The following is a 908,415-nucleotide window of genomic DNA, read 5'->3' as shown; positions in this document are numbered from 1 at the left end:
TCTAAAAGGTTGAATTTACAAACATGACTGTCCGTCCTTTATCCGCCGCAAGACAGACACGTGGTATTAAAAGCATCTTTTTAAACAAAGGAGTTTATTGATTGTAACAAGAAACAAAGGGAACCTTTCCAAAATGAATGATTGTTTAAGTTGTGTGAAGTTTCTGTTTTGTTTCTTTTTGTCACTTGTGGAGTGGTTGTGACAGCAGAGTCCCTTACAAAAACTCACAAACCAAAATTAACTATTTTAATGTTATGACAGTAGAAAGAACGGTCCAGCAACACCTCCAAGCCCTCAAAGCTAATCAGCACTGAGCCAGTGCCCAGCATGATGCTAGAAGACACTGAACTGTGGCAGCAGTGTAATGCTTCTGTATCCACTCGGGACTTCATTGTCATTAGGTATGCTTCACACCACTACTGTGGAGACTGTCAATGGGGACAGCAAACATAAACAGGCCACATGAATGAAAGGAGAAGATATAGTAGCTACAGTGGTACAATTTATTTTCTTTATGTATTAAAGCTATTAGAGTTCAACATTCCATCCAGTAGCTAGCAGGAATAAATATACAGTAATTGCACTGGTTTGTATTTATACTAGATTCACCACTTCTGAGGTACAGAAAAAACAGCTGGTCTGTGGCAACATTGGCTGGTGCTTGCCCCTGGCAGAGAGGGACCCAGGTGCCCGCTGGGCAGGGGCAGCACATTCCCAAGTGGGATGTGCACGGACAGTAGTTAAGATAGCTGCAGATGCTGCCACATTACACATAGCAAAAAAAATCTGCCATACTACTTTTTCTGACCAGCAACTGGCAAGGCAGTAGAAAAAAAAACAACCCAGACTGGTCAAATGAGCCAGAGGGTATAGGTCCCATTATGTGGCCACACAGGGCCCACATGGTTTTTGTAAAGGAAAATCATGCCTCACCAATCTACTAGAATTATTTGAGGGCATCAACAAGCATGTGGACAAGAGGGATCCAGTGGATATTGTGTACTTAGATTTTCAGAAAGCCTTTGACAAGGTCCCTCACTAAAAGCTCTTAAGCAAAGTAAACTGTCATGGAATGAGAGGGAAGGCCCTTTCATGGATTAGTAACTAGCTAAAGGATAGGAAACAAAGGGTAGGAATAAATGGTCCGTTTTCACAATAGAAAGCAGTAAATAGTGGCGTCCCCCAGGGGTCTGGGGGACATACAGTATTCATAAATGATCTGGATAAAGGAGTAAACAGTGAGGTGGCAAAACTTGTAGATGACACAAAACTACTCAAGATAGTTAAGTCCCAGGCAGACTGAGAAGCGCTACAAAAGGATCTCACAAAACTGGATGACTGGGCAACAAAATGGCAGATGAAATTCAATGTTGATAAATACAAAGTGATGCACATTGGAAAACATAATCCCAGCTATACATATAAAATGATGGGGTCTAAATTAGCTGTTACCACTCAAGAAAGAGATCTTGGAGTCATTGTGGAGAGTTCTCTGAAAACATCCACTCAATGTGCAGCAGCAGTCAAAAAAGCTAACACAATCTTGGGAATCATTAAGAAAGGGATAAATAATAAGATAGAAAATATCATATTGCCTCTATATAAATCCATGGTGCACCCACATCTTGAATACTGTGTGCAGATGCAGTTGCCCTATCTCAAAGATATATTGGAATTGGAAAAGGTTCAGAAAAGGGCAACAAAAATTATTAGGGGTATGGAAAAGCTGCCATATGAGGAGTGATTAATAAGACTGGGACTTTTCAGCTTGGAAAAGAGATGACTAAGGGGGGATATGATACGGGAATATGATACAGGTCTATAAAATCATGACTTATGTGGAGAAAGTAAATAAGGAAGTGTTATTTACTCCTCATAATAGAAGAACCAGGGGTCACCAAATGAAATTAATAGGCAGCAGGTTTAAAACAAACATAAGGAAGTATTTTTTCACACAACGCACAGTCAACCTATGGAACTCCTTGCCAGAGGATGTTGTAAAGGCCAAGATTATAACAGTGTTCAAAAAAGAACTAGATAAGTTCATGGAGGATAGGTCCGTCAGTGGCTATTAGCTGGGATAGGCAGGGATAGTGTCCCTAGCCTCTGCCAGAAGCTGGGAATGGGTAACAGGGGATGGATCACTTGCTGATTACCTGTTCTGGTCATTCCCTCTGGGGCATTTGGCATTGGTCACTGTTGGTAGACAGGATACTGAGCTATATGGACCTTTGATCTGACCCACTATGGCCATTCTTATGTTCTTATGCCATAGCATTTGTGCAGGGACCAGTGTATTCCCCATTCCTCCCCAAAAAGGGGGCAAAGAGACAGTGGGATCATGGCCCTGTCCCTCCTCTTGCACTAGCCTGTGGAGCTGGGCCTTTGCATCAGGGGAGCAATCTGCTCCATCCTAATGGATGCAGCAGATAGACTGCACTTTTCAATCTGCATATTCTTAGCACTGCTTCTTGTGCACTATCTCTAGTGCTCTTCCCAGGGCAGGGCAGTCCTGTACTCTAGACTATATCTTAAAAGCAAAACTCTAGCATGTCATGTATGCAAGCAGCTAATATAGAAAGAGTTGAGGAGGTTAATGGATGACTAGATCAAGGTCTGAGAGAAGATGGTGAATACTAGGAAGCTCTTTACTAGGAAGTAGACAAAGGCTTAACAAGTTCCAGTAGTTGGAAGTTGAAGCGAGACAAATAAGGCAAAAAAATTTCAATAGTGAGGCTAATCCACCATTGGACAGTTTTACCAAGGGTTCTCTATCACTTGGTGTTTTAAATCAAAACTGGATATGTTTGTAAAAAAGATTTTTCTTTCTCAGCCACAAGTTTTGGGGCTTGATGCAGAAATCATTGAGTAAAATTCCCTGCAGTAAGAGGACAGACTAGATGATCCAGCTTTAAACCTATGGATGGTTTGCAAAGCATTTTGTGTTCCAGCTTGATGAAAGTTTCTATGTAAACATCATATCATTATTACTTAACTACAAATTGTTTTCACACTAAACGGTTTTCTATGGATATAAACACTGGTTTTGTGAATTCTTTATGAGAGGAAAAATGGCTGTGGGTTTAATGCACGTTTGTCAAACAAAGTTATCTATTGTATTTGTACTAGTGAGATTACTTATGTATCTTGCAACAAGCATTCTTTAGTTGGGTAGGATAAAGTGAACTACAGCATAAGACTGTTTATCCTTGAGGGAACCGATTCTGCATTTCTTATGTGTCCTGAACTTTGATTTAATGGATCCTCTAACTTCAAGATATGAAAATTTTCAGATGCACAAGGAATGCAAGATTGTGTCCCAGTCAGAGACTATTTTCGCCAAATTTTCCTATTTAATGCAAGAGGAAAAGATTAAAACAATTGAAAGCATCCTTAAAGCCAACCTGCCCTCTTTTACTTGAAACTTCTCCTGTGCTATTTAATAATAATTTAATAATAAAATCTCTTCTGCTACAGTAATTAAGTTCCTCTCTTCAGTTTTTAGCAGGGAAGGTAACCCCAAAGAACTGGTTTCAGATAATGGTAGTCAATTTACTTCCCTGGAGTCTGAAACTTTTCTAGCAGAGAGGAACATTTTACAGAGACGGTCATCCCTATGGGGAAATCAAACAGTTTAACAGAAGTTTGAAAGAGAGTTTGCAAACAGATAAACTGGAAGGGTGATTGTGGATAACCTTCACTACTGATTTTCTTGCAAGCATACTGGGCTACACGACATGCCACAATGCAAAGATCGCCCCCAGAGTTACTGCATGGGAAACAGATGAATACTAAACTGAACGTTGCTGGATTGTTACAGGCATGACCTGATGCCCCAACCAATGATGATGTCTGTGAAAGCCTTATACTTTGCTTGGTTCTGTTCAACTGTTTTTCTCACAAGTGGCGGGGTGCTAAGGAACCAAAGTTTGAGTGTGGTTCTTTCGTTAGAATACGAAAACCTGGAATCTTAGGCAAAGGGAACCATAAATTCACAGCTCCTCTTAAAATCCTAGAGAAGAAAGGACCTTACACCTATCAACTTTCTGATGGGCGGGTATGGAATGCTTCTTATCTTGCACCTGCCTATTCACCAAGAGGAGATTATGCCAACACTCAGTCTGCACTGGATGACTTCACCATAGTATCAACACAACAAGACGTTGCACTGGAATCGGGGCTTGAGAGATGGCCTATCAGACCGAGACAACCACCTATCTGGACTAGAGACTGTTATGTAGCATCTACAGTGTTTTCAGTGTAATATTTCTGCCAACAGTATAGTGTCTTGTTTCATATTTGTTCCTGTGGTTAGAACAACAATGTTTATTTTAATTGGGAGAGTTTCTTAAGAGAGGTGGGAATGTGGTGTTTAGATGCTGCTTGTAATGATTAGAACTGGGAGCACTGGTTGTTGGGAGTCTGAAAGGACAGGAAACAGGAAGGATGGGTGGGGGAGTTGAGGAGGCTGAGTGAGAGCTACCGAGGGTGCAGCAGCAGCTTGGTAAAGAGGTTTCCACTTTAAGAATAACGTCCTGTTGAAGTTTGTTAGTACCTTGGCCGGTTGTTACAACAGGCTTGTTTACACTAGAAGGTTGTACTGCTTGAGCTCTACTAGTAGAGCTCAAGCAGTACAATTCCCCGACTATGGACACAGTCATATCAGTATAAAGGTGCTTTATACCAGTATAGCTATTCCAGTACAGGGAGGGGAATAAGTCGTATTGGTGTAGGGCAATTTTATAAAGATATAATTGTGTCCACACTAGAAGTTGTGTTGGGACAACTATTTAGGTAAAAATAAATAAACAAATGCATCTCTACCCAAAGTAGTTATTTAAAGGCCACAGTTCTTTGTATTTATATGTTAGAAAACAACAGAAAGAAGGTTTCTTGTACAACCTAAGTGCAGTTCCACGATGCATATATATTATGATACAGACTCACAAGTGTGGCCTTGGCATCAATTCCCTTTCCCTCACTGCATCAGTTTCCTCCAGACTACCAAGGGAAGTGGTGATTTCTCCACCTCTTGATGTTTCTAATGAAGACTAGATGCCTTTCTGGAGTGTGCTTTGGTCAAAAACTAGCTACTGTGCTAGTGATTGTGGGGTACTCTGAAACAATCTTTGAGTTAGGGTTTGATAAAATATTGCTCATGTGCATCATTCAAATCGTTGCAGTACCACAAGGTTTAAAGTACCTAGCCTGCAGGGCAGTGGTGGTGTTTGGTTATTTTTGAAATCTACTTGTCTGTAGTCTAGCCTCTGGAATCACAGTTAAAGTTGTTTTCCCCTCCCCCCCCCCCCCCCCCGCCCACCAAAATCTGAAATGGTGCCCCTGTTTTGCAATTCCCAGGTAGGAGCATATGTGAAGACAGATTAAGAGCTGCAGAAACCGTGCACAGGCAGAGCAATACTACAGCCTGCTGGCCTGTTGCTCTTCAGTAGCTGCAGAAGGACTGAGCACCATTAGCTAATGTACAACAGGAAAATAAAACAGAGGGAGGGAGAAGGGAGTCACTTGCTCACTAACCTATGAAACGATTGTTGCATACGTAACCAATGCCTGAATGCAGTTAGGAAGAAGTGATAGGGAGGGGTGGGAAACTGCCTATCGGGCTGGCACTTTCCTTATTTTCTGCTTATGCATTTTGGCCCTTTACAAAACTACCAAATTGGAGCAGGATTTGCTTCACATGATAACAAGAATCATCTCATTACAAACTACCTGTAATTCTCTATTTAACATAAAATCAAACACAACAACCCCACCTTCCTGATAAAAGGGTGAGAATGATTATTGCCGAGGTGGCCAACCTGTGGCACTGGACTCACATGCGGCTCTTCAAAAGTTAATATGCGGCTCCTTGTATAGGCACCGACTCCTCCGGGGCTGGAGCTACAGGCGCCAACGTTCCAATGTGCCGGGGGGGCGCTCACTGCTGGACCCCTAGCTCTGCCCCAGGCCCTGCTCCCACTCCACCCCTTCCCTCCCTCCCCTGAGCCTGCCATGCTCTCGCTCCTCCCCCTTCCCCCTCCTGCATGCCAGGAAACAGCTGACTGGGAGATGCGGGGGAGGCGCTAATCGGCTGGGAGCAGGGGCAAGGGAGCTGATGGGGAGCTGCTGACATATTACTGTGGCTCTTTGGCAATGTACATTGGTAAATTATGGCTCCATCTCAGGCTGAGGTTGGCCACCCCTGGATTAGTGTATGTCTAATCCTCAGACAGTGGAGAGAGAGGGGAATTGGGGCAGCACAACTGGAAATTGTTTAATGGAAAGCAACATATTACGAAGACCTACAAATGGCTTATGATCTACTTGCTCACCTCTCCCACCCATTAGAACAACATGTTACATTTAAGTTCAAAACAGAAATGTAAGTTAGCTAAACCACTTTAGAAGCATGAAAGAGTCCAGGTCAGATTTAGGGTTAATGTATAAATTTACTGAAACCAATGGAGTTACCCCCACTCATGTCACCTCTGATCCTGAGCCCTTCATTTCCTTATCTTTACAGAAGAGTTAGCAAATAAAGCACATGCTAAAAAGTAGTAAACAGTGCTGGGAATAGTTCATTAAGTATTCTACCATGATTCTGGTGATGGACTGTAGCAAGGGAGTAGGAGAGCAATGAAAGTCTTTAGGCTCCTAGGAACATAAATATCTGTGTGGATCAGGGAGTAGGTCCTTAACATAACTAACACTGCAAATTTTCAGACTTAACACTTTAGTATCCAGCTCAGGATCCATCATATTTGGAAGACTCAGGAGATATTCATTTATTTACAACTTCTCCAGTCATTTGGACTCCCAAAAGAGAGAATTTCCCATGCTAAGATTTGGCAGGGTGCTGGATTGTTACTTCTGCTGTCTTCTCCACAGGATCAGCTGGGCTGGGCCCTTAAGGGGACCTAGGGCTCAGGCTCAAACTGAGCCTCAACCTGTACCTGGTTTCCCTTCTGGATCATGAAAACTGTAATTTCCAGAGGGTCATGTAACTACAGGCTGGAAGCAAGGCCTGCAAGGAGACGTGCGGGAGGCTAACATGGAGCTTGATAAATTTCAGAACAAGATTATATGATGAGGTTGCGTGTGATTGCAGGGGACTAGATTTGATGACTCAGGAAGTCCCTGTGAATGAACAGTCTGTGGTAGGGAACAAAAATCTATGGAAGAGGCCTGTGGCAGGAGCCTAGGGAACGCAGTGTGTCAGCTGAGCTCTTCAGAGACCAGGAGTCTGACATGAGACTGCCAATGAGTTCGTGAACAGAGGGAAGCAGCAACAGAACCTGGGAAGGTCTTGATGGAGGACTGTTACGAACAAGGCCTTAAAGAGAGACAAGCATTGTAAGCAGCATCCCCATGACTAGGGCTTCACACTGGTTTCTGGGGCCCTGAAACTGAGCCCTCTGTCCTTCCAAACAATTGACAGGGAAATAAGAAGCCCTGTGGGGAGGATGGAGAGCAAGCCTGAACTGCACTCACCCCCACAGTAGTGGCTCCTGTCCCATTGGGCTGGGCTCAGCTCCCCGCTCCAGCTGTTGTGACCGGGCACGCTGGGTCACAGAGCCACTCAGGTAACTGAAGGATTGGCCAGGCCAAATCTGTGTGGCACATGTGTAGCCCTGTGGATCAGGTTGCAACACCATGCACTCAAATTCCATGGGTTTAGGGGCCCCTCAAATGAGGGCTTTGTGGCAAACTACCCCTTTTGTCCTCACCTCTTCCCCAGTTCTGCCTGTGAAGCAAGACAGATAGTTTGAGAGAGACCGCTATAGGGTTGCCAGTGTCTGGTTTTCGACACCCAAAAGGGACTCTGGTGGCTCCAATCAGCACTGCTGACTGGGCAGTTAAAAGTCCAAGTTGGATTGGGGCTGGCAGGCTCCCTACCCTGCTCCCACAAGTGGAGGCATGTTCCTCCGGCTCCTAGGTGGAAGCGCAGCCGGGGGGCTCTGTGCACTGCCCCCACCCCAAGTGTCGGCTCTGCAACTTCCTTTAGCCCGGAACCGCGGCCAATGGGAGTGGCAGGGGCAGGGCCTGCGGCATGGGTGGCGGGTGAACCCCCGCTTTGGGGAGGATAGCCTGATGGCCTCGCCCCTTCTGCCCAACACCCCACACATACACGCCAGACCCCCCAAATCCCCACCCCCACCCTGTAAAAGGAGAAGTCCTGACTCTGAGGGGCCCCTGTGACTGGAGGAGCCCTGGCCCACCCGCCACAGCAGGCCAAGCTGCCGCTGCCTTCCCCTTTGACCCCCACCCCCATCCCCTCCAGCGCCAGGCCAAGCCGCCAGGCCAAGCCACCAGCCCCCATGCCTCTGATAGACATCCTTGCCCCTGATGCCCCCCCCAGAGTTGGGCAGTCCCAGCACTGTGCCAAACCACCAGCCTTCCCAAGCGCCAGGCCAAGGCACCAGCCTCCCCAAGCACTGGCCCAACCCCAGTGCTGGGCTGGGCCGAGCCGCCAGGGCCCCTGGCCCCCGAGTGCCTGCTGGCCATGGTCTGTGGGCAGAGGAAGCACACAAAGCTGTCTGGCGCCTCTGCCTAGGAGTTGAGGGACGTATCACTGCTTGCAGGGAGTCGCCCAAGGTAAGCGCAGCCTGGAGCCCACACCCCTTACCCCCTCCTGCACCCCAACCCCCTTCCCCAGCCTTGAACCCGCTCCTGCACCCAAACCCCTCATCCCTGGCCCACCCCAGAGCCTGCACCCCAACCCCCTGCCCCAGCCCAGAGCCCCCTCCCACACCCTGAATCCCTCATTTCTGGCCCCACCCCAGAGCCCGCACCCCCAGCCAGAGCCCTCACCCCCTCCTGCACCCCAACCTCCTGCCCCAGCCCAGTGAAAATGAGTGAGGGTGGGGGAGAGTGAGCAACAGAGGGAGGAGGGATTGAATGAGCACGGCATGGGCATCTCGGAGAAGGGGCAGGGCAGGGGGTGGGCAAGGGTGTTCGGTTTTGTGCGATTAGAAAGTTGGCAACCCTAGACAGCTACTGTTCAGGAGGGTCCCAGGGCCAGAACCTAGAGCAGAGGGAGGGCCTGGGCTCCTTTATGGTGTCACCTAGACTGGTGTGGAAAAAGTGACGCTGTGGCCTGGAGAATGTGAAGGTTTGATCCGTGTTCCAAGGGGAAAAGAAGAACCTCTCTCCTGAGGTGGGAGAGACTACTGAGGCCCTTGAAATGAGGAATGAAGGGCATGTTTGTGGAAGGCCTGTTTTTGATTGGCCTTTGTGCCAGAGGAGGAGGACTTCTGCTTTGGGTGAAGGGCCAATGCACAAACTACCCTACTAGCTTACAGCAGCCACAGCGAGAGAACTGAGGCAGCCATTACATTCTCAATAAGCTACACTGGAAATGTTCAGGGTGATGAATAGCTTGATGGAACCTTGCTGCTTGCATTCTTTAGCAGAGTCAACTTTATCTTGCCACAGTTTATTATGGGGATAAGATCACTTAGCCTAAGACCAGGCTTTCAGTGTGTCTGGGTCTTGGAGGAGACAAATACTAGATTTTCTCTGTTTGAGTTTTGGCCTCCTTTTGTGCAGTGGAGTTTTGGAGAGGCTTGTGCAGCTTAGGATACTACCTGCAAACTAGACCCATGTCCCACCTGGCTGATAAAATCTAGTGGAGAGAATTCCCAGGTGTCATATAACTCTAACCCCACACTTCCTTCCCCCTGCTAGGCTCTTGGGTGAAAGAGGGTGTGACTGGGGTAGCCCCATGCCCTCCCAATGCTATCAGCTGCAAGAATGGTCTCTTGAGGCAGCTAGCACTCTGGACCAGACCAAGCCCCACAATTAGGGAGTAGATATGAAGGTGGTTTACCTAGCCTCTGATCCTAATTGTCTCTGGCCCTGCAGTGAACACAGCTCAGCTGACTGGTAGATCTAGCTCCAGGGGTCAGAAGAAGTTGTTGATTCTGCCCTTTGGGAAACAATGGTTATGCCTTGAACCGCTAAAGGTGTTTTGATGTTGTAAATATCAACCTGCAAAAAATGTCACCTGCATAAAAAAGACAAACTCTGAAACAGTCCCAGCTTTCAGCAGGATATAAATTGCCCTTTGCAACTGTCCCAGAAGAAGAGACCCAACCTTCCCCACTGTTGTGTACAATAGCTCTTCTTTACTGTCCCCATAGGACTTACTTGATTCCACATCCTTTTCCCAATCTTAGCTGCAGAAAAATTGTCACCTCTGGCCCCTCCTCCAAACCAGGAGGAAACTTGGGAGAGTTCCTGATCACAGGCTTCACACCTCACTGTGGTACAGAAAAGCCTGGCCTTTTTAGCCTATGCACTCACCAACGTCTGGCTTGCCCCTAGATAAATGATGAGAATACAGGGGTGCTGGAAAAGAGTGGGAGGGTCTCACTGTTGCCACACTTGTGACCTTTGTTCACCGAGAATCCCAGTATCTATCTGTCTGGCCTCATATTTTGAATTTGGCTGCAACCCTTGCTCCAAGTGCAGGAAATAACACTTCCTTCCCTTGCAGAGCCCCACCTTCTTTAACTGGAAACTTCTGCTTCTCCAAGTGCTTTTTTGAGTCCAGGCCAATCTAAACGCTGAGTAGCATTCAAAGACTCTCCTTCTGAGCTCAATATGGCTGACCTCCAGCTGTGATGTTTAGAACGCACTCAGGAGTCAGATCGCACAGCACTTTTTCTTAACACCACAAGTTCACAGGATCCACTTGAAGCTTCAGGAGGCACTTGATTTAAAGCCCATTGACTCAATGATGAGGGCGTTTCCATTGACCTCAGTGGACTTTGGACTGAGTCCTTACTTTATAATGGGCATAAGCACAGTCACTCCCATGTTGACATTATACTGGCTGGTCTGTATAATCGCTCCCATGATAGCAACGTGATACCTATTCTTACATCCCTGTGTTAGATATTTTAACTCCTCCAAGGCAGCACATCCAACTTTGAAATAACATGGATTTTGAAAAGCTTTAAAAACTGTTAATCAATTGCTTTTTCTCTCAATCCTGTGCTCACCTGGCTTATTTTCCTCAAAACGCTGCCACTGACGTGATTGACTCTGGGGCCAGGCTGTTTTGGTGGTGGCTCCAGCCGAGTGCGGCTTGTGATTGGCAGCTCTGATGATGATGCTGGTGTTTGTGACAGTTCTGAAGTTGATTTTAGTGCTGATGGTGTTTGTAGCAGTCTTGTGGGTAACAGCACAGGTTCTTTCAGTCCCTTATCATAGAATATCAGGGTTGGAAGGGACCTCAGGAGGTCCTCTAGTCCAACCCCTGCTCAAAGCAGGACCAATCCCCAATTTTTGCCCCAGATCCCTAAATGGCCCCCTCAAGGATTGAACTCACAAGCCTGGGTTTAGCAGGCCAATGCTCAAACCACTGAGCTATTCCTCTCCCCCCATCTGTGGAGCCACACAAACGTCTTTGGGGGCCCAGGGCAAAATCTGAAACAGAGGCATCTCAGCCCTCAAAGGAGCCCCCCCCCACCTCATTCCTTACTTTACTCCTCCCTGCTGGCAAGCCTCACCTGGGAGATGAGTCCACATTGCTTCCTGGCTGGTCCCCAGTGCTAAGAGTTGCTGCTGTGGTTTTGGCAACTGGCAAGTGAGGGCCTGGCATACAGCATGTTGCAGGCAGGGGTCTCTTTAGCTATAGTGGCACCATGACCCCATGCACCAAGTTGCAATGCCACTCACTCAAATTTAGCCTGCCTCCCCCTCCATCGTATTGTTTCATGAGTTTGGGGGCCCTCTCAAACAGGGGTCCTGGAACAAATTGCCCCACTCCCTGGGCAGTCCCAACCACAGGATCGGGGCTATTTCTTGAGGTAACCAGTTTTCACCTTTTTCATACACATCTACTGGCATCTGGGATGTGTCAGGTTTTTCCAGTAAATCTCCAATTATCTCAGATTGTCAACTTCCACCACATAGGATCAGGGCTGGTCTTTGAGGGTAACAAGTTTCAAGCTGCTGTTGCTCATTCTCAGCTTGACCATTTGCCCAGCTGTCAATCTAAATAGGGTTTTGTGTAATAAAATTTTTTTAGTTAATTTACCTTGCTTCCAGACTGTATTTATAAATCAGGTATTCACTTAGTGCTTGTCTACAAAAGGGTTTTAAACTTGATCAAATCAAGTTAATCCAGTTTGAAAATGCTCTATGCAATCCATCACTGTGCTCTAATTCCACATTTATCATGAACTCTGGAGCCCTCTTGCAAAGTGGACTAGGTTTGATTCTAATTATATTAGTTTGGCATATTGTTCATGTGGATGCAATTTCTGCACACCACTTTTTTGCATGCTTCTAATGACTATTCCACACAGTGCTTTACAGGTCGGCTATTACTGACCTGTGCATTTACCTGTGTGTCCTCCCATGCCTTTGTGACAAGTTCCCAGGATGACCCCTTCCTCCTTTAAAAGGTAGCACAGAACCAGATTTTGCTCCTAGATCCCAGTGTATCATTATTCTGGCATCATAACCATGGTAGCTCCCCAGAAGCCCCATAGCATGCCTCTCCTAGCTGCTTAGAGCTGTACTGAGACCCTGGATCTCATTGCCATCTGGGGAGTGAGAAGTGTCCTTGCAGGAAGCTGTTGGGGCCAGCCACTGGAATAAAGACCTTTTTGTGGACACCTCAAAGCAGATGTCTGGGAGGAGTCATGACCAAGATGCTGAGCAGTGCTAGACAAAGAGCAAGCAGCTCACAAGAAGGGGACTCGATGAGGGACACAAGGAGACAATCTGGCAGCAGACATATGACCTGTCCATTTTTTGATGAGGTGGTCAGGATTTTACACAATTGTAAACAGAGTCAGAATGAGCTCCACCCTGACATCTGGTGGTGAGCTGTGTGACTTCAGGGGCAGATCTCGTTTGCATGGGCACAGCCACCCTGCCTAACATGATGGACTGCTTGCCCAAATGGTCACTTTGGCTGCTGTGGGATCCACAGTCTTTGTTATTGGGGCAGGAGTAATAAAGGGTTGTTATCGTGGTTATGTGAATCAAGGTCAGCAGAACGGTACTTGGCATTTTATGATGGCGGGACTTGCCCTCAACTAAGCAGTACTCACTAGGCAAGGGACATGGGTTCCAAAAACCCAGTGAATTGAGAGAGACTGGGAACAGGTATCTGTACCTGGTAGTATAGCCCCCTTCCTCCTGTAAAACTGATCAATAAAATTGTTTTTAACTGTTCACTTTATTAATATAACTTCATAAGCAAAGTTTTGTGAATGAAACAACTTTCATTCATAAAACTGGTTACCTCAATAACTGGCTAATTGAGTTTCACTTTCAATCCAATTGCTGCTTAAATTGCTGAAACTTACACTGTTTCAACATTGTAACTTCTGTTCACTGTTTGCTATTCCTTACACTTGTCCATATTGTAACTCAAACTCCATTTTTAACTTGTCCCAAACTTCATTTTAAAATACTCACTTCATTTTGTAAAAGCTTGCTGCAACCTTCATTTTTGCAAAACCCTGCTGTAACCTTATTAGGTTAGATGTGTGAATAAGGTATGTATGGATGATGAAATCAACCTCCAGCCCATCCTGATGAAATAAAGTGTAAACACCGAACGGCCGAAGATGCAGACAACAGCCCTGACAAAGTAAGAGGAGTCCATCCGCAAACGAAAAGAACAAAAGTACAATTGAAGAAACATCAAAGCCAGGTCCTAGGCTGAAAGTCATGTCTGCAATTGAGGGGTGATCAATGACACCAAACTCAGAGGCAGCGTGACAGCAAGACCTATAGACTCTGGATTCAAACTAAAGCCTACAACAAGGATGGGTGAGATGGAAGACTTTGGAGGGTAACATTCTGCTGCCAACATGGAAGGGCATCAGTGCATGCCCAATAGAGACCCAGCTCTTCCTCGTGCCCAGCTTTCCTGGCCAGTGAACCGCCACAAGCTACGAACCCAAGAACTCAAGCTACATTCAGGACTGGTAACTATACAGCAGCTGCAGAAGCTGTGTGTGTATGAACAAACGTGTGAATGAATGTGAAACTGAATGAAATGTTATAGGTAGAACTGACTGCTTACTAGATTATTTTTGTATTCACAATAAATGTGGCATTTTGTCTTATCCCCTTTAGTAAGATACTGCTGGTTTTTATTTTATTGGTATAACACCCCAAGGGCCCTAAACACAAATTTGACCCATCCTCTCTCCACTGTGTAATAACAGAGCTAATTTTGGCTCCATTAGGAGTCTTGTTACATGCTGCAGAGCTGAAATCACTGATACCTAGGTCTAAGCATTAGACCCACTCGGGATAGTGGTGCACCAGCACTGAGGCTTCCATACTACCAGCTAAAATCACTGAGAGCTGAAGTCACTAAGAGCTGAGATCACTGAGAGTTGTGGTAAGGGGGGTGGGCCTGAAGACAAGCTGGTGAGTGGACAGCAGGATGGCTAGCACGAAGAGTGGAGCGGATAGCAGGGCGGCGGGCAGAGAGGAGCGGACAGCTAGCGGAGCGGATAGCAGGGCGGCTGGTGGTGAAGACTGCAGCAGAACCCCATGGAGAGGCATCGCACTCGGCCATCGTTCCGAGCAGCAGAGCATGTAAGATGCCCCCATACCTCCCTCCACTTCCACCCAGGCTGGGCGGTAAACTCTGCAGATAAACTTCTGAATTCTCGGGGGGCTACACTGACTGAGGACAGACAACGTGGAGGGGTGAATTTTGGGTTGCTGGACTCAAGAACCACTCTGGGGCTGTACTGACCAAGGTCAGAAACTATGGGTGGGGTGACTGTTGGGTTGCTGGACTTAAGACCCTGAGGGGAAAAGGACACTGCCAAACTTACTTGGGGGTGGGTCTTTTGCTCATGGTTGGTGTTATGAATCCTCTTTTGTGGTGTTTCCCCAACATAATGCAGCATTGTTTCCCTCCCTTATTAAAAGGCTTTTGCTACACTCAGACTCTGTGCTTGCGAGAGGGGAAGTATTGCCACTTAGAGGCACCTAGGGGGGTGGTATGTAATTGTCCTAGGTCACTGGGTGGGGGCTCGAGCCGGTTTTGCATTGTGTTATTGAAACAGAACCCCTAGATACTGAACCCGGCCCTTGTTGCTGCCAACACTGATTGGCAGAAGGGTTACACAATAATAGGACAACCCATCAAAGACATCACTCAAAGCCTGTTGCCTGTGCTCTCCCTGCCATTGAGGATGACTAGCAGACACATGGGAGGATCAGCAGAAGGATGCTGGAGAGAAGCTGTCCTTGAGAGCCAGGATCTTTTTGAGACATGGGACCCTGACACCCGCCAGCTGGAAAGCCAGCCCCAGTCCTGCCCTGCTGCAGCAGATCATAATTCCTGCCCTGCATCGGCTGAGCCTGGATCCCAGCCAGAAACCCAGACTGGGACCAAAAAGGCAGATCCTATGGATGGAACTTTGGCATGTAAGTACCTATCTTTTCTATTTATTATTATTGTGCTATGCTTTGGTTCTCGGTGCCTGATGGCTGAAGCCATTGTAGATAGATGTGAGCTAGGAGCCCTTCTGCGTATCCAGCCCCTACCTTCCTCCTTCCCATGCTGTCCACTTGCCCCACACACATGTTTCCAAAATGGTGGTTGCCCACCAAGGAAATCAGCCTGTCTTTACCCGATCCTCCTACAGCAGATTTGAATAACTAAAGCATTCATTTATGCAAAATTTAAGAGTTTTTATTGAGACAGTGCTTACAGGAAAAGAAATCTGGTTATTGTTCATAGTTTCCATGAAGAATAAATGGACATTGCAAGCCCAGAAAAGGTACAAACAATACTGCTCCCCCCCCCCCGAGGTACAAATGCCCTGAAATACGCATTCTACCTGACGTCGCTGCAGGACCCTATCTATTTTTCTCTGCACTTTCTACATGTCTGCTTGGGAAATATAGGAGAACTTAAGAGTGAGAAATTACTCAGTTTTGCATTATTAGGGAACAGCTGCATGCCTGTGTCCAGTGCTTCTATATCGTGATGCCAACTTTTCTCAACCTAGTGCTAAAAATTTTCCAAATCTTCCCAAATCTGGTGAAAAATTCCCAGCTGTGCTTCTGTATCCTGGGAAATTTCCCAAAATCTGGGAATTTTTGAGTAAAATGTTTCAACTTGGGAAATTGGGAATTTTCATTCAAAACATTTTAGTCAAATTCCCAGATTTTGGGAAATTTCTCAGGATATAGAAGCACTGCCCATGTCCCCCAGTATAGCTTGCAAGCCCCTTCCACTCCTGCAGAACTTTTAGGGGGACCATCCTGGTGAATAACTTCACAGCATAGCTTGTGGGTTTGCCCTATGCCTTTTTGAATAAGCTCACTCTCTGGTCACCTGCCTCAGTGTAACATCGAGTCAAAATAGTCCGCTTAACTTCAGTATCTGGAAAGATAATGGAGCAAATAATTACGCAGAAGCAGTGTTAGGTTTATGTGGACAACCCCTGTAACACACTGCAAGTGCAATCTGTTCTTCAGTCAATTTGCAAATATCTAGAAGATAATAAGGTGATATGTAACTGTCAGCATGGATTTTTCAAGAACAAATCATGTCAGACCAACCTGATAGCTTTCTTTGACAAGGTAACAAGCCTTGTGGATGCGGAAAACCCATAGACATGGTATATCTTGACTTTAGTAAGACTTTTGATACTGTCTCGCACAAACTAGAGAAATACAACCTAAATCAGTGGTTTTCAAACTGCGGGTCACAACCCACTACTGGGTTGTGGAATGTAAGGCACTGGATCACAGTGGCTCTGGTCAGCACCACCGACCGGGCTGTTAAAAGTCCCATCGGCGGTGCTGCCCGGCTAAGGCAGACTAGTCCCTACCTGTTCTGACACCATGCTGCACCGCAGAAGCGGCCAGCTGCAGGTCCGGCTTCTAGGTGGGGGGGCCACAGGGCTCCATGCACTGTCCCCGCCCCAAGCACCGGCTCCGCACACCCATTGGCCAGGAACCGACCAATGGGAGCTGGGAGAGGGGGATGGTACCTGCGGGTGAGAGCTGCACAGAACTGCTTGTGTGCCTCCGCCTAGGAGCTGGACCTGCTGCTGGCTGCTTCCGGGGCTCAGCGCAGTCCGTGATGCCAGGACAGGCAGGAAGCCTGCCTTAGCACTTCTGGTGTACCACTGACTGGGAGCCACCCAGGTAAGCCCACGCCCCAACCCTGCACCCTAATCCCCTACCCCAGCCCTGAGCCCCTTCCTGCACCCCAAACCCCTCATTTCCAGCCCCACCCCAGAGCCTGCACCCCCAACCCAGACCCCCCCACACACACCCTGAACTCCTCATTCCCAGCCCCACGCTGCAGCCCTCACCCCCACACCTCAATCCTCTGCCCCAGCCCTGAGCCCCTCCCACTCCCCAAACCCCTCATTCCCAGCTCCATTGGGTCATGGGCATCAACAATTTTCTTCAACTGGGTCACCAGAAGAAAAGTTTGAAAACCACTGGACTAGATGACCTCTCAAGGTCCCTTCCTGTCCTATGTTTCTATGAAAACAGCATCAAAGGGATGTAGAGGGGATTACTATTCTGGTTCTGCACACACACCCTCACATCCCCGCACTCCCATAACCCATCTTCACCATAGAAGTGCCTCCAGCACACCAAAAAAAAAAACCCAAAAAAACTTCAAAACCAAAATGGGAACATAATTCCACCCTACCCCAAACCTTCCTAACAGCATATGCAGCAGATTAGAAATCACAACACTTTCAGCACTCTCCTCACACACAGGCCACTTACCATCTCTGAGTTTCCCCAAGATTAAGGAAGAGGCTCAGGAGGAAAAGTAACATTTATATATTAAAAAAATACTATCATGAGCTGTCTGGAACATGAACAATAAGTGACTTCCCTCCACCCCATTCTCCCACAGCCACAGCACCTGCAGCAGCCAGACTGTTGTGGACAGGGCCTCTTTGTACTGCTGAATGGCTGGCCAAACTGAGGGGGCAAGAAAGGAAGACTTGGGATGAGATGTTTGTAGAGCTCATAGCAGGTTTTCAGAGACAAACCAGCCTGGTTAAGAAGTGAAGGCTGTACATGAAAACCCAGAGAGAAAGAAATGCAGCTCTCTCAGGTGAGCATTGGCAGACAGAAATGCAGAGGCAATTCATGGATGTCAGGGTACCCTCCTGCAAAACATGCTCTCGAGTCCTGCTAGGTCAACAGGTCTTGCAATCCCATAATCTGGGACCCACGCATGTCCTTCAGTCCCTGGGCAAAACTGGCTAGTGGGACCAGCAACAATTCCTCTCTGCCATCCCCATGCAGCCATCCTACCGATAGCCATTCCTCTCTCAGAACCAGCCTCTAGGCTGTGAGAATGCTGGCTCTTGGGAGCCCAGCACTTTTGAGCCGAGCAGTACCCCGACAATTTTGAGGCCAGGGAACTCAACCCCAGGCCCATTATGGACAAGAAGAGGCAGAGGGAAGGTGTATATTTACCTGTGACTTTAAGGCCACCGCCCCCTCTACACACACATACTTTGTTCTGTTTGCACTGTTAGTATTGTTACATTTCCAGTTTTGTTTGCACTGTTGCTTTTATTGAAAGCTTGTTTGTAGTTGGTTAGTTAGTAGGTTGTTTAATTGAATGTATTTTCAAAAACAAAAACCTAGTTATTTTTCCACTGATTCAATTTAAACTTTATTTTTGGTTTTTATTGTTCTTAATAAAAACCATTTACAATCCATCCACTATGAGTCATTATTGCGTTTAACTCAGAAAATCCTCTAAATCTGAAATAATTCATAGCGTTTTACAAAAGTACATAGAGAAGCTTCCACTTCTACCACCTATGCCTAATACCCCGGGCTAGCAGCTGCACGTGTTCAGGCATGAGATTCAAACTATGAACAATAGGTATCCATGCCAATACTCGCCTGGGTGTTAAAGTTTTCTGTGGGATGCCTTACTAGCTGCTCAAACTGCAAGTCTCTGAACCTCAGCTTCCCACCCATCATTGAGGCTTTCCCCCTGGCTCTCACAAATATTGTGCAGAACATAACATGCTGTAATGTTTGTAATGTAATGGTTTGAATATTTTTTTCTGCTGCTTACAACATATTCCACAAACAGCACCATCTGCCTATCAAATAGCCAAATGCACACTCGACTGCCAATCTGTAACTACTCAGATGATAGTTAATATGTTCCTGACTTCTGTCCAACTGGTCTGTGTATGGCTTCCTCAGCCAGGGCATCAGAGGATAAGCCAGGTCTCCCAGAATAATCGGGCCAACATCCACATCATTAATATCCAGAGTCCTCCTAGGGGCGAGGAGTCCTTTCTCCATTAATTGAAAAAGAACTGACTTCCAAAAAATCCTGCATTTGTTTGTAAACCAGTGGCCCACCAGTCCTTAGAGCACCCTGGAGAAATACCCATTCCTGTTTATAAATTCTGCACCCTGGCTGTGGGGGAGGGGAATGATAGGCACATGGGTTCCATCAGATGCCCAAATACAATCTGGGAGCCCAATGCCTGCAAATCCACCAATAATCTTCAGAGCATTACCTAGCTTTAGGGCCCCATCAGACAGCACCTTATTAATGGCACAGGAGACCTGCACAAGAATGGCCCCAGTGGTTGATCTCTCCATGCCACATTGGTTAGATACAGACTAGTAACATTCCAGCCTGGCCAGCTTCCAGACAGCAATGGCAACCTGCTTTTCTGCAGGTATGGACACCACATGTGAATACTCTGTTGCTGAAGCTCCAGGATCAGTTCTGTGCAGATCTCAAAAAAGGTAGCTCTCCCAACCCTGAAATTCTCTCGCTAGTGCTTGTCATCCCAGGTTTGCAGAACAATCCTCTCCCACCAATCCATGCTGGTTTCCTGGGCCCAGCACGGGTGTGCGTATGGGGTGTGCCCAGGCACATCCTAATGTCTCAAAAAAAAAAAGTGGCTTTGCGTTTTAATTTAATCGCATGATACGCTCTTTTAGTTTTAAAGTATGGATTGTTGTATTCTGCAATAAGCGCCAAATTGCGTACGATAAATGTTGTAGAAATGTATAGAAAGCCCACGTTCGCTCGCAGCATGCGTCCCCACTACTGCGGCGCTGCATTACCATTGGTCCTCCCTTCCTCCTCCAGCTACTATTCTAGAAAATTCTTTGACCTATATAAGTGGCCGCGTCAGGCGTGCCCAGCTCAGTGTCTACAGTGTTTGTAATCTTTGTCGCGTGTACTCTACTGAAATAGCATAACAAGCCCATGGCTTTACGTTTTAATTCAATCATATGATACCTCTTTTAATTTTAAAATATGGATCAGTTCGTTGTTAAGATAAGAAAAGGAGCAGACAAACTGAATTATAATGAATGTGCTGACAGTAGTGCAAATACCTCGGACTCCTCGGTTAAGAACTGACATGAAGACAGTACCGCCACCAGTTCCAGTGCGTGGAATAAACTGAGGAATGACCAACAGAAACAGACTTTGTCTCTTAGTTCAGGTCAGTGTAGTTCCTATTCAAAGCCATCTGATGACCCGGTCTGTGATATTCCAAGATATAGATTAGAACACCAGTCTCGATTACCTAGAGGTCCTTCTCAGCCTAGATTGAGCATGTTTCCTAGAAGTAAAATAGGGAATAAACAAAGAAGTTTTCAGTCTGATTAGTATGAAAGCATAGGTGGTTAGAATATAGCCCATCAAAGGATGCAGCATTTTGCTTTTACTGCCGTTTCGTCTCCTCTAATGATGCAGCAAACAAAGGTCACACTGATCCAGCATTTATTGATAAGGGATTCAGAAACTGGCATAGGGCTAATGAATGTTTTAAAAACCACCTACTGTCAAAATCTCATGTGTTGAGCTGTTCTTCATGGTCAAGTTTTAATGAAGGGAAACCTATTGATGTATTGTTGGATGAGGGCAAGCAGGCTTACCTGTCTAAACAAGAAGAAGAACGGTGCCATAACCGAAGTGTAATGGAGCGACTGATTGACATTGTTCTGTGTTTGGCGAAAGGTGGGAGACCATTGAGGGGTCACAATGAAAAAGCTGACAGTTTTGAGAGAGGTTTATTTCTAAATCTTGTCAATATGCTCCAAAAATATGATCCCATAATGGCAAAGCATGTGCAACAATCTCCTCGAAACTCTACCTATCTGAGTAATCGCATCCAAAATGATTTAATTGTAGCCTTGCACAACATTGTGCAACAAAAGATTGTGTCTTCACTAAATGGAAAAATAGCCTCAATAATTGCCGACGACACTACTGACTGTGGACACCATGAACAGAGGTCCATTGTGGTTCGGTATTTTGACAGTGAAAAACATAGACTGAGCATCAACTGTTAATAGTCTCTGAACAGACGCAAAATGTTCAACTGGACTATGTTTGACCAGATAAATGACGTCCTTGGCATTCTTAAAATTGACTGGTCATCCGTGATGTCTGTCTGTTTTGATGGTGCATCTACTATGTCTGGATGTACCACGGGAGTTCAAATGAAATGTAAAGAAAGAAACAGTGAAATACTGTCATAAATATAAAGGGAAGGGTAAACCCCTTTGAAATCCCTCCTGGCCAGGGGAAAGCTCCTCTCACCTATAAAGGGTTAAGAAGCTAAAGGTAACCTCGCTGGCACCTGACCAAAATGACCAATGAGGAGACAAGATACTTTCAAAAGCTGGGAGGAGGGAGAGGAACAAGGGGTCTGTGTGCTGCTCTTGCCAGAGACAGAACAGGAATGGAGTCTTAGAACTTTTAGTAAGTAATCTAGCTAGGTATGTGTTAGATTATGATTTCTTTAAATGGCTGAGAAAAGCATTGTGCTGAATAGAATAACTATTTCTGTCTGTGTATCTTTTTTGTAACTTAAGGTTTTGCCTAGAGGGGTTCTCTATGTTTTTGAATCTAATTACCCTGTAAGATATCTACCATCCTGATTTTACAGGGGGGATTTCTTTATTTCTATTTACTTCTATTTTTTATTAAAAGTCTTCTTGTAAAAACTGAATGCTTTTTCATTGTTCTCAGATCCAAGGGTTTGGGTCTGTGGTCACCTATGCAAATTGGTGAGGCTTTTTATCCAACATTTCCCAGGAAAGGGGGGGTGCAAGTGTTGGGAGGATTGTTCATTGTTCTTAAGATCCAAGGGTCTGGGTCTGTAGTCACCTAGGCAAATTGGTGAGGCTTTTTACCAAACCTTGTCCAGGAAGTGGGGTGCAAGGTTTTGGGAAGTATTTTGGGGGGAAAGACGCGTCCAAACAGCTCTTCCCCAGTAACCAGTATTAGTTTGGTGGTGGTAGCGGCCATTCCAAGGATAACGGGTGTAATATTTTGTACCTTGGGGAAGTTTTGACCTAAGCTGGTAAAGATAAGCTTAGGGGGTTTTTTCATGCAGGTCCCCACATCTGTACCCTAGAGTTCAGAGTGGGGGAGGAACCTTGACAAATACTCTATGTACACTGCTATGCACATTGTTTGAATCTCCTCCTAGTAGATGCATGCACTTCAAGTAAACAAAACAGAACTGTCTTTGATTTTTTTTTTGTGTGTGTGTTATTCAGACTCTTTATGCCTTCATGGAGGGGAGTCCTGTGCAACATGCAGTAGTGGAGAAGATTTCACAAGAAGTAGGATCCCAGTTGAAGACTTTGAAGTCACTGTCAAACACAAGATGGGCATGCAGAGCAGAAGCAGGGGCTACTGTAAAACAAAACTACTCCATCATTTTACAAGCTTTATAAGAGATTATCAAAACAACTCGCCTTCCTGATGCTAAAATAAAAGCCAGGGGCCTTATGCAGTAACTAAATTCATTCAAGTTCATCTTTGCCCTTCACATGATGCACCCTATTCTCCAGATGGTGGTAAAAGTGAGTAAGGCTCTTCAAGTTTCAGATCTCAACTTACTTACTGCAATGACAGGGGTGAAAAGCTTGTGTAACTCTTTGGCTGTGATGAGAAGTGGCCCAGAATATTTTTTATCTATTTTCAATGACAGTGTGAAAATGTGTGTAGAGAATGATACATCAATTCCCCCAGTTAAGAAGAGAAAAATGTCCACTGGTATTGATGACGCGTTTGAGTCCCAGCATCACTTTGATACAAAAGAGGAGCAGGAGAGAATAACTTCGTCTTACCCACTCCTAGACTCAATGATTACCGGCATTGACCAGCAATTTGAACAGGAGACTTGTAAAATTGTGACTGCATTGGGAAAACTGCTGAGCTTAGACATTGGCAGGAACAATATGAGAATCATTGCCAACAAATTTAAAGTGTCCTTGGATGAGTTGGAAGCTGAAGTCAGATTGCTTCGGGGTTATGACGTATCTGTTCCTAAAGGTAGCACTACAAACACCACCGGAGAGTGACTTGATTGGCTAAAGGAATCAGATCGGCCTTCCATGTTCCAGGCCTTTTACAAATCTATTCAATGCTTTGCAGTCTTATCTGTTACAAGCTGTTCATGTGAAAGAGCCTTTTCAAAACTAGCACATGTAAAAAACAAACTAAGTACAATGTCCCAACAGCGCCTCCACTCACTCATGATTTTGTACATTGAACAAGTATTGGCTTAGTCAGTTAATTACAATGATGTGACTGAGGAATTTAAGTCCATAACACCTGGTGAGCGATGTCTCTTTCTCTAGGACAGAAAGATGAAGAAACCTTAAACTGTTTTGGTCAATTTGGGTTAGCTCATTATCTGGTTAAAGATAAAGATCATGAAAATTGACTGTATTCTTGTATACGCCTGGTTATCACTGCAGCAAAAATTTGGTATTTTGTGTCTTATTTTTTAAGTTTGTATTTTTTAAATAAACTTTAGTTGTTAATTTAAAAATAAGTTTTAGTTAAGTTTTAGTTTCTTTTGTTTGTTTGAATAAAGAATAATGTCCCTTATGATTGAGTATTCAATAAATGTTGGCATTAAAAAAAAAAAAATTCCTGGGTGCACACCCTAATGGTATGTGAAGCACACGCCTATGGGGCCCAGAAATGGCGCTGAACGCTGTGCAGCTGCTCCTCTAATTCAAATAGCTCAACACTGTCCTCTTCCTCCTCATCCTGCTGCCAGAGGAGTTGCTGCTGCTGCCATAGAATATTCTGCTCCTGCATCATCTGCTTGGTGGTGTGCGATGAGGTCCAATGCCAGATTCATCCGACTTTGTCTGCTGTAATACAACCCAAGCAACCTCTATATATTCACACTTGGCACCATGGAGCATTGTTGCTGTCCTGCTGGCAGACTGTAATTTGAATATGGCACGAGCCCACCCAGAATGGAAGTATGTGGTGGAGACAGCAGAAACGTGGGGTTAAAAAAACTGTGTTTGAACACACCTGGCGGCCCACAATTCAGTGAACACAATCTCAGGCTGCACACAGCTCGAAAGCAAAGCAGAGGATCGTGGGATACCCCGAGAATGCTATGCCCGCCATTCACAGCAAACTGCTTCATGTGTTCATGAAAATGGAACGGGCAGTCTGTGTGCGCACTATAAGGGCGTGGCTACACTTGCAAATGTAGAGCACTTTGAGTTAAACCCGCCTTCGGAGAGCGCAGTAGGGAAAGCGCTGCAGTCTGTCCACACTGACAGCTGCAAGCGCACTGGCGTGGCCACATTTGCGGCACTTGCAGCAGCATTGAGAGCTGTGCATTGTGGGCAGCTATCCCACAGAGCACCTCTTCCCATTCTGGCGCTGTCCCTTGTGGGAAGGGAGGGGGGGTGCGTGGGGCATTCTGGGTCCTGTCCCAATGCCCCGTTATGCGTCGGTTCGCATCCCAGCAATCCCTCTGCTTCCGGCCACAATTGGCACAATCTTTCAACGTTTTTTGTACTGCATGCTCTGTCTTCCCTTTCGGTCTGCGGGAATGGAGCCCGAATTGCTGAGGAACATGCTGACGAGTCTTGCCAGCACATCACATTTGGCAGTCGAGTTACTCCTTAAGATCCAAAGTGACAGTGAGGACTCTGACGATGATATTGATGCGAGTAACGAATACGACACGAGATTGCTTGTGGCATTCACAGACATGCTCACCACAGTGGAACAGCGCTTTTGGGCTCGGGAAACAAGCACTGAGTGGTGGGATCACATCAACATGCAAGTCTGGGATGACGAGCAGTGGCTGCAGAACTTTCGGATGAGAAAAGTCACTTTCATGGGACTGTGTAAGGAGCTCACCCCCACCCTGTGGCACAAGGACATGAGATTGAGAGCTGCCCTGACAGTGGAGAAGCAGGTGGCTATTGCAATCTGGAAGCTGGCAACTCCAGACAGCTACCAATTGGTCACTAACCAGTTTGGAGTGGGGAAGTCGACTGTTGGAATCGTGTTGATGCAAGTTTGCAGGGCCATTAATCACATCCTGCTCAGAAGAACCGTGACTCCGGGTAACGTGCATGACATTGTGGCTGGCTTTGCACAAATGGATTTCCCTAACTGCAGAAAGAAAATGAGTACTTGTGGCACCTTAGCGACTAACCAATTTATTTGAGCATAAGCTTTCGGGAGCTACAGCTCACTTCATCGGATGCTGTAGCTCACGAAAGCTTATGCTCAAATAAATTGGTTAGTCTCTAAGGTGCCACAAGTACTCCTTTTCTTTTTGCGAATACAGACTAACACGGCTGTTACTCTGAAACCTAACTGCAGAGGGGTGATAGATGGCACACACATTCCAATTCTGGCACCAGCCCACCTAGCCTCTGAGTATGTTTAATCGGAAGGGCTATTTCTCTATGGTTCTCCAGGCCCTTGTGGATCACCATGGGCGTTTCATTGACATTAACGGAGGCTGGCCCGAAAAGGTGCATGACACATGCATCTTTTGGAACACTAGCCTGATCAGGAAGCTGCAAGCCAGGACTTTTTTCCCAGACCAGAAGATCACCATGGGGAAGTCGAAATGCCCATTTTGATCCTTGGAGGCTCCGCTTACCCTTTAATGCTGTGGCTCATGAAACCCTACATAGGGAGCCTTGACAGCAGCAAAGAGCAGTTCAACAACAGGCTGAGCTGGTGCAGAATGACTGTGGAGTGTGCTTTTGGCTGTTTAAAAGGCCGCTGGTGCTCTCTATATGGGAAGCTGGACCTGGCCCACAACAGCATCCCCATTGTTATAGCCGTGTGTTACCCTTCCCTTCACAAATATTATGGAGGGTTCAGAAGATTCACTCAGGCATGGAACTTGGAGGTTCAACACCTGGAGGCTGAATTTGAACAGCCAGAGAGCAGGGCTATTAGAGGGGCCCAGCACGGGCCTGCAAGGATTAGGGATGCCTTGAGGGAGCAATCTGAGGCTGAAAGCCACCAGTAATGTCTGGTGCCCTGCACGGGAGTGAAGTGCAGTGGTTCCAATGTTAGTAAGAATCTGTGTTTGCTACATATGATACACTGACTTGCAGTGCCTGTTGCTTTCCTGGGCTAAGGTATCTTTTACGTTATGCAATAATAAAGAATGTTTTCAAAGCCAAAAAATCCATTTAATGAAAAGAAAATGCATTTATTGAAAAGAAACACAACTGCATGGGAAACAAAAAGGGCAAGGGGCTGGGGTGGGGAACGGTACAATCACAGGTGTGCGTATGTCCTGTTACCACACTCAGCCTTCCTGTCTGGAGTGCTGTGCAGTGAGTGCTGCTCTTCAGGATGGCTATACTGCACGGTGATGGGGGTTGAGTGCAGTGGGTAAGGGTTGTAGTTTTCAGGGCTGGGTGGTGAAGCTACAGGTGTTGGAGGCAACTGGTGGCGATAAGAACCCAGATGTTGGGGAAAGTGGGTTGGAGGTGACATGGGGGCACAAGGGAAAGAGTTTTGGGACAAGGGCTGCGGGGGGGGGGGGGCGGTCGGGTGCGGTAGTGCTCCGCCTGCATGGCTACAAGTGCCTGGATCAAGTCCACTTGGCGCTCCATGATGCTTATCAGACACTCTGTGCTTTGATACCAGGGATCTGTATTCTGCTGGCGGACCCTCCTTTCACTCTCCTACAACTCCTGCACTTTTTGATTTTCATTAAGGGAGTGTTGCATGACTTCATGCAGCATGTCCTCTTCGCTTCTACGTGGCCTCTTCCTGATTCTTTGCAGACTCTCAGCCGGTGATAACATGGATGGCTGAGATCTCAAGGTTGCATCTGTAAAGGCAAAATGTAACACTTAACAGGGGTAGCATTGTTCACACCAGACAGAGCAATGATTCCCCCGTACTTAAGGAAGGCAAGCACAGTCTACACAATAGCATAATTTGCCTGTCCCAAACCGAGCACACACAACCCCTGGGAGCCCCAAAATGGTGAGTAAGCACAGGGGCAAGGGGGACTGATTGTTTCATGGCTGTACTATCTTCTGGGTTTCTGTACCTTGGGGAGAACCAACAGCTGCAGGGGGCCCCTATACTGAACACTGTCCCCACATTTTCTGGAGGAGTTCGTCCTGGAAGATATCTCGCTGCTGAGAGTGACCTGGGAAGCAAGGGAGGGTTTTCAATTACAATGCGGCTTCTGCCCTGGCCCATATGCAGCTTGCTTGTGTGCAGCAATGGTCCTTCCGCCCCTCATGGCACAGTGGTGTGGACATGTTAGCCTGACTAGGACAAGGACCACAGGGGCTCTCCCACAAAACCTGCACAACTGCATTGCCCAAGTTCTGGATGAGACCTTTGACGAGATCACTGATGCCGATTACCATGATGTGAGAGAGCACATCAACATCCTATTCCGCATCTAGGCATGCATGCAGCCCTAACCCTCCTCACCCCAAGAGCCCGCACCGAATAACTTCCTTCCCAAAATAAAAGCCACTTACCGGGAGCCTCCTCTGGTGTTTGTCCTTCCCCAAGCACCGGCCGCCGTGACTGGCTACCTTCCTCCTGGCTTGAGAACAGCTCCTGGCTGCTTGCATCTGGGGATGCTGGGGTGTCTTCCTCCTCCTCAGCACCCTCGCTCCCGCTTTGCTGCTCCTCCTCCTCCTGCCTTGTTGAACTGGGCTCTGAAGTGTCCATGGTGGTACTCAGAGTGGAGGTGGGGTCACCCCCAAGTATTGCATCCAGCTTTTTGTAAAAACGGCAGGTCACGGGGGCAGCACCGGAGCGGCTGTTTGCCTTGCGGGTTTTGCGGTAGGCATTCTGCTGCTCCTTCACTTTAACCCTGCACTGCACTGCATCCCGGTCATGGCCCCTTTCCATCATGTCCCTTGATAGCTGCCCAAAGGTATCGTAATTCCTACGGCTGGAGTGCAGCTGGGACTGGATAGCTTCCTCCCCGCAGACACTGATGAGGTCCAGCACCTCGCCATTGCGCCATACTGGGGATCTCCTGGCCCGTGGAGGCATGGTCACCTGGAAAGATTCGCTGAGAGCACTCCACGCCTGGCTGAGCAAACAGAGAATTTAAAGGGTGGGTCTGACTGCAGGTCGCCTGAGGGCAGGGCAGTAGAGTTCAAAGTGATGAGCAGAGTGGCTAGAACAGGCATTGTGGGACACTTCTGGAGGCCGATCAGTGTGCATTGACAGACCAGGGCGTCCACACTGGGGCCACGGCGCTCCGGCAGGGTGCATCACACGTTATGCCACTCGCCGAGGTGGAGTACCAGCAGCGCGCTAGCCGTGGAGTCAGAGCGCTCTACATGCCTGGCCAGTGTGGCTGCGTCGTGAGCTAGCGTGCACCGGGCTGCTTTAATGCGCTGTAACTCGCAAGAGTAGCCATGCCCTAAGTGTGATGTGTACTACTGGGAGTTACCTGCGGCATGTCAAAGAGTTTCTGGTTAAATTCCCTGTGTAGACACACCCATAGATTTGATTATATCCCCTCTGTCAACACACCCATTTCACTGAGCTCTTGTAGAAAGTAAATTTCTTGTTCCTCTGCTCATTAGCATTTTATCTGAGTGTATTTCTACGGGCTTGTCTACACTGGCACTTTACAGCACTGCACCTCTCTCGCTCGGGGTGTGAAAAAACACCCCCCTGAGCGCAGCAAGTTTCAGCTCTGTAAAGCACCAGTGTAGACAGTGCACCGGCGCTGGGAGCCGTGCTCCTGGCGCTGGGCGCTGCGCCCCTCGTGGAGGTGGGTTTTTTAGAGCACTGGGAGAGCTCGCTCCCAGCGCTCTGCTGTGACTACCCAAGCTACGTTAAAGCACTTTAATGGTGCCAGCGTAGATTAGCCCTAAGTGCTAAAATAGTGTAGGCAGGGTCAAATGTGTCAGAGCCTAGCCAGGAGTAAGGGTCAGTGTTATGACTGGGGTGATGTATTTTGACCAGTCCACTTTGGACCCACTTTGTCTGGCCCTGATAATAGCTCTGAACTTCCAAAGCAGTGGACAATGTTGGAGCAATGGCCAAAACATGGCACACTCCCTCTTCTATGGTCACAGTGTTTCAGTCCCTCTTTGTAGGGGGTTTTAACCTCATATTTTAGCCAGTTTCCAACTTGGGCAATAACATTCTAATTACCTCAGATCAACTCTGGTCATTGCAATTGAATAAAGGGCTGGATTATTACCTAGCTTAACTGTGTGTTGCTAAACAGTTCCCATATTTCTTTCAGAGGTGGTTGCATTTTAATGGTGGTTCAATGATTTTTTAAGATTAAAAAACTAGAATCACTCTGCCTGGCCTAAGTCAGTGCAAATTGATCCTCTCTGCTCTGATGAGGACCTCGGTACTGGAAGGGGAATTCCTTCCTGAGGGAAGGCAGATGGAACAGTTGGTGTTTTTTCTGCGAAGGACCACTTCAGTTTCTGTCATTGTGCTCCAGAGAAACCTCCAACAGCAGAGGCTGCTACTGGAGTAGATACGCTACATCAGCTTGCAATTTGGCCCCCCGGCCCCCACTCCACTCAGCGAGCCCTACCCATTCTTGCCACTCTGCCACAGTACTGCGGGCCCCTTGATTGACCCACTGCAGCCTTCTCTTGGCAGACTTTCCCCCAGGAGGGCCTACCTGCACCTCGGTTTATGCTGGGAGAAACTGCTATGAATCTGGTCTACAGGCTTATAAAGCTTGATTAAGCACTTTAGTGCCTTGCATTTAATCCAAGACTATGTAAATATCATCATCACTGCTATTCTTGCAGAGTACAAAGAAACCATAACCACAATATGAGATCCTTTGTGGCATGTTATTTTATAGGAACTAAATAATGACATAATTACTCAGTATGGCATCATAATAGGTTTTGATAATTACTGTCACCCACTGTGTTGCCATAAGTACTGATAGACTGGACTTAAGTATAAATACCAAATAGACCATTACAGAAGTACTTATAAGTACAAGTGTACATAGTCTTTGGAAATAGTACTGAAATTAAGTAAAAATACAACTATAAGCGCAAGTGCTTTTAACTCCTGTATTCCCTGCAAGTGTCTGGTCAATATATGGATAACTGCTGAAATAATAAGCACACAGTGGAAGAGAAAGAAAGAGATGCAGCTACTGTGTTTGTTTGCTCAATCCAGGGCACTAAGAGGTATGTGTCTGCCTGCTCTGCTCTGGCACAACTCATCCCTTCGCTGGGCAGAGCAGCGAGTCTCCCTGCTGCTGACCTGGGCCAGGGAGCGACTCGTGAGTCTCCGCACTACAGGTTGCAGTGACCAATCAGGAATGAAGGGGGCAGGACTGCCACCCTCATTGGCTGGTGCAACTGCGGGGCCAAGAGAAGAGAGCGCTGGCAGCCAGAACTCAGGACGTGGAGCTCCCAAGACAGGACAGTGGTTCTGTGAGACAACCAGAATCCAGGACACTTGGGAGGGGTGTGATGTGTTTTTGAAACAATTTTGGAAAAGTACTTACAGATTTAAAAAATTACTTATGCTCTAAGTACCTTTAAAATGTAAATGCAAATATCAAATACAGGATATATGAAGTACTTAAGTACAGGTGTGTAGAGTACTTCAGAATACTTAAGTACAAATGGGAACCTTGCTTTCACCAAAACTCTAGATTTCCTCACCAAACCTGCCATAGAGAATATCTGCAAGTTCATAAACCAGTCAGTATCTTGGTATAAGGCTTTGATAATCTCAGGCTTGAATCTCTTGGCATTGCTTTTATCCACACTGCTGAATCACCAGAAATACGCATTCAAATAGGAATTTACGTGACTGTCCTAGAGCAAACATACAAATGCCAAATGAATTCTCAGCAGAAATGATATTTTTATCAACTTCACACCTTTGAGATGAGCAGTGATTTGATTTAAAACAGAGTATTAGCTGGAGCCAGAACTAGTGTTTTACCTTTGGCAGCAGCGCAGACTGATGAATTAGCTGCTAGCATTTATCACAATGCTGAAGTGTCACTTACATTGCTATAGTAACTACAGGTGCAGAACAATCACAAAACCAAGCAAATCTCAGTGTGGAATGGGTTAAGCAGAGTTACATCTAAAGCTGTTTCTGCCTGAAGGCTGGTAAAGCATTAAACTACAAATCGTGTGGTACAGAAGTTCTGAGGCTGTGGAAGAACTAGAGTTGGAAAGTGGCAATTGTTGAAACCTACTATCTGAGGCCTGGTCTACCCTACAAAGTTAGGTTGACATATGTTGCCTTGCACCGACCTATTTGTGCATATGTCTAGACTCTCATTTGTCTCTGGCTAATGTAAGTGCCCAATTACAACGATGCAATAAAACCACCTCCCCCAGTGGCTTGGAGACATGGTAGACCTACTGAGGTCAATGCAGTGCAAGTGAAGACGCTGCATGATCTATGCTGACCCTAACATGCCCCTGTGACCGGGACTGCTCTGGTGAGAGTTGTGAGTGCCACTGCCCAGGGGTTATGGAGACTGGAAGCCACTAACCCCTACCTCCCCCCAACACTCCCACCCAGCATATTTTTGAAATGCCTTCTTGATTGCCCACCTTGGTGAGCATACCTAGCAACTCCCCCTTGTGTGTGACTGCCCAACCAACCGCTCCGGCTCCATCCAGTAGATGCCTGGAGCAGGCTCAGAAGATCCAATACCTGTCTACAGAGAGAAGAGGAAGCCATAGAAACATGGACATCTACAAGCAGATTGTGCAGGGGATCCAGGCAAAGGGGTATGACAGAGATCAGCAGTGGTGCTGCATGAAAGTGAAGAGACTGTGGCAGGCATACATACTGCAAGGCCAGGGAGGCCAACAATAGATCTTGTGCTGCTGCACAGCCTGCTGCTTTTACAATGAACAGCATGCCATACTTGGCGAAGACACCACCAGCACCCTGCAGACCATTGTGGGTACCTCAGAGGACCCGAAGACAGAGACCTCTGCTGTGAACAGTGGGGGTGTGTGGGGAGAGGAGGGGTGAGACATGGCACAGGCCCATGAGCCAGGACCTGTTTGAGACTCCCCCACAGTCTAGCCAGTCCCACCAGGCAAGCCTGATGAGGGGGAAGGAAACACAGGTAAGCATGTGCATGCATTTTTCCTTATAATGTTTAAATTTAAATATGGCACCTGGCCCATCTCCAAGTTAATAAGACAAAGGTATTGTCTTTTCATTGTTTTACTCATACAAGAAGAGGTAGAGGTACATGTGACAGAATATACCCCTGTGTTAACACCCGACACATTATTGTAATAATTACAAGGCATGACTTGTGAGGTCTCATTTAAAAACATAATTTTCTGATCAGTAATATCGTGGCAAAATGTATGTAGCAGCATCATATGTGAAGTCATCAACTAACTGAAATCATGACTAAAAGTATATTTTCCAGTCTGGGAAGTGGCTAAACCAGTTCCTTTGAGACAAAGGGAAAGCTGACACATCAGTCAGGTGTAAACACTGTAGGGAATGCTTCTCAAAGGGAGGACAGGGCTATAGAAAGCAGGGGAAGACAACCCCTCTCTCTCTTCCTGCTCAACGCATTCACTGCAACTGAAGAGACAAAGGAAGCTGCCATTAGACTACTGGGGAGGGATCCTGACCTAAAGAGTTTGCTCAGTAAGACTGCTGAAAGCATGGGGTGAGAAAACTTTGCTTTGAATCTAATATAGTTTGTTAGGCACCAGTAAGCATTTTATCTTCATTTTTCTTGTAACTATTTCTGACTTTTATGCCTCATTACTGGTACTCACTTAAAATGTCTTTCTTTGTCGTTAATAAACTTGTTTTATTGTTTTATCTAATACAATGAGTTCAAGCTGAAGTGTCTGGGTAACCCCATTAGGGTTAACAAGGTATGTGCATATTACTCCCTTAATAATAAGGAGTCAATAATAATATATTGAGTCCATTATTCCTTTTAAGGAATAATGGACTCAATATATTTGTACTGTCCAGGAGAGGGCTTGGCAGTACAGGACACACATTTCTGAGGGGAAATCTGGGACTGGGACTGTGTGTGATAATCTTTAAGGCTGGTAAGAGCCAAGGTGTGGTTGGTTGGCTGCAGCACACACAGACATAGTTGGGAGTGACTACATGCTGGAGGCTGTGACAGTCCAGGTTGGAGGCTACAACAGCAAGGCCAGAGACAGAGTAAGGCTTTGTCAGACCCTGGGCCAGAGCAAGTGGGGGCCCCTCCCCAACCCTTCCACCTGCAGTCCCCCACGCCTCCCCTGGCACTACTGCTGGGGAAATTGGGGTTGGGAGGGGGGCTTCCCCTGCTCTCCCAGTGCTCCTGCTGGGGAGCAGAAGAGGGGAGAAAGCCCCCCACGCCCTGACCCTGCTCCCCGGCAAGAGGGCTGGGCAGGTGGAACAAGTCAGGGTGCAAGGGCGCCCATTTTTCTGGAGGACCCCCAATTGGCTGGTTCATGGTTCACGCAGTGGCTGGTCAGAGAGCCTGCATGTAACTGCAGCTGGGTGTGTCCCTGCCCATGTGAATGCTGGTGGCACTGTAGGACCAGGAGTGGGTCTGCAGCTTGTCACAGCAGCACAGTGTGAGAAGGAGCCCAGGCTGGTGAGTCAGAGGGCTCAGTGGTACCCCACTTCCAGGTGGCACCCCGGGGCAACCCATCATATGGGGACCAACATTTTATAGATTCATTCAAGAGAACAGCCTCCCGCATCATCAGCCCCCACCCGCCCCTGGAGGACCACACTCACCATGGCTGGGAAATGCACCAGGACATAACAGATCTTCTTGGGTGGGAGAACCAAATGGTGCAGACCCGGTTGATTACACGTCCAAAAATTTTGGACACTCCACCCTTTGTAGTCCTTGGAGAACTTCATGGTTGCTGCTCCCTACCCTCCCCCTGCCGCAGGGCATCATGGACCACATCCTTACCCTTACCGTTCCATGCCAAGAGACAGCAAAGAAAACCACAGCTTCACATAGACTGAACTGTGAGAACCATTGCTGGTGTATGTGTAGCCACAACAGACTACCTCTGTGCACTCAAATGTACAGAAATGTTTACCCCTTTTCCAGTGTTAAAGTTCCACTCTGTTAATTTATGTTAAAAATTTGTATTATATTGAATTGACTGTGATTTTTTGCACATTGTTTTTCTGTCCTGTATTTCTGACTCAATAAAGTTATATTTTTGGATAATCAAATTACCTTTATTAGTTCACAATAAATGTTGCAAAACACATAGGTGTTGTCAAAGCAAACTGTACTTGTAAACGTACCGTAAGCCCCCCATAAATGTACTGCAAGCACTACACAATTTTTATCAGCCCTCAAAGCCCCAGAGAACACTACGGTGGCTGACCCTTAAGGTACTCTATCAAAGCCTCCCTCAACCAATAGTTCCATGTTGGTCTCTTCTAAGCGCCCTTGTGTCTGGCTGTTCAAAGTCAGCAGACAGCAGCTCCGTCTCTGCCCTCTACACTAGCAGCAGCTTTTCTGCCTTTGCCTCACAGATTCTCAGGGACCATAAGTCTTGAACACTGCTCCACAGGGCACTACAGAGCTAGTAAGTTCTAACCTGCCACCCAGTGACCTGCTAACCAGTGTCAGAATAGGAGCTGACCAAGGACTCCAGTCCTAGAATCCAACTGGCAGTCCCGATTGGTTCACGGCTTCTATATAAACCCACCACAGGAACAGGAAGTTGTCCATGCAACTGGATTTTCCCTGCTTTGGACTGCTTCCCCTGTGATATCTGCTCCTACTGCCTGCTGCTGATCTTGTAACCTGACCCAGCTTGCCTACTGACACCTGATTCTTAGTTTGCCCTCTGGCCTGGCTGACTCTGACCTCCTGGCCTGGCCTGACTCCTGCTCTGACCACTAGGGTCACACCACCCACATTGTCCCAGTTGTGACAAAGATATTATGCAGGACAGGCAGCTTTAACCACTGGGATATTTTTTGCACTGAGATCCAGTCTAGTGCGTAAACACCAGTACCCTCCCTCCAATCTAACAAAAGCACATTCAACTGTCAGTCAGACCTGCTGACCTGATAGTTGAATCTTTTCTTGGTGCTGTCCAGGTGGCCGGTGTACAGCTTCCTGAGCCAGAGGAACAAAGCGTAAGCAGGGTACCCCAGAATCACTATTGACATTTCAGTATCACCAGTGGTAATCCACTAGTTGGGAGAAAGTGTCCAACTCCAGAATGACTTCCCAGAATGTAATCCTACTCACGCCTCCGTCGCCAGTGCAGCTCTCACCTAGGTGTCCCTGCACTGGAGGGATGGGGCAAGCCTGGCACACAGATCCAGGAATGGGGCCTTTTGCATCTGAAAGTCCTGCAGCCACTGCTCATTTCTTGGACACAGAAGCTTTGCTCCACTATCCACAGCTGTTCTGTGAATGCCACCGAACTTTTGAATTGTTTTTCTCTATGTCCCTTAGAAATCGTCATGCCCCTCCCTTTGTTGCGGCACTTCCAGCCTGGTGGAGTCCCCAGTGGCCGGTGAGCTTCCCCCCTGCAGCCACCTGCACACAGGAAGGGAGTGGTCAGAACACATGGTTCTCTGGCTAGCTCCAGTTGCAGATAGTCCCTGAAGGATGGCTGTCAGCTGGTGCAAGTTATAACAACCCCAGGCTAGAGCAGGGAGCCAAAACTGGCTGTTGGTTCTCAGCTTCTCTCTTGTCCCATCTTCTGGGCTGCTCTAGGTAGCTCTGTGGGTGAGGCAAGACATCATGTGCTTGGTGCACTCCAGGACATGGGTAGAGCTGATGGAATCCCTGCCCTGCTTGCTGGGCTTCCTCAGCCCAGTGGGGAAGCAGGCAATGGAGTAGCCAAGGCCATTCTCCCCCTTTTCCTGTAATGCACCAGGTAGCCTGTGGGGGAGCCACTGAACAGCTGCAGCTGCGAAGCAACAGCAGTGGCTTGGCTAAGTGGAGTGATTCTCAACTCAGACCTGGAGCTGGCTGGGAGGCAATGCATCCTGCAACCTCCCTGCAGCAACAGGGCTGGTTCAAATGCATTAGTTTAAAATTTTCAGGGAAAGGCTTGGGAAGTATTTTCAATTAACAAACAAATACAAATTTTCTTAACAAGGAAATAGACTCTGCATACAAAGCATAGCAACACTGTGTGTCAGTCTTATCTGCACAAGGGAGCATTCAGAACATTGCTTGTACAAAACCAACAAAGTGCATGAAGACTGTTTATGAAATGGAGAGGGCTTCATTTGAAGTAATAATGGGACACTTTGTAAACAGTTACGCAAATGCTCTGTGTCATGGGACTCTGGTCTGACAGAAGCAGGCTGACCTTCAAGGCATCCTACAAGTCTCGTCTGTTTGGTCAGGCTTTTTGCTGAAGTGGATAATTAGGCAGGGTCTGCAGATTCCTTTTTGTGGGAGGGCATTTACCTTTCAATTGGGCAGTTTGTAAAGCTGTCATTTATAGTATGTGGGGGTTTATTGCACATGTCCTTGGAGAGCTACTGATCAGAAGAGTTTATGAACAAAATAAATGAAGGGTAATCCAAATAGCATTGTCAATTAGCAGAGAAAATAATCTTGTTCACTAATAAAATGATACGTCATTCTGGGCAAGATGCTGGAGTAAGGAGGGTCTGGAGGGTCTATGCTTGGCTGGAGCCACTAGGAGGAATTCTGGCATGACTCCATACTCCCTGCTCTGCAACCAGCCAGTAGCTGTTGTTGGGTCCTGCTTTTAGCCAGTGCCATCCCTATCCCATTTCAGATAGCTATCACCCTAGGGAGTGCTAGTGGAGGGGGGCAGGTACTACACTCCCTAATGGGGTTCTTACCAGCCCCTTGGCATGGAAGCAGAAGGGAGAGGGAGCTCTTTGCACCCTCACGTCTTGCTCCTGCATGTAAGAGATGGACAGAAACTGGCCCTGTACAATATACTAATGTTGCCACTTTGCTGACTGGTAGCAGAGTTTGGGTCCTTGCTGGTCAGTTTCCCAGTTGAAGCAGGCAGTGTCACATAATTTCTTCATGTAGCTAAGTTACAAAATGTGGACGTATCCATTAAGGTTGCCAGGTGTCTGTTTTTTTAACCAGAAAGTCCAGCTGAAAAGGCGACCGGGCAATGTCCGGTCAGATGTACTGACCAGATGCTCAAAGTCCGGTTACTGCAGGCTGGGGTTGGGGAGAGAGTGTCAGCCTGTTGCCTGGCCCTGAAGCGGTGGCTCCCATGGCAGCACATATTGTACCGGCTCAGGTAGCCCCTTTGAGGAGCACAGTTTGCAGCAGAGGACAGAGTGCAGGGGCCCACAGCAAGTGGCTAAGGGGTTCCCAGTGGGCATGGAACATTCCCCTGGAGGGCAGCTTTGGAGCATAGAGGGCTCAAGTGGGTGGGGAAGGGGGCTGCTGGGCAGGCAGCAGAGAGGGAGGCGGGAGCTGCCATGCAGGAGGGCTGCACCCTACTTCTCCAGCAGGGCTGCCTGGCTGCTCCGAGGCAGCTGTAACACTCTTCTGACTTGCACTCCCTGGCTGCCTACTGATGCTGGGGTTTGCAAGTCCCTTGGGGCTGCTCAGACTGGAGTTGAGAGGGGAGAGCAGCAAGCGATGGGGGGAGGAGGGGAGAGGGAGGGACGGGACCTGCGGAAAGAGGTGCGGCGGGGGAGGGTCCAGTTTTCAGAAATTAGAAAGTTGGTAACCTTAATCCTGTTTTCTCGAACAGAGTTGGAGACAACTGGCACACAGGCAACAACTCCCTTTTGCAGAAACCACGGGTAAAACACTGCTGCCCTGTCCCAAGAAGCAGCTGGCTTGAGCTGATTCTCTCTAGGATTTAACACAAAACTAAGTTTGCTTAACAATTTTCTCTTTCTACCCCAGTCCCTGGGCCTGACACCTAGGAAAGTCTTCTAAGGACCACATGGACTTTCAGGGTGGGTCTAGGCATCAGCTCTCCTTTTGAGCAACTGCTTTGCAATACAAAAGAACCTCACAGCTTTGACTTCCAGACAGAGTGCTTTAACTTACAAAATTTTCTTAACTAGGGTTTGGGTGTTTATCCCGCAACAAACCTACCTCTTCTAAGCCCTAGGCTAGTGTCCTGACCATCTTCCTCTCTAGCTGAGCAAGTGTAACTATGGTCTGCAGAATTGTTTACATACACAGGAAACTTTGGTCTGCTACCTCAAGACTAAAATTTTAGCTAACATGCAAAAAGATGTCCTGAATGCCATGCTTTTCAAGAAAAGAAAAGGAGTACTTGTGGCACCTTAGAGACTAACCAATTTATTTGAGCATTACATACACAGGAAACTTTGGTCTGCTACCTCAAGACTAAAATTTTAGCTAACATGCAAAAAGATGTCCTGAATGCCATGCTTTTCAAGAAAAGAAAAGGAGTACTTGTGGCACCTTAGAGACTAACCAATTTATTTGAGCATGAGCTTTCGTGAACCACTTCATCTGATGAAGTGAGCTGTGGCTCACGAAAGCTCATGCTCAAATAAATTGGTTAGTCTCTAAGGTGCCACAAGTACTCCTTTTCTTTTTGCGAATACAGACTAACACGGCTGTTCCTCTGAAACATGCTTTTCAAGGTCTCCCTGTCGGTTCTGTCATGGCTATTTATATTACTTTATGCTGTGTAATTCTAGTCATGTTGGTGCTAGGATATTAGAGAGACAAGGTGGGTGAGGCAATATCTTTTATGGGATCAACTTCTGTTGGTGAGAGAGAGAAGCTTTTGAGCCACACAGAGCTCTTCTTCAGGTCTGGGAATGGAACTCCCAGCATCACAGCAAAATGCAAGGTGGAACAGATTGTCTAGTATTAGTAGTTAACACATATTGTAAGGGACCATGCAAGGTAGAGTGGCTCTTTAACACCTCTACAGACTAAGGACAAAAAGAGGGGGCAAGTGGGTTACAAATTATTGTAATAAGCTACAAATCCAGTTTGTCTGTTCAGTCCATGATTTTTAGTGTCCAGCAGAGTAATGAATTTAACCCCCCAGGCTCATCTTTTGAAAGCGTTGTGCAGGTTTCCTTTGAGGCTGAGGACTGATAGGTCAGATATAGAGTGATCGCTTTGTGAAAAGTGTTCACCCACAGTATATGTAATTCACCCGAGAGGGTGGTATTTCTCTGGAATTGTTTACCAGAGTCCCAGGATCTGCCGTAATCCACTGGTTTCCGCTCTTGGGGAAAACTGGGTAACCCTCCTCCATAGGACTAGAATACAATCCCTAGCTCACAAAGATACACATAATAACATAACTTTTTATGGCTAATCTCTTGGCACATCTCTCTATAGCAGTCTTTTGAAGTTCCCATGCCTCCAAAGTCTCACATCTGTCATACCCCCCATTAGTTAAAACTTGGTTTATGTTCTGGTGCCCCCTCTTGGTGGTTGGGTCTGCTCCCAAACCCTTCTACAGAAACTATTTTACTTATAGATATTTCTGATTATAGCAGATGCCTCCAATGCAGTTTATGAGAGAGCATTGGTGCACTGTATATCTTCATATTTTTCATAGTTATCCACAAACTCATAATGAATGTTGAGCCAAGTAATCAAAAAGTCACTTCACTGTGAGCACTAATTATAGACACTAGTGGCTAAGTTTGACTAAATGGACAAAAGGTACCCTAAGCTTCCATGTTAAGACCAGTGATGTTTAATAGTTTAATCAGTGAGCTGGAAAAGTGGAGTAAACAATGAGGTGGCAAAATGTGCATATTAGACAGAATTATTTAGGATAGTCAGGACTAGAGCACTCTGAAGAAATTCAGAGTAATCTAACAAAGCTAGAAGAATGGGTTGAATGAAGGCAGAGTAAGCCATTATTGACAAATGTAGGGTAAGGTACATTGGAAGGAATCATTTGAACTCCTCAGCCACCTTATCTTGTCCTAAATTAATTGTAATTCCTCAGGAAAAAAGACCTCGGTGTCACTGTGGACAGCTCAGTGAAAACTTCTGCTCAATGTGCTGTAGTGGTCAAAAAAGCAAACAGTGTTTGAATGAATAAGGAATGAAATGGAGAATAATATGGAAAAATATTATAATGCCATTATATAAACTAATGGTATTCCCTCACCTGGAGTGTTAGGATTATTTTATCTCAGAGGATAGCGTAGAAACAGAGAGGTTCAAACATGCATTGAGTTATCAGAAGCCCCTATTGGCTAGTCTACGCTGGCACCACTAAAGCTCTGCCGTGTTGTGTGGCTTGTGTGGTCGCGCCAGAGCTCTGGGCGAGAGCTCTCCCAGTGCTCTAAAAAGCCACCTCCACGAGGGGCGCAGCTCCCAGCGCTGGGGCACTGTCTACACTGGTGCTTTACAGCACTGAAACTTGCTGCGCTCAGGGTGGTGTTTTTTCTCATCCCTGAGTGAGAAAGTTGCAGCCCTGTAAATTGCCAGTGTAGAAGGATTTTCATGTGAAGAAATTGTAAAGATTGGGGCTAGTTATGTTACAGGAGACACAAATAAGAGGGCACATGGCACAAGTATACAAAATAATTAATTATACAGAGAAATACATACAGAAACTATACAGAGAAAGTAAACTGGGTGCTCCCTCTCATTCAATCTTACAGTGGAAGACTGAGGGGGCACTCAATGAAATTGAAAGGCAACACATTTCAGATTGATAAGTTTGATGTAAGGGGGAAAACACCCTTAATTAACCCATGGAACTCACTGCCATAAAGTATCATTGAGACCAAGAGCTAAGCAGGATTCAAAATAGGACATCTGTAAGGATAATAAGAAAATTCTTGATTACATTAGATAGGATAATTTTTTTTAGAAGAGATATAAACCCTCATGCTTCAGGGTATAATCCATTGATGGATCACAGGAAGGAAATTCTCCTAATAACAGTTTATTCCATAATTGTCCTCTGAGCAGTTTCTTCCACTTTCCTTTGAAACATGTGGTACTGGCTACTGTTGAAGATAGGATACTGCACTAGATGGACCACTGGTCTGATCCAGTCTGGCAACTCTTATGCTTTTGGGTCTTAGCTGTCACATAAACTAAATTCCATTTCAAAGATTAGTAGGAACTCCTATCAAAAGAATAAGCAAATTTCCTGGCCAAATATTTGAGGTAAACTATATTCTGGATCAAAATACAGACAGCTCAGTCTATATTTTCTGATAAACAGTGGTGGATTAAGGCATGATGAGACAGATCATCTGATGTCAGCCTCATCATCCCCACCAGGTAATGATCTGGTGAGGGGGCTTGTGTTCTTTATCTGTCTATAACACATGTAGCTTTAATCCATCCTTGAATGAAGTGGCCCATGATGGCCAACATTTTCATAGCTGCAGAGGGGACAAACAGGATTGATTTAATTAAGCATCATGCTTGCAAATGGGTATTTTTCTATATTTGGAATATCAGAGCCAAGCAGGTCATTCAGCAGCTGGCAATGTCTTCTCTGGAAGATAGACTTCAGCCTGAGAGCAAGGGAAGCAAAACTGGTCTCCATGGCAATAGGTGAATCAGACAAAGATTGGCAGTGTGTGAGCTGAACAAGGAGGAGGGAGAGGTAGAAATCCTAAGACTGCAGCACCTGTTCTCATCTTCCCAGCATGCCTCCCTACACCAGGGCTTGCAGTGGCCAGTGTAGAGCCCCCAAGAGCAGCCAAAAAGTGTCTGCACCAGAGAAAGTCTCCCCAAACCTTGCAGGCTGTTTGAGTGGGTGGACAGAATACCATCCCTGGTCGTCATGGAGGTGTAACACAATTCTCTACTTGCTGCTATGTTACTATGTGCTAGGTTTTTCACAAAAGAGTATGGGTAGGTGATTGGTACCAGACCTGTAACAAATAAAATCTAAATGATGGAACTCATCACCGTGGATCAGTGGAACTGACAGCCAATGCCATATACCAGGGAAAGGGAGTGGAGGAAAAAGAACAATCCTTATAAAAACGTATGCTCCTGGATATACAGGCAAGTCCAAATCATGTCCTGATATAGGCTGGGCACTATTGTTATCAGATATCCAAAGGGACTGCTTCAGGAGCTTGTGTAGATGGATCCTTATTTGCTCAAGGTCACAAAACAAGTCAGAGGAAAGATCAGGAGCAAATGCTGACAATAAGATGTGTCTGACTTGTCATGGGCAATTTCAGCTGAGTCATTTGTGTAGTAGAGGAAGCAATTCCCTGTCATTGTGAAAAACAATCCCAAAATAGACACTTTAGAACTGTTTAAGTCTGCCCAGCACTGGAAAGAGATGCTATCTTCCCATTTTGTTACAGCAGCCTTCCAATTGTGAAGTCAGTCTTGTCTTCCAGTGGTGTAAACTTGGAATTAAGCCTTAAGGTTTAGTTCATCCTTAAATTTTCCTCTTTCGGGGATTCTCATGCAAGGTTTTGTGATTGATTGTAATATAGCATTGCAGGGAAACAATCCCTAAATTAGAGCATATCCAAGTCTCTGCATACAACTGTATTCTTACTATGGTTTCTGAATTTATTTCTTTTGACTCCTCTTAATTCTACTGTTTTTCCAGTGCCCAGAAGAGACAATCTGAGAGCTAAGTCCTCAACTGGTGTAAATCAGCATTCTTATACTGTAGTCTAATTTTACACTAGCTGAGGATCTAGCCCAGGGGTCGACAACCTTTCAGAAGTGGTGTGCCGAATTCTTCATTTATTTACTCTAATTTAAGTTTTCGTGTGCTAGTTGTACATTTTAACGTTTTTAGAAAGTCTCTTTCTATAAGTCCATAATATATAACTAAACTATTGTTGTATATAAAGTAAATATGGTTTTTAAAATGTTTAAGAAGCTTCATTTAAAATTAAACTAAAAGGCAGAGCCCTCCGGACTGGTGGCCAGGACCCGGGCAGTGTGAGTGCCACTGAAAATCAGCTCACGTGCCGCCTTTGGCACATATGCCATAGGTTGCCTACCCTGATCTAGCCCTACCTATCTGTTATTGACTATAAATCTTTCCGTAGTTTAGCTCTCCATTATCACGCTGATCTTATTAAACAATGTTTCTTGTTTACATTCTACTGGAGCACAGTTCTAATGGGAGGTCTTTCTAACTCAATTGTCTGTCAGAGGAGATTCATTTAGTAGTATTGCTCCTAATCTTGGAAACAGGCTCCCTCCATAAATTAGATCTACCTGTGAAATTATAACAAATGGTGGCTTGAGTGGTTTCTCGGATTTTCTTTTTAACGTTAAATGCCATAGAACAGTCACAGTCAGGAAACTGCTTTTCCTCACAGTTAACTTCTCCTTAGCGTAAAAGAGAAAAAATTAACTTAGTAATGACGATTTGTCATGACTCATTGGATTGATTTTTTTGGTTTAGTTTGAAAGTAATTCTCCTGTAATCCACTATAAAGATATCTGAAGTGAATTCTAAACCCTTCCTAAGTCAAATATTGCAAGACAGAAGTGAGATTTGAGAAGATAATATGGTTTGTGATATCTGTATATAACCTTGTTAGGTTTTGTTTCCTTAAGAGCCTAATTAACAAATGCAATGTTCTTAGAATGTTATTCCTGAGGCAGCGAAGACTAAGCTTCTACAAAGAAGGAAATAGAATTTAAATTCATTTTTGGCCATGCATAAATGTGTAGTTAATTATATATTAATGAAGTATAAAGTGTTCTTTGTGGCCAGTTACTCTAAATGTCATCTTTCCTCTCCTGAAGTTTTAGATTTAAATTACGCTAAAAGGAATTTTTTTAGTGTAACTAACAAAATGAATTTGTTTCATGTGGTTTTCTACTCACTTTCTATTCTGGAAATCTTTCTAATAAATATTGTCTTGCATCCAAATGATCCCAAAACATTAAAAAAAAAATCATGGGCTGAATTTTCAAAGCTAGGCATATGCAGTTGTACATTTACATCTGTGTGTACCTAACTAATGTATGATGATACAAATACACATGTAAATCAAGTATTTGTGTATGGTCTGTTAGATGCCTAACCAGCAATGTTCACTTGCAGTTACCTAACTAGTAAACCCACATTGGGTATTTATGTAGTAAAACGGTCATCTAGGGCTTAACTGGGTTACTGAGAATATTATGGGTTGGAGCCATGCTCCACTCCTCTCCTACTGTTCAGTTTTTGCATGTTTTCGCCCATTCTGTTATGCACTTAAATAAAGCTGCATGTTCCCAGCCTGCAATACTGTAAGTAAAGTGTGTTTCTTGTGCACCCTTTAAAAAACTGGTGATGAGGAAAAACATAAGAATGGCACCTTTGCATAAAATTGAGGAATGCCGAAAATGAGGATTGTCAGCAATATGTTGACAGAGTGGACCACTGTTTTCTTGCAAATGAGATAAGGACAAACAGAAATCAATTTTCCTCAGTGGCAGAGAGGTCTGCCTCTGGGTCAGCAGGGACTCCCACAGAAACACGCTGACCTCACACGGGTGGGAGGTACCACTTGCGATCCCTCCCTGGGTCACTTCCTGCTGCGTTTCCAGGCATTGTAGTTCACGGAGCATCAGGACTCCCAGGCTCCTCAGCGCAGGTGACTCCCTGTAGATGCAGCCCTCCAGTCTGGCTCTCAGAGTTTCCGTTTCCTGTAGGCAAAGGCTGTGATGGCTCTTCAGCTGGAGCCTCCACCCAAGGTCCTTCCCCTCCAGCAGTCAGCCTAGAATGAGCTGGGCTGCTCCCTTTTATACTGAGGCAGTAGTTGGCGCATGCCCAGCACGGTCTGAGGGATGGGACTTCCTCCACCCATAGTGTGGGGTTAATCCTCTCTTGTCCAGTGCAGGGTATGCACACCCCATCACAAGGAGTTAGGGGAGAAGGGGAAAGAGGAGGGGAATGCTGGGGTTGGGTTGAAGGGGGCGCAGGAGGAGTTAGGGGAGAAGGGCGCACAGGAGGAGTTAGGGGAGAAGGAGGCGCAGGAGGGGAGTGCAAGGGTTGGGGGAGAAGGGGGCACAGGAGGCATTAGAGAAGGGGAAAGAGGCGGGGAGTGCAAGGGTCTAGGGGAGAAGGGGGTGCAGGAAGGGTTAGGGGAGAAGGCTGGCCCGACCAGGGTTCGTCCTAGGGAAAATGATGCCTTAGATGAACCTGTATTTTGCACCCCACCTCCCCATTCTCCCTGGCCCCTGCTCTTTAAGAAACAGTTCTTTAATGTTTTGAAGGAGCCATTGCAAGCCTCTGTCCATTTAACCTTTCTGGGGCTAGTGTCCTTCACCTGTTCAGTAAGGGGGGCTGCTTTCATAGCAATGCTCGGTACATAAGGCCTGTAATAGTCACCCAAGCCTAGGAAGTGGTGTACCTGCCTTTTGGTCAATGGTATTGGGTAGTCAACTAGTGCCTGGACTTGTCAGTCAGTGAGTGCAGCCAGCCCTTCCCCATCCTGTACCTGAGATACTGCACCTCCCTCTTCCCAGCTTACAGCAAACCCGGCCATTTGCTGCATTTTCTCTCAGCCTCTCTAGTCTTTCTGCTATTTCCCTCAGCTTCTCTAGTCTTTCTGCTATTTGCCTCACAAACCCAGCTCCACCAATTAACGCTCTAGGCCCTGTCTTTGCTAGATCAGTCACTAGGGAAAGCCCTAGAGCTGCACGATTCAGTTTAAAAAAATAGAGACTGTTTGGTTAGCTTGTTTTAGAATCAACAGAAAACAGTCTAGTTAATAAGGACTTTACTCACTTTGACTTATACCTTGCTCCCTGAGTAGTTAAGAAGACTACTTGCAGAGCAAGGTACTAACCTAACTAATGGTGGCAGAATCAGATCCTAAATAAATAGCAGCTATTATTTGTTATTAAAAAGAAAAGGAGTACTAGTGGCACCTTAGAGACTAACCAATTTATTTGAGCATAAGCTTTCGTGAGCTACAGCTCACTTCATCGGATGCTGTAGCTCACAAAAGCTTATGCTCAAATAAATTGGTTTAGTCTCTAAGGTGCCACTAGTACTCCTTTTCTTTTTGCGAATACAGACTAACACGGCTGCTACTCTGAAACCTGTCGTATTTGTTATCAGTTTCTCAGTGCAGGATTATTTTAAAAAAGATTTAAATCCTAAAGGCAAGACTATACCAGATTGTAAAACTAATTTAAGGCAGCTTGGATGTTGAACCTAAATTGTTCCTTTTGTTGACAATAATATTCAGTCCTTGCAATATTGCTCTGACAATACAGTTTCTGTTTGTGTTTTCTGCCTGGTCATTTCCTCCTACATTTTGATTGACTCATAGTCAGTGGGCCTGTTTCTCCTCAGACTGTTAAATTAATAAATCTGGACTAACTCCACAAAAAAATCAGTGGAGTTACACTGGTGTAAAACTAATACGAGGAGAGTTAGGTCAATCTATTTCTCTGATCCATCACTTGAAGTATTTTTAGGTCAAGACTGGATTTTTTAAATTAGGCTCTTAATGGACAAATTACTGGGGAATGTTCCATGGCTTGTATTATGCAGGAGTTCAGACTAGATGATCATAATGGTGCCTTCTGGCCTTAAAATCTATGATAATAGAACTAGGTGTCTTGTCAGAACAAATATTTTTGTTTTGATTCTTTATATTTAGGTTTTTTGTTATCTAGAAAAGTGTCAGAGGAAAAATGTAGTTGAGCAATACAGTGCCACAAGAGCTCCTTTCAAAGCAGAAGAGAATGCAAGTCCTCACAAAAGCAAAACCCAAAGGAATTGCATTAATATGCAGGGGAGATATTCAGTCTAACTGGTTTGCTATTGGTAGTAAGAGTCTAATCTGGAAATTCAGTAAATGATTAAATTTAAAAAGATAATTGTTGAATTCCTGATACCTTTATATAAAAGGCAAAAAGCGATATGCGCTCCTGAAACCACTTTCCTGATGAGATGCAGCTTTCCAAAGACTAATTTTCTTAGTTCTAATGGGACAATATCAAAAATATAATCAGTTGCATAGTGAGTTGTGCAGCTGTCTGTTCCTGATAGTTCATATAATCAGTTAACATCTTTCATGCTTCCTGTACCAACCAATCAAGTCAGATAAGGGATCTTTTGCCCCCAAAAGACAGTGACTTACATTCAGAGCTGCTCCTGCTGTACTCACACAAAACAAACATTAGTGTCAGATATTACAAAGAATAACTCCAATGAATATTACTCCTTGGGAAATTCTGCACCAAAAATTTAAAATTCTGTGCACAATATTTTAAAATTCTGCATATTTTATTTATCAAAATAACAAAATATATTGACACTCCCCCTGTCAGCCCAGCCACCCATGCCAGGTGGGGGCAGGACTGCTTGGGGAAATCACAAATTCTGCTGGGAACATTAATTTTGTGCAAATTCTGCATTGTGCAGTAGCACAGAATTAGAGCAGGAGTAGAAGGTAATGTCAATTAATTCAAGTGCTATACTAGTTCAACTAATGGAATTTGATCCAGTGTGTAAAAATGTCCCCTTAATTTTTGTAACTCTTTGGTTTCCTTAATTCCCAGATCATGTATTTTGTTTTAGCTGGATTGACATGAAATGATAGTACAATTAAGCTAAACCACAACGTAAATTCCTTATGACATTATACATACACTTTTTTTACTTTAAGGAAATAACTTTTTATTTCTAATAAATAATTAAGCTCTTCTAAACTGAATGTGGTTTTGGCTGGCAAGGTGTTTTATTAGCAAACGCTGAAATAATTTACCTCCAGTAATTCAAAGTGGTTTAAAAGTGAAAAATCAGTTTCTTATTCATAGTGTGGGGCTTCCTTAGCATGCTTTCATTTTGACAACAGATATTCTGTGAAGCTAATTCCTACTGCTTTTCATGAGCAGTTGGTGGCAGATCTACCACGATGTTAAGAATAGATAATTTCCTTTGCAAAACATGTTCCAAGGACTTTTTTACAATATAAGACCTCACATAATTACAATCTCCCATCTAAATTACTGGTTCATATAAAAACTTACCTTGAAATATGAAGTATTATACAACAATTAAAACTTGGCAATAGAACTTAAACTGGGCCCCTTTGATATGACCAGAAAGTATTAATATAGATTTAAACACATTTTATAAAGGCATCCCCAACTTTAACATTTAATACTTAAGCCGTGTACCCACATCCTCTACCTCAATATGGCGCTTTGCATTGCTGCAGAGGTGCCCAATGGCCATAAGGGTGGCATAACCATTTTCCTAGGGATTCTCCCACCTGGAGGGGAACTTATGGCTGGTGTAGGGTCAGCTACCACCCGCTTCCTTGGCCGCTAGCATAGAGTGTAGCCACGATTAGAGAATGGGAACACAGCTGCAATATTCCACTGATTCTCAGCTTCTGGAACAGGCCCTCACGCTGCTCTGAGTTGCACTGTGGGCCAGACCAGTTCTTAAGTGAACCCAGGATTGGAGGGGCATAAAGGGGATTCATTACCACATTTACAACCTCTTCTCTCAGATGCACTAAGTACAGTTCAGATTCAACTGAACTTCCCTGTGTCTCTAATCTATATTGCAAACTTCTTGAAATAGACAGCAGATCTTCCCTTATGTTTGTACAGCACCGAGGATGCTGTCAGCCCTCAATAAATAACTATTACAATAAAGGCCAGGTTTGCAGTTATTCATGGACTCAGGGTTTTTAGAGACACAGTATTCTCCCATGGACATGGCACTAGCCTAGGATGAAGCAGACAGGGTTCTAGTGCTGGGTCTGCCACTTTCCTGCCCAAATCAGCAGGGCCTGGTGCTATCCACGCCAGGGTATTGAAGGAATTAGCTGAAAAAATTTCAGAGCCACTGGCAATATTTGTAAACTCATGGATGATAAGAGAGGGCCTGGAAGACTGGAGAAGGGCTAACAGTGCCCATTTTTAAAAGGGGGAAAAGGAAGAGCCAGGGAACTATAGACCAGTCAGACTGACTTTGATACTTGGGAAGCTACTAAAGCAATGTATAAAACATTCAGTTTGCAAATGCCTGGAGAATGAAGGGGTAATTACTAGCAACCAGCATGGATTTACTAAGAACAAATCATGACAAACAAAGTTGATTTCCTTCTTTGACAGGGCAATTGGTTTGGTGGATAGGGGGAATGTGGTGGATATAACGTACCTGGACTTCAGCAAGGCTTTTGACACAGTCCCACATGACATTCTGATAAGTAAGCTAGAGAAATACAGGCTTGGCAGAACTACCATTAAATGGATACATAATTGGTTAAACAACTGCAAATAAAGAGTAACTATTAATATAATGATGTCAGATTGGTGGGGGGTCTCAAGTGTGGTTCCACAAGGATCTGTTCTGGGTTCGATGTTGTTTAACATCTTTATTAATGACCTGGATGTAGGAATAGAGAGCACAGTGATCAAATCGGCAGATGACAAAAAGCTAGGGGGATTGCCAAAACTTTGGAGGATAGAGCTAAAATTCAGAAAGATCTTGATAAACTGGAGAACTGGGCTACAGACAACAAAATGAAATTCAACGAAGACAAATGTAAGGTGCTACATTTAGGGAAGAAAAGTCAAATGCACAAATACAGAATGGGGGATAAATGGCTCGGCAGTAGCACTGCTGAAAAGAATTTGGGAGTTGTAATGGATCACAACCTCAACATGAGTCAGCAATGGGATGCTTTTGGAAAAAAAGCAAATGCAATTTTAGGTTGCATTAACAGAGGCATAGCATGCAAATCATGAGAGGTGATAGTACCACTTTACTCAGCACTGGTTGGGCCTCAGCTGGACAGTGTGTCCAGTTTTGGTTACCAATGTATAGAAAGGATGTAGAGCAGTGGTTCTCAACCCGTGGGCCGCATGTGGCCCAATTAGCACACACCTGTGGCCCAGCTGTGTGCTAAAGGGCAACGGGGTCGGGGGCTGAGGCTGCCACGTGGTAGGGTCCAGGGTCAGGGCTGCCACCCGGCAGGGTCCAGGGTGTCTGCTACCCAGCCCCTGACAATGGGGTCTGGGGTCAGAGTTGCCACCCGTCCCCACACAGCAGGGTTGGGGTTAGGGTCAGGGCACCCGCCTGGCCCCGAACAGCAGAGTCCAGAGTCAGGGTTGCTGCCTGGCCCCACACAGTGGGGTCCAGGGTCTGGGGTTGGGGCTGCTGCCCTGCCCAGCAAGATCCAGAGTCTGGGGTCGGGGCTGCTTCCCAGCCCTGCGCAATGGGGTCCAGCTTTGGGGCTGCCACCTGGCAACATACAACAGGATCCGGGGTCAGGGCTGCCGCCTGGCATATGTGACCCACAATGATTAATAGGTTGAGAACTACTCATGTAGAGAAACTGGAAAGGATCCAGAGGCAAGTGACAAAGATGATCAAAGTGATGAAATGCAAGTCTTTTGAGCACTGTCAACTCTTAGATATACCCATTTCAATCAAAAGATTTAAACACACACATTAATGTGGTAAGTACACTTGTTTGTTATTTTCCTCTAAAGCTTCTAAGATTCTGGAAACTAATTGCATTCTTCATTGAACTAATTCAGATGCAGCTGATAACCTAAGGAAGGTGATTTGCTTTCAAGCTGCTGGGCTTTTTCTGCTCTTACTTTTCTTGTTTTGGCTGTAGCTAAATTCATGAATGATTTTTCACAAGCAGCCAGCACAGGACTTGGCAATGTCAGGGCTTCCAGCTGTGACGTTAAGACCTACAACCATAAGGAGCCTTCTGTGGATAGTTGAAAGTAGGTTGATTTCAAGAAGGAACAAGAGACCACACACTTAGCTCAAATTATTAGTGATAACATCCTACACTTGGAAATGACAGATTTTGCTTAGAGGAATTATATCTCTTTCTCCAATACTTACCTTTGCTGGTTCGACTGTGCAAACAGCATAAGTCACTTCAGGACATTTATTATATACATTGTGACAACCCAAGGCATGATGGGATAAATCATGCTCCCATATTTACCACCTCATTGAACCTCAGTTACAGTCTCTTCATGGGGGAAGAAAGTGGTCCTAGAAAGGGAATCTGCTGCTTTTCCCTCCTCCCAAGAGTTCCCCATGCACTGGCTTATGCATTACACAGCATTAGATGTGATCACAAAGAAGTCTCTTGCACTGAACAAAGAAGCTAAGAATCTCACAATATAAACAGTCCCATGAGCAGAGTGATAATATAACTTCAAAAGGTTGGACTGATCTGCTGGGAATCACCCTTTCCTCTGAACTTGCTGCTGTTTCAAGGTGGGAGGCCTAGGAACTGGTACAACTAAGGCCTAGGAAAATAGTACCTATAGACTAAGGGAGCCAGTAATTGCCACTGGGCCAATTCAAGTCTGTCCTCAGACATGTGTATATAACTCTCACTGACTTGAATGAGAATTGTGCAAAAATAGCTAAAGCCAGAATTTGACCCTTAGGACTAAATGGTGCTGCAATGCTCAGTGGAATTCACATCCCTGAGTTAGGTGCCTGGCTCCCTGTACAATGCACAAAGGCCAGCATGCTGAGCAGGGAGCCACCTAAGCTAGCCAGTAGAAAGGATGCTGAGAAGGATCTGTCCTAAACCGCATCCCCCTCAGGGAGACAGGTGTCTATGACAAGGCTGGAGGGAAGCGCCTGGCTCCACTCAGGCTTCACAGCCATAAACCCTCTCATGCAGTTAGGCACCTAAGCCTGGTCAGCTCTTTTTGAAGAAAAGTCAAGGAGCAGGATGATGTGGTGGTGCCTCCCACCCATAACTTTTAGCCCAATGATTAGGGCACTTATCCAGGATGTGGAAGACTGTTTCAGTTTCCTCCTCTGCCTGATGTGAAAAAGGGATTTCAGCTTGGGTCTCGCAGGTGAGTGCTGTATCCACCAGGTTATGGAATATTCCAGGGCTGGTTTCTCTTAACTTATCCTGTTGAAGCTGTTCCACTGTATATAAATAATTAAAAATGGAGCTGGGGGAGTAGAACATGGTTCTCCCATTTCCTCCTGCCCCTTCTCTAGCCACCTTGTATGGGTTTAGGTGTGCTCTGAGCATGCCTACTGGCTCGGATCCCAAATGTAAGAGAAACAGGGGAATGCCCAGTTTGAGAAGCCTGCTAGAGCTTAGATATGAGTTAGGTGCCAAGCTACTGCATCATGTCAGGACTTTCACGGCTGTGCACATGGTCAGTTATTGAAATGTAGGTGCCATGGTGTATGGGAAGACTTTGGCAAACCAGTAAAGTGCCTGAAACCACTATTGCTTATTGCTAAAAGCAGCCAAGTCAGCAGGCCGTAAATTGGTCATGTAGCGGCTTTAGCTTAACCAAGGCAGGAGGGGAGGAGGTTTTGGGTACCACAGAAAGGGCAGCTTGACCCCGCGTCCTTCCTGCTAAGAATGTTGAAAATGCTGTTATAGGTACTTTAGAAAAACAGGAAGCATGTCTATAATGTGCTCTTAGGAATGTGTCTCTCAGAGTCCCAAGGCATGTACACTCTGAAAAAAACATATCTGGTTAATTGATGATCATAAGAAAACCTTTTGCTTGACCTTTAAAAACTGCTTGATTAGCAAGTTTTCTTTCAGTGATATGTCATTGTATTACTGATGTATAAATAAGGAAAAAAGTTTGAGGTAGGTAGACTCTTTAGGAGGGTTTCTTCAGGGATGCTCCCTCTGGACGCATCTTGGGGTCCCCACTGGCAGACGGAAGTTTGTCCAATGGAAGCCTGTTGCTGTGCCACTCGAAAGCCACACTCAGCTCTGGTAATTATCAAGGGTTGGGGGTGTTTTACTAACCTGTTGCAGACGTGTGTAAATGTTTGATACTAAGTAAAGTTAAGGTTTAAGTAAAAGCACTGTTGTGTTGTCCTGTTTGTGCCAGCCATCTATCGGTCGGATGGCCGTGTCTCCCTTGATTTATTTCCTGACACCACCTCACACAGAGTAAAAGTCACTAAGAGATTTGGGTTAAAAAAAACCAAATGTGTAACAATGGGTACTTTAAGAGGGGAAACTTTAACAGGGAAACGTAGGTACCTAGAGAACTTTAGGCACCTACAGGGTTAGGTGGCAGCTGAGCAGGGACTTTGTGAATAGCTGTGGTGCCTACATGTTGGACTTCGGCATCTAAAGTACAGCCAGGTGCCTAAGTCCTTTTGTGAATCCTATCCTCAGCGTGGACCCTCTTATATGTTCCTGTGCTTAATGACTACTGCTATTAGAATTGTAATAAATGTTCTTATCATACCCTGCACTTCTGTAGCACTTTCCAACTGAAAGCATTTCACGTTAGTTAATCTTTACAAAACCGCATGAAATGGTTATGTATAACCATTTTTACAAAGGGGAAACTGAGGCACAAAGCAGTCACATAGTCTTTGGCAGAACCAGGACTTCCAATGCTGTGTTTTAGACCAGATTCCCTATCCTAACACCACACTGAACAATTTTAGCACTTGCATTTTTATTGTAAATGTATCAAGGATAATCTATTTAAACAGCTGCTAGGCTTTTGCTTTACCATGTAATCTTTGCCCTCAATGAGTCATTGACTGTGACATCATCTTAAAAGATATTGTATCAAATCAACTTAAACCATGACAGAGTCCATGTGATACAGAAAACAAGAGAGGCACTTGCATGAAGAAATATACAAGACTCATGATGAGATCCTGTAAGCCACTGTTTACTTGCAATTGCTACTATTTGAAATGAAGCAAGACACAAGAGACATTAATTCTCAGGAGCTCTTCAATCTGAAAGAGTTACAGTCACAAAACTAGCTGCAGAGTGGCTGCCATTTGCCAGTCACCACGTGGCCATAAATAGCACCACATAATGTCAGGATGCCTGACACTGCGCTGGGTCTGATCAACCCCTGTATGGGAGTAAGAGGCCCTGTCTAAGCTAACAGGCACATTTAAATCCCCGAAGGAAGTCCAAGATGACAAAATAATGCCAGCAGGAGCAACAGCATACATTTTATATGTTCAAATTGTCTCTGCACCTTAGAGAGGCATCCAGGGATTTGGGCACCATATCATGCCCATCACCGTGACAGTGAAAAGTTATTGGTTAGTCTCTAAGGTGCCACAAGTACTCCTTTTCTTTTTGTCATAAAGAAACAGCTTCAAGAGCTATGAGTGTGTGGTGATACAGCACTTTAAAGATCAATTGCAGTAAGCAATAAGCCACCAAAAGGTCCAGCTTTCAGAGACCCAGTAGTCTGGTTATTTCATTTTAACTGAAAAGAGTTTGCCTTGTGTGTTTGTCTTCTGCTCTATTGTTAACTCTGTAAATAAACTTATCTCAGTTCCTCAGGAGTTCTGCACCTTTACGTAGTAAGAATGTACCTGTAAAAATGATGCATTTTGGGCCTTCAACTACGAATCTAGAATAACAGACAGACTGACTGTAACCTATAACAAATGTTTTAAATTTAGTTTACACTTATTTATCAGACTGAATGCCTCTCCCTATATGTTAAGTTGGAGCATTCAGCACATATATCTGATAGTGGAATCTTTGTGTATGTCTCAAGGGTTAATGTGAAGTCTAAAATTTTTGTTATATTCTTAACATTAAATTGATGTGGTTAATCCTTTGATTTCAGTGCACCACTAAAATCGGATATTAAACAATGACTGCTACTGTTGAGTAGACTTACAATCTTATTTTCTCTATTTTTGAGGCAAGACATTTCTGTGTGTCCAAGAGAATCAAACTGCCTTTGGATGGTGTGTATATTTGGAATAGCTTACATTTTATGCATGGGGAAAAATAATGCCTACATATGTCAAAAAATTAAACAAGAATTATGTGCACAACAGTGAGATAAAAGTGAAAGCATATGTCATCATTCTACATGCAAACTAAAAATGGCTCTGAAACTGACAGCCATATTGTAATATGTACAGTATGCAGTCCTCTGTGGAAAGACTCAAAAAGAAAAGGAGTACTTGTGGCACCTTAGAGACCAACCAATTTATTTGAGCATGAGCTTTCGTGAGCTACAGCTCACTTCATCAGATGTTTACCGTGGAAACTGCAGCAGACTTTATATACACACAGAGAATATGAAACAATACCTCCTCCCACCCCACTGTCCTGCTGGTAATAGCTTATCTAAAGTGATCAACAGGTGGGCCATTTCCAGCACAAATCCAGGTTTTCTCACCCTCCACCCCCCCACACAAATTCACTCTCTGAATTCACTGAATTTGTGTGGGGGGGTGGAGGGTGAGAAAACCTGGATTTGTGCTGGAAATGGCCCACCTGTTGATCACTTTAGATAAGCTATTACCAGCAGGACAGTGGGGTGGGAGGAGGTATTGTTTCATATTCTCTGTGTGTATATAAAGTCTGCTGCAGTTTCCACGGTAAACATCTGATGAAGTGAGCTGTAGCTCACGAAAGCTCATGCTCAAATAAATTGGTTAGTCTCTAAGGTGCCACAAGTACTCCTTTTCTTTTTGCGAATACAGACTAACACGGCTGTTCCTCTGAAACCTGTGGAAAGACTGTGTTTCAAATGTTCAAAGGAAAAAGTCCACTAGGGGGCGCCTGATGTCTCAAAGATCAAAACATTGTCTGGTGTAATGCACTGCATTTTCTGCAGTACTATGTCATATTTCTAGTGCCAGCTAAGGGTCAAAAAAGGATTACTGACAGGAGGGGGATACAGTTGTGGATAATTCCTGAGCCTCAGCTGCCTTAGCCTCCATCTCACCACTGTATCATATTTGAGAGTAATTTCCATTAATTATTGGAAATTTTGATTCTCTGAGGCCTTGTCTTTTTTTTTTTTTTTAAATTGAAAAGGTAGATTACTTGCAGCTCAAAAGCCTGACATTTGTAGGTAGTTTTAAAATGGTGGTGAGATGCAGCAATACCTTAAAGATCTGTTAAGAAGAGAGTTAAAAAGGAAACAAACTTTTAGTATGATTTAGCCTGGCAACTGTCCAAACTCTGGGCTTTGGCAGATTGCTGGGTGGTTATAACAGAAACCACTTCCTTAGTAGCAACAGGCATATCAACACTATTGTGCATTTCCTGGGGATGGGCTTTTGGGTATTTCAGTCTTGTGGGTAAGAGTCTGAAGCTGCACAATGTTGCCTGTACAGATCTGTGTGATTTAAAAACAAAACACCATTGGCACACTAGGGAAATCTCCCATGTGTATCTAACTCAGAAGAAATGAATCATGGTATTTTTCTTCTGCCCCTGTCTCTGGGATCTCTGACAGCTCTATTTAGTTTCAAGGGAGAAGGCAAGCTTTAGTGGAAGTTTGCCTCTGAGGGTTCCTCTACAGCTGCAGATGACTCACTCTAGGAGAGCCCTTTCAATGAGCTTTAAAGAGACATGGTCACCTGCGTTTTTTTTTCTTTTAATAATTATTTGCAAACCACTTTAAACTTTTGATACAATATCCTTTAAATAGCACAACTTGTCTTTCTTTCTTTTTTCTACCCCATTTTTACAATATGGTAGGAGGAGCAGGCCTGTGAGTAACACCAACAAATGTGCCAGGTCCTCTCTCCTACCGTCCTATCAAGATGATACTCCTGCCTCTTTGGTAGCAGCAGCACTCTTAAGGCAAAGCTCCTCAGATTCCAAACTCCTTCCTGAGACCTGTAGAGGAATCATGGGGGTGAAGAACCCCTCCTTCTCTGCTGCCTTACTTCCCTGCTCCCATTGTTTCCCCACTCCATGGAGAGAGATGAGGAGGGACGAAGGGATGCTTTCTAGGTATCCTCCACAAGCTTCCATTGCTGCCTGGTTCTGTACAGTTCTCTGAGAGAAGCTGGGGGATCCCTGCCCCAGGCTTCCATTGCTTCCTAGCTCTGTGCAGGGGTCTGAGGCTCCACGATCCTGCCTCAGTTTCCAGATCCATATAGGGACTGTGGAATAACAAACAGGTTCCAGTTGCTCCTTGGCCTTGTGTAGGGGATCCAAGGAGTGAGGGGGAGCCATTGCTCCCCAGGCTTACACAGGTTTATGAAGCTTAAAGGGGATTTCCCTCACCTGGCCCCTTACTCTTGCTGCTTCCTAGCTCTGTGCCTCCGATGAAGTGAGCTGTAGCTCACGAAAGCTTATGCTCAAATAAATTGGTTAGTCTCTAAGGTGCCACAAGTACTCCTTTTCTTTTTGCCTAGAAAAGAGACTCTTTATGGACCCAAGACTCATACAGCAGGAAGCCTGCTGCTGGGACGGAGGTAAAGGCCCTCTTGCCGTGGTTTGGGATGAGCATAGCTCCCCCCGAGCAGTGCATGAGACAGGATTTGCGACCATACATCCACAAAACAAACTATGAGTACTTGTGGCACCTCAGAGACTAACAAATTTATTTGGGCATAAGCTTTCGTGGGCTAAAACCCACTTCATCGGATGCATGCAGTGGAAAATACAGTAGGAAGATAGATATACACAGAGAACAGAAAAAATGGGTGTTGTCATATCAACTGTAACAAGACTAATCAATTAAAGTGGGCTATTATCAGCAGGAGAAAAAAGACGTTTGTAGCGATAATCATGATGGCCCATTTCAAACAGTTGACAAGGTGTGAGTAACGGTAGGGGAAAAATTAGCATGGGGAAATAGTTTTTACTTTGTGTAATGACCCATCCATTCCCAGTCTTAATTCAAGCCTAATTTAACAGTGTCCAGTTTGCAAATTAATTCCAATTCTGCAGTTTCTCGTTGGAGTCTGTTTTTGAAGTTTTTTTGTTGGAGAATTATGACTTTTAGGTCTGAAATTGAGTGACTGTTTGAAATGGGCTATCCTGATTATCACTACAAAAGTTTTTTTCTCCTGCTGATAATAGCCCACCTTAATTGATTAGTCTTGTTACAGTTGATATGGCAACACCCATTTTTTCATGTTCTCTGTGCGTATATATCTTCCTACTGTATTTTCCACTGCATGCATCCGATGAAGTGGGTTTTAGCCCACGAAAGCTTATGCCCAAATAAATTTTAGTCTCTAAGATGCCATAAGTACTTCTCGGTTTTTTTGCTGATTCAGACTAACACGGCTACCACTCTGAAACCATCCACAAAACAGTGAAACTTACTACTCAAAGTGCTATCAGACATACAAAATAACTGAACACAAAAGAGAACAAAATAACTTGCTTCACTTATGTCTTCCAGTTTAAGTAATCTCTGGTAAGACTCTTTTTAGAACTATGGTAGCAGGCTGTCTACAGTTTCAGACAGCCATCAATGCTTTGACTACACTTGGTTCATGTTTTAAGGGTTTTCTTTGTAACCATTTTGTTGTAATCTCTCTTTTTTTAAATTAAAACTGATATTCTCACATCACTCCAGGAGCTGTGACCCTAGATATTTGGCTATGGCTTGATCTGGCACTGAATATAAAAATGTATATGTTGAATGTCTAAACAAATTACACATGATTTTCTGAAAGAAAAGTTTCTTTACTGTAGGATTTTTTTTTTTATAATGCATCATCTGTAAATCAAATACAAACAAATAAAAATTAGGTAATAACATGCATTCAACCGTTGCTGTTATTAACTGCAACAGACTCTCAATCTATTAATTTAATATCATGTCCTACCTAATGATTGGAAAATGCAGTAATTACATTTATCTTGTAAAAATGCAAGTCATTATTTCCCCTTCAACTTCAGCATAACAATCAGACATTTAAATCCCAAAGGATGCTGAACATTAAAAAACAAAACAAAATTAAACTACATTAAAGTAGGAAACCCACTGAATGCATCCGATGAAGTGAGCTGTAGCTCACGAAAGCTTATGCTCAAATAAATTTGTTAGTCTCTAAGGTGCCACAAGTCCGCCTTTTCTTTTTGCTGATACGGCAAGTATCTAAATTTTTTAAGCTCTGATATGGGTGGCGTATGGTGAACAAATATTTTAGGAAGCAAATATAATTAATTATGAATTCAGGGTGAAGTTTTAAATAGCTTTTCATATGACATTAATTTTGGAATCAATACCCTTCAAAACAAGCTTCAGCATTAAATGGCATGAAATAATCATAGAAGATAATTTTATTGAATGTTCTGAAATCTCAGAAGGTCTCATTCTCCTTTCACTTCCTGCTGATTTATACAAAACATAAGTGGGAGGAGATGAGACTCACTGAATGCGAAAGGTGCTTAAAAATAGGACAATGATTCCTGATATATTAGCAATTACTGCTGGCCTGTGCTATCTGCCAAGAATTGAGTTTGTGTAAGTTTCCTCCAAATTCTAAATTAAAACACACACACACACACAAATCTCCCAATCTACTGACCAAATGAAAATAACTTACCTTAGAATGTAAACAGTGCTGTGCTTCAGCTGCTGCAGAAGGTGCATATTTAACTAATCAAGTCCAAACTCCCTTTGAGTTCAATGGGAGCTGGACTGGGCACCCTGTTCCTAGAGCTGTTCTTGTATGCTCACTGACACCGGTCCAGAAACAAAACCCATGATCTTGGCTTGTACTCCTAGGTAAACTTAATAATTAATACTTGGCACTTAGTGATATATATCTTCAAAGCATGGTAAAAACAATGACTAATTAAAATTTGTTATAACACTTGTTGTTCTGATGCACCTGTAAAGAGAAATAAATAAAATAATATATAAGGCTGTATTGTGCCTTACTGGCACTAGTCTGCATCCTATTCAATGTAGTTTCTTATATCATGCTCATGACCTGAGTAGTACCTGAACTCCAGCACACTAGTGGCCATCCACAAAGGGGATTCATTCTCTTCCTAAGAAGAGATGAGTGTGCAAAGGAATGTTTTGGTTTTGAATTTTTAATAATATATATTATATACATACATATGTTGCTATATGTTTTAGTAGTTAAAGTAAAAGAAATACACCTTACACTTAGAGTGGAAGGTAGTGGGTTTCCAACGGTCCCTAGTTCCTGGGAGAGTTCATTTCAGTCTTGCCCAGCTGCATACTGCATTGCTTTAGTCCAGCTGAGCGGTGACAAAGGCTTGAGTAACTGAGGCCAGGTCATTGGTTACCAAGATGGGAGGTTACCTTGTACCCCCTTCCTCACTACCTGTGAAGAAGTCAGGTACATTGTAGCTTTTGGGTGTGTGTGTGTGTATTCATTTTCAAAACACTGACATAGGAAAGAACTTCTTACCGAAAAATTTGTGAAGGGTTATTATAAACATTAATGCTCTATATTCAGAGATGCTTAAAAGAAACAGCAACTTGGGCCAGCTGATGTGTGGAAACTCATTTTGTTTAATACATTTTAAGGGCAGAAAGGACCATTATGGTCACATAATCTGGCCACCTGCATAACACAGGGCATCCACACACGAACTTCTGTATCAAACCCGTAACTTCTGTTTGAGCTTCAGCAACTCTTATAGACAGTCAATCTTCATTTAAACCCTAAGTAATGGAGAATCCACCAAGTCCTTATATAAGTTGTTCCAATCATTAATTACCTTCACTGTTAAAAAATAAAATGCCTTATTTGGTTTCAATCTGTCTAGCTTTAAGCTTTGAACCATTGGATCTTGTACCTTTCCCTGCTACATTAAAGAGCCTGAGCCTCACTGTCTTAACTTAGCTATCTAAGTACTTGTATATCATGCTCAGATCACCTCTTAACCTTCCCTTAGATAAACTAAATAGATTGAACTTACTGAACCTTTCCCTGTGAGGCAGGTTTTCCAGCTCTTGAATCATTTTTGTAGCTCTTTGCTGAATCCTTTCAATTTTTTCAACATCCTTTTTGAAGTGTAGACACCAGACTTGGACCCAGGAAGTTTAGTTACAAAACTAAAAATGTAGTCCACATTAATAGAAAGGCTTGCTAAGGCTCACTCACATACCTGCCAAGCAAACCTGGGTCAGTTTCCAGTAAACCTAGGCCAATGTATAATTTTCCATTGAAATTGCAGGGAGCTTGCAAATTGCAACTTTTTTTAAAAATAAAACCAGCTAAAATTCAGTTTAGATTTTTGTTGGTTTGTTTGAGTGGGTTTGTTTAATTGCAAAACTGAAAGCAGAAGTTTGGGGAACAGCATTTTGTGCAAACTGATGGACTCGAACCAAAAACTACAAAACTATTCGCAGGAACCTCTGAAGTCCCTGGTTTTCACAAAGATCTGTCTAAAACATTGTTTTAAGATAATTTTGTATGCGAAGAGGTGAAGGGGAAAAAGGAAAGGGATGTGAGTGAAGCATTCACTCGGAAACATACAGGAGTTCTAAATGATTTAAAATGTAGATCTTATCTTGTTCATTCAAAGGCCTGCAATCATGCGTTCCCTGTAAGATGAGCAGTTGGGCGGCCACCCAGGAGAGAGTCAAGTGCCCTGCAGTTGATTAGCAGAGCCACGCATACCAAGCCAGCAGAGCATGTTCAGGTGCCCCTCCACCCCACTGCTTTGCAGCTTTGTTGCTCCTGCAGCTGCTCCCAGGACCCTCCTGGTAGCCGTGCAGAGCAGGGGAGGAAAGAAAGTGCTGATATCAGGGTGACCCCTCCCCTGTACTCCATCTCCACAGAGCAGGGGACAGGGCTCTGGACTCGTGACTTGCTGCAGCTCTGAGGTCTGAACAAGCCTTCTGGTGAGTGAGTGCCTTAAAGAGACAGACTTCCCCAGCAGCCAGCACACACAATCTCTGTCTGTTCTGTCACACACACAGTCTCACCCCCTCCCCATGTACCGCATACTGGGGGGGGACGGGGGGGGGGGGGACATTGTTCAGTAGGAGGGGAGCTTACAGTGAGTGCCTTAAAGAGACAGCGGATGGGCGTCTCTCAGAAACTTCCCCAGCAACCAGCACACATACAGTGCGTCACACACCTCCCAACAGTTACTTCTTGGTACTTCCTGCAACGCACATATTCTCTGTAATTTTATTCTTTCAAAGTGTGTAATTTTAGTTTCTTGACTGGTCTATGCATTTCATAATTTTTATTTTTCTCTTACACTTAAATTTAATTCTTTGAGTAGTGAGTTCTAAAATGCCTAACTTGTCTTGGCTAGAGTTAATTATCCCTATTGGTAACTTTAAAAAAAAAAATTCTATCTAGGTTTTTTGCCTCCAGTGATGGTGCACATCCTCACCTTACCTTGGTGCACATAATTTATTCCACACATGGGTGGAAAAAATTAGAGAGAACATCGCTGCTATTTAATCCTATGTTATGTGCCATAAATTCTGGGACTGCTGAACATTCAGCAGATTGGCAATAAAGGGTGAGTCCTTTCAGATGATTGCTGGAAGAGAACATAGCTTAAACGTTCTTTTGGTAATCTTGAGCTCTCAATATGTTAAAACTGCCTAAACCACAGTTTGACCAACAAAGACACAGACAAATAAGCCAAGCAGGTAACAAACTGCACTATACAAGTAGTGACTTTTTTTTTTTCCTTGTAAAACGATGCTATTGATACTTCTTTCCCACACTAACAGTGCTGATTTTTCTTTTTTGGTTTTAATGGACAAAATTAAAAGCAACACCTCACTCCTAAAATGTATTGTCCAAAAAGACAAAATGGGGGGGGGGGGAAGGGGGGCGAGAAAAGGAAAAATTAACAAAAACAGCAAAAAAAAATAATCGAATAATCTCACAGATATTACTGCTTGTATTGGGCTGAAGAACAACTTATTCTGTGAGTAGGCACATTAATTTCAGTGGGACTGCTTACTGAGTAAGGTACCACTTGGCATAAGTAAGAGTGGCAGATTCAGATCCATTGAGCTCCAGTTTAGTTTTTACAGTGCCTGATATTCTCTAGATCCCTGACCTGCTTTACACTATAATAACTGAGCAGCAACAGTGCAGTAATTGGGAAAACAACAGAAAGTGTGTGTCTAGGAGCAGTCTGAATTATTTTATTTTGAAATTTTGTGAATAAAAAAAAAAAACTCAGTTTTTCCTATTGACACAGGTGCATACATATAATTGTCACGCTGCAAGTGTATATACAGTTAACACCACTGCTGAATTACCAATAGCATCAAACATTATAAGATACTTTTACTGGAAGCACAGTTATGCTGTATTCTTTTCAAAAGATCCACTTCTGTGTTGCGCTGAGTTTCCTTCAACTTCCATGAAACTCCATAGGTTCAGCACCTTGCAGGACTGAGCATTATTTGAGCTGCTAAAGTTCTTTTGCATTAATATTTTTCATATTCCACACTTTCCCATACTTAAGATCAGAGTGCATGCAGAAACCAAAAAGAACAATGGACAGTCCTGTGAATTGCTTCTCTGTACAGGATGTAGGGTGGAGTCCTACTGAGCTTGTGTAAGCCGGCTGGAAGTCCAAAACCACACTCTAAAAACAAGCCTTTTTTTAAAATGAATAGTTTCACAATAAGGAGGCCATTATATTTGTTTCATGAAATGCAGCCTTATAAAACTATCAGGAACCATGCATGCTTTAAAATACTTTTATTTATTAAGATCTTAAATCATTAGACTATACATGTTCCCTAAATTACAAGAAATGAACTTTAATAGTAAGTGAAAGGCTTTTTTTTTTAAAATAAAAACCCTCTAAGACCTGTGTTCAGTGTCTTTTTAATACATCCACTCCTCACACACCTAAAGCAGATAAAGAAGCTGCTATTCCTGATGATATTTAGGTGTTGAGAGTTATTCCTTTTTTAGTAAAAACACTAAAGCCTGAGTATATGTCCTTGCTGGTACAGTAAAGAGGACATGGTTTTCAAATACCCTGTTTTAAGATGTACTTGTATGTAATTTTAAAAGCAACCCAAATATTTTGCTAGGGGCAAATCCTGCCCCCTCCTCTGAGAGTGTGCAGGGCTCTCTTGCACCAGAACTAGTTTGGTTGGCAACTAGGGTTGCCAACCCTCCAGGATTGGCCTGGAGGCTCCTGCAATTGGCATTGGTCTTCCAGTGACTATTGAAAGCAATCTGAGAGGTTTTTATAGGATATTTTAAGAAAATGACATATATGGGGGGGAAAATCTGGAACAGCTTCAGTCAGAGTTGGCAACCCTTTTTGCAACAGGTGGAAGCAAGACTTAGGGAGGCTATGAAGGGGTGTAGAGTCCTGTGCAATGTGAATGCAGCACTATGAATATGACCACTGCTCCCACTGAAGCAGAAGAGCAGACAGTGCAGCACCATCATAGAAGGCAGCATACAGCCCATTGCTCTATTTCACAGCATTCCACCCTGAGAAGTTGAAAAAGGTTTGTGTTGTTTTATTTCAAACATTTCATTCATCTTTAAAATGTTATCTTTGTTGATTTAGGGGAAGGAGGAAGTTTTACTGAGCTATGGAAGAAACAACCACCAAAAAGGCATGTGTTATATTTAGGGCCCTACCAAATTCACCGTCATGAAAAATAGGTCACTGGTCTCCCCTGGTAAAAATTTGTGTTTTTGGGTACTTTTACCCTATACAGATTTCACAGTGGAGACCAGCATTTCTTAAACTGGGGGTCCTGACCCAAAAGGGAGGTGCGGGGGAGGGGGGTTGCAAGGTTGAAACACTTTCTTCTGTACGCCTTCAGTGGAAGCAGGATAGCGGTGGCTGGTGGCCAGGCATCCAGCTTTGAACGCAGCGCCCTGCCAGCGGCAGCACAGAAGTAAGAGTGGCAGTACCAAAACCTACCTCCCTACAATAATCTTGTGTGCATTAGGGGGAAGGGGGGGGGGGGAGAGAAGTAAGACTACTCCAAGCAACCACTCAAGGGACTAAATATCAGTTGTATGTTTTTTCTTCTTTTAAAATGTTTAGTCTATTGCTAGCATCATTTACATGAAAACATGACCTTTAAAGAATTCACCTACTTCTCCTGAATATTTGTACTGATGTTTTAATTGCCTGTTTGTGTGATCACAATTAGTTGCTGTAGAGAGGCTTCTGGTATTTAAGGACTTCTGTTACAATCTGTCCCGAGCGGTTTGTGGTACAAGTAAAAAATACAGAATAATATACAGCTAAAATATAGTACTGTTACAGAAAATTAAAAAAAATACAGCAAACAGTTCACAGTGTACTCAAGCACATCGTTAATTTTTTAAATAGCTGCATTGATGGAATATCTAGTATCAAATCACCAAAATGATTGCTTTTGTAATGATAAAGATTTATAGTGCATTACCTTCACTATAATTTTCACTGGTAGGTGAGTTTAATATTGACGCTTTCCTTATAATGGTATTTTCCCATGCTCACAACTTTCTGAACAATTCTGCTTTGGAGCTGAAAACTTTGTTCTGTTCCAAGAAGTTTTTTTTCCTCCCCGCTCCAGCCATTTATTACTGATTGGGCAGGGGAGGGAGGAAGGAGAAAATAACTTTTCTAGCATTTTAAAGGTCTATTTTTTTTCTAATAAAAACTTCTAAAATGGCTGAGGAACGTCTCAAAGTTTTTTGTGATCCTTTCCAATTTTGTTTCATTGAGTTTGATTAGCATATGCTCTACTCCATTATCCAAGCTATGAATTTAAAAGTACTCTAATATTAGAGGCAGAACAGAGCCCTGCTATATACTTCATTCAGCATCACCTCACAATCTAACAGTTAGAAATTATTACATTCTACATTGTTTAGCTGGTTTTGTATGTTTCAACTTAGCTATGATCTTGTCAGAAATCCTATGCTGTGCAGGGTTGGGTCTTATGTGTATGGGGAAGTGGCAAGGAAAACCCAAAGGCTGAAGGAAGTAAAGTTTATGATTTGATAGGTGGTATTCTTCCCTTAGAGATGGTATGCTCATGCATTGGTTCAATACTATTCGCTACTTAAGATGCTGTCTTTCTGATGAGATGCAAGATTTGAGGCCCCATACTCAGGCACAGGGAGGCAGAGGACAGACCACTGGAGTGGGACTCAAGAGACCTGGGCTCTATTTCCAGCTCAGCCACTGACCTGCTGGGTGATACTAGGCAAGTCACCTCATCTCTCTGTGCATCAGTTTCTCTATCTGTAAAATGGGGAGAATGATCCTTCCCTCCTTCATAAAGGGCTTTGAAATCTACAGATGAAAAGCACTATGTAAGAACGAGGCATTATTCCATAAGCTAGTTAATTAAATAAATAAAATAAGTTAGACTGTAAATTGGAATTTGGCCAGGACATCTACTAAAAAGTCTCCCTGCACTTTCATTTGGACAGGATTCTTTTCTAAAACTATGCGCTCTTAAACTGTTGCAACATTTCACCCCAGAGGTGGCTGTACTGCAGTGACTGGTGAAATGATTCTTCTCTATGGATTGAGTCAGTTTGTGATCTTTATGCATGAAAGGAGTATTGTTAACACAAGCCACTTTCAGTCACATTTGCAGGAGTAAAGCAGTTAACAATAAAGCAGAACTTTTCAGTGTGCATGTGACTCCACCCAAGATTTATGGGAGATACCTTGGCACAGAGAAAGACTGTACATAACAATGACTGAACTGACGAGAGCAAGATACAAACTAACTCCGAGTTGAAAAGAACAATGAAAAACAGAGTTTTGTGGACATCATAAACCACAAAGAATTAATTCCATGCAGCTTACTTCTGTTTTTATGGTGTTCAAACTTCTTTAAAACGTCAGAATTTTTTAATTCTAAACAATCCTATGGCTAGTATTATTGGTAACTAAAAAAATACTGGAATAAATATAAAAATTAGCTATAAAAGTAAAACTAACTCCATCACTTACGTTCACTGTTTCCAGAATGATCTTATTTAATCCTTTAAAAGCATTCACGGTGTCTTGGGTTTAAAAAGTGTGTTTGCCAAGTCAAATTTTACTCATCTCTACACATATTACACTCAGAAAACTATGTTAAGATTGCAAGGTCAAGCACAGAAATGTTAGGAAATGCCAGAACTAATGTTGCCTGTATAACCTTAACATGGCCCCCTTGTACATACATGATCACATACTATTTTTCCTCACAGGACCCATGCCTTATTCAGTGCACAAGATGGATGGTATTCACTTAATGAGCAGCTATTCAATATTTTGTTTTATCCTCATTGAACAATGTATGGCCCTAGATCTTATTTACTGCACATTACTCTAATCCTCCTAGGAGACTGAATTATTAATTTATTCAGTGCCTTTCCTATGCAGCTCATCATTACAGTATCCAAGTACATCATAAACATATCTTCACAAAACCTGTGAGGTAAGGCAGTATTATCCCTGTCTGACAGGATGGGGAGTTGAGGGTCAGAAAGATTAAGGTCAAAAGTATCCACTAATTTTGGGTGCCTAATTTGAGACACCCAGAACCTGATCAGCAGCCTTAGCACTTTATATATTCAAGCACAGCTCCCACTGACTTCAGTTGGAGCTGAGATTTTACAGTACTTCTGCAAATCCTGTCCCGGGGTCTCAAGTTGGGCACCAAGAAAATGAAGAACCGTTAGCGACCATGTGTGAAATTTTTGGTGTTTGTGACTTGCTTAACATTACACAGGAAATCTGTTGGAAAGTCAGGGATAGAATCCAGTTCTCCAAACCAGCATTCAACTGCCTTAACCACGAGACCCTCTTTTCCTATTCCTATAATCCTCTCTCATTATATACATACCTTCCAGGTTCTGCAACAAATGAGGCAGGGGTCCTACAGATAGCCTCCTTTACTGCACAACTCAGATTCATCCCCAATGTAAGTCCACCCTTTGCACTGAATGAGGCAGTGGCCTCAAGGAAAAACAGTATGTCCTCATGCAATTAAAAATTGTAGGGGAGAAGGACATGGACACAAATTAAGGTTTCACAGGTAACCTTCATTCTGGCATTTCTTAACTTTTGAGTGCTTGACTTTTCAACCTTCAGGGTTCTTTTATTTCACATAGTTTGGTGTGTGTGTGTAATATCCTAGGTTTTTTTAAAAGCAGACTAAAAAATAGAAATTCCATCATGTGGCATTATATTGACACCTACATGGTTCTTCAACAGGATTGGAACCTAAGATCCATTACACAGACCCCTGACTCTTGAGATGAGTAACCAATAGCAGAAAGAGGTGGTCATCCTCCATGTGGACCAGCATTAGAGGGAGATGAGACATAGTTGCTGACAGCAGGAGAATGGAGAGACAAGAATAATATCCAGCTCTTATAGAACACTTTTCATGAGTAGATCTTAAAAGTTCTTTATAAAGAAGGTAATCTTGAGTTCCATTTCAGACTATCGAGGGGAGTATATTCTTGTGATCACAGCCTTTTTTCCTAGTTCCCCCAGGCTTGATCCCTTCTGCCTCATCCTGTCCAACCTGTCCCTGACCCAGTCCTGTCTCCTTTTTTTCAGTTGGGGTCTATAGTTAGGGCCCTCCCAATTTCGCGACCATGAAAAAAAAAATGTATCACGGACCATGAAATAAGCCCTTCCCCATGAAATCTCATATCCCCCTAGCTGCTGGGAGTGCTCCAGGAGGGGGGCACCTAGCTACAAGCCCCCACCAGGCTGGAGGGACAGGACTTGTCCTTCCTTTGCATGGCATCTCTTGGGGGAGATCAGACCCACCTCAGAGTGCCTCCCCCTGCTGTAGGAAGCTCCGGTGCTGGCAGCAGCCCTGAAGGTTCCTGCAGCTGGAGGAGGCTTGTGGAAGTGGATCCAATCTCCCCCTTCTGCTAGGAGTGCCCCAGCCGAAGTCCCCGCTGTCAGAAGGTGGACTCCAATGGTCATGATGTGTAAACATCTGAAAAAATGTGAAACTGACCAATTTTAAAATCCTTTGGCTATGAAATTGATCAAAATGGACTGTGACTTTGGTAAGGCCCTAAAATCCTTAGGCTTCTCATCCTAGTCTCAGTATCCTTGCCTGGACATTCCTGGTACTCTCCTCTCTCCTTGTAGTGCCTCTCAGTCTCTCTGTCTGGGCTCCTAATGTATGGAGTTTTGTCATAACCACGTTGGTCCCAGGATATTAAAGAGACAAGTTAGGTGAGGTAATCTTTTACTTGACCAACTTCTGTTGGTGAGACAAACTTTCAAATTACACAGAGCTCTTAAGAGCTCAAAAGCGTGTTTCTCTCACCAACAGAAGCCGGTCCAATAAAACATTACCTCGCCTACCTTGTCTCTGGATTCCTAATACAATTTCTGTCTGTGCTCCCCATCTCCCTCAGCTCTTTGTCCAACCAGTCCCAATTATCCTCCTGCACGCCATCTCCCTATGGAGGTATGTCTCTGCTACCCCATGACCATTTTCTCCACCTACTGCCTCCTACTCTCACTCCCTTTTGTCCAGCTAGTTCTAGTTTCCCTCAGCTCCTTGTCCAATCTGTGTTCTTCCCCATCCTAGCAAACTGGCCCACTGTCTCCCTGTCCATCATGAGGATACCAAAGGCGTACACCTGACACAAAGGCTGACAAATTTCTCATTGCTGCTCCAAAGCACAGGGACACTAGAGCATTTCAAAGAAAAGGTCTCAAGAATGTTTTAACATGTACAAAACATTTTTCCTAGCCTCATTCTTGGAAATGGCTGTACCATTTTGGCTGAAATAAAACAACCCCCCCCCCCCCCAAGTAGACACCCAGCATGGAAAATTTCAGCCCAAATGTTTAAAAAGTTTTGCGAAGTTATAGGCAACTGAACACAGTTTCATGATGGGAAGAATCAGGCAACTTAAGTAGGGTGGGCCTACCAGACAACTATCATCAAATCCTTTATAGTGGTCATATGTTTGAGGTTTTACTGTACACTCACCTGTCTATAAAAACACAACCTAGGAAGTACTTATAGATGTGACTGATTTGAAAACAGATCTCCCATATCAGCAGATATTCTGGGACACTGCCCAGGTCCCGTAGGTGAAGTTGAGAGGGCGTTCCTAGTTTGAGAATCCTGTCAGGGCTTAGGTGTGAGATAAAGAGTGCTTCAGAAGAGACTGTTACTAACCTTCTGTAACTGTTCTTCAAGATGTGCTGCTCATGTCCATTCCATGTCAGGTGTACATGTGACGCGTGCACCATTGCTGGAGATTTTTTCTCCCAGTGGTATCTGCAGGGCCAGCTCTATTGCCCCCTGGAGGCCCACACTCATGCACCAGTATAGGGGGCACTGCCGGCTCTGCTCCCTCAGTTCCTTCTTGCCATCAACTCCGACAGCAGGGAAGGATGGCAGGTCATGGAATGAACATGAGCAACACATCATCTTGAAGAACAATAGTTACGGTAGGTTAGTAACTATCTTTTCTTCTTCGAAGTGCTTTCTCATGTCTATTCCATGTCAGGTAACTCACAAGCAGTGCCCTTGGCAGTGAGCTAGGAGCTCACAGGCATGTTGATTGAAATACAGCTTTCCCAAAGCTGGTGTCATCCCTGGGTTGCCAGGTGATGTGGCTCTCGAGTCTTTTAAGACTACACAGCTGTGTCTCCGTCCGGTCAGAAAATAGCGACGACCCTTCAAACAGAAGGTCCTGCACCTCCCGTGACAGCCCTGACAACTGCAGCCACGAGCCTCTCCTCATTGTGATCGCTGATGCCATCGACCTGGCAGCTGCGTCTGCCATGTCCAAGGCAGCTTGGAGGGAGGTTCTCGCCACCGTCTTTCCTTCCTCCACAATGGACAAGAATTCCTGCTGCACACCTTTGGACAGTGAATCCTTAAATCAAGCCGTGGTGTTCCAGACACCAAAATTGTATCGCCCCAGCAGCACATGCTGGTTTGCAGTATGTAACTGGAGGCTCACAGTAGAATAAACCTTTCTACCATTAAAGAGTCCAAGCATTTTGCCTCGTTTTTTTGGGTTGCGCTGGCCTGGTCCTGCCTATCGCACTCGTTGGCTGTGGTGACCACTAGTGAACCCGGGGGTGGGTAGGAGTACATGTATTCATACCCCTTTGTGGGCATGTAATACTTCTTTTCTGCCCTTTTAAAAGTTGGGGGCAGAGATGCGTGGGTCTGCCATAGCGCCTTCACCATTTTGAACACCCCTTGGTGCATGCGCAGAGCCACACCAAAATGTCAAAGATGGGGTCCGTAAGCTCTTTGAGATCCTCCACCTCGAGGCCCAGATTGAAGCGATGCTCTTGAGGTGCTCCTGGTGGGCTTGAAGATTGTCGTGGGCCACAGGGTTAACAGGCCACATGAGCACCTCATTTGCGGAAGATGAGGAAGAAGCAACTGGTGGGGGAGGAGCTGGATCCACAGTCTCTTCCAGGGCCCCTTCAATTGGGAGTACCACGGGGTTCTCAATGCCTCAGTCAGAGTCCAATGCAGGTTCCAGTACTGGCTGAGATAGGGCTGCAGACATTCACTCAGAGGTCAACATCAACAGGGGTTGCCAAAAAACTGTCCAGGTGCCAGCAGGAACCCCCACTGATTCCAGTACTGACAATGCACTGGCCATTGTCCTGGGGCCCATGGATGGACGAGCACCGATGTCTATCTGGTAAGCTGGGAAATGATGCCTCTTCTGTGGCGGTGCTGACTCTGAGGATTCCATGAGGAAGGCCATGGCAGTACTGTTGCGCCTTCTAGCCAGCTACAATGGGACTCTGGGGAGTGAGGATTTGGTATCGGGGAATGACTGTGGAGACTCGAGTGGTGCTGGGCTTGCATGAGTAGTGTCACACAGCCAGAGAACAGAGACAGATCTCTGGAGATCAATGCCTGGGATCCAGTGAATGGCGTTGAGAGGATGGAGACCAGAGCTAGCCTGCTATGCCTAAGCAAGAGAGAAGACTGTTCCAGCAACCGTCATGGGTGGTAAGAAGGAACTGAGAGGTTGAAGGGCTGGCGACACTCCTTATATTGGCACATGAGAATGGGCCTCCCAGGGGCAATAGAGCTGGTCCTACAGATACACTGGGAAGAAAAAAAACTCCAGCAACGGTGCACACAGTGTGTGAACACGTAACATGGAATAGACGTGAACAAGAACTTGGGTGATTCTGTGCATGTCAAGCAGCAGAAACTTAGGTGTCTATAAAGTTAGGGAGTATAAGTGGAGGTTTTGAGGATCTCAATGGTGCCTAGATATTGAACTTAACTGCCTAAAATGATAGTGAGGCACCTAAGTCCCTGAATCTAGCTCAGAGTCCCCTTTTAAGCACTAAAATTAGTAGCCTAGTTTTCAAAAAACACACAACTCCAGTGTTGGATGCTCAACACTTTTGAAAATGTAGCCCTTCATTCAGGTGCCAAAATATAGGTTGGGGAGCCTAATTTAAAAACTCACTTGTTAAACCTTATAAAAAAATTATACTAAATTTATAGGCTAAGTGTACAGAAGTTCACTTACATACAGACAATACACAAGGACTAATATAAAAAGCTATAAAGATAATGGAGTACAAATAAGACAACATCTCATGAGAATGAAGATGGCATTAGCACAATTTCTGTGTAGTTGTGGAGACAGCTTTCTAGAAGGAACAGGCTAGGACAAGACCAATACTTGGCATCTTCAGCTCCACCCTTAGAGGCACTTCTGCATGCTAAAGCAAGTGTCTGTCTGCCTTTTACTGTAGTAATTTCAAGGCCAACTCTGCACACACCTGCACCGCCAAGGCCTGTTCTGCACACACCTTGCAATTCAGATTATCACAGAGATCGTTAAATCAATACAAGAGGTTATGTACTCCTGTGATACCTGAACAATGACTAAAGTGCAGTGTGAAAGAAATAGCTCACATAGCAGCCTTCTTTTAGAGATTTTTCTTATGGCTTTGGCATGCATATGAACTAACTTGTATTAGTTAGTACACTATACGAGGAGCATGTGATGTTAAATGACATGTTTTGTAGCAGAAATAATTAGAACCACTCATATCCCCCATCACTTTATAAAGTGAAACATTCTGTATGCCCCCCACAGATCAAAATCATCAAATTACTACTTTTAAGTCTAAATTTCAATCTGTTAAATTCTGCTTTCGAACTCTGATGTTCACACATGGACTAGACCTAATTTTATTAATTTTCTACTTCTAGTAACTGTTTTCCAATTATAAATTAATTGTAGTTCCTTCAGAAGGTGCATTGGGATACACTACTCTAGCTTTATAAAATGGGCACGCAACTAAAGTCTGCAAATGTGAAGGGCATGTGACTACTGTCAGTAAGAAGAAAGGAGCAGTTGATGTGAAGATAGCAAATGGTTATTACACATGCAGTTGTTATAAACAAGCTTATATTCAGGTGAAGCTGGAGTATACAGTTTCATTATAATTTGTACTATGAGCAATACCTGTGACTAGAATCAGAACCAATCCCTGAAAACTGTCAATTAAAAAAAAAAAAAAGTGAGAGACTTGGTCAACTTTTAATGGGGATTTGTTTTAGAGGTTTCCATGTGTGCATGACTGAAATCAGAAGTAAAACATTGTAATTTTAGTGGCCCTGGTACATTCTTAGCTTCTCTGTATTATTTGAAACAAAAATTAAAATCGTATTGTGACTGCACTTGCTATATGACTTATCCACAGAAAATGTCAGCATGATAGATATAAAGACAAACCTGACAAATAGTTCCTGCCTCAGAAAACAAGTCAAACCCCCCTCCCCATATAAATCAAACTATGCCCCAGCTCTCTATGGGCAAAGATGGTGTTAGGGTTACAGATAACCTGAAAAACTTGAAATAATTACTGGAACATGTAGCAAATATTATGTAAAATGTATTGTAATTAATATGTTTCTTCTACCCATACAAGTTTTTATATAGATAAAAAACAGGCACTTTTAAAAAAAAAGTATGCAGTATTTTCCCCTGAAATGCTATATAGGAATGGTTATGCAATTTTCACTATTAACATTGTGACTACAAGAAAAAATATAAAAGGAAATTTAGCATAAAGATGTCACTTAAAGAATCACTTTTCAAATGTAAAAGCGTATGATTTAAATATAGTTTGAGTAATGAAGACTGACAAAATGTGATACAGATGTTTCTTCTCAGATTTGAAGTCAAACTGAATAGGCAGCCTCTGTTACTCACTACAGAATTAGGGAACTGCTTTGACTGACAAATAGGAGGCCTGGTTCTCCTCTCACATATACATACTCGTCTCACACCAGTGTAAATAGGTTTACTTCAGTGAAATTATTCCTTATTTACACCAGAGCAGGTGAGAAGAGAATGCAGTCCAGGACATTTTAGAATGAAAAATATCCAAATAAAACTAAATTTAAATCACCTTTTAACCTTGGATGTTACTAACAGGATTAAATGTTAAAAAAAAAAAAAAAAAAAAGACTTCTGGGAAAAAAGTAAATCAATCCAATTTTTTATTTCTATTTTGCAATTAGTTTTCCCTCATACATATTGAATGGTTGCATCTGTACAGCCAGCTGTTACTTCACACGTCTTGTGTGCTAATATGCGATTGTGCTCATGTGAATAGAAAAGAATGTACATTTATCTATACCACTATGGCAGCTAGGCTCCTAGTATAGTTATATCCATAAAGATGATAAAGGGCCAGATTGTGCTCAAGATATAAACTTGCATTGATGATGATGGTGCAGACCAGCCATACCCCATGGGAACTCCAGAAGGGACTGTGTCAGAGGCACAATCCCCTGGAGCTCAATAGAGCACATGGAGTGTGCAAGCTGCACTATTCCCTTTCTCTGCACCTCTGTATGTGGTAGGGGAAGGGGGCATGCCCTCCCCATTCTCCATGGCTTTAGGGGCACTAAGAGAGCAGTTTCTTCACTCCTCTGAACACAGGACTGAAATACAGTGGGTGTACACAGATGGAGGGGTGTACGTGCACAAGGACTAGACACAATCCAGTCACAAAGGAGGAAGGATGGTCATGTGCTTAAGGCACACACATTGGAGTCAGGAAGCCGTTAGCAGCCTTACCACAGTTTCTTACGTTTATTCCCCAATTTCCTCATCTGTAAATTGGGGATAATACCACCTACATCACAGCAAGTTGTGTAGATAAATTCATTGTGAATGTCTATGAAATGGTTTGATATTCTTGAATAGGAGGTGCTATAGAAATTCAAAAGTACCAGTAGGATATCTGAGAAGGGGTGAAGAGCTGTTTTGTATTTAGACATAATGATGCATTATTATGTCACTATCATAACAGCGAGCCTGATTGTCAGATTGGGTAGGGGGTGGAGGAAGGAGAGGAAGAGAAACTAAAATGGCTGTCTTCCTATTTGTTTTCTCAATGAGGAGGGAGTGGAGTTTCCCACCCCACTGCACTGAACAAACTACAAGTGCACCATCACCGAACAATAGGGCTCCCAAGGGATCACCAGAAGACCAAAACCTTCCACATGGTTCTGCAGCCTGCTGTGGCTCCAGCCCTGTTCCTTGACAGCATGGTTCAAATGGAGCCACCTTGTCAGGAACTACTGTGGTTATGACTTCCCTCAGGACCCCTCTTAAGCAGGAATGTAGCAAAATAATACAAGCCCTCGCTGTTATTTTTCAGCCCTGAACTCCAGAGAAATAGGAGGGGAGGCAATAATTTGTATGCCCCAGACCCTCTATTTCCTCCCCACACAGATCATTTTGACTGGCCTTCACATCATCTAAGTAAATGAAATGACACATCAGAGGGGAGGAAAACATCTGTACATAAGATTCCCTCCACATATGGCTCTCAATGACATAACCAGTACAATGCTACTCCATTTTCATGCTTCCTAAATTTCTGCCTACATTTACATCTGCTTTGCTTTCCACTTCAACCAGCTGTTGCTTCCCTCCCAAACACCAGGACTTCAATTAAATGTCTAATTTCCCCCCACTCCCCAAAAGAGTTGTTCTGATTTGCAGCCCATCTTCCAACAGCGATCCAGATTCTTGCAGAGTTCTACTCACACAAGTAACTTCACAATGTCCTATTAACCTTACCTCGTGTCTTGACCAGTTTGCCTATTCAATCCCTAGCAAACTAATCCTAACTCACTTCTCCACCTTCTTCCCCTTCCTTTATACTTGGGCTTCTCTATATTGTAAAACTTAATTGTTACATGTTAACATGGTAAAGATTTAACAAACAAGGGTTAGCCATGACACAATTTTAAACACAACAGTCCTTGTTTACAGAGAGAGGCTGTTATATTACATTACACTGATATTTCCCAGTACAGACAAACCACTGTTGCCACACACACCACTACACCATTTTGCCTCTTGGAGGGAGGGGCAGGGCGAGTTGCACTTAATCAGTGAACTTCCTGAGAACAGGAAACACTAGGGCTCAGTAAAGGCTCGTTTACACTGGGGGAGGGAAATTGATCTAAGTTATGCAACTTCAGCTACATGAATAATATGTCAGCTTCAGCTATGTTTAGATCTATGTGGTGGTGTCTTCACTGTGGTAAGTCAATGGCTGACGCTCTCCAGTTGACTCTGCCTGCGCCTCTTGCCCTGGTGAAGTACCGGAGTCGACAGGAGAGCTCTTGGGGGTCGATTTATTGCATCCAGACTAGATGCGAGAAATCCACCCCCACTGGATCAATTGCTGCCCGTTGATCCAGCAAGTAATGTAGACAAGCCCTAAGAGTGATCTTTGCAGCAGGGCCTCTTCCCTGCATGCATGGACTTGGAACATGAAATTTTGAAGTGCTTGATGACTTTGCAAAGAGTCGTATTAAATGTTACCAACTCCAACACGGTCTTGGCATGCTTGTGTAGGGAAAAGACTCTGCCAAGACAATTTATTTAGCCTCTCAGAAGGAGCAGAGCAGTACATTCTTTTTTATCCTCAGTAGTATTCGATATGTGAACAGCAATGCAGCCATGAACTTTGCCATTTGCAAGTTCATTTTTCCAATGCAGTAAAATATTTTAAGTGACTAGCAAATGGTTTTTAAAATCAGTCAGCTTTGTAAGTTGCAAATTATTAGCTATTTGCATAAATCAGACAATTTTTGTTTCAGTATTAGACAGAATGCATGAATTATGGTGCTATATAATTAACATAGGAGAGTTTCTCAGATTACAAAACTAAAAAGCAAATCCACAGGTAAGTTTATCCAAGTTTTTTTTTTTCTTTGGACAAACTGATGTCATGCCACACAGCTCCACTACAACTTGAATATATTATACAGGAATGTCACAGCTGCCAGGCAGACTTGCTTGACTGCTGAGCAAATCCATGGCTAGCACTTAATTACTATACTGATTGGGCCCTATACCTTAGATAGATAGAAGTTTCACTACAAAGCTAGCCAGCACTACCTTGAAGAAATTAAATTCTTCACAATCAGTGAAAATAATTTTTGGTGAGAGCTAGATTTTTCTAAAGAGCTCAGCTCACTTTGGATACCTATATAAAGGCCAAATTTTCAAAACTGCTCAGCATCTGCAAGCTCCTATTGACATTTACACACAGGTTTTCAAGAACTTACTATGTTGGGCATAAGTTATACTGAAAAATCTATTTTGATTATGAGAACTGAGGCCTTTTGGAAAAAAAAAAATCTACTCTTTAATGCGGTCTCATACTTGATATTTGTGACATTCAGCACTTAACTGAGTGAAGTTATTTTAGGGAGAGAACTGTAAAAACTGTAAAACTAAGTTCACCGGGGGAAGAAGACCAAAGTCCTGAGGTAAGTGGGATACCAGGAGGAAGCACGAGAAGGAGCGCGCGGGAAGGGACGATCAGCGAGTTCTCAAGTGCCTATACACAAATGCAAGAAGCCTTGGAAACAAGCAGGGAGAACTGGAAGTCCTGGCACAGTCAAGGAATTATGAGGTGATTGGAATAACAGAGACTTGGTGGGATAACTCACATGACTGGAGTACTGTCATGGATGGATATAAACTGTTCAGGAAGGACAGACAGGGCAGAAAAGGTGGGGGAGTTGAATTGTATGTAAGGGAGCAGTATGACTGCTCAGAGTTCAAGTATGAAACTGCAGAAAAACCTGAGAGCCTCTGGATTAAGTTTAGAAGTGTAAGCAACAAGGGTGATGTCGTGGTGGGAGTCTGCTATAGACCATTAGGACCAGGGGGATGAGGTGGACAAGGCTTTCTTCTGGCAACTCATGGAAGTTACTAGATTGCAGGCCCTGGTTCTCATGGGACACTTCAATCACCCTGATATCTGCTGGGAGAGCAATACAGCAGTGCACAGACAATCCAGGAAGTTTTTGGAAAGCATAGGGGACAATTTCCTGGTACAAGTGCTGGAGGAACCAACTAGGGGCAGAGCTCTTCTTGACCTGCTGCTCACAAACCGGGAAGAATTAGTAGGGGAAGCAACAAAGTGGATGGGAACCTGGGAGGCAGTGACCATGAGATGGTAGAGTTCAGGACCCTGACACAGGGAAGAAAGGAGAGCAGCAGAATACGGACCCTAGACTTCAGAAAAGCAGACTTTGACTCCCTCAGGGAACTGATGGGCAGGATCTCCTGGGAGAACAACATGAGGGGGAAAGGAGTCCAGGAGAGCTGGCTGTATTTTAAAGAATCCTTATTGAGGTTACAGGGACAAACCATCCCAATGTGTAGAAAGAACAGTAAATATGGCAGGCGACCAGCTTGGCTTAACAGTGAAATCCTTGCTGATCTTAAACACAAAAAAGAAGCTTACAAGAAGTGGAAGATTGGACAGATGACCAGGGAAGAGTATAAAAATATTGCTCGGGCATGCAGGAGTGAAATCAGGAAGGCCAAATCACACCTGGAGTTGCAGCTAGCAAGAGATGTTAAGAGTAACAAGAAGGGTTTCTTCAGGTATGTTGGCAACAAGAAGAAAAAGTCAAGGAAAGTGTGGGCCCCTTACTGAATGAGGGAGGCAACCCAGTGACGGAGGATGTGGAAAAACTAAATGTACTCAATGCTTTTTTTGCCTCGGTCTTCACGAACAAGGTCAGTTCCCAGACTACTGCACTGGGCAGCACAGCATGGGGAGGAGGTGACCAGCCCTCTGTGGAGAAACAAGTGGTTCGGGACCATTTAGAAAAGCTGGACGAGCACGAGTCCACGGGGCCGGATGCGCTGCATCCAAGAGTGCTAAGAGAGTTTGTGGATGTGATTGCAGAGCCATTGGCCATTATCTTTGAAAACTCATGGTGATCAGGGGAAGTCCCAGACGACTGGAAAAAGGCTAATGTGGTGCCCATCTTTAAAAAAAGGGAAGGAGGATCCTGGGAACTACAGTCCAGTCAGCCTCACGTCAGTCTTTGGAAAAATCATGGAGCATGTCCTCAAGGAATCAATTCTGAAGCATTTGAGGAGAGGAAAGTGATCAGGAACAGTCAGCATGGATTCACCAAGGGCAAGTCATGCCTGACTAATCTAATTGCCTTCTATGACTAGATAACTGGCTCTGTGGATGAGGGGAAAGCGTGGGCATGTTGTTCCCTTGACTTTAGCAAAGCTTTTGACACAGTCTCCCACAGTATTCTTGCCAGCAAGTTAAAGAAGTATGGGCTGGATGAATGGACTATAAGGTGGATAGAAAGTTGGCTCGATTGTCGGGTTCAACAGGTAGTGATCAATGGCTCCATGTCTAGTTGGCAGCTGGTATCAAGTGGAGTGCCCCAAGGGTCGGTCCTGGGGCCGGTTTTGTTCAATATCTTCATAAACAATCTGGAGGATGGTGTGGATTGCACCCTCAGCAAGTTTGCAGATGACACTAAACTGGGATGAGAGGTAGATATGCTGGAGGGTAGGGATAGGATACAGAGGGACCTAGACAAATTAGAGGATTGGGCCAAAAGAAATCTGATGAGGTTCAACAAGGACGAGTCCTGCACTCAGGATGGAAAAATCCCATTCACTACTACAGACTAGGGACCGAATGGCTCGGCAGCAGTTCTGCAGAAAAGGACCTAGGGGTTACATTGGACAAGAAGCTGGATATGAGTCAACAGTGTGCCCTTGTTGCCAAGAAGGCCAATGGCATTTTGGGATGCATAAGTAGGGGCATTGCCAGCAGATCGAGGGACATGACTGTTCCCCTCTATTCAACATTGGTGAGGCGTCATCTGGAGTAATGTGTCCAGTTTTGGGCCCCACACTACAAGAAGGATGTGGAAAAATTTGAAAGAGTCCAGCGGAGGGCAACAAAAATGATTAGGGGACTGGAACACATGACTTATGAGGAGAGGCTGAGGGAACTGGGATTGTTTAGTCTGCGGAAGAGAAGAATGAGGGGGGATTTGATAGCTGCGTTCAACTACCTGAAAGGGGGTTCCAAAGAGGATGGATCTAGACTGTTCTCAGTGGTAGCTGACAAAAGAACGAGGAGTAATGGTCTCAAGTTGCAGTGGGGGAGGTTTAGGTTGGATATTAGGAAAGACTTTTTCACTAGGAGGGTGGTGAAACACTGGAATGCGTTACCTAGGGAGGTGGTGGAATCTCCTTCCCTAGAAGTTTTTAAGGTCAGGCTTTACAAAGCCCTGGCTGGGATGATTTAATTGGGGATCGGTCCTGCTTTGAGCAGGGCGTTGGACTAGATGACCTCCTGACGTCCCTTCCAACCCTGATATTCTATGAAAATATACACTTTAATGGAAGTACTTCCCTTAATACCAAAAATTAATCCCCATCCCCACAAATCTGGGGGCCTAAAAGAAGTTGAAAGTGTTCCAACACCTCTTGTGTTTTTCCCCTTAATATTAAGGTGCCGAAAGTTGTCAAGTGTCTCAAAAAAAAAACAAAAAACCACACACACACCATACAATCTGAAAACTAAACTGGTTCATAGTATCAGGAGTTCCTTTTATACAGGGAGCACTATGTCACACTGTGTATCGGTGAGCAAAATCTACACCTGATCAGTTCAAGAATCACAGAGGCGTAAGTTACCAGGCTTGAGGCCCTGTGACTTCACACCAGCTCCCACAACTAGCAATAAGGCTCTTGAAGAAGCTACTGACCAGAGCTGCCAACCAGCTGCTACACCCAGCATCCTTCCTCAGCACAAAGACTGGATGAGTAAGAGTTGATTGGAAAAACATTAAACTATGGAAGTTGTGAGGGAGGGAAGGAAAATGATACTTTTTGCATCACTCCCCTTCATCTACACTTTATTTTAGCCTGGATCACAAAGGAGTTTCCATGGAGTAAGGTGGAAAAACCCTACTAAAATGACTCAGGCCAAGTTGTACTAGTAAAGTGCTCCTAGTGTAAAGTATTCTGTATGAGCAAAGCAGTCCTAGTGCATACACAGCTTGTAACAGGAGAACTGCACTTTATCCCAGTCTCACTCCAGCAAAATAAGGTATACTGTCAAAATGCAGTTTTGCTGGTATAATAGTATCTGAACTAGAGAGGTTTGCTGGTACAGCTATGCAGGTCACCCCTGACCAAGGCAGCTAAAGTTTGTAGTGTAGATGGGGCCACACACCCCATCCATCCATACCTTAAGGTCAGGATTCTCTGGCTCACTGTATCATGCACCCAAACAGTGGATGGTACAATGTGGCCCAAAGTAATTTTGTTAAGGACTGACAGCATACTTAGCCCTGCCCTGAGGGGACTGCAGTCAAATACTTAATAAAAATTAAAATGATCTGCACAGCGAAAGAACTTCAGAGAGTTTTTGTTTAGATAAGATTTTTCTATGAATGGTATGAGTGTATATAGAGCCTAATGGTTTCTTTGGAGCCTTTCTGGTCTACAGGCATTATTTAAAATGTAGATGACTGACCCCCACTGTAATAGCTACACTGCAAGCATTAGTCTGCTATTGAAGTCCTTTTTAGTGTGTAACTCATTGATACAGAGGACAAAGTGGGCAAGAGGCCAAAAGTTAGCAGGACTAATAGTGTTGGAAAAATTTAATACACAAAAGTAGTAGACATCTTTTAATTAAGAGATCAAACATTGAGTTGTTTTGCTTTGGCCCTTCAGACAGAGTCTTGACTCGGATAAAATTTCCACTGAGGCCAAGATGAATTTTGCTGGAGCAAGGACTACTAGACTTACAGGATTTGAGAAGAGCACTCAAGAGGGACTGAACTAAAAGGAGAACCAGATGTCTACTTTGATATAGGGACATTTTCTGCTGCTATTACCAATCCACTAGATTTGCAGTTTTTGAATAATCTGTTTTTTGGTTTTATTCTATTGTAGGCTAGTGTTGAATGCAGTATAACAAATGCCATATCTAGAATTTCCTTCAGCGAACAATGTTTGAAGGGCACTCACATATTACTTGAAAGCATATTACCAAAGCACATAATTTCCAAGTAGGTCCTATTTCCCTCATGCCCACATACAAATTGGAGGCTTTCAGTTGCAACCCCCACCAAATTTTTACTGCTGTTGTGTAGTATTGCCATCCTTTAAAGGTTTCAGATATTACAGTAAGGGCAAATACTGAACAGATTGATATTAAAATATCTGAAAAGTTGTTAGAAATAGCTTGTTGCAAACATGTGACAAATGTTCACTGAACAGATTTAGATATACTTGCTATTGTAAACAGGATGCAAGTTTCCTTGCAGTAGCTACCATGTCTGTATAATTGGCGCTTAACCTTTCACTATAGAAAAAAATTCTTACAAGAAGCCACATGCTTCCTGTTATTTAAGGAGCTAGTAACCTACTAAAAATCCTTAACTTTATACACTGGAATATGTGAAAGCAGATCTGAAAAAGGGGACTTGTTAGCATCGTAACTTCCTTTCCCTACTTTTTACATAAGAGCTAAATATTTTAAGAAATATGGATTGCAATTTGAAAAAAAGTTATTTTGTAACCACTAACAGAAGTAATCCATTCAAAATTACGAAGTCATGAACAGTTTGGCTTTGATGGTCTCCATTAGAGAAGCTAGAAAGAAGACAAAAGAAAAAAACTCATTCATAAAAGGTTTGATATTTTAAATATATTGTTCACATAACCAACCACATTGGAGTTCAATGTATTGGTCTATACTTTTAGAGTTGAAATTTATGAATTGTTTAAAAAGTCTTTATATATAGTCTATACAAATACTTTGGTTTTCCCCCAAATCCCCTGTCCTCACTTTAGTTTGCCCACAACAGCTACAGCAGGCCCAATAGCAAGTTTCCCTGTGTAAACACTAACATTTGGCTTACATGAGTTAGGTAGCAGCTGCTTGTCTGTACCAATAGCTAACATTAAAATAAATGAAGAGTTGTGCAATTGAAATGGAAGTAGAAGCAGGGTCTATCTATATTTGTACAGCACCTAGCATAAACCTAGGGCATCTTCAGGACTACGGTAACATACCCTACACTGGAATAGAGCATATGGAGGCTGAATATTCTCCAGGCTAGACCTTTAATTTTAGAATTTATTTTCCTTATCACTATGGCAAAGCCTAAGTTAATGTCTTGGGGGTAGTTAAAAAATGAAGCTTTTCTTTTCATTTAAGTTTTTAAACCTGAATAAGGGGGTGGATGAATTAAGAGTGGCGGGGGACTGGATAGGTTCACTTGAGAATTGTCAGCATGTTAATTTTATTTTATATACTGTATTCATATTCAGCAGTTTCAGAATGTCCTTATAAGAAGAACTTAAGCAGACCTGAACCTCTTCACATTTAAGTGGCATGGTATCAGTCAGTTTTTTCTGCTCACTTTATAGAAGCCTAACAGAAACCTCTTACCACAAACTCCAGAACACATTATCTAGAGATCAGTCACCAGCTCCCCTTGTGATGAGGTTCAGTCAGATCTCAGCAGCTAGGCCTAGGGCAAGGTTGAACAGCACATTAGAAGAAGTCTTTCTACTCTGAATTAATGGTGACAGAGGTTATAGTGTACTCTAGGGTCCATATTGAGATTAGATACTAAACCAACGTCTTAACCACCCATATCAATCCTATGCATTTTTATTTTTTTTAACCATAAAAAAGTTTTATCTGGACAGGAATCAGTATGTATGTTTGCCTTCTGTCCATCTAGACTCCCACTGAAGTTTCTATTAGGTACCCTTCATTAACAGTCTTCAGTTACTTTTACAGTGGTGTAATCATGCTGTGCATTAATAGCTACTGCATTTTAATAAAATGGAGTGCTTTAAGGTTCATTAGGATGAAAGGTATTTATAAAGCTCAGATCCATGACATTAGAAGCAGTGGATGAGAGACAAAATGAGCATGCACGCTAAACAAAGGAATTTCCCTTGCTTTTATAACAGAAATAGTTATACCTAAATGTGAGATTTGGCACTTTGCACACAGCAGTTAGATGGCTTTTCTTTTTTTTTTTTAATTAAAAAAAGGAGTAACCCTCTTCCTTTTTAGGATAAAGTTTTAGTCACATGACTGGTAAAAGATAACACTATTTGTTAGTCTCTAAGGTGCCACAAGTACTCCTTTTCTTCTCGTGGATACAGACAAACTGGCCACTACTCTGAAAACTATCTATCCAGTAATTTTCTCCCCTTCTGTACCAGAAATCAACATAGCTCTTCTAGTTGTTGTCTTTGAGGACAAGGATCAGTAGTCCCAGCACTAGAGATAAGAAAATAGAGTGGCTAGTTAGCTGAATCCAGACAGTCTGGCTCCTACATGAAGTGTGGTTTTTTTCCTTCAACCAACAGGACTGTGGAATACAACTTGTTAAACATTGCTCAACCTATTAGAACAAGTTTAAAAATAGAGCCTAAAAACAACTGTAGGCTATGCCTTTATATGCATGTGAATTTGTTCCAGCATGTCACCCTGGAATGGTAACCACTGAAAAGTAGTTTTAAAGTTGAACTACAAATGCAAATAGTACATTAGTGAAATAAACAAAATTATCTTTTGGAAGTGAAAAAACTTTCACCAAAATAATTGCTGATTTGAGATTTAATGAGAAGATTAAGTGGCAAATAAACCTAGTTAAAATAGTGGTAAGTTACCACTCTAAGGCAGTCTCTACACTAGAGACCTTATAGAGGCACATCGGTACTGCCTCAGCTGTGCTGCTGTAAGGTCTCCCATGTAGCTGTGCTATGCTACTGGTGAGAGCTCTCCTGCTGGCATAATAATTAAATCCACCCCCAACACGCGGTGGTAGCTATGTCTCCTGCCAATATAGCACTGTTCACACTGGCACTTTTGTCAGTGAAACTTATGTTGATCAGGGGTGTTTTTTCCACACCCCTACTGGCAAAAGGGCTAGTACAGACTAAGCCTAAGGCCCTGTCTACAATAAGTCAAGTTAATGCACATATATTAAAAGGTTTTAAAACCCTTGAGTGGATCTCTCAGGAATAAAAGTAGTTTTAGTTCAGGACACTACTGAGACCATACACAGCTTTAACATCCTTTAATTTATGTGCTGACTTCACACCTTCAGGAAAGTGAAGGCAAATCAATTGCATGGCCCCATACAAATAAACCTTAAGAGCCTGAGCAGTTTAGTATGGTAAAGTCCTAGTTACAGTGTGCCAGGAATTGTTTAGAACAGTGCTTATGTAGACACTGGTGAAGTAGGTCTGGCTCAGAACACAAGTCAGCATGGCTCCTATAGTTCAGTATGTAACAGTTTAAAACACAATAGTTCTCTAGTTTGAGAGAGGGCCTAGAAGCTTGGTTCCTTGCCTTTAGATGATCTGAGAGAGTAAAAGTGTCTTGCCTAGACACTACTAGCTAAATAAAACGAAAGCTGTACAGCGGTCCTTAATTTGGGCCACAGCTCCTTTTTGGAGGAATAGGAAAAAGGCTCTGACTTGAGAGCCCAGAATTAGACTGCAGCCCTATAGTAAGGTGGAAGGAAAAACAAAATTGTCTCAAAAAGTGAGACAGTTTTAAGGGGGTGGGGGGTGAGGGAGGAGAAGAGGGGTATCTACCAGTCAAATGAATGAAATGCCATGTTTAGGATCAAAAATCCTTGACATACTAGCATGCATCAGGATTTTGCTCTACTGATGGCTGCTCTGCTATTCATCCTAGTTCAGAGATTGCTTTCAGCACCCAGGGCTTGAGAATGCAAAAAAGTTTTCCATTTAATACCTGAACAGCCATTTACATTTCCTCCTTAACACAAAATATGAGTCCAGGCCCCTTTCAACAGGGGATGCATTAGAACCACACAAATTGACAAATTTTATCCACTGTTAAGTTAGATTAACATAAGTTACTCTTTTACTGAAGTTTCTAAAATAAAATATTGAAATATTCTTCACACACCATAAATCAGGGGTGGGTAAATGATGGCCTGCGGGCTGGATCCAGCCTGTAGGACTTGCTCCCTGTGGTGCTGCAGGCCCTGCGCTAATCTCAGAAGCAGCCAGCACCACATTCCTGTGGGAGGACAGGGGAGAGAAGGGGAGACGCAGCGCAGAAGGCCCTGTGTGTTGCCCTTGCCTCCAGGCACTGCCCCCCCACAGCTCCCATTGGCTGGGAACGGGGATCTGCGGCTAATGGGAGCTTTAGGGGAGGTACCTGGAGGCATGGCAAGGGCAGCACATGGAGCCCTGTGGCCCGTCACAGGGACATGGTGCTGGCTGCCTCCTGGAGCAGTGCAGCGTGGGGCCAGGGCAGGCATGCAGAGAGCCTGCCCTGGCCCCGGTGCACGCTGCTGCCACCCCAGAGCCACTTTAGGTAAGCGGCACTGGGCCAGACCCTGAACCCCTCCTGCACCTCGCACCCCAACCCTGTGCTCCCTCCTGCAGTCCACACCCCTCCTCTACCTCAATCCCTTGCCCTGAGCCTGTTCCTACACACTACACCTTGCACTCCCTCCCACACCCCAACCCTGCATACAATTTCTCCACCCAGATGTGGCCCTCAGCCCAAAAGGTTTTCCCACCCCTGCCATAAATTATGGTATGTTCACATTATAACTTAAGCATTGACACCTGGCAAAAAACTTCTAAAGTGGGCAAATATTTGGATTTTCTACCAATATTGGTTTTAGTTATGCACACACGATAAAGGAGAGAAAGGTGCAAACAGCTTTAGTAGGGCAGAGAAGCTGTCATTACCTTATGCAAGCCTCCCCAACTCCAAAAATATACTGAACCCCCTGCACACCAGTGGCCGACTATCTTCTGCAGAACGCTAGAGCTAGTTGAGATCTGGGAGCAGTTTACAACCTTTTGCTCAAGTCTCTCCTCACTTAGCCCATACCTAGAATTCTGAGATGCTCCACCACATACTTCTCTTAAGGCTGTTTTGCAGTATCATGGTTCATGCTGTCTCTATTCTGGAAGGGTCTCCCTCCATTAAGGACAGCATCGTGGGAACAGGCACAAGAAATTCACTGAACTCTTTGTGGAAGTCAAAAAGGGGGAGGGGAAGAAGTGTCATGTATAGATGCACAAGAGCAGGGGGCAACAATGTTTTGTTTTATATAGCAAGCTAACAGTAGGCAGATTTCTTACACAGAAACTTAGTCAATTATACATGGAACCCTGGTGTAAACTTCTTCAGCATGATTTCTTAATAAGAGTTATTGCAAGAGTTAGGGATGCACATTTGAGCAGGTCAGACTGGTTAAAACTACAGTAAGACAACATATTAAAACTTTCCTAGTCTCTTCTGCAGCTAATAGGTTGAAGCTGCTAAACTGCATCACTTCTAAGATGTGACAACACTGAAGCGGTTTTGCTCTCAAAACACAAGAAAACCTGCTACTGCAATTAGATTAGGCTTGATCATGCGCCAAAAATCTTCCTGGGGCCCAGTGTATCCCAGGTGTCAATCACATGAGTCAGAGCCTCAACAGCAGGTCTTTAAACTCAGACAAAATGCTCACACCAACGTAAGCAACATCTTTCTAACCCAATCCCAGATACCTCCAATGGAACATGCTAGTATCTTGCCTAATGGCAGAAACACACAAGAGGAACAATTACAGTTAAGTGGTACTTCAACTCTGGACAGAAGGCTCACAAATCCAGTTGTTGCAGTTATCTCTGAAACAGGTCACCTCTACCTACCATGTCTTTAAGACACCTGTGGGGGAAATAATGGATCTTATTCAGAGATCTGAGAAAGCAAAGTATCAGATTATCTTTCCCCTCTGGGTTTAGAGTATTCATTTGTCTTTCAGTTTTGAAGAGTCAAATAGCTAGCTGCCCCTCACTTCAGCAGGTGCAGGTAAGCCCCAAAATTCAATTTTATTCACGACTGGCTTGCAGTGTAACTTAACCATCCAGTTTCAAAGCAAAATACTACCACAACAACCCATTCCTCCATTAGCCTGGTTCTTCCATTTTTTGTTAAGAAGTTGTATTCAGTTTAGTCTACAGTTAATCAACAGAAGGTTTCTATAATACAAAGCCACACTATAAAATTGCTATTTTTAATAAGGCTACTACATCCAAGCTATGGCCTATATTAAACTAAAAATATTAACAAATGCTCAACTCAGAAGAGTATTTTTTTTGAGCATTTAAGCCTTCATTTTCTACTCTCCCTCCCCTCTTCCCCCTCTCAAGTTCTGAGACCACTCCATCCAAGTCACCATTACTCCAGAGGCACTGTACCACTAAAGTTTCCCCAGCCAACAGTGCCCCCAGGACTCTATGCTATATAATACAGAAAAGTTAGTGGACCCTTATGTCTGTCATACCCTCATCTTTCCCCCCTACCCCTCTGGGCTGGATGGAGAAAAGGAAGTAGTGCTGTGCAGGCAACGCTGCCTATCATAACAGAATGGGATACGTCTACATGCAGCAGAACCCTCAGCTCCAGCATGAAATCCAAGGGGCACCAGCTAGTCCTAAGTGCGCCTCATTAACCAAATAAAGTTTTGTATTCAGTCACTTCACATTAAGAAGAAGAGGTACAATTCCAATTTAAGGCAACTGAGGGCAACTCTACACTACACTGATGCAGCTGTGCCATTGTAGCAGGTCTAAAGATATGCTATGCTGACGGGAGAGTGCTCTCCTGTTGGCATAATTATTCCACCTTGGCAAGAAGTGGAAGCTGCAATAGCAGCTGTGTGGACAGTGCAAAAGTCACATTTCTGGGGGCGAAGAGAGCTTTTTCCACTCCTGAGCAATGCAAGTTAGACAGACTCAAGCAGTAGCGGAGGTGAGTTATTTAGTCTAAACGGGATAGTCTCTACTGTTAAAGAGAGCAAATACCTTTATCTGGCCCTCTTTTCCTCTGCCCTGTTGCCCCTTTTTGTAAGGCTCTGCTTGTGCCTCATTACTTTTCTGCTTCCCCTCCCCTCCTAGTTTGTGCCAAGGTTGCTCATATGGGCTCTATACAGCTCTTGTGGCATACATACCAAAGCACCACAATCAAATAGAAGTATGTATATTTGTTTTCACTGTGCTCCTATGACAACATAAGATATGCACTGTGATTAAGAACAGCACAGGCATTCTCCGCTACTGTAGTGGCAGGGACAGAGGAATAGTAAAGTGGTGGAGATTCTGGAACAAATCTTTGCAGATCCAGATAGATCAACAACTCCACTAGCTTCAAGTATCTAAATTAAGCAAGTATGCTTTTGTAAATGTAATCACACATTTCTAGAACAAAATATTTTGTGTGTGTAATATATAAAAAAATAAGATCATTTCCTTCAATCAGTGTCATTGCCAGATATTCAGCTGACATGCTCCTTAAAAAAAAGCCTCTCAAACTTACTGCATCTTTTCATAAAGAAGACTGAATACAGAAGTTAATCCCCAAGATGTGGTCTTAACAATAAAGTAAGTTTGACAGTCCAAGTTCTTAAACCTTTGAGCCTCAAATAATTAAGTTAGCCATCTATATTTCAGTGTCTAATCTCTGCATTTGTCTTGAATTATATGTAGGAAATTAAAATAAAAAAAGGAGAACACTATTTGATGTTGGATAGAAAGGAGGCCCTTCTCCCTTAGTGAAGTTATTTGCAACTATGCAAGAGTACTCAGACTACCTCTCAAAGTAGCATAGATGCCAGTCACTCCAGGGCTATATGTCAGGCTAAGAGGCTGTAACTGGGACCACATTTAGTTATGTAACTAGACTCCAACCCACCCATGTGACTTACAGAGAAGTCTTGATTTGTGTAAGTTGGTAGCAAATATTTGTAGTATTTTTAATGCAATAGTACACAACCTCCAGGATAAGACATCAGACAATGCATATTTAAGCTCCCCTTCCTTGCTCACTACTGTCTGGAAAGAGAGGTATATGTAAACAGAATACAAGTGAACAATTTAAGAGGGATAACACATTAGTCCCTCTATGGAGAGAGGATAGACTCCTCTAGTTTTAAATTTGCTAATTTTTTGTTCAGTCTAGTTTTAAGTATGGCATCTTTAAAAGACTACCAGGATTACATATATATTATATATAAACACACACACACATCCAAGAGTTAACACATTGGTGCAATTGCAATACTTCAAATCATAGATTTTCTATATATCTGTAGTCTGAACTACCTGTTATTTAACTGCATCATGTTCTCTAAGTGAGAGAGGCTGTTCCACTGGAAAAGCTAGTATCACCTAAAAAAATATTAGTCAACTTTCATGACTGGTCAATCGTATGAAGAACCTTCATCATTCTTCCTTAGTAAGCCACCTCTGCAAGTCAGTCCAATGTTGAGAGGGAGCAGGCATCAGCTCACAAAAAGGAGTACATTTGCAAACTGTGCAGAGGTGGACTAGGATAGTTAAGTGTCTCACTAAGATGGAGACACCAACAAGCACTACCACAGGATATCTAACTAACAAAGAAGGAGTTGCTCTTACAAGTGAAATAAGGAGAGTCAGGCATTTTAGTCACCAAAGTGGATCGCAAATGTGACCTAATTTAGATAGCAGCAATCAGACACCTTACAACCTTGTCCGGGAGTTGTGAAAAACATTACTCTCCACCCCCATACCCTCACGGAAAGAGGGCTGGGACAGGGACAGGAAGAACGAGAACTTTCCTCTGCAACAGCCAAGCTCAATGCAGAGAAGAGGTGCAGGAGGAATGAACTTCCCCCAGAAGGAGCTGCCACATCCTGGGGGTGGGGAATAGGACAAGAAGCGAGAACTTTCTTCAGCAGCACCAGCTACACCCTTGTACAGACGGGTAATAGGGAAGGGAAATAAAAATCCACCCAGACTCTCCAGCCTGGGGCGGGGATGATGGGGCGGGGAAGGAAGCGCGGACTCTCCCCAACAGCAGCCACCGTCTCCGCCAACTTGGTCTGCAGCCAAACAAGCCCACAAGAATGCAACGCGGTCACATGACCTCCGGCGGACGTGCAGCTCCCGTCCCTCTCCAGGGAGACCCTACGCCATCTTGTACTGACGCAGTTACAAATACAGGCACAGCTTGGCCCGCTCCCCCCGCTTATCTCCTCGGTCTCGGCACCGCTTGGGTGATGGTTGTCAAGGCCTTCTCGTTCCCTTCCCATGAGCTTGCCTCAGTCTCCGAGCCCTCACGGACTCCCCAGCGCCGGGATCATGGCGCCCGTTTTCTCCCTTTGCACCAGCCTCCCCCGACAGCTCCTCAGCCCTGCCCAGCTGCGGCTGCCCCTACTGCAAGATGATGTCAGCAGCAGCCAATCCGGGCGCGCCTGGGCAGCCGAGCCAGCCTGGCGATTGGCTTCAATGCGGTCCGCTCCCCCCTCCTCTCCCTCCTGACTCAGTCCTCACCGCGGTTCGCTGCGGAGAAATGGCCAAGGCAGAGGTGGGGGAGGGGAAAGAAGGGAAAAAAAAACAACAACAAAACCAAACCCACCAAGGTAGCAGCCGCCATTTCGCGCAACAACAGGCAGAACCCGAGCGAGCAGCCCAACCAAGCGCCCTATGGAGAGAGAAAGAGAGAGATAGAGACACACACACACGAGTTAGACAGGAAAAAATACCCTCAGACTCCGCCAGGGCCACAAGACGTTTAATCACTCCCTCCCCCCATACTCGATGCCTCGTTACAGCCGCCTCCTCTGCATCCAGATCCCTTCCTCTCGACTCCTTCCCGCCGCAGCAGCGGTTCTTTACAGCCCCTCTGTGCCCAAAGTACGGGGAAGGCGAGGCTCTAGCGCCGCTGCTAGCGGCTTCTCCAGACACCCGCTTGTGGCGGCTCCATCGAGGCAAGGTAAAGAGCTGCCAGCCCAGCTTTTATGTGGTGCCCCGAGTTTGCGCACTGACGGAGGCTCGCTCAGCCCCTGGTGGGCGTCGAATGAAACCCCAGCCGCCGCCGCCGCCGCCGCCTCCCCTCCCTCACTCAGCCATCACCGGAGCGGCGGAAGCCAGGCGCGGAATGCGGGGCGGTGTGTGGGCACCACACACAGGGAGGGGATGTGAGGGAAGGGCAGGAGCTCAACATAAACAGCGGGGCTTGCGCCTGCCTCACACACATTTACCTCTTGCTCTGCCCGTGGCGAGTCCACATCAGGGCTGCCCCAGAACTGCCCCCACAAGTGTCATTCGCTAAAGGGGAGCCTGGCAGGCAGAGCTGACCCTAATGCCCCAGTCTCGTTCCTTGGAGGAGGAGGTTCCCCGAGGCAGGCCTGGGCTAAACTTCAGTTACTTGTGGAGAGACTTCCTCTGCCGGACCTGCCTCACGTCTCCACTAACTGGAGGGGGAGATCCCCTCAGCCAGCAACCCTCCATCGTTCACCAAATGGGTTTCAGTCTCTTATCCCCCGCCTCACTCTGCGTGGGGGAGATTGCCTCGGTCTGGCCGCCTCCCCCACAGTCTGTGTGTGTCAGGAGGGCTGGCCCAGGCTCACCAGAGGTCAGAGGGTAGGCTGGCGCAGGTGGTAGGCTGAAGACAGGTTTCGGTGTCTGCGTCCCTGCGGAAGACAAGGTCTCGCTCCGCGCTTTAGGTCCTCCGCAGCATCATTTTGGGCCCGAGCCCCCCCACCGCCAGTGACTCCGCTGCAGGATCGCCCCGAGCCTCCCCCCAGACACAGTTCTCTCGCCCTTGCCGTTCCCTAGGCTGCCCCTTTCTAGCATTTTTCGATCGAGGTCGCGCTCCCTGGCCCCGGCCGTCGAACAATTTAATATCGTGAGGAAACCCCCTTTGTGAAATGGACATAGCACGAGGGAGGACTTAACGGACACAGACTGCGCTCCAGCCCACAAGCAAAATGGCGACCGTTTGGCTTCGCCCTGGTAACCTTGCCCCTGCCGGGCGGGACGGGTAAGCCCCGTGCAGTGGGAGGGAGGGGAGAGCGGAGGACGCCATTTTCCCAGAGAGAGGCAGTGACATAGAGGGAGCGTAGGAGGCTGAGAGGAGGGAGACGGGAGCAGCAGCGGCAGCGGGGTTTGTACACGGGTCCCAAGGCAAAGGCGCTGCCGAGCTGGTCCCTGCAGGGTTCTGAGTACCGAGCCGGTCTGGGGGACCCCTCTGCTCACTCCTCTTTACCAGAGCCAGCTAAGGGCTGCGTCCTGCCCAGGCTAGGGATATCCGCAGTGGGGCCGTTGCATTGTTTTGGTTGGGATAGGAAAGGGACTCAGCTAAGGGGGAGCTGCTGCCTGGCCTGTGATCATTACAGGTGAGTCTCCTTTTATGATTATCATTCCTGCCGAGGGGGAAGGGGGGTTCCTAGTAAGAGTTAAAACGTTAGGGAGGCATCGCTTTACATCTGGGAGGGGTGGGGTGTGAGGTCCGCTCCCCCCTAAACCGTGCATGATTCTGTATAAATTGCTTTGGGTTGTGTTCCATGTTCTATGGGTTGGTTTTAAAATGAAAGGGAGTCGTTATATCTTGTGAATATGGCGGGTTACTGTGACTGGAGGCGCCGAGGGGATTTTTTTTTTTGGCAGTTATGCCGGATTTATGCATTATGATTAAAACCAAACAAACCCAAGAGGGGCTATTATGTGACATACAACATAAATTTCTGTAGACCCAGCGTTTAAGAGCAGGCATTTGTAACAGTATGATTGCGTATTGGGTTGTATGTATGAAGCTTAGGAAATAGTCTCCCTTATCCTGCATATTTTTGTTTTGTGATGCTAAAATGGCTCGTTATAGGCCTAATCTCTCTCCCTTCCACACCCCCATCTCCCTCCCTCTCTCCCTCCCTCCCTCCCTTTTAACATCTCTTCTGTGGTGTAACCTGGTCAAACGGAAAACAGTTCTAAAGAGTTTCTGTGTCAATTTAAAAGGGGATGATTCTCCCCACCCCCTTTGTAGCGACGGTAAGGAGCCTAAGGTATATTTAAAATACTCATCTTCGCCTCCTTGTTTTAGTTTTTATATCTGGTATTCCTGTTTCCTTGTGTGGCACATCTAAATTTTTTTTTTTTAATTAAAAGGCATTAGTGGAGTAGACCCTACTGCTGCAGATGTAGGGGAGGAGAAACAAACGGTCCACTGTGTAGTACTAAATAGGGGAGAAGAAATATAAGTAGTCCGATTAGAAAGGTCCTGTATTCCTCTATATTCAGTCATTTAGGAATGTCCGGTAGTTAAATCCCTGAGGTTCCTAAAATTGTATACACTACATTTGATTAAAGTCGAACTTAAGAATGTTTAGCCTTAGTTTATGTACATCATACTAAAGGGATTAGTAACGAAAAGGCTTTTTTGTTTTTTGAGACCTACCTCAGTGAACTGAAAGAGATGGCTATGACCATAGGTAGGATACCTAAATGCTTGACCATAAACATTGTACTTTTTAAGTTACTTATGGTAAATGTGGAGTAAAAATTGTAATTTCCCTCTTTTGTCCTTTAGAGATTCTAAAAATGGCGGCCCCAGGCTGATGTTGTGGTAATCTAATCAGCTCGGGTCCTCCACACCCCATGCAGTGCGTTTGTCTGCAGCACATTACTGGCTTGTTATGTTTAAATGAAAGGCTGTTTTCTTCAAATCATGTACAAAACATGTCTTGATTTTCTATGAATAAAATGCTGTATCCCAGCTGATTAATTTTACTGGTTATGTGTGTGAAAGGCAAACGAACGAGACCACTCTCATCGGTGGGGGTGGGGGAGACGATGGACTCAAGTAGCTTCTTGGGGGGTGTGTTTGTATCTTGTGTGATGTGATATGCATGCCATATTAATCTCTTCACTTTTGTTTTAATAATGTTTTGGAATAATTCCTATATCTATGCTAGTTAATCTAGATATGTATCGCAATACATCTGTTACTAACACAAGGACCAGTAATACTTATAAAAAAAGACAAAAGATTAAAATAATCCTAACTAAATTCTTAGTCATTGCTTTTGTGAATGTCAGGTTAATCTTTGACAGAATACTTTTTTTTACTGGAGATGGTGGTGGTAGTTTTGGAATACTAGTTTAACATTTTGATGTTACTGTTCAAGGAATTATCCAGACAAGATTAAAACCTGTTACTTTGCTTCTTCAGATGTAAGGCTTTCTTGCCCATGTGTAATTTTTCAGCATACAAATCTTTTTTTGTTGTTAACTCATTAAATATATATAATGTAAAGTGTAAAAACTCTCATACTGTACATAAACATTTAAGTGAAACTACAATACCTAGTCTTTCTTTCTTCCTGTCCCAAATGACATATGAACCTTTTAGTATCATCATAAAGAAGATGGGGGAGGGGAGGTGGAGAAGCAAGGAAGCATTCTTTTAGTAGTTGATATATTGAATGCAAAATTGAAAGCCACAAATCTCAGGAAACTTGTCATGTTTTTAGTATGTTAAACTAAAATTACAAAAGGTAAATAGAAATTTGTAAATTCAAACTCCTGCTGTCTCTACTTTAATGAGATGCAAGTTCCCATTTTAGTATATTACTGGAACCTTCTGGATTTTAAGAGCCAAATGTGAAATACTATTCCAGTAGCAAACCATTTTTCAGTGCATGAATAATTTTAACTTTACGAATTACTTTGCACTGCTATGGAAGAATAGATAATTTGTTCTTTATATCTGTATCAGCTAAGCAATAAGAGTTTGAAGGTAACAAGCATTAACAGCACTGCAAGGCATACCTTGTGTGTGGTGAGGCCAAAGGCTTGAGTGACTTAAACCACACGAGTAGTGCATTAATAGGACAGGGCATGCATTACTGGTCCAACATATTGCTATAATATGAATTTTTAAAATTTAAATCCATATATTATTTCACTCAGTTATATATTTTTAATAATTTGTGGATGGCTAAAGGGTCTGTGGTAAACTTATGGGGTTTTCTTGATTAGAATTCTGGTAATTTCCATAGGTTTCTGTTTTTGATTCTGTTGTCTACGTTTCTAATGCTAATAGGATTTGTGTGCAAATATCAAGAAGCAAAGGGGTATATCTTGCCCCTTTAGGTGGTAATTTCAATATGACTGGGGTCACAAAAGCAGAATCTGAGGTATACGCTGCAACACTTGGTTTAAAACAAACAATATCCTATACCTTAAAGGTGATATGAAAATCGTCTGTTGTCTAAGTAACATCTTTACCACTAGACTTCCTTGGGAATCAGAAGGTCTTTCTTGGTGACCTTGTGTGAGTCACTTTACCTTTTTCTGTTTCTCCATCTGTAAAATGGGGTTGGTAATACTTCACCTCACAAGGTGCTTTAAGGCTAAATTCATTAATGTTTTTGAGGAGCTTGGATATTTATTATGAGGATGATTAACACAGTAAAATCTATAAATAAATCCAGCAAATTTTAAATTTAAAAAATTGTCCATGAGACTTAGTTTGAAATCTCAACATTTCTGACACTCTGTTTTAAGGTCCAATGTACCAATGTGTTTCCAAATGTCAGACTTAATATCTGGGTAGTCCCTCAGTAATCTGGACTCCAAGTACTAAAACCATCTATATATTTTTGGTCATCTGCATTTGGAATGACTTTAGTGATCTGGGAAATACCTTAGGATACCACGGTATGCATCCGATGAAGTGAGCTGTAGCTCACGAAAGCTCATGCTAAAATAAATTGGTGAGTCTCTAAGGTGCCACAAGTACTCCTTTTCTTTTTGCGAAGACAGACTAACACGGCTGTTACTCTGAAACCAGAGAAAAATATTGGGGATGGTAAATACTTTTTTAGCATATTTGCATGAGAGTACTAGGACTCAGATTATTTCTCTGGATTAGATTTCTGTGGTTTAGTTTTCCTGTGTGTATAATTGGTTTAATATTTTGTTGAGGATTGATTGATGTTTATTAAGTACTTTGATAGCCTCTTATTTGTTAAACTAAACTTTCATTGGAATCTTACTGGCAATTTTTTTTATTAAAAGGTACATTGTTTTTAGTTGGGACTTTGAGAAACAGCAAGAATATAGAAATTGATTTCAAAATTTTAGATTCCTTAAAGGTCTGCAGGATTATCCTTAGAGCCCCAGTCCCCAAGGACTTAAGCACATGCTTAACTTTGTCTAATATGACTTCAGTAGGATTAATTGAAGAGCATAAAGCAGTGGTGGGCAATCTGTGGTCCATGGGCCACATGCGGCCCATTAGGGTAATCCCCTGGCAGACCGCGAAACAGTTTGTTTACATTGACTGTCCGCAGGCACGGCCACTCGCAGCTTCCAGTGGCCACGGTTCACCATTCCCGGTCAATGGGAGCTGCGGGAAGCGACGCAAGCCATGAGGATATGCTGGCTTCCTGATTTCTGTGACATCAACACATTTATTTATATTTGTTTATAAATCTCTCAAAAGCAAATTCCGTTGGGACTGTGACCCAGGAACAGGTAGTGCATTTAAACAAACCACGATACAGATACAGTAAGTCAGAATTGATATTAGGATTGAAAGTATATCTTCAGTTTTATAGGGATGTCCTACCTATGTGGCCTTCAGTTGAATTCTGAATACATCTCTTAAGAATCTGTATTTATGTTTTCCATAGTTTGAAAGCTAAAACTTTAACTTCACTGAGAAGCAGGTTTCTCTCTAATTACAATTATTTATGTATTATTTTGTTTCTATTCTTATCAGACACAAACTAAAAATTTAAACAAAAGTTAATCCTGCCTCCTAAAATAACATTTAATTGTCTCTTGCACAAGATTTTGGACCCTCTTCATACTACAAAGGAAGAAATTGTAATTTTGCTGTAATTTCCCAAGATGAAACTCTGCTAATGCTGTCTTTGTAGTCTTGTTAAAATGGAGTATAGCAACAGTTTCTAAAAAACGTATATGTAAATGCTGCTGGACTTTTGTATATTAGCCACAAGAAATTTGTGAGATCACTGAGATTTTTCTTTCAAATTTCATAAAGATTGTTGTGCTGGTAGACAATTACTCAGATAAATTTATAGAACTGTCCATAAAGATGAACTTTTACTATTATATAATACATTTTAAGGATCACTGTGAGCCTTAAGTAGAGACTGCAGTTTATTCTACTAAATGATAACTTATTATTTGTCAGATATCTGGTTACTTTACTGTTTCTCTTTATTTAATTAAGCCTCACTGCCAAAATATCAATGCCTTGGATCCCTTTATTCAAAGGACTAGGAATATTTTAAATAGCTCAAGTTTGTAAGGTGTTCCAACATATTAACTTTTTTTTCCTTAAAATTTTCTAACTTAACAAGTTTTAGAAATATTATGCTGGATGTAATTGACAATTTTGTTAACTTTCATTATGTCTTCACTAGTCAGTGGAAGATTACTCCTCAACTAGTAGGTGTGGTTATAATAGGGCCATGTTTAGAGCCATCTGTCTGTTACATCAGGCAATTGGTATTCTTTGCCTAGACAGCTGATCATGTCTTAAGAGTTGGTTTGAGAGACTCTTTAAATGGTGTGAAAATAGTTTTCACAGTAGATATATTTATTTTGAATTGAGGATCAGTTATCTAGTTGGGGTGGTTCAATTTTAAGTATAAACTTTAAGCAAACTGATAAAACCCCACTTCTGACATTTTTAATAATTATGCAAATTCAAAAAAAAAATTAAAAATAGAAACTGGAAATGTTTCCTCCCTCAAGGGATTTTTTTTTTTAAGTCATTCACTTCCTGTCCCTGCTGTTTGCTCTCATTCACTTCCAAGTCAAGCACAACAGCTACTTAGGAAGTTTTCTGCATGTTTGTGTTTGCATCCAGCAAAGATACCGAGTGGTCAAAAGTCGCAACTCCTGCCTGTGTCATTTGGAAATGAATGTTAAAACCATCATGGGCTAATGCTACAACAGATGTCAGCTCAGAATTATGCTGTCACAATTTGAAAAACAAACAAACAAAAAAACCCTATAAAAATTAACTTTTCTTCCTAAGAAGAGAAAGCACCAAGCTACCAAAATAAATAGAAATTAGAGTCCCTAAATATAACATAATTGCAAATTGAGTAATTTAGTTTTGGATGGACATTGCAACTGAAAATGTTAGTGATCAGTGCAATGTCTTGAAAATGGGAACTGTAGTTTGAAGGGGATTGAAAATGCTTAAATTCTGTGTGCTGTGACTTTCTTGAACGTGGCTGAAAGAACTCTTGGGATTAAAACATGTAACAATATGTATAATGATATTATAACCAAGAAATCTAGCCCAGATTGGTTTTTTTGTATTTATACAAAAACAGTATTTATATAAAACAGTATTTTTTGTATTTATAGAGAGGAAACTGCCAACACTGAGGAAAAATTAAAAATTCCGATTTATTTTAAGGTTTAAAACTTCCAGTCTTCCTGGGTTTGGATTCCTAGACTAAAACGTAAGGAGATCAAACCGTCTTCCAATTCCTGCAGGTTTTCCCAAGACACAAGTGGAAGCTCTAATCCAGCATCTATTCAGACCAAATGCAACATATGGAAGTGGGGTGAAAACTACATGTGTGGGAATCCTATATCAGTGGAAAAAAATTAGAATAAAATAGAAGAGTTTAGCTGAAAGGTCAGTCTTTGACTCAAATGAAATAATTTATCCTCTGTGTATTACAAATTTGTAATACCAAGTGGAACAAAAACTACACCAGAATCTCTCGATACCTGAGAGTTTTTTCCATGCTATTTATCAACTGAGAGTTGTAATTGTATCTGGTGAAGGCAGTAAAACATTTGGTATGCTTTTGTCTCAGTTATAGGAAATACATGGTTAAAGTTTATTACTTACTTCTGCCTATAATAAAAAAATGCAAAACAACCCACCCCTGATTTAAATACCGCATTCAGAACTCAGATTCGGAATATGTTTCTTGAAAGATTTGTTATAATCAAGAATTTTCAGTGGATGAACCAGTGATAAGTAAACTGTCACACATCAAAGAAAATAAATCCATAGCTTGCCACCCCACTAGATGAGATGTGCTTATTGAATATTGATTACACATAAATACTCTACTTATTTGAAATGCTCTTTGTGAATTTTGATGGTGTTATATGGTAATGAACTTTGAGATCTATGGAAGCTTTGACTCTGTAGTACACTTTCATAGAGAATAGTTTTATTAACATCTTTAAAATATCCCACTGTAATCTACTGCTCAATAAGTATGTCAGATCATATGTTTGGAAGGAAACAACTGGTAGGAAGAACGATTTAGGAAAACAAGTTTTGTTCTACTGTGTCACTCTTTTACTAATTTTGTTAGCTTGATGTGTCCTATGAGGTCTTACCTAAAAGCATTTTACATGTAACAGTAATAGTTATGATACAGAATTATTGTGAATGAGGTGACAGTCACTGTTTAATACAAACCAACCAGTATTTCCTGTAAACTGATAAAGAACAAAATTTTGCAATGTCCATGCTAAAAGAATAAACTTTTCCACCATGCTTGTTGGTTTCCCCCCATTGTACCATGTTGGTTCTTGACTTTTTCTAAATGTCTGGTGTGACATGGATATAGATAGGCCCTCATCTAAGTAGCATTTTTCTCCTCCCTCAAGACAGGCAGCAAATTATTTTTTCCCTGTTTTGTGTGGCTTTAGTAGTTACAGCAGCAGACACTAGGTATTTGAGCATCATGTTCCCTGTCTCCTCCCCCCTTTTTTGTTTATGTAGAATAAGTGACTGTCAGAGCTCTGTCTCATTTCTCAGTCTGTTTACCCTTTTAATAATTGATTCTCTCTCATTTATCTCACATTAATTCCAAAATCCACATTAATTTTTATTTCCTCGCTACCATTCACTCTCTTCCTCTTGTATCTTTTTCTCTTCCTAGCCTCCATGTTCTCTCACTTTCACTCAGATAGAAGGAGAGAAAAGGGGAAGCCCTGAAGGTTCTCTAGTGGACTTACAGAAGTATCTGGGAAAAGGGGGACACTGATCTCCTTCTACCACTCTGATCCCTTCTAGAAGGAAGCCAGTGGGGCCTTTGGAGAACTCTCCATCCCTTCACCAGTAGGGTGAGGCCCAGTGGAGAGTAGCTTCCTTTTGTGTCAGGACTTAAGTTAATAGACAAAATTACTTCTGGATGGCATTTATACAGGAGTCTTTCTTTTCTCAACTATTTAGGGTTGGCGTAATCTATGTAATGAGCTGGAGCTCTTTGAGAGCTCCAGAGACCATTTTCAGATTGGACATTTGAGAGATGGAGACCTTATTGTTAGTTTTCCCTTGCACAAGAGTCTTAAATTCTCTGAAGGTGGCATTGAAACTGTGGCTTGCTGGTCCTCCATTCCAGATTTATTACTGCCTGCTGCTAGTGGATCGGTGGTTTTTCCAAGCCTGATGGAAACTCATCTTAAGTGTGGAGTTTAGTATTGTTAATATTACACCTACTGATAATGTTGCTTTTGCATCTTCGAACCTCCATGTAAACAGTGGTGAAGTAGTTTCTGAATATAGGGACTCAGTTAAAGGGGAAACCAAGAAGAGCAGCTTTTTTCTGGGGCAGTTTGACTTTGCTAGTATTGAACATAATTTTTATTTATTCTGCTGCATATGGAAGGGTTTTGGTTTAGTTTTGTTTTTCTCCTGTGAAATTCCTCATTCTGGGGTGTCCTGGCTCCTTTATCTTTTCCTCCTTCTGTCCCTTATTTTCTGTTCCTCCTTTTTTTATTCATCCTTTGTTCTCCTTAGCCTCAGAAATTTGGAATGATGGGTGCTAGTCAGTTTCTTAGGTTACCATCGTGGGCTACCCAAGAGAGCCAGTTGGGGTCTAAGTCTGGACTAGCGGTAGTCTCTAAATTTGCACTGTTGGGACTTGGCTATGGTAAAGGATATTGTAGCACCTGGGAGTTGAATGTCCCCTTATAAACTCTTAACAGAATCCTTACTGTTTGAGGGCAGGAGGGCTTCCTTCGAGATCTGGCCAAAGGTAGTGTACTTCCTTAGTAACATCCAACATAAATGTTCATTCAGGGAACCTCGCTTCATTGTTCTACATATCATTGGAATATTCTACACGTGATCTAATCTCTATATTAATATTCCAAATAACCAGACTAGTGTTTATGGAAAACATATTCCTAATATTATATTCTGGACAATGATAAATGCTGTAGTGTAGCCACACCTAAAATTGCTTCTAATGAAGTTTTTCCTTTAGCATATGTTTTTTTTATACTTAACAAAATATTTTAAGGGTCGGGAATGAGAGTTTATAATATGATGGTGCTGCCACTACTATGACATTGAAGGAGGCCATGATAAAAATTGTTTCTGCTAATGAATACAAAACTATATATTAAAATGCTTAATGTGGAGGAAAAATAGGAAAATGTTCATTATCTATGTTCTTGTATGTTTAAAAAGTTTACTCAAAGAGAGAATTTTTAAATATTTGTGCTTAAAGTATGGTTTCTTTTCCCTTTGTGCAGGTGCCTGCTCCCTCTCCTCACTTTCGGATGTTAATATAAGGCAGGGTTGGGTCTTCTTTCAGTTTTTTTTAAATGATTTGTGGCTTTTGGCTAAGTTGTGTTATGCTGAACACCAGCACTAACATTTAGTGTAGAATGGATTTCTTTTTTGCTAAATTTCATACCAACCTATAGAAAATATTATAAATAAATTGAGGGTGGGGGAAGTAACTTTCTGCCTTGGAAGCTTGTTCGCCCATGCTCAGGAGTGGGAGTAGGGACTGGATAACATGGAAAGAAATACACATCTTTTCCAGTGAAATTCGCCTTATTTCTTTTGATTTGTTCACATTCCCTAAAAATGAGTACATGTCCTTTTTCGTTTGTGCTCCTTGACAATTATACAAATAGACTACCTCCAGGAAATTACCACTCTGGTTACCTTAAAATTAACATTACTTTGGCAGTAGTTTTACCCATGGTTTTAGTTGTACATGTTAATTTCTTCTGAGCACATGTACAGAGAAAGTAGTATAATACATTCAAACATTCCATAAACAATTTGCTTTTCCACAGTAATCACAAAATGCATAATGTAGCATAACAAAATTTTAGGAACAAATATTATTCTGAGCTGGAAAGACGTAAAATGTCTATTCAGCCTACCAAGTATGAGTAGATTCCTGTTCAGATGGTATTGATGCCAGGACTTAAATTAGGGAAGCAAAATTGTATTGTTGCTTATGTATAAGAACTAGTGAATTTTCTACTTGCAGCCCATACCTTTTCCCTTCCCTTTCTCAAATCTGCAATTAGAAATATGACTTTTTTTCCCTCCCCCCAGACTTTCATTCTGTATTGCTCAGGGAATACCTTCCAGTGATAGTGTATTGTGATTCCGTTTACATATACAATGTGAACTGCAGACAATCTTAATATGACTGGATCCCCAAGTTTTAAAACATTTAAAATATAATGGTCCTCTTTTTGCTGTATTTTATAGACACTTTTTAATTTGGAGAAGGTGGGTTTTTTTTATTTGTTGTTAGGCTGTGTCAAAATTAGAGGCTCTTGCCTATCTTTCTATCTGCTTCATTTGCTTGTTGGATGCAAGTTAGATTTTATTCCTCAAGCTGTGGATTTATCAGTTATAGAATCATAGAAATATGGGTCTGAAAGGGACTTCGAGAGTTCATCCTGTCCATCCCTGCACACTGAAGTAGGGCCAAGTATATACCTAGACCATCTCGGAAAAGTGTTAGTCTAGCCCAGGGGTCTCAAACTCAATTTACCTGAGGGCCAGTGCCAGTCCACAGATCCTCTTAGCGGGCCAATAATGTCACTGAAGATGGTGTTCAGAAAAGAAAACCTTTATATTTTTTTATTTAGAATTTCTTAGAAATAATAAAGCTGTCATACAACTTTATACAATTCTTCGCCTACCAGAGAGTTTTTAGTGTTTGCCAGACACCTGGCAACGCTTCCGTTCTGTCAGCTTGCTGATGTTTGGCCTCAGTGACTGAGCAGTTGAAACCTTCAGGATTGCAGCAAGGTGTCCATCAGATAGTTGTGTTCGGTATTTTGACTTCTTTATATTTATTGTGGGAAAAAGTGACATTGCCTCCATGGCTGACTCTGCCCTGCAACTAATGATGCTGCCTCTGCCCGGCGACTAGCGATGATATCTCTGTTCCTCTCCCCCAGCCAGTGGGAGTTGTGGGGGGCGTTGCCTGCAGCAGACAGAGCTGGCAACATGGCTGCATGGGTCTCTCCTCAGCGGGCTGCAGTTGGGAGGTTTTCAGGCTGTAGATGGCCTGCGGACCAGGACTTTGAGACCCTTGGTCTAGCCTATTCTGAAAAACCTCCAGTGATGGGGATTCCACAACCTCCCTTGGAAGCCTACTCCAGTACTTAACTATCCTTATATTTGGAAAGTTTTTCCTAATAGCTAACGTAAATCTCCCTTACTGCAGACTAACTCCATTACTTCCTCTCTTACTTTCAGTGGACCTGGAGAACAGTTTGATTACCATCATCTTTATAACAGCCCTTAGTATATTTGAAGTCTGTTACCAGGTTCACCCATACCTCCCTCAGACTTTGTTTTTCCTTAAGACTAAACATACCCTGTTTTTTTAGCTTTTCCTCATAGGTCAGGTTTTCTAATCCTTTTATCATTTTTATTGCTCTCCTGAGGGCTTTCTCCAGTTTGTCTACCCTTGTTCTTAAAGTATGGCATCCAAAACTTGATATATTACTCCAGATGATGACTCACAAGTGCTGAGTAGAGTGGGACAAGTTATCTCCTGTGTCTTCCATGCCACACTGCTGTTAATACACCCCAGAATATTAGCCTTTTTCACCGTTACATCAAATTGTTGAATTGTTTTCAATTTTTGATCCACTATAACCCCCAGATCATTTTCAGTAGTACTGTCGCCTAGCTAGTCATTCCCCTATTTGTAGTTATGCTTTTTATTTTTTTCATTCCTAAATGTAGTGCTTTGCAGTTTATTGCTTTGCTCTTTATTGAATTTCATCTTGTTGATTTCTGACCAGTTTTCAATTTGTCAAGGTTGTTTTGAATTCTAATCCTGTCTTCCAAGGTACTAGCAACTCCTCCCAGCTTGGTGTCATGCACAGATTTTATAAGCATGCTCTCCACTGTGTTCTCCAGGTGATTAATGAAACTATTGAATAGTACCAGACCCAGGATAGACCCTGCAGGACTCCCTAGATACGTCCCTCCAGTTTAACAGCAAATCACTGATTATAACTCTTTGAGTGTGGTTTTCAACCACTTGTGCGTGCACGTTATAATAATTTCAGCTAGGTGACATTTCCCTACTTTGTTTCTGAGCACGTCATGTAGGATTGTGGTAAACGGCTTACTGAAATCAAGATATATCACATCTACTGATTCCCTCTTCATCCACTAGACTAGAAACCCTTTCAAAAAAGCGGTAAGGTTGGGTTGGCGTGATTTGTTGTTGACACATCCATGTTGGCTATTACTTATCACTCTGGTATCCTTTAGGGGCTTACAAATTTATTGATAATTTGTTCCAGTATTTTTCCAGGAATCAAAGTTAGGCTGACAGGTCCGTGGTTCCCCAGGTCCTTTTTGTTCTCCTTTTTAAGGACTGATGCTAAGTTTGCCCGTCTCCTGTCTGGTCCTCCATGAGTTCTCGAAGATAATAACTCATAGTTCCAAGATTGCTTCAGTGAGTTCCTTAAGTATCCAAGGGTGAATTTTGTCAGTTCCTGCTGACTTGTATACATCTAAGTTATCTAAATGTTGTCTAGCCTGTTCTTGCTATATTAAGTTGTGTGTTCCTTCGCTCTTGTTAATATTAATTATGTTAAGCATCTGGTCACAACCTTTTAAAACCTTTTAATGTGATCTTTTTTACTACATGTAGTTTCACCATTTGGAACATAGCATGTGCAAGTCATAAATTTTTTTTTTTTTTAATTGTGGCAAACGAAAGTGTTACCAACTTGCTATTTAAAAATGACCTGCAAAAGAGAAAATAATTTGGCTTTTCCCCTCTTCTTTATGATGTATGAATAAGCAGAAGGTTTGAAAGCTTTTCTGTTTCTGCTTCATTTTTACATTAGATATTCAGGTCTTGCAAACTATTCTCGAAAACTATGGTTGGATAGAGAACTATAAATTTTATGATATGCTAAAGATGTGAAACATTAATTTTATTCAGGCTATTTAAAGCTGTAAACTTCTATTTAAGACACATGATGCAGAAACTCTTTTTAAGGACTAAGTATTACAGCTCCTTTAAGTACTAGAAGAATCAATAGCTGGAAGTTAAAACTGGGCAAATCAAAATAACTCACATTTTTTTAAGAGTGAAGGTGATTAACTAATGGAACAAACTGCTAAGGGAAGTGGTGGTTTCTCCATCTCTTAAAGCCTTCAGATCAAGACCGGATGTCTTTTTGGAAGATATGTTTTAGTCAGACACAAGTTATTGGGCTCAACATGAGAGTAAATGGTTGAAATTTGATGGCCTACGTTGTATGCGAGGTCAGGTTGAATCATGTAGTAATCCCTTCTGGCCTTAAAATCTATGAAGAGAGAGAGTTGAAAAAGTTCCCAGTGTATATCTATGTCATTCAGAGTCCTCCAACAAAAAAACATGGAAGGAGAAGACTTAACATTCCTATTTTTAAGGACTTGCTTACATGAGAAAATTATAGTGATTTAGAAACTGATATAGCTAAATCAGTGCAACTTCCTTCTGTGAAAACTCTTATTTAGAATTGAGTGCCTTACGTCATCTATAAATAGATAGGAAATACCTCAAAACCTCAAACTATTATTCTTCATTAAAAAAATGGATTAAAGTTGATGTTCCTTTGAGTGTACAACGAGGTATTTCCCCCTCTGAAGTTTGATTATGTTGGGGGCCGGGGGAAACTGTGAAACGGCCTATACAAAGTGCTGTTAAATGCACTAAGTCAAATGTAAAAATAGACTTCGTTAATTTTTTCAGTTACAGTCATGTGTGTGAGGTGACTGTACTGTTTATTTCCTTTTAAGGTCTCCATACACTACGCCAAAAAAAAAAAATAAAAATCACTGGTACTACCAACACTTATCACCGTCATTTCTAAAAAGCCTTATATTCTCATACGCAAATGAGAGTCCAGGTATTGCAACATATAGAGTGCACTAACTTGAGCAAGTTTTTACACCACTCGTACTGGTACGTCCTACAGAGATAAATTGCTAGTGTAAATTGGAAACCTCACAGGTTGCAGTCTCACCAGTATAGCAGGTTCTCCTTGACTTCAGCTCTGCTTTTGAAACACCATGCATAATAAATGACACAATGAAATAAAAATATTTTAATTTTTATTAGAAAAAGAGTAACAATACAAATCTAGTGAACATCAAAACGGACATCAATAGGAACCTGTCTTCTGCTACTATACAACAAAATCTAAGTAAAGTTAGAACACTAACTTCATTACCATTTAAAAAAAACTTACATTGAAAATCTAAGATGACTGAGATGCATTACCCATGCATTGGACACCTGAAAGATGGTTGGTGGGAGGGAAATTAAGGAACATTATTGAAATGCCATAAGAACACAAACCAGAAAGTGCCCTCCTTCCACCCACCCCCAAAAAGAAAATCTGGTATCTCAGACTTACTACCCCATAGATGTTCCATCCACCACTCGCCTTCTGAGGGGCAGGAACATCAGTGAAATTTATTGAAGTTCATCATTTTTCTGATTTTATTCAAAGTGGTTGAAACTGGGCCAAGAATTTAAATGATTAGTCTGCCACTGAAAGACCTACATCTAAATGGTGTGTGTGTGATGTCTCCTGACCTGTTTTTTTTCCCCCGTTACAACAATTTTGAACTTTAATGGTGCCACTGCCTTTTCTGTTTACATCAGTACTGAATATTCCCTCTGCAGCCCTCCCAATAACTTTTCTGTACTGTTCGGGCACCTCTTGAATTAATACCATAATCACAGCAAAAATCAGTCTAGGTCATTAGACACTAACATGCTAGTAATCACATTTCTGACTTTGGGACACACATTGACAATAAATCCTGTAGGTTTGTACGCCTTCAGAAAACTAATCTGTTCTCTCCCTGCTTTATTGAACGTTTTCTGATTAGTAGTTTTTATTTTCTGAAGGCTCAGTTTTGCCAGCCACATCTTATACTTCTTCTTATAACCGTTGTCCAGACATAGGTCACTTAGTCCAATCCAAATATCTTGTGTACACAATGAGCTTATTGTTGGATAATCTTAGTTGCTTTGTGCAAGAAAATAGACGTGATAGCACATGAGACAGGTGGCATAGTTCTTCTCCACATCCCTTGCACCTCCTCTTTTGTTTCAGCCTCTGCTGATGTGTGGCTTTCCAAATCTTTACAGTTTATTTTTTGACTGGCTGGCTCAACACCACTGAAAATGACAGGCAAGGCAAAGTCACATCCAGACTATAATAACTCTAAAATGTTACCATTGAACCTCTCCATCCCAAACCGTTTTTCAGAATAGGTTTTCCTAGTTACATTCTGGCGTTAATTTATCAGCATTACTGCCTGGGGGCTGACTGGTTCAGTGCATAGGTAACGTGCAGCCTTTCATTTTGTAGCTGCTAGTTTAGATCAAGCTGAGATTGGCAGAGACCCAACCCAATGTTGTTACCATTTGATGACTGTCTAGTTTAAATGAGCGGATCGTTGTCTCAGTCCAGTTTGGTATGAATTGGCACCCTTTTTTGAGAGTCTCAGAAGGGAGATAAGTAAGTGGAAATTGAACTTCACTCAGTTGTAGAGGTGGTCCTTCCAGTTTAATGTTGCAGCCTAAAAGTAGGATAGTGTGAGAATTTGTGCTGCTGCTGCCCCTTATTTGTCTATCTTATGTATTTGCAGTGCATGCATCACCGTAAAGTTTGATGTACTTTTTCTTTGGCTTAGAGGACTTCATTTCTTGGTCTCTCAAGAGCAATAAAGTGATTGTAATAAAGTAAAAATTCGTACTGTTCCTAAGATGTCTCTATGTAAAATAGTGTGGTGTCCATGGCATCTGACAAAACATAAACTACCATACTTCTGTAAATAGTAGGAATTATCTCCAGGAGGTAGGTGACCTGACTTCTCTGCAGTTAGTATATTTGGTAATTTGTCTAATGGGCTAAAAAAGACATCTTCTACTCCAACAAGAACAAGAGAGTTGGGAATGGTGAAATATCCAGAGGCCTTAGTCATCTCATAAGGAAGTTTAATATGATCTACTCTAGACTTTTTTATAGTTTATTAAATGTGTCTTTCTAATGTTCTAAGCATGTACACTTTTAAAAATACAAAATCTTCTAATTAGATCAACATCAGTGTGAAGTCCTTCCCAATCCACCTCAGGGAAATTCTTTGGAAACCATCCTTGTCAATAAATTAAGATTTCTGTTCTAAAGCTAGGATGCTGTTGAAAATGCCTGGTCACTAGTATGCTCCCTTCAAATCAAAGGGCAGTTATATTAAATACTGCAGTTGATCTTAACTGTTGTGGTATCCAATGCGGAGAAAAGTGGTTTTAAAATAGCCAGAGCCCAAAACCTTTATGACTTTATGGGTCAAAACCAACAGCTAAAACTGCACCCTTAAACAAACTGGAAGCAAATGTAGTTTACTGGGCACAGGAATTGCATGCTTCATCCAAGAAGCACTGCTCAGCAATCTGCATTCTGCACAGTCCAATGTTTGAGGCTGGTCTACAAGTGCATTGCAGTAATTCAGTGTGGAAGTAAGGAAGACATGGATAGCTGTGCTGAAGTATATCCCTAAAAATAAAGACTGACAAATGGAGAAGTGCCATCAATTTGGGGTTGAGATCTTACCTCACTTGGCTAATCACTGCTGGGTAAGTTACTGCTGACTCAGTACACATTAACTTACTACTATAGTTCTGTGGAGTAGGAACAGTACAGTGATATAATTCTGTTCACCCCTCCTTGTGCTCATATTCTGTACTTTTGTGACACTTCTGCAGAGGGGAAGAAGAGAAGGTTGGAAGCACAGTGTCAGGGAGGTGGGACTTTGTTGATTTATGTATGAGTCAAAATAGATTCTCCCTCTCTCTTGTTAGCCATTTTGACTCTTCAGTGCTTGCCAGAGTAAAATATAGCAAACTTATGTTAATCAGAAACCATTGGAAGATTTGTACAATATATAATATTCAGAGTTGTTCTTGAATAACAAGGAGACATTTTGTTAAATAGTCATAAACTGTTGTCTAACTCATCACCTGGAGAAACTGATCTTTGTTCCTTAAGCATGCATGAGTTACTTCACCCCCCTTCTTCCTCATTAAAATGCATTAAATTGAGTGGCTTCACTTTTTCAGTTTTGCATTATTTGCTAATAAACCAAGAGTACAGTAGTAACATTGAGCCTAAAGGTCCAGCAGTCATTTTAATACATGTTAACATTTTATTATTCCATCAGAAATGTTATATAATTTTGTCTATAATCAGACTATGTGAAAGCTCTTCAATGAAAAAAATTAAAAATAACATTGTCCTGTTTTTAAGGATCTCTCTGAGTTTTAAATTATCACGTAGAATTTGGAAGAAAGAGTTAGGATACCTATCAGTTATCCACCACATAATAACCAAACGAAGGAAGAAGAATGTTACTTGCTGAAAGTTGAGTGGGTAAAATGAGAATTGTGGCCATATTAGGTTATCTGGTGGTATATTCAGTCCATTCTAATAATGGCCAATCATGACTGAAGTGAGAATTTTGAGTGTTTGTGGTGTTACATATAATTGTATATATGAACATTATGATTTTATTTTCAACAAAATAGTTATTCAAACAGAGTGGTGAAAGTTTTGTTCATTTATATACTCTGTTTTGTATGCAGTCCTTTACTTTTGAATTCTAAAACTTTGTGGTTTGATCCTATACTGTCTATGTTCATCTTTAGATTTTTGGCTCAGATTTTTTGATTGAAAGTATGGGAAGAAAGCTTCCTTCAGAAGTATTTTAAGTTCTATGAGAGCTGTCCTACTGATGATTTTTAGGTATTTATTTATTTTTTTTAAAAACCCATGCTGGTAGGGTAATATACTAAACTAAAGCAAATTTTAAAGGTTTATAATGTTTGCCATAATCTGACTATTTTTTTTTGTCTTCATGCTGATAACAAAATGAAATTATTGTAAGATGTCTTAGCACAGGGTGCCATTTTAAAACGCAGTATGGAACTGCCGGTTTAAAATGATTTGTTTTCAATGTTTTTCTTATTTTTAAACAGGGTTTGTGGATGCACTTAGATGTTTGCAATGAGCACTGTGGCTGGCATGCCCCAGTGTTTTGGATACCAATGCACAGGACTCCGTAGTAATCGAATTTATCAGAAACGAACGTCATGAGCATAGTGATCCCGTTTGGGGTTGACACAGCAGAAACTTCTCATTTGGAAATGGCTGCAGGCTCAGAGTAAGTATTTTTAACATAACTGCTAACTTTGTTATTTTTTCTTTTTGTGATGGGCATTTTTGAATAGAGCTAAGCAGACTTCCAATATGTTTTACTTAATAGTTTGAATTTTTAATAGCTATTTTAATTCATCTTCTGTAGCTTTATTTTTTCTTCATGTCAGTACTCTCTCTCTCTCGCTCTCTTTTTTTTTTTTTAAAAAGAATGAAGCAGTATTTGTCAGCAGTTCAGTTTATCAAAGGGGATAGTTTTTAAATAAAATATACTTTACTGCGTTAAAATTTTTTCTCGTGTTGATCATTTTGGCTTCCTTAAAGTACGCATCAAAACCTGTTTGGTTGTATTTAGAGTCACAGATATCTCCTTTGGTGCATGGAATGACGTACATGAAATACTGATCATCCGGAAGGGTGTTTTAAAAAATAAATTTGCGTAGTTTATATTTTTAATTTTTTTATGCATTTGGTTACATTTATTTCTCTCCCAATATTTTAGTCTTTCTATTTGGTAATCCATTGTTTTTGCTTTTTATAGCTGAAGTGGGTAGCTTAAAGGTTTAGGTGTATGTGTGGAATAACTAGACAGACTCCTAGGAATCACAGGTTCAACTCGGCTCTTCGTCTTTTGAGGTAGATAAAATAGTCAAAACTCCATTTGCTTTGTTCGGTGTCAATCAGATGATACTTAAAGTCTGGTCTAGTCTGTCTTTTGTAGACATCAAAGACCTCATGGCACTCCTCTTAAGAGGAGTCCTATGATTTATAGAATGGTAGGATTGGAAGGGACCTCGAGGTCATCTAGGCCAGTCCCCTGCACTGATGGCAGGACTAAATATTATCTAGAGCAGTGGTTCTCACACTTTTGTACAGGTGACCCCATTCACATAGCAAGCCTCTGAGTGCAACCCCCTTTATAAATTAAAAACACGTTTTAATATATTTAACACCATTATAAATGCTGGAGGCAAAACGGAGTTTGTGCTGGAGGCTGACAGCTTGCAACCCCCTGAAGGGTCCTGACCCCCAGTTTGAGATCCCTTATCTTGACTATCCCTGACATGTTTGTCTAACCTGCTCTTAAAAATCTCCAATGATGGAGATTCCGCAACCTCCCTAGGCAAGTTATTCCATGGCTTAACCACCTTGATAGGAAGTTTTTCCTTATGTCCAACCTAAACTGCCCTTGCTGCAATTTAAGCCCATTGCTTCTTGTCTTATCCTCAGAAGTTAAGAGACAAATTTTTTTTTTCCTCTTTGTAACAACGTTTTATGTATTTGAAAAAAGTTACCATGTCCCTTTTTAGTCTTTTCTTCTCCATACTAAACAAACCCAGTTTTTTCAATCTTCCCTCATAGGTCATGTTTTCTTGACCTTTAATCATTTTTGTTGCTCTCCTCTGGACTTTTTCCGATTGGTCCACATCTTTCCTGAAATGTGGCGCCCAGAACTGGACACACTACTTCAGTTAAGGACTAATCAGCGTGGAGCAGAGTGGAAGAATTACTTCTCATGTTTGCTTACAACACTTCTGCAAATACATCCCAGAATGATGTTTGCCTTTTTTGCAACAGTGTAACACTGTTGACTCATATTTAGCTTGTGATCCACTATGACCCTCCAGATCCCTTTCTACAGTGCTTCCTAGGCAGTCATTTTCCATTTTGTATGTGTGCAGCTGATTGTTCCTGCCTAAGTAGAGTACTTCGCATTTGACCTTATTGAATTTCATCCTATTTACTTCAGACCATTTCTTCAGTTTGTCCAGATCACTTTGAATTATAATCCTATCCTCAAAAGCACTTGCAATCCCTCCCAGCTTGATATTGTCTGCAAACTTTAGAAGTGTACTCTCTATGCCATTATCTAAATCATTGATGAAGATATTGAGCGGAACCAGACCTAGAACTGATCCTTGTTGGACCCCTCTTGATATACTCTTCCAGCTTGACTGTGAACAACTGATAACTACTCTCTGGGAACATTTTTCCATGCAGTTATGTGTCCGCCTCATAGTAGCTCCATCTAGGTTGTATTTCCCTAGTTTGTTTGAGACGGTCATGCGAGACAGTATCAAAAGCCTTACTAAATTCAAGATATATCACATCTGCCACTTCTCTCCCTATCTAAAAGGCTTGTTACCCTATCAAAGAAAGCTATTAGGTTGATTTTTGACAGGATTTGTTCTTGACAAATTCATGCTGACTGTCACTTTATTACCTTACCTTCTAGGTGCCTGCAAATTGATTGCTTAATTATTTGCTCTATTCTCTTTCTGGGTACTGAAGTTAAGCTGATTGGTCTGTAATTCCCTGGGTTGCCCTTATTTCCCTTTTTATAGATTGCCACTATATTTGCCCCTTTTCCAGTCGTCTGGAATCTCTCGCATCTTCCATGACTTTTTGAAGATAATCGCTAATGGCTCAGATATCTTCACAGTCAGCTCCTTGAGTATTCTAGGGTGTATTTCATCAGGCCCTGCTGACTTGAAGGCATCTAACTTGTTGTATTCTTGCCAATCTGATTAAAAATATGTCCCTGTCGTTGTATGGTGTGCTGAGCATGGTTGCCACTCTCCACACCAAAGGTAGCTGCATATCCATGATGTTTGTGGATTCTTTTGGGATGAAATATAGTACAAAATATTTTTCATGGAGTACAAGTGACTGATTTTTTTTTTCATTTACACAAAGTAGTAGTATCAGCACCATCCAAATGATCTCAGCATGTCTAAGAATAGCATTTGTTAATTTTTGTGTTTCCTCGTTTTTCTTTGCATTAGCAGAGTATGTAGCAATGCAGTGGGTTTTGATTTTGGCAGGGGGTGAGGGAAGTAACCCAAAAAATAAAATCTTGCCTTTATATATAGAGAGAGGGTCTCTGTAATGCACAGTATAATATATGTGCTTATAAATCTTAGCGATGATTATTTTTAAAAAATAAGTCAATGGGAGATGCTAGTTACTCAGCATTTTTGATCATCAGACTGTTTATTTCAGAGCCGAACTTAAGTCACCTATTTTTGAAAACTATTAGGTCATATGTAAATTATATTTAGAATCCAATAGGAAAGTCAAATTTTGGACTTATAACTTGTTGTTTCTTTCTAGTCTTTTGAAAGAACTTGCATTTTGAAACTTGCCAATAGACTGACAGTCACAATGAATATAATTAAATGTTATTAATCTTTTTCCTTAGGCGTCTTGCCCCCACCCTCCTACACATACAGTTTTAATTTTGTCCTGTTGAAACGATACAGCTTTCATGTTTTTGGACAGTTTAAGAACGTATTTGCATGGTTTAGGTGTTGGAAAAATAGACAATTTGTTTTTACATATTTTCTTTCACGCTTCAGATCTCCTGAAGAACTTCCAAAGTAATAAGATATTAAGTAAAGGCAGTGGGGTAGGTTTCATCAAGATAGATGAATTGGCCATTGTAAACTTGAAAAATGGCTTGCATGCAGCCTTTAACATTAAAACCTGTTGAGTCAGGGTGGGGAATTTTCCCTAAAACATGAGTGTTTGGTCTTAATTTCTATGAAGAGTGAAATGAGTTTCCTAGTTTTCACCTGGAAAGCTTTTAGAGACTGGGCCTAAGAAGACATCTGTTAGTGTGCCTTTCTTGAAGGGTATCTCCTTATGTTGCATAATCTATCCTTTTATACTTAAGACCATGTGAAGAGAATAAGTGGCAAGAGATGCACAAGCTTATGCAGTCAGTATTGTAGGCTGGTTGACATGCCACTATTTATGTCAGGAAAACCAAGGATTCTACACTGATGTTTTAGTGACAGCAGAGAATCCAAGACTTGCTTCAGCTAGAGTTCAAAACTGCGATGCTTCCAACAGCCAAAGCCCAGAAAAGGAGTGCTAGGTTTTCCTGGTTTTGAAAAAGTAAAGAGCCAAAGAAAACAGCTGCATGTATGTGTTTTCATTTTTGTTTTTTGTGTTTGTGTCCTGCACACTCTAGGGGCATTAGGTGTCTGTTATTAGTTAGGCTGATGAGACCGCATGTGTTCATTGGTTGTAATGTTGAAGAACTTAACTGCTATCATGGCTGCAAAGGCTTCTGGGGGTCAGGGGCAAGATTTTAAACTCTGAGTTGCTGGGTGCTTTGTGGGGCATCTGGAATAACTTAAAATTTGCCATTCTTGAATTTGAACCTCAAAACTCATTTAGTTTGTGGATTTGTCCAGGATCATGCACAGAAAAGTTCTATTTTTAAAATAAAATGTAGGAACAGTCCTCCCCATCACCGAAGAGGACTGCTTAGAAGCATGAGGCAGGTAACATCTTCTAGTGGATTTCCATCCTATAAGGGCAGTACGTATGTCCCTTATTGAAGGAGGCAAATGTAGAAACTGATAAGCTCTTACTTGCAATTGCTGAGCTCTTAAATAGGGTTCATGAGATGGAAAATGAGTAGCCAAGAGAGAAGAAGCTGTGGAATATATAGAAATAGCAAACAGTTTTATTTAGTTTTCCTTGATCATAACTAATTTGTATTATGTCAACTTAAAATCAAGGGGGAAAACAGAATACATGATAGATGGTATACAAGAACGGGTTTAACTATTGACTATTCTAGTATTGTAATAAGGACCACTGGGAAATGTTAGAATGACATAACCACCTTCTGTTTTTCAAACACAGCTTTTTTCTAGAAACTGACACTTTGGACATTGATTGTATCAATAACAATGATAGATCCTTATTGAATATACCTTGGGCCTGAAAGGAGGCAAACCAGTTCCCTGTAGGCCCGTTTCTGCTTCCTAAGATGCCAAAGCATGGGGGAAAATGGGGGGTGGCAAACTTGACTGTGTAGGAGAATAATCTTCATTGAAAAAGGGGACCTGGAAATTTAATCATCCTTTCTTCTACCCTTCCAAATAGAGGGTTGAGGCCTGTAAAGAGAACACTGTTGTAGTTAGTTACTAGAACAGTATGCATAAATTTGAATATAATTATTATACTATTCACTTTGAACCTATTAAATGTTACAATTTTGGGGGGAAAATCACAGTTGATGGTGAAATAAACTGCATGTCTTCCTGTACTCAGAATTAGTTAGGAACTATAAAGGTGCTGCCTCTTTAGGCCATACTAATAAAAGATCTATGTAACAGAAGGCATTATCTGTGCTATGGGTATGTACCTGAGTTCCTCTGGGTGCCTCTACAAAATCTGACGCACAAAATTGTGTAAATACAAGACAACATACTTCAATAGCGAGAGTACAATATAGACATTGTACAGCATATAAAAGCAGTTTTCAGTTTGATGTGAAGAACACTAGATGGACTGAAAGTGAATATTCAGGAGAAGAGAATTTTTAAAGTGTGTGCCTTTAGTGGAAAAGGATCTTGGGATAGTAAGACTCTAGCCTAATTTTTCTTGCTGTGAAGGGATAGAGAGCAATAGACATTGCCTTGAATAGAGTGGCCTTATTAAGTGAAATGCTCTTGCTGACTTATAGGAAGTCAGTGTAGTTCCAAGCATCAATGTTGAGTATTCATGGTCAAGTGTCTGGGAAATCATGCTGCCACGTTCCACGGTCTGTAGATGGCTTTCAGAGTTAACCCCAAATAAAAGGCTTTACTATAGTTTAGTCTAATGATCACAATACGTGGGTCACTGTAGCAAGTTCTACATCTAGAAGAAAAGGGAACTTTATGATGTTTTATATTACTTTTTTAAAAAAATTTTAAACTCCTTCATAACTACTGTGGAAATCTGGTCTTCCAGGTGCAGGTCATGATAAAAAGTAGTAGACCTACCTTGCAAACCATGTCAGAAATCAGTAAGCAATTGCCAAAGATCAGGCAATGTTCTCAACCTAGTTTTGCCCATGAAGCTGTCTTGTATTCTTTAACTAAAGTATTACAATACATTTTGTGTGAAATACAATACATTGTTCTACGTCGTATTTTCTTATCTGGGTTGAATTTTAGCCAACCAATGTTCATATGAATTGTAGTGCAAAAACCTGTCAAATTGTTGTACATAGTATAATAACTTGTTTTTTCAGAAAATTTGCAAAGCTGCTGAGGCACACTAGGAACAAGTGTCAGAGCACCAGCCGTGTTAGTCTGTATTCGCAAAAAGAAAAGGAGTACTTGTGGCACCTTAGAGACTAACCAATTTATTTGAGCATAAGCTTTCGTGAGCTAAGTGAGCTGTAGCTCACGAAAGCTTATGCTCAAATAAATTGGTTAGTCTCTAAGGTGCCACAAGTACTCCTTTTCTTTTTAGGAACAAGTGGTTTTCAAATAATTCCCCCCCCCCTTTTTTTTTTCTTTTAATAAGTAAATGCTGCTTTTGAGTTTATAAGGCTATGGTAAATGACCTTAAAAACGTTAGGCTGGGACTTTCAAAGGAGCCTAAAAGAGTTGAGATTCTAATTAACCTAGGCTCCTTTGAAAATCTGTCTTAATGAGTGTCGGAGTTTTTTTGACATCCACGATTTAAAAAAACCTGTTGCGCTCCCAGCTTTCATATAAACTTTATTTTTGGTGTTAAGGGTGAGAACCACTCGGATTAACTTTTTATAATGAATAGTCAAAACAATCATGGAAAGAAACGGTCCGCTTAACCCCCCTTTTCAGACCCCTTAGAAGAAAATAATGGTCTTTAGCTAAAACTTTTAAACCACGATTCAGAGTGTAGATAACTTGAGCCATAAGCCCATAAAACTGAGTTTATGGAAATCTTCACTGATAACTTTAACAGCCTTGTGGTACGTTGGTTTTTTTCTTTTTCAGCATTATTTATTTAATTAATTTAATTAACTTCACTAGGGCCATCTGCTGATAGAATGGGGTAGTTTAAGGCTGTATAGTAATTGAGTGTTAATTCTCAAGTGATCTAGTTCTAGATATGCAAGTTGTCTGACCCAAAACCAGAACTGAGACTCTTAAATGTGGCTTAAATTTTTTTTAGTGTAGGTGAGAAAATCTAGTACTATTTTCTAATAGTAGAAAAACTTTTAACCCATTGGAAGATTGGGATTTGGGGACAATGTTTTCTAGCCTGAACACTTGTGAATGTTTAACAGTTTCTAACCACTCTACCAGTCTGTTAACTGATAGACCACTTACATGTACATGACCTCACCCAAGGGGTTTAGTATACATCTTTGAGACGAATAATTTGGTCAGAATCCCACTCAGATAATTAAAAATTTGTGATTTAGGGCATAATAGTGAGTGCTAATTTGTTGGGGTTTTTTTGGTTGGTTGGTTTGTTTGTTTTGTTGTTAAAGTCTATGTAGGCTGCTGGCCTGTTTCCACATCCCAGGAAGGTCACAGTCTTTTCAAGCTCTTCCTTCAGGGTACAGTTTATTCAGCAGATACAATAAATCAGTTCAAGATAGGGTTTCACACACAAACCCAACCTTCTGCAAGCCCTTTTCCTTGCATCAGGAGACCATTTGCTTTATCTAGCTCTCCTTTCCAGCTGAGATACTTGGTGGCTTTTATAATTACTTGACCATCTCAGTTTGGAGGTTGCTTATGAGAAACAGGTGAGGCTGAGCCCAACTCTCCTTAAAGGGCCAACCACCCTGTGACATTGTGTCTCATGCTGTGTGTGTGTATAGACAAACAACATTACAACAAAAAGAAAAGGAGGACTTGTGGCACCTTAGAAACTAACAAATTTATTTGAGCATAAGCTTTCGTGAGCTACAGCTCACTTCATCGGATGCATTCAGTGGAAAATACAGTGGGGAGATTTATATACATAGAGAACATGAAACAAGGGGTGTTACCATACACACTGTAATGAGTGATCGCTTAAGATGAGAAAAGGAGTACTTGTGGCACCTTAGAGAGTAACCAATTTATTTGAGCATAAGCTTTCGTGAGCTACAGCTCACTTCATCGGATGCATACTGTGGAAAGTGTAGAAGATATTATTATATACACACAAAGCATGAAAAAATACCTCCTCCCACCCCACTTTCCTGCTGGTAATAGCTTATCTGAAGTGTACATGGCAGAGGGGCATTGCTGGCACATGCTGGCGTATGTCACATTGGTAGATGTACGTGTACATTGGTCAAACTGGACAGTCTCTACGTAAAAGAATAAATGGACACAAATCAGACATCAAGAATTATAACATTCAAAAACCAGTCGGAGAACACTTCAATCTCTCTGGTCACTCAATTACAGACCTAAAAGTCTCAATTCTTCAACAAAAAAACTTCAAAAACAGATTCCAACGAGAGACTGCTGAATTGGAATTAATTTGCAGACTGGATACAATTAACTTAGGCTTGAATGGAGACTTGGAGTGGTATGGATCATTACACAAACTAAAACTATTTCCCCATGTTTATTCCCCCCCGCACTCCTCACTGTTCCTCAGATGTTCTTGTCAACTGCTGGAAGTGGCCCACCTTGATTATCACTACAAAAGGTTTTTTTTTCCCCCCTCTCTCCTGCTGGTAATAGCTCACCTTACCTGATCACTCTCGTGAGTATATATGGGAACACACATTGTTTCATGTTCTCTGTGTACATAAATCTCCTCGCTGTATTTTCCACTGAATGCATCCGATGAAGTGAGCTGTAGCTCACAAAAGCTTATGCTCAAATAAATTGGTTAGTCTCTAAGGTGCCACAAGTACTCCTTTTCTTTTTGCGAATACAGACTAACACGGCTGCTACTCGGAAAAATTACAAGAAGTTTCAGTTGTGAAGTTCGAATGTCCCTAAGTACTAGGGAAGTAAACAGTAAAAATAAGATGATTCCATTGTTTATAAATACCAGGAGTAGGCTTTTTTTTTAAATGTATCGTCTTGGTGGGTCAGGACAGATGTATGGTACTGTGAAGCTACAGAATGGGGCCTGTTCAAAATATTTCTAAATACAGTGCCTCAAGTGCACATCTTTGATATCAAGAACAAGTTCCCAAGTGAGGAATGCCAAGTCATACGTTCTTTTGACCCTTTTCCTCTTGAAAACTCAAGTTTTTGCAAGATACCCACAATAAGAGTCCTTGAAATCCAGTATTTTAAAAAAATTTAGTGAACCTTCATGAAGTACATACTCCTTACTCACTTCATTGATGTGATTCTTGACTTTGCACATTGCATCCACTCCCTACTACTGTATCACCCTCTCTTGTTCTGTCCCATGTGAAACTTAGTCCCTTATTCTCCAGTCACTTACATACATGCTGCACTTTAAACATGTGAATTATCTAACCTAAATCCATAGGAATAGTCACAGCCTTAAAATGGGTAACAATAACACTTGGATTTCTTTGTTTTCTTTGGTTTTTAACTTTCATGTTTTTACTTTGGTAGTTGCTGCTTTCCACTGTTTTGTGTGATTATATGGATGCTTGTTATCAGGACAGTCACATAATGGAAGCCAAGTCCACCAATTATCCCCAAAGAACTACAATAAGTAGCCAACACTTACAGAAAGTGGGATTTATTGTCTGAATTTAAAGAGCACTTCAAATCCCTTGCGAAGCCCAGTTACTCTTTGGACTCCAATTTGATTGTGTGGAATGCACAAACTGCCACCTTCAGGGTATATATTGTAAGGTAGAGCAGGACATTTTGGTGGTTAGGCTGTTAAGGTCTTTTGATTAAGTATATACTATTATCAGTATCTTTCATTGAATTATCTCACATTTAAGAACTTGACATTTTTACAACTCACAATAATGGTATCTAACAAAGAAAAGTTTCTGTAATAAACTTTAGCATTACTGAAATGTAGACTGCATATTAAAATATTTTTTTCCAGGGAGTTTTGGTACTCAGATTGCCTGTTAGACCAAATAGTTCTCCAGTTACTAGGGAAAACGAATAAGATCCAAATAATCCCTGGGAAAAATGCACTATTTAGTGGAAAACAGGATAGGCATGCTACCTCCTTTCACTTTCAAAAAGCATTAAAAATATTCTGCTAGGAAACCTTAGGGGATGGACAGCAGTCTCTTGAATTGGGAGGGAAGGATATGAAAGTGACTAGAAATTCTGGAAACTTAGCTGGGCTGTACTGGGCAAATATCCACTCCTTGTGCATCAGAGCTTTGAGTATCCAGATCTTCAGGATTAGTATTATTTCCATTGCAGTAGGACCCCAACCAGAAAACATTGTACCTTCAACATGACATTATGAGGATAGTGGAGAATCTGACATACCTTTTCAAATTTGTTTTCTTTCTAGAACCTGGGTTCATGAACCTAGGGAGGATGGGAGATTACAATTCCCCAGATGGGGGAGGGATGCCCCCAGATGCTTCTGTTACATTGTATAGAAAAGGTTGAGGACCACTGCTGCTCCCGCTGGTTTCTTTACCGAACAACCTTTTTCATCATTCCCTTCCCAAAATGAAAAGGCAGTCAGTGACTACAAAGGTTTCAGAGTAGCAGCCCTGTTAGTCTGTATCCACAAAAAGAAAAGGAGTATGTGTGGCACCTTAGAGACTAACAAATTTATTTGAGCATAAGCTTTTGTGAGCTACAGCTCGCTTCATTGGATGCATGCAGTGGAAAATACAGTGGGGAGATTTTCCTCTGCATGCATCCAATGAAGCGAGCTGCAGCTCATGAAAGCTTATGCTCAAATAAATTTGTTCATATCTAAGGTGCCACAAGTACTCCTTTTCTTTTTAGTGACTAGAAAGTTATTGTAATAGAAGGTATGTCATAGAGTAAATATCTTCCACTTAGGAAATGTTTGTATTCTTCCTTAACACATTTTTTTTCAATTCTCAGCAGTATGTAGTAGCAAGAGTCCGTTATTCTGTGAAAAATATTCAGTTCAATTGTCATTACTTTTAAAAGAAAACTTTGGTGTAGCTGAGGAGATACAGTATTTGTGTGTTTTAAAGATAATGTGGAAGTTCTGAAAGAACTTTGATCTAAGTGTTTTCAAATATTTACATGGTTCCTGTGTGATTGTGTACTGTTGATGATAGACTTGGTTCTGCGGAATACACAGAGCAGTAGACAGTCCTACACTGAAGAATTTACAGTCTATGAAAGCTGTACAATATTCTAATCTCCCTTTATCCTAAAGTCCCCTTCTAATTTTTTGTGGCTATACAAACTTTACTCTTTTGTGTTTTTTTTGCTTTTCTCTGTTCCTGTGTGGAAAACCTGCTTGCATAAAGGGAAAGTGACTAACCAAGTAACTATACATAAGGTGAAAAGTTCTCTCAAATTCATGAAGTAAACAAATGAATATAGTCATAGATACTCAGGTCAGAAGGGACTACGATGATCATCTCGCCTGACCTGTATAACACAGGCCATGGAATGTCCCCAAAATTATTCCTAGAGCATATCTTTTAGAAAAAACATAAAGATGAGAGAAAATGACTGTTTTATTACAAAAGGTTAAAATAATACAGAAGTGTGACTTAAGTAGTCAGTGTTCCTCTAACAAAACTTTGTAGAACTCTTCTTTTCATGGCATAGAGCAAAAAAAGTGTGTGTATATATAGTATTATTTTCTGTTAATAATTTGTAATTACAAATTAAACCAGAGGAAAAAATATGCACAATATGAATTGGGTCATTACACATATTGAATCTGTTTCCCTAAGTTAAGTATCCTCACAACTTCTTGTCAACTGTCTAAATGGGTCATCTTGATTATCACTACAAAAGTTTTTAGCTCATCTTAACTAATTAGCCTCTCACAGTTTGTATGGTAACTTCCAACTTATCTGTATGAAAAATAAATATATAATATAAATCTTCTTACTATATGTTCCATTCTATGCACCCGATGAAGTGGGCTGTAGCCAACGAAAGCTTATGCTCTAATAAAATGTGTTAGTCTCTAAGGTGCCTCAAGTACTCCTGTTCTTTTCACAATATGAATATTTGTTTAAAAACAAAACAAAACACACAACCCTCCAAACTAGCTTTAAGTACCCTGAATCCATGTTTTGTTAAATAATTTTTTAAACATACATATCACTAGACTCCTTTTGGATGATCAGTATGTTAGAGTTCATTGAATTTTCATTTTAATTGTTGGGAATAAGAAAAACTTTTGTGAACTTCTTAGAGAATAGTAGCAGACGAAGATTGTTTTTTGTTATTTATGAGTCGGCACCTTGCCCTGGCTGGCCCTGGCAGTGATTTGCTGTCATGTAGAAGTTTCATTTGTGAGCTCCAAGTTCCTTTGAAATTTGCCCCAGTGGTATGGGGCCCCTAGATGAAATGATGAATAAGTAATAAGTTACTGCCAATATGTAATAAGGTCAGAATTAACTTGTTGGGCAATTCCATAAGTAGGGCCAAAAAATCTAGCTCTCATACTTGTGTGTCTATAAATATTATAAAACTTCTAGGAAAAAGCAATCAAATATCCTGTTACTATTTCTTTTCACACTTTCCCTCTTTCTACATTCTTTTCTCGTTTTTTGCAATTTTTTCTTTAGTAATATCGCCTTTTAATTTTTCTTCCAATTTTGTTTTGAATATCAAGTGCCTTATTTTTTTTATTTACTCTGTGCATGTTCTTTCCTTCCCAGTCAAAAACTGTTGTGGAACCTGATTGGCACCACAGATCTCTATAGGAGGTTATTGGCACTGCACTGATGTTCTCACTAGATGTCATTGTGGAACTTCATTAAGTTGCGGGTAGTGATACAAATATATTGATAGACTTCTGTAGTTTCATATGTATTGTCCCTTGTTGCTTCTATCGTTATTAATGATGCTAATGTGCCTCTTCTTGCAGTCACTTTATACGATTATGTGGTATTGTACAGCCTTTTCTAATGATAAATCAAGTTTTATGCTCAGGGTGTCTGAACTGCTGCAGAATTTACTTGCAGCTAATGCCTATAACAAGATCTCATATGTCAAAGATCCATTTGAGCTATATGTCTCATGTTCTAGAAACTTCTTTCTTGGTGATATGTATTTTATGCTTCCTTTGGGGCCACTTCTTATGAAAATGGGTCTTTTTACTTTCTAACAGGAACAAAATGTAAATACTTGTTTATAAAATGAAAAAAATACAAGTAAAAGCAAATACATATGAAATATTGTATGTAATGGTGTACATCTTGCTTTTCAGACCAGAATCTGTAGAAGCTAGCCCTGTGGTAGTTGAAAAATCAAACAGTTATCCACACCAGTTATATACCAGCAGTTCTCATCACTCTCACAGTTACATTGGTTTGCCTTATGCGGTAAGTTTAAAAGCTTAGAGTATTTGTGTGAGGTTCCAACTTTTTTAATCAAATAGTTTTGAGGCATATTTAAAGTTCCTTATTGTGTGTGGACAGGGGAAGAATGGGGTTACTTAAAAGCCAGATATACAAAAAGACAAGCATACTTTTTAGAGTTCTGTTTAATGCTCTTTTACTGTTTGTAATGCTTGGAATCTTAAAAACTTTCCATTCCGGTTGTTCTTTTCTATTGAATAAACATTGCTTTGCTCAAATGAGCTTCTGAGTGGATGTATATAGAGCAGGGATGAGCAAACTTTTTGGCCTGAGGACCATATCGGGGTTGCAAAACTGTATGGAGGGCCAGGTAGGAAAGGTTTGCCTTCCCAAACAGCCTGGCCCCCGCCCTCTTCTGCTTCCCGACCCGACTGCCCCCTCAGAACCCCTGACCCATCCAACCCCCTGCTCCTTGTCCCCTGACCGCCCCCTCCTGGGACCCCCCAATCCCTTAACCCCCCCCGACCCCATCTCCATCCAACCCCCCTGCTCCCTGTCCCCTGACTGCCCCAACCCCTATCCACACCCCTGCCCCCTGACAGGCCCCCACCCTCCACCCCCTCTGGGACTCCCACACCTATCCAACCACCCCCTGTCCCCTGACCGCTCCTCCCCAGAACCTCTGCCCCATCGAACTGCTCCCTGCCCCCTTACCAAGCCGCTCAGAGCAGCAGGAGCTCGCAGCCCCGCCGCCTGGCCGGAGCCTGCCATGCTGCCCGGCAGGAATGGCGGGCCAGAGTGCGCTAGTAGCGCGGCAAGCTGAGGCTGTGGGGGAGTGGGGACAGCAGGGGAGGGACCGGGGATTGGCTAACCTCTCCGGCTGGGAGCTCAGGAGCTGGGTATGACGGTCCTGTGAGCCGGATATGGCCCGTAGGCTGTAGTTTGACCACCTCTGATATAGAGCCTATATCGGCAATGTTCAATACTGCTGCTGATGCAGTAGTAGTAAAATCTAGCTTTTGCAACTAGTGCTTCCGGAGTGATTTGATATTGGTATATAAACAGACATTTATTTTTCAAGCTGCTTTATCTCCCTTTTCTTGTTTGTGTAAAGTTAAATGTGGATTTAGATATCTAGGCACCTGCATAACTGGTCTTAGTTTAAAAAGTTTGATGGGAGCTGCTGGAATCACAGCATTTTTTAAGTGTGTAGGGCATTATGTAGGTGTTTAAACGTGAATTTAGGAGCATAACTTTGGGCTTCTGTTTTTGAGTGTTTTCATTCTGGCTATGAATTTAGAAACCTGACTTCCAAACAAAAGTGGGTGTAGGAATCCTTCTGAGGAGTTTGAAAATGAATATTGGTTACATGTCAAGATAACTGTGGGTTTTTCAAAAAATCATCCAGGACCATAACTATGGTGCTCGTCCTCCTCCAACACCTCCAGCATCTCCTCCTCCATCAGTTCTTATCAGCAAGAATGAAGTAGGCATATTTACCACTCCCAATTTTGATGAAACTTCCAGTGCTACTACCATCAGCACATCAGAAGATGGAAGCTATGGAACTGATATTACCAGGTGCATTTGTGGTTTTACCCATGATGATGGATACATGATCTGTTGTGATAAATGCAGGTAAAATATTTTATATGAATTAAAATGTTAATACATACGTACATGTTTTTATTTTTTAATCAAACTGTAGTAGTAAGCAGTTTTTGAAATGGCTAATTACTTTAGATTACATTCAATTTTAGGGTAGGGGAACCGCCATCAAAACAGAGGCTCTTTCAAGTCCATTATAGGCCATGTAACTGTCTTAACCGGCAAAATAGAAGTTCAAGGAAGGAAAGAGTTTCACACTTTGTTCCAGGTTGCTATTTTGTGTCTGGCTGCTCCATTGTAAATATTGAAGAGTCTACTCTTTTGTCAGTAGTGGGACTTTTTTTGCAGGCCATTCACATTACTCATTAAATTCAGTCTAGTCCAGCGTTTCTCAAATGCGGCGACTGTGGCTGCATGCAGTCACGAGGGGCTTTTCATGCATCCACAGCCTCCTGGGCAGTGATGGCGGCAGGGAGAGGTAGCGGTGGGGAAACAAACATACAACTACCACTTTTCACAGAAATGGACTTACTAGCTAGTAAATTTTTTTTTAAAAAAAAAAAGGCAACCCAAAAAGCGAAAGAAACAACCACAGAAGACAAGAATCTGCAAAGCACTTTATTTGTTCCGATTTTGTTTAGGTCCAGTAAAGAATAGAGACAACTGTATATTATTTTTATTATTGAGTCTGCAATAAAAATCTACTTAAATTATGATTTGGACATGTATATATGTGCATATTTATTTGTTTTTCCTAAGATCAATGAAGTAGTTAGGAAAAATTGTCAGAGCAGCCATCAGCAAGAGTTGGTGGCCTCACTCTGAGGCCACCAAAATATTTCTTGAGACCCCTGGTCTAGTTCTTTTGGAAGGCATACTTTCATGTTCTGGGTAGTGTGTTTATAATATCTCAAGCAAAATATTAGCACACTAGTTTTAGTGTACAGTATTTAGGTTGATAAAATAAACATTTCTGTTAACAGTGAATATTACGTGTAACACTTGACAAGGGAATGTTTTAAGAACAATTTAAAAAAACATGTTGTGTTATAAGGACATTGCTATCAAGCCCTGCTGAGATGGACTAATGAATTTACTAAAAATTGTTCTCTGCTGCAACATTCACTTAGTTTCAGTGCAATGTCTTACCCTCTGGCGGTTCTAATAACACTTATGCTTCTTATATTTTTAAAGTGCTGAAGGAGGAGCATTTTGTAGAGGACAAATGTGGCTGAGGGAGCAGTGCGAATGAAGAAACAGCTACTGGGATGGAAATGCAGAGGGATCAGATCAGTGGAATGTAAAATAAGTAGTCAGGTAGTGGGAGTGGGGTAGGGTGGTAGTTCAGAGAAATCAATTTATGTGTTGTTTTCAGGATAGCACAAGCCATATAGAAAATGACTTTGGAAATGTGCCTCTTCTTTGAGTAGATACAGCCGTGTATTCCACTTAGATGTGTGCATGCTCAGCGCAATGGAGCTGGAGAACTTTGCATAGCAGTACCCATAGAGGGGCAGCACTAGTGCATTGTGGCCATACCTGCTCCCTTGGATATATGAGGCATCACTGCCCAGGTCCCCTCTGTTACTTCTTACCACCTGTGGCTGGAGTCAGAGCTCTGTGTGGTTTTCATCTCAGTCCCTCTATTTATTGACTTTTCTAGTTGGATATAGTTAATTAGTACCCTTAGTATAGTCTTAGTTAGATTTAGTATGTGTTAGCTGTAATTTAAGTATTTCCTTGGTGATACCCTCACCAGGGTTTAAACATAGTCTGTCATGTGGGGTAGTGATCACAATGTGGTGCTTGCTGTGCCTGAGTGAAGCCTACATCAAGAAGCGGTGTTCGATTTGCAGATCATTCAGAGAAAAGACTCCGTGAATGGTTATCGTGATGGTGTATCTTAGGAGGAAAAGAATCCAAATCTTCCTGTATCTGGATGACTCGTTACTGAGGGGCAGGTACAGAGAGGAAGCTCTTTCTCATATCGACACTGTACTGTGCTTGCTTGACCATCTGGTTCTTATCCTAAACACTGGGAAGTCAGCTTTGGTTCCCACTCAGAAAATCGAGTTCACTGGGCCCTAATAGACTTAACAAGTTCAAGAGCTTTTCTGCTGACTGACTGTTTTCAGGTGATTTACCACATTTTGCCGCAGACTGCAGTCTCAGCCTTCCATGACAGTTCGGATGTGCCTGGGGCTCCTGGGCCACATGTCCACTTGCACACAGGTGGTCCAGTTTGCAAGGTTGCACCTCTGCCCCCTGCAAATGTGGCTCAGGATGGTTTATCATCCAACTCTTCACCCCTTGGACAGATTCGTCTGCCTTCCCAACTATTCATGGGCTCCTTGCAGTGGTGGACATGGTCTAGAGAACATTTGCCAGTGTGTTCCCTTCATCTGGCCTTTGCCAACTAGGTCTGCTGTTGCCGATGCCTCCCTAATGGGTTGGGGAGCACACCTGGGGTCACTGAAAGTTAAGTCTGTGGTCAGAGCAGAAGTCCTCACTGCATATCAACATGGTGGAGCTTCGGGTCATCTACAATTTATGCAATGCTTTTCTGGACTGTTTCAGGGTCTCAGTGGTTCACATACTTTCTGATAATATCACTGCAATGTATTATGTGAACAAGCCAGGGGGGAAGCACGCTCCAGGATGCTCTGCCAAGAGGCATTCAGGTTGTGGCAGTTTTGCATTGAGGAGAGCATTACGCTGATAGCCAACTGCTTGCCTGGATTCCAGAGTCATCTCACAGACCGTCTCAGCATGAATTTCTTCCTGAGTCACAAGTGGTCTGAAGACAAGTGTCTTCTGGGTCATCTTTGCAAATTGGGGCATTCTGATGATCATCTTGTTTGCTGTGAGGGACAACAGGAAATGTCACCTGTTCTGCTCTCAAGGGGGGCCTTAGACTGGGCTCCTGTCCAACTCTTTCTGTCTCAGCTGGCACTTGGCTCTCTTGTACTCTTTTCCCCAATCCCAGTCATCCCACTGGTCAGTCTCAAGATGAAGGCAGATCGGGCCAAGCTCATTCTCATTTCCCCAGTGTGTCTGAGGCAGTGCTGGTTCTCTGACTTTTGCTGTCAGTTCAACCTCCTGTGCCCTTTACTGTCCATCCCAAACTGCTCACACAGAATCACGGTCACACATTGCATCCCGTTCTCAGCTCCCTGCATCTCATGGTGTCGGTACTTTGTGGCTAAATGAGGAGAAAAGAGCAGTGTTTGGTGGCTGTTTAGCAGATCCTACTCAAAAGTAGAAAGATCTCTATCAGAATGGCCTTGTCAGTGAAATGGAAGCTGTTTTTGGTGTGGTCATTGGCCCATGGAATTCAGCCAACACTGGCTTCTATCCAGGACATCTTGGAGTACCTGCTATGCTTTCAGGTTGTCGGGACTTGTGTTTAACTCATTGAAAGCGCATCTAGCAGCGATACTGTTTCATTCCCCTCTTCAGGGAAGATTGGTAGTCTTCAATAACATGGTAGCAAGATTCTTAAAAGGACTACTTTTGTCTCCATTCTCCAGTCTGAGAGCTTGTTCTTCTGTGGAAGTTAGTGTGGTACTAATGGCTTTAATAGGACCTACTTTCAAGCATGTGGAATCTTGTCTGTTTCTGCTTTTCTGGCTGAAAACTGCATTCCTAGTAGCAATAATATCCAGCAGAAGATTATGTGAGTTGCAGGCTCTAATGGCAGGGCCTCCTTATCCACAGTTTTCTATGGGCAAAGTGACTTTAGACAAAAATTTTGGACGTGGTTGTGAAGTGGTTTCTCAGTTTTATTTTAACCAGGCTGTGTATTTACCCATATTCTCTCATAAGTGACATTCATCTCCGGAGCAACAGCGTCTCCATACATTAGATGATAGGCGATGTCTGGCCTTCTTTCTGGACAGGACTAAACCATTTCGTGCTTTGCCTTGCCTCGCCTCTTTATATCATATGCAGATTGTATGAAGGATCAAGCAGTCCTTTCACAGACTGTCTCAAAATGAATAACATCCTGTATCAAAACTGTATATGAAATAGCTTCAGCTATGCCTCCTCAGCAGGTGCGAGCTCATTCTATGAGAGCTAAAACAACATCAGTAGTGTTCCTCAGTGACATCTCAATACTGGACATTTTCAGGGCTGCTAAATGGTCATCCATCCATACATTTATGAACCATTATTCCTTTACTGCATCTTTCAAGGCGGATGCAAGTTTTGGTAGGGCAGTCCTGCAATCCTTCTTTAGGTAGACTTGGAGCCCTCCTTCCCAGGGTGGGTACTGCTTGTGAGTCACCTAAGTGGAATACATGGCTGCATCTGTTCAAAGAAGAAACAGTCACTTCCTGTAACTGTGGTTCTTTGAGATGTGATGTAGACATGTATTCCATGACTCACTCTCCGTCTGCATTGTAGTTTAGTTTTTGGGCATTCTGTGTGAAGGAACCTGGCAGGAGGGCAACTGGGGCAGCGCCGCCTCATATAGCCAGGGGAGAGGCTGTGGACACAAGGCATGAGTGTCGACCCTCTATGGATATGGCTAGGCAAAATTCTCCAGCTCCAATGGGCTGGTTGCGCACACACCTAAGTGGAATACATGTCTGCATCACATCTTGAAGAATCACTGTTACATTAAGTAACCGTTTCTTTTGACCAAACATGTCCAGTGTGCCGTGGTCACTAAAGATGTGTCAGTCTTAAATGCATTAATTTCAGAAGACTATACATGTGGAATCTTTATTTTTTTCAGTGTTTGGCAGCACATTGACTGCATGGGGATCGACAGGCAGCATATTCCTGATATATATCTGTGTGAACGTTGTCAACCTAGGTGAGTAGCAAATGGCTAATAATGGTGTGTGCGTACAATTTTAAACTCTTAACTAAAATATTTAGAGACTATAACATGAATAAAAGTTGCCTTTTAAATATGTTAATTTTATTGAAAGTGAGTTGATCACAAAGTAGCAAGCAGGTTTCTGTGTTATAAAGAAGCATACCACATGTGTTAACAATTAAAATTCTTGAAGTATTAAGCAGAAAACTTGAAAGAGAATTGCGTCTGTTGCTAGGTCATCTGGAAGTAAAACAACTAATTAGACACCTCATCCATTGTTATTTCTTTGGCTCAGTCTTCACTACAGAGAATGGAGTAGGAAAATACCTTCTCTTTTCAGGTAATAAAGATCAGAAATTGTCAAACTGAAGTTTTAAGAGGAGATGCTGGAAAAGCTGATAAATCAAGGGGCAACAAGTCACTAGGACTAGATGGCATAAACCTAACAATGGGTAACAAATATGAAATTGTATTAGTTAGTTGGAAGATAGCGAATGTTAGAACTACCATTACTGAGGGTGATCCAGGAGTATAGCAGGAGCATACCTGCTACGATTCTGGATCTGTTAGCTGTTGTGGTTCTCCCACCACGGTTTGGCTGCTAAGGTGATTTAGCCCTCCAGTCAAGTCATGAGCCCTTTCTAGGTATCGAGTGCAAACAACAGAAAGTATCAGAGGGGTAGCCATGTTAGTCTGAATCTGTAAAAGCGGCAAAGGAGTCCTGTGGCACCTTATAGACTAAGACGTATTGGAGCATAAGCTTTTGTGGGTGAATACCCTCTTCTTCGGATGCATGTAGTGGAAATTTCCAGAGGCAGGTATAAATACACAAGCAAGAGTCAGGCTAGGGATAAGGAGGTTAGTTCAATCAGGGAGGATTAGGCCCTCTTCTAGCAGTTGAGGTGTGAACACCAAGGAAGGAGAAACAGCTTTTGTGGTTGGTTAGCCATTCACAGTCTTTGTTTAATCCTGAGCTGATGGTGTCAAATTTGCAAATGAACTGAAGCTCAGCAGTTTCTCTTTGCCCCTCTGCTATGTACATCGCCCAAACTGGACAGTCCCAACATAAAAGGATAAATGGACACAAATCAGATATTAGGAGTGGCAATGTACAAAAACCTATAGGAGAACACTTCAATCTCCCTGGACACACAATAGCAGATTTAAAGGTAGCCATCCTGCTTCAAAAAAACTTCATGACCAGACTTCAAAGAGAAACTGCTGAGCTTCAGTTCATTTGCAAATTTGACACCATCAGCTCAGGATTAAACAAAGACTGTGAATGGCTCGCCAACTACAAAAGCAGTTTCTCTTTCCTTGGTGTTCACACCTCAACTGCTAGAAGAGGGCCTCATCCTCCCTGATTGAACTAACGTCCTTATCCCTAACCTGATTCTTGCTTGCGTATTTATACCTGCCTCTGGAAATTTCCACTACATGCATCCAACGAAGTGGGTATTCACCCACGAAAGCTTATGCTCCAATACCTCTGTTAGTCTGTAAGGTGCCACAGGACTCTTTGCCAACAACAGAAAGTGTCCTTTACCCCCATCTTAAGCTGAGCAGTATGGCAAGTATTCATGGCACAGGTACAGCTGACCAACCTTCTTTAAGGGCCAACTCACCCTGTGACATGGGAATTAAAGAACAATGAGTCCTATTTCAGTTCAAGTATGTTGGTTGAGGGAATAATGAAAGAAATGTGCTATGATACGTACAAACCTGCACAGCTTTTGTAAAAAGTAAATCATGTCACCCCAAAATGGTGGATAAGAGGAGGAGATATGATAAATCTAATTTATTTGGACTTGCAAAAGGTTTTTCAAAGTTCTCACAAAAGGCTTTGAAGGGAGTGGGGGAAGAAATCAGGCTTTTTTTCTTCTTGTATATGAAATAGTTCTGAGGCTTTTTCATTTTTTAAAGGAGGGGACGGGGTTTGTGCCTGTATGTGGGATATGGGTTTTTGTTGTGTTTTTAATTTTTTTTTTTTATTACATTGGTAATTCAGTTCCTTTCCAGGCTGGAAGGGCTAGATTCACAAGGGGAATTTAGGTGTTGCAATGGTTAGCATTAGAGCACTTAACTTTTTGGTGACCTGCTGTCCAGTTGAATTTACAAACCCAAGTTACACACCCGTATTCCTTATATAATGCCTAGGGAGAGTTAGGTGCCTAAGAAGGGGATTCACAAAAGCCATTATGCTGAGTGGAGAGCTGCCTAAGTTAGCAGTGGGAAATGCAGAGGAGAGGGTTAAGTAGGGACTTGAACCAGGTCTCTCACTTCCAGATGAGTGCCCTAACCTCTGGGTTATGGGTTATTCCGGGCTGGGGATCTCAGTCTCTCCTGTTGGAACTGTTCCACTGTGAATAAATAATTTAAATATTAATTGGGCCAGAGAGAAAATGAGTGACTCTATAGCTCAGTGGTTAGGGCCCTCATGTGGGAGTTGGGAAACCCAGGTTCCAGTCCCCTTTCTCCAGTGAGTGTTCAAGTATTTTCTATAAAGAGGAACAACTTCAGCAGGCATATTGAGAGCTTCACCACAGAATACCCCTTAGCCAAGTGGTTAGGGCAGTCAACTAGGAGGTGGGAGACTTGGGTTCAAATCCCTGCTCCACATCAGGTAGAGTAGGGATTTGAACCTGGGTTTCATATATCCTGGGTGAATACTGTAACCACTGGGCTATTGCAGGGCACCAGCACCATTTCTGTCTTGTGTTTGGGTTGGGCTTGCTCTGAGTTTGCCTTGCGGATTGGGCCGTTAAGGTAAGATAGGCAAGGGAACACCAAGTTTGTGAATACCACTAGAGCATAGGCATGAATTAAGCATTGAGCTGCTGAGTGGTGCCAGGACTTAGGCTGCTTTGTGCAGGCCCAGCTGCTGAAGTTTAAGCATCTTGAGGACTTTACTGGTGGTAACGTATCCACCTAGGACTTTAAGTTCCTACAGGGTTAGGTAGCAGCTGAGCAGTGGTTTTGTGAATGCCATTGGCATCTAAATGTTGGATGTAGGTACCCAAGTCCCTTGTGAATGTAGCCTGAAGTGTCCATGGTAACTGGAGAACTAGGGAGCTGTATCACAAAAGTCAAGGTGATAAAAACAGAACAATTGAGATTGGGAGGAAATTTTTGAGACAGCCAAAACTGTTTTGTTAACACCTATTCAACTTTCATGACTGACTAAACTTATGAATAAAGTATGTCTTAAAAACTCAACACCTCCACCCCATCAGATAAATGGTAGAGCTTATAATGAACATACAGTTAGACCTGGTGGTTCTTCAGCAAAACCATGGAAAACCAGATTTGGCATTTCTGAAATGTTTAAGAATTTTTGCTTCCTTTTTATCTTGAACTCTTTTGACCCCCTTTACATCCTAATTTCTTCAAGTTTCTTTTGAGGGATCTTGTCAAAAGCCTTTTGAAAGACTAAATAAATTATGTCAAGTGGTTCTGCTTTCTCCACTATTTTACTGACATGTTCAAAGAATTCTGGTTAGTGAGACATGATTTTCCATTGCCAGAACTGCTGATTGAACCCAATCACATCATGATCTTTCAGGTGTTTTAGTTATTCCATTTTTAATAGTTGTTTTGACCAATTTCCCATTTAAAGATGCAAGGCTTATTGGTCTGTAATTCCATGGATCAACTTAGAACCTCTTTTAAATATGGATACAACATTTGCTACCTTCTCAAGTGAGTTAGATGAGAGTGGCACTTTTGGATACTATTATGCACAGATCGTATTGTTGCATAATGGAACAGTGAACCAACTTCATTTTTATGCATTACAGCATCCACCTACTGACCATTGCAGAATAAATAATAAGTGTGTATACTGGTTACTGTAATTGTCTAAGTGTCTAAGGTTTGGCGGCATTTCATACCTAGGTTCAACCACTTAGAAATGTTCTGATGTGTTGACTAAACTGTTCTGAAAATTTTTTTTTATGCAGAAGTTTAGATAAAGAAAGGGCAGTGCTGCTGCAGCGAAGAAAAAGGGAAAATATGTCAGGTGGGTAATAAGAAAATTTAATAAACTTATTAAAATATGTCATATATACTGAATGTTTCAATGAACAGTAAAGACCCTGAGAATATTTTTATAGTTCTCCAATTTGCAGCCTTGCAGGTGCTTTGAAACTAACATTCTTGCATATAAAATCTGGAATCGAATGAAATGTTTTAACCGTATTTTATCTCATCAAACAAGGCACATCTTGATTTTATATATGTACTAGTCAGTTATGAAACTCTGTAAGAAACGAGTTTCTTCTTTGAGGGATGGTCTGCATGCACACCATCCGCCTGAGTTCGGAGATTTTTAGTAAGCGGTGTCCTCTGGCCTGCATGTGCACAGCTGTTCTCCTTGTGCTCCAAACTGAGAGTATAAGAGGCAGTGTGGACTGACACCTCTCCAATTCCTTTTTACTAGTGCATGGTCTCATTCAATCTTCTGTGTCCACAGCTTCGCCTATTGTTGCTTCTAATTAGTATTTTAGAATTTCACTCTTAGATTTATAACTTTTAGTACTTAGGAAAGTGTAGCTTTAGTTCTCTCCCCACCATGGGGAAGTTCTCCCCTGAGGGCAAGGACTATGCCTACAGTCCCAGGGTTTAAGAATTGAATTTCTTGCCCCTGCTCCTTTCCAGCGAGTGACAAACACTAACACTGCCTTTAGTGCCTTGGTAATGCTCACTTCTCCACTGAGTACAGCATCTGCTGCTACTCCCCTCCCTGACTGTGTGAGGGCTGAGAGCTCAGACTCAGTGGGGAAAAAAACAGCCAATGGAAAAAGCCATTAGACCCCAGTTGGATCACGACATCGGCCTCAGTCAAGAGGTAGCACCCCTGTGAGTGTGACCTCAGGAGCTGAGGCTACAACTTCCAAGCTTAGAGTCCAAGGCTTCTCATGACAGTAAGTGACACTCACAAGCACAGAGACAGATCCTACTCTAAATCTGTCCTGAAGAGAAAAGATCCCTTTCCAACCCTTCCCAAGTCAGAGAAGTCCTCACACATGGTCCTAAGGACTTAAGTCTTCGTAAACCTCCCCAGCAGGAAAATGCAACGTGCAGGAGTAAGGACCCATCGGTTCCAATCTTTGATCAAGTGTATAAACCAGAAAAAAGACCTCCACTGACATTATCTTTAACATCCAGATGAGACTCTGTGCTGGTACCAACAAGGCCCCAGAGGGATTTGACATCTGCTGCAACCAGGGAAGTGTCTGATCTGACTGCTGTTACCACCAGTTCACTGTACATCACAGGGTGGTCTGAGACGTACATCTTCCCAAGGGATGTTTTTGCTCTCCTGTACCTTCAATCCCCTCTTCTTTCGGGACCATTCTTATTTAGAGACATTATACCAGAGCAGCAGTTCTCAACCCGTGGGCCGCATGCAGCCCAATTGGAACACAGCTGCGGCCCAGCTCAGCTGTGTGCTGAAGGCTGGCCCACAAGGTGAGGTCCGGGTTCTTGGCTGCCCAGCACGAGGGGGGGTCTAGGCTGCCCGGCCAACCCCATAAGGTCCGGGGTTGGGGCAGCTGGTGGACCCTGCAAGCTCCGGGGGGCCGCTGCCCTGCCACCTGGCCCCTGCGACCCAGGTAACACACTGTGGGCCGCATAGTCGGCCCACAATTATAAATAAGTTGAGAACCACTGCACCAGAGTAAGATAGTCTTCCATCTGCAGAACTGAGTACCCATACATTGGTACTAATGGTTCCACTGGTCAGTTGAGAACCAACCTTCTCATTGGATGAGTTGGAGGCCCCAGATGAGCCTCTATTCCTGCATGAGGAGCAAGCCTGGATGGAAGCTCCAGGAGATTGGGATTCTGTTGTCCACTCAGGTATGACTTTCCAAGAGACCGATGGTTCCAATGCAATGGGGTCTGCCCCAACTAGTTGACCTCTTCTACTGGCATTAGTGGGATCCTTAATCTAGGCACCACAGATTCATGCATGAACCTCTTCTGCCCTCTCCTAGCTGACACCAACAGGTTCTGTTGAGTATGAGGAGGAGGAAGTGGAGCCACATCTGTCAGCTATTTTATCATCTTCTCCCAATCAGGCGGTCACCCCATCTTCGCTATCTCTGCCTGATGATCACAGGCAGTATCAGGAGCTCTTACTTTGAGTGGTGCCTGAGTTCTGGATCCAGCTTGAAGAGATTCAAGAGTCTCAACATAAACCGTTGGACATATTAGAACCCTTGTGTTCCTGGTCAATGAGGCCATTATAGACCCAGACAGAGTAGCGTGGCACACTTTTTCACCGCCTATGGTCCCACCTCAAAGATGGCTGAGAAGCACTATTTCGTTTTACCTACAGGTGTTTTTGATCTGACATCCCAGCACCGAACTCTCTGGTGGTACAAGCAGCCACTGACAGGTCCAGGCTGCAACAGCCCCAACATATAACACCTTTGAACAAAGGTGCCTCAACCTCATATGGAGAAAAGCTTTCTCCTACACAAGTCTTCAATTCAGGATTGCTAATTACGAGGGCCTCTTAGCAAAATATAATTTCATCAATTATGTGAAGTTCTTAGAATTCAAAGACAGAGTCTTTTAGGATAGAATCCAATTCCAGAACTTAATTGATTAGGGTAAATCTCTAGCCAAAACATCTCTTCAGGCTGTAGATGCTGCTGATACTGCTTCCAGAGCGATGGCTATTGTGGCTATGAGGAGACGATCCTGATTTGCAGTCCACAAATTTTCCTGGAGCGGTACAAAGTACCATTGAAGACCTGACCTCTGATTCAGTTAACTATTTTAATGAAAAGACTGATCAGTTTCTTCATTCTCTTAAAGGCTTGAAAACCTTTATCTTTGAGTATCTATACATCTGCCCCAAAGAGAGAGCATCACAAACAGAAGTACAGAAAAAGACTACCCATCAACTGTTTTGTCATCAGTGCCACCGTGAAAATGACAGAGGGTACAGAGACTGAGGTATGTAGTTTCCTCAACATCGGTTGATACACCGCACCCCAAGCCACAGCCGAAGGTTTTCTTTTGACAGGATTTTTGAGATCCGCGTTCCTGAATTGATGCCTTACTCTTCTACCTCCCAGATTTTTGGTGACCACATTTCCCGCTTTGCCTGCAATTGAGGGGCAATAACAGACAAGTGAGTGCTGAAAATTATTTACTCTGGCTATTTGATCGAGTTTTTTTTTTTTACCTCTTACCACAAACCCCCTTCCCAGCCCCTTTTCACGGACTAATCTCATAAGGAAATCCTACATCAAGAGGTGCACCTCTTGCCACTTCAACATCAGAGGAGGGGATTTTTCTCCCATATTTCCTAGTCCCCAGAAAGAACGGAGGATGGAGACTGATTCTTGACCTATGCCAATTAAATGTATTTAATCAAAAAATTAAAATTCTGTATGGTCACACTGGGATCAAAAATTTTCCCCTCTGGAAGAGGACACACAGTTTGTGGCTTTTGACATGAAAGACGCTTAGTTTCACATAGACATGCACCTATCCTACGGAAGGTTCTTCAGGTTCTTCCTTATGCAAGATCATTACCAATTCAGAATCCTCCCATTTGAGCTAGATATGGTACCCAGGGTCTTTTACAGAAATCTTTTTCAGTGGTTGCAGCTTGAGTGAGAAGAAACAGCTTTTACTGTTTTTCCATACCTTGATGACTGGCTCCTGATGGGCAGATCCATCAGGAAAGTCCAGTTGGTGACCATATTCCTACTCTGCCTATTGTCTTCCTTGGGAATCTGTGTCAGCCACAAAAAAATCCACTTTCACTCCCACAAGGACTAGAGATTTTGTAGGTGTGACCTTGGACTCAACTGCAGCAAGAGCCTATCTCCCGATGGAGAGATTCTACACCCCGATTGATTTGATAAAGCAGGTCACCCTCAGACTTCGGACTACAGTCAGGGTTTGCTTTTCCCTTTTAGGCCATATGGCCTCATGCATCTAGTTACACCATTTGCTAGGCTCCATCTCTGTTGCCTATAAGCCTGGCTTCAGTCTGTCTACTCATCAGACAAAGACAACATCAGTGCCAGAGTAACAGGTTACAATCAATGTTACAGTCTCTCTTGCAAACCCAGAAAAGGTTCAGGTTGGAGTTCCTTCTCTCACACTGACACCCAAAGTGAGCATCATTACAGATGCTTCCCTCTTAGTTTGGGGAGCCCATATGGTTAATCACAAGGAACTTGGATCCCTCTGGAGGCCAGAATGCATCTCAATTTACTGGAATTAAGAACAGTGTATTCCGCATGCAATACATTCCTTCCACTCATCCAGTCCCAATATTTCCAGATAATGTTGGACAATATGACTACTGTCTTCTCGATAAACACAGAATGAGATCCCTTTCCCTGTGTGTAGAGACAGTCCACCTCTGAAATTGGTGTAACAGTAACCACATAACTCTCTCAGCAGCATGCCTTCCAAGTGCACAGAAATCCCTAGCAAACAGTCTCAGCAGGCATTTTTCCACAGACCACAAATGGGAGTTTTACAACTCTGTCCTGAACAAGATCTTCACCCATTGGGGAATGCTGCCTTTGAGACCTCCTCACTTCACAGGCTAACTAGAAACTCCCCCCTGTACTGCTCCAGAGCAGCTCTGGGCTGAGGCTCAAAGGATGATGGATTCTGCTACCCTGGACAGGACATCTCAAATATGCCTTCCCTCTCATCTCGCTAATATCACAAGTCTTCCGAAAGATTTGTCACAACAAGGCTCAGTTCATCCTTATAGTGCCCAGCTGACCAAGAAAGTTCTGATTCTTGGATTGCCTCAGGATTTCAACCCATCCGCCTATCAACATCCAATCATTTCAGGATCTACTAATGCAATGCAATGCTACAACCAGGCATCCCAGATTAGGATCTCTACAATTCAAGGCCTGGTATTTGGATACCATGTCACAGCAATCAGCACCTTTCATCCAGCAGTTGAGGGACACACCTTCTTTACTAATCCAATGACAACCTGATTCCTGAAGAGACTTATTAGAACATTCCCACCAATGGTGAAACCAACACCACAATGGGATCTCAATCTGGTCCTTTCAGTTATCACCAGGCCTCCTTTCAAACTGTTAGCTGCCTGTTCTGTGTCCCATCTCCTGATGAAAGTTGCCTTCCTTGTTGCCATCACATCAGCCAGACGGGAGAATGAATTGGGAGTGCTCATGGCAGATCAGTCATATATCATTTTTCAGAAATTTTTGGAGTTTTTCACATGAATCAAACCATCCACTTAATAGTATTTTTGTTTGCAAAATCTCATGCTTCTGATGAGGAGAGAAGACTTGACTCCCTAAATGTCTGATGGGGCTGGTTTTCTAGCTACAAAGAATGAAAACGATTAGACACCTAGTCTATGTATTGCCCTGGCAGAATGATCAGTGGGTCAACCACTATTTGTGCAAAGACTCGCTAATTGGATCTTGGGCTGCATCATAATCTGTTACCAACTAGCATGTATGTTCGTCTCCCCTGCCCCTCCCAGAGAGGATGAGAGCCCATTTCGCCAGAGCAAAAGCAACCACTGTGGCATCTCTGCAAGACATACCCTTAATAGATAGCCTCCCTACATCTATCTGGAGTTCCATCCACAGCTTTACAAAACTTTATGCATTGGTCTAATCTTCTTCTACAGATACAGTTGTGGGGTGGCACCATTACAGATATGCATACCAAATGCATCCTCTCACCCTCCCTTCCTCCAATTGACTGCTACTTACTGATCTCCCACATGTGCAATACACATAGGGACTATCACTCAAGGAAGAAATGGAGGTTACTTACCTGTAACTGAAGGTTGTTCGAGATGTGTGGTCCCTATCTGTATTCCGTTACCCATCCTGTGTCGCCTCTGCTGTGGATCATGACAGGATTCATGATCAGAAAAGGAACTGGAGAGGCATCGGTTCCATGCTGTTGCTTATACCCTCCATTTAGAGCACAAGGAGAACAACTGTCTGTATGTGCACGACCATGTGAACAGTCATCTGAGATTTTTGCCCTAGCAGTATCCGTAGGGTCGGCAGTGGCGTCGTCTGGAGTGCCACGCTCATGCACTGCTGGTCCTATGCCCTCTCAGTTCCTTATTACCGCCCATCAGTTGGTCAGAGCATCTTATCTTGCCTTGCAAGCGTGTTAGCAGTGTTAGCCCATTGACTGTCTTCTTTGTATATAGTTCTCAGATAGTTGAGTGTTTAGGTATTAGTTTAGTAGTTAGAGTCCTGGCTGGGACTTTGCCCTGGGATGGGGCGTGTCCTGTTCCCTAGGCTTCAAACCGTATTCCTCATGCAACAGGCCAGTGCCTATTAGTGACACCCACAGCAGCTGTTTGAAGTGCTAGGGAGCATCCCATATAAAGGAGAAGTGCAGGATTTGTAAGAACTTTCGTCCCAGAATCCAGAAAGAGCAGGATATCCACCTGAAAGCCCTCCTCATGGAGGTGCACTTCATCTGGAGTCGGACCCTTCCCATTCGGACTCTGCACCCAGCACCTTGGCGTCAGTGCGGAGTGCTCTGCTGGCACTGGGTTCCTCCCGGCACCATTGCCCTTTGCCAGCGCCCAAAAAGTGGCGAAAGGAAAGAAGCTCCCCGGCGCTGTCCAAGGAAGGGAAGGGGGCTCTGGACAGAGGACCTAGTTAAGGCCGCATGCCCACTCTGGAGCTACAAGAGGGTGCCACTACGTTTGGACCCCTAACCCTACCAGGGATTCGACTCCTGGGAGCGGCAGGGGACCCTGGTTCCTTCTGGGGCGTTCGATGCCCAAGGCTGCCCAGGTGGCTAAGGGACTGCCAGTGCTGCATTCGCCACACCCGCTGCAGGATGGGGTTAAGGCCATGTAACCCAAGCCAGCCATTTGGCCATCCCAAAGGGTGGTGGAGCACCACCGGTCCCCAGAACACTGACGTATTTCCCAGTCCCCGCAACCTCAGTCACCAGCCAAACAACCCAGGTCTCCGGCATCACGCTCACGATCTCCTTCTACGAGGCATGGGACAGTGGAATCGAGGCATCGGTCTCCGTATTCTGGTACTGACCAGGATCTCACCAGAGATCTCCCTGGTGCAGGTCCCTATTGCCTAGACGAGCTCTGAGGCATCGGTTCCCACCGGTGTGGGACCGCTCACCATCATGGCACCGGTCTCCATTGTCCCGGTACTGCTTTGTGGAAAGGCACCATTTCCCACTCCACCCTGGTTCCCGGAAGGGAACTGGTTTGCATTGGAACCGGAGTTCAGCCCTTCGCCAAGGAAGCATAAATCTCCAGCGGTGCTGGAGACTGGCAAGGCACTTGCGGTGGCTGCATGGCAGCAGGGCCAGTGGCCTGCTCAATGGCCTTGTTGGAGCCCTTGGAGTGGATATGCCTGTGATGCTGTTACCGTACTCCCACCACTCCTCCCTGTTTGGACAAACCACCGCTGGCACCAGGCTCAGAGCCTGGTGCGGAATCTGACACGGGGGTAGCACAACAGGTGCCGACGCCTAGGGAGCCATCCCCAGAAGCATGGAGCAGTTGATAGCTAAGTTAGGTCAGACTTTTGCCTAGAGGCAAATCATTAGGTGTACATCAAGCCTCAAAGAGGGCATCAAACTTGTATGCATAACCATCAGACCTTTTTTTCACAACAGTGTCTGCAGGAGCGCCATATCTGAGAGAGAAGTTCTTTGGATCACATTAGCTGATCATATTTTTGTTTTTACCTTTCATTTGTTTGATGGTCATGTTGTATTTGTTTTAGGACTGTTTTTTTTTTTTTTTTTATATAGTGTAAAAATGTAGTTTTAATCTGGTGTTTTGTGAATTGGATAATTCAATATGTCTCAAAAGACTTCCTGCTTCTAAAAGGAGCTTCAAGTAAACTGAAAAGATGTTCTGTCTGGACACTTGTGAGTGTTACACTTGGTCTTTCTTGGTAAGTATCATGGTTTGTCTGGATGCGCTATCTAATCAAAGATGTCACTTCAGCTATCTGGTCTTGGAAGTAGAGTTTGAGAAATCACCTGGCTGTCCCTGAAAAAAGAATCAGTATTACCAATGGAGGAATCTTGTGTGAATTCTCCAGGTTTCATTCTTTGGGAGTCAAAATTTCCTTTAATGCACCATTCCAAAGAATCTTGAAAATGAAGCCAGGTTCCATAGTTGGGAACTGAATAGGTCAGAGCAGTCCTACATATGTTATAGATTCAAGAGCTGAGGGAGTGCTTCCATGAAGGAGAGCAGAGTTTCTGCTTGTGTTCAGGGTAGACACTAATATTAAGGTAGTTCCTTCCCGCAGGATGATGGGTTTTGTCCTTTGATTTATCGATTACGTGGGCTCCACTATATGGAATTTAGCATTCACTTATTTCCAGGAGTGCCTTGGACTAACATTTACTATGTAACTGTCTAATTATTTGCCACTGATTGTAATTTTTGTTTGCAAAAAAATGTGTGTTCTTTCTATATGGTTTACTGATGCCAGTTTAGACAACAGTTCCAAGAGGTGCAACTAGATTAAGAAAATTTCATTTACCTAATGTATAGGCAACTGTCAATCTATTGGATCAAGGTGTACACATAAAAGGTCTAGTCAGATGCCTGATGAATCCACTTATGGCTGACAAGCCAAGTTGGAGAGCGACACAGCTTGTTGCAAGTTTCACAGATCCATATGTTGTCTGGGTTGGCATTCAGGATTACAGCAAGCTTTCTTCTTTCTCCCTTTGCTTCCATCTTCTGGATCAAAGATGCTTCATGTTGAGCTGTACCCAGTTCCAGATGTTTCCTCCAGATGGAAGGGGATTCTGCACACTCCTCCAAGCGTTCTACATTGATATTGAATGATTTCGTATCATTTTTGTACATATCGTGGTACCACCATAAAGGGCGATCCCACTTTCTAGAACTGTCTTGAACCTCGCTGTACAAAATATTCTTGGGGATATGGTCTTCTCCCATTCTCCTGACATGACCAAGCCATCACAACCTCCTATTCTTGATAGTAGTTTCTAGGTGTGTCAATCCTGTGTACTCCTGCACTCTGTATTTGGTATTTTATCTTCCCACTTTATTTCCAGAGTCTTACACAGGCATCTCATGTGAAAGCTGTTCAGGCTACTGATGTGCCTAGCATATGTAGTCCATGTTTCTGAACCATAGTCGGGATAACAGCAGTCAAGTCTTATAGATTCACATCTTCACCTTAATTTGCTGTTGTTCCATTCTATATTAGCCTGAAATTTTAAGCTGCTTTTCCAATTGTTAGTCAGTTCAGTCTGAAGGTCAAGATTTGTGCTGATCATAGACTCCAACTAGCAAAAGCTGTTGACAGTGCCAAGAGATTTACCCTTCAGGGTAATAATAGCAGGCATTGGTTCTTCCACCTGTGGTACATGATCACAGTCTTCTTGAAACTGATGGTCAACCTGAAGTTCTTGCATGACGCAAAAAATCAAGATCTTCTAATGTATAAATAAATAATGGGTGACAGGGGATGGATCACTTGATGATTACCTGTTCTGTTCATTCCATCTGAAGCACCTGGCATTGGTCACTGTTGGAAGACAGGATACTGGGCTAGATTGACCTTTGGTCTGACCCAGTATGGCCGTTCTTATAACTAAGAACCTATTTATTAAATGAACTGTCGATTCGATATCTTACGTTTATATTATACACAAAAATCTACATTAAAAGAACATTAAGGTTGCCGAGTCAAGCACTCAGAAAGTTTAAGAAATGCCTGTGCAACCTTAATTCACGCACTTCTACATGTGTGCTTCGACAGACGTCATTAAAGACTGAAATCTGGCCTGCCTTCGATCACTCATTACATTTGAAAGCAATATTGCATGCTCTTCGGCCATGGTGCAAGGATGGACAAAAACACCCCAGCACACTGTGTTCTCAGACTCTCCATCGATGCATGAAGGAGTACATGTCCTGACCCTACCTGGTGCACCCTGCAGGACCACTCCAGAGACTTGTGGATTCGCAGGATTAAGTCAGCTCTGGGAACTTTTTACTGGGCATCATCCACCACGGTTACTTTGACTGACAGTCCTCAGTAGACCATACGTTTTAATTGTTTAATTACATGATCACATAGTATTATTTCTTCAGGATCCCTGCCTCATTAAGTGTACATGATGGATGTTCTCCATGAATGACCTTTAATTCAATATTTTGTTATATCATTGTTCAGTGTGTGGCCCAGTGCCTTGTTTACTGCACACTATTCTAACATTGCTCTGAAAATTGAATTACTGATTTTTCTCATGGACTTTTCTGTGGTGCTCATCACTGTAGTATCTTGAGTGCGTCTGAGATACTACGTTTTTCACAGCATCCTTGTGAGATGAGTAGGTATTATCTCAGTTTTAAAAATGGGGAACTGAGGCTCCAAGATTAAGGATAAAAGTATCCATTAGTTTTGTATGCTCATTTTGAGACACCTAAAACATGATTTTTCAGATAACTTAGCATTATATAGGTTTCAGAGTAGCAGCCGTGGTAGTCTGTATCCACAAAAAGAAAAGGAGGACTTGTGGCACCTTAGAGACTAACAAATTTATTTGAGCATAAGCTTTCGTGAGCTACAGCTCACTTCGTCGGATGCATCAGCTGTAGCTCACGAAAGCTTATGCTCAAATTTGTTAGTCTCTTAGGTGCCACAAGTCCTCCTTTTCTTTTAGCATTATATAGTATTTTGTATGTTCAAAGCACTGTCCCTGTTGACATCAGTTGCAGCTGTGAGTGCCCAGCACTTCTGCAGATCAGGCCCCAGAGTTTCAAGTCAGGCACCCAGAAAATGAGGAACAAACAATTAGTGCCATTCTGTGAAAAGGTTGATATAAGGGACTTGCCTAGCATCCATAGGAACTATGTGGCAGAGGCAGGGATAGAATCCAGTTTTCCAGGGCAACATTGATCTGCTGTAACCACGAGATCATCCTTTTTGTTCTTGCAATCCCCTGCCTCAGTCACTTCATACCCTTCCAGCTTCTACAATAAACGAAGCAGGGGTTCAGCAGACAAATCTTCCACACTGCATGACTGTCATTCATCCCCAGAGTAGATCTATCCAGTATGTTGAATAAGGCGGCATCCTGTGGGAAAAATAGCATGTGATTGTATAATTTAAGGTGATGTCATAATGCGTACCATAAGTGAGGGGGACGTGAATTAAGGTTGCACTAGCATTTCTGGAGTGAGTGCTTTATTTTGTAACCTTAATAATAATAAATCTAATATTTTTTCCTTTTTTTTTTTAATGTGTAATTTCCTAGGTTTTTGGGCTCCCTGACCAATCTCCTTTCCCTTTCGGTCTCCAGCAACTTTCTCCTGCTGGTGACTGCGGGGGCAGGTCATTGGGACTACAAGAGAGAGTGTTCAGGTGCCCAGACCCCACATGGCCTGCAGCAGCGCAGAGTTGCCCTTGGAGGGAAAGTCCTGCTTAGCTGTGATGTGACGCATGCTCATTTCAGACAGAATCTTCAAGGAGTCTAGCTGTTAAACCTTTAAGTCTCTACTGAGCATGTGTGAACTCAGATTTTTTGAAGTCTTTTAACTTGGCTATATTGGGATAGAGTTTTATGGGGACACCAAAAGACTCATTCATGTCATGCCATCTTGCTGAATTCTGCATGTGGATACTTGCAGCAGCTTATAGGTTGGGACTCCGCTTATCTTAATTTTGGAAAACCCAGTATTATAGGTTAAACACTTCCTGAATACCTGATTATTTTTACAGTGTTTGTTTTATTTTGTTTTTATAGATGGGGATACAAGTGCAACAGAAAGTGGTGATGAAGTTCCTGTGGAACTGTATACTGCTTTTCAACACACACCAACTACAATTACTCTAACTGCTACAAGGGTTACTAAGGTTAATGACAAGAAAAGGAAAAAAAGTGGGGAGAAAGAGCAGAACATTGCAAAATGTAAAAAGGTAAGTTAACTTAAACATTTAATTGCTCTTTACTTCTCATAGCTTTCATGTAATGGAATGAATTACTGGTATGTGACATTTTTAACATTTGCCTCGTGTTGCCTGAATTTAGATTAGTATGCAGGATTCATCCATGGAAAGTGATGTATCAGACCTCTTTCCCCCCCCCCCCTTTTTTTTTTTTTTTTGGTTATCCAGTATTCTTTATGGTGGAATCCCTTTAGAAATGGATTAATATTAATTTTTTTAAATTTATAACACATTTGCATACAATATATACATGCTTACATGGTGTCCTGTGAGGAGTCTATTTATAAATACATTTGGACATTTTTTGCCTCGTGCTATTATCACTAGAATATTTCTCGCTCATTTTTTTTCTTCCCACTGCTGCTAATAAAGGGCAAATATTTTTATAGTGCTCTTTAGCTATTAAAATTCAGGAATGATTGATTGATGGTGTTGCCAGTTCTACCTGAGATGGCTTGGCATTCCATTCAGTTGAAGTGGCAGTTCTGTAGAAAACTGCTGCCAGAAAGTAACCTTTTCAACACAATTTAGTAAGTGAAGTGTGATTATTCCAAAATTCTTTTTGAAAATATAATTTTTAACCAAGGAAATAACAATGTGTTGTATTTAGAAAATTAAAAAAACAGCTTAAAAGTAACTGTATTGAGGAACCACTACAATAGAATTAATACACTGACGTGAAATATGATACCTTGATTTTCTAGATTCTTATAAAAATCAAACACTGGATACTAGCAAAATACAGAAATTAAATCATTCCATGATTTTAAGAACATGCTCTGTTTGTGATCATGTTAAAATAAAGAACTGTGACAGTCAAGCAAAAATATTAAAAGAAACTGGAGCTGGAAACCAGAATTTCAATAGTTAGACAGTGTTTTGGCGTTTGAAACAAATGTTTAAGGTCATTAATTTATTTTTTAAAACCAAATGCAGTTGTAGAAATATCTGATCAGCTGGTAAAATATCACTTGTATGACAGCTCTTAATATAAAGTGCTGATACTCAGTGGTTACCTCCTAATATAGTGTAAGGGGATGTTTGAAAAGGCAAACTTAATGGAAAATACTGTGTTTTGAGAGAGTGTTTCCATAATTTTACATGATATACAATGTACATCCATAGGCTTTCCAATGTGTGCGCCATTTAATGGGTTTACTTTGTATGCCCACAGAGCGTTCTAGGTTAATGTTGATCACTAGCACAGTGAGTGAAGCATCAAGGTGAGTTTGTAATACTGGAAAAAAGGCAAATTTCATGCCACCAAATGCCATTGGACTACTAGCTTTGAAACCTTGGATTTCATTTTATTGGCAACCTTTATATAATGTTCTCAAGAATATGAAAAATGCAAGTGGCCTTCCTTCTTTTTTTGATCTTTTAATGTCACTCTCTACCCTTCCTGTTGTTGCTTTTAATGAGAACAGTTGTATTAAGAACTTAATTACCTTTTTAAAAAAGCATAAGATCATTTTCCCTCAGAAAAACGTTGTTAATCTTTAAATACTTTTAAATGACAACTGCATTTTTTTTTTAAGGCTTTTCGCGAAGGATCTAGGAAATCTTCAAGAGTTAAGGTAAGTGTAAATATATGATAATTGTAGATAGATATGGATATTACTTCAGTTACATTCTGAACTTCCTGCTAACTAATCTTATTTTTGTTTATATGAGAACATGTGTTTGTATACTTAGACTATCGTCTTATATATTGGTGTTTATATTTATCCAGAATACACCTGAATAACATGTACAGGTGTTAAAATACCTTTCTAGTAGAATAATTGTTTTCTGGTGGTGGTTAAATAAAGAATATAAGAAAATGACCAATTTGTCTTTCAATTGGCACTGACTCTGCAAGCTCAGGCAATGCTGTTTATCTAGAATTTCTTCCCTTTGAGAAAACATGAGATTTCAAAAAGATGGATGAGAATTTAGAAGAGGCAGCCTGAGGAAGAGTTTCCCATGTCTCTAGCAAGTCAAACAATGATCTGGGATGTCAGCTGTGAGATTGTTTTGACAGTTTTATCTTAAAACCTAATTGGTCTTAGAGGACTTCAAAAGATCCATGTTGTGTAAATTAGAACTACTGAATTCTTCCACTGTTCTGTTCTTTAGTTATTTGATCCTAACTATTCCTCCTGTTCAGTATAAACATACAAAAAAGCAGCACAGCCAGCCTAAAAATCATTTGTCTGAAAGTGTTCTTCTTACTATTGTGACAAGTAATATTGCAAATGAATAAAATTGGAAAAACAGTTTTACTGATGGTAAGTTTCACTTCCTAGTTCTATGCACCGTGTTATGATATCACTCTTATTTGTTTCTTAGAAGGAGCTCGCATGCATCATCTGTTAACACCTGTGTTAAGCAGCATCATAGATAAACTCAACTACTGGGAATTCAGATACTACTGATTTATTAGCTTCTATCAGTTGCTGTGCTAGGTCAGGTAGAAGAGAGGAGCAACAGCACATGGAACAACAAGGACCCCTGAGACCGTTTTGGGAGAAGGAAAAAACCTTTCATGTAGGGATGGTGAGGGAGGGGCAGAAAACACCTGTCATCTCAGGCCCCTCTATGGAGTTGTGGTGTGGAGGTGGAGCGTGGCTCTGGGACTGTAATGATCCTGAGTCATCTGTGGTTCCACTGTGGAGCCAAGCAAGGAAGGACCACAGGATCTGGGCAGGAAAGGCAGAGCTAGGACTAAGAGGGAAGGGGGCAGGTGGGAACTCTCTGCCTTTGACCCCTTTTCATAAGAGTTTAAAATGAACGGGGAATTAACTTCCAACACCTGCCCCCTTGAGGCCAGGAGGCAACAGCAAGAGTTTCCTACATTCTCAGTCTATCTCCTCTAGAAGCCAGCCACAAGCTTGGGCCAGGAACTTACTTCTAGATGTTTTTCCATGAGACACGGGTACAGCGGGGGTGGGTTCATTGCTCTGATTCACATTTCCTGACACACCCTGCTCTGCACATGCACTCTGGCTTGTTTGTGTTGGTCACACAACTTATTAACTTATGAGCTTATAACTTATTAAAGGTTATGCTATTAAAAATCACGTATCTTGTTTGTAATTTCTGGTTATTGTGATTTGTAGGGTTCAGCTCCAGAGATTGATCCTTCTGACAGTTCAAACTTTGGATGGGAAACTAAAATCAAGGCATGGATGGATCGTTACGAAGAAGCAAATAATAACCAGTACAGCGAGGGTGTTCAGAGAGAGGCACAAAGAATAGCTCTGAGACTAGGCAATGGAAATGACAGAAAAGAAGTTAGCACCAGCAATCTGATCTTCAAACCTCCCGTAGAGGTAAATAAGTGAAGACGGAACTGTGTAACAAGGGAAAGAAATGCATAACTCATTAAAGTAGCACTAAAATTTGTATGCTTTTATGAGATACTGTTCCCAGTGTCGTAGTCATTCTTTTCTTCTTTAGGTTTTTTTTTAATCTCTAGCTCATTCTACCAATTGGGAACATGTTAGCAGTAATAGTTTTAAGTGAGCTATAGCTCACGAAAGCTTATGCTCAAATAAATTTGTTAGTCTCTAAGGTGCCACAAGTACTCCTTTTTCTTTTTGTGGATACAGACTAATACAGCTGCTACTCTGAAACCTTTCTTAAATAATGAATCACAGTTGATATTCATGCATTTGTGTGCTTTATAACATTCCAATTTTCTTTATTTTTAAAAACTGCTAGGTGAATGTTAGTGTTCATAAAAATTGCCAGATTGACAGCATGGAGACTAAATTAATCTGTTTATCCACAGAATAGTTTCCACACAGGTTGTAATAAAGTAAACTTCCCCATTCTGCCCTGCTAATGTTCCTCATCTCTGACCTGGGGGAATACTTGTAGAAGTGAGAATAGATAATTCTCTAGCTGTGCTGATTGTTTTTCTGCCAGGATTGTCAACAGAGGTCCAAATTAAGTGTTGAGCATTTCCTTTTTTAATCATTTAAGATAACATTCAGAATTTCCCAGTAATACACAGTATATATTTCTATAATTATAAATGTTTACAAAAACACTGCTAGCAAACAGTGATATTGTCAGCCCTGGAAACATAATTCCTCTGCTTACAGAGAAAAGGTTCAACACCCATATTTTTACCAAAAAGTGGTTGACCTAACCCACTCTGGAGGGAACACTTCTGCTGGTGAGAAGGTAGTTGCGTCTCTATAGCTAGTCTATTCTTGATCAATGAACTTAATGCTGGTTTATGGCTACAATTGACTTCAGTGGGATTTCTGTGCATACATGCAAAGACAGAATTTGTCCCAGTCACTAGTGACGTGTGCCCAATTTTGACCTTGAAGTGAGAGGTAAATATTCTTCCACTTTATATCTGCTTACCTCATGCTACAGTTTTAAATAGGCTTATAAAATTTTTCCCCCACTAAAACTTTCATATTGCTGTGAGGTTGTGGGGTGCAGGGGGATGGGGTGGGGTGGGGGGGGGAAGCTAATAAATGCACAGCTGTAAACTGTGGCAGATTATCTGTATACAGTTCAAGTTCTGTACTGTTACAACATTCATATAGTAAACTTTATCATAAAAGCATATTTAGAACACAGTAAATCAAAATGGTTTCCTTAACTTTATATTTGGATAAGTGAGTCTCATTAATATTAGCATACAGTACTCTCAGAATTACAGTCCACAGCCTATTTTGTGTAACACAGCTTCAGATTTTCTCCTAAGGACTGGTTTTGTTTGTATTTCAATGAAACTGAAGTTTTCTAAATGTCTAAGTCTCTGAAAATGGGATCCAAGGCCACCCTTTTGGGTTACATTTAAGAATTTGTAGTGAGACACTGGTAGGACTACTCATCTTTAAGGTTCTCATTGATACCCGTATGAAATGTTTTAAAAATATTATGGTATGTGTTGCATTTAAAAAGATTTTTAACTGGAGGAATTCTGTCGATGGATTCATCAAATGGAACGTTGCTGAATGCATCAGACTGGTGGGAAGCTCTATATCGTATGGAATAGCCTTCTACTGGGATGATTATTCTTTTTAATATTATGTGTGTGTTCTGTCTTCTTCTTTAGAAGAAATCAATTTAGGGCCCAGTCCCACAGTTCTTGCTCCAACACAACTCATAGAAAACAAAGGATATTTTCAGTTTCATGTTAGCAAGTCCCAGAACCTAGGACTCAAACAAAAAAAATTTAGTTAAAAAAGACTCAAGATGGAAAATGTAGTCCACCTAATAGCAACGGAATCCAGCTAGCACTTAAAGTATATGTTGACACATTTTTTGCACCTTTCATAAACACACATGTGAATGGCTAGTTCACCCTAGCTGTGTAATCCTGTATCCTCCACAAGACTTTCCCATTACTACATTCATCATTATTTAAGGTTACGAAAAAGGTTTGGATGTCATAGCATTTGTTATTTTTTCAGTTGTTTCACTCGTGTACTTGTGACTTGCTAATGTTTCTTCTTATGAACTGGTTACACAGTTCTCTCATTAACCCTCATACCAGGTCAGAGCATAAGGTCAGCAGTATCTTCACAGATGTCCTACAGTTTTTTCCAAAATAAACTACCAGTGACAGTCAAATTAGATAATACAAGTTATGTCTTTATAACCTAAATTACAAAAGAGAAAACATATAGAAAATACTATATGATAAACATCAGCTGCCTTACATGAGATCTGTGGAGGGAAACTGCAAGCTATTGATAGGGAATGGCTAATCTTAAGGAAAACTTACCTTATCAGATTTTATAGTAGAAACATCTTTCCCTTTCTATAGCACCAGCATGGCACAGATGACACATTCCTTTGCCTAGATATAGGCCAATTTATGTAATCTCTGATCAAAACTAATTACAAGAGGTGTGAGTTCTTTAGTTGTTGTGTCCGAGTACATATTACCTTTTGATTAACAGGCATCCTCCCATCTGAAGTTATAGAAATACGTACAAAATTTACAATTTCCTTTTTCCTGTTCTCGAAAGTTTTGTTTTAAAATGCATTCTTTCTGTTTGTGTCTTTGTTTGATCAAGGACAGCGATACCTTGGAAAGAGTTCTAGTGTGCAGATGAACCACTTCGGTCTTTCATTCTGGGGAGTTCATAGGCATAATGAAAGGCATAGTTACTAGTTAAAACTTAAGAAACGACGAACACTTCAAATGTCCATTATTTAAACATAATACCTGAATTATAAGGGCATTGCTACATTGATTCTCAATCCTGTTTTAGGGAATTGTAGTTATAACTTCTTTATAATTTAAATCTGTAGATAACTGCATTGATAGGAGGAAAAGCCTTATAAGATCAAATAGCTTTTTTTTTTTTAATTAAAAGAAGAAAATGGCTTCAGTTACCAAGTTGCTGCTTGAAGGGTTGCAGCCATATAATCTGTTTGTTTACACTAATAAAATGAGTTTAATTATGCTTCTTAAATTCATTTTGTCTTTTGTAGAGCTATGTGCAAAAAAACAAGAAAATTCTAAAAGCTGCCAAAGACTTGCCTCCAGATGCGCTTATTATTGAATATAGAGGAAAGTTCATGCTGAGAGAACAATTTGAAGCTAATGGGTATTTCTTTAAAAGGTATATTTATTTTAAGAACTCTTTTTTTTAATAAGTTAACTTTCTTAAATGTGCTATTTTACCGACAACCTTTTTCCTTTTCTGCAATTATCTTATTGCTCTTTTTGTGCCAACTACTGCATATGTTACTTCTAATACACCAAGAAAATTATATAGCTGCTTTTGAACTTGTATAACAGCTTTCACTTTGGGTGTCAATTAAATATTTATAACACACCTAGTAAGTGTAAGTAAATATTATTCCCATTTTACAAATTGAGACTCAGAGACTAAATGACTTGCTCAAGATTATACAAAGAGCCAGGTATAAACACTTGACTTTCTGACTTTCAGTCTTGAGATTTAGCCATGAGACTACCAATCTTTTCCTACTCTTCTTATTATTTACAAAACTCGGCCTCCATAACTGAGAAAAGTTTTGTGTTAGACATGTTTTTTGTTTTATAAATCTCAGTAGATTTGGATTGAGAGTTCTTCATTGCTGACTTGCAAGAATTGCAATATAAAATCAGCACTAAATTACGCAGCATAGTGATACAAAACCAGTAAATGTGAAAAAGAACTCTTAATGCTTTTAAAGGGGAAAAACATCCTATCTACCATATTAAAAAAATTTAAACTAGGGTTTTCCTTCTTTTTCTTTCTAGGCCATACCCTTTTGTTTTGTTCTATTCCAAATTCCATGGACTAGAAATGTGTGTTGATGCAAGAACCTTTGGAAATGAAGCTCGATTCATTAGACGGTCTTGTACACCCAATGCGGAGGTAAGCATATAAATATAGGAAATAATTCCTTAGTTAATCTAGATATTTGTTTATTTTGCTTGGCTTGCAGGATATGATGTTCTCTCACCTGTTCCCCTAAATCTTGGACTGAGGGGATTTAATATGGAGGTGATATATAGCATAATGGTGGATTAATCTTTCAATATTGTTTCTGGTAAACAAGTTATATATGCTGTTTTTTAGTATTCTTTCTTTGTAAAGTGCCTAAACACTCAGGCTCAGTACTGTGTGAAGCCCTGAGCACCTTCACCTCTCATTGTTTCTAATTGGGGAAAAGGATTGGACACACTTTTGGAAATGAAAATAAAACAAACATGTATTTTCACATTTAGCATGTTCTCTAGCATGTTACATGCTAATGAAATATTTTCACCAGGGCATTGACTCTATGCAAAGAATAAGGGGAAATATATATAAAGAATGAATAGTAGATCATGTCTTGATATCATTAAGGCATTTCGTAAGAATACTTTTTTTTTTTTTTTTTTTTGAACCTGTGCAGGGCAGCATCAAGAAATATATACATTTTGCTTATTATGAAAAACAATCATTTTTTTTAATACTGGTTTTATCAGTCTCTCCCAATTGATGGCATTGGTGGAGGGAACAACCTGTTAAAAGTGGTCAAGTATATCTGGGTTTTTAAGAATGAGTGTGGGTTTTAATGCGTTATAAACTAATGAATAGCTTTTCTCCTGGATTTAGGTGAGACATGTAATTGAAGATGGAACAATTCATCTTTATATTTACTCTATCCAAAACATTCCAAAGGGAACAGAAATTACTATCGCATTTGATTTTGATTATGGAAATTGGTAAGTATCTTTTAAATTGTTTGAAACATCCTGTATTTTAGGACAATATACTTCTAAAACGTTAGTAATATATTAATTGAGGCTATCATGTTATCACAAATATTCCTATTTTCTTTTACTCTTTTCATACACTTCAATAGTACGGTGCCCTTAAAGTCCTCAATGATAAGTGTATGCCATTGCAGGATTTTCCTTTAAGGGATGTTTTATTATTGTTGGGATTAGTGATAGATCTTTTCACTGTAAATTTAAGTGATTTTTATATCTCTGCAATACTACATACTTGGATTTACAGTGAAAATTCTTCAAACATAACATTCATTTTATGGATTGTTGGATACTATTTGATATTTAGTGTAAGCTAATGTAGAGCTATTCAGTAATGTGCTATTTTTTTTTTAAATCCACTCTTCTTACAGCTTTACGTACCATAGTTAATTGCTGACATAATTTAGAAGGAATAGAATCATACCTAAGGTAAATCTCTGTAGAAATGAGAATAAATTATGTTCATGCTATAACCCATCATTAAAGAAGGATGTTCAAGTCTATTGAGCCCTTCCTTAAAATAAGGTCTTAAATTCTATAACCTATCGATCCCATGTTCTCCTGGGTACAACTTATTTCTCCTTTTGTGAATTGTGAAATACTCTGGTAGATAGATGCCATTGTTTTGAAATGGTAAAGTAATTAGGGTAAGTGCTGCTCCCAGATATGCATGAAAAATTTCCATTGACTAAAGAGCACAAAATTTTGCCTTTAGGCGATGTAGCTAATGCCTTCCTCAGTCATTAAGAGTAACGAAAACACTTCTTCCTAAAGTGAGGTTCCTGTGAAAATTGACCGTTCTTACTGTTTTTTAAAAAAAAGCAATAGTTGGATTCAGTGCTTCCAGTGACCTAGTGAGTTCATATGAAATGTACTCAATTTACCAGAAAACTTGTTCGGTATATTCTTCCTGCGACCTCTGCAGACTCTACATCTTCTCTGAAAGACATGAGGAGTAATTTCCTTTTGTCATATCATTACTATAAATAAATATTCTTCAGACAAAACTAAGCTCTGTTAAATAGATTTCCCTGTTAGACATTAATATAGTTTCACAGGTGTAATTTAAGGCTTAATTTGGAGGAAGGAATGTATTACAGATTTAGTTGACAGCAGAATTTGACCCATAACATCTTATTACTTGGTGATTGCGTAAACCAGAAAGAAAACAGCTTGCTTTCCCTATCCTGAGTTGAGTATAGACGGCTTGTAATTATGGGGGGAATATATATATATATATATATATATATATTTTTTTTTTTTTACTGGGAAGTAAATATAAGCTGAAAATCCATGAAAGCTGATTAACGAACCACTCAGTACCATTCAAGATTCAGGGCAAACTCTCTGCTGGAGCAAATGGGCAAAACTCTATTGACAAGAGATTGAATTGTACTCTGAGAGAGCTTTTTTGCACCAATCTGGATATTCTGCTTATTTATAAATGCTACTAGAGAAAGTTTTATATTACTGAAACTTGTATAACTTGCAAGAACTCTTGTATACATCAAGTAAAAGTAACTCAATTGACTTATAAATATCTGTTGGGTTGTGTTTCCCAATGTCCAATCCAGACAGACATAAGATAAATCAATTTTGTACAAAACTAAATTGCTCTAATTTTTTCTGTTCATTTTTGCACCAGAGTGTGTTTCTTTTTTTGCTTTTTATTTTATTTAGCTTTGTTTAGTATAATAGATTTTTATTTGTTTTAATGGAATTCCAAACTGTAAACTGGGAAACGGATTTAAGAACCTGTGGATGAGAGTAATAAAAGGTAACATTGCACAGCTTAGTGAAAGTTTAAATTAACCCTTTTCAAATATGCTAAAATACTGACTCTTTATCTTGGCAGATGTTAATTTACAGTGAAATGAACAAGAGTGGTTTAACTTTCAAAAATCATATTGCTGTAGCATTCAGTTCAATATTTTTACACCAAATTTTTTTGTATTGGCTATTTTAGTAAATACAAAGTGGATTGCGCTTGCCTCAAAGAAAATCCTGAATGTCCAGTTCTTAAACATGGTTCCGAACCTACAGAAAACATAAATACTGGATATGAGACTAGAAGGAAAAAGGGAAAGAAAGAGAAGGACATTTCAAGAGAAAAGGAAACACAGAATCAGAACATCACACTGGATTGTGAAGGAGCAGCCACCAAGATGAAGATTCCTGATAATAAGCAGAGGAGACTTTCTCCCCTCAGGCTATCCATTTCCAATAACCAGGTATTAAAGCAAAAATCACTAGATGGTCAGATTTACAAACCAGAAGATTCCCTGCTTTAGAGTAATTCTTAAAAATCTTACAAGTTATTGGAAAGAGTTGTTCTTTGTGAATTTTAGTGTTGGATTAGCTACTTAAAGTATCAGAGGAACAGCCGTGTTAGTCTGTATTCGCAAAAAGAAAAGGAGTACTTGTGGCACCTTAGAGACTAACCAATTTATTTGAGCATGAGCTTTCGTGAGCTACAGCTCACTTCATCAGATGTTTACCGTGGAAACTGCAGCAGACTTTATATACACACAGAGAATATGAAACAATGACAGTGGGGTGGGAGGAGGTATTGTTTCATATTCTCTGTGTGTATATAAAGTCTGCTGCAGTTTCCACGGTAAACATCTGATGAAGTGAGCTGTAGCTCACGAAAGCTCATGCTCAAATAAATTGGTTAGTCTCTAAGGTGCCACAAGTACTCCTTTTCTTTTTACTTAAAGTATGTATGCTATTTCTAGTTCTCTTGAAATGACTAGTTGTTTTTTAAAGATACTTTGGTTCTCTTTAACCAGCTGCTTCTCTCACTGAAATGTCTCAACATAAACCAGAAATTCTGCCTCCTAAAATTCTTTGCAGATCTGTGGTGTAAAAGCTGCACGCCATGCCTCGACCCCAAAACCATCCTGAAGCAGTGTTAGTCACACGTATGTTGTCCCCACAATTCTGATGTTTTTAGCCACACTTACAAATTGGCTTGCTTCCATAACAATTTCTACTACCAAGATTTCAGCCCAAAAAAGATCTTCTGGTCTCTCACTAATAGCCTCCATGTACCTGTTGTATGTTTTTGTGTAGATTGAACACTGGCATAAAGATGGTAAACAGGTATTTATTGAGTATGGATGGGAATGGGGGTTCTAGTGAGGTACCAGAGGTCTTGGTTATAGGTTTGGTTGTCTTAGTTTATTGGCATAGAAGAGCAGGTAAATGAGAAAGTAATGAATTTCACAGATCCTAATTTGGAAGGAGCCGCACACAGCAATTAGTAAAGAGAAATTATACAAAGAAATCAGAGAGATACCATAATGATGGATTGATTTTTGTTGTTTTTTGAGGGACAAGAAAATTGATTGTGAGTCTGGGGGTAAATACTTGATGGAATTATGAGGGTAATTTGAAGGATGAAAGAGAGTTGTATAAGGTGTGGGGTTACTTGGTGGGAGCCATTTTCAAAATTCTCTCCATTGGCCTAGAGAGTAATAAAGGGAACCATCATGGAGGAAGGGATGAGCGAAGGAGATCAGGGAATTGGTGATGAATATGCAATTGATTTTGTAAAAATTTTTCATAAAGTTTACATTAGCCTTTTTCATGGGGTACAGTAGACTGACCTACCCAAACAGCTAACTTGCTTTAGAATGCTTCTGGGGTCATAAGGGGTGGCATGTGATTTCTACAGGAGTAGAGCTACAAAGGCAGTATATTCAAACTGCAGTTTTACAGGTAAGTTACTTTCCTTTTTCCAGCCAGGTTGCCACTAGCAATAACTGGTATTTGGAACCTGCTCCTGGGCACATAGAAGCCTATGTAATTTTTATAGCAATTGTCACAGGCGCGCTAAAAGTTTGTCAACCTAGAAGAGGCTCAATAAAATATAAGCACATCTGATATTTAAAAAAGCAGTTCAGTCAGCCAAAATAACACCTTATGTATGTACTTTGTTTAGTTGTTTTAGTGCTGTGCTCAAGAATTGTACTGTTAATTTCCACTTTATAGCAGTTTTATTAAGGAACAAATGTAATAATTTCAACTTTATTTTTAAGGCAACCACATATAAGAACAAAAGGTAGAATGTTGGTAACAGATCAATTATTATTGACTCTGCTTTAACTTTTTAATTTTTTGAATGTTATCCTTCTATTGTAAGAGACCTGAAAAACCCAGAAGCATTCCCACACCAAGCATTTTTCAGTATTTATTAATCGGATCTCTTTTTTGTGTTCCCTATGGTAAGTCGCTAATGTTAGATTATAGTGGAGATATATATAGCATCAGTGGAAAGGGTTATGTTAATAGTTACATAGGTTTGAGTTGACTGCAAATTTATATAAATATGATAACCTATCTTGTTTGACATGACAGTATACATTCCATTTTACTGAAAAAATGAGGTTTAAGATTTTCAAAAATGGGTGCCTAAAGTTAGGGTCAAAATTTCCTATTTAGCTGCATAAATAAGTGGCCTGATGTTCATAAGTGTTGAGTGCCCTGTAGCGCCCATTGGTTTGGAAGCTTAATTCTTATTATTTGGTTGAAAAAACTTGAGTGAGATTACAATTAAAGAAAATGATGTGGATGTTTCTGTTTGGATCGGAGAAGGTACTTGAGTCAGGCTATATTTCTAGAATCATAAAAGTCTAAGTGGATGATATGTAGCTTTTACATGTTGCATTGGTTAATTGGCTGGTAGCTTTTGAAGTAGTGATTTGAGGACACTTTGCTCTGTGTAGCCTTTAGATTTCCCTAGTTTGAAAGAGTAGTAGTGGAGCTTCTGTAAAGCAGTCATTTCCATCTTTCAGGAGCCAGATTTTATTGATGATATAGAAGAAAAAACTCCTATTAGCAATGAAGTAGAAATGGAATCAGAGGAGCAGATTGCAGAAAGGAAAAGGAAGATGGTAAGTTGGGAAGCAAGTAGCTGCTTAAAGCTGTCACTAGGACTTAGTGATGGCTGCTCTTCCCATGCTAATTTGCTGCCTTTTTATAGGCTTTTTTAGAATCTGAGAATATATGAAGCCAGCACCTCATATACACTTTAACTTCAAATCCAAGGCTTGCTTGTTGAGTGAGAGCATTTCCATTTGGCTTGATCATCACCTCCTGACAAACATGCAAATCTGCTTTTGTTTTTAAATGTGTATAATTTTCTATTGCTTCTGCATAGGTGCCATTACTTGTAGAAAATGCCTAGCTATGGCTTTAAGACTTCCTTTTTATTATTGTGCACCACAGTGGTTGGTTATTTGTAAGATACAATCAGGGGCCAAGATTTTCATAACTGACTAGTGATTTTGGGTGCCAAACTTCAGACACCTTTAAAGAAGCCTAATTTTCAGAGGCTGGTTGCTCAACAATTTCTGAAAAGTAGGTCTTTTTTAGACATTCAGTCTGTTGGACACTCAACATTTTAGATGCCTAAAGTCACTAGTCGCTTTTGAAAATCTCAGCCAGGAAATACTTAATTTATTTAAATAGTAGTATGAAAAGTTCCCTATTTATCCTTGCTCTACATAAATCTTATTTTAAAGGCAAAAGTAACCTTCAAAACTTCGGCTGCTGTCTTTTACAGACAAGCTTGAGTGAACATTATCTAAGTTTTTGCCTCCACAAAAGCAATGATGTGTATCTAAAATGAATTTGCTAGATAGAGAATTAACCATTTGATTTTTGTATTCAAAATATGTTGTGCATATGCACAATTCTTGTGCCTGCAAAAATTTGGTGAAGGGAGAGAAATGTTCACTCAAACATATGGTTAGTTGTATACCAGAGTTGTTCATGAATACAGATGGTATGCATAAAGGCTTATTTATTTTTTTGGCACAATCTTAGTCATAAGACAGTATGCTACTAAAAATATGTATCTACCGTTTAAGTGGTTGGGAACTTTATGGAAATTTGACCCTTTAAGAAATGGAGTTACACTGGTTGAATTTGAATACTATTTCAAATGCTAAGGACACAGATTTGTTTACAGAAAGCAAAAAGAAAAATAAAGTTGGGATTGATACTAAAACTAGTACTCTGTGTGTGTGTGTGTGTGTGTGTGTGTGTGTGTGTGTGTGTGTGTGTGTGTAAACTAATACATAGATTTATAGTTTATTGTGCAATTTAGGTACACAATCACATGTTTAATCTTTGTTTCATGTTTTTAACGTTTGTGTTATAAAACGACTCTACCTTGAGAGGATGTAGGAACTGGTAGGCACACTGAAGAGTTAATAGGGGCAGGAATTGGCAGGTTTGTCACTCAGGATATTTGTATGAATTTGCAATCATAACTTCACACCACTGGGACTACATAACCCTAAAGGCAGGATTCCATACTTCACATCTCCCCTGAGCCAAAGTTGAATAGCCGATGGTGGCATAGTGTTAGGAGTGTTGCAGTTTTCCATAAAGGGGCATATTTTTGGAGTTTAATGTACCCACCCTGAACACCGTACACAAACCATATCATTTGAAAGCTTATTTTATGTGCATTTAGGTGAGGTATGATGTGCATCTGTCAAGTGGTGCTATAAACCTGTAGGAGAGGTGAAACAGTGGTACTACAAATGAGAAAGTGTCATCCTTCTTCGATTGATTGCAAGGAGATGTACACGCCGCGTGCACGATCGTCGGAAGGTTTTTCCCTGGCAGTACCCATTGGGTCGGCTGTGGAGCCCCTTGGAGTGGCGCTTTCATGGCCGTGTATATAGATCCCTTCTGACCGCCAGTGATGGTCATTGCAGCAGCTCCTCTCTTGCGTTAGCAAACAATTCCCTAGTGCACTCTCCTTTTCTCCCTGTAAATAGTTTATAACTTTATCACTAACTAAAGCTTTCAGTGAGCTAAGTTTTAGTTGGGGGTTCTTCTCTCCCCGCCCCTGCCCCCCCTTTGTTCCCATCCTGGGGAACAACACATGCCTCTGTCTCAGGGCTTCAAGCTGTGTGGGTCCTGCCTGAAGCCTATGCTGAAGGGAGACCCACACGATTTATGTCTTAATATGTTTCGGAGAGGGACATCAGTCCGGTAGGTGTAAAATCTGCAGGGGTATTAAGCCCAGAACTCAGAAGGAGTGGGACTTGCGCTTAAAACTCCTTTTAATGGAGTCAGCTCTTCAACCCCAACTGCCCCATGCCGTGTCTGACGTAGCACCAGGCGCTTCTGTGCACAGTGAGCTGGCCTCGGTACAGGAAGCCTCAGCACCGAGGAAAGACTCATCCAAACAGCCACAGCACCGCCATTCCCCGGCACTAAGGACCAGCTCTAGTGTGAGGCACCACTTGCAGTCGCTGCTGCCACACAAGAAGAAGAAAGTTGACAGGGGATGCTCCCTCCTAGGACAGCAGAGCAGGCTGACACCAGTGGGGTGTGTCCTGCGTTGGAACACCCAGCCTCGAGTCTGCCTAGACTGGTGCCATAGACTTTGGCTTCTTGGGGTGGTCTGTTGAGTAAGGCCACAGTGAACCCCCTGGTGTGGGAAGATTTGGAGGAGGACTTGGATGCTCCCTCCATGCCGGACACATTTGAGGTGGCCAAGGAGTTGATTGCCATGATGGTGCAGTTATCACTACACATCAGCGTCAGGAAGCTTGCCAGACATTTCATGCCCCATCTTCAGGGCAAATGTGTATCGGTGTTGACAGACAACACCACAGCGATGTTCTATATAAACAAACAGGGTGGTTCTCACTCCTCTCCCCATGTGCCAGGAAACCTCAGGTTGTGGGACTTCTGCATCGCCCACTCGATACAGTTGGAGGTGTCTTATTTGTCAGGTGCACAAAATGAACAGGCCGATCACCTCAGTAGATCTTTCCATGGCAATGGATGGTCTCTCTGACCGGACGTTGTCAGCAGTATCTTCCTGAGGTGGGCATCTCCAGACCAGTTTGCGACACAAGGCAACAGGAAGTGCCAGCAGTTCTGCTCCTTCCTGAATCACAGCTCCGGTCAATCATGGATGCCTTTCTCCTCTTGTGGACGGGACCCCTGCTGTATGCATTCCTGCTGTTCCCTCTCATCCATAAGGTCCTCCTCAAGCTCCAGCGGGACAAGGCTTCGCTGATTTTTCATAGCGCCGGCATGGTCCCGCCAACGCTGGTTCTCCATGCTGTTGAACCTCTTGGTGGACACACCGATGACCTTGCCCATGATTCCAAACCTCATCACGCAGGACCATGGCTGCCTTCAGCACCCCAACCTGGAGTCTTCACCTCACTGCATGGAAAATCCATGGCTAAATCCGTTAGAGCTGCAGTGCTCTGATTTGGTTAGGGAAGTTCTCCTTGGCAGTAGAAAGCCCTGCACTCGTGCCACTTATCTAGCCAAGTGGAAAAGGTTCTCTATTTGGTTCACACAGAAGGGCACCCCTCTGCTGCAATCCTCAGTCCCCTTTATAGTGGACTATTTACTTAAAGCGGCAAGGGCCGGCAGTCTCGTCAGTCAAGGTGCATGTGGCAGCTATTAGCTATTTCCGCTTTCCACCTGTTCCCAGTGGAACGGTCAGTATTTGTTAATCCCATGGTTGGATGCTTCCTTAAAGGGCTAGACAGATTGTATCCCCAGGTGCGGCAACCTGTCCTTCCATGAGACATTAACCTGGTCCTCTCAAGGCTCATGGGGACCCCTTTTGAACATCTAGCAACTTGTTAGCTGCTTTACCTCTCTTAGAAAGTGGCGTTTCTCATGGCTATAACGTCAGCCAGAAGAGTGTCTGAGCTCAAAGCTTTAACAGCTGAGCCCCTTTATACAGTGTTTTATAAGGGCAAGGTACAATTGCAGCCGCTCTCAGCTTTTCTCCCTAAGGTTGTTTCACAATTTCATGCAAATCAAGACATCTCTTTACCAGTGTTCTTCCCGAAGCCACATGCTCATGACAGGGAACACAGGCTCCATTCCTTAAATGTTGGACAGGCACTGGCTTTTTACATTGAGCCGACAAAGCCATTTAGAAAGTCGATGGAACTCTTCATCGCCATTGCTGAGAGAATGAAAGGACTGACAAACTCATCCCGACAAATCTCATCTTGGATCACGGCCTGTATCAGGAAGTGGTATGACCTGGCAAAGATACCAGCCTCTGCATTGATGGCGCACTCCATGAGAGTGAAAGCTTCGTCTGCAGCGTTCCTGGTGCAGGTCCCCATTCAGGATCTCTGCAGGGCAGCGACATGGTCATCTATTCATACCTTTACGTCATACTATGCCATCACACAGCAGGCTAGAGATGATGCCGCGTTTGGTAGAGCAGTACTTTAATCTGCAACTCGGTGAATTCCAACCCGTCCTCCAGGGGACTGCTTGGGAGTCACCTACTTGGAATTGACAACGAGCAATCGCTCGAAGAAGAAAAACCAGTTATCTGCCTTTTGTAACTGTTGTTCTTCGAGATGTGTTGCTCATGTCTATTCCAAGACCCACCCGCCTCCCCTCTGTCAGAGTATCCAGCAAGAAGGAACTGAAGAGGCAGCAAGTTGGCAGGGACTTGTATATACAGCCATGAAGGTACCACTCCAGGGGGCTCCATAGCCCCGAAGGGTACTGCTAGGGAAAAACCTTCCGAAGGTGTGTGCGCTGTGTGCACAATTGACTTGGAATGTACATGAGCAGCACATCTCGAACAACAGTTTCGAAAGGCAAATAACTGTTTTTTTGTTGCACGGTTCCAGAAATGCTCTAACACGACTCTGACTACAGTTTTTACTGTTCAAGTTAATTTAAGCACCTTAATATGGTGTGTGTTGGTGTTTAATACATTTAAACAACAATGTATTAAAATTAGAGCTGTCAACTGATTCAAAAAATTAACCGTGTGATTAATTGTGCTGCTAAACTATAATAGAATACCATTTAATTTAAATATTTTTGAATGTTTTCTACATTTTCAAATATATTGATTTCAGTTACATCACAGAATACCAAGTGTACAGTGCTCACTTTATATTTATTACAAATATTTGTACTGTAAAAAATAAAAGAAATAGTATTTTTCAATTCACCTAATACAAGTACTGTAGTGCAATCTCTTTATCATGAAAGTTGAACTTACAAATGTAGAATTATGTACAAAAAAACCCTGTATCCAGAAATAAAACAATGTAAAACTTTAGAGCCTACAAGTCCACTCAGTCCTACTTCAGCCAATCGCTTAGACAAACAGGTTTGGTTACAATTTGCAGGAGATAATGCTGCCTGCTTCTTGTTTACAGTGTCATCTGAAAGTGAGAACAGGCTTTCACATAGCACTGCTGTAGACGACGTTACAAGATATTTACGTGCGGATGTGCTAAAGATTCATATGTCCCTTCTGCTTCAACCGACATTACAGAGGACATGCATGTATGCTGATGATGGGTTCTGCTTGATAACGATCCAGAGCAGAGCTGACTGATGCATGTTTATTTTCATCATCTGAGTCGGATGCCATCAGCAGAAGGTTGATTTTCTTTTTTGGTGGTTCAGGTTCTGTAGTTTCTGCATCAAAGTGTTGCTCTTTTAAGACTTCTGAAAGCATGCTCCACACCTTGTGTCTCTCAGATTTTGGATGGCACTTCAGATTCTTAAATCTTGGGTCAAGTGCTGTAGCTGTTTTTAGAAATCTCATGTTGGTACCTTCTTTGCGTTTTGTCAAATCTGCAGTGAAAGTGTTTTTAAAACGAACACGTGCTGGGTCATCATCCAAGACTGCTATAATATGAAATATATGGCAGAATGTGGCTAAAACAGAACAGGAGACATACAATTCTTCCCAAAGGAGTTCAGTCACGCATTTATTTAACACTTTTTTACGATTATCATCAGCATGGAAGCATGTCCTCTGGAATGGTGGCCAAAGCATGAAGGCACATACAGATCTTTAGCATATCTGGCACATGAATACCTTGCAATGCCAGCTACAAAAGTGCCATGTGAATGCATGTTCTCACTTTCAGGTGACATTGTAAATGAGAAGCAGGCAGCATTATCTCCTGTAAATGTAAACAAACTTGTTTGCCTTAGCGATTAGCTGAAGAAGAAGTTGGACTGAGTGGACTTGTAGGCTCTAAAGTTTTACATTGTTTTGTTTTTGAGTGCAGTTATATACCAAAAAAGTTCTACATTTGTAAGTTACACTTTCACGATAAAGAGATTGCACTACAGTACTTGTCTGAGGTGAATTAAAAAATACTATTTTTGTTTATCATTTTTACAGTGCAAATATTTATAATAAAGAATAATATAAAGTGAGCACTGAACACTTTGTATTCTGTGTTGTAATCAAAATCAATATATTTGAAAATGTAGAAAAACATCCAAAATATTTAATAAATTTCAGTTGGTATTCTGTTGCTTAACAGTGCAATTAATCACTATTAATTTTTTAATCATGATTAATTTTTTTGAGTTAATTGTGTTTAACTGTGATTAATCAACAGCCCTAATTAAAACATTTTTATTGGTTTTTCACAGGCAAGTATTTTTTTCAGAAATGATGAAGCTGTTAGCCTGTGGCAAAAATGGCGAATATCAATATTTTGCAGTATATTAACATGAAATGTTTTCACATCTTATTCTCAATTTTCAGAGTATTTTACAATTGATTATACTAGTGTTCTATATTTTCTATTGAAGTTTGCTGACCAGATCAGTTTCACACTGAAGATTGTGCACCATTAGTAGTAGATTACGTGCTCATACTTTGCACTGCATAGTGAGTAGATACAAATTTACGTGAAATCCTAATGTAATGCTTCTCCACTTGTAAGCCTTTGTACATACAATGTAGCACCTCGTCTTATTGGTAGAAGGATTTAATTTGTAATTGCCTGTGCAAGCAATACTAGCCTTTGAAATATTCTAGAAACTCGTTTTTTAATTCAGTGACACTTATGCACAAGTCAGTAATAGTTCTAGATGACAATACATAGCTTCGTCTTATGAATATGCAAAAGCTGTGAAAGAAAAGTGGCCTAACAAGAAGTAGTGGAGACAAAGTCCACAAACAAGTTTTTGCCTCTGTACTGAAGACGGACGAAGACCATGATACAGCTCTTACCAGCCATGTCATCAAAAGTATGACAAACCTATTTGGGTGCAAATCACATCCAGTGGACTTTTATCCAACTACATACTTGAGTGCATGTAACATCAGATGTTCAAGAGTCTACTGAAAATAGCAGATGTTGGTGAAAAACAAATGGGGACATTTGTGAGAGGTGCACTTGATTCTGATGGGACGCATAGCTTCATCAGCCCAGTCAAAAAATCTGGCATCAGAACATGTGCTGACATAACCAAGAAGATCAAATTTAAGACTGGAAAGGGAGGGACAATCACAGCATCTATCAGTCCTGAAATTGTTTTCCACAGAGCCCTGTCCTTAGCAAGATGGAGAGATGATGCTTCAGTGGCAGCTGTTCTTCACCCAATAAGACCTATGCCTGTGTCGTTCTTCCATGCTGGTGGAACAATGACAATGAGAAAAATGGACACAGCTGAAATAGAGCATCAGATGGAATATCAAGCTGAAAGACTCCATGAGCTAAGACCATGCAGTAAAGAAACCAGAGTATACTCCTGGGGGAGTTCTGCGCACAAATTTTCCGGTCTTTATTCACCCTTCATTTTGAAGTAATAATTGACTGTAAAAACAGCACTGTGAGGCTCTATTTGTTTTGTTTCATTACTTTCTAAATTAAATTTGCTTAGTCTGCAAGGACTAAACAATTATTTTTAGCTGCCAGCACAATAAAAGGAAGACTGTTTTTCTGGCTCATCTACTCAATTAATATTGTATGTAGTAAAGATCTTTTGGTTTGAATTCTGCCATCAGGTACACCTGTGCAACTCAGGTTTTTTTATAAGGCTATATGAGTAGGGCTCTACCAAATTCCACGGCCATGAAAAACGCGTCACAGACCGTGAAATCTCGTCTACCCCTGTGAAATCTCTGGTCTTTTGTGTGCTTTTACCTTATACTATAGAGATTTCACAGGGAAGACCAGTGTTTCTTAAATTGGGGGACCTGACCCAAAAAGGAGTTGCATGGGGGTCAAAATTATTTTAGGGGGCTGCAGTATTGCCACCTTTACTTCTGCGCTGCCTTCAGTGGAGGCAGGAGAGTGGCAGGTAGTGGCCAGGCGCCCAGCTCTGAAGGCAGTTCCCCACCAGCAACAGCACAGAAGTAAGAGTGGCAATACCATACCATGCCATCCCTGCTTCTGTGCTGCTGGTGGCAGTGGCTCTGCCTTCAGAGCTGGGCTCCCGGCCAGCAGCTGCCACTCTCCAGTTGGCCAGATCTGAAGGCAGCGCCACTGCCAGCTGCAGCGCAGAAGTAAGGGTAGCAGCACCACAACCCCCTTACAGTAACCTTGCAAACCCGCCCCCTCACCCCCTTTTTGGGTCAGGATCCCTTCAATTACAACACCATGAAATTTCAGATTTAAATAGCTGAAATCATGACATTTACTATTTTAAAAAATTCTATGACTGTGAAAATGACCAAAATGGACCATGAATTTGGTAGGGCCCTACATATGAGTATAACTGAAATCAGAATTTTCCCTACAGTTAAAATCGTAAGTTCTGTGGATTCATGAGCAAGCTGTGTCTGCTCTTCAATGCTAATAAGTCAACCTTGGTATTTAAACAAATTTTATCCTGAACATCTACAGGGAACAGATCTATTGTGTAAAGAGGTGCCATGTTTACACTCTCTTTCTCTGCTGGGAGCTACCAATGTGAAGTGGACTCCTCATCTCCTTAGTACTTTTAGTGTGATAGAATTGTGTGGCAGGGTGCATTATCTCTTGACATGCATAATCTCCTTTTTTAACTATTTTGATGGGTTTATGATAATCTCAAGTGTAATATAAGCTTTTGTACACCAAATTGTTAAACTATATTATAGTTTTGGCTTTAATTATGTTGAGCCTGAATGTTTATCTGCTTCAGAACTGGGTATCTCGGTGCATTAATGCAGACGTTATGGACCTGAGTTTCTAATATGAGAGAGACTGATCCCTTGAAGTATAATACGTAGTTTAAATATATCTGTCAGAGGGTCCTTTGTTAATCATTAGTCGTAGCAGTGTTACTGTAGCACTTATGAGCCCCAGTCATAGACCCAGGACCCTATTGTGCTAGGTGTGATACAAACACAGAACAAAGACTATCCCTGCTGCAGAGAACTTAGTCTAAATATAAGATAGAGACCACAGATGAATGCAGTACAAACCTGGGGAGTACAAGGAAACAGTGAGACATTATTGGTCATCCGTGAAAGGCAATGATCTCAGCACGCCACAGCCTAACTGTTATCCAGATTTTTGTAGGCATCACGGAAGAGGAGGGTAATGAGGTAGCTTTGCAGATGTTTTACAGGGAGCTCCTCCCAAGCATGAGGGTCAGCATGGCAGAAAGCACCAAGGAGCATGTTTGAAAATGTAAGAAGTAGAGGCAGGAGATGAGGTCGTTTAAAAATTTAGTATTACACCTGGCAATTATAGTCAGTCTGTCTCTTGCGACTGACATCAGGAACTTGGGTTTATCTCCCACCTGAGTCACCTTAACTTCTCTAATGCTTGTGGACTTATTCTCCTTTTATTTAGCTAACGTGTCTTTGTGAATGGCTCCTTTACTAGGTTTTTTGCATCATTTTCTCTATGTGAACTGCTTTCTTCCTGCAGGTCCAGTTTTGGCACCTTCAGTGATATGAGACTGGTTGATCCCCTAAGGCCAATTTTTGTGGTTTTAAAATCACATTTTGTTTTTATAATACTTTCTCTCTGCTATGTTGCTGTGCAGAAAACCCATGTAAATGGCATACACTCCATTTCATTGTGTTCCAAATACTATAAATGTACAAAATAAACAATACCAGATTTTCTCTAATATTTAAAGAAACTTTAGTTTTAACATATGACAGTAATAGGTAAACATTCAGATGAAAGTTGACTCTGTCTTTAACAAGACTGACATTTAAAATTGTCTTGGTTAGGGGTCAGTCAGCACCCCACTAATGTTTTTGGAGGCCCTTCATTCTTCTGAACTCTTTGAGGCTGTCTGTAGACAAAACTGTTAACCCTGAAAACATGATCAGAGTGTAATCTTCACCACCATAGCAGCAAGAAACTTTTTTTTTTTTTTAAACGAAGGCTTAGGAACTGGAACATAATTCTGCAGCAAGGAGTGGAGCCACAGAATTACAGAATACACACACAGTTGCTTATGAGGAAAGACTGAATTAATTCATGCGTATCTCAGTTAAATGCTGTGGGGTAATGGGTGAAACAGCTCTGTCCAAAATATTTTATTGAAAACACATAGGGCTACAAATATGAAAAGAAAAATATCCTGAACATCAGGAAATGCTTCCTAAAGATATGGATAAACATGCACAGTATGCTTTGAGGGAAAATTATAGTGACCCATTGCTTTAAGACATTTACCTATATTGGACAAAACATTAGAAAATGTACTATGGAGAGTAATTCTACATTAGCGTGGGCATAGTGGATAAGTTGGTCATATGGGTCTCTTTCCATCACTAACTTCTGCCATTACGTGTGAGGGGAAAATTTGAAGAAATGGGGACTTCGTACCTCATCACTCCCCTCAGCTAGACTTTTTTGTTAAGTCCCTGAAAGTCAAATTTAAATGACTGATCCACCTTCCACAACTTGAAATACCTACTTAAATTGGATGTATTAGTATCCTACCAGATTTTTACTAACATAGCAATGCAAAATTAGAACATGCATTTGAAAGTATTATTATAACCTGTTAATTTTCAGTGTTGCATTATGACATTTGTTAGTAGTCAGTAGTTAGCCTTTTGATTTTCTACTCATATTTGCCAAAATGAGGATTATAAAATATGGATTATGAGGTCTAGTCTCAAACTGTTGCTGTTTTAGCTGGGGAGAAGTAAATAACTTTAGTGCAATTGAATATTTTTATTATGGAGAGAAAAAAATTCCTTCATAAACTTCTAGTGAGTGCCATGATGTTACCTTGCCTTTGACTAGGGTAATTAGATAAGTGACATTCTACAAAGGTAATTTTGCTCTGTAGATTGAATACCAGATGTATTAAGAGAGGATGAGAGCATCTCTCTTAAATCCTTTCAGATTAAAAGAGGGAAGAGATAAAAGGCAATTAAGTCAGTCTAACTCTAAATTAATGAGGGGAAGACTTGTGGATTATGTTCTATACTGCCTAAATGTAATTTTGTGTTAACAAGTATTTATTGTGTTGTGCTGGAAAACCACTTTCTTTAGGGTATGACAGAATAGGAATGGTTTACTGTTGCATATCTTCCCCTTTCCCAAAAAAACTAAGTGATTATATAATAATTCATATTTGATCTATTATTTCTTCTTAAAAATATTAAATTTCTGTCAGTCACAGATTTTGAAATGTGTATTCTTTGTCTAAAATATACATTATATCATCAGGTGCTCAATCTTTGCATGGTAAGTTTTATGCAAGTGAACACCATTTTGACACTGAATTCTGTTTAAATAGCAACCAAAGAGCTGTGTTTAGCGGTGTTTCAGGTTGCAACAGGATATGCTCCATCATCCCATAACCATAAACAAATTTTAAGATGGTAAGGGAAAAGATTTTTGCATTTCTTTCCACCTTCATATTGCCTGCAAAGCTATGGATAAGGTACTACAACACTCCATTAGGTTTTCATTTCCATCCCCAATTGATATAAAAAAGCAATATGTAACCCAACTTTATTGAACTTGCATTTTAATGCAAAACTTTTAAGATCTCATATGCTTTATAGCAACACATCAGCACATCTGACTGTCTCATATCACATGCATTTGGGAAGTTATTCTGCCTTAATACTGCTGAGGCAATTGTTAAAGTTTTGTGTTAGAGTCCAAACTTGATGAAGTTGCACTATACGGTGGTGTATGGGGAAGGATTCTCTCTCTCTCTCTCTCTCTCTTTTTTGTTTTACAATTTTTGTCAAGATTGATGTGGCAGATTTGTCATCAAATGAAATACAGCAGATTTGCCTTAGCACACATTTTCCATTATGGCTAAAAAATTCTGAAATATAGACAACCAAAATTTTGAACAATATTCTATGTCAATTCATTATTCATCAAACCACCATGAAAAAATGCAAGTAGTAACCACGTTTATATTTATTTTGGTTTTGCCATTTCAATTAGATTTGTACAGAATAAAAGTTTAAAGCTCCTATTAAAGCTGAACTCTGTATAGCAACTTTAACTGTGCTGCAGATAGTGGTGCATAATAATCCTGCACAATGAGAATAGAATTAAGTCTAAACTACAACTCCATCATCATAATTGCAAATAATATAAAGCTTTACCTTCAGATATAGTAACTCCTCACTTAATGTCATCCCGGTTAATGTTGTTTCGTTGCTGATCAATTAGAGAATATGCTCGTTCAAAGTTGTGCAGTGCTCCCTTATAATGTTGATTGGCAGCTGCCTGCTTTGTCCACTGCTTGCAGAAAGAGCAGCTCATTGGAACTAGCTGGTAGGGGCTTGGAACGAGGGTGGACCGGCAGCTCCCCTAAGTTCCATGTGCTGCAGCTGCCCAGCTGGCTATCAATTGCCAGTCAGTTCCCCCACTGCCATGTGCTGCTCCTGCCTTCAGCCTTGGAGCTTCTCCCAGGAACCTCCTGCTTGCTGTGCGGGGGGAGGGGGAAAAAAGAATGCTAATGTCAAGGTGTCCCCCTCGCCCCACTCCTTTGCCCCATCTCCATGGGGGTGAGGGGGGGGAAGGGGAAGAAAGCGGATGACACTACGGGCTCAGGAGGGAGCTTGCTGGCGGCAGCTGCTGTCTCAACTTGTTGATCTACTTAAAAAGGCAGTGTACTTAGAGTGGAGTCAGGGCAATGCCCATGTCTGTCTGTCTGTGTCTCTCTCTCACACTCACACACACTGTGTGTCTCTATCTCTCTGCCATGCTGTGTCTCCTCCTTCCACGAGGGCTGAGCCAAGTACTAGTTCATCATTTTAGCAGTAAGGCATTCCATGGGAAATATCTTACCCTCTGACTCTACCACCTCAACCAAGCTTCACAATCATAATTGCTGTGTACAGTATTAAATTGTTTAAAACTTACACTGTGTGTGTGTGTGTGTGAGAGTAAATATAGTCTTTTGTCTGGTGAAAAAAATTTTCCTGGAACCTAACCCCCCCACTATTTACATTAATTCTTATGGGGAAATTGGATTTGGTTAATATCGTTTAGCTTAAAGTAGCATTTTTGGGAGCATAACTACAACGTTAAGTGAGGAGTTACTGTATTAGTAAAACAGGTGCAGAGCTGGAGCTTTATTTTGCCCATTTGTTTCACTGTTAGGAGCAGCATAGTTAATTGTAAGTGCCCCCTTTCTTTAACATAAAACGTATTTCTCTATTGTGCCCAGTCTTTACTGGAACAAGATTAAAGTTAGTAGTAGTAAGAAAAATACCTTGCCATAGGTATGTATGGCCCTTCACAGAAAATGGAAAGACAGGTCCCTGACTCAGAGCTTTTAATCTAAAGATCTGATCCTGTAACTTGTGCATTTACATAAATGGAGCTCTCCGTGAGTGCAAGGGCTCTGTCATGCACAAGGATCAAGACCTGAATTACTCCTGTATTCATAGTGAGAATCTAGTTGCTTTATATGGCAATGTTGGTATATTAACCTAAGGGCACCTATTTTGACACATACCATATATACTCGTTCATAAGCCGAATATTTTTGGTAAAAAAGGGACGCATCAAAGAGTGGGGGTCGACTTATAAATGGATCTACACCAAAATTTGATGATTTAAAACTCTATGAAATCATTGAATTGAATGTCTAATACATTGTTGTTTTGTTTACCTGGAGCGTCTGCAGGCATGGAGCCCCTCAGTTCGCTGTGGCTGTGGTTCGCCGTTCCCAGCCAATGGGAGCTGCAGGGCTCCGTGCCTGTGAACGCTCCAGGTAAACAAAACGTCCCGACCTGCCAGCGACTTACCCTGACGGGCCGGGAGCCAAAGTTTGCCAACCCCTGAAATATAGGGTCGGCTTATGAAAGGGTCATACAGTTTTTACTATTTTTACCTATCCATCTTTGGGAGTCGGCTTATTAACGAATGAGTATATATGGAATATTCTTTTAAATTAAAAAAATAAAATACTACTTTGGCATATGTAATGTTGAAAAACTCCATTTATTTGTATTGTTCCTGATAAGTAATGTTCATTTTCCTCTGGCCATCAGTTTTGCAGTATTCCCATTGTGAAATTGACTTGGCGCAACATACAAATAATAGCCAGAGGGCTTGAGACCTGGAGCTACATGCTATTTTTACATTTCTAGTATAACTGATTACTGGTAAATGCTTATGATTAGTATGCTATTGGTTCTAGTCCAGAACAGGAAATCCTACTTTGTGTATGATGGGGCTGGTAAGAATTCAAATGTTGTTCAAATACTATCTCATGATACTAACAGTCATTTTCTCTGAGCTTTGGCTGAATCTGACCTGAACATGAACACATTATATGTGTATCACTGAATGTTTTTTTCAAGCCCCTTCTTAAAAATCAAATCTTGTGCATTTTGTGTCTAAAACTGATGTTCGATATCTGATAAATCTTTATTATATGCTTCAGACAAGAGAAGAACGGAAAATGGAAGCTATTCTGCAAGCTTTTGCCAGACTAGAAAAAAGAGAAAAAAGAAGAGAACAAGCTTTGGAAAGAATCAGCACGGCTAAAACGGAGGTTAAATCAGAATGCAAGGAAGCACAGATTATCAGTGACACAGAGTTTATTCAGGTAGCTATCTGTAACTTAAAACAAGTACTAAATATTATCTTGTTAAAGATTGTTTGGAATTCAAAATAGATTTTTAGTCTAAAACTTTTGAAATCTTAATTCCATGTTTTGTCTTTGGGATTTGACTTCAAATTTTAGTAAAATTTGAACAGAGCTTTGACATGACATGGTATATTTTTTAATCTTTCAAGAACAGATAAATTAGTATAACCATTCATAGCAGTTAAATTAAGAGAGTTTTATATACACACAAAGGTTCCCTGGAGACTGCATTAGCTAGTATTTAGAGTTCAGGAGTGAGAGTCAGATTGCACTCTAATCCTAACTCCAAGAGTTTTGTAAGGCTTAGTTTGTTATGTCTGATACACGTGGTGATCTTCAAAGAGAAAGTATATAAATATATTATGCATGTCATTGTAAATGCTTAGATTTTAAGTAAGAATAACTTTGTCAGGTATACTTAAAATAAAAATTCAATAAATTAAAACCATGCTGTTTGTAACAGCCATGGTTAAAAGCATTAATCAGCAGTGGGAAATACTTTCCTTGCTGAATAGTACTGCATTCTCTGTATTAAATATTTTGCCTTTCTTTACTATGCAGATACTGTAACAGAGACAAGGAAAAGTCCAAAATATTCAGTTAACATATTTAAGAGCATTATTTATGTAGCACCAAAGGTGTGCTGGGGCACTGCAGACAAACAAGGGAACAAGGTCCTTGCCCTGAAAGAGATTTATGATATAAATAAATTAATTATAGACCAGTCTAGTTAGAAACTATCATAAAATTCAGCAGAGGAATTACCAAGTCAGTTAGACCAGTAGTTTTTCCTCTCCAGATTCCTGCTCGACAGTGGCTAATGGCTGATATTTCACATAAACATACAGGAATCCCCATGCACATGTTTGTATCTTGAGAGGGTACAGGCATTAAGTATTTCCGTTGTAAAGCCAGAAACTGGGTTTATAGTCTTTCAAACCTCTAAGAATGAGGGAATCAGTCTTGTTTTATTCTTAGGCATGTATGTAACTACTTTAACTGCTATATCTTGCACCAGGAATCAGCAAAAGAGGAAACTGCCACCAAGCCAACCCCTGCCAAAGTTAATAGAGCTAAACAAAGAAAAAGTTTCTCTCGGAGCAGAACACATATTGGACAGCAGCGTAGACGACACAGAACTGTCAGCACGTGTTCAGATATCCAGCCGTCTTCTCCAGATGTGGAAGTTGCTTCACAACAGAATGAAACTGAGAACACTGCACTTGCAGCTGAGCCTGAAACAGAAACTAGTATTGCAGAAATAGTTACTGAAACAGAAGCTCCAGCACTTAATAAATGCCCTGCTAAGTATCCTAAAACAAAGAAGGTATGTCTGTCTATAAAAAGGAACATCTATAAAAAACGGAACTTTAAGGAAAAACAAAAAAATTTTAAAAAACTTTATAGAAAGATACATACTACACCAAAATTTGTGCTTAATGTGATGCATGCTATGCAACTCCTTGACTTTACTGACAGGAACGCCATTATAGATTTTGGCATGTCACTGTTGGTAATCTAAGGGACTAAAATATTTATTGGAATTCTACAACAATTTGGTTACAGCTGATAAAATACATTCTTCTTCAAATGCTTGCTCATGTCGATTCCGTTCTAGGGGTGCATGTGCCGACTGCTGTCAGAGATTTTTGCCTTAGCGGTATCCTTAGGGTTGGCAGTGGCGCCCCCTTGAGTTCTGTGCTCATGCGTCGGTATATCAGGCGCCGCCGACACTCTGCCCTCTTAGTTCCTTCTTACTGCCTGTCGTGGTTAGTGGAACCGCATCCCGGATGCTGTGGGGCTCCTCGGTCACAGATGCCACATTCCCGGTCACTACCATCTCAACGTGGATTGCCTAGAGCAAGATGCCACTCATCCTCCCGCAGATAGTCTTATAGGCGCAGGTCCTGGTCTCCCGAATTGTGGAAGTTCTCCCAATCGTGTCTCCAGTCCCCCCAGCACTGGCCCCTCGATACCAGCATTGATCATCTCTCTCTGGGCACTGGTCCCTGTCAGTGATGCCCAGCAAGCAGACCCAGGTGTCAGCGGCCCCACCGTGGTCACAGGAAGGGGATTCCTCCGGCACGGAAGCCCAGTTCAGCCCCTCGCCTAGTCAGCACGAGTGCGAATGGGCACTCAAGGCTGTGTCGACATGGACTGAACCAACTTGGCAGCATGGCCAGTGGCAGGTGAAATGGCCTTATTGGGGCACATGGGGAATGCCGGTTGTGGTGATGCCCACTTCTCACCACTCATTGGCACTGCCTTGGAGCAGCAGCTTGCACCACCGATGGCACGCTCATTGGTTGGAGCAGAGGGAATAGTGCCCACCCCTAAGCCTCCTTCCCCCACAGGGGAAGATGCCCCAGAACCTCCCCCAGCAGTGCAATCATCGTCCTCGTCCCTGGATGAGGTGATTGCGGGACCCTCAAGGACAAGCCCGCCCGATGATTTCAAAGAACATCAGGCCCTGCTGCGTCAGGTGGCCGAGAAGTTGGGCCTGGAGGCAGAGGAAATGGCTGAACAGATGGACTCCTTGTTTAACGTCCTGTCAGCCTCCACCCCTACTCCTCTCGCACTACCGGTGCACAACGGAGTCCTTAAGATTGCCAAGGGTCTCTGGCAACCTCTGTCCTCCCACTTCAAAGAGGGCTGAAAAGAAGTTTTGTCCCAGCCAAGGGGTTAGAGTACCTCTATACCCGCCCACCCGCTTGCTGATGGTCTCTGCGGCCAATAAAAGAGACGAATGGGCATACCAGTTTGACTCGCAAAAATAAAGACGCCAAACAGTGGGATCTGTTTGGGAGAAAGATTTATTCGACGGCTAGTTTGCAGTTCTGGGTGGTGAACCATCAGGCCCTCTTGGGCGGTTACGAATTTAACTTATGGGACTCCTTTCATAGGTTCAGAGAGTCCCTTCCACAGGAGTTGACCCAAGAATTTGGACCCTGGTGGAGGAGGGCACTGTGGCTGCCAGGTGCTCCCTCCAGATGGTGTGGGACACGGCAGCCAGGGTGGTTGTGTCGGCGGTGGTGATTAGGCGCAGCTCCTGGCTTCAGACTGAAGGTCTGTTTCCAGGAAATTCAGACCTCCATCCAAGACTTCCTGTTTGATGTGAACAGTCTCTTTTAAGATCAGATTGATGCAAGGCTGCATGGGCTGAAGGACAACAGGGCCACCCTTTGCTTGCTGGGAACGCACGCACCGCAGTGAGGAGGCGGTTCTGGCCGCCCCTGTGCCTAAGCCATGGCAGTTCTGGCCACCGTTGCCCCGCTCACCTGCGCAGCCTGGTCCGGCAAAACACTATGGGTGGCCGGAAGTGCTCATTTTGAGGGTGCGGTTGAGAGTAATGCCCCATTCACCGTCCAGGATCCACCCTGCTCTTTCCTCAACCGCTTGTGTTCCTTCCATTTGGCCTGATCCCAAGTCACCTTGCACCGTTGGGTGCTGTACATAGTGTCTCACGGTTACACCCTGCAATTTTTGGCCGCCCCTCCCTCCCTCACTCTTCTGGGACCCATCTCACCAGCAACTCTTCGTTCAGGAGGTTGCGAACCTCCTGCGCCTGGCTGCAGTGGAGGAGGTCCCTCGGTACATGAGGGGAAAGGGATTCTACTCCTGCTACTTCCAATTCCTGAAGGTAAAAGGGGGCCTCAGGCCTCTTCTGAACGTACGACACATCAACAAGGCTCTCAAAAGTTGAAGTTTCGCATGGTCTCCCTGGCCTCCATCATCCCCTCCCTGGAACTGGGAGACTGGTATGCTCCCCTTGCTTTGAAGGACACCAATTTCCACATCTGCATATTCCAAGGTCACGGGCATTTCCTCCGGTTTATAGTGGGCAAACACCATTTCCAATTTACGGCGCTCCCCTTTGGCCTCTCCTCAGCCCAAGGGTTTTTACCAAATGTGTGGGGCTGGTGGCTGCTTACCTCAGATGCCGAGGGGTCCAGGTCTTCCCATACATCGACAACTGGCTCATCAAAGGCAGGTCCCAGAACCAAGTGCAGAGACACCTTGATCTGGTGTGTTCCACCTGCCATGACCTGGGCCTGTTGATAAACGAGGAAAAAAATCCACCTTAAAACTGGTCCAATGCATAGAGTTAATTGGAGCGGTTCTTGACTCCACGCAAGCCCAGAGCCTTCCTCCCGGAGGTGCTTTTTCAGACCATGTCTGATCTGATCTCCCATGTGAGAAGCTGCCCGCTCACCACAGCTCACACCGGTCTGCGGTTGTTGGGCCACATGGCCGCTGGTATCTATGTGGTCAGTCACACCCGGCTCCACCTCCGTTCTCTGCAAGCATGGCTGGCATCAGTCTACAGCCCCAACTGACACGATCTAGACTGGATGGTCAGGGTGCCAGATCAAATCCTGTTGTCCCTCGATTGGTGGTTGGACACTGGATCGGTGTTGCAGGGAGTCCCCTCTGTGACCCTGGTCTCTGATGCTTCAGACTGGGGCTGGGGAGCCCACCTGGGCGAACTGAGCACCCAGGGCCGATGGGTGTGGGATGATCTGGCCCTTCACATCATCAGGGAGCTCAGAGCAGTTCGCCTGGCCTGCCAGGCCTTCTTGCCCCACCTGAGAGGCAAGGTGGTGCAAGTCCTCATGGACAGTACCGCCGCAATGTGTTACATCAACAGACAGGGCAGAGCCAGGTCGTCAGCCCTCTGCCAAGAAGCTCTCAACCTGTGGCACTTCTCTGTGCAGCATGCCATTCATCTGGTAGCTGGATACCTGCCTGGCACCAAGAATGTGCTAACAGATCGCCTCAGCAGAACCTTCTCGTCTCGCTACAAGTCGTCGCTCCATCTGGAGGCGGCCAGTATGATCGTCTGAAATTGGGGAATTTCCCAGGGGAACTTCGCATCCCCCCAGAACAGAAAATGTCATGTTATGTTCGCTCGAGGGTGTGGACAGGGGTTCCCTGTCAGATGCTTTTCTACTTCTGTGGTCGGGGCCCTGATGTACGTCTTCCCGCCAGTGTCGTTGATCTACAGAGTCCTAGTGAAAATCAAGCAGGACAGGGCAAGGGTTATCCTGATAGCTCCTGAGTGGTGTTGCCAGCAGTGGTTCGGCATGCCGCTGGACCTTTTAGTAGCCTAGCCACTGCAACTCCCTCTCTGGCCAGACCTGCTGTCTTAGAATCACGGCAGTCTCCTGCACCAGAACCTAAAGGCACTGTACTTGACAGTGTGGCTGCTGCGTGGCTAACTGTGGATGAGCAGGCATGCTCGACCTGAATGCAACTGATCTTGTTGGGTAGCAGAAAGCCCTCCACCAGAGTGACCTATCAGGAAAAGTGGAAAAGGTTTATGTGCTGGGCCTTGGATCGGTGTTTCTGGGCCAAACAGGCCTCCCTGCAGGTGATCCTGGACTATCTCCTGCACCTCAAACTCCAAGGATTCACTGTTGTCAGTCAGGGTCCAACTGGCTGCTATTTCAGGTTTCCACCCTCCATTCCAAGGCAGGTCAATCTTCGCTCATGACCTGAAGGCCTGATTCCTGAAAGGTCTTTACCCGCACGTCTGAGATCCGGTCCCTCCCTGGGATTTGAACCTTGTGCTGTCGAGGCTCGTGGGACTGCCATTTGAGCCTCTGGCTTCCTGTTCTCTTCTCCTTCTCTTCTGAAAGGTGGCATTCCTGATGGCAATTACATCCACCTGCAGAGTATCAGAGCTCAGGGTGCTTATGTCGGAGCCACCCTATATAGTGTTCTACAAGAATAAAATCCAGTTGCAGCCGCACCCGGCATTTCTGCACATGATAGTTTCCCAGTTTCATATCAGCTAAGACGTTTTCTTATTGGTCTTCTTTCCAAAGCCCCATAGTTCCAAAGAGAGTGCAGGTTACACGCCTTGGATGTCTGGAGGGCACTGGCCTTTTATATCTACAGGACACGGCCTTTCCATAAGTTAATGCAACTGTTCTTTGCTGTGGCAGACAGGAAGAAAGGTCATCCAGTGTCTGCTCAGAGGATTTAGTCCTGGTTCACAATCTGCATCTGATACTACTACGAGCTCCCGAGTGTGCCTCCACCGATGATTAGTCAAGTGCGCCTTGATTAGAGTGCAAGCATCATCAGTGGCCGCCTTGTTTCATGTGCAGATCCAAGAGATCTGTAGAGCTGCTACCTGGTCGTCTGTCCACATGTTTACATCCCATTATGTGCTGACCCAGCAGGCCCGGGACGATGCTGGCTTCAGAAGAACAGTGCTGCAAGCTGCAAAACGTGAACTACAAGCCCACCTCCGTTGTCACTGCTTGTGAGTCACTTAGAATGGAATTGACATGAGCAAGCACTCGAAGAAGAAAAAACAGTTACCTACCTTTCGTAACTGTTCTTTGAGATGTGTTGCTCATGTCCATTCCATTACCTGCCCTTTCGCCCCTCTGTTGGTCACTGGTAAGAAGGAACCAAGAGGGCATAGGGTCGGCGGTGCCCGATATACCAACGCATGAGTGCAGGACTCAAGAGGGCGCCACTACTGACCCTACGGACACTGCTATGGCAAAAGTCTCTGACTACTGCGCACGTGGGCGCATGCACACCTTGAATGGAATGAACATGAGCAACACATCATGAGAATATGAACATCTTACGAACGGTAGGTAACCATTTTTTCTTTGGATTTACAAAACTTCTGAAGTACATTTTGCAGAATAATTCTGGAGTTTGTGTTTGCTAATCAAATTTCTTTGCCCATGCAAATATTACGTATATGAAATCTGTTAAAAGAAAGTTACTTAGATTGCAAAGTCAAGCAATCAAAGTTTAATAAATAAAAAGGAGATGTATTTTATGTTCTGCTTTGTGATAAGATTTAACTTGTTTTTAACTTTAACTGTTTGTGTCAGGATGTTTCAATTTATTTGTTTGTTTTTTTTCTTTTGCTGAGAAGGCTGGCTTTCAAGTTGGCTAAATTTAAAAGATCTCAAGAAAAATTAAACGCTTGAAAGTACTAGGAATAGTGTTCAAAGGAACTTCCATTTTTTATGTAACATGTTACATATAACCTGTAAAGATATCCTACAGCACTAATTAAAACAGCTTTCAAAATATCTTGCACTGTGAAAGATAATAATTCTCTAAACAACTTGTGCAGCATGTTCAAAATTTAAAGAAAGTATTCTTTATAATTAAGCCTCTTCGTTTTCAGTTTAAACCAATTTTTACTGAAAAATTCCCAGGTTTTACAGAAAGTATTATTCAGCTTTTATTGATTTTCGCTTTTGTATCATTCAAATATATAAAAATAACTTGTTTTATTAGGAAAATACGATACATTAGTCTGTGTGTATATATGCAAAGCTGCCCGTTAAAATAAGGCTATGCATTAGTGTAGAAGATACACACAATAAACACAGGGCACGCACTCGAACTCTGAAGTAGCATGCGCATCTGAATATACTGATGAATCTCATGCCCACCATGTATACATTTCAAGCTGTTAGCAGATAACAGTTTAAAAATTTGACACACTAAAATGGGAGGAAAATGAAAATCTGAGAATACATTTGAGAACACAAGGAAGCATTCAATTTTTTTTTTTTAAAGGGAGAAAAGGATGAAGTTGAGTGTATGCGCTGCAAGTGGTGTGGCCCAATTATTAAATGTAAATATTTATAGGCTAATAGTTCTAAGTCTACAACAGTAAACTGTTTATTCAAATGAAAAGTTTTATTTGGGGATCAGAGAGAAATTGTTTTCTTAAACTCAGAGGTGGCATTATGTTTTGAGTTCTGTTTTAGTTTTGCAGCAGATCATATAGATGAATAATGGAATTCAAAGTATTCATCTACTGAATACTTTTTTCTCCATGTCTTTCTGTCCACCAAAATAAACCCCAGTATTTACACAGAAAAATTACTAGTTTTTTGTACTGATTTTCACCTGTTTTTATTGTTGTGGTAACAAACACTGATAAATTCCTGGGAAAAATTAAATAAAATAAAAACTGAAAACGAAGAACCCTATTTTTAATATAAATGTGGAAGAAAATAGTGCTAGACCAGTTTCAGTATTTTGACACCATTAGTAAACAACTCCAAAAATTCAGTTAACTTGCATTATTTAATAAGGTATCTTTTTACCCTTCCACACATCACAAAACCAAAGCATAGCAATGAAGCAGTATATCCTAAACCCCCAGGGATATTTTTGCTCTGCTTACTGCAGATGCCTACCTTTTAAATCACCTTTTAGCTCCTATTGTGAAGGAAAGCTAGAAGCTATTTCTTATCTTCTCTGTTTGTGACCCAAAGCTTAAAGGAGTAAAAGACACCTGAGAAGTCTGAAGAAAAATCAATGCCTGAAACTAGAGTCCATTTGCCACTCCATAATATTCTAGATGTCCTTTCTCAAATTCCTTTATTGTGTCATTGTGGGAAGCGTGGATACAAATTTTGGATTTTTCTTACTTAAATTGTGTTTTTATTTAAATTAAATAGACTTGCCTGTTTTAAAAAAATAACTGTTTAAAATAAATTTAAAATTGACAACCTATGGTAAACCCTAATTGCAGTATAATTTGCTAAAATCCTTTAAATAAAAAATATGCCACAACAATAAGCCCTCCTCAAATTTTAGTAAGTTAAAGGGTACTTTTTAAATTTTATATATCTATATATAAAATAAATTAGGGAGAAAACACATCTTTAACTTTTGAGTCAACTCAAGCATTTATAAATACGTTGCCGTGTCCTGTACTGCATTACGTACCTCTCTTTTCAGTCTTTAAAATGGAGATAAGATTGGATATTTACAATTTTCAAAATGTAAGTACTTCCAGTTTCTGTTGTTCAAAGAAGTTTTTGCCCTAACTACTTTCGGTTTCAGTTTAGCTAATAGATGAAAGACTATTTTCTTCATGTGGATGGAGTAGTTCATTCAAAGTTGAAAAATAGATTGGAAGTTGAAAAAGCAGGAAAGCTTATTTTCCTTTTCCAATAAGTAAATAAAAAACAGGTGGGAGAAGATAAGATCTACTAATTCTAAAATTTAAAGAACATGGGTCCAAATTTTCAAAGCTACTTAGGTGGCTAAAGATGCAACAGTTAGGTGCCATGTAGGATTTTCAAATGTCCCCAGCAAGCGCCAGTGGCAACCAGAGACAATTAATGCTCCCATTGTTTCATAAATCAGTTAGTTAGTTTATCAAAACTTGTTTTGTAATTAGAACTTTTTTTCTAATGTATTCAGTACATTTAAGGAATTTTCAGCTAATAAGAACAATTTTTAAATGCTGTATTGTACACTTTTAATTGAATTCCAGTTTCTATCCAGATGCAGTTTGACATAAATCCCGAGAAAAAGATTATCATCTAGTAAATAAGAAATGTGCCATTTGTCATGTTCCAATATAAAAATGTGTAAACATTAAGAATTTGAATAATGCATGTTAAATTATGTAATTGCTTATATAAACACGTGTAGATATAGTGTATCTTGGTTAGCAAAAAGGAATACCATATTAGTGCAATGTCTATATTTGTTTGCAAAGCAACATGTTTTAGTGGTTATCCCATCCAATGAGAAGGAACATTTCTTTAGCAAAATAAAATACAAATGCAAAACAAGATTAAAATCAGTGTTTTAAATTAAGGTTTTCTACATGCTGATTTAAATAATGATTAAAATAGGTGACTTGATTCTTGGGGGATCAGAGACTTTGATTTTGATTTAAAAAGGCATTTTGGTGTAAGTCTAAATGACAGGATAGCTAAAATGCTGGTGGGTGGTCAACACTAGCATTTCTCCCCATATCAACCGTTCTAGTGTATTAGTAGCGGTAGAAAATTTTAGGTGAAAAAGTGTAGTTTAGGCATAGCCCATTGAGGGCTGTACCATACTGGGGAATGAGAAGCAAAAATCCTACATGACTGAACATAAGAATGGCCATACTAGATCAGACCAAAGGCCCATCTAGCCCAGTATCATATCTTCTGACAGTGGCGAATGCCAGGTGCCCCAGAGGGAATGAACAGAACAGGTAGATCCATTCCCAGCTTCTGGAAAACAGAGGCTAGGGACACCATCCCTGCCCATCCTGGCTAAAAGCCATTGATGGACCTATCCTCTATGAATTTATCTAGTTCTTTTTTGAAAACAGTTTTTATTGCAAGCATATACTTAAGCATTCTGATTAGTTGTTGGGCCACCCAGTTATTAAAGTGAATTGGAAAATTTGTCAATTTTTTAAAATTAAAAATGACCTTTCAATTAAATGGACATGTTTAAACATAAAAAGAAAAGGAGTACTTGTGGCACCTTAGAGATAAATTGGTTAGTCTCTAAGGTGCCACAAGTACTCCTTTTCTTTTTGCGAATACAGACTAACACGGCTGTTACTCTGAAACATGTTTAAACATGTTTTTTCAAGTATTGACTTTCTGACAAAAAGTTTTTGGCAAAGTGAAAGTTTGGTTTTGTCAGTTTTTTGGGGGTGGGATAATTTCCCAACCATCTCTATCAATGCTTTTTCACTGATTCATTTCAAGCTTGGTGTAACAGCCTCTGCAGATACTGCTCTCAAGCAATGTTTTGAAGTAAAGAGATTTTACCATCTTTTTGGAGGGAGTAGCTTTCTCTACTATGGTTTACCACTTTACAGACTTAGAGATACAGGTTGGAGTACAAAATGCAACACTTTTGGAAGTTATTGAAAAGAGTGATATACATATTGGAATTCAGCCTTCTTGCTTCCTGTGATTGGAGCTAAATCCCCTTGTAGGACTTAGGGTTTTTTGCAATTCTATATATGTGGAGAAGCCACTTTGGAGAAAGTGCCATTAGTGGTGTATTTCAACTTTTAGAGTACATTTTGTTTGGGGGTTTTTTGGGAGGAGGGGAATATATTCAAATTAGAACAGTGAAAATAAATTAAGCTGAAGACAGGACACTAATGAAATCTGACAATGAAGACCTATACATATTAAGCATTTTCCCATGCTTAGTGGCTTAGAGGTTAGTCTTGAAATATACTCTGGAATCAAAATATGTATGGTCCTAAGAACATTCAATCTATACAACTTCACAGCAGATACGATTATTTATAATATTGTTGTGCCTATGGGCCCCAGTCATGGACCATGACCTCATTATGCCAGATGCTGTACAAACAGGAAAAAAAAGAGTACAGTAGGAATTTAACAAAGTATCGGCGTAAAATTTTCAAGAATGTTAATGAAAGAACCAGCACCAAGAACCAGCACTAGTTCAAAATCATGTAAACAATTCCACTTTGTTAGTTTAGCAGTATTTAATATCTAGATCTTTTTGTATTGAATTATTTCACCAGTTATCAAAACTATGCATTTTATTATGATGATCTTTGGCCTTTAGGTTGCCTCAAGAGTTTGCACATGTATGTAATTGCGCTGATGTTGTAATTGAATATAAACTCAGTGTTATTAGATGGGATGGGAGGATAATAGAGTAAATGAAGAACCAATTTCTAAATGTTGATGAAATGTAAATTGAACATTTTAAGTTACCATCAGTAGAAAGACAGATTTATGGTTAGGCTAAAATAACAATGTGATTTAGTCTCATTCCAGTCTACCTATTTGCTGGATGATAAATTAATGAACCTTTATATACTATTAACAGAATCTGCTGAAAAAGCAAACTGCACCCAACACTTTAACATGTAAAATGCCTTCTGTAAATGAAAACTCATTTCATTCATACTCACTATGAAAAAGACAATCCAACATAAACCGATGATGTGGCTGATTAAAAAAGAACCATGTCAAGGATGGTAAGAAACATACAAGCTAGCTAGAATTTTAGGGAGTGTGAAGAAAATTATCAGTGAGAAATTGCAAGCTGATCTATACTTTAGATGTTAAAGATTTGTGAGTTTACAGTCCAGAAAACTAGATATCAATATATTGTATGAGCCAAAAAGCATATATGATTTACCAAATGCAGAAGGGTTGAGATACTAAACCATTCTGTAAGCAGCATTTAGCAATTTCTTATGTATAACTTTATAAGCACTGACATTTTCCCCTTTTTCTCTAGCACTTGGTCAGTGAATGGTTAAGTGAGAAGATTGAGAAGACAGGAAAGCCTATAGACAGCCTTTCAGAAAGGCCTCTGCGTATAACTACAGACCCTGAAGTTCTGGCTACACAATTGAATTCTTTACCAGGTCTCACTTACAGTCCACATGTATATTCTACTCCTAAGCACTATATTCGTTTTACTTCACCATTCCTTTCAGAAAAAAGGAGGAGAAAAGAACCCATGGAAAACATTACTGGCTCTTGCAAGAAGGTAATGAATCCTTTGTCTTAACTTGGCTTTAAAACGAAAGGCAAATTGCTTGTTTCTGTGGGTTTTCTTTTTTTCCCAACTCCCTCTTATTTAATCACAATTCTTGTTTGTAAGCATGAATCCTGTGTTGGAACTTGCAGTGTTTAGAACTTGTTCTATTGTCTGTAGCATGTTCAGAACTTGTTTCAATTAGAAATGAAATTACATCTAATTTTTGAAAATTCTTGCTTTTTATGACAGCGTTGGTTGAAGCAAGCTTTGGAAGAAGAAAACTCAACAATGATAGACAGATTTAATTCTCCATCTCAAGAAAGATCTAGAAGTCCTGTGATCAATGGTGAAAATAAAAGTCCATTATTATTGAATGACAGCTGTTCCTTACCAGGTGAAGTTTTTAACACCTAAATATTATAAGACATCTTAATCTTTTGAAGTAGCTTAATATTTTTTAAATTACTGAGGAAACATGGTTTTCAAACTATAAACGCCCCATATAAACAACAAATGTTCTAGTGGACAGTATAGGAAAATCCTCCTTAATATTGGGTATTATGCACTCTTTTCTTTGTTCTTGTCATATTAGAACACTTGAAATATGGGATGAAAATAATTTGTGGTGTACTATAGTTTATTACTCCAGCTAGTGTAAATTTACACATAAATATGGATAACTTTTATTCTTCAGAATTTTAAGGGTTTCACTGAGGGAAAATATGATTTAGAGCAGTGCTTCTCAAGCTATCTGATGTGGGGGACCAGCAATTTTTTTCCCCAATGTGCCCGCAGACCGGCAGCTGATGGCTCACGGACCGGCACTGGTCCGCGGACCACCACTTTGAGTAGCACTGGTTTAGAGGAAGTATTTTATATTGATCTGCTCAGACTTATTTTTCAGGTTATAGACTATTCCTGCAGTCCTTGTATATCCAAAATGCCTATTAATTTCAATGGGAGAGTTGCTTGCACAAAAAAAAACCCAGAAAAATTACCTAGTCTTAAAATTATTTATTTAATGAGAATGTGGTGAAACTAAGCAACCTTGGGATATGAAGTCTGTGTGCAATGTCTCCTATCCAAAGTTACAAACATGTTGATAGTTTTAATGTTCATGATGTAGTAACTGATGCGTTATTGTAACTTTGGTAATTTATAATGTTTTTCCATCATTTTAGTTAATATTGAAAATTTCAGTTCTTAAAGTCTGCTGCCTTCAGTAATTTGTTAAGATTATAGTTGACTTTTCATGTTTAACACTTTTTTCATGAGAGAGGCATTTCTTTAATTTGACTGCCTGACTGATTTAATGTGTTGTATTTATAACTTTATTTCATGCCCAAGTCTTTACAAAATGAGGAGGAATGACTATCAGATCAGCAAAATATTGTTTCCTAGTCTCTTTTTTTCTATTTAACATATAGATCTAACAACACCACTAAAAAAACGAAGACTCTATCAGTTACTGGATTCTGCTTATTCAGAAACCTCCACACCTACTCCTTCTCCATATGCCACGCCAACTCATGCTGATACCACTGCCACAGACCCGTCATTGTTTGCTACCCCTCCTAGGATAAAAGCAGAAGATGAAACTTGTAGGAATGGTTACAAACCCATATATTCACCAGTTACCCCTGTGACTCCATGTATACATGGAAATGCCATGCACTTTGAGGTAAGATTTTCAGATGAACATGAATATGTACTCCCCTTCTTCCCCCCCCCATCTTTTAAATAAGACATTTTCTGATATCTATCTATATATATAAATAGATATATTACTGTCTTGTTTTGCACTTAAAACTCTTTAGCCAGTTGCTTTAAGCACCAAGATTATCAGACTTGGTTTCTGTTCGTGGAACATAAGGTCTTGTTTACATGGAACAACACCAGAGGGGTATGATTTTGTAAAGTGCTCTAACATGTTGTGCTCTGACTGCCCCATGTAGTTCCTGCTGGCATGCTCTAAAAGGTACCTAGTTTGGATTTTTAGAGTGTGCCAGCAGGGTCTACAAGGGGCAGTTAGAATGCAACATATTATCTTTACAGGACCTTTATAAATCACACCCCTCTGGCATGTTTTACCAGTGCCATGTAGTTAAACCCCAAATTGCTCATTAGGACTACACTTTGCAGAGTAACAGCCGTGTTAGTCTGTATTCGCAAAAAGAAAAGGAGTACTTGTGGCACCTTAGAGACTAACCAATTTATTTGAGCATAAGCTTTCGTGAGCTACAGCTCACTGTAGCTCACGAAAGCTTATGTTCAAATAAATTGGTTAGTCTCTAAGGTGCCACAAGTACTCCTTTTCTTTTTAGGACTACACTGTAAGTTACTGTTAAAGGCCCTGGTTCAACAATCGGAACCATCTAGGTGAATTCTTATGCTTGTATTGAGCCCCATTTACTTCTCTGGGCACATCCACTTGCACAAATCTTATTGCAAAATCTGGGCCTAAAAATTGTACAGTTATCAACAAGATCTGGATATTATTAGTTTACTTTCAAAATCTGAAAAGAATGAAGGGTCAACAGTATTGAAGCAGAGATGTGCTTTTCTATATGTTGCATTGTAATATATAATTAATAGCCTGGTAACTTTCGTATGTCGTGGTTATTGTCAACAACAGTTACGGAACAGTTACTTTTATGCCATTAAATTGAAACAAAACCATTTCTTACACAAATTTGAAGAATGGAAACTTAAGTTGTTTCATTCTTATTTCTCATATTTCTTTGTCACCCTATGTTAAGATTGAACTTGAATCTTACTAATTTTCTTATTTGTGCAGAATATTTCCTCACCTGACAGTTCCCCAGAAATTAAGAGGCGAGCTTACAGTCAGGAGGTAAGAATCTTTGTGAGAAACTGTAGAAAAGTCGGCTGATTCATCTGTACATCTTCATTAGCAGAAAAATCTCTTGTTTTGCAAGACTAATAGTAAACAAACCAGAAATCAGTCAACTGGTGAAAATGTGGCAAGTAATTTTTCTTCAAGCTCAGGTTGTTGACTTCTGCACTGCACATTCCCAATTTTTCTCTTTATTTATCCCTTCCTTGTTATCTGCTCCCCCTTCTTAATTCTTTCCCCATCCTTCCACATTCTCCCACTTCCCTTCCATTTGCTGTTCCTTTCTTTGTCCCACTTAGAGCTTAGATCCTCTGTAACTACAGGCACTAGAGGGCAACATGATCCATACATTTGAGAAGACATAAATGAAATTTCTTTCAGAAGAAGACAGTCATAAACAGTGCATTATTCTGTAGATTACCAGCAACAAAATTTAAGAGTTAAAGTTGGTGAAATAATCAATCCTTAATTAGTGTTAATATTAAAAAAAATTCCAAAACTCTAAGCACTGAAATGTCTAGAAATGATCAGTAAAGGTTATTTATACATACTTCTAATACTATTATGTCTTACACATTCAGCTAAAGGCAGTTCTTGAGAAATTTACCTTGTATATTCTAATGGGAGTCTTAAAAATGACTTAAAATGTACCTCTGACTGTGTGGAAAAAAATATTCACTGATACATGTTGTTGTTGTTAAGTACATCAGTAGGTTAGAATTAACATGGTTGTCAAATTTTCATGTCAGTTGAATATATGAACTATAAAGCTCATTTAAACAAATACTTCATATTTATAACTGGTTATTTTTAGACACAGGGCTTGTATAATTTTAATTATGTAGCTAGTTTTTACATAAGGTGGTATTGTGTCTGATTTAAGATTTAAATTACTAGCCTTCTATGATGCCTAGAATGGCATTTCTCTCCTGAAAACATTTAAAATGTCAGTGGTAGTAGGTAGGCCTGCCGATAGCAATTTCAGGCCCCGGAGCAGAACAGTCAGTGGCCTCCCTAGAAAGGGATGGCTGAGGTTTATGACACTACTTTTTATCCTATTTGTAACACATTAGAACCTCTATAAGTAAGTTATAGCGTTGCTTGAACTTTTTTTTTCCAGTTACAGCATCAGTATTAAACAAATTGTGAGCCTAAATATAAGCTGTAGAATTTGTTGTTTTGAATTATATATTTCAATTAAATAAATACATTATGGAATTATATTAAGTAATATATAAAACATTTAAAGAAGCACAAAGTAAAAAAACACCTAAAGTCTCAAGTAGGCTAATTAAACACCTCATTACAGGTTTCAGAGTAGCAGCTGTGTTAGTCTGTATCTGCAAAAAGAACAAGAGTACTTGTGGCACCTTAGAGATTAACCAATTTATTTGAGCATAAGCTTTCATGTGATTCATGTGTAAAAGACAAAGAAAAAACTGATATACAAGATGTAACTGAATATGACCAACAAAGTTAAAATATACAATACAGTACTTGCGTTTTGGTGCTGTGCGACATCATCACCCAGAGCAATGAGGAGACAGCAGGCATGATGTACCAAATCTACCAGGAGATCTCCGAGGAGGCAAGGCCGAGGGAAAACCTGCACCTCGTTCCTTGGCTGAGTGGGAGAGGTGGCCCCTCATCCTGTGCTCGTGATAGCAGCTAGTGGCAGCGAAGGGGGAAACTTAGGATGGCTCAACTGGGTGGCTGAACTGGCTGGCTTGTGTTTGGCAAGGAGCTGTAGTCCTGTAGTCTTGGGGGAGGAAATCTGGTAGCTCAGAGGGACCTTGTTCCTCTTCAGAGTTGCCCTGTAGCCAGAGAGCCAGCATGGCAGGCACAGCAGTTCCCGACCAGCCAGAGGAGGCAGCAAGCTCCACGGTTCCCAGGCTGCTGTTGCTGACATTCTGCCAGACGAGCAGGTGCAGCAGCGTTCTGGCAAACTGTTACTGTCACAGTGAGGGATGGTGCTCTGTATAGAGTAGCAGCAGCAGGAAATTGGATTTTTTTTTTATCTTAATTTTTATTTAAAAAATACATATCTATCCCATCTGCTTGAGCCCCTTTAAATTACCAGGGCCCCTGCGCAATTGACCCCGCCTCTCTGTCGGCAGGCCTAGTAGTAGGGAACCCTCTGGGCCTTGTTAGGTGACGCACTATTTGGAAAGGAGCCTGCCATATGTCATTTAAGCTCTTTAGGACCAGGAACCCTGCTTCTGTTGAGATTTCTTTGTATCATAAGAGCTGACATCTAAAATTTAACACCAGTATTTTGATATTGCAGACAAATTCAGAAATCTTCATTTGATTAAAATGTTATAACTATCAACATATGTAGCAAAAGTAGAAACATGAGAAATGTTTATTTTTTTTAAACTGGCCTGTCCATGAGATTGTTTTTCTCTCCTTAAATGTTCATGTGTTAAGGTGGCGGCAAGGAAGGCATTAAAAAAAAACAAAAACAAACACAAACATCATTTTGAACGTGGCTCTTAAATGTGCTCTCTGCAAGTGGTCTAATTCTGATTAAAATAATTTGTTCCCATAACTAAAAGGGATTTAATTCTGCTTTAAGGATGCAGTCACCAGTGAAGTCTCAATTATATTACATGTAGTAGTATAAGAAGAAAAGTTATATTGTGAAAAAATAATATCTGCTATATGCCTTTTTTTTGTTTTCCCCTCTCCATGCAGGGATATGACAGATCATCCACAATTCTAGCACTAAATTCTTTCAGAAATTCCAGTCTGACAGAAATGGGCCTGCAAGAAATAAAGACTATTGGATATTCTAGTCCAAGGAATAGGACCGATGTCACCAGGCAGTGCACTGGAGAAAAGGAATCTGTATCAGACCTTCAGCTGGGACTCGAAGTAATTGAGCAAAGTACATTGCATAAAAACTTGGAAGCCCCCTCACATGATAGGACTGATTCTAACAGCCAACTAGAAGCTGCTCAGTGTGGTCGGGGTACAATTTATTCTACATGGGTAAAAAGCCCAGACAGGACAGGTGTAAATTTTTCAATGAATTCTAATTTGAGGGACTTGACACCTTCACATCAATTGGAAGTAGGAGGTGGATTCAGAATAAGTGAGTCAAAGTGCCTGATTCAAGATGATGCAAGAGGCATGTTTATGGAAGCATCTGTTTTTTGTACGTCAGAAGATGGAATTGCATCTGGCTTTGGAAGGACTGTCAATAACGACATCTTGATGGATGGAAATTGCACACCCCAGAATCCTCCACAAAAGAAAAAGGTTACAACTTTAAGCATAATTCATGATTTATTTTATATAGTCCAATACATGCATAACTGTTATGAGAATAAATAACCACATTAATAAAAACAAATTATTGATCAGTTTTTACAGGTATTACAATGCAGATATTACATTCATTGTATGATTAACAGATTACCTTTTTAAAAAGGAACCTCTAATTTTCATACCTGAAAATCAATATACCTGCTTCTATCCCAAAATATCACAATACTATAGTTGAAGGGATTCTGTCAGCTTAAAAATCATATGCTGCAAACAAAGAAACTCATAGTACTAGTTTATTAAAAAAGATTGAAGTATAAAGAATATTTAAATGAAACAGTTACAGTACATTTAGGGTATGTATGGCTATAGGCCCATTTGTAACTGTCAGCCATTACCAGCACTAAAATCTCCTGCATAATGCCTTCAGATGTTACTATGTTGAGTGGTACCTGTTCTCTCTCCTTACAGAATGGGGAACAGGAACACTGGGGATGAGGGTGTCTCTCACCTGGCAACTTGCCAGAAGTTCTGCCCCCATAGTCATTAGCACTTCTAGATTTCCTCTTCCTTTTTTCAAACTTTTTGTGGCAGTAATGAACGGGGTTTTCCCCCCCTTTTCTCTTTTTTTTTTTACCGCTTCCAACATGGCAGATCAGCTCAGGAAAAGGAAATTCAAGTCCAGGCTGTGCTCAGATTGAGAGATACATCCGCAGCTAGATACTGAAGGCGAGCTGTGTTGTTCTGACACTCATAGACATGGTTGTTCCCAGTCATGTCACTGCAGCCCTTTTTCCTTCCAAGGCACCTTGAAGAAGGAGGAAAGGAACCTGATCTCAGCTGAAGCCAAACAGCTATAAACTCCTGCAACTACTCTGCCATTCATCCTCATCTGATGCTTAAGTGAGCCTCATTGTCTTTAAATCCAGGCATAGCCACCTAGGCAACAAAGGGATTTCTCTACTCCATCCACAGTCCTAAAATCAGTGTTCAGCATACTTTAAAAGTTATAATTTCCTACCCCCTCCTCTCACTGAAGAGAAATGTTCTCAAAAGTACTGCAGTGTAGGGTTTATGTCTACCATACCAGTTACTCATCTCCTGATGAGAGAGAAAATGTAGTTTCACACAAGAGAAATTTCCAAGAAAAGCAGACAAAATTGCAAACCTCCTCTCTCTCCCACCAAAGCTAAGAAATCAAAGGAGGGCTAAAAAGTCCAAAGAGCACAACAAGAAATCAAAGAAACATCAGATTTCTTTATTCCTCCTTTTGTATCAAAAAAGAGAGGAATTCGTAGAAACTGAGGAAGAGCATCCTGAGAGAAAATTGCAGGAAAATCTTTTCCTGTCCAATAAATTTGAAACCATGAGGAGAAAAGTAATTACCAAACTGGACTCGAGGCATCTAAGACCATTTTGTAGAAGCATACAGATAGGGATCAAGTTAAGTCCCTTACTTCTAAGATCAAATTAGTTATAGGTGTGTACTTGTTCAATATTATTGTGGCAGCCTAAGAGTTTCCAGACATGGGCAAGAGGCTCATTGTGCAGACTCCAAAATTTTATCAAATGCAGGAACCCAAGGATAGTACATACTGAGGTGGCATCAGCAAAAGATATGGTTTATCCCCTCCATAGGGGAACTTCTTCCCAAAGGAAAATTTAAAGAAACTAAGACAAGATGTCAAATCTTAAAGCAGCCAGTTTACAGTGGTTTTATCCAGGCGTACTTCATGATATAGTACAATGACCTCCAGACCACAGATTGCACCAGTCTAGAACATGAAAATCCTTAGATGTTTGTCTGGTATCATCTTTAATGGCCATTGTTTCTGTGGATACAGTGCATTTTGTTGTGAAAGCTTTGGCATTCAACACATTGCCAAATGCAATATTTAGCTATACCTTTGAACTGCAAATGAGTATTCCAAATGTACAGTTTCTCTAATACCTACCTGAGTTATTGATTGCTTACATGGAGTATAGAGGTTAGGTGAGATTCTGGCCAATCCAGGAAATGACTTCTACATGGATGACAGAGCTTCTCATCTATCTACAATACTGCTGTCATGTTAGTCAATTGTATCACAACATGGGAGTTCAAGGCTTCCTTTTGAAAGGTCAAGAGAAAGGGCCTCAAATCTAGAAAAATGTATGCTTAATTTCAACTTCAACACCTGTTGAAAGAGAACTCTCAGACTAGAAGACTTGCATGAATTTTGAGGACGCTTCTCTAGAGAGGATGACTGGTCAGGCTGCACCTTTGACATCAGAACTGATGGGATTACGGAATCCACGTTTTACTGTTCACAGATTGGGATATGCTTGTATTCCTTAGGCAGTAATCTCTGAATCTTCCTCATGTGTAGATGAGACTACACCTAAACAAAACAGTCAGTTCCAAATAATGGAAACAGAGCCTAATAATGATGTGTATATATAGAGGGAGATCTTGATAAGTCTTTCCTTACTGGTATATATCTCTCTCCTCCCAAGTTGTTATATGTGCATCTCAGATCAGGGTTTGTCCACATATGAGTTATTCTGGAGTAATTCCGTATGTAGACACTTATTCCAAAATAAGTGTCCACATGTGGAATTATTTCAGAACAACTATTCTGCTTTAAATTAAAACCGTATCTTATTCTATAATAAGTTTCATGCTTAGACAAGCTCTCAGATCTCTAAATTCACGAGCATCTTCAGAGTAGAGAACTGCTTTGCTGAACATAGTCTGGATTAACATATTACCTAGGCAAAAGTACGTGTATGCTCGGGGGCCCTTGAGACTGGCTACTATCATTAAGAGAATGTTTGCGAAAGCTCTGGATGCAGATAGAAGACCAAGAGGCCGTGTATTGATAGTGTTTGTGACCGTAGGTGAACATGAAGAAACAGCTACCACATTCTGGACTGATATATGAAATTACACTTTTGTTAGACATATGGAGGATTCAGTAGTTTGCGAGAGTGGGATTCACAAGGCCACACTTCAATTCCATGCTCCACCGCAGACTTCCTGTATGACTGTGGGCAACTCACGTAGTCTGTGCTTCAGTTCCCAATCTGATAAATGGGGATATGATTTCCCTAACACACAGGAGTGCTGTGAGGAGAAGATGGTAAAGACTGAGACACTCATATACTATGGTAATAGAGATGCTGCGACATTACAATGAATGGTAAGCATAGGGTCTCTGTCCAGAAAAGCAGTTTTCTTGCACATGTTGTGATTCCATCAGCTCTAGAACATAATGCATTTCTGACCTTTTCTTCCTGATGAAGAATATGGAGTATACCCTCAAGAACTGTTCTTGTTCTGGCACAAGTTATACTGCTCTTACGTCAAGGAACTGGGATCTCGACTGAAGAATCAAATATTGTTAAATGAAGTATGAAAATGAGAGACAGTGAAAAATTACTTTGGAAAGCAAATCAACTTTGGGGAAGATCACTTTGGGGAAGAACCCTCTGGCTGTGGTGGAATTGTGCCATATGGGGAGAAAATACTAAGCTCAGTTATGGATAGAGAGAGGGTGAACAGATGTCCCGTTTTTAAAGGGACAGTCCCATTTTTTGGGACTTTTACTTATATAGGCACCTCTCCCCCTTCCACCCCATCCCGTTTTTTCACTGTTGCTATCTGGTCACCCTAGATAGAGACCATTCCTTTTGTTACCATGCAGAGAACGTTGTTGATCTCAAGCTCCTCTACTGCATAATTAGCTTCTTCAAAAGTTGAACCATGTCTGTTTAAAGGACTGCTTTAAGAAAAATGAGTATCTGAATTCCATTTACTTATTTCATATGAGTGTGGGGGTTGGGGAGGGAGTGAGACAGGGCAAGACAAGGCATTTAATCTTGCCCTGTCTCACTCCTTCCCCAGGTAGAATGCATCTTCAGTCTTCATATCCTTTCTAATAGGAAAAGTATGAGGCCCTCACCATTGGAACAGTTTGCAAGTCAACTAAATGCTGAGGCTATCCATCTTTTTCAAAATAAAGTGACCTGAATTCCCTTGGATGGGTCCCTTATCATATCACTGGTCACAGTCTTTTCTAATTTCCCACCATTTCTCTTAATTTACAAAACAGTAAATACATGAAGGATAAGGCAACACTTAGGCTATGTCTACCCTACAGTGTATGTTGCTCACCAAGCAACATAAGTTACACCAACATAAGCACCAGTATGGACAGAGCTATGTCGGTGGAAGAGCTTCTGCTGCCAACATAGCTGCTGCCACTTGCGGAGGTGGTTTTATTATGCTGATGGGAGAACGCTCTCCCATTGGCATAGAGCGTCTTCACCAGACGCAGTGGAGCTGCACCACTGCAGTGCTCTATATGTAGGCAAGCCCTAATTCTATTTGTTAGACTTAATGGAGATGTTCATAGTTCAACCGCTTCCTCCTTTCTCATAATGACTTAAGTGGGAGCTGTTGGTACTCAACATTTTTTAAAATCAGTTGTGCCCAAAAATGGATTCAGGATACTAATTTTAAGCTTCTATTTTTTAAAAAATCTTGGCCATTGGGGGTGTGTGTGTGTGTGTATATGCAGTTGGTCAGAATCTCAACAGTTGTAAATCTGTGTAGCTTCAGTAATTTTTTTTTTTTTTATGGCACTATGCCAATTTATAGCAGCTGAGAATTTGCCCCAGTATCTCATGCATTTTCTGTTGTGGCACTTCTGTTCCCTGGGTTTGGGGTTTATGAAGATACGGCTCAGCACAGGTTGCCAGTAATAGACATGAAAGCATAAAGGGGTTAAATCTAACTTGCACAGAAGGCTGATTTCTTAATGAATAAAAATACTGTCCAGGCCTGAATATCAGTATTTCAGCTTTTTGTTTCAAACCCAAAGGTGTACACTGAGAGCAGCTTTGCACAGATTTTCCTCCTGGATAGAAGGAAGCATAGAAAACACAGCCTGTTTAAAAATTTATATTTTAAGGAGACTTCCGAAAGTTACAAATATATATAAAACCTTTAACATTAAGAAATATAATGTACATCATGTTCTTCAGTAATGAAATGAAACCAGTTTTGACAAATAATGTTGTTTATGCTGAATCTCTACTTTATTATTATATACTATTTATATAATAAAGGGTTAATTGAAAACAAAAATGCATGAATTGGAAATAATTCAGATTGTCATTATTTAAAAGAAAAAGTTATGGAAATCAAATACGGATGTTGCAAATCTTTCCGTATATCAGAACAAACCATCAGCCTGCTGTTCTGTTTTGTTTTAAATGCAAATGCATTGGCGTAAAACCAGAAAAATAAAATAGTTTAAAATGGCCACCACTATCATATGGTAGCTTGAAGTCCCAATATTTACAATGCAGTCCCCAACAGTGCAGCTTCTGCATAGTGGGACCTTCTCACACTCACTGCCCCAGATCCATTCTCCACCTTTTCCTAGGTAAGAAATACATGCTTCTTCTGCCTGTACTCCTGTTTCTATTCACCAGATACCAAAGTAAATCATTTTGTAAATCTCCAGAAAAGAGTATCATTAGCCCTACTAACTTACCTCCTCTTATATTTTAGAGACAATTTAAGTGGTATATCCATTTGAAGTTATTTAAAGAGAACTGCTCTGTAGATTTTTATTTCAATTTAATTTTATCAGCAATCAGAAGTTAACTGTGTGTAAAGAAAAATGAGTAAACTTTTCCTCTTATTTTTTTTCCATAGGTGTCTTTATTAGAATACCGAAAGAGACAACGAGAAGCTAGAAAAAGTGGTTCCAAGACCGAGAGCTTTTCTCTGGTTACCGTATCTCCTCATGCTGCTGGTGGAGGAAGTATAAGCAGTAACAATGGTGCTAATGATGGGTATAACAGTGGTGAAAACGGGGAGCAAATTGATAACACTGCTAACCTACCTTTACCATTGCCAGCTACTGTTTATAATACAACTCCAGAAGAAGCTGGCAACAACTGTCCAGCTAAAGAAGCTTCTTCCAGTGAGAAGAATGAACCAGAAGTTCAATGGTAAGCCATTTAGCACAGGTTGCAAGTTCAGAAAATGTATTTGCATAGCCAAATAGACAATTGGAGAAGCAATCTGCTACATTTTCACTCTAAATTTGTAGAGTGTCTAGGAAATATTACATAGCATCAGTTTATTTTATTAACAGATATCGGGGTATTTTATAGAATCTAATTTTGTCAAACTTGTATTTTGATATTTTTTTATTTTGTCAGTGTGCTACGGTGGGATGACTTAGGAGCTAAGGCAATGGGATACCATTTATAAATACATAAATTATACATTTGAACAGAATACCTAATCTACATTTACTTCATAAAAAATAAGTTTTGGCCAGAAGCCTTTCTTTTAAGTGACTGAACAAATATTTTAGTTCCATTTTCCTTACAATCACAGAGAATAGATTCCTCAGGGAAGTGATTGGAATATGTATACGCTCTCGGTCCTGTCACTGAAAGTTTGCATGTGGATTATTCAGCACTTAAATATTTTAAAATGCTGTATGGTGAAGAGGTGTGTTAGTAAATAGTCCTATTTAGCCAGTGTGAAACAAATCAATATTTCTTGTTTCTGTGGATTATAAAAGCCTAGATAGGATGGCAGGAGGAAAGGTCAAGATTGTAACTTTCCACATAAAATAGAGTATTTTTTAACTACACTTTTTGGAAAGAACAGCATCCCATCTACATTAGGGTTCCCAATGTTGCTAGCACAGGTAAAGGTGATCTGGTGTTAGCAACAATGGAGAATTTTCGTCACATTTCCCTACTGTAGAGAAGTTCCCCCAAAGCTTCAGCTCACCATGGGCTGAGAAGCTGAGCAGGAAGAGCTGCCCCTTTTGAGCAGCAGAATTCTCACAGTTGGACTTCACAAAACTTTAGGCAGGTTTTTAATGGAGTACTTAAAAAAAATTAACTTTGCAGTGGGGGATCATGCAGAAATTAGTGTATTAGGATGTAAAGGGAGGCACCTGAAAAACAGCAAAGATAAAGCAATCAACCAGCAAGATACAGGGGGAATGGAAAATTCCTTACCAATAATTTCCTTTCTGCTAGTCCCACAATTCTGGGGTGCTCTCCTCTCTCTACAGCTCAGGGAGGCGGATCAATATTTTGGCACCCTCTGGTCTGGCCCTGCCCCCTCTGCTCCTGCTTGCTGCCAGATGAGTTATTCCCAAACTATAAAACTTACATAACATCATTAATAAATATTCCAGAGATAACAAAATAAATATGTACATTAGACCAAGGAAGATGGTCATATGGTAACCATTCCACTTAATATCTGACCCTTGACTACTGAACCATCCAGGGTGGGTAAAATAATGGGAGCTGCTGATAGCACAAAGGAAATTATTGGTAAGAAATCTTCCATTCTGTAGCCCAGCATCTCCCACTGAAATAGCAAGTAATGAACAGAAGTAGGGAGGGTTATGAAAAAAAAATTTGGTAGGAAAGAAGTACCATCCTTTTTGTGAGGTCACTCAAAAGTCTCTTGATTTCTGAGCCACTGCATGGAGCACCTTCCTGCCAAAGGAGGCCTCTGCAGAAAATAGTTGGTCCACCTTGTAAGGCTTGCTTAATGAAGGTACTAGCTATAGACCATGTGGCTGTTTCACTGATTTCCAGTGGACATGTTCACTTGTTCCAATCATGAGGTTGCTAAGGCTCTCATGGAGCGTGCCATTATTCCTTCTGACACAGGAACCAATGATGATTTGTAGGCTTCCACAATACATAGTTTAAGCCACCTCATGATGAAGGACTTAGAAGCGCTGAGTCCCTGGCATTTTCGGTGGAAGGGCACAAGTAGGGAGCCTGATCTTCGTGTGGAGTCTGTGTGCTTGAGAGATTTTCAACACTCTTCTGACATCTAAGGTGTGCCACATCTTTTCATTTGGATCTTGTGGTTTTGGGCAGAATGAAGAAAGTGTAACCTCTTGGGAAGCATGGAAGGAGGAATTTACTTAGGAGAAGAAGGGATTCTGGTGTCCTGAACATCACCTTGTCCTCATGTACCATACAGTAAGACTCCTGTATAGATAAGGCTGGCAGCTCCGACAGTCTCCTGGTGGTTGTGACAACTACTAAGAAACAAGTTGCAATAGATAGATAAAAGGCCGTCTCTAATGTCAAACACTCAAAAAGATGGCTTGTCAGGGGACTCGGAACTTGAGAAAGGTCCCATTTTTAAAAAAGTGGCCTGAGCACAGTCTGGCGAACCGGACTGCTCAATCTGCCAGAGAGTCTGAGGCTTCTGCAAATAGCACACTACTAAGAGCAGACACCTGAGGCACAGTGGTACTGGGCTGAAGGCCTTGGTCTATGGCTTCTTAGAGGAAATCCTGACTAGTTAGAATTCCTGGAGTTCTGGGATTTTGCACTGTGGTTTTGGCTTTTGTTGAATCTGGACAAGATAGAGAAGTACACTTTTAGCATATCTACTCTTCTAGATGAAGCAATGTCTTAATGACTGGAGGACAGAGCTCTCAGTACTCAGGCTGTTAGCTGAAGCTGTTTTGGGTCCAGATGAGGAAGGGGACCTTGTGAGAAGATGTCCAATCTCTGCAGAAGCTGTAGTGGGGGCTCCAGTGTCAGCTGTATCAGGTCTGAGAACCCACGTCTCCTTGGCCAAAAAGGAATTATCAGTATTATCACTGTTCTCATTTTCTTTTCTGGACCACCCTCCACAGTAGTGGAAAGGGTGGAAGTGCATAGATAGGCCCTACAGCTAGCTGTGCGATAAGGCATCTGCCCCCATGGATCTGGGGTCTGCCTCCATTGTGAAGTATTTTGGCCTCTTTGTGTTTGTATGATCCATGAACAGCTCGGTTGAAGAGGGGCTGAACATCTGACCAATGAGATTGAAAACCTCCTGATTCAGACACCAGTCGGAGTTGTTGACCCTGCACCTGCTGACCCAGTCTGCCTGCTGGTTCAGGTCCCCTTTAATGTGGAGTGCTCTGAGAGAAAGGAGGAACTGTTCCACCTGTCTCATTATTTCCTTTGCTTCCATTTATAGTTCCCTTGTGGTTGTTTAAATATGCGATTATAGTAGTGTTGTCTGATTGAACCAGGATGTGGTTCACCCTTAGGTTGAGCAGGAACCGTAGCAGAGCTAGCTTGACTGCTCTCAGCTCTAGGTTTATGCTATGAGCCATTTCTTCCTTGCTTCAGGTTCCCTGGGGTGTCTGGGTCTCTAAGTGAGCTCCCCAATCCTCCAGAGTGATCTCAACTGCAAGGACTAAAGGATCTGGAAGGCAGATGGCCGTACCTTTGCAGACATTGCTTTGGGCTGACCACCATTGTAAGGAGTTGATCACCTGTGTTAGAACGTGTACATGATCTCTCGTGTTCTGTAGAGTGGTCCTACACCTTTTAGTATGAAGACTTCTGATGCATGATTGTGACCATAGAGTGATCCCTATCCAGGACACCTGGAGTCCTAGGAGTTGAAAACATAGTATCTGCAACTCTAGAGCAAGAAAATTAATTCCTGGATGGAACCAGATATCTTTTCTTGGCCCTGATGATGAAGCTATGGGCCTTAAGGAGATTCATTATCTGGGATGTGGCCCTGGGCACTGCTTACTGCACTGGAGTTCTGGTCAGGATGTCATCCAGGAAGGGGGAAAAGGGGAGTTCCCATCAACCTTAGTCTCACTATTATCACCACCACCATTTTTGTAAAAACCCTGGGGTCCGAGAACAGGCCCAATGGGAGTGTTCGGTACCAGTGATGTTTCCTGCCACAGACAAACCTCAGAAGACTGCAGTGACGCTTTATGTGGGGATATGCTTCTGCTAGATCTACTGAAGTTAAGAATTCCCCCTAGGACAGGGATAGGTTCTCCATCCAAAACTTATTTTCTTATCCACTTGTTTTGAGCCTTTTGAAATGGAGAATAGCTCTGATTCCACCCCCCTTGCACTGCTGTATAATGACAAAGATGGAGTAAGAACCAAGAGCACCCTTCTTGTGTGGGAACACTTTCTGTTGCTTCCATATGCAGATGAGATAGTTAGTTTGTTCTAGATCAGATTGTTTTACGTAGTCATTGAACTGGGTGAGTGGCTGAAGAATGGATGCAGTAGAACAATATTTTCAGATTCTGATTAGTTGTACATTTTAGTATGTTAGAAAATGGTGAATGATATTGGTTATTTACTGGATAATTAACTTTTTGCTCTTAGTGTCAAACTGTATTAGGATTGTAACTGGAATTTAATTAAACACACAAAATAATATATCAAATTTATTTTTATTAAACAAAACACCTTTAAATGGTTTGGGTACATCAACTTCATTGTTTTTCCATGAGCTGGAGAGTAAGTTTCCATAATGTATGGAATCCTAAATATTCATAATTTGAGAACTAAGCTTATCTGAGTTCAGGTAAAGAAGCTATAAAATAGGAATATGAAAACATTCAGGTGAGCTCAGTGGATGATTCTGATGAAATACATGATGGTGTGTCTGGGAGTCAGAGGTCGGGTCCCAAAGCCTGTGATGACTTTGCTAGTCTCTTGCACCTAGTAGCACAGCCTCTGGGTCCCCCCAAGAGTCAAGCCCTTAATGCAGGTCATGGCCTTTTATGCCATATTTGTAAAGCTTGACCTCAAAAGTCAGACTTTTCACCCCAGATTCATTCTTTATATAGAAAAAAGTTAAGTCAAAGTTTTTGATAGCCTCATGGAGTCAGTATATTTTTATTTAAATGTTTTAAGAGATTATAATAAGTTTAGGCCTTAACATATTTTGTTTTAAATTCATATTTCATTTAAAACAGGTTTATTTTTAAAAAGAAAAATGTATTATTTAAATAAATTTTAAAAAATCACTAATTTTTATCCACTCTGGTCAGAGCCATAGGTGGCACCTGGCTAATGAGCTGGAAGCCATGGCTTAGGCTGAGAACCTTATTGAATCCACTGAGGCATCAGCTATAAATGCTTTTGCTTGGGAGACTCTTTAAATTGGAGCCAAACTCAGGGTGATCTCTGTCCTTAAGGGCTTTGAGATCTTTCAGCCAGGAAGGAGATGATGTTGCAAATTTAGGTAGCTGCCAGGGACACTCGGTGACAGAAAAGGCTTCAAAGCCCATCTTTCTATCCATGGATTCCTTAGGATAGAATTCCCCCACTAGGGAGGATGCTATAGTGCATCATCCTTTGGTAACACAGCAGTAGAGCCCTTTGGTTCTTGAACATTATAGAGCCTGAGGTTACTCTTTTTAACATGCTTGTTCCATTAATTCTTCATCACTTCCTTGAAGGAGGAGTGAAGGGCCGTTGAAGCCTTGGGAGGATTTTGAGAGGTGAGGTTTATGCTCAGGAGTCTGCTCAGGTTTCAGATTCAGATAGCGCACCTTCCTCAGAGGGGAAGGAGGAGGAGGCAAAGAACTTTTATCTTGTGGATTTTTTGTGCTTTCTTGTTTTGTGCTTTCTTGTGGATTTTTGGCTCGGGAAGGAGTGTTCTGCATGATCCCCTGAGTTGAATGGGCAGAGTTCTTTGCTTTCGGAGCTTCTTCCCGTTCTGCGCTGGGGTTCCTGGTCCATTGTTTCCCTGTTGGAGTTGCAGCTGCCTTGCTCGGTAAAGGACCTCACTTGCCTGTCCAACTTGTAGCTCTGGGACCTAACACAGTTACGGACAGAAGTCTGGGTGCAACTCACCATCCACCTGAGAAGCCTACCTTACATATAGAGCACTACTTGGATTTGACCGAGTGCTTTCTTGGCTGCTAAGACTGTAGTGGAGGCTCAGGGAGGGTTAACTGCCCCAGGGAGCAGAAGGAAGAATGACCAGGAGGGAGACAGGGAGAACACTGCCTCCACTGCCTAAAAAAAACTGGACAGAAAAGTTAAAATAGAATGAGTGGGAGTAAAAGAAAGTGCTATTGTCTGCTGCTGTTGAGGCAGAGTCTGGCAGCAAGCAGGAACAGAGGGAGTGTTACCAGATCATGTGGTGCTAAAACACAAATCCACTTCCAAGAGCTGCAGAGATAGAAGAGCAGCCCAGACATCCAGAACTGTGGGAGATGCTGGGCTGCAGAAATAAAGAGTGAGGGGGGGGAAGAGAAAACAGGATAGAAAGAAGTACTAGTCTGAACACTGGATGCTGCTTAATTTTTTCCCCATTAAGCATTATTAGAGACCTTTAAGGATATTTTCAGGACTACCAACCAGGCCTACAGGTTACCATACAAACCTAGCAAGGCAGAAAAAAACACGGCTGACTCCAGAGTTCAGATCCAAGGAACAGGTTTATTTCAGAATAGGTACAAAGTGCCAACACCCGAGTGATCAGTTGAGGTATGTTTGGTCAATGATCTTGCTGAGTATATACAGACAAGTTTTTGCCTTTGTTTGTGTATAGTCTTAAGTCTGCGTACACCCTTCTATGCCCAAGATGACACCCTGCTGTCTATCAACACCCCTCTTTGATTCATTACATAATAATGATTAACAATATTTATGACCAAATGTAAGATTCCACAATACACTTAATCAATACTATCAATCTTAAATATTTGACAAGGACTTTCTTGGTTTATCCTGATTATATTTGGTGGGGACATTGTGACCCCTCATTGTTAATTCATCCTTGTTCTGCACTCAAATATCAGGGATGTTTCAAGAAAAGAAATTAGGGATACTTAATAAGCCAAAAATGTTGTTTTGCACTCCTTCCCAGAAAATGATTATTCAAAAGTTTGATGAACCATACTAAACTATGTATAAATTTATATTGATTATGCATTTGCTCATATGTATTACTAACTAATATGTGAGACATATATATAGTACATATATGTCACATACTCGTTAGTAATACATATGAGCAAATGCATAATCAATATAAATTGATTATATATATGATCCATTAAATACACTTAGGCCCTTTCATGTGGTAAGTTTACTTAATGATTGACTCACCTCCTTACAAGACTTAAGAAACCAAATGTTTTTCAGAAGCCAGCAAGACCACTGTAGAGTAATCCTGTAGATTCACTGATAACTAATCAAAACATTTTAGAATGCAGAGGAAGAGTTCCAGTGTTGTCCATTTCCCCTACCAATGCTTGGCACTGCTCTCAACTCTAGCTAATATGGCTTGGACTCTGCCCAAAAAAACTTGTGCTCATGTAGCACCTTCCAGAACTGCTTTACAAATGACAATGAACTAGTCATTACATCACCCTGTGTGATATTATCTTCTCTATTTTACCAATGGATAAACTGAATGACAGAGAACGAGGCCTAAATTTTCAGAAATGTCCACCAACGTTGGGTGCCCAATTTATCTCAGTGACAAAGCATCCTTCCCTTTCTCATCCATGTAGTTTCTACAGTAAGAAAAAAGATCCTGATCTCTAATCTCTTCATATTAACAGGAATTCTGTTAGTGCTAACTTCCTTTTCTGTTCAGATGAACATGTTGCAGAAATTGTTGAACTTATTCCATATTTGAAGTGAGAATCTATTAAAATGAACAGCCTAATTAACTGATTACATGTTTGTCGATAGGAACATTCTTTGTCTTTTGTGTATACTGTCTATACAAGAACAAGTGAGTATGCTACACAGTATTCTTGCCCAAACAGCTGCTCTCTCACCCTATGTTTGAGTTTAAATTATATACATCCTGACATGTGAAATGTAGAATTAGATCTCTTTAATGTAAAGAATATTTTGTTTGTTTTTTAAAGGACTGCTTCAACTTCAGTGGAACAAGTGAGGGAGCGAAGTTATCAAAGAGCTTTACTTCTCAGTGATCATAGGAAAGACAAGGACAGTGGTAAGTTGGCTTACTATCAGTCCAGAAAATGGATTCATTGAACTAATCCACATAATAGCTCTTAGCCATTTTAATATTATGTTCAGATCTGCTTCATCTGTAGGACGAGAATCACCTTGTAGTTCATACTCACCATCTCATTCAAATATCATTCCTCAGTTGCAACTTAAGGTCCTTTATTTCACTGAACTAATGGAAGGTCAGTAAGCAGATGACCTCGTATCATGCTTGCAGTGTTGAATCATATCACTTAGAACTTGAAAAATAGTTCTCTGGAGTTGAACATAAACTGTTCAGTAGTGTTTACAAAAGTCTTGTTTATCAAATTTCTACATTTTACTGTGATTTTGTTTGTAGACCCTGATCCTGAAAATCCAGAGTCCACAGCTGAATGTCCATCCCCAGATACTTCTCAAAAGACTTGCAAGAGTCCTTCAAAAGCAAGCAAGGTAATAGAGTGTGTGTGTGTGTGTGCACACACATGCGTAGATAAGATGCACCCAGCACTAATGGGTAGTTTGATTAGATTAGTATGTATAGATATGTAGTACATTTGGGAATGTCTTTCTTGATTGTTTGAAGTGCTTTTCACTTAGGTAGTTGTCAAGAACTTTTTTCTTTTACCTGTTATGTATCTGTGTTGAATATGAGCAGCAATAACTCTAGCCAAGTCTCAACCATGTAATATGCCACATAAGACATTTTTCATCTAATCCAAGTAAAAAGTTACCATTGCTTTCATTCATGATAGGGATTCTCAATTGCAAAGGACTTGCCAACACCAACAAGCACATTTAAGATCATTATACCTTAGCATAGTACAAGTGGTATTGTTTATCAAGATTTTCTGATAATTCCAAAGAATAACCAGACTGATTAATTTGTTTTTTATCCTAATTCTCTGGAATATGAACAGATAAAATCTATTCAATCCTCATAGATCATAGCCAAAATATTCCATATTTGAATGAGCCTATCTCAGTTCAATTAAAATTTGGTATGTGTAATGTTGAATGGTAGTGACCAAAGTCACAATTGCAGTGAATTTTTGGGGGAGACAAATTGTTTCAGTGGTTTTGCATTTTCATTTTAAAAACCAAATAGATATAATTTTACAAGGAATCTGAACTCTAATCTTTGTGCTTAAATTCATATTGAAAATAAAGTGTCAGTTTTTTAACAGAGAGGGTAATTAACACTGATAGGAAGAAAATTGCGTGGTAGCTACTGGCATAATATTAAATGGAGGAATTCAGGTTGTAATGTTCAGTCAGTTTGTTCACATTATCCCAGTTTTAAGATTTGAAGTTTGATGTGAAACCTGTAAATTATTTTGTATAGAACTTGAAATAAATCCCTTAGTATCAGCAGTCCAGGGCTTTTATAAATAACATAGATTGTAAGATATTTCAAGTAGTGACGTCTTCTCCAGTGTTGTTTTTTTTTAAACCTGGGATGCTTTGTATGCTGTATAAATAAGAAGTTTCAGTGCATTTTGGTAACACTATATCATGAGGATAATGCTACCATTAAGGAAGCTTAGCCTTCCACCTGTATCTATCGTTTTCTTTTTCTTCAAATAATGAACATCCTGTGCACCTGCCAAGGAAAACAAACTCTTTTTGATTTCTAAAACACTTACTGGGTGAAAGTTATTTTTAAGAAACTGGTTTTTATATATATATACTTTAAAACATTTTGGGGTAAAGTTACACTGACTTTGTTGTTTCTCTTCATCTATCTAGCCTTCTTCACCTGGTCCTGTAGTTTCAGCGCAATCAATTGGGAGAACACCCACAAAACCAGATTCTCACTGGGAAACTGCAGTTAATGCTCCAGAGGCTGAGAATGCGAATCATCCCAAATCTGAGCTGCAACAAAAACAACTGACAAATAATGTCCAAGTACTTTCAAAAACTCACCCATCTCAGTCGCATTTGCGTAGTTCAACAGAGCAACTTTCCCATTCACAAAAGCTGCCTTCTGCACCTTTGAAACTGCACTGTCCCCCTTCACCTCATGTAGAAAATCCTCCAAAGTCATCTACTCCTCACGCACCTGTACAGCATGGTTATCTTTCACCAAAGCCTCACTCACAGCAGTTAGGATCTCCGTACAGACCTCATCATCCACAGTCACCTCAAGTTGGAACACCTCAGAGAGAAACACACCGAAGTTTTTATCCAGCAGTACAGAACCTTCAGCCTGGTAGTCAGCAGCAAGCTAGTGGACAGTTGTTCACCCAGGCACCTTCAGGACAATCTTCAGCAACTTATAGTCAGTTTAACCAACAAAATTTGAACAGCAGTGCACCGCCCCCACCTCCTCCCCCACCCCCTTCTTCTTCTACTTACTATCAAAACCAGCAGCCCTCTGGAAACTTTCAGAGTTATAGTCAGTTAAAGGGTAGCATACCCCAACAAACTGTTTTCTCTTCTGGACCAAATCAAGCACTTCCTGGCACTACAGGCCAGCAAGCAGTTCCAGGACACCATGTAACTGCAGGGCATTTTTTGCCATCTCAGAACCCCAGTATTCATCATCAGGCTTCAGCATCTGCTGTTCCTCCTCCTCCTCCACCACCACCTGCTCCAGGACCTCATCTTGTACAGCAGCAAAGTTCCCATCAGCAGCATTCTGTAGCACACGTAGTAGGTCCAGTTCATGCCGTGGCAGTAGCCCCTGGATCACACATTCATTCTCAAGCTGCTAGTCACCATTTGCCACCACCACCTCCACCCCCAGGTCCTCTGCCCCACCATCAACCTCCTCATTCCACAACAGGACATCAAGGTCTGCAAGCACAACACCAGCATGTAGTAAATTCAGCTCCTCCACCCCCGCCACCTCCACCTTCCAATGTTTTAGGCTCTGGGCATCACCCAGCATCAGCACAAGGGATACACCATCCATCACATCAAGGACCCCCACATTTTCCTTCAAGTGCTCATTCAAATGTATCTTCCTATTCATCACAAGCCCCACATCATACAACGTTGGGACCTGGACCTCAACATCAGCCTGCTGGAACAGGACCTCACTGTCCACTACCAGGTCAAGGTCCTCATATCCAACCTCAAGGACCAAACAGTATTCCAACACCTGCAGCTTCAGGGTTCTGTCCTCATCCTGGCTCTGTAACCCTTCCTCATGGTGTGCAAGGACCTCAGCAGGCATCTCCAGTGCCTGGACAAATTCCTATTCACAGAGCACAGGTGCCACCAACTTTTCAAAATAATTACCATGGTTCAGGGTGGCATTAAAATGGGACCCTTGCTCCTAAACATTTTAAAAATGTTTCTGTAAGATAAACTGTGTATATTTCATATGTACCTGTTCAAGGTACTTTTTAACGCTTGTACATGATACTTTGTATAAAAGCAAACACCAGTGCTCTTTCATTGTATTCTTTCCATTTTTTTGCTTTTTTAAAATTCCTGAAAATGTGCTGTTCAGCCAGTATTAGGTATTTCTTTTTATTTTGTAAGTGAACATTCCAGCAGTTTTTTCTGGCAGTAGATTTGATGCTGCATAATCTTTAAATTTTATTGTTGCAGTTAAATTCATTTAGTGAATGTTTTCTATATTACTTTTTATACATATGTAATTAAATAAGTACACTGATAAGAGATGGCACGAATAGGTTTTTCATTTTCTTCTGTCAACAGTTCTTTGTGTGCATATAGCTAGAAAACAATGCAATACAGATTTTTATAGTTTGGCGTGGACATGACTTTTGTTTCATCAGTTATTTACAGAAATGTAATTTAATGTATAGATTGTTTCTAATATCTCTGACAACTGCTGTAAATACTGTTTCTTTTTGCGTGTAAAATTGCTTAAGGCTTCTTTCATTTGATATAGTACTGTACATAATGACAAGTCTCTTTTGCAAAAATGTGTGATCTTTGTGGAAGTAGTACAGTATATGATCTTTAATTTTTTAATATACTGTCACATTGCAGCACTGGCTGGGCATTTTAATTCATGTTAATAAATCACAATTATGTCAGTTTTAACACTGTCCTGAGAGTTGTGTATTTAAGGAAAAAATAAGGTTATAAGTGACTGCATGTCCAGCTATTTAAAAATCTGCCAGGATTGTGAGTGCTATAATTAGAAGTGATGGCACTACTTTATTTCCTCTTCAAAAATACTCTGAGTTCCCATTTCATGGATATTTTATTCTTCCTGCGAGGAAAGCTGACCAGTTGCATATTCCACCTCAAATTTCATCTGTGAAGCTGTCCATTAAAGCAGGGGTTCTCAAACTGGGAGGACATGAGAAGCTTTACGGGGCAGGTGGGGAACTTACTGTGCACATTCAGAGCTGGGTGGCCAGAGAGCAGCAGCTCCTGGCTGGGCACCCAGCAGCAGTGCAGAAGTAAGGGTGATAATACATGCCACTCTTAATTCTGTGCTGCCTTCACAGCTACTGCTCTCCGGCTGCCCAGCTCTGAAGGTGGGTGGTGTAAACTACTACAGCCACAAAGAAGAGGGGGCAACAATCAAATAAGTTTGAGAACCACTGCATTAAAGGTTAGTGTGTTCTTTTCCTGCTAATCTTAGTGATTAGAGATGAGGAAAAACTACTTGAAATATCAGTGTAGTGTCAGTTTACTGAAATATGTTACATTATACAAAACTAATCCACACAGTTTATGCATTGTACAGGATAATTATTCATACATTGGTACAGTTACAGTCTAGATCCATACCATTCAAATATTGGTTATTCTGATCTTGAAGATAGACCCCAGGAACATTTGCACATATTTTGGTACCTATAGGTATGTTTCCTATTCTAAAAGTTCAAAATAGAATTCCAACATGTATGGTTTGTTAGATTTTTGTAAAATAATTCCTGAAATGCACTAAGACATTAAAAACGACCACCTACATTGTGAAGAGAAGACATTTCAACATAAAAATGAAAAATTTATGAACTTTATTACCAAAAGAGAGGAGATGGGTATGTTTTTGTGGCTAAAGAGTAACATGGAGGGTAATGGACTTAACAGAAATGAATAAATACAGCCAGAAAGCTTATTGTTAAAATGCAAGTTCAGTGTTTTAACTTTATATCTAGGATAAGATATCTGTAGGGTAATGAAGATGCTGCAGCTATGCTTGAATGTGTGCACAGAAGAAATGTGTGCACCAATTTTTATGCTATAGAACATGAAGACAAGCCTTTAATCATCTTATTAAATACCAGTCTGGTGGTAGGACCAATTATTTCAGATCTTAAAACTAATTCACTTGGCTGTATATAATTTAAAAGTTTAATTAGTCCTGTGAAACTAGCTGAAGGCATGGGGAGTCAAGTAATTTTTCTACTGTAGCTTATTGTGGATGTTAATTTTTTTTCAGGTTTTTAAGAATCAAGAAATTCCACCAGTTTATAAAAAGCTAGTATAGCAGATTGAGTAAAGAGGAACTGTTGCTTTGTCTTTATGTTCAACTGCTACTGGTGAAAGAAGGCATTGGACTGGTAACAGCATTAGAAATAGATTTTCTTACTACTACAGGAAAGGCAATTCAGTTCCATTACTATTCACATCCTTGTATTTTTTTCTCCTGAGTCTAGCAACCAAAGTCTACTAGGAACTGGCTAAGACCATCAACTAATTAAACGACCAGAGCTTTGAACAAGTAACCTCCTTATCCCAACCCTATAGAGCCACAATTTATTACTTTACTGTGGTGGTCAAAGCCATTGTATTAATAAAATTAAGTGAGTGGATCATTAGCTAGCTTGGAAGCAAGAACTCATATTTTGTACGAGACATTTTGTCAGTATAAATTGAGTAGCTACAGCTTTTTGAAAGAAATGGGTAAAAGACAGCATAGTACGTGTCTGAAATGGTACTGTTTAAGTTACCACCATTAACTGAATGTTAGGATACCAGTAACTTTTGTAAAAATAGCTACAGTAGTGCAAAGAGCTGTAATATTGGAATATTTGGTTTGGTGCCTAGAAAGTGACGTTTTAAACTAATATTTCAATTCTTAAGTTTTTCTTTCCTTCCTGTATTGAAAATTTATCACTCGTTACAACAGGATGAACCTAAAGGCAACTCCTCGGTGAAACAGAAAATTTTACCTCCTGTCTTCTCTTGCTTTCATTACAGCATTTTGTCTTCACACTATCAATATTATCCTTGCTGCCTTTTTAAAAAAAAAAACAGCTTTCCAGTATGAAGTCCTTAAGTAGATGGCTGCCATTGCTCTCTGCTCTGAAACCCAAATGTTAGCATTGCCAAATGTGGCTGAAAGTCTCTTGAATAATAGCATATTGTGTTGTACTCTACCAAGAGGTTTTAAATAATCTTCATTTTTAATTATACACAGAAGGGCAAAAAGCAAGCAAAGGTTACTTTAACTTGAACAAGTTCTGTGGAATGCCATTTCTGAGTCTGAACAAGCAATGAGTTAACTGTTGCAGGTGCTATTTTAGCTCTGATGTATTAAGTAAAATATTTTAAGCGTGTACAGATATTTTACAAATGAATTGTCAACTGGCATTTCCAGTATGCTAGGTTAAAAAACCTACTGAGAAATGTGACTATCAAACAGTTGGATTTACCATTATCAAGCATTTGAATGACCAGCACAATGTCTGAAAAAACAAAACACTTTAATTAGACAACTGCAAGCACCTCAAACAATTGGTTATTGTTACAACACAGAGCTATCTTCTCACAATCTAGTTATTGCAAAGGCATGTGAATAAATTTAAAATGGACAGTCAAAAAAGTGGCACCATAATTATGTAAAACCAGAAATAAACTTACATTCACCCCACTGACTTCTAAAAGAGGGCAAAATACACCTCCATATTTTACATTCTAAAATCTGTATTGCCTATGAATTTGAGTATTTAGCTTTTTTCACCCCCAGAAACATTTACAATTTTGCGTGCAACTTACAAAGGGCAAACTAATTGCTATCTATGTCAATTCATGGGGGGGGGAAAGCTAGTGCAATTCGTTTTCGGAGCATGTAAAGCTATGAATGGAATGAGCATGAACTGTCTCAAACATTGAATTATTTTGTCCTCTAAATTATATTTGCTTTTTGGTCAATCCTTTTCGTACCCCAAGCATATATTATTGTAAAAGATCAGTAATCCTAGACAGAATATTTCCCATGCTCACTTTTAATCTTTTGGGTATAGTACAAATTACAGTGCTTATAAAAAGGCAACACCATATGGTACCATGTCTTCACTATCACATTGTAAGGGAAATTGCTATTTTCTCCTTAAAAGCACTTAAAATAGGCAAAAATTCTAAAAGGGAGTGCTAAATGATAATGCATACTTTATCGTTAGAAAGAAGTCTAGCCTTCCTTTAAAGTGCCATTGGTGGAATGAAGTCTTGTAAACCAGAGCCACTTTGTTTATAATCTAATGTACAGGAACTTCTACAAAATGGAAAGTTTACACAAATCCTTAAAGCAGCTTGAAGTCCGCTACATGCAATTTGTATGCTACAAAGCTCTTTAAACTTAGTAGCTTTACTCTGAAATCTGAGTCCCCATCCCATATTTAAATGGAAATAAACATTTACAGGGTGCATTTACATACACTATAATACAAGAATGATGTCCCTTTGTCAGAAAATAAAATTGTACAATTCCTTGCCATTTCTCAGTTCTGACTTGATGTCAAACTTGTAAATTATATAATACTCAGCTAAAATATTTCATCATAAATAGTTACAAAACCTGCCAAAACACAGAGGGATGGGGGGAATAGTTTGTTCAAAAGTTTGACATTTGAATGCCACACAACACAAGAAATGATGCTTAAAGACACGTTAAGTGTTTTCTGAAGAGAGTGGGTGAGTAAACTACCAGCTGAAGACAAGACTACCCTTCCCCAAGAATACAGTGCACAAAAAGCAAAATGTCAAACAGTACCTCAAAGCAAAATAAAGGTCTGAGGATGAAGCCAGCTCACTTGTGATCCTGTTAAAGAATTTGTGACAGTCACCATTTAGGTCCGATGCACTGGAAGTGGTTGCTGGTTCAATCTTACATTTGAAGATTCTGCTAAGAATTCAACCATGGATGCCTAAGGCATTCTCCAGCTGAAGCTCGTTTTTCTGGAACCATTTCTAGCATGGGAATCAGGAAATCTGTGAACTGTGCGGCATCTTCATGAGGCCAACCATATTTTTCCACGAGCACATCAAAGAGGCTCCAAGGTTTTAGCTTGGTAATGTGCCGGAGTTCTCCTGCATATAAAAATGTTCTGTTAGAAAGTTCTCATTATCCTTGATTATTACTTGTTCAGTCTCTCTTCCCACTGTATGCCTAAACTATTTAGTGTAGTATGTTACTACAGTTCTCCCTGAAAATAAACCCATCCAGTGTTTTATTCAGTTGAAAAAAATGAAAAACCTTTCTCAAAGCACATTCTGAAGGCATTATTTCCTTTGAAATTACTATACTAGATCTGAAAACCACTGTAAACATACTTCTATTATGTTCCTACCTTCTGCCTTCTTTTGATAAGAAAGCATGTATTTACAATATACTTAGTGATACTGGCTTTAAAAAAAACCAACCTCTCAAAGAAAAGCTAAATAAAATTAGAGTGAATACTGATAAAATCATCTGCAACAGTGGACATTTCTAGTATCAAATACAATGAAATGCACTTTAGTTTGGTATCCATAGGAACAGCATGTCCTATTGCTAACACTGTATGCAAAGACTGTCTGAAAGTCATTTACCATTCATGAGACTGAAGCAAAGTAAGGCAACACTTTTTCAGTTTATACTGGTGAGTTCCATGAGTATTGCTATGAATATTATTACTATTTACAAAATGAGAATACCTCGTCTTTTCATTGACTCTGTTTTGTCAAACTGACAATTATATATCATCAAAAAACAAAGCAAACAAAAAACCATCAGAAAGCCCAAATTAAGAATTGACTTCACACACACATTTTATTTGGAACATTAGCAATTGTAGATGTGGTCACGCAAACAACTTTAACTTTGTCCCTTCTCATACTATCTCAATACAGCTTCTTCTTATCTATCCATTACTCAGATACATCACCAGTGACAAAAAACACATTTCTCTCAATAAATTTGTGTGATGGCATGATAAGGTTTCTGATTGTTCCCATGGTGTCACTATGGAGGCTGAGCAAAGGCTGTTTACATACTCTGAACATTTGGATGTTTTTGTAAAATGGAGCCTGAATTTGACATGACAAGCCTCAGATTAGTGCATTCTGAGGAAACTGTAACATTCTCTGGGGTCTTTGGCTGAGGGGTAGATACTTTGATCACTAACTCTAGGTAAAAGTTTTCTGCAAGAAATTCCGCTAGGACTTTTTATATGTTTTAAGAATTGCTCAGTGACAGGTATCCATCCCTTCTGCCCTTCCAAGCTCTGACATGACTGGCAGAGCTTGCAAGCTAATCAGAATGGACCCCATTTTTTCCTAAACTGTCTTGCTTCATTTCCATTCTCCATACTAATTCCTTTTCCCTGCTGTGCGCCTTCCAGAACAAACCTACCTGCACCCTCTGGGGTTTCCTGCCAACTGTGCCCAGCCTCACGTCCTTTCGCACATGCACCATGCACACTTTTCAAAGCGTGTATCAAACTGATGTGCATGTATTATGCATGCATCAAACTGGTATGTATTATATACACTTCCAAACACAGGTATCGATGCATGCACTTTTGTATTCTCACAAGAATACCTTTTAAATAGCTACATGTTCTCTCGCAAAACCTAGGGCAGGCTCTTCTACTCATTAGGGATGCCCGGTAGATTGAAATTTGAAGTTTTTATGTGAATGTTTCAGAGATACGACAAATCAAAGTAGTATTAGGAAAATCTATGAAAAGTGAATAATTAGGACATTTTAAAGCATCCCTCAAATTCCTTGTGATGGGCCCCAAACTTTCCAGAAGTATTCTGCCCTAAAATGAGCTGTGGCCTAGGGTTATTTTAGTTTTGATGAAGTTAGGGAAGAAAAAATTATGTTGAAAACTGGATTTGTAACAGGACTGGATTCAACTTTAACTACACCCAGACCAGCACCCCTCCAATAATTTAATGGAAACTTCTTCCCCTTTCCCTTCATTTAAGTACTGCTGAATGTCCACTTTAAACCTACAAAAAGTATATTCATAATTAAAGCTGAAAAAATAATTCAAAAGAATTCCTAGAAATGCAATCCATAACTGTAAGAGGCACGACAAGTCAACAACAATAAAGCAGGGGTTTTATGTAACAATCTCACGAAAATTTCTTTGATCATGCACTTTTTCTTGAAAACACACACATTCCTAAAAACAGACTTATTCAAAAGGTTTAGGACCGATTCTGGAAGGGACACGTGCAGACACACCTGTCAGAAAAGTTATGTACAGCTAGGGATGCATGACACAGAAGTTTTTTGCACAGCCTCGGCTCCCCCAATTGTCTGAAGAGCTTTCTGCAATAGGAGCAAGGGAGGATGTTCTGGTGCAAGGGTCCACCTGTTTTTGCATTATTTCTTTCCCTCCACTCCGTTAAATAGCTAGTAGTATTTTTTTTCCACTAACAACCTCCAAAGGCATACTCAATAGTTATGCTAGCCTAGCCAGCATCCTATGAAACAGATTTAGCTCATGAGGAAATGTAGCCTTAGTAAATACCAGTTCATCCACAGAGTTTGAAGAGAAGAAAAAAGAGAGAGGAGACTCCGACCTTGAACGCCGCAAAACTTTTTTCAGGTTCTATCCCAAATACCCAGTCATCTTCAAGAAAAAAATATCTACCCAAACGGTGAATGGAGGCGGATTCTTTAATGGAGAGGGTCAGGACCTCTTAGGAAGAGTGAGATGCCTGGCACTGAGGGGTGACCACACTGAGACCATGGGTCATGATGAATAAAATCAATTTAATTAAAGTGTTTGTAGAACCCTAAAGGACAGGGGGCAATCAACAGGGATCTTCAAACATGTCATCAGATTTGATTGAAGATCTGATGACTGCAGCACAAGAGGATCTAACTTATAGACCTCCTCACGTCCAAAAGATGGCTAGCGTAAGCAACAACCCCAGGCTAAGTCAATGGATCCATCCCAACTGATTCAAAGCCTGACCAAGAAGGTTCCCAGATCCATGCACTTGCAACTGAAGTAGGAAGAGTCACAGGGGAGAAATGTAACTGCTGGGGCATGAAGATTCTAAAGATGATGACCTGCAAAGCCTAAGAGCTCAACACTCTCCAGAACCTCAGCTGAAACCAAAACAGGAGCTTGATAACAGTCTATCATCAGTACTGTGAGCAGAAGAACCAAGAACAAATCTCCTTCCAGACCCAGAGGACTCTAAGTCAGAGACAGAACTTTTCCACTTCTTATAGATAAACAGCAACTTGGCACTGAAGTCACTCAAGATCCATATGTAGGAATGGTTATGAAATTAAAACAATTAGTTTAGTTAAGAAAATAATGTCCGCTTTATGCTTTGTGGCTAGAAAGGAAAAGGCCCCACTCAGCAATTAAAAGAAAGCTGTGACAATAATAAGAGGAAGTTACTCACCTTGTGCAGTAATGATGGTTCTTCGAGATGTGTGTCCCTATGGGTGTTCCACTGTAGGTGTGTCTATTGATCAGAGATTAGGCGGATTAGTTTCAGAGTAACAGTCGTGTTAGTCTGTATTCGCAAAAAGAAAAGGAGTACTGCCACAAGTACTCATTTTCTTTTTAGGTGGATTAGGTTTCCCTAATCCCTGTACTATTGATCAGAGATATTTGGTAGCAGTGTCCGTTCAGCCTGCACATGCTCTTTCCCTCCCTTGTGTTGTGCCTTGAGGCTAATTAGCGTTGCATAGGCAAACCACCCTCAATTCCTTCTCTACCACAAAGCCTCCATTGAGAACTCCAAAGTAGAGGGGAGGAGGGTGGGTTGGGGAGCACCAAGAGGGGGACACATCCTGAAGAACCATCCTTACTGCACACAGTGAGTAACTTCCTCTTCTTCTTTGAATAATGTCCCTGTGGGTGACTCCCGAGCAGAATCCCCAGTGGGAGATTGGGGCTTCGGAGTCGAGTCTGTTATGGATGAGAACACTGTGGAGCTGAAGATAGCATCGGAAGCAGAGTCTCCAGTAATCACACAAGTGTTCTGTGAAGGTATGAGCAGATTCCCAAGTTGCTGCCCTACAGATTTCTGAGATAGGAACAGTCTTGAGGAAAATGACAGAGGTGGAAACCAACCTCATCAAATGTGTGCAGATTATGGATGGAAGTAACACCGTGCAACCATGACAACAGTGGTTAATACAATTGATACTGCGTGCAGATGTGATCACCCCATCTCAAAAAAGATATATTGGAATTGGAAAAGGTTCCGAAAAGGGCAACAAAAATTATTAGGGGTAAGGAACGGCTTCCGTATGAGTAGAGATTAATAACACTAGGACTTTTCATCTTGTAAAAGAAACAACTAAGGGGAGATAGGATCGAGGTCTATAAAATCATGACTGGTGTGGAGAAAGTAAATAAGGAAGTGTTATTTACTCAACACAAGAACTAGGGATCATCAAATGAAATTAATAGGCAGCAGGTTTAAAACAAACAAAAGGAAGTATTTATTCACACAATGCACAGTCAACCTGTGGAATTCCCTGCCAGAGGATGTTGCGAAGGCCAAGATTATAGCAGGGTTCAAGAAAGAACGAGATAAGTTCATAGAGGATAGGTCTATCAATGGCTTTTAGCCAGGACATACAGGGATGGCGTCCCTAGCCTCTGTTTGCCAGAAGCTGGGAATGGGCGATGGGATGGATCACTTGATGATTACCTGTTCTGTTTGTTCCCTCTGGGGCACTTGGCATTGGCCACTGTCGGAAGACAGGATACTGGGCTAGATGGACCTTTGGTCAGACCCAGTATGGCTGTTCTTACGTTTGAGACCCATTTGGAGAATCTTTGGGCCGATATTGCTACGCCTTTTGACCTTTCCACAATGAAGAGGAAAAGATTAGGAGATTTTCTAAAGGCCTTTTTCCTGTCCAGATAAAAGGCTAAGATGCTCCTAATGTCTAGTGTAGGCAGTATAGCTGCCCTGGTATCATGATAAAGCTTTGGATAAAAGGTTAGGAGATGAATCAGCTGTTTATGTGAAAAGACAAGGTCACCTTGGGGATGAACTTCAGACGTGGCCTAAGAGTAGCCTCATCTTTAAAGAATACTGTGAAGGGGGGGTGCCATTAGTGCTGCTATCTCCCCTATTCTCCTCGTCAAGGTGATGGCCACCAGAATTGCCGTCTTCATTGACAGGTATGTAAGTGAAGAAGTGACCATAGGTTCAAAGAGCATTCTAGTCAGGATCTTTAAAACTAGATTTAGGTCCCATGTTGGAGTGGGGTGTCCGGGTTGGGGATAGAGGTTCACTATGCCCTTGAGGAATCTCTTTGTAGTTGGATGGGCGAAAACCAAGAATCCCTCAATTTGCTGATGGAAAGCTATTATAACTGCAAGGTGTACCTTGACCGAACTGAGGGATAGCTCTGACGTCTTGAGATCCAGCATATAGTCCTATACCACAGGGAAGGTGGAAGACTCCGGGTAATTTGTCTGGAATTGCACCAAACCTGAAACCTAATTCACTTTGCAGGTAAGCGAGTTGGGTAGCTGATTTTCTATTGTGTAGTAGCACTTCCTGCACCTCCTCGGAACAGCAGTTCTCTATGTGCTGGAACCACAGAGGAGCCAAGTCTTGAGCTGGAGGATCCGCAGGTTGGGATGAAAAGTTTGTCCTTCATTCTGTGGGAGGAGGTTGGGGGATGTTTGAAAAATCGCCAGCTGTGTGAGGCACAAAGAAAAATGGACTTAAAATAAACAAAAACAAACCTTCCCACTATTCTGTTGGTTGGCAAGAAGGAGGGGAAGAGATAGAGAGGAAGGGCCTTGGAAAGAAAGGAGGTTGTACATTTTATCTGGGTTAGGACTGGAATAAGGGTGAGTTGTCTCAAATTGGTTTCTAGCTGAAATCAGTAATTGGCAATGACATCACCTGTTTGTTAAAGGGTATAAAAAGTAAACTCTTAAAGGGTTCGTTGCTAATACCGGCCTGGCCACGCTGGAGCCAACCAATATGGGTCTAAGCACCCTAGGTTTATCTTGGTTGTAAGTATCTTGATTAAATACCTATAAATGTTTGGTTACCGTTTGGATGTAGTAAATCGCTTATTATTTAGGCTTTGGGGGAATGTTTAGAGCAACTGTATAACTCCTTTGGATTTAATAAAGGATTTTATGATTAAATTAGTGTTTGGTGGTGTCCCACATTAATATTAATAATTTCAAATATTAATTCTAGCATTTTGGAGACCACAAAGAGATGCCAGACTTTAATTTCAGTTGCTCTGAATCCCCAGAGTGAAGGGGTAACGACCGATCCTCTGGGGCAAGTACAGAAGTTTCTTCTAAAGAGAAATTCAGTAACAGAAGGGGACTACAGGGAGGTACTTTGGATCACTATGTAAAAGAATGCCTGGCAGAGCACAGCAAAGATCTGTACTTGGAGCAAACTCTTTGCAAGTACGGCAAACTGTAAACTTGGCAAACTTGGAGGCTAACTGTACAGCAAACTGTACTTGGAGGCCAACTCTTTGCAGGCAAAGTGCACCACCTTGAAGAATGAGTGCAAAAAAGCACAAAGATAAGCTCAGTGCAGCCAAGAGAAATTGGCTGATAAATGTGTCACTTTGGGAGATAAGTAAGTGATTTAAGGAAAGAGAGATTTAAAGAAGGGGGGGGGGGTTAAAAGGAGCTTTTGCACAAATTAACACTGCAGACAGAGTTTGGAGGGAATTAAACAGTCAGGGGTTGTGGAAACCTTAAAGTGTGAAAGTGTTATAAGAAGCGAGTGTTTGATTTGATAATAAAACCCAGTTATGGCAGTACAACTTGGTATAGTCATGCAGGGTGGAACCCTGGTAGTCAAACAAATTATACAATGGGGTCAGGTGGTGGCTACTACCACCATTGTTTTTGGCCCCAGAAGCCTTTTCAGCTATTCTGAAGGACAATGGGCCCTTTTCCCAAAGGAATGGTCTATAAATAATCAATTATAAATGACTGCTGCAGGCACAGAGACACTCTGATTTAAGAAGAGGAGGACTTGTGGCACCTTAGAGACTGACCAATGTATTTGAGCATGAGCTTTCCTGAGCTACAGCTCACTCTGATTTAAATCATTTGACTATGGCCGATTTAGTCAAAATCACTACAAGGAAATAAGGGGTTTCCATTGGAATTTGCCTCTGAATGCACAAGGGAATGTAATCTGGGTACAGCTGTGTAAAAGGCAATTAAAGCAGTGCAATGGATGTTAAGGAAAAATGTTTTTTTAAAAAATGTAAATATATTTATGTAATTACATAAGGTTTTAAGGACCTAAACAAACACTCCTGGTTTGTAAATCCCTATTTTGTCTTTTTAAAATGAATTGGCTTTTAAAAGATTTCACTAAAAATCTATTTGCATCTTTCATTCAAGGTTGCAAAACTGACAGACTTTTTTGTCAAACACAGGTAGCTAGTGTTATTTGGCTTTGTTATTTAGCGTTATTTTACCTTGGGGTACCTCAATGGTTTTATAAAGTTTAATATCATGTAAATAAGGACTAGAGGACATGGCTGTGGTGGCCAGAACCTGGATAGTGGGAAGAGATCTTGATCCTTTTTCAGTAATCAAACAGCAACTAAAAGAGTTGCGTGAGAAGAATGAAAAATTAAAAAGATAGTGCACCTTTGGAGCAATAGCAGGGGTGAGGTACACAAGAGAAGAAATGTTAGGAACACTGAGCCTTAAGGTGGCCCTGAGTAAGCAGACAGTCCCTTTGATAAGAATTCATGGGAATGCTGAAGCACAAAATCAAAGAGTTACACTTCATGTGAAAACTGACACGGCTAATATAATGTGATAGCAAATAAAAGTGGAAGTTAAACTATGGAAAGAACATGCATTTCCCCCATGGAATATGCAGCGTATGCTGTAACAGGGGTAAAAGTAATGTAAGCAAAACATGCTAATTAATTAAGATCCTATAAAGGCTACGAAGAGGAGCAATGTTAGTTTGTGTTTTCTTCTTCAGATGGCTGTGCGTTTTGGAAGCAGAAACCAACCCAGCATCAAGATCAGGGAATATAAGAAATGGAACCATTAAAAATCTTATCCAAAAGTTATGATTAATTGTGATGTAAAGTAAATGTTATTAGGGAATGAAAATCTATTTGGTGATGTTTTGTAAATGGAAAAAATAACTGTATTAAAACTAAGTAATTGTATAATAGATTGAAATGCCCTAGGTTGTAAACAAATACAACTAATTGCTTTGGGTTAAATCTATTAATGATGTGCTATACGTAGATGATATTCTGATGCATACTGCTGACAGGGAAAGCCATTTAAAAGCACTGTAAACCTTGTTTGCAGGTGGTTTCCTTCCTGGGACTAACCCTGCAACCTGGCCAGCAAGCTCCTGACAAATAAAAAGTTAAGTGATTTTGGAGCTGCCCTTCTCTACCTCAGAAACCGCACTGCTATCCCCCGCTGGGTATGACAGGATTTTGTCAAGACTTCATCTCTGACTATGAAGCAATCGCTGCACCCCTGTACAAGCTCCTGAAAAGGTAGGTGGGAATTGACACATCCCAGCATACCCAAGCAGTCTAAAGAGGTTTTAACACAAACTCCAGTTCTTCACACCAGATTACACAAAACCTTTTGGATTGCTTTTAGCAACCAGGGACGCAGCCATTTCAGCTGTGTTAACTCAGGACTATCATCACGGGGGAAAAAAAGAACCTATTGCTTATGTTTACAGGGTACTGAATTGAGTTGAAAATCAGCACAGCCCCTGTGAAAAACATGTTTTGACACATTTTAGATATCTGATAGGGTTAGGACACACAAAACTGTTCACTGCTCATACTCCGTTAAAGTATCTTTTTGTCTGGGTCAATCAAAGATGGTACAGTGTCTAGTCCTAGACTGACACAGTGGTCCTTGCCACTGGAAGAGCACCAAATCGAAGTCTGTCCTCTGAAATAACCCTCACCTTTGCCTGCAGGACTGTTAATTGAGTTACTCCACATGAGTGTCCTGGAAAAGTGGCCCTCACCCCTATTATAACATGTAGTGTGGCGCAGTGACTGGTTATGGTAACACAAACAAGTTTATTAACTACCAAAAGCTAGATTTTAAGATAGCAAACAGATCAAAGCAGATTATCTAGCAAATAAACAAAAACGCAAACTAAACCTAACATACTAGATAGATTGGACATGAATTAGCAATTTCTCACCCTGACTGATGATACAAGCAGTCCTCCAAGTTTCCATACACAGGCTAGAAATCCCTCCAGTACTTCCCCCGGTTCAGTCTTTGTTCCTCAGGTGTTTCCTTGTGTGGGGAGTGAAGCCTGCCCAGCTGGGGAGGTTAGGGAACACAGCAGTTCCCACAGCTCCCAGACTGCACCCCAGAGGTGACAACACATCACATGCAGTACTATATTTAAATTCTGAAGGGCTGCACCTCGAGGTTCTGACAATGCATGTTGATGGGTCATCCAAAAAAGGGACCCCAGTCACAGAATTTGCAATTTGGGCTCCCTCGGTTTAGGCTGAACCTGTGCAGTGCAGATGTAGTACACACTCAGCACTGTATGTGGAATTGGCTGCTGCTGCGGAGGCATTATCACTCTGTAAAAAAGGACAAGTACTGGCTGGTATAATATGCTCAGACTCTCAAAGGATCTGTGATGCCTTAACATTCCTCCCCTGGTGGAGTATGAATTTATTTTCCAGTGCAGATAACAAGCCTTTACGCTATCAAGCCCTTTTGTGCTATGTATGGAAATGAGCAACTAAACTGGGTAATTCAGCGGTATATGTAAAAGTAAAACCTTATTCCAGACATGAGGAAGCGAGCAAGAAAAACAGCAATCATGAAGCATTTAATCCCAGATAACTCTGTTTCCAGCATCAAGGTGGGGAGGCCCTTACTATATAATACAAATAGCCAGTGCTGCAATGTATCTAGTATGGATAGAATCAGGACCTAAAAGCAAGGATTGATGGCTACATGCTACTCAGTTAAAACTGTTTAGGGGTTCCCACTAAGGGAGCATCAGAACTTGTGTTTTGTTTTGCAGGCTGTTGGTAGTGTACAGAGGCAGGTGTGATTGTGCCTGGAGAACGTGACTCAATAAAACGCAGAAACAACAATCCCAATCTCAGGATATATTGAAATGACAGCTGAAAGTCCAATTCAGTTATGGTGTGAAATAAACAATGCTACTGGATATCACATACAATTCTGCAAGTGACCTGAGGACAAGTAAAAACAAGGTGATTGTGTAAGAACTGACAATCACAGCACCAATCCCTATTTTGGGAATGCTACCTTGAACTTTCCATTTGTGTATACTAGGTATAAGGGGTATAGTACATGTTTTGTGTTTCCTGTAAAATTTAATCAAACAAGGGCTTATTAATATATACCCTTTAGAGAATCAGGGAAGGTAGAACTAAGGATGGAACAAATACCATAAATTGAAAAGAAAAAAAAAAAAAAACTGAGAATGCCCCAAGATGGAGGCAGGATCCAGTGATGAATTGATATTAAGGCTCCTTAAAGAAGTGCTGTACCATGATGTTCAGTTTATACATATAACTGTTTAATTTGATTTCACTGCATTTGTCAAAAGGAATATGCCCGCAACAGTTTGTCCAATTTTATGGCAAATGATTATGGGAAAGATCTTGTTAAAAAAAATGCAGAGGTAAAGGCACCTGAATCAATTCAAAGGTGAAGCCAGCGGGGCCTATCCGCCAGTTATGTACCAGGATCGTTTGAAGCCAGAGCATCAATCTGAAACCAGGCAGACACAGAGACCTGGTGGGAACACGACTAAGCATTCCAGCACAAGCTGGCTGCAGCTGTATTGAGCCCAATGAATGAGCAAAGCAAAGAACTCATTAATTAAGAACTTTTGAATGTATATAATATGCATATATAATTAATTTGCTTAAGGAAGTACAGCATAAAGTAAATGAAATAGTTAACCAAACCAATGAATATCATCGAAGCAGCGCAATAGCGGGGGCCATACCATGTTCTGTGTATGGAGAGTATGCACTACACAAAATCAAGGCACCGCACAGATATAGAGAAAGGTAAATTTCCCACTTTTATCACCACAGAGAAATTGAAAACTTGGTATGGCAGAGATCATACTGATCGGTGTAAAACAAAACAAAACAAAACCCTCACAAAGGTCCAATACCATCATGTTAATTGTGGAATAGACACAGGGGTCCTTATGCTATCCATCCCAGGTCACTGAAACCATTGTCAGAGTATTACCAGTAGAAGTACTGGAAGAAATAAGATTTTAAAAGAGTTTGTTTCTCCTCCTCAGATACTGTTGCAAACTAATGACACGGTATGGAAAGCTCCAGACTTGTCCTATTGCTTGCACTTGGGGGACACCTAAAGCAATCTCCAAACAGCACAGTACAGATACTGGGGAACTGGTAAAGTCAAAACTGCTCATGCTGGCAAAGATAAATGTTGGGTTGTGGCTGAAAGTAACCATTTTTGATATGGACCCAAAAACTGTTATTTTCATTGGCCAAGATTCACTGCAGTGATAAATGGAAAGACCTTACTTCCCAAACCCATTTTTCATAATATAACTAAATTACAGGCTGAATTCAGATTATAGGAGTATGCTTTAAAAGCAGTATCCAAGTCTTGGCATTGTATTCGTCCTTTGAGCCTGGATTTTAAAAGCTTAATAGCCAAGAACAGAGAATGCAGGAGTTAACTAACTTCTCCTGGTGGACAGAAGCACATGACATGGGATTACACCCATGGTGAGGACTGTGATTCAAAGCTTTGGTAGTTCTCTATGTGATTGTGGTAACTGTAATTTTGATTTTGTATTTGATGTTGCAAAATCGTAGAAGAATGTTTAAATGCTTAATGTAAAACCCACATAGCATGTAGGGTTTTAAGGTGGAGAATGTAGAGATGGCTATGAAATTAAAAGAATTAACATTATTTTAAGCTTGGTTAAGAAAATAATGGTTGCTTTATGGTTTGTGACTAGTAAGGAAAAGGCCCCAATCAGCAAGCAAAAGAACGCTGTGAGAATAATAAGCAGCGTTACTATTACTTGCAGTGTGGGAAGGATGTATGGTTAGAGCTGCAACAAGACAAAGAAAATAAAAGTCAAGTAATAGCAATGGGGAATTCAATCATTAGAAACACAGATTGCTGGGTCTGCAATGACCAGGAGAACCACATGGTGACTTGCCTCCCAGGTGCGAATCTCTTGAGACATCTACAAAGACTTATGTGTAGTGCTGGGGAGGAGCTACTAGTCATGGTACATGTAAGTACAAATGACATAGGGAAGATGGGAGAGAGGTCTTGGAGGCCAAATTTAGACTGCTAGGTAAGAGATTGAAGTCCAGGATCTCCATGGTAGCATTCTCTGAAATGCTTCCAGTTCCACATGCAGGGCCAGTTAGACAGGCAGAACTGCAGAGTCTCAATGCGTGGATGAGACAATGGTGTAGAAAGGAGGGGTTAAGATTTATTAGGAACCGGGGAATCTTTTGAGACAGGTGGAGCCTAAGCAGTGGTCCCCAAACTTTTGAGAGTCATGCCCCCCCCTACTCTGGCCCACCCCCACCCCCCCAGACCAGGAGCAGGCCATGGCTCAGGGTGGAGTGGGGCTGTGGACAGGAGTAAGGGGGCTGATGGCTGGGGCTACAGCTGGGGGCAGGAGCAGAGCCACGGCCAAGCCGTTGTGGAGGCTGGCAGCTGGGCCCACGGCCAGGTGCAGCTCTGCTCCCGGCATTTCTCCCAGCCTTGGGAACAGAGCCATGGCCAGCAACCGAGGCTGGGGCCTGGCACGGGGCCAGGAGTGAAACCGCACCGAGACTGGGGATGGGGCCAGGTGAGCGGCCAGGATCCAGGAACATGGCTGGGGGCAGAGAGGACCTGGGGGACGCTCCTCTAGAGGGCACACAACACACTTTGGGGAACTCTGCTATACAGGAAGGATGGGCTCCACCTAAACCAAAATGGAACTGGATTGTGGGCAAATAACATTAAAAAGGTCATAGAGCAGTTTTTAAGCTAAGGGCTGGGGGAAAACCAACCGGTGCAGAATAGCATGTGGTTCTGACAGAGACATCCCTTAGGGGGGTATCTATTCATGGACTTTCTCTATATCCTAGTGAGGAGGAGAGGATGGCAGATGATAAAATATGGGTAGGATCTGACAAGAAACAGTCAAATGAAAAAGAGACCCATTCAATTACACCACATAATGGCAGACAACTAAAAAGTGATTTTTTTAAAGTGCTTATATACAAATGCTAGAAGTCTAAATACTAAGATGGGTGAACTTAAGTGCCTCATATTAAATGAGGATATTGATATAATAGGTATCACAGAAACTTGGTGGAATGAGGATAATCAATGGGACACAATAATACCAGGGTACAAAATATATTGGAAGGCCACAATAGGTCGTACTGGTGGGGAAGTAGCAATATATGTGAAGGAAAGCGTAGAGTCAAATGAATTAAAAAGGTTAAATAAACCAAACTGTACCCCAGAATCTCTATGGACATAATTCTATGCTTGAATAATAAGAATATACCAGTAGGATATACTACCGACCATCTGACCAGGATGGTGATAGTGACTGTGAAATGCTCTGGGAGATTAGAGAGGCTATAAAAATAAAAAATAAATCAATAATAAAGAGGGATTTCAACCCCATATTGACTGGGTATATGTCACCTCAGGACAGGATGCAAAGATAAACTTTCTTGACACCTTAAATCAGGGGTTCTCAAACTTCATTGCACCGCGCCTCCCTTCTGATAACACAAATTACTACATGATCCCAGGCAGGGGGACTGAAGCCTAAGCCTGAGCCCGCCCAAGCTCCACCACCCTGGGGAGGTGGGGGTAGCAAAGCCCGAGTCCCACTGCCCGGGGGAGGGGGAACAAAGCAGAAGCCCAAGGGCTTCAGCCCCAGACAGGGAGCCTGTAACCTGAGTCCCGCCATTCCAGGCTGAAGCCCTTGGCCTTTGGCACTGGGTGGTGGGTCTCAGGCTTTGGCCTCAAACACCAGCAAGTCTAAGCTAGCCCTGGTGATGACCCACTTTGGGGTCCCAACCCACAGTTTGAGAACCACTGCCTTAAATGACTGCTTCTTAGAGCAGCTAGTCTTGGAATCCACAAGAGGGGAGTAAATCAAGAATTGCCTCTCAAGTGGAGTACAGGATCTTTTCCAAGAGGTGAATATGGCTGAGCCCCTTCGTAATAGTGACCAATAATAAAATTTTACTTCCCTGTGGGGAGCAGCGGGAAACACCAAAGCAGCCCAACCTGGTAGCATTTAATTTCAGAAAGGGGAACTACACAAAAATGAGGAAGTTAGTTAAACAGAAATTAAAAGGTACAGCACCAAAAGTAAAATCCCTGTAAGCTGCATGGAAATTTTTTGAAGATACCACAGTAGAGGTTCAATTTAAATGTATACCCCAAATTAAAAAACATAGTAAGAGGACCAAAAAAGTGCCACTTTAGCTAAACAAAGTAAAAGAAGCAGTTAGAGGCAAAAAAGCATCCTTTAAAACGTGGAAATTAAATCATAGTGAGGAAAATAGAAAGGAGCATAAACTCCGGCAAGTGAAGTGTAAAAATATAATTAGGAAGGCCAAAAAAGAATTTGAAGAACAGCTAGCCAAAGACTCAAAAAGTAACAGAATTTTTTTTTTTTAAGTACATCAAAAGCAGGAAGCCTACTAAAAAAACAGTGGGGCCACTGGAGAATCGAGATGCTAAAGGAGTACTCAAGAAAGATAAGGCCATTGTGGAGAAACTAAATGAATTCTTTGCACCAGTCTTCACAGCTGAGAATGTGAGGGAGATTCCCAAACCTGAGTCATTCATGTTAAGTGACAAATGTGAGGAATTGTCTCAGATTGAGGTATCGTTACAGTAGGTTTTGGAACAAACTGATTAATTAAACAGTAATAAGTCACCAGGACCAGATGATATTCACCCAAGAGTTCTGAAGGAACTCAAAGTGTGAAATTGCAGAACTACTAACTGTGGTATGCGATCTATCATTTAAATCAGCTTCTGTACCATGACTGGAGGATAGCTAATGTAACACCTATTTTTAAAAAAGGCTCCAGAGGTGATTCAGGCAATTACAGGCTGGTAAGCCTAACTTCAGTACCAGGCTAATTGGTTGAAACGATAGTAAAGAACAGAATTATCAGACACATAGATGAACATGATTTGTTGGGGAAGAGTCAACATGGTTTTTGTAAAGGGAAATCATGCCTCACCAATCTACTAGAGGGGGTCAACAAGCATGTGGACAAGGGGGATCCAGTGGATATAGTGTACTTAGATTTTCAGAAAGCCTCTGACAAGGTCCCTCACCAAAGGCTCTTAAGCAATATAAGTTGTCATGGGATAAGAGGGAAGGTCCCCTCATGGATCAGTAACTGGTTAAAAGATAGGAAACAAAGGGTAGGAATAGGGGGAGGGATAGCTCAGTGGTTTGAGCATTGGCCTGCTAAACCCAGGGTTGTGAATTCAATCCTTGAAGGGGCCATTTAGGGATCTGGGACAAAAATTGGGGATTGGTCCTGCTTTGAGCAGGGGGTTGGACTCGGTGACCTCCTGAGGTCCCTTCCAACCCTGATAGTCTAGGATTCTATGATAATAAATGGTCAGTTTTCAGAATGGAGAGAGGTAAATAGTGGTGCCCATCAGGGGTGTATACTCAGATCAGTACTGTTCAACATATTCATAAATGATCTGGAAAAAGGGGTAAACAGTGAGGAGGCAAAATTTGCAGATGATACAAAACTACTCAAGACAGTTAAGTCCAAAGCATACTGCAAAGAGTTACAAAGGGACCTTGCAAAACTAGGTGACTGGATAACAAAATGGCAGATGAAGTTCAATGTTGATAAATACAAAGCAATGCACATTGGAAAACATAATCCCAACTACACATATAAAATGATGGGGTCTAAATTAGCTGTTACCACTGAAGAAAGAGATCTTGGAGTCATTGTGGATAGTTCTCTGAAAATATCCACTCAATGTGCAGTGGCAGTCAAAAAAGCTAACAGAATGTTGGGAACCATTAGGAAAGGGATAGATAAAACAGAAAATATCATATTGTCTCTATATAAATCTATAGTGCACCCACATCTTGAATACTGCATGTAGATGTAGTCACCCCCCATCTCAAAAAAGATATATTGGAACTGGAAAAGGTTCAGAAAAGGACAACAAAGATGACTGGGGTATGGAACAGCTTCCATATGAGGAGAGATTAATAAGACTTGGACTTTGCAGCTAGGAAAAGAGACGACTAGGGGGGATATGACAGAGGTCTATAAAATCATGACTGGTGCGGAGAAAATAAATAAGGAAGTGTTTAATCCTTCTCATAACATAGTAACTAGGGGTACCAAATGAAATTAATAGGCAGCACGTTTAAAACAAACAAAAGGAAGTATTTCTTCACACAATGCATAGTCAACCTGTGGAACTTTTTACCAGAAGATGTTGTGAAGGCCAAGACGATAACAGTATTAAAAAAAGAACTAGATAAGTTCATGGAGGATAGGTCCATCAATGGCTATTTGCTGGGACTCAAAACTATGTTCTGAAGTGTCCCTAGCCTCTGTTTTCCAGAAACTGGGAATGGGTGACAGGGGATGGATCTCCTGATGATACCTGTTCTGTTCATTCCCTCTGAAGCACCTGGCATTATTGAAAGACAAGATACTGGGATAGATGGACCATTGGTGTCTGTTCTGGTATGGCTGTTCTTATGTCCTAAAAACTGACTTTAAAGAAACAAGCGCAAACCTTCCCACAGTGCCGTTGGTCAGCAACAAGAAAAGGCCTTGGGAAGAAAGGAGGCTGTAAATCTTATCTGGATTAAGACTGAAAATAGGGGTGAATTGTCTCAAACTAGATTTTAGTTGAAGTCAATAATTGGCAATGACATTATTTGTTTTTTAAAGGGTTCATTGCTAATACCTACCTGACCACACTGGAGCCAACCAATATGGGTCTAAAAACCCCTGGGTTTAGCCCAGTTGCAAGTATCTTGATCAAATGCTTAAAAATGTTTTGTTGCTCTTTGGATGTAGTAAATTGCTTATTATGTAGGCTTTTAAAGCATGTTTATGGCAATTATATAAATACCATTTGGCCTCTGACTTTAATAACATAATTTATGGTTAATTAATGTTTGGTGGTTTCCCATATTAATAATTTCAAATATCATTAAAAATTCCAACACCCTAGCTCCTCTGATGCTTTCTGGCCAATGACAGACAGTTTGTAAGCATGTTTTCTTTTCTTCAGTCTAGCTGACAGTTGAAACAAAAGGCCCCTTTAAATTCAATCCTTAAATGCAGCTCTTCTCCCACAACCATCTTCACAGCCTTCTGCTGTGAATGACTTTCCAACCAGTGTGTGCTTCATCAGAGCCCTCTGCTCTAATTGACTGGCTAGACTTATTCACAACATTTAGAGGTGAGGCAGTCCCAGTCTAGGGGGATCAGTTCTACCATAGTATTTGACATAGAGAAGGGAACAGACATTCTGGGCTTTCAATGTCTCTTCCATAACAAGTAGCTTGGGCCTTTTTTGAGTGGTAAAGGACACAAATGGCACTCGAGGGAGTCAGTATACAGATTGGTTTCAGAGGAACAGCCGTGTTAGTCTGTATTCGCAAAAAGAAAAGGAGTACTTGTGGCACCTTAGAGACTAACCAATTTATTTGAGCATGAGCTTTCGTGAGCTCATGCTCAAATAAATTGGTTAGTCTCTAAGGTGCCACAAGTACTCCTTTTCTTTTTGAGTATACAGATTGGAGCCACAGCTGCAGGGCAGAGTGATCTAAATCATTGCTTTACATCACTTGATTTTTTTAATTGATTTAAATCCGGTTGAGGCTTTATAAACCTAAATTTGATCTGGGCTATTGGGACTTTAGTTTAACCTGACAATGAACCAAATTATAAATGCTGGTTTTGGGGGTTGTTGTTTTTGTTTTTTTTTAATTATACTATTGCAAAGGTATCTTGTCTGAATTTTACAAAACTGTAAAAAATCAAAATATTGAAAATTAAGGCCTTGAGCCTGAAAACACAAACTAATAAACTTTATTCACGTCAACAGTGCCATTGACTTCAATGAGACTACTCCAGTGCTTAAAGTTAAATTTGTGCATAATTGTTTGCAGCAACAGAGGCTACAGTTGTGTTTTTTGATACACAGAGGATATTTTTAAAAACAGGAGGCTAAAATTGGACTTCTAAGCCCACATTTAGGTAAGTGTGAAATTTTCACAAGCACCTAAGTGACTCAGGTGCACAAACCCCACTGACTGCTCATACATCATAGTTTGTAGTTTCTATGGTGTGGCTATTTGTTTATCAGTCTTGTATACGGGTTCATGTATTCTCACAGTAAGGGTGTTCATGAAGCTTGGGACTTATATTTTTCAGCCTGAACATTTTAAGTGTGAAAACTTCTTAGTAGAAAAAAATCTATGTGAAATCTGAAATTCTTATTTGAAAACTAATTAAAGTAACAAGTGCATACATCCAGTTTAGCACTGGGAATAATGTAAAGAATTAACATGTAAATAAAAATTCTGATTTAAATTTAAACAGATTTAAATTAAAAATATAATGATTTAAATTAAAAAATAGAAGTAAATAATTACTTTTATCCACCTTACACAGCTGGAGTAGTGTTTGAAACCCAGTTTCCTGTCAGGATCAGCCATGACAATGAACAATACTAACTGATATGATCCGAATCATCAGTTGGTAATGAACAACTTACTTAATAGATAAGAACAAATCACAAATAAACGGTTCCTACAAAAAGGCCACCAGAACACTTCTCTATAGGACTTTAGTTTTAACATCAATATTTAAAAAAAAAAAAAAGTAACAAGCCAATTAACTATTTGAAAGGAGAACGAGTAAGAAAGAATTTTAACACAGCTGACTGTGCTGGGAGAAACAACGAGGAGTCCTTGTGGCACCTTAGAGACTAACAAATTTATTTGGGCATAAGCTTTCGTGGGCTAAAACCCACTTCATTTCCACTCCATGCACCTGATGAAGTGGGGTTTAGCCCAAGTAAATTTGTTAGTCTCTAAGGTGCCACAAGGACTCCTCGTTGTTTTTGCTGATACAGACAAACATGGCTACCACTTTGAAACCTGGGCTGGGAAAGGAAGTGATGGTTGATTCCTTATCTACTCCTGCACTAAAAGTTCAGATCCACCAGGGGGCACTGTGCATGGCCTCACTGAACACAGCTCTGCCAAAGTGGAAATCTGCAGGGGGGACTAACAAAGGAGAATGAGACAATCATTAGAAGTAAATGAATTCCTTTTTCCACATTATATTACGCTTACAAAGTGCCCCAAAGGATTAAAATGTCCTCAATAGTAAAGTTTCCTCTTTTGTACACCATAGACAACTTCAATTAATGACAATTTCTAGGTAGTTTTAAGGTTTTAATGCCTCCTGGTCATTAAGCTGGTCAATCTGTGCTAAACTGGTATTTCAGCCAACATGACCTTCATCACAATCCTTACGAAGAGAGCAATAACTAAAATGGCAGTTTATGTGTGCATTTAAACTCACCACCACAGTGAATCAGTGCTGGATTTGGGAATAGAACCCAGCAGTCCCTACTGCTGCTTAACCACCAAACATCACCACTTTCCACCATGAATTTAATTATGAAGTCTGAAGTAATGCTCTGCCATTATAAGTGCTATTCTAAGCTGGTGTTTTCCATGGCCTGCTGAAGAGAGCATTTAAGAATATCTATTAGTATTAACTTAAATTTTAGACAAGTAGAAGATTACCCTTTTTTTTCATAAATAATAAAAAGAATGTGGTGAACTGAATGAGAAGAGAAAATATCAAGGGACACAGGAGATACTGCAACTTGACAACAGAATGATTCACCCACATTACCACAAATTTAAAAAAGTAACTTACAGTAGTTAATTCTACTAACCTAATCAAAGACAAAAAGCTAATGGAATCAAGGGAATGACACGTTACATTAAAAACATTTTTTGCCCTGTGCCACACAACACACAGAGTAAAAATTTGTTTTAAATGTCCTGTGATACTTAAAATGAGACAGCACTATCCAGACAGAGGATGGAAGCTGTACCCACCCTTATGTCACACAATTATCTTTTCTGCACTCAGTCTAAACACAAATGGTAAGATAATGGCAGGATACATGATCTCTGTGTTGAGTGTTCACTTATCCCATCCCTCAGTTTGACCCATATAAAGAGGGTTTGCTTGAACACTAAATAAGATGAAAACCAAATAACTAATATTTTCCAGAAAGTATTTTAACTCCTTTCAATGGTGCCAAAAAGTGTATATTCCCTGACAGTTCCTTCATATAAGACATCAACTGAAATGGATTGAACATTAGGTCGTATTTGATACACTGCACATATTTAAGCAGTTAAATAGGGTTTCATAGACATTTTACTTAACATCCACAACTTTGTTGAGTACACCATTTAATATAAATGATACAGGGAAACGGTTTTTATTCTGCAACTTCCTGCTCCTCAAAGAATGGTGAGTTCACATTTATCAGGACTCTTCTTTAACATGGTGTCCTCCCTTAAATTGATATATTTCTTCAGTAATCATAAATGAACGTACAATTTCTCCTTTTGGATAGTACTATGCTTTAAATTAGTGTTGCATAAATACCGTTACCTTTTTTGGTGAAAAACTCCTTGGAATATTTCCCCAACATAGCGTATTTTCGAGGGATTTTTCCCAGCAGTTCAATGATCAATGCTATGTGATCTGCATTGGAGAACATTGCCAGCAAAACAGAAACATACAACAGTTTAATCAGTACACTGCATGCACACACTAACACTGGCCCGGTACAGACAGAAATAGATTGATCCTGGTAAAAAAATGTAAGGGCACTTCCACCAAAACTTCTTCATCCAAAATCACTGAACTGCAGTCTTTAAAGATAAGATTTTACCAATAAAGTGATTTAAAATATGTCAGCAATTGTTCCTTTTAAATTAGTGCAACTAAAAAAAGGAGTTCTTCATAGCTTTTTGTTTTTAATTTGTTAATGTTTATATATCAGGGGTAGATTTTTGTTATATGACTTGAGAAAATGCTCTTTATTGGTATGCGTTACAACCAGCAACTGCTATTCCACTTCTGTCTGCATCACGGCGCCTTTCAAAAAGAAGAGGTACTACCTCTGCGATTGAAGAATTCCCGAGAATATTTTCCAGATAGAGCAAAGTGCCTTGGGATATTGCCTAGCAGCTCTATGATGTGTGCTATGTGGTCTATGAAGGAGAGAAAAAAAGGACACAGGAGTGGGAAGGGCAGGGAAAGGATGGGATAAAAAGAGGAGGAAAGAAACCGGAATTAGTAAAAAATCAGAAATTGTTTCAAATCAACAGTGTTTGCAGCAAACCCATGCACAGGTTTCCAGGGTCAGCAGAACTCCGGCATTCTTAGTCGCATTTAGGAACAATGAATGATGCCCATGTTACCGCTGCAAGGGGCATTACAAGCACACAAGCATGGAAATGGACAGGTATATAGATGGAAGCAGGAGTTAATTCTGTGGAGCTTTTTTAAATTAGTAACCAGCTACTTCAAACAATATATACACAAATGTAAACACCTAGTTCAGTGTCACTCTAATAAACAGAAGATACATTAAAACTCAAGTGTGTTGCTTTTTGTAGCTAAAACGTCTTGTTATTTCTCAGTCAGGTTTTCACACATATGCAAATCTTACAAGAAAGCAGTCTAACTCCTTCAGGCTGCTGTTAAGCAAGATGAATGTGTCTGATGAAGGGGGCTTGCCCACTTAATGCTACAGATGGGACTTAAAATTAAAAGATCTGAATTTACAATCTGATACCAAAACACAATGTTTATCAACAGTTTACTCAAGTACACAGATAACACTACTGTGAACTGTTCCAACATCTCAGAAGATACATACCCTCATCCCTGGAATAGTCTTCACCAGAATGTGGTTCAAACAAATAGTCGCCAGTTGCAAGCTCAAATGCCTAGGAAATAACAGACATATTTATAGCTATTTCAGAAATAATTATTTTAATCTTAGAATTTTGACAATGAAATCTCAAATGTTAAAACAGAGAGAATTACACACCACCTCCATACTGGTGCATATAACAAAATTAATTCCACACATGGACGTAAAAAATTAGAGGGAACAATGCCCCAAACCCCCGGTTGAGAACTGCTGCTCTAGAGAGCATGCTCCCTTGCAACACTGAAGATTCATATCCAAGGCTTCACAAGCAGCAGCAAGCCTTAGTCCATTTCTTTGTACTTAATCAGAATCTATGCCTTAGACTGAAGAACTGGAAAAAACAGATAGGGAGTGTGGATCTATGCTATCAATTTACCCGGTAATTCCTGGAGTTTGAATTTACTAGGTAAGAAATCTGTCACCTTTGTGTATCATCAACACAGATCCCTGCTGTTGGGAGGTTAATTAACAGTATCAACCCTTAAAGGAGGTGATTCTGAAGAAAACCAGTTAAATAAAGATTGCTGAGTGCTCACCTTCATTGGACACAAGATTCTGAACTCAAACCAAGATAGTAATGCTGTGTCAAAGTGTGTATCAAACTGCAGTTAGCAGTTTTATGCTTCTCAGAGACAATCACTTCTGAGACACACAGTTTTATCTGGAGGACTCTAGCTTTCCAAGATCCAGTGGCTGAATTCACTAAAGTCCAAACTGGAAATAAAAGGCATGTTTTTAACAGTGACAGTAATTCACCACTTGAACAAATTATCCAGGGATGTGATAAAATCATCATCACTTGGGGTCTCTAAATCCAGTTGGATATGTTTCTACAAATATACTCTAGTTCAGTTACAAGTTGTTCATCTAGATACAGGAATCACGGAGTGAAAATCTATGTCTTATGATCCGAATGAACGTCAGACTTGAATCAGGGGTTCTCAAACTGGGGGTCGTGACCCCTTAGGGGGTCGCGAGATTATCACCTGGGGGATGAGAGCTGTCAGCCTCCACCCCAAAACCTGCTTTGCCTCCAGCATTTATAATAGTGTTAAATATAAAAAATGTGTTTTTAATTTATAAGGGGGGGGTCACACTCAGACACTTGCTGTGTGAGAGGAGTCACCAATACAAAAGTTTGAGAACTACTGGACTAGATGATCGTAATAGTCCCTCAAGGCCTTAAAAATCTCTGGATGAAGGACCCTCTCTTGAAATCAGTGGCAAAATTCCTCATAATATCTACAAGACCAAGATTTCATACCATGAATCTATAATATAATGTATTCTAAAACTTTCAAGGCACAGAAACACCTTCAAGGGCATACATGTTTGTATACCTAGTTGGATCCATTTAGACAATCCTTGGGCAAAAACAGTCTCCCCCACATGAATTTATCCTGACAGTCTACAAGTAACCTATGTGATTTACAGAAAAAAATAATTTCTTCTAGGTAGGGAAATGTTGTCAGCCACATTTTACTGATGGCAAAACTGAGGCAATAAAAACATTAAACTGAATTGCACAAGATCAGTAAACTGAATTGCACAGTAGGTCAGTGATTCACACATGTCCAGCAACATGCTGTATTCCAAGCCACAAAATTCAGAGGCTTTAGGTCTGGATAAATAATCTGGCCCTGAGCTTGTGAAGGGAGATCCAGAAGAGCTGTAAAATGAACTGGAAGTTCCAAAGTCAAGGAAGGAACTCTGAGAACCAGAAATGGCAAGCTCAGGTTAGAGCTATATTACCTCAACTCTGTCATGCCTGATAGTCCTGAAGACTCTTCATAACAGCTATAAAAAGGCATACAAGAATCTTGACTCCAGCCTAAGAAGTCAAAAGCTTGAATCCTCATCCTGAGGGAGGGAAACTACGGTATGTCATATTTTCCCTTATTGAAAGCAGGTCTATTTAAAGAGAACCCAAACTTCTGAATACTAAAATTACTTGAACGATCACTTGTGCTGACCACTGTCTCTCCAATTTAAGTCATCTTCCAAGATGTTGCTTTTTCTGGGTAGATGAAGGGGAAGAGGAGGGATACATTGAGAGCCTGACAACTTTTTGATCCACTCTTTCAGTTCACTTTACTCCATGGTTGTGATGGTGTCTGCAAAATACTGTTCTGCCTCTAATTCACAGATTCGAAGGCCAGAATGTAATCATTGAGTCTCACCTCCTGTATAATACATGCCATACATTCAGAACTTCCCCAAAATACTTCATGGAATATAAGATTTGAATATATAATTAATTACCTGTAACTCTAACCTATTTATAGGTCCTTGACTTCCACAGGCTTTGAATTGCATGGTGATCCATAGAGCCCTGCAAATCTGTGGATATCTACTTTATATTTGCGGACCGTTTTTGCAGATCACAGATCGGATGCGATACAAATTTTGTATCTGCACAGGGCTCTAGTGATCCAAATGAGCCCATATCAGAATAATCTGTCACAATAATATCTGGCAGCTGAGGAAAACTGAGACATGTCCCTTTCAGACATTTTTGTCCATCATGCCAGAGAGATAGTGATCTTCAAAGGCATAGTTACTAATGGCTGAAAATGGTCTCAAATGGTTCCAGTATCTATTAAACTAGACTGCTGCCTAGCCCTGCTGAAGAAAGTCTAAAAAGTGAAACAACTGTGATTCACAGTTTTGTGGATTTATACACAGACCCTGGAAAGTTCAAGATCTAGAGCCCCCATCATATATGCAAAGAAATCTCAGCAGCTCCAGAAGTTATATGGTGGTGAAATCACAGAGGATACCACACTGGCATCATAGGGAAAATATAATGGGTTGAGACTCCTCCTTACCAGGATCCTTCAGAAAATCATTATCTAAATCAGATGAGAGTGAGAAGCCATCAATGGCCACCTGGACCTGAGGAGGAGATGTCTTCACTGATGCAGTAGCTGGGGCCAGATTTCTTAAGAGAATGTATGTGAAAGGTAGCTCGTCGTTGCGGATTTCAAAAGATTAATATCTTTTAAAAACTGATTCTCAGATAGAATCCATGTAGGTAGGGACTATGTGGTTTGCTAAAATTAATCTCTTGGAGCAGAATAAACCTGGGTGGGATTAAAAAACTGACTTGCAGAAAATCTATTAACAGAAGTGTGGGGACAGAGACCTAAGATATTGAAGAGTCAGGCAGAGAGGTTTTGGACCTGGGAATACTCAAGTGTGAGCCTCAAGTCTCATTAGATCCATGGTACCTGTTCTACTTCAGTGCTGAGCAGAAACTTGATGACACCTCAGAACTGATTCAGCTTCTCCCTTTGTCTTCTTGTGTAGCTTTGACTCCAGGATTTGAACCGTGCAGGTTTCTATTTGTTTGTAGAGTATACTGACTGGATAACACAAAGTGAATGGCATTGACCAGGCCATACTGTGGTGCTGAGGCTAACACTAAAATACTTTTTTAAACATCCAACAAGAAACAACAAGAATAACAATTAAAAACTCGCTAACTCTATTAGCAAGGAAACAAGTGGCCACAAAAAGAAGGAGGGGTCAAAGTCTTCGGTCTGTAGCAGTCAAAAGGCTCTGGAGTTGGGTCACAGTTACGTCTCCTTATATAATTTCACATCCAAATGGTTGGTGTCCCAGAAAGCATGTGCAGAGCCACAATAGCTCAGTGCCAAGACAATATGTGCTCCCAAGTATGACAAACTGTGCTATCAATACTGAAAATAAGGCTATGTCTACCCGACAAGCTAGGGGGGTAATTCCCCTACTTGCGTACACATTAGCCTGAAACTGGTGGATAGACAGCCAGCAACGCCAAGCTGTGCCTCCCCTGCTGCTATCCGTGCTACCGTGGCTGCACGGCTATTTACACGTGTGCTAGCGTGAGGAGAGTTAGCACAAGTACGTGTATACAAGCAGGGGAATCACACCCCTAGCTCATAGCATAGAGAGAGCCTGTGATAGGGCCTCTGCTCCACACTGGCCCATAAGGGGTTAACAGAGCCCTAGGGAGGTTGTGCAGGAGGCAGCCAATTAAGAGAGGGGTTGCAAGGAGTAGCCAATCAGGGCCAGGCTGGCCTATATAAGAAGGGCTGCAGAGCAGAGCAGCTTCAGTCACCCCCTGGAGTTTGAGGAGGGATGAGGACTGGCGGCCTTGCAGGCTGAAGGTAGCAAGCACCCTGGAGAGACCCGGGGAGCTAAAGGCAGTTCCTGGTGGGCTGCAGGGATCTGCAAGCTGAGGCCCTGAGGCGAGGGCAAAGAGTGCTGGGGCTGCGGGAAAGTGGCCCAGGGAAATCTACTGAGGAGTCAGAGGGGACGCAAGTGGCGGCCATCTACACATCTACAAGGTTCCTGGGCCAGGACCTGGAGTAGTGGGCAGGCTTGGATTTCACGCACACACACGCACACACTCGCCAATGAGGAAGTAGCCAGACATTGGGCTGCAGTTGCCACTGAGGGAAGTGCCTGGACAGTGGACTGCAATTTCCATGGAAGGGGGGAGCATCGAGTGTGGCACAGCTGGAGTGCTGTGAAATTAAAGAAACTGCCTCCTTAAAGCTTAGACTGGACAAACTGGAACAAAAACAGGATGACTCAGAAAACAAATCTCAAAGAAACAACCTTTGTCTCTTGGGCATTACGGAGGGTCTAGAGGGGAAGGATATTATCTGCCTTCTTCAGAAGCTGCTCCCCTACATCATCTTCCAGCTCCTAGCAGCTAACCAGTTAGATGAAACTCTTCTGTTGAGCTCCTTTGGAACTGAACAATAATGAACTGTATAGCATTGCAATGCATAGAGCAGGGGTAGTCAACAGGCGGACCAAAGGCCAAATTCAGGCTGGCAAATGCTTTTGAACGGACCGTGAAATCTTTTTATTTACTTATTATTATCATTATTATTATTACTGCGGTGTGAAAAATGTTTCTCTGGAATTTGGACCTTGAGTATACTTGACCAAGAAATTTGGACTTTGGCAAAAAATAATTGACTATCCCTGGAATAGAGTAACATTTTAACACTAAGCTGGGGTTTATTGAACCATCTACTGACTGAAGTATTATCTGCACTCATCATCACAATCTGCACTGTTAGACAGGATCTCTTCACTAACTCTGCCTTTGATGGATTGTGCTATGGTGATCACAATTCTCTTGCAACAGTCAACATTCCTGACATATAAAGTAGACAATAACCTAAACCATGAATAACACTAGCTATTCATTTTGTGCAGGGCATTTGGCATACTATGACTATTGTTTTTTATATTTTGTACATTTCATATTTAGATTTTGTACTAATTTATATTTGATTTACCAAATTGTAAATGTACATGTGATAAGTCTATATATACATATATATATATATATATATAAAACGTGTGTACGTATGAATACATAAACACTTCTGTGGGAATGTATTATACATATTCTAGAATACCCAATCATATTTACAGGGTAATATTTGACTTGAAAATACATTTGTATTTAGAGATGTTTAGATTATTATTAGATAATACAGGAAGGACAAGAGCAGATGGAACCGAAGCCACAAAGGGTCTGAATGTGCCCACACTGGCTTCTTTTAAGTCTGTACATTTTTTTTTTTTTTTTTGGTCTTCTGTTACAAATATACTTTGGAAGACACACGATATTTAATTATAGATCTTTTTATATACCTGACCCGAGGTTCAACAGAAGGCATAAATTCATTCAAAACTAACCAGTATCTAATATCCTAGAGATACGGGTTTACACAATCAACAATTAAATATGTATCTTTAGAAGAACATTATATATCTTAATATATCTTTTAAAAGTTTTCCATGAATTTTCTTAGAATGTACTCCTGGAATGGGAAAGGACTTAATCAAGCTTCCAAAACATTTAAAATCCTGAGATACCTCTGATCAAAAATGTGCAAACTAGCTTTATTGCAGGAAACTCATCAACAAGAAATAGATACCAACAGAATCAAGAAGAGGTGGAGAGGTGTTGAGTATCATTCATTATTGAATTCTAAGAGCAGAGGCACTTCTATCTTAATTCATAAATGTGTAACTTTTCAATGTATACAGACTTGGTCTGATCCTGAAGGAAGATATGTTCTTCTTAAAGGATGTTTCAACTCAAAAAAGTTAATTCTAGGAAGCATGTGCAATCCAAGTGGAAGTAATTCTGATTTTTTCAAAGACTATTGCAGACATTCTTCCCAATAAAAAAGACATTCCTGTAATACTGTGAGGGAATTTGAAAACTACTAGACAGACATCCAGACAAATCAAATAACATGAGACTCAGCTCTTGAAAGCACAATAGGCCAACCTTCATTATTAATGAATGAACTTGATCTAAAGGAAATATGGAGATAGAAACCTCAAGGGGCATGACTACACATATTTCTCTACAGTAAATACATCCTACTCCAGGACTGACCTTTTTCTTGCATCTTCAGAACTGATTCCAGCATGCCTAGAAGCAGCTTTTGGTAATATATTAATTTCTGATCATACCCCAATCCTATTTACCATAGACACTGGTTACACAACATTAAAATCTTCTCGGTGGAAGCTGAACACTCTGCTACTAAAAGATACAAAGTTTTCAGTCATACTTTTGGGAAGATCTGAAAAAAGAACTTAGCCTTACTATAATAAGAGAAACCTGGGAGGATATCTGGCTTAATGAGACAGATACTTCCAGTTCTTTATCCTTGTGATTCTTCTAGAACAAGATAACAAGTACTACTGGACTCCAGAATGTTTGTTTAAGGCCAGACTGGCAACACACAGTGAATGTTGGAGATTCAAACAGCCATGGGACAACTTTTCATACATCCTCCGTATCTGTCAACAAATGCATGTGTTCTGGAACACCATATACAGTGCTCTCTCAATAACTTTAAGTGTTGCTATCTTTCCTTCTCCAAGCCTGTCTATTTTAGGGGTGCTGGTTTGTATTACCAGTTAACATTAAGAAATGGATTGCAATAACTATTTTAGTGTCCAAAATACTTATTTAGAGAAAATGGAAATTGGCAAATCCTCCCTCATACACAGATTGGCTTAGTGAGCGAGCTCTCTACTACTGCATTAATGAAAAAAAATGACTTTCTAATAGAAACACATTGGAAAAAATATGGGGATGTCTGGTCACATATGAAAAAACTGCATACTTTTGCAGGTTAGTATATATTAGACCTTGATATTGCTATGTTCTCATTTATTTATGTATTTAGTCACTTTAATAACTGATGCCCTGCATGACCTCTATGGGTTCTGGTTTAGTTTGTTTTTATTTTGGTTTTTTTTCCCCATGTTTTACAAATTATGAACATTTAATTTTATTATTTATATGGTATTTCCATCTTGTGATTGTATATGTTTTATTTCATTATGTGTTTGTATTTTATATAAAAAATAAGATTGAAGTTAAAAAATGTGTACATTATGGGATTTGCTTGGCACGACTATGTGAAAATGCTGTATGTCAACACAGCACACTAGTCTGGATCCTGACTCAAAAGTACATGCTGGATCCTGTAAATATTAAAAAAAAGAAAGCACAGGTAGAGGGAAACAAAACCAGTGAAATCTATTTTTTTCATCATGCTAAAATAAAATCAGATCTTGATGACAATATGCAACTGTGGAATATAGTGCTCTGATATTATTGACATGGATTATGATTTTATTCTGATTTCTTTTAACTAGAACAGACATCCTAGGAAAGGCAAATTACTAACTATTTGTATGAGTCCTAATAATATCTAATAATATATTCCAAGGGACCTTATTTGATTTAAAACTCTTATAGTGAGGTGAATGAAGCTTGTTAAGAGTGTACAGTAGGTTGGGGGGGAGCAGATGAAAATAAACATTTCAGGAAAGCACCTGACCACTTCCGCTGTTCGCCAGAACACACATCCAGTCCCTTAAACCTGAATTATCCTTCCTCCTCCTGTTATCTAAGCTTCTTTACTTTCTTCCTTTAAATCTTTTCTAAAACTCATTTTTATCAGTTTCCCTTCTACATCTAACCTCCCACACCTCTTGATTATATAAAGTATGAGACAAATCTTCTTTTCATTATATTATGTAAAAATTATTTTTAAAAAATTCTGGAACTTACAGAAAGCATATGCCTAACCCACACAATCAGAAATGCTTATTTTTCATGCTACTTCCATAATCTCCTCTTCTCTCCTCTCCTTTCTGTATGCTATCTATGGCTTGATCCTGCAAGCTGAGCACCCACAGTTCCCACTAGATTCAATGGAAGTTGTACATGCGTAGCACCTCTCAGGATACGGTCCTTACAGCAACAGTCTAAAGCACCACATAGACTGTAAATGCTTCACATAGGAATTGTTTGGCTCATAAAACTTGCAAAGTGTTCAGATGCAGATAGACATGGCAAAGCTTTTATATTCCTTGAACCACAAAATAATTGACAGAACTTACAGGATCAAAAGGTGTTTCCTACAGAGCTTGCAATGTATGAGGTACAAGGAGTCCATAGTAGCAAATATGGCACTTACAGCCTGTGGACCTTGTAAGCTGTATAGCAGTCCAAAAAGTCACCTGAAAAGCTGACCACAAAGTTAGCCAGATGGGTTGCACCTACAAATCTTAACTCCCTAAGGTAAAGAAAAAAGACTATTTAAAGACAAAAAATATGTTAAGGTGAAGTGGGGTTGAGTGGACATATCAGTACCTAGAGAATTCCTACAATAATTTTATAGTTAGTAAAGAAAACAAACAGTAAAGAGCAAGGAATTCAGAGTTAAGGTTAAACTTACAAGAACCTAGGTATTTGAAAAGATGGAATTATGAATTTAATCTCTAAATTACCTGAACTCTACCTTCTACAGTTGATCTAACTGATAGGAGCCGAGGAAACAACTAAGTTTGATCTCTCTCCTTTACTATTTTTTATTTTGAACACTGGTGAATACTTCTATTTGTAGGATCTTGTAATTCCAGGATCTGTTTGTCCAATTCACATCCAATTTAGCAGAAAAAAAAATCTACTTTTTTCCTCAAAACCAACATACCAATTCAGGGTGGGCATGGAGAGTTCATACTTTGTTGTGGCTTTTAGAGTAGAGGTCAAAATCAGGCTTATAGTGGAAACTGAGCTACAATTTTAACTATGAATTGGCTAGGACTACTATGACTACTTCAAACACTAGATTTACTAAAATCCTAATCTCTACACATTTTTAATATTTATTTTTTCCTTCTTTGCATGACAGCTCCACAATCCTTCTCGTCTTCCGGGCTTACAAACTCAGTGTAAAATTCAACCCTCTCCCTCACACGCACCCAGTACCTTTGGACAAAGTATTTTTGAAATATAAGTGTCTGGAGAAAAAATAGTCATGTATGGGGTTATTTTAAAATGTAGTGTGTAAAAATGGCTTAGATTAGAAAATAAAGATTTGATTTATTTATTTGTTCTCAAAGAGATCTTGTGCACAGAACCTTTCAAAAGGTTGGGCAGTTAATTTTGAATTTATTTCCTACCCTTTGCTCCTTGAAGAGGTCTCTGCAAAATTATTTTAATTTGCTTTTAAAATCACTTCTACAGTATAATAATATAATACCTAATTTATAAGCAAAATAAGTTACTTGCATCAGATTTTACAATCCAAGCCCCTGATCCTACAAACTTGAAGAATTAGATAAGTTCATGGAGGAGAGGTTCATCATTGGCTACTAGCCAAGATGGTTAGGGATGCAACCCCATGCTCTGGGTGTCCTTATACCTCAGACTGCAAGAAACTGGGACTGGATGACAGATCATCTGATAAAGTGCCTTGTTCTGTTCACGCTCTCTGAAGCATCTGGCACTGGCCACTGTCGGAAGATAGGATACTAGGCTAGACTGACCATTGGTCTGACCCAGTATGGCCATTCTTACATTCTTATATGAATATAAGTATGAAGTCAACAAGAAGTCAAAAAGTCTTCTAGTGATTTTTGCCACTTTATAGAGAAAAAAAGAAAGGAGAGAAATTAAACTTAGTTTATTGGACTTATTGGATTTATTCAGTTAATTTGTGACTCTTTGAAAAATGAAAATTTTTTCCCCTAAACTCTCATATTTCAAAAATGTCTTGCCCAATAAAAAAATGGTTACCTACCTGTAACTGTTGTTCTTCAAGTTGTGATGCAGATGGGTATTCCATGTGGGTATGCGTGCACCATGCATGGGAGCCAGACAACTTTTCCTGGCAGTACCTATAGGGGCAGTGCATATTCCCTGCAGTCATAATTGCTCTCCCAGCTGCATAGGGGCAGTGCCGCCCCAACCCCCTCAGTTCCTTCATACCAAATCTCCGATGCAGAGGGAATGGAGGGCAGGTCATGGAATACACGTCTGCAACACATCTCAAAGAAGAACAGTTACAGGTAGATAACCGTTTTTAATTCTTCAAGTAGTTGCATATTCCAAGTGGGTGACTTGCAAGCAGTACTCGCAGGAGGTGGGGCTTGGAGTCTATTTAAAGAACTGCAGGATTGCCTTCCTGAAGTTTGCATCTGATCTGGATGCAGCTGTAACAGCATAGTTATTTGCAAAGAAGTGTATATAGAGGACTAAGTGGCCACCCTGCAGATGCCCAATATAGGAACTTCCTTTAGAAATGCCACTGACATCACCTGAGCTCTCGTGGAATGAGCTGGTACTCCTTGAGTAGGCATAGCCTGGGTTACTTCATATGCTGTCATGATACAGGAAGTTATCCACAGACATAGTCTGTGAAGAGACTGCTTGACCCTTTATTCAGTCTGCATGTAAAACGAACAGACGAGGTGAGGGACAGAGAGGTTTACTTCTATCCATATAAAATGTTAGACATTGCCTGACATGTAATGTTGAAGACATTGCTCCTCTGGGGTTGGAAGAGGCTTAGGGAAGAACACGATCGACGTATTACTTGATTCAAGTGAAACTGCGAAATCACCTTTGATAAAAACAAAGGGTGCAGCCAAAGGGTTACTTTGCCTTTGGAAAACTGCATGTAAGAAGGCTCTGCCATCAAAGCCTGCAACTCACACACACTCTTTGCAGATGTTATCACCACAAGGAAGGCAGTTTTCTGACACAATGGAGAAAGAAATTGCCAGGGGCTTGAATGGAGGTCCTATACGAGCCGCTAAACAGTATTAAAAACCCACAAAGGAACCGGCTCTTTAACCAGTGGGTGGAGTTGAGGGACTCCTTTCAAGAACCTCACTGCCATGGAGTTTGAAAACACTGACTTCCCATAGATAGGTGGATGAAATGCCAAAATCTCTGCCAGGTGGATTTGCAGTGAAATAAGTGCAAGACCACAAGACTGAAGGTGTAATAGGTACTCCAAGATGTCCTGGATACAAGCCAGCATTGGCTGAACTCCCCTGGTTAATGACCATACTGAGAGCAGCTTCTAGTTGTCCGAATAGGCCACCGTGGTTGAAGGCTTCCAACTATTAAGCAAGAGCCACTGAACATCGTTCCTTTTCCTCATCTAATCATGCAGCACCCATGAAGAGATGCAGGGAACTGAGTGTTGGATGCAAAACTTGACCGCAATGCTGGGTTGGGAGGTCAGGATGAAGAGGAAGGAATATGGAAGGCTGAAACGATAATGTGAGGTCGAAGAATCAACATTGTCTTCGCCACGCTGGCGCAATAAGAATGAGCTTGACATGGTCCAATTTCAGCATGAAAATGACCTGTCGGATGTCTGGAATTAGAGGAAAGGCACATTGGAGTGCCGATTCCCAGCTCAGGTGAAAAGCATTGGTCAAGGAGTCTAGACTGAGATGACCTCAAGAACAGAACAGATGGCATTTCTTGTTTTCTCTTATGCCAAACAAGTTGATCGTCAGGATACCCTAAGCATCAAAGACAGACTGCAGGATACTGGGCTTTAGAGACAGCTCTTGAATCAATGAGAAATTCCTGCTGAGGTTATTCATCAATTGATTCTGGAACCCAAGTGATCAGCCAAGGGGGATGTTTTGCTGGATGAAAAAATGCCAGAGACTGATTGCCTCCTGACAAAGCATTTTGGAATGTGCTCCCCTCACCTGTTCACATAATACATCATGGTGGTATTGCCAGAGAGTATGAGAAATGCTGCACCCTTGATCCTAACAGGTCTGGCAGGCATCATAGATGGCATGAAGCTCCAGAACACTGTTATACAGAGAAGCTTCTCACTCTGAACACAGGCTTTGAACTTTCAATGAGTCCAAATGCGCTCCCCAACCTATTCAGGAGGCATCGGTGACTGTGGTCCTGGTTAGTGGTGGCTGAGTGAGAGGAACACCCCGGCACACTTTGTCAAGAATTGTCCACCACTGTAAGAAACCCAGGATTGGTGGGAGGAGTCCGATCATCGTGCTCAAGGGACAGCGATTTGGACAATAGACCAACTTCAGCTACATCTAAAGAGGACACAGGTGCAGCCTCGCATATTGGACTACCTGGATAAATGTGGCCATATGGCGTAGCAACCTCAGGCATACTCAGGCTGCGGTTAAGAGTTGAGACTGCAGCTTAAGACATAGGTGATGGATCACCTGGAATTGCTCAGTCGGTAGAAACGCTCCTGACCTTGTAGAATCTATCTGGGCCCCAATTAACTTGATTCTTCGAGTTGGAAGCAATACTGCTTTCCTGCTGTTCAGGATCAGACCTAGATGTTTGAGTAGGCGTAGCATGAAGTGAACATAAGAAAGGACTTCCTTGCTGGACTTGCCCCTCTATAACCAATCATTCAGATATGGGAAGGTATGAATTCCCTTCTTCCTGAGATACGCGGTTACCACAATCATACACTTGATGAAAAGCAGGGAAACAGAAAAGAGGCCAAAAAGCAGCATGGTGTATTGATAGGGTGGCTATCCATGACGAATCTAAGAAACTTCCTGTGGCTCAGGAGGATTGCAATGTGGAAATAAGTGTCCTGCAGGTTCAGGGCTGAAAACCAGCCATTGTGATTCAAGGCCAGGAGGATAGTTTAATAGAGTGACCATATGGAATCTCACATATCTGATGTATTTGTTGAGATCATGGAGGTTGAGGATAGGTCCCATTGCTTCCTTGGACTTGGGGACCAGGAAATACTGGGAGTAGAATCTCTGCCCTCAGTGTTGCAGGGGGACCACCTCTGTGCCCCCCAAAACCAATAAATAATGAACCTGCTCAAAGAGCAGCAACTCATGAGAGGGGGTCCCTGAAAAGGGATTGGGTAGGGATGTGGAGAAGAGGGATGGAGAGGAACTGTATGGCAACCTGACCTGAAGGTGTTTAGGACCTGGTTGTCCACTGTAACTGAGTCCCGAACACTATAAAAAGCAGGCCAGCCTGTCTCTGAATCGAGGGTGGGATGTGGGGTGGGGGGAACGGGACAAAGAGGGAGAGGGTACCACTGGGTCACTGTGCTTGACACGAGTCAAAACGGCACTTGTTATATGCTGCAGAGGGGGAGGGGGCGGCTGGTTAAACCAACAACCAGAAGGCCTTCTCCTTGGGATCTATGACTCTTTCCGGAGTAGACCAGCTGCAGCAACATTACAAGCAGTATTGCTGCTCCTGATTCCCAGGAGGCCACAGGACATTCAGGTAAGGCACCGTGCCAAGAGCCTTCTCCCGACTGCAGGACAGATGCCCAATCTCAATACCAATATTGATCTGAGGGTGATCTCTGGCACCTATCTGACGAGGATGGGGAGAATGACCTCGACCTGGATCTTGAGGAATCCCAGAGGTGTTGTGGTAACAATGTGGAAGCCAGCCCTGAAGGGGAAAACCACCAATCAAAATTATCTAAAGCCCAATAAGGAGGAAACATCGGTGCCAAAGGTGAATGGGGAAACAGCACCAGATGCACCAAATGAGAGACACTCCGTGCAGTACCAGGAGAGGTGCTGGTAACAACATCATTGATGGGATTTGCCACCAAGACAATGATGTTGCCAAAGGATGCATCAGAATTGAGGGAGCTTTTGGTCCAGGGCCTGACTTCAGCTCTATAGTCTGCTACTGAGGCAGTGTGAGCCGCAGTTTTGAGGGACCCAGCAGCTCTTTGACACGGCGAGAAGGTACCAAGGGCAGAACAGAGGACAAGCTGGTAGATGCCATAGCACCAGATAACTCCTGAACCAGCAGAGAGTCTGGAATCAAGAGGCAAAGCAGGTCTGATGTCACCTGGTATGCTGTTGGCATGGACATGGTCAGTAATGTTGCCAGTGCTGTTGATAGTGGACTCAACAGATGCCCCGTGGCCAGAACCGGAGTCGACAGGACAGGCCCTCACTGTTCTCAGCATGGTACCGGGTAGCAGTTGAACAGTTGCTCCATCCCACCTTCCAGAGTGAGTACAGCGCTGGTCAGCACTCCTCCTAAAATTGGAGCAGGAGTTACCCTGAGACCTGAAACGGTCCCAACTCATTTTATGGGACCTCTTCCTTGCTGCACCAGAGGAGGGTAAACAACCTTTTCCTCTTGGGAAAAACACCTGAGCCCGAGCATGGGGTGGCATCGCTTGTCACATCCGAAGGCAGCCGCTGATCAGAAGAAGGCCTTGGTGCCAAAGGGGGACTGCTTCAGAAGGTGCTGCCTCAACCACAAGTCTCTCGCCACCTGAGTCCGCTTTGTGAACGACTTGCAGATGGAGCACCTCTCTCTGTGTTCATCACCAAGAAACAACAAGCAACCTATGTGTGGGAGGGTCACTGTTCGGGATGGCCCCCCTACACAATGGAGAATGCTTAAACTCTCGTTAGGACATCAAATGGCATTAGCCAACTAATCTACTAACAATAAACTAACACTTAAACTAAACCTATACAAGAAAAGTTCTCAGAAAACTGAAAGCAGAAGTGTGAGGTGAAGTCAACACACAGAGCTCCGACTCTAGCCATGGGCAGTGACAAGAAACAGAGGGCGTCAGGGCAGCACCACCTTTATATGACATGAGGAGGGGTTACGGCCACAGAACATCAGTGCCGCCCCAATGGATACTGCTAGGCTAAGTTCTCTGGTTCCAGTATGCAAGGCACACACACCAGCATAGAATACATGGCTGCATCTACTCGAACAAGAATGAAACTTTCCGCAAAACATTCCTCTGTGCCAAAAGACCATGCAAGGACAATTACTGGAAGCTACTACTTTGAGAATGTTGGAGAAGTTGAGGTGGGAAAAAAATATCAAACTTATAGTGAAAATATGTTTATTATCTCAGTTATAGCATTGCTCCTGTGATTACTTAATTTATAAGAAGAACCCTTATAGCCAGGTCCACACTGTAAATAAGCAAGTGTTCTCAATGAATTTTATTTAGTAAAATAAAGTTTGATTGACATAATAAAATAACAGCATATTCTTGTTCTTACCATACAGGCTGTACTCCAGATATCTGCAGGTGTACTGTAACCTGCTCCTATTAAAACCTCTATGGATCTATACTGTCTTGTCTGGATGTCTTCAGTGAAGTGTTTATGCTAAAATGGAAAGAATGGCATTAATGGAAAAAAAACTAACAATAAAAAGGTTTGTTCTCAACAATGAAGGCTAAAAACTTAAAATAAGATTTTTATACTTACTACCCAGCAAGCATTTCCCAGATCAGCAATTTTAACTCTAATTTTATCTGCATTTCTTGGATCCAGGGGATTCACCAATAAATCCGCAGCACGGGTTTTTGCTAGTACAAACAAGAAGTAGAAGTAGAACAATTAGTACCCATGGCATGTTTTTTATTGTCTATAAACAACATTGGTTTGACACTTCATCCAGTTTCTTAAAAACTTGGAGGCATCAAAATCATTAGCTGACAGTTATGAGAATTTAAAGTGACACTCAGGTTTCCTTACCTGTGTTTCTAATAACTGCAAATTAGATTATTAAAATGTCTTACAGCCTCATAATTTTAGAAGTTGAAAATTCACCCATTCCCATCCTGTATCACCAGTGAAACATTTGACTTATGATTTTAATCTTTCCCTAATATTTCACTCAAGATTGAAGATATCTAATATGTAACAGATATTTTATTAAGATACTGCTAACTTAAGCATCCATTCACAAGTACAACTCTCCACAATAATAATTTTGCTATTTGCAGATTAAAGAAAATAAATAGTTTGCATTGGATGATGTAAAATTTACAAGAAAGATTCTCATACAGATTGTAAATTGCTAAGTTCTATGTGCTAAGAACAAAATTATTAACTCTGTGGTCTATCAGTAGCTCAGATGTACTAGTATGTGGGGACTGGAGTTTGGAATTCATGTTTGGTGTTGTATTCTGGACCAACAAGAACTGAGATTCCTATGAAAGAATTGTGCTTAGCCTTGGAAGGAACTGAGGAAAAAGTGCCTCTCATCTCTGCAGTCAATCATTTGTTCAAATCATTAGCACTAGCAGGTGCCAACAGCCTCTCCTGAGAAGACAGTCAGCACCCAGACCTTTGAGGCTGAGAAGGTAAAGATAATTACAGGGATCTTCTTTGAGAGAGAAAAATGACAATCATAACTTGTAACTGTTATGGAAAAAATCATCAATCAAAATGTGTATATTGTTTTCATCTATTGCAAACAAATTACAACCCTGCAAGGGTCAGGAAGCGTCCTCTCCCCTCCCCTCTATGTATTCTGTAAGGGTGATGGGGTTTTTTTTTTTTTTAATCTCTTTCCTCTGAACCATCAGGGATGGCCACACCTGGAGATGGGATATTGGACAGGGAGGGCCAGAGCTCTGAGCATTCTCTCTCTCAGGTACTTAGCTGGCTGGTTCTTGCTTAGAATCATAGAATATCAGGGCTGGAAGGGGCCTCAGGAGGTCATATAGTCCAACCCCCTGCTCAAAGCAGAACCAATCCCCAACTAAATCAAGCTTACATGCTCAGGGTCTAACTGATCTCCATATATGGGGTCGTGCCACCACTTCCCACAGCTCCCATTGTCCAGGATCGGCAAACTGGGCCACTGGGAGCTGCAAGCGGCCGTACCTTCTGACGCTCTGTTTCGTAAACAAAGCATCTTGCGGCCCGCCGGAGCTTACCCTGAACAAGCCGCGAACCAAGTTTGGGAACCACTGGACTAGATGGTCTGGTGGTTCCTTCTGGCCTTAAACTCTATGATGCTATATAAATTAGTTAAAATTATTACACATTTTAAATTTCAAAGGACAGCTTTATAATAGAAGATTTAATATGGTTGTGTTTTTAAACAGATTGATAAGAATTTTTTTTTTAGTCCATTGAATTGGACTATGAAATAATCATAGAATCACAGAAATGTAGGGCTGCAAGAAATGTAGGACATGTCATCTAGTCCAGTCCCCTGCACTGAGGCAGGACTAAGTACTACAGAAGGATGGCCGAGGATCATCCAACCCTGATTGTTATGCCATGCCGCTCATACATGTGGGCACTAATGATACACCAACATATGACCCTGAGCAGATCAGAAGTGTCTACAATGTTCTGAGAGTGAGGGTGAAGGAACTGGGGGCACAGGTGGTGTTCTCATTGATCCTTCCAGTCAAGGGCATGGGCTCAGGCACAGACACACACATCCAGGAAGTAAATGCATGGCTGCACAGATGGTGTCACCATGAGGGCTTCAGCTTCCTTGACCATGGGATGCTCTTTCGAGAAAGACCACTGAGCAGAGATGGGGTCCACCTATCAAGGAAGAAGAGTATCTTTGGAAACAGACTGGCTAACCTGGTAAGGTTACCTAGGGAGGTGGTGGAATCTCCTTCCTTTGAGGTTTTTAAGATCAAGCTTGACAAAGCTCTGGATGGGATGATTTAGTTGGGGATTGGTCTTGCTATGAGCAGGGGGTTGGACTAGATGACCTCCTGAGGTCCCTTCCAATCCTGATATTCTATGATTCTAAGGTGGGCTTAAAACTAGGTTCGACAGGAATAGGAGACAAAAGCCCACAGGTAAATCCAAAACATGGAGACCTTGAGGAAGGGTTGGAAGCTGGGAGGAACACGGGCAATCACAGCAAGGACAAAGGAGAAACAAGAAGGAATATAGAGGGGAAATCTACTGACCATGTTATATGTTTGTATACTAATGCTACAAGTATGGGGAATTAACAGGAAGAACTAGAAATACTAGTGAATAATCACAGTTATGACATAATTGGCATCACAGAACTTGGTGGGATAATTCACTACTGGACTATTGGCATAGAAGGGTACAGCTTGTTCAGGAATGTCAGGCAGGGAAAAAAGAGAGGTGTTTTCTTGTATTTGAAAGATGCATACAGTTGCACTGAGGTTGCAATAGAAGTGGAAGGCAGACCCGTTGAAAGTCTTTGGGTAAGGATAAAAGGGATATAAAAAACCAAGGGTGATGTCATGAGAGGTGTCTATTATAGATCACTTAATAAGCAAGAAGAGGTGAATGGGGCTTTTTTAAAACAACTAACAAAATAATCCAAAACACAGGACTTGTTGGTGATGGGTGGACTTCAACTAGCCAGACATCTGTTGGGAATATAATACAGCAGGGTACAGATTACCCAACAAGTTCTTGGAATGCACTGCAGACAACTTTTTATTTCCGAACACGGAGAAAGCGATGAGGGAAGAGGCTATTCTAGATGTGATGCTGTCAAAAAGGGAGGAACTGGTTGAGTATTTGAAGGAAGAAGGCCACTTATATGAAAGTGATCGTGAAATGATAAGAGTTCACAATCCTAAGGAATGGTAAAATGGAAAACATCAGAATAAAGACAACGGACTTCAAGAAGGCAGACTTCAGCAAACTAAGAGAATTGGTAGGTAAGATCCCTAAGGGAAAAAGGAGTTCAGGAGAATTGGCAGTATTTTAGAGAGACATTATTAAGGGCACAAAAGCAAACAAACACAATGCATAGGAAAGCTAGGAAGAGACCCCCTGGCTTAACCAGGATATCCTGAATGACCTGACACTCAAAATAGAGTCCTATAAAAAGTGGAAACCCTAGGTCAAATTATGAAGGATGAATATAAAAAAACAGCACAAGCAAGTAGGGACAAAAGTAGAACGGTGAAGACAAAAAATGAAATTAAACTAGCTAGGGACACAAAGGATACCATCAAAACATTTACAAATACTTTAGAAGCAAGAGAAAGACTAAGGACAGGGTAGGCCCATTACTCAACCAGGAGAGAGAGACAACAACAGAAAACTCAGCAGCGGCTGAAGTGTTATATGCCTTTTTTGTTTCACCAAAAAAGGTTAGCTGTGATTGGAAAATATACACAGTGAAAATCGGTGTAAATGGGGAAGGATCTGAGGCTAAAATAGGAAAAGAACAAGTTATGAATTACTTAGACATGTTAGATGTCTTCAAGCCGGTAGGGACTGATGAAATACATCCTAGAATATTTAAGGAACTGACTGAAGAGATCTGTGAGCTAGCCATTAGCGATTATCTTTGAGAACTTGTAGAGGATGGGACAGATCCCAGAGGACTAGAAAAGGGCAAACACAGTACCTAGCTATAAAAAGGGGAATAGGGACAACCCAGGGAATTTTAGACTACTTAGCTTAACTTCTATACCCAGAAAGATAATGGAGAAAATACTCAATCAATTTGTAACACCTAAAAGACAATAAGGAGATAAGTAACAGACAACACGGATTTGTCAAGGACAAATCATGTTAAATGAACCTAATATCCTTCTTTGAAAGGGTAACAAGCCTTGTGGATGGGGGTAAGCAGTAGATACGATTCATCTCAATTTTAGTAAGGTTTGTGACACTGTATCACATGACCTCATAAAACTAACTAGAGAAATATAGCCTAGAAGAAGCTACTATAAGGTAGGTGCACAACTGGCTGGAAAAGCATACCAGGAGATTAGTTATCAGTGGTTCGCAATCAAGCTGGAAGGGCATATCAAGGGGGGTCCTGCAGGGATATATCCTGGGTCAGGTTCTACTCAATATCTTCATAAATGATGCATAGAGTACACTTATAAAGTTTGTGGATGATACCCAACTGGGAGGGGCTGGAAGCATTTTGGAGGATGTAATTAAAATTCAGAATGATCTTGACAAATTTGAGAAATGGTCTGGAATAAACAGGATGAAATTCAATAAGGACAAATGCAAATTATTATACTTAGGAAGGAATAATCAACTGCATAATTACAAAATGAGAAATGACTGCATAGGTAGGAGTACTGCAATAATGGACCTGGAAATTATAGCTGATCACAAACTAAATATGAGTCAACAATGTAATACTGTTGCAAAAAAGGCAAACATTATTTGGGAATATATTAACAGGAGTTTTGTAAGCAAGACATCAGAAGTAAATCTTCCACTCTACTCAGCACTGATAAGGCCTCAATTGGAGTATTGTGTCCAGTTCTGGGAACCACACTTTCAGAAAGATGTGGACAAATTGGTGAAAGTCCAGAAGATAGCAATTAAAATGACTAAAGGTCAGAAAACATGACCTATGAGGAAAGACTGAAAAAATTGGGTTTGTGAAGTCTGGAGAAGAAAAGACTGGGGGAGGGGGGACGACACACATGATAACACTCTTCAAGTATGTACAAGGTTTTTATAATGATACAGGTGATAAATTGTTCTCCTTAACCACTGAGGACAGGACAGGACAAGAAGTAATGGTCTTAAATTGCAGCAAGGGAGATTTAGGTTAGACATTAGGAAAAACTTCCTAACTGTAAGGGTGGTTAAGCACTGGAACAAATTACTTAGGGAGGTTGTGGAATCTCTGGCATTGGAGGATTTTAAGAACAGGTTAGAGAAACACCTATCAGAGATGGTCTAGCTAATACTTAGTCCTGACTCAGTACAGAGGTCTGGACTAGATAACCTACCAAGGTTCCTGCAGTTCTACATTTCTATGATTACCTAGACAATTCCTAACAGGTGTTTGACTAACCTGTTCAGTTTATTACACCTTTTATTCTGAATCCATTTTGTAGTATACAGAATGAATTAAGCTGTCAAGCGATTAAAAATTAATTGAGATTAATTGCACTGTTAATAACAGAATATCATTTATTTAAATATTTTTGGATATTTTCCACATTGTCAAATATATTGATTTCAATTACAACACAGAATACGAAGTGTACAGTGCTCACTTTATATTTATTTTTTATTACAAATATTTGCACTGTAAAAAACAAAAAATAGTATTTTCAGTTCACCTAATACAAGCACTGTAGTGCAATATCTTTAGCATAAAAGTTGAACTTACAAATGTAGAATTATGTACAAAAAATAACTGCACTAAAAATTTAAAAATGTAAAACTTTAGTGCCTACAAATCCATTCAGTCCTACTTCTTGTTCAGCCAATTGCTCAAACAAGTTTGTTTACATTTGCAGGAGATAATGCTGCCTGCTTCTTTCTTTACAGTGTCACTTGAAAGTAAGAACAGGCTTTCGCATGGCACTGTTGTAGCCGGCGTTGCAAGATATTTACGTGCCAGATGCACTAAAGATTGATATTTCCCTTCATGCTTCAAACACCATTCCAGAGGACATGCGTTCATGCTGATGACTGGTTCTGCTCGATAACAATCCAAAGTGATGCAGACCAACGCATGTTCATTTTCATTATCTGAGTCAGATGCCACCAGCAGAAGGATAATTTTCTTTTTTGATGGTTTGGATTGTGTAATTTCTGTATCAGAGTGTTGCTCTTTTAAGACTTCTGAAAGCGTATTCCACACCTCCTCCTCCTCTGATTTTGGAAGGCACTTCAGATTCTTAAACCTTGGGTCAAATGCTATAACTATTTTTAGAAATCTCACATTGGTACCTTCTTTGTGTTTTGTCAAATCTGCAGTAAGTGTTCTTAAAATGAACATGTGCTGGGTCATCATCCGAGACTGCTATAACATGAAATATATGGCAGAATGTGGGTAAAACAGAGCACGAGACATGTAATTCTCCCCCAAGGAGTTCAGTCACAAATTTCATTAATGCATTATTTTTTTAAAGGAGCATCATCAGCATGGAAGCATGTCCTCTGGAATGGTGGCTGAAGCATGAATGGGCATACAAATGTTTAGCATATCTGGCACATAAATACCTTGCAATGCCGGCTACGAAAGCGCCATGCGAATGCCTGTTCTCACTTTCAGGTGATACTGTAAATAAGAAGAGGGCAGCATTATCTCCTGTAAATGTAAACAAACTTGTTTATCTTAGCGATTTGCTGAACAAGAAGTAGGACTGAGTGGACTCGTAGGCTCTAAAGTTTTACATTGTTTTGTTTTTGAGTGCAGTTATATACCAAAAAAGTTCTACATTTGTAAGTTGCACCTTCACAATAAAGAGATTGCACTACAGTACTTGTATGAGGTGAACTGAAAAAGTACTATTTCTTTTATCATTTTTACCGTGCAAAATATTTGTAATCAAAAATAATATTAAGTGAGCACTGTACACTTTGTATTCTGTGTTCTAATTGAAATCAATATATTTGAAAATGTACACAAACATCCAAAAATATTTAATATATTTCAATTGGTATTCTATTGTTTAACAGTGCGATTAATCACGATTAATTTTTTTGTATTAATTGCGTGAGTTAACTGTGATTAACTGACAACCCTAGAATGAACATATTCAAACAGAGAGAAAAGAAAGCTAAAAAGTCCACAAAATATCTAAAGATAAAGTGCTCCCAAAGGACCCATCTTCTTTCACTTTTCTAATAGATATCAGGGTAGTATTCTTCAAAAGCCCACATCAGGATACACTCATAGGCACTCATAGTATCCAGGTCACAATTTTCAAAACTACTTAATCTATGTGCCAAACTTGTGATGCCATCAAGTGGCACGATACTTAAAAGTCCAGAGAACGCCTCTTTTGTGACAAGAAGCCCCCAAATAATGAAGCCCCCAAAATCACTAGTTACTTCAGAAATCCTTGGCAGAAGCATTTAATTTTAAACTTCCAATATAAAGGCCAAAAATTCAACAGAACCTCTATCCATCTTTCAGTTTGGTAGAAACCCTCATATTTCAAATTGGGGTTTGGATACCATAAGAAGCTTCTAATTAACCTCACTCTAAGGCACTTTCTGACAAATTAAGGCTCGAGCACTGACTGCTGTACCACACTTGAGCAAGGTGCCTTTTGCTGTTTCAGTGAAAAAGCACCCAAACATGGCCAATTCATAACCTTCTGAAAAATCTTAGTTCACATCTCCGCAGTATAGGGTATACTTTGGTAGCTAAATTTTTTGACAATTTTTCATTTGCACTAAGCATGATACCTCCCAGGAATGCAGGATCTGAGCAGAAGCTTATCATGAAATTGCTGCTCCTAGGTGCCGAGGACAGGGAGATTATATCTTCTGTGTCTTAATGCATACCCTCCATCTCCCGGCTCCTGGACAGCATAGAAAAAACTGCAGCCTGACTCCCAAGCAGAGGGGCTAAGAATCCAATGTGTGGGTGGTGGGAGAGAGAAATGACTGGGACAAACAGGCAGTGGAGGGCAGGGGGACTGGGAGTGAACTAGTGGGAGAAGAAGGGGGAACAATGACTAGGAGCCAGACCAGATGAGGAGCTGAGGTGGGAGGAGAGGGATTAGATTTGGGCTGGCTAAGCATTGCGGAATAAGGAACCTGGGTGGAAGGACTGGAAGCAGTGGGATGGGGAGACTGAGATCGAAGGAGGAGACTGGAATTCCCAGGCAGGGTGTCTGGGAAGGGAAGTGGGATGAGGACCCTGGGGATGGAGACTGGATTCACTGGGTAGCCTTCAGGAGAGAATTAGGACTGGCTGGGCAAGGAGACTGGGACGGTGGGGTGGGGGAAGAGACATGACTGGCAGAAGGACAGACTAAAGGCGATGGGTAGAAGGGTCACTGACAACCATAGAACATTCCCCTCCAGAATCTGGAATAGAATCCAAGATTCCTGAGTCATAAGAACATAAGAAGCGCCATACTGAGTCAGACCAAAGGTCTATATAGCCCAGTATCCTGTCTCTCACCATGGCCAGAGCCAGATGCTTCAGACAGAACAAACACAATAGGGCAATTTCAAGTGATCCATCTCCTCCATGATGTCTGGACCTCCCTGGGAAACCCCAAAGCATGAAGCCATGATTCACAGCACATCACAACGGCTGCTGCCATTGACCTTGAAGATGTATCTGCTACATCAACCACTGATTGAAAAGTGGTCCTGGCAATCAACTTGCCATCCTCAATGAGAACCTGGAATTGTGATCTCTCTTAGTGCAGAAACTTGTCAATGAAGTCCAGGAATTTGGAATCGTTCAAATAATCATATTTAGCCAACAGTGATTGGTAATTAGCTATTCTGAACTAAAGGCTAGGAACATAAGAAGGGCCTTACTGGGTCAGATCAATGGTCCATCTAGACCAGTATCCTGCCTAGTGCCAGATTCTTCAGAGGGAATTAACAGAACAGGGCAATATATTGAGCAATCCATCCCCGGTTGTCCAATTCCAGCTTCTGGCAATCACAGGCTTATAGTCAGTCTTGAATGGTAATAGCTAATTTAGAAGCCTTTATTTTGTATGTATAGTTGTGATTATTTTTTCTCAATGTGCACACTTTGCATATAACAATGAATTTCATCTGTCATTTTGTTGCCCACGCAGTGTAGTTGTAGCCAGGCCAGTCGCAGGATATTAGAGAGGCAAGGTGGGTGAGGTAATATCTTTTATTGGATCAACAACTTTTGGTGAGAGAGACAAGCTTTCGAGCCACACAGAGCTCTTCTTCAGGTCTGGGAAAGGAACTTCCAGCATCACAACAAAATGCAAGGTGGAACAGATTGTTTAGCTGCAGCATAAGTACTTAACACATATTGTACTGCACCATTCAAGGTAGAGACACCGCTGAAGTCACAGGACAAAATGAGGATGTTAGTGGGTTACAGTTTGTTGTAATAAGCCATAAATCCAGTGTCTCTGTTCAGTCCATGATTTTTAGTGTCCAGCAGAGTAATGAATTTAACCCCCCAGGCTCATCTTTTGAAAGTGTTGTGCAGGTTTCCTTTGAAGTTGAGGACCGATAGGTCAGATATAGAGTGATTGTTTTGTGAAAAGTGTTCACTCACAGGTGATGTGGTGTTTTTGTCTTATCATTTTTCTGTGAGAGTTCATTTGGGAGCGTAGTGATTGTCTGGTTTCACCCTACATAGTTGTTACTGGGGCATTTAGTGTGCTGGATGAGGTATTCCACATGTGATAGTCGTGTAGAATCGATGGAGCTTGTGTTGTGTGGGGTGTTGAACATTGTAGTAGTGGAGATAAAGTCTGCAGGTTTTGAATCTGTTGTTCTGGCAGGGTCTGGTGATGCTTTGAGTTGGTGTGTTCTGGTCTGTAGAGAGCTTGCTTTTGATGATGATGTGCGTGGAGAGACTAGGGGGGTGTTTTGAAGTGGGAGTGCAGGAAAGATTTCTTTCAGGATGGGGTCCCCATTGAGCATAAGTTGTAAAAGTTTGAGGATACCCCGTATAGGTTCCAGTGTGGGCGGGGGAGTAGGTGACAACTATGGGTGTTTTATTTCTGTATTGAAGTAGATTCTCTCAGGGTATTTGGGTGGCCTGATCCATGACGTGATCTACTGTTCTGATGCGGTGTCCTTGTTTGGAGAAAGCAGTGATAAGGTGTGCATCTCAGATTTTCTCCTTGGAGCATATTGTAGAATCTAAGTGCCTGGCTGTAGGTAACAGATTTCTTGGTGTCTTTGGCATGGTTACTGGATCTATGAGGCTAGGTGTGGTGATCCGTGGGTTTCTTGTATATGGTTGTTTGTAGGGTTCCAGTTGCTGAAACTGATTGTGGTTTCCAGCAAATTGATGCTAGTGTGGGAGAGAGTTTAACTGATGGATGGTGGTTGCTGAAATTGTAGTGGAAATCTATGAGGGAGTTTACCTGTCTGTCCAGGTAAATATCATTGATGTATATGATCTTAGGTATATGATTTGTTTTGTGGTGCATGTGTCCACAAACTGTTCTTCAATGTAGCCCAAAGAGAGGCTGACATATTGGCATGCTATGGTTGTTCCCACGATTTGGACAAAGTGCTGTTGAATGTGAAATTGTTATGGGTGAGGATGAAATGGATGAGTTTGACTATGCGTTTGGGGTGGATAGCTGAGGGCTGCCTGTGGTCTTGTAAACATTTGAGGCAGGCAGCTATGCTGTCATTGTTTTCTTTTGTTGCCCAGTCAGCCATTTTTGTGAGATCTCCTTGCATTCAGCTTTGGATTTAACTATCCTGATTTGGATTTAACTGTAGGTATTTGCTTGGTAAGGCATAGGTATAAGTTAAAACAGTACAGCAATGAGCCTATAGGCCTCAGGCCTGTAATACAATGGTTTAAATAAACAAGGCAGAAGACCCAAAAGCTTTGGCATATGCAGCTAACCACAAGTAGCTGCAGATCATAAAATAGAATACCGTAATCTCTAAACTGATGACAGGTAACCAAAAGATGCTAGCTTGGGATATTTTGAGTTATGATCATCTGCAAATGTCTGACCACAAGAGTGCCATGGTAACTCACTGATGTATATTCTAATAAGCTTGAAATAAAAGGCCTGGTAACCTATGGGAGAAGTTTCAGAGTAACAACCGTGTTAGTCTGTATTCGCAAAAAGAAAAGGAGTACTTGTGGCACCTTAGAGACTAACCAATTTATTTGAGCATAAGCTTTCGTGAGCTACAGCTCACTTCATCGGATGCATACTGTGGAAAATATAGAAGGTGTTTTTATACACACAAACCATGAAAAAATGGGTGTTTATCACTACAAAAGTTTTTCTCTCCCCCCACCCTACTCTCCTGCTGGTAATAGCTTATCTAAAGTGATCACTCTCCTTACAATGTGTATGATAATCAAGATGGGCCATTTCCAGCACAAATCCAGGGTTTAACAAGAACGTCTGAGGAACAGTGGGGGGGGAATAATAAACAAGGGGAAATAGGTTACTTTTTATAATAACTCAACCATTCCCAGTCTCTATTCAAGCCTAAGTTAATTGTATCCAATTTGCAAATTAATTCCAATTCAGCAGTCTCTCGCTGGAGTCTGTTTTCAAAGTTTTTTTGTTGAAGGATAGTCACTTTGAGATCAGAAATCGAGTGACCAGAGAGATTGAAGTGTTCTCTGATTGGTTTATGAATGTTATAATTCTTGACATCTGATTTGTGTCCATTTATACTTTTACGTAGAGACTGTCCAGTTTGACCAAGTACATGGCAGAGGGGCATTGCTGGCACATGATGGCATATATCACATTGGTGGATGTGCAGGTGAATGAGCCTCTGATAGTGTGGCTGATGTTATTAGGCCCTGTGATGGTGTCCCCTGAATAGATATGTGGGCACAGTTGGCAACGGGCTTTGTTGCAAGGATAGGTTTCAGAGTAACAGCCGTGTTAGTCTGTATTCGCAAAAAGAAAAGGAGTACTTGTGGCACCTTAGAGACTAACCAATTTATCTGAGCATAAGCTTTTGTGAGCTACAGCTCACTTCATCGGATGCATACTGTGGAAAGTGTAGAAGATCTTTTTATACACACAAAGCATGAAAAAATACCTCCCCCCACCCCACTCTCCTGCTGGTAATAGCTTATCTAAAGTGATCACTCTCCTTACAATGTGTACGATAATCAAGGTGGGGCATTTCCAGCACAAATCCACGGTTTAACAAGAACGTCTGGGGGGGGGGGGGAGGTAGGAAAAAACAAGGGGAAATAGGTTGCCTTGCATAATGACTTAGCAGGCGTCACCTTCAGCCCCCAACTAAAACCCCTCCAACGCATTATTAAGAATCTACAACCTATCCTGAAGGATGACCCAACACTCTCACAAATCTTGGGAGACAGGCCAGTCCTTGCCTACAGACAGCTCCCCAACCTGAAGCAAATACTCACCAGCAACCACATACCACACAACAGAACCACTAACCCAGGAACCTATCCTTGCAACAAAGCCCGTTGCCAACTGTGCCCACATATCTATTCAGGGGACATCATCACAGGGCCTAATAAAATCAGCCACACTATCAGAGGCTCGTTCACCTGCACATCCACCAGTGTGATATGTGCCATCATGTGCCAGCAATGCCCCTCTGCCAGGTACATTGGTCAAACTGGACAGTCTCTATGTAAAAGTATAAATGGACACAAACCAGATTTCAAGAATTATAACATTCATAAGCCAGTCGGAGAACACTTCAATCTCTCTGGTCACGCGATTACAGACATGAAAGTTGCGATATTACAACAAAAAAACTTCAAATCCAGACTCCAGCGAGAGACTGCTGAATTGGAATTCATTTGCAAATTGGATACAATTAACTTAGGCTTGAATAGAGACTGGGAGTGGCTAAGTCATTATGCAAAGTAACCTATTTCCCCTTGTTTTTTCCTACCCTCCCCCCCTCAGACGTTCTTGTTAAACCCTGGATTTGTGCTGGAAATGGCCCACCTTGATTATCATACACATTGTAAGGAGAGTAGTCACTTTAGATAAGCTATTACCAGCAGGAGAGTGGGGTGGGGGGAGGTATTTTTTCATGCTTTGTGTGTATGAAAAGATCTTCTACACTTTCCACAGTATGCATCCGATGAAGTGAGCTGTAGCTCACGAAAGCTTATGCTCAAATAAATTGGTTAGTCTCTAAGATGCCACAAGTACTCCTTTTCTTGTTGCAAGGATAGGTTCCTGGGTTAGTGGTTCTGTTGTGTGGTATGTGGTTGCTGGTGAGTATTCGCTTCAGGTTGGGGGGCTGTCTGTAGGCAAGGACTGGCCTGTCTCCCAAGATTTGTGGGGGTCGGGGGAAAACCTGGATTTGTGCTGGAAATGGCCCACCTTGATTATCATACACATTGTAAGGAGAGTGATCACTTTAAATAAGCTATTACCAGCAGGAGAGTAGGGTGGGGGGAGAGAAAACCTTTTGTAGTGATAAACACCAATTTTTTCATGGTTTGTGTGTATAAAAACATCATCTGCATTTTCCACAGTATGCATCCGATGAAGTGAGCTGTAGCTCACGAAAGCTTATGCTCAAATAAATTGGTTAGTCTCTAAGGTGCCACCAGTACTCCTTTTCTGTGGGAGAAGGGCACCCCAACATTAATTGGGTGATGAAATACAAACAAGGAAAAGGGGAGAAATCCCTACTGAATTATGCATAGTGGGGTTAGTGCAACATATTATAATAGTTGTATCCTAGCCTGCAAGAGATTTGGGAGATGGCAGTATGACAACCACTGGTGATGGTGATGAGGAAGATAATGACTAAAATTTCAGGCTGTTCTGCAAGGGATGGATCTATTGATGGTTTCGCTGGAGGGAAACCATGACTGGACGATGGAATGGGGGACAGACACTTGCCATAAGTTGCATCTCCTGGTAGTCGGGTTGCCCACATTCTAACTGCACAAAACCGAACACCCTTGCCCTGCCTGTTCCCAAAGGCCACGCCCCTGCTCCACCCCTTCTCTGAGGCCCCACCCCCGCTCACTCCATCCCCTCACTTGCCACCACCCTCCCTCAACAGCTCGTTTTCACTGGGCTGGGGCAGTGGGTTGGGGTACAGGAGAGGGTGAGGGCTTTGTCTGGGGGTATGAGCTCTGGGTTGGGGCCAGGGATGAGAGGTTTGGTGTGCAGGTGGGGGATGGGGAGTAGAGCTAAGGGGTTCAGCGTGCAGGAGGGGACTCCAGTCTGAGGCAGGAGATTGGGGTGTGGGAGGGGCTCTGGGCTGCAGCCAGGGATGAGGGCTTTGAGGTAGAGGAGGCGGCTCTGGGCAGTTTGGAGGGGTTTGGAGTGTGGGAGGGGGTTCCAAGCTGGGGTAGAGGTTGGGGTGCAGAAGGAGGTTCAGGTGCAGGAGGGAGCTCAGGGCTGGGGGTTGGGGTGCAGGAGGGGGTGAAGGATGTGGGCTCTTAGCGGCGCTCACCTCAGGCAGTCAGCCGCAAGCAGCAACATGTCCCTTGGCTCCTAGGCAGAGGCGCAGCCAGGCGTTTCTGCATGCTGCCTTGGCATGCAGGCGCCAGCCTCTCAGCTCCCATTGTCCGCGGTTCCCAGCCAATGGGAGCTGCAGAGTCAGGGCAGCACACAGAGCCCCCGTGGCCGTTCCTCCGCCTAGAAGCCAAGGGACATGTTGCCACTTCCATGGAGCCACACAGAGCCAGGTAGGGAGCCTGCAAGTCCTGCCAACCAGACTTTTAGAGGCCCGCCGCCAAGGTCCCTTATTGACCGGGCGTTCCAGTCAAAAAATGGACACCTGACAACCCTATCCGGTGGAGTTAGGCCCTTTCTTCATGAGGAAAAGCCCTGACAGTGATAGACATTGGGGATCAGGGAGATAAAAATATCATCAGGTGTAGCCTAAGTCTCTGCTCTCCCTGGTCCTGTACCCCTCTCCCCACAATCTGACAGAGCCACAGCAGTTATAGTTTGCACCACAGTCTGAAGAGGCAGAGCCTATACTGTAGGTGGTTGAGGGTCCCTGTGGGTGCTTTTTGTCAGTGCTGCGGTTCCCAATGTTTAGGCTTAGTTGGAACCATAGGCATCATTGCCACAAGAACATGGTCTGATACCGATGTGTTATGTAAAGCCTCCGCTCAAATGCGATTGTAAGATCTGTAACTTGTATCATTAAGTTCTGCAACCTTGTTGCAGACTTTGTAACTTCAGTTACTGTTAGCACAACCTTTTAAGTTTTGTAACCTTTGCAAACTCTGTAACCTTTTCAAGTTACCACTTGTATGAACTGCCACGCTTTGTAATATCCCATCGTGCAATCAGAGAGTGGCTGAACAAGGGAGTGTGTGTGTGGAAGATAAGGGAGTGTGAGGGGGACTGGGCAGAGAGGAACTGCAAGGAGAAAAGAGCCCGGAGCCAGGTGTGTCTGATATAATCTGCCCTGAGAAGGCAATCACGGAGTGCTGTAAAGAAAAGATGCATGAAAGGAACAGGGACTGGGAACGTTTCTCGGTGACGGACACAGAAGAAAAACTCAGTGTACGTGACAGGAGTGCCCACTTCCAAAATAAAAAGGAAGCAGCCACACACACAAGCAGCTGCTCCTTGACCTGCTCACGAGCCCAGATCCGTGACCGCAGGCGGACACACCAGATCTACCACGCTTCGGCTTCTTGGTTTCCCATGCTGTCTCCGATAACCCTCAGCCTGTGTAAGTGTGTGGGTATATGGGGATATGAATGCGGTGTATAAATAAGCTCCTTCTCTTTTCTGTCTGACTTAACAGCAGCATCGTAATAAAACTAATACAAGTGTGACCCTGGGTTGGTTTTTAGGGGAACAGAGGTAACACAATGGAGCCCTGGATTTTTGGGCATTCTTGTCATGACCCTCAGACTTAGGACATTCTAACTCCTTATGGACTGAAAGGGAAGACTTGTTCAACATAGGCAGAGTTGCATCCAACTTCTTTGAAGTGGAATTAGAGGAGAATTTGCGCACGTATTTATGAGAGCACTCTCTGCCTTCCTTGCAAGACCCCAATGCAATCCCTTGCTCCTAAGTAGGACCTTGTGGTAGGAAGTGCACTGGGCGGGGGGGGGGTGTAATCTCCCAGCCTAGGTCTGACTGCAGACTCATGGCTTTCTATGTTAGGTACTCCTTGAGGTGAAGTTCCTGCCCCTCACAGGTACAACTGAAGAAAGAGCAGCAGATACTGCACCATGCTGTGATGTGAGCTTCCCCAAGGCAGTACAGACAAGGCTGATGGTCATCACTGACCGTGAAGGAGAATGGACAAGAAACACAGATTTTGGAGCCTGGAATCCTCGGCATAGTCCACTACTCATAAAAAGATATGTGCCTGGGAAGTGGGGGAAAGGAGAGGGCAGGGTTTTCCGCAGAATGGGGAATCTAACTATAAAACTTAGCTAAAACTACAGAGTAAAATTTGAAACTATTTACTATATATATAGACACACACACACCCTTACAGATCAAAGAATAAAACAAGGCAAAGCTCTGGACACTGGGAGTTCTGAATCAAGCCATATGGCAATAAGAAGAAACTGAAGAGGCGGTCAGTCCTCTCTTCCCTTTATAACCTCAGTTGGAGCCACAAGGAGAGCGAGGGCTTATGCACGGACCAACAGACATTGCTTTCAAGAATTCTCTCAGGCACATGGAGCACACTGCAATACACGTAGGGACCAGCACTCAAAGAATTTCCGCTTTTCCAGTTTACTTTTTTTAAAACATAAGAAATTACACACACACACACAAAACACTACATTAAAAGAATGTTAAGGTTAAGAGGCTGCTAAGGTATTAGTGTGATGTTAAGGTACTAGTTCCCTGGTGCAGTTTATGTTAAACTAGGTAAGATGGGGGTGCTTATTAATTAAGGCCCTGGACTTTTTTCTAGGTTTTGCTTAGTTTTCTTTTAAGCTTCTCATAGACCTTTGAATTAATTTATTACAGTGAGGTTCTGCATCAGTTACCTTACTTAAATACTGAATTAATATATCTACAGTACTGTAGTCTCTTAATCCACTAATTTTAAAATTGAGTACCTATGCCTGGGATGATGCTCGTGCAAACCTAATGCTCATGCCCAATGAATTTTCATATTTCCCCCTATCTAGTTACAGATTTCTCCTCTTACCATCTCTCCCACTGTTTTATTAGGATTGAAATTACCAATAGATTTACCATTAGGTAACTGACACAGATCAAAACACTCACAAGTAAAATCCTGGGGTCTTTGAAGTCTGTGGCAAAACTCCCAATGAATGGAATGGGGCAAGGATTTGACCTGAAGTCTTATGCACCTTCTATACAAGGGATCTGCAGAGACTTTCTGGCTTTGGGTCTGGATTAGAAGCCAAGAAAAGTCTCTCCTTTGCTTTTAATTTCCTGCAACCTTATCTAAAATGTTTTGCTGTTATAGTCGCTGAATTATAAAATTGTGCCTCATCTTTTTGTAAAAAAATGTTGTCATCCTCTTCACTGCAAAGGATGTCAAGGAGATTCCCAAACCTGAGCCATTCTTTTTAGGTAACAAATCTGAGGAACTGTCCCCGATTGAGGTGTCATTAAGAGTAGGTTTTAGAACAAACGGATAGATTAAACAGTAATAACTCACCAGGATCAGATGTTATTCACCAAGAGTTCTGAAGGAACTCAAATATGAAATTGCAGAACTACTAACTTCAGTATGTAACCTATTAATTACATCAACCTCTGTTCCAGATGACTGGAGGATACCTAATGTAACGCTGATATCTATAAAAAAGGTTTCAAAAGTGATACTGACAATTACAGGTGCACCTTCAGTACCAGGCAAAAAACCTATAGTAAAGAACAAATTATCAATCACATAAACAAACACAATATGTTGGGGAAGAGTCGAACGGCTTTTGTAAAGGGAAATCATGCCTCACCAATCTATTACCATTCTCTGAGACAACAAGCATGCGGACAAAGATGATCCAGTGAATACAGTGTACTTGGAGTTTCAGAAAGTCTTTGGGAAGGTCCCACACCAAAGGCTCTTACACAAATTAACCAGTCATGGGATAAGAGGGAAGGTGCTTTCATGGATTCATAACTGGTTAAAAGTTAGGAAACAAAAGGTAAGAATAAATGGTCAGTTTTCACAATGGAAAGAGGTAAATAGTGGGGTTCCCCAGAGAGGTATACTGGAGCCAGTGCTGTTCAACATTTTTATAAATGACCAGGAAAAAAGTGTGTAAACAGTAAGGTGGCAACATTTGCAAACAATATTAATTACTCAAGATAGTAAGGTCCAAAGCTGACTGTGAAGAATTACAAAGGGATCTCAAAAAACTGGGTGACTAGGCAACAAACTAGCAGACGAAATTCAATGTTGACAAATGCAAAGAAATACACAATTGAAAAAATAATCCCAGCTATACATACAAAATGCTGGGGGTCTAAATTAGCTGCTACCACTCAAGAAAGAGATCTTGGAATCATCATTGATAGTTCTCTGAAAACATCTGCTCAGTGTGCTGCAGCAGTCAAAAAAGCTAACAGAATCATAGAATCTGGAAGGGACCTTGAGATTCCCCTTAGTCCAGTCCTCTGCACTCATGGCAGGACTAAGTATTATCTAGACTATCCCTAACAGGTGTTTGTTTAGCCTGCACTTAAAAATCTCCAATTTTAGAGATTCCACTATCTCCCTAGGCAATTTATTCCAGTGCTTAACCACCCGGACAGTTAGGAAGGTTTTCCTAATGTCCAACCTAAGCTGCCCTTGCTACAATTTAAGCCCATTGCTTCTTGTCCTATCCTCAAAAGTTAAGGAGAACAATCTTTCTCCCTCCTCCTTGTAACAACCGTTTTTGAACTTCAAAGCTTTTATCATGTCCCCTCTCAGTCTTCTCTTCTCCAAATTAAACAAACCCATTTTTTTCAATCTTCCCACACAGGTCATGCTTTCTAGACCTTTAATCATTTTTGTTCCTCTTCTCTGGACTTTCTCCAATTTGTCCACATCCTTCCTGAAATGTGGCCTCCAGAACTGGCCACAATACTCCAGTTGAGGTCTAATCAGCACAGAATAGAGCAGAAGAATTACTTTTCATGTCTTGCTTACAACAGTCCTGCTAATACATCCCAAAATGATGTTTGGTTTTTTTGCAACAGCGTTGACTCCTATTTATCTCGTGACCCCCAGATTCCTTTCTGCAGTACTCCCTAGGCAATCATTTCCCATTTTGTATGTGTGCAACTGATTGTTCTTTCCTAAGTGGAGTACTTTGCATTTGGCCTTATTGAATTTCGTCCTATTTGCTTCAGACCCTTTCTCCAGTTTGTCCAGATCATTTTGAATTTTAATCTTATCCTCCAAAGCACTTGCAACCCCTCCCAGCTTGGCATCCTTTGCAAACTTTATAAGTGTACTCTCTATGACATTAACTAAATCATTGGTGAAGATATTGAACAGAACCGGACTCTGCAGGACCCCACTTGATATGCCCTGATAATGTTGTTCTTTACTATTGTTTCACCCAATTTGCCTGGTATATTGGAATTGGAAAAGGTACAGAGAAGGGATACAAAATGATCAAGAGTATGGAACAATTTCTATACGAGGAGAGATTAAAAAGACTGGGACTGTTCAGCTTAGAAAAGAGACGACTCAGGGTGGGGGGACATATACTCATGAATGATGTGGAGAAAGTGAATAAGGAAGTGTTTATTTACCCACTCACATAACACAAGAAGCCAAGGTCACTCAATGAAATTAATAGGCAGCAGGTTTAAAACAAACATAAGGAAGTGCTACTTCACACAGTAAAAATTCAACCTATGGAACTCGTTGCCAGGGACTGTTGTGAAGGCCAAAAGGATAACTGGGTTCAAAAAAGAATTCGATAAATTCATGGAGGATAGGTCCATCAATGGCTATTAGCCAAAATACTCAAGGATGCAACCCCATGCTCCAGGGGTCCCTAAACTTCTGACCATCAGAAGCTAAGACTTGAGAACTGGGAATGGATCATTTGATAATTGCCCTGTTCTTACATTCTCTCCAACATCTGGCACCAGCCACGGTCATACAGGGTAGTCATACATATGGGGTAGTCATACAGAGTGATCTGGATCACTTGGTAAGCTGGGCGCATTCAAACAAAATGATTTTAAAATGGCCAAATGCAAAGTTATACATCTAAGAGCAAGGAATGCAGGCCATACCTATCGAATAGATAACTGTATCCTAAAAATCAATGACCCTGAAAAAGATCTAGAGAGCATAACTCAGCATCGTCTCCCAGTGCAATCTTGATTTCATCTATGTTACAGACATCTCACTTTCTTTCTTTCTTCTCTTTTTTTTTAATGACTCAAACTGAAAGTATATGCCAGATTTTTTTTAATTTTGCAAAAAGTTCTCCTGTACTCTGTTCCAAATTATAGTTTAAAGCCCTTTCAGTTTTGAACGAAGAAAACTGGTATCTCCTTTACTTAAGTAAAGACCATATAATCTAAGTCTGCCTCTTAGCAGAAGGCATTACACAAAGCTCTGTCAAACCAAAGCTTTCTTTTCTACATTATCACCTCATTCAGCCATTTGTCGGTGTGGTCTTTTTCTGTTGGCAATAGATCACTGACAAGAAACCTTCATCAATAGACTGCAGTTTTCTCTTCTCCGCTCCCTAAAGTCATCTGAGCCTATCAAATCTTTTTCTTGTGTCAGTTTCCAAGTATTTGTATTAAGTGGAAATTCACCAGCATTCTCTAGGAGCATAGATTCTAGAGAGGGAAAAGACCTTTTAAAAGTTATCTAGTCCATCTCTTTGCCATCTCTTTTGTCCTTATACTTTTCTTGTCCTGGCACCTGGGAGGCAGCGTACCATCCCAGTCTCTCTATCTAGATCAAATGATCTATGGTTCTTTTATAGTGCCCATCACTGTAGTATCTAAGCATCGATTCTGAGCCATGATTTCATTATTAAAGCATGTATCAAAACCACTTCTCTCTCCTTCCCCTTGAGTGATCATCTTTCAGTGCTTACTTTTCCTTCACTAGTTAAGACTACTATTCTCTGCTTCTTCCCAGTTTCATCATCCTCTAACTCAGCAAGTGCAGAATATTCTCTGGAACTCATTTATTTGCTATTCACTGTGCTCAAAGACTGCTATGCCTGGCTCTGTTCCACACCAACACTTGTAACCATTCACAAACCTCCCAGTGTTCTCTAACCTTCCACACAGTTTTTAAATGAAGCCTGCTAAACAGATCACAACTAGCTGTAAAAAAAACTCACCAAACCAGCACTTTTTGTGTCAGCCATTCATACAGAAAATACAGACCCTATACCTGTTTTTCCAAAGTCTCACAAGCACATCTGAGGTCTTCTGCTCAATGCTAACGAAGCTAACTGTCTGACCTTTATTGTATTGTTCTTAATTTGTCTGTTTATTAGTCACTCACCAGCGCTCACACTTAGCTCCTGCCTCTAACTCGGATCAAAACGTATTTTATTAGGACTCATTCTTGATGCTGCCTTCACTTCAGCTGGCCTCCCAGACACCACTCATTTGGTATTTCCTCTTTCCTCTCCCCTACTTTAGTTTTGCCTTCCAGGATCATGCCTTGTTATTGCTCCAGCTAGTATTGCTTACTAAAAAGAGCTGGATGCAGCAGCAAAAAATAACATTCTCTGGTTTGGTTCACACCCTGCACCTGCTGGACCATACAAAAGCTATTCTGTCTAAGAGCAGCCCAGATGCAATTCTCCACTGCTGCTGTGCTTGGTAAGGAAGGAGAGGCGAACAGCCACGTAGTATATCTTCTGACCCCTTGCACAGCGGGCACAGCAGGGGGAGTACCATAGCACTGAGCACTACAGGAGATCCTGGACTGTTGCACAGCCCAGATGTAGCCCTGGGGAGCCAGAACAGGAACATGAGCAGTCCAGAATCTAAAAGCTGTGAAGATGGTGTCCCCCCAGACAGTTCAGAAGATGAAGCACAGAATCTTTCCCTAGGTCTGTGTTGCTCCTGCGCATAACACTTTTTATGGCATAGGAAAACTAGAGTGAAAGTGACCAGAGGCTTATTCCATTCAGGTTTTACTACTATTGCTGAGTGCCATGTGCAGGAGTCACAGTGCAAGTGTGATTCTTCCGCAAGGGAATTTCAAGTGTGGTGAAAAAGAGAGGGGAGGGCATGCAGGGTGGAATAACTGCAAACCCACTCCAGATGTACAGCTGATATGATATCCTGTATTATAACAAGGCAAAACCATGGAATCTACAGAGCCGTTCTTTACCGAACAGCTGCTAACAATAACTTCTAAAGATTGGCTTGCTACCTATGAGCACTTGTAAAGCTCCTATACTTTATGATGTACTACCAAACTTTTAATAAGGAGCTCTCCCACAAAAACGTTCCATCACAGGGGACTATTCATGAGACAATCCCCCAGCAATAGACCTCCCCCCAAAATAATCATTTCTATATCCTTCCCCCCAAAAATCTAACTTCTTCCACTTCCATTCCAGCCCAATAATGTCCCAACCATGGTTCCTCAGAATCCCATAAATAAAACACTAGGTGGCTCTTGCAGTATCCCTGTGGCTCAAGGATCTTGGGAAGGATAAACGACACGATGACTAAATTTAATTAACTCCATCTTTATAAACTGTGGTGAGGGAGAGGAACAGAGAGTGCCTCAAGTCTACTGAAGTGGAAGTAGGGCCACAGGGTTTCGCCGCCATCACCTCCTTTCAGCCCTAGTGAGTGGTTTACTTTTGGGGGGTAATCTTCAATTAATTAATTAAAAGGAGCAGAAACTTACTTTATTATTTATTATTCTTAATTTTATTATTATTGTTTTAAAAAATAAAAGCTGTTTCATGGACCCAGAGGCTGGCTCAGTTAACAAGGAGATCCTACAAACTCCCTCCATCTCAGTGCACAGCATATACTATACTGACTCTAGTAACATGCATTACAATAAGGTAAACATTGCAAAATACAGAAATATCCATGCAAGTGTCTGCTTAATTTACATGGCACATCTATCTAGGTACTTATATGATTCCCCATCCTGTAGGTCTGAGCACCTATACAACAATTTAACCAAGTCTTAAAAATACATTAAATATGCTGGAGTTAAAATGAAGATAATTTCCTATTCTGGTTTCTGGCAATAATTAAGACATAACTGACAACTTAAACCAGCCAAATGGATGAAATATTAAATTTCAAATGATTATAATTGAGATTTACTATTAACATAATATACGGAGCAAATAAGCAAAATATTCTAGTTTAAACTAATTTCATCAGTATCCAAATAAAAAGCAAGCTCTCAATGCACACGTCACTGAATAGAGTTATGGCACACATACAACATTTAAATCCATCAATCCATTCCAAAGTACGATTTCATCTACAATTCTGAGATACACAAAAGCATTTACAAGAGAAGGCAAGTACTTACTTTTTGGCAAGTCTCCAGTACTAGACGCTGAAACTGTTCTGCTTCTATCCTGAGATGGGCTGCTCTCATCTCTTTCAGTTACAGATGATCCCTCAGAAACAGCTGAACCACAAGCTACAGATTCTAAAGCTCCAGAGAACATTGAAGCTGAAAATTCAGAGAACTGTGACTCAGGAATTTTATGACGTCCATTTGGCAATTCACCATTAAATTGTTCATAGGAGCTACTATAAGAATAATCACTTTTTGCATTTGGCTCATTGAAGTTATACTCCTCAGGGTTTGGGCACTCTTCCTCTTCCTCATCTTCATCTTCAATCTGTTGTTCCAGTAAGAATGGGCCATTTACAATATGGCCATTTGTTTTGGGGGATTCTATCCATGTAGGGTCTGTGTTAACAAGTTCCTGTTCAACATCATCATCTTTCTCAGTGTTTTCTTTTTCTGTGTCTTCTTTTTCCTCCTGATCTTCTGCTTCACCTTAAGAATGTAATGAACAACGTATTAGATAGTACATCAATATACCTTTTTTGAAATTATGAATTTTCATGATCTTTAACTCCTCAATAACTACTAGACTTCAGTGTAAAGAAACACTTGAATACACAAAGATTTCGACTTTAACTTGAAGTCTTTATTTCATTTATTAGGCATCTCATTTCACTTTTTATTTGGAAATGCTTGTGTTTTACAACTTTGATTATATTCCAATTTCATCTTTATGTTTTAAAAAAAATATTTTTCAGCAAAGCTAACAAGTGATCATTATTATTCACAATTTGTATTATGGTAATGCCCAAAGGTCACATTATGCTGGATGCGGCACTAACATCAGGAGAGATGGTCCACCTCCAAAGAGCTCACCGTCTGCAGCCCTGATCCTGCAGGCTGTTACTTATGTGTGGAGAGCTGTACCTGTGGGGAGCCCCAGTGAACTCAAAGGGGCTCTGCATGGGCATAATTAGAGCCCTACCATATTCACAGTTCATGCTGGTCAATTTCATGGTCATAGGATTTTAAAAATCATAAATTTTGAGTCAGGACCCCCATTTTGACAAACGCTGGTCTCCCCCGTGAAATCTGTATAGTAGAGGGTAAAAGCATGCAGAAGACCAGATTTCATGGGGGGAGACCAGATTTCACGCTCCATGATGCATTTTTCATGGCTGTGAATTTGATAGGACCCTAGGCATAATGGTCTGCATGCTCAGGACAGCTTGCAGGATCAGAGTCTACACTGAAACAAAACACATGTGGACATACCAAACAGCAGGAGAGAATGAAAGAGGAAGGACAAGGATAATCGTAAATATGATCATGAAGTTACATAGTTATGTGTACAACTTAGTGGTTCCAAATCTCTATTTGTTAATATAAACAAATGAAGCATCATATAAAGAGCAGCACAGATGTGTCTCAGGAAGGGATCTGAGTAAAAGGGCAATGGCCTTACTGATTAGTTCAAGGGGAACATTATATGGCGGTAGGGTAAGAGAAAGCACTAGTAAAGCTGAGGGAGAAGAGGCCAAATAAGCATTCAAGGCTAGCATCACTGTCAGAATGAAGGGAGTGGTGGCAATGAGTTAAGAGTGGATAAGCAGGGAAGAGCACAGTTATGAAGGTCCTTGAAGGTAAGAACAAGAACCCTGAATCTGATACAGTGGCAAACAGGGAGCCAGTAGAGGGACTCAAAGAAATGCAAGATATTGCCAGAGTAAGGGACAAGAAAGGTGATCCTAGAAGCAACATTTTATCTGGAATGGAGAAGGGCAATGTGAAGATTGGGGAGACCAGAGAGAAGTTGGTTACAGGTTTTCAACCTTTTTTCATTTGCAGACCCCTAAGAAATTTCAAATGTAGGTGGGGACTCTTTTAGAAATCTTAAACAAAGTCTGTGAACCCCCATGGGTCCACGGACAGCAGGTTGAAAACCACTGGGTTACAGTAATCAAGACATAATGAGGGCCTGAAAGAGAGTGTTTAGCAACATGGGAAGAAAGACAAAAGGCATATCTTAGAAATGTTATGGAAGAAGCTGCAGGATTTGCAGATAATTATAATAGTAATAAATTACTTAGATGTGCACAGAAAGGGAGAGGTGGAATCAGAGATGACTCTATAGCTACATTAATTTTATGTAATAAAGATGCAACTTGTTGTTCTGTTACTTCCTCAGGATACTTAGTTATGTCAGCATTTGTAGTAATAATAGATTTTCAGGACCTAAGTAAAATGATTTATATTTAATTAAAGTCTCTTTAATTAAGGTTGTTTTTACCTCATCGCCATTTGATCAGAGAAAACTAGGACTGTCAAGCGATTAAAAAAATTAATTGGGATTTATCATGCTGTTAAACAATAATACAAAATCATTTATTTAAATATTTTTGGATGTTTTCTACATTTTCAAATATATTGATTTCAATTACAACACAGAATACAAAGTGTAGAGTGCTCACTTTATATTATTTTTATTACAAATATTTGCACTGTAAAAAACAAAATAGTATTTTTCAATTCACCTAATACAAGTACTGTAGTGCAATATCTTTGTCCTGAAAATTGAACTTATAAATGTAGAATTATGTACAGAAAATAACTGTATTCAAAAATAAAACCATGTAAAACTTTAGAGCCTACAAGTCCAATCAGTCCTACTTCTTGTCCAGCCAATCGCTCAGACTAACAAGTTTGTTTACATTTGCAGAAGATAATGCTGCTCGCTTCTTGTTTACAACATCCACCTGAAAGTGAAAACAGGGGTCCACATGGTATTGTTATAGCTGGCATTGTAAGATACTTACATGCCAGATGCGCTACAGATTCATATGTCCTTTCATGCTTCAATCACCATTTCAGAGGACATACGTGCATGCTGATGATGGGGGCTGCTCGATAACAATCCAAAGCAGAGTGGACCAATGCATGTTCATTTTCATCATCTGAGTCAGATGCCACCAGCAGAAGGTTGATTTATTTAATTTTTTTTGGTGGTTCAGGTTCTGTAGTTTCTGCATCGGAGCGCTGCTCTTTTAAGACTTCTGAAAGCATGCTCCACACCTCGTCCCTCTCAGATTTTGGAAGGCACTTCAGATTCTTAAACCTTGGGTCGAGTGCTGTAGCTATCTTTAGAAATCTCACATTAGTACCTTCTTTGTGTTTTGTCAAATCTGCAGTGAAAGTGTTCTTGAAACGAACATGTGCTGGGTCATCATCTGAGACTGCTATAACATGAAATATATGGCAGAATGCGGGTAAAAAAGAGCAGGACACATGCAATTCTCCCCCAAGGAGTTCAGTCACAAATTTCATTAATGCATGATTTTTTTAACGAGCGTGATCACTGTGGAACATGTCCTCTGGAATGGGTGGTCGAAGCAGGAAGGGACATACAAATGTTTAGTATATTTGGTATGTAAATACCTTGCATGCCTGCTACAAAAGTGACATGAGAATGCCTGTGCTCACTTTCAGGTGATGTAAATAAGCGGGCAGCATTATTTTCCATAAATGTAAACAAAGTTGTTTCTCTTAGCACTTGGCTGAACGAGAAGTAGGACTGAGTCGACTTGTAGGCTCTAAAGGTTTACATTGTTTTGTTTTTGAGTGCAGTTATGTAACAACAACAAAAATCTACATTTGAAAGGTACACCTTCACAATAAAGAGACTGCACTACACTACTTGTATTAGGTGAACTGAAAAATACTATTTCTTTTGTTAATCATTTTCACAATGCAAATGTTTGGAATAAAAAATAATATAAAGTGAGCACTGTACACTTTGTATTCTGTGTTGTAATCGAAATCAATATATTTGAAAATGTAGAAAAACATCCAGAAATATTTAATATGTTTCAATTGGTATTTTATTGTTTAGCAGTGTGATTAAAACTGCGATTAATCACGATTAATTTTTTTTTAGTTAATCGCGTGAGTTAACTGCGATTAATCGACAGCCTTAGAGAAAACCAATTCAGTGTGTTTTATGGTTTTTATTTAAAAGCAGAAACAACTATAAGGCTAATTTATTATACTTCCCTAAAGTACTAAACAATACGAAAATCAGATTGAGTTACAATGTAGACGGCATTAATCCAATCAAGGAGTTAACAATAATACAAATCAAAACTGGTTAACTAACAAGAAAACAATGAGATCAACAATTTATCAAACCACTGCAGAAGCACAATAAATAATCAACTCACAAAACTAATATAGTACCAATGATTAAATGGCTTATTTAGTCATACACAGACTCCCCACCCCCAACCCACATCCTGCAAAATGGCTAAGACAAGTCTTTCCTGGCAGGCATCCCCGTATCTGTTAAGGAAACAAAAAGAAGCAAAGTTATTCAGGAAAAGAAGGAGGATCTGCTCTTCTGGCTCAGATACAGTCATGCAGTGGGTGTTATCTGCTGACCAACTGGCTGGTCTGCAATGTCTTTGATTCCACTTTCTCTGGGAGGGAAAGTAGAAGTATCTGATTGTTGCGGTGGTGACCTCGGGAGGAGCACACTTCTTCCTTGTTTATCTAGTCCTTTAAGGTAGAAATTCAAGCTGATAATTTCCCATAGGACAGACCACCTCAGTAATCTTTGGACCAAACTGGGGATCACAGGTTTGCATTCCACCTTTACTGTCCAGCCAACCCTGGTCGAGTGAGGTAAATCTAAACACTCTTGGGGCCCTTCTTCCGGGGGACTGATTCTTTGTCACATCCACAGCTCCTGATATTGTGTGCCAAATGCATGGCAATGTAAAAACAAGCATCCTGGAGGTTGAAAGCTGCAAACCAATCCCCTGGATCTAATTACAGTATTATTGAAGCTAGGGTAACCATCCTGAATTTCAAATGCGAAATGAAGGTGTTGAGCATTCTGAGGGCTAGGATCTTCTTTGGTATGAGGAAAAATTTAGAACAGAAGCCTGACCCTCTGTAAGGACCAAGAATTGCTTTGAGAACTGGGAGAGAATTCTATTCTAAAAAAAGCTTATTATGAGACAGTCTCTGAAAAGGGAGATGGAAGGTGGGAGAATGGTAGGTGTAAGTATGGAAATGAATCCTGTAGCCAAATGATATCATGCTAGGATCCATTTGTCCAATTTTAGGCAGTTTCATCAGGCCCACCGATGGAGTAGATACACCCCATATTGGCCAGGAAGGGGTTAATAAGATTCTGTGGGCTCAATAACCCGAACCCCATTACAACTGCAAGAACTGTCAAGCCTAGAAGGAGGCATTAAAAGAGGAAAAAGCCCAGCTCAATAGTGGCTGACTGGCAGAAGGAGTGGGAGGGCCTGGTTGGGACCACAGGAAACATACCAACAGCTTGGAGGAAGGCTATCCTGAGACCGTTAGATGCCAGAGCTTCCTTGGGGGTAGGTATATCTGGTGCAGGACCTTTATATTTGCTTTGTTCATCATAACTAATCTACTTTCCTTTGGGGATCTGTAGAGGAGTGAGCCCAGGAAGACCCTGTAAGAAAGGGACTAGAGACAGGTTGAGGGAGAATTTAATAGCCAGAACTTACCTGCTTACTACAGGATCCCCAGCTGGAACCCAACAACAGAGGGTGGGCCTGGGTTCCCCTATCAGCCCACTGAGGATGGTGACATGAAGATCCCTGGAAGCAAGGATCCAGGCCTGAGACTAAACTACTGTTTTGCTGGACTTGATTTACCCTGGAAGGGGTGGGACTATATGTGACCTGGCTGAAGTGCCATGTCATGAGAAGAAGTAGATGACTACAGGGCCACAATGGCTGTAGGCAGGGACACCAGAGGAGAAGACCCTGCTATGCCACACCCAGCTGCCAGGGGACACACTGGCCATGAGTTACCTATCTATACTCCCAAAATAGGAAAATACAGTTCCCAAATAGTAGGCAAGAAGAGAGAAGGGAGATCTGGTAGAATGATCAATTCGCAGCTCCTCATTGGATTGTCAAAAGGAAGACTTACTAGTTGTAGCCAGATATGACAAGGAGGTGAGGCTTCTGAAATTTTTGTCACTTCCTTGGGGGCTCAGAAGGCCTCTAGTACTATTAAGTAACTGGAATAATCCTCTGTCTAGGGAAGGACTGAGATCTATTGTATCTCCTCATTATTGTAGGGACAAAAATGCCAAGGGATCATAGTGTCAATAGGAAATCTTTGAGCATGTGCAGGGACTCATCAGTTTTTTCACTGAAGAGGTTGGGCCATCAAATGGAAGATCCTCCAGATGACTGAATCCACAAAGTTTGATGCACAACTACTGATGTTTCTATCCAGTGGGAAGCTATATCAGCAGCATACAACACTGTCTGCTACAAGGACCTTTCTATCAGCTGACCTCCAATGATTAACAACTGGAACTGCTCTCTGTATTCCTGTGGCAACTTATCAATAAAGTCTGTGAATTTATTATAATTAATAAAATCGTTTTTGGCCTTGGGAACCTGACAGTTTGAAATCCTGAGTTTGCAGGTTTGCAGATGAGTAATTTTTTCATCCAGGCATTTCAGTTCTTTTTCATATGGTGTCATCTAAGGGCTTGTCTATAGAGTGGGGTAACATGCTACACAGGGGTCAGATTTGAAAAGTACAATAATGTGTTGCACATTAATTGGTCCATGTTGAACCAGCTGATGTGCATTAAAAGTGTTCCCTAGTATGCTTTAACATGGTACTGTTTTAAACAGCACTATGTTAAAGCACATTAGCAAGGTCTACACAGACCAATTAATGCATCGCATGTTAGTATTCTTTAGAAATCACACCCCTCCATAGAGCACGTTCCCCCACTGTGTACACAAGACCTTAAAGTGGTGCTGCTTACTCCATTCATTTGTGGCCACCACAACTAGTAAACCTTGGACCAGGTAGGAAAAAAGGTATTCCACTCTCTTAAGATGGCAAGTACTACTTTCTGTCCCTCTTAGACATTGGAGAAATAATTACTGGAGTCTGTCAGACAGATGTAGGAGGCTCTAATAGCACCACATTAACAGGCAGGGCACTTCACCCTAGCATGGTAGTATGTAAGATGTCTAAATGTTTATGAAGTGCTTCCTGAACATACTTCAGCAGAATCTGGGAAGTCTCAGCTACTCATTTCATTAGGTCCTGAAAAATCGTATAATTGTCCGGACATGACAGTGGTGAAAGAATCATTGCCTCATGTCAAGAGGAGGTGGCAGTGGCAATGGCTTGTGGAACTTACATGTCTTCCTCTGTGGGATGTTCTTCCTCCGCTGACTGCTCCTCTAATTGTTGGGTTTGCACTGGGCGTTCCTGAGACTGAGTGGGCTGACATCTCTGAGTCACCCACCCCCCACCAAGAACATGAGGATGTATGAGGTAATGCTTCCTCTAAGTAGCCCAGGGATTCCAAAAAGGTGACTGAGGGGTACTATATAAAAAGAGGAGGGGCCCAAGGAAGTGGGTATCATTGCACTTGGTAAGCCAGAAAACTCCACCTACAGAATGGTGCTACATCCTAAATCCTCTTTCAAACTGAATATCAGGGGATGGCTCCCAACGGGAGAAATTAGACAAATCTACATCACCTTGATGTCAATCTGATGAGGACTATGAGACCTGAGACTCAAAAGGAGGAGGAGAAGAAGCAGGAGTGGTAAGCAGTAGAATCTGACTTACAATCAGTACCAGAGAGTCAGTTGGTAGCGGTGAAAGTCTTGTAACTTTCCTGGTGTCCATTGTACAGGAGATCAGAGGGATTCAGATCTGAGGCTGTCCATGTGGAACAAGCTAACAAATAAATTTTTAACCTTGCTTCCCTGAGCTTTTTTGGTTCTCTTAGAGAACGATTTGTAGACATAGCAGTTGGCAGGGATCTGTGACTCTCCTAAACAAGAAAAAGCAGTGATCATAGAATCACAGAACTGGAAGGGACCTTGAGAGGTCATCTAGTCGAGTCCCCTGCACTCAAGGGAGGACTAAGTATTATCTAGACCATCCCTGACAAGTGTTTGTCTAACCTGCTCTTAAAAATCCCCAATGATGGAGATTCCACAACCTCCCTAGGCAATTTATTCCAGTGCTTAACCACTCTGACAGTTAGGAAGTTTTTCCTAATGTCCAACCTAAACCGCCCTTGCTGCAATTTAAGGCCATTGCTTCTTGTCCTACCCTCAGAGGTTAAGAACAACAATTTTTCTCCCTCCTCCTTGTAACAACCTTTTACATACTTGAAACTGTTATCATGTCCCCTCTCAGTCTTCTCTTCTCCAGACTAAACAAACCCAATTTTTTCAATCTTCTCTCATAGGTCATGTTTTCTAGCCCTTTAATCTTTTTTCTTGCTCTTCTCTGGACTTTCTCCAATTTGTCCACATCCTTCCTGAAATGTGGCGCCCAGAACTGAACACAATACTCCAGTTGAGGCCTAATCAGTGCGGAGTAGAGCAGAATTACTCCTCGTGTCTTGTTTACAATACTCCTGCTAATACATCCTAGAATGATGTTTGCTTTTTTTGCAACAGTGTTACACTGTTGACTCATATTTAGCTTGTGACCCACTAGGACCCCCCAGATCCCTTTCCATAGTACTCCTTCCTAGGCAGTCTTTTCCCATGTTGTATGTGTGCAACTGATTGTTTTTTCCTAAGTGGAGTACTTTGCATTTGGCCTTATTGAATTTCGTCCTATTTACTTCAGACCCTTTCTCCAGTTTGTCCAGATCATTTTGAATTTTAATCCTATCTTCCAAAGCACTTGCAACCCCTCCCAGCTTGGTATCGTCCACAAACTTTCTAAGTGTACTCTCTATGCCATTATCTAAATCAGTGATGAAGATATAGAACAGAACCAGACCCAGAACCGATCCCTGCAGGACCCCACTTACTATGCCCTTCCAGCATGACTGTGAACAACTGATAGCTACTCTCTGGGAATTCTTGTAGCACCTTAGAGACTAACCAATTTATTTGAGCACGAGCTTTCGTGAGCTACAGCTCACTTCATCAGATGTATACCGTGGAAACTGCAGCAGACTTTATATACACACAGAGATCATGAAACAATACTTCCTCCCACCCCACTGTCCTGCTGGTAATAGCTTATCTAAAGTGATCATCAGGTGGGCCATTTCCAGCACAAATCCAGGTTTTCTCACCCTCCACCCCCCCACACAAATTCACTCTCCTGCTGGTGCTAGCCCATCCAAAGTGACAACTCTTTACATAATCAAGTCGGGCTATTTCCTGCATAAATCCAGGTTTTCTCACATCCCCCCCACCCCCATACACACACAAACTCACTCTCCTGCTGGTAATAGCTCATCTAAACTGACCACTCTCCAAGTTTAAATCCAAGTTAAACCAGAACATCTGGGGGGGGGGGGGTAGGAAAAAACAAGAGGAAACAGGCTACCTTGCATAATGACTTAGCCACTCCCAGTCTCTATTTAAGCCTAAATAAATAAACCAGTCGGAGAACACTTCAATCTCTCTGGTCACGCAATCACAGACATGAAGGTCGCTATCTTAAAACAAAAAAACTTCAAATCCAGACTCCAGCGAGAAACTGCTGAATTGGAATTCATTTGCAAATTGGATACTATTAATTTAGTATCCAGCAGGAGAGTGAATTTGTGGGGGGGGGGTGGAGGGTGAGAAAACCTGGATTGGTGCTGGAAATGGCCCACCTGATGATCACTTTAGATAAGCTATTACCAGCAGGACAGTGGGGTGGGAGGAGGTATTGTTTCATGATCTCTGTGTGTATATAAAGTCTGCTGCAGTTTCCACGGTATACATCTGATGAAGTGAGCTGTAGCTCACGAAAGCTCATGCTCAAATAAATTGGTTAGTCTCTAAGGTGCTACAAGTACTCCTTTTCTTTTTGCGAATACAGACTAACACGGCTGTTACTCTGAAACCTCTCTGGGAATTATTTTCCAACTAGTTATGCACCCACTGTATGGTAGCTCCATCTAGGTCGTATTTCCCTAGTTTGTTTATGAGAAGGTCATGCGAGACAGTATCAAAAGCCTTACTAAAGTCAAGATATACCAAATCCACTGCTTCCCCCCATCCACAGGGCTTGTTACCCTGTCATAGAAAGCTATCAGGTTGGTTTGACACAATTTGTTCTTGACAAATCCATTCTGACGATTATTTATCGCCTTATTATCTTCTGGGTGTTTGCAAATTGATTGCTTAATTATTTGCTCCATAATCTTTCCAGGTACAGAAGTTAAGCTGACTGGTCTGTAATTCCCCGGGTTGTCCTTATTTCCCTTTTTATAGATGGGCACTATATCTGCCCTTTTTCAGTTTTCTGGAACATCTCCTGTCTTCCATAACTTTTCAAAGATAATTGCTAATGGCTCAGATATCTCCTCAGTCAGCTCCTTGAGTATTCTAGGATGCATTTCATCAGGCCCTGGTGATTTGAAGACATCTAACTTGTTCTTCCCCTATTTTAGACTCTGTTCCTACCTCATTTTTACTGGCATTCACTATTTTAGATGTCCAATCGTCACCAACCTTCTTGGTGAAAACCGAAATAAAGAAGTCATTAAGCACCTCTGCCATTTCCACATTTTCTGTTATTGTCTTCCCCCCCCCATTGAGTAACGGGCCTACTCTGTCCTTGGTCTTTCTCTTGCTTCTAATGTATTTGTAGAATGTTTTCTTGTTTCCTTTTATGTCCCTAGCTAGTTTGAGCTTGTTTTATGCCTTGACTTTTCTAATTTTGTCCCTACATACTTGTGTTATATTCATGCTTTGTAATTTGATGCAATAGTCATTGAGGGGAAAAGCCTCCCACAAAAGTCACAAAATTTAAAGCCAGGGGATTTTGGCATCATTAAAGAAAACTTCCCTCACTAAAAGAATAAATGAAAGAGGGGGAAAAAATCAAGGAGGAGTAAAACCCTTTAAATAAAACTACACTAATCACAGATATAGCCAAGCAGCCAACTCTTATATTATACTTTCCTCAGGCTTGGCAGAATTTGATTTTTTTAATATAATTTCAACAGATAATATCAGTGTTTATTTTTAAGCTTTTTTATCCTTATCAGTTTAAATTCTCACAGTTGGGGGGTGTCAGACAATAATTATAATAATGACAGTAGACATGAGATTCATACAGGTAAGCTTTGTAACTATTAAAACACAAATTGTCAACATGTCAGAATATCTTAAATCAAACTCATGACAAATTCTCAAGCAGCATTTTTCTTACTTTGCCTATCTGTAAATTGTGATTATCAATTAATCCATTTTTGTTAGTGTGTGTACAGTGAAACCAATGTTTACCAACATTTACTGATAAAAGTCCAATTCTTCCAAGCCTAACTATACTATATACAAAGAAAAATATCCTAATACTACCTAAATGCATTTATAAAATGTCACGCCAATCACATCAACAAATGCGAAAACACATGGGGCTGGCAGTGAAAGGGGGACTGGCAGTAGCAGTAGCAAGGGAGGGAGTCGCTGGCCAAGGAACAATAAGTAGCTCCTCATGGGAGTCTCTGGCACCCTTTGGCCAGCTGGAGGAGAAGGGTGCTGATTGGCCCAGATCCAAGAATGTAGCCCAGTGCAGGGGCCATGTGGAGCCTCTTTTGGCTCCATTCCAGCAGCCCACCCTACCCATTTGAATAGGAATGGGAACCCGGCCTGACAGATGTTCTGGGTCAAGCTGACCACCTGTTTAGGGGGTCAGGAAGGATTTTTTTCTCCCATGGGCAATTGGCAGAGAACCAGGGAGTTTTTTGTCTTCCTCACAGTGCCTGCAAGCCACAGTGGGTTAAGTAGGAATGTGCCTGGTGCCTGACTAAGGTACTGGAGTGGTGTTGCTTACTCGTTGCAACTCGCAGCCAGTTTCCAGTGCAGTTAAGAGACTAAAATGAATGTTTCCCAGAGGTAAAAGACCTGGGATTTTGGTGATGGGCCTTGGGCTCATCTGATAGGATGAGACCTTGTGGTCTTTGTGGGCCAAGGTCAGACCTTGTGGCCATTGCAAGCTGAGGTCTCTCGGGGGGAAGGGTGCTAGGACACACAGAGCTGACTCCTGGGGGATAGGCTGAGGAGAGTCTACTCCACGTTAGGGGTTGTATGATAAGCTCTGTAACCCTGACACCACTTACAGGTTATATAGGGAGGAGCCCTGTAATCCCCACAATGGAACCAATTAAATGTCTGATATAGGAGAGTATGGGTGATGGGCAGGTAGTGCCCCTCCCTTGTGTTAAAAGTTTAATAAAAGTTGTGGCCTGCCACTTAATTCCATGCATGTGTCCATCCTCATTTTGTCGCTGTATTCACATGAATGAGAAAGCCAAAGCTAAGGAGTGTAGACACAGAAATGTTCCATCTCAGGCCAATTGGGATGAGAAGGAACAAAAATAGTAGTTGGGGTCTTCTATATCTCCCGTATAATGACGAGAGTAGTCCAGGTGCATGCACAGATCAGGAGGATACTCCTAACAAAATATACATCTGCAATCTCTCATGCATGGACATATGTGCAGCAATGTTCCCTCTAATTTTTTCTGTTCATGTGTGAAATTAATTTTATGTGCACCAATATCGAGGTAATGTGTGGATGTGCGCCACCAGTAGAAACAAACAACCTAGATATAATATATATTTTTAATAAGTTACCATAGGGCTAATTACTCCAGCCAGGACACGTTAGGCATTTTAGAACTCACTATTCAAAGAATTAAATTTAAGCATAAGAGAGAAATAAAAATTATGAAATGCACAGACCCATCAAAAAACTCAAATAACAGCACTTTGAAAGAATAAAATTACAAAGAATACGTGTGCTTTGCAGGAAGTATCAAGATGTAACAACAACAACAATACAAGTATGTATTGGGAGGTGAGAGAGAAAGAGAGACCGTGTGTGTGTGTGTGAGAGAGACACACACACACACACACTGTGAGCGTATGTGAAAGACCCCTTTAAGTAGATCAGCACTCACAAATCCAAAGCCTGCTTGTTCAGACACAGCAGTAACCGCCAGCTCATCCCACTCCTGTGCCCTAACATGTTCCCCTCTTCCACCCCCACCTCCCCGCACTGCCTGTGGAGATGGGGTACAGGAGCGGGGTAGGGGACATCCTGACATCAATGACCCCTCTCCCCTGCCACCCTGCTTTGCACAGCAAGGAGGCGACTCCTGGGAGCAGCTGGCCAGGGGCTCCAAGGCAGAGGGCAGGAGTAGAGCAGCAGTGGGGGCAGGGGCACCTGAAGTGTGTGACACTTGATAGACTGCTGGCTGGCCAGGCAGCTGCACAGCTTAGAAGGAACTCAGATGTGCAGCTACAGTTGAATATACATATGGACAAGCACCTCAAGAACAGCAAAGTAAAAATGTTAAATTTCTCTCTCTCACCAACAGAAGTTAGTTCAGTAACAGATATTATCTCACCCACCTCGTGCCTCTAATATCCTGGGACTGACACGGTTACAACTACACTGCGTATAATATAAAACCTATTCGTTTTAGAGATTTTGTGGGATTAATTCATAATTAAGATAAACCAGTTTCAGAAAGTACAATTAAAGTTCCATCTCAGTTCCAACTCAAAATTAGTTTCAGTATCAGGGTAAAATAGAAGTTACTAACCATCTTCATTCCCAGGCTCTTCATCTGCTACCTCCTCTAAATCAGCTGTTTTTAGCTTGACCTCTGGGTGGTACTCATCTTCTTGCTCATTTGATGGTACACCCAAGGTTACATTTTCTTCTATTTTCTTCCTTTCAGCTTCTCGCTCCAGTTCTTCTATTTCCTGCAGGCGTTTCTCTAGTAGCTCAGCTTGCCTCTTCTGTTTTTTTTTCAGTTTTTTCTTTTTGTTTTTAGATATTTTCCCAACCTACATTTAACGAAGATAAACAATGTCAACTGATTATTCTTCCAATCATCTCACATCAAAGTTTAAATAATTTTTGATAGCTTTATATTTGCAAATTCTCGATATTATGTATGATATTAAAGTATTTATGTTCTCTATTTAATTTTCATCTCAAAAAGCACTTCAGATTATATAAAGCAAAAAAAGTTATGTGGGACATAACCTCAGGCCAGGAGTATTCTACTAATTAAACTAAAAAGCAAATTATATGGAAAACGGTACAGTAGAATTGACTTGATTCATTTAATCTTACTCAACAGCAACCTCCTTAACCTTTAGACTATTATTGATCACGTTCATGCATATGGAACGTACTCTGCTAACAACGTAAAAATGTTTTATTATTCTTCCAGTATTCCAATTCAGGGGAAAAACAGCTGCTAACAATCAGAAAATGGCTGTAAAAAGGTGAAGAAATTATTTTAGATCATTCACATGTTGTTTAGTTATAACTCCGTAAAATGAAAAGCAGTTTTATTACCCACTTCATGTCAAAAACATATGCATCACTAATGGCAGAAGGAAGTGATAAAAGCTCTAATTTTCTATGCCATAAGGAATGAGAAAAGGAACTTCCAGGTACAGTAACAACAAGCAGAAGAAAAATTAACAGATTAGAGATAGCAGATTGGTGTAGTTTTACTGTAACATTTTGACTCCATTTTTAATTTTAATTAGGCATCTTTTGTATTTTGAGTTTTCTAATATATATGGAAGTTTTCTTCTTGTGGTCATTCAAAATAATTGATTTAAGTGTAGGAAATGAAGCGCAAATTTCTGCTCTGAAAGGTTCATGAATAGACCCCATAATCTTCAAGCAACTGTGCAGCACAGTCAGAAATAGATCACTGAAGTCAATGGGACTGCTCACAGTGCATAACATTAAGCATGCAGGATCAGGATTATGCCATAAGAAAGATGAAAAATGGCAATTCCTCAACTTCATTCCACAGGAAGCTATTATTACAGCTTTGGAGACTGCTCAAAAATGCATCAACAGTCATGATAGGGTAAATATTGTGTTTAAAAACTGCAATTATGTATTTTGCCTATAATTCATATTTAATTCTTTTTTAAAATAAATTTATCATTACTGTGAAAGAAAAAATGTACCTTAAAAAAGAACTCCTAGACCACTCTTGATAACAACTTGCTACAAAATCATGAGAAATGAACAAAGACTGCAGAACTGCACAAAAAGTGCTTGTTTAAGGACAAAAGCTATAGTCAGAGGAGCTTCTGTATAGAATGTAAAATGTCAGTAGTCTAACAGTTAATATAACTAAAGGACAGCAAGATGCTTTAGATATGAGTTATATAAATATACTTACAGGCTTTTGTTGTGGGGCAGTACTCACTAAAAAAGAAAAAATAAAGTCAAACTCACAGGAGCATGTAAGTACATTTTAGAAAAGGATTCTGAAATAAAATATAAAATATAATATATTGCAAACCAGTGCCTTTTTGTATTTATCAGTACGTTAGTATTGTGTCTCCTTAAAAGTATCCACAAACTTAAAACAATTAGTTGTCTTCATTGGAACAGAGGTGATATGCGGTGGATTCTCTATTACAGGCAATTTTTAAAGCAAGACTGGATGTTTTTCTATAAGATCTGCTGTAGTTCAGACAGGAATTAATTCACGGAAATCCTGCGGCCTATACAGGCAGTCAGACAAGATGAACACAGTAGTTCTTTCTGGTCTTATCCATGAATCGACACATACTGTCTTACTGTTAACAGCCTGCTCATTTTCCTACTTTAAAAACAATTAGTTTTAAAATTTGTCCATCTAAATATAGTGATCAATATACTATGAGAATAAAGCAAAAGTCTCTTATTCAGAATAACACAGTTTAAACAAAATTATTGCACTAGCTGGGTTAGGTCAGGACTCTTAAGCGAGTCCTGTCTAGCCTTCCTGCTGCCAGAAACTTGCAGCGATCCCAGCTACTCCTATGCAACTCAACTCCCCATGACCAGTTCCTGACCTTTCCACCAGGCTGGAAACCAGCAGCTGGGAGGCTCCAGGCACTCAACCACTCCACCCCAGTGGACAGCCCAAGCAACAGAAGGCTGTCATTCAAGAAGTTTTAAAGTGGCCTGTCAAGGTTCCTCCCCCACTCTGAACTCTAGGGTACAGATGTGGGGACCTGCATGAAAAACCTCCTAAGCTTATCTTTACCAGCTTAGGTCAAAATTTCCCCAAGGTACAAAATATTCCACCCGTTGTCCTTGGACTGGCCGCTACCACCACCAAACTAATACTGGTTACTGGGGAAGAGCTGTTTGGACGCGTCTTTCCCCCCAAACTACTTCCCAAAACCTTGCACCCCACTTCCTGGACAAGGTTTGGTAAAAAGCCTCACCAATTTGCCTAGGTGACTACAGACCCAGACCCTTGGATCTGAAGAACAATGAACAATCCTCCCAACACTTGCACCCCCCCTTTCCTGGAAAATGTTGGATAAAAAGCCTCACCAATTTGCATAGGTGACCACAGACCCAAACCCTTGGATCTGAGAACAATGAAAAAGCATTCAGTTTTCTTACAAGAAGACTTTTAATAAAAATAGAAGTAAATAGAAATAAAGAAATCCCCCCTGTAAAATCAGGATGGTAGATATCTTACAGGGTAATTAGATTCAAAAACATAGAGAACCCCTCTAGGCAAAACCTTAAGTTACAAAAAAGATACACAGACAGAAATAGTTATTCTATTCAGCACAATTCTTTTCTCAGCCATTTAAAGAAATCATAATCTAACACATACCTAGCTAGATTACTTACTAAAAGTTCTAAGACTCCATTCCTGGTCTATCCCCTGCAGAAACCAGCATACAAACAGACACACAGACCCTTTGTTTCTCTCCCTCCTCCCAGCTTTTGAAAGTATCTTGTCTCCTCATTGGTCATTTTGGTCAGGTGCCAGTGAGGTACCTTTAGCTTCTTAACCCTTTACAGGTGAGAGGAGCTTTCCCCTGGCCAGGAGGGATTTCAAAGGGGTTTACCCTTCCCTTTATATTTATGACATGGCCTTTTCCTTCCCTCCTACCCTCCTCCCACACCCCACCCGGGCTACCTTGTGAGTTATCTCCCTATTTCTATAATCAATTAATAAAGAATACATGTGTTTTAAACTATAGTGACTTTATTTCCTTTGCAAGCAAGCTGTGATCGAAGGGGGGAGGGTGGGTGGCTTACACGGAATTTAGAGGCAACCAAGCGGGCGGGTTTTCATCAAGGAGAAACAAACAGAAGTGTCACACTGTACCCTGGCCAGTCATGAAACTGGTTTTCAAAGCTTCTCTGATGCTCAGCGCTTCCTGCTGTGCTCTTCTAGCCGCGCTGATGTCTGGCTGCGTGTATTCAGCAGCCAGGCAATTTGCATCAACCTCCCACCCCGCCATAAACGTCTCCCCCTTACTCTCACAGAGATTGTGGAGCACACAGCAAGCAGCAATAACAATGGGAATATTGGTTTCGCTGAGGTCTGAGCGAGTCAGTAAACTGCGCCAGTGACCCTTTAAACGTCCAAATGCACATTCTACCACCATTCTGCATTTGCTCAGCCTGTAGTTGAACAGCTCCTTACTACTGTCCAGGGTGCCTGTGTACGGCTTCATGAGCCAGGGCATTAAGAGGTAGGCTGGGTCCCCAAGGATAACTATAGGCATTTCAACATCCCCAACAGTTATTTTCTGGTCTGGGAAGTAAATCCCTTCCTGCAGCCATTTAAACAGACCAGAGTTCCTGAAGACGTGAGCATCATGAACCTTTCCCGGCCATCCCACATTGATGTTGGTGAAACGTCCCACCAGTGATCCACCAGTGCTTACAGCACCATTGAAAAGTACCCCTTGCAGTTAATGTACTGGCTGCCCTTGTGGTTTGGCCCCAAGATAGGGATATGCGTTCCGTCTATAGCCCCACCACAGTTAGGGAATCCCATTGCAGCAAAGCCATCCACTATGGCCTGCACATTTCCCAGAGTCACTACCCTTGATAGCAGCAGCTCAATGATTGTGTTGGCTATTTGCATCACAGCAAACCCCACAGTAGATTTGCCCACTCCAAATTGATTACCGACTGACCGGTAGCTGTCTGGCATTGCAAGCTTCCACAGGGCAATTGCCACTCACTTGTGAACTGTGAGGACTGCTCTCATCTTGGTATTCTTGCGCTTCAGGGCAGGGGAAAGCAAGTCACAGAGTTCCATGAAAGTGCCCTTACGCATGCGAAAGTTTCGGAGCCACTGGGAATCACCCCAAATCTGCAACACTATGCGGTCCCACCAGTCTGTGCTTGTTTCCCGGACCCAGAATCGGCATTCCACGGCATGAGCCTGCCCCAATAACACCATGATCTCCAAATTGCTGGGGACCGCGGTTTTAGAGAACTCTGTGTTCATGTCCTCATCACCACGCTTCCGTTGCCTCCTCGCCTGGTTTTTCAGGTGCTGCTTCTGCATAAACTGCACGATAATGCGCGAGGTGTTTACAGTGGTCATAACTGCTGCGGTGAGCTGAACAGCCGGGCTCCATGATTGCTGTGCTATGGCGTCTGCTCGGGCAATCCAGGGAAAAAGGCGCAAAATGATTGTCTGCTGTTGCTTTCACAGAGGGAGGGAGGGAGGGAAGGTTGACTGACGACATTTACCCATAACCACCTGTGACAAATTTTTGGCCCCATCAGGCATTGGGAGCTCAGCCCAGAATTCCAATGGGCAGCGGAGACTGCGGGATAGCTACCCACAGTGCACTGCTCAGAACATCGATGCTTGCCACGGTACTGTTGACGCACACCACCGAATTAATGTGCTTAGTGTGGACACATGCACTTGATTTTATACAATCTGTTCCCAAAAATCGACTTCTGTAAAATCGGAGTACTTTCGTAGTGTAGCCATAGCCTCAGAGTGCTCCTCTGGATCTAAAAGGTGTACTGGTTTTTAGCAGGTTCTCAAAATTCAACACCATCATACCATGTAGCTCAGAAGTGGAACTATGCAAAGAGCTAAATACTACACTCATCTTCAGTTAGTTCTGGGGAAGTGTTATAAGTAATAACTACCACTGGCTAAGAACAAACTATATAAATAATTCCATCAAATATCTTCATTGAAGAGAATGTTAAGGTTGCACAGTGAGTCACGTAAAAGTCAGGAAACAACATCAAGGTTGCAAGCACAATCTTAAGTGCAATTACTATACAGTCTTTAGTTACATGATCACACGATTTCAAAACCAACGCATTATTTTTTGAAAATTTTACACGTCTAAAATCATACGTATAATATTCCAGATGGCTGAACCACTCTTGCTCAAACTTTTAAAAAAATCATCTTCAGGCAAAGACTAAGCCTGAAAAGTTTCAGTCTAAATGGTGAATGTTTTGGAAAGTTGTGAAGATCTGAAAACAACGTGCTAGATTGTGGAAACATTTATGGAACCTTAACTGCAAAGGTTGCTAGACTCCTGCTGTAACAGACGACATTATTAAAATACAACTCAACTATTGCTCCCTACACATTTTCCCATAGTATTGTATAATAACTTTCTTAATTATTATCTTTTCCCCATGCTTGTGGCTGATATGGTGGATTGATAAATGACCAGGAGCCACAAGACTGATGACCATTAGAAAGCCACATTTTCTCTAAGTATCCCTTTACTGTTTCATAGTGAACTCTCCTAGCCATCCACACTGTGCAAAGGTAGAAAAGAAGGTACAGTCCCACCTGAACCCTAGGCAAATTTCACAAGCTATTTTATATGTGAGTGGGAAGTATACCTAAAAGAGGACACTGATGTATGTACAATACATTCACTTTTCAAAGCTTAAAGACCAGGGATTCCAAGACTTGATTTAGTTGAGGACTGGTCCTGCTTTGAGCAGGGGGTTGGACTTGATGACCTCCCGAGGCCCCTGATAGTCTATGATTCTATGACTTTTGTGACATCACTAGATCTAACTATAATGCCTAGATTAGAAGTCAGACAATTTGAAATTTAAGGTAATGAACTTGGGACAGAATTGGAAAACAATTTAAAGTTATTAACTCTTATGACTGCTGCAGTACGGCAGGGCTCCAGTGCAGCTAATAGCTGTCATTTGAGTTCCCAACTTGAAAAACATGAAAGATTGTTTAGGCACATCATTTCCCTATATTACAGTACTCTGAATACTGGGAGCATACCAACGTGAGAAACCGAAAACATCCCTCAGATGGCTTTCCTGTGGTCTAAATAATACTTACATTAAACTAGGGATACATTAAAGTAATTAACATTCACACATTTAATTCAGTCATTTAAAATATAAAATATTCATGAACTAGAACAAGTTAAATGTGATTATGATGATCTGTTTTCCAATGCAGTTTTACTTGCAGCAAGTTTAACTCTATTACTGTACCTGCTGAGCCAGAAGGAGGAGGAGCACCAGCTTTCTGCCACTCTGTAGCTTCAGCAGCCATTCTACGCACATAGGCATCATCCACACACATCAAGATATTTTCTGGTTTTATATCTGTATGGATGATCTTGCATTTGCTGTGTAGATAATCTAAACCCTGAAGGACCTGCATACAACAAAATCAGTTGAAAAAAATTTTGATAGTCTGACCAACATAAATAGTCTGTTTAAATAATTATTCTAATTCAAATGCAATAAAATATGAAAACTTGACTTCAATGTAGTATACAAGTATTTTATAAGATGTTAATATTCTGAATGTTCAAACAGTCAGAAATATTTTATACACTGTGTTCAACAAAAGGTAATTTTCCTTAGATATACAATATTACCTCAGTTTCCAACGTGACTAAGATGTTATGATGATTTGTCCACTTTTATCTATTACACCTTTGGCATTTCAAATTTATTTGTTATAAAATATTGGCCGTCACAGATTATTTAGCCCAGGGCACATTTTTTACAGTATACACAGGAAGCAGCCTGCAAGTTATCACACAAATCTACATAAATTCTGGTGCAAAATTGGTAACAAGAAAAAAATGACACCCTCATAATATTAATCTGCACTTTTACAGCACTGTCCATCAGAAGATCTTAAAGCACTTTACAATCACAAATGAACTAGGCCTCACAACACCATTAAGAACAGACAGGTTAAGTGAATTATCTGATGTCGCTGAAGAAGCCTGTGGCAGTGTGGAAAATAGAATCCCTGTGCTTTATCCACAAGAACCCTGTGCCCCTCTAAACATTTTATCAAGACATTACACAGCACATTCTTAATCCAAGCCTTCTCAGAATCATTCAAGATATGATGAATTTTAAAAGCTAAATGTGTGGGTTCAAAAACCTAATACTGGAATCACTAATCTGGATTCGTGCGTGCAAGTCTGGTCCACTAAATTCCAAAATTTGCTTGTTTATTTGAAAAACCAACTGAAAGAGCAGGGATTATTCTCTTAAAGGATAGAAACCGCAGTTTATCCTGAAAAGATATATGATGACAAGCAGTCCAAGTTTTAGAAAAAGGACACTAAAGTAATATCCACATCAAGAAAGTGCTCGTGATTAGAGCTTGTTGAGAAATGGTTTTCCCATTTTGCAAAATTTTTTGAGATTTAAAAAACTCTCCTGCTCTGCACTGGAACGAAACTGAGAACTTTCAAAAAATGTTCACAAAAAACAGGAGAGAGATTCTCCACTCCAGAACTGTCAATAGCCTTGTCGTTCAGGCACCCACCGAGGATGTGAGAGACCCAGATTTGACTCTCTGCTCCACACCAAGCAGAGCAGGGACTTGAACCTCTCTATCCCAATCCCTAGGTATGCCCTAACCACTTGGCTAGAGAATCAATCCTCTCTCTCTCCCCCACCATTCTAGTTTTCACCAGAAATTCTATCCTTGACCTGACATACTTTGGGCATGGCTACACTTACAGATGTAGAGTGCTTTGAGTTAAACCAGCCTTTGTAGGGTGCAGTAGGGAAAGTGCTGCAGCCTGTCCACACTGATAGCTTCAAGCGCATTGGCGTGGCCACATTTGTGGCACTTGCAGCGGCATTGGGAACGGTGCATTATGGGCAGCTATCCCAGCATGCAAGAGGCCGCAACGTGCTTTTCAAATGGGTGGGGTGGGGTGGAGTGTGACAGGGAGTGTGTTGTGTGTATGTGGGGGAGAGAGAGTGGGTTTTTGGGGGGCTGAGAGCATGTCAGCATGCTGTCTTGTAAGTTCAGACAGCAACAGACCCCCGTCGCCGCCCCGCCACTCTCTCTCACACACAGCATTCCACATGAATGACTTGCTTTGTCTCAGAGCAGATAAGCAGCAGGCTGTCAGAAACGGAGCTTTCAAAGGGCATTTCTGCATTCCTACAGCCGATTCCAAACAATGACAAGAGTGGCCACCTAACTTAAGGGGATTATGGGACGTTTCCGGAAGCTGATCAGAGCGCAGTAAAGCAACACCTCGTTCACCCTGGCGCTGCGGCACCCCAGCAAGGGCACAGTAAACATTATTCCACTCACTGAGGTGTAGTACCAGCAGCACTGTAGCCGCGGAGTCAGAGCGTTCTACGTGCCTTGCCAGTGTGGACAGGTAGTGAGCTAGTGCGTCCAGGGCTCCTTTACTGCGCTGTAACTCGCAAGTGCAGCCAAGCCCTTTCCCAATGAAAAGTTTTGGTTTTGACGAATCAGCATTTTCCAGTTAAAAACATTTAAATGAAAAATTCCTGAGCAGCTTTACTCACGATTCCTCTACTCCATCTACTACAATATCTCCTCATTTTAACAATGTCTATATAACACAGAGACCAAGACAAAGATTCTCAGAGTACATTAAAGGCCCTAAGTTTTTTCCCCCCAAAAAACTCTCTGTTTTAATGGTAGAAAGACAAGGAATTCAGTGAAGCTTAAGTAACTGATTCTCAGACATAGGACTAAAATTTGCAATTGCACACTAGATAAAGTTAAAAATTTTTGCCCAGTTTTGGAATTAGAGGATAAAACCAAAAAGCTCAAATTTTTATTGGACCTTTGTATTGTTAAGATTTAATTTTGGTTGGGGTTTCTTTTAAAAGAAATACATCTCTTGAATCGCATCTTTTGATAATAATTAAACTATTATTATTATTTTATTTATTTGGTTCCTGTTCTCCACTAATCCAGCTGAGAAACATTTTTGGTGACGAATTTGAAAGTCTCAAGTGATAGAAAATTATTATAGATTATTGGTCGGTAAAAAAAATGAACACCACAAACATTTTATTTTGTTGCATTAGCAGGGTACATATATTACACAGAAAATAGTTCTTACACACCAGCAAAAAGTACTAAAAGCTTTAATTAAACCAAATGTATTTAAGAGGCTTGCTGGCACAGTGATCCTTTCTATTATGGTGATGTAATTTCAAATTATTATTTATGATATAAATAACACTGAGTTTCATGATCTGTGACAAAGAATTATACTAATGTTAGGATTTATAGATAAGAATGTTCTTAGCCTGAACTTTAGTCAGATAGCTTAAACTAAAAATAGAAGGTATGATGATGCACTAAACCTGTGTGAGAAAAATATCAAATTCTATACAGGGACTGAGACCAAGACTGGGCATAATCCCTAGTTTTTATTTACATCATCTGGCAAGGGGAAGATTGAAATGGATAAGAAAAGCTACATTTTCCTGGGTGTCAAAAAATACAGACAGGAAATATTCCGTTAATATCCCTATAGATATAGTTTAGGGGGATCCAAACTGTGGTATAGTTTCTCACTTGGAAAGGTCATATATATAAGAATTTGACTGCTCCACATCAAGAGATACTTTGCCACCACTTATCAGATTCTCTCTCATTGATAGTTAACCGGGATTGCAGACCATTATGCCTCTGAGAGTCTATTACTTACTACACATGGTTCATTTACACAAAAATCAAGAATGTTCACAGATGGAATACAAGATGCTAATTTTGGATCTTTTCAATTTCAGAGCATGTCCCTTGTCAGATAAGCTAGTGCTTTAAGTTTTACTGCCCAAAGGAATACTCCTTCAACATTAGTAAATCTGCACTTTCAAGCATTCCCACTGGAACAACAGGACTTTCCCTCTGACAACAGATCATTTTGCAGCTCCACAGAATCGGCTCTTGTATAACATTTCATACAGCTCTGATCTGGGGGAAGAAAATAGATCAAACGCTGCTCAACACTGAAATTAAGTTTCCTATTAAACAACTAAAAAAGCAATTACTGATTAAAACTAGGCCTGAATTATGCATCTGAATAAGATTATAACCAAATTTTCAACCAGTGTTCTAAATCTGACAAAGCATTTTGTAAAGTACAGATTTACATGGTTTTTTTAGACTGTCCCCCAAGATGTCTGTATTATATCAAATAGTGAAATAATCTGTTTTAAATAAAAATGTTTACTGTCCAGCAAACAATGCAACAGCTAGATTGTTTCACAACAAAATTTAACTTTCAGTATATCTACTGTACAAGTTTTATTTATCTATGCCAAACCACAGAAGAGAGGATGAAAAGCTGCATACCTTAAGAGATAAACCATCTGGCAACACTGTGGTTCACTAGTTGTATCATCCATACAATTCCACGTACTCCATTCATCCCATCTCCACTATACGTAACTCTCCCCCGCCTTCCATAACTGATTGTTCACCTACCCTTATTTTTTTTTTAATGAAGTGTATGTGGATTGTTTCAGCTTCTTTGTCAGAGCATAGGTTTAAACTATATATTTTTAGTAGGGGTTCATTTAATTTATTTGTATTATTTCTGAATTAATTTTTAGTAACTTAATTTTGAAAGTATTTTGGCTTTTGACTTCTTTGCTCATACTTAGTCATATTTTCAAAGTCTAGAGATTTGCCTTCTTTCCTGACAAAATCTGGATTAAACTAGCTTTAGACCTATATATTATTCAAAGAACTTTCTCAAAAGTTACTTGAATCTGTATTACCAGAACCAGTTCAATCATCCCTAGATAACCTATTAAAGAAATCAAGATTAACAACAATCATGCACAAAAATGTGTGCTGATTCATTAATTTATGCAAACAACAACCTTACAAGGCCAATGGGAAATTATCCCAGGAAAAAATACACATTGATCTCATCTGGTTGAGATTATAGATGGACATCCTAAAACAAGAACATGTCAATTAACTGAAATGGATACAATACAATTAGCTGAATCCAGTATGTTCCGTGCAAGCCAGCTGTTTTGGGAATGCCTTACTCTGAAAAAGACATTGGGAATATATGCTAGAGAAAACGGACCATAATACTAGTCATACACTGACAGTTATTCCTGAATTATGTCCATTACATAATAGGGATAAAAAGAAAAACTCAACAAAAGAATGTGTAAAATGGATCAAAGTAAGTAATTCACATCTGTACAAATCTGACTCAAAACCTAGATGTAAAGGATAGATCACATCACTATCTGAAACAACTTTGTATGAGAGTACAAAATAAAGTTTACATGGTAAAGAAGAAATATTTAATTCCCTATGGAGATTAATCCTATAATGTTAATAAGGGAAGGATACTTGCCTTCATTCTGTTTCTCTGAATCTTAAAATTTTTTCACTCCTGGATCTCAGCTTCTTAGTGAGACATAGGTGGAAAACCACAAACTCTGGAAGTTTTTGGCTCCAAAGAACAGTAGTTGTGGTGAAGTGCATCTGACAACTGCCTGCCATCTTGGTGGTCCCACACTTCCCTGAACCACCAACTACGACCAATTTCACTTTAACATTTCAGTCCGATACTAATTCAGCAGGAAATTAAGGCTCCCCATAAAGCCAAGTTTCAGAGGAACAGCCGTGTTAGTCTGTATTCGCAAAAAGAAAAGGAGTACTTGTGGCACCTTAGAGACTAACCAATTTATTTGAGCATGAGCTTTCGTGAGCTACAGCTCACTTCATCAGATGTTTACCGTGGAAACTGCAGGCTGATCACCAAAAAGAACGATTGAAAAAAAAAAAAATCTTTCTTCGAAGGCATTTAGATGTAAATACTTCACCACTGGTTAAAGAAAACTCCTCTGAACTCCCAGGGCAGAGGGGTGTGTGTGTAAGAATCCTGCAAGATGATATCTTCAGAGAAGAAGAATTACACACAAGTAATTTTCACTTCTCTAAAAATACCATCTTCGAAGGAATCTGCGTAATCAGAAGCTTGTCACATCTTGTTACAAACCTAGATTCCGAGCTCTCGGGAACAGGGATTGTTTTCATGTTATTTGGTAGTACAATGGGGCCCTGAACAGTGATTGGGCCTCCTAAACTCTACTGTAATACCAATAAGAAAAAAAAGCAGCAGCAGCAGCTGGAGGAAGATATCCCAATGGAAAAGACAATTTTAACGAACAAGAGCAGACAGAACAAAGGCAACATAGAGCAAGGAACAGGTTTTTTTCTGTTTTTGTTTTAAACAAACAACAAAAAAGGAGAAAAAGATTACCTCCCTGGTAATTACCACATCAGGCCTACTACTCAAGGACTGGTAGGGTGTGTTCCATCAAACAAAAGAACAAAATTCAACCAATTCCAAGGAGAGACATCCAGAGAAAACAAAACTGTAGAAGACAGAAGAGTCTGGGCTCCCCAGCCATGGAGCAGAACCACAGAACTGTGATACTGAAGCAAAAACACTCCTGAAAAACTGAATACAAACATCAGTATTCAGTGAACATACCACCTACAGCCTATGTAGACATATACATATGTATCTATAATTGAATAATTCTTTGTCAGCCTCTAGTGGCTGACTCACCATGGGCTATAGAAGCCTGGCATGGTTCAGGGTTGTCTGATCATACAAATAAAAAAATGCAGACAGCCATATAGGTGTGGGCCAACATTTATAAAGTTGTGTGCCTAAGCTGTATGTAGGGAATATTCATCTCTTGGAACTCATGTTAAACAAAGTCTTTAACTCTTAAAAAGTTTTATCAGAGGCTGACTTCCAACAGAAAAAGACCCAAGTAATTGCATTTTGTATAGCTGAAGATAAATTACTTGGGACTCAACCCACCAAGTAAACCAAATTTTAATTTTATTATTAAAAGCAAGAAATCAAAAACGCAGGTAAGTCACATCACAACATAATGCAATTCCACAGCTACTTCACTTTGTACCTGGGACTACACCTGGACAGAGCTTAAGAATTACTCCCACACTCTTAAGTATTAATAGCCTAGCTGAAACAACGTCTAAAGACCTTCCACTTAAATATCCAGATAAAAATCCTTCAGATACCAATTTGTTTATCTTAAAGCCCCTGCAGCCTGCATGAGAAAAGACAAGTAACCTACAAGTTTAAACGCCTCACTTGAATAATACAATAAATTTTTTCATAACTGGAGCCTTTGTTTCTGTAACTGACAATGAATGCTGCTAAGTGAGTGAAATTTGAAATAATCTTAATATGCATCTTGGTTGGTTTTGCAGAACAATGCAGAACTACAGAATTGCATTGTGCTGTTATATGACCTGTCTATTTTATTTTATTCTTGCTCTTAATACATAATAATTAAGTAGAATTTAGTTTGCTTCATGAGTGGAGTTCTGAGTCCTCAGTCAAGGGCTATATCAACTGCTAATTAATTAATTTAGGCTTTTCAGTAGGAAAAAGTCAGACTTTTAAAAAAAGTAAGACTTTATGTAACAGTCATAAATAGCCCCTACAGAATCAGTCTCCTAAATCCCTATTTAGGCTTCCAAATAAAAGTGCCTTAATTTTAGAGGTCCTGAGCACCTGCAGCTTTTAAATCAAATGTTAGACACCTAGCTTTGAAAACTGGTCATGATCCCCTAGCAACAACAGAGCCACCTGCCGAGTGCACGGATACCAAATGAAATGAGAAAGCTGGGCGGGCTGAGGAAGGGACTTAAGCCACTTCTAGTCAGGGGTGGCGAGTTGTATGGGCATGTGGTGCCTATGCTCCACCAATATAAGAGCCCCCTGCCCCAGCCCAGAGCCCGCACCCAAACTCCCTCCCAGAGCCCTCTCTCTCCCGCTCCCACACCCAAACTTCCTCCCAGAGCATTAGGCAGGTGTGGGGGGGCAGACTTGGACCCGTTCTGGGCACCCCAACCCCCTGCCCCAGCCCAGACCCTGCAGGGCTGCACCCAAACTTCCACCCAGAGCCCACCCCCCCCCTCACATCCCAACCCCCTGCCCCAGCCCAGAGCCTGCACCCAAACTCCCTCCCAGAGCCTTAGGCAGGTGTGTGTGTGGATGGGGTGCTTGGACCTGTTCTGAGCATCACCAAAAATTATACAAACATGCCGCCTCTGCCTCTAGTAACACTTCCAAACTTTTTCACACTGACTTTGTTAAGAGAAGGCTCATGGGGTAAGACATGGGAAGAGAGCTGGCATGACAATATGTCCACTAAGCTAAGTACTTATCATGACCTTGGAAAGGGATTTTAGAAGTTTTCCTTAACACCACTGTAGTCTCGAAAATTTGGAGGCTACAGCTGTATAAAACACACTCATTGAATGATCCTACTCCATTTGAACCTACACCACTATTGAGAAGTGACTTACCATGTAAGAAAAATAGCCTTTATTAGTTTGTGAAGGACTCCACTAAGACCCCACAACTCAGGGGCTTCGGTGTGGATTTTGGTAAGCATCAAGTCTCAGCTGATCATTGAGTTCTGGTGTTAGCTCTCGTTCCAAAGACAGTTACCCCAAGGATGCTATCGCTGTTGCAGACTAATTGGCCTTAAAGGCAACAGGGGCTAAATGATCTGTCAAAAATACCTCTGTTTTGCCTGCATCTCTTTCACGGGCCTATGGTTATGTCTCCAAATTCCTCTACTCCATCCATAAAACTCCAAAACCTATTCTACTCCAGGAAGATTTTCTCTATGTAGAAAATGACAGCTATGGGTTGGTAACCCCATCTTCAGAATGAGAGTCAGACCTGGTCTACATTACAAAGTTAGGTCGACATAAGCTGCATTAGGTCGAGTTAATAAAGTATGTGTCTACGCATCCAAGTCCCTTCCGCTGACCTAAAGGGCTTGTAAAGTTGACTTTTGTACACTACCTCCAAGAGAGCCATAGCGCTTGAGTCGACATCCAGGCATTGACATGTGGATAGTGTAGACACTGCGTTGTGTAATTCGAATGAATTGGCCTCCAGGAGGTATCCCACAGTGCTCTGCTGTGACCACTCTAGAGAGCACTTTCAACCCCACTGCACTTCAGCCAGGTACACAGGAAACAACTGCCCGTCTGTTAAAGCCCCAGGACCTTTTGAATTTTCATTTCCTGTTTGATCAGCGTGGAGAGCTCGTCAACACAGCTGGTCATGATACCCAAGGCCGCAAACGTGCTCCAGCATGGAGTACACAGGAGGTGATGGATCTTATTACTGTGTGGGGAGAAGAGTCTGTGCAGGCAGAGCTCCAATCCAGCAGAAGAAACGCTAACATCTACACCAAAATCGTGCAGGGTCTGGGAGAGAAAGGCTACACCAGGAACATGAAAATAAAGAAAATAAAGCATGAAAAAAATAAAGCATGAAAATAAAGAAGTTTCTGCAAACGTACCAGAAGACAAGGGAAGTGAACAGATGCTCTGGTTCTGAGCCACAGACATGCTGCTTCTATGAGGAGCTGCATGCAATTCTTGGTGACGACCCCACCACTACCCCAAAACACTCCTTGGATACCTCCCAGGAGCCCGGATGACCTCGAGCAACAATGAGGAGGACGTTGCTGATGAGAAAGAGGAGGAGAATGCGAGGCAAGCAAGCGGAGGATCCATCCTCCCCGACAGCCAAGAACTATTTTTTAACTCTGGAGCCTATCCCCTCACAGGACCAATTGTCAGTGGAGCATGATATTGCGGAAGGCACCTCTGGTGAGTATACATTTCCAATTAAACTGTAGGGGTTACATGCTATTATTTTTAATGTTGAATCTGAAGAAAAAAATAGGTACAGTGGTTATCAGTGGCCACTCCAGCTATGCAGAGGGTGCTTTCCGAAAAAGACTGTTTATGTGCACAGGGTTGGCCCTGGAATCCTCCATGGAGATCTCTAAGAACCTTTCATGGAGGCACTCTGCAACCCTTTCCAGAAAGTTTCTGGGAAGAGCTGCCTCATTTTGTCCACCATGGTAGGACACTTTCCTGCACCACTCCAGTATTAACTCTTCTGGCATCATTGTGGTACACAGCATTGCAGAATAAGGACCAGGAGCGTACCCAGACGCTTGCAGGATGTGCTCCCTTTCCGCCTCTGTTACCCTCAGGAGAGGGTTATCGCATATGGTCACCTAGGGGAAATGGGGGAAATTTTAAATGCTAGCCCTTAAACCGCAAGCAATTTGACAAGTAATCTGCCCATTTAGTGAATTCTGGCTCACACAACCATGCTTTCCTGAGCGTGCCCTGGTAGTGGTTGGAAGGGATCACCACGTATTGCAACCAGCATTTAAATGAGGGGGAAAAGGGCTTTTCTGAGGTTGGAAACATTGATCCCAAGGATGTCTTCACAAAAGCCGCAGCACAAGACCTCTCGCCCATGCTTCGTGGCCTTACTCACCATGGCTGGAGCAGCAAACTGACTCTTGCAGTAGCCAGCATTTGTAATTACTTTGTGACTTGCAGGGGAGTGAATTGAGAGGTGTTTCTTTTATAAAAAAAATTAATCTTGCACCAGAAACAATGTATGCACTGTCAATGCTACCCTTGTGCTTTGGATTATTTGCAGTCGAAAATTTGTCTGTCGGTGCATCCATAGGCGCCAACTTCCCCACTGCCCCGTGGGTGCTCGACCCCCCGCCCCACCCCTGCCCCACCTCAATTCCACCCCCTTCCCCCAAGTCCCCGCCACTGTCCCGCCTCTTTACCGCCTCCTCCCCCTCCCTCCCGGAAAGTCCTAAGCACCGCCAAACATCTGTTAAGCAGCAGGAGGGAAGCGCTGGGAGGGGGAGGAATGGAGACATGGCATGCTTGGGGGAAGAGGAGGCGAGGAGGGGGTGGGGGGAGCTTGGCTGCCGCTGGGGGCGGAGCATCCGCTAATTTTTCCCTGTGGGTGCTCCAGCCCCACAGCACCCATGGAGTCGACACCCATGGGTGCCTTCTCCACACCGGGACAGAGACTTTCCCAGATTAGAAGGCGGAAAAAGAAGACTCGGGGGGACATGTTCAATGAGTTAATGTGTGTCTCCGAGACTGACAAGACGGAACTCAGCGCGCGGAGGATTGCACTGTCTGACAGCCTGCACGAAGACAGCAGAACATGCAGGGAACACGAGCGTGAGATGCAGGAAGAGATGGTGTGCATTATGAGGGAGCAAACAGACATGTTGAGGCGTCTGGCTGAGGTTCAAGCAAAGCAGCTGGACACTAAAGTCCCTCTGCAGCCTATGCTGAACCTGCTGCCATCGTCACAAGTTCCACATCCTCCTCTCCCAGAAGTCCTAGGATGCAGCAGTGGGGGAGGGGGCAGTCTGGTATCCTTTGCACTCAACTCCAGGGGAGGGTACAAGGACCAGAAGGCGCTCATTCCCCACATTTGATTGTTATTACAGTGCAATTTTAGGAAAGCTGTCCTTGTTTCTCCCCGCCCCAACTGTCCACTCGCCACCAGTGCTATCAGCCCTTTTGCCCCAGGTTATCTTACTATTCTTTGCTGTCTCTCAGTGTTTGTGAGCATAATAAAACTTAATGGATTGAGGAGAAAAGGCTCTTTATTCATTCATCGCACAGTGGTTAGTGGGGGTGGAGTTTACAGGGGAGTACATGCAATGAAGGGGACAGCTTGGTAAGGAACAACACACAAGTGTCATTTTACTGTGGGTCATTGCTGAAATGAGTTTTCAAAGCCACACGAATTTGCAATGCCTGTTGATGTGCTCTTCTGATTGTCCTGGTGTCTGGCTGCTCAAAATTGGCTGCCAGGTGATCTCCCTCAACCCCACACCCCACCAGAAACTTTTCTCCTTTTGTTTCACAGATATTATGGAGTACACAGCAGGCAGCAACAACAATGGGGATATTGCTTTCACTGAGGTTTAACCTAGTAACCAAACAATGCCAGCGGGCTTTTAAACATCTAAAGGCACATTCCATCAACCATTCTGTACTTGCTCAGCCTATGGTTGAACCGGTCCTTACTGCTATCCAAGCTGCCAGTGTACGGCTTCATGAGAAAGGGGTAGGCTGGGTCTCCCAGGATCACAATTGGCATTTCAACATCACCAACGGTTATTCTGCAGTCTGGAAGGAAAGTTCCTGCTTGCAGCTTTCTGAATAGACCAGAGTTCCTAAAGATGCACGCATCATGCACCTTTCCCAACCACCCCATGTTGATGTTGGTGAAATGGCTCCTGTGATTCAGCAGCACTTGCAACACCATTGAGAAGTACCCCTTTCAGTTTATGTACTTTGGCAAGGTGGTCTGGTACCAAGATAGGGCTATGCATTCTGTTTATCACCCCACCACAGTTAGGAAAACCCATCACGGCAAAACAATCCACTATGTCCTGCACGTTTCCCAAAGTCACTACCCTTCTTAGCAGAAGTCTATTTATTGCCCTGGCAACTTGGATCACAACAGACCCCACGGTAGATTTACCCACTCCAAATTGATTCCCCACTGACTGGTAGCAGTCTGGCGTTGCAAGCTTCCACAGAGCTATCACCACCCATTTCTCAACGGTCAGAGCAGCTCTCATTTTAGTATTGCTGCGCTTCAGGGCTGGGGAAAGTTCTTCACACAGTTCCATGAAAGTGGCCTTATGCATTCGAAAGTTCTGCAGCCACTGCTTGTCATCCCTTAGCCACATAATTATGTGGTCCCACCCGTCAGTGCTTGCTTCCCGGGCCCAGAAGCAGCGCCCCACCATGTCAAGGTCATGCGCGACTGTCGCCAGCATCTGCAAATTGCTCCACTCCAAGGCTTCCAGCAGTGCTGCTTGCATGGCATCACATTGTTCCACACGTTGTCTCCTGCTTCAGCTGAATAAATACTGCAGGATAAGGTGTGAGGTGTTTGTAATGCTCACAACAACAGTGTACAGCTGAGCGGGGTCCATGCTTGCCGTGCTGTGGCGTCTGCGCGGGTAACCCAGGCTTAGGAAAAAAGGCTTGGTTTCTTTGCCACTGATTTCAGGGAGGGACGGAGGAAGTGAGGTAAGTGCATCATGGGATGCTAATGCCATGTTCCCATAACCACCCACGCAACTGTTTTGGTCCTATGAGGCATTGCAAGCCCAACCCAACATTCCGCTCAGCTCCATGCGCTGTGGAATAGCTACCTACAGTGCAACACTCCATCGGCTGATTCAAGCCCTGCTCGTGAGGATGCACTCCACTGACACAAAGAGCATACTGGGGACATTCAAGATCGACTTGCTTAAATTGGAGGCTCAATGTCAACATACATAAAATCAACCTAAATTTGTAGTGTAGACATACCATAAGTGTCAAACTCAGGTCTCTAGAGTGACTAACTAGTGAGCAGGGGTGGCAGGTTTGTAGAAATTTTGGTGGTGCCCAGAACCCGCCCCCACCTAAACTCCGCCCCCCACCTGCCTAAGGCTCTGGGAGGGAGTTTGGGTTGGGGGAGGAGGTCTGGGGGGAATGTGGGTGGGGGAGGGGGTCTGGGGTGCAGGACCTGGACTGGGGCTTGGGTGCTGGGTGCAGGCTCTGGGCTGGGGCAGTGGGTGGGGGTGCAGGAAGGGGTTAGGGGTGCAGGCTCTGGGAGGGAGTTTGGGTGCAGGCTCTGGGAGGGAGTGCAGAGGGTTGGGGTGCAGGTTCTGTGAGGGAGTTTGGGGACAGGCTCCGGGATGGGGCAGGGGGTGGGTGTGCAGGAGGCGGTGAGGGGTGCAGGCTCTAGGATGGATAGGATAGGATAGGATAGGAGGGGGTGCAGGGGTGAGGATGAGGGGTTTGGGGTGTGTGAGGGGGCTCAGGGCTAGGGCAGAGGAGTGGGGTGTGGGGGATGAGGGCTTTGTGTGAGGATGAGGGGTGTGGAGGGCAGAGGGTTAGGGTGCGGGGGATGTGAGGGTTCTGTCTAGGGCTGGGGATGAGGGGTTTGGGGTGTGGCAGGGGTTCAGGGCTGGGGTGGAAGGGCAGCCTGCCTTGGCCCTAGTGCAGGGGGGCACTAGGACCCTGAGGCAGCAGTTGATGCCAGAAGCCGGCAGAGCAGAGTTAGCGTGAGCTGCAGGTTCCAGGCAGTGAGCGGGGGCAGCAAGTGGGGGCCGGGGGACACTTGGGGGAGGTGCATGGGGGTGGCAGGTGGGGCCGGGGGAGAGACCCGGCCCCAAAACATTGGTGGAGCTGGGCCCCCGGGCCCTGACTATTGGTGGAGCCCAGGCAGGGGTGAAAGTAAGTCTAGGGACTTACCAGTAAGGGGCTAGGCTGCGGCCAGCTCTGGCCCCCGGAAGGAGCGGGGCCTCAGGCAGAAGGGGAGGGGTTGGGGGAGGTCAGAGCCAGCCCCGGCCCACCCTGTACCGGCAAGTACCTCCTTCCCCTCCCCGGGGTAACAGCGGCAGCCAGGGGCTCTGGCAGCGATTTAAAAGGCCCTGGGTGGTAGTGGCGGCCAGAGCCCTGGGCCCTTTAAATCGTCCCCGGAGCCCCGCCATTGCTTCCCCAGGGCTCCGGCAGCAGGGCTCCAGGGACAGGGCTCCAGCCACCACTACCGCCCCGGACCCTTTAAATCGCCATCCCAGCCCCGCTGCCGCTACCCCAGGGCTCTGGCAGCAATTTAAAGGGCCGGGGGCTCCCACCACTGCTGGGAGCCGCAGGACCTTTACATTGCGCCTGGGGAAGCCGATCCACCCCGGTACGGCGCTCCGGCTTACTTTCACCTCTGAGCCCAGGCACCATGAGCCCATATAACTTGCCGTCCCTGTTAGTGGGCACATTACTTAGTGTCAAAGAAATCTGATGGCTGCTCTGTAATTAAGTAGCAGTCATCAACACATGAACACAGCCTTCAAGCCTTACAGTGAAAATCTGCTGAGACCTCCTGAAGCTAAAAAGAGTTGAAACGTTTTGAGGCTTAAAGGACACAAAGCACTGTGAAGAAATCAAGGTCTCACAAGCCAAAGTTCCAAAGCTAAAAGATGAAGCTGAAGAGCAAAACTTGTGAGTCCAGAGGCGGGAGCCTGGCTCATGCTCCTGAACACAGGGAGTCATGAACCACTAGTTTGAAATAAACAATCACCCATGACTGGAAGGCAAGGACATTCTTTAAAGGCTACCTAAAGCACTGCAACACTGCAATGGGATACAGAGGCATCTGACATGGTAGAGCTCAGATAAGGAGCTACTTTGCTGTCTGTAAAAACAACGAGGAGTCCTTGTGGCACCTTAGAGACTAATGAATTTATTTGGGCATAAGCTTTCGTGGGCTAAAACTCACTTCATCACGGCCATGGAAAACACACCACAGACCGTGAAATCTAGTCTTTTATGTACTTTTACCCTATACTATAAAGATTTCAGGGGGGAGACCAGCATTTCTTGAATTGAGGGTCCTGTCCCAAAAGGGAGTTACAGGGGGGTCGCAAGGTTGTTTTAGGGGGGTTGCAGTATTGCCACCCTTACTTCTACGCTGCCTTCAGAGCTGGGCGGCTGGAGAGCGGCAGCTGTTGGCCAGGCACCCAGATCTGAAGGCAGCACCCTGCCAGCAGCAGTGCAGAAGTAAGGGTGGCAATACCATACCATGCCATGCCATCCTTTTTCTGCTCTGCTGCCTTCAGAGCTGGGCGGCTGGAGAGTGGTGGCTGCTGACTGAGGGCCCAGCTCTGCAAGCAGCAGCAGGGCAGAAGTAAGGGTGGCATCCTTACTTCTGTGCTGCTGTTGGCAGCAGCTCTACCTTCAGAGCTGGGATCCCGGCCAGGAGCCACTGATCTCCAGCTGTCCAGCTCTGAAGTAAGGGTAGCAGTACCACAACTCCCCCTACAACAATCTTGTGACCACCCACAACTCCTTTTTGCGTCAGGACCCCTACAATTACACCACCATGAAATTTCAGATTTAAATAGCTGAAACCATGAAATTTATTATTTTTTAAATCCTATGACCATGAAATATACCAAATTAAATCATAAATTTGGTAGGGCCCTAACAGTAAGATACTATGTCTGATCTTTTCCCTCTCTGGCACTTTATTTCTGTAAGTTCATCTCCCCAGCAATTTGGTTTGTATGGTGCAATGTAGGAATGTACATATGAGAGAGAACTCTAAAAGTGGAAATTTCAAAAGTACCTAATCATCTTTAGATGTGTGTTCCTAAATCATTTGGATACTTCTGAAAATCCTATCCTCGGTTTTTTAATGTATATCTCCTGAGGATCTGGTTTTCAGGCAGAGATGCAATTGGTATTAATTTTTTAAATATTATGTTTATATTATGATCTTGTGTTGTATATTCTGAAGGTGGCTCAGTATGAAAGATGAAATTGTGGTCCATTTATTAATCAAGAAAACGGATTTCCTTATTTTCAAATACTCTTAAATTTGTAAGAAACAGATTGACTTAAAAATTTAAGCATATGTTTTGTGAAAGAGCTCAGTATCTAATGGAATATCAACACACACAAAGCAAGCAATGTGCACAAATGCATGTTATAGGAAAGGATACTCTCAACAGCTACCTGTGGGAATACCTATGCAATTAATACCTATTGTGTACTTCCTGGCATGATCTGCAGTTGAAATATCAACACATGAACATCAAAGTAAAGCAACACTGTGGAAAAAAATTAAAACATTAGCAAATCTTACCTGTCGAATTATACTTTTTACGCAACGGATAGGAAGGCCTTGATAGTTGGATTTGATTATCCATTTTAAGAGATGATGTCCAAGAACTTCAAAGACCATACAGACATCTGGGATTTAAATAAGGATAATTTTCAAAGTAACTTCTTATTTAGCTCAACCATAATACTTTTTTGCACTTGAGCTAAAGAGCCCAACGTCCCTCTAAAAAAATAGTACTCATGAACAGAATGAAAATCATAACATCATAGAAATGCAGGGCTGGCAGTGACCTTGAAAGATCATCTAGTCTATCAACCCAAACTGAGGAAGGGTTATGTATACTTAGATCATCTCTGACAGGTGTTGGTCTAACTTGTTCTTAAAAAACACCAGTGACAGGGATTCCACAACCTCCCTTGGTAACTATTCCAGTACTTAACTATCCTTATAGAAAGAAAGTTTTCCTAATATCTAACCTAAATCTTCCCTGCTGCAGTTTAAGTCCATTACTTCTTGTCCTATCCTCATGGGCATGGGGAACAACTGATCACCATCCTCTTTGTAACAGCCCTTAACATATTTGAAGACTTATCAGGGTCCTTCTCAGACTTCTTTTCTTAAGACCAAACATGACCATTTTTTAAAACATTTAATCACAGATTAAGTTTTCTAAACCTTTTATTATTTTTATTGCTCCACTCTGGACTCTCTCCAGTTTGTCCACATCTTTCTTAAAGTGTGGTCCTCAAAACTGGACACAATTCTCCAGATGAGGCCTCACCAGTGCACAGTAGAGTGGAACAATTACCTCCTATGTCTTACGTATGACATTCTTGTTAATATAACCCAGAATCATATCAGTCTTTTGCAACAGTGTCACATTGCTGGCTCATATTCAGTTTGTGAAGCCCACAGACACTAGTCTGCAGTACTACCATCTAGCCAGTTATTCTCCATTTTCTAGTTGTGCATTTGATTTTCCTTCCTATGTGTAGTTTTCGCTCTTGTCATTATTGAATTTCATCTAATTGATTTCAGACAATTCTCCAATTTATCAAGGTCACTTTGAATTCTATTCTTGTCCTCCCAGCTTGGCGTCATTTGCAATTTTATAAGTGAACTCTCCACTACATCATCCAAGTTATTATATTTGAATGGTACTGGATCCAGGACCTCCCTAGATATGTCCTCCCAAGTTGACTGCAAACCATCAATAACTATGCTTGGAATATGGTTTTTCAACTAGTTGTGCACCCTTCTTCTAGTAATTGCAGCTACACCACATTTAAAATCTGTGAGTTGGGAGGAAGACCTTCAAAGGGTAGATCTGCGACAGCTGTCTGCACCTCTCTGGGGAACCTGGAAAGGTGAAGCCGTGATGCTTTTCTCGTCACCACTGTCATTGCAAGAGAGTGTGCAGCTGTGTCTGCAGAGTCCAGAGAGGCTTGTAGCGCCGTACGGGCCAGAAGTTGTCCTTCCGTCACCAGTGCCTGGAACTGTTCCTTCTTCTCATCTGGTAGGTGTTGACAGAATTCCTGGAATTTGGAATAGTTTATGTGATTATATTTGGCCACAAGTGCCTCATATTTAGCAATATGGAACTGGAGTGCAGCGGAAGAGTATGCTTTACGACCAAAGATGTCTTGCCTCTTTCAGTCCCTGTCGTAGGGGGCTATCCTAAAGTGGTGTTTTTGCCCCTTCTCTTGTATTGCATTAACAATCCAGGGAATTCAGAGTAGGATGGGAACAAAAGGAATTCCCCAGCCATACCAAGGACATAGTATTTCTTGTCTGCTCATTTGTAGGTGGATGGTATTGACTCTGGGGTCTACCAGATCACCTTGTTGGGGTCCAACAAGGCCTCACTGATTGAGAGTGCTATCTTTGCTGATGTAAAGGCCTGTAAAGTATCGAGCCACTTATGCTGTTGCTCTCTGACTTCCTCCAGAGGGATCTGGAGAGAATCTGCAATCCTGCGGAACAGTTCTTGGAATGGTTTAAAATCATCCACCGATGTTGGAGGTGGTGGCATTATGACTTCATCAGGGAAAGATGAGAAGTGGGAGAATCTCTTCTTCCATTTCTTCCTCCTGTTCCTCTAGCGCTTCTGGTTCAGCATTAGGCGGTCTAGACACTGATGAAGATGGAAAGCATATTTGTCTCTGTTTCTATTCCGCGGATGGTTTGGGAAAGTGCACTCTATATGCACACAGCCCCTAGGTCCCAATAAGGCCAATGTGGGGCAACTGGCATGGGGGGTTGCATCCATGGGGGTCAGTACCAGAGACCTGGATAACTTCTGGTATCTGGATATTGAGAATGAGAAGATGTGTGTGGCTGCCCTTGACAGGAGGGTGGAGTGCACAGTGCAATGGAGTACTCCTCCTCCTCTTCCTCATTAGAGAAGGGTGGTGTGGTCCTCAGTGATGAAGGGGAGTGGTGGTGTGTCTCCGGGGAAGAGGCATGAACTGCAGGGAGCTTGTTACGGAAAAATGGTGACTCTGGAGTATCAGATTTCAGAGTCGCAGCCATGTTAGTCTGTATCCACAAAAAGAAAAGGAGTACTTGCGGCACCTCAAAGACTAACAAATTTATTTGAGCATAAGCTTTTGTGAGCTACAGCTCACTTCATCGGACATCGAGCATCAGAGATGATCAAGTCTTGTGGGTACTGAAACTCCTGTGGTACTGGCAGGAGCATCATCAGCACTGGTGGCTGATACAGGTTGGGGGCATTGCTGGTGCTGAGAATGACTTCTCAGCAGTCTCTCAAGCGGCAAATAGGCGGTACCAAAGGTTGCATTGGTGCCAAGAGCTTGCTTGGTGCCGAAGGCTTGCTCAGTGTGAAAGACTTGGCTAGCACCAAGGGTTTGGTCAGTGCCGAAGCACTCAGAGTTATTTTAGTTGAGACGGTCGGTACCTATTTCAAAAGTCTTGCACTGTCCTTCTCAGTTCTTAGTGGCAGTTTTTTTTCCTGCAGTCCTGCCCATTTAGGTTCCTTAGATGTTCCCTAAATGCTGGTATTGGAAGTGCCTGGACGGTCACAGGCACGAAGTTTCACTCCTGAAAATGTTGAGGCTATTGACCTCACAAGGGAAGTCTTTCTCTAAGGCGGCTCCTTAAAGGGTGAACTAGTGGCACATTTCTTTTTTAATCTGAAGAGAACAGATTTTCTCTTGATGGTTTCAGAGTAACAGCCGTGTTAGTCTGTATTCGCAAAAAGAAAAGGAGTACTTGTGGCACCTTAGAGACTAACCAATTTACTTGAGCATAAGCTTTCATGAGCTACAGTTCACTTTATCGGATGCATACTGTGGAAACTGCAGAAGACATTGAGAAAACCTGGATTTGTGCTGGAAATGGCCCAACTTGATTATCATACACATTGTAAGGAGAGTGATCACTTTAGATAAGCTATTACCAGCAGGAGAGTGGGGTGGGAGGAGGTATTGTTTCATGGTCTCTGTGTATATAATGTCTTCTGTAGTTTCCACAGTATGCATCCGATGAAGTGAGCTGTAGCTCACGACAGCTTATGCTCAAATAAATTGGTTAGTCTCTAAGGTGCCACAAGTACTCCTTTTCTTTTTTCTCTTGATGGTACATAGCGAATGAGGTTGGCCAATGACTGTGCCAATGGTGGCTGACACATAGGAGAGGTATCAGGGCCAGGGTCTGAGACTGGTCACAGAGAGCTCTCCATTAGTAAAAGTTTTAGCTTCAGTTTTTCTGAACCGAGCCTTACATTTGAGGCAGTGGATACACTTTTGTATGACGAGCTCCGCACTGAGACAGCGTACACACTGTGAGTGCCCATCGCTCACGATGATGGCCTCACCTCTTGAACCCAGGGGATCTGGGTATAACCCCGAGAAAGGGAGGACTTCCCAATTGGGAAGGGTGCAGGAAAAAAGGAAACCTATGCTCAGGTAAAGAATAACAGGGAGGGAAGAGAAATGGAAAAAAATATTTTTTTTTCCAGGAGAGAGAGAAAAATAAAGGAAATTTCTAACATCTAGAAAATTATAACAGAAACACTACTATTACTAAAGGCTACAGATGTATGGCGGGCTCTGCTCAGGATTCCGTCCCAGACCAAAAGAGGTTGAGAAAGGACTGAGGGTGGTTGGAGCGCACAGCACTATATAGAACAGCATTTCCCAAACTTTTTTGGCCGCGGAACACTTTTTAGCCTATTACGGAACACTTATAAAATTATTTTGTAGTTTTTTTGTTTTCAAATATAAAATTGCATTATTTATGCTCAAATATATTTTATTTTATAAAACAAAGCAAAAATACAAATTTAAAATTACTTGAACTAACAATTTCTAACTGGAAAGCGCGTATAAAGTAGTACAAAAATCAAGTGCAAGAGTCAAAATTAAAAACAGTGTTCTACTTAAAAAAATATATCTTTTATATCTACACAAACACCAAACAAATTAGATTTTTACTAGGAAGATCTATTTTTATAAACAGAAATACAAGTTTGGATTTAATGGGATTGGTGTTTCTGCATTTTTCTATCACAAATTCGCTTACTATTACGAATAATGCTGGAAAGTTGAATCCTCATGTCAAGCGCAGCATCAAGTCTATTCCTATATTTGTTTTTTGTTGCAGTATAATACGAAAATCTGGTCTCACACAAATAAGTTGTGGCAAAAGGAAGGAGCACTCGACCTGCATGGTTAGCCACATTAGGGTACTCTTCTATTAGGCTGCTCCAAAAATTATTCAGTGGAAGATCCTTAAACTTTTCTTTCAAATCAGAATCAGAAATTAAGTCAATTAGGCTTTCATAATCATGCGCAGTAAAGCTGACTGGTTTGGCTGTAATTACAAACAGATTTCGAACCCAAGCATTATCATCAGTAGTTGTAGGAAAATATTCTAATAAAGAGGCCTGCAAGTCACGTAAGTGCTGCAAAATGGTACTGGAAACTTCTTCATGGACTGTAGAATGTACTTCAGTCAGAAATTCATGTAGTGTAGGAAAGCAGTTGAAGTTATTCTGTTCTACAGAAGATGCCCAGAATTCCAGTTTCTTTTTTAACGACGAAATTTTATCCATTGTAGTAAAAATGGTCACATTCTTTCCTTGCAGCGACAGATTAATTTAATTTAATTTTGCAAAAATATGCAGTCTCATTAGCCATAAGGAATTTGTCAGACAGTCATTAAATTTTCGTCCTGAATTATCTGAAGTGAAGAATACCAGTAGTTCACTACGAAGCTCAAAAAGCCTCACAAGCACTTTTCCTCTGGATAGCCACCTCACTTCCATATGTAAAAGAAGTGTTTTGTGCTGACTACCCATTTCCTCGCACAAAATTTTAAATAACCTGGATTGAAGTGGTCGAGATTTGACAAAATTGATAATTTGTACTGATTCATTGAGCACAATTTTCAGATATGCTGGTATTTTTTTTAACTGCAAGTGCTTGTCTGTGTAGAAAACAATGGTTCTTAATGCTTTCTGGTGCCACACTTATGATTCACATTACAGCTCCCTTCATCTTCCCGATCATTGCCCGAGCACCGTCAGTACATACATCAATACATTTTCCCTAACTAATTTCATGCTTTCTGATAAAATTGTTGATGCAGTTGAATATTTCTTCTCCAGTCATGTTGATTCGCAGAGATTCACATAAGAACAGGTCCTCTTCAATAATAATATTAAATGTATATCGGACAAATACTAGTAGCACAGCAAGTCCTGAAACATCAGTGGACTCATCTAGCTGCAATGAATACTCATGGCAAATGTTCAGTCCACAAACTAGCTCTTTTTCTATGTCATCAGCAAGATCTTTAATACGGCATGCAACAGTATTATTTGACAACTGTACAGCATCAATTTTTTTTTTTACCAGACTGCTCGTTCAACATGCACGTTACAATATCTTTCGCACAAGGCTTGATAAGCGTTTCTCCAATACTGTGAGCTTCTCAGGCAAGCGTTATACGGTAATTTACTCAATAAGATGCCACTGTTGCACTTTTGTTGTCTGTTTTAGCAATTTTAATCATCGAAAGTTTACAATTTCCAAGTGAGTCACACTGCCTCTTGAAAAAACTTATATCTTTGTCTTTGTATTCAGCATGCTTGGTTTCCAAATGCCTACGAAGTTTAGCAGGAGCCAATGAACTGTTTGCTAGTATTTTGTTGTACACGACACACTGCGCATCAGGAACACCTTTATTTCCAACACACGTAAAACCGAAAGACAAATAACTTTCATCACACTTTCATTTCGGTCTTTTAACACCTGCTTCTTCTTGTTTTTGATATACTTTGGTGGAAATTCTTTCGCCTTGGATAACTCACCAGTACTCACAGATTTTTCAACAACAAAAGACTGCAATTGTTCATCCTCACTTTGAAGTGTCACAATATTTTGCTCGTTTATTTTGGCCACAGTTGGAGTACCAGAAGAACTTGCTTTTCGTTTCAAAGTTCCTTCTTTTAGCCACAAATTCATGGTGATTAGGTTTAGTAACAACATTTAGAAATACTGATTTTTGTCAAATTTTGTTAGTTACAAATATTTATATTGTTTTGAGTGAAACTAGTTTAGTTGTGCTTACTGCACATACGGTAAAGACCCACCGGTTTGAAAGTGTTGAGTGAATATGTTATATTCAACATGGCGTAAAGAGAATGGTGTGTGCATACCGCTGCAGTTCGCGCAGCCTCGAGCAGAAGGGGTACGACGTCACTAACTGAAACGTGCCCGAAAGGGGTAGACATCAACATGCTTGCATGCCGCGTTCTCTTTAAGCCATTATAGTCAATACGAGACATATCAATAACCGGAAAAAGAGTTTTATGTTAAATTATAGTCATTCAAAAAGAGTTGTAAACTACGCTTCAAATTTGCCAAATTTAAAATTAAAAAAAATTTAAAGACCCTTTTTTTAAATTCTGATTCTTTCATGGAACACCTGTTCACATCATGCGGAACACAATTTGGGAAACACTAATATAGACACTGCTCACAGCGTGAGACAGTGAGAAGCGCATATGCAGCCCAACAGGCACTGCTACCAAAGGTCGCCAATCCCAGGCACAGTGGAGCACCCATACGGACACTACTTGAAGAAGAACAAACATGATCAGCAAAGATAGTTCAGCAGCAGCAGGGAATCATCAAGCATATTAATGAGGATTGTTTCATTTTAGTGTCTCATTGAAATATGTCAAAAAAATCTATCAAATCCAGGTGTGCTGGCAGATATTTTCTCAATAACATTTCTCAAACAAAAAAAAAAAAAAGAAAAAAAGAGGTTAACATCTAATCAGTAACTCACTAAAAGGATCACATAAGCAACAAAGCAACTTCGTGTACTTATACTTCTCAGTAGGAGAGGCATACCACCTTCTTCAGGAGCCAACTCGGGATCTCCCCACTGGCCTCCATCAGACAGGAGGAACATAACCTCACTATGCTCTGGGCTGGATTTCAACCAAAGATTTAGAGGTAAAAGGCTCCAGACCCTATTACCAATCCTGTAATCTATCCAGTCTTCCACGTTTATTATTTCCTATCCTTACTATATTTTACTATATGGCTTTTCATCAGAATTGTTACAGACTGTAATTCTAGAAAGCATCATAAAGATTCAGGTACCCAGTGTTTTTTATTTGTCACTAAGAATCTCTCCTCTAGCCAGTTACAGGAATTAAAGAACACTGCAGCCAATAACATATCTACATTTTATATTAATAAACAATTTAAAGGATAGGAACAAAATAACTGATTAGTTGATGATTCTTCCTTATCTAAAGTGAGTGATTACCCCTTCATTTTTAAGTTTCTCTATATATATTACAACAGTAACACACATTGGAATCTAATCTAATAATGTTTCAACATAAATTGCTTGTTTGTTTTTAGAAAAAAATCTTTTTCAGCCTACACTAATTGAATGTACTGCAGGATTTATTATAATAATAAAATAATAATAATAATAATGAAGCACAGTACACTAACTAATGCACAACATGTTTCTTAACTATGTTATTTGGAAAGGTTAGACAAACCATGAACATTGGTCACTGTAAATAAAATTTCAATTTTTTAAAAATACCCTGTCTTCTGATGTTTTCGTGGGCAAGCCTGTTCATCAAGGAACAAATTTAAAATGTTTATCTTTTATTCTTCATTATATTTAGAACTATTAAGCTATTTTCATTAGGGAAAGCGAATTACACACTGTAATACAGTGCATGACTAAATGTCTCTGAGATGGTCTTAAATTTTACTTTTAAAAAAAATTAAAGAAAGCAGATTATTTTGAAAAATTACTCACCCTGCATACACTAAGACATTAATGTATGAAAACTAAATACTCATTTGTCCTCTTCATTTTAATCTTAATATAAGAAGAATAGCCAAAAAAGGATACGTATTCCATTCATCCCTGAAATTTTGAAGTCATCAATTAACTGTACAACCATGTCTTTGTTTGGATCGTTAGGATCACTTTCACGAACCTAAGCAAAGAAAGAAGATACTGGAAATAACTCATCTTCTTATAAGGGTAATAAATTTTTTCTAAAAATTTAAGCAAGATTATAGAGCCTTACAAATAATGACAATGAAGTAATGTCATATATTTAGAAAACAGATTTAGGGAAAATAATGATGTTCGAAAGCATTTACTTCCATTGTATCTATACATAATTTACCATTATCAGTACTAAGCACTTAGTATAATACTCACACATCTGAGCAACTTAATTTCATCCAAGGCTGTCTCTGTATAATGCTGGGCACTTTTTACAACTTTCATTGCAACAAACCTCTTCCCCCTTGAAAATAACAAAAACTTATTCAACAAATGACCAGAGCTAAAAGATGTTATGAAGCATACTTCAGAGGATTATATCTGGAAAGTTTTGGTAATTTTATCTTAAAATTAAGGGGAAACTCCTAAATTCTCAATAATACAGTAATTAAAATATTTGACGTAATTTAGTGCATTATGACAGAGAATAACAATACCTTTAGAACTGTATTTTATGCATTGTTTCTACAATATTGAAATCACAGAATTATTAATATTTTAAATGATAATGACTTTAAAAGAAGAATTTCAATTCTATTTTACCATTTAATCAAAATACAATTAGGTTTACTATTAAGGATACAGGAGGAATAAAAACATTAACTTGTTCTCCAGCTCAAGAAAACATGTGAATTCAATAAGCACTGATAATTTGTTAAGAAAATAAAACTTAGACTTCAACTTCTGACAAGTTTTATAAAATACATCCTTAACCAAAAGGAGAAAAACACTGTGGACATCTCTATATACAGTTGTTTACCAAACAACAACAAAGACACAACAAAACACCTGGATAGCTTCAGCCTGTATCTAAAACAGCAGTTATTGCACATATAACAAATCAGCATTTACTTGATTAGAAATGGAAAAGAGAAAGTTTAAAGGCAAATATATATATATATATATATATATATATATATATATATATATATATATATATATATACGTAGATCTCTTACTGCATATCCCAGCATAGCCAAACTGTAGAGAAGTGTCCCCATCCTAGCTTCCTAATTACATGATACCGGCCATTGAAAAGATCTCCAATTTTCACGGGATGATAACCACCTTTAAAAAAAAATAAAGAAGTACATTCAGAAAATAAGCAGATACTTCTAATTACCTGTTTATTCCTTTAATACCAAACACCTTTTAAAGTTGTCCTAAACTATAAATCAGGAAATTGCAGTACGTTTTTTCTACAATTAAAATATTTTGCCTCAAAAATGTTCTGCATCTTCTAAGCACATTCTTTACACACCCCCTTGTGGAAAATGTGGAGATTTCTGTACTTCTATGAAAATTATATGCCTCAGTTTACCAGCTTGATATTATTGTATTTGACTGCCCAGAGTTAAATCAGAGGAAGCTGTTAGGGGAAAACAAGTAGGAGACAAAACCTCCCAAGAGATTACCAAGGGTACTCAAGAGAACTATGGGGGCATCATTATTGGAAAATGCCCTCCTGCAAGACTTGCAGTTTTATTTTTCCCAGCCCCATGCCTAAGATCAAAGGGAACTAAACCATTAAAGACTCCAGCCTAGAGAGGAAGGAGGGTGAGCAGGCAGCACTGCCTGGAGGGGAGTATCTGACAGAGGGGCACTGAGGCTACCTCTATACTACAAGTGATACAGCAGCATGGGTGCAGCCTAGCTATGCCACTATAGCACGGCAGTGCAGGTGCTTCCTACATCGACAGAAAGGGTTTTCCCATCAATTCAGGCAATCCACGTCCCTGAATGGTGGTAATTCTTCCATTGACTTAGTTGTGTCTACACCAGGGGTTAGGTCGGCTTAACTATGGCATTCAGCAACATAGCTAGGTCAATCTAAATTGTAAGTGTAGACCAGATCTGAGAGAATGTTGCAGTGGCTGGCTCTCTCTCCCAGGCCACGACTAGGGATGTCTAGGCTGAGTGGAACATACCCAAAACTTGTAAGGAAAGAATAAAGTTTAGGTAATATTCATGTGTGTAGGCCTTACTCATTATTTTAATACAAGACTTTGACTAGTTCATTCCTGTTGACTATTCAACAATACTTTGTTTTTAAAAGGCTGCAGTGTGTCACTGATATATTTTCTGATCACAAAGCTCCCAAGATAGAAGATTCCTGCAGGGACTCAATACAAATTGGCCCTGCTAAAGTAGCCACAGTGAGAAAGAAGGGTCCTGAAGCCTAGTGGCTCAGTCTAAGAATGGCAGAGTCTTGGGACTCCCCCTTAAATGAGGTGGAGGCCCAGGGCCTATCACTAGGAGGGATGCACTGAAGAGTAATACAAGGTAGAGCTCACCCTGTTGTCCATGACACCCCATAACTGGGAACACAATGTCTTGATTTTAAAAATGCACTGTGGTAACTGATAAAAGATGTGTCTCATTCCCAAACCTTAGATTCTTACCCCTCAAGCAACAACAGATTTATTTATTTATTTTTTACAGTAGCACTCCAAATCTGCATCACAGCAGATTTCTTCAAGAGAAAACCTAGAGCATATTTACTCAAAGCAAATACTGAAACTTTGCTATCTACTTCATATTCAAAGATAGCAGATACCTTAGACTTCTTAAGATGGGAAGCCCTGATCTTGCACATGTCTATGCACAGTTCAAAGGTTTTGTCTATAGCAGTCACCTATATTATTCATTTCATCATAAACATTTGGTCAACACACACGAATCCACTGCAAGACTAAATACCGATGAAGAAATCATCTTACAAACAAAACCAAAAAACTAGTTTGACCATTTAACTAACAGACCTAACTGCATAGCTTGAAGGCTAGAAACTGAAGATCTGGATAAATATTAACTTGCTTCCTAATAACTACAGAACTGGATTGCCATGGATTGAATTCATACCAATTCTCCATAAACTCTAAACTTTAAACTACTAGTTAGATAAAATAAAGATAGATCTCAAGAGACATATGCAGGATAGGGGAAAAGGGAGGAAAGAGCAATACCACTTCCTATTCCTGAAAAGATTTGCAGTTCTGAGAATTAAATCTGTTGACCTGACAGTCAAGATTACATACGTCACTAACACAGAATTTACTAAATCATTTATTTTCTTATGAACACTCCATCTGTTGCATTAAAAATATGAAAAGTATGAAACATTATTCCCTGTGCAATCGTTCTCTTGGCAAAAGATACAATTTTCCTCATTGAAGTTTTAGAAGCTAAAAATATTTAAGACTCAGTTTTAGCACCTTTAAGTTACACAGCAAATCTCTGTAATTAAACAGGACAAAATGAAAAATGTCTGAAATATCTTACACCTTCCCTAATAGTCATCAGACATACCAAGGAACACAAATGGGTGCCCATTTTAATGTTTCTTTACACTACTGAAGTGGTATAAATGGGTCCTACTGTGATTATATGACAAAATAATTCTTCTCCCTAAATAATGTTGGATCATATTAAAGTATTTCTGTATTAAAATCACAAATGAGTTTGATTCCTCATAGTTTAAATTCCAGGGTATTACTAATTACGAGGTCTCTTGGTTTTTGGTACTGTTTCTCTCCCTCTCTGTGTGAAACTTGCAAGCTGCTAATTGTGTTAGTACATTCTAAGACAGAGTCTGTTCTCAAAGCAATTCTTTGTAACAACAACTACTCACACAGAGAGAGACTCAAAGAAGTACTCTGTAACAACAGAAACAGCACCCAGAGACTCCCAGCCCTTTTGTTGTATTCATCTCACTTTGTTAACAATTGTGATTAAAATAGAGATAGAGGATGTATGTGGATGGATGCTTGGTGTGGATAATAGCTGAATGATCAGGGAGGTGCCAGCCTAAGAATCCAGTGTTCGTCGGCTGAAGAAGGCATCAAGTGGAAATAACCAGAGGACCACTGGAGGGCAGAGTGGAATCCACCCAACAGCCTCAAGGATGGGAGAACCAAAGAACAAGATAACATCTGGCAGCACGGAACCATCAGGAATGTGCTATCTGCTGATTGATTCAGCAACAGCATGATGAAGCAATTCCCATAGACTGGCATAGGAAGAAAATCCTATAAAAATGGACTCTAGAAAGTAAGAACTTTGGGGTCTGATTCTGCAAACCAACTTCCAGGAGCATCAGATGAGCATTTGACAAGGCCCTGCTCCCTCCTCATGTCCAGGCCACCTGGCCAGTGGCTTGGCATGAGCAACTCTAAGGCTAGTAACTATGATAACAACCTTGCAGAACGTGTGTGTGTGTGTGTATGAATGAATGTGCGAATAAATATGAAATTGAATGGAATGTTATAGCTATAACTGCTTACTATGATTCTTTCTGTATTCACAATAAATGTGGCATTTTGCCTTTTCCCCTTTAATAAGATCCTTCTGGTTTTTATTTTATTGGTATAACAATAAGATATGTGGTACACAGTATTTTGGCCCTTCTGAGGCACCAATAGGTGTCTCTCATGGACAGATAAACTGCCAGAGTCTCATTCAATTCAGGACTGTTCTCTTTTAGTAAAGGATCACATTATTAGAATAGTGCCAGTTTCATATCAAAATTTATTTTACCACTACATCACCCTCAAAACTATTACTGTAATAGAATTCCAAATGCTCTGCTTCTCTGTGTGCATTTTCCACAGCACATTTTTCTGTTGCCCTAGGCCCCAGTCCTGCAGACTTGCACAAGGGTAACTTTACTCATGAGAGTAGTCAGTGACATCACCCACATATGCAAAGTTATTCCTTTTCATGTTTGAAGCACTGGGGTGCTAATTTGCAGTTCTGAAGCACCAGGTAACACCACTACTAGGAAAAAGGCATTTTGAATATTGGTGTCTCCTTTGCCGTGATTAGTGGGATGTATTTCAACGCTTCATAGCGCAAAAAAAGATTATTTACAAAGCACTAGGTAAGAGAATTATAAATAAACGTTCATACAGAATTAGGAGGCGTGATAGGGGTGTTTACCCCACGCTCGCCCAAAAGGGGTTAATGGAGGTCATATGGCCAATAACCTATTAGGCTGAAGTCTGAGAGGAAAGCCCTAATTAGGGGAAGCTCATCTGTGCAGGTACAGATGGGGTTTCCATAAAGCCAGGGAGCTGAGAGCAGGAAGGTAGTCTGCAGTCACTTCCTGGGAGAAGGGGGTGTGTTTGGGGGCTACAGAGACAAGTAGCCCACATTTGCTCCCAGGGAGGAGGTAGAAGAGAGGCTGACTTCCTGGGGGATAGGAAGCAGACAAGGGTACAAGCAGCAAGGTAGGCAACTGAACAGACCTTGGCTGCATGTTGTAGGGTTCCTGGGCTGGAACCTGGAATAGAGAGTGGGCCTGGATTCTCCTTCCTGCCACTGGGAAAGTGGCACCAGCAGGACAGTGAACTGCCTGGGTAACTGCAGGAGTGACAGAGACTCTGAAAGCCTATACTCTGGAAGGGGGTAATGCTGAGTTACCAGGCCAAAGGGCCGAGTCACAAAAAGGATACTGCAATCCCTGGAGCAAGAGAGGGGCTACAGACCAGAGGGAGAGATGGAGTGACAGTGTGTGACCCCTGGAAGGGGTGTCAATCTCCTGAGCTAATCCCAAGAACAGCCAGAAGGAGGTGCCAGCATAGCGGTGAGTGGGGCACTCCATCACAGTGGGGGTTTAATGAAATTGTGTACTTTTGGGTGGAAAAAACACCAGGATTTGTAAATATTCAGTGTATAAGTAGTACTGCTCAGATCATAATAAAAGCTCTGTTGTGCTTTTCAGTTCTCCACAGAAAATAATGATGTTTCTGATGAAACCGCTGAACGCAAGCATATGAAAGAGAGAGAGAGAAAACCAGAGAGATCATTATTCCTCAATGTCTCTTGAATGTATTGGTAATCGTAGCTGATGAATTCCACAGCTGTGTCGGGAATTAGCCCCTTTGTAAACCGAATGAATGGGAGACATCTCTGGAGGAGAAACTAGAAAATCAGAGAGACAAAGTATTCTAACTGATTGTAGTCTCTTGAGAGTAATCTCCAAATGTTTAAGGTTTTTCAGAAACAGGAGAACAGCAGCATATATGCCTTCACAAATCAGGTAATTGGAATTTTGAGATTTAATTACATTTCTAGACAAGTGGAAATTTAAAACAGGCCTGATCTAAAACCCACTGAAGTCAAGGGGAGTCTTTCCACTGATTTCACTGGGCTTTGAATCACGTCTTCAGGGAACAGTGCCTGGTCTAATTAAATCCATTTCTTGCACACAAAAGAAGTTCCCCCCTTTAATGATATTACATCAACTAATGACCATGACCTCACTGAAAAATGTAAGAGGCCTAACTTAACTATACATATATATTAGGAAAAAGTACACTAGTCATGGTATTCTATGAACTATGTGGGCACTTTTAGATACTTTCATATTTTCTTTGTCTACTTCTTCAATTTCCATCAGTAGATACTTTTAGAAATGTTTTTCTGCCTCTTGTGTTATTTAATCAGAGAAGATAATCAGCCCCAATTCTATACTGATTGCCTAGGAGTACAATAAGGCTCGTCAGGTTGATAACTGCACTGTTTCACTTTAGGTTGCTAGTTCAAATCAATCCTAGCCTAGAGACTGAAAAAATCATTACCACCTGAGAAATGTTTGCTGGCCAATGTGAAATGAGCTAGAGACCCAAGTAAAGTTCTTAGTAGGTGCATTAACAATAAAATCAATTAGGCACTGACTACGCACTTTTGTTGGCACAACTAGCAGAGGTTCAAATGTTTAATGTTTATGGAAGTGGAATTACCTCCTCAGTCCTCAAAGCAGCCCCACCTCGGGATTTCAGATCAAAGTTGATTTACTGGAAAAGTATGGTAATATTTCACTTAAAACTTACTGAGGAGCCTCAGATGGTTTTGAGGATGGAGTTAAGAGAAGAAGAGACACACTAATGGAACATGGTAAGTTCCAATTTTTATATTCCTCCCCCTTAATATAAGGTATGGGAATGTTAACAGAAACAGAAAAGGTAGCAAAAGGTGAATATGTGATGCTGGCAGACCAGGTCATGTCAGAGACTATTCAGGTCAATTCACTTGTGTATTATTATAGATCAAAGCGATTAGTGTTTTCGGGGTTTAAACTTCATAAAACTAATGGGATGTTACATGCATTGTTTTCACTTTTCTGTTCCCGTTATAATGTAATAGCAAACATTTACATTATGTATACCCCATAACCACATAACTCATCAGACATCAAAGAAGTCTTGGGGAATGTTAATGAAGGACTTTATCAGAAAATGTGCTAATTCCAAAGCAAATGGCCACTGTGGTTATGACCTGAGGTCAGAGATTCAAAGTGCATTCCTCACCCATTGTCATCAAAGGAAAAGCCCATGTGGGTAGAGACACTGCCAGCTTGTCTTCTGACAGAAGAAGATATAAGAATGGATTCCAAGAAAGATCCTTTATCTCTGAACTGTTTGGATTTTTACAGGGAAGTGTGCCAGATGCAAACTGGAGATCCCAAAGACAATCTGGGTACCTTGAAAGACTTTTGGGGAACTGGCAATTTATTACATCACTGCCACCATCTGGAGTTACAAACGGTGACTCACCTGTACACATATTTTACCTACTTTAATCTCTCAATAACTCTCATTCTTTTTTCTTAACTAATAAACCCTTAGTTAGTTTATTATAGAATTGGCTGCCAGCATTGTCTTTGGTGTAAGATCCAGAGTACCAATTGATCTGGGGTAAGTGACTGGTCTCCTGGGATTGAGAGAAACCTGATGTGGTGTGATTTTTGTTTTAAGTGACCATTACTGCAAGACAGGCTAGAGAGTCTATGGGGAATTTCTGTGACTCTATGGTAAGACTGATCCAGGATAGTGATCCAGGAGTTCACATTTGTTACTGGTGTGATGAAATCTAATTATAAAATATACCACTAGTTTGGGGTGTCTGGCTTGTTTTCTGACAGTCTGCCTTAAGGCAGGCACTCACAGCTGTGAGCCACTCCAGACATACTCTCACGCTAATAAAATTACTTACAAACAAGTTAGGAATCAATATAAGCAAAACAGACAGTTACCTTTTCCAGAACAGGTGTTCTTTGAGATGTGTTGCTCATGTCTATTCCACAATAGGTGTGTGTGCTTGCCACGTGCACCAGTGCCGGACGTTTTTCCCCTAGCAGTACCCGCAGGGGAGGAGCGCTCCCTGCGGTCTCTGGAGTGGTGCCTGCCTGGCGCGGTATAAGGTAGCTTCGCGCTCCTCCCACCCTCAGTTCCTTCTTGCTGCACAACTGTGACAGATGGGAAGGAGGGTGGGATGTGGAATAGGCATGAGCAACACATCTCAAAGAACACCAGTTATGGAAAAGGTAACTGTCTTTTCTTCTTTGAGTGATTGCTCATGTGTATTCCACAATAGGTGATTCCAAGCTATATCTGTTGGAGGTGGGTAGGAGTTCACAAGTTCCCAGGACGAAGGACAGCCCTGCCGAACCCGGCGTCATCCCTGGTTTGGGGGACAATTGCATAGTGCAAGGTGAACATGTGAATCAAAGACCACGTGGTAGCCCTACAAATGTCTTGGATGGGCCACGTGGGCCACGAAGGCAGCCGATGAGGCCTGTGCCCGAGTCAAGTGTGCCCTCACAATGGGTGGCGGGGAGACACCCGCCAGCTCATAACAGGAACGGATACACGAAGTGGAAAGCCGCTGAGTGGAAATCAGCTGGCCCCTCGTGTGCTCAGCCGAGGCGATGAACTGTTATGAGGACTTTCTGAACAGCCTGGTCTGCTCAAGGTAGAAAGCCAGAGCCTGCCGCACATTGAGCGTGTGGAGACAGCGCTCCTCACTGGACACGTGAGGCTTGGGGCAGAGGACCGGTAGAAAAATGTCCTAACCCATGTGGTAGGAGGAGACCACCTTTGGGAGGAACGTGGGGTGTGGGCAAAGTTGGACCTCGTCCTTATAGAAGACCATGTACGGCAGCTCGGAGCTCAGGGCCATGAGCTCCAAGACTCGCCTGGCCGACGTGACTGCAACCAGGAAGGCCACCTTCCATGAGAGGTGAGACGAGGAGCACCTGGCCAGTGGTTCAAACGGGGCCCCCATGAGATGAGCCAACACCAGGTTTAGGTCCCACTGCTGGACCGGGGGTCTAGAATACAGAAAAAGACGGTCCAAACCCTTAAGGAACCGGCCAGTCATAGCATGGGAAAATGCCATGTGCCCTTGCACCAGCGGATGGAAGGCCGATATGGCTGCCAGGTGCACCTTGACTGATGAGGGCGCCATGCCCTGGGCCCTCAGGTGGAGGAGGTAATCAAGGATAAGCTGCATCAGGGTGGCCAAAGGGGAGACACCCTGGTCTGCCGCCCACCTAGAAAATCAGGACCACTTTGCCAAATAAGCGCGGCGAGTGAAGGGCCTTCTACTTTCGAGGAGGACGTGCTGAACCTGTTCTGAGCACATCCTTTCCTCTCCACCTACCCAATGAGCAGCCACGCTGTGAGGTGAAGAGCCGCCAGGTTGGGATGGAGGAGGCGGCCCTGGTCCTGAGAGAGCAGGTACCGGCAGAGCGGCAAATGCCACGGCCATGGCAGAGCTACCGCCAGGCCCGTGAGGGTCCCATACCAATGCTGCCTAGGCCACGCCGGGGCAATCAGGAGGACCCGGGCCATGTCCGTCTTTATCTTCTCCAAGACCCTGCTGATTAGAGGGACCAGGGGAAAGGCATAGGCATAGAGAAGCTGGCCTGACCAGGACAGGATAAAGGCATCGGAGATAGCGCCCCTCCGGAGCAGAGCCAGGGGCATCACTGGTTCTGCTGAGTCGTGAATAGGTCCACTTGGGGAGTTCCCTACCTTCAGAAGAGCCGGTGGGCCACTTCGGGGTGGAGGGACCAGTCATGTTTCAAGGAAAAGTCCCTGCCCAAGCAATCCACCCTCTCATTCCAGGTGCCCGGTAGGTGGAAGACCTTCAGGTGCATGTCATGGGCTATACAGAAGTCCCACAGCCTGAGGGCTTCGTGGCAGAGGATCAGGCCCTGCCTTGCCTGTTGATATAAAACATCGAGGCCGTGTTGTCCGTGAGGACCCTGACTACCTTGCCTTCCAGGTGTGAGCGGAAGGCCATACACACCAGCTGCACCACCTTGAGCTCCTTGACGTTTATATGTAGGGTCAGGTCTTGAGCTGACCACAGGCCTGGGGTCTGAAAGTTCCCCACATGGGCCCCCCAACCCAGGTCCGACGCATCAGACACCAGCTCCAACGACGGGGCCCTGTCCCTGAACAGGACCTCTTGGAGCATGTTGTTTGGGGCGGAACACCACCGTAGGGAGGTGATCACAGTGTCTGGCATGGTGAGGACCTTGTCCATCCTGTCCGTGGCCTGGGAAAACTTCAAGGCCAACCAGAGCTGGAGGGGCCTCATCCTGAGTCTGGAGTGATGGACCACATACATGCACGCTGACATGTGACCCAAGAGCTACAGGCAAACCCTGGCTGTTGTCACCTGGAATCTTGTGACCGAGTCGATGAGACCTTTCAGGGTCTCGAATCTGTCTGACGGGAGAGAGGCCCTGGCTGGCGCTGCATCCAGGAGCGCCCCAATAAACTCTATGCGTTGGGCCGGGACTAACATGGACTTGGTGTTGTTTACCAATAGGCCCAAGGCAGTGCTCGTGGACAGGAGGAGCACCATGTGATCCCTCACCTGCGACTGGGAGGTGCCCTTGACAAGCCAATCGTCCAGTTAGGGAAATATCTGGACCCCCCACCATCTGAGGTAGGCCGCTACCACCGACATGCATTTTGTAAACACCCTGGTGGCAGTGGACAGACCAAATGGGAGGCCCGTGAATTGGTAGTGATTCCATCCCACCACGAAACAGAGGAAGCGCCTGTGCCCCTCGAATATGTGGATGTGGAAGTATGCGTCCTGTAGATCGAGGGCAGCGTACCAGTCCCTGGGATCCAGGGAAGGGATGATAGAGGCTAGGGAAACCATGCGGAACTTGAATTTTACCATGTACTGGTTCAGACCTCACAGGTCCAGGATGGGCCTGAGCCCCCCTTTGGCCTTTGGGATAAGGAAATAACGGGAGTAATACCCCTTGCCCATGAACTCCTCGGGCACCGCCTCTATTGCTCCTAGTCCTAGGAGCCGCCCCACCTCCTGCTCGAGCAGAGGGACGGGGGAGAGGGGTGGTTGGGCGGGAAGGAAGTAAGCTGGAGGGTGTAACCCCAGGAGATGGTGTTGAGGACCCATCGGTCTAAGGTTAGCTGTGACCATTCCAGGAGGAAAGCACACAACCGGTTGGAGAAGGGGAGCTTTATTGGGGGTCGATCCCTGATAAGGACTGGCAGGGTGCCCCCAAGCATCCCGTCAAAAGCGCCTTTTCCCTGCCTGCTTGCCCTTGGAGGACCCAGGTTGAGGGGCAGGCCAAGTCTACCTCTGAGGGAGTCTCTTATAGTCCCGCTGCCTCTTATGGGTGGCCTCATACTTCGAGAGGACGGCCTGGGCAGGAGTCTGCTGAGGCTTGAACTTAGGTTTTGCTGGAGCCGGGACATAGAGGCCCAGAGTCTGTAGGGTCGTACAGGAGTCCTTCATGCCATGCAGCCCTGTATCTATTTCCACCGCAAACAGAGCTTTCCCATCAAACAGGAGATCCTGCACGGAAGACTGCGCCTCACTGGACAGCCCAGAAAGCAGGAGCCATGACGCCCGGCCCACGGACACCGCGGAGGCCATGGATCGTGCAGTCGTGTCCGCAGCATCTGAGGCTGCCTGAAGGGATGCCCTAGCGGCCACTGCCCCTTCCTCCATTACTGCCTTGAACTCCTTCCTATCGTGCTCCTGGAGAGAGTCCTCAAACTTGGGCATGGAGCCCCACAGATTGAATTCATACCGACCCAGGAGAGCCTGATGGTTTGCCACTCGTAACAGGAAGCTCGAAGACAAATACATTTTCCTTCCGAAAGAGTCCAGTATCTGAGAGTCTTTGTTCTTTGGGGTCGGGGCTGGCTGACCCTGCCATTCCCTGTGGTTGACCAACTCGACCACCAGGGAGTTGGGCGCCAGGTGGGTATACACGTACTCATGCCCCTTAGTAGGTACAAAGTATTTGCGTTCCGCTTTCTTAGAGATGGGGGCCAACGAGGCCGGTGTCTGACATGGGGCATTTGAAATCTTAGCCACCTCTTCATGGAGGGGCAAGGCCACCCTACCCAGTGCCGACCGGGACAGCACGTTAAACAGGGAGTCTGAGGGTTCCTCCATCTCCTCTGCCTGGAGGTGGAGGCTTGCTGCCACCCTTTTCAAGAGTTCTTCATATGCCCTGAAGTCCTCCTGCAGGGCAGAGGGGGCGGGGCAGCAACCGCCTCCTCCGGGCGGGGTGAGCAGGCCGGTGCGCTACTCTGGGTATCGTCCGGCACCGGAGAGTCTACCATCTGGTCGGTGCCGAGGACGTACGTCCTGCCGACTCCTTTCTCGGGGGTCTGGAGAGGGAGGCCGATGGTGCTTCCGAAGCTCCGGCCACCTAGCGAGCTCCCACCAGGGGCTGTGCCGGAGGCCAAGGTGCCCACCGGTACCATTGGGCCGGCCACAACGCTCAGTGCCACTGCACCTGCTGTGGAACCGGCGGGGACAGCTGTTCAGGTTGGCTGGCCTGGCCCATTGAAGGACAGCTACGAATGGAGGCCGGGCTGGTGTAAGATCTATTGCTGTCTCTGGACCGTGAGGAGTGGCAGTGCTGGGATCTACATCAGCCACAGGACCACAATCTCAGCATGGAGGACCGGTACCAATGGTAACAGCTGCTCCGCGAATGGCCTCGACAGGCAGATCCACAACAGCGAGACAACAGCGATTGATGCCCAGGGCTGCGATGTCTTGGCGGAGACTTGGAGCAGGAGTCCGAGCGGGAATGGCATCGACAACCATGCCGTGACCGACTGCGGTACCCCCTCCGAGATGAGGACTGTTGGCGACGCCTGCTGCGGTCCCGTCGATATTCACTCCTTGAGGACGAGCGGTGCCGAAAGTCCCAGATGGATGGAACCCAGCCAGACAGTCTGGTCAGCATCGAGGGTGATCCACATGGACTCTGCCCCAAATGGTCGCTGGGTAGTGACCAGCGTCGGGAACGTTCCCTTGACTGAGACCGGTACCGGGCCGGAGGCAACTGCGGAGATTCCAGCGATTGCTTGCCTCTGGAGCGTGGGGCCGACATCAGTAGCGCTCTGGGCACCAACATGGACATAACATCCTGGGCCGCCTAGAGGGCTTCAGCTGTGGACGGCACCCAGACATCCAGAGAGGCCTGTTCTGAAGGGGCCGGGCTACTGTGCTCAATATGAATTGGACTCCTGGGGCCCAGTGGGGATCGAGGACTGCCCAACATGGGCCTAGCCTCTGTCCCAGACTTTCCTCGGTGCCACTGTGCAGAGGGAGTCTTTCTGGCCCTCTTGGTGTGCCCCGTGGACTGGGAGCGGTGCCCACTGGTCAATGGCACCGGAGGGTCGCCGCCTACCGACGCTGTGGTGCCAGGTACTGGTTCAGAGTGGCGTGATGGAGTTGGGGTCAGCGCCGACTCCATCAGGATGGCCCGGAGCCTAATGTCCCTCCAAGGTGTAAACAACTTGCAAATCTTGCACCTTTCGCTGATGTGGATTTCTCCCAAACAGCGCAAACAGTCTGCATGCGGGTCACTTCTTGGCATAGAATGCCTACAAGAGCCGGACGACTTAAACCCCGGGGCATGCCCCGGCCCGGGCTCACTGACTAACTAAACTAAACTAACTACAGGTACTAACACTGAATGAATGAACAGTTCTGGGAACGAGCTACAGCAAAGCTGAAGCAGAGTAGTTCCGACACACCTTCTTTGGCGGCAAGAAGGAACTGAGGGTGGGGGGGAGCACGCAGCTCCCCTTATACAGTGCCAGGCAGATGTCACTCCAGGGGTCACGGGGGGTGCTCCCCACCTACGGGTACTGCTAGGGGAAAAACTTCCAGCACCGGTGCATGTGGCAAGCATGCACACCTACTGTGGAACACACGAGCAATCACTTGAAGCAGCAGCAGACTTTGAGGTTCCTCAGCAAAATTACTTCCTCCATGCTGGGTTCCCTGTGCAGAGACAAAGTCTCCTCAATCTCCAAACACAGACTGAGTGGTGAACGAAAGAGAAATGTATTTTTATAGGGCTCCATGTCACAACACCCAGTCCACTCAGTCAGGTTCTACATAAGGTGTTATAAAGGTGGTGTCCCCTGCAATTCAGTCCCAACACACTAAAATAAAAGTTACTTATAACTAAGGCTACGATTTAATCACGGGTATTTTTAGCAAAAGTCATGGACAGGTCACCGTCAAGAAACAAAAAATCACGGCCTGTGACCTGTCCGTGGTTTATACCATAAATACCCCTGACTGTCTCTTGTGTAGGGGAGTGAGCCCTGGGGCCCAAGGCACCAGCTGCAAGGTGGGGAGCCCCAGAGGCCCCACCGCCGGCTCCAGTTGCCCTGGGACTGCTGCCAGAAGCCACCAAGCTGAGGCTGCTCCCACTGTCTCCGGGACTGCTGCTCAGGTGGTCTCTGGGGCCAGTCGCACCAGCCGCTGCTTGGGCGATCCCCAGGGCCAGCTACCCAGGGCCACCAGAGCAGCAGCCGGTACGGCTGGTCCTGGGCCACTCCAGCAGCGGTTGGTGCGGCTGGCTGCAGGGTTGCCCAAGTGGTTGGCTGCAGAGCCGTTCCAGCAGCGGCCGGTGTGGGTGTCTCCAGGGCCAGCTGCTTGGGAGGTTCTGGGGTCAGCCCCACTGGCTGCTGCAGAAGTCAGGAAGGTCGCAGAAAGTCACGGAATCCGTGACTTCCGCGACCTCCCCATGACAAACATGGAACCCTACTTATAACTAATACTTCTAAGATATTGGTGTGACTGAGCCACATTGTCGGGGTGCTGGCACTCAGTCAGCTGGTCCAAAACTTTTGGGAAATCTGGATCTATTGGAGCCAGGTAAGCACCATCATCACTGAACCAAACATTTGGGACCAAAGCCCTTGCTACCCTCAATGTCATACCACAAAATCAGAGTTCCAAAACTAAGTAGGCCATGGAAGCTGCCTTAAGGATGTGGAAAGAGCCTTTAATCTTTTAGGAACACCTGTAAGAAGTCTTAATACAATGTCTAATCCATTTTAAATGTGTGGCTGAGACAAACAACCCTATTGATTTATTTCCACAGGTCACAAAATATCGACTGGTAGCTGACTACTGGAAGACTTTTGTCTTAACTAGATATTTAGGAGCTTATGTGATCTAGCTTCCCCAGATAGATTATGACATTTTGGAAAGAAAACTGGAAACAGAGACTAATACAATGTTTCAGATTAAACTGACTTACTATGTCAGGAAGGAATTTTGGGCCAGGACACAAGATCACTTTTTTTCTATGAAATACTGTTAAAAAAATTAAAATTACAAAACCTGGAGCTCACTCACTTATGTCTGATATTATAGTTATCAGAAAAGTCATCTTCGGGGACAGATATTATAGTTTTGCAAGATAAGTTTTCAATAACAAACAGTGTTTTGATTACTCATATTTTCTTTTCCCTGCACCTCAGATATGACCTGATTTTAATGGCTGCTTCCACAGTATCTAAAATAGGCTCAAGATTTTAAGCCATCTGAAGGTTCAGAATCCCATAGATTAGTATAATTTTTGATACCTACAAATACTGGTTTTGTACAATAGCTAAGAAATCTTAAACTTTTTCCATGCTAGGAAATAGGAACTTTAAAATTATAGTCCGCTAAGGTACACGCTTGCATGAAAAATTATGAACCACAATGACATATTAGCCTAGGCCTGCGACTCTTGGATATGGAATCATAGGTATAGTCAATTTTTATAATGCTTTTTTGTTGTGGCATCTGATGATTGTTAGCTATTTCTCCAAAAATACAGTGTAATTTTTGTATTTCAATTTGTTCTCAAAGGTCAAGTTCCTTTACTACTTTTGAGCAGTCTCAACTCTCTTACTGGATAAATTTAGAGTCTAAGTGAATATTCAGAAATGGAGAAATCAGATCTCTTAAACATTTAAGCTATAGGACTGTTTGAAAAACAGGATGCTGAAGCAGTTAATTGAAGAACTGAGTTAAATACACTCATCTTTTAAGAATAAGATAGTTCACTTATGCTATCTAGAAAGAAATCCGGTATTCTTTTTCCTTCCTATTTGTGAAAATCTATGTACCCAAAATGTGATCCCAAAGGAAGCCAAATGCAGCTCAACAGAGGTAAAACTAGCATTCTCCAGGACTAACATTTATATCAAATCATTCAACCAAGGGAAACTTTCTTTGTCAGTACAGTTATTCTGATAAGAAAACATTTATTTTCCCAGAAGATATAGATAAAACTAAACTCCCAACAAGAAAATGGAAAGGATCCCAATTACTTCACTAGGAGTAGGATCAAGCCCTAAAGATATTAGATATGTTTTGGAACCACACGATTTGATATACAGATTAATATTTAGAACAAAGTTTTTCTTTTTATATAATTTATTTATGCCCAAACTGGTTTAATTACATTATTTTTTCCATTTAACTCTCCCTCTCCCTTTTTTGGCATTAACGAAGAATTTATTTCCATCATGGTGAACTCAGAATAACACCATTATTAGATTAAATTTAGATTATTTCCCACATCTTGCAATACTGCTTTAACTTAGAGTAGGTTTTTAACGGTTAGGAACTGTATTAGCACAGGATCAAATATTGTATGATGTATGTGTATTGACATGGCTGCATTGTCATGACATGCTGTTAAAATATACTTTTTTTTATTATAAAACAAGTGTCAATAAAATGCTAGCTAAAATATGATGTTACCTGAAAAAGAAAGCTAATAACATGGAAAGGAGACATCAAAAATGAGAACTCAATCTAAGACAGCATGTGAAAAGATACATGTATTTTGTAGCCAGAAATTAAAATAGCAAGCAAAGATTTGCACATTCATATGCCATTGTGAATAGATAATGGGGCAAATAAGTAGGTCATCTATAGGTTTACAGTTATCAGGCTATACCATCATGAAGTAAGCAAACATTGTGGAAGTCAAATATCCTTGAAAAGAATTTTAAGTACAGCACATTTAATGTAGGTACATTTAAATTCTATTAAGTGCTTGAATACAAACGCTGGAAGTCTAAATACTGAGATGGTTGAACAGGAGTTCCTAGTATTCTGTGAAGATATTGAATATAATAGCGATCACAGAAACTCAGTGGAACAATAATAATCAATGGGGCATGGTAATACCAAGCTACAAACTATATAGGAATGATAGAATAGGTCATGCTGGTGAGAGGGTGGCACAGCATGTGAAAAAAAGCATAGTCAAATATAGTAAAAATCTTAAATGAATCAAACTGTACCACAGAATCTCTATGGATAGAAATTCCGTGCTTGAATAATGAGGATAGCAGTAGGAATATACTACTGACCACTTGACCAGGATGGTGATGGTGATTATGAAATGCTCAGGAAGATTAGAGAGGCTACAAAAACAGAAAACCTAATAATAATGGGGGATTTCAACTATCCCCATATTGACTGGCTACATATCACCTCAAGATTGGATGCAGATATAAAATGCACAGACACCATTAATGACTGTTTCATGGACCAGCTAGTCCTGGAATCCACATAGAGCAATTCTTGAAAAAGTCCTAAGTGGCGCACAAGATCTGGTCCATCAGGTGACTATAACTGAACTGTTCAGTAATAGCAACCATAATGTAATTAAATTTAACATTCCTGTTGGGGGCAAAATACCACAGAAACCCAACACAGTAGCATTTAACTTCAAAAAGGGGAACTACACAAAAATGAGGAAGCTAATTAAACAGAAATTAAGACAAACAGTCACAACAGTGAAATGCTGGCAAAGTGCATGGAAAATTACCACACCATAATAGAAGCTCAAACTAAATTATAACCCAAGTTAAAAAAAAAAAACAGCAAGAGGACCAAAAAAGTGCCACCATGGCTAAACAACAATGTTAAAGAGGTGGTTAGAGACAAAAAGATATCCTTTAAAAACTGGAAGTTGAATCCTTCTGAGGAAAATAGAAGGGATCATGAACTCTGGCAAGACAAGTGTAAAAATAAAATCAGACAAGCCAAAAAAGAATGTGAAGAGCAACTAGTAAAAGACACAAAAACTAAACAGCAAAAAAAAATTTTTCTTTAAGTACATAAGAAGTAGGAAGCCTGCCAAACAATCAGTGGGGCCACTGGATGACCTAGGTGCTAAAAGGGCACTCAAGGAAGACAAGGCTGTTGTGAAGAAGCTAAATTAAGTCTTTGCATTGGTCTTCACTGCAGAGGATGTGAGGGAGAATCCCAAACCTGAGCCATTTTTTTTAGGTGACAAATCGAGGAACTTTCCCAGATTGAGATGTCAATAGAGGAGGTTTTGGAACAAACTGAAAAAAGTAGAGAGTTATAAGTCACCAGGACCAGATGGAATTCATCCAAGAGTTCTGAAGGAACTCAAATACGAAATTGCAGTGCTCCTATCTGAGGTATGTAACCTATCACTTCAACCAGCTTCTGTACCAACTGACTAGAGGATAGCTAATATAACACTGTTTTTTAAAAATAACTTCACAGACAATCCTGGCAATTACAGGAAGGTAAGGCTAACTTTAGTGCCAGGCAAACGGTTGAAACTATAATAAAGAATAAATTATAAAGCACATGAACACAACATCTTGGGGAAGAGTCAACACGGCTTTTGTAAAGGGAAATCACGCCTCACCAATCTATTACCTTTCTTTGACGGAGTCAACAAGCATGTGGACAAGGGTGATCCAGTGCATATAGTGTACCTGGACTTTCAAAAGGTCTTTGACAAAGTTCCATCCCCAAGGGCTCTTAAGTAAAATAAGTAGTCATGGGTTAAGAGGGAAGGGTCCTCTCACAGGTTAGTAAATGGTTAAAAGACAGGGGGGAAAGTAGGAATAAATGGTCAGATTTTACAGTGGAGAGAGGTAAATAGTAGGATCCCCAAGGATCTTTATGGAACCAAAGCTCCTCAACATATTCATCAATGATATGGGAAAAAGGATAAACAGTGAGATAGCAAAGCTTGCAGACAATACAAAATTACTCAAGACAGTTAAGTCCAAAGCTGACTGCAAAGAGTTACAAAGGGATCTCACAAAAATGGCTGACTTGGCAACAAAATGGCAGATGAAATTCAATGCTGACAAACACAAAGTAATGTGCACTGGAAAACATAGTCCCAACTATACATACAAAATGATGGGGACTAAATTAGCTGTTACCATTAAAGAAAGAGATCTTGTAGTCATAGTGGATAGTTCTCTGAAAACATCTGCTCAAAGTGCAGCAGCAGTCAAAACAGCTAACAGAATGTTAGGATCCATTAGGAAAGATAGATAACAAGACACAAAATATCATAATGCCACTATATAAATCCATGGTACACCCACAACTTGGAGACTGTGTGCAGTTCTGGTTGCCCCATCTTAAAAAATATATATTAGAATTGAAAAAAGTACAGAGAAGGGCAACAAAAATTATTAGGAGTATGGAACATCTTCCATATGAGGACAGATTAAAAAAGACAGACTGTTCACTGTAGAAGACAGACAATTAAGGGGGGATATGATAGAGGTATTTAAAATCATGAATGGTGTGGAGAAAGTGAATAAGGAAGTGTTATTTACTCCTTTACACAACACAAGAATCAAGGATCACCTAATGAAATTAATAGGCAGCAGGCTTAAAACAAACGTAAGGTAGTACTTCTTCAAACACCACACATTCTATCTATGGAACTTGTTGCCACAGGTTGTTGTGAAGGCTAAAACTGGTTTTCAAAAAATAATTAGATAAGTTCATGGAGGATAGGTCCATCAATGGCTACTAGTCACAATGGACAGGGATGCAATCCCGTGCTCTAAGTGTCCCCAAACCTCTGACTACCAGATGCTGGGACTGGAAGATAGGGGATGGACCACTCATTTATTGCCCTGTTCTGTTCATTCCCTCTGAAGCATCTGGCACCAGCTACTACCAGAAGACAGGATTCTGGGCTAGATGGACTATTCGTCTGACCCAGCATGGCCATTCTTATGTTTTTTAAGCCTATAACTGAATGGGCTGGCAGTCTACTGACAGCACAGTAAGTTACCAGATGTATGATCAGATCAAGGATTGAACTTGGTGCTCTTTTGCTTGACTGGAAGCAGATGAACAAACTGGCAAGTCACTCCACTCGGCCCTTAGGAGAAGGGTGTATGAATTCTGTTGCTTTGCTGTAGTCCTTCTGGCTGATTTGGAGATAGTAGTGACAGTTTCATAGGGAATAGCATCCAGCTCTTCTGAACAGGAATGGTGGTCATCAAGATGCAGAGCATTAAGGTTTGAAGTGAAATAAAATTGGTAAAAGAAAAAGGTATCTTTGGAGCTTAAAGAACCCCTCCATCCCATCTCATGAAAAGCCTGGTATTTGGAATATTTTTGTAAGAGTAATTGGTGTGGCAATTAGTAAGCTACACAAAAACTGGTTTGGGTTTTTTAAATAAAACTTCATAATTTTACTGTACAACTGGTAGAATTAGAGAAAGATTGACAGCAACCAAAACACATCTTCAACAATTACAAGATTTTACTCTGGCCTTATCCAACTTCAAAGAATATTTTTTAGAAATTCTTTGGTGTATGGAATGCTTTGACAAAATTATGCGCCTATGTGATGTAACATGCATAACACTAAGAACAGGAGTTCTCCTGGGGCAATAGATCTGCACTTTTTTGGTTGCTCCTGGTTCACATTAACGTTTTTTGCTCAATATTTACTTCTCTTTCACTTGTCTTGAGTACACAGTACAATCAATTTGGTTACCACAGTGAATAGCTGAAGAGTTTCATGAAGGCTTATTTAAGTTTATCTGCATTCTCCACTAAAATAATGTTTTGTACTTTACCAGATTCCCAGTGATGTGGCGAGGGACTTAGAGCAAAAATGCCCCCAAGATATGGTGCCAAGACTCCCGGCAGAAGTTGGGGCAATTAGACTAGCTGATTGGATCTAATTAGCCCATGCTCACCATAAATCAGGCAGAATAGCAGAATAAGAACGGCCTGACTAAAGTTTCCATATAGTGTACAAGGACAGGATCAGAAGATTTCCAGTGAGTGAATGAGAGTCTCAGGATGGTGCAGATAAGTTAGAGGGAAGAATCAGATAAATAAATTCTATTCTAAGTATAGGTTATTACATCATCCCAGTCATCAAAGTACTTGAAAGCCTTGCAGAGTTAAAAAATAATGTGGCTAATGTTAGTCCAAAAATGTTCTCTCCATTCCTTTGCCTAGGGAAAAGTAAAGTAAATAAAAGTGATAAGCATTGCATAGACAGAAAATGGTGACTTTTCTGGCCATTTTTAGGCTTGGTCTACACTTAAAAATTAGATCAACATAATTACATTGGTCAGGTGTGTGGGGAAAAAAAGCACTCCCTGCCCGACACAGTTATGCCAAACTAGCCCCCTGTAAGATGAAGCTATGTCAACAGAAGAATGCTTCCATCGACTTACAGCTACCATTATTCAGGGAGGTGGTGTTCCTACAGCAACAACATAGGCAGCATCTATACTACAGGGTTATGCCAGCATAGCTACAGCGACATAGCAATGCCTGAATAGTCTCTCTAGTGTAGACATACCCTTGACTCTTGCAGGAGTGAACTCCATAATCTAGGACCAGCACTAAGAAAACTCTGTCTACCACACAAAAACATAAACTTCACTCTAAAAGAAGACTGTTCAAGTGGCTCCTGAGGACCAAAGTTGTCAAGGGCTATAGAGATGTTTACTATTTAACATTCAACATTTTATATAGTGCTTAATTACACAAACCTTTGCAATAATCTGCAGGGTCTTCTTGCTCCTCATCATCAGATCCCAGAATCTCCTCCTCTGGTTCTGGTGGTGCTGGCTCTGGCAGAGGCGGAGGTGGGGGCGGAGGTGGAGGTGGTGGTGCAGATGGAGCTTTCTGTTGAGGCTCTGGCCTGAAAATGAAAAGAAAGTACATTTACTGAGAAGCTTCGTCAGGATGCTAATTGAGGGTTGAGCCACAAAATCCATCTTTCGAATTTTAGTGAAATACATCTCATTTATTTTCCCACAGTTATTCTTTATATTATCTGGTAATGCCCCAGGTATTTCCAAAAATGTATATGTAGGTAAAGCTGGCAAGACGAGATATAGCTTTCATGTGAAGGTAGACCATTACACTGAAACAGCTCATAAAAGGTTTACAATATCAGGAATAATTAGCCATATAAAAATATTACAAATTCCTAAACAGTATATACATATGCTTTTAGAGTATGAAGTACTTGGAATCAAGAAAGAATATTCCTCAAAGATGACCAATGTGGACAAGTTATACCAAGTCACCTCTGTGACAGCAACAAAGAAGTTTCAAGAACATATTGCAGGCAGCAATCCATCCAATAAACTAGATGACTCCACAGGCTTTTTCCATATCTAATTTCTATCAGTAATGTAGAAAATCACCTCAATATGGAAGGAGCAAGTAGTAGTAAATAGGAAGAAAATACTAAGCTTCTTAGCTAGCCTTTGCTCAAAATATGCAATGGAATCAATGAATGGAAACACACAGATTTTTACCACATATGTTTTTGAAACAGTGAATTGTTAAAGACATTTTGTATTCTGATCACTGTTCTGGCTTCTGAAGATCAGAGGTATCCTACAAGTGAGATGTCTTCTTGGATTAGCTATTTAGAATACATTTCATATACGATAATTAGAATAATTACAATTAGTATTTTGAAGCTTAGAGTTTTGTCAGATTTTCACATTTTGGTTGTCATCAGCTATCTATGTAAGAAAAAGAGGACATTTAGGTACCTATCTGTTAATCTTTTTTTCTCTCTCTCTCAAATAGTTTGATGTTGTGGGGGGAGGGTTGTATTTATACTTACAAATATACAGAAAATCTTATTTGCAGAAAAAGAGATCAGTAATGTATTGTATTGCTATAGGTAAGGTTGATCTGAGCCTTCCATCACCAGCCATAACTATCTACACTTATTTTCACATCTATTGCAAATTCCACCTCTCTGAAAGATCTCACTTAAATTATCAGTGTCTCTCCATTAAAACCACAACAGTTGAGGACAGGAAAATACATTGGTGTAACATGTTAACTTTTCAACTCTGGAAATCTAAATTCAAATACTGCTGCGTGATCATAACAGAAAATTATTTAGGTGGATTTATCTCAGTACTACATATATCCATATCACAACACATACCCCTCCACTTTTATACACAACATATAGTCTGTTTGGGAAAATACAGCATTTGGAATAGCAAGGTACAGTTGGTCAGAAATAAGTTTAATTGGCAATATGGGGCAGCCTGCACAGCAGCTGCTATGCCTTTGCTCTAAGCAATATTAAAACTTGCATGAGTATCAAATTTATCCCCCCCTACACCTCCTCCAGAAACAAACGGAAGAAGTGTTATTACATTCTGAGTAAATTCTAAGATTTAGAAAGACAATTTTGAATACATTTCAGCATCTTTTTTGCTAAGCTTTAGGCAGGAATTAACAATTTTAGAAAATTAAAGATTTGAATGGGAGAGAATAGAAACAGGGGAACGAAAAATGCATGCATAAGTCATATAGTTAGAGTCCTGCGCGGATATAAAATTTGTATCTGCATCCAATCCACGATCTTCAAACATGGTCTGAGGACATAAAGCAGATATCTGCAGATTTGCAAGGCTCTACCTATAGCAATTGTGTTTCTAAATATTTCTCTCAAGGAATTGGATTAATTTTTATTCCTTTTATTCCTTTTTTTTGTTAGCGTCATTCATCTCTGTACTGCTATTTTTGATTGAAAGAAAACTGAATTTGGTCTCACAAAAACATTCTCAGTCCAATCACCATCAATCTTAGTACAAGGTCAACTAATGGACCTGAAATCTACCATCTCCAAAAGCCTGGATTTATTACATAAATGAACAGATAGCATTCAAGCCCAGCTGGAGGTTGACAAAAAGCTCTAATCCATTTTTAAAAAGAATTCACAGTGTAAAGCTCCATGTCACAAACCTTGAAACTTCATCTTCTGGACATGAGGCCATTTTGGATACCGTGGTCAAGGACTGTAAACAGTTCAACATTAAGACTGATGAGCTAGAAAACAAATGCACAATCATGAACTTGCACTTGGTTGGCATACCTGAAAACAGTGAGTCAGGTAACAAGGGCATATTTTTGAATGTTTGGAATCATCATATTGGATGATATGACTTTAGAAACTATAGTAACTAACTTCAGCCATGAGATTCTCCATTGGATAATGTTTCAGAGAGTATGGCAATAATATCCAGGTAGAATATACTCAATTCTCCTTTCCCCCCACCCACCACCACCATAGAATATTTTCACCAGACACCTATGCAAAGTGGCAAATAGAGCAGAGTGTTGGGTGCAAAGGGAAAGTGTGTTTGGGGAAGGTGATAGGAGAGAAGAGGAAGAGAGAAAGGGGGGCAGGGCATGTATGAAGTGGGCAGAAAAGTGGAAAGGGTGGGTGGGGGAGAGAAGGATCAGGGGAAGCTGTGAGGTCAAGAGTGGAGGGCAGGGTTCTGGCACTATAAAATTTAGCAATACATTACTCACTAAACCCTCTCTCTGAGGAAGAGAACTGTACAAGATGCTAAAGTTACAATGAATCTACAGTGATTTAGTAACAAGGAGCTACTGTTCTATTTCTGCACCAGATATTGATAGTACTTAAGAGAGAACTGTGAGTTATCTCAGAAATAGGACTCTAACTTTTCATTACTCATCTTGAAGTATACACCAAGGAATATCAAGAACGTTTCTCCAAAGGCCCAAAAGTAATCCATACTTTTAGAATTTGAAAAAGCAGATATTTCTGGAGAAACAGCCTAACAAAATGAAGAGTCATTTGAGACTTTTCCAACTTACTATATATTTGATTTATTTTAAGAAGAGATTTTTTTTCTGTTATAATCCTTGTTATATTTGCTAGCTGGGAATTCAGGGATAGGTTGTTCTTATTGGCCTTTGTGTATGTCATATTAGCAATTGTTGGAACAAGGAAGAATAGAAGGAGAAGTCTTGAAATAGTTTCTTATCTGGCTATTTAGACTTTTACTTACAAGGTATAAAGTGTTGATTTAAAATCAGAGAGCTCTGTTTTGTCTATGGAGCCTGTAAGACTGGCATCTCTGGAAAGGCTAAATTTATTTGCTGCCTGAGAAGGGGATGAGGAAGGACAACACCTGGGTGATTAGCCGTGAAAGCACTTCTCCAGTTTTGTGGGGTTTTTTAAACTGAACACATGCTATAGATCACATAAACCTGATGACTATATCTAACACTTCATTTGGCTGCCTGAATTTCTGTCAAATAGTTTAATAAAAACTAGTTATGATACTTTACCAATGTTAAATGTTGTCCTCTCTCTACTACACTATTTCACAGTACTCAGCTGTGCCAGTGTTTATGAAGGAGCACTAACAGGGTTACTTTACATGTCCTCTCATTGAATGATCAGATACTATGAAAGCTACTCTTGTATCCTTCTTTGAGATGTATGAAATAAATATAAAAATAGTTATTGTTGAGATTTTATTTATAACTATAAAAATACTGAAATGCTAATTTTTAAAAATGTTTTATTTATATTTGTTAAGTGGACTTTAAAACACCTTTGGCGTTAAAGAGTCAAAATGCTAAAGTTTTAAATTATAGCAAAAAGCATATATACCAACTTCAATTAATATTTTTTAAAACAGCATTATCAAACGTTCTAGGAAATGCAGTAAGATTTCTAACTAAAGATTATTTACATTATTGCACTTTTATAACACCCCAAATATGAATCTAACACACACATGCTAAAATGTACTCACCCATTCTAATTTTTTCTTTCTACATGGGGCACCCTGTGCTCTGTGATCCATTATAACTGGAATATTCCTCCTCAACTTTCAAAGCCTGGAGGCTCCTCTTTTTAAAAAACAAAACAAAAAAACTGCCTAGCTTTAGTATGTTCTGCCACCAGGTGGAGCTCTTCAGAGAAATGACTCCCTTTCACTCCCCCGTCAATTGCCCAAGCTAAGATAATAAACTATCAATTCTAATTAATATAATTACAACAGATTAGATATCTCCAGGCAGGATACTTATCTTATTTCAGAGTGGTAGCCGTGTTTGTCTGTATCAGCAAAAACAACAAGCAGTCCTTGTGGCACCTTAGAGACTAACCAATTTATTTGGGCATAAGCTTTCGTGGACTAGAACCCACTTCATCAGATGCATGGAGTGGAAAATACAGGAGCAGGTATAAATACATGAAAAGATGTGAATTGCCTTACCAAGTGTGAGGTTAGTCTAATGAGACAATTCAATTGACAGCAGGACACCAAGGGAGGAAAAATAGTTCTTAAAACTACAATACCCACCTAGTGAAGTGAAGAAACAGATTGACAGAGCCAGAAGGGTACCCAGAAGTCACCTACCACAAGACAGGCCCAACAAAGAAAGTAACAGAATGCCACTAGTCATCACCTACAGCCCCCAACTAAAACCTCTCCAGAGCATCATCAAGGATCTACAACGTATCCTGAAGGACAATCCCTCACTCTCACAGACCCTGGGGGACAGGCCAGTCCTCGCTTACAGACAGCCACCCAACCTGAAGCAAATACGCACCAGTAACTACACACCACACAACAAAAACACCAACCCAGGAATCAAACCCTGCTACAAACCCCGATGCCAACTCTGTCTGTATATCTATTCAAGGGACACCATTATAGGACCTAACCACATCAGCTACACCATCAGGGGCTCGTTCACCTGCACATCTACCAATGTGATATATGCCATCATGTGCCAGCAATGTCCCTCTGCCATGTACATTGGCCAAACCAGACAATCTCTACGCAAAAGAATAAATGGACACAAATCTGACATCAGGAATCATAAGATCCAAAAAGCAGTAGAACACTTCAATCTCCCTGGTCACTCAACAACAGACCTAAAAGTGGCAATTCTTCAACAAAAAAACTTCCAAAACAGACTCCAATATGAAACTGCAGAACTGGAATTAATTTGCAAACTGGACATCATCAGATCAGGCCTGAATAAAGACTGGGAGTGGTTGGGTCATTATAAAACCTAAACCTAATTTTCCCCTACTGTTACTCCCACCTTCTTGTCAACTATCTGAAATGAGCCACTCTCATTAGCACTTCAAAAGTTATTTTTCCTCTCTTGGTATCCTTCTGTCAACTGAATTGTCTCATTAGACTAACTTCACACTTGGTAAGGCAAGTCACATCTTTTCATGTATTTATACCTGCTCCTGTATTTTCCACTCCATGCATCTGATGAAGTGGGTTCTAGGCCACGAAAGCTTATGCCCAAATAAATTGGTTAGTCTCTAAGGTGCCACAAGGACTCTTCATTGTTTTATCTTATTTGTTTATTATACAAAAAATGGAAATGAAGAATTACAGCAAAGTCAGATCCCAAGCTCTCAATTTCTCTCTCTGTAGAAATGCTCCAAAAGAGAAAAGGAAGGATTGATGTATTTCCCGTGCAGCTTGAATGTAATGCAAAATTTGGTGATAGCCTGCGTGTGGTCTCGTGGAGCACCAGGTGCCCACTTCAGAGAAGGAAAAATTATGTTCGGGTAAGTAAATTTTTCTGTCCTCTCTTGTGGGAAATTGGTGCTCCAAGATCCCTTACAACTGGGAAGTAGGCAGCAGGAAAATCAATCTTTACAAACGAGAGAGAAATTTAAAACACCAGGAAAATTTAACCAAAAGAATAAACAGCTTTTGTTTGAGATGATTTTTGTACTTGCTAACTTTTTGCTTTTCTTCTTTCTTCCCACACCACATGACGAGTTTTAATAAAGGAAAAGCAAGAAAGACGCCAGAACTCTTTGTCCAAAAGTCTATCAGACAAAGACAACACAGCTTTACTTTAAAGCGATGGATAAGAATACGCTGAACACCAGGTAGCCATACAGCGAAGTTATTTGAACTAAACACTGTTCTGCATGGGGAATGGCCATGTGTCTGAATGAGTGAGTCCTCACAGAGGGAGGGCAATCTTGAATGAACAATTTCTAGATCTGACAAGTTACTGAATGTATCTATCTGCAAACAGTGGACATGGATGCCTTTGTACCCCTTCTTATGTCCCTCAACTAATCCTGAAGTTGCATCCAATTTTTTTGTTTTATGAAAACAAAATTTGAACGACCTGATCGCATCTAAAGTACACATCTGATTCTCCTAATTGTGGAAGGGCTTGGTACACACAGAATGAAAACAGACTGGCTGAAGTAAAAAGAATTTTGGGGGACAGAAAATTCTGGTGCAGGCCTGAGAATCACCACTTCTGGGAACAATTGCATATAAGGATTCCAGAGGAATAAATCCCCTGAATTTATTAACTCTCCTGGCCAATATAACTGTTGATAGGAAAAACACTGAATAGAAAGTGACAGGAATACTCCTCCATATATTTAATAAAAGAAAGTTTAGGGATTACTTGAAGTATATAATTCTACTAGTCTCTTGACAGCATCTCTGTAGACACACATCTTTAAGGAATGAAATGTGAGGCTGCTGCAAAAGAAGGACTAGAAGTAGAAATACATTTTATGTTTAAAAATGTAGGTCTGAATCTCTTCCATGAAGAAAGATAGGAGGAATAATACACCAACTGATCACAGTACAGTATTTGCATTTATTGCAGTACTTTATAATGTTGCCATGGCAACTAGCTATGATTTCTACTGCCATCACCAGCTGCCAGTATACATAGTATGTAAGCAGAAAAATCACTTAAATAACAACATAAGAACAGCCATATTGGGTCAGACCAAGGGTCCATCTAGCCCAGTATCCTGTCTTCCAACAGTAGCCAATGCCAGGTGCTTCAGAGGGAATGAACAGAACAGGTAAATCATCAAGTGATCGATCCCCTGTCGCCCATCCCCAGCTTCTGGAAAACAGAGACGAGGGACATTTATATAATATGTAATAGAAGAAACTAACCAAGCTTATGTTAGTTAAAATTTATTGGAGACCTGAGGCCCCATTAAACTTGCTCAAAGGTTTTTCAGCTTCTTTCTGTCAAACCTCTAAATTAGCTTAACATTATTAACCGCAAAAACCATAGCTTTGGAAATATAGAAATTTGTGGACCTTATTATAATCTTGTCTGTTTTATTCTGAGTCACAGAGATGGACAAGCCTTGCACTCCACGAGGGAAAAATTGAACTATTTTATCATTAGAGAGCGAGACTACCAGTAAGCTTTATCTCAGATAAAAGTCACAATGAGAAGCTAAAGATATTCTTGGAACAGGAAAAATCTCTCATCCCAATACAAAGCACTTGCCGTATCTGGAATCTCAGGGAATTAACTGGGTGACATCTTATTTCTTATTTTGTTCTTTTTCTCTCTTTTTCTTTTTTAAATGAATTGACTGCAGAAATCACTGCAATTAAAACAAACAAAAATGTACCTGTAATTCTTGTTCTCTGAATATCCTGTGAATAATGGATCAACGCACCTAGGCTTCAGTCTCAGGACTGAGGGCTAGAAGCAAAATTAACTCAAACTTCCAAAAAGTAATTCACCCTTGGGGTAAGACCTAGCACAGACATTTTCAACTCCAAAAAACCTATTTAAATTAAAGGACAACTGAAAAAGGAGGGTTAGAATGATGTTTTTCATCCCTGTCTAAAGCATTGGTGGACAGTGAATGCTGTTGTAAAAGACTTTAGATGGATTAGATAAAATAGATAGACAGACTCTTGTCTCTATCAAATCTAGCCATTAGTCAAATCTAGTCAAAACATTTTAGTCGACGCTGAAACATCTCATGGACATATACTGGTTTAAAAAATTTGTATTTTGACGTTTTGTTGAGAAAGACTCATATTCTGATAGCCTGGTGCCTAGGTCAATGCCCTGGGAGACTCAGGTTCAAGTCCCTGCTCCGCCTGATTCAGAATGATCTGGGATGAAGTATTCTACTCTGAATCAAGGTGAGAAGAGACTGGAATCTGGATCTCCTGCATTCCAGGCCAGTGCCCTAATTATCAGGCTATGGAGTACAAAAGTCTCAGTCTCTTCCTCTCACCCACCCACCCAAATAGAAAATGTTTGAAGGTTGCTATGAAGCAGCAGAGGAGATTACTTACTAGGGATGTAAAATGTTAACCACTTAACCGGTAAGTATTAGTCTCACTGGTTAACCCGCCTTAACTGTTAACCCCTGGGCACTCTGGCTGGCCCACAGCGGCCCCAGCCACAACAGCCTGAGCAGCCCCAGCCGCACTGGCTGGATTGGCCCCAGCCATGCCAGCTGGCCAGTCTTTTAAATCGGTTAACCGTTTAAATGAAATATTTCTAATTGTTTAAATGGCTAAATTTTTAAACGGTATTTACATCCCTATTACTTACCTGTAACTGGAGGTTCTTCAAGATGTGTGGTCCCTATTTATATTCCAAAAGTGGGAGTGCATATACGCCATGAGCTGGAGCCGGAAGTTTTCAGCAGCAGTGTCCGCTGACCTGCACATGTGTCTTTTGTTGCCTTCTGCTCAGTCACCATCTTACCACTGAAAAAACTGTCTGCAGCAGAAGGGATGGTGAGCAGGTACTGGAATACAGATAGGGACCACACATCTTGAAGAACCTCCAGTTACAGGAAAGTAAATCCTGTTATTCTTCGAGTGATGGTCCCTGTACGTATTCCAAATGCAGATGAGTACAAAACAGTGATCAGCTCGGAGGTGGATGCAAGGACAAGAGAGTTATCGCCTGCTGCAGGACAGCACGTCCCATGGTCACATCTTCGGCTGCCCACTGGTCAATGGCGTAGTGCGCTGAAGGTATGGACAGAGCGCCAGGTCATCGCACAGCAGATATCGTGCACGGGGACATCTGCCAGGGAGGTGGAGGTGGTCACATGCACCCTTGTGGAGTGGGCTGTAATTCTGCCGGCCGGTGCCACGTTGGAATATGCATAGCATTTCATGATGTATGAAAAGATCCACTTGGATATGCACTGTGAGGAGAGGGCCTGCCCCGTCAACTGTTCCACAATAGCCACAGAAAAGTGTGGGGAGATGCAGAAGGCGCATGTCAAAGTAGAATGCTAGTGCACGTCAGATGTCCAGGGAGTGCAGCGTCCTGTCCATGGAAGTGGCATGCGGGTTAGGATGGAAAACCAGGAGATGGATCAACTGGTTGACGTGGAAGTCAGAGATGACTTTTGGGAGGAACTTAGGGTGAAGGTGCAGGGAGACTTTGTCCTTATGGAAGATCATATATGAGGGATCAGCCATCATGGCCACAAATTCACTGGCCTGCGAGCAGAAGTGATGACAACAAGGGAGAGGACCTTCATGGATAGGTGCGAGAGGGAGCATGTGCCCAGAGGTTCAAAGGGAGGTCTGGTGAGGGCAGACAGCACAAGATTAAAGTCCGGGGCACGGGCGGTGTAGGTGTAAGGACTGGCGAGAAGCAGTTCTTCAGGCCCTTCAGAAACCAAGTAGTGGTACGGTGAGTGAACACCGAGTGTCCATCCACTGAGGAGAGGAAGGAGCTGAGGGCCACAAGATGGACACAGACAGAGCTAAGTGCAAGGCCCGAGTCCTTAAGTTCCAAGAGGTAGTCTAGGATGACAAGCACAGAGATGTCCTGGAGGGGAAAGCGGTGACATTGAGCCCAGGAGGTGAAGCTCTTCCATTTTGTGATGTAACACGCCCATGTAGAGTACCATCTGTTGTAAGTAAGTATCCAGAGGATGGGTGTGGAGCAGGCACTGTCTACATGCGAGTCCAAAAACCAGTCCATCAGCTGAAGTGGGCCTGAGTTGGATGTCGAACCCTGCCGTTTTCCTGGGTGAGGAGGTCAGGCAGGGCAGAGACTGATTGGTGAGCGGGCAGACAGTCTGTGTAGATAGGGAAAACAGAACTGTCAAATCCAGCATGGGGCTACCAGGAGGACCATGGCCCAGTCGCAGCGGATCTTGCATAGAACTTGGGGGAGGAGGGAAAGAGGGGAAGGCATATTGGAGACTGCCTGCGCTACAGAAGGAGAAGGGTGTTGCCCTTGGAATCGCGACCTCTGGCACCCCAGGAGCAGTGAAGAGGGAACTTGCAGTTCTCGCAAGTGGCAAAGAGGTCCCAACGAGAGGTTCCCCAGACCTGGCAGATGGAGCAGAGATGGGGGATTGTGGAGCTCCCTCTCGTGATAGAGGTAACAGGTCCAGCTGAGTGCTTCTCCCAAGGAGTTCTGCATCCCCAGAAGGTACACTGGATAGGGCATGACATTGTGGCGAAGACACCAGATCCAGGGGCAGATGGCCCCTGAGCAGAGTGACGGGGACATGGTGCCTCCCTGTCTGTCTATGTATGCCAAGGCAGTGGTATTGTCCTAGAGTATCTGGATGTGCCGGTCACGGAGAAGAGGCAGGGACACGTGGCAAGCTAGGCAGACCACGTGCAGTTCCAAGTCGTTGATGTGCATGCGCACCTCATTGGTGCCCATGTCCCTTGTGCGTCATGGCCATGTAGATATGCACCCCATCCAGCTAGGGAGGTATCCATGGCAAGGATGGTTGTAGGGACAGTAGTGGTGAACGGAAGGCTGCATAGCACCTTGGCGGGATCGTTCCACCAGGCGAGGGAGGCGCAGACCAAAAGCAGGACAGTCAGGGCCGAGTCCGGTAGTTGATTTGGGAACTGCAGACCAAGAGGAGCTACAGTTGTAGACAGCGCATGTGGAAGCAGGCATGCAGTGTCACATGGGTGCAGCGCACCATGTGGCCAAGGAGGAAGAGACAGCAGTATACTGTTGTGCATGGGTTGTGGCACAGGGTCGCCATGAGGGCCGTGAGGGCACAAAGCAGACATTGGGAGGAGGGCCCAAGCTGCTACAGAGCCCAGGCACACCTCAATTAAATAGATGGTCTGCATCGGGAGAAGCATTGATTTTTCCTTGTTGATACAGATGCCGAGGGAGGTGAGGAGCAAGTGGAGAGCAGCGACAGCTGATGTCGTTTTGGCAAGGGTTGGTGCCACCAGGAGCCAATCATCCAGGTAAGGAAACATAGAGAGCCCCAGGCAGCAAAGGTGGGCTGTGACGACCACGAAGACCTTTGTGAAGAGCCTTGAGGCCATGACAATGCTCAAGGGGAGTACTCTGAACTGGAAGTGGTTGTTGCCCAGACAGATGTGGAGGAACTTGCACTGGGTTGGGTGGATATCGAAACAGAAGTATGTATCTTTCTTGTCAAGGGCTGTGAACCACACCTCCTAGGGAAGGGAGGGAATGATCGATGTAAGCATCACCATAAAGAACTTGGTTGGTGCCGTGACGCGATGGAGGAGGTGATGGTGGCTGATGGGCACAGAAGCTAGGATCTGGGGCACCATCGGACAGGCTCCAAATACCAGGTGTAGGTGGGCTGGTATGGGGGGTAGGGATGTGGACAGAATGATGGCTTATTGTGCTGGTGGCAGGAGGCCAGGTTGTAAATTCCCAGAGACCAGAGGGTCGCCCTAGAGTCCTTCAGGAAGTGAAGAGCCTCATCCATCTTACCAGAGAACATTTTGTCCTCGTCTAAGGGAAGGTCCTGGACTGGACTTCCCTGGGAAAGCCTGAAGATTCCAGGAAGGCCTCTTGGGGTATATCACCACCTGTCGCCAGCGAGCAGGAGGACATGTCTGTTGCATTCACTGCTGTCTGGAGACTGACCTTGTTGCTAAAGCTGTCTTCCTCCACCAGGGCTTGAAGCCTGTGTTATTTGTCCTGCGAGATATCCTCCAAGAACTCTCCCAGCTTTGCATAATTATTGAAATCATACCTTGCCAGCAGAGCCTGGTAGCTCAAAATGCGAAACTGCAGGGTAACCGATGAGTAAAGTTTGCATCTGAGCAGATCCAGGCACTTTGCTGCTCTATCGAGAGGGATGAAGGTAGAGCAGTGCTGACCTGCCCATTCCATTGCCGTGTGCACTACCAGCAAAGCTGGGGCAGGGTGAGAAAAAAGGAAATCAACCCCTTTGGATGTCACAAAGTAGCGATGTTCTACCCTCTTTGCTGTTAGGGTGCAGGACAATGGGTTGTGCCAGACCTCTCGAGTGGGATGGAGGATGGCCTCACTGATGGTCAGAGCCATGTGCACCAGTCCTTGAAGCTGAAGGTATCCAGCAGCTGATGGGGTGGCCCTGGACTTCCTCCAAGGGGATACCCAAATCAAGGGCCAACCTCTGCAGCAGCCCCTGGTATAGGCAGTAATAATCAGGAGGCAAGAGGGTTGGGGGAATCAGGGCTTCGTCCCAATAGGAGGATGCCGCCATCGGGACCAGTGCCACCGGGTCACACTCTGGGTCTGCTTCTGGGTCCAAGTTGGAGGGTTCCAGCAGAGGGGCCCAGATGGAAGGGTGTGAGGCCTGTGAAGGCGGGTACGGGCAGTGATACAGATCCTATCTGGGCCACTGCTGCCATGCAGGTCCAGTGGGTATTATTGTGCCTCAAGAATAGGGATACCACTGTGGTGGGACTGGGGGAAAGCCCATCTGGTGTGGTGGATGCATCCAGGAGTCTGAGCTGCATCGGGATACCGGGGAAAATGATGGTTCTTCCGCTGAAAAGCCCTCTGAGTCTGAAGAGGCCTCCGGCGGCAGCAGCAGGGCCATCGATGTGGGCGGTCCTGCGACCGTTGGGTGTGGATCCCAGTCCAGGAGGAGTGGCACATCCGCTGGTGTAGGTGGCTGTGGAGCCAAGAGGAGCAGGGAGAACGGATACAGCAGGTTGAGGTGCGCCGTTGGGAGCAGTGGTTCAACCCATCCAGGTGTCCACATCCCGCTGACCGCCAAAGCGGGGAAAGGGGATGCACAGTGCGGAGCATGGGGACTCCTGTTGAGATGGAGAAGCATGCCTCGGAAGGCTGCCATGCTGCACAGCCAGCACGGGAGCCAACTGTACCAGTGCCTCGTTCTTCCTCTTCGCCTTCTTTCCCACCATGTGTGTAGTCATAGGGAGAGACATAGTGGGATCTGCATGCGACATCTCACCCAACCGGGCACAGCTCAGGTAGGAAACGCTGTGCATCACAGCAGTCCACGATGGGGACCTGCTGTGACGTCCACGGGATCGCTTGCTGCTCTCCTCCTTGGCCTTCTCGTGCTTTGGGCAGGAGGGATGAAGAGGGTGGGGTGCACCACTGGTTCCACCAGTCCAGAATTGGACACCACATGGGGCTTCCTCCAAGAGAAATCTGCAGAGGTGCAGGAGATAAGCCTTGCGGATCCGCAATTGAAAGGACCTGCAGATGTTTCAAGGTGCTGTGAGATGCGCTCCCTCCAGGCAACAGAGGCAGCGGTTCTTAAATCCCGGGACTTGAGGGCATAGTAACCTGACGAAGTCAGGGTGGGCCCTGAATGGGGCAACTATGAACACTAATTACAAGTTATGTACGCAACTAAGAGAAACAACTGAACTAACTATATACAATGGATGATTGTTCTCATGGAGGCTGTGAGCACAGAGAGAGAAGATTCTGACTATGATCATGCAGTGGTAAGGGACTTCGGGTGTATCGCCCCGTCCGGCCTCTTATAACCTCACCTGGAGCATGAAGTAATGTAAGACGCTCATGCGTGTCAACAGTCACTGCTGCTGAAAATTTCCAGCTCCGGCACATGGCACACATGCACACCCCATTTGTAATACATATAGGGACCATTACTCAAAGAAGAATCCTCATACTCCAGATAGTTCTACTAACAGTACAGTAGAGAAAGGAGACTATGGTGAGTATTCACATGAATAATCTCACCAGCTTCAGTGCACGTGAGTGTGATGAAAAGGATTTGGCCCTATGGTTAGTAAAGACTATGCTAAATATGAAAATATCAGATTGAATTTATTTAAGTACAGATACCACCAGAAGATATAGCTGCATAACCATGCTCTTCTCAGCTCCTTGGAAAACAAGGAGCTGACCACTGGAGGCTATGATGCTCTATCTGTATGATTATGACTCTCTTGAGAGTTCTAATTCTTTTCTAACCTAAGAGTGTACTTTTGTTGTAATCTATTTATCTATGGAGAATCAATAAATCAATCAATAACTCTAAAAGGAAATGCCATTTATATAAACAGAATTATCTATTATTGGACCCAACTCTACAACTTAAGTATATATTTGTAAAGAGATTAAAATGTGAAAACATTTTGAGTCAGTATTGGCAGACATTGCTATTGTAGCTGTAAAGCATCCTGTAAAAGATCATCTACTTTTGCAAAACCGTTCTTTACATTTCGCAACACCACAGCCAAAACTAAGTTGTGTTAATTTCTTGAAGAACACAAAAGTACAATTTATCTATTTATATATCTATCTACGGCAGTATTAAAGGCAGTTACAGGAAGCAGGATTGAACAGTGACAAAAACATAGCAAATCAATGCTGAAAATGGATTTTATTCACAAAACTTAAGGGTTTTTTTAAAAAATAATTGACTGTGTTTTTAGACAACATGTCGTTGCTGGATCCAAAAGCCACATAATCCAGGGTAATTTTTTTTTTTTGAGAAAGTATTCTTAACAGTATTTCTTAACAGTATTTCCCTGTGCTAGTAAGAGTTGTTTGAGAACCCAAGAAAGATCAATGATGGAACAACCCTATATAGAAATTATTCACTCAGTACATTTTTCAAATTTCCCCCACAACAAGCATATGAAAATATTTTTCAAGTTCGATTTTTTATAGAAGAAAGTAAAATACACAGATTTCTCAAATGCTGCAATAAATTAATCTGTGGTATCCCAATAGGTGTCAATTCCATAGACTCTCATATATCAAATAAGAAATGATAGGGTGTCACTGCCAAAAGTGGTAATCTAGAAAGCATCAAATTGAAAATAGGCATAGAGACTACAGAAAAGATTGAAACAGGACAAAAGTAATCATCAGTACAGTCCAGAAGCCTTAAAATTCCACCTGTGCTGAAAGAAAGTAGTGGTGGTTTGTTTGTTTGCATTTTAAACAAGAACTCTGTTAGTTGATGGAGCTCACCCTGCAGGGCATGAAATGCCTTGGAGAACAAAAATGATTCACAAGATGGGTCATTATTTGAAAAAGATTCAGGAAGACCAAGTAACTTATCTTCAAAATGTAATAGTTAAACTACTACTCTTCAATATAGTAGACATCTAATTTCATTTGTAGAACCACTTATCATAAACAAACATATTTGGCTCTCTCCATTGTCAGGGTATGGACAAAATAAACTAATTAGACTTTTCTTTCTTTAATTTCTATGATCACTATATGTATGTATTCATATATCATGAAGGAAGTGGGTTGAACACATGTCTGAAAGTGAGGTTATGACAGGTTATGATAAGAAAAGTAATACCATTCAGCACAGAATTGTACTTTAAATGGCCACTCCTAACAAACTGCCAGGGTGAATTAACAAAAACTAATTTCTGCGGTGAATACATGGACTGCATATAATTATCTATATGGAGCAGCCTTCAATCTCTTGAACCAATATAGCATAGGTTGCTCAAAACTTTAAACTGACATTTGCTGATTCAACAAATTACTTTTAAACCAGCAGAAATCATTCTATACTACATGGTGAATATGAATTTAAAAATGTGACTGCAAGGCCCATGTAAAATATTTTTATATATTTATTAAATTCCATAATCCAACATGCTTCAGTTTCATTTCTTATGACTATGTGGAAAACTTGACTTTTCTCATTTTTTACTTTTGTATTTTTTAGCTGGTAACGATTTATGCAAGTAAGGACTCCAGCAAAACAGCAGCAGGGTGAAACTATCCACTAGTATAAAAAACATGCCTTTATAAGTTTCTGTATGGAGAAGAGACTGTTCTCAAAATAATATATAGTTTACAAATGAATTCAATTAGGGGAATAAATAATGTATCTTGATGAAATGTGGATGCCTGGAAAATGTGTCCGGAAATAATTCAAATTTTGAAAATAGATCAGTTTAGTAAGAAGTGGGAGCTTTACATATATGTTAACTGTTCTGTCTAGTTCTTTAGAAAGATATTGGAATATTCATAAAGAAATGCACAAAATGGCATCTTTATATAACAGACTGACAAAATATGTATTTTTTCCAGTCATAATGAAGATTTTAGGATCCTCTGGTAAAGCACCAAGACTGCTGCAATCATTACGCACAACATATCAACTCGAACAGGTCATGGCATGTTAAATGAAAACTGAATGTTGCTTTTGAGAGTTTAAATCTCAAATTTAAAAGGTTGGTTTGTGTTTAAATTTCCTTACAAAGTTTAGAAAGCATAACTTGAGTTGACTTTGCTTTGCAATCATTCTTCTATTGTACTGTTTCCCCAGAGTTGAACTGTACCTAGGGTTGCCAGGCACCTGATTTTCGACCGGAATGCCTGGTCGAAAAGGGACCAGGGCAGCTACGGTCAGCACCACCAACCGCGCTGTTAAAAGTCCGGTCAGCGGTGCTGAGGGTCTAAGGCAGGCAGGCTAGTCCCTACCTGTCCTGGCACTGTGCTGCACCCTGGAAGCAGCCAGAAAGTCCAGCTTCTAGGGGGAAGGGCCACAGGGCTCTGTGCGCTGCCCTCGCCCCGAGCAGCGACTCCGCACTCCCATTAGCTGAGAACCCCAGCCATTGGGAGCTGGAGGGATGGATCCTGCGGGCGAGAGCAGCGCACGGACCCTCGTGGCCCTCCCCGCCTAGGAGCCGGACTGGTTGGCCGCTTCCAGGGCACAGCGCGGAGCCAGGACAGGCAGGGAGCCTGCCTTAGACCTGCTGTGCCGCTGACTGAGAGCCGCCTGAGGTAAGCCTGAGCCTCAACAGCCTGTCCCAGCCCCTGCCCCACACAAACCCTCCTCCTGTACCCCAAACCCCTCATCCCTGGCCCCAGCCCAGAGTCCATACCCCAACCCCCTGCCTCAACCCGCAGCCCCCTCCCACATTCCCAATCCTTTGGCCCCACCACCCAGTCTGGAGCCCTCTCCTGCACCCCAAACCCCTCATCCCGAGCCCCACCCCAGAGCCCACACCCCCAGCCGGAGCCTTCACCCCTTCCCGCACCTCAACCCCCTACTCCAGCCCAGTGAAAGTGAGTGAAGGTGGGGGACAGCAAGCCACCAAGGGAGGGGGAATGTAGTGAGCGGGGGCGGGGCCTTGGGGAAGGGGCAGGGCTAGGATGTTCGGTTTTGTGCGATTAGAAAGTTGACAACCCTAGGTGTACCATCTTATCACAACAAACTCTAATTGTGTTAGAAGATGGTAAGGCTGAAGGAAAGATAGTGATGTCCAGTTTCAAGCCTTTGTTTATTCTGATGATTTCACTGTCTACTCCTGCCGGGCAGTGATCTCTCTAGGTTGGAGCACAAGCATATTGATGTGGCAGTGTAGGGAAGCATAATTATACAATGACAACATGTTTTCATTGTCTGCAGTGAAAGTTATTAACTTTTAAAATAGGGACTTCCCTCATTAATGTGACTATTTATTTTTACTATGGTTGCACACAAAGTTCACATATAAAAGTGGGAGCCCACAGTGCTAGAAGCTGCACAAATACAGTAGTATTATTGAGCAGTTAATCATTGGAATAATATTTTTGAAGAGCCACAAAAGAAGTAGAGTATCTTTTAAAAAGCAAACCATGTTCTTTCATGTCCTGAACAGTTTCTGACTCTGCTAACAAACAGAAAAGTATTTAGGGAGGTTAATAAAAAAAAAAAAAAAGACGCACTGGAAATTAAATTTAACCCATTTTTTTCTTGCTGGGTTTAGGATTATAATTGGCAATCATAGCTTTCATCATCTCCACCCAAGTTTTTGGACCAAAAAAGAATGAGTTAATGAATCAGAAGAGCTTGGCTCAGTTATTAGTTACTTCAGACACATGAAAGCTGTCTAGAAAACTTTTTTCTCCCCTTTAAGTACTTGTTCAATAGGAAAAATTTTAATTTTTTAGGCTTTTTCCTCCACTTCTTATTTCCTGCATTTTCCACCCAAAGTTTTTATATATATTTCTCCATACAATTAGTACTACAGAGAATCTTGGGAAACTTTCTCTGGAAGTGTTAGTTATACTTGCACAAATAGCAATGTAGAAGTTAGCCATGTTAAAGAACTTTAGTAGGAATACCTAAAATTTAAATTGCATGTAAGTTACTATTTTTGCAGTATATGAATTAATATTTAACTCACTGCTCCATCTACCATGTCCTGGTCACTCATCTAGAATTCAATGTCTCCGCCATTACATACATGTCTGGATTGCGAATGGGAGCAGATTGGAGTTTACGGTTAAACTCATGATGATGAGAACTGCGAGAAAGCACAGGTGATATTGTTCACCATGTATCAATCAACAGAAGCCTCTCCTCAAAAAGCAATGATTTTCTTTGTCACATCCAAAGAGCCCACCTTCCAGAATTGGTATGGAAGCAGGCAAACTGCAACAATCCCCATTACCCTCACCAGTGAATATGGGTTGGAACAAACACAATGGAAAACTGGTACCCAAGCTAATGTCACTGGAGCCAATCCCCAGCAGCTGTGCAGAAATGTGTTACCCGTGGATATGTTAAAGGGAGCATATCACAATGCTGTAGCTGCAGAAATGCCACTGCAGCATGCACTGGGGCCTGTAAATGCAAGGGGTGTGTCGGCACATAAAAACATAAGAACGGCCATACTGGGTCAGACCAAAGGTATCCCTAGCCCAGTATCCTCTCTTTCAACAGGTTTCAGAGCACCAGCCGTGTTAGTCTGTATTCGCAAAAAGAAAAGGAGTACTTGTGGCACCTCAGAGACTAACAAATTTATTTGAGCATAAGCTTTCGTGAGCTACAGCTCACTTCATCGGAAGTGAGCTGTAGCTCACAAAAGCTTATGCTCAAATAAATTTGTTAGTCTCTAAGGTGCCACAAGTACTCCTTTTCTTTTTGTTTTTCAACAGTGGCCAATGCCAGGTGCCCCAGAGGGAATGAACAGAACAGGTAATCATCAAGTGATTCATCCCCTGTCACCCATTCCCAGCTTTTAGCAAACAGAGGCTAGGGACAACTGTCCCTGCCCATCCTGGCTAATAGCCATTGATGGACCTATCCTCCATAAATTTATCAAGTTCTTTTTTGAACTCTGTTACAGTCTTGGCCTTCACAACATCCTCTGACAAGGAGTTCCACAGGTTGACTGTGCATTGTATGAAAAAATACTTCCTTTTGTTTGTTTTAAATTTGCTGCCTATTAATTTCATTTGGTGGCCCCTAGATCTTGTGTTATGAGAAGAAGTAAATAACACTTCCTTATTTACTTTCTCCACACCAGTCATGATTTTGTAAACCTCTATCATATCCCCCCTTAGTCATCTCTTTTACAAGCTGAAAAGTCCAAGTCCTAAGTATCTCTCCTCATAAGGCAGCCATTCCATACCCCTAATCATTTTTGTTCCCTTTCTAAACCTTTTCAAATTCCATTGTATCTTTTTTGAGATGGGGCAATCACATCTGCACACAGTATTAACTGTATTAACCACTGCTATCATGGTCGCACAGTGTTCCTTCCATCCATAATCTGCAAACATTTGATGAGGCTGGTTTTCATCTCTGTCGCCTTCCTCAAGAATGTGGGCGTACCATGGATTTATACAGAAGCAATATGGTATTTTCTTCTTATCTGTCCATCCCTTTCTTAATGATTCCCAACATTCTGTTTGCTATGTGGAACTGTTAAATTAAACCTGTATAAACAATGCGCACAACATACAGTAACTGTCTGCAGTGGAATAAAAATCATAGAAATTTACTAATTTTTCAAATTTTATTTACATTTTGAACTCCAATTTAGAAGGTGAAATATTCAAAATTCAGCTTGGTAAACTTTTTTTTTTCCAGGTTCAGCACATTCAAATTATGAAAGATAACTTGTTTTAACTACTTTTCCTCAAAAATGCCTGACATTTTATTTTATAGAAAATGTGCCCAGTCAATAAAAGAAAAAAGTCTGACTCATCCTTGGTTACCATTACAGGTTGGAATTTTTCTTTAATGTTCCACAGTGCCACATGTTCTCTCTACATATCTTTATTCTGTTGATGGATCTTTGAATTCTCCCAAGATTACTAAAGGTCTCTCTGCTTTGGGGCAACAAGTTTTAATAACTGAGAAATATTACACTGTTCCACAGTGTCACTTTTCTTTGTGTGGTGGGGCTGACATATCCTGAGTTTAGAAGATATATTATCAGTGATACCCTAGTGCATCTGTATTACAACATCCATGTCAACAGCAGTTAAAAAAATAACACCTGCTTATGTATCTTTAGTTAAAAATTGAACAAGTACAACACTGTTCACAGGGAACCATGAATGCTCTCAAAGTCAATTTATTCACTCAGTTACATTTAAAAAGAACACAGCAATAGTCTACAGTAAGAATGAAGTGCAAAAATGTGGTTTTTAAGAATAATCATCAAGAGTATGTAAAAGATTTATAGTAGCGTTATGGGGTACAACCGTAATAAAAACTAAATGCCAAAATACACCACCACACACAAATAGTGAAATACACACTGTTAGGATACCGATATTCAGGCCTGTCTGTAAAGGCCTATACTCTAAGAATGTAGGTGTATTCTTATCACTTAGCTTGTTATAGAGGTATAAAAGAAAATCAAAATCACTGTCTGCCGGTGTAAGAGCCTTCTCTTACTGTGACACTCTGAGGCCCTGTTCTTAGGCTAAGGCCTTTGATTAAGCAACAGAGGCAGCCATAAGCTGGGAAGCGACCAGTCACATCCTCACATTCCAAACCAGTCACATTGAAATCAGGTGCTATTGGGCTGTTAGGAATACAATCCTGTCCTGATAATGCCTATCGCCTCCAGAGAAAGGGAAGTGCCTAGAAGATGTAAAAGGAAACTTAGTTTGATAGCATCCTGTCTGGCAAGAACTCACTTATCAGTAGCTGGGATATGAAATCCTCATTTCTGTTAGGTTTCAGAGTAACAGCCGTGTTAGTCTGTATTCGCAAAAAGAAAAGGAGTACTTGTGGCACCTTAGAGACTAACCAATTTATTTGAGCATAAGCTTTCGTGAGCTACAGCTCACTATCACTGTAGTCCCCAATTCCCTATTGTTTGTCTGCATAATCTCTGTCTGGTTCTGTGATTGTTCCTGTCTGCTGTATAATTAATTTTGCTGGCTGTAAACTAATTAAGGTGGTGGGATATAATTGGTTACATAATTATGTTACAATATGTTAGGATTGGTTAGTTAAATTTCAGTAAAATGATTGGTTACAGTATAGCTAAGCGGAACTCAGGTTTTAGTATATAGTCTGCAGTCAATCAGGAAGTGGGTGGGTGGGGTGTGTGTGGGGGAATGGGGACAGGGAATGGGGGTGGGGAAATTGGAATCATGTTTTGCTAAGGGGGGAAATGGGAACAGGGACACAGGTAAGGCTCTGTGGTGTCAGAGCTGGGAAGGGGGACATTAAGGAAGGAAACTGGAATCATGCTTGCTGGAAGTTCACCCCAATAAACATCGAATTGTTTGCACCTTTGGACTTCGGGTATTGTTGCTCTCTGTTCATGCGAGAAGGACCAGGGAAGTAAGTGGGTGAAGGAATAAGCCCCCTAACACACACACAAATACTAATACTAACGCTTCAAAGGGTATGTTATTTTTAATACTTTTTTCCCTCCCCTCAACCCACAGAAGCAATACATAGACTTTGCAGAACTTTTAGACTTGAGAGCAATTTTAGCATTGCTCTCTGTCATCCAGCTACATTGAACCCATGGCAAGATAAATCAAACTTCAGCTTGTTGATTCCCGGATCATCTTTTTGCCCCTCAGATCATATCCATCAAGTAGCAACAGACTTTTGCTGTGTTTCAGAAACTTTTAAGGCCTGTGACCCAAATAATCAACACTTCACCTAGCAGTTTATCAAGAATGTGGCAGCAGGTTACTTGTCACAAAAACCTGAAGAATCTGCTACTTACATGTAAAAAGAAAAGGAGTACTTGTGGCACCTTAGAGACTAACCAATTTATTTGAGCATAAGCTTTCGTGAGTTACAGCTCACTTCATCGGTTAGTCTCTAAGGTGCCACAAGTACTCCTTTTCTTTTTGCGAATACAGACTAACACGGCTGTTACTCTGAAACCTGTCATACTTACATATAGTAACTGTGGAAGCAGACTTCAAGAAATCTGTCAATTATGTGCTGAATAATTCTATTCTTGAATGATATTTTTTCTCTTTTTAATATCCTTTAGTTAGATATTTTAGACCTATTCAAGATATATGATGCTGTTATGGAACACTGTCAAACTGTTGATTTCTGAAGCTACTTTGTAAGTCTTCCTTTTGATAAAAGGAAAGGTCAGCTGGATATTGTGAAAGTTTAATGGATCACTGATGGTTGATTAAGTTTTATTCATTTGGTATAAAATTCCCATATTGTGTTCTAACTAGGAAGTACAAAAATATTAAGCTCTTGAAAATGTATGACTAATTATTTGGGGACTAATGATTTTGGAAGGGTACAATGCCATTCCCAATTAAATCTCATGGAATAGTTTTCCGTTGTGTCTGCTATTTAGATTTTTAATGTTTTATGGGACCGTGGGATAAGGTGTTATGTATTTTTCCTTTGTTCACTATTAAAATATTGTTTTCATACCTGTAGTACACAGAATATCTTTTTATATGTGATAATTGTGGTTGATATTTAGTTCTACTATGTGTTAAATTTTCTCTCTCCTTCCTAATAGGAATACTGAAACTATTTATATTTCTCTTCTGAGAAAACCTTCACTTGGTATTTTTTATATATAAATTACTAGTATCGCTCTGATGACCAAGGAAAACAGGGCAGAGTGCGGGGGTGGCATAGAGTTCTTGATGATACTATTCAGCTATAAAGTAATTGGGAACATAACTGAATATTTTTAATGAAATTCTTCTATTTGTATCAAATTGCTAACAACAGATACAGTAGACATTTAAAAAAATACAGCAAAGTAAAAGGTAAGTTAGAAAAGAATATCTGAGAGGGTTAATTACTAAGAGTCTCTTTATGCAGTGATTTTTTTAATTTCCTTTTTATTTAATTTTTTTTCTGACTCTTCCTTGCCTGCTATATGCATCTTCTTCTCCTTGCCTTCAAATACCTGCACAAATCTCCCCCAGCCTACATCTCACATCTCATTTTGTAACTGGTCCCCCCTTCTCCTTTTCACTTTATCAACAACGGAAGCATTGATGCCCCTTCATGTCCTTTTCCTCCCAACTTTATGCCTTCTTCCCCCTTCCCCCTATACATTTCTCTTGCAAGACTCCCTCAGTGTGTCTCACCTTCTCTGTCTCTCTTTCAGGTTTAAGATCTCTGATGCAGGGATTGCCTTTATAAATCTATTTTGTACTACACATCAAGATTATCTGTTCTTAATAATAATTTGAAATACACAAGTGATTTTCATGCACATTAGAATGGACTACTTTAGAATTTTGTTCACTTTTTTTTATGTAGACTCAAAAGACAATCCATATGCCTTCAACCTAAGAAAACTGATATAAAGATGGCCCTTAAAACTAATATTCCATGCTATGATGATGAAGTTGCCCCAGAGGAAAAGCATATCCTGATGGTTTTTAGAAATTTTTGTTGTGCAATATATACTTGAAAAGAAGTGAAGTTATTTAAGTCATGTTTTCCCATTTATACCCTTAGAGACCTGGAAATGTCAAATTAACTATAACATTCATAAATGAGCCGATGCCAGGAAGCTATAGGCACCATAACTCTTTAGAACCTACCTAGTTTTCTAGAGCTGGAGGATACTGGAAAGGATACTTCCATATATTCCTGGTTGGTTTCACATGGCCCTCCCTATTTGAGTATTTATGCCTTCTGTCCTGAGCACCAAAGTCCTGTCAATAAATGGAATAACCAATGCAGAAGCTATGAGAAGAAAGAAGCCTCAATACCAAGACTGTGGTTTTGAGATATAGTATTTAAAAACTCTATATAGATTTTATTCAGAAAACGTAACATAGTTTAAAAGCTAGAATACAAAAAGGAAATCAAATATCATTACCTTTGTATATGAAACTAATGCATGTTTTTGAATAGATAACTAAAGTGATTCTATCTGATTAATTGCTTTTGATTTATAAACAAAAAACTTTTGTAGATAAGATCGGTAGTTTCTACATAATCAAGCATATGATGTTTGTTTTATTAATGATTTATGAGCTTTTCTCAGTTAAGTTTCATTCTCTAGACAGATTTTTTTTAAAGAATTAAATAGATGGTCAAACTGCAAAGTAACATGAAATTTCAAAACCCTGGCATCCCTAGCAAATAATTAGGCTGGAGTAAAGCACATTATGAAAATATACATGCAAACAACTAGCTGTATGAGGTAATGCAACACACATTAAAATGAAGCCTGCAGCTAAATCAAGCCAATGGAGAACACTAAGCACTGGAAGGTATGGTGTAGGCTAAGGCCTTTCTGCAGTAAGAAGCAGCAGCCATAGGAGGACAGCAGCAGCCATGAGCTAAGAAGCAGGGAGTCACAATACAATATTGGCAAAAAGAAAAGGAGTACTTGTGGCACCTTAGAGATGAACAAATTTATTTGAGCATAAGCTTTCATGAGCTACGGCTCACTTCATCGGATGAAGTGAGCTGTAGCTCATGGAAGTCTGAAATGAGCTGTAGCTCACGAAAGCTTATGCTCAGATAAATTTGTTAGTCTGTAAGGTGCCACAAGTCCTCCTTTTCTTTTTGCGGATACAGACTAAAATGGCTGCTACTCTGAATACAATATTGGATAGTTAAGAAGCATTTCTGCCCTAATAGCACCAACAGTGACCAATCAAACAGAAAAATCTTGAGATATATAAAGCGAACTTTGCAAGATAACACTGTCTGGCAAAACCACTTACCAGCAATTTTGGTTGAAAAGACACCGTTGATTGCTTTTGTCTGTTCTTTAATTTGTAATACTTCATTTGTTTTCCTATAGTTATCACTGTCTATTCTTTATTTTTGTCAAAATTTAACTCAACTAAGGTGGTGGGGTATGATTGCTTAAAGAATTGTTACGTAATTGGCTAAGATTGGTGAAAAATTGGTGTAATGCTTTAGTTTAAAATGATTGGTTAAGTTTTAACTAAGTAAAATACAAGTTTTAACTATATAAACTGGGGTCCAAAAGGAAGTTCTTTGGAACCTGACTCCAGGACACGGCCCAAGATCAGAGCTGCCAGACCTCAACACTCTGCGAATAATGTGCAGAAGCTGGAGTCCCCAGATGATCTAATTTTGACTTGCCATCAAGAAAAGTCTGTCTGCCTTATTGGGAGTGGCAAGCATTGTATGCTTAGCATGTATATTCTGTTGATCAATTGTTAATAAATATAGGTTAAGGATATTACTGTTTAAGGCTCTTTCACTGGGAAAAAGTCGCGCAAACCCACAAGGTTACGCCCTGAGCCCAGGATGGGTAAGGATGGGTACTTAAATTGACCAGGTTTTGCACCAAGCCCAGGACAAATTAACTGGGTTACACCTTGAGCCCATGGTATGGTAAAGGTGGGGTGCCCTAGATTGTGTGTGGGTCCCAGAAAAATAAACTTGAGGCAGAAGATTTTCAAAAGCAGAACACTGGTATGCAAAACAACAGTTATTTACTAAATACTTCTACTTCTGGCCAATACCTAATAGAGAGAAACAGCCTAGCAGGCAAGCACGCTCTTTATGACTGGTTGTCAACTTTCCTTATGGATTGCACCTTCCTTACTATGACTACTAGAAGCACAAAATCTTTATTAGGAATGTGGAATTAACAGGTCTTAGAAAACTTTAGATTCAGGAAATCAGAAAGCTTCAGGATACAGAGGCCTTCTTAGAAAATTTCAAAAGGGCCTGCCTTGGGCACAGCATCTCTACAGACCAGTACATGGTAGAGCTGAGGCTGCAGCCCAGTGGACTCTTAGCAGAGGTGGCAGCTGAAATGCCTAAGGAACACATGAACAGTTATGAACTTTTTAAAAGACAGGCCAGAATCAGAATGGAGCTAACACCCAAGCATGCCCGTCGGCGGTTCAGAGCCCTAAAGTGGAAACCGGACATGGCATTTTCCCGACACGCCTACCACATTGTAAAAAATTGGGATGCCTGGATATCAGGATCAAGCGTTAAATCTCTGGAAGATCTGTCTTTCCTAATGCAAATGGAGCAGTTCTTAGAGATTGTTCCTGAGGAAATAGAAAGATGATGGGAAGCCCAAAACGGTAATCGAGGCGGGGGAGATTGGAACCAAATGGGCAGAGGTGGCAGAAAAGAAAAAAACTAGTAGCAGCTGGAGCAGATATCAGAAGGAGCAACCCGAGACAACAACCTATCACCAGGGGCAGCCCAAGGCCCCACCTACATCCCAAGGAAAAACCCAAACACCTTATCGTCACTCCACACCAGTCTCCAGCAACCCACCTTGCCCCAGTGACCAGTCAGCTGGGCGATGTTTTAAACGTAATGAGCTGGGGCACGTGAAAGCCAACTGCCCCAAGAACCCCAAACTGATTTCAGTTCATTAAACCGGAGCCACACCAAAGGTCCTCAGGCCCAGATGCCTCCCAGGTACCCTCAGAGCGAAGGGAAACTGCGAGTGTGGGCGGGAAGGTGGTTACAGCATGGAGGGACACTGGAGCACAGGTGTCAGCTATCCACCAATCCTTACTGGACCCCAAATTCATCAACCCAGAGGCCCAAGTGACAATTCAACCCTTTATGTCAAAATCTTTAAACTTGCCTACGGCCAAGTTGTCTATCCAGTACAAGGGCTGGTCAGGAATGTGGACTTTTTCAGTCTATGATGATTATCCCATTCCCATGCTGCTGGGGGAAGACTTGGCCAACCATGCGAAGCTAGCCAAGAGGATGGGAATGGTCACCCGCAGGCAGGCTAAGCAAGCTGTCACGCCTAGCTCTGTTCCTGAGCCTTCCACCAGGTGCCTGTCTGTGTTACCAGAGACCCAGACGGAGGTGATGGAACTGGATCCCCTGCCAACGATTGCAACAGCCATAGCGGATCCAGTCCCAGAGACCCAGCCAAAGCCAGTCTCTACGTAAAAGAATGTATGGACACAAATCAGACATCAAGAATTATAACATTCAAAAACCAGTCAGAGAACACTTCAATCTCCCTGGTCACTCGATTAGAGACCTAAAGGTCACAATACTCCAACAAAAAAACTTCAGAAACAGACTCCAATGAGAGACTGCTGAATTGGAATTAATTTGCAAACTGGACACAACAAATTAGGCTTGAATAAAGACTGGGAGTGGATGGGTCATTATACAAAGTAAAACTATTTCCCCATGCTTATTTCCCCCCCCCCTTGTTCCCCATCTTTCTCTGTCTCACACCCACCCACACCCCTGAAAAAAGTTATATTAGCCAAAAGAAAGCCAAAGTAAGACAAAGCTTTCAAATTTTTCAACCTGTTTGTCACTGATGCAAATGCATCCTGACCTCATTAATGCAATTATTATTATTCATTAAAACTAACACACAATGTTCTTACAGTGCATTGGGTTGTATATAAATGGATCTCTTACAATCCCTGTAAACCTGTGTCTAGAGACTTTAGATGGTTATTCCATTTTGCCCCTTTTCAGGCTGTAATTATTGTAATTTTACAAACTACCACTCACCAACTCACCTGAGATGACTGAAAATTGGCCCTTTGATCTGACAACACTGTGACTGTCACATAGAACCACCTCCGACTGCAGACAGCTCTCTTTCTTTAGAGGACAGGAGGTGACCTTCTTCTGCTCTTTCACTATCATCAGAGATGTAGAGGGCAGGATGGAAAGTTGCAAGCCCTTCCAATTTCCCAAAGCAGCAGCCACACATTTCTCCCCCCCCCCCACAAAAAAAAAATTAGCAGTATATGCAAGAGGAGTGTCTAGATTTTTTTTCCAAGGCTAGTAAAACTTCTGACACTTCTGTAAGGCTGAATTACTGAACCTATGAGTCCATGACTGAAAGCATGGATTGAAGATCTTTCTTTTTTCAAATTTGCCAAAAAATAGTTTTATGGGCACAGATTTTAAAATCTGAAATAATCAGATGTTTGTCTACCTAGACAATTTCTTGGTCAGTCTCTCAATAAATTATTTCAGTTTAATTATCCTGGAAAAGATTGAAAGTAATTTGTGAGATGGATATTCTTCCTGTTTTCTCTCATGGAAAAGATCAGCTCTATAAACATGGATATACTACCTAAGCTGTCATAAATCTTTAAAAATGGTTAAATGTGATTTCCCAACTATATTATTCAAAAAGCTCACATGCAGGAAGAACATTAATCCTAGACTAAGGTTGCAAAAAAAGTTACAGAAAGGAGCTCATGTTCTTGTATCAAAACCATCCAGTATCCCAACTTAAAGACAGAGTTATAGCTAGATCACTCAAGGAGACCTAAAAAAGTTTATGAAGGCTTCATAAAGATTTTATTGCAAATCATTTATTTATTTATTTCACTCTTTATTTCATACATGCTCCACTGAGGTTAATTTAAACAAATAATCCCATCTGATTCATCCACAACATTAACACAATGGAAAAGGGAAAGTTAGTTATTTAAAACTATGTTTTTAGAGAGGGTAGTGTCTTTGAAGATCTGCACTTGAAACTAAACCACTGCTGATCTGGAACCTTCTGGAAAACTGACCACTGGATGTGGATGAGTGTGCTCCCTTATGGGGCTGAACGTTTGGGGTCAAAGATATAGAATGTATCATTGACCAAAGCAATTCTGATTCCTTTCCCTCTTATTTAAAATGTTAATAAAGACTTCTAAGAAGTAGGGAAAGGTGGAGTTGGGGGAGTAGAGTGTAGATCTATGGAGATGATATACTTGAAAAACCAGAGAATGATAAATCTTTCTTTTTACAAGAACTGCCCCTGCAGATCCCATTTTGAGAAATTACTCAGCTGTCCAACTCACAAAAAGAACACAATTCGCAAAATGGTTCTCCCAAAACAAGCATTAAAATGGAATGCCAAATTAAAAAAAATACTGCTGCAGGAACTTATGATTAGAATATTAGTGACAGATTTGTAAGTCTGCTTTCAATCAAGTAGAATGTGTCCTCAATCCTTTCTGAATAAGGACAGTAGTCAAATCATAACATGTGAATGCAGTCTAGTTCACTTAGCCTTAGGCCTGGTCTACACTACGAGTTTATGCTGGATTTAGCAGCGTTAAATCAGAATTAACCCTGCACCCGTCCACACAATGAAGCCATTGTTTTGACATAAAGGGCTCTTAAAACTGATTTCTGTAGTCCTCCCCAATGAGGGGATTAGTGCTGAAATCGACATCACCATTTTGAATTAGAGTTAGTGTGGATGCAATTCGAAGGTATAGCCTCTGGGAGCTATCCCACAGTGCACCATTGTGACCGCTCTGGACAGCACTCTGAACTCAGATGCACTGACCAGGTATACAGGAAAAGCCCTGGGAACTTTTGAATCTCATTTCCTGTTTGGCCAGGCGAGCTCATCAGGACAGGTGACCATGCAGACCTCATCAGCACAGGTAACCATGTAGTCCCAGAATCGAAAAAGAACTCCAGCATTGACCGAATGGGAGATACTGGATCTGATCGCTGTATGGGGAGAGGAATCCGTGCTATCAGAACTACATTCCAAAAGACGAAATGCCAAAACATTTCAAAAAATCTCCGAGGCCATGAGGGACAGCAACACAGTGCCACGTGAAACTTAAGGAGCTCAGACATGCGTATAAGAAAACCAAAGAATCAAACAGACGCTCCGGGACAGAGCCCCAGACATGCCGCTTCTACGCTGAGCTGCATGCAAGTCTGGGGGGGGCCGCCACCACTACCCCACCCCTGTCCGTGGATTTTGATGATGGGGTACTCTCCGCCATGCCTGAGGATTTTGCAGATGGGGAAGATGAGGAGGAGGAGGATGAGCTTGGGGAGAGCACACAGCACACCATTCTCCCCAACAGCCAGGATCTTTTTATCACCCTGACTGAAATACCCTCACAACCCAACGAAGCCAGAGAAGGGACCTCTGGTGAGAGTACCTTTTTAAATATAATACATGTTATAAAAGCAAGTGTTTTTTAATGATTAAGTAGCCCTGAGGACTTGGGATGCATTCGTGGCCAGTACAGCTACTGGAAAAGTCTGTTAACTTGTCTGGGGATGGAGCAGAAATCCGCCAGGGACATCTCCATGAAGCTCTCCAGGATGTACTCTAAAAGCCTTTGCAGAAGGTTTCTGGGGAGAGCAGCCTTATTCCATCCTCCATGGTAGGACACTTTACCACGCCATGCTAGTAGCAAGTAATCTGGTATCATTGCATGACAAAGCCTGGCAGTGTATGGTCCCACTGTTTGCTGGCATTCAAGCAACATCCGTTCTTTAACTCTCTGTGTTATCCTTAGGAGAGTGATATCATTCATGGTAACCTGATTGAAATAGGGGAATTTAATTAAGGGGACATTCAGAGGTGCCCGTTCCTACTGGGCTGTTTGCCTGTGGCTGAAAAGAAATCCTCCCAGAAGTTAGCCACGCGTTGTGGGGGCGGGAGGAGGGGCATTGGCGCTGAGCTGTTCACATTTGGCTAGCAGGGATCTTCCCTGATACCAGCCACGCAGTTGGGGGAGGGGTAAAGCGATCTTCCCAGAAAATTGGATGGGGGGAGGGGGTTAGTTTGGTTTCTGCTGCTGCACATAAACAGGAAAACCGCAGCACTATATGGCCAACTCAACAGGCTTTGCTTAGTATGGGAAAGGAGGGCGCTGCAGTTATGAAGGTTGCAGAAGCCGAAAGACTATGGCTTACCATGGCCACCTGCAAGCCAAATTGTGTTGCCCGGCACTGCGTGTGTGATCTCTAACACCAAAGCCACAGGCACTCAATATAAGATGCAAAATGCGATCTTGTACCAAAATCACATGTAATGTGTATGTAATATGAATAGTGTTGTTCACTATGAAAGAGTATAGCCATTGTTCTGTAAAATGTATCTTTTTAAATACTTCACTCCCTTTTTTTCCTCCACCAGCTGCAAATGTTTCAAGCCTCCCTCCTCCGTCCCAAAGGCTATCTCAGATAAGGCGGCAAAAAAAAAAATGCACGTGCAATGCACGTCCCTCCTTAACCGCCTTCCCTCCTCCCCAAGTTCCACAGCCTCCTCACCCAGATGCCCAAGAACATGGGCGGGGGGGGAGGAGGCTCCAGGCACCCAACCACTCCACCCCAATGGACAGCACAAGCAACAGAAGGCTGTCATTCAAGATGTTTTAAAGTGGCCTTTTCCTTTCCTCCTACCCTCCTCCCACACCCCACCCGGGCTACCTTGCGAGTTATCTCCCTATTTTTATAATCAATTAATAAAGAATACATGTTTTCTAAACGACAGTGACTTTATTTCCTTTGCAAGCAAGCTGTGATCAAAGGGGGGAGGGCTGGTGGCTTACCAGGGAATTTAGAGGCAACCAAGTGGGGGGGGAGGGGTTCATCAAGGAGAAACAAACAGAAGTGTCACTCTGTACCCTGGCCAGTCATGAAACTGGTTTTCAAAGCTTCTCTGACGCGCAGCGCTTCCTGCTACACTCTTCTAACGGCCCTGGTGTCTGGCTGCGCGTATTCAGCGGCCAGGCAATTTGCATCAACCTCCCACCCCGCCATAAACGTCTCCCCCTTACTCTCACAGAGATTGTGGAGCACACAGCAAGCAGCAATAACAATGGGAATATTGGTTTCGCTGAGGTCTGAGCGAGTCAGTAAACTGCGCCAGTGACCCTTTAAACGTCCAAATGCACATTCTACCACCATTCTGCATTTGCTCAGCCTGTAGTTGAACAGCTCCTTACTACTGTCCAGGGTGCCTGTGTACGGCTTCATGAGCCAGGGCATTAAGAGGTAGGCTGGGTCCCCAAGGATAACTATAGGCATTTCGCAAAAAGAAAAGGAGTACTTGTGGCACCTTAGAGACTAACCAATTTATTTGAGCATGAGCTTTTCGTGAGCTCACGAAAGCTCATGCTCAAATAAATTGGTTAGTCTCTAAGGTGCCACAAGTACTCCTTTTCTTTTTGCGAATACAGACTAACACGGCTGTTCCTCTGAAACCTGTCTATAGGCATTTCAACATCCCCAACAGTTATTTTCTGGTCTGGGAAGTAAATCCCTTCCTGCAGCCATTTAAACAGACCAGAGTTCCTGAAGACGCGAGCATCATGAACCTTTCCCGGCCATCCCACATTGATGTTGGTGAAACGTCCCACCAGTGATCCACCAGTGCTTACAGCACCATTGAAAAGTACCCCTTGCAGTTAATGTACTGGCTGCCCTGGTGGTCTGGTCCCAAGATAGGGATATGCGTTCCGTCTATCGCCCCACCACAGTTAGGGAATCCCATTGCAGCCAAGCCATCCACTATGACCTGCACATTTCCCAGAGTCACTACCTTTGATAGCAGCAGCTCAATGATTGCGTTGGCTACTTGCATCACAACAACCTCCACAGTAGATTTGCCCACTCCAAATTGATTAATGACTGATCGGTAGCTGTCTGGCGTTGCAAGCTTCCACAGGGCTATTGCCACTCGCTTGTGAACTGTGAGGACTGCTCTCATCTTGGTATTCTTGCGCTTCAGGGCAGTGGAAAGCAAATCACAAAGTTCCATGAAAGTGCCCTTACGCATGCGAAAGTTTCTCAGCCACTGGGAATCCTCCCAGGCCTGCAACACTATGCAGTCCCACCACTCTGTGCTTGTTTCCCGGGCCCAGAATCGGCATTCCACAGCATGAGCCTGCCCCAATAACACCATGATCTCCAAATTGCCGGGGAACGCGATTTTAGAGAAAAGTGTGTTCATGTCCTCATCTCCATGCTTGCGTCGCCTCCTTGCCTGGTTTTTCAGGTGCTGGTTCTGCATAAACTGCACGATAATGCGCGAGGTGTTTACAATGGTCATAATTGCTGCGGTGTGTTAGGATATAGATATTCAGGCTTGTCTGTAAAGGCCTATACTCTAAGAATTTAGGTGTATTCTTATCGCTTGGCTAGTTCTAGAGGTATAAAAGAAAGAAATCACCGTCTGCCGGTGTAAGGGCCTTCTCTTACTGTGTCAGTTTGTGGCCCTGTGCTTAGGCTCAGGCCTTTGGCTAAGCAGCAGAGGCAGCCATAAGCTGGGAAGCGAACGGTCACATCCTCACATTCCAAACTAGTCACACTGAAATAAGGTGCTATTCGGCTGTTAGGAATACAGTCCTGTCCTGATAGTGCCTATCACCTCCAGAGAAAGGGAAGTGCCTAGAAAATGTAAAAGGAAACTTAGTTTGATAGCATCCTGTCTGGCAAGAACTCACTTATCAATAGCTGGGATGTGAAATCCTCACTTCTGTGTTGTCTTGTCGTTGTAGTTCCCACTTTGCTATTGTTTGTCTGTATAATCTCTGTCTGGTTCTGTGATTGTTCCTGTCTGCTGTATAATTAATTTTGCTGGCTGTAAACTAATTAAGGTGGTGGGATATAATTGGTTACGTAATCATGTTACAATATGTTAGGATTGGTTAGTTAAATTTCAGGAAAATGATTGGTTAAGGTATAGCTAAGCAGAACTCAAGTTTTACTATATAATCTGTAGTCAATGAGGAAGTGAGGGGGTGTGGATGGGGGTGGGCATGGGCATGTGGGTGCGTGAGATGGGAACAGGGAATGGGGGTAAGAAAATTGGAATCATGTTTTGCTAAAGGGGGAAATGGGAACAGGGAATGGGAGTAAGGAAGTTGGAATCATGTTTGGCTAAGGATAGGAATGGGAACAGGGACACAGGCGTAAGGCTCTGTGGTGTCAGAGCTGGGAAGGAGGATACTAAGGAAGGAAACTGGAATCATGCTTGCTGGAAGTTCACCCCAATCAACATCGAATTGTTTGCACCTTTGGACTTCGGGTATTGTTGCTCTCTGTTCATGCGAGAAGGACCAGGGTAGTAAGTGGGTGAAGGAATAAGCCCCCTAACACGGTGAGCTGAACAGGCTCCATGCTTGCTGTGCTATGGTGTCTGCTCCTGCTTGGGCAATCCAGGGAAAAGGGCACAAAACGATTGTTTGACGTTGCTCTGATGGAGGGAGGGGCGACCAACAACATGGCTTACAGGGTTGGCTTACAGGGAATTAAAATCCACAAAGGGGGTGGCTTTGCAGAAAACAGAATGGCCCCCTCAAGGACAGAACTCAAAACCTCAAGGATAGAACTCAAAACTGGGTTTAGCAGGCCGTTGATTCCACGGAGGGAGGGAGGAGAAAATGAATACAAAACAAATCTGGTCTATTTCTTGTTTTGATCCACTTCATCTATCTTTATAAATCTTGCTGGCAGCAGACCGTGCAGTACGACCGTTAGCCATCGCCATCTCCTGGGTGCTCGGCAGAAGACGGTCCAGTATGACTGCTGGCCATCATCGTCTCCTGGCTGCTCATTAAAAGACGGTGCAGTAGGACTGCCAGCAGGACTGAATTGGCATGAGATGAAACTTAAAAGGGTAATGACCTGGCTGAGTCCCTCCCATGTTTGCCCAGGCGCCCCTGACCTCATCGAGGTCAGTTAAAAGAGCACCCTGGACTACGTCGACGACAGCTACCAGTCATACTGCACTGTCTGCTGCGAAAAGGCAATAAGCTGCTGCTGTGTAGCAATGCAGTACTGCGTCTGCCAGCACCCAGGAGACATACGGTGACAGTTAGCTGAGCAGGCTTCATGCTTGCCATGGTATGGCGTCTGCACGGGTAACCCAGGAAAAAAGCTGTGAAATGATTGTCTGCCGTTGCTTTCACAGAGGGAGGGAAGGAAGGGGGGCCTGATGATATGTACCCAGAACCACCTGCGACAATGTTTTAGCCCCATCAGGCATTGGGATTTCTACCCAGAATTCAAATGGGCAGCGGAGACTGCGGGAACTGTGGGATAGCTACCCACAGTGCAATGCTCCGGAAGTCTACGGTTGCCTCGGTACTGTGGTACTCTGACTGTGCTGACTACGTGCACTTAGAGCATTTGTGTGGGGACACACACAATTGACTGTATAAAAAAGCTTTCTACAAAACCGACTTCTATAAATTCGACCTAATTTCGTAGTGCAGACAAGGCCCACTCCCCTACTGACTTACTTCAAAAGGCCAGAGAAAAGTAGATTTTTCAAAATGATTTTTTCTTAATTCAGATGGCTCGTCTTATCTATATAACCGAACACTCCCAGCTAATTTATGAAAATTTTGAAAGATGACAGGTAATTGATTGGTTTAAATGACACTCCATGACAACCTCACTGGTAGGTAGGAATTTTGGGTGATGATGGAAGAACCACTTTTTGAAAAACTGTAAATGGAGGACCTGCTCTCCAAATGTGTAGCTGAGTCTCCCAGCAGATGTTATGGTAGCTAGAAATGCAGTCTTTAATGACAGATATATAGTATATAGTTCAATAAATGAATGATACACAATATAGCTATTAGATGCACTTTCAGTGAAAAAGCCCAGTTTGACTAAGAAACCGCACACACATTTGTCTAGAAGATGACCAAGTAAAGGAATTTCTGCTATTGTTATTGAATGACAAAATAAAAAGCCTCCTTCTTATTAGTACATTAGTCTTTGTTGTTGAAGGCTGACATTACTGCAAAGTAACTTCTTGAACTTCATAACGTACCCTTGTCAAGTCCTAACAGATTCTGTAGTCCATTCAAACAAATGTAAAAATTCCAGTTCAAAATGAGTATCTAGCCATGATTCTAAAATAAAAAGTCTCGTTCTACCAGTAAATAAAATGGAAGTTCCCACATCAGAACTGGGATATATGAGAACAAAAGCTAATGAAACTAAAATGGCACTTTCTGAAATATATAGATTCTTTTCCTTCTTAACTTGCTTATGATATGAGGGCAAAGTAGTTACAGCTGGAAGGCATCTGGAAAATTGACTCAAATTCAACATGGAGGCATCCAATTAAGAGCCTAGATCTCTTCTTGTACACTGTTTTCTTTTGTGGAAAACAAGTCGATCTATTTTCTGAGTATGGATTGAGCCACTGAATATATCAGAGAGCACTCATGCTGATCCTGAAGTCTGAAACTCAAGTTATCTGCCCAATAAGTTCTACTTCTCATCAATGTCAAGAACTGTTGGAAAAAGCATGCCTCGTTTGCACAGTCTAAATGATTCCTGGCAAAAATTTTGAGGTGCGCGCTCCTCCTTACCTATTCATAAGATACATTGCTGTGGTGCTGTCTGTAAAAATCGGAGCTAAAATATCCTTGAGTTTTGTCAGAAAGGATCTCAATACCAGACACACCACTGAATTATAGTTTATTTTTATGGAGATTTTTTCCCTTTGGGTGAGCACAATCCATGCATTGTTAGATAACTCATGTGAGCCCCTAAACCCAGACTTAAGTCATCTGTCACCACCTCTCCAGATGGGGATAGCTGAGTACCAGAACCCTCTTTAGCATATTCTCTGAAACAGCTTGCCAGAGAAGAGACTTAGAATGTTTTTCAAGACTCATACTTCAGAGTAGATGAACTTACAAAAAGAAATGCATGTTGCACTTGGGTAGTGGTGAAGAGGACTAATTCTTAATAGAGTAAAAGGAATCACAAATATGAACACCACCACAAAACCCAAAGAACTGAGGAAAAATAGAAATGATCTGCTCTGATTTTGATCAAGTAGACATCTAACAACTCTTCGGTCTGGAAATCTCCCTCATGAAGAGAGAGCTATTATGAATCAAAGATTGCCTCAATTAATATTCATTTCTAGGTTCAAAGAAGAATAGATTTTTGTGCATTTTTTCAAAATCCAAAATTTCCAAACTAGAAAACACATATCTGAAGTGAATTTGAGACCTCTTTGGCAGACTGATTTTCTATTTGCCTGTTATCCAAGTTTGGCTACCTGTGAATATCCAATCTAATGAACATGTGCAGTTATCACAATCAGGTATTTGTAGAATCCTAGGAGTCATGTGAAGGCCAAAGAGCAGAATTCTGCATTGCTGCTTGTTTCCTACATAGACCAGAAATTACTTTCTGTGAATTGGTTTGATTAAAATGTGAAAATATACATATTTTAAGTCAAGAGTCACAAATAAATCCTGGGTTCAAAGAATTCGATTTTAGTTATGGAATCTGAAACTCCTGATGTAGTGGTTTAGCTTTCACAGATCCCAAATGGGAGGTATTCCTACTATATTTTTTGGAATGAGGAAATCTCTGTGTGTATATAATGTCTTCTGCAGTTTCCACGGTATGCATCCGATGAAGTGAGCTGTAGCTCACGAAAGCTCATGCTCAAATAAATTGGTTAGTCTCTAAGGTGCCACAAGTACTCCTTTTCTTTTTGCGAATACAGACTAACACGGCTGTTACTCTGAAACCTAAAAAAAAGTAGAAACTCTTCCTTCTATACTTAAAAGGAACCTCTTCTATCGCCTTCAATTCTACAGTATCAAATCCGTTTTGTAGCAAGTTTACATTAAATGGGTAAAAGGGTGAGTGGAAATGAACTGCAAAATCTTTAATGGGGTGTAGAATTGGATTGCCACTGACCTCAGTGGGGCCAGGATTTCACCCATGATATTGCCAAAGTGCCTCACCACAACGCTCTCAACCTTGCTCCGAAAAAGCGAGATGCATAACACCCACACAAAAAAAAACTGTTTTCAGTATTTTAAAAGATTGTTCGGCTCTGACAGAGGGGTTTTATAAAGTAAAAACACTTAAACTCCTAACATTATTTATCCAAAGTGTTAGGATATAGATATTCAGGCCTGTCTGTAAAGGCCTATACTCTAAGAATTTAGGTGCATTCTTATCACTTAGCTTGTTACAGAGGTATAAGAAAGAATCAAAATCACTGTCTGCCGGTGTAAGAGCCTTCTCTTACTGTGACAGTCTGAGGCCCTGTTCTTAGGCTAAGGCCTTTAGTTAAGCAACAGAGGCAGCCATAAGCTGGGAAGCGACCGGTCACATCCTCACATTCCAAACTAGTCACATTGAAAGAAGGTGCTATTGGGCTGTTAGGAATACAATCCTGTCCTGATAGTGCCTATCACCTCCAGAGAAAGGGAAGTGCCCAGAAAATGTAAAAGGAAACTTAGTTTGATAGCATCCTGTCTGGCAAGAACTCACGTATCAATAGCTGGGATGTGAAATCCTCACTTCTGTATTGTTTTGTCATTATAGTTCCCGCTTTGCTATTGTTTGTCTGTATAATCTCTGTCTGGTTCTGTGATTGTTCCTGTCTGCTGTATAATTAATTTTGCTGGCTGTAAACTAATTAAGGTGGTGGGATATAATTGGTTATGTAATCATGTTACAATATGTTAGGATTGGTTAGTTAAATTTCAGTAAAATGATTGGTTAAGGTATAGCAAAGCAGAACTCAAGTTTTACTATATAGTCTGCAGTCAATCAGGAAGTGGGTGGGTGTGGGGAGGGGAAATGGGAACAGGGAATGGGGGTGGGGAAAGTGGAATCATGTTTTGCTAAAGGGGGAAATGGGAACAGGGAATGGAGGTGGGGAAATTGGAATCATGTTTAGCTAAAGGGGGAAATGGGAACAGGTACACAGGTAAGCCTCTGTGGTGTCAGAGCTAGGAAGGGGGACACTAAGGAAGGAAACTGGAATCATGCTTGCTGGAAGTTCACCCCAATAAACATCGAATTGTTTGCACCTTTGGACTTCGGGTATTGTTGCTCTCTGTTCATGCAAGAAGGACCAGGGAAGTAAGTGGGTGAAGGAATAAGCCCCCTAACACAAAGTATTTTTCTTTTTCTTACTTTCTTTTTCCTTCCTAATATGATGTTTTACATTTGTAAACAAGCATAGTGCAAAAACTTGATTCAAAAACAAGAAAATTGTGCCTCATTTAAAAATCTAATTTCAAAAGTTCTTACAGTAAGGTTGTCAGAATAAACCCAGACCCAGAATAAACCCAGATTTAGCAAACAAAATTAATTTGAGATAGAGTCATAGAACCATAGGGGTAGAAGGGACCACAAGGGTCATCTAGTCTAACCCCCTGCCAAGATGCAGGATTTGTTGTGTCTAAACCATCCAAGACAGATGGCTGTCTAGCCTCCTTTTAAAAACCTCAGTGAAGGAGCTTCCACGACATCTCTAGGCAGCCTGTTCCATTGTCCTGCTGTTCTTACTGTTCAGAAGGTTTTCCCGAGATTTAATCTAAATCTGCTACGTTGTAGTTTGAACCCACTGCCTCTTCTCCTGTCCTCCATGGCAAGAGAAAATGACTTTTCTCCATCTTTTTTATGGCAGCCTTTCAAGGGTTTGAAGACCACTATCATGTGCCCCCCTTTAGCTCCTCTTTTCTAACTAAAAATACCCAGTTCCTTCAGCCTTTGCTCATATGGCTTGCATTCCATCTCTTTGTTCATCCTTATCACTTTCCTCTGGATCCTTTCCACTTTCTTTACACCCTTTCTATATATTTGGTGACCAAAACTGGACACAGTGCTCCAGCTAAAGCGTAACCATTGCTGAGTAGATCAGTACTATTACCTCCCATGACTTGCATGCTATCCCTCTGTTAATGAAACACAAAATTGCATTTGCTTTTTTTGGCAATAGCATTGCACCGTTGACTCATGTTAAGGTTGTGATCCACCACAACTCCCAGATCCTTCTCAGCCATGCTGTTGTCAAGCCAGTTATCTCCCATTCTGTATTTGTGCATTTGGCTTTTCTTCCCTAAGTGTAGCACCTTACATTTGTCTTTGTTGAATTTCATTTAATTTTGTTGTCTATAGCCCAGTTATCCAATTTATCAAGATCTCTCTGAATTTTAGCTCTATCCTCCATAGTTTTGGCAATCCCCCCTTGGCTTTGTGTCATCTGCAAATTTGATCAGGATGCTCTCTACTCCTACATCCAGGTCATTAATGAAGACGTTAAACACCAGACCCAGAACAGATCCCTGTGGAACCCCACTTGTCCACTGCATTCCCCCTATCCACCAAATCAGTTACCCTGTCAATGAAGGAGATCAAGCTAGTTTGGCATGGTTCGTTTTTAGTAAAAACATGCTGGATGCTATTGATCACTCCTTCATCCTCCAGGTATTTGCAAATTGAATGTTTTATACACTGCTCTAGTAGCTTTCCTGGTATGGAAGTCAGGCTGACTGGTTTGTAGTTCGCCGGCTCCTCCTTTTCCCCCTTTATAAAGATATCTATGTTAGCTCTTCTCCAGTCTTCCAGGACCTCTCCTGTCATCCATCAGTTTGCAATTATTATTGCCATTTGCTCCGAAATTTCTTCCTACAGGAAATTTCTAATTCCTACAGCACCCTGGGATGAATAGCATCTGGGCCCGCTGACTTGAATTCATTCAAATTAGTCAGAGCTCTGTGTGAGAGACCTGGGGCTGAAGACAAAGACCTGCCATGACTGAACCGTGCCTTTATGTATGGCCCTAGAGGAGAGAGAGCAGCAAAAGGCAATTTTCAGGGCAGCAAAAGGCAGGAGAGGGAGAAGTTGGGGAAATGATCCTGCGGGGACTTGGGCAGAGAAGACGATCCCGGGCAGCAGGAGGCAAGGGAGTGTTGCTCCTGGGTCAAGACAGAAACAAAAAAATGGACAGCAGTTCCCCTATATTAGGGGGTGAGGAGAGGGGAAGTGAAGTCTTCATCTGAGCGAGAGAGAGGCATGCATTTTTGTGTGCATTAAAAGGCTGAGTTTTCAATCTGAAATTATCATATACACACATTTGCAGAGGAATAGAAAGTAGGACTGTTGATTAATCGCAGTTAACTCAAAAAAATTAATCACAATTAAAAAATAAATTGCAATTAATCGCAATTTTAATCACACTGTTAAACAATACCAATTACATTTATTAAATATTTTGGATGTTTTTCTACATTTTCACGTATATTGTATTTTGTGTTGTAACTGATATCAAAGTGCATATTATTTTGATTACAAATATTTGCACTATAAAAATGATAAAAGAAATAGTATTTTTCAATTAATCTCATACAAATACTCTAGTGCAATCTCTGTTGTGAAAGTGTAACTTACAAATGTAGATCTTTTTTGGTTACATTACTGTACTCAAAAACAAAACAATGTAAAACTTCAGAGCCTACAAGTCCACTTAGTCCTAATTCTTGTTCAGCCAATCACTAAGACAAACAAGTTGTTTACATTTACAGGATATAATGCTGCCCTCTTCTTATTTACAATGTCACCAGAAAGTGAGAACAGGCATTTGCATGGCACTTTTGAAGCCAGCATTGCAAGGTATTTACGTGCCAGATATGCTAAACATTCATATGTCCCTTCATGCTTCGGCCACCATTCCAGAGGACATGCTTCCATGCTGATGACGCTTGTTAAAAAAATAAGGTGTTAATTAATTTGTGACTAAATGGCTTGGGAGAGAATTGTATGTCCCCTACTCTATTTTACTTCCATTCTGCCATATATTTTGTGTTATAGCAGTCTCAGATAATGACCCAGCACATGTTGTTCATTTTAAGAATACTTTCACTGCAGATTTGACGAAACAAAGAAGGTACCAATGTGAGATTTCTAAAGACAACTACAGCACTTGACCCAAGGTTTAACAATTTGAAGTGCCTTCCAAAATCTGAAGGATATGGTGTGGAGCATGCTTTCAGAAGTCTTAAAAGAGCAACACTCCGATACAGAAACTACAGAAATCGAACCACCAAAAAAGAAAATCAACCTTCTGCTGGTGGCAAGTGACCCACATAATGAAAATGAACATGCTTCGGTCCGCACTGCTTTGGATTGTTATCGAGCAGAACCCGTCATCAACATGGACGGATGTCCTCTGGAATGGTGGTTGAAGCATGAAGGGACATATGAATCTTTAGCGCATCTGCCACATAAATATCTTGCGACGTTGACTACAAAAGTGTCACGACTACACCTGCTCTCACTTTCAGGTGACACTGTAAACAAGAAGTGGGCAGCATTATCTCCTGCAAATGTAAACAAACTTGTTTATCTGATCGATTGGCTGAACAAGTAGGACTGAGTGGACTTGCAGGCTTTACAATTTTACATTTTTTTATTTTCGAATGCAGGTTTTTTTGTACATAATTCTGCATTTGTAAGTTCAACTTTCATGATAAAGAGATTGCACTATAATACTTGTATTACGTGAATTGAAAAACACAATTTCTTTTGTCTTTTTACAGTGCAAATACTTGTAATCAAAAATAAATATAAAGTGAGCACTGTACACTTTGTATTCTGTGTTGTAATTGAAATCAATATATTTGAAAATGTAGAAAACATCCAAACATATTTAAATAAATGGTATTCTATTATTAACAGTGCAATTAATCATGATTTTTTTTAATTGCACGATTAATCGCAATTATTTTTTTTGATCGCTTGACAGTTCTAATAGAAAGCAATTAAAAATTCCAAAGACAAATTATGGTGGAAACATACCTTAGCAATAAGTATGTTATTGGTAGAATGATAATAGCGAGACTGGTGAAATGTGGCTAGGTAGTAAGCAAGCTTCACATTGATTTCAAAACAGAGGTGTCAGACACTCAAGGAGTCAAGCATATGTTTGCCACAAAATGAAAATGGTTATTTGCTTTCAACATTAATAAAATGTATTGTTCAACATTTTGTGAAAATATAGAGAAATATCTAAGTAATTTAACAAACAACTGAGCGGGGGTGGCATTTTCGAGTTAGGTGATATGAGTCAAAATTGTCACATGTGCAATTTGACAATTTTGTTTTGCATTTATATTCTATGTTTGTTGTCTAATATTTTCATCCAGCAATCACTATCACTTCAAAAGACCTTATGAAATACATCCACACAATAGTACAAGCTTGCAGTTAGTAACACAATAAAATGGAAGTAACTGGAGTTCACAGAGATATGTGGCCCCTATCCGTATTCCACTGTGGTTATTCCACTGTTGGCAGGCACTCCATGCACTTAAGACGAGAGAATTCTAGTAAGTAGTGTCCCCACCGGTCACACCTGCACCTTTGCTCTCCTCATGCTCCTATGCTAAGGGGCAGAGCAGACTGACCCCTCTCCAGTTCCCTCTCTTACTGTGCATCAGAGATGATCTGAAGCAGAAAGGAAGGACGGCAGGTAATGGAATAAAAGTAACACTGCTTTTTCCTTCAAATGTTGGTCCCTATGTATATTCACTGGCGGTAGCAAACAACCAGCTCTCAAAAAGGAAGGTCTGAGAATGCAGGTATAGTATGGCTGTTTGTAGAGCTTCTATCCCAAAGGATGTGTTAATGGAGGAAACTTGGACCAAAGTGTAATGTCTTGTGAATGTATGGATGGAACTCCACATTGTTGCCTTGCAAGTATCAAGCAGAGATACTTCTTGAAATTATGCTATTGAGGCTGCCTGTGCTCTCATACAGTGAGCCCATAACCAGTGTAGAGGAGGAAAACCTGCTACATGATAAAGTAGGATATAGAGATCCTGTGGGAGGAAATAACTTGAGTTTGGACTCATTCTGCTATGACATCACACAGCCTACACTTTCTGATCTGTTTTGTGCTCTGTAACTAAAATGCCAAAGCTCATCTCACGTCAAGAAATGAAATCTCTTCTCCATACTGGAAGGTTGGGGCTTCTGGATGAACACAGGTAAGTGGATAGCCTGGTATTTATGTGGAATTCCAAACTACTTTAACATAAGAATGGCCATACTGGGTCAGACCAAAGGTATCCCTAGCCCAGTATCCTGTCTTTCGACAGTGGCCAATGCCAGGTGCCCCACAGGGAATGAACAGAACAGATAATCATCAAGCGATCCATCCCGTCACCCATTCCCAATTTCTGGCGAACAGAGGCTAGGGACACCATCCCTGCCCATCCTGGCTAATAGCCATCGATGGACCTATCCTCCATGAACTTATCTAGTTCTTTTTTGAACCCTCTTATAGTCTTGGCCTTCACAACATCCTCTGGCAAAGAGTTCCACAGGTTGACTGTGTGTTGTGTGGAAAAAAATACTTCCATTTGTTTGTTTTAAATCTGCTGCCTATTAATTTCATTTGGTGACCCCCTAGTTCTTGTGTTATAAGGAGTAAATAACACTGCCTTATTTACTTTCTCCACAACCATCATGATTTTATAGATCTCTATTATATCCCCCCCTTAGTTGTCTCTTTTCCAAGCTGAAAAGTCCCAGTCTTATTAATCTCTCCTCATACGGCAGCCATTCCATACCCCTAATCATTGTCACCTTTTTCTGAACCTGTTCCAATTCCAATATATCTTTTTTGAGATGGTGCGATCACATCTGCATGCAGTATTCAACATGGATATATATATAGAGGCAATATATTTTGTGTCTTATTATCTATCACTTTCTTAATGATTCCCAACATTCTGCTGCTGCACACTGAGTGGATGTTGACTGCTGCTGCACACTGAGTGGATGTTGTCAGAGAACTATCCACAATGACTCAAAGATCTGTGTCTCCTGACCTGACTCAGATTCTGGTTGAAATTAGCACTCCATCACTGTCTGAACTTAATCTCCCTGTTCTTCCTTGCCCTAGATTTGAGGGGTTGGCAGAAATTGCATTTCTGGGAGATGTGAGTCTCCACCAAACAAAAGACACATTTGGAGTGGCTGTCGTTCACAGGTATAGCCTCTCAGCAGGCAAAGCAGGGTTTGAAGCTGGCGAGCCAGGCATCCCCTGCCAGGAAGACAAGGCTCCCCAAGGATAAAGAGAGGAGGAAAAACTACTAACAACTAACTATACTAACTAATCTTAACAAACAACTATAAAAAGAATGCCAAATAGCCAAGGCATGCTCAAGGCCGGTAAAGTAGAGAAGGAACTTAGGGTGGTTTGTCCACGCATCCCTATACAGTTTCAGTGTCCAGCACAAAGAGGCATCGGAGGCATGTGTGGGCTGAACTGGCACTGCTAGGAGAAAAATCTCCAATCAAGGGCTTGAGAAGCGCAGGCACGCCTGAAGTGGAGCACCCATAGTAACATTACTGGAACAAGAATAGAACTTTGACAAGCAGAAGCACAGTGAAATTAACAGAAAACAAAACCCCGTGGGAAGCAGTTAAACAATCTCAAACCATGTCAATTAGGTGGTGTTCAGCAGCTTCATTTCAGAAAAATTTGTGGGGAGGAGTTGTTGCGGCACATACAACATTCCATGTGATTATATTATATCCTGCAAAGCTGGGGGAGGAGGGAAGTGGAAGACATAATGGAGAACATAGAGCTATAAAAAATCTGGGCAACTGTCCCCATTGCCCTATAGCAAATGATGCTCTTAGTAGTGTTGCTGCTCTATGAGCAGAAGAGGCTGGCACAGGAATTATTAATGGTAGAGAAGGACCTCTGGAAGACTAGAGTAACAGATTTGTCAGTTTAGATTCATTTCCTTCACCTCCAACATCACAAATGGGGAGACATGACACAAAATTGCTTCTCTCTTCCTGAAGGGGATAAGCTGGGGTGGCCAAACTGCAGCTTGCGAGCCACATGCAGGTCTTTTACAGTTAAAGTGCGGCTCACAGGGTTAGGGGCTTTGGCCCAGCATGGAGGGGGGTCTCGGAGCTTCAGCTCCTCAGGGAGTGCCTGCCGGGGCTCAGGGATTCAGCAGGGGTGGGGCATGCCTGCTGGGGCTTGAGGCTTCAGCAGGAGTGGGGCAGAAGCCCTGAACCCCAGCAGGTGCCTCCCGAGTGCGACAGAAGCCCTGAACCCCGGCAGCCGCCTCCTGCATGGGGCAGACGCCCTGAGCCCCGGCAGGCATGCATAGCTCTCGAACTCCTGAAGATTATCGTATGCAGCTTGGAGGGTTGGTACATTTGGCCACCCCTGGGATAGAGCTTCATCTGTATTAGACACCTACAGGCCAGAAAATAATATGTAAATGACAGGTTTCAGAGTAGCAGCCGTGTTAGTCTGTACTCGCAAAAAGAAAAGGAGTACTTGTGGCATCTTAGAGACTAACCAATTTTGTAGTGATAATCAAGGTGTCCCCCCCCCCGCTCTCCTGCTGGTAATAGCTCATCTTAAGCGATCACTTTCCTTACAGTGTGTATGATAACACCCATTTTTTCACGTTCTGTGTGTATATAAATCTCCTCACTGTATTCTCCACTGAATGCATCCGATAAAGTGAGCTGTAGCTCATGAAAGCTTATGCTCAAATAAATTGGTTAGTCTCTAAGGTGCCACAAGTCCTCCTTTTCTTTTTATGTAAATATGGAAGCTCTCAAATCTCACCAGTCTCTTCACCTATTCTTAGAATAGAATATAGCTGATAGGCTGGTTTTCTCACCAGGATACTGCCCTGTATCTCATTGGTAAGCCCTGCCTCCACCCTCCTCTTTCATATTTACCTCCGAGTAGTAGATGTCTTGGTAACTGTTTTCAAGCCTTGTAGTTGTACATCCAAGGAGATTTGATCACAGTATTTCTCACTAGCCTTTTTTCAGATAAACACACAATAAACTCATCACTCAACTCCCCTAAACAATTCAAAAACCTCACTATCCTTAAGGCAATAGAATGATCTTTCTATGAAAGAAGTTGAGGACCTGTTGCTAGAAGTGTTTAAGAGAAAATAATTGAAGAACTACTAGCAAAGAATATTTATGGTCCATGCTAGAATTTGGACTAAATTCTAAGGAAGGTCAAGGCCAAGGAGGTCTCTGTCAGCCCCATTATTTATTATTCAATGATTAAATATGTTCAATAAGTGACAGGATTTAGAAGTGCATATAAAATTAAACAAGCATTAACCAAAGATACTAATTAACACATTCCTTTTTTGCCAATTATTTTCTGCTATGTGCTAAAATTTGATTCACAAGATTCACTCAGAGAAAATGTTTTAATGTTTGCAAACAGTGATCATAACACAATGGGGGAGTATAATAATAAAAGCCCACAAAACAATGATAAAGTATTAAGATTGAGATAAACAAATGCAAGGGAATTCTTAATTAAGTTTTTTTAAAAATCCAAACACTCATGTTATTGCCAATAAAAAAAGAAAAGGAACTGGATAACTCACAGAATATGGACTAGCGACCTAATGTTATCGTCTGAGAGTCTGTTGATCCCTTATGCAAACTAAACTGGTAGTCTCGGTCAATTTTCTAGAGGAAACACATCATCCTCAGAAAAGGCACCTACATAACTGGCACCCGTAACACAGAGGAACAAGCAACTGAATGGACATGGAAACTGAGCTACTTGTTTATCCCTTCATGTTAGATGGGAGGCACATGGATAGAGTGGTTTAAATCAGGGATTCTAAACCTTTTTCTTTCTGAGGAAACCCCAACACGCTGTAAAAACTCCATGGCCCACATGTGCCACAACAACTGTTTTTCTACGTATAAAAGCCAGGTCCAGTATTACAGGGTAGCAAGCATGGCAACTGCCTGCGGCCCCTCACCACAGGGGGCCCCACAAAGCTAAACTTCTCCAGCTTAAGTTTGCCCCAGGGGGCTTGGGCTCAGGATTCAGCCCCGCCAGGACAGGGCTCCATCTTCGGCTTTCCGCCCTGGGCCCCAGTGAGTCTAACACCAGCCCTGCTTGGCAAACCCCCTGAAACCTGCTGGTTTGAGAACCATTGGTTTAGATAAGCTTGCAATGCCACTACCCTGGATGTACTGCTCCTGCACTCAGGTGATTTTAATTTCTATCTAGTGCAGGTTTCAGAGGAACAGCCGTGTTAGTCTGTATTCGCAAAAAGAAAAGGAGTACTTGTGGCACCTTAGAGACTAACCAATTTATTTGAGCATGAGCTTTCGTGAGCTACAGCTCACTTCATCAGATGCATACCGTGGAAACTGCAGCAGACTTTATATATACACAGAGAATATGAAACAATACCTCCTCCCACCCCACTGTCCTGCTGGTAATAGCTTATCTAAAGTGATCAACAGATGGGCCATTTCCAGCACAAATCCAGGTTTTCTCACCCTCCACCCCCCCACACAAATTCACTCTCCTGCTGGTGCTAGCCCATCCAAAGTGACAACTCTTTACATAATCAAGTCGGGCTATTTCCTGCATAGATCCAGGTTTTCTCACATCCCCCCCACCCCCATTCACACACAAACTCACTCTCCTGCTGGTAATAGCTCATCTAAACTGACCACTCTCCAAGTTTAAATCCAAGTTAAACCAGAACATCTGGGGGGGGGTAGGAAAAAACAAGAGGAAACAGGCTACCTTGCATAATGACTTAGCCACTCCCAGTCTCTATTTAAGCCTAAATTAATAGTATCCAATTTGCAAATGAATTCCAATTCAGCAGTTTCTCGCTGGAGTCTGGATTTGAAGTTTTTTTGTTTTAAGATAGCGACCTTCATGTCTGTGATTGCGTGACCAGAGAGATTGAAGTGTTCTCCGACTGGTTTATGAATGTTATAATTCTTGACATCTGATTTGTGTCCATTTATTCTTTTACGTAGAGACTGTCCAGTTTGACCAATGTACATGGCAGAGGGGCATTGCTGGCACATGATGGCATATATCACATTGGTGGATGTGCAGGTCATTCAGCACTTCTCAACAGCACCAACATTCACTTATAAAAATTTACCAATTTAAAAACATCATACATAAGAGGAACGATGTTGCTGTGGCACTGGGCTGGAACTCAGGAAACGTGAGTTCAGTCCCTAGCTCTGCCACAGACTCCCACTATGACTTTGAGCAAATCATTTAATCTCTTTTACTTTTTATCTCACACCTTTTGTCTTGACTATTTAAATTGTAACACTTTCATGGCAGGGGTCTTTTACTAAATTTTTATTCAGGACTTGGCATAATGGGGTCCAGTCTCGGCTGGGGCCTCTGGGCACTACTATAACAGAATTCTGTTTCTAAATCCACACACAGAGAAAACTGAAAGTATGTACGGAATATAATCCTTACTCCTAAAACCTCCCTAGTTTTGTGCATTTTAGTCAATTTCTGTGCTTTTAAGTAATTAACTCTAACATAGGTTGTGACACTGCACCCCATATGCTTCATAGTGATATTATGATATGATTATGGCATAATTATGATGCATTTTATATAAGACGGTCACGTAAGGCATCATTGGAAAAGTTATGATTTGCTGAATATGATTATCCTATTTGTATGCATGCATCATTTTTGTATCTGAAGTTATGACTATGTATCTGTATTTCACATGTAGTCACACCTTGGTGACACCCACTAGGCAAAATGCTTCCCATCTAGATAGCTGGCTGTGAAGGGCCTATTGATGGTAATGGGCCATTAGGAAGAACAGTAGGCCTCAGGAGAAGCTTATCCCCCACCAGGAGAGCCATCCTGAGAACCTCCAGCAAGGTATGCAAGGGCATGTGACCAGGCCACATGACATGGAACTCCATCTTGGATACCAGTGTTTTTCCACAAATTGAGTTTGGGATAATGGGTTCCCGCCATATGCTAAAGCTATATAAAGCAGGGATTGACATAATCAGTGGTTCTTCAGTCCCCACACAAGAAAACTCCTGGAAACACCTAAGGAACAAAAGACTTAACTGGGGGAAGTGCTGGACTCAGGCTAACGGGATTTCTAGCCTGTTACCTACCTCTCGTAACTGTTGTTCTTCGAGATGTTTTGCTCATGTTCACTCCAATAGGTGTGCCTGCACCACATTCATGATTGTCAGAAGGTTTTTCCCGCAGCAGGAAAGGGCGGGAACGCATGTGTGACTCATCCACGTGAGGTGAAAAGTATCTGCGATGGAGCCTGGGCTGTACTGCTGGCACTTCCTATTGCTCCGTGTCGCAACAAGTTTATGTGGGGAAAGCCTCACTTCTGGAAAATTGAAAGGGTGATGTCTGGGTCCGAGGGACCATTTGTGACTGAGGAACAAGCGGCTGAGTTGGTAGATAGCTCGTTCTGCGCCCCCAGAACATACGACACTTGTATGTGTATCGAGTTGGCGATGCAAAATTACCAGAGCGCTAGGGCTTCCTGGTACAGGGGAGAGAAGCGAGCACCACCCTGTTTGTTTACATAAAACGTTGCCATGGTGTTGTCTGTGAGCACTGACAGACACCTGCCTCAAAGGTGGTTCTGGAACACTTGGCATGCCAGACGGACAGTCCTCAACTCCCACATGTTGATGTGCAGCGATAGTTCTGCCTGCGACCATAGGCCTTGAGTTCTGATACTGCCTAGGTGCACTCCCCACCCCAGCGCCGAGGCTTCTGTGACCAGTGACATGGTAGGTTGCAGTTTGGCAAAGGGAACTCCCGCACAGACCACTTGCAGCTGTAGCCACCAGCGTAGAGATTCGAGAACGGGAGGGGAAAGGGTAACTATCCTGTCCGGTGAGTCTCGGCTGGGTCTATACAATTGAAACAACCACCATGGAGGGGTCTGAGATGTAGTCTGGTGTGCTGGACCACAAATGGGCATGCCGCCATATGCCTCAGCAGCTTCATACATTTTCTGACCATTGTAGGGAGGAACTGGTGGAGGTTCTCGATAATGTCCCTGAGGGCTTAGAAGCGTGGCTCGGGCAGGGATGCCCTAGCTTGCACAGAGTCCAAGAGAGCCCCAGTGAACTCTATTATCAGTGTAGGTACCAGCGTGGATTTGGGCACGTTTAGAATGAGGCCCAACCTGAGGAACGTGGTTTGGGCCAGGGCCACATGTACCTCCACTTGTGCTTGCGACTTTGGCCTTGATGAGCCAGTCGTCCAGGTATGGGAACACTTGTACCTGATGTTTGCAGAGGAAGGTTGCCACAACTGCCATGCACTTCATGAACACCCTGGGGGCCGTCAAGAGCCCAAACAGGAGTACTGTGAACTGGTAGTGCTGCCCGCTGGCCACAAAGTGAAGAAACCGTCTGTGGGCCGGGATAATGGAGACATGGAAGTAAGCATCCTGCACGTCGAGGGCGGTGTACCAGTCCCCCAGATCCAGGGAAGGAACGATAGAGGCTCGGGAGACCATGCAAAACCTGGCTTTCTTGATGAATGCATTGAGGTCTCACAGATCCAGAATAGGTCGCAGTCCACCCTTAGCCTTGGGGAAAAGGAAATACCAGGAGTAAAATCCCTTGCACCTGAACTCCTGAGGAACCACCCCTAGAGCAAGGAGTGATTGCACTTCTTGGAGAAGGAGTTGCTTGTGAGTAGGGTCCATGAAGAATGACGGGGAAGGTGGGTGGGAAGGCAGGAGGGAACAGAACTGGATAGACTATCCCACCCCTATTTTGCTCAGAACCCAGCGATCTGTTGTGATCTGGGACCGAGCACAGCAGAAGTGGGATAGCAGTTCACAAAGGGAAGGTAAGGATCTGGAGTGTGTCCTGGTGCTCCGTCCTCGGGCGCACCTTCAAAAGTTAGGTTTCGGCTCCAGGGGCTGTATGGATGAGCTCTGGCCTTGGCCTGTGGAGGACTGTGACTGGCGCCACCTATTATTCCTCCCCCTTCTCCTGGCTGAGTCCTGCCTCAGTGGTCCGGAGTAGAAGCAGGACAGGGGCAGGGGATTGAAGGACTTCCTCTGGAGTGCAGGAGTGTCGATCCCCAGGGACTTCAATGTCACTCTCGAGTCTTTCAGACTGTGCAAGCAGGAGTCCATGTTCTCGGCAAACAAGTCAAAAGGCAGGTCCTGAATGGTGTGCTGGACCTCCGGGGGCATGCACGAAACCTGTAACCAGGCGGTCCGTCTCATGGTAATTGATGTGGCCATGGTCCGAGCCACAGAATTAGCTGGGTCTAGGGCAGGGAGGGAGGTCCTTGGTACCACCTTGCCCTCCTCAAGAAGCGCCGCAAACGAGTCTGACGGGAGCAAATCCTGGAACTTAGCTCACGCTCTCCAGGAATTGAAGGCATAGTGGCTGAGCACTGCTTGCTGGTTAGCAACATGAAGCTGGAGCCCCTGGTCAAGTAGACTATGGCCGAAAAGGTCCAGCTTCTTAGCATCCCGTGACTTTGGGGCAGAACCTGGTTGACCTTGCTGCACTTTGTGGTTCACCACATCCACCACTATTGTTCTAGGCTAAGGGTGAGCCTGATGATAGGCCCAAGGAGTCCAAAAGTGCCACTGTACCGGCCCCTGCCACTGTGGGGACCCGGATACCACCGGCGCCAGCACCTCCCGTGATCTGTGGTGCCAGGACCGGTGCCAGGACCGGGACCAGTAACGACTATGTCGGGAGATCGACAACTCATTATCGGAGTCCGAATAGTCTGAGCCAGACCATGGAGGGGCGGAGCCAGACAGTGCCGGGGAATGCTATTGCAGTGACAAGGCTCAGCGCCGTAGCATCGTTGGCTTGCCCAGATGTTGAATGGGTGGCAATGCCACCATCGGTGCCACAAAAGGTGCTGTAGTCTGTGCCGGTGCTGGGCCTTGCGCCACCGCCTGGACCAGTGCCGGTGGTTGTGCCACGGGGCCGGGGACTGTGCCATCATGGCAAGAAGATCCCATGTGGCCTCAGAGGTATCCAGAGTGGAGGGGAGATCAGTCTTGTCCTCCAACTCCTCCCGAGTCGGGGAGTCCACAAGCACTGGGTTTGATGGAGCCCCTGGCAGGGCCGGAGTTGACAGTGCCGGGATCTGAGGGCCAGGCCATGAATGCCCTGCCGTAGGATGCACCCCACTGGCATCCCTGTGCTGTTTCTTGACAGCGGATGACCCCTTTCCACCTTCTTCTTCTTCTTATGCAGCACTGGGGACTGAGAGCGGTGCCGCATGATCGAACTCGCTTTGTGAGCCAGGGAGCGGTGTCGATGCTCCCTGAAGGAGTCTTTTTTTTGGTGCCGAGGCACTCCACACGGAAGCCGGTGCGCTGCGCACCAATGTCACCAATGCTGCTTCCAGTGCCGGCTGAGGGCGAAGAGCTGCCTCCATTAAAAAGGAGCTTGAGGCAATAGTCCTGCTCTCTCTTCGTCCTGGGTCTAAAGCTCCTGCAAATGGAGCACTTACCTGTTTGATGGCCCTCACCCAGGCACGTAAGGCACGATGCGTGCGGATCGCCCTTGGACAAAGGCTTCCAGCAGCGTTCGCAATATTTAAACCCTTGAGACCGAGACATAACCCAGTCAGGGGAGCTAGGGCGGGAGGGGTGCAGGGGGTAGCCACTACGTAGGCACTGGCGAAGCAAGAGACTGAAGGAAGCTCCAACGACCATCACTGGCAGTAGAGGGAACTGAGTAGGCGGCAGGTCGGCAGGGTCCTATATACACCATCATGAGGGCGTCACTCCAGGAGGCTCCACATCCAACCCAATGGGTACCACTAGGGGAAAAGCCTTCCGACGATCATGCATGTGGCGCACGCACCTATTGGAATAGACATGAGCAAGCACTCGAAGAAGAACCTATGGAACCCAAGCTGCAAAGCAAGTCTGCAAGCCTGCTTGTATCATCAGTCAGGGTGAGAATTTGTTAATTCATACCTATCTTTCTAGTATTTTAGGCTTAGTTTACGTTTTTGTTGATTTACTAGGTAATTTGCTTTGATCTGTTTGCTATCACTTTTAATCATTTAAAAAGTCTATCTTTATGTAATTAAGAAACTTATTTTATGTTTTAATCTAAACCAGTAAGTTTGGAGTGAAGTGCTTGGGAATCTTAGCTCAGGGGCAGGGGCTGTTGCATTTCCTCTCCACATTGAGGGAGGGGCGAACTCTATGAGCTTACATTGTATTGTTCTCTGTGCAGTGCAAGACAATACAATTTTGGGTTTATATTCCAGTGGGGGTGTGCGCCTGGCGAGCTGGGGGTTATCTTGGCTGTAGCCACTATATTGCTGGTTTATGCAGTGGCTGGTCAGAGAGCCTGCATGTAACTGCAGTTGGGTGTGTCCCTACCTGTGTGAACGCTGGTGGAAGTGTAGGACCAGGAGTGGATCTGCAGCTTGTTACAGCAGCACAGTGTGAGAGGGAGCCCAGGCTGGTAAGTCAGAGGGCTCAGTAGTACCCTAGTTCCAGATGGCACCCCATGGGGAACCTGTCACACAGGTAACACTTTAGACATCTTTGTTTTGGGATTGTCAGGGGCTATGAACACTTCAGAGACTGCGCAATCAGGCCCTGAGGGAAGATGATGTCTTGTGTTGTTCTGCAGAATGCCCTCAGGACAATTCAAATAAAGCACTGATGAGTTCTAGAGAGAGCTACATCATCATGATACAGTACCTTGAGGCGGAGGGTAGTAATATGGAAATACATAACTTAATCTGGCACTTCTGCTTCAAACAAAGGTAGTAAACTAATGCACCTTGTTTAATTCAGAACATTACACATCTTATTATCCAGATCTTAATAAAAGAAGCATTCAACAGCTAAATTTGAAATTAATGCATTACACTCACATAATCCATTATATTTGCATTTTATAACAAGGGAAAGGGGTACATTTTCCTCAAAACCTATATTATTATTCTTCAAACTTATTCTTTTAAATACAGAAAGACTGAACATGTAAAAGACACTTCTCTTTAAAAAGTACATATGCAATATATCTTTTCACTAATTATATGAAAAAACACAAGGTATACTGTATGTTCCACATGGAAAAAAACATTACAAAAACTTGTCCTGAAGAAAAGCTAAATCTTTAGGAAGATCTTTTAACAAAACAACATTAGCATTTCTTGTGTGTAGTATATTACCCTCTCCATGTTTACATTATTACTGAACCTAATTACATCATAACAACACAACTTATTTATTTACAAATTCCATTTAAAATATGACATTCATGTGCATTATGTTCTTAAATGTAACAATATATCAATACTCAGTTGAGTACAATTTAAAAAATGCACTCAACAAAAATTGCAGTAGAAATTTCACATTAATTTCCAATATTTACATAATATTTATATGAGCATATTGTATATCTCGACATATGCATACAGAAGAAAAAAGCAAATAAGTTTTAAAACAAAAAACAAAAGGGAAAATTTGGTTTCTCCTAAAGTCATGTAAAGGATGCAGATCTTACTGTTTTAGGCCTCAATCCCACAATTTGCTGTTTGTAGGCAGTGTACTACGCATGCGTGGAACCTAATGGGATGGCACAAGGGCATCCAACACTGAGGTCTTAAATGTAAACTAAAAGGCTTCTTAATAAGTACAAAGTACAACTAGCTGCCATCTTTACATTGCCTTTCTGGGCCCACCAGTAGCTAAGTCTATGAGTTTAAACCTTAAATATTATTTTTGGGGGGTTATGAGTTTGTGTCACCCTCAGGCCATTTTTCATTTTGTTTTTTTCTTTTTAGTTTTGTTTTAAACATCGTTTTTTATGTAAAATTAATATAAGAATGTCCTTTTTTTTTTTAAACTTCACTTTCTCAATCTTCAGACTGGAAAATCATCCCAGAAAAGCATGACAATTTTAAATACAAACTTCACTATTTAGCCTTTTTGTTAACATTAACTATATCTTCCAGATATATCAGAGCAGCAGTAACCAAAATCTAGTTTAAAGCTACATTTGCATCAACTTTATAGGCATAAAGTTCATAGGCACCAAGGGAAAAGAGTCAGTTACAAAGATATTTATCATTGTTATTATTTCTTTTTAAAACCTAATACATACACACTCTCTCTCACACACACACTTAATGGTAACATTCTTTGTAATAGTCATTCTTGGCTACTTGTTATGTAGACGTCTACTTGTTATGTTATGTTTCCTTAGTATATAAGTCAGGCAATGGACAACCAGCAACACTTGTACAGAAATATCTTCTCTTGAACACTACAATAGTCTTTAATACCTGCTGTCAAGTAGATAGAAAGACAGAACTAAAGAAAAACAGAGGAGGAGGATTAACAGGAGAATAAAGAAGATAGATGCAGATGAGAACAAGCAGTAGGGAGACAACAATGGTGGTCTAATTTTTGGTATCAATTTTTCCCCACTATGAATTATGTAGATCTCTGAAATTTAAAAGTAAACTTAAAAACTATTGGCAACCCACTAGATTACCATAACAATATATTTACTACTGCTAAATAACTTTAAAACATTGGAATATCTGGATGAAATTTCAAGGACACAAAACACTGGTGTATGAAGATTGATGCCAAAGTTCAAAAAATTCAGATTTATGAAACCACTAACAGGGAGCCAAAAAAAAAAAAAGATTTTTTTTATTTACAACATGCTTTAAGTTTAAGGGCACATCCAGCTGTATCACCATCATTTCAGATGATAGTAACAATGGCATTACTATGAGCGGTCTTTAACAAGAATTTTACTTAAAGAAAATAAGTAAGTTAGCACATTGACTAAAGTGAAATGGATATTTCATGTTTTTCACAAAAACTTTAGCCATCCTTTAGCCATTATGGCTAAAATGCCAAAATTTATCATGTCTGTACTCTGATTACAAGTCTATTAAATTAGTTGACCGTTCTCTATTTTTTATAATGGTTGTGTGCCTTATTTTCAATATGCTCAATATAACACAATAGATACCAAACTTAGTTTTGACAGGTTTCAGAAGGGTAGCCGTGTTAGTCTGTATCAGCAAAAACAACGAGTCCTTGTGGCACCTTAGAGGCATAAATTCTGTATAGGTTGGCTGACATATGCTAGGTAGTAGAATCATGGGGCTAGGAGAGGTTACACATCACCACAATCTAATAGTTTTATAATTTTGTAAAAAAGTCTTCCTGTAACAATTAAAGACATGGATTTACAACAGGAAGGAAAGGAGAAAATAAATTTTTAAAAATCAGTAAGCAAAGCTGCTGAATCTACAACAGATGAAGAACAGAAACCACTAGGGAGATCTCTATTTTTCTTAATTGTTCTTTTTGGTACATTCATGGTGAATGTCATTGAAATACCACGGTAGATGATAATTAATGATCTAGTGCCCCTTTTCTTAAATTGATTTGCTTCTGGTAAAGATCTCCCAATGTTCTGACAGCAATGCTCAAGTTAGCTGAAAAACTGAAGCACTAGATCCTTTCAATTGCCTAAGAAATTAGAATATAAACCATACTTTAATGAGCTTACATAGTTACTGTGTTTTTAAATTTGAGAAGAAGGGTATTAGTATACACAGAGCACAGACCTGAGAATCAGAAGGCCCAAGGTCTATTCCCAGCTCTTCCATACATGTACTAGTTGATCTCAGATAAATCACGCCTCTGTATCTGTTTTTCCATACATAAAATGGCGATACTACTACTTACCTATGTCACCAGGATGTTATAAAGATAAACATGTTAATATTTATGGGACACTGAAATGTCTGCATAGAAAGGTGCACTAGAATGTATGCATATATATATATAAAACAAGACAACAAAATGTACTGTGATATAAAGGTTTTATAGGAAAATATTTGAGATGGCCATTTCAATCATGAGCAGCAAAGCCCATTCTAAAAGCTGGGTTTCCTACTACAGTTTAGGATATATGACCAGAGCTCTTAGTAACAGCAAATTGTCTTGGCTCTGCCCAGCTGGGAAAACCCCCACATGAGACTGCTTCCAGAGCTGAAATATACAATATTTCAAAAACTTACTATGTTCTATAAATTGGTTCCCAAAACACAATCCCCAAGATATATTTCTACAGGGCATAAGAAGCCCCAAAAAGCCTGATTAAGAAATGAACTGATTCTCACCAAGGGAGCAACAGAATGGCAAACCTGGCCATTCAGAGCACAGAAATCACTAAGTAGAAAGAGAAACCCCAAAGGTTGCAAGTATATTTAGAAAATTAGATTTATTTATTTTGACTACATCCACTGAGGCCTGAATATCTAACACAGTGTCTGGAGACTGTGTGTAGGGATGACCACGTGGCCACTTTACAAATTTTTTTCAAAGAAAGCAAAGGATTTTTGTACTCATAGAATGAAGATGACTCTGGTTTAATGAGCTGTGACTGACTTAGCATAAAGCCCTTGGCTTTGCAAGCTTCTTTAATGTACAATTCAGACACCTGGAGATCAAGGATTTTGATGCTTTGTTTGCCCTTAGTGCTGGATAGTACCAAATAAAGAGAGCTTTCCAATGTTTCTTTCATGATTAAGTATTTTTTAATCACCCTCCACACACAGAATAAATACCATTCCTCTTCCCTGAGATATAGTAGCTTGAGACAGGAGGAGGGAAGGACTGTTACTTGCAAATGAAAGAACACAGTTTTTACCTTGGGGATAAAGGCTTTCCACCGTCACAAAATGGAAAGTGCAAAACTGGGATTCCACTGTCAGAGCTCCCAGTTTGGAGATTTTTTGTGTTTAACTGCAACTAAAAACGGAATTCCTGATGAAAAGGTAGTAGGAGGATACTGATGAAAGGGTTCCCAAACTGAGATTTTGTTAACACATCTAAAACAAGGTTGAGCTTCCACTGTTCTGTTTCATGAGCTTCTTTGAGATTTAGCAGAAAAAATACTTTTTATTTGAGGGTTAAAAGAAATTTGTGTTTGTTTACTTTTATAATAATGGAGATGGCCAAGACACTCTTACATTAGATGCTTATTTTGAGCATGGCACAAAAATCCTTCAGGAAATCTAAAACATATGGAATTTTAGCTGATCTGAGTGCATCAAACACCTAATTTACTCAGTCTTTACTACATTAGAATAATAGAAATCTAGCACTGGAAGGAACCTCAATAGGTCTTCTAGTCCAGTCCCCCGCACTGAGGCAGGACTATGTATTATTGGCGTCAACCTTCTGAGCCACTAATTTTTTTTTCCCCCGTTAGTATATGAATATACTGTCTCTGCATCAGAATAACCTCTCTCTGCCAACTGTCTCCTTCTATCATCCTGGCTCCTAGTCAAAGATTCCCTGGATCTGAATGAGTCAGTGGTCCTTATGTCAGAAGATATTAATGCAGAAGCAAATGAAGATGTGGTTGTGTGGCTAGAATTACTAAGTCTGACAATTAAAGTTTATGGAGGTAGGAGAGAGCCCCCATGATCACAAAAACCTTTTGACACAGGATCTGCCCAACCTATCTCCAGCCCTGGCTCCCCCACAACATCTGCTTCCTCATAGAATCATAGAATATAAGGGTTGGAAGGGACCCCAGAAGGTCATCTAGTACAACTCCCTGCTCGAAGCAGGACCAATTCCCAGTTAAATCATCCCAGCCAGGGCTGTGTCAAGCCTGACCTTAAAAACCTCTAAGGAAGGAGATTCTACCACCTCCCTAGGTAACGCATTCCAGTGTTTCACCACCCTCTTAGTGAAAAAGTTTTTCCTAATATCCAATCTAAACCTCCCCCACTGCAGCTTGAGACCATTACTCCTCGTTCTGTCATCTGATACCATTGAGAACAGTCTAGAGCCATCCTCTTTGGAACCCCCTTTCAGGTAGTTGAAAGCAGCTATCAAATCCCCCCTCATTCTTCTCTTCTGCAGGCTAAACAATCCCAGCTCCCTCAGCCTCTCCTCATAAGTCATGTGTTCCAGACCCCTAATCATTTTTGTTGCCCTTCGCTGGACTCTCTCCAATTTATCCACATCCTTCTTGTAGTGTGGGGCCCAAAACTGGACACAGTACTCCAGATGAGGCCTCACCAATGTCGAATAGAGGGGAACGATCACGTCCCTCGATCTGCTCGCTATGCCCCTACTTATACATCCCAAAATGCCATTGGCCTTCTTGGCAACAAGGGCACACTGCTGACTCATATCCAGCTTCTCGTCCACTGTCACCCCTAGGTCCTTTTCCGCAGAACTGCTGCCTAGCCATTCGGTCCCTAGTCTGTAGCTGTGCATTGGGTTCTTCCGTCCTAAGTGCAGGACCCTGCACTTATCCTTATTGAACTTCATCAGATTTCTTTTGGCCCAATCCTCCAATTTGTCTAGGTCCTTCTGTATCCTATCCCTCCCCTCCAGCGTATCTACCACTCCTCCCAGTTTAGTATCATCCGCAAATTTGCTGAGAGTGCAATCCACACCATCCTCCAGATCATTTATGAAGATTTTGAACAAAACCGGCCCCAGGACCGACCCTTGGGGCACTCCACTTGATACCGGCTGCCAACTAGACATGGAGCCATTGATAACTACCCGTTGAGCCCGACAATCTAGCCAGCTTTCTACCCACCTTGTAGTGCATTCATCCAGCCCATACTTCCTTAACTTGCTGACAAGAATACTGTGGGAGACCGTGTCAAAAGCTTTGCTAAAGTCAAGAAACAATACATCCACTGCTTTCCCTTCATCCACAGAACCAGTAATCTCATCATAGAAGGCGATTAGATTAGTCAGGCATGACCTTCCCTTGGTGAATCCATGCTGGCTGTTCCTGATCACTTTCCTCTCATGCAAGTGCTTCAGGATTGATTCTTTGAGGACCTGCTCCATGATTTTTCCAGGGACTGAAGTGAGGCTGACTGGCCTGTAGTTCCCAGGATCCTCCTTCTTCCCTTTTTTAAAGATTGGCACTACATTAGACTTTTTCCAGTCATCCGGGACTTCCCCGGTTTGCCACGAGTTTTCAAAGATAATGGCCAATGGCTCTGCAATCACAGCCGCCAATTCCTTCAGCACTCTCGGATGCAACTCGTCCGGCCCCATGGACTTGTGCACGTCCAGCTTTTCTAAATAGTCCCTAACCACCTCTATCTCCACAGAGGGCTGTCCATCTCTTCCCCATTTTGTGATGCCCAGCGCAGCAGTCTGGGAGCTGACCTTGTTAGTGAAAACAGAGGCAAAAAAAGCATTGAGTACATTAGCTTTTTCCACATCCTCTGTCACTAGTTTGCCTCCCTCATTCAGTAAGGGGCCCACACATTCCTTGGCTTTCTTCTTGTTGCCAACATACCTGAAGAAACCCTTCTTGTTACTCTTGACATCTCTGGCTAGCTGCAGCTCCAGGTGCGATTTGGCCCTCCTGATAACATTCCTACATGCCCGAGCAATATTTTTATACTCTTCCCTGGTCATATGTCCAACCTTCCACTTCTTGTAAGCTTCTTTTTTATGTTTAAGATCCGCTAAGATTTCACCATTAAGCCAAGCTGGTCGCCTGCCATATTTACTATTCTTTCGACTCATTGGGATGGTTTGTCCCTGTAACCTCAACAGGGATTCCTTGAAATACAGCCAGCTCTCCTGGACTCCTTTCCCCTTCAAGTTAGTCCCCCAGGGGATCCTGGCCATCCGTTCCCTAAGGGAGTCGAAGTCTGCTTTCCTGAAGTCCAGGGTCCGTATCGTGCTGCTTACCTTTCTTCCCTGTGTCAGGATCCTGAACTCAACCAACTCATGATCACTGCCTCCCAGATTCCCATCCACTTTTGCTTCCCCCACTAATTCTACCCGGTTTGTGAGCAGCAGGTCAAGAAAAGCGCCCCCCCTAGTTGGCTCCTCTAGCACTTGCGCCAGGAAATTGTCCCCTACGCTTTCCAAAAACTTCCTGGATTGTCTATGCACCGCTGTATTGCTCTCCCAGCAGATATCAGGAAAATTAAAGTCACCCATGAGAATCAGGGCATGCGATCCAGTAGCTTCCGTGAGCTGCCGGAAGAAAGCCTCATCTACCTCATCCCCCTGGTCCGGTGGTCTATAGCAGACTCCCACCACTACATCACTCTTGTTGCACACACTTCTAAACTTAATCCAGAGACACTCAGGTTTTTCTGCAGTTTCGTACCGGAGCTCTGAGCAGTCATACTGCTCCCTTACATACAGTGCTACTCCCCCACCTTTTCTGCCCTGCCTGTCCTTCCTGAACAGTTTATAACCATCCATGACAGTACTCCAGTCATGTGAGTTATCCCACCAAGTCTCTGTTATTCCGATCACGTCATAGTTCTTTGACATCACCAGGACCTCCAGTTCTTCCTGCTTGTTTCCAAGGTTTTGTGCATTTGTATATAAGCACTTGAGATAACCTGTTGATCGCCCCTCATTCCCAGTATGAGGCAGGAGACCTCCCCTCACAGACATTCCTGCCTGTGCTTCCTCCCGGTATCCTCCACTCCTACTCTCATGCTGTGAAGCAACTCTTGCTGAAGCCCTGTAACTAGACTAACTTCCTTCACTACTAATTCATTCTCTTCTTCAGGTCTGCCATTTTCCTTGATAAACAACTCTACTTCTCCAACTTAACTGGAGCCCACGCCCACAATCCGAGCTGCCTTTTCACCATTGTTTACTCACTCCTCAAACCCTCTGCGCTCCTTCTGTCTCCACCTCTCTCCCTGCACGGAAACACACCAATTTCTTCCAAGAGAAGATATTCTGTCACAGATTTGGTCAGGCTCCCAGATTGCTGTGAAGGGATCCAGACTCTGAATCCCCCATGTGCTTTAAAGTTCCCTGGGTCTCAGGTTGCAGCACTGTTCCCTCCCTTGGCATCTCAGGCACATTTCCTGGGCATTGACTCTCAGTCTGTTACCCCTTCACAGAAATTGAGTCCTGCAGCCCACCTGCTTTAGGCCTCAAAGACCAGCGCTGATCCTGAATAGATCAACTCCTGACCTTTATAACCTTCTCGTCCCTCTGTCTGATGACTCCAGGATCAATCTCTTGCTAGCCGACTTTGTTGTTAGGCAGCCTACCCAGGAGAACTGGTTTATCAGGAGAGATGAGCTTGCCTACGGTTTAGAGAAATCACACGTCAATGCAAGAGCACTTAAGTCAATGATCCTCTATTGCCAGCCCTGTATCACTACTCCTTGGAATTTCAGTCCAACCACACCAACTTCCTCGTGGCTGGACTTTACAAAAATTAGACAAGCCATTTACAACACACACTTTGCTTCTCTACAAAGGAAAAAGGACACTAAACTATCTAAACTACTACATGCCACAAGCGGCCACAACAGTGGTTCCCTTAACCCACCCAGCAATATTGTTAATCTATCCAGCTATACTCTAAGCCCAGCAGAAGAATCTGTCCTATCTCGGGGCCTCTCCTTCTGCCCCTCCACCCCCACGAACATGATACAGTTTTGTGGTGACCTAGAATCCTATTTTCGACGTCTCCGACTCAAGGAATATTTCCAACACACCTCTGAACAGCATACTAACCCACAGAGACCTTCCTACCTACACTACAAAAAGAAGGATTCTGGGTGGACTCCTCCTGAAGGTCGAAACAACAGACTGGACTTCTACATAGAGTGCTTCCGCCGACGCACACGAGCTGAAATTGTGGAAAAGCAGCATCACTTGCCCCATAACCTCAGCCGTGCAGAACACAATGCCATCCACAGTCTCAAAAACAACTCTGACATCATAATCAAAAAGGCTGACAAAGGAGGTGCTGTCGTCGTCATGAATAGGTCGGAATATGAACAAGAGGCTGCTAGCCAGCTCTCCAACACCACTTTCTACAGGCCATTACCCTCTGATCCCACTGAGGGTTACCAAAAGAAACTACACCATCTGCTCAAGAAACTCCCTGAAAAAGCACAAGAACAAATCTGCACAGACACATCCCGACCAGGGGTATTCTATCTGCTACCCAAGATCCATAAACCTGGAAATCCTGGACCCCCCCATCATCTCAGGCATTGGCACCCTGACAGCAGGATTGTCTGGCTATGTAAACTCCCTTCTCAGGCCCTATGCTACTAGCATTCCCAGCTATCTTCGAGACACTACTGACTTCCTGAGGAAACTACAATCCACTGGTGAGCTTCCTGAAAACACCATCCTGGCCACTATGGATGTAGAAGCCCTCTACACCAATATTCCACACAAAGATGGAGTACAAGCCGTCAGGAACAGTATCCCCGATAATGTCACAGCAAACCTGGTGGCTGAACTCTGTGACTTTGTCCTCACCCACAACTGTTTCACGTTTGGGGACAATGTACACCTTCAAGTCAGCGGCACTGCTATGGGTACCCGCATGGACCCACAGTATGCCAACATTGTTATGGCTGACTTAGAACAACGCTTCCTCAGCTCTCATCCCCTAATGCCCCTACTCTACTTGCGCTACAGTGATGACATCTTCATCATCTGGACCCATGGAAAAGAAGCCCTTGAGGAATTCCACCATGATTTCAACAATTTCCATCCCACCATCAACCTCAGCCTGGACCAGTCCACACAAGAGATCCACTTCCTGGACACTACAGTGCTAATAAGCGATGGTCACATAAACACCACCCTATACCAGAAACCTGATGACCGCTATACTTACCTATATACCTCCAGCTTTCATCCAAACCACACCACACAATTCATTGTCTATAGCCAAGCTCTAAGATACAACCCCTCCAATCCCTCAGACAGAGACAAACACCTACAAGATCCCTATCAAGCTTTCTTACAACTACAATACCCACCTGCTGAAGTGAAGAAACAGACTGACAGAGCCAGAAGAGTACCCAGAAGTCACCTACTACAGGACAGGCCTAACAAAGAAAGTAACAGAATGCCACTAGCCGTTACCTTCAGCCCCCAACTAAAACCTCTCCCAGCGCATCATCAAAGATTTACAATTTTTATCCTGAAAAATGATCCCTCACTCTCACAGATTTTGGGAGACAGATAAGTCCTCGCTTACAGACAGCACCCTAACCTGAAGCAAATGCTCTCCAGCAACACAACACAACAACACTAACCCAGGAACCTATCCTTGCAACAAAGCCCGTTGCCAACTCTGTCCACATATCTATTCAGGGGACACCATCATAGGATCTAATCACATCAGCCACACTCTCAGAGGCTCGTTCACCTGCACATCTACCAATGTGATATATGCCATCATGTGCCAGCAATGCTCATCTGCCATGTACATTGGCCAAACCAGACAGTCTCTACGTAAAAGAATAAATGGACACAAATCAGATGTCTTGAATTATAACATTCAAAAACCAGTCGGAGAACACTTTGATCGCCCTGGTCACTCGATTACAGACCTAAAAGTCGCAATATTACAACAAAAAAATTTCAAAAAAAGACTCCAACGAGAGACTGCTGAATTGGAATTAATTTGCAAACTGGACACCATTAAATTAGGCTTGAATAAAGACTGGAAGTGGATGGGTCATTACACAAAATAAAACTATTTCCCCATGCTTATTTCCCCCCACAAACACTGTTACTCACACCTTCTTGTCAACTGTTGGAAATGGACCATCCTGATTATCACTACAAAAGGTTTTTTTCTCCTCCTGATAATAACTCACCTTAATTGATCACTCTCGTTATAGTGTGTATGGCAACACCCATTTTTTTCATGTTCTCTGTGTGTATATATATATTGTGACAGAGCAAGGCCAGATTGCTATAGAAAAGTAGTGAGAGATAGATATATTAGCTCCAGGCTAAACAAATCCCTGGTACCAGGATAAGGGAAATGGCAGCTGCTCCAGGTCAATTAAGACAGCTGGAGCCAATTAAGAACTTTCCAGAAGGCAGGGAGAATGTTAGGTTGATTGGGACACCTGAAGCCAATCAGGGGCTGGCTGAAACTAGTTAAAAGCCTCCCAGCTAGTCAGGTGGGTGTGCATGTCAGGAGCTGTGGGAGGAAGTTGCGCTGTTGGAGAGACTGAGCAGTACACACCATATCAGGCACGAGGAAGGAGGCCCTGAGGTAAGGGTGAAGTGGAGCTTGAGGAAGTGAGGGCTGCTGTGGGGGAAGTAGCCCAGGGAATTGTACATGTCAGTTTCTAAAAGCTCAGCTGCCATAGCTGATACTATTAGGGTCCCTGGGCTGGAGCCTGGAGTAGAGGGTGGGCTTGGGCTCTCTCCCGCCTTTGCCCCCGATTAATCACTGAGACTGGGAGACAACAGAGACTGTGCAAGGAAGGATAACTTCTCCTCACCTCCCTTGCTGGCTTATGACGAAAATGGCTCAGTAGACTGTGACCCTTGTCTCTAGAGAGAGATGGGTTATGTGGAGGGTCACAGTGAGCCTCTGAGGCTAGTGAAATCCGCCAGGAAACGCGGGACCCACGGAGGCAAGGACAGAGCTTTGTCACAATATATATATATCTTCCTACTGTATTGTCCACTGCATGCATCTGATGAAGTGGGTTTTAGCCCATGAAAGCTTATGCTCAAATAAATGTGTTAGTCTCTAAAGTGCCATAAGTACTCCTTGTTCTTTTCACATCTAAAATAGAATCTTCAGTCTGACAGTTATATACAGAGAGTACAAAATCTCACATAGAATTCTTACGTCATACAAACAGATTCCCAAATTATCTCACATTCCCCCTCCTCTCGGCCTTCTCATCCCCCTTCTCTTCCTCTATCATCTCCTTTTCCCATCACAGACACAAAAGTTTCTCATCTGCTCTCCTCCTCTAATTCCTCCATTTGTTCCAATAACCCCATCCCATCCCGATTTCCCTAATACAGACTCTCATCCTCTACCTTACTCTTCTTAATCTCACTCGCCTCTGACACTTTCCTCTCACAATACATGCACGATGTAGTCTCTCCCATCTTAAAAAAAAAAAACATTTTAACCCCACTTGCCTCTGCAACTATCACTTCATCTCCCCCTTTCATCCCTAAACTCAGTGAACACACTTTCGACAATCACTGTCTGGAGTTCCTCTCCTTCAATTCCATCCTAGATCCTCTCCAATCCAGCTTCCACTCCCAGCACTTCCATGAAACTGCTCTTGCCAAAGTCTCAATTGACCTCAACCTACTTAAGCTTGTAGCCCTTGCATGAGCAATGCAAGAAGAAGGAAGGAAGAGAAGTACGGAAACAAAGTTCACAATAGACAAAGCATAAACTCAGAAGAGGTCTTGTAAATAATATGTAGTTAGTAGATTAAGAAATAGTAAAAAGAGCAATGTGTGATTAAAAACTTGCAGATGCAACTTTACTTACTAGCATACCTTGCAATTTATGGGCAGTTCATCATCTGTACGGGTAAGGACAAAGTCACAAAGTTCAGCCACCAGGTTAGTCACCTGGTCCTTACCCATAACTATTTTACATTTGGGGACAATGTATACCTTCAGATCAGCAGCACTGCTATGGGTACCCGCATGGCCCCACAATATGCCAACATTTTTATGGCTGACTTAGAACAATGCTTCCTCAGCTCTCATCCCCTAACGCCCCTACTCTACTTGCGCTATATTGATGACATCTTCATCATCTGGACCCATGGAAAAGAAGCCCTTGAGGAATTCCACCATGATTTCAACAATTTCCATCCCACCATCAACCTCAGCCTGGTCCAGTCCACACAAGAGATCCACTTCCTGGACACTACAGTGTTAATAAACGATGGTCACATAAACACCACCCTATACTGGAAACCTACTGACTGCTATTGTTGTACCAATAAAATAAAAACCAGCAGGATCTTATTAAAGGGAAAAAGGCAAAATACCACATTTATTGTGAATACAGAAAGAATCATAGAAAGCAGTTAGTTCTAGTTATAACATTCCATTCAATCTCATATTTATTCACACATTCATTCATACAAACACACACACACACACACACAGGTTCTGAAAGGTTGTTATAGTTACCAGCCTTAGAGTTGCTCATGCCAAGCCACTGGCCAGGTGGCCTGGACATGAGGAGGGAGCAGGGCCTTGTCAGATGCTCATCTGATGCTCCTGGAAGTTGGTTTGCAGAATCAGACCCCAAAGTTCTCACTTTTTAGAGTCTATTTTTATAGCAATTTCTTCCTATGCCAGTCTATGGGAATTGCTTCATCATGCTGTTGCTGAATCAATCAGCAGATAGCACATTCCTGACGGCTCCAAGATGTTATCTTGTTCTTTGGTTCTCCCATTCTTGAGGCTGTTGGGTGGATTCCAGTCTGCCCTCCGGGGGGTCCTCTGGTTATTTCCACTTGACGCCTTCTTCAGCCGATGGACACTGGATTCTTAGGCTGGCACCTCCCTGATCATTCAGTTATTATCCACACCAAGCATCCAGCCACATACATCCTCTATCTCTATTTTAATGACAATTGTTAATACAACAAAAGGGCGGGGAGTCTCTGGGTGCTGTTTCTGTTGTTAGAGTATTGTTTTGAGTCTCTCTCTCTGTGAACTGCTTTGAGAACAGACTCTGTCTTAGAATGTACTAACACAGTTAGCAAAGCTTGCAAGTTTCACACATAGAGGGAGAGAAACAGTACCAAAAACCAAGAGAGCTCTTAATTAGTAATACCCTGGGATTTAAACTATGGGGAATCAAACTCATTTGTGATTTTAATACAGAACTTCTTTAATATGATCCAACATAATTCCTACCTACATGCCTCCAGCTTTCACCCTGACCACACCACACGATCCATCGTCTACAGCCAAGCTCTGCGATACAACCGCATTTGCTCCAACCCCTCAGACAGAGACAAACACCTACAAGATCTCTATCAAGCATTCTTACAACTACAATACCCACCTGCGGAAGTGAAGAAACAGATTGATAGAGCCAGAAGAGTTCCCAGAAGTCACCTACTACAGGACAGGCCTAACAAAGAAAATAACAGAATGCCACTAGCCATCACCTTCAGCCCCCCACTAAAACCCCTCCAACGCATTATTAAGGGTCTACAACCTATCCTGAAGGATGACCCAACACTCTCACAAATCTTGGGAGACAGGCCAGTCCTTGCCTACAGACAGCTCCCCAACCTGAAGCAAATACTCACCAGCAACCACATACCACACAACAGAACCACTAACCCAGGAACCTATCCTTGCAACAAAGCCCGTTGCCAACTGTGCCCACATATCTATTCAGGGGACACCATCACAGGGCCTAATAACATCAGCCACACTATCAGAGGCTCGTTCACCTGCACATCCACCAATGTGATATATGCCATCATGTGCCAGCAATGCCCCTCTGCCATGTACATTGGTCAAACTGGACAGTCTCTACGTAAAAATAAATGGACACAAATCAAATGTCAGGAATTATAACATTCATAAACCAGTTGGAGAACACTTCAATCTCTCTAGTCACGCGATTACAGACATGAAAGTTGCAATATTACAACAAAAAAACTTCAAATCCAGACTCCAGCGAGAAACTGTTGAATTGGAATTCATTTGAAAATTGGATACAATTAACTTAGGCTTGAATAGAGACTGGGAGTGGCTAAGTCATTATGCAAGGTAACCTATTTCCCCTTGTTTTTTCCTACCCCCCCCCCCCCACGTTCTTGTTAAACCCTGGATTTGTGCTGGAAATGGCCCACCTTGATTATCATACACATTGTAAGGAGAGTGGTCACTTTAGATAAGCTATTACCAGCAGGAGAGTGGGTTTGTGTGGGGGGAGAGGGGGGCTGAGAAAACCTGGATTTGTGCTGGAAATGGCCCAACTTGATTATCATACACATTGTAAGGAAAGTGATCACTTTAGATAAGCTATTACCAGCAGGAGAGTGGGGTGGGAGGAGGTATTTTTTTCATGCTTTGTGTGTAAAAATATCTTCTACACTTTCCACAGTATGCATCCGATGAAGTGAGCTGTAGCTCACGAAAGCTTATGCTCAAATAAATTGGTTAGTCTCTAAGGTGCCACAAGTACTCCTTTTCTTTTTGTGGAGTTAGGATAAGATTTGTTTTAAGATATTTGAATTGTTGTTGTTATGCTGGAAGGTGTTAAGGGCTTCCGTCAAATGGGTCTTTTGATCTATAGACAATAGCTGATGGGTATGCTATCCATCCTTCTTTTCAGGCTAAATGGGAGGAACAATTAAATGCCTCTCTATGCAATAGTGATATCTGAACCAATAGGAAGCCACTGCCGCAGGCAACAGGCCACGTGGCAAGACTGCTTTGTGTAGGCAGAAAAATTCCAGTAGGACTGACTGAAACACAGGAGCTAAGGGACTTGTTGATTGCACCTCTGTGAGAGGCAGAAAATTGAAGAAAGCAAGAGAGACAGCCATGAGCGTGGCCCTGGGAAGAAGACAAGAGACAGAGCTTACTTTTAGCAGAGGCCTTGCTGAAAAGCCAGGCTTGGAAATTGTGAGCCAGGACACTACGTGCTCCTGTTTATACTGCGTTCAGAGAAACAGGACTTTGGGAACGTTCTTTCCAAATAAACAGGACTACATCAAAGAAATTCCTACTCATATAGTTAGTTTCTGTTTCTATTAGAATCTGGAAAAGATTTGAATATTTGCTAACCAGCTGGGCCAAAAAAAACCAGAACATTCTTTTTACAAACCAGACCACAGAAAGGGACGCTTGACTTACACAGGTGTTACAGGGAAGTTTTTCAGAACTCCAACAAGGGGAAACTGAGGCAGCACCACATTCTGATGCTAGATTGCGTAAGCCCCAACAATACCTTTTAACAGCCCTAGAAAAGAGCATTCTTGATAGAAATGAATACAGTAGTCTTGGCTAGGGTTGATAATCTGCATCCAGGGCAACTGCTCCTTGTTTCTGGTGTCTAGAGAAATTCAAAACCTTTAAGTTTATCTTATATGCTTTTTGCATTCATTCATCAACTCAGTACACTTTGCATGCAAGGCCGTACTGACTAAATACAGTCCTTGTAAAACTGTTGCCTTGATCTGGGCTTTCTTTGCCTTGTGATTAGAAAGTACCAGAGATACCATATTCTCCATGGCTACCCAGGGATTCTTATTCTTTAAAATCTCAGCAGCACTTTGTGGACTGCCACCACACTGAGCTAAAAATTCCACCACACAGGTATTTACACACCTACCACTTCTCTTTATGTTACAGTGTTTCCCTTTAAGTTGAAAACCCTACAGAGGCCCCAGAGACCTCTTTGGTAGCTATCCTGTATGTTTCCGAGAATTCAGAGCAATTGAAATTAGTATCTGTGGGGTCCCTTCATGATCACCACTTTGTTGGAATTATTATTTATGAATATTAAAAGCATAGGGCATCACCAGACATTAACTAAATCAGAAATTCCTTTATTTAATCCGAAAGCCAAATGATACCTATACAATTGCTCTACACATGTCTAAAGTCTAAATAATAAGCATTACTACATCCAATACAATAATAAAATATTTATAAGTATCTGATCAATTTCATACTTACAAAAGGACCAGACCAGAGAAGAGTCATTTCATAATGGCCACAGCATGATTGGACCCAATCTGATAAAAACCCTCAGATCCGTGGCTCTCTTTATACATTTTAAATACATAATTGTTACCTTCAACTAAAACCCAATTGCTAGCTTCAGCTAAATCTCAGTGAGGCAGTTTACCCTTGTTACTTTCCTTCCCCCAAGACCTTCTCTTCTGATCTCCTCTCCCCTCTTTTCTTTACCCACTGTTTTTTATTTCCATTGCCATTGGTTTCACATGGGCCTCATTTTCAAAATAACACTGGTATGTGGGAAGGTTTGTGCTTGTTTCTTATAAGACAGTTTTTCTTTGCCTTGTTACTGCAGTCCCCTATCATTGAGACAAAACTTTCCTTTATTTTATTAGTTACTTTTTAATACATACATCCTTGCCATTAAATTCTGGTCTCACAACTTACTATTCTCACGGCCTTCCTTTACTTGCTGATTAGGGCTTTTTTCTGCTTACCTGTCACAAACTATAAAGCAAATACAGTAAGAGCTGTGTTATCCAGCACTTTACCAACTGGAAAGCTCTATAAACCGGCATTTCTGATCTTCATTGAAACTCCGGTTTATAGTCTGGGTAGCGGGGGGCCAACAGGCTCCCTATCTGGCTCCACATGGCTCCCCAGAAGCAGTGACATGTCCCTGCTGCTTCTAGGCAGAGAAACAGCCTTGGGGGCTCCGTGTGCTGTCCCCACCCAACCCCGAGAACAGACTCCGCAGCTCCCATTGGCCAGGAACTGCGGCCAATAGTAGCTGTGAGGGTGGCGCTGGAGGGCAGAGGCAGAGCGCAGAGCCGCCTAGCTGCACTTCTGCCTAGGAGCAGCAGGGACATGTTCCCGCTTGCAGGGAGCTACCCAAGGTGAGCGCTGCCCAGATTTGGCACCCCAAAACTCCTCCCACACCCCAACCCTCAGCCCTGAGCCCCCTCCCACACCGAAACTTCCTGCCTCTTAGTTAACTAGAATTTTTGACTTACCAGCACCCCCCATTCCCCCAAAACACCAGATAACAAAGCTTTTACAGTACATTATTTTCATAACCAAACTTAAACTACCTTTAATTCTATAATTTCATAATTATCCTATAGTTCCCCTATGAAATTAAGAGATCCATGCCTGGAACTCCAAACATAAATGTCAGGTAGCTGAACACTGACTGGTCCATTCTTTTGATCTGCTTTTTTCCTGCTTAGCCACTTTGTCATGGAGCTGAGTTTTCCCTTGACAATCAAGCTTCAGACTGATGTCGGGCTCTTTCAGTCTAGCTTAGCGAAGACACTGCTTTCTTTCAAAGAAGGGATATTTGATACCCTGTTGCTTCTTTACATAGGCCAGAGCCATTCGATTGACTGTCATTACCAAGACATCCTGGTTTTTTCCCCACTTTTCTCTATGGGGCTTGAAGGACGAAACTGATAGCCTGCCACACATATCAATGTCTCTGTACCGTATGGTGAGTTGAATGGGTTTCGCATCAGAAGCGTGTGACATCTGTTACTTTGACATCTGATTCCAGGATGAGGTATTCTAGCTTGAATCAAACCTTGGAAGAATCTACTCTAGAAATAAGATCACCTCTTGATAAACAGAAATGTTGTGACAAGTGCAGGAGCAGGTGTTTGGAGAGCTAGATAGCAGTAATGACTGTGGTCTCTGTGTATTGGGCCTTGCCCAAGACAGCAAATATAAATGTGAGATGAACATCCCCAACAGGCTTGAGAATGTCTGGAATGTGGAGGAAGTCTGAGTATACATAGGGTGGATTAGTGAAAGAATCTTGAGTCTTCCTTTCCAAAGGCACATCTCTATATAATCTGAGTTGGGGTAATGATTAAATCAAATTGTACAACACTTAAAAATAAACTGCATCCGATGAAGTGAGCTGTAGCTCATGAAAGCTCATGCTCAAATACATTGGTTAGTCTCTAAGGTGCCACAAGTACTCCTTTTCTTTTTGCGAATACAGACTAACACGGCTGTTACTCTGAAAATTGTCAAGAAAGGAACTGATGTGAATCCTCTTCTGACAGCTGCTGCTGTCATTAACACATTGGCAAAGATCACTGGGAATGTGACAAGGCAGAAAAACAGAAAAATGTCTGTATTAATAATGGTCTTGGAAAAAGGAAAAGATTTGTTCTGGTCAGAAACTTCCAGGATCTGATGATACACATATATCTTCCAATCACTACTTTTGTTGCTATTTGCCTGGAGGCAAAGCAGAGGGAGCTAGGTAGAAGTCTGACAAAGCCTGCAGCCAATTAAGTTTTGTCCAGGGCTGTCTTTAGTACCTTACTTCTACCAGAGGGAGGGCTTTAAACAGTACTAACATAACACAAGAAACGTATTTGTAGCTATGTTGGTCCCCGGTTATCAGAGACACATGGTGGGTGAGGTAATATCTTGTATTGGACCAACTTCCATTGGTGAGTCACAAGCTTTCAAGCCACAAAGCTCTTCTTCAGGTCTGGGAAAGGAGCTCCCAGCATCACAGCAAAATGCAAGGTGCAACAGATTCTTTAGCATAAGTACTGAGCATATACTGTAAGGGACCATGCAAGGTAGAGTAGCCCAATAAATTCATTATTCTGCTAGACACTAAAAATCACAGACTGAGTAAAGACACTGAATTTATGGCTGATTACAATAATCTGTAACCCATTAACCCCCTCCTTTTATCCTATGACTACAGAGGTCCTAAATGCGCCACTCAACCTTGAATGGTCCCTTACAATACGTACTAAGAACTTATGCCAAACAATCTTTTCCACCTTGCATTTTGCTGTGATGCTGCGAGTTCCTTTCCCAGGCCCGAAGAAGAGCTCTGTGGGTGTGTCTACACAGCAAAGAAAAATCCGCAGCTGACCCATGCCAGCCGATTTGGGCTCATGAGGCTCAGGCTGCGGGGCTGTTTCACTGCTGTGTAGAGTTCTGGGCTTGGGCTGGAGCTCAGGCTCTAGCACCCTGCGGGATAGTAGGGTCTCAGAGCTCGGGCTCCAGCCGAGCCCAGAAGTCTACACAGCAATGAAATAGCCCCACAGCCCGAGCTTCAGAAGCCCAAGTCGGCTAGCACAGGCCTGTCACGGGTTTTTCTCTGCTGTGTAGTCATTCCTTTTGTGGCTCAAAAGCTTGTCTCTCTTACCAACAAAAGGTGGTTCAATAAAAGAGATTACCTCACCCACCTTGTCTCTGTAACAACACAGGCAAAGCAGAAGGCCATGCTTGAGAGCAGTAGATGCTGTTTCATTCTTCTCTCTATCGGCCCTTGAGGGAGGAATTTTCCTTCCAAACACACAGATTCACTGTATTCTTCAGGTCCACTACCTCACATTTTGGAAGTGTCAATCTGTTTTCTGTTTGGATACATCATAAAATTTCTGTACCTCTTTGAGCCATTTGTGTTTGCAGGACCACTCTCACCAGACCAGAATTACATTCTCAAAGACAGAATGTAAAAGAGTGCTAAGCCTTTTTTGGTGATGGTACAGAACACCATAAGGTAGTCTCTTGCTTTGAGTCTATGTCTTCAGCAAATTTGGCCCAATGTCAAGGTCTGTTACAACCATGTGCAGTATAGTTTCATACTCCTTTGGAGAGGAGTTTTTTCTGGATCTTTTCTATGTTCTCCTCGACTTTGGAATTCTAATGGTAAAGAGAAAGACAAGGATTTGCTTCTTGCGCATAAAGGATTTCTTTCTATGGGACTTTCATTTCTTTTACTTCTGGAAGAAACCAGAGTAAACTGAGAATAATGATAGATTCCTTTTCTTTGACATGTTTTTTTTAGACCACTAAGGCCCTGTAATAATCCTTACATGAAAAGCAGTTAGATAAAATTTGAAACTAACCATATGGGGACAGCGTTTGGACTCTGTTTCTCATATTGGAATGTGAAATATTTTAATGTACTAAAATCCCAGAAGGCAGGGACGGGGGGTGGGGGTGAGGGGAGGAGGGAATGTTTACCTTAAGCACCAGGGGATGGATGAAGTCATGAGTGATTAAAGTCCTCGTTGCTTGTGACCTAAGGAACTGAATAGGTAAGTAGGAATCAAGAGATGGATCAGCTGTGGTTAATCACAAGGAAGATGGTAGAGTACTTACTCTGTATAAAGGGTCCTGAGTGAAAAAACTGTGTTTTTGTAGAAGAACCGCATTTGAGAATAAAGACACTTCCAGTAATTTTTCAGAATTTTATCCCTGTGAGGAACTGGGTGCTGGCCTAGAATAAATGAAGACTGTCTTACCTCTGACCGGTATGCAGTGTTGGCAGCAACTGGGGGCTCCCTGTGCTGAATCTCTATCATGGATGAGATAGGGCCAAGAAGAATGTGAAGGATTGTCATTGGATGGTGACTATTGAAACAGGCTAACAAAAAATTAGTTATAAAAAAGGTTCCAGAGAAATATTTTAATATTTTGTTGGGTTTTATTTTTAATGCTCTGCAGGTTAAGGTGGCAAGAAGTCTAGATATCATCCATGCAGCTGACAGGAGGCAGAACAAATTAGGAAGAGAGGACCTGCGAAAAATGTTTTTTCTTACCTCTCAAAATTAGACTATTCCAAGCCCTAGGTTAGGCAATATTTAGTCCTGAACTAGTTACAGGTTTCACAATCTGGATATCTTACCAGCTTTCAGAATGAGCAATACTAGAAAGGGGCTATCTCCAACTTTCCAATGGCTTACTTTTACCCTTGGGAGACTGCAAGATAAAGGATTTTAAGATAGACATTTATATGCATAGAAATGTTATTTTAAGTCCTTTTTAGCAGCCCTTTAAATATACTGCCCAAAATATTCACACTCAGTGAGAGTTCTAAGTAGGATTTGCAGCCCATTGTGCTGGACTCTGTACAAACACAGAAAAGAAACAATCACAATCCTAAAGAGTTTACTCTCTAAAGACACAACTAGATGAGTGTTGGGAATGTAGATGAATATGGTGAAGAATTGGCACAACTTTGTTACTGTATTGTAGGTGTGGTTACAGTTTGGTTTAGGCCAGGTTGTTTTTTTTGTTGGGAGTAAGAGGAAGGTTGGGAGTTAGGAAAGAGGAAGCGAAATAGTCGCAGCTGATGACCTGTCTAGCCACCACGCTGGATAATGTAGGCATCAGGACTGAGGTGAATCTTATGGAGTTGAAAAAAGAGGAGCTAGTGGCTGTTTGGATTTTATCAGGGAGCTTTCCCAAGCATAAGGGGTTACATGGGAGAAAGTACAGAAGTATTTAAGGGAGAAGCTGACTGATGGTTAGTAAAACTCCCAGAGACCTCAAGATAACAAACTTTAAGGTCACAATATTTTTACCTACAAAAAAAGCTATTTTAAGTCAGATTTAGAAGTTTTTATGGCTTCTTCTGAACCCTACAGTAAGATCATGGCAAATAAGACACCTGGGCTTCACAGGCGGAGAGATACCACAGTATATTTTCTAAGACAGTACAGTACTTTCATAATATATAATATAAAGAGAATACATGATGGTATGCAGCACTGTAAGGGTTTTATCAGCACTTATTTGGAAGACTTACCTGTGGCTTCACTACTCATTAGTAATGTATTGCAAACTCACGCCAGTAAAAGCTTTATACCACATTACTTCACTCGGGTCTGTATAATAATATAGATATGTGTACGCAAACATACTTGTGTGTATTTGTTTTTAAATAGTTTGATAGTGCTCAGATACACAAGAGCTCAGCATTATTTATCCTGTAGTATTAGCAACTGCATACAGCATGCACATGGAAATGCAACGATTTCACAGGGCACACAACAATGCACACCTATGTACAGGACAGTACTTCCCTAAACTTTGTTTGGAAGTTTATATTTAGAGATTTAAGTGAAGTCATGATTAAGTCATTTATTAGGCTAAGAGTTTAAATTCATGAAACCAGGCTAAATATACAGCATATTTATGTGCTGGAGTTCTCAATTACCAATCACATTTTTTTCCCTTAGTGTAACAAAAATAAATCAGATACAAATCTAACTTGAATTGGGAAGAGAAAGATGCACCATTCAAATCATTCCATCCAACCTATTTATAGAAATGTCTTTCAATCATTAATTGCCTCCACACAATCACCATTTTGCTCAGCATTAACTCCTAGTGAAGAATAATATTTATGAAGGATAGTCTTGTACAAGCCCCCAACGTTTCCCCCAAGATAATTTGTCATCTTGGCTCCAATTATACATACAAATAAACATCCTATCTGTGCTTTGTATTTCTCAGAAAGTAGAAAATGTGCTCCCCTGTAATAAAACTACTTCATAAACAAGCTTACGTTGAAGGCCCTTTCGAGAAGAAAACAAGTTCAATTCAAAAGGAAAAAATAACGCCAAAGTGGTACACAAACAAGTATCTCAATATCAAAGATGTTAACGAAAACATTACTTATAGTTACAGTAAAAATATTGAAGTTATAAGTTTTGATGTTAAAGTCATAGCTGAAAGATTCCAGTAAGAACCAGGAATTAAGTGAAATTCTGTCACTGAGGACAAAAATATGTAGGAAAACAAGTCCTTAGGGGAAAAAATAAAATCTCTAAATGTTTACCTTTCGAAACACGATACACAGTGCATTTTGGTCTATGTCCTGAAGTGATTGGCAGCGTTAAGAATTTACAACTAATGGATGTTGTGACACTACACCCCATATTCTTCATAGAGATAAACTTATGATATGAATATGGCATAACTATGATATTTTTTATGCAAGATGGGTCATGTGAGGTATCAATGGAAAAGTTATGATTTACTGAATCAGATTATCTAATTTGTATGCATGTATCATTTCTGTACCTGAAGTTAGGAATATAGACTATGTAACAATTAAAACTGTGTTTTCACCTGGGGAACGCCCACCAGACAGTATGCAATCAGTTTGGAATGGGCCATTAGGGAGAATAGGATTCTGAAGATACTAATCTCCCTCCTTCCTGAGAAGTTTCCTGGGATGCTGCTTTGACAGTGCAAAGTCATGTGATCATGTCACCTCGTACTGGACACCATCTTGGACTGCTGGACCAAGTATTTTTCCACTAGGAGGGGATGGGGGTCAAATTTGGAAACAAAGAATTCCCGCCATATGCAAATCCTGTTGAAGGCTGGAGAGTGAGTTAACCTAGATTATTCTCCACAGCCTCCCTGCCCAAGAAGGAAGGCTGCTGAAAACACCTGAAGAGACAAAGGAACTAAGCTGGGGTGGGGGGAGGGCAGGGGCTGAGCCATGCAAGAAATGTCTAGCCTGTGAAAGGAATACCAGTGCAGTTTACCTTCTAGAAACTCTGCAAGCTGCACAAAACAACATTTAGGGTGAGAATGGGCTACTATTAGCCAGTTCATTTAGTGTATTAAGCTTAAGTTGCGTGTTTTGTTTTATTTGCTCAGTAATCTCCTTTCACCTGTTTGCTATCCTTTATAATCACTTAAAATCTATCTTTTGCAGTTAAACTTTTTTGTTTATTCTAAAACACAGTTTGTGCAATTCATAACAGGGGTGGGAGGAAGCTGCGCATATCTTCCTCCACATTGAGGGAGGGGGCAGATTTCATTAGCTTACGCTGTATAGATCTCTGTGCAGCGCAAGACAACGTAATTTTGGGTTTATATTCCACAGGGTGTGTGCACCCAAGTGCTGGGCAATTCCCTAGCTGAAAGCCTTCCCATGCAGTACTGATTTCAGTATCGGTGTCATTCTGCAGCTGGGTGTGTCCCCACCTGTGTGTGCATGCGCAGCAGGACAGAGTGAGGGAGCCCAGGCTGGTGGAACAGGTGGGCTCAGTGGAACCCCAGTACATCACGTGGCACCCCGGGGGTAAAGGGGAGACCCATCACAGATGTGATGTCCAGAAAGTTTTTAATTCATGGGTGGAACACTTTATCTATAAATTACTATTTTTTACCATGCAAACATGCAATTTCCACTGCTATTTCACATCAGCACAATTGTGAATTATAACAGAACTTCTCATGCCTGTACCCCTTTCATATTTTGCTTAAAATAAAATTAAAAAACTGGCACATTAACGGTATTACAGGCTGATTGTTTTAACGTGAAAATTGTACTAAACATCAAGCAACCCTACATGAAGTGCTATTAAAAGCAAGGTCAGTTCACTATTTTTAAAAAGGAAAAGTGAAATATAATGTATAATCACAGTGGACACAAAATGCCAACATCATATATTGGGCATAAAGTGGAATGACTTCATTTGCACTGCAGATGTTTATGGCCACTCTGGTCTACAGACTACTGGGGCCATTGTCCGCAGATGCCATCTTACACTTTTCAGACATGTCAGGAGAATACCACAAGACATTCCAGCGAACACCATTCTCCTGGTGGCTTGTAATATCTGGGATAAAATTCCACCAACCGAGGGAGGGAGGTGGCCCAGAGGCAGATGCTCTATTACATGGGTTCATCAAGTCTGTTCCAATGTTGGACTCTCGGGCCATCAAGCCCTTGTGGCTGTGCAGGAATGGACCAAAGGGTGAACAATCGCTAAAGCCAACCATTCGGCTAAGCGTTGAAGAGGACATCTCCCCAAGTTATTTTTCGTAAAAACTGAAAGTTAAAAGCAGCACAGCAAAGAGCAAAGTGCTCTTAAAACAAATTGGAATTGTTCTGAGTTAGAAACTAAACCAATTAGAAACTTATTTTTATTACTCTAGTTAAAAAAATGAAACAAGCACCATGGGAGAAGTATAAAGACAAAAGGATAAAAAGGGGCAAGAGGAAAAGTGAGCTGTCTTTTTAATATGTATATATCACATTAAATAAAATTAGAGAAACTCAAAATAAAGCAAACACAATTCCAGGAACATGATATATCATTCTGGCTTCAATCCTATTATGATGTCACAAAACTCCACTATAGTTATAATCATGAAATGCACCATTATCTAGCACTTATTCCAAAACATGTTTATATCACATTAACACTGATGCCATGTCATACGAAAGACAGCAAGCTGAATATTGCTTGAAACTGACTTATCCACTTGTGAGAATGTCATAGCCCTACTATTTGTTACCAGCAAATGACAATTCTCTACATCAATACTGTATAAGGGGGGAAATGTGTACATATATAGAACACACAACTCACTTTATGGACCCTTAAAAACCTCGGTTGCTATTCATGAAAGAATGCTACAATATCCTCACTTCCTTTCACAACATAATCTTGCAACAACTAGTAGAAGTTATTTTCTTAAGTAAGGAGAATAGAGACAGTACTAGGCCTGCACTTTCTCTTTCATTATTTTAGATTTCCTCCTCTATTCTCTTCCTTCCTGACAGAATTCTTGGAGATGGACCAATCTAGGGAGAATGTAAATGCATCAAGAGCAAACATTTCATTTGCTCTGAATAGATCAATTACAAAAAGAGAGAGCCGTGAAAAAGGCTCAAGGCTACAAAATGAATGGAAATAAAATACAAGAAAGAACCAGTTGCTGTCCCTACACAATCCCCATCAATAATACTGCACATTTGGATTTTTTTTAAAAAAGACATTGTCAAGATATTTTATGATCTGAAAACATTCTCCTCTTGCTGCTATTTATAAAACACCTTAGAACCTGAACACTGTTTTTTCCATCATACATATACTTACTGGTTTGCTATTGTAAGACTGCTCATGAGTGCAGGCCTAATATTGATTTAAAAAATAAATAAATAAAAAATAGAGCATTGAAGTGTGAGTTCATTTTAAAGTAAAATATACATATAGGGTCTGCAAAAAGATATAACGAAAAAAGTAGGTTAAATATTTTAGAATTATTAACCTTGTCAGTGACCTTTAGCTACACAATAATACCTTTTATCAAACTACATCAATGAGAAGACAAATCACAAATTCCGGATCCAGAAATCACAGCGGTAAATATAGTTTACTGAGCACTTTGTTCTAATCTATGAGAAAGATTAATATACTGTGTGTTATATTTATTAGGGAATGTTCAGTGATTGTAAAGTGACACAGACAGATGAAGTGACTTTTCTATCTTTAAAATGCAAAGTCCACAGACATCCTCTGAACGGAGTTCTGCAAAATAGGTTCACATAAAGGCACACACATAAGCATGTGCACGTCCACACTTTTAAAAGTGCAGCTGTAGCTTAAAGTGCCGAATGCACCAAATAAATACAAAAGGGGGACAGGACATTTGCAATGTAAATATGATGTTTTTCCTTCTTTTACAGGTTCTTGAAAAGCAGACTCCCTCCCCATGACTGCTGGTCCCAGCTCTCTAATGGCTGCAGCAAGAACTCTGCTGGCAACTTCACGTATCCACTACTGAATAGCCAAAGAACATGCAGGCTTAGGCTACCTGCAGAGAGGGATAGAGCAAGAGGTACAGTAAGTGAGCTTATTCCCAATATTACATGATTTTGTAATATGTTTTCTCCTTAATGTTATCTTCTCTTAAAGGAGGACTGTCCTTCAAAATCATGCAAAATAAAAAACATACACAGAGGATATGCTGAAACTTCCCTTTATTTGGGGCAGTTATCACCCTACCCTACATTTCTAAATTTATATCTAATTGAGTCTACTAAATGAAATGTTTAATAAGATCATACAGGAAAAAAATATTTTAATGCTGATGTAGTAGCCCCCCAATCCCAACTAAGTAATTCCAATTATTTTTGAGTGAATTTCATAGGGAAAAAGAGTCATATATTTGCATTACTTTCCTTTTTGAGGTTGTTGCCCTTCTCATCAACTTGAGGCCTCCTTGTCCTTAAGCAGAGGTGGGCAAACTACAGCCCGCGGGACCGTCCTGCCCAACCCCGAGCTCCAGACCCAGGAGGCTAGCCCCTGGCCCCTCCCCTGCTGTTCCCCCTCCCCTGCAGCCTCAGCGCACCGCCAGCGCTCTGGGCGGTGGGGCTGCGCGCTTGTGCAGGGCAGCGCAGCAGAGTGTCTGGCTCTGGCCGGGCGGTGCGACTCACAGACATACTGCTCTGAGTGGCATGATAAGGGGGCCGGGGGGGTTGGATAAGGGGCAGGGTGTACCAGGGGGCAGTCAGGGGACAGGGAGGAGGGGGCGGTTGGATAGGGCAGAGGTTCTGGGGGGGCAGTCAAGGGACGGGGAGCAGGGGAAGGTTAGATAGGGGGTGGAGTCCCAGGGGGTGGCTGGTGGGGGTCCGAGTAGCAGGGGGGGTTGGATGTGTGGGGGCAGTCAGGGGGCGGAAGTGGGAGGGGACAGATGGGGGGGGCAGGCTGTTTGCCCACCCCTGTCCGAAAGCCTCCATCATCACACTTCCTTGTTAGTTTCACTTCATATCAGGGCCTCTTAAAAAGAGGGAAACCTGAGAGATAGCAACTAACCCAGGATCATAAAGCAGGACTTTAAGAATTTGAGCCTTCTTAAAACGCGGCCATTTTTTTTTTTCATTTTTATTCCCACCTTCTTCCTACTAAGGATTACTCCTGTCTGACAAGACAGTATATTGATCTTAAAAAAAAGAACATGCCTTTTCCTCAGGTAGAATCTGCAATCATCAAAGCACCCTTTTCTAAGAAAAGACAGGCAGAGGGTCAAACTCTCCCTCATCCCTTCCACTCACACTGGGTACAGTTTGTGTCAATGCACAAATCCTAACCTCTCCCCTCCCACCTCGTGAAGGTGCAAGCATCCTCTATTAACCCCTCCTGGCCTGGAAAACATGGGACCAAACCGGAGACTCTACTTTAGATCTTCCACCGGGCAGCTCAAAGTACCAGAAGAGTCCCATGTTCATAAATTAAAATGGAAACAAATACAACGTAAGACTGCATGTGTGCCCAAACAGTAAGTTTACATATAAACATTATGTATATACCATATACAGACTCAATACCTGTGCACAACAGGTTAAGGATAGAGTTTTGCAAACACTTTAAATGCGCTAACTTTCATTGTTTAATGTTACCTATTTGATAGTATAGATTTCTTTTACAAAACAGCTTTTTTATATTGTAATTTTTAAAGGTCATAGAAGGATCTGAAAGTTAATAGGGTAGATAATATTGTTTCCTACTGTGCAGCAAATAAATTCAGTATATTTTCGGTTCAGGGAAAAGAAGGTGGATATTTTACAGTAATAATGAAAAACTGTATCTGACAGACTGTGTGAAAGTCTTTATTTGCTGATTTCTGACCCTATAAACTGCGTAACTAATGAACGTCAACTCAAATCACTAAAATAGTAGTATCTCACAATGCTCAAAAATCTCTGAATATTGTAGAAAGTTTACTGTGCATGCACAATATCCAATTTTTAATAGTTATCTTGACCTTTTCAGATTTACCTTTTTCCTTCAAAATACTTAAAACCATAAGGCAACTTATGAACTATGCACTTGCCAAATTTAATTTTTAAATTAAGGGCATTTTTAATGGATCATGAGCATAAAATGCATCTTTAAAATCCTTTCCTCCTTTTCTAATTATGTATAACAATAATTTAGAAACATAGGTTCATGTTGGTCAGCCATCAGTTTCTTCCCAGAGTTCATACTGTATTTTGACACACATTTTGAGCAACAATATATTTTGATCAGCCACCAGTTTGTCATAGCATTCGAGCTGCTAAAAATATATTCTAATTGGATTCACCACTTCATCACCGTATCCCTCACAGAAGCCCTAAAAATCACAGTTAACACCTGTTTCTTGTACTACTTTCACCCTGTCATCCTCTCTCCTATCACCATCACCATTTATTTGGCCTAACATTTTACAGTTTATATGATATCAAGGTGCAGGGGGATGGATAAACAAAACATCTTAGGCTTTTTCTTAATGACTTTCAATTTATACTCGCAAAAATAACCCAAAGCTTTTCTTACATTTCTCCATTTTGGAAAGGTGACTTAACAACCCACTCCCCCCACCATTTTCTGTATCTCTCATTGCTCTGATATTTTGTCATGCTAGAGCTAGTGAAAAGCAATATCATGGTTTAGTTCACATCTACCCTCGCTCGTGTCATAAATCCAATTAAACTGCTCATATGGTTTTAAAGCCATGGTTGCCCCACAGCACTCTCTCATTTTTAATTATTTGTCTTTTATCCTATCTATGTTCCCTTAACTTAGATTTCCAGTGCACTGCCATTATGTTTTATTATGTTTAACCATTCATTCAAATACATTTTAGATAACATAATTTCAGCTAAAGAAGCCTGCTTAGGTGTACTAAATTACTAATTACAATTCTGGCAACTCATTTCCGAAATATATAATACTCAGCTGCACACAGATGAAATGATTTAATTCAAATAATATTTTGATTTGAATTGATCTTATGTTGTCCTCAGTTGAAATAATTTTATTAACACAGGTTTCTGTTAAAATTAAATCTCAAGCAAAACAGGAGTGAACAGGTTTGGTTATTAAAAGCACCAAAATAGTCACTAAGAGGACACTGCATGTCAAAAATCTGAATGTCAAATATATATATATATATATTTAAAAATATTTATGTAAAATGAAACAGCTACTTACGATTATAATAATCTGACTGACAGATAAAATAATTGCTTTAAAAACACTTGAGTCATTTTGCCCTTACCTGCAGGCATGAACCATTATTACTGCATGCAGTGACTGTTCCATTTCCTAGCACAGACTTGAAGCAGCATCACATCTATCTTACAGAATGTGACTAATTTGTGTGTTTGCAATTCCTAAGCTATTTGCAAAGGACACTCCCTTTCAACATAACAGGATATTTAATGGTTCACCAAATTATATTTTCTACTAACCTAAATTGAACAGCAACCTTGGTAACTGTAAAATGATTTCCTCTAATACAAAGCAAAAAAAAAAGAAAATCTAATTTTTGAAACTGAATTTAGAAATCAAGATGCTTTTTGGGTGAAAACAAAAAACAGAACACAGACTGAACAACAGTATATATAAACCAGTAGTCTGCTGTATTATGATTTGCATGCTGCTGCTGATTAGACTTCATTAAAAACAAAAATCAATAACCCTTTGCAAAAAGACACAAAGCTTAACCAAAAACACAGATTCAATCAATACATTACAATAACCAGCATGCAATACATCAACAAAATTAGCAAACTGACAAGAAAAAAATGCCCTATGCTGCTTCTTTGCAATGCTACACCATTAATTGTTCATGCAAGAGATGTAGCTGTACCTTTCTGAAGAGGACGACTTCTCAGAGTTAACTGACATCAGCAGCTCAATCTTCTGCTTGATTTCTGGAAAAATCAGAAAATATTCACAACCAAGATTGCCTGCCCTGGCTTTCCAAAGTCTTATTATCAAATGATTTTTTCTTAATCCCTTTTGTTCAGAATGAGATCACGAGATTCACAGTACTTCTGTAAGGACTGATTCAATGGTGCTCGAAAGGAAAAAGCTCCAGAGGCATCAGGCCTTGCTAAACTATGCACATGACTGTTTATGAAAGCAGGAAGTACCATTTCTTTTAAGCAGAGGGGTGGTTAGTCTTTTGAGGTTGAGCTAACATATTTACTAGATGATTCTTATCATAACAAATTACAAACCGCTGCACAAATTCCAGTGTCCACGAAAAATCAAACAAATCATCTGGGGAGTAAATTATTCTGCAGCTTTGCTACCTGAACATATTTACTACCCTTAGGAAAATTCATTTCAAAAGGCCTGAAAAATATGGCTCTTTGAATTATTTTTGTCACAAAGAATGAAGTATTTAATAACTACTTTAATATATGGATCAGAAATCATAAACAGCATATACTAATATCTGAGTTTCTTAAATTAAGATTACAGGGTGCTCTTTCGAATACACTTTGAAGGCCAAATTTAGATGTACCTTCAATTTTTTATTCCTAATACTTTAATTGCCCCTCCTAATGCTCACAACCAATGAACAGCAACACCCATTGGCAGAGCGGGGCTGATACATAACACTTGTCCTAAAAGAAATGGCCTGACAATGTCATTTAGAACAGAAATATTGAGAGCCAGATCAATTTTACTAACAAACTACTGTTGGGAGGGGGGTGGGGGGCAGAAGAAAGAAATATCCCCATACCATCTGTGATTTCTATTTCATGAGATCTCAAAACCGAATACACATGGATGGTTTTAAAAATAAATTAAGATCATCACGTAGCCAGAAGGTCTGTTATTTAAATGTTTCAGATGAAAACCAAAGGGTACTATCATAAAATAAAGTTGACTGATTATAATTTAAGATCCTGTTTTCAATTGCTTATAACTTTTTGAAACTTTAATTATTCAGGCTGACCGTTTCCATGTCATGGATCTGCCTCAGGATACTGCATTTATGTTTCAGGTGAAAAAAAGTTCAGCCATTTCTGAGCAGGAGATTAAGAAAAAGCATGTTTTTCCCATGTTAAAATAAAATCTTACAACCATTTCATTAAGAAGCTAGCATTACCATGCTTTGGAACAAGGGCTTGAAATTTAGCAAGCAGTAGGGTGGGGGTCACCTTGCTGCCTGGGGTGCGTCTTTTGCTTTCCCCAAACTGCACAAATTTGGCTAAGTTATAAGACCCCAAAAAGTCTCAGTTCCCACATGCTCAGTAGAGGATTATTAGAATTTGGTAGCTAAATTTTCCAAAATACCCTGTCTGCACTGAGCATACTCCATCGTGGGGATTCAGGGTCTGAGCATGATTTTCCCTGCTATTGCCTCTCCCAGCCATTAGGGGCCATTAGCAGGGATAAGAAATGAGATGTACTTGCATGTGCCCCTGATGTTTCCAGGCAGGAAGTAGGAGGAAGCAACTTGATTCAAATGCAAAGGGGTGAGCTGCAAAGGGGAGGGAGGTGCAAAAACCAGAAGGGAGAGAAGAACTGAGAGGGTCAGGAGCCGCATGCAACAGAAGAGGGGGAGGAGATGAAGCATAAGGTTGGACAGAAGTGATGGCGGGGGGAATAGGAGCAGGCAGTGTGGAAAGGGAAGCAGAAGCTGGGATACACTGGAGCAGAGAAGGACAAGAACTGGGACCTGTGCAGGGGATAGAGAGGAGCAGAGATGGAGGAGGGCAGAAGTCAAAGTGTGGGAGTGTGGATAGGAGCAGAGGGAGGAGGGGCAGGATACAATGGGAACGGGGATAGGAGTGTTGGGATGGGGCACATTGGAGCAGAGACAGGCTGAGGAGGGGGAGAGGGAAAGCAAGGGCAGAAGGAACTAGAACCATTAGAAAACCCTTCCTGACAGAACCTGGAATTGAACCCAGGAGTCCTAAGTCTCTACACCCCTCTGCTGTCAGCAAACAAAAGTGAAATCTACTGCCAAAGCATGTGTCTCAATCCCCTCTAGTGGCTGATCCACATAGAGGACAACAGCCAACTACTTCGACCACTCTGTTAGCTCAAGTGGTAAAGGTCTCTCTGCACTATGAATCTGAAGGTCCAAAACGTGCTAACGACTCAAGTGGGGAATCAGTGTGGTTCCGTATGACAGAATTTCTGTTTTTCTGCTTCATTTAAAAACAAAACAAAAACACACACCTTAGGAGATGACAGCCAAAAATCTATGTTAAAAGAACATCACATTACAAACTCAAGCTAGAAAATGCCAGAATTCAGGTTGCCTGTGCAGTCTTAATTTGGTCCCCATTCATTCTATGCATGTGCATTATGATACAGACTCATGTCACATACTTTGCCGCTCTCTCCCCCCTCCCGAATGGATAGTACTCTGGGAATGAATCATGGTGGTGTAATGTAGGAGGCTGTTATCTATCGGACTGCTGACTCATTTGTTGCAGAAGTTGGAAGGTAGGTAGTGACTGAGGCTAGAGGTAGACTGAGGTAGAGACTGCAGGAAGAGAAAGGATGATCTTATGGTTAAGGAAGTTGAATGCCACCCTGGATAATTAGATTCTACCCCTGCCTCTGCCACACAGTCCCTATGTGATGCTGAATAATTCTCTTAAACTAAAGTGTTCACAGCTGTCTACTAATTGTGTGTTCCCCATTTTGTGGGTGCCCAACATGAGACATCTAGGGCCAGATTTGCAGAAATGCCAATCACTACAACTGAAGTCAACTGGAGCTGTGCTTTGAATATGTAAAGTTCTATAAAAAAATGGGCGGTGGGGGGGGGGTAAGTATTCTGAAGAAAAAAAAGGCTATAAGTATTTCACTTGGACACCCAAATTTAGTGGACATGGGTCAATATTGCCCCTACTATCTCTGTGGCTCAGTTCACCAGCTGTAAAATGGGGATAATACTATTGTTTAATCTTACAGAGGTGTTAAGATAAATTCATTAGTGTTTTCTAAACCACTCAGACACGAGGGTGAGAGCACCATAAAAACACCCAATCAAAAGTAACACCTAGGGCCACAAACTGAATGAGGAGGACAAAAATATTGAATATCTACCCATTCACTGAATGAGGCAGGAGTCCTGCAAGGGAAACAAATAGTACATGATCAAGTAAATAAAGACTATACAGTAACTCCTCACTTAAGGTCGCCCTGGTTAACATTGCTACATTGCTGATCAATTAGAGAACATGCTCGTTTAAAGTTGCACAATGCTCCCTTATAACGTTGTTTGGCAGCCACCTGCTTTGTCCACTGCTTGCAGAAAGAGTAGCCTGTTGGAGCTAGCTGGTGGGGGCTTGGAACCAGGGTGGACCAGCAGCCCCCCCCATCAGCTCCCCTTAGTTCCTTGTGGGCAGCCTCTCCCCACTGCCGTGTGCTGTTCCTGCCCTCTTCCTTGGAGCTGCTCCCGGGAGACTCCTGCTTGCTGTGCAGGGGAAGGGGAGTGCTAATGCCAGGGTGCCCCACTCCTTTACCCCTTCTCCACAGAGCCGTGTGGGGAGGGGAACTCAGAACCAAAGGAGCTTGCTCGCAGCAGCTGCTGTCTCAACTTGCTGATCTACTTTAAAAGGCAGTGTACTTAGAGTGGGGTCAGCGTATTTAAAGAGGCAATGCGCATCTCTCTCTCTCACACACACAGTGTGTATCTGTCTCTCCCTCCCCCCCGCCACACACACACACACGATGTGTGTCTGTCTCTCTCTGCCATGCTGTGTCTCCTCCCTCCATTCCTGTTGCCTTGTAGAGTGTGAGGCTACATTAACAACAATGAGTTAACCCTTGAGGGCTCAGCCCAGTGCTAGTTCATCATTTAGCAGTAAGGCATTCCCTGGAAAATATCCCACCCTCTGACTCCACCACCTCAACCAAGCTTCACAATCATAATTGCTGTATACAGTATTAAATTGTTTGTTTAAAACTTATACTGTGTATATGAGAGAGAGAGAGAGAGTCTGTCTTCTGTCTGGCAAAAAAAAATCCCTGGAACCTAACCCCCCCACTATTTACATTAATTCTTATGGAGAAATTGGATTCACTTAACATCATTTAACTTAAAGTAGCATTTTTCAAGAACATAACTACAACATTAAGTGAGGAATTACTGTACAGTGCAAGTCAATATAATTTGGGGTTTACACCTGAAAGGAGGTGTGCACATGAATGCTGGGTACATTCCCGAGCTGAGTCCTCCCACGCAGACTGATTTCAGTTTGTGTCTGCAGGTGGGTGTGGCCTTACCTGTGTGTTTGCTAGAGAAGTCTTGAGGGCCTGGCACAGCAAGGACAGGGTGAGGAAGCCCAGGCTGGTGGAATGGGCGGGCTCAGTGGGACTCCAGTATATCAGGTGGCATCCCAGACCGCAAGTCCAACCCATCACACTCTTTATGACAGACCTTAACATATTTGAAGACTGATATCTGGTCTGACTTCTTTTCTCAAGACTAAATATTCCCAGTTTTTTAACCTTACCTCATAGGCCAGGTTTTCTAAACCTTTTATCACTTTTGTTGCTCTCCTCCGGATTCTCTCCAATTTGCTCACATTTTTCTTAAACTGTGGCACCTAACTTGGACACCGTACTCCAGCTTTGGCCTCACTAGTGTCAAACAGACTGGAACAGTTACATTCCATGTCTTGCATATCACACTCCTGGTAATACACCCCAAAATTAAATTAGCCTTTTTCATAACTGCACCACATTGTTGACCAGAGGTGTAAGTAAGCCAGTACACACCCGGTATGGCATACCTGCAAGAGCCGGTGTGCCGCACCGGGGTGGATCGGCTTCCACAGGCGCAATTTAAATGGCCTTCGGCTCCCAGCAGTGGCTGGAGCCCCCGGCCCTTTAAATTGCTGCCAGAGCCCTGGGGTAGCGGCAGAGGGGCTGGGGCAGCAATTTAAAGGGCCCGGGGCGGTAGCAGCGGCCGGAGCCTCGTCCCTAGAGCCCTGCTGCCAGAGCCCTAGAGAACTGGCGGTGGGGCTCCGGGGACGATTTAAAGGGCACAGGGTTCCGGCTACCACTGGGCCCTTTAAACCGCTGCCAGAGCTCCCGGCTGCTGCTGTTACCGCGGCAGGGGGAGGCACTTACCAGTACAGGGTGGGCCAGGGCTGGCTCTGACTCCCACAGCCCCACCCCTTCCGGGGGACAGAGCCGGCCCCAGCCCAGCCCCGTACCGGTAAGTCCCTAGACTTACTTTCACCCCTGCTGTTGACACATATTCCATTTGTGATCTACTATAGCCCCCGGATCCCTTTCTGCTGTACTACAAACTAGCCAGTTATACCCCATTTTGCATTTGTACATTTGATTTTTTTTTTCCCCCAACTGGTCATGCTTTGCAGTTGTCTTTACTGAATTTCATCTCGTTGATTTTGATCAATTCTCCTATTTATCAAGGTCATTTTGAATTCTATTCCCATTCTCCAAAGTGCTAGCTACCCCCCCAGGTTGGTGTCATCCACAAATTTCATAAATATACGCTCCACTCCATTATCCAAGTGATTAATGAAAATATTTAAAAGTACCAGACCCAGGACAGACCCCCTTAGGTGGGACCACACTAGATACATCCTCACAGTTTGACAGCAAACCATTCAAAACTACTCTTTGAACATGGTTTTTCAACCAATTGTGCCTCAACCTTACAATAATTTCATCTAGTACACATTTTCCTTGTTTAATTTTGGATATCAAATTAAATTTATTTTATGCTATCTGTACTGTAAAAATTATTGGGAGGAGAAGAAAGCTGGAGATTTTGACAGCCGAGTAGGAGACAATTGGGGCTTTATCAGCAAGTAAGAATGAGCGGTGATTTTTGTATGCAGGAGACAGTGGAGTCTTAGGGCTAGTCTACACTGAAAAGTTATATCAACATAGCTACATCTCTCAGGGGTGTGAAAAATCTACACCCCGACACAGTTAAGTTAACTTAACTCCCCGTCTAGACATCACTAAATTGACAGAAGAATTCTTCCGTCAAGCTACCTACCACCTCTTGGGAAAGTGGATTACCTACAGTGATGGGAGAATCCCTCCCACCATTGTAGTAAGTGTCCACAGTGAAGCGCTACAATAACTCAGATGCAATGCTGAAGCTATGTCACTGTAGGGATTCAAGTGTAGATATAGCCTTACTGGGGAAGGACATACAACTGCCCCTTCTGGATAAAGGTGAAAGTGACAAATCTGGAGGAGGAGGCAGAATTAATATACCACCCTCAAACCTCTGACAACTAAATAAATATCTCAATATCTGCCATTGTGTGCAACGACAGGTAAGCAGAAATCGCATTTTGTTCCAGCTAACATAATCAATAATGAATTATTTAACCAAGTTAAAACTTAAATTAACATAATTGAATTTCAGTGTCAACTCTCTTTGGGATGAATGGAAGCAGTTCATGCTTCTCTCACAGCTATTGTCTCAAGCTGTCTACAGATTTAGGCACATATCACTGTGTTGTTTCACATATGGTTCACATTCTGAAGATTAACACTGCAGAAGAATTTTCTTTTTAAATGAAAGCTTAGATTCTAGACCACAGTGAAGCCACCAATTTTTAAACAGCCATTATGCACATTGGCTATGCTATCAAAACTTCTGAAACCAGAACTCTCCCACCACTTACTTAGCCATCATTCTAAGATAAACCTTGGGAGAACAAACTTCTAATGCAAGTCAAAGGACAAAAAAATTGAGACACAATTAAACACAGCAGCCAACATAAATACAGTACTAACAGGTAGGCCTGGTAACCCAGTCTACTAAGCTGTCAAATAATGTCAAATGACCAATCAACTGATCGCCTATTCTTTAACCAGTCAAATATTGTCAAATATTCCAGCAAGAATGCCCTGATGTAAATGGCAGCCTACCTTATGATTGTATCATGGTGCTATCTGTTAGCAACCTACTTAAATGTCTTGATCACTCATTTTATGACCATCTGTTGGAAAAGAGGCAAACTAATTGAAAGCTGAGCATCTTGACTGGCTAGAGTATTCTAGAACAAAGCGTATGTATGTATGTGTATATATATCTTTATTTGTATGCTAGACCATCAATGTAAATGGCAGTTTACAAAACAAATTAAACAAATTAAAAGACTTGGCTCCAGGCATGAAGATTTTACAATCTAAACTGTCACTAGACAAACTTACAGAAATTAACTCAGAAGCGGGGCGGCGTGTACAAGCACCACGACTTTCCCTTAACAAACAAAAGTTTCACAGCTATTAAACTCCAACAACTCTCCAACTCTCCACAAAGCAAACAACGCACACTAAATACCCATGTAAATAAACCCCCCACTCCTCCCCTCTCAACAAAAATCCCGTACACAATATACACACATAGCCAAACCTGGCTGAGAATATAAAAAGTTCTATGCGTATGAGGGGGTGTGACATAAAATCTTTGTGAGGCCCCTCTCTTCCTGAAGCTGCTTATGTTTCATGCAAAGAGGAGGGGGCATCTGCTTCCTGCCCCATATCCCTCCACATGAGCTAATAGTCTGTAATGACTGGGAAGGAGAGGGCAGCATATCCAAAAACATTTTGAGTGGCTGGAATCTTCTGGAACAGCAGCAGTTAGAAACAGAACTGAATTTCTACTGACTGGCTGAAATACAAGAGATACTTCATAATCTAGAGTGCATTACAAAAGTAAAAAGACATTAATGACATAATAAATTAGGTAGAGCCAGGGAAAACAAAAATCATTTGTATGAATTTTTTTTCCTAGACATGAACATGGAAAAACTGTTAAAGCCAAGTACAAGCTCTGTTCTTCCACATACATAACACACTTAGAAAGAATGGAGAAGCACTCATTGAATTCTTGTGACATATGTCCACTGCTGTCAAATTTAGATTATTGCAGTCAAACAGTAAGGCCTGGTGTAAACCGGGGGGCGGTGGGGTGGGGAGATCGATCTAAGTTATGCCACTTCAGCTACGTGAATAATGTAGCTGAAGTTGATGTACTTAGATCTACTTACCGTGGTGTCTTCACTGCGGTAAGTCAATGGCTGACTCTCTCCTGTTGACTCCACCTGCGCCTCTTGCCCTGGTGGAGTACCGGAGTCGATGGGAGAGTGCTCGGCGGTCGATTTATCGCGTCTAGACTAGACGCGATAAATTGAGCCCTGCTGGATTGATCACTGCCCGTCGATCCAGTGGGTAATGTAGACAAGCCCTAAGAAGGAGAAAACTGGTCTCCATCAAGAATTGTTTTCTTCTGTGCATTCTTCCTTCTACTTCATATTCAGCAGCATCATCTTTTGATGAGAACAGTGATATGAGTGACAGTGAAAGGAAAGGTAATTTCATTTCTTCATTTTCTAACAAGAATTTTTCTACTCCATCTGCTTCAGCGTTGAAAACTCCTACTCCTGGAAAGCCTTCAGATGTGCATCAAATTAGAGGATAGAATGTCTCATGATCAGAACAACAAATAGGTGACTTATAACTGCTAATGTGGGGTGGGGAGGAGGCGCACAATGGCAGGCCCCCTCCCTCACCACTACAGCCACGGTCAACTTCCTGCTGACTGCCAAGAGACCCACTTGACCACGGTGCCTGCCCGACCACAGCACACTGGGCGGTTGCCCACGTCACCCACCCGTAAGGCTGGTCTCGCCAGGGTTGGCCTTAGGGAAAATGGCGCCCTGGGCAAACTTTTATTTTGGTGCCCTGCTCCCCACTGCTTTCCCCAGCCCCCAAACCCATAGCCCCCAATGCCTCCCCCAGCCTCCCACCCATCGCCCCAGCCCCCGCTGCCTCCCTGGGCTCCCCCGGCCCTGCGTTGCCTTCCCCCCAACTGACTCCTCTAGCTCCAAGCAGGCTAGTCCAGACATGTACTCGAGCTGGTAACCATGGCTGCCAGCCAGCTAGGAAGGGATGCGACTCAGCAGGCGTCGCACAGAGAGCTGTGCTGCCAGCCTGGTCTCAGGACCCTGCTCTGTGCGTCACCTAGTGGGGCTCAGCAAGAATGCTCGCTGCTGGTGCCTTTCCCAGGCTCATGCTTTCAGCCCCGCTCAGCACAACTCCCACCCTGGCAGAAATCGGGTGACCTCGCATGCCCCTTCCCATGCATCACCTGACATACATTTGCTAGAGACAATTATGCCAACAGTACACCATTTCCTATAATCAAAGTTCCTTATATGCTAGAATTTTTTCATAAGTTGCGTCCAGTTTACAAAGTAGCAAGTAAGAAATGGCTTGCAGGGAGTCTTCTGAATGCTGAAGCAGACAATCTGAAAAAGAGTTGGTGTTCTTATTGCACAAGCTCTTCACATGTCTCAAGTGGCTGATGGAGGATGCAATACTCATAATAAGGGCAGCATTGCCAGTGCTGCCTCCTTGTAGTCAGGTCTAGTCATTGGAGCAGAGGTTGAATCTGACATAGCGTCAGAAGAGGGCCAAGGCTCGCACTGGAATCGAGATCCAGGGACAGGCCAAGGTCAGAACCAAGATCAGAGTCCACAGTCAAGCCAGCATCAGTACCGGAGCCAGAGCCCAGGTGCAAGCCAGGGGTCGAAGCCGGGTGGTCAGAGTTCAAGGACAAGCTAAATCAGTACCATAGCCAGAGTGCAGGTGCAAGGTAGGGGTCCAAGATGGGTGGTTTAGGTCCAGGGGACAAGCCTAGTCAGTATTGTATTTGTGATCCAGATACAGGACAAAGGTCAAAGCTGGGTAATCAGAGTCCGAATGACCAGGGATGTCAGGAAGTGCAGGCAAGGCTGAAACAGATCAGTATCAGGGCTGGAACAAGGTCAGGGTAGCGCAAGGACAAGACTAGAACAGGCTCAGAGACTTTAAGGTCAGAAGGGACCATTAAGATCATCTAGTCTGACCTCCTACACAACACAGGCCACAGAATCTTACCCACCCACTCCTGTAACAAACCCCTAACCTATATCTGAGCTATTGAAGTCCTCAAACCATGATTTAAAGACTTCAAAGTGCAGAGAATCCTCCAGCAAGTGACCCGTGCTCCAAGCTGCAGAGGAAGGTGAAAAACCCGCAGGGCCTCTGCCACTCTGCCCTGGAGGAAAATTCCTTCCCGACCCCAAATATGGCAATCAGCTAAACCCAGAGCATGTGGGCAAGACTCACCAGCCAGACATCCAGGAAAGAATTCTCTGTAGTACCTCAGATCCCACCTCATCTAACATCCCATCACAGGCCATTGGGCATATCTACCGCTAATAGTTGAAGATCAATTAATTGCCAAAATTAGGCTATCCCATCATAGAATCATAGAATATCAGAGTTGGAAGGGAGGTCATCTAGTCCAACCCCCTGCTCAAAGCAGGACCAATCCCCAATTAAATCATCCCAGCCAGGGCTTTGTCAAGCCTGACCTTAAAAACAAATAATATCATATCATCCCTTCCATAAACTTATCAAGCTTTGTCTTGAAGCCAGATATGTCTTTTGCCCCCACTGCTTCCCTTGGAAGGCTGTTCCAGAACTTCACTCCTCTGATGGTTAGAAACCTTCATCTAATTTCAAGTCTAAACTTCCCGATGGCCAGTTTATATCCATTTGTTCTTGTGTCCACATTGGTACTGAGCTTAAATAATTTTTCTCCCTCTGTGGTATTTATCTCTCTGATATATTTATAGAGAGCAATCATAGCTCCTCTCAGCCTTCTTTTGGTTAGGCTAAACAAGCCAAACTCTTTGAGTCTCCTTTCATAAGACAGGTTTTCCATTCCTCGGATCATCCTAGTAGCCCTTCTCTGTATCTGTTCCAGTTTGAATTCATCCTTCTTAAACATGGGAGACCAGAACTGCACACAATATTCCAGATGAGGTCTCACCAATGCCTTGTATAACGGTACTAACACCTCCTTATCTCTACTGGAAATACCTCGCCTGATGCATCCCAAGACTGCATTAGCTTTTTTCACAGCCATATCACATTGGCAGCTCATAGTCATCCTGTGATCAACCAATACTCCAAGGTCCTTCTCCTCCTCTGTTACTTCCAAGTGATGTGTCCCCAGTTTATAACAAAAATTCTTCTTATTAATCCCTAAATGCATGACCTTGCACTTTTCGCTATTAAATTTAATCCTATTGCTATTACTCCAGTTTACAAGGTCATCCAGATCTTCCTGTATGATATCCCGGTCCTTCTCTGTATTGGCAATACCTCCCAGCTTTGTGTCATCCGCAAATTTTATTAGCGCATTTCCACTTTTTGTGCCAAGGTCAGTAATAAAAAGATTAAATAAGATTAGTCCCAAAACCGATCCCTGAGGAACTCCACTAGTAACCTCCTTCCATCCTGACAGTTCACCTTTCAGTGCGACCCTCTGTAGTCTCCCCTTTAACCAGTTCCTTATCCATCTTTCAATTTTCATATTGGTCCCCATCTTTTCCAATTTAGCTAATAATTCCCCATGTGGAACCGTATCAAATGCCTTACTGAAATTGAGGTAAATTAGATCCACTGCATTTCCTTTATCTAAAAAATCTGTTACCTTCTTAAAGAAGGAGATCAGGTTGGTTTGACATGATCTATCTTTTGTAAAACCGTGTTGTATTTTGTCCCAATTACCATTGACCTCAATGTCCTTAACTACTTTCTCCTTCAAATTTTTTTCCAAGACCTTGCACTCTACAGATGTCAAACTAACAGGCCTGTAGTTCCACAGATCGCTTTTTTTCCCTTTCTTAAAAATAGGGATTATGTTAGCAATTCTCTAGTCATACAATACAACCCCTGAGTTTACAGATTCATTAAACATTTTTGCTAATGGGCTTGCAATTTCATGTGCCAGTTCCTTTAATATTATTCGTCAGGCAAGGCTGGGGCAGGAACAGGATCAAGAGCAGGCTCAGAGACTTGAGAGTTTGACGCAGTGCAAGGCAAGAGAAGAGTTCCTGGTTGGGTAACACTGTTGCACAGATTGATTTGCAGCTCTGGGGGTTAGGGAAATACCTGAGCCTAGGAGTGGTTCTTCTCCAGGATAGGCTGCTGCTGCATGCCTGAGTGGTGACTCACCACATCTCTGTTGGAAGGACAGCTGAGCAAGCAGCCCTAGTTTGGCTGCGGGTTTTGTCTCATAGTCGTCAACTTCATGGGAACAACTCCGCAAACAGTGTTTTTCTCATTCCAATACACAACTGGGCACCACCACACAGCCCAACATGTTGCCGAACAGTTAAAAATAATATAATCAATGAACTGGATCCAGAGAAGATTATTTCAGTAACCGACAGCCTGGTTAATATCAAAGCTGCTTAGACTTTGTTGATAAATGAGTATCTACACCTTCTATGTTATGAATATGCTGCCCACACAATGCCCACAAAAACCTGACGCAACGTACTCTGGGATGAATGTTTTGCTGATGGTTTTATGTTTATGAATCCTACTTACAAAGTTTTCCCAAATTAATGCCAGGTTACTTCCTTCCTTCTATTTAAGAAGCTTCTTTTCTACACTCAGACTCCGTGCTTGTGAGAGGAGAAATATTGTCTCTTAGAGGCACCCAGGCGGTGGCGTGTAATTTTCCCAGATTACTGGGTGGGAGCTCAATCTGCTTCCGTATTGTATTGTAAAGATGGACCCCGAATACGGAACCCATCTCTTGTTGCTGCTGACTCCACCTGGCAGAAGGGTTACAGGTGTTAACCCTACATTAATTTCATGGATGACAATGACATTTTTAAAATGTAAGAAATGTAAGTATGAAGAAGAAAACCAAAGTTTTAAACCAGAATGGGAGGAAGATTTAACGTTCACTGTTAAAGGTGGCAAACCCCTATGCCTTATCTGCAATGCATCGCTCACTCACTACAAAGTGAGCAACTTGAAACGTCATTATGAAACGAATCACAATAACTTTTTGTCTATAGCCTCCTGAATCAGAATTAAGGAAAAACAAGCTAACTGCATTAAAATTACACCTAAGCAGTCAACAGACACTACTTTTGGTGTTCAGTAAGGAAGATAACACAATAACCAGAGCTAGTTTTATGTAATCGAATATTGCTCATGCTAAATAGCCACATTGTGATGGAGAACTTGTTAAGAAGAATATTGCAGAAGTGGTTGCAATTTTAGATCCAAGTAACACAAAACTTAAACAACTAATCAAGTAAATTTCAATTTTGCACCACACTACAGAGAGGCATATCTCCCAAATCAGCACTGATGTTGCAAACAAGATGCAAAACAATCTAAAGAATTCTCTAGCATTCAGCCTAGTTGTCAACGAGTCCACTGATATACAAGATAGACCACAACTAGCGATATTTGTTTGCTATGTTTCCGCAGATGTAATTGTGAAAGAAGAAACGTTGGACTTAGTGGTGCAAAAGAAACAACCCATCGTGCTGACATAAAGAATGCACTTGACAAATATTGACAAATGCCAATGTACCCCTGGATAAATTTGTCAGTGTTGCAACGGATGGAGCACCTGTAATGGTGGGGGCGCGGGGGGAATCCTTATCGGATTCTTGAAAAGTGATCCCAAATTTCCAGAGATTCTCCCTGTTCACTGCATCATCCATCGTGAACATCTTGCACGCAGATACTTCAAGCATAAAAATATTATGGAGACAGTCCTAAAAATTGTCAATTTTACCCTCTCAAATGGGAAGACTCATCAACAGTTCAAAAATTTCATCAAAGAGCTGGGTCTTGAAGACAAACCTAACAATGTCTCTTTCTGCTATATTGTGAGGTGGTTATCAACCAGCAATTTCTTAAATAGGTTTGTGGAACTGTTGGAGCCTATCAATGCTTTCCTTAAAGAAAAAGAAAAGTCCTAGCCACAACTGGAAGATGAGCAATGGATGCAAGATCTGATGTTTTTCACTGATATTTTGCAGCATCTGCAAACTCACAAATTGGCACTCCAAGGGAAGGATAAGATTATTTCTGACCTTACTCAGACAGTCTTCAGCTTCCAGAACAAGTTAAAGTTTCTGCAAAGAGACATAGTGTCAAGAGACTTCAACCACTTTCCCCATCTCAAGAGCAGGGAAACACATTCCCCGAAATTGAAGCAGAAGAAGATCACAAACTCAAGGAATACAGAGGCAAATTACAAGGACTGCTTGATGATTTTCAGGCCAGGCTTGAAGACTTGCAGAAGTTGAGATCCTGCTTTGCCTTTCTTTTAAAACTATTCATGGTTGATATGATCAACGACAGCTGTCCGATTCCCAAAATCATGGTTACGGAAACATCTACTCTAGAAATGGAACTATTGGAACTATTAGAACCAGGCTCTAAAGATGCTACATAAATCACAGTCTACAATTGAGTTCCAGAAGCAAGTACCAGAAATAAATTATCCTCAACTCAAGAGGACTAGTGTGTGACTCATTTCAATTTTCGCCACAACATACTTCTGTGAATCACTGTACTCAGTGATAAAGCTTGTAAAATCGAAACATCGTGCAGTCCTTACAAATCAACATCTGATCGAGCTCCTCCATACCTCCTTGACAACATATCAACCAGATTTCCAAAGACTTACAACCAGGATGGAGACCCACAAGGCCTCTAGCTCTAAGAGTAATTAGCCATGATACAGTAAATAGGATGTTAATATTTTTTAAAATGCATGTGTAAAGGCAGTACATGTCTTGTGGCTCTCAAACTTCTGAAGAGTACTGTATACAGCTGGGAGGGTCAGTAAGTTTGGCCACCTCTGGCATAATGCATCACAAACATGTGTATTGAACTCCAGGTGGCCACTCTGCAGATGTCCTGCAGTGGAATGTCTGTTAGGGATGCTGTGGAGGTAGCTTGTAGAGTGAGCTGTGATACCCCCAGGGGGAGGAATGTTTGCTATCTTGTATCGTTGTAAGATGCATCCCGAGACTAAGTGATCTTCTGGGAGGATATAGCTTGCCCAAACGATTTCTCTGTTATGGCAATAGAGTGTCTGTGATTTCCTAATGGACTTGATTCTTTGCAGGTAGAATGCCAGGACATGCCAGACATCGAGCAAGTGACATATCCTGTCTTCAGAGGAAGTGTGAGGTTTCAGGAAAAATACAAGTGTACTGTTTGATTGATGCTGAACTTAGAAACAAGCTTGGGAAAAAACCCAGGATATATAGTCATGCCCCGGCCAAAAACATCTCCACTGGGCCTGACAGCAGGTTTTAGAAGTCTACTTTCTACTTTTCTTAAGGACCACCTGAATGGGGCCAAACTCAAGTGTTCTATTTCCGACACCCATGCAAAAACCAGGCCATAAGGTGGAGTGAACCTGGATTGTGATACTTAGTCTTCCCCCTGTTCTGGGTTAGGAGATCTGTAAATGGGCGGACCCTGATTGGTGGGCAGGCAGACATTGTTATAAGTTCCATGAACCAGAACCAGAACTGCCTGGACCAGAGGGGTGCCAGAAGAATGTTGTTGGCTTTTTTGCAGCATATCTTCCCTACGACCTGAGGAGGAAAGGCATATCTGAGTCTGTTCGTCCGAGATATCAGCAAACCATCGCCTTGGGAATTGCAACCCATGGCTTCCCTGGAGCAATATAGGGGAGTTTTCCATTCATTTGTGATGCAGAGAGGTCCCATAGCACAGTACCCCACTGTGTAAATATCTTGTTTAGGACTGTGTCATGAACTTCCCACTCATGGTCTATCAAGAAGCTTCTACTTAATTTCTCTGCCAGAGAGTTGTGAATACAGGGAAAATACACTGCCTGTATCATAATGCAGTTCCTGATGCACCAGTTCCAAACCTAACAGCTTCCTGGCAGAGGGGACAAGATTTCATTCCTCCATGTTTGTTTATATAGACCACCATGTAATATTTTCCAACATCGTCTATATATAGGGTGATTGTATAAGCAGAAGGAAGGCCTTGCACACAAGGCGGGCAGCCCTCAGTTCCAGTTTTACACGTAGTCTGGCCTTCCATGGTTGTCCAGGTGAGCACCACACCCAAGGAGGGAGTCATCCATCATAATGGTGGCCCCGGGGGCCAAAAAGGCTGAAGGGAACTCCCACCATGATCTTTTCCAGGTTCAACCACCAAGTTAAGGAGGTGACAACTCTGGCAGGCACAATAACCTGATGGAGACGATGTGGTTCTTGCATGGTTGACAGATCAAGTGGAGCCAACCCTGCAAATGCCACAAATGGAGTCTGGCAAAAGAAGTCACGTAGGTGCATGCCTAACAGTGAGAGGCACTTATGCACTGTGGTTCATGGTCTGTGGGTGATGTGTGAAATCTGGTTGCTCATTGCATGATACCTTTCTGAGGAGAGGAACGCTCTCCTGGAAACTGAATCCAGCTTTGCCCCTATAAAGTTTATTGACCATGTGGGTAACAAAACAGATTTTTCTTCATTTATGCAAACACCTAGGGCTGTTAAAAGTTGTATGAGAAATCCTGTCCTGACGTACTGATGAGATCAGTCTATCAGGAGCCAATCCTCCAGGTATGGGAATACTGTAGAGCCCTGGCATCTCATCTGGGCTGCTACCACAGAGAAAAACTTTTGTAAATACTCTGGGTGCTGAAGCCAGCCCAAAGGGGAAGACTCAAATACGGGAAGTGTTCCTCACATACTATGAAATGCAGGAACTTCTTATACGATGAGCAAATGTCCACATGGAAATACGTGTCCTTTATGTCAAAGGCCATGAACCACATTCCTCCCCGAAGGGAGGGGATTATAGATACCAGTGTATTCATCCAGAACATTAGCTTTTGAATTAACATGCTGAGTTGCCGAAGGTCCAAGATGGGTCTCCATGCTCCATCTTTATGGAGGATGAGGAAATACGGGAAGTAGAACTCTCTCACATAGTAATGAGGCAGGATGTGCTCTATTGCCCCTCAGTGTAAAAGGGATTCTTCTTCTCATTGAAGAATTACCTCATGATAGTGGTCCCCGAAAGGGGACTGGGAAGAGGGTTTGGGAGGTCGGGAAGGAGAGAAACTCTATGGAGTATCCCTGGTGGATAATCTCCAGAACCCCGCTGTCTGTACTGATCTTGTTCCAGTTGTAGGCAAAGCACGTAAGAAGGCCCCCAAAGAAGATAGGAGATGAGGTGGTTAGCATCAGTGACTCTCAACCCACATGTCAAAAATGGCTTTTGGACACTGGTTAAGAGTGAGTAGAGGCTGAGACAGTAGAGGGGGCTGAGAAGCAAGGGTTCTGAATCTTTTGGTATTTGCAGAGGCTCGTTGTGACCTGTTAATAAGATGCATGAGGAGGCGGTGGCCTTGGTCTACAGGATTGCCTCTGGTATAAACTCCCAGGAAACGCAGTCGATCTCAAGTCTTTTAGTGAATGCAGGGACTCATGTATTTTATGAAGATATTGAACAAAACCGGCCCCAGGACCGACCCCTGGGGCACTCCACTTGATACCGGCTGCCAACTAGACATGGAGCCATTGATCACTACCCGTTGAGCCCGACACTCTAGCCAGCTTTCTACCCACCTTATAGTGCATTCATCCAGCCCATACTTCCTTAACTTGCTGACAAGAATACTTTGGGAGACCGTGTCAAAAGCTTTGCTAAAGTCAAGAAACAATACATCCACTGCTTTCCCTTCATCCACAGAACCAGTAATCTCATCATAAAAGGCAATTAGATGAGTCAAGCATGACCTTCCCTTGGTGAATCCATGCTGGCTGTTCCTGATCACTTTCCTCTCATTCAAGTGCTTCAGGATTGATTCTTTGAGGACCTGCTCCATGATTTTTCCAGGGACTGAGGTGAGGCTGACTGGCCTGTAGTTCCCTGGATCCTCCTCCTTCCCTTTTTTAAAGATTGGCACTACATTAGACTTTTTCCAGTCATCCGGGACTTCCCCGGTTCGCCACGAGTTTTCAAAGATAATGGCCAATGGCTCTGCAATCACAGCCGCCAATTCCTTCAGCACTCTCGGATGCAACTCGTCCGGCCCCATGGACTTGTGCACGTCCAGCTTTTCTAAATAGTCCCTAACCACCTCTATCTCCACAGAGGGCTGGCCATCTCTTCCCCATTTTGTGATGCCCAGCGCAGCAGTCTGGGAGCTGACCTTGTTAGTGAAAACAGAGGCAAAAAAAGCATTGAGTACATTAGCTTTTTCAACATCCTCTGTCACTAGGTTGCCTCCCTCATTCATTAAGGGGCCCACACTTTCCTTGGCTTTCTTCTTGTTGCCAACATACCTGAAGAAACCCTTCTTGTTACTCTTGACATCTCTTGCTAGCTGCAGCTCCAGGTGCGATTTGGCCCTCCTGATATCATTCCTACATGCCTGAGCAATATTTTTATACTCTTCCCTGGTCATATGTCCAACCTTCCACTTCTTGTAAGCTTCTTTTTTATGTTTAAGATCCGCTAGGATTTCACCATTAAGCCAAGCTGGTCGCCTGCCATATTTACTATTCTTTCGACTCATTGGGATGGTTTGTCCCTGTAAACTCAACAGGGATTCCTTGAAATACAGCCAGCTCTCCTGGACTCCTTTCCCCTTCAAGTTAGTCCCCCAGGGGATCCTGGCCATCCGTTCCCTGAGGGAGTTGAAGTCTGCTTTCCTGAAATCCAGGGTCCGTATCCTGCTGCTTACCTTTCTTCCCTGCGTCAGGATCCTGAACTCAACCAACTCATGGTCACTGCCTCCCAGATTCCCATCCACTTTTGCTTCCCCCACTAATTCTACCCGGTTTGTGAGCAGCAGGTCAAGAAAAGTGCCCCCCCTAGTTGGCTCCTCTAGCACTTGCGCCAGGAAATTGTCCCCTACGCTTTCCAAAAACTTCCTGGATTGTCTATGAACCGCTGTATTGCTCTCCCAGCAGATATCAGGAAAATTAAAGTCACCCATGAGAATCAGGGCATGCGATCTAGTAGCTTCCATGAGCTGCCGGAAGAAAGCCTCATCTACCTCATCCCCCTGGTCCGGCGGTCTATAGGAGACTCCCACCACTACATCACTCTTGTTGCACACACTTCTAAACTTAATCCAGAGACACTCAGGTTTTTCTGCAGTTTCGTACCGGAGCTCTGAGCAGTCATACTGCTCCCTTACATACAGTGCTACTCCCCCACCTTTTCTGCCCTGCCTGTCCTTCCTGAACAGTTTATAACCATCCATGACAGTACTCCAGTCATGTGAGTTATCCCACCATGACCAGACCAGTGGCCATCTTCATAAATGATCTGGAGGATGGTGTGGATTGCACTCTCAGCAAATTTGCGGATGATACTAAACTGGGAGGAGTGGTAGATACGCTGGAGGGGAGGGATAGGATACAGAAGGACCTAGACAAATTGGAGGATTGGGCCAAAAGAAATCTGATGAGGTTCAATAAGGATAAGTGCAGGGTCCTGCACTTAGGACGGAAGAATCCAATGCACCGCTACAGACTAGGGACCTAATGGCTAGGCAGCAGTTCTGCGGAAAAGGACCTAGGGGTGACAGTGGACGAGAAGCTGGATATGAGTCAGCAGTGTGCCCTTGTTGCCAAGAAGGCCAATGGCATTTCGGGATGTATAAGTAGGGGCATAGCGAGCAGATCGAGGGACGTGATCGTTCCCCTCTATTCGACATTGGTGAGGCCTCATCTGGAGTACTGTGTCCAGTTTTGGGCCCCACACTACAAGAAGGATGTGGATAAATTGGAGAGAGTCCAGCGAAGGGCAACAAAAATGATTAGGGGTCTAGAACACATGACTTATGAGGAGAGGCTGAGGGAGCTGGGATTGTTTAGCCTGCAGAAGAGAAGAATGAGGGGGGGATTTGATAGCTGCTTTCAACTACCTGAAAGAGGGTTCCAAAGAGGATGGCTCTAGACTGTTCTCAATGGTAGCAGATGACAGAACGAGGAGTAATGGTCTCAAGTTGCAGTGGGGGAGGTTTAGATTGGATATTAGGAAAAACTTTTTCACTAAGAGGGTGGTGAAACACTGGAATACGTTACCTAGGGAGGTGGTAGAATCTCCTTCCTTAGAGGTTTTTAAGGTCAGGCTTGACAAAGCCCTGGCTGGGATGATTTAACTGGGAATTGGTCCTGCTTCGAGCAGGGGGTTGGACTAGATGACCTTCAGGGGTCCCTTCCAACCCTGATATTCTATGATTCTATGTATTTTCTTTTTGAAGAGATTTGATTAATCAAAATGGAGGTCCTGGGTGTTGTTTTGCACCTCCTTACAAACTCTGATGATTGCAGAAAGAATCCCTCCTCATGACCAGACCAGTGGCCAAACTTCTGGAAGCCGTATCCACCACATCCTCTGCAGCCTGGAGGGCTACTTTTGCCACTGGCTTCCCCACATCTAAAATAGACTGAAATTGGGCCCTGTCGCTGTGGAAACCTTATCTGTGAAGTCTGCAAGCCTGGAATAGGTATTAAAGTTATATTTCGCAAGCAACACTTGGTAGTTACTGACATGAAATTGCAAACCTGTGGAGAAGACCTTCCCTGCCCCAGGAGGTCCAGTCTCTTAAAGCCTTTATCTGATGGGGTGGTCCTTAGATACTATGACCAAGCCCTTTCAGCAGCCGCCTGAACCACCAGCAAGTTTGGGGCAGGATAGAAGAATAAAAACTCAGCCCCTTTAGCAGGAACAAAATACCATAGAATCATAGGGTTAGAAGGGACCGCAAGGGTCATCTAGTCTAACTCCTTGACAAGATACAGGATTTGTTGTGTCTAAACCATCTCTCAGCCCTTTTCAGTGCAGGGGCAGAGAATGCCAGCGTGTGCCATACTGCTCTTGCTGGTTCTAGTATGGTTTCATTGATGGGCAGTGCCACCTTACTCTGTCCCTAAGACTACAAGATGTCCAGGAGCTGGTGTTGAGGGTCCTGGACCTCCTTTAACGGGATCTGTAGGTCACTGGAAACTCTTTGTAACAGCTCCTGGTGTTGGCAGTGGTCATCCGGTGGAGAAGGCAAAGGAGGAGTGACTGACTCATCCAGGAATGATGAAACTGCATCCATTCATACTCGAGGCTCTGGTTCCACCTCTTCCTCCTCATACACCAATGGAACCAGCTGATGAGAGGAAGAGAAGCAGTATGAGTCTCAAGAGGGCCCTGAAGTCTATCATAAGGATCCCATGGACCACAGTAAGGACAGAAAGAGGAATAAATTCGTAGAAGGGGTCTCCAAGGAAATCAGTAGCAGCAGTCCTGGAAGGGGGGGGGTTGCATCCAGCGGAATGGCAAGCGTAACCCCTTGACTGTCTATCAGGGCTTAACTGCCTCTGCGGATACTGATGTGCACCTCTCCTCTGATTCAATTGAGTCCGAGAACTGCTCCATCAGTAGCGGCAGTGCTGTTGGTACCATGGCACTTCTACCAGATGGTTGGAGGTGAGATGGCTCCTGGGACAGTGATGTAGGCTCCTGCTCCAGAGTAAGGACATCCCTCAGAAGGCCTAGGCCGGAAAGAAGTAGAGACTGTTTAAAAGGGAGGAATATATCTTCCAGTATTATATGTCTCAGTATGCCCTGGCGTCTGAGGGTTTCCCACAGTTAAGTCTGATGGATCCAGTGCATCTGCTGCAACCGGATGGTCTTTAGATTGATGAAGTGGTACCAACAATGGGTCCGGACCCGCACTCGTAGACAGAACTAGCAAACATCTATCCTTACGCTTCAGTACCAAGGTGACCAATGGAACTGATGGATCTTACTTTTTATGTGTCTTGTCCTCTGATCTGGGAGTCTTCACTGTACCTGTATCTTTAGGTTCCCTACGTGATGTCTCACCTGACCTTCGCAGGCTCAAGGAGGAAGCATGTTTCTTATGAAGAGTCCTCAACAGGTATCTGTCCTTGCGCCTATGAGAGTGCCCTCTACTCTTATGTGGTGCTCTAGAAGAAGACTCTTTGGGCTTAGATGCTGAGGGCTCTGCTCCAAGGCATGTGCTTAGAGGGCCACTGCTGGTCAGTTGAGGCCGATGTACAAGGAGGTCTCCTTGGCCCAGATCAGAGAGAGAGACCTCATAGTCTTCTCCATCACATGTTTCTGTAGGTGAAGCTCCTGGGCCGCTTGAGTTTTGGGTGGGAAGGAGTGACAGATACTGCACTTTACAGAGATATGCGCCTCACCCAGACAGTATAGGCAGCGCTGATGTTCATCACTGATGGAGAAGAATCAAGGGCAGAAGATATGATTATTGAATCCCGGGTCTCTGGGGATAGTCCCAGAGCCAGGAAGAGGTTCCCCCACCAAAGAGAAAGAAAACACTCTATGCTATACTATAAACTTTAACTACTAACTACAAATCTAATAATATAACTATTTACAAATGTTTTCTTTATAGGTTATAGTAAAGGAGGACACAATTCCAACTCAGGCTAGGCGGTGGTAAGAAGGAACTGGAGAGGTGTTGACCCTCACTGCCTCTTATACCCTCAGTCAGAAACACAAGGAGAGCTCCTGTGAATGCACAGAATGCACTGCTTTGAAGAATTTCTGGACTTGGACATATGGTGTGCATGCATACTCACGTGTGGAATACACATTGGAACCATCACTCGAAAAAGCAGTGCTCAGATGCTGTGGGGATGAGCAGCAGTACAAAACAATTGACAGACTAGATAGAATACATAAAGAAGTAACCAGATGTCACTCATGCTCCTTCAAAGACAGTCTACATTTAACAAGCCTTCTGTCTACTTCTGTCTTACAGGACATAATCTGGCCAACTATAATGTAAAATAAGGCTTCTATATTTATGGATGGAAATTAGAATTGACAGTGAGAGCCTGTTTTTGGTCTCTGTCCTTGTGATACAGTGTAGCACAACAGAGATATAATAATTAACAATGATACTGAATCAGGGAATAGTTCCAGCTACTGAAGTCGTCAACATCAGGTGCTACCACAGCTGAGATTTCTTTGGAGACCTCCCATCCAAATACTGACCAAGCCTGACCCTGTTTAACCTGTGAGTTTTAATGGTTACTTTCCCCAGAGTAACTGTGGTTCTTCGAGATGTTGTAGTCAGTGTGGATCTCACTGTATGTGCACACGCACCTTGTTTTCACAAGACTGGAGTTCTTCTGAATAACGGTGTCCATCAGGGTACACATGCACTATGCCTCCTCAAACTCCTGTATAAGAACAAAAAGGATGGGGTGGCCATGATCTTCCCTCAGTATCCTCACAGTTCAAAGCCCATGTTGCTGAACTCTTCCAAAAAGTGGGGATGGAAGGCAGGTCATGGGATCCACATTGACTACGAACATCTTGAAGAAAAAAGACAGTTACCATTTTCCATCACTGGTGTTCAAGATGTGTTGCTCATGTCCATTCAACTAAGGTGTGTGCGCTCCCCACATGCGCCGGGAGTTTTTTCCCTCATCAGTATCCGTAGAGGACCGGCTCTGGCAGCCCCTGGAGCGGTGCACACATGCCACAGTATATAGGGTGCCGCCTGCCCCCTCCACCCTCAGTTCCTTCTTGCCAGAAACTCCAACAGTGGGGAAGGAGGGTGGGTTGTGGAATGGATATGAGCAACACATATCGAAGACAACCAGTTACAGAAAAAAGCAACTGTCTTTTCTTCTTCGAGTGCTTGCTCATGTCTAGTCAATTTAGGTGACTCCCAAGCAGTACCTCTCAGAGGTGGGTAGGAGTTCACAGATGTGTAGATTGCAACACAGCTCTGTTGAACCCAGCGTCGTCCCTGGCCTGCTGAGTGATGGCATAGTGGGATGTGAACATGTGCACCAACAACCACATCATGGCTCGAGAGATGTCTTGGATCAGGAAGTGTGCCAGGAAGGCCGCCGAAGATGCCTGTGCTCTGCTCAAGTGGGCTTCGACAATCAGCAGTGGAGGGACTCCCACAAGCTCATAGAAGGTCCAAACACAAGAGGACCTGTTAGATCCAGTTAGAAATCCTCTAAGTGGACAGTGGGAGGCCCTTCATCCTATCAGCTGTAGAGATGAAAAGCTGAGTTGACTTATGGAAAGGCTTTGTCTGATCTAGGTAGAAAGCCAGGGCCCTTCTTACGTCCAAAGCATGAAGGCGCCTCTCTAAACCAGTTTCATGCGCCTTGGGGCAGAAGACCAGAAGGAAGATGTCCTGGCTCATGTGGAAAGTAGACATCACCTTGGGAAAGAAGGCCAGATGGGGTCAGAGCTGAACCTTGTTCTTATAGAAGACCGTGTATGGCCGTTCTGAGGTAAAGACTTGCAGCTTGGAGACTCACCCAGCCGATGTCACCGCCACCAGAAAAGCTACCTTCCATGATAGGAGAGACAGGGAGCATGAGGCCAAAGGCTCAAAGCGTGGGCCCATGAGCCTGGACAAAACCAAGTTGAGATCCCACTGAGGGACCGGGGACCAAACTCGTGGGGAAAGTCTCTCAAGACCTCTGAGGAACCTGACTGTCATGTGATGGGAGAACACCGTCTGCCCCTGGATCAGTAGGTGAAAGGCAGAAATGGCTGCCAGATGCACTCTGATAGAAGAGTGTGCCAGGCCCTGGTTCCTCAAACGAAGCAGGTAGTCTAAAATCGACTGAACCGAAGAATGCGAAGAAGAGATGCCCCGTTCGGCCGCCCAGCAGGAGAACCTCGTCCACTTTGTCAGGTAAGTCTGTCTAGTCGAGGGCTTTCTACTCTCGAAGAGGACCTTCTGGACCCCTTCCAAACAGGCCAGTTCGTCAGGGTTCAGCCATGCAACATCCATGCCATGAGGTGGTGGGACATGAGCTTGGGATGCAACGGTGACCGTGATCCTGTGACAGCAGGTCCAGTCGCTTCGGCAGGGACGACGGAGGGCTCTCTGCAAGCCTCAATAGCATCATGAACCAGTGCTGGTGAGGCCACACCAGAGCGATCATGATCATCTGAGCCTTGTCTCTCCTGATTTTCGCTAGGACCTTGCTGATGAATGGAATCGGAATGTGTACATCGGGGTTCCTGTCCATGGCAGGAGAAAGGCATCGGAGAGGGAGCCCTTGCCCAGACCCCGTGTGGAGCAGAACCTGTAGCACCTCCTGTTCTGCCTGGTGGCGAACAAATCCACTTGGGGAGTTCCCCACCTCTGGACGATCATGCCTGCTACCTTCAGGTGAAGCACCCACTCGTGGTGAGAGGAGAAGTCCCTGCTTATGTGATCCGCTAGCATATTCTTGGCACCCAGGAGGTGACACACTTCTAGGTGGATTCCATGGTCGATGCAGAAGTCCCAGAGACAGAGTGCCTCTTGACAGAGGCTCACGTTCCCCCTTGTCTTTTGATGTAGAACATCAAGGCTCTGTTGTCCATCAAGACTCTGACCACTCTGCCTGACAAGTGAGGCAGGAAGACCATGCATGCCCTGAGCTCTTTGACTATTATGTGTAGCGTCATTTCCTCTGGGGACCACACACCCAGGATCTGGAGATTGCCAAGGTGAGCCCCCCAGCCGAGGTCCAAGGCATCCAAAACCAACTTGACTGAGTGAGGGGTACTGTCAAAGGGAACTCCTTCCAGGACTTGCCCAGGGTCAGTCCACCATCGCAGCGATGGAAGTTTTGTTGCGGGGATGGTAACAAACTTTTCCAGGTGGTCCCTGGACTGGGAGTAGACCGTTGCCAGCTGTTGCTGCAGGGGTTGCACCCGGAGCCTGGCGTGGTATACCACATATGTGCACGCTGCCATATAACCTAGGAGGCGCAGGCAAACCCTGGCCATGGTCAGGGGAAACATGAAGACCTCCTTGATGCGGTCCGTCAACGCCCTGAATCTCTCCAGTGTCAGGAAAGCCCTGGCGCAGGTCGAGTCAAGCACCGCTCCGATGAACTCTATTCTCTGTACCAGAACGAACCTGGATTTTTTGTAGTTTACTAATAGGCCGAGGCAACAGCAAGTAGCTAACAGCATCATGACATCCCTTTGGACCTGAGACCTAGAGCTGCCTCTGACTAACTTGTCATAGAGGTACAGGTAAATCTGGACACCCCAACGTCTGATATAAGCAGCCTTCACTGACATGTACTTGGTAAATACCTACGACGCTGTTGCTAGGCCAAATGGGAGGACCACAAACTGATAGTGGTCGGGACCTACTGTAAACCGGAAGAAGCGTCTGTGCCCTCAAATACGGCGATATGAAAGTACGCATCTTTCAGATTGAGGGTGGCGTACCAGTCTCCCGAATCCAGGGAGGTGATGATGGAGGCCAGGGAGACTATGCGGAACTTCAGTTTCACTAGGAGTGGTTCAAGTCTTGCAGGTCCAGGATACGTCACAGTCCGCTCTTGGCCTTTGGGATTAAAAAGTAACAGGAATAAAAACCCTTATTCCTGTACTCTGGAAGAACAACCGCCACCGCATCTAGCTGCAGTAACCCCTCTACCTCCTGCATGAGGAGACTCTTGTGAGAAGGGTCCATGAAGAGGGATGGGGAGGGAGGGAGGAAGGAGGGGTAGAAAGCAACTGAAGGGTGTAACCCCGCACCACAGTACTGAAGACCCATCAGTCTGATGTTATAGATGCCCATGCAGGGAGGGAAGGAGAAAGGCGGTTGGCAAAAATAGGGGAGGAAGGATCCTGGGAACAGTCCGATAGGTTGCCCTTGGCCATACACTCTAAATGGGCACTTGGCCACTTGCTTTTTGCGGTTCGAGCTCAACTGAGAAGACTGTGAAAGCTGGTGCTTAGGATGCCGCTTGCAGCCTCTGCATTTCTTATGGAGAGTCTCCTGGCAAGGGTGGCTCCCCTGGCCCCTGAGGCTGCTGTAGTTTGAACCGCTTGCAGGCAGAGCTGTGCACATATAGGGTCAATGTTTTAAGGGTCGTGAGGAATTCTTGAGGCCATGGAGCTTATTGTCCGTCTGTTCCACAAACAGGGCTTGCCCACCGAAGGGAAGGTCTTGCATCGACTGCTGAGCCTCCATGGACAAGCCAGAGAGGTACAGCCAGGATGCCCGGCGCATAACGACAGCCAAGGTCATGGTTTAGGCCTGTGCCCTCCTTCATGATTGCCCGGAACTCCTTCCTAGAAGCCTCAGGAAGGGAGCCCTCAAACTTGGCCCTGACTTGCCACATGTTGAAGTCACAGCATCCCAGGAGGGCCTGATGGTTGGCCACCCTCAACTGGAGAACAGAGGACAAATAAACCTTACGCCCAAACAAGTCTAGTCTCTTGGAGTCTTTATTCTTAGGGGTAGCCCCAGGTTGACCCAGTAGCTCCCTGTGGTTAACTGCCTCTACCATTAGGGAGTTGGGAGCAGGGTGAGTGTACAGGTACTCATGGCCTTTGGATGGCACAAAGTACTTGTGCTCAGTCCTCTTGGAGATGGGAGGCAGGGAGGAAGGAGTTTGCCACAGGGCTTTGGCGATCTTTGAGACCACTTCATGAAGGGCCAAAGCCACCCTGGCCAGAGCTGTGGAGCAGAGGACAGCAAAGAGAGAGTCCGAGGGCTCCTCTAACTCCTCCGCCTGAAGGCCCAGGTTGGTGGCGACCCTCTTCAGTAGTTCCTGATCATCCAGAACCGGGGGAGAGGGCCCTGTTATAGTCTGGCGATGACGAGGGAGACGCCGGTACCGACAGGTCCTCCACAACCATTGGTGGCCTAGTGACTTGCTCCCCTACTCCCTCTTGGACCTGCGGGGTCCTTGTGCCCGAGGCTTCGTGCACCAGAGGAGGGCGGGAGAGAGAGGCAGGTGGTCTCTCCAAGGCTCCGGACACTGAGCGGGCGGCCTGGGAGAGCTGGATGATCCCCCACAGGTTCCATGGGAACCATGGCCCCAGCCACTGTACCTGAGACCACGGGGCCAGTTTCAGTGCCGACAATGTAGCTGCTACCACTGGTATCGGAGCTTGTCCCACCATCAGGGAACCTCGTTCCAAACCAGGGTTGGATCCTGAGCGGTCACTCCCAGGCGACCAGGACAGAGCAGATTGGTAGTTCTGCCCCGACTGATGCGGTCACTCCGCCTGGAGTCCAATCTGGAATGGGGTCTTGGGGACCGGTGGCGCTCGACTGATACGCAAAGTCCCGGAGCTGGCGATCTACGTCTCGCACTAGATGAATGGTACTGGGATGAGGAGTGAGACTGGGAGTCAGAACAGGCCCAGTAACGGGGAAGCAGCTGCACACAGTGATGCCTTCCTAGGGGATCAGTGATGGCCCAAGGAATGGTAGCTTCAATCCCGCAATGGGTCTCTGGAGCAGTATAATGGTCTCTGAGATACAGGGTGCCAAGACCAGTACTCCTGCCGGGGGTGGGGGGGAGAGGAAGAGTGCCTCCAGAGGTCTGTGCCCAGTCGCCGGTGAGCCGTGCCTCAAGCCTCTCTGCCCGTGTCCAAGGTCCGGGGACTGAATGGGGCTGCACTGTGTCTGCCTTTCACGGTCAGAGGTGTGGTGGCTACAGGAGGGCAAGTGCTGGCAAGACATCCCCTGCGATAGGGAATGGTGCCACTGAGGTGGGGACCATGGCAGTCAGAAAGCAGGTTTACCCCATCACCGGGGAACCACAGGAGCACGTGTGGGTGGCACCAGGAGGAGCATGATCTCCTGCGCCGCCTGCAGGGCCTCCAGCGTGGACAGTATCTGGAGCTGACAGAGGCCTCAGCCACTATCTGGGGTGGCTGGCGGGGAGCGGGCTGGCCTACACCTCTTGGGCCCGAGATCCCAATGGGGGTGAAAAGTTGCCTGGCCTGGGACCTTGCTCAAACCCAGTCTTATCCTTTCCCTTGCAGGAGGTTGGAGACCAACCTTGCACCATTTTCTTAGGCTTCTTGGTCAGAGCCATAGATGGGGACCGGTGCCAGCCAGTGGACGGTCCCGGTGGGGTCCTGTGTACCAAGGTCACGGTGCTCAGCGCTGAGTCAGAGCATTGCTCCAGTGCTGGGGTGAAGGCCTGTACGGGGAGACTTTGGCAAACCAGAACAGTGCCTGAAACCACTATGGATTTATTGCTAAAAGCAGGCAAGTCAGCAGGCTGTAAATTGGCCATTCAGCACTCTCAGTTTGACCAAGGCAGGAGGGGAGGGTGTTTTGGGTGCCACAGAAAGGGCAGTTTGACCCCGCGTCCTTCCTGATAAGAATTGTGTTGAAGTTGCTGATACATGGATTTTAGAAGAGCAGGATGTGCCCCAGGAATGTCTATTGGGACCTCAAGGCTGCAAACTCTGGAAAAACCCACACCTGGTTAATCAATAATCAGAAGGAACCTTTTGCTTGACCATTGAAACTGCTTACTTATAAGTTTTCTTTAAGGAACATGTAATTCTATTACTAATGTATAAATAAGGGGAGAAAGTTTGAGGTAGTTGGACTCTTTTTAGACTCTCCCTCTGGATACATCTTGCAGTCCCCGCCGGCACATGGAAGATTTGGCCACCGGAAGCCTGCCGCTGTGTCACTCAAGAGCCACACTCAGCTTTGGTAATTATCAAGGGTTGGGGGTATTTTATTAACTGTTTGCGGACATGTGTAAGTGCTTGAGACTAAGTAAAGTTTAGCTTTAAGTGAAAGCACTCTTGTGTTGTCTTGTTTGTGCCAGCCATTTATCGGTCGGATGGCCGTGTCTCCCCCAATTTATTTCCTGACACCACCTTGCACAGAGTAAAAGTTAACAAGAGCTTTGGGTTGAAAGAACCCCGGGTAACAGGCCAACTCCATAAGAAGCGCTCATAAACAAATATCGTGCTCCTTCTTAGTCCTTGACTTGAAGGACTTGCAAATTTTGCACTTTTCACTAATGTGCCCTTCGCCCAAGCAACACAGACAGCTGCTGTGTGGATCACTAATGGTGATCTTGCAGCAATCACAGGGCTTAAAGCCTGGGGATCAGGGCATGCCTCATCCCGAGGCAAAGTCCCATTCGGGACCTACGAAGTCTCTAACTACAGCTAAGGGATTTACTAACACTATACAGAAAACTATATACCAGGGATTGGCAACATTTGGCACATGGTCTGCCAGGGTAAGCTCCATGGCAGGCCAGGCCAGTTTGTTTACCTGCCGTGTCCACAGGTTCGGCCGATCGCGGCTCCCACTGGCGCTCCAGGCCAATGGGGGCTGCAGGAAGCAGCGTGGGTCAAGGGATGTGCTGGCCACATCTTCCCGCAGCCCCCATTGGCCTGCAGCGGCGAACCGCGGCCAGTGGGAGCCACGATCGGCCGAAACTGCGGACGCGGCAGGTAAACAAACTGGCCCGGCCCGCCAGGGGGCTTACCCTGGCGGGCCGTGGGCCAAACGTTGCCGATCCCTGCTATATACACTATAATACAAGAATTAACGAGTTCGTATGAACGAGAAAGCAACACTGCTATGAAGCTGCAACAGTTTCAGCACCGTCACCGGCGGCAAGAAGGAACTGAGGATAGGGGGAGCCAGCGGCACCCTATATATTGCGGCATGTGCACGCCATTCAAATGGGCGCCAGAGCCAGTCCCCTACAGATACTGCTGAGGGAAAAAACTTCCAGCACCAGTGCAGGTGGCAAGCACACACACCTAAGTTGAATGGACATGAGCAAGCACCTGAAGAAGAATCATAGTTACTGTAGGGTAAGTAGCTGTTCTTTCTTCTTTGAGTATGTGTCAGGGTCGATCCCACTGCAGGTAACTGGCAAGCAGTATCCTCCTTGGACTGTGGAAGTAAGGAGTTCCAGCTGTATCAGTCAGTCAAAAGACATTGAAGTACTGCTCTCCCGAACTTGGCGTCCAACCTAGTGCCATATGAAGGCCATAATGTTTAACAGCATTCGGTGGATTGCTCTATGTTGCCAACTTGCAGATCTCAGAGATTGACAGAGCCCTGAAACAGATGGAAGTGGCTGCTTGTGCCTTGGTGGAGTGTGCCTTGACACTCAGATAGGGAGAGTCTCACCAGCCATTCAATAGCAGGTGGAAATGCACTGTGTGATCCACTTGAAGATTCTCTGTGATGAGATGTGTTGGTCTTTCAATGAGCCAGATATGACCACAACAAGGCAGAAAGTCATGCTGCAAGGTTTGGTCCTGTTAAGGTAACAGAGCAAAGCTCTGGATATATCCAAAGTATGCAGTTTCTTTTCTCCGAGCATTGAATGTGGCTTCAGAAGGCAACTGACTGGTTTAGATGGAATTTCGAGACCAACTTAGGGATGAACTTGGGACTCTCTGTGTACCTTATTTTGAAGATTAACTGTCTGTAAAACACATAGAAGAGGAAAAGCACTGTATATTGCAAATATTACCACTATTCTGTTTTTTGTTCCTGCTAGAAGTTGTTGTCCTATTAGAGTGCAAAGTTATTGTTTTTTAAATATCTTGTAACTGCTAAGTGACCGAATCTATATGTGAAAGTTTATTTCTACTTTCTGTTTCTACTTCTCAATAAAGTGAAGGAGATATGGCTAACTATGCTAAAACAAATTACAATTGCCTCTTCAAAGTTTGCAAGATTATCCCTCAGTCCTCCAAAGTGTCCTGACTAACCGGTTGCCTTTATTACTAACAAAAGTAATCTTACATGGCCTTTATTTTTGGGGCCTATAGATTTAACCATTAGCTAAAGAAGATCATAAGATGAATATCTGAGATAAATAATCAGTTATACAACTATTGTCATGTGGTATGATTCTGGTGCCTATCACATTCCCCTTCAGTTTTGTAATGCACCTAAATGCCAATAACAGTTAAGCATTTAAAAATACCATGAAGTTTTTTCACCTAATTTTCTAAGACTGCACTGTGCTATTTTCTCAAAACTCAGGCACAAACTCAGATTATCATATACTGTAGAATGACAAATTTAATCACTGCTTTTGAAAAAAATGTAGATTTGATTCAGTCAAACTAACTCAGCCAGACACATGCTAACTCCAAGGATTGACAGACTGGCTATGAAAAAAAACTTTTATATGCTCTGACTCTGTCTCTCCCAGTAGATGATGCTACGTGATTAACCCAAAAAGACTAAACTGGGGCAAGGTTTCTTAGATAAATGTTATAACTCCAAAATTGAAGAGATCAGAATTTCCCTTTAATCAATTTTTTCACAAATACAATACAGATCATTTCTTTTAAAAAATCATGAGATTAAAAATTCTCATAGTAAAAAAATTTATTTGAGAGACTTTTTCCCCCTTAGATTCATCAAAGACTGCTATCTAATCTGTCCTATTCAGATTTTTTTATTGTGCCCATCACCATAGTATCCATATGCTTGCCTTTGGTAAATGAATCTATGTTAGGCTTCCACATTGCATCTCCCACAATGATATTTTTATGTTGCACAAAATTAAGGGATATAAAAACACAGAACAAAAAGGTGTTTTTCATTCTTCCTTCCTCCAAGGCACAGGAGCATGACTAGATTTGTCAATTTTTTGTTTCGTTTTTGAAGAGGATCAAATCTGGGAAAAGGACTTTATCAAAAAGGTATTTTATAGCTCATTCTGAACACAGCCAGACTTTGATTCAGTCTGTATATTTTGGCAAGGAGTTCCACAGCAAGCGTTACCACTGAAAATTCTTTGTTCACAGTGCCAATAGTAGGAACCTGGGTCCATCCAGCTGCATCATCCTTTGTGAAATGTATTTGTGCTGGGAGACCATGAAGGAGGTTAAGAGCATCTCTGAGGTAACTAAATCTCAATAAGCCCCCTTGTATCCAACCGGAGCCTAAACACCTACACTGCTATTTTTTGCCCCAGGGTGCAAGCCCAGGTCAGCTGACCAAGGCTCTGAGACTCGCTGCTGCGGATTTTTTTTTTTTTTTTTGCTTTATAGATGTACTTTTTGTGGCAGCTGCATCCAACCCTAGATTCTGCTGTCTATTCTATATAAATTCTCATACCATGCTCATCACTGTAATAGTTGAGAACTGGTACGCTACTGTTTGTTAGATCCGAATTGTTTTATTTCCTTTCCTAAAAAAAAAAACTGATCAATAAGCAGAATATTTTTAAACTACAAGAAGCTGAATTTTATAGTAAAAAGTATATTAGTGCAAGATAGTTAAAAAGTGAAAACTACTAATTCCCCAGTGGCAAATTTTAAATAATGCATAGAGTGCTACAGGAACAAGAAACTAGCAATATTCTAACCAAGTTTCTTGGTGTTTACAGTTTTAAAGATGTAAGAGTCTTGGTTTTATATAGCATGTCAGAAATCACTACAGGTGTTTTTCTGCATGCTAAGCTAATCTGTACATTGACTCTGGAAGTTATGGTGTAAAAGAAGGAGAGATTTTCATACTTTACTGTATCAAAGAGTTTGGCTAAATGCCTTCCTCGCATTAAAAATGGCATTTAACCAAAAATCTTTGTCCACAGAATTTCTTTTCTTTCATTCTAATTTTAACTGAATATTTAAAAGTGAAGTTATTTCTATTTCTCATGGAAATAGAAAAGTAAAGTATTGTGTAGTATCATTAAAAGGAATACATTGTGAAAGGAACCTACTATACTGGAGTCAATGAAAATAGAAAATATAAATATAATGAAATGCTTCAAATTAGTTAAGAGGATACAGTAAAACTTTCAGGTCTACAATGAGACCCATTGATTATATTCTGAATTGTAGGCATACACAAGCATGTGATACAAACAGGCAACCACATGTCAGAACATACCTCGGTTACCTCTACTCTGTTCTTTTGAATAAACAGGAAATTGACTTCTGAGGAAAGATATGTATAAGTTGGCTAAAAGATGGGGTGGAGGTGCATCTAAGAACAATCTATAAATATCTGCTGCAAGGGTTGAGGTTAATTATTTAAGATACTACAGGAGGGTTAGACAGAAGAAATAGGATGGATGTAAGAAAATAAAGAAAATAGGGTATCAGAAAAGAATTGCTGACCATAAAATATCAGTTTGTGGAATAAACTCCTGGAGTGGCATGATAGAAAAATAACAATTGGGACACTTATAAATAGTCTGGACAAAACATGGGAAGACATGCTGTGAGGATCGTGCTTGCAGTAACAAGGAGATGGACTTCTACACCTCTAATTTTTATAATATATTTCTATGACTTAGCTGATACATAATATAATTAGCTTTTACCTATGTACATTTCACACGGTACTTTGCTGTCTTGTGAGTGTTGCATTCTGAGATACATGATTGCTCCCATGTCTCTTGTCCATGTCCATGCATCTCCTTCTCCCCAATCCTTCCTTCCTTCTCTCTTTCTCCCCCTCTCCATCTATCTTCCCACTGTTCAGCAACGGTATGAGCAGCCTCTTATTGCCCCTGTTTGAACAGTTGCCTACAAACAGCTCCTTGTTCAGTGTAGACATTGTGACATAAGAGGCGAGTAATCACCCCTCCTTATCGTATTGTGGAGTGGCGGCAGTGTGACTTAGGTAGTAAACCACTCCTCCTCCTCTTCACCTCGTTTCTTCTACTTTCCAAGTATTTTCTTGAGGCTTCGTCTACACTTAAAAGTTAGATGGACTTAGCTATGTTGCTCAGGGCTATGAAAAATTTCACACTCTGAGCTCCGTAGTTATGTGTAACCCCAGTGTAGACATGGCTAGGCTGATGGAAGAATTCTTCCACAGACCTAACTACTGCCTGAGGTGGATTAACTGTACAGACAGAAAAACCACTTTGGTTGATGCTGGAAGCATCCAATCGCTACAGCTACATAACTGCAGCAGCATAGCTGTGCCACTGTACCAGCTGTAGTGAGACATGGCCTGAGTGACAGTACTGAGACACACATATCCTTTGCTCTGCTCACCCAGCCCCCACTGCTTTACTCCATTTCCACCTTGTGATCTTCCTCAATTCATAACACTAACTGTTAAACTGAAGTGAGTCAGTAAATTATGCCAAATGTGCATGTCTGTACACATATATCTCTTCTTCTCTAAATATTACTAAGTTCAAAATTCTTGTACATTTCAATGCCTTCCTGCTTGCAAAAACAGAGCAAAGGATATTTAGTATCTAGAATTTCTTTTTGACAGAATGTCTCTTAAAAAAAATAAAGGGTTTTAACAATGTTGCAGTCATGGTTTTGGAAGCTGCTAAGATTTATCAAGATCAAGGGTTTTTCTCAGAAATTTGTTTAAAACAATATAAAAGGTTGCATAGACTGTCAACAGTTACAACTGAAGAAGGAATTATTAAAAAAAACTTAAGTGGGTATTTTTGGTCTGGTTGGTCTAATATTAAAACACAGATATCCCAACAGACATAAAAAGCAAGGAAATACAAAATTACAACTGCTTCCCCATCTGATGATGTTGGTATTGCAAGGATCTCAGTGCAATAAGTGATCTTTCATGCTATATCTACAGTATTTCATTTTATAAGTGTAGCAGACTTTCATTTACAGAAACAAAATTAAGTAAAATCAAACACATTGTAACAGATAAAAATTGACATCTTCTGAACTATTCTCAGCTAGTCCCACTATCTTCAACCCATAACATGTATCTTCATTTTCAGTCAAAAATGCTGTGTTGGCAATCAGTTATCTCAAGTTAGAACAGCACCAGAAAGTCTTGTCTAGCAAAGCCTAAGGGTAGTTCCCCTGGCTCCTGCTACTCTGAAGGTTGCATGCTCCAAAGGCAGTCACATAAAACTGTATTCACATGTGGCTTTTTAATACTACTACTTTTATTTTAACTAAGTCAGTTTCCTCTAAGTAAGTAGACATAAATATTGCTCAGGCATGCAGGAGTGAAATCAGGAAGGCCAAATTACACCTGGAGTTTTCTACAGGTATGTTAGCAACAAGGTGGTGGTCAAGGAAAGTATGGGCCCCTTACTGAATGGGGGAGGCAACCCAGTGACGGAGGATGTGGAAAAAGCTAATATACTCAATGCTTTTTTTGCCTCTGTCTTCACGAACAAGATCAGCTCCCAGACTACTGCACTGGGCAGCACAGCATGGGGAGGAGGTGACCAGCCCTCTGTGGAGAAAGAAGTGGTTCAGGACTATTTAGAAAAGCTGGATGAGCACAAGTCCATGGGGCCAGATGCACTGCATCTGAGGGTGCTAAAGGAGTTTGCGGATGTGATTGCAGAGCCATTGGCCATTATCTTTGAAAACTCATGGCGATCGGGGGAGGTCCCGGATGACTGCACAAAGGCTAATGTAGTGCCCATCTTTAAAAAAGGGAAGGAAGAGGAACTGGGGAACTACAGGCCAGTCAGCCTCACCTCAGTCCCTGGAAAAATCATGGAGCAGGTCCTCAAGGAATCAATTCTGAAGCACTTAGAGGAGAGGAAAGTGATCAGAGGTGTAGTCAGCATGGATTCACCAAGGGCAAGTCATGCCTGACTAATCTAATTGCCTTCTATGACAAGATAACTGGCTCTGTGGATGAGGGGAAAGCAGTGGACGTGTTATTCCTTGACTTTAGCAAAGCTTTTGACACTGTCTCCCACAGTATTCTTGCCAGCAAGTTAAAGAAGTATGGGCTGGATGAATGGACTACAAGATTGATAAAAAACTGGCTAGATCATCGGACTCAACGGGTAACGATCAATGGCTCCATGTCTAGTTGGCAGCCAGTATCAGGCGGAGTGCCCCAAGGGTCGGTTCTGGGCCTGGTTTTGTTCAATATCTTCATTAATAATCTGGAGGATGGCGTGGATTGCACCCTCAGCAAGTTTGCAGATGACACTAAACTGGGAGGAGTGGTAGATACGCTGGAGAGTAGGGATAGGATACAGAGGGACCTAGACAAATTAGAGGATTGGGCCGAAAAGAATCTGATAAGGTTCAACAAGGACAAATGTAGAGTCCTGCACTTAGGACGGAAGAATCCCATGCACTGATAAAGACTAGGGACCGAGTGGCTAGGCAGCAGTTCTGCAGAAAAGGACCTAGGAGATAACAGTGAACGAGAAGCTGGATATGAGTCAACAGTGTGCCCTTGTTGCCAAGAAGGCTAACAGCATTTTGGGCTGTATAAGTAGGAGCATTGTCAGCAGATCGAGGGACATGATCATTCCCCTCTATTCGGAACTGGTGAGGCCTCATCTGGAGTACTGTGTCCAGTTTTGGGCCCCACACTCCAAGAAGAATGTGGAAAAGTTGGAAAGAGTTCAGCGGAGGGCAACAAAAATTATTACGGGGCTGGACCACATGACTTACAAGGAGAGGCTGAGGGAACTGGGCTTATTTAGTCTGCAGAAGAGAAGAATGAGGGGGGATTTGACAGATGCTTTCAACTACCTGAAAGGGAGTTCTAAAGAGGATGGATCTAGGCTCTTCTCAGTGGTACCAGATGACAGAACAAGGAGTAATGGTCTCAAGTTGCAGTGCGGGAGGTTTAGGTTGGATATTAGGAAAAACTTTTTCACTAGGAGGGTGGTGAACCACTGGAATGGGTTACCTAAGGAGGTGGTGGAATCTCCTTCCTTAGAGGTTTTTAAGGTCAGACTTGACAAAGCCCGGACTGGGATGATTTAGTTGGGAATTGGTTCTGCTTTGAGCAGGGGTCCTGAGGTCCCTTCCAACCCTGATATTCTATGATAAAATTAACTATATACAGCATTTAGCACCAGTAATGGATTATATGTTACCAAAAAAGGGAAAGAAGAAATGAAGCAAGAATATTGGAATAACCGATATCTATACACATACAAGAATAACAAGGTTGTATTATTTGGGATTACAAACATTACCCATATACCCATCTACAGTTTCTAATAATAATTAGAATAATCTAATAATTTCTTCATAAAAACAGATTCCTCTTACACCTAACATTTAGCTTGAGAATCAGGGTGGAGAAGATAAGAGGAGGCAACAGAGAACGACAGGAAAGTGAAGTGGACTTCGTGTGCCATACACAGAGGGACAAAAGAGAACTTGCAGGCGGGGTTAAGGGAGAAAGGAAAAGTGAGAGGGAGGAGAGAGAATAAGATGCTGTTGTTGGGGTGGAGAGAAAGAGTATATGGGACGTTCTGCGGGAGAAAAGGTGCATTGGTGAAATGTGAGTAGATCTTTTCAAAGGACACAGAAAGAGAGGAAACAAAGGTAGAGAGTGTGGGCTATTGAGAAAGGGGGACTAGGATAGGAAGATAAAAAATAGAAACTTAAGGGAAGAAGCAAAAGCATGGAATGTTTGTTGAAGACTGGTAATAGAGAGCAGCAAGTGAGGGGGTTAAGAGGGCAGGAAAGAAAGGGGCTTTTGAAAAGTCTTTCGAAAGTGTAAGGTGGCCATACGCTCTCATCATGTCTCCCAAATCCTCATGTTCTAGAGCAGTGGCTCTCAACCTTCACAGAGTACTGCACCCCTTTCAGGAGTCTCATTTGTCTTGCATAACCACAACTTTCACCTCACTTAAAAACTACTTGCTGACACAATCAGACATAAAAATACAAAAGTGTCACAGCACTCCATTACTGAAAAACTGCTGACTTTCTCATTTTACCATATAATTATAAACTAAATCAACTGGAATATAAATATCGTAACTTTCATTTCAGTGTATAATATATAGAGCAGTATCAACAAGTCATTGTATGAAATTTTTGTTTGTACTGACTTAGCTAGCGCTTTTTTTATGCAGCCTGTTGTAAATTATCTAGATGAGCTGATATACCCCCTGGAAGGCCTCTGCATACCCACAGGGGTATGGGTACCCCTGGTTAAGAACCACTGTTCTAGAGGCCTTATAAAAAAGCCTACAAGCGAATTCAAGCTTTGAGCTCTTTTGTGCATCCTGACAATGTAAAACAGGCTTTAAAGTGTCCCCGCCAAAAAAAAAAAATAATCTGATTACTTTATAATATCTGAAATTTAGATTTTTGTCTACTCTGGAAAATTCTATAGAAGACTAGCAAATGGAGCAATAGAATGACATCATAAATACCAAGCAAGCAAAACCTGAGGGATTTTTATTCTGACTGTTTAAAACCTTGATTGGTGGTTGTTGTTTTGCTAATACCTATTTAAATATAACACTTGGGAGAAAAACTTGCTTTGTTTGTTAAGGATTCAACACTTCCACCCCTTCAATTAAGGGCTGGAAAAGCTCCCAATGCATATCTGAGTCATCAAACCAGCCCTCCAACAAAAACAACAAGAAAAAGAAGACAAGACTTGACAGTCCTGATATTTCTAAGGGGGAAAAAGCAACAGAGAAATGGCTGAGGGTGAATAAACCTTCAAGCTTCCTTTATACCCAGGGCTTCTGATTTTCTGTTGTACCTAATAAACACAATAAAACATCCCCAATACAAAAAAATATGAAGTTGGTGTTTATCCAACACTGGAAAAACATCAGAAATAGTTACTTGTATCTAAGGGTATGTCTACACTATGAAATTAGGTCGAATTTATAGAAGTCAATTTTTTAGAAATCAATTTTATACAGTCGATTGTGCCTGTCCCCACTTAAGACCATTAAGTTGGCAGAGTGCATCCACAGTACCGAGGCTAGCGTCGACTTCCAAGAGCATTGCACTGTGGGTAGCTGTCCCACAGTCCCCGCAATCTCCGCCTCCCATTGGAACTCTGGGTTGAGATCCCAATGCCTGATGGGGCAAAAACACTGTCGCAGGTGGTTCTGGGTACATGTCTTGAGCCCCCCCTCCCCGTAAAAGCAACGGCAGACAATCGTTTCATGCCATACCACGGCAAGCATGGAGCCCGCTCAGCTCACAGTCACCGTACGTGTCCTGGGTGCTGGCAGATGTGGTACTGCATTGCTACACAGCAGCAGTTCATTGCCTTGCGGCACCAGACAGTGCAGCACGACTGGTAGCCGTCATTGTCGTCGTCGTCTCCTGGGTGCTCTTGGCCAAAATCGGTGAGGTCGGTTGGGGGCACCTAGGCAGACATGGCTGCTCCTGGTAGACCTCGGTGAGGTCTGTCAGGACTGCCTGGACATAAATGGGAGTGACTCCAGGTCATTCTCTTCTTAAGTTTCGTCTCATGGAGATTCAGTCTCCCTGGAAACGATGACGGCTACAGTCGTACTGCACTGTCTGCTGCCAGCCTACCCCTTGCTCCCTCCTCCCTCCCTCCGTGAAAGCAATGGCCAACAACAGTTTCAAGCCTTTTTCCGTGCAGGCGCCATATTGCTGTCAGCATCGTCATCCACCCGCCGCTTCCGCTGCCACTCTGCTCTCCTGCAGACGCCATACCTCGGCAAGCATAGAGCCCACTCAACTCACCGTGGCAGTTATGAGTGTTGTAAACACCATGCACGTTATCCAGCTGTATATGCAGAACCAGAACCTGCAAAAGCAGGCGAGAAGGCAACGGCAGCGCTGTCACAAGAGTGATGAGGACATGGACACGGACTTCTGTCAAAGCATGGGCTCCGGCAATTTAGATATCATGTTGGTAATGGGGCAGGTTCATGCTGTGGAATGCTGATTCTGGGCCCGGGAAACAAGCACGGACTGGTGGGACTGCATAGTGTTGCAGGTCTGGGACGATTCCCAGTGGCTGCGAAACTTTCGCATGCATAAGGGCACTTTCTTGGAACTTTGTGACTGGCTTTCCCCTGCCCTGAAGCGCAAGAATACCAAGATGAGAGCAGTCCTCACAGTTCACAAGCAAGTGGTGATAGCCCTGTGGAAGCCTGCAATGCTAGACCGCTACCGGTCAGTCGGGAATCAATTTGGAGTGGGCAAATCTACCGTGGGGGCTGCTGTGATCCAAGTAGCCAACGCAATCACTGAGCTGCTGCTATCAAGGGTAGAGACTCTGGGAAATGTGCAGATCATAGTGGATGGCTTTGCTGCAATGGGATTCCCTAACTGTGGTGGGGCGACAGACGGAACCCATATCCCTATCATGGCACCGGAGCACCAAGGCAGTGAGTACATAAACCGAAAGGGGTACTTTTCAATGGTGCTAAAAGCACTGGTGGATCACAAGGGACGTTTCACCAACATCAACGTGGGATTGCCGGGAAAGGTACATGACGCTCACATCTTCAGACACTCTGGTCTGTTTCAACAGCTGCAGCAAGGGACTTTCTTCCCAGACCAGAAAATAACCGTTGGGGATGTTGAAATGCCTATAGTTATCCTTGGGGACCCAGCGTACCCCTTGCTCCCATGGCTCATGACACAGGCAGCCTGGACAGTAGTCAGGAGCTGTTCAATGATAGGCTGAGCAAGTGCAGAATGGTGGTAGAATGTGCATTTGGACATTTAAAAGCGCACTGGCATAGTTTACTGACTCGGTTAGACCTCAGCAAAAGCAATATTCCCATTGTTATTACTGCTTGCTGTGCACTCCACAATAGGAGATGTTTATGGCGGGGTGGGAGGTTGAGGCAAATCGCCTGGCCGCTGATTACGCGCAGCCAGACACCAGGGCGGTTAGAAGAGTACAGGATGGCGCAGTGCACATCAGAGAAGTTTTGAAAACCAGTTTCATAACTGGCCAGGCTACGGTGTGAAAGTTCTGTTTGTTTCTCCTTGATGAAAACCCATCCCCTTGGTTCACTCTACTTCCCTGTAAGCCAATCGCCCTCCCCTCCCCCTTTGATCACCGCTTGCAGAGGCAATAAAGTCATTGTTATTTCAAAGTCATGCATTCTTTATTAATTCATCACACAAATAGGTGGATAACTGCCAAGGTAGCCTGGGAGGGGTGCGGGAGGAAGGAAGGACAAGGCCACACTGCACTTTAAAACTTAAGAATGCCAGCTTTCTGTTGCTTGGGCAGTCCTCTGGGGTGGAGCGCTTGGGTCCCCGGAAGCCCCCCCACCACCACGTTCTTGGGCATCTGGGTGAGGAGGCTATGGAACTTCGGGAGGAGGGCGTTACACAGGGGCTATAGCGGCGGTCCCTGCTCCTGCTTTTCCTGCAGCTCAACCATACACTGGAGCATATCAGTTTGATCCTCCAGTAGCCTCAGCATTGCCTCCTGCCTTCTGTCAGCAAGCTGACGCCACCTATCATCTTCAACCTGCCACCTGCCCTCGCGTTCATATTGTGCTTTCCTGGACCAATGGAAAAGCAGCCCTTGAAGAATTCCACCATGATTTCAACAATTTCCATCCCACCATCAACCTCAGCCTGGACCAGTCCACACATGAGATCCACTTCCTGGACACTATAGTGCTAATAAGCGATGGCCACATAAACGCCACCCTATACCAGAAACCTACTGACCGCTGTACTTACCTATATGTCTCCAGCTTTCATCCAGGACACACCACACAATCCATTGTCTACAGCCAAGCTCTAAGATACAACCCCTCCAATCCCTCAGACAGAGACAAACACCTACAAGATCTCTATCAAGCATTCTTAAAACTACAATACCCACCTGCTGAAGTGAAAAAACAGATTGACAGAGCCATTAGAGTACCCAGAAGTCACCTACTACGGGACAGGCCCAACAAAGAAAATAATGGAATGCCACTAGCTGTCACCTTAAGCCCCCAACTAAAACCTCTCCCAGCGCATCATGAAAAATTTACAATCTATCCTGAAAAATGATCCCTCACTCTCACAGATCTTGGGAAACAAACTGGACAGTCTCTATGTAAAAGAATAAATGGACACAAATCTGACATCAGGAATCATAACATTCAAAAACCAGTCGGAGAACACTTCAACCTCTCTGGCCACTCAGTAAAAGATTTAAAGGTGGCAGTTTTGCAACAGAAAAGCTCCCAAAACAGATTCCAACAAGAAACTGCTGAGCTTGAATTAATATGCAAACTAGATACCATTAACTTGAGTTTGAATAGATACTGGGAATGGCTGGGTCATTACACATATTGAATCTATTTCCCTATGTTAAGTGTCCTCACATCTTCTTGTCAACTGTCTAAATGGGTCATCTTGATTATCACTATAAAAGTTCATCATTGGGTCACGGGCATCAACAATTTTCTTCAGCTGGGTCCTGAGGAAAAAAGTTTGAAAACCACTATATTATTGTATGCTGAGGGATAGCTCAGTGGTTTGAGCATTGGCCTGCTAAACCCAGGGTTGTGAGTTCAAGCCTTGAGGGGGCCATTTAGGGATTTGTGGCATAAATTGGGGATTGGTCCTGCTTTGAGCAGGGGGTTGGACTAGATGACCTCCTGAGGTCCCTTCCAATCCTGATATTCTATGATTCTATGATTTTCTCCTGCTGATAACAGCTCACCCTAACTAATTAGCCTCTCACAGTTTGTATGGCAACTTCCACCTTCTCTGTATGTGTGTGTATATATATATATTCTTACTATATGTTCCATTCTATGCATCTGATGAAGAGGACTGTAGCCCATGAAAGCTTATGCTCTAATAAATTTGTTAGTCTCTAAGGTGCCACAAGTACTCTTGTTCTTTTTTCCTGGACTCTGACATTGCTTGCCTCCATGCATTCTGCTGGGATGTTTCAGTGTGGGAGGACTGCATTAGCTCAGAGAACATTTCATCGCGAGTGTGTTTTTTTTGCCTTCTAATCTTCACTAGCCTTTGGGATGGAGATGATTCTGTGAGCATTGAAACATTTGCAGCTGCGGGAGGAAAAAAAGGGAGAGTAGTAGTTAAAGAGACACATTTTAGAGAACAATGGGTAGACTCTTTCACGGTGAACCTTGCTGTTAACATTACATAGCACATGTGCTTTCGGTACAAGGTTGCATTTTCCCTCTTATATTGAGGGTCTGCCAGTTTGGTGTGAGATATCACACACGCAGGGCCAGGCAACAGAATTCGGCTTGCGGGCAGCCGTGGTAAGCCACAGTCTTTTGAATTCTTTAACCTTCAGAACAAGTAGGAATGGTGTCAAACATCAGAGCCCTCATTTCCCATACCAAGCAGCCGTTGGGTTGGCCATTTAAAATGGTTTGGCAATTTAAAAGGAGGGGCTGCGGTTTTGAGGTTAACGTTCAGCACAAACCCAACTAAACCTCCCACACACACCCAATTCTCTGGGGTGATCACTTCACCCCTCCCCACACCACGTGGCTAACAGCAGGGAAGATTTCTGTTCAGCCACAGGCACACAGCCCAGCAGCAATGGCCACGCCCCCCCAAACACCCAATTCTCTGGGATGATCGCTTCATCCCTCCCCACACCACATGGATAACAGCAGGGAATATTTCTTTTCAGCCACAGGCACACAGCCCAGCAGGAATGGCCACCTCTGAATGTCACCTTAATAAAATTACCCTATTTCAACCAGGCGACCACGAGGAGTGACCATCCAGGAGAGCTTTATGAAGATGTCCCTGGAGGATTTCCACTCCCTCCACGTTAACAGACTTTTCCAGTAGCTGTACTGGCCACGAATGCATCCCAAGTCTTCAGGGCAAATTAATCATTAAACACGCTTGCTTTTAAACCATGTATTATATTTACAAAGGTACACTCACCAGAGGTCCCTTCTCTACCTGGCGGGTCCTGGAACCCGCCTTGGGTGGGTTCGGCGGGTACTGGCTCCAGGTCCAGGGTGAGAAACAGTTCCTGGCTCTTGGGGAAAACGGTTTCTCCGCTTGCTTGCTGTGCGCTAACTTCAACCTCCTCGTCCTCATCTTCCTCATCCCCAAAATGCGCATCCCTGTTGCGTGATATTTCATTGATGGACTCAAAGCACAGGGGTGGGGTGGTAGTGGCTGCACCCCCTATAATGCCATGCAGCTCATCATAGAAGTGGCATGTCTGGGGCTCTGACCCCGAGCGGCCGTTTGCCTCTCTGGTTTTTTGGTAGGCTTGCCTGAACTCCTTAAGTTTCACGCGGCACTGCTGCGGGTCCCTGTTATAGCCTCTATCCTTCATGCCTTTGGAGATTTCTTCAAATGTTTGGGCATTTCGTCTTTTGGAACGGAGTTCTGATAGCACGGATTCGTCTCCCCATACAGCAATCAGATCCCGTACCCCCCATTCGGTCCATGCTGGAGCTCTTTTCCGATTCTGGGACTCCATCATGGTCACCCCTGCTGATGAGATCTGCACTCACCTGCAGCTTGCCACACTGGCCAAACAGGAAATGAGATTCAAAAGTTTGCGAGCCTTTTCCTGTGTACCTGGCCAGTGCATCTGAATTGAGAGCGCTGTCCAAAGCAGTCACAATAGAGCACTCTGGGATAGCTCCCAGAGGCCAATACCATCAAATTGCGACCACACTACCCCAAATTCGACCCAGCAAGGTCGATTTCAGCGCTAATCCCCTCATTGCGGGAGGAGTACAGAAATCGATTTTAAAAGCCCTTTAAGTCGAAAAAATGGTTTTGTCATGTGGACGGGTGCAGGGTTAAATCGATTTAACACTGCTAAATTCGACCTGAACTCGTAGTGTAGACCAGGACTAAGGGCTTGTCTATCCAGAACAGTAATGCAGATTATGGCATATTGGGGAACATTACAAAGACATTACAGGATGTATTACTTTAATGAATAATGTATCTAATATACATTACTCATTACAGTACATACAGAGAAAAAGCTCCCAAGCCCCCAGATTTTTGGACATCTACATACAACTCAAAAATTGTAAAAATAACCTCCCCAAAATTATTATAATAACCCCCCCCAAAAAAAGAAGCCCTATTTATACCCCAAAGAAGCAAAAAGAAAAATAAGGGCCCTAAAGAAACAGTAGTAGAATTACTATAGAAAAATTGAATAGAAGAAAAACAGGAAATTTTTCAAAAAAATTATTAGACATGTATATAAATAAAGAAAAGTGAATGGAAGGAAGAGAAAAAGAAAGGGGGAAAGCACAAGGATGCAAGTGTAAATTATTAAAAAAATATTTTAAATATAAGGAAAAAATTTATGCTAAAATACACATAGCTGATTTTGCTTAACAGCATGGGACAAATTCATTACTGGTGTAACTTCAATAAAGTCTGTGAAACTACATAGGGTAAGTTTGGCCCAAGAGATTGTTTAATAAATATGGAAGCACATTCACAGAGAGAGAAAGAGAGAGAGACCGAGAGAGAGAGAGAAACTCTGATTAACTGACCTCTAATAAACAGAAACTCCAAATTAATGATACATCAGTTATGTCCCCTGTGATTACACAGACTTCATCTCTGTATAACTCTGACAGCCACGCATCAGCTCTGAAGCTCCAAGCATCTGAAATTTCTGGATATCCAAACCACTAATTATTCCAAGATTTGAGATGCACTGAAGATCTTTGCAAAACATTAGTTCATGGTTCAACAAGGATAATCCTGTTGCTATAATCAACATAACAGGAATCAAATGCAGTCACTGTGCTGTGCTATTCTTAAATCATGAGCATTTCAGGGCAGGTACTGTGTCTACATTTCTGCACAGCACCTAGCACAGTGGGACCCTGATTCTGACTGGTGGATCGGGGCACTATCACAATACAAATAATATTAGTAACAGTTCCTAATTCATTATTTTGTAATTATTTGTTTTGAATTTTGAAGCAAATGCTATATGCAGAGCAGGCAATTCTGACCACTGTCTCATGTCATATAAACACACTAATTCTACCTAAAAGGAAGGTATGCTAGAAAATATCTTGGCTTTGCATCCCTAAAGCAGGATGAAGAAATGGAGCCTGAGATGGCTGGAGTTGCCACTACCGTAAGGGCACTTATGTCCTTCATCTTGGCAGCAATCTGATATAATAAGGAAAATGACAGAACAGAACAGTTATTTTTATTGAGGGCCAAAGCGTAAACAATAGAACAGCCTGTGATGCAAACAGCAAATTTAATCAGGAGGTGATTGTTTGACAGAAGAGATCATTTTAAATGAATCTACCACTGGAGACTGCCCAAATGACAGGCGGAGGAGAAATAACCCAATGAATATGGATTGGTATGTTGCGCTGAAACAAAAACTTTTTTCCCAAACTACTTCAGTTTTGATTTCTCTCTTTTGTATACCACTATAAACATTCATAATGAAGTAAAATATGCAAATAATGTAAAATACATGTAACATACAAGTTTTTTAAATCTGGGCCAAATTTATGCTTGCTGAATTTGTTAAAAAGATCAATTTTTTCACTCCTAGTCAGCAAGCATCATTAAACAGCGTCACAAGTGTGACAAACAGAAGTCTAAGCAAACACAGTTCTACATGCTAATAAATATAATACTTGAAATGCTATTTACCACTCTGACTTTTTTATTATTAAAAGCATAGAGTCTGCAAGACCTACCTGTCCTCTCATACAGTCTGTGTCATGGAATCCGTCCAGTCCACAGATATTAGGATATCTGCCCCTTCTCCAATATAATTTTGTGCCTTTTTTTTTTTTTTTTTGCAATTGGATCATATTAATAAGTGAACAGATAAACTGATTTTGCCGCCTAGAATCCATCTCTCCAGCTTATAAATATCTTTTCATTTTGAAAGGGCTACATGTTTGGAGGTCGTGGCAAGGCCCAGGCCCAAATGACTGTTAAATACAGCTTCTGGATTAACGGGCCTCATTACAGAAGATGATCCAATAATATCTAAAATACGCTCTCAGACTCAGAACGCTACCAACTCCGAAACACCCCAACTTAGGAACCCTTATCAGGTTCAAATGTTGGAAATAAAGAACATACTCTGAAATCCACCAAAGTCTGCTAGAGTTACTCAAGCCTAGGGCTGGTTTCAGAGTAGCAGCCGTGTTAGTCTGTATTCGCAAAAAGAAAAGGAGTACTTGTGGCACCTTAGAGACTAAGGTGCCACAAGTACTCCTTTTCTTCATGCCTAGGGCTATGATTTTGGCACAGAGGTCACAGTGTTCATAGTAATCATGAATCTGAGTAAAGTCCATGACCCCCACAATAGAGCCCCTTCCCCCTCTGGGTTTTGCGACCTAACCCACATGGCCACTCAGGCATGTCAGGCATCTCTCCCTCCATAGATGGAGACAGAGGGTCATGGGCCAAATTTGATTGGCATTGCGACCTGACCCACAGTGTAACTCCAGTTTGGCACATCCACTCCTGCGTAGATAGAGACAGAGGGGCAAAGAGCCAAATTTGATCAGTACTGGGACCCCGATGTACTAGGTCACAATGCAAATCAAATATGGCCCTCAACCCCCCGTCTCCATTTAAGGTATTTTGTATTCAATTTAAATTACATACAATGTTTTAAGATATATATTAGCCTCTTATGAAATCCTGATTTTCAGATTACAATGCCAGTTCCCAGAATAAAATGTGTTTTAGACTACTGTCTCCACATTAAATACATTGTTTTGGTAATACATTGATAAAAGGTGGTATAAATTAGAGATGGCCTCAGCCAAAATCCCAGATTAAAAAACCACAGATGAAGCTGAGGACTATTCACAGTACCATTACAGGACAATCTTCAGGGATAATCCAAAATTATGATGTAGGCAAAACAAGCCTTTATTTTTTTATGCCCAAGATTCATATTATCAGAGTGGGCTTGTTTCTCAATGACCTTTGTTGCCTTTGCAAGCGCAAAGATGCAACTGTAAACCAACGATGACCCGCAGCTGAATACTGAAAAATAAATGAAAAAACTAAAGGGCTAGAACAGCTAAAGAAACATATAAAAAGATTCATATTCCCATTTTTAAAAGCAAAGCTACCTACACCCCATGTTTACTCATTAAGAAAGGTACTGGCTGAAAGCACTTGTCACTTCAAATCTATTTCTCTAAATCCTATTGGTCAGTTCTGTGTACTCAAACTTAAAGATTTGACAGGAATTATCAGCATAAAGAAATTTCAGTAAACTTAAACATAACACATTCAGTTTTCCTATCTGGATTTGTTCTCTAAGTAGGAAGATGTCATGCTGAAATGCTGATGTGACAGCTCTGATCTATATAGATATATTTTTATTATATATTCGCTTTTCAATGAAAACCTTCAATACTACAGCAAGGAAAACCACTATCTTACTCCCCAGCTCCTAAATTACTCTCATGCTGTGTTCTGACACATCCCTTTTTCCTGTCCAGAATGACGACTTGCAGCTGCAACTTCCTAGTTTCCATACAGCCTGAGTGTGGCTGAACCACAGCAGGGCCAGCTGATTGACCGCTGCGCCTGATAGGCCAAGGAAGTCAGCAAGTCTGCTCTTAAACACAACAGCAACAATTGGTCTCTGCTCAAGGCACATGTCTGCAGCTGTGATCTCTCTTATGCCTGCCTTGCTCCTGTACTGTCCTATCTGCTCCAGCCCTGCTTGGCTCCTGGTCCCTGGCTCTAACCTTTGCTGCTGTTCATGGCCACTGCCTCCGAATGGCCCACTAGGCCTGATTGCCCACATGCCAGGTTTGTGACATTTCCATTCATTCTATTTCTTTACTATGCTTTTCTATCCCAGTTCTCTCTTCCCTTATCCTGTTTTCTGATTTCTATTTTTTAATCAAACCCATAAGAAACATATAAGAAAAGATATGCAAGCAGGCTAGCCTTAAAAGTATCTCATGTACCAGTTATTTATGTCAGTTCGTTGCCAGTACACTTCTGTGGCTGAATTATTTACCTGAGGTTGTAACTTCCCCTTAATCTTTATTTTCAGCTTCCCAAATACTTGGGGTTTTCTGTTGGGCCATTTATCTGTTCAAACGTCTCCAGCCTTATGCTAACTTGTTGAAGCTAACGTCTTACAGGATATGGGCCTGTAGGTTTTTTGCATTACTGCTGAATATAATGCAAATCAGAATATAATGCAGAGCAGCAAATATAATAAAGGCAAGCTAGCCCACTGGGCTACAGGCCTGCCTTTGATAGGGTGATTGTTAATGAACCCTATCACATAAGATGAGGACTTTACCCTTAACACACCAGATAACAGAAAAATGGGAATTGCCACTTGTTTAATTAGTATATGTGCCTTTGGGGTTTTCAAAAGTTTGACCCTACACTTCAATTGACCATAAAAGTAATTTTGAGATGTAAATTACAATATTAGAGTACTGTTTACCTATACTGTATGTCACCCTCCGCATACAAACCTACTGCGTGGTTAGCCTGGCAGGCTACCGACAACGATGACGACGGATTCTTTTGATACCTTCCTTCTGGCCATATCACGGTGTGTTTACCTCAAACATTGTATCCACGAATGTACTGATACTCCTTTTTAGAGCAACAGGCCATTGGTGAAATTTTTCCATTTGGGTGATAAACTAGCAGAGACAGTACATTGCTGTGTTTATTGCAGACATTGTTTTTAAGGTGACTTACTGAGTGGATAATTGCCAAGTGACCGAACACATTTTCACCTGGATTGAACATAGGCAAAGAGGCTGTGAACATGATACAAAAGGTTTTGCCATGATAATCATAGTTAAATAAGAGTTTTAATTAGGGTGCAGTGTTACATACCCCATACCTGAATTACTTGGCCTGATGTGGCTGGGGCAGGTCGGCCGGGGCTCCTCTCAGGTCACAGGAGCCCCTCAGGGCTTCTCCTTTTACAGGGTGATGGGGGAGGTTTGGCAGGCGGGCAGGGCCTTGGGCAGAAGGGTTGGGACCGGTGGGCTAGCCTCCCCTAAGTGGGGTTCACCCGCTGCCCATGCGCGTCTCACTCCCAGTGCTGCACTGAGAACCAGCCCATGCGGCAGGCTCCTTCCTTCCCTCACTGCCTCTGGCTGGGCTGGCACCCCGGGAAAGCCCAAGACCCTCCAGGCGCTGGCCAGGAGGAGCCAAGCCCTGCATATGCAAAAGCCCCTCAAAGCACTGGCATGAGGAAGCCCCTCTGCCCCTCAGCTAAGCTCTGGAGTGGAGGCGGGGAGGAGATGGGCCACGCAGGGAGAAGAAGAGATGCCAAAGGACTGCTGAACATTTAATTATTATATCTTACATATGTTGATAACACAGAATTATCTGTAATTCTTACTCTCTGAAGATATTCCTCACAAAAAATCTGCACCCTTGGGTTTTTGCTTCAAGTGTGTTCCCAGATGGGAAAAACTAGAGCTCAAAGTTCAGAACCACAGTTCCTTAAGAGAGGTTTCATAAGCCAGTCCTGAAGAAAAACCATAGTGACCCTGTAGTGCCTCCAATAATCAGTTACTTTCTAGGAAAAGGAAAATGATAGAATGTAAAAGCTACTGAAAGTATGTAATTGAAGATGTTACAGAATCTTCTACTCTGTGGGGAGACAAGTAAGCAAGTGGTGAGCTGTTATGATGTAAAGTACTATCTTCAGAGAGAAACAATTACAGGCCAATTTTCTCGTCTGTAAGATATCAATCACATCAGATTTCTCCTATTAGAAAAAGCACCAGAGCAGTATCTCTGAAAAAGAAAAAAATTTACAGTAAAAGAGATATTATCCTGAACACTAGGGAAGAAATAATACTTGGAAAACAAAGCTGATTCTTTTTGCTTCAAATACCTCCTAACAGGTTACATGTTTATTTGTTGGTGTTAGGATATAGATATTCAGGCCTGTTTGTAAAGGCCTATACTTTAAGAATTTAGGTACAGGTTTATCATTCAGCTCGTTATAGAGGTATAAAAGAGAATCTGTGGAAGGGCCTTCTCTCACTGTGACAGTCTGAGGCCTTGTTCTGAGGCTAATGCCTTTGGCTAAGCAGGAGAGGCAGCCATAAACTGGAAAAGCATACCTGTCATAAACATACAGCTAAGGGCATACATATATTAGTGTACCTGTAACCACTGAGGCAGGGCATTAGGACTGTCCTTCATCAACAATAAACCTGGCTGGGTGCCTTCACTACTGAACCAAGTCTTGTGGTCTTATTGGGCAGCTCGATTGGAGCCTGCCATATGGGCTAACTGGCCAGAGCCAGTGCAGCACATGGAGAGAACACACATGCAGCCAACATCTGACAACAACTGCTATCCTACCTGACTCTTTATCGGACATAATGGTGATTAGAAAGGGAGCCTTGGAAAGCAGCAATAACTCAATCAAAGAAATATTGTTCTTAACTACAATAATACAGAGATAATACAATTAATATACATATAGTTATAAAAGTGTGGATTCCAGCACACGCTGGGATACTGGGCAATGAAAACGCAGAGAAAGCAGCAAAAAATGCCTTAAAAATTTGGAGATTAACATAAAGGTCCCTCTTAAGAAACAGGACTTCACACATTTGGTTATGAGGACTTAAGAAGGAATGGCAAGAACTATGGACGTAAGAGAAAAAAGGACAAAGAGTCTATTAAACGTGTCCTAAACTTGAGGATAATGGTATACTTAATAGCTATGACAAAAGAAGTGAAGCCAGTATATTCAGAGTGCTAAAAGGTCACTGTGACCTGATGTGAGACAAACCCGCAGCCAACCCAGTGCTGCTCGCTCAGCTGCCCTTCCAACACCATAGCTGTACTGAGTTACCTTCCCACAGAGCCTGCAGTGACTCAGCCTTCAGGCACAGGGCAGCAGCTTATTCCTTAGCAGAGCCTGGGTCAGGTGACCATCAGGCTGAGGTATTTCCCCAACTTCCCCCCACCCCCAAACTGCAGCTCAGACAGCATAACTTCCATGACTGCCATACTGGGGGGGCACAATCTGAAGGGGAAGACATGTGACCACCCCACGCCTCCCCTGCCCAATGACACCCCCGCCCTCGGCCCAGCCCAGGGCCACCTCGCTTTCCCCATCCCACATTACCAGCGGTTGGGGGGGCCTCTGTCCTTCTCTCCCTGCACCTCCTACCCCCTGCATGTTCAGCCACTCTCCCTGGCAGCCGGGTGGGGAGCAGGATGTGGCTGCTTCTGCCTGAGAGCGCCTGGCTGGGAAGCAGCAGCAGCAGCCTGCTCCCTGCCCAGACTCTGGTTCACTCAGCCCTTGTACCCAGCAGCAGGGTCCAGGTCGGGGGGTGACTCTCCCTCCCCAACCCCTTATGCCCCCCCCCCCCCCGCCCCAAATGCAGCACCTCACAGTTTATCAAACTCTCCGGACTATCAGCCTGCTCTAGATCTTGTTCTTGCCTCAGCCTTACCCGAACCCTATTCCAGTCTTGTCTTTGCCCTAACCTGACCTTGCTCCAGCACTGTTACTGACCTGTTTCAGCCTTGCCCCTGTTTCCTGACTTTCCCTAGATCCTCAGACTCTGACTACCCAGCTTCGACCTTTGGCCTTTATCTGGACCCTGGATACAATACTGACTTAGCTTGTTGCCGAACTCTTGATCACCTGGCTTTGACCCCTGGCTTGCACCTGGACTGCAGCTATGGTATGGATTTGGCTTGTCCATGGACTGACCATTTGGACTTTGGCTACAGCACTTAGTCTGACTTGACTAAGGACTCTGATCTCAGTTCTGAACCAGGCCTGTCCCCAGATCTCAATTCCAGTGCCATCCCTGTCCTAGTCCTGAACAGAGCTCTGGCTTCAACTTCCATTCCAATCAGTATGCCTGAATATCAGGAAGCAGCCCTGACACCTTGTCATAAATATAAAGGGAAGGGTAAACACCTTTAAATCCCTCCTGGCCAGAGGAAAAACCCTTTCACTTCTTCTGTCATATCTATTAAGATAACCTCGCTGGCACCTGACCAAAATGACCAATGAGGAGACAAGATACTTTCAAAGCTGGAGTGGAGGGAAACAAAGGGTTCCTTCTGTCCGTGTGATGCTTTTGCTGGGACCAGAGCAGGAATGCAGGTCAGAACTCCTGTAAAGAGTTAATAAGCAATCTAGTTAGATATGCATTAGATTCTGTTTTGTTTAAATGGCTGATAAAATAAGCTGTGCTGGAGGGACTGTATATTCCTGTTTTTGTGTCTTTTTGTAACTTAAGGTTTTGCCTAGAGGGATTCTCTATGTTTTGAATCTGATTACCCTGTAAGGTATTTACCATCCTGATTTTACAGAGGTGATTCTTTTACTTTTTCTTTAATTAAAATTCTTCTTCTAAGAACCTGATTGCTTTTTCATTGTTCTTAAGATCCCAGGGTTTGGGTCTGTGTTCACCTATGCAAATTGGTGAGGATTTTTATCAAGCCTTCCCCAGGAAAGGGGGTGTAGTGCTTGGGGGGTTATTTTGGGGGGGGGGGGGGGGGAGACGTTTCCAAGTGAGCACGTCCCCTGTTCTTTGTGTAACACTTTGGTGGTGGCAGCGTTTAACCTAAGCTGGTAAGAATAAGCTTGGGGGTCTTTCATGCAGGTCCCCACATCTGTTCCCTAGAGTTCAGAGTGGGGAAGGAACCTTGACACACCTGAATAGTAATTTATATTTACTAAACAAAAATGCAAAGTCCAAAAAATAGTTGAGCATCTTCTGTGGCAATGCAGGGAGAATTACTCAGAAAGAAAGATTATTTATGAAGAATTGAAACACCTCACTGAAAGACTACAGCCTGAAAGGATTAGTGAGAGTACCAGGAAAGAGGTAGCAAAGTAATTTGCTTTTTTAAGGATATAAGACTGGATGAAAGAATATAGATTTTTGCTTTCAAGAAAACTGCTGTAGGTGGTGGTCATAGCCTCACATGCTTAGACTGCTGTGCCACAGAACGACAGGAAAAGAAAAGGCTACAGGGAGGAACTCTGCAATCATTCCCTAGAGAGGAGGGGAACTGGCAACAGACCAGGAGGAGTTCTAGGGGGGATTAAGCTCTGAAATCCTGCCTTGGAATATAGACTCTGGCAAAAACCCGAGAGGGGGTGAAATAGCCCCAGGGAGTGGAGGATGCTCCAGTGATAACCCAGAGTAGGGCCAGAAGATAGGAAGGAAAGGTAGGAAGAAGCCAGGGAAACAGCAACCAGGTCAGAGCTTGAGCAGACCATTGTTACTGGGCATAGGGTCCCTGGACTGGAACCCAGAGTGGTGGACATGCTTGGGTTCCCCTACCAGCCACTGGGGAAGTGCCACAGACTGGGAAGAAGACTGCCTGCGACATTTTGTCCAGCAGAATTTTGATACCCCAGAAGGGGAGGACTACAGTGACCTGGCCGGAGGGCCAAGCCATGAAGACGCAACACCATGAGTGATGAAGAGGAAGTAACCTGACTCCAGAGAGAGAGCGTGAGACCATGGAGTGAGAAACCATGGGAGGAGGTGTCAAACTGTTCATGAGCTAATTCCCCAGGTGGGCCACAAACAGGCACCACAGCAGTGAGTAGTGAACCCCATGACAGTGCCTCACAGAAAATTAATACTGACTACAGAGCAACAGCACACAGATCTGTCTCATGTCTGAGAAAGATGTGACCCACCATTTTCCAATCTAAGGCATCCTCACAAGAACGTTTTGTATATCAGCTTGGCTTGTCTAGTCATGTGTTCCTTTCCTGACGAGTGATAACTAGGAATGTCTGCAGGACACTGATCACTCCCACATGTGCAGGGTTTCCTGACTCAAGAACTGAGACTTTTTCACTTCTTTATGAAGGTTGTTTTGCTTTTATCTACAAAGTTATTTGCAATAAGGTTTTTAAAAGATTTTTAAAAAATCAGGATCATCAAGCCTTTTGTCTTCCCCTGACAAATGAGATTCCTGTTCCACTAGGGATCATACTGTATAGCAACTTCAACTGCACAAGAAGGCATCCTAGGATTCATTTTACATCTTTGTCAAACTTCACAAATGGGATGTGTAAATGTAAGAAAAAATACTTTATTTTTCTATGAGAGTCTACTAGCTTATGTTTCTGTTAGACTGATACAGAAATATATATTTTGTTCCTGAGAGTTCGTTTTCTGCTGGTGACCTTTGGCATGTCACTTAACCACTCTGCACATTAGTTTCCTACCTGCTAAATGGAAATTATGACACTTACTGACCTTTGTAAAGGATTTTGAGATCTACAGATGAACAAGTGCTATATAAAATGCAAATGGTACTATACAAATTCTAGGTACTAATATCCATTACGTATTACAGGCAACAAAAAAACAAACAAACTAAAGTGTCTGAATTAAAATTAAATGCAGGTGTCACACAATTAAACACTGTCTCAATTGAAATCTTAAGGAAAAAAGTATAACCATTCAAACCCAAAGGCAAATAAGTTTGCTAGCTATAGTACCTCAATTAGTACAATAACATCCAGATTATAAAACACAATCTAATCATATCAGTTATCATGAACTGAATCTGCTAGGTTATCAGAAGCCTTGATTTTGGTTCTATTTTAGCAATACCACAATCAAATAATGAAATAGCTAAACCAGAACTAGACTTGTGCTGGAATAATCCATTATGATGTCACATTTTAGACATACATGCAATGTTTTACCTGCTTGTAAACTGCCAATAAGAGTTTTTCTCTATAAATATAGACAACCCAGGACTTTGTTTTTTCTGATCATTGCCACAATGGTGAAAAACTAGGAGTTCTTAGTCCTTTAATTTTATGTCCCCACTTCCAAAAGTGACAGGTGTTAGAAATCAGAGCTCACATTCAAATTATGCACTGTTTTAAAACTTCCTTTCCTAATCTGACCCAGAAAAATTTAATATGCCATTTTCTATCATTAACTTGATAGACAATATTTTAAATAATCCCCAAGTAACCTCTTCAGTAATCTAATTTATTGCAATTAAAATTAGTTTCCTCTCATTGTTCTTCTGTTATTAAAATTAAGCAGTGTTGTATTGTACCATCTGAAGCGGTCATCCTATATTGTAAACCTGTCACTTTGAATACTCTAAGAAACACCAGGGCAAAATCACACAGGCTTCAAGTATGATCCTTTGAAATATTCCTACCTCGCTTAGCACTTCCTACCTCTATGTTGAATGGAGTCCACTTTCAGAGGATGGCTTTTTCAAAATTATATTAAAAAATGTGAAAGTTTGAATAATGAACTGACAAATTTCTATGTCCAACCCTATACTAACACCACTTCATAATATTCATTTCTATAAACCTATCACATAGTTATACCATCCAAAATAAAGAACTATGGAAAATTAATAATTACTGCAATTCCTGACTGAAGAGTTAAATTCACCCAGTAAACAAAAAATGACAAACTCAGCCCCGGAATACCAATCCAACAAAGCCAGGACCAGCCATACTGGCTAGCCAGCACGACCGAGATACCCAAGACAGAAAACTCAAATCTCTAAAACTCAAGAACCAAAATTATTCAGTATTAAATTAAGTCAAATAACAGTTTATACGATCATATCCAAAGCTTGCTTTAAGTTCTAGATATAAAAATAGAGCAATGACAGTTTCTATAGATTTTTTGTTTTCCTAGCCACAGCCCTGGAACGATCTCCACAGCAACGCTATTCCCTCTCATACACAAGTTCCAGATACAAAGATAGTGTGATGAAAGTTCTATAGATTTTTTTTTTATTTTTATTTTCCCAGGCGACACATCTCAACTATAGCCCTAGGGTAATCTCCACAACAATCAAATGTAAGGCAAGAGTTGGGTCAAAGCCCTGATGCAGCCAGACAGCAAACTCCAGGTCATAAATTGCTGAACATGTGTTTTTACAAAAGCTCCACCTTTACTCAAAGGCAACTAATTTTCCAGTTACTGTATTAAAAGCCAAAATCAAATTCCATTTAACAAAACTACAAACTAAGTAAGATAACCATGTTACTAAAAGATTTTTTTCAACAATACAGTAAAATAAAGGTGAAATCAGTATGTTCCTGCTATCCCACATATCTGCAAGTGACATCTGATAAATCTGCTCTTATCTCAGCAAAAGTCAAACAGCCAAATATAGTCCTCAATTCTCTTCATACTGGGGGCTCAAAAATAAAGTCTGAGAATTTTTCCAACTGATATCCACTGTTATTCAAATAATAAGTAAGCAAAAACAATCTTTAGAAACACAATCCCAATGCAATCCTGTCCCTTTCTTTCCACAGAAAATGAAACCCATTAGAATATACAGCAATTTCAGGCAAACTTAGGTAGTACTGAAGCTACTGCAGCATTTCATAATTTACTAGATTCCCAATTTCATCAATAAAATGTGAAAACTTAAGAATAAAAAGAAAACACAGTAAAAGGAAGCACTTACTCCTGAGATAAAAGGCCACTCCAATATTTTCATCATCTTCTCAGGAGTATAAGACAGCCTGCACAATGCACACTTTCAGTATGAAAAATGATGACAACTTCAGCCATGTTTTTTTTAGTCTGTTTCTATACAGTATAGGGGGTTAAGTGTTCTTTGTTCAACTGTGAAAGTGCTTTTTAATCACTTGTACTTTTTGTCCAGCTTTCACCTTATTTGGCGGTACATTTATTCATATGAATAGTGAACAAGGGACAATATTGCTGCATCTCTTTCCTTCACGAAAGTCAGACAAAATATTACATGGGAAGATTTCCCTTGAAGACCATTCTATTTGCCTACTACTAGTCCTGGCTTTAGGCTCCCCATTTACTTCTGATTTCATCATGCCCACCATTCAAGCAAAGGGCTGAAGTGTTCATCTTCCTTCACCTTATCAGATCATTTCTCATAAATATGTGGAATTAACTATTATCATGCAGTATTTTTAATTAAGTTTTAAAAATATTACAGAGTAACAGCCTTTCACAAATGTGACCGAAACATATACATAAATGAAGATTAGGACAAAGGAATAAAACTATTTAAAGCAGAATGAACATAGTTATTTGGTTCACTAAAAACAGGGGTGGCGGGGGGAATACTGGCAACAGAATTCCAATTGCAAAATATAAACTTGAGCCATGTAATCAATATGCACAAATCTTTCTACTGACATATAGGAAGGTAAGAGGTTTTCAGTCTGAGTAGTCCTGAAACACTTCTGATGCATTTGGAATCTTGGATCACAAACAGTTACACACCTCACCAAACTCAGTAACAACCAAATTCCTGTCTTCAAGGACTGTATGTAATCTAACAAGAAAGATTAAAGCAAAAGTAGCTCCAAACTGAATGAATTCTCATCTCTGAGAAATCCAGGTGTTCAAGATACCATAGTGCTGAGTGTGGTGTAAGAACCTAAATAGAGTGGAACATCTTAGTCCCTGACCTTGCAACAAATTATGCACATCAAAGCCAATGTGATTATTCTTATGCTTCAAATTGAGCACATACATAAATCTTTGCAGGATCAGGATCTTAAGTCTGCAGCTTATGTTTTAGCAGCGTAAAGATGAAGGCACTGTCTGGGCATGTGGAGTGTCATATAGGGTATATAACCTAGGGGTCTGGCATATCTGTTCTCTACTCACCGAAGCAGTACCACACCGTCTCCACTGCTATTTAAACCATGCTAACTGGCTGTGCAGTGTCTGTACTCTCCATGTCATAACAAGTGTAGACATACCTTATGATTTTAAGCAGTTTATACAGATTACGAAATGGGACTCCTTCCTCCAAATCATTTGAATTAAATGCAACTGGAAGACTAGATCTAGACTAGGTACTAACAATGACGCAGACTAAACTTGATTCTATAGAAACCCCATGTTGCTAGTGGCATTGTCTAATAAACTGTTCTATTTACCCCCACACACACAACGACGTCTCAGATGACCTCTTCTTCCTAGATCCCAGTATAAGAAATCAAATGGCAAAAAGCTTCATTAACACAGAGTTAACATAACCTGCTGTGTCCTTCCAGAATGTCAAGTTCAGCAAAACTCAAACTTACAAAACCCAGGAAATACAGAGTTATGGTAAAACCTTAAGTCTGCCCCTGAGAGCTAGCAATAGCCACTGGGAATTATCTGCATGCACTCCAGCTGCATTTAGTGTTAGGTGCAGCTGTATTGATTAGTGGAGAAATAATTTGGAGGAGCTTGGAAGAGCTGTGATTATGATATGAGGAGATCTGGGTCTGAGTTCCACCCCATGTGTGTTATCAAAGGAAAGAAGTGCATGTTTACTTTGAGGTTCCAGTCTGCGCATCATTCAATATAGAATCGTGTAGGTCATGTCTGTAGCAGGGTACTGTGGTATTCTTGACATAGGTACTGTTAGCGGTGACGTGGGATATGAAAGCAGACTATGGATTTGATTGTAAGTAGGGGAAAGTATAGTTTTAGATGGTATCCTGTGTCCAAGTGTGAAAGGGCTGTAAAAGGATGTGAAGTTGTTGGTAAATTTTCCAAATGTGTTATCCTGTTGTGGGAGCAGATTCAGTTTGAGCACAGGGCATGTGTCAGTAGCATTTGTCTATTACACTGAAAAGGTAGAGTGGGAGCGTGTGTGTTCTGGATGTACTGGGGCAGCACTCAGACTGGGAAGCCGTAAGGATGCACGGGCATTTACTTTAACTCTATATTTTCTGGTTTTCAAAAGTTTGAGTGTTGCTGAACTTGACCTTCTGGAAGGGCACTAGCTATCACCAGGCAATGTTAACTCTATGTTAACAAAGTTTTGTGACATTTAATGTCCTAGTTTCTTTGAACAGAAAAAGAAATATTTGTTGGTAGGAGGTGGTGGTCATTTAGGCAGTTGTAGTTCTCACCTAGGTTTGCAGTAAATATGCTGCTGTGGCTAGGTAATAAGTAAGAGACCTAGTTTTTATATAGCACTTTTCACCAGTAAATCTCAAGGAAATTTACATCATCCATATTGTACAGATGGGAAACTGAGGCACAGAAAGGTGAGGTGACTTGCCCAATGTCACCCTGCAGGCTAGAGGCAGAGCTAGGAACAGTCCCAGTCAGTGTTCATTCCACTAGGACAGAGAATCATCATGTGATTCCTAAGTGCTGCTCCACATTTTGTTAGAGCCGAGAGAGGATCATGGTTGTCCTTTGAAATGTTTGCAATGTGTAGCTGCTAACAGGGTCAGTGAGAGAATGTCCCAAAATGTTGACAGTTTTATTACATGGTGATTACAGAAACTTTGTGTGAGAGAAGACTGGTGTATGTCTTCCCTGCCTCACCATCCCGTTAAGCCATTAGCTGGCACTGTATAACCCATTACCATGTAAGGAATTGCTCCTTGATGTCTCCTTTCCTATGCTGCTGTATACAGGTCAGAAGCAACAGCTATATGGCCCGAGGTGCACACTGAGCTGGGGCCCTCACTCCCACTATCAACCCACAGCTAGGACTCCTACCCCTGCTTCAGTCAGCCTTCCCCAGACATATCCCAGGTATACCCAAATCCATCCTTCCTCAAACCCCTCTGTTATCTTCAGTCCCCTCGACCCTAGATCCCAGCTCACATAGAGGGGCAGAGAGAGGAGCTCACACACTCTAAGAGGAGCAGGGTTCCCCAGATCTCAAAACACACAGCAGGCAGGAAGTGGGATTGAGACCCTTGCAGAAGGGTAGTACCTGCCCCCCCAGATCACAGTACACACACAAGGGGAGAATTCCAGGCTGACAAGGCTCCCCACCCCCAAATGCCCAACTGCCTCTACTACCCCTCCCATTCTCCAACCCCTTACTTCAACCCCAAACCCTCTTCTACCCCACATTCCCATGTATCCCCCTTGCCATAAGACCCCTATCTGTTGCTGCAGACTCAAACGCTTCTTTCCTTCTCCTCCCCCCAATCACTCTACTCCTCCCAGGGAACATTTACATATGTAATTTCCTTTTTAAAAACCTGTTTCAGCACCTTCTGAATATTCTGCAGTACTCAGATTATGTTTCTCCAATTAACACACACACACACCCCTGACAAAGTCAGATATTTCCCAAATGTTCACAGTTTACACTCAAATTTTTGCCCAGAGTAAGTTTCAAACTTCAAAGTTGCCAGAATGTGCCAACTTCATGAAATGCTCTTGTTTCGGAGGGCTATATCTCAGGAACATGTTACTCAATAACCCCCACATTTGGATCACTAACTCTACTACAATCCATAAGGCATACATTTCAAGAAAATCTGTTTAAGCACATGGAAATAAACTAAGTGCTCTATAATTCTGCTAAAATCTAAAGATGCCACGTTATGCAAAACGACACTCAGAAAAAAAACGAGCCCCAAAGTAGTAAAATTTTTCAAACATCAGAAAGAGCTGGTTCAATAATTATAGATCCTCAATTATATTAACTTAATTGAGATTTATAAAAGGTACATAAACCTAAATTTTGTCCTGTTGTGCTTACACAATATAATGTAGACTTTAATTAGGTCAGGGGTGGCCAACCTGTGGCTCTGGAGTCACATGCGGCTCTTCAGAGGTTAATATGCGGCTCCTTGCACAGGCACTGACTCCAGGCGTGGATCTAGAGACACTAACTTTCCAGTGTGCAAGGGAGTGCTCACTGCTCAGCTCACTGCTCAACTCCCTGCTCTGCCCCCACTCCACCCCTTCCTCCAGGGCGACTTCCCCTTCCCCTGAGCCTACGCAGACAAAACAGCTGATTGTGGCGGGCGAGAGGCGTGGGGAGTGAGGGGCAGGTGCTGATTGGTGGGGCTGCTGACGGGCGGGGAGCTGATGGGCGGCCGCTGATGTACTACTGTGGCTCTTTGGCAATGTACATTGATAAATTCTGGCTCCTTCTCAGGCTCAGGTTGGCCACCTCTGAATTAGGTGATCACTTACTGTTTCTCAAATACAATTTTCTACAACTTTAGAGCACTTTGTAACTTGTCATTCTTTTCTGCTAATTTGCATTGTCCTATGAGCCCTGCATATCTTTATTTACATTTTATATAATATACTCGCTCTATTATTTTAATAGTCTTGCAATATATAATACCATATATTTTCTTTTCAACTATCAGCCTTTTCAGCACAGCATTCTTAAATATAATTTTAAAAATGAGGCAATAAAGTATACAACTAGTTTATTTTAGGTACACATATGATGGCATATACAGGTCATGTAAACTTGCAACAAATTAGCTTAATAATTAATGTTCCATCACCTGAAGTACCTATCACACTATAGCCAATTTATAATTAAAATATTCTTCCAAAGACTCCTGGTTTATTTTTTATTTTCCTAATGACCATCATATGCCTCATCTATTATAATTGGGTTTTCAAGCCACAGTTTACACAGTTTCACTAGCAATGTGAAAAGGCATAGATATAGTAGGCTTACAATTTCTGCTCAATCAGAGCCCGTAGAAGATATCTAGGTATCAAAGTACCCAAGTACCTTAATAAAATAAGTTTAGCTTTTGTTCTGTTAAGAAGGCTGAAAGAAGAGGTTGAGTACTGGAAGTATATATTATCTGCATGCTTGCAGGGTGAGGAAGATTGGCCCAAATACTGTAGCTTATGCTCCGACATGAACTGCATGAGGCGGTCAGATATTTTAAACTTAACATCTGTATTAATTGAGGACAAATGATGGATTCAGATATTATATGTTTAAAGGTCTGTATAAAGAGGGGTCACAAGGAAGTTTATAGAAAATTACTATGATGGGAACAGGAGGTGGTAGGTACTATAGATATAAGGGCAATATTCTAGCAAAATAGCATGAAGAGGTTCAAATACTGTTCATACAACATTATTTATTCATTATTCAAGATCTCACTAAAAGATGACTACCCATTTTGCATCATCTGTTCTAGAAGACAGATGGAGAAATTCTAATGTTCTATATTCTGGATTAAACTTTTTCCTAATTATTGTCATCTTGGTTTCAACAGTAATGAGGTAAGAAGAATGTATAAGTGATTCTACACATTTTATCAGATGCCAGAATTTTCCTTGTCTTTTTAATTACTCTTGCAACTTCACACATTAGGGCCAAATGCAGAAACAACAAAAAAAATCAAAAGCAATTATTGGAAATGAAGAGGAAACAGAGACAGGGGCATTAAGGCCTTGCCTATAATTAAAAATCGGAGTTGCCTAGCTACATCATTTAGATGTATGAAAAATTCACACCCCAGAGAGCTGTAGTTAATTCGACCTAACCCCAGTACGGACACTAGAGAAAGCAACTACAGCCGTTGTAGTTCAGTCACTCTAGTTAATCCATCTCTCCGAGTGGCAGCAGCCAGGTCAAATTCTTCCAGATTAGGGTGGTTTAACTAGAACACTCACGAGTGAATTTTTCACACCCCTGAGTAACTTTACTAGGTTGAATAACTTACTAAAGATCACACAGTGATAAAATGGCAGAGTAGGAAATTGAAAAAACACCTTCAGACTTCCAATTTTGCACCCTATTTTAAAAAATAAATAAAGGTGATCTGTAAAGGAAAAAATTGTCCTTATTTGCTTCCTTATGATACATAACAAAGGCCTGAATAGTTTTCTCTGAAGTGGGGGAAAAAGGAGGAAGTTGGGAAGGGACCTGACTACTTGTTTTATACAGTAGAAATTCAGGTCATGTCTACATTAGAAGACTAATTAGTAGAGACATGGTGAAACTATGACATCTTAAGTACCAAGACGTAAAAATTGAGCAACTGAAAAGAAATTTTTAGTCAAACAATTTAAAACTTTTTTTGTTTACATCTGTTTAGCTTAATGAAGCTGTAGATTTTTTAAACAAACCTTTGGTAACAATTTAACACCCTCATTCCTCCAATTAAGGGGTTAGAGATCACAATAAACATCCCCAGAAATCCAAAACAAAGGAAGACCAAATTTGGCATTGCTGATACTTTATATATAATAAAGAAGCAAAAGATGGCCCAAGCCCCCCTCCTTTTTTTGGCCAATCACCTTTAAGATGAAGTTAACACTGAAACGGCATATTACACCAGATCATTATGTTATATTAATTAAAAGAAAATGTTAGAATGTTGACAGCATATCAATCTTCATTTCTGATTTCTCAGGAGAGATCTGCTTTCCATCTGAAAGCTAAGTCTGTAATAAGGCCCTATCCAGAAAGAAAAATATTGCCTGCAAGGCTGCTGATCAGGTGGAAGTTTTTTCAAGCTCTCTTAACTATGCAACCACAGAGATTGCTCCCTCTTCTGAAGAGACAAGTACTCCTCTCTAGTAATTACAAAATGTACCTGTAGCAGACATTCTGTAGTTAAAAACCATCCTTGGCCCATATCTGGATACTATCAAGATTGACAGGAAAGTCCAGGGTCAAAGAGTTAACCCTTCTTCTTTAGCATGTGAAAGTGAAGGTGCATTCTTCCTTTGCTAACTATCTGGAAGCAAATTAGCAACAAATTTTAAATAAGCCATGGCCTGAAGATGTAAGAACTTCCCAACTTGACAGCATCATTTCAGGTGACAGAGAAGAGCTATGTACGTTAAAGAATCCTCTCTCTGCTCCTACCCCGACCAAAAAAAAAGAAAGAAAAAAGAGAAATATACAGGGGCAAGAAGGAGGAGTGTATCCAAAACACAACAGTTTATGGAAAAGAAAGGTTGCCTGGCCATATAGAAGGGGCTGGAGACTCCTTCGTAATCCTAAGTAAAGCATGCACTTTGCAATTACTTTCTCTCTTTCCAAGGAACAAGATGTTGTTTTAGCTTTACATTCTGGAAACAGGAGGGAAAGAGAACTTTTTTGCTAATCATGGGAGTACTCTGAATTCATTTTATTTATACCTCTCCAAAAGGCAGACCACAAACATTACATAATTTTCTGCAAGGTATGCTACAACACATCTGTGTTAAACAGAGACAAGTCTATCAAATCAAACATGCAGTTCAAAGAGAACAAATTAAAGAGCAGTGATCTCTTCACAAAGCTTCCCAACTGCCCATCCAAAAATTTTAACTAGTAACTAAGTCATCTAATTGAGTCAATGGTTATGAATGTACAATGTTATGAATGTACAAAGCTCTAAGATTTCTTTTGTGGAATTGTCTTCATTGTAACATTATTTAAGTTTGTCTTTATCTAAGCTCATATTATTCATCACATCACAGACAATTAGCTAGCTGCTTGCATTTACAAGTCTATTTATTCAAACGTGTCAGCCTTCCAAAATCAGGACAAAAATATAAATATGAAGTTGTTATTCTAACCAGTGTTTTTATTGTTATTCCACAACATTCATAGTAAAAAAAAAAAAATTAAGAAATGCTTTAACATGTACAGAACTAATTTGAGAAAAATTCAGGCACTTTCCTTAGCGACATGTCTTAAATGTAATGAAAACTGACAGCTAGAATATAACCAGACACCAGGATTATAAAAATTCAGAGAATTTTCCTTCTTCTACGTAAATAGATTTTTGTAGCATTTTGGAAAGTGGCAGATATCTTCAAAGTTCCTTGTGGCAGTTACACACACAGGAAGATTACAAATAATTAAAAATGCTCTTATATTTGTTCTGCTATCACCACTTTAGATCACTAATACTGAATTTTAATAATTTAGTTTTCCATTATTTGTACAACTTGCTCACTTGGTGAATTTCACTCATACTGAACAATGAAAACAGTATCCTCACCTTTTAGTTAATTTCACTTTTTTTCTCCTACAGTAGCAAAATCCTGCAATATTTATGTTGTAAATAACGTAAGAGGATATTTAAATTTAATATTAAAACTTTGTCATTTGTATTTAATGAAAACACTTATTAGGCTTTGTGATTCGTATTTATTTTTTATTGAAACCTAATTTGTGGTCTAAACCAGTGGTCCTCAACTAGGCGTACGCGTATGCTTGGGGGTACACACAGAGGTCTTCCAGGGGTACATCAAGTCATCTAGATCTTTGTCTAGTTTTACAACAAGCTACAGAAAAAGCACTAGCGAAGCCAATGCAAACTAAAATTTCTCGACTGATTTATACTGCTCTGTATACTATACAATGAGTAGTCTAGACAGGTTGAGAGCCACTGGCCTAAAGTATTTGGCAATGTCCTTATTAAAAAAAAATCTGAACTAAAACATGTGCAACTGAAATGTTCACTACAGAAAAAAAAATTACTCTTGTTCATATTCAATATGAGCTAAATGAGTCATAATTCCCTGCATCCAAACTGTACCCTCCGTTCTTTGTCTAAGAAAAATATAGCACACAAAGGAACGTCTTGTCATTGCAGTCACCAAACATAGAATCTGACTTTGCTGATCTTGCTTCTCAGGTGTGCTGTATATTAAGTAAGCTGCCAGTGATAGTTAAGGCCTGGTCCTGCCACAACCACCATGGGGGAGCACTTACTACTTGAGCAGTCCCACAGACTTCAATGACAGAACATATGGTAGTAAGCACTACATTCCATAATAAGTATTTGTAGCATCAGGCAGATGTTCCTAAATAGTTATGGAAAAGGGACTTACTTTAAGATATTTCAATACAATGTTTTTACATTAACTGGTTCTTCACACATCTGATTATGAAGTGTTTACATTTTCATTAACATTTACATTTTTATTATAAAAAGTGTTTGTCTTTAAGCCATTGCTTACCTGTGTGTTGTTTTAACCCTTTCCTAATTGGAATGCTAAAATAAATACCATCATACAAGAAAGCAATGTTAAAACCCATTAAATGTTTGCACACATATTCCAGAGCATAAATCCGAAATGCTCTTGTCCATTCAATAAGTAGAAATACATATAGCTAGTTTGAAGTTTCCCCTACACCACTTTTTACAGAGTGCCAGCTTCCTCAATCACAATAAAAAAAAAACTGGATGCAAAGCTGTTTGTTTCTGTTTTCATCAAAATTTTGTTCTACTGTCACATTTTATTCAAGAGTTACAGTTCCTTTTGAAAGAATTTATAAAAATTGATATGTTGCCACCTGGTGGTGTATTTCAATATTAAGCATTTTCTAATAACCAAAAATGCTATCATTGGCTTTACAGAGAAGCAACTTAAGGGAGGGAGGCAAACATTTTTTGTAATGTTCTTTTCTAATCTGAACAACATAACTAACAAAGGGGTAGTCATGTTTGCCACTTTTACAGGTCCAGACTAAGAGTCCTGTGGCACCTTATAGACTAACAGACGTATTGGAGCATAAGCTTTCGTGGGTGAATACCCACATTGTCGGATGCATGTCTTCGTCGGATGCATGTCTTCGTCAGATGCATGACCGACATGCATCCGACGAAGTGGGTATTCACCCACGAAAGCTTATGCTCCAATACGTCTGTTAGTCTATAAGGTGCCACAGGACTCTTTGCCGCTATAACTAACAAAGGTAGTTTAGCAGGAAATGCTGAAGTATTTAAACCTAAAGAAGTACTCTCCACTTCCCAAGTAAAAAAACTTCTTCCTGTGGGCAAGCAGAATAAGGGCATAATGTGATAAAATGATTTTGAAAAAAATCATTATGGCTAGGCAGTAACCTAGTCTTGAATGGGTTTCCAGAACTACAGTATGTTCAACACTTTACCAGACATACCAACTCTCACAAATTTATCGCGAGATGGGATTTCTAAGTAAAATTAAGCCTCACTCATGATCTAGTGCTAGAACTCAAAAATAAATCCTGACATTTAAGAGTTCTATCGCAAGAATTTTACTTTTAATATTATTTAGAAATCACTGTCCGCCTCGGGTGGCCAGGGCTCCCACTGTCCCCGCTGCTCGGGGCTGACAGCCATAGCCCCGCCACCCAGGGCTCCCACTGACAGCCCCAACCAGCTGCTCTCCCACCAGCCTAGGAAGTGGGAGAGGGACCCCACTGCAGCCTCCACCCGCAGGCCTGGGGAGAGTGAAGAACCCTAAGAGGAGCAGAGGTAAGGCTGGGGAGGCTGCAGGTGGGCTGAAGTGGGTGGGGTAAGTGCAGGGAGGATGAACTGAGGACAATGAGGGTTGATGGAGTAGGGGGGCTGAACTGATGGGGTAGTGATGATGAGGGCTGGTGGACTGAACTGAGGGGAGGGGCTGAATTGAGGGGGGTTGGGTGGGGATATAACTGATGGGGGGACTGGAGGACAGACTTAATTGCTGGCCAGGAGATGGACTGATGTGGGGGTGAGAGCTCCTGGAACAAGGGCCAATGTTACCTTATATAGTACATATGGGAAGGTGAGCAACACTTATTGTCACATGCACATATCTTGGGGATGGGCAACGGGAGTTCAAATATCAAGAGACTGACCTAAAAAACACAATATAATCTTTTTTTTAAATCTCATGGTTTTGCGGGACCCGACTCATGATTTTTGATCTCTTGAAGTTGGTAATACTGCCTTACCCTCTGACCAGGCTGGGAGCAAAAATTGTATTAGGTGAAAAAGTTATTAAAATTTGATTTTAAAAATGGTTTCTTAGCACAGCCTTTCTTGTAGTGTAGGCAGGACATGCATGCATCTGAGGAGTCTGCTTTTTGTCTTCAGTTTGTCCAAACAACCACCAATTAGACAATTCTACTCAACAGCAAAACTTCTAAGGCTGGTTCTGTAGTGGACTCCTTGGCAGCCTAAGGCCAAGATCCACAGATAATCCACCTTGGGCAGTCCCTGCCCTGAAAAACTTACACCCCTCTCCAAAAAACAAGATAGAATATGGAGATATGTCTCATACAGTGCAAAAAAGGAACAAATGTAAAGATAGTTTTGCTAGCAATTTTGGTTAGATAACTGAAGAGTAAAAATAAATTCGAAAATGATTTGTTAATATTTATGAAGTTTTAAAATTGCCACGTGGCTGCTTCTACAAACAGCCCTTTTCATTCTGATCCACATCATACACAATTATAACTAAAAAATATTGTTTCTGTTGACTTCCTGTTTGCTCTCTAGTTGAAGTTACCTCTGCTTTTGGTATCTCTTGAGAACCAAGAAAATTATGTAGTGTTTAAAGGTACACAGCTGATTGCAGAGACTGGGTGGCACTCTCCATTACCATTATCCTTTTTTAACGTCCCTTTATGTAGGGATTGGTTGACAGAACAGATATTTTAGTTACATTTTGTTCATCAAAAAATAAGAAATCCTGTTTTCCATGTTTGTTTCCACAAAGAAATAAACAATTTACTGTTTCCACAAAGAAATAAACAATTTACGGTTTCCATCACTACCACACTTAAATAAAATCATGCAAGTAGAAAACCAGACACAAATTAATCCACAGTAAACAAACCCACAGCCAGCATCTTTCATCCAGTAGTTCTGGTATTAAACAGTGTTTCTTCTAGTGCTCAAATACAATTCTCATCATTTCTGAATATTTTGGGATTTACAGTATCTTGTAATTTGTGCATTATTTATTCTTATCTCTTTGGCATTGTCATACTAGATTTCTTATCTAGTAAGTGTGTTCTAGGCAATTGAACATACATTATGCAAAATGTACAAATTAGTAATACCACAAACCAGTTGAGTGACTGAATAAGTTATACACAAAGGTAGAAGAAATATTGATATAAATATTTAAATCAAAATATTCTAAATAATCCATCACATGCTTGTTATCTTTAAAAATTAATGCTACACTGAGACCTAAATGGATATGAATAATCAATCACAAGGAAAATTAAAAAACAAACATATGTCACTGCTATGTAAACAGATATATGGATCATACTGTCTATTGTTTAAGCAATCTTTGTATAAAATGCCTGAAAATAGTGTTATAAAAGGTATATACTATTTCCTGCTGCTTCTTTGAGCAACTTTACAGAATTTATTTCTAGAATGAAAATAAAGTATTTTAAACCAAACAGTGAACTTGCTATTTAAATACAATTTCAATTCTCTTCTAGAGAAACATTACTATTCAGTATGCAATGCAACATAGCTTTGTCCACTCTGAATATAAAAGCCTCTCGTGCTTTGTATATTAAGACAGATTCAAACAAAGGATGTTTTCTTTTGCGAATGAACACAAATTTTCTAATCGAGTTCTATATAACTACTTTATATGTGAAAATAAATCCCAAAGCCATTGCACAGACTATCAGCACTTAAACAAAGACTTTGAAACTATAATGGACCTAATGAGACAAATTTATGTCATAACTGAATGTCTTGTGTTTTCCTACTCTGTAGCATTGTAGGTGCCTGCCATCTGTGACCTCATTTTTTAACAGTGAATATCAAAGTTAAGATCAAATAGTTTTGTTTATTTTTTAAAATTTCTATATTTTCATATGAACTCATAAGTTGGCCTCCTGAAATTTCTTCTTTCCTTTCTAATTGCAGAAAGAAATTCCATTCCCCTTGGCATCATTTCTGATTATGCCATCATCCACTAGGCAGAAACAGCATTTATTATGGAGGAAAGTTCTGTCTGCAGTTATATCAGCAAAGCTGTTCCATTCACAATTATACCGATGCCATAGTCTTATATAGTTGGAGTCTTGCGGGGAGGGGGGGAAGGGGAGTGTTTAATCTCTTCCCTCCCCCTCCCCCCCCAAAAAAACATAGGCACTGCATTAATAAAGAAAACACTGAGTTTGGAATAGAAGCTTGTTTATCTCACTTTTTTAAAAGTGGTCAAATTTAGTCATGGTAAAACTACTCATTAAAGCAATATTCATCAACTATTTTTAACTCTAGCCCCCACCCCAAATTTAAAAAAAAGTTATCGATACCTCTGCTACAGTCAGCCTACTGGAAATTAGAAATCAGCACCCTGTGGTCCCCAGATGAAGTTAGACTGCCTTCAGGGCCAGGAGCAAGCTCTTCTGCGCCACTTAAGGGAATCCAATCCAGTTGGCTGGAAGGGAAAAGCAGCCTGTTTTAAGCTCCCAAGTGCTTACATCCCTGCTTGCTGGTGTTTCATAACAGAAAAAGATGCATTAAAGGAGCTGGCAGATAAGGACTGGAGGCACTAATAAGAATGCTCTCTTCATCTCACCAATTCCTGCAGGCTTCTCAGGGATAGTCTACACTACCATGCTACATCAGCACAGCTGCACCGATGCAGATGCATTGCTGTAGTACGTCTGGTGAAGATGCACTACGCCGACAGGAGAGCGCTCTTCCATCAGCATAATTACTCCACCGCAACAAGAGGCGGAAGCTGTGTCGGTAGGAGAACGTCTGCCACCAACATTGCACGGTGTAGACACCACTTTAAGTCAATGTAACTTATGTTGTTTGGGGGGGGTTTCATACTCCTGAGCGACATAACTTACATCAATTTAAGTGGTAGTGTAGATAAGATCTCAGATTCTCTTGGAAGTGCCGGGGGTGTGGTTCACACCTAGCAACCCTGCAGCAGACTGGCTGGCTTTTTTTTTTTTTTTAATTCATTTGTGTGTGGAGCTAGAAGGAAAGCTTGTTTATCCTACACACATCCCTCTTATAGGAAGCAAAAAGTCCCATATATACCAGTCTTTCTGGTCTTCTAACTGCCCGTGCTACCTCCCCTTGCTGCTAATACATGTTGAAATTTACAAAAAATTATACCTGTAAGCAGCAGAAGAGAACAGGGTGGTGGGAAAGGAAAGTTGTGTTTTCTCAAATAGTGACTGAACAGTTCCTAACAACCTTTACATTTTTTAAAAGGAGATTTCTCCATCACATCATCTTCCATCTTCATAATGGATCAACCTGTCTGTTTATCTGTGCACCCTCTACCACTCTGGGGTCATGTTGACCAGATGTCATTTCCCCCATTTAAATGCTGATCCGAAGCCAGGTGCACACCATTTGTGAATAAACACTCCTGGAGTCACATGCCCTTCTCAGCATTATAGCAGCCAGGCCTTGTGTTTCTGCATGGATCCACACAGTGACCATGGATTTCCTTAAGACCTGGTGAGAGAAGACTATTCAGCCCTGCCTTAAAAGTTGCCACTAGAATGCATATATAAGAGCATATATCAAACAAAAAATAAACAGAGAGGAGTCACACGTGGGACAAGTTCCAGTACTGCAACAAACAAAAGGAGCGCAAGAAGAATAAAAAAAAACAACCAGCAACAAGACCTCCAGTAATGCTCCCAGTGCCTGCCCCTACTATCATAAGCTGGACTGGATTTCTGTAAAAGAGGCCACCCTAAACCCTGGTATTTTGTGGACAGCACCAAAAGTACCCAAGAGACTGAGGAACCCGACCTTCAACGAGGAGGAAATTTCCTTGGAAAGCCAGGATCTCACCCCTCACTAAGAGCCCAACGTAGACCCAAAGACAGAGACCGCATCAAATATGGTTCCCAAAACCCACATAGACACTTAGCAGGACAATGCGGGGGACAGCATCTCTTCCAATAAACATTATGTGCTATAATACAACTGTATAGGAGGGTTAAGCAGCTTTTGTTCTGAGTACTTGATAGCCATTATCATTTTGGGCAGATGTCAGGAGACTGGGTCATGGGTGGTCATGCCTAGTGGTCACAGTTCAAATGCCAGAGCCAAGGGTCAAGGTACACTCTGAACCAGGGCCAAGGATCAGACGCTTAGTCAGTCCAGATACCAGAGCCTAGGGTCAAACCCAAATTACCTAGAGTCAGGGAAGGCAGAAGCAGGACCGATCCCAAGGCACAAGCAAGGCTGGGTACAGGGCAGGGTCTAGGCTGGAGCAAGGTTGGGGGCAAGGCTTGGAGTAAAGTGAGCATAGGGAAGCAAAAAATCCAAAGGCATATGCATTGAGCAGCTGCTATCAACTGCAGCTGCTGGGCTTAACTGCAAGCCACCTGACTGCCTTACTGAATCAGGTGATTTTGCTGTGTTCCAGCTGTGCTCATTGGCTGCCTGACAACTGGACAGGCACAGCTGCAGGCCCTCATTCTTGTAGGCATGTGAGCTGTTATTCCACTCACCCCCCACCCATGCTCAAAATGGCATCCATGACAGGGAGAATGTAATATCTACCATGTTTATTTCTCTGATATATCAAATCCCCAACTATTGGCAAATCTGGCACCTCCTCCACCCCATGTTCCTTTCCCTCCTGCTTTACTGCCACTCCACTCTTTCCCTCTCATTCAACTGGCAGCACGACAACAGTTAAAAATCAAACACACTGGCATGCAGGCATGTTTATTTAAATGGAAAATGCTTTTTCTTTTACTGTAATATAAAAAAGTACTTTGCTTCACAGTTTGAGCAATGTCCTGAGTCTTTAGCTACCGTATCATTTTATGAGGTATATTCCCCAACACAGAGATTACAAGGCATTCATAGCTATTTTTAATCAGACTCTCATCATTGTTAACCCACTGGATTCAGAACAAGTACCGCAAAAGTCTGTATTTTGCAGTGCATTTTTGGCTGATCAAAAAATTATAGAATAGAATTTACGTTAAAAATAGTGCTCTATTTTGGCACAAACATTGAAAGACAATGTAGCCCTCTCAGGGCCACCTATATAGGTAGTGTTCCCCTTCCACTCCTGCACCGGTTCCAGGAGGGAGGGTAGGACTACACCCTGGTGAACAACTTCATTACACATCTTGCTGGTTTGCCCATTAGTCTTTAGAAAGAGACCCTTCTCTAAATCTTGGTAACATGCCTCAAGGGAACATCCTTTAAAGTGAAGACAGGATGCACATGCAATTACTAACTCGGCTCCACCAGCACCACCACCACTCCCCCTCCCAGATTCCCAACCCTCCAGTGGACCAGTGAACCACAGAGCTGCACACTCAGTTATTAACCAGCCCTCTCCTACCCCCCCTCAAATGCGCCAGTGCACCACAAACCCAGGATTAGTACAGGGGCCCTATCCCTGTGCAGATACAAAATCTGCATCCGCATCCAATCCGCAAAAATGGTCTGCGGATATAAAGCAGATATCCACGGATTTGGAGGGCTCTATCTGTAAAAGGGGGAGCGAAGGTGGAAAATGTCTCAATTTCACACTCACCCCAGATTCGAAAGAGACTATGAGCATGATATTCCAAAACCCAGGAAGAAGCAAAATGTCATCATTGCTGCCAGGGAGACTATGATCAGTACAACGACTACCCATGCTGCTTCTCAGCTCCTGCACCTGAAGTGCCACAGCCCCCATGGACAGGTGTGTTATCCTCTGAATGCCTGACAAATCTCCAGGGAAGAATAAATGTCTGGGGAGCTCATGTCTGCACCCCAAAAGATGGATCTGAAGAAAGAAGGTTGGAGAAAAGGTTTTCTTACAAAAAGAGAAAAGGACAGAGAATTGACAACAAAGAGCACGGGAAAAGATATGGACATGCAGAAAAAGTTTCTGGAATTGACAGAGAAGCAGACAGTCCTGCTGAAGAACTTTTTGGTGCAATGTTCCCACCTACTCCAACCCAGTCATATCCTGCAGTCCTTTGAGACCAATGCATACTAGTCTTCCACAATTCCCAGCCTCAGGCACTTCCCTCCCCACTTCATCCCACAAGACAATGAGAACAGTCAATGAAAAAATAAACACTAGTTAAAGAATTTTTTTTAAAAAAATACAACAATCTGTGGAAAACTCTGCTACAATATATCATTGAGTTCAAGATCATAGCAGGATTCAAAAGGATTAGACATCTATATGGATAATGAGAATTAGTTACAGTAGATAGAATAAAATGTTAGTAAAGGATACAAACTAATATTCTTTAGGTCATGAATTAATCATTAATCTGATTTCTTCATGCAAAACACATCCATCTACCCACAAACAAGCAAGCAAGCAAATTCCTATAATTCACTCAAGCTATTTCTCCTACAGGCTGAGAAAAAAAACTGGTATTGTTATTTCTATTTTAAAATATTTAGGAAGTGCTGAGATACTGCGGTGACAGAGACCATACAAGTATAGATAGATATAACGGATAGAAAGTAGGAAAAAGCTTTCCCATGGATTGGTTATTCCATAATTGTTAACTACAGGATTTCTTGCATCTTCCAGTAAAGCATCTGGTACTGGTCATTATCAGAGACAGGATCCTGGACTACATAGACCAGTGGTTTGATCTGGAATGGAATGCCTATGTTCCTATGTATAAGATATTAGTGACTGACACTTCAAGCTTGAGCTGAAATGTGTACTGCAAGAACTTCAACCATAATTTAATGGAATACTCAATTACATCATTTAAGCAAGAACATTAATTACCTCATTGATTATCCAAGCATAAAAAATATACATGGTAGGCGTGAAAGAAATCATTACATCAGCTATCTGGCTATGAAGGTAATTGTATCTAAGAAAAACTGAAGAAACCAGCACATAAGTAATTTATCTCTATTTGTTCCACAAGTGTCCCACAGTTAAAGAGAAACCATCAGGCTAAACCATGCATGCTAAAAATTTAGTTTTGTTATTTTTCAAAACCATAACAACTGTAATAATTCTGTAATTTTTAATGGAGTTTGTTTAGATTCAAAAGGATGTTGTAAACTTGAACGGACTAATTTTTTTAAAAATCCACTTCCTAATTAAGCAAGATAGTTTGCCCTATTTTTTTTAAAGTAACTTCTGGAAAAGATGTTCAAGGTTTTTCTTCCTCCCACCTTAATGTTAAGGGAGAAACTGACTGACTATACACAACATGTTTAAGTACATAGACAAACTGACAAAAAGGAAGATAATTTTTGCTAACTTTTGTCAGTCACGTTAGGTGCTACTGATGTTATCAGCAGATATAATTTTTTTTCATACAAAAGTTTGGTTTTCAAGTTGACTGGGTGCCTAAATAATATTTTGCTGTGTTTGCAACCCAAACATGGCAACATTTTTATGTGCATGTGAGTGAGAAGGTGATGCTAAGGCAAATATTTGAAATTTCATCAAGGAAGATGGGTTTTGGTTAAGACATAAGGCATCTGTAATCCCGGCATTCCCAAATACTTCCTGTGTGACCTCAGTCAAGTTACTTAACCGCTCTGTGCCTCAATTTCCTCACTGGTACTCTGAGGATGATAATACTTACTCTAACTCACAAAAGAGGTTGAGAGGCTTAATGTATTAATATTTCTAAACCACTTCAACATCCTCACAATGAAGGCTAAACACAAGGTAGTATTAGTTTAATTTAATCTAGAATGACTGAAATGCAAAAAGTAAATAGTCAGCAATAAAGATGAAAAATTAATTAGATTTTTAAAATGTTCAGTTTTCTATAGTGTTTTAGGAACCTCAGACATAGCTGCTATAGAAGTGCAAGTTATTACAATCAAATAATGCTAAAATTAAATTTTTGCAAAAACCACATAATCTGTAATCATGCCATTTTAGATTTATAGCAGCTTGACTTGGAATTTGAATAGTATCAGAAAATAAAGTTAAGATTCTCATAGTAACATGAATAATTCTCTTACAGATCATCACAATAGTGGTTTACTAGAGAAAAACAACTTGTTCATTTCCTGACCACACATTTAAATTCACAACCTAAAAACTGCATTAGTGTAGGTTTATTTAATTTCCTTGATTTTTATTTTCAGAAAGGAAATAGCCTCACTTAATTTTAGCAATTAAGCATCACAAATAGAATTTGTTTAGGTTAGGAAAAGTAGCTGAGGTTAGGTCAGGGTTAGCTAATGCACTGCTAACCCATCCCAACCTTTTCCCTAACGTTAACACTTTTTAACCTAGATTTAGCAGTTGAGGTCCACCCTAGGGTCAAACTCAACCAGCTACACTGAGGTTAAATACATTAACGTGTCAATACTAGGGGGAAAATTCATGTCGGAGTTTAGGACCAGTCTCCTTTTGTCCATTGTCAGCTCAAGTACCTTGGGTGGCTTAATACAGAGAGCTGTTGTACGGAAAACTCCACTTCGGGAATATCATTTCCCAAGCCCCCCTACTCTGATAGGCATTATGGAACATTGTGGGTGGGGGGAGGGAATCAAATCTAGACCTAGGATGCTAGGATGCCAATGCTTTATTGAAGGGAACTATAGCCAACATGTTCTTTTTTCCCCTGAACTAAGATTCTCATTTTCTGTCATATGAACCCTTCAGAAAGATGGAACTCTCCACATTGAGATGGATTTCTTCAGTGACAAACTTACCCCCTGCACAATATAAGGGAGCAATACCCAAGTCTCATGGCAATATTTAAGGAGCCAACGCAATGTCCTTAGGGAGAGGCAGTCAGGTATCGAGTTTTTCCCAGGATTCCATGATGCTCTCTAGTATATCAACAATGACAGAAAGAGAGCCCTGGCTTATCTCTGGATTTGAGATGGTACTACATGGTGGTAGCTTCATAAAAACATAAGACCAACCATATTGGATCAAACCAATGATCCATCTAGCCCTGTATCCTGTCTTCCAAAAGTGGCCAGTGCCAGATGCTTCAGAGGGAATTAACAGATAGGACAATTTATCAAGAGATCCATCCCTTGCCATAAAGGCCCAGCTTCTGACAGTCAGAGATTTAGGGACACCCACAGCACGGTGTTGAATCCATGACCATATTAGCTAATAGCCATTGATGGACCTATCCTGCATGAACGTATCTAATTTATTAACCCAGTTTTAGCCTTCACAACTTCTGCTGGCAGTGAGTTCCACAAGTTGACTGTGCATTGTTTGAAGAAGTACTTCCTTAGGTTTGTTTTAAACCTATTGCCTATTAATTTAATTGAGCAACCCTGGTCCTTGTGCTATGTGAAGGAGTAAATATCACTTCCTTATTCATTTTCTCTGCGCCAGTCATGATTTTATAGACCTCTGTCATATCCCCCCTTAGTCATCTCTTTTCCAAGCTGAACAGTCCCAGTCTTTTTAATCTCTCCTCATACACCCAATCATTTTTGTTGCGTATCTCTGTACTTTTTCCATTTCTAATATATCTTTCTTGAGATGAGGCAACAGGAACTGCACACAGTAGTCAAGGTATGGTCATACCATGGATTTATATAGTGGCACTATGATATTTTGTGTCTTATTATTTATCCCTCTCCTAATGGTTCCTAACATTGTTATTTTTTCTGACTGTAGCTGCACATTAAGCAAATGTTTTCAGAGAACTATCCACCACAACTCCAAGATCTCTTTCTTGAATGGGAACAGCAAATTTAGAACCCATCATTTTGTATGTATAGTGGGGATTATGTTTATTTGCATTTATAAACATAGAATTTCATCTGCCATTTTCTTGCCCAGTCAGCCAACTTTGTGAGATTCCTTTGTAACTCTTCACAGTCAGCTTTGTACCTATCTATCTTGAATAATTTTGAATCATTTGCAAACTGTCATCTCACTGTTTACCCACTTCTCAAGATCATTTATGAATATGCTGAATTGCACCAGTCCCAACATAGATCTGTGGGGGACTGCCCTATTTACCTCTCTCCACTGTAAAAACTGTGTTCCTCATGTGTCTGATAAGTCTGTTCTTTACGACAGTTTCAACCAATTTGCCTGGTACTGGAGTCAGGCTTACCACCTGTTATTGTCAGGATCACCTGTGGAACCTTTTTTAATGGTCAGCACTACATGGTACAGAGGCTGATCTAAGTGATAAGTTACAGACCATAGTTAGTATTTCTGCAGTTCATATTTGAGTTGCTTTTTTAGGGACTTATTACTGTGGAATTTATCAATTTGTTCCAAACCCTCCTCTACTGACACCTCTATCTGGGACAGTTCCTCAGATTTGTCACCTAAAAGGAATGGCACAGGTGTGGAAATTGCCCTCACATCCTCTTCAGTTTTCAGAGTAACAGCCATGTTAGTCTGTATTCGCAAAAAGAAAAGGAGTACTTGTGGCACCTTAGAGACTAACCAATTTATTTGAGCATAAGCTTTCGTGAGCTATAGCTCACTTCATCGGATGCACACTGTGGCAAATACAGAAGATGTTTTTATACACACAAACCATGAAAAAATGGGCGTTTATCACTACAAAAGGTTTTCTCTCCCCCCACCCCACTCTCCTGCTGGTAATAGCTTATGTAAAGTGATCACTCTCCTTACAATGTGTATGATAATCAAGGTGGGCCATTTCCAGTGAAGACCGATGCAAAGAATTCATTTAGATTCTCCACATTGGCCCTGTCTTACTAGAGTGCTCCTTTAGCACCTTGATCATCCAGTGGCCCCACTGATTGTTTGGCAGGCTTCCTGCTTCTGATATACTTTTTAAAAAATGCTGTTAGTTGTTGTGTCTTTTGCTAGTGGTTCTTTAAATTATTTTTTGGCCTGCCTCTCTCAACTTCTCCATTCAACTTTGTTCTTAAAGAGACTGATGGCAGAGAAGATGCATCAGTCAAGGCTTTGAAGTCCTTTGATGTGAACTGTCTTGCTACTTATCGTTTTAGTATTGCAAACACATCTCTCACTACGGTATCCAAGTGCCATCCAGTTGACAGCTAGATCCCTCTGAGGAGCATTCTTCTTCAGAAGAGCATGGGAGAAAAGACTAGTTCTGCACTCATATCCTTCAGGACTAATGAGAGAGCAAGGGCATAGCAATAAGGAAGACATGCCATGATATCTTTGGAGGAAATAATGCAATTGTGGAAGCAGAACCAGAATGGGCAGAGGGGATGGAACAGAACCATTGCAGACTGTGAGGACAGGAGAGAAGGAGACCATGAGATCAAGTGGCCATTTGAAGCAGCAGCAACTTGGAGAAGGGAGAGAGGAGGAACTACTTTCTTGTAGCAGGCCTGGAAGAAGGCTGAATGAAAAAGGTACAGCAAGGAAGCAGCTCAGGAAAAGGGATTCTGACTCCTCTTTACCATTACATGGTGCCTGTGTGTAGTTTCAGCCACAAGTTTCCATGCAGCACCTGCCCAGTAACCACTCAGTGAAGAGGTATGTTGCAGACTTTGCTTCCCAGGCACTAATTCAGGAAGCAGGAGGAGTGGAAGCAGACAGCCGATTGAGATCACTCCTGCTCCATAAATAGGACATCCCCCACACTGAGGAACAGTTGCCATCTTGACAGCAGTAACTTGCTTAGGGCATATATACGCTATGCCCACCGTAGTGGCAGCATTGAAGCACTGCAGCTATGCAAATGTAATGCCATAGTACAGATGCTTCCTACCTCAATGGAAGGGATTTTCCTATCAATGTAGATCCACCTCCCTAAGCTGAATTCTTCTGTTGACCTAGATGTACCTACACCAGGGGTTAGGTCTACTTAACTATGGTGCTAAGGGGTGTGAATTTTTCATACCCCTGAGCAATGTACCAAGATCTAGCTAAATTTTACTTGTCAGCCAGAGCTCTGTGTTTTCTGGTTCTGTAGAACAGATTTGTGAGCCAGAGCGAGGGATGTTGCTAAGGGAGGGAGGCAACAAAATATTCTTCATCCTGATTGGAGCTTTATCTGAGGCCAAAAGAAGGAAGGGCAGTCTTATAAACCCATCTTATGGGAGCCCTGAAAAGCAGAATCTCCAAGACTGTTATAGGTATTGGTCGTGGAACCTTGAGGTGCATTTCTGTACGAAGTTGCACATGACAGAAAGATGAAGCTACGGTGATGCCTTTCAAACTATTTACCATACTGCTTGCATTTCTACTTTATAGGATGATGCACTGTTGAGCATTTCCTTGAATATATTACCAGAAAATAAATGCAGACCCACTGACCTTTTCCAAAGCTAGTTTTCAAATAATGTTCTCATTTTACCACCAGTGGTCCAGGAGATATAAAATTTGCACATTTAGCATTGATATTTACAAGAGATTATGATGAGAGTAGAACTAAGATCTCACGAGTCTAAAAATATGTTCTCCCTCTGACAATGCACATAAATACTATTAATTTTAAGTTTTCTGTATTTAGAGGAAAATATAACCCAAACAGTTTTACTGCCAATTCTGACAAATATGGGATCTAAATGACCAGTTTGCAAAAAGCCTATACCTAAATTTTAAATTTGTCTTCATCACACAAGAAAATTGAGTATTCTTTTTCTACATATTGAAAAATAAAACTCAAAAATGAAATACATTAACTATTTTATTTCTCAATATTAGTACACTGAGTGATATCATTTGACTTTTTGCATCATCATGTTCTTGGGACATGCACAATAGGTCTTCAGTCTCCAATTCAGCATTCTCAATTACTGCACTGTAGTCAACTGTAATCACCTCTCAATAATACATATGCACCCTTATTATTAGAAAACAGGAAAAAAGTGGATGAGCCTCCCGAATAGATAACTTTACCCTACTTTCTAGATCGGGGGTGGCCAAACTGGCTTGTGAGCCACATGCGGCTCTTTTACAGTTAAAGTGTGGCTCACAGAGCCCCCACACACACACTCCACCTACCAGACTGGATCAGGGGAGCTTGGGACCTTATGCCCAGCAGGGACGGGGGACTAGAGGCTTCAGCCCCGCGGGGAGCTCAGGACTTCAGCAGGAGCAGGGCTGAAACTCCAAGCCCCTGCAGGTGCCTCCCAGGGTGCTGAAGCCCCGATTCCCAGGAGATGTGCCCTGGCTCTCGAACTTCTGAAGATTGTTGTATGCGGCTCAGAGGGTCAGTAAGTTTGGCCACCCCAGTTCATGACAGTCTTATTGAAGACCGCATAGCTGAAGAGACTGGGAATGGAGTATTTTACTTCTGGGTCACTGATTCAGACTGGCAGGCCAAAAGGAATTCTTTAATAGATGTTTGGTAGACCAGATTAAACTAACTGATGCTCTCAGCTTAGTGCCTAGTAGACAGGTGTCCATATCACAATTATCACCATCAAAATTGGCACTCTTGTAGCTGACAGTCTCAGTGGAAAGGCAAAGGAGTGAATGGATGTGCAAGAGACTGAACTCCTCTCTCCTAACATTGGTGGTCATTCCACATCAGAAGTAAATCACACCATTGGATCAATGCACAGCACCTTACAGTATTATGGCCTGTGCTATGCTAGTCTTGTGGAAAGCAGAGTCTACTTTCATGGGTATTAAGTCTGAATATAACATGAGCACTCAATTCATTTCAAATTTAAAAGAATTTTGTCTTTCTTCACTTATGGAGGAGTTTTAAAACAATGCACTGTATGGAATATGTGGGACACTTTATGATATTATTGATTCCAATATTATAAAATTGCAAGGAATCTGACCCAATATGCCGTGTGAGGTATCTGTGAAAATGTTATAATTTGCCAAGTATGATAATCTTGTTTATATGTTTGTATCGCCTTTGTATTATGAATTAAAAGATATGTATGGTATATCTGTATTTCCAAACTTGTGCTGTGTTTCTGGGTGACACCCTCAGATTGGCATCAGCACTAGGCCTGCTTGATGGCCCATCCAGGGACATCAGCTGTACAATGAACCCATTGAAAGGAGACAAGGATTACACCTTATGGGTCAGCAAGCCAAACAGGGGCATGCCTATGTACAGAACTCTAAGGCCTTTCAATGCCATATGCTGTGAAGCTTGTGTTTGGGACACAGGACATACAAGCCACATGGCAAAAGGAATATAAAGGGCAACTGCATCCCCTCCATTTTGTCTTCATTCCTGCTTCTTACATCTGGAGCAACTTTTCTACAAATAAAGCTCTGAACAAATGACTGAATGACCCATCCTAGCTGTGGATGTGTTCCAGAAGGACTTTCAAGCCAGCAAACTTACCAATACTGCTAAGAACCTGATGTATGGATTTTGAAGTCTATATGTATCTGATTGCTTTACCATTAAACAACTCTCTTCCTGTTCTTTCTTTTTTCTCTATAATAAACCTTGAGTTTAAAGGATTGGCTGACAGCATGGTATTTTGAGTAAGATCCAAACTAATAATGACCTGGCAACATGACTGACCCTTTGGGGTCAGAAGAACATTTTGGTATAGTGGGCAGAGTTTTTAAACAACTTCTCACTGTACTGGACCTAGGACCTGATTGAGAGCCAGAGAATTGGAATGCAATAAAGGGGGCTGTGTGATTTTTATTTTATTTTTTTAAGCTTCTTGATAACCAGTGTGGGGGATCAGGAGCACAGTTTGTGACTGGCTACGGAGTTTAACTTCAGTGTTACCCACCAGTCTTGGGAGTATCTGCTCTCCCTTTTGCAGCCTGCCCTGACCTTGGCATTTCCAGTGAGGGCTACCCCAGTCACCTGTTGTGTCACACACAATACCAAAGCCCTCTTAATGTTAGCCCATATCAATAGAAAAAGTTCTGACTCAATAAGCAACTATATGTGTAAGCCCCTTCATTTTCAGTTTAAACCAATTTTTACCAAAAAAATCCCAGATTTCACAGAAAAGTATTCTTTTTTTTTCCAATTTTCACCTTTTGTATCATTCAAAGAAGATATATGAATTACGATAATACATTAGTCGGTGTGTATATGCGAAGACGCCTGTTGAAGTAAGGTTATGTATTAGTCTAGAAGATAGAAACAAACAGGCACGCATGCAAGCTCCAAAGTGCATGCGCATCTGAACGTACTGATGAATCTCAGACCCATCACGTACACATTTCAAGCTGTTAGCAGATTACAGTTTAAAGATCTGACATACTAAAATAGGAAGAAAATGAAAATCTGTATCAGAAGATGTTTCAGAACACAAGGAAATATTTGAAAGTTTTTAAAAAAGGAGAAAAGGATGAAGTTGAGTGTATGCGCTGCAAGTGGTGTGGCCCAATTATTAAATGTAAATATTTATAGACTAACAGTTCTAAGTCTACAACAGTAAACTGTTTATTCAAATGAGAAGTTTTATTTGGGGATTAGAGAAATATTGTTTTCTTAAACTCAGAAATGGCATTATATTTTGAGTTCTGTTTTAGCTCTACAGCAAACCACATTGAATTCCATTCATCAAAGCATAATCTACTGAATACTTTTTCCCCATCCTTTCATCCACCAAAATAAACCCCAATATTTACTCAGAAAAAATATTAATAGTTTTTTCCACCAATTTTCACCTGTTTTTGTTATAGTAAAAAAACTACCGATAAATTCCCAGGAAAAATTAAATAAAACAGAAACCGAAAACAAAGGGCCCTATACATGTGATAGAGTGGAATAGTGGTGAAGGTCTGGTGAAATGCATAGTTTGTTAGTTCAAGGCTGAATTTGGCCCTTAACTAACAGCATGAGCCCCAGAGGAGGAGAAACTTAAATGTGCATACCCATAACCCCAAAGAGCCACAGAGAGGTCAAACTACTTTGGAAGAAACCCTATTTGAAAGTCTGGGTAATTGGCAAAATGTCAAAGCTCCTAAAGACAATCAGATCCGTGGTTTGAGAATAAAATTTTCTCTACTATATTTAGAGAGTATTAAACACACTATGAAACATGCTATGAAAATTTTACTTTATCTGATACTGTTTCCTGCATTTGCCATATATACAACCTTATTATAGGTTGTATATTCTTTGTAAGAAAAAGAAATAGGAAAATGAGCTTACATGCGTGTTATATAGTAAGTGCTGTTGTAATTAAAGGTAAGCAAGTAATTCAGATTAATTTGGTCTGCCTTCAATACATCTTACCTAAAGAGAAACAAGAGGCCATTCAGAGGGACACTGTCATGAATAACAAAAATAAATATCAGCTGTGAAATAAAACACACATAAAACTAAGAAATTTGCCTAAGTACAAAATTTTCCAAAAAACACTTACTTTGGACAGTTCCAGCACGCACATTCATGTTTCCTTATACACGAGCCTAAACTTTGCTGAAGCAAAACACTACTAAATTATGTCAATGTGAGTTTCTCTCTCACCTTTTTCTGGAGCATTTAACAGAAAATTACACATTAGCTGTGAAAATATTTCTGAATATGCAAAGTAGACAAAAAGCATACTAATTAGCCATTGATATACTGGTCTAAAGAAAGAGGATAGGACCTTATTATATTTATGATCTGAAACTGTATAAATTAACACCTTATTCTGCTCAAAGTTCCATAACCAAACTCTCACAGGATTACTCAGTTCTGAAGTTTTACAAAGATTTTGACTTCATACTGTAAGATTTGTTCCCGGATTAATATTTTTCTACAGATTTTACCTTTAAGAATTTACCAGTCTGCTCCTGTATTATGAAGTACATAATTAGTAATGGAGATAATGAAAGCATTAGTAAGTGTGTAGAGTGGCTCATAGGTCAGTCTATTTTTGAAATGTGCCAGCTTAAATTTTACATCAGTATTTTAACTCACTGATGTATAAACTGTGTGGAATATTCATACTTCATCTTAAAGATTTTTAGTTAGTTATGTAATGTATGTGTCAGGGTTAAATCACCTAAGCCAAATTAAATATAATTCTTTTGTGCCAGAATAAAGTAAGTTATACACAAAGACTATGTTAAAGCAATAATTAGGTTGAGATTTTAATGAAGGAAAAGTCAGGAAATTCAGAATTAAGGATCCCACAGCAACTTTAACTCTGCTCCACTGTATAAATGCATACAATAAGACATTGTTTCCCCTCCTTGAACAGTCTGGAAGAGGAAGAGCCACAGTGCAGAGAAAAGAAGGAATGCAGAAAAATACATCACGCTGGACTATAAACTCCTCTGGTAATATGCTTTCAGCACTTGTAGCAACCTTTAAGGGAGGCACAGCACACAACAGGCGCACCTCAAGCATATAGGGCCACAAGCTCAGCTCAGTTCTCTTCTCTTCTCCTGTTGCACTTTGCCACAAAAACATACAGCCCACAAGGGGCCACCAGTAGCATCCCCATGTAGCATGTCACCTTCAGGTGAGTTACAGGGGAAACAAAGAACAATCAAAGATGACAAACTGGAGGGAAATATATGAACAAAGATGAGACAAGAAGGCAGAAAAAGAAAAATAGGACTGGAAAGGACCTCCCAGGTAATCGAGTCCTGTCCGCTGCTACTGCAGACAACCCAGTCATAGAATCCCATTTATAAATTAATCAAATTCCATTTTAAAACTAGTTAGGACAAGGCCAAGGGAGAAAGGGAAAAGTGAAAACGGCAACTGTTCCAAGAAATGGCACAAGGGAGATGCAACTCTTTTGAACAATTAACAGAATATACTTATAATATGGTACAATTTTTACAGTACTAAGCTTTGTGTTTGCTAGTTTTCAAATAAGTGATTCCAATATTACAAATTAACACGCAGATTTTGTAAATGCACAAATTCTGGCTTTTATCACTGCAGCAACTACAACAGAAAGATTACAAAAAACAAAAACAAAACCAAGGACTTCAACAACCCTGGGCTATAGTCAATGCATGGTTTGCCAGAATTCTAAAATGATAACGAGACACTCAATACCATAGTTTAAAGTCAATGTTATTTTCCTATCCCTGAGGACAAAGAAAAACTCAGTCTCCTGTATCTTAGAAAAGTTAGTGTTTTTACTGATAGCTTTTTAGATGAGAAAAACTGTGAAACAACTACAGTCAATAAGCAGTTTTATTTCTCAAGAGTTAGAGATTTCTTCATGATTGCCTTTTTACAGGCACCCTCCAAATAAGATCATCTCAGAAGTGACACTAAACATGACATTTTAGTGAAACACATTTGTCCTTTATCCAGAATTTCTATACCAAATCAAAAGTTGCCAATTTATTTCATGAAAAGGGACAAGCATGACATGACAAAACCTAGGGGTACATTTCTAATGAACACACTGAGTTTCAGCAACCTGACTCCCCACTATTATCAAGAACAGCTATTGGCTAAAAGTCTATGAAACATTTAAAAAATATGCAGTGCAGTAACAAGATACTATTTGTATAGAGTACCTTTTACTAACCTTAAGTACACATTTAGTCTGAAAATCTCAGTCTTCCCAAACACACACTGCTAGACAAAAATAACGAGGAGTACTTGTGCCACTTTAGAGACTAAGAAATGTATTTGGGCATACCCTACAACCTATCCTGAAGGACGATCCCTAAGGTCTGTGAGAGTGAGGACACAGGCCAGTCCTCGCTTACAGACAGCCACCCAACCTGAAGCAAATACTCACCAGCAACTACACACCACACAACAAAAACACTAACCCAGGAACCTATCCCTGCAACAAACCCCGTTGCGAACTCTGTCCACATATCTATTCAAGGGACACCATCATAGGACCTAATCACATCAGCCACACCATAAGAGGCTCGTTCACCTGCACATCTACCAATGTGATGTATGCCATCATGTGCCAGCAATGCCCCTCTGCCATGTACATTGGCCAAACCGGACAGACTCTACACAAAAGAATAAATGGACACAAATCAGACATCAAGAATTATAATATTCAAAAACCAGTTGGAGAACACTTCAATCTCCCTGGACACTCAATAACAGACTTAAAAGTGGCAATTCTTCAACAAAAAAATTCAAAAACAGACTCCAACAAGAAACTGCAGAACTGGAATTAATTTGCAAACTGGACACCATCAAATTAGGCCTGAATAAAGGCTGGGAGCGGATGAGTCACTATAAAAACTAATCTCCCTATACTAATTTTCCCCTACTGTTACTCACACTTTCTTGTCAATTTTTGAAATGGGTCACTCTGTTTACATTGGCCTCATTACCACTTCAAAAGTGATTTTTCCTCCCTCAATATTCTACTGTTGACATTAGCCTGCTTCCACTTTAACTGAATTGTCTCGTTAGCACTGACCCCCATCTTTTCATGTACTATGTATATATACCTGCCCACTGTTTTTTTCCACTCCATGCATCTGATGAAGTGGGTTTTAGCCCACGAAAGCTTATGCCCAAATAAATTTGTTAGTCTCTAAGGTGCTACAAGTACTCCTCGTTGGTTTTGCTGATACAGACTAACACGGCTACCACACTGAAACCTGTCAGTGCTAGACAAAAATTTGTCAGATTGCAATTTTGCCATGTTACAGTACATATAGATTGTTATGTTACAGTAAGGTATGTAATATTTTAGCCCATTCTTGCCCTTCTACCTTACCTTCCATACACCATCTGGACAGTAACTCTCAAGGGTGTGGCTGAGATGCCAGGGGCACCTCGCAGTTTAGATAGTGGCAAGCGCAATTGTTCACAACACCAATGCTCCAGAAACGTTAACAAAGCCACTCCTCTTTGAACTTTTTAGAGGGATGATGGTTCGCAGAGCCATGAGGAGGAACCAGAGTATAGTTAGGGATTGTATGGAAAAATAACAGGGGAGAACAGGAGGTTGGGTAAGTCAGTTGAAATGGACCGAAGCTGACACCAACTGTAAAATAAAGAATTAAATTTAGGAATGGATAGAACACTGAGCACGCAGACTAAAGTTGCGGGGAGAGGGTAGAGAAATGTATACATTTATAAAAATTGTTTAGCACAGTGGTGCCCTAATGCTGAGTGTGGCCTCTACAGACTACTACAATACAAATAATTATTGAAATGATAATATGGGGGAAAAAGTAAAAGATGAGAGCTAGGCAGGATTAGAACCGGGGTAAAAGGATACAAAAATAAGTGATACATCTTTTTCTCCAATCCTTCATTTACATTTGGTTATTTTTGTGAGGTCCTCTGAGCTGTGCTGCCTTATTTTATGTCTTTGAAGATCTTAGCACACTTTTAAGTGTTATTCTGATATTCTCAGGGGAAATATTATAATAGAGATGTATATAAAGAGGAAACAAATACGGAGTTAATTTCTATTTTCCATGAAACCAAGCTGGCTGGTATTATGTTTCCATCTTTTAACAACAAAGTCCCACAACAGCTGTCCCATTCTTTTGCACGAGATCAGTGTTAGGCTGGCCAACCTATAATTACCCTGATCATCCCATAAGTCCTTTTTAAATATTGACATAACATTGGCTTCCTTCCTCCCCAGTTGTTCACAATTCATTAAAAATTAACATTAGCTTTCCAGAGAGCACCTCAGCCAATTCCTGTAAGACTAAAACATAAACTACTCCTTCTGATAGGCCGGGGCTACTTTACTTTATGCTGAATCCATTGTCTATATCTTTTTAGATGACAAGCCCTTCAGAACAAAAAATATCCCTTCTTTTATATTTGCATAGTACCTACCACGCAGAAGGCAGTCCAGGAGACTAAAATAATAGCAGAAGTAGGAAAATTTTTATTGGACACCTCTTATCTCCAGAATCTCTCTATTTGGTCTAACAGATCATAAAAGATCATCTTTGGAGCATGGTGTAAGGACCATCTCTTCTGGCTGAAGGGAAGGTAGGGGGAACCTTATTTGACATTGGTCAGTATAATGTGGTATTTTTCAGTGCATACGGCTTCAGAAAACTTGGTCTTATCCGTTCTTCCATTGTGCTGATCTGTTTACTTTACGTGTTTCTCCAGGGTGGATCAGCTGAGTGTACAGGATCTGTTGCATGAGGCGTGAAACGTCCACGGCTGTGATGGGGAACATTAGTTGAGGGTAAAAGAAATCAATCCATCCTGCGCACCATTGTGTGCCTCAGCCAATGTAGACCAAACCCCAAAATAGTATTCATGCAAAAAGTTAAGGATATTTTTAACTAAGATAAATAGGTTTTTAAATCAATGCAAAAAGTCAACTCTGTTTACAAACAGAACAGACAACAATGGTCTGAAGTTTATTGCTCCTCAATTAAAGAAGCAGGTTGCCACTGGAGGAGAAAATGGAGACAGTCAGTAGCATGAAAAGATATTGTGGATCTTTTCCCTCACCCTGATAGTAGCAGAATGGTGAAACAATCACTTCTCTAGCTATGCCTGTGACTTAACTAGACAGCCTAAGCTTTGTGATTAACAGCCTCTCTACCACACCAGAATATCAACAGAAACAACATGTCTGGAATTTGGAATGAAACTTTTATCTGAGACAAGACTAATCATGTAGAAGAGCAACTAACATGCACAATATGGAACATTTATCATTGAAAGTGGGAGCTCTTTCAAAATCCAGTTTTCACACTTTGTCTTGATAATCTATGTAAGGCCATAGACCGTTCTGCTTCCCATCCAACCCCCTTCCTCTACAGTCTAAGGCAAATTTTATTGAAGTGATCAAAAATATATTTTCATATTGTAATAAGCAAACTGGCATGTGGCCAGATATAAAGACCTTATCTATTAGAAAAATTAAGAATTCATGAAAGATACATTGGCAACCACCTTATTTTATCTACTGCACATTCCACAGCTTGTAGTTCTTGAGTGTCCAGTGGTTTAAAACTTGCCATTGCTACCCACCCAATTTATTTTATTTGAACAGAGGTTGTGAGAGACTCTCCCCCATTCCATGATACTCTGTTGTAGCTGAAAAAAATAAATAAATGAGAAGGGCAATAGCTTCCACTCCAGCTGTCCTCTTCTGAAGGGAAAAGGCAGAAGAAGGGATTACAGAGGGATAGGAGAAACTCCTTTCAAAATCCATGGTCAGAACCTGGCCATGTGGTTTACATTATTTTATAGACTTTTTTAGAAAATAGCATAGGAAAATAAAATAGAGAAATCAGAACAAAATATGGGACACACCACTGCAGCACACTAATGTCTCCTGCCCTTCACCATGATGGATTCACCCTCCAGTCCAACTGCATGTGAAAAGGATTACAAATTGTACTTCCCTGTGCCTGCAAAGGCAAATCGAAATAATGCATTTTTAGTGGACCTATGCTGAACCAGCCTGTAGTTGTAAAAGCAACTGTCCTACTGAAGACAACAGAGAGTTTTACATAAATGTAATGCAATTACTTCAGATTGAACCTTCTGCATGGCATATCTCTTTACTAATTTAACTATTTAGTGCTTGATGAGCAGGTTCTCACAGTTCATCACAGAAGCACTGGATGTTGGCAAATTCTGACTTCATCAAGGAATTCAGAGATTGATGTCTTGATACCTCTTGATCACCATATTTAGTTCCAACACACCTACCTGATAGTGGCCTTATATGAAATGTTACAGCTTCTGGAGCATTTCCTATTTCAGAAAGCCAATGGTTGCATCCTGGAATGATTTCCTAGGATGAGACATTGAAAGTCTCAGCAAACAGAACAATGCACTGCAACAGACCGTGTGCTGCTTTTTACTGTATATTGCATGGATTCCACAAACAACTTTTGTATCCACGTGCTAAACTTAAACACCCAAGTTTGAAAATGTTGTCCCTAGTATACTGCAGGACTACGATAGGAGTACAAGGCCTTACAATTCAGTTGAATGTGAGAGCCAAACAGAACCCAGCTGTCTCTTCCACAATTGCGCTGGCTCTGTAATGTTGAGAAATAAAGAACACTAAACAAGTACGTTTACTACAAAACAGACAGGGAGAAGATCTGTTGAAGGCATCATTTCACAGTCCCTTTCCAAAGCAGACCTGCAGTTAAACAAAAACTGTTTCACACAAAGTTCTATCAATGGCTTTGATGACTCCCTTGCCTCACACAGTGGGATTTATCAATGCAATTTGTATGTAATGCATACCAAATCCACCCATTATTCTGAGATCCCAATACTGTAGTGTTTGGGTTAATAACAAGCCAAGTGAATGTGAAAATCCCCACAATGCATTATTATTATTACTACCTGAAATCAAGTTGAATACTAGCTTTAACAAAATTTTGGGAAGAAACTACACAACAGTGTTCAAAAGAGCTACATGTCTTTCAGAATTTTACGTTAAGATGTTATATTGTTACCCAAAAGAGTAAACCAGAGAAAAAGGACTAGGTAATGTAAAACGGGTTAAGGAGACAAGAAATTATATACAGTAGAAAAGAAAGGAAAACTGTTTGCTGTAGCAAAGCCACTGTTTCCCAAGGCAACAGAATAGATTGGGGCACTGCATCTGGAAATGCCAACTCGGTATGGCGAGTGGCCAGGAACAGACTGTGTCATCAACTGACTGAACACTCATACCTACCAACACCCAGTTTGCCCCGTGGTTTAACATTAAAAAAATTCTAGTTCTGTGCTCAGTAAAAGTATGTGTTAATATAATGTAATTTAATTAATTCATTCACCAAAACAAAGTCACAAGGCAGCACTCACAAAAAGCGTACTAACCATTGCAATTTTTTTACTGAAGCATCAGTTAAAGTTATCCACTTTGTAGTTTTAACATCTAAACAGATATTGACTAATGAAAATCGTAAAAAAAAAGTACAAAATCTAGAAGTAACAACATTTCTACACAATGTCAAATCATTTCTGAGAAATGTGTGTTTCTGAAGTGACAAACAAAAGCATACAAACTATGTAAGATGATCACAAATTTTCCTTCCAAAATGTTTTTTTGGAAATAATGGACCCAACCACATAGTACAACTATGCCACAAAACTTGGTTTCTTACATTAAAAAATGTTTAATATGACTGAAAGCACAATGCTTTTTTCACACAGCATTGGAAACATACAGCAGAAGCAGAACAGGATGAGGATGCACCACTACTATCCACATCTGAAGAACAACACAGCAAAAGTTGTAAACTTCTGCTGCTTTTACCCATCCCTGAAAGGGCAGGAAAAGATTGCACCAGAATGATTGAATCTGTTTCTTTATATCTTTCTACATAAATCCAGAAGAAAAAATGGGGATGAGAGGGATGTCCTGGGAGGAGACCCATGGAAATATGGCCCACTGGGAGGAGGGTGGGGGGCAGACAAAGAACATGGCAAAAAGTAATCTAATAAATACATGCGAAGTCTGATGGGATTTTAAGGAGAAGCCCATGAGGCTGTGGGTTATATAAGGGTGATATGAAGAGTTGGATGGGGGATGCCATATATATATGGGAGGAGCATATATTCTAGTGGGTCCAAAGGGTAAAAGGGGCTATAGGGAGAGTAGGTATCCCAGTGGGTCCGGTCCTCTGGGCAGATATAGGGAAGTGTGGAGCGGGCTGGTATCCCAGTGGGAGTATTATGGCTGGCGCTGGGAGGGGACCATCTCTCCTTGTGTGTCCTAGAAGGAATTTGGGGAAGAGGGGGAGATCCAGGCAGATCTCAGAGTTATGGGAGTGATCTGTCCTGCAAAGATGAAAGACTGTCCAGGGGTGTCCTGTTCCAGCAGAATGAGGGATAGGTGCACAGGAAGAGGTACCCTGTCCCAATGGGCTATGTATACAGGATACCCCCTGTTCCAGCTGGATGGGGTAAAGGAGAGGATCTCTATCAGTAGGATATTAGGGGTAATGTGAGGGCCAGCAGGGGTCTGTTCTGGTGGGAAGGGTGGCCCCCAAGTCAGGAGGGATTTCCCCCCTACAGAACACGGGAGGGGTGGCCGGGCAGGGAGAAGTGTGCCCAGGCGGCATATTGGAGGGTCCCAGAATGGCTGTTCTGGAGAAATATGGGGGTGGGGGAAGGGGAATCTTGGGAGAACTCTTTTCACAGGATACTAGGTGCTCGTGGGGGGACTGTTCCAGAAAGACAGAGGTCTGTCCCAGCAGGATACGAAAGAGCCTTCCCGAGTAGGATATGGGGGGTTCCAAGGTCCCATGGGCAGGGGCTATTATTAACAAGGGAGATTATCCTAGAGGGATATGGGGTGGCTCGGAGGCGGCTGTCTGGAGGGATATGTGGGAATGGGAGCCTGGGGGGACCACTCTGTGCAATAAGGGGGGTCCCAATGGTGCCCTGGCAAGATGGAGGGGCTGTCCTGGAGAGGTCCCGTGGGAGGTCTATCCCAACAGGATATGGAGAGTCCTGTGGGCGGGAGGCTTTCCCAGAGAGTTGTTGAGGGTTTTTGGGGGACCAATACCAGCGGGATGGGGGTCCTGTGGGGGGGAAGGCTGTCCCAAAGGGATGTCGAGGGTTCCTGGGGGACCCGATGACAGCAGGATATAAGGGGTCTCGTGGGGGGCAGGCTGTCCCAGAGGGATGTCGAGGGTTCCCAGGGGACCCAATGCCAGCGGGATGAGGGTCCTGTGGGGGGAAGGCTGTCCCAGAGGGATGTCGAGGGTTCCTGGGGGACCCGATGAGAGCAGGATATAAGGGGTCTCGCGGGGGGCAGGCTATCCCAGAGGGATGTCGAGGGTTCCTGGGGGACCCAATGCCAGTGGGATATGAGGGGTCTCGTGGGGGGCAGGCTGTCCCAAAGGAATGTCAACGGGTCCTGAGGGAGCCCCATGCTGGCGGAATATGTGGAGTCCCGGGGGGAGGCGGTGCCAGAGAAGTATGGGGGGTTCCGTGAGGGGGCTGTACCCAAAGGATATATAGAGTCCAGATGTCCCAACCCGGTGGGACAGAGGGAGTCCCGCGGGGGGTCCCGGCGGAATGTAGAGGAATGGGGGGCCCGGCAGATTATGGGGGAGCCGAGGCTCCGCACTCACTTTTTGTGCTTGTCCCTCCTGCCGGCCGCCGCGGGCTGCTTGGGCCGCCGCCTCCGGGCCTGCAGGGCCAGCACTGGGGAGAAACGGGCACAGGTTAGTGGGCGCGCGCGGTACTTTCCCCAGCCCCCACCCCCGAGGAGCCGCTGCCGCTGCCGGGCTCCCGCCGCCGGCCAGGACGGTACCTTTTCGGGAGCTCATCGCTCTGCCCCGCCGCCGGCCCCTCACCCGCAGCCAGGCGGGTCCGAGCGCCGGGCACGGAGCAGGACCAGGAGGAGGAGGAGCAGCAGCCCCTCCAGCGAGCGCGCAGGCGCAGCCTCCCCCCCGGCAGGCCCGGCGAAGGACAGAAGGGGCGGGACGGTGAGAGGGCGGGCAGGTGCCGCCCAGGCCACGGGTCCCCAGCGCCCTCCCTTCCTTGCTGGCTTCGTTAGTGCCGCCAAGCCTTGCCCAGGGTCCCGGGAGCGACGCCTCGCGTCCCCAGCGGGGGCCGGGGCCCTTTGCGCTGGGCACTGTACACACGGTACGAAGAGGCAGATCCTGCCCAAGGGACCTTACAAACAAGGCAGAGGAAAGAAGCCCAGGCTGCTGCGGGGAAGCTACTCGCCCCGCCTGGCCCATGGGCTCACAGCCAGGAACAGAACCCAGCTCTCTCACCAGCGAGCCTGGTACTCTGGCTGCTGGACCCCAGTGTTTCCCTCTCTTCACCACTCCCTCCTTCATATTAGAAGAGGTTCTAAGCAGTGCTCTCATATTCATGTTTCCTAACACCCTCCAATATATATGCCTGCAACCTTTTTTGTTTTGTTTTGAGAACCTCTAACACCTTCATTGCTTACAGCTGGACTTGGATTTTGGCAGGGGAACTGCCCTGAGGTCAGAGAGGTGCCTTTTGCTAGTGAGATGAGAGTTGGCCTAGTTATAAACTGTTGAAAATTACCCTTTTTCTCTATGTGGTTTGTGTAGTAGGGCTTGATTTAGTAGTATGCCCCAAACCCTGAGCTGTGTGAATGCCCTCAGTTCAGTATTACACATACACAGCTCAAACACTGCATGAGGCATAGGCGCCGACTGCTACTGGCACCGGTGTGGGCTCCACCACCCTCTGCTCCCAGCCCTGCCCTAACTCCACCTCTCCCACCCCCATTCCAAACCCTTCCCCAAAGTCCCCGCTCCAACTCCGCCCCCTCTCTGCCCTATTCTGACTCCTTCCCCAAATCCCCGCCCCGGCCCCACCTCTTCCCCTGAGGGTGCTATGTTCCCACTCCTCCCCTTTCCCTCCAGGAGCTTGCGACAGCTGTTTGGCAGCAGCAAGCTGGGAGCTGGCAGAGGAGCAGGGACGTGGCGCGCTCGGGGAGGAGGCAAAGGAGGAGGTGAGGTGGGGAGCTTGCTTGCCGGTGGGTGCAGAGCACCCACTAATTTTTCCCCATCGGTGCTCCAGCACCTATGGTATGAGTCACAAATTGAACTGGGAACTCCTGGGAGCAGAGGGTCCTCTCAGCTGCTGCCAGTTTAGCTGTGGTAGTATGACAGGGAGAGAAAAACCCTGCCCATTTCCTTCTTGGGATATCACATGAAGAAAGAACTGGACAAGAACCCCAAAAGAGGAGACCATGGTGCATAATGGAAGTTGTAGTCTGATGAAAAGCACAGCTTATAGAGGAGACTGGGAACATGGGGTACATGGACTAACACTCCCATAAGGCAGTGTGGTGGCATTTCTGAATTTAAATCTTTTGGTTTTCTATTTTTTGCCAAAAAGTCAAAATTTTCCATGGGAGGGGGGGAAAAACATTTGTTAAACAACTCTATTCATGCATAAGTCACCCACTATTTCAAAGTGTTATTCAACCTCCTCTAGTGGGGCAGGTTCATGTAGCAAAACGTCTCCTCTGTTTAAAAGAAAAGGAGTACTTGTGGCATCTTAGAGACTAACCAATTTATCTGAACATAAGCTTTCGTGAGCTACAGCTCACTTCATCGGATGCATACTGTGGAAAATACAGAAGATGTTCTTATACATACAAACCATGAAAAAATGGGTGTTTACCACTCCTCTGTTACACTCCCATGTAACAGTTAGCCAGTGGATCAAGTGGTGGAACGCTGTACTGTACTACTGAAGGTTCAGTATTCAGACACTGCTGACACATGATGGGGGACAGCTCTGCATAACTAAAGCTGATGCTGATCAACACAAGATCTGCCACTGCCAACAATACATGACTTAATCAGAGATGAAGTACCCGATATAATGTTAATCAATGAGACCTGTCTTGATGACACTGCAGGCCCTGTGCTAGCCCACCTCACCCCTCGCCCCCAGGATATTGAGTACACCACAGATCTAGATAGGATAAGAAAGCAGGTGAGAACTGCATTCATCATCTCTGCAAATATCAAAAGCAAGAGAGGTGCTTCAGGTGACATAAAACAACTTAATTTTAATTCATTCATCTGACAATAGAAACCAGAGCCAAAGCCAACATAGATTTTATGCTTATTTACAGACCACCGCAGAGAAAAAGATCCATAAAAAAGTTCACTGGCAGCTTGTCAAGTGATGGTGAAATACCTCACATTTGTCATCCTGGGAGATTTCAGTGCTCACACTGACAAGGTTGCAGATGCAAAATCCTCAACATTCATCTCACTTGTCCCACTAGGACTTTCACAGGTCATCTCTAGTCCAACGCACACAGCTGGTCAAACCCTGGACATGATCTCCAGCCTAGATATCATGATAGAAGACATTACAACCCAGCCAGTGTCTTGGCCACACCATCACCCCATTAAGGGAGTGGGAAGAGACCATCTAGCACCAAGAAAGACCAACGATCCTGATTTAACCTTAAGGACTCCAACAAATTCCAAAACCTGCCAAAGGACAATGAGTCAAAGACTTGGTGAAACATTACCATTCTACAGTGCTCTCAGCCATTGACACACTGGCCCTACAAATGGCCCCCTCTTCGCCATCATTCACACAGGTTCCCCTTGGTTTTCAGATATTCTGTGTGGGTGAAGAGAGAGGGGCAGAAACTGAAGCACTGGTGGCTGAAAACAAAGGCTGATTCAGACAATATGAAACAACAAATTTTTCAAAGCCTATGCTAAGCCTGTATTACTGGCCAAGAGAATTTTCCTATTGGTCTCTACTGAGGCTGCCAAATCCTGCCACAAGGAGCTATCCACAGTGGTAAATTGCTTCATTAGTCCCGAGTGCCTACACTCTGCATCAGAGCTTAGCACCAAGCACTGCAAAGAACTATCATCCTACTTTGCTGAAAAGATCACGCACGTTCAGAAAGCCTTGTCAAACAGAGATAGGTCCTCTCGGCATGCACCCATCCACCAATAGCCCATCTGCATTCTCAGAGTTTAATACATCCACTCATCAAGAAGTTCTGGATACCTCTGTTACCCTAACAGCATCACAATGCAACAGCAAGCTAATACTGATCATTAATATTATTGTGTGGTATATGTATGGAGGATAATTACAAACATGCAAAATTATGTTATCAAACTGTGCCTGCCAGGAAGGGCTAAAGTTACCACATTCTAGACAAAGAAATGTGGTTCTGCCACCTTGAAGGTATTTCCAAGGTACATCAACAGACTGGTATGCAATTTACATAGAAGGTAAATGTTAGGATATAGATATTCAGGCCTGTCTGTAAAGGCCTATACTCTAAGAATTTAGGTGTATTCTTATCACTTGGCTAGTGATAGAGGTATAAAAGAAAGAAAGAATCAAAACCACTGTCTGCCAGTGTAAGGGCCTTCTCTTACTGTGACAGTTTGTGGCCCTGTGCTTAGGCTCAGGCCTTTGGCTAAGCAGCAGAGGCAGCCATAAGCTGGGAAGCGAACGGTCACATCCTCACATTCCAAACTAGTCACATTGAAATAAGGTGCTATTGGGCTGTTAGGCACTATCAGGACAGGATTGTATTCCTATCACCTCCAGAGGAAGGGAAGTGCCTAGAAAATGTAAAAGGAAACTTAGTTTGATAGCATCCTGTCTGGCAAGAACTCACTTATCAATAGCTGGGATGTGAAATCCTCACTTCTGTATTGTTTTGTCATTATAGTTCCCACTTTGCTGTTGTTTGTCTGTATAATCTCTGTCTGGTTCTGTGATTGTTCCTGTCTGCTGTATAATTAAACTAATTGAGGTGGTGGGATATAATTGGTTACATAATCATGTTACAATATGTTAGGATTGGTTAGTTAAATTTCAGGAAAATGATTGGTTAAGGTATAGCTAAGCAGAACTCAAGTTTTACTATATAATCTGTAGTCAATGAAGAAGTGACGGGGTGTGGGTGGGGGTGGGCATGTGGGTGTGTGAGATGGGAACAGGGAATGGGGGTAAGAAAATTGGAATCATGTTTTGCTAAAGGGGGAAATGGGAACAGGGAATGGGAGTAAGGAAGTTGGAATCATGTTTGGCTAAGGGTAGGAATGGGAACAGGGACACACGTGTAAGGCTCTGTGGTGTCAGAGCTGGGAAGGAGGATACTAAGGAAGGAAACTGGAATCATGCTTGCTGGAAGTTCACCCCAATCAACATCGAATTGTTTGCACCTTTGGACTTCGGGTATTGTTGCTCTCTGTTCATGCGAGAAGGACCAGGGAAGTAAGTGGGTGAAGGAATAAGCCCCCTAACAGTAAACAGGACCATAAAGCTGATAGGGTGAGGAGACTTCCCTCTGCTGTGATGCTCAAAGGTTGAGTTTTCAGAGAACAGATCAATTTGCATTTTAGCAAACACCTGCAGGGGAATAAACCAACATGGAACTTCCTTCATCACCAAACTCCATGTTGTCTTCCTCAAAGTTTGAATGAACTTTACTTTAGGGGTTAATCTTTGGAAGAATCCATTTCAAAGGTGCACAGAACCTCAGGTTATCTGTTAAAGATGACAAAGGAACCGAACACTTTGGACTTTGTGGGAGATTCTGAGCAAAGGGGTGGTCAGCCCTCTAACTGGAAGGTAGATTGGTAAGGAAACTACCTTGAATGAAGGCTGTACCTAGTTTTGTTAAGTCTTAGCCTCTAGAAAGTATTTGTCACTTTTATTTGCTTGTAACCATTTCTAACTTAATATTTTAACTGAGTGTAAAGGATAATCTTCTTTTGTTAATAAATTTGTTTTACTGTTAATCTAAACAAACCCAGTGCTGTGTTTGATTTAAAGTGAATGTTAACTCCAGTTAATGTGGCAAGCTAGTGAGTATTGTATCTTCAAAGGAACAAACAAACCTTAATATCTTTCTGCATGGTTCAGGAGAGGGATAAACATTGCACAGTACATGGTTTGGGGAAAATTTGGGACTGGGGATTGTTGGGGTCATCTTGCCAGGTGTAACAAAGGCTGGTGGAGGCCAGAGTGTGGCAGTGGCATAACAACCAGGCTACTGGAATCAGAACTCCTGAGTCAGAGCTCCTTAACACAGAGACCCTCAGTGCATGCTTGTATGCTGTCTGGAAGCATCCATACAAGAGAGTTATAGCAGCAGAGCATTTTGGGCACTCAGGGTTACAGGACAGGCAGTGACAAACTCCTCCCTGGTCTAGATTGCATTCCAGAATATGACAAACTGTCACAGGGCAGCCCCTCCTGGAGCACCCTCCTGCAGCAGGCAAAAGCAAAGTAGGTGTGCCTGTTTCAGTTTTATTTCTTCAGACACTCGAGAAATAATCCAAACCAGCTTCCCAAGTATAAGTATAGCCCTTGTGGAGGTCATTTATTACAGAAGTCCAGTGCACATAAATCATAACAAAAGTCCCAAAACCATAGTCCAGAATTCCCCTAAGTCATCTAAACAGTACATGCAAAATATAGCCCCAGCATCTCTCACCATATCCTGGTTCTCCAACACAGCCCTCTCCTGTCCTTGTAACAGGACAGCCATCCTAGACCTTCCAACTGGAGGGAAACCCCACTCTTCCTGGCAGGACCCCTCTACTATCCTCTCTGCTGGGAGCATCCTTGCCAGGGGAGAATCCCTCATATGCCCTGGCCTCTTGTGGCTTCTCTGGGTCTAGCTCTCCGGCACTGGAGATGTCAGCTGGTAAGCTCCTGCACTGGTCCTCTGCCTTTAGTCCTCTCCAGCTCTTGGCTCTGGCTTAGAGCTAGCAGGTAACTCCCTCTGCTGCTCCTCCTGCCTTGAGCCTTCTCCAGCCCTCTGGCCCTGACTCTCTGGCTTGGGGATACCAGCCAGCAAACCTCTCCTGCTGGTCTTCTGCCTCCAGCCTTCTCCTAGTTCCCAAACATACAGCCTCCTAACCAATTCCTTCCTCTTTCCAGGGAGGGCCTGCTGAGAGCTTCCTGCTGTCCATAGCTTTCCCCAGTGACCTCCTCCTCCAGGTTCCTGACTTTTTTGACCGACTCCCCCTCACTGGGTCTCTCCCTGACATTTTATAGCCCCCATGTGGTGCCCCACCCTCTGAACTGGACAAATGGGAGCACCTGATCTGCCACAGGAGTGCTGGACCTAGTTCATTCACATAGCCAGCCTCCCTGTGCAGGGGCGGCTCTACCAATTTTGCCACCCCAAGCAGTCACTGCCAAATTGCCGCCATGCCTGGAAGAGCAGCGGTGCTGCCGCTGAATTGCCGCCGTGGGACACAGACTGCCGCCCCATTCTGAATGCCGCCCCAAGCACCTGCTTGGAAAGCTGGTGCCTGGAGTCGGCCCTGTCCCTGTGACAACACTCTAAAGGAGTCCCAACCCAAGACCTGTGAATCCAATTAATGCCCTTCCTGGCTTGTGAAAGAGAGTCATGAGCAACTGGTACTGCTCCTGATCAAAACAGCCAACACCTCATTCAGAGGAGGAGTTTTCCCTTCCTCCTTCAACACACACTAGTCCAACGAACAGTGAAGAAACCCCCTCCAGATGCTTCAGTCCTAGCTGACTATCACCCAGTGTCAAACCTGTCATTCCTGAGCAAGCTCAGAGAGAAGCTAGCCAAAGGCCAACTAAAGCCAACATTCTAGTTGTGGCACAATCTGGATTGAAGCCAAAAAAACCAGAACTGAAACTACTTTAATAGCACAGATGGATGATCTGCTCCTATTAATGGATACAAGACAGACATCCATTCTCATCCTCCTGGACCTCTGCAGTGTTTGACACTGTTAACCATGAGATACCACTGTCTCGCCTGAGACAGGTGGCAGGAGACCAGGGTAATGCGCTAAAATAGTTTGAGTCTTTCTTAGAGAGAAGCACCCAAACAGAACTGATTGGAAACTGGACCTCCACCACTAGACCCCTCACTTGGGTTCTGCAAGGGTCAGTTTGCTCTCCAACCCTTTTCTACATCAACCACTAGCTGAACTGGTCAGATGAAATGCGTGCAATGCCAGCAATATGCAGATGATATGCAGTTCTAGCAATATGTATACGATACCACATACAAATACACCACTATCACCAAGATCGCCAAATGTTTGGATGAGATCAGCTCATAGATTAAGAGCAGCTGGCTGAAAGTGAACCTGAGCAAAATAGAAGTGATGCTGGTGGGCAGAGAATAATATTTTGAGGATTTTGCAGCCATGGTGCAGTCTCTTTTGACTGAAGGTTCACATCCACAGTTGGTTGATTCAGTTCATAGTTTAGGAGTCCTCTTGGATTCCTCGCTAACTTTGAGCTCTCACACCACAACAGACACAAGTAATGCTTTCTATCATCTCTAGGTGGTTAGGAGACTCTATCCCACCTGGCAGATGAAGACTTGGCTCCAGTTGTTCATGCCTCCTTATATCACCTCTCAGCTGTACTACAGCAATGTGTTATACCTTGGCATGAAACCATCAGCATTTCAGAAACTCCAATTAGTACAAACACTGCAGCACCTCCCCTGAGAAACACAGGCTACTGTGAGCACATGACACCTGTTCTCCACTGACTTCCCACAGAATTTTGAATGAAGTTCAAGGTCTCTGTCCTTATCTTCAAAGTGCTCCATAGTCTGGTACCAGGATACATAAAAGATCATTTAACAGTTCTTGGACAAAGACCCTGGTCAACAGCTTCTCTCCTGTGGCACAGTGGAATTCTCAGCAATACGAGTAAAACTAATCTGTGTGGGAGGCAGAACCTTTGCAGGTGGTCTGAGAGTTTAGAATGAACGCCCCTAGGAACTAAGGACTATCACAAATCTCACTACTTTCCAGTCCAAGTGCAAGGCATTTTTTTACCTTGCCTTCTCTAATATAAACACATAGCAACTAGTATATTTAACAAAAACAAACTGCCAAAACAAGACACTGCACCTCACATGCTTCTCCCTCTGGGGAGTGGATGAGAGAACAAATACCACATGACATATGTATAGTCACATTGCTTAATGCATTGCTTGAAGGCCCTCATATACTATGGTGATAAGTGCAGTATTCAAACCTATATAGAATAGAATTTACTTTAAAAAAACACCTAGGAAATTTCATATAAGAAACTATGTTAAAAGAATGTCATTAAGGTTACAAACTCAAACATTCAAAAGCTAGGAAATGCTAGATTTAATGTACCCTGTGCTCCAATACTCTTCTTTATATATCATATTAAATGAAGCAAAGCCCTTTCAGAGTTCTGCCTCATTCCATATACACCTTATGTAGCATTGGTCAATGATCTTCTAGCAATGGAGAAAGATCAGGTGTTTACACTGATTCTTTCAGATCAGCTTCCTTTAATAGTACTAACCATGCATGTTGCTGACACATTTGCCAATGCCAACAGAGTTTAATGGGGTCACTCGAGTCATCCTTTCTTCTGGAGAGGTCCCGAAGAGTGACATTGGGCACTTATTCATCCACACCAAGTGTCAATCATACCGGGTTACACAAGATTCCATCTTGCCATATTTCCCGTTGAATATACATACGGTTGTGAGGAAGTATGGCTTGCAGCATCTTCAGTATCCTGGTGATAATTAACTCTAAATAACACAGTATTGTCAACTCCTGTGAATTCATTGTAAGTCTCGTGATATTTGGTATTTTCCTTAAAACTCAGCTTCTGGATTCATGTGAGTACATTAGAATCTAAGCTTTAACTTTTTAAAAGTACATTTTTAAAAGGTTGAATAGAAAAGTTTGAAAATGGTAACCCTAAAGGCTCCAAAGCAAGAGGGCGAATAAAAAAAGACCACAAAGATATTCTTTCTGGGAAGGCTGACTCATTTTTTAATGCTTGCGGTTGGCAATACTGTAACTAAAAGTCAGAGGGAATCCATGCAGAGGTTGGTAAATTGTAGGGTAGAAATGAGGTCGGGGCCCACATCATCCTTTCAGCCGCTCATGTGCGGTTCCCATTTACTTCAATGGGAGCTGATCATGTGGAAGTGATGGGACAACTGGGTCTTAGTGTGACAGTTTTCAGGGTACCCAAGACTGTGGGTCACTTTGTTAGCCACCTGCCTCCACCATGAGGGAGGCTTACTTGTGCTCAACTGGGTGTCAACTCCCTGACAGCACCAGACTGTTCGCTATCCATGCACTCTCCTCTGAGGTATGCCAGGCCTTACTTTGCCTTGCAGGTTAACAATCGGTGTATCCTAGTCCTCAAGTTTCTTTGAACCATTCCCCTGTAGCGTCCAGCCCCTTCTCCTCTGAACACACACAGAAATACCAGGTCACCTGTTCCCAAAGGAGCAATGTATACAGAAGATTGTATGACTTAACTCAAGATAAGCTCTTTGCTTAATACCACAGAACTGAGATATATTTATAGTGAAAACAACAATACATTTATCAAAATTTCAAGAGCTAGTGAGTAAGTATAATGGAAACAAAAGTGTTACAGATAAAACAAAATCACAGAACACTTTCTAAAACCTAAACTTAACAGGCTAACCTCCTATCTAAAGGATTTTATCTCACCCCATATGTCCTCTGCAGCAGTTCAACCAAGTCTGGTTGAGATCCTGTTTTCATTAATGTAAACACCCCCCCCCCACAACTGGCTCACAGCTGCCATTGACTCTCCACCTCTGCTGCCACGCTGTCTCTGCCACTGGCTGCCATCCTGCTGCTACTGCTCTCAACTACCACTGTCTCTCTGCCCCTGCCACTGGCTGCTGCTGCAACATTGCATTCTGAGGTTCCATCATTTACCCTAGCTCTAAATTATTTCAGCAGATAGTAGGGAACCTCACTGCCAATGCAACTTCTGTGTTGCCTTTCACTGTTCCCACACCACATGTAAAACTTACCTCCAAGATGTACTCAATAATGAGGATAGCACTAGGAATCACTAACTGAAAAACAAGAACTTTTAACTGAGCCTAATCAACTCTATCATTATGCTGAAGAAGAGCAAACCAAATAATATCTAGAACTCTTTGGGCAGATAACATACCACCACACAAAAATATTTACCCCTATCCACCCTTATCTTCCATTGGAGTTGGCATCCCTTCCCCCTGCTCAGCAAGTGAGGTTAGGGTTATGGTGACCCTCACTATCAGGGCATAGTTCTTTACTGCCCTTTACTCATACAATAAGGGTAACATCATTTAATTATCCCTGCATTCAAAGTGATTTGTAACCCAAAACCAGCCAGAATTGATCATTTTGGCAAAGCAGCTCCATCATGCTGCGACCTAAGCAGAGTAGGTGTGTCTATGCAAACAAGGTCTGCTCCTGAAGTCCTTTCCCCCACTGTGTCACTAGATGTCAGGGGAGAGCTCATTCAGACCCTGATTAAATGTTCAGAAGAGACAAGGAGTACACCTTGATACCAGAAAAACAAGGTAGAAAGCTGATTGGTTAAATCTACTTTTAGATGATATATACAATATCTTTTATTTGTAAACAGTAAACCTTCTGTGTAAGGTGAATATAATAACATTGCACAAGACAGCTTCCTGGAGACTGGTATACTAGAGAACCTTTTACCTGTATTATATTATTATTGGCTTATAGCAAGAAACCTGATTGACATTTGTTATTTGGTCTCTTTAGTATGTCATACAGTTTATACAATTGTACAATTTATCAACACAAAGGATGGGTATAATATACTCACACACAAATATTACTAAATAAATGGGAGAACTGGAAATGTATGCATGTGCACAGAGGAGTATAACATGGACTTAACTAAATTAGGAGGTAAATTAATGGTCATAGTGGGCAAATATGGAAGGATAATCATATGGACTTCAGTGCAAACACTTAAGCTTGTGTAAAACTTTACTCATGTAAGTAGTCCCCGGAAGTCAAAGAAACCACTCACATGAGTAAAATTATGATGGCCCAGATCCACAAAGAGACTTGGGCATTGCAATGCTCAACAACGCAACACTTAACTTTTAGGCACCTAGAAGATCACAAGAATAACACAAAAAGAAAAGGAGTACTTGTGGCACCTTAGAGACTAACCAATTTATTTGAGCATAAGCTTTCGTGAGCTACAGCTCACTTCATCGGATGCATGGGTCGTCCTTCAGAATAGGCTGTAGATCCTTGATGATGCACTGGAGAGGTTTTAGTTGGGGGCTGAAGGTGATGGTGTTCTGTTATTTTTTTTGTTGGGCCTGTCCTGTAGTAGGTAACTTCTGGGTACTCTTCTGGCTCTGTCAATCTGACCCATCACTCTCACAGATCTTGGGAGACAGGCCAGTCCTTGCTTACAGACAGCTCCCCAACCTGAAGCAAATACTCACCAGCAACCACACACCACACAATAAAAACACTAACCCAGGAACCTATCCTTGCAACAAAGCCCGTTGCCAGCTGTGTCCACATATCTATTCAGGGGACACCATCATAGGGCCTAATCACATCAGCCACAATATCAGAGGTTCGTTCACCTGCACATCTACCAATGTGATATGTGCCAGCAATGCCCCTCTGCCATGTACATTGGCCAAACTGGACAGTCTTTATGTAAAAGAATAAATGGACATAAATCAGACATAAAGAATTATAACATTGAAAAACCAGTTGGAGAACACTTCAATCTCTTTGGTCACTCGATTACAGACCTAAAAGTAGCAATTCTGCAACAAAAAAAGTTCAAAAACAGACTCCAATGAGAGACTGCTGAATTGGAATTAATTTGCAAACTGGATACAATTAACTTAGGCTTGAACAGAGACTGGGAGTGAATGGGTCATTACACAAAGTAAAACTATTTCCCCATGTTTATTCCCCCCACACACACCCCACTGTTCCTCACACGTTCTTGTCAACTGCTGGAAATGGCCAATCTTGATTATCACTACAAAAGGTTTTTTTTCCCCCCCTCTCTCTCCTGCTGGTAATAGCTCACCTTGCCTGATCACTCTTGTTACAGTGTGTATGGTAACACCCACTGTTTCATGTTCTCTGTGTATATAAAATCTCCCCACTGTATTTTCCACTACATGCATCTGATAAAGTGAGCTGTAGCTCATGAAAGCTTATGCTCAAATAAATTTGTTAGTCTCTATGGTGCCACAAGTACTCCTTTTCTTTTTGCAGATACAGACTAACACGGCTGCTACTCTGAAAAGAATAACACAGCAATCCACAACGCCTGAGTTAGGAGCCTAGACACCTTTACAATGAATGGGGAAAGACAGGTGACTTAAAATGCAATTCACACAACCAACATGCTAGGTGAGGAGTCACCTAAAGTAGTCAATGGGATATGCTGGTAAGAAGGGTGTGTGCTAAGCCCTGCCCCTTTCTCAGAATTTGGCCCCTTAGTTCAAGCTTCAGGGAGGCACCGAATCTCTGCTAGTGATTCATGAACTGGGGAAAATAGGTGTTTGGGTGCCGAAATCTCATGTAGGCCCAGGCCCAATCCCATAAGCATGCTCAGAAGCTGCCTTACTTCACACAAAACAGCCAGGAGGGAGGAGGACAAAAACAGTGAGGAAGGAGGAGGACTTCCCCTGTGTTTTAACCACTGGAATATAGAATCATTCAAACACTTTTCCTTGCCCAATTAATATTTAATTATTCAATTATTCAATTAAAGTGGAACAACTTCAATAGGACATCTTGCAGGAGTCCCACATCAGAATATCCCATAGCCTAGTGTACTCACCTGAGAGGTGACAGAGCTCTATTCAAATCCCTTCACCTCAGGCAGAGAGAGAACTTGAAGCAGAGTCTCCCATCTCCCAGGTGAGTACCCGAACTACTGGGCTAAATGTTATAATGTCCTCTCCCCTGCCCCTAGGCTTTTTTGTGTGGAGTTAGCCTCTGAGCACACCGACCCAGTTAGAAGGGACAACAGTTAGTAACAATTATCTGTAGAGACCCACGTATTTTGCAAATGTGAAATAAAACAAAAAAAAAAAATCTTGCCCTGCAGCAGCAGCTCCTGCCACTTCTGTCCTCCAGGGCTCGGCCCTGCTACCCATTACACACATTGTGACCTAGCACATGGGGTCACAGCATCACTCAGGTTTGGCCCAGCTGCTCCTCCATCAGAACAAGGGGGTGGCCAGGCCAAATTTGAGTGAGTAGCACTGTGACTGTCTATGACTGGTTGCACACCTGGAATGGGGAGCCAGGCCCAGCCCTGGAGGAAAACAGCCACCACTACATAGTGAATGTAGGTTGGGCTCTCTTTGCAACCCCTCTCCCTGACCCCACCCCACCCTGGAGCCCTTCTCAGGGACAGGACCGAAGACCCTCTAGATCCTCCCATTGCCAAGGGCCAGGACCTGACCTCTCCCCCCACCCTACACCCCCAGGGCTTCCTGCAATACAATGCAATAAAATTAAATTCCCACAAAATAAAACAAAAAAATTATCAAAAAAACCACACACACACACACACCATGGGGCCCTAGTTATTTGTCAGTTTGTATGGATATGGGAGTGGGGAGGAGATAGACATAAGCTGTGAGGTACATTTTATCTGTTTCTTATGCTCAATAGTACAGTTTGGACAAGAAGTCTGAACCCATAATGTCTGGGTTGTTTTCTTTTCATCTAACCTTGACACATCTGATTTATACCAGGAGATTTCAGTTATTTGGATATACACTGGGATAATTTTTTTATGCAAGGAACAAATCTAGCAGTAGTTTTGTTAATGTGGTCTGTCTACTTCCATTCTGAGGATATTACAAGACCCATACTTGAGCAAAGGGATGTTAAAAGCCTTTTGCCCCAGAATTCTGTTTTATTTACCAATTAATTTCAGTACTGTTTTTCTCAGTGTGCAGTAGCATGGTCTACGGAAATAACTGACATCTTGGTCTGTGAACCACACACAAAGTCATGGGATCTCCGCATCAGCTTCCTCTTGGCACTGGCCATCGACCATACTAGGAGGAAGAAACTGGATGGGGGTGTGCTCTGCGACTGTGGAGCCTATTTCCATTCCCTTCTGAAGTCACGCCTCCGAACACAGTTCCTCTGGGCGGCGTCTGCTAGCCTCATTTGAGGACCAGTGGGCACTGTCCAGGGCTCTCTGCTCAGTGTGCCCCTCTGGAACCCTGGTTATAAACCTATGACCCTCACTCCCATTCCTGTTCTTTCATTTGTTGTCTCCTGGAATCAACTGATCCCTGTGCTTTTCCTGGTCCTTCCCCTCTGAAAGGGGAGATCCTTTTAGTGTACTTGCTGGAGCCCCTTTGGGGATCTATCTATTTGGGGAACCAAATAGACCTAGCACTTCTGAGAGATCAGGATATTAGCCAAGGTCACTGTCACACTGCTGCTATTGCACAGAACGGAACTAACAAGAATAGGAAAGAAACATAGCAGGAGAGGGAAGAAAGAAAACAGGGGTGGTGGAAGGAAAGAGACAATGCAGAGAAAGGGAGTTTCCTAAATAAAGTAGGGATCTCATTAACATTCAAATCCAACTCTCTCTCCTCCTCTATGTTGTTTGTCTCCTTTTCTTTCATTTCTCCTGTGTCTTAATAGTATGATATTTCTGTTTGCATGCTGACAACTAGTCTATCATTTTCTTGTTCTTCACTTAACATGCTTTTCTCAAGCTACAAGCCTACTTGCTTGTATAGTCTGTGAACACACGAGAGAGGACAATTCTCAGCTTGATTTTGAACAACACAGATGACAAATGTGGAAATAGGAAGTATTAAGCAACATTAACTGATTATTTAGGTTTGCAATCAAAGCTAAAGGATTTGTTAGCCCTCCAATGCATGCGTGTAACTGCAATTAACATTAATAGGAGCAATGCACACATATGTTCAAACTACAAATTGGAAACACAGAAATTTGCCGTTTCAGTGTTGTGAGTTGAGAAAAATGTGGCAGGAAGTGCTAGGTAGAATTCAATAAACTAAAGCAGGAAGCCAGAACTCCTTAGTTCAAATCCTGGTCCTACCACTGACTTACTGTGTGCCTTTATGCAAGTTTCATGACTTGTCTGTGACTCATTTTATAGGTGCTAACTCTATGGATGCTCCACGGCTGGACAGTCCTGATATTTGGGGCTTTTTTTTATATGGGCTCCTATTACCCCCACCCCGTCCCGATTTTTCACACTTGCTATCTGGACACACTAGTCAGCCTATGACTCATTTTCTTTATCTGTAAAGTAAGGATAATAAAATGTACCCACAGGAGTGTTGTGAGGATTATTAATATTTAAGAGCTCTTAAATTGCAGCTCACCATGTAAATGGCAATAATAATGACAGAGAAAGACCTACAAAGTACTAAATAGTATGAAAATTATTAGTAGAAACAAACAAACAAAGAAAAATAGAAATAGTTTTTTAAATGACTCTGAAGGCAAGTATCTAATAGTAAATATCACAAAAGGTAGATCAAAGTACAGAGTTTAAGGCATAAATCCCCATACAGTGAGGCTAGAATCCATCCTTCATTGTGGACAAAGGCTACTAGGTGAATAAGACAGGGCAAAAGGTGTCAGTGGTCCTGAAAAACATGTCCCAAAATTAAAAGATCACGTGTTATAAAAAATCACTGAGGTTGATTCAGACCATTAGGATTAGATTTCAAAAGGGCTCAGCTCCCATTCAGGCACCAAAATAAGGACTTGTCTATGCACCATTGTAGCTATATTGCTGTAGTTCACTGGTACAAACCCAGAGTGTAGATGCATTGCACGGGTGTAACACAGGGCTTGCACTGGCATGATCTACCCCATCTTCAAATCAGGATTAGTCAAACCATTGCAGCACTTCCACATTAGGGATTTGCATTCGTGTTAGATAAACTGGTGCAAAAATCCCAAATGTATACAAGCCCTAATCAGCCAGACTTTCAAAATATCTGTGCACATTGGATACTGAGTTCTTTTGAAAATCTGCCGATAAATGTGACAATGGGTGTTGATAGATGCTGAACAGTTTGGAAAATCTAACCTTTATTTAGATACCTGAAGGAGTGGGAGCTAAGCCCCTTTCAAAATCTGGCCCCATGTGTCTGCCCAGAGTAACAACTGAACAATTACTATCTGTGTTCTGTACTCGATTAGCCCAAGGTGTGTCAATCTAAAATGAGCCATATGGCACATGGGAAGTCTCTGACTACCTCCACCTGTTCTCCAGACAGCCTCTATCTCTACCTCAATTGTGTCAACAGCAGTGGCTGTCCAGAAGAGAAACAGCTGGAAGTAATGGTACCAGGCAGGCAGATAGAATTTCTGCCTGATTCAAGATTTTGGTGTCTTCTGCATACACATGGATTATTCAACAGAAGTACAAATTCCCCAGAACTCAGTATCAGTGTATCACTGCAAGATTTGCCATAGACTTTGATGGAAACAAACTATAGGAAGCACAAAATATTTAAAAAAAATCCTAATTTTGTGAAGAACTTGTGGGTTTGAGGGAAGCTGCATGTGCGTGTTTGTGTGTGTGTGCACAGGTGCATGCATGCGGTGGGTCCCTCTGGCTTAGTCAGGAAGGAACAACAGGCTTGTTCCCCACTGTGGTATCTTCTGGGGATATCTCCCACTTGCAGGACTGGAGCTGTACATAATCTAGTTTCCCGCTGATGAACATACATAACTCTTGTTAATATTAACTGGAGTTCCATGAACATACAAAAGAAAAGAAGAAGCCATAGAATATGTATTTTTACCAAATGTAAATGAATGATTGCACTATATACATATACATGCACGCTTTATGTATATTACACACAAAAAACTACATTGCAACATTAAAAATGTTCTTTTAAAGCCAAGCACTCAAAACTTAGGAAATGTCAGAATTAAGGTTGCCTGTGCAATTTAATTCAGCCCCTTCATGCATATGCATTATGATACAGTCTTTGATTACAGGATCACATGCTGGATTTTTCCCATGGGATACCTGCCTTACTCAGTGCACAGGCCAGGCCTGCTCTGGGGATGAATCAGGACTGTGCAGTAAAGAAGGATGTTGTCTGCAGAAATCCTGCTTTATTTGTTTCAGAAGCAGATGGTGTGAAGTGAATGAGTCAGTGGAATGCAGGAAGAGAAAGGAGGGTGTTATGTTTAAGGCAGTTGAATACTGCCCCAGAGAATTGAAGTCTATCCCTGCATCTATCACAGAGTTCCTATATAATGCTCATCAAGTCACTTGAACCAATTTTTTCAGAGGGGGTCACTAATTGTGTATTTCTCGTGTTCTGGGCACCCCACCTGAGACCATTGAGCCTGATTTGCAGACGTGCTGGGCTTTCACAGCTGCAGCTGATGTCTTTGGGAGCTGCCCTTGAATATATAGAGTGCTATATAATATAATGCTGAATAATCAGGTCCTTGGTGTCTCAGACTGGGCACCCAATATCAACAGATACTCTTGACTTTAATATCTCTGTACCTCAGTTCCTGTAAACTGGGGGTACTACCCCATCACCTCACAGGAGCTTTGTGATGACAGATTAATTAACACTTGAGAAGCACTCCTTTCCAACTCCCAATTCCAGACTTGCCTTCTCACTTGGTTCCCAAGCAGTCCCTGCCTTCCTTCCCACCCCAGGTATTAGTTTCCTTGTGCAACTAGTCCCAGTTTCTGTCCCCCCACCTTCAATACCAGTTTAACCAGCCTCCCTGTCCCAATCTATTCCTATCCCTCACTTCAATCTGGCTTTTGTGCTTTTTGTGTTCATATCAGCACTTCCTCCTCCAGGCTGCCTGAGTGCCAGCTGGGGAAGGTCAATGAGGATACAGGAGAGACAGGCTTTCTGCTCTCAGCTCTGATACTCAATGCCACCCTGGCCCAGAGCAGCCATTACAGGGAATTTCAGGGAACCTCCCTAGCTCGGGGCTGGAGCATCCTCAGGGTATGTCTACACTACGGAATAAGGTCGAATTTATAGAAGTCGGTTTTTTAGAAATCGGTTTTATATATTCGAGTGTGTGTGTCCCCACAGAAAATGCTCTAAGTGCATTAAGTGCATTAACTCGGCGGAGCGCTTCCACAGTACCGAGGCTAGAGTCGACTTCCGGAGCGTTGCACTGTGGGTAGCTATCCCACAGTTCCCGCAGTCTCCGCTGCCCATTGGAATTCTGGGTTGAGATCCCAATGCCTGATGGGGCTAAAACATTGTCGCGGGTGGTTCTGGGTACATATCGTCAAGCCCCCCATTCCCTCCCTCCCTCCGTGAAAGCAAGGGCAGACAATCGTTTCGCGCCTTTTTTCTTGAGTTACCTGTGCAGACGCCATACCACAGCAAGCATGGAGCCCGCTCAGGTAACCGTCACCCTATGTCTCCTGGGTGCTGGCAGACGCGGTACGGCATTGCTACACAGTAGCAGCAACCCATTGCCTTGTGGCAGCAGACGGTACAGTACAACTGGTAGCCGTCATTGTCATGTCCGAGGTGCTCTTGGCCACGTCGGCTGGGAGCGCCTGGGCAGACATGGGCGCAGGGACTAAATTTGGAGTGACTTGACCAGGTCATTCTCTTTAGTCCTGCAGTCAGTCCTATTGAACCGTCTTATGGTGAGCGGGCAGGCGATACGGACTGCTAGCAGTCGTACTGTACCATCTTCTGCCGAGCAGCCATGAGATGTGGATGGCATGCAGTCCTTCTGCACCGTCTGCTGCCAGCCAAAGATGTAAAAGATAGATGGAGTGGATCAAAACAAGAAATAGACCAGATTTGTTTTGTACTCATTTGCTTCCCCCCATCCCCTGTCTAGGGGACTCATTCTTCTAGGTCACACTGCAGTCACTCACAGAGAAGGTGCAGCGAGGTAAATCTAGCCATGTATCAATCAGAGGCCAGGCTAACCTTCTTGTTCCAATAAGAACGATAACTTAGGTGCACCATTTCTTATTGGAACCCTCCGTGAAGTCCTGCCTGAAATACTCCTAGATGTAAAGCCACCCCCTTTGTTGATTTTAGCTCCCTGAAGCCAACCCTGTAAGCCGTGTCCTCAGTCGCCCCTCCCGGAGTCAGAGCAACGGCAAACAATCGGGCATCTGAGAGTGCTGTCCAGAGCAGTCACAATGGAGCACTCTGATGGGGCTAAAACATTGTTGCGGGTGGTTCTGGGTACGTATCGTCAGGCCCCCGTTCCCTCCCTCCCTCCGTGAAAGCAAGGGCAGACAATCATTTCGCGCCTTTTTTCCTGAGTTACCTGTGCAGACGCCATACCACGGCAAGCATGGAGCCCGCTCAGGTAACCGTCACCCTATGTCTCCTGGGTGCTGGCAGACGCGGTACGGCATTGCTACACAGTAGCAGCAACCCATTGCCTTCTGGCAGCAGACGGTGCAATACGATTGGTAGTCGTCCTCATCGTGTCCGAGGTGCTCCTGGCCACGTCGGCTGGGAGTGCCTGGGCAGACATGGGCGCAGGGACTAAATTTGGAGTGACTTGACCAGGTCATTCTCTTTAGTCCTGCAGTCAGTCCTATTGAACCGTCTTATGGTGAGCGGGCAGGCGATACGGACTGCTAGCAGTCGTACTGTACCATCTTCTGCCAGGCAGGCAAGAGATGAGGATTGCTAGTAGTCGTATTGTACCATCTTCTGCCAGGCAGGCAAGAGATGAGGATGGCTAGCAGTCGTACTGTCCCATCTTCTGCCGAGCAGCCATGAGATGTGGATGGCATGCAGTCCTTCTGCACTGTCTGCTGCCAGCCAAAGATGTAAAAGATAGATGGAGTGGGTCAAAACAAGAAATAGACCAGATTTGTTTTGTACTCATTTGCCTCCTCCCCTGTCTAGGGGACTCATTCCTCTAGGTCACACTGCAGTCACTCACAGAGAAGGTGCAGCGAGGTAAATCTAGCCATGTATCAATCAGAGGCCAGGCTAACCTCCTTGTTCCAATAAGAACGATAACTTAGGTGCACCATTTCTTATTGGAACCCTCCGTGAAGTCCTGCCTGAAATACTCCTTGATGTAAAGACACCCCCTTTGTTGATTTTAGCTCCCTGAAGCCAACCCTGTAAGCCGTGTCGTCAGTCGCCCCTCCCTCCGTCAGAGCAACGGCAGACAATCGTTCCGCGCCTTTTTTCTGTGCGGACGCCATACCAAGGCAAGCATGGAGGCCGCTCAGCTCACTTTGGCAATTAGGAGCACATTAAACACCACACGCATTATCCAGCAGTATATGCAGCACCAGAACCTGGCAAAGCGATACCGGGCGAGGAGGCGACGTCAGCGCGGTCCCGTGAGTGATCAGGACATGGACACAGATTTCTCTGAAAGCATGGGCCCTGCCAATGCATGCATCATGGTGCTAATGGGGCAGGTTCATGCTGTGGAACGCCGATTCTGGGCTCGGGAAACAAGCACAGACTGGTGGGACCGCATAGTGTTGCAGGTCTGGGACGATTCCCAGTGGCTGCGAAACTTTCGCATGCGTAAGGGCACTTTCATGGAACTTTGTGACTTGCTTTCCCCTGCCCTGAGGCGCATGAATACCAAGATGAGAGCAGCCCTCACAGTTGAGAAGCGAGTGGCGATAGCCCTGTGGAAGCTCGCAACGCCAGACAGCTACCGGTCAGTTGGGAATCAATTTGGAGTGGGCAAATCTACTGTGGGGGCTGCTGTGATGCAAGTAGCCCACGAAATCAAAGATCTGCTGATATCAAGGGTAGTGACCCTGGGAAATGTGCAGGTCATAGTGGATGGCTTTGCTGCAATGTGATTCCCTAACTGTGGTGGGGCTATAGACGGAACCCATATCCCTATCTTGGCACCGGAGCACCAAGCCGCCGAGTACATAAACCGCAAGGGGTACTTTTCGATAGTGCTGCAAGCTCTGGTGGATCACAAGGGACGTTTCACCAACATCAACGTGGGATGGCCGGGAAAGGTGCATGATGCTCGCATCTTCAGGAACTCTGGTCTGTTTCAAAAGCTGCAGGAAGGGACTTTATTCCCAGACCAGAAAATAACTGTTGGGGATGTTGAAATGCCTATATGTATCCTTGGGGACCCAGCCTACCCCTTAATGCCATGGCTCATGAAGCCGTACACAGGCAGCCTGGACAGTAGTCAGGAGCTGTTCAGCTATAGGCTGAGCAAGTGCAGAATGTGCATTTGGACGTTTAAAGGCGCGCTGGCGCAGTTTACTGACTCGCTTAGACCTCAGCGAAACCAATATTCCCACTGTTATTACTGCTTGCTGTGTGCTCCACAATATCTGTGAGAGTAAGGGGGAGACGTTTATGGCGGGGTGGGAGGTTGAGGCAAATCGCCTGGCTGCTGGTTACGCACAGCCAGACACCAGGGCGGTTAGAAGAGCACAGGAGGGCGCGGTACGCATCAGAGAAGCTTTGAAAACCAGTTTCATGACTGGCCAGGCTACGGTGTGAAAGTTCTGTTTGTTTCTCCTTGATGAAACCCCCCGCCCCTTGGTTCACTCTACTTCCCTGTAAGCTAACCACCCGCCCCTCCTCCCTTCAATCACCGCTTGCAGAGGCAATAAAGTCATTGTTGCTTCACATTCATGCATTCTTTATTCATTCATCACACAAATAGGGGGATGACTACCAAGGTAGCCCAGGAGGGGTGGTGGAGGAGGGAAGGAAAATGCCACACAGCACTTTAAGCACAGCACTTTAAAAGTTTACAACTTTAAAATTTATTGAATGACAGCCTTCTTTTTTTTGGGCAATCCTCTGTGGTGGAGTGGCTGGTTGGCCGGAGGCCCCCCCACTGCGTTCTTGGGCGTCTGGGTGTGGAGGCTATGGAACTTGGGGAGGAGGGCGGTTGGTTACAGAGGGGCTGCAGTGGCAGTCTGTGCTCCAGCTGCCTTTGCTGCAGCTCAACCATACACTGGAGCATACTGGTTTGGTCCTGCAGCAGCCTCAGCATTGAATCCTGCCTCCTCTCATCACGCTGCCGCCACATTTGAGCTTCAGCCCTGTCTTCAGCCCGCCACTTACTCTCTTCAGCCCACCACTTACTCTCTTCAGCCCGCCACCTCTCCTCCCGGTCATTTTGTGCTTTCCTGCACTCTGACATTATTTGCCTCCACGCATTCGTCTGTGCTCTGTCAGTGTGGGAGGACAGCATGAGCTCGGAGAACATTTCATTGCGAGTGCGTTTTTTTTTCTTTCTAAGCTTCACTAGCCTCTGGGAAGGAGAAGATCCTGTGATCATTGAAACACATGCAGCTGGTGGAGAAAAAAAAAGGGACAGCGGTATTTAAAAAGACACATTTTATAAAACAGTGGCTACACTCTTTCAGGGTAAACCTTGCTGTTAACATTACATACATAGCACATGTGCTTTCGTTACAAGGTCGCATTTTGCCTCCTCCCACCGTGTGACTACCCCTTCAACCTTCCCCCCTCCCTGTGGCTAACAGCGGGGAACATTTCTGTTTAGCCACAGGCAAACAGCCCAGCAGGAATGGGCTTCTCTGAGTGTCCCCTGAAGAAAAGCACTCTATTTCAACCAGGTGACCATGAATTATATCTCACTCTCCTGAGGATAACACAGAGAGATAAAGAACGGATGTTGTTTGAATGCCAGCAAACATACACTGCAATGCTTTGTTCTACAATGATTCCCGAATACGTGTTACTGGCCTGGAGTGGTAAAGTGTCCTACCATGAAGGACGCAATAAGGCTGCCCTCCCCAGAAACCTTTTGCAAAGGCTTTAGGACTACATCTAGGAGAACCGCAAATGCCAGGGCAAAGTAATCCTTTCACATGCTTGCTTTTAAACCATGTATAGTATTTTAAAAGGTACACTCACCAGAGGTCCCTTCTCCGCCTGCTGGGTCCAGGAGGCAGCCTTGGGTGGGTTCGGGGGGTACTGGCTCCAGGTCTAGGGTGAGAAACAGTTCCTGGCTGTCGGGAAAACCGGTTTCTCCGCTTGCTTGCTGTGAGCTATCTACAACCTCTTCCTCATCATCATCTTCTTCGTCCCCAAAACCTGCTTCCGTATTGCCTCCATCTCCATTGAAGGAGTCAAACAACACGGCTGGGGTAGTGGTGGCTGAACCCCCTAAAATGGCATGCAGCTCATCATAGAAGCGGCATGTTTGGGGCTCTGACCCAGAGCGGCTGTTCGCCTCGCTGGTTTTCTGGTAGGCTTGCCTCAGCTCCTTCAGTTTCACGCGGCACTGCTTCGGGTCCCTGTTATGGCCTCTGTCCTTCATGCCCTGGGAGATTTTCACAAAGGTTTTGGCATTTCGAAAACTGGAACGGAGTTCTGATAGCACGGATTCCTCTCCCCAAACAGCGATCAGATCCCGTACCTCCCGTTCGGTCCATGCTGGAGCTCTTTTGCGATTCTGGGACTCCATCATGGTCACCTGTGCTGATGAGCTCTGCATGGTCACCTGCAGCTTGCCACGCTGGCCAAACAGGAAATGAGATTCAAAAGTTCGCGTTTCTTTTCCTGTCTACCTGGCCAGTGCATCTGAGTTGAGAGTGCTGTCCAGAGCGGTCATAATGGAGCACTCTGGGATAGCTCCCGGAGGCCAATACCATCGAATTGTGTCCACAGTACCCCAAATTTGAGCTGGCAACGTCGATTTAAGCGCTAATCCACTTGTCAGGGGTGGAGTAAGGAAATCGATTTTAAGAGCCCTTTAAGTCGAAATAAAGGGCTTCATTATGTGGACGGGTGCAGGTTTACATCGATTTAACGCTGCTAAATTCGACCTAAAGTCCTAGTGTAGACCAGGGCTCAGTTGCTGTGTGGGGATGGTGCATGCCATCTACTCAGTTCTAGATGGAGCATGCTCAGTGAGGATGGCATCTTTGGACATTTTATGTTATCCTTTATGTGTCTACTGAGCATGTGAGAATTGTGAGTTTTCAAAGGCTTATAATTTGGCCACATTTCGGCAGATTTTCACAGGGACTGCAAAAGGCACATCCCTGACACAAAGGCCACCCCACTGCCAAATTTCAAGTCCCCACACTACAGCATAGGGACACTTGAGTGCTTTTAAAAAGGAGCTCAATAATTTTTGAACATGCTCAAAACATTTTTTTCTCTAGCCTGGCTCTAGCCATTTCAGAAATGGCTGAAAATTTCCAGAAAGAGTAGGGCAACCTTAATAACAAGCAGTGCTAGCAGCCCTACCTATAGTATGCATGAGAACCCATTCAAATTTAATTCTATGTATACTATAGCTATGAAAGATAAAATCATTATTTGGCAATAAAATGAACTTTTATAGAAGCAAACAATTGTCATATGACCTCACAGCTAGTTTTTAGTGTACAAATAGAACGGCTTGGCTTGTTAGCCAGCCAATATTAACAACTCTTTGTGGCCTTTATAGAGAGCACTTATGAACTCAGTCAATGTCACAGAACTGCATAAAGATCAATTATCTACCTCCAGGCATTTAAAATTCTCTTTCCACCTACTGTAAGTTCCACAACATCAAATAACACTGAAAACATTTTAAACATAGTCAGTTGTATTTTAATCATGTCCAGAAGCACAGAGGAGTGAACCATTCCATTTTGTGTTTGTACAGTTGTTTCTTACAGATAATATAGTGAGTTTTATTCTTCCATTTTGATGTAGTAAAGCTTTACATCCACTTTGCTTTACTTTGTACTTGTGTAGATGACTACATAAGGTTCAGGATAACGAAGGTGAGGAAATATGTGCATACTCTTGGCTTCATAACTGAAAACTCCTAATATTGACACTGTGTATTAAGAGTGTAAATATTGAAGCTATGTCTTCACTGCAGAGTTCACCCAGATCCAGGAACCCAGGTGTAGCCAAAGCCAACTGCTCAAGTGCTTTGCTACAGAGACCCCTAGCCTGCACGCAGAACCAGAGAATTCCTTCTCCTCTCCTTCCTCCCACCCCTGCTCTTAAAGCAATAGGTTGCAATTCCAGTACAGTCCTCACTACACCACACCCATAACAAGGAGTACATAAATAGGTCATAATAAATAAAGAATACTACAAAATCATTATATAAGCCTTGGTCAACCATAAAGGCAGGTTCATGAACACCAGTGTGGGATGTACCAGCAGGATACATAAAGCCAGGATGTTCAGGGGATCTGGCATTTACCTGTTTGACCAAGAAGGGATCTTATTCCCTCCAGATAATATGGTTATCAACAGGATGTCTGTGCCCATTGCTATATTAGGGGACCCAGGCAATCGTCTACTGCCCTGGCTCATGAAGCTATACCCTGATTTCAGAGCATCTGGAAGAATAAGGGGTAATTACACCCCAATCAGTTGCAGGATGGTGGTAGAATGTGTATTTAGCCAACTGAAGGTGAGATGGTGCTGACTACAGACCCATTTGGATGCCAATATGCCCAATGTCATTCATATTATTGGGATGTGCTGTGTGCTGCACAACATTTGTCAGGATAAGAGCGTTCATCACAAATGGGCTCAAGGAATTGCTGGTTAACAGGCCCAGGACAGGCAACCAGAAAGTGCACCTCTGATCACTGTGGCTGGATCCAGCAGAACAAGGGATGCCTTGTGTGCCCACATCCTTGTGTCGCAAGAGGAGATGCATAGGGAATTGTGATAGTGTATAATGTTTTAGTACACATACTAATTTATCAATTTGTTATTGCTTTTATGTGATTTTGTGTGACCTATTGAAGTTTGGATAAGACTCCCTGCCTCTTCCTTGTTTTCCAAGCACTCATGGGCCAATATAATGCAAAATCAAAAACTTTATTAAAAATAAAAATGATTAAAGTAATAAAAATACTGTAAAAACCTATACAGGCAGCTCAGCTGCACATAAGTGCGTAAACGACCACAACATTGAAAAGTGTTATGGGTAGTGATGACTAACAGTAAAGCCAATCAGTGTAATCTCCACTTCCCACAGCTCCTATTGGCCAGGAACAGCAAACTGCAGCCACTGGGAACTGCAAGCGGCCTTACCTGCGGACGCTCAGGTAAACAAAGTGTCTTGTGGCCTGCCAAGGGCTTACCCTGAACAAGCCGCAAACCAACTTTGGGAACCCCTTCCCTAAAGTAACATGGGGGTTGAGTGAACAGGATACAACTGCTCATGCACACTTCCATTCCAGGAGTGCACTGACTGACTCAAGGCCCACTGCCACATTTTGGGGTGCAACCCAGATCAGTGAAAAAGTGTGTTCTGTAAATGAGTGCCTTAAAATGCTCTGCTGCTGTAGCTCCTTTCTGGACACTCCCAGCCAGCACACAAGAATGTACTTGAGCCTGGTCTACACTACGAACTCAGGTCTATGGAAGCTGCCTTACATTGACCTAATAATGTATGCCTCTACACTACCAGATCCCCTCCTCCAATCTAACTCACCTGCAACATCAACGTAATTATTCCACTTCTGCGAGAGGTGTAGTGCTTCATTCGATGTTGATATGTCGCAGAGAGGCAGTATAGATGCAGCATTGTGTAAGTTGACTGAATTGGCCTCCAGGAGATATCCCACAATGCTCTGCTGTGACTGCTCTGGAGATCATTTTCAACTCTGCTGCACAGGAGCCAGGTACACAGGAAACAGCCCCTCCCCTGTTAAAGCCCTTGGAAGTTTTGAATTCCCATTTCGTGTTTGATCAGCATGGAGAGTTCACCAGCCCAGCTGATCATGGCAACTGAATGCCCCAAACGCACTCCAAGCTGGAGTACACAGGAGGTGGTGGATCTTATTGGTCTGTGGGAAGGAGAGTCTGTGCAGGCACAGCTCTGATTCAGCTGAAGAAATGTAGACATCTCCCCTTGCACGGGGCACGGGGGAGAAGGACTGCACCAGGACATGCAGCAGTGCTGCATGAAAATCAAAGAACTTCAGCAGGTGTACCACAAGACAAGGAAGGTGAACAGTTGTTCTGGTTCTGCCCCACAGACATGCCACTTCTACAGTGAGCTGCATGCGATTCTCGGCGCCAACCCCACCACTACCCGCAAACGCAGCATGGATACCTCCGAGGAGTCTGAGTCCCAGGCCACCTCAGGCAACAACGAGAAGGACATTCTGGATGAGGAAGAGGAGGAGGAGACAGGCAAGGAGGGGGATCCATTCTCCCTGAGACCTATTTTTAACTCTGGAGCAGTCCAGCCAGTTGCAGGACAGCATGGTGGCTGCGCGTGATGCGGGGCAGGCACCTCCGGTGAGTATGCGATTCCAATCAAACTGTAGGGATTACATGCTCTTTATATTTTATGTTCAATCTGAAGGAAAAGTAAGGTGCAATGAGTATCTGCTTCCAAAGTGGCTTCTCCAGTTATGCAGAGGGTGGCCCCTGGAAAAGTCTGTTTATGTGCCTGGGGATGGCCTGGGAATCCTCCATGGAGATCTCCAGGAAATTTTCATGTAGATACTCTGCAATACTTTGCAGAGGTTTCTGGGGAGGGCTGCCTTATTTCTTCCACCGTAGTAGGACACTTTCCCACATCATTCCAGTATTAACTCTGCTGGCATCATTGTGGTACACAGCATAGCAACATAAGGACCAGGTCTGTACCCAGACATTTGCAGCATCTGCTCCCTTGCCACCTCTGTTACCCTCAGGAGACTGATATCACTTAAGGTCATCTAGGGGAGATGGTGGAAGTTTTAATTTCAAGCGCTTATACCACAAACAATAGAGCTTGTGACCCTCCACCCATGGTGATTTCCGGGTTCCTCAACCACAATTTCCCTAACATGCTGGTGGTTTGGTTGGCAGGGACTGGCACTGAATTCAGATTCTGCAAGCCCAGGGCAACTACTACCAGCAGTGTTAAGTGAAGGGGGAGTGGTTTTCCTGTGTTCTCTTGTGGCCGCAAGCCCCCTCCCCCCACCGCCCCGTCTTGGACAAAGACCGCAATTTGGGAGGCTTAACACTGGTCCCTGGTCTCAAAGTATCATCCATGTTGCTAAGGGGAGGAGGCATTGTCTACGTGTCCACATGTGCTCCTGACAGTGCCGCCCAGAGGATTCAGGGGGCCTGGGACAAAGCAATTTTGGGGGCCCCTTCCATAAAAAAAAGTTAGTTTTGCCCACCCCAAGCGGCGAAGACAAAAAAAGAAAAACCCAAGTCGTGCCGCCGAAGAAAGAAGAGGACAGGAGGACCCGCTGCCGAATTGCCGCTGAAGACTGAAGGGGAGCAATTGAGCTGCTGCTGAAGTGCCGCTGCTGAGGAAGAGAGGGACGGAGGAAGAGCCGCCGCTGAAGTGCCGCCGAAATTGCCACCGCCCTGTCTGCGGGGCCCGGGGCAAATTGCCCCACTTGTCGTCCCCCCCTGCCCCCCGGCAGCCCTGGCTCCTGATGCTGGTTCCCCACAAGTCGCAGCACAAGGCCCATTACCTATGCCGCTGGGCCATACTCACCATGGCTGGAACAGCAAACCAGTTAATTGAATAGCTAGGGACTCTGATTATATTCTGGCTTGCACTAGAGTATAATAACGGGAGTGATTTTTAAATAGCAACCTTGTACTAGACCCAGGGCATGCACTGAGAATAGTTGCCTTGTGCTTTGAATATCTTACTGTGGAAATCTTGGCCTTCAGCACCTCCTCCACACCGACAGAGAGGCTTTTGCAGAGTAGAAGTTGGAAAAGAGCACGAGTGGTGACATGTTCAGTGAGATTATGAACGCCTCTGGGACAGCTGACACCAAGCTCAGAGCCTGGAGGCTTTCATTGTCTGAAAAACTGGACATGGACATAAGCAGGAGAGTAGCCCAGGTGCATGAGCATGCCACGTAGGATGAGATGCTGCAGATCATGAAGGACCAATCAGGCATGTTGAGGCATCTGGTTGAGCTTCAAGAAAAACAGCTTGAGGCTAGACTGCCCCTGCAGAACAGCCTGCAAACATTGTCCTGTTCCCAATCCCCTTCTCCCAAACGTTCCAGGAGGCAGGGGTGTGTGTGTGTGTGTGTGACATTCAGTATTCCTTCCACTCAACACCAGGGGAGAGTACTAAGAACAAAAGGCAGCCATTCAAAGACATTTGATGGGCAAGACTTCTGTGCTTTCACAGACAAGCTAAGTTCATTTCTCCCCTCACCATTTTATCTCACCATTTGCCCAAGGTTAAATTATTTTCCTGTTTTTCTAGTTTCTTTATGTTTGTACAATAAAAGTTAAGGTTGGAAGTATGAAATACTCTTTATGTATTCCAAGCATGGGAGTTTCTGGCAGGGTGGGGGGCAGGGAAACTGATGCAATGGAGGGTATGGCATGGTAAGGCACAAAGCAGATAAGCAGCACACGTTACTGTGGCTCATTACTGAAATGGGTTTTCAAAGCCTCCCGGAGACGCAGAGCTCCTTGCTGGGCTCTTCTTATTGGCCTGGTCTCTGTTTGCTCAAAATTAGCTGCCAGCCTATCTGCCTCCACACCCCACCCCTACAGAAACTTCTCTCCCTTTGCCTCCCAGATATTATGACAGCACAGCAGCCAGCGATAACAATGGGGATATTGCTTTCACTGAGGTCTAACCTAGTGAGGTCTAACCAAATTGTGCCAATTTAAACATCCAAAGGCACATTCCACCACCATTCTGCACTTGCTCAGCCTATTGTTTAACTGGTCCTTACTGGTGTCCAGGGAGCCAGTGTACTGCTTCATGAGCCATGGAAGCAACAATTAGGCTGGGTCTCCCAGGATCACTATTGGCATTTCAATATCATCAATGGTTATGCGCTCTGAAAGAAAGTCAGATTGCAGCTTTCTGAACAGACCTGTGTTCTTAAAGATACACATGTCATGCACTTTTCTTGACCACCCCATGTTGATGTCACCCCCTGTGATCCACCAGCACTTCCAACACCATTCAAAAGTATCCCTTTCTGTTTATGTACTCTTTGGCAAGGTGGGCTGGTGCCAAGATAGGGATATGCGTGCCATCTATTGCCCCTTCGCAGTTAGTGAACCCCATCACGGCAAAACCATCCACTATATCCTTCACATTGCCCAGAGTCACTACCCTTCTTAGCAGAAGTCGATTAATGGCCCTGCACACTGGGATCACAACAGCTCCCACAGTGGATTTACCAACTCTGAATTGATTCCCCACTGACTGGTAGTAGTCTGGCGTTGCAAGCTTCTACATAGTGATCATCACTTGCTTCTCCACAGTCAGAACAGGTCTCATTTGAGTGTAGCTGCGCTTCAAGGCTGGGGAAAACTCTACACAAAGTTCCTGGAAAGTAGCTTTCCACATTCGAAAGTTCTGCAGCCACTGCTCATCATCCCATACGTGCATCACGATGCGATCCCACCAGTCAGTGCTTGTTTCCTGGAACCAGAAACAACGCTCAGCTGCTGCGCCATTGCCAGCAGCAACCAGGAATTGTTTAGTTCTATGGCTTGCAGCAGGGCTACTTGAATGATATCGCAATGTTCCACGCGGAAGCTCCTGTCTTGGCTCTGGAAATACGGCAGGATAAGATGCGAGTTGTTCGTAACGCTCACAACAAGAGTGCACAGCTAAGTGGGGTCCATGCTTCTCGTGCTATGGCGTATTCACGGCTAAGCCAGGCTTTCAAAAAAAAAGGCACGAACAAGTATGGGTTGTTTGCTGTTGATATCAGGGAGGGAAAGAGGAAGGAAACTGCATCATGGGAGGTCAAAGCCATATTCCTATTCCCCCGTGACAATGTTTCGGTCCACTGAGGCATTGTAAGCCCTTCCCAAAACCCCTTGCGGCTAGTTGCATTGTGGGATAGCTACCCACAGTGCACTGCTCTGTGCATCCATGCAAGCACTGCTAGCGAGGACACACTCCACTGACACAATGAGCATGATGTGGACATGCCCAACCAACTTAATTACTGCAGAGGCTGGATGTTGACTTAAATTAAGTCGACTTAACTTTGTAATGTAGACATGTCCTGAGTGTGTGTGTGTTAAGCAGCCTTGGTTCAGCAACTGTGACTCCAGAAGCCTGATATTTCACCACAGCCACACTCTGATCTTCACCAGGCTTGGTTACGACTAGCCAAGCGACCCTAACACACCCCAAGTCCCAAATTTTCCCAAAACTGTCTGCCCTGAAATGTCCAGTCTTGTTCTGGAACATTTAGGGAAGTCATAAGGTCTGTTGCTCCTTTAAAGATACAAAAAAACACAGCAGTTTGTTGCTTTAACTGGAGTTCACAATTGCTTCCATTTTAACACAGCACTGGGTTGGTTGAAATTAAAAGTTAAACAGACAAAAAAGAGAGGAGTTTAAGCGAGTTCAAATGTAAGAGATAAAGTCAGAAATGGTTATAAGCAAATAAAAGTGAAAAACTCTCTCTAGTGACTAAGACTTAACAAAATTATATCCTTTATTCAAGGTAAGATTCTTACCACATTTCCTTCTTGCAAGATGGCTGGTCATCCCCTTGGTCAGGAACTCCCACAAAGTCCAAAGTGTTCATTATCTTTGTCTTCTTATGTGAAAGATAACTTCTTGTTTTTAGCTCCTCTCTTTTATAGTTCAGTGAACCTTTGAAATGTATCTGTCTTAATGTTCAGTGCCCCTGTTGTGGGGAAAGGCACTGCAGAGTCTGATGGAGAAGGTTCCATGCTGGTTTCTTCCTTGATGGTGCTTTCTACAATTCTCATTGATCTGACCCTTCAGCTTCTGATATGCCAATGAATTGTCACTTGACTGTGATTGCCAATTGTAAGTGCTTGTACCTGGAAGCGGGTGTTAGCCTTTCTTTGGAAAAAACCTGTTTACCTACTCCTCAGACTTGTCTGGTTCAAATACATTTTAGTCCCATATTTTCTTCACATTTGTATAGTCCTTTGGGCATTTACCATACAGACACCCCACAAGAATATTAATGATCACTGTGTTATTGGTTTTCCAGTGATACCTCACACAATACCTCTCAGATACAGATTATGACGTAAGTGAATTGGGGTATATTGAACTGGTCAGGCCAGCTGAAGTGAGCTGTAGCTCACGAAAGCTCATGCTCAAATAAATTGGTTAGTCTCTAAGGTGCCACAAGTACTCCTTTTCTTTTTGCGAATACAGACTAACACGGCTGTTACTCTGATACCTGAAACCAGTGAGCCCCTTGACCTCTGGTATAGTGATATTGTTCAGGTCACACCCTCCCCATTTCAGAATTGCCCAGTTGCTGCACTGGCTGCAGGACAGGCTAACATTGAGGAGAATCTGCTGGCATTGGTGCTTTTGCAGTGTTGGACATTAAGGAGAGCACCCCCTCAAACAGCTCCCTCGGCTTCTGTTGCTCCTGCTCCTTCATCCTTCCATTGTGCACCTCCCCACCTCCTTGGCCGGACATGAACCAAAAGCACCAGAAGGCAAAGCATTGCCAACACCCCAAGGGATTTTCTACTTAATACAGCCTGAATGATAAGTCCCACTGGCTGAATGACATTTAGTGATGATCTGTGGAAGAGGACTTCAGGAGCTGATCTTATTTACATGGGCACATCTACCCTGCCTAGGGTGCTCAGCATGATGGGATTGCTTGCCCAAATGATCACTTTTGACTGGTGTTGGATACCCAGTCTCCTTGTTTTGGGGACAGGACTAATAAAGCATTGTTATCCTTGTTGTGTTAATCGAGGGCAGCAGAACTGTACCTGGCATACCCTGGTGGAGGGACTCATCCTCAAGTAAATGGCACTCTCTAGGCAGGGGCATGGGTTCCAAAGGCCACTGAATTGAGGGAGGATGGGTATTTGTGTTTGGTCGTGTTGCTCCTCTAAAGGGTTGTAGACACCATTTGATTCTTCTTTCCACTGTGTAATAATAGCTACTTTAGACTCAACTGAGTCTTGTTACGTGCTGCAGAGCTGAAATCACAGATACCTAGGTCTAAGTATTAGACTGCTTTGAGTCTGTGTCTCTGACACAAGAGACTGCTCAGTATGTATCTGCAGTTATGCTCCCCCCACTAATAGCTGAAATCACTGAGAGCTGTGTTAAGGGGTGGGCTCTGAAGACAGCTCTGAGTGGGTGGCTGGCGGAGAGGTGTGGTGAGTGGCCAGCAGGGTGGCTGCTGGAGAGGGATGGCAAGCAAGTGCCAGAGCAGTGGTGTGAATAAGGTGCTTCCTTTCCCCCTCCACTCAGGATGGGAGGTGAACTCTGCAGATGCACCTCTGAACTCTGGGTCTGCACTGACCAAGGAAAGCAACTGTGAGTGGGGTGCAGAGAAGGGATGGGCACGTTAAAGGGACTTTGGGTTGCTGGATTTAAGAACCTGACGGGAAAAGGACAATGCCCAGCTTACTTGGGGGTGGGTCTTTTGCTCATGGCTTATGTTTATGAACTGTGTTTGTGGTGTTTTCCCAAATTAATGCAGTGTTACTTCCCTACTTTTATTTAAAAATTTTTGCTACACTCAGACTCTGTGCTTGTGAGAGGGGAACTATTGCCTCTCAGAGGTGCCCAGGGGGTTGTGTGTAACTGTCCCAGCTCGCTGGGTGGGTGCTCGAGCCGGTTTTATGTTGTATTGTTGAAAAGGAACCCCTAGATACCGAACCCGGCCCTTGTTGCTGCCAGTTCTGACTGGCAGAAGGGTTACGCTGGTACCAATATAACATAGTTATAAAGAGAGTTCATTACATAGATATGGACTTATTCTTGCTAAGCTTGTCATCCCAGCTTTGAATAAGATTGTCAGCAGCTAGAATAAATCACTAGCTCGAAGCACGTATAAACTAGGGTAAAAGTATTTTATGTGTGGATAGTAGGAGAGTTTGGGCTAAAACCCAGGAAAGAGTCTGAGTTAAGTCTGCAGTGAAGATATACCTTCAACAAGGGACAGAAACTTTCAAAGATTTCATAACATGCCTCCTTCTAGGGAAAGCAGACAGTGTAAGTCATGTGTCCTCCTCTGCTCTTCCTCCCTATATCAAAGGCCCTGTGCAACAGTGACCTTCCCTTCTCTGAAAAGGTTGGTTCAGGTTTCCACTAGAGACCCTCAGTACTACTCTTTATATGAAAAACTCCCTCCTGAGGGTTTATATATATCTGTGTCTGCAATGCTACTAAGACCTTAACTCTGATCCTCCATGGGGCAGCATATTGCCTGGCTCTAGACCACCTAGGTCACTGTGAGAGCTTGGATTTGTTAGAATAGCAATAGATTTGTTGGGTATTGTCTATATTAAAATTGAACAATTTGTTTTCTAAAGTGATCAAATTATTCAATTGCTTCTCCTCTTCATACAGTAAAACTCAACATAACTATTTCCCCCCTCATATTCTAGGGAGGATTAGTTTTAATTTCCCCTTTCTCTAGTGATTCCTTTGTGTGGGCTTTCTAGGCCTGTCCTCCAGTTAAAGGAATAATCACTGTTTGTATGTCAGCAATTCACCACATATATTTAAACACTCAGAAGTTGAAGGTAGTTCCATCCTTACAGTTCCTCTTTTAATTACAGCTACTCTTCCTATAAGGAGGAGGATTGTGATAGTACCTTCATTTTAAGATCCTATTTTCAGTGTCTTGCTACTTTACAAGACAATTATTCCTTGGTCGACAAGTTTTGTGCTTGGTATCAGTGCAGAAATAGGTTTTTTAGGTGCAACTTCATCTCTGTATCCTTGTGCTTATTCATTCACCCTCTTTCTAAATCATAATCCTCAGCCTTATTTGAAATTGAAAAATGCCAAGTGTAAGCAATCTGCTGTTCTAGGTACATTAGAATGTCTGGAATTAGTGAAACATTCACAAAGCTATCTTCGTAGTGTCTGCCATTTTCCTCTTTGTTAAAGCCAATTTGGTTCTTAGTTATTATTTTGGGTAGAATTTGCATTGGCCTTCTGTACAGCATTTCTGTAGTTTTTACGAGGACCTGATCTTATTGCTTTTCTATATGATTCTCCTTTAGGAAGATATGGGAATTTTTTCAAATACACCCAAGTGATTTAGGAGCCTAACTCCCATTTAAGATAATCACAGGCTCATAGGGCCAGATCTTTAAAGGTATTTAGGTGCCTAAAGATGCAGATAGGCACCTAGTGTGATTTTCAAAAACGCCTATCTGTATCTTTGGATGCCTTTAAATATCTGGCCCTAAGTGCCTGAGTCACTTTTGAAAGTGGGATGTAGGAGTCTAAATCACTTAGATGTTTTTGAAAATTTTATCTGTGAACTTGACTTGATAGAATATACAAAAATCAGAAAAGACAGGGTATAGATTATTTTACTTTGTTTGGAGCAGTCTCTGAATTTCCTTATTTTTGCTGAATCTGAGAGAGTGGCAATTTACCTCCAAAAATTAGTTTTTATTTTCCATACCTGGCAAGCTGGGTGCCTAGAAATACTAGCCCAACTGGGTTATCAGACTCCTGTTCTGCACTTTCTAAGAACAAATGACTTTTTCTATAAAATAAGGAATAGCCTGAAATTAATTTTGAAATAAATCAGGAATATTGTATTTTATATCTTAATTTTGATTTAGGGATCTAGGAGAAATCACAAGATAACTATAGGATAATAATTTTTCAATTTTTCCAAGTTTAGACCATCACATTTATTTTTTCATTAAATTCTCTTTGCAATGTTTAAATTAAATTCACAGTTTTCGCCATTGTGCCACAAATATTTTGAAAGTGAAATAGGAACAGAGCTTTTATTAGGCAAAAACTGTTTAATTTAATATCAGCTATTTTAATGGATCCTTTAGCCAGTTTAGTATCTCTGTATATCTTGGGTCTTTTGACTCACCACATTACAATTTCTGATCTAGTAGGAAGCTTTCACAGTTGTGGATGGTATGCATGATGTGCAACACCAAGGGATGGCTATTTAATTCTTATCTATTACTGACATAATAGAGCCTCCTGGAGATAGAGAGCTGCATGTTCAGAAAATTATTTCTCTGATTCACTAGAGGACTACACTTGGATTTTGAGTACTTTAAGATACAGCTGTCTCTATGTATTACAGACAGATTTTCTAGTCTCGTAACAGAAATTCAGAGTTTAGAACCATGTTCTTTAAAGCACACCACATAATGCTGTTAGCTTGTGTTAGAACCTTGCTTAAGGCTGATGCAGTCACAACAGTGCAGTAAGTCAAACTGCACCCGCACTTTATGTAGTGTTGTTGGGTGGCCCAGATGAGATTTATTTGTATGACAGCTCTCATTTTGAAACACGGAGATATTTGTCATAACCTGGTTCTGTTTTATGTCAAATCAGAAATAATTTTATATCTGTCATTTCTAAAAATGTTTTTCACTAACATCTTTAGGGATGCCCCACCATGATTATGGCCAGATCTTAAGTTTCCTGTAAGTCAATAGGAGTTTTGCTGTTGACTTTATTGGAACCAGGATTTCGCCACAATTCTCGGTAATTCTAAAAATGTTGTAAGGAAAATCAGAAAGCACAAATAAAACTTTTTAAAATCAAGAAACAGAGTGAAGAGAAGAAAATGTATATTATGAAGCCACCATAGGCTCCATAGTTAGGATTCTACTTAATCTCATCTTTCTGCATAGGTTCTTAAACCACATCCCATCACTGTGGTATCTGAGGCTCAGATTCTAAAGAGGTACTCAGGCACCTAACTTCCCTTGATTTCAATGGGACTTAGCTGCCTAAATACCTTTGAAGATCTCTTCCATATCTCTTTACCTTCCTAGGGGAAAAAAATCTCTACCTGAAATTTCTCATGTTTGGTGTATTCTGAGAGGATTTTTTTTTTAAAGTTTCAGAATATTTGGACAAGGGCTTTGGAGAGATGAGACTTTGAAAAATCAGAAGTTTCTCACTTCTGAAATATTTTGGTAACATCTGTCATAGCCAGGTTGTGAGCAGCCAGACCTAATGGTCAGAACCAGAGTCCCCACTCATGTGACAGGAATCAAGATTCAGTTGGGACAGGATAATGAGAGATCACAAGCAGGTGACAAACCGGAGGATTAGAACCAGGGTCAGGCCGGGTCAGGATACCAGGGGTCTGACGCAGGAGACAAACTGGAGAGCAGAACCACAAATCAGATGTCAGGAGTCAAACCAGGTCAGGATGACAGAAAATAAAGCCAAGGTGGGTACAATACAGGAAGGAGCCCAGTTATTCAGATAGGTCCCTGTTCCTGCTGCTGGCTTAAGTAGGGCCAACAGGCCTATCAACTGCTCTGGGACTCCACCAACAGAACCTCGGGGCACAGCCTCAAACTGGGGCTAGGCTTCATGGGTCCTGGGTAAGCAGCTGTCAACAGGCTGCTGGATAGAGGGTTGGAGCTTGGCTACTCCTGCAGACCTGGAGTCAAGACATCATCTCTCAAAAATGACTTGGTCTATTAACACCTTATTTGTTTTATTAATCCAACGTCTATGAAAACTATTGCCTTTCATGATTACTTTGGAAAGCTGCATGGTTAATTTTGGAGCTATTTGCTACAGACTTTTGAACCGCCTCCTTTAAACTATTTAACCTATTCATTAAATTCTCTGGCTCTAAAAGTAACAGGATTCCTATGATGCTGTACTTTTAGGACTTGTCTACATGGTGTGCTAGTCTGCATCAGAGGGGTATAAATTTCAGTGCGCACTGGTGTGTCATGTACTGACTGGCTGTTTTAGTGCACACCAGCAGGGTCCACACAGGCCAGTGACATGTTGGTGTGCACTTGAATTTACACCCCTCTGGTGCAGACTGATGCATTGTGTAGATAAGCCTGTAGATTCTGAAGAGTAATGAGTCACCATTTCTGCCTTTTTCTCCACACAGGATTTCCAAAGCATAAGTAAAGTGTTAGGAATGCAAAAAAGTAATAAAATAGCATACGTATGAGAATTACATTAGGCTTTTAATCTTTTTTCACTTTTAATTCTCTGGGGTGTTATTGTTACCCAGGGTTTTCTGAACCCAAAGCAATGGTAACCTGTTTCTCTCCACGCAGTGTCAGGAATAAATCAATGGGGACACAACTGCTCCATCTGATAAATGATTGATACTAACCAGAGCGCTTTTACCTAAAACTAGGTCAGGCTTCCGAGGGTCCTCCTTCGGTCCAGCTGCTGGGGAACTTAGTTGTCAGCTCTTTGCCTGAAGAAAAGCTTCCTCAGACTGCTCCAAGGTGTTTACTTTTACTTTATTTTGTATAGCTAACTCTCACAAAACACATATCTCATAGTAACTCCTAGTGGGTCAGCAGTTCTCCTAGCTTCAGCAAATTGCTCTTGATCTCTTATCAACAAAACATTCCTAGTATTTCTAGACATAATAAACTTATATGACAGAGGCACCCAAATCCAAGGTCACTGTCCACTTACTCTCTTCCATTGTCATGGTCTGTTAACTCTTTTCCCCTCCTCCCATTCTGATTAGCAAAACTGCAAACTACAGCTGTTTGGCCTTGCCTCTCAGGGTCCTAAAAATTATCCCCAGCTATGTGGTATTTGGTTTTCAGCTACAGGTGGCTGGACACACAAAATGGCGGACTGCAATAATATCAAATTGTGGGCTTACGTTATTAGTTATATAAATAAAAAATAACAAGCCAATTGATAGCAGCTGATGCAAAAATGTGTAAATTACACTTCATCAACCTAGTTTACTGTCCCAGGGGGATTCACACTGAGGAATGGCAGGTGGTGTTACTGCTGCTCCTTTTCCAATTTATGCAGACAGCTTTAGCTCATGCTTAGGGTTCTGCAGAAGCATCACTAGAAGAGCAGGTTCAGAACATTCCTTATGTCCCCTTCCCAGAGAAGCTGTATATTCCCACTACCACTGTACCCCTCTCCTGATGTAAAAGATGGTTACTCACCTTTGTAACTGTTGTTCTTCGAGTGCTTGCTCATATTGATTCCAATTAGGTGTGTGCGAACTGCGTGCACGATCGTCGGAGAATTTTTACCCTAGCAACATCCGGTGGGTTGGCTGTGGAGCCCCCTGGAGTGGCGCCTTCATGGCGCTGGATATATACCCCAGCCGACCCAGCGCCCTCTCAGTTCCTTCTTGCCGGCTATTCTGACAGAGGGGAAGGAGGGCGGGTTTGGAATGGACATGAGCAACACATCTTGAACAAAAACAGCTACAAAGGTGAGTAATTGTCTTTTTTTCCTTCGAGTGCTTGCTCATATTGATTCCAATTAGGTGACTCCCAAGCCTTATCTAGGCGGTGGGGCCGGAGTGAGATACCGCACAGTGCAGAACTGCTGAACTAAATGCAGCATCGCCCCTGAACTGCTGAATTATCACATAGTGAGCGGCAAAGGTATGTACCGATGACCAAGTGGCAGCTCTACAGATTTCCTGTATTGGAACCTGGCCCAGGAAAGCAGCCGATGAGGCTTGAGCCCTCGTGGAGTGGGCGGTGAGGTGCATGGTCGGGACACCGGCCAAGTCGTAGCAAGCACGGATACAGGCCGTGATCCAGGAAGAGATGTGCTGTGAGGAGACTGGGAGGCCTTTCATCCAGTCGGCCACGGCACCGAAGAGCTGGGTCGTTTTTCTAAGCAGCTTCATGCGCTCAATATAAAAGGCGAGAGCCCTACGAACATCGAAGGAGTGCAGCTGTTGCTCCCATCGAGTATCGTGTGGTTTTGGGTAGAAGATCGGAAGGAAGATGTCCTGGTTGACGTGAAAGGCTGACACTACCTTAGGAAGGAAGGCAGGGTGAGGTCGCAGCTGTACCTTGTCTTTATGGAACACCGTATATGGTGGTTCTGACATGAGGGCTCTGAGCTTGGATACACACCTCGCAGAGGTGATAGCCACAAGAAGGCCCTCTTCCAGGAGAGGTACAGGAGTGAGCGGTGGCCATCGACTCGAACGGGGCCCCCCATAAGCCTGGAGAGGACCAAGTTAAGGTCCCACGTGGGAACCGGTTGTCGCATCTGCGGGTATAGACGGTCCAGTCCCTTAAGGAATCTGCCGACCATACGGTTGGAGAAGACCGAGCGACCATGTTCCCCTGAGTGGAAAGCAGAAATGGCTGTCATAGAATCATAGAATATCAGGGTTGGAAGGGACCTCAGGAGGTCATCTAGCTCAACCCCCTGCTCAAAGCAGGACCAATCCCCAATTTTTGCCCCAGATCCCTAAATTGGCCCCTCAAGGATTGAAGTCACAACCCTGGGTTTAGCAGGCCAATGCTCAAACCACTGAGCTATTGCTCCCCTCCCCGCCTCCGGCGCCGTGCACAGTGAGAGACGATACAGACAAACCTTGTTGTTTTAAGGACAGGAGGTAATCCAGGATGAAAAGGCACCAAAGTCTGCGGGGGGGCGGGGGGGGAGGGGGGAAGGGGGATGTGCCGTTCTGAGCACACCAGCAGGAAAACCGTTTCCATTTGGCCAAATATGTGGCTCGGGTGGAGGGTTTCCTGCTACCTAGCAGTACCTGCTGCACCAAGTGTGAGCAGAGCAGCTCTGACCAAGTTAGCCATGCAGCATCCATGCTGTGAGGTGAAGCGATTGCAGGTCAGGGTGACAGAGGTGTCCGTGGTCTTGTGAGATCAGGTTCGGCTACAGCAGGAGTGTGATCAGAGCGTCTAGCAATAACTCCAGGAGCGTAGTATACCAGTGCTGCCTGGGCCACGCCGGGGTGACCAGAATCAGACGTGCTCTGTCCCTGCGTAACTTGAGCAGGACCCTGTGGACTAGCAGGAATGGAGGGAAGGTGTAGAACAGCTGGTCTTTCCACAGAAGTAGGAAGGCATCTGGTAGGGAACCCGGGGAACATCCCTGGAGAGAACAGAACACTTGGCACTTCCGATTGTTGCGTGAGGCGAACAGGTTGACCTGGGGAAACCCCTACCTCAGGGAGATGGAGTGGATGACATCTGGGCAAATCAACCACTCATGAGACTGGAAGGACCTGCTGAGGCAATCCGCCAGCATTTTCTGGACCACAGGGAGAAAAGACGCCACCAGATGGATCAAGTGGGCTATGCAGAACTCCCACAGGCGAATGGCTTCCTGACAGAGGGGGGATGACCGGGCTCCCCCTGGCCTGTTGATGTAGAAAATGGCTGTGGTGTTGTCTGTGAGGACCGCCACACAACGGCCATGTAGGTGCCCGCAAAATACCTGACACGCCAGGCGCACTGCCATCAGCTCTCGCACATTGATGTGAAGAGATAGCTCGGATGCCGTCCATAGACCCTACATTCAGAGGTCCCCAAGGTGGGTGCCCCATCCCAGAGATGATGCGTTTGTAACTAGAGACAAGGAGGGTTGTGGGGCGTGAAATAGTACCCCTTCGCAAACTGACGTGGGGTCCAACCACCAGCGGAGGGAGGTTAAAACCACTTCTGGGACAGTGACCACCATGCTCAGGCTGTCTCGACCTGGCCAATATACTCTTGACAGCCAGGCCTGAAGCGGGCAAAGCCGAAGTCTGGCGTGCCTGGTTACGTATGTGCACGAAGCCATGTGCCCCAGAAGGCTCAGGCATGTCTTTACCATTGAAGTCACGCCTGAGCACGAGTTTTGAAGGCTGCGGACGATGTTCGCCAGTGACTGAAAGCGGGCGTCTGGTAGTAGAGCTCGGGTGAGTCTGGAGTCTAAGACTGCCCCGATAAATTCTATTCTCTGGGTTGGTTCCAGAGTCGACTTTTTGGTGTTGAGCAGGAGGCCCAGCTGGCGGAACATGTCTATGGTGAGTCAAATGTGGGATTGTACTTGGTCCCTGGTGTGGCCCCGAATAAGCCAGTCATCGAGATACAGAAACACTTGGATCCGTTGTCGACGAAGGGAGGCTGCCACGACGGCCATACATTTGGGGAACACCCTGGGAGCCATGGACAGGCCGAAGGGAAGGATGGTAAATTGGTAGTGTTCATGATTGACCACAAAGCGAAGGAAACATCTGTGCACTGGATGAATTGCTAGGTGGAAGTACACGTCCTTCATGTAGAGGGTGGCGCACCAGTCTCCAGGAAAGGAATAATGGTTCCCAGTGAAATCATGCGGAACTTCAATTTTACCATGAATCTGTTGAGTCCGCGCAGATCTAGGACAGGTCAAAGCCCACTCTTGGCCTTGGGGATTAGGAAGTAACGGGAGTAAAAACCCCTGCTCCTTAGCTCCCTTGGAACCTCCTCGATTGCTCCCATGGTCAGGAGCATTTGGACCTCCTGTGTAAGGAGTTGCTCATGAGAAGGGTCCCTGAAGAGGGACGGGGAGGGAAGATGGGAGGGAGGGGAGAAAGAAAACTGAAGAGAATATCCCTTTTCCACTGTGCGAAGAACCCAACAGTCTGAAGTTATATGGGACCACGCATGGTGAAAATGGGAGAGACGATTTTGAAATGGAGGGGAAGGATCCTGGATGGAGACTGGCACGCCATCCTCAGGTGCACCTTCAAAAGGTTTGCTTAGGCCCCGCCAGTGGTTTGGGAGGGCCCTGATTCTGACCTGGTTGGTGGCCGATAGATCCTACCACTTCCTCCCACTTTGTCCACGCCTTCTATAAAAGTCCTGCCTCGGTTGCGGAGGGGGGTAGGACCGTTGAGGCTGCGGCTTAAAGGGCCTGTGCTGGGTAACTGGGGTGTGCATTCCCAGGGAGTGCATGATAGCCCTGCAATCTTTCAGGCTCTGTAGTCTAGAGTCCATTTTGTCCAAAACCAGGCCCTGCCTATCAAATGGAAGGTCCCGCAGGATCTGTTGTAGCTCTGGCGGCAGGCCAGATACCTGCAGCCACAAGATGCATCACATGGCTATGCCCAATGCAAGGGTCCTAGCCGCAGAGTCTGCCACATCTAAGGAGGCCTGCAAGGAGGTCCTAGCCACCTTTTTGCCCTCTTCCACTAAGGCCCCAAACTCATCTCTGGACTCCTGAGGAATTAACTCCTTATATTTCAAAATGGAGCTCCATGAATTATAGTCATAATGGCTCAGGAGGGCCTGTTGGTTCACGACCCTGAGGAGTAAATCTTGCACCCAAACAAATCGAGACGCCTGGCATCTTTTGATTTGGGTGCCAGAGCCTGTTGACCATGCCGCTCCCTTTCGTTCACTGAGGCCACCACTAATGAAAATGGCTGAGGGTAAGTATAAAGGTACTCGTACTCCTTGGAGGGATGAAGTATTTCCTCTCCACTCCTCTGGCCGTTGGTGGGATGGAGGCAGGGTTTGCCAGATTGTCTTGGAATTGGTCTGGATGGTGCGGATGATGGGCAAAGCTACTTGGGACGGGGCCTCTGCTGAAAGGATGTCCACCACTGGGTCCTCCAACTCCACTACCTCCTCAGCTTGGAGGTTCATATTACGTGCCACCCTACGTAGAAGGTCTTGGTAGGCACAAAGGTCTATCGGGGGAGGACCCGAGATTGTTGTCCCTGCTACTGCCTCATCTCGAGAGGACGAGGAGGATGCCACAGGGGCCAGGAGATCCTGTTGCAGAACCTGCTGTGAAGGGTCCTGTTGTCCAGGATACTCTACACTGGGGTCTGGGGCCTGCGCTGGGGTAGGTGCAGTCGCTTCCATACCTCCCGGAGGAGGATGACTTATGGTGGCCTCTGATACCTGGGGTTCTATGTGGGCCGAGCGGGAGGCCCCTGATGGAACCCCATGGGTTTGGTGGTATGCCCACAGGGTTCAGAAAGACCATTGTGAAGGCTCCTGATTCGGGTCTTGGCCTTCCTCCTGCCAGTGACCCACATCACCCTTGCCTTGGCTTGGAGCGGGGTAGGTTGAGCGTGAGCCGCCCTCGGACTGTGACAACCGTGAGGCAGAGCGCGAGGGCCAAGGTGGTGCAGAGCGTGCCTGCGTTGACTCTCCGGGACGTGGTGCGGATTGGTACCGGGTTACTGGAGAACGGTGCCAGCGAGGCACTGGGGAGCAGTACTGGGATTGAGATCGGTGCCGATGACTGGGCCGGTACCGGGATCCAGATCTGGACCGCGACGATGACAGCCTGTGGGAGTGGTGCTGGGATCAGCTCCGGGAAGGAGATTGGCGCTTTGATCCGTGCCGGGAGCGACATCGGGAGCATGAACGGTACCGTGGTCCAGAGCCATGGCGAGAGCCGGATCGGTGCCGTGACTACGACCGACGGTGCAAGTATGACTGGTGCTGCGAGAGGGAGTGGCATCGGGACTGCGAGTGGCATTGGGATTGCGAGTGACGTTGGGATCGGGACCGGATTCGGGACTGGTGCTGTGTTTGCACGTGCAGAGATGATGGACGTATTATGGTTGGCTTGCCCCTAGATGGTACCGTACGAGTCGGAGGCAGTGCCACAGCCTGCAGTGATGCTGGCTCTGTGAGGGCGATGAGGTCTCACGCCGCTGCGAACGTCTCCGGTGTTGACGGAAGCCGGGGCTCAACCACAGTCCGGGTCGGGGAGCACTGGACTCAACGGCTCCTCTCTCGGTGCCGGAGTCAATGGCACCAATATTGGCGCTTGTACCCTCAGTCGGTCTGGTGCTGGACGTGACTCCGAGGATGGTATAGGAGGTGCTGGTGACTGTTGAGGTGGGACAATTGTCTCTGGCTTGCGCTGTCTCTTCTGGCCCGGGGATGGAGAACGGCACCGGGTCACTTGTACTGGCTGTGGTGCCGGAGAGGTCTGGTGCCACGGGCCTCTTTCAGAGTCCAACCGCAGTGCAGTACCTGATGCTGCCGCCGGGGCGCTGCGCACCGAAGCGCCCGGTGCCGGAACTTGGCGCGCCGATGGAGGGTCCGGGCTAAGGACCGCCTCCATAAGGAGCTGCTTGAGTCTAAAGTCCCGCTCCTTTTTGGTCCCAGGTCTGAACTCCTTACAGATCCTACACTTGTCAGCCTGGGTGAGAATCCCCGAGGCACTTCAAACAGGAGTCGTGGGGATCTCCCGTTGGCATAGGCTTTGAGCAGGCTGAGCAAGATTTGAAACCCGGAGCCTTGGGCATGAGCCCAAGCGGCAGGCAGGGAGGAGGGGAAGGACCCCTTCCAACCCACTAAATTGAGTCTAAACTTATCACTATCTCTAAAACTACTGCAACTATAGGTTTCAGAGTAGCAGCCATGTTAGTCTGCATTCGCAAAAAGAAAAGGAGTACTAAGGTGCCACTAAGTTGAGTCTCCTTTTCTTACTGCAACTATACAACTATCCACAGTTCCAAGGACCGTCATGGGTGGTAAGAAGGAACTGAGGGGGCGCTGGGTCGGCAGGGGTATATATCCAGTGCCATGAAGGTGCCACTCCAGGGGGCTCCACAGCTGACCCACCGGGTGTTGCTAGGGTAAAAATTCTCCAACGATTGTGCACGCGGCATGCACACACCTAATTGGAATTGACATGAGCAAGCACTCGAAGAAGAATCAGTGGATTTTCTGTCCCTGGAGCCTGTGTCTGGGAGCCCGCATAAATCTGAGCTGACTCTGGGGCATGGTTGAAATTTTCCAGCAGAACAGATTTACATCAGAAAACTGTTGATGGGGCTGGGAGGAACCATATCTACTTTTGTGTCTGTATCATGCCTAGAATGACATGTCCCTGATCTTGACTGGGGCCTCTGGGCACTTCAGAATGTAAGTAATAATTCATAAAAATAATACTGAAGATTTTTGAGGTCCATGGCTGTGCTTAGCATTATGATCCCCACTGAAAAAGAAATAAAGAGAGCCTCCAACACTCTGGTTCTTCCCTATTACTGCACAGAGAGTGGGCCTCTGGTAGCTCATTTACCCAAACCTACTCCCTCGATGGAACTGAGAGAAACCAGACTGAGGAATCCTCTCGTGGCCCACTTTCCGCCCACCCTCATCTGCTGAAATAAAGTCCTGGAAGTGAAGCCTCTTGTTTCTGTCCACTATAATAAATGGATCTGTATTCACCACGTAACTAAAAGCCTCATTTGAAATTAAAATAAAAATAATTTGAGATGATTAAGAAAGTTTTTATTCTTATTTTGTGGTGTCCTACATTCAGGGTTTGAATAATATTAAAAGCTTCGTGACTTTGGGAAGAGCATTTTCCCAGTTGGTCCTCAATGGGGATGCCCTGCATCCAGACGCTTGTCCTGGACTGGGTACTGAATCCCTGGAATTGGGCCTTAACGAATACAAGAAAAATAACTATGACAGCAGAAATAGTAACACGCGAAAAGGAAAACAAACTTCAAAACTCTGAGACATGGAATTTGAAAAGAGAGATTAAAATTGAAGAGACACTTGTTTAAAGAAGACAAAAAGCTTTTTGTCATTAAAAAGGACAGCCCAGATTTCAGATGCAGCAAGACATGGAACTGATATAACAGAAAATGTTATTTAGATTATAGAAATTAATCCAGCAGAACTTTAAATATGATGGACTGATAATTTTCTTGTGATTCTCAATTGAGATCTCTTTCTTCCACATCATGTCTCATATTGGGTACCTGACAGGAAGTCTATGAAGATTGGTAGCGATTCATGTTCTGTAATATACTTAGGGTTTTTTTACATTTATCTTTTCTGCAGAGTTCTTAAAGTTATTTTGCTAAAGTAAATTATGACAAACGGCTGGAATTGGAAAAAGATTATTACCAATTACTTTCTCATGATATAGCTCACTGATCACTTTTGCATCATGAGTGCATTTTCTTAAGTCTGTTCCATACATATTAAGCCAGATTCTCAGCTCTGTTACAGCTACTCTGTTCCACTCCAGTGGTGCAAAGCAGCTGTAAAGCTACCTTAACAGCACCTTGAAAATTTCCCTTGTGTAAGGGGAATACCTGAATGGTGTGGTACCAGTGTAGTGGTTCCTATATGCCCCTTTCCATTCTGTGGTGCAGGAGGCATGTCAGGGGAAAAGAGGAATGGTCACGGCATCCTTAGGAGCCTCTGGCAGCCAATTAAACTTAGAGCAGCTGTTCCTAGTTGAGTCTCAGGACCAGACCAGCCTTCCAGAAACCTAAGGATCAGGGATCCTCCACCACTTAGCTATACAAAGTATAGCATACAAATTATACAAAGTCTCAAGGATCTGGCCTATTGATTCTTGGCATGCACCAGGTCATTCCTTTATGATCTCATTTTATAGAAAACACTTTAATAATAGAAGGGGAGCTCTAAACTCCCTTTCGTGAGATTATTAGAAAACTGACATCATTAGTTATTTGTATTGTGGTAGCCTCTAGAGCCCTCAATCAGGTGTTGGGCTCTGTACACATATATAACAAGGACAGTCCCTGCTCCAGATGGCTTACATCTAAGTAAATGGTAATGGACAACAGGTAAACATAACCAAGAGTCAAGGGAGCACGTTAACAGTGAGATACAGCAGAACACTTCTTTTATGAACTAACTGGGGATCAGGCAGTTAATAAAATTGAAAAGTTCAGAAAATGTAACATCTCAAACTTACAATAGGTCCTTAAGTTGCTGTATAGTGCACTGCATTGCTTTCTTCTTGTCTTTCAAACCACTGCAAAGTGATTTCCAATGCATTAAAGGCATCGGAATGTGAAGGGATGTCAAATTGGTCTTCATCAGCATCACTTGGCAAAGCAAACTTTTTTTCTTTTCCATTGGGAAAAAGGGTTTGTATAACTGGTCATTGGTGTCTGTAAAATCAAGGTTCTATTGTAATTATGATTAGTGTAATAAGCAGAAGTCACAGCACACAAGCCATTGCCAAGAGTTTTGTAGGCATCATGACAGAGAGGAATTTTAAGGAGGGATCTGAAAGAGAACAAGGTAGCAGCTTTGTGGATTTTTAATGTGAAGTTTCTTCCATGCATACAGAGTGGCAGAGGAGAAAGCAGGAAAGTGGTTGAAGGAAAACTGGACAGATGGTCAAAGAAGGCCTTTCTGCAGCATTCAACACTGTTGATTGTAAGATACTGCGGTCTTGCCTGAGAGAGGTAGCCAGGGCCATACACTAAAATGGTTTGAGTTCTTCCTGGAGAGATGAACCCAACAAACAGTGATGGGAAACTGCACCTTCATCACTAAACCCCTCCCTTGTAGAGTCTTGCAAGGATCAATTCTCTGTCCCTATTCAACATCTACATGAAGTCACTAGGTGAAAACTGGCCAGACAACATGGATTCAGGTGACAGCAATATGTAGCTCACACGCTGCTCTACTTACCCTTCACCACATACAACTATACCATTACCACCAAGGTGGCTCTGTGCTTGGATGAGAGCAGCTCATAGATGAAGAACTGCTGACTGAAGCTGGGCCCAAGGAAAACTGAGGTGATACTAGTGGGGAGATAAATATAGTTTGAGGAGTTAGCAGTCACATCTCTTTTGGGGCCTTTGGTTGAAGATACATACCCACAATTGGTCAGGTCAGTCAGTAGCTTAGGAGCATTCCTTCATTCCTCACCGATGCTAAGCTCTCACAAAGCAGCATCTGTGCGTAACACTTTGTACCATCTCTGGTTGTCTAGGAGACGCCATCCCACCATGGCAAACAATGACCTGGCCTCATTCACGCCTTTTGTCACCTTTGGCTGGACTCCAGCAATGTAATATGCCTAGGCATGAAACCTTCAGTTGCTTAGGGAACTCCAACTGGTGCAGAACACTGCAGCGTGTCTCTTCAGCAACGTTGGCCACCACAAACACACAGAGGCAAATTAAGATGTATTGGGGCCCTTAGCACAAAGAACATGTGGGGTCCCCCACACCCTGGAGGCCCAGGAGCACCAGAACTGAGCGGTCCAGGACCACGCTCCCCCCCACTTTTTAGCCTTGGGCGAGTGCAGAGTGGTGGTGGCCGGGGCTCTGCTTCGCAGCAACGGAGCTGATAAAGTGATCAGCTCCCCTGCCACAAGGCCCAGCCTTTTGCTAGTAGTGCCACCAGCCTTTTCCCGGTGGGGGGCTGAGGTGGGCCTTCGCCCCTGTCACCACCCAGCCCCTCCTCTTCCGCCCCCAAGACCCTGCCCCTTGGCAGGCCAGAAGCCAGAGCTGAGCAGTGGTAAGAGCCACCCAGGGAGCCCAGATCACTGTGGGGAGCCCCAGACCTTCCACTTGCCCTGGGCAGCGCACCTTGTGGGGTGGGGACGTGGGCATGGGGCTGCTCTCAGGCCCCCTGGCCCCCATCCAGGGCAGGTGGAGGGTCCAGAGCTTCCCACTGCGGACTGGACTCTCTGGGCAGCCCTTACCACTGCCTGCCTTGGCCAGTGGAGCTGGGCCCTAGGGGGAAGAGGAGAAACAGGGGGCAGGGCCACAGTTCCGGTCCCCCACTTCTACCTAAGTTCCTGTTGGGGCCCCCAAATTGGCACGGGGCCCATGCGTTAATCCATCAGTGCAAACACATCAGACTTGTCCTCTGCTCCCTACACTGGCTTCCCATGGAATATCAAATGAAGTTCAAGGTCTCAGTCCTTACCTTCAATGCATTCAATGGCCTAGAGGCTCAGTGTCTCTAACCTATCAGCTAAAGCTCTGGGATGAAGACTGTGATTGACAACTCTACTCCTCTGGCACCATGAAACTTTCTACAACAAGGGTAAAGCTTGTTTGTGCAGGAGGCAGAGCTTTTTCAGGGGGATGGCCCACAATTGCAGACTCAATTCCACCATAACAAACCTCACTACTTTCTGCTCTAAGTACAAGGCATATATCTTTGACCTTGCCTTCTCTAACATACATAGAAGACCATCTGTATAAATATTATGAAACAAATAAATATATATAAATTTTTAAAAATTGTAACAAAACAATTCCACTGCATGCACTTCTGCACATGGGGAGAGGATGAGAGAACAAACGTGTCAGATATCAGTCATGCTGCTTAATGCACTACTGGAAAGTACTTGGATATTATTGTGATGAACATACGTAAGAACCTATACAGAATAGAAGGCTGGCATCATAGGCAAAGTGCAGACAGAGATCAATGGCTTGATAACATAAAAGATGATAGGGTGAAGGTATGCTGTGAAGGGCCTTAAAAGTGAAGACAAATACAGTAGTTTGTGTCTGATGCAGTGAAAAGGGGAAGAAGTGGAGAAAGGCAAAGAGAGGAGTAATGTAGTTGGCTTGACAAGCCATGAAGACGATCTTAGTAGCAGTACTTGAAACAGGGTGGGGGCGGGGGCAAGATGACATTTACCGAGGCCAGAAGAGAGGATGTATTTAGTCCTGTCCATACTCTCCGTTAACACAACTTAAAAGTAAGTAGCTTAGTTTGCATCCACATGATGCAGTTTTTGAAATGGTATTCAAATCTTTCTAATTTAAACATGGTTTATTTCCTTTCCAGTAAATGTTAGATACATCTGATATGGTTCCCAGAGGGCCACTGTAGACAGTGTAACTGATGCATGGCCACCCATGACTGACTGACCATCCATTTCTCATATATTTCTATTGTGGCCCTCACCACAGTATCTCTGTGCTGAACAAGTTAAATTAGATCTGCCTGCTGTCTGTCTGTATAGGGCTACCTAGTGGAGTCTGGACATTATTTCTTCTGGGTTCTGGAAAGCTCTACTTTATTATTATTATTTTCTTGACTGGTTATACTGAGAAAGCTTTAGCAAGGAGTTGGATCATGCAGTGTGTTGCACTGGTGTGAGGGGTGGTGGAGGAGGGAAGGACAAGGCCACACTGCACTTTAAAACTTATTGAATGACTGCCTTCTGTTGCTTGGGCAATCCTTTGAGGTGGAGTGGCTGGGTAGCCATAAGGCCCCCCCACCGCGTTCTTGGGTGTCTGGGTGAGGAGACTATGGAACTTGGGGAGGAGGGCGGTTGGTTACACAGGGGCTATAGTAGCGGTCTGTGGTCCTGCTGCCTTTCCTGCAGCTCAACCATACGCTGGAGCATATGAGTTTGATCCTCCAGCAGCCTGAGCATTGACTCCTGCCTTCTTTCAGCAAGCTGGCACCACCTACCATCTTCAGCCCGCCACGTCGCCTCGCGGTCATATTGTGTTTTCTTGCACTCTGAGATTGTCTGTGTCTACGTATTTTGCTGTGCTCTGTCAGTGTGGGAGGACAGCATGAGATCAGAGAACATTTCATCACTAGTACGTTTTTTTTGCCTTCTAATCTTCCCTAGCCTCTGGGAAGGAGAAACATATGCAGCTGGTGGAGGAAAATAAAAAGGGAGAGTGGTAGTTAAAAAGACACATTTTATAGGACAATGGGTACACTCTTTCAAGGTAAACCTTGCTGTTAACATTACATAGCACATGTGCTTTCATTACAAGGTCACATTTTGCCTCTTATTGAGGGTATGCCGGTTTGGAGAGAGAGATCACTCACGCAGGGCCAGGCAGTAGAATTCAGCTTGCAGACAGCCACGGTAAGGCACAGTCTTTTGGGTTCTTTAACTTTCATAACATGTGGGAATGGTTTCAAACAGCAGTGCCCTCATTTCCCATATGAAGTAGCCATTGGGTTGGCCATTAAAAATGGGTTGGCAGTTTAAAAGGAGGGGCTGCGGTTTCCTGGTTCATGTGCAGCAGAAACCCAACTAACCCTCCCTCCCTCCCTCCACCCCCAGTTCTCTGGGATGATGGCTTCACCCCTCCCCCACCGCACGGTTAACAGCAGGGAAGATTTCTGTTCAGCCACAGGCAAACAGCCCACCAGGAATGGGCACCTCTGAATGTCTGCTTACTAAAACCACCCTATTTCAACCAGGTGACCATGAATGATATCACTCTCCTGAGGGTAACACAGAGAGATAAAGAACGGATGTTGTTTGAATGCCAGCAAACACCGGCACAATACACTGCAATGCTTTGTTCTGCAATGATTTCCGACTACGTGCTACTGGCCTGTTGTGGTAAAGTGTCCTACCATGGAGGACAGAATAAGGTTGCCCTCCCCAGAAATGACCGCCTTTTGCAAAAGCTTTGGGAGTACATCCAGGAGAGCTTTATGGAGATGTCCCTAGAGGATTTCCACTCCATCCCCCGACACATTAACAGACTTTTCCAGTAGCTGTACTGGCAGCGAATGCCAGGGCAAATTAATCATTAAACACGCTTGCTTTTAAACCATGTATAATATTTACAAAAGGTACACTCCCCCGAAGTCTTCTCCGCCTTCAGGGTCTGGAAGCCTGCCTTGGCTGGGTTCGGGGGTACTGGGTCCAGGTCCAGGGTGATAAACAGATCCTGGCTGTTGGGGAAACTGGTTTCCCCGCTTCCTTGTTGTGAGCTATCTTCCTTGCCCCCAAAACCCGCTTCCATGTTGCCTCCCACTCCTTGGAGTGAGTCAAAGCACAGGGTTGGGGTAGTGGTGGCTACACCCCCTAGAATGGCATGCAGCTCATCATAAAAGCGGTATGTCTGGGGCTCTGAATCGGATCGGCCGTTTGCCTCTCTGGTTTTTTGGTAGGCTTGCCTGAGCTCCTTAATTTTCACGCGGCACTGCTGCGGGTCCCTGTTATAGCCTCTGTCCTTCATGCCACTGGAGATTTTTTCAAATATTTTGGCATTTCGTCTTTTCGAATGGAGTTCTGCCAGCACGGATTTGTCTCCCCCTACAGCGATCAGATCCCGTACCTCCCGTTCGGTCCATGCTGGAGCTCTTCGGCGATTCTGGGACTGCATAGTCTCCTGTGATGATGACCTCTGCATGGTGACCTGTGCAGTTGAGCTCGCCACGCTGGATGAACAGGAAATGAGATTCAAAAGTTCACGGGCCTTTTCCTGTCTACCTGGCCAGTGCATCTGAGTTGAGAGCGCTGTCCAGAACAGTCACAACTGAGCACTCTGAGACAGCTCCCGGAGGCCAATACCGTTGAATTGCGTCCACAGTACCCCAAATTCAACCTGGCAAGGCCATTTTCAGTGCTAATCCCCTTGTCAGGGGTGGAGTAAAGAAATCGATTTTAAGAGCCCTTTAAGACGGAAAAAAGGGCTTTGTCGTGTGGACGGGTGCAGGGTTAAATCGAGATAACGCTGCTAAATTTGACCTAAACTCATAGCGTAGACCAGGCCAAAGTGTGTGAGGTGATATCTTTTATTGGACCAGCTTCTACTGGTGAGTAAGAGACGCGCTTCCAAGCTTACACAGAGCTCTTCTTCAGGTCTGGGAAAGGCACTCAGAGTGTCACTGCTAAGTACAAGGTGGAACAGATCGTTTAGTATAAGTAGTTTACACAGTCCCTTGAAACATGTGTTAACTCCTTATGCCAAACAATCTGTTCCACCTTGTATTTAGCAGTGACACGGAGTACCTTTCCCAGACCTGAAGAAGAGCTCTGTGTAAGCTTGAAAGCGCGTCTCTTACTCACCAGTAGAAGTTGGTCCAATAAAAGATATCACCTCACCCACCTCGTCTGGACTGAGAGTTTTCTCACTGACTTTAGGGGGAACTGGACTGGCCCTTTAGCCAGCACGCTGCACCGTGCTCACCTAGTTTTGCACACCGCTTAATCGATGGGGTTAAATTGTTCAAAGTCCACCTGCTAATTCTCGCTCATGCCAATGAGACCTTCGAAATCTTTCCCGCTGTTGAACAACCTCCCCTCCCCGCAGTGCGCTGCAGATCCACTGTGCTGGCTAAACCAGTCCCACAAAGCGCCAAGGCAGGAAAAGGCTCTGACTGAATCCGATTGGCAAGAGTCAATCCTGGAAACGGGTCTCACAGACACACGGTCCCGCTGCAGCTCTGACAAGGCCGCCAGGATGTTCCCAGCTCCCCGCGCCGCCTGAGCGGGTAACAAAGAAACTGCAGGTGGGAGCATCTGGGGATGATTTATTTGCCTTTGTCCCAGAGCTGGCGCGGGGGGGGGGGGGGCGTTTTTAAACAAGCTGGAGGAGGGGGGAGAAGGAGACTGTAAGTGTCTCAGGGAAACGCACGCAGCACAACCCTTCCTCCGGGGCGGAGCGGCTCTGCTGCCTCGAAATGGCTGCAGCCTGCCCCAGGAGCGGAGACGGGGCCGCGCTGCGCCTTGTTTACCCTGGCCCAGCCGGCTCCTTGCAGCAGCGGCGTCCGAAGGGCAAGAGGCCGAGCTCCGTGGGAAGAGGGCGGGTGTCCGCAGGGGGCTGGGCTGATGACACTGAGAAGGGGGCCGTGTCCTGCCTGCGCCCTCCCCCGGCTCCGGACTGGAGCAGCAGTCACAGACGCGCGCTCCGGTCCAGGCCAGCCGCAGCCGCAGCGCCCTGGACTGAGGCCGAGCCCAGGGCGGACACGTGCGGCAGCCCCGCAGCTCCGGCCGGGGACCCGCTCCATGTTGTTGACTCCCTGCGGCCGCCGCCTCCTGCCGCTCGCTCTCCTTTGCCGGCGGCAGTGGCAAGCTCCGGGTAAGCGTCCCCCACCGCCGCCTCGCCCGGCCTCGGGGCTGCCTGCCCCGCCGCCCGCTTGGGAGCCGGCGCGGCCCGGAGGGCGACGCTCTCCCCCCAGCCCCGCAGGACTGTTTACCCGACGCGGGAGGAGCCTCTCCCCGCTCCTGCAGGCGCGCAGCCGCCTGCCGTGGTACGCCCTGGGTGGCTCCCAGACTCCTCTCGTGGGGCTGTGGGCGAGAGTTTGTGCCCGGTTTCTTCATCGGGGTTGGGCGGGCACATGGATGCCCCCTTCCCCCCCCCGCCAGCTGCATTGGGTGGCACTGCCACGTGGTTGCGCAGGAGTGGAAACGAATGTGGCTCAGTGAATTCTAAGCTGCACCCCATGGCTGCCCTTCCCTTCAGTGTGGAGACATGGCCCACAGAGTGCGGACAGATCCTGCCCTGTGCTCCTCCGTGGCCAGGGCTAGGTTAAAACAACTCTGCTACTCCAGAATGTAACTGCCTCTCGAAAAAAACTTCCCTCCCCCCTCATTCGGCTCCTTGCTGTAACCCCTCTTCTCTCGTGTAAATTGCCTATATAGTGCTAGGGCTCAGCGGCCTCAATTTAGATCCCCTCTGGAATCAACCCTTCTTACCTTATTTTCCTTCCTCCCTTGAGTCCTTGATTTCTCTCTCTCCCCACTCCCCCCCAGGAAATCTGTCTGTTGGTAATCAGATGCCTGCTGCCCTTCCTCACCGAGTGTGGGGCTCAGATCCCTTCCAATGATCATCCTGGCTCTTTTTGATCCAAGTGGTTTCCAGAGCATGGAGAATTGCATGCTGGGATCTTTAGCAACTTGCATCTCTGTAGAAAAGATTAACACAACTGAACTCACTTCTGTTTTATAAAAGATACAGGCCTGCTAACAGTAATTCCAAACAGTGGGCCCCCACACATGCACAAGCCACACCCGCGCGGATGCGGTCGGCCTGACATTTGGGCGGTGCTGCACCTGTGCTGGCTGGTGCCCAACGAGATGCTAGGCATGCTCTTTTGGCGTGATTGGGGCTTCTATATGCCTGCCCAGTAGGGTTGCCAACTGTCTAATCACACAAACCCAGAGACCCTTCCCCTGCCCCGCCTCTTCCTGAGACCATACCCCTGTCCTGCCTCTTCTCTGAGGCCCTGCCCCCTACTCGCTCCATCCCCCCCCTCTGTTGCTCGCTCTCCCCCACCCTCACTCACTTTCACCAGGCTGGTGCAGGGGGTTGGGGTGCAGGGTGTGGGCTCTGGGAGGGAGTTTGGGTGCGGGCTCTGGGAGGGGAGTGTGGGAGGGGGTGTGGGCTCTAGGCAGAGGGTTGGGGTGTAGGAGGGAGTCGGGGTTGGCGCTTACCTCAGGCGGCTGCCAAAAGCAACTGGCACACCCCTCTCGCAGCGGCTCCTAGGCTGGGAGCCCAGGGGGTCTCCGCTCGCTGCTGCCTGCGGGCACCGCTCCCGCAGCTCCCAATGGCTGCAGTTCCAGGCCAACGGGAGCTTCGGGGCGGGGGCAGCGCCCGGAGACCCCCTCCCCAGGGGCCGCAGGGACATTGGCCACTTCCAGGAGTGGCGTAGAGTGTGGGCAAGCAGGAAGCCTGCCTTAGCCCTGCTGTGCTGCCGGCAGCGGCCCTTTTAAGTCGCCCGGGACCTTGGGCAATTGCCCCCTTTGCTCCTCCCATCAGTGGGCCTGAAAATATAGGAGTAGCAATTGTGCACCTGGCAATTTGCCATGTTCCCCTTAGTTGGGCAATATTTGGGCCATCCCTGCTAAGTATAAGGTTTAAATTATATGGATTGCAAACTGTTTCCTTCAGTTGACTGAGGCATCTGCTTCCTAGACTCTCCTGTATCATTGTACCATGATACCATTTACTGTCTCATCTAATTTCCTGCTTCATTTGACAGAGAGCCTGCTCTGTGCTTTACATATGAATGTTAAAATTCTTCATTTTATCTCTTTAAAGTTCAGTCTCCATAAAACTTTGGCCTCTACTGAAATTGCCAACAAGGGTGCAGGCTCTGTGATGTGGACACCAGTCCACTGGTACCTGGACTAAGACAATCAAACAGCTGTCAAATAGTAACAACCTTTTCTCACTAGTGACCTGTACAAGTGAAAGACTGTCTCTGTCTTAATCACTTTTGAGCTATCTAGTCCCTCAAGTAATTAATTTTTCAAATATTTTCTCATATGGTGGACAGCATTTTCCAATTGGTATTTGTTTGTCCCCTGTTCTTAGACTAGGGAATCTATGATACCTGTCTAAATCTCTAGTTACTGCGGGGTGGGATTAGAAACACCTAACACACACTTAACAGACCAACAGGTCGACTTCCTTTGGCAGGCTTCCCAATGGATTGTAGCCCTGCAAGGTTTCAGTGCATTGTAAGTGATGACCCCCCCACACCCCCTGCCAGGAGGGTGGAATCTGTGTTAAAAGACATGCTCTTCTCTCTTATAGATACCTGCAAAAGCCCTGCCGTGTAAATGCTTGGTAGTTGGAGGGGTTTGGGATGAAAGGGGAAAGGGAGCAGCTTTTCTGTGGTAATCAACTAAAGCTAAATCAATATCAGCCTCTCTTAAACCTATTTAAGAGTACCTATACAAGGAGTTTGCACCAATTTAACTACATCAATTTAGAAACCAGTTTATTAAATGGATGTAATTTCTGTTTGTAGTCCAGATATTAGCATTTCAATCTTACAGAAAACTTTATTTAAAAATAGTTTTAATGAGAATTTTTAAAAGGTATAATCACTTCTGTTGGTTATGATTTTATAAAAGCTTTTTATAAAGTTTAAATTTGGGGCCAGATTGAAGCTGATGTTATCCACTGAAAGGTATGAAGAAATACAAGGTTTGGTAACTCTATTTTGCTTGCTTTCTTCCATTCTTTCCTTTAGTGGTCTTATTCCTTTGGTATTATTTATTATTATTTATAGTTTTATAATAATAATAAACAATCCCTTTCTTGTTTCACTTTTGTTGTTTCTTCATTCTTTGTTTTATTCATTAGTTCTTCATTTTAGTTGATTATTTTAAATGTTTGTAAAGCAGCTTTCTCTCTGATTTATTTGTAACTTAATATAATCCTTTTGGTTGTTTATTTTTAGAGCAACATTTACATTTGGAGCTAAAGAAAATTTTAAAATTAACTAGGGAAAAACAAGTAGTGGCTGGAAAAGTGATTATTTTTCATAATAATTGTTTCATAATTATTTTTTCATAATAATAAAAATTTCAGAGTACTTATATTATGCATGGCTAGTTCTGGTCAGTTTCAGGACAGCTGACAATTGAGTAGGTGACAAGATGTATCTAGCCTGTAATGTTAGTCTTCCTTAAATTATAGATTTTTAAAATTTTCAAGTGGGAGATGTTATCTAATGATTGAGGAAGTTTCTAGAAGATTGGTTTGTGCCCTGACTGAACTATTTGCTGGCAACAAATGATTTTTGTTCTCTCTTCAAAAATCTATGTGTATATTGTTGGGGTGATATAGAGAAGCAGGTATTGTGTCTGTTCTGTGTACAGTTGTGGGGATTTTGATCTCCAGGGCTATTAATCTGGCACCTTTGACAAGCACTAAACTCTCATACAAATCCCTTAAAAGAAATAATAACTACAAACAATCAATCAAAAACCCTTAGTTAGCCTTGCGTTTGGTTACCTGCTGCAGATTCTGCAGTACTTGAGCAAGTTAATTTATTATAGGCTAGCACTGAGGTCAATAAAGGTCCACATTGGTGTGTCTTTTCTGTTTTCTGTGTTTTTCTTAACTTCTTCAGTCTGGCTGTGTCTTAGTTTCTGTGGCTGTTCTCTTACAGTTTCATGGCATCCAGCTTCTGTAGGCATCCCTGTTAAAAGTGTGTTTTTTGTTTTTTATCTTATTAGTAATACAAAACTATTTTTTCAGTTTCTTTGTGTATCTAAGCATCAGTGCTCTTTTTTAATCTTAACTGTTATCCAGTTACACAATATCCTTTCTATAATATGATGCACAGAACTAGGAAGTCCTTTGTAAAGTGCCTTATTTACCTCTATTTGTGTTCTATTTATGGTGATAATTTTCACTGAGGAGTGTGGAAAGAGCTTTTATAAGCATCATAAACACTGAGCCACAAGTTCAGGGTCAACTTATTGTTTCCATGGGGAAAATTGCACAGAAGGGCTAGGAATATCTGTGTATTTCAGCTTGTGGAGTTTTTATAGAATCAGTGGGGGTATGTGATTTCTCTCCATACTCCCATTCCGCTGGAATGAGTAAGGAGCATAATATTCCAGATCTTTGGGGTGCCCCAAGTACTTTGGGGCAATCTCATAGATCTTGGGACCTATGGAGAACCTTTGACCCATTTATCATCCTAGGTGTTATAAGAATTTTTTAATTATAATTTCAAACAGTTATCCCTTTCTTCTCCAGCCCCCAAAGGTCTGTTCCTGCTGGCCCACAAGTGGACACTGAAGCAGTCAGTGAAGAGAATCAAGCGCTCAGTTCCACAAGAGTGAGTAGATACAGCCCTCTCTCCAGGATTTATTTCATTCGCTCCCTGCTTGACCCTCCACTCTCAGGGTTTCCTTTACCTCACCCCTGGTGACTCATTGGTCAGAACTTTGTGAGTTTAGGAAGAAGAATAGGAGTGCTTTCTGGGAACAGAAGAGATGAAATAATATACAGACTGGGCTGGGCGGGGGAGTACATTGAACCATTGTGTCTGAATTATTGATGCACACAGGATGAATTCTTTTAGGAAGGGGGAATAATACAAAGTAGTCAGATTTAGCTATAGTGAGATACGGAGAGCAGGAAAGCCCATGTGGCCAGCTGTATGATAGTTGAGCACTGGCACTATCATAGCAGTTGAAAATAAGGAGAGCTGGCAAGGGAAGAGGCCAGATTTGCTGGAGGTGTTGCATCATTCTTCTCCAGTGCCAGCTGGGAGAGATTCCAGGAGTACCCATTCTGGAAAATTTTGAAAAACTGGTGCTACCTAAAAATGTGACCACCTTCCTTCCCCTGTCTTTCATAAAGACAAACATAAATCACTTATTCTCCCCTTGGTGTGGTACGGTGTGTCTTCCCTGATCCTTTCACTCTCATTTCCTTATATAACCCCAAAATCTTTTCTGGAAGTAGTCCTTTCCTGTCTGAGGCCTTATCAACACTAGAAAATGTTTGCCAGTAGAAATATACCAAGATAGCTATAAAGGAAAGCCCCACGACTGGAGATGCATTTTATACCAGCAAATTAGTTCTTTTCCTGGTATATCTTATACCAGTTGTCTAAATGAAATGATCTGTCCTGGCAAAAGGACTTTTTTACCAGTATAACTGCATCTATGCCAGGGCTTTTGCCGGAACAGCCATGTTGGTTAGGGGTGTGATTCCTCCCCTCCCCCGACCCTCCATATCAACGTAGCTATGCAGCAAAACTTTTAAGTATAGACCAGGCCTGAGCCTGACACAATGTATTGTTTGTCAGGAGTGCTTTTTTCTGTCTTTCTCGGTCAGGATCTCGAATCCTAATCCTTTACTCCCCCTTCCCTGCGTTGTTCCTCTGCTGAGACTACTGAGTTTGCCAAGTGTACCTTCTTGGTAGCTGTATCTTTGCATGTAGTTTAATCATAGAATCATAGAATATAAGGGTTGGAAGGGACCCCTGAAGGTCATCTAGTCCAACCCCCTGCTCGAAGCAGGACCAAATCCCAGTTAAATCATCCCAGCCAGGGCTTTGTCAAGCCTGACCTTAAAAACCTCTAAGGAAGGAGATTCTACCACCTCCCTAGGTAACGCATTCCAGTGTTTCACCACCCTCTTAGTGAAAAAGTTTTTCCTAATATCCAATCTAAACCTCCCCCTCTGCAACTTGAGACCATTACTCCTCGTTCTGTCATCTGCTACCATTGAGAACAGTCTAGAGCCATCCTCTTTGGAACCCCCTTTCAGGTAGTTGAAAGCAGCTATCAAATCCCCCCTCATTCTTCTCTTCTGCAGGCTAAACAATCCCAGCTCCCTCAGCCTCTCCTCATAAGTCATGTGTTCCAGACCCCTAATCATTTTTGTTGCCCTTCGCTGGACTCTCTCCAATTTATCCACATCCTTCTTGAAGTGTGGGGCCCAAAACTGGACACAGTACTCCAGATGAGGCCTCACCAATGTCGAATAGAGGGGAACGATCACGTCCCTCGATCTGCTCGCTATGCCCCTACTTATACATCCCAAAATGCCATTGGCCTTCTTGGCAACAAGGGCACACTGCTGACTCATATCCAGCTTCTCGTCCACTGTCACCCCTAGGTCCTTTTCCGCAGAACTGCTGCCTAGCCATTCGGTCCCTAGTCTGTAGCTGTGCATTGGGTTCTTCCGTCCTAAGTGCAGGACCCTGCACTTATCCTTATTGAACCTCATCAGATTTCTTTTGGCCCAATCCTCCAATTTGTCTAGGTCCTTCTGTATCCTATCCCTCCCCTCCAGCGTATCTACCACTCCTCCCAGTTTAGTATCATCCGCAAATTTGCTGAGAGTGCAATCCACACCATCCTCCAGATCATTTATGAAGATATTGAACAAAACCGGCTCCAGGACCGACCCTTGGGGCACTCCACTTGATACCGGCTGCCAACTAGACATGGAGCCATTGATCACTACCCGTTGAGCCCGACAATCTAGCCAGCTTTCTACCCACCTTATAGGGCATTCATCCAGCCCATACTTCCTTAACTTGCTGACAAGAATACTGTGGGAGACGGTGTCAAAAGCTTTGCTAAAGTCAAGAAACAATACATCCACTGCTTTCCCTTCATCCACAGAACCAGTAATCTCATCATAAAAGGCGATTAGATTAGTCAGGCATGACCTTCCCTTGGTGAATCCATGCTGGCTGTTTGTGATCACTTTCCTCTCATGCAAGTGCTTCAGGATTGATTCTTTGAGGACCTGCTCCATGATTTTTCCAGGGACTGAGGTGAGGCTGACTGGCCTGTAGTTCCCAGGATTCTCCTTCTTCCCTTTTTTAAAGATTGGCACTATATTAGCCTTTTTCCAGTCATCCGGGACTTCCCCCGTTTGGCACGAGTTTTCAAAGATAATGGCCAATGGCTCTGCAATCACAGCTGCCAATTCCTTCAGCACTCTCGGATGCAACTCGTCCGGCCCCATGGACTTGTGCATGTCCAGCTTTTTTAAATAGTCCCTAACCACCTCTATCTCCACAGAGGGCTGGCCATCTCTTCCCCATTTTGCGATGCCCAGCGCAGCAGTCTGGGAGCTGACCTTGTTAGTGAAAACAGAGGCAAAAAAAGCATTGAGTACATTAGCTTTTTCCACATCCTCTGTCACTAGGTTGCCTCCCTCATTCATTAAGGGGCCCACACTTTCCTTGGCTTTCTTCTTGTTGCCAACATACCTGAAGAAACCCTTCTTGTTACTCTTGACATCTCTGGCTAGCTGCAGCTCCAGGTGCGATTTGGCCCTCCTGATATCATTCCTACATGCCCGAGCAATATTTTTATACTCTTCCCTGGTCATATGTCCAATCTTCCACTTCTTGTAAGCCTCTTTTTTATGTTTAAGATCCGCTAGGATTTCACCATTAAGCCAAGCCGGTCGCCTGCCATATTTACTATTCTTTCGACTCATCGGGATGGTTTGTCCCTGTAACCTCAACAGGGATTCCTTGAAATACAGCCAGCTCTCCTGGACTCCTTTCCCCTTCAAGTTAGTCCCCCAGGGGATCCTGGCCATCCGTTCCCTGAGGGAGTCGAAGTCTGCTTTCCTGAAGTCCAGGGTTCGTATCCTGCTGCTTACCTTTCTTCCCTGGGTCAGGATCCTGAACTCAACCAACTCATGGTCACTGCCTCCCAGATTCCCATCCACTTTTGCTTCCCCCACTAATTCTACCCGGTTTGTGAGCAGCAGGTCAAGAAAAGTGCCCCCCCTAGTTGGCTCCTCTAGCACTTGCGCCAGGAAATTGTCCCCTACGCTTTCCAAAAACTTCCTGGATTGTCTATGCACCGCTGTATTGCTCTCCCAGCAGATATCAGGAAAATTAAAGTCACCCATGAGAATCAGGGCATGCGATCTAGTAGCTTCCATGAGCTGCCGGAAGAAAGCCTCATCTACCTCATCCCCCTGGTCCGGTGGTCTATAGCAGACTCCCACCACTACATCACTCTTGTTGCACACACTTCTAAACTTAATCCAGAGACACTCAGGTTTTTCTGCAGTTTCGTACCGGAGCTCTGAGCAGTCATACTGCTCCCTTACATACAGTGCTACTCCCCCACCTTTTCTGCCCTGCCTGTCCTTCCTGAACAGTTTATAACCATTCATGACAGTACTCCAGTCATGTGAGTTATCCCACCAAGTCTCTGTTATTCCGATCACGTCATAATTCCTTGACATCACCAGGACCTCCAGTTCCCCCTGCTTGTTTCCAAGGCTTTGTGCATTTGTATATAAGCACTTGAGATAACCTGTTGATCGCCCCTCATTCCCAGTATGAGGCAGGAGCCCTCCCCTCACAGACATTCCTGCCTGTGCTTCCTCCCAGTATCCCGTTTTCCCACTTACCTCAGGGCTTTGGTCTCCTTCCCCCGGTGAACCTAGTTTAAAGCCCTCCTCACTAGGTGGAGGGCTAGATGTTTAACTTACACCTGTGCAAATCCATTGACTCTGGGGTTGCCCAGGTATAGCAGCTTGATGTAGAATTTGCTGCTTTTTGTTTGGTTTGTGTGTGTTGCATGTTTAAAAATATAATTTTTTTAAAGAGCAAAAGATTTGGAAATAAACCATTTTAAATGGTCCCTTTTCTTCCCCAGGACTTTGTACCGCTCTGTGCCTTTAAATATGGAAGCTGTACAAATGACATCCTTGAAACGTCCTCATTCTGAGGATGATGTGGCTAATGTAGATGAAATTAAAAGGCAAAAGATCTCAGAAGAGTCTTCTAAGACAGGAAACAATTCTGAGCAAAGCATTGACATTTTAATTGAACAACCTGCAAAACCTTTGCTTGAGGACAAGAAAGATAATATAATCCTGAATGAAGAAGGTGAGGAGGAAGATAATGAACTGGAGGAAAGTGATGAAGAAGGGGACCCAGAGAGCTTTGCAGACATGATGAAGCATGGACTAACAGAACTCGATGTTGGCATTACAAAGTTTGTTAGCTTTCACAAAGGGTTTTCTGGAATCTTAAAAGAGAGGTAACTTTTCATATTGCAATCCTCTGTACTTTAATTCCTTGTATTAGCAACTATTCCCCATTTTCCTTCTCTGTTTAGCCTAGGAGTCAGACACTATCATCTCTGGTATAACACCCACACATATCAAGATACAATAGGATTATCTACAGGTGTGCTTCACTGCTTTCTTTTCTTAAAACTAGGGCTCTGAGAAAGCTTTAGTTTGTACATGGCTGGTGCCTTTCTAAAGTGTTTGTGTTCTGCTGAATAAAACTGAGAAAGGGGACTCTAAATGATAGGAATATAATCTTATATTCATTTCCAATTTGACTTACTTTCTGCCAACTATGTACAAAATATACAGTCTAGTTACAATACATACTATACACATTAAAAGTACTGCTAACCTATGTAAAAGACGTGACAAAATATTTATGATCCCAAAGTCAAAATTTTTTTGAAAGAACAAGTTAAAGTTGCTATGTGATGATGATCTAATAGTCCCTTCTGGTGCTAAAATTTTATAAATCTTGTCAGTTATAACATTATGTACAAAACTAAAGAACTTGAAAATAATTGAGGATATCACAATTCTTACACCGCCTACATAATAAACTCCTTATTCTCATTTCACTACAACACAGCATTCTTAATTGTTACTTAAAATAAATACTGTCTTTCACCAGAAATCTCAAAATATAAATTCAAAACCATTCTGAAGAAACAGTGCACAAATTGTTGCACCAGTCCAGCAAAGCACTTAAACATGTTTTTGCGTAATCAGTTTCAAATTAAAGTCATCCTGTATGTACATAGTTTTGCCATAAATAGATATTGTTATGCACTTTTTCTCTGAAACTGCAGATACAACATAATCTTAAAAAAAAGACACTTATCCCTATTTATTGGTGGATATTCCTTATAACTATGAAAGATCTTTCTTTTGAGAGATCTGGCAAGATAATGACAGCATCACTTACAGTACAGACCCGTTTATGCGCGAATCCGCTTAATGCACAGTAGCGCCATGCCTCCCAGTGCTACCTATTTAACACATGAGACTCGTTAACACATGGTACAGGAACTCGCTATGTAGTGCTACAGATTTGCTCACTAACTCACTTACATAGAAATCGACTGGAAGTGCGGAGCGGAAATGTGTTGTACGTCTTTACTGATATTGGTAAAGATGTATCATGCATGCTTAGTGATTGTGATGCTAGAGAGATATATAATATATAGTAATATATATACTACATTAGCAAATTTTAACCGTAGGCCTAATATAATGGCAGAGGGCAAACGTCAGCATTCCTACACTGTAGAAGAAAACCTAGCTGCAATAGATCAAGTAAATAGTGGAGAAACCCAGGCCAAAGTTTCAGAAGATATTGGGATAGCCGAATCTACTCTCCGAGGATGGCTAAAAACGAATCTAAACTGAATGGCTTTGTACAGAATATGATTCTGTTGTGGGGCTTAAGCGAAAATGTGTGCGCTGTTCAGCAAAACCCACAATAGACAAAGCCATGTGCACATGGTTTGCTCAGGAAAGGCTAAAAGGAATGCCGCTAAGTGGGCCAATTCTTCAAGCCCAAGCGACCAAAGTTGGAAATTTAACAGGGGATGAATCATTCCAAGCCAGCAAGGGGTTTATAAGTTGTTTTAAAAAGCGTCATGGCATAGCGCAAGTATCGATTTCTGGAGAAAGCTGATGAATCAGCCGCAAACGCGTTTCCCACCAAGTTAAAATCTATTTTACAAAATGAAGACTACCACGAAGAACAACTTTATAATTGTGATGAAATAGGTTTATTTGCAAAACTGCTACCTGATAAGACTTTAGCCTTTAATTACAAGACACAGAAAACAGCTGGATTTAAAAAGATAAAAGATCGTGTGACTCTTCTTTTTTGTAGTAATAAGTCCGGCAGCCATAAGTTTGCCCCTCTTCTTGTTGGCCGCTTTCATAACCCTCGCTGCTTTAATCACCGCAGTAGAGCCAAACTGCCATTAATGTACGCTAACAGCAAAAATGCTTGGATGACGAGACACATTTTTGATGACTGGTTCCACAACAGCATTGTTTCAGCTGTTCGTAAGCATCTGTGGTCAAAGACACTCAAAGCCAAAGCACTTTTTCTGCTTGACAATTGTCCAGCCCATCCTCCAGCCAAATCACTGGTATCGAGCGATGGAAAAATTTGAGTGCTATACCTACCATTCAACGCAACATCAAAAATTCAACCTTTAGACCAGGGCATTATTCAGAATTTTAAAAACAATTATTGACGGGAGCTGATTTTGGCGATCATGTCATGCATGTCTTCAGGCATTTCTGAAACAGTTAAACGTGAAGGAAATTATTTATTTAGTTAAAAAAGCTTGGGACAGAGTAAAACAAAAGTCCATTGAAAACTGCTGGACGAAGACTCTCGGTGATGACTTTTCTGTCAAAGACAGCTCAGACTCGGAAAACTCCAGCAGTGGCACTGATTCAGAGCCAGACTTTGAAGGATTTTCAGAAGAAGACGTTCTACAAACACGCACACAGACAAAAGAGGTTAAAGGTAAGCTTCATTTTCAAATGATAAAAGATTTTAGTTTGGATACGTCGCCGGAAATCATTACCGAGTGGCTGGAGATGGATGAAGATTGCCTGACTTCAGAATTTCTGTCCGAGGAAGAAATATTAACGGGCTGCGAGGCTATGTCGGACTGCGAAAGTGATGGCGAGGATGTCATTGAAAAGGTCAAAATTTTGGCCACAGAAGCTCTTAGTGCTGTAGAAACTGTTGTCAGATTTATGAAGGAGCAAAATGCGGAAAATATAAAAATCATTGATCTGCGGCAAATGAGACTTCATAAGAAAGAAAAAAAATGCGATCCAGAAAGAGCAGAAAATAACGATTTCTTCTAGCATTTTTTTCTAAGTGAATCATAGACACTTTTTTCAGCATGGCCCTCTTAACCCGCGGTCCGTTATCATGCGGTCGCGACGGCTTGACTCCCGACATCCACACGTAAACGGGTCTGTACTGTACTTGCATTCAGTTTTGGGTGAATACCAATGAGAAGTGTTTGGTTATTTGTTCAAATTAAAAAATGTGGATTCATCACATCTTTACTTTAAACTCAGTTGGGCAAACATAACCTTAATAATGTCTTGACAGAGATGTTTGCAGTCGCATTATGGTCTTTCCACCCGCCTCCATTTTGACCCTTTTGACTTGTATAATGTGATTTTATAGAGGTTTAATACGCACATGTGTGGATTTGGATGTAATGCAATAGAAACATCTCACAGTGAAGCCTCATTTTCCCCTCTTTCAGCATTTCACAATCAGTTGACAGCTTTTTTTCTCAGCTGTTCTAAAATTCTTATTTTAGAAAATACAATTTATCCTGGCTTTACTAATGTAGAAAGAAAGTCCTTCATGTTCCCTCTACTGGCACCAATTCACTGTCTCTCTTTTTCTTTTTTAAAAGACTGGATCAGAATCTGCTATGCTACTGAAGTGAATATCCAGAAGAACTCTTACTTCAGTGGAGTTCTCTCTATTTCCACCCGCATAGCTGTGAACAGAAATCTGACTCACTCTCCCTGGGAAGAGGATGAGTTGAGCTTTAATGTACTGCTAGCACTGAAGAATGTTGGTTGAAGTGACAGAGTTAGTGTACGAATTCATGAAATAACAGTGCAGTAGAATCTTTGTAATTCTTAACAACAGCTAGGAATGAGAGAGTAGATTTCTGAGCTCTGCAACTTAGCAAGTAATCAACCAGTTCAAAAGAATACATTATATAATGTACTTTGTTCATCTACATGAGGAGCCTAGTTAGCTACTTATTACACTAATAAATGTTCTAGTATATTTGATTAAATAAGGAGGCCTCAGTAGCATGAAGACTCACAACAGTGATCTGCTCTTACCTTTGTTGGGAAGTTGGGAGAGGCTGCTTGCTTCTGTGTATGAATGACAGATAGAAATCAAATTATCCAGTTACTGTTTATAAAAAATCTTGGGTAAATAGATGAAAGTCAGGATATAGTTTAAAATGGTGATCTGTAAAAGAAGGCTCAAGAATTTCCTCTTCCCTCCCTTTTTTTTTAATGTCCACTCGCAACGTTCCTGTAATTTCAAATAACTTTTTTTACATTCCCTTTCTTTCCTAATTTATATACTCTTTCTCTTCTCTGGTGTCTTTGTAGATGAACCTACTATAAGGTGGGTGCACTAGTGGCTGGTAAACCGTACTCAGAGTAGCTATCCGTGGTTCACGATCGAACTGGAAGGGCATGTCAAGTGGTGTCCTGCAGGGATCTGTCCTAAGTCTGGTTCTATTCAATATCTTCATAAATTATTTGGATAATGGGATAGAGAATACAATTATAAAGTTTCCGGATGATACTGAGCTGGGAGAGGTTACAAGCGCTTTGGAGGGCAGAATTAGAATTCAAAATGATCTTGATAAAGTAGAGAAATGTTCTGAATTAAATAGGATGAAATTCAATAAGGACAAATGTAAATTACTACACTTAGGAAGGAATAATCAATACAAAATGGGAAATGATTGCCTAGGAAGGAGTACTGCAGAAGAGGACGTGGGGGTTACAGTGGATCACAAACTAAATGCATTAAGTCAACAATGTCATACTGTTGCAAAAAAAAAAAAAAAAAAAGTGAACATCATTCTGGGGTGTATTAGCAGGGGTATTGTAAGCAAGAAATAAGTAATTCTTCCACTCTACTCAGCACAGATAAGCCTCACCTGGAGTATTGTGTGGGGAAAAATGTGGACAAATTGGAGACAGTACAGCAGAGAGCAACAAAAATGATTAAAGGTCTAGAAAACATGACCTATGAGGAAAGATTGAAAAAATTGGGTTTGTGTAGTCTGGAGAATTGAAGATTTGAGGCGGGGACATGATATTTGTCTTCAAGTATGTAAAAGGTTGTTATAAAAAGGAGGGTGCTGAAATGTTTTTCTGTTCAGTGGTTAAGGAGAACAAAACGGCCTTACTGAGTCAGATCAAATGTCCATCTAGCCCAGTATTCTATCTTCCAACAGTGGCCAATGCTGGGTGCTTCAGAGGGAATGAACAGAACAGATGATCATCAAGTGATCCATCCCCTGTTGCCCAGTCCCAGCTTCTGGCAAACAGAGGCTAGGGTCACCATCCCTGCTACTCTGAAACCTATCCTCCATGAATTTATCTAGTTCTTTTTTGAACCAGAGGACAGGACAAGACATAAGGGGCTTAAATTGTAGCAAGGGAGCTTTAGATTCAACATTAGGAAAAACTTCCTGACTGTAAGGGTATTTAAGCACTGGAACAAATTACCTCTGTCATTGGAGGTGTTTAAGAGCTAATTAGACAAACACCTGTCAGGGATGGTCTCCAGATAATACTTATTCCTTTCTCAATGTAGGGGACTGGACTATGTGACCTATTGAGGTCCCTTCTAGTCCTACATTTCTATGATTCTTTTTAATGCTAGTGGCTTTAACATTCATGAATAGAATCATAGAATATCAGGGTTGGAAGGGACCCCTGAAGGTCATCTAGTCCAACCCCCTGCTCGAAGCAGGACCAATTCCCAGTTAAATCATCCCAGCCAGGGCTTTGTCAAGCCTGACCTTAAAAACTTCTAAGGAAGGAGATTCTACCACCTCCCTAGGTAACGCATTCCAGTGTTTCACCACCCTCTAAGTGAAAAAGTTTTTCCTAATATCCAATCTAAACCTCCCCCACTGCAACTTGAGACCATTACTCCTCGTTCTGTCATCTGCTACCATTGAGAACAGTCTAGAGCCATCCTCTTTGGAACCCCCTTTCAGGTAGTTGAAAGCAGCTATCAAATCCCCCCTCATTCTTCTCTTCTGCAGGCTAAACAATCCCAGCTCCCTCAGCCTCTCCTCATAAGTCATGTGTTCCAGACCCCTAATCATTTTTGTTGCCCTTCGCTGGACTCTCTCCAATTTATCCACATCCTTCTTGTAGTGTGGGGCCCAAAACTGGACACAGTACTCCAGATGAGGCCTCACCAATGTCGAATAGAGGGGAACGATCACGTCCCTCGATCTGCTCGCTATGCCCCTACTTATACATCCCAAAATGCCATTGGCCTTCTTGGCAACAAGGGCACACTGCTGACTCATATCAAGCTTCTCGTCCACTGTCACCCCTAGGTCCTTTTCCGCAGAACTGCTGCCTAGCCATTCGGTCCCTAGTCTGTAGCTGTGCATTGGGTTCTTCCGTCCTAAGTGCAGGACCCTGCACTTATCCTTATTGAACCTCATCAGATTTCTTTTGGCCCAATCCTCCAATTTGTCTAGGTCCTTCTGTATCCTATCCCTCCCCTCCAGCGTATCTACCACTCCTCCCAGTTTAGTATCATCCGCAAATTTGCTGAGAGTGCAATCCACACCATCCTCCAGATCATTTATGAAGATATTGAACAAAACCGGCTCCAGGACCGACCCTTGGGGCACTCCACTTGATACCGGCTGCCAACTAGACATGGAGCCATTGATCACTACCCGTTGAGCCCGACAATCTAGCCAGCTTTCTACCCACCTTATAGGGCATTCATCCAGCCCATACTTCCTTAACTTGCTGACAAGAATACTGTGGGAGACCGTGTCAAAAGCTTTGCTAAAGTCAAGAAACAATACATCCACTGCTTTCCCTTCATCCACAGAACCAGTAATCTCATCATAAAAGGTGATTAGATTAGTCAGGCATGACCTTCCCTTGGTGAATCCATGCTGGCTGTTTGTGATCACTTTCCTCTCATGCAAGTGCTTCAGGATTGATTCTTTGAGGACCTGCTCCATGATTTTTCCAGGGACTGAGGTGAGGCTGACTGGCCTGTAGTTCCCAGGATCCTCCTTCTTCCCTTTTTTAAAGATTGGCACTACATTAGCCTTTTTCCAGTCATCCGGGACTTCCCCGGTTCGCCACGAGTTTTCAAAGATAATGGCCAATGGCTCTGCAATCACAGCCGCCAATTCCTTTGGCACTCTCGGATGCAACTCGTCCGGCCCCATGGACTTGTGCACGTCCAGCTTTTCTAAATAGTCCCTAACTACCTCTATCTCCACAGAGGGCTGGCCATCTCTTCCCCATTTTGTGATGCCCAGCGCAACAGTCTGGGAGCTGACCTTGTTAGTGAAAACAGAGGCAAAAAAAGCATTGAGTACATTAGCTTTTTCCACATCCTCTGTCACTAGGTTGCCTCCCTCATTCATTAAGGGGCCCACACTTTCCTTGGCTTTCTTCTTGTTGCCAACATACCTGAAGAAACCCTTCTTGTTACTCTTAACATCTCTGGCTAGCTGCAGCTCCAGGTGCGATTTGGCCCTCCTGATATCATTCCTACATGCCCGAGCAATATTTTTATACTCTTCCCTGGTCATATGTCCAACCTTACACTTCTTGTAAGCTTCTTTTTTATGTTTAAGATCCGCTAGGATTTCACCATTAAGCCAAGCTGGTCGCCTGCCATATTTACTATTCTTTCGACTCATCGGGATGGTTTGTCCCTGTAACCTCAACAGGGATTCCTTGAAATAATAACTCAACAGTAACAAACCAATATTTGTGGTTCTACGATGGAGGGAAAAAATAGGTATCATTTTCATATTGAGTTTTCAAGTGATGATTCTGGAAAGTATCGAGTGTGTCCTTTGGATAATTTTCCAGGAATGGGAGAAAGCTTTTTAGTAGATAATGGCTGAAGTTTTAATCTAGAAACTGAATAAAGTCTATTGGAAAATAGTGTTTTGTTCACAGAAGCCTTTAGTCTTTCCTGTCTGTGTTTTTTAACCTCTTGTGTTTCTTTCTGTTAGATACTCAGACTTTGTTGTTCATGAAATAGGAAAAGATGGGCGCATAAGCCATTTAGATGACTTTTCTGTTCCAGTGGATGATGAGGTAAATTTTGAGTAGCTTTCAGAAATGGCTAGAAGATTTTTTTTAAATTAAGTCACTAATGAAATCTTGTTCTGACTGTGTTGTGTGAGTTACTGTTATTTTATATATATTAGGATCCTTCAGAAGAAATATTTACAGTTTTGTCAAATGAAGACAAGCAGCATTTAGAAGAGCTCCAACTTTTTAAGAACAAAGAAACCAGTGTTGCCATAGAGGTAAAATGGTAAAACAATACAAAGGACTTGGCTAACATGTCCTTTTTGCGGAAGGAGATGGGTGTGTGCATGGAAACTAAATGCTAGGTATATAAGTAGTTTGTTGAGCTTTACATCAGAATAGGTGATGCTGAAAACTTGTAAATTTAGGACTCGATCCTGCAAAGACTTACAAGTGTACTGAACTATGCATGTGAGTACTCATCGTGGTTTCACTGGGACAATTCACGTGCATAAAATTAAGCATATGCCTAAGTGTTTGAAGGATTAGGGCTAATGCAATATTTAGGTTTTCAGTGTCTTGAGTATTTTATAGAATGATTATGTACAAGGGATTAAACAAGCATGGACTTTGATGAAAGAATGTTTCCATGGATAGCATGTGCTGATTTAGTAGAAGACAGTGAGTTTGATCTTCCACAATAAGAAGAAAAAAAGTACAAGAAGAAGAGTTTTGTGGCTATTTTTAAATAACACAAATATGAATAACTGCTGAGCTGAATTGGGGAAAAAATTGGGTTTGGGATTAATAAGCATTCTTATATTAACATTTTTTTTTTCACATCAAGTTGTATAGCTTCTATACAGATGTGCACTCAAGACACACATTTTGTATATAGTCTTCATTCAGGCAGTGAAATTTGGCTAAGAATAAAACTGGTGAATTTAAAAAATGTCATTGTGGTTTTTATTTATGAAACATCAGATTCAGGGTTTGTAGCTGAGTTATGTATATATCTCTTTATGAATTAATTATAGCAAGTAGGATGTGTCCTTTAAAGCATAGTCAGATCATGTTTTCTTAAGGCTGGTTTTTGAACAGAAAAATGATTTTTTGGTGTGTTTAAAAACAAACAAACAAAAAGATATGTACACAAGACCAAAAAAAGAACTATTTTTGTGTGACAGTTTTCTTTGTTAAATATAGGTTATTGAAGACACGAAAGAAAAAAGAACTATTATTCACCAGGCTGTGAAATCCTTGTTTCCTGGATTGGAGACGAAAACAGAGGACCGAGATGGGAAAAAATACATTGTTGCTTACCACGCTGCTGGAAAGAAAGCACTGGCAAGTGAGTTTGTTACTGTCTCCATCATTTCATGTTGCAAAGTTGAACTACAATTTAAAAACAAAATGTTTAATTAAAATTACATAATACTTCAGACAAGGAGGTATGTTATAATTTGGATTTGGAGGCTGTTGCATGCTTCTGTACCTATTCATCCAGTCTGTTACTTCTAAATGGCACAGGGCCTGAGGCTTACATGTTAGGTATGCTAAAATATATTAGTGTGGGGGTTTTTGTTTTTTCTTCAAACCACTAATCAAGTAGATGGAGTAGCAAATGTAAAGTTGTTTTACTGGGTTTATGATAAGTGAGAAGTATTAGTACATGAAGAAGACTTGCTGGCAGGGGGGACAGGACGGACTATAACAGTTTTTAAATATGTTAAGAACTGTTATAAAGGGTGATTGATTGATTGTTTTCCATGTCCACTGAAGGTAGGACAAAAAGTAACGGGCTTACTCTGCAGCAAGGGAGACTTAGGGTAAAATTCTAACTATAAGGGTAGTTAAGCTCTAGAATAGGCTTCCAAAATAGGTTGTGGAATCCCCAGTATTGAATGTTTTTAAGAACGGGTTGGACAAACACCTGTCAGGGATGTTCTAGGTTGGTCCTGCATCAGCACAGAGGGCTGGCTATTCCAGCCTACATTTCTGTGATTCTCACTGAGTGCCAAATAGACAACATAGGAGTGTGTGTTTGTTTTTATTGTATAGTTACTGTCTAAATGTTGACCATATGAACCTGATTGGATCCAAATTAAGTTGTTACAATCATGCAATTTAGGAATTCCAAATTTTCTCTGTGTTTATATAATGCATAGCACAGTGGGGTCCTGGTCTGGGACTAGGGTTTCTAGGTACTATGGTAATACAAATAATAATAAATTCAATGGGTGAAATCCTGGCCTCACTAAAGTCAGTGGTAACCCCCCCTTTCATTTCAGTGGGGCCAGAATTTATCCCAACCTGTTTACTACCTTTCAGAATTACATCTTTTATATAAATAATATATGAATATATTTCCAGTAGCAACTCTTCTCAAAGATAGGATTTTTTTAAAATAGCTGAACCTGCTTCTGCTTTCCAGTTAATGACAATCCTGTGCTTTGCCAAAATTAAAGTTATAAGCAGAAAACTGTCTGTATCCATCATCAGTTATAGGAACTGCTTTTGTAGTCAGAATAATGATGGACTTGGTAGTATCAAGGTAAATAACTTAATATGTTCCAAAGTATTTTGGTAGTCTAATTATTTTGGGGCACATCAGTATTGGTATACAAATATGTAAAACATTGTTGCCCATTATCTGACACTTTTGACATGTTGGCAAATTGATTTTAAATCTAAAGGTTTGCCTAAACACAGAATTTCACCAGTTTAACTCAAGGTGTGGGGCTTTTATAAACTGATTTAGTTAAAATTAGTATAATAGGCTGTATGAATGTTCTTATTTTGGTTTAAATTAGGCTTATTTCAGTTTACCTGAAGTCAGTTAGGAACAGGTTTAAGATAAATTGTATCTCATTGCCAGTAGATGGGCTCCAGTATTTGTAATGCAAATTAGATAGGGGCTACATATTTATTTTAGATAAAAGTATATTTTATTTAAACTTTTTCTTAAGCAAATGTAAAAGTCTTTTGCTACGTGGTAGAATATTTAAAGTATCAAAAACTTGGAATAAATTATTATTACATGTGTAAGGTTTATCACGTTAACTGTGTCAAGTTAATCCTATGGTTGCATGCTTTGTGCATGGAGTGTGCTTACTTACAAGTACAAAAAGTAATCTCCAAACAAATCCTGGTCTCCTTTGGGTTATAATAGTCTTCCTCAGTGTGCCCTGTTGATGTTTATGTTCCTTAACCATTGTTACAACAAAGTGCTTGTATTAAGTTGAACAACTATAACTAAAAGGTACCGTACAAATAGGATTTGTAGATTTTAACTGGTGTCCATTTAAACAAGTATTTCTCTAGAGGAAAAATCTTTTCTGGACAACTTCATACAATGCAGTAGGATTTAATGTGTTTTAAACTTAGATTCTCAGGCCCTGATCCTGCAAACATATTTACATTTGTAAGTTCAGTGGCTACCCATGTGCAAAATATTACTCAACATGCATAAATGCTTGCAGAATGGGGATACTGGACTATAGGCTCTTTGGGACATGGACTATATCTAAGTCTTGCATATGTGCAGTGACTAACACATGGGGACTCAATCCTGAATGGGGTCAGTGGGCAAGAAACACTTGAAATATTTAGTAATCTATTCTTACATGAGAAACATGATGAGGTATGCTTGTGGGGATAAGGGTTACAAGAATGTTTTCTAACTCACTAAATTACAAGTACTTTTGTATGTGTGGTATTTAGAGTACTTCAAGCATGGACCTATTACTTCAGTAACTTGTTGGCAGTGCTGTCCATCATTGTCCACAGTGAAGTTTGTTGTACCTCTGATTGAAACTTTCCGTATATTTACTGTTTGCCTCTGCACGATTCCATCGCATAACCATCTAAATCACTGTCACCAACCACGTAATTGTTGGATGCTATAAAAGTCTACAGCATAAACAATCATAACCATAAACCTGCATGTTCACCTCTAAAACCCTTCAATAGTTTAAAAATTAAACATTGCTCTTTTGTGCTCTTTATGCTATACATTGGGACAGAGGTCAGAACTGCAACAGGTAAGATATGTTGGTATTTCATGCTGGTAAAATGAAATGCCAACCATTCAGACACACTAAATAGTGAAAGCATTGGCCAAACTAACAAGAATTAAATATAAAATCTATGTATAAGCAATGTTAAGTTTTCACAGAAAGTGACGAGGCTGGTGCTGCACCCTTCACACATGCAGTTATGGGCTTCTGTCTTGCAAGTCACTTGGTGCGGACCCAGTAGTCCACCCACATGGAATGGCTTGCAAGATCGGGACCAGGGCTGGATTAAGGCATAGGGATGATGAGTGAGTGAGATCCTGGCCCCATTGAAATCAATGGTGAAACTCCCTTTGGTGTCAGTAAGGCAGGATTTCACTTCATAGTTCTATGTTTAGAGTCCCAATTCCCAGAGTCCTGTGAGTTTTACATCAGATTCATAGGTTTCATTAAAAAAAACAAACAAGTTTTTAGCCCTTGTGGTTGTAATAAAAAGCTTGAAAACATGAATCAAGAATAAGTGATGCAGCAATGTCTGCCTGAATGGGTAGATAGCCTGAAGCAATACCTCTGAGAGGTATGAATTGTCTTATTCATCTCCATGGGGTGTTGACTCCAAGACCCATTGATCTGGGAGGCTGTGACAACACCACCCCAGCAGAGGACTGTATGTGCAGCAGGAGAAAGAGAGGGGAGGCAGTTCCACCCAGCTATCCAAGTAATGTGGGCTATGGTGCCATCCCTGCTTCTCTGGCAAGGGACAGACTCCAGCCACCCCACTCCAAGGGGGATGGATGGGGCCATGGCACGGGCATGGGGTTGTAGTAGCAGATGGTATGGTGTGTGCTTAGGTTCCTGGGTTGCCTTACTCTGGTTTTGATCAGGGCTGGTGTTTTTGAAAGAAATCCAAATGAAAGTGTGCAAAATTGAGCAATCGATGCATTATGGAGAAACTTTCAACTTGGAAATGATTCTCCCTGTGAATTGTTTTTTCCCCTTCTCCTATTTTAATGACAGAAATTTTTGTGCAATCTTTGTTTTTTAAACCTAATTTGCTACTTTAAAGTTATAATTTGTACAAGAGTAAATTGAGATCACAGAGGATTGATGAATTGAGAAGGAGAATAAGCAGGAGCTAGTGAACTCCTAACAAAAAGACTGTGGACCATATCATTAATATTATGAAGAATTTTTTTGTTTCAGTGGAGACTTCACTTAAACATTGATGGCCAGTACAGCCCATGGTTTGCATACAAATGTTCCTGGTATTTTTTTTTTCCCAAGGGAGATAGAGGCAACTCTGCTTGTGTTCTCTCTAAATATTGTAGTACTCCGTATGAGGCGTTATCTTTCAGTGAGGAGTTAGGGCTGATGATATTGCTTCCTTAAAAAGAAACACCAACTCCTCTTTCAGGCTTTTGTCAGTTTTTATTTAAAAAATCCATATTTTAAACCTAGGCCTTCCCTACAGGAGATAAGTATTTTTCGGTATAACCTAAAATGTTAATTTAAACAAAGATTAGTAGTATGTGTAAAACCACCACCACTCCTCCCCCCATGTGGACACACTTATACTGGAATAAGAGTACTTTTTTTCAATTTAGCTTTCGTTGCCTGGGAAGGGGTTTAAGATAAAATGAAAAAGACACTCTTATATGAGAGTGTCCACATGGTGGTTTTATACATGTAAAACTTTTCCATTTAGACAAGCTGTTAGTTTTTAGTATTTAATTTTCTTATGTGCCTTTTATAAAAAAAAACAACAACCCCAAAGGGCCTGTTCCTACTCCCACTGAAGTCAAGTGCCTCTTGTTGGCCTCTATGGGAGGAGGATTGGGCCCACAATGATAGATGATTATGCAATGCACATTTATCTTTGAAAACGTTACTGTGCAGTAATGACTTTAATATTTTGGCAGTCTTGCTTCCCTTTCTATGAAACCAAAAATGATTAAACAATATCATGAACCATATTTTAGACTAGAGACACATTACATAACTTGAAAATATCCAAGGTGAATTTGAATTATTAATTAATTTAGAAAATTGGCCCAAATTTAACTCTGTTGTGAGACTTGGTTACCACACTTCAACTCAAAGTGAATTCTTACCAATTATAAAGCCCTTAAAATTTGCATATGATATAACCCAAGCTCTAGTGTTGCATGCACGATGCTATAGAAATAAATAATACGTTATTAATGCCATCCTTAAAATAACATAGTTTGCTTTTTGTGAAGAATATAAAGGGCTTGTTTGATCCAATGACCAGTGGAGTTTTCCCATTTGGTTCAACAAGCATTGCATCAAACCCAAAGTGCTGGACGTTGTTCAAAGTGAAGTCGCTGGTAAAACTTGGATTTACTTCAGTTGGAATGAGATTGGGGTTGGGGCAACAAATAAACCACTGGGAAAATATTCCAACAGAAGGACACATTTCTTTTGTCATGCAACTCCTGGTAATGTTTGTGTAAGTCACATGGCTAAAATCTTGTATTGCAGTATAAATTTACACCACAGTGGATCTGCAGAAAGTGCATTTTTTTCATACTTCATAACTGCCAGAGAAACAAGGTGGGTGAGGTAATCTTTTACTGGACCAACTTCTTCCATTCAGTACTTTTATTTTCTTAAGAAAGAAGCAGATGGAAGCTAATTGAAGTCACTGAGAGTCATGTGTTTGTTTGAAAATGGAAACTGCTGTGGCAAGTAAATGAACCCGGATTGCAAACGAGGATAACAACTGATAATGTAGTTTACAAATTGTCCTTTTATATGTCTTAACTCTTTGTTTTAAAGATCCAAGAAAACATTCATGGCCAAAATCTAGGGGAAGCTACTGCCACTTTGTATTATACAAGGAAAACAAGGATACAATGGATGCTATTAATGTACTATCAAAATTTTTAAGGTAAGAATATTATTTTATTGCTTTGAGACACAACAAAAACAACTAAATATTTAATGTAAACATTCTGCTTTAAAATCCGTATGCCAAAACCACACAGGAAATGTATTGTCACAATATATTTAGTAACTGCAAAATATTTTTGTTTTAGGAGGTCACATTTGAAATGCTTCGCTATGTTAAGAAAATAGTTCTAAACAATAAAAAATGGCATACTGTCAGGCATGCTTTCAGGCTTGGTCTTCACTGAGGGAAAGATTTGTGTTTGACCGCCTAACTTGCATGAAGACTACAAACTGTCTTGTATTCACTAGGATTTTACCTTGAGTTGGTGCATTCTTAACTGAAGTTAAGTGTGCACGTTTATTCTCAGGGCTTGTTTATACCTGAAACAGTACAATGGCCCAGTTGCAGTGCTGCAGCTGCACTGCCGTGGCAAGTGAGTGTAAACCCTACCTCGCCCAACGGGAGAGATTCTCCCATTGGTGTAGGTAATCCACCTTCTTGAGAGGCAGTAGCTAGGTCGATGGAACAATTCTTCTGTTGATCTAGCACTGTCCACTCTGGGGTTAGATCGGCTTAACTGTGTCACTCAGGGGTGTGGATTTTTCACACCCCTGAGCGATGTAGCTGGGTCAGCCTAACTTTTTAGTGTAGACCAGGCCCCAGTGAAGACCAGGCCATGCAGCATATCTTTTACTTTAGGGATTTTAAATGTGCAGTTGTCCAAACATACAGTGGATGTACTTAAAAATATTGTTGCAGTCATTCATATGCAAATCAGTTATTGTAGCCACTGCAATTGGGGCAGTTAGTTCAGATTAAGGTAGAGTGTAAACTTTAAAACACAGTAGCTCCATGTGTAAACAAGCTGTAACTGAGATTTTTCTTTCTTTGTCCTGTCCGAATCATTGTAACTCCTTTTTCTGTGAAAGGTAGGTGGTGACCAGTCTCCTTCTGCTTGCTGTGAGGGATTCACCAGTCACATAAGCCTTGGCTTTCTGCCTTTCTTTGTGGCCAAGCAAGCCTTTGTGTATTTGTCCTCCCATCCCCATCACTGACAGTCCTCACTAGCTGTTTTATAAGTGTGAGTTCACAATCCAAGCTTCTGAATGTTTGGCTCTGAGAAATCAGCAGCACCTTGGTGAAGGTGGTACTTGTATTTGAAAAACAGGATGCCTGGGAACATGCTACTCTAGCGGTTCATGGAGAGCTTGATAGAGATTATGCATGTAATGGAAATAGTGCTACCACCTGGTATGCACAAGTGGGATAGCAGGGAATCTACTGACAGCAACATTTCTCTTATCCTGCATGGAGTGCAAAGGAAAACGACGATGTTGAGAGGGAAAGAAACAGTTATGGAAACGGAACAATATTGAAGTGCACTGACTGTATGCTTATATGAGTATAGTGTTCGGTATACAGATAGCCGCACATAGAGATAAATGCACTATTTGAATTTCACACAGAAAAATAAGCATGCACTGAGGGTTTTTTTTTTTAATAGTGATTGATTTGTTGTGCATTATTCCATTGAATTTTTTTACTTTATACACACACACACGAAGCAAATTATTCAAAGTAACAGTGACAATACTGCCTATACGCAAGAGGACTCCTTTATGATTGTTAAAGTAGAACCTCAGAGTTACGAACACTGGAGTTTCAAACTGACAGGTCAACCACACACCTCATTTGAACTGGAAGCACGCAATCAGGCAGCAGAGACCAAAACAAAAAAACAAATACTGTACAGTACTGTGTTAAATGTAAACTAACAAAAAATAAAGGGAAAGTTTAAAAAAAGATTTGACAAGGTAAGGAAACTGTTTCTGTGCTTGTTTCATTTAAATTAAGATGGCTAAAAGCAGCAGCAAAGTTGTATCAAGTCAGTGTTAAGTTGTAAACTTTTGAAAGAACAACCATAACATTTTGTTCAGAGTTACAGACATTTCAGAGTTATGAACAACCTCCATTCCTGAGTCTTCATGACTCTGAGGTTCTACCATATTTGCTAACAAAATATATGGTAACTTTCCTGCCTTATAATAATGCCATATACAACAATAGAAAATATTATATATATATATAATGGGGTCAAGTTGCAGTACAGCTTGTGTGGAGATTGTAACTTCAAAATTCCGTATTTTTTGTGCATGTAAAATCTAATAAAAAAGTTGTTAGTTTAATTTTTTATATATAATATGCTAGTGAGATTACAGTTTATCTTTGGCCTAATTGTGTGGGGCTTGGGTCTCCTTCAGTATCAAATCTGATATTTTCATCACTGTTTTTTTTTTTTTTTTTAAGAGTTAAGCCAAATATATTTTCCTACATGGGGACCAAAGATAAAAGAGCTATTACAGTTCAAGAGATTGCTGTTCTTCGGTAAGTGAAAATACGTTGCAAGTAAATTCTTATAACACGGTAATTTGGCTGTCTTAATAAACATTTAAGAATCTTGTATAATATGTAGCACACGTAAAACATGTTGGTTTATTAAATATAGTATGTACACTCTTTATTTTGTTCATCAATAGCATGGACTTTGTTTAAGGTAGGTTAGCTTTACATGGAGAAAACACTATTGCATATCAAACAGAAGTTGCAGAGTCAGGTCCTGATTCAGCAATGCACTTAAGCGTGTGCTCTAGTCGCTTTACCGAATCAGGACCACAGTCACTAAACACATGTTGTAGATACTATGGAACCCTTTTATTTCAAGAAGAGTTATACCGTAACTGTTTATCTTGTAAAACCAGTGGTACTCAGGCTACAGCTTCTGAGTCATATGTAGGTTGCATGGGGTCCATTGGTCTGATTGGAGCTGTACCTGATCTGAGACACATAGTAAGCAGACACATAGTGAGCAGAGAGTTGATCACAGGACTGCTCCCATGTTATATAACCCTTGCAAGATATCAGAAGGATGCTGAGTGGTGTTGTGGGACCCACCTATCTGTTGTTAATGTGATCCACCCTGTCACTGGGAACCCATCTTCTTCCTTCCTTCCTTCCTTCCTTACACAACTCCCTCTGAGCATTCAGAAAGGAGAACCAGAACTGCTCCTTGCTCCAAGATGAAGAAAGAATGAGGAGGAACAGCTCCTTCCTTGGTTAAATGGTAAAAACTTTGTTAACACAGAGGTAAGGTTGCTGGTAACAGCTTGTGCCCTTCCAGAACACTGAGTTCGGCAAAACTCTTGAAAATCAGGAAATACGGTGTTAGGGTAAATGCCACATAACCTTAACTCTGCTTCCCCCCTGCCCCCCCTTGGAGCTGGCAACAGCTACTGGGAATTACCGTGTTAGAGGTAGCCATAGCTGTACTGAATGGTGGAGGAGGTAAGTGGGACAGTTTGGTCTCTGATATTGCAAGATCTGAGTCTGAGCCCGAGCCCCTCCCTGTTTCCACAGTGTGTTATCAAAGGAAAGAGGTTCACGTTTACCTGAGGCTCCATTCCTCATCATTGTGATACAGAATTGCGTAGGTGGTGTCAGTAGCAGGGCACTGCAGCCTGCTTGCCATGGATATTGCCAGTAATGAGGTGGGAGATGAGAGCAGTCTGTGAATTTTATGATGGGTATGGAAAAGTCTAGGTTTAGGTGGTATCCTGCTCAGAGGACAGAGTTAAGGTTACATGGGCATTTACCTTAACTCTGCGTGTGCTGGGTTTTCAGAAGTTTGAGCTTGACTGGATTCATGTTCTGGGAGGGCATGAGTTCTCTCCGGCAACCTTAACTCTGCATTAACAAAGTGTTTTCCTTGTTTAATTATTGTTGTTTTTTTACCATTTTATTGCCCTCCCCCTTTTTTTTGAACAGAAAGAAGTGTTGGTAGTTAATGGTTGTTTAGATAGTTGTAGTGTAGCCGTAGCCGTGAGAACTCCATCATTTTCAGTGGCGCAGCTGTACTGCTGTAGTGCTTTTGGTGAAGATGCTCTATGCCAACGGGAGAGAACTCTGCTGACAGCTTCCTAACCCCTGCCTCCGTGAGAGGTGGTAGCTATGCTGGTAGGAGAAGCTGTCTATACTGGCACTTAGGTCAGTATAACTTACTATCTCTGCAGATTTTAGAGGACTTAGAATCTCGTTTTGAACAGGAAGCCGATCTTAACCTTTACTATAGCAGAGCTGGTGCTCTGCTATAATGTACTCCCAGAGCTAGCCTAAGAGGGTGAGATGCAATTTGATGGAGTCTCCGAAAATCACAAAACAGTGGTGCGGTTCTTTGGCATTGCATTGTAATATTGCATGAAAAAATGAAGATGTACCATAGTATAGGAGCCTTGTGTGTATACATTTCACAATACAACATTTGGAGACCATGTCATGACTCTTTTGTGGCTTTTTGCAACCCCATTCAATAACTAGAGGTTCCCAAACTGATCTCCATAGAGAAGACAGATTATGTTATTCAGCTGTTACAATTTGGTATGTATACATGTGTTCTCACACACACACACACACACACACCCCTCTGAACAGAGTACACCATACAATCTGGTTAAATGAAATTACCTGCTTGAGTGTGAAGATTAGTAATTTGTGGGTCCATCTGATGAATCCCACACTTTGAAGAACAAGTGCATCAACTGATGATCATACATATTCTAGATTGAGTCCTGAGAGATGCCTAGAGCCTGTTGATCCTGCATAGAAATGTGGGGTGTTTCTTGGGGACCAATTGTTAAATGTTCTAATAAATTATCTTTGCAAGTTATTTTGTGTGCAATGGTGAAAGGTGGCGATAACATGCACATTGAGGGCTGTTGATGAATAAGGACCCAGAATGAAACTCCCCATAGAAAGAATTAAAGGGCTAATCTGTACTACATTCGTTCTGCTGGTATAGCTGCACCAGCAAAGCCCCCTAGTGGAGGTGCATCTTGTACTGGCTTTTTGCTGGTATAAGACGTGTGTCTTTAGGGGACTTTTTGCCAGAATAGCTATGTTGTTTTCAAGTCTGATTAGTCCTGTCAGAGAGCAAGGTTGTTCCCTCAGCCCCATTGTTTTCAACTTAGCCATGGAGTTGCTCATTCAAGCCATCTCCATCAGTCTAGGCGGTTTTGACCTGTATGGCAACAGCGTGAATATTCTGGCCTATACGGGCTATCTGGTCCTGATCGCAGACAACCCTGAGTGTCTCCAGCAAATGCTTGACATCATCAGCCAGGCTGCCAACTGGATGGGACTCCGCTTCAGTGCTAGGAAGTGCGCATCCCTGCATATCGATGGCAGTAGAAGGGACTTGGTCCATATGACGCCTTTTCAGATCGAGGGTGAACCTATGATCTTCCTCAAGGATGGGCAAGCGTACCAACATCTCCGCATGCCCATGGGTTTCTGCATCCAGCAGACACCTGAGGATACCATTGCGGAGATCCTACGAGATGTGGCCAGGATCAACTCCTCCCTACTGGCACCATGGCAGAAGATCAACGCCTTGAACACCTTTCTGATCCCCCGGATCTCATTCATCCTGAGGGGATCTGCCGTGGCGAAGGTACCTCTGAACAAGGCAGACAGCATCACCAGGCAGCTAGTGAAGAAGTGGATGTTTCTTCCCCAGAGAGCCAGCAATGAACTGGTGTACATCTTGAACAGGGAGGGCAGAGCCAACGTTCCTAGTATGGTGATCTGTGCGACATTGCAGTGATCACTTCTGCCTTCTGACGTGCCTGGATGTCATGGAACACTGCAGAAAGTGCCATGTGGGATGTCATCAAGAAGTGAATCGCCAGGACTCCCTCCAATCAAGATGTTGCCACCTACCTGAGTGGCTCACTGGAAGGTGAATTTGGAAGAGACCGGGGAGACTTTGCTTCACTCTGGACTCATGCTCGCAACGCTACACAACAACTGGAGAAGCGTATTGGCTGCCGCTGGACATGGTGCAAGGAACGCCAGGAGCTGGGAGTCCTAGTGCCACAGGTGAAGAATGCAGAGCACACAATCTTCACTCCAAAAGCTAGAACCATGCTGGAGAGGACCCTGAAGCATGCCATCCGCTGCCAACACGTGGAAAACCTGAAACAGAAGCCGAACCAGGGCAAGGCGTTTGAGGTGATGTGCAAGTGGGACGCCAGCAACCACTTCCTCCCCAGGGGCAGCTTCACCCGATTTGCCAACTGGAGCTTCATCCACAGGGCTAAGCTCAACTGCATTCAACTGAACGGAGCCGTCAGCCACGGGAATCAGGACAAGTGATGCATGAAGTGTGGCTATGCCAATGAGACACTACCCCACGTCCTGTGTAGCTGCAAGCCCCATTCCAGAGCCTGGAAGCTGTGACGCAACGCCATCCAAGTTCGCCTAGTCAAAGTCATCCTGCCACCCATACAGAAGGTGGCCGTGAACTCCGCCATCCCTGGAACAGACAGCCAACTGCGGCTGGACATGATCATCACCAACGAGGACCAGAAGATCATGATGGTGGACGTCACAATGCCTTTAGAGAACAGGACCCTGGCCTTCCACAATGCCCGAGCTCGAAAGGTGGAGAAATACATCCCCCTCTGTCCAAAACCTTGAGAGCCAAGGGCTACCAGGTTCAGAGACATGCACTGATCGTTAGAGCCCTGGGCCCATGGGACCCCAGTAACCAGTGAGTGTTGAGAGAATGCAGAATTGGTCAGCGTTACACTAGGCTGATGTGGCAACTCATGGTGTCAGATGCCATTAGGTGGTCAAGGGACATTTACATAGAACACATCACCAGACATTGGCAATACCAGGAGGGATGAGCTGGAGTGCCGATGAAAAGCCCAGTCAGGAAAGTATCTGAAATACTTTCCTCCTGGATTGTATTTTCTAAATGGACAACCTACCCTAAATTCTCAATTACTGAGGGACAATTGTCACTCATTGCTATATTAGCTTTCCGCAACCAACTCTCTGTATAACTTGTCATGAGTAATGTACCTGAATACTTGGATGCTAATATCTAAACTGTACTGTTAAATTTATTCACCTAAATGTGGGTTATTGCTGTTTATGCATTATATGTATCTTATGACTTTTAAAACAAACTTTGTATTTGTGGATAATCTAAGCACTCTACCTAGATGTACAGACGCTCTTTTCTTAACCTATGTACTATATAATTTTTTAACAGCTTTAGTAAAAATTTTAATTCCCCCACTCCCACTCCTAACCAACATAATTATGCCAGCAAAACTCTGTAGTGTAGACCTGGCCAAAGATGCACTCACATTTGTCTGGCACTTAAAGCTTGGAGGTTCCGTTTGTTGCAGAGCATCTGCACAAAAGGAGGGTGGGTGCCCAGCTCTGGGTTGCTATTCTAGGGTTCGTGCAGCCTTGGACCAGGGAAATGGGAGGAAAAGGGGAACAGTTTGTTGAGCAGTCAGAGTGGAATGTAGGCTTGGAGAGAGACAGAGGCACTAGACCACAGGTGGGCAAACTTTTTGGCCCGAGGGCCACATCTGGGTATGGAAATTGTATGGCAGTCCATGAATGCTCACAAAATTGGGGATTGGGATGTGGGATGGGGTCAGGGCTCTGGCTGGGGGTGCTGGCTCTGGGGTGGGGCCAGAAATGAGGAGCTCAGGGTGTGGGAGGGAGCTTTGGGCTGGGGCAGAGGGTTAGGGTGCGGGGAGGGGCAGGTGGGCCTTTGGTCTCTGGGGTGGGGCTGGGGATGAGGGGTTTTGGGTGCAGGAGGGTGCTTCGGGCTGGGACTGAGAGGTTTGGAGGGTGGGAGGGGGATCAGGGCTGGGGCAAGGGGTTGGGGTGCAGGCTCCATGAGGCACTTAGCTCAAGCAGCTCCTGGAAGCAGTGACATGTCCCCCCTCCCGGCTCCTACGTGGAGGTGTGGCCAGGCGGCTCTGCATGCTGCCCCATCTGCAGGCACCGCCCCTGCAGCTTCCATTGGCTACGGTTCCCGGCCAATGGAAGCTGCGGGAGTGACACTTGGGGTGGGGGCAGCGTGCATAGCTCCCTCGCTGCCCCTGTGCATAGGAGCCAGAGGGGGGACATGCCGCTGCTTCCGGGAGCCGCGTGGAACTACGGCATGCACGGAGTGGGGCAAGCCCCGACCCTGCTCACCAGCTGGAGCGGAGCAAGCTCTGGACCCTGCTCCTCAGCGGAACATTGAGGGCTGGATTAAAACGTCTGACAGGCTGGATGCGGCCCCTGGGCCGTAGTTTGCCCACCCCTGCACTTGACAGTTGCTTCTGTAGCAGGGGAGAAGTGCTAGATTTTAAAAAGCAGAGTACAAAAAAAAATGATTAATTGATGTCTTCCTTCTAGGATGTTTTGTTTTCTTGCTTCTGCCTTATACCCTAAATTATTCACTTCTCCAGTTAGACTGAACATTTCTCAATACCCGTTAAGTTTCCTGTAAAGAGACAAGTAAAAGCTGGGATTGATATCCTGGGAGCGGGGGATGTGCTTAGTTTGCTGCTCAAGTAAAGATGTTGTGACAGGGTCGGGCCAGATGGCTATAGGAGAGTAATAGAAGGCAGATATATTAGCCTGAGGCTAAGTAGGTCCCTTTTCCCTGGGTAAGGGAACAGGGAAGGTTCCAGAACAATGGGCACCTTCTGGAGACCATTAAGACAGGCTGATTAGAACACCTGCAGCCAATCAAGAAGCTGCTAGAATCAATAAAGGCAGGCTAATCAGGGTACCTGGGTTTTAAAAAGGAGCTCACTTCAGTTTGTGGTGTGCGTGTGAGGAGCTGGGAGCAAGAGGCACTAGGAGCTGAGAGTGAGAACGCGGACTGTTGGAGGACTGAGGTGTACAAGCATTATCAGACACCAGGAGGAAGGTCCTATAGTGAGGATAAAGAAGGTGTTGGGAGGAAGCCATGGGGAAGTAGCCCAGGGAGTTGTAGCTGTCGCACTGCTGTTCCAAGAGGCACTCTAGACAGCTGCATTCCACAGGGCCCTGGGCTGGAATCTGGAGTAGAGGGTGGGCCTGGGTTCCCCCCAAATCCTTCCAACTCCTGGTCAGACACAGGAGTCGTCGACCTGGACTGTGGGTTCAGAAAAACAGCCAAGCTGAGGGCTGCTGTGAAGCTCCAAGGCGAGCAAATCCGCCAATAAGCGCAAGACCCACCAAGGTAGAGCAGGAACTTTGTCACAACTGGTGTCAGAAGTGGGATCTGGTTTCCACAGCGCGGCTGAAGAAGGAGGGTGTTTGGAAGGAAGAAAAAAAAAGGGGGAAGAGGGTCTATTTTTATTTTTATTTTTTTTCACCACAATGGAGGAGGTAGTGTGGGCACTGATACAAGCCATGGCTGCCCAGCAGGAGGCTACTCGTGTCCAGGCAGCCGCCCAACAGGAGGCAGGGCAGCTGCAGCAAGAGATTAATCGCCTGCTGATGGACCAGGCTGCTCAAGACCGGGCTATGTTGCAGAAACTGGTAAACCAGGTAAAGGCCCTTACAGAGCTGAACCGCGGCCATGATGGGACGCAGATCATGCGGGCCAGCAAGTGGCTGCAGAAAATGACGCGGGAGGATGATGTAGAGGCATACCTCCTGGCCTTTGAGAGGACAGCCCTGCGGAAGGCCTGGCCCTGAGAACAGTGGTCTGGCATCCTCGCTCCATTCCTGTGTGGGGAGGCCCAGAAGGCCTACTATGATTTGCCTGAAGAGGCTGTGGGAGACTACCCCCAGCTGAAAGCAGAGATCCTGGCCAGATCTGGGCTAACGACCACAGTGCGGGCCCAGCGATCTCATGAGTGGAGGTACCAGGAAAACAAAACCCCGCGGTCCCAATTATATGACGTCATCCATCTCGCACGAAAGTTGTTATGAACTGAGTCCCGGAGTCCAGAGGAGATACTAGAGGTTCTGGTCATCGACTGGTACAGGATAGGACTACCGCCAGACCTTTGTGCCTGGGTAAGCCAGAACGAACCCTCCACCTACGACGAGGTTGTCACGCTAGTAGAAAGGCGAAGGACGGCGAGGGAGCTGACCCGACCAGTTAAGGAAGAAGCACCCCGGTTAAACTAGCAGCACCAAGCCCTAGAGCTCAGGTGACTGGGCCACCAGGAGAACCCAGGTGGAAAAAGAAAGGGGCTGAAGGCCCACCAGTAGCCACAAAGAGTCAGAGCACTGAGGGGGAAGAGGATCGTGATGTTAGACTACCCAAACCAAGAGACTGGGGAATGTCTAGGGCTCCATACAGATGTTACGCCTGTGGGGAATGGGGACACATAGCTGCACGGTGTCCCATTGCCGAGGAGCCTATGCAATGTAACCTGGGGAACTGGGCAGACCCATGCTCCCTAACCCACCTTGTGGGGGTCTCACTAACCCCACATATGTACACTAGACCAGTGAAACTAAACGGGGTAGAGACCACGGCACTGGTTGATTCAGGGAGTGCTATCATGCTTGTCTTGTGGAAGCTCGTGAAGCGTAGTCAGCTGCTGTGGGCTAAATGTACGGGGATGACATGCATCCATGGGACATTTGATTATTACCCCACCATCCCAGTAAAAATTGAGATTCAGGGGAACTTTACTGAGGTAGCGGCAGGTGTAGTCCCTAAACTCCCATACCCAGTGCTCATAGGGAGGGACTTCCCAGGGTTTGGAGACTTACTCCCGGTAGGGGAATTGGAGAAAGGGGGAAGCCCTGAAAGTAGTGAGGCATCCACAGTATACTGTCAACCCCCAACCTTCTCCGAAATATCCTCAGATTTGTTCTCCACTCCCAGACAGCGTAGAAAGACGAAAAGGGAAAGAAGGGCAGCTAAGGCCTTGGGAACCCGAATACTGGCCCAAAGCCAGAGGGTCGCTCTCGTAGGCAGGCGGACCTGAGCAGCTGAAAAGGAGGCCACCCAGGAGGGAGAAGCACCCAAGTCTGACCTGCACCCGAACGTCTCTGAACCAATAGAGGCAACAGAGACTGGCCCCCTAGATTTCGGGCAGATTAGCCCCGGGAGAGGAAATTTTGGACGGGACTAGGCTGAAGACCCAAGGTACGACAACATTAGGAAGGAAGTGACCGAAATAGATGGGGTCCCCCTGGAAGGGAAAACCCAGGGACCAGGACCCTACTTCATAATGAAGAAGAATCTCTTATACCATGTTGCACCAGTACAGAGGCAGAAGGTACAGCAGATTCTAGTACCTCAAAAACACCAGAATGCTGTATTAAGTCTGGCCCGTAGTCATCTTTTTGGGGGGCATTTGGGGGTAGAGAAGACCCTGGCACGGGTCCTACAACAATTCTTCTGGCCCGGAGTACATGAAGAAGTGTGGAGGTACTGTGCGTCCTGCCCAGAGTGTCAGCTGCATAGTCCCTGTCCCCACTTGAGGGCACCTTTAGTACCCCTTCCCATCATAGGGGTCCCCTTCAAGCAAATAGCCATGGATCTAGTGGAACCCCTGGAGAAGACAGCCCAGGGCCAACAATATATACTTGTCGTTCTGGATTATGCTACTTGCTACCCAGAAGCCGTCCCCCTGCAGAACACGGCCTCTAAAACAATAGCTAAAGAGTTGGTGGGGATCTTTGCCCGAGTGGGGCTACCAAAGGAGATATTAACAGACCAAAGTACCCCATGTATGTCGAAGCTAATGAAGGACCTCTGTACGCTGCTCCATATACATACCCTGAGAACTTCAGTCTATCATCCGCAGACCGATGGGCTGGTGGAAAGGTTTAACCGAACCCTCAAGGCAATGATGAGGAGAGTGGTAAGTCGAGACGGGAAGGATTGGAACACCCTACTACCCTACCTTATGTTTGCAATCCGGGAAGTACCTCAGGCCTCAACTGGGTTTTCCCCCTTCGAATTATTATACGGACGCCACCCCCGTGGCATACTAGATATTGCAAAAGAAATCTGGGAAGAGGAACCCAATGAGGGGAGAAATATAATTGACCATGTGTTGCAGATGCGAGAACGGATAGCCTGGGTCACCTCTATTGTACGGGAAAATTTGGAAAAGGTGCAGGAGGCCCAGTGAACCCATTACAATCACCAGGCAAAAGTCCGACAGTTCCAACCAGGGGATCGGGTGATGGTGTTGGTACCCATGGCAGAAAGCAAGGTTTTGGACCAATGGCAGGGGTCCTATGAGGTGGTTGAACCCGTGGGGGAAGTAACCTATAAGGTGTGGCAGCCAGGACACCGGAAACAAGAACAAATTTATCACATTAACCTCTTAAAGCCTTGGCACCAACGAGAGGCATGTGTAGTGGCCCAAGAGACCCCAATCCAGGGAAATAATATGCAGGAGCAGATCAGGATATCCACTGATCTGACACCAAACCAGAAGAAGGAGGTAACTGAGATGATCAACCGATACCAGGACGTGTTTTCAACCAAACCAGGATAGACCACCGAAGCATATCACCACATTATTACAGACCCTGGGGCAAAGGTAACTTTAAGGCCCTGTCGCGTCCCAGCAGCGAAAAGGGAGGAGATCAAGGCAGAGGTAAAAAGGATGTTGGAGCTGGGAGTCATCGAAGAGTCCCACAGTCAGTGGTCAAGCCTGATTGTGTTGGTGCCCAAACCCGATAGCACCACTAGGTTTTGTAATGACTTTCGCCAGCTGAATGAGATATCCAAATTCAATGCATACCCCATACCCTGTATCGATGAGTTAGTTGACCGCCTGGGCAATGCCCGATTTTTGACCACCCTTGATTTAACAAAGGGATACTGGCAGATTCCCCTGGCCAAAGATGCAAAAGAAAAGATGGCATTCTCTACACCAGAGGGTCTGTTTCAATATACTGTTCTTCCTTTTGAACTGCATGGGGCACCTGCCACCTTCCAGCATCTTCTGGACAAGCTCCTATGGCCCCATACCAGTTATGCAGCGGCATACCTGGATGATGTGATTATTCACACCCCCGACTGGGAAACCCACTTAGGAAAGGTGGAAGTGGTTCTGGACACGCTAAGACAGGCTGGCCTCACAGCCAACCCAGGCAAGTGTGCTATAGGGCTAGCCGAGGCTAAATACCTTGGCTACATTGTAGGAAGGGGCATGGTCAAGCCCCAACTAAACAAACTAGAGGCTATCCAAAATTGGCCCCGGCCGAATCGGAAAAAGCAAGTCCGGGCATTCCTGGGTGTGGTGGGTACTACCGACAATTTATTCCCCATTTTGCTACCAGAGCGAGTACCCTGACAGACCGCATAAAAGCCCGGGGTTCAGACATGGTGAAGTGGACAGATGCCGCAGAGAAAGCATTCATGGATCTACAGACAGCCCTCTGCAGTAACCCCGTGCTTATAGCCCCAGACTTCAACAAAGAATTAGTTTTACAAACAGATGCATCTGAAGTAGGATTGGGAGCTGTCCTATCGCAGATGGTCGGAGATGAAGAACACCCAATCCTCTACCTCAGCAGGAAACTCCTCCCGAGAGAGCAGAAGTATGCTGTGGTTGAAAGAGAGTGCCTCGCTGTGAAATGGGCCATGGAAACGCTACGTTATTACCTTCTGGGACGACGGTTTACCCTTGTGACCGACCATGCACCCCTCCAGTGGATGCAGCGAAATAAAGAGAAGAACGCAAGGGTGACCAGATGGTTCCTGTCCCTACAACCTTTCCAATTCACCATACAACACCAGGCTGGAAGCCACCATGGCAACGCAGATGGCTTGTCACGAGTACACTGCCTGACATCCCAAGTTGCCCAACCCCGTAGTGTTGAGCAGAGGGGGGGGATATGTGACAGGGTCGGGCCAGATGGCTATAGGAGAGTAATAGAAGGCAGAAATATTAGCCTGAGGCTAAGTAGGTCCCTTTTCCCTGGGTAAGGGAACAGGAGAGGTTCCAGAACAATCAGGAACCTTCTGGAGACCATTAAGACAGGCTGATTAGAACACCTGCAGCCAATCAAGAAGCTTCTAGAATCAATTAAGGCAAGCTAATCAGGGAACCTGGGTTTTAAAAAGGAGCTCACTTCAGTTTGTGGTGTGCGTGTGAGGAGCTGGGAGCAAGAGGCACTAGGAGCTGAGAGTGAGAACGCGGACTGTTGGAGGACTGACGTGTACAAGCATTATCAGACACCAAGAGGAAGGTCCTATGGTGAGGATAAAGAAGGTGTTGGGAGGAGGCCATGGGGAAGTAGCCCAGGGAGTTGTAACTGTCGCACAGCTGTTCCAGGAGGCACTCTAGACAGCTGCATTCCACAGGGCCCTGGGCTGGAACCCAGAGTAGAGGGTGGGCCCGGGTTCCCCCCAGATCCTCCCAACTCCTGGTCAGACACAGGAGGAGTCGACCTGGACTGTGGGTTCAGAAAAACGCCCAAGCTGAGGGCTGCCATGAAGCTCCAAGGCGAGAAAATCTGCCAATAAGCGCAAGACCCACCAAGGTAGAGCAGGAACTTTGTCACAACGTATACAATGCCTATAACCATAAGTGGGATTGGCATGCTTGATTCTCAGTTCAGTACACTGAAATCTCTAACTTGCATAATGACAGGTTTCAGAGTAGCAGCCGTGTTAGTCTGTATCCGCAAAAAGAAAAGGAGTACTTGTGGCACTTTTTCTTTTTGTGAAATCTCTAAGGATTCCGATATCCACCCAGTCTCAGTCATGCTTTCTGTAAGTGTTTGAAAACAGTTTTGTCCCATCTATACTAGCAACTTAATCATTTTCAAATGCAGGTTCAGGAGGGATAATATTTTTATTGACAGCATTTTTCAGTAGTGGTCAGATCCCTTGTGACCTAAACCTGAGTTCTGCCTTAGGTGTAAAACTTTGTCCTACAGTGCTCATGTACTCTGTTCGCAAAGCATTCTGAAGCATCAGTACGGGTTTGTCTTCACTGCAGAGCTAAGTTGTGTGTCGTCCCGACCCCCACTTCCATCCACACACAGAGCTCTCTCATTCAAATTTAGTGGTGTTTTCGGGCCCCGACTACCTGGCTTGTTGGGGGCTGTGGGTCAGCGGTTCCCAAACTGGATCATAACCCCAGATGGAATCGTGGCAATCCCTAGTGTGCGGAGGACGCCATTTTTCTCCGCATAGCGTGACCTCACATGTACAGTGCATGTGAGGTCACAATGCATGGAGGACGCCATTTTGCTTTATAAAATGGCATCCTTTGCACAGCATGACCTTGCATGCACCATATGCATGGGGTCATGCAGTGCAGAGGACAAAATGGTGTCCTCCATGCTAGGGTTCTTGAAGGAAATAATTCATCAAACTGGGGTCATGCTGGCAAAAATTTTGGGAACTCCTGCTGTAGCCTAAAGCCTGAGTTGTGCTTTCAGGCTGGTAACAAGCCCACTTTGCAGTGAGGATGCAGACTAAATCATTCATGCTGATAATGCCTCCCACATTTCCCCTGCTTCCTTGTGTACTGAGAAGAACAGACAAGTTCTCCCACAATTCCCTGGGAAAGGGAAGAGCATGAATGAGCATGAGGCAAACATAACTTTGTATTAACATTTTTTGCCAATTAGTCTTACAACATAGGTCCCAGGAAACTTGTTGTTGACATAGCTTTGTCAGTAATGGATTAGTTTTCTTGTGTAGATGGGGCTTGAGAATAATGTGCCATATCCTTTTAGATGATTCATTTAGAATATTTTTTGGAGGCAATACACAAAAAGCAGAGAAACTAAGGGAGTTATACTCCTGTTTCTTGTAATGGTGTTTTAGCTTGAAACCCTGGCATTTCCATAAATACTTACCCATGAGCTTTTCTGAGAGTAGCTTGGTCACTGTCTTTTTTCTTTTTTTTCTTTTTAGAATCACTGCACAAAGACTTGCTCATTTGAACAAATGTTTGATGAACTTTAAGTTGGGAAATTTTAGTTACAAGAACCATCCGCTGAAATTGGGAGAACTGCAAGGGAACCATTTCACAGTTGTTCTCAGGTAAAATGCTGCTATATGCCAGGACTTTGCCATTGATGGCCTTCGTAATCAAGTCAGAGTTTTTCAGCTATAAAGTAGGGAGGATACTAGGGGATCTGAGACTACTTTTCTACTACTCTGAAACTTTTCTCAATCAAGGTGTGGGGGAGGGAACTTGCTGGATTTAGGAAATGCTGTATACAATTTATGTTGACTTTTAACACTGATAATGACTGCTTTCAGGAGCCTAAGAGTACAAGTTCAAACTGATCTGATGGCTGTAATTTGAGATGGTTTTACTGTTGAGTGGATTTTTAAAAATAATTTTGTGTTAGAAATATAACAGGAACTGATGATCAAGTACAGCAAGCAATGCACTCTCTCAGGGAAATTGGATTTATTAATTATTATGGAATGCAAAGATTTGGAACCACGGCTGTTCCTACATATCAAGTTGGAAGGTATGGGTTTTTTTAAATAATTGATGATTTTTTTTGTGTGTACTAAAGAATCATATTTTTGAAATTTGTATCTTTGTATAATGTTACATCTGGGTATGTTTGTTTATTTATTTTCTCTCTGGAAAGTTTCAGTCATGATATTGTGTGTCAATTTTAACTTTAGCATCAGGAACAGAAACTATGTAAGCAGCTGTATCAGCTGTCTTGCACGATATTGGCTGTAGATGAAATGTAAAATTTATAGAATATTTTGGTTTTCAGAGAACTTAAGTATATCCCTAAAATCGGTTCCTGTTTTTATAATAGCTAATGAATTTTCTGTTTCATTTTAGAGCTATTCTACAAAACAACTGGAATGAAGTAATGGATTTAATATTAAAACCACGGCCTGGAGGTAGGTTCTAAGAAATATTTTACACATAAATGAACAGAACAGTATTTATGGAGGGAAGGTTAAACTTTTTTTAATTGAAGTGCATATAGACATTCACATTTCTGTATATGGTAAACTTCGTCAGCACTGGAACTTTCCTTTCTGTTTAAAAGCTTTCAGCAAGCTCTTAACAACAAACCATTGTTGATGGCCTGGATCACCCCCTCCTGTAGTAAAAAAGCAACTGGAAGGGGACTTCTTGTCTGAGTATCTTGGTGGGGATTTCTTTGTAGAGATTTCCTGAACATCTTGTGGGTTGTGCAGGATTACCTTTCCCATGGAAAAACTACTCCACAACCTGAACCTCTGCATCAGCTCTGCCTTTAGCAATCTCCCATCTGCCACTCCCTGGCAGAGCAGCTGCTCTTGGGGTGAAAAGGGATAAAAAAAAGTTAACACAACCTGGGGCTGTTGTTAACTCTTTTTTGGGAAGCTGCATGGGACCAGAGGGAGGACAACCTGCATACTACCCATTCTTCACTCCTTCCTCTTGTGTGGACCACATGGTGGAGAGAATGCTTTCAGCAGGGTCTGGTCTGGTGAGGAGTGAGGGGATGGTCCTGGGGAGATCCTGAGCCATGTATTCACGGAGGAGAGGAGATCCATGCACAGATTTAAGTAGGGGGATAATCTGGGCTCACGTAGCTAAAGTTGATGGTGAGGGGCACAATATAAGTCCTTCAAAAGGTAGAAAGTTTGTTTTCTAGAAGATAATAAGGTGATAACTAACAATCAGCATGGATTTGTCAAGAACAAATCTTGTCAAACAAATGTGGTAGCTTTCTTTGACAGGGTAACAAGCCTTGTGGATGGGGGGAAACGGTAGACGTGGTATATCTTGGCTTTTGTAAAGCTTTTGATACTGTCTCACATGACCTTCTCATAAACAAACTAGGGAAATGCAACCTAGATGAAGCTACTATAAGGTGGGTGCATAACTGGTTGGAAAATCGTTCCCAGAGAGTAGTGATCAGTGGTTCACAGTCATGCTGGAAGGACATAACGAATGGGGTCCCGCAGGGATTGGTTCTGGGTCCGGTTCTGTTCAATATCTTCATCAATGATTTAGATAATGGCATAGAGAGTACACTTCTAAAGTTTGCAGATGATACCAAACTGGGAGGGGTTGCAAGTGCTTTGGAGGATAGGATTATAATTCAAAATGATCTGGACAAATTGTGGTCTGAAGTAAATGGGATGAAATTCAATAAGGACAAATGCAAAGTACTCCACATAGGAAGGAACAATCAGTTGTACACATACAAAATAGGAAAAGACTGCCTAGGAAGGAGTACTGCGGAAAGGGATCTGGGGTTCATAGTGGACCACAAGCTAAATATGAGGAGTCAACGTAACACTGTTGCAAAAAAAGCGAATATAATTCTGGGATTATTAGCAGGAGTGTTGTAAACAAGACACGAGAAGCAATTCTTCTGCTCTATTCTGCGCTGATTAGGCCTTAACAGGAGTATTGTGTCCAGTTCTGCGTGCCACAGTTCAGGGAAGATGTGGACAAATTGGAGAAAGTCCAGAGAAGAGCAACAAAATTGATTAAAGGGCTAGAAAACATGACCTACGACAGAAGATTGAAAAAATTGGGTTTGTTTAGTCTGGAAAAGAGAAGACAGAGGGGACATAATAACAGTTTTTAAGTACATGGAAGGTTGTTACAAGGACAAGGGAGAAAGATTGTTCTTTTAAACCTCTGAGGATAGGACAAGAAGCAATGGGCTTAAATTGCAGGAAGGGAAGTTTAGGTTGGACATTAGGAAAAAAACTTCCTAACTGTCAGGGTGGTTAAGCACTGGAATAAATTGCCTTGGGAAGTTGTGGAATCTCCATCATTGGAGATTTTTAAGAGCAGGTTAGACAAACACTTGTCAGGGATGGCCAAGATAATACTTAGTCCTGCCATGAGTGCAGGGGACTGGACTAGATGACCTCTCGAGTCCTATGATTCTGTGCTCAAAAGGGCATCTTCCATTTTAACCATGGAATGCATATTAACAGGTAGTAAATATTAGCTTTTATAGGTGGATTTATATACCAACAACACTATTGAACAGGAGTATATTTTAAATGTACTTTAACCTGTTATATTTACATGTTTGTACGTTTGCTTTAAATTAGCCATGTCATGTGTCCTGTACTCCTACTACATTTTAACTACAGGTTAACAAATGAGTTAGCTGTTCCAGTAGAGAATCTAGAAGACTTTGGCTTTTTTTTTTTTTTTAAATAACTTTCACTAAGACATAAGCACACTAATTGCACTGTTTTTTTCAGCTACATGAATATTTTAAATCAACTTGAATTTTTTGTTTTGCAGTTAAAATGTTAATCTTAAATTATTGTTACAGCTGAGAAAGGATATTTAGTTAAATGCAGAGAAGAGTGGGCAAAGACTAAAGATCCAGCTGCAGCCCTAAAAAAACTGCCTGTAAAAAGGTGTGTGGAAGGACAGCTTCTACGTGGACTTTCAAAGTATGGACTGAAGAATATAGTCTCTGCATTTGGCATAGTGAGTGTAAAAAGGTTGAGGTTTTTTGTCTGTGAGTTTTATTTTTGTGGTGTTACACTACATTTTAAATGGACTATGTATAAACCTCTTAAATCCATCCATTCCTCTCCTCTGTGTTCCCTTGAAGTACGGTCATATTGTCTACTGAGGGATCCAGACTCAAACTGATGTATAATGAATAACTTGGGTGTTTCCTATTAATGCACATGGATGAAAGAACAGAATTCTAAATGTAGTTGCATGCTTATATGGAAGCTGTATGGTTACTTAAACTCATCTGAATTATATAGGTATCTGTGACTTGTGTGTAAGATTTAAGATCAGATTTTCTTTGTGCCTTTAGAGAATCAAATCAAATTAACAGTGAGGGTAATTAGCCATTGGAATAGGTTGACAAGGTATGTGATAGAATTGGCATCACTTTGAAGACTTGATTTTAAAAAAATAAAATTGGATCTTTCCGAAAATAGTTCTATTTCAACCTTGGATTACTGGGCTTGACACGGGAATTACTTAGTGAAGTTTCATGGTTTGTGTTACGCAGGAGGGCAGACTGAATGGTCTTACTGGTTGCTCAAGACCTACAAATCTATGAAAAATAATTAAGTACTCCTTTACAATGTTGAAAATCGGACTCGTGTCTACATCAACAATACACTTGGCAAACTGTTACACAAAATGAAAATGAGCTTTTTGTATTGAGGGGATAATGCATACTTTTTTTTTTTCCTTCTTTACAAGTAAATTCCTCTCAAATTAAGACCAGAAATGTAGTGTACAAACCAAACACCTGCATGTTAACTGTGTGACTGGAAAAATGACTTGTTTCAATGTTTATCAATTAAGTGTGGCTGGGTGGTGAAAGTAACTAAAGACACCTATTATTCAGTTAAACATTTTTCACCTACAGATACCAAGGAATAATCGTTTGATGTATATTCATAGCTATCAGAGTTATATATGGAATAACATGGTGAGCAAGAGAATAGAAGAATATGGACTTAAAGCTGTATCGGGAGACCTTGTAATTAAAGGAGGTAAAATAAACTTCAAATCATTGTTGCTTTGCATGATTTCTTTTTAAACTTTAAAGACTGTTACACCTTGCTTTAAGAAAATTGTGTCAGTAAATGAAGATACAACACAACATTTGCTTCATCCATCTATAGTCAGATACGTTTAAATCAAGAACTTTTATTTTTAAATTCAATTAACAGGAGATGCTTGTGACAGAAAAATGTCACATACCTATGTATTTTAAATAGAAAACTGTTTGTTTGAATTTTAGGGACAGGTGTTCATATTGAAGAGGCAGATGTTGACAGTTATACTATCCATGATATAGTGATGCCATTACCTGGGTTTGATGTTATATATCCGAAGCATAAAAGTAAGTCTTTTTAATTTTCACGATCACTTAAAACTTAATTTGAACTAAGATTTTAAGTAGATTTAATTTTCTTTAAATATTTCCTTTTCTTGTAGTTGGTGATGCCTACAAGGAAATGTTAGCAGCTGACAACCTTGACATCAGCAACATGAGACATAAAATTCGAGATTATTCATTATCTGGAGCATACAGAAAGATCATAATTCGCCCCCAGAATGTCAGATGGTAAGTAATCGTATACAGCTAAGTTCCCTGTAAGCTGCGCAGCAGCCTATTTAGCACCGCACAGGTGCTCAGGGAACCCACCCGGAGACAGCCGGGAGAGGGGTGCCCCTCCCCCAGCCCCAAACTAGCCTGGCACCCAACCTGCGGTGGCTGGGGTGGCCCAGAACTGCCGTGGCCAGGGCACCCCAGCCCGGACCTGCCCCAGTGCCCCTCCCCTGGCCCGAACCCAGCCTGGACCAGACAGATCATGCTGTTGCTGAATCAATCAGCAGATGGCACATTCCTGATGGCTCCGTGCTGCCAGATGTTGTTTTGTTCTTCGGTTCTCCCATCCTTGAGTCTGTTGGGTGGATTCCAGTCTGCCCTCCGGGGGTCCTCTGGTTGTTTCCACTTGACACCTTCTTCGGCCAATGGACACTGGATTCTTAGGGTGGCACCTCCCTGATCATTCATTTATTATTCACACCAAGCATCCATCCACATACATCCTCTATCTCTATTTTAATCACAATTGTTAACAAAGCGAGATAAATACAACAAAAGGGTTGGGAGTCTCTGTGCGCTGTTTCTGTTACAAAGTATTGCTTTGAGAACAGACTCTGTCTTAGGATGTACTAACACAATTAGCAGCTTGCAAGTTTCACGCAGAGAAGGAGAGAAATAGTAAAACCAAGAAACCAAAAACCAAGAGACCTCTTAATTAGTAATACCCTGGAATTTAAACTATGGGGAATCAAACTCATTTGTGATTTTAATACCGAACTTCTTTAATATGATCTAACACAGCCCTGAGCCCCTCACACCCTGCACCCCAACCCTTTACCCTTTACCCCTGTCCCACACTCTGAACCCCTTGGCCCCATGCCCAACACATGAATTTTGTTATGGGCACCAATATGAAGGTCATGTGTCACACATCACCTCCATATTGGGGCCCATAACAAAATTTTATTCCGGACATGGGTGGGAAAAATTAGAGGGAACACTGGATACAGTGAAATGTATTTGGAAATAATAGGATGTCCCCAGAATACATGCAGGAGGACTGCAAAAGTGCTGGCGAGCATTGGTCTCATGTGTAGCTAGGCCATGATCAGTACTAGTTTGTAGGCAGGAGCAGCAGATATGGATCTTTGTACCACACACACTATGCACAGACCAGTAAGGCATAGGTCCCACTGCTTCACTGGTCCCCTGGCTCTGATCTGCTGTGGAACACTGTGTACTAACACTCGAGGTACTGTGGATTCTTCTTTGAGTGATGGTCCCCGTTGTATTCCACTGAGTGTTATGCGCATCCCCCTACACACAGCATAAATGTAACTTTCCCACTGTACTTTGAGCCTAGGATGTCCACAGGAAGGTAGAAGAGCAGGATTTGGTCCTGATACATTTTAGCAAGAGACTCTTTTTGCATCTTCAGTCAAGCAATTAAAATACAAGGTTCTGAATATGAGAAAAGTAAAATTATTGACTAGGAATGTGACTATTTTAGACTTGCCCAAGATAATCTGTAGACAGTAAATCATGTAGATTAATATTTGCAACCCCCAAAACTTGGTGTGTGTGTGTGTGTGTTGGGGTGGGGGGGGGAGGGGTTGTTTTTTAATCTTAGCAATTTATTTTGAGGAAAAGTTAGTCTCAACCTGTTTCTTAGACTGGCATATGAACAAAAAGTATATGAAAGGTTCAGTTGTTTACACATTATTATTAATTATGGCTTATCTATTAAAACCTTATTACTGTCACACATACAGACCAGAACCAGGATCAGTGCCCTCTTATGCTAGGTACTGTACAAAACAGGCAGACATGATCTCTGAAGAGCTTCTGGTCTAAGAGGATGAGAACTATACACAGAGTTTGGGATGGGGGGCACTTAAAAGATTGCTCTTCAGTGTAGCCATTATACACTGGATGACTTCCTATGATGTGGCTGGAGAGGAAAAATAGGGTATGTACTTAATCCAGCCATGAAAAAGTTAAGATACTTTTTAAACACTTCTGATTGTTGTAGAATGCTATTTTTCTTATAGTTGGCATAGTTCTTTCCCATCCACTAATAACCACGTTTATTGTATAATTAGAAATCTTGACATAGCCTACAAAGAAAAAACCTGTGATGTGGGAGAAACTTCACCAACTAGCATATGTGTTTGCATTAAATCTTTTGTCTGTGTCCATTAGTGGTGTTTTTTGTGAATAAAACCTATCTAGATATAAAAAACTTGTAATTATTGAGTGTGACATTCCAGGGTATCCAATCTAGACCAGTGAGGGACTGTGTCACCTTTGCCTTGCAACTGGGGTGCCTCACAATGCTTCGCTGCTGTAGCTCCCAACCTGGGCCCTTCACAAACATCCAAACAGCATGCAGGTCACAGTCTGAGTATCTCTGTCTAGCTGCAGCCTGCCAGCACACTCCAGTCTCACACTAGTTACCACCAACCTTGGTTACCACTTGCAGGGTGACCCCCAACACACTCCCAGTCCCAAACTTCACCCCCAAAATTGGTGTCCTGCACTGTCCAGCCCTCTCCTGGACAGTTCAGATATTTTAGGTCTGTTGCCCTCTAAGGGGATCAATATCCAGTGGTTTGCTACTTTAAATGGAGTTACCCACACAATTCATTTTAAATACAATACTGGATTCTTTTTGATTTAAAGAATACAAAGTTTATTTAACTACAAAGAGGAAGTTTTAAGTGAGTACAAATATAAGGCATTAGAGTCAGAAATGGTTACAAGAGAAATAAGCATAAAATGCTTTCTAGTAACTAAAACTTAAAAACTAGATTTGCTTCAAGGTGAAATCCCTTACCACATGTTCCCAGTAACATTGCTGACCAAATTCTCAGGCCAGGATCTGCTCCCAATGTCAAAAGGCTGTTTCTTTTGTCGTCTTAGGTGAAAGTGGGAGAGAGAACTTGGGGTGTTCTTTGCCCCTCACTTTTATAGACTAGTTCCCCTTTGAAATGCATTTTCTTGAGGTTTCAGAGTAGCAGCCATGTTAGTCTGTATCCACAAAATGAAAAGGAGTACTTGTGGCACCTTAGAGACTAACAAATTTATTTGAGCATAAGCTTTCGTGAGCTACATCGGATGCATCCGATGAAGTGAGCTGTAGCTCACGAAAGCTTATGCTCAAATAAATTTGTTAGTCTCTAAGGTGCCACAAGTACTCCTTTTCATTTTCTTGAGGGTTACTCCTAGATAAAGTTCATTCCTGCTGTGAGGACAAAGACAAGGAGTCTCATGGTGAAAGAGGTTCCATGCTATTGTTTGCTAAAATGCAGATCAGTTTGTTGCTTTCCCACTTCCTTTCCAAAGTATGGCCACTTGACAGGTGATTGCCCATCAACTTTGACACCTGGCTTGAGGTGCCAGCGTGTCCTTTGTCTTTGAGGAAGTGGTTCACTCAGACTTATCTGGTAAACATGTTCCAGACCTAATTTTAGTTTATGTTTATAACTTTACATATAATGTTGCTATGCACATTTCATCATGATATGATTGACCAGTGAGTTAGTTTTCAAATGATACCTCACAATATTTTGTACAAAGATTATTACAATAGTGTATAGGGTGTGAATACAGGGGTGCATTCAGTCACATTGAGTATTTCAAAATTTAAAAAAACTTTGTCCTGTGTTTCATAAAGGGAGGTGGTTGCATATGATGATCCTAGAATTCCATTATTTAATACGGATTTGGATAAGTTGGAAGGAAAGCCATCACCTATTCTTGCTAAAGGTAAGAGTAACAACTTTTCTGCAGGTGTTTATACACTGTAAACAATGAAGTTTGACCTAACTATTGCTTTGAAGTTGTAACTGCTACATATCACACACATTGAATGTAAACATAAATAAAAAGGCTACATTTGACAAAACATCAAGCTAAAATGTTAAAGGATGTGCTCAAAATTAGGCTCCTATATAAGTGATTTTTCAAAAGTGCAAGCATTTGCTCAGCAGATCATATTGACTACATTATACTCTGCTTCTAGCTATCTACAGAATCAAATGAGCACATGCTTAGCACTAAGCATATGCTTAGTTAAGTGCTTCACTGAAGAGGGACAGACAGAGGCCATAATTCAGCAAAGCACTTGAGCATGCGCTTGACTTCAAGCATGTGAATATTCACTTTCAACTTCATTGGGACTACTTATGTGTTTAATTGAAGTTCAGTGGGAGACTTGTGTGCTTTTAAGTGCATGCTTTAGTGTTTTGCTTAACTGGGGATAAAATTATAACAGAAAATGTTTAAAATAGGATTGATGACATGCTAGCAGAACAGCATCAGAAATATTATTTGTTAAAACTGGTATTAGTAAGTGTAATATTTTGTTTCTAGGAGAATTAGTACAGTTTAAAAGTTTAAGAACTTTTAACATGTCAGGATTGTGTGATGGAACTGTTGAATAAAGTACACAGCCAGTTATAACATATAGGCCTTACTACTTTACAATCAAGGCTTGTAGGAGGAGAGGAAGGCAGTCTTGAAATACCGAATTTTTGTATGACTAAAAGGTGGAGGTTTTTTCTGTTCGTTTTAAATAAAATTTGCTACATAAATAGTGGGAAAACTCCATGTCTCACATCTGCCACATACGTGAAGGTTGTAGCATGAATTGACATTTCACAAAACATTTCCATGGTTGATAAATTAATTTTTTTATTTCTTAAATTGTGTGAGCCCTTCAGCCCAATTTAAATAATGCCCAGAGGAGGTATACTATATGTGCCAGTTAATCTCTTCTTTCTTATGTAATAGAAGGTAAATTCAAGGCCTTGAAGATGGAATTCTCTCTTCCTCCATCCACTTACGCTACCATGGCAATTAGAGAAGTGCTAAAAATGGACACAAGCATAAAAAACCAGACACAACTGAATACTATATGGCTGCGCTGAACAAATGCTCTAAAGTCATGTAAAGATTTTAAGATGTGAAAGTGTTTTCATATTTACTTGTTCTGTGCAAACCCTAGTTTTGATTTTGAAGATTTGTAGTAAAATATTCGTATTTTTTTAAGTTGTTTTTATTAGCTTCAATGATTATATGCAAAATGGTGTTAGTAAAATAATAAAAATATTAGATTGGGTTTTTTTAAATGACCTTAGTAAATAAGGTGCTTGAGCTGTAGCAAAACCACATCTTAAGATATGGGCTTAGGACAGCAATTCCAAATCTTCAGTAATTGCCTCTCCAGAAGTACAGTGAGTATTCAGCATGCTTTCATGAATGCAGCACAGAAGAAAATTTCTTGCAAGTGTGCTAACGTTACAAATGAGGAATGCTAATTAGAGTAAGTAAGGCAATGAATATTTATATTAGAGGAGTACATTTATGTTGCCTTAGAAGGCCACTAGCTTTTGCACTGATGTGGTAGAGGATTTTATTGGCAGAATTTTTCATGCTTTTTATGTGATATATACATGTACATCTGTTTTTATTAGTTGAACTGTACATTTTATTATAAAAATTTTTGTGCATTTTTCCCATCTCTACTACTACCTGTACCAAAGAACAGGTAATGAAAACAAGTTAACCAAAAAGCCCAAATGACAGTTTGTATCAACAACTAACTCCTTTATACTAGCATATTTAGTGTGTCCATTGCTGGCAATGGATGAGCAAGGCAAATCTGTATCATTTCATGAAAGGATTAAAAAGCCATTCTAAAACAATTGACAGCAGTTAGGTTGCATTTTGACTTTATAATTTCTAAACCCAAACAAATAAGAAACCTGTTTGTGCCGCTTGTGTTAATAAATTGTTAAATATGAGACACTTTGCACTGTCATTTTTATAAAAAATTGAATAGGGTTTTGCATACCAACAATATGAAAATTTCAGTATTTCACTTTTAGAAAATACGCAGTGTTGCCACCCATATATCCCGAGAGAACCTGCTTCAATAAATGAAAACCCCTCTGACCACACACCTCTAGCTATCACCTACCACCCCCCACTGGAACCCATTTGGGGTATCATCAAAGAAATATTTCCTGAACCCCCTCTTCTGGCCTTCAAACAACCCCCAACCTCTCCAAGCTCATCAGAAACAAGCTCCGAACAAATCAGAATACACCAACTCAAAAGCTCCAGACCCTACCAGAGTAACGGATTCAAACCGTGCAGACATATCTCCACTGCTACAATGGTCAACACCCTCCACAACACACCTTTCAAGATCTATGGGTCCTACATATGCCTGTCACAACATGGGGTGTACCTCATCCATTGCACTAAATGCCCTAGTAGAACTATGTAGGTCAGTGGGTCTCAACCTATTTACCATTGTGGGCCCCATCTGCAGCTCTCTGTGTTATGTGGGCCCCATCTGCACAATATATATGCTACCCGTATGGCCCTGAGGATGTCACATGGGCTGCAGTTGTGTGCTGATTGGGCCACGGGTTGAGAACCACTGATGTGGGTGAGATGAGACAATCACTACACTCTTGAATTAAGTCAAACAGGAAAATGATAAAAGACAAAAACACCACATCATCTGTAGGTGAACACTTCACAAAACGATCACTCTATATCTTACCTATCAGTCCTCACCTCAAAGGAAACCTACACAAGACACTCAAAAGATGAGCCTGGGAGCTTAAATTCATAACTTTGCTAGACAGTAAAAATCATGGACTGAAAAGAGACATGAGTTAGGAATGGAATCAACAAAGTCTCTGTTCTTTGATGCTATGCAATATTTCAATTGCTTTCAACTGGCCATTCTTGTATGCAGGAGGAGTACTTTACCTTAATCAATGCTGTTTTCCTGTTTTGTTGAGTTATACAGTTAGAGGTTTACAAGGGGCCACAGCTGTGTGCTGATCTACTCTATATAAATGTATACCCTGGGTTACAGAGATTATAAATTAGATTAATGCATGCAGCATCCCCCAAGCATTTTATAAAGTCTAAACAGCATCTGAGGATGCTAACACAAGTAAACAAGACTGGTTTCCAGCTATGCCATTGTAAGTTCAGTGAGGCCTGGGGCCTTGGCATGAGCTGGTACCTGGTCTGCCAGCGTCACAGTCCCTACCAAACAGAGATTATTTCAAGTAAAAATTAATATAAACATTTTTTTCTTCCTCTCAGGGGTGTAAGGAGCATTGACTCTGCTCATATATCTCAGCCTGTCTTGAAAATATGTTTTTTATTGATGCAGAAATTTAGGTGATGCATTTGATTCATATTTATATGCCAGTTTAGGCTTTATACCTTCAGTGTGTAAATCTGTTATGACAAATATTCTTGATCTAAATTGGTTACTGGAAAATTAACTGTGTCAGCTTTATATTGATACCTCTTTTCTTTCTCTCAGGAAAAACCATTTTGTTTCTTCACAATTTTTTCAGATCAGGAGATCATTTAAATAATAAATGCATTTTTAAAATTTGGTAGCTTATGAGTTACTTCATTATCTTCAGTAATATTTATCCCATTCTGCTACTTTACATATAGCAGTGACAACATTTTAAAGCATGGTTGTCTAAAGTTAAGCGTCCTAAGTAGCCCGATTTTCTCAGTTGCTGGTCACCCAGAATTGCCCATGTAGACAATGGGAGATGAGGGAACTCTGCCATTATTGATCCAGCCAAACTGAAAATGGAGCCAAAGAATGAGTAATTCTTATTTGATTGGAAGTCTATTATGCTAGTTCTGTATAAATAATAGTAAACAAATCTAAACTCTAAATAAGTATTTAAAAAAGAGACTATAGGGCATTAATCTGTCCTCCTAGGCTAAATTATTAGAGGGCAGATTCTCCACTCTGCCCATTTTTCTCATTGTGCCATGGACAGGCTCCAAAATACTCTTGCAGCTCTCTTAACCTCAGCAGTGGAGCAGTTTAATTTACAAGTGTGGTGAAACAGGCATATTGGGGCTCCACTTCACATGCCCCCTTCCTCAGTTACACCTGGGATGGCAGGCAACTGGTCAAGCTGACTGGGCTCTTTGCATGAGAACCATCTGCTGGCATTCTCCATAGACTCCCTCCAGCCATTCTGAGGCCACTTTCACCATGCACAGGCGCCATACTGAACTGGAGAATGTGAGTTTTAACATTTTCAGCAATTTTCTGCTTGTAAAGGCCCCATATACCATGGTCTCTTGCTGTTTTACCTCTTTCTAGAGCCTGTTTTTTCCCCCCTCCTCCACCCATTGTTGCATTTTGATGTGCCGGATCTGGAGATGGTGCAGATCTTTTTGGATGCCATGTGAGTTCCCTGGGTCTGGAAGAATCTGTTTTTAATATTATTTTTGTCTCCGCTGTGTGCCAAGTACCTTGCAGTAAATATAGAGGAGAACCCAGCTGTGCCTCAGTTTCCTGCATCTGTAATAACAATGCTTTGCCCTTGCATGGAGAATTGCACCCACCCTTTTCTGAAAACATAAGAATGGTTATACTGGGTCAGACCAATGGTCCATGTAGCTCAGGGTCCTGTCTTCCGACAGGGCCTGTGCCTGATGCTTCAAAGGGAATGAACAGAACAGGGCAATTTATTGAATGATACATCCAATCATTTAGTCACAACTTTTGGCAGTCAGAGGTCTATAGACACTCAGAGCATGGGGTTGTTGTGTCCTGACAATCTTGCCTAATAGCCATTGATGTACCTATCCGGCATGAACTTACCTATTGTTTTAATCCAGTTATACTTCTGGCCTTCAAAACATCCTCTGGCAATGAGTTTCACAGGTTGACTGTGCATTGTGTGGAGAAATATTTCCTTATGTTTGTTTTAAACTGATTGCTTGTTAATTTCATTGGGTGATCCCTGGCTCTTGTGTTATGTGAAGGAGTAAATAACACTTCCCTATTTACTTCCTGCACACCATTCATAATTTTATAGACCTCTATTATATTCCCCCTTAGTAATCTCTTTTTGAAGATGAACAGTCCTAACCTTTTTAGTCTCCTCATACAGAAGCTGTTCTATACCCCTAATGATTTTTGTTGCCCAGTAACATGCACAAGGGAGGGGAAGAAGGGGCATGGGCCCCCCAATTAGCAGGGGCACAAAACTCTTATGGGGCCGAGAGAGCTCCACCGGCCCCGGGGGGGGGGGGGGGGGGAGAGCCAGCTCTCCAGCTGTGGGGGAGGGAAGGCATAGAAAGTGCCCTTCCAAAAGTGGCCAAACTTTTATTCCTGTGCACACCCCTATTCTTCTCTGTACTCTAATTCTCATGTATCTTTTTGGAGATGGGGGTGACTAGAACTTCATCAAATATATAAGCTGTGGGTGAACCATGGATTTATATAGTGGTGTTAAAATATTTTGTTTCATTATCTATCCCTTTCCTAATGTTCTGTTTTTGACTGCCACTGGACATTGAGCAGATGTATTTAGAGACTCATACACGATGACTTCAAGGTCTTTCTTGAGTGGTAAGAGCAAATTCAGACCCCACCATTTTGTATTGTGAATATAACCATAAATCTACAATGCGCATTACTTTGCATTTGTCAACATTGAATTTCTTCTGCCATTTTGTTGCCCAGTCACCCACTTTAGTGAACTCTCTTTTTAATTATTTGCAGTCAGCTCTGGACTTACTTATTCTGCATAGCCATACGTTTCAGAGTCATAGCCGTGTTAGTCTGTATTCACAAAAAGAAAAGGAGTACTTGTGGCACCTTAGAGACTAACCAATTTATTTGAGCATAAGCTTTCGTGAGCTACAGCTCACTTCATCGGATGCATACTGTGGAAAGTGTAGAAGATCTTATTATATACACACAAAGCATGAAAAAATACCTCCTCCCACCCCACTCTCCTGCTGGTAATAGCTTATCTAAAGTGATCACTCTCCTTACAATGTGTATGATAATCAAGGTGGGCCACTTCCAGCACAAATCCAGGTTTTTTCACCCCCCCCCCAACACAAACCCACTCTACCAGCAGGAGAGTGGGTTTGTGTGTGTGGGGGGGAAGAAAACCTGGATTTGTGCTGGAAGTGGCCCAACTTGATTATCATACACATTGTAAGGAGAGTGATCACTTTAGATAAGCTATTACCAGCAGGAGAGTGGGGTGGGAGGAGGTATTTTTTCATGCTTTGTGTGTATAAAAAGATCTTCTACACTTTCCACAGTTTGCATCCGATGAAGTGAGCTGTAGCTCACGAAAGCTTATGCTCAAATAAATTGGTTAGTCTCTAAGGTGCCACTAGTACTCCTTTTCTTTTTGCATAGCCATAGTTTTATATTTGAGGGGGCAGTTCCAGTCAGGCCAATGGGGCCGCATGTGAGAGAGGCAAATTCTGTACCTCCCCTGCCCCAGGCTTACAGTTTGGGGGGGGCAATGCCCATGATTTTGACTCATATTGTCTGCTAACTTTGGCACTTGGCCTGGGGTCAGGGAGCTCTGATCATCAGTGGACAGGACACAGCACCCATCCCTTGCAGAGCCTGCCGCTAACTGGAAAGAGGAGTCGATTCCCCATACAGCTACCATAGGGCCCCAATCCTGCCTCCCCCCCCCCAAAGTGACATCAATGGCAGCAGGACGGCAATAGGATTGTCAGGTGTATGGGTTTCGACCGGAAAGCCCAGTCGAAAAGGGACCCTGATGACTCCGGTCAGCACAGCTCTGGGCCATCAAAAGTCTGGTCGGCAGTGCAGGTAGGTTCTCTACCTGGCTCCGTGCGACCCCCGGGAAGCTGCTGGCATCTCCCTTTGACTCTTAGGCAGAGGGATAGCTGGGGGGGGGGTGGGAGGTGGGGGCTCTGTGCGCTGCCCTCACCCTGCTCCCAATGGCCAGGAACAGGAAAATTGACCAATGGGAGCTGAGGGGGCAGTGGCTGCAGGCACTGGCAGCGCACAGAGCCACGTGATCACACCTCCGCTAAGGAGGTGGAGGAAGATACCAGCAACTTCCCGGGAGCTGCTTGAGGTAAGCGCCCCCTGGTGGCTGCCCCCCTTCCTGCCCCTCAACAATGAGCCTCCTCCAGCACCTCACCTCTGGCCCCATCCCAGAGCCCACACCCCCAGTTGGAGTCCTCACCCCCCCCCACACCCCAACCTTCTGTCCCAACCCTGAGCCCCCTCCAGCACCTCACCTCTGCCCCATCCCAGAGTCCTCATCCCCCCCCAACACCCCAACCTCCTGCCCCAGCCCAGAGCCCCTTTCTGACCCCAGCACCCATACTCACAGTCCTCATCACCCCACAAACACCCCCCCCCCCACATCCCCTGCCCCAGCCTGGTGAAATGAGCGAGCGTGGGGGAAAGCCAGCAACAGAGAGCGCAGGGCGGAGTGAGCGGCGGGGGGCATGGCCTTGGAAAAGGTGTGGGGCAGGGCAAGGGTGTTTGATTTTCTGCAAATAGAAAGTTGGCAACTCCAGCTGGCAACCCACCCAACCCGCAATGCTTAACGAGCTGGACAGGCCTCCGGGGACGGTGAGTCCGCAGCACTATGGGGCAAGGCGTGGGCTGCTCCCTCCCCACGCCCGGGACTCGGAGACCCAGCGCCAGGTTCTCTCAGGAGGCAGCTCACCGCCAAAGCGAAGCACCAACCGCCTCCTAGGCTCGCTCCGCACAGGCGACCTCTGACCGCGCGCATGCGCTTTCTTCTGTGGCAGGCATGACATCACGGGATCCTGATGGGTGGGACAGACCCGTGGGTATGTTACAGTCTGCCTCTCTCGTCCTTCCGCCCACTTCTCGCGGGACCCGGAGCAACTTCGGGATTTCCCGCTGCGCCGGGTTGGCGGGTGCCAGTCAGTGGTGGAGCTGAGGGGGCGGGGCAGAACCCTAGGCGGTTGGCGGTGGGTGAATAACTCGGGCCCGTCCGTGCCCTAGCGGTAAGCGGCCTCGTTCAGCCCGGGCCTGGGCGGGCCGGGAAAGCTGGGCTGGCCTCTATTGCCCGCTCCCGATGCCGGCGTGTGAGGGGCCTCAGCTCTTGGCGGGCTGCGGGGGGCCTAGCAAGGAGAGGGGCTGCCTTGGGGAGCCCGAGGGGGGCTGCTAGGGACCACGGCAACGCTAATGGCGTGCGGGGCCTAGGCGAGTGCGGCAGGCAGGCTGAGGAGACCCCCTGGCCGAAAGGTTCTCTTCCCCCACCCACCCTGTTCTGTGGTGGGGGCGGAGGGGCGAGCAACCCCTTCGCCTGCTGCAGGGGGAGGAGCAGTCCCATCCCCCCACGGTGAGCAGTAGGTGCGGAGATAGTGGTCTCCAGGGATGCTAGTGGCTGTCTTTGGTAGCTAGGGTTGCCAACTAATTGCACAAACCCAAACATCCGTCCCCCTCCCTAAGGGCACACCCCTGCCCTGCCCCCACTCACTCCAGCCCACTACCCTCTTTCGCTAGCTCTCTCCCTCACCTTTACTAGGCTGGGACGGGAGGGGGCTGGGGTAGAGGCAGTGTTTTCCCCAGGAATTGAAATGGGGGGAGGGGGGTTGAATTTATGGGGGGGCAGGGCCGATGAGGGGTGAGACCATGAGGGTGAAGGTAGGCTGTATGGCACCATCATAAAAACTGAAAAATGTTTCATGACCATTTTATTAGATTTAATTCCTGTTTTACAATCATCAAACAAATTAAAGTTGGCTATTCAAGCCTTTGATGAAGCACTACATAGATATCCTTCTTGGTTTCTTGTTATAATTTTGCACAACTCTGTTAATGAACTTTTTGAATGCAATGCGTTCATCTTTGGTGGCTTCGCGTGTGTCCGGTACTTCCATTCCTTCAGTTGATATGCTCATTAGTTCATTCACATGATCAGGAAGAAAACTACTTATTTCAGAACACAAAATTGTATTTAAGGATGAAAAAGAACGGTCACCTGTAGCTGTTGTCACTGGGAGTAGCCAGAGATGAATTCCTACTTCTTTCATCCCAGGAAACATAGCATAAAGATCGGGTCGAGCCACTAGTGATGATAAAAAAGAAGTTGAAGTCAAATCTTCATTCATTTGTCATATGATATTCCACCCTGTGTTCAAAGTCTCTATTCTGTCCTGAGCACGTGGCAGCCCCATTCGTGGTAGTGCCTCACCCACTCAACTGTCGGTGTTTTATAGGTCAGGGATCTGTAAAAGCTATGTAGAGTTTGAGTAGAATCTAGAAGTCGCTGTTACAGATTTTTAAGACTCAAGTCTGTGTACTTTTTCAGTTGTCTTAAACACTTGTCCTCTTCACTTAAGGATTCATGATAAATGCCTTCATTAGTCAACTTCTGGACTGAAGTCTGCTTTTTCAATGGATAGCTCTCTGATCTAAAGGTAGCTTCTTTTGCTGGACAAAGATCTACTACTGTTGTAACGGATGCCTGGATGGCATTATTTAATGGCCCAAGTGGTTTCAACAATAGACTTACAAGAGAGAGAACAGTAATAGTCTTCTCAGAACGTAGTAGCAAAAGTAATTCACCAGCCTCACGACTTAGATCCATCCCATCTTTGTAGATACTTTACAAAGCCAGTAATAATGGCTGGAGTAATTTTAAGACAACAGCTAAGGATTGCTCATGAGAAAGCCAGAGGGTTTTCCCAGGTTGGACTAATTTGAACTTCAGTCCATCTTCTATATTTTCCAAGATATTCAGTCTTTTTGGACTCTTGCTGAAAAAAAAATATAATGAAGACATTACATTTATAGCTTTTTAAACGTCTTTTGAAGAGTCTGCCGCTCGTACTAGTGCTAGTTGGAGTAGATGGCCTCTGCAGTGTGTATAGGAGAAATTAGGGTTACACTTTTCTCTGAGCAAAGCTTGTACTCCACCATGTCTTCCAGAGAAGTTTGCAGCTCCATCAAAAGCACAAGCCGCCATCTGTTTGGGGTCCAGTTGACAAGCATTTAACTCTTCTAAGATGTGGGTTGTCACAGAGGCAGCCAATGTGTCTTCTATAACTTGAACATCTAGAAATGCATCTACTGGCCTACCACTGACATCAAGATAACATACACAGTGACTTAATACTTGATGTCCATTTGCATCAGTGCATTCATCAGCCATGTATGCAAATTTTTTGAATGTGGTGAGAGAGTTCTTCACTTTTTCAACTGTTGAGTCTTTCACTGTTGCACCACATGCTTCTAGCCAGTCAGTTGAGTTTTTTGCAGAAAGATAGTGAGCGTTTGCTGGTCTTGTTTGGAACCAGTGTTCAACTTCAGGATGAACAAGTGACAATGCACTTAACATTGGCCTCCAGTTTGTAGTGTGTGGTATCTCTTGCCTAAATAGAAAGTATGATGCCACAGCCATGTTTGTTTGCATGGATTGTGTTGTGTCTCCAGCATTCTTAACAGCCTCATTAACACTCACTGGTGTTGTCCTTGGTCAGTGGAGACTCAGAGTTCAGAGATGCTTTCACATGAGTTCACCTCCCAATTGGGGAGCAAGAAGGCACCTTGCTCGTTCCTCCAGCTGCTCACTGTTCGCTCTGGCCACTGTTGTTCGTTGTGCCACCGTTCACTCTATCCCTCTGTTGGCAGTGGCCCTGCACTGTCACCTTTTGCTGCCACTGTGACCTCTGTGAGTTGGTCTCTTGAGGTTCTACCCAGCTCTCAGTGATTTCAGCTGAGCTCTTAGTGGGGGAACCTCACTGCTAGTGCAGACTGGGCCATCTCTTCCACAGAAACACTGTCCCACAGCAGGTCTAAGCACTTAAATCTGATTATCAGTAATTTCAGCTGTAGTGGTCACTTAACAAAACAAAAGATTCTCTATGGAGACTAATCAGCTCTGTCTTTAAACAGTGGAGAGGGGCAGGTCAAATAGTACTTGTAAGTCAGGCAGACCATCAAGCAAAACACCTGTCTCCACTCTCTCTCTTGATGCCTTCAATCAGCACAGGCTAAGTACAGTTCTACTGCCCTTTACTCAGACAATAAGAATAACAAGAATCCCCCCCGCTGCATTCAAGTGATTTGTAACCCAACCCCAGCCAAAATCTATCACTTGGGCAACGCAGCTGGATTTGTTGTGTTTGCAGGATACCTAGGTAGATTAAGTGTGAATGTAAATACAATCTGGTCCTGAAGTCTTCCCCCCAGCTCATCACTAGCTGTCAGGGAGAGCTCATTTAGACTTTGCTTACAAATAATAATTTGAAATTATTAGTTTGGCCAACAACACCGAAATGAATGACTGACATTGTCATAAAAAACAACAGTTGTATAAGGAAGCTAGTCTATGTTCATACTTTTCAAATCTGTTTATACTTTTTCAGATACATGTATTTTATCATACACTGTATATACTTTTAAAGTGTGTATTAATGTTTCAGTTTCAATTCAGATTTCCAAACAATCACTAAATCGGCAACACTGCATGTAACTAGTTCACAAAACTGGGGTTGGGGAAATTCAGGGGGGGTGTAGGGAAATCCCTGAGCAGAGGGTTGGGGGGTGCAGACTGTGGGAGGGAGTTTGGGTGCAGGAGGGGGCTCAGGGCTGTGGGAGGGTGTGTGTGCTGTGGGAGGAAGTTTGGGTGCGGGAGGGGGCTGGGGCAGGAGCTTGGGATGCGTAAGGGGGTACAGGCTCTGGCTGGGTGGCGCTTACCTCCTAGAAGTGGCAACATGTTCGGCAGTGGCTCCTAGGCTCACGGGTGGCCAGGAGGCTCTGCGGGCTGCCTCTGCCTGCAAGCACTGCCCTTGCAGTGCCCATTGGTGGCGGTCCCCCATTCCCTGCCAATGGGAGCTGTGGAGTCAGTGCTAAGGCAGGGGCAGCGCGCAGAGGACCCCCCGGCTGTGCCTCCTCCTAGGAGCCGCTACCGGAAGTGTTGCCGCTTCTGGGAGTGGCATGAAGCCAGGGCAGGTAGGGAGCCTGCTTTAGCCCTGCTGCAAAGCCAAACTCCCAGCCAAACAGGGAGGGTTGGCAACCCTATGGGTGGCATGGCACATCCTAATTGTGCTCAAACTTCTCTGCTAGCAAGATGTTGTTATGACTTGCTGAGGGCTTGTCTAAGTTATGTCGTTCAAGGGTGTGAAAAAACTGTCCGTCCGTTCCTCCCCACCCCGAGCGACGTAACTTACCTCGACTTAAAGCAGTGTCAACAACACCCTGTGTCAACTAGGGGAGTGTAAATACCCTGGGCCTCATAGTCCTGAGTCCAGAAGACAGTGCTTTCTTGCGCCTGGTCCAAGATGGTGGAATGAATTTCTACAGGAATTAAGAGTCACCACAAGCCTTGTGACATTTTGTTTTGAGTGAAAGGTGCACTTCTTCAACCTTGCTTTTCCTATTTTGCCCACAGCAGAGGGTGGTGGTATTGTAGTTTTCTATGTATTATTTAATGTCTACTAGTCCCAGTCATGGTCCTGGCTGCTATAATGCTAGGTATTTCACAAATGCAGAATAAAAAGATAGACCCTAGGCTTTTGGGAGAAGGGATTTTAAGTATAAGATAAACAATAGATAGAGGCAGATGGACAGGGGACTGCAAGGGAACATTGAGACAGTATTGGTCAGTATGATAGGCACTGGTCTTAACAGACCATCCGCCTAACAGTGGTCAATTTTTTATAGTCCTCATAGCAAGTGAGAGTTTGAAGGCGGATAATTAGTTTTGCAGATGTTTATGTGCATGTATAATAAAATATTTTTAAAAAACACAGTTTCTCCTTGGAGGAAAAAAAGAGGCCCACCACATATGACAGATGTTAGTCACACTGCTCAGTGCACTTCTGAAAGATGTTCAGATAGTTTGGTGATAAGGGCCATATAAGAGCATGAATAGAATATATTTAGTGTAACTCAGTTTCTTAAGCCAGTAGTTTATTAATAATCCTTCCCTAAGGAAAATATCCTGTCTCTTGGAGAGTCTTTATGTGTAGCATAGAACCCCTTTCATTTTCGATGTGGGCAACAAGCAGTGAAGGTGGGAGTCTCTTAATAAATTACTAATAGATTCATAAAAAGGGATACTATCTTGAAATGTAGTTCATTGGAAAAAAATGTAAGGAGTGTCCATTCCTACACCTTCTGTTGATTTACCTGCCAATTTTTATGGTGTTACAAGTACATTTTCCTACTTTTAAAAGGTTTTTCTCCTTTGCCTGTTGCTGTGTACATAAAAGGAAACAATAAATCATTGAATACACAGAACACTGTCAACTACACAAGGTAAACTGGAACGAGATATTTCATTAATCTCTTTCATTTGTTTGTTATAAAAAGAGTAAAAATTTTCAAACTGAAGTAATTTCTTACATTGGTAGTGTTCCTTTAACTGCTTGTTCATATTATAGTTTTAAATCTGCTTTTTGATGTTGGAATGATAACTTGCTTTAGAGGTCAGATAAAGTTTTAAAAGCATATTAATGCATTTAAAACTTACTTTAAATTTTGAAGATGGTGCAGGGAGTTGGATCTTAATCTGATCAAACACTTGACGAATTTGATCAAGTTCCGGATTTCCCTGGCCACTGACAAAGCAGTAGGCCAGGAGGTGCTGCTTCCAAAGCAAAGATTTAAGATGATCAGCTCATTTGATAATTTATGGGAATTTTCTTCTTTTGTATGTCTCTAAAATGCTGTCTGTCAACAGATCATGTGCTGCTTTGTGTGCAACATGCCACGGTATACTTTGCTAGTGATGGCATACCTGCCATTTAAAAGTGCTGGAGCCTTTTTACTACCTGTAGGGGTGAGGCAAGTCATCTGTACATTTTCAAGTATTTTTATACATACCATCTAGTACAGACATAAAAACATTGAATTGGTTTTAGAAAAATGTATGGTATTGGAAATGAAAGCTGACTGACTTTTCTGGGTAGCGGACATGTTTCAGTTCTGTTGAGTGGTGGGCACAATGGCCCCAGCAGAGTATATAATAGTGTCATACTTTGCATACTTAGGCCCTGGTTCTCCAAAGGCTTATGCATGTGGCTATCTTTATGCATGTGAGCAGTTGAATGGAAGACAGTATTTTCAGTTGCATTGAACTGAAATCCTTAAGCTGAAATTTCTTCTGCCCCATTCCATGTGAAGGTTCATGGTAGTTGATAGTGCTGTGTGGGTGGTGGCTAACTACGGACTCTTTAACTCAGTCCTGCAGGTGACGAAAACATGGCAGCCATTAATGTTGGAAGGGAACAAGTCACTAGAGACCCAGATCGCTGTGACATCCCTTACTCTGTAGCTGAATATGTTGAAAGAGAAGTTGGAACTGACCTTAATTGTCTAAAGAAACTTGGCAAACTTATAGAGGAGCTTTCAGAAAATAAAAAGCAATTAGAGGAACAGGTAAGCATTCTGTTAGTTATTTCTCAACTCCTTGAAACATTAAAAATATACCACCAATTGCATGCATCTAATTACATCAGCGCATTTTGGTAACATTCTACACAATGTTGTCAGCTAAGCTGACACTTTCTGATTTTCTCTTATGCTTTACTATGCAGGGAAATCTGTAAAAGTGATTTGTTTAATCACTGAAAGAGGGGTCTTAGTACTTTTATGTCAGATGTATTACTCCTCCCTAAATACAGGTACTTACAGTTTCATCAGAAGTCCCCAAAAGAATTCAGAATGCCTTAAAGAATGCAGAGGATTCTAAGAAGTCCCTTAGTCAGCTCCTGGGGGAAGAAACTGTTTTATTTGATTCAATTAATAGCCACCTGTTGACAGCCCAGCCATGGATGGAAGATCTTGGTGTACTGATTAGTCAAATAGAAGAGGTTGAACGACACCTTGCTTATCTAAAATGGATTTCACAAATAGAAGAGTTAAGGTAAAATAGGCCCACTTGGACTTCTAAGTATCTTTTTCCTGCAGTCTTGTTTAGGGCTTAGGTGGTAATAAATAAATTTGAGACATTTTTGGAGTTGTAAATCTATATTTTTAAATGCAAACAAGTTATAATCCTTGTTAATTCACCTACTGACTAAAAATTCAAATCTAATTTTGATATGCCATTGCTTTCGTTTGCAACTAAATTTGGTGATTACTGTGTTTTGGATATGGGGATGAAAGGGATCATAATTTACCATCTAATCTGAAAGATGCACCTCTATTAGTAGAATATTTGTCAGTGTTGAATATAAATTCTGTATCTTCGCTATCTGTTTTTAACACATAACTGTACAGAATCTAATAATACCGAAAGAAGGTGTTTGAGCAGAAAAAGATGTATTTGCATTATGTAGGTTGACATCTCTTTATTTTTATTGTTTTGGTGAGAATAAAACATTTATCTAAAAAGTTTTTAAATGAGTTGCACAACAGATTTGAAAACACTTAGTTTCTCATCAAGGGCTATCCTCTTGTTCAGTGGTGCACCCTCAACATAGGTAGCAAGAGGCATGGACCAGAAATTTAAGTGTACCAGGTAGCAGTGCAAGGCACTAACTGCAAGGTCACCTAGCTGCTGACCTGGAAAATATTTTCTATTAAAAAAACAAAACAAAAAACAAAATTGCTTTATTCACTTTCATTATACAGTAAGACAAGTAAACAGCAATGAATTATCCTCAGTGTTGCTAAAATTGCCTCAGTGCATTCTAGTCATGATTTTGCTTTATTTATAGTGATAATATTCAGCAGTATCTCATGACCAACAATGTCCCAGAGGCTGCTACTACTTTGGCATCCATGGCAGAATTGGATATTAAGCTTCAGGAGTCGTCTTGTTCTCATCTTCTTACTTTTGTGAGGTCTACTGTTAAATTCTGGCATAAAATTCTTAAGGACAAACTGTCAAGGTAGGAAATGCACCATAGTTCTTTCATCTTTGCATTGTACTGTTGATTCATGTTGATGTGTATATTTTCTGTTACAGTGATTTTGAGGAAATATTAACTCACCTTCATTGGCCATTTGTTGGGCCACCACAGTCTCAGGTTTTTGGTCTTGCTGCACCGGCTAATGTTCCAGAAATATACAATAATTTGGAGACTCTGTTTTCTCAGCTTCTGAAATTGCAAACATCGTATCCTTTTTGAATTAGTGTCTTATATTCATAGGGAATTTCAGTAAGAATAATGAACAAACTTGCTGGACATTTCTCACTAAGGCTGAAGTAGGTTTGTGGGTTTAGTATTTCTTGTTTTATTAAAAGAAAAAAATTAACATAGAAAGTGCCCAATTAACAATATTAGAAATTGAAGTTCTTTGCCAATAGAAAAAGTATAGCTTTGGCAGCAGCAGTGCTGTACCGACCACGATTCTAGTGCACTCACATCTGGGGAAGTGAGGAAGATAGTTTAACCTTCATGCTATTCAGTGCTTGGGCCCTCTGGCAAGATTACCCACAGGGGTGAAAATTGTGGTGGTACATTTGCCTGTTCCCTGGAACTGGACTGAGATCACTAATATTTTTCACATAAGCCATTGAGCTGCCCTCAGATGGTAAAAACAGCTTTTGATCTTTGCCAGTTTGGGTCACATACAGATCAGAGAAGCTCTTGTTTTGCATTACTAATCCTCTGAGTTTCTGCTTCTCTGTTTCAGTATAGTAATGACAAGTCTGTGTGTGTCTGCGGGAGGATAGGACAACCCACATCTGTCTTGGCAATCCTGAATAAAGATGGCTTTTTGTAAACCAAATTGACTGACTGCTGCTATCACAAATCAGTCGTAATCCGCCTGTTAATTAAACACAGGTTTAATGTTGGAATATTCTAAATATAGAAATAGTTTTCATTGCAGGATTTTGATAATTGTATAGTATATGTAGTTTTCAGAGTAACAGCCGTGTTAGTCTGTATTCGCAAAAAGAAAAGGAGTACTTGTGGCACCTTAGAGACTAACCAATTTATTTGAGCATGAGCTTTCGTGAGCTACAGCTCACTTCATCGGATGCATACCGTGGAAACTGCAGCAGACTTTATATACATACAGAGAATATGAAACAATACCTCCTCCCACCCCACTGTCCTGCTGGTAATAGCTTATCTAAAGTGATCATCAAGTTGGGCCATTTCCAGCACAAATCCAGGTTTTCTCACCCTCCACCCCCCCACACAAATTCACTCTCCTGCTGGTGATAGCCCATCCAAAGTGACAACTCTCTACACAATGTGCATGATAATCAAGTTGGGCCATTTCCTGCACAAATCCAGGTTCTCTCACCCCCTCACCCCCCTCCCAAAAACCACACACACAAACTCACTATCCTGCTGGTAATAGCTCATCCAAAGTGACCACTCTCCCTACAATGTGCATGATAATCAAGGTGGGCCATTTCCAGCACAAATCCAGGTTTTCTCACCCCCCCCACCCCCATACACACATAAACTCACTCTCCTGCTGGTAATAGCTCATCCAAACTGACCATGTAGTGACTTCAGTAAAGAAAGGGGACTATAGAAATGGAATGTAACATTTCTTAAATGTCTCAAGTTATGATGCGAGAATTCAGTACTTCTATAACAATGATCTGCCAATAAAATATTTTACCTTTGACTCTTAAACCTTAGAGATGAATTACTAACTAAACCAAAACAACTGCCAGAGAAGTATTCTCTACCTCCATCACCACCTGTTATCCTTCCAATGCAAATCATGCTGAACCCTCTTCAGAAAAGATTCAAGTATCATTTTACTGGGAATAGACAAACTAATGTTTTAAGCAAGGTATGGGGAAAGCATTTCTTGATTTACTTTTAATTGCAGTACTTAACAAAAAAACTAACCCGTTTTATATAGAAAACACATTGCTGTAGTAAAGTTGTGACCCAAATATTGCTCTCTGCATGGAGGACCTTGGGCTCATTGCATGTGTGTGGAGGTGAAAATGTGGAGGTGAAAAAGCACTTGAAGACCCTCCACAAGTCCTACCCCCTGCTTGGCAAAGTGCTGCACTGCAGAGATTCCCTGGCAATGGGATATTCCTGTTGCACTTGCCAAATCCCTTTGTTACCGGGGGCACTGAAACAGGACCTGTTGCAGCCTGGGGTAGACTCCACAGCCTGAGAAAGATGGATTCATTTCTCTTCATCCCCATGGAAAAACCTCCTTTTACCAGTCCTGGCTACTTAAGTTTGGGTGTAAAAGGGAGTGAATTTGGTCATGAGATAGCATTTTTATTATTCCTATATTTACAGGTGTTAGACTCTGCATTAAAATAAGTTCTTGGTTTAAAATATAACTGACAATGACTTGGGACTACAATTAGTTTTTTGTTTTAATTAATTAATTTAAATTAAAAAAACCTTACATTAAATTGTACCTGACTAATCCTCCCCTCTCCCCAAATTTGGAAACGTGTGTGTGCGTGCACGTTAAATGCCCTCAAAGTTTGGTGGCTTTCATCTGGGGTTAAAATACAGGTGCATTTTTATATGAATGTTTCCTTTTTCTTTTTGTTCCAATACAACTGCACCAGGGTCTGAAAAGTTGATATTTAGCATGTATATAAACTGCTTATAGTAACAATGTTTTAAGGTTAATCTGTGTGGTCGCATGTAACGTTTTTGGGTAAACTGTAAATACATTTCACCTTGACAGTAGTTCCCAGACTTTTTCACTGGTGGCCTGTGACGGGTTAGTTACATTTTTTATTACTTCTACAGGGTTTTAATTGGAAGTGCTTTTTTAAAAAAAAAAAAAAAATTTTTCCCAGTAACTGGAAACTAGGAGGAGCCACCGGCCTAGCTGCTTCCAGTAGGGGAGGATACTACATAAAAGGATGATGAGGCAACTAGCCTCTCAGTCAGCTCCATTCTCAGTGGTGTGTCCTTTCCCTATCAGCCTCAAGAGGCATATGTAGTGGAGAGGGAGAGGAGTAAGTGGGTATGGTGTCAGAGCAATATGTGTAGGGAAGAGAGTAATAGAGCAAATGGAAGGGGAGATAAATGAAGAGCAAAAGTAGGCAGCCTGTTTCCTTTTTTCATAAAAGACAGAATACTTATTGCATTAAAGATAGTACAAGTACATAAATGGTTCTCTGATGTTAATTTGCCATGTAAATTGCTTAGTTGCCATAGGGGTGTTACTTGATCACAAATACAGAGAAGGTCCACGAAAAAATTTTTTTTTTCTTTGAGGGCTTTTGACCTACTGGGACAGAAAAGACAATGCTTTCAATTTAAAGTACATATATGTCCTCCATTTTTCCTCCCTTCCCACCAAAAGCCAAAACCCCTACCCTGGTTTTAAATGTTGCTGCTGTTGTAAAATAAACTACTCTAAATTGCAAAATCCAATTTAAAGTTGGCATTCGTTAACTCTTTTTTCCCCTCCAAATGCTTTTTCTGGTCATGCTTTGTAGTCTTGCTACACTTATAAATAGTTTATAAAGACTTAACTGTTGAATAGATGTTAGAAGCATATTACAGACATGAGTAGAATGTGTTATGGATGGTTATAACAGTTGATTAACCATTTATTGAAACATCTAGTAACTTAACACTTTATACATTATATTAAGGGTACATATTAAAAATAAAGTTTGATAATCTTTCTGACTTGTCAGGAGTTATATCCTTTTATGTTACATATTTGTTTGCAGTGGGTACTGTAGGTGAAATCTATACTTCTGTTCATATATCAGTTGTTTTTTGGGTGGAGTTAACTTTAATGTTCTGGGTGTTTTGCCTTTTTGCACAAGCCTGAGTGGTACCTAACCCAGGTACTCATGTGGATTGGAAATCACGCAAAATTCCTCGATGATAAAATCCAGCCAATATTGGACAAGGCAGGCTCCTCAGTCAATGCAAGGGTAAGCAAATATGTTACAGTTACTCCTCACTTAACATCATCCCGTTTTTAACGTTGTTTCGTTGCTGATCTTTTCGAGAACATGCTCATTTAAAGTTGTGCAATGTTCCCGTATAACGTTGTTTGGCAGCCGCCTGTTTTGTCCACTGCTTGCAGGAAGAGCAGCTGTTGGAGCTAGCTGGTGGGGGCTTGGAACCAGGGTGGGCCAGCAGCCCCCCATCAGTTCCCCTAAGTTTCCTGTGCAGCAATTGCCAGGCAGTTCAGGTGTCCCTCTCCCCACTGCCATGTGCTGCTCCTGCCCTCTCTGCCTTGGAGCTGCTCCCGGAGTCTCCTGCTTGCTGTGCAGGGGTAAGGGGGAAAGAGGGGTGTTGATGTCAGGGTGTCCCCCCCCGCCCCCTCCCGCTCTTGCACCCTGCTCCTGTACCCCATCTCCACAGAGCAGGGGGGGACAAAACACGACAGGACTCAGGATGAGGCGCTTGCTGGCAGCAACTGCTCTCTCAACTTGCTAATCTACTTAAAAAGGCAGTGTTCTTAGAGTGGGGTCAGTGTACTTTAAAGGACAATGCGCTTGTCTGTCTGTCTCTCACTCACTCACTCACACACCATCTCTCTCGCACGCACGCACCACTCCCTGCACTTTGGAAAGTGGAGGGAGTGGTGTGCTCCAGTGGGATAGCGTGGATTCATCATCATGTTCAGTTTCCGCAGAGAATGTTTGCAGCCACTGCCATGCTTCTATTGTGTCTCCTTCCTCCATTTATGCTGACTTGTAGAGTGTGAGGCTACATTAACAACGTGTTAACCCTTGAGGGCTCAGCCAAGTGCTAGTTCATCCTTTAGCAGCAAGGCATTCCGTCGGAAATATCCCACCCTCTTCCACCTTCTGACTCCACCACCTCAGCCAAGCTTCACAATCATCATTACTGTGTACAGTATTAAATTGTTTAAAACTTGTAGTGTGTGTGTGATATATATGTCTTTTTTGTCTGGCGAAAAACATTTCACTGGAACCTAACCTCCCCCCCGCCTTATTTATATTCATTTTTTATGGGGAAATTGGATTAGCTTAACATAATTTTGCTTAAAGTAGCATTTTTCAGGAACATAACTACAATGTTAAGTGAGGATTTACTGTATGTGCAATTACATACAGCCAAATTCTAGCTGTGGTGTAAGTAGGCACAACTTCATTAACCTTATTGAATTTGTGATATGGCTGAAGTTAGTTCAGAAAGAGTTTTAAAACTGCATTAATATTAACAATTCTGACTTGCAGTTTCTATCTACTTTGGTGACTTTTGTTTTTTTCTTAAAGCTTGAATTTTCCCGTGCTCTGGTAATGCTGATTTTGGAGAAGTTGGCTGCTGATATCGTTTGCCTATTGTATGACGATAATCTCTTTTGTCATCTTGTGGATGAGGTGCTTCTATTTGAAAGAGAGCTGTATGCTACTCATGGATATCTCAGCAGCGTTCCCAGTTGCATGCATATTCTGTCAGAAGAAACCTGTTTTCAAAGGTGGCTAACTGTGGAAAGAAAATGTAAGATTTAATATGATTGGTTTTGTTTAAAGAAAAATAGATGAAGGCCTACCATGTAATACTTATCTACAAATAGTTCTATTAAGTTAGGATAAGTCACATGAATAAGGGATATTAGATCAGCACCCTAATTTTTATACAAGACTGTCCTGTTTAGTTTTAAAACAATACTTGCTAATGCTACCATAATTGATACGCTCATTGCCCCTGGACTGTGGGGATTTATTCCTCAGATAAAATTTCCATAGTCTCTGTGTATGTGCCTGGGTGAAGGTGGGCTTTTAAATTGATGGGATAAGTTAGGAAAGAAAAATATAGTAGAAAGAAAAAGAGGTTACTAATTTTTACAGAGAAGAGTGACAGGGAAAATAGAGACAGAAGTTCAGGGGAGCAAGTAAAGGACACTATAGGGAGAAAGAGACACACCAAGATCTATTATAGGGGAAGAGAAAGTGGAGTGAGTGAAAGAAGCTATAAGAAAAGCAAGAGAGATGCAGGCTTGACTGTAGAAAAGGAGTTGGGTCTCTGGGAAAATCACTGCAATACACAAAGCCTGAGTTGGCGCATATATAGTGAATAGGGAGAGATAGATACTGTAGTCTGTATGGTAGGCAGGGATTGCCTAAACTAGAAAAGGAGATAATGACCAGAGGTGGTTTGTGCTCAGCCCTGCATCTTTTGCAAAGATAGGAGCCTAAGTCTGGGCTGCAGGGAGTCTTCTGTTTCTGCTTGAGATTCACAGCCTGGAAATCTCTTTGGAGTTTGGTATCTTAGGGTGTTTTAGCAAGAAATGGGAAGGGGAGGACCACCTCCCTTTTAACTGTCAGCCCAGTGATAAGGGTACTCACCCAGGATGTGGGAGACTCCTGGTTCAAGTCCTCCTTATGAGCTGTGGGATATTCTAATGAGGGGAATCTCTCAATTTCCTGTTGAAGCTGTTGCACTGTGGCTAAATATTTAAAGAGTCATGGCAAGGGGGAGTAGATCCTGGATTTCCCCACATCCTGAGTGGATGTGCTAACCATGAGGCTGTAGCGTCAGTCATGCTCTCACAGATGTGGACGCATGCACACTTTCCCCCTACTCCAATGACTCTTTAAATATTCCACAGTGCAACATATTCAATAGGAGAGATTGAAGAATTCCCCACATCAGAATATCCTATAACAGAGTGGTTAGAGCCCTCACCTGAGAATTGGCAGATCCCAGTTCAGATCTGTTCTTCCCTGCAGGTGGAGCGGGGACTTGAACTGGGGGTCTCCCAGATGAGTTCCCTAACCAGTGGGCTAAAAGTTATTTTGGAGGTCTGTCTCGCCTCCCCTGCCCCCCATTCTCTTGTTTAAACTTCTGAGGTCCCAATCCAATAAGTATGCTCAGAAATTGCTGACCAGATTGGGCCCCTCAAGCAAGTTAGACAAGAGAACACCTCTTTGCCCCTGGTTTATGAATTGCTCTAAAGCTAATGTGGGAGATTAGCAGCAACATACATGCTCAGAAGCAGAACTTTTACTGAAAAAACATAGGCGCCCAGTGAGTTTAGGTGCGTACAGAGTTTCAATGAGAGTTTTGTGGGTCCCATTGGTCCCAAAACTGGGACTTAGGCACCTAACTCCTTTTGTGCGTTCAGGCCATAGGAAATAAGGCTGATTGAATAGTGTTCAGTGAGTATATTATTTGACTTCAAGAGTATTAGTCAAATATCTGTTATTGCAAAAAGAGTATTTGTACAACTTTAGCTGTATAAAGAGCTATTATATTATTTGACAAACAGGTGAAATTCATTGGCAGATATATTTGTGTAGTAGGCTACATTTAAAAAAATAGTTGAGTGAAAATGTAAAATGCAGCACCTAAAGGTTTTTTCCATTAAATTGCAGAGGTTTGGCTTTGGAGTACATGACAGCACAATGTTTTTCAGCTTGTTTTGTAGATTAATATGACTATTAATATAATCCTCAGGGTAATAGATGTTGGTAAATTTTCAAGCAGTGATGGTGATATGTGTCTAAGTGTTGTATTGTAAAGAATAAGAACAGCTGAAATAGGCCATGAATTTTCTGACTCTTTTTTGGGTAAAGGAAAATGCAGCTGTACAGGGTTGATAAGCACTTTAAAAATTATGATTAGTGATGATTTTCAATAAGCTAATTTTATATTCCTCTAAAATACTTCATCTTAATTGAAGCAATTGATGTTTTAATTTTCAAATTTAAAAACTGTATTTTTCGTCAGTTACTTTTTATTAAATCTTATATTTTAGGATTCTTAAGTTTTTTTATTTAAAAATGATAGTTTATTAGAAGAAATCTTAAATATGTAAACTCCAAAGCAAGTTAATATATGAATATTAAATTATTAAACATTTTTGTGTGTCTGTCAGTTGCTCTTCAAAAGATGGACTCTATACTTTCATCTGAAGCTGCCTGGGTATCGCAATATAAAGATATCACTGATGTAGATGAAATGAAGGTCCCAGACTGTGCTGAAACTTTTACGACTCTGCTACAGGTTATCACAGGTAATTATTATAAAATTTGAGACACTTCTTAAGATGAATTCTCCTAAATAATTCAAGAACTATAATTCAGTACATTAATCTACATTAAATGTCAGTGGTTGTGGAGTCATCAAAGAAGTAAGAAGTAGAAATGTTATTTGGTTTGCATTTTAACAAATAAATGGAATTCTTGTTCCTTTTTCCTTTGAACTTTAATGAATAATTCTTGTGATTATGATCAAACTTTTATATTTGTACTAATTTCTACAGTGATACACCTGATGATTACGATTAGAAATTTGTTTAAGTTTGAAAGAAGATAAATTGAATTCATATTTTTTGTTTATGTGTAAAAATGAAATAAAACAAGTCCTGTTATCAATTTTGAGGAATTCAGCCCAGGGAATGGTTGAGTGACCAAAAATGAATTCCTGAAAACGTAGATACTAACTAACTTTAACCTTTCTACATGGTGAGTAAGAGCAGATGAACATCAAGGTGATTTTTATTTGAATACTAAATGTGTATTCTGTCACATCTTGTGGGAAGATTTCTGAGGTCCACCTAGTGTTACCAGGCTGTTTTTCAAGTTTTCTTCCAGGAAAAAAATTTAAAATTAAATGCTATAGTGAAATCAGTAAAGCAACCATTTATTTAGGCCCTAGTTCTGCAGAGATTTACATATGTGCTTAACTTTAAGTAGTCAATGGGACGACTTTGAGGGTGTAAAATTAAGCATGCATGTAAGTCTTTGCAGGAGTGAGGCAACCACAATACTTACCTTTTTAAAAAGTTCCTGTTTTTATTTACTCTGGAAAATTTAAAATTTTTACAATTGTCTCTCCAGACAGATATAAGAATCTTCCTACAGCATCTAGAAAACTACAGTTCTTGGAGTTACAAAAAGACTTAGTTGATGACTTCAGAATACGGTTAACTCAAGTTATGAAGGAAGAGACTAGAGCTTCTTTAGCCTTCCGTTATTGTGCCATTCTTAATGCTGTTAACTACATAGGAACAGTATTAGCAGACTGGGCTGACAATGTTGTGAGTAATTACTGTTTTACATAAATAAATAAACTAACTCTGTTATGTGGTGCTCAACTAAAACCACTTCATTCATTTCAATATCTTAAGATGCAGAATTAATCATGAGTGCTGAAAAAACAGAATCAGATGTAAATTCTAATTCAGTGAAAGATGTTTAAAGATAAATTACTTCTTATAATTTAAACAGTGCTTAAATAGTGCTGTTTTTGTGCACTGTATCAAAACATCTAAAGCAGATTAGTTTCCTGTAAACTAGCACTGCACCTTGGCCATTCTGCAACATCTTGTTACATGGGAGACCACCTATGGATCGTATTCTTCTTAACCCTTACATGAGTAGTCTGGTAGAAGTCAATGAGACTGCTCATTTGTAAGATCTGTAGGAGCGGGCACTTTCTCAGGAAGCAGGGTGAATCTAGTAGGGGAAGGATTATTTCACCCATTATATTTAGAGCTATATTTCACTCTTACAGCCAACTGTCCTACTACTACTACTTGTAGCCTACCACCTCCAGAATGCTCCATTATCTGTAAAAAGAAAGCACCATTGTGTCACACTAACCTTAGCTAATTTTCTTACCTCAGTCAGCCCAGGAAGCAAGACTCCCAGACTATTCTATACTCAGCAAACCAAAACCTATAGTCAAGACGCTAAATTTCCAGGTCAGCCTATCTCTCTGGTTAATGACCCATTGCCTCTAAATATATGAGGATTCTAATTTTCAGGATTTATTTCTGCTGAAGCATGTTAGCTTGACTTTTTTATTCTTGCTCTTAAGTACTGCATCTTTACCTAATGCTATAAGGTATTACTTTTCAGCACACATCTATGCACCTATAGTTGATAGTGAGTTGCTGATCCTTCATGTAAAATTGAGAAGCCAGACGCATCTGACAGCCTGGTCTGTGTGGATTTGGAGCAGCCATGAGAGTACACTTTTGTTTTACCTACCTACAAACTCTGATTCTATATTGGGGTCTGCTAGTGGAGACCTGTGTGGAGCCCTATTAACCTCAGTGGGGCTCTCCATGGCCTCAGAGGTTTGTGGTAGTGTGTCCTAATTCAGAATGCAGCCTGTTTCTGTATATTTAAGTATGCAACTTCATTAATGAATACCTGTTAAAATAAATTAACTAAAAAACTGGAAATGTGAAATTCAGTGCTTAATATGTTAGATGTAACATATCTGTCTGCTATCACCATCATACGAACACTTCCATTTAATTTTCTATCTTTATAAAATTTAAATCAAAATTTCTTTTTTTTTTTTTTTTTTAGTGAAGGAAACATTTATTAAAATTTAAATGCTATCCAGGTGTTAACTTGTAGTTTTTCTTAGTAGATTAAAAATAGTATGTCTGTCAGACTTTGCAGAAATCAGAAAATTGAGATTTTGGGGTAAAATTTTCAAAGCATTTAAGTCTCATTTTCAAAAGTGACTCAGGTAGTTAGAAGCCCAAAATTCCATTGAACTTCTGAAAATGGAATTTAGGACCCTATATCACTTAGGCCAGAAGAAAATTTGACCCTTCAGCTTTCTGTTTCCATCACTGGGGTTAAAACACCATACTTCTATACTCATTTGGGGACAATAGAGTTACCAGATTTTTTTTTATAATCTCATCTTTTTGAAAACAAATTGCTAGTTTATAAAAGCCTTAGGGAAATATATTATCAGCTGAAGCTATGCATATTAAAGTACAAATAAAAAGTTACCATGGTAGAAATGTTTTTGCTCTAGTATTTATATATAAATCTGTTTGTTTCTGTAGTTCTTCTTGGAGCTTCAGCAGGCTGCGCTGGAGATTTGTGCAGATAGTAATGCTCTCAGTAAGCTACAGCTAGGACAGCTAGCTTGTATGGAAAGCTCTGTCTTTGATGACATGATTAACCTTCTAGAACGCCTAAAACATGATATGTTGACCCGCCAAGTAGACCATGTCTTCAGGGAGGTCAAAGATGCTGCAAAGCTGTATAAAAAAGAGAGGTGAGTCTTTGTGTTAATGTCTTCTATTAATTTGTTATACAATTTTAAGACTTTTGGCAAAAAACTATGTAATGTAAAAATCTAGTTCTATGAATGAAATGAGATAGATGTAGTAAATTGTTTGGAAAGTGTTATCTGTTTTCTTCACAATTCCTTAAAAAAATATTTTTTTAACTAGATTGTACTTTTCTAAAGCACAGTCCTGCAAACAGTGGAGGCACACTGCAGCAGGACTCCCAGAAGAAATTCTTGCCGACTCTTATCTGACAATAATTGTTTCTTTGGGAATATTAAGGAGCAAGTGTGATAGGGCTTTAAGGGCTACCTCCATTTTCAATAAGTCCTAATATAACTATGAATACTTCTGAATAAAATTGGTAGGCTGCTTTCTAAAATAAAAGTTCTTTTCTGATTTGTTTCTACACATTTGGAGTCTCCCCCCCACCCCGATTTCAGGTGTCCCATCTTACATTCCTGTTACTAAAATATAGGCTTGATATTATTAGAATGATACTTGGTGTAGAGTATTAATCCATAATGCAGACTGATCTTTTTTTGGATATTTGAGAAAGGGGAGGGATAGCCAAAACCTAAGAAAATTAAAAGTGGATGAGATTGTGGCCTTTTGAAAAAGATGAGCTTCATTGCTACTGCCTTCCTGGGAATAACTTTAGTGTAACATGGTGGTGTACATCTGTTTCTTCAGGTGGTTATCTTTGCCATCCCAGGCAGAGCAGGCAGTGATGTCCTTATCCAGTACAGCTTGCCCATTGTTGTTGACATTAAGAGATCGTTTGCTGCAGTTGGAACAGCAGCTTTGTTGCTCGCTGTTTAAAATCTTCTGGCAAATGCTTGCAGAGAAAGTGGATATGTTCATCTATCAAGAGGTAAGCATCTGCAGTTGTGATATGTGCTGTGACAATGAAAGTGCAATTGACTTACCTAAATTAACTTAGTGCATCTGTTTGCATACATATGTAGGTAATTCTGGCTAATCACTTCAATGAAGGAGGAGCAGTACAACTTCAGTTTGATATGACTAGGAATCTTTTCCCTTTATTTTCCCACTATTGCAAAAGGCCAGAAAATTATTTCAAACAGTAAGTAAGCCAATTTCTAAAGTATTAGTATTTCAGAACCAAGTATCCAACTGATCATACCAAGTTCTTACATTGTGTATAAATCAGCATCTTTCATAGTTGCAGCTTGGATTAATTGGGTGAGAAATCTGTTAAAATTATAGTGTTGGAAGTGGAGAGAATCTGTACCACTGTATCAGGTATGATCCTGCAGTTCATACTTAAGCAAAGCCCCCATTGACTCTGTGGTTTGTTCTTTTAGGTTAGCAGTGGATTGTTTGTTACACACAGTCTGGCACTTGCACATTTAGGGAAAACTGGATGGTAAAGCATGTAAACAGCACAAGAAGCCATAGCAGGACAAACCACCAAGAAACAAGGACTTGGGGTGCAGTACTGTGATTCCTACTAAGGCTAATTGCTCTACAAAGTCCAGCAGGATTTCAGCCTAAATAAAGAGTGCAGGAGTGGGTTCAGAAATGTTTAAGGATGAAGGTGATACATTGGTACTGCAATAATACTTAAATGGAAGATGCTATATTTGTTGAGGCTTTTGAAATATTTCTCAAACATTAAGCTTCACACTCCTTTCATGTGTATTATCCCCATTTATAATGGGAAAGTGTAGGCACAGAAATGTATAGTTACAGGGCATCTTCTTGCTTTTTGATGACTTTTGACAGGGAATGTGTTGTTACCTATATATCATACTGTGTTCTTATTTAAGTATACTGAATAAGAAGGTAGTTCATCTTGCTTAACTTTTTACCAATATTAAAATGTAAAAAAGTATTTGCTTTTATTACTTTACTCCATGGGGAAACTAAAGTTAAAAAACAAATGCAGGGACCTGGGTAACTGGAAGCAGTATATGTCAGAAATGGTGGTTATACTCACATTTGTCTCACTGAAAACAAGACATTAAGGTGGATGTCTGCTATATATCTTGAAAGCTGTGGCTGCATTATCTTCTCAGTTTAGGTTTTGTCTTTCAGATATCCAGAAAGGGGAGGTTATTCTTAGTATTTTATTAATGGGATGATCAAAAAAAAACCCCACAGACTGAACATACTGTGTCCTGACATGAAGTTGAAATGAGCACTCCTCTTCAGGCAGTAAAGTGTGTGTATTTTTTCCTCTTATAGCATAAAAGAAGCCTGCATTATCTTGAATCTAAATGTTGGCTCTGCCCTCCTTTTGAAAGATGCACTACATTCAGCCTCAGAAAATGGAACCATCTTGGATCCAAACCAGCCCTCTGCCACAGCAGTGTTAAATGAACTTGGAGTTTACAAATTAGCTCAACAGGATGTTGAGATTCTACTTAATTTGAGAACAAACTGGCCTAATATAGGAAAATAAGTAAAGATCTTCAAGGAAAATGGTTAGAAGTAAAATATCTGTTCCAGGTTATTTATCTGAATAAAAGTGAAGTCAAGCTATTGCATTAGTATACTTTTATTGTATATTCTTTAAAAAACAAAACAAAAAAAACCCCCACAAACAGACCACTAGTACATCTTTGTAAAATGCTGACTTGATCTAGCCTTATGCCTTAATCTTTTTATAATTCTGATTATATGTTGTGCATAGCCATTTTAAAACAGTTGCAATACTGAACTGGTTTCTAACCTAGTATAGTTTAGTCAAATCTGTTTTAATCACTTTTCTCTAACTTGGCCTGTTTTGTAACTACCCCCAACCTAGAAACACAGCAGGCTCAGATCTAGATTGGAGAATGTATTCCTTGTTGAATAGCAAGTGATCTGTTTAGTTGATGATGGCTGTAAGGCGATAATGGTTATGCCTAGGAAACTTTTATGGTTTAGAGTAATATGGAGTAAACTCTGGGTATATATGCTACTACATTCAGTGGTAAACATTCATTCAAATTGGTGCAGTCTCATTTTGGTATATGGACAGTACATAAATTCTCATACATGGGCATTACATACTTAAATGTGTGTGCAGGGGGTGTGGAATGAGGTAAAAGCATGTGTCCATGTTCTGTCTTCTTTGATCATGCTAACTTTTAAAACTAAGTCCTGTTATGGAAACTTCAGAATTGTCTCTTCCTTGAATGTCCAAATCTTTTGTCCTCTTTAAAATGTTCTGAACAGGCCTTGCATACATTGTGACTAGTAAATTTGTTTAAAAATGCCATCACAACTTGTTCAGTTATTGAAATATTATTTATTTCAAATTGCTTATGTTTGGAAATAATGGTTTTGTTGGAATTTTGGGTATCTTCTCCAGGTTGTTCAAAACTATTTTTTCCCCAAGAGTCTTAAAGAAATATCTGGCTTTAAAAAAAACTTTCAGTGCCATAATGGCTGCTGTTCATTGCATACTAGAACAACATTTTGTACAGAAATAGTTTTATATTTGAACCAACACGTGTCAAAGCATTGCCTTCAGCTACTCTGAATAAGTCATTTTTATCACTGTATGGCCCCAAAACATTCTTGCTAGGGAAGATGTTACACTGTTTTGAATTTTTTTTTTGGTAAAGGAAAAAGACGTTCAAAAAGACGCTCAAAAGACGTTCCTCAGGTGTAATGAGTAGTTTCTGATTATTTAAACTAGCACCATATAATTCATCTTTTTACATACTATGCTCATGCTACTCAGTTTATATTTGGATAAGTGAAACACTATCAGTTGCCAAAAGGAAATTAAAATAAAAACAAACTCAAAGATAAGACTTTAAAAAAAAAATTATTTTTAGCAGACAGCTGCTTAAGATTGATATATTGCCCAGCTCTCCTGCAACAACTTCTTCCTATAGACGAAAAGAAATCTAGTTAGATGTTCTGTAAACAATTTGTTCATTACACATGAGGTTTCAGTATAGAATTTTCTTTCGTACATAGTGTTCTTATCCTCTCCCAAACCACCATAGTTATTTTCCATCATATCTGGGAAGTAAAGATGGACTTGTGTACTACACTTAGTTACCCAGTTCTCATTTAAAAATAACAACCACCTACTTTTCCAGTTCTGTACTCCTCCTCCCAAATAAACACAAACATGCCAAACTGAAGTTGAAGATACTCATGTAAAATTAATTATTACATTTGAGGAGTTTTTTGGTTTGCTCTCCCCTTCCCAAATGTGTGCCTGGGATATAGGGAACTTGTACAGGCTCAAAACAGGCGTTAGGCTCCTACACAATTGTACAGGCTGCCTTGCTTGCCAATCCACCCCTATGGCTTCTCCTGATCCTGGCTGTAAACTGGACTCCAGCTCTGGCATCCTAATTTCCTGCTGCCTACACCTACAGACTGCACTGTATCTCAACAAAGGCAAGTTATTTGAGTAAGAGAGCAAGAGGGCACTACAGACAGGTTCTATAGGACAGACATGGGGAAACAAAATGCTAGTCATCTGCATGCAGCAAAATGTCAAATTCTATGCAGAACTGCTCAATTCTTTGGAAAAATGCCAATTTGCATAGCCTTGATAACAAGACTCCATAGGGTTTTGAGATGAATAGGGGAAACTAATTCCTCTAACTGTATCAGGTGATAAGCAGGCAGGTGGCACTACATTGGTTATGCTTAGTTCATGTTTTCAAGGTTCTCTCTGTGCTCATAATTTAAATGCTGAGATTCTGGAGCACAACTCTGGAATCTCAGCATCCAACTCCACAGCCAGTGAATTTGCTGCATCGAATACACATAGCCCTGATTAAAATGTTAGTCCAAACCACACAAATTTTATTGGCTCAGTTGCTGGTGTAGTGGTTGTTCTAATCTTAATAAAAAATAAAATGACTGGGCTGTCTATAAAATACAATAGTAGTTTTAACTCTATAATACTGAGGCTTTATGTACATGTATTGACTGAGTATGCCACCCCCTATAGTTAATTAGAACTGAAAGGTTTATCACTGCAAACACAGATGCTCCTGTGTATAGGAGGAGATTACCAGCACTACTCTGAATCCCCAGAATATCCATCCAAGCTGCAGATATTTATTCTGATCAATTCCCTGTAGTACTGATTTCTGATATTTGGGATATTTTCCCAAATGACAATGTCAACTGGTAAAAAATTTTAATGCAAGTATCATTTCCATATATGGCTTTCAAGGAGACTGCTTTCAGAGATGACAAGAAAATCATTAAAAAGAAAAGGAGTACTTGTGGCACCTTAGAGACTAACCAATTTATTTGAGCATGAGCTTTCGTGAGCTACAGCTCACTTCATTGGATACATACCGTGCGTTTCCATGGTATGCATCCGATGAAGTGAACTGTAGCTCACGAAAGCTCATGCTCAAATAAATTGGTTAGTCTCTAAGGTGCCACAAGTACTCCTTTTCTTTTTGCGAATACAGACTAACACGGCTGCTATTCTGAAGAAAATCATTGCTGTGCAGTCGGTGCAAATACTCTTTAGAGCAGGGGTCGGCAAACTTTTTGGCCCAAGGGCCACATCTGGGTATGGAAATTGTATGGCGGCCATAATTCTCATGAAATTGGCGGTTGGGGTGAAGGAGGGGGTGAGGGCTCCGACGGGGGGTATGGTCTCTGGGTTGGGGCCAGAAATGAGATCAGGGTGCAGGAGGGAGCTTCGGTCTGGGGCAGGAGGCTGGGGATGAGGGGTTGGGGGTGCAGGAAGCTGCTCCAGGCTGGGACCAAGGGTTTGGAGGGTGGGAGGGGATCAGGGCTGGGGCAGGGGGTTGGGGTGCAGGCTCCGGGTGGCGCTTACCTCAAACAGCTCCCAGAAGCAGCAGCATGTCCCCACTATGAGGAGGCGTGGCTAGGCGGCTGTGCGCGCTGCCCTGTCCGCAGGCGCCGCACCTGCAGCTCCCACTGGCCACGGTTCCCAGCCAATGGGAGCTGCGGGGGCAGCGTGCAGTGCCCCTTCGCTGTCCCTATGCATAGGAGCCGGGGGGGGGACATGCCACTGCTTCTGGGAGCTGCATGGAGTGGGGCAAGCCCCAACCCTGCTTCCTGGCAGGAGCTCCAGAGACCAATTAAAACATCTGGAGGGGCGGATGTAGCCCCCGGGCCATAGTTTGCCCACCCCTGCTTGAGAGAGAACAGTGGCACCAATAGCAAAATATCTGACCTACTTGTAGAAATATGATGACTTTCAGAACTGTGAGCTTTTTTGCTAGTGCTCCCCATGGTACTCCATATATTAGAACATATTTTTAAACTTTTCCTCAGTCTATCACTACTCGTTTATTATGATCCACCTCACAAGGAAAACTAAATGTAATCCAATCGCTTCTAGTTTAAATTTGACTTAAAAGTGACGTTTTTATTTTTTAACATAATTAAAGGATATGAACATAAGGTGACAAGTGCCTGATATTCAAACTGAAGTTGAGCAGCTGTGACTAGATTTAAGACCTGATTCTAAAAATATCATTATGCTTTTTAATACTACTTTTTTAAACAGCTTAATACAAGAATTCATGCAATTACACTTAGCTACAAATCTTTATCTCCCCCACATAAAGCCAAAGGGTAAAAAAGTCACTTTACTTACACTTCTTTCTTGAATATTTCCAATGTGATAGTTGCATCTTCTTCATAAGGCAAATCTTGAGTACTTAACCCCAAGGTTTTGAGAGCTATAAAGGTTTTTAAAAGAGAATCCTTTTAAACCTTGCAATGCAAACCCACAGAAGTCTAATTTTACATCCAAAATGTACTACTTTTTTCTGAGTCACAAAGATCTAGCTGGTAAACAAAATATAACTTTTTAACGTTGCCAGCTCTAGTGTAGATTATTTTTAGACCTTATTGGTCAAATATTGTATACAAGAGCGGGGAAGGGAGTGGTGGGAGGTGTCTCTCTTGTTTTGCAATAAGTAAATCGTTTTTCTATCAATGCTAAATTCTGACAGGTTGAGAAATTTCTTTAATGAAACTATCTCACATTCTTTTGAGCAACAACCTTGCATTTTATAGCCTAAATATTCTGCACTGTATTAAAGTTCTCATCTGTAAATAAATAAAAAATCATGTTAATTAAAAAATGCTAAGCAAGGAAGACAAACCTCCTTTGTACTGCACTAAAGTTATATAGCCTTGACTTGCAGTGTCCAGCATTTCAAACATGGCATCCAAATTTGATTCATCCACAAGATAAGGATATTCTGCATCAGTTAGTTTTGCAAGCTTCACTCTTTCCAGTGCATGTATCAAAAACTCTCTTGGTCTTTCTGTAAAAGAATAAAGTTAACAAATCTTGTTGATACTATACATTTTTTTAAACTAGGTTTACTAATTCTTAGCATTAAATGCAAAAACTGCACTACAGTACAGTAGGATTTATTGTTTTTATCTATACTGCACTAGCAGTGTAACTTCACTGAATATACACTAGTGTAAAAATAAATGTAATCTAGTTACCAGTTAATTCTTCAATCCTATAATTAATGTAAAATATTACATTTCTGACAATCTCAAGGAAATACAAGTTATGGCAAAACCATTGTTCTGTGTGCACCATCATGCAAATTAAAATCTCATATCAGATTGAATGCTAACAAAAGAATAGGAAGGGGCTGCTGTACCATTAAAGGTTATCTTCCATTGGATGCTGTGTTTAAAAAGTGCTATCTCTCCAGGTTATAATTTAAGATGCCATAGCAGTTAATGAAATGGGTGAGGAACAAATAGGTGTTCATATACTATACTGCTGAATGCTCTAGATTAATTTCCTATAAATAAACCAACTGCTGGTTGTCAACCAATGTTCCACCTCTCAGTAAAACAGATTCTAATATCCAAGGCTCATGTGAGCAACTGTTGTGTGTACGTTAGCGGCCACGTTTGATTAAAGGCCCTGAATTTAATGCATTACATTGTAAAATACTTTGACACCAGTGAAGTCCATGGCAAAAAACTCCCATTGATTTCAGTGGGGCCGAAATGTCACCATTTGAGTATAAAAAGGTGTTAAATCAAATTTTATTTTGTATGTAAAGTAATGTAATAGTGGCTATAGGCTATATTAACCATATCTTTCTAGTGCTAGAGCTGTTTGTATTTTGTATACACAATAGCAACTAACTTAAATAGAAAAAACCTGAAATTTTGAAATATCAGTCACTTCACCCTAAAGCTTGCTTTCGGTTACTTTATAAACATATGCTGACTGTCCCCTAGAGCCTTGCAAAGGGGCAGTGGGGCAAACTGCTAGCTTATAACCAAGGCCTTATGTACACTTTATGGCACATTAAATCAAAGTTATATGACAAAACCCTCAGAATTATTTAGCAGCGCTGCACTGAATTCTACAGCAAAGTGAATGATTTTATAAGCACTTAACCTTCAGTTTTAATGAAGTAATTCTAAAAACGAATTGAAATGTGAAAATATGTCACTACTGTCTATAATAAAATTTGAAGCATAGCAGATTCCTGCAGAATTTAAGCACTCCAGAGGCATGACGGTCTTTGGAAAAATTACAACATACATATAAAAAGCTCTTCTGTCAATGAAGTGATTTTTTTAATTGCCCATTAATGAGTCTTCTTAAATTTACAGCTAAGGTACTGGTATTTTACAGTCATAGGAAGTAAGGCAATTAAAAGAATCATTTGCAATATTTTAATAGAAGTTGTGTGGAACCATAAATCTGCTAAGGGTATGGCTATACTTCACACCACTTGTGGAAGCATGTAGGACCATATGGAGCTACATGCCCCAAGAAAAAGCAAGCTGCATCCACACTGCAGTGTGTAGCTGCATACAGCAGTGAAAGGTTTGTGCAGAGGGAAGACAATGGTACTTGGGCTTTTAGACAGGTTTGAAGCAACTATATAAATAATAATCAGCCTTTAGGTTGAAGAAGGGAATCTATGGTTAATTAATGTCTGGTGATATCCTGCATCAACAATTGATAAACACCCAATACTCTGCATGCAGTTTCAGTGCAGTCAAATAACGTACAACACCTCGCTGCCCACATGCAAATAACTGTCCTAGCCCGGGCTAGTCATTTTGACATTATTTTCATTATAGTACTGGCTCGGGGTCCTACCCAAGGGCCCAATAGGGCTAGGTGCTGTACAAATGAATAATACAAAGCCATTGTGCTGAGCGAGCTTACAATCTAGGTTTAGGACAAGCTGCATAGATGCATTAAAGAAGGTGGGGAAAGAAGCGATGCGGTAATATTAGAGCACATTTTCACACCCGTAGCAGGCTCTTCAGTTCGAGCAGAGCTGGCAGCGTCCTGCAGGCATCACAGGCGAGGGGAACGCGCGCGCCTCCACGGGGGCTTTTCCCAGCTGCACGGGATGAGCCCGAGAGGCACGTTCTCCCACCTCACGCCTCGGCTGTCCTGGCGGCCCATAAATCAGGGTTTGGCGTGACCCAGCGCACTGAGGGAGGGGGGGACACACCACAGATTTTTGTTTCCCTTCAGCCAATCCCGCGCCCCGCAGCCTGCGCTTGGGGGTGGGGGAGCGTTTCTGCCGCGCTGCAGCCGGCTGTGAATGGTTATAGCCGGCCCGGGTCTGAGCCCAGTCACGCATTCCCGACGGACCCGGCTACCCGCTGGCAGCCCTGCACCGGGAGCAGCAGCCGGGGCGGGGGCATGGAGCCCCGGCCGGTCTCCTGCCAGTGGCTCAGCGCTCCGCCAGCCTCCCGGGGACCCGCCGGGGACCCGCCGGAGCCCCTTGGGCCGAAGCCCGGCCGGGGTGGCGCCGCGCCTCCAGCGGGGCGCGCGTACCGGGCCGGTGGTAGAGCAGCAGCGCGCTCAGGTTGTGCAGCAGCTCCGGGATCTTGTAGCGCTCCAGGTACTCGCGGCCCTGCTGCTCGCCCGTCGCCGCCATCCCGCGTTGCTAGGAGACCGGCCACGCGGCCACACCTCCACCACGTGACCCGCCCGCGCCCGGGCCGTGGCTCGCAGACGAGTGCAGGCCCCGCCCCCGCGATGCGGGGACAGGGCGGGGCGGGGGCCCTAAGCCGGGACCAAACGCAGCCTGGCGCCGCTGCCGGGAGGGAGGTGGCTGCACGCGAGCTGGGCAGGGCCCGCCACCGCCTGCTGCTGCTGCTGCTGCGGCGCGGTCGGGGACAGGGCTGAGGGGGCCCTGCAGTGCGAGAGGCTGTTAGCTGGGGGGCTTTGCTGCTGAGGGTCACCGAGCATGCTCAGTAACAGCTGCTGAAGCCCCTGCCCTTCACCCCGCCCTTACTTGGCACCCGATGCTGCGAACTGTGCTTTACAGGGGCTAAAACGGGCAAAGCGGAGCGGGACGGGCAGGGGGCAGAAATGGACCGAGAACAGTTTCTCGCGCTACACCGGACAGGAGCGCCTTCCCCCTCCCCCCATTCCCCCCCGGCCGGTGCCAGCGGGGACCACCGCAAGCAGCCCCACCCGCCTGGGGGCGGTTCCAGCGGCGCCATCCCGTCAGACCCGGGGCCGCGCGCAGGTGCCGAGGAGAGCGTGTGGCGGTTGGCGCGCGCGGCGGGGCGGAGACGCAGCTCTGGGGTGAAGGACAGAGGCTGGGCCGAGCCACTGAGGGTGGCACACCGTGCCAGGGGCAGTCCGGATGGGTGGCCCGTCCTGGGGGCGGGGCAGTGGCAGAGTTGGGGCCCCAGAACATTTTTTTACAACGGGTTTATACTCCTGGGGGGATGCACTAACAAGGGTAACACTTCACTAAGCAGGCAGGCTGCTACCGTCTGCTCTGCCCAGGGGACAGAGCCTGCCCCTCGGAAACACCCCAAAGACCTGCCCCTCCATGCCCAGCGTGCTGCAAGAGGGGCAGAGTGGCTCTCGCTCTCTGACTGCCCAGCCCTCCTGGCCAGCCCTGATTTACGTCTCTACCGGCTGCTCCGGGTGCCCAAACTGACCCGTCTGCCCTGCCGAGGAGGGGCACGTGACGGCTCCTGCGGCTGCCCTTTGCGTCCCCATCAGAAGTCATTTTTCTGTGGGGAAGCAAAGAAATCGGGGTGGAGGGGGATCAATTCTGTGCAGTGATGCAGAATTCCTCCAGGAGTAAAGACTTCACCCACCCCGTTTTTGTAGCTGCGCATTCCTCGTACATCAGGTTTTCTAAACCTCTTCTGTGTTGTTGCTCTTTTCTGGACTCTTGTTTAGCCAGGTATTTTCTAAAGTGCAATGCCCAGAACTGGATGCAGTACTCCAGCTCAGGCCTACCCTGTACTGAGTAGAGGAAGACAGTTACTTCCCCTCTCTTACTCCCCAACACTCCTGTTACTAATGCCCCAAGTGCTACTGCCCTTTTTCAGGAATGCATTCTTTGTCTTAGATTCAATTTGTGATTCATGGTAATGCCCAGATCCTTTCCCACAGTACTACCACCTCTCTGGTAAAGAGGGTCATTAAACCCTATTTGAGTAGATGAGGCCATTCAAAAAGGAGTAGCAAGGGATAAGGAAATGGGAACAAAAACTTGAGCCTGAAGGGCTCTAGCGGAATTGGGTGGAAGAGATGTCAGAGTGGCTGGAGAAGTAAGGAGAACCCAAAGAGGACAGTGTCTCAGAACCCAAGAAAAGATAGGCCATCGGGGGGAGGGAGTATAGGGTTTGGCAACAGAGTGGCCAGGTTGGCCGAGGCTGCCATGTAGGGTTTAAGATTTAACCAGTAAAAGATCATCTCAGATCTTGGTGAGCGCTATTTCTGAGGAATGGAAAGGATGGAAGCCAGACTGAGTGGATCTAGTGCTTAGTTTATATAGAGCCACTCTGTGAATCCATGGAATTCGCACACCTTGAATACTACATGCAGTTCTGGTCACCCCCATCTCAAAAAAGTTATAATAGGAAAGTACAGAGAAGGGCAACAAAAATCATTAGGAGTATGGAACAGCTTTCTTAGGCAAGATTAAAAAGATTGGGACTGTTCAGCTTGGAAAAGCACTGACTGAGCGGTGATATGACAGAGGACTATAAAATCATGAGTGGTGTGGAGAAAGTGAATAAGGAAATGTTACTTATCCCTGTCACGTAGCACAAGAACCAGGGATCACCTAATGAAATTAATATGCAACAGGTATAATACAAACACAAGGAAGTAATTCTTCACACAATACACAGTCATGTGGAGTTTGGTGCCAAGGGAAGCTGTGAAGGCCAAAAGTATACTTGGGTTAAAAAAAATAACTAGATGAGTTCATGCAGGATAGGTCTGTCAGTGGCTGTTAGCCAAGATGGTCAGAGTTGCAACCATGTTCTGGCTGACCCTAAACCTCTCTTAGAAGCTGGGACTGGATGACGGGATGGATCATTTGATAAACTGCCTTATTCTGTTTGCTCCCTCTGAAGCATCTACCACAGGCTGGTGGTAGAAGACAAGATATTGGGCTAGATGGACCATTGGTCTGACTCAGTATAGTTATAAGTTCTTAGTGTGATGGAAAGAAGTCAATACAGTTGGTGTAAAAAGCCTGCTCCCTGATTCTAGATGTCCCTTCAGGGGAAGAGGGAGTGCTGCTCTGCAGAGACAAAAGGCTCAGAGGTGGTTGGTACACAGGAAAAGGATCCAGAGGAGATTGTGAGGAAGGAGGTGGGAAATAGCTGTCAGGAGAGGATAGGGACAAGGAGACAGAGGGACTGGAAGAAGAGAGCAGACAGTTGGTGACTGTCAGAATATCCTCTTCAAGAAATCAACCCTGAATGATACCAACTTAGTGAACCCTTTAAGTCAGCTTATAACACTGGAAAGTGCTCCCCCTCTAGTAAGTGATTTAGCAGTGTGCAATTTTATTGTGTACTCTATGTTCTTTAAGTGGAAGGCTGAAAGTTCAGCCATCTAGACTCCACTACACTAGCATTGTAACTGAAAACCTTAGCTCAGGCCTACCCTGTACTGAGTTGAGGAAGACAGTTACTTCCCCTCTCTTACTCCCAAAGTACTCACTTTGTAGCACAGTTGCATTTAGTTAGTATCCAGGAAAGCAAATTATACTCTGTTGATCTTAACATTTTCTGAAAGTGCTGTGAACATCAGCCACATTTCTTTCCTTTTGTGGTAATGTGATGTAGTCCTTTAATAGTCTCTCAAGTCTCCTTCCCGCTGGACTGGCTTAATGAGGTAACTGTTTTAATTAGCCCCTTACTAAGAGTTGTTTGATGTCTCTATGTCCGTTGAGTGTCTGCAGAATACTTTGTCCTAGGATAACAAAATGTCCAAGTGCCATCTAGTGGAGCCTTGTTAAATGTATGGCTCAAAATAATTAGTGTTATGTTGACAGCTTCTCACTGTTATATCCTGGGGTCTTTAATCATGCAAAACTCCCACTGAAGTGATTTGGTCAGGTACAGGTTGTGAAATTTGACATTGAGAGATTTTTAAAAAGCTGATTGCTTCTTCCCCTCCGCTGCACAATCTAGACCGGGTGGGCAAACTATGGCCCGCGGGCCACATCCGGCCCATGGGACTGTCCTGCCCAGCCCCTGAGCTCCCAGCTGGGGAGGCTAGCCCCTGGCCCACTGTCCCCACTCCCCCGCAGCCTCAGCTCACTGTGCTGCTAGTGCTCTGGTCCACTGCTCCTGGCAGGCAGCACAGCGGTATGGCTGGCGCATGGTAAGGGGGCGGGGAGTGGGGGCTACAGAAGGGCAGTCAGGGGACAGGGAGCGGTTGGATGGGGTGGAGGTTCTGGGGGGGGGCGGTCAGGGAATGGGGGGGCTGGATAGGCATGGGAGCCCTGGGGGGCCTGTCAGGGGGCAGTTGGATAGGCGTGGGAGTCCCAGGGAACCTGTCGGGGGCAGGGGTGTGGATAGGGGTCAGGGGACAGGGAGAAGGGGGGTTGGATAGGGGATGGAGTCCCAGGGGGGTGGTTAGGGGCAGGGGTCCTGGGATGGGGCGATCAGGGGACAAGGAGCAGGGGGGGTTTGATGGGTCGGGATTCTGAGGGGGATGGGAAGTGGGAGGGGGTGGATAGGGGGCAGGGGCCAGGCTGTTTGGGGAGGCACAGCTTTCCCTACCCGGCACTCCATATAGTTTTGCAACCCCGATGTGGCCCTCAGGCCAGAAAGTCTGCCCACCCCCAGGACCAGCTCTAGGCACCAGCAAAGCAAGCACGTGCTTGGGGCGGCACATTTCCAGGGGCGGCACATTTCCAGGGGCGGCATTCCAGCCATCCTTTTTTTTCAGGGCAGTTGCGCTGTCGGAGCTGCGCCACTTAGATGGGGCGAGGGCGCCGCACCCCTGGCCGCGGCAGAAAGGGGAAGCCCCAGCCCTGGGATGCTGCACTGCCAGAGCCCAGCCACTACCTGGGGAGGAGAGGGCAAGCCTGCCGGGGAGCCGCGGCTGTGCCACTTCATCTGCGCACTGGCTGCTGCGCTGCCTTGTGCTACCCCTTATATCGGGGCTTCTCTGCACGGCTGGGCAGGGGAGGGGGTAAAGTCCCCGCAGGCACTGGGAGAAGGTGACATCACTCTCTCCGGTTCCAGCGCTGCCTGCGAGCCCCAGCCCCACCTGAGCTTGGGGCAACAAATTTTTTGCTTGGGGGTGGCAAAAAACCTAGCGCTGGCCCTGCCCACCCCTGATCTAGAGATGCTTCAGCTCCATATTTCAGTTTAGTCTGATAACTGCTATGCCTAAACAAATGTGTGAAATGTGGATGACTCAGGGAAACCTCTCTCCACATACAGAATCAATGATCACAACCGGGAATAAGAAAGAGGATGTGCCAGTCACACTGGAAACCTTGGGATGAATGCCTTTGTAGACAGTGTGAAAGGGAAGATCAAAACTGAAACAGTCTTTCTATTCCCCCAAAATATGAAATAGATGCTTAAGAGTAAGATTAAAAAACAAAAGAAACTGAGTATAGCTCTGGAAGGAATAAGCAAGAGGGGAAAGATGCAACAGCGGGCCACCAAATCAGAAACAGACAATAATGATTACTGGGTAAGTGGGGGATTGTCAGGGTTCCTTCCCCACTCTGAACTCTGGGCTACAGATGTGGGGACCCGCATGCAAGACCCCCTACGCTTATTTTTACTAGCTTAGGGTTAAAAACTTTCCCAAGGCACAAATTCCACCTTGTCCTTGAACAGTATGCTGCCACCACCAAGTGATTTAGACAAAGAATCAGGGAAAGGACCACCTGGAGTTCCTGTTCCCCCAAAATATTCCCCCAAGCCCTTACACCCCCTTTCCTAGGGATGCTTCAGAATAATACCCTAACCAATTGGTTACAAAGTGAACACAGACCCAAATGCCTGGATCTTTGGATAATGGAAAAAAAAATCAATCGGTGCTTAAAAGAAGAATTTTATTTAAAAAAAAAAAGGTAAAATCCCCTCTGTAAAATCAGGTTGGAAGATAACTTTACAGGGTAACAAAAGATGCACAAAACACAGAGGAACCCCCTCTAGCCTTAGTTTAAAAATTACAACAAAACAAGGATAAACCTCCCTCCAGCAAAGGGAAAATTCACAAGTTGAGAACACAAAGAAACTAATACGCCTTTCCTGGCTGAACTTACAATTTCTGTAATATGAGAGACTGATTCAGAATGGTTTGGAGGACATGAATTGATGTCCAGTCCCTCTTAGTCCCAAGAGCAAATGAACATGGAAACAAAGAACCCAAAACAAAGCCTCTCCCCCTCCCCAGATTTGAAAGTAACTTTTGTCCCCATTGGTTCCTTTGGTCAGGTGCCAACCAGGTTATTTGAGCTTCTTATCCCCTTACAGGTAAGGAGAAATTTTAGGCTACGCTTATGGTTATGACAGGGATAAAAGCCTATTATTCCTCTATTCTAGACCTTTCTGTATTTAATCCTTTGCCAACACTAGTATATCATGTTATAGCACTAAAGGTCTCTGAATTAGTCTGAAAAAGGAATATAGGCAGAAAGGAGGCTTCGGAAAGTATTGAGCCAACCAACCTTCTTCATGACTGTATTCTGCAGTATTCGCTACCTATCGTCATACCTGCCAGCAGTCACTACAGGTTAACACCTGTACCCAGTGGCTGGTGTCCGGGTATGTATGGGTATGTCTACGCTGCAATTAAAAATCCATGGCTGGCCTGCGCCAGCTGACTTGGGCTTGCGGGACTCAGGCTAATGGGCTGTTTAATTGCAGTGTAGACTTTCGAGCTTGGGCTGGTGCCTAGACTCTAGGACCCTGCAAGGTGGCAGCATCCCAGAGCACAGGCTGCATCCGGAGCCCAAATGTCTACACCACAATGAAACAGCCCCTTAGCCTGGCCAGCTGCAGGTGCCTCCCAGAAGCAACTAGGGGCTACTAGGGCCACTTTCATCCTTGACTTCCCTTCCCCTTCCAGTGAAATTAGCAGTTCAGGCTTTGCAAAGAAGCTGCACATTGTTTTGCGGGAGGAGGGGAGGAAACCTGGGAGCAAAGCAGCTCCTGAGGGGCAGGGAAATACACAACTACAGTAATAACAGGAGAACAAGGAGGAACAGAGGACTGGAGAATATGGGGGCAGAGGGAAACTTCAGAGAGGGTAATATGGAAGGGCAGAGAGGGAGACCATGAGGAGCAAGAAGCCAGCAGGAAAAGGGAATACATGTGTAAGGGACAGGAGCAGGAAGGGAGGCCAACGTTTGGTGAGGAGATGGAGAAGGGGGAAAAGAAATCAAAGTCCCCCCACCCCATCAGTTAGGAGAAAGCCAGAGGAGACACTCATCTTTGTTGGTACAGTTAAGACAGAATTTTAAATCTAAATTATCACACATAAATCGTGGGCGGGGCACTTTTATGGGGAAAACCTAAATGCTCCAAAATGACAAAGCAGAGGAAACCCCAAGGTGATTTATTATTTTAATTTGTAATTTTTAATTCATGATTTTGAATGCTTACTGTTGGCAATGCCTTATATAGGGGGTTTATTATCCATACCCATCACCATGGGATTTAATGTGTATGAACCATGGAAGTGTGATCGTTGAGGGAGGTTTGAGAAGCTTGTACAGCAAACTATTATGAGAGAAACCAAACATTGGGTGAGTTGGGAAAAAAGGATTCAACATTTCTTGGCTGCATAATGTGTGGAATATAGAGAGATACTTGTAGCTAAGCTTTTGTCAAGAGCTCCAGGATAAAGCATATTTTCAAGGATTTAGAGTGCCTTGCTGTTGGAAACTGAATTTGGCTGAAAGTTAGTATACAACCTATCAATGAAACTGAATTTTGTCACTTCACATTTTTTAATCTCTTAGTGATGCATGAGCCCAAATTGCCCAGGGACTTAAAAGGTGTAACTGAGATGGACAGTGGCTTGAGGGCTGAGGCTGGACACACTGCAGGTGCTAGCTTGATTCGAAAGTAGGTTTATGAAATAGCATTTCCTAAATCAGGGTGCAGCAGCCAGACTAGTATCAGGGGATACAGGGAAGAGGAAAGGAGCAATTATAGTGGGAAAGCTGCACGTCTCCAAATCTGTCTTGCCCCCCCAGGGGACTCCTTTTCATACTGACTGCCTTTTGTCTCTGCTTCTGCTGAGTGCCTTGCTAGCTCTTAGGCCAGGTCTACACTATAGACATATATTGGTGAAACTACATCGCTCAGGGTTCTGAAAAAAATCACACCCTGGAGCAACGTAGTTATGCCGACCTAGCTCCTGGTGTGGATGGTGCTATGTCAGTGGGAGTGCTTCTCCTGTCGACATAGCTACCATTTCTTGCAGATGTGGATTAACTAGGATGACAGGAGAAGCTCTCCTGTTGGTATAGGAGTGTCTTCAATTAAATGCTACAGTGGCGCAGCAGCTCTGATGCAGCGTTTTAGGCATAGACCTGCCCTTAGAGAGAGAAGCTGGGTGAGGTAATATCTTTTGTTGGTGAAAGAGAGCTTTTGAGTTTACACAGAGTTCTTCAGCTCTGGGAAAGTATCCAGTGTCACAGCTAAATACAAGGTGAAACAGATTGTTTAGTATAAGTAGTTAACAGATATTATGTGAACTCCTGGGGGAATGCTGCACCAAAAAATTAAGAATTCTGTGCACAATATTTTAAAATTCTGCAAAATTCTGTATATTTTATTTGTCAAAATAACACAATATAATCACACCAGTTTCAATTATTTTGGTAATTTATTTCAAAATACCTGTCAGCAAGTATGTCTGTAACAATACAGACAAAAGAAACAGATTCAGGAAATTTTTTTTGACAAAGATTCCTTACTAGGCATATTAATAGAGTTTTGAGTAATTTATTTAAACTGCAATACAGAAACATCGCACCCCTCAGAAGTGCTGCAAAGACTTGGGGGGGAGTCAGGAGTAGCGGAGGAGCTGAGGGAGAGGGAAGGAGCCTGGGAGTGTACCTGGAGGGTTGTTCGGTGTGGGTGGGAGAAATATGGAATAGGGTAGCCTCCCCCCATGCAGTCCCTGGCTGACTCCTACCCTCTATCGTTCTGTCAGGCATATTTGCCCCATCCCTGTGTGTCCCTGCAGCATACCTTCCACAAGTCCCCACACTGCCCTCCTACCTGTGTCCCTGCAGCTCCCCCTCCCCGGTTCCCATGTGTCCCTGCAGCCTACCTACCCCCATCCCCATGTGTCTCTGCAGCACCATCCCCATGTGGCCCCTGCAGCCCCCCTCTCATTCAGCCGCTGGCTCAATGCTGTCATCCCACTAGCTTCTGAGCCCATGCTCCAGTCTGTCCCCCCCCATAGCCCTTCTGAACCCCACTCTGTGACCCCCCCCCAATAGCCCTGCTTTGTCCATTCTATGCCTCCTCACCTGGCCCCGCTGTGAGGAATGCAGTCTCTCCCCCTCCTGGCTTGCTGCTCTCTCTTCTAGTGCCACAGCAGCCCCTGGTGGGTGAAAAGTGTAAGAATCTATATTCTGCAGAGAAAAAAAATCTGTGGGGGAACATGAATTCTGCATGTGCGCAGTGGTGCATAATTCCCCCAGGAGTAAAAATTGTAAGAGACCATTCAAGGTAAAGTGGCCAGGTAACACTGCAGTCATAAGAAAAAAAGGGGTTTAGTGGGTTACAGATTATTCTGATAAGGCATAAATCCAGTATCTTTATTAAATCCATGATTTTTAGTGTCTAGTAAAGTTATGAATTTAAGCCCCCAGGCTTAATGAGGACAGAGGTCAGATATGGAGCAATCACTTTGTGAAAAGTGTTAGCACTTGGTTAATTATTAAGTATCAGATATTATGCCAATATTTTATTTACTGTTTTGGGGAGAGAGGAAAACACAGGCAACAGGATGTGTTACTCCCTGCCTCAAAACTCAGTCTCTCAAACTGGCCAGTTCCCTGTTGGACAAAAACCTGGTAAACTGGCTAATTTCCAGTGTCTAGGTGAGACTGTTAGGGGTTGCTTTGCTGAGGGCAAGGGAGGATTTGATTGCCATGAGGAGAAGGGCTGGAGGAGGGTTATGATTAGCAGTGACTCCTGCTCTTGCAGCCACTCACTCAGCCCAGGAGACAGCAGGGGGTGAATCAGTCAAGGCTGAGAACTTTTGGAGCTCTCAGATCGAGAAACTGTAGTTCCTCCCAGAGTTGTTTCTTGCCGTCCAAATTCTCTGTTCTGATCCAATATTAAAAGAAGACTCAAAAACCTTTTGATGTATAAGCAACCGAGACCATAAAAAAAATTCAGCAACATGGAGGAGCTCTGGTTTTGCTGTTGCTCCAACAGCCTAATAAATCAGAATTTGCAGGATCTGAACTGGAACTTTGTCTACTCAAAAGTTTCCCTTCAATGATGGCTACTTGCAATGAGGGTCCCTGTCAGCTTCCTACCTCCTCTGCATACTGCCAGCCTTGAACCTCTGGCCACAAATAGCTAAATTTCTCGCCTTAAAAGACCACCACCACAATTCTTAGTCTGTTCCTTTCAGTATTTCCAGCCCAAACTGAGGGAGGAAGTACCAGAAATTTCAAGAGAAAGCACATTCTCTACAGAGCAAAATAATTCACCCCTATGCGGAGGACTTGCATATAGGCCTATGAGCAACTTAAATTTCATTTAGCTGCTTTAAATAGGGCTTACCTGCAACTTAAGTGGCGCATAGGCCATGTGCACAGACAGAGATGAATCAGTCAATGCTAAGATCTGTGGTTTTAAATGTCTATATCCAAAGATTTTAAGGTTTGGATATGATTAAATCTGGAGTGTCCAGCAGCAGGTTAACTGATTTTCTTATTCTCCTGGATGTTCTAGCTGGAGATTGTAGAGTTAGACTTTGGCAGCATAGGGAAGGTAAGGGAGTCTTTATATTTCTACACCTAAAAAATTTTCACACTACTGTTAGATACAGAGCAAATACAGGAGAAAAGGAAAGTGAATCTCCCATCTCCACGATCTTTTCTAGAATAAATATTCTTGAACATAAAAATGAAAATTTTGGGAAGAAAAATATTTAACACATTTGGGGCCAAGTTGATGATGGCAACTTTTTGTGAGAGCACTATTGTGAGGCCTGTTACTGCAGCAATTTTCCATAAGGGGAATGATGGAAAATCTGAGCTTTTAGATCTAGCAACTTTCACAAAGCTGACTGTCAGACTAATCTGGAATGGTAGGGCATGTAGAGTTAAGCAAAGGAATATGACTTAATTTTATCTGAACAGAAATGTAGTTGTGATCAGCACAGACACTTCAGGAGGAAAAAGGAGCCTGAACCCCAAAGAATAAGCAATTGAATCAACAGATTTATAGTACAATAATATTGTTTTTCTCCAGACAGGAGGGAAGGTAGCGATTTCACTGTCTGTAATGGGAATTAAGCATTGTGGAAACAATACAATGGAAGCCATATTTACATATGAGTCAACAGGGGCATGGGAATTCAACAGGAAGAGAAGAACATCATCCTGACTCTGGGAACAAAATGATGAGTTTAGAGAAATATAAGGGGAAGCAATAAGCCATTTTGGCATCTATCACTTAGAGCAGTGCTACTCAAAGTGGTGGTCTGCGGACCGGTGCCGGTCCACGAGCCATCGGCTGCCGGTCTGCGGGCACATTAGAAAAAAAAATTGCCAGTCCCCCACATCAGATAGCTTGAGAAGCACTGACTTAGAGGACAAAGGGATCAGCATCCTCTGATTCTGTGAATGGTCGATTCTCCTGCCTAAGGGGCTAGAAATGCTGATAGCTGAGAAAACTGCTTAGGCAAAGACTGTAGCTTGGTAAAGTTATGTTTTAGTTACTAGAACATGTGTTATTTTTGTTTTGTTTGTAACCATCCCTGTCTCTCATTTTCTCTTGCTTGGTATCACAGATCTATGTTGTTTATTAATGAATTTATTTTTGTTTTATTATAAATTCATCCAGTGCTGTTACACTGAAGTAAGGCATTCATCCTCAGTTGAACCAGCAGGCTGGTGTGTAATCGGTCTCCTTGGAGACAGTGGCCCGACTAATTTCTGAGTGGTGTCCGGACTAGACACTGCAGAGAGATGTCTCTGGGGAACTCAGAAACTGGGGTTCACTGCATGTTACCTTGAGGGTTAGGTTTAGACTGGCAAATTCTTGAGGCGTTTGTTGGCGAGACCAACCGACTGGTGTGGCAGGGATCTCTCACAGTTTAAGCTCTGCCAAAGCTCTCACCTGCAGAGGCAGAGGGGTAACAGTGGCTTACGGTTCTGGGCACCTCGAGAAAGCATCACATTAGAAAGAACCCCATTAGTCCAACTGGTTGGTTCTCCGCACAGGAGTTAATCTTACCCTGTGAAATGAAGCAAAGTGCAATTTCACAATATATACACACACATTTGTTTTGAAAGTTAAAGAAGACACTGCACATTTTTTCTTACAAACATATAAATTATTTTATTTACAAAGCCATGTTACAAAAAAAATAATAATAAAGCAAAAAACAAAAAAATACAATCGCTCACTAGAGAATATCTCCAGGCCCGGTGTTGAACCATGGCAGTATCAATCAGATACATGTTTGTTCTGTTTTTCCTTTTTTAAAACTGTAAGCCATAGAATTTACTATTTACACCTACTTTAGACATTTATTCTGCTTACAATTATCACAAGCATGGAATGAATTCTATTTGATACTGCTAACACAGAAAGGTGCAGGACAAAGAATGAAAATACTTAGTGTTACAAAATATGGACTGTAGAAAAGAAATTGACTGTACAAGTATGGCATTATTTTTTTAGAATGATTGGACATGCTTTCTTCAAAAGTTTTCTGGAAAAATTTCTAAAATCTGAAGTAGGAAAGCACAATATAGCAGGTGCAAATTCATTTCTGTGCAACAACAGTTATTTAATATACCCCATGACTGACCAGCTATGCAAAACCCACAGAGTTTTGTTAAAGTGCCATGGGTCAACAGCATAACAAAATATAAGGTGTAAATAGAAAAATTTCATTTTTTTTCTTTTTTTAAAACAATAGTTCACTGAGAATCAGCAATAATAGAATATGCTGTATAAACTATTCTCTACAAAGGTCGATCAGCACTATTTACAATTGTTACAACGATACAAAAGAAGGCGTACAAGTTATCCAAGTTGCTTTTTTTATTTTTTTTATGGCTGACGGGCCTATGCATTGCGTATGTCTAACAACCAAAGCTTCTGAGCCTATATTGCTGGAAACAAATCACAAGATCTTCAGGCAAATGAGGGAGAAAAAGAACGGCTGAGTGAATGCTACACTAATAATGCATTATAGGCTGGTCCAGTTTATATCCATTTTTAAAAATGTTTATTTCCATTTCACTTTTCAGGCTGAAGTTTTTAATACATATAAAATCAAATAATGCTTCTTTAATGAAGGGAGAAATACCATGGGGTTTTCACTTGACACTTAGCTTTCACCAAATGCTGTCAGGCCTAAGCCAGTTGAAAAAAAATTTAAGCAGCATTCAAAGGTTCGTCTCCAGGTTCCAGCTTTCCAATTAAAAGATGCATGTAAAGAGCTAAAAGTCCTTAAAACGACTGAATTACTCCTTCAGTCACTGACAAGCTTTATTTCTCAGAAGCAGCCACGGAATCCCACAAGCACTATTTTCCCTCTGGAAGCAGAGGGACACTTCATCAATTACAGAGGGTAACTTTGTTACTAAGATTTTTAAATTCCTGCAGTTTTACAACTCAAAATAAATTAAACAACAACATAGTTCTGCTTCTAAAACTGAACAAGACAAAAATTGTGCAAAAATAACAAAGATATGTACACATTTTTCAGTCTGAAGAAATGGTCAATAAAAACATAATTCAAAGAACATTTTAAAAATATAAAACATTGCTTAAACTTTCCTACATTTCATACTGTTTCTGAAACTATTCTGGTCAGCTAGCTCCGAAATATAGTAAAACATAAATTATTACAAAATTAACACTATAAAAATTTACTTTAGGAATATCTTCTAAACTTTTTTCAAAGGGTCTAGCCTCATTTACAATTCCTTAAACATTTTATAATTCTTAAAATCTGCCTTAAGCCTTCTTTTTTAAAAAAAGAAAAAAGTAATCTCCTTACTATCTGCAGTCTCTCCTTTCCCCAAGATGTAAATAAACCAGCATATAAGTGCACTTTTAACACTGTAGAAATAAAAATGAACTCCTCTGTACTAATGTTCCAGTACCTGGTATCAATTTTCTGATTATAAAATCTACATTTTATATAAAAAAAAATCAGTAATCCTATAAGAAACACTGTCAGTGCAATTCTATTGATGCAAACCAATCTGTTCAACTCCTGTCCTTGCAAACCCAAATTGTTTAATGAAGCAAATTAGTAGTATGATTTTAGGGGTCACAACTCCCATCACGATATGGAGAATTTTCATGTTGCGTTCCTACTAACTTTATCAGGAGTTAGATGTGTAAATCCTCCATGTGTTGATTGGAGTACAGACTCCTTAAGAGCCTGATCCTGAGCACTCAGAACTCCCAATGAAGTCAATGGGAGTTATGGGTGCTGAGCATCCATCAAGATTAGTTCTTAAAGTTGCAATGCCCCAGTTGTTACAAACTGCTGAGAAATGCACTAGGTAATTTTTTTTTATCCATAAGACAAGCATAAATCCAGAGATTACTGTAGTTTGTAATTAATGACAACAATTTTTGGGGACAATTTAAAATCCAAGACATGAATTAGATTATTTTGGAATGTCCACTGTTACTGTTGTAAGAAACAAAGGGAGCAAAGCAACATTAATAGCTTGAGAAGGCATGAGACAGAACAAAGCAGAATGCACAGATCAGTGGCAAATACAAGCGAGAAACTAAACAATCCACTATTATAGCAGTTTTCTGTAAATTTCATTTAGAACCACAAACTGATAAAAGGTTAAATCCACCTGCAGGACACAGAAAATAAAAACTCTGTGTTGTAGGGTTGCTGAGAGCTAGAGATTATAGGCTGGTTCCTTTTCCTTGCTATGGAAGAGTCCTTATCCTACCAGTCCGATTTGATGTTTTCTAAAAGAGAAACCAGAGCCAGTTTCAAAACCATGAAACATTTCCCAGTACACGCGCTTGTTCATTCAATACTGTAACAACTTTAATAATGCACCTGCTGCTGAAAAGGCTAAAAAAGGAATTTGTTTTTCTTAAATCTTGTAACAAGTAAAGTTTAATCTCTTTTGAGAAATAAACTCATTACATTAGACTCCAGTGAAAAGAAGCTGTATCAAATATGCTGTATGTTTCCATGTTTCTGTGTGTAGGGTTTAAAAAAAAAAGATTCAGTGATACACTGACTTAATGAACACAAGAATCAGGGCAAATGTGAAATAACAAACAGGAGGCAGATCTAAAGAATCTTTTCCTTATACATCACATCTCCACTAGCCTTAGGCAGAAAAGTTGCTGTAATCCCAAATGACATACAGTGCATTGTCACCTCTTACTATAGTGATCTGGTTATATATATATTAAAAAACCATAATGAGGGATTGAAATATTAAAACATTCAGGTACCTAAAAATATTACAAAGACAAAAAAAAGAGATTAATTATAAATCTAATGCAGGGATGGATGTTATGGCCAGTAATTCTGGGGAAGTCTGCTTTTAGTTCGCAGCTGACATTAACAGGTAGAAGACATTTTTATGTAAAGTCATCACTTTACCAACTCCATTATGGTTTATTAAAAACTACACAGTGCGGGCTACTGTGACAATATCCTGATTGCTGCAACTTTCAGATACCCCAGATCAGTTTATGTAATTGACAAAAATCTTACAAAGAGACATTGCCATATAGCATAAACCTAATATCTGACTTCCAGAGCACTCTGTTGCCAATTCATATTATCAATATTAACCCCAATCATTCAAAAACTCAGGCCCCACTAAATCATGAGGTTTAAAAACAACAATATATTTTGGTTTATTTGCGTTTAGGGTTCATGTTTTCAAGCTTCAGCTGTCACTGTGAGGGCTAGAACCTTACTTTTTTTTAAAATGAAAGCTCAGATTTTCACTCAGTGACTAACAGCTGGGGCTTTAGAAAAATCACCAAATATTGCAGTGCTTGATAAGACTGTAAGAGCTGGCAACAGTGTAATAGCTTCTGTTTATGTACGACTGCCACAAAATCAATGTTTTGTACTCTTGGGTTCTCACTGGTGGATCCAGTACAGTAGTTAACTAACAAGCGTTATTCCTGGGGTTGTGTATAGATGATGCAGCTGAATAAACAAAACAGGAATTGCCCCTTGAATCAACCAAAAATCTGTATTATGCCTTGTAACAGCTTTTGCCCCTGACTGCTGTTGGCATTTGGATGTCATTCTCTCAAAAATAAAAGCCAGTGTGCAAGGAGAGATTTTCCAATGCATTTATTTATTATTGGTAGTTCTTCCTCCATGTACTTCCTCCTTTAAATCAGCAAGCAAGAGGGAATAAATTATTTTATTTTAGGTCATATTTTGGCAGTTCATCTCTAGATGATGGTGATTCAGATTATTGTCAATGGGGGAAAATGATGCAAACTATCAGCATTAGGATTATCACTATTTCTGTTGTTTGTTTCTCTCCTCCCTTGTCTACACGGGGAAAATTGACCAGCATTGACTGCTTTGTGAGTGGCATTCATATTCCTGAATAAAGTCACTTCTGTTCTGGAGGAGACGGTCCATATGGGGAATAGCTATGGGGGAATATCTTATCCTTCTCTAGGGACTTGATACAGTGGGAAAGCTTGTGTGTTCCAATGACCCTGAGAGCTAGGCTGGTGGGAGTTTAACTCCTGGTAGGGCTGTCCAAGCTGGACATGTCAAAGGGTAGGGACCAAATGAAAAGCAGTCGACAGGTCCTCCACGTTGAGCAACAGGCCAACAACCTGCCCTCTCAAACAAGCTGCAAACACAACAAGGTAGTCATTCCAGCAAAGAGTATGATAGAGAGGGATGGCAGAGCGTTGTTCATGCCCTGAGCGATGTCTGATGGTGTGGGAAGGACTCAGATTCAGAGTGGTTTGTATGGCTATGACAGTCAATTTCCTTGTGTAGACAAGCCCTTGTCTCCTCCTCTCTAACATTTCTCTGTCCTACTACTCTTTGCTGTAACTGCATCAGCCTAGTCAGTTTCCTTTTGCAGTGAGTTTTGTGTGTAAAGCACTGTTTCAGTTGCTGCTGGCTGGTGTTCCACCACATCAGAGACAGCTGGCCAGGCAAACAACAAATTGATTGGGCTGTGGTGTGCGTGGCCAACAATATGCAGGAAACTCACCATTCATACACACTTTGGGAGCGATAAACTGCTGCAAAAAGAATCTTAATGAGGGGGAAAAAAATCTAATATTAATTTATAAAAGGAGGATTAAATCCACAGAGGACAAAGATTAAAAATATAATTTAATACATAAAACGATTCAAACATTACTTGACAGAGTATCTGGTATTTGACTACTTAAGTGCACTTTTGCTTAGAAAACAACAACCTCAAAACTTACTTGTCTGTTGTGTACTGGGTTTGATGTACTTGAAGGACTGGATTGTGACAAAGCTACACTGCTATTTTTTCCAATCTGAAAGACATTAATTGAATAGTATTGAAAGGCACATTGTTGTCAGATGCATGGAAAGCCTGTATTGGCCTTGTTTTCTTTCATGTTGAAAGCACCTTTTACATTTATTTAGAAAACAGAGGTAACATTGCTACTGTCTATTGAAAAACAAATTTCTTTAGATATATTCCTAGTGATCTCAGTGAACCTGTTAAGGCAGGCAAATGTAGTTACACTTCACAAAGCACATAAGAAACACTAACTGGAACAGTATGGGACAGAAAAACAACAAATCAGACGGACCCTCTGTCTAGCTTGTAGTGACTCGACTTTGACTTGTGGGCTACAAGCTGATTTCAGACTGATGCACTGGGCTGCAGCTAATCTATTGCAGCACCTCAAGCTAGTGGACACATTGCAAAGGCATCAAGCTGCTGAGTCTTCAGTAATCCTTTGGATTTCTGACCTCAACATTTATTACATTTTGCTGTGTGTCTTGGTCAACCTCCAGTACTTGTCCCTGTGAATCTGCAGCCCTAACAGCCGCAAATGGGAAGTGCTGTATTATACTCTGTTACCTTTGACTGTTGTGTAGGGGTACACTTATGACTATTTTGATTACACTGTTGAATTTTAGAATGGAGGAAGATACTTTGCATACCCCTAGTTTAATGTTTACACCCTTAAACCGCTTTTGTTATGCGTTGTCTAACAAAATCCTTTTAAAGTATAGTCAAGGTTGTGGCTTTTGCTTCTGTTTTTTGTATAGTTTATTCTACATATTAATCACCCTCTGCGTAAAGCAAGGTATCCCAATGCCCCTTAAGTTCCTTTCCTTGTTTTTAGCTTCAGTTTGCATCCTGAGTCTGTTACTTTCATAAATAGGTTTGTTGCATCCATTCCTTTATATTGTACCTTTCAGCATTATAGACTCTTTACAGACCCTTGCAATTGCTTCTTTTCTAGCTATTTCTCATAGATATATATGTTGTCTCAACTGCACAGAGCCCTCTCTGTCATGTTTGTTGTTTCCTTCTACATGTTTATTTCCCTGTACAGAGTATCAAAGCCATAACACATGTTGATTCAGAGCAAATCCTTCCCTCTGCTAGTTGGTCAGAGGAAAAAGGGAAGAGAGCATTTTTCAATCAGACTGACATGGTCCTTCTACGGTGCACAAGAAGGTATAGCCAGATTCATTTATTAGCCCAGTGGACAGGGAGTTTGCATTGCACTTGAGGAGAGGGACACTTACATGCTTTCTTCTATATACGTTGTATTAGCCTGCTCACCTACTCAATGCTTCCTTCTGCCTCCATCTACTGGGGCAGGGTTGTTTAATGGTAAGGCGTGTTTTTGCACAGAATATGTTAGAATGTCTGATTATAAAAAGAGTGATGGAAAAGGTATTAAATTTCTTCTCCATGTGCCCCATAACTGGGGATTATGATCCATATTATACCATGCCTTACAGTGCCTGGATTCAGTGGGCTGAGCTACGGACACTGCTTCACGATTCTATCCATAGCATGCTTTCTGTTTAACTCTGACCCCGTTAGTTATTTTCAAATGGTCTGAAAAGGGTTTCAAATGTGGGGAAGTTGTGTGTGTATGAGAGTATGAGGTAGACACAGCCAAGAGAGGACAAACTATGAACCTGATCTGTGTGTCCAAATGAGCTGTGTTTGGTGCTGGATGCAGGGGGAGGGTAGGGCAGGGCAGAAAGGTAGTTTCAAGCCACCTTTCTAATCCCTCATATGCTGCGGCTGGCTGGGTCCTGGTTTGGACTCTGGCATAACAGTGCAGGTGTCTGGGGATTGCTAGAGCACACTCTGCTCAGTCCACCCTGCCCTGCCCTGGTACACCCTTGTGCTGGGATTGGGAGGCTCAGAGCACGTGGGATAGAGCTGGCTACATGGAATGACACCATTTGAAATCTTTCCTATACAAAGAGTATCACCAGCTGCTTGATATGGGCAGCACAAAGCCTCCAGAAACCAGTGCAGAGGATCTGACCCCAGGAGTGTAAATTTGCAGTGAGATCACTTTACTGGACCACAGAGTTTTTTTGAGAGTCAGTGCAACGTAATGTGTAGACACATATTTAGATAAAATTTAGTCAAAATATTATTATAAAATTGTCCATGGCACATCCCAGGGTTTGCATGGATGCCAGTGCTCTGTTAGGTTTTTCTCTCTCTCTGTATATATTATACCATGCCTTACAGTGCCCTAGCAGTGCAGTATACAGGCATTTATAACCACTCAGTACTGGGGAATGTTGTCTTTTTAAGCCTCAGGAGCATTTTCTCTGAGGATGCAGGGATCACATATGCTTATCCTGGATTGGTACTGGTGTGTGGCTGACAAACACGTTTGGAACAGGTAATTTACCAGAGCAATGAATTTCATTGTCAAACCGTCTCGATTTTATAACATTCATTGGGGAAGAAGCAAAGGTCTCTCTCCTGAGTGGAGTGAGACACACACTGAAGATCAGTGACTGTTTCCTTTTCCTTGCTGCTCGTGGCAGAAGGGATATGAGAGCGTATGGGGTTGGTCAGAGTTGAGTTGGGTTTTTACCAGCTTTGTGGCCTTTTTCCCTTTTCCCCCAGGTCCTATCTTTTGTTGTTTGTCCACTCCACACATTTATCAGGGCTTGGTCTTTGTCTCAGTCCTACCTGTTCATGACATTAACCTTTAACATTAACCATTAACCTTTTTCCTCGGGGCTGTTTTGACTCAATTTTGGTGCCTCTATGCACGTTATCCAAAACAAGTCCTCTCTTTTACTCGTATCAGAGACAAGTCTGACGTATGGTTACAGACCTTCCCAGTACTGCATGCAGATAACCAGTGCCTGACATCTACAGTCACTAATGGAATAAGCTGAGCGTATGGGTTGTTTACAGAGTACTGCAACATGTAAACACTTTTCCTAGCCACTGAAGGCATCATCATGTCAAGTCCACAGCAGGGAGTTATAGGATACTATCAGGAGAATGATATGAAAAATTCATTATAGCTAATTTTCAAATTAAATTAAGGTCTGTTTAACTCCTCCCCCACTTACAACGCTTTGAACTGGTAAGTCTTTTCATTGGTAAGTCTCATTGCTCTTTACAATGGTGGGTGATCATTATGTCCCCATTTTACAGATGAGGAAACAGGCATTGAGAGGCGTGGTGACTTGTTCTAGGGCAGGGGTCCCCAACGCAGTGCTCGTGGGTGCTGCGGTGCCTGTGGGTGCCATGGCACCTGTGAGGGCATTTTTGTGCGCCCGCAGGACACCCCACTGCCGAAATGCCACCGAGAAGAGTTGCCGTTTCTTAGCGGCATTTCGGCGGGGGCGCTTCTCCTTGCTGCCGCTTTTTGGCGGCGGCATTTTGGTGGCAGGGTGTCTGGCGCCCGCCACAATCTTCTGGGAATAGCAATATGCCTCTGTCCTCTGGTGAGTCAGTGGCACATCTGGAAGTAGAACCCAGGCCTCTTGACTCCCATTCATTTAATGCTCCTGCGAATGTGATAACACAGGAGACGGAATCCTTGGTGTATAAACAGAACAGATTAACCATGTGGTTGCAGCAGCATGAGCTTCCTCACACAGCTCTGCTGGTAGTGCTTAACCCTGACATGGAGGGATTACTTCCAAGAGTGGGAGGGTAGTTCAGAGTCACAGCCCGTCTGGTCCATGGCACTCTACTGTGATGAGTAATAAAAGGGTTCCAGTCATGGTGGTGCTTTCTTGGTGATAGGGGTAACTTTACACAGGAATTAGAGTGAGGCCAGCTATCAGTTTATTCCACATATAAACCGGTCTATTTCACAGCCATTAAAAGGTAAAGCTTTCAGATATTGCCTCCCTGGGCCAGATTTGAGGTAGATGTGAAGAGCTCCACACCCTATCACCAGTCACCTGAGCCCTTCAGTGCCCTGCCCCTTGCTCTCTTATTATAAGGGGAGACCTACAAAATGCCAACTCTACATCAGGGAACAGCAGCAAGATTCCCAGTAACACTAATCTGTCGTAGAATTCTAGAAACACAAATACTGTAAGAACACAGCCTGTCAAGATTCAATCCAGCTTTAAACTGGCTTTGAACTTTTCCAACAGAAGACCTCATCCCCCAGCTTTTTCAATAGTCACACGTGAGGCGAATAAAGTTATTCAGTTGCTATATTTAGGTAGTTACAAGTTTAGATTTGTATGTAACATAAATACATGCAGTATGTAATGTGCACAGTCTTTATTATGTACCCATACTTCTGCCTCCTTGTTGCAAAGATGATTAGTTGCCAGTTACACTGAGCTCCATCATAATCACCTATAGTGTACTTAGTTCCCAAGGTAATGTTTTAAAGTGGAACTGTAATTACACTTATATAAATATTGTATGATGCTTAAATATCCATGTTCCTAAGACATTTATTCCATGTACTTAACCTCTTACTCTAGGGAAGTTTATCGGTACATACTAGGCTCACATTTACAAATATTCAGATAAGACAGGCCCTATGGTTCATATTATTTTGTTGTTTTACATAGTGCCATCCTTGTGCGTGGTGCTTTACAATAATAATATTACTTCAACAGTGCTTCACATATTCAAAGCAATGTACAAATATTAACTAATCCTCACAACATCCTTGGGAGGTAGTTTAGTACTATCCTCATTTGACAGCTTAGGGCAGTGGTTCTCAACCTTTCCAGACTACTCCTTTCAGGAGTTTGATTTGTCTTGTGTACCCCAAGTTTCACCTCACTTAAAAGCTACTCGCTTACAAAATCAGATGTAAAAATACAAAAGTGTCACAGAACTGAAAAATAGTTCACTTTTTCATTTTGTCTGTATGAAATTTTAGTTTGTACTGACATTGCTAGTGCTTTTTATGTAGCCTGTTGTAAAACTAGGCAAATATCTACATGAGTTGATGTACCCCCTGGAAGATCTCTGTGTACCCCCAGGGGTACGTGTACCCCTGGTTTGAGAACCACTGGCTTAGGAGACTGAAGCACAAGTGAAAGTGCAAGGTCACACACCAACTCAGTGAGAGAGCTGGGATTAGAACTCAGGACTTCCCAAGTTTGACCCCCACATTCATTTCTTCAAACCATGCTACTTACTGACACTCAGGCAGAAGGTGACAAGTCCCTGCTCCCAAGATCTTATGTGTACCAATATTCTGTAATAACATCATCTATAGTCTGACTTTCCTCCCTTTTAAGATATTAAAAGTTTCTTGTATCTAAGGCATCCCAGTATTTTGGGGGCACATATTTCAAAAGCACTGGCATGGAGATGGGAAGCTAAGGCTGATATATAGGGTGTTCCAATGATTGTCTGGGGATGAAGTTAAATCCAGGCCACTTGGACAGAGCTAAATGCCTAAGCTATGTGATCAACCACAAATGAAAAACCATGCCATTATCCCCCGCAAAGAAATAAAATTATCCATTTTCAAAAGCCAAAATAAAGAATCTCTTCATAGGTTATGTAATTATTGTAGCTCTACTGGTAGCAGGAGAGAGAAAATATATAATGGTGCCCCCCTTGGGGCTTTTCACTCTGCCCACTACACCAGTCTGAGAGCCCTATTCGTCCTCTTTTCCCATTTCTGTGCTGCTCCTATGTATGGAATGCCCTTCCCAAACCATCCTCTATTCATTCATGTTCCCTTTAAAAACTCACTTCTGCAATGTCCAAATGGAGGGAGAGTTTTCATTTAAAACAAAACAAAAAGCCTCACGCAAAGCTATCCCCATTTCTGGGTTTTGCAGTTGTCTTGTCTTCTACAGCTCTCTCTCCTCTCTAGACCAGTGGTTTTCAACCTTTTTTCATTTGCAGACCCCTAAACAATTTCAAATGGAGGTGCAGACCCTTTGGAAATCTTAGACATAGGGGTCCGCAGACCACAGATTGAAAACCACTGTTCTAGACTGAAACCCCGCATGGAAGGGACTAGCTTTGTGTGCACTGTATACAAATAATAAATCATAATAAAGGTTTTATCGGTATGCATTTGGCCACAATTTATTTATTCTCACACCTTACACTTTTGCCCTCATATGGTGCCATTTTCTCCAAGGATTTCAAAGTTCTATAATTAGTGGCAATTCTCCATCCTAGATTTAGGTGGGCCATCGTAACCGACTTTATTTGATTCTGTTTATTTAGATATTTAAAAACTGCATTGAATTCAGTGCTCTGAGCACATGCACATTAAAACAATAACCAACTGCTCAGTAAAGGTGCTTTGGAAATTGCCTCATACATCTCTGCTTTAGCTACCAGAATGTTCAATGAAATGCCCTCCATGGAGGTTCTGCTGCTTTGGAGCCCTCTGGTGGAATCTGTGTTACATACAATCCGTGGCAACAGAGCAAGTTCAGGGGGGAAACTGTGCTGTTAAACAGCCATGAATGGTGCACAGAACTGTGATTAAGATGAATTTATTTTACTTTGACTTAAGTTTTCCTACTTCTGATCGGGAATCAGCATCAGGGATCCAAGGGTGGCTGTACCATTGTTTCAGTGTAAGCAAAAAAGAAAAAAGCTTCTGACCACACCCCGCCTCCCCACTGAAAAATGTAAATACTACCATTTGATAGATGGTGAAGACACAGGCAGTTCACAGATCAGGCACAGAAGTTTGATGATTTGCCTAAGGTCACAAAGCAAATCAGTGACAGATCTGGGAGGAACCAGACCCCAGCAACAGAACTTAGAGGGACTGACAATCAGCTACCTGCTCTAAGAGACAAACTGTTCAGAATTTGTCACCCAATTAAAGTGGAAAGGGAAAACCCCTTAACATTACTATTTATAAAAGCAATTAAAATCAAATGAAGATACAGGTTATTGTGGAAATAAATGCTAATTTTACAAATACCAGCTCAATGTATTAAAATAGCTATAGTAATTAACTAGTGTATCACAACCTTTTCAATACCATGACCCCATGTTACAATAGAAATAGCACTGGGTTCCCAAACTGCCATCTATCCATAAAGAGAGAGAGTATGGCCATAACTCTTCCCTCGCTCCCCCAGCCTTGTTTGTGACCCCCGACGGTGAGAACTCATGAACTAGTTTATACCACATGGAGTTTCTTTTAACAAGTAAAAAAACCGAGGCGTACTTGTGGCACCTTAGAGACTAACAAACTTATTTGGGCATAAGCGTTTGTGGGCTAAAACCCACTTCATCGGATGCATGCAGTGGAAAATACAGTAGGAAAATATATATACACTGAGAACATGAAAAAATGGGTGTTGCCATACCAACTGTAATGAGACCAATCAATTAAGGTGGGCTATTATCAGCAGGAGAAAAAAAACCTTTTGTAGTGATAATCAGGATGGCCCATTTCCAACAGTTGACAAGAAGGTGTGAGTAACAGTAGGGGAAAAAATTAGCATGGGGAAATAGTTTTTACTTTGTGTAATGACCCATCCCCTCCCAGTCTCTATTCAAGCCTAATTTAATGGTGTCCAGTTTGCAAATTAATTCCAATTCTGCAGTCTCTCGTTGGAGTCTGTTTTTGAAGTTTTTTTGTTGGAGAATTGCGACTTTTAGGTCTGAAATTGAGTGACCAGGGAGGTTGAAGTGTTCTCTGACTGGTTTCTGAATGTTATAATTCTTGATGTCTGATTTATGTCCATTTATTCTTTTGCGTAGAGATTGGCCAAACCGGACAATGTACATGGCATTGCTGGCACATGATGGCATATATGGCAGGTGAACGAGCCTCTTATGGTGTGGCTGATGTGATTAGGTCCTATGATGGTGTCCCTTGAATAGATATGTGGACAGAGTTGGCAACAGGGTCTGTTGCAAGGATAGGTTCTTTGGTTAGTGTTTTTGTTGTGTGGTGTGTGGTTGCTGGTGAGTATTTGCTTCATGTTGGGTGGCTGTCTGTAAGCGAGGACTGGCCCGTCTCCCAAGACCTGTGAGAGCGAGGGATCGTCCTTCAGGATAGGTTGTAGATCCTTGACAATGTGCTGGAGAGGTTTTAGTTGGGGGCTGAAAGTGACGGCTAGTGGCGTTCTGTTACTTTCTTTGTTGGGCCTGTCCTGGAGTAGGTGACTTCTGGGTACTCTTCTGGCTCTGTCAATCTGTTTTTTCACTTCAGCAGGTGGGTACTGTAGTTTTAAGAATGCTTGATAGAGATCTTGTAGGTGTTTGTCTCTGTCTGAGGGGTTGGAGCAAATGCGGTTGTATCTTAGAGCTTGGCTGTAGACAATGGATCGTGTGGTGTGGTCTGGATGAAACCTGGAGGCATATAGGTAAGTATAGCGGTCAGTAGGTTTCCGGTATAGGGTGGCGTTTATGTGGCCATCGCTTATTAGCACTATAGTGTCCAGGAAGTGGATCTCATGTGTGGACTGGTCCAGGCTGAGGTTGATGGTGGGATGGAAATTGTTGAAATCATGATGGAATTCCTCAAGGGCTTCTTTTCCATGGGTCCAGATGATGAAGATGTCATCAATGTAGCGTAAGTAGAGGGGCATTAAGGGACGAGAGCTGAGGAAGCGTTGTTCTAAGTCAGCCATAAAAATGTTGGCATACTGTGGGGTCATGCGGTTACCCATAGCAGTGCCGCTGACTTGAAGGTATACATTGTCCCAAAATGTGAAACAGTTGTGGGTGAGGACAAAGTCACAAAGTTCAGCCACCAGGTTTGCCGTGACATAATCAGAGATACTGTTCCTGATGGCTTGTAGTCCATCTTTGTGTGGAATGTTGATGAAGAGGGCTTCTACATCCATAGTGGCCAGGATTGTGTTTCCAGGAAGATCACCGATGGATTGTAGTTTCCTCAGGAAGTCAGTGGTGTCTCAAAGACAGCTGGGAGTGCTGGTGGCGTAGGGCCTGAGGAGGGAGTCTACATAGCCAGACAATCCTGCTGTCAGGGTGCCAATGCCTGAGATGATGGGGCGTTCAGGATTTCCAGGTTTCTGGATCTTGGGTAGCAGACAGAATACCCCTGGTCATGATTCTAGGGGTCTGTCTGTGCAAATTTGTTCCTGTACTTTTTCAGGGAGTTTCTTGAGCAAATGGTGTAGTTTCTTTTGGTAACCCTCAGTGGAATCAGAGGATAATGGCCTGTAGAAAGTGGTGTTGGAGAGCTGGCTAGTAGCCTCTTGTTCATATTCCGACCTATTCATGATGACGACAGCACCTCCTTTGTCAGCCTTTTTGATTATGATGTCAGAGGAAGCTGTGGATGGTGTTCTGTTCTGCATGGCTGAGGTTTTGGGGCAAGTGATGCTGCTTTTCCACAATTTCAGCCCATGCACGTCGGTGGAAGCACTCTATGTAGAAGTCCAGTCTTTTGTTTTGACACCCATTTTTTCATGTTCTCTCTGTGTATATATATCTTCCTACTGTATTTTCCCCTGCATGCATCCGATGAAGTGTGTTTTAGCCCACAAAAGCTTATGCCTAAATATATTTGTTAGTTTCTAAGGTGCAACAAGTAAGTACTCCTTGGTTTTTTTGCTGATACAGACTAACATGGCTACCACTCTGAAACCTTTTAACAAGTTTCTTTTAAGTCCTTTTACTACTTTTGTTTTTTGTAATAAGTGCACTGTGGATTGTTCCAACAGTCACAGTATTCTGTGAAAACTACCATTCCATCTCTTTTAAATATGTTGATCTGAATTATTCAGTCACGATGTTTAAAGCAGTCACTATGCTTTTTGTGTAATGCATACAATTTAAAAATTATTTGAGCATTAATAAAAACAAATTAGAATGTTTTTAAAACAAATCCACATGTAAAGCGAACTTTCATTTTCCTGGTTCCAACTGTGAAATAAATCTATTTTATTAGCTTTATTGAGTTCACTAATCGAAAAGTTACTGTACACCAGAATAAGGACTGTTGTCTAATAAAGGGGATCCTAACTCGCAGAACCGATGTCGTCACCAGTCTTTGAACAATTCATTTAGGACCCAACCCCCTAAAAAGGGACTGAATGAGTAGTTCTGCTCAAAGGGGAAAATGAGTTTGGTTTAGGTCAGGAATCAGAAAGATGCTGAGAGCACAAAACAGCCACTGAATCCATGGGAGTGACTGGTACTCTCCACCTTTCAGGAGCAGGCCTTTATTTTGCATGTGTTTATGAAAAAAAAAAAAACGCTCCAAAAGCAAAACATCTGTATATAAAGAAACCAAATCTGATGAGCTGTGCAGTGATGAGCTATACTGAGATAGATTACATATTGAATTTGCATGCACTGTACCAAGCCATGAACAAAGAGCAGGAATTAACTTCTGAAATTAACTTCCCCATCCTTCCCCCTCAATTTGAGATCTAAAACATAAATAGCTAGTTGTAAAGTTGCATTAGAACTGTTATCACTTGTAAAACAAAAATATTTGAATAAAGTATCACAAAGGTGTTTTGCACACTTGAACCTCCTTTCCAGACTGGGTTCAAAACAAATGCAAAAACGTTTTTGCATCAGCCTAAACAGGAAGTCAGAAGATGAAAAACAGAGTCTGAGACAATTGTAAAACCAGTTCTCTCACAATTCAATACATTTCAAATAAGGCAAACGACCTGCAGAGAAGTAACTGGAAGAATCCCTTACCTGGCGAGAGAGCGAGCTGTTTGGAGGATCTGGCACCGTAGAAATAAGGTTGGCAGTGCTCTTTTTGTGAACACTATTCATACCAGGCATTTTAGTGATTTTACAGGCTTTGCTACTAGTACTAGAGTTTTTACGTTTTTTTCCATCTGATTTGTCAAAAGAAAGGGGTAGAGAAGACACTGCATTATGTGCTGCCAGGGAATGGTCCCCTGAATGGTGCACAAAGGAGGATACAGACAAATTAGAGGAGTCAATACTGCTTACTACCATGCTCATGTGTTTTACTGAGTCAGCTGAGCTACTTGCTAATGAAGTCCGTCCTGAGGGCTCCGATTTGGCACTGAGTGGGCTTGTTCCATTGTTTGTATTGTGTACAGACATACTGTTATAGGAAGATGTAGCCTGATAGGAGTTCAAAGTGGAACTAGAATTCAGGACACAGTTCTTTTTGTGGGACCCTGAAAATGAAGACGAGGAGGATGTCTGCAAAGATAATGAAGAGGAAGAAGACGGTGACTTTTTCTTTTTGTTACTTGAAGATTCATCGCTACGAGACGATAGGTCTTTGACTCTTGAGGATTTGCTGGTTTTTGTTTTGGATGGTTTGTGGGATGGGGAAGGGATGACTGCTGGCACTGGTGACACAGCTGATGGTGCCTTAAAAGTTGAGTCCATGATACTTAAACTTGCGGCCACATGAGGAAAAGCTGTGGTGTGTGACACAATGGAATTCGTATCCGACGCTGTCACAAAGGCTGTGTTCGATAACATGGCTGATGTCATTATGTAAGAAGATGTGATTCTTGAGCTGATGGGTGTTGAAGGAATATACACTGCATTGGGGTTGCTGAAAGGCTGTAAAACCGATGCTGGAAAAGGGGTGGTGATATGTGCTGCTGGAGAAGGCATGGGGCTATCTGCCGCAGGAGGGATTTTCCTAAATATGAAAAAGAAAAACATTGATATTCAGATTTTTTATTTTTCATCCAATCTGATAGGCTCAATTTGAGCAATGCAGATAGGAAGAGTTTTCCTGGATAGATCAAACTACGAAAAAAAAATTCTAATTCTAAATACTATCCCTCGTGACCATGTAAATTTTAACTCCAATACCACAGACTATTTTGTGTCAGTTTAAAATGTCTCTTTTTTAAACGCATGGTTCTAATGTTAGGTGCTTTGTGATTCAACCTAAAATAAATATGCACACACATTTTATTACTATAATAATTTCCTAAACATGGATCTTAATTTATATTTTCCCAAAGCATAGTTTCAAATCAGGAGTATTGAGCTGATGCTGAAGGAAGTGGGGGAGTAATACACAGGCCTGAGCAGAGAATTATGCCGCGTAAACTTCCCCAAACAACACTGCTAATGCCTCTTAATCCTGCCTGCAATACACCTGTTAATCTAGATCCAGGCTTCACTTCAGCAAAAAGTGCTAAGTGAAAATTCTGAGTTCAATGTTTCAATTAAATAATTTTATTCCAAATTTAATTTCCTGTTTCCTTCCCCACCTTACAAAATAACCCAGAGATACCACAAAGCTCAATCCCATGACTCTCAACCTCTAACCATAACGTTTAAAAATATTACATTTGTTTTTCTTGAAAGTATTCAAAGGCTGGATTAGTGGGACAATTCAACATTAACCTGAATTTAGAGGTCAGATCAACGAGGGGTGGGAGCTGCTGCACTTGGCCAGTTTCTGAGTTGTGAATCACAGGATCGGCGCAGTTAGAAATGCATAGTCCATCACTCTGTCAGTGGAGGATTGTTCCCTATAGCCCATTTTAGGGCTGGCCAGATAGGATTAATCAAATACCTAGTTGATGAATTTCACTGATTTTTGTTGAATAACTTGTCCATTTTTTGTGGTATTTAATCAGCTCTATAGGTGGCTGAATACTATTTGGAGAATATATTATTCAATAATTACCAGGGAAATTAGCTGTCTATATTGAATTTTTTTTTCCTATTCAGCCAACTCTAGCACACACTTTATTGCTTTATCTAGTCTTACCTTAAGTGTCCCAAGAAATTGGGCTTCTGTCATTTCTTCTGGGAAACTATTACATGGCCTTTTCCTGCCATTCAGCCTAAAGTTTAGCTTTCTTAATCTCATTCAGTTTCTCATAGTTACACTCCTTTGTATAAGCCTCTCTAATACAAGTTTTTTGAGCCATGTTTACACCCTTCAAGGATTAATAGACTCAGTTCTCACTGGCCCCAGAATGGTCACTCAGACAAGTATATATAAAAACCCCCAATGGAGTATTTCCTTATAAAGTAGTTCCGATTCCCTAACTATTCTCATTGATCTTCCCTGAACTACCTCCCTATTTGCAGTATCTGTCTAGAATTGAAGGGCCTAGCACTGAACACAATGCTTATGATAGAGAAGGGGATGGAATTATGCAGAGGCCTGGGAACTAGGAATTAATGAGTGCTAGTCTCAACTCTGCCAGTGACTTGCTGTGTGACCGTGGGCAAGTTGCTTAGCTTCTGTGTGCCTCACTTTCTTCATCTGCAAAGTGGGGGTGATAATTCTTACCCACCTTTGTGAGTAAGATGAAAAGTACTACATGAGTATTATTATTATTATTCTGGGAAACATACTCTCAGCACAGTGCTTTACCTCACCCCCTCATCTCTGCTGCATGAGCCATAGCTATGGGACTGCAATAGCATCAGTTCTAGAGTAGTGCTTTACAAATGCCCCTGCTTAGAGGGACTGTAATGCAGTCAGTTGGGGAAGATAAGAAAAGATCGGTCTGGAAGAAGGAGAGAATAAGAAAGGGATACAATTAGGGACCCAGTGTCAAGAACTTTCAATGTTATATGGCAAATAAAGTGCTGACAAAATTAACTGAAAAAAGAAATATTAAACATACGTAGAGATTTCATAAAGAGGCTGAGCTAGTATTTGGGTCAAACATTTAAGGTTAGACACTCACTGACTTCAATGGGAGCAGGATAGTGCCTTTTAACATGTTTCACAGTACTGACAGAGGTAGTGATTTTTTTTACGCTTTTCATGGTGTTGCGATGCCAGCGACACACTCTCTCAGCCGCCTGAGTGCTGAATCGCCACATGAACAAACGAGTACCTCTCAAATCTTTTGAGCTTCTATCCTGTGGATCCACAGCTTTACCTTTGGGTGGCAAAATGAACAGCCTCCTCTTCACCTGATAGTAAACTGCTACAGCTACTACTGGAAGATGAGAAACACTTGTGCAGCAAACACCTGCTATCTCCTTCTAACCTCAGCTATGCAAGAAACTAACCCCAGGGGCAACAAGCCCACTGTTTCCAAACTCCGTCTCCCAGCACAGCAGTCTGATTTCTTCTAGTCTACAGGTTAGTCAGACAAGCCGAGCTTTAGTATTTCAATAGCAAGATATTTAAATAAAATTAAAACTGGTTGATCTAATACCTGCTATATAATGCCTATAACAGCTCTAATATATGGAGTGACATGAAACATTACAAAGTAATGTAGTTATATTGGATGGAGCATGCACATTGTGCAGTACAATCACGTCTTCAAGTCCCAAGTGCTGTTTTTACATTGTTTTCTAAATTCTTAAATTGTTGTAATGCCAGCTATTTTTAATGCATCTGTGCAACTCATGCCCATATGCAGTGCTTAGGACACTGTTGCAAAATATAATGGTGAAATGTGTTTAATATTGCATTGCAAATGGACATGTTAAGACCTTAATGCCAATGAGCCTCATGAAACCTGTGTACCGCCATGAATACCTCATGTTAGGAAATCTTGACACACTGGTATCAAGTGCTCACTGACACCATTCCCCTTTATTCCAATCACCTTCAGTCTTCTCCAGGGTGGTCACAGATATATAGTTTTCCTTCCAGTTTTGAGGGGAAAGAATGAACAGCATGCAAAGTTGACACCAATGATACTTTGCAGATTGGTCAACAAAGTGTGTTGCTAGCCAAGCAGCACCAGAGAGGAGGACTGGGCTGTAATCCTTATTTTTGTTCAGTATCAGAACAGCCATACTGGGTCAGACCAAAAGTCCATCTTGCCCAGTATCCTGTCTTCCGACAGTGGCCAATGCCAGGTGCCCCAGAGGGAATGAACAGAACAGATAATCATTAAGTGATCCATGTTGTGTAGCCCATTCCCAGCTTCTGGCGAACAGAGGCTAAGGACACTGATGAGGTTCAACAAGGACAAGTGCACTTAGGACGGAAGAATCCCATGCACTGCTACAGGCTGGGGACCGCCTGGCTAAGCGGCAGTTCTGCAGAAAAGGACCTGGGGATTACAGTGGACGAGAAGCTGGATATGAGTCAATAGCGTGCCCTTGTTGCCAAGAAGGCTAACGGCATATTGGGCTGCACTCGTAGGAGCATTGCCAGCAGATCAAGGGAAGTGATTATTTCCCTCTATTTGGCACTCGTGAGGACACATCTGGAGTACTGCATCCAGTTTTGGGCCCCCCACTACAGAAGAATGTGAACAAATTGGAGAGAGTCCAGCGGAAGGCAACAAAAATGATTAGGGGGCTGGGGCACATGATTTATGAGGCAAGGCTGAGGGAACTGGGCTTATTTAGTCTGAAGAAGAGAAGAGTGAGGGGAGGATTTGATAGCAGCCTTCAACTATCTGAAGGGGGATTCCAAAGACGATGGAGCTACGCTGTTCTCAAGGGTGGCAGATGACAGAACAAGGAGCAATGGTCTCAAGTTGCAGTGGGGGAGGTCTAGGTTGGATATTAGGAAAAACTATTTCACTATGAGGGTGGTGAAGCACTGGCATGGGTTACCAAGGGAGGTGGTGGAATCTCCATCCTTAGAGGTTTTTAAGGCTCGGCTTGACAAAGTCCTGGCTGGGATGATTTAGATGGGGATTACTCCTGCTTTGAGCAGAGGGTTGGACTAGATGACCTCCTGAGGTGTCTTCCAACCCTAATCTTCTATGTTTCTGACATCATCCCTGCCCATTCTGGCTAATAGCCATTGATGGACCTATCCTCCATGAATTTATCTAATTCTTTTTTGAATCCTGTTATAGTCTTGGCCTTCACAACCTCCTCTGGCAAAGAGTTCCACAGGTTGACTATGCATTGTGTGAAGAACTACTTTTTTTGTTTGTTTTAAACCTGCTCTTTAGTTCTTGTGTTATGAACTGCCTTATTTACTTTCTCCATACCAGTCATGATTTTTTAGATCTCAGTCATATCCCCCCTTAGTCATCTCTTTTCCAAGCTGAAAAGTCCCAGTCTTATTAATCTTTCCTCATACGGAAGCTGTTCCATACCCCTAATCATTTTTGTTGCCCTTTTCTGAATCATTTCCAATTCCAGTATATCTTTTTTGAGATGGGGCGACCACATATGTATGCAGTCTTCAAGATGTGGGTGTATCATGGATTTATATAGAGGCAATATGGTATTTTCTTGCTTATTATCTATCCTTTTCTTAATGATTCCCAACATTCTGTTAGCTTTTTTGACTGCCGCTGCACATTGAGTGGATGTTTTCAGAGAACTATCCACAATGACTCCAAGATCTCTTTCTTGAGTGGTAACACCTAATTTAGACCCCATCATTTTATATGTATAGTTGGGATTATGTTTTCCAATGTGCATTACTTTGCATTTATCAACATTGAATTTCATTTGCCATTTTGTTGCCCAGTCACCCAGTTTTGAGAGCCTTTTGTAGCTCTTCGAAGTCTGCCCCTGGGATTTAATTATCTTGAGTAGTTTTGTATCATCTGCAAATTTTGTCACCTCACCGTTTACCCCTTTTTCCAGATCATTTATGAATATGTTGAATAGGACTGGTCCCAGTACAGACCCCTGGGGGATACCACTGCTTACCCTCTCCATTCTGAAAACTGTCCATTTATTCCTACCCTTTGTTTCCGACCTTTTAACCAGTTACCAATCCATGAGAGGACCGTCTCTCTTATCGCATGACAGCTTACTTTGCTTAAGAGCCTTTGGTGAGGGACCTTGTCAAAGGCTTTCTGAAAATCTAAGTACATTATATCCACTGGATCCCCCTTGTCCACATGCTTGTTGACCCCTTCAAAGATTTCTAGTAGATTGGTGAAGCATGATTTCCCTTTACAAAAACCATGCTGACTCTTCCCCAACAAATTATGTTCATCTATGTGTCTGACAATTTTGTTCTTGACTATAGCTTCAAACAGTTTGCCTGGTACTGATGTCAGGCTTACCTGCCTGTAATTGCCGGGGTCACCTCTGGAGCCATTTTTAAAAATTGGCGTCACATTAGCTATCCTCCAGTCATTTGGTACAGAAGCTGATTTAAATGATAGTTTACATACTAGAGTTAGTAGTTCTTCAATTTCACATCTGAGTTACTTCAGAACTCTTGGGTGAATACCATCTGGTCCTGGTGACTTATTACTGTTTAGTTTATCAGTTTGTTCCTCTTCTAATGACACCTCAGTCTGGGACAATTCCTCAGATTGGTCACCTAAAGAAGAATGTCTCAGGTTTTGGAATCTCGCTCACATCCTCAGCTATGAAGACCGATGAAAATAATTCATTTACTTTCTCTGCAATGGCTTTATTGTCCTTGAGTGCTCCTTTAGCATCTCGATCATTCAGTGGCCCTACTGGTTGTTTAGCAGGCTTCCTGCTTCTAATGTCCTTTTTTTTTTTTTTGGTTATTACTTCTTGAGTCTTTGGCTAGCTGTTCTTCACAGTCTTTTTTGGATTTCCTAATTATATTTTTACACTTAATTTGCCAGAGTTTATGCTCCTTTTTATTTTTCTCACTAGGATTTAACTTCCACTTTTTAAAGGATGCCTTTTTGCCTCTCATGGCTTCTTTTACTTTGTTGTTTAGCCACAGTGGTACTTTTTTGGTTCTCTTACTATGTTTTTTAATTTGGGGTATACATTTAAGTTGAGCCTCTATTATGGTGTCTCTAAAAAGTTTCCATGCAGCTTGCAGGGATTTCACTTTTGGCGCTGTACCTTTTAATTTCTGTTTAATTAACCTCCTCATTTTTGTGTAGCTCCCCTTTCTGAAATTAAATGCTACAGTTTGGGGCTGCTGTGGTGTTTTCCCCGCCACAGGGATGTTAAATTTATTTATATTATGGTCACTATTACCAAGCGGTCCAACGATATTCACCTCGTGGACCAGATCCTGTGCTCCACTTAGGACTAAATCAAGAATTGTCTCTCCTCTTGTGGGTTCCAGGACAAGCTGATCCAAGAAGCAGTCATTTAAGGTGTCAAGAAACTGTATCTCTGCATCCCGTCCTGAGGTGATCCAGTCAATATGGGGATAGTTGAAATCCCGCATTATTATTGAGCTTTTTATTCTTTTTATTTTAATAGCCTCTCTAATCTCCCTGAGCATTTCACAGTCACTGTCACCATCCTGGTCAGGTGGTCGGTAATATACCCCTACTGCTATATTCTTATTATTAGAACATGAAATTACTACCCATAGAGATTCAATGTACAGTTTAGTTCATTTAAGATTTTTACTATATTTGATTCTACTCTTTCTTTCACATATAGTGCCACTCCCCCACCAGCAAGACCTGTTTTGTCCTTCTGATATATTTTGTACCCTGGTATTACTGTGTCCCATTGATTATCCTTATTCCACCAAGTTTCTGTGATGTCTATTATATCAAGATCCTCATTTAATACGAGGCAGTCTAGTTCACCCATCTTATTATTTAGACTTCCAGCATTGGTATATAAGCACTTTAAAAAACAATTTTTAGCTGTCTGCCATTATATGATGTAATTGAATGAGACTTTTTTCATTTGACCGTTTCTTACATTATATATACACACACACTTGCACAGCACAAATATATATATTTAAAGTCAGCTCTAGACAGAGAAAAATATCACCAGTCCTTTCCTGCATGATATTTGAAATATGTTTAAAATTTCAGCTTGTTGTCAGGGGTATTTCAGTCCGTATGGAGAAAACTACTGTGGGTTTTTGTGGGTTTGCAAGCAGTGAGCATTCAACCCATCAATACATTGCATTAGTATATCTCTGAACCACCACCACCACCATCTCAGCGATAACCAAGGGAAAAGATCTTTTGTACATTGGCCTCTCAGTGAAGTCAGGGCAAAATAATGTGTAAAGAAAGCCATGTCTATAGATAATAAATCTTACAATTGCATGAAGCAGACACAAATATTTTGGAAAAATGGGTTCTACAACAAAATGACACATAAGCAGTTAGAAGGCTAATGGAACTACCCTACCCTAGAGGTACAGAGGGACATGTAACCTAGATGTGGTACACTTCTGTTAAGATCATCATCAGCCACCAAGTAGAAATCTGCTTTGGAACGGTGACTAAAAAATTATTCTGTTGTGCTGTAAGCTCCTAAAGGCTAGCTGTATTTCTTGAGTACAAAGAATAAAATTGTATTCATGTAAATGACACTACCTAATGTGCCAGGTAACTTTAAAAAAAAGCATTGCATGGAAGTGGTTAATTTAGAAGACTGTAAGCATTAACTATTATAAAAGAATAAAACAACCACATGGTGCAAAATTCTCACTTACTTCCACATCTGTGAATTCAAGTGTTTTTCTACCATGGAGTTTAGTGCGAATCGAAAATGGTCCCATCTTCTGTCAAATACATAGTATCCTCTTCCCATTAAGCGACTGCCAAATGAACAAAACTGAAAGAAAAGACATTTCAATGTTGCTAACAGACTAATAAATTAGTACAAAATGTATAGAGAAATATTTTTATATTTTTTTTATATATATATATATACACATACACATGTGCACACACACACACACACACACACACACTTGCACAACACAAATATATATATTTTAAAGTCAACTATAGACAGAAGAAAGTATCACCAGTTACTTTCCTGCATGATATATGAAATATGTTTAACATTTCAGCTTGTTGTCAGGGGTATTTTATACATCCGCTAAAAACTCACCTGTGTGGGTTAAGGGCTTGATTCTAATATCAGAGTCATACTTTCTCTTTCACACATCATGTAAATCCTGAGCTGCAATGTTAGCAACGTAATTCCTGCTAATACCGTAACTGCCTCAATCAGCGATACCATTCAATGCATGTTAAATACCACATTTCATTAAGCAAGAATACAAATCATTCTAAAGAAAACAAACGAAAAGCACTGTACCACTGTCCTTAATAAACTACTTCACAAGGACTGAACAGATGACGCTTCTTCAGGAAGAGAAGGAAAAGAATTCCCACCAGTACATCCTGTACAGAAGCGTGCACAACACCCCATTCTCCTGGCTGCACACGCATTGACTAGTGGGTACTATCTCCCTGTGGGAATTCTCCAGAAGACTCGGAAAGGGTGCGTTTGCACCTCAACCTCGAAAGACTTTTGGGGATAAATTTAAAAACCACGGAAAGGGCATCACTGAAAGCTTTCCATGCTTTTGGGTTGTCTACTTTTTCTTTGGTCACCATTACTGATCCTTAACTGCGGCAGGGGGCTGGAGCGACAGATCTCTGTGGAGTAGATTCCTCTTAGAAGTCAACATCAGACAACAATGGAACCACTTTTCTAGCCTCTTGATACACTTATCTCTGTACTCATCTTTATTTAACTTAGCCCTCATTCCTGCTCCTAATGCCAACAGCCAATAACCAGGAACACTACATACAATTAGCTTGTTTTTCTGTCTTTCTGGTTCAGTGCACTGCGAACTGGTCCAATATCATGCTGTGGCCCCAGTGGTATATGTGTTCAGGATACTCTTGTAACGCTCACTCTCTGTCAGTGCAGCCCCCCATGCACCATAGCAATTACGCATCTGTAAGAAGATGCAAGACACACCTCGCTCAGACTGCAGATGGCCAGCTGCTGGCCATCCTAACAAAAAGTAATATTTTGTACTGGTTGCCAAAGAAGGGGTAAAAAGAACACAAAAGTGGTAGAGTAAAACCAGATTACATCACCTCTCAGAGCATAGCTGTTATCGTGATTACATGGATTGAGGTGACTGTATCACACCCCAGGATCAATGACCAGGTCACCATGTAAGCAAAGTTTATTTCATATGAAATAACATTATATTTATTAAGCATATGTGGAATGGAAGAGAGGAAGGAGGTTACTGTGCATCCCTGACGAACCCTGAACATTCCCTCACTTCTCCAGTTATACTTAGCCTTACCCTCAAGATTGCATACTGCAGATACTGTTATTCTGGATGAAGGTGGCTGTATTGAAATACACTGACATAATTACACTAGCTGCACCTCTCTTCCCTTTCTGATCTCTCTCAGAGTATCCACTCAAGGTGCTAGGCCTTGTGCTTTTACCTACCCTGGGGTGGAATTTCGCAATTTGCCCACTCCTAGACCAGGCACATGCTACAGTAACCAGCGTATCAACTCAGCAGGTCTTACTGAGTTCAGGCACCTGTGGTTCTTCCCTTTGGGAGTCTGTGGTCAGCGGTATACAAGGGATAAAATCAAAGTACTGTTTATTTTAGCAGAAAGAACAAAGTTGTTAGATAAAAAAGATTTTAATTCAACAATCTACACATGTCTACCTTATCAAAAGTTTCACCATCCCCTAGGATGGTTAGAATTAGGCAGGCCTATCTTCTTCAGACACCCCAGGAGATCCCTGTGTCTCAGACTGGTTCTCCCAAATGCCCACTACCTCTCTCTTGAGAGAGGGTTCCTTTTAAACCTTGTTACAGTTCTTCACAGTGATATTATGATGATATAATTATGGCATAATTATGATGCATTTTGTAGAAGACGGGTTATGTGAGGTGTCATTGGAAAGTTATGATTTGCTGAATAGGACTGTCCTATTTGTATGCATGTATCATTTTTGTATCTGAAGTTATGAATATTGACTATCTGTATTTCAAATGTAGTTACACCAGGGTGACGCCCACTAGGTAAGATGCTTTCAGTCTAGATAGCTGGCTGGAAAGGGTCTATTCAGGGTAATGAGTCATTAAGGAAAACAATAGGCTTTAGGAGAAGCCTATCTCCCACCTGGTGAGCCTTCCTGAGAACACTCCAGAAACTTATTAAGTAATGGCTGCTATGATTCAGCAAGGTATGCAAGGGCCTTGACTCTGGACTCCATCTTGGATACCAGTGTTTTTCCACAAACTGAAGTTTGGGACAAAGGGTCCCTGCCATATGCTAAAGCTGTATAAGGCAGAGAGTGACATCATCAAGTTTTCTTCACTCCCCACAAAGAAGACTTCTGGAAACACCTTAGGAAGAAAGACTGAACTCGGGGATGCTGGAGTCAGGCTAAAGGGATTTCTAGCCTGTGTCTGAAAACCTGGGGATTCCAAGCTGTAAAGCAAGTGCAGCTTGGGCCTTGAGAATCTGAAAGCCTGCCTGTATCATCAGCCTGGGTGAGAATTTGCTATTTCATATCCTATCTTTCTAGTATCTTAGACTTAATTTGCGTTTTTGTTTATTTACTAGGTGATCTGCTTTGATCTGTTTGCTCTCACTTATAATCACTTAAAATCTATCTTTTGTTGTTAATAAACTCGTTTTTGCTTTATCTAAACCACTGAGTTAAAGTGAAGTGTGTGGGAAATCATAGCTCAAGCAGCAAAGGCTGTTGCATATTCGTCTCCACATTGGGGTGTGTGTGAACTCTATGAGCTTATGCTGTACAGTTCCCTGTGCAGTGCAAGGCGGTATAATTCTGGGTTTATACTCCAGTGGGGGCGGGGGGTGGGGTCCTAGGTTGGGAAGCTGGTGGTTATTTTGGTTGTAGGCTCTCTGTTGTTGGTTTATGCAGTGGCTGGTCAGAGAGCCTGCATGTAACTGCAGCTGGGTGTGTCCCTACCTGTGTGTATGCTGGTGGAAGTGTAAGACCAGGAGCAGGTCTGCAGCTTATTACAGCAGCACAGGGTGAGAGGGAGCCCAAGCTGGTGAGTCAGAGGGCTCAGTGGTACCCCAGTTCCAGGTGGCTCCCCGCGGGCGGGGGGGGGGGGAGGAGGAGACGGTGAGACCTGTCACATTGTGGTCCCTGAGTCTTCTGGTCAAAACCAGTCCTGTAGGCTCTTCAGGAGATTGAGCTGGAGTTTTCAGAGCTGATGGTTCTGCCACTATCCCTTAACGACAAGTATTTCCTGAGCAGTGGCTTATATTGAGCCAGTCTTTTCTTTCTGCCTGTTTTCCTAGTCAGACAAACGCAACAGATTTATTTCTAGGTTGAGCTAAACCAATATATCCATACACCATACATCCAATTAACCAGGCCAACATTCATTATTACAGAGTCACTGTCTCTTCACACTCATGAACGCTGTTCCTTTGACACTTGTTGGGGCGGCTGTTTGGTAACAATACATTCTGTATCCAGCGGTTCTTTCATACTTCTTTCACTGCATCCAAACCCATACAATCCTCTACAAAAAGGCTGAGAAAACAATCTAACATGAGTCTGCCTAGTGACACTGCAGAGAATACTAGACAGACAGATACCCAATGTTTTATGGAGATTTCTTTATTGTACAATTCTACTGGTGACAAGAGCTTTCCTATAGTTGTCTTATGTGTTGCTTCATGCAACATTAAAAGGATAGTACTTAATGAAATGAGACATGCTATCTACCCCATCTGGGCTCCTATACAAACACCCATCAACTGGAGTATTCAAGTGCCAGTACCCAGACAATGGGTATAATTTAACATTATAAATTCCTTAGCATAAGTTCAAATACAATGATTGTGAGGAAGAGAGGCACATGCTGGATGGAGATAAGAGAAATTTTTTCACAAGTTAGGGATGCCATCTTCACTTTGAGCAGCTCCATTTCACTCTGCCTCTGGGTGAGGAGACCATCCAAAATTAACAAACATTTTGGAGAGTTGATGCTACATTACATAATTCTGTAGGTTTTTTTTTTTATTTTAAAAGAATTTTAGCTTTTCTTTACTGTTCAGTGACTCTGAAATCACTTCTATGCAATCCGTCTCAGAAAGTGCCACCTACAATTTTGTATAATTGACAGACACATAGTAGGATGCATCAAACAAGCCATTGTAGTTTCTGGACATGATAAAAAGTAAAGGAGGACTAGTGGCACCTTGGAGACTAACCCATTTATTTGAGCATAAGCTTTCGTGAGCTACAGCTCACTTCATCGGATGCTGTAGCTCACGAAAGCTTATGCTCAAATAAATGGGTTAGTCTCTAAGGTGCCACAAGTCCTCCTTTTCTTTTTGCGAATACAGACTAACACGGCTGCTACTCTGAAAACCGGACATGATAAAGTAGGATAAATTCTAATGCTGGCTATCCTTTAAAACACGGGGAAAATAAACATACAGATGGAGTGATATTTAAATTTAATTTGAAAATCAGGGTAAACATATGTTAATGTTGGGGGCATCTATGTGCCCAGTCCAGGAGTAACAACACAGGTAAAATTCCCCTTTCCTTCAATGGGAATGATGCACATTTAAGTCTGAGGCCTCGACTACGTCGCAGTTGTCATACTGTTTCAGTGTATTACTGTGGTGTGATAATAGAAGCACATTCTCTTAATTAAGCAAATTGTATAGAAAATAAATTGATGAAAACTTTTAGTTGTCATTAACTAATTTCCCGAGCTTGATTTTTATGAGAGCTGTCTGCTCAGGAGTTCAAGAATTATCTGATTACTGCTTTCATTGTACTAGATAAACAAATACACTCTTCAGTTCTGGTGCCACATGGCTGCACTTATGAGTAACAATAAAACTTAAAACCAGCAGAGGAGAAAGACAACAGGAGCAGCCAGACCGGCACACAGTTGAGGCAGAGTGCTTCCAGAGCAGATGGATTACGCCTCACTCAGGAGAGGACACTCCATTTTTAGATGAATAAGGCAATAAGATCAATGCACAAGTGCATTCATATGAAAATAGCACTCCTGCAGTGTTATTGCTCCAAGGTGGACTACACATACTCAAGAATATAAAGCAGTTTAATCACTTGGTAGCTTTTTTGTTGCTGTAAGATTTTCAAGGACATTTAGATGTTGTCATTTAACCTAAGAGGTTAGCTCTTCTCAAGATATAAAGGCTAATTATCCTCTCATGACAGTTTTACACAAGTGTAACTATTCATTACATCAGAATTACTTTTGGTTTATACTGATGTTGGTGAGAGGGAAATCTAGCCCTAAAACTTTTTTTTTCTACAGCTGATTTTTTATTGTGCCCATAACCTTGTACTATTAATATGTCATGTGCACTAACCTGTCTCTCTCCTCCTCCCCTACCCATCATTGTCTTCTGTCATAATCAGATGTATTTGTCTTATTTTGACTGAAAACTTTAGAATGCAGGGTCCTTATTTCTGACATGTCTGTAGAATGCCATATACCCCAATGGCATTGTATAAACAATAACAGCAGCAGTGCTGTAAAAAGACAGACATACCCCAAGAGGCCTCGGGTGGTGTCCAGAAAAATGACAGTCTAATTTCTCAGATTCTTCAGCTCCATCCACTTCTCCTTCATCACTGGACAATCTACAAACTAAATCTCCTCCCATGGAAGATAGTGGCAGTTCCGGTACATAGCCACTGTGGTTTGAAGAACTGTTGCTGTTTACGCTATTTGCAGATGATGGTCTAAGAGGAGAAAGAAGATTTACAGTCTCAATGTTTTGAAGAAGCTCCATAACCAGCTTGCTAAAACCACATTGCTAAAACCACATACGGCACAACATCTGTTCAAGCTCCAAAGTAAATGGCACAAGAAATGACAGCGTAAGAAGCATAAAAATGATGTGGTGTAATTAAGAAGATTTTTTAAAAATTACATCACTTTCACAGTTCAGCCTTTCACCATTACATTTGTGTTGGATGAAGTTACATTTGGGGCTCACAAGGAGGGTCAGTTTAAGAGGTATGAAAGGCAAAGAAGGTATATTTGAATAAAAACAAAAAATAAATGGGAAAGAAACTGAAAGGCTAACACATGGAACCATTACTCTGTTACTTGCTAAAAAACTAGGTGTCCAGTTCTGCAATTTTATTTGCTATGAAATTCCTACCAGAAGAAGGTCCACTAGCTTAGTAACTGCAATAAAATGCCTGGCTTCGTTTATTTCTAGCTAGTTAAGTAAATCCAGATAGCTCTATATAGTATGATTTTCCCAGTAGACAACTTTATCTAGTCTTTCTCTAAAACCCTATAAAAAAATCAAAGCAGGACCATCCAGAATAGTGCAGGCTTTGTGCTAGACACTCCCCGCCCACCCCACAAAACAATCCCCCCCCCCCATGCATGATAGTGCCTTCTTTGGTAACAAATGTATATGCTTCAAAAGCAGCCTAGAAACAATCGTTGGGGGAATTCAGTTATAGTCAGTGAAGACTTGCACCCTACGTGGCCAAGTGTGCATGTGTGCTAGTCTGATGGTAGAGGGAAACAAATGGTCTGTAACTGGTAGCCTGATTTTGTCACTTCTCTAGTCAAGTGAATTTACTGCCAAATTGTTTCTCAGTCAGTTTTGTAACTCTCTGATTCTGAGAAGTCACACGTGCAACAATCCAGAGTCCAAAGGTAGATTTAGAGAAACAACCATTCTAGCACGTCTGTTGAGTGCTTACAATAAAAACTCGCTGCTGCTAATACAGGCATGTTTTCATTGCCTAACAGATTTTTCTCTAACATTACCTTGGAGTTGATGAGAATCTTAACATAATAGGAAGCAGCCCCCGTAAAATGTCACTAGCCGTAGCCAAGCTGCCTCTGTTTTGTGGAAATTGCACAGAGTTGCTTACACCTCTAACTGCACTGAAGTTTAGAATCTCAAACCCGTTATACATGTCACCATAACCAGAGCTAGGAAGGCTAATAGTCACTATGATGGTAAATGCAGGCACTGCAGCAGAAATGAGTACTTAACGGGTAGAACTACAAAGCGTAACTGGTAAGCTCATCTTCCTTGCCTGTTCTGACCGCTTCACCCTTCTCTTTGAAACCCTCCACTGGCTTTCACTGCAGGAAGTGCAAGCCTTTAAGTCTCTTCACAACTCTGCCATTCCCTGCCTCTTTGCCCATCTCTTTGTATAGTCTCCCCTCTCCACCAGAGATGCCAGCCTCATCTGCCAGTTTGTCAGTCTCACCCAAACATCTACACACGTTCTTCCATGCTCCTTGCACATGGAACCTTCCCTGAACTGAATTAGCCAATTATTGCTGGCTTGAGGAGCTGACCGGAGCACCTGACAATTACTTTATTCAGAATAATTTCTGAAGTGGCAAGCGCAGATATGCATATAAAAACTGCATATCCTTGTTTGTAGCTCTCTTCCTGCACCCTTTGTATGTCACTTGGTTATTTTAGATGATATGCTCTTTGAGGCATGGACAGTATCTTTGTATGTGTTTGTACAATACCAAGCACACTGGGGGCCCAATCCCAACTGGGACCTCTCAGAAGAAGTGGAATATGAAATAATAAAAGAAGCATGGATCAATCTGACTTGACTGACCCCCATCAACACTATCCAAAACTGGTGCTCCAGTTCAAAAGAGATACAAGTGACTGTCACTTGGCCTGCTGCGCTATATGCTAGAAACTAGAACACATGGGGAGTTTACCAGAGCATTACTCGGGTTCAGCTGACCCAGTATACTATCTCAGAACTTCTGTAGAGGAGCTTCATCAGTTTCTTTAGAAGTTGGGCTTCCATTCTAAGAAGTGTTATTAGCCCTTGTGGTTGCAAAGAAAACCTCAATAAGAAATGATTAGCTACAGACAGACAGCCTGAAAGAACAGTGCTAAGGGCCAGCTGCTGATCACTTTGTTTACACTGAAGTCATAAAATCATAGAATATCAGGGTTGGAAGGGACCTCAGGAGGTCATCTAGTCCAGCCCCCTGCTCAAAGCAGGACCAACACCAACTAAATCATCCCAGCCAGGGCTTTGTCAAGCCTGACCTTAAAAATCTCTAAGGAAGGAGATTTTGTCACTTCTTTGTCACTTCCCTAGGTAACCCATTCCAGTGCTTCACCACCCTCCTAGTGAAAAAGTTTTCCCTAATATCCAACCTAGACCTCTCCCACTGCAACTTGAGACCATTACTCCTTGTTCTATCATCTAGTACCACTGAGAATAGTCTAGATCCATTCTCTTTGGAACCCCCTTTCAGATAATTGAAAGCAGCTATCAAATCCCCCCTCATTCTTCTCTTCTGCAGACTAAATAATCCCAGTGCACCTTCCTGTACAAGCAGTCCCATTAAAGTGAACAGGAACTATTAAGTGGCACCTTCCTTCACAAACTTAACCGAGAGGCATGAATTGCCCTGATTCACTTAAATGAATTGACTCTAAAACCTATTCATGATATTTGAATATTAACTTTGCTAACTTCTACTGACCATTTTAGCTGAAACATTCAGCTATTCTGCGACTGACAGCAGAGTTTATGGAATAACCACTCTCCCCCACCCCAGTCAGAGCCCTGACTATTATACCGTGATTTAAGTACCGCTATTGGTGTTATCTATTTCCAGCTCCTGAGAAGAACCCTATATTAATAGTTGATTATGGAATAATCCATATAAATATGACACAAATATAGCATTATCTGTACACAAGACATAGAGGGACATTTCCTATAGAAGTTTCAGAATATCGCATTCATGCATTTGAGAAGGCTGCTCACCTAGGAAGTACAGAATTGGGTGGTCTAGATTTTGCAGGAAATGTTACTTTAGGTTCTTGCCCAGAGTTCAGTGAAGATCCTGGCAAAGAATCCTGTGCTGGTGTGGGATGGCTCTGATGGGTTTCCCTTATAGACTGTGGATGCTCCTTGTCTTTTGCAACTTCTTTTTCCCTGGATCGAGCTTTGTGTTCAGCTAGAAGGATGTCAAACTGTTTTTTGCGACCTGGAACTGCTCGTCGATGGTTAAGTGAATGAGTCTAAAAATAGGGTGGTTAAAAAGAATTTTTGTATAAAAATGTTTGTGAATGCTCTAAATTTCTGAAACACAATTCTAAGAGAAAAACTCCACTTAAAACAACTTTAGATATAGTCATGGCAATAAAAAGTTGCTATTCCACATTGCCCTGGATAAATTCAAAAAATTATTTTCAGGAAGTGTCCAATTTATCTTTAAATTATCTTTCGGGACAATTTTCATAATGGAAACTATCCATTTACCATTTCCAAGCCAAATAGTATTACTAATATTCTGTCTAGAGCATTGTAATTGCAGCCCTTAATCTACAATAAATAATTAGATCTGGTTGGACTGGCAAATGTATAAATATAAATAAGGGTGGATATTCAAGCACATTGCCCTGTTCCCCTCTACAGACCAACAGCAGTAGATATATGTGTGTCTTACACTGTTGTTTCAGTCATGTGAGTCTTTTAGCCATATAAGCAGATCTCAAATTATTTATAAGAAAATGAATTTCATCTTTACTACAAGGAGACTGTGTAACAGTGCTGCTGCATATATTAACCAAAAGTCAGTGTTTAAAGCAATGCTACTGAGTGCCTGTAAATAAACTGTAATGCCCTTTGCATCACAAATGATAAGGAAAACCTTTATCAAAAATATCAGTGGATTGATGTAGATGCTCTGATTCACCAAAGAAACAGAATAGAATTACTTTAGCAAGAATTACCTGTGGAAAGTGTTTGAATACCATACCCATAGTCTCTAAGACAGGAGCAGGTATGACCTCTCAAATTACCGTGGTGGGATTTTAAACTATAACAAAGCATCTGATATTTTATCTTCTGAGAAAAGTACCTTGCAGGTGAGTGATCTTGTGCAAGGTTTCTTTGTTTCAGGATCCAGTACTCCACAGTGTTTATTTGGGTCAAATTCTCTTTCTGTTTGGGGAAAAAAAGAAAAGAAAAGATTGTCTCAAAAATACATGTTTTTAAATGGATGTGTCAATTAAGACTGCTTCCTAGAAAATACATATTTTTTAAGGGGCTGCAGTAAGCTGTCCCTGGTTATTCACCCAGGCCCAATTTGAACCATCCTGACCTATACCAGCAAAGCATCTCTTGTACCACATGCATGGCTGAGACAATTCTGTTCTCTCCTTTCCCTGCACATGGCACCCATCAGTAAAAACAGGATTTCACTTACAGAATTCAGAGAACTTGCTATTACACTAGGGAAAGCTTCACTTGACAAAAGGTCTTTTGGGAGTAGTAGTTAAGGAGGTTGTGTCATTAATGCATTCAGAGATATGGGCTAGAGAATGGGGCTTGATAGAAGGGTCCAAGTACCAGACTAAGCCAAGTATTTGAATTAAATTCCAGCTGCAGTAGAACCTCAGACTTACGAACACCTCGGGAATGGAGGTGGTTCTTTCAAAAGTTTACAACTGAACATTGACTTAATACAGCTTTGAAACTTTACTATGCAGAAGAAAAATGCTGCTTTCCCTTTATTTTTATAATAGTTTATGTTTAACGCAGTACTGTACTATGTATGCCCTTTTTTTTTTTTTAGTCTCTGCTGCCACCCGATTGTGTACTTCTGGTTCCAAATGAGGTGTGTGGTTGACTGGTCAGTTCGTACTAGGAGGTTCTACTGTATGACTATCACTGTGGCCAGTAAGGCCAACATTTTCCATATGGCTATTGATTTTGGGTGTCTCAAATCTTCGGGTGCACAGCTTAAGACTGACTGTATGCTGCAGCTCTCAGTTATTTCAACTGGGAGAAGCAGGTGAGCAGAACCTCTGAAGAATCAGGCCATAGATATCTCAAGCTGTACACTAAAAATTTGAATCACTCAAAATTACCAGCTACATTTGGAAGTTTTGGCCTAAATCTGTCCCCTCTTCACCGGTTGTAAAAATGGGTTTAATAATTCTTATTTTCCTATTTCATAGGGGCATTGAGAAGCTTACTTAAAGTTTGCAATGCATTTTGAAAAGAGAAAGAAGTTACCTGAGTTCTAAATATTATTAGCAATAGTAAACATCCATTGAGAGATTTGTTTTAGTATATTTAATGCTAACTGTACTAGATTTACCTATTTTACTACCATTTTTAATTTTGTATGTCTCACCCACAATTTATGTATAACATAGATTTTAGTTTTTATATTACAGCACTGTAGCAGAAACATGAACACATACTTATTTTATACCTACCTCCCCACTGTTCTGATAGATATATGCATAGCTATTTGTATTCCTGTCAAGGCTGATTCCCTACTCTGGCACTTTGAGTGCAGAAGGTGGGGGCCTGCAAGGATTCTAAAAATTAATACTAGCCACTCCAGTCTTGTGTTAAACTCCCAAGGTTACAGCTTTTCTCTGACCTTGGATGGGTAGACCACCACCCAAGTGCAAAAACCTCTTTGAGAACCAAGGAAGGCGCATTTGGGAATTCCTTCCTGTGGGGTACTCTCAAGCCCTTTCATCCCCACTCCGGGGAAGAGCTGAGAAAGGAAACAAAGGAAATCAGCTGTTGCCACCAAGCTAATTAAACAACATGTGCACAAACCTCTTAGGGACACAAAAAGCCAATCCTGTTCTTAAAAAAGGTAAATTTTATTTAAAAAAAGAGAAATAAAATACATCTGAATTTAGGATTTTTGCTAGGTTTTTAAAGAAAACAATTACAAGGATTAAGCATCACAATAGCTTCTTGAGGTCCAGCTTAAAGGTTACAAGCAAAACAAAAGCACCGGGGTTAGCACAGGGGAGTCCACAAGCCATAAAGAAATAAAAGACAAACTGAATTGCGTCTTCCTAGACATTTCCTGATCTACTTACATATCTGGGGTTTCAAATGAGTAGTTTCTAGGTATGATCTGAGGGATAGCTCAGTGGTTTGAGCATTAGCCTGCTAAACCCAGGGTTGTGAGTTCAATCCTTGAGGGGGCCATTTAGGGATCTGGGGCAAAAATTGGGGATTGGTCCTGCTTTGAACAGGGGGTTGGACTAGATAACCTCCTGAGGTCCCTTCCAACCGTGATATTCCATGATTTTCATACCTGGCCCAAAGCTTTTTACAGCATCACTGCTCTGTCCCCCTCTCTCTGGAGAACCACAACAGACAGACAAAGGGGGAGTTTTTTCCCCAATTTTGAAAAGTTCTAGCCTTCCGATTGGCTTTTTTGGTCAGGTTCCCACTCCCTTCCTTTTACCTATGCAGGGAGACTTTTTAACCCTTTACAGGTAAAGCAAGTAGAGAATAGCTACTAAGAGGGCTTTTTATAGCTAGCTGGCTAGCTGGGTCCATAAAAGGGAGTGACCCCTCCCCTTTCATTTATCACAATTCCACTGTCACATACATAATGGAGAAAATAGCTCGGTCATTCAACAATTCCCTCAAATCTATGTTCGTACAGTTGTGCAGTTTTGTGAATGCCACTAATAAGTACTTTAAATCTATATAGAACCTTTAATTTAAGATCCAAAAATGCTTTACAAACAATAAATCTCAACATCCCTGCTGAGACAGGGTATGAATTATTATCCCCATTTTAAAGATGGGTAAACCGAGGCACACAATGAAGTTAGGGGACTTGCTTAAGGTCATACAGCATGTCAGTGGCAGAGCTGGGAGTAGAATCTGATTTCTGACTCCAACTACTTGCAATAGGTAGACAACACTTACTTCCTAGATGTACTAGTGACCGACAGATCTGAGTACTGAGTTATACATATTTTTTAGAACTTAATTATAAACAAAATGTTAAATTAGTATTTGTGTTGTTGACCCTTGGATAAAGGGACATGGCAGAAAGAGGGGATAACAAGGCATTCAGAGCAGGTGCATACACCTGAAATGGTGGTCAGCACCATCACTATTGGAAAACTACAATGGCAATGAAATCTGTCCTGAGTAGTAGATGCTGCTGTGGCCCTTGACGCATAGCAGACACTAAAGGGCTTGCGTGTACACTAAAGATGAAACTACAGAAATACTTAATACATCAAAATGTATGTTCACAGGACAATTGTATGAGTCAATTATTTAAGTTATGCTGTTAAATGTATATAATGTGTTGTTCTAGGTTCATTTACATAATCTCCTCCTTTGCCCCCCAAAATTAAAACAAACTATACTGACAAAACTGTAACTAAAAAGAACGACAAGAGAAAGATGGAGTGAATGGACAAGCCTTGCTATATGCCCTGAACACCCATAAGCTCAGACTGTAGGACCAACATGAAAGCAAATTCAACAACCAAGAGTGCTCCACTAAAAACATTTGCCCTCCAGCCTCAGGAACACACAAAACTGGGAACTGTCAGAAAATCCTGACTGATCAAAAACTACTAGGATGGAGTATGAGGAAAAAGGCAGTTCCTAAGACAGCTAGGTCCCAAACTATGCAGGGCTTTAAAGATATGAGCCAACATCCTGATTTGCAGCCAGAAAAACTGGAAGCCTGTATGACCCACAGAGCAATGACATAATATACTCTGTGCAAGGAACACTGCTAAGTAAGCAGGTAAACCACAGATTCTTGTAGTTGAGCAATCTTTCCAAGAGTAGCCATGTACACCAAACTGCTCTATGGTGAAGTCCATGTCTAAGTGGAAAGATCACCACCTTCTTGCTAAGCAATGATAAAAACAGAGCTCTTGGATTCCCAGAGAGTAAGAGTATCCATTATGTCAGGTCAGAGTCCCAGTTGTAAATGTGACCTTGGATTGTCACAGATCTGCACTGGCATAGCCTGAGCATGCTGCAGGGTTGACACACTGATCCTCCAAAATGGCAGAGTGCAAGCATTTCTCTGGAGCAGCTGCAGTGGGTGGCTTAGAGCAACATTATAGTCTTGGCAGAACGAAGAGGAGGGAGTAAACGCTACAACCTATAGTAAACGCTACAACCTATAGCCACAGCTTGCAAATCAGCAGATAGTCCTATCTAGATGGGGCTTCCAGTTCTTTAGCTTTGTCCATAAATGGGATTTAGAATGGAAAAAGGCTATTTTTTCCAGATTCAGTTCTTCCAGTTTGCTGCTAGGGGACACTGATCCCTGAGACTGCCTCTCGCAGCTCTCTAGGCGGGCGACCTCTCTCCCTGCTCAGACTTTGTCACAGGGAGGAGGGCAGCATCCCTGACCATCCCCAACAAGAACCAGCCTTCAGCCATAGAAAGAGCTTTAGCCTCACTCAAGGATGTAGGGTAAAGATAGAGGGCAGGGCTGTGAGAAGGAAGTAAAACTGATATAAACCAGTTTAAGTCCATTGCCGGGACTGAGATGACTGGCTCCACTTCTGCAGCAAGAGACTGAGATGAACCTAAAAATTACCCTGCCCACTTAGTGTGTAAAACAAGTATATTAAGTCCTGGGTATATTCCAAAGAATCTTTTACTAACCCTCAGATCTTCAGCTCAGCCTGTGCCAAATTGTGTGTAATAATGGTGGGAAACCAACCGCGTTGACGGACAACCTGTATAAAACATTTACATGTTCTCACAACTTACTTTACTTGCCTCATTGTGATGAACAATCACAAACTGTATCATGGTGCTGCATCAATAAGTGGGGCAGAGAAGGCAGGATTTAGTGGATTCTAGGTCTGGTAACAGAACAGATCTTTAAAGAACAACCAGAAAACTATCAGTTTTGTGGCTCTGGCAATCAAGATATTCATGTGAAAAAATAGCTTAACATCCACCAGAATGACCACAAAGTACTACGACAGAGTCCTAGCCTATTTGGAGATTTCCCCCAAGCAAATTTTCATATATTGGCCGATATGGTGAACTGGCAAAATTTGCTGAGTCAGTGCCAGTGTGGAACTACTCTAGCCCTAGTTAAGCCATATGAAAGAAGGCCCCATACTGTGATGACTTCTTCAGAGTAATTAGTCACTCTAATGACTGTTGCATATACAGTAAATATTTATAAATACAACATCAGTGTATACAACCCCTACAGTCGTCTGTGGAGCAAGGCTGGTAGTTTGAAGACTGAGCCCATCAGCTAGCGCTTGTTTTCACTGCAAGAATTAGCTTGAATTAGCACACTCGAGTTACTCCCCTGGAGCTAGCCTAGGTCAAGTGAGAGTGGCGTGAGAGCAACCACACTGCAAAACAGCACTCGAGCTACACAGAGTGATCAGATTAACAGATGAGTTGTGAGCTGCTGCATCCCCACCGCATTACTTGCTTGAGCATCAGCAGCATTTGAGTTTCAATGCAGCCCCCTTACAGACCAGCTAGCCTGAGCTTAAAGCACCACTTAACTTGAGCTACAGATACAGTGTGTCTGTCCTGTTGTCTACTTAGGGGCAAAACCTGAGTCACAGCTTGAGCTAACAATGCAGTGAAGACGAGCTCCCATTGTCCAGGGAAGAGAGATCTAAGCTGAATTTTGAACTTAAGCTCCTAAAAATTTTAATGTTTCCTTAAACCATTCTTTCCACTGGTATCTTAAACTGTTTTCTGGTAGAACACAATGCCCTGTATTTGTTCATTGGAATCATAAATTAGATCCTAGTAAATGAAACGTTAGATGAAAAAAGATAAATGAGTCATTTATGCTAAGTACTTTCAGCTTTGTTGAATTTTGGTATGGTCACCTGCAAAACCTTAGGAAAAAAAGGTTTCCTGTGAGGCACCTTTAACTAGTTAAGAAAGAAGACACCATACTAAATGCTTTAGCGCAATGGCACTGTTCCATACCACACACAGTCTTAGAAAACACACCTTGCACTGTTTTGGAGTCAAGCCATTCTAACAAGGCCATAATACTAACTGCCAAATGTGAGAAAATTAAAAAAACAACAACGTTATTCAGTCTACAAAAACCTGGGTTATACTTTAAACTCAATTACAAATAATAGCATTCACCTTTATAAATTATTTTATAACTAATCAGTGGTGTCACAACACACGTTTGGGAAACAGAATCAATTAACTTTCTATCAAGCGCACAGCCTAATCTGTATAGCACTGCCAATAGGAAGATCAGACTTTCAATTCACACAAGAAATTTCCTGCCCGAATCTCAGTGTGCTGCCAGTGGATGAATAGGCCCTATGCAGCTTCTGATGCAGTAAACCTGATTCAGTTACTTTTGCTGGAAAACCTAACTCAGACATTTTGTTTTCCTTCATTCAGAACAAAAATGTATTTTCTGCTTTTGGCAGCAAATTCTCTGCCCAGAGTCCTGCAACTGGCCTGGCTCAGCTCTGGGGAAAAATCCTCCCCTCTGGCTGTAAAGCAGTGGGCACTTTGTAATTGCTACTGCATTCTTGAGCTCCAGTTTCTTCCATGATGCTTATCCTCTTGCTCCGTTGGTGGATCTGCAAAGTGACAGATCAACAGGCCCATATTCTGCCTTCTCACCATAGATAAGATTGTGCAGGTCATGATCACAGATTGTGCAGCCTCCCCAAATCCTACCTCCTCCTCCCCATTAAGAGAAACCAGACCCCAGTTTTGCTCTCTGTGTGTGAATGTACACATGTGCAGCCCTCTTCACTTGTGGTGGAAGAAGAAATGAGAGACAAGATTTACCTAGCACCAGTGTCTCTTCCCTAAATCTGTGTAGTATTTCCTGATATTTAAGAAAAAATAAAAGCTTAAAAATTATTTTACAGTGTGATAGGGTGAAGTCCCATCAGATTAGGGTGACGTTTTTGTATCATACTGCCTCCTTACCAAAATTAAAAACAGAATGTTGTACACAGCATATACTCTAAGTTTTTGTCCCTTTTAAAGGTATAACAATGCCAAATTGTATGCATTTCCTGAGACTAAGATGAGTAACTGTATTGCACAGCTACACAACTAACACACTGGAGCCACATAACAATATCCCTGAAAAGCTCATTCATTCGTACAGGCATGATGTTTAACATGAAAGACACTTACTGATGGCACATCCAATGGACACCTTGCAAGTGGCAGAAGTTATGTTTCTCAGTTGAACTAACCACATGTATATAATAAGAGTCCAGGAATGTCATGTGAGTCATTTTGAAGCCTAAAATGTCTGTTGAGTCAGTATAAAGCGATGGAAGCAGCTAGAAACGTGGCTGAGAGCTCTTTTTCTTCGGATTATTAACAGGGTGAATCATCACTGGGTTTTGCACCCTGTTACGGTCCAGTTTTTAAGTTCTCAGCCATTCTGACTTTACAAATTACACCTGTGCAGTGTACAACTAGAGAAGGCATGTATCTATGCCATGTCAAGAGACTCAGACCATTGTGATACCAGAGGTAACTCAACCAATCACCACCCTTACTCTGTAGCTAATTTGCATGCACATTTTCATTGGCTGAATGAGGGACACTACACAGATTATAGAGGAACAGCCGTGTTAGTCTGTATTCGCAAAAAGAAAAGGAGTACTTGTGGCACCTTAGAGACTAACGAATTTATTTGAGCTCACGAAAGCTCATGCTCAAATAAATTCGTTAGTCTCTAAGGTGCCACAAGTACTCCTTTTCTTTTTACACAGATTATGTGGCCCAACTGCCACACCCATGCACCCAACTGTCACCGGCACAAATCAACACCACTCACACAACAACATAACCAGCACACACAACTACCCCAAACTCACATAGCCTCTTGTCAGAGCATACACCTCTCACTTTCCACTCAAACAAATCCACGCAGCTCTCCCAGCACAACACAACCCACACACAAATTAACACAATCCCCCACCCAACGACAAAACCAGCACACACAATAACCCCACTCTGAAGCCCTTCGATGTCTGTTGTGTCAGTGTGAAGTGATGGAAACAGCTTCAAGCAAGGTAGAGAGCTTTTTCTGTTTAGAATATCACCAGGTTCAACCATCACTGTGATTCACAGTCTGTTACTGTCCAATATTTAAGTTCTCAGACATTTTTTGCTTTTTTACACACAACTTTATGAATTATAGCCACCTGGCAGCATGGGCCCTCAGCTACAAGATATACATTAATAACTCAAATCTCAAGTATTCAATTGGAGTGACTGAAGAACAATACTAAATCTTGGTAAGTTGATCATTACTACACTGGTTTGCAGCAAATTTGTTCAATATGGCTAAAAATAAATTAAAAAGGGAGAGCCTGTTGCCCTTTTATTTTACTGCATTTATTCCCTAGATAGTCTACATTTTATCTGCTGGTCAACTGAGGACAAATAGTTAACCACCAAGGTTAATTCTAAGGCAAAATGAACTTGTATTTTATTAAGGAAATATTTTATCCATATGGCAAGGGCTTGCAGGCTAACTATTCATATTAAAAACAGCATCTTACAGTAAAACATAGCTATAGCATATTACAATATATTACTCCTCAGCTACAAAAATTATTAATGAAGAATGATGGACTATCTCAAAAGGCGCAGTACAATATCACTCACCTGAAAGTCTTTTGTAAGGCTTGTTACTGCTTTTAGTGCCGTTTTGGTGTTTCTTGTCTATTGAAGGAGCTAGAATTCCTTTGCCGTTCAGAATCTTTTCTGGAGATGGTGGCACTGACTTAGATGTCAAAGCAGATTTAATCAAAGTTGGAGCAGGTATGGTGGATGAAGAGGCTGAGGAGGAGGTGATGGTGGTGGCGGTTGTAGAATTCATTTTAACATTGGCACCATCTGCCTTCACTAGGTTAGGAATTTTCTCTAGACTGACTACAGGAACAGGAACACTGCAAAACCAAAGAAAGAGTCTTCAAGTTGTATTTTCTGTACCACAGGATTTACAGTTTTTTGACTTATTTCTACATTTTATTATGAATTAGACACAGTTATATAAGAACATCTGAATGAAGTCACATAATATCCTGGGACCAGACTAAAAATGAGATACTTTGCAAACATGTAATATTTCGTTCAATTAGGTATTTACATAAATGGCCATTTTTCAAAGCATGGAAGTTTTGAGAACCAATTATATAGGGTCAAGGTATATACTTTTCCTTTTTACGATCCATTTTCCCCACTATTTATAATTCCTCTTTGGAATCTTGAAATTTAAAATTAGTCTTTTTATATAAAGATTTTATTCCTCCAATAATAGGCAAACACTTTTTTTTTTTTTGCCGTACAGTGTTCATCATGATTGTGTGCTTTGCTATTGGCAGTATTAACATTAATTAATAAATATCCATAAAACATTCTCTTGCTTAGAAGGGTCCCAAAAGATTATATGTATTTTGGGGATTAGAGGGAAAGAAGTCACATTTTGAACCTGGCAACTTTAACAGTCTCCCTAATGAGTTTGGCAGACCCTAAAATATATTTTAATACAATTTTAAGAATTAATAAATAAACAATCAGCTTAATTTGTCCTTTCTAGAATAAGCTCAGCAATAATGAGCTCTGTATAATTTGACCTTTTTAACAGTATATTTATGGCATTAACAAATGTAACATTCTCAATTCAATAGCAAGAGGTGAGCAAGATCGGATTTATTTTAGTTTAATAAAGAAATTTATTTTAATCCTAAAATGCTTTGAGTTTACTGGCTGACATGCAAATGAGCAGACATATAGTGAAGACGCACAATTCTTTGTCCATCCATCCAACATCCATCCTCATATTGCCTGCCAGCTCAAGCCCTCCCCAGGAAAACAAATCCAGATAGATAACATTCATGATAAAGAGGCACAGAGCTTTAAGCCCAGGTATTGTTAAAAAGCCATAATGAAAACATCTCCATTATTCCACTCCTTGCCCCACCCTCTTTGAGGCATTCCTCTTGTCAGACAAGGTGTGCTCAACTACTTTTTCACCAAATACACATCCAGATGGCACGCAAATTCTCTGGTGATGCTCTCGGGGCATTATTCCATACTGAGGAAACAGACAGACTGTCCTTGAAATGCAAGAGCTGTTCCTAAACATGAATCAAAGGGGATATTTGTGTAGCAGATCAAATCTTCACCAGTAAGTACAAGTATCACCTCAGCTGCTTTCTCAGCTTCTGCTTGCTTGGCCAAGAACGGCTACACAGGGTCAGACCAATGGCCCACCTAGCCCAGTAACCTGTCTTTCAACAAAAAGAAAAGGAGGACTTGTGGCACCTTAGAGACGAACAAATTTATTTGAGCATAAGCTTTCGTGAGCTACAGCTCACTTCATCACAAAAGCTTATGCTCAAATAACTTTGTGAGTCTCTAAGGTGCCATAAGTCCTCCTTTTCTTTTTTGTGGATACAGACTAACATGGCTGCTACTCTGAAACCTGTCTTTCAACAGTGGCTGGTTCCAGAAGAGAACAGTGCAATTTATTCTGTGATCCATACCCTGTCATCCACTCCCAGCTTCTGGTAGTCAGAGGTGTAGGGACAGCCAGAGTATGGGGTTGCGTATCTGACCATCTTTGGCTAATAGCTATTGATGGACCTGTCCTACATGACCTTATCTAATTCTTTTTTGAACCCTGTTATAATTTTGGCCTTCACAACATCCCCTGGCAACAAGTTTCACAGGTTGACTGTGCATTGTGTGAAGTACTTCCTTATTTTTTTTTTTTTAAATCTGCAGCCTATTAATTTCATTGGATGACTCTTGGTTTGTGTGTAGGGGCAAATAACATTTCCTTATTCACTTTCTCTACACCATTCACACCTGTGTCATATCCCCCTCAGTTGTCTCTTTCCCAAGATGAACAGCCCCAGCATTTTAAGCTCTCCTCACATGGAAGCTGTTCCATACCCCTAATCTTTTTTGCTGCCCTTCTCTGTACTGTCTCCAATTCTAATGCAACTTTTTTGAGATGTGGCAACCAGAACTGCATGCAGTATTCAAGGCGTGGTCATACCATGGACTTACATAGCAGCATTATGGTATTTTCTGTCTTCTTATTTATCCCTTTCCCAATAGTTCCTAACATTATGTTAGCTTTTTTGACTGCCGCTGCACAGTGAACTGATGTTTTCCGAGAACTAACCATGACACCACTCAAGAAAAAGATCTTGGAGTCAATAGCTAATTTAGACCCCATCATTTTGTATGTACAGTTGGGATTATATTTTCTAATGTGCATTAATTTGCATTTATCAACACTGAATTTCATCTGCCATTTTCTTGCCTAGTCACCCAGTTTTGTGAGCTCCTTTTGTTAACTCTTTGCAGTCAGTTTTGGACTTAACTATCATGAATAATTCTGTATCATCTGCAAACTTTGCCACCTCACTGTTTTCCCCTTTTTCTGGCTCATTTATGAATAGGTTCATCAGCACTGGTCCCACTGCAGGTCCTTGGGGGACCCTGCTATTTACCTCTCTCCACTGTGAAAACTGACCATCTATTCCTACCCTTTGTTTTCTACCTTGTAAACATGAGAGGACCTTCCCTCCTATAGCATGACTGCTGACTTTGCTTAAGAGCCAGGGGTGTGGAGACCTTGTCAAAGGCTTTCTGAAAATCAAAGTACACTATGTCCACTGGATCACCCATGTCCACATGCTTTTTGACCCCCACAATGAATTCTAACAGATTGGTGAGGCATGATTTCCCTTTACAAAAAACATCTTCCTCAAGATGCTGTGTTCATCTGTATGTCTGATCATTCTGTTCTTTGCTGTAGTTTCAGCCAATTTGCCTGATATTGAAGTTAGGCTTACCGGCTTCTGATTGCCTCTGGAGACTTTTTTTTAAAAATCAGTATCACATTAGTTATCCAGTAATGGGTGCTAAAGACTGAGCTAACCTTTAATTTTAACCCCCAGGATAACCTAGAGCACCAGGCCATCCCAGACACAGATACTTCTGATGAGTCAGAGTATAAGAAGTTGTTTAGTCTAATCATTGTCTTACAGACCTTTAAACTGTGTACATACTATAGTTAAAAAGAAAATGCATTAACTGGATGGGTACAGCACAAAGTTTCCCCTTATTACAGTTTTATTAAATGTTTCTTTTGAAGCACAAATCAAGTTTATTAACTAAGGACATTATCATTGCAAACATTTTAAAAGAGCAGAGAATGTTTACAATTGTGCTCATTCTCAAAAATGTTATATTGTTAACTGTGCATCTTCTTCTGAATCAAGATAGAAACTGAAATATGCTAACATAATATGTCTGTTAAGTGGAGTTTTTTTGCCAGGAGCATAAGTTGCCAGTGCTCTGAGATGTGCTATGGCTACCTCCTGACTTTGAGTGGAGTTCAAGATACTGGATTTTTCATACAAAGCACCAAGTGACTTAGGACTTACCTGTTTGAGAAACTGCCTCTTCCCATGCTGCATTGCTGCAGCTGGCAGAGGTGCCAGGGCTGGAGTTCCCTTAGTTTGAAAGAGAAGGAGCTGCTGACAGGGTATTCTCTGTGAGGGGCCCTGAACTTTGGAACCTTGGTCCAAAATAGCCCAAAAGTCTATTGATCTTCAGGGCATGCTGCATAACCTCTCTTTCTCCAGGCTTTTGAGGAAGGTGAGCGGAAAGCTGGAATGTGTGACTGAAGGGCTGGGATCTGTGGCTGGAGCACATCCACCTTCCCTTTCCCTGGTTTTGAAGAGTTAGGAATTTTTGTTTTATCAGTGTGATTGTAGGTTTTAATATGGCAAAAGCACCCAGAGCCTTGAGATTTGTATAAATCATACCCATATCAAACCATAAAAGAATTGTGTAGCACAGCAATATCCAGATCTGGTATTAATTAGATGCAACTGTCAAAGAGGGCCAAATTCTGTGGTGGAAAAGATGGTTTTGTAAGTTGGTCAGAAAATGGGCAAAACTGTAGCATAACTTATACCCACTCTACATTCAATAGGTATGTGAAACCAGTATAAGTTACAAGGTGATTGCACCCAAAGCAACACAAGGGTGCAAGATAAAGCATATCCCCTATACCTGCTTTTCCTGCTATAGTCTCACTTCAACATTGCCACAGAACTTGGCCCTCTGTGTGTATTCCTCTCCCACTCATTCAGTGAAAAGATAAGACTCCATTTATATAAAAATGACTTCTTGGAGAAAAGCATTAGTCTTCTTAGAGATGATTGAACTACAGTAATTTATGAACACAAGAAATCATGGCCAATTTAACTCAAAGTCAAGTAGTTTTTATTATGTAAAAATAAAGCTGAATAAGTTTTCAAGACACATTTTTATTTTTATATAGATACATTTAAAAACACTGATAAGCAATAAAAAGGGGCAAAAGTGTCCCCCAAAATAGATTCTCTATTTTAGTATTAAAAATAATGGAGTAAATATGCTAAAACAAGAATAATGGCAGAGAACTTACTTGTTTTATACTTACTGATAACTCAGAATTACAGAGTCTTGAATGCATATGGACCAATGAGCTAACTAACAAAGCCCAGGAGGGGTTACTAGCTTGGGTAAGTTTCAGACCACCAAATCAAACTAGAGAATAGAATGAATTGCTCCTTAAACACCTGTTGTCTGTAATGTGTGGAAAGAAAACTTGTGATATTATGGGGGACTTTACTTTTGGAGACATGCTGGAGGTCTCATGTAGCCAGAAGTAAAACATCATTAGAATTTCTAAAAATTATACATCATTTTCTAACACTAAAGGTATTGCATTCAACACAAGGCAATTATCTTGGACCTCGTGATGACAGATAATGATTAATCAATCACAGAGCTGGAAGCTGTTGGTTGCTTAGGGACCAGAAAACTTTAAAAAGAAAAGGAGTACTTGTGGCACTTTAAAGACTAACATTTATTTGAGCATAAGCTTTCGTGAGCTACAGCTCACTTCATCGGATGCATGCAGTGGAAAATACAGTAGGGGGATTTTATATACACAGAGAACATGAAATAATGGGTGTTACCATTCACACTGTAACTAGAGTGATCGGGTAAGGTGAGCTATTACCAGCAGGAGAGAAAAAAAACCTTTTGTAGTGATAATCAAGGTGGGCCATTTCCAGCAGTTGACAAGAACATGTGAGGAACAGTAGGGGGGAAAATAAACATGGGGAAATAGTTTTACTTTGCGTAATGACACATCCACTCCCAGTCTTTATTCAAGCCTAATTTAATGGTGTCCAGTTTGCAAATTAATTCCAATTCAGCAGTCTCTCGCTGGAGTCTGTTTTTGAAGTTTTTTTGTTGTAATATTGTGACTTTTAGGTCTGTAATCGAATGACCAGAGAGATTGATGCGTTCTCCGACTGGTTTTTGATTGTTCTAATTCTTGACGTCTGATTTGTGTCCATTTATTCTTTTACGTAGAGACTGTCCGGTTTGGCCAATGTACATGGCAGAGGGGCATTGCTGGGACATGATGGCATATATCACATTGGTAGATGTGCAGGTGAACAAGCCTCTGATAGTGTGGCTGATGTGATTAGGCCCTATGATGGTGTCCCCTGAATAGATATGTGCCAGCTGTTTCCACATATGCTCAAATAAATTTGTTCGTCTCTAAAGTGCCACAAGTACTCCTTTTATTTTTGCGGATACAGACTAACACAGCTGCTACTCTGAAACCTGTCATTACAGAAAACTTTAGTTTTTCTCCAAGAGATCACTGATATAAATGGTGCCTTATCTTTTCACTGAATGAATTGGTGGGGGTGGGAAGGGGGAGAGGAAGGGGAAAGAAATACAATCATGACCCAAATTACATTCAGGATGGGCAAACAAAGGAAAATCCCAACCAGTAATGTATACATTTGGCACTTCAAAAAGGATTGTTAATAATGACACAGAAAAGACAGAAGTGTTTAATAAATATTTCTTTTCTGTATTTGTAAAGAAGCAGGATTATGTATTCTTATCACTGAGGATGAAGTACCTTCCAGGTCATTAATAAACTAAGGAAGATGTAAAACAACATCTACTGGGAGTAAATATTTTTAAATCAGCATGCCCGGATATCTGGCATTCAAGAGACCTAAAAGAGTTAGCTGAGGAGATCTCTGGTCCTCCTGATATTAATTTTTAACACATCTTGGGATATTGGGGAAATGCCAGAAAACTGAAAGAGTGCTAATGTTGTGACAATGTTCAAAAAGGGTTAATATAGGTTGGGCTAGCCTGAGCAAAATAATGGAAGAGCTGATATCAGACTCACCTGAAAAAGAATTAAAGGATAGGAATATGATGCTTGCCGGTTAACATAGTTTCATGGAACAAAACTAATTACCTGTACTGTAACTGTTGTTGTTTGAGATATTGGTGCAGATGTGCAGTATTCCACTCAAAGTGTGCATCACAGTCTGAGAACTTTGCAAAAGCACTCATGCCTTTCAGTCCTATAGCCCCTCCCCTGCTATAAGGGCAACGCTGCCCTGACTCCCTTCAGTTCCTTCGCACCAGAATCCAAAGCTAATAATTCTGATGAGGAGGGGATGTAGGGTGGGTCGTAGAATCTACATCTGCACCCACATATTAGAGAAAAACAATTACAGTTCAGGTAAGTTACTAGTTTATTTCTTCGAGTAGTTGCAGACATGTATTCCACTAAGGCCACTCAAAAGCAAGAACTAAAGGAGGTGGGGCTAAAGAACAACTGCAAAACTGCCCTCCCAAAGTTTGCATCTGACCTTGATGCAGTCGTACTAACATAATGCTTGGTAAAAATATATACTGAAGACAATGGTAGCTGCTCTGCAAATGTCTAATATAGAACATCACTGAGGAATGTGACTGAAGCTATTTGGGCCCTTGCTGAATGAGCCACTGGTCTTTGAGGAGGTGTAGACTGAGCCACTTCATATGCTGCCATAATGCTGGAAGTAATCCATCTGGGAACTGTCTGCTTGGAAACCACCTGACCCTTCACATGATCTGCATAAGAGACCGAGTCAAGACGACTGATGACTTGGAGACAGACAATCCCTTTTAAAAAATCTGCATATCAGGGAGTTAGAAAAAATTATCTTCCCTTAAAACACTGGAATGTCAATATCCTCATTAAGCAGACGCTCAAGGAGCTCAGAGACAGTCCTGATGACTTAAGAAGCAACAGATAATCCAAAACATCTTGAATGCATGCGTGCTTTGGCTGGATTCCCAGAGCTAGTGACCAAACAGAATAATGCTTCCATTTGATAAAATATGTCGTTTAGTAGAAAGCTTTCTGCTGTTAAGTAACACTCAGTGCCCTGCTTCCAAGCAATGTCCTTCCCCCTCATCTAACCATATAGCATCCACGTCAACAGATGCAGACTGCTCAGTGCATCAGAAGGGAGGAGGGGAAAGTATTTGGGATGTCAGACAGGTCAAGAAGATCAGAGAATCAGCCTTGTCTTGGGCAAGCTGGCGATGAGAGTATCAGTTTGGTATGATCCAACTGCAGTTTCAGGATAACCTGAAGAATTAAAGTATACATCAGCTCTGATCCCCAATTCAAATGGAAGGCACTGATTAAAGAGCCTAGACTGGGCCCCACTCGAGATCACAACGGACTGCATTTCCTGTTGTCTTTTGTTGCAAACAAGTCTATCACTGCAATACTCCAATCTCTGAAGATGGATCTCAATACGTTGTTCTTCAAGGACCAATCATGATTCTAGGATAAAAAACTGTTGAGGTGGTCGGCTAACTGATTCTGAACACTAAGTGAGCCGCTGTGGGGGTAATCACCTCCTTGATACACAGATACCAAAATTTTATCACTTCCTGGCAAGGTGGGTTTGAACTAGCCCCTCCCTGCTTGTTCACATAATATATTTCAATGATATGGTCGTTAAGGATATGAACCGCTGTACCCTGATCTGAGACTGAAAGGCCAGGCATTCACTGTAAATAGCGCAAAGTTCCAGAAAAATGATACAAAGGGAAACGTCCAGAACTTGCGATGACCCTAGATGTGCTCCCCAGCCCATTGTGAATATACTGGGAACTATAGTCCTGGTTGGAGAAGGGTGGACAAAGGGAACACTGGACAAACATTGAACTGATCTGTCCTCCACTCTAGGGAGTCCAGGATGTTTGGTGGTACTCATACTAAGATGTCCTTCAACTGACTATCTGGGAGCTAGACTAGTTTCATCCAGCCTTGATGAGAACACAAATGCAATCTTGCATGTTGGACTACCTAAGTGCATGCCACCATATGCCCTAGTAACTTTAGGCACACACAGACTGTAGCTGATGAGTGATCATGAGACCAGAGGGATAGACATAGTTGGTGAATTGCCTGAAATTTCTCGATCATTAGGAAAGCCCTCAAACTTGTATAGTCTAGTAGGGCCCCAATGAACTCTATTTTTTGAGTTGATATTAGGTGTGACTTCCCTTTGTTCTAAATTAGACCCAGGTGATCAAAAAGACAAAATTGTGAACTGGATGGGGCAGAGAACGTGGTCTTTGGACTTGTCCCTCAGTAACCAATCATCCAGATAAGGAAAGATGTGAATTCCCATTTTCCTGACATAGGTCACCACTACAGTCATGCATCTGGTAAATACATGTAGGGCTGAGGACAGGCCAAAGGGAGCACCATATATTGATAATGCTGCACTGCCACTACAAATCTCAGAAATATCCTGTGGCCTGGGAAAATCTGCACATGGAAGCAGGCATCCTGAAGATCTAGAGCAGCAAACCAGTCATTGTGATCCAGTGTGGGGAGAACAGTAGTCTGGATATCCATGCAGAATCTCCGTATCTGATGTATTTGTTGAGACCATGAAGATCAAGGATAGCTTTCATGCCTTCTTTGGACTTGGGGATCAGGAAGGAACAGAAGCAGAATTCCTTTCCCTGATGATGAACTTCCTCTCTAAAAGCCCCCAGAACACCCAGAATTTGGACCTGCTGAAGGAGGTAGGAGGGGAGAATGGATAGAAATTGGATGGTATAACCTGATCCCAGAGTGCTTAGGATCACCTTGTCCATAGTTATTGTTTCCCAAGCACTTTAGAAGCCTGTCCTTGAATTTTGGAGATATGGTCAATAACTTCACCATTGGTATGCTGCCCTCAATACAAAAGTCAAATAGGCTGCATGCCCTAAGGTGGTGGAGGAAGGGCTGGTGGATCAAATCTGGACCCAGGTCTTCTCTTCTGGTGATCTATGCCCCTTTCTAGGGAAGTCTTGCTGCCTAGCAGACTAATATGACTGTCAGACGTATCAAGGTAGATGGTATTGCTAGTGTTGCTGTTGACTCATAACAATGTCTCTTTGTGGCCTGCTATAAACCCACAGTGACTGCAAAATAACACAAGAGTCCTTAAAAGGATGCAATGTCTTGTCAGTTTTCTCAGAAAACAAAAACCAATCATCGAAAAGTAAGTCCTCCTCTGTGCTCTATTGGACCTCAGGAGCTACGCCGGAGTTCTGTAATCACTAGGTCCTTCTCTTTATTACAGAGGCGGCCATAAATCTGGATGAAGGATCTGCTGTCCAGTACCGACTGCAAAGACATCTTGGCCACCAAACGGCCTTCTGCAACGAATGCTGTAAACCAGGGGTCTCAAACTCAATTTACCTTAGGGCCAGTGCCCATTCTAAAATCCTCCCAGCGAGCCAATAATGTCACTGAAGATGGTGTTCAGAAAATAAATGGTTTATGTTGTATTTTTTATTTCAAATTTCTTAGAAATAATAAAATTGTCATACAACTTTATACAATTCTTTGCCTGCCAGAGAGTTTTTAGTGCTTGCCAGACACCTGGCAACGCTTCAGTTCTGTCAGATGTTTAGCCTCAGTGACTGAGCAGTTGAAACCTTCAGGATTGCAGCAAGGGGTGCATCAGACAGTTGTGTTCAGTATTTTGACTTATTTATATTCATTGTGGAAAAAAGTGATGCTGCCTCCATGGCTGCCTCTGCCCGGCGACTAGTGATGTGTATCTGTTCCTCTCCCCCAGCCAATGGGAGCTGCGGCGGGCGGCTCCTGCAGCAGACAGAGCCGGCAGTGTGTCTGCATGGGTCTCTCCTCTACGGGCCATAGTGGAGAGGTTCTTGGGCCGCTGATATGAACCGGGATATATATTCTATATATAAGTGCAGAATGGAGAATCCTGCATATCCGCGGTAATTCTCCATTACTATTCTTATATTCTATGATTCTATGATTTGATTGTGCTGGCAGCTTCTTTGGTGTCCTGAGTGCTGCATGGACTGGATCTAGACTTGTTGTCGGTACTGTCTTCCACACAACCTCGTATCTGAGGGTCAGGGTTGCAGTCAGCTTCCTGCTTGGTACCAAGAGCATTGCCAGCACAGTGATTGCAGTACTCTACATCTCCGGGTCTGATATCAATTTCATCCTCTGTATCGGTACCAGCTTCAGGAATGAAAGTGAGTGCAATGCCTTTGTCAGTACTCAGTGCCAACCATCGTACCATCATTGGTGCCGATGAGACCTGCATATAGGGCTGTGGATGACACGCGGTGTTTACTGGCTTCACTGGAGCAGCTCCTCCATTACTATCAGACTACTTGGAAGGGTCTTCAGGATTGAGTTTGGAGACTTTTCCTTCACCACACCATTCTTGAGGGTCATTGAGACTTCCTGGGAGTCACCCTACATACAGAGATTGGTATTGCTTCTGCAGGGATAAAGGTTCCTGGCCTAGCTCCTACTGGCCACCAGTGCCGTACCCCTATCGACAGTGGCCTCCTTGGAAATCCCGGGGAGTTCCTCATTCACTGAGGTCCCAGTCTTCCACTCGTTCCAGGGTGAGGTCACACATTCCTCTGGTCGTGTCTCCTCATGATCCACCTGTGCTGCAGCCGCAGACTGAGGTGACTCCCTATGAGTTGGTGCAGTCTGATCCTATTTTAGTCATGCATTGCTACAGGAGATTCCACTGATCCTGCTTCCCTCTTCTTCCTCGTCAGCAAATGAGGCTACAGTGCCAGATTATTCATCTCTGGTGTCAGAGGATTTTAAAATCACATCAAGATCTCCTGAGACAAACAGTGTCACCCTTAGGTATTCAAGCTGAGTTTGTTCAGAAGAACACCCATACATTAGTGAATATTCTTCAGTCCTCTGCTCCTGCCAGAGTCACTCTCCATATAAATGAAGTGATGTTAGAGTCTGCCAAATCTCTGTGAAATACCCCAATGTCTTTAAAAGCAAAGCATAGTGATAAGAGGTATTATGTCCCCAGGCAGGGTTTTGAGCATTTTTTTTCTCACATTCAGCTCCTAATTCTCTTGTTGTGATGGCTGCAAACAAGAGATTATGACACGAGAGATATAAATCCACACCTAAAGACAAACAGTCTAAGAGGCTAGTCTTGATAGGGAGAAAAGTTTATTCAACCTCTTAATTACAAATGTGTATTGCGAAACAGCAGGTATTATCATTTAAGTATGATTTTGTGAATTGGGATGCTATGCCAAGTTTATGGATAAGTTGCGAGAATCCTCCAAGGAAGAGTTTAAGGCAGGGGTCTCAAAGTCCCGGTTCATATCCGCGGTAAGAATCCGCGCTTCAGGACCCTGCACTTATCCTTATTGAACCTCATCAGATTTCTTTTGGCCCAATCCTCCAATTTGTCTAGGTCCTTCTGTATCCTATCCCTACCCTCCAGCGTATCTACCACTCCTCCCAGTTTAGTATCATCCGCAAATTTGCTGAGAGTGCAATCCACACCATCCTCCAGATCATTTATGAAGATATTGAACAAAACCGGCCCCAGGACCGACCCTTGGGGCACTCCACTTGATACCGGCTGCCAACTAGACATGGAGCCATTGATAACTACCCGTTGAGCCCGACAATCTTGTCAACTTTCTACCCACCTTGTAGTGCATCCATCCAGCCCATACTTCTTTAACTTGCTGACAAGAATACTGTGGGAGACAGTGTCAAAAGCTTTGCTAAAGTCGAGGAATAACATGTCCACTGCTTTCCCTTCATTCACAGAACCAGTTATCTCATCATAGAAGGCAATTAGATTAGTCAAGCATGACTTTCCCTTGGTGAATCCATACTGACTGTTCCTGATCACTTTCCTCTCGTCTAAGTGCTTCAGAATTGATTCCCTGAGGACACGCTCCATGATTTTTCCGGGGACTGAGGTGAGGCTGACTGGCCTGTAGTTCCCAGGATCATCCTTCTTCCCTTTTTTAAAGATGGGCATTACATTAGCCTTTTTCCAATCTTCCGGGACTTCCCCGGATCGCCATGAGTTTTCAAAGATAATGGCTAATAGCTCTGCAATCACATCCGCCAATTCCTTTAGCACTCTCGGATGCAACGCATCTGGCCCCATGGACTTGTGCACGTCCAGCTTTTCTAAATAGTCCCTAACCACCTCTATCTCCACAGAGGGCTGGCCATCTCTTCCCCATTTTGCGATGCCCAGCGCAGCAGTCTGGGAGCTGACCTTGTTAGTGAAAACAGAGGCAAAAAAAGCATTGAGTACATTAGCTTTTTCCACATCCTCTGTCACTAGGTTGCCTCCCTCATTCAGTAAGGGGCCCACACTTTCCTTGGCTTTCTTCTTGTTGCCAACATACCTGAAGAAACCCTTCTTGTTACTCTTGACATCTCTGGCTAGCTGCAGCTCTAGGTGCGATTTGGCCCTCCTGATATCATTCCTACATGCCCGAGCAATATTTTTATACTCTTCCCTGGTCATATGTCCAACCTTCCACTTCTTGTAAGCCTCTTTTTTATGTTTAAGATCCGCTAGGATTTCACCATTAAGCCAAGCTGGTCGCCTGCCATATTTACTATTCTGTCGACTCATCGGGATGATTTGTCCCTGTAACCTCAACAGGGATTCCTTGAAATACAGCCAGCTCTCCTGGACTCCTTTCCCCTTCAAGTTAGTCCCCCAGGGGATCCTGGCCATCCGTTCCCTGAGGGAGTCGAAGTCTGCTTTCCTGAAGTCCAGGGTTCGTATCCTGCTGCTTACCTTTCTTCCCTGCGTCAGGATCCTGAACTCAACCAACTCATGGTCACTGCCTCCCAGATTCCCATCCACTTTTGCTTCCCCCACTAATTCTACCTGGTTTGTGAGCAGCAGGTCAAGATGTTCCTGGGTAGTGGAGAATCAGGAACAGAAAAACACAGCAAGTCTGCTGATGCCTGATATGCTGCCAGTGCAGAAACTGTTGGTGCCATCACCACTCTCATTGGTACCGGACTCAGTGGACACCCTTTGGACAGTACGGGAGTTTACAGTATGGCATCCATCTGATCTTGCCTCAGTATTGGAGAGCGAGTGGATTGTCCAGCTCTATCCTGAGTACTGAAGACTCACATTGCTAGTCTGCACTCCTCCACAACAGGGAGCAGGAATCTCACTGAGCTCTGGAACAGCCTCAGTCCATTTTGTGGGTTCTTTTTCCTTAGAGGAACACAGGCAGGAGAACGATCTCCCTTCTTCCTGGGTGAGGAATCCAAATCTGGTTGTGAAGCCCCAGCCTGTAGCAGCTCAGGCGCTTTCTGGGGGCCCGATAATCTGTGGCAGCCCCCAGAGAGAGTAAGTGGACCTCATGGCCTACTGCATAAGGATCTTCTTCAAGTACAAGTCTATAGCCACCTGAGTTCTCTTCGTTACGTCTAAACCGTGATTAAAAAAAAATTCACAGCATTGAGTCTCAGACCTCGGGTCAGCTGACTTGGGCTCACTGGAATTGGGCTGAACGGCTATAAAATTGAAATGTAGGGCTTTGAGACCCTCCTGCTTCGTAGGGTCTCAGAGCCTGGGTTGTAGCCCAAGCCTGAACATCTACACTGCAATTTTATAGCCCCACAACCTAAGCCCGTGAGCCTGAGTCAACTGACCTGGGCCAGCAGCGGCTGTGCCATGGGTCTTTTATCGAACAACCTGCAGATGAAGCACCTTTCCTTAATGTGCCCTTCCACAAAGCACCATAAACACTGAGTGTGGGAGTCACCAGTACGGATAGCTACCCCAAATGATAAACAATGCTTAAAACCTGGAGAAGGCATCACATCAGGCAAAAAACTCTACTTACTACACTAAATAAAACCTTAAGGTACTGCTAAACTAACTATTTACATAAGAAAACCACAGAAACATCATGATAGAGGAAAGTGAGGTGAAACACCACACTGAACGTGCCAACTCAACCGTGGGCAGTGAGAAGGAACTAAGGGGGTAGCCATGGGAGGGGCTACAAGGCCGAAGGGTGCAAGCACCCCCCGAGTGGCATTGCTAAGGAAAGTTTTCCAATTGATGCGCTGGGCACCTGTATACCCAAGTGGAATACATATCTGCAACCACTTGAAGAAGAAATAGGTCTTGTCAAACAAACCTGATTTCATTCTTTGATTGAAACTTGTTATCAAAGTTTGGTTGATAATGCTAACTGTGTAGATGTAATACACTTTTCTAAAGCATTGAGTTAGTACTGAACAACATTAATTAAAAAATAGCACTACAAACGATCAATAAAACACATTAAATGATTAAGAACTGGCTAACCGATACTATTCAACATTTCCTCAACAATCTGGAAGTAAATATAACTGCAGATAGAATTTGCAAATGGCACAATGATACATGATGACAGGGCGGCCACACAGAATTATCTGGATCATGTAGTAAGCTGGGCCCATTGAAACAAAATGCATTTTAATACAGCCACATGCATCTAAGAACAATGAATGCCGGCTATATCTACAGAATGAGGAAATGTATTCCAGAAAGCAGAGATCCTGAAAAGAATTTAGGGGTCAAATGGACCAGCAACTCCACATGAGCTTCCAGTGCAATGCTGTGGCAGAAAAGGCTAATGCAATCCTTGGATAAACAAAGGAGTAGTGAGTAGGAGCAGGGAGGTTATTTCACCTCTGTTTTTGGCAGTGGGGAGACCAATACTAGAGTACAGTGTCTGCTTGTAGTGTCCACATTTTAAAAAGGATACTGGAAAATTGGAGAGGGTGCAGAAGAGAACCACAAAAATGATTTGAGGCTGGAGAAAATGCCTTCCAGTGAGAGATTAAAAGGGCTCAGTATGTTTAGTTTGTTAAAAAGAAAAATGAGAGGTGATTTTATTATAGTGCATAACTACAGTACCTACACAGGTAGAAAATATTCAATATTAAATAGCTCTTTAAGCTCGTGGAGAAAGGCGTAACAAGAGCCAACGGCTGGATGCTCAAGACAGACAAATACAAAATTAGGCACAAATTTTTAACAGTGAGAGTGAATATCATTGGAACAAACTTCCAAGGGAAATGGTGGAGACATCTTTTCATGTCTTCAAATCAAGACTGGATGCCTCTCTGGAAGATATGCTTAAACCAAATACAAATTATGCTTTAGTTTAACACAGATTATTGGGCTCAATACAGAGGTAATGGAGTGAAATTTAATGGCCTGTGATATACTGGAGGTCAGACTAGATGAACTAATGGCCCCCGCATCTGGCCTTAAACTCTATGATTTATTAAAAAAAAAAGCAAAACCTTAGATGATATATATGTGTGTGTGTGTATGTATATATATACATACACACACACACATATATCCACACATATATATATATATATATAATGGATAACTCCTGTGGGTCTCTGAAATGCAGGCCCTAGTATTTGTTTGAAGTAATGCTGCTTCCTTTCTGTATACTTTTGAAGATGAAGTTTCTCCTACCACCAAGCGAAGACTTATGCTAGAACACCTGTAACTTTCATGCTTTCCCTAGTTTCAGTTAGTGCACATCTCCTTTCAAGCCTTTTATGGCCCCTAAATCAGTTTACTGTGCTTTTAGTACATTACCCATAAGAATTGCATAGACAAGAACCTACTGGGTCTTCTAGCATCCTGATGCATGAAACAAAGGATTCTCCATCTACGCTATTTTCTCATGTAATGTAATCTACACCTAAACATCAACCATTGGCACTCCTTAAATAGATTATTCCCATTACAAACTGCTTTAACAGTTAAGAATTTTCTCTTCCAAAATTATTTTAGGTAAATTGTCATTTAGTTCCAAGCCATTGTTCCTTGTCATGCCGTTCTCAAACACAAATAATCCCTCTACTTTAATACTTCTCAGATATTTGTAGACTATTATAGTCACATCATACCTTTTCTTCAGGTTTTACCATTAGATCATTTTTGCCTGATATATTCTCACAATTTTATTATTTTTGTCAGCCATCTCTGGTTTCATTCTCAAGTCTCAGCCTCATCTCAAACCCTTTTAATCTCATTTTTTTAAATTAATACAAACAATTTTTCAAACCTCTTAAAATACCTAAAAGTAATCTTTAAAAACCCAAACATTTGTTGTTTGTTCTTCTGCACTTTTCAGTTTGTCTATAGCCTTCTTATTATATAACTCCCAAAAGAGCATACAAAATGTGGTCTAGTGGTTAATATAGGAAACTGGGAATCAGTACTGCTGAACTGTATTCCCAATTCTGCTATAGACTCGTTGTGTTAATTTAGGTAAATCATTAAATCATATTTAGCCTGTTTCCCCATCCTTAAACTAGCAATAATGGTGTTTATATGTCTCAAAGGGCTTAAGTTTCACTAACAGACAAGTGATCTGAAAACCCTTTAAAAAACAGTATAAGTTCAAATTATATATTATTATTATTATAATACCATAGGTGTGTTTTTATCATCAGCTCTAGGTATCTCTGTAATCTCTTCTGATTTGTATTCTGTTTCTCAATTGATAGGAAGGCTGCCAGCTTCCCTGATTTTGACTAGGCTATCCCTTTACTTTCATTTTCAGCTCCCTCTGCCAGGCACTGGAGCCTCTTCTTAATTATGCCAGGGTGTGGGAGAGCTATTTGTGCGGTTTTCATATTCTCAGTTTGCTCCAGTATTATCTCTGTTTGCTCCACACTGCTCCTACATGTAATGGGGGAAGAGGAATATTATTCAGAGGTGCTGTGGGAGTGAACTGGTGCAAGTCCATCATGAGCAGGGTCCCCAGACTGCTGGCAGGACTGGGAGGAGGTACTAGTAAACTACCCAGGAAGCTCAGAACTGAGCTGCGAGGGAGAAGAGAAGTCAGACCCAGGCCAGGTAATGGCAGATATGATTTCAGTGACAACCAGGAGAGGACAGCAGAGAGAGGTGAATACCCAACAGCTCTTCAGCTGCAGAGGAACAAAAGGAAGAATGCCCAGTACAGCAGCTGCAGCCTGTGTCAGGAGCAAAGGATTTGAGCCTGGTGAGATGGGTGTAACAGGTGTGCTTTGGGGTGGGGACATACAGGGCTTAACTGAACCTTGGCTGGAGTGCAAGGTGATAAACCCTAATGAGTGTCCCCTAGCATTTAGTTATCTTTGCTAACCGCTGCCATTTTACCCTAAAGCAGTGGTCCTCAAACTAGGGTGGGGAGGGAGCGCCACTCAGCCTCCTCTACCCCCAGCTCCATTCTGGCCATGCCCTCGGCTGCAGCTGCAGCCTGGCTCTGCTCTGGGCTGTGCCCTGGCCCCCACCTTCCACTCCTGGCCATGGCTCCTCTCCCAGCTTGGGGTCAGGAGGCACAGACACATTCTATTACTGATAAAGGAGAGCGTGAGAGGAAAAGTTTGGAGACCACTGCCCTAAAGCCACAAATTGGGCTTTGTGCAAGGATCTTATGCTGCATGCAGCTTTGAAATTTAAACTCTTGGAAATGGTTTTACCACATACCTTGTGATATTTATTCAATTTTACATGTTTTATCATCATTTACCTACTAAACTTTTCCAAGAAAAAGTGTTAAAAGCAAAGTGATCAGCAAGATGTTGATTTTTTGGGTTACCAAATTACTATTTCACTCCCCTGGGAAATATCCCTTGTATGTATTACCTACACTACAGGTATTCCTTCCTCCAAATTAAAACAGGGCTCCCTGCTCCCATCTGGAAGTATCAAAATTAACTGTTTCCCCTTGCTCTGTTTCTTTTCACTGGGAACAGAGATTGAGGAAGAAGGGTGGTGGATCCTATCTTCCCTGCTGGCTTTATTATGCTGTTTGTTATTCACTTGGAACAAACTCTTACAAGAGCCCTGGGCAACAGTTTCCTTCCCTGCTGTGCGTAATATATTGGGAGTAGTTATCACACCTTGTATCTTTGTACCTCTGCAATGCTGTCATGGAGAGCATAGTAAGGGATAATCCTTCCTCAGCACTGCTATAGAAAACATGGGTTCCCCACAATAAAAACTGCTTTGTCAAAGTGAAAGAGTATCTTCCATTAGTTCCTTTTGTGCTTTACTATTAGCCATACATCTTTCTTGCAACATGTCTGAAATATTAATCTCCGTTACTAGCATAAAAAGTTGCCTTGCTTTATGGAATATAATTATTTTGATATTCACAAGTCATACACTGCTGTCTGGCTCTCTGCAAACAGCCTCAAGGGTTATTTAATATTCTGCTTCAGGAAGGCTTTCTTTCTGGTTCACACCTAGATTTCATCTACCCCAGGATTAGCTATAGTTGACAAAAAGCAGTTACTGTCTTTCCAATGAAATCCAATCTTTCTTCTTTTCTTCTGGGCTGAATTTCCCTTCCTTTTCAGAAATACCCAGTAGCTGGACGTGGGGTTGAGAAAGTGGGACACTCCATTGTTTTTATGCTACACTGTGTCCCAGAAAACTGGAAACATTCCTGTCTTCAGGGCCCAACTGGGTGTCCCTGTTACTTTTTACAATCAATCAAATAAATTAAATAAAATGCTGCTTTGTCCCAGTTCTGTGGCCCCTGCAGACACCCCCTGAAAGAGCTATCAGGCAGATGACCTGATGAAACTGATACCTGCTAAATGGGTGCACTTCAAACAACATCATTCATAAGACCAGTCAAATATTTCTGCCCTCACCCCTCCAAGCAAGCAAGGTGACAAGATGTTCCAGAAACCCAAGAACACCCCAGGTTTTGAGGGACGTCCCGTTCTTCCAGTTCAGTTCACTAAAATCCCTGTGTTTTTGTAATCCTGTCATAGTTGCCAGAAGCCTTGCTGTGTTGCGGCAGGATGAAGGAAATGGGGCAGTAAGCCTTTCCACCTCTCTGCCCAAACTCTCCCACCTTTCTGATCCCCACCTATCTCCCATGTCCTTCAACATGTTTCCTGTTAACAGAACATAACGTAAAAAAATTTGTTTTCACGCAACACACAGCCAAACACACTTTAACACTAATATATTTAGGGCTAACAGGGCATAACTGTGCTTGGAATCACTGTTTAGTAATTATTGTGCAGTATATTTCTAAACTAAGTACAATTATAAAAAAACACAGAAGCAACGATAATTCATACTACATGATTTAGGGGCTGTGGTGCTTTACTAAAGAAAAAATCTGGTTAAAATATACAACTCCCCCACACACACACTTTGTCCTTGCTCAAAATAAAAATCAAAGTGAATATAATGTACTATATCAAATCGTTCTGAAAAAAAAAAAGTGCATCTTGAGCCACCATTCCAGTTACTTGTCAGATACAAAGGAACAATGGCTCTTTTCTAACAGCACCATTGATGGGGCAGTTATCGGCTTACTCTACACACAAAGTTGTGCTTGTTAACTAAAGAGATAAAGTTAGTTTAGCTAAACCGCTGCAACTCTGTGCGTGGACACATTCCCTCAACGGTTTAAATCTGGCTTCCACTGGTTTAGCTTGTCCCATGTTAAACCAAAGCAGAGTGTTCCCATACTAAGGTCATGTCTACATTACAGACACTACAGCGGCTCAGCTTCAGTGCTGGATGCTTACAATAGCAATGGATGGGAGGTTTCTGTTGTTGAGGTTAATCCGCCACTAAAGCGGTGGTAGCGAGGTCAATGGAAGAACTCTTCAGTTGATCTAGCCGTTTCTGCACTCCAGGTTAGGCTAGCATAATTACATTACTCACAAGTGTGAATTTTTCACACCTCCAAGTGATCTCGGTAGGTCAACCTAATTTTTAAGTGTAGAGCAGGCCAAAGTTGCATTAGTTTAGCTAAACTGATTTTACTCTTATCCCAGAACTGCTTACTTTGCTTAAGAATCTTTGATGTGGGGACCCTTGCAAAGGCTTTCTGAAAATCAAGGTACATTATATCCACGGATCACCCTTGTCCACATGCTTTTTGACCTCCTCAATGAATTCTAATAGATTGGTCAAGCATGATTTCCCTTTACAAAAAACATGTTGACTCTTTCCCAACATATGTGGTTTATCTATGTGTCCGATAGATAAAGTCTGTTCTTTACCATAATTTCAACTATTTGCCTGGTTTTGAAGTTAGGATTACCAGCCTGTAATTGCCAGGATCACCTCTGCAGACTTCAAATCAAAAAAGTCAATGTTACATTACCTATCCTCCAGTCATCTGGTACAGAGGCTGATTTAAGTGATAGGTTACATTGCACAGTTGGTAGTTCTGCAGTTCTATAACTGAGTGCCTTCAGAACTCCTGAGTGAATACCATCTGGTCTTGGGGACTTACTACTGTTTAATTTAACAATTTGTTCCAAAACCTCCTCTACTGACACCTCAGTCTGGGTCAGTTCCTCAGCTCTATCACCTCAAAAGAATGGCTCAGGTGTGGGAATTTCCTTCACAACCTTTGCAGTGAAGACTGATGCAAAGAATTCATTTAGATTCTCCACAATGGCCTTGTCTTCCTTGAGTACTCATTTAGCACCTCGATTGTCCAGTGGCACCAGAGACTGTTTGGTCGGCTTCCTGTTTCTGATGTAGCTCGATTTTTTTTTTTGCTGTTAGTTTTCATGTCCTTAGCTAGTTGCTCTTCAACTTCTTTCTTGGTCTGCCTTATTATACTTCTATACTTGACTTGCTGTAGTTTACATTCATTTCTATTTTCTGCCTTGTCTACACGACAAAGTTTTGTCGGCAAAAGCTGCCTCTTGCCAACAAAACAGGGGAAGTGTACACACTACAAAGCTACTTTTGGAAGCAAAACTCTGCTGTTTTGACGACAAAATAAAACCTCAGTGAGAGTCATAAAGTCTTTTGCGGCAAAGTTAAAGCAACAAAACATCAGTACAGACCCTGCTGTTTGTTTTGTCAACAGAACTGGCTTCCACCAGTATTCCACCATGCATGCTGTGACCGCCACGATCTCTGCTGTCCTGCAGGCATGCGCCCCTCCCCTTTCAAAGCTCCGGGAAGTATCTGACAGCTGAGCGTGCTGCTCCGTTTGGGGAACAAAGAGCAAATCTTTGGAATGCTCCTGTTCTGCCCTGCAATAGGAACACAGAGGCAGGCAGACTGCTGCTGCAGGGAGCGGGAGTGAAGGGTGGGAAAGGGGGGTGGGGGGAGAAGAGAACAGAACTGCTATGCTGTTTTGACATTCCTCAACATGGAGAGCTCACAGAGCTGCTGAGGATGCCTCTCCAGGCAGCTGAGAAGGCTGTTGAAGAACTTGAAGGGAATCACAGAACCATAGGCAGGCAAGCAGGGCTGCTTCGGGAGAGACTACTATGCCGAGCACAGCTGGGGGCTGACATACGGGGGGTGTCCCCCTCCTCCTGCCTCAGGAAAGGTCGGTCAGCCTGCTGTCTCCCCAGCTCCAGACAACCACTCCCCTCTCCTTCTCTGCACATGCTTCTGTTGAAAAAGCAGCTGACAATATACTAGGATGCCCCTGGAATGATGGGATTGAGAAACCTGCATCATGTGACACTCTACCTGCCCCATGAGGCATTGCAAACCCTTCCCAAAGCACCCTGTGGGCCAGTTGCATAGTGGGATAGCTACCACAGTGCACTACTCTCTGTGTCAATGCAAGAGCTGTTAGTGTGGATGCGCTCTGCCGACACAAAGAGCTAGGTGTGGACATGCAACAGCAGTTTTAATTAAAGCAACATAACTTTTGCCGACAAAACTTTGTAGTGTAGACAGGGCCTAAGACTATGTCTGCATTAGAGAACTTACAGCAGCACAGCTGTACCAATGCAGTTGTGCCACTGTAAGATCTCTCATGTAGCTGCTCTATGCCGACGGGAGAGAGCTCTCCCATGGACATAATTAAATCACTCCCAGCAAGCAGTGGTAGATATATTGGCGGGAGAAGTTCTCCCGCTGATATAGCACTGTGCACACTACCACTTATACTGGTGAAACTTATGTCGCCCAGGGATGTGTTTTTTCACACCCCTGAGAGACATAAGTTTTGCCAACATAAGTAGCAGTGTAGACATGGCCTTTGATTTGGTTTCCAATTTTTAAAAGATGCCTTTTTGCCTACAACTACCTCTCTTACTCTGCATAGTCATAGTGGCATTTTTTTGGGTCCTCTTACTCTTTTTGTTTTATGTGGGGAATACATTTAGTTTTAAAACACCATAATAGAGGCCCCCACTGTCTCCACGCATCTTGCAGGCATTTCACGCTTGTGACTATTCTAGGATGACCAGACAGCAAGTGTGAAAAATCAGGATGGGTGTGGGGGTTAATAGGCACCTATATAAGACAAAGCCCCAAATATCAGGACTGTCTCTATAAAATCATTTGAGCATAAGCTTTTGTGAGCTATCCGATGAAGTGAACTGTAGCTCACGAAAGCTTATGCTCAAATAAATTTGTTAGTCTCTAAGGTGCCACAAGTACTCCTTTTCTTTTTGCGGATACAGACTAACACGGCTGCTACTCTGAAATCTATAAAATCAGGACTTCTGGTCACCCACTGTTCCTTTTAATGAGCCTCCTCATTTTTGCATAGTTCTCCTTTTTAAAGTTATATGCTACTGTGGTGGGTTTCTTTGGTATTTTCCCCCTACAAGGATGTTAAATTTAATTACATTATGATTGCTATTACTCAGCAGTTCATCTATACTGACCTCTTGGACCAGGTCCTGTGCTCCACGTAGGACTGAATCAAGAATTGCCTCTACTGTGATCCTAGGGGAATGTGGAGTAGCAGTAAGGAGGTGGTATTACCTCTGTATACAGCATTAGTGAGACTGTGAACGAATGGGATAAGTCTAAATTATGAACTGCGCTTTGTATTATATACTGAACAGACGTCTAATCTTGCCTGACAGCAGCATATTGTACCACGTTACAGACACCACCCCTATCCAGGAAAGGTTCTTAATACCTTGTTGAAGGAGTATCACAAGGAAACTATCAAAATGGGCAATCTAGGGCCCTGACTTAGATTGTCTCTCAGCTGCTGACCCGCCCCTCTGGAACAATGATTTTCCTATACAGGGGATCTGTAGATGGGGCAAGCATGACAAGGTGGACGTGGGGCTGGACTTCTCAGTTGGACACATGGCACAGAGGAGAGATCATCCTACTTAAGAATAAATTCTGCTCTGTGCAAGACAGTCGACCACTGCCACACATAAGGAGAACTTGCAGGAAAGTGACCAGGATGGACTCATCCCAGCCTAACAAACCTCAGACTCACAAGAAGAATGAGATCAGAATAGGGGTGGATGTGTCCCAGAACTTCCGCTGTTTAAGAAGGATGAATTCGAACTGGAACAGGTACAGAGAAGGGCTACTAGGATGATCCGAGGAATGGAAAACCTGTCTTATGAAAGGAGACTCAAAGAGTTTGGCTTGTTTAGCTTAACCAAAAGAAGGCTGAGGGGAGATATGATTGCTCTCTATAAATATATCAGAGGGATAAATACCGGAGAGGGAGAGGAATTATTTAAGCTCAGTACCAATGTGGACACAAGAACAAATGGATATAAACTGGCCACCAGGAAGTTTAGACTTGAAATTAGATTAAGGTTTCTAACCATCAGAGGAGTGAAGTTTTGGAATAGCCTTCCAAGGGAAGCAGTGGGGGCAAAAGATCTATCTGGCTTTAAGATTAAACTCAATAAGTTTATGGAGGAGATGGTATGATGGGTTAACATGGTTTTGGTAATTAAATATTCATGGTAAATAGGCCCAATGGCCTGTGATGGGATATTAGATGGGGTGGGATCTGAGTTTCCCAGGAAAGAATTTTCTGTAGTTTCTGGCTGGTGAATCTTGCCCATATGCTCAGGGTTTAGCTGATCGCCATATTTGGGGTCGGGAAGGAATTTTCCTCCAGGGCAGATTGGAAGAGGCCCTGGAGGTTTTTCGCCTTCCTCTGTAGCATGGGGCATGGGTCACTTGCTGGAGGATTCTCTGCTCCTTGAAGTCTTTAAATTATGATTTGAGGACTTCAATAGCTCAGATATAGGTGAGAGGTTTTTCGCAGGAGTGGGTGGGTGAAATTCTGTGGCCTGCGTTGTGCAGGAGGTCAGACTAGATGATCATAATGGTCCCTTCTGACCTTAGTATCTAGTATCTATGAAGATCTGTAACTCTCGGGCACTCAAAAACTTAAGTCTCCGCTTAAGAGTTTCTTCTGCTAAGCTTGTGTTCCTTGCTTTCCTGCCACATTGTCACAGAAGGGGTTTAACTAGATGCTCAGAATGTCCATATTGTAGGTGGAGCTCTGAGGGAATATGTGTAAGTGACTGGGGGACTCAGGAGGTCTCAGACATCCAGACATCTACTGCAGCTGTGCAATGGTGTCCCATATCCCAAGAAAGGGTCAGATAAGAGGTCAGAGCCTAAGAGCATGTATTATAGATCCAGAGCTAGCAACAGTGAATAGATTCGGCCCAGACCCAGGTGATCAGAAAGCTTATGGGACCAAGCAATTGGGTTGACTGAGAAGAGATTAGTGACTGTCTTTACAATTATTAAAAGTTATTATTTAAACCTATTTATACTATTTTTTCTTGATTGGATATTTATTTCTACAAGGTATCTTTTGTTCAATCACAAGTTATCGGCCTGATCCAGGATTGGTTGAAATCCTATGGCCTGTGTTATGCAGGAGGTGAGATTAAAATACTGTAAATGGTTCTGTCTAACCTTAAAATCTGTATGAATAATTTCTCCTTAAGAAAATCAAAACCATCTACTGAATATTCAGTATCTTCTAATACTTCATAATCAGACCTTCTTTTCCTGCGTTCCAAGTAAAAAGAAAAATCAGTCCTCACTTTCCTGAAGCTTGCACCTTTGCCCTGGAAGATGCTGGAACCTGCACAGGAAGACCAGTATTAAAACGTGTGTGTGTCGGGGGTGGGGGTTGGGGGTTGTTTTTTTTGGAGAAGCAGTGTGATCTTGCATGCTAAACACAAGACTGGGAGAAAAGATCCCAGTTCTAATCCTGACTCTGTTACTGACTTGCTATGTGATACTGGGCAAATCCTTTAACCTCAATATTTCTCAGTTTTTCCATCTGTAAAATGAGATTACACAAGACTTCCTTACCACCACACAGGAATGTTGTAAGGACTAGTTAATGAACATGTCGGCGGCTTTTTAGACAGAAGCACTAAGTGTTATCAAATGCTACTACACTAGTTCATTAAATGAACTGATTTATCTTCTCTATCTTCAATAAATGTTTCCTATTCTGCTTTGGTGGAAATGTTTATTTTGCTTTAGAACTTTTTGAATAAAGCCAGCCAGATGAACATGCACTGGGCATGCTGTTCTGCACTAGACTTTGGTTAATTTATGGAAGGCCGTCTGCTGGCACTGTGAAGGACATGAATTATGGCTAACAAATGGTCTGTCATAGGGTCATAAGAACATAAGGTCTATACACCTCTGCTGGTTTGGCACCCAAAGAGTTAACAAAGTAACTGCCTGTCTGCTCAGCCAGAACTGACTGGCAGCCCCACAGCAGCTCTGAAGATAAGAAGGCTGCAAGGGAGGAGAGCAGGTCAGCTGCCAGAGAGGCAGAAGCATTGCAGAGAGTGGCTCCCTCCCGCAGACTGGTGAGAAGCTGTCAGACAAACCAACACTCCAAAGAGGGGGAAGCAAGACAAGGCTGGGGAAGCCAAGAGCCGAGGAGAGGTAGGAAGAAGCTCAGGGAGCAGCAAGGGACTGAGGAGGACTGGTTTGGGCTGTTCCAAACAAGGTCCCTGAGCTGAAACCCAGTGGAGCAGGAGGACCTGGATTCCACTACTAACTCCAGCCAGGGGCTTTTGGAGAAAAAAAGTCTTAAATCCAGGAAACCTAGGGCTGATCAGTCCCCACTAAATCTCTGACTCCCCATAACCCGGAAAGGGGCAAAGACTACTGAGGAGGTCTTGGGTCATAACAAACACAGACTTGGGCATGATGACATAAAATGGATGGAGCCAGCCATTAAAGTAACTCCACTTCTCACCATGGGGAGGGCTGTGTGTGTGTGTGTGTGTGTGCTAACAAAGGCCCCAATATTACATGCTCGCACAACATGAGCCAATGTGATGAAATGCTTCCGAGTAGGTTACTATTTTGTAACACCAGAACTAGGAACATTTCAGTGGTCTGTAATGTGAACACTTTGAAGCTATTTGTATTTTTTTGCTTACAAGTTTTAATTTTTTTTAACTCCATAAACAATATTGAAAAAGTCTTATTCTTGTTTAAGTATACTAAAAAGTCAGCATGAGATCAGTAGTATTATTTTGTCACAGTATGTGAAAGCAGTTACATTTGATCTAGGATAACCTGTACCTCATCTCTTTTACACGTGGTCTAAAAGGTTAAGTTTACTATTTCAGTCAATGTTAGCACCATAATTTCTTGGGACACTCACCACTCTTAGAGTTGAAGGATTTAACCATTTAAAAAAGTCAAAACTGAACCAGTTTTGCTAAAAATAATTGCAATACGCTAAACTCTGAAGATATATGGAAGCAGCTCCCTTTGAATTCAATGTGAATTGCTCACAATATATCAGAGAGAAAAATATGAGCTAGTATTTTTTGAAGTGATTTGCATGGGTTGATATTTTCTGTCTCACAAATGGTTTGTAGAACAGAGAAAGAAAAACTCCATTTGATTATTAATTATTATTTGTGTAACAACAGCACCCAGAGACCCCAACCTAGATCAGGACACTATTATGCTAGGTAGTATATCTGAAAATAATATAAAGGCTCCTGTCCCAAAGAACTTAAAACAGAAGTAGGCGGGACAAAGAGAAAGAAAGTACTACTCTGTCAGTTTTACAGATGGAGAACTGAGGCACAGACAGATTAAGTGACTTACTCAGGGTCACAAAAAAAACCCCAACCTGTGTAAGGCAATGTCTACACAGCAGCTAGTAGGGTGCTTCCTGTGTGAAGACAGACACACTAGCTCTGCTTGAGCAAACATGCTAAAAATAGCATGTCTGGGTGGCACGGGCTAGCTGTCCGAGTACAGTCCTGCCTAACCCCCAGGTATGAACTCAGGAGGCTAACACTAGCTGCTGCAGCCATTTGTAAGCATGCTGGAAAGCACCATCCCAGCTGCTGCGTAGACATATCCTAAGAGCCAGAAACTAAACTCAGATGTCTTTGGTCTGAGGCCTTAATCACAAAAGCATCTTTCTTCCATATAACTGAAGACAAGTTAGCTTCTTAAGATTTAAAATACAAATTCAGCCTTCATTTACATTCTTACAACTCCACTGTGCTCAATTAGTTTGTTAAACACTCACAGTGTAACATTAAGACGTAAGAGGACTGTCTCAAGGATCTCACAGCCTAAAGACGTATACAATACCATCTATGCTGAAAGACCTAGAGGACAGAGATTTTTACAGACTGTACTTTGCTCTATGCAGTCTCACATAGCATGAAGCATACTAACAGCACTTAAATAATGAGGTTCAGTGACAACTGGTGCCCAAAACAAGTGGTAGGGCTGCAGAAGACAAGCCCTCATTGACTTTAGCAAAGCCACTACTGAAAATCCTGTCCTTACTATTTAAGCATATTCATTTTAAGGTTTGCCTAAATGACGTCAGATGGTCCACAGGCTCTATGGATCTAAGTTACCAAACTCAAAAGACATCTCCCTTGCTCTATATCTCAGAGAAGTAAACATTTTATGGTACAGTAGGAAGGTGAACCGTCAATCTTCCTCTTTCTTCATACAGTTTTTATCTATCACCACACACCTGGGGGGTCAGGTTTTATATAAATATGTATATAAACAACAACACTCATTCCCCATTTCCCCCCAGAGGAAATCCCTGGACTTATCTTATATATTCAGAAGAGAAGAAAATGTATATTCTTTAGAGGACCATGAGATACACAAACAGATTTAAAAAAAAATACAAATGAACAAGCACAGACAAATCAACTATCCACTGTAATGGTACTTACCATGGTTTATCCCTTGACACTTTTGAAGGAAAGACTGTGTGCTGTTTGCTAGTGGAGGTAAGTAGATTGTCTTTGGGAGTTTTGAATGGCTTTGAGTTGCTGCTGACAGGGTTATGGCCGCTGATACAGGATTTCTGTTTAATTTGTACTACTGATGTCCTGGAATTGGAGGGTGGAGAAGCTGGAGATGGGGAAGGTTTACATATTGAATTGTGTCTTCGTTCTGTAATGGACAAAGAATACATTTTAAAACATTTCACAGGCAAAAAAATTAAATAAAAGCAGTTAGAAAAGATGAAGTTATACCATTCAGTGTTGCAATCATGAGGCTTTCAGCACACAACATTACACTGGTTAATTATTGTTGAAATCAGTCATAATGCAAATGTGTAAATATGAAACACAAAAACAAAAAGTGCTCTGAAGATTGTTAAACACTATGTAAGTGCTAATAGCAATACTTAGCACTTACCTAACATTTTATCAGGAGATTTCAAAGCATTTTACAAACATTTTACAAACTGTCAATACCTTTGTAAAGTACAGCAAGCAAATATTACTGTACCTAATTTTTAGTACCAAAGGGGAAATGGAGGCACTGAAATGTTAATCCTTAATAAACTGTTCGGTTCTCAGATTACTCACCTAAGGATCTACTAATTTTCTAGGGAGCTCCTTGTGATGGACGTGAGGCTGCTTTGTAATAATTTACGAATACTGTATATGACCTAGTTACTGGGATGTTTACAGTATGAATATGTTGGTTTAGTTTAATTATGGACTGCAAGGAAAACAAATAGAAAGAACAAAGAATAGCTCAAGATAAGCCACCTCTCCAGAAAACACTTCAGGGTTATTAAGAGACAATGCCCAAACTATTGGCAGTGAAGATTCTACCTTCAGGCTCCAACCAAGTTACAAAAATTTGTTTGCCATGGGGGGGTGCGGGGCAATGCTGGGAGCCAGATGAGCAAAAGGTCTATAAACAGTTACAAAGACACTGTGCAGAAGTCAGGTAGTTGGTGAGCTGTTCAGCCTGACATTCAGGACTCACACTGGGGTGGCTGAAGAAGCTAGGTCTGCCTAGCTCTCATTACAGGCTTTAGTTAAGTTAGATAAGCATGAAGGACTGTTTACAAATCTTTTTTCTCTAAATGCTTAATTCTTACTGTTCAGATTAAACAATACTTTGGCTTAAGAAGTCTGTCTGACCACTGGTCACAGACTCCTGAAGGGAAGAACTGCAGGTATTGAACCCAGTCGGACCTGTAGGGTCAGCTATTCAACAGATGAGACACAAGATACTGTAGCCCAGGGTCCACTTTAATAGTGGGAGAACTGCAGAATTCCATATCCCAGGAGAGGCAAACGCAGAAGGCCTGAGACCTGTATGGATGCATTCAGAGGACAGAGGTGAAGCTAGCTCTGTAACCTTGACATTACCAACTTAAATGTAGTTTCTAGAAGATGTAGCACATGTTGGCCCGTAGCCCATGAGAAGAGGTGCTATTTTGGAACTCTAGCTACTCATCAACAATTCCTCTCCTTTAGCACCATTATTATTAAAAAAAATATAAAGATGTTTGTTTTACATTCCATGTGGTACAAAGAATTCCCTCACCCCAATGTTCACAAAGAGACACTAAATTACTTTAATTGACTGTGTAACTAAAATAATTTGCTTCTGTGCTGAGAACCTGTAAGTTAAGTTTTGGCCCAGAATACAGGGAAATAGTTCTTGTCTAAACCCCTCAAATAAGAAGCCTAAAATGAACAATCCAACAGAATGCTACCTATTGCACTACTATGCAAGGCCATTCCATTAACCAAAAGAATATTAACAAGAGCGGATAGCATCATGCTGCTCAAACTAAACGATTTGCATTTGAATGGCTACTTGTGCATATGAAGAGTTACACTTTCTGTTTTTGGTATTTCAACGATCTTTAAGCATAGCTTTCTAGGATAGGGTCAAAACATGAAAATACTTTGGCTGGCATATGCCCAAGTACAAATCCACCATTGTCAGGAAGATTCATCTATTACTTAGATTGTAAAAGGAATGTCAAACAAGTTGTTTCCACATCCTTTCCCACACTCACTCTGCCTGTAAGGGTCCAATCCTGCTCTCACTGAAGTCATGGGAATTTTACCACTGATTTTAGTTGGAAGCAAGACAAATTCCTAAATGTTGCCAGTACTGCTAATTTCCAATAACCAATGGCACTTCCCTCTACTGAAGAAGCAAAGAATAAAATAATATCTATGGCAGACAGACATCTATGCAGTGCTTGGGAACTATATGCTGAATACTTAAAGGTGGTGGGCAAAGGGGGACAAAAGTAGAGGTTTACTCCATTTTGCTTCTCTAGAGTTATACTCCTTTTGCTTCTTTATCATGTATAAAAGTGGCTAGAAAAGATTCTTTTCCATCCACCCCAGTTTTTTCCTTGCTTGTTTTTTTTACAGTGGCCATTTAGGTTCTGTCTAGCTTAGAAGACTGTGATGCCTGGAAAACCAGTGCAATGGTAATATTACAAGATCTCAAAGAAATGGAAGAGAGTTTTAGTCAGAATGTTTTAAACTTTTTTGTTTTTGTCAGAAACCTATTTAACATCAATGACTAAACAACACTTTGAATAAAGGAAGCCTCTCTTAAAGATTCAATACCCCACCCCCACCCCCTTCAAGTAAGTTGTCAGACTCATGATAAACATGCCTTGAGATCTCTCAGGGGTCCTCCAACAGCTCAAGAAACACCAAAGTTGACATTCCAATTTTTTAAAGCTAATAAAAAGCAGTAAAAGAAAAAACTTATAAACATCAGTAAGTAAAAAGAGGGCACAAGTTCAATTTTTAAAATAAATCTTTGTCCGGTCACCTTTTATTATTCTTCTGATTTTGTATTTCAGTTTTCTGGCAACAGTTTTACTTGTAATAAGTCATTTTTGAAAGGTTCTGTTACTTTTCTTATTTAGTTAAACCATATTAATTATTTTATGCAATTTGGTTGCGGACCAGTGTAACATCCTGTAACCCTTTTACTGCAAATGTTTTAATTTAATCTACCTTGTCCTGCCAAACAAAAGAAGTTTGAATTATATTCTAAATTTTACCACTACCCTCTTGAGATTCTGATGACAAGGTGCTGTTATGTAACCAACCAAGAACCTCTACCATGACAGACTCCGTGTGAATTAAAACTGTTGGTAAAACCTTTTCCTTCTTAAATATTCAGCATGGACTGCTCAGACTACCACTTCAGCTATTAGTTTCGTCAAGACTGACTGCCTTCTAGAAAATGATACCTTAAGCATTATACCTAAGGATGTAATAGTTGAGGGTGATATATCCCATTTATAGATAATTAAAATTAATCTTCTGGAAAGAAAGACACTCAGCTTAATTTACAGACACACATATTGACCATTTAAGATGATCAGTATTTTAGAGTCATCGAAAGAATCACATATGTGAGCAGCTTCAGTTTTTTTTTAATGTAGTTCTCATTACATGTAATTTTCAACCAAGAAAAAGGTTGAATGGTTCCATCAAAAATGTTCCCAATCAATTAATTCCCAAGAGCAAAGCAATACATTCACAATGGAACTTGTAACTTATGTGAAATGTCAGAAATAAGGAGCACTATATTAATATATAATAATTTATCCCTCCATTTTTAAAACGTATGTGTGTTTGGGGGAAGGGAGGAAAGGTTACCAGGGTAATTTTAATGTTTTACTTAAAGCATAAGAGAATGGCTGACTTTCTTGTGATCAGTACTGACAGTTATATCTGGCAATTCCTTCCATATCTTTGAATACCTACAAACAAAACATGGCTATAAATAACCTTCCACATTTTCAGCAGGTACTTTGAGAATTACCAGAAATATTACTTGGCATCAGCTGAAAATATCTTAAGGACTGCTGGAAATAAAAGGAAAAATATATACCTCCCTTTACATATGAAAAAGCAAATATCACGTCCATTGTCATACTCAATTGTCTAAACAGAATGGCTGCATTCTTCCCTTTGCAAGTATCTAGAAATTAAATTTGGTTGTTTAAGCTTGTTTTATTTTTCAAATTACATTTTTATTGATTTGCCAATACATAGCCTATAAAAAGAATGGAAAATAGAAAAACCACAACTGCACACACAAAAATGCACATACAATGTGTACGCTCCCATTAGGTATTTGCACACACGAATATCGAATAAGGATGTAACTGGCCATTTGTCCATGTAAAAATGGGATTTCTACATGCACCTGTGGTAATTGTGCATGCAAATTAGGCACAGAAGTGCAAGTGAATTTATATGCGTACAATCTGTTGAAAATAAGATCCTACATGTTCACATTAAATAGCATAATCACTGTACATGAATCAAATAACTTAGTCATACCAGCAAATATACTTCAGTTTTTATTTGAAAAATCTTATAAAATGACTAATGCTAGATAGGTGCCTCTGATAAATCAATACAAGTAATTATAATGCTAAACTGAATTCCACACCAGTTGCAATTTCTGAAGATATCTTGCAATGCTATAAATACATTTGTTCACCTGAGTAGGTATAAAATTTGGGAGACAACATCACGAATTTACTGGAGTGTTTGTAAATTTATGTTAGCATTACCCATAAATAACTAAATACAGTGCAATTATTTTATAGAAGAACTACTGTCAAATCCACAAGCATTTGTGATCTGTCAGGTAGAACACAAGCAGAGCTGCAATTCTCTTTACAGCATTAATCCTTTTGTGCCTGCCTGCGGGTTTCTGCTCATCCACTGCGGCAAAGTGGATGTTCACAGCAACAAAGTTCGGATTCTGCTGCCAAGGAGTTAACATCTTAGCAGCATTGATCTTTGAGAACAGAGTTCAACTTTCCCCCACTACATTAACATCCATGCATTTTAAGAAAGAAATATAACAAAGTGAAGCTTGTTTTATTTAAAAATTTATTACGAGATCCTAAAGTTTATTTTACTGCTGTACAACTAAGTTTCCCTTTTCTGAATAGCACTGCAAATGATCATTAAACTGTTCCAGCAAACTCTCCATGTCCCATGGAAACATGGATGTAATCCAATTGTCCCAGCCAAATCAGATTTTTGTGCACACCAGATGTGATGTCTTTATGCTGTTTGGGGAGCAAGACTGGATGATCCCTGAATCTCCAGCACTGCTCTTCAAGACTGAGACTCAGTTTCCAGCCCTCTTTCAATGCACCACCACACGATGCAATCCTCTACTTTTCCCAAACCCTCTTCTGCAACGGCTCAAGTCCTCAAGCTCTGGTCTCTGAACCACTTTACTAGTTCCACTGGATCTTCATTGGCTGGTCTTTGGGAAATAACAACAGCTATTCTGCAGGAAGAGCAACATCTCAACTTCCTGGTCAGAAGGGAATGAGTTTCAATTTACCTAGTGACATGAGAGGCTACTTATTTTTAAACAACAGTACGTGCTCAACCTATGTGCTTATACAGATCCATAATTTAAAAAAATACAATAATAATCACATTGACACAATGACAATCAATAAGGATGTTCAAATCCACAAAAACTGAAGACTAAAATCCTTCCTCCTCAATTCCATCCCCTCAGAAAAAACATAAGAAAATAGAAATGCAGCATGCTCTGAAGGTCAACAAACTCAGATTCTGTCTGACCAGTGTCAGTGGAAAAGAGGGGACAAAAATGCAGCAAGTGCCAAAGTTGAAAACCCGCGTCTGAGAATGCCTTGTTCCTAGCTCTCTGATGACTACACTTATAAGATCAAGCATCCCGGCTGATCTCCACTCCTGAGATAAAATATGAAGTTGTCTCTGAAGTACAGAGGAGATAAACCCAAATGTACTCAGTTCAAGTTCATTAATTCTAATGAGTTGTGTCAACTGGTCATATTTTACTAGATTAAAAAGTTGGATCCTGATTTTACTGTACACTAAACAGATCATATTTTGATGTTAAATATGTTTTTTAATTTAGGCAGACTGAAAACACAAGTATGTGTTTCTTTCACAGTAAACCACTCTTTCATCCAAAATGCTTATCTTCATTAACACAACTAATTCTAGGAAAAAGACAAAAGATTCAGTTTTCAAAACAGTCTCTTGTGCATCAATGGGAGATACAAGATCACAAAGTGTTGTAAATGGTCAGAAGGGGAAGGCTCAGAGAGGGACAGTTCTGGCCAGGCGGTGGGAGAGAAGAACAAACATCATTACCAAATGAAAAACCTCAGTCTCTCTTGGGATGGCCTAGTTCTCAGGCCAAAAAATCCCCATGCACAAAATCAGAAAACATGCTAGAACCCTGCCAGCAACTGTCATGTTCAAACACATTTGCAGTTTACCATGATTTGACTTCCTATGTAGACAGAGCCTAAAGGAAAAACGTTGTGTTTTTTTTTTTTTTAAAAACAACAACATTCCAGCCGCAAGATTATAATCCTCAACAGGTCAAATAAAAAGGCAATCTACCAAAGAGGCTGAAAATGGTATATTCATTCTAAATTTAATTCATGAATAATTCAGTAAACTCAGCACTTTGGTTCATAGTTCTGTATTATAGTCCATTAGAATAAGCAGAACTGAATTGCTGAAAAAATGTATTAAAAATATTCTGCTGGCAGTAAACAGTTACAATACAGTAAGACTGCGCTTAGTGTTCACATTTGTCACTATAGAAATGTCTTTTTTTCAGTTGTCTTTCTTGAGCTGTACAAAATTTGCAGTCAAATTATTTATATCAGGTCAGACTGAACAATCAGATGACCTTCAGTATAGTAGAAATGCTATTTATCTATCTTTGTTTAAAATATTTAACCAGTGGTTCAATGAAGTGTAGTATCCTCATTTACAATGCGATTCTGGTCTATTAAACTTTTATGCCGTAATCGTTATACAGATTAATGTGCTACTTACTCATGATAATTCCGTACAGTGTGCACACATGAAATATTGTTTCTCTGAGTTCTATACTCTGAATTTTAATTACACAGCTATTCACTAGGAAAAGTTGAGCAATTTATTACCTATTATTTCAGTAAATATTGTATGAAATCTTCTACGGTGTACTAATTCCAGGTCAAAGTTTGAAAACGTGCTTGGCATTAGTTCTAATTAAAAACAAAACAAACAAACAACGAACTCCCCCTTCCAGAAACAATTCTAGTTAGGAGCCAGATAACTGAACAACTGAAGTATTGGCAGAGAGGGTCATCTTGCAATAACTGGCAGTTGCTTCATAACCAGAGTTCATAATCACCTTGTAAGCACTTTCATTTTGTAGCAACAACCTAAAAAAAACCCCTACAAAACCAAATATGTGAGGCTAGATAAAAATAAACTCAGATTTGATGCCAACAAACCACAGCAGAGTGTTGCACAATCCAAGGATAACTTTACCAGTGAGAGTTTGACAAAATAACTGTTCCAAGTCCAGTTGAAAAGTTTTGAAACAATATCCGCAAACTGTATCCACCCTTTAACTGTGCGCAGTAAAGGAAATGGCACAGTCAGTTTCATTTTGATCCTTCTTGTAAACTGACAAAGGAAATAAACAGCCAATTCAAAGAAAAGTACTGTTGTTTCTGATAAAAAGCAGTGCAAGTAGTATACACTCCAGACTAGGTCAAATGGCATAATTTGGAAATTAATTATCAAGTGCTAAAACAACCTCTGTGCTACACGTTTCTTCATTTGCAGCAGATACAAGTTCTACTTCCTAAAATTAAACAGCTAAAACGACTCCCCATTTCTAAAAAGGTCTATAAATAAAGTAGGATCAGCAAAATTATGCAAATACCCTCCTAGAAGACAAAATGTAAACTGAAACCACTTACAGAGAGGAACGCACTGCCAACGTAATCTGATTCTACGACGACTGTAAACATGTTGTACTTTTGGAACGTGAAATGATTCACATTATCACGGACTCCGTCAGAGATATACAGCAACGTGATTAGGTATTGTGCATGTGTTCGGAATCAGGCAGATGACCTGCTGCAACAAATACCAGATCAGTCGTTGCATACACCAACTGTTTTGACTACAGGCACTTATTAAACAACAAGTTTCAGGTCCTACCAGTTGGACACCAGAACTGATCCTGTGCCAAGAACAACAAGCACTTTGAAAAGTGCTGCTTTTTAAAAAACTATTTATACAAGTCAAGTAACTAAGTAATATTGAAACAAAGCACAAAATTAAAAGCAGCAGGAGTAACAGATATACATATTTGTAGATAAAGATTTTATTTATTTATTCATTCTTCCTTGAGGCAGGGGAAGGGTGACCAGATGTCCTGATTTTATAGGGACAGTCCTGATATTTAGGGCTTTTTCTTATATAGGTGCCTCTTACCCCTCATCCCCGTCCCGATTTTTCATACTTGCTGTCTGGTCAGGGGAGGGGCAGGGTACTGTGTGAGATGTTTCGCAGTAGTTAACAGGAGAAACTGGAGCACCCTTGGAGCATCTTTTATTTATGTAACAATGCAGATGTTTCGCTAGGATAACTGCATGAGAGAGAGTAGATAAAACGTCAAGAACCTCACTACTAAATTACTGGAAAGAGCGAAATTCCTTAAAAAAATAAAGTGATATGAAGAACAAGTGCTCAGCATAGATTTCCCAGGATTGCCTGGTGGCTCTTTAGTAACTGGTATAGAAGGATATCTACAAGGAAAAACTAAGGTGACTAAAGTAGAGCATGCTTCCCAAGAAGTGAGTCAGGGACAGTGCCTTCTTTTCTGTTTGGAAAGCAGCTAGCACATCAAGGTCACTAATGGAAATAAATAAATAAATAATGTGTGCCTCAGCATAGTGCTAGGAGGCACTGTACTTCTTGTTATCTTTTCATTAAACATAAGAATGAAGTTTTAACCAGCAAAGGTCTGTTAAAAATCCTGCAGCATTTACTGTAAGAACAAAGATGTCCTGGCCAAGTGACAGTTTAGGTAACTGCAATCTGCTGAGCTAAATGTTCCTATAGTTTCAACTGCATAAGGTGGTATTCAATTGTAGTCCAAACTGTCATGATGCACCTGTTAAAAACAGTTATATTTCCTCCCAGAGGTGGATGCATTTCAGTGGACGATGAGATGATTCTTAAATAGTGAATGGAAAAGCTATGGTAATATTTATTATGCAGATTACACAGGACTATTGCAGACATTCACTGACACTGCTGTTAATTAAAAGTAGACCGGTAATTAGAGACAGATTGGTCTGAAGGCTGTGGACAACCTAGTCCCTTTTCCTTCCCATTTTACTATGTTAATAGTAGTAGTAGTCGTATGTTAAAAGTAGCACACCATGATTGCACAAGGTAAAGTTTAATTACAAGTTTTTCTTGCAGGGCTATATTGGCAGGAGTCAGGGAACTTGCATATATTTTCCTCCTGGAATTCTGTGAGGTGGTTTTTATTGCAAACTGTTGTTTACTCAGAGGCAATAACATTAGTGATGTACCTCTATGTACAAGGGAAGAATAGCTTTTGATAACTTGAAATGCAAAATCTTTTGTTGTTGGGTCAACCTGGTGCAATTCATTTAAGGTACTGTGTTTTATATGATGCTATTTAGTCAAACTAAAAAGACCAGAGATGACAGAAGTACAACAGTAATAATACTCAACAAATGTGTCAACAACAAAATGAAAAGAAAGATAAGGACAGCTCCTGTAATGACAGAAAAATCGCTTCAAATCAATGTGCTTAATTATGCTGTCTGTAAAATGGGACTGCTCATGCTTGCTTACCCCTTTTGGCAAGTGCTTTGATCTCTAAAGATTAAAAATGCTTTGCACTTTCAACAAGCTCATGTGAGAGACAGGCAAACAAACAAACACAGAAAGGGTAAATGACTTGCATGAGTGGCAATGGAAGGTACTTGGCTGGTGGGCCAGAAGACCTAGCTTTGCTGTTTTCAAGGTTCCTTCCCCACTCTGAACTTTAGGGTACAGATGTGGGGACCTGCAAGAAAGATCCCCTAAGCTTATTCTTACCAGCTTAGGTTAAAAACTTCCCCAAGGTACAAACTTTGCCTTGTCCTTGAACCCTATGCTGCCACCACCAAGTGTTTTAAGGAACAGGGAAAAAAACCACTTGGAGATGTCTTCCCCCAAAATATCCCCCCAAACCCTACAACCCCTTTCCTGGGGAAGGCTTAATAAGAATCCTCACCAATTGGTACAGGTGAACACAGACCCAAACCCTTGGATCTTAAGAACAATGAAAAAGCAATCAGGTTCTTAAAAGAAGAATTTTAATTAAAGAAAAGGTAAAAGAATCACCTCTGTAAAATCAGGATGGTAAATACCTTACAGGGTAATCAGATTCAAAACATAGAGAATCCCTCTAGGCAAAACCTTAAGTTACAAAAAGACACAAAAACAGGAATATACATTCCCTCCAGCACAGCTTATTTTACCAGCCATTAAATAAAAGGAAATCTAATGCATTTTCTAGCTAGATTACTTACTAATTTAACAGGAGTTGGAAGGCTTGCTTTTCTGATCTGTTCCCGGCAAAAAACATCACACAGACAGACAGAACCCTTTGTCCCCCTGCCCTGATCTGAAAGTATCTTGTCCCCTCATTGGTCATTTTGGGTCAGGTGCCAGCGAAGTTACCTTAGCTTCTTAACCCTTTACAGGTGAAAGGGTTTTGGCTCTGGCCAGGAGGGATTTTATAGCACTGTATACAGAAAGGTGGTTACCCTTCCCTTTATATTTATGACAGGTGTGATGGGTATTTGCTGTATGATAGTGGGACAGTCACTTATCCCTTGTTTTTTCATCTGTGATATGGGGATACTAACACTTATTTACCTCCCCAGAAAGGGGAATGTGAGGTTTAATTAGGAAGAGGAGGTTACATACCTGTAACTGCAGGTTGTCGAGATGCATCCCTGTTCAGGTCATAGGGGATTATGGAACTTTTAACTTACAGGGTATGCCCACAATGCAATTGAAGGTGCGAGAGCAACCATGCTAGCTAGATGAAAGCTAGCGCAGGTATACCAACCCATGCTTGCAATCACACCTTTGACTGCAGCACAGATATACCCTTGGACCTTACAGGAGCTCCTGGAAGGAGGAGGGGAGGATTATTGCTCTTTTTTGCTATGTTTTTTGGGGCAGGAACTATTTCTCCTTTGTATTTAGAGTCTAGCACATTTTAGATGCTTCTGCAAACAGAATAATAAAATATAAAAGGAATCAAACTGTTTCTTCTGTTTGTTTTTCTTGTAACACTATGGATGACTAGAGAACTAGTAGGATTATGATATTACAAGTACTAAAGAAGTGAAATTTGAGAATATAAAAGGGAAAATTTTAATTTTAACATCTTAACTTAATTCTAACACCTACTGAACAATTCAGATGAAAGATCTCTGTTAAACATTCAACAAACTCCATCAGTAGAGCATTGAAAAAGATCCCAGTTCTCAGGTTCTCCAAGGAGACCTCCAGCAGAAACAGGGAAGGTACACTATAAGGGAATGTTTCCTCCTCCTCCCGTGACAACTAAATTTCCAACTCAAATGTATAGTAGCAGGCAGAAAACAAGGAGAAAACAGCTATATTATAGCTAGAATAACAGTGTCTGCAATAGTTAAGAACTGAAACCATTAAGCAAACTTAGGATTCTACCCAATATTCAGCTTTTCTAAAGTTTGAGCAAATAGAGTCCAAGACACTTTCCTCAGTGTGGATTGTTGCTATACTAAATTGCAATGTTGTTGTTCTTTGCCTTTGCCTTGTCCTGCTAGTTGGGATTGGCGGCTCTTGTTCTTTGTCTCCAAGCATTGCTGTCGAGTGTGTCTTCCAAGCTGACACAAGCCTGCCTTCTGTCCTCCTTCAGCGACGCAAACCACCTTTTTCTGGGCCTTCCTTGTGGTCTTTGTCCTGTGGCCGTTAGATCACATACTCTTTGACCAACATATCCCACATCTCGTCATCTCATGTGACCCAACCACCTCAGTTGATAGTCCCTCAGCTTTTCCCTGAGGGCTACCTGCATCATGACTCATACTATTTCACTGAGCAGCCTGCTAGCTCTCATCTTACCCAGCATCCACTTGAGCATTATTATTTCAGCAGTATAAAGTAGTGGTTCTCTCTTCCTTACTGGCCAGCATTGCAACCCATACATCATGGCTGCCCTAATCATTATATGCTTTGTTCTTTAGTTTACTTGGCATATTCTCATTGAAGAGAATTCCTGTCAACTCCCTCCATTTGCACCAAGTGCTCTTCATATGACTCCTAACATCCACATCCCTATCACAGCTTAACACTGAACCGAAATATTTAAATTGTACAGACTTTAACTCTATACCATCTAGTTTTACTGGCTTCTCATTGTCTCAATGAAGCATCACATGTATTCTGTCTTTTGTCATCCGAGTCATAAATTTCAACCTTCCTTCCTGAGCTTTGTGCCTTTTCCATCCTGATTTTTCTTTGTTTGAACTTCTAGGCATTGGATCTTGTTATATCTTTGTCTGCTTGATGGAAGAAAGCAAACTACATTGAAATGCACTATGGAACTTTTAGTGTGCGCCAGCAGGGACCACACAGCCCAGGCAATGTCCGACATGCTGGTGAACATCAGAATTTACATCCTTGCTAGTGCAGACTAAGGCACTGTGCAGACAAGCCCTAAGGTGGCAGGAAAAAAGTATATTATAGTATTTGAGCAATAATATGATCATCTAGTTGAAGACAATTAGAGTGAGGACATACAAGGGGTCAAAGTTCAGGTTAAACATGCAATATCACCCAGGGCATAATTCCTGATTTGAGATTGTAACTAATCTCATTTTTTTAAAGGAATTAAATATATTATTTTCACAGCCAATACTGTATAAAGCAATGGACCACTGATCTGCTGTCTTCTCTGGAATTCTGTGTCATATACGAAGTAATCTGTTTTGCATTAGTTCACTCACATTATAAAATACTGAGCTACCAAGACCAGTTTTAAGAAAGGATTGCAACCTTCAAGAAAACTGTTACCCCAGGAAAATAATGTTGGTGAGATTCTATGGTATGCGCCCTTAACGATATGTCTTCTTTGCAAAGTGAAGGTCTGTTTGTTTCTGCATCTCTGTGCTAGCTTTAATCTAGTTTGTGCAGGTAACAGTAGTGAAGATATGGTGGCACAGGCTTGTTCTTGGGGTAACAGCCTGAGTAGAAGCCTGATGGAGACTCTAGGTGTCTACTCAGGTTGCTAGTCCAAACTATCATGTCTACATACTGTTACCTATGCTAGCTAAATTAAAGCTAGCATGGACATGTCTTTCCATGCTACAAATACACCTTCACTTGCAGTGAAGACATACTCTAAGAGGCACAGCACAAATTCACAATTAGAGGGAAGAGAGGAATAAGTAGCTTTAAGCCACTCTTGCACCCCCCTGATTCTAGGCAGCTCTAGCGGCTAAGGAAGTACCCAGAACACCTTAGACAGCCCTGGAGAGTCAAAGTCTGAAGTTCTCAACCTATTTACCATTGTGGGCCACGTGTGTTAGGTGGGCTGCATCCACACTACATACTACCCCATATGGCCCTGAGAATGTCACATGGACTACCACAGCTGTGTGCTGATTGGGCCGCAAGCAGCCCTTAGGCTGCAGGTTGAGAACCACGGGTATAAGTTATGGAAGTGTCTCCCCAGCTGCAGCACTGCTCAGAATCTCCAAGGTGCTATGCTCTGTGGGCTTGCATGGCCCCTACACCTGGACTTTGGAGGGGGTCCTTAAAAGATAGCCTACACCTGTCTTCCTCAGTTTTTGCTCTGTAGGAAGTCCCCCGGTTATATCAATGGCTTAGAGAGAGCCTTTACCTGGCATAAAGGAGCCAGAGCAGGGGATAAAGACCTAATCCTAGATCAGTGGTTCCCAAACTGGGGTTCACAGAACATTACAGGGGGTTTGCCAGAAAAATTTCACTAATGGCGGCCAGAGGACCCCGGGCATTGGGGGCTGCAGGTGGGACCCGATTGCAGGGCAGACAGCTCAAGCCCCAGGGAGAGCGGGTCAGAGCAGTTGGGGCAGGCAGCCCGAGCCCCAGCGCTATGGGTGGGGCTGGCAGCCCAAGCCCCAGGAAGAGCGGGGCCAGGCAGCTGGGGCTGGCAGCCTGAGCCCTGACAGTCAGCGGGACCTGCAGCCCGAGCTCAGTGGAGCTCAGTTGACCGGGGCGGTCAACGGGGTCCAGCAGCAGGAGCCCCATGGAGTGCGGTGGAAATTTAAACTTAAATCCCTGGAAATATTCATTTTTAGGAAGGGGTTCACAAGATTTCACAATTTAGTGAAAAGGGTTTGCATGCTGTTAAAGTTTCGGAACCACTGTCCTAGATCTTTCCTCAAGAGGTCCTGCTATTATGGTACTGACTCTTTCAAAGGCATTCTTTTTATTCTCACAGCACAGAGTATGGCATTTGTATGAATTCTTACTGAAAAGAGTTTTTTCGTATACACGGATTGCAGCCTTTTTTCAGGCGTTCCACTAAGACACTTCAGATTTCTATAGCCCTAGAGAGCTTTGTCTTTATACATGTATACACATTCTTCATTAAGTAAGAGGTTGTTTTAACTGTTACACTGAGCAAAAGAGCCAAAGCTAATGGGATTCAAGCACGTGCACAACTGAAACATTCCAGATCTCTTCATTCTAATGCCACTCTTTCTAGTCAGCGGAGGGCAAACAGAAAAGAGACTCTCAGACAATTTAGGCCCAAATTTGGATCCAATTTTAAAATATTGAGAGACCCTCTCCTGTTCATATGTGGGCAGGATTTTCCCATTAATGACAATGAGAATCATGTGCCCAGATTAAAGGAGAGTATGTGTCCCCTCCAATCTGTTGCAAAATACTCTTCAGGTTCTAGATTTTTTAAAAATCTAGCTCAATCACCCATGAAAGAGACACATTTTAAAGCTGACAAAACAATGCTGTGAGCTCCCCCTACTGGATCTACATAAGCAATTAACCTAAAATACTATACCCTGAGCTATTCTGACAACAGCTTCCACAGTATCCATCCGATGAAGTGAGCTGTAGCTCACGAAAGCTTATGCTCAAATAAATGGGTTAGTCTCTAAGGTGCCACAAGTACTCCTTTACTTTTTGCGAATACAGACTAACACGGCTGTTACTCTGAAATCTGACAACATTGAGTACAAAGGTGGCAGTAGACAAGAGACATGTTATATGATGCACATTCCCATACTGTTTTAAACCCATTCTTTTCAACCTCACCAAGTAATATATAAGGGTCTTAATCCTGAGGTCCTTGCTCAGGTTTTCACTCAGTGATTATTCAGGCAAGCCCACAATGCCTTCAATGGGAGTTCGCCTGCGTCAGAACAGAAAACTGAGCAAGCACTTCAGTATTTGCCTCAAAGCGAACAGCAAATATAGAACAAATGTTAACCATAGATTTGGGTGATTTCAAAGAAGCTAATGTGCAGAGTTTCTATGGCTCTATAAAAGATCAATTGTTAGATTTGACTAACTTCTTTGAGTAGTACAAGACATACGTGGTGGCTCAAACATTTAAGTTCTGGGGATTTTGTTATTTTCATATTACACAATAGCATCAGAAGCCCCAGTCAGGATCAGGGCCCCATTATTCCAGGTGCTCTATGAACACATAGGCCAACGCTGTTCTACTATTACATTTTGTGTGTTCCCCCCACCCCCCGTAAGTATTCAGATGCCACAGTAATGGTGTCACTGCTAAAAATCAATCAGAAGATACAAGTAAATCAGCTTCTGCTGCAACAGAGCTCTTTGTGGAGAGGTAGCAATGGCCAGGTCCGCATACTGGACCACTATTGGAGACTGCACAGTTCTCTTCTGACCAGCAGCAGAAGGAAGCATTGAACAACAGATATTTTTCATCCACTGAATTTCATTTTGAGCAGGTAAATCCAAAACTTATTATTGGATGCCTGTGATGGAGCATGCAAACCCCACACTTGTAAGTTAATCAGCTGCTCTGGGTCCATCCCACCTCAGCTTCAAATCATTCATGGCTTGGAGAAGGAGCTCAAAAAGGCCAGCTCAATAAAGCAGCAGACAGTGCACGTGTATTGACTTTCATTCTGAGCTCCTACTGTCGATCCACTTACACCTACGACAACATCTTAGATGTGTCTCAACTGATCTGCAGACAGATCTCCCGAACCAATAGAATCAGAGGGAACAGAGAAGAATTCTCTATTTCAGTCTGAAAAAGGAAGTTTGTCAATGATGCAGGATCTTGTTTTACTCTGAAGTGACCTTCCAGCAGAAATGGAGATAATGAGTATTCTCCTTGATAATAAAGGGTAGGTCTAAACTGCAAGGTAAGCCCAGTTTTAGACTAAGGCTTGAGCCCACACCCACCTTCCGTCTACACACAAATCTCTCAGACTTGGGCTCAGACCAGGATCCTGCGGGATTGGAGATTTTGAGTCTGAGTCAAGCTGGGACCCAGGATTCAAGTCTTACTTCTTTGCAGTGTAGATACAGCCCCCCTGACTTGGATCCTGGGAATTCGCTAAAAGTATCCCATAAACCCATAAGCCAACTTCCTCTGTCCTCTCTAATCCAAGAATCTCCAGTCAACTCCCAGGAAACAGAATCAGGTCCTCTTGGTGCAATTCAGGAGCACGTAGTCAGTGCTTAACCTTTCCATTGTCTTCTGAACACCGAACTGCAAACACACCATCAGAGAGTCTTCTCTGTTTGTTGACAGAACAGGACAAACCTTTTGCAAAGCATGCTGCTTCATTGTGACTGGAGCACAGCCAGATTTTGGTAAATTCCTGATGTGAGGCCAGCAAAACAGTGAACTTTAGTAAAAATACCAGAAATAACCATGCATACCAGCAAACAGCAAAGAAACTGGCAGTGCTGCAAATTTATCCGACCAGTGCAAGAAATGGATTAAATGACCAGAACTGTACCTCGGGCAACTTGCTGACATCATGCCCATTTTATGATGGGTTTGACTGGGTGCTGGGCACTGCACCAAGCACAGAGCCAACAGAGGTGCATGATGACCTATTCAGCCGGATGGTGACCTGCTGGTCCCAGAATCCAGCATGGGGACTGATGGGAGCCAGCAGCAGGCGCTGAGTGAGGACAGTGAAGTGAGACTGTTGCTGAAACCAGTCCCAGAGGAGGCTTTGGAGCAGGATCAGCAGTAGCACATCCTGGGGCCATACTGGAAGGAGCTGTTTGATGCCTTTCCCCAAGGAACAGCCTGTCACAGAGCCTGTAGCACACACAAAAGGGACAGAAGCTGGTAAGTTTCTGGCTCCATTTTAAAGTTTATTAATATAACAGTGGGAGGGATTTCTGTTTTATGAACCAATGAAAAAGTTATTAGAAGCGCTAGCTAGCAGCATGTATTTGCTAATGGAGTATCATATGCTACCAGTGGCTTGGCTCCCCTCACCACGTGTAGTTCAAAATGGTGACCAGGAAAAATAAACAATAAAAATGCCTTGAAAGTGAATCTTTACTTGAGAAGGTACAGATTTTTGCTAGGGCATTCCTGTTTCTTAAAAACAATAACCTCACATTGGCATACCTGGAAATATGCAGCTCTGTAACCAATGGTGTAACGAGCTGCCTAGAAAGAGTAAACAGGAGGGGGAGGGGGAATGAAGATGAAAATGTTTTTCATTTACAAATCTAGTCCATTTCAGTTAGAAGTAGTTCATGCAGGTGACAAAATCATTTGTGCCAAATTTGACCGAGATTAGAAATTTTTTCCACAAATGTGCCAGAGGGAGAAGCGGAGTAAGGGGATAGCTGTGGAGTTCTGTGTATTTGCATGCAGCCATAACAAGAGAGGCCATATGAAAGCTAACATATCATCCTGTTGATTCCCTCATGAACTCTAACCAAACGTGGGTGCTGATAGCTGCAAACTATTGCTGAAGCAGGAACTCCAGATAGGTAGTCACATTTCAGTGGAGGGAAGCTGACCAGCCCACTCCACTCAGATGTGCTGTTCACTCACTATACATTTGAATACTTTGGTTGGATACACTGCAGGTTTCCCACCAGCAGCTTGGATAACGTCTCCCTTTGCCAGCGGGGCACCACAACAATGGTTATGTCCTCCAAAACGTGGAAGTGCTGAAATGACAGAAAAAGCTTTTGTAGCACAGTCACTGATAGCCCCTCCCTCCCCCAACTCAAGTAGTGCTGCAATTTCTAGAAAACACAAAACAGCGCTAAATTTTTAACTTAGTATGGTCTTTGGACTTCTGCTGCTGCGATTAACCCAGCCATGTCCAGGGAGCTTCTGTGATCCGAAGCATCCCTCTCATAATATACTGAGGTTCAGTTTGGAAAAGTAACCTTTTATGTCCTTGAAATTCCACAAGGATTTCTTTTTGTGCTCCTGCACTGAGCTATTGAGACAATAACCCTCTGTGTCTTGTCCTATTACGGGCCCCTTGACGTCTACTGGCTGCTGTTCGTCCACAGCTCGCCCACGCTGCAGCAGAACCTGGGTCACTGTATCTTCATGGACCTTTCCAAGAGGAATTGTTTCTGTGATGAATTTATGGTGGAAGTTCTGAACAGGGCCAACAAGTAGGTCCAGTCCCAAAGACAGAGCGACTTACAGCTAGAGGAAAGGCATGGCAAGAGGCCAGCAGGAAGGCTCAGGCTGGCTGAACAGCTTGAGGACAAGGTTTCAGTGCTTCACAGTTCCTAGAACAGGAATGGCGGCTAAAGGAGAAAGACAGAGCTCAGCAGAGAGAACTGTCTGAGTGGCTGATATCACTAATGGCCACAAAAGTAGCGGCTCCTACTGTATCACCCACTCCACAGCCCGAGTCCCCTGTGTGGTACCATGTGATATAGTCCAGAAATAGCTTGGAAAACTCCATGGCTGAGTGGTCCATGCAATCAGCCCCCCATGAGTGGCTTGGCAGGGCAGCTTTGCTCCATGCAGCCCTCCATATTGACCCTCTCCCCTATGGATGCCTCCATCCCTCTCCCCTGGCACCAAATGAACAGCAAATGGGGAAAGAAGGGAAAGGAGAACCAGGGAGTGTGGTAGGAAACATGCAACAGTTGGGGTTTCTGTCTCATACATGGTTTCATTGTTTGCACTTGTTCATACATTGATTTTTCTGTTTTTTAAGGTTCTGTTGTTACTGATGTTTTGGTGTGGTAATGGCAGCTGGCCTGCCTGGCAATGGGTTAATGTACTTCCCTAATACAAGTTTATTAATAAAGCTTTTTATTTTATCACATCATACAGTGTCTATCTGAAATAATAAAGGTAAATACATGAAAAGGGAAATTTAGGAATTAGTATGTAAACGCTATTCATCGATACAGTTGTCTACATCAATCCATACTGTGAATCATCAAAGACAGTGGGCTAAGTGGTTATGTCATTCATAAATACATCACAGGGCAATCAACCCCGACCATTCCCAAGCACTGAAACCCCCCCCACAATGAGGCCCATTCCCTACCCCCACCCCAGCACACTCGTAAAGATACAATTCTTCCTCTTTCATTGGACCATGCAAGTCCATAATGCAGGAACACAAAGTATCCCTGACTTCTGTTGTCTGGGTGCATCCAGCTCCAGTTGTGGTAGGTGCTCTTCCTGGCTGAGTGTACTGATTCAGTGGACCCTGGCTTTCATAGGCCCATTCAGAAGGAAATGGCTCACCTCTGGCTTCACAAAGGTTGTGAAGAGCACAGCAAGGCACAGTAATGTGGACAGCATTGATGACACTGGCATGCAAACGGGTCTGTAGACATCTCCAAAACTATTTCTATCAGCCTAAAGCACATTCAACAACCATTCTACATCAGCTCAGAGTGTAATTAGAGTGACATCTTTTGTCAGGGCCTCTGAAATCAGGGTACAGTTTCATAAACCAAGGCAAAAGGGAGGTATGCAGGATCACCCAGAATAATGGTGGGGACAGTAACCCGTTTATGAGACTGTCATTTGGTAGGAATAGTGTCCCAGCCTGGAAACAGAATGCCCAAACAATGAAAAACGGTAGTATCATGAACTTTCCCAGTGCAAGCCACAGTCGACTTTCCAACGCCAAACTGGTTGGCAGTGGACTTGTAGCAGCCTGGGCTAGCCAGCTTCCAGGAGATTATGGCAATCTGCTTTTGGATCAAGATGGCCGCCCTCATGTGCGTATCTTTACGCTGGAGGGTGTGGGAAAGCTGCTCACAAAGCTCCAGAAATGTAGCTTTCTTCATGCAAAAGTTCTGGACCCTCTGCTGGTCATCCCAGGTCTGCATGATGATGTGATCCCACCAGACTGTGCTTGTGGCCCTGCTCCAGAAGTGCCAGGCTAGGTAGGGGGCACCAGCAGCTGTGCCAAGTGTCATGAGCATCAGCCTCTTCAAGTCTGCCATGTCTGTGTCCTCCTCCTGCTCCATCATAAACTGTCAACTGCCTCTGGTGGGTCAGAAAACACTGCTGACATGTCCACCTGCGTCTCACAGAAGCTCTGCCTGTCTCCTGACACAGGAGTGAAAGTGCAAGCAAGAGAAGGTCTTCAAAAGGCTCCTCCTCCACATTGCTGCCTCTGATAGCTGGAAGCACACAGAGCAAAATGACTGCTCGGCAGGATGTTCAAGGCAGGCTGTTCAAGTTTCCTAGAATGTGCGGTTTGATGGTCAAGTTTTCTCATAGTGCACCATGATCAAAGGGCTAGAGCGGCCACGTTTCAAGAGGATGCAAGGGAGTCTGGGATACAGTTGGTTTGACTTGTATCTACATTCTGCTATGTGGAAACCAGAGCCGCAGGTTTGAGCCTGGGTTAGAAAATTCTTAATGTAGGGTTAACAATCAGTGTAGATGCTCAAGCCCTGCATTCTCTAACCCAGAGTCAGCTGAATTTGGATTTACATGGCAGTGTAGACATATAAAAAAAAAAAGGTGTGTCTACACAGCAATTAAACACCTGCAGCTGGCCTGGGTCAGCTGACTTGGGCTTGTGTGGCTTGGGCTGAAGGGCTGCCCGAACATCTACACAGCAATTTTACAGCCCCACAACCCAAGCCCTGAGAGCCCAAGTCTACTGACTTGGGCCAGCCATGGGTCTTTTATTCCAGCGTAGATGTATCCACAGAGGCCTAACCTGGGCATACTCCCTTTAAATAACACATACTGCCAGACTGAGTCCTAAGTGAGACACCTGTGCTTTTGACAGATCAGTCTCTGCCCTTGATCAAAGGAAGTCTTGTAGGCTAGAAAAACTGTTTTCAACTGCAGAACCCTAACATGGGGTCAATCTGGGCCCAACCTGATGGGAACCAAGAACTTCAGTGCTAAGACAATGTGGTCCCAGAAGCAGCTGCAAAAAGTATTTATTTATTTATTATTGTTCCCTGTTATCTTGAGGGATATCACTGTGCAATTGATTTCACATAAGAAATAGTCTGCAGATCCACTGATCCATCACTGGCAGATGACAGTGGAGCAGAAGCTCTTTATGACCCGATGTGAAGGTGTTCACTCACTGCAGATGTCTTCTTGTGACTAAGTCTGGGACTTAGCTTGTCCTGTCTGGCACCCTCTCCTGGTGGTTGCTCGTCCAGTGGCCCCTCTCTCTTTGGGACGCAGGGTGCTCCCTCTTTGTGACTCTGCTATCTGATCAGGTCACTGTATAGTTCTCCCCTTCCAGAGTAAAGTCCCACCGGACAATCTGTCTGCATGTCTTTCCAGGTAGTCTTCCCTTCTGACTCCAGGTAATGTGACATTTAGCCGTCACACATAACTTCAGAAACAAAGCAATGATGCCCATGTTTAGACCCCTGATGCCTTACCACAGACTTGGACATTTTTAAAACTGGGGTATTAGCCTTAGACTGGAGATTTTAGCCATTTGCAGAGCCAAAAAGTAGTGAGGCTCTGCATGAGAATCAGTACAGCCTGGGGTTATCTCAATCTGGGCCTGAGAACAAGTTTATGAGAATTTAGTACCAATGCTGTTTAGCACTCAAGGGTTGCTGGATTAGGGAACCCAGATGAAGGTTTTCAAAGCCCACTGAGGTTATTCCAGGTCCTAGACAGAACTTTTGGAAAACTGAACCATACCACTGATTTTAACTAGAGGGACTCCCACAAAGGGAATGTCTACAGCTTCATGCTCTTGGAGTAAACCATTGGTAGATAACACTTTGCAGTAGTATTTAAATGAGAGTAGGATAGTAGACCCAGATTGTTTAGGGTTGCTGACTCAGCAAATCCCAAAGCATCAGGGAACTATTGTGATAACTCCAAGAGAAAATAGTCTGTGGATCTACATTTTCAGAACGATACTCAAGACAATGTAGTATATGAGCCAGTTATGCTCGACCGGGGGCAGGCAAACTTTTTGGCCTGAGGGCCGCATCAGGGTTTCAGAAATTGCATGGAGGGTGGGTTAGGGGAGGCTGTGCCTCCCCAAACAGCCAAGCGTGGCCCAGCCCCCACCCCCTATTCCCCCCCCGGGACTCCTGCCCCATCCAACCCACCCTGTTCTCTGTCGGCCCCCCAGGAGTCCTGTCCCATCCACCCCTCCTACTCACTGTCCCCTGACCGCCCCCGAACCTCCACCCCTGGCTGCTCCCCGCCGCCCCATCCAACCCCTCCTCTCATTCCTGACTGCCCCCCCTGGACCCCTGGCCCATCCAACCCCCCCTGCTCCCTGTCCCCTGACTGCCCCCAGAACCCCTGCCCCTCACTGCCCCCCACCACCCCATCCAACCCCCCCTCCTTCCTGACTGCCCTCCCGGGACCCCTGCCCGCATTGAATTCCCCTGTTCCCTGCGCTCTGACTGCCCCGACCCCTATTCACACCCCCACCCCCAACCACCACCCCAAACTCCCCTGTCCTCTATCAATGCCCCCGCTCCCTGTCCCCTTACCACACTGTCTGGAGCACCAGTGGCTGGTGGCTAGCCTCCTGGGCCAGGAGCTCAGGGGCCGGGCAGGAGGGTCCCGCGGGCCATAGTTTGCCTACCTCTGTGCTAGACATAAAGCATCAAAATGTGAGATTTTCTTGAATCTGTGACAAATCAGGGAACCTTGGTGAAAATGATGTAGGTATAGAACTCCTTTAGCAAGTGGTAGTATAGAGACTATGGACCATGCCGGCATTGGATCCAGTTGTCCTGAGCAAATCTGGGGATTTCAGTATTGTTGATATGGAGCCCAAAGAAACTTTGCCAAGTGGTTTACTCAAGTTAACAGTTCTGGATCTTGCCACTGAACTACATTGCTTCAGATGGATCATAGGATCCTATTGCCACTTGAGTTGGGTATGGAGTCACTTCAGCTAAGGCTGACTTTAATGGCACTTTTAAGCAAGTGGCTCATCAGAGGCAATTCTCCTGAACCCTCAGTGCTATTTCCTTTGATCCATAAACAATGTTTTTCAATTTGCTGGAAAATTCAATTTTTGTTTTGGGTTGACCTGAAACAAAAGTTTTTAAAAATTTTTGGCTCAGTCATCAAACTGAAACATTGGTTATTTGCACAGCTCTAGCTAAGGCTTCTTCTGAGCCTTTCCTTGGGACATGGGACTCTGCAGTCCAGCCACCATACACCTTAAAACTAATACTTTCCCATGTGCCCTCAGTCACTTACACACGCTACCGTAGAGATCCACCTAGCTGTGGGCACTCTGGGATTCTAGTTAAAGCCCTCTGGCAACAAGGTGGCAGGAAAGCCAGGACTGTAGGCTTAGCAAAGGAATTTCTTAACCACAGAAACTTTACTCTTATAAAGCACTTGAGAGATACAGATCTTTATAAAATATTAGTCATGAGATGCCCCCCCTCACGTAGACTGAATAGTGACACTGGATTTATGGCTTATTACAACAATCTATAACCCACTAACAACCCCCCAGCTCCTTTCCTCCCCCTTTCCTCCATATGACTGGAAGGGTGTCAATGGGCCACTTCACTTTGAATGGTCCCTTGAAATATGTGTTAACTACTTATGACAACCAATCTGTTCCATCATGTATTTAGGTATGAAACTCTGAGTAAAAAAAACGAGGAGTCCTTGTGGCACCTTAGAGACTAACAAATTTATTTGGGCATAAGCTTTCGTGGGCTAGAACCCACTTCATCAGATGTATGAAGTAAAAGATACAGGAGCAGGTATAAATACATGAAAGGATGTGGGTTGCTTTACCAAATGTTAGAAGAGCTCTGTGTAAGCTCCAAATCTTGACTCAGGCTGCACAGAATCCCTCCTGCCCTTTCTCTCCACTGAGTCCTGCTTACATGTGGTGATGGTCTGCCCACCCCTGCTCAGAACAGCACCCCTCTTAAAAACAGTCTACTTCTGCCATATGTCCAGGCTAAGAAACTGCAGATCCATCAGCTATGCTGGCATCTAAAATCCCTTGTCCCATGGGGTTGGGCCAACATTTGAGGGACAATCAAAGTTGATGGCTCCAGATTACTCTGTGGTAGCTTCTCAGTTGATGATCCTTCAACAAGGTGTCAAACATCTTTTCTGCGCAGGTCATCTGTCTGAAATGCATTACAACAGGGGTTCCCAAACTTGGTTTGTGGCTTGTTCAAGGTAAACCCCTGGCAGGCCGTGAGACGCATTGTTTACTTGAACGTCTGCTGGTACGGCCTCTTGCAGCTCCCAGTGGCCGTGGTTCACCATTCCCGGCCAGTGGGAGCTGCAGAAAGTGACACGGGCCGGGCCACTGCTTCCCGCAGCTCCCACTGGCCAGGAACGGCGAACTGCGGCCACTGGGAGCTGCGAGCGGCCATACCTCCAGACACTCAAGTAAACAAAGCATCTCGCGACCCTGAACAAGCTGTGAACCCCTACATTACAACAACCTTGTCTTGGGCAAGGTTAGACATGAGAGTTCAGTTCATAATACAAAATGTAGTTTATAATCTGATACAGACATATCTCACTACCACATCTTCAATTAACACTGCTGGCTAAAAAAACTCCACCACTTGACGCAAGGGGGAATATGTAGAGGTCACCTGAAGAACTAATTATAACATTAAATAAAACTAATTTTTATAACAAGTGACATTTTATCTACTTTGTGTCACTCTAGATGTCCACATCTACTTGATTTTTTTAATACCTCCAGATACCTAGAAAGTACAAAGGATGACAAACTCTAGTCTAAGTTTTCTCCCATTTCTAGGCTGGGAGAAGATACTATCTCTTTTTAATATGCATTTATACAGATGTCAAACACAATGAGGCTCTGCTCCTTGATAGGGGCCCTTAGGTGGCTCCCTTAATACAGATAAATCCTTTCTCTTAACAAGAGAAACTGTTCTAAACATTTTACAAAATAAAAGTATATTAAAAAAAAGACTTTTTAGAAAAGGAGATTTTTGAGCAATGTAAATTGAGCATGAAGTTTTCTTACAGTAAAAAAAAGTTTCAACTTTATTTGTACTTAAATAGGTTTGGATGTTAGGAGGCTGGTCAAATTTTCTTCCCAGACCCATGATTATTATTTAGTATTTATATTACAACAGCACCAAACAGCATCAGGACCCCATTGTACTAGGTACGATACAAACAAACACTATCACTGTTCTGAATAGCTTATGAATGAGGGTGCCAATCCTGTAAACATTTAGGCATAAAAGTAGTATCAATGAATGAGTTTAGTGGTATTGCCAGGGGCATAAAGTTATTCATGTGCCTAAGTGCTTCCAGGATCAGATTCTAAATTGAGGAGTGGTCAATGTTTCTTCTGTGATACTGAAGCAACAGATCCTTTAATGCTAAAGAAACTCAACAATCTCCTTTCACAGGACTAGAAGAGATTCTGAAACATTTTAAAAGGAAATTTAAATGCAAATTCACATGAATTATACATTAATTCTTAATGTACAAGTCAAAAATTGGAAGAGGTAAATTTCCCACAGCAAAATAGCTCTGCCACACATGGCATTGTCTATTCCTAGGTTTGCTAAAGTGTACCTCAAAAATGCATATTACTTTTTAATTTGTTAAATGTGTGTCAAATATAGCGACAGTACATGTGCAACAAAGCAGAGTTTAAATTGCTGTAGGAACCTCATCTTTTTAATTTCCCAAATGTTATGCTTAATTTCCCAGCCTTACATCCAGATTCTACAATCTCTAGTAACATGAATATTTCCATTGATTGAAGTGGAACTATTAATCTGAGGGTTGTTGAATTAGGCTCTTAATCTTGCATTACAATTAATTTTTTTCGATGTAGAATTATTTTATATATAGGGCTGTGTCCACACAAACCACATGCATATATATAAAAGCATTACTTACACTGTTGAGAAAAATATCAAATGGGGTTTAGTATCCAGTTGCCCTTTAACCAGCAGGCACGTGCATTAATATACAACTAGGAAAAACAGCTGAGAGTTTATTTAAATGTACATCTATCAAGACCTCTAAGCAAATATAGAAAAAATAATTTTAAAGTCACATGCATTCATCAAACTGAACATTAACTATCTGCTATACACTTGGTTTCTGAATCTTATACATTAATCTCTTCCTATCATGTTCTCTAGCATTGTAGGCACTATGTCTGTGCTCCAGAAAATATTTATTTTCTCACTGCAGAACTCAGAGGGAGTGAGAACTGATGAAGACATTAATTCTCAGGAAGCCTTACAAACTGTGTTATTGTTTTAAATCCAGATATGTTAAAAACTGACATCAAACTCAAACAACTTAGTTCTTGTTTTTAGCCCCCAGTAAAGGCCAGCTCTTATCTCTACTTTGAAAAGTTATAATATAATATCACCAGTAAGGTCTCAGCAGATATATTTGTTCATTGACCCTACCAAGTCAATATCTAAATTTTGGAAGAAACTTCTCTACACACCTGTTAGTGTCATTGTCTTCCTTTCCACATTCAACTCTGCAAATCCTAATGTTCTGATTGTGTTGCTGATCTTTCACTCTTTCTAGCTGTCCTTGTCAATCTTTTGACTAAAATCTCAGTTCCACCCTTATTCCTCTCATTTACGTCTTTCCTCATTTTCTGCATTTGATTCAGCCAAATCCATGGGCTTCTAGATTCTTTGCATCTTGTTTATTCTGGTCACTGAAGTATCATGCTTGTTTTCACAAGAGGCCATTAATAATTGCAGACTGTCTACTGGAAGAATTTTAAGAGCTTTTTCAGAACTCTCTACTGCTGCTAAAAGAAGATGTCATGAATTGTGTGTGGCCTTTACTCTAGAGGTGCATAGGGTAAAGAAATCCACTTTGTCACTTACTCTTTGGCATCTCCAGCAATCTGCAGAGGTTCTAGTATCAATTCTAATTTCGACCAGCAAGAAAGTATCCAAATTTGAATCAATACAGAACTGCAGAATATTGCTCTTAGATCAGGAGTAGTCACACTCACATCCAGCTCTTTCATTGGAGAGGCCAACTGTCCTCCTAAAAAATATTCTTTATAACCTGGTTGTAGTAAAGATTGTACTTGTTAAAAGGGACTCCAGCCTGGATACTAGACCAAAACCCCAGATGGGTGATGCAGTCTTAAAGCTACTGAAAGCTTTTTGTTGGAAACAGATTTACTTACCTATTTTACAATTGCATGACTCTGTCACTGCAGTGTCATGAGTGCACACAGGAAAAGCACAACAAGCAGATAATGACTTCAGTGTGAGCTCCTCTCATACAGCTGATCAGGCAGCAAGACACCCAAGGCAAAAAAAATCCTCAACCTATGGATATGTACTGGCAAGACCAAAAATAATCTTTCCACATTAATATAAGTGAAACTAGTCCTTTGATCTGTGGTAATATTATTTTAAAATTTATCAACTACAAACATAAATAATCTAACATCAATTAGCAGATACCTTGTACCATAAACACTGATAATATTGAAAATAAGCTAGTCTTTATTAACTAAAACCTTCACATAGTAAACATGGTGTGATAAAATTAAATGACCAACTTTCTGTACTGCTAATTTCAACATTTAGAACACAATCGGATTTAAGAATATTGATTTAAAGATTTCTGAAAGGAAATGAGAGCAAAACTTTCATCCCCACTATCTGAATCCCCACCAAGAATTGGCTTCATTTTAAAGAAATGAAGGCTGAGACACAGAATGAACAAATCAAGGCTGCCAAAGCACTCCCTTATGGTTGGTGATTTCAGCACATCTAAGGAAGATCATCCATTATTCTGAGATATCACAGTAGAGAAATGTGCTGTAATATATATAGACACAATGGATCTTACATGACCACATATTCAGAAACTCCTAACTTTGTTTGCCACTTCTCAATGCCACCTTAAATTATGATGTTACTTGCAGGGCCCAGCATATGCCATAACAGAATCCACCACTTGCCACAGAATTGTGCTCCAGAATCTAAGCTTTCAAGTAAAAAAAAGTTACTAGTTATGGTTACCAAAAAATCCTGTGGAAAGCTCAATCAATTGTAAACCATTGTATTCCTGAGTACGTAGACAGCCTAGAACAGGGGTGGGCAAACTACAGCTCGGGGCCACATCCGGCCCTCCAGATTTTTTAATCCGGCCCTCAAGGGACCCGCTCCAGCCAGGGAGTGGGGTCAGGGGCTCGCCCCGCTCTGCGCAGCTCCCAGAAGCAGCAGCACATCCCCTATCCAGCTCCTATGAATATGGGCAGCCAGGGGGCTCCACAGGCAGCCCCTGCCCCAAGTGCTGCCCCCGCAGCTCCCACTGGCTGGGAACCACGGCTATTGGGAGCTGCAGGGGTGGCGCCTGTGGACGGGGCAACGTGCAGAATCCAGGAATCTTGCCATGGAGTATATGCAACTTTAGTTACTTGTCTTTCATACCGTATTGGTGGTAAGTTTTTTTTTTCCTTTTCTTTTTTAACTGGATAATGTTGCTAGACATTAAAATGTAAATATTGAAATAATTTATTTGCATTATGGCTAGTGAGGAAATATGGCTCCCAAAGCAGCTCCCTTCTTTTACTGTCTCAAAGGCCTCATGAGGAGGAATGCCCTTGTTGACACAGGAGTAACAATGACCTCATGAGACCATCAAATCTGATGGTCCCTGATGCGAGACCATATCTTATGGAGACTGATGCCTGAAAGCAGGTGCAATAATTGTCAGAAGTTCCTTCCTGGCTGGTCAACTGGCTACAAACAGTATGAAAATTGACCTGGCTTTCAAAAGCGATGGTTCCAGAATTTTTATCACAATTGTATATATTTTGTAATCTTCAAGTGATGCAATTGAAATGGGACAGTATGAATGAAAAACCACATATGACCATCCTGGGTCCCTCAGTTTCCTCTTCTGCAGGGAACCCTTACTTTAACTTTGTCTGGGGAATTGTCTTTGCCAAGTAATGGCCAGAATACACTTTAAGCAAAGATAAGCATCCATGATTGCTGACAACTAACTTAAGGAAATCCTAGGAGATTTCTCTGATAACATTTATAAGGCAATGAGTTTACTGGGTAATCTGACATTCTTTTGGAAGTTACATACACAAATTCTTATTAGAATACATTAAGTCATTCAATACTGGACTTCAAGATATGAGTCACATGGTGTTCCTACTAGTGGTGTGGTCAACTCAAGTTTTCTCTATCAGACATATTCCATTTTCCTATCTGGTGTGCATCTGAGAGAGATGCATCTCCCCATGGGAAGAGAAGGACAGGGTAGGAAGCCACTACCAGATCTACTGTAGAAACTTCCAGGCAACATACTTCGGTCATTTTATGCTGTTTGTTTAAATACTTAGAATAACTGTATCAGGAAAATGCCAGCTGTTTTCCTCTGAAGTATGAAAGGCAGATGACCCTGCATAAATTCTGATTTTACCTTTATCTAGGAACAAAGCAAGACCTTTCCTTTCAGAGAATGCAGGTCTTCAGGGTTCCTGAAGACGTTTGTGTAATGTTTTTAGTTCAATCCTCTTGCAAAACTTTACAAAAGGACTTATGGGCCTCTTTTTTGGCTCCAAATAACTCTGATTCACCTTCCCTCTCCAAAACTTCAAATCGGGAAAGGGGCGAGGGGGTGTCTCCTACCTTTGCAAGCAAATAGTTCCCCTGAAATTACTAGACAAATTATTGGTAGGATTCTTAGTATATCGCCTACCTCTCTGGACCTTCTGGCAAAGGTCTGGGAATCTTCAAAATCTCCAGCTAAGAACTGATGACAGGTTTAAGAGTCAAATCTACCCTCTACCCTCCATGTGTTTGAGAAACTGGTCCTTTCAGTTTCTCCTCTTCCAAATTTCTGGGATTAGTTTGGGCTGAGGAACTCAAACATAGGTTGAGATGGTATGGTGAAGAAACGCGCTATCTACACAGTGGCCTCTGAGGTTTGTCTTCACTAAAAAACTACACCTTGAAGAATTGTGTTAACTAACATGTTGACCACAATAGTGTAGGCAGTAACCACATAAGTTCAACATTGTATCAGCTGATGGTGAGCCCGGGTCTACACAATGAGTTTAGGTCGAATTTAGCAGCGTTAGATTGATTTAACCCTGCACCGATCCACACAACGAAGCCATTTTTGTCGACTTAATGGGCTCTTAAAATTGATTTCTGTACTCCTCCCCGATGAGGAGATTAGCGCTGAAATCAACATCGCCAGGTCAAATTTGGGGTAGTGTGGATGCAATTTGATTGTATTGGCTTCCGGGAGCTATCCCACAGTGCTCCATTGTGACCGCTCTGGACAACATTCACAACTCGGATGCACTGGCCAGGTAGACAGGAAAGGCCCCGCAAACTTTTGAATTTCATTTCCTGTTTGGCCACCAAGGCAGACTGATCAGCAAAAGGTGACCATGCAGATCTTATCAGCAGAGGTGACCATGGAGTCCCAGAATCGCGAAAGAACTCCAGCATTGACCGAACGGGAGGTACTGGATCTGATTACTATATGGGGAGATGGATCTGTGCTATCAGAACTCTGTTCCAAAAGACAAAATGCCAAAATATTTGAAAAAAATCTCCAAAGGCATGAAGGACAGAGGCTATAAAAGGGACCTGCAGCAGTGCCGTGTGAAACTTAAGCACCTCAGGCAAGCCTACCAAAAAACCACAGAGGCAAATGCCCGCTCGGAGTCAGAGCCCCAGACATGCCACTTCTATGATGAGCTACATGCAATTGTAGGGGGTGCCCCTACAACTACCCCACACCTGTATGTGGACTCCTGCAAGGGAGTCTCACGCAACAGGGATGGGGATTTTGGGGACGAGGAAGTTGAGGAGGAGGGGGAGGTTGAAGATAGCGCACACCGGGCATGCGGAAAAACTGTTCTTCCCGACAGCCAGGAACTGTTTATCACCCTGGAGCCAATACCCTCCCAACCCAGGCTCCAGGACCTTGAAGGCAGAGAAGGCACCTCTGGTGAGTGTATCTTTGTAAATATAATACACAGTTTAAAAGCAAGTGTGTTTAATGATTAATTTGCCCTGAAGACTTGGGATGCATTCGCGGCCAGTAAAGCTACTGGAAAAGTCTGTTAATGTGTCTGGGGATGGAGCGGAAATCCTCCAGGGACATCTCAGTGAAGCTCTCCTGGAGGTACTCCCAAAGCCTTTGCAAAAGGTTTCTGGGGAGGGCAGCCTTATTGCATCCTCCATGGTAGGACGCTTTACCATGCCAGGCCAGTAGCACGTAGTCTGGAACCATTGCATAAGAAAGCATGGCACCGTGTGGTCCCAGTGTTTGCTGACATTCAAGCAACATCCGTTCTTTATCTCTCTGTGTTATCCTCAGGAGAGTGATATCATTCATGGTCACCTGGTTGAAATAGGGTGGTTTTAGTAAGTGGACATTCAGAGGTGGCTGTTCCTGCTGGGCTGTTTGTCTGTGGCTGAAAAGAAATCATCCCCGTTGTTAGCCACGCGGTGGGGGGCAGGGTGAAGTAATCATCCCAGAGAATTGGGTGTTGGGGGGGGGGGGGTTTAGTTGGGTTTGTGCTGCACTTTAACCTGAAAACATCAGCCCCTCCTTTTAAATGGCCAATGTGCCTTTTTCAATTTTATTCTCCCTTTTTTTCCTCCCGCAGCTGCAAATGTTTGAATGCTGCCACTAGCATCTCCGTCCCAGAGGCTAGCACAGATAAGGTGGCGAAAAAAAAAACGCACTTGCGATTAAATGTTCTGAGCTCATGCAGTCCTCCCGCACGGAAAGAGCCCAGCAGAATGCATGGAGGCAGACAATGGCAGAGTCCAGGAAAGCACAAAATGAACGTGAGGACAGGAGGGATGCATGAGAGGATAGATGGCTGGAACAAGAGGAGAGGTGGCGGCAGCATGATGACAGGAGGCAGGTGCAATGCTGAGGCTACTGGAGGATCAAACTGATGTGCTCCAGCGTATGGCTGAGGTGCAGGAAAGGCACAGACTGCCACTGCAGCCCATGTGTAATCAACTGCCCTCCTCCCCAAGTCCCTTAGTCTCCTCACCCAGATGCCCAAGAACGTGGGGGGGAGGGGGCGTTCCAGGCACCCAACCACTCCAGCCCAGAGGACTGCCCAAGAAACAGAAGGCTGGCATTCAATAAGTTTTGAAGTGCAGTGTGGCCTTGTCCTTCCCTCCTCCCCAACCCCACGCGGTGCTTCCCTCCTTCCCACCCCTCCTGGGGTACCTTGGCAGTTAACCCCCTATTTGTGTGACAAATTAATAAAGGATGCATGAATTTGAAACAACAATGACTTTATTGCCTCTGCAAGCGGTGATCAAAGGGAGGGAGGGGAGGGCAGTTGGCTTTAAGGGAAGTAGAATGAATCAAGAGAGTGGATTTTCATCAAGGAGAAACAAACAGAACTGTCACACTGTAGCCTTGTCAGCCATGAAACTGGTTTTCAAGATTCTCTGATGTACAGCACGTGATCGAAGGGGGGCGGGGAGGGTGCTTAGCTTACAGTAAAGCTGAGTGAAACCGGGGAGGGTGGGGATTGGGGGGGTTCCAACAAGGAGAAACAAACAGAACTTTCACACTGTAGCCTGGCCATTCCTGAAACTGATTTTCAAAGCTTCTGTGATACGCACCGCGCCCTCCTGTTTTGGTGTCTGATTGCGTGTAACCAGCGGCCAGGCGATTTGCCTCAACCTCCCACCCCACCATAAACGTCTCCCTCTTACTCGCACAGATATTGTGGAGCACACAGGAAGCAGTAATAACAATGGGAATATTGGTTTTGCTGAGGTCTAATTGAGTAAAGAAACTGTGCCAGCGTGCTTTTAAACGTCCAAATGCACATTCTACCACCATTCTGCACTTGCTCAGCCTATAGTTGAACAGCTCCTGACTACTGTCCCGGGTCCCTGTGTATGGCTTCATGAGCCATGGCATTAAGGGGTAGGCTGGGTCCCCAAGGATAACTATAGGCATTTCAACATCCCCAACGGTTATTTTCTGGTCTGGGAAGAAAGTCCCTTGCTGCAGCTGTTCATACAGACCAGAGTTCCTGAAGATGCGAGTATCATGTACCTTTCCCGGCCATCCCACAGTGACGTTGGTGAAACATCCCTTGTGATCCACCAGTGCTTGCAGCACCATTGAAAAGTACCCCTTTCGGTTTATGTACTGGCTGCCTTGGTGATCCAGTCCCAAGACAGGGGTATGCATTCCATCTATCACTCAACCACAGTTAGGGAATCCCATTGCAGCAAAGCCATCCACTATAACCTGCACATTTCCCAGAGTCACTACCCTTGATAACAGCAGCTCAGTGATTGCATTGGCTACTCAGATCACAGCAGCCCCCACGGTAGATTTGCCCACTCCAAATTGATTCCCTACTGACCGGTAGCTGTCTGGCATTGCAAGCTTCCACAGGGCTATCGCCACTCGCTTGTGAGCTGTGAGGGCTGCTCTTATCTTGGTATTCTTGAGCTTCAGGGCAGGGGAAAGCAAGTCACAAAGTTCCATGAAAGTGCTCTCATGCATGCGAAAGTTTCGCAGCCACTGGGAATCATCCCAGACCTGCAACACTATGCAGTCCCACCAGTCTGTGCTTGTTTCCCGGGCCCAGAATCGGCGTTCCATGGCATGAGCCTTCCCCATTGCTACCAGGATGGCCAAATTGCCGAGGCCCATGCTTTGAGAGAAGTCTGTGTCCATGTCCTCATCACTCTTGTCACCGTGCTGCTGTCGCCTCCTCGCCTGCTTTTGCAGGTTCTGGTTCTGCATATACTGTATGATAATGTGCGAGGTGTTTACAGCACTCATAACTCCCGCGGTGATCTGAGCGGGCTCCATGCTTGCCATGGTATGGCGTCTGCAGGAGAGCAGAGTTGAAGGGGAAGTGGTGGTTGGATGACCAGTTTTGCAGACCTTCTGCTGCCAGGACACAACACCTAAGCAGGTCGCACACTTGTCATGGTATTGCGAGACAAGAGCAGCCGAGAAGAGTTGAAGCAGAAGCGGCGGATGACAACAGTCATATAGAGGACCTGCGAGACCACCAGGAGAGTAGGAGAACAGAGTGGCAGCGGAAGCAGTGGATTACGACAGTCATACAGAGGACCTGCAAGGTGGATTCATAGCACTCGATGACAACGGTTTGCAGACCTGAAAGCAGTATGGCGCCCGCACGGAAAAAAGGCGCAAAACGATTGTCTTCCGTTGCTTTCACGGAGGGAGGGGAAACTGACGACATGTACCCAAAGCCACCCGCGACAATGTTTTTGCCCCATCAGGCATAGGGAGCTCAACCCAGAATTCCAATGGGCAGAGGAGACTGCAGGAACTGTGGGATAGCTACCAACAGTGCACCGCTCCGTAAGTTGACACTAGCCACAGTACTGTGGATGCACTCCACCGACTTAATGCGCTTAGTGGGGACACACACAAATCGACTGTATAAAATCACTTTCTAAAAAAATCTACTTCTATAAATTCTACCTAATTTCGCAATGTAGACATACCCCTAGTAAACCCTACGATCAGACATGGGTGTTCCCAACAGAGATTTCTCAAGTTCATGTTCTAAATTGTGATTTCTACTAAATACAAGCCTGGATTCTTGCTCACCAAGTGCTGTGTAAAATGAACAAGCTATAGTACCTGGCACACTGTAATTGCAAAAGGTGTATCTATGATGCTCCTTTGGCTTCTTGGCCTCCATAAACAGAGGTGGCTGGTTTTTTTGTTTTTAAGAAGACAGAGGAAGTAAGCCCAACAAATTCCCAATATATAGAGGACCTTTCGTGCATTGCAACCAAACACTACAAGAGCTTCAAAGCAAAAGCATTACAAAGAAGTAAACTGCTAAACCACTAAAACCAGTTCTACACAACCTTCAGACAGGTATGTGTACACTGCAGCTGGAACATGTGATTTGCAGTGCAGGTAGACAGACTCATGCTACCTCAGCTAGCATGCCAAAAATAGCAGTGTGAATATTGTGACATGGGCAGCAGCTTGGATCAGCTGCCCAAGCCCAAACGTATCCGATCCAAGCTTGGGCAACCAGCCCAAATTGCCACGTGTGCTGCAACAGCCACACGGCAATTTTTAATGCACTAGTTTGAGTCTATCTACCTATGCTGGGAATCACACCATCCAGCTGCAGTGCAGACATACCCAATGTCACCCAGAGGTAGTAATTCTCCTGGGAATGCAGTAAGAAATGAATCCTTGGATGAAAAAAAACAATCCTTTCATTATTGGTACTATTTGATTGACTGACATGAGAGAACACTATCCTTACAAGACAACACCTATGGCAATACAGTCACTGAACTACTGGTTTCCTCTTTAAATTAGGCGAAGTTCTAAACTTCCTCCTGTTTCACAATCATCCATTATTACTTAAAATGTTTACTGCTGGCAGTAAGAAACGAATACCAATTCCATAAACATTAAATTTGTGCTAATATACTTGACTGCAGTATTGTTAATAAGAAACAATGAAAATTGATGTGAACGTTCTTACTGGAAATTATACTGAATGTGACACTATTTCAATATAGATACAAGAAATACTTTTGAATTAAAAAAAGTACCGCAATATCTTTTTTGTGTTGGTTTTGCGATAGGACAGAAAGCTGCTTGCAATTGAGTATCATTTACCCCTTGTTTTACTCTTAGCTTTAAGATCGTTTTCTACTGAGATGAATTCTGTACATTCACATTAGAAGATACAATCCCTACCCCAAAAGTTTATAATCTGAAAAGAACACACACAAATGAAGGCCAGGGGAACATAATAAACATTCATTAAGTCAGATAAACAAATATCTTGCTAGTTCCATACTCTTTTTTATCCTTCTCCCTCCTTCCTCTAAGAGAAATAACATATGAAGGGTGGAATTTACAAATATAAATTCATGGAAATGTTCATGGATTCATTTGTTTCAGTGACACAGAATATACACTGGCCCAGATTCTCAACTAAGTGGCTATGCAGATACACATTATTTGAGGGCCCAGACCAGTATATTCATCGAAGACAATTCACTATTTTTTTAATTGATTTCTGACTTTGTTATGCTTCAAAAACTGGCCCTTGGGTACACTTTGATCATTTTTGTTTAGGAACAATAGGCTCTGCAGAACATGTGTAGCCAGAGGAAATACCTTGAGTAGCCTAATCATAAGGTTTGGAATACTTCCTTGCCACGGCAGGTCCAAAGCCTAGCAAAGCTGACTCAGTACTTCACCCTTCTGACACAGCTAAAATAAGTACTATTACATTTATCGTGTTAGTTTCTCTTTGAAGACCTTATACTAACAACACCCAACTGTTACACAGTGGTTTTCAACAGTAGATAAAGGTTTTGTCCACTCTGCCTATGCCTTTTAGAAAGGGAGAGGTTTCCCCAGGTTTTAAGAAAGGATTTGAACAAAGATAAGGAGGTGGGCCTTTTGTTTTTGCTTTAAACAGGGACTTCCTCCCAAACATAAAGAGCAGCCTGGGAGAAAGCATAAAGGTGCCTCAGGGAAAAATGGATGAAGGGCAAATCTTTGGCAGAGCAGGCAAACAGACAGTGCATAAGGGTTGGTAGATGTGAGTCAAGTCATGCAGGGACTCAGAGGTGAACGAAGTAACTGGTGTTTCACGTAGCAGAAAAATGGGAGCCAGTGAAGGGATGCAAAGTGGAAGTGACATAGTCAGAGTAACAAGCCAAGACGACAACCCAGCAGTGGTGTTCTGAATTAACTTGAGTGGGACAAGTTTTCCTTTGTCATGACCAGAAAGAAGAAGGTTGTAGCAGTCAAGACATGACATGACGAGTGGGCCTGGATGATGGTTTCAGTGGATCACACACAAGTAGGGGGAACAATTATTTAATTTGTTTTACCTGTGTTTCTATTAACTGTGCACAGACAGTTTTTACATACTACCCCCATTAACCAAGATTCTCTAATAAGTGATAAATTCTAAATAAACTTATTAAAATGTTCAGTTTTTTCCAAACTCTTTAATGGCAGAATCTAAATATTTTTCCAATCTTATCATGTCATTGTTTCACATAAAGCAGCTGTTTCACTAACAAAACCATTCTGCTAAAATGAAATGAAATTAAAATCAGTTTCAGTTTAAAAAAACTGAAAACCTGTTTCCGTTTTGTGCAATAATTTTTCTGGCTGGAACAAGAAACCAACTATTTTGTTGAAGTGAAACTAAGTGAACTAAGTGAAACATCTATATTAAATTAATAAATAGTTTAGTTTAATGCAAGAACTTGCATTAAGCAAGATGATTTCGGGTGGGTTCAACTGTACACCATTTGCCATTTTTTGCATGCGACAGAGTCACAAGGTAGACCCATTATATGTATTGTTTACTTGAACCTTTGTTCCAGCTCAATTCTACTGCCTAGGTAGTATGGTTATCAGGTATTTGTGCATTTAACTAATCCTTCCTACTTGAAATATTTTACATTTGTCTTTACTGGAACTCAATTTATTATGGTGCTGTTGTTTAGTGACTCCACAATTTTCCCATATAACCTTTTTAGTAAAATGTTTATTTCCTTTTGCTGAGCTAACATTTAAAAATTCTTCCACTCTGTGAAATTCAGCTCTCAACATCTCACTTTTTGGGGTTCTTACAGCTAAACAAATGCAGTCCCCACAAACTCCAAACTTCACACCTACATATTTTCTTTTAACATCTGAGACACAGGCCACATTTGAAATTTAACAATTAAAGTCAGTTCCCCTTATTTGGCATAACTGAATTGATCTGTACCAAGAGTAGATGGCCGCTGTAAAGTTCTGTTAACTAATTCCATTTCTGTACACTGCCAGCCCAATCTCCCTGACTTGCTGCTCTATTTCTTAGAGACCACGAGGAGCTAGGGAGGTAGACAGGCTGAGATCTCCTAGGCTGAGAAATTGTGCTGGTGGGATTTACGCTTGAGCAACCTTAACTCTAAATTTAAAGGTTTTGCTTTTAGGGACTGATACATTCAATATACAGGCACCTTAACTTGTGTATATGTGCATATAACAAGATTCCGTAGCGATATCAGAATTATGAATGTCTGTGTTAGAGTGGAGTATTAACAGACTCAGTGTATGTAACCCACAGGCCTACACACCTAAGGAGTTCATTGGATGGTAGTTCAGAAATGACGATGAGACATGACTTAGGCAGATGGGGAAACTTTATGAATATATATAATACTTGCCTCAGTATCACCCAACTTAACACTGCTAGGTGTTGTCTGGAGCATTCTGCCTGCTCTCAAAAACCCAAGAAGAAATTCTTTTACATGAGAATATCTTAACAGCTATTGCTGGTCTGATAAACAGAGGGGTTAATATATTTGCAGCAGGTATCAAGTAATGTGACAGATTTTAAAGCCAAATCCTTCCCTCTGCACCAAGCCAGAGTAGCTGATCTTGGCACAGGAGCAACAGTGGCACTATTCCCTGGCAGCTCCTGCTCTCCCAAGTCACAGGGTACCATGGATTCACACATGGATCAATCCACTGCCCCTCTGCTTCTCTCCCAGCCCCCACATCCAGGGAGTCCTCATGGAGCTGAACTCCACTGCATGCACAGTGTGTGGACCATTGTGTTGGTGCCACACATCTTACCCTTTCCCACTCACTCCATGTATATAGGGTGGAACACCACCAATTACTGAGATTTAGGGGACTCCTCCAGTTGGGGGCAGGATATGGCACATAGAGTGGGAGTGGAAAGTCAAAAGAACTTTATAGAAGCTGAAGGGAAACAAGTTGATCAAAGGAGAGACATTGGAGTCAAGACAATGAATCCTGAGTATTCTCAATCTTCATAGAAAAATAGTGGCATGACCTAGGCCCCGTGTATTTCCTGGTCCCTGGACATGCCACAGAATTGTGCTCCAGAATTAAAACTTTAGGGGTTTTTTTTGTTTGCTTTTTTTAATGTTTTTAGACTTGGACTGAAAATTGAAAATGTGAAATGAATATAAACTGATGCAGTGTTCCAAGTGTGCAGACATGGTTGTAACAACAGCTCTAAGACAGGTACCAACACTTCCCAGTTCACCCTACTAACATTACTGTTATATGTTGGGTCAGGGAACGTCAGGACCACAGAAATCTATCGTGGAAGAGCCAAACAGTAGCCTGAGCAAAAAAAATGGAACAGTCCATGAAGTCAAAGAGTATTTTTAACCCCATGATAATTTATTTCTATAATTTACTAATCATGTTGTTATAACACTATCTGCCAAAGAATCAGAGATCCCTGCCAGCTTTACATTACCTGCATATTTGAGTTGTGTACTGCACTCTTCTCTCTAACTCAACCAAGCTAGTTAATGGACCACAAAAGACCACGTCTTACTACTTTTCTGTACCATACTATTCCTCACATCTCTTAGCAACAGTCTCTATGCCTTTCTTGTCCATCTTAACATTTTAACTCTGTTTTCAACATTCCAGCTACATGCATTTGGCGTTAGGTAGTGACATAAAAATCCATTAAAAACTGTGATGGGCTAACCTTTTCTGTTGCCTAGGCCAGGGGTGGCCAACCTGTGGCTCCGGAGCCACTTACGGCTCCTTGGATAGGCACCGATTCTGGAGCTGGAGCTACAGGCGCCAACGTTCCAATGTGCCGGGGGGCGTTCACTGCTCGACCCGGGGCTCTGTCACAGGCCCTGCCCCCACTCCACCCCTTCCCGCCCCCTCCCCTGAGCCTGCCGTGTCCTCCTGCATGCCACGAAACAGCTGATCAGGAGGTGTGGGGAGGGAGGCGGAGGAGCTGATGGGGAGCTGCTGACGTATTACTGTGGCTCTTTGGCAACGTACATTGGTATATTCTGACTCCTTCTCAGGCTCAGGTTGGCCACCCCTGCCCTAGGCAGAGACTGAAAACACGGTCTTTCCTCCCTCCCCCTCAATCTGCCTCTAAAGGCAGCAACTGAGCCCAGTAATAATTCCAGTAGTATGCTAGTGTACCGCTGCCAAATATGGCAAATCTGCAAGTATATATTAGTGTATAAGTGATCCAACCACAGTCTCCCGCTTGTAGTAACTGGCCTTTGGGTGTCCAGTCAGCAGATCTGACTGGACACCCTCAGGTCCCCTTTTTGACTGGCCTTTCTGGTTGAAAACTAGACAACTGGCCACCCTAACTGGGGATGGGGGAGGAACTAGAGTTAAAGGTGGAGCTGGGCTAGGGGCAGAGAGGCAATGAGGGCAGAGCCTGGCAGGGGGTAGAGAGGCAATGAGGGCAGAGCCAGGCTGGGGGAAGAGCAGGGGGCAGAGTGGAGCTAGGGGCGAATCTGGCCTGCAGGCGGAGCAGGACTGGCCTGGGGCCTGAGTGAGGTTGGTGGCAGAGCTGGAAGCGTGGTGTTCTCTTCCCACCTACCCAAGGGGGCTGGCCCAGGCCCCGCCGTGCACCCCCACCCCAAATAATCCTCTGCCCCAAAGTTCAGGGACTACTGTTTTACACACACACACACACACACACACACACACACACACACAGAGTTCCATTTTACAACCCAACTAGAAACACACTAGTAGATACAGTGCCACTAAAGCACAATAAAGTATTATTTCATTCACTCTGCTTTAGAAGCAACAAGCCTCCCAGAAATCTCTGTTAATTCCACAGAACACTACAGAGTATACAAATATTCCTGATTGACAGTGTCACCAGTCACACAAATTCAAACAATCATTGAGAAAGATTTTCTAAATTCAATTGTGGCAGCTTTAAAAATAGAGGGGGTTTTGGTTGTGTGAAGCTGAATGCTCAAAAATACATACCAGACAGGGAAATATCTTCAACATCATCTTTTAAATAGCTCTCTCATTATATATCATGTAATGCATTATTTTTTACTTTATTTAGATAAATGTAGCAATTTTATTTAAAAACATTGGCCTACAGTATTTTCTAGCTTGTCTCTAATAAATACATTTTAGAACAAAAGTCCTAATTAAATATTTTTTAAAATTTTGCTATGACTTATTACACTAATATCAACAGTTAAGCAAAATAGCATTAAGCTATTAAAACAATTATATGATTCACTGCAGGATTCTGAAATGAAAAATAGACAGAGCAGCATCAGTTGTATGTAAAATATTGCAAATTTTAAGTACAGTATTTCACGCATTCAAATATAATGCTTTGAATATATCTGGCAGTACTCATAACTCCTAATGTAGCACGAGTGGAATAAACAGAACCCACTAGGTTTAGAAAATACAGATTTGCATGAGGCAGGAAATAAACAAATCTTACAGTGATCAAAGAAAAAAAATAAAAATACCAGCAATACAGATAATTTCTTACTAATTTACAACAAAAATAATCTGAAGTAGATAAAACAGCCTTTTCAAAGGAAAAATGTAATCCGCCAATAGCCAACTAGGACAAAACTATCACTTAACTATTGAGCTTTATTCTAACTAGCCATCTATGGATTAGAATAAAGCCGTTTTACCTGCTTTACAATATGTTTGAAAGACATGACTTAGTAAAATATTTTGTTGTACATCAGGCAGACATCACCCGAAAGCATCAAGAACTGCTTCTGGTTTTTGGGTTTTTTTTTTGAAGTTTTTGTGTTGTGTGTGTGTATTTTTATTAAAGTAATTCTCTCAATTTTGGTGTGTTTCCCTATTTGATTTGGGTCTAATCACACCTATCTCTGCAAAAGTACACTTGATGGATGAGAAGGTAACAAGGAGCTTCTTCCCTCACAGTTTACCTAACTGGGCTTCAGACGTTGGGAGTGGTAAGAGAAGTGGTAGCTGCTAGCATTGCCTACTGCACTATAGACCATCAAAGAAGATGTTTCTGGGTGGGGACAAACCACCATCCCACTTCTCTCTCCACTCACCATTGTGTATTGTAGAAGTTTTGGTGATCAGGCACTGAGAAGGTAGGTAGACCAGAATTCATACATATGTTCTGTGGGAAATAAAATATATGGATTGTAGTGCCACCATGCATTCCTGTTTCAATAGCACTCAGCATACGAACCAGGAAACAGAGTTTAGAAAACTGCCAAAAAAATTCCAATTTCCAGATTTATATGCCTGTAACATTTTCCTAGGAATTCAAGAGTAATTCATGTGCGCAATGTACATTAGTGACTAATCCAAATACTAATTATATTTCCTGCAGAGGATTGTCAAATAAACAATCAGCTGCACAGAGTGTCAGAGCAAGGACCAAATCTTTCTGTTGATCATATACAAGGTAAGTAAAAGGATGTAAGGACAAAGTACATTTGCTTTGAAGTAACTCAACACCTCTGCATACAGTAGAATCAATGATCTCATACTTGGGTCTTTAGCAAACTCAAAATCAGGGTCAGATTCACCTTCTTAACAATATGTTTCAATTTGATATCATAATGTTTTGTTCTGGCTTGCTTTTTACTTGTATCTATTTGTGATTTTCGATTGCTCCCACAAGTCAGGAATTCACAAAATTATTAATAAAAAACCCAACACAGGTCTGCTGTATGTTAAAAAGACATCTTGATGGATATTGGCAACAGACCAGAGATGGGAAAACAAGTATCTTCCATTATCGCACTGTACATCAATACCTGTATGCCAAGCTGATCCCAGTCCAGTTCATAGTGGACAAGTCCATACCACAAAAACCACAACAACTGGCAATTAACGGGCATCCTTCTTGGCAGTCTCAGCAGAGAGGTCAAGGATTGGAAAATTAACTCCTCATGATTCTCGTCAGGCCAGTATGGTGGCACACTGGCAGAATCATGTTGAAAAGCCTGCATGTGCTGTACCTGCTATGGCAATAAACACAAGGCTTCAGACTCCTGTGATATAAATCCAACATCTTTCACAGCATTAAATTCACAATCCCAGTTTTAAAATATATTTTGTAAATCACTACTAAACAAATTAATGAAATTCTTCCTTTTTGTATCAGCGGTTCTACTAGTGCTGTCACAACACAACCAATCCACCAAGAGTTCTCAACATAACAATATGGGATATTATAGGGGATCACATTTGCAGTCTCAAACAAAAGCGCTATTTGGACTACTTGTTGGACATATGGGTGTGTGTGTGTGTGTGTGTGTGTGTGTGTGTGTGTGTGTGTGTGTGTGTGTGTGTGTGTGTGTGTGTGTGTGTGTGTGTGTGTGTGTGTGTGTGTGTGTGTGTGTTTCCCAAATAATCAATAGCTGAAAGAATATATTTGGCATGTAAAACATAGCAAGTGATTAAATTTTAAACCAATTAAAACATGGATTTCAGTGGGATTCCGCCCTTAAAACTGAAGCTTGCACGGACTTTTGTAAAACTATATACAACAACTAGATTAAAAGAACATGAAGTTTGCAAAGTTAAGCATTCAAAAGCTAGGAAATGCTAAAATTGAGGTTGCCTGTGCAACCTTAATTTGGCCTACTTGTGTATACGCATGAGCTGAAATCAGTCTTATAATGGGGTGTATTGTGCAACTTTAATATTATGGGGTGTCACCAGCTCTGCTTATAATTCAATATTTGCCAGAAATTTTTTTTTCCATTTTCCCCAAAAGGAACAGTTATTCTGTCAAACAACAGTTGAAAGTATGATGCTCTAAACTCAGCCCATAAATTATAGTGTACAGATTAAAATTAAACCTAATGCTACCCTTGAACTTCAACAGCTGAGTCCTATAAATGGATACTCCTTCAGAGAGAAATCCTTTTTGCTGGTTACTATTTAAAACTACACTTCTATTAAAACCCTTGCCTGAGACACAAATTACCAGGGATACCTATCTCCTACCCATGCAATGACTACGATGTAGAGTTCAAACATACCCCGTATTAGTTTAATGCAGATATAGATGGCTTGTGCAAGGCTCTCAAGATCACTTAAATCCTGCAGCCAGGCTATGCATGAATGGGGGTTTTGAAGCAGGTAGCTTTTGTTCTACGCAGGCCAGCTTGGAGGGCTGAATTGGGACCAGCTAAAATAAGGGGTCATGCAATCTGGGATTTTGCAGATGTAGTGGTTCTAAGCACCCCACACCTCTACCTGGCATTCTAACCACAGGCTAGCACTGCAGGGGGGAGAGGCAGGCAAGTGCTTGCGAGGCAGCCCAATGCCTTGGCCTCAGGCAGGAGCAGATTTCACCTTCTCAATCTTTTTCTCATAGAGAGAAACTGCTTGTGCAATTCCTAATTCAAAGTAAATGAAATGAAAAATAGTGGGCAAAACAACAACCCCCTCCCCCCCGCAAAAAAACTCCCTATATGTACTAAATTACCTAGAATATATAAAGTTAAAAATTAATACACCAAAAAAAAGTAAGGTTAGTGTGTGCTCTTGGCAGCTGTTAACTAAATGTCAACCAACACTGCCAGACTTGACATAAAGCAAGTGGAATGAGGCTAGTTTTTGTTATTTCAGTCTTATGTGGAGTGAAAAATCTACCCTCAACATGATAATACAAAAGAAAAAAATTGGCCTATGCTAAACATCTTTGTGTTGCAAGTCTTGACAAGACTATTAAATGATCATATATATTAGTGAAAAACACCATGTAAGAATGAGAAACCATCACACTTCCTTTTTTCATCAAGGATACAAGTGCTTTTCTTTCCTTGACAAAGGTCACAATACACTGGACAAAATCTTAACAATTACAGAAAACAGTAATTTCATTAGTAGAGATGATACACTTGATAGATTTACTTTTTCACAGTTTTGATGCTGTTTCTAACAAAATATGACACTGACAATATCAGAATGCTTATGAGAAACAAAAAATAGTTATGTTCTGGTTCACTGGCTTTCAAATGAATTTTTGCTGAGGCTGCAGTTTTGACAGTTAAAATATTATACTAGTGACAGTCTAGTGACATGGCTATTTGGAAGTGTCATGTAAATAAAATAATTGTAAAGAATAATATGTATTAATTAATTAATTATTTAAAGGGCCATAACACAAAACAGTTGATGTTCCTGTTGAACAAAAAGTACTAAAGGTGTGATGAATTCACCATCTGAAAATGGTTTGTGATGCAGCACAATGCAATGCCTGGAGTGTTGCCAGATGGAATTCATTGTTTTGGGGAAGAAAGTCCTTCCGTTTCTTTTGTTGTTGAAGCGTCTGACTTCTGATTTTACCCAAGAGCTTTTTATGGAAAAAAATGTCACCATAGTTTTTCTCTACTTCTGATTTATGAGTGTTATGACGACGCTGCCTAGGGTACGATTTCACCTGATGAAGTCCCGTTTTACATAGTGCACAAATCGTGATAGTTTCACATGAATTTGGTTCCAACTATATACTTGTCTTCGCACTCACTCTAAAACACCCTTTTTTCCTCGTGTAAGTCATGGTTGCGATTTGCAGAAGGTGGTGCTGACAAGTCAGAGTTACCTATGTCACTCATATTAGATTGTGTGTGAGCTGCTTACGTCTATGCTTCCTTTTCAACAGAAAGGTTTTGTATATCCATAGTGGCACACAAAAAATGTGAAGCTGCTATTGTGGTTGGGGCTGCCCTGACTAGTGGGTTCCTCCGAGCTGGAACCCTTGGGGAGGCTGCTGGTGGCCACACACTCAGGCTGCTCCTTGGGCCTGTCCCTGGTCTCTGTGCTCCATGGTCTCCATGCCCCTGCAACAGCTGCCACCTGTGCTTTCTCCCAGCTGGGCCCCTAAGTTCACTGCAGCGTGTGCACCGTCCTGCACCTGCACTTCCTGGCTGACACTGCCCCGGAGTTGTTTCTCAGACTCAGCTCCCCAGCAGCACCACCACCACCATACAATCTCTCCTGGACAGCATCTTCCCACTCCTGCCTTGCTCCTCCCCTTACAAGGTGATTATTTCCGAGCTGGTCAGGTGGTGCCTTAGTGAGTGACACTCCCCTTCAATGGAAGGCAAGCGGGAAACAATGAGGTCTGGCCAATCAGGGCATGCCAGAGCCCCCTTGACAATCAAGGCAAAGGGGATGGGGAGAGAGGGCACGTTCCTTCCCACAGCCAGAGGCAGCAGCCTCATAAAATATAATGAAACATCACCAGGCCCACCTTGGGCTTGGGCACTGCTCCAGGGAGCAGAGCCAGGGGCTGCAGCAAGGAGTTTGGAGAAGGGGTTCTGGGACCCCAGAAGTCACAGTGGATGCACTTGAGAATCACTGTTCTAATTCAATGTATGGAGAGTGAACCATTCCTCATTCATTTTACAGCTCAGCCTTCCTCTGAATCACAGTTCATTAAATTCTACTGTACCACAATCACTCTGCAAAATAGCTAATCTTACATGCATTCAGAATATAATCTCTTTGAGGATATAAATAATTATTTGAAAGGGAGAAAAGATTTTATATTCTAGACTATTGAAGGGTGTCCTTGATATGTTAATGTTTCTGTAGCAAAGAGATCAAATGAAAGATTATCCCCCACATACCCCTTGTGAAGAAACAGGTATGCCAACCCTAGCTTTCGTAATTAGAGAGTGACAAATCAGGTGTGCATGATCTCCCTGACGTGTCATTATACTCTTATATAATGAGAGTCTCTTCCCCTAATTAGAGGTATATGGTAAAATGATCTTGCAGATAGGAAGCACAGAACAATAAAATCCCTATACCACAGAAGTAAATAATGGAGAAGACCCTCTAGGTCATCTAGTCCATCTCTGCCAAAGCAGGATTGTTCTCCAGTGTACACTTACTAATATTTTGTCCTGTCTCGTTGTAATTACTTAAGAAATGGGACTTCCACCACTTACCTGGAAACTACTTCCAAGCCTCCGATCTCACTGCTGGAAAGCTTTTCTTGATAGTCTGCCTGCCTACATTTTGCTTTCTTAAATTTCAGTTTATTAACTCCTAAATATTCCACCATTTATTAGCCTAAACATTTCATGTTCATCTTTGGTGTTTACAGTCTACAAATATATTTGTATTTTTATATTATTTAGATTCATACAAAAGGTAAAAGGGGCACCTATCCAGAGCTTAGCCAAGCAAAATATATTTAACTCAATCTTTCCTCAGATCAGTCCCCCCAACTCCCTAAAAAGTTTGTTGCTCTTCTCTGAGCAACCTCCAGTTAATCAATACATTTATAACAACAAGAATCTTAGTATTTCCAGGGGCAGTCATACCAGAAGTGTAGTTATACTGAACAATTATCTTCCTACTCCATAGCATATAACTTCAGATAGCTTTACAAACTTATATCTCATTTCCCCCCATTGTTATAATCCAAAATCTTTCATTATACTGCTTTCTAAGTTTCTCACTCCAATTGAATATCTATGCTTCAATTTCGTTTTTCTCACGTTATTAGCTGGTTTCTTTTCCAAGTTGAGGCTAATTTTATTTTCTGCCCAGCTCCCTTTTGGGATAGGGTATTCTTGCAGTTGCAGCAAAGGACTGAAGTGCATGAGAGCTTCACTTTGTCTGGACCTATGCAACAGGCTTCCTGTGCAATCTTGGGCATGTCACCTTACCTCTCTGTCCCTCAATTTCCGTAAAGTGCTTTGAAATCTTTGAATGGAAGGCACTATAGATCTGTAAAGTATTACCATCTACAGATTTAATTTGCTAGTAGTTCCTTCTTCTAGACCATTGCTAACCCAAACTGATCCCTGCAGTACTCCACAGCTCCCCAAACATGATACTTCACCATTTATCACCACACTAAGTTCCTTCAGTCAGTTTTGAATGTAAGATTTTGAGACACTATATCATACAATTTCCTAAATTCCAGTAATTTTATATCTACCACTTTTCCCTCATTCACTAAGTTTGTTTTATCATAAAAAAGCAACCAAATTGGTCGGACAAGTTCTATTCTTTTTATAAACCTATTCTGCTGGTTGTTCATGGCTCCACTGCCACCAGCTCAGAGAGATTTTCACTGAAAAGGGAAAGACTGACTTACAGGGCTGTTATTGCTCGGATCATCACTTCACTGTTTTTAACAATTGGAACTACATTTATTTCTCTTTAGTTTTCTGTTACAACCCCGGTTTTCAATTACTTAAAACTGGCTAGGGACTGTAAAGAAAAGGGGGAGGGGAGAGAAAGGCATCTAGTGGAGAACTGCAAGAATCCAATCTTATTTAATAAGGGGCAAATGAACAGGATTCCAGTTAACGAAAGTCATGTGGACAAATCTCTCCCACTGTGGATTACCAGCTCAAAAAATCTTCTACAAAAACAGATGCCTAGAAAGAGAGCGCATTGAGGACACAACGCCCATCCACCCACCACAACCAGGAGCACTGTTTTGCCCCCAAGTGTGCTCCCAGATGCCACTAAGGCCAGCATATGAGAGCCTAGATGTCAGTCTCGAACGTCTGTCTTCCGTATGGTAAAGTGCACTGAACTACATTACCAGCCTCACAACTATCTGATGTCATTTAAAACTACTTTATGCAGAAGTAGCCACAACTATATGCTTGGAACACTGGATATTCATGCATATAATGTACACAGATTAAATAGTTTTAAAAGTCTAAAGGTGGGTAACTCAGTGCTGTAGTACAACATACTCGTTATTCAGGACAACAGCATTCATGAGCAGACAACAGGCTCAATCCCTGGATTGACGGCACATTCTGACTGATAGGATGCCATTTGCAAATAGTTTCAGAGCAAAACTGGCATGAACCTCTGTATCTGGAATTCTGAAATTGAAGAGCAACCCAAGCGAAAATGACAGGTTTCAGAGTAACAGCCGTGTTAGTCTGTATTCGCAAAAAGAAAAGGAGTACTTGTGGCACCTTAAACACTAACCAATTTATTTGAGCATAAGCTTTCGTGAGCTACAGCTCACTTCATCGGATGCAACGAAAATGTATTTCCATTATGTAGCTATATAAGCTATTATGCATGTCAATAAAAGCCAAGTCTATTTTTTGTTTCAGTTATGCTTTAGTTTCACACACACACATTCTCTCATCCAGATAGCACTGTCCTCTCCATTATCTCCACATGATGGTCTGCTGCAATCCCTAACCCCTGCAACTATGACTCTCCCGATATTTAGTTTTTAAAATTATATTAAAGAGGGAAAATAGCAGAAACACAAGACAAGAAAAAACCTGGTGAGAACCCCAAGTTTCACTCTGTTTCTATGTCAGTAGTAAAAGGCAAACCCTACAGTAAGTGGCAATAAGAACACAGATAAGCTGTAATAGAGACTCCTAAAAAAATCCAAAAATAGAAGAGAAAGCTAAACACCTTAACTATAACTGGCCTTGTCTTTTTCATTCTCTGAACCTAACATTATAATAATGCCTTTAAACTATTTATTTGAAAACAATAGTGTAGTTACCAACATTTAAAAAAACAACAACAACAACAACTTTTTACTAAGATTTTTAAATAAAAATGCAAAAGTGAGTATTTTTCAGGTGAGTTTTTCCACCATGTGAAAAAGAGAGGGTTCTCCCAGTCGGTTACATTACAATAATCTGAAGTTACAATTAAAAAAATAAATGTACAAATGAATCTGGAGATTAGAAAATTAGTAATGCAAAATACCTAATAAAATTCAGGGTTTAAATTATACAGATGTCCTATAGTTAGTGTGGAGGAGGAGTAAGGAGAAAAAAGGCAAAAATCACAAACCAACGTTCTGCTGGGTTTTTTTCCTGCATACCTAAGAAAGACAATAGCAGTGGCCTCTGCAGTGATTTGTTTCCCCCTTTCTTTGCCTCCTCCACATCTTTATAGCTGTAGCTCAAGACACTCAAGACCCTATGTTTCAAACTCAATTGAACAGTGTAAAGTATCCTCATATCCTCCTCGTGAGGTGTTCAGTGCCTCTGAATTCAGACAGAATAGAACTGGGCACACTGCTACACACTGCAATTGAACAAATTTTATTCAGAAATTAATTCCAAGGCTTTCCAGAACTCAAAATAAAGTAATATTGAAAAAGGGTAAATATTTACAACACCATAGCAGACCAATGGCCCATCTATTTCAATTTCCTGTTTGACAGTGACCAGTATCAGATATTTCAGAGGAAAGTGTAAATCCCCACATAATGGACAATTCTGCAATGACATGCCCTTTGGAAAAGACTCTTCCTAGCCCCAAGTAATTAGTAGATGCCTTCTGTCTAATCACACAAGATTTTATAATCAATTTCATCCTAATTAGTGTAAATGCATATATAACGTAAGTCCAACCCTTTTTTGAATCTTACTAAACTACTGGCCTCAATAACATCCTGTGGCAATGAGTGCCACATGTTAATTATGCCTTGTGGAAAAAAGTACTTTTATCAGTTTTAAATTTGTTTTTAATTTTCTTAGATTTTTTAATATATTTTATTATACAGATGACCTGGAGCTCCCTTTCTTTTCTTTTCTTTTCTTTTCTTTATGCCACTCATTATATATACTCCTATCACACCACCTCTTAAGTGTCTCCTCTCTAAACAAACTAGTCCTAACTGTTTTAGTCTCTTCTCACATGGAAATCTTCACAGTCACCTATGTATTTGTTGCCCTTCTATGGGCCTGTTCTACAATATTTCATTTATATCCTTCTTGAGATGGAGGTGTCCAGGATCAAGTATAGTATTCTATGTGAGGGCATGCTGGGAAGTTAGACAGTGATATAATATTTTCAATAGTGTCATTCCTTTTATAATGGAGTTCAACATTTTGTTGCTTTTTTAGATCATTGCCGCACACTGAGCGGAAGTTTTTATCGAGCTATGCATAGTGACACATATTCTTTTCTCGTGAGTGATAACTTATTATATCCAAAGTGCACCATGAGCTCAAATTACCCCTTTCAATGAGCATTACCTTGCACTTATCTACAGTGAATTTCATGTGCCATCATGTTGTCTAACTGCCTAGCTTTAGGTCTCTTTGGAATTCCTTATTCTCTAGTTGACTTATCTAAATAATTGTGTCATCTGCAAATTCTGCCAACTTCACATCATTGTCTTGATGATTAATAAACTAAACACTGATATGAGTTATGGAATCTTGGGGCTTCCCACTGTTAACCTCCTTCCATGTTTAAAATTGGCCTTGTTTCCTGATATTTATCTTCTGTCTCAGAGACAGTTTTTAATCTACGAAACATTAACCATTCATTTTGTGACTTGATTTCTTAACTTCTTGCAAGGGAATATATTAAACTCTCTTAAAAATCATCACATTAGGAAATAATGAGAACCTACAGAGATACTATCTGAGCACCTCAAAACAGTAAACTTTGCCTCAGTTACCTATCTGAAAAATGGGGATAATACTTCTCTACATCACAGGGCTATTGCAAGGATGAGAGTCATTTTAAGAGACTTGCCCACAGACACACAGGAAGTCTGTGCCAAAGATGTGACTCAATATATCCAAAGTCCCAATCTTGTGCCTTAACCACAAGGCCATTCTTACTTCGTCAACTATTTTGCTGACTGTCTTCAATCATTCAAAAAGAATCAGGCAAAAAAACCCCTTTATATAACCTATGCTGGTTTGTGTCTACCTTACCATGCAAGGTGTTTTACAATTTTTTTTGTTATATACCTATAACAGTACTATACCTAGTACTGAAGTAAGGCTCAAAAGTCCGTAGTTCCCCGGGGCATGCCTTGCACCTTTTAAAAAGAAAAGTAGATTAGCTAACTTTCTGTCTTGAGTATAGTACGTGATTTTAATTATATATACTTTTTTTTCGTCACCAGCTCAGCCATTCCATTCTTAAGTTCCTTCAGAATTCTTGAATACAAACCATCTGGCCCTGGTGACTTGTTGCTTTTTAAACGATCATTTCGTTCCAGCACCTTTTGTCAGCTCAGTTTCTTACAGTGACCCATCTTTATCCACAAAGAATAGGTCGAGGAAGGTATTCAAAATTCCTCTACAGTGACTGCAGAGGCAAAAACTAATTAGCTCCTTAGCAATGTCCTTAACTACACTTTTCAGAGTAGCAGCCGTGTTAGTCTGTATTCGCAAAAAGAAAAGGAGTACTTGTGGCACCTTAGAGACTAACAAATTTATTTGAGCATAAGCTTTCGTGAGCTCATCATCGGATGCATTCAGTGGAAAATACAGTGGGAAGATTTAACTACACTGGGTTTCTCTCTTTTACTCCATGGTAGTCTAGCAGATCTACTGACCTTGGAGGCTTCCTGTTTCTGACATACTTGAAGAATTCCTTGTTCTTTGCTGATTAACTTTGGCTATTAACTGTTAAAATTCCCTCTTGACCCTCCTAAGTTCCATTTTACCATTTACCTGTCATGGTTTACTTTCCTTGTTACGGAATTCACCATGCTGTATTTCCATTTGACAGATACCCTTCAGACACGAATAAAATCCAGTGCATCTTGCCATTCAATGACAAATGTTTTCCTTTTTGCTGAGGAGCATATCACATACTTTCTGATACGGCAATATCATATGCTTAAATATCCCCTGTACTAATTCTAACGATTTGAATGTAGCTTTTGATTTTAAAGTATTTTTGTCATTTTTAGATTCCTCCCTTGTTTACTCTACTAGATTTCCTCATACAGTTTGCTGCACTCATGACCCTAAGAACACATACCATTTTCTCATATATGTAACTCACATCTTGAGTGGGAAACCACAAGACTCTACTACTTTCTTGGCAAAAAATCTTCTTAATCTGTGTCAGTTTACACCGACATGCAGGCTAACACTGGTAACAGATGAGAATGGAATTATGCCATTTACACTCAGTTCCTTTCAGAAACTTCAGTGATCAGATGGAGAAATCAGATTATTGCTCTCGGGGGGGGGGGGGGGGGTATTTTGTTTCTAACAGGGATCATGTATGTCCACTTAATAGAAAGAGGGCCATCTTTCATATTTACTCCAGGCCAACATGTCATGACTGAAGGCCAGCACGTATCATGCATGCCACAGCAAGTAATTTTCAATTATCCTTGTGTAGCAATTCTGCAGCATACACAATTGTTTGTTCTGCATCAAGCCTTTATTAACACACTGATAAAGTGTTTACAGTTAATGTATCCATGTTATCAGTGACCATGTGTGTAGAGGTCTGTTTACCTTGGGAAAATATGAATATAACGTAGGGTGGAGGCAACAAGGGTAGAGGAGGGTGTGTGTGTTCGTTCAAGAAAAATTACTAGTTACAACCCTGGAATTGGTTCTTTAAAAATAATTACGTTCGTGACCTGTGCGTCTAGGTTTTGAATTTTCATGATGTTGGTACTGGAGCCCCAAGATCCTCATGTTTGAGTATCTTATGAAAAGGACAAGATCTGAAATGTGGCATTCATTTATTATGCTTTGTTTCACAATTCTTTTAGTAAAAACCTACCTTGCTGATCTGTGGCACGTAACTGCCTGAAACATGACTTCAATTGCTTCCTGTTGGTCTTACACAGATGGATTTCTGTAGTTAACTTTTAGTAAGTGCCCCTCCAAAGTGGAGGCAGTGCTTTTTAAACATTTCCTGTTCTGCAGGTCTGCTGCAGAATTCCACTTACTGAATCGCTTCCTGCATACAAGACTGAACAATACAAAGGATCTATGAACTCGGTTTGCAACAGAAAAAAGTAAAATCTGACTGGGTTACCTTCAGTTTTGTTTTCTGATGCATTTTCACCTATCCCTCCTTCAGTATTAGCTACTTTTCATTGTTCTAAAATCCTCTCTCAAAAACTAACTTGATTAAGTTGAAGTTTTCAGAGGAAAATGTATGAAACTTTCAGGAATTCATATAAAGCTCACCAGCTTAGTGTCCTGGCCAAGGCAGGCCACACCCTGCCACTCCCTTTTATTTGTATAGATCAAAACAGTGGACAAATAATAAACTGAGACTAGAACTTGGGGTGAAGATTTGCAGGAAATGCCCAAAAACAGCTTGCTCAAGCAAAATAAAAAATGCGTTTCAAACAAAATGAGCTCTGATTTCAAATAGCAAAATAAGGATACATTTTGTATTCTTGCCATTAGCAGGCTAATTTAGAAAAAGTATTTGCACATTTCTACAACTCCTGGTATTATTAAAGCTTTTATTGTATACACGCAACTTGCAAAAGATCAATCTTCATTTCAAACTTCCTAAATACAAATCCTTGAGACCTTTCTTTCTGTGTTCTGGTTACAAGTGACCCAACTGCTTAACTTTGACAGAGACCATTTCAAGGTTACATCAAAATAGTTTTGGTCTAGTTAGTATCTAGTTACAGGTACTGTATTATCTAATTTGTTATAATAGGTTCAATTTGAGAAGCTTCTGGGATAATTATTTTAACTTTCCCTATAAGAAACTCATACCTGCTTTCAGGCATTTGTGACGTTCTGAGCTGAAAACAGACATGATGACAAGAGGATTACCTTTGCAATGCCTCTGTCATGATTGTACTCAATGATTCTTATGAGAACCATACACTGATCTGGCACTGGAATCCAGGAATGAAAATTTTCACTTACCGCAGTGCGACTGGAAAACCTGTGGCTTGACTACCTGATTGCAGATATTGCACACTACTAGATAGAAATCGTCATGAGCTGGATAATGGCCAAATAAGTGCATATCTGTGGGAAAGTTAAAAAATATATATAAGTATTAGAAGTTATGCGTTAAGAGTATATTTAAAAGAAATTAAAGATACTGTAGGATTACTAGTATTATATTTATAAAACCAAAAACTACGTAATATTCTCTGTAAGGACAGTGTTGGTGGTATGTTATCAGAATAGATCTTTGCCAGCTCTAATTTCTAAGATCCTTTATTTAAGCTGTGGACAGAACATCTTATTCTGATGATCAGAATACAAGAAGCAGCACCCCTGTCTAAATACTTATTGGAAATAAATGTAATACTGAACAAAGCACTCAAGAACACGTTGTACGGAACAGTCCTGCACTGGGAAAGGACTCACAAAATGAAATATTTATAGGTCTTTCCCATCTCTAATTTCTGTTAGTATTTCAGCAAACAAGGAACATGGGTTCTGCAGCTTGGCTCTCTGTAGACTATTAGCAGATGCTACTTTTTAAGAATTAGAGATAGGACCCAGGAGCCAAGGATCTCCAAAGTACCATTCTCCATTGACCAACTGGGCAACTCCATGAAATCTATCAGTGTTAGGTAAATGAGACCCTTGTTTTCCGTTTTACTGAAAAATTTCCAGCTTTTACAAAAGCTACTATTTTTACCAATTTTCACCCAAATTTGTACTGCTCAAGTACATGAAAATATTGATTATGTTAAGACAATCCAATACATTACATTAGGTAGACACAGTTATGTTAATAATAAATTAGTCTAAGTGTAAATGCAAGGCTGTCAGATAAAGAAAGAAAATGTACTGGAAGAGATGCACACACGCACGTGCATGTGTACATTCTGTTAATGAGCAGTCCATGAAATAAACCACAGCATTAAATTACTTAATACTCTTACTTTTCTCTATTTGTGGCTTTTTTCTCTCTTCTCCCACCTCCAACACTAACCTCAATATTTACCCAGAGAACTGTGCATCCATTTTCACCCATTTTTTAAAATTTTTGTAACAAACACTGGTAACTTTCTGAACTTTAAAAAAACAACAACTGAAAATGAAAGGCCTTGTAGGTAGGTAATGGTAGATTCTTTTGGGCAAACAACGAATACATTGCTGGACTGTCAAGTGCCTCTCAGAGTATCAACAATGTCAACTGTGGTCCATGCTACCCCTCAGGACAGGTCCATGACTTATTCAAAGATGTCACATGATGGTGCCTTAGCACTATTTACTGCATCTGAAAGATCTACTCGAAAGCTTGTCAATGCTGCTTCTGATGCAGGTTCCTTAAAAGGTAGCTTTCAATTCAGCACTGCTTTGCCATTTAAAAGACAAACTCCATTTACTTAAATTAAAATTAAACATTAAAAAAAACCTTCTAGTGCAGGACCACCACAAAAATTAAATGGCTCTGAAACACTCAAAATACCAGCTGAGGATGATAAACAGAAGAATGTTTAAATATCAATTCTCTAATATATTTGTGACCTGTCTGTAAGTCTTATAACTTATGTTTATTCAGACAAGTAGCTTTTTCAGTGGGTGAATTGATATATTACCGAAGTTATTTAATTGTTTCTTGATAATCGTAGTGCCAGAATGGTACGTTTTAATTAAAAATTGAGTCATGTTCTGCACTGCCCTATGGGAAAGCCCACAATTCGATGCCTAGGATGAATATCATTCTTCAGGTTGAAAGGGCTGGGAGCGAGTGTTTTCAGTCTCTCAGAGAGCAAGGGATGCGGAAGAGCAGGGTTAGTGGATTTTAAGAGACTCTGATTCAACTATGGTTGGCAAGAACCAGGCCCCCCCTCAGTGATAGACAATATAAATCAAGAAGAGATACTAAAGGCCAGGATGTGGAGGAAAGCAAAAGCCCCATTCTATACTGATATCACAAAGTCACGAGATCTGGTTACAACATGGTCAAAGGTTATAGTTCAGATGAGACCTAACTGTGGCCCCTTAACCATGCTAAAGCCTTATACTTTCCAAGGTTTTAGCCTTGTTACCAGGACATATACCACACTATAAATAAACCATATTGTGATTTAATACCCTAACTAGTTACAGTTTTAGTGCAGATGGGACCTACATTGCATACTAACCCCTGTTCCTCTTCACAGCTATTCACTTTACCGCTTGATAAAAGAACAATTTGGCAGGCCATTTTATTTTAATCTCACATCTAATATGGTTATATAATTTTAAGAACTCTGGAGGCCATTCCTTCTGCTTTAGCCTGAGGATGAAGTTATTGATCTTAAAAACACTTTACATTGCAGTGCAGATATAGCAATGCTAAAGCCAGGGTTTTGCTACTGATTCTCCATTTGTAGATTCCCATTTGTCAGAACCTCGTAATTCCATGATAAGGATTCCCTCACCAGTCTGAAACTTGGCACAAGCTCTCAGCTCAAGAATCATCCATTGCATTACATTTATGAAATGTTTCAGCCTCGTTACAAAGTTTATAAGAGTTAGGGGGGAAAAAAGCTTTATTCTTACTCTTGCATCACCTCTCCAAGCTCATCATTAGAAGCAAGCTCCCGACACTCCAGGATACACTAATTCAAAGCGGCACCAGACCCTGCCAGAGCAACTGATTCAAAACCTGCAGACATATCTCCACTGCTACAATGATCAACACCCTCCACAACACAGCTTTCAAGCTCCATATGTCCTTCACATGCCTATCATAACATGTGGCATACTTCATCCATTGCACTAAATACCCCAATAGCAAATATGTGGGTGAAACCAGACTTTCACTACGCTCTCAAATGAACTCACACAGGAAAATGACAAAAGACAAAGACATCATCTGAGAGTGAACACTTTCCAAAAAGTGATCACTCTATATCTGACCTACCAGTCCTCATTCTCAAAGCCCGAGAGCCGGAGAGCTTCAATTCATAACTTTGCGAGACATTAAAAATCATGGACTGAATAGAGGCACTGGATTTGTGGCCTATTACAACAATCTATAACCTACTAACTACCTCCCCTCCCTGCCTCCTTTCCCCCTTATATCTGGAGTGGTGTTAATGGGCCACTTCACCTTGCATGATCCCTTGAAATGTATGTTAACTACCTGTGCTAAACACACTGTTCCACCCTGTATTGAGCTGTGACACTCTGATTAAGTTTCCCAGACCTGAAGAAGAGCTCTGTGTAAGCTCAAAAGCTTGTGTCTCACCAACAGAAGTTGGTCCAATAAAAAATATCACCTCTTCCACCCAGTCTCTCTAATATCCTGGGACTAACACGGCTACCACCACACTACATACTATAAAAGACACACACACACACTCATCAATTGGGGATTGGTCCTGCTTTTGAGCAGGGGGTTGGACTTGATGACCTCCTGAGGTCCCTTCCAACCCTGATATTCTATGATTCTATGATTGATCACTTCCCAAATAAAAAGTACAGATAATATTTAAGAGTTACATTTTGTCGCCATTCTAAATTCTTTAAGCTTTTTTAAGCCTCAGAATATATACCATATACTAGGCCTTCAAAACTTGCCCAGTTCTGGGACTTATGTTAGTAGAAGTCCAGCTGTGAGAAATTACTAAAAAACAGAAGGAGTTAATACTCCAAGAATCTACCAAAGGACATAATAGAATTAGAAACCAGGCCAGGTCACAGTATCAGAGAAGCAATTGCATCTTCACCACACACAATCTTGGGGTGGCAAAGTGGGGAACGAGGGGACTATTAGTAGTACATAGCACCAATAGCAGGTTTTGTAGTACTGAGATGGCAAAAGTGGAGAAAAGGGTGAAATGAGTTGCACAGAAAGTGCAGAGAAAAGAGACAGAAAAGTCCTATGCCTCCTATGGCACCAAAAGGGGGAATGGTTTCAGTGTTGGTATAGTTGAGTTGGTCCCAGAATATTAGAGAGACAAGATGGGTGAGGGGATATCTTTTATTGGACCAACTTCTGTTGGTGAAAGAGAAGTTTTTGAGCTTACACAGAGCTCTTTTTCAGGTCTGGGAAAGGTACTCAAAAAGTGTTTGAGGTCCAAGAGAAAATGTGACTTTACCCACCTTGTGTCTCAAACATTTTTAAAGACAGATGTAGCTTGCATAGTTTGGTGGTCTAGTGTGAACAGGCATTTTCTTTTTTCAATTTAAATAACCATGTTTTGCCATAAATAAACTATGTGTCAGGGACCACAGATCACAGAATATCAGGGTTGGAAGGGACCTCAGGAGGTCATCTAGCCCAACCCCCTGCTCAAAGCAGGACCAATCCCCAATTTTTGCCCCAGATCCCTAAATGGCCCCCTCAAGGATTGAACTCACAACCCTGGGTTTAGCAGGCCAATGCTCAAACCACTGAGCTATCCCTCCCTCCTCTGGTCCCTAGGGCTCTTAGAGGCTAGTAAGTTCCAATTTGCTATCCAGTGACCTGTTAGCAGATGCCAGAATAGAAGCTGAACTCTGACAGAGGATTGCAGGCCTGGAATCTAATTGGCAGAATGCTGGCAGTCCTTATTGATTCACAACTTCTTTATAAACCCAGCACAGGAACAGGAAGTTGTCCATGCAACTGGGATCTCCCTGCTTCAGACTGTTTCCCCTGCAATACCTGCTCCTTCTACTTGCTACTGATCTGGTAACCTGACCCTGCCTGTCTCCTAATACCTGACTCTTGGTTTTGGCCTCTGTTTGCCTTGGATTCTGACCTCCAGGTATTGGACCTGGCTTGATTCCTGACTCCTGCTCTTACCATGAGGTCAGACCACCCATGCCCTGGTTGTGACACCATGATTGCCAAAAATCAGGCTATTTCTTTGATGGATAAAAGCACTTGGCCATTGTCTTTGTCTGGAACAAGACTGCAGCCTTCCATTTCCTTCTGGCAGCTGGTTGGCCAAGCTTGTGAAAGCCTGCACTCATCTCAGTTGCATTTCTCTGTCTATATGTAACAATAACTTTTGAACCCTGCATCTAATCGATTCCAAATGTTTAGGGAAGGTTCTTGGAATCAGTGGCCAGAACTCTATTGACTTCTGGGAAAAACTGGAAAACTGAAATGGGAAAAATAGGGTTTAACTGGAGCCCCCCATGCCATCTTGTTAGTATAGACACAGCTTCAAGCACTTCTACAGTCCTCTGTAGATAAAACAGCTGGCTGATGGCCCCTCAGCATAACAATACCCCATCTCCTCTCTGCCTGTCCTCCCACTAGAGTTTATCATGTTGACACCCAGAATGATGTCTCTCTCAGATGAAAAATAATAATAATAATGGGGAGAAGGGAGAAAAGGGGGTCAGGGGAAAGTGGGGAATGGGGGCATGCACACCAAATTCCTACTGGGGGGACGATGACTGGAGGACCCTGGTATGGGGAGAAGGAGGAGGATGGGGGCCACACAGAGTCCCTTGCATAGAAGGAAGGTATGAAAGGGGGTGCACAGAGAGCCCCTGTCATGGAGGGAAATGGCAGATGGGGGAATGGGGACAGATAGAACCCCCACCATGGGGTGGGGGAAAGATTGGGGTACCCTGGTATGGGAGGAGGCAGACATGGGGGTCACAAAGAACTCCTGGCATGGAGGAGATCGGGAGTCACAGGGAGTCTCTCAAACAGAGGAGGATGGCACACAGGGAGCTTGTGGGGGGAATGGAGGGATGCAAGGAGCCACCGGTGTATGCAATCAGCTCAGCCCACACAAGCTATGAAGTACACAACCCTCTAGCGTGTATGCTCTCAGCAGTCAGTGATCAGGTGGGGAGCCTTTCAATGAATGCAGTGTCATCCATTTTCATACCAGAGTTCACAGCCTTCGCATGGGAGGTTTTCAATTGTTGTCTGAACTTCCTTTGAGATGCCTGAAGACTAGCCAGGATGCTCTCCCCGTGGCAATAGAAATTTCCATGGTATTGAGGCATATAGAGTGGCCTGAAAGGATGATCTGGCTACCAGCTGCCCCTCAAATTACTGATTATTGGATGCACTTCCAACTGTGACTTGACTGGTGCCTAAGAGATACTCAGTACCACCGCAGTGGTGGTAGCCAGCATCATAGTGGAGACATTCAGCACCTACAATAGCAATGACAACTATAGCTCAGCTTATACGTAGAGATCTCCCAGTACTGTCAATGATCTTGCTACTGAGACAGATGGTGCCACAAAAGCAGAGCAGGGGATTACAGTATCAGAGTGGAGAGTGCCAAAGTGATCATGTCACTGTTGAGTCTGTACCAGAGGCAATTAGACCCACCTCCCAAGATGGTGTTGAAGACAAAGTACCATGCGCCCTCAGGGCTCCAAGAGCACCCAGTTCGGGCCATTAAGTCCACATAGACTAGGATTGGTGAGGCAGTTTAAATCTCTTTTTGCTTGGGTCAGCTGAAGGAGATCTACTCCAACACTTCCCAAAGGAGCACAGCTCTTTTCTATCACTAACCAAAGTTTTTCTTAGGGCAGGGGCGCCATCTCAGATTGGGGGGGGGAGGGGGGCGGGCAACTTTAACCGTGATTCCTGGGGCTACTTAGGCACTTAAAAACACTAGTTTTTGGAAGATAACTTAGTAATTAGCTGACAGGAGCCCTGTATCTAATTCCTTTATATATATATAAAAAAAAAAAAAAGAAAATTAAATAAATATTAGACCCATGAGCTCTAACAACAACATATTCTGACATCTTATGGCAAGTCACTTAAGGGACACCAGTTAGGTTTAAAATTTTAATGTATATTCTTACTTTATTACCAACTCTGTGGAGAGAGAGACCCCATCAGGACCCCTGGGTTCTAATCCAGCTCTGGGAGGAGAGCAGGGTCTAGTGGGGAGCAGATACATCTGGGTTCTATATAAGAACATCAGAATGGCCATACTGGGTAAGACCAATGGTCCATGTAGCCCAGTATCCTGTCTTCCAACAGTGGCCAATGCCAGGTGCCCCGAGGGAATGAACAGAACACGTAATCATCAAGTCGCCCTGTTGCCCACTCCCAGCTTCTGACAAACAGAGGCGAGGGACACGCAGAACATGGTGTTGGATCCCTGCCCACACTGGCTAATAGCTATTCCTGGAAACTATCCTCCATGAACTTATCTAGTTCTTATCTAAACTGGGAGGAGTGGTAGATACGCTGGAGGGGAGGGATAGGATACAGAAGGACCTAGACAAATTGGAGGATTGGGCCAAAAGAAATCTGATGAGGTTCAATAAGGATAAGTGCAGGGTCCTGCACTTAGGACGGAAGAACCCAATGCACAGCTACAGACTAGGGACCGAATGGCTAGGCAGCAGTTCTGCAGAAAAGGACCTAGGGGTGACAGTGGACGAGAAGCTGGATATGAGTCAGCAGTGTGCCCTTGTTGCCAAGAAGGCCAATGGCATTTTGGGATGTATAAGTAGGGGCATAGCGAGCAGATCGAGGGATGTGATCGTTCCCCTCTATTCGACATTGGTGAGGCCTCATCTGGAGTACTGTGTCCAGTTTTGGGCCCCACACTTCAAGAAGGATGTGGATAAATTGGAGAGAGTCCAGCGAAGGGCAACAAAAATGATTAGGGGTCTGGAACACATGAGTTATGAGGAGAGGCTGAGGGAGCTGGGATTGTTTAGCCTGCAGAAGAGAAGAATGAGGGGGGATTTGATAGCTGCTTTCAACTACCTGAAAGGGGGTTCCAAAGAGGATGGCTCTAGACTGTTCTCAATGGTAGCAGATGACAGAACGAGGAGTAATGGTCTCAAGTTGCAGTGGGGGAGGTTTAGATTGGATATTAGGAAAAACTTTTTCACTAAGAGGGTGGTGAAACACTGGAATGCGTTACCTAGGGAGGTGGTAGAATCTCCTTCCTTAGAGGTTTTTAAGGTCAGGCTTGACAAAGCCCTGGCTGGGATGATTTAACTGGGAATTGGTCCTGCTTCGAGCAGGGGGTTGGACTAGATGACCTTCTGGGGTCCCTTCCAACCCTGATATTCTATGATTCTATGATTCTTATTGGAACCCTGTTATAGTCTTGGCCTTCACAACATCCCCTAGCAAAGAGTTCCACATGTTGACTGTGAAGAAATACTTTTTTTTGTTTGTTTTAAATCTGGTGCCTATTAATTTCATTTGGTGACCCCTAGTTCTTATATTATGTGAAGGAGAAAATAACACTTCCTTATTCAATTTTTCCACACCATTCCTGATTTTATAGACCTCTATCATATCCACCCTTAGTCATCCAAGCTGAAAAGTCCCAGTCTTTTTAATCTTTCCTCATACAGAAGGTGTTCTATACCCCTAATCATTTCTGTTGCTCTTCTCTGTACCTTTTCCAAATCCAATATATCTTTTTGAGATGGGGTGACCAAATCTGCACGCACTATTTAATATGTTGGCATACCATGAATTTATGTAGAGGCAATATGATATTTCTCTCTTACTATCTATCCTTCTCCTAATGATTTCCAATATTCTGTTAGCTTTTTTAATTGCTACTGCACATTGAGCAAATGTTTTCAGAGAACTATCCACAATGACTCCAAGATCTCTTTATGGACGGGTTCAGCTAATTTAGACCCCATCATTTTATATGTATAGTTGGAATTATATTTTGCCAAGTGCAACACTGAACTTCTTCTGCCATGGTGTTGCCCAATCTCCCAGTTTTGTGAGATCCCTTTGTAACTCCTCACAATTGGCTTTGGACTTAATTATCTTGAGTAATTTTGTATCATTACCATCTCACTGCATACCCCTTTTTCCGGATCAATTATGAATATAAATGGGGCAAGGGTGAGTAGATCTCTCCGACAGAACTCGGAAGGAGGGGGGACTAAAGCCCTCCTCTGCCCCCCCTAAATGGCACCCCTGTCTCAAGAATCTAACTGCCCTATTTCATCTGCAACCAGCGCCATCACAGATGACAGACTCGGGAGCTAGCTGTTGATCTGGAGCTCAGGGCACTTCTGGACTCAGATTGATCTGGTACAGGAAGGTCTTGCTTGCCTAGGTCCAAGGCAAGCCACAAAGAGCTATCCAAAAGTTTGAGGTCAGCCTCTCTCACTTTCTGGTCCTTTTAGAAAAGGCCTACAGATGGAACATTTATTGGGGATATGCCCCAACTTAGGAGCGGGACAGGTAAAAGAGAAAAAAATTACACAATTCCTGTATTCCCTCTGGCCTGTGGCTTCCCTAAGGTAGATCTGCTCCCTGCCTCCAACCCTACTTTTAATAGTTTAGAGAGAGCCCATGAAATACAGGCACTCCTTCAGAGAGAAAAAATAGGGAATCATGTCTGCTAATGCTTCTGACAACACGGATAGGCTCAACCAACCAAAGAACCAGAGCAATCACCTTGCTAAACTTATCTAATCAGTTGTACCTAAACCAGTCCAGCTCAAAACTTAAAAAAAAAAAAAAAAAAAAAAAAAAAAAGGCACAAACATTTGTCACAATATATTTTCAGACATCTTAATGAGAACAAAAATCTTTGCACAAATTTTAACTCAAGAAATACAAACTTCTACAAAATTGCCTCCACTGTCAAACTCAAAAACAAGAATATTTTAAACAAAATGTCTTGTTACAAATACTTTGACCAAATCTAGTTCTCATATGGTAAACCTTTCACATACTAATGTATCTTTATCATCTGATAATTTACCAAAATTGCCGTAGAACGTATTTATATAAGACCACAGCCTGTGTTTGAAAACTAAATATTTGAGTAATAGCATGTAATATTGTCCGACATTATAATATTATGTGTCATACCCATGTGAGTGTGGCAAAAGGTAGCAGGGCAAAGGGATGGGAAAAGTTGACTGTAGAAATCCTGACTTCTATAAAGTCATACGATCAATATTTCTATTAACATACTTTATTGCATTTTTTCAGAGAATAAGCCTTACTGTACTAGGGAATTCTTGTGTTTATAGTTTTTATATTAGTAACAGTTCTAAACAATAAGATAGCTGTATCCATAACATGATCCAATTTTGCCAGACTTTATTTTAGTAAAAGATGCATTAAAAAACAGAAATCACAGAAAACAAAGAAAATATGTTGCCTTTGCAGAGTGGCACGAACATTCAAAGGCTATTGCAGATCTCAGATATAATTTTGAACTTTCCATCATAATACACATAGAAAGTAAGGATTACTCGTAGTAACAATCAAAGTCAGATGACTTATATGAAGTTCCTTCTCTACATGTTGAGCACAATATACATAATCAGTTACATCTAAGTGTATAGAAAAATTCAGGAAAGGAATGATCCCTCTATTGCAGAGCTAAGGTGATCACAGCACCAAGGACCTCACAATGCTGACTGCTAGAGAAGTTGTATTTTATTATATAGTAATCATGCTCCCCTGTTAATTGTAAACATACATTACATCTTATGTAATAATTACTCCACTGAACATTTAGAAAAATTATATTCTAAAAATTAATTTTGATCATGTTTAATAAGTCAGTTTTGAAGTGGAACTTGTTTAGATTGACAAAAATGTTGCATTGATAGGTATGCTGAAAAACATCCATCAACCTAGACCCTCAGTTAGAGATCTGAAAAACTCTAGGGCTAGAAATCTGTTAGATATATTCTCTCCCACTCTAGATCAATGGCAGTGAAAGAGAAAACCCCTTTCACTACATAAGATCACTTTTACAAAAATCTATTCTGAGTGATTTGAGAGGTGGATTGAAACCTGAAACCAAAACACAATACAAAGGCAACTGCACTGTGTTATACAAGCATGTTTAACTGCTCCCTGAATAGGTAGTATCGTCTTATGTTAGAAATAAGTGTCCACTCCTTCTATCTAATATAAAGTTTTATTACAGGTAACATTCTCCTTTTGTGAAAAAAGGTGAAGTTGCTTCAGTAGTTAGTTGATATTGGTTTCCTATTATTCTTGAAAATGCCAGATCCTATATGAATTTTCAGGGACTGGACAACTATAAATATTAAATGTTAATTACCTTGTTACCAAAAACACACATTTTTATGAACTGAGTAAAATTAAGATGTAAGGGAAAAAATGACTTGATTGTCTTATTAATATAAAATGAAATATCATATCAAGAACTTAATTTTCCATGGACAGAATGCCCATCACTGAAGAGGTACAGGGCATCACCAATGAACATGAGCAGCGCACTGAGATGACCCAAGGGAGTTCAAGAAGTTCAGAGTGTAAGAGGTCTAATTGTTTGGGACATTAAGGGCATATCTACGCTGCCCTTAATGGACTACAGGTGTATGGATAGCAGTGTGCATCGAAGTGCTGCTCTGTAACTCTTCTGTGCAGATGCTGCAGGTTCACACTAAAAGTTCCTACTTCTCAATAATGTACCACTGTTTGAAGAGGATTAAGTTAATGAGATCTAGGAACATTTTAGTTCATGCCCACAGCACCCACACAAGGGAAATACAGGGCAGCACTTTGGTGCGCACCACTATTCACACCTTTGTAGTCTGAACTGCATTGTAGATGTGTCTTAAGTCCCAAAAAGAGAAGAAATTTGGATACACAACAGATATAGTAATCAAGGTAATTCAAATTGTGAAATGTTAGCTCTGGCAAGTGAAAAGACAATGGGTGTGATTTTCAAGAGTGCTTGTTTGACTTGGGAATTCAAGTCCCAGCAAAAGTCAATATGATTTGTGGTTCTAAGTCATTTAGGTGCCAAGTGTTTTTGAAAATCCCATCCTAGGTGAGCTACATTTTAATCAAATGCAAGCTGGTTTCTTTTCTGAACAAACAAGGTAAAGCAAGATTGAAGTCACTAGTGTAGAAATCAAAGAAACAAAATTAGATGAATTAGACCAAGTTCTTCTTCAGGTAAGAGACTGGGTATTCACACAGCACCCAGTACAGCTGATCCCCAGTCCTGATTGGAACCCTTTGGATGCTAACATAATACAAATAAATCAAAGAACCAAAGACAATGCAAGTTAACACACAAGTAATTAAGGAGAAGAAAAGAGAGGGCAAATGACTTTTCAACAAAGGCACTGAGGGCTGGTCTATATTAGAAAATCAGATCGACCCAGCTGCAGTTGTTCAGGGGTGTTAAAAAACCCCACACCTCTGAGGAATGTAGATAAACCGACCTAAATCCCAGTGTAGACAGCACTAGGTTGATGGAAGAATTCTTGAACCCCTCCTGTCAAGTGTAGACATAGACTTAGGCAACATCTACACTAGAAACTTCAAAGCGCTGCCACAGTAGCACTCCCACGGCAGTGCTTTGAAGTGTGAGTGTGTCACACATGAGCGCTGGGAGAGAGCTATCCCAGCGCTCCTGGTAATCCACCTCCACGAGAGGAATAGCTCCCAGCGCTCAGAGCCTGCCCACACTTGCACTTTAAAGCGCTCAAACTTGCTGCACTCAGGGGAGCGATTTTTCACACCCCTGAGCCAGCAAGTTAGAGTGCTATAAAATGTAAGTGAAGACAAACCCTAAGAAGCCAAAGACAGAACAGTGACCAAGGGGAGTGGAAGAGAACCACCAGAAAGAAAGAGGAGGCAAGTAATCTTCACCAGGAAAGAAGAGCCTGGGTGGTGACACCTCTGACTCATAAATAACCGAGAACGGTATGTTGCCTCCCAGGTGCTAAGGCTAATTAAATCAATTTAGGGTGCTGGAGATATTAAATAATGTTGGGAATTTCCCATTAATTATAGTTTACACAGAAATCAATATCAACACTGACTGAAGGTTTAATTATTGCACTGCCTGACTGGGAATGGCTAGACATACTTGTGAAGAGTATCCAACGTGGGAGTGGATTGATCTTCTCAGAAACCCTACCACAGGGGTAGTCAATAGGCAGACCACGGGCCAAATCCAGACTCCCAGCTGCTTTAGAATGGACCCCAAAATCTTTTTATTTACTTACAATTAGCATTATTGTTTTTTTTAAATTTTCTCTGGAGTCTGGACCTTGACTATAACCTTGACAAAAAAATTGACTTCCCGTGCCCTACCAGTTCCAAGTGCTAGAAAAGCAAGGAAAATTGGTACTGGACTCAGTGGTGTAAAGAGACATATTTTGGATTCACAGCACTAGAATGCCTTCTGTGATGAGAACCTGTTTAAATCTGAATTGGTTCGGATCAAACTGAACAACCAATCATTTAAGTAACTTTTCTGTTTGAAATGTTCTAGTTTTTTAAAATGAAAAGATATCTGAAAAGGAGTTTTTTTCCAGAACTCTGAAGGCCTACTGGATTACAAATGGTGCATGTACATTTCAAAATCTGAACTATTTCGCTCGACCGCACCAGAACTTCCAGTACCACACATACCTTAGGAGGTCCGCAAGAGATTCTCAAAGATGCACATCTTTAGGATGCATCCTGAACACCTATAAAGACAATGGGAACCCTTCCCCTCAACTCCTTCACATCTTAAAAGATTTAGAGGCTGAAGCAATAACTAAATCCACATTTTCCCTCACTGCATTTTAAGGAATTTTAGTACTCACTTATTTTATCCTAGGAGTTTACCAACAACATAACTTGTGCAGGTGTCCAAAAGTGCATATGAAGGCCTCACTTCACCATTTGAACTCCTTACAGAATGTAAAAGAGCCTTCCCACCAACCTTTTTGCATTTTAAATGGTCTGAAACCCAGACCATTCCTCCAGCCCAAGATGTCCCTGCCTTTTTGCAGCAATACATTTGACTAGATTTTTCACTAGGCATCTAAGTTAGCTCCATAACTCTTGTGCAGTGAAGGCTTCCTCAGCTCAACACTAAAATTTACCATCTTACTGTATGTATACTCAGTTAATGATTTGCAAAGGCATTTAAATTGATCAAATCAAACCCAGATTCTTCTGGAACACCAAAAGGTGCTCCTCCTGACTACTATTTCCTTGCCAACTACAATTTTCTAAATTTCATTTGTAGGGCTGATTTCATAGAATCATAGAATATCAGGGTTGGAAGGGACCCCAGAAGGTCATCTAGTCCAACCCCCTGCTCGAAGCAGGACCAATTCCCAGTTAAATCATCCCAGCCAGGGCTTTGTCAAGCCTGACCTTAAAAACCTCTAAGGAAGGAGATTCTACCACCTCCCTAGGTAACGCATTCCAGTGTTTCACCACCCTCTTAGTGAAAAAGTTTTTCCTAATATCCAATCTAAACCTCCCCCACTGCAACTTGAGACCATTACTCCTCGTTCTGTCATCTGCTACCATTGAGAACAGTCTAGAGCCATCCTCTTTGGAACCCCCTTTCAGGTAGTTGAAAGCAGCTATCAAATCCCCCCTCACTCTTCTCTTCTGCAGGCTAAACAATCCCAGCTCCCTCAGCCTCTCCTCATAACTCATGTGTTCCAGACCCCTAATCATTTTTGTTGCCCTTCGCTGGACTCTCTCCAATTTATCCACATCCTTCTTGAAGTGTGGGGCCCAAAACTGGACACAGTACTCCAGATGAGGCCTCACCAATGTCGAATAGAGGGGAACGATCACGTCCCTCGATCTGCTCGCTATGCCCCTACTTATACATTATACATACTTATACATTATACTTATGATTTAAAAAAATAATAATTTCTTTTTACCTATGGACTGAATCCAAGCCTAAAAAATTCAGCATAAAGTCTTGAACAGTTCAGTAAGGTGCAGGTGACTTAATTGGAAACTGTTGTGTAACCTTCACTTTAAGGGAGTTTAATTTTAAGTCTTAAGGAGCTGCTGCGCCTATTATAATGTGTTGCATATCAGACTCTCAGATTGTGGGTGGGACCTGAAACTCGTCTTTGTTAACAACTTTAAAAATAAAATGCCTGCGTCTTTCTTTTAGAATTCCTTTACGCTTACTCTAGCTCCAACTACAGTCTTTCCCATGCTCCCAGCAAGGCTGCCAGGAATCAGGAGGGTTCCCCCTGCCGTAATTCCTTCCATTGTACCAACACTGACCAAAGCTAACATATCTTCTCTGCTTTCGATGTTCCTTATTCTAATGTCCAGCTGTGTTGAGTTGCAAAAGAAGACGAGATGGAGGCAGCAGCCACCTTAGGGTTGTGATGGCACAGAGGTGACGGAAGCAGAGGCTCAAAGGAATGGGAGGATGAGCTGAGAAAGGTGGGAGAATACAAGGGGAATAACGGGATGCAGGAACTTAATGGATGAGATTGCTCCAGGTTCCATCTCAATACATCCTGAAGGCTCATGGCTCCCACTGTCTGCCAACAACTCTCCTGTCCAGGCTGACCCAGGTTCTCCATCTGCCTTTAACCCCCCTCTTCCTCCGCATTGTCCCAAGCTTGCATGTTTAATTGAAATCTCTCAAAAATGGGGATCTGCGGGTCCCCACACGGCCTGAAGCAGAGCAGCTGCGCAGGGGCTAGGAGCTGCCTGCAGCAGCTGGGGGCTGCGAGGTACCCCTGCTGCCTGCAGCTCCAGGGGTCTCCCTGCTGCCCATGGGGTTGGGAGCTATGGTGTGCCCCCACCTCCCATGTCAGCCAGGAGCTGCAGGGTTTCCCCGCTACCCACAGCTCCAGGGGCCCATGGTGGCCGGGAGCTCAGGGGTTCCCCCGCAGCCACAGCAGATGGGAGCTGTGAGGTGCCCCTGCCGCCAGCGCGGGCTGGGAGCTGTGGGATACCCCTGCTGCCCGCAACTCCAGGGGCCCACAGCAGCCATGAGCTGCAGGGGTTCCCTTGCCGGCCGCGGCAGCTTGGAGCTCTGGGGGCCGCCAGAGAAAGTGGGGGTACCCCACAGCTTCCTGCCCCTGGGGGTGGCGGAGGACCCTGCAGCTCCTGACCACCACATGCTGAAGTCATGGAGGTCGCTGAAAGTCACGGATTCCGTGACTTCCATGACCTCCATGACTAAATCATAGCCTTAGCAATGAGCACTACAACAGCGGTGGTGGAGGGAGGGAGGGAGGCAGGATTCCATTGGAGGAGAAAGTTTCTCAGCACAGAGCCTGGGCTCATGCCTCCTCTGGAGCACAGTCCACCATTGGCAGAATATTGGGTCTAGGATGGATTCCTACAGAGACCACACATGGTTGGTTACCACATTTCTTCTCAAGGAGTTCACCATGTCGTTGCTGACCCCTGGAAAATGTAGCACCAGTTGTGTCACTCAAAGCTGATGACCCCAAAGTCCCAGAACTTGATGGATTCCTGGCAAAGAAGGGATGATCGAGCACCTCCTTGCTTGTTTATTTGGTGCATCGCTGACGTGTTGTCTGTCAGGATTTGCACTGTGAAGTTCTGCAGAATGGGCAGGAATGCTATGCAGACTAGTCCAATGGCCTTGAGCTCCAGGACATTCACGTCTAGTGTCAAGTTGTCCTGAGATCATGTGTTTTACATCCAAAGGTGGTTCAGGTGAGCCACCAATAATCATCATTGTTGAGAAAGAGACAGATAAGGTCATCCCTTTCTGCTGACTGAAGAGACTGGAACCTGTCCTCTCACAGACTCATAGATATTAAGGTCAGAAGGGACCATTATGATCATCTAGTCTGACCTCCTGCACAATGCAGGCCACCGAATCTCACCCGCCCACTCCTGCAATAAACCTCTCACCTATATCTGAGCTACTGAAGTCCTCAAATCATGGTTTAAAGACTTCAAGGTGCAGAGACTCTTCCAGCAAGTGACCCGTGCCCCATCCTGCAGAAGGAAGGCGAAAAACCTCCAGGGCCTCTTCCAATCTGCCCTGGAGGAAAATTCCTTCCCGACCCCAAATATGGCGATCAACGATGGCGATGGTGAGCAAGTGGGCAAGATTCACCAGCCAGATATATAGGAAAGAATTCTCTGTACTAACTCAGATCCCACCCCATCTAACATTCCATCACAGGCCATTGGGCCTATTTACCATGAATAGTTAAAGATCAATTAATTGCCAAAATCACGTTATCCCATCATACCATCTCCTCCATAAACTTATAGAGTTTAATCTTGAAGCCAGAAAGGTCTTTTGCCCCCACTGCTTCCCTTGGAAGGCTGTTCCAGAACTTCACTCCTCTGATGGTTAGAAACCTTTGTCTAATTTCAAGTCTAAAAACTTCCTGACGGCCAGTTTATATCCATTTGTTCTTGTGTCCGCATTGGTACTGAGCTTAAATAATTCCTCCCCCTCTCTGGTATTTATCCCTCTGATATATTTATAGAGAGCAATCATAGCTCCTCTCAGCCTTCTTTTGGTTAGGCTAAACAAGCCAAGCTCCTTGAGTCTCCTTTCATAAGACAGGTTTTCCATTACTCAGATCATCCTAGTAGCTCTTCTCTGTACCTGTACCTAACCTCTGGCAGGTTAGGATCAAAGCTACTAAGAACTCTATCATCTGAGACAGTGTGAAAGAGGATTTCTTGTAGCTCACAAGGAGTCCTAGTTGACAGTACAGAGAAAAGATGCCATTCAAGGCTGTCTTGGTCTCTTGCTGGGATCTGCCCCGATTAGCCAGTCATCCAGGTACAAACAGCCATGGATTCTCCGTTTCCTTAAATGCACTACCTCTACCATCAGGCATTTGGTGAACACACACTGTGCTCAGGAGTGTCTGCAGGGCAGAAATCTGTATTGATAATGGTTGGGTCGCCACTGTGAATCTTGGATACTTCCTGCGAGCAAAGTGAAAAGCTAGATAGAAATATGCATTCCAGAAGTCACAAACCAGTCTTGAGCTTGGAGGGATGGGATGATGGAGGCAAGCATTATCATCCTGCACCTGAGACAGTTTTCGTATTTCTTCATCCTACTCTGTTCTACACCTGAGGAGATTCAAGACCCCTTTTTCTTCTTTGGAATGAGGACATACCAAGAATAGAAGTCTCTTTCCTTGTGTTCCTGAGAAGCTTCCTCTACTGCCCCAAAATGAAGTAGCAAGGCACATTCTGACTGTAAAAGCGTCTTGTGAGAAGGTTCCCTGAAGAGAGATGGGGAAGGGAAGGGGGTAAAGAGTCAAATTGTATGAGGTAGCCAAGGGTGATTATCTCTAACACCCATCTGTCTGATATTAGGACAGATAATGCCCAGTGGAATGAGACAAAGCAGCTTCTTAAGTTTGTGTTCTCTAGTCTGAGTCCAACAGGGCTCCTGACTGCCTCATCAAACCCACTGACATGTAAAAGCAGAAGTGCACTTTGCCAAGCAAAAGGAAGGTTGGCACCTCCTGTGGCATCTCAAGTGCCTTTTGGAGTGATATTCAGTTTAATCTGGGGTGGTAAAATGGTGTGCACTATCTCAGCTGTGGCTGAGGATGGTACAGCTTGCAGTACGGAGAAGGGTGTAAATTCCAAGAGAATGCAGGATAGCTTTGGCGTCCTTTATCAAGTGTAGAGCACTGTCTGTCCTCTTGTTCAGCAGCTCCGAGCCCTTCAAGTGCAAAACCTCAACTGTGACCTCAGGATATCCAATGCTTGAAGCCAAAATGCTCTGCACACAGTCACTGTGATGGCCACAGACCTGGCTGTAGTGTCTGCGGTATCCATTGCCAGTTGCAAAGCCAACTTGGCCAACAGTCAACCTGCTTTCATTATATCCTTAAGCTCTTCTCTGTTGTCATGACAGAGCTTTGCGAGAAAAGGTGTCACCCTATTCCAGGCTAGAAAGTCATTTGGACAGTAGGGCCTGGCTAGTAGTGAGTGCAGAAGTACTCAAACCCTGAAAGGGGTACCTTATACCTCTTCTTGACTCATTTGGCCATTGATGTCATGATATCTGGCATCTGCCACAGAACTTTAGCAGTGTGTAATAGGCCTTCATTAATGGGGAGGGCAATCCAGACAGGATGTCAGACTGCTTGTGAGATTTCTCTGAGATGACCAAAGTTCACACAAGGAGCTCCTAGAACTCCTTAAAGTCATCCAGTACTGAAGATACTGCTTCATCTGGCAATGATGAGGAGAAATCTTTTGTTAGAGAGATGAGGTGCTGGTGCCATGAGCCCAGAATCTGCCTTCTCTTCATACTCTGGCATCAATGGTCTGGACTCTGGGGAGGGACACTTGTTTCTCTCTCTCTCAGTGGTGGAGACGGGGCCCTTGATGCTTGTGAAGACAGGCCCCAGTACTCCCAATAAAGCCATGGTATCATAACTATATGAGTACAGATGACTAACAGATTGTTGACTGGACCAATGCCAGTCTTGACAGGCCAGTGAAGTCGGAAAAGCTCTGTAGGAGAGCCCCACAGGACTCTCAGTGGCAGTGACTACAGACCTCAGAGGGGCAGGTTCACTGGTCAGTGATGGGGAGAACGTATGCCCCAGTGACAGTGAGGAGGAACAGACCTCTCCCCAGAGGGCATGCCCATGTATAAGGTGCTTTTGGTCCTGGACAAAAAGAATGTCTTGGTACCAGTGATGGACCTGGTTCTACCCGAGCCTCATGCCCCAAGGCTGGAGTGGATGCTGAGAGGGCATCATCGACAATGATGAAGTCTGCTGCATCACAGTCTGCTCCTTTTTTCCATCCCTCAGCACTGTGTGGGGCTTGTAGGACTTTTTTTCCAGAGGGTGTGCTGGGTCTGCTCTTATGGGAGGACACTGAGATCCTTCCTGAGCTTCTGCCTCAGTGTTCAGAGAGGCCCCTTTCAGTGCTCAACTTCGAAATCTGAGGTGTCACGGCTTTGATGTTGAAGCAGAGGTCAATCTCTCCCCAACACAGTCTTCTCCACAGTAACCTTGGGCATTGCCTGTCTACTCAGTGGGGTCTTAGATGATGCTGGCTTGTCTATTAATAGGTTTCTGCACCTTGTTTCCTACACTTTTGATGAGACTTTCAGGAGCTTCAGCCTTGCATCTTGTAACTTGCGAGTCACAGAGTCAGAGACCAGAAGGGACTATCAGATCATCTAGTCTGACCTGTAACTCACAGGCCACTAACACCACCCAGCACCCACACACCAAACCCAACCACCACAATTAAACCAAAATGTTACAGCCCACAGGAGACTAAACTACTGTGTGCCACAGGCAGAGAACAGGAGGGACTGAGATGTACCTATGACCAAGGCCCCTGCAATGGCAGGGAACTGATTAAGTGAGATATAGCCAGATAATCCCAGCATGTGACCCATCCTGCAGAGGTAGGAGAAAAAACCCTATCACCGACAATCTGACTTGGGGGAAAATGAGTCCTTGCAGAGAAGAATAAGCATACTAAGCATCTGCTTGGAATAGGTGATTCCCTCAGGCAAAAGAGACACCTACTGTGTCTGTCTTTCAAGGGTATTATTTCATTGCAGGATGGACGGACAGGGCTGGAAGCCTGCAGGTTTTGAATTTGCCATTTGAGAATCCCTGTACATGTGGTGAGGGGATCTAACTAATGAAGTTCATGGTCGATTCATGGCAGTCACAGCAGAAGATCAGAAGTGGCTCTGAAGATTTGCAGAAGATTTCAAAGATCTTTAGCCTGAGCTAAGAACCTGCAGGTCAGACATTCACTACAGTCCATCTCGCTGTCCTGAGTGGTAACAGGGAACCAAAGGAGGGTTTTGGCCACCCACCCTTTATACATTCACAGAAGAGCATGAGACGGTACAGGGGCATGCGCGACCCCAGACACTGCTAATCAAAATCCGGCCTTATGTGCACATGAATCTACAGTGGGATCCCTGCTCAAAGAAGAAACCATTCCTACAAAACAGTGATATATTTTTCCCTAAGAAACAATTCAGCATTTTAATTTTTTTTTAAATTGTAATTAAAAGAGCAAAGTTTCATCTTTAAACAGGTATCGAAAACAGAAGAAATTCTATTCTACAAGAAATGTGAGCCTTTTTCACATTAAATCAATTTATGCAAATGATCTTTGGAATGTTTATAAATATTGTAATTAAGATGTGCAAGTCTCTTGACTAAGTCTGGAAAGGCCAAAACAGGCTATATAAGAAGCAATGGAAGAGGCTGAAAAGGGAGGGAGAGAATCAATCTGATCTGAGAAACTCATCTGACTGGCTCAAGGGGTGTGGATAGGTAGTACAAACCTCCATCAGTGTTCTCTCTTATGCCATAGTAGCCCTAGGTTTTAATTTAAGAAATAAGCACACACTAATGATGCAGGTGTAGTATTACTGCGTCCCAAATCATCAAGTATTTTCTACACGGACCTTCTTGGAACAGGAAGCTCTGTTAACACATGCGTTATGAGAAATCAATTTATGGAAAAACATTCTAAAATGAGACAAAGGCACATTCACTTTTCTCTTGTGAATAATGTATCAAAAAAGCACAGTACATAACCATCACCTACTGGCTATTGGTGCTCCTCCTTTCATTAAGTTTCCCATTTCCTAAAACTGCAGCTGTTTGGTAGGTTAAACATCTGAAAGGCTGATATTTCCAAACTTTACTGATGTTTTCCAGTTCATCCCTGTTTTCCCACTAGATAACCCTGCAGAAGTCTCTGCTGGGATAATGGAGTGGTGAGCATTTAATTAACTGGCTGGCATAGGCAACTTTCTGTTTTAGTAATCCACAATTTACGTATTGCAGTGATTATATTCCAGTAGAAATATTGCAAGTATGTCATATTTCCTACTCTCATTTCTCAAATCAACACAAATTTATTAAAATGTTACATTTATGTTGACTCTTAAGTCAACCAACCTTCAGGAGAGAACCTGAGCGCAGAAAATGAGCCACTACTTCTTATGCTATATACAGAGTCCCAAGTACATAACTGACTTTTAAGCAATCAGACAAGACATGGACAGCATTCACAAACTAACTTGGGACGCTACACTAATGTTTCAGAGAAGAAGAATGGACTTTGAGTTAAGGCAACGGAATAGTATTCAAGATCTGGGTTCCGTTGCTCGTTCTGTCACAGAATTTTTGAGTGACCTGGAGGAAATTTTTCTGTGCCTCCATACCCCATCTCTAAAATGGAGATAACACTTTCTTTTGTATGCCCTTATCTATTTAGATGGTAACTTTTTCACTATTCTCTTACCATGTGTCTATACAATACCTAGCACAATGGGGCCTTGATCTAGCTGGGACCTCAAAGACTTAGTATCATATAAATACATAATTTACAGCAATTCTTATAATGTTGAAAAAGATGACTATGATGCTATCCAAAGATCTGATAAAGAAATCCTTCCTAACTGTCCCCACATTAACAACTTCTAGTCTAGGAGGCAGACACAGTTGAGAAGAAAGATTTTCCTCAGCTGAGCACAGGTCCTTCTTAAAGAAAGGTAATCTTCTATAAATATGTAACAAAATCCTCAATCCCACCACAACATAACAAAAGATCAACAACCTCTTCTTTCTTTTGGATGTCAAGTTTAATAAAAATACAAAATTTTCATGGATTTCTATCTTAATGTTTTTAGGATGTTCTCTATCAAGATGATGACTAAACTAGGTTCTGAAATGACTTCTTTTCAAAGGAGAATGTTCCTGGGACAATAGCTAATGCCTGCAATCTCCCAATTCTTCTAGCAAAGAAAATTACTAATAAAAAACACCTTCTAGAAAAAGAAATATCCTCACCTTACATCTATGCATTTGGAAAAGGCTAAGCATGCTCATGCTCTCCTATATAGAAAGAGTCTGTAAAGCCATGAGTGTTCCCACTTCAGTAAGCGTTATTATGGATTCCTTTACTTACTGCTGCCAGAATATCCAATACTGCTGAAGAAAGCCAGTATTTCCTTATATTCCACCACTCGGCCATCAGGCAATTCATAGAAAATTCAATTTAGTCTGTCCTCTTCTTTTATCGTTAGATATGGACTAAATCTGAAAGAAGAGAAAATGATTCCGCTACTGCTGCCTAATCAGGAAAATCTCTTTTCTCCCCCAAGCCAGTACAGGATGACTACATCTTCAGTCTTCCCCACCTTATCTACCTCATTCCAAATTCTGCCAGAGTAGGAGAAATTGGGGAGAGGGAAAATATAGAGGACTCTTCATCCAGCAATGGTTCAAAACAACAACCCACCCAAAAATCCCCAAAGAATATAGAGGGACCTTTTTCTAAAAAAAAAGGTGACCATTTGAAAATTTTGTTGGCATGAAAAAAAGATTACATTTTTTATTAAAAGACTGCTGATAAACACTGTGGAAAGAAAGCAAAGAGTTTTTAATCTCTATACTCACTTATTTTACCATGATATTCAAGCGGCAAAGCAGCTCTTTATACAAAATACCTAATTCCTCCCCTTCTTAGGTGTGCTGGACATTTTTCCGATTAAGTTACTATCTCCACAAGAAAAATAACTTAGTGAGTCTTATTTAAAATGTGATTATCACACTTGCAAAAATCAGGATAAAATATCTAGTAAAAGTATGAGTTTTGTAATGGGATATAAAGCTTTTCACCTCTAGGTAGGCACTTTAAACCCAAACACTAACAATTGTTATCATGCAATAGATGTTTGGTGGCCTATGATTTAATGATCTAAGTCAAGTTCCCACAGGACAAGTTTCCACAGCCTAAAAAGACACTACCACAACTGACACACTACTATTAATAGCCTTATATATGGACTGAGCAGACCTGGAAACTGAGCTATTCACTCACACAGAGGTGAACCCTCCAGGTTAGAGTTGAGGTACATTGAAAGGGAGCATGTGTTAATTTGTAAACTGTACATTACCTGTTCCACAGAGAACTTCAGTCTCTGGGGCTGTCAGCCTTTCAAAAGCATAAGATCACATACACAAAAGTTAAAAAGCAACCATAGCCTTGGCTAAAAGAGCAATTCGTATCTCAAAGCAACTGGAGACAGTTTCTGGAACTGTATTAGTCCTGACATTTGTAACATGTATTTCATACACCAGCCAAGCTGTGAGATTAAAAAAAAAAAAAAAAAAAATCAAGAAAATAAAAGAAAAGAGTGGACTAATGTAAACAAATGACTGTGTTAAGAGGCCCAACTCCAAATTCAACATCCAATTCCTTCAGTATTAACCTCCTGTCTTTCCCCACCCCAAGACTTTCCATAGGTGAGGGTGGTTCTCCTTCCTTGCTCCATTGCTTTGGAACTCCCCCCCCAGTGACAAAGTACCTTCAGATCTTGCTTCAAAACCTTCCTCTTCTCTAAGATGTGACCATGATTAACCCTTATGTGCCCTTCATTCTTTACTAATAGCTACACACTATATAAAAGTACAGGAGTACTTGTGGCACCTTAGAGATTAACAAATTTATTAGAGCATAAGCTTTCATGGGCTACAGCCCACTTCATCAGATGCATAGAATGGAACATATAGTAAGATATATATATATACACACACACACATACAGAGAAGGTGGAAGTTGCCATACAAACTGTGAGAGGCTAATTAGTTAAGATGAGCTATTATCAGCAGAAGAAAAAAAAACTTTTGTAGTGCTAATCAAGATGGCCCATTCAGACAGTTGACAAGAAGGTGAGAGGATACTTAACTTAAGGAAATAAGATTCAATATGTGTAATGACCCAGCCACTCCCAGTCTCTATTCAAACCAAGTTAACGATATCTAGATTGCATATTAATTCAAGCTCAGCAGTTTCTCATTGGAGTCTGGTTTTGAAGCTTTTCTGTTGCAAAATTGCCATCCTTAAATCTTTTACTGAGTGGCCAGAGAGGCTGAAGTGTTCTCCTACTGGTTTTTGAATGTTAGGATTCCTGATGTCAGGTTTGTGTCTGTTTAGTCTTTTGTGTAGAGACTGTCCAGTTTGGCTAATGTACATGGCAGAGGGGCATTGTTGGCACATGATGGCATATATCACATTGGTAGATGTGCAGGTGAACGATCCCCTGATGGTATGGCTAATGTGATTAGGTCCTATGATTGTGTCACTTGAATAAATATGTGGACAGAGTTGGCATCGGGCTTCGTTGCAAGGATAGGTTCCTGGGTTAGTGTTTTTGTTGTCTGGTGTGTGGTTGCTGGTGAGTATTTGCTTCAGGTTGGGGGGCTGTCTATAAGCGAGGACTGGTGTGTCTCCCAAGATCTGTGAGAGTGAGGGATCATTTTTCAGGATAGGTTGTAAATCTTTGATGATGCGCTGGAGAGTTTTTAGTTGGGGGCTGAAGGTGACAGCTAGTGGCGTTCCGTTATTTCCTTTGTTGGGCCTGTCCTGTAGTAGGTGACTTCTGGGAACTCTTCTGGCTCTGTCAATCTGTTTTTTCACTTCAGCAGGTGGGTATTGTAGTTTTAAGAATGCTTGATAGAGATCTTGTAGGTGTTTGTCTCTGTCTGAGGGATTGGAGCAAATGCAGTTGTATCTTAGAGCTTAGCTGTGGACAGTGGATTGTGTGGTGTGTCCTGGATGGAAGCTGGAGGCATGTAGGTAAGTATAGCAGTCAGTAGGTTTCCGGTATAGGGTACTGTTTATGTGACCATCGCTTATTAGCACTGTAGTGTCCAGGAAATGGACCATTTGTGTGGATTGGTCTAGGCTGAGGTTGATGGTGGGATGGAAATTGTTGAAACCATGGTGGAATTCATCAAGGGCTTCTTTTCCATGGGTCCAGATGATGATGTCATCAATGCAGCGTAAGTAGAGTAGGGGTGTTAGGGGATGAGAGCTAAGGAAGCGTTGTTCTAAGTCAGCCATAAAAATATTAGCATACTGTGGGGTCATGCGGGTACCCATAGCAGTGCCGCTGACTTGAAAGTATATATTGTCCCCAAATGTGAAATAGTTGTGGGTGAGGACAAAGTCACAAAGGTCAGCCACCAGGTTTGCCATGACATTATCAGGGATACTGTTCCTGATAGCTTGTAGTCCATCTTTGTGTGGAATGTTGGTGTAGAGGGTTTCTACATCCATAGTGGCCAGGAGGGTGTTTTCTGGAAGATCACCAATGGATTGTAGTTTCCTCAGGAAGTCAGTTGTGTCTCAAAGACAGCTGGGAGTGCTGGTGGCGTAGGGCCTGAGGAGAGAGTCCACATAGCCAGACAATCCTGCTGTCAGGGTCCCAATGTCTGAGATGAAGTACAGTGTCTTGTATGCTAGTTCATCCCCTCCTCCCACTCGCATCTCTGAGCCTTTTTTCATGTTGCCCCCTAAATACAGAGCACACTTCAGAAGTGACTTCCTGATCCCAAGTGCTTAGCTACCTCTTATCCTTTCAGCCTCTCCTAAAATATGACTTTCCGCTGGCCTTCCAACAATAGCTCTCCTCTCCCTCTCTCTTCCCTGCAATGAAATATAATTTTACAACATACTTTAAAAAAAATCCTGAAACTACAAGCAGCACAGAAACACTCAACACCACAACTTCTTTACAACCATTCCCACCCTTGCCTTTCTTCGTACATTGTTAAACTAAAGTCCCAATGCTGCAGTACACGGCGCATGGACAAACCACACACGTACCTGTTTGTGTTCAATAAATTACAGGATTGGGACCTTCGAATTAAAACTCTTTGGAGTAGGGATGTTCTCGTATTAGTTCACAAAATACTACGTGAACCTATTTTTGGTGCACAAAACACTATGTGCACCATAGTTTTTACAAACATACAAAGGCATCTCTAGAGGAATTCACATGCTACATTAGGTAAATATTGGTCCATTTTACTTCTCATTATTAAAAAACAGAGATACTTCATATAAAAGTGATATATACACAAATTTATTGAATGTAATAAAGTAATCATTGAAATACCTAGATCTCATAGGGATACTCACCAATATCACATATATTTTACAAGCACACACAATGTTGCTTTTCAGCAGAAAAAAGAACCCTGACACTGGAAAGAGTAGCTATTGCACTTAGAAAATTCTTATCAAGTCATCTAGCCCCTGCTTCCCCCAGCAAAGGAAGTTCTTATAGTACATCCTTTAGTGTTTTGTTTAGTCTAACGTAAGGGTGGTTTAAGTGACACACTTTCCACTGCATCCATAAGGAGATCTATCATCACTTACACAGTCCGAGCTCTATATCAGGATGTTCCCCCAATTTCCCTCCACAATACATAGCCTAAATATTTCTTTATTACTTAAATTAGCCATTATTCTTAATTACATAGTGCATCACTGTCAGTAATTCTGCTCTCTCCTGGATGTTTACACCTTCCAAATATATGTAAATTTATGCCCTCCCAGCCCAATTAATAGTTTAACCAAGCTATGGTACGTAGGGAGGTGAAAGCTAACCATTTTCCAGTAAGTCAATCCCTCCAGTCCCGTAGGGTCATTTTAGTCTCTCTTCAAACTTACACCAATTAGTTAAATCCATCTGGTACAAAGATGTCCAGAACAGTTGGATATTGCCTATGTAATTTTATATAAAACACATACAAATAAAGCCTTTCTACACTTTAGTCTATGCCTCTCCTGCAGTCTCCATGTATTGCTTGTATTCTTAGATCCTGATTCTATAAAGACTTATGCATGTGCTTAACTTCATGCTAAACACTGAACTCTGTGTTCACGTGTCTGCATTTTGGGCCTTAGATTTCAAGTACTTCATGGTCTTCCTTAGTATTTATACAGCACTTAGCACAATGCGGTCCCAAACCTGTGTAAGTCTATGAGTGCCACTGCCGTACAAACAACAAATGTGAGAAGCTGGCAGGTTTTAGTTACGATTACCTTTTTTCCCCTCTTTCCCATTTTTTCCCTTGTCTCATACCAATAAAACAGCAGCATCTGTTCAAGCTCTAAACTGTACTGTTTACTTCACTGTAAAGGCATTATAAAAATAAGGAATAAATTTAGTAATAGATAGTTTGCTAATGCAAAGCTAGTAGTGCTAATGCAAATAAAGGAGATTTATTTTCTTCATAAGTTCTTAAAAAAACAAATAAGAGACATTAGTTAAAATTCAAACAATATTTCCCACTAGATTGGAATGTCAAATATGGGATAAACTACTTGATGTTATTCAAGTGTCACTGCACAGAGCATCGGCTACAGGTGCTGAAGACACACTCTACCAAAAAGATATGGTGAAGATTCATCCAATAGGGTCTCACACAACAGATGAATATTCAGTTTGCATTATGAATCGAAAACCACTCTTACATCTGTGATGACCTTCACCCCCATTAATCAACAGATACACAAACTTTACAGATCTTCATGAATTAACAACTACAAGTTTCAGATTGTCTTTGGTTCCAAGAATATATACCACCTTACAACAGTTGTTGTGTTTTGAGTAGTTTTCAGAGTAGCAGACGTGTTAGTCTGTATTTGCAAAAAGAAAAGGAGTACTTGTGGCACCTTAGAAACTAAAAATTTATTTGAGCATAAGCTTTCGTGAGCTACAGCTCACTTCATCGGAGTTTTGATACTGTGTTTTGAGTACACATTCTTGCTCTCCAAAGACTAAGGTATCTAAGTACATACATCAGATACCAAAGCAGCTAAAAGTCTTACTGAATAAGCACACCTTTCAAATTCTGGCTTTACAATAAGGTTTATACACAGTCTCTTATTCTCAAGAGTCTAAATGCCATTCATCATCTACAGTGCCTCTAAATGCATGACCAGAGTTTGCAACTTGCCCTTATGTTTTGGGGCAGGCATTCACACACATTATTTTCCACACTTCTCTCTCATTTGTGCCAGTAACTAAGCTACAGACATCAACAACCATATGAAGAGAAGTAAATGACTCAGACTACAACTCTGCAAAAACAGAGCACTCATCCTGGAAGGAACTTCACCCTGCATGGATCAGATTCATTCATTTTTAGACATGAGTAGATATAGCATCAACTTAAAAGATGTGTAAAGTCAGGGGAAAAACTCTGAGACATTCTTAATAATAAAAGAGAGCTTTTTATTAGCTATGAAAAATTAAATAATCATCATAAGGGTATTTTTCCCCCTGAACCGCTTGTGAACATCCACCTTGAAGACTCAGAACATGTTACGAGTCAGTTTGAGCAAGCTTCCTTACCTAAAAAGAAAAGGAGTACTTGTGGCACCTTAGAGACTAACCAATTTATTTGAGCATGAGCTTTCGTGAGCTACAGCTCACTTCATCAGATGTTTACCGTGGAAACTGCAGCAGACTTTATATACACACAGAGAATATGAAACAATACCTCCTCCCACCCCACTGTCCTGCTGGTAATAGCTTATCTAAAGTGATCAACAGGTGGGCCATTTCCAGCACAAATCCAGGTTTTCTCACCCTCCACCCCCCACACAAATTCACTCTCCTGCTGGTGCTAGCCCATCCAAAGTGACAACTCTTTACATAATCAAGTAGGGCTATTTCCTGCATAGATCAAGGTTTTCTCACATCCCCCCCACCCCCATACACACACAAACTCACTCTCCTGCTGGTAATAGCTCATCTAAACTGACCACTCTCCAAGTTTAAATCCAAGTTAAACTAGAACATCTGGGGGGGGGGGGGTAGGAAAAAACAAGAAGAAACAGGCTACCTTGCATAATGACTTAGCCACTCCCAGTCTCTATTTAAGCCTAAATTAATAGTATCCAATTTGCAAATGAATTCCAATTCAGCAGTTTCTCGCTGGAGTCTGGATTTGAAGTTTTTTTGTTTTAAGATAGCGACCTTCATGTCTGTGATTGCGTGACCAGAGAGATTGAAGTGTTCTCCGACTGGTTTATGAATGTTATAATTCTTGACATCTGATTTGTGTCCATTTATTCTTTTACGTAGAGACTGTCCAGTTTGACCAATGTACATGGCAGAGGGGCATTGCTGGCACATGATGGCATATATCACATTGGTGGATGTGCAGGTGAACGAGCCTCTGATAGTGTGGCTGATGTTATTAGGCCCTGTGATGGTGTCCCCTGAATAGATATGTGGGCACAATTGGCAACGGGCTTTGTTGCAAGGATAAGTTCCTGGGTTAGTGGTTCTGTTGTGTGGTATGTGGTTGTTGGTGAGTATTTGCTTCAGGTTGCGGGGCTGTCTGTAGGCAAGGACTGGCCTGTCTCCCAAGACTTGTGAGAGTGTTGGGTCATCCTTCAGGATAGGTTGTAGATCCTTAATAATGCGTTGGAGGGGTTTTAGTTGGGGGCTGAAGGTGACCGCTAGTGGCGTTCTGTTGTTTTCTTTGTTAGGCCTGTCCTGTAGTAGGTAACTTCTGGGAACTCTTCTGGCTCTATCAATCTGTTTCTTTACTTCTGCAGGTGGGTATTGTAGTTGTAAGAAAGCTTGACAGAGATCTTGTAGGTGTTTGTCTCTGTCTGAGGGGTTGGAGCAAATGCGGTTGTATCGCAGAGCTTGGCTGTAGACGATGGATCGTGTGGTGTGGTCAGGGTGAAAGCTGGAGGCATGCAGGTAGGAATAGCGGTCAGTAGGTTTCCGGTATAGGGTGGTGTTTATGTGGCCATTGTTTATTAGCACTGTAGTGTCCAGGAAGTGGATCTCTTGTGTGGACTGGACCAGGCTGAGGTTGGTGGTGGGATGGAAATTGTTGAAATCGTGGTAGAATTCCTCAAGGGCTTCTTTTCCATGGGTCCAGATGATGAAGATGTCATCAATATAGCGCAAGTAGAGTAGGGGCTTTAGGGGACGAGAGCTGAGGAAGCGTTGTTCTAAATCAGCCATAAAAATGTTGGCATACTGTGGGGCCATGCGGGTACCCATAGCAGTGCCGCTGATCTGAAGGTATACATTGTCCCCAAATGTGAAATAGTTATGGGTAAGGACAAAGTCACAAAGTTCAGCCACCAGGTTAGCCGTGACATTATCGGGGATAGTGTTTTTGACAGCTTGTAGTCCATCTTTGTGTGGAATGTTGGTGTAGAGGGCTTCTACATCCATAGTGGCCAGGATGGTGTTATCAGGAAGATCACCGATGGATTGAAGTTTCCTCAGGAAGTCAGTGGTGTCTCGAAGGTAGCTGGGAGTGCTGGTAGCGTAGGGCCTGAGGAGGGAGTCTACATAGCCAGACAATCCTGCTGTCAGGGTGCCAATGCCTGAGATGATGGGGCGCCCAGGATTTCCAGGTTTATGGATCTTGGGTAGTAGATAGAATATCCCAGGTCGGGGTTCCAGGGGTGTGTCTGTGCGGATTTGATCTTGTGCTTTTTCAGGAAGTTTCTTGAGCAAATGCTGTAGTTGCTTTTGGTAACTCTCAGTGGGATCATAGGGTAATGGCTTGTAGAAACTCGTGTTGGAGAGCTGCCGAGCAGCCTCTTGTTCATATTCCGACCTATTCATGATGACAACAGCACCTCCTTTGTCAGCCTTTTTGATTATGATGTCAGAGTTGTTTCTGAGGCTGTGGATGGCATTGCGTTCCGCATGGCTGAGGTTATGGGGCAAGTGATGCTGCTTTTCCACAATTTCAGCCCGTGCACGTCGGCGGAAGCACTCTATGTAGAAGTCCAGTCTGCTGTTTCGACCTTCAGGAGGAGTCCATCTAGAATCCCTCTTTCTGTAGTGTTGGCAGGGAGACCTCTGTGGATTAGTATGTTGTTCAGAGGTATTTTGGAAATATTCCTTGAGACGGAGACGTCGAAAATAGGATTCTAGGTCACCACAGAACTGTATCATGTTCGTGGGGGTGGAGGGGCAGAAGGAGAGGCCCCGAGATAGAACAGCTGCTTCTGCTGGGCTGAGAGCATAGTTGGATAGGTTAACAATATTGCTAGGTGGGGTGAGGGAACCATTGCTGTGGCCCCTTGTAGCATGTAGTAGTTTAGAAAGTTTAGTGTCTTTTTTCTTTTGTAGAGAAGCAAAGTGTGCGTTGTAAATGGCTTGTCTAGTTTTAGTAAAATCCAGCCACGAGGAAGTTTGTGTGGAAGGTTGGTTCTTTATGAGAGTATCCATTTTTGAGAGCTCATTCTTAATCTTTCCCTGTTTGCTGTAGAGGATCTTGATCAGGTGATTCCGCAGTTTCTTTGAGAGCGTGAGGCACAAGCTGTCAGCATAGTCTGTGTGGTATGTAGATTGTAATGGATTTTTGACCTTCAGTCCTTTTGGTACGATGTCCATCTGTTTGCATTTGGAAAGGAAGATGATGTCTGTCTGTATCTGTACAAGTTTCTTCATGCAGTTGATAGATTTCCACTCCATACGGCTAAATGCAGTGCCTTGCATAATGACAGGTTTCAGAGGAACAGCCGTGTTAGTCTGTATTCGCAAAAAGAAAAGGAGTACTTGTGGCACCTTAGAGACTAACCAATTTATTTGATAAACCAAAATTTATTTGGTTACCTTACCTAGTCATGCTGAGGAAGCAAGAGGAAGAAAAGGAAATAAACTTGAAAACACAGATATGTCCTACTTGTTTAAATCAGAATAAAATGATTAATCTTTGTTATACTGAAGGGTATGCATTTCTAACCTATTCCACACAAATCACTAGTTTAGTATAATCACTCAGACCAGAGGATTGTTCCTTTTTAAAAACATACTAACATGTAATAAGAGTGTTTTTACTGTGAGGAAGAAGTAGCTTTTGAAAATAGCTTAATAATCAATTACATTATTATTTTATTTGAATTTCTAGCCTGCCATATTTTCTCAAACACATCAGACAACTTTCCTGACACTCACCTATACAATTCTTGCCATTTTATTTAATACACAAAGAACTGCACAAGAGTTTCATTTTCACATTCTCAAATCAGTAACAGAGGGCAATGGAAAAAACTAGTAACCCCTTTTTTTTTTTTGATGTTTCACAATTTTACCTTACACATATATAGGACTGCTGCAAGTGAGCTTGCAACCACACACCGTGTTTTTGCATAACATTGCTTTGTTTTCTGCTCTGTAATGGCACAAGGGACATATTGCAGTCACTTTAGGATGGGTTTTGTTTGTTATAAAACTGTCAACTTCATTACTAATAAGAAGAACATAAAAATGGAATACTGGGTCAGACCAATGGTCCATCTAGCCCAGGGGTGGGCACAAACTTTTTGGGCTGAGAGCCACATCTGGGTGGGGAAATTGTATGCAGGGCCAGGGCAGCGGGTTGGGGTGCGGGAGGGGGTGCGGTGTGCAGGAACAGGCCCAGGGCAAGGGATTGGGGCAGAGGAGGGGTGCAGAGTGTATGAGGGGCCCAGGGAAGGGGGTTGGGGTGCAGGAAGGGTGTGGACTGCGGAGGGAGCTCAGAGCAGGGGGTTGGGGTGCACAGGGGTGTGGGGTGGGTTCAGGGCAGGGGGTTGGGGTGCAGGAGGGGTGCGAGGTGTAGGCACGGAGTTGGGGGGCAGGATGCAGGAGGGGTTCGGGCTCCAGCCCGGCGCCGCTTACCTAAAGCGGCTCCAGGGTGGCAGTGGCGCCCACCAGGTCCAGGGCAGGCTCCTTGCCTGCCTGCCTGCCCTGGTCCCATGCCGCGTAGTTCCAGGAAACAGATGGAACCATGTCCCTGCATGGACCCTGGGGAAGGGGGGCACAGGGCTCTAGATACCTCCCCCGAAGCTCCCACTGGCCATGGTTCCCCGTTCCTGTCCAATGGGAGCTGCGGGGGGTGGTGCCTGGAGGCAAGGGCGATGCACGGAGCCCTCTGCCTCCCCCACCCCAAGGGCTCCAGGGACATGGTGCTGGCCGCTTCTGAGAGCAGCCCGGGGCCTGCGGCACTAAGGGGGGCAATCCCACAGGCCGGATCCAAAGCCCTGAGGGGCTGGATCCAGCCTGCGGGCCGTAGTTTGCCCACCCCTGATCTGGCCCAATATCCTGTCTTCTGACAGTGGTCAATCTCAGATTCTTCAGAGGGAATGAACAGAACAGGGCACTTATAAAGTGATCCATCCCCAGCTTCTGGCAGTTGAGGCTTAGAAAACCCAGCACATGTTTTTGCATCCCTGACCATCATGGCTGATAGCCACTGATGGACCTATCCTACACAAACTTATCTAATAGCTACAGTTATCCTTTTGGCCTTCACAACATCCCTTGGCAATGAGTTCCATGGGTTGACTGTGCGTCCAGTGAAGAAGTGCTTCCTTATGTTTGTTTTAAACCTGCTGCCTACTAATTTCATTGGGTGACCCCTAGTTTTTATGTCATGTGAAGGAATAACTAAGATTTCCTTATGCACTTTCTCCACACCATTCATGATTTTATAGACTTCTATCATATCTCCCCTTAGTTGCCACTTTTGTAAACTGAACAATCACCATCTTTTTAATCTCTCCTTGTACGGAAGCTATTCCATACTCCTGATCATTTTTTATACCCTTCTCTGTACCTTCTCCAATTCTAATATATACTTTTTGAGATGGGGTGACCAGAATTGTATGCAGTATTCAAGGTATGGGCGTATCATTGATTTCTATAGTGGCATTATGATAATTTCTGTTTTACCTATCCCTTTTGTAATGAATCCTAACATAGTTAGCTTTTTTGACTATTGCTGCACATTGAGCAGATGTTTTCAGAGATCTCTCCACGATGATTCCTCCAGTGGTAACAGCTAATTTGTGACTAAATTATACACACACACACGACTGCTGCAGGTGAGCTTGCAACCACAGTGTTTTCCATCATTTTGTAAGTATACCCGGATTATGTCTTCCAATGTGGATTCATTTGCATTTATCAACACCGAATTTCATCTGCCATTTTGTTGCCCAGTCATGAAGCTTAGCTAGATCCCTTTGTAACTCTTTGCAGTCAGCTTTGGTCTTAACTGTTTTGAGTAATTTTTCTTGTTTCTGAGACTATCATAGGCTTAAATAGCAGTCTTCTCCTTCCTCTTTGCTCTGGACAGGAGATTTGGTAGTTATGGTAGCTGAAAATTTGAACAACCCCTTTAATTTTCCAAGAGACCACAAACACTAAAAAGGCATTATTCATAGGTGTATAGTTATTGCACAGCATTACTACAGGGTAAAGTTAAGGTTATTTGGATGCTTTAACTGTGAATTTCCATACTTAAACATGTTTGAATTTCCTTTAAGTTTAACCTTATCCCTAATTTCCTTCATTTGTAATTATCTCCTCATTTCGGGGATAATTACAAATTCCTCTTATGTTTTTAAACCTTCAGATACCACTGTGCTCTCTCAACTCCATTTTAACCTAGTTTTATGTCTGGGGATAACAGAGTGAAACAAATGTTTAGTTATAAAATAAGAACGGAAACTTGCTAATTCCAATTGCTTACACATTTTTAAAGTGGGAGAAATTTGGCATTATTTTTCATATTTTTTCATTAGAGAATATGATTGTGATTTCCAAAACCAATTAGTGAATTTAGCCACACAATTCACATTAATTTCAGTGGAGTTGCATGTGGTTAAATCCTGTAATCTTTGGTTTTGAAATCTCAACCTACAAACATAGCTATATGTATTGAGAAGGTTTAGTTTTCAGTTAGAAGTGTAATGTACAGCAAGGAGAATGCGATCATGCTCTACCAATCAAACTCCACTTTAATAATTTTTTTGATACCTATGGTACAATTCAAAGTCAAAGTGAAACATCAAATGGAAATTACTATCTCCCATATTCCCAACTAGCTCATGCAGGTTTAATACAAGTAGGAAGTTCAACAGCCATCAAGTTACTCTACCATAAACTAAACTATAAAGACACCTCCGCTTCCCAGAAAAAGAGGTTTACATTACTGGCAACTTTTTCATGTAAAAAATGTGATAGGCATTAATGCCCAATTGTTCATTATCAAAATGCATATGAATTCTTACTAAAATAATGCTCTCTCTCTCTCCCTCTCTCTCACACACAGCTGGCTTGGAATCATTGTTTACATTCCAAAATAATTTACAAGCACTTTAAAACTGGATGTTTCAATAACCTTACAAGGACCTTTTTTGGAAACAGAGCTTTACAAAATATCAAACTTATTGCAAAACTGCTGATGAAGTTATGAGTAAAAGTCATATCTGCTAAAATTCTACCAGAGAGCAAGCTGTAGCAAAAGATTTCAAGCCCCTTCCCCGCCTACTATTGTAACAAAAATTAGAAAAAAGTGTGGAAGTATTCTTCCAATTCTAATACTAAGTATGATTTCACATGCTAGATTCGAATCACTCTACTTTACCACACTTACAGAATGCAAACATGAAGATGTAATCTAATAATTCGATGATTGGAGCAGTATGATTCCATCATGACAATTGTACAAAAGGGTACAGATCTTCTAAGTGAGGTGCGCCCATACAGTTGTTCAATTCCTGTTAAAGTCACTGTGAGTCGTACAATTAAGTCCCCAAACTTGAATTTGAAATTTTGTTCCCATTCTCAAATGAAAAAAGGCCTAAACCATTACAAAAAAAAAAGTAACTGGCAAAGGAGGCAAGTGAGGTGGCTCATTATAGGCCTGATCCTGTATTCACTGGAATCAATAAGAGTGTTGCTATCTATTTCAATAGGTACAGGAACAGGCCTTAATGGGAAGGAACGCACACACATGTAAGATTATCTTGTAAGACTGTTTTGTAGGCCATGAAAGGCTCCCCCACTGAAGTGAAATGCTTTTAGGCTCCTGGAGAAGCAAAAATTGGATATTCAGAAAAAATAATGAAAATCAAATCAGATGTGCAGGTTGTCTGTGGGTCAAAATCAACCTCACTGGTGGACCAGACACAAGCAGAACTCTTATCTGCAAAGCAGACAGTGGAAGGAGAAATGGGAAAACACCTCATGAGCAGAAAGTAAAATAAAAGAATTACAGCAAAGCATTAAACAGATCCTGATAACCTGCACACACCTCTCTGGCATCCCTATTAGACATATTTGACTCACCTTCACATAAACTATGCAAATTATACAAGATAGCAAACTAATCAGCCAGGATAAGCTCCTAGACACAGTAGGGGGAAAAACACCACCAAAAATCTTCTGTGGTAGAGGAAGGCCACATAAAACCCCCTGATTAAAAGCAATCTTGTAATGGAAAGACGACTGGAGCAGCTCAGAAACCAGGACAGAGCACACAACACTACTATTAGAATTCTGGAGGTCCTCACTGTGAAAGAGCTTCTTGACCTGACTGAATACATGGAAACGTTTCTGGGTCAGTTTAATCAAATTAAACGAAAAAGATGAACCAATGTATATATAGAAAAGAGCAACAATGTTCGACCTCCAGGATTTTGACCACCAATGGTGACACATTAATAGCTATTCTCTCAGATTCCCAGGACCGACAAAGAATTTCGAAATGACAGAACTAAAAACAATTTGAAAGTGGAAAAACCCTTGAACTTCCCTGGACCTGAAGCTCAGGCCAGGAAAACATTCCAAATGGAGTGAAAAGTTTGAAGAGAGAGGCATGGATGTTGCTTTTCCCAGAGAAGCTGCAAGCCCAGGGGTGGCCAACCTGGGGCTCCGGAGCCACATGCGGCTCTTCAGAAGTGAATATGCGGCTCCTTGTATAGGCACCGAGTCTGGGGCTGGAGCTTCAGGTGCCAACTTTCCAATGTGCCAGCAGGTGCTCACTGCTCAACCCCTGGCTCTGCCACAGGCCCTGCCCCGACTCCACCCCTTCCCGCCTCCTCCCCTGAGCCTGCTATGCCCTCACTCTTCCCCCACCGACCCTCCTGCATGCCACAAAACAGCTGTTTGGGAGGTGCAGAGAGGGAGGGGGAGGCGCTGATCGGTGGGGCTGCCGGCGGGCGGGAGGCACTGGGAGCGGGGAGGAGCTGATGGGCGGCTGCTGATGTATTACTGTGGCTCTTTGGCAATGTACATTGGTAAATTTTGGCTCCTTCTCAGGCTCCCCTGTGCAAGTCTATCACGGAGAGGCACTACTACAGGCTTTAATTACATCATCCAAGCAAAGATCTCAAAGCACTTTGCCAACTTTGCAAAATATTACAGGTGGGGGAAATGGAGACACAAAGTGGTTAAGTGACTTGTCCAACTAATTATTACTCCTGTACTGTTACTTGTATTGTGATAACACTTAAAAGCCTCAAAAATAAGCACGGTTTTATTGTGCTGGGCAATAGACATACATAATAAAGAGACTGTCTATGTCCCCAAAGATCTTATAATCTAAGGGCTTGTCTACACTGGCACTTTACAGCGCTGCAACTTTCTCGCTCAGGGGTGTGAAAAAAACACACCCGTGAGCACTGCAAGATTCAGCACTGTAACGTGGCAGTGTAGACAGTGCACCAGCGCTGGGAGCCAGGCTCCGAGTACCGGTAGCTACGCCCCTTGTGGAGGTGGTTTTTTTAGAAAGCTCTCTCATTTTTCTAGCTCGTCACTTTGACCACATCACCTCTCTTTTTGCATCCCTCCAGTGGTTACCCCTTCTCTATTGTAACAAATACAAACTTGTCTTCACTTTCCCTGCCTTTCAGAGCTTATTCCCCACCCCACTCATTCACTGTCGAGAGGTTGACTCCTGCCTCCTATTGGTCCATGTTGCCCCCATGCCTGGCAGGCACTCCCTGTAAACATCTGCAAAGCTACCTCTTTATTCACCTTCAAATCTTGAAAATACTTGGAACAGAATCTCTCCCCCGTGATGGACTGGAACTGGTTCTGTGGTCCCTATGCATAATAGATTACTTCTTATCTTAGCAAATGGTTGTAAGATGGGCTCCTGAAAAGTGACAGGAAAGAGGGATGGGATAGAGGTAGAATGGATGGAGTAACCCGATGTTATAACCTCCAAAACCCATTTGTTAGATGTAATTTGCTCTCATGCAGGGCAAAAATGGGACATACAGTCTCCAAAATGAGGGAGGTCGATTGGGTGGTGCAGCTGAACATTCCCGAGGTTGGGATGTGCCAGACCCTCAATCAAATCCTCATCAACACATCCAATTTGATGAAGAGGGCTAGGTGGGGGAAGTTGTATCAAAAGAAGAGGCCTCACGCCATGACATCAGTCTCATGTGATACAACAAGTCTACAAAGGTTGGAGAACTGTACTAGATAGGATCTCTTTTTGCAGTTGTGATCTGCTAAGTTTTCCTTAACTTGCAGGTGTATATGTACATTGAGAAACCACAGTGGCCCCCAAATCCTTCAAGGTGTGCAAGGATTCATTGTTGGACTCACTGAAAAGTTTCAGTCTGTCAAAAGGAAGGTCTTCTATGGTATCCTGGAACTCCCTAGGAAATCCTGACAGCTGCAACCAAGATGCTTGCAAGATGCTTGACAGCAGTAGAGATAGAACAAGCTGTGGTGTCCGCTGCATCTAGGGGGCTTGCAACTGTATCCTTGCTAAGAGCTGATCCTCTGCTATGATGCCTAGAACTATTCTTGGTATTCCAGGGGAAAATGATCAATAAAAGTGTTGAGTTTACTATAACTGCCATCAGAGCCTGATAACTCCCCATTCTAAACTGGAGGGTCATGAAAGAATAGCTTTTATGCCCAAAAGAGGTTGGGGTGCTTCTTGGTCTTGACCATACAGTGTAGACTTAGTGTGGTATTGTCTACGAGGCACATTTACAGCCTACACAACTAGACAGTTGGGAGGAATGTGCAAAAATAAACACTCAGAATTTTTTGCTCGGACATAGTACTTTTTAATTGGCTTGTGTACATGTTGGTGGTGAGGTAGTTGTACTCTGACAGAGAGTCTTGCCAGGATCCAGTAGACTAGAGCCTCATTCACTGGTAAAGCTACTCGCCCAGAGGTTGTCTTGTGGAGGATGTCCAAGAGACTATGTAGCGACTCTTGGACCTCCTTGAGTGGGATCTGAAGCGAGTCAGCAATGCATTTCATCAGTTCATGAAACTGTTTAAAATCATCCCTGTAAGAAGGCAGAAGAGGCACCACGGCCTCATCTGGTGAAGATTAGGAGATAATAGTATGTGTTGTCACCTCCTTGTCTGCTCTAGCCTCTTGCTCTTCAAATGACTCCTCCTCTAGTTGGTGCTGTTTAGGAGGAAGAGATAGAGCAGGAGACTGCCTTCCATGATGATCCTCAAAAGGTATAACTAGGAGCTCTTGAAAGCTGATGATGGGTCCCAGTATGGTCATGGATGGGGGCATAAGGTAGAGGGGAAGGCATCCAGTGCTGGTCATACCAGTAAGAAGGGCACAAGTTTGTCCTGCCCTTGGGGCTTCTTTTTCAGTTAAGGAGTCAGAAGAGAGGTAGTGGATCCCTGCACAGATATCTGAGAATCTGAAGAGGAGTCTTCAGCATAGGTCAGAAGTGGAGCAGACACTGGAGGTAAGGATGGCTGTTCCCCTGGTGCAGATGATAACACAGAACCCAACGGTACTGGAGCAAGATAAGGTCTCAGAGACCCTGCAGATCTCAGTACCCATAGCAATTCGGTACCCATTAATAAAAGAGACTCCAGCTTATCAGACACCAACAAATCTTTGGAGAACTTAAACTCCTGTGGTCTCAGGTGAACCTTTGTCAGGACCAGATGAGGTTGCAGAGGATGTTGATTTTCCCAAGGGTATCTGTCTAGTCCATAGTGCTGGAACAGAAGATGTTGACCTCAAAGGTACTGAAGTTGGAGCCTGGGTCATCTATTTAGGTACCAGAAGTGGTATTGAAAAGTCTGTGGATGTTAAAGACAATCTAGAGACACATCTTTCTGGGTCTCTGCTTGAGTGGTCATGCTTGGAAGGTACAGCGGACAACTTTGGTGCTGAGGTATGCTTGGCACTCTGGGTCTTTGAGGAGCTCAAGGTTTTTGAGGAGCTCCCAGTACTGGAGAAGCCTGGAGCCTCAGCGGTACTTTTCCCAAGACCCAAGGTCTCCAAGATGGTGACAAAAGCTTTTTTGAAGTAGGCACTCTGTAAGAAGATTCCAGACTCCTCTTCTTGGGGGAGCTTTACCAGTACCCTCCCATGTTCTCATCCTGCAAATGACCTAGGCCAGTGGGATATGGAGGTTGATGGGACACTGTGCTCACTCGGAAGTCAATGTATGGGGGGGGATTGCAGGGGAGATAGGGAGATATCTGGGCCTGGATCCAAGACTGGTTGGAGGGAACATTCCACGATGAGGAGCTTAAGTTTAATATGGCTTTTTTTTGGGGGGGGGGGAGGGGGGAGGAGAGATCTGCTTTAAAAACACTGGGCCTGGTTCTCCACTGCCTTATACTTTATGTAGTCATTTATATCAGCATAAAGTGAATGCAAAGCAGGGCGTAAAATGCTTCCATTCTGTTTTGGTAACATTTTAAATCATCTTTGCACAAGTGTAACAGACTACATGCTGCAAGAAAATTGAGAATAAAGTCAATTTTCTATGTTATTGTAACCATATTGAATATTTCAATTATAAATTAAACTAAACTTGTATTCATTTCTTTAGATTTCCATCCTATGCAGACTCCATACAAAAGAATGCTATACAAAGCTCTGGGTGTCCTGGACATACTCGTCCAACTCCTATTTACAATACATGGGAGAAAGCATGACATAGTGATTAATACTACAGAAGTGGAAGTTGGGAGATTAGAGTTAGAATCATAGAATATCAGGGTTGGAAGGGACCCCAGAAGGTCATCTAGTCCAACCCCCTGCTCAAAGCAGGACCAATTCCCAGTTAAATCATCCCAGCCAGGGCTTTGTCAAGCCTGACCTTAAAAACCTCTAAGGAAGGAGATTCTACCACCTCCCTAGGTAACGCATTCCAGTGTTTCACCACCCTCTTAGTGAAAAAGTTTTTCCTAATATCCAATCTAAACCTCCCCCACTGCAACTTGAGACCATTACTCCTCGTTCTGTCATCTGCTACCATTGAGAACAGTCTAGAGCCATCCTCTTTGGAACCCCCTTTCAGGTAGTTGAAAGCAGCTATCAAATCCCTCCTCATTCTTCTCTTCTGCAGGCTAAACAATCCCAGCTCCCTCAGCCTCTCCTCATAACTCATGTGTTCCAGTCCCCTAATCATTTTTGTTGCCCTTCGCTGGACTCTCTCCAATTTATCCACATCCTTCTTGAAGTGTGGGGCCCAAAACTGGACACAGTACTCCAGATGAGGCCTCACCAATGTCGAATAGAGGGGAACGATCACGTCCCTCGATCTGCTCGCTATGCCCCTACTTATACATCCCAAAATGCCATTGGCCTTCTTGGCAACAAGGGCACACTGCTGACTCATATCCAGCTTCTCGTCCACTGTCACCCCTAGGTCCTTTTCCGCAGAACCCCTTGTACTGCATGCCCAGGAGGAGGAGGATGAGAGGTGTCCCAGAGGTGAACCCACCTGCAGTCCATGTAGGTTACGCTCATCAGCAAGGAATGTAGCCAAAGGGGGAATCAAGCCCACCTGATTTGGGTGGGAAGAAGAGGATAAAGAACCAGGTGAGCAATAGAAGTAGCCCAGGATTGTGTTCTATTTAGATTCTTCTACTCTGCCTAACATCATGGCTTCTGAGCACCTTCCGGCAATGCATTAGGCACCCTGACTGGCGCAACATCTTCTCCATTCCTCTTCCTGGGGGAAAATTGTAATGCATCTATCCCTTGGGTGTTCTTAAATATGACACAGCATTGAACAAACTTCCACATCTTCTGATTCCCCACAGCGTTTGGCTGTACTGCTTTGCATTCACATGCTTGTGGCTGCTGTGGTAAGGTTGTATGAGTCTGAACCAGTTGCTTCACATGTGCAGTGTATAGTTTCCTGACATGGTTCTAGCAGCCTGCAGCTGGAGTTCACACTTAAAAGAAAAACCCCTACTGCGGAGACCCTCTGGCACTCTGAAGCACGGAACCTCTAGCCACTGGAGAGAGACAAAAAGAAAAGGAGTACTTGTGGCACCTTAGAGACTAACCAATTTATTTGAGCATGAGCTTTCGTGAGCTACAGCTCACTTCATCAGATGTATACCGTGGAAACTGCAGCAGACTTTATATACACACAGAGAATATGAAACAATACCTCCTCCCACCCCACTGTCCTACTGGTAATAGCTTATCTAGAGAGACACTGCACTGCTGTGTAGTTCTTGATGGCTTGCAACAGATCTTTGACTGCTTTCTAGTTCCCTCCGACTGCTGTACCTCTTCTGTAGGGACAGGGCTTTCTCTTCCTGACCCTATACTGTTTGGTATATTCTTGCTTCCACCACAGTCTTCCAATATGACTTTGAGCAAGTCATTTAGCCTCTCTATTCCTCTGTTTCTCTACCCGTAAAATAATATTTAGGTATCTAGGTCACAAGGAGACTGTGAGGTCTTATTCACTAACAGTTTGCTAAATCCTCTGAGATCATCAGCTAGAAGGAGCTACAAAGGTATTAAACTATTATGTTTCATTGCATCTTACAGTAAATTGTATTGCTGGTTCTCCTAAATTAAACATATTTTAAAATAAAGATGTACAGGTAAAATATATTTAATCCACTCATCTTTAGGAAAAAAAATTTCCATACTTTGGGGATTTATTTTCAGTACAGCATTGTGGGGTATCATGCCTTTTTCCCTGTCCCCTTCTCTCCATTTATAATTTGCTTATGTGACAATCCTAGAGGGGGCAGGGAATTTGCAGTAGCACTAAGTGAAAGTTACAAGTGCCTAGTCAGTTTCACAGGGAAAGCCCTCTATACACTGAGGCCCTGTCAGCAATTTCTAACTGACAACAGATGTAAATCACAGGTTTCCTGCTAGGGATGAAAAGAGTTTGGATGCTGGCACAGACAGGGACAAACCAATTACATTACCTGCAAAAGAAAGCATCCTAGAGCTTGATGCTGAATGACATTAAAGCACTGGATCTCACTTACAAGTAAGAGCAACTCGGAGGTTTGATATCTTTACCAAATCAAGTTTTATTCACCCATTAATATATTTATGGATGTGCATGAATACATTTAATACATGTGCATTTCATTATAATACCAGTGAAAATTCCAAAAAGCTAGTGGTGATAAGGGAGGAACAATATATGTAAACGGACATACTGGAGATTAAGCAAGGGTCTAAAAATATTTCTTGTGTCTGGTACATACTAACATCATTCCATCCCCATCGTTCAGCAGGCAAAAAATGCAAGCCTTCATGTAAATGCACACATGTATGACTTTGTAGTTACATACCCACAACTGCTACAAGAACACATAACAAAACCCACCCATCTAGTCACTACAAATTGTGCCACAGCTTTAAAGGAACTGAAAGACTGATAAATTACAACAGTTTAATTTGCTCATGTAATTTTAAAAGCACTCATAGCTAAAGGAAGGACAGTATCATAGCTAAGGAGCAGCTTTCATTCAGACATAAATAAAGGTCTACAGTTATCAAGTCAGACTGGAAAATTTTTCTGAAACCTAACAAAAAGATGGCTTTTTAAAATCATTTACTGTTTCAGATGACATGTCTTTACAGCACATTTCCTAAAAATATTCATTAGAACATTGCATATAATGATGTGGTATCTGTTGTCTTTAAAAAGAAAAGGAGTACTTGTGGCACCTTAGAGACTAACCAACTTTAAGTAAAGTTCATGGGTTTTCTGTATCTAAAAAATAAATAAATCAAAGATGTAATGATACCTTTCATCTTGCTTTTTCAACCTTTGTGAGTGCTGCTGATCCACTACTCATATTTCCATGTCTCAGTCTGCAAAACTGTATTTGCATGAAGCTTTACTGACAGTTTGTCAAGCAAGTGGATGTAAAAGGTGGCACAAGTGCCGGCTTCCTCCATTCCCTAGGGGTGCTCAACCTCCGCTCAGCCCCAGGCCCCGCACCCACTGCATCCCTTCTCCCAAGGCCCCCACCCCGTCCCATCTCTTCCTGCCCTTGCTACACCTCTTCCCGTCCAGTTTCACCCTCTCCCCCTAGCACACCCTATCCCCGCTTCTCCTTCTTCCCCCGCACCCTCCAGTGCCTCCTACATGCCACAGAGCAGCTGATAACAGCAAGCAGGAGGTGCTGGGAAGGAGGGAGAGGACTTGATGGATGAGACCACCAGCGGGGGCGCCTATGAAAGGTGGTCATGTGTAGGTGAAGAACAGTGTTGCCAACTCTCACAATTTTATTGCAAGTCTTGCAATATTTAGTGTTTTTCTTAAAGCACCTGCTTCTGGAGGCAACTGATCACATGTGAGAAAGAAGGGTTAGTCTCTAAGGTGCCACAAGTCCTCCTTTTCTTTTTATGGATACAGACGAACACGGCTGCTACTCTGAAACGTACCCTACAGTGATTGTAGTCCTTTCATGTTATAGTCAGCATTGATCCCACTGCAGATATGCATGCACCTCATGCGTGAGACTGGATTTTTTTTAAAAACTAACAGTGTCCATCGCCCCAACATGCACCCTGTGCCCCTATGTACTCCTGTAAGAGGGCATGGGGAGGTGGGGGGTGGAAAGTGTCCAACATGCTAGTTCTTCACTCAAGCTAAAATTCTTCAAAATCTTCTGCAAATTATTAGAACCATTTCTGATCCTCAGTTCCCTCACAATTGAAAGCTCATGAGGCTGAGCACTTCGAAAAGTGGGGAGAGTGGGATAGGGTATCCACATTGATTACAACATCTCAAAGAACCACAATTACTATAGGGTAAGTAACCATACTTTCTTTGAGTGTGTGTCAGTGTGGCTCCCCATAGGTGACTGGCAAGCAGTATCCCCCCTGGATGGTGGGAATGTAGCAGTATCAATCAGTCAAACAGAAACTGAAGTACTGTTCTGAACTTGGCATCCGAACTGGCAACAAAAATGAGTGGGTTCTCCATGTAGCTGACTTGGAGAACTCAAACTGGCACATTTCTGAAGAAGACGGATGATGCCGCCTGCACCCTGATAGTGTGTGCCTGGACATTCAGAGGGACAGGCTCACCAGCCAGGTAACAGCAAGTGAAAATACATGGTGTGGTCAATTTCAAGATTCTCCACAATGAGACAGCTTGGCCTTTCAGTGTTCCAGATATGGCCACACAGAAGTGGGAAGAGATCCTGAAAAGCTTGGTTCTGTTGAGGTAACAGAGCAGGGCTCTAGAGACATCCAAAAGTACACAGCTTCTCCTCTTCTATGAGGAGTGTGTGAGAAGGACGACTGGTAAGGTGATCGATTAGTTCGGCTGAAATTCCGAGACCACATTAGGGAGGACTCAGCAGTGTGGTTCCATCACCACGTTGTCTTGTGGAAATTGTATAAGGTGACCCAACCATAAAAGACTGCAGCTTGCTGGCTCTCCATTCTGAGGTAATGATCATGAATAAGGCTACGTTTTAGCCACGGATATTTTTAGTAAAAGTCATGGACAGGTCACGGGCAGTAAACAAAAATTCACAGCCCATGAACTGTCCATGACGTTTACTATATACCCCTAACTAAAACTTGGGCGGGAGGCTGCAGGTGCTCTGGGAGGGAGCATTCTGGGGGCACCACAGGTGCTGGGGGAGGTGGCCTGGGGCCCCGCTGGTGCTGGTGGGGAGGGTTGTCAGGACTGGTAGGGGCTCTCTACTGGCTCCACATGTCCCTGCAGCTCCTAGGCGGCAGAGGGGCCAGGGGCTCCGCATGCTACTCCCATCACAAGTGTCGGCTGCACAGCTCCCATTGGCCAGGAACTGCAGCCAATGGGAGCTGCAGGGGCAGGGCCTGTGGGCGCAGTGGAGCGTGAAACCTCCCTGGTCCCTCTGTCTAGGAAGAGCTGCAGGGCCATGCCAGTGGGAGCCAGGGAGCCTCCCACCCCAAGGTAAGCGCCCCCTGCACCTTCTAGCCCTCTCCCACACACCCAAACTGTTGCTGCTGGCTCAAGGGCTGCCCGGCTCGGGAAGCCCCTGAGCCAGTACCGGCTGCTGCAGAAGTCACGGAAAGTCACAGAATCCATGACTTCTGTGACCTTCATGAGAGACTCGCAGCCCTAGTCATGAGACAGACAGTCTTGATGGCAAGAAGATGTACTGAGCACTCTGACAGTAGGTGAAAGGGAGAATTCAAACTTTAGAAGGACAACACTGAGTTCCCACGTGGAAGTCAGCATCCTAACTGGTGGGCAAGTATGAAGGTCCTTTAGGACTTTTAATAACGTAGGGTATAACAAGACAGAGTACAATTGCCATGGAGTGCAACACAGCAATATCGCTGCCAGGTGAAACTTAAGGGGCAGGAAATCAAAAACTAACCCCACATATTTCAGGAGTGTCACCAAGACCAATATCTTTGGTAAGTTAAATAGAATGAGATTCTTAAATCTTTCACTGTAAGGCAAGTTTTCCAGACCCCGAATAATTCATGTAGCTCTTTTCTAAACCCTCCCCAATTTTTCAACATCCTTTTACGTATGGACACCAGAACTGTGCACAGTTTTTCAATGCCATTTTAGCGGTAATAACACCTCCTTATTCTTACTCTATATTCCCTGTTTATACAGTCAAGGACAGCATTAGTCATCTTCTTCACTGCAACGCATAGGGAGTTCATGCTTAAGACAGTGGCTCTACTCTGGTTTTCAGTAAACACGTGTCCTCCTTCTTGTACACCGAGAAGTAAGTTTTCCCTAACACCAAATCACATTCAGAATGGACCACCACCAAATTTGCTCCTGCTGGATGATAACAGCATTATGTTATTTTTTCATCCCTGTTATGTAAATGAGAGATATGAGGTATGTGAATTTGGTCAGAATAGGACTCTGTAGTGAGACGGAGCGGCCTCCCACTTAGCCAGAGTAGGAGGTGCCATTCTCTGACCCCTGGTGGGTGGAGCTAGGCTGGGTCCATGCCTCCTGCTGGAAGCTAAGGAGCGGGACAGGAAGTATAAAAGGCAGGAGCAGGGCCTTTAGCCCAACTGAGCCTGCGCAAGGGAAGGAAGCAGACATCTCCAGACCACTGCAGGATCCCGGAGTTCAATCTGTGCTGCGCTGCGCCTTGCCCCTAGAGGAGGCTGACCCAGGTGAAGAGCTGCTGGAACTGCTGCTTTCCATACACCCTGAAGTGACGGAGGACCCCTGGACTACAGAAGCCTTCACCCAGACTATGGTAGGAAGTAGTGCAGAGAAACCAGATGTTGGTCTGGTTTTGCTATTAGAACCTGTGCCAGCATGTTGCGGTGGATTCCCATTGACCCAGTGGCAGAACATTCCACCACTGATAGAGCCCAGGGTTGAGACTCAGTGAAGTAGGGTGGACCCGGGTCCCCTTACCTCCTGCTGCCATCCCCACCCCTGGGATGGCAGCCTCCCTACCTTAAGCCAAGAAGCCTGCATTTGTCTGCTGTCTGCCTGAGCCAAGACGTCAGACTGCCTCCTGCTCTGCCCTGCATAAAAGAGTCAGAGACCCACTGAGTGCTTAGACTGCTTATAGCTCTGCCCTGCCTTGGGTCCTGCGTCATAGGTCTGTTTGTTTGCTCAGCCCAGCCTGATGGCCTAGGCCTTGTTATTGCTTAGCCCTGCCCTGCAACTGGGGCCTCGGGCCGTCACGCTCAATTTGCTAATTCCCTGATCACAGGTGGTGTCCCAATGATGTAGTGAGGTGAAGTGACCTCCCACTAAACCAGAGGGGGAGGGACGATTGCAAACCCACTACAGACTCTTTAGCCTTTACTTTTATAAAGAACCACAGTAACAAAATATAACACTGCAAAATTACTACTAAACAATCATGGTGATATTTGTTTGATTATTTTCTTCAAAAACAATCACAGACACTTTACTCAGCATTGGTGAGGCCCCAGCTAGAGTACTGTGTTCAATTCTGGGCACCACAATTTAGGAAGGATGTGGACAAATTGGAAAGAGTCCAGAGGACAGCAAAAAAATTATTAAAGGTTTAGAAAACCTGACCTATGAGGAAAAGACTAAAATGCCAGAGAAGAAGACAGAGGGATGACCTGATAACAAGTCTTCCAAAATCTCAATGGCTGTTATAAAGATGATGGAGACCATTCTTCTCCATGTCCACTGAAGGTAGGATAAGAAGTAATGGGCTTAATCTGCAGCAAGGGAGATTTAAGTTAGATATTAGGAAAACATTTATAACTACAAGGGTAGTTAAGCCATGGAACAGTGTTCCCTGGCAGGTTGTGGAGTTCCCATCATTGGAAGCTTTTAAAAAAAAGTTAGACAAACTCCTGTCAAACATCTTGGTCCTGCCAAAATGCAGGGAGCTGGACTTGACTTTTCGAGGCCCTTCCAGCCCTACATTCCTATGATTCTATAATATTTTCAACCAACATTATCATCTTATTGTCCCTTTGTACTCCCCGTCTGTCGGTATCCAACTGCTGTCTCTTGTCTTATACTTAGAATGTAAGCTCTTTTGGGCAGGGACTGTCTTTTGTTCTGGGTTTGTACAGCACCTAGTACAATGGGGTGCTAGTCCATGACAAGGGCTCCTATGTGCTATGGTAAAACACACAATAAATAATACTACAACGTAACAACTGGGAAAAATAAGTTCCACAAGAAATGGAGGAAGATTGCTAGGTCGGCGCATTTTCCAATAAAGTAAAAGCTGGCCTGGTCTCACATACCAGTAGGTCCAAGAAAGGTTGTTACTTGGAAGGAAGGCTCACCTAAGTGCTGCAGGAAGTGGCAAAGGTGTTTCAAAAGATGGCAGTCTTGAGAGATGCCTAATCTTAGTGACAGAAGCTGGTGCCATCTTTTGGAATAGATCTTAAACTGTGGTATTCACCACTGGTTAAAGTATATGCTGACACTTCTCACAAAGGTGTGTGTTAATCTTAGGCCTTGTCTACACTACGCATGAAAGTCGATCTAAGCTATTCCATTTGAATTACGTTAATAGCATAACTCAAGTCGACATAGCTTAGATCTACTTACTGTGGGGTCCACACTAAGCGATGTCAACAGAAGACGCTCTCCTGTTGACTTCTCTTACTCTTCTCGTTCTGGTGGAGTACAGGAGTTGACGGGAGAGCGATCTGTGGTTGATTCAGCAGGTCTTCACTAGACCAGCTAAATCAACCAACGAGGCATCGATCGCCACACATCGATCCCCCGGTGAGTGTAGACAAGCCCTTAGTGTCTTGGCCAGATTCCAGTGTATACCTCCCTATATCCCCTCTACAATTTCAAATAGATATGGTACTCTTTGTTTCATCTCCAAACCATTACATAGTGTTTGTATGTGCTATTAGGGCCCAATTCAACTCCCATTGAAGGTTTTCAAAGTCCATTTACCGTCCTTAATGAAGGTTGGATCAGGCCCTTAACAGCTGCCATGTTTTAATTCAGAGGTAAAGGAAGCAGTTACTGCACATAGTTGGCAAATCACTTTGGGACCTTTCTGGATGAAAGATGAAAAATAAATGGTACTTCTTAGTAGTCAACTTGCCTAAGCTCACTGCTTCTCTCCATTCATTCCCTCCCACTCCCAAACACGATAGCTACATATACCATAGACATGAAGTTCACAGTTCATATCCTTTTTTTCAAATATACATGCAAAAATACATGCCACACATTGAGGTTTTCTGATATCAATTGTTGTGGGTAAGACACTTCAAATAGATGTGTTAAAAATCATTTTTTAAAAAAAAATTTCCTTTTATTATAAACATCAGAGACTACTAAAAGGAAAATGACTTTAAATCAAAATTGTATGCATTATTTTTATATCATAACAACGTGTGTGTATATGGTACTTTAGAAACCCTGTCCTGAAGTGTTTACAGTCCAAAGGCTTGATCCCTGCTCAATAACAAAACTCCCACTGATTCCAATGGCAGCAGAAACAGGACCCATGGCTGCAACCTTGCAAGGCACTAGGAAGGTCACAACGTCATACGATTATTGTTGTATACACACCTGGTTAATTCTGCTTTGTCTTTTAGTTAAGATTAAAATTAAGGCATGACTCATGAAAAACAGTGGAGTAGAGCCCAGAGATGGAAACGCATTTGACTTGATACCACAAGACGTTCTAATTTAAAAACTAGAATATAAACTTAACATGGCACATGTTACACGGATTAAAAGCTGGCTAGTTGATAGATCTCAAAATGCACTTGTAAATGGGGAATCATCACTGATTTTGGAAGGGTCTCGCTAAGATCTGTTGTTGGCCCTACACTATTTAACATTTTTATCAACAACCTGGAAGAAAAACAAAATCATCACTGATAAAGTTTGCAAATGACATAAAATTGTGGCAATGGTAAATAATTAAGAGAAGAGGTCACTAACATATAGCAATCTGGACCGCTTGCTGAACTGGGCACAAGCAAACAATCTGTGTTTTAATATAGCTAAAAGTAAATGCAAACATCTAGGCACTAAGAATGTAGGAGATACTTATAGGATGGGGGACTGTCTGTCTCTCTCGCTCTCTCTCCCGCCTCCCACTTTTATATCTATTTGGCACTATGCGACCACAGCCAGAACACTGTGTCCAGTTCTGGTCTCCACAATTCAAGAAGGATGTTGAAAAACTGGAGAGGGTTCAGGGAAGAGCCATGAGAATGATTAAAGGATTAGAAAGCCTGCCTCATGCTAACAGACTCAAGGAGCTCAATCAATTTAGCTCAAAGAGAAAAGGGATGACTTGATTACTGTCTATAAGTACTTACATGGGTAACAAATTTTAATTATGGGCTCTTCAATCTAGCAGAGAAATGCATAACATGATCCAATGGCTGGAAGTTGAAGCTACACAAATTCAGACTGGAAATAGGATGTACATTTTTAACACTGAGAATGCTTAACCATTGGAACAAGTTACCAAGGTTTGTGGTGGATTCTCTACTACTGACAACTTTTAAGTCAAGATTGAATGTTTTTCTAAAAAACTATGCTTTTGGAATTCTTTTTGGAAAGTTCTATGACGTGTTATACTGGAGGTTAGACTAGATGATCACAATGGTCCGTTCTAGCCTTGGAATCTACGAAAGCTTATTAAAGTGATTAATTTTAAGAAGGGACCTGGACAAAAAGAGAGAGGACGCTTGGAGAAGAGTATCAGAGGATGAAATTTACTTTTACCAGTTGGCTTGGACAATTACAATTAACTGAGCTGTTGCTAATCATAGAATCACTGGACTGGAAGGGACCTCGAGAAGTTATCTAGTCCAGTCCTCTGCACTCATGGGAGGACTAAGTATTATCTAGACCATTCCTGACAGTTATTTGTCTAATCTGCTCTTAAAAATCTCCAATGATGGAGATTCCACAACCTCCCTAGGCAATTTATTCCAGTGCTTAACCATCCTGACAGGAAGTTTTTCCTAATGTCCAACCTAAACCTCGCTTCCTGCGATTTAAGCCATTGCTTCTTGTCCTATTCTCAGAGGTTAAGAAAAACAATTTTTCCCCTTCCTCCTTGTAACCACCTTTTATGTACTTGAAAACTGTTATAATGTCCCTTCTCAGTCTTCTCTTTTCCAGACTAAACAAACCCAATTTTTTCAATCTTCCCTTGTACGTCATGTTTTCTAGACCTTTTTTTTTGTCATTTTTGTCACTCTTCTCTGGACTCTCTCCAATTTGTCCACATCCTTCCTGAAATGTGGCACCCAGAAGTGGACAAAATACTCCAATTGAGGCCTTATCAGCGCGGAGTAGAGTGGAAGAATTACTTCTTGTGCGTTGCTTACAACACTCCTGCTTATACATCCCAGAATGATATTCGCTTTTTTTGAAACAGCATTACACTGTTGACTCATATTTAGCTTGCAGTCCACTATGACCCCCAGATCCCTTTCTGCAGTACTCCTTCCTAGGCAGTCTTTTCCCATTTTGTATGTGTGCAACTGATTGTTCCTTCCTAAGTAGGGTACTTTGCATTTCATAGAATCATAGAATAACAGAGTTGGAAGGGACCTCTGGAGGCCATCTAGTCCAACCCCCTGCCCAGAGCAGGACCAATCCCAACTAAATCATCCCAGCCAGGGCTTTGTCAAGCCTGACCTTAAACTTCTAAGGAAGGGGATTCCACCACCTCCCTAGGTAACGCATTCCAGTGTTTCACCACCCTCATAGTGAAAAAGATTTTCCTAATATCCAACCTGAATCTCCCCCACTGCAACTTGAGACCATTACTCCTTGTCCTGTCATCTGCTATCACTGAGAACAGTCTAGATCCATCCTCTTTGGATCCACCTTTCAGGTAGTTAAAAGCAGCTATCAAATCCCCCCTCATTCTTCTCTTCCGTAGACTAAACAATCCCAGTTCCCTCAGCCTCTCCTCATCACTCATGTGTTCCAGACCCCTAACCATTTTTGTTGCCCTTCACTGGACTCTCTCCAATTTCTCCACATCCTTCTTGTAGTGTGGGGCCCAAAACTGGACACACTACTCCAGATGAGGCCTCACCAGTGTCGAATAGAGGGGAACAATCACGTCCCTCGATGTGCTGGCAATGCCCCTACTTATACACCCCGAAATGCCATTGGCCTTCTTGGCAACAAGGGCACACTGTTGACTCATATCCAGCTTCTCGTCCACTGTCACCCCTAGGTCCTTCTCTGCACAACTGCTGCCTAGCCATTTGGTCCCTAGTCTGTAGCGGTGCATTGGATTCTTCCATCCTAAGTGCAGGACTCTGCACTTGTCCTTGTTGAACCTCAGATTTCTTTTGGCCCAATCTTCCAATTTGCTAGGTCCCTCTGTATCCTATCCCTACCCTCCAGCGTATCTACCACCCCTCCCAATAATTTGCCCTTATTGAATTTCATCCTATTTACTTCCGACCATTTCTCCAGTTTATCCAGATCATTTTGAATTATAATCCTATCCTCCAAAGCACTTACTACCCCTCCCAGTTTGGTATCGTCCACAAACTTTAGAAGTGTACTCTCTATGCCACTATCTAAATCATTGATGAAGATATTGAACAGAACCGGATCCAGAACTGATCCCTGAGGGACCCCTCTTGTTATGCCCTTCCAGCATGACTGAACCACGGATAACTGCTCGCTGGGAACGGTTTTCAAACCAGTTTTGCACCCACCTTATAGAAGCTCCATCTAGGTTGAATTTCCCTAGTTTGTTTATGAGAAGGTCACGTGAGACAGTATCAAAAGCTTTACTAAAGTCAAGATAAACCAAATCTACCGCTTCCCCCCATCTATAAGAAAGCTATCAGGTTGGTTTGATACGATTTGTTCTTGACAAATCCATGCTGACTGTTACTTATCACCTTATTATCTTCTAGAGTTTGCAAATTGATTGCTTAATTATTTGCTCCATTATCTTTCCAGGTACAGAAGTTAAGCTGACTTGTCTGTAATTCCCTGGGTTGTCCTTATTTCTCTCTCTCTTTCAGGTCCTTCTGCATTAACACAAGATTTTGAATATTTCAGGAACAGTTTAAAAAATGGCTTCCACTGGAAATAAATATCTGTTTCCTCTATATCTTTCCCCATTCTTGTTTTCAAACTTTCTTCCAAACCACCCATTAAACTTCGAATAGTCCCCTCCCCTCACACCAATCTACTCTACATCCTTCAAAACGTCTCCTTAAAATAGCTTCTTCCATGAAGGTTTCAACACTGACTACTTCTCGATTTTTACCACCTCTAACTCAGACCGGGACACCACATACTGCTTTTGTCAGTTTTATCTGCATCTCAACTACACTGTAAGCTCCCTGGAACGGGAACCAAGTTCTCTTATTTGTTTATAAAATGACAAGCGCACTCTTTGTATTATATATAAATAAAAATAAAGACTTTTTGAAGGATTTTTAAAAGCTTATTTTTACAAAATCCAATTTTGGAACAAAATTTGACCTGCCAGGATCCCTCTGAGAATTCACATTAGCACTATTTTGTCAAAAATGTTTGTGGAACCAGCAGCCAAGAACTCTGGCAGGGAGTTGGGAAGGGAAGAAACAACAATAAATATTGCAAAATGCAACTGGTGGCATTCTATCCTCTGTTCAGGGGTGCAAAACAGGAAGTTTTTCTTTCTGGTGAATAAGTAACATCTGTGGGAGTTTTGAAAACTGCACTACATCTGTCAGAAGCTAAATACACAAAGCTTGGTAAGAAAAACTAGACCATGTTTCTGATCCCCCCCATAAAGACTAGTGGGATGATTGGTGAGAAAATATACAGAACAGATAATAAGGACTGTTGAGCAGGGATAGCAGATAAAGAGGAGCTATAGACCAATTAGCCTGACATTGATCGGGGCAAAATAATAGGACAGTTATTCAGGACACTGTCAACAAAGAATAAGAAGCTGAAAATATAGCTAATGCCAGTCAGCACTGTTTTGTGGAAAGTAGGTCTTGTCAAACAAACCTGTTTATTTTTGACATGGTTACAGAACTGGGTGATAAAAGTAACGTGTTGATATAGTATGCTTGGATTTCTTGAAGGCATTTGACTTAGTACCATATGACATTTTAAATTTTAAAAACTTCCCTTATATGAAATTAACATTGTTAACAGTAGATGAATTAAAAACTGGCGAACAGATCTGCAGATGTATATGTTAACGAGAAAATATCTATAAGCGAGGCCATTTCTAAGGGTCCTTCAGTGAGCAGTTCTTGTTCCAATGCTATTTTCAACAATCTAGATGCTCATATAAAATCTTTGCTGACAAAGTCTGCAGATGACAAAGACTGGTGGAGTACTATATAATGAAAACAGGTATGACAGGGTGTACCTGGCCTTTGTCGTTCCCTACAGGAGGCCCCACGATCCTACTAGATCACCCCGCCCCAAGAAGCACCAAAGTGACAGGAAAGGAGCAGGAAAGGTGGGTCCTCCAGGCCTGCCTAGAAAGGTCTTACGGAAGCAGCCAATCAGAGCCCAGCAGGCTCAGATAAAAGGAGCTGCAAAGCCTTAGCAAGTCAGTTCCTGGGTGGGATCAGAGGGGCGAGGCAAGGCAAGGCAAGGCAGGGCAGGGCAGGGCAGGGCAGGGCAGGGCAGGGCAGGGCAGGGCACGGCACGGCACTCCGGCCAAAGGAGCTCAAGGGATAACCAAAGTTTGTTTCTGCCTGCATTTGCTTAAAACTGAGTTTTCAGGAAGAGAGAGGACCTAAGATGTTTAACCCTGAAGTAAAGATGAAGTTAAAAGGGGCCAGGTAGGAAGAAGCACAGGGAAGGAGCAGCAACAAATTGAAAACAAGCAGTGACTAAATGCTGTTTATAGGGTCCCTGGGATGGAACCTGGAGTAGTGGGCAGGCCTGGGTTCCCCTCCTGGCCACGGTGGCATAAACCCCAAGAAGGGGACAGAGCTTATTTGAGAGCTCAAATAAAGGGCTGAATTTCAAGGGCCCAGAGCTGGGGATGAAGACTGTAGAAGGGCAGCAGAACTGTTCCTTTATTAGACTCTTTACTAACCTGGAAGAGGTTCATTTGGACTTTGACTTGGCTTAGGTTGACAAGACAGCAAATGAGAAAAATCAGGACGGGGTGAGGGGGGTAATAGGAGAAAAAGACCCAAAAATCGGGACTGTCCCTATAAAATCAGGACGTCTGGTCACCCTAACTTGGCTGGAGGGTCAAGCCATGGAAGACCCAGCAAGGTCAGCTGGCAGCCTGCAGCAGGTGCAAGGGGTGATAAAAGCACTGAAGTACCACACCTAGCCCATAGGAAGCACTCAAGAGGTGAGTGTGCCGCCGCCCCCCTCCCCCCATTACAACAGATTACTGTTACACAATCATTTGGATTACCTAGTTTAATGGTCACAATCTAATAAAACGCTGTAGCAAAAAGGGCTAATGTTACCCTTGGATGTATGAAAAGGGGAAGACTAAAATCAAATAGGGAAACAATCCTAACTCTGTACAATGCATTTGTAAGATCACTACTAGAACACGGTTCAGCTGGGGTCTACTCTTCACGAACAATGTAGAAATACTGGAGAGAGTTCAAAGGAGGACCACAAAAATGAACCAGGGACTGGAAGACAAGCCTTACAATCTGAGGCTTAAGCAGCTCAAACTATTCAGTTTATCAAAGAGAAGGCTGAGAGGTGACTTGATCACTGCGTAGGCATTTAAAAATGGAAAAGCTCTGATAGTGAGCGCTCTTCAACTTTGCTGACAAAGACATAACAGGATCCAATGGCAGAAAGCTGAAGTTAAACAAATTCAACCTTGAAATAAGACGCAATTTCCTAAAAGTGAGGGTAGCTAAATATCGCAACATCTTACCAGGGAGGTGGTGGACTCATCATTAAGGCTACATTTTAGTCACGGATATTTTTTAGTAAAAGTCACAGACGGGAGACAGGCAGTAAACAAAAATTCAGGGCCTGTGACCTGTCCGTGACTTTTACTAAAAATACCAGTGAATAATACTTCGGGGGAGGGGGGAGCTGCCCAGGGGCCCCACGGGTGCTGGGGGAGGGCAGCTCGGCTGCTTGGGGGGCGCAGGTGGAAGCGCACGGCCCGGGACCTCCATTGGTGCTGGGGTGGGAGGCTGGTGGGGCCGGCAGGCAGCAGAGTTTGGGTGTGGGAGGAGGCAAGGGGTTGTGGTCCATGATGGGGTGAGGTGGACTCTGGGCAGTGCTTACCTGGGGGGCTCCCTGGAAGCGGTGACATCCCCCTCACTCAGCTGCTAGGCAGAGACGTGGCCAGGCAGCTCTGCGCGCTGTCTCCACCTGCAGGCCCCACCCCTGCAGCTCCCATTGGCCACGGTTCCCAGGCAATGGGAACTGCGAAGCCAGTGCTCTGGGCGGAGGCAGCATGCAGAGCTTCCTGGCCACGCCTCCACCCAGCAGCTGAGCGAGGGAGATGTTGCCACTTCAGGGGAGCCCCCAGGTAAGCACCACCTAGAGCCCACCTCACACTGTCCCATGCCCCGGCCCCCTGCTCCCTCCCACACCCAAACTCTGCAGCTGGGGGGTGGACATGGTGGCCCGAGACTGCCCCAGCAGTGGCCAGTGCACCTGGCGCAGAGGCTGCCTGAACTGCCCCTGAGCCAGGCGCACCGGCTGCTGCAGAAGTCACGGAAAGTCTTGGAATCTGTGACTTCTGTGACCTCCGTGACAAACCTGCAGCCTTACTCATCATTACTTGAAGTCTTTAAAACAAGATTACATATCTTTCTATAATACATACTTTAATCCATCTTCTCAGAAAAAAGCAAGGGGAAGGAGACGGGACAGGGTCAGGTTGGTCTTGATGGTTGTCCCTTCCGGTCCTTAGAGACAGTCTACGAATCCCCTGTTTATTGGCCATCGAGAGAACAGGAAGCTATGCATTGCCCTCAACATAACACTTTCAGCTCTGAACTGAGATAATTACCATACTCAAATATCATGCTTCAGGACTTCAGCTGCTCACCAGCAAGGGCCCTGGAGAAATTTTTTCTCAATGTACAATTGGCTAGATGTATTCTGGGTTGCTAGGGGTATTTTTGTTCTCCCCTTCTCCCCCACCTACTCTGAAGCATCAGGGATGGCCACAGCTGGAGGTGGGACACCAGACAGCATGGTGCACTGAGGTGGTATAGATAATCCTCTTAGTCCTTGGTTCGTGTCTCCTGTTCACATACTCAGAGTCCAATTCATTGTCAGATTTAGGGTTGGAAAGGAATTTCCCCCGGTCAGATTGGCAGGCATTTGGGGGATTTTCTACCTTCCTCTGCAGCATGGAGTATGGATCATCTGGGCATATCCCACCTAATCAATTTCCTGCCATTGCAGGGCCTCAGACCTTGAACCCTGGCTCTTTGGAGCTAGCAAATTCCAACCTGCTTCCAGGGATCTGCTAACTGCTGTCAGAATAGGAGCTAAACTCTGACAGAGGACCCCAGTCCTGGAAGCTGATTGGTAGAATGCTGGGGACCCTGATTGGTAGAGGGTCCTGCACGGATATAAAAATTTGGATCTGCATCCATGACAATTAACTTGTATCCAACCCACAATCCACACCAGCACCCTATCCCACTGTTAGAGCCCTGTGTGGATACAAAAATTTGGATTGGCATCTGATCCGTAAAGATGGTAAACAATACAACCATATCCGCAGATGCAGATATAAAGCGGTGTGACAGGGTCGGGCCAGATGGCTATAGGAGAGTAATTTTTTTTTTTTTGAAGCAGAAAAGAATTTTATTTGTGTAACACTTACAAAGAATCACCAAAAAGGATAAAGCAAGACTATGCAACAAAACAAGAGCAAACAGAAGGTATAACACAGCAGCCTTCAGGAGGGAGAAGTGTTCAGGCTAGCCTGGGTCCAGAGCGGGGGAACTTCCTCGACACTCGTGGTCTTCCACCCTCCTGAGTTACCTGGTGGCCTAGAGCGGGGGGGCTTCTTCGACACTCGTGGTCTTCCACCCCCTCAAGTTACCTAGTGCCATGCCCAGTGTCACCGATTATTCCTCTCCTGAGAGTGCCCAACAAGATGGGCACGGCTGCGGGGTGGGCAGTTTGGGGGGGGGGGGGCGAAGGGGGATTACACCCACATGTTATAGGACCCCTCCTAGGTGACAATGATGATGGTATCCACAGCGGCAACGGCTGGGGCTGCGGTCTCTCGCTCTTCCCCTCAATCAAAGGGTCAGACGGAGGGAACCGGATGGGGTCACCGAGCAGAGAACCTCGGACAGCGCCCACCGCTCCTCAAAGGTGTCAAGGGAGTTGGTGGACGCCGCCCAGAGGAACTCTGCCCGGATATGTGAATGTACTGAGGATCGGAAAACGACCCTACAATCGCAGGACGCTTCATTAGCCAACCTCCCCTCTCTGGTTTTATAAATGGCTGTTTTAGCTAGGGCTAGGAGGAGGTTAACCAGGAGATCTCGCGATTTTGTGGGGCCACGGATGGGGAGTGTGTAGATAAAAAGGTGAGGGGAAAAGTGGAGCCAAAAGCGTAATAAAATATTCGTGAGGAGCCGGAAAAGGGGCTGCAATCTGGCACACTCTAAATATACGTGCGCCAGGGTTTCCCTCACATTGCAAAAAGGGCAAGTATCCGGGATGGGGGTGAACAGTGTCAAAAACACGCCCGTGCTCACAGCTCTGTGAAGGAGCCGCCAACTAATGTCCCCGACGGGCCTCAGGACCAAGGTGGAATACAGGCTGGCCCACCGAGGTTGCTCACCCTCCAAAGGTGGCAGGAGGTCCCGCCACTTTGTATCAGGGCGGGACACCAGGGTGTGGGCGTGAAGGGTGTGAAGCGTGAGTGTGTATAAATATTTCTGTGGTGCGATTTGGAAGCTGACCGGCTGCAGTTCATGCAGCCGGCTTGCAGTGAAAGGGTGAGGGGTTTGTTGGGATCTACAGGGTAGGGGGCCAATTGAAAGGTCCGGCGGGCCTAGGGTAGAGGGTGGGCAGGGTGTGCCCTCGCACAGGGCTCGGTTGAGATAAGCCCGAGCAGCGGGCATCAAGGCGGCCTTCACCTCCTGAAGTACGCGCCGGGGGGTACGAGGTCTGGAGAGCCCCATGCGCCGGGCGAGCGTCAGGGGATCTAGCCAGTCTCCCCGGTTGTAGTCCAGGAGGTCTCCGACTCTCATGACTTCCGCCAGGACCAAACTCTGGCACACCGAGCTGGACTCCGCCGCCTGCACATGGAGCTGGGGGTTGTGTAGCAGGGGCTCCATGAGGAGATCTGTTCCGACAGTGGCCGCCACGGACCTGGTCATTGAGAACAGTTTCCAGGTCCGGAGGAGGTCCTGGTAGAAGCCCAGCAGCCCGGAGAGGTCTCACGGAAAACCTCTCGGACAGAGATAAAAGAGCTGCCGGTCGTATCGGAGCCCTTGGAAGCGGCGCAGGAAGGCGTGCGCCAATATGCTCCACGTCGAACTACCTGCACTATAAAGGAGCCTCTGCAGGGCCTGGAGGCGGAAGACACAGACCTGAGTGTGCAGACACTTCCTCTACCCCTGAAGGGAGGAGGGCAGGGCCTGAAGAACCCCAACAGGGGCCCAGTGCATTCCTGACCAAAAGAACTCTCGAATCGATGTCTGGAGGTTGGTCAGGAAACCCGGGGCCGGGACCAGGGTGTTGAGCCAGTACCAGAGTGTGGACAGGACTAGTTGGTTAAGCACCAGTGCTCTCCCTCGGAGGGAGAGACACCGGAGTAGCCTCGTCCATTTCCGGAGCTGCTCTATCATCCCGCCCTCTAAATTTTGCCAGTTCTCCGGCGGGGAAGGGTGCGTGGCAGAAAGGTAAACGCCAAGGTAGAGCAGTGGACCCGCACTCCACCGGATGGTCTGAAGCGCGGGTGGGAGGGAGCTCACCTGCTGCCAGTCCCCCACCGCCAAGCCAGAGCTCTTGACCCAGTTGACTCGGGCGGAGGAGGCTGCTGAATAGATGGTCTGGCAAGCCTCCACCCGCGCCAAGTCGCCCGGGTCCTGGACCACGAGGAGTACATCATCGGCGTACGCCGACAGGACCAGCCGCAGCTCCGGATCCCGCAGCACCAACCCTGTCAACCTCCTGCAGAGGAGACAGAGGAAAGGCTCGATCGCCAGAGCGTACAGCTGGCCTGAGAGGGGGCACCTCTGCCGCACTCCTCGCCCGAAGCTGACCGGCTTGGTCAGGGTCCAGTTGAGCCTAACCAAACACTCCGCGGAGGCGTACAGCACCTGGAGAAAACTCACAAACTGAGGTCCGAATCCAAATGCCTGCAGAGTGCTCAGGAGGTACTCATGGTCTACTCTATCGAATGCCTTCTGATCGAGAGACAGGAGGGTGAACGACAGACCATCTCTACGCCCGAGTTCCAAAAGGTCTCGGACTAGAAATAGGTTGTCAAAAATGCTGCGACCCGGGACAATATAGGTCTGGTCTGGGTGGATCACGTCTGCCATCACGGACCCTAGCCACAGCGAGATTGCTTTCGCTACGATTTTGTAGTCCGTGTTAAGGAGTGAGACGGGATGCTTCGTAAATCATGGAGGTCCCCCTTCTTCGGCAACAGGGCGAGCACAGCTCGCCTGCACGAAAGAGGGAGGACCCCGCCCTGCAAAGATTCAGCCCAGACAGTGGCTAGGTCTGGGCCAAGGATGTCCCAGAACGCGCGGTAGAACTCCACGGTCAGCCCGTCCATGCCCGGAGATTTATTGGTGGGCATGCGATGGAGGGCTTCTGAGAACTCGGCCAGGGTGAGAGGCAGCTCTAGCTGGTCTCGGTCGCCCATGCTGACCGTGGGGAGTTCCTTCCAGAGCACCCTGCAAGCGCCAGGATCGGTCGGATCCGGAGAGAAAAGGCTTGTGTAGAAGTCACGGGCCCTCCCACACATCTCCACCGGATCCATGAGGGGGGCGCCGTCTTCTGCTGGAAGACAGGTGACGTGTTTCTTGGCCCCCCTCGTTTTCTCCAGGGCGTAGAAGAAACGGGAGCCGTGATCCAACTCCCGAAGGAGGCGGATGCGGGATCAAACAAAGGCACCTTGGGCCCGATGGTCCTCGAGGGCCCGGAGCTCCTCCCGCTTCTCCTGGCACGCTCCGCAGAGGAACGGGTCCTCAGGGCTGGCGGCCAGACACCTCTCCATCTCTAAGACCTCCCGTTCCAACTGCTCTATCACTGCATTTCTCCGTCGGCTGGTGCCCCGGGTGTAGTCACGGCAGAAGAGCTTGGCGTGCACCTTCCCTAGATCCCACCATCGCCGCGCCAAGGGAAAGGCACGCCGCTGCTCTCGCCAGGCCAGCCAAAACTCCCGGAAGGACGTCACGAAGCCCTCATTCTCCAACAGGCTGTTGTTAAAGTGCCAATAGGCCGGCCCCGGCCTCTCTGCACGGAGGGAGGCTGTTATGGTGGCTAGATGATGGTCGGAAAATGGGGCAGGCCGAATGTTGGAGGAGTGGGCCTGTGAAAGATGGAAATGGGATAAATAAATACGGTCCAAACGAGAGTGGTGTGACCAATGGGCCTCCACTCGAACAAAGGTGAACGTGGAAATGTCATCTGGGTGGTGGTCACGCCAGACGTCTACTAGGGAGTGATATTCAACTATTTCTCGGAGAATGTTCGCAGCGGCCGGGCTCAGCTCGGCCCCTGAGCGGTCCCGTTCCTCGAGGGTGGTGTTAAAGTCCCCTCCCAGGACTAGGCACTCGTGAGAATCTAGGGTGCCGAGGAAGTCGGACACCCGCTGATAGAATTGTGGCCGTTTCGGGCTCGTAGTCGGGGCATAGATATTAACAAAGTTGACCACGAGCCCCTCCATACGGACTCGGAGATGCAGCAGGTGGCCCGGCACGGCCTTAGTGACCCCTAGCACCTCGGGCCGTAGGTTGGGGGTGAACAGAGTCACCACTCCAGCTTGCCACATTGTGAAGTGGCTAAAGTAGACCCCGTCCCCCCACTCCAGCCACCAGCTGTCCTCGGCAGTCGGATCCGTATGGGTCTCCTGCAGGAAAACTACAGAGTACCCCCCTTCCCGAAGGTAAGAGAGCACCTGGGACCTGCGGAGAGCCATCCTACAGCCCCTGGTGTTCAAAGTTGCGATAATGAGAGGCGTCATGCGGAGGGCTGGGGGTTCCTTATTGGCGGGGGTGTTCGCGGCCCCCAGCAGGTCGCGCAGCAATCCGTGACCCATCCCATAAGTGAGTAAATCATTACGGAAGCCGCGGGCCCGCCCGTAGGCCGCAGCACCGCGCCTTCCTTGCCCTCTACCCTCCTTTATAAGGGCCCTTGTGGCCTGGAGGATTTGATCAAAGTCCCCCCATAGCTGGAGAGCCAGCTGTACCCCGTTGCAGGCGCCACAGATGTTTTCTAAAAACTTCCGCAATGTATTTCGCAGCTCATGGGGGGGGGGGGCGGGTTGCGATTTCCGGGTTGTTCTCTGGTGGGGCTCTTGATGCAGCCTCGTGGTCCGCTGAGGCGGGCAGACAGGGTGCGGACCACCGACGGGGCGTCTGACAGGCTAAAGTTATTAGGTCCATCTCACGCCTTGGGGTAAAAGGGGATGGTGGAGGGAAAACTGCAGCTCCTAATGGGTCGTGGCAGGAAAATGCAAAGGCTGCTCCCTGGGGGGAATCCGCAAAAAACGGAAAAGAAATAACCCCAGGGGTGGCAATAGCATTGCAGGAGGAGGTGGACTGGGCAGGGACAGGGATGGGGGCGGGGGCAGAGGCAAGGCTCTGGGCTTCGGGAGGCAAGCAGCTGAAAGGTGGTGCCTCCTGAGCAGGGTTGAGGGGTGGGGGAGGGGGCTCCCAGTGATGGTAGGCGCAGGCTCTGTGGTGGATTTGGCGGCCATGGCATCAGGTGGTGGACTACCTTCTGTAGGGTGCCCGCCCGGGAAGGCGGTTAGGGGGAGGGAGCATGGGGAAAGGGGGACTGGGGTGAGGTTGCCCAGATCGAGGCCAGCCAGCAGTAGATCATCCTCTCCCTGGGTGACTGGGGTCAAACCTAGGGCCTCAATCTCCTCATACATGGAGGAGAGGTCGTCATCTGCTACCCCGGGGGCCCCTCCTCTGGGGCCCGCCTCGACAGTCGCTTCAGGGTTTGCGGGGGGTTCAGGTGGTATCCGGGTAGAAGCGGCTTCCTCAGGGGTCTCGGAGGGGAGGGTCTCTCGTGGAGGGGAGACTCTACCTTCCAATGCCATTCTGTCTTCCCCTCTCGACACCGGCGGATGGATCTGACTCATGGGCATAGCGGAAGGCTCAGTATCAGTGCCTCCCTTCCTGGTCTTCCAGGGGGCCTCCGCATTGGATGGGTGCAGCGGAGCTCGAGCCTTCCGCTTGCCTCGCTTCCCCTGGACTAGGGTCCAGCCCTCCATAGCGTCGTCTGGGGGTTGGTTAGCAGGGGTCGTGTCGGGGGGCAGAGGCGATGGTTCAGGGGTTCGGGGGGGTAACAGTGAGGTAGCATGAGGAGTGGGAGGTTCTCCTTGGGGCGGGCCCTCTCCTATACCCGGTAATAGCTTTGCTGCACCCTCCTCCATAGGCTCTGCTGGATGGTTGATAGCAAGGGTGGGACTCCCTTGCTCGTCTGGGCGTTGTAGGGGAGGTGTTTCTTGGGCCCGGACGGGAGCAGCGGTGGGTCGAGCAGGAGGAGAGGTGGTTTCAGGTGCCGGGTGGCCAGGGGCGTCGGCAACGACGGAGCCAACATCCTGCCAGGTCTCGGGTGCCCCTCCCCACTGGGTCAAAGGGCAGTCTCTACCTCGCTGAGCGGCAGAGGTAGCACCGGGCTTCTCCCGTGGAGTAAAAGACCCGATAGCAGGCTCCCTGGTAGGGGACTAGGAAGGACCCCTCAAGCGTCTCTCCGTCACGCGCCAGCGGCGGCGGTAGAAGCTGCACTTGCCGGCGGAACGAGAGGACGTGACGGAGGGTGCGGTCCTTGCAGCCCAACGGGAGAGGGCTGATGACAGAGACAAGTTTCCCCAGGGTGGAGAGAGCGGGTAACAGGGCAGCATTGGGTAGAAAGGGAGGGACGGAGGTGAGGACTAGGCAAATGCCCAGGTCCTCTAGCAGCTCCAGGGGGACAAACCCCCCCCACCGCCAGGCCCTTCTCCACCGCCTCCTGGGCGGCAGCCTCCGATGCTAAGAAAAAGACGACCTTCTCGTACATTTTGGAGGCCGCCACGATAGCCGTGGGTCCTACCACCCTCGCCAATGCCTGCACGTATGTCTCCACGTGGGGCGAGGCGGGGACCAGGAGACAACGGACGCCGTGCTTCCTGGTCATGGTGGGAAAGGGGCCCCAGCCGCTATTGATGGTAGTGGAGGCGGTGGGTGGGCGAGATGACGAGGCGTCAGGCGGGGGGGGGGCTGCCACTGCCCGGGCATACGTCTTGGGGGCCGGGGGAGGAACGCTCGCAGAGCTGGTGGAGGGAACAGCGGGGAGGGACACCATGGTCGATGACGAGGCCACAGCGGTAGGGGCAGCCCCTGCCATGGAGGGCCTGGTGGTTTTAGCGGGGCCCTTTCCTTTCTTCACACCCTGGCCTTTCTGGCCAACTGGGGGGGGTTTCCTAAAATCTGGGGGGGCGGTGGACGTAGCAGCGGCAGTAGTCGCCCCGGTGTCTCCTACTGCCGATGCCCCAGCGGGGGCGGTGGCAGGTGTTTTAACAGCAATGGTGGGGGGGGAGGGCTTGGGGGTTGGGCGGGGGGGTGGGGGAGGGGCAACTGAGGTTGTTAGAGGGGCCTCACCCCTCTCATTCCCTGCCATTGTGAGCAGGGAGAGATGGGGAGATACCAGAAGGGGGGGGGAAACAAATTAACCACTCCTCCCTGCTGGGCTGCAGGCGGGGGTGCCAAAGGGGGTCGGACTGGACGGGGGAGGAAAACAGGAATTGGGGTCCGGTAACAGGGGTAAGCTGTGGGGTAAACAGTCCGGGGGGGGGGGAGGGGACATGGACCCACGCACATTTGTCCAAAGAGTCTCGTTTGGTCGGCTGTTGTGTCCGGTCCGAACGGCAAAATTCAAAGCAAACAGCTGAATCCAAAGGCAGGTGGCAAGTTGCCAGCAGGGACGGATGGCGGGGGGGCCGTGACAGTTGTAATAGTGTTGGAGGGGGGCACCGATGGATCGGGGGGCAGCTCCGTGCCACACCCCCTGTGCCCCCACAAACGCAATTAAAACACAGTCAAACTCCCCCCACACGAGAGTACAATTCAAAAGTTACTCAGTCTTACGGCCCCCTCCACGATGGTTCGTAGCTTCCCTGGGTGATTTTTTTCTGTCGGCTATCTTCTCTTCCGGCTTTGTAACGAGGCTTTCAGCAGGCCAAGAATGTTGCAAAGATAAGAAGAATCTTCCTAGCTCGGTACGGGTTTAGAAATAACAGCAAAACGGCTGGGTCTGGGGGCTTCCACTCCCCTCCTCCGGGTAGTGGGTCGGCAGTCCTCCCCCCCCCGGGGGTTTCAGCTGGAGCAAATAGCAGTGTCCGAGAGCAGGCATGGGGGGGGGGGGGGGCTGGCAGCAAGCTGGCAACCGACCAGCACTCGAACGGCAGCAGAAAAACAGCAAAAAAAACCAAAACGAAGAAAAAGCATCTGGCCCGGTCGGGGGGGGGGGGAAACTAAAGCAGGGTCATAAGTAAGAAAAATCCGGGCCAGGGGGCTTTAGGAGAGCATAGAAAGCAAATAGAGTAGCAGCAAGCGAAGGAGGTCCCTTTTCCCTGGGTAAGGGAACAGGGAAGGTTCCAGAATAATCAGGAACCTTCTGGAGACAATTAAGACAGGCTGATTAGAACACCTGCAGCCAATCAAGAAGCTGCTAGAATCAATTAAGGCAGGCTAATCAGGGCACCTGGGTTTTAAAAAGGAGCTCACTTCAGTTTGTGGTGTGCGTGTGAGGAGCTGGGAGCAAGAAGCACTAGGAGCTGAGAGTGAGAACGAGGACTGAGGAGTACAAGCATTATCAGACACCAGGAGGAAGGTCCTATGGTGAGGATAAAGACGGTGTTGGGAGGAGGCCATGGGGAAGTAGCCCAGGGAGTTGTAGCTGTCACACAGCTGTTCCAAGAGGCACTCTAGACAGCTGCATTCCACAGGGCCCTGGGCTGGAACCTGGAGTAGAGGGTGGGCCCGGGTTCCCCCCAAACCTCCCAACTCCTGGTCAGACACAGGAGGAGTCGACCTGGACTGTGGGTTCAGAGAAACGGCCAAGCTGAGGGCTGCCATGAAGCTCCAAGGCGAGCAAATCTGCCAATAAGCACAAGACCTACCAAGGTAGAACAGGAACTTTGTCACAGCAGATATCTGCAGATTTGCATGGCTCTACTAAGTGGTCCACAGCCCCTATTTAAACCCAGCACAGGAACAGGAAGTCGACCTTGCAACTAAGATCCACCTTGCTCTGGACCATGTGCCTTGTGCTCTCTTGCTCCTGCTCCCCTGGCTTGACTTCCTGGTATCCCAACCTGGCCTGGCTCTGGCTACTGAGCTGTGATTCTGCTCTCAAGTTGATCTCCTGGTAACCTGACCCTGCCTGCCTCCTGACAGTCGACTCTCTGTTTGCCCTCTGTCTCAGACTTTGACTTCCTAGTATCTGACACGGCCTGATTTCTGACTCCTGCTTTGACCAGGTTCCGGTTGTGACAGGTGGCATCTCAGTCTCTACTGTTCTCTGCCAGTGGCCTACAATAGTTTAGTCTCCTCAGAACCAAAATGTTTTAGTCTAACCCAAGTTATTGGGCTCAACACAGGTGTACATGGGTGAAATTTGATGGCCTGTAAGATACAGGAGGTCAGACTAGATGTTCTTATAGTCCCATCTGTCTTTAAACTCTGTGAAAACAAAGCAACAAGCAAATACAGTAAAACGCAAGCCACCACAGACTAGGGATCAACCCCATCCTCAAAGCTGGGATAGGGAGTCTTGCCTTCCCCCATGCACTGTCCTATCCCTGTCGCTTCAGCAGCCCTTCTTATAGCCCTTCTCCTGATCACATGTGCCAAGGGAAGCCAGAGTTTAACCCCTTGTGCACTGCAGACTATGCGGAGCCCCACCACAACAGTATGCTTATCTCCATCTTACAGATGGATCAACTGAAGAACAGAGAGAGTAAGTGACTTGAACAAGCTCAAACTTAGTGTCAGAGATGTGAAAAGAACCCAGAACTCTTGCCTTGCAGTCCTTGCTCTTACTACACAATGCTTATTTTAACGTAGAGAACCCAGTTTCTTTCCCCTAACGCACACAATAATAAAAAACAAAAACATTACTAAAACATGAAGTAAGAGCATGTAGTTCTAAACTCTGGTGAACTGAATTGCTATAAAGTGACACAGGAAGGCATGCTGGGTGTAAAATCTATATTATTTAAGAGTTTAAATTACGATAGTAAAAAGTGAAGAAAATTGCTGAATAATAATCAAGGCAGCTTACAGAGTACAGACAACTTATATTCTGTTGAATAAAAGGACCTGAGGAATCACGAAGCCTCATTCTGAAATAGCTCAGGTGGTTTATAAGCAAACCAAACAAACAAACAAACATTACATCGGCGTAGGACAGAATATACTCTGAAACTGTCAACCATACACCAGTATATATGGCTGCGAAAGGGTAAGAGGAGTGGGGGGAAAATGGTTCTTTAAATGTTTTCCCAAACTTGCATCCCATCAGTTAAGTAATTGGAAAGCACAGAGACAGAACTATTAGCATCATGCCATTTTACCAATTCTCTGGGATTGACTTTGGGATCTCGCTATATGAGAGATCCCTAGTAGACACTTGTACACCCTTCCTTTCCTATCTTTTCATCATCCCAAATTCTACCATAATTTGCAGTGAGTACAAAGAATGTCAAATAGAAAAGTCTTTTTGTGACAATTCTATCAGTTAAGAGAAAACCACATTTTGTTTCCCACTAAACTCAAAATCTTCAATATCCTGAAGAACATTAGGTTGGTTTCTCGATCTCCAGAAACCCTCAAGCACAAATATTGAGGAAAATTATCAGATACCACCTAGATCCCCCAATCTCAAACTTGTACCAAGATGATGATCGTTCCACGGCATCAGGCAACTCCTGAAGCCTCTAAATGTAGATCTATTCTAGGACTTGCCTTATATATACCGTCAGCAGAATAACTTACTAAGAAGAGTACGAACCTATGCTGTCTAAAAAGATCTCTGGTAAATTAAGAGGAGTTGTCAACATTGCTAGATGAAAGGAATTCAGCTGCAATCTCAAGGATTCTAAGGAGAACCTAAATTAAGCAAAGAAGTTCTAGTTTAAAAGAATTTACTGCCTTTACATATTGAAAGAATTTTTAACAGAGGTCTTTCCCTAGAGTGACAGTTTAGGATCATATATTTAAAGGATCCAAAAATCCTGATTTGAATATCTATGGTCAGAAAGCACCTTTCCCACTACCATCATCCATTCTTCCACCCAGCCTTGGCTGATGAAATATAGAACACCTAAACTGTAAGCTTTCTTGAAACCTAGTCCACATCTTCGAATGTGTTTTGTACAGTCCTTAGCACAACTGGGCCCCAATTCCGACTAAATCTCTGGGGACTATCAGAACAGATGTATTAAACAATAATACCGCAGTACGCAGCTAGGACTAGAGTTAGCCAATATTTAATCCCCAGCAGTGCCTCAATGTTGCATGCTAGATCAGGACAGAATCCTAGAAAACATCAAGAAGCCAAAAGATTGTATTTCCAACTGATCCGGCATTTAACGTCAGAACATGGACAATCCAATCCTATGGTCAGCCTCGTCATCCCAAGGAGAACTCACAATGGGAGTTTAAGTAATCAGAAACAGATGGCATAGATTATTCCTACACCTAACCTCATACTGATATAGAACAGTTCCACTTCTTGCCTTGTCTCAGGCCAATTCCCAGCTTTTTCACATACCAAGCTCTAATGGAATAATTATGTCCACTGGAGGCCCTCTGCCTTTGGAACAGGTTATTAGTCTATATACATTAGGGGGCAAATGGAGGAAACTTAGACGTAATGTGAACTGTAGAACATACATGCAATCCCTCCGCTGACTGCCTATGCTTGATTTCTGTTTTCTTCTTTGGTATGTTTAATTTCTAAACTCTTCCCAAACATTTTTCCGAAAAAAGATGGAGTAGGCGGAGAAAAAGAAATATTTTAAAATGTTAGAGGTAAGTTTCATTCCTGAAGATTGGGACCAAAAGAAATTAAGATACAATCTCCATCCTGACACAAACCAATTTGTTTGATCGTCTCTCACTAGTCCACTTTCTGATGCATATTTTTTGCTCTTTCCCCTGGGTTTTTTTCCCCAACTCCACTCAAGTTTATATTCTACGATCCCCTTTTGAAAACATCCTCTACTTCCCTACCACTTTCCTTCCTTCGCTTCCAACAAGAACAGAATCCTTTCTAATGGAATCATCATTTTCATTTTATGCACAGCGCAGATGTTAAGAGTAAAACTGACTAGACCTTCCATGAATTTTACTCTAGTGCTACTGTGGTCCCGTTCTGAGCGAAAATGCTGGATACTTGTAATCCTGAACCCAATTTAATCCTTCCCCTGATACCTATCTCCCCACTCTATCCTTTCAGCACTCTAGCTCCAAATGTAGTCACCAAGTCTGAGCCCAGAGACTGGGCATGTGTGATGCTGATCCAGAGAAACCCAGACTTTAACATAGATACATAGATTATAACTTGTTTTGCTATAATGAATTTTATACTCAGCTATCCTGTTGTACAGAGATAAACTGGAAACTGGTAGTGAAGAGACAATGTAAGACAGACACAGCAGTCATCAAGTTCAAACTGGAACATTAAAATCTGTTGAACTGGGAAAGTGTAAATTGACTATGACATCCAGCTTAACCTTTGACCCTTTCACTTTGTATGGAGTTACACTGAATCTAAACTTCTATCTGGAGAGCCACCAGATATAGACTGAAACACCTTGAACCAAATTCATCCCTGGTCCAAAGTCAGAAAAGTTAAATCAGGATGTCTTGATCCCATACAGCCAATAATTGCTTACATAAGACATTAAGAACGGCCATACTTGGTCAGACCAAGGGTCCATCTAGCCCAGTATCCTGTCTTCCGACAGTGGCCAATGCAGGTGCCCCAGAGGAAATGAACAGGTAATCATCAAGTGATCCATTCCTTGTCAGCCATTCCCAGCTTCTGGCAATGCTTCTGTATAACAGATCTCAATACACATACAGTGTAGCAAAGCACACATCTCTTTCTAAGTTAAAGATTTATGTACATAAGAAAATACACTCCTATTTTATACATCATGTGAATTCACATACGAAAAAGAGTAAGTGAAAATATTTGATGTACATAACATATTTAAAATCAATTACAGGTTATTATGGAAATGGTGATCTTTTAGCATCAACTTTATAGTCAAATAATTACAGCTTAGTGAATATTTCACAACAAATAAGTGATCCATTGATTTTGCCTCATATTGTACATAGACTATCCACAAGCAAATCCTCATTTCTTCAAATTCGTTAGTCAATTCTAAGTATAAATTCCAAACAGTGCTCCAAGTCTTTGATAGTCACTATTTGAGCTATGTTGATTAGTTGTGATTTGTCAGATAACTCACATGATACTGCTTCCTGATTAAATGAGTAATCAAGCTTTTCTGGCACAAATAATTATCCATGCAAATTTCATTTTCCTGTGAATACTTGAGCATGTAACTTGGAAATCCACTTTCCACAAACATACTTACCAGTAAAACACAAACACATTCACAAAAAGTAAACATAAAGGGGACACGATCATGGCCAAAGCAAGTTCATTTGCAAATATGAGCAAATATTCATGATTTTTTCCCCTCCTCACTATTCTCTCACTATACAAATAATAAAACAAGGGGCAGTATACAATGCGGTCTTTTGTAAGTCTCTAGTTTTTATTTGTTTTTTTTAAAACATGGCCTCATTGCACCTTTTCCACTACAGAAATTATATAATAGGTCCAGATTGTTGGACTCTTACTCTCAATGGTGAGCACTTACTCCCACAAGTAGCTCCACTGACCTGAATGGAACTATTTTATGTAACTGCTTACCACTGAAAGAGGTATGTAAACTGGGCCATAATGAGTGAGGTAGCAGTCTTTAATGGTGTGCTATCATACCACCAACAAATGATCCATCATGGATTATGGACCCTTTCAAATATTCTTTCCTCATCTATCTCATGTGTGCAAATGGGAATAAAAACCCTACTAGTTTTTATATGGTTTTATTTTTTCTCATTGATAAGAGGAACTTAGTCAACATCTGATGAGTGCTTTATGGAGTAAAAACTAAGTAGCTAAGCAATCTCCTGCTAAGCAACTATTTCAATTACTTAAAATATAAAAATTTTAAAATGTACATTTGGTATTTATCATCATGACAAAAGCCATATACTACAAAAAAGCAAATTTGATAAACTAAGATTTCTGGATTTTTTCAACGTTTAAAAATAATTTACTATCATTCAATAAATATTATCATAACTCACATGAAGTCTCAGATTTTTGTAAAGTCCTGTTTATAACTAGGGCCCTACCAAATTAACAGCCATGAAAAATGCATCATGGACCATGAAATCTGGTCTCCCTCTGTGAATACTGGAGTTTAGTGTGCTTTTACCCTATACTATACAGATTTCATGGGGGAGACCAGTGTTTATCATATGGGGGGGCCTGACCCAAAGGGGAGTTTCAGGGGGTCATGGTATTGCCACCCTTACTTCTGCACTGCCCTCAGAGCTGGGCAGCCGGAGAGTAGCAGATGTTGGCCAGGCACCCAGCTCTGAGGGCAGCACCATGACCAGCAGTGCAGAAATAAGGATGGCAACACCATACCATACCATACTACCCTTACTTCTGTGCTACTGCCTTCAGAGCGGGGCAGCCACAGAGTGGTGGCTGCTGGTCAAGGACCCAGCTCGGCAGGCAGCAGCTCAGAAGGGTGGCAATATCATACCATGCCATCCTTACTTCTGCACTGCTGCTGGCTGCGGCTCTGCCTTCAGAGCTGGGCTCAAGGCCAGCAGCCGCCGCTCTCCAGCTGCCCAGCTCTGAAGCCAACGCTGCCCCCGCAGTGCAGAAGTAAGGGTAGCAGTACCGCAACCACCCCACCCCCAACAATAACCTTGCGGCCCCCCCCTACAATTACAACACCGTAAGATTTCAGATTTAAATTGCTGAAATCATGAAATCTGTGATATTTAAAATCCTACGACTGTGAAATTGACCAAAATAGACTGTGAATTTGGTAGGGCCCTATTTATAACCTAGCTTTATACCTTGGTAGTCTGTGATATAAGGAAGTTAACTGAATTGTATAAGGTCACAAAGAAAATCAAGTTGGGTTTGAACTGAAGACCTTCCAGGTCCATAAGCCTTTGCCATAACAAAAACACTGTCATACCATGCAATAGCTGTTGTATATGTGAGATCAGAATACATCCACAAGTACTGTTGCAAATACACGGGCAATGAGTTCTGTACATCTGACTTGAGCGCTCAGATTTTTCCCACCTTTAGCAAGGGGAGTGAAGGCTCATTCATGATTTACAAAGGGTACTCAAACACAATGATGGCTATGATATAACAATTTACATTAACAGACTGATTAAATGAGCAAGATAAAAATATTTCAACTCATACTAATTTATTCAAGTGGATTAAAAGTCCTGCAAGTTGCTACCTGAAAGCAGTAACAGATTTCTGAAGTATGGTAAATACAAATTTACATTAATAATCATCTGATTTGAAACACAGAATAAGTTATAAGGTTTGTCTGGAAAAGAAACATTGTCTCTAGTTTTCATTTAAGTTGCCAACAATGTTGCCATTGTCACAGAATTAATGTCAATGTGATAAAAATCTAGTTAACATAATTCTGTAACATATATACTCTAAATATACACATTGTTACAATTAGGGCTGTTGATTAATCGCAGTTACCTCACATGACTAACTCAAAAAAATTAATCGCAATTTAAAGAATTAATCGCGATTAATCGCAGTTTTAAATCGCACTGTTAAACAACAGAATACCAATTAAAATGTATTAAATATTTGGGATTTTTTTCTACATTTTCACATATATTTTATTCTGTGTTGTAACTGAAATCAAAGTGTATATTATTTTTTATTACAAATATTTGCACTGTAAAAATGATAAATAGTATTTTTCAATTCACCTCATACAAGTACTGTATTGCAATCTCTTTATCATGAAAGTGCAACTTACAAATGTAGATTTTTTTTTTTGGTTACATAACTGCACTCAAAAACAAAATAATGTAGAACTTTAGAGTGTACAAGTCCACTCAGTCCTACTTCTTGTTCAGTCAATTGCTAAGACAAACAAGTTTGTTTACATTTGCAGGAGATAATGCTGCCTGCTTCTTGTTTACAATATCACCTAAAAGTGAGAACAGGCATTTGCATGGCACCTTTGTAGCCGGCATTGCAAGGTACTTTTGCACCAGATATGCTAAACATTTGTATGCTCCTTCATGCTTTGGCCACCATTCCAGAGGACATACTTCCATGCTGATGACGCTCCTTAAAAAAATAATGCGTTAATTAAATTTCTGACTGAACTCCTTGCGGGAGAACTGTACGTCCCCAGCTCTGTTTTATCCGCATTCTGCATATATTTCATGTTATAGCAGTCTTGGATCATGACTCAGCACATGTTGTTCATTTTAAGAACACTTTCACTGCAGATTTCACAAAACGCAAAGAAGGTACCAATGTGAGATTTCTAAAGATAGCTACAGCACTCGACCCAAGGTTTAAGAATTTGAAGTGCCTTTCAGAATCTGATAGGGACGAGTTGTGGAGCATGCTTTCATAAGTCTTAAAAGAGCAACATTCCGATGCAGGAACTAGAGAACCCAAATCACCAAAAAAGAAAATCAACCTTCTGCTGGTTGGATCTGAAAATGAACATGCATTGGTCTGCACTGCTTTGGACTGTTATTGAGCAGAACCCATCATCATGGAAGCATGTCCACTGGAATGGTGATTGAAGCATGAAGGGACATATAAATCTTTAGCGCATCTAGCACGTAAATATCTTGCAATGCCGGCTACAACAGGGCCATGCAAACACCTGTTTTCGCTTTCAGGTGACATTGTAAACAATAAGTGGGCAGCATTAATTGCACTGTAAAGTGGGCAGCATTATCTCCTGCAAATGTAACAAACTTGTTTGTCTGAGCGGCTGGCTGAACAAGAAGTCGGACTGAGTAGACTTGTAGGCTCTAACATTTTACATTGTTTTATTTTTGAATGTAGTTTTTGTACATAATTCTACATCTGTAAGTTCAACTTTCATGATAAAGGGATTGTACCACAGTACTTGTATTAAGTGAACTGAAAAATACTATTTCTTTTGTTTTTTTACAGTGCAAATACTTGTAATCAAAAACAAATATAAAATGAGCACTGTACACTTTGTATTCTGTGTTGTAATTGAAATCAATATATTTGAAAATGTAGAAAACATCCAAAAATATTTAAATAAATGGTATTCTATTATTGTTTAACAGTGCAATTAATCGCGCAATTAATCACAAATTAATTTTTTTAATCGCTTGACAGCCCTAGTTACAATACTCGAGTATCCCTTATTAATAATCTGAGCTCTCTCAATGTTAGTATGTTATGTAAAGTTTCACTACGGTGGGCCTGCTTCTTATGAACCAATTTCACATCAAGTGTATTTTTTGGTGGTGATCAGGCTATGAGTTTATAAAATCTTATTCACACTGTAACAAACTAAAATAATTTCTTCAGTATAAAGTCACCCTCAAAATCTGCCAAATACTAATTCACTAATTTCATTATACCATAGCCAAGTGTTATTTTAGCAAATCCTGTCACAAACAAATCTGTCAATCTGAGTGCCTGCAGCCACACTAAAGTGGTTTCTTTTACCAATTTGCAGGCTTCTTGGCATATTTGGAAATGCCGGTACATTGAAATTTACTTGTGTGTTCACATTCATAGCACCTGGAAACTTGATATTTCAAACAGCAGTCTTATGCCCAGTATTTCTCAAACCACTCACTGGATTTGATTTCAGGTTATATACATTCGTTGGCCTTAATAAAATGTAACACTGTGAATTATCCATTTAGCCATCTGTAACCACACTCACCACATGACAATCTGAAACCAAAATGCAACTTGAGCTAATATGAACTCATTTAAATATTACCACAAACCAATTTTTTCAGCAAAAGTGAAAAACAGCCTATCCTGTTGTCTTTGCAGTTGCTAATAACTTTTAGAATTAAGCTGCTTGAAGTTGGTACCCAGATGCATGCATGTGTGTACTTCCATACCGAAATGAAGGGACTGTCGTAACAAAAAGGATAGAGACTTTCAGAAAGAAATCCAATATGAAGTGTCACATGATCCTTTGACTTAAAATGGTCTTTTATCCTTTAACATGTAACATTTATGCACACACCCATTATATTTATACTTTAAAAGAAGTTGACACATAGTGACAATCGCTTGTATGGACTCAAGCCTGATAAGCATTCTTCATGGTTACCCAGCACAACAATTCACATGATATTATGATACCTTGTTAAGACCATGCCACACTCACTCAAAACCACTACGACACAGGCAGGTAAAAGTGTGCCAGTGGTTTGCACTTACCTTCTTTATTAAGCCTCATAACCTCCCTGCTTTTTCCACCCTCTTTTCCAGTCTCTTCTAGATCTACACCTGCAGAAGAGAAGAGAAGTCAAGAGAGGGTCAAAGGAGATGTGTTTATTGGGGAGGGGAAGGAGTTAACAGTGTGTATGTGTTTAACAGTAAAAACCCAACTATCACCGTCACAGCACCTGCCTTGGAGTACCGGTGCCGGCCTCCCCAGGCAACAGCGTCCTCCTGCCCCCCTCCCATGCAAGCGCATCTTCTCTTCCACCACTCTCCCCCATGCAACCGCAACCTCCTGCCCCCAGCCCCCTCCGAGCAGCAGCATCCTCCTGCCTCCCCAGCCCCCCTCCCACGCCGCGGCATCCCCCGGCGCCTCCAGCCTCCCAAGCAAGAGCATCCTCCGCCTGCCCCTCACCCCCTGCAGCTGGCCCAGCAGAGGTACCCAATACAGTGCCGGCAGCAGGCACCGCGTACCCAGCGCCTCCCCACACGCATGGGGACGGAGAGCTGTGCAGTGGGCGTGTGGGGGAGAAGGCAGCCCCTAGTGCGGCGGGGGGACAGCGGAGCCTCGGGCCTCCCCGCTGCCCCCATCACCCCGGGCGGCGAGCCCCGTCCCCCTCCTCCATGTGGGTGTCCAGGGGGAGGGGAGCAGCATGGGGAGCCCCGGGCAGGGCTCCGTGTCTGGTGCTGCCCTTACTGTGCGGGAGGGCGGCGCAGTACGCGTGCGAGGGGGCGGCCTCCCGGACCCAGGCGGCCCAGGGCTGGCCCAGGAACGCCTCGGGACTGGGCACGGGCCGCTCCAGGGCCGCCATGGCGCCGCTCCTGCTCCTGCCTTCTTGTTGCTTTTCCCGTTTCCTTCGGCACCAGCAGCGAGCGAGCGAGCGAGCCAGCCACGGGATTCGAGAACGCCGCACGTCATCCTCGGGACGTTCCGCCGCCCACACGGGGGTAGTGTCAGCCCCTGCTCCCTATCAGATCGGGCTCCCCGCCTCGCACCGCGCATGCCCGGCGCAGCCGAGCCTGCGCTCTGGCCACCGCGAAGCCTCTGCCTCTGCCCGGAGCCTGCCTGAGCCAGAGCGGGCATTGGGGAGGGGGACGCGCGAGGCAGCCGCGGGAGCCGGGCGCGGGGCAGGGGGGGACGCCCGGCGTGGAAGGGCCACGTGCAGCCCAGGGGCGGGGGAAGCCGGAGTCCCCGGGGAGGGGCGGGGGGGCTGCTGGGTTCGGTGGGAGCAGCGGGCGCTAGGGGCTGCGTGGGTGAACCGCGGGCTGCAGGGGGCCCCTGCCGTCCCCTCGTTTGTCGGCGCTGCGGGGAGGGCGTCTGTAAAGGGCAAGCCTGGAAATAGAGACAGCGGGGTGACCGACACACGGCACGGGGGAGAAGGCTGAGGAGACACGGCTGAGAGGCATTATCAGGCAGGGAGCAGGAGGCTTTCTTAAATAAAGCGCCCAAAGCAGTGCCCTCCCGCCTGAGTATCTGCTGCAACAAGGCTCAGAAACGTGCTCAAGGGACACATCGCTCAACCTGGACATGGCAAAGGATTCAGGTCCCCACGGCCGTGTCTTCACTGAGTTTTTCCCCGCGAACTTCCCCACAGGCTCTGAGCATCTAGCGCCAGGGGTTAGAGCTGCACCAATGTTGTGACAATGGCTGAATGTGCCCAGGGAAGATGCAGTCTACATGGAAAACATAAAACATTCGTTCATGTTTTGTGTAGACTGTGTTAATGTGTTTAATAAATGCATGTGAAAAACACTGTTTTGTGACTACAAGTGTCATATTGGTATCTCCGAATGACAGCCATCTACTACTACACAAAAACTTTGGATTTCAATTAATAGGGGGTGGGAGGGTGTTGAGGACTTTTAATCACATAGCTTTGCATAGACCAAACTATAACAACAATACTACTGTCACCACTGTTTTGGTGAGTGTAAGTGCTAGGCAGTGCTAAGTTTGAATTCATGCCTCTTATATTTTTGTTGTTTTTGAATGTATTGTTTTTAGGTCTTGTCTACACTACACAGCTTTGCTAAGAAAAGTCAACTTTTGTTGACAAAACAGTGGAGTTATACACACTACAATGCTCCTCCCACTGATTTAACTCTCCTGCTACGCCAAAAAAATAAAATGACCTGAACAAGAGGCGTAAAACTTTTTGTGACAAAGTTAGATCAACGCAGTGTCAGTGTAGATGCTGCGCTTGCTTCTGTCGCCCTAGTTAGCCTCCCGGAAGTGTCCCACAATGCCCATCATGACCACTGTCAGCACTTTGAACTCCATTGCCCTGAATGTACACAGGCATTCGCCCCTCCCCTGTTTAAAGACTGAGGAATTTTTGAAATTCTTCTTCATTTGCTCAGCATGGACAGTTCGTACAGCATCTTCCCAGCTGACCATGCCAGCTTTCTGCAGTAGATGCACTCCCGCATGGAATACACTGGAGCTGTTGGATTTGCTGCGTCTGTGGGGAGGGGAGGCTGTGCAGTTGCAGCTTCGCTCCAGCCGGAGGAACTTTGATACCTACAGGCAGATTGCTAATGGCATGCAGGAGAAGGGGCACAAAAGGAACATGCAGCAGTCCCATGCTAAGATCAAGGAGCTGAGGCAGGCATACCAGAAGACAAGGGAGGCCAACTGTTGCTCTGGTGCGGCACTGAAGACATGTCGCTTCTACAAGGAGCTGCACGCCATCTTCAGTGGCAATGCTACCTCGACCATCAAGAGCCCTGTGGATATGTAGGGGGGATTAGAAGCAGTGGTCAGCAGAGTCAAGGCCGAGGACAAAGTAATAGATGAGGAAGTGGAGCTGGAGAAAGATGTGGAACACAGGACAGTCAGTCCCTGCACTGCGGCTCTGGCGTGCCTGAAGCAGGGGGCATGAGCTCTAGTAAGTATACATTTTGCTTTGATACTGCACGCTGAGAGGAGATTGAAGTCTCATTTACTTTGTTATATGGTAGAGGAGGGATAAGGGATAGAAATTAACAACAGAGCCTATGCAGCTGTGCCCAGCGGAAAAGTTAGTTAATGTACACCGGGATGACCCGGGAATCCTCCATAGGGATCTCTAGGAAACTTTCCTGTAGGTATTCTGCAATCCTCTGCCAAAGGTTCCTTGGCAGAGCTGCCTTGTTTCTCTCCCCACTGTAGGGAACTTTGCCGTGCCAAACAGCAATTATTTCTGCAGGGACCAGAGCAGCATACAGGCAAGCAGCATACAGACCCAGTCTGAAGCTGCACGCATGCAGGAGATGCACCCTTGCATCCTGGGTTACCCTGAGGACTGAGATATTGGGTTTGATTACCCCAGCCTGTGGAAAAGGGTGCCAATATTCAGAATACTCTCCTTAGGCACATGCAGTGACCCTCTTTGCAAACCATCCAGACCCTTGTCCCTTCTTGCCCATTCCCCCTTCCCAACCTCCCCCAACTCCCCCGAACTCACCATATTCCAGACTCTCGCCGACTGTGTGCTAGCAAAGGGACAGTGAGAAAGAGGCGCATGTAACTTTTGTGATTCACTGCTGTGAGCTAACTCACAATACTGTTTCTAGAAAAGGAGTACTTGTGGCACCTTAGAGTCTAACAAATTTATTAGGGCATAAGCTTTCGTGAGCTACAGCTCATTTGCATCTAATGAAGTGAGCTGTAGCTCATGAAAGCTTATGCCCTAATAAATTTGTTAGTCTCTAAGGTGCCACAAGTACTCCTTTTCTTTTTACAGATACAGATTAACATGGCTGCTACTCTGAATACTGTTTCTGTTCATTGTTTCTTTGGCTTCTGCAGATGTGCCCTTGAGGACCCACTTCTCCACACTGGCAAAGCGCTTCTGTCAGATAAGTTGGTGAACCAGGAGGGGTAAGAAGTCTATATTTCACAAAATGCTGCAGTCAACAGATGCAGCATAGAGCAAAACAAGAGCATGCAGGGAGACAATCAATGGAAGATTCAGGCTGGATAGCCTGGAAAGGACACAGGGACAGGAGCGGATGATAAAGCTACTGGAGGGCCAGAGAGAGATGCTCAAGTCCCTCATTACGCTGCAGTCTGAGCACATCCATATCTCAGTGCCCCTGCAATCAATACAGAACTTCATTCCATGCCCTCCCCAAACCCTCCCCTCCCCCATTCCTTGCATGTTCCTAGTCCCTTGGAGTACCCCATCCACTCCACTCCACGGGACTGGTTTCACAATGAAAGCTGGAGTTACACACAGCTATAAGAGCCTATAACTGAGAGTCTGTTCCTTATTACTATGTCCCCTGTTTAACAAAATGTTTGTGTTTTGTCCTGTTATTAAACTTTAATCTTTGAAATAAAATGAGGCTTTATTTGCGTCATACACACATTAGTTGGTAGTAACATTCAAACACAGTGGCTATAGGCAGGAACATGTGCTCAGTATGATTAACACTCAGGAAGCAAGCACTACAGGGATCATTCAAGGTGGCAAGTAAATATTGCCTGGCGGAATGCATCACATAAATGCACATTACTAGAAATCATTGTCAAAATGCTCCTTCAAAGCCTCCCTAATTCAAATAGTCCCCCTCTGTGCCCCTCTAATTGCCCTTGTATCTGGATGCTCAAAATCAGCAGACAGCATATCTACCTCAGCACTCCATACCTTGGGAAACTTTTCCCCCTTTGCTTTGCAAATGTTAAGCACAGCAGGCTGCAATGACTATCGAATATTTTTCTCACTGAGGTCTATTCTGCCAAAAAGGCAGCGTCAGCAACCTTTTAATTGGCCAAAGGCACATTCAACAGTCATTTGGCACCTGCTGAGCCAGTTGTTGAAGCACTCGTTGGTGCTCTAGGCTCCCGGTGTAAGGCTTCATGAGCCACCGGAGCAGGGGTAGACGGGGTATCCCAGGATCACTATGGGCATTTCCACATCACCCTTTTTAATCTTCTGGTCTGGAAAGAAATTCCCAGTGTGCAGCTTTCTATATAGCCCCGTGTTCCTAAAGATGTGCACTTCATGCACCTTCCCTGACCACCCCACACCGATGTCAGTGAAATGGCCCTGGTGATCCACCAGTGCCTGCAAGACCATGTCGAAATAGCTCTTTCGATTGATGTACTCCATTGCAAAATGGTCTGGGGCCAAAATCGGGAGAAGCATTCCATCTATCACCCAGCCTCTAAGCCATTGAGTATTTCCTGCATATTACCGAGAGTCACAGTCCTTTGTAGCAGGCGGTGATTAATGGCCCTGCACACTTGCATCACCGCAGCCCCCATGGTAGACTTTTCAACTCCAAACTGATTCACAATTGACCGGTAGCAGCGTGGAGTTGCCAGCTTCCACACAGTGATCACCACTCGCTTTTCCACAGTGAGAGCAGCTCTCATTCTGGTGTCCTTGCACTGCAATGCTGGGGCAAACTCTGCACACAGTTCCAGGAAGGTGGATTTGCACATCTGAAAATTCTGCAGTCTCCGCTTGTGCATCATGATACAATCCCACCACTTAGTGCTTGTTTCCCAGTCCCAGTAATGATGGTCCACCATGTGCAGCTGCTCCGTGAATGCCAGCAGCCATCTTGAATTATTTATTTCCGTGGCAGACAGCAGAGCAGGCACCACAAATTGACTTTCTGATTTGCAGCTCATGAAATACTGTAGGACCAGCAGCATTGAGTTCATAAAGCTCATCACCAGATTGGTCAACAGTTCAGGATCCACGCCGTCAGATTGTGGGTGCACAGTTAACAAGGGCTGTTGTAAAATGGCATAAAACGAAGCTGGAAGCCCATGGAATGATTGGATGGAAAGAACTGCATCATGGGATGGTAACCACTCCCCCATGATGCACCGGAATCCGTTCCCAGAGCTCCAAGCAGCAGAGGGTGGCAAGCTGCACAGTGGGATAGCCACCCACAATGCAACACTCTCTCTGTCGATGCAAGAGCACTGACTGTGGACACACTCTGCCGACACAAGGGGCATTGTGTGAACATGTACAACCGATGTACTTAAAGTGGCTTATGATCATTGATGTAACTTAAGTTGACTTAACTCTGTAGTGTAGACATGGCCTTAGTTTGCAATTTTGCCAACGTATCATTTCAAGTGGGTCCTTAGACCCAATTCTCTAAACCAATCCTGAGATTTTCAGCCTGTATGTGCAGATCTGTGGGAAGTATATGGACTATTCATCTGATTACAGGATTTTGACATTTTTGTGGTTCTTAATTACTTTACCTCTCTGAGAGTGGTAGGGAGTTCTGTTGCATCTTTAAGGCATATCATGTAACCCTATTGATCCAATTTATATTAATAGGGCCAAATACTGCAAACACTACATGTGAATGATTTTACTCATGTAAGTAGTCTTTGACTTCCCATATGTATATGTTTAGCAATTCCTAATTCTCTTACACCAGTTTTACAACATAGTAACTTCAATGGAGGTACTGCAGATTTAAGATGAAGTAAAATTTTCTAGAATTTAACCTATTAGGACCAGATTCTGATTGGCCTTTATACGGGTGCATATTTGGGAGAAGATGCAAGGAGCCTCTGCTTCACACACACAATATCAAATACATATAATGTCAAAATACACACACAGTTTTTCTATAAGCAGCTGGAACACACATGGCTGGTCCTCAGTACATAAAGGCTTTATTCAGAATCTGTCATATCATATTATGAGACCTGTCTGGGCAAAGATGCCTCTAGGTACTACCACGTTGGCTACAAGGAACTACAAGAGCACACACAAAAGAATCAGGGAAGCGGAAGAAACTCCAGAGTACGGCTCAAAGAAGAAATGTAGTAAAATGCATAAAAAACAGCAGTGGATCAAAATATCCAAAGACGTTTTGTATGCTTTTGTGCACTATACATTGCCAACTACAAACTCATTGTACTAAGGCTAAGAGTATTTTCCAAGCATGCAATCAGAAATCAGAAAGAACAAATCTTCACCTCCACAAAGAAAAATAAGAACTACCTCACTACAACATGCTTCTGAAATTCAGTCATGGTTTCAACAGCATTGCCACCACAAATGGAAAGAAAGTACGAGGTGTGTGTAGAAAGCCTTAGTCAAGGTAGTCTCAGTGGGAAAGCAAGATGGGATTCCCTAAGATATATCTTTAGCTCAGTAAAGGAGAGAAGCAAAATTCACTATTACATAACAAACTTAGTCCTGAGTGACATGTGTGTGTTAATAGTCAAACAAAAGTCATACTTATCAGAGAGCAGCCAACTAGTCCTATCTAAACAAGTCATACCATATCACAACAGACAACATATCACACTACACAACCTCTATGGATTACCTAAGATATATATTTTGGGGAGAAGATTCAAAAGAAAGCGACGATAGCACCCAGAAAACCCCAATAAATAAAAACCCAGTTAACATTTCTTAACAAAGTGTATAGCCAATAGCAAACAACATTAAACACTGCCACAAGGTATACAAAGAATCGAGGGCAGCAAAGTAATTCCTAACCACACAACTGGAGAGAGGTGGGAGGGAGAGGAGAAGACTTCAAGTGTAAAGGAAAGAAAAGGGAAGAAAAACAGTTTGATACAAGGTTCCAGAGTAGCAGCCGTGTTAGTCTGTATTCGCAAAAAGAAAAGGAGTACTTTTGGCACCTTAGAGACTAACACATTTATTTGAGCATAAATATAGTAGATTTATATACACAGAGAACATGAAACAATGGGTGTTATCATACACACTGTAAGGAGAGTGATCACTTAAGATGAGCTAATACCAGCAGGAGAGCGGGGGGGTGGGTGGGCAGGGGGAAGAAAACCTTTTGTAGTGATAATCAAGGTGGGCCATTTCCAGCAGTTGACAAGAACATCTGAGGAACAGTGGGTGGGTGGGGGGAATAAACATGGGGAAATAGTTTTACTTTGTGCAATGACCCATCTACTCCCAGTCTCTATTCAAGCCTAAGTTAATTGTATCCAGTTTGCAAATTAATTCCAATTCAGCAGTCTCTCGTTGGAGTCTGTTTTTGAAGTCTTTTTGTTGTAATATTGCAACTTTTAGGTCTGTAATCGAGTGATCAGAGAGATTGAAGTGTTCTCTGATTGGTTTATGAATGTTATAAATCTTGACATCTGATTTGTGTCCATTTATTCTTTTACGTAGAGACTGTCCAGTTTGACCAATATACATGGCAGAGGGGCATTGCTGGCACATGACGGCATATATCACATTGGTAGATGTGCAGGTGAATGAGCCTCTGATAGTGTGGCTGATGTGATTAGGCCTTATGATGGTGTCCCCTGAATAGATATGTGGACACAGTTGACAACGGGCTTTGTTGCAAGGATAGGTTCCTGGGTTAGTGGTTCTGTTGTGTGGTATGTGGTTGCTGGTGAGTATTTGCTTCAGGTTCGGGGACTGTCTGTAAGCAAGGACTGGCCTGTCTCCCAAGATCTGTGAGAGTGATGGGTCATCCTTCAGGATAGGTTGCAGATCCTTGATGATGCGTTGGAGAGGTTTTAGTTGGGGGCTGAAAGGGATGGCTAGTGGCGTTCTGTTATTTTCTTTGTTGGGCCTGTCCTGTAGTAGGTGACTTCTGGGTACTCTTCTGGCTCTGTCAATCTGTTTCTTCACTTCAGCAGGTGGGTATTGTAGTTGTAAGAATGCTTGATAGAAATCTTGTAGGTTTTTGTCTCTGTCTGAGGAGTTGGAGCAAATGCGGTTGTATCGTAGAGCTTGGCTGTAGACAATGGATCGTGTGGTGTGATCTGGGTGAAAGCTGGAGGTATGTAGGTAGGAATAGTGGTCAGTAGGTTTCCGGTATAGGGTGGTGTTTATGTGACCATCGCTTATTAGCACCATAGTGTCCAGGAAGTGGATCTCTTCTACATCCATAGTGGCCAGGATGGTGTTTTCAGGAAGATCACCGATGCATTGTAGTTTCCTCAAGAACTCAGTGGTGTCCCGAAGATAGCTGGGAGTGCTGGTAGCGTAGGGCTTGAGGAGGAAGTCTACATAGCCAGACAATCCTGCTGTCAGGGTGCCAATGCCTGAGATGATGGGGCGTCCAGGATTTCCAGCTTTATGGATCTTGGGTAGCAGATAGAATACCCCAGGTCGGGGTTCCAGGGGTGTTTCTGTGTAGATTTGTTCTTGTGCTTTTTCAGGGAGTTTCTTGAGCAAATGGTGTAGTTTCTTTTGGTAACCCTCAGTGGGATCAGAGGGTAATGGCTTGTAGAAAGTGGTTTTGGAGAGCTGTCAACAGCCTCTTGTTCATATTCCGACCTATTCATCATGACAACAGCACCTCCTTTGTCAGCCTTTTTGATTATGATGTCAGAGTTGTTTCTGAGGCTGTGGATGGTATTGTGTTCTGCACGGCTGAGGTTATTGCGCAAGTGATGCTGCTTTTCCGCAATTTCAGCCTGTGCATGTCAGCGGAAGCATTCTATGTAGAAGTCCAGTCTTTTGTTTCGACCTTCAGGAGGAGTCCACCCAGAATCCTTCTTTTTGTAGTGTTGGAAGGAAGGTCTCTGTGGATTAGTATGTTGTTCAGAGGTGTGTTGGAAATATTCCTTGAGTCAGAGACATCGAAAATAGGATTCTAGGTCACCACAGAACTGTATCATGTTCATGGGGGTTAAGGGGCAGAAGGAGAGGTCCCGAGATAGGACAGAGTCTTCTGCTGAGCTAAGAGTATAGTTGGATAGATTAACAATATTGCTGGGTGGGTTAAGGGAACCATTGCTGTGGCCCCTTGTGGCGTGTAGTAGTTTAGATAGTTTAGTGTCCTTTTTTTTTGTAGAGAAGCAAAGTGTGTGTTGTAAATGGCTTGTCTAGTTTTTGTAAAGTCCAGCCACGAGGAAGTTTGTGTGGAAGGTTGGATTTTTATGAGAGTATCCAGTTTTGAGAGCTCATTCTTAATCTTTCCCTGTTTGCTGTAGAGGATGTTGATCAGGTGGTTCCGCAGTTTCTTTGAGAGCGTGTGGCACAAGCTGTCAGCATAGTCTGTGTGGTATGTAGATTGTAATGGATTTTTTACCTTCAGTCCTTTTGGTATGATGTCCATCTGTTTGCATTTGGAAAGGAAGATGATGTCTGTCTGTATTTGTACGAGTTTTTTCATGAAGTTGATAGATTTCCACTCCATACGGCTAAATGCAGTGCCTTGCATAATGACAGGTTTCAGAGTAGCAGCCGTGTTAGTCTGTATTCACAAAAAGAAAAGGAGTACTTGTGGCACCTTAGAGACTAACAAATTTATTTGAGCATAAGCTTTCGTGAGCTACAGCTCACCTCATCGGATCCATTCAGTGGAAAATACAGTGGGGAGATTTGTATACACAGAGAACATGAAACAATGGGTGTTATCATACACACTGTAAGGAGAGTGATCACTTAAGATGAGCTAATACCAGCAGGAGAGTGGGGGGCGGGGAGTGGGCGGGGGGAGGAAAACCTTTTGTAGTGATAATCAAGGTGGGCCATTTCCAGCAGTTGACAAGAACGTCTGAGGAACAGTGGGCGGGGGAGGGGGGGAATAAACATGGGGAAATAGTTTTACTTTGTGTAATGACCCATCCACTCCCAGTCTCTATTCAAGCCTAAGTTAATTGTATCCAGTTTGCAAATTAATTCCAATTCAGCAGTCTCTCGTTGGAGTCTGCCATAAACTAAGAAAAAAGGAAGGGAACTTTCCAACTTTAACACATGGCACTAATCTACATGCTGCTTACAATGTCGCATTGCAGAGTTACAATCCATGCTCTAGCAGAAACAAAAATCAGACCATATGAAGGAAAAATTAGCATAAACTGAAGATGCAATATATACTGATTCCATCTTACAAACCTGGAAAGAAACAAACCACAGCCACCCAGAAAAGAGAAGCTTGGCCAGAAAGTTTCTAAGGCCTGGGCAAAGAAATTCAATCCCCCTTCCTCATCAAATGCACTCAGCATTATTAAAAAGAGAGACAGTATTAGACTTGAAGGTCCCACTAGAAACCACTAAGCCTCCTGGCCATGCTTATAACAATACAGGAACTTAAAGAAAACTGTCAGAAGCCTAAAATCAGGAAATCACTTAGACCTGATAATCGCAAATAAGATACTGAAACAGAGTATTGATCACATTCAGTAAGCACTTCTGAAGTTATTTAACCTCATCCTCCAGTCTGGACATTTAAGGACATTCCTTAAGATATCATCAGATCAACTAATTACCCCAACGCACAAAAGCAGAGATGCCCTCAGCCCGAACAATTGCAGACTCATCTGCTCTAGCAGTAACAATAAGCTGTTCTTAGTATAACAGTCTCAGTAAGAGAATAATTCAATATCTGACCAACATCATAATACATATAAGTAAGATTTGGTTGAGAAATGAACAACCAATCAGATCTTTACACTGCAGATGCTCAATAATATATATGTATTAAAAAGGAATATATTTGTCTGCTTTATAGATATTTTTAAAGCTTTTGATTGAATCTGGCACCCATTACTGAAACTTAAATTGCTACAGAAAAGAACTGGTGAAACACATTTATAACATAATTAAATCCACATATCAACCCATCGAATGTGGATGAAAATGGCCTTGTAAATAAGACACTGGGCTAAGACTCAGGTAATGTGGGTCTAGTTCTTGGTTCTGTCACAGACTTCCTATATGATCTTGGACTAGTCACTTAGACCTGGATCCACAAAGGGACTTGTGTGTTTCACTGCCTAACTTTTAGGTGCCTAGAAAAATCACTGGAACAACAATGGGATCCCAAAGCCTGAGTTAGGTACCTGTGCTCCCTATACAATGAATGGGGAGAGATAGGCATCTTAGAATGGGATCCACAAAAAACAGCATGCTAGGCAGGGAGTCACCTGAGCTAGCCAATGGGAGATGCCAATAACAGGGGTGTTGCCTAAACTGCTCCCCTCTAATGGAGTTAGGTATGTAAGTCTTGGCCACAGGGAGGTGCCCGTCTCTGCCTGCGATCCACAGCTGTGAACCCCTCTCCTGGAATCAAAAGATTCAAGCACCTAAGCCATTCTTGCAAGAGTCATCTAAGGAGGGGAGTAGTGCCTCCCTTACCACTTATAGCCTCACGAAGAATGTGGAAGACCCAGGTTTAATTCCCCCCTCTACCTGATGGAAAGAAAGGATTTGAACAGGAGTCACCTACAGCTCAGGAGAGTGCCCTAATCACTGGGCTATGGGATCTCTCCTGCTGAAGCTGTTTCACTTTGGATAAATATTTTTTAAAAATCACTGGGTCAGAGAGAAAAAACAACACTGTACCCAAGTTGTCTGCAGTGTAGTTGAGCCATGTTGGTCCCAGGATATTAAAGAGACAAAGCGTGTGAGGTAATAACTTCTATTGGCTCAACTTCTGTTGGTGAAAGAGACAAGCTTTCGAGCTTACGCAGAAACCCGAAGAAGAGCTCTGCGTAAGCTCAAAACCCTGTCTTTTTCACCAACAGTACAAGATATTACCTCACCCACCTTGTCTCTTTAGATCCAGGTGGTTAAGGCAACCACCTAGAAGGCTGGGTACCTAAGTTCCAATTCCTCTGCTCCGATGACCTCCTCCCCTCCGGACTTTGAACAGGACCCAACCTAGGAGGCATGAGCATACTTAGCAGATTGGGCCCCGCAGCCAAGACAGGTGTTCCACCCACAATGTTCCCCTGATTTGAGGATCCTGCTGGGGCTTAGGTGTGAGATAGGCATCCAGACACCTCAAGTGAGACAGCAGTGCGCATGCCTAGAGATGGAACTGTAGGCACCTAGGGGACTTTTTACAACAAAAAAATTAGGTGCCAAGTGAGTTTAATAGCCTGCAAGATTAGGCAGCGGCCAAGTGGAGATTTTGTGAATCGTAGTGGTGCTTACAACTGGGATTAGGTACAGTACTCCAGTCCATTTGTGGATCTGGGCCTTAATCTCTCAGCTCCCCCTGTAAAAATATGCATAACTATACTTTCTTTCCCCATCCTTTGTCTTATCTCTTTAGATTGCCAGCTCTTCAGGGCAGGAACTGTCACTCACTATGGGTATGTCTACATTGCAATTAAGCACCCACAGCTGGCTCGTGTCAGCTGACTTGGGCTCATGGGGCTCAGGCTGCCATGTTATAAAGCGGCTGTGTAAACATAGGCTCAGGCTAGAGCCTGGGCTCTGGGATCCTGCCCCCTTGTGGGCCTGTAATCTACTCTTCAGTTTTATAGCCCTGCAACCTCAGCCTTGCAAGCCTGAGTCAGCTGACACAGTCCAGCCGGGGTGTTTAATTGCGGTGTAGACATACATGATATGTTTTTAGAAAGCCTAGCACAATGGGTCCCTGTTCTTGGTTGTAGCTCCTCGATGATACTGCAATACAAACAATCATAATGTAGGATAAAAATTAACTACATGCAAACAAAGTCCTTCAAGTACAAAAGAATAAAATACAGAGGTAACATTAACCCTATCCTTTTCAACACATTGGCCTTTTCATTCTACTAGAGCAGTCCCCAAACCTAGGATCTCCACTAGGCAACTGAGAGACAAGGTTATATCCTGCTGACCTAGTCAATACACCTACTAGAAATATAGTGCAATACTTGGGCTTTACCTGGCAACCATAAAAATAAAAATCCTGAAACTTCAGAAAAGGCTTGAAAACAACCAAAACAAACTAAAGCCTCAATTCTGCCCTTCAGTCTTTACTTCAGTGGAGATTCATCTGCATGGATCATCTTGTAGGATCCAGACTTAAAATACAACAGATATAGAAAATACATATATTTATAATATATTACACATATTGTAATATACCTTATATAAATGCACTAGGGGGGCTCCAAATTGGCTATAAAATATTACAAGGAACAGCTATGTGAATCTTCAATGTCATAAAGAAACTCATGCAATCTTTTAGTAACAGAATCACTATGATTTAGTAGTTTAGGAAGAGATTTGTTACGTACTGTATTTCTAGGAATCTTACTTAAATATGGGTTTGCCATAAGAGGAACTTAGTCCTGCATGGGTAGGATGGATTACTTTTAGAGGCCGGGCTGGTTGTCTGCTGCCTGTGAAACCCACTTTAATTTAACTGTGGATCTCTTACAGGGAAAGCAAGCTCTGGCAAGCAAACTAGCTCTCAATCAGGAAAGGATAGGAACCTCAATTCCTTACCAAATTTTTGGGAAACATAAAATTAGAATTTCTTTTTTAATTGCTTGCACTATCTTTAAAGTCTATATTTATGCTCTTCCGAGTTTACTTAAGGTTTGGATTGTCTTTTAATAAAGATCCTATATGTCCTTCCTGGGAACATAAAAATTCTGTTTAAGTTTAAAGCTCCATCTTGGGAAGAGATTTCAGGGGTGAGAAGCTGCAAAACCCACCACAGAACCCTGCAACACTCTGATAAAACTATTGCTCAGACTATTTTACAGCATACCCATTCTACTAAGTGGTAGTTAAATCTGTGGCTCATCCACATGGAATGAGATAAAACCTCAGTAAAACATCTACAGTTTTGTAAGCAAATATTACCCAGAAATTTCAGCAACAACTCAGCACCTCCAGAACAATATGAAAACCCCACTTATTTGACCGAGCTTTCCTACAGTAAAATCATACCCCCATCCCCCACCAGCCTGAAGTCCAGTCCCTTCTGACTGGGAGGAAGAATGAGAAATATATCTGTGTACTTGTCATAATTCTAGGAGGTTCTCAGATACTGTGTGATGGGCTGCCACGGAAGAACCTAGATAGATTAATTTAACAGACACTTGCTGCAGAGGAGAACTAGATGGATGCCCTCCCCTAAACCATATACAGAAAATAAAAGTAAACTTCTGGTGCCATCTCAAGCAAAGCAGCCAACGCTCCATGGATTGCAAACCGCTAAAGGATCAAAAAGTAAATCCAAATGAAAATATAATTCAGCCCAACATAGCATTATTCCCTAGTCTCAACAATACTGATCTACCAACACATGATCCAAACAGCCTCACCCAAAACAAAATGATGCTCAAGACCCAAGACCAATATCTAAAACACCAATATATGAATCAGTGGGAAGACAAATTAAAAAAAAACCCAAAACAAGCTAAACTGCCACTGATCCCTGCACAGAATGATCACACAAGCAGGCTATGCCACTACAGTAAAAAGTGAAAAGCGAAAGTACACCGCCACCAAATACAGAATTAGTGACCATCAACTAGAAATTGATATGAGTCAATGCACATTTCATACAAAAGAAGAACAACTGTGGAATCAGTGTACCAGAAAAAAGATTGAGAAAGAGAGACACTTTCTTTTACAGTGTCCAAAGCCCTGTTCTGGAGAAATTGTACGTACCTCTGTTAGATTCTTGAGGGTCTCTTTTACATTTGTGCAACAAATATGTAGCTTGTCATGTCAAGATCAGTCTAACTGAAGGAAATACCACAAATTGTATGCAAAGCTACACCTACCCTCATCAGCATAGGGAACTTAGTTGATAGTTTTCAGAGTAGCAGCCATGTTAGTCTGTATCCGCAAAAAGAAAAGGAGGACTTGTGGCACCTCAGAGACTGGTGCCACAAGTACTCCTTTTCTTTTAGTTGATAGTGAAAACGTATCATTTATAAATCCACACAAATATACAAAACCCCCAAACAGGTCTCGTCTATGCTACACAAATTTAATTTGCACAATCACAATCTTACAGATGGTAAGACACTTTGCATCCACGCCCCAAAATGCCCTACGCTGTCTAAAAATAGTAGAGGAACTAGTTACCTTTCAGCAAGTTAAGAAAACAGTTAAAATTTAACTGGTGCAGTTTGAACCATGCACGTGTGGACAGAGTTAATTCACCATCTGATTCTAACGGTCCTTCAAGGACTGTCCCAGCACTGCTAAGATTTTATCACTTGTCTGGGAGCAGGGACGAGGTGGCTATCAAGAGACCCACTACACCCCTGCTTTTCTTGCAGTTCTTTCAGCAGGCAAGCCTCGTAGCCTAGTGTTCACTGGCTGAGGCTGCCCTCTGTGCCCCTGACCATGCCTCCCATATTATCCTTCCCCTAAAAATGTCCCTTCACCCCTCGTCTCCACCAGTGCCTTTAGCTCTGGCCATCTTCAGCAGTGAGCTACAGTTGATCTGTCAGCTGCAAGTGCTCATCTGACAAATCACCAGAGTTTAATCAAACCAGGGCTTGCAGTCAGCAAACTTCTTCAGTTCACAATCCGAGAGGCCTGGTTTGATAAACACAGGTGGTTCATCAGGCTGGGACTGTCAGGAAGGCTTGGGAAGAGGGCCAGAGCCTAAGGAATACGTTCATCATAGAAAATGCATATGTAGATATTTGACAATGTGGCTTTTCAGGGGGATGGGAGGCACAGCTCAAATTACTACCTACATATGTACAATTCTGTTTTCCTGTGTTGTGAATTGTGGGATTGGTATCCAAAAGGCACTGCAGTGAACCATTTTAGAAAAGCATATAGTGTGGATGTGGGGCTGCAGTGCAAGCTTTTTTAAGCTGGTTCAGCCAGCTAGTGTGGATGCACTGAATCATTTGTATTTTACCCAGTTAAACCCAATATGGTGGCTATTTTTATCTAAATAGTTTTTTTAGTATTGAATGGTGAATTAAAAAAAATGTTTAAGATCTAGAAGCAGACATGTAGCAAGCCAATCGAGACACTGGAGGCTGAAACCAGCATCCTTCTAAAAAAGATGATGCAGTTCTCTGGATTTTGGAAGATGTTAAGACACAAAAATTGTAAGCACAGAAAGTAAGCCAACCTGGTGGTTATCTTATGTCTGTGAACGTGTAACTTGCCACTTTGCCAAATTTTGTTACATTAAAATGCTAATATACATACAACAAAACTAATAAAACACAGAGCTCCTAGCACCCTGGCATATTTTCCACAACACACACACAGTAACATGCAAGAAAGATATTCTTCAAAGAGCCTGCACTGCTGTTAAAAACTTTAAAAAAAAAGTTTTCTCTGTTCATTTATAGGTCTTTTGATCTCCCATGCACACCGCCAATCCACAACCAGCGCATTCAGATCCCCCTGGTTGTGCACAATCATTTCACCTGGAGGTATATGAAATCTAACAAAGTACACTGTACATGTGGTAGTATTTTGGCACCAAACTTTTACAATTTTTTTAAACATCTTCGGAGGAAAAAATCTAAACAAACTGTTACATACTGTACTTCATCTTTCAGTTGTATTGGGGTTTTGTTTTTTGCAGGTTTTTGTTTTGTTTTGTTTTGTTATTTTTGTTTTTGCTTCTCATCTCCCTTCATTTGTACATTGTCCATTCAGATTGTAAACTCTTCAGGACAGGTATCGTTTATTTATACCAAGCTGAAAAGAACCTAGCATGCTACTGATGCTACACAAAATATATACTAATAGTAACTTACTGTATTTCCCTTGATTTCTCTTCTGTTCTCTGTCAATTTTCATGACACATTTTTCTTTCCTATCTGTGCCTGTCTTTCTCTTGTATGCAGTGTTGTTGTAGCCATGTTGGTCCCAGGATATTAGAGAGACAAGGCAGGTGAAGTGATATCTTTTATTGGGCCAACTTCTATTGAGAGAGAGATACACTTTCGAGCTTACACAGAGCTCTTTTTTCAGGACCTGACCTGAAGAAGACCTCTCCCTCCACTTGGTTTAGGGGAGGGAGAAGGGGAGAGGTAAGGGAGTGTCTGCATTTTTCCTTAATCCCCTCTTGCTGGGGAAGGGTATCTCTGCATCTCCCCTCCCATCCATCCCCTAATAGTAGAAGACAAGTCTCCCTCGCCCCCGTGCTAGGGAAGGGGATGGAGGTCTCTGGGTCTTCCCACCCCAGAGCTCTCTTGATGGGGAATGGGGGGGGGTCTCTGGTCATCCCCACCCCAGTGGTCCCAGGCTGGGGATGGGGCAGGGGGTGTCTCTGAGCTCCCCTTGCTGGGGAGGCTGGTTACAGTCCCTCTGCTTTGCCCTGTAATTAGGTGCTCAGAGCAAGAGGGAAGCAGTCATTAGAGTCAAGGCAGGAACCGCTCCACAGCCCCCCTGCTATGTGGAGGTCACAGGAGTCCCCAAGTCAGTGCTAAGAGCCAGACTGGACAGCTGGAGTGTGTGAGGAAGCAGCACCCCCTATAGCCTAGAGAAGGGGCTCAAGCCACAAAATACAGGTCTGCTTTTGGATCTGAACTTCCCCAGTGTTTGAGGGAAGCTGGGGTTTGGTTCCACCCATTAAAAGAAGGGAGAGGGTAGCTGGAAAGTTTGGATTTGGGTCAAAACTCCCAAAAGTTTGGAGCTGTCTGGATGTATGTTCAGGCCTCTCTCTAAACACACCTGTTTTAATGTAGGTCATGTTTTGGCCTTTAATTGACAAAACTGACTTGGATAAAATAATTCCCCCACCCCACCCCTTGCCAAGACCTTGCCCACTTTTAGAAGCCAACTCAAACCAAACCTTGCTTCAGGTTCTGAAATGTTTTGATAGCTGTTATTGTATATCCTATTTCCAATCTGTACGGGAACCAAAAGTGTCAAGATCTCATGAGAAAGCCTGTTCTTTTTGTAATTCTGGCTAAGACTGGAAGCAAAAGTGCCAGAAATCAATCAACTCTAATCTATTGTACTTACAGAGAATTTATAGACCCTAACATCTACATGCTAAATTTAAAGACTATTTTTAATAAATTCCTCATAAGAACATAAGAATATAAGAATGGCCATACTGGGTCAGACCAAAGGTCCGTCCAGCCCAGTATCCTGTCTTTAAACCATGATTTGAGGACTTCAGTAGCTCAGACATAGGTGAGAGGTTTATCACAGGAGTGGGTGGGTGAGATTCTGTGGTCTGCGTTGTGCAGGAGGTCGGACTAGATGATCATGATGGTCCCTTTTGACTTTAATATCTATGAATCTATGAATCTACCAACAGAGGCCAATGCCAGGTGCCCCACAGGGAGTTAACCATAACAGGTAATGATCAAGTGACCTCTCTCCTGCCATCCATCTCCATCCTCTGACAAACAGAGGCTAGGGACACCATTCTTTACCCATCCTGGCTAATAGTCATTAATGGACTTAACCTCCATGAATTTATTTAGTTCTCTTTTAAACCCTGTTATAGTCCTAGCCTTCACAACCTCCTGAGGCAAGGAGTTCCACAGGTTGACTGTGCACTGTGTGAAGAAGAACTTCCTTTTATTTGTTTTAAACCTGCTGCCCATTAATTTCATTTGGTGGCCCCATGTTCTTATATTATGGGAACAAGTAAATAACTTTTCCGTATTCACTTTCTCCACACCACTCACGATTTTATATTCCTCTATCATATCCCCACTTAGTCTCCTCTTTTCCAAGCTGAAAAGTCTTAGCCTCTTTAATCTCTCCTCATAATGGAACCCGTTCCAAACCCCTAATCATTTTACTTGCCCTTCTCTGAACCTTTTCTAATGCCAGTATATTTTTTTTGAGATGAGGAGACCACATCTGTACACAAGATGTGGGCGTACCATGGATTTATATAAGGGCAATAAGATATTCTCCATCTTATTCTCTAGCCCTTTTTTAAAGATTCCTAACATCCTGTTTGCTTTTTTGACTGCTGCTGCACACTGCATGGACATCTTCAGAGAACTATCCACGATGACCCCAAGGTCTCTTTCCTAATTAGTTGTAGCTAAGTTAGCCCCCATAATATTGTATGTATAGTTGGGGTTATTTTTTCCAATGTGCATTACTTTATATTTATCCACATTCAATTTCATTTGCCATTTTGTTGCTCAATCACTTAGTTGTGTGAGATCTTTTTGAAGTTCTTCACACTCTGCTTTGGTCTTAACTATCTTGAGCAGTCTGCAAACTTTGTCACCTCACTGTTTACCCCTTTCTCCAGAGCATTTCATCCTCAGCACAATCTTACAGATTCAAGGGGCTTGGATAGTGAATAATCTTCAGATAAGCACCTGAAATTCTGGATGCCAAACTGAATGGAATGCAGATGCCTTACGTTTATTTGGGAACAGTTAACTATGTGCCTGACAGGTGAAGTGACTGAAATATAAAAATATGTCTGACTTTTAAGCAGTTGTTTACATATAATGCATTCTGAATCAAATCCTCCTCTTTACATGATATAAGCAGGCCCTCTTCTACTGGCTTATTTATTGAGAAAAACTGGTTTGTTGAATGTCCTTAAGGAACTGGTTTTCTCTAGCACACAAAATATAACTGCAGAGTACTAATAACCCTCTGAAGGAAATGAAACTAAGTCAAGAAAAGAAAATTTAAAAACTGACATGTTATTAAAATGTAATGTTACTGATAAAGGGGCTGATTCAATAGTGCCGAACCACCGAACGGGTCCCACATGAGGAGAGATTAAAGAGGCTAAGACTTTTCAGCTTGGAAAAGAGGAGACTAAGGGGGGATATGATAGAGGTATATAAAATCGTGAGTGGTGTGGAGAAAGTGAATACGGAAAAGTTATTTACTTGTTCCCATAATATAAGAACATGGGGCCACCAAATGAAATTAATGGGCAGCAGGTTTAAAACAAATAAAAGGAAGTTCTTCTTCACACAGCGCACAGTCAACAGGTCCTAATGAAGTGAATGACACTTGAGACTGTTAACCAACTGTCCAGCTGGGGCGCAAAGAAGTCTTTGTGTATCTAAGGCCATCAAATTATGTAATTGGCTAGTAACATCTAGTTATGCAGCCTCTTACAAAAATTATTCTAGTTTTTTATGTATACAAGATGGCGTGTGACATCTAGTATATACAGAAGATAACACTAATGAAAAAGTAAACTACATAGTCTGAGGGAGATTTTTTTAACAACAACCAAAAACATTATAAACAAAGTATTTAATTAAGTACTGTTGGCACAGTTCTACCGTCAAATACATTTAAAATCAGTTGGAGTTGTGCCCATGTGTATGACAGTAGCATTCAGCCCAGTACTGGCTGTTGTTTTTTAAAACTTCCTTTCACTGACAGACAAAAAATATGCTATTCCTTTAAGAGACAGTGGGCATCAGTAGATTCCCTCTATTCGTGTATGTTTAATTCAGTTAAATAATAAAAATAATTTCAAATCGAAATACTCAAGTTCAGCCAAGTTACTAAACACAAACATCTCTGCTCCCTCATGTAGAGTTGGTGAATTCTTATTTTGTGTATATTGAAATGTGCTCAGTGTGAACTGTAACATTGCTTTTAATTCATATTTATTTACAAGAAACCTGTAATCATTTGGTAATGCAATACTAGCTTCCCTTTCTGCACTAAGAGAACTGTTTCTCCTCACTATCACACCAACTAATGGCCAGAAATATTACTGAAATTAAACTCACACTACAGGAAAACCCAGTGAGATCAGAAGACCTGCTGTAGAGTGGATTGTAAATATAACTGAAAATAATCTGCTCATAAACACACAGACTAGGCCAAATTCTCCAACACCATAAGCAGTGAAACTGCATATGAGTTGAAACATGTAATGGTGGTGACTTTAAAATGCTTTCAAAAAGCTTTGTCTAGTCAATTTTGGTAAAAGGGAAAAATGGTCATCTTGACGTTTTAACATATGTAAAATTGTTGATATAAACCAGCATAAAATGGAGTCAAAGGCTTTGTGTAATCTAAGTTTGTTTGGGATGCTATATGATGGTGAAAAGACCTCCAAGTAGTCTTATGAAAGCATAAGTTTACATAACAATGGACCACAAATTCCTTGAAACAGAAAGAAATGCCTACATTTGGGATACTGGAAATGATCTTATTTGGACAACTGAGGCAGAGATGTCTGACCATTCCCCTTCTAGATATTTTTAAAAAACGCGAGGGGCATCTATGGAGTTCTGGAGATACTTAAATATGGGGGAATTTCCACACCTTATCCAAGTTTAAACACCTTTTCCTGTGGACACTGGGAGACTTCTCTTGAGACATCAATGGACCAATAAGAATGTCAGGCCATCACCAGCAGATCAGTTGAATCCTAATGATGTGGCCACAGCGGCAAAATGAGGACAGATACATGCATGGAATTAAGCGGCAGGTGGCAAATTTTTTTAAACTTTTAACACAAGGGAGGGGCACTACCCACCCATCACCCATAGTCTCCTATACAAGGCATTTAATTGGTTCCAGTGTGGGGGTTACAGGGCTTCTGACCATATGACTGTAAGACATGGTAGGATCTCCTCAGCCTATGTCCCAGGAATCAGCTCTTTCTGAGTCCTAGCACCCTCACCCCTGCAAGGGGGACAGATGATGCAGCAGGGTGGGGACCTCAGCCCACGAGGGCCACAAGGTCTCACCCAATCACATAAGCCCAAGGCCCATCACCAAAATCCTAGGTCTTTTACCGCTGGGAACGGTTAATTTTATTCTCTTAACCGCAGTGGAAACTGGCCACAAGTACTGATGAGTTAACAGCACCACTCCTTAGGTATCATGCGCGTTCCTACTTAACCCACTGTGGCTTGCAGGTGCTGCGAGGAAGGCAAAAAACTCCCTGGTCCTCTGTCAATTGACCCATGGGAGAAAAAATTCGTTCCTGACCCCCAAACAGGAGATCAGCTAGACCTACAGCATCTGTCAGGGTGGGTTCCCATTCCTAGTTCAGGTGGGTAGGGTGGGCTGCTGGGAACACAGCTGAAAGAGGCTCCATATGACCCCTGTGCTGGGCTAAATCCCTTGGAGCTGGGGAATGCTGGCCAATCAGCACCCCTCTGCCCCAGCTGGCCAGTGGATGCCAGAGACTCCCATGGGAGGAGCTACCTATTGTTCCTGGCCAAGCGCCTCCCTCCCTTGTTACTGGGACTGTCCCCCTTTCACTGCCATCTCCGTCAATTTCTCTCACCCATCGATGTAGGTGGATGGCCTTTGTAACCAACCCCAGTACAGAATATCCCTGTGGGTGTTGTGGTACACAATAGTCGCTCTAGGTGTCTGGTAGCACGCTCTGTGTACCCGAACTTTGGAGGCCAGGTGCTCCAAGCGCTAGGCTCTAGCTCTCACTGGGTTCCCACACACATACATGTTAAGTTACAGAAGATGCTTCACTAGGTCTGGCAAAGCAGAGAATGCAAATCCCCTAGACACAATTGCTTTTAACAGTTACAGGAAAGGATTAAAACAATAGTTCCTTACACAGCTCCTGGGGCAGTCCAGTTCAGGGGTATAAAGGTTCCAATCTCAGCTCTCAGGAAGCCTTCACATAAGTGACGGATATAATATAAGCCTGCCCTGGCAGAGCTGCAGCCGCTGGATGCCAGTTGCGGGATTTCCATGGGAAGTTTTTGCTTATTATTATGCATATTATTATTATGGACTCAGGGAGATTACTGAAGAACCCAGGAAGCTGAGTAACATATACTGCCTCCTCAGTTGCCCTGGAACGTGCATGGCGCATATAAAAAGCTCAGGTTCTTCTGGAAGAGACAAGCTTTTTCCACAGAATGGCTTGGGGTCACAGGAGGGAGGCATGCCACGGCTAGTGGGGCTCCAGCTAGCTTGGGGCTCCTCCGGCTGTTTGGGGGTGGTTGGCTCAGGGCTTCTCCGGGAGGAGGAGCTCAGGGCTCTGGCCATGGAGGGGGACTCGGGCAGAAGAGGTGGGACCGGGGGGACTAGCCTCCCTGCTGGGGGGCTCCACCAGCTGCCCATGAGCCTGTGCTCTGGCCTGTCCTCCACACGTAGTTCCCATGTTGCTTCTCTGGCCTGCTGCTCCTGCTCTCATCCAGGTTACTGATTCAGTTAGACCTCAGCGAAACTAATATTCCCATTGTTATTACTGCTTGCTGTGCGCTTCACAATATCTCTGAGAGTAAGAGGGAGACATTTATGGCGGGGTGGGAAGTTGAAGCAAATCGCCCAGCCACTGATTACATGCAGCCAGACACCAGGGCAGTTAGAAGAGCACAGCAGGGCGTGCTGTGCATCAGAGAAGCTTTGAAAACCAGTTTCATGGCTGACCAGGCTACGGTGTGACAGTTCTGTTTGTTTCTCATTGATGAAAACTGTCCCCTTGGTTCACTCTACTTCCCTGTAAGCCAACAACCCTCCCCTCCTCCCTTCGATCACTGCTTGCAGAGGCAACAAAGTCATTGTTGTTTCAAATTCATGCATTCTTTATTAATTAGTCACACAAATAGGGGGATAACTGCCAAGGTAGCCCGGGAGGGGTGGGGGAGGAGGAAAGCACTGGGTGGGATGGGGGAGGAGGGAAGGACAAGGCCACACTGCACTTCAAAACTTATTGAATGCCAGCCTTCTGTTTCTTGGGCAGTCCTCTAGGCTGGAGTGGTTGGGTGTCTGGAACGCCCCCGCCCCTGCGTTCTTGGGTGTCAGGGTAGGAGGCTATGGAACTTGGGGAGTAGGGCAGTTGGTTACACAGGGACTGCAGTGGTGTTCTGTACCTTTCCTGCACCTCAACCATACACTGGAGAGTATCAGTTTGATCCTCCAGTAGCCTCAGCATTGCATCCTGCCTCCTCTCATCATGCTGCTGCCACCTTTCCTCTTGATCCCGACACCTCTCCTGTTGCTCCTGCCACTTGTCCTCTCGTGCATCTCTCCTGTCCTTGTGTTCATTTTGTGCTTTCCTGGACTCTGCCATTGTCTGCCTCCACTCATTCTGCTGGGCTCTTTCAGTGCGGGAGGACTGCATGAGCTCCGAGAACATTTCATCAGAAGTGCATTTTTTTCGCCTTCTTATCTGCGCTAGCCTCTGGGACAGAGAAGCTAGTCGCAGCGTTGAAACATTTGCAGCTGCGGGAGGATAAAAAGGGAAAGTAAAATTGAAAAAGACACATTGGCCATTTAAAAGGAGGAGCTGATGTTTTTGGGTTAATATGCAGCACAAACCCAACTAACCCCCCCCCACACACACACCCAATTCTCTGGGATGATGGCTTCAGCCCTCCCCCCACCGCGTGGCTAACAGCAGGGATGATTTCTTTTCAGCCACAGGCAAAGAGCCCATCAGGAACGGCCACCTCTGAATGTCCGCTTACTAAAACCACCCTATTTCAACCAGGTGACCATGAATGATATCACTCTCCTGAGGGTAACACAGAGAGATAAAGAACGGATGTTGTTTGAATGCCAGCAAACACTGGGACCATACGCTGCAACGCTTTGCTTGGCAATGATTCCCGACTATGTGCTACTGGCCTGGTGTGGTATAATGTCCTACCATGAAGGACGCAATAAGGCTGCCCTCCCCAGAAACCTTTTGCAAAGGCTTTGGGAGTACATCCAGGAGAGCTTTATGGAGATGTCCCTGGAGGATTTCCACTCCATCCCCAGACACATTAACAGACTTTTCCAGTAGCTGTACTGGCCGTGAATGCATCCCAAGTCTTCAGGGCAAATTAAACATTAAACACGCTTGCTTTTAAACCGTGTATTATATTTACAAAGGTACTCTCACCAGAGGTGCCTTCTCCGCCTTCAAGGTCCGGGAGCCCGGGTTGGGAGGGTACTGTCTCCAGGGTGATAAACAGTTCCTGGCTGTCAGGGAGAACGGTTTCTCCACTTGCCTGGTGTGCGCTATCTTCAACCTCCCCCTCCTCCTCATCTTCCTCGTCCCCAAAATCCTCATCCCTGTTGTGTGAGACTCCCTTGCAGGAGTCATTGTACAGGTATGGGGTAGTTGTAGGGGCACCCCCTACAACTGCATGCAGCTCATCATAGAAGTGGCATGTCTGGGGCTCTGACCCCGCGCGGGCGTTTGCCTCTGTGGTTTTTTGGTAGGCTTGCCTGAGCTCCTTAAGTTTCATGCAGCACTGCTGCGGGCCCCTTTTATAGCCTCTGACCTTCATGCCCTTGGAGATTTTTGCAAATATTTTGGCATTTTGTCTTTTGGAATGGAGTTCTGATAGCACGGATTAGTCTCCCCATACAGTGATAAGATCCAGTACCTCCCGTTCGGTCCATGCTGGAGCTCTTTTGCGATTCTGGGACTCCAGGGTCACCTCTGCTGATGAGATCTGCATGGTCACCTGTGCTGATCAGCTTGCCATGCTGGTCAAACAGGAAATGAGATTCAAAAGTTCGCGGGGCTTTTCCTGTCTACCTGGCCAGTGCATCCGAGTTGAGAGTACTGTCCAGAGCGGTCACAATGGAGCACTGTGGGATAGCTCCCGGAGGCCAATACCGTCGAATTGCATCCACACTAATCCAAATTCAACCCGGCGACGCCAATTTCAGCGCTAATCCCCTCGTCGGGGAGGAGTACAGAAATTGATTTTAAGAGCCCATTAAGTTGACAAAAATGGCTTCGTTGTATGGACAGGTGCAGGTTTAAATTGATCTAACACTGCTACATTCGACCTAAACTCGTACCGTAGACCAGGGCTAAGTACTATGTAGACCACCCTGACTGATGTTTGTCTAATTTGCTCTTAAAAATCTCCAGTGATGGAGATTCCACAATCTCCCTAGGCAATTTATTCTCGTTCTTAACTGCCCTTAAATCTTGAATTACTTTGTGTCTACTAAGGGAGCAGAGTGGGGTAGTTTTTCACCCCTCACAAGAAGAGGAGGCAGCACTGGTTTTTTCTCAGAGAAAGGTCTTCTCCCAAATGTTTGTCAGGAGTCTGAATTAGATAAGCATTTGCAAAAACAGGAAGAAAAAAAGTTTTTTTCAGAAGTAGGTTACTTTTTAATGACATTCTTATAGAATTGATGATTGAATCCCCCCATGAATTTTGCCAATAAATTCAAAGATTTGTGACCAGCACCTTTGTGTTTTGGGAACTTTCACCAGAAGTGGAGAACGTTGCTTTCATCCTCGCATTCTCTAAAAGAAGATGATGAAGTGAAATTTTATTTTCCAGTGATTCTCTGCCCCCCCTCCCCCAGTATAAAATATTTGCTTTCCATTTTTATTTTTTTTAATTTAAATTAGAAATGGGTTCTTGGAATCAAAAGTTTGAGTTATTACGGACTACGCTGTTCAATGATCTCACGAATTATGTATGTATGACGCTACTGGTGTAGATGTTAGCTTAAATTCCCTGCTTGAGGGGATATATCATATTACAGTGAAATTCTTTTTTTGGCACCTTTATCATCACCATCATCCCTTGTTACTGAGGAAAACAGATCAAGGAATGAAAAGGAAAAGGAGGAGAAGAGCTTTCCCAGAATTATAACAAGATAATTTTTCATTTTCAGATTTCCCAGTATGAACTCCTCATCCATGGGGATGGAGCAAATTCCAACATTCCCTGACTGCCTACAGGTCTTTAGGATTATTATTTACTCAGTACTGGTCGTGTGCTTGACACTATGCAAGTATAGAAGATACTCATGTGGGCCAGCTGCCAGGATTTTGTAGGTGCTGCAGTGTTAGCATCTTTAAGTAACTGTTTGAGGCTGTCTTGAAAACAGAGAAGCTTATCCACCACGTCAATATGAACCTTCCATAGTTGACTATAGAAGCTATTGCTCAAATGCACCCTGAATGTTTGGAAAGATGTACCAGTGCAGTTTAATTTAATCAAAAATAGCAGCAGTACAAGGTAGCTTTGAATGATCAAAACCTTTAATAGTAAATACAATCTTTACAGTTCTAATGTGGAAAATTTTCTTAAGGAAGGCATTACACAGGCTGCTTTGACACTTACAGAGTCAAGATTTACAACCACAAGGCAACATGGCTTGCACGACTGCCTGATATTCTTTAAAGCTGGTGTCCTTATGATGTCCAAGATCTTCCTCTAAACACATTTGTTGGACCTGCCAAAGACAATGCATGCTTTGTTAATCTGGATGGTGATTTCAGCATCCATACAAAAAAGCATTGTCAGATTCAACACTTCCCAAGTGGCATCACTGATGAAAATTTCATGTTCAGTGAAGGGATGGGCAGATGGAGCTTGTCAGAGCAAGTCTGTCTTTTCTTAATTTAACAGTAAGAAAGTTGATTGTTGCTATATTAAAATGAGTTACCAATGTGTGGAGTTCCTGCTCAGACTGAGCAACAAGAACAGCATCCTAAGGAGCTCGAGCTGTTTGGAAACTTTAGTTTTTCCTTCAGGCATGATAGATTGGAGAATTTACCTTATTGCACATGACTGTCATTTTCTGCCTGGAGCTTGGTGGTGGATTCAGCATTAACTGCAGCAGTGAAACAGGTAAAGTGCAAACACACATCCTTGCTTGACATCTGTCCTGATCTGACAGATCACCACTGTAACCGATCCTTTCAGACATATCCTAATGGAATGAATGGATGATAGCAACAAGCCTATCTAGGCAGCACTCCCTGAAAGGAAGACACAACATGCTCACAAGCCTTAGATCAACTTAAGGCACCTATAGTGGTTAGTATTGTTCACATGCTCTTTTCTGAAGTTATTGGAGAATAAAGATCATGTTTGTGATACAATATTCTGCTCAGAAAACACGTTGGCTTTCAAAAGAACACATTTGGTACATGTTCCACAGAAGGAGACAAAAAATGGATTCTTCCCACTGCTTTGTCAGGAATAGCTACATTTTTATAGACATTAGGGGGGAGTTAACTTATTTTACTTAGCTTAGAAATGACAGACGTCTCACAGGTTTGAAAGTTCATTCAACTCAAATTTGTTGGCCCTATGTTCTATATAGGAGGAACTGTGCAGAAGTCAGAGAAGGGGAGAGGTAAGTTCTAATTAACAAATAAATACAATCAATATGTACTACATATAGGGCACTTCTTGTTGGAGCGTAGTTTCATTTTGGGCAGGTAGGGTGTATGTGTGTGTGTGTGTGTGTGTGTAAAAACACATTTTCCCCTAACAAACTAAGCATTTTTTAAATTACATGAAAAAAATTGGCTTACATTTTGAGGAAAAATATTAATTAACTGTAATTTTAGAAAGTCAAAAATGTATATTCAAGAGGATGGCAAAACCTTCATGTAGTTCATGCATCCCTAAAACAGAAATTTTGAAAACAAATATTTGGTAACAGATTCAATTTACCAGTAGCAATCCAGCTAATCTGGGAGGACAGAGTTACTTTCTCCCACCTGAGTAAATTCTTTCTCATTTGTTTTAAGAATGGAATCTAATTTATATCAAACAAACTGTTTAGCTGGGGGATGATGACTAACCCTCATAATAATTCACAGAGCATATAGTCCCATTTAAATGGAAGGGTACAACATACGTTAGGTTTTGAGAATTACATTGAAATCCAGAGACATTGGTATACTCCTGTATTTCCCCACAAAGGAGGGCAATAGCAAAGGCTGAAGGTTAACAATCATAGATGAAAGCGGCAGAGTCCTGTGGCACCTTATAGACTAACAGACATATTGGAGCATAAGCTTTCGTGGGTGAATACCCACTTCTTCGGATGCATGTAGTGAAAATTTCCAGAGGCGGGTATAAATATTTATTTATTAATTATTATTATTATTACTATTTATACCTGTCTCTGGAAATTTCCACTACATGCATCCGAAGAAGTGG

At 42.6% G+C, this 908,415-nt stretch overlaps 8 protein-coding genes and 2 long non-coding RNA genes across 37 annotated transcripts; 4 read left to right on the top strand and 6 right to left on the bottom strand.

Annotated features, from left to right (window-relative positions):
- Positions 1 to 26,927: 26,927 nt before the first annotated feature.
- LOC125630446 (uncharacterized) lies at positions 26,928 to 28,339 on the bottom strand. The gene is made up of 2 exons (XM_048836398.2): positions 27,796 to 28,339; positions 26,928 to 27,125 (listed from the first exon to the last, which is right to left on the bottom strand). Exons 1-2 carry the CDS (start codon positions 28,319 to 28,321, stop codon positions 26,977 to 26,979), a joined length of 675 nt encoding a protein of 224 aa, XP_048692355.2. The 5' UTR covers positions 28,322 to 28,339; the 3' UTR covers positions 26,928 to 26,976.
- Positions 28,340 to 55,996: 27,657 nt separating this feature from the next.
- LOC125630447 (uncharacterized) lies at positions 55,997 to 92,972 on the bottom strand. Of its 3 annotated transcripts, none has more exons than XR_012666585.1 (3): positions 91,640 to 92,972; positions 59,455 to 59,742; positions 55,997 to 57,048 (listed from the first exon to the last, which is right to left on the bottom strand). It is a non-coding gene; the product is annotated as an uncharacterized LOC125630447 (long non-coding RNA). The 3 variants fall into 3 exon arrangements; XR_012666586.1 differs by lacking the exon at positions 55,997 to 57,048 and adding an exon at positions 58,502 to 58,622; XR_012666587.1 differs by lacking the exons at positions 55,997 to 57,048; positions 59,455 to 59,742 and adding an exon at positions 62,990 to 83,708.
- Positions 92,973 to 93,070: 98 nt separating this feature from the next.
- On the top strand, positions 93,071 to 211,398 carry KMT2E (lysine methyltransferase 2E (inactive)). Of its 3 annotated transcripts, XM_048836380.2 has the most exons (26): positions 93,071 to 93,401; positions 111,351 to 111,535; positions 124,603 to 124,717; positions 126,102 to 126,331; positions 131,043 to 131,123; positions 135,089 to 135,147; positions 146,910 to 147,082; positions 148,651 to 148,689; positions 150,214 to 150,426; positions 153,566 to 153,696; positions 154,344 to 154,461; positions 155,188 to 155,297; positions 157,312 to 157,576; positions 160,145 to 160,243; positions 174,966 to 175,130; positions 176,191 to 176,499; positions 187,206 to 187,460; positions 187,701 to 187,845; positions 188,879 to 189,132; positions 190,249 to 190,305; positions 193,006 to 193,572; positions 199,286 to 199,584; positions 207,291 to 207,379; positions 207,483 to 207,578; positions 207,737 to 207,828; positions 209,125 to 211,398. In XM_048836380.2, exons 2-26 carry the CDS (start codon positions 111,465 to 111,467, stop codon positions 210,640 to 210,642), a joined length of 5,550 nt encoding a protein of 1,849 aa, XP_048692337.2. In that variant the 5' UTR covers positions 93,071 to 93,401; positions 111,351 to 111,464; the 3' UTR covers positions 210,643 to 211,398. The 3 variants fall into 3 exon arrangements, with proteins under 3 accessions (XP_048692337.2, XP_048692332.2, XP_048692330.2); XM_048836373.2 differs by lacking the exon at positions 207,483 to 207,578 and having other exon boundaries at positions 93,072 to 93,401; XM_048836375.2 differs by lacking the exons at positions 160,145 to 160,243; positions 207,483 to 207,578.
- A 2,604-nt stretch (positions 211,399 to 214,002) lies between these two features.
- SRPK2 (SRSF protein kinase 2) lies at positions 214,003 to 524,271 on the bottom strand. 11 transcript variants are annotated; one of them, XM_048836391.2, is made up of 20 exons: positions 524,132 to 524,164; positions 523,950 to 524,022; positions 520,555 to 520,639; positions 429,266 to 429,329; positions 345,947 to 346,030; positions 343,711 to 343,862; positions 322,744 to 322,852; positions 321,941 to 322,028; positions 321,623 to 321,710; positions 313,226 to 313,332; positions 296,868 to 297,033; positions 291,781 to 291,806; positions 290,164 to 290,410; positions 276,564 to 277,043; positions 253,203 to 253,303; positions 252,993 to 253,100; positions 237,558 to 237,627; positions 236,794 to 236,886; positions 236,282 to 236,374; positions 214,003 to 215,622 (listed from the first exon to the last, which is right to left on the bottom strand). In XM_048836391.2, the coding sequence occupies exons 4-20, from the start codon at positions 429,301 to 429,303 to the stop codon at positions 215,438 to 215,440; spliced, it is 2,235 nt and encodes a 744-aa protein (XP_048692348.1). In that variant the 5' UTR covers positions 429,304 to 429,329; positions 520,555 to 520,639; positions 523,950 to 524,022; positions 524,132 to 524,164; the 3' UTR covers positions 214,003 to 215,437. The 11 variants fall into 11 exon arrangements, with proteins under 11 accessions (XP_048692348.1, XP_048692338.1, XP_048692339.1 ...); XM_048836381.2 differs by lacking the exons at positions 429,266 to 429,329; positions 520,555 to 520,639 and having other exon boundaries at positions 524,132 to 524,271; XM_048836382.2 differs by lacking the exons at positions 520,555 to 520,639; positions 524,132 to 524,164.
- LOC142070643 (uncharacterized) lies at positions 223,860 to 227,961 on the top strand. The gene is made up of 3 exons (XR_012666588.1): positions 223,860 to 224,050; positions 225,574 to 225,769; positions 226,843 to 227,961. It is a non-coding gene; the product is annotated as an uncharacterized LOC142070643 (long non-coding RNA).
- Positions 470,868 to 474,402, bottom strand: LOC125630443 (zinc finger and SCAN domain-containing protein 29-like). The gene is made up of 2 exons (XM_048836393.2): positions 473,629 to 474,402; positions 470,868 to 472,766 (listed from the first exon to the last, which is right to left on the bottom strand). Exons 1-2 carry the CDS (start codon positions 474,179 to 474,181, stop codon positions 472,561 to 472,563), a joined length of 759 nt encoding a protein of 252 aa, XP_048692350.1. The 5' UTR covers positions 474,182 to 474,402; the 3' UTR covers positions 470,868 to 472,560.
- Positions 524,272 to 577,611: 53,340 nt separating the features above from the next.
- Positions 577,612 to 628,994, top strand: PUS7 (pseudouridine synthase 7). Of its 3 annotated transcripts, none has more exons than XM_048836372.2 (18): positions 577,612 to 577,801; positions 582,793 to 582,874; positions 587,190 to 587,576; positions 595,413 to 595,497; positions 595,611 to 595,712; positions 596,641 to 596,785; positions 599,460 to 599,477; positions 602,250 to 602,361; positions 604,672 to 604,749; positions 618,065 to 618,193; positions 618,508 to 618,633; positions 618,966 to 619,027; positions 621,427 to 621,587; positions 622,498 to 622,624; positions 622,876 to 622,977; positions 623,073 to 623,202; positions 626,864 to 626,955; positions 627,982 to 628,994. In XM_048836372.2, exons 3-18 carry the CDS (start codon positions 587,218 to 587,220, stop codon positions 628,116 to 628,118), a joined length of 1,965 nt encoding a protein of 654 aa, XP_048692329.1. In that variant the 5' UTR covers positions 577,612 to 577,801; positions 582,793 to 582,874; positions 587,190 to 587,217; the 3' UTR covers positions 628,119 to 628,994. The 3 variants fall into 3 exon arrangements, with proteins under 3 accessions (XP_048692329.1, XP_048692327.2, XP_048692328.2); XM_048836370.2 differs by lacking the exon at positions 577,612 to 577,801 and adding an exon at positions 577,967 to 578,370; XM_048836371.2 differs by lacking the exons at positions 577,612 to 577,801; positions 599,460 to 599,477 and adding an exon at positions 577,968 to 578,370.
- Positions 628,995 to 634,793: 5,799 nt separating this feature from the next.
- RINT1 (RAD50 interactor 1) lies at positions 634,794 to 657,155 on the top strand. 7 transcript variants are annotated; one of them, XM_048836363.2, is made up of 15 exons: positions 634,800 to 634,854; positions 640,216 to 640,297; positions 641,224 to 641,419; positions 641,665 to 641,906; positions 642,703 to 642,876; positions 642,954 to 643,103; positions 644,593 to 644,749; positions 646,725 to 646,835; positions 648,153 to 648,378; positions 650,759 to 650,896; positions 651,723 to 651,922; positions 653,699 to 653,913; positions 654,620 to 654,800; positions 654,895 to 655,013; positions 656,138 to 657,155. In XM_048836363.2, exons 1-15 carry the CDS (start codon positions 634,815 to 634,817, stop codon positions 656,352 to 656,354), a joined length of 2,448 nt encoding a protein of 815 aa, XP_048692320.1. In that variant the 5' UTR covers positions 634,800 to 634,814; the 3' UTR covers positions 656,355 to 657,155. The 7 variants fall into 7 exon arrangements, with proteins under 7 accessions (XP_048692324.1, XP_048692320.1, XP_074980599.1 ...); XM_075124498.1 differs by lacking the exon at positions 656,138 to 657,155 and adding an exon at positions 655,255 to 655,784 and having other exon boundaries at positions 634,817 to 634,854; XM_048836365.2 differs by lacking the exon at positions 634,800 to 634,854 and adding an exon at positions 634,883 to 635,034.
- A 7-nt stretch (positions 657,156 to 657,162) lies between these two features.
- EFCAB10 (EF-hand calcium binding domain 10) lies at positions 657,163 to 664,054 on the bottom strand. The gene is made up of 4 exons (XM_048836369.2): positions 663,696 to 664,054; positions 661,012 to 661,176; positions 660,498 to 660,582; positions 657,163 to 657,774 (listed from the first exon to the last, which is right to left on the bottom strand). Exons 1-4 carry the CDS (start codon positions 663,796 to 663,798, stop codon positions 657,732 to 657,734), a joined length of 396 nt encoding a protein of 131 aa, XP_048692326.2. The 5' UTR covers positions 663,799 to 664,054; the 3' UTR covers positions 657,163 to 657,731.
- An 11,622-nt stretch (positions 664,055 to 675,676) lies between these two features.
- On the bottom strand, positions 675,677 to 879,920 carry ATXN7L1 (ataxin 7 like 1). 6 transcript variants are annotated; one of them, XM_048836355.2, is made up of 13 exons: positions 879,658 to 879,920; positions 878,958 to 879,026; positions 802,241 to 802,345; positions 799,354 to 799,407; positions 747,368 to 747,590; positions 718,798 to 719,081; positions 710,243 to 710,325; positions 709,144 to 709,400; positions 705,900 to 706,092; positions 700,028 to 700,149; positions 691,459 to 692,395; positions 680,801 to 680,875; positions 675,677 to 678,322 (listed from the first exon to the last, which is right to left on the bottom strand). In XM_048836355.2, exons 1-13 carry the CDS (start codon positions 879,770 to 879,772, stop codon positions 678,281 to 678,283), a joined length of 2,559 nt encoding a protein of 852 aa, XP_048692312.1. In that variant the 5' UTR covers positions 879,773 to 879,920; the 3' UTR covers positions 675,677 to 678,280. The 6 variants fall into 6 exon arrangements, with proteins under 6 accessions (XP_048692312.1, XP_048692316.1, XP_048692313.1 ...); XM_048836359.2 differs by lacking the exon at positions 879,658 to 879,920 and adding an exon at positions 824,892 to 825,022 and having other exon boundaries at positions 878,958 to 878,999; XM_048836356.2 differs by lacking the exon at positions 799,354 to 799,407 and having other exon boundaries at positions 879,658 to 879,918.
- Between the last annotated feature and the right edge of the window lie 28,495 nt (positions 879,921 to 908,415).

Source organism: Caretta caretta, chromosome 1 (assembly GCF_965140235.1).
Source record: "Caretta caretta isolate rCarCar2 chromosome 1, rCarCar1.hap1, whole genome shotgun sequence".
Classification (NCBI taxonomy): Eukaryota; Metazoa; Chordata; order Testudines; family Cheloniidae; genus Caretta; species Caretta caretta.
The sequence above is the reverse complement of the archived record's forward strand: the minus strand, read 5'-3'. Positions and strand labels throughout refer to the sequence as shown.

Bases quoted from the DNA above. Each gene is read 5' to 3' on its own strand.
- EFCAB10 (XM_048836369.2), bottom strand. From the start codon at position 663,798: ATGGCGGCGACGGGCGAGCAGCAGGGCCGCGAGTACCTGGAGCGCTAC. The intron at 661,177-663,695 runs GTACGCGCGCCC...ATTCTTTTACAG, and splicing joins GCTGCTCTACCACCGGCCCG to AAAGACCAAGAGAGTTTTTG. The intron at 660,583-661,011 runs GTTTGTCTTCCT...AAACCTTTATAG, and splicing joins TTTAGTGCAGTACAAAGGAG to CTCTCAAAACCTTGGGGTTA.
- ATXN7L1 (XM_048836355.2), bottom strand. From the start codon at position 879,772: ATGGCGGCCCTGGAGCGGCCCGTGCCCAGTCCCGAGGCGTTCCTGGGC. The intron at 710,326-718,797 runs GTGAGTGATATT...TTCCCCAAACAG, and splicing joins GCCTTACAAAAGACTTTCAG to AAAGAGAATTTGACCCAAAT. The intron at 700,150-705,899 runs GTATGTCTGTCT...CTTTTCTTTCAG, and splicing joins ACCACCCGAGGCCTCTTGGG to TTTTGTTCATTTGGCAGTCG.
- PUS7 (XM_048836370.2), top strand. From the start codon at position 578,121: ATGACACTGAGAAGGGGGCCGTGTCCTGCCTGCGCCCTCCCCCGGCTC. The intron at 602,362-604,671 runs GTAAGAATATTA...TTTTTTTTTAAG, and splicing joins GTACTATCAAAATTTTTAAG to AGTTAAGCCAAATATATTTT. The intron at 604,750-618,064 runs GTAAGTGAAAAT...TTTTCTTTTTAG, and splicing joins CAAGAGATTGCTGTTCTTCG to AATCACTGCACAAAGACTTG.
- KMT2E (XM_048836380.2), top strand. From the start codon at position 111,465: ATGAGCATAGTGATCCCGTTTGGGGTTGACACAGCAGAAACTTCTCAT. The intron at 175,131-176,190 runs GTAGCTATCTGT...ATCTTGCACCAG, and splicing joins GTGACACAGAGTTTATTCAG to GAATCAGCAAAAGAGGAAAC. The intron at 190,306-193,005 runs GTAAGAATCTTT...CTCTCCATGCAG, and splicing joins GGCGAGCTTACAGTCAGGAG to GGATATGACAGATCATCCAC.
- SRPK2 (XM_048836381.2), bottom strand. The intron at 297,034-313,225 runs GTAAGATTTGCT...TGTTGTATGCAG, and splicing joins TAAAAAGTATAATTCGACAG to GTCCTTCAGGGTTTAGATTA. The intron at 290,411-291,780 runs GTAAGTATATTT...CGTTAAATGTAG, and splicing joins CTGCCCCACAACAAAAGCCT to GTTGGGAAAATATCTAAAAA.
- LOC125630443 (XM_048836393.2), bottom strand. From the start codon at position 474,181: ATGATGGAGTCCCAGAATCGGAAAAGAGCTCCAGCATGGACCGAATGG. The intron at 472,767-473,628 runs GTGAGTGTACCT...TTCCTCCCGCAG, and splicing joins AGGTAGAGAAGGGACCTCTG to CTGCAAATGTTTCAATGCTC.
- RINT1 (XM_048836363.2), top strand. From the start codon at position 634,815: ATGACATCACGGGATCCTGATGGGTGGGACAGACCCGTGG. The intron at 643,104-644,592 runs GTATCCTTTTTG...CTTAAACCTTAG, and splicing joins CTTCTGAAATTGCAAACATC to AGATGAATTACTAACTAAAC. The intron at 646,836-648,152 runs GTAAGCAAATAT...TTTTTCTTAAAG, and splicing joins GCTCCTCAGTCAATGCAAGG to CTTGAATTTTCCCGTGCTCT.
- LOC125630446 (XM_048836398.2), bottom strand. From the start codon at position 28,321: ATGCCTCCACGGGCCAGGAGATCCCCAGTATGGCGCAATGGCGAGGTG. The intron at 27,126-27,795 runs GTAAGTGGCTTT...TTGCCTTTACAG, and splicing joins AACACCAGAGGAGGCTCCCG to ATGCAACCTTGAGATCTCAG.